This window comes from Musca autumnalis, unplaced genomic scaffold (genome assembly GCF_047663935.1).
Source record: "Musca autumnalis isolate F117 unplaced genomic scaffold, ASM4766393v1 scaffold_1, whole genome shotgun sequence".
Classification (NCBI taxonomy): Eukaryota; Metazoa; Arthropoda; class Insecta; order Diptera; family Muscidae; genus Musca; species Musca autumnalis.
This window is the reverse complement of record NW_027411644.1, coordinates 218,115,161-219,268,593: the sequence shown is the minus strand read 5'-3', so window position 1 is coordinate 219,268,593 and position 1,153,433 is coordinate 218,115,161. Positions and strand designations below refer to the sequence as shown.

The window sequence follows — 1,153,433 nt, the reverse complement described above, 5'->3', positions numbered from 1 at the left end:
TACATACGACCCTGCACACTGCTGCTGCAAAATTTTGTGGACATTAGCGTGTAATATACACATAGATATAGACTGAAAACCTTTTAAAAGACGTCTGTGGACAGATTATCTTTAAATGGTGTTCTATTGGCTGATAATTAGTAGACCATTGGCTTTTACCATCTTATAATTCTTCGGACAGCTTTTTGCTGTCCATGTCTAAGTCTGAGTGAACGGTATACCTTCATAATAACTCAACTCGAAAGTGATATAGTTCAAACAAAGCTTGTTACATACAAAAATCCTAGAAGAACTAAAGAAATAGGGTTTCCATTGTGTTATATATCAGTGATATGCGAATTCCTTCTTTTCGAGTACCATTGATCTGTACACAAAATTCAGATGCTCTCTTTAGTATGAATTGAGTTTGTCTCTACGTCTTTTTAGGTGTTTGTGAGAAAAAGCTTCAATAGAATACTATTTTGAAATAAAAAAAGATTTTGTGCAGATATCCAATTGTTTCCCTTTTTGGAACATCGGATAATTTTCCATTTCATTCAATTGTATACACTTTTTTTGGGACTGCACTTAGAAACACCCTTAAAGCCCATTTAGTAGACCCCATTAGAGATACGTGGAACATAAAATGAACCCTAACATCTTGTTTGCAATTTTTTCCCTTGTTCTTTTACTATAACTTTTCGCAAGACTCAGCAAAATACAATGCATTCATTATTCCCTTTTCTTCTGCAATTAATGACATATGTTTAAATATTCAGAACATTAACAATGAAATCATTTGCTGCCGATTGAGACGACAAGATACAACAATTCAATTTCATTTACATGCATCACCAGCAACCATCGACATTAATTCTTTCGATACGCACCACGGCGTATTGGGTGTGTTAAATTGGAGTAAAGACAAAACGAAGCAAAAGCATAAAACAAGAAATAAATGCCTTGGATTTTCTTGAGTTCAAAAAAAGTACAAAGAGGGATGTAGTTGAAAACTAACAAAAAATGTGGATGTAAGGGTGGCACAACAGTTTTTTTTTTCTAATTCTAGCTAATAGTCGAATGTCGAAAGAAGCGGGGGAATAGGCTAATGCCTAGTAGATATCCAACATTGAACTGCTGCAATTATTTAAATATTTAAATCCTTAATTGCAGCAGCATACATTCACATATTGGTATTCCGCCAACACAATCCCCCATAACAAAAGATATGCTTTCACACACATGCATATGTCTGCACACCCACTCATACATTACAATCGCAATTTATTTGCTTCTTATAAGCGGAAAAGCATTTAAATGTTAAACATTTTCCACATTTTGATGGAAAATTTTATTTGCTAATATATTTAAATGCATGTCGCCACCACCAACGCATTTTTGCGTTTTTTTGGCAAATCAGCTATTTTAACATTTTATGTTGTACATAATGATCCTTGACAAATTTGTTTTGAAACAGGGCAGCACAATAATGTGTCCTTTAAAGAACAAATTTCATTTGAGTTTGTCAAACAATTTCTTTTTTCAAAATGAACAATGAAATAATTGGAGGAAAACGTATATTCAGTGGTAGATCCCCTTGAACATTTTAGACTTAAAATGTTTCAAACCAATATAACAATGATATTTATAGACAAAAACGCACATAACTGGGCTATTCCAGAGCTGCAAACAATTTGTGGCCCACATAAACCGAGAAACCCATTACAAAGCAATGTAAACAGGGTAACTTCTCTATTACCTGTAGTTCATTGCATAGGCCTCTGATCTTGAAAATACAAAATTTAGTAATGTTAAATCTTTAAAAATCCACGCTAATTGGTCAGTTGGTGCTTTGAAAAAAATTCTTTAAAAATCCACGCTTATTGGTCAGTTGGTGCTTTGAAAAAAATTCTTTAAAAATCCACGCTTATTGGTCAGTTTTGGCTTTGAAAAAAATTCTCTAAAAATCCACGCTTATTGGTCAGTTGGTGCTTTGAAAAAATTCACGCTTATTGGTCAGTTGGTGCTTTGAAAAAATTCTTTAAAAATCCAGGCTTATTGGTCAGTTGGTGCTTTGAAAAAAATTCTTTAAAAATCCAGGCTTATTGGTCAGTTGGTGCTTTGAAAAAAATTCTTTAAAAATCCTGGCTTATTGGTCAGTTGGTGCTTTGAAAAAAATTCTTTAAAAATCCACGCTTATTGGTCAGTTGGTGCTTTGAAAAAAAAAATCTTTAAAAATCCACGCCTATTGGTCAGTTGGTGCTTTGAAAAAAATTCTTTAAAAATCCACGATTATTGGTCAGTTGGTGCTTTGAAAAAAAATCTTTAAAAATCCACGCTTATTGGTCAGTTGGTGCTTTGAAAAAAAAAAAATCTTTAAAAATCCACGCTTATTGGTCAGTTGGTGCTTTGAAAAAAATTCTTTAAAAATCCAAGATTATTGGTCAGTTGGTGCTTTGAAAAAAAGTCTTTAAAAATCCACGCTTATTGGTCAGTTGGTGCTTTGAAAAAAATTCTTTAAAAATCCACGCTTATTGGTCAGTTGGTGCTTTGAAAAAAATTCTTTAAAAATCCAAGCTTATTGGTCAGTTGGTGCTTTGAAAAAAATTCTTTAAAAATTCTAGCCTATTGGTCCGATGGTGCTTTGAAAAAAATTCTTTAAAAATCCACGCTTATTGGTCAGTTGGTGCTTTGAAAAAATTCTTTAAAAATCCACGCTTATTGGTTAGTTAGTGCTTTGAAAAAAATTCTTTAAAAATCCACGCTTATTGGTCAGTTGGTGCTTTAAAAAAAATTCTTTAAAAATCCACGCTTATTGGCCAGTTGGTGCTTTGAAAAAATCTTTAAAAATCCACGCTTATTGGTCAGTTGGTGCTTTGAAAAAAATTCTTTAAAAATCCACGCTTATTGGTCAGTTGGTGCTTTGAAAAAAAATCTTTAAAAATCCACGCTTATTGGTCAGTTGGTGCTTTGAAAAAAATTCTTTAAAAATCCACGCTTATTGGTCAGTTGGTGCTTTGAAACAAAATCTTTAAAAATCCACGCTTATTGGTCAGTTGGTGCTTTGAAAAAAAATCTTTAAAAATCTACGCTTATTGGTCAGTTGGTGCTTTGAAAAAAAATCTTTAAAAATCCACGCTTGTTGGTCAGTTGGTGCTTTGAAAAAAAAATCTTTAAAAATCCACGCTTATTGGCCACTTGGTGCTTTGAAAAAAATTCTTTAAAAATCCACGATTATTGGTCAGTTGGTGCTTTGAAAAAAATTCTTTAAAAATCCACGATTATTGGTCAGTTGGTGCTTTGAAAAAAATTCTTTAAAAATCCACGCTTATTGGTCAGTTGGTGCTTTGAAAAAATTCTTTAAAAATCCAAGCTTATTGGTCAGTTGGTGCTTTGAAAAAAATTCTTTAAAAATCCACGCTTATTGGTCAGTTGGTGCTTTGAAAAAAAATCTTTAAAAATCCACGCTTATTGGTCAGTTGGTGCTTTGAAAAAAAATTCTTTAAAAATCCACGCTTATTGGTCAGTTGGTGCTTTGAAAAAATTCTTTAAAAATCCACGCTTATTGGTCAGTTGGTGCTTTGAAAAAAAATCTTTAAAAATCCACGCTTATTGGTCAGTTGGTGCTTTGAAAAAAAATCTTTAAAAATCCACGCTTATTGGTCAGTTGGTGCTTTGAAAAAAATTCTTTAAAAATCCACGCTTATTGGTCAGTTGGTGCTTTGAAAAAAATTCTTTAAAAATCCACGCTTATTGGTCATTTGGTGCTTTGAAAAAATTCTTTAAAAATCCAAGCTTATTGGTCAGTTGGTGCTTTGAAAAAAATTCTTTAAAAATCCACGCTTATTGGTCAGTTGGTGCTTTGAAAAAAAAATCTTTAAAAATCCACGCTTGTTGGTCAGTTGGTGCTTTGAAAAAAAAAATCTTTAAAAATCCACGCTTATTGGCCACTTGGTGCTTTGAAAAAAATCTTTAAAAATCCACGCTTGTTGGTCAGTTGGTGCTTTGAAAAAAAATCTTTAAAAATCCACGCTTATTGGCCACTTGGTGCTTTGAAAAAAAATTCTTTAAAAATCCACGATTATTGGTCAGTTGGTGCTTTGAAAAAAATTCTTTAAAAATCCACGCTTATTGGTCAGTTGGTGCTTTGAAAAAATTCTTTAAAAATCCACGCTTATTGGTCAGTTGGTGCTTTGAAAAAAAATCTTTAAAAATCCACGCTTATTGGTCAGTTGGTGCTTTGAAAAAATTCTTTAAAAATCCACGCTTATTGGTCAGTTGGTGCTTTGAAAAAAAATCTTTAAAAATCCACACTTATTGGTCAGTTGGTGCTTTGAAAAAAAATCTTTAAAAATCCACGCTTATTGGTCAGTTGGTGCTTTGAAAAAAATTCTTTAAAAATCCACGCTTATTGGTCAGTTGGTGCTTTGAAAAAAATTCTTTAAAAATCCACGCTTATTGGTCATTTGGTGCTTTGAAAAAATTCTTTAAAAATCCAAGCTTATTGGTCAGTTGGTGCTTTGAAAAAAAATCTTTAAAAATCCACGCTTATTGGTCAGTTGGTGCTTTGAAAAAAAATCTTTAAAAATCCACGCTTGTTGGTCAGTTGGTGCTTTGAAAAAAAAAATCTTTAAAAATCCACGCTTATTGGCCACTTGGTGCTTTGAAAAAAATTCTTTAAAAATCCACGCTTATTGGTCAGTTGGTGCTTTGAAAAAAAATCTTTAAAAATCCACGCTTATTGGTCAGTTGGTGCTTTGAAAAAAAATTCTTTAAAAATCCACGCTTATTGGTCAGTTGGTGCTTTGAAAAAAAATCTTTAAAAATCCACGCTTATTGCTCAGTTGGTGCTTTGAAAAAAATTCTTTAAAAATCCATACCTTTTGGTCAGATGAAGGTTTGAGAAATATTCTTTAAAAATCCAACCTATTGGTCAGATGAAGGTTTGAGAAATATTCTTTAAAAATCCAACCTATTGGTCAGATGGAGCTTTGAAAAAAATTCTTTAAAAATCCACGCTTATTGGTCAGTTGGTGCTTTGAAAAAATTCTTTAAAAATCCACGCTTATTGGTCAGTTGGTGCTTTGAAAAAAAATCTTTAAAAATCCACGCTTATTGGTCAGTTGGTGCTTTGAAAAAAAATCTTTAAAAATCCACGCTTATTGGTCAGTTGGTGCTTTGAAAAAAATTCTTTAAAAATCCACGCTTATTGGTCAGTTGGTGCTTTGAAAAAAATTCTTTAAAAATCCACGCTTATTGGTCATTTGGTGCTTTGAAAAAATTCTTTAAAAATCCAAGCTTATTGGTCAGTTGGTGCTTTGAAAAAAATTCTTTAAAAATCCACGCTTATTGGTCAGTTGGTGCTTTGAAAAAAAATCTTTAAAAATCCACGCTTGTTGGTCAGTTGGTGCTTTGAAAAAAAAATCTTTAAAAATCCACGCTTATTGGCCACTTGGTGCTTTGAAAAAAATTCTTTAAAAATCCACGATTATTGGTCAGTTGGTGCTTTGAAAAAAATTCTTTAAAAATCCACGATTATTGGTCAGTTGGTGCTTTGAAAAAAATTCTTTAAAAATCCACGCTTATTGGTCAGTTGGTGCTTTGAAAAAAATCTTTAAAAATCCACGCTTATTGGTCAGTTGGTGCTTTGAAAAAAAATCTTTAAAAATCCACGCTTATTGGTCAGTTGGTGCTTTGAAAAAAATTCTTTAAAAATTCTCGCCTATTGGTCCGATGGTGCTTTGAAAAAAATCTTTAAAAATTCACGCTTATTGGTCAGTTGGTGCTTTGAAAAAAAATCTTTAAAAATCCACGCTTATTGTTCAGTTGGTGCTTTGAAAAAAAATTCTTTAAAAATTCACGCTTATTGGTCAGTTGATGCTTTGAAAAAATTCTTTAAAAATCCACGCTTATTGGTCAGTTGGTGCTTTGATAAAAATTCTTTAAAAATCCACGCTTATTGGTCAGTTGGTGCTTTGAAAAAAATTCTTTAAAAATCCACGCTTATTGGTCAGTTGGTGCTTTGAAAAAAATTCTTTAAAAATCCTCGCTTATTGGTCAGTTGGTGCTTTGAAAAAAATTCTTTAAAAATACACGCTTATTGGTCAGTTAGTGCTTTGAAAAAAAATTCTTTAAAAACCCACGCTTATTTGTCGGTTGGTGCTTTGAAAAAAATTCTTTAAAAATCCAGGCTCATTGGTCAGTTGATGCTTTGAAAAAAATCTTTAAAAATCCACGCTTATTTGTCGGTTGGTGCTTTGAAAAAAATTCTTTAAAAATCCAGGCTCATTGGTCAGTTGATGCTTTGAAAAAAATCTTTAAAAATCCACGCTTATTTGTCGGTTGGTGCTTTGAAAAAAATTCTTTAAAAATCCAGGCTCATTGGTCAATTGATGCTTTGAAAAAAATCTTCAAAAATTTGTCGGTTGGTGCTTTGAAAAAAATTCTTTAAAAATCCAGGCTCATTGGTCAGTTGATGCTTTGAAAAAAATCTTTAAAAATCCACGCTTATTGGTTAGTTAGTGCTTTGAAAAAAATTCTTTAAAAATCCACGCTTATTGGTCAGTTGGTGCTTTGAAAAAAATTCTTTAAAAATCCACGCTTATTGGTCAGTTGGTGCTTTGAAAAAAATTCTTTAAAAATCCACGCTTATTGGTCAGTTGGTGCTTTGAAAAAAATTCTTTAAAAATCCACGCTTATTGGTCAGTTGGTGCTTTGAAAAAAATTCTTTAAAAATCCACGCATATTGGTCAGTTGGTGCTTTGAAAAAAATTCTTTAAAAATCCACGCTTATTGGTCAGTTGGTGCTTTGAAAAAAATTCTTTAAAAATCCACGCTTATTGGTCAGTTGGTGCTTTGAAAAAAATTCTTTAAAAATCCACGCTTATTGGTCAGTTGGTGCTTTGAAAAAAATTCTTTAAAAATCCACGCTTATTGGTCAGTTGGTGCTTTGAAAAAAATTCTTTAAAAATCCACGCTTATTGGTCAGTTGGTGCTTTGAAAAAAATTCTTTAAAAATCCACGCTTATTGGTCAGTTGGTGCTTTGAAAAAAATTCTTTAAAAATCTACGCTTATTGGTCAGTTGGTGCTTTGAAAAAAAATTCTTTAAAAATCCACGCTTATTGGTCAGTTGGTGCTTTGAAAAAAATCTTTAAATATCCACGCTTATTGGTTAGTTAGTGCTTTGAAAAAAAAATTCTTTAAAAATCCACGCTTATTGGTTAGTTAGTGCTTTGAAAAAAATTCTTTAAAAATCCAAGCTTATAGGTCAGTTGGTGCTTTGAAAAAAATTCTTTAAAAATCCACGCTTATTGGTCAGTTGGTGCTTTGAAAAAATTCTTTAAAAATCCACGCTTATTGGTCAGTTGGTGCTTTGAAAAAAATTCTTTAAAAATCCATACCTTTTGGTCAGATGAAGGTTTGAGAAATATTCTTTAAAAATCCAACCTATTGGTCAGATGGAGCTATGAAAAATCCTTTAAAATCCGTTCCTATTGGTCATATGGTGCTTTCAAACAATTCTTTAAAAATCCACACTTATTGGTAAGGCCGTGCTTTGAAGAAATTCTCCACGCGTATTAGTCAGATGGTGTTTTAAAAAAATAATTCTTAAAAAAATCCAACACTATTGGTCAGGTGGGGCTTCGAAAAAAATTCGTCTAAAATCTGCAGAGCATTTTTTCCGTAGATCTTTCGAAGAAATTTTCTCTCAAACAAGGCATTATCAGCTTATAAGAGATCCGAGGTTTCGGAACCACTCATTATATTATTATATCATTTAAAACCCCTAAAAATGTGACCTTTGACATCGATTTATTTAAAAATCCCTCCGACGATTTTTTTTATGATTTTTCTCATCTATGAACATTGTAGTTTCAGAACTTGCAATAAAGCTATTTAAGGCACTTTATTATTTAGTAATGTATTTTTGCTTCGTATAAAATAAAACATTTTCACTTTAATTATTTTTAAAAACTAGTATTAGCATATAATGAATTTTTTACTAATAAATTTGTTTATATATTTTTTATTTACAGGTATGCATAATTTAATTCTTATAATTGCAAAAAACATAACTGGTAATATAATCATTATATAGTTATTATTTCAAAATATTTCTCAGAACTTTATGTTGTTTAGTTAATTAAAAATATCAAGAAATATTTTACAAATAATTTTAAATTTAACATAGTAAAATCTATTTAAAAACATATTCCCTTTGAAAATGATATAAAATCTAAATATAAAAAATACTACATAAAAATCAAACCGCAAATAATGCAGGAAGAAGATACACACACATAAAAAAACTGCTAACGTCATCATATGGCACGTATAGGATATGAATATCATCGATTTTAATAAAATGCAAATGAGTCCTGAGAGCCGTCTGTACAATATTGTTAAATATATGTATGTATATATGTATATATATGTATATAGCATTCTGAGAATGATGATGATGACGTCGACCATCCATGTTGTGGCATAAGTAAAAGGCAATTAAGAAATCGTGCAAACATCACAAAATTATATGAACAGAATTCAATAAGTGAATATCTTTATTATTATCGAAGTAATATCGAAGCATTTGAGTGTTGAGGACCACAGGGAGGCACATACTGTGTACACATTCATATATTGAATATCTCATTAACTTCATAAAATGACATTTTTATTATATAAAATTGAGCAGAGCTAAAGATTTCTGCAGAAGGAAAAACAAAGACAATCAGAAAGTAAACAACATATACGGAAAATCTACACAGACTGTGGAAACATATGACTTTATTTGCATAAACTCATTTATGATGAACAACAAAAGAACTTACAACACAACATATGGAACACTTTTCATATGTAGTATGAACTGACATACTAAAGTTGTGATTAACTTTTTTTCCACAAAAATGCGAGGTATTGGGGTGTTTTAAATGAACTGGTTTTTATTTTAAACGAACTTTACGTAAGGCAATTTTGATTGAAAAATCTGTTTGTTTTGGAAAATTAATACAAATTAAGTTATGAGATCTCATTTTCACATTTCACATAGCCTTTAGATGCTCCACAATGTGAGGTGTTATCTATTTTTCCGTTACACCCTAGATTTGGAAATCAGAGCATCAATATCGAAGATATGTATGTATGTACGTAGTTACATACATAATATTCAATATAAAGAATAAATGAGGACAAAATGTCCAGCCACTTTTATATTTTGCAGACAGAATGGCCACCTATCGACTTTTGTTATTGTAGCGAACAGGTGCCAATATCTATACGAGTATGTGTGTCAGAGAAAGTAGAATTTGAGAGCAAATGGCTGTGTGCATGACAACAGCCTAAATTAAGTAGTACAAAAGCATTTCAAAAGTTCTCCCAGAGATTTGCTTAAATATTCTTTCGAATTTAAAGAGATATAATAAATTGCCAACAGAGATTATATTGTACTAGGGCGATGACATTTCGATTGTTTTTTTTTTTTCAAAAATTATTTAAAGTTGAATAAATAACGTATATTCCTATATAATATTGAAGAACGTCATTGAAAATATTTTTTGTGAAAAAATTAAAATTTTGTCAAATTATGTACAAATTACACTGTGCGAGACGAAAAAAATTAACCACATTCTGACACCGCAGCGTCATAGAAGACGAAAAATAAGAATACATGTGTCTCGGCGTTTTTCCCTGTTACTTCAAATTTCGCGGTTATGGGCCCCCAAAGACCTGAGGCCTTGATGTCAAAAAGGACAATTTTGTCAGGCTCGTATCTTCTAAACCGCTAAGAATTTTGGTTTACTCGTGGAGGCAAAGTTGTAGCTCTCATCTTAAAAAATAATAATTGTGAAGACATAAAATCCATTCAACCTTATCTTCAAGGTCAAAATCGTTAAGGTCAAGTTTCCCTTATAATTTTTTCTCAGATTTTGGCCTACAGATATCAAACCGATCAAAATTGAATCAAACAACCAACGACAAAAATGTACCTTAGATCTCAATAAACAACTTTCTAGAACATACGAACCCTGTTGAAATGGTTCTTAAAGGTCAAAATAGCAAAACAAATGCAATTTTTATTTCCTTTTTTCGGTTTCTACTCCATAGAAATTAAACCATTCAAAATTCAAGAAAACATTCAACAACAATAATGTAGCGAATATATCAGTATACAACTTTGTGGAACATCAGAGCCCACTACGAACTGTTTTTAAAGGTCAAAATAGCAAAAAACTTTAGAAAATATTAGATTTTTATACTTTTTTCTCCGATTCTGGTCCATAGATACCGAACCGTTCAAAATTCAAGAATACAAGCAACTACAAAACTGTACCTAAAATCTCAGTTAACAACTTTCTAGAACATATGAACATACTAGGAGCGGCCCTTGAAGCTCAAAATTGCATTAGTTTTACTCGTTCTTTCCTGGTCAGGTCCGTAAATAACAAACCTTTCAAATTTTCTAGAGTGTTGAACAATTTATTTCCAGACCTGAGCATTAACCATAATATAATTGTTAGTGAATTTTGAACATGAAGGACCGTTCCTAGAATGTTCATATGTTCTAGAAAGCTGTTAACTGAGATCTTAGGCAAATTTTTGTAGTTGCTTGTATTCTTGAATTTTGAACGGTTCGGTATCTATGGACCAGAATCGGAGAAAAAAGTATAAAAATCGAATATTTTCTAAAGTTTTTTGCAATTTTGACCATTAAGAACAGTTCGTAGTGGGCTCTGATGTTCCACAAAGTTGTATACTGATATATTTGCTACATTATTGTGGTTGAATATTTTCTTGAATTTTGAATGGTTTGATTTCTATGGAGCAGAAACCGAAAAAAGGAAATAAAAATTGCATTTGTTTTGCTATTTTGACCTTTAAGAACCATTTCTACAGGGTTCGTATGTTCTAGAAAGTTGTTTACTGAGATCTAAGGTATATTTTTGTAGTTGGTTGTTTGATTCAATTTTGATCGGTTTAATATCTGTAGGCCAAAATCTGAGAAAAAATTATAAGGGAAACTTGACCTTAACGATTTTGACCTTGAAGATAAGGTTGAATGGATTTATGTCTTCACAATTATTATTCTTTAAGATGAGAGCTACAACTTTGCCTCCACGAGTAAACCAAAATTCTTAACGGTTTAGAAGATACGAGAAAAAATTATAAGGGAAACTTGAACTTAACGATTTTGACCTTGAAGATAAGGTTGAATGGATTTATGTCTTCACAATTATTATTCTTTAAGATGAGAGCTACAACTTTGCCTCCACGAGTAAATCAAAATTATTAGCGGTTTAGAATATATGAGCCTGACAAAATGGTCCTTTTTGACATCAAGGCCTCAGGTTTTTGGGGCCCATAACCGCGAAATTCGAAGTAACAGGGACAAACGCCGAGACACGTGTCTTCTTATTTTTCGTCTTCCATTACGCTGCGATGTCAGAATATGGTTAATTTTCCATGACACAAAAAATTACACACAGTGTTTTGTATTATGTATTATTATCAAATTTTTATATATATTATCCGAGGGCAGTTCGGAAACTTCTTAGTCTAGCACAAAAAGCGCGGTATAAACAGAAACAAGTTAAGTGTTTTGGAAACTTCCATCTCTGTTATGAACACATGTTAAATTTTGTTTCGATCTGGCAACTCCTTCATATAGAAACATGTGTTCAAAAAAGACGCATCCGCAATTTTTTTACAATGGAAAAATTAGAAATGCGTGCTGTCATTAAATATTTACATAAAAAAGGTTTATCGGGACAAGAAACTCATAATGATATGGTGAATGTGTTAGGTGAAAGTGCTCCTTCATATGCAACAGTAAAAAATTGGGTTGCTGAATTTAAACGTGGTCGTACAAGCATTGAAGATGAACCACGTAGTGGACGTCCAAAAACAGCAACAACAACAGAAATTGTAGCCAAAGTGCATGATATGGTATTAAATGATCGACGAATAAAAGTGCGTGAAATTGCTAATATCATGGGCATCTCAAATGATCGAGTCCATTTCATTTTGCATGAAGAACTACAGATGAAAAAGCTTTCTGTAAGATGGTTGCCGCATTTGTTAACAGTCGATCAAAAACGCATAAGAATAAACATTTCTCAAGCTTGTTTGGATCGTTTTAAGCGAAATAAAATGGATTTTAAACGTCGTTTCATAACTGTTGATGAGACATGGATCCACCACTATACTCCAGAGACAAAAGAACAAGCTGGAGGAAGTGCCCCAAAGAAGGCAAAAACAATTCAATCGGCTGGTAACGTTATGGCAACGGTTTTTTTGGGACTTCAAAGGTATTTTACTGATTGACTATCTGCAAAAGGTTAAAACAATAAATTCAAAGTACTATTGCAACCTTTTGGATCAATTATATGTACAAATTCGAGAAAAACGTCCTGGCTTACAACACAAAAAAATAATTTTTCATCAAGACAACGCACCAACGCACAAGAGTGTTTTAACAATGGCTAAAATCAACGAATTAAAGTACGAGTTGCTTGACCACCCACCTTATTCTCCTGATTTAGCTCCCAGTGACTTTTACTTGTTCCCAAATCTAAAAAAATCCTTGCTGGCAACCGTTTTACATCAAATGAAGATGCAATTACAGTGGTAAACCACTATTTTGAAGACCTTGAGTAAAACTATTTTAATCAAGGGATAGAATTGCTAGAAAAGCGTTGGACTAAGTGTATTGAAATTTCAGGAGATTATATTGAAAAATAAAAATATTGTTGAAAAACTAACTATTCTCCTTCATTGATAGGCTAAGAAGTTTCCGAACCGCCCTCGTATAACTTTCACTAAAGCCACACTATCTGTGAACAAAACGAAAATTTTATCATAGATATCGATGGACATCTTTCGTTTTTATTTAGAATTACTATGCAAAGGTGTCTACGAGGGGCATTAGAAAACTTTCTGGCCTAGGTAACACGCAGTGTCGCCAGGCGTCATTTGACTTTTTTTTTGGAAATTAGCCTAAGCGTACTCAGGACCGTTTGACATACGACCATGTCTTGGGTTGTTTACAGTGGCTTGATTAAGACACCTCCAAAACATGGGTTTTGAACGCTTTTACAGCACCTATTGACGACGAAAATCGTTGACCACGCCTTTCTTCCTGACGTGCTGGAATCAAATGAAGTGATGACTGTACGGCGCAGGAACCATCAATTCCTTCTTTTGTCCGGCCAAACAGGCGGTGGTTTGAATCGATATTGCAAGATTGCACACCGATTTTCTGTATCCCTCCTTCTTATCGTCGAATTCGATCAGCGTGTGGAATATAGACATTTACCGAGACTGAAATAATTAGTATGAGGGGTATAAACATTATTGCATAATGGAAATATTAATTTGTGTGTGAGTCACGGGTGCCACCGTTGTGAAATGAAAAGCATATCCGCCTTGCACTACGAATTCCCGGTTTAGATTCCTACGAGGGCTGAACGATAACTATCTGGCCTAACAATGAAAACGCGAACATTTACTCTCAAAAACGGTTTTATTGTTTTCTTAAGTAGTCTCCAGCATGATTTATACACTTTTTCGCGCGCTCGAACCTATTGGCGAAGCACATTTTCCACTCGGAATGAGACACCTCCAAAACATGGTTTTTGAACGCTTTTACAGCATCTGCAGGCAACAAAAATCGTTGACCACGCCTTTTTTTCTTGATGTGCTGGAATCAAATGAAATCATTGGATCTCCAGGGCTGTACGGCGGATGATCCATCAATTCGTTTTGTCCGGTCAAACTGGCGCTTGAATCAATGTGTGAGACCCCACATTGTCATGATGCAGAATGATTCGTCTTCTCTTGTTCGTTTTTCGTATTTCTCAGGAGGCTTCAGGCAAACAAATTGTAGTGTAACACTCAGAATTAACCGTTCCACATTTCTTCAGCCGTATAGTCGCCAACACGGTCAGTTTTGCGGAAGAAACAGGTGTCCATTTGCTTCGAAGGTCTTCTTCCATGAACAGCTTTCGTTGGATTTGGCTCGCTTTCGAAGACCCAAACGGTCGATTCCTGTTTTGTTTTGGGCACCTAAGCATAAATCCAAGATTCGTCATCTGTGACGATCTAAATTTCGTTTGAAGGACCGCGATTATTTTTAATCACAATTTCTTTGCACCAAGAGCCTATTTTTGGGCACAAGAGCCTTTTTTTGAGCGATTGACCAACTTTGCTGGATCTAGGGAGAAAAATCCATTTTTCCGACCAGGTGTTTATGCAATATCAAATGTTAGTTGGTGGAAGAAATACCCAAGGGCGCCTCTATCCCACGGTATATAACATGACGATCTTGCATTATCCGTTCATGGCCTAATTTTTTTTTCTGGCACAACGTCCGATTTTGGGTGAACCTCATGACCTTAGTTTTTTGACGAGTGTCGGCCACGATTGAATTCGTTAAACCAGTTTTTCGTAGTGCTATAGGATGATCCTTTATCGACATACAAAGATGCACTCTTGCCGTGATTATCGACGTCGAAAATTGTGAAAAATTATCGGACGAAAATGTTCACAAGTAAATTGCATTTTTGTTGCATGGAGATTTTTTCAAATCACTGTAAAAACCCAACACATAGTCGTATGTCAAACTGTCCTGAGTACGCTTAGGCTAAAAACTGTCATACTTTCGAAAAAAGATTTTAAATGACTCCTGGCGACACTGTGTTTTGCCTAGGCCAGAATGTTTTCTAGTTCCCCTCGTAATTTAAAATCGGTCCAAAATTTTACCTTCGTTATATTTTGTTCAAACTTACTTTCAGTTCGAAGATAAGCCCTATCTGCCTTCTCCTTCAGGTACCTCCCCCCCACACAAGTTCAAAAATTTTCGGAAAAGTTGTGCGCAAGATAACTCTTATAGAGAGTGAGCAATTTTGTCCATACTTTACACATCCTAATACATCTACAAAGTATAGATAAGGTTAAAATATGGTCCATATTTGTCCACTCGTTCATGTACCTCCCACACAAAATTTCAGATAAGTTCACTTTAAAACCTGCTCCCGAATCACTTTTTTGTTGAAGCAACTTGCATTCGCTGCCTCAGTTACGACGGTAAAAGTTTTTCAAGGGCAAGTCCATACTTCCTGAGAAAACAGCCCGAAAGTTGTAAAAAACCCTTTATAGCACCATATGTAGTGGCTGTGGTATACGATAGTCTGTTCGAAGATCCTTTGGATATGTATACCGATGCTGTTCGTTGTGGTCCTGTATACAGAGATATTATGTCTTCGTAGACAAGTCCAAGACTGATACTGTTTTATCTATAAGTTCATACTTCCAAAAATCTACTAACTACATAATTTGGGTTGTGTAACCGGTATGTGATCTGTCCATAGATGAAGGTCTCAACTCACACAGGCTGAGGGTATATCTCTGTCCACAGAGAAAACTGATACTTTTCTGCTTGTTAAAGATATGAATTCATCTACCAAAAAGCAAAGGTTTTCATTTTCAAAGAGGTGAATAAAATTATAAATACAATTTTAAAAATCTTTTGAAACGAATAATTTAATTTTAATTTTTAATTTAAGCATTTATCAAAAGCAGTAAAACATGCCTCCGGTTTGGTTGGTGGAGTGTGGTGGTTGTTAGTCAATAATAAAAAATAATTAAAAAATTAAGTTTCAGTGTTTCATTTATAAATGCATTTAAAACTAGAAAATAACTTGTCGTTTTGCCTCAATAAGTATATTATTTCTGATAATGGAATCTCTCAAATAAAACGCCTGCAGTTTAATTTTGCCACCATTTATAATTTAAATAAATATAAGCGTTTTATTTGAGGGATTCATGAGAAAGAATGTACTTATTGAGGCTAAGCGACGAGTTATTTTCTAGTTTTAAGTGCATTTTTTAAATAAAACACTGAAACATAATTTTTTAAAATAATTTTTTATTTTTAACTTTCTAGTAAATTATTTTTTTTTTGACGACTGAGAACAAAATTATAGTCAACTAGGCCGAAAATGTAGATAAAAACTTTAAAATGTCTGAAATCGTGTGGTACCGTTATATAAAGGCTATACCAAAACCTGGACTTATGTGCATAATTTTTAGTGGAGAAGTTTCTGTACCATTGGGGACTCCAAATGCCAAGTTACAGCCAATTATGCCTAAAAATGAAGATAAAATTCTAAAAACATTGGAAATCGGGTGGTACCGCTATGGTGGCTATACCAAAACCTGGACCAATGTCCACAATTTTTGGTGCGGAAGTTTCAGTACCATTGCGAACCCCAAAATGCCTATTCGGGTTAAAAATGAAGATAAAATACTTATAAAACACTTGAAATCGGGTGGTACCGCTATATGGGGGCTATATCAAAAGCTGTACCTATGTCCATCATTTATAGTGAGGAAGTTTCTGTGCCAATGGGGGGTCCCATTGCCAAGTTACAGCCAATTCGGGCTAAAAATGAAGATGAAATCCTCATAACACTTGAAATCGGGTCGTACATCGGGGCTACACCAAAACCTGGACCTATGTTCACAAGTTTTTATGGGGAAATGTCTGTATCATTGGGAATCCCAAATGCCAAATGACAGCTAATTCGGGCTAAGAATGGAGATAAAATCCTCAAAATACCTGAAATCGGGTGGTACGGCTATATGGGGGCTATAGGAAAAAATGGGCCCATATTCATGTATTGTCATCCAAATCTGAAAAGTGTGCAAAGTTTTAGTTCGATTGGTAAACTGCAACTGTGTGGAAAATAAGTTACCAGATTTGAAAAGCAACCTAACCTAACCTAAATAAAACACCATAAAAACACTGTAAAAATGAACCAATATTGGTTTTGATTTCATATTCATGTATTGTCATCCAAATCTGAAAAGTGTGCAAAGTTTCAGTTCAATTGGTCAACTGCAACTGTGTTAAAAATGAGTTTCCAGATTTGAACTAAACGGACACCAAAGCAAGTTAAATAAAACACTGTAAAAACAAGGGGCTTGTAATGAGTAAAATAATTGGTTTTGGCTTGAAATATTTTAAAGAAACAACCCATTACTTTGTAATTAACTGGTGATGTAGAAGGTAGCTTGTTTACATTATTTCGCAATGGGTTATTCGGCTCATGTGACTCCAAGATTTTTTGCGGGTTAATATTACGACCTTAGGAATATTATATAGAGTAATTTAGCTAGAAATCAGAAAATGGCATATTCAGTTCCAACAGACAGCAAATTTGAAAGTAGTTACGGCTACCAAGAAGTATTATATAAACCCGTTAGTTTATAGAGGAGTGGTTTTGCTGGGTACCTTTGGTTGCTAGACAATCATATTTTTGTATGCCTATCCAAAGAAAATTGTCTTAAGGTAGGGTGACATTAGGCAAATTTTGCACCAGCAACCGACAGTAAGCGCAAATATTTTCCTAATTTACTTCCCTACCTTACTTTTAGCTTAATTCTGATCTTTAAAAAATGTTTTTCCTATAATTTCTTCTTTGTGAGCTCGAAAATCTTCTGTTAATTTTCAAATTAATCCTTACGGTCCAAGCTACAATATAATAAACTATCAATGCAAATAGATTAGGAATAATGTTTTTTTTGGTAAATTTTGCATTAAAATATGCATAGGCTTTTAAGAAAATTGTAATGAAATTTATTTCACATACAAAACTAACAAAAGCACATATAGGTTTATTTATTATTCATATGCAGTGCACACAACATATGTTTAAATGGAAATGAAATACCCAGCTGTAACCAAATTATGAACACCACCCACACAACCATTACCCCTAACCAGCTAACATCGTCTCTTTAGATAATTCTCAAAGGACTATTTCATTCGATGTCATTCGGTGTTCTTCACATGCACAATAAATGTAGAGCAATGATAGTTGTGTATTAGTGGTTGTTGTAGTCCGTTTACAGTTATAAAAGAATGTTTAAATATTTACGAAATCATTGAATGTAATTGAGGTTGTTTGTTGGTTGTTCGGATCGCTTGTTCGTTCGTTGATAATTTGTGGGTGTCTAGGTGGTTGTTGGAATTGGAATTGCTAACTTTTTTTGTAGAAAATGAGAAAAGCCAAAAGAAATTTTATCAGATGGCCCAGTTCATGTAGTGGGGAGAACAAGGAAGGGTAGGGTGGTGTAGTTGCTTGAAAATTATATTGGAAATGACCAGTGCCTAACTACCTTCCACCCTCCCCCAAAATGCTCTCATACTATTATCATCATCATAATATATATGACAACAGGGGATTAGTATAGGCATTCATATAGTCTCTAAGTACACCACACAAACAGACGCTATGTGTGCATTATATTAGACCACCCTTCACCCACAGCCTCTTTGCTTTCATTTGGATCGTCCCCTGCATTTCATGATGATTATTGTGTGTGGTTTGTTATCAGCATCGATGTAATGGTTATTGCTTTTACTGCAGCACTTAAATAACCTATTGGCCCAAATATGTTTGCAAGTTTGTCGGCTGCTGCTGCTGCATAAATGCAGGGCAAAGAATGTTAGACAGATAAATGTGGTCATGTGTATTGTGTGTAGTAGTATTGATTATGAATGTTTGCGATAATATCCTATCATGACATTTGTAACATTTATGTTTTTTTTTTCTCCTGAATACTGTCCAAAATTCTAACAATTTTTACAAATTATCAGCAAATACGCAGGACTTACTACTCCGGGGTGGTATGTGATGTAATTGTATGGCTGTTATAGTTATTGTTCTCTTTTTTAATTGTTTGTCATTGTAAGCCAGCATGAGTTCTCAGATTTAAAAAACTAACAAGTAAAAAAGTATCAGTCAGCTATGCTGACGGAGATATACCCGCAGCCTGTGTGAATTGAAACATTCATCTATAGACAATATCGAATCGCAAACAAAATACTTTTCCCCAATGATTATGTATAAGGAGGTTTTTAGATTTTGTGACTCTTTTTGGATTTGGATAAAAGCTCAAAAGTGTTGCGGAGGAGGTACCAAAAGGAATACATCCGAATAGTGCAGTTTTAAAATGGTTTTTTATTTGGGAGTCATTTAATTGGTCACCTTAAACTTTGGATCACTATGTCAGGAAGCACAAAATAGCCCACGAAAAATATCGGTATGCATTTCCAAAGGATCTTCGAACAGACCCTAAGCAGCAACAAAAATGTTAAAATTCTGTGGGCATGTAATCTATGGTTCGTCCGATATAGTCCATATTCGAAATGTAACTAAGATAAGTACAAATATTACCATGTGCAAGGTATGGACCCAGTCGGTTACTGCTTTCGAGAGTTATCGTGCGCACCATTTTAGCGAAAAGTTTTGAAGTTTTGTGGGGGTACCCGAAGGAGTGAGCCGATATGACCCATCTACGAGACATCATCACAACTGCAGCCGCTCGCCATATACCTGCTGGTCGAATACCCGAAGTAAGACCAAACTTCCCAGCAGAGGCGACGGGATTAGCAAATGAGCGTGATGAGCTACGTCGAGGCAACCCCAATGACCCCAGAGTCAGGGAGCTGACGTAGGAAGTTAACAGGCTGGTCGCCGAGCATAAGCGGAACAAGTGTTAAATTATCTGACGAGTTGCAACACTGGAGCCGGAATAAGTGAATGGTGGGCAACAGTTAAGTCACTCTCGAACCCCAGAAGGAGGGAAGATACGACTTCAGTCACGTTTGGCGACGTTACGTTGACTGTAGCAAAGACCCTTGAGGCGTAAGACGTCCCCAGTGTCAGAAATAGCTATCTAGTTGCCGATCAGCGCTGCACGTCATCTCCACACAAATTTGTCGAGGACTCAACCAAAGACCACAGTAATGGTGGCGCTTGACTTATCAAACGCCTTTGATACTTTCAAGTACTCCACGCTGTTTGAGGACATAGAGCAGACAACCCTCCGGCCAAACTTGAAGCGTTGGATAAAACTGCTCAACAAAATTGAAAAAGTTTAATGTTTCAACCGAAATTTTTTTCGTTTCTAACTGAAATCGGCGAGGTATCGGTCTCAGCAGACTTCATGATGATTTTTAGGTTATGGCCGAATCATTGGCGCTAGGAACTTTATACTTACGGTGACCAACCGTACTCTATTATAGAGGACAGTACTCTATTTTAGGTGTCCGTACTCTATTTTTTCAACGTACTCTATTTGTCCTCTATTTTCATCATATGTACTCTATGTCCTCAATTTTTGATTTGTTTTACAAATACATGTGAATACAAAGGTAATACAATGAAATCCGAGAAACCTAGGCAGAAATTTAACCAAATATTGTCGCTGTTGAAATGAAATCAGCCGTTTCATACGCATCGTATAAGGCTTATTTTTTGAAATTTCTTGCATCAATCGGAACGGAATCCATCGATAAGAAACCTTTTTTTGGCCAGGTTTTCATGCAGTATGGAATGTAAGCCGGTGACAGAAATGTCCAAGGATGCCTCTATCATGGCGATCTTGCATTACTCACGGCTCACGGCTTCAATGTTTTCTGTCACAACGGCAGTTTTTGGACCACCCTTACTACTTTCTTCGCTCAGCAAGCGTTCACTACTATTGAATTCATTATACCAGTTTTTCACAGAGCTATGTCAGTAGTGATATGTACAAATTTTTCGGTAAAGTAACTTGAGTTTTTGGGATAGAGTTCTACTTTTTGCACGGCCAATGAGGACGCCTCTTCCAGAATTAGCGGCAAGTGTCACAGACATACACATCGTGTCACCTGGTCTGGCAAATGATGTCGTTTCTTTTGGAAGTACAAAGTTTGCCGTAATATACATTGATTGTTTGGTAGAGATCGGGAAGGATAGAGATCCTCTAAAATCAATTTCAAAAAACACAATTTACTTTACGGCAAACCTTTTACATGTCTACCAACGTTTCGGAGTCGAGCCGTTTTTGTTTCGACTCCGACTCCGGAGTCGACTCCGAGAATATTTTCTATTATGAATAAAATATACACAAGTTTCCAACTTTTTCCTATATGTTGGCCATTTTCTGAGGTATTCCTTGAAAAGAACATACACAACTACAAAACTTCTACGATTATAATAAAAATACAAGATCACTGAAATTTTAAACTCTGTGTAAGAGGTTCTGAAGTGTGCAGACTTTCGCTCTGGAATATGAAACTCTAATTCGATTGTCATGGAATTTGAAGTTTGCTTTAGAGTATTAATTGGACCAAAAAAGTTCTTCATTCATTTTTGATAAATGTAGAAAAAAATTGTTGCCCGGCGTTGGAGCCAAGTTATTTTTTCGACTCAGTCTCCGACTACAGCACAATTTCTCGACTCCAGCTGAGAATACAACGCTATTGACTACTGACTATAGAATATTGTTTCATCGCGTCGTCATCGCGTAGAAAATTGTGAAAAATGGTTGGGCGAAAATGTTAACAAGTAAATTCCATATTTTTTATGCAAATTAATTCTTTAAGTCCTGTAAAAAACGCAATACTTGTTACGTCAAACCGTATTGAGTACGCTTATGTTAGAAAATGTTAATGGAAATAGTAAATGACGCCTGGTATTGTTATGTAGTAGCCATCGTATATGTACTCTATTTTCATCCCAAAATATTGGTCACCGTATTTATACTATACATTTGAATACTGGACTATATAGTAGACACCCTAAGCATATCCGGTATGCCATATGTAGATCCTATGACTTCCTCCGATGACGTACAACATCTCCTTGATATGTTAGTGTCGAAAAATCCACAAAAAAATATTTGTTTCAATACGAAAATAACGAAATTCTGGGTAAAACTTGTAAAAAATGATTTTGAGCTATATCTCAAGAACAAGAGCTGATGGAGAAAAGCCGAGACCGGATTTGAAAATAACTCGCCGATTTCAGTTAGAAAAAATTCGGTTGAAACAAAAGTCGTGCTGACCAGTGTAATCATTTATATGTGTAGACGACAGTCGTACGTGGAAGTCCAAACCCCGTAGAGTAAAACAGCGAGTTCCCAAAGGTGGGGTGATATCTCCGGAACTGTTCAACCCTACCTCTCCTGTATTCCGCCCCCTCCAGACGGCATTGAGATCGTAACGTATGCGGATTATAAAACCTTTTTCCACGCAAGGAATATGCATATATCCGCCAATAAATCTACAGCCACTCTGTTCACCACATGGGAGCGGAAGTATAGAAGAGAGTTAAATGTCGTGGTCGATGGTAGCAGAATTTCGACCACAAACTGCCCCAAAATTCACATTCGACACTTCGTTCACGTCATCCGCGCATGCCGCAGCTATCTGCGACAAACTGAAGTGTAGGAACAAGGACCTCAAGTCCCTTGTTGACCACATATAACGCGATTGGTCGGTCTGTGGTAAACTATGCGGCGCCAGTTTGGTCCCCTAATTTATGTGATACGCATTGGAATAAGGTTCAAGCTTGTCAGAATGTCCCCCCTGAGAACAGCAACAGGGTGCATCCTCAAGTCTTCAGTGGACCATCTACATGAAGAGGCAAAGATTATTCCAGTAAAGCAACACAATGAGATGCTGTCGTTGCAGTACTTGCTCGGATGTTACCTTGAGAACCATTGCAATCACCATTTGGTGGGTAGGCCCGACACATTCAGGCAAATCAAGCAGAATATTCACTATCTAGAGGCAGAGGTCCAACGACACAGGAGAGAACAGGAGAGATCAACAGGCATATAAAGCAGGCTTAAATAACATTCACACGGACGCAGTTGCTAAGGCCATAAGCAAATATTGTGTGAAAAAAGTCCGCGGAGTACATCGCCCATCTATCGCAGCTGAGGAGTGGCAGCTGCCACGACAAACTAGAGTAGTTTTGGCTAAACTATGCTCATGATATAGCAGTCGCTTAAATTCCTATTGGACAAGTATAGATAGCACCGTGCAAAACATCTGTCCAGTGTGCGGCATGGGCCCGCACAACACACAGCATCAAATGCCCTGCCAAACCTTCTAATCTAACTCCAGTGGATATGTGGTTACATCCCATCGAAGCAGCCACTTTCCTGGAAGTGGAGATTGACCCAGAGCCAGATTGAGCAGAGGAACAAACACACAAACATGCAATAATAAACACTGTTACAACAACAACATCTAATCAAATTTTGAACCAAATCGGCCGATCCTTTCGAGGGGTATCGTGCGCTCCAGCCACTACACATGGTGCCATTTTCTCAGGATGTAGGGACATGCTCCTGAAAAAACTTGTAATGTCGTAAAGAGCGTATACAACAAAAATCAAAATTATTCGAGAGCACTTTTCCGAAATTTTGTGTGGGAGGCACCCGAAGAAGTGCGATGTGCAAAGTACGGACCAAATCGGTTACTGTCTTCGAGTGTTATCGTGCACACCACGAAAAGTTTTGAACTTTTATAATGGATGTACTCGAAGAAGTGGACCCATTTGACCCATCTTCGAACTTAAACCAAATTTTGACAAAATATTACGAAGACCAAATTTTGGGCCAAATCGGCTGATCCGTTCGAGAGTTATCGTACGACACATAGTGCCACAGGGGTTTTTTACCGGCCATTTTTTTAGGAAGAAAGGACTTGCCGCTAAAAAAAAACTTGTAGCGTCGTAATGAGGGCAGAGAATAGAAACTACAGCAACAAAAATCAAAGCGATTCGCGAACAGCTCTTAATCTGCACTTTTTCGAAATTTTGTGTGGGAAGTACCCGAAGGAGTGAATCGTTAAAGTCCATATTAGAAATGTTTCTAAGATTCGTAGAAATATTACGATGTATAAAGCATCGTCCAAATTGGTTAATGTCTTAGAGAGTTACAGTGCACACCATTTTAGCAAGAAGTTTTGAACTTTTGTGTGGTACACAAAGCAGTGACCCATCTACGAACTATCTAAAAAGGGCAGCGTATATACGCTGCTACAACAAAAATCAAAGCTATTCGCGAGCACTTTTCCGAAATTTTGTGTGGGAGATACCCAAAGAAGTGGACCATATATAGTCCATATTAAAACCTGGTCTATGTCTTGCAGAAATATTACGATGTACAACCTTCGAGAGTTTTAGCGCAAATTTTTGAACTTTTGTGGGGGAGGTACTGGAAGGAGTGGACCGATATGGCCCATCTTCGAACTTAAATTAAGTTTGGACAAAACCAGACAGACATACGGACTGGCATTGCTAAATCGACTCCAAATTGTCTGAAACGGATTTTGTTTTAGCATTATTTCGTTAAGGCGCATTTTGCCCGTATGAAAATGTACTATATACCCCCTCGTTAGTCTAAAGACTGAGGATATAGAAACGATGATTTTACACGGTGCTCTTGAATCAACTTTAAATGAAAGGAGATTATACCTGGGAAGTTTTTCTGAATTCTGAAACTACAATGTTCAAAGATGAGAATAATAATAATAAAAAATAAATAAGTTCACATTTGTAGGGTTTTTTAGGTTTACACGATTTTGCTGGGAAACCGCAAGCCCTATAAAAATGGAACTGAAGCAAATGTTGTAGCAGTAAAAATTCTCTACAAGGTTGTCCTTCATGATATTTTCGTAGGTTCTACCATTTTTGAGATATAGAAGTTCAAATTGGGAAAATGCACTGACAGTATCGCGTTATATGTATATCTCAAAGATGGTAAAACCTACGAAATATCATAAAGGTCAATCTTCTAGAGAATACATAAATGTCAATCTTATAGAGAATTTTTACTGCTACAATATTTTCTTTAGTCCCCATTCCATAGGACTTGCGGTTTCCCAGCGAAATCGTGAAAACCTAAAAAAAATAAAAATTTGAACTTGAAACGATTTATTAAAAAAGCGTTCCGGCGATTTTTATTTAGAAAAAAAAATCCGTAAAATCCGCAAAAACTTCCCATTTAAAGTTGGTTCAAGAGAGCTGTGATTAGCAATTGTACATGAAGATGGCAAGATAAATTTTAAATTTATTTACAAACATATGTTTTATGCAACGTTAATAAACCCTGGTATGTGTGGTGCATACTTTTAGGCAGTCAGATATGTTAGTTTATCAAGAAATCGAGAAAAGCGAATAAAGAACGAGGTGACTGAGAATTTTTTTTTTCAAAAATAATATTTATTATTATTTTTGTTCAACGAAGTCCTGTCAACATCTATCCCTATCTCCTTTTGCCATCAATGGCTGCTTCCTTCCAACCATACCAGCTGAATTTTCGTAAACTCATATTTTTTCCATTCAAATCAACTGATATGGTCTGTCAAATATTGTATTCAACAATTCGACACACAAACAATATTTATTATATTGTATCTGTATATCTGTTCATATAGTGTGGGAACATGTGTGTGCGGTGCTTGTGTGTCTTTGGCTTTATCTATTCCATTTTTATGAGGCGTTAAATGTGCAAACTTTGTGACTTTTTGATTGGATTTTTAAGTTTGTTTGTCTATATATCTGCTGTACATCTAGCTGCGTGTGTGTGTATGTGGGCATTGTTATTTTATAGTAGTCTGTGATTTCGATTTCTGTTTCGTTATTTTTTTCTTTATTTTAAACTTTTCGTTGCTGTCATCTCCCATATGAGTTAACATTGTATTGAAGAGAAATGACAGTGGCAATAACTTAAATTTGAAAAGTTTAAAATATCATTTTGCCATAAACAATATCTATGATGATTGTGCGAAAAAAAATACTGCACAACAGCAAATATTGGAAATGAAAAAAAAAACGAAATACAAAGAAGAAGTAGAAGAAACAAGTGGGAAAAGCGTTAAGTTCGATCGGGCCGAACTTTTTATACCCTCCACCACAAATTTCAGCCATTTCGGTGGATTAATGTGGCCACAACATTCAAAATACGGAAAATCGGAAGTTACCGTTCTATGGGGGATATATGATGGCGCGGACCTATACCTACAAATTTCTGGGGGGAAGTTTTACATCCCCAACGAAGACTAAATACCAAATTTCAGCCATCTCGGTGTGATAATGAGGCCAAAACCTTCAAAATGCCGAAAATCGGGAGATATCGTCCTATGGGGGCTACATCAAAACGTGGACCTATATAAACATTTTATGGTCGTAATGTTTCTTAGCCTCTGGAAACACAAAATACAAAGTTGCAACCGATTCTGTTGTCAAATGGGACTAATACATTCAAAATATATTAAAATGACGCGTACTTTATATGGGGCGTTATATGGGGGCTATACCAAAACGTGGACCTATATAAACCAACTATGGTAGGAATGTTCTTTGGCCTCTGGAGACACAAAATACCAAATTACAACCAATTCGGTGGTAAAATGGGCCAAATATCTTAAAAATTCCTTAAAACGACGACGCGTCACGCGTCATTTTGTATGGGGGCTATACGAAAGCGTGGACCTACATAGCCCACTTTCAATACCAAAAGTCCTACGTACAAATAATAGATTTTCCCAAAATTTCATCCACCTACGTCAATCCGTTCGGACGCTAGAGTGATTTCCACAGACGGACAGACGGACAGACAGACAGACGGACAGACGGACGGACATGGCTATATCGATGTAGAATTGCACGCTGATCAAGAATATATATAGTTTGTGGGGTCTACAATTATTATTTCGTGTAGTTACAAACGTAGTGACAAACTTAATATACCCCCATCCTATGGTGGAGGGTATAAAAACAAGAAAACAAAACACAAAGTAAAAAAATCCCACAACATGAAACATATTTTCTTTAGAATTGATTGTAAATCTATTAAGTGTGAAATGATGTTGCTGAAACTATTCCATTCAAATAAAAATCAAAATCGAAGTTATACTTTATGTTAGTTTGGCAACAAATATTGCCAAATGCAGTTTTTTACAAGATATCGTTTGATTGTAAAAGACGTTGGCAAAATAAGTGTGTTTATTCATCGAATGTTTTAAAGGCGTAGTCGTCGTGATCGTTGATTTTGGGAATGGAAAGAAAAAAATATTACAGCTTGAAAATGTAAAAACATAAAAATTTTTACAAACATCCTAGAAGAGGCAGTTTGACACTTTTCTATATCATAGGGTGGATCGCGGGTCATTGTAGTAGTTATAGCTAAGTTTTGGATGCCTTAAATACTCCGGAAAAGGCGCCTATATTAAAAAAACAGCTAATTTTTTTAAACCTTAACGGTGTCCCCAGCCATGCCTGGTATTTTAAACAGCTCATACGGCCTGCGCAGTTGACTTTACCTCTTACACGATTAAAAGACAAGACGTATTTCTCCCAACCATTCACTCTCACGATGCTTTCGACATGGAGAGAGCCAATCTAGGGAACATTTCCTTGCGTTTTGAAAAGGTATATAAGCTGTTATATGTGATATAAAATACCTTTTTAAAAAAGTGTGGTCTAAGGATACTCTATTAAAGAAACGGTGATCTGAAGAATCTCTTCTATAAGAAAGGGTTTCTACATAACCCATTACCTCAAATGAAGCACCTCAAAGGGGCATTAAGGGCCTAATTGATACTTTCCATAAGTATGATTGCTCTGAAGGATTATACTGAATTCCTTCTTTAAAAAAGGGGTGCGATGTATGCCCACTTTCGTTTACAAGGAGCTCTCGGAAAGGTTCTTGCTATAATAAATAGTGTTTTAAGGAAGCCTCTCTATGAGAAGGGATCCCTTCCATAACAAAGTGCACTATCTATGCCCACTTTCGTTTACAAGGAGTTTCTGAAGGGTCCTGACTATAAGAAAGAGTGTTCTAAAACACCAGTCCATGGGAAGGGGTGGTTCTCATAACAAACTGCACTCTACAGAACCCTTTCCACAACCAAAGACACTCTAAAGGAAACTTTTTGAAACGAAGGCTACACTAAAGGGCTATTTCTTGAAGACGGTACTTTAATTGACGTTTATATTTAGAACACTGTCGCTTTGTATCAAAAAGCTGCTTTAGAGGAAAATTCATTTCAGAAACGATTCTATAAATGACCATTTCTGTAAGGAACGTGCCCAAAGGACCCTTTAAGTAAGAAAGGCAGTTCCAAAGGACGAGTTCTGTAAGAATTGGGGTTCTAAATAACCCTTTCTATAAGATAGAGCAGGCAATATTGTCCCTTCTGTTAGGACGGGTATTCTAAAGGATACCTTCGGGGACGAAAGCGTGTTCTTAGGGACTTTTTCTGTAAGAAACGGTACCATAAAGGACTCTTTCTGTAAGAAACGGTGCCATTAAAGGACTATTTCCGTACGTGACGGTTTTCTTAAGGATTATTGACTGAAAAGTGTGCCCTGAGGACCCAGTGCTCTTCAGCACACCTTCTGTAAGTAAGGAGTTTCTAAAGACCCTTTTTGTATTAAATGTGCTCTGAAGGTGCCGTACAGGTCACTTTCTGTTGGAAAGGGTGGTATAAAGGACTCTTTTTGTATGAAAGGGTGCTCTAGAGAACCCTTCCTATAAAAAGGGTGCCCCAAATGACCCTTTCTGTTAGAAAGGGTGCTCCAAAGGACTCTTTATATATAAACGGGTGCCCCAAAGGACCCTTTTTATAAGAAAGGCTGCCCCTAAAGGATCCTTCTATAACAAAGCGTGCTCCAAAGGACTCTTTCTTAAAGAAAGGGTGCCCCTAAAGGACTCTTTCTATAACAAAGCGTGCTCGAAAGGACTCTTTCTTAAAGAAAGGGCACTCAAGAAAAGCCTTTCTGTAACAAAGTGTGCTCCAAAGGAGAAAGGATGATACAAATGCTCCTTTCTATAAGGGAGTTACATCCAAAGGATCCATTCTGTAAGAAAGGGTGTTCCAAAGGACCTTTTCTGTAAGAAAGGGTTCTCTAAAGGGCCCTTTCTGTAGGCAAAGGCGTTCTATAGGACTCTTTATATAGGCAAAGGTGTTATAAAATACCCTTTCTGTAAGAAAACAGGATCTACAAAATCCTTTCGGTAGGAAAAGGACCCTTTTGGTAGGAAGAGGTTCTCTACAGGACCCTATCGATAAGAAAAGATGCTCTACAGGATCCTTTCTGTAGGAAAGGGTGCTCTAGACTGTCCTTCTTTTTGTATGAAAGGGTGATCTAGAGGACATCTTCCTACCCTTTCTATAAAAAAGAGTGCTCCAAGGGACCCTTTATATATAAACAGGTGCTCCAAAGGAACCTTTTTATAAGAAAGGGCGCCCCTAAAGGACCCTTTCTATAACAAAGAGTGCCCCAAGGCAAAGGTGTTATAAAAGGCCCTTTCTGTAAGAAAAGAGGATCTACAAAACTCTATCGGTAGGAAAAGGACCCTTTTGGTAGGAAGATGTTCTCTACAGGACCCTTTCGATAAGAAAAGGTGCTCTACAGGATCCTTTCTGTAGGAAAGGGTGCTCTAGACTGTCCTTCTTTTTGTATGAAAGGGTGTTCTAGAGGACATCTTCCTACCCTTTCTATGAAAAAAGAGTGCTCCAAGGGACCCTTTATATATAAACAGGTGCTCCAAAGGACCCTTTTTATAAGAAAGGGTGCCCCTAAAGGACCCTTTCTATAACAAAGAGTGCCCCAAAGACTCTTTTTTTAAGGAATGGTGCTCAAAAATACCTTTTCTGTAAGAATGTGAGTTCCAAAGGAGATTTTCTGTAAGAAAGAATGATCCAAAGGATCCTTTCTGTAACAAAGGGTGCTCCAAAGGACCCCTTCTGTAGGCAAAGTCACTCTATAGGACCCTTTATATAGGCAAATGTGTTATAAAAGACCCTTTCTTTAAGAAAAGGGGATCTACAAAACCTATTCTGTCCGAAAGGGTGCTCCAAACGACCCTTTTTATAAAAAAAGGCGCTCCAAAGGACCCATTCTGTAAGAAAGGTTGATCCAAAGGATCCTTTCCGTAAGAACGGGTGCTCCAAAGGACCTTTTCTGTAAGAAAGGGTGATCCAAAGGATCCTCTATGGAAGAAAGGTTGATCCAAGGCATCCTTTCTGTAAGAAAGGGTACTCCAAAGGAACTTTCATGTTAGAAAGGTTGATCCAAAGGATCCTTTTTGTAAGGAAGGGTGCATTAAAGGACTCTTTCTTTAAGAAAGAGTGCACTAAGAGGCCCTTAGGCCTTTTTATGTAAGAATGGGTGCTCTAACCGATCCTTTTAATAATAAACAACTGTTCTGAACGATCAAGGAAGAGCGCTTTAAAAATCATTCTGCAAGAAAAGTAAAAAACGGTATCGGAACGGATAATTTACGGAAGAAGCGGAACAATTCTGTACGAACGGTGTTCTACAGGACCCTTTCTATAGGAAAGGGTGCTGCAGAGGACCCCTTCTGTAGAAAACGGACCCTTAATGACCCTTTCTGTAAGAAAGGGAGCTTCATAGGACCCTTCTATAAGAAAGGTTGCCAAAGGACATTTTATCTAAGAAAGAGTGTCCCAAAGAACCTTTTCTGTGAGAAAGGGTGCTCCAAAGATCCTTTCTGTAATAAATGTTGATCCAAAGGACCCGTTCTGTAAGAAAGGGGGCACTAAAGGACCTTGCTCTAAAGATGCTCTAAACGTCCCTATATGAGATGCTCTAAATGGCTCTTTTTGTATGAAAATAAGAAAGGGTGCACTAAAGGACCTTTTCTGTAAGGAATTGTGAAAGAATAAAATTACAAGAAATGGTTATGCAAAGAAACCTTTCTTCAAGAAGGGTTGCTCTGCAGGACACTGTCTATAAGAAAAGCGGATCAGAAGATCCCTTCAATACCACGGCAGGGGGTTCTCCTCTACCGGGTTGGAACCGAAACCATAGTGTTTTTGCCAGCGACTGCCAACCCAGCACGAAACCTATGCTTTTACGTAAGTTTAATATTATTACAACAACAACGATTCTTTCTGCAAGAAACGGTGTGTTAACGAATCCTTGTCATAAGAAACGGTGCTTTAAGGAAAGGAGCACCGAAAGGTGTTCCAAAGAACACTTGGTGTAAGAAATGGAACGGACTTTTTCTGTTAGAAATGGTTATCTTTTTCTATGCTCAGAGAAGTGTGCTCTTAAATACTCTCTCTCTCTCTCTCTATAAGATATATAGCTTATAAGCTTGCATCTAACATCCCAAAAGTTTAAGTTTTTTTCGAAGATTGAAAAATAAATTCTAAAAGACCAACAAAATCCATGCACATTTTAATAAGAAAACATTTTCAATATGTTTGCAGTTAAGTTGCAAACAAAACGAAAGAACACAAAAAAGAAAGAATTTGTCTTTATTGTTGCTACTTTTGTAATGTTGATCCATAGAGAAGGAAGTTAAACAATTTCAAGTCTATAGTTTATAGTTTGTTTTGCCGGGAGGATAAAATTTGATTTTTATTTTTCTTCCTCTTGTAGTTATTTGTTGTCTTTGCAAATCATTGTAATATTTGTCAGTCAAACAAAACAATGATGATGAAAGGCAAACAAAATAAAAACAACAAAACTTTGAACATAATGGCTAAGGACTTTGACAACGCAAAAAGGTCTTAAAATAAAAATTAGTACTCTCATACAACACTTGTTTGAATCTCAAGAGACAACAAATGTTTGATAGATGCCATAAATGTTGGCAATGGTTTTGATAAAAACTTTATGTTTTCCCCCATAATGGTGAACAGGTGGGTGGTGGCGGCAGTCCAATAAATGGCCGGTCGGTAATAAAACTAAGCCAATATTAAGACGGTCAAATACTATTTCCCCAAAGTTGTGTGTTTTCGGAATGGCGCGTGTGTTGTTGCTTGTTTTGACAGCATTAAGCAGCAGCAGGAAGAAAAAGGGGTTAGGATAAAAAACAAACAAAACAATAAGAACAACAAAAATTATATGTGTGATATAAAATATTCATATCATTAATGATATGTCTTTTTTATGTCAGTTGGTCCTGGAAAAAGACTTTTGTGATGTTTTTTTTCAACGTATGTTGATGATGTTAAATTGTGTTCCTTTTCCATTTGACATTGTTATCCCACATGACATTTGCGTTTGTTTGTTTGTTGTTTCCCCATTCGTTATAGTTTGAACTACAAAAATCCAACATCTCAGGGGACTTTATTAAATGTATGAGTTGCAAAGCTGAACACCACAAGCAAAAAAAGCTTTTTACTAAATTGAAAAAGTTTTTTTTTTCGAATGGTGTTTTTCTGATGTTTTTCAATATTACATCAAATTTTGTTTGTGTTCCCCCCTTTTTTAATATTTTTCTATTTAGAATAGTAGTTGGTGTTGTTGAGGATATTGTTGAACATGAATACCCCTTACCCCAAATCACCATCATTCTCTTCTAACCAGGTTTTGCGTATTTGAACCCCTTAAGGAAGTCAAGGAAACAAAAAAAAAAAAAACAATGTTTTTTGAGGTTTTTATTCATCATCCTCATCATTAGTTTAGCATATGGGGAAACTAACCACCGAACACCAGCGGCAGCAGTAAAACCATTTTCCCATAAGGGGTAGATGTATGTTTTCTATGTGTTTGTTGAAGAGGGATTGCTAGTCAAAAAAAGAGTGGAAAATGGGAAAAATAATATCCTAACATCACATACTCAAACCGTTAAACTATGTGTGCGTGCGCTCATATGATTCGATTCAGCGAGACAGGGATATCAGAGAAGAACCAAAACATTTCCTGCTTTTTTACATTTTTTTAGAAAGTGTCAATAAAAATTGTTTTTGCTTTTGGAAAGGTGTTGAATTGAAAAAAAATCATTGAAGTCAAATTAATGAAATAGTCCATTAATTCAATGAATCATCTTCGTCAATGTAATGAAACTTCTTCATTACTATAATGACATTTTTTTTATACATGCAATGAACTTTTATTCAAGATCTGAAATATTCAATATCTCAATGAAGTAGTATCATTAATGTAATGTAACTGTTTCATTATTGCTGTGGAACATTACATTAACCCACTTAGCGCCGAGAATTTTTTGAGAGAAAACTTAAAATATTTTATGAAAATAATATTTTTGAGACCTTGTAGAAGGGGACTTGTTCCAAACCCTTCTCAGGAATATTTTATACAATAAATTGTATTATAATTTGAATTCGAGCCTAGGCCAGACGATTAACGTCAAAGCTGGTTCAAAATCCTTGGTATAATACAATAAATTGTTTTTATGGAAAGAGATCCCAACCGGACGATCAACGTCTAAGTCGGATAATCTTTCAATATCTATTCGCCGAGGGGTAGTAAAGAAAACAAACAATCCGCTTAAGTTTTAAATAGTTCTTTATTTGTCAAAAGATAATCAGGAATGACATCAAATAAAACATTGTTCTGCCTTATATAGGTAAGAAAATGAGTACGAAATAATCATAATGAGTGATAAGCAATAATTGACAAGAGAGAGAGAGAGAGTATTTAAATTTAGAATTTTAAATGATATTGAGTATTAATTTGGGTACTTGATTGAGTAATTAAACGATAACTCTTTTGAGTAACAATGAAAACAAACTATTTCTGAGTGATGATTTGTCTCAAGTAAAGAGTGAATAACATTTACAGTTAGTGTCAAAAATAGTTACACAATGCAAATAATCGAAATGAATTATAAAAAAACAAACATTCACATTTAATCAGTAATAATTATTAAAATAATAAAATATCATGGCTGCTAACATATGCGGCTGCTACATTCTCCCCCTCTGGCACAGAAATCGTCCCGATGATGTGACAGAACTTCTTAGTATCTCAATGGCGGCTTTCTCGTGCGTAAAGACCTCCTTAGATTGTCGTTCTGCGATTTGTGTTGCGTGCTCTGTGATTCAACGTTGTTACGAGAAGAATGTTGCTTTATGGATCCAGTATAGGTTGCTGCATTTTTAGCTGTTGTTGCACCTATGTTGTTGTTGTTGTGCTGTTTGTTTGTTGTTGCTTCGTCTGACGTTGTGGTTACTGGTAACTTAATATTGGTTACTGATTTTTCACCTTCTGTTGTTGGAAAGTTAGCTTTTTGTTGACGGGCCGACCGAGTTCTTGAATATAATGGAGCATTGCCTTTTCCTTCATATAACGTTAAGTCTGATGCGTGGTACGTGCCCAAAGGTTTATTTTTATTGTCCAATGTTGCAATTGTATAGGATGTTGCTCCCTTTTTGGCCACAACGAGGTATGGTCCATCTCGTCTGGGCACAAATTTTGAAGTAATGTTGTTTCCTTTATTGCTGAGGATGTGGGTCGATATTAAGACTTTATCACCAACTTTCATTTCCTTTTGAGGTTGTCTTTTTAGATCGGCGTATAACTTGTTGCGATCCTGCATCTTTTCTTCAGACTCTTTGGCTAATTTAAGTGCATCTGCCAATCGAAGAAGATGAGGAGTAATTTGAGGTACAAAATTTTCCGCAGTCACTATTGATCTTAAATCATTTTGAACTTCACATGGAGTTCTCAATTCCCGGCCAAAAGTTAGATAGGCTGCAGAATATCCGGTTGTAGCACATCTGGAGGTATTCATTGCAAAACGAATTGATGCCAAGTTTATGTCCCAAGCAGTATGATCTTGACCGACACAAATGGAAAGTTGTACTTTAAGGTCTCTATTTTTCCGCTCAACTGGATTAGCTTCGGGATGATATACCGGAGTAAAGGACTGGTTGATTCCTAAACAATAGGTGAGTTTCTGCATTACACCCGATATAAATTGAGGGCCATTATCTGAGTGTATTCGCCTTGGTATTCCATACCTCAAGAGGACTTCATTAAGAAGAAGAAGAGCACAATTTTCAGCTGAGGCTACTTTTAAAGCAAATAGTTCAGTCCATCGACTGCAAAGATCTTCGACTATTAGAATCCATTGATTGCCCTGTTTAGTTCGTGGAAGAGGTCCAAATAGATCTATAGCAATGATTTCAAATCTTTTATTGCTACTCACTGTTTGAAGAAGACCCATAGGCTTCATATTAGACGGTTTATATCGTTGACATTCAATGCATCCTTTTATGTATTCAGTGATTTCGGAACGCATCTTCGGCCAGTAATAATGTTGTGTAATTCTATTAATCGTCCTTTCTATGCCATAATGACCGGCTGTTGGGCTATCATGATAATTAAACAGAATATGCTTGTGCATGGATTTGGGTATTACCAGTTGACCATTCTCAGAGTCTTCCTCGGAGCAAAATCGGTACAGCACACCATCTAGCATAATATATCCTCTTTCCGTATATCTGAACACATTTTCATCATTATTTTCAAATGACGATATTATATTCTTCAAATCAGGATCTTCAATTTGGGCTTGTCGGAATTCTTCAGCTCCTTTTCGTGGGAAATCAATATGTACTGAAAAACACTCACATTTGACATCAGTTTTTGTATTATGACTACACGGAGGGCGTGAAAGTGTATCGGCAACATGATTTTGACGACCGGGCACATATTCTATTTTTATATTGAATGATTGCATTAACAATGCCCATCTTGCTAAGCGGCCAGTAGGACTTTTAAGGCTGAACAGCCATTTTAATGGTTGGTGATCGGTTTGAACCAACACTTCGGAACCTTCAATATAGCCTCTGAACTTTTCAATCGCCCAAACTATAGCCAAAGCTTCTCTTTCGGTCGTTGAGTAATTTTTCTCTGCGGGAAGCAATAAACGGCTGGCATATTCAATAGTTCTTACGGACTGCTTCTCCCCCTGGAGTAAAACAGCCCCTAATGCATAATTGCTTGCATCGGTTTTTAAAATAAACGGTAAGTTTTCATCAACTTGTTGTAAAATAGGTGGAGAGGTTAACAATTTCTTTAACATATCAAAAGCCTTTTGCTGTTCTTCCCCCCAATGCCATGATGCATTCTTTTTGGTCAAGTCTGACAATGGTTTAGCTATGTTTGCAAAAGAGGGAATAAAACGCCTGTACCATGAACAGGTTTGCATAAATGAAAGAACTTCCTTACAGTTTCTCGGATTCCTACGGCTCCTTATTGCATCGGTTTTCTCAGCGTCTACTTTGAGTCCGTCCCTTGTTAGAATATGGCCTAGGTATTTTACCTCTGGTTTACAAAAGAAACATTTTTCTCGATTTAGGTTGAGGCCAAATGATTTAAGCCGCTGAAGCGTACGTTTTAAATCGGTTATATGTGACATAAAATCTCGGGAACATATAATTATGTCATCCAAATATGCCAATATTAATATATTTGGCAATCCATTTTTAAATTTGTCGATTAGCCGTTGAAATGTCGCTGGTGCATTTTTCAAACCAAACGGCATTCGATTGAAAACAAATATGCCAAATGGGGTTGTAAAAGCCGTTTTCATTTTATCTTTTTCTGCTAACTTTATTTGCCAATAGCCAGAACGAAGATCCAGAGTTGTCATAAATGGAGTCGTTTTAGCGGCATGCAATAGATCGTCAATTCTGGGCAGTGGATACGTGTCCGTTACCGTGATCGCATTTAAACGTCGATAGTCAACACAAAATCGAACGGTTCCGTCCTTTTTGGGGATCAACACAACAGGGAATGACCAGGGCGATTCAGTTTCTTCGATAATTCCCTTTTTCAACATTTTGTCCAACTCATTCTTTAACAGTACTTTCATACGAGGAGATATTCTATACGGCGGGTTTGATATTGGTTCCCGTTCTTCTGTATTTATATAATGTTCCACTTGCGTTAACGGCTCGTTTATGTCGTTGAATACGTCTTCTTCTGACACCAATAAATTATTTAACATATCTCTTTCAGTTTTATTTAAATGAGGACCTTCGGAATCACGAAGTTTTATATCAATCGAATTCAACTCTAGTGATTCAAACATTTGGTCACAATAATGATCATATCTTGTTCTTTTTAAAGGAGGAAACAAATTAACATTTTCACTTTCCATGCCTTCTGGAACAGAGTTTTCAAAAATTTTGTTTATAGACCTTGGGGAATAATCATTGTTTCCTTTTTCAAAACCCGATAAAAATGCATTTAATTCGCTTGGTCTTACGTTTACCTTTTCAACCATTGCTATATTTAATTGTGATGGATTTGATTTGAATGGGAATATTTGCTTTGGATCGTCTTTAAAATACCAAGTATGCTGAGCTAAGTCCAAGACAATTCCGCATTCCTTAAGGAAATCTATTCCGAGCAAAGTTCTATTACTTGTTGCATTCGGGAAACATACAAATTGAATCTTTTTAAATCGCTTCCCAATAATTATATCTGCTACAGTAGACAACACATTTTCATATCGTGGAACTCCATCAGCTAGAATTACTTCTGCGCTGACTTTTTTAAACTCGTTTCCTCTTTTGAGTAGTTTTTGGTATAGTTGAAAACCTGCAACACTTGTCCTGGCAGCAGTATCAAGATATGCTTCTCCTTTTAAGCCGTGAACATTCAAATCAACTAGAGGGACATCACTTCCGACCAATGTAGTGTGTAATGAATTGAAATCAAGAGGTTTTTCCAGGTCGTTTTTCCTATTGCAGTTTGGGCAATTGGAACGGTAGTAACCTTCCATACCACATCCATAGCAATTTAATTTTGGTTCGGTGGCCTTAACTTGTTTATGCTTTTCAGCCTCAATCTTTTTGAAACAATTTTCTGCTAGATGATTTTTCTTTCTACAGTACGTGCATCGTAAGAAAGACTTTTCATTGGATTGTGGTGGTTTTGGTTTTTCTTCCTTGTTCTCCTGCCTATTTTCAGAAATTGTCGTTTCTATTTCTCTGGCTTGTTGCAACAGCTCTTGGAATGTATGGATGCTAGCACGAGATATAGCTCCTTTAATTTGAGAATTTAACTGACCAAATAACATATTTATCATAGTTTTTTCGGACAGTTTCTCAGATAGCTGAGCAAATAATCTCCTTTTTCTACATACAAAAGCATCTGTTGTCTCAAATGTCTTTTGTTTTTCTTGACAAATTTCATTGAAAATCCTCCAATCTGGCTTTACGGGCGCGAATGCATTCCGAAGAAGTTCTATTGCATCATTAAACGTACGTGCTTCATCTTGAACTCCCTGCCACCACGTAGATGCATAGCCTTCTAACAATAGGGGGAAACTATTAAGGGCACGATAGTCGGTTATATTTTCGGCTTCTTTGTATACCAAAATTGTTGCTATAAAATCCTCGACTTTTGTAGAGTTTCTTCCACCACAGAATCGTGCAGTGCAACCAGTGAATGTCGTTTTCTTCTCTTGGACATTTGATATGCCACTTAAAATTTGCTGAAATTGGACATCACTTAAAACAATATTTTGTTGGACCTGAGAGGACCCATTTACTGTTGACTCATTGGATGACATAAAGCTGGCGTTGTTTGCAGCATTTCTTAGCAATGTCTGCGACTGTCCCTGAGATGATGTAGATGCAAAAGATGGTGTGTGGTTAGTCGATGCTAAATTTGCTCCATTGGTACCGTTATGACTTGTATTGAGATTTTCAGCCGAATGTGTTGAACGAGGCGTAGTAACGGGCTGTTCTAGCGGTGCATTATTGTTGCTTTCCGCAACCGAAGGGTTAATTCTTGGACTCCTTCTAATCATTTTAAAAATACCCCAAAAGTTCTTAATTTTGATAATGGGTAACCCTGTTCTTCACTCAAGAGTGTGGGAGTAAATTATTGAGCGCAAAAGATTTTTGGGTAGTTCCACTCAATGGTAATGAACTTGTTTTATTTAGTAATAACCACAAAAGCTTTACTTCGGTGATAAGAGAGCGAACAACAGTAATACGATTTCTCGATGAAAACGGAGACGGTGATGAGAGCGAATATGGCAGATGAGCAACAACAATGAATGATGACAACCACTACACACCGTGTGTTGGTGAGATCAATGACGACGATGAAATTGAAGCAATTGAGTACTGATGATGAGCAACAACAATGAATGATGACAACCACTGCACACCGTGTGTTGGTGAGATCAATGACGACAATGGAATTGAAACAATTGAGTACTGATTATGCGCAACAACAACAGCGGTGATGAGATAAATGTGATGCCAACAACAACACAACAATACTATGGAGGGACCAATTGTACATGTAAAATTGAAATAAGCGACGATCGAAGATGAGCAACAACGACAACAATCAGTGATGATGGCTGCGACGACGTCTTCAATTATTTCAGTGGAGAACAGCACAGAGGTTTTTTGAACAACAACAACTGCACTATTTTATTGATGCTTCTGTAACAGCAGTTTCTTCAAATGTGCTCGCAAACAAGTGCTTTAGTGGGCTTTGGCCTAGCCAAAATGTTTGATGAAATCACCCACGTGTTATGCGATTTATTTAATGCAAAATTAAATAAAACATTTAACAATTTTGCAATTTTTAATTTCGTTGGGCGCCAGTGTAGAAGGGGACTTGTTCCAAACCCTTCTCAGGAATATTTTATACAATAAATTGTATTATAATTTGAATTCGAGCCTAGGCCAGACGATTAACGTCAAAGCTGGTTCAAAATCCTTGGTATAATACAATAAATTGTTTTTATGGAAAGAGATCCCAACCGGACGATCAACGTCTAAGTCGGATAATCTTTCAATATCTATTCGCCGAGGGGTAGTAAAGAAAACAAACAATCCGCTTAAGTTTTAAATAGTTCTTTATTTGTCAAAAGATAATCAGGAATGACATCAAATAAAACATTGTTCTGCCTTATATAGGTAAGAAAATGAGTACGAAATAATCATAATGAGTGATAAGCAATAATTGACAAGAGAGAGAGAGAGAGTATTTAAATTTAGAATTTTAAATGATATTGAGTATTAATTTGGGTACTTGATTGAGTAATTAAACGATAACTCTTTTGAGTAACAATGAAAACAAACTATTTCTGAGTGATGATTTGTCTCAAGTAAAGAGTGAATAACATTTACAGTTAGTGTCAAAAATAGTTACACAATGCAAATAATCGAAATGAATTATAAAAAAACAAACATTCACATTTAATCAGTAATAATTATTAAAATAATAAAATATCATGGCTGCTAACATATGCGGCTGCTACAACCTTTTAAGTATTTTTTTAAATGACTTTTATCCCTAAAACGTACAGTTTTTCTGCAATCGGGCCTTTTTTTAAAGATGCCGAAAACTTTGAAGGGTAATATACATAGGTGTATTCTTACATGTCAATCCCTTGGTTTTTGCTTGAGAAAATACTCTTACTATATTCCTAACAAATCCCTAACTTTATATGAATGTAACATTTATGAATCAATTTTTATAGCATTTTTTAATTTTTCATCAAAAGTCGAAAATTACAAAAAAGTCGATTTTTCTGAATTGCTTGCGTTTTAGACCAATTGCGTGGAAATGCATGGACCAAATAAGCATGGAATGACAGATAACAGACAATACTATAACAAAATGCAAAAAAAAAATAACAACCACTTGCGAAAATATACCAGTTTTACGTAAATTTTTGCAAACGTTTTTTGTGGCGTTTAAACGACTAGTGGCTTTATGTGGAATAATAAAACGTGTTTCATTGCATTAAGGGTTTCATTGAATGAATGAAGAAGTATCATTGCATTAATGATCATATTTATTAATTGTAATTTTATGAAACTTTATATATATGAGACACATGTACCGGCGTTTTTAAAGTTTACATCGCTGTCTTTGGCAGCTTTACAGAGGAGGATGTGGGGAATATTTTTTTTAAATTTTAACCCTTATGCGGTTCAACAAAGGGGTCTTTTTGGTCCTTTTTTCGAAAATCTTTCAAAAACTACTTTAAAAAGTTATCATATCACATCCAAGTATTCTACAAAATTGTTCGCCATAAAATTTTACTATAGGTCTCAGAATACACGAAATCTGTAAATCTTATCTAATCGCCAGGAATCTCTAAAAATGAAAAACCCGTTTTAGGGTTAAAGTCGGAGTTTATTCAAAATTGTCCCACAAAACATAATTTTATAGAGATGACGTCAAAGAAAAAAATATTCCTAGTAAAATTTCACTATGGGTAACCAAAGAAATTAAATAAATGTCTACGTTATATATCATGAAAATATCAATATCAATTTTGCTGAAAAAACATGAAAATATTTCCCAATTTTTTTGATGAATTTTGTTCCTTCTTTTTTCGAGTTGATACATAAAAGTAATACGAAACTTGGTTCTAGGTGAAAAGAGTCAAAAGAATAAAAATTCTATACAAAATTTCACTATGAGTTTCTGAATAAACCATATATCTAGGTGTACTATTTTCTTAAGTAAATTAGATTACAAATTTATATATTTTAGAATGAAATTATTTGTTTTAATTTTTGACTGTTCATTTTACATAATTCTATACTGGATCAAAATCTAACAAAATCCTTCACTTTTTGGGGATTTGGGGATTGGAAAAGAACAAATGTTCCAAATCAAATTTCACTATGAGTCTCTGAACAAAAGAAATCTATAACCATAACATATTTGGATTTGATATGATCACTTTTTAAAGAAGTTTTTGAAAGATTTTCGAAAAAAAGCCCGCATGAGGGTTAAAATTTTTAATAAAATTATGGCGAACAATTCTCATTTACTTCATACTCTAGGCCACTAAAGCGTATCAGAAATGTTTGAGAATGGGGAGGTGGTGGAGGTGGATACTGCAGGGAGTTAGCTACACGGGTTGGGACTAAATGCTGTTCCAAATCTGCCAACGTACACATCGCTGTTACAGAGTTGGAATTACTTTTTGAGAGCTACCCATTAAGTTGTGATGGCTAAGAAATTCGGCACTAGTTTACAGTTTCATAGGGCCCTCGTGTCAGCTGTTCAATTCGGCACTGGACCTTCGGGTTTACAGTTTTATAGGGCCTTTGGGTCAGCTTTCAATACGGCACTGGACTTTCGAGTTTTAGAGTTCACTGTTTGGGTTTGTCAGTTGTTCCACTGTTTGGGCAATAGTAGTAAATGATAGACAATCGACCATAGCCTTAGACTAACACCCTAGCAACGAATCCATTGTCAACACCCGAACGCGGTATCCATCGTATTCCCGAACGTCGAACACTTCGTGCCCCGATCATCCTCAGGCGAACACCGAATCCATCTTGTTCCCGATCATATACAACCGAACACCGAATACGTTGTCTTCCCCATGGTCTACACACAAACGCAGAGTACATCATGTTCCCCATTATTTACACGCGATTATTTATCCCCGATTATCTACAAACACCCGATTATTTATCCCCGATTATCTACAAAACACCATTGAATCGTCTAGAGCAGAACTCGCAGACTCACAACGAATTCCTCAGCTGCCAAACCCCCATGCAGTCTGACTTCACACCAACGATCAATCCATGGGATAGATTTTTTATCACATTTAAACACAAACAGATTGTATTTAATCAATAAAGAACCCTATTTAGCCCCCATGAAAGTCTTCTACATTTGTACGTTTTAGTGGGTCCTTAGATAGATGGAGATACTGGACGTGCGTGAATTAATACATAAATCGATATTTTAGCGTATGTAGTGTTTAAAATAAGACGGGGGAAAGGCACTCAACCTCCTCTAAGTTTCTTAAAAGTATACCTTACCAAGGCGAGCTTTGAAAATTGTCAGCAAATTGTATGAAAACCCGTTCAGTATGTTCGGAAATAAATTTATTTTAATTTAATAAAAAAAAAGTTTAAAAAAATTAAGTTACACTTTTTTGTTTGAAAAACTAGATCATGATGAAATCTCTCAAATAAAACGCTTGCCGTTTAATTTTGCCACCATTTGTAATTTAAAGGCCAGCGTTTTATTTGAGAGATTCCATCACGCACTAGTCTTTAGAGCATTTATAAATAAAACACTGTAAATTAATTTTTTTAATTATTTTTTATTTTTAAAATGTTATTAAATACATTTTTTTGACCACTGAGATCCTCATAACTAAATTACAGCCAATGTTGGCCGAAAATGTAGATAAAAACTGTAAAATGCCTGAAATCGGGTGGTACCGTTATATAGGGGCTATACCAAAATCTGGACCCATGTCCAAAATTTTTGTTGGGAAAGTGTCAGTACCACTGGTGATTCCAAATGCCAATTTACTGCCAATTCTGCCACAAAATGAAAATACAATTCTTAAAATACCTGAAATCGGGTGGTACCGCTATATGGGGGCTATAGGAAAAAAATGGCCTATATTGGTTTTGGTTTCATATTCATGTATTGTCATCCAAATTTGAAAAGTGTGCAAAGTTTTAGCTCGACAGGTCAATTTCAACTGTGTTAAAAATAAATTAGATTTGAACTAAACAGACACCAAAGCAAGTTAAATAAAACACTGTTGAAATTAGGCCTGGTAGGGTCTTAAGGGCCCGAAGAACCAAGATTCTACGATGCAACCACCAATTTTTTCGCAAATTAGTTTTCAAGCCGATACGTCCAGAATTTTTCCAAATATTGTTATTAAAAAAATATGACACAGGGGAGGTATTCCACCGCTTTCTATTTTCACAATGGGACAACTTGTCACGAAATGTCACGAAAAACACTTCAGTAGTTTTTCAGATACATATAATAATAATTGTTTCACAAACATCCCAGAAGGAACAAGGGAGACTTCTCTCATATCAATGAGTGCACCCTGATTCATATTAGCTCAATGATAGGATACCTACTGTTTATCGGCGAGTCCGAACGGCGTGTCATAAGGCACCACTTTTAGAGAAGTTTTACATGGCTGAAATACTCATGTCGCCAACATTACTGAGGGGTGTTTTGCCACCGTTGAAAAGTGTTTGATGTTGCCTGGCCGGGGAATCGAACCCACAACCTTTATCGTGCAAGGCGGGTGTGCATACCGTTGCACCAAATTGGGAGACACAACCACCGTTGACTCCCAAATTAATTTTCAAACCAAAACATTCGTAATTTTTGCAAATATAACTTTTACAAAAGGGCATACGAGAGGTACACCGCCTATCCGAAATTCCACAAAATGTGAAAATCGGTTCAGTAGTTTTGAAGATGTAACATATTTAAAATATGTGGGTGTGGTCAATTTTTCTTTCTGTAAAAACCTAGTTGGACGATGACAAACGTAAAACCGGTTCAACCGTTGCAGTTACCAACGAACGATATTTGATACATGTGGTGTTTACATATTTCATCAAAATCTATAGACTTATTTATTGCGATTTTCTTATATAGAAGACTAGGAATCCTCTATATGGTTTACTGTGGGGTCTTAATACAGAACACACTAAGGTCTATTTTAAGGGTTTCAACGAACGACTAAATTGTATTTTTATCAGGAGGACCAAAACACTTTTTATAGACCCAACTTTGTGCTATAGAACACTATAAAATATAGTTTCATAACAATAGACGATCTTCTTACAGACCATCAGGAGAGCATGGAATGAACATCTGCTACTCGGCACAGAATACTGTAGGTCTTATGATTACTGTCATTATTAATACGACCTGATGAACCTTAGTGTAAATCGTTGAGGCTTTTCATAAATTTATATTAAGTAGTTTATTATATTCATAGATCTGCTGTTAATAAAAATAAAATTTTGATTCAAAAAAAGGAAATATTCTACGAAAACATTCAAAAGAATAATTCCTTTCTTATAACCTATCTACAAAATTGTTCACTTTATTTTTAAGAGATTTTGCAATGAACACGTATTATAACTATGCTTCTTCGTTCAGAGTTTTTTGTTTCATCTTTATTAGGTTTCAAGAAATTTCAAGTTTTCATCGCTACTTTTTTTTTTGGGTCAACAAGAGAACAACAGCAGAAAAACTGACAAAGGGGACAGCGTTGGCAGCACTACCCCATAAATATGTCTCAAGGGCTTGTGAATATGTTTTCACTTTTCACTCCCACTGACACATCTCAAATGAATGAAGAAAAAAAAACGAACTAAAAACCTAACTCTGTTAGTAGGTAATGGAATTCAACAAACCCCATTGGATAATAGCAAAATATTAAGGCCAACCTGCTGCTGGTAGTGCTGCCAAATCTAACAAAAGATTAGAAGTGAACAGAAAAATCCAACACTTTCTCCACCCACAAATGAAATTGAATTCGAACAAACTATGTGAAGAGGACCCTTATCACCAGGCATTTAAGCGGGGATATCTTGCTAAAAATTCAAATGGATGTAATCTTCCAACTCTTAAGAGGTCAATGGCTGTTCACAACAAGAAGAAGAACAAAAAAACACTAAAGTCACAGATTTACACTGGCCCTCATCGAAGAAAAGAAAGTGATAAAAAAAGGAATTTTAAAATGAAGAGCCCAGAAATCTGATAGTGTTCATCTTGTGCTTAGGGATATTCTGATTGATTTTGTGTGTTTTGTTGATAGGCTGGCCGGTCAGTCATTCGAATTCTCATTTTGCAAATTGTTGTTATGGGGACACAAAAGCATTTTTGTGTCAACCAGAGGTTAGTGGCTGTGAATGAACCTTTAATATTTCTATGGCACTTTATTAAATTGTAAATTGGATTTCTTTTTCGTTGGCAAATTGTAAAATAATGCAGGCAGGCAGACAGTTATCCAATATAAATGCTAAATAATATAAGTATGAATAATATTTAATAATGTATTTGTTGCAGATAGATATGACAAAATTTTAAATAGGCAGTTGTATGTGTTATTGCGATATGAGTACATTCAGATCGTACAACTGATGGTAATTTTACTTCAAGGAGCAGTAGGTCGAAATAATTTTCACCTACCGTTTCCAGATTTCGTAGCGACGAATACGGACACATCCAATGAATATCAGTTATATTATAGATCATGTAATGAGCAACGACTAATTATAGCCTCAGCATTTATTCTAACGAGGGTATATACACTTTCATACGGGCAAAATGTGCCTCATCGAAATAATGGTTTTAGACCCCAAGTATGTTTGGACGCAATGTGTTTCAGACAATTTGGTGTCGACGTAGCAATGTCCGTCCGTTTGTCTGACCGGTGCCCACGATAACTCTCGAACGGTGCAGCCGGTTTGATTCAAAATTTGGCTTTCGTAATATTTTGTCCAAACTTAGTTTAAGTTCGAAGATGTGTTATATCAGTCCATTCCTTCCGGTACCTCCCCCACAAAAGTTCGAAATGTTCGGAATATATGTGCGCACGATAACTTTTAAAGGAAGTAAACGATCTGGTCCATACATTGCACATCTTGAAATTTCTACCAGATTTGGATGAGGACTCAATCGGTCCACTCCTTTTTGTACCGCCCACATAAAATCTCGGAAAAGTTCAGTATAGGAGCTGCTCTCGAATCGCTTTAATTTTTGCTGTGGCAACTTGTATTCACTACCACCCATACAACAGTACAAGTTTCATCAGGGGCAAGTCCATACTTCTGAGAAAATAGCCTGAAAGATACAAAAAAAACCCCCTATGACACCGTGTGTAGTGGTTGGAGCGGTTGGAGTCCAAAATGGGGCCTTCTTAACATTTTGTGCAAATTTAGTTTAAGTTTGAAGATAAGCCATATCAATCCACTCCATCAGGTACCTTCCCCACAAAAGTTAAAAAATGTTCGCAAAAATTGTTGGCACGATAACTCTTGATGGGAGAGACCAGTTTGGTCCATACTTTACACATCCTAATATATTAGCCAGATATAGATCAGGTTTGAATATGGACTATATTTGACCACTCCCTTCGGGTACCTCCCACATACAATTTCGGATAAGTTCACTTGAAGACCTGCTCTCGAATCACTTTGATTTTTGTTGAAGCAACTTGCATTCGCTGCCTCAATTACAACAGTAAAAGTTTTTTTCAGGGGCAAGTCCAGACTTCTTGAGAAACAGCCCGAAAGTTGTAAAAAAAACTCCATGGCACCATATGCAGGGGCTGGAGAGCTCGAACCGAATACTGCGTTCGTCCACACTTTGGATATTGTAATATGTCTTCGAATATTAAATGAAATTCGAAGGTGGTGCTTATAGGTCCAGTCCTTCCGGTACCTCCCCCACAAAAGTTCGAAAATATTCGTTAAAATGGTACGCGCGATTTCTCATAGACGTAGCAACCGATTTGGTCCAAACTTTGGATCTCTAAATATTGTCGAAACTTAGTTTATGTTCAAATTTGGGCCCTATCTGTCCAATCTTTGTGGTACCACCCACACAAATGTTCAACATTTTTGTGTGGTTCGAGGATCCTTTGGACATTTTTACCGAAGGTTTTCTTAGTGGCCCTGTTTACATCGATATTATGTTCTTCGTAGGCTAGTGTGATAAAAAAGCCCTATCTATCGCTATCCCCGCAAATTTTTGAGCTTTAATCCTATCCATACTTTTGTCAGTTCACACATAATTTTTTCTTTTTGAAACAAAAGTATTTCAAGGCACACAGGCTGAGGATATACCTCTGTCGGCAAAGCCGACTGATACTTTTTATGTAAGGTAATCCTTTAGTATAATAGGGAAGAATAACCATTCGCAAAAGGAAAATATTCAATTTCTGATATGTAAAGTGATTATGGGGAAAACATGTTTTCTCCTAAAACTCATATGTGTACATATTTTAGTATATATACATTAGGGTGGTTTTAAAAAATCGATGTCGCATTTTTATGCGGATTTTTAAGATTGTCAAAGTTCAGAACAATCGGAATATGTTAAGACGTGCCACTGGGACCTCAAAGTTTTCTTAGTAATTTGTATGGGGCCAAAGGTGAATTTTCTTGAAATTGCCCTAAAGGACACATTTATTGTCCAATCGATTATAAATTTTTACCAGTTCATTGCTGTGGCTGAAAACAAATCCTAAAAGTATTTATGAAAATCGGGTAAGATTTTGATAGTGCTCCAATAGTATATGAGGTCAATTGGGGCCATATAGTAAAGTCCTTTATTAAAATCCAGCCGATTTCCATTTAAATTGGGACCCTATAATATAGCCTTATATTAAAATCCAACCGATTTTTGCAATTTTTTGTAGCATTACTTGTTTAGCCTCAGAAATGAACTGGTAAAATAAATGTGGCCTTAAGAGCAATATCGTGAAAATTCACATTTGGTCCCATACAAATTGCTATGGAAACTTTGAGGCCCCAGTGGCAAGTAACATACTCCGATTGTGCTCAAACTTTGGCAAATTTAATATCTAACAAAACTAAACACTTTAGGGGGTGCCGCATAAAAAATCCGACATCGATTTTCCCTTTAAGTTAAAACCAGTCTAATATACATACATTGTATACTCTGTGTAGGCAGTTCCTTTAGCATTTAATGACCTTAGGTGGATTTCCAGGAATACTACTATGTCTCGTTGTCTGTCTTTTGTGTATTTGTAAAAAGAACTTTATGACCTTTTCATTGTTCGACAATATGTAGATTATACAGATATGTATTTTGATTGTATGGCCTAAAAATATCAAGACATTTAAAAATTCATTCGCATCGATAAAGGACAATAATACATGAAAAACAAGAAAACAACAAACAGAAATTGCTCAATCATTTGTGAAGACAAGAACAGACAAAGGGGAACATGTTGAAATCAAAAAAAGAGATAATAACCTACAAAGTTCACACACACATACATGCACGAACACTCATTGAGAAATACAATATAAAATCGTTATCTTGCTATCGACATGTGTACCAACAACCAAAAGAGGAACATCATGATTGTGGCGTAAAACCACATAGACATTTCTACATATCGTCACCATAAATGCCGGAAGACGTAACCCACAAAAATAAAACTTTACAGGAGAAACAAAAAACGTTATAAAATTAAAAACTGTTTTATGGAATATTGATCTTATGAAGGCGAGTATATGGGATATTATCGATCATATACGAAGGGGAATTAGTAGTGAAACCAAAACCGCTGAAGTGCTTAGTTTTGAGATCCTCCATTACAACAAAATCGGAAATATTATCCCATTTTCCGAAATGCCATTTCTTGAATAACATCGTTGTTTTTGAACGTAGAAGCTTGAAATTTTGCAGAGCATGTATTTTAGCTTTTTTGTATCAGATTCCACCAAAAAACGAATTTCGATTTTCATGTCGGTTACGTCTACCGGCATTTATGGTGACGATATATATGTTTTTTACATAAATGTCATATGTTTTTAGCCATGTTAATGTGTTTTTTGAGCATTTATTCTGTCTGCTGTAGGACGGCTGTCTGTCTGTCTATCAACATTGGTGTTCGCTTTTGCCCTTTTTTATGTAACATACCTGCAATAAAAATAAAAAAAAAAACAATTTGTTAGTGACACAAATATAGAGAAGAGATAAAAGAATACTAAAACACACACACACATAAATACATATGGAAATAAATGAGGTTGATATTTATAGAATTGTGTATATAAGGGTAGTATATATAAAAAAGGATTATTGAAAATATATTGAAGGAATTGTGAAGTCTAAGGAATCTGTCGGCTTGATCGACATCTGACAAAAGAAGTTTTGGAAGTTTTCACCGAAAAATTGTAGGCATTTGTGGGTTAGGTATCCTACACTTCACATAGTCTACACAGAATAAAAGTATGGCACATTTTTAATAAAAAATATTGTCGAGGGCAACCACATCCTGAATATCAAACAAATTTACGTGTCAGTCTCTATTTCCATCCCCCCTTTTGTATCTTAAAATCCAATTCATTTATTCATGACTATCTGCGCACTCAATAAAACTTTTTTAAACTGTTATTGCCATCAGATATGGCAAAAACAAAAAGCAAACCGGCTAAAACATACAACAAAAGGCAGTCATTATTATCATCATCGTAATCGACAAGATACGTACAAACACATATTAGACACAAGAGTATCAAAAATGAATGCCTTGAGCCAGTTGCGAAATTATACTTTTAATAATATTGCTTCCAACAAAAACAATAACAAAAGTGTTGTGACACTTAAAAATGATACCGTGTCGCCAACATTTTCACCCGCCAATGTCGCCGGCTTGTTTTTTGTGTGTTTTCATGTAATAAATATAACAATAAAAAATGTAATATGTGTACAAATACATACATACATTTTGTATGTTTATAAAAAGAGACAACGAAAAGGGTTACTTAGGGGAGACATTAAAAAGCGATCATTATAAATAAATGTTATGGAGTCAATGGAGAACTGTTAGAAGTCATACATTGTAAAGATTGATAACACAGGACAAATTCAAAGATGTTGTTCTGTTGCAGTTCAATTTACATAAAGAGAAATGAGATTTAAACTCAATATTTTGTGCTACATTAAAATCATTCTTAACAAGTAAGAAAGTATCAGTCGGCTTTGCCGACAGAGATATACCCTCAGCCTATGTGAATTGAAACTTTCATATACGGACAGATCGAATGTATTTAGAGTCTTTTGTGAATTTTGTATATTTTGGAAGTGGACCACTAGTCATTTCAGTTGGCCATCGTATAATTTTTGGATCGGTTTGCCAGTAAGCATGGAATTTTCCACGGAAAACATTATATCGCTGTAAATAGGACCACAACGAACAGCATCGGTATACATTTCCAAACGATCTTCGAACAGACCCTAAACTGCACTTAGACACAATTGTTGAACTTTTGTGGGAGAGTTACCCTAAGGAGAGGATCGATACGGGCCGAAAAAAACTAAATTTAGACAAAATATTAGGAGATCCATAGTTTGGACCAAATTGGTTGGCCCGTTCAAGAGATATCGTACATACAATTTTAGTGACATTTTTTTAAATATTGGGGGGAAGTACCGGAAGTTGTGGGCCGGTATTGCTCATCTTCGAACTGAAACTAAGGACAAAATATGACAAAGGTAAATTTTGGTCCAAATCGGTTGATCAGTTCGAGAGTTATCGTGCTCTCCATCCATTAAATATGGTGCTATAGGGTTTTTTTAACCTTTCGGGCTGTTTTCTCAAGAAGTGTGGACTTGTCATTGGAAAAGCTTTTACCATCGTAATTGAGGCAGCGAATGGAAGTTGCTTTAATAAAAATAAAAGAGATTCGAGAGCAGGTCTTAATATGAACTTATCCAAAATTTTGTGTGAAGGAGTAGACAAATATAGACAATATTTGAGCCTGATTTATATCTGGTAGATATATTAGGATGTGTAAAGTATGGACCAAATCGGTCACTCCCTTCAAGAGTTGTCGTGCGTACAACTTTTTCGAACATTTTTTTTACTTTTACTTTTGTGGGGGAGGTCGAGAGTTATCGTGCGCTCCAGACAGCCAGACAGAAGAACGGACGGACATGGCTAAATCAACTCCAAATTGTCTGAAACGGATTTCGTCCAAACATACTTGGGGTCTAAAACCATTATTTCGATGAGGCACATTTTGCCCGTATGAAAGCGTATATACTAGGCCGGGGGATTTGTGTGGAAGGAAAAAAACCTTAATGGGGCCTTCGAGTTTCTGATTTCTGGGATTGAACTGAGCAAAAAAGTCCATTGGACCCTATGTCCACTGTGAAAATCGAGCCTCCCGATTTTGATATGAAGTTTTTTATTGACGTTTTTTGGACATTTTGTCATATAACAGCCAAGCCATTGAGATTTGCGATCCAACACAAAGAACAAAATTGTAGGCAACACAATATTTAAGAAGAAAGAAAGAATAAAATAATTGTGTTGGTATGAATCAACCACTATAACTTAGCCATTTATTAACCGATTTGAACAAATAATAGCTTATTCGAAAGGATCAATCGAAACCGGCGTACAGAAATAAGGCCCCAGGAAATAACACCCCAAATTGAAAATGAAAATAGGACCCAAACAGGTATATGAAAAACAACAACAAAACTTTTGGGGTCTAATTTCGTCTTTTTGGGACCTTTTTTCATTTAACTGTTGGGGCCAAATTGTCTTCCCAACAAGTAAATCGAAAATTTGAAAATCAAATTGGGGTCTAAATAATATTGGGGCCTAATTGAATTTTTCATTAGGGCCTTTTTGCACATGTTTGGGGCCTAAATATATTTTAGTGTTTAACAAAAACAAGAAATTGGGGTGCATTTTCTAAAGTTTTTATTAAGATATGATCAAAAAATGGGGTGCAATTTCGAAAACTTTATTAAGAAAAAAGCGAAAAAAATTAAAGGACTCAAAATAAAAATATTTTTTAGTAATAATAAGCAAAAGTAAACACTTATTTCATAGAATTCAAAAAATTATATGATAAGTAATAATAATTGGTAATAATTATTACTAATGTTGCAGATTTTGACAGTTGTGTAAAGGAAAAGCTGCCGACAAAATGTTTCAGCAACATTAAGAAAGTAAAAAAGATACACCTATTAAAAATGTTTAATTTATATACCTCATCTTCCATTGGGAGCATATTTGTGCATATAGCGTTTTCTTCACACACCATCCTATTTAAAAATGCTAAGGCATTTATTTTTCCTTTTTTACAGAGGAAGGAAGGAAAATATATTTAAAAAAATCGCGCGATTTTTTAAATATATTTTTCTTCAGCTACTCTCCTAATTCTGTTTGACTTGACTTGGAGAGAAAAAATATACTAAAAAAATCGCGCGATTTTTTTTTAATATATTTTTTCTCTGCATTTCTTTCTAATTCTGTTTGACTTGATTTGGAGAGAAAAATATATTTAAAAAATCGCGCGATTTTTTTAAATATATTTTTCTTCAGCTACTCTCCACTTCTTCTAATTCTGTTTGATTTTTTAAATTATTTTTTTAAAATATTTTTCTTCAACTACTTTCCATTTCTTTCTAATTCTGTTTGACTTGATTTGGAGATATGAGTAGTTAAAGTCTGTCTCGGGTTTGTTTGGTTTTTGGTCAGACCGAAATTTGTCCACACCTTTTCGAGCATGAATGCTTCAACTATTTGATGGGGAGTTTTTGGAGCCGGCACAAATTTTTTGCTAACGATGTGATGCAAACTTCTTTGTATTTTATTAAATTATATACTTTGTGATTCTTGCTGATACTATAAAAATATATACATACATATATGTATATAGAAATTGGTACAGAAATACTCACTTATCACAATGTTTCTGAAAAACATTACGAACGGTACTTGATACCGACGATCCACTTCCCAAAGATTTTGCGATTTTAAGTTGAATAAATATTTTGGGGCGTGAATGCATACTTTGGGGCCTAATTGCATTTTCGTTGTTTGGGGTGATAATGCATTTTGCAAATGCACCCCAATTTCAAAAATGCAATTTGACCCCAATGAAATTTTGGGGCATAATTGCAATATTTTTTTGGGGCCTAATTTCCTAGTTTGGGGCCTTTTTGTATTGGGGCAATTTTTCAAATTGTAAAAACACCCCAAAAATTGGGGTCCATTTTCATTCCCGTTTGGGGCGTTATTTCTTGGGGCTTTATTTCTGTACGCCATCGAAACCCATTGTAAAAATAAGATAGGCCCGTTTAAATTTGAAAATGTAGAAAACCCAGATTTTCACTACTTTAAAACGAAGTGACACAAACGAACCAAAGGTATTTTCGCTGTCTATGGACACCAACACGATAAAATTTTATAACAGAACGCTTGAATATTTTTCTGCCCAACTTTTGTAGCACAGTGTCATTTATCGATTTTTTTTCGAAAAATGTGCACATTCTTAAGGCCAAAACTGCCCGAAGGAGCATTCCTATATTTTTGCGATGTACTAGAGAGTTCTTAATTTTTGTGTTGGCTACAATTTTGTTCGTTGGATCGCAAATCTCAATGGCTTGGCTGTTATATGCCAAAATATCCAAAAAACGTCAATAAAAACTTCAAGTCAAAATCGGGAGGCGCGATTTTCACCGTAGACATATGGTCCAGTGGACTTTTTTGCTCAGTTGAATCCTAGGAATCAGAAACGCGAAGGGCCCATTAACGTTTTCAAATCGCCCCGGCCTAATATATAACCTCGTCAGCATAAATGATAAGGGTATAAATATTTAAATATTACAAATATTTTCATACGCACCAATTTTCCAGTAAAAGTAAAAACTTATGCTAGGTGGCGTATGTTTTGTAACAGAACTTATACGCATATATTACAGAACACTAGACATTGACTTCTGATAGTCTGAATTTTCTCTGCCAGTCCGAAAAAACTTGCTCCTTTTTGGGAATATTAATATGAACATTAAAATTATTGTAGGCAAGAAACAAGTAAGAAAAGCGTTAAGTTCGGTCGGACCGAACTTTTTATACCCTCCACCACAAATTTCAGCCATTTCGGTGGATTAATGTGGCCACAACCTACAAAATACCGAAATTCGGAAGGTACCGTTCTATGGGGGCTATATGATGGCGTGGACCTATACCTACAAATTTCTGGGGGAAAGTTTTATACGCCTAAAGAAGACTAAATACCAAATTTCAGCCATATCGGTGTGATAATGAGGCTAAAACGTTCAAAATATCGAAAATCGGGAGATATTGTATTATGGGGGCTATATCAACACGTGGACATATAAACATTTTATGGTAGAAATGTTTCTTAGCCTCTGGAAACACAAAATACAAAGTTACAACCGATTCTTTGGTCAAATGGGTCTAATACATTCAAAATATATTAAAATGACGCGTACTTTATAAGGGGTCTTATGTGGGGACTATACCAAAACGTGGACCTATATAACCCAACTTTGGTAGGAATGTTTTCTGGCCTCTGAAGACACAAAATACCAAATTACAACCAATTCGGTGGTCAAGTGGGTCTGATACATTCAAAATATATTAAAATGACGCGTATTTTATATGGGGGCTATACCAAAACGTGGACCTATATAACCCAACTTTGGTAGGAATATTTTTTGGCCTCTGGAGACACAAAGTACCAAATTACAACCAATTCGGTGGTAAAATGGGCCAAATATCTTAAAAATTCCTTAAAACGACGACGCGTCACGCGTCATTTTGTATGAGGGCTATATGAAAGCGTGGACCTACATAGCCCGCTTTCAATATCAAAAGTCCTACGTAAATATAACATATTTTCCCAAAATTTCATCAACCTATGTCAATCCGTTCGGACGCTAGAGTGATTTCCACAGACGGACAGACGGACGGACATGGCTATATCGATGTAGAATTGCACGCTGATCAAGAATATATATACTTTGTGGGGTCTACAATGATTATTTCGAGTAGTTACAAACGTAGTGACAAACTTAATATACCCCCATCCTATGGTGGAGGGTATAAAAACAATAATTTGTCGGCTTTGCCGAGACCTAAATAATCTCAGCCTGCACGGTGCGCCTCTACTAACTTTAAATGAATGATCCTCAAAACTGACCAGATGCAGTTTTTGCGGATTCTGAAACTACAACGTTCACACAGAAAAAAGGCCTCTCTAACATATGTCCCAAACATATTTTGCAGCAAACATATATTTGTCCCAGTCCCAAACAAATATTTGTTTGCATCCAAACATATTTCTAACATATATTTTTCTGCGTACATAGATGAGAAAAAAATTCCGGAGATCGCATTTGTAGGGTTTTTAGGGTTTCACGATTTTATTTGGAAATCACAAGCCTTATGGAAAGAAAATTATGCAGCAGTGAAAATTCTCTACAAGTTTGTCCTTTATGATATGTTCGTAGGTTTTATCGCTTTTGAGATATAGAAGTTCAAATTAGGACAATGCTCTGACTGTATCGCCTCCTTATAAAGCAGTGTGATGTACGATATGCCTTAACTAACTTTAAATGAAAACTGGTTACAACTGGGAAATGTTTGCCGATTCTGAAACAGTAATGTTCATAGATGAGAAAAATCGCTTTAGGGATTTTTAAATAAATCGCGGTCGAAGTTCACATTTTTAGGTTTTCAGGATTTTGCTTGGAACCTGTTGATCTTATTTTAGGAGTCATTCCTCTCGATAGATATCGCAACCACCATTCATTTTAGTTGGTCGCCATATATCAGGAAACAAATAAACATGAAACATGTATCGCTGTACACAGGGACACTAGGAGTACTTTCGGTAAAAAATTTCAAAACAATCCTAGAACAGCTTAACCAGCTTAACCGCTCCTAACCAAAAATGTTGAGCATTTGTGTGGAGTGGACCGAAAGGGCCCACCACTTTTGAACATAAACGAAGTGTGGTTACAATATTTAGACCAAAAATGTTGCTCCGTGTAGGAGATATCGCTCATACTACTTTAGGAAATATTTTCGAACTTTTGTGGGAGAGGTACCGGAAGAAGTGGACGTATAAGCACAACCTTCCAATTTTATCTAATATTCGAAGAAATATTACGATATGCAAAGTGTGGACCAACGCAATATTCGGTTCGAGAGTTGCTGTGCACACCAGCCACTACACTTGCTGGCCATAGGGGTTTTTTTTACAGCTTATGGGTAATTTTCTCAAGAAGTAAGGACTTGCCACTCAAAAAACTTCTACCTTCCAATTTCCAATTATATATAATAAAAGGGTGTTGAGACTTTTGTTTTTATAAAGGCAGACATGATCACGACATTGTCAACAATGTTTCTAAAAACTATTTTTTTTTTAAGAAAAGTGCAACAAATTTTGTTCTATGTCCTAATACCTAATTTTACGTTTTAATTTTGCCGATTTTTAGGAAGTTTTTGCGGATTCTGAAACTACAATGTTCATAGATGAGGAAAATCAAAAAACAAACAAAAAATCGACGGAGCGTTTTTTAAATAAATCGCGGCATTTTTAAGGGGTTTTTATGTTTTCACGAAGTTGCTTGGAAACCCCAAGTCCTATCGAAATAGGACAAAAGAAAGTGTTGTAGCTATGAAAATTCTACCACCATCATACCAAAGTTACGCCAGGAACACCGTTCTTTCTGTCGAAATCAATAACAAAACTACTGAAAGCGATTTTGGAAACAATTATTCCACGATTCTGATTACTAAAACGGCATAAAAAAGCTGACAATTTAATAAGTATTAATCGATTATTGTGGTGCATCATTTTCAATTTAAAAATTCCAATTTTTTTGCTTTCCGGTAAAATTTTAGTATAAACGGTACAGTAAACGAAATATTTTTCTATGCCATCTTAACGACAACCTTCAGCCTACAAAATTACATATATTTTGAATTGCTAAAAAATCTCAACTCGTTTTGAAGTTGTCAACGATTACATTTTTTATTTCATGTTGCATCATTTTCAGTGACAGTCAATGTATGTGTGAAAATGGCGTGCCGTGCTGTGGTGGTATTATGCTGCCTCCGAAAGCCGTGATCATAATCTGCAACGGACACGGTGTATTGAGAAAAACTCATTCATCCAGTCTCATTTCTTTCGGTGTATCTTTCTCCATGAATTTCGTATGAAGAAAATGTATGCACTGTTTTTAAACTAGACCAAAAATCCCGTATGTATGTCTTCCAAGATGTACGACTGCCTTTGTAAGATAACAACACTGCAAGTTTTTAACTTTTGCACAGGAGATATATAAACCTAAACTGCTTTATACCAACAGCAACATTAGACATTAAACCATTTATTTTAGTTTTGCTACTGAAAGCAACAAACAACAATAACAGCACAACCCAGAAGCTAGAAAATAATGTCAATGTTTAAGTAGATAAATTTTAATACGTTTTGGGTTATTTCTTGTGTTGTTTTATGGAGGAAGCAAAGGAAGAATAGTCTAAGGCGACTTGTAGATGCGACACTCAGATGACCCAGTTTTTTTTCTTGTAGAGACTCAGAGACTATAATGTTACTCTTGAGTTTATGTTGGTGCTTGTAGAGTATAATAAATCATTGATGCTGAAAACAAATTTAGAGCTGGGCCAATGTTTGCAGATGTAGGAAAGTTAATGAATATCCTTCAAGTAATGAGCAAAGAAATAGGTACAATATTAGAATGTAAAATATTAGCAGACAAATTAGATAGTAACTTCTATTTCGAATAATGGACTAAAGAAACTATTAAACATTTTTTAAGAATTTAAAGAATTAAAGAAAAGCAAACACAAACATTCCCAAAGAGACAATTGGAACTTCTTTTACATCAAAGAGTGCACATCCATTCACATTAGTTTAGTGAATACATTAGCTGAGAGTATTTTGCCACGGTTCAAAGGTGATATTGCCAGTCCTGGTAATGTAATCCGAAAAATTGTGACATTGTCTAACACTAAAATATTCCATATTAATCTGATATTAGACGTTCTTGAGAATCCTCGTAGTACTCGTTTGCCACTAAGCCTACATTGCGCTGTAAAAAGCATAGGTCCTTGACAAATTTAAGTCCTGACAGATTTAAAATTGTATATAAAACAAATACTACTAACACATTCAATTTCTATCAAATTAACTTTCACATTTAACAAAAGGATTAAATGAAATGTACTCCTTGCCACACACACACTCGCCACAAACACATGTAAGCAAAGTAATAAAATATTTATGAAACGTTTACATTTCCTTAATTACTTTACCACATCATAAATTCAGTGCATCCTTATCAACACACTAATGGGCAGAGGGCGAGAACATAATTTTACATTGTTCGCTTCATAAAAATACATAAACAAAATGTTTCACCAAATGGATACACAAATACCCATTCACTAAATATTTACAAATACAGAAACATTATTTACATACATACGTATGAGCATAATAATCATTAGTAAATACAATAGTAACAATAAGCTGAAGTTTTGAAGTAAATATTTACAATTCATGTAAATTGATATGTTATGTTAGGTTGTGATGAAGAAAATTGTAATATTTCAATTAGTTTGCAAATATGTAAATTTATTTATTTATAACAATTCCAACCAAAGATATCAGTAGTCTTTGCTAACGAGAAATCAAAAAAAGTGACCATGACAACAAAAAAGTTGTGTTCCTTTACTTACCTGAGGTTACTATTTTTACCATTTTTAACCTGCAAAGCTATTTTTAAGAGAGTGACAGAGGAGAGAGAGCAAAATGCTTTTCTCTTCTACCATAGGCTACCAGACAAATTTCTTCAGGTAAATAATGGTAGAATTGATTTTTCGACATTTGATTGACGATTTGACAATAAAGAAAAAAAAAAAAATAAGCAAAAGAAGAATAAAAAAGGCGAACGCTGACAAAACAAAATTAAAAACTGTGCAATAAAAGAAGAAAATTTAATTTTTATGTTTCTTTTTGACACTGCTAAAAGATCTACCATATTTTCGTTCCTTCACTTTTCTGGTAAAACTGTTCATGAGAGAGCAATTGTGACTGTTTTTTACCACTTTTACCATTAAAAAAGTAAAGGAACAAAGCTATAGTGGTATTGATGTTTTCTGTCCATAGAGAAACAAAAAATTAAAGTTAATTCCGATGATACCGTAGGGTTTTACATCTTTGAGGTAATTAACTCAGGAAGTGTGTAATTTCCTCCGAAAATAAATTATACCATTGTAACAATGGTGGAAAGCGAGGGGTATCTGCTGTAAAAATTTCAAAACGATAAGACCCTTAAACTACAATGTTAAGATGTAGTACGTGGTAGGTACCTAAGGGAGTGGATCGCCAATGTAATCCATATTTGAACTCGATTTATGAATGAAAGAAATATTACGAGATGAAAAGTTTGAACCAAATCGACAACTCCCTTCGAGATTTAGCGTGCTTGACAGCTACTCGAAATGGTGGACCGTATGGCCCATTATGGTGGTAACTTTTCAACTTGTTTTCTCAAAATTGTTTTCCTGTAGAAGGAATAAATGATCTTTAGCTTATTTACTAATTTTTTACTTGTTAATGTAGTAAAAATTGTGGATTCTTGCAGTTACTGGAACAGACATTATCTAACTGAAAGTTAAAAAAACTGATATTAAAGGATTTGAAAACATTTTCTGTTCTTTCAGTTATTTTAATTGTATGATTTTCTCATCTGGAAAAGCAACTACAGTTGAGTTACTATCCATAATAGACCCACAAAATCTCTATTTTAAACAATATAAATCCAGAACGAAAAAAAAAAAACAGAGAAAAACAAGCACATTTTTCGAGTTGCGGACAAATATCAGTAAAATTAAAATGCTTATTTTTTGAAATTTTGCCTGTTAAAAAGATACGAAATCCAATCTTGTAGATTATTTTCACAGCTACAACATTTTCTTTAGTCCCATTCCGATAGGACATGCGGTTTCCAAGTAAAATCGTAAAAACCGTTAAAAAAACCTAAAAATGTGAACTTTGACCGCCAATTTATTTAAAAATCAGTCAGTCAGTCGCTGTTGAATCGTTTTGACGTTTTCTAATGGATCCCGCACCAATTACACGTTGCGCGAAGTGTTATAAAGCCATTAGTGCAAAATTCATAGCATGCCATATATGCAGAGCAAAATTTCATTTCTTTTGTGCAAATATTGACATAAATTTTGGTGAATTATTTGTTAATAACGCGAACATTGTTTTCAATTGCAATGATTGTTTATCTGTTACGTCAGATTTGCTCACTCATATTGCTTCTCTAACAAATGAAGTAAGAGAATTGAGAATAATAGTAAACTCTTCTCTGAGAGCTGAAGTCCCAGAATGTAATAAAGCAGTTGATAAGCAGCTTGACCGCTGGGAATTTTGCAAAAGTATCACAAAAAGTATCATTTCTGGAAAAAAGTGGCACAAGTTTTTTGAAAAAGTAGCACAGTTTTTTTTATTTTTTTAAGGGGTTATAGGCACTTACTAAGCACCAAAAAATGCATCATTAATGATTTTTTTAAAGAAATCTAAATAGAGCATTGGTGGCTCTACAAAGCATATTTTTCTGAAAAATGTCCGCCTACGAAACATTGTTTTTATTAAACTGCGATGCCCATCGTAGTTCGAAAACAAATAAACCGATAAGCAAATATTTTGTGGGATCAATTTCTTGTCCTTAAGCGAAATGGAAAATGTCGATTTCGTCATAAATGAGTCAAAAAATTAATAAAAGTCCCTCGCTCGATTTTTATGTTAATAATAATCCCCATACGTCATTTTTGACATTTTGGTCGGTTTTTCTCTATCTTTTATAGTTTCTGAGATATTCAGACGCCAATATGTTCCATATCCGCTTTGTGACCCAAAAAATCTTGTCATTTTGTTCCATATCCATAAAGCCTGGCGTAAGGAACAAAACAACTTTGAAATTTTTAGTTCCATATCCATGTCGTTTGGCGTATGGAACAAAAAGAGACAAAAACGTATTGTTCCGCACCGAAAATGATGGCGTTTTGCCAAGGTGCGAATAATGTGGCGTATGGACCAAATTGTTTTAAAGGACTTGGTTTAAAAACTGAAGAATAATAGTTTCTAAATCCAAATATTTTTGAATATTGTATTGTTATATCAAAACGAAATCGTTTAAACAAAAAATCCCTAGTTTAAAGACAACATTTTGATATAAGTAAACAAAAATATACGCAATAACGTTCATTAGACTTGAGGCTAGTGTAGACACCGACAACAAAAACGGTATTACTCGTATAAGAAAAACGCGTTTAAATGTTTTATGTTACCTTAGAACAATTCAGCAACTTTTTACAATTATAAAAATTGACCATAACTTCTGGACTATCACAGAAATCTGACTAAAATATACTACTGATATATTCTATGAGTTTAGTCAAGTAAAACTGAGCTCTTAAAGTATTGGATTATTGCACCATTTTTATCCTGTATGGCCTTAAACATTAACTTGAGTTTTTCTCGAATCAGGCAAATGGCGTTTGGAACACATAAGCATGACACCGACGATATGACGATCGGACCATCTGTTCAAACTACAGTGGGCACAGACTATGCTGGATTTAGCAAATCCAAACGATATTGAACTGTCGTATAAGTGTATAGCCTAAAAGGCGTTGAACAACAACAATTAGAGACCACCTACCTAAGAACCCATCAATGAATGCGATTGTCGAAATCTTATCCAAAATGATCAAGCCCACTGTGCCACTCATATGATTGTGGCACAGTTGTTCCCGTGCATTCATCGATGCTTGCCGGGAAGTTTACATTACAATATATGTAGTTAAAAAAAAAGTGGCACAAGGTATGAAAAAGTGTCACAAAATATAAAAAAGTGGCACATTTGGTATCAATATGAAAAAAGTGGCACAGAAGTATCAGTGCCGAAAAAAAGTATCAAAATTGATACTTTAGTGGCACAACGGTCACGCTGTTGATAAGAATAAACAGCAAAATTTACAACACAGCGTCAACATAAACAGCATCATAACAATGAGATGGGTAGCAGTGGTGTTGTTGGTGCAGTACAAAGTCTAGTTTTGCCAACTACAGCTACTGTCGAACCAACGACAAGTAAAGCGAGCACACAACATGTTGTATCCTATGCTTCGTCTGTATCTTCAATGAGCCAAATAGATACAAACAATGATCAAAACGCCGCTGCATTGTTTGAAGGCAACGATCAAACAGGAGAAAATTTTGCAACGGTTCAAAGGCGTAGACGAAAAAGGGGTAATGTGATATATGGCGAGAATAATGAATGCAATGATTTAGAAGTGGTAGTTCCGAAGAAATGGGTCCATATCTCTTCTTTTAAGCCATCGGTTTCTGCTGAACAAATAATACAGTTTATTGTAAACAAGTCTGGAATTTCTAAATCGCACATGGATTGCTATAAACTTGTCAAAAAGGATGCTGATTTGAGTACACTGAAAAGGGTGAATTTTAAACTTGGTGTATCCCCTTGTGATTATAATAAAATTTTTAATCCAAAATTATGGCCAACTGATATAAGAATACGGCCGTTTAAAATTTTTCAAATAAGAGAAGCACAAACAGAGTCCCGTTGACAATTGCGGAACAAAGTCTAAAAATATTTTACCACAACATGTCTGGTATACGCACTAAGGCTACTGATATTTTCAACTTTTCTTCCCAATGTGATTTTGATGTTATTGCGATTACGGAAACTTGGCCAAACTCTGACTTTTTTGATTTGGAATTCTTTGATATTAATCTATTTAATGTCTATCGAAAAGATAGAGATGTGTGCAGTACTGGTTATTCGAGAGGTGGCGGCGTATTAATTGCGGTGAATTCGAAGTTTAAATCTTATATGTGTAATATTGATAACGATAATAGTCTTTTAGATCAAATTGCAGTTTACATTAATGGGTCTAAGTTTAATTATATTATTACTTTATCTTATATTCCACCGGGTAGTTCTGATCATATTTATTGCAAACATGTTAGTAACATTGGCACATTGGAGGGGAGTATTGAATCTAATACTCATTTATGCGTATTGGGAGATTTTAATCTGCCGGGTATTTGCTGGTCAACATTTCAAAATGATTGTTTTTTAACGCCTACTAATATTAATAGAGAATATGAAATCAATTTTGTCGACTCTTTGTTGAGTTATGGCTTAGGACAAATTAAATTTATCTCGAATAAATTACGTCGTTTTCTTGATCTTGTCTTCGTTTCACACGATTGCGATTTTAAACTTTATGATGCTTTAGTTTCAGTTTCCCCTCCCAATATGCACCATGTCCCTTTTATTTTGGAGTTAAATGGTTTTGAATACGTTGCTAGAGATACTTTAGAATGCGTACAATTTAATTACAATGCTTGCAATTTTGATGTGCTAAACTCAGAACTTGGTTTAATTGATTGGTTGTCGTTATTACCTGCTCAAGGAGTAGCAGCTAGTTATGATATCTTTGTAAGTCAACTTTCAACGTGTATAAAGAATCACGTGCCTTTAAAGAGGAAGCAACCTTATAAGCTTCCTTGGTATACAATGGACTCAAAAATCTAAAAAATCTTCGCAATAAATTCCATAATCGATTTATTAAATCTGGTTATAATGATGATCAAATAAAATTTCTTCATTATCAACGTGAATTCAATGTTTTAAATGAATTTCTGTACAAACAGTTTATTCTTTCTAAACAAACTGAGATTAAAGAAAATCCAAAACGTTGTTGGTCTTTTGTAAAGTCGAAGCGCAAAACTTCTGACATACCGTCAACAGTGAAATTCAATAATTGCATCTCCCAATCTGGCCAAGATGTTGTCAACATGTTTTCAACATTTTTCCAGTCTAATTTTGATTCATCAACTTTCATTAAAGTACCCCCTGTCAATATAAATTCTGTTCTAAATGTTGGGAACCTAGATATATGCGAAGATGATGTTTTAGAAGCCATCAATAAGATCAAAAATAGCTTTAATAATGATGCCGACGGCCTATGCGCATATTTTTTGAAAAAATGTTCCTACAGTATCTTATCTGCTTTAACTCACATATTCCGTTTGTCCCTAACTGAAGGTGTTTTTGTTGACAAATGGAAGGTAGCATCGATTACCCCTGTACACAAAAGTGGGAAAAAGGATGACGTTACTTGTTATAGGCCTATTTCAAAGCTATCTTGTGTTTCCAAAGTATTTGAACATGTCATCTTTAAAAAACTATTTTTTATATGCAAAACCATAATATCCCCTCAACAACATGGATTTTTTGCGGGGAGATCTACAACGACTAACTTAACATACTTTACTAATTTTTGTTTGTCAGCTCTCGAATCTGGTTGTCAAGTTGAAGTCATTTACACAGACCTAAGCAAAGCGTTTGATAAAGTATCACATAGTATATTACTTGCAAAACTTGCGAACTTGGGCTTCCATTCAAATTTTCTCTATTGGATATCGTCTTATCTTAGCGACAGAGTTTGTAAGGTGAAGATTGAAGGCTATGTATCTAGACCTTACTTACAAACTTCGGGTGTGTCTCAGGGTAGTATCATTGGGCCCCTACTTTTTAATCTATTTATAAATGATATTGCATCCTGTTTCATCACTTCCAAATTTCTGTTATATGCAGATGATTTAAAGTTTTTCTGCAAAGTACACTCATTGCAAGATGTTTATAATCTACAAACTGATTTGAATTATTTGGACCTTTGGTGTCAAACAAATAAGCTTCATTTGAATTTAACAAAATGTTTTCACATGTCTTATTATAGACTGCTCAATCCCATCCAAACATCTTTTAATATTGGTAATTTCATTCTTACAAAACTAAGTTCTATCCGTGATCTTGGAATTATTTTTGATACTACCTTGTCCTTCATTCCACATATGGACCATATCATTCCAGAGGCTTATAAAGTTCTAGCGTTTATTAGAAGAAATTGCGCAGATTTTTCTGATCCAATTACCGCAAAATTAATTTATACTTCATTTGTTAGGTCCAAACTAGAGTATGCTTCGACTGTCTGGGATCCTCAATGCAATGTTCACATTTCACGCTTAGAAAGAATTCAAAACAAATTTACCAAATTTGCCCTGAAAAAATGTTTCCTATTGAACTGCCGCCATATAGATCCAGATATTTATTATTGGGATTACAAAGTTTGGAATGTCGTAGAAAGTTACAGTCTGCATGTTTTATTTTTGATCTGCTTAATAATAACATCGATTCGCCAGATTTATTGTCTATGATACCAATATTTGTTCCTCCTAGAAATCTCCGTGTTGTGAAGACTTTTGAAGTTCCTTTACACCGCACTAATTACGCCCGAAATGGTCCATTAACGCGTACATTTTTGAGTTTGAATTTCATCAACAATCAGCTCCAAAGGGAGTCAAAACCGAGCATTGACTTTAGCACATCAAAGGAAGTTTTTAAAAGTTATGTGTACCACATTTATTCTATTTTATATACTTAAAACTTATTATTTAAATATTTGATATTTGAATTGTTATCTTAGTCTGTAAGGATATTGGATTCCATTGACTAAAATAAAAATCCCTTTGGCAACTTTTTTCTTATTTTTGGATTTTTCTCACCTATGAATATTGCTGGTTCAAAATCAGCAAAAACTTCCCAGGTGTAAGCAGCTTCCATTTAAAGTTGCTTCAAGAGCATTTTGTCTAAGTTTGGACAAACAATTACGACAGCCAAATTTTGGACCGAATCGGTTAATCCGTTGGAGACATATCCAGCCAGCCAGAAAGACCGCCGGACACGGCTAAATCAACTCCAAATTGTGTGAATCAGAAATCATTATTTCGATGAGGCACATTTTTGGTGCAACCTAAAGGCTGAGGATATAAGAAAATAATATAAAACAGAACAAAAAAAAAAACGTTGATTTACTTAAGGAACTGTTTGACTTAAGGCGAGTAGATGTGCTAAGAGGATTGGAAACTCTACAAAATGCATTTATAAGGAAGCTGTTTGAGTTAAGGTAACCACGCTTTCTCAGGATATGTGGAACATGCACTATAACGACAAACACCTTGAGAGCTTTGACTATCAGATTGTGGTTACCAAGTCTATACAAAATAAGTTGGGTGCACTTTAATTGAAAAGTGGGAAAGTTCAAACAGTCACAAAAGGACTCCAGATTGTGTAAGATATGTTCAACATATGGGGTAATGGTGCGCCTTAACTAACTTAAATGAAAAGTGCTTACATCAAGGAAGATTTGCGGATTCTGAAACAATGTCTATAGATGAAAAAAGTAAAAAAAAAAATCGCAGGAGGAATTTTTAAATAAACGAGGCTAAAGTTCACAGTTTTAGGGTTGTTTTAGTTTTTCAGGATTTTGCTTGAAAACGACAAGTCCTCTCAAAATGAGCCTAGAGAAAATGTTGTGGCTATGAAAATTCTCTACAAGATTGGCTTTTATTTTTTTTTTCTAGGCCTGTAAAAATTCTCTTCAATATTTTTTCTAGGTCTTCCCATTTTAGTAGTGATGACATTGTTTTAAAAGTGGGCGATGAAGTCAGTGCATTGTCCCAATTTGAACTTTTCCATATGGACACAATCGGTCCACTGTTTCAGGTACCTCCCACAGAAAATTTCGGAAAAGTTCAGTTTAGGGCCTGCTCTCGAATCGCTTTGATTTTTGTTGCAGCAACTTATATTCACTTACTCAAATACAGCGGTACAAGTTTCATCAGGGGCAAGTCCATACTTCCTGAAAAAATAGCCTGAAGGGTGCAAAAAAACCCCCTATGACACCGTGTATAGTGGTTGGAACGTAAGATATCTCTCGAGCGGATCTGCCGTTTCGGTCCAAAATGTGGCCTTCGTAATATTTTGTGCAAACTTGGTTTAAGTTCGAAGATAAGACATATTGGTCCACTCCTTCAGGTTTCTCCCCCCCAAAAGTTTAAAAATATTCGGAAAAATTGTGCGTACGATAAAATGATGGGAGTGACAGATTTGATCTATACTTTACACATCCTAATATATCTACCAGGTATATGTAGGTCAGGTTCGAATATGGACTATATTTGTCCACTCCGTCGGGTACCTCCCACACAAAAATTTGGCTAAAATCACTTTAAGACCTGCTCTCGAATCACTTTGATTTTTGTTGAAGCAACTTGCATTCGCTCCTTCAATTACGGTGGTAAAAATTTTGCAGGGGCAAGTCCATACTTCTTGAGGAAACAGCCCGAAAGGTGTAAAAAACCCTATGACACCATATGTACTGGCTGGACAGCATGATAACTCTCGAACTGATCAACCGCTTTGTCCAAACTTCAGTTTCGGTTCGAAGATGGGCATTACCGGTCCACAGCTTCCGGTACTTCCCTCAATATTTAAAAAATTTCACTAAAGTGGTATGCACGAGGTCTCTTGAACGGGTCAACCAATTTGGTCCAAACTTTGGATCTCCTAACATTTTGTCCAAATTTAGTTAAACTTCTAAAATTGTCCATTTAGGTCCTCTCCTTAGGATACCTCCCCCACAAAAGTTCAACATTTGTGTCTAAGTGCTGTTTTGGGGTCTTTTCGACAATCCTTTGGAAATGTATGTATACCGATGATGTTTATTGTGGTCCTGTTTACAGCGATATTATATCTTCAGTGGACAAGTCCATGCTTTCTGGCATACTGGTCCAAAGGTAAACGATGACTTACTGAAATTACTGGTGGGTGCGATATCTATCGAAAAGATATGACTCCCAAAATAAGATCCACTTCGATAATGGATAATGTCGGTCCAACTCTTTTGAACTTTAATTCTAATCTGCGTTTTTGTCGGCAAGTTCAAATGTCCAAAAAGGGTTTCAATCCACATGAGATGAGGGTATATCTCTGTCGGCAAAGCCGACTGATACTTTCTTCCTTTTTTTATACCCTATACCACAATGTGGAAAAGGGTATTATAAGTTTGTTTTGGTAAAATTCATGTAACACCGCGAAATATTCGTCGGAGACCCCCAATGTGGTATACCAATCTTCATATCTCGACGAGATAAAGCGATTTTGAGATGTGTGTCTGTCCGTCCGTCCGTCCGTCTGTCCATTATAAATTGTAAACACGCTCCAGGCCGCAATTATGAACCGATCGTAACGAAATTTTGTATGGAGGTTGGTTTCACATCAGAATAGATCCCTATTCTTATTGGTGATGATCGTAAAATATTTAGCGGGTGAAATGGACCAAAAACATAATTTTTATCCGATTTTGTAGCTGCTCTGTAGGTCGCAATAATAGTCCGATCGCCTCGAAATTTTAAATAAGGTAAGAGTATATGACAAAGAAGAAGTTTGCAATTTAAGATGGCGATCAGATAATATTTAGAGGGCTAAATGGACCACAACTTTTGTGTGAAAATTGTGAAAATTTTTAATAAACAGCTTATATCTTTGTTCCTGAAAGACACATTCCCCACTCGTGAGTTATATCTGGAAGACGATCTCTTGACCTTTCAATTGATGTCAATTATGTTGATGTACGTGATCAGATAACAGAGTTACAGCCTAATATACCCAGTTTTTTGTTTGCAGTGTAATCAGAAACACGCTAGAGGTCGCAATTATAGCTCAATAGTCACGAAATTTTGCACGAGGTAAGAGTTTAGGTTGAAGAAAATGCCTATAATTTTGCATGATGATCTGATATTATTTAGCGGTTGACATACACCATTACTTTTGTATGAAAAATATACAAATTTTATTTTTGGTTTATATTTTGATTCCTGGAGGGCATATACCGGCAAAGTAGCCTACATATGGAATAATAACTACTGACCTTTCCCCTGATGCAAATTGCAATAATGTGTCTGCTAGATAACGCACCTACTGCCTGATATATAATGTGTTTTGTGCAGAGAACCACAATTTCCTCCCATGCTACAAATTGTCTCTTTCATGACAGAGAAATTTTCAGTTCAGTTGTCAAATTGGATTTTTATACAAATATTGCAACATGGGGTCGCCTCGCCACCTATTTTATACCTCAGGATTTAGGGTAAAGGGGATACAAACAAAATACGACCAAATATGTGTCTCATCGAAATATTGGTTTTAGACCCAATAATATTTGGACGAAATTAGTTTCAGACAATTTAGAGTCTATTTAGCGCAGTCCGTTCATCTGTCTCTCTTAATGTCTAACTGACTGGTGCGCACGATAACTCTCGAACATATCTACCGATTAGAACCAAATTTTATACAGCGTAATATTTTGCCCAAACTTTGTTTAAGTTCGAATGTAGGCTATGTCGATCCACACCTCCCCCAAATAAGTTCAAAATTCTTTTCGAAAAATTGTGTGAACGATAACTGGCGAACTGAGTAATCGATTTGCTCCAAACTTTCCATATATTATTATTCCTACCAGATATAGATCGGATAAGACTATATCGGTCCTTAGGGTACCTCCCACACAAAATTCGGAAAAGGGAAATTTAAGAGTCCTCTCGAATTGTTTTGAATTTTCTTCAGCAGATTGTACTTGCGCCGAAAATCCGCAAGTTAACTCTCAAGAGGATTTTCTGATTGGTCGAGACTTTGCACATCGTATTATTTCATCCAGTCATGTGTCAGGTCAGAATATGGACTATATCGGTCCGTCCTTCGAGGATCTCCCACACAAAATTTGGGAAAAGTGCAGTTTGAGGACCCGTATCGGATCTATTTGATCATTATTTTCTTTTTTTTTAAGAAGAATGTTCTTTTTACTGTCCCTATTCTGGTCTCTTTCCCGGGGTAAGTCATACTTCCTGAGATTATAGTCCAGAAGTTCCAAAATCCCCTGCCGGCTCCAACTAAAATTACAAATCTGAAAAATAATTCTCAAACTTTTCCAAAACTCAGAAGTTAGCTTACTAAAATTGATTTGGTATAGCCCCATATTACGATACCTACAGATTCCACGTATTTTGAAGCAATTTTTGGGATTTATAAATTTTTTGCATGCATGTTTTTGAATTTCTATTCATTGTTATTTATTTCTACCGGTATAAAATATATTTTTGATATCACAATATATTATATTCGAATATTTTTTTGAAATGTAAAATTTATACATTTTTCCACAAACATCCCAGTAAAGACAAGGGAGGCTTCTCTTATATCATTATTGATATGTGACCTATTTTTTATCGCCGAGTCCGAACGGCGTGTGCTAAGTTGCCACTTGAAGAGACGTTTTTCATGGCTGAAATACTCAGGAAATATCGCCAACATTACTAAGGGGTATTTTGTAACCGTAGCCAATTTGATGGGAATCGAACCCGGACATCCAGCGTGCATGGCGGTTGCACATAGCTAATTCCTACAGGTTGTGGTGTAGGGTATCACATGGTCGGCCCCGTTCGATTATAGCCTTTGCTTACTTGTTTTAATATATATTACAAGGTGGCGCAAAAGTAATCCTCCTATCAGAAAATGCTATAATTTTTGCGATTGGCCCCTAATGTCAGTTCTGTTTTGACATTTGTGTAGTAAACACATGCGAACTACACGTTAATAAACAATGTTACGCTACACTGCTCAGAACGCGGAATATTGGGCACAACGTGAATTTCGTCGCAGACGTTTAGCCGCTCGCCTCGAAGAGACTGGCACAACATGAGATGTTGCCATGCATGGCAGACCCCGGAGTATCCGTTCTGCAGAAAATATTGCTGCTGTAGCCGAGGATGTCATGGAAGCGCCGTCGACATAGACCAGACGACGTGCCACGCAAATGGGTATCAGTTGACGGTCTTTACAGCGAATTTTGGTACAAGATTTGAAGATGTTTCCGTACAAAGTTCAGACGGTGCATCAGCTGTTAGATGCTGACCGCCAATCGCGTCTAACATACGATCAAGCCATCCTTAATCACCACCAAGAGGAAGATGATTTTTCATCAAAAATAATCATGAGTGATGAGGCGCTCCAGACTTCTTTTTGTTGGGCTTTTTGAAGTCGCGGGTTTATGTCAACAAGCCTCAGAATCGTTCAGCTCTTAAAGACAATATCCGCCAAGAATGTGAGGACCTATCGCTTTCGGCCAAAGTGATGGAAAATGTCATAAAAAGGGCTCAAATGACAATAAACTTTGGCGGCGGCCATTTATCTGATATCATATTCTCGACTTGATGTAAAAAAATTAAAAGACCAAATAAAAATAATCCACAAGAAGAATCAAAGTATTTTCATTTTTTAATTACAGCCAAAAACCAGTAAGGAAAGGATCAAAGTCGGGCGGGGCCGACTATATGATACCCTACACCACTGTGAATATGTAAAATATAAATCGGAGCTATATCCAGATCTGAACCGATTCCGATATAATTTGGCACATTTATTTCTAGACTGAATTCAGTCACACATTCCAAATTTCATCGAAATCGGAAATATATAGCGTGTTTGGTACAGAAAATACGTGAAATCGGCCGAAAATATATATGGGAGCTATATCCAAATCTGAACTGATTTCTATATAATTTGGCACACTTATTTCTATACCAAATTCAGTCAATCATTCCAAATTTAATTAAAATCGGACGTATATAGCGTGATTGGTACATCGCATACGTGAAATCGGGCGAACATATATATGGGAGCTATATCCAAATCTGAACCGATTTCGATAAAATTTGGCACATTTATTTTTAGACCAAATTCAGTCACACATTCCAAATTTCATCGAAATCGGACATATATAGCGTGTGTGTTGCAGAAAATACGTGAAATCGGCCGAAAATATATATGGGGGCTATACCAAAACTAGGACCGATATAGCCCATCTTCGAACTTGATCTTCCGACGGCTAAAAAAATGGTATTCCCCAATTTTCAGCGAAATCGGTCAACAAATGCGACCTGTATGTTGCGAACGGACGGACATGCATAAATCGACTCAGAAAGTGATTCTATGTATATCCCTAGAAGGAACTATGGGTCTATCTCGCTTCCTTTTGTATGTTACATACAAATGCACTAACACATAATACCCCTTACCACATAGTGGTGTAGGGTATAAACATGGGAAGATTACCTTTGCGCCACCTTGTATAATGATATATTATAATGAGTAATTATGCTCAATTGAAAGCGAACTGTAAAACTGAGATTAAAGAAACAGGCTTCTCCAGAGACAACATGAAGTTTCTCCTCCATCATTTAAGTAGTTCCAAACATTTCTTGGATAACATCTGCGTTTTTGTTGTTGTTGTGGTATGCTAGATATAAAGTCCATCTTTCTAAGTTTGGATTTATACTTTTCTACGGATTAGAATTACATATTTAATTTAACCCCATAGTTTCGGATGTCAAGAATATTTCTCATTTACTCAAAGAGTGACGTATCTAAAAAAATATAGTTTCGAGAAAATGCGTTTAACCCCCTGTTTTTGTAATTATTTTTTGTTCGTTCGTCAATATTCGTAATAATTTGGGCATCCATAGCTCAGCCCCTAGATGACATACATACCTAATACTTCGTAGACACGTTCTATATATAGTTAAGAATTCCTCATTCAAAAACCAGCGCTCTACATTTCCACTGAAGCGAGTAAATCGATCTACAAAATTTGACAATTCGTGTGAGAACAATAAAAATTTTTACAAAAGCAGGGGGTTAATTTGCCAATTGAAATTTGACTTCCCAACTTAAAAAAAATTATTACATAAAAAATAAAATAACTACTTGGACCATCTTTTGTAAAGAGCTAGCCAGATATCAGTGCCAAATTTCTGTGCAAGATCAAGTAGGGTTTGAAGTGTTTTAGTACTTCAAAACAGAAAAAATGTTGTTGATTTATGGCAAGCTCTTAGAAAATAAGGTGTAACTCGTTGAGTTTGAGAAATATAAACATGTCACTAGATAAAACAGAAGTCGTAGAAATTTTTCCAAAAAGAACTTAAAAACTGCCGTAGCCGTATATGCGAACCAAATTACAATATCCACGTCTTCCCATTGCAATTTAAAAAGTATAAGATTAATTTCTGGCCAAAATATTTTTATCAGTCTTGTAAGGGAGAACAAATATGAACACAAATATTTTGGCCTGGATCAATATTTGACTTTGTTTTAATTCTATGTGGGTAGGTAATCCAGGATATTAAGGCTCAAGCTATTTATGGTCTGTATTTATAGCTTCTTACTGTCTATTTTGTTATAAAATTGCCCACAATTAAGCGTAAAATAATTAATACTTCAATGCGTATAACTGTTGACGTAAAGTATACGCAATATAACATCTAAAAGCCTCAAAATGTTTATACCCTCAGCCTTTAGGCTATGAAGGGTATATACACTTTCATACGGGCAAAATGTGCCTCATCGAAATAATGGTTTTAGACCCCAAGTATGTTTGGACGAAATGTGTTTCAGACAATTTGGAGTCGATTGAGCAATGTCCGTCCGTCTGTCTGTCTGTCTGGCTGGCTGGAGCGCACGATAACTCTCGAACGGATAAACCGATTCGGTTCAAATTTTGGCTTTCGTAATATTTTACCCAAACTTAGTTTAAGTTCGAAGATGGGCTATATCGGTCCACTCCTTCCGGTACCTCCCCCACAAAAGTTCGAAAATGTTCGGAAAATTTGTGCGCACGATAACTCTTGAAGGGAGTAACCGATTTGGACCATACTTTGCCCATCGTGGAGCGTGTACCAGACTTAGATAAGGTTTCAATATGGACTCAATCGGTCCACTCCTTGGGGTACCTCCCACACAAAATTTCGGAAAAGTTCAGTTTAGGGCCAGCTCTCGAATCGCTTTGATTTTTGTTTTAGCAGCTTGTATTCACTGCCCTCCATACGACGGTACAAGTTTCAGCAGGGGCAAAACCATACTTCCCAAGAGAATAGCCTGAAAGTTGCAAAAAAACCCTGTGACACCGTGTGAGGTGGTTGAAGCGCAAGATAATTCTCGAACGGAACTGCCTATTCGGTCCAAAATTTGGCCTTAGTAATATTTTGTCCAAACATAGTTTAAGTTTGAAGATAAGCCATATCGGTCCACTCTTTCAGGTACCTCCCCCACAACAGTTCAAAAATGTTCGGAAAAATTGTTCGTACGGTAACTGTTGAAGGTAGTTGCCAAATTGGTCTATACTTTACACATCCTAATACATCTACCAGATATAGATCAGGTTCAAATATGGACTATATTTGTCCACTCCATCCCGTACCTCCCACACAAAATTTCGGATAAGTTCACTTTAAGACCTGCTATGGAATCACTTTGATTTTTGTTGAGACAACTTGCATTCGTTGCCTCAATTACGATGGTAAAAGTTTTTTTAGGGGCAAGTCCATACTTCTTGAGCAAACAGCCTGAAGAGTGTAAAAACATCCTAAGGCACCATATGTTGTGGCTGGAGATCCACTTCCATAACGGTCAATGTCGATCCATTCCTTTTAGTATCTCCTCCGCAAAACTTTTGAACTTTAATCCTAATCAACATTGTTGTCGGTTCAAATATCCAACATTTTTAAAACCCCCTAAATACATACGTATTTTGGGAAAATATTTGTTCAATATACACAGGCTGAGGGTATATCTCTGTCGGCAAAGCCGACTGATACTTTTTTACTTGTTTTAATCTGCATTAACTTTGTTATCTTTAGAATATATAATATTTTTGTTACCTTGTAATTATTAAGTACAGAATTTTTAATTTGTTGTGAATAATTTCAAAAAGATGCGACCTCCATTTCCTTTACACCTAATTATTTTAAAACAATTACATTTTCCTTTAATTTGTCTGTTAATTATAATGAAATGTTGTTTTCTTCTTCTCGCTTACATTTTCATTGCAGCAACAAATGACGATAACAATAATTATAGGAATATCTACAAGGACAATAACAAGGAAGGTTAAGGCGACAAAACAAAGTCACAACTGATGACGAGATGACACTGAAGAGGAGCTAATAAAATATTTTGGCCAGGAAAGCAAGTCTCAATAAATTTGTATGAAAATAGATAGAACACAACCAAAAAGACAAATCAAAAGGAACCAAGAGAATTCCATGCCAACAACAAAAAATGAACTTCACGGGAACTAAATGAAAAACGTGATAGCATTTAAACGCGACAAACGTTGGCTTAATTAAAAGCCAAAAAAAAAGAACTGGGAATAATAACAACAATAATTTTGTTTTGCTTTTACTTTGAGAAAGCCACCAGTAACTAGCATGGACTGCTCTCGTACACACTAACTAATGATAAAACTGGGATACAAGCAAAATTGATGATAATTTTAAATTAACAAATGTTAATGAGCTTTAGCTTCAGTTTATAAATCTCAAGGATATTTGTCACCAACAAGAAAGAAAGAAAAAAAACACACCATCTTGTCAACACTGCGCCAGCCAAAAAAAGGACGAGGCACGCAATCAAAGAATGGCAGCAGCAATTTTGTTTTCTCTACTTGGTATATTTCAGGATTAATTGAAATTTCTTGTTGGAGAACTAACTTCGCCGCCATTCAAAAAGAGAGAGAGAAAAAGGAAAAAACGTGCAGGCATTTAAAGCAGTCTAATTTTTGTTCCTGCTTAATTTTAGCCCGGGCGTAACGCTTTATAAACCAAAACTAAGGCAAGAAGGTGTGGGCGCTTTTCTGTTGTTGTACATCACTGCTATATACCTACCCTGAATGTGACATTACTTGGGAAACGTGACTACATTTTAAGGCCATAACAGCTAGTGCTTGTCTTGTTTTGTTTTTTTTTTGGCAATTACCTGCAGACGCGTTAATGTCAATCAGTCAACCAGCAGTCTGCTGCCGCCACAAGGATCTGTGACCCAGCTGGCACTGAGCCCATACTGGAATTTTTCCTAATGAACATCACGTCAAGTAAATATTCTTCTGCCTGCAATATTATAAATTCTAGTCGCAGCAGCAGTACATCAACACACAGACACACTGGGTCAAACACCAGCAGCAAGCTTTATCGCCTTACCTGATAACCTAAAAAAGACAACCGGGAGGAACCAAGAGACAACATACAACCAGCCAAATAAGAATTAATGCCAAGCTTATAACAAAAAAAAAAAAAAACGTTCAATTTAAATTAAGAAGCACGCCAAATAAGAAAAAACACGTCAAATTATTTTTGCACCCAGCACAGACGAGCTTCCAAAAAAACACCTCCAGGTTTATTGCCACCAAGAAAACAGCTCAAATTTGTCAAACTGGAAGTGTGATAAGAAAAGGAGAAGAAAACGAAGAAAAAAACCTTGCAAACATGTCATTTAAATGCCAAATTTTTAGAAAAAGATTGACATTCTTCCACAATGTCCTTGAACTTAGCTGTGATGTTAGAATAATAATTTTATGTTGTTTTATTATTGCCACCATATTGCCATCAAACATCAAATGTGCCAAATTATCAAATCCCCAGATACGTCTACTTATCAATGATGAAGATTTAATGCATGAGAAATCGTTGAGGCATGAAGCGGCAGCGGCGGCGGCTGCGTCCGATTCAAATGCCAATGTTCACGGCGACAATAGCGGTGAACATTTTAATTTATATCGCAGTGAGCTAAAGCGGCTGTCCTATGAGACGATACATCGCATTCTACGGGATGAGAATGAGCCATCTTATCGTCGCGAAGAAACAGAGCTGCGTTATTATCAAAAGCGCTCCCCACCTGCCTATGAAGATATTAGCCATCAGCTGAACAAAAGATCGACGGCGAATAAAGATGATCTAAGCCAACAAAATATAGCTCTGAATTATAGCAAGCGACAACTCCATGAATTTGTGATAACAGATCAATTAGCCAAGGAACTGAGTTCAGCAAGTTCTTTGGACTTAAGCGATAATCACCTGACAACTTTGAATCTAACACTCACCGATCACCTGCATGCATTAAATCTTTCCAATAATTCCTTCACCACGCTAGCTATCAATGAGAAATCCCAGCTAAAAACGCTCAATCTGAATCACAACAACATCAGTCAATCTTCGCTGGAGTCTAATATATATCTACACAACTTGTATCTTTCCGATAATCGTTTGGACAACATATTATCCCTTAATTTATCACTGCTCAAAAATCTAGAAACTTTAGACATTTCCTGCAATCATTTGAAAAATCAGGAAACTTCTTTTTTTCCCGAGCGCATGCATAATTTAAAACATTTAAATATGGCCCATAATCAATTGGGAGCCATATACCGTGAGACCTTCTATAATCTGCTCAGCTTAAATACCTTACTGTTGAGTCACAACGACATAACGGATATTGATTATGAAACTTTCTTGGCTTTACCGAATCTACAATATTTGGATTTGTCTTATAATCAGCTAAAGGGGAAATCCATCAGGGCTCTACAGGGTATAACCGGTTTGGTGGCTCTGAATATTGCCTATAATCCGGAGTTGGGTCCCTACATGCAAGAGTTTGTGGCCTCATGGAGTCTCAAGGAATTGGATGCAAGTGGTACGGGGCTATGTCAAATACCTGCAGCATTGGCTCAATCTGTGCGCTCACTGAAGTTGACGCATAATTGGTTGAAGGTAAGTTGAAACATATTTTAACAACGTTTTCTTAAACGAAATGATTGCAGCTAGACATTTCAAAAGCCTAAACGTATGCATCGCACATTAACGTTACTTAATTTAAATTTAGTTTGAATGAAACCAGGCACAATTACCCAGGTAGTGGTATCACACCAACTGTTCGAATATGAAAAGTCAAATCCCTTTATAAAAAAATTATTTTTGTTATAATTTCTCCAACAACATAAAGAAAGTTTTGACATAACATATTCAAAATTTTACGATGCCACTACCGGGGTAATTGTGCCATGAATGAAATCAAAAACCGGACATGTGATACCATAAATAAGCCTAAAAATAAGGATATCAGTTGGCTTTGCCGACCGACATATAGCCTAAGACTGTGTGAATTGCAACTTTCGTCTATCGACAGATCGAGTACCGACTACATATCATTTTATCCTAAAATTATTTATTTAGCACGTTTTCAGAGTTTAGTGATTTTGATTTGGAAATAATGAATTGTAGAATTAGGGATGTCAAATATAATTCAAATATGGATAAAGAATAACAATATTTTAAAGGATATGGCCTGTTGATTGCGAAATCGAAAAGGTATATCGTCTACAACAACTGTTAGTGTCGGTTATTTTGTGTTTTATGATAGTTGTCAAAATCAAAACAGACCGAAAAACGTTCTCAATGAATTTTTACAAATATTTTTTCATCGACCATCAGCTCTATACACGTGGATTTTTATACCCTCAGCATTTATGCTAACGAGGGTATATACACTTTCATATGGACAAAATGTGCCTCATCGAAATAATGGTTTTGACCCCAAATATGTTTGGACGAAATCCGTTTCAAACATTTTGGAGTTGGTTTAGGCATGTCCGTCCGTCTGTCTGGCTGGTGCGCACGATCCCTTTAGAACGGATGAACCGATTCGCTCCAAAATTTGGTTTTCGTAATATTTTGCCCAAACTTAGTTTAAGTTCGAAAGTGGGCCATATCGGTACACGACTTCAGATACCTCCCCCACAAAAGGTACCCATCCCACAAAAGTTCAAAACTGTTCGAAAAAATTGTGCGCACGATAACTGTTGATGGGACCGACCGATTTGTTCAATACTTTACACATCCTAATATATCTACCAGATATAGATCAGATTCGAATATGGGCTATATTTGTCAACTTTATCTGGTACCTCCCACACAAAATTTCACTTTAAGGCCTGCTCTCGACTCACTTTGGTTTTTGTTGAAGCAACCTGCATTAGCTGGCTCAACTACTACGGCAAAAGCTTTTTCAGGGACAAGTCCATTCTTCTTGAGAAAGCAGCCCGAAAGGTGTAAAACCTCCCTATGACACCATATGCAGTGGCTGGAGAGAACGATAACTCAGAACTGATCAACCCATTTTGTCTAAAATTTGGCCTTCGTCATATTTTGTCCAAACTTAATTTCAGTTCGAAGATGGACAATACCGGTCCACAACTTCCGGTACTTAACCTCAATATTTAAAAAATGACACTAAAATGTATGCACGATATCACTTGAAGGGAGCAACGTAGTATTTTGTCCAAATTTGGTTTAACTTCTGAAATGGCCCATATCAGTCCTCTCCTCTCTCGACGATTCTTTGGAAATGTATACCGATGTTCCACTTGTGTAATGGACTATGTCGGACTAAGTACCTCCTTCGCAACACTTTTGAACTTTAATACTAATCCACATTTTTGTCGGCAAGCTCAAATATCCAAAAAGGGCCACAAAATTCTGAAAAGACCTGAAGTACATTCGATAAATTCGCATAGGCCAATGGTATACTTTTTCACTTGTTTAACAAATTTTTCATCGATCAGTTCCATAAGCATATCAGCAAAAATGTCTAAAATCGTCTTTTCCATTTCAAAAAAATCAAAAAAAAATTTTGATGCTACATCTATGATTTTTGGTACATAGATTAAGAAAAAAATCGTCATTCCAAATCTGTTTTCGTTACCAACTTTGATTATTGCGCGTAAAAGATATGACCGTTTTAATAGTGCTAATTAGAAAAAATTCTAAAAAAAATCGCGGCTTAATATAGTAAGCTGTTATATCCAATTGTCGTTAACTGAATTCGCACCCTTTGAGAATATGCAAAAAAAATTCAAAAAGTTTCAATGGATTCGCGAAAAATTAAATTTGTTAAATAATTTCACGTATTTACAAACATATTTTTGAAACAATAGCGCTTATACTTACAAAAAAATATATAAAAAAATTATAGCAGCATCCAGACATTGTGAGGACTAAAATGAAACCTAAGTCGTGAAGTTTGGAGCTATAGTATTCGTGTTATTTGCAAAAATACAATGAAAATGTGACGAAAAAAATAAAAATTATGTTATTCTAATTTTATTTTTTTATGGTTTTATAGGAAATGTTGAAGAAAAAATGATTGAGTTCTTCGTCATTTTCGTCCAAATTTCACGCAATAATGAAGATATTCCGTTGCAACAACTATTTCACTTATAGTTTTCCTATTGGCGAATATTTTTAGAACATTATATTAAATCACAAGGAATTCCAATTGTGGCATAACATTAAAATAATGTTATATTGAATATTACAACATTTGAAACGCATAGAAACCGCGTAATAGTGGAAATCACAAGATGCGCATCCGATTTTCCAAAACAGCGAATCAATCCCTCTTATTTGATATACACTTTGTGAAATTCCATTTGACGACCACGATGTAGCATCAGTTGCATGTTAGGGTGCAAAAAACAGTAAAATGCCCATAAATTCCACGAAGTACATTTCCATTTTATGCGCATCCGATTTCAATGATCACCATTAAAAAATACATCATCCTATGTCATTTCAATGCGATGCATCAAGAACCGTGGATGTAGCATCGCACTCAGTTTTTAGAAAAAATCTATTATATCTCGCACATTTTAAATATGCGTTTCGCTCTATTTATCTAAGTAGGAATAACACATCTAAAACGCGTCTAAATACGCGATATTTTCAAAAATATTTTTTGCATATTTTCGAAATTTGAGGGGTATCATATCCGCCGATCTAGTGGATGGAGTTAGACGCGGAAATGCTTGTTAGATTCAGAACGTAAAAAAACTAAATTCACGCGGGTTTCCACTGAAATCGAAAGGCATTTGTAAGTTTTGAATCCAAAAAACTGGTTTTTTAAAAAAAATTACGCACAAAAATTTCGACTTTAAGCTGAGATTGTTGTGAACCTTTGAAGGCTACACGCCCGAGTTATACATCAAAAAATGCGTAATCGCGAGTACTACAATCTCATATTCAGTTTTTAAACGAGTACAGTTGCACGTTCCGATTAGAGCAAAAATTCAAAAAACCCAATTTTTCAGTCTTCAAAATGTCAGCATCCGTTTGAGATTGATGCGGTGGTTATATTAAAAAATCATACATTAGAAACTTCAACTCTGAAGTGTGCTCTTTAACTTCTCCTTTGAGCATTAAGCTCTACATTGTGTTGTTAAACCACTAATTGAAAAATAACATAATGAAACTCGTTTATTTCAACGATTTTTTTCTATTTTTTTACATTAACCCACTTAACGCCGAGAATTTTTTTTGCGAGAAAACTTAAAATTGTGTATGAAAATTATATCTTTGAGACTTTTTATGCATTTTTTAAAAAATAACTTTTCTCTCTAAAACGTATAGTTTTCCTGCAATCGGGCCTTCTTTTAAAAGTGCCAAAAACTTTGGAGGGTAATATTGGTGTATCCGTACATGCCAATCCCTTGGTTTTTGATTGAGAAAATACTCTTACTATATTCCTAACAAATCCCTGACTTTATGTGATTCTAATATTTATGATTAAATTTTTATCGCATATTTAAATTTTTCATCAAAAGTCGAAAATTACAAAAAAGTCGATTTTTTTGAGTAGCTTGGGTTTTAGGCCAATTGCGTGGAAATGCGTAAGTCAAATGAAGCGTTATAAGCGTGAAATGACAGATAACAGACCATACTATAACAAAATGCAAAAAACCCACAAAAATCTTCGAAAGAAAACAGAGTTTTACGTCAATTTTTGCAACCATTTTTTGTGGCGTTTAAACGACCAGTGGCTTTATCTGGGTTAATATGACCACAGCATCCGCTCAAATTATAATTTTAAGAAATCCATCGGTGAATCGTGCTAAAACAGTTTATTTTACCTAAATGCGTTCAAAAGTTATGGTTTCAACAGAAGTAAATTTTCTACAAAAAGGCCGATATATTTTTAAAAAAAATAGTTTTATCGACCATGAGCTCCATAGCCGTAGATTTTTTTAAAAAATATATTTCATCGACCACCATCTCCATAAGCGTAGTTTTTTTAAAATTATTTTTCATTGATCACAAGCTCCATAAGGGTAGATTTTTTAAAAATATATTTTTCGTCGACCATCAACTCGATAAGCGTAGATTTAAAAAAATATTTTTCGTCGACCATCAACTCCATAAGCGTAGATTTTTTAAAAAAATATTTTTCATCGACAATCAGCTTCAGAAGCGTAGATTTTTCAAAAAAAAATATTTTTCATCAATCATCGGTTCCATAAGCGTAGATTTTTTAAAAAAAAAATTGGCATCGACCATCAGCTCCATAAGCGTAGATTTAAAAAAATATTTTTCATCGATAATCAGCGACAAAAGCGTAGATTTTTTAAAAAAATTGGCATCGACCATCAACTCCAGAAGCGTAGATTTTTTAAAAAAAAATTGGCATCAACAATCAGATCCATAAGCGTAGATTTTTTAAAAAAATTGGCATCGACAATCAGATCCATAAGCGTAGATTTTTTAACACATTTTTCATCGACCATAAGTTCTATAAAAAAAAAAAAATTTTCATCGACGATCAGCTGCAAAAGCATCGATTTTTTAAAAAAAAATATTTGTCATCGACCAATAGCTCCATAAGCGTAGATTAAAAAAAAAATCATCTACCGTCAGCTCCACAAGCTTAGATTTTTTAAAAAAATTTTTTCATCGACCATCGGCTCCATAAGCGTAGATTTAAAAAAAAAAGTATTTTTCATTTATTTAAAAAAAAAATATTTTTTATCGACAATCAGCTCCATAAGCGTAGATTTAAAAAAAAAATATTTTTCATCGACCATTAACTCCAAAAGCATAGATTTAAAAAAAAAATATCATGGACCATCAGCTCCATAAGCGGAGATTAAAAAAATATATATATTTTTTCATCGACCATCATCTCCATAAGCGTAGATCTAAAAAAAAAAATATTTTTCATCGATAATCAGCTCCAGAAGCGAAGATTTTTTAAAAAATTGGCATCGACCATAAGCTCCATAAGCGTAGAATTTTTTAAAAAAAATATTTTATATTGATTTTAAAAAATATTTTTATCGACAATTAGCACCATAAGCGTACATTTAAAAAATATTTTTCATCGATCATCAGCTCCATAAGCGTAGATTTAAAAAATAACATATTTTTCATTGACCACCATCTCCATCCATAGCGTAGATTTTTAAAAGCAATATTTTTCATCGATATCCAGCTCCACAAGCGGTTCCATAAGCGTAGATTTTTCTTAAAAAAATATTTTTCATTGATTTAAAAAAAAATATTTTTCATCGACAATCAGCTCCATAAGCGTAGATTTTTAAAAAAGAAAATGTTTTTTTATCGGACATCAGATCCATAAGCGTAAATTTAAGAAAATATATTTTTCATCGACCATCAGATCCAAAAGCGTAGGTTTTTGCAATTTATGAAATAGCTATGTTTATAAATGATAAAAATTCAAAAACAAGAAAAAATCGCTGGATGGATTTTTTAATAAATCGCGATCAAAGTTCACATTTTTAAGTTTTTTTAGGTTTGCACGATTTTGCTTGGATACCGCAAGTCCTATTGAAGTTGGACTAAAGAAAATGTTTTAGCACCGAAAATTCTGTTCAAGATTGACTGATTGATATTTTCCTAGGTCTTACCATTTTTGAGATATAGATGTTCAGATCAAACTTTCAGATTTTTTTCCATAGGTCTTCAAGATTTAGCTTGAAAACTGCAATCCCTTTCGAAATGGGACTAAAGAATATGTTGTTGCTGTACAAATTCTCTACAAGATTGGCTTTCGTAATTTTTTCCTAGGTTGTACCGTTTTTGAGATATATACGTTTAAGTTGGGAAATTGCAGGCATGACATTGTTTTATAAGGAGGCGATACAGTCAATCCATTGTACTAATTTGAGCTTCTATATCTGAATAACGGTAAAAACTACGAAGATATCATGCAAATGAATCTTGTAGAGAATTTTTATAGCTACAACATTTTCTTTAGTCCCATTTCATAAGGACTTGCGGTTTCCATGCAAAATCGTGAAAACCTAAAAAACCCTTAAAAATGTCAACTTGAATCGCGATTTATTTAAAAAGCGCTCGGGCGATTTTTTAATTTTTTGATCTTTCTCATCTATGAACATTGTAGTTTCAGAATCCACAAAAACTTTCTAGGCGTAAGCACCTTGCATTTAAATTTGATTCAAGGTCACCGTGTATCAGTGCCTTGCTTGTTATCACAAAACTGTCATTGATTGTTTTATTTGTGATCTCTCAAAATTTTGGATTTATATTTTGACAGATACCTTCTTATTTTTTCTTTTTAAAGTTCTCCCTAGATTTACTAATAAATAAATAATGTCAGTTGTTGATTTGATTTTATATAAGTTTGCTACATTGTTTACTAATTTTAAACAATACATAATAACTTCTAATTTCATAGAAATATTAAACGTCAGATTTCATTCCTCATTCTCCTCCTCCCACCACCCTACAATAATCTAATTTGTTCCCACAATACTTGCAACAAAGATAACATTCATACCATTTACTGGTTTATAATATTTACTTAAAGTTCTTTTTTAGGTTGCGTTGTTAGCCTTTAGAAAATCTGTGGCAGACCAGAAAATCCAATACTAGTCTCCTCAAAACTATTTTCGTAATTATTCTAAAAACTAATTGTAATCCGGTTTCTATTTCATTTTACTCTCTCTCGACTTTTACCAGTGTTTTCTGTTTATTATTGAGATAAACATTGGAACTCACACAAGAACACACGCACGCATAAACAGGGCCAATTTACCAACAGCAACAACCACCACATAACCCAACATCCTTACAGAAGAAAACATACGGCAGAACATTTAAATCCTTTGCCATATTTTGTAACCACAAAACCCCATTTGGTACGGGGTAATAAGGGCGGCACAGAAACAGTGGGAATTGGGTGAGGGAGAGGGGAATACACAGACGGTATTCAAAAGAATACAAATAACCATATGCAAATAGAAAATTTAAATATCAAATATTATCATTACGAGTATATCAGTATATTTTATGTGAGTTCGTGTGTGTGTGGGAGAACAGTAGAGTATCCCAAGTCCATATCATTTACAACAACACACAAGTATTCAACTTTTCATTTTGTGGACAAAGTATTGCTGAAGTACTCCACACAAAGTACGAGTATGTCGACGCCAAACCACAATCAAGACCTGGGACAAGGACTGAGTAAAAGGATCACACTCCACAAATTCAAAATAAAAAAGCCAACTAGACTACTTCCTGAGTAGAAGAAAAAAATGTTAAATGAAGACGAAGACTACAGTACCCCCTGGCTGATACGACTACTTTGTGAATCAAATTGCGGCACAATTTTGTACAAGTGACGGGGGGATTTTGAATGTAGAAAAGTGTTGGTGAATATTAAATTAAGCATAAATATTTAAATAATATTTATAAGTAAACATTTAACATTTGAGGGGAAACACAGGCTATGAGTGTGGACCTTGGCTTTGGGGTTGTTATTATCCTGTAAGGCATATTCAAATTTAGTAAATGAGGGGAGGGTTAAGTGAAGACCACTTGAAAGTTCATTCAAAGGATTTATTCAATCTTACTATTTATTTGTTGTGGAGATTGGGGGTTAGCTCAATTGCAAGTTAGAAGAGTTCAAAGGAAAGGGGGGTGGAAATGAAATCAGTTGTGATTGTACCAGTGTTTTTGGATTTATTAGAGAATTGAGCAATCATAAACTCATTTTTGGTGGTGGTTATAAAGCTTGTTCATTTGGCAAATAGTTACAGAAGGTTGTCTCGGTTGCAAGCGCAATTTTACAAAAGTATTTCTATAAGCACCTAAATGGCTTATAAGCCTGTGATAATCGAAACTTTCACCTATGGACAGATGGAATACCCGATGCACAACCGAAATCCTTTTCGTTCATTTTTGGACGTATAAACTTGCCGACAAAAATATCAAAACTTTTGGGGTATTTATCTGAATAAATGCTTAGGTTCTGTTAACAAAGTGCTGAACTTTTGCAAAGTAGATACCCAAAGGAATGGACCGATTAAAATTGTATCATATTTTGGGAACCTTTGCTTTTGATAGTTTCGCATCCATTTTAGTTGATCACCCTATGTAGGATGTAGAGTTTTTGGACCATTATGTCAGAAAGCATGGACGTTCACGAACAACATAATAACGCTGTTAATAGGACAACAAGGACTATTTTCGGTAAAAATTTCAAAACAATCCTAGAACACCCCTTAAACGGCATTTAAATCAAAATGTTGAACTTTTTTAAAGGTTGTACCGGCTGAAGTTGTCCGACCGATATCGACAATTTTGGAACTTGATGTACGTTGGAAGAAATTTTACGAAATGAAAAGCTTCTGACAAAACTTATACGCAATTCATAAGTTATCGTGCTTATCAGTCGTTATAGCTGGTGTGGCGCAGTAAGTATGAACTCGCCCCGGAAAGAAATTGTACCGTATTGTACTGCAGAATATTTGAAAACGATCGTCTACATGTCCTTAAAACGGTACTTAAACAAGTGATAAAGTAACAGTTGGCTTTGGCGACAGATAAATATCCTCAGTTCAAACATTCATCTATTGACGATATAGAATCGATTACCAGATACGTCACCAAAATCCTTTTCCCCAATTATTATTTGTTGAGGGTTTTCAGATATTGTGGCCCCTTTTGGACGTATGAACTATGTATTGGGATTAAAGCTCGCAAGTGATGCGAAGGAGGTACCTGAAGGAATGGATCGTCATAATTCATTTTGAAAGTGGATCTTATTTTGGGAGTTATTTCAGTTGGTCACCGTATCAATTATAGGTTTTGGACCATTTTGTCAGGAAGCATGGACTTGCCCACGAAAAACAAAACGTCACTGTCAACAGGACCACCAGAAGTAGCATCGGTATAATTTTCCAAATGATCTTCGAGCAGATCCTAAACTGCACTTAACTAAAAATTTTGCACTTTTGTGGGGGGAGTTACCCTAAGGAGAACCTACATATATGGACTATATGGAACATTTCGAAGTTAAACTACATTTGGATTAAATATTTCGAATTTAAAAGTTTGGATCGAATTGCCTGATCCATTAGAGAGTAATCATGCGCTTCAGCCATTACACATTGCACCATAGGGGTTTTCTTGTAACCTTCAGGCCATTTTTCTCAGGAAGTATGGACTTGGCCCTGAAAAACTTGTACCGTTGTAATGGGTGCGGCGAATACAAGTTGCTACAGCAAAAATCAAAGCGATTTGTGAGCAGCTCTTAACCTGTAACTTTCCGAAATATTACGAAGTGCAAAGTAATAACCAATTCGGTCACTGCCTTCGAGAGTCATCGTGCACTCTGTGTTAGCGAAAAGTTTTGAACTTGTGTGGGGAAGTGAGGAGTGAGCTTATATGACTTATCTCGAATTTTAAGTTTGGTCAAAATATTACAAAGGCCAAATTTTGGACCTAATCGAAAGTATCGTGTGCTCCAGCCACTACATATGGTGCCATAGGGTGTTTTAACAACTTTTGGCCATTTTATCAGGAAGGACGGGCTTGCCCCTGAAAACACTTGTACCGTCGTAATGGGGGCAGCAAATACAAAAAGAATAAAATATGCACTTTTCCGAAATTTTGGGTGGGATGTAGCCGAAAGAGTGGATCGGTAGTGATCATATACATCTGTCTGGTAAAAGTATCCTCATGTGCAAAGTATGGACCAAATCGGTTACTCCCTTCAAAAGATATCGTGTGCCCAATTTTTCAGAACACTTTCGAACTTCTGTGGGGTAGTTACCCGAAGGAGTGGACCGATATGACCCATCTTCGAACTTAAACTAAGTTTGGACTGGCTGACAGACAGAAGGACGGACATGGCTCAATCAACTCCAAATTGTCTGAAACGGACACAATTTTTCCGAATATTTTTTAACTTTTTTGGGGTGGTACCTGAAGGAGTGGATCGATATGCCTCATCTTCGAACTTGAACTAAATTTTGGGCCAAATCGGTTGATTAGTTCAAGAGTTATAGTGCGCTCCAGCCACTACTCATGGTGCCATAGGGGGTTGTTCAAAACTTTCGGGGTATTTTCTCAGGAAGCATGGACTTGCCCCTAAAAAACGTGTACCGTCGTAATGGGGGCAGCGAATACAAGTTGTTACAACAAAAAACAAAGCGATGCGAGAGCCGGTCTTAAACTGAACTTATCCGAAATATTGTGTGGGAGGTACCAATATTTAAACTTAATCTATGTATGGTAGAAATTTCAAGATGTGCAAAGTATGGATCAAATAGGTTATTCCCTTCAAGAGTTATCGTGAGCTCAATTTTTCAGAACATTTTCGAACTTTTGTGGGGGAGGTACTTGAATAAATAAAAATATACCAAAATAAAAAATATACCAAATAGATTCATCCAGTCGAGAGTTATCGTGCGCTCCAACCAGCCAGACAGACAGATGGACGGACATTGCTCAATCGACCCCAAATTTTCTGAAACGGATTTCGTCCAAACATACTTGGGGTCTAAAACCATTATTTCGATGAGGCACATTTTGCCCGTATGAAAGTGTATATACCTTCGTTAGCATAAATACTGCCCACAGTCCCGTATTTCTATTGGTACTTCTTTGGTTCACCATTTCTGGTGAGAGGATTTAAGGCTCATAATTATGACCCAATTATTTCATGTACAATAGGCTTTAGTTGTTACTGGACACTAGCTGTTAGGCATTAGGGAGTACACTATGTCCCTATAATTTGACCACACAGTTTTCCATCCTTTGTTGTGAATGGGGCATGGAATTCTCCTGTGTCGCCTGGGCTGGTGAGCCATCGCCACTTTTTCACACTTCCGCTTTTCCATTTCTCTATTCGTCTTGTGAAAATACGTTCCTTCCCTCTCTTTAATCTCCCGATTTCCGCCTCGAGCGCTACGTGTTGCTACGCATTGTTGAGTTGCTATATATGCCACATTTTTCTCTTCTGTAGAAGCACGGGTGCCACCGTGATGCAATGGTATGCACAACCGCATTGCACGCTGAAGGTCTTGGGATCGACTCCCCGGCCAAGACACATAAAATTTTCAACGGCGGCAAAATGCTAAAATGGCACTAATGTTGGCGAAATTTTCTGATTATTTCAGCCATGTAAAACTTCTCTACAAGTGGTGTCTTAGGACACGCCGTTTGGAATCGGCGATAAACTGTAGGTCCCATATCATTGCGCTTGATATGAATCGGGGTGCACTTATTAATATGAGAGATGTTTCCCTTGTCCCTTCTGGGATATTCGCGGAACCATTATTTTTACAGAAGCGCACACTTCTGGTCATACCATGGGTTTCTTTTAGGTGGCTTCTGGAGCACTGCCACTGTGTTGATATGTTATGGGAACGAGAAGTGTTTTCGATAAGCAATAGGGCCAGTTCATGGGAACGTGCTGAGGTTAATTGTTGTCATTGCAGTTTGCCGATGTCCAACTTTTGTGTTGTGTCTGTTCGGATTTTAACAAGGTCGATCGTATATTCATCACCATCATCAGTGAATGTTTTCCATATTTCAAATGTTTCATTCTGGGAATTGAAATTACCGATTGTTGGATCAAACATATTCTACATTTTAATATTTGCGTTAAAATCCCACTGAATAATTTAAAATGTCATGGGCAGTGCACCGGTGATATGTTTCCTTAAAGCGCTCGTAAAAAAAAACCTTTGGTCTGCTCGTCCTTCAATTTGGTGGGGGCATGTTCACAGATAGGACCGATGTTGAAGAACATAGCTTTTATCCGAAATATCATTTATCCACCGAGATGAAACTGGAAACCACGCTAACTACAAATTCGCATGCAAACTCGTGCTATAATACAGTGCGTTATCCTTAGGGTTTGATGTGGCGTCTTTTGACGTATTTATAGTTACATCTGCAAGTGCGTAAGCTACAACTTCCCTATAAAGAGTCCAAACATTCTAGATGGAGATTCGAAGATCACGGTCCTTCGTTTGAAGGGGTTCTCAACAAAAGTGGATTTTGTTTTTCTTTATGTCCTCGAATTTACGGCTTTCATATTAAAATGAGCTCCATCGAAATAAAATCCGTTTCAGAAAATTTGGAGTCGATTTAGCCACGCCCGTCTGTCCGACTGGAAAGCACGATAACATTTGGCTCCGGTAATATACTGTTACAACAAAAGTTCAATATTTGTCGCTGAAATGGTACTTACGATAACTCTAGAAGGTAGTGGCAAATAGGCAAGATAACTATCATCGTACTATTTCTTCTAGTCATGTATTAGGTTGGAATATGGACTATATGGGTCCGGTATTTAGAATACTTCCCACACAAAAGTTGGTAAGAGTGCAGTATAACATCTCATTTCGGATCGTTTTGAAATGGTTTTCAAACAGTCCTTTATATCTCTGTCGGTCCAGCTTACTTATACTTTCTTACTTTTTTTTGTATTACTTTAGTAAAAATGGTACCTGTTTCTACCTTTTAAGAGAAAAGACATAGACGCTTGCCGCGGGACATATAATATGCTTGAAACATGAATCAGACATCCATATTTCCGTTGCCAGCATAAAAATGTAAACCTTTAAACAACGATGACATTTTATTAAGCAAAACCATTAAACAGATTACCATTGCTTGCTAAATTTTTCACGATTCGTTGCTTTTATGAAAGAAAAAATTATGGACAATTTGACTTCATGGCCCAACAAATAGCCTAACACGTCTAGTTTACCGTTTACGTATAGCACACAATCGAGTATCTAGTTATTTTTGTGCCAACTGACAACCTTGGACTATTCCCTCAATGTCAGTCATTCAGTCAACTCTAGTACTAAAGCCAACAGCGACTACATCCTAAAAATAAATGTTTACCTTTACGGGAAACTAAACGTTAGCCGTAACTAAATACCACATTACACATTAAAGTAAGCACACAGGCCAACAAACAAAAACACAGACACAAGCAAATTCGCATTGTAATTGTGTTAATGTTTTGTTCTTTAGATTGGTACTCCAGGAGCAACTTTCTATGTATTCGGATGATTATGAGACGACCCACAAAACAAAAAGAACAAAATAAGCAGCGATTGCATAAATTCACAAGTAAACAAACCAACAACACAAACTGGATACCCACGCGAATTCCACCCGCAACAACAACACCAAAAGCAAAACACACAGAAGGGTATTTATAATTTGGGATAATTGGTATAAGGATAATAAAGATAAAGGCCTCAACACAATGCTTTGTCTGGCTATGGACAATTGCGTTTTTCGTTGGTGGATGAGTGTGAATGTTGTTTGTTCAGGTTTGGTGTGTTAGCCATGTTCTTTGTGTATAGATTAACGTTGTTGTTGGTTGGTGTATCTTTAATGAAATGAATACAAACTTGAAGTTGCCTACTTCAGCTTAACAGCAATGAATATTCATACAGCGCAGCTTATTTTGATGAGAACACAAAATCGACACAGGATGAACATCAAGGAATGGACAATTATCACTACTGCTGCACAGTATAGCTATGTGTAACAAAGGGTTATTTATAAGTACTTAGATTATTTAGTAATGCATGTGTGAAAGCTAGAGAAAATCTGGAAATAACTGAAGATATCCAAATATACATAACATATTAGGAAATAACAACAATATTTTCTAATTTCAAAATTTTTATGTAAATAAGGAGTTAGAAACCCGTAACGTCCGAAGGCTGCGCAAAAAAGCGTTTCTCGTAAATGCCATGCAGGTTAAATCTAAAAAACGCTTTACACGTCAGAAAGGAAAAGTTCGATGACAGAGAAGCCACACAGCCGATATGTCTGATGAGCTGCTACCAACAGCAAAACCAGGTGGTTGTGTGGGTTCGAATTTTTGGCTTTCAAATTATTGCAAAATATCATCGATCATTAAATTCGACTCCAAAGAGAAATTAATTAAAAATAAATTACATGTTTAACGTTTTTATAGCCCATTTTCCACCTAGTTGTTAGAAAATATCTATAGCCCTTTTAGCACACCCTTTTGCTTCAAACAATTGATAGTGCTTTGGCCCATACTCATTATTTTGTTTTTTGCTGTTCTTTTCAATTTTGTGTTTCCTTTTTTGAAAATGCCAACGTAAGCATCATTTGCTGGCTTGCGCCCCCTTAAAGTATCACCGCACTTTTTCATATTCTGGCACTTGTCATGAATCTACTTTAACAGCTTTCAGCTTTTATTGTACATTGTTGTTGTTGCTGTTTTGTTGGCCTTTCAGTGCTAAGCTTGTATTTATCGACAAATAACGTTTAGATTTAATACCAGTTGCTATTTTTTGCTTCATTTCGAGCTTCTTTGAGTGTTATTCCCCCCATCCATTGCCACAAACAACATTTATGCCCTTCTGTACCTCATTAACACAATGAAAGCACCACAACAAAGTGTTGCTCCAAATGAAAGAAGAAGTGTGTGGTTATTTTAACACAAAAAATAATGAAAAGCAACAGCAACAAAAAAATAATAAAAGCAAAAAAAGCGGCAGGTGTTGAATACACAAAAGGTAATGCGTTTTTAGTCGAGGCATTTAGAAATAAAAACGAAAACACTTTTCTGTAGAGATTTTTGCCAAGCCATTAAAATAAAGCAATGGTTGTTATGGTGGGGTGCGGCTTTTTCTGTTTTGTTGAAGGGGAGAGAGAAAGAAAATCCTTTTTCAAAATATATTATGAATTGTTTGGTGTGTAAAATCTGCGTTTTTCGGAGGAAAATATTTAAAAATAAATGCCACAAAGAACGAAAATATGAGTGGGGGATTAGAAATAAGGGATGGAAATTGGTGGACAGTTCTTCTATGTGGAAAAATATGGGGAATATTTTAGACTTCTTGCATGTACTCTGTGGGAGCACATACAGTCTTGTTTCAGATAATCATTAGGTAGTCTTTGAGTACACATTCATATCTTGTATGAGGAGACCTATTGGTTGTCTTCGGGAATAACGTCATGTCGCCTATGAGGAGACCTTCAGGTCTTATAAGAAGACCATGAGGGCTCTTACCAGAAGACCGCAAATCCTAACGTGAGAAGACCTTGATGTGTTCCATGAAAAGACTTGGAGCCATTTTGTGAGAGACCTACAGGTCGTTCAAGAAGATATGTACATACAGGTCTGCTGTGAAGATATATACAAGTTTTCGGTGAGAATACCTACGAGTCTTCTATTAGGAGACCTACAGACTTTATGTAAGAAGACCAACAAATATTCTATATGGAAAAGTTCGACTCCTCTAGGAGACGTTCAAATCTTTAGGAGACCTTTAAATCTACAATAAGGAGACCAACAGGTCTTCTACGACGTGACCAATATCTCTGATATGGGGACACTTTCATGAGAAGCATTGTATGATAAGACCTTGAGGCCTCATATGAGATTTTTACAGGTCGCCTATGAGAAGATCGAGAAGTCTTCTATGAGAAAACCTTGAGATCTTGTATGAGAAGACCTTCAGGTCTTCTATGGGAAAACCTTGAGGTCTACTATGAGAAGACTTTGAGGTCTTCTATGAGAAGACCTTGAGGTCTTCTATGAGAAGACCTTGAGGTCTTCTATGAGAAGACCTTGAGTCTTCTATGAGAGGACCTTGAGGTCTTCTATGACAAGACCTTGATGTATTCTATGAGACGACCTTGAGGTCTTCTATTAGAAGACCTTGAGGTCTTCTATTAGAAGACCTTGAGGTCTTCTATGAGAAGAACTTGAGGTCTTCTATGAAAAAGGCCTTGAGGTCTTCTATGAGAAAACCTTGAGGCTTATATGAGGAGACTTTAAGGTATTCTATGAAGAGACCTTGAGCTCTTCCATGAGAAGACCTTAAGGTCTTTTGTGAGAAGACCTTGTGGTCTTCAATGAGAAGACCTTGTGGTCTTCAATGAGAAGACCTTGAGGTATCCTATGAGAAGACCTTGAGGTCTTCTATAAGGAGACTTTAAGGTATTCTATGAGAAGACCTTGAGGTCTTCTATGAGAAAATGTTGAGGTATTCTATGAGAAGAACTTGAGGTCTACTATGAGAAGAACATGACGTCCACTATGAGAAGACCTTGAGGTCTTTTATAGGAAACCCTTGATGTCTTCTATGAGATCTTCTATGAGAAGACCTTGAGGTCTTCTATGAAAATACCTTGAGGTCTTCTATGAGAAGAAATTGTGGTCTTCTATGAGAAGACCTTGAGGTCTTCTATAAGGAGACGTTAAGGTATTCTGTGAGAAGACCTTGAGGTCTTTAAAGAGAAGACCTTGAGGTTTGCTATGAGAAGACCTTGAGGTCTTCTATGAGGAGACTTTAAGGTATTCTATGAAAAGACCTTGAGGTCTTCTATGAGAAAATCTTGAGGTATTCTCTGAGAAGAACTTGAGGTCTACTATGAGAAGAACTTGAGGTCTACTATGAGAAGACCTTGAGGTCTTCTATAGGAAACCCTTGATGTCTTCTATGAGATCATGAGATCTTCTATGAGTAGACCTTGAGGTCTTTTATGAGATGACCTTGAGGTCTTCTATGAGAAGAATTTGTGGTCTTCTATGAGAAGACCTTGAGGTCTTCTATGAGGAAACTTTAAGGTATTGTATGAGGAGACCTTGAAGTATTCTATGACAAGACCTTGAGGTCTTCTATGAGAAGACCATGAAGACCTTGAGGTCTTCTATAAGAAGACCGTGATGTCTTCTATGAGATGATAATGAGATCTGCAATGATAAGACCTTGAGGTCTTGTATGAAAAGACCTTGATGTCTTCTATGAGAAGACATTGAGCTCTTCTATGAGAAGACCTTGAGCTCTTCTATGAGAAGACCTTGAGCTCTTCTATGAGAAGATCTAGAGGTCTTCTATGAGAAGACATTGAGGTCTTCTATGAAAAGACCTTGAAGTCTTCTATGAGAAGGCCTTGAGGTATTCTATGACAAGACCTTGAGGTCTTCTATGAGAAGACCATGAAGTCTTCTATGAGAAGACCTTGAGGTCTTCTATGAGAAGACCTTGAGGTCTTCTATAAGAAGACCGTGATGTCTTCTATGAGAAGATCATGAGATCTGCAATGATAAGACCTTGAGGTCTTGTATGAAAATACCTTGATGTCTTCTATGAGAAGACCTTGAGCTCTTCTATGAGAAGACCTTGAGGTCTGAGAAGGCCTTTCGCTATTTTATGAGAAGATCTAGCGCTATTTTATGAGAAGACCTTGAGGTCTTCTATGAGAAGACTTTGGAGTCTTCTATGAAAAGACCTTGAGGTCTTCTATGAGAAGGCCTTGAGGTATTCTATGAGAAGGCCTTGAGGTATTCTATGAGAAGGCCTTGAGGTCTTCTATGAGAAGACCTGGTCTTCTATATAAATACCTACCTTCATTTAGAAGGCCGCATATATTCTATTCGAAGACCTATAGGACTTCTATGAGAAGACATATTGGACTTTTATGAAAAGACATATTGGTCTTCTATGAGAAGGAGCGCTGATCTTCTATGAGAGAACCTACTACGTGAAGGTTTTCGTTGAAAAAAACCTGCAGATCTTCTATGGAAAAATTCAGATTTTCTATGGAAAACCTTCATATTTTCTATGGAAACTCATAAATGGCTCCTGCCGTTAAACATACAAAATTTATTTCTTAAGTTCTACAGATCTCCTGTAGTAAGACCTACCTACTAGTATTCTATCCGAGAACGGACTGAGTGTTTATATCTTCTGTAACAAGACCTGTATGTTTTTGATGTGAACGGTTACAGGCGATAGTAATTGACGTTGGGAGATGTGGCCTAGGTTTTCTACGATATGACCTTTTCTAAAAAAAAAAAACAACTTAGACCTTGAGGTCTTTAATGAGAAGACCTTGAGGTCTTCTATGAAAAAACCTTGAAGTCTTCTATGAGAAGGCCTTGAGGTATTCTATGACAAGACCTTGAGGTCTTCTATGAGAAGACCTTGAGGTCTTCTATGAGAAGACCTTGAGGTCTTCTATGAGAAGACCTTGAGGTCTTCTATGAGAAGACCTTGAGGTCTTCTGTAAGAAGACCGTGATGTCTTCTATGAGAAGACCGTGATGTCTTCTATGAGAAGATCATGAGATCTGCAATGATAAGACCTTGAGGTCTTGTATGAAAAGACCTTGATGTCTTCTATGAGAAGACCTTGAGCTCTTCTATGAGAAGACCTTGAGGTCTGAGAAGGCCTTTAGCTATTTTATGAGAAGACCTAGCGCTATTTTATGAGAAGACCTAGCGCTATTCTATGAGAAGACTTTGAAGTCTTCTATGAAAAGACCTTGAGGTCTTCTATGAGAAGGCCTTGAGGTGTTCTATGAGAAGGCCTTGAGGTCTTCTATGAGAAGACCTGGTCTTCTATATAAATACCTACCTTCATTTAGAAGGCCGCAGATATTCTATTCGAAGACCTATAGGACTTCTATGAGAAGACATATTGGACTTTTATGAAAAGACATATTTGTATTCAATGAAAAGACATATTGGGAAGGAGCGCTGATCTTCTATGAGAGAACCTACTACGTGAAGGTTTTCGTTGAAAAAAACCTGCAGATCTTCTATGGAAAAACCTTCAGATTTTATATGGAAAACCTACATATTTTCTATGGAAACTCATAAATGGCTCCTGCCGTTAGACTTACAAAATTTATTTCTTAAGTTCTACAGGTCTCCTGTAATAAGACCTATCTACTAGTATTCTATCCGAGAACTGGCTTAGTGTTTATATCTTCTGTTGCGGTCTTTTGTAACAAAACCTATATGTTTTTGATGTGAACGGTTACAGGCGATAGTAATTGACGTTGAGAGATGTGGCCGAGGTTTTTTACGAGAAGACCTTTTCTAAAAAAAACAACTTACGGATCCTCTATAAGAACATCAAGTGGTCTTCTATAAAAATCAACTGGAGTTCTTCTATGGAACGAGAAAACCTCCTGTCCTCCGCTGGGAGCCGTACTGGCCTTCGAGGAAAAAATCAATTGGCATTTTTAGAGAAGGCTAATATACCAACTATGGGAAGATCTACTGACATTGTATGCTATGGAAATTAGGTGTTCTATAAGAAAACACTTTTTCTCTTTAAGAAAACCTACTTCTGGACTCATACAACTGTTTTTCTTTAAAAATACCAACTCGTTTTCCATAGAACCAACTCCTGGCCTCCTGTAAAATCTCCTTCTTCTTGGGAAAACCTATTCGAATTTTAAGAGAAGGCCTAATGACCGGTCTCCATGAGAAGACCTATTGGCCGCCTAAGAAAATACATACCACTCTATGCTATGTAGATCTAGTGCTCTTCTATGTGAAGATCTAATGGTTGAAATCTAAGTTTATTTTCGGAGGTTAAGTGCAGTATAAGTGAGCATTTTTATTGGAATTATCACAATTTAATGTCCAAATGATTTTTTTATTTCCCTTCCATAAATAACTGAAAAAATTAAACATGATTTTGCATGTCCATTTTCAAAAGCAAATCCCTTGTTATTCGAATATTTTGCATAAATCTTAACTTTGAAACACCATGCGGATTCATGTGGCTAATTGTGTGACTGTTTCAAGTGACTTTGTATGTACGAATATGTATGTATGTGTGTCTGGCGGAAATCTCATGTTTGTGGTTGAGTAAAACTATGCGGCAATCTTCTACACTACAGATTTTAATTAGCCCCCCGAAAAAACAGGCATATATGATGGATATAGGGAACATGCCAGGCATGGATGGAATAGCATGACTATGTATAGCCATGTCATGTTAAAACTATGCCAGAATATTGCAGAGAAAACTATAAACGAAGCCACCATGTTCGTTTCATACACGCACAACAACAACAATATTACTGAAAAACAAAAAAACATTCTACAACAAATGCTGAACGGCTGACTGGCTGAGTACACTTTCAAAAGCACCAAAAATCCATGTAATGAATGTTGTAAATGTAACACCATGAAACAACGTTTGCAATTTACTCATCTCTATATGGATGTTGGCCGGCCAGATAGACAAAACGAGGAACAACAGAAAAAATCTCAAGCACAACAAAAGACTAACAGCAATTGGGCTTTAACACCCCAAAAAAGGAGAGAAAAAAAAATAGATTTGCCGGGATTCGGCAGCAATCATTTGAAAAGAAGGACTTGCTTACATGCCATGGCTAACATAGGCTGAATATAGCCTGGCATACCGGCCGCCTGCCAGCATGTCTGCCTATCTATAACAATTGTGTTGCCTTGTTAGTGAAATGGAGTGTAAAGCTTGGCCATTCTTTGTCCAGTTTTGTGGCAATCAGTGCTTATGGTGGAAAATCCTCCTCCTTTACTAATACGACAAGAGGGGGCGGCAGAGAGTGAGAGAGGAAGAAATAGGGGGAAAAAAGAAAACATAGCTGGCACTGATTAATTTGAATATGAAAGCATTCAGTGTAACCAAATGTAATCCAAATAACTACAGGGTAATTGAAAAATCCGATACGCAACATCACTCCACAACATGAACACATACATACATTCATATGGTACATAGTATGTACGTTTCTGTGTATAATGTACATATGTATAATCAATTCAGTTATAAATTACAATCAACTCGAAGAAGGTCAGGTCATCATGTTAATTATAAAATATGAATATGCATTGAATAATACAAGTGTATGTATGCTCGGCACGGCACAGATACATGTGCTTGACATGCTTTTCTTAAGGGCATTGTAAATTGCAAAAGCTTATTGTAAACAGATTGTAATTTATTTTAATTAACATTGAACTTTTATGTTGTTATTGTAGAAATTTTAAAAATGAAAAGTCGTATTCGTCTTCTAAGAGAATGCCTAATGGTATTCTCGAAAAAAGAAATAACTGCATATTCATGTGGTCTTCTGTGAAAAGACCATCATATAGTGCGAATTTTTTCTATAATAAGGCATCCTGTAGTGTGATTCTCTAACTCATTTTTTGAGTTACCGACAAAAATCGGTAACGTTAAAACGCAAAATTATGAATTAAAAGTGCAAACAAAAGTTAACAACACTCTTGCTATCGATAGAATTTTACTGATACTTTTTATTGGTCGCTAATTTACCGAATAATATCGTTAATTAGCGAAATTATAAGCATTTTAAATTTACCGATATTTGTCAGTAACTCAAAAAATGACTTAGAGAATCGTACTACTGGTCTAGTTAGAAAGTATCCACTGGAAGACCTACTAGCCTTCTATCGGAAGACTGATCATCAATAGGAAGACCTACTGGTCTTCTATAAGAAAACCTTTTGGTAATCTATGAGAAGAATTCCCCCTCAGTAATGCTTGCGACATTTCCTGAGTATTTAAGCCATGAAAAACTTCTCTACAAGTGGTGTCGTAAGACACGCCGTTCGGACTCGGCAATAAAAAGGAGGTCCCATATCATTGAGCCAAATATGAATTCGGCGTGCAATCATTGATATGAGTGAAGTCTCCCTTGTCCCTTCGGGGATGTTGTGGGAACATATGTATGTATGTATGTAATCTATCAGAATATCCTCTGAGAAAACCTGGCGGTCCCGTAAGAAAAAATCTGCTGGAAAACTACGGGTCTCCTATGAAAATGCCTGTTTGTCTTCTATGACAAGATCAACTGTTTCTATACCCTACACCACTATGTGTGGAGGGTGTTATAAATTGGTTTTGTTCCAAAAGTTAGTAACACATCGAAATAATGATCGTAGACCTACACATATGTATACCAAAATAAATGTCACGACGAGCTGAGATGATCTTGCTATATGTGTCCCTCCGTCCGTCTATCCACCTAAACCTGACCCTTGAACCTTTCTAAAAGAAAGGGTGCTTCTGTAGACCCATTCTGAAGGAAAGGGTGCTTTTATTGACCCTTTCTGAACGAAAGGGTGCTTCTATATACCCTTTCTGAACGAAAAGGTGCTTCTGTAGTCTCGTTCTGAACGAAAAGGTGCTTCTATAGGCCCTTTCTGAACGAAAAGGTGCTTCTATAGACCCTTTCTGAACGAAAGGGTCCGTCTATAGACCCTTTCTCAACGAAAGGGTGTTTTTATAAACCCTTTCTCGACGAAAGGGTGCTTCTATAGACCCTTTCTGAAAGAAGGGGTGCTTTTATAGACCCTTTCTGAACGAAAGGGTGCTTCTATAGACCCTCTCTGAAAGAAAGGGTGCTTCTATAGACCCTTTCTGAAAGAAAGGGTGCTTCTATAGACCCTTTCTGAAAGAAAAGGTGCTTCTATAGACCCTGTCTGAAAGAAAGGGTGCTTCTATAGACCCTTTCTGAAAGAAATGGTGCTTCTATAAACCCTTTCTGAAAGAAATGGTGCTTCTATAAACCCTTTCTCAGCGAAAGGGTGTTTTTATAGACTCTTTCTCAACGAAAGGGTGCTTCTATAGACCCTTTCTGAAAGAAGGGGTGCTTTTATAGACCCTTTCTGAACGAAAGGGTGCTTCTATAGATCCTTTCTGAAAGAAAGGGTGCTTCTATAGACCTTTTCTGAAAGAAAGGGTGCTTCTATAGACCCTTTCTGAAAGAAAGGGTGCTTCTATAGACCCTTTCTGAAAGAAAGGGTGCTTCTATAGACCCTTTCTGAAAGAAAGGGTGCTTCTATAGACCCTTCTTTAGATTTTAGACTTTAGATGCTTCTTTAGGTGCTTCTGTAGTCTCGTTCTGAACGAAAAGGTGCTTCTATAGACCATTTCTGAACGAAAAGGTGCTTCTATAGACCCTTTCTGAACGAAAGGGTCCGTCTATAGACCCTTTCTCAACGAAAGGGTGTTTTTATAAACCCTTTCTCGACGAAAGGGTGCTTCTATAGACCCTTTCTGAAAGAAGGGGTGCTTTTATCGACCCTTTCTGAACGAAAGGGTGCTTCTATAGACCCTTTCTGAAAGAAAGGGTGCTTCTATAGACCCTTTCTGAAAGAAAGGGTGCTTCTATAGACCCTTTCTGAAAGAAAGGGTGCTTCTAAAGATCCTTTCTGAACGAACGGGTGCTTCTATAGACCCTTTCTAAAAGAAAGGGTGCTTCTATAGACCCTTTCTGAAAGAAAGGGTGCTTCTATAGACCCTTTCTGAAAGAAAGGGTGCTTCTATAGACCCTTTCTGAAAGAAAGGGTGCTTCTATAGAAAGGGTGCTTCTGTAGACCCTGTCTGAAAGAAAGGGTGCTTCTATAGACCCTTTCTGAAAGAAGGGGTGCTTCTATAAACTCTTTCTCAACGAAAGGGTGCTTCTATAAACCCTTTCTCAACGAAAGGGTGTTTTTATAGACCCTTTCTCAACGAAAGGGTGCTTCTATAGACCCTTTCTGAAAGAAGGGTGCTTCTATAGACCCTTTCTGAAAGAAGGGGTGCTTTTATAGACCCTTTCTTAACGAAAGGGTGCTTCTATAGACCCTCTCTGAAAGAAAGGGTGCTTCTATAGACCCTCTCTGAAAGAAAGGGTGCTTCTATAGACCCTTTCTCAACGAAAGGGTGCTTCTATAGACCCTTTCTGAAAGAAAGGGTGCTTCTATAGACCCTTTCTGAAAGAAAGGGTGCTTCTATAGACCCTTTCTGAAAGAAAGGGTGCTTCTATAGACCCTTTCTGAAAGAAAGGGTGCTTCTAAAGATCCTTTCTGAACGAAAGGGTGCTTCTATAGACCCTTTCTGAAAGAAAGGGTGCTTCTATAGACCCTTTCTGAAAGAAAGGGTGCTTCTATAGACCCTTTCTGAAAGAAAAGGTGCTTCTGTAGACCCTGTCTGAAAGAAAGGGTGCTTCTATAGACCCTTTCTGAAAGAAAAGGTGCTTCTGTAGACCCTGTCTGAAAGAAAGGGTGCTTCTATAGACCCTTTCTGAAAGAAAGGGTGCTTCTATAAACTCTTTCTCAACGAAAGGGTGCTTCTATAAACCCTTTCTCAACGAAAGGGTGCTTCTATAAACCCTTTCTCAACGAAAGGGTGTTTTTATAGACCCTTTCTCAACGAAAGGGTGCTTCTATAGACCCTTTCTGAAAGAAAGAGTGCTTCTATAGACCCTTTCTGAAAGAAAGGGTGCTTCTATAGACCCTTTCTGAAAGAAAGGGTGCTTCTATAGACCCTTTCTGAAAGAAAGGGTGCTTCTATAGACCCTTTCTGAAAGAAAGGGTGCTTCTATAGACCCTTTCTGAAAGAAAGGGTGCTTCTATAGACCCTTTCTGAAAGAAAGGGTGCTTCTATAGACCCTTTCTGAAAGAAAGGGTGCTTCTATAGACCCTTTCTGAAAGAAAGGGTGCTTCTATAGACCCTTTCTGAAAGAAAGGGTGCTTCTATAGACCCTTTCTGAAAGAAAGGGTGCTTCTATAGACCCTTTCTGAAAGAAAGGGTGCTTCTATAGACCCTTTCTGAAAGAAAGGGTGCTTCTATAGACCCTTTCTGAAAGAAAGGGTGCTTCTATAGACCCTTTCTGAAAGAAAGGGTGCTTCTATAGACCCTTTCTGAAAGAAAGGGTGCTTCTATAGACCCTTTCTGAAAGAAAGGGTGCTTCTATAGACCCTTTCTGAAAGAAAGGGTGCTTCTATAGACCCTTTCTGAAAGAAAGGGTGCTTCTATAGACCCTTCTTTAGATTTTAGACTTTAGATGCTTCTTTATATTTTAGACTTTAGATGCTTCTTTAGATTTTAGACTTTAGATTTAGACTTGTTTTTATTTATTTATTTATTATTATTTTTTTTGAGAACCTGAATATAACTACTGGTCACGTATGAGAAGACTTCCAGTCTTCTATGGGAAGATTTGCTGATCTATTGCAAAACCTACTGGTCATCTCTCTGAAGACTTGCTGGTATACTCTATAAAAAGACTTATTCGTATCATATGGGAAGATCCACTGGTCTTCCATGATAAGAGTAAACCATACAAGACTAGGTGGTATCTTATGAAAAGACCTACCTGTCTTCTAGGACAAAACTTGTTGGTCTTTTATGGGAGGACGTACTGGTCTTCCATCGGCAGATATACTGGTATTCTATTGGATGACCTACTGAATCCAAATGGTTTTCTGTTAAAATTCACTACTTTTTATAGTTTCCGCTACAGAATGTTTGTCCGAACCAACATGGTCTATTTGCCTTCTACTTCTCGTCTTTTCTTTCCAAACCTAGCGAATGCATTTCAAGATGATTTCATTAAGGATACCATTGGGTCCTTTATTATTATTTATAAACATTTTCTCACCTTTATATGGAACATCTCTGATTTTCCATAAGAGGGTCTTTCCGGCGTTAATCATCATAAGGATTTAAATTTAAGAGTTACAATTTAAAGGGTTAATAAACTCAATATCCTCTTCCATATAACGCACAGTCCTTAAAGAACAATTCTGCCGCTCCAATAAATCCAATTTTCTTGCCAATGATATATAACAGTGACTGGCGCTCCAGCAGACATTTTAATGGTTGTTTTTCTTGGTGTTTCTTACCAAAAAAATAAACAATAAAACACAAAAAAAAAACACAAGACACACACAAAACATAAAACATCGGCTAACACACACACATATAACATAAATGGGCCACAAAGCCAAAATCTGTGTTCCTGTGTGTGGGAGGGTGTGCGTTTGTGGCAGTAGGGTGCGTAGCATTGACTAGAGAACTCAAAGAATAAATCTTAAGATGGCAAATAGGCAAATACTATAAACAATGTAAACATGCCGCAGCAAATGTATGCTGCCGCAACAACCGAGGAAGAAAGAAAAACAAACAAAAAAAAAAAAAAACTCAAATAAACAACGTCATCGAAGGAAGAAAAACATAACCAAACAAGGAAAAATATTATCCAGAAATACCCTAAAGCAACATAACAAACACTCCATAAAATTTCTCCACAACCAACAACAACACTTGACAATAAACAGACAAGAGGGAGAACATGATGAGGGAACACTTTGAAGAAGTCTTTGGGAAAAACTCTGGAGTATAAGAAAAGAATCGGTTGAGGTTTAATTAAATTAATGATAAATTTTGTTTTTCTTTTCTCCTCGGCGGCAAGGAAGAAAAATTTAAGGATGTATGGTTATAGTAAGAAGAGGCTCGAGGGCGGATAAGTACGATATAGGGGGTAGGAGATGGGGAGACGAAATATTTTTGATGAATTTTGAAAAAACTATGACAAGACACGATGATATAGTCTTCCTTACATAAGACTAGCTGGTCTACTCAGAGCAGACCGGAGGAGCTTTTAATAGCAGGCTGCACAGTCTCCTTTCGTAGGTTGTCTGATAGAAGAGAGAAACAGAAGACAAGTAGGTCATCCTGGGCCTTAGGAGACCAAAAGATCGTCGCATAGACTACCAGTAGGTCCTCTTACAGAAGACCAGTACGTCACCTTAGGCTTATAACAGACCAAGTCTTCTTATAGAAGACCAGTAGGTCTTCGTACTAAAGAGCAGTAAGTTTTCGTATAGATGACCAGTAGGTCTTCGTATTGCAGACATATAGGTCTTTGTATTGAAGACCAGTAGGTCTTCTTAGGTCTTATATGACCAGTAGGTCTTCTCATAGAAGACCAAGATAATTTTTTTAGAAAACAAGTAGGTCTTCTTATAGAAGACTAGTTGGTCTTCGTATAGAAGACTAGTGGGTCTTCGTATAGAAGACTAGTAGGTCTTCGTATAGAAGACTAGTAGGTCTTCTTATGGAATACCAGTTGATCTTCGTATGCGACGACCAGTTGGTCTTTCTATAGAAGACCAGTTGGTCTTTCTATGGAAGACCAATAGGTCTTCGTATAGAAGACCAGTAGGGTTCATATAGAAGACCAATAGGTCTTCGTATAGAAGACCAGTTGGTCTTCGTATAGAAGATCAGTTGGTTTTCGTATAGAAGACCAGTTGGTCTTCGTATAGAAGACCAGTAGGTCTTCGTATAGAAGACCAGTTGGTCTTCGTATAGAAGACCAGTTGGTCTTCGTATAGAAGACCAGTTGGTCTTCGTATAGAAGACCAGTTGGTCTTCGTATAGAAGACCAGTAGGTCTTCGTATAGAAGACCAGTAGGTCTTCGTATAGGAGACCAGTAGGTCTTCGTATAGAAGACCAGTAGGTCTTCGTATAGAAGACCAGTAGGTCTTCGTATAGAAGACCAGTAGGTCTTTGTATAGAAGACCAGTAGGTCTTCGTATAGAAGACCAGTAGGTCTTCGTATAAAAGACCAGTAGGTCTTCGTATAGAAGACCAGTAGGTCTTCGTATAGAAGACCAGTAGAGCTTCGTATAGAAGACCAGTAGGTCTTCGTATAGAAGACCAGTAGGTGTTCGTATAGACGACCAGTTGGTCTTCGTATAGAAGACCAGTTGGTCTTCGTATAGAAGACCAGTAGGTCTTCGTATAGAAGACCAGTAGGTCTTCGTATAGAAGACCAGTAGGTCTTCGTATAGAAGACCAGTAGGTCTTCGTATAGAAGACCAGTAGGTCTTCGTATAGAAGACCAGTAGGTCTTCGTATAGAAGACCAGTAGGTCTTCGTATAGAAGACCAGTAGGTCTTCGTATAGAAGACCAGTAGGTCTTTGTATAGAAGACCAGGCCAGAAGAAACGGCCAGAAACAATTTTTTCAGAACAATAGTAGGGCTTTTTAGAGAGGTCCAGTAATTCTTATAGGAGACCGGCCGGTCCTTCCACCTCTGAACCTGACAACGAAAACAAGTAGGTCTTCTTATAGAAGACTAGTGGGTCTTCGTATAGAAGACTAGTGGGTCTTCGTATAGAAGACTAGTGGGTCTTCGTATAGAAGACTAGTAGGTCTTCTTATGGAATACCAGTTGATCTTCGTATAGAAGACCAGTTGGCCTTCCTATAGAAGACCAGTTGATCTTTCTATAGAAGACCAGTTGGTCTTCTTATAGAAGACCAGTTGGTCTTTCTATAGAAGACCAGTTGGTCTTCCTATGGAAGACCAATAGGTCTTCGTACAGTAGACCATTAGGTCTTCTTATAGAAGACCAGTAGGTCTTCGTATAGAAGACCAGTAGGTCTTCGTATAGAAGACCAGTAGGTCTTCGTATAGAAGACCAGTAGGTCTTCGTATAGAAGACCAGTAGGTCTTCATATAGAAGACAATAGGTCTTCGTATAGAAGACCAAGAGGTCTTCGTATAGAAGACCAGTAGGTCTTCGTATAGAAGACCAGTAGGTCTTCGTATAGAAGACCAGTAGGTCTTCGTATAGAAGACCAGTTGGTCTTCGTATAGAAGACCAGTTGGTCTTCGTATAGAAGATCAGTTGGTCTTCGTATAGAAGATCAGTTGGTCTTCGTATAGAAGATCAGTTGGTGTTCGTATAGACGACCAGTTGGTCTTCGTATAGAAGACCAGTTGGTCTTCGTATAGAAGACCAGTAGGTCTTCGTATAGAAGACCAGTAGGTCTTCGTATAGAAGACCAGTAGGTCTTCGTATAGAAGACCAGTAGGTCTTCGTATAGAAGACCAGTAGGTCTTCGTATAGAAGACCAGTAGGTCTTCGTATAGAAGACCAGTAGGTCTTCGTATAGAAGACCAGTAGGTCTTCGTATAGAAGACCAGTAGGTCTTTGTATAGAAGACCAGGCCAGAAGAAACGGCCAGAAACAATTTTTTCAGAACAATAGTAGGGCTTTTTAGAGAGGTCCAGTAATTCTTATAGGAGACCGGCCGGTCCTTCCACCTCTGAACCTGACAACGAAAACAAGTAGGTCTTCTTATAGAAGACTAGTGGGTCTTCGTATAGAAGACTAGTGGGTCTTCGTATAGAAGACTAGTGGGTCTTCGTATAGAAGACTAGTAGGTCTTCTTATGGAATACCAGTTGATCTTCGTATAGAAGACCAGTTGGCCTTCCTATAGAAGACCAGTTGATCTTTCTATAGAAGACCAGTTGGTCTTCTTATAGAAGACCAGTTGGTCTTTCTATAGAAGACCAGTTGGTCTTCCTATGGAAGACCAATAGGTCTTCGTACAGTAGACCATTAGGTCTTCGTATAGAAGACCAGTAGGTCTTCGTATAGAAGACCAGTAGGTCTTCGTATAGAAGACCAGTAGGTCTTCATATAGAAGACAATAGGTCTTCGTATAGAAGACCAAGAGGTCTTCGTATAGAAGACCAGTAGGTCTTCGTATAGAAGACCAGTAGGTCTTCGTATAGAAGACCAGTTGGTCTTCGTATAGAAGACCAGTTGGTCTTCGTATAGAAGATCAGTTGGTCTTCGTATAGAAGATCAGTTGGTCTTCGTATAGAAGACCAGTTGGTCTTCGTATAGAAGACCAGTTGGTCTTCGTATAGAAGACCAGTTGGTCTTCGTATAGAAGACCAGTAGGTCTTCGTATAGAAGACCAGTAGGTCTTCGTATAGAAGACCAGTAGGTCTTCGTATAGAAACCAGTAGGTCTTCGTATAGAAGACCAGTAGGTCTTCGTATAGAAGACCAGTAGGTCTTCGTATAGAAGACCAGTAGGTCTTCGTATAGAAGACCAGTAGAACTTCGTATAGAAGACCAGTAGAACTTCGTATAGAAGGCTAGTAGGACTTCGTATAGAGGGCAAGTAGGACTTCGTATAGAGGGCAAGTAGGACTTCGTATAGAAGACCAGTAGGTCTTTGTATAGAAGACCAGTAGGTCTTTGTATAGAAGAACAGACCAGAAGAAACGGCCAGAAACAATTTTTTCAGAACAATAGTAGGGCTTTTTAGAGAGGTCCAGTAATTCTTATAGGAGACCAGCCGGTCCTTCCACCTCTGAACCTGACAACAAAAATGCTACTCTTATTTTCGATGAATAATAAAACTAATTGCTTTCTTCTCCTCTTCCAATTTCAGGTCATTAACTGCGGAGATTTGGACAGCTACCCGTTGCTACAATATTTGGATTTGTCACACAGCCACATTGAAGAAATCGAAGACGATGCCCTGGGACGTTTGGAAATATTGGAAATATTAATGTTAGATCACAATAATTTGAAGAAAATTCCACAAAGTTTGCCGGTGTCGTTGGAACATTTATTCCTGCAAAATAATAACATTTTGGATATCCAGTCACAATCCTTCCAGGGATTGACAAGTCTAAAGACTTTGGACTTGTCCAATAATAAATTGTTATATTTACCCAATATTGCCCTGCCTAAATTGCAAACTTTAAATTTGCAATCATCGGAAATACGTGGCATTAGTCAGGGTATCATTCACACCCTGCCAAGGCTTAATGAGTTGCTATTGGAAGATAATCCCATTAAATGTTCCGATCTGTTGGGCATTGCCGAATGGGCTAGCACTTGTCGTTTGAGAGGAAACAAAGAAGAAATAGATGCTGAGGAAGATTTGGAGGAAAATGTCAAGGGAAAGCGTAACAATTTAAAAGAAAAATATATGAAAATGTATGATTTCTATGAGAAGTTTGGCGGCGAACAATGTCAAAGGAATGTAGATTTAAATTCATCCCTCAACCAACCAATTTGTGCCAAGGAGGAAAAGCCCACAACCATTGCACCCAACAAACAATTACCAGCAGTACCAAAGAAAGTGGCATTTGAACGATCGCTTGAAGTTGAAAACTTTAATTTGAACTCAGTAATGAATGCAGCCATACCATTGCCCTCAAAGAAGGCTATGAAACTCGAAGCTTCTAATAAGAAACCAACTACAATTGCAACAGAAGAGGCTGCAGTAAAAGCTATTACAACAAATGAAATGCCAGCTCCAATAAAACTGGAAATGAAAACAGACGAAGAAGAACAAGTAAAATCAACAAAATCACCAGCCACGCTGCCACCAACAACATTGCAGACAACATTAGCATCTGTGGATAAGCCGCAAGAACATTCCAACTCAACAAATGAAAGGCAAGAATTCCAGTCGACTCCAAAAGCCTTAATCGACAATCCAACAACTGCAGGCGTACCACCAGCCACAGTTAAAGAAAATCCCATGGAAAAAGATACAAGGCAAACAATTGCAGGCCAGAGAAATTCCAATAGTAAAACTATTTCAAGTACTGTGAATACACTGGGAGGGGAAGGTAACGGAGCCTCTCCATCTATGGCCCCACAACAACAACCAAATATTGCGGGAGTTGAGCAAATAACAGAGGAAACTTTACTACCAACTGCCAATCTGCCGGAAATATTAAAGGAAAATATGGAAGCAAAGAATGACAAAGAAATTGCAGAAAGAAATAACGATATGGCGGCAGACAACATGACAGGCGAAACAGCAGCAACAACGCCAGTAACATTATCAAATATTGCAAAAACAACTTCCGCAATGGCAATAAATTTAACAAAATCACAGGGCAACACAATTATGTCAGACAAGGCAAATGAAGAAAGAATAACGGCAAAAACTCTTCCACTCCCTACCAAAGAAGCGTCTATCAAACTTTCCAATGGCAAACTTCGTCATCGAGAACAAAAAGAAGAAATTAAAATGAAAATTGGCTTAACAAAAGAGATTAAATCTTTTGAAGGCTTAACAACACAAGAACCAGCACCAGCAACAACAACAAAAGGCTTATCTCCAATGAAAATGACATTAACAAGTTCCATTGCTGAGCCACAAACAACGTACGGCTATGCAAATATTAACACAGACCACAGCAATGAAGAAGAAATCGTAATAACAGGCAGTCAGACTGCACCCACAGCTTTAGAGACAGTGAGGGGAAATGAAGAAAACTACCACTCCAGGCTCTTGGCAATACCTCAATCTAAGAACTTAACATCAAACAACAACAACAGTTCTACCACTACTACCATCACCACCCACACCAGCAATATAAATCTCCCACACGACAATGAGAACAACAATAAAATGTCCAGCACTTTCGAAATTACGACAACAGCAACACCAAAAGTTCTAAAACAAACAACAAATAAACATCAGGACCTATTACAGCAACCACAACAACAGCAACATCAATATCCATTACCAACACACACTTCACATGATTCTCCAACGACTATCACTGCCGAGCCAGAAAATCCATCAATGACAGTGACAGCTTCTACAACAAAGACAAAAACTATGCCATTAGAACGCAATGATGTCAATGATGAATGTCTGCAATCGAATGCGAATGGTAAGTTTTAACCGCCTCCATATAACAAAGCAAAAAAAGTTTTATATCATTCATTCAAGCACAATCTGGGAAAAAGAAAGAATATCTGTCGCTTGTTTGTCTAGTTTAACATAATTTTCTTATGTATGTTTGTGACACGCATTGCTACATGACAAATATGTAGTTTTCTTCGGCAGGCATCAGAATTTGAAAGCCGGACATCTTCTTCAGTGTGTCTTCATGTAGAACCGTAGTCGGACTTCTAACGACAAACCTTCATCTATAGGCACAGACGATTTTCTTATATAAGACATGCACATTAAGGTGATGGTATTTCGACATTTTGTCACAAAAATTGCTTCTGTAGCAAGAATGAATAAAATATTGCCTAGTAATGACTGCAATAACGCTTATTCCATTTAAATATGAATCAAGTAAACAAGCATTAAGTTCGGATGGGCCGAACTTTTTATATCCTCCACCATGAAAGATGTTGAACTTTTATGAAATAATTAATTATCACAATTGATGTGAATTATATAATTATAATTTTTCACGCTACATCAAATATTTTTTAGTACATAGGTTAAGAAAAAATTCGCCAGCACGAATCTGCTCGCGATCCAATTTTTGGTTGTTGCGGACAAAAGTTACGGCGGTTTTATTTCGTCTTTTAAGAAAAAAAAAAAAATATTATAACAACGATAATTATTTTAATGAGCACAATTGTTTCTAAAAAGTTCTCTCGATGCGACTTCAGCGAGTAGATTGCATAATACATGTAAAATGTTACAAAGAATTCGCGGAATGCACATAAAATTGATAATTTATTGAATTTAAGTCAACTTTTTTCAAAATAAAGGCCTATTTAGCAGTCATCAAATTACAAAAAAAAAAATTTTGTGGATCAAAACTTAACGGCTAATCAAATGAGACCATACAGATTGGTATTATAGTTTCGATGTTACAGTCAAAATAAGCTCATATTTTGGTCAAAAAATAATTTTTTGTTAAAATAAATATTTTTTTGGTAGTTGAAAATATTGGAAAAATCTATAGGAATACAACAAAAAAAAAATGTTCCACAACATCCCATACGGGACAAGGGAGACTTCTCTCATATCAATGAGTGCACCCCGATTCATATTAGCTCAATGATATGGGACCTACTGTTTATCGCCGAGTCCGAACGGCGTGTCTTAAGACACCACTTGTAGAGAAGTTTTTCAAGGCTGAAATACTCAGAAAATTTCGCCAACATTACTGAGGGATATTTGGCCACCGTTGAAAAATGTTTGATGTTGCCTGGCCGGGGAATCGAACCACTGACCTTCTGCGTGCAAGGCGGGCGTGCATACCATTGCACCACGGTGGCACCCAAAATCTATAGGAGTACTTCCTTCATTTTGCTTAAATCTCCCAATAAAATAGAAGGATTTTGCTTTATAGACATTCATACAAAAGCTTTCCTATTGGGGAAGATAATTGGGTTGCTGAGGATATATGTATTTCAAAGCTTCTGAAATGGAAATAGAGGTCAAATAACCCATTTTAATTTATATGCATTTTCAAATACGTGTAAATCGCGTGATTATCAAAATCATTTTGTCCGCATGTGATTTTCATGTACAGCAAGGCTATATCTTTTAATTTGAAAATATTTTTTGAAATTTAATTTGGAGGTGTAGCTTCGGCTGCATCATACGAGGGTCACTAAAAAACCTTCTGACCTAGCAACACGCAGTGTCGCCAGGCGTCATTTGATTTTTATTTTTTTTGGAAAGTTTGACAGTTTTAAGTTTCACATACGACCATGTGTTGTGTTGTTTACAGTGACTTGAACAAATCACTTTGCATAAAAAAAATTTTTCACAACTTACGACTTGGATAACCACGGCAAGAGTGGATCGATCAAATTAAATCTTTGTATGTCGATTAAGGGTCATCCTACAGCTCTATGAAAAACTGGTTTAATGAATTCAATCATGGCCGACACTTACCAAAAAAAACCAAGTTCGTGAGTGTCGTCCAAAAATGGTCTTTGTGCCAGAGAAAATTAAGCCGTGCTTGAACGGATAATGCAAGATCGCCATGTTATGTACCGTGAGATAGAGGCATTCTTAGACATTTATTCCACCAACTAACATTATTATTGCATGATCGCTTGGTGCCAAAAATGTGGATTTTCTCGTCAGATCCCGTGTTGATCGGTGAAAGAAATTTCGAAAAAATATGCGGTGCTTCAAAGACGTTTTAAGGTGACGAATCATGAAACTATGCATATGAGCCCGAAAATCGCAGTAATCGCCAGTAGGTGCGGTAAAAGCGTTCAAAACCCATGTTTTGGAGGTGTCTCAATCAAGCCACTGTAAACAACCCAACACATGGTCGTATGTCAAACTGTCTTGAGTACACTTAGGCTAAAAACTGTTAAACTTTCCAAAAAAAAAGAATGTCAAACTAGAAGAACATGTCAAACACACTGTAAATCTGGCTTCAAAATGTCAGCATAAGTTAATGGTAGAAGCAGATCAAATTTTGAAAAGAAATACTTTAGTGAGATGGCCCATATTTAGTTTGTTTCTACTTTTACTTCGACAGGAAAATCGTGGAAAATGTGGTTAATCACAAATCGAGAGAAAACAAAAAAAGACAAGGTGGATTCAACCCATTTTTACCCATTTTTTAACATAAACATAGCCACACCTTCCACGCAAATTATCTTTTAAGGCCAATATTGATTTTATCCAAAAATATTTAGCTTCTATAATATGCAATCACAAGTGGCGTGATACACATTTTGATACGACCAAAAATGTGCCTCATCGAAATGACGGTTTAAGACAATTCGGAGTCGATTTAGCCATGTCCGTCCGTCTGTTTGTCTGGCTGGTTGGTGCGTCCGATAACTCTCGAACGCATCAACCGATTAGAACCAAATGTTTGGTATGGTAATTTTTGTCCAAACGTAATTTAAGTTAAGATGGGCCATATCGGTCCACTCCTTCGGAGGTACCCGAAGTGAATGATAACCCTTTAAGGGAGAAATTGATTTGGTCCAAACTTTGCACATCGTATTATCCATTCCAGATATATATCGGGCTCGAATATGGACTATACCAGTCCACTCCTTCGGCTGCCTCTCACACAAAATTCGGATAAAATGAATTTCAAGAGCTCCTCTCGGATCGTTTTGAAACTTTTATCACTAGGATGTCCTTGCGGCTTTTTTTACGACGGTACAATTTTTTTCTTGCATACTTTCTGAGACATTAGCCTAAAAGCTCCATGTAACCCTGAGGGTACCAACCAAAATGGAAAATCCGCAAAATAATTCTCAGTAGGCTGTTTAAGCGGCCTCATTTGTAACGGTACGTTTTTACTGGAGTGAGTCAATACTACCTGAGACCCCCCAAAACCTGCCGGCACATACTAAAATGGCTATAGTGCAAAATAAAACATCTTTAAAAATTTCTTCCAAATGTAGTTTAAAGTAATTTAATATTTCGAGTCCTTTATGAAGAAACTCGTGATACAAAAACAATATATTTTATATACGGCATAATTATTGTGTGTGTTTTTTTTTTGTGAGTAGCTGAGGGTTTATCTCCGTCAGCTCAGCTCAGCTGACTGATACCTTCTTACTTGTTTTTTTGTTTTTGCTCGGATTTTAGTCTGCAGATATCAAACGGATCAAAATAGAAGCAAACAACCAACTAGAAAAATGTTCCTTTAATCTCAATAAACAACTTTCAAGAACATATAAAGATTCTAGAAACTGTTCATCAAGCTCAAAATTCGATTATATTAAATCATTCGTTCCTGTTCAGGTCCGTTAAGTTTTGAACAGTTTGTTATTTCCAGACCTGAGCAGGGGGAAACATTAAAAATAATTTTATTGTAATCGGGCAAATCGGCCAAGCTAGCAAATCTTCACTGGATTTTGAATAAAGCACTAAATGTATAGAAATTACGCTTTATTTAACAAATTGTGCTTATATTAAAATTCCTGCAACATTAATAACATTAGAACATGCAAACATGCAACACAATTATAAATAATCTACATACTTTTTAGTGTGAAAATCGCTAGAAATATTAAATATAATTCTTCTCCTCGGATGATGACCTAATCCTTTACTTTTTTAAAACAGAAATGGCGCTAGTAATGACGCTTCTTGACAAAAAAAACTAATTTTCGATAAAACAGATTGACATTTAAGTAAATATTTTCCAGTACAGTAAACATTAAATAATAAAGACAATAAAGAGTTGCCCAATCTTAAGCGCGACTTGGGGATTTTGAAAGTGGCGGTAACATTCCCCCGGCAGTATGGCTAGAGGTTTCCTCATAGTTATACTCTTTCATGGAAGACACATCCAAAAGCGCCAACTTCGCTGCTGGCCTCTCCATAATCCCATTCTTGGTTAAAATCTTTGCACTCCGAACTTGTCCATCTTTTGCGGTCCGAGTTTCAAGAACCCTGCCTCGCACCCAAACGTTTCGAGGAAAAGAAGGATCAACAACGATTACCAAATCCCCCTGACGTAATGGCTTTGGACGTTCATGCCACTTTGACCGACATGTTAAAGTAGGAAAATACTCAAGAACCCATTTCTTCCAAAACTGATTTGCATATTGTTGTGATTCCAACCAATTTTGTCGTAAAATTACCCCATCGCCTTTGCACAAACTCATTGGCTTCATTCCGCTTGACGTCCCAAGAAGAAAATGATTAGGAGTAATTGCTTCTTGAGTTTCATCATCTACTGGAACATACGCAAGGGGCCGAGAATTTATTATATTTTCAACCTCAACCAGCATGTTCCGAAGAATTTCATCCGTTGGAGACCTCATTGGCATGATTTTATATAGTGTAACTTTTACTGACCTTACGAGACGCTCCCAGGATCCGCCCATGTGCGGAGATGCTGGGGGGTTAAAGTTCCATTTACATGTTGAGGTCGTAAAAGTTCTAATAAGTTCATCCTTGTTTACTTCGACCAATGCTTCACGAAGCTCCCTCTCAGCCCCGACGAAGTTCGTCCCATTGTCGGAAAAAAACTCTCTTGGTATACCCCGACGTGATATGAAATTGCGAATAGCCAGAATGCAGGAACTAGTGGTTAGAGTATGAGCTATCTCTATGTGCACAGCACGAATCGTCAGGCAAGTCAACAAACAGCCATAGCGTTTCTCCTTATGCCGATTAACACTGACCAGAATGGGTCCAAAAAAGTCCAAGCCGGTGTAAGTAAAGGGCAACTCAAATGATGCCAAACGAGCTCTGGGTAGTTTTGCCATTTGGGGATATTGCGGTACAGCCTTATTAATTTTGCACATTTGACAATTTTTTACTACTGTTCTAAAGACTGCTCTCAACCTTGCAATTGAGTATATTTGCCTGATCTCGTTTATGGCTGTTTCGTGAGACATATGTTTGTATTTGACATGGAAATGAAGTAGGATAAGCTTTGTTGTATGACACTCCTTTGCTAGTATAATTGGCCGTATTGGTGCTTCCCTTATATTAACGTTGTCTATTCGGCTATTTACTCTCAGTATGCCGTTATCTAAATATGGGGACTTTCTATATAGATCGCTTGTTTTAGGAATGTATCCCTTCATTTGCAGGTTAACAATTTCAGAGGAAAAATATTTTTGCTGAGAATGAGTATATAAAAGATTTTCTGCTTTTGTTATTTCATCATTAGTAAACTCGCCACGTTCCTTTTTAGATTGTTTACAGTTTTCAATAAATCGCAATAAATACGCTGATGTTCTTAGCAATCGGTTCCACTTAGAAAATCTTGAAACATCTAGAACAGGTTCATGTTTGTTAATATTTAAAATATGGTGGACCATTTCCTCTTCTGTCGAATCCGGAATATCTCGGAAATTAGGCCAGTGGCATTCTTGCTGGCGTAAAAAGGTCGGACCATTGAACCATCTGTCTGTTGGATCTATGTTCGGCACCTTTTTCCATCGAGTAGCATCGTCTGCAACGTTAATTTTACTTGGAACGTAGTGCCAATCTGAAATTGATGATAGCTCTAAAATTTCAGTGACTCGAAATCCCACAAACTGATGGTATTTTCTATGGTCTGAATTAATCCAACTCAGAACCGTTTTTGAATCTGACCAATAAAATTTCTTATTTATTCTGATTTTTTGATTTCTCAATATATACGAAGCAAATCGAGCTCCAATTAGGGCCGCCATAAGTTCCAATCTTGGCACTGATGTTATTTTAAGTGGCGCTACTTTGGTTTTTGAGCCTATAAGCGAAACGACTATATTGTCTTCTTTCTTCATTCTAAAGTAGCATATAGCAGCATAACCTTCTCTGCTTGCGTCCACGAAAGTGTGCAACTGCACATCTACTCCATTGTAAGTTGGAAAGTACTTTCAATTTTCTTCAGATCCGGCAATATACTGACCCACTGTGTCCATTTAACAAGTATCTCTTGTGGAATTTTCTCATCCCATCCAATCTTTGTTCTCCATGTTTCCTGCAGTAATATTTTCACATACATGATAACATACCCAATTAGTCCCAATGGATCATAAATCGACATAACGACTCTAAGCATTTCACGTTTCGTAGGTATTTTGCCGCAGGAAAAAACATCGCTGTCTTGTAACCAACCAGAAATCTTAAAAGTTATTAAGTCCCGTTCATGTTCCCAAAAAATACCCAGTACCTTTTCAGTTTTATACTGTTCCTCCAAGTTTAAACATTTGGTCGAATTATGGTCTGGGGAAGGTAAGGACTCTAAAACCTTTTGGTTATTCGATAGCCAATTTCGAATATTGAACCCAGCTTGTTTATGTATATATGTTACATCTTTTATGAGAGAAATTGCTTCCTCTGGTGTATCTACCGAAGCAAGTAGATCATCAACGTAATGATTCTCTTTTATACATTTTGTGGCAAGTGGAAATTCATTTTCAAACAACGTTGCATTTAGATTTTTTAGGTATTGAGATAGGGTTGGTGCGCAAGTGGCTCCGAAGACCACAACGTTCATGATGTAGATATCAGGGTTACGGCTCTGATCACAATCCCGCCAAAGAAACCTCTGACAATCTCGATCTTCGGGCCGAATTAGCACCTGATGAAACATTTCTTCAATGTCGCCACAAATTGCTACAGCCTTCTCACGAAAAGACAAAAGAATAGTTGATAAAGATGACAGCATATCTGGTCCTTTCAACAAAAATGTATTGAGAGACAACCCATCAACTTTAGCTGCCGCATCCCAAACTAATCGGGATTTACCTGGTTTGTTTTAATTGAATACCGGGAAAATTGGAAGATACCATATCTTTCCATCGGGCTGATCAACATTTGCTCCATCTACCTTTTGGATATAACCCTTTAATAAATATTGTTCTATTTTATTTTTGAAGACAGTATGCAGCTCAGGGTTTCTGTTCAGCTTGCGCTCAAGGCATACTAAGCGTCTCAAACACATATGATAGCTATTTGGCATCTCAAACACATCAAACTTCCACAATAAAGGTACCTCGTTCAACAACATAAAAGCACGATTGTCGTTCTCAGCGATGACGGGATCCTTAACACTAATGCCTATGCTTTCCACAGAGTAAAATGACCTTACTAATGCATCCAATTCATCAACACGCTGAGAACAATCGCAAATATGAAAATTAATCGACTTACTTGACTTATTGTTATCAACGACAGCTCCATAGATAATCCAACCAAGTTTTGTGCAAGCGGCTACTGGTTCATTCAGGGCTCCTTCGTGTATCTTTCTTGGGGTGCACAAATTGGAATAATTAAGACCGATTAAAACCTTGGGTACCGCATCTTTGTAACTAATTATAGGGAGATTTCGCAGATGTTCATAACTATCGGATAATTGTTTGTAGTCCAAAGATTGTGTGGGCAAATCCAGGGTGTTTACTGTACACACTTCCATACACGTTCTTTTCATATTCAGGCCAGCAATTTCAATTGTCAGCTTTACAGAACAATTTTCGGTTCTTTCTACACCACCTGTCCATCTTAAGCACAGAGGATTTGGCACTCCCCGTATATCCAGATCATTCATCAACGATTCATCCATCAGGCTAACAGATGAACCTTCATCAATGAGGGCAAATGTGTCGACATATTTATCTTGTCCAAATATTTTTATTGGTATTATTTTAAATAATATTTTGTTGTTTATCTCACTGTGGGAATTTACAATTTGCTCACAATTACTATTTTCACTATTATTATTTTCACATGTTTTGTTTGACATTTCTTTTTCACGTTCTTTTATTGTTTCAGAAAAATTATGCAAAGACGGATGATGATAATATTCACAACCCGATAGAGTACACTTTACTCTCCTTTTGCATTCTCCTTTATGTTTATGAAGGCAGTACTTGCAGAGCATGCGTTCTCTCACAAGTCTCCACTTGTCTCCACGATCTAGTTTCAAGTATTGTTCACAGCAATCAACTGATTTGCAGTTGTTGTTACAAATAATGCATTTACGTCCCTCTCCGTGAGAGTGGACAAAAGCTTTGTTGTTATATGTTTGGTTATGACTTCTGTTCTCAACAGTGCTGTTGTTGTTACCAGTGGGATGATCAACTGTTATACTACTAGCAGTTACACCAATGTTAAACATCCATCTGTCAAATTCGGACAGATTTGGATTTTTGTTTGCTTTTATTAACAGCAATTTTTGTGTAGCCCACTGCATTTGATACGAAGCTGGTAATTTTAACAACAAGTCATGGAGAAGTGAAGTGTTATTTATTTCATCAGTTAAATTACTGGCAATTATTGTTGAAACTAAACTGCGCACGTTGACAGCGAAGGTGGTGAGTGAATTAAGATTGTTTTCATTCACTTTTGATGTTGCCTTTATACGAGTTTTTATCGAGTTTATTATTTTCTCAGGTTGTCCGTAGAGAACTTTTAGAATCTCCATAACAGATGAGACATTCGAAGGGTGAATTAACATTTGCTGCACACTTTGTAGAGCATTTCCCTTAAGAGATCTTTGAAGACCAATCAGATTTTCTGCATCCGTGAAACCACAAGCTTGAGTGGACCAGTGGAATGTGGATGAAAACAGTGGCCACTCTTCAGGTTGGCCAGAAAATATTGGAAGTTCTTTTGGGACTGATTGCCGGGAGTTTATTTGGCTTTGTGACAAGTTGTGCGAACTATCAAGGCTGTGAAGGTCAAACATTGACGGTCTTGTTGGATGATAATTCAAAGTTGACGTCAAAGGGTTGCTGAAACGTGATCTAGGGTTATTGGTTGGGACATTGAGCGTTATTTGTTCATTTGCCCGATTTTTTGGAATAGAGCTTGCTATTGGCAGTTGGCCTGCAGTGTTTGTTGGGTCTGGCTGTGAAACGGTTGGAACATTCAAATTTGTTATGCCGCTGCTTTCATCACATATATTAAATCGAATTGTTTGCGGATGTTCGCGATTTCGTTCTGTTGACATAGACTCCATGGTAGGCAAGTTGGTATGGTGTACGTCACTGGTTGCTAAAGGATAGAGGCCAAAAATATTTGCGGTGTTGTTAGCATTTTCTGTAGAGCATGCGATGTTTGCAGTATGGTACGTATTATTTAAGCTTTCCATTTCAATTACATGTGAATTGACTGCTGATAAAGGTGGCACATTGAAATAAACTGTTTCTTCAGGCAGGATTATGTCCTGCTGGTATGTGTTATTATTTTCGATAGTCGAAGGTTGTGGATCATTACCACTTACAGAATGAACAAATGGATTTCCAGTACCAATATCATCCTGAATTTCAGGGAATGAGTAGCTCATGAATGTGGCATGGTTAGAAATATTTTCTTGAACTTCTTCCTGATCGTCGATAGAAGAAATAGATTCTTGGGTAGACGCAGACGACATCATGTTTGTTTGTTGTTCCAAAATCTCATATTTCCGTTTAAGATACTGCTGATTAAGCGCCGCTTCAGCCGCAAGTTGTTTTCGTTTTAGTTCACGTTCCTCCTCTAGACGCTGGAGTTGAAGTTTTACTTTGGCTGAGAGTATTTGACGTGGTGGATTGAGGTTTTGGTTTAATTCATTGTTGGTACAATCATTTTGATTTGTGCAGCAAAATGGGCAAATGAAGTTCGTTTCAACTGGTATGCGAACACAAGAGTTGTGGAACAATCTGTTGCAAGTAGAACAGTTTGTCATGTTATCGTCAGGGGGGTTGTGGCATAAGCCACAAGTTTGATCGGTTGGTTGATCGTTTGGGTTCATTTTTACTTACTGCGAATGGCAGGTTCAGGGTTTCGGAGTCGAGGTATTTTTGGCTCGACTCCGACTCCGACTCCAGACGAGTTTTTTTCACGACTCCGGCTCCGACTCCGACTCCGGGTCGACTCCGAGAGTGAATTCCCATACCACTAAAAATGAATAACATGTGCACACATTTTTAACTTTTTCCTATATTTTGACCTATATAGGCTAATGTGTTAGTTCTTCCTTACATATTCATTAGAAAGGGAATTCGTTCGAATACATTCGAACATATCAATATTGTTTCTGCCGAATCTTACATTGAAAATAGCAAATTTAGAAAGTATTTGTTTTTTCGTTTTTGAAAATTTTGCCTTTTTGAGGCGAAGATCATTTTTAGTATTAATTTTTAATTAATTTTTCGTTGGAAATCGAGCTTAATGATCAATAATGCATCTGAAAAAGGAAAGCCGACGACTCGAAAGTTTTTGTCGGTTTTCCTTTTTTGCACGAGTATATTCTGGACGGAATTCTTCCGCGTGAGAAAATCTTTAAGCTTTCAAAATATGTGAAAACAAAGGGGCAATACAAATCATAAGGACTACATGCAATAAAAATTATAAGCAATTCAAACTGGATGTAACCCAACATCTTAGTGCGCTTAGCCTTAAAAGGAGACCCCCAGTTGTAAAGGTCAATAATAGCCATTTTTCATGATTTTTCCGGGAAAACTACGTGTGATTTTTTTCTTCACCTGAAAGCGAAAAATAATACGAAGTTTTGAGACCGTCTACGAAACCCTGTTTTTATGAAAGCATTTTGCGGTGTCAACCAACTCTACCTCGAAAACTGATAAGCCAATTGTCATATATTTTGTTGGCCGATTTCGAGAAAAACACAGTTTATTTGCTGTATACAAAATAAAATAAATTATTCCCATCCAACGCTTATACTATGGCAAAATTGTTCCGATCGACTAAAACATTTTATGACATATTCTATGCTATGCTATTTATACTAAAATTCAGCGCTCACATTTTGAACTTTGGTGTGGAGTGGATAATTTTATTGAAATATTTGAGATATATTGTGTAAACAACCCATCACGTAGGCAGACAGATGTTTTCTGGAACTGAAAAATTAGCACACGAAAAAATTAGCATGAAAATATTCTACAAAAATGTTGCTAGGAAAATTTTATGTCCACTAAGACAAGAAATCGATATTGTCATGTTTCCATTGTCTTTATAACTTTTACCCGATCCTTTCTCATGAAAACTCTATGGTTATGTATTTTATTGAATTTCGTATATGCTATTGATTGTTTAGAAAACTCGGATACATATCGACGCCTCCAAACAATAGTATGCTAAGTCGACTTAGCATGTTTTCAAGTTCTTTACATTTTTATATTTAACGTCCTTTAACTTAAATTCTGTCAAATTTTGGTAATGATCGGACAATCCGAACATAAGTTATAAACAAATATTTACTTAGCATAGTACTGAAGGTCAATGAAATTTCCAAACTTTTAGAGGTTGTCCTGCAAAACTCGCTTTTCAGAATTAGCAAACTATTATTTGGAGGTGTCGGACGTCCTTTAAATTAAATTCTGTCTAATTTTGGTAATGATCGGTCAATCCGAACAGAAGTTATAAACAAATATTGACTTAGCATAGTACTAAAGTTCAAAAAAATTTCCAAACTTTGAGAGCTTCTCCTGCAAAACTCACTTTTTAGACTTAGCATACTATTATTTGGAGGTGTCGATATGAACTATGTCTGTTCCTGGCGGACAGATTAGGTTATTTGAATGTCTACATCTAATGCCTCATTGAGTACATAAAGAATCCTAGAAGAAAGATTCGCCATTTGTCAGACTTCTGAGTTATGGTGGGATGAATCTGTCGTTGACAAACAACCAATTTAATCTGAATTTCACATATAGTTAATAGATTATGAGAAATTTACCGAAATACATAGAGACCACAATGTCTTTAATAGAGGACAAGGATGATTTCTCATAAAAAACAGGATAAGAATACCAATAGACCTTTGTGAGAAGATCAGTAAGACTTCTGACGAAATAGGTTAAAGGTCTTAATTTTATTGTCCTAGAACTTTACTTTTGTTTGCAAAAATGTAAAGAATCATTTGGATCAACAAAATAGGGATGAATAGACTACATTTCAGAGGATAATAATATCCTGTGAATTGTCCTTTAAATTAGTATAAAATACCGTTTGCATACATGTTTTCTTATAATTTTCTTTTAAAATAAATTATGATTAAAAAAATGTTCTTTTTCCAAATTTAATCGTATGCTTGTATAACGTGGAAAAAATTTTGCCTGGAGTCGGAGTCGAGTTATTTTTTCCGACTCAGACTCCGACTCCGACTCCAGCAAAATTGCTCGACTCCGACTCGTAGACTCCGACTCCGACTCCGAAACCCTGGGCAGGTTCTTGTTGATCCAAGTAATAAAAAGAATTTTAAAAATGTAATCGGGCAAATCGGCCAAGCTAGCAAATCTTCACTGGATTTTGAATAAAGCACTCAATGTATAGAAATTACGCTTTATTTAACAAATTGTGCTTATATTAAAATTCCTGCAACATTAATAACATTAGAACATGCAAACATGCAACACAATTATAAATAATCTACATACTTTTTAGTGTGAAAATCGCTAGAAATATTAAATATAATTCTTCTCCTCGGATGATGACCTAATCCTTTACTTTTTTAAAACAGAAATGGCGCTAGTAATGACGCTTCTTGACAAAAAAACTAATTTTCGATAAAACAGATTGACATTTAAGTAAATATTTTCCAGTACAGTAAACATTAAATAATAAAGACAATAAAGAGTTGCCCAATCTTAAGCGCGACTTGGGGATTTTGAAAGTGGCGGTAACATTTATTGTTTACGAATTTCAATTTAAATGATTCCTAGAATCTTTTGATGTTCTAGAAAGCTGTTTATTGAAATCTTAGGTTCATTTTTATAATTAACTGTATCTTTAATTTTTGGGCGGTTCGGTATCTGTGAACCAGAATACGAGAAAAATAACATTTTATCCGGCCAAATTGGATACTGTCTATTCGTTGGTTGTCTGTTAGGAATGATTTTTTTACAAAAACCACATTTATGAGCGGTCACCATATAAATGACAGGTGTTGTAGTTCAACTGCAGCAAATGTTCGAAGAAAAAGCTGATCCCGCACACAAGTTCATCCTTATGTCCTGGATCGCGTTCGTCGCGTTGTCATGGAAAATGAGCTGCATGGTTCGACTAAATAACCAAACATCCTCTACTTCTTTATGCTCAATTGAAAGCAGGCTTAACCAATGGTAAAACTGAGATGAATGAAACATAACGTCTGTATAGACGACATGAAACTTTTCTCCCGTGTCAGGGTCAACTCCTTAAAATTTTTTGGCACAAGTGCAGTTTGGGAACGCTTCTCGTCATGAAATTTTTTGAAGCATGTTGTACTCGCGACCCTTTTACGACGGTGCTGGGCTAATAACATGCCGGCTGGAACTCCTTCAGGTGAATAATGGGAGATCGAGTGGTGTGTTTCTCCAATGGTAGCGGCTGGCTGGTAGGGGTCTGGTTTTAGAATGGGAATTATGCGAGCTAGCTTCCAAATGTCTGAAATTACCATTTGGGAAGTTGATAGTTTTAAGACCTTTGTCAAGTAGCTCATCATGCCAAATCAAAATGTGATATGCCAAATCACTTGTACCTACATATATGCCAAATCACTTGAATAGTATTTTTGGCATCGATGTTATTTTGAAGGGTTTTGCTGAATTTACCTACTGAAGTGGGTGTAATACAAAGTTTGGTTTCTCAATGAATATAAAACATGCACGCAGCCAACGATTAATATAGATCCATATTTTTGTATGACTGTACTTAACGATTTACCTATTTTTAAAGGTGTTTTCGTAATTCCGATTTTCACTGAATAAAAAATATGGAGGTCTCATTGATACTATACATTGTGTCAGTGTAGCAGATAACATATTTTTCTCCTCCTACGAATAAGTCTTGAAGTGACGAAGGAGCTTAGTACCTTCCTGTACCTACATGTTGTTTTGCTGAAAGAAGTTCTTCCTGAAATCTACTAAGCAAAAACCAATAACTGCACATCCATTTTTAAAAACAAAGAAAAAATCAAAATATTTTTGGTAAGGTGCAGTTTTAAAGGCTGTTCGAAAATAGTTTTGAGATTTTTACAGTAGGTTGTCAAATTATTCAATTCAACGCAGGTAAAAAGGTGTTTGGAGGATCGTTTTGAAGTTTTCACAGAAGGTGATTTTTGTGGTATTAATTGCCGCGATAAATCTTTTCCTGGTATAATGGCCCGAAAGCTACAAGTTTTTTGATGTGGAATAATAAATGCATCAAAAGGTACCCTGGAAATTTCAAAAACTTCTTCTGTCACCTACGAAAATTATATTTATTTTTAAAATTATGGATCTCTTTATAGAACATTTAGGTTCTCCACTCCTGTTATCTATTATCTTTTACGGTTATGGACTGTATTTTATGTAATTTACATAACACACTCATACATATATACAAAACTTACCTGCAAAGATTTTGGACACGAACATGAAAAAAATAATAGACAAAATATTACTAATTAATTTTTGTTTTATATAAATTTCTAAAAAATAAATATTAGTAAAGAATTATGTAATCTTTCTACGAATGCCGTAAATCTTTGAAAATCAAAACCCCTTTGGTGTACAAATTAATTCTTTAAGGTATCATAAAATTTATGGATCTTTAAAACTAACCCCATTTCACGGGAACAACTTCTATTGCAAATTGCTATATTTTTAATAAATTTATGGAAATGCCCTAGCTAGATAACTGGTAAAGGCACTATCTGCAAAACTATGCCACACATTTGCAGGCATTGCGCCCTAACCATCTTAAGCTATGATGTGCTTCAATTTGATTACGGTCATTTCAGTTCAGTGCCAAAGTTATAAAGAAGAAGGGAAAAAACCTACAAAGAAAACAAACGAAAATGACAGCATACAACTACTTTTCAACACACACTGAAGACTACTCTTCTCTGACAAGGATAGCATAGCTGCAAGAGAAACCGAACAAGCAACAATCATCCATGTAATGAAAACAAGCAATTCAATGTTCATGCATAATGATTTTATGCCACATCATTGAATGTTATAAGGGTCATTGTATGCGGTTGAACTCATATCGGAAGAGAGAGAGAACGGGGATGGAGGGAGAGGGCAGGTTCTTTCAAAGTGGCATCTAATCTTAAAAAGATGCAAATACCATAAAAATACAAATTCTAAATTCTATCCACCTACCAAAGACTTAGCAATGTGATAAAAAGAGGATGGTGCACCCAATGGCCAAACACAGACACACACACACACACTCACGCAGCTAACAACTGAATAAGCAATCTAATAAAAAATCTTGAATGCCATTTAAATGACAATTTACAACTGTTTTTGGAAAATATAAAAAGGAAGCAATCTACAAACTTTATCTCAAATGGCGGAGGGGAGAGTGAAAGAGCAGAGGAAAAAATGAAATTTTCATAAATATTATTTCAACATAAATGTAAATTAAAAATTTTACGATTTTCCTACAAAATATTAATATTGTGTTTATTTTTTCTTTTTGTTTTTTTTCTTGTCATACCCCCAGGATGTGCAGACCGGAGACCGCAAAGACAAGACAAGTTAGATGTTGCTATTGGTAAACGGCCAACAACCGAGAGTAGTCATGAAGTAGATGTAGTAGAAACAACAACAGCTGCTGCAACAATGTCTACAACATCAACCAAGACAACAACTGCACCGGCAGCAGCAAGAGCATTAGAAGTATCCACAGTTGCAACCACAAATGCCACAACAATTGTACACAAACATGAACCACTGCAATTGCACATCAAAGACCGACATTTGATAGGCACACCATTGCTAATGCATAAAGGCGACAATCTTATGGTGGCCACTGATGAACTCATAAAAGCCAGTCCACAGGAGTTGGCTGGCAAGCACACTACAACCACCACCACAACAACAACAACAACATCAACAACAACAGCAGCAGCATTACCAACATCAACTGCCGCAGCATCGACAGCAACAGGACCACAAACTGCACAACATGAAGCCAAAAATTCAAAAACTATTTTGGCTGCTGGCCAAAGTTCTACAAAACCATTTAGGAAGAATCACGACGACGGCAACGTCAATGACATGCTTAGCCGCCACCATCATGAACCATTTGAGCACAAAGGAGAGACCATAAAAGTAAAGGATTATTCACTTTATGCCAAGAAATCAAATAATGCTGATATGCTGAAAACAAAGAAGCCCTCATTGATTATGAAGAAAATGACCATCGTAACCAAACAACATGGAGGAGAGGTGATACCATCATCCCCAACCCTCCCCACCATCACCAGCAACACCACTCCATTGCCAGATGCAGCTGAGGCCAATCTGTTAAATGAAAAGCAATTTTCTGAAAGACATTTTCAAGAATTGAAGCCACAGGAGCACCATCCTACCAACGCCAAACACAGTACCGTTAATACGCCCATCAACAATAACAATAAACCGGCCCATTTGGTGCATGAACCCCAAACATTTCAGCATGAACATGAACTATTAATGCAGCAAATTTTACATGACGAGCAGCAACAACAACAACATGCAAAATTGTCACAATCGGAACAGTGGTCTGATCTGAGAAAGACCAACAATAAAGATAATCATCCCGGGCTTATATTGTTGGTGTCATCCGGCTTATTTGTTGTCCTCCTGCTAGGCCTAATGCATGTCTATCGCTGTGATGTCCCCTGGCGTCGTTCTTCACCCGCCCATCATTTAAGGCCCCATCAAAGGCATAATGCCTCCTTGGATGATGATGTCCACAGCTTCCTTAGCTATAATGAGGGCATGCAGAAGTGGCATCATAGCACCCGCCTAGAAGCTCCCTATAGCTCACCCCTACACAATTTACATGTTCGCGAGCTGCAAAAAACATCAGCCACAGAGAAACCGGCCACAATCAAAACCACATCTTCATACAACAGCACCACCACAATGTCGGCAAATCGTAATCACATTTTACCACGTAACAACTCGCAATCGTCAAGTGCAACAACCCGCACCACATCACCTTCCTCATCAGCCATATTGGATGATGAAACATTTTATATTGAAATGACACCACCTGCGGGACAATTGGCTCAGGCATTGCATTCCGAGTTGCTGCCGATGGAACTTCTAAATATGGCCCAATCGAAAGCGGGTGATGTTAAAGAAACCGCAGTTGGAGATCTACAAACATCGCTGCAAGATGATTATGATTTTCCGTCGCTGACATCGAGTAGAACACATACACATGGAACGCCATATAGGCCCACAACCACAACAGCAACGACATCAGCGTCATCACGCCGAGATCTTTTAACTCCATCGACGGCAGCTACATCAGTATCAACGTCAGCGGCAACATCATCAGGCAATAGCCAAAAACCGTTGTACAACTCAAGAAAGTTCGGTTTATGGTGACAAACACTGTTACAGCGCCAGCAACACTATGCACCATTTCAATAAGGTATGTAACAGAAATATAACCTCAGCCCATGACAGCAAAAATGTTGTTAGCCCAAAATATTGTAAATCTTATGACGTTTACTTAATATCTATAGATTTTGATCAGAAGATTAGAATTTACAGATTTATGGTTTTTTTTTTTAAACTGGTGTTCAGATTTAGACCCACTTTCTCATTTTTCTAAAATAACAGTTATGTAGAGGTTCGGCCTTCTATCACTTATTTATGTTTTCGACAAATTGACAGATCCAAAACAGCAAAAACGAAACATCGGTAGTCTCTGCTATTGGCCAAAATAACAAATCAGAGTCAAAATCCTGGTTCAAAATATCCTATAATTAAGTGCAACGGAAACGGGCGTTTCAATTATTTTGTTATTGATACTGCGGTACACCTTATGTTACCTGCACTAGATAGGGCTATACTAGCCTACGAAAAGCATAATATCGGGCCACTAGGGAACCCTTCAGTAAAAATCTCCAAAGGATCCACGAAGACCCTCAACTACAAAAATGTGTTGAACATTTGTATGAGTGGTACCAAATTTGAACATAGACTAAGCTTGGACAAAAAATTTCGAGATCGAAAATTTGGATCAAATCGGTTGCTACGTTTGTGAGATATTGCGCTTATCATTTTAGCAAATATTTTCAAAATTTGCGGGGGATATCGATAGATAGGGCTTCTGTACCATACTAGCCTACGAAAAGCATAATATCGGGCCACTAGGGAACCCTTCAGTAAAAATATCCAAAGGATCCACGAATAGACCCTCAACTACAAAAATGTGTTGAACTAGTTGTTTGGGGGTGGTACCTGGAGGTGTGGACCGAACTTAAACTAAGTTTGCAAAAAATATTACGAAGGCCACATTTTGGACCGACTCAGTAGATCCATTCGAGAGTTATCTTGCGCTTCAACCACTACACACGGTGTCAGAGGGTTTTTTGCACCTTTAAGGCTAGTTTCTCAGGAAGTGTGGACTTGCCCCTGATGAAACTTGTTCCGTCGTATGGGGGGCAGTGTATACAAGTTGCTACAACAAAAATCAAAGCTATTCGAGAGCAGCTCCTAAACTGAACTTTTCCGAAATTTTGTGTGGGAGGTACCCGAAGGAATGGACCGATTGAGTCCATATTTGAACCTCATATTACTCTGGTAGAAATTTTACGTTATACAAATCGGTCACTCCCTTCAAGAGTTATCGTGCGCACAAACTTTCCGAACATTTTCGAACTTTTGTGGGGGAGGTACCGGAAGGAGTGGACCGATGTAGCTCATCTTCGAACTTAAACTAAGTTGGGGCAAAATATTACGAAAACCAAAATTTGAACCGAATCGGTTCATCCGTTCGAGAGTTATTGTGCGCTCCAGCCAGCAGGACAGACAGACGGACGGACATGGCTAGATCGGCTCTAAATTGTCTGAAACACATTGCGTCCAAACATACTTGGGGACTAAAACCATTATTTCGATGAGGCACATTTTCATCGTATCGAAGTGTATTACCCTCTTTTAGAACAAGAATGTGTGAGCCGACATCGTCCATCCTCGATGCTTTTATAACGCTGAAATAAATATAAATATGTGCAATGGTTGGCTGACATGACAAAAATAATTTCGTGTTAATTGGGACCACAACAGTGAATTCGCTTTGAGATGATTACCCCGTAATTTAAGTTGGTGATACCATAAAGCAGTCACCAACCTAAAGAGCTTAATGGCCATTATATCAGAGTGTATAAACTTCAGAATAAAAAAAATTAAAAAACCAAACTAGTGAACCATTGATTCCTTTATGATTTATCTTTCTTTCAAGCTGTGATCTAGTGAGTTATAGTTGAGCCCATGGTATAAGTAAAGAGGTATATCTAAATGAAAACAACCTATAGAACTCTGGTTTTCCCTGAATTCCTAAAACTTCAAATTAGTAAACACAAAAACCACAAGTGGGCTTGTTCATAATACTTTTTCGGGCGAACGCGAAAAACGAATAAAGCGTCAAGGTTTCTCCACATACACAGATTGTGTATATTGTTTTGACGTTTTAAGAACACTCGAAAAAAATTGAACAAAAACAGTGTAAATGCACAAAACGACCACGAAAACTCGACAAAATCGATTTGTTGTCAATGAGAGCCGTACCTAAAATTTTCTGGCCGACATTTTTTCAGAACATTTCGAAGCTGAAAAACGTCATCTTGTGGTACTTTTATAGCGGCTCTTAAAATAAAGGACGAAAAGGACATTGAAGGAAGCGAGTTAGAAGGTCGAAGTGCTCTACGAAAATAATCCTCATTCGATTTGACTGAAGACATGTCATCTCAAAAATAAGCTAAAGCAACAGTGAACAAAGATATAACGCTAATTCCTGATGGCTTACAGGGTCTCTAGCAAAAACTTCATCACATCATATCGCGAAAGTTCGACTCACGGCGAATCTGTCCTTCGGGGTTCTGTATATACTCACCAAGGGCTTTCATCTCCAATAGGAATTTTCCACCCCCCAGACTTTGAGCTCCAGTTTGTTGCACAGTGTAATTTTCTAAAAATGCGTGAAAACTTTTTTACCAAAAAAAAATTACATTCTTTAAGATTTGTTTTGTTGTTTTATTTTGGAATTTATATTAAGCGTCTTAAAAACTTCTTCATTTAGCGATTTAAATAATGGTTTCGCAAGTAGTCTACTAGCATTAGTGGGTATTACTGAATTAAGTGTTTTGTTCCCGCGGTAGGTTTAGTATTTAAATAATCAAAAAAATATCACTTTACACGGTGCGCCTTAGCTAATTTTAAATGGAAGGTGCTTACACCTGGGAAGTTTTTGCAGATTCTGAAACTACAATGCTCATAGATGAGAAATAACAAGAAACAAAAAAATCGCCGGAGGGATTTTCAAATAAATCGCGATTTAAGTTAACATTTTTAGGGGTTCTTTAGGTTTTCACGATTTTGCTTGAAAACCGCGAGTCCTATGAAAATGGGCATAGGGAAAATGTTGTACCTGTGAAAATTCTACACAAGATTGGCCTTTACAATATTTTCGTAGTTTTTACCGTTATTGAGATATAGAAGTTCAAATTGAGACAAAGCACTGACTGTATCGCCAGAATTCACAATTTTAGGGTTTTTTTAGGTTTTCACGATTTTGCTTGGAAAACGCAAGTCGTATCGGAATGAGTCTAAAAAAATGTTGTAGCTGTGAAAATTCCCTACACGACTGACGTTTAGATTTTTTCGTAGGTTTTACAATTTTTGAGATATAGAGGTTCAGTTAAATTTTTTAGGTTTTTACCTCAAGTCTTTAAGATTTTGCTTGGAAACCGCAAGTCATATCAAAATGGGACTAAAGAAAATGTTGAAGCTGTGAAAATTCTCTACCCGATCAGATGATTTATTTTTTCCTGGGTTGTACCATTTTCAAGATATATAAGTTTAATATGGGAAATTGCAGTAATGACATTGTTTTATAAGGAGGAGATACAGTCAGTGCATTGTCTCCATTTGAACTTCTATATCTTAAAAACGGAACTTTCACAGCTACAACATTTCTTTAGGTCTATTTACATAGGACTCGCGGTTTCTAAGCGAAATCGTGAAAACCTAAAGAGCCCCTAAAAATGTGAACTTAATTCGCGATTTATTTGAAAATCCCTCCGGCGATTTTTTTGTTTCTTGATATTTCTCATCTATGAGCGTTGTAGTTTCAGAATCTGAAAAACTTCCCAGGTGTAAGCACCTTCCATTTAAATTTGATTAAGGCACACTGTGTTTAATATTTGGTAGATTATTTGGCTGGGATGCCCAGTCATATAATTCCCGAGCTGTATTTACTTGATCATCAATTTAGTTAGTTTATTGTTCGGCTGGTACAATAACACTGTGCGACACGAAAAAAATTAACCACATTCTGACACCGAAGCGTGGTAGAAGATGAAAAATAAGAAGACTCGTGTGCCGGCGTTTTTCCCTATCACTTCGAAATTCGCGGTTATGGGCCCCCAAAGACCTGAGGCCTTGATGTAAAAAGGAATCATTTTGTCAGGCTCATATCTTCTAAACCGCTAAGAATTTGGTTTCACTCATGCAGGCAAACTTGTAGCACTCGTCTTAGAGAATAATAATTGTGAACACATAAAATCGATTCAACCGCATCTTCAAGGTCAAAATCGTTAAGGTCAAGTTTCCGTTATAAGTGTTTCTCAGATTTTGGTCTACAGAGATCAAACCGATCAAAATTGAATCAAACAACCGACCACAAAAATGTACCTTACATCACAACATTCTAGGAGCGGTCCTTCAAGCTCAAAATTCACTAGCAATTATGTTACGGTTAACATTTCATGATGCTCAGGTCTGGAAATAACAAACTGTTCATCACTCAAGGAAATTTGAAAGGTTTGTTATTTACGGATCTGAACAGGAAAGAATGGGTAGAATTATTGGAATTTTGAGCTTGACGGACCTCTCCTAGAATGTTCATATGTTCTAGAAAATTGTTTACTGAGATCTCAGGTAAATTTTTTAGTTGTTTCTATTCTTGAATTTTGAACGTTTCGCTATCTATGGACCAGAATCGGAGAAAAAAGTCTAAAAATCGAATATTTTCTAAAGTTATTTGCTATTTTGACCTTTAAGAACAGTTCATAGCGAGCTCTGATATTCCACAAAGTTGTTCACTGAAATATTCACTACATTATTGTGGTTGACTAGTTTCTTGAATTTTGAATGATTTAATTTCTATGGAGCAGAAACCAAAAAAAGAAGATAAAAATAGCATTTGTTTTGCTACTTTGACCTTTAAGAACCATTTCTACAGAGTTCATACATATGTTCGAGAAAGTTGTTTATTGAGATTTAAGGTACATTTTTGAAGTCGGTTGTTTTATTAAATTTTGATCGGTTTGATCTCTGTAGGCCAAAATCTGAGAAAAACTTATAACGGAAATTTGACCTTAACGATTTTGACCTTGAAGATGCGGTTGAATCGATTTTATGTGTTCACAATTATTATTCTCTAAGACGAGTGCTACAAGTGTGCTTCCACGAGTGAAACCAAATTCTTAGCGGTTTAGAAGATTTGAGCCTGACAAAATGATCCCTTTATACATCAAGGCCTCAGGTCTTTGGGGCCCATAACCGCGAATTTCGAAGTGATAGGGAAAAACGCCGGGACATGTGTCTTTTTATTTTTCATCTTCTATCACGCTGCGGTGTCAGAATGTGGTTAATTTTCCATTAATCACAAAATTACACACAGTGTAATTTCTTATCCATTTTCAAATTTGAAAAATGACGCAGTTTTTAAGATATTTAAGATAAATTCCTAAATAAAACAACAAAACCCAGTTGAATCAAGGGAGTCTTTTGTCAAGTTATATTGAGATGGAACCACTACTTGATTTCTATCATAACTCAATTTCCTTGGACTTTCCTATGGAAAGTTCTTGAAAAAAAAAAACAATACCATAATAACCCAGTTATGCCCAATTTTGTGGCACAAATTCTTTGCAAAAGTACTATCAAAAAACATGTTGTCATTTATAATTGCAAAGTACTCCAATTTTTAAACTTCATTCATAACTAAGAAGAAGATGAAGACGGAAGAGAATCTTCGTTCAGGATACTTAAAATAATGAGAAGAGTTTTCATTTTCCTAATATTGAAGAAAAATTAGAGTTTGTTTGACATTTAGTGTTCTTCGATTTTTCAGCTTGTCTGCTGCTAGAGGCAGGAAGACAGAAAGCATTGCAAAGAGGCACAGTGGTTCTACAATAAATATTAGTTAAACTATTTTTAAACAAGGAAAATATACATTTGTATATACAATACTTGTATTCCAGAGTCTGAACTAACGATTTTGCATTTTCATGTTAAAATTATTGTGAAGGTTTAACGGACTGTGGGGAATATTTTCCAAAGGTATTTGAGTGAAGGCCTTAAAAAAGATGCATAAAATTCTATATAAATTTCCGTAATTTCGAATTCAATTAAAATAGGATGGCTAAAACCTTGCACACATGTGTCTTGGATTGCATGTCAAATTATGTCGGCCTAAGTTTTGGAATAACTCGAATTAAAGTCGTTTAAAGATATTAGGCCCTTTAAAACACAATAACATATAAATGCTTTTACTGATTATTTAAATGATTTGTCGCCGATTTTAAACCACTGTCTGCTAGCCAAACCAGTAGTGAGCGGGCAGCATCAACAAACTATTATCTTTTCTGAAAACTTTAAAATAAGTTTTAATGGCCAAAGATTATGTAGCACAAGACATGGACTTTATACATAAGTTTGTATGTATAAATACATATATAAAAGCATATCGTTCTTATTCAACAATATACATATTTATATCTTTGGACAAATATTTTGATTTCATGTACCCGTTGCCGTCGCCGTCCGCCTTCTCTTTGTTTTTATATTCGAAAAAAGTTTCAGTTTCAAAAATGTTATAGACTTAACATTGCTGCCAATGATTATATTGAGGAAGAATAGTTGCCGCTTGGTATTAAGGAGCAACAAGATGTTGCAATTTCAAAAATTTATCTTTATCTTTATAAATGTTGGTGCAGTTGTTGTTGTTGCTGCTGCTGATAGTTGGTTGTTATTCTTTAGTAGCTAAAGTTTATTAAAACTTTAACAAATAGTTTTTCCTATATACATACATATATATTGAACAACAAAGTAGCAGAATTCTTCAAATAAAACAACAACAACAAGAAGAAATTCTATTAAAAATTATAAATAATAAAGTTGTAGTTGTTTTAGTTAGAAGATGTCGCATTCATAATTGTTGGTATCCTCTAAAGGCAATATTAAGAAAAGAAGAGAAGGCGAAAGAGAGAAGATGCAGCTTTATTGCTCAATGAACGTTAATTATAAGTGATGCCGCCACGATTGGCAAGGTTTTGGTTTCAATGGCAGCATAAAACTCTTAGATGATTAATTAAACTTTTTGAAAGCAACTTGAATAAACTATTTTGTGGGGTTTTTCATATTAGAGAAAATTATTATTTCAGGCCACAAATCTGCCGTAGGAAGTTCTACCGAGGGGGATATATTAAACGATTTAAGAAAGAGAATTATGTGTGAATAAACGCAATATTTAAGTTTTAAATGGTAATTTCTGGTTCCATGGAGCGTATCATGATTATAATGAAATGAGGTTGGAATCATCAATGTATGTATACGCAACCAAGTACAACATGAATTGATCGTGGAACAGGCGATATTGAAAAGTGTCAAAAGAGCAAACTGTCGAAAATGAGTTCCATCCACACACACATTTTTCGAAAATGTACGGGAACGGAAAAATGGCAGAAACGTCAAAAAACTGGAACAAATGGGTCGATATAGTCATGTCCGCCCGTCTGGCTGCTGCGCACGATAACTCTCGAACGGATCAACCGATTCGAACCAAATTTTGGGTATCGTAATATTTTGTCCAAATTTAGTTTAAGTTCGAAGATGGGCCATATCGGTCCACTCCTTCGGGTACCTACCCACAAAATTTGTTTGCAAAATAGTGTGAACGATAACTCTTGAAGCGATCAATTGATTTGCTCCAAACTGTGCACATCATATTATTCCTTCCAGGATTAAGTGAACTTTAAAAGCACCTCTTGGATTGTGTTGAAACTTTTTTCAGTAGGTTGTCCTTGCGGCTCCATTTACGACGGTAAAATTTTTTCTTGCGCAAGCTCATATTTCTTGAGATATTAACCTAAAAGCTCCACGAAGCCTTAACTGCACCAACCAAAATGGCAAATCCGCAAGATAATTTTCACAGGGAGTTTCTGATTGGTACAGACTTTGCACATCTTATTATTTCCTCCAGTCATGTAGAATATGGATTATATCGGTCCACTCCTTCGGGTACCTTCCACACAAAATTTGGAAAGTGAAGTTTAAGAGCTCCTCTCGCATAGTTTTGACTCTTTTTCAGTATGTTGTTCTGGCAGCCCCATTTATAACAGTACAAGTTTTTTCGAAGTATGTTAAACTTCCTGAGATACTGGCTCAAACGCTTCAAAATCCTGCCAGCACATACTAAAATGACTATTGTGCAAGATAAATCTAAGACTTTTTCAAAAATTTCTTAGTTTAACTTAGTTTAACGTAATTTAATATTTCGTGTTCTTTATGAAGAAAATTGGTTACCAAACATGTTTGGGGTACATATGTCAATGATTTGGTATAGCCCCACATTACGGTACCTACAAATTTTAAAGCAAACTCATGATAAAAAATCAATATATTTCATAAACGGTTTGTTTGTTTTTTTTTTTTTTTTGTCAGGGACTGGCTGAGGCTATATATCGCCGTCAACACAGCTGACTGATAATTTCTTACTTATTAAGGAATGTAAATATTCGAAGCACTGCAGTTTCAATAATAATATTTCAAAAAGTTGATTGTGAAGGACCTATATAGCATTGAATGCTTACAAAAATGAGATGCCACTGTGATAGAATGGTAAGCACACCCGTCTTGCATGCAAAATGCCCGGATTTGATTCCCAAGTCTAACATCACATTTACCACGTTGACATATATGGCAAACAGCAATATTTTCCGAGTATTTCAGGCAGTAAAACTTCCTACAAGTGCTGTCGTAAGACACGCCTTTTGGTCTCAAATATAGAAAGAAGGTCCCATATCCTTGAGCTAATATGAATCGGGTGCCCTAGTCCCTACGGGGATATTTGTTGGGACAACTATAAAAAGAAGATCCCATATCCTTGAGCTAATGTGAATCGGGTGCCCTAGCCCCTACGGGGATATTTGTTGCAACATATGTGCGTATTTATGTATGCGTATAAAGGAGTATACTCAATGTCATTAAATGTTCCTTAGTAACATAGATTTAAGATAGTGGAATACCCCGTAGCCACGAACAGCTAGCGTATATAGGAGGGAGAGTTTTTGGGTACATATCCCAATGTCGTTGGGTTGACTTAGTGACCCACTAACAGGTAAAATGCAATACTAAAAAAATCTAATGAAAAAAAAAACGAATCAAGTAGTAAGAGTATTTTGTCATTCAACAAGTAAGAAAGTATCAGTCAACTGTGCTGACGGAGAAATACCCTCAGCCACTGACCAAAAAAAAACCAAACACTATAACTAAGCCGTATATAAACATATTGATTTTGCATCCCGATCTTGCTTTAAAATCAGTATGTACCGTAGTGTTGGGGTTTTACCAAATCATCCTCATAAAGGACTCGAAATATTAAATAACATTAAAATAAGTTTGAAAGAAATTTTTGAAAAAGTTTTAGGGTTATCTTGCACAATAGCCGGTAGGATTTTGGGGCCTTTGGGTCATTATCTTAGGAAGTATTGACTTACTCTAAAAAAAGGTACCATTGTAAATAAGGCCGCTCGAACAACCTACTGAAAGAAGGATCAAAATGATGCGAAAGGAGCTCTTAAACTTCACTTTATCCGAATTTTTTGTGGAAGGTACACGAAGGAGTGGACCGATATACTCTATATTTCAATCTCATACATGACTGGATGAAATAATCCGATGTGGTGAGCCTGCACCAATCAGAAACACCCTGCGGGTATTATCTTGCGGATTTGCCATTTTGGTGGGTGCCGTCAGGATTTTTTGAAAAATTTTGCAATATCTCAGGAAGTTTTAACTTACTCCGGAAAAAATTGTACCGTCGTAAAAGGGGCTGCAAAAATCACTTACTGAAAAAATTTTAAAACGATCCGTGAGAAGCTCACTTTATCACAATTTTGAGTGGAAAGTACTCAAAGGAGTGGACCGATACAATCCATATACCAACCTGATACATGACTGGATGAAATAATACGATGTGCAAAGCCTGCACCAATCAGAAACTCCCTGCGAGAATTATCTTGCGGATTTGCTATTTTTGTTGGTGCCGACAGAATTTCTTGGAGTGTTTAGGCCAATATCACAGTTAGTATGGACTTGCGCAAGAAAAAAATTGTACCGTCGCAAAGGGAGCCGCAAGGACAACTTACTGACAAAACTGCAAAACCATCCGAGAGGAACTCTTAAACTTCAATTTATCCGAATTTTGTGTGGGAGGTACATATTCAAAACAGATCTATATCTGGAAAGAGTTATACGATGTGCAAAGTTTGGACCAAATTGATTGTTCCCTTCTAGAGTCTAAAGGCTGAGGTTATAAAAACACGGGATTGGCATGTAAGAATACACCTGTATTACTCTTCAAAGTTTTTGGCACTTTTAAAAGATTGCTGGAAAACTATATGTTTTAGAAAAAAGTTATTTTTTATAAAATGCTCAAAAATATCATTTTCATATAGAATTTTAAGTTTTCTCGCAAAAAATTCTCGGAGCTAAGTGGGTTAAAGAGGGTGTATACTTGTAAACTTTGATACGACCAAAATTGTGCCTCATCGAAATAATGGTTTAAGCCTTAAGTATAATTGGACGAAATCAGTTTCAGGCAATTTTTAGTCGATTTAGCCATGCCAGTCTGTCAGCCTGACTGTCTGGCTCTAGAAAGGATCAACAGATTTGGTTTTAATTTTGGGTATCGTAATATTTTGTCCAAACTTTCTTTAAGTTCGAAGATAGGCCATATCGGCCCACTGCTTCCGGTACCTCCCACACAAAAGTTCAAAAATTTTCGCTAAAATTATGTGCACGATAACGCTCGAAAGGAATAACCGAAGTGGTTATAACTTTGCATATGGTATTATTACTTCCAGGCATAGATTAGGTTTGAATATGGACAAAATCGGTATACTCCTTTGTGTACCTCCCACACAAAATTGGGTTTCTTGCAGCATGTTATGTTTACGGGCCCTGTTACGACGGCTCAACATTTTCGAAGGCAATCCCGTACATCTGAGGTTTAGCTCACGTGCATTATTCCACCATCGACCCATTAATAAAGGTGGATAGGGTAACTGAAATTAATCTGCCACGCTCCTACTCTCTCCTATCAGGCATTATTACCTAGGATGTGTCAAAGTCCATTGTTGGGGCCATTCTGGCTTCTTATACTAGGTAGAACGCTTGCATGCCTAAGCCCTGAACAACTCCACATGTTAAGCTCCCTAAGTCATAAAGCTCTTCGCTATGCTTTATACCGAACTACATTATACAGGATATTCTGTACATCATGCAAAGCTGTATAAGCCGCTGCTTCAGTAATGAGAACTGAGGTAGCTTATCGCACAATAGCTAACCTAGTCAATTGTGAAATATTATATATCACCAGACGATGCAGCCATAGGTCAAGATAGGGCATACGACTGTCCTATACAACCAGTGTATTATATGTAATCTGAGACCCCAACTTTTGTCTATGAAGTTATTACAGGAATAAAGTGCAACGTGTCCCTATTAATGTGCTCCTTAGTATTGCTCTCCCATCTTAACCGATCGTCAAGAACTACACCAAAATATTTCCCGTTTTCAGGTATTTCGAAGTATTATATCTATAGAGACACCCCACTTATCATGTGGTATAAGTGCGTAGAATATGTGGTAAAAATTTCGTGTCGATAGGAATAAATATGACTGAGATATAAACCTTAAAAGGAAAAATCCATTGTGTATTGAATGTGTAATAATAAGTTTAAAATGTAGCCCGAACAACAATGAACCAATCTTCTTATATTTTTGTCGGCTTTAAACAAAGATTTTTTCGAAGAGAATACCAGGATAATAGATCAGGTTCAAATATAGACTTCATCATTCTAATGCTTTCTCCTCCTCGAATACAAAATGTAAAATTTGTTTCGCAAATGTGCAGTATAAGGACATGTCTCGGAAATTAAAAAAAATTAATATGGAATAACTTTCTATACCCTCAGTGTTTATGCTAACCAGGGTATATACACTTTCATACGGGCAAAATATGCCTCATCGAAATAATGGTTTTAGACCCCAAGTATGTTTGGACAAAATCCGTTTCAGGCTATTTGGAGTCGATTTGACAATGTCCGTCCGTCTGGCTAGCTGGAGCGCACGATAACTCTCGAATGAATGAACGATTTAGTCCAAAATTTGGCTTTCGTAATATTTTTTCCAAACTTAGTTTAAGTTCGAAGATGGGCCAAATCGGCCTACTCGGGTATTTCTCCCACAAAAGTTCAAAAATGTTCGGAAAAAATGTGCGCACTATAACCCTTGAAGGTAGTAACATACTTTGCACGTCGTGAAATTTCTACCAGACAGATGAGATTTCAACATGGACTCTATCGGTCCACTCCTTCGGGGACCTCCCACACAAAGTTTCAGAGAAGTTCAGTTTAGGACCTGCACTCGAATCGCTTTGATTTTTGTTTAAACAACTTGTATTCGCTACCCCCATTACGACAGTACAAGTTTCATCAGGGGAAAGTCCATACTTCCTGAGAAAATAGCCCGAAAACGGTAAAAAACAATCTATTGAACCATGTGTAGTGGTTGGAGCGCTCGATAACTCTCCAACGGATCGGCCGATTTGGCGTACATAACATTTTGTCCAATCTTAGCATAAGTTCGAAGATAGGCCATATCGGTCTACTCCTTCAGGTACGTCCCCCACAATATTTCAAAACTTTTCGCTTAAATGGTGCGCACAACAACCCTCAAAGGCAGTAACCGATTTGATCCATGCTTTTCATATCGTAATATCTCTGCGATACATAGATCAGCTTTGAATATGGACTATATATAGGTTCACTTCTTCGACAACCTCCCACACAAAATTTGGAAAAAGTGCAGTTTGAGACCTGGCCTCGAACCGTTTTGCTTCTTTTTGTAAAAACTTGTGTTTGCTGCCCCCATTAGGACAGTACACGTCTTTTGAGGGGCAAGTCCAAACTTTCTGAAAAAGTGGTCCGAAAGCTGTAAAACAACCCTATGCGCTGGAGCGCATTATAACTCTCGAACGGATTACCAGAATCGGCCCAAACTTTGGCCTTCGAATCCCTTTAATTTTCTGTATTCGCAAGTCCTTTCTCCTTGAGATAATGTTCCAACAGCCCCAAAAAGCCTGGCGGTCCCTAAACTGGGTAGCACGTAAGATAACCCTCGAAGGGAGAAATCAATTTGGTCCAAACGTTGTACAACGTATTATATAGACGTCAGAAGTACTGTGTGTTACATCTTTTCTTTAGGTCTGAGGCTGGGGGTATATCTCGGGCTGCCAAGCCGACTGATACTTTTGTACTTCTTTCCCCTACACGGTGCTCTTGAAGCAACTTTAAATGGAAGGTGCTGAAAAGCGCATTATAACTCTCGAACGGATTACCAGAATCGGCCCAAACTTTGGCCTTCGAATCCCTTTAATTTTCTGTATTCGCAAGTCCTTTCTCCTTGAGGTGCTCTTGAAGCAACTTTAAATGGAAGGTGCTGAAAAAAAATCAAAAAACAAAAACTCGCCGGAGCGCTTTTTAAATAAATCTCGATTCAAGTTGCGGTTTCCAAGCAAAATCGCGAAAACCTAAAATAAACATTGAATGTGAATTTTGAACGCGATTTATTTAAACATCCCTCCAGCGATTTTCTCTTGTTTTTGGATTTTTCTCACCTATAAAGATTACTGTTTCAAAATCCGCAAAAACTTCCCAGGTGTAAGAGGTTTTCACTTAAAGTTAGTTAAGGCGCACCATGTAGGAACTTGTTTTATAAGGTAGCGATACACTTAATGCATTGTCCCAATTTGAACTTCTATATCTCAATAACGGCAGAACCTATGAAATTATCATAAATGTCAATCTTGTAGAGAATTTTCATACGTACAACATTTTCTTAAGTCCCATTTCGATAGGGCATGCGGTTCCCTAGTAAAATCGTGAAAACCTAAAAATCCCATAAAAATGTCAACTAGAATCGCGATTTATTTAAAAAGCGCTCCGGCGATTTTTTCTTTATTGATTTTATCTCATCTATGAACATTGTAGTTTCAGAATCTACAAAAACTTCCCAGGTGTAAGCACCTTCCATTTAAAGTTCCTTCAAGAGCACCGTGTAAGAGAAACAAGTAAAAAAGTATCAGTCGGCTTGGCCGCCAGAGATATACCCTCAGCATCAGACCTAAAGAAAAAAAGTAACACACAATACTTCTGACATCTATATAATACCTTGTACAACGTTTGGACCAAAACGTAGAATAATGGTTGAATGTGTGGGACTTTGGTTGATTCCTAATTTTTCAATGTACCTATTAGGTCATAAAGCTCAACTCGAAAGAGAATTAATTCAAATATCACTATTAAATGACCTTGGCCTTAATAAGGCTTAAATAAAACTAATTGTTTTGTAAATATTCACCCCTGTTTTACGACTCACTCCAAGTCGTATTATAGTCTACCTATAGTCCCCATTATCATTTAAACATTTTTATCTTGGGAGGCATTATGCTGAAATCATTTACCCCTAACCAAAACCATAACAAAACTAAACTACAATTCCCTGAATGTCAAATACAAGTACTTTGGAATGTAAGAAATATCTCTACCTCATATTTCAACCAAGTTTTGGGTCTTATTTCTCCACCGAAAAAAACAAGACTATGGGAAAATGAACCCCATTTATTTCACTTGAAAGAAGATACGGCTTAATTAAGATAACCAATCTGACACATCTTATTTTTACACTGGCAACTCGTGGATACAATAAAACAGGATATACCAAAAAACAGGAAAACGTTTACGTTGTGTGGTTAAAAAGTAGTGCGAAAATGAAATAAAATAAAGAAAACGATAAAACAGAGCCGTCCGTGAAAGAAAACCCCAAGATATAAAACTTTAATAATCTTCTTGGCCGAAAAAATAACCAGCAAATTTTTTTATGATTGCTGAAATTCTTGGATTGTTTTTCTTTTGGCAAATAGGAAGAAGTAGTAAAAGAAAACAATGTAAAAAGGAGGAGAAATGTTAAGAATAACACAATCATTTGTCTTAAGAATTAAAACCATCTTAACACCCAACCAGGCTATTAGCAAACTAAACCATTGCCACAGATACAAGGAATATAAGGCGGTTGGGTAGCGGTGCTGGACGATTCATTCGGCGATATTTAAGTAGGGACCTAGTAATAGTTAATGTTTTGTTTTTCTTTATTTCCCCTTTTTGCTAAAGCGTTGAAAATAAGTTTCCATATAAATTAAGCAGGATAAATGCCAATGAAATTAAGATGACACTGATATTAAAAACAAAACGCTTAAGCGCCTCTCATAAATGTCAGTGGTCATAAGCGAGCCAAATAAAAAAGGATAAAGGTCACCCTTTACCCAAAGTCCTTGGAAGCAATTTACACACAAATAAAGTACTTTCCTTTAAGGCCACACAACACTTACAAAGCTCATTGGAAACCACAAGGAAAAGAAACCAAAAAATTTACAACAACCATTATGAACAAAATAATACAAAGGGTCCTTTTTCTTGTGGTGAGAGTAGGTCGCTTGTTCGCTGGTCAGTTGAAGTACACAACAGGCCAACAAGAGATAAAATGAAATTAATTGTACAGTAACTTATATGGAAAATAGCAACAAAAACAACAAACACTCAAAGGATAAATTCACCAAAGGACCCAGAGCAATGAAAGTGTTAAGACAACATCACAGTAAAGTCGTAGCTCTTTGGTAGCTTGGGTTCTTTTGTTTTGTCATTTTTGTCAAGTTACTTGTCACTGCCATTGCGGATGATCCTTAAGTACAATTGTTTAACTAAAAGTGGTTTCTTAATGCACAGTGGGTACAAAGGTCGTTGGTGTGGTTTTTTGACCACATGGAGAAAACCATTAAATATGTTTTCTATAGATATAATACCATTCAATGGCATCCTTTAGGCAGAGGACTATTCAAATTGACTTCTGTAGGCAGAAAAGAATATTCAAGTCGACAGAAGACCACGGCAATTGTATATAAAAGAGAATGAACACGATTTCGGGGAAATGACGGTATAATGGAACATCATTATTCATTTTCATGACCCACCCGGTGATCTTTGACCCTCGATAAGTTCGACAATGTGTGTGAATGACGGTACTGTGATACTATTGGTATTTCATACTACACAGATTTTCACGCCATAGCCCCAGCCTTTACGGGTATGAAAAGCATAAAAACCTTAATACAAAAATGTGCTTCATCGAAATAATGTGTTTAGACCCCACATATGTTTGGACGAAATCTGCTTCACGCAATTTGGGGTCGATTTAGCTATGACCATCCCTTTGTCTAAGTTGTCCCATCTCTCGAAGGGACTAACTGATTTGATCTAAACTTTGCACATGGTAATATTTTATCCTGTCATAAATCGAGTTCAAATATGGACTACATATGTATATACATATGTGGGTCCAATTCTTCGTGTGCCTCCCACACAACATTTCAAATAATTACCAAACAAGTGCAGTTTAATGACATGTCAGGGATCGTTTTGAAAGTGTTTTCAGCAGGTTGTCTTTGTTGACTTCATGTCGACGGTACAATTTTATATTTTTAGGATCAAGTCCATACTTCCTGATATAATCGAATAAAATATCAAATACATCATTTTCGCTTACGTACAGTTTAGAGGCTGATCCTTTGAAAATTGTGACCGAAGCTTCTAGTTGTGGTCCTGTTTGTTATGTGGATGATGCCAAGTCTATGCTTCCTGACATAATGGTACAAAGGCTCTATAGCCTACAGTGACCAAATTTGGAGGCTGGTTGGCGCAATTGCTATCGAAAGGAATGACTCCCAAAATAAGATCCACGTCCAAAATAGACTATTTCATTCCATACTGGTACATTTACTCGGGACGTCCATAATTGTTAAGATAAATAACCCAAAATATCGATATATTTGTCGGCAAATCTAAAAACTTCCTAAATACATAATTTGTGAGAAAAAAGATATCAGTTATGTAGCCGATATTCGATCGGTTCATATATGAAACTGCACACCTAAACCCAACCTATTGTATATGGGGAAATGAGAACTTTTACTCCGAGAATCTCTTCCTTAATCCGCTTAATTGTCCCCGAATTTTTCTCTCCTTTTTTATACCCTCAGCATTTATGCTAACGGGGGTATGTACACTTTCATACTAGCAAAGTGTGCCTCATCAACATAATGGTTTTAGACCCCAACTATGTTTGGACGAAATGGGTTTCAGACAATTTGGAGTCGATTTAGCAACGTCCGTTCGTCTGTCTGGTGCGCACGATAACTCTCGAATGGATGAGCCGATTGGGTCCAAAATTTGGCATTCGTAATATTTTGTCCAAACTTAGTTTAAGTTGGAAGATGGGTTATATCGGTCCACTCCTTCCGGTACATCCCACACAAAAGTTCGAAAATGTTCGGAAAATTTGTGCGCGCGATAACTTTAGAAGGGAGTAACCGATTCGGTCCATACTTTGCACGTCGTAAAATTTCTACCAGTCTTAGATGAGGTTCCAATAAGGACTCAATCGGACCACTCCTTCGGGTAACTCGCACACAAAATTTCGGAAAAGTTCAGTTTAGTACCAGCTCTCTTGTATCTTGTATTCACTGTCCCCCCATACGACGGTACACGCTTTATCTGGGGCAAGTCCATACTTACTGAGAAAACAGTCTGAAATATGCAAAAAGCCCCTATGACACCGTGTGTAGTGGTTGGAGCTCGAGATAACTTTCGAAAGCTTTGCCGATTCGGTCCAAAATTTAGCCTTCATAATATTCTGTCCAAACATAGTTTAAATTCGGAGATAAACCATATCGGTCCCCTCCTTCAGGTACCTCCCCCACAAAACTTCAAAAATGTTCGGAAAATGTGTGCCCACGATAACTCTTGAAGGGAGTGACTTTGCACATCCTAATATATCTACCAGATATAGATCAGGTTCGAATATAGACTATATTTGTCTACTCCTTCTGGTACATCTCACACAAAATTTCGGATAAGTTGACTTTAAGACCTGCTCTCGAATCACTTCACTACCTACATAACGACGGTAAAAGTTTTTTTCAGGGGCAAGTCCATATTTCTTGGGAAAACAGCCCGAAAGGTGTAAAAAAAACTCTTATGTCACCATAGGTGCCGGTCGGAGAGCACGATAACTCTCGAACAGTTCGAGAGTTATCGTGCTTTCCGATTTGGTCCAACATTTGGTCTTCGTCATATTATATCCAAACTAGTTTCATGGGACAATACCGGTCCACAACTTCCGGTACTTCTCCCCAATATTTAAAAAATTAACTATAATGCTAAAACGATATCACTTGAATGGGGCAACCAATTTGGCCAATCTTTGGATCTCCTAATATTTTGTCCCACATCGGTCCTCCCTTAGGGTACCTCTCCCCAAAATGTTCAACATGAGTGCAGTTAAATCCTAATCCACATTTTTGTCTACAATTTCAAATGTCCAAAAAGGGCCACAAAACTCTGAAGAGGCCTTAAATACATTCAATCTGTCCGTAGGTGAAAGTTTCACTTCACATTGACTGAGGGTATGTATCTGTCGGCAAGCCGACTGACACTTTTTTACTTGTTTCTGTTATAGAAGATCAATCCATGCTGCATATAATCCCATTTTTATGATTTTTTGTCTAATTGTTACTTGCCTGTAGAAGATCTATTAAAATTGTCTTTATCCTATAGAATACCACTACCACTGCCTTGGGAAGTCTACTTAAATGGTCACTACCTAAGAACTCCATTGCAAACGGCCTATAGAAAGCTTTCCCGATGGTATGATGCCTATTCAACCCAAATGCTCTGCAGCGTGCAGAATGCCATGTAAAATATTTTTCCTTCTGTAGACATAATCATTCCTATGGTATTTTGTCTAAATTACACAATTCTAAAGGTTCCCATATGTCACTCTCATGGATTTAGCAGACCACTACGAATGACCTTCTGCTTATGGGAGGCCATACAAATGGTTTTCTGGTCTCAGAAGACCATGTTTGTATTTTACCTATGTAAAATCATTCTAATTTGTTCTCTACTTATAGAAAACTTATACAAGTTATCTTGTGCCTACAGAAGATTACAGCAAAGATCTGTTTCCTATGAAATACATTCTCATAGGTTCTTATGCTGAATTTTGTCCACCCCACTGTGCTGCTGAACATGGGACTTTTAAATAACATTGACGACATAAATATAACAAAATAATCAAGAAAACAAAAACCAAAAAAAGGCAAGAAATAACGAAGAAAATACTCAAAAGGATTACAAAGGTCATGAATTTGTCATGGTGAAGTATTTATGTGGCACTTTTGTTGTCCTTAATCTCTGGCAGCTTTACAAACTCGCTCTGTACATTCACTTGTTTCAAAGGAACAAAAAAAAACGTAAAAACACTTGTCATTACTGCGTTGTTGTAAGGAGATGTGGCTGTTTGGTAATCACACTTTCTCTTCTTCTCCATCGTGTCCATCGTTTGTCCTCTTTGATCTGCTTGTTTAGTTTTCTTACGCTTTTATTACAACTATTTAAAAATTGCTTGTTAATTGTTGTATGAGCCATAATAACCAAAGGGAATTTTCTTGTAATTTTTCATTCATTGGGTTTTGTGGTAACAACGAAATAAAAAGAAAGGAAGAGATAAAGATTTAATGCCTTGTAACACAATTTATTTTCTTGAGATATTAAAACATCCTTATGACATCCTTATATTTGTATACCCTACACCACTATGTGGGGAGGGTATTATAAGTTGGTTTTGGCCAAAAAGTTTGTAACGCATCGAAATAATGGTCGTAGACCCATACTTATATATATCAAAATGAATGTCTCGACGAGCTGAGTCGATCTGGCTATGTGTGTCCGTCCGTCCGTCTGTCCGTCTGTCCATCTAAACCCTGTAATCACGCTACAGGCCGCAATTTTGATCGGATCGTCACGAAATTTTGGATGTTGATGGGGGTCCCGGAGGGGAAGAAGCCTATTGATATTGGTGATGGTCGGATAATATTTAGGGGTCGGAAAGGGCAAAAAACTTAGGTGGATAAAAAGACAACGTTTTTTTCCAAAGCCAATATCTCAGCTTCTATATGGGGTATACCAAAAGCAAAACCTGGCAATGAAAGCAGAAAATATCACCTTTCTAATGATGTAAAGTAGGTGCTCGTACGTGATCAAACAACGAAGATATCGCAATAGTAGCAAATAAAACCCCAATTTTCATTTCTGCGATTTTAATTATAATGATAAAAGCAAAGATTGACTATGAAAGTAGAAGATCCCGTCTTTACAATGATGCAAACTAGGTCAGCGTAGGTAACCAAATAACGGAGATATCGCAATAGTCAGTACTACATCCCATTTTTCTATTTTTTTGGAAAAGTACGCTACAGGTCGCAATATTGATCGGATCGTCACGAAAATTTCAGGGTTAATGGGGGTCTCACAGATGAAGAAGCTTATTGATTTTGGTGATGGTCGGATAATATTTAGGGGTCGGAATGGGCAAACACTTATTTGGAGAAAAGTCAACATTTTATTTCAAAGCCAATATCTCTGTTTCTTTAAGAGGTATATTAAAAGCAAAACCTGGAAAGGAAAGTAGAAATTATCACCTTTACAATGGTGTAAAACAAGTTGTCGTAGGTGGTCAAATAGCAAAGATATGGCAATAGCCGATAATGCATTCCATTTTCCGATTTTTTTGTAATCACGCTACAGATCGCAATTATGATCGGATGGTTACGAAGTTTTGGGGGTTAATGGGGGTCCCAAAAAGAAAGAAGCCTATTGATTTTGATGATGGTCGGATAATATTCAGGGGTCGGAATGGGCAAACAGTTATTTGGAGAAAGGTCAACGTTTTATTTCAAAGCCAATATCTCTGTTTCTTCAAGAGGTAGATCAAAAGCAAAATCTGGCAAGGAAAGTAGAAAATATCACCTTTACAACGATGTAAATTAGGTTGTCATAGGTGGTTAAATAGTAGAGATATCGCAATAGTCGGTAATGCATCCCATTTTCCGATTTCTTTGCAATTACGCTACAGGTCGCAATTTTAATCGGATCGTCACAAATTTTTTGGGAGTTGATGCGGGTCCCACTTTGAAGGAAGCCTATTGATTTTGGTGATAGCCGGATAATATTTAGGGGTCGGAATGGGGAAAAACGCATTTGGAGACAAATTCAAAGTTTTATTCTTTGTGAATATATTGGCTTCTAGCAGGGGTATTCCAACGACAAAGCCTGTCAATGGAAGAAGAAAATATTACCTTTTCATTGGTGTAAAGCAGGTTGGCGAAGGTGGTCAAACAAGGGAGATACCACAATAGTCGGTAATGCATCCAATTCTTCCATTTTTTTGCAATCAAGCTACAAGCTCACTTTGATCGGATGGTCACGAAATTTTAGTTGCTTATGGGGGTCCCAGAGAGAAAAAGGCATATTATTTTTGGTGGTAGTCGGATTATATTCCCTAAAAGAAATGTTTACCAGTGAAAAGCTTATGCACAGGGGTGGTGGTGTAGGGTATCACATGGTCGGCCCGTCCCGACTATAGCCTTTGCTCACTTGTTTAAATATAATTATTGATGGAGGATATAGAGAACGAAAATTTTTTTTATTAAAAGATTCGTTCTTGGGGATATATTCCATGGGAAAATATTAATGGAATTTGTTAACGTAAATAAAAAAATAATTAAAAAATTAAGTTACAGTGTTTTATTTATTAATTCAAATGCAAGCGGTTTTATTTGAGATATTCCATCATGAAAAATTATTTTCTAGTTTTAAGTGCATTATAAACAAAAACCTGTAACTTAATTTGTTTAATTATTTCTTTATTTTTAACTCTTCAGTAATTAAAATTGTTGACCACTATGAACCTCATAAAAAGTATTAGCCAATTTAGGCCGAAAATGTGGGAATATACCAAAATCTGGATTTTTGTCCATAATTTTTTGTGGGGAAATATTATACCAGTGGGAACTCCTACTGCCAAGTTTCAGACAATTCAGATTGAAAATGAAGATAAAATCCTTATAATACCTGACATCGGGTGGTACCGTTATATGGAGACTATACCAAAACATTGACCTATGTCCAATATTTTTGGTGAGGAAGTTTCCATACCATTGAACGTAATGGGGTGGTACCGCTATATGGGGGCTATAGGAAAAAATGGACACATATTGGTTTTGTCATGTATTGTCATGTATTGTCATCCAAATCTGAAAAGTGTGCACAGTTTCAGTTCGATTGGTCAACTGCAATTGTGTTACACATGCGTTACTAGATTTGAACTAAACGGATACGGCAATAAATGTCATTTGAAAGTGTTTCAAACACTGTTTCTACTCAAACTTCCCTGGTATATTCTGAATGGCGTACTTACTTTTGTGACAAGCCGAACTAAGAATAGATTTCCTCCTGTCTCTATTTGTTCTTGATAACGGTACATTATCAGATCCTTTTGAGGTCAAAACAGGGGTAAGACAAGGATGTATTCTGTCACCAATGCTTTGAATGCGCTTAGTTTTGAATGGCAGACGTGGAATCCAGTGGTCACAGATTAAACACCTGGAAGACTTGGAATACGCTGACGAGGTATGTCTACTGAGCCAAGTAACTAGTCACATGCAGGAAAATGCGAAACCTGGAAACGCACGAGTTTAATAGACATGGTAGATGTCGGCGTGTTGGTGCACCAGCTAAAACGTGGAGAAGGTCGATCGACGCAGAACTACCAGCAGCAAACTATTCATGGAACGACGTCAGTCAAGCATCGCACAACAGAGTTCATTATAAAAGGATTTTACAGGCCCTATGCTCCACAGGGAGTGAAGGATAACAGATGAACAAGTTCGCCGATCCATATTAGCTCAATAATAAAGGACTTACTTTCTATCGCCGAGTCCGAACGGTGTGTCTTACGACACTCCATGTAAAGAAAATTTTCATGCGGAAATACTCAGTAAATGTAAGGCAACATTACGCTGAAAGGATTTGCCACCACCAACAATTTTTATGTTCTGGCCAGGTAAATGGTTACCACTGCACCACGTTGGCACCCACGGGAGCACAATTATGCCTCTATAATTTTCAGTACACAGTCTTATCTCCTTTCTAGTGGATTAGCAATAGGATGCTCAAGTTCCAAGAATCAGGTTCGCGATGCTGTTGCCAGATTGCGCTAACCAGCTGATTCATACACCTTAACATCCTGTTGTCTCCAATCATAAACAGTTTGACTGGTAAGCCATTCGCCTCTGATGTCTTGTTATATCTGTCTTTATCTTATCTTGGCTGGACGGTATACCCTCAATCCTATATTCTGGGGTTGGATCTATGGTATTTTCGTCGTCATTTGGAAAAATGCTCTTTCTTGAGAACACTATCTGTTACCAGATTTCCTTGGTCGGCCCTGCAGGAGGATGTGCCTGTAAACAAGTAAAAAAGTATCAGTCGGCTTTACCGACAGAGATATACCCTCAGCCTGTGTATATTGAAACAATTTTTTCCCAAAATACGTATGTGTTAGGGGGTTTTAAAAATTTTGGGCGTTTGAACCGACATAAATGTTGATTAGGATTAAAGATCAAAAGTTTTGCGGAGGAGATACTAAAAGGAATGGATCGACATTGACCGTTATGGAAGTGGATCTCCAGCCACAACATATGGTGCCATAGGGGGTTTGTACACTCTTCGGGCTGTTTGCTCAAGAAGTATGGACTTGTCCCTAAAAAAACTTTTACCATCGTAATTGAGGCAGCGAATGCAAGTTGCTTCAACAAAAATCAAAGTGATTTGATATCAAGTCTTAAAGTGAACTTATCCGAAATTTTGTGTGGGAGGTACCGTATGGAGTGGACAAGTATAGTCCATATTTGAACCTCATCTATATCTGGTAGATATATTAGTATCTGTAAAGTATAGACCATTTCGGCCACTCCCTTTTAAGAGTTACCGTACGAACAATTTTTCCGAACATTTTTGAACTTTTGTGGGGGAGGTACCTGAAGGAGTGGACCGATATGGCTTATCTTTAAACTTAAATCATGTTGGGACAAAATATTACTGAGGCCAAATTTTGGTGTCATAGAGGTTTTTTGCAACTTTCATGCTATTTTCTCAGGAAGTATGGACTTGCCCCTAATGAAACATGTACTGTCGTATGGGGGGGGGCAGAGAATACAAGTTGCTAAAACAAAAAGCAAAGCGATTCCAGATATGGCCCTAAACTGAACTTTTCCAAAATTTTGTGTGGGAGGTACCTGAAGGAGTGGACCGATTGAGCCCATATTGAAACCTTATTTTTTCGGCTATTTCTCTTGTGCGCTACGCGTTGATACTGATGGTACAGTAGTCCTATATGCCGCATTATTTTCTTCTGTAACAGCACGACACTCGAGGGTTGCTATCAAAATGTCTGACCTAGGCGACACTATATTCGATACGGAATATCTCAACAAGAGTGCATCAACTAAATTATATATAGTTCGTGAAGGTCTTCCAAAAACGGCAGGTGTGACAGAAAACATAGATGTCGTGCTTGAACTGATAATGCAAGATCATCATGGGACATATCGTGAGATCGAGGTATCCTTGGACATTTCTTCCACTAGCGTATATTCAATATTGCATGAACACCTGGCCATACGCAATGTTTGCTTTCGTTGGATCCCGCACAGTTTGACAATCGTTAAAAAAGGCTCATGTTGATTGGTGCAAAGAAAAAGGTGGCGAATTATGAATCTATGCGTATGAGCACGAAAAAAAAACAAGTAAAAAAGTATCAGTCGGCTTTGCCGACAGAGATATACCCTCAGCCTGTGTATATTGAAACAATTTTTTTTCCAAAAAACGCATGTATATAGGGAGTTTTAAGAATTTTGGGCGTTTGAACTGACAAAAATGTTGATTAGGATTTAATATCAAAAGTTTTGCGGAGGAGATACTAAAAAGAATGGATCTCCAGCCACTACATATGGTACCATAGGGGTTTTTTAGAACTTCAGGGATGTTTGCTCAAGAAGTATGAACTTGCCCCTGAAACAACTTTTACCATCGCAATTGAGGTAGCAATGCAAGTTGCTTCAACAAAAATCAAAGCGATTCGAAAGCAGGTCTTAAAGCGAACATGTATCCGAAATTTTGAGTGGGAGGTACCGGATTGAGTGGACAAATATAGTACATATTTGAACCTGATCTATATCTGGTAGATATATTAGGATGTGTAAAGTATGGACCAATTCGGCCACTCTCTTCAAGAGTTATCGTACGCACAATTTTTCCGAACATTTTTGAACTTTTGTGAGGGAGGTACCTGAAGGAGTGGACCGATATGGCTTATCATCGAACTTAAACTATGTTTGGACAAAATATTACTAAGGCCAAACTTTGGACCGAATCGGCAGACCTGATCGAGAGTTTTTTTGCCCTCCAACCTCCTCAACTTTCAACTTTTTTTTGCAACTTTCAGGCTATTTTCTCAGGAAGTATGGACTTGCCCCTGATGAAACCTATACCGTCGTATGGAGGGCAGTGAATATAAGTTGCTAAAGCAAAAATCAAAGCGATTCGAGAGATGTTCCTAAACTGAACTTTTCCAAAATTTTGTGTGAGAGGTATCCGACGGAGTGGACCGATTGAGTCCATATTAAAACCTGATCTAAGTCTGGTACACGCTCCACGATGGGCAAAGTATGGACCAAATCGGTTACACCCTTCAAGAGTTATCGTGCGTACAAATTTTCCGAACATTTTCGAACTTTTGTGGGGGAGGTACCGGAAGGAGTGGACCGATATAGCTCATTTTCGAACTTAAACTAAGTTTGGACAAAATATTACGAAAGCCAAAATTTGAACCGAATAGGTTCATCCCTTCGAGAGTTATCGTGCGCTCCAGCCAGACAGACCGACAGACAGACAGACAGACGGACGGACATTGCTCAATCGACTCCAAATTGTCTGAAACACATTTCGTCCAAACATACTTGGGGTCTAAAACCATTATTTCGATGAGGCACATTTTGCCCGTATGAAAGTGTATATACCCCTCATAGCCTAAAGGCTGAGGGTATAACAAGTAAACAAGTATCAGTTGGTTTTGCCGACAGAGATATACTCACAGCCTATGTGAATTTAATCTTTCATCTACGGACAGATCGAATTTATTTAGGATTTTTTTCAGAATTTTGTGGCCCTTTTTCGACATTTGAGCTTGCCGAAAAAATGTGGATTAGGATTAAAGTTCAAAAGCGTTGCGGAGGAGGTACTTAAAGAAATGGACTGACTTGGTCCATTATGGAAGTGAATATCTTTTCGATAGATATCGCGCCCACTGGTCATTTAATTGGACCATCGTATAACTTTTGGACCAATATGTCAGGATGCATGGACTTGTCCACGGAAAACATAATATCGCTTTAAGCAGGACTACATCGAACAGCATCGGAATACATTTCCAAAGGATCTTCCAACAGACCCTAAACTGCACTTAAACAAAAATGTTGAACTTTTGTTGAGGAGGTACCCTAAGGAAAGGACCGATATGGGCCATTTTAGAAGTTACACTAAATTTTAACAAAATTTTAGGAGAACCGAAGATTGGACCGAATTTGTTGCCGTTCAAGAGATATCGTGCATACCATTTTTGTGGCATTTCTTAAATATTGGGGGAAGATCAGGAAGTTGTGGACCTGTATTGCCCATGCAATTTGCAACTGCAATTTGCTTTAACAAAAATCAAAGTGATTCGAGAGCAGGTCTTAAAGTGAACTTATCCGAATTTTTGTGTGGGAGGTACACGAAGGAGTGGACAAACATACGCCATATTCGAACCTGATCTACATATATCTGCTAGATATATTAGGATGTGTAAAGTATGGACCAATTGGGTCACTCCCATCAACAGTTAACTTGATTGTGCGCACAATTTTTCCGAACATTTTTGAACTTTTGTGTGTGGTATCTGAAGGAGTGGACCGATATGGCTTATCTTCAAACTTAAACTAAGTTTGGACAAAATATTACGAAAGCTAAATTTTGGACCGAATCGGCAGATCCATTCGAGAATTATCTTTCGCTCCAACCACTGCACGAAGTGTCATAGGGGTTTTTTGCAACTTTCAGGCTATTTTCTCAGGAAGTAAGGACCTGCCCCCGATGAAACTTGTACCGTCGTATAGAGAACAGTGAATACAAGTTGTTATAATAAAAATCAAAGCAATTCGAGATCAGGTCTTAAACTGAACTTTTCAGAAATTTTGTGTGGGAGGTATAGAAGGAGTGTACCTTTTGAGTCCATATTGGAACCTTATCTAAGTCTGGTAGAAATTTCACGAAGTCCAAGGTATGGACCAAATCGGTTACTCCCTTCAAGAGTTGTCGTGAGCACAAATGTTCCGAACATTTTCGAACTTTTGTGGGGGAAGTACCGGAAAGAGTAGACCTATGTAACCCATTTTGGAACTTAAACTAAGCTTGGACAAAATATTACGAAAGCTAAATTGTGGACCGAATCGGTTAATCAGTTCGAGAGTTATCGTGCGTACCAGCCAGCTGGACAGAAAGAACGCAGACGGACGGACATAGCTAAATCAACTCCAAGCTAAATCAACTCCAAATTGTCTGAAACGGATTTCGTCCAAACATACTTGGGGTCTAAAACCATTATTTCGATGAGGCACATTTTGCCCGTATGAACCCTCGTTATCATAAATCCTGAGGGTATAAAAACAGAAATCGACTGTTTGGGTATTCGAAGACGAGTCAAATCCAACGAAAGTTGTTCGTGGAAGAAGCAGTTCGAAGCAAATGGTCGCATGTTTCTTCATTGTGCACCATAACACACATCGATTTAAAGCAGCGCCTTTTTGACCGAACAAAACGTATAATTGGCATCCGCCACACGGGTCATCCGCCCATGATTTCTTTCTATTCCCGCACATGAAGAAAAAAATGGTGGTTAACGATTTTCGCAGATAGAAGATGCTGTTGCAGCGTTCAAAATCCATGTTTTGGAGGTGTCTCATTCGGAGAATTTGAAAAATGGCGTTCAAAATCCATGTTTTGGAGGTGTCTCATTCGGAAAATTTGTAAAATGGTTTGAGTGCATGTAAAAGTGTATAAATCATGCTGGAGAATTCCTTGAAAAACAACAAAACCATTTTAAATGACAAACATTCGCGACTTGATTATTAGGCCAGAAATGTATCGGTTTCTTGGTGGCGGCCTTTGGTCTCCAAGTAGGGATGTGGCGGTTTTTTGCCACAGTGCTGATATGGCAAAGCAAAGCTACAGCCTGCCAGAAATGTTGTCGCTTGACTTTGCCGATAAATTTATCATCATGAAGCAAACTATTCTCCATGTACATTTCGTAGAATACATCAGTTAATCGGGATAAGTGAATTGTTTATGTCGTTTGATATCAAGTTTTCATAGCTAATAAATTTCAAGGCTTAAGCGTACTTCAAAGTATATCTTAAGTATACAAATATTGAGATAATAATGGCATTTAAAAAATTAAAATTTTTAAAATTCTCAGAATTAATTTATAACATTAATAAGAACATAATTTAAAACGCAACTTTATGTATAACAATTGAGGCATTTCATGGTCACATCACACACATACATATTTACTTAACTACTTCAGTAACTTTTAAAGCTTAGCTAAGTAGTCATTAACATGTTATGGTAGATTTATAGATTTCTAAGAAAATATATTTCAAATTCTAAATAGGTTTGTGGCAAAGATTTGCTTTTTCACTTTAAGTCTTATTGAATTTCCACAATCTTTCGAAGAATTTCCACTGAATGGTTTGTTGGACGTAGGCAAAAATGGCATGGAAGAAAGCAAAAAACCTCAAAATTTAATTTAAAAACTTTTTTTAAGATGTTCTTGTGAAAGCAATAACTGCCAAAAAAATTAAACCCACATCTATGGATATCTAAGAATTGTTGGCCTTTGTTAAGGAAAAAAATTTTTTACATTGTTTAAGATTTTCTCTCTTTCTCTGTATCTTTATTAAAAATTTAGACAATATTTATGTGGTTGGTTATTTATTTATTTTTTTTGTGTGTTCCAAAAAACCCATTTAAAATTAACCACAAAAAATAATTAAGGTCCCTTGCTAAGACGACATTTATGCCCAAGGGACAGTCTTAGTTATTTGCTGCTGTCTACTAAATAAGAAAAGAAAAATTACAGGACATTGTCTTAGAAGTGGCAAATAGGACAAGCCGACCGACCCCACATCACACCACATCGAATGACAATGATGACAACAGCTTAGCAGCCTAAGATATGACCCTTTTGTTCACTGTGTGGCTAAGCTTTTACATGGCATATTAACTTTGTGGTTGACAGTGTTGTTATTGCATTTTTTGAGAGTCTTATCTTCATCTATGTTTCCTATATCAAGTTTATCTTTAATTGACCATCTGCATTGAATTTTTTCTCTTTGCCTGCCTTCATAGGCTTAACTTTGTATTGGAATTTTTGTTACTTGAATTCCTTTTTACTACTGTTGTTGTTGGTTTAAGAAAATGTGGTCTTACTATGTGAAATATCTTGTTCAGGCATTCATAATGACTTTATAAGCACATTAAACCACTATTAATTGCTTTGGACTTTGTCCTTTTAAGTTTGTTTGTAAGTTGTTGTTGTTTCCTGGGAAGTTATATTTTGAAAGAGAATTGAGCAGTTAAGTGTGTGTGTGTGTGTGTGTGATAAAAAGTTATCATTGCCACAAATCTTAAGAAGTTTATTGTTATTACCAATGAAATTTATAATTTTTAGCAATGCAAGTTTTAGGGGATGTAGCTAGGAGGAGTTTTCCTACTCAGTCTTTGCAATAAATTTAGTTATGATGATTTAAAGGATTATTCTAAACTAAAACTATTCTAGGACACACCTGAACTCTTTAGAGAATATCAAATTCGCCTTACAAAAGAGATGAGTTATTTTCTGAAAGGTTCTTCATAGCCGTAGACGACTCAACGGAGTTTGTGAGAGAGCCTTGCACACAGATGGTCCGTGACTCAATCATTGAAAAGAACATCACATGTGGCTAAAATTTTCAAAATAAATCGGTTATAACAATGTAGGCAATAATAAATAGTTCACACTTGTCTATTAGTGAAGATGACTTTTTGACTTTGCTTCTCAAAAAAGTTTTCCTGCAGCAGAAAGGAATGAACTTTTGTTTATTAACGACTAAAAATGTTTATTCCCCAAAAAATTACAATTACATTACAAATCTTATTACTAACCCATTATTTTAACAAGGACACGTCGCCCGAAATAGGAACTTGTTTTTTTAGTCACTATAAGTCGCGATGAAGGGGATTAAAGAAACCAAACAACGGCCATGGCTTTAAGATGCAAAGCCGGTGACTTATATTGGAAACTTTTTAATTTCAAGTGGACCCTGACCTGGGGAGTTACCTTTAACACTCATTGAAGGTAATGAGCTAACTTGTGAGGCGCGTTCACCCACAATAACGTTAAAAACCTGGGTTGGGCGTTGGGCTAGTAACCCATCCGTCCAAAAAGCGACATACTATGAAAACATATAACAAAGGAAAAGAGAAACAAGTAAAAAAGTATCAGTCGGCTTTGCCGACAGAGATATACCCTCAGCCTGTGCAAATTGAAACACTTTTTTCACAAAAAAACTTATGTATTTAGGGGGTTTCAAAATTTTGGTCGTATGATTAGGATTAAAGTTCAAAAAATTTGTGGAAAAGGTAATTAAAGGAATGGACCGACATAGACCATGGGGGTGCCATAGGGGGTTTTTACACCCTTCGGGCTGTTTTCTCAAGAAGTATGGACTTGCCCCTGAAACAACTTTTATCATCGTAATTGAGGCAGCGAATGTAAGTTGCTTCAACAAAAATCAAAGCGATTCCATAGCAGGTCTTAAAGTGAACTTATCTAAAATTTTGTGTGGGAGGTACGGGATGGAGTGGACAAATATAGTCCGTATTCGAACCTGATCTATATCTGGTAGTTATTATAAGAATGTGTAAAGTATGGACCAAATCGGTCACTCCCATCAAGAGTTATCGTGCGCACAAATTTTCCGAATATTTTTGAACTTTTGTGGGGTAGGTACCTGAAGGAGTGGACCGATATGGCTTATCTACGAACTTAAAGTAAGTTTGGAAACAATATTACGAAGGCCAAATTTTGGTCGGAATCGGCATTTCCGTTCGAGAATTATCTTGCGCTTCCACCCATAAACATGGTGTCATAGGTTGTGTTTTTCAACTTTCAGGCTATTTTTTCAGGAAGTATGGACTTGCCTCTGAGGAAACTTGTACCTTCGTATAGGGGACAGTGAATACAAGATGTTACAACAAAAACCAAGGCGATTCGAGAGCAGGTCCTAATCTGAACTTATCCGAAGTTTTGTGTGGGAGGTACCCGAAGGAGTGGACCGATTGAGTCCATATTGGAACCTCATCTAAGTATGGTAGAAATTTCATAATGTGCAAAGTATGGACAAAATCGGTTATTCCCTTCAAGAGTTATCGTACGCACAAATTTTCCGAACATTTTCGAACTTTTGTGGGGGAGGTACCGGAAGGAGTGGACCGATATTATCCATCTTTGAACTTGAACTAAGTTTGGACAAAATATTACGAATGCCAAATTTTGGACCGAATCGGCAGATCCGTTCGAGAGTTATCTTGCGCTCCAACCACTACACACGGTGTCATAGGGTTTTTTGTGACTTTCAGGCTATTTCCTCAGGAAGTATGGACTTGCCCCTAATGAAACTTACAGCGTCATATAAAGGACAGCAAATACAACTTGCGTAAACAAAAATCAAAGCGATTCGAAACCAGGTCCTAAACTGAACTTTTCCGAAATTTTGTGTGGGAGGTACCCGAAGGAGTAGACCGATTGAGTACATATTGGAACCTCATCTAAGTTCTGTAGAAATTACACGATGTGCAAAGTATGGACCAACTCGGTTATTCCCTACAAGAGTAATCGTGCGCACAAGTTTTGCGATAATTTTTGAACATTTGTGGGGGAGGTACCTGAAGGAGTGGACCTATATCTTCGAACTTAAATCGAATCTAGACAAAATATTTCGATACCTAAAATTTGAACCGAATCGATTGATCCATTCGAGAGTTATCGTGCGCACCAGCCTGCCAGACAGACAGACGGACGGACATTGCTAGATCTACTCAAAGTTGTCTGAAACGGATATCGTACAAACATACTTGGGGTCTAAAACCATTATTTCTATGAGTCACATTTTTGGTCGTATCAAAGTGTAAATACCCTCTTTAGCCTACAGGCTGAGGGTATAAAAAACAACTCCTCTAAAGTTGATACTCCATGCAAACGATTTAAGGCCATGATTGGCGAATCTGCAATTGGAGTGTTCGCCGTCTTTAGAGAGAAAGTGCCGCTTACGGATCGGCAAATGTACTTGGAAATTACATGGCCGATATTACTACCATACAAGAAATACGAAGGATTGGAAAAGGCTTAACCACAACACCTAATGGCGATGTACAGCATTATGCTGCCATGACATAAAGCATTAACTTCGGTTGCGGATTTGTAGTTGGTCGAAGGTTAAAACATTTGGTCTTTAGCTTTACACCGGCGAATGAAAGACTTGCTTCAATCCGGCTAAAAGGTAAATTCGTCAACATCAGCATTAATTGCGCTCATGCTCACAAACATAAATTTTACGATCGCTTTGAAAAAAAAATAATGAAAATTTAAAACTTTACTAGGCGATTGATTTTAATGTTAGAATTGAACAGAAGAACATATTTGGCCCAATAGTCAGGAAATTTAATCTCTACAGTGAAACATCTGACAATGGAATGAGGCTGATAGACTTCGCAGCGCAAAAACATGGTAGTTAGGATACATGGTAGTTAAGGGTACCTGGCTGTCACCAGACCAAAAAATAAGAAATGAAATTGATTACTTCGTGATGCATAGAAGACATTCATAGAACGTGTTTGATTTCTGCTAGTTCCGAGGAGTAAACATTGACTCGGATCATTACCTTGTTTGCGCATAGGTACGTACCCAATTAAACGTAGGAAATTAAGTACGAACAGACACAACACCGAAGTTTGACATCTCTACACAGAAAAATATTTTAGACATTTGATAAAAAAAATTAAAGATTAAATCAAAAATGTATCGATTTTCCGGCGATAAAAAATTGTCATATTGACAAAATTAGATAAAATTATTTGATCACAATGTTGAAAAACAACTGATAAAATATTTCACATATTGACAAAAATATTTATCAAAATATTCCACATTTAGCTTGATAAAAACAAAATATTTTCTTGCTGAAAAAAATTGTTGAATACATTTTTTTTTAAATCGAAAAAAGGTTAATATTTACAATTATTTTGTTGTTTTTTGTTAAATACAAACCCAAAAGCCAAATTGGTCGAGAATTGTTCGATATTAACTTTAAATTAGATTAAAATTAATAAGTTATTACGGATAGCGTATATGTCATTTAAACAAATAAAATTAAATAATGCATGACTGAGCTTCAATGCATTTGGTGCGGAAACTTTTTTCGCGATAGAGAAAAAATTACACCGTATTTCATAGTAGTTTTTCGTGCTCTACGCGGCTATGCGGTATTTTTGATATTTGCAAAAAAGTTATAACCATGGTAGCTATTCTAACAACCACTGAATGCTGATACAAAATTTGAAATATTTTGATACATATTTTTGTCAATATGTGAAATATTTTATCAGGTCAATATAAAAAAAAAAATCCATAAATATTTTAATCTTTATGTGACATATTTTATCAGTTGTATTTTTACTTTGTGATCAAATAATTTTATCGAATTTCGTCAATATGACAATTTTTTTATCGCCGGGAAATCGATACATTTTTTTCTGTGTAAGCTGCAATTACAACATATAGGCGCAGCATATTTCACTCAACTGTCCAATTTGCTTAACGAAAGCACTCCTCTTTGCCATTCAAACAGCCGAAAATCCATACTTGGATACCAGGGAGCTCCATCAAGGAACCCATGGTAGGACCAGGAGTGCCGCCCAGGAGTGAAGTCCACAAATTTTTTGGTAAAATCAAATCCACATGTAGACATCAGCAACGTCATTTGGTAACTGATACAGATAGTATGCTCAGGATATGGAAAGAGCATATAGCAAGAGTAAGAGCAATACTAGCAAAGACGACGAAAATGCCACAGATCTAATCCCAGAAGATAGTATTGAATGTATACCACCCGGCCATGATGGGGTAAAGACCGCAACAAGCCGACATACTTGAAACCGGCGGTAACGTCATATGGAGCTATTCCAGAACATGGGTAGGATGGCTCATCTTCGAAGTTGACTTGCCCGCAAACCAAATTCGGTACTTTGCAAAATTTTAGCGAGCTAAATAAATTGTTCTGGATGCTAGACTAATTACCAGAGACAGACGGACGGAGGTACATACATAGATTTGTTCAGAATTTCTCCCTAATAAAGAATATATGGGGAATTCCAAGTGAAATCGGACAGTTCGGAGAAAAGTAATTTTTGATTTCAATTGTTTTTGGTTCAATTAATGCTCCTAGCCAACAGAACATTTTAGTATATTTTAAAATTTTTTTGACCAACGGTACAGAGATATCGCCTATTGAAATTATCACATTTTTAAAGAACTATGTCCAAATAAATACTCATAACTTCTTTAATATTGGTCCAAATGGGACCATCTTTTTTTTTTTAATTGTTTGTTTTTTCATCAGCTATCGAAAGAAATACTTAAAAGAGGAATGCACAGTGGGCTTCAATGCAATTTTCGGGATTTAATATTTAAAATCAATTTTTAAATATGATTGTACCCTTCGATTTTTTCAAAAAAATTATATGTTAAACTACGTTCAATTACAAAAATTTTAAGCTCTAAATCGTAATGGGATGCGAATAAATACTATTTTTTCGAATTTTTAAAATTTTGGTTGTACAATATTTGTTAGTTTACTACATTGTACTGTGAAAATTTGTATTTGTTTCGGTTCGATAGCTGATGAAAAAACAAACAATTCAAAAAAAAGATGGTCCCATTTGGACCAATATTAAAGAAGTTATGAGTATTTATTTGGACATAGTTCTTTAAAAATGTGATAATTTCAATAGGCGATATCTCTGTACCGTTGGTCAAAAAAAAATTTTAAAATATACTAAAAATGTTCTGTTGGCTAGGAGCATTAATTGAACCAAAAACAATTGAAATCAAAAATTACTTTTCTCCGAACTGTCCGATTTCACTTGGAATTCCCCATATACTCTTTATAGGGTCGCAAATGATTATTTCAATGCGTTAAAACGGATAAACCAACACGGTGCTCCTGAACCAATTTGAAAAGGAAGTGGTTTACACCTGGAAAGTTTTCGCAGATTTTGAAACTACAATGGCCCTTTTAGGACCTTTGAACTTACCGACAAAAATGTGGATTAATGTCAAAAGTGTTGCGGAGGAGGCAGATAGATACCGCCACACTATTAATTTCAGTGGGTCTTCGTATAACTTTTGGACCACTTTTGTCCTCGAAAAACATAATATCGCTGTAAACAGGACCACACCGAACATCATAGGTATACATTTCCAAAGGATCTTCGAACAGGCCCTAAACTGCACTTTGACACAAATGTTGAAGTTTTGTGTGGGCTGTAGAGTAAGTAAGGACCATGTCAGTCACTCTCTTCAAGAGTTATCGTGCGCCCAAATTTTTTCGAACATTTTTGAACTTTTGTGGCGGAGGTACCTGAAGGAGTGGACCGACATGGTTTATCTTCGAACATAAACTAAGTTCGAACAAAATATTGCGAAGGAAAAATGTTTGACCGAATCCACAGATCCGTTCGAGAGTTATGTTGCGCTCCAACCACTATACACGGTGTCATTTGCGATTCTTCGTATTTTAGGCTATTTTCTCAGTAAGGACTTGCTCCTGATGAAACTTGTACCGTTGTATGGGTGGTAATGAGTACAAATTATACACTTCCAAAGAATCTTCGAACAGGCCCTAAACTGCACTTAGACACAAATGTTGAAATTTTGTGTGGGAGGTACCCGAAGGAGTGAACAAATATAGTCCCTATCAGAACCTGATCTATATCTGGTAGATATATTAGGATGTGTCAAGTATGGACCAAATCGGGTACTCCCTTCAAGAGTTATCGTGCGCACAAAATTTCCAAACATTTTCGAACTTTTGTGGGGGAGGTACCGGAAGGAGTAGACCGCTACGACAAAATATTACGAAAGCCAAATTGTGGACCGAATCGGTTGATCCGTTCGAGAGTTTTCGTGCGCTCAAGCCAGCCAGACAGACGGACGGACATGGCTAAATCAACTCCAAATTGTCTGAACCAAATGTCTAAACCATTATTTTGATGAGGCACATTTTGCCCGTATGAAAGTGTATATACCCTCGTTAGCATAAATACTGAGGGTATAAAAACCTAACCTTTCTCTTATCTATTAACATTGTAACTTCAGAATCCGCAAAAACTTCCCAGGTGTAAGCACCTTCCATTTAATGTTGGTTCAAACTTAATATACCCTACATACTAGGGTGGAGGGTATAAAAATTTAAAATCATTTTGAGCAGGTTTTTATCCAATAATTTTATATGTAAACTTAAATAAAAACTCATCAAAATATGATACAGGGATATGAGGTTGTAAAAAAAGACATCACCCTAATATATCGTTTATTGCCACGGTGTTCTGTAACCATCAATTATACATAAACTTAATTTTATCTGTAATTAAATTATATACAATTAATTTCATTGAAACTAATACTATTGTTTTTCACTTCTTTTACTTACAGAAAAATCATGGTGTCACCACGGATAATTGTAGAGGAAAGTGCAGATGTGTCAAGCATAATTAAAGTATTTTGTATAGTAAAACCACAACAGATTCCATATTTATTTTACAGGATTCAGTGCCAGATATTGTTTAGCACCACTTAGCATGAATGTTGAATACGAAGTTTACTCCGATAAAATGAAATTCTCAACAACAATGACCATTGGTCATAATATCTGAGAGGGAGCCCAACGCTGATTTCGATAAAATGCTTTGCACACCGAAGTTCGTGAATTCAACGGTGATAAAAGAACGCCTCAGGAAAATATTGACTTTTACTTTCTAAATGTTGTCGTACGATGTGATGCATGGTGTTGAGGATAAGGTCCCATGATAGACTACCTAAAAAACGTCACACGAATTGACAAAATGTGTTAAGGTAGGTTCACATTGAGCAAATAGTAGATCCAGCGACTGGCAGTGTGCGCTTACTGGGAGCAAGTGAGCGTAAATAATGCATTGGAATTATTGCTCACTTGCTCTCACTTAAGACCTCTGCCTGTCGCTGGAGCAAATATTTGCCTAAGGCAATGGTGAACACGAAGGGAGCGTTTGTATGGCGAATTGTACAAAAACTTAAAGGCAAGTGTTTATCTTGTTCATCTATGGCCTAAGGTGACCTTACCTTTAGTCATCTGTCTCACAGCTTACTGGTATTATAAAATAAATAGAAATGGTTTCAAAACCATTTTTATTACAATTTGAAAGCGTTCTTTCTAATTTTGCTGTTTTCATCATGTACCCTGCTAGTCAAATTATTTAAACACAATTTTCAGTAAATAATTACTTTATACGAGGGGAACTGGAAAAGTTTCTGTCTGGCCTAATACCGAAAACGCGAATAGTTATCATCAAAAAAAGTGTTATTGATTTTAAAACATTTTCCAGCATGATTTATACACTTTTTCATGTGCTCAAACCAATTATTGAAGCACTTTTTCCACTCTGATTGAAACACCTCGAAAAAATGGTTTTCGAACAATTCAGGATCTTTTGGAGACGAAAATCGTTGACACCGCCTTTTTCTTGATGTGTGAGAATCAAATTAAGTCATTGGGTGCCATGTACGGGGATGACCCATTAATCGAATCGATGTGTTCGTTTTTCGAATTTCTCAGGAGACTTCAAGCAAACCTAGCAAAATCCTGACAATCTAAAATAAACCTAAAAATGTGAACTTTGCTCGCGATTTATTTAAAAATCCCTACAGCGATTTTTTCTTGCTTTTGGATTTTTCTCATCTATGAACATTGCTGTCTCAAAATCCCCCAAAACTTCCCAGATGTAAGCGCTTTTCACTTAAAGTTAACTAAGGCGCACCATGTATGATATTGTTTTATGAGGTAGCGGTACAGTCAATGCATTGTCGCAATTTGAAGTTCTATATCTCGAAAATGGTAAAACCTACAAAAATACCATTATGATCAGAGAATTTTCACTGCTATTACGATAGGTCTTTCGGTTTAAAAGTAAAACCGTGAAAACATAAAAAAAACCTTTAAAATGTGAACTTTGACCGCGATTTATTTGCAAATCCCTCTGACGATTTTTTTTGTTTTTTGATTTTTCTCAATTTCCTTAAAATTTAGTTAAGACGCACAGTGTGTAGTGTACCACTCAAAATTAACAATCCTACGTCCCTCAGGCCATATAGTAGCTACATGGTCAGCTTAGCCGAAGAAACAGGCGGTCATTTGCTTCGAAGTGCTTTTTCCATGAACAACTTTCATTGGATTTGGCTCGCCTACGAAGACCCCCACGCTCGATTGCTGCTTTGTTTCGGTTCATAAGCATAGATCCAAGATTCGTCATGTGTGACGATCTTATAAAGGTCGTTTGAAGCATTGCGATCGTATTTATTCACAATTTCTTTGCACCAATCGGTAAGAGCATGTTTTGGAGCGATTTTTGCGGCCATGTGTTCATGCAATATCAAATGTTAGTTGGTGGAAGAAATGCCCAAGGGTGCCTCTATTTCACGGTATATAACATGGCGATCTTGCATCATCCGTTCACGCTTAATTTTTTTCTGGCACAACGGCCGTTTTTGGACGACCCCCACGACCTTCGTTTTTTAGCGAGTGTCGGCTAGGATTGAATTCATTAAACCAGTTTTTCATAGTGCTATAGGATGGTCCTTTATCGTCATACAAAATTGAGAAAAATGATCGGACGAATATGTTCACAAGTGAATACCATTTTATGCAAAGTGATTTTTTCAAGTTATTTTTTCAAGCCGAACTTTCGAAATAAATTTCAAATGTCGAAGAGAAAATATGATAAATCTTATTAGAAGGTATACTCATTTGCCTATAGGCCCATGTCATTGAGTTTCAGTAAAGATAGGCTGATCACTTTGATGTGAAAAGGAATACCCCCTATTCACAGGAAATAGTTGGTTTTATTTTCGGAGAAGTAAATACAACATTTATATTTCATGCCGTAACCAAATAATTATGCCTTATTTCAGATTTCCAGCAAACGCTAGACAATTTTTTGGCACCGTATTTTTTTTTTTTTTTTTTTTCAGTTACCATTTTATATTTAAAGTTTATACACAAATAGGCTTTTTCCCCAAATACACCACAACAGAGATGCCAAATTTCTTTTTTTAAGGAAACCGATTAATACAAATACAATCAAAGTTATTAAACCAAATTAACTACATGGAAAGTAGTAATGTGTAAAAACATAAAGGAGTAAATAATAGGCATTTTTAGTAGTACAGTGTAGAAAATTCAAGTCATTCCAAAAACAAACAAAAAAAAAACAACAACAAAATCCCATGAAACAATAATTATTAATTAATAAAAATAAATAATTAAAGAACAAAAATACAACCAAAACAACAAACTTTAAATTAAATCTAGTCTACAATTTAGTTTAAGCATAACAATTCCATTTTTTGTGTACAAAAAAAAACAACAACAAGTACATAGATTATTATTAAACAAAATATATTTTATTAAAATAACTTTAGGCTTAGAGTAGATTTTAAAATAAATTAAAACTAGATTACACTTAAAATAGAATAACGTTTATTTCTTTATTGTATATAAATACTTTCACGATAAACAAAAAGGCCTTCCATTGTCTTTCCATTCTTCTCCACAAACATTTTTGAAGGAAATAATCCATTACCAAGAAAATCCTTTCCTTAATCCTAATGAATAACACAACAGACCGACAGCAGAAAAAAAAAACACCAAGATAACTAAAATATTTTCTTGTTTTGTTTTCGTTTTTAATCCTCTGTCTATTATTTCATTTAGCATTTATTTTTTTAAGTTTACACAGAGAAGAAAAATCTACAAGCAAACAAATCCCGTAAACTTAAAAACAAGTAAATGTTTATAAAATTAAAAGCCAAAATCAGTAACAACAACAAGTGTAGTTTTAAAATAAAGAAACAAATTGTAAAAAAAATCCAAATGAAAATGTAGCCAAAAAGTTTTGAAGAAATGCTAAAAAAATAAGTCGTCTTAGGAAGAATAAAGCCAAATTATAAAGAAACAAAAATTATTTAGAGATTAAGAAATAGTTTTAGTCCATACATATTTATGTATGTATATTGATAATATGATGACGATGGATGAATGATCTATCTTGAAATGAACATCAATAAAGACGAAAATGATGATAAATTTATTTAAAATTGAACATAAAACTGTTTACTATTTGTTGGTTATTTTTATAAATATGGTAAGTTATTTATTTACATATGTACTAGGGATGCCACTGTTGTACATTGGTTAAAATGCCCTAAAAACGAACTGCACACAGAGAAAAAATATTGTTTGCTTTTGTTGGAACAACAATATCTCTTGTTTATTTGTTTTGTTGCAAATCCAAAAATACCATTGATTGCTACAAACATACAAAACAAAAACAACTTGCGAAATTCCTCAATGTTGTAAAAATCATTGACAATACCTATGGTAGGAACTATCATAATCTAGAATTTTTACAAAAATTTGTGATTTTATCGTATTTAATTCTCACATACACTTTCCATATACCTTTAATATAAATGTGACGTATAATATTATGAGCATTGACAAACATTACACATGGCCAGATATTGTTAGGTCTAACTAAAGAGGCAACAAATTGAATTTAGAAACATAACTACTCCATTGCGCTCAACGTCCAAGCACCTACCCCAACATAAGGAATACCATAAAAACAACAACAAATAAGAAGAGAAAACACAAATTACGACCAAAAACGCTTCTCAGATTGTGGTGTAACTCAACTATCAAAACACAAAGAAGAATGAGAAAGAAGAAATAAATAAAAACAAGTGAGCCAAGGCTATAGTCGGGTCGGGGCCGACTATGTGATACCCTACACCACTACCTAATAAAATTCAAAATATTAAAATTGGGATAGCTTAGCGCCTTTGCTCTGAATGTCTTCATTAACACAGGTCAATTTTTTTGAAACGCATTTAAGTGCATCGAAAATGGAAAAGTGGGATGTATGCCAACCATCAATAGGCTTCTTTCTCTGTTAGACCCCCATCAACCCCCAAAATTTCGTGAGGATCCGATCAAAATTTCGTAGTGCGATTGCACAAAAATGGAAAAAGGGATGCATTACCGACTATTGCGATATCTCTGTTGTTTGACCACCTATGACAACCTCCTTCACATCGTTGTAAAGGTGATATTTTCCACTTTCCTTGCCAGGTTTTACTTTCGATATACCTCCTACAGAAGGGAGATATTAACTTTGAAATAAAACGTTGGTCTTTTTTCCAAATATTTTTTTTTTCACACTCCGACCCCTGAATAATATCCGACCATTATCAAAAATCATAAGGTTTTTTCCTCTGTGGGACCCCCAATAACACCCAAAATTTCGTGACGATCCAATTAAAATTGCGACCTGTAGCGTGATTTCCAAAAAAGTGGAAAAATGGGATGTATTACCGTCTATTGTGATATCTCCGTTATTTGGATACCTGCGCCAACCTGCTTTACATCATTGTAATGATGGGATTTTTTACTTTCATTGTCAGACTTTGCTTTTGGAAGGTCCCGAACCAAAGCTGTGATATTCGTCATTATTATTAAAATCGCAAAAATGAAAAGTTGTGTTCTATTAGCGGCTTTTGCGATATCTTCGTTGTTTGACCACCTACGACAACCTACGTAACATCGTTGCAAAGGTGATATTTTCTACTTTCATTAGCAGATTTTGCTTTTGATATACCCCTTTTAGAAGCGGAGATATTCGCTTTGAAATAAAACGTTGGCTTTTTCTCCAAATAAGTTTTTTGCCCATTCCGACCCCTGAATATTATGCGACCATCACCAAAATCAATAGGCTTCTTTCTCTGTAGCATCCCCATTAACCCCCAAAATTTCGTGACGATCCGATCAAAATTGCGACCTGTAGCGTGATTACAAAAAAAAAATGAAAAAATGGGATGTATTGCCGACTATTGTGATATCTCCGTTATGTGGCCACCTACGCCAACCTACTTTGCATCACTGTCAAGATGGGATTTTCTACTTTCATAGCCAGGCTTTGTTTTTGGAAGATCCCCAACCGAAGCTGTGATATTCGTCATTATTATTAAAATCGCAAAAATAAAAAGTTGGGTTCTATTAGCGGCTATTGTGATATTTTCGTTGTTTGATCACCTACGAGAACCTACTTTACATCATTAGAAAGGTGATATTTTCTAATTTTATTGTCAGGTTTTGCTTTTGGTATACCCCGTATAGAAGATGAGATATTCGCTTTGGAAAAAAACGTTGTCTTTTTATCCACATAAGTTTTTTGCCCATTCCGACCCCTAAATATTATCCGACCATCACCAAAATCAATAGGCTTCTTCCCCTCCGGGACCCCCATCAACATCCAAAGTTTCGTGACGATCCGGTCAAAATTGCGACCTGTAGCGTGATTACAAGGTTTAGATGGACAGACGGACAGACGGACGGACACACATAGCCAGATCGACTCAGCTCGTCGAGGCATTCATTTTGGTATATATAAGTATGGGTCTACGACCATTATTTCGATGCGTTACAAACTTTTTGCCCAAAACCAACTTATAATACCCTCCCCACATAGTGGTGTAGGGTATAACAAGAATCTAATGGTGTGCATACACAAAAAAGAACAAATTTAAATAAATAAAATAAACAGGAACCCATGCAGACAAAACGCAGCAGACAAAAACTATTGCTGGATATGATATCAACTATTGTTGAATATGACAAAAACAATTGTTGTAATTAACAAAAACTATTTTTGGACTCACAATACTACATGCGGAATCTAACAATATCATTACAATACATATTTTGCTCTTCGAATGTAGTATCATCAATTTTTTTTTTCTGCGTATGGGACAAGCTCAAGACAAACCAGCTATGCAAATGCATACATATATGGTTAGGATGGTCGTATAGGAAATGTGATTAAACAGAAACTCGTTTTATCACAAAATAAAACGAATTAGGCCCAGAAATTTTTGTATATCGTGCATATTTTGACATATTTTTAAAGATTTGCATAAAATGGGCATATGCAAAACCATATGCAATAATATATGGCTGAAATTTGATATTAAGTCTTTGTTAGGGGTATGAAACTTTACCTTCGGAGTTCTGGTATTTTGAAGGTTGTGACCTCAATATCCCTCCGAAATGGCTTAAATTCGGTATTAAGTCTTCCTTGGGGGTATAAAACTTTCCACCTGAAATTTTTTGGTATAGGTAAAGGCCTTCATATAGCCTCTATGGAACGGTACCTCCGGATTTCTGGTATTTTGATGGTTGTGGCCTAAATATCCCTCCGAAATGGCTGAAATTTGGTATTAAGTCTTATTTGGGGGTAAAGAACTTTTCACCTGAAATTTGACGGTTTAGGTTCAGGCCTTCATATAGCCCCCATAGAACGATACCTCCCGTTGTTCGGAATTTTGAAGGTTGTGGTGTGGTTATACATATAAAGAATTTTAAACAGAAAAATTTTACACATAGACATTTTTGTACCTATTATTGAAATATTTGTTACATAGTTTTTTTCTCTAAGTTTTAGTTTGGCTTGAGGTCAGTATTTTATATTCCGATATTTCGGTCGTCTCCGAAAACCATCATCAGGGATTTAATCTTTAAAAAGAACAAATTACATTTGCTATATAAAAACATTAACAAAATTTGTTTTTAACATAATAATTACATTTGTTTTATTTTGCAGTCACTAGAAATAACTTCCTCATCTATTCACAAATATTCTCCAACTAAACTTTTTGATGTTTTTCTATCAAGTTTCTATAGATATGTGCACAGTGGTCTGTGTCTGTCTTGTAATTCATCCGTTTTTCTACCGGAACATTTATTATATGCAGCACTTTTAGCATAAATCTTCGCTTGTAATTTTCTTGCGTCAAAATGTCCACATTTTTAATGTTAGGAGTGTGTCCTGTAAGAGCACAATTGGCTGCGAGTGCGGTTTTTTGTTCTAAAGGTCTGTTTTTGGCTTTCTGGTCCGACTTGTGTGCACTTAACCTAGTTTTTAGTTTTGATTTTGTTGTCCCAACCTTATGGCATATGTTGGACCCGTCACCATTGCATTTCACTTTATAAACGACGTTAGACTTGTCTTCCGGAGGAACTGGAACATATGTCGCGCGTTTATATATCTTAGGTGGTTTTTGGTCCATATTATCTTTTTTGCATCGAACCTGGTTGATGAGATCTTTCGACGCTTTATTGGGGAAGTCATTCATTTTTAAAACGTTTTTGATTTTTGCTATGTTTTTGGTATGATATAGACAAATAAAGAGAAATCCTTAGATACATCATGCCCACTGAAGTGCTCGAAGAAAAAACTACGCAGTATACAAAGATCCGCATCCTTCGGATAGGGATCTGATTGTAATGATGTAAGGCTACGTGCTCTATTAATGTGGATCGATAGAGCACATGGTTATTTCTGCGTGTCAATATAACAATTAATGTTCATTACTGCACTCCTCCAATAACCTTTGATCACTCCTGATGGATTAGGACATCGTGCTGTACGCAAACGGCTTTAACATGAATTGTGAACTCGGCTCGGGTGTGTTCTCAGAAGAACCATCGACATCTGCAAAGCCACCTGTGGACTGCAGAGTTTTAAGTCGGAGATATTGTTCCAGGAATATTCGACCCAAACCAAAAAAGAACAACTGCCGAAATTCCTAGAAACAGGTCTCCCAGTCCTAAGTACATGTGCGAATTACCTATTGAGATTGGCCGCAGAACATCAACTATCAGGAGGGGCGAAGGGCGGTAAACAATTTGAAAGTTGGGAACGACATGACAGAGCTTGAGATAGAGCTCATCACAGATTTTAGTGATATTTGTTTTATTACTCCGAATTCAGTATTACTTATGTATCTTTATACCCTACACCAAGGTATTATAACTTGGTTTTGACCAAAAAGTTTGAAACGCAACGAAATAATGGTCGTAGACCCACAAAGCCGCTGAAACAAAAAAAAAAAGAAAAAAAAAAACAATAATTATGCCGTATGTAGGTACGGTAACGAGGGGAAGTTTCTAAACTTCTTCATTAAGGCCTCGAAATATTAAATTACGTTAAAATAAGTTTGGAAGAAATTTTTGAAAAAGTTTTAGGTTCATATTTGACGATAGCTATTTGAGTATGTACCGGCAGGGTTTTGGAGCTTGGACCATTATCTCAGGAAGTATTGACTTATTCCGGAAAAAGATTGTACCATTTTAAATAAGGCCGCAAGAAAACCTACTGAAAAAAGAATCTAAACAATGCGAGAGGAGCTCTTAAACTTCACTTTTTTCGAATTTTGTGTGGGAGGTACCCGAAGGAGATACCCATATTTCAACCTGATACATGACTGCACCGTGCAAAGTCTGCACCACTCAGAAACTCCCTGCAAGAATTATCTTGCGGATTTGCCGTTGGTGCCCTCAGGAAGTATGGACTTGCGCAAGAAAAAATTGTACCGTCGTAAAGGGAACCGCATGGACAACTTACTGAAACAAATTTTAAAAACGATACGAGAGGAGCTGTTTAACTTTATTTTATCCGAATTTTGTGTGGGAGGTACCCTAAAGAGTGGACCAATATAGTCCATATTCGAACCTAATCTATATTTGGAAGGAATAATAGAATGTTCAAAAATTAGACAAAATCGATTGGTCCCTTCGAAAGTTATCGTTCGCACCATTTTACAGACAAATTTTGTACTTCGAACTTAAACTAAGTTTGGACAAAATATTGCGATACCCAAAATTTTGTTCGAATTGGTTGATCCGTTCGAGAGTTATTGTGCGAACCAGCCAGACCGACAGACAGACGGACGGACATGGCTAAATCGACTCCAAATTGTCTGAAACGAATTTCGTCCTAACATACTTGGCGTCTAAAACCGTTATTTCGATAAGGCACATTTTTGGCCGTATCAAAGTGTATATACCCTTTTAGCCTAAAGGCTGAGGGTATAAAAAACGGAAAATAGGGATGTTCGCTAACCTATTTTGCATCATAATAAAGGAGATATTTTCCTCATCCTTTGACGGGTTTTCCTTTTGAAGAATAAAAGAATAAAACGTTGACTTTTTGTCCACATAAGTTTTTTGCACATTCCGTCTGTTGAATATTATCCGACCATCATCAAACTCAGTATGCCTCTTCCTTTCTGGGAGCCCTATTAACCACCAAAATTTCGTGACGATCGACGATGCGACTTGTAGCGTGATTACAAAAAATGGAAAAATTGGATGCATTACCGATGTTTGCGATATATCCGTTGTTTGTCCACCGACGTCAACCTATTTTGCAACAATGTAAAGGAAAACATACGAGCTTTCTTTTTGGAATACGTCTACTGGAAGTGGAGATAATCGCATATGTATGAAACGTTGAATGTTCTCCACATAGGTTTTTTTGACCATTCCGGTCCCTGAATGTTATCCGACCATCACCAACATGAATAGGCTTTGTTTTGTGAGGCCCACACCAAACCCCAAAATTTCGTGATGAAAAAAAAAATGAATGTATTACCTACTATTGCGATATCACCGTTATTTGGTCAACTACGCCAACCTACATTACATCATTGCAAAGATAAGATTTTCTTTCGTATTTTTACTTTCTTTCGGATTTACTTTGTAGTCAGGCTTTGCTTTTAGAAGGTCCCCAACCAAAGCTGTGCTATTCGTCGTTATAATTAAAATCACAAGCTTCATATTTCATTAGAAAGATTATAGTTTCTACTTTCATTGTCAGGTTTTGCTTTTGGTATATCCCTTATAGAGGCTGAGATATTTGCTTTTGAATAAAGCGTTGACGTTTCCCCCAAATAAGTTTTTTGTCCATTCCGACCCTTTAATATTGTAACGTGACCATTATATTTATTTCTTTTTATTTAACCTTGTAGTCAAGTCGCCTAAATGTACTATGTCCCACCTTAATGTACATACAGTGCTGCTCAAAACATTTGCAACTGGAATGACTACTTCACTTTTTATATAGTTCTGAGGTAATTTATGGATTTGAAATGCAAATATTTTTGTAGGTTGATTGTTTATTGACCCCTTTTTAAAGATTTAAAAAAGAATTGGCAATAATTGCACTTATTTTACAAAAATACACGAAACAAAGCTCGGAGTCACTTTTGGTCCCGCTCAAAACATTTGCAACTTAGAAAATTTGTTTCAAAATCTGAAGATCTGATTTGTGTTTTGATAATATATTGTGAGCTTAACCTTTTATTTATTATCTGGACACATCATAAAGGTATCCAGGTAACTAAATAAATTAATATATCCTGTTTAATCCTGTCTCTAAGGATAATTATTAAATACAAAAGTTTTATTAGATATTTAATAGTGTAGAGTCCATTTTAGGGTACCAGAACATTTTTTATGAATTCAGATCACTTAAGCTGATCGGGTCCGATAAGAACCCAAAAAATATTTGCAAAAAATTGCTAGGTTTACGTGGTTATACATACGTTTAGTGGCGGTATTATGCCAAAAAACCCTCTTATACGACATCTCTGGTGTGTACGTGGTGCGATTTCTACATATTATATGTCTGGTTAGTTTTTAAATCCAATAAATATCTCGACCTCATGCCTCTAGTATCATCTCTGTCTATAAAAATACCTCCAGGTCAATATAAAACACCATCCTCGTTTGGGGTCAACTTTTTTGTATAAGGGGACAAATTCGATTATCATTCGACTTGGTAATCAAGTACATTTTTTCTAGGCCTTTTAACTCAAATATTGATTTAAATCGACGAAAAATACTCGATTTTATAACTCCAAAATCAATTCCAATCATTTTTTGCAAAATTTATATGAAAAATTGAACTTTTCCTGGAAATTACTGTTTTCCTAAAATTTGCCCATATTGGTACACCGGTATCTATGGTATGTATCAGAGGGTTTTGTATAGAATTATCGATGTAAAGCCTTTATTTAACGTCTGTTGATGACCTCTGAGGGATCTGATTAATAATTCGCATCATTATTTGATTATCCCCCGCAGTAGATCTAGTTGTACATTCACCTCCTTCCCATCTTATCGCAATTTTAGTACTTTTTACGCGGTATACAGCTCAATTTTAAATATTGTCATGTTCTTATATTTATTTCTGGACTGCGTTGGATCCACAATTTTCAGAAATAAACATTTTTCATATCTTTGATACAAATTTCGGACCATAACTTTTGTTTTTATTAAAAAATTAGAAATGTCTTGTTTTCGGCATACTTGTCTATCAAAATTAAACATAGGCGGCACGAAATGTATTCCTCATTAAAGCTTTTTGCCCCCTACTTCTGATTAAAAACCATCTTATGCCAATCAATACAAAAAACTCGACAAAAATTAGTTAATAAATATTCGAACTACGGAGTTGCATATGTTTTGAGGGTCACAACACGATCACACCAAGCCGACGACACTTAGGCGTACATCATCAGCCCGAGCCGAGGGTCAAACACGATTGCACCAAGCCGACGACACTTAGGCGAACATCATCAGCCCGAGCCGAGGGTCATCAACCTGGGTACGACAAGCCGAGTGAATTCAACACGACTACTTCGAGCCGAGTCGCTTCAATCCGAATACACCCTGCCGACTATTATAAACCCGAATACGACAAGCCGAGTCGATTCAACCCGAATATAACAAGCCGGTTTGCATCAACACGACTACACCAAGCCGAGTATCATCAACCCGAATAAAACCAGCCGAGTCGCTTCAACCCGAATACAATAAGTCGGGTCACTCCAACACGACCACACCAAACCGAGTATCAACATACCAACCAATACCACTGCGTACAATCGAGCCGATACCTGCCATCTGAAGCCGACTGCCACAGTTTTACCTGTATCCCTCTTCCTCGGTCACCCGAAGACGCTTGACTGCGAGCCCACAGTAATATTCCACCCACACGCAGAGAAAAAATATTGTTGGAACAATCATATTCTAAGAGCAAAATAGTGTATTTTAAAATTCTTAAAATATGTATTGTTGGCGCAACAATATATTTTGTGTCATCATGTTTGCTAATAAAAAATATATGGTTGAAACAACAATATATATTTTCAGATTTTTAAAATACACTATTTTGCTCTTAGAATATGATTGTTCCAACAATATCTCTTCTCTGCGTGCAGCTGAGACGGATAATCAACATATCTAAATATATTACCATATCACATAAATATCCACATGTTAATCATAATTTAAACACAAAGAGGTGATAATAAAAAATTGAACTGTCACCACTCGTGTTTTCACTTAAGGTTTCATGGGTCCTTGGGTTGACCCTTACAGCGACTGAACTTACCTCAGCCTTAGACAAAACCCTCGTTATAATATTACCTGGTTGTCATCAACAAATGTAGTCTTATTCCCATGCGGGACCCCCTTAACCACCGAAATTTCGTGGCGATCCGATCAAAATTGCGACCTGTAGCGTGATTTAAAAAAAAAATGGAAAAATGGTATGTATTACTGACTATCGCGATATCTCCGTTATCTCCACCTACACCAACCTACTTTGCATCATTGTAAAGATGGGATTTTCTACTTTTATAGTTAGACTTTGCTTTTGGAAAGTAACCAACCAAAGCTGTGTTATTCGTCATTGTAACTAAAATCGGAAGAATGAAAAGTTGGGTTTAATTTGCGACTATTGTGATATCTTCGTGGTTTGACCAACAATATACCCCAGTAGTGCGATTCTCTAACTCATTTTTGAGTTACCGACAAATGTCGGTAAAATTAAAATGGTTATCATTTCGGTAGTTAAAGATATTATTCGGTAAGTTAGCGACCAATAAAAAGTAGTCGTAAAGTTCTACCGATAGCAAAAGTGTTGTCAACTTTTATTTGAACTTTTCGTTCATAATTTAGCGTTCTAATGTTACCGATTTTTGTCGGTAACTCAAAAAATGTGTTAGAGAATAAAACGTTGACTTTTTCTCTAAATAATTTGTTTGTCCATTACGAACCCTAAATATTCTCCGACCATCACCAAAATGAATAGGCTTCTTCCCCTCCGGGACCCCCATCAACACCCATAATTTGGTGACGATTGAGACCTGTGGCGTAATTACAAGGTTTAGATGGACAGACGGACGGACACACGTAGCCAGATCGACTCAGTATGGGTCTACGGCCATTGTTTCGATGCGTTACAAACTTTTTGGCCAAAACCAACTTACAATACCCTCCCCACATAATGGTGTAGGGAATAAAAAGCTATATCCATTCTAGAGAAATCCTTAGATGCATTATGCCCACTGACGTGCTCGAAGAAACTTGGTTATGGTGCTATTCACTACAAAAGCAAATATTCAAACCCCAATCTACCACGATGACGAGGTCAATAAATAACTCTATCAGATCACGTCAAATACTTAAGCGTTATCTCAGACTTAAAACTGTCATACAACACATGTCGCAAAATGTTTGGGAGCCGCTAGGGCGATAAACGTAAAATGGTGTTATGGATACACACCCGAATAATTAGACAGATACACACATATGGAACACTTGTGTTGATAACAGCACAGAAGAAAACAATACAGAAAAAAAACTACGCAGTATACAAAGATCCGCATGCTTCGGATCGGGATCTGATTGTAATGATGTAAGGCGATGGATAGATAGAGCACACAGTAATTTCTGCGTGTCAAGATAACAATTAATGCTCATTACTGCACTCCTGCAATGACCTTTGATCACTCCTGATGGATTAGGACATCGTGCTGTACACAAAGGGCTCTAAGATGAATTGTGGAGTCGGCTCGGGTGTGTTCTTTGAAGTAGCAAATATATCGACAGCTGCAAATCTACCTGTGTACCGCAGAGTTTTTCAGTCGGAGATATTGTTCCAGGAATATGCGACCCAAACGAAAAAAGAAAAACTGTCGAAATTCCTAGAAACAGGTCTCCCAGTCCTAAGTACATGTGCGACTTACCTATTGATATTGGCCGCAGAACATCAACTATGAGGAGGGGCAAAGGATGGTGAACAATTTGAAAGTTGTGAAGGATATGACAGAGCGTAAGGCGGACAGTAAAACAGATTTTAGGGACTTTTGTTTCATTACTTCGAATTCAGTGCTACTTACGTATCTTTTATTACATACAAATTGTTAACAAACTTTTTATACCCGAGTATGCCGTATGCCTTAAAATTAAATGAATTGGAAGTTTTCTGGCCATTCGAAATCCTTATTACCATTTTAACTTCGGGATGAACCCTAAAACATCAAAATATCTGAAGTCGGCGGTCTTGTTATATGTGGGCTATATCTTATGTCCACAATTTCAGGTAGTTTTTTGACCAGTGGAAACCCAAAAATCAATAACTTCATAATATTTGAAATCAATAAATATGTTATATCTGCGACTATATCCACATATGTTGGTGCAGACGTTTTTGGATCACAGGGAACCGTAACTGTCAAATTACTAACAATTTAGACGGAAAATATTGATACAGACAATTAGCACTGTCATAAGTTTTTTGGCCACTAGGAACCCAAATTGCAGCCACTGAAAAAAGTAGATAATAGCTTACAAAAACCTGAAGTTGAGCCAAATTACAGCTAATTAGGTATAACAATTTAGCTTACACTCTCAAAATACCGCAAATCGGGAGGTTGACACTGGAAATGTCAAATTACAGATAGTTCGGTAAAAAATGTAGCTAAAATTAGGAACCCTTGTATGGGGCCTACGCCGAAAAAATTAACATATATTAAAAATTGTCATAGAAGAATTTCTGTGACCAAATAGAACTTCAAATGGCAAATTACAGATAGTTAGGTTAAACACTGTAGCTAAAATCCTCAAAATACAGCATAGCGGGTGGTACCGTTATATGGGGGCTATACCAAACCATGGACCTATATTGAAATATTTTAGAGTAGAAGTGTTGGGACTACTAAACACTTCAAATGTCAACTTACAGCTAGTTCGGTTAAAAATACCCAAAATATCGACTCTCAGGAGGTATCGTTATATGGGGGTTATACCAAAACGTGGGATTATATATTCCATCTTCGAACTTAACCTGCCTATGGAAAAAATACACTCGAATGCAAAAATATACAGTCCCAGCTCAATGATTACGAACGCTAGAGTGATTACAACAGACGAACATGACAAGATTGACTCAGAATTGTATTCTGGAATATATACTTCAAAGGATCGCAAATAATTATTTCAATGCGTTACAAACGATAAAACTAACTTAAAATGCCCTCCATACTACGATGGAAGATATAAAAATAATATGGCTTTTATGTTGATGTATGACACGATCGACCAAATCGCTAAACAGTCCCGAAATCGAAAACTTTGAGGACCTTGTGGCACGTGTTTATATCTTCCACTTGTGGGATTTTGTCCCCAAAAAAATCCGACATCTTTTTTATACCCTCAGCATTTATGCTAACGAGGGTATATACACTTGATTAGCCATGTCCGTCTGTCTGTCTGGCTGGCTAGAGCGCACGATTGTAACGTGACAACATGGTCACGCACATAAAACCAACTAAAGCAAGGCGCCACAACGTCACAACCAGCCAACCAATACACATTTCTTCTTTGGGAGGGGTGCATTGCTTTGCAATTTTAGCTGATCGACAGAATAACAAATGTGGTGTAATTCTCATGCACTGCATACTTAAGTATTTCAGTTTGTTGTGGGAACGACAGGCATGCTACTGCAGGGAGCTAGTCACACGGGCTTGAGTACAACTAAGTATTCGTAGTCCGCCAATTTACGCGGGAGTGTTGGGAAGTATTTTTGAGAGCTACCCCCTTTGTTCGGTGGCTAATACATTCACTCCACCTTCGGGTGTTGTTCCACTCCACCTTCGGGTGTTGTTCCACTCCACCTTTGGGTGTTGTTCCACTAGACCTCCGGGTGGTGTTCCACTCCACCATCGGGTGTTGTTCCACTGGTCAGTACTCGTAGTATACTGTAGAAGTTAACTTAGAACTAACCCTAACCCACCGCGACCCGAACAACCAAACCGAGTGCTGAATCACCGAGTGGCCGAACCCCTACAACACGAATCACCAAGTGCCCGAACCCCGAACACGGAATCACCGAGTGGCCGAACACATACGAACTCCACACGCAGAGAAAAAAATATGTTTGATCCAACAATATTCCAAGAGCAAAATATGTATTGTTAACATATTGTTGGATTCCTCATGTAGTATTGTAAATCCAAAAATAGTTTGTGTCAACTGAACAATATTTCTCTCTTTTCTTCGAAAATTTGTTTCGCTTCTCTCGGTATTCGATGCCGTGTTGAAAAAACAATTTTGGTGAGTTGTGGTGTGTTTGTATGACATGCTGCCTTTACCTTTGTTTTTGTGTGTATGTACTTGTGAGACTCTTGTTTTTATTTGTTTCTGTTTTGTTTCATTCTTCTTTCCTTTTCATGTTTGTTATGGTGTTTAATTATTCCTTATGTTGTGGTGGGTTCTTGTGGCTTTTTGTTTGGCTTTGTTGTCAGCCAATGCAGCAAACCATGCATTGTGTTCATCAATGATTGCAATATTATACGCGACATTTATATCCAAGTTATGCGAAAAGTGTATATGAGAAGTATATGCACTCAAATCAAAAATTTCTGGGCTGGTTTTCTGTATTGACAATACTTTTTGTAAACAAAATTAGATTATGATAGTTCCTACAATCGGTATTGTTAACGATTTTAACAATATTGCGGAAATTCGAAAGTTGTTTTTGTTTTCTATGTTTGGAACAAAAGATGGTATTTTTGGATTTGGATTACAATGTTTGAACAAAACAAATACATTTTTGGAACCAAAACATATATTTTTGTTCCAACAAAAGCGAAAAATATTTTTTCTCTGCGTGAGTTACATAAATACCTGTACATACATGTACATTGTTTAATAAAACATTCTTATGTAACCATATAAATAAATATAAACACACACACAAACATACATTCATACATATATACTTCTTACAGTTCATTAAATTAGAACAATAACCTCTTACTTACATTTCACCAAAAAGCTGACCAATACAATAATATAAACATACAAAGATACATTCAACTTTACTTCCTACAGTCAACCAAAATAGAACGACAACCTCATGCCCATATTTCACCACCAATCTAGACTAAAAAAGCATAATTTGTAAAATAGCATTTATGATGATATTGCACTATTGTAACTTTGTTTTATACTTGCTTTAGAAATAATAATTGTAACAAAATCATTCTGAAAGGTAACATCGTAAAATAAAGTCAAAAATCGGTAAAACCAAAAACCCATCTTTTATTCTTGGAAGAAGGAAACCATAACTGGTTCATAACTGGCGCAGTCAACGGCACTAACCTAAAAATTGCTGAGAGAACATCAGCAAAGCTCAAGGGAAGAAATACGCTGAAGGAACATCAGCAAACAACATTTCGAGAAACCTGAAGGAATATCAGGACAGCTCAAGGAAACAACCCCATCGGAACCCATACGACTGAATAACACCAAAGCCACCCAGGTCACCACTGAGAGAACATCAGTATCCAGAATGAACATCTTACTGTAAGAAATTAGACTAAGAAAGTGTTAGATAAGATTTATTTTAAGTAAACAAAATAGAACAAAAAGGCTACTGTATAATATAATATTTGCAAAGAATAATTATTTTGTGCAGTACCTTTCTTATCTATAAAAACAGATTCATACAAGCTTAAAGGTCAGCGATTCTTACCTAGACCCTCCTCTAACCTTTTTACTTGTATGTATTTGACTCAATTAAATAAGTGAATAGTGAATGTGTGAATAAGTGATTTCAGATAAACCCACATAGAAAGTAATGAGAAGAGTGTTTAGGTATAGTCCTTACCGAAGCATCCTTTCAAGTATCCCTGAACACCGTACCATAGACCAAGAAAATATTTCAGAAATATCGCTCATCATGCCAGACACACCAAATGTTTCACAATATCCTCCCAAAGAAGTATTCGAATCGCTTCGAATTCCCGATGCAGTTAAAGATTTGCCTCAATTTGATGGCAATCCACGGTTATTACACGAATTTTTAAATAATGTAGACGAAATTTTAACAGTTCTACAGGGATACAGTAGTACACCATTTGCTAAGGTTGTCCTTAGGGCTATAAGGAATAAAGTTGTTGGACCTGCAAATGAAGTACTAAACATGTACGGGACACCCCTAGAATGGGACAAGATTAAAAACAATTTAGTAACACACTACTCAGACAAAAGAAATGAAACAACCCTAATTAGGGATCTTCATAATTTAAGACAGAACAACCAAACTATTGAACAGTTCTACAGTTCCGTTATCGAGGTCCAAGCGACCATCAATAACAACCTTTATATCCATGAAACTGATCCAAATGTGGTTGCTGCAAAGAAACTTCTATTTGGGGAAATGTGTCTTAATACATTCTTAGCTGGCCTTAGAGAACCATTGGGATCTAGCATTAGGGCCATGAGGCCAAAATCCTTAACGGAAGCCTTTACATTCTGTATCCAGGAACAGAATATGTTTTACAGGAAGGCAAACACCCCTCAACAACCAAATATACGCCAGAATTTTGTCCAAAAAACCTCACAAATATATCAACCTAGACCATTTTATCAATATATTCCACCAAAACCCACATACCAAAACATTATTCCTCCGAGATTTCAAAATTTAAACACAACTCCTCCAAGATTTCAAAACTTAAACGCTACAATTCCAACGCCTCAAAACGTAAATGTTTTTCCTCAAAGACCTCAAAACCAAAATAATTTCCCACAAAGAAACAACTTACCACCTATGGAACCCATGGATACTAGCTCAGGTAATTCCCACAGAGTGACAAACCAAAGTGGCCAGTCGCGTCAAAACGCATTTCGAGGAAATCAACAATTCCACAATATAAATACTTATGAATATCCTGAAGTTTATCAGTATCCAATAACCGAGGGAAACGTAAACTCTTGGGAAGATACACAACAAATTAATGAACCAAACTATACACCCAACCTTCCAATCCAATCCAAATGTGGTTGCTGCAAAGAAACTTCTATTTGGGGAAATGTGTCTTAATACATTCTTAGCTGGCCTTAGAGAACCATTGGGATCTAGCATTAGGGCCATGAGGCCAAAATCCTTAACGGAAGCCTTTACATTCTGTATCCAGGAACAGAATATGTTTTACAGGAAGGCAAACACCCCTCAACAACCAAATATACGCCAGAATTTTGTCCAAAAAACCTCACAAATATATCAACCTAGACCATTTTATCAATATATTCCACCAAAACCCACATACCAAAACATTATTCCTCCGAGATTTCAAAATTAAAACACAACTCCTCCAAGGTTTCAAAACTTAAACGCTACAATTCCAACGCCTCAAAACGTAAATGTTTTTCCTCAAAGACCTCAAAACCAAAATAATTTCCCACAAAGAAACAACTTACCACCTATGGAACCCATGGATACTAGCTCAGGTAATTCCCACAGAGTGACAAACCAAAGTGGCCAGTCGCGTCAAAACGCATTTCGAGGAAACCAACAATTCCACAATATAAATACTTATGAATATCCTGAAGTTTATCAGTATCCAATAACCGAGGGAAACGTAAACTCTTGGGAAGATACACAACAAATTAATGAACCAAACTATACACCCAACCTTGACCAATACTATGAATATGAAGACAAAACTCTAAATTGTATTGAAGAACAACCAAATTTTTCGTTAGAAGCCTCGCAAAACCAACAGGATACTTAGATATAAATTTACATGGTAATACTTTGCCATATATAAATATTTCATCATCAAATGGTAGACCCCTTAAGTTTCTCATAGATACCGGGGCATCGTCCTCCTTCATCGACCCAAATCTCATTGACCCAAAATTTTACCAAGATTGTGACTCTATTACAATAATAACTGCATTGAACAAACATACATTAAATAAGAAAATAAACCTTCCCATGTTTGTAGAATTTCGAGAAGAAGGTAGAATCGATTTTTTCATATTTAAATTCCATGACTATTTCGATGGTCTTCTAGGTTTGGACATCCTTTCGAAATTAAATGCTAAAATTGATCTAGGCAACAAAACACTATTAACTAATAATTCAATCCTTCCACTTTTATCAAAACCAAATCTTACGTCAGGCAAAATTGAAATTCCGCCAACCTCAAAATTGATTGTTAAAATTCCCGTTGACACCAAAAATGGAGACTTTTTCGTACAAAAGACCTACTTACAACCTTTTCTTTACATATCAGAAGGATTATATAGCGCAGAAGATTGGTATAGTCTAGTAGAAATAACAAATGAGTCTTTTAATTCAAAAACACTTCTTATAGAACAGCCAATCCACACTCAACCTTTTAACAACCAACAATTTGTTGAAGTTCATAACTTTAACATAGAGACTAATACAGAACCAATTACAAAGGACATTTTTTCATTATTGCGTACGGACCATTTAAATTCAGAAGAAAGAAAAGCTCTGCATGGCCTTTGCAGAAATTACGACGACATATTCTTCCAAGAAGGTCAGAACCTAAGTTTCACAAATGAAATTAAACACCAAATTAACACAACCGACGATCAACCCGTGTATGTTAAATCCTATAGATATCCGTACGTTCATAAAGATGAGGTTAGGAAACAAATAAACAAAATGTTAGATCAGGGTATAATAAGACGGAGTTTCTCTCCTTGGAGCGCACCAGTTTGGGTGGTGGCTAAGAAAAAAGATGCTAGTAACGTTCAAAAGTGGCGTTTAGTCATAAATTATAGAAAACTAAACGAGAAAACAATTTGTGACCGCTATCCCATACCTAATATTACCGAAATCCTGGACAAGCTAGGAAAAAGTCTATATTTCACCACATTGGACCTCGCAAGTGGATTTCACCAAATAGAAATGCACCCGAGGGACGTGAAAAAGACTGCATTTTCAGTAGAAGGTGGACATTTTGAATTCATCAGGATGCCTTTTGGCTTAAAAAATGCCCCATCTACTTTTCAGCGAGTCATGGACCACGTTTTGAAAGATCTAATAGGTACTGTCTGTTTGGTATACCTCGATGATATTATAGTCTATTCAAAATCCTTACAAGAACACATGATCAATTTAAGGAAAGTGTTCAATAGACTAAGAGAATCCAACCTGAAGATACAACTTGACAAATCAGAATTTTTACACAAATCCTGTGCATTTTTAGGTCATATTGTATCAACTGATGGAATAAGACCTAACCCTGAAAAAATTTCTGCTGTGAAAAACTTTCCAATACCGAAAACTCGGAAGGAAATTAAAACCTTTCTAGGTCTATTGGGTTACTATCGCAAATTTATCAATAACTTTGCTGGACTGACTAAACCTTTCACAGAATGTCTAAAGAAATATAAAACAATAGAACTCAATGAGCGGTACCTTCAAACTTTCGAAATTTGCAAAGACATATTGACAAACGATCCACTTCTACAATATCCCGATTTCAATAAACCTTTTAACTTAACAACAGATGCAAGCAACTTTGCGATCGGAGCAATATTATCCCAAGGTCCAATAGGAGGCGATAAACCCATATGCTACGCGAGTAGAACTTTGTCTAGTTCTGAAATCAATTACTCTACTATTGAAAAAGAACTCCTCGCAATCGTGTGGGCGACCAAATATTTCAGACCATATCTTTTCGGACGGAAATTTAAAATTATTACAGATCACAGGCCACTAACATGGGTTATGAATTTAAAAGAACCTAATTCAAAATTACTTCGTTGGAGACTAAAATTTGAAGAATTCGACTACGAAGTTGTATATAAAAAGGGCAAAGCTAACACAAATGCCGACGCATTAAGTAGGGTAAAAATAGACGAACAAAAAGGTGAAATTGTAGAAGAAAAAGAAATAGAACTGAACGCTTTAGAAGACCATTCAATTCAAGCCACATCAGGATCTACTGTACATTCTGCAGAAGAGGATGCAAATGACGGAATACCAATATCAGAAAGACCCCTAAACGAATTTTCAATTCAAATTATTTTTATACAGACAACAGGAGGGCCTCCCATGAGAGTCGAAACAATATTTAAAAGCAAACAAAGACGTACATTTAGACGTCCAGAATTTAATGAATCCATTATAACAGATATATTCAAAAATTTCATCCCTCCAAACAAGTTACTGGCTATCAAAACAACTGACGAAATCTTTCGAATTGTCCAATCGACATATTCAAAATATTTTGCACATAATAAAATATTCAAGTTGATTCGATGCATGGAACAGTTAGACGATATCACGAACGATGACGATCAAGAGAAAATTATACGCGACTACCACATTTCAAACAACCATAGAGGTATTCAAGAAACACTTTATCATTTAAAGAGAAGCTATTATTTCCCATTTATGAAATCCAAAATAACACAGACAATAAATAATTGCGACACATGTCACATACTTAAATACGACAGAAGACCACACAAAACTAAATTCGAAAACCCAGAAATTCCCTCAAAGCCTCTAGATATTATCCACATAGATATATACACCATAAATAAACGAAATATTTTGACAATAATTGACAAATTTTCAAAGTACGCAACAGCATATACCATACCCTCAAGACACAGTATAAACGTTTTGAGAAGTATGAGACATTATTTGAGCATACACGGTTTACCAAACAAAATTGTATGTGATCAGGGCGCCGAATTTACAGCAAATATTTTTCAAGATTTTTGTAAACAATACTCTATCGAATGCCCCAGTGGAGAGATTGCACTCCACAATGACAGAAATATATAGAATAGTACAGCAAAAATATAAAAAGGCAAACGTAGACGCCAACCATGACGACATCCTCTCAGAAATTCTAACAACATATAACAATTCCATACATTCCGCCACCAAATTAACCCCTTTCGAACTATTCTATGGCCGTACTTACAAATTCAATAGAAACATAGAATTCACCTCACAACACGACTATTTAGAAAAACTTAAATCATTCCAGACAGAATTGTATGGTTTAATAAAAGACAAATTAAAGAAAGATACTGAAAAGAGGATTACAAAACTAAACGCAAATAGGGAAGATGCAGAAAATTTAGAAGAAAACATGGAAATTTACAGAAAAGAGTGTAGGCGAAATAAGCTCACTCCACGATTTAGTAAACATAAAATCAAAACCAATAAAAAAGTGACTGTGATTACCACAGACAATAAGAAAATCCATAAATCTAAAATAAAACGGAAAAGGAAATCTTAACAAATTGTATTTGCCATTTTCAGACACATATATTTTATTTTCGGACTATCCTTCTCAGCATGTGCAGAAACGGAAATTATAGATTACACATCCACTTATCTTATTCAAATTTACGGAAAGCCAGCCAAAATTAAAGAAGGTACCCACAGAATAATCCATTTCATAGACATGACACAATATGACGCGTTCTTGTCTCACATTCAACAGACTATAAAAATCTTACCCAATAATAATACTATGGTACCCTTGTTAAAACACGAATTGGAACTCACCACTGATCTAATTGAATCAATAAAACCTATTGTTCCAAACACAAGAAAAACTAGATCAATAGATGTGTTGGGTAAACTTTGGAAATATGTAGCCGGTACTCCCGACCGAGAAGACTTTGAAATTGTGACACAAAATCTGAACTCACTCAACAACAATAACAATCAACAAACAGTTATCAATAGCAAACTGAACACTCAAATCAATAAATTAATAGAAATCACTAACACCATAACTAATCACATTAAAAATAATGATGATATTCGTATAGAAGTTATGTTAAACTTACAAACTAAAATCAGATTAATCAAAGAAGAAATTGTTAATATAAAATATGCCCTACAATATGCCAAATTAAATGTATTAAACTCGATGTTACTAAATAAACAAGAACTTAGGGTAGCTCTCGACAGAATAAAATCCGATAATATACCATATCACTCAATAGAAGAAGTTTTAGAACTATCAGAAATATCCGTATTATATAACGATTTAAACTTATTGTACATAATAAAAATTCCAATAACAACAAACACAATTTATGAAAGTATATTAATTAAACCAGTAAAAAGAGATAACAAAATTGTAAACATTCAATTTAATGAAATAATTAAGCACAAAGACGAATACTATGGCATTAAAAATAAGACTAAAATCGGATATTCTATAAATATATACGAGAAAAACCTGTTACTAGATATAAGTAATTCATCATGTATTCCAAAAATTCTAAATAGTCTAGACTCCTCTTGCGACATAACTACAGCTTATCACATACCTGAAATTGAATTAATTACTCCTGGACTCGTCCTCCTTAACGGATTCTCCGGCAAAATAATTATAAATCGAGAACAGAAAAACTTGAACGGCACTTTTCTAATAAAATTTAACAATGAAACTATCTACATAAGAGACCAGAAATTTTCAAACTTCGAAACAACATATCTACAAACAAAACCTGCAATATATCAACCAACTCCATGGGAGAAACAAAATATAAAAATTCTATCACTGAAAGCATTAGAAGAATTGCATTTAAATAATACTAAGCAAATTAAAACTTTAAAAATAACAACTAACATTATAGGTGTATCAACAATTACATTTATTCTCGTTGCAATTGTCCTGCTAAGCTTTTTCTGGTTTTCGCACAAAAGAAAAGTCACCATAAAAATTCAAGAAATTACTAAACAAATACCTGAGTCTAATACCAACCGATCACTTTGGTAAACGCCTCAGTCTAGGAGGGGAGGAGTTACATAAACACCTGTACATACATGTACATTGTTTAATAAAACATTCTTATGTAACCATATAAATAAATATAAACACACACACAAACATACATTCATACATATATACTTCTTACAGTTCATTAAATTAGAACAATAACCTCTTACTTACATTTCACCAAAAAGCTGACCAATACAATAATATAAACATACAAAGATACATTCAACTTTACTTCCTACAGTCAACCAAAATAGAACGACAACCTCATGCCCATATTTCACCACCAATCTAGACTAAAAAAGCATAATTTGTAAAATAGCATTTATGATGATATTGCACTATTGTAACTTTGTTTTATACTTGCTTTAGAAATAATAATTGTAACAAAATCATTCTGAAAGGTGACATCGTAAAATAAAGTCAAAAATCGGTAAAACCAAAAACCCATCTTTTATTCTTGGAAGAAGGAAACCATAACTGGTTCATAACTCGTGCAGGTGACCGCACACCTACTACACGAATCACCGAATGACCGAACCCTGAACACCGAATGGGCGAACATATACGAACCCCGAGTAGCCGAACATCTACAACACGAATCACCGAGTACCCGATTATCTTCATATCGCCTACTACCGAACATCGAATCACCGAGTTCCCGATTATCTTCAAATCGCCTACTAACGAAGAGCGAATCATCGAATTCTCGTTTATCTTCAAATCATCTACTACATGCAGAGAAAAAAATATGTTTGATCCAACAATATTCCAAGAGCAAAATATGTATTGTTAACATATTGTTGGATTCCTTATGTAGTATTGTGAATCCAAAAATAGTTTGTGTCAACTGAACAATATTTCTCTCTTTTCTTCGAAAGTTTTTTCTCTTCTCTCGCTATTCGATACCGTGTTGAAAAAACAATTTTGGTGAGTTGTGGTGTTTGTATGACATGCTGCCTTTATCTTTGTTTTTGTGTGTATGTATACCAATTCTTGTTTTTATTTGTTTCTGTTGTGTTTCATTCTTCTTCTTTATTTCATTCTTCTTTCCTTTCCTTATGTTGTGGTGGCTGCTTGTGGCTTTTTGTTTGTCTTTTGTTTTGTTGTCAGCTAAAGTAGCAAACCATGTATTGCGTTCATCAATGCTCGTAATATTATACGGGATATTTATATCAAAGTTGTGTGGAAAGTGTATATGAGAAGTATATACACTCAAATCAAAAAATTTAGTATCTGGTTTTCAGGGTTGACAATATGTTTTGTAAAAAATTTAGATTATGATTGTTCCTACAATCGGTATTGTTAACGATTTTTACAATATTGCGTAAATTCGAAAGTTGTTTTTGTTTTCTATGTTCGGAACAAAAGATGGTATTTTTGGATTTGGATTACAATGTTTATACAAAACAAACACATTTTTGGAACCAAAATAGATATTTTTGTTCCAACAAAACCGAAAAATATTTTTTCTCTGCGTGTACAGAACAACGAATCGAGTTCCCGATTATTTTCAAATCGCATATCACCGCAAAGCAAATCACCGACTTCCCGATTACCTTCAGATCGACAAAACCACGTTACACGATAACTCTTGAAAGGATCAATCGATTCGACACAAAATTTGGCTTTCGTAATATTTTGTCCAAACTTTTCATATAATATTGTTGACCTTTGATCAGTATCTTCTTCTTCTATTCGTTTGGCTTCGTACACAAAAGATCGAAAATGTTCAGAAAATTTGTGCGCGCGATAACTCTTGAAGGGAGTGACCGATTTGTTCCACACTACGCACATGGTGAAATTTCTACCAGACTTAGATGAGGTTCCAATATAGACTCAATCGGCGCACTCCTTCGGGAACCTCCACTTGTGTGCTCTCGAATCGCTTTGATTTTTATTGCAACAGCTTGTATTCACTGCCCCCTATACGACGGTACACGTTTCATCAGGGGCAAGTCCATACTTTCTGAGAAAATAGCCTGAAAGGTGCAAAAAAAAGCATATGACAACGTGTGTAGTGGTTGGAGCACAAGATAAATCTCGAACGGATCTGCCGATTCGGCCCAAAATTTGGTCTTCGTAATATGTTGTCCAAACTTAGCTTATGTTCGAAGATAGGTTATATCGGTCAACTCCTTCCGGCACCTACCACACAAAAGTTCGAAAATGTTCGGAAAATTTGTGCACATTTTAATACATCTACCAGATATAGATCAGGTTGGAATATGGACCATATTTGTCCACACCTTCGGACCACACACGATTTTGGATATGTTCACTTTAAGACCTGCTCTCGAATCACTTTGACTTTTGTTAAAGCAACTTGCATTCGCTGCCTCAATGACGACAGTAAAAGTTTTTTCAGGGTCAAGTCCATACTTCTTGAGAAAACAGCCTAAAAGGTGTAAAAAAAACCCCTATGGCACCATATGTAGTGGCTAAAGAGCACTGATGAACCGATTTCGTCCAAAAATTGGCCTTCGTCATATTTTGTCCAACCTTAGTTTCAGTTCGAAGATGGGCAATACCGGTCCAGAACTTTCGGTACTTCCACCCAATGTTTAAAAAAATGTCACTAAAATGGTATGCATGATATCTGTTGAAGGGTGCAACCAATTTGTTCCACACTTTGGAACTAATATTTTGTCCAAATTTAGTTTAACTTCCAAAATGGACCATATCGGTCCTCTCCTTAGCGTTCCCCACAAAAGTTCAACATTTGTGTCTAAGTGCAGTTTAGGTTCTGTTCGAAGATCCTTATGTTATGTTTTCCGTGGACAAGTCCATGCTACCTGGCATATTGGTCCAAATGTTCTACGATGACCCACTGGAATGACTAGTGGGCGCGATATCTATCGAAAATATATGACTTCCCAAATAAGATCTACTTCCATGATTGACCAAGTCCATTCCTTTAATTACCTCCTCCGCAACACTTTTGAACTTTAAGCCTAATCCACATTTTTGTCGGCAAGCTCAAATATCCGAAAAGGGCCACAAAATTCTGAAAAAAAACCTAAGTACATTGGATCTGTCCGTAGATGAAAGTTTAAATTCACATAGGCTGAGGGCACATCTCTGCCGACAAAGCCGACTGATATATATTTTTCTTGTTTTAATTTCTTGCTGTTGGTGGTGAAAAAATAGGACTTGAAAAATTATCTTTTAGACTTTTAGGAATTGCTCCTTGAAAACATTTAAACATAGAGAATTAAAACAAACTGTGATCAATTCAAAAATTCATATATGCCATGGTAATCCATGTGCGCTCATCATTGAAGTTTCATAAAAGCTGAATAGCTTTTATCTTTGCTATCACACATTACCTATGTAATTCCACATGCATTTTATAACGATTTTTGAGTACTTTTCGCTATTGAAATCATCAACAACATCAATCAAGAAGAGAGGGCATCAGCTATCCATTCTAGCCAAAGCAAATGGTTAAAATTCAGCATTTCAATTGCGCACATACAGGCTGTTGGTATGATGAAGAAATTGGGCATGCATTTCGAAGTGAACTGTGCTTAAACAAATACAAATTGATATTTGCATTTTATTCTCATGCTAAAAGACATAACATGATGTGTGTGTATGCGTATGACTGGGTTGGTGGTTGGGTTCGTATGTGTTTATTTGTTGGGCTAGCATCACTTCTTACAGCTGTTCGTTCCATTTGCAAATGGACTTGTGGTACTTTTAAAACAAATCGCTTGAAGTGGCCAGCAAGAGATTTGCATTTAAAGTGGAAATGAAAAACATAGATGACCACCTAAGACCTCCATCATTCTACCAACACTTCCACACAAACAAACATACGCACCACTATGATACTGAGTTTGACCTTGTTTTCAGGCTCCATTAGAAAATGAACTACAAACGAAAATAAGTTGGAAATTAAGTCTCCAAATTGTACACTTACGTATGCAAATGTAAACACAGATGGCTTCGTTTAGTCTTCCCAAAAAGAAAGATTGCCATAAACACAATTGGGAACACCTTCTTGGGGAATGAAGTGATTACATGATAATCAGATTAAGGTGATTTTCCACAGCCAAGGATATTTCCCAAGATAAAAAATGTTTTTAAACATTGAAAAATTCTTTATTAAGAGAAGATAGAATCAACTGTTTACTAAGGCACAATTTTTATACCCTACACCACTATGTGGAGAAGGTATTATAAGTTGTTTTTGGCCAAAAAGTTTGTAACGCATCGAAATAATGGTTGTAGACCCATACATATACATATGTACCTAAATGAAAATCTCGACGAGCTGAGTCGATCTGGCTATGTGTATACGTCCGTCGGTCCATCTAAACCTTGTAATCACGCTACAGGTCGCAATTTTGATGGGATCGTCACCAAATTTTGAGCGTCCCGGAGGGGAAGAAGGCTATTGATATTGGTGGTCGTATAATATTCAGGGTTCGGAATTAGCACAAAACTTATGCGGACAAAGCTTTATTCTTATGCGAATACCTCTGCTTTTAGTGCTTTTAGTCGTATTCCAAAAGGAAAGCCCGTCAATAGTATCACCTGTCACAGTGCTCTTAAAGCAACTTTAAATGGAAGGTGTTTACCCCTGGGAAGTTTTTGCGGATTCTAAAACAACAATGTACATAGATGGGAAAAATTAAAAAAAAATAAAAACAAAAAAGTCGCCGGAGCGCTTTTTAAACAAATCGCGATTCAAGTCGGCATTTTTAAGGGTTTTTACGTTTACACGATTTTGCTTGGAAACCGCAAGTCCTATCGAGATGGAAAATGTTGTAGCTATGAAAACTCTCTACAAGTTTGAACTTCATGATAATTTCGCAGGTTTTACCGATTTTGAGATATAGAAGTTCAAATAAGATGCGTTTCATCAATGAAGACATTCTGAACTTTAATATGTTCCCAATTGCTTTACAAAATTGGTGAAATGGTTGTGATGTTGAAAAGATGTCCTGGGATATCCCAATTTCCAATTTATGGAATTTTATTTCCATGTCAGATATTTATGCTTCTGTTGGACATATTTCAAGGAAAGGACCTTGATAATGGAACTAAACCATCTGAGCTTTAAATTAATAGAAAATGTTGCATTGAAGGTAAAACAAGTAATAAAGTATCAGTCGGGTTTGCAAACAGAGATATACTATGTAAATTGGAACTTTCACCTACGGACAGATCGAATGTATTTAGGGTCTTTTCAGAATCTTGTGCTACTTTTTGGACATTTGAACTTGCCGACCAAAATATGGATTAGGTTTAAAGTAGTGCATTACGGAAGTGGATCTTATTTTGAGCGTAATATTTTTGAATAGATATTGCGCCCTCTAGCCGTTTCAGTGCGTTATCGTACACCTGTTGGACCAGTATGCCAGGAAGCATGGACTTATCCACGGAAAACATAATATAGCTGTATACAGGACCCTAAAGAACATCATCGGTATAAATTTCCGAAGGATCTCCGAACAGACCCTAAACTGCACTTGGACACAAATGTTGAACTTTTGTGGGGGAGATATCCTAAGGAGAGGACCGATATGGACCATCTTAGAAGTTAAACTTAGTTTGGACAAAATATGACGAAGGTCAAATTTTAAACCAAATCAGTTTATCGAGAGTTATTGTGCTTTCCAGCTAACTAGGGGTTTTTTTTATAACTTTCGGGCTGTTTTCCCAAGAAGTATGGACTTGTCACTGAAAAAACTTTTACTGTCGTATTTGAGACAGCAATTGCAAGTTGCTTCAAAAGAAATCAAAGTTAGTCAAGAGAAGGTCTTAACTTGAACTTATCCGAAATTTTGTGTGGAGGTACCCGAAGAAATGGAAAAATATATAGTCCATGTTCAAACCTGATCTATATCCGGTAGATATATTAGAATGCGTAAAGTATGGACCAAATCGGTCCTTCCCGTCAAGAGTTGTCGTGTGCACAATTTTTCTGAAAATTTTTGAACTTTTGTGGGGCAGGTACCTGAAGGAGTGAACCGATATGGCTTATCTTCGAACTTAAGCTAAGTTTGGACAAAATATTTTGACCACGGATATCCCAAATGCTTATATTATCTAATCTAATAATGTGTTCAGGCACGTGAAAGACTCCACCTACGGGGCTTTATCAAAGTGTGGACCTACCTTTAAAATTTTTTACAATTAAAGTTTTATAACTGCAGGGGAGCTCAAAAGTCAAATTATGGGTTGTTCCGTCAAACAATGTATCCAAGACCCTCAAAATACCAAACATCGGGAGGTACCGTTATATGGGGACTATACCAAAACAACAACATTTGCTGACAATTTTTCGTGGAGAAGTTGAGTGACCACAGGGAACCTACAATGTAAAATTACAGCTATTTCGGTTAAAAATGTAGCTAAAATCGTCAAAGTACCAAAAATCGGGAGGTACCGTTATATGGGTGCTATACCAAAACATGGACCTATATTGACGATTTTTGGTGGAGGATTTTTCGTGGTATTAAAGAACCTCAAATGTCAAATTACAACCAGTTCGGTTGAAAATTGTAGCTAGAATCCTCAAAATACCGAAAATCGGAAGGTTCAGTTATATGAGGGCTATACCATGAACAAATATTGACGATTTTTGGTGGAAAATTTTCGTGACTACTGAGAACGTCAAATGTCAAATTACAGCTGATTCGGTTTAATATTGTAGCTAAAATCCTCAAAATACCGAAAACCGGGAGGTTCAGTTATATGGGGACTATACCAAAACAAGAACCTATGCTGACGTGGAGAAGTTGAGTGACCACAGGGAACCTACAATGTCAAATTACAGCTAGTTCGGTTAAAAATTTTAGCTATACCAAAACATGAAACAACGTTGAAGATTTTTGGTGGAGAAGATTCGTGACCACTGAGAATCCCAAATGTCAAATTACAGCTACATTGGTTAGATATTGTAGCTAAAATCTTCAAAATACCGAAAAACGGGAGGTTCAGTTATATGGGGTCTATACCAAAACATGGATTTTGGTGGAGAAGTTTCGTGGTCTTAAAGAACCTAAAATGTCAAATTACAACTAGTTCGGTTGAAAATTGTAGCTAGAATCCTCAAAATACCGAAAATCGGGAGGTACCAAAACATAGATCTATGTTCATAATTTTTAGAATATAAGTTCGATGATGACTAGGAACCCTAAATGTCAAATTATAGCTAATTCGGTTTAAACATGTGACTAAAAACCAAGACGTGTACCGATATAGCCCATCATCGAACTTGACCTACCTTCAAACAAATGACGCATCTTCTCAAAATTTCAGCGTCCTATCTTCATTTTTGTGGATGCTAGGGTAATTACCACAGACGGACGGATGGAAGGACGGACATGCACAGATCGACTCAGAATTATACCCTGATCAAGAATGTATATACTTTATAGGGTCGCAAATGATTATTTCAATGCGTTACAAACGGAAAAAACAAACGTTATATACTCTCCATACTATTGTGGAGGGTATAAAAATAAATATTAATTATTTTGGTTCAGTTCGCCTTAAGTAATTTGCCATAAAAGCCAGATAAGTGAAAACTTTGCTCTCTCCCTGAAAGAAATGCTTACGAGTGAAAAGCTTATGCACAGGGGTAGTGGTGTAGGGTATCACATAGTCGGTCCCATCCCGACTATAGCCTTTGTTTACTTTTTTTAATAAAAACATTTACGGCAAGAATACAATTGCATTCGGATGTTGGAAAGAGTTGGGTGTTAGCGACTAACAAAACTCAATGAACAATTAATTCACTGACTTTTCACATGTTATGTCAGTTTTCTCAAAACAGCTTATCATATTTTAAGCCACAATACTTCATCACTTTCGACTAAGAACAATTATTAAAATTCTTGCAACTATTCGAGGTTATTACTTTCAAATTGGAATTTATTTTCCACATACATGCATAGCCCATCATCACCTCAGATATTTCCTTAATTAAGATATTTGTTCACCTTTGAACACAAAGCGCAAACGGGAGATAGTTTGGTAAATGCCAAGCAAGCATTTGACTTTTGCAACCATCGATAAAAGTTGTGGATTTTGTAAAATAACTTCAGCATTAACCCAGCAAATATTTTGCGAGGGGAAAATAACATTCTAGCAGCGATATTTCAATTGATTTAAAAAAGACGTAATTTGCCTTACAACAAATGTATTTAAGAACAAATAAATAATGTTTACAATAAATATAATTTAAAGGACTGATTGATTCATTAACGGTCAGGTGAAATGACGGAAGCTAGCAACTTGAAATTTTGCATGAGGGTCAGTCTTGGTGGTGACTAGAGAAAATTTGTTGAAGGTAGGATTTGTTGCACTTATTACGGAAATGTATAATTTTAATGGGCGGCGGATCCGATTCGCCGGTTATTTGAGCCGAAAGGCCTGATTTAACCGATTACTGCAAAGTGGGAATCGTTTGAAAGCTTTTGGAAATAGCTAACGCAATGATGTTCTTACGCGGCTTAACATATCCAATTTGACACTTATATCACCGATATCTCAATAATGGTGACTCCTATTGAAAATCATTATAGTGGACAATTTTTAAGTCTACAACTTTTACTTTAGTCGATTTCTGATAGGTCTTACCGTTTTCGAGAAAAATAAAAACAATTGAACAAGGCCTCCAAAAAATGGCTTTTGACCCTGAATAACTTCGTTTGCTCACATGAGATCGATGGCGACTTTTAGGGCATTACTTCTAATGACAAAGCCTTGCTTTCCACCAAAATTTAGCTTTGTGGGAACTAAAAGGTTAATGAAGAGAGGAACGCGGCGTACAAGGCAACACTGCAGTACACACAGAAAAAAATGGTCTCTCTAACATATGTCCCAAACATATTTTGCAGCAAACATATATTTGTTTCCAAGCAGTGCCAAACATAACATATGTTTCGGTCCTGCAAACAAATTATATGTTTGGGTGCAAACAAATACAAACCCAAAAGCCACAAAAAAATAAACACATGCACCAGTGGGCGCTTCCGAGAGCACTTGCTCTCTTGCTCTCAGCAAGCGCTCACTGGTTATTTCTAACAAATATACACATTTATAAATGGTGGTGTTTTTATTGAAGTGCATAGAAAACAAGTAAAAAAGGATCAGTCGGATTTGCCAAAAAAAAAAAAAAAAAAAAAAAAATTATGGATTTAGGGGGTTTTCAAAATGTTGGGCGTATGAACCGACAAATGCATGGATAGGATTAAAGCTCAAAAATTTTCGGGGATATTGATAGATAGGGCTTTTTTATCACACTAGCCTACGAAAAGGATTGGACAGATAGAGCCCAAATTTTAACATAAACTAAGTTTTAGACAATATTTAAAGATCCAAAGTTTGGACCAAATCGGTCTCTACGTCTATGAGAAATCGCGCGTACCATTTTAGCGAATATTTTCGAACTTATATTCGAAGAATATCCAAAGTGTGGACGAACGCCCCAATGGTGGCATAGGGGTTTTATACAACTTTCGTGCTGTTTTCTCAAGAAGTATGACTTGCCCCCTGAAAAAAACTTTTACTGTCGTAATTGAGGCAGCGAATGCAAGTTGCTTCAACAAAAATCAAAGTGATTCGAGAGCAGGTCTTAAAGTGAATTTATCTAAAATTTTGTGTAGGAGGTACCAGGAAACTTCTTAGCCTAGCACAAAAAGCGCGGTATAAACAAAAAAAAGTTAAGTGTTTTGGAAACTTCCATCTCTGTTATGAACACATGTTAAATTTTGTTTCGATCTGGCAACTCCTTCATATAGAAACAGGTGTTCAAAAAAGACGCATCCGCAATTTTTTCCAATGGAAAAATTAGAAATGCGTGCTGTCATTAAATATTAACATAAAAACGGTTTATCGGGACAAGAAATGCATAATGATATGGTGAATGTGTTAGGTGAAAGTGCTCCTTCATATGCAACAGCAAAAAATTGGGTTGCTGAATTTAAACGTGGTCGTACAAGCATTGAGGATGAACCACGTAGTGGACGTCCAAAAACAGCAACAACAACAGAAATTGTAGCCAAAGTGCATGATATGGTATTAAATGATCGACGAATAAAAGTGCGTGAAATTGCTAATATCATGGGCATCTCAAATGATCGAGTCCATTTAATTTTGCATGAAGAACTACAGATGAAAAAGCTTTCTGCAAGATGGGTGCCGCATTTGTTAACAGTCGATCAAAAACGCATAAGAATGAACATTTCTCAAGCTTGTTTGGATCGTTTTAAGTGAAATAAAATGGATTTTAAGCGTCGTTTCATAACTGTTGATGAGACATGGATCCACCACTAAACTCCAGAGACAAAAGAACAATCCAAACAATGGACTGAAGCTGGAGGAAGTGCCCCAAAGAAGGCAAAAACAATTCAATCGGCTGGTAAGGTTATGGCAACGGATTTTTGGGACTTCAAAGGTATTTTATTGATTGACTATCTGCAAAAGGGTAAAACAATAAATTCAGAGTACTATTGCAACCTTTTGGATCAATTAAATGTACAAATTCGAGAAAAACGTCCTGGCTTACAACACAAAAAAATAATTTTTCATCAAGACAACGCACAAGAGTGTTTTAACAATGGCTAACATCAACGAATTAAAGTACGAGTTGCTTGACCACCCACCTTATTCTCCTGATTTAGCTCCCAGTGACTTTTACTTTTAAAAAAATCTAAAAAAAAATTCCTTGCTGGTAAGCGTTTTACCTCAAATGAAGATGCAATTACAGTTGTAAACCACTATTTTGAAGACCTTGAGGAAAACTATTTTAATCAAGGGATAGAATTGCTAGAAAATCGTTGGACGAAGTGTATTGAAGTTTCAGGAGATTATATTGAAAAATAAAAATATTTTTGAAAAACTAACTATTCTCTTTCATTGATAGGCTAAGAAGTTTCAAAACCGGCCTCGTATAGTCCATATTCGAACCTGATCTATATATGGTAGATTTATTAGGATGTGTAAAGTATGGACCAAATCGGTCACTCCCATCAAGAGTTATCGAGCGCACAATATTTCCGAACATATTTGAACTTTTGAGGGGGAGGTACCTGAAGAAGTGGACCGATATGGCTTATCTTCGAATTAAAACTAAGTTTATTTTGTGCAAACTTAGTTACGAAGGCCACATTTTGGACCGAATCGGCAGATCCGTTCGAGAGATATCTTGCACTCCAACTACTACACACGGTGTCATAGTGTCATAGGCTATTTTCTCAGGAAGTATGGACTTTCCCCCTAATGAAACTTGTACCGTCGTATGGCGTGCAGTGAATACAAGTTGCTACAACAAAAATCAAAGCGATTCGAGAGCAAGTCCTAAACTGAACTTTTCCGAAATTTTGTATGGGTGGTACCGGAAGGAGTTGACCATATATGTTGATATAACCCATCTTTGAACTTAAACTAAGTTTGGACAAAATATTATGAAAGCCATATGTTGGACCGAATCCGTTCGAGAGTTATCGTGCGCTCCAGCCGGCTAGACAGACAGACGGCGGACATGTCTAAATCAACTCCAAATTGTCTGAAACGGACTTCGTCCAAACATACTTGGGGTCTAAAACCATTATTTCGACGAGGCACACTTTGCTCGTATGAAAGTGTATATGGGCAATATTATTGAAAATTTAACATCGTTGAAGCCAAGGTTTACCCCTTTATAACTCGCGAATAGTGGTTGTATATTGTACAATTTAAATGCTTTTGGATAAAATGAAATGTTTTTAGACTTGGCAAAAAATATTGGGTTTCAAAGTTGATTTGCGTGGAAGCTGTGGCTATATTTATGTTAAAAAATGGGTAAAAATGGGTTGAAGCCAACGTGTCTTTTTTTGTTTTCTCTCGATTTGTGATTAAACCACACTTTTTACGATTTTCCCGTTAAAGTAAAAGTAGAAGGCAACTAAATAAGGATCATCTCACTAGTGTATAACTTCTCAAAATTTGATCTGCGTCTACCATTAAATGATGCTGACATTTTGAAGCCAGATTTTAAGTGTTTTTTGAAATTTTCTTATAATTTCGTTCCGCAAACAGGTTTTTCAAAAAATCATATATAGGAATGAAGAACTCACGATTCTGATTTATTTGATATATGTGTCGTGAATGTAGCCTACACAGCTTCAGAGAAATCTGTATCCAAATACGAAAATTTTGTGTGAACAAATTTCTAAAAATCATATTTTTCGGGCCTAATTTTTACAATTGGCATTCGATTTACTCGTACTTGATTGCAAATTTTTGATTTTTACGTTGCGGATATAATAAATCAATACTCGTGAAATTCCATCTACTAAAACGCGAGATACGAGAAATTCCAAGGTAGGAAAATCACCTAATATTGTTTTTGAAATTATCGCGCATTTTATCGCGTATTCTGTCGGCAGCTTGCACTGCTATGAAAAAACTAGTGCAGGATCTTCCTTTTTGCGGAAAAAAAGATTTAAAAACTTCACTGATAAGGGAACTACATTCATTTTATCCCAAAAATAGTGTGTGATGCTACATCCACGGTTCTTGACTGATTGCCTTGAAATAGGTATATATCGATGCAGATTTTCATGGTGACACTAAAACCGGATGCGGAACGAAATTGTATGAACTTTGGGAAAATTAGCGATGTTTTATAGGTTTTTTTAATGCTAAGATGCAGCCGATGCTACATCTTAGCGTCCAAATTATATTTCGAAAAATATATACAAATTAAAAGATATGGTCTTGCTGTACATGAAAATCACATGCGGACAAAACGATTTTGATAATTACGCGATTTGCACATATTTTAATAATGCATATAAGTTAAAGCGGTATATTTGAACTCTGTTTCCGTTTAAGAAGTCTAATGATTTATTTCAACAACCCGATAACTTTCCTCAATGGGAAACCTTCTATGTGAATGTAGATAAAGCAAAATCCACCCATTTTCTTGGGAGTTTCAAGAAAAATAAAAGAAGTACTCTTATAGAATTTTTCCAATATTTTCGACTCTAGAATGCGTGTGAAAACTATTATTCCAAACCAAAATTAGTTTTTTGTAACACAAATATGTGCTTATTTTGGCTATAATATCCTAAATACTATCCCGATGATTATAAGTTTGGTCTCATTTGATTCCCCGTGAAGTCTTTATTTAAAACTGTTACTTTTTTGTAATTTTTGACGGGTATATGGAGCTATATTTTCAAAAAATTCGGATTACATTTAAAATTTTGTCAATTTTTTGTAAATTCCGCGAATGCTGAGAAACATTTTACAAATATTATGCAATCTACTTAATGACGTCACTTCGTGATAACTTTTTAGTGACAATTGTGCTCAATAAAATAATTAGCGTTTTTATAATAATTTTTTCTTAAAAGCAGAAGTAAAACCGCGATAACATTTGTCCGCAACAACCAAAAATTTGCTCGCGAGCGGATTTGTACTGGGGAATTTTTTCTTAACCTATGTACCAAAAGTCGTTAATGTAGCGCGAAAAGAAAAAATTCAATTTTTTGGAAATTGAATATGAAATAATTGGCAGTTTTGCCCATATACACTTTCATACGGGTAAAATGTGCCTCATCGAAATAATGGTTTTAGACCCCAAGTATGTTTGGTCGAAACGTGTTTCAGACAATTTGGAGTTGACTTAGCCATGCCCGTCTGTCTGTCTGGCTGGTGCGCACGATAACTCTCGAACGGATCAACCGATTCGGTTGAAAATTTGGCTGTCGTAATATTTTGTCCAAACTTAGTTTTAGTTCTAAGATGGGTTATATCGGTCCACTCCTTCCGCTACTTTTCCCACAAAAGTTCGGAAATGTTCAGAAAATTTGTGCGCACGGTAACTCTTGAAGGAATTAACCGATTTGGTCCATACTTTGCACAATGTGAAATTTGTATACCCTCTTAGACTTAGATGATGTTTCAATATGGACTCAATCGGTCCACACCTTCGGGTACCTCCCACACAAAATTTTGGAAAAGTTCAGTTTAGGAAAGCGATTCGAGATTTGATTTTTGTTGTAGCAACTTTGTTTACTGCCCTTCATACGACGGTATAATTTTCAAAAGGGGCAAGTTCATACTTCCTGATAAAATAGCCTGAAAGGTACAATAAAAACCCCTATGGCACCGTGTTTAGTGGTTGGAGCGCAAGATAACTCTCGAACGGATCTGCCGATTCGGTCCAAAATGTGGCCTTCGTAATATTTTGTGCAAACTTAGTTTAAGTTCGAAGATAAGCCATATCGGTCAACACCTTCAGGTACCTCCTCCACAAAAGTTGAAAATTGTGCGCACGATAACTCTTGATGGGAGTGACCGATTTGGTCCATACTTTACACATCTACCAGATATAGATAAGGTTTGAATATGGACTATTTTGTCCACTTCTTCGGGTACCTCCCACACAAAAATTTGGATAAATTCACTTCAAGACCTGCTCCCGAATCACTTTGGTTTTTGTTGAAGCAACTTGCATTCGCTGCCTCAATTACCAAAGTAAAAGTTGTTTCAGGGGCAAGTCCATACTTCTTGGGAAAACAGCCCGAAAGCTATAAGAAACCCCTATGGCACTATATGTAGTGGCTGGAGAGCTCGAACAGAATTCTGCGTTCGTCCACACTTTGGATATTGTAATATTTCTTAGAATATTAGATGAAATTCGAAGGTGGTGCTTATAGGTCCATTCCTTCCGGTACCTCCCCCACAAAAGTTCGAAACTATCCGTGCGATTTCTCATAGACGTAGCAATCAATTTGGTCCAAACTTGGTTCTCTAAATATTTTCGAAACTTAGTTTATGTTCAAATTTGGGCCCTATCTGTCCAATTCCTGTGGTGTCACCCACACAAATGTTCAACATTTTTGTGTGGTTAAGGGTCTTTTCGAGGATCCTTTGGACATTTTTACCGAAGGTTTTCCTAGTGGCCCTATTTACAGTGATATTATGTTTTTCGTAGGCTAGTGTGATAAAATAGTTCTATCTATCGATATCCCCGCAAATTTTTGAGCTTTAATCCTATCCATATGTGTCGCTTCATACGCCCAAAATTTTGAAAATCTCCCTGAATACATATATTTTTTTTTTTGGGGAAAAAAGTTTTTCAAACCACACAGGCTGAGGGTATATCTCTGTCGGCAAATTCGACTGATACTTTTTTACTTGTTGTACCCTGCACCGCTATGTGGCGAGGATATTTTAAGTTGGTTTTGGCCAAAAAGCTGAGTCGATCTGGCTATCTGTGTCAGTCTCTCCGCTCATCTAAACCTTGTAATCACGCTACAGGTCGCAATTTTGATGAGATCGTCACCAAATTTTGGGTGTTGATGGACCCCCATCAGTGGAAGAAGCATTTTTAGTTTGGTTATGGTCGGATAATATTCAAGAGCCGGAATGGGCAAAAAATCTATGTGGACAAAAGTTCAAAGTTTTATTCTTCTGCGTCGTATTCCAAAAGGAAAGCCCGTAAGTGGATGAGTAATACATGTCCTTTATTGTCATGCAAAATAGGTTGTCGCACATCCTACTTTCCCATTTTTTTTGTTTGAATTGTACTGACGAGTATCTCAGATTTGGACGGCTGCGTTACCAAAATATGTGGTGAAACGTTTGCGATGTTGAAAAAGACGCTACGATATCCCAATTTCCAATTTATGGAATTTTATTTCCATGTCAGATATTTCTGCTTCTGTTGGACATATTCCAAGAATGAAACTAAACCATCTGAGCTTTAAATTAATACAAAATGTGACATTTATTGTAAAATATCACAGTTATTGCAAAAGGCGCTACGCTATAACAATTTTAATATTTCGACAAATACCTCGGTGTTGTGTTGTGACAAAATGCTAATCAAGAAGACCAGCAAAGCTTTCAATCAGTACCAAGTAGATGTCGACAGTAGTCAAATAAAAAATTAATAACTTATTTTGGTTCAGTACGCCTTAAGTCATTTGGTATAAAAGCCAGATAGGTGAACATTTTAGTAGCTCTCTAAAAGAAATTTTTACGAGTGAAAAATCATATGCACAGGGGTAGTGGTGTAGGGTATTACATAGTCGGCCCCCTTCCGACATAGTTTTTGCTCACTTGTTATCTTGTAGCTTCTTAATGACAAACGCTACAACTTTGTCTACAATATTATATTAAAATTCCAAACGGCTTGTAAGATTTAAAAAAATCGCAATGATAACATAGAGAGTCCCTTTAACACACGAAATTTGTCATGGGCTTTGTTTATTACTTGCAATTAGTTGAGTGGTACAACGGTATGTATAAGTGATGTTGTATGTAACGTATACGCCTTACCTATTACATATTGTTAACAACGTTTAACCCTTTCGACCCCAACGTTGCTTATAAGCAACTTCGATTTTTAGCATGGTTTAATTTGAAACTGATGGGATTTTCTCATCAAAACTCGCATTGGTTTGGTTAATTGAAGTTCTGAGAATAAAAAACAACAGCAAAAATATCAGTTATGTGACGATCGACCTATTTATTATGCATTATTCACTATGAAGTCTTGCAAAACGCGCACTCTAAAAAAATAGTGCATAAAATAAAGTTTAAAAAAAATATTTATAAATAATAATTTGAAACAAGTGAGCCAAGGCTATAGTCGGGTCGGGGCCGACTATGTGATACCCTACACCACTTCCCCTGTGCATTAGCTTTTGACTGGTAAAATTCAAAATATTAAAATTGGGATAGCTTAGCGCCTTTGCTCTGAATGTCTTCATTAATACAGGTCAATTTTATTGACACGCGTTTAAGTGCATCGTCAGAATAACTCAAATAAAAAAAATGGAAAAGTGGGATGTATGCCAACCATCACATTCCGACCCCTGAATAATATCCGACCATTACCAAAACCAATAGGTTTATTCCTCTGTGGGACCCCCAAAATTTCGTGACGATCCAATCAACCTTACGACGTGTAGCGTGATTACAAAAAAATAGAAAATAGGACGTATTACCGACTATTGCTATACCTCCGTTATTTGGCCACATACGCCAACATGCTTTACATCATTGTAAAGATGGGATTTTCTACTTTCATAGTCGGACTTTGCTTTTGGAAGGTCCCCAACCAATGCTGTGCTATTCGTCATTATTATTAAAATCGCAAAAATGAGAAGTTGTGTTTTAATAGCGGCTATTGCGATATCTTCATTGTTTTACCACCTACGACAACCTACGTTACATCGTTGCAAAGGTGATATTTTCTACTTTCATCAGCCGGTTTTGCTTTTTGATATACCCCTTATAGAAGCGGAGATATTCGCTTTGAAATAAAACGTTGACTTTTTCTCCAAATAAGTTTTTTGCCCATTCCGACCCCTGAATATTATCCGACCATCACCAAAATCAATAGGCTTCTTCCTCTGTAGGACTCCCATTAACCCCCAAAATTTCGTGACGATCCGATCAAAATTGCGACCTGTAGCGTGATTACAAAGAAATGGAAAAATGGGATGTATTAACGACTATTGCGATATCTCCGTTATTTGGCCACCTACGCCAACCTACTTTGCATCATTGTAAAGATGGGATTTTCTACTTTCATCGTCAGACTTTGTTTTTGGAAGGTCCGCAACCAAAGCTATCATATTCGTCATTATTATTAAAATCGCAAAAATGAAAAGTTGTGTTCTATTAGCGGCTATTGCGATATCTTCATTGTTTTAGCACCTACGACAACCTACGTTACATCGTTGCAAAGGTGATATTTTCTACTTTCATCAGCCGGTTTTGCTTTTGGCATACCCCCTATAGAAGCTGAGATATTCGGTTTGGAAAAAACATTGTCTTTTTCTCCAAAAAAGTTTTTTGCCCATTCCGAGCCCTAAATATTATCCGACCATCACCAAAATCAATAAGCTTCTTCCCCTCCGGGACCCTCATCAACACCCAAAATTTGGTGACGATCCGATCAAAATTGCGACCTGTAGCGTGATTTCTTTAAAAGTGGAAAAATGGGATGTATTACCGACTATTGTGATATCTCTCTTATTTGGCCACCTACGCTAACCTACTTTGCATCATTGTAAAGACAGGATTTTCTACTCTCATAGCCAGGTTTTGTTTTTGGAAAGTATCCAACAAAAGCTTTGTTATTCGTAATTAGAATTAAAATCCAATAAGTGAAAAGTTGAGTTCTATAAGCGACTATTGCGATATCTTCGTTGTTTGACCACCTACGACAACCTACCATACATCGCTGTAAAGGTGATATTTTCTGCTTTCATTAGCATGCTTTGCCTTTAATATACCCCTTATAGATACGGAGATATTCGCTTTGAAATAAAACGTTGACTTTTTCCGCAAATAAGTTTTTTGCCCATTCCGACCCCTGAATATTATCCGACCATCACCAAAATCAATAGGCTTCTTCCCCTCAGGGACCCTCATCAACACCCAAAATTTGGTGACGATCCGATCAAAATTGCGACCTGTAGCGTGATTACAAGGTTTAGATGGACAGACGGACAGACGGACGGACGGACGGACTGACGGACGGACACACATAGCCAGATCGACTCAGCTCGTCGAGACATTCATTTTGGTATATATAAGTATGGGTCTACGACCATTATTTCGATGCGTTACAAACTTTTTGGCCAAAACCAACTTATAATACCCTCCCCACATAGTGGTGTAGGGTATAAAAACAAATACGCAGTGTTATTTCTAACAGGTATAGTTATAAAACAAAAATAACATTTTGAAAAAATGTGGCATTGTTCCTTTACAATATTTTTTTCTTTTTTGAAGTTGCTTATAAGCAACTTTGGTCCACGGTGATAGTGAAAACCATTGAAATCGAAAATATGAACAAACCACCTAAACGGCTCTGGAAACAAATATACAAGCCATTCTGGAGTTCGACTGAAACAAGTCTTCTGATGAAGAGTGCGAAGATGAAGAAGAAGAGGTTATGTAGAATGGTTTGAGCGAAATTTTGGAGAGAGGTGAAGAAATAGAGATCAATTTGGTAGAAGATAGCACCATTGAACTACGTGTTGAAAAGTATCCAGAGAGTGTCGAGCGTCACGTTCCAGTTCCAAGCGCCGTAAAGTTACTTACGACCTGCAAAATTCGTCATTGGGTGGTATGGGAGAAAAAGGTCGACGTCGTTTTAGCAAGACAGGAACACCTGTGTCAAAGTGTGGTGTTCATCTATGTTCAAATACAAGTAAAAATTGTTTTCTTTCCTATCATGCTAAGGTATTATTGATATAATATATAATATTATATCCAAAGTGATTCTTAAAGAATAAATAACAAGCAATTTGTATGTTCTTATAAACTTGTTTTAATTTATTAATGCCATAAAATACTACCTCAACGGCCCGTAGTTGCTTATAAGCAACTTCCAATATCTGGTTCCCCAATAACTCCCGAAGTTTGAAATCTTCAAAAATCCCTAATCTGGAGCTAACAAGCATTGCTATCACGAAAAAATAATTTTTAGACATTCGGTTCTGGAGCGGGGCCGAAAGGGTTAAAAAAACATGCCATCATCTTTGATACACAATTAAGTTTCAATACAGACTACTCACTTTGCATATAATATTTAAAAAGATTTCGAACAAATGTAAGAGAAAAAAACAACGGCAATATCAAAAGAAGCTTAAATTCCACAACATGCTAGACATAATAAATCCCAAACACAAAGTAATTGTTGCAAATTCCTTTGCTCTGGTCTATAATGAGGAAACAGGAAGGAAAAAAAGAAAAAAAAAAACAGCTTCTTCTGATGTATACACAATTCATTATACTTTTAATTATTTCTATGCATACAGCAAAGGGAAACAAACCTTGTTCTGATGTTCTTCTCCTTTGTTGCATGTAGGATTCGCCTTCTTTTTTATGATACTCCCACTTAAAGTGCTTCACTGATTGCTGTTGTTGTTGCTGGTTTAAGTCCTTTTGTAATTTCTATTTATCTGGTTTATTGTGCAATAGAAATCCCTGGCCATTCATGATGTTGGTTGTTGGTCTTTGTATATAGTCGTCCATTTCTTCCCGTATGACACACACACACAAACACCCACAAGAAGACGATGATGAGCAAACCACCACATTAATGCTACACTTTCACCACAGACTGCATTATTAATGACGTGGAAATGTCACGTGCCTTTGGTTTTTACAAAACCTCTTTCAATTGAGCACGAGCATTGTACGTTAGAAAATATACGTATGTATGTATTACTATCACTGGTACTCTTGCAGATGATAATGATGGTGGTACCAGTAACAAAGCGCCGTAACAAGCCGGGTGGATGAGTGTGTTTGATGTGGTTTGTAATGAGAGCACCATCATAATGACGACAATGCCACAGAACAAAAGAGAGAGAGTATAAAAAAAACATGTTCCGTGGTGGTTTTACCCACATTCCATCAATGAATAAATGCATCAACGGTGACTGTCTATCGATGCAAAAACGTCTGACTATCTATCTGGCTTGTGGTTCAAAGAAAAGTGATGGGATTTATACCGTGATTGTATCCTCATAATAATGTATGTCCAGCAGTTATGACGATGAAAATAGCGACGACGATGATGATGATGTAGTTGACGATTACGTCTATCATCATCACATTGTTTGAACAGTTTCGCTGACATTCAACGAAGGGGTACAGACATTGACATTTAAGCTTTATTTATAACTAGTCGAGTTTTTTTGCTTTCAATATCGATGTCACATTATGACAGGGTTCTTAAACAAGAATGTTGTTATGACAAATTTATTACAAAGTTGACAGATTCAGCAAAGACCTTAAGGTGGAAAAACACGAAAGGATATATAATTGCTATAAAACTACTAAGAAAGTATCAGTCTGCTCCAAAAACCCCAAAAAACCAAAAAGGAAGCAACCACAATAATTATGCCGTATATAAATATATTAATTTTATATCACGATTTTGCTTCAAAACACGTGGAATCTGTAGGTATGTTAATGTTATTGACATATACCAAACAATTTTAATAAGCAAACTTCTGATTCAGAGAGAACTCGAAATATTAATTTACGTTAAACTAAGTTTGGAAGAAATTTTTAAAAATGTTGAGAGTTATCTTGAACACTATCCATTTTAATGTGTGCAGGCAGGGTTTTTTGAGTTTTTGGGTCATTATCTCAGGAAGTATGAACTTACCCCGGAAACAAATTGTACCATTGTAATAGGGACAGTGAATACAACCTTTTTGCAAAAAATCGCAAATCGATCCGAGACAAGTCCTCGAACTGTACTTTTTCCAATTTTATGTGGGAGGTATCCATATTACAACATGATATATGAATGGATATAGAGTTGGGTAATCTAGTTCCTAGTTCCTTGTACTAGTTCCAAAACGTATAAGTAACATCATCAAATATAACGTGTAATGTTAAGTATACGCAGTTTGTTCAAAGAAAAAATGTGGGCCATTGGAACTGCGAAGTGACCGAGATAGTTCCATATAGTTCCTTTGGCACAACTCTAAATGGATAAAGTACTACGATGAGCAAAGATTGGACCAATCAGAAACTCTCTGCGAGAGTTATCTTGCGGATTTTAAATTTTAGTTGGTTCAGTCCGGGTTTCTTGGAGCTTTTAGGCCATTATCTCAGGAACTATGGTATTGGTCCATCTTCGTACTAAAATTAAGCAAAATATTACGAAGAATCGGTTGATCCGTTCGAGAGTTATCGAGCGTACCAGTCAGACAGACGAACTGACATGGCTAAATCGACTCCAAATTGTCTAAACAAATTTCGCCCAAACATACTTGGGCTCTAGCCTAAGGGCTTGGGCGTTAACCTAAGGGCTGAGGGTTTAAAAACACCACTGTTTTCTTATTTACTTAGCTGGCCCATTACAGAACATTTGTTCCATAAGCCGAACTAAGAAAACATCTTCAATTCTCTCTGTTTGCTGTTTCGTTTTCTGGAATACTGCGCTTTTTCATCTCTTCATCCACTTGTTTGCTCCATCTAAGTTTAGGTCTGCAAATTCTGCATGCACCGCCGTGTGCACATATTTATACGCATTTGTAGGGGGTTCATCATCGCTCATTCTTATGATTTGGCCTAGTCAATGTAATCTATGCATCTCGATACGTTTATCTATACGGATGTCGTTGTATAGCAGATACAAATCGTGTTTAATACGACGTCGATATTCACCAACAACGCAGATTGGTCCGTGATCTTTCGAAGAATTTTTCTCTCAAACACACCAAACACTGCCTTGTCTGCTTGCACAAGTACCCAGGCTTCGGAACCACACATCAGCAAGGGTAGTATCAGTGTTTTGTAAAGCTTTGCTTTTGTTTGACGAGATGTGGCTTTGTTCTTAAACTGCTTACTTAAGCCAAAGTAGCATCTGCTGGCCAATATAATTCTTCTTTTTATTTCACTACTGATGTCGTTTGTTACGGCAGTGACGAGGTAGGAGAAGTCTTTTACTACCTCAAAATTATAGGAACCAACGTCAACAGTTGATCCGATCTCTATGGACGCATTGCGCGTCTACACCATCAAGTTGGTCTTCTCGTCGCTCACCGCCAGACCCACTTTAGCAGATTCCCTTTCGAATTTTGTAAAGGTGTCAGTTACTTCCTTTACCGATCAACCCATGACGTCAATGTCATCGGTAACATATAGCTGTTTGTATATATTGTGACACTTCTATTGACCTTCGCATCTCGTATAACCTTTTCCAGCAAAATGTTGAATAAGTCACACGAGAGGCCGTCTCTTTGTCTGAAACCTCTTTTTGTAAAAACAACTCTTCGGAGAAGTTCTTTCCTATTTTAACTGAGGGCCGATTATCAGTTAATGTCATTCTACAAAGCCGAATGAGCTTTGCGGGAATACCAAATTCTGATATGACTTGGAATACCTTTGAACGTAGGTGGCTGTCGAAGGCTGCTTTGTAATCGACAAAAAGGTGGTAGGTGTCGACCTACATCTCATGGGTCTTCTCAAGAATTTGCCGCAGGGTAAAACCTTTTCCAGCAAAATGTTGAATAAGTCACACGAGAGGCCGTCTCCTTGTCTGAAACCTCTTTTGGTAAAAAAACTCTTCGAAGAGGTTCTTTCCTATTTTAACTGAGGGCCGAGTATCAGTTAATGTCAATCTACAAAGCCGAATGAGCTTTGCGGGAATACCAAATTCAGATATGACTTGGAATACCTTTGAACGAAGGTGGCTGTCGAAGGCTGCTTTGTAATCGACAAAAAGGTGGTAGGTGTCGACCTACATCTCATGGGTCTTCTCAAGAATTTGCCGCAGGGTAAAAATCTGGTAAAGGGCGGATTTGCCACGTCTAAAGTCGCATTGATATGGTCCAATTATTTCATTGGCCATAGGTTTAAGTCGTTCGCATAATATCCCTGACACTATCATGCAATACGGAGAAGACTTATGCCCCTATAGATAGAGCATACAGTCTTATATCCATTCTTGTGGAGGGGGCACAGGATGCTCAGGTTCCAATCGTCGGGTACACGTTCTTCCTGCCAGATGGTGCTACCTAGCTGATGAATACAACTTTACAGTATGTCGCCTCTGGTTTTGAACAGCTCGGCTGGTAATCCATCGGCTCCTGCTGTCTTATTATTCTTCAGCTGGTTTGTTGCTGTCTTTACCTCATCTTGCCCGGGAGATATATATGCAATACCATATTCTGGGATTAGATCTGTGGTATCTTCGCAGTCTTCGCTGCTATCGGATACTAACAGTTTGGAAAAATGTTCTTTCCATATCCTGAGCACACTATCTGTATCAGTTACCAAAATTGCCTTACTGGTCTATACAGGAGGATGAGCCTGCACCAAAGCCATCAGTTTGATGTTTCACTCTTTGGTAGAACTTTCGGACTTCATTCTGGTTCCTGTACATCTTGATTTTTTCACACTCCCGCCTTTCCATTTCTCTCTTTTTTCTGCGGCCATTTCACTTTTCTCTTTTTCTCCCGATACCAATCTCGTGCGCTACGCTTTGCTACTGATTGTAGAATAGCCCTATATGCCGTATTTTTCTCTTAGCAGCAAAACACTCCTCTCATACAATGGATACTATGGAATCCTTGGTGAAGGTCTCTGGTATCCAAGTATGGATTTTGCGGCTGTTTGCATGGAATGGGCAATATTTTACCATTCTGCTGATATGTTATCGGGACGAGGAGTGCTTTCATTAAGCAATTGGGCTAGTTGAGTTGAATATGCTGCGGCTATCCGTTGTGTTTGCAGCCTACTGATGTCCGAATTCCGCGTTGTATTTGGTCGTGCAGGTACGGGTACGTACATTTGCTGCAACAAGGAAGGGGTCCGAATTTATATTTCCTTATAGTCCTTAAATAACAATTGAACAAAGACTTCCTGTAGTAAAACCCTGGATGAAAGTCCACTTTGGGTAGGTGCTCTATGATGGAGTGGCTAAAACAATAAAAGATTTCGGGGATCTTATTTCGGGAAGCATTGGCTTTCTCTAGAAAAGAACATTTTGAATGTTGTGCTCATCAGTTATTGTTAGGTGCTAAACTCAGGGTTTTTTGAAGCTTTTGGGTAATAATCTCAAGAAAATGCATCACTGCGATCAGGACCACACGGACTTCGTAAAAATTCCAAAACGTTACTTGAAAAGCCATTAAATTACCTAAATCCATTTTTAAATTTGTTGGGGAAGGTTCCCGCAAGGTTATTCCTTACAAAACGGATGACGGGTTTAACTGGCTCACTGCCGCAACGTAACAGATCATGGGCGGTATAACCCTAAAACCGTTATATGGATGAAATGTGCTGTCGCAACTGGAACTCGGTACCCCGAATGGTCACGATGCTGCGTGGTGTCGCTGGTAAGTAGACAAAGTTCTAAATGTACCCTCATAGATAGCAGCCCTATCACCAAACTAGGAAAGGCAGACCGGATCACTAATCAGAAATTGCAAAACTAAACCGGAAGAATTGTTGGCAAACTTTGGATATGGTATAATGGCTGTGAATGGATTCTGGAATGTGAGAATGCTTAGCGATGATTATGACGTGACAAATATGGTGGGCTATATGGTGGAGAGGACACCACCCCAGGTAAGTCAGGAGGGATTTTTATGATCTAGAAAGAGAGGTTCATTATTACAAGATAAAACCCCTACATCAACAAGCCTATCAATCAGGTTTAGATAGCATTCACACAGATGTAGTCGCCAATGTCATAAAAAAATATCGTGTGAATGCGGAGAACATCCGCCATCTATCGCAGGTGAGGAGTGTCAGCTGCCACGACAAACCAGAGTAGTTTTGCCTGTCTGAATTCCTATTGGGCAAGGATCGATGACACCGTGCAAAACATCTGCTTAACATGCGGCACAGGCCGGCACGACACACTGCACCTTTACAATTGTCATGCCACACCTACTCAATTGGCTCCAGTAGATCTGTTGATACATCCCATCGATACAGCCACATTCCTAGAACTGGAGAAATACCCGGAGCAAGATTAAATAGAAAAAAGAACATACAAACAAACATTAAAAATACTCTTGCAACAACAACATCGTGACAAAAATGAATTCCAAGCTCTACAAATTCAACAAGAAATGTTTATGTTAGGATCTCCATACTGGTTAGCAGTGAAGTACGTTGGAATAGGTTAAGTGAATATGACACCAAATTCCTATATTCTGGGAAACCTATTGACAGTAACCATGAATCGGGTGTGGGACTGTTATTAACAACAGAGGCTCAAAAAAGTCGAATGTCATGGACACAGTTTTAAGACAGGATTATGGCCTACAGGGTTAAATCTAAAGTGAGAAACGTTACCATTGTTCAATGCTTTGTCATAACATAGTGCCCCTTCGAAGAGGCGAAGGACCTCTTCTACAGCCAACTAAATGCAGTTCATTACAAAATTTCCACGTGGAGACAAAATGTATGGTCAGACAATGATATTGGAGAACGGCTCGTGGTCTTTTTCAAGGCACGAAGAATGGCACCATTTGGAGTATTATGTCTTTGTGCATTTGTATGTAACATACAAAAGGAAACGAGATAGACCAATAGTTCCTTTTGGGGATATACAAGGAATAACTTTTTGAGTCGATTTATAAATGTTCGTTGGTCCGTACGTTCGCAGCTTACAGGTGGCACTTATTGTCTGATTCAGCTTAAAATTGGGGAATATCATTTTGTTAGTCATAGGAAGAACGCTGTTGCTTTTGGTGAGATTTGGATATAGCTCCCATATATATTTTCGGCCGATTTCATTTGCTGCACCAAACCGCCATATATGCCCAATTTTTATGAAATTTGGAATGGAATACTGAAATCGGTCCAGATTTAGATAAAGCCCCCATAAGTATTTTCGCCCGGACTAGATTGCTTCAAATTGTTTAAACAACGTAAGTCTTAATGAGGCGCATTTTTGATTATCTTAAATTCTGTTACAAGGCTTAATACTAGAGATCAGGGAAATTTAATTTAAATTTATAGAAATTGTTTGTTTTGTTTTATTTAAAGTTTTAATCTCATTTGATTGTTTTTAAGTCTGGAGTATTACCCCAATGGCTTAAACTTCATCATTACTTTCTATTACAAAACGAACTGACAGTGTTGCAAAATTTTACTGATCGCTACCAATATCATTATTTCATCCCGGCGAAGGATATTATCAATATGCTTTTCAGTTTATGAAATGATGCCTTCTTAGCGAAAACCCGAACTCTTTAAATGAATGAGAATCACACGCACTTTTCGGCTTTCCCAAAAAAAACCGAAAACAAAATATTTTGCAACATGCTAGCACGTATTTATAGAAATTATTTCATTCGGAAAAATTAACATTTAAAATGCCTATGCGAATGTCACAACTCTCTATCTCGATGCCCATGTGTGTGTTTATGTGCGCCAAATTAAAAATATCCATTATTTTTCACTTTACTCCGTCACTTAACTTTCTCCATTCCAAAACATTTGTGTATTCTGTACATAACCAAAAACTATCCGTGCATTTTCAGTGCAATGCAACATTTACCAATTCCAATATGTCAAACCACACCACCATCGCCACTAAAACAACTGATGTGGTTCCATATAAGTTGTCATTGACCGGTATCCAGAAAAATTGAAAACCACTAAGACCACATTAGGAAAGTTATGTTTGTTATTACGGATTTAAATTGCAATAACGATGGTGAATCCATTCGATCACAACAAGGATGGCTATCAGTGTTTAGTTGTTATACCAGTATTCTGCCACATGACATGACAATTTCAAATAGAAATAATAATGTTGAATACAAAAAAAGAAACACGCAATAGTATTCGCAGGTCTATCTGCCATACAGAGGGTCATGGAATAAAATACCATAGTTACCTTTTATGAACAGCGATGTTTATGTTTTATAACATAAATGGAAATGTTAGCTAATAAAGGATTCCTTAGAAGTAATTATATGATAAAATGTCGTTTGTGGGCAACAGCGCTTGTAGCGATGTTAGCATCTACACGCTAGGGAATTTTAGAAAGTTTAGAAAAAAATAAAAAATAGCTGCAACAATTTTGCGCCCTTATAAATGTATATGGTTGAAGCAACAATGTATATTTTAACATTTTCAAAATATCATATTTTCTCTCAGAATTTGAATTTGGTATACAATCGACAATACTAGAGGGCAATAGGTGTGGATTTTTCAGAATATTTTTGGAAGGGAACATCTTAGCCTTAGACCTGAATTTTTAGGAATTATTTCGAAAGGGGCTTTCTTGGCCTTAGACGTGAATTTTTATGAAAAATTTTGGAAGGGGCTATCCTGGCCTCATGCTTGTAATTTAGGAAAGCTTTTGTATGGCTCTGTCTTAGCCTTAGGCGTTGATTTGTAAAAATATTTTGGGAAGGGACAAACTTAGCTTTAGGCGCGGATTTTCAAGAATATTTTTTGTAGGGGTCCTAGGGTCCTTAGATGTGGATTTTTAGCCACATTTTTGGAAGGGACAAAATTAGCTTTAGCCGTGAAGTTTCAGGAATATTTTTGGACGAGGCTGTCTTAGCCTTAGGCGTAGATTTTTAGGAATATTTTTGGACGAGGCTGTCTTAGCCTTAGGCGTGGATTTTAAGGAATATTTTTGGACGATGCTGTCTTAGCCTTATGTGTGGATTTTTAGGAATATTTTTGGACGAGGCTGTCTTAGCCTTAGGCGTGGATTTTTAGGAATATTTTTGGACGAGGCGGTCTTAGCCTTAGGCGTGGATTATTAGGAATATTTTTAAACGAAGTTGTCTTAGCCTTAGGCGTGGATTTTTAGGAATATTTTTGGACGAGGCTGTCTTAGCCTTAGGCGTGGATTTTTAGGAATATTTTTGGACGAGGATGTCTTAGCCTTAGTCGTGGATTTTTAGGAATACTTTTGGACGAGGCTGTCTTAGCCTTAGGCGTGGATTTTTAGGAATATTTTTGGACGAGGCTGTCTTAGCCATAGGAGTGGATTTTTAGGAATATTTTTGGACGAGGCTGTCTTAGCCTTAGGCGTGGATTTTTAGAAATATTTTTGGACGAGGCTGTCCTAGCCTTAGGTGTGGATTTTTAGGAATATTTTTAGGTGGTGCTGTCTTAGTCTTAGGCGTGGATTTTTAGGAATATTTTTAGGCGAGGCTGTCTTAGCCTTAGGCGTGGATCTTTAGGAATATTTTGGACGAAGCTGTCTTAGTCTTAGGCGTGGATTTTTAGGAATATTTTTAGGCGAGGCTGTCTTAGCCTTAGGCGTGGATCTTTAGGAATATTTTGGACGAAGCTGTCTTAGCCTTAGGCGTGGATTTTTAGGAATATTTTTGGACAAGGCTGTCTTAGCCTTGGGCGTGGATCTTTAGGAATATTTTTGGACGGGATTGTCTTAGCCTTAGGCGTGGATTTTTAGGAATATTTTTGGACGAGGCTGTCTTAACCTTAGGCGTGGATCTGTAGGAATATTTTGGACGAAGCTGTCTTAGCCTTAGGCGTGGATTTTTAGGAATATTTTTGGATTAGGCGGTCTTAGCCTTATGCGTGGATTTTTAGGAATATTTTTGGACGAGGCTGTCTTAGCCTTAGGCGTGGATTTTTAGGAATATTTTTGGACAAGGCTGTCTTAGCCTTAGGCGTGGATTTTTAGAAATATTTTTGGACAAGGCTGTCTTAGCCTTGGGCGTGGATTTTTAGAAATATTTTTGGACAAGGCTGTCTTAGCCTTGGGCGTGGATTTTTAGGAATATTTTTGGATGGAGCTGTCTTAGACTGTCTAAGACTACGGTCTTAGCCTTAGGCGTGGATTTTTAGAAATATTTTTGGACAAGGCTGTCTTAGCCTTGGGCGTGGATTTTTAGGAATATTTTTGGATGGAGCTGTCTTAGCCTTAAACGTGGATTTTTAGGAATATTTTTGGACGAGGCTGTCTTAGCCTTAGGCGTGGATTTTTAGGAATATTTTTGAACGAAGTAGTCTTAGCCTTAGGCGTGGATTTTAAGGAATATTTTTAAACGAAGTTGTCTTAGCCTTAGGCGTGGATTTTAAGGAATATTTTTGAACGAAGTTGTCTTAGCCTTAGGCGTGGATTTTTAGGAATATTTTTGGAGGAGGCTGTCTTATCCTTAGGCGTGGATTTTTAGGGATATTTTTGGACGAGGCTGTCTTAGCCTTATGCGTGGATTTTTAGGAATATTTTCGGAAGAGACAAACTTATTTTAGAACTATTTTTTGAAGGGGCGGTCGTAGCCTTAGGCGTGGATTTTTAGAAATATTTTTGGACGCGGCTGTCTTAGCCTTAGGCGTGGATTTTCAGTGATATTTTTGAAAGGGGTCATATTAGCCTTAGACGTGGATTTTTAGGAATATTTTTGGAAGGGACACGCTAAGTCTTTGGCGTGGATTTGAATTACGAATATTTATGATGGGGGCCATCTTAGCCTTAGATACTGCATGTACTTTGATTATCTGACCTGATCATGAGTTTTTTGCGGGGTATCTATCTCTTTCAACAATGTAATCCTCACCACTATCCTTACTTTTCCTAAAAATTCTAAAAGAATACTTTATAAAGGTAAGCCAAATGCATGCAATTGATTTCCTTTTCATTTCAATACAACAACAACAATCGAGTCAAAAGATTTCCTTGCAATTTTATTAAAGCAAACAACAACAACGACAAAAGCATCATCATATGATGCTTTTCAAAAATCTTTGAGGTGCAACTTACCAAACTTTGCGACAAAAAATGATTGTAAGCATTCCATTCAAGGACTTTGTTTGTGATAAACATAGAAGAGAACAACAAAAACAAAAGGTAAAAATACCGACGACCCACCACAACAACACAACAACACACAACAACAGCAAAGTGAATGCTAACAGGTGAGGAAAACAAGTGAGCATAGAAATACAAAAATAACAAGCAGACAGAGCTCAGAGAGCCATGAGAAAACAAACCGAATGTAAACAACCTAAAAGCACAATGACGATAACCAAACGAAATAAAACAAAAGCCTCAAAATCATATTTCAGGATAACAACAATGGAAATATTGTTTATGATTACCCAACAAATCTGGCCACCAATCAGCCAGACAAACATTCAGTCAGTCATTCAAATGAAAAAAAAAGGTCCATTGGATTCAACGCTCAATGTGGCGAATGAGCGGAGTACATAAAAGGAAAATCAAGGGCAATAACGGGGAGTAAATATTTTATGAGTGGGAGAGAGCATGGATGAATGAATGAAATGAATTTGTGGATAATAGAGAGTGAGAGATTTATCCGTTACTACTGCGTCGACGCAATCCCAATAGCCGGGAGAAATGAACACCCGCCAAATGGCAATGTAACTGGGAACAGCACAGCAAGGAATGCAACAATGTTTCTGTAAGTTGGCCTGACAAGGATAACACAAAATGAATATATTTAAACTGGTGCCCATGGAAGCTGAAGATTTAGTCTACAGCTAAACGTACTACCGTCAAGAACGAACTTTTCAAAACGCCCGCAAGAGAGAACGCGCTAAACGGCTGTAAGCAACACATCCTATTACCCGCACAGGACAGGGAATAACGAAGTGTCCATTTACATGGAGCAACTATGACTCTATAGTGAAGTGAGAAACTAAATAAGAAAATAAAAAAATCACGAAACACCAAAACTCCCTAAGAAAAGTGTGAAAGAGAAGTTAAATAGAAAAAACCGTATTCAAAATTATGTGCTAAAAAATATTAAACAAAAATTACTAACAATTATTCTCATTTTACTTGTATGTAAATAACACGGCTATATAATCGACAAATAATGCGAATGTCCTGCACAGCATTCATTAATTTGATGTTTTCTTCTTAAATTTATGGCATACTTTTGGGCTCCTGTCTAACGCAGCAGCATCATTGCCAAAGGAATTACTGTGGGGATTTACAAACTCCCTGTGTTTGTGTGTGTAAGCGATAAGTGTGAGCGTGCAAGTGTTGGTGTTGTGGCATCCTTAGCAATGGAATATTAAATTTACGTTAAGGAATTTCGCCTTTAACTGCCGCAAATACGTAAAGAAAAATAAAATTGTTTTGGGAATTATCATCAGACCAAAGGAAAAAAAGTTTGTCGAAGTCTTAACATAAAATTTGATTGTGTGCCAAAGTTTTTGTGTTAATTACCAACAAGAAAATCCCGAAGATAACTACAAAACAAGATAATTATTAAATAACCCAAGGAAAATTTGTGAAGAATAGAAAGAAAAAAACCGAAAAAATAAAAAACAAACAAGAGGGTAATGAATTGAGAAGGAAGTAAAAACAAATCTCCGCGTTAAAATAAACATCAATAAAACGCACTGATATAAAATAATTGCAAAGAGTAAAAAATCAATATATTACAACAAATAATAATAAACAACAATAATTGATTCATGTGAGCCATTTAATATAAATATAAAAACAAATCGGATGCATCTTATAAAGGACATAAACAAGAGTAAGTATTGAATTTTAAGAAGCAATCATATAAAGTTGTATGGGTATTTTTGGAAGGGTTATCACATCTTTGGGTGTGGATTTTGAAGAGGATGTAATTTTAAAGAATATTTTTAGAAGGAAGCATCACAGCCTTGAACGACAACTTTTCATGGCATTTATGGTAGGGACTATTACAGCCTAAGGCCTGGATTTTTGACAATATTTTTCGAAGGGACTGTCACAGCCTTTTATCACGGATTTTTAATTATATGTTTGGAAGCCATAGGCATGGATTTTTGGAAAGAAATATAAAAGCCTTAGGCGTGGAGTTTTAAAGAATACATTTGAAAGGGACATACCAGCCTATTCAGTGGATTTTTATAACAGCCAATAGAGTGAATTTTTTAGAATAATCCGTATGCGTGGATTTTTAATGATATTCTTTGAAGGACTATCAAAGCCTTATATGTGTATTTTTTCAGATTACTTTTGAAGGGAAGGTCTTAGCCTTAGGTCTGGATTTAAAAAAAATTTGAAGGGACTATTAAAGCCTTAATCGTTTAATTTTATGAATATTTTTGGAAAGGACTTTCAAAACCTTAGGTGTGGATGTTTTACAATATATTTGGAAGAGACTGTCAAAGCCGTAGGCGTGGATCTTTAAGAATATTTTTGAAAGAGACTATCAAAGCCTTAGGTTTGAATGTTTGAGAATATTTTTGGAAGGGAATATCAACGTCAAAGGCCTGCATTTTTAAGAAAATTTTTGGAAACTACTACCAAAGCCTTTGACGTAGATTTTTAAGAATATCTTTGGAAGGGATTATCAAAGCCTTAGGTGTGAATTCATAAGAATTTTAAAAGGGACTTTTAAAGCTTAATTGGTTGGATTTTTAAGAATATTTTGGAAGCGACCATCAAAGTCATAGGCGTGAATTTTTAAGAATATTTTTTCAAGAGTCTATCGGCGTCATAGGCCCGGATTTTTAAGAATATTTTTAGAAGCGACTGTCAAAGCCTTTGGCGTAGATTTTTAAGAATATTTTTGGAAGGAACTAATAAAGTCTTTGACGTAGATTTTTAAGAATATTTTTGGAAGGAACTAATAAAGTCTTTGACGTAGATTTTTAAGAATATCTTTGGAAAGGACTATGAAAGCCTTAGGCGTGGATTTATAAGAATAATTTTGAAAGGGATTTTTAAAGATTAATTGCGTGGATTTTTAAGAAAATTTTTGGAAGGGACTATCAAAGCCTTTGGAGTGAATTCATAAAAATTTTGAAAGGGACTTATAAATCTTAATACCTTGGATTTTTGAAATCGACTGTTAAAGCCTTAGGCCTGAATATTTAAGAATATTTTTTCAAGGATCTATCAATGTCATTGGCCTGGATTTTAAGAATATTTTTAGAAACGATTATCAAAATGGGTGCCATCATGGTGCAATGGTATGCACGCCCGCCTTGCACGTGTGTTCGATTCCCCAGCCAGGCAACATCAAACATTTTTCAGCGGTTGCACAATACCCTCAGTGATGTTGGCGACATTTCCTGAGTATTTTAGACATGTAAAATTTCTCTACAAAGTGGTGTCTTAAGACACGCCGTTCGGACTCGGCGATAAACAGTAGATCCCATATCATTGAGCTAATATGAATCGGGGTGCGCTCATTGATATGAGAGAAGTCTCCCTTGTCCCTTCAGGGATGATTGTGGAACAATTATATATATATAGACTATCAAAGCCTTTGGCCTAGATTTTTAAGCATATTTTTTAAAGGGACTATTAAAGCCTTTGACGTAGATTTTTGGGAATATCTTTGGACTATCAAAGCCTTAGGCGTGGATTCATAAGAATAATTTTGAAAGGGATTTTTAAAGCTTAACAGCGTGGATTTTTAAGAATATTTTTGGAAGGGCTATTAAAGCCTTAGGGGTGAATTTTTAAGAATATTTTTTCAAGGATCTATCAACGTCATAGGCCTGGATTTTTAAGAATATTTTTAGAAGCGACTATCAAAGCCTTTGACGTAGATTTTTAAGAATATTTTTGAGAGGGATTATTAAAGCCTTTGACGTAGACTTTTAAGAATATTTTTGGAAGGGTTTATCAAAGTCTTTGACATAGATTTTTAAGAATGTCTTTGGAAGGGACTATCAAAGCCTTAGGCGTGGATTTTTAAGAATATTTTTGAAAGGGACTATCAAGCCTTAGGCGTGAATTTTTAAGAATATTTTTGAAAGGGACTATCAAAGCCTTAGGCGTGGATTTTTAAGAATATTTTTGAAAGGGACCTTCAAAGCCTTGGGCGTCGATTTTTAAGAATGTTTTTGAAAGGGACCTTCAAAGCCTTGGGCGTCGATTTTTAAGAATATTTTTGGAAGGGATTATCAAAGCTTTTGACTTAGATTTTTAAGAATATCTTTGAAAGGGACTTTTAAAGCTTAATTGCGTGGAGTTTTAGGAATATTTTTGGATTGGACTCTCAAAGCCTTAGGCGTGGATTTTTAATAATATTTTTGGAAGGGGCTATCAAAGCCTTTGGAGTAGATGTTTAAGAATACCTTTAAAAAAGACTGTCAAAGCCTTTGTCGCAGATGTTTAAGAATATTTTGGAAGGGACTGTCAAAACCTTTGACGTAGATTTTTAAAAATATTTTTGGAAGGGACCATCAACTTTAGGCGTAAATTTTTAAGAACATTTTTGGAAGGGATTATGATGACCTCTTAAGCGTGGATTTTTAAGATTATTTTTGAATGGGACCATCAAAGTCGTAGGCGTGGATTTTTAAGATTATTTTTGAATGGGACCATCAAAGTCGTAGGCGTGGATTTTTAAGATTATTTTTGAATGGGACCATCAAAGTCGTAGGCGTGGATTTTTAAGATTATTTTTGAATGGGACCATCAAAGTCGTAGGCGTGGATTTTTAAGATTATTTTTGAATGGGACCATCAAAGTCGTAGGCGTGGATTTTTAAGATTATTTTTGAATGGGACCATCAAAGTCGTAGGCGTGGATTTTTAAGATTATTTTTGAATGGGACCATCAAAGTCGTAGGCGTGGATTTTTAAGATTATTTTTGAATGGGACCATCAAAGTCATAGGCGTGGATTTTTAAGATTATTTTTGAATGGGTCCATCAAAGTCGTAGGCGTGGATTTTTAAGATTATTTTTGAATGGGACCATCAAAGTCGTAGGCGTGGATTTTTAAGATTATTTTTGAATGGGACCATCAAAGTCGTAGGCGTGGATTTTTAAGATTATTTTTGAATGGGACCATCAAAGTCTTAGGCGTGGATTTTTAAGATTATTTTTGAATGGGACCATCAAAGTCGTAGGCGTGGATTTTTAAGATTATTTTTGAATGGGACCATCAAAGTCGTAGGCGTGGATTTTTAAGATTATTTTTGAATGGGACCATCAAAGTCGTAGGCGTGGATTTTTAAGATTATTTTTGAATGGGACCATCAAAGTCTTAGGCGTGGATTTTTAAGATTATTTTTGAATGGGTCCATCAAAGTCGTAGGCGTGGATTTTTAAGATTATTTTTGAATGGGACCATCAAAGTCGTAGGCGTGGATTTTTAAGATTATTTTTGAATGGGACCATCAAAGTCGTAGGCGTGGATTTTTAAGATTATTTTTGAATGGGACCATCAAAGTCTTAGGCGTGGATTTTTAAGATTATTTTTGAATGGGACCATCAAAGTCGTAGGCGTGGATTTTTAAGATTATTTTTGAATGGGACCATCAAAGTCGTAGGCGTGGATTTTTAAGATTATTTTTGAATGGGACCATCAAAGTCTTAGGCGTGGATTTTTAAGATTATTTTTGAATGGGACCATCAAAGTCGTAGGCGTGGATTTTTAAGATTATTTTTGAATGGGACCATCAAAGTCGTAGGCGTGGATTTTTAAGATTATTTTTGAATGGGACCATCAAAGTCTTAGGCGTGGATTTTTAAGATTATTTTTGAATGGGACCATCAAAGTCGTAGGCGTGGATTTTTAAGATTATTTTTGAATGGGACCATCAAAGTCGTAGGCGTGGATTTTTAAGATTATTTTTGAATGGGACCATCAAAGTCGTAGGCGTGGATTTTTAAGAATATTTTTGAAAGGGAATATCGAAGCCTCTGGCGTGAATTTTTATACCCTCATCATTTAGTCATGTCCGTCCGTCTGTCTGGCTGGCTGGAGCGCAAGATAACTCTTGAACGGATCAACCGATTCGGTCCATAAGTTGGCTTTCGTAATATTTTGTCCAAACTTAGTTTAAGTTCGAAGATGGGTTATTTCTGTCCACTCCTTACGGTATCTCCCCAAAAAAGTTCGAAAATGTTCGGAATATTTTTGCGCACGATAACTCTTGAGTGAAGTACCCGATTTGGCCCATGCTTTGCATATCGTCGAATTTCTACCAGACTTAGAAAAGGTTCCAATATGGACTGAATCGGTCCCCTCCTTCTGGTACCTCTCACACAAAATTTCGGATAAGTTCACTTTAAGACCTGCTCTCGAATGACTTTGATTTTTGTTGAAGCGATTTGCATTCGCTACCTCAATTAAGACGGTAACAGTTTTTTCAGAGGCAAGTCCATATTTCTTGGGAAAACAGCTCGAAAGGTGTTAACAACCCCTATGTCACCATATGTGGCGGTCGGAGAGCACGATAACTCTCGAACTGTTCAACCGATTTGGTCCAACATTTGGTCTTCGTGATATTATATCCAAAATTAGTCTCGTAGGGCAATACCGGTCAACAACTTGCGGTACTTCTCCCCAATATTAAAAAAATGTCACTGAAATGCTAGGACGATATCACCAATTTGGTCCAAACTTTGGGTCTCATAATATTTGGTCAAAATTTAGTTTAACTTCTAAAATGGCCCATATCGGTCCTCCCTAAGGGTACCTCACACACAAAAGTTCAACATTTGTGCCTTAGAACAGTTAATTCCTAATCCACATTTTTGTCGGCAAGTTCAAATGTCCAAAAAGGGCCACAAAATTCTGAAGATACCTTAAATACATTTGATCTGCCCGGAGGTGAAAGTTTCGCTTCATATTGGCTGAGGGTATATATCTGTTGGCAAGGTCGACTGACACTTTTTTACTTGTTTTTAGAAATATTTTCTGTAAAGACTATCACAGCTTATGGTGCCGATTTTACGAATATTTTTTTGAAGGGGCTATGGCATCCTTAGACGTGTGTTCTTAAGCACTTTTTTTTTGAGATTTTCACACTCTTGAAGTGGTTTGTTGAAAATATTTTTGGAAGAGTTTTCAAGTCTTAGGCATGATATTTCAAACATTTTTAAAACTTTCAGTTTTTAGGCTACACTTTGATACAACCATTGAAGTATGTTTTGACAAAATCGTTTCAGACAATTTCGAGTCGATTTAGCTTTGTCCGTCAGTCCATCTACCTTTCTTGCTGGCAGGGGTGCACAATTACTCTCGATCGGATGAACCGATTTTGTTCTCGTAATATTTTGTCCAAACTTGGATTAAATGCGTAGATGGATCATATAGGTTGTTTTGACAATTTTTGTCTGTGCTTGTCCTTATGACCCTTATTAAAACGGTACAATGTTAGTTCGAGGGCAAGTCCCATCCAATTACCCAAAAAGTTTCATAATAAAATGTCGGCATCAACGAAAATAGCGGATGAGCACGATTACTCACGAATTGAGTACACGATTTGGCTGAAAATGTAAACATCGTAAAAGTTTCTTCCAAACGTTCTAAGAAGGTCCATACACGGAGGAAAAAAACGGCCTCTGTAACATATTTTTCAGCAAACATATATATGTTCTAACATAAAAATATATGTTATAACATAAAATATGTTTGGATCCAAACATATGTTATGTTGGGGACTGTTGCAAACATATAATATTTTTGGATCCAAACATATATTTTTGTTTGCATCCAAACACATTATATGTTTGCTGATTTTTTTTTTCCTGCGTGTATAGAACAATACCTTCGGTTACCTACCTCACAAAAGTTCAAAATGTTCATTTAAATGCAGTTTGAAGACTGTTCGAGGACAGTTTAGAAAATTTTACCGAAGATGTTGATTGAGATCCTGTTTCTAATGGGTTTCGTTGGCACGCCCATGGTTTCAGATATTATGGTCCGAAAGTTCTAAGCAATCTTACGGTAATAAAATACAATGGGTGGTGGGTACGGTAATCGCATGGAGTGATTGATATTGGCGCAACCTTTGCACATCGTAGCATTTTCCCAAACATACATCATGTTCCAATATAGCCTACATCTAAAACCCCCTCGGATACCCCTCTAACAAAAGTTTAGAACTTAGTTAAAGTGCAATTTTAGAGCTGTTCTATTATTGTTTTGAATTTTTCACCTAAGGTAGCCCATGTGATTATGATTACAGCTATATAAAGGGGAAAGTGAGAAAACTGACGGGAAGTTTATATTAATGATTGGTCTGAAAACGGTTGTGTGGCACAACTATCGAAAGGAATAACTCTCAAAATTATATTCAGCTCCAAAAGGGATTATGGCGTGGGGAAATTGTAACAGCGTGTAGTCATTGTAATCATGACTTAAAAATATTTGTATGCAAGGAGAAGACGAAAATATGACCAAAACTGCTTGAAATATGCACCGCGAAATGACCCAATATTTAGAGCAACTCCTTCATACATTTCTCGCACTAACACTTTCAGTCGACTTTGTTACAGTGTTCTAATTTTATTATGTTCAGAATCCATGAGATACAAGACTAATTTTTATTAATTTTACCACTATGTGGGGAGATTATTATAAGTCGGTTTTGGTTTAAACGGCTGTAATTAGAGGTGGCAAACTATCGATAGTCCGACTATCGTTTTAACAAAGGTTGCTTCGGCTACCACAAGTAGTTATTTAGGTTATCTATCGCGAGTTATTTAAAAAATATTTGCTCCTGAGTCCGACAGCTTTACGACAGTGATCAAAACGATAGTCGTACTATTGATAGTTTGCCAGCTCTAGTTGTAACACATCGAAATATTGATCGTAGACTCACATTTATGTATGTATATCAAAATACATGTCTCCACGAGCTTAGTTGACCTGGCTATGTGTGTACATCTATACTATGTAATCACGCTGGAAGTCTAAATTTTGAATAGATCGACTGGGCAGTTGTGGTGGAAAAGGAAGAAGCCTACAGAATTTGGTGATGGGTCTGGTTGGTGAATAACATTTTAGTATCTCCCTCATAGCGGTAGCAGTGTAGGGCCCCGTCCGGACTATAGTCTTTGCTTACTTCTTTTATATTAGAAGGAATAAAGAAATATTTCAGACCTTATCCTGACTGCCGCACATCTTGAATTTCTCATGCCAACTTGTTTCAATACTAAAATTTGACATTAATACCTATCATTGATATACATATAAATTTTATTCTCACAATATTTTTAGTAAATTGTTTAAATATCAATATCACCGATTTACAAATGTTTTATTAAAAACCAAAAAAGATTATATTGGATAAACTACATACATATCTACATATATGAGATTAGTTCAACATTCAATTGAAATAATGTTCATACGTATGTATGGATAAAACTTGTAGTAGTAAATATGTCACATGTAAAACAAGAACAACAATGTGGCCATGGCAAATGACATCAATGATATTTTAAAAACATTTTCAATTAAAGTTGGATATCAAAAAGTTTAAGGAAACTTTTCTACGAAAATGTACGTAAACAATTTACATGTAACAAACTTTGCAATCATGGCAATTGCTATGCAATAAGCTGATTCGATGTGAACAGAAAACAACATGCAATTTTTGCAATATTTGAAAACATTATTCGAATCTTTGCTGTAAAGGAGTATAAATGGTTAGAAAATTTAAGTTGTCTGTATTTATTGTTTACATCCTGATTTAAATATGTTTACGTTTCACCCTAATAAAATATCATTCATTCCACATAAGATTCAATACACATAGGCTGAATAGTTTAAAAAAATCTTTACAAAGTTTATTCATTCATTCCGTTTTTAGAGAAACAGAAGAAAAGGTCCTAAGTCAACATTTTATTGAAATTGAGATTTTGAACCATATAAGCCTCGGAAATGGTATTATGGCGAGTTTGGCTATCTTTGTTTTACAGTTGTAAGAATATTTCTTCAGAAAAATTCGTAACTGCACAGTCTATTTTGATAGAACACTATCACTAATCTAGTTCAGATGTAAGGTAATCGTAGAACTGCTTACAAAGGAACAAACGTATGACAAACAAGTGAAAAATATCAGTCGGCTTTACCGACAAATACAAACACTCATCATGTACAAAAAAAAAAAAAATAAACAAAAACAAAAACAATAAAGGAGCTATAAACCTAAATATGCTATGAACAAAGAGATCCTCGTTTTTTAACATAAATAAAATTTTCGTAGGTGCCAAAATAAGTTTTCGAAAATTTCTGGGTACATTTCAAGAATTTTATTTACTGATAGACTTAATCAAGTCATTTTACAGCGACCAACATTAAGCATTGTAGTAGGTGCTACCAAAAGCTGTAGTGTGAGGGAAGTATGAAGATCTGCTCATAAATATTTGGTCATTTCGGGGGAAAAATCTAACGAAGTATTATCTCCCCCCCTTGAAAAATATGTTGTAGTCATGATAACAATAACTACATGATATTAAAATTTCTACTCATAGCAAATATTTATAATTTTGGGAGTCGTTCCTTTGGATAGTTTTGGTTCCAGATAGCCATTTTAATTGGTCAGCGGAGAATATTTGTGCGCCTTTGGGTCGATGTGTCAGGAAGTATGGACTTGTCCATAAAAATACACATATGTATACCGTTGTAATCAGAATCATATGGGTAAAAATTCAAAACGATGCTCGTAAAATTCACTTCAAATAAAATTTTCAACTTTTGTACGGGATGTTCCCAAAGGTGTTGCCCTTTTTGATGTACACGTGGAAAAAATTTAACGATGGGTATAGTTTCGGATACTCAGTTCGTAAGAATTTTTATAGAATTTGGGTCATTATCTCAGCTAATCTGAATTTGGCTGCACTCATTGATACGAGAGAAGTCTCCCTTGTCCTGTATGGGATGTTTGTGGAACAATTATATATTATATACTACGTTATGGCGTTTTTTATTTGGGAAGACTACTTTTATATTTTATATCATATATTATATATTATATATATATATATATATATATATATATATATATATATATATATGATAGAGGCCGCGATGACCAAATCCTTTGCTCCGTTCCCGATTTATGGTGTTCACTATATTAGCGAACATTTATAAAAATTTGTGGGAAGCACACACAAAATGAAAGGATGTACAAATTTGCACCCAATCGAGCACTACGTTCAAAGGTTATCGTGAGCTACATTCAGCCCTACATACCGCCGGACAGGACTACATTGACCCCAAATTGTCTAAAACCATGGATTTGCCTACAAAAACTTTATATCGATGTAAACAGGACCACAAGGATTACTTGCTGTGAAAAATGTACAATGGTCCCAGAACAGCCCTTAAACTGCACATAAGCAAAAATGCTCAGCATTTGTGACGGAGGTACCCAATGATGTTCTAATATTGACCATTTTGGATCTTGATGTGAGTTTGGATGAAATTTTACGATGACTGTTCATAAATCGACCAAATCGGATACTCAATTCGTACGTTTTTGCGCTCATCAGTAACTTCAATTGGTGTCGGCAGGGTTATTTAGAGCGTTTGGAACAACATATCAAAATATATGAACATGCCACCGAAAAAATGCGCTTGCTGCAAAAAATTTTATGACGATTCGACAAGAGTTTCCAAACTGCAAATTGTTTTGAACTATTTGAACTTTTCTGGGGGAGGTACCCGAATGAGTGAACCGATATGGACCATCTTCAAACTTTAACTATGTTTGGGATAAATATTACGGGAACCAAATCGGCTGATCCGTTCGACAGTTATCGAGGGCTGCAGACAGCTAGACAGACGAATGGACGAACATGGTGAGGTTTAAATAGACTCCAAATGAAACGGATTATTCCAAACATATTTATACCCCGAATATCCCCAATTTTACGTCATCGATCAGAAAAAATTAAAATGTAGCTAAAATGTAAAAATACATGAAATCGGGTTGTACCATTATATCGACACCTCCAAATAATAGTATGCTAAGTCTAAAAAGTGAGTTTTGCAGGAGAAGCTCTCAAAGTTTGGAAATTTTTTTTAACTTCAGTACTATGCTAAGTCAATATTTGTTTATAACTTCTGTTCGGCTTGACCGATCATTACCAAAATTAGACAGAATTTAAGTTAAAGGACGTTTGACACCTCCAAATAATAGTTTGCTAATTCTGAAAAGCGAGTTTTGCAGGACAAGCTCTAAAAGTTTGGAAATTTCTTTGACCTTCAGTACTATGCTAAGTAAATATTTGTTTATAACTTCTGTTCGGATTGTCCGATCATTACCAAAATTTGACAGAATTTAAGTTAAAGGACGTTAAATATAAAAATGTAAAGAACTTGAAAACATGCTAAGTCGACTTAGCATACTATTATTTGGAGACGTCGATATGGAGGCTTATTTCAAAACATTTTGCCACAATTTTTGGTGGAGAAGTTTTTTAACCTCTTAGAATCCGAAATGCATCTATTCCAACTTCGAACTGACCTGCCTACAAACAAATTTCAGGGTCCTATCTCTTGAGTGACTACCACAGGCGGATGTAACGATAGGCAGACATGCATAAATCGTTATCGCAAATTATTATTTCAATGCCTTATAAACGAAAAAACAAAGATAATGTACCCTCCATACTGTGGTGGAGGTTATAAATATATACTGTTGTCATCACGACCACAAGGACTACCTGCTGGAAAAACGTCAAAATGCAGTTAAGCCATGATACATGATAGAGTTAACTGATACGTCCCGCCTTTGAACTTGATCTAAATTTGGAACAAATATTACCATGTTCAAAGTTTCAATCGGTGGTCGTAGGGGTTTTGTACAACTTTCGGATCATTATATCAGGAAGTATGAAGAATTCCACGAAAAAAAAAACAATGTGACCACAAGGAGTATGTGTTGCTAACATATCAAAACAACCCTAGAAATGTCAATAAACTACATTAAATCGAAAAAATGTGTTACTTTTTTGTGGGAAGTACCTGAAGGAATGGACCAATTTAGTCCATCTCCGTACTTGATCTAAACTGTAGTGAATTTTTATAATGTGTAAAGTTTAGAGACAATTTTCTGACCGCACTCAGGTTTCAGAACGCTTTCCGAATCTGTTACTATAGATTCATCTGATCCATGGTAAGAGATTCGGAAAGCGTTTTACTCTTTGCTAGAATTTTCGGACTTCAAGTAGGACAATACTTTGGGATTGTCTTGATATGCTACATGGGAAAAAAGTGTTTGCTCGAGACAATTACTTACTTTGAGTAGACGTTGTTGCAGCTTTCTGTTGTAATTAGAACTTTCAGAGGTCCAGCTTCCTTGCAAGAGTTATATAGCGCACCAGCCAGATAAATGACGGACATGGCAAAGTCGCTTTAAATTGGCTGAAATGGTTTGGGCTTTAATAGTTGTGGGATTTAAAATCATTCTTCCCATACAGCATATTTATACTATCCTTAGCCTAAAGGTTGAGGGTACAAAACATAATGCTCTAACAAACTCCCAACAACCATTCTTGCTCAACTTTTTGATTCTTTTAGATAGTATAAATACCAACCCTAACCCACCAGTAGCATGGCATTTCTATTTTTATGTCATTAAAAAGATGGTTGTTTATTGATAAAAATAAATCATTATGGCCAAGTAGCCAAGTATTTGAACTGTTTTTGAACTCCTATTCATGTTCCGGCATTTATTTATGTTTTTTGTATGTCTCAAAAGTATCTGCTAATTGCCCGAGAATATAGCATTAACATAGAAAGAAAGAGAGCACACCAACCATACCATATCGATGATATCTAGATTAAATTTAAGCATTTAAAACGACGGCAATATCAACATACTTTGGCAACAATAACAACAACAACAAGTATTACACGAATATCCTTCGAACTCGTTAAGAGTTATGTATGGATTTTGTGCGTGGCCGGGTTTAGCAGCCAATATGAAAAACTCTCGTTTTTTACTCCTTTAATGAGCCAAGCCAGACAGCCTGGCTGCTACACAGACTTTTAGTTTGAGTTGCCTGTTTCTGTCGTTCTGTTTCGCTTTTTTTCGTACAATATTTTTGCCGCTTGTTTTGTAGGCCATATTACAAAAAGAGGAATGTTGACAGAATGCTGTTCAGAGCATACCAACACCCTATACGCACAAATACACATACATACATACATACGTATGAACTACGAGTTTGCAAAGAGGTGTGTTACGAGAACGACGTCAATACAAAAACCCAGAAAAAAAAACAAATAAATGGCAAGAAAATATAGCGTTGTAAAATATTCTCAGAAAGTTTCCGCTTCAAATGACAATTTCTTTAGACAGAAATAGCAACAATGGGAGGTAAAGGCGTAAAGTTTTGAAGCAGCTGATTTTGGGTGCGTGTGTATGTATTTGTAGGCAATATACAAACATACGTATAGAAATTGTCAGAATCCTTTAAAGGGGAAGTTTTCGAAAATTTAATAAAACCCTATTTTCACAGTAGCTAGGGAATGGTGGAAAAGGATGGTGGAGATGCATAATGTTTCTCAAGAAAGCAAATAAAATTATCAGTCAGCTTTGCTGACAGAAATATACCCTCAGCCTCTGATTGGAAGAATAAAAAATAAGTGAGAACGGCGTTTATAGCACCACGAACAGTATTGATGGGTTTATGTATATGCACAATTAGCTTCCACTGCTTTATTAAAAACGTTTCGTTTATTGAACGTGGACCTATGCCAAAAAATTCCAGGTGGAACGTTTTATACTCCCAACGAAGACTAACTGCTAAATTTCATTCATTTTGGTGTGTTATTGAGGTCACAACCTTCAAAATACTCAAAATCGGGAGGTACCCTTCGAAAAAGTGGACTTATACCGACAAAATTCAGGTGGAAAGCTTTATACCCCCAGTGAAGGCTAACTGCCAAATTACAACCATTTTGGTGGGATATTAAGGCCACAACCTTCAAAATACCGAAAATCGGGAGTTATTTTTCTATTGGGGCTATATAAAGACGTTGACCTATACCAACAAATTTCTGGTGGTAAGTGTTATACCCCCAGTGAAGACTAACTGCCAAATTCCAGCCATTTGGGTGGGATATTGAGATCACAACACTCTATAGGGCCATATATGAAGATATGGACCTATACCGACAAATTTCAGTTGGAAAGTTGTATACCCCGAACGAAGACTAAATGCCACATTTCAGCCATTTGGGTTGAATGTTGACCCCACAACCTGAAAAATACCGATAATCAGGAGTTCGCATTCTATGATGGCTATATGAAAATGTGGACATATACCGACAAATATCTGGTGGAAAGTTTTATAACCCCAGTGAAGACTAACTGCCAAATTTTAGCCATTTCGGTTGGCTATTGAGGCTACAACCTTCAAAATACAGAAAATGCTATCGACAAATTTCTAGTGGTAAGTTGTATACCCCCCAGCGAAGACTAAGTGTCAAATTTTAGCCTCTTCGGTGGGATATTGAAGATACAACTTTTAAGATACCGAAAATTCGGAGGTACCCTTCTATGAGGGCTATATGAAAACGTGGATCTATACCGACAATTTTCAGGTGGAAGCGTAAAAGCCAAATTCAAAGCATTTCGGGGAGATATTGAGACCAAAACCTTAAAACGACCGAAAATCTGGAGGTACTGTGCTATGGGAGCCTTATCAAAATTTGAACCCATATTCAATACCAAACATCCTGGCAGTAATAGAAACTAAATTATAAAGTTCTATTTTTATACCCTCAGCATTTATGCTAACGAGGGTATATACACTTTCATACGGGCAAAATGCACCTCATCGAAATAATGGTTTTAGACCCCAAGTATCTTTTGAAGAAATGTGTTTCAGACAATTTGGAGTTGAATTAGCCAGGTCCGTCCGTCTGCCTCAATCGGTCCACTCCTTCGGGTACCTCCCACACAAAATTTCGGATAAGTTCAGTTTCGGACCTGCTGTCGAATCGCTTTAATTTTTGTTGTAGCAACTTGTTTTCACTGCCCCCCATACGACGGTATAAATTTCATCAGGGGCAAGTCCATACTTTCTGAGAAAATAACCTGAAAGGTACAAAACACGCCTATGACACCGTGCGAACGGATCTGCCGATTCGGTCCAAAATGTGGCCTTCGTACTATTTTGTGCAAACTTAGTATAAGTTCGAATATAAGCCATATCGGTCCACTCCTTCAGGTACCTACCCCACAAAAGTTTAAAAATGTTCGGAAAAATTGTGCGCACGATAACTCTTGATGGGAGTGACCGATTTGGTCCATACTTTACACATCCTAATATATCTACCAGCTATAGATAAGGTGAGAATATGGACTATATTTGTCCACTCCTTCGGGTACCTCCCACAAACATTTTTGGATAAATTCACTTTAAGACCTGCTCTCGAATCACTTTAGTTTTTGTTGAAGCAACTTGCATTCGCTTTCTCAATTACGACAGTAAAAGTTTGTTCAGGGGCAAGTCCATACTTCTTCAGAAAACAGCCCGAAAGTTGTAAAAAATACCCCATGGCACTATATGTAGTTGCTGGAGAGCCCGAACCGAATACTGCGTTCGTCCACACTTTGGATATTGTAATATTTCTTCGAATATTAGATGAAATTCGAGCGGTACCTCCCCCGCAAAAGCCGAAAATATTCGCTAAAATGGTACGCGCGATTTCTCATAGACTTAGCAACCGATTTGGTCCAAACTTTGGATCTCTAAATATTGTCGAAACTTAGTTTATGTTCAAATTTGGGCCCTATCTGTCCAATCCTTGTGGTACCACCCACATAAATGTTCAACATTTTTGTGTGGTTAAGGGTCTGTTCGATGATCCTTTGGACATTCTTACCGAAGGTTTTCCTAGTGGCCCTGATTACAGCGATATTATGTTTTTCGTAGGCTAGTGTGATAAAAAAAGCTGTATCTATCGCAAATTTTTGAGGTTTAATCCTATCCATACATACCTTTGTCGGTTCATACGCCCAAAATTTTGAAAACCCCCTTAAATACATACGTTTTTTTTTTTTGGGAAAAAATTATTGCAATCCACACAGGCTAAGGGTATGTATATCCCTGTCGGCAAAGTCGACTGATACTTTTTTACTTGTTAATATTGCAAGCTGTGTCTTGATTTCACCACACAGACGGACGGACAGTCGGACATGGCTATATCGAATTGTATGCAGATCAAGAATATATACTTTATAGAGTCTCCAACGAATATTCCGATGTGTTACAAACGGAATGAAAAATTTAATTATACCATAATATAGAGTATGATGGAGAGGTATAAAAAGTAACGTGTACTTTTGTGAGAGAGGTAACCGAAGGTGTTGGCCTTTTACGTACATTTGGGAGACATATTACGATGTGCAACCAATACAGACCAATGTCAGTCGGACTTTTTCATTATGCTCTTTAAGTTGGTCATCGTGGGATTTTTTGAGGGCTGTTGGATAAGGCGGACCTGGAGATTGAGCTAAAAAAATAGACAATCATCAACATTCCACTAAAATAACAACAACATACCTCTTTTTTAAGACGTCATATACACGCAAGTTTATGTTATGTAAGCGAGGAACAAATCTGTTATAGATATCAACATGTGGGGTACAAATGGCTCCGCATGCTGAACTGTCTCCTTACCCAAACTTATATTTCTCCCTCTTCAACTTCTCAAAGTTATACTCTCCTGTCCTAACAAGCTAACAAGCTGCCTAAAAATATGCTATAAATAAAATGCCTAAATGATAGGCTATAAATAACCAACAAAATATAAATTTTAAAAGAAAATGTTTCAACTTTTGCAGCAAAACGTTTAAAAAGTAAGTGAAACTTTGAAATTTAAAGCTAAATCAAACAACAACAGCTAAAAATATCTTTGCAAAGAAAAGTTACAAATGATGGGAGCAAAAAAAAAACAAGAACAGAACTTTTTTAAAAACAGAAGTAAGCGAAAAAAGTTTTAATTTGTCAAAAAAAAGAAGACTATCACAATGAAGAAAGAAGAGAAGGTAGAGCAATATTTGGGTAAGTGCGTAGAACAAGTTGAAATGAAACCAAGAAAAACATTGTCCCAGCACCTACAAAAAACAAGTTGAAAAACACAGAGACTCAAAAAACCAAGAGCCTAAAGATATTCTACAAAGTTGTGGTTAGCATGTTCAAGAGAAATTTAAAAACTAAAAAAACCCAGATATGATATGGGTATGTAAGTGGAAGCCAGAAAATGGATGGATATCTGCGGTATACGCGTCCACACCAGCACGTCGGCAAACTTGATGACAAATAGCACAAATGATTTCTGTGGTCCTTTGCTGCCACTCTCTCCTGCCTTACGCTCTTTTGTGTCCTGATAACTATATGCAGTGGCGAAAACTGAACTTTGTTGTCATGGTATGTGAACAACGAGGATACAGAGAGATAAAATAAGGAACAATTAATCTTGACAAGATTTTTTTGCATACTATTTACGAGAGGGCCAACGACCAATGGCAAAAATTGTCCCCAAATTTTTCAAACACTTTTTAGCAAAGAAACATAGACAAAAGTAAGTTTGCATCATTATATAAACATCATCAGTTTAGTTTCTTCCAACAAAGTAGAGAAAAAAACACACACAAAACTCAAACAACATTCCACAAAACAACCCACGAAGAATGAACAGTAGCTCTAAAGGAGGATTATGTTAATTAGGTAAAATTTTTTCCGCTTTTTTACTTACTTTGTAAAACAACAACCACCACCAAGCCACCATCATCATCATATCCTGTCATAGTAGTAAAATAAGGACAGCTGATACTTTTAAGATTTTTTGTTGTGTTTTTTTGATTATTTTTTTCTCTATTTCTTTGGTTTTATTTGTTAATTTTTCACTTTTCATCTCTTTACGAACTGTGTCAATTTTGTTGTTGTAGTTTTGTGTAAATCCTTAGAATAAACGAAATTAAGCAAATGGGCGTGAAGCAAGGACTTAATATCTTTGTATATTTTGTTTTGATTAATATTTAATTCCGCGTTTTTCTTTTTCTCTTCTTCTTAGCCGGCATGTTGAGTTTATAAGGCCAATTTACATTTAAATTGTCGTTGGATTTTTTGTTTTTCCTAAATAATTCTTAAAATGTTCGTTGTTGTTATTGTTTTCTCAAACTCTCTTGCTCACTGTTCTGCTGTTTAGTTTCATTAAGCCAGGACGGGATTTGTTGTCATGGATATTAGAATAATGTTTGAGGGATTTGAGGATTTTAAACCACAAAACGAATGAACGATTTTTTTCAATAAATTAATTTGTTTCGGTAGATGAGCATGTAAGGAGCTCAACTTCGTCATAACTTCATATTTTTAGTTATGACGTGATTGTTGCCCACATGGTATCGATGGGGAGTTTTAGAATATTACTTCTAATGGTAAATCCTATCTCTCCACCAAAATTCAGCTATGTGGGAGTTTTTGCTATTTCCCCTATTCCTATTTTGTCTGAGCTACGGTAAAAATCCCGAGGTCCGCATGATAACTATCTGGCCTAACAATGAAAACGCGAATATTTACCATCAAAAATAGATTTATTGCTTTCTTTAATAGTCTCCAGAATGATTTATACACTTTTTAAACGCTTCAACAGCATCTTTTGGCGACGAAAATAGTTGACCACGCCTTTTTTGCTTAATATGCTGGAACCAAATGAAATCATTTGATCTCCAGTCAGGGCTGTACGGCGGATGACTCATTAATTCCACGTTTTGTCCGGTTAAACAGGCGCTGGTTCGAATGGATGTGTGTGAACTATCAATGTCATGATGCAGAATGATTCGTCTTCTCTTGACCGTTTTTCGAATTTCTCAGAAGACTTCAGGCAAGCAAACTACAGTGTACTACTCAGAATTAACCGCTCTATATTTCTCAAGCCGCATAGTAGCCACACGGACACTTTTGCTGAAGAAACAGTCGACCATTTGATTCGACCTGCTACATACATGGACAACTTTCGTTGGATTTGGCTTGCTTTCGAAGACCTAAACGGTCGATTTCCCGTTTTCGGGCTCCAAAGCATATATCGAAGATTCGTCGTTTGTGACGAGGTTATAAACGTCGTTTGAAGTACACACTTATTCACTATTTCTTTGCACCAGTCCACAAGGGCCTCTTTTTGTGCGATTGTCCAATTTTTCTGGATCTAACGAGAAAAATCCATTTTTGGGGCCAGTTGTTCATGCAATATCAAATGATAGTTGGTGGAAGAAATGCCTAAGGATGCCTCTATCCTACGATATATAACACTATCCGTTCACGCATGGCTTAACTTTTTTTCTGGCGCAACGCAGTGTTTGGACGACCCTTACAACCTTCGTGTCTTTGCGAGTGTCGGCCACGATTGAATTCATTAAACCAGTTTTTCATAGTGCAATAGGATGGGCCTTTGTCGGCATACAAAGATTTAATTTGATTGATGCACTCTCTCCGTGATTATCCACGTCGAAAGTTGTAAACAAATTATCGGACGAAAATGTTTACGAGTAAATTCCATTTTTTTGAAAGTGATTTTTTCGAGTCACTGTTAGCAAACTGTCCTGAGTACGTTTAGGATTAAAATTGTCAAACTTTCCAAAAAAAAAAAAAAAAAAATTCAAATGACTCCTGGCAGCACGGGGTGTTGCATAGGCCAGACAGTTTTCGTGCAGCCCTCGTATCCACAAGTTGCTACATGAAGTGAGCGAGAGCACTGTGAAGATAACACCAAATAAGTAGCACTTAGCTAGGGTAGTGTGATGACTTTCTTATGATTTGGTCATATGTTAGATGGTCCCTTTCGATCCACTCGCTCTTCGACTTATGCCTTATAGCTGCGATGACCTTACAACAAAGTAATATGTTCCTAGAATTTAAACCTACTACCCTTCTAAAGGTTGAAGAACATCAGTTGGCTTTATTGGCCTTTTCCTGAATATGGTATGTCCACTTAAGTTTCCTATGCAGAATTACTACAAGGTCGCAAAATGTTTATTGTCTTCTCTAGGAAAACTGGTTCCACGAATGCTCCCACTTTCGTTTTCCTAGTGAATAGGCGTAATTCAGTTGTTTTGGGTCAACATTTGACCTCTCTATGTGCATTTGGGTACACTAGAGTGGTTTAAAAAAACCGATGTCGGATTTTTTTGCAACTTTGAGGCCCAATTGGCACTTGTTAGCATATTCCGATTGTACTCAAACCTTGGCACTTTAAACACTTTAAGGGGGTGTCGCATAAAAAATCCGACATCTCTTTGAGTTAAAACCAGTCTAGGGTACACATTGTCCGTTTAGAATGACAGCTTTGCTCAAATAATAGGTTGCTTGATTTTCGCCATTTATCATGCAACCACAAAATATTTTGTGTTTGTTGGACGGTTGGACAGTTATCGATAATTGGGAATGATCGTCCTTCAAAACTGACAATGTGTACTGCACTTTAAGATCGGTTTCGGTTAGGGATACGCAGTGAAATGCAATAATCGATTTTTCGTTTATTCGGTTTTCGTCTAAAACTTAAAATTTGATTTTCGGGTTAACGATTTTATAAAGGTTATCTAAAAGTCGACTTCCCAGTTTCCATTAACAACCGAAACCATTTATAATCGAATATAATCGACGTCGTTCGTTAGTGGGATCGTGCTGACTACGACTAATGGTCGTCTACGAGTAATAATAGACTACGACTAGTAGTCGACTCCGTCTTTTGAAAGTCGTCTTTTTCTGTTTTGTTACGTCATGTAGCGCGCATCTAATTCTAAAAACAATAAAAGCATTTTTGATGACAAATATTAGCATTTTCATTATTAGACAAGAATTATATATAGTAGCCCTTGTATGTATGTAACATTATATAGGATTATCAAACACACAAAAAAAGGAAAATATTCACGTTGTTATATGAGTTTTAGTGCGAGGTTGTGCGGCAAGAGTTGTGCATATCCTGCATAACTTTGATCGCAGACAGAGGACCTTCTAGAGGTGTTCTGACAGAGGAGCTTCTAAAGACATTCTGAAGGTAGACCTTCTTAAAATCTTCAATAGAAAGAAGGACTTCTAAAAATGTTCTATAGAAGGAAGACCTTCAAAAGTTGTTTTCTAGAAATAATACCTTCTATTCGTCATCTATGGACGGATTACCTTCTTATGGACTTATTTAGTCGTTCTATAGAAAGAAGGTCATTTAATGGATTCAAAATAGAAAGAAGACTTTTTTAAACATTGTCTATAGGCAAAAGATTTTGTAAAAGTTTTCTATTGACGAAAGACAGTCTGAAGGCGTTTTATAAACACAAAACATTTTTTAAACAAAAACCTTTTTAATGTCTTCTATAGACAAAAGACTTTTTAAAGGTGTTCTACAGACAATAAACTTTCTATAGGCCTTCTGTAGGCAGAAGACTTTGTTAATGGTCTTCTATAGACCGAAGACCTTCAATGACGATCTGCAAGCAGAAGAACTCTTCTACACTGGCGGTTTTCTATTTCAGAAGCCGCTTCAAATGTCTTCTATAGATGGAACATCGTAGTATGCAAAAGGGTCTTCTATAGACAGGGTCATCTATAGAAAAAGTCTTCTATGGATAGAAAACATTCTAAAAATAGTCCACATGCGGAAGATAGAATAAATATCTTCTAAATGTCTTGAAAAGTACAATGCCGATATTACTGCCATACAGGAAATACGATGGATTGGGAAAGGCACCACAACAACACCTAAAGGTGACGCAATGTATATTATAGCTGCCATGACGTAAAGAATGAGTTTGGTTGCGGATTTGTAGTTAGTCGGAGGCTAAAACATCTGGTATCCAGCTTTACCCCAGTGAATGAAAGACTTGCTGCAATAACGAATAAAAGCTAAATTCTTCAACATCAGCTTTATTTGCGCTTATGCTCCCACTAAAGAAAAGGACGAACAGACCAAAGATATATTTTACGAGCGCATTAGAAAGAACATATGACCGTTGCCCTGCCCATGACATTAAAATCATTCTAGGCGATTTTAATGCCAAAATTGGAAAGGAGAATATCTGTGGCCCTACAGTCGGGAAATTCAGTCTCGACAGTGAAACATCTGACAACGGTATGAGGCTGATAGACTTTGCAGCTGAAAAAGACATGGTAGTCAGCAGTACCAGATTTAATCATCTCGATATTCATAAGGGCACCTGGCTGTCTCCAGATCAAAGAACAAGTAATCCAATTGACCATGTTGTGATAGATGGAAGACATTCATCGAGCGTGTTGGATGTACGATCGTTCCGATGAGCAAACATTGATTCAGACCACTACCTTGTTGCAGCAAAGGTACGTACTCGTTTAAACGATGCAAATAAAGCATGAACAGACACAACGCGGAAGTTGGACATCGATAGACTGCAAACACAACAGATAGCCACAGCATATTCCACTCAACTAGCCCAATTGCTTAATGAGAGCACTCCTTGTCCCGGTACCATAACAATACAATGGCAAACTATTGCCCACTCCATGCAAACAGCCGCAAAATCCATACTTGGATACCAGAGACCTCCACAAAGGAAATCATGGTATGACCAGGAGTGTCGTGCTGCTACCGAAGAGAAAAATGCGGCATATAGAGCTACCTTACAATCAGTACCCGCTTGCGACGAAAATTCCAATTGTCGCAATCCAAGTAGTCCAGAACTAGTTCTAATCAGTATTAGTACAAATATTGGCCCCTAAGTAATGCGAAGGGAACCAATTGTCACCTTTTTATCCCCAAGTAAACGAGGAGGCGTCAGTTGCGACTTAATTAACTTAACTTAAACGACGAGTTGTATAAATAATTCACATTTACATTTTCTTCATAAATTTAATATAAATGAAGCATCCAATAACAGAAGCTAGTGTTGATGGACTGAATATCTTTGTACATATTGTTCTGGTATAAAAAAAGAATACGAAGGAAATATGCAAATCGCCCTCTTCTTCTCTCTACCCGCTAGCTATTCCAATTGTCGCAATTTAAATAGTCCTATACTAGAGGTAAGTGGTACTAGTTCACAATTGACCCATAAGTAATGCGAAGGGAACCAATTGACACCTATATATCCCCAAGTAAACGACGAAGCGTCAGTTGTGACTATTTCCCACCACTTTTTTTTATAAATAAACTGGTATATGACTGTAAACCTGGAACTAGTACAATACCACCTACACGTAATGCAAACAATTGGTTACCTCCTATGACATCCCCATGTTAAAGTTTACAGTTGATTGCATTGTGAGGGGTCAGAAGTGGAACTAGTTACTGTAACGCTGAGAATCGACGAGTTTGCGATGCCGAACTAGCCCATCGCCCAAGCGGGTAGCAACGTGTAGCGCACGAGAGAGATATCGGGAGAAAAGGAGAGAAGAGAAACGTCTTTTCCGCAAGAAAAAGAGAGAAATGTGAAAACATCGAGATATACAGGAGCCAAAATGAAGTCCGAAAATTCTACCAAAGAGTGAAACATCAAACAGATGGCTTTGGTACAGGCACATCCTCCTGTAGAGACCAGCAAGGTAATCTGGTAACAGATACAGATAGCCTGCTCAGGATATGGAAGGAACATTTCTCCAATCTTCTGGTATCCAATAGTAGCGAAGACGATGATACCACAGATCCAATCCCAGAAGATGGTATAGAATGTATACCGCCCGGCCAAGATGAGGTAAAACAGCAATCAACCGGCTGAAGAATAAGAAAGCAGAAGGAGCCGATGACTTACCGGCCGAGCTGTTTAAAACCGGAGGCGACGCTCTTATAAGGTGTATGCATCAGCTAGTTAGCACCATCTGGCAGGAAGAACGCGTACTCGACGATTGGAACCTGAGCATCCTGTGTCCCGTCCACAAAAAAGGAGATAAGACTGTATGCTCCAACTATAGGGGCATAAGTCTTCTCCCTATTGCCTATAAGATAGAGTCAGGGATATTGTGCGAACGACTAAAGCCAATGGCCAACAAAATAATTGAACCATACCAATGTGGCTTTAGACCTGGCAAGTCCACCATTGACCAGATATTTGCCCTGCGGCAAATCCTGGAAAAGACCCAAGAGATGCAGATCGACACATATCACCTTTTTGTCGATTATAAAGCAGCACTCGACAGTCCCCTCCGATCAAAGGTATTCCATGCAATGTCTGAATTTGGTATGCCCGCAAAGCTCATTCGGCTTTGTAAAATGACTCTAACTGACACAAGATCTTCAGTTAGAATAGGAAAGAACCTCTCCGAAGAATTTTGTACCAAAAGAGGTTTCAGGCAAGGAGACAGCCTTTCGTGTGATATTTTCAACATCCTGCTAGAAAAGGTTATACGAGAGGCAAACGTCAAAAGAAGTCGCACAGTCTTCACCAATAGCCGCATGTTACTTGCTTATGCTGATGATATAGACATCATAGGACGATCAGTAAAAGAAGTAACCGATACCTTTATGAAGGTCGAAGGAGAATCTTCTAAAGTGGGTCTGGCGGTAAACAACGAGAAGACCAAGTTAATGGTGTCGACGCGCCGATGCTTTCATTGAGATCGGACCAACTGTTGAAGTTGGTTCCTATAATTTTGAGGTAGTAAAAGACTTCGTATACCTCGGCACCGCCGTAAACACAACAAACGACATCAGTTGTGAAATAAAAAGAAGAATTTTATTGGCCAACAGATGCTACTTTGGCTTAAGTAAGCACTTTAAAAACAAATCCACAACTCGTCAAACAAAAATAACGCTTTACAAAACACTGATACTACCCGTGCTGATGTATGGTTCCGAAGCCTGGGTGCTAGCGCAAGCAGATAAAGCATTGCTTGGCGTGTTTGAGAGAAAAATTCTTCGAAAGATCTACGGACCGATCTGCGTTGACGGTGAATATGAACGTCGTATGAACCATGAGATGTATCTGCTATACAACGACATCAATATAGTTAAACGTATCGAGATGCAGCGATTGCGTTGGCTAGGCCATATAATAAGAATGAGGGATGATGAACCCGCTAAAAAGGCGTATAAATTCGAGGCACATGGCGGTGCACGCAAAATTGGCAGGCCAAAAAATAGATGGCGCAAACAAATGGATGAAGAGATGACAAGGTGCGGTATTCCAGAAAGCGAAGCAAAAAACAGAGAGAATTGGAGATCTTTTCTCAGTTCGGTCTATGGAACAAATGTTCTGTAATGGGCCAGCTAAGTAAGTAAGTAATACCCTCCACCTATAACGTATAAATATTCTTGATCAGCATCTGTTCGACCGTCCATCTGTTGAAATGAACATACAGCTCGCAATATTTAAAATAGAAAAAAACGTTTTGTCTTATTTCTAAAGTGTTTGGTATTAATAATGGACTACATCGGTCCAGTTTTTGATAAAGTCTCTTTAGAACGGTTCCTCTATATTTTCGGTATTTTCAAGGTTATGGCCTCAATATTTCACAAAAATGGTTGAAATTTGGCATTTAGTCTTCATTGGGGGTTTAAGAATTTCCACCTGAAATATGTCGGTATTGATCGACTTCTTTATATAGGGGCCATAGGAGGGTACCTCCCGATTTTCGGTATTTTGAAGATTTTAGTCTCATTATCACACCGAATTGACTGAAATTGGCATTTTGTCTTCGTTTGGGATATAAAACTTTCCCCCACGTCTTCGTGTAGCCCCCATAGTACCTACCGATATTTTGAAGGTCGTGGTATTTTTAAGGTCGTGGTCTCAATATTAAACTGAAATGACCGAAATTTCACATTAAAACTTCGTTTGGGGTAAACATTTGAAATTTGAAACATCTGAAATTTTTCGGTAAAGATGCCCTCATAGAACCTTACCTCCTGATTTCGGTATTTTGAAGGTTGTGGCCTCAATATCATACCGAATTGGCTGAAATTCGGCATTTAGTCATCATATAGCCATCATATAACGGTACTTCGATGTTTTGAAAGTATTAGCCTCATTATTCAATCGAAATGACTGAAATTTGGTATTTAGTTTTCGTTAGGATAACAAAACATCCCTTGTAAGAAAACCAGACAGTATAGGTCCACGTTCTAGTACAGCCCCAAAAAGTAAGAATACTTTAGACACATTTTTACCGAATTAGTTGTTTAATGGTATTTTATTTTCCCAGAAGAAAGAAACCGCTCTGGGAAAAAGTATCCATATATGTACATATATTCTGGTTTTAGTTTAGCCCCATGAATCAGTATTGCCCAATTTTATGAATTTCAAGGGTTTTGGGTCAACTTTTCCACTTTCAACTTTAGAGGATATAAAAGCTCAATTCCGAAAATTATTAATATTGGTTCATGTTTTCGAAAGAACAACGATGACGACTCCTGAGAGCTCTTTTAAAAGGTTTTGCTAGATTTTTCTTCTGAAGTGGATGTATGTTGGTATTTTGGACGATCATTGGATAGAAAAACTCCATGTTGAAAATTATCAATATAAGGTGATTTTTTTAATTACTCCTCTTTCGAGTTGAGATGTTATGACCTAAGGGGTACGCTGAAAAATTAGGAGTTTACCGAAGTCCAAAACATCTTCCAACCATTATGTTACGTTTCACGGGCGGCTAAGTCCGACCCTGAGGAATATTAGGATTTTGTTTTTGTGGCAGACGAGGGCAAAGCTTGGTAGCAAGTATATACATATATGGAATTCATTTTGATAAATGCAAATACGAAATTATGTTAGTTAATTGAAATCCAAACTTTTCCAATAGTGATTTTCATCGGCTAAGATATGCTTCTCCTCCAAGGAAAAAGTCTGAACGTGCGGGAAGAGAGTAGTACTTCCACAAACCAAAGGAAACTGATTGTTTCCACTTACTTCAATACAGTTCATGGTGAGGGTGTAAAAAGTTCGGCCTTGCCGAAATTAACGCCTTTCATACTTGTTATTACTTACAACCTTTATTATTATTATTGTGAGATAGCTCTCGAAAAATAATTTCTACCTACTATCTCTCGGCAATGCTTTTGAACAACTTTTTACGTTGGTTCCATGGTACCAATGCGCTTTTCCATTAAAAAGAGCAGAATTTTGTTGGATAATTGATATTTTCAGTAAACAACAATTTTGTCCCACAGGGAAGGCATAGGAATTATGACCTTCGTTCATTTCGAGAGGAAATCGCCTATGTCAGCCGGTTAATTTATCTACACAGTCAACACACCATGTTCCTCGAAAGTTGTCAAAACCACACATATCTGACTATGATAAACTAGCAGAGTTTTATAAAAGTTTATGTAAAACTTCTAAGAAAATAACCCGCCATATTTATCTGCTTTGATTTGAACTTTGATATATAATCACTCATTAAAATTTTCTTCACAGTAATTGAAATATAAAGTTATTAAAATCATGTTTAACTTTAATTAAAATGCAATTTCCACAAAAAATATTCTTCGAATTAAAGCCAATAATTAAACGGTTATCTCACTTTCAATATCAATTTATTGGGTGATTGTAAAATTCTTAATTTAATTTCTTTAATATTTCTTTGAATGAGTTCTTGAAGCGACTTTTCACAAGCAAAAAATTTCCATTTTCAGTGAAAATAATATAAACAACTTTTCAACACGATTCTAGTATATTATTTAAAAAAAATCTTCAAATACCACTATGCTGTTTTTTTTTCTTGATAACTGACCAAATATAATAGACTCGAATAACTGGCCGAAAACAGCAGCATGGCGGCTTAATTGTAGAAGTGTACATATTTAAATTAGCCATTTATTCAAGGCATTTAAATTTCTTTCATTAAGTTTTTTGTTTGCCCAAATTCCTCTTGGTATCTGTTTCTTCATTTCTGGTCAGTATGCAGAAGAGAACAGAAAAAAGAAATAAAGTGGTTCGCTTTTTCTGTGGAAATAAATGAAAAAATTTCTTATTTTTATACGCCATGAAGAAGTTCTGCTGTTGTTAATTTAGTAGATTTCACTGCAGGCTTAATGGTTTTAGACGTGTTTTTTGTTTATTTGTTTGCACATCGTTTCATTCCGCATTTTTTCTCATTTGCCACTGGCTTTGAAAATTAAAAATGCAAATTTTTACCGGCTTCTTAGCCTGCCTTTTATAATTTTTCATAATTAAGATTTTTTTCTTCCTAAAGATGTCAATTTTGGAATTTAAAAGTTGTCACAGGAGGGTTGGGTAAATGTAAATATTTAATTTTACCTTAAAGGTAGGTGGTTGTTGGTTGGATACTGGAGGTTTTGGCTTTTTCTAATATTCATTGTCACAGTTGAATGAAAAGATTTGTTTAATTACTTTTTTCGTTTTTTTTTACATAAAATATTAATAAGCATTCCAATTCAATTTTCTTATTAAAAATTATGATTCTGTAAAGATGTTGTGAAAAGCATTAAAAAATTCCGCAAAGGAGGGAGTTTTATAATGAATTCTTGTGCCACATACGGAATATGCCTAATTCCATTTAATCATCTTTAAAAACTCGCAAACCTCTGAATCTAACTTTCTCCAACTATTGACGAGAAAGCTTTAAAAATCGCACAAATAAATCATAATGTATATGGTTTCACGAGGAAAGTCAGGGCAATTTGGCAAATGGGTATAACAAATATTTTTAAATATGATTAAATATTTGAATTGAGAGCCTTCTGTAGGGCTTGTTAATCACAACTGGTTCGCATATTGAATCTCTAAAAAAGAATACACTAAAAATTCTTTCAGATGTTGTTCTAAATTACGGCTAAATTTTACTTACAGTCATCTATGGAGGACAAATATTTTATCCGGTTTCACATATAACATACCTGTAAATGTAAAACAAAAGTAATAAATTAATCAGAAAGAAAACGGTTAAAATAACATAAAGATCAGTAGAAGTAGCAATTTTTGTAGAAAATCAATTGGATTTGTTATAGAAGATCTGCAGATTTTGTATTCAACCACATTAGAACCGAAGAATAGCTTCTTATACACAATGAATAAGACAACCAATTTTTTCTAATAGAAGAAGTACAGTAAGGCGACACATAGTAGAGGCCGTAACGTGTGCAGGAGGTTTTATTGTAGATGAAAAGAAAGTCTTCCTGTGGGAGACAAGATGGTTCTACAAAGGCCGGTAGGACTTTTCATAACTGAAGAAATTGTCATCATATAGGAGGACATTAGATTATTTCACAGAGGTTCAGTAGCTCTATTTAAAGAGGATTATATGGATTGTATAGTTCTTATTTTAAAAGTACGTAATTTTTTAGAGGGATTTTGTAGTAATCAAAGTGGACTTCTCGTAGAAGACCAGTTGCTGTTCTCCTGGAAGATAAGTTTAATATTATTCTTCGGATAGAAGGTTAGTTGATCTTCTCATTTAAGACCAGTTGTGCTTCTCGGGGAAGACTTGTTCGTCTTCTAATTGAAGACCAGTAGGTCTTCTCATAGAAGAGGAGACCACCAGATCTTCTCATTTATGTTGGCTTTCTCCTAGAAGTCCTGGCTCTTTTAGTGAAGATAAGTTGGTTCTCTCAGGGGACTCCACAAGGTCTTCTCATTGAAGACCATTTGGTTTTTATACCCTCAGCATTTATGCTAACGAGAGTATATGGCGAATAACAAAATTCCTTTACAATTCCATTTGAAAAATATTAAAAATTTTTTTTACGAGCACATCTACGATTTTTGGTACAGAGGTAAAGGAAAAAAATCCGGTTTCAAATCTGCTCGCGTTCACGAAATTGGCCAATGCGCGCAAAAGTTATAGCGGTTTTTATTCTCATATAAAGAAAAAATATTTAAAAATATCTTTTTTGTTGTTATGAGAAAATGTATGCATAAATCGTTAACAGCATTCCATATCTATTCGTAGATGTTTAAATAGTTATTAAATTTATTATTATTTTCGCGGAAAGTCAACAAATAATAAAAAATTTTGAAGTTAATCCAAATTATCCTGTCCCAGAATCCGTACAAAACCTCAAAAAATAAATTAAAGAGTATATGCGGAATCTAGACAATGCGTAGAAAAATATGATACCAAATTTATAGAGATTGGGTACATAAATTGCATATTATAGCAACAACAAAAGAGAAAAACTTATTGTTGGAAAATATTGTTGCAAATATTTTTTTGGTTTGATTCTAAAACTTAGAAAAAAATATTTGGGAGTTCTCCAACTATTTTGCTAAAATCCCATAGAATAAAGAATGTATACAGTTAAAACTTCATCAAAACATATGGTTTACCATCGCGAGAGTTTAACTGATTACTGTGATAACTTATAAGGGTAGAAAATTAAGAGTAATATTGAAATTACAATCATTCAATTAATATTATAATTAAAAAGCCTGTTATTCGCGAATTAGTTAAAGTCGGTTGATGCGCATCCGTTTTTGGATACAGCGAATCCATCTCTGTCAAAATTTATGCATATTTCGATGTTTCACTCAGGGGCCATCGTGTGCCACCGGTTGCATCATACACTGCAAAAAACCTTAAAGTTGGTAAAAGTCGCGCAATGTGCATACGATTTTGATGCGCATCCGGTTTCGTCAGCGCCTATCAAAAATACGTCCAAATATACCAATTTTAGTTAGATTCTTCAAGAACCGCAGATGTGCCTCCACATTCTATTTTTGGTGAAAAACCCATATTACACGCGAATCTCTGTAATTTATGACACGCGTTTTCGCAAATATTATAATCGCGTATAAAGGATTCCATTTACGTAAAAAAATTTCAAGAAAATCGCGGTTTAGTACGCGGATTTGTCGAAATAATTTTTTGCTGCTTTTCCTATTTTCAGGGTATCTATATCCGCGGTTTTAGTGGATGGATTCGATCGCGGAAGGTCTCATTACATCCGTCGCGTAAAAAAACTAAATTCACGCGGGGTACAATGGAAAGTGAATGGCACTTGTAAATTTTAAACGCAAAAAATAGGTTTTTTTAAAAAAAATCACGCATAAAATATTGTCATTTAGACTCTAATTACTAGGATGCTGTAAGGAGCACACTCATGAGATATGCATTAAACGACGTAGAATCACGAGTTTTATAATCCTAATGTGAGTTTTGAATATTATCTTGTTGCGCGTCCGAATTATTAAAACAATTCAAAAAACCCCGAAATTCCGGCTTCAAAACGTCAGCATCAATTTTAGGTGGATGCAGTGGATATATCGAAAAATGATACACTAGTATCATATTGCCCATGAAGTATTCTTTGAGTATTTCTTTGGGCATATGTCTATAAAATGTAAGGTTAAGCCTAAAATCGGAGGGGAGCATAGAAAAACTTGTTGGCTTCAACCCATTTTTACCTATTTTTCTACATTGATGCCAACACTGTTTCCACGTAAATCAATTTTAATGGTCGACCTTATGGGATTCCTCCTAAAACACTTCAGTTTAAAGAATGTATATCATACTATATAGAATATGTTAACAGTTCGCGAATTCTGTAAGGGTGAAACTCGGATTCATCGATTGTAAAAAATTTTTGTTTTTCGCCATATACATTTTCATACGAGCAAAATGGGTCTAATGGAAATAATGGTTTTAGACCCCAAGTATATTTGGAACAAATCCGTTTCAGACAATTTGGGTTCGATTTAGCCCTGTCCGTCCGTCTGTCTGTTGGCTGCCCGGAGCGCCCGATAACTGGAGGGCCAAGTAAAAATATTCTTTAATAAATCCACGCTTTGAAGGGCCAAGTAAAATATTCTTTAATAAATCCACGCCTTGAAGGACCGAGTAAATATATTCTTTAATAAATCCACGCCTTAAAAGGCCAAGTACAAATATTCTTTCATAAATCCACGCCTTTAAAGGCCATGTAAAAAAATTCTTTTATAAATCCTTCAATAATAATTCCTTCAAGGCCACACATAGATGACGTTCCAATATGGACTTTATCGGTCTACTTCTTCAGGTACCTCCCACACAAAATTTCGGATAAGTTCAGTTTAATACCACCTCTCCAATCGCTTTGATTTTTGTTGCAACAACTTGTATTCGTTGCCCTCATTACGGCGGTAAAAGTTCTTTCAGGGGAAATCCATACTTCGTGAGAAAATAGCCCATAAGGTGTTAAAAACCTCCACTCCCACTCCTTCGGTTACCTCCCACACAAAAGTTAAAAAATATTTGGAAAAATTGTGCGCACGATAGCTCATAGGAAGACTAACCGATTTGGTCCATACTTTGCACATCGTGAAATTTCTACCAGACATAAATGAGGTTCTAATATGGACTCTATCGATCCACTCCTTCGGGTACCTCCTACACAAAATTTCTGATAATTTCAGTTTAAGACCTGCTCCAGCCGAAGGCTTAAAAAGTCCTACAGCATCATGTGTAGTGGGCGGAGCACAATCTCAAACGTATCATCTTCGATCCAAAATTTGGCCTCCGTAACATTTTGTCTAAATTTAGTTTAAGTTCGAAGAAAGATTATATTGGTCCGCCTATTCCGGTACCTCCCCTCAAAAGTCCAAAAAACATCACAATCTTGGGATTATCTCCATATTTAGTTTAACTTCGTGTAAGTCCACGCTTCGTGGCATAGTGGTGGAAAAACCAAGTTATACAATGACCAACTGAAATGACTGGAGGACGCGCTATCTATCGAAAAGACATTACTCCCGAAATAAGATCCACTTCCAAAATGGACTATGTCTATCCATTCCTTCAAGTACCTCCTCCGCAATACTCTTGAACTTTAATCCAAAAATATATTTTTGTCGGCCAGTTCATACGTTCAAAAAAGGGCCACAACATCTGAAAACCCCATAATACATAATAATTGGGGAAAAGGATTTTGGTTGAGCATCCGGTATTCGATTCGATATTGTCAATAGATGAAAGTTCCAATTCACACAGGCTGAGGGTATATATCTGTCAGCAAAGCCGACTGATACCATTTTACTTGTTTCATAGAAGATTTTGTTCGTCTTCTGAGAGAAGTCTTCTTCTCATAAAAGAACGCTTGGCCTTCTCATCACTTGGTCTTCTTATAGAAGACCACCTCGTCTTCTTATAGAAGACCACTTCGTCCTCGCATAATACCACTTAGTCTTCTCATAGAACACCAAGCCCTGTATTATCATAGAAAACTTCATCATAGAAAACCTGGTGGTCTTCTCATTGATGACCAATTCGCAATCTTCTTATATGAGACTAACTCTTGTTTTCATAGAACCTCAGTAGGACTTCTTATAGAAACAATTGGAGATCAGTTGGGTTTTCATAGAAGACCAGTTGGTCTTTTCATAGAAGACCAGTTGGTCTTTTCATAGAAGACCACTTCATCTTTTCATAAAAGACCTCATCTCATAGAAGATTAGTTATTCTTCTCATAGAAAACCTGTTTCGGCCATATCGGTACACTACTTCGGGTACCTGCCCCACAAAAGTTCAAAACTTTTCGCTAAAATGGCGCACACGATAACTTTCGAAGGCAGTTACCAATTTGGTCCATCCTTTGCACATAGAAATATTTCTGCGAGGCATAGATAGATAGAATATCAACTATACCGATTCACTAATTCCACACAAAATTTCGGTAAAGTGCAGTTTAAGGTCCGTTCTCGAATCGCTTTGCTTTTTTTTGGCAACAATTTTTATTCGCTGCCCCCATAACGACGGTATACGTTTTTTCAAGGGCAAGACCAGACGTCTGAGAAAAATGCCCGAAATCTGTAAAACCCGCTACGGCCACGATGTGTAGTCGCTGGTGCGTTTGTTCAAATTTTGCGCGTTATCTCCTAAACGGAATAAACGAATTGGTCTAAACATTGGCTGTCGTAATATTTTGTCAAATCTTAGTTTATGTTCCAAAATGGGTCATATCCGTCGACTCCTTCCGGCACCTTCCTAACGAAAGCTCCACATTTTTGTAAGTGCAATTTAAAGTATTTTCCTTTGGAATTTACAGTGAAATAATGTTTTTCGTGGTCAAGTCCATGCTCCCTGATATAATTGTCCAAAAGCTCCAAATTATACGGTGACCAACTGAATTGATGGGAGGGCGCGATAACTATCGAAAGTAATAATTCACAAAATAAGACACGCTTCCAAAATAAGTAATACTTCCGCTTTTGAGCCAAATCCATGTTTTATCAGCAAAAAGGGCAACAAAATTCCAAAAGGTTTTCCACTAAAAAAAATATAAAAGACCAATTGCAAACCTCGCAAAATAATTTTTTGTAGTCGTAAATAAATACGTCGATTTTGCCAAGTGAGATTTCAGTAGTCAAAACTTAAAATAGTGCAAAAATCGTATGTCCTGGTAAGTCCTAAAACTTATATGTATAAAAAGATCTTCAACAGGAATCCTATTAGAAAACCTAATACAGGTCTTCTATAAGAATACATATTAGATATTTTCTAGTACGAGGGCAGTTCGGAAACTTCTTAGCCTAGCACAAAAAGCGCGGTATAAACAGCAAAAAGTTAAGTGTTTTGGAAACTTCCATCTCTGTTATGAACACATGTTAAATTTTGTTTCGATCTGGCAACTCCTTCATATAGAAACAGGTGTTCAAAATAGACGCATCCGCAATTTTTTTACAATGGAAAAATTAGAAATGAGTGCTGTCATTAAATATTTACATAAAAAAGGTTTATCGGGACAAGAAATTCATAATGATATGGTGAATGTGTTATGTGAAAGTGCTCCTTCATGTGCAACAGTAAAAAATTCGGTTGCTGAATTTAAACGTGGTCGTACAAGCATTGAAGATGAACCACGTAGTGGACGTCCAAAAACAGCAACAACAACAGAAATGGTAGCCAAAGTGCATGATATGGTATTAAATGATCGACGAATAAAAGTGCGTGAAATTGCTAATATCATGGGCATCTCAAATGATCGAGTCCATTTAATTTTGCGTGATGAACTACAGATGATGGGTGCCGCATTTGTTAACAGTCGATCAAAAACGCATAAGAATGAACATTTCTCAAGCTTGTTTGGATCGTTTTAAGCGAAATAATATGGGTTTTAAGAGTCGCTTCATAACTGTTGATGAGACATGGATCCACCACTATACTCCAGAGACAAAAGGACAATCCAAACAAAGGACGGAAGCCGGAGGAATTGCCCCAAAGAAGGCAAAAACAATTCAATCGGCTGGTAAGGTTATGGCAACGGTGTTTTGGGACTTCAAAGGTATTTTATTGATTGACTATCTGCAAAAGGGTAAAACAATAAATTCAGAGTACTATTGCAACCTTTTGGATCAATTAAATGTACAAATTCGAGAAAAACGTCCTGGCTTACAACACAACAAAATAATTTTTCATCAGGACAACGCGCCAGCGCACAAGAGTGTTTTAACAATGGCTAAAATCAACGAATTAAAGTACGAGTTGCTTGACCACCCACCTTATTCCCCTGATTTAGCTCCCAGGGACTTTTACTTGTTCCCAAATCTAAAAAGATTCCTTGCTGGAAAGCGTTTTACCTCAAATGAAGATGCAATTACAGTTGTAAACCACTATTTTGAAGACCTTGAGGAAAACTATTTGAATCAAGGGATAGACTTGCTAGAAAAGCGTTGGACTAAGCGTATTGAAGTTTCAGGAGATTATATTGAAAAATAAAAATATTTTTGAAAAACTAACTATTCTCTTTCATTGATAGGCTAAGAAGTTTCCGAACCGCCCTCGTAGAAGATCTCCTACAGATTTTCCATAAAAATATATACTACAGGTCTTCTCCAAGACGACGTAACGCACGCTTCTACAGGTCTTTCATAGGAAGATCTACAACAGGCCTTCTATTTTGAATATTTCTTAGTTTATTCGGAACTAAATAAAAACGAATGCGCAACTAGAAAAACTCAGAGAAAATGTTTACTAACAAACAATTGTTAAACAATAGTTTTTTTATTTCATCGAGAAATCACAAATCATTAGATTTGTTTTTTAGTATTGTCTCATAATACTGGACTGAAAAAGCGATATGAACAAATTGGATTCCCAATGCAGAAATTGCATTCAAAAAATTGCATAGGTTTTATATCCGTAACATGCAGGTTGATTGCAATTTGAGTCCTTCAATGAAATCACAGCAGCAGCAGCACACATTAAAACAATATTTTTTTGTCATTTTGAAGCTAACACGACGCTCACACATATCCCAATTAAATTTCAATATTTTGTATAAAATATTTGATATCTGCTAATACGCATAACAAAAGCAACAACATTAAATTAAAACAGCAACAAAATGGCATAGAAGTGATATTAAAAACAATTTTTTGTACAGTTTTTAGATTTAAACTAACGAGGACACAATGTCCAATCAAAATTCCTCCGCAGTTGGTTTTTGTTGCGCACCACACGTTGTGTTAATTATCATTCACAATAATTGTATTGAAATGTGTGTTGACTTGATGGTGTTGTTATACAAAAATTTAATGACAATGTAGGCCAAGGCTTATACACGCATTGTTAATTGAACCAACAAACAATGGGAATGAAAATGATGATGATGCTGATGATATGAAACAAAATATTTAAATTTATTAAAAGTAAATGTAATTTTGGTATATAACGAAAATACAATTATTTTTAAATCGTAAAAACAGTTATTTCATACAAATATTGTTGTTTTGTTGGCATTGGTGTGAATGAAAAAAAATTATAAAAATTATGAACACATTTCATTTGTCTACGATTTACCCAAGATATCAGTTACACGACATAAATTGTAATACATATGTATAACAATAAGGGCATATAACACATATTTCGTGGTACTGATATACCAGCAACCACTTCTTTAGTTATGTATTATTAAACAATTTGTAATAATTACGACCAATTTACCTCAAAATATAAAATACAATTTTTTCCGCAGAAAATTTTCTACAATAGCGAAATTAGAACATATTTAGCACCGCTTCGAATAAATATTTGATTTAATCAAAATTCACATATACATACATACAGCCCTTACCACCAACATCAATATAATATGTGCTAAATTATACGGCAGGAGGAGGCATTGTGACTCACAAGAGAGCCCATGTGCTCTAAGTGAGCGTAAATTTGTTATCGCTCACAGCCTGTGTAGATGCTAACACGTTGTGAACAACAACAAATTTACGCTCATTGGGAGCACAAGAGAGACCCAAAAATGTTCTCTGCCTCACTCTGTTATACGGTACACAATAATCTAATAATCATTTTCGTCATTGTTCATTAAATCAAGTAGATGCCTTATAATAACCAATGCTTGGTAATGGATGTATATTAGGGTTATGAATTTTTATAACATCATATCACTGTATCATAGCGTGATCAGTTTCAACATTCGGTGAAAAACCCTCAGCCACAAAATAATTTCAAAATTTGAATTTATCAGAAGTATGGACAATTTTTTGAAGTCACTCAAAGCAGGTATACGAGGGCGGTTCGGAAACTTCTTAGCCTATCAACGAAAGAGAATAGTTAGTTTTTCAAAAATAGTTTTATTTTTCAATATAATCTCCTGAAACTTCAAAACACTTTCTCCAACGCTTTTCTAGCAATTCTATTCCTTGATTAAAATAGTTTTCCTCAAGGTCTTCAAAATAGTGGTTTACAACTGTAATTGCATCTTCATTTGAGGTAAAACGCTTGCCAGCAAGGAATATTTTTAGATTTGGGAACAAGTAAAATTCACTGGGAGGTAAATCAGGAGAATAAGGTGGGTGGTCAAGCAACTCGTACTTTAATTCGTTGATTTTAGCCACTCTTGTGCGCTGGTGCGTTGTCTTGATGAATTTTTTTTTTGTGTTGTAAGCCAGGACGTTTTTCTCGAATTTGTACATTTAATTGATCCAAAAGGTTGCAATAGTACTCTGAATTTATTGTTTTATCCTTTTGCAGATAGTCAATCAATAAAATACCTTTGAAGTCTCAAAAAAACCGTTGTCATAACCTAACCAGCCGATTGAATTGTTTTTGCCTTCTTTGGGGCACTTCCTCCAGCTTCAGTCCACTGTTTGGATTGTTCTTTTGTCTCTGGAGTATAGTGGTGGATCCATGTCTCATCAACAGTTATGAAACGACGCTTAAAATCCATTTTATTTCGCTTAAACAAGCTTGATAAATGTTCATTCTTATGCGTTTTTGATCGACTGTTAACAAATGCGGCACCCATCATCTGTAGTTCATCATGCAAAATTAAATGGACTCGATCATTTGAGATGCCCATGATATTAGCAATTTCACGCACTTTTATTCGTCGATCATTTAATACCATATCATGCACTTTGGCTACAGTTTCTGTTGTTGTTGCTGTTTTTGGACGTCCACTACGTGGTTCATCTTCAATGCTTGTACGACCACGTTTAAATTCAGCAACCGAATTTTTTACTGTTGCATATGAAGGAGCACTTTCACCTAAAGTAAATATTTAATGACAGCAGGCATTTCTAATTTTTCTATTGTAAAAAAATTGCGGATGCGTCTTTTTTGAACACCTGTTTCTATATGAAGGAGTTGCCAGATCGAAAATTTAACATGTGTTCATAACAGAGATGGAAGTTTCCAAAAAACTTAACTTTTTTCTGTTTATACCGCGCTTTTTGTGCTAGGCTAAGAAGTTTCCGAACTGCCCTCGTATTCAGAGAGTTGCTCCAAATATCCATTACTCTGTTATTAGTATTCCCTGCGTGAGCTCCTAATTACAGCGACAAAATGTCATCTGCATTAATTAGGAGTAAGTGGCCTTCGCGCGCACGAGTCACTAACAAATATATTGAAGAGGACAGGCCCTAGTAGTGATCCTTGTGGAACCCCAGCATTGACTGCCCTTTCTGAAGAAAGGTTCAACTTCAACTTTTACCACTAGGAAACTAGTCACTAGCCTACATATATTAAATTCGAAGCCTAGCCTTCTTATTTTATATATGATTGCGTTATGCCAGACGTTGTCGAACTAACAGCGATAGTATTTTCTAGGACCATCAGGGCATGTGACGTTGAATGACCCTGCCTGAAGCCAAACCGACTGTCAGATAGGATTGCTCCATCCTCTAGCTTCTTTCTTATTTCAGAGAGTAAAAATACTCAAATAACTTCCCGAACGCAGATAGTAAGCTAATTTGCCTATAGCTACCGAATAATATCGGGTCCTTACCAGGTTTCAGGAACGGTATATTAATTGTCCTTTTCCATGAAACCGGAAAATGCCCAGGTTTATACAGCGAATGAAGATAATAGCAATATGTTTAAAAGCGGCACCATCAGTCCTCCCTAACACGACGTCACGAATTCCATCAGGTCCTTGCCATTTGATCTTCTTTTTAATACTGCCCCAATAATGGGAGCTTCAAGGAATTTGTTTCGTTGCCATATATTATCCTTACTTATTACGGATCCATCAGCAGAAATGTTTCCTGAAAATGTCACCAGTGGGACGAATCATTAAACATCGGTACATGACTTCTGACAGTATTACTGATAGTAGATGTTAACGATACATCGGCTTGTCCTTGGACAATATCCGCTAACATATAAGCCTTATCGCTAAACATGACTGCCGTGCTGCCATCGTTGTCGATGAAATCCGAGATTTTGGCATAGCGTTTGATACCCGCAGCTGCCTTACCCATCGTTCACCTGGTTTTCACTGAGGAATCTCACCCATTGAACTGACTCGTATTCCGCAATCGCATTTTGAATAACACTATGCAACACTGAAAATGCAAACAACTTCTAGTATGCATTTTTTGAAAGTACATATTTAGACTACAAAAACCCTAGTTGGGTTTTGTTCTATCAGATCCAGTTCGGATTTTATGGTCTCATCTAAACCGGGCTAAAACTACACTTTTTTGTATTTATCAGGTCTTTATCTCAGAATCGAATAGGAATTTGGCCTTGCTGTCTTTAGCAATATCGTAGCCCTAAACTAGTAGAACTTATCTGTTGAACACACCATACAAGAAAAACTTCATTTAGGGCATCAAAATCGATAAAATATAGAAAATTTTACATAATTGCTGAAATTCTGGTCAGTATCGGCTAAACTATTGGGAGTTGAACCAAGTAACCTTTTGCAAAAATCTTCCAAATAAAGTTCTCAACAATTCTTTGGAACATTCTGAAACTCTAAAATGCTTACTTCATGTTGTTTCAGCGGTATTTTGCATCATATATTTTACAACACGTATTTCAAACACAGTTCACACCAACAGTTTTCTCTCGCATTTCGGATTTCACCACATTATTGACTTATTTATTAAATGGTCGTTGAAAAATATACTAAAAACAACGTGATAGAGCCATTTTACAGCAATGACATGTTCTAAAGAGTTGTGTATTACATTCCAGGGAATATTTTTCCATAAGAAAATATTCAGAAAAAATTAACGGTTTTGGAGATACGGTGCGAAATGTATAAAAATTGTGGAATTTTTGCATATAATTTGAAATTTGAGGCAATAAATGTAGTTTTTCGAGTTAATTATTTCTCCAAATATTTTATTCTTGTCCTTATCTACAAATTTGCTTCAGAGACCAGAAGAAGATTCGCATTGGTTTTAGAGATATAGCCCCGAATTTCTTTAAAAACTCAATATTTAACCATGTTTAGATGGGGCCATAAAATCCGAGCTGGATCTGACACAACAAAACCCAACTAGGGTTCCTTGTCGTTTGGGTATGTACTTTCAAAAAATCTTCAGTTCGAATTGTTTGCACAAGATCACCTTAAAAATGTTGCACAGTGTAATTCTATCGGCGTTGCGGATTTCCTCCCTGAGAGTTAAATACCTTTCATGGTTTCGTGTACGGTATTTACACAACATAAACTGCAATACATATAACAATATGTTCACATAACACATATTTTGTGGTATTGATACACCAGCAACCCCTTCTTTAGTTATGTATTATGAAAGTATTTGTAATACCTGCGACTATTTTAGCTCACAGTATAAATGACTTATTTAATTTTTCCATAGAAAATATGTTAAAATATCAAAATTAAAACAATTTAATATATGCTAAATTATACGATACACATTAATCTAATAATCATTTTCATCATTGTTCGTTAAATCAAGTAGATGCCTTGTAATAACCAATGCTTGGTAATGGATGTATATTTGGGTTATGCCTTTTTTACAACCTCATATCCCTGTATCATAGCATGATGAGTTTCTACATAAGATTACATAAAATCTTAATTATGAGGTGATTCGATGAAAAAATCTTACGCACAAAATAATTTTAAAATTTGAATTTATAAGAATTATGGGCAATTTACAGGTATATAATTGAAAATAAACTTTAGTGCCACTAATTTTTCTTTATTTCTGAGAATCATAAAAATTGTGTAAACGCTTGTTTTCAATGATATAATTAAAAAAAACTCAAAATGTTTTCAAAGTGGTTTGTACGTGACCTTTTTCATTATTTGAATGGAATAAACGTTCTTTTAGCTTAAATTTATATTCGTGCAACAGGAAATAATTTTTGAGATTTTTTTTAAATTCATAATTTTTTTCCAAAAAAAATTTTTTAAATCGATTTGTGCGCGGACTTTTTTTCATAGGCAAAAGTTCATTCATCTGTGCTACAGGAAATCATGTTTGAGAAAAAATGCCGAAATGTCATAACCCTAATGTATACATTTTTATGCCAGTTATATTTACGCACATAATTATATTTAAGTATATGTATGTCTTAAAGGCTTAATTAGACATTTATTAAAGGTTTCATGAACCGTATACGATGTCATGATACCTTAAGACACAAAAACAAAATCCGCCCCCTATGGCAAAAGTCTATGTAAAGGTAACTTTACTGGCACTAAAACACAGAGGCAACTGGTTAGAATAATAATAATAATGATGTTAATAATCCATATTAATAAAAATAATTTTCAAGGTACATACATGGTATATTGTTAAAAGGAAAGATTGGGGTTGACAAGGAAAAATTAACAAAGACAACAACAAACACTTTACCTACCGTTAAATACGGGACAGCAATCATATTTCAATTCCAAACTTCAAATGGAATTTCCTAATGCCGTGTTCATACCGGCGGACTATAGGCCCAATGGCAGGTTTCTGAGGCAAAAGTATATTTTTTCAAGTCATATATTTGAATAAAGTAATAACGTGATTAGGTTCTTGACACTTTGGACCACTTAATAAGAAAAACATATCATCCTGACAACGCTTCGTGATCACATACCGGGCTGTCAAAGATGTTACATATATTTTTTTTAATTTTGTATTTTGAGCTGTCATAATTATTTTCTCGATAAATAATAGCTGTTTCTTTTTACGTGATATTACACCAGTCTCTCCAATACAGACCTATCTCGCTTGAGCCAGTCTCTAATAACCCGTACATGGAATATATGGGGGTAGCAGTCAGGTGTGGAACTGCCGAGATAGAGTTGCTGAATGTATACATCCCGCCGAGAAATAGCTGTATCTCAGATTACGTACCTAACATTAGCCCGCTTTTGGAAGGTCATAATCGTCTGGTCCTGGGGGACTTTAATGCGCATCATGAGATGTGGAATTCGGCCCTCGGAAACGACCAGAGAGGTACAACGCTGGCTGAGCAGATTGACAGCTCTACGTTTTGATCGGTCAATGAGGACGCCCAAACGAGAATTAGAGGAAAGTGTCACAGCTCGCCAGACATAACCATCGTGTCACCTGGTCTGACAAATGACGTTACTTGGCAACCCGTCATTTCCCTTGGATCAGACCATCTCCCAATAATTGTCTTCCTTCGCAGACCACCCGATTTCATTACATCTGAACGCCGCACATTCGTCAATCATAAGAAAGCTGATTGGCAGGGTTTAAGAGAGTTCACCAATCACCGCTTCAGAGAACTGCCCAATCCTTCTGATGTTCGGGTAGCGGAACGGACGTTCCGAGACATCATCACTGCTGCAGCCGCGTGCAGAGCGTGATGAGCTTCGTCGAACAAACCCCAATGACCCCAGAGTCAGGGAGCTAACACTGTAAGTTAACAGGCTGGTCGGCCGGCATAAGCGGAACAGGTGGTTAAATCATCTGAAGAGTTGCAACATTGGAGCCGGTATAGGTGAATTGTGGGCAACGGTTACGGTACGTTGACTGACCCGAAGAGGTGCGCAAGTTATTTCAATCGACAGTTTGTCGGGCACTACGAGATTGACAGGGCGAAGAGAAGAGTATTACGTCGCATCAGATCTCTTCCTGCCGAGAAGGAACAACCACAGTTTACAATGGATGATGTTGTCCATGCCATCAAGAACGCTAAATCATCCAAAGCGTTGGGCCCTGATGGAATCTCCATGGTAATGCTGAAGCAGATGGATGAGCCGGGAGTGGAGTATCTCACTAAAGTTCTCAACTTGTCGCTATCCACCCTCATTTTTCCCGAAGTCTGGAAAATGGGCAGGGTGGTCCCAGCAAAAGTGAATTGTACAGGCCGATTTCGCTTTTGTCGCCCGTAGCAAAGACCCTTGAGGCCTATCAGAAATAGCTATCAAGTTGCCGATCTTCAGCAGGGATTCCGTCAGCAGCACAGCACGACAACTGCGCTGCACGCCATTACCACAAATATTTGCCAAGGGCTCAACCAGAGACGGCCGTGCGATAGAACAGTGATGGTGGCGCTTGACTTATCAAACGCCTTTGATACAGTCGGGCGTTTGATAAGACAACCCTCCGTCCAAGCTTGAAACGTTGGATAGTCAATTATATGTGTGGACGCCCGTCGTACGTGGTATTCAGGAACAAGAAGTCCAAACTCCGTAGAGTGAAACAGGGAGTTCCCCAAGGTGGGGTGATATCTCCGGAACTGTTTAACCTCTACCTCTCCTGTATTCCGCCCCGTCCAGCCGGCATCGAGATCGTGACGTATGCGGATGATTGCACGATCCTGGCGTCAGGTACCTATCCTGATGACATCTGTAAGAGACTGAACAACTATTTAACCGATCTTACCACTTTTTTCCATTCGAAAAATATGCAGATTTCCGCCAAAAAATCAAAAGCCACTCTGTTCACAACATGGACAGCGCAGTTTGGAAGAGAATTGAATGGCATGGTCGACGGTAGCAGAATTCCGACCACAAACTGCCCCAAAATTCGACACTATTTTCAAGTCGTGCGCGCACGCCACAGCTGACGCCACGACAAACTGAAAAGAAGGAACAAGGTCTTCAAGTCCCTAGCCGCTACCGCTTGGGGTGCAGATAAAGAAATTTTGTTGACCACATATAACGCGATTGGTCGGTCTGTGGTAAGCTATGCGGCGCCAGTTTGGTCCCCGGGATTATGTGATATGAATTGGAAAAAGATTCAAACCTGCCAGAATGCCGCCCTGAGAACAGCAACAGGGTGCCTTCTCAAGTCTTCAGTGGACCATCTACATGAGGAAGCAAATATTCTTCCTGTAAAGCAACACAATGAGATGCTTTCGTTGCAGTACTTGTTTGGGTGTTACCGTGAGCGCCATCCCAATCACCATCTGCTGGCTAGGCCCGACACATTCAGGCATATCAGGAAGCATATTCATGCTCTAGAGACGGAGGTCCAAAAATATAGGAGAGACATATTAAGCAGGTTTAAATATTATTCACACGGATGCAGTTGCTAAGGCCATAAGCAAATAAAGTGTGATAAAGTCCTTGAAATACATCCCCCATCTTTTGCAGCTGAGGAGCGTCAGCTGCCACGACAAACTAGATTAGTTTTGGCTCAACTACGCTCGGGATATTGCAGTCGCCTAAATTCTTATTGGGCGGAAATCGACCGCGCCGTGCAAGACATTTGCCCAGTATGTGGCAAAGGCCCGCACAACACAATGCACCTTTTCAACTGCCCCGCCAAACCTACTCATCCAACTGCAGTGGATCTGAGCTATATCCCATCGAAGCAGCCACTTTCCTGGAATTGGAGATAGACCCCGAGCCAGATTGAACAGATGAACGAACATACAAACATAATAAACACTGTTACAACAACAACCTAATAAGTGTCTCTGCGTACTCGATAATTTTTAATAATTATTACAAATGTGTCTAAAGTTGTGAGGGGTTCCTAGGGGTTCCAAAGAGGGCATACCGGTTCATAGTCTAATTACACCTTTTGAATAAATATTCTGATATTTTGCATAAGTTTGCTACCACAGCTACAAATAAATATTTCTTTAAGCAATTTTGGAAAATAATAATATTTGTCTTAGACGTAGTAACCTATTATTTAGTAGCAGCAGATGTATGTTGCCAAAGGCTTTCAATTGTTTATTTATTTTATACCAATTTTAAATGACAAAAACTTCTTTTACTTCGTTTCTAAAGTATATTAATTTAAAGTTCACTACATCTTAATGTTATGCCATATCAGAAAATATTTTCCCCCATCTCTTTCCTCCTCTCCATTCCACCACCTTTCATAATGGAGTTCATGTTACAATTAACCACATTAACCTACATTACTGCAAAGGCCTTGAATTTGTGTGTCGCTCGGTCGTTCCATTTGAAAATGTTTCATGTCAATTTATCTTAAATCGAGTAGAAATAATAAGTATTTTTGCAGGTTTTATGTTCATAGTTGTGAGTACTGTTCGGCTGGTTACATTTTACAAAAGGGGGGAAGTGTAACACAATATGTTTTCTCTGTACCTCTGTACCTATGACTCCGTGTAGTTCGTTCCTGGTGTAATGGCGAAATAAGAGTTTGTCTCAATTGTACTTATGTCTGTGTTCTACGTAATTAAGTCTAATTAAAAAATTTAGTTGTGGCTGATATTGCTTGGTAACGGCGGTGAGGCAGGGTGGCTATGGTATTTTTACCGCCACCTTCAAGCCATCAAATAGCTGTCTTTGCCAAACATTCATTTGGCATAGTTCTGCTGCTGGGGCGAGTGAATAGTACAACAGGCAGATGCAGACTCATGCTCTCTTGTTAGTTTTCGTGGTATAGTTTCTCGGGAATTTTATTGTCATCATTTTATTTTATGTTTTAGAAGGGAATGGAAAACTTCTAATGTGATGCTTATTATTTCATAACCCTCGGTAAAGTGATGGCAATAAAAGTAGAGGAGTAATGGTTAGTTTAGTTGTTTAGGTAGTTATAATTATGGCATGTTGGGGGGGATGTACTTGGGGGTGTCGATTTCATTGTACTGAGTTGTTTGACACATATGTATGAGTCCTGAGTTCGTTTCTATGTATGTTAGTGTGTGTGCCGTCGTTGTCAGTAACAATAATACAACTAATTAGCTTTAAATTGCTTTTGTAATTATCAGAATGCGCTGAGATATATAGTTTTAGATGTAAACGTTTTATAATTTTTCGTGATAACACAATTATGTTTTTTATAGTTTCCTTTTAATTGCGACAAGGAATGAGTAAGAAAATTACTCTTACGGAGTAAGAAAATTGTGATTGTATTTATTTTGAAATAGGGGGGCCACCGTGGTGCAATGGTTAGCATGTCCGCCTTGCACTCAGAAGGTCTGCGGTTCGAATCCCAGGCCAAGCAACATCAAATTTTCAACGGTGGCAACATTACCTGAGTATTTAAGCCATGAAAAACTTCTCTACAAGTGGTGTTGTAAGACACGCCGTTCGGACTCGGCAATAAAAAGTAGGTCCCATATCATTGAGCCAATATGAATCGGCGTGCACTCCCAGGCGGGACAAGGGAGACTTCTATCATATCAATGAGTGCACTCAATGATATGGGACCTACAGTTTATCGCCGAGTCCGAACGGCGTGCCCTAAGACACCGCTTGTAGAGGAGTTGTACATGGCTGAAATACTCAGGAAATGTCGTCAACATTACTGAGGAGTATTTTGCCACCGTTGAAAATTTGATGTTGCCCAGCTGGGGAATCGAACTCACGACCTTCTGCGTGCAAGACGGGTGTACATACCATTGCACCACGGTGACACCTAAACTCAATAATAACTTAATTATAACCAACAACACTACACTATAGGTCAAACAGCCCATTTTACTGGCCAAAAGTCAGATTTCGCACTTTGTATTTTCACTTATTTTGTGTTACTTTCTTGTAAAAAAACACTTCAAATATAATAAAAATAAATTTTGTTTTTGTATGAGAAATTATACCGTTACATGGCAGGCTGCCAAATATGTATTATCCAAATATCTTTAAAAACTTGTTAACGAAATATGTTTACTTGCATACGTTCAGGGTGAAACAAAATCACAATATTAGCGTAAGTAACGATTTGGTTAGAAAGTATTCGATATATATTTATCAAAAATGCCCTCATATCATAATTTATGTGCATAACTAGTTATTAAAATGGTGTTAACTTTGAATTTTCGAAGAAAGTAGAACATTTTGAGGTTATGTACGGATTTAAAGTCTCGGCAACGTTCGGCAATGAAAGTGAAAATTGAAATTGGTTAATTAACTCGTGCCGAATGCAGAAAATTTTATGTGATTTTGCGTAAATTTGCTCGACAAGAATTATACAACTTTTTTTAGGTTACCATATTTTCCATAATATTGACTTTTTTGAAGTCAGGGTTAAACCTCTTACCAAATAATGTTAACCAAATTGGAGTCTACAGCATTCTACTGTGTTCTAAAGTCAAATTATTTAAAAATCTTTTATAAATATACACAGTTATAGTCAAAATATGTCACATCATATTGTGGGATTTCAAGGTAATAATTTTAAGGCATATTCACATTAAAACTAAAACGAAACACTCCAAAAAAGCTTCTGAACTTATCGGATGTCGATGCCTTCAATTCTGTAGACAAATAACAGACCTTCCAGTTTTTGCCCCCAAAGGGTTAAGGTACCAGTTGTGTATTTGGTCCATAAAGGGTTAATTTTTTGGCCCACGTTGTTTCATTTTTCTCCATGATTCTAAAAACGCTATATTAACTTAAACCGAATACTTGTTTCAACATTAAGACTTTTGGCCAATAAAATGGCCCGTTTGACCTATAGTGCACTATGGAGGGAGGGTATTATACGTTGGTTTTGGCCAAAAAGTTTTTAACGCGTTGAAATAATGGTCGTAGACCCAGTCTTTTATATACCAAAATGAATGTCTCGACGAGCTGAGACGAATAATACTTAGGGGTCGGAATGGGCCAAAAACTTATTTGGAGAAAAAGTCAACATTTTTTTTTGTCCAAAACGAATATCTCAGCTACTATAAGAGACAATTTAAGTAGAAAATATCACCTTTCTAACGATGAAGGTTATCGTAGTTGGTCAAACAACGAAGATATCACAATAGTTTCAAATAAAACCAAACTTTTTATTTTTGCGATTTTAATTATAGCAAGTAAAAAAGTATCAGTCGACAGAGATATACCCTCAGCCTGTGTGGATTGATAAACTTCTTTCCCAAAAAACTTATGCTTTCATTTTGGGGTTTTCAATATTTTTGTAAACAGGGTCACTAGGAAAATCTCCGGTAAAAATTTCCAAAGAATCCTCGAATAGACCATAAACCACACAAAAATTTTAAACATTTGAATATAAATTAAGTTTGGACCAAATCGGTTGCTACGTTTATAAGATATCGCGCATAATAGTCTAGCTAATATTTTCTTACTTTTGTGGGGTAGGTACGGGAAGGAGTGGACCTATAAGCACAACCTTCGAATTTCATTTAATATTTAAAGAAATATTACGATATCCAGGGGTTTTTACACCTTTCGGGCTGTTTTCTCAAGAGGTATGGACTTGGCCCTGAAGAAAACTTTTCTTGAGGCAGCGAGTGCAAATTGTTTCTCATTGAACTTTTTTCTTTGCTTACATTTATACTTCGAGCTGACGATTGATGTTTGGGTATAAAAAGTTTCTTGTTGAAGAAGTTATTGAAAAATAACTTCGGTGGAGAATATCCACAAACAAGAAACAAGGGTACTGATGAGATCCAGTGGCGTGGATCGAAACTATAGTATTCCCTGCCTTAACCTTTGGCGAACAATGCCAAATCTTTTCCACTAATAAAATAGTTGTTTTAAAATATTAAAACAACAACAATGGGATTAAGCCAGACTATTTTGAAAAAAAAAAAAATTGCAAACGCTATCCCAATAATAAAAAAACGCCACAATGCTTCTAAAATCCAAAATGATTCGAGAGCAGCCCTTAAAGTGAACTTTTTCGAAATTTTGTGTGGGTGGTACCCGAAGGAGTGGACAAATACAGTCCATATTAGAACCTGATCTATTTATATATTAGGTGTGTAAAGTATGGATCAAATTGGTCACTCCCTTCAATAGTTAATGTGCGCACAGTTTTTCCGAACATTTTTGAACTTTTGTGGAGGAGGTACCTGAAGGAGTGGACCGATATGCCTTTTCTTCGAACTTAAACTAAGTTTGCACAAAATATTACGAATTCCATTTTCGGACCGAATCGGCAGATACGTGCGAGAGTTATCTTGCGTTGCAACCACTACACACGGTGTCAAAAGGTTTTTTTTTGCACATTTCAGGCTATTTTCTCTCACATGGACATGCCCATGACGAAACTTGTAACGTCTTATGGGGGCAGTGAATATAAGTTGTTACAACAATAATGAAAGCGATTCGAGAGCAGGTCCTAAACTGAACTTTCTCGAAATTTTGTGTCGGAGGTACCCGAAGGAGTGGACCGATTAAGTCCATATTGGAACCTCATCTAAGTCCTGTAGATGTGCAAAGTATGGACTAAATCGGTTACTCCCTTAATGAGCTATCGTGCGCACACATTATCCGAATATTTTCGAACTGTTGTTGGGGAGGTACCGGAGGGAGTAGACCGATATAACCCATCTTCGAACTTAAACTAAGTTTGGACAAAATATTACGAAAGCCAAATTTTGGACCAAATCGGATAACCCGTTTGAGAGTTATCGTGCGCTTACCCAGCCAAACAGACGGACGGACATGGCTAAATCAACTCCAAATTGTCTGAAACACATTTCGTCCAAACATACTTGGGGTCTAAAACTATTATTTCGATGAGGCACATTTTGCCCGTATGAACGAGTATATACCCTCGTTAGCATAAATGCTGAGGGTATAATAACGAACATCACAGCTTTGGTTGGGGGCCTTCCAAAAGCAAATCCTGACTATGAAAGTAGAAAATCCCGTCTTTACCATGATGCAAAGTACGTTGGCGTTGGTGGTCGAACAACGCTACAGGTAGCAATTTCGATAGGATCATACAGAAATTTTGGTGGTTAATAGGCTACCAGAGAGGAAGAGTTTTGAATTTGGGGATGGTCGGATAATATTCAAGAGTCGGAATGGGCAAAAAACCTATGTGGGCAAAAATGCAAAATTTTATTTTTATGCGAATATCTCCCCTTTTAGTAGTCGTATTCCACAAGGAAAGCCCGTCAATAGATGGGAAAAATATCACCTTTATTAGATACCAAATAGGTTGGCGCACTCCACTTTCCCATTTGTATATCCTACACCACACTCATGTACGGGGTATTATGTCTTTGTGTTTTATTCCATGTCAGATATTTCTGCTTCTGTTGTACATATTCCAAGGAGCTAGTTTGATAATGAAACTATTTCATCTCAGCTTTAAATTATACAAAATGTGGTATTTATGGTAAAATATCAAAAATATTGCAAAAGGCGCTAAGCTATCCCAAATGTCATATTTTGAAGTTTTTACTTTAATGACAAATAACTCTGCTTCTATTTAGTGTATTAAAGACATGTAAAGTGCTAATCAAGAAGACCAGCAAAGCTTTCAATCAGTACCAAGTAGATGCCGAGAGTAGTCAAATATAAAATTAAATTTGAATTATTTTGCGCCTTAAGTCATTTAGTATAAAAGGCAGCTAGGTGAAAATTTTGGATCTCCCAAAAAGAAATGTTTACCAGTGAAAAGCTTATGCACAGGGATAGTGGTGTAGGGTATCACATAATCGGCCTCATTCCGAATATATCCTTTGCCCACTTGTTTTTTTAAATAAAAAATGTTCTCAAAAAATGTTTGCCAATTTTAAAGATAATGAATTATATATTTTCTAGCTGCCATTATTTTAATGAAGTTTGAAAAAAAATTTTATACCACTGAACCAGTTTCCAGCTCCTCATACACAATATTGACATCTAACAAATTCTATAGATAGATAGAGGAGGAAAAAAGCCAAACTACATTGTTTTGGTTATTTAAATTGTGTCCCAGATAGTGTTTTAGTGATGATGGTGGCTGTGCTATGGTTTTGAAAGTTGAGACGAAAATAAATTATGCTAACACACATGTCACTCAGACACTGGTGGTGGCCTGCTCCACCACCAGGCCAGCAACAGCAGCAGTAGTTGTTCCACATGTACGAGTATTTGGGTCAGGTTTATCATGTCATAATTCCATTTAAAAGCTTTTTATAATTAAATTTTCTTGTTTGTTGAAATCTGATTTACGAAGAAGAAAGCAAACAAAAGTCCGCAAAACACACACACGAGGAGGGAGAGGGAGAGAGAGTGATAAACATGCTTCAAAAAATTGCATTTTTAAATAAAGTGCATTTTCTGATATGCATTTTGCGAAAAGTATAACAATCCTGTGCTTATATAAAGTAGTCATATGAAGAAATTAAGAACCACATACATACATACATATGTATATGGACATTTGGATTGCAAAATTTCTCAAGTGTGATAATGTATGAATGGAATAAATTGGCAAGGAAATTGGGTAAAATACGGATTGAACTAATTAATTAAAGTTTTCAATAATGTCTGTTGACAATAATCAGACGTGGATGATTATGGTAATATTAGAATATTATTTAGACATTAATTAGCAATATTACTCTAAAATTTCTTTAAATGCTATTAGTTCATGGTGATGTATAATATGTGTTGTAATTTTCAAAATTTGTTGTAGGATTACTTATTTAGCCACATAAATGAACTTGTAAAATTATTTCATCTATTAGACAATAAATGTGGTCTACAGAGCGATTTCGTGAAAATTCGACTTTGGCTCCATACAAATTACTATGGGAACTTTGAGGCCCCAGTGGCACGTGTCAACATATTCCGATTGTACTCAAACATTGGCAATCTTAAAATCTAACAAAACTAAACACTTTAGGGTGGTGCCGCATAAAAAAATCCGACATCCATTTTATCGCTTTGAGTTAACACCAGTCTAGTGCGCACAGAACACATTTTGGCATATTCTTCATTCTCTCTGGCCGGAGCACGGACAAAGTTAGGAATTATGTGAATGATCTTTGCTTTGCCACGAATTATAACAATGCTTTTATTACCCTTTTGTCATCTCTGAACATTTTAAGATAGGCCGAAAGTATGGTTCCTTACTTTTTGTCTTCCTAGTCAACGCGTAAACGATAATTCCTGTGCAATAACTTAGTTTGATTTAAAGAACGTATGACATGGTAGGGTAACAATAACATTGCACAGTGATTCAGAACTGTTTTTCCTGGCCATAATACGTTACTATTGTGATGGTTTGAGATGTTTTAATATCTTTTTCGTTGACAGATAACAGCATAGGCTTTCCTTTAACTAAAATTTCAACAAAATCAGTTCAGTGGTTTCTGTGGAATTTGCCTTAAAAGTCCAACATGCGAAAAATGTTAAAACTAGCAACGACAGCACAGGCAAGAGAACCGATGAGATTGTGTAGCGACAATCGAAACTGTAATCTTGGCTTGCCTTACTCTTTGGCCAACAATGCCAAATTTTGTCCACGAATAAATTCTTTGTGTTAAAATATTAAAACAACATTCGAACATTTTGAAATTTTATATAAATTTTGAGTTTTTTCTTAATTAACCCTTCATTAATAACAACATTATTCTCATGAAAATTAAAACTAAAAAATAAATAAAAGTGTCGTTATAAATTAAAGGGTTTTTTGGACTTTCCCACAACCACCTTACACACTATATGCCCGGGTTTGTTTCCCAGGCCAGGTAACATCGAATTTGCAACGGTGGCAAAATACCGTTAAGTGTAATGTTGGCCCCATATCCTTCGTTCGGACTCGACAATAAAAAGTAGGTCCCATATCATTGAGCTAATATTAATCGGGGTGCACTAACTGATATGAGGGAAGTCTTCCTTGTCCCCTCTGGGATGTTTGTGGTACAATTATATTATCTATTATAGTTCCAAGGTGCGGTATATGAAATGTTAGTTAAATGATGAATTTTGAACGGATTGGTATCTGCGCCATAGAAAAATAGAAAAAAAAATATATTTTTTTGTTATTTTGTTTGTGGGCAATTTTTTGCCACTCCCCTTTTACATGACCAGGACAAGAAGTGTCGTCTTCCAGCATGTGGGTAAGTTTAGCGTGGTGGGTTATCTGTTATGTTTGCATCAATCAATGTTCGCTCCTCAAATCAATAGGACATCTAACACACTGAACGAATTTCATCAGCCTATTTTGTGGTTTCAAGTTCTTCCCTCTGGGGACATCCACATGGCCTTGTGTATGTCATTAAGAATAACCAATTAACTAAATAAATTAATATATCCTTCGGAATCCTGTGCTCTAAGGATAATTGTTAAATACCCAGGTTTTATTAGATATTTAATAGTCTAGATTAGATTAGAATCCCGGAACTTCCTATATAAATTTAAATTACTTAAGCTGATCGGGTCCGATAAGAACTTAAACATACTTGCGAAAAATTACTGGTTTTTTGGGTCAACTTATCCTGTATAAGGGGACAAATTCTATTACATTTTGACCTGGTGATTAAGAACATTTTTTCAAGTCATATAACTAAAATATTGATTTAAATCGATGTGGAGTACTCAGCTTCACTACTACAAAAACCATACAACACATTTTTTTGCAAAAATTTTATAAAAAATTCCGTTTTCCTGGAAATTACCGTTTTCCAAAAATTTGCCTATTTTGGTATGCCGGTATCCTTGATATGTTTGGGAGGGATTTGTATAGATTTATCGGTGGCAAGTCTTTATTTAACATCTGTTGATGACTTCTGAGAGATCTGCTTAATAATTCGTGTAATTTGTGTTGTTGTTCTTACACCTCCTTCCCGTCTAATGGCGATTTTAGTTCCTTTTACGCGGTATCCAGCCCTGTTTCAGATATTGTGCTGTTCCTATGTTTATTTTTGGACTTCGTTGGATCCATAATTTTCAAAAATTACCAGTTTAGCAAAGCTTCGATATAAATTTCTGGTCATAATTTATGTTATTCTTAAAAAATTAGACATGTCTTGTTTTCGGCATTCATGTCTGTCAATAGTAAACATAGCACAGTGGATCCACCCATTGACCAAAAATAAAAAAATTATGTCAATATTTTGGTACAACATCTTGCAACTCTGACAGCTATGACATGGACCTTTTTATACCCTACGCAACTATGTGGGGAGGGTATTATAAGTTGGTTTTGCCCAAAAAGTTTGTAACGCAGCGAACTAATGGTCGTAGACCCATACTTATATATACCAAAATGAATGACTCGACGAGCTGAGTCGGTCTGGCTATGTGTGTTCGTCCGTCAGTCCGTCCGTCTGTCCATCTAAACTTTGTAATAACGCTACAGGTCGCAGTTTTGATCGGATCGTCACGACATTTTGAGTGTTGATGAGGATCCCGGAGGGGAAGAAGCCTATTGATTTTGGCGATGGTCGGATAATATTCAGGGGTCGGAATGGACAAAAGATAAAATAAAAAGACAACGTTTTTTCCAAAGCGAATATCTCAGCTTCTATATGGGGTATACCAAAAGCAAGACCTGCTAATAAAAGTAGAAAATATCAACTTTCTAACGATATAAAGTAAGTTCTCTTAGGTGATCAAACAACGAAGATATTACATTAGTCGGTAATACATCCCATTTTTCCATTTTTTTGGAAATCACGCTACAGGTCGCAATATTGATCGGATCGTCACGAAACTTTTAAGGTTAATGGGGGCCTAACAGATGAAGATGCCTATTGATTTTGGTGTTAATCGGATAATATTTAGGGGTCGTAATGTTTAGATTAAAAGACAACGTTATTTGGATTAAAAGACAACGTTTTTCCAAAGCGAATATCTCAGCTTCTATGTATATGGGATATACCAAAACCAAAACCTGATAATGAAAGTACAAAGTATCACCTTTCATATGATGTAAAGTAAGTTCTCGTAGGTGAACAAACAACGAAGATATTACAATAGTCGCAAATAAAAAAAAAATTATTCTTGCGATTTTAATAATAATGACGAATATCACAGCTTTGGTTGGGGAGCTTCCAAAAGCAAAGCCTGACTATAAAAGTAGAAGATCCCATCTTTACAATGATGCAACCAAGTCGGCGTAGGTGACCAACTAACGGACATATCGCAACAGTTGGTAATACATCCCATTTTTCCATTTTTTTTGGAAATCACACTACAGGTCGCATTTTTTATCGGATCGTCACGAAATTTTGGGTGTTTATGGGGGTCCCGGAGGGGAAGAAGCCTATTGATTTTGGTGATGGTCGGATAATAATTAGGGATCGGAATGAACAAAAAAGTTATTTGGAGAAAAAGTCTACATTTTACTCCAAAGCAAAAATCTCAGCGTCTATAAGGGGTAAAAAAAAAAAACAAAACTTGGCGATGAAAGTAGAAATTATCACCTTTGAAACGATGTAACGTAGGTTGTCGTAGTTGGTCACACAACGAAGATATCGCAATAGTCGCTAATAGAACCCAACTTTGCGATTTTAATAATAATGACGGATATTGCACCTTTGGTTGGTGACCTTATAAAAGCAAAGCCCGACTAAGAAAGTAGAAAATCCCATCTTTAAAATTATGCAAATTAGGTTGGTGTAGGTGGTCAAATAAAAGGAGATATTGCAATAGTCGGTAATGCATCCCTTTTTTCCACTTTTTCTGCAATCACACTACACGTCGGAATTTTGATCGGATCACAACGAAATTTTCTCACAGAGATAGAAGCCTATTGATGTTAGTGCTGTCGAGAGTAGTCAAATATAAAACTAAATATTAAATATTTTGGTTCAGTTCGCCTTAAGTCAATTGGTATAAAAGCCAGATAGGTAAAAACTTTCGTATCTCCGTAAAAGAAATGTTTTCGAGTAAAACGAATATACACAGGGGTAGTGGTGTAGGGTATCACATAGTCGGCCCCGTACCGACTATAGCCTTTTCTCACTTGTTAAAAACATATTAATGTAACGCTAGTGGTTTCTAAAAACACTCTTCGTAGCAGCACAAAGCTGTAACCGGCGCATCTGCTTGATTTTTACACTCTAAATATTTTTGGACACTTTCTCCATACAAGTGGATCCACTGTGCATAGGTGGGATAAAATCTGGTCCTCATGAAAGGTTTTTACACCTTATTCTGTTAAAAACAAAAACAATCTGATGCCAATCAATACAAAAAAAAAAAAAAACTCGTCAAAAATTAACTAATAGTTATTCGTACCACGGAGTTGCACATGTTTTGAGCACGCTAAAACAGGTGTTGCTCCGATATTTTACACATTTTTGTAACATAATGTTCATAACTAAATAATCATTTTTAAATCCGGAAAATAGGGTCAATAAACAATCAAATAACAAAAATAAATGTATTTTAAAACTCAAAATGTCCCAAAAAATAGATTGAATGTGATATGGCATCTGAGTTACAAATGTTTTGAGCAGCGCTCTATGTTCTTATGGTTGCTCTGTCTGCTCATCATGGTCTTCGGTCGGGTCATGGGGACAGATGAGACTGATGTCTTTTATACGGATTGTGACAATTCTCTCATCTTTTAAGTCTCCGATTTATCATAGGTGTAACACGCATAGCTCAATTTTCCTTTCACCGGAGCTATTATACAGGGCGTAATCGTTTACTCGACCCTATTCCATCACTATTTCTGTAAAATGATGATATCAGATTTGTAGTTAACAAGTTCACTCGCCAGTGCGTAAACTCTCTATAAGTTTCCTAATTTTGAAGTAACAAAGTATAAGTAATGACAATTTTTCAAAAAAAAAAAAAAAATAATAATAATAATAATAAATAAATAAAAATATTTTACCTGAATGAAATCTTTATATTTTTAATTTCAGATGATGAATTTTGTTTAAAATAATAAGGTAAGTTAAACTGATTTATAAACAACATTATATAGTATATAATTTAGCATACTTTTCATCAGTTCTTTTTATAATTTTAAAGCAATTAAATTTCTTAATTGTACGCAATCTTTAATAGGCAAATGAGATATTGTACTGAATTTGAAGATATCCATAACGTGTACGTATTGTTATAAAGTATACGCCAAGTTTCCCTCAACACAGAACGTATTTCCGGAAACTACAAAATACAAACTCCACATCGTTGTCTTGGTTTTATTCGCTCCTATCAAATGTTTAAAAATTCCAAAAATCAAATTATATCTCTAAGAAACATAGAGTGTTTAGAATTTTATTTTCAATTTGTATTAGGGATTTAATACGATTATAACTTTAATACGATTATAACTTTAATACAATTTGACATGTATCATATTTTAATGATATTTTATTTAAGATTACATAGAATCTTTCATATAAGGTGATTTGATAAAACAAATCACATACAAAATTATTTAAAAAAATAATTTCAAAGTTATTTGTGTGGAGGACTTCATATTCAATTTGCTGTATAACAGCCTTAAACACAATTAAGGAATTGGAAGGACAGCCATACTATGCCCCTGCAGTTTGAAATATTTTAATTCAATATTGAACATCACTGTGTGTACACAAATGTGTGTCTGTACACACAAAATTTTATCAAAGCTATGTATTTGATTATTAGAATATTTTTGGGATGCAAACAAATTCATGCATCTGTTCTCCACTACCCATGATGAGATCAAAAGAGGTACTTGCATCTTCAGGAATTGTGGTGTTCCACATAAAACACAACATCTATAAAAATTCATATCCTCTTTTAGGTCATGCAGCTTTTGAAACCACTGCGAAAATGAACAAACGAATCAACAGTAGACTGAATGACTAGCAGCTGACTGACTGAGTAACTGACTGCAACAACAGAGAAAAACGTTAGTACCAACAAAATAGCAACACCGCTCGACTTTAGTTGCTTGCATAGAGGAATGCATGGAAGCAAGAAGCAGTGTAACTTTGTTTATGCACTGTGTGTGTGTGCAGTCAAAAAAGCAACACAAAAAGGATAACAACAACAAGGATGCCTTTGATGTTTGAAGAGGTTTTACATTCCAGTTTTGTCATATTTATGTACTACGCACACCCAACAGCTCACAAACGTATTCATATACATACATATGTAAATAATGCATGAAATACTTGAGGCCATAATTCTGGTGTACAAATGCATGCTCACGTAAAAAATATACAAAGAAGAACAGCAACAACTTTGATAAAGAGATACGTATTAGTAGCATGCACTGACGAAAGGGACATATTCATTTCATTATTTGTGCATATGTACGAATAAAAAAATGTGAAGTGAAGTGTAAAGAAAGTTAACCTACAATAACGAGAAAATAAATAAATATTTGAATATGCAACAAACAAAGAAGATATGAATAAAATGTTATCGATATTAAAAAACTGACATTTGGAATATTGAAAATGGGCAAATACAATTTTTTGTTAATTTTTTTACGATCTACTATGTTTATTCAGAAGCTTGTCAATAGAAAACAGTTATTAGGTCTTCTGCCTATAGAAAAAAGACATTTAGAAAATTTCGTTTATAAAAAGGTCCCTAGGAGGATTTTTTCTATTGGAGAAAAATTTATAAATATAAAATAAATAATATATAAAATATAATATATCATATATATTACATACTATATAATACATGTATAATATCACGGTGCTCTTCAAACAACTTAAAATGGATGGTGCTTACACCTGGGAAGTTTTTGCGGATTCTGAAAATACAATGTTCATAGATTAAAAAAACTAAAAAAAAAATCGCCGGAGCGCTTTTTAAATAAATCGCGATTCAAGTCTGCATTTTTAAGGATTTTTTAGGTATTCACGATTTTGCTTGGAAACCGCAAGTCACATCGAAATGGGACGAAAGAAAATGTTGTAGCTACGAAAATTCTCTACAAGATTAACATTTATGGTATTTTCGTAGATTTTACCGTTTTTGAGATATAGAAGTTCAAATTGGGACAATGCACTGACTGTATCGTCTCCTTATAAAACAATGCCATGACTGAAATTTCCCAACTTAAGCTTATATATCTCAAAAACGGTACACCCTAAGAAAAAGATACGAAAGCCAGAGAATTTTCACAGCTACAACATTTTCTTTAGTTCCATTCCGATAGGACTTGCGGTTTCCAGGCAAAATCCTGAAGACCTGAGAAAAAAATATGAATGATTGATCTGAACTTCTATATCTCAAAAACGGTAAAACCTACGAAAATATTAAGCAGGTTAATTTTGTACAGAACTTTCACTGCTACAACATTTTCTTCAGTCCCATTTCGATAGGACTTGCGGTTTCCATCGTGAAATCCTGAAAACCTAAAAAAACTAAAAAAGGGGACTTTGACCGCGGTTTATTTAAAAATTCCTCCAGCGATTTTTTCTAGTTTTGGATTTTTCTCACCTATGAACATTGCTGTTTCAAAATCCGCAAAAACTTCCCAGGTGTAAGCGGTTTTCACTTAAAGTTAGTTAAGGCGCACAATGTATGTTTATAAGGTAGTGATACAGTCAATGCGTTGTCCCTATTTGAACTTCCATATCTCAACAACGGTAAAACATACGAACTTATCATAAAGTTCAATCTTGTAGAGAATATTCATAGCAACAATATTTTCTTTTCTCCCATTTCGATAGAACTTGCGGTTTCCAAGCAAAATCGTGAAAACCTAAAAAAAACCCTAAAAATGTCAACTTGAATCGGGATTTATTTAAAAATTTCTCGGCAATTTTTTGTTTTTTGATTTTTCTCATCTATGAACTTTGTAGTTTCAGGTGCAAGCACCTTCCATTTAAAGCTGCTTCAAGAGCACCGTGATTTGGCCGGGGCGATTTAAAAACCTGCATGAGCCCTTCGCGTTTCTGATTCCTGGGATTGAACTGAGCAAAAAAGTCCACTACCGCGAAAATCGAGCCTAACGATTTTGACTTTAAGTTTTTTATCTACGTTTTTTGGACATTTTAGCATATAACGGCCAAACCATTGAGATTTTCGATCCAATACAAAGACAAAAATTGTAGCCAAGACTGTGATTAAGTTTTGGCCTTGAGAAGGTGCAAACTTTTCGGAAAATGTCGATAAATGGCACTGAGCTACAAAAGTTGACCAGAAAAATATTCAAGCGTTATGATGCAAAATTCTCTCGTGTTGGGATCCATGGACAACGAAAATGCCTTTAGTAAGTTTGGGCCACTTCGTTTTATTTTTTTATAGCGGTAAAAGTAGTGACAATATGGGTTTCATACATTTTCAAATTTAAACGGGCATATCTTCTTTTTTCACAACGGATGTCTATTAATCCTTCTTCCTTTTAAAGGGGTGAATAATATCTTTCGAACAAGTTATTATTTTTTTAATCAAAACTACTGAACCGATTTTCCTGAAAATTTCAGAGAATGTATAAGGGGGGACCCTTGGTGAAAATAGGTTATATATTTTGTTGAATTTCAAAGGGGCGGTCAACTTCCTCAATGCCTACGGTGACCAATATTTTGGGATGAAAATAGAGTACACATACGAGGGCTACTACATAAGTTTCGGGTCTAGACAACAATGCCAAGCGTCATTTACCATTTCCGTTGAAAAGCTTAACATTTTCTAGCATAAGCTTACTCAATACGGTTGGACGTACCACGAATTGCGTTTTTTACAGGACTTAAAGAATTATTTTGCATAAAAACTATGGAATTTACTTGTGAACATTTTCGCCCAACCATTTTTCACAATTTTCTACGCGATGAAGCCACATCCTATGGTCAGTAGTCAATAGCATTACGTAGTCTCAATTGGAGTTGAGAAATTATGCTGTTGTCGGAGACTGAGTCAAAAAAATAACTTGGCTCCAACCCCGGGAGGCAATTTTTTTCTACATTTATCAAAAATGAATTTTAAGAACTTTTTTGGTCCAATTAATACTCTAAAGCAAACTTAAAATTCCATGACAATCGAATTAGAGTTTCATATTCCCGAGCGAAAGTCTGCACACTTCAGAACCTCTTACACAGAGTTTCAAATTTCAGTGATCTTGTATTTTTATTATAATCGTAGAAGTTTTAAGCAAAGAAGTTTTGTAGTTGTGTATGTTCTTTTCAAGGAATACCTCAGAAAAAGGCCAACATATAGGAAAAAGTGGGAAACTTGTGTTTTTTCATATTGAGTGCTATTAGAAATTATTCTCGGAGTCGACTCCGGAGTCGGAGTCGAAACAAAAATGGCTCGACTCCGAAACGTTGGTAGACAGGTAAAGGTTTGCCGTAAAGTAAATTGAATTTTGTGAAATTGATTGTAGAGGATCTCTATCCTTCCCGCTCTCTACCAAACAATCAATATATTTTACGGTATACTTGGTACTTCCAAGAGAAACGACATTATTTGTCAGACCAGGTGACACGATGGTTATGTCTGTGACACTTGCCGCTAATTCTGGAAGGGGCGTCCTCATTGGCCATGCAAAACGTAGAGCTCTATCCCAAAAACTCAATTTACTTTACCGAAACATTTTTACGTATTACTACTGACATAGCTCTGTGAAAAACTGGTTTAAAGTATTCAATCGTGGTGAACGCTTGCTCAGCGAAGAAAGTAGTAAGGGTGGTCCAAAATCTGCCGTTGTGACAGAAAAAATCGCCATGATAGAGGCATCCTTGGACATTTCTTTCACCGGCTTACATTCCATAGTACATGAAAACCTGGCCGAAAAAAGGTTTCTTATCGATGGATACCGTACCGATTGGTGGAAGAAATTTCAAAAAATACGATCGCTGTATAATCCTTATGCGATGCGTATGAAACGACTGATTTCATTTCAACAGCGACAATATTTGGTTAAATGTCTGGCTAGATTTCTCGGATTTCATTGTATTACCTTTGTATACATGTGAATACAAATCAAAACAAATCAAAAATAGAGGACATAGAGTACATATGATGAAAATAGAGGACAAATAGAGTACGTTGAAAAAATAGGGTACGGACATCTAAAATAGAGTACTGTCCTCTATAATAGAGTACGGTTGGTCACCGTATCAATGCCCGATTTTTTAAAAACACTATTTTAGCACGCCCACTTTTTAAACATGTTATATATCCAAAACTATTGAACCGAATTTCCTGAAAATTTCAGAGAATGTATAAGGGAGGACCCGTGGTGAAAATAGGCTATACATTTTGTTGAACTTTGGTGGGGCGGGTACCCCCCCTATGCCCATTTTTTAAAAAACGCTGTTTTAGCAAAATTGGTGAAGTATCGGCGATAAAATTAATTTGCGAGGCAATGATGTTTGTATCTCCGACCCTAGGTTCTCATTTGGGGCCTAAAGACTCACTACTTTTTTAAATATGTTATAAATCCAAAACTACTTAACCGATTTTCTTCAAAATTTCAGAGAATGTACAGGGATGACCCCTGCAAAAAAGGCGCAATATATATTTTTTAATTTCGGAGGGGTACCTCCTCTAGATCCTATTTTTTTAAAACGCTATTTTTGCAAAACTCACGAACTTATCGGTTAGAAAATTAATTTGCGAGACAATGGTGGTTGTGTCTCCGACCATAGGTACTCATTTGGAGCCTAAAGTCCCGAACACGCCCACTTTTTAAATATTTTATATCTCCGAAACAACTGAACCGATTATCATGAAAATTTCAGAGAATTTACCGTAATATCCCATGATGAAAGTAGGCTGCATATTTTGTTTAATTTCGGAGGGGGCGGGAAACCACCTCTAGGTCATATTTTTCTAAAACGATATTTTTGAAAAATTGACGATGGTATCGGTTAGAAAATAAATGTGCGAGGCAACAGTGGTCGAATATCCGACCCTAGGTACTTATTTAGGGCCTGAAGACCGGACCACACCCACTTTTTATATATGTTATATCTCCGAAACAACTGAACCGAATTTCCTGAAAAATTCTAGAGAATATACAGGGACATAGGCAGTATATTTTGTTGATTTTTTTAACGCTATTTTTGTATAACATGCGAACGTATCGGTTAAAAATAAATTTAAAATATGTTATATCGTTGTTGGCGTTTTTTATTGTTGGACTGCAGAATTTTACATCTTTGTGTTTATTTCAGCTTTAGTCCATATTTTGTTGTAATTCAATTGTTTGAATAACAACAAAATATTTTAAAGTGGATATGAAATTGATTAGTTGCGGGCGAAGGGTAGGGAATACTATAGTTTCAGTTGTCACCAAACAACTTCATCAGTTCCCTTCCCTAAATAAACACAAAGATGTAAAATTCTGCAGTCCAACAATAAAAAACGCCAACAGCAATAATAGGCATCAGCACGGCCTTGTTGACCAATGCGTAATGCAAAAACAACTTTCTTGTTGTTTTCACCCCCGCTTATTGAAGCAACACTCCTATGTTCGTATTCTTTGCGAAGCAAAGACGACATAAAAACAGTGGTGGATATGAAATTCTTTAGTTCGACTCAAATTGTAGGGTAAACAGCTTTAGGGCCATACAGCAAATTTCTCATTTTATTTAATTTGCTAGATGGCTTTATTGACCTGTTTATCGATACAGAGTCGGCGAAAAAAGGGAACTGATGAAGTTGTTTGGTGACAACTGAAACTATAGTATTCCCTACCCTTCGCCCGCAACTAATCAATTTCATATCCACTTTAAAATATTTTGTTGTTATTCAAACAATTGAATTACAACAAAATATGGACTAAAGCTGAAATAAACACAAAGATGTAATATGTTATATCTCCAAAACGTCCGAACCGATTTTCATGTAATATTTTTTTTTTAAATTTTAAATATGTTATATCTCCAAAACTTCTGAACAGATTTTTATGTAACATTCAGATGTCCCCTGGTGAAAATAAGCTATATATTTTGTTGAATTTCGGCGGAGCGAGGCTTGAAAATTAATACGATAGACAGTGGCTGTTGTGTCTCCGACCCTAGGCACTTATTTGTGGCCTTAAGACGCGACGACGCCCACTTTTTTAAATATGGCAATAGGCTATATATTTTGTTGAATTTCCGAGGAGCGGGTTATCCCCTGCGTCCTATTTTTTTTAATGCGCTATATATGTAAAACCTACGAACGTGTCCGTTTCCCCGACTCTGGGTACATATTTTAGCCAACGGACCCGACCAATCCTACTTTTTTTAAATATGTTACAAATTAATGGAAATACCAGATGTTATGCATAACGAAGCCTTGGTCTTATTGGAAAGCAAGTGTTTAGAATAGGAGGCAACATATCAATAGCTATATCTTCATCGGGTATATAAGATCTGCATTATAATAAGGTGGAAGGACGACACAGTCGGGGGACACATGCAATATTAAATAGATGTTATCATCTGGGGCGAATGTACCATGGCACATAAAAACTCCCTAGAAGCTTTAGATCTATTATTGAAGGATTTAAGAGCAATTCACGTTTAGATTTCGGACAAACACTTCCAGTTATGCTATTCCAGCAGACGAAATAAAATTGCAGATCCCGTCTAATTGGCGATGTAAGAAAACTATAATTGACTTAAGAAAAGGTAACATAAAACTGTTTTAAGGGACAGAAAAGCGGACCGAGTCGTCTATTAAATAATATAAAATATTAAATATAAAACAAGTAAGAACGGCGTTAAGTTCGGCCATTCCGAACTTGTTATACCCTCTACCACGAGTGGTTTTGAAGTAAAGTGAAACAATTAGTTTCCTTTCGTTTTTGAAGAAGACTAAATACCAAATTTCAGCAAGTTCGGTAAAACAATGTGGCTAACCTTCAAAATACCGAAATTCGGGAGGTACCGTTGCTTGGTTGGTGCTATATCAACACGTCGATCTATACCTAAAAATTTCTGGCTGAACATCTTTAGACTCAAAGAAGACTAAATACGAAATTTCCGATATTTCGGTAAAACCTTCAAAATACCGAAAATCAAGAGGTACGCTTCTATGAGGGATATAGGAACTGATAATTCTCTTCTGGAATATTTGATAACCCCATGGAAGACTAAACAACAAATTTCAGTCTTTCGGTGTCACAACCTTCAGAATTACGAAAATCGGGAGGTACCGTTTATGGGTGTTATATCGAAACGTGCACCTATACCGACGAATTTCAGTCAGAAAGTCTTTTACCTCCAACAAAGACTAAATATCCAATTTCAGCCTTTTCGGCGGCTTGCTGTGGCCACAATCCTCAAAATACCGAAAATTGTGAGGTACCGTTCTATGGGGGCTATATGAAGGCGTGGACATATATCGACAAATTTCTGGGAGAAAATTTCGTACGTCCCAACGAAGAATAAGTACAAAATTTCAGCCATTTCGGTGTGTTAAAGACGCTAAAACCTTAAAAATACCGAAAATAGGGTGGTACCGTTCTATGGGGGATATATGAAGGCGTGAACCTATACCGACAAATTTTATATGGAACGTTTAATACCCCAAATAAAGACCAAATAGCAAATTTCATTAATTTCCGTGGAATATTGAGGCCTCAACCTTCAAAATACCGGAAATAAGGAGGTACCGTTCTATGGGTGCTATACTAAGGCGTGGACCTATACCGAAAAATTTAATATGGAACGTTTAGAACCCCAAATGAAGACAAAATTAGAGTCATTTCGGTGGAATAATAAGATCACAACTTTCGAAATCCGGAAATAGGGAGGTACCGTTCTATGTGGGCTATACCAAAGCGTGTACCTCTACAGACAAGTTTCTGGGGAAAACTTTTGTACCACCAACGAAGACTAAATACCAAATTTCAGCCATTTCTGAGGAATATTGAGGCCAAAACCTTCAAAATACCGAAAATCGGGAGATACGTTCTATGGGGGCTACATGAAGACGTGGACATATATATACGAATTTCATATGGAACGTTTAACACCCCAAATGAAGATCAAATACCACATTTCAGCCATTTCCGTGGATTATTGTGGCCACAACTTTCAAAATACCGAAAATCGGAAGGTACCGTTCTATAGGGACATGGCGTTGACCTATACCGACAAATTTCTGGGAGAAAGTTTTATACCTCCAACTAAGACTACGTACCAAGCCATTTCGGTGTGATAATGAGGCTAAAACCTTCAAAATACCGAAAATCGGATGGTGCCGCTCTATGGAGGGCTATATTGAAACGTGGACTGTTATTGCCCATTTGCAATACCAAACATCCTAGGAGTAATAGAAACTTCTGTACTAAATTGCAAATGGACATGGTTATATCGACTTAGAATTTTACGCTGATCAAGAATATATATACTTTATAGGGTCTCCGATGAATATTTCAATGTGTTACAAACGGAACGACAAATTTATTTATGTACTCCATTATTATATTGGAGGGTATAAAAATAAATAAACAGTCTAAGGTATATATAAGGCTCCGTATAGGTCATCTGCCAATGAAAGACTTTTGGAAGGTCTTGTTTCTTAAGAAGACTTTTATAAGGTCGTCTGCCTATAGAAGTCTTCTCTTGTTGGCGGGGATTTCTTCATAGAAGAATAGACTTGCAATTATCTTAGAAGAGTACCAGGTGAATCCAGTCTATTTGCACAATTTTTTTATCTGCATATTAAAAATATTTAAATAAAAATATCAATTATCTTCATTTGCATTTTTGCCAAAAAAATGTAATTTTTGATTTTTGGAACATCTCACAGTGGATCCACTTGTATAGAGAAAGTGGCCAAAAATATTTAGAATGTTAAAATCAAGCCAATGAGCCGGTTACAGCTTTGTGCTGCTGCGAAAAGTATTTTAAGAAACCACGAGCGTAACATTCTCCCCCCTTTCCATTTTGGAGGGGGTATACGGTAAGAATTGTTCTATGCTGTTAATACAAAATCACATAAACAAAGGTGACATAAACAAAGAGAAGGTTATGATGCAAAAATAGGCTTGGGGCAACAAAACAATCTCCAAAACGGCATAAAAGCCAACCAATTTAGCGGATTAAAAAAATCAACATTTTTGTCTGAAAATTGCTAAAATTTTTAATATAGATCTTATAGCGTTCTTCTTGGAAGGCACGTACCGCCAACGTAAACGCAAATTTGGAAGAAGTTTTCTTCATCTTGCCACTTATACCAATTATGTTAATGTACGTGGTCAGATAACAGAGTTATACGCTAATATATCTATAGAAACCCTATTCTAGGGCAGCTTTAGTCAGCGACCCACCATTTATAGTCTGGCAGTAGATGGCAGCTGATTTTAATAGTGAATAATCTTAAACCCAAGACCTACTTTGGAAAATTATTCCCGAAGTGGGCACTGGTGGGCATCATGACTAAAACCTTAGGTCAAATTTAAATATATGATCGAATTGGCGTTACAAAATACACTAAGAAAATATGCAGCTAGAATTCCACAACACGCTAAAACACTATTTTTTAATAAAAATTAAGCTATTACCTCCTCCTTCAAAATCCACTATAATATTTTGCTATACGTATTAGTTTCGCGATATTTTGAATATATTTACTTGCACTTAAAATAAAGGTTGAACTCACAACAAAAAATATTAGTCAAATGTTTCGACTTTTGAAGCTATTCTTAAGAAGATCGCGTTCGAATGAAACAAAAATTAATCTTTTTAAAAAGGTCCATGTCATAGCTGTCAGTGTTGCCAGATGTTGTACCAAAATTTTGACATTCATTTTTATATTTTTGGCCAATGGGTGGATCCACTGTGCATCTGCACATTTCCTGCTTTGTATCAAGAATTCTTTTCGTTTCGAATGCAAATGAACGTTATGCGGTGTGTTTTTTAGAATGAAAAAAAAAAAAACACCAAAACAACAATAACAACAGCTCTTAAAAGTACACATTGAAGGACCAAAAGAAGTAGAAAATACTGTTGCAATATCAAATGCCAGTAAGGTAGAAAGTAAACAAATAATATGCCAAGGCAAAAGAGAAAAACCTGCAATGAAAAAGCTAAACTATAATGACCAAATATTTGTCGAATGACAACGAAATGAAAATATTTCCCGAACAAAAAATGAAAAACGTTTTATGAACACTTTGAGCTAGGAAAAGGCAAACACGATATAATGGAGATGTGAAACATTCTTGTATTATCGTAAAGTAAACTAATAGCCAGTCTACTACTAGATATATGGGATAAAACTTTTATATTTAATTAATCTTAAATAAAAAGATTAATTGTAACAGTGCTCACCCTCTATAATTGTCCAAAAAAAATACTTGCGAACATCGATAAGACTGTGTAATTTAATTTAATGACTGTCGCTAGTTTGGAATAAAGGTATCGAAACTATCAACTATTAAAGATATCGATAATGTCATACTAATAATATAATAATGTATGTATGCTAATAATATAGAGATCTTAATTTGTTCCCTCAAGCTGTTCATGATATTGAGTATTGGTATCAAACTTGTCAAACTTGTCACTTTATTTACTTAAATATTAAACAAAATATATTTTATCTCCATTGATGCCTACTTAAATATTCCTCCAAGTCTACATGACATTCTTCTTCTATAAAATTCTTCATACGACTAAAGTATGAATTAAATATTACACATATCACAACTTTAACGAAAGAACTTTGGTCATGCAGACTTTTCGTAATATTAAATTCACAAAAATTGATAAATTTCGTTATCCCTGAAAACTTACTTTGTCTAAAAATAGAAAAACAAAAAAACACAATCCTTTTTTACGATTTATTTAGTGTTGTACAAATTGAATGAAAAATAAAAACAAAGAATTTCAATTCTTTATTGTTTTTTGTTCTTGTTTAGTTTTGTCTGAAAAGTTCACAAAGCATTGTTGTCCTTCTGATGAAAAAGCAAAAGAAGTTATTTGTTTATTAAATTATTTATTCACTTATATGACATTCACACTCTGGGTGGGTAGCGTCGTCTTTTGCCACTGAGCACCCCCCAACAAACGAATAGACCTAATAAAAGTGTAATAAAATATTCTCATGAAATGTAACGTAAAATAACAACAACAACAATAGCAAAACTTGTTAGCCACTTTTGTTCTTTTTATAGACCCTAAACAAGAAAACATAAAATAACCCAAAAAAATTAATACAAAGAACAAGACTCAATTGAGTCAGACGTAAAATTAACATATTCTTGGCATCTCTACTCTAGTCTAAGAGGGGGAAACATACAATATTTGACTATTCGGAATTTTACTCTTTAGTTTTGCAATCCTAGCATACAAAAGTCGCATATATTTGCAATACAATCAGCAACAAAGGGTAGTAAAAAGTGAGCATCAAAAAGAACAATACACGAAATACTAAGGGGATACCCTACACTAAGGCTATAGGGATAGGTAGTACACTTTGGTAAAGGTATTCTGATTGTAGAAAATCAGAGTGTCCTATAGAAGACAGACATCAGACTTTTAGAAAGTCCTCTGGGTATTGAAGACTTTTAAAAGTCTTGTACCTAGGAGAACTGGTACAAGGGGTTATTTTGTTTAGAGAAGACCTTGGGAGGTATTCTGCTAAAGAAGATCTCTGGAATGTCTTCTGTTTCGAGAAAAAGCTCCGAATAGAAAATTTTCAAGGCATTCTCTTAAGGGATGACCTCTTGAATGGTCTATATAAGTCTTTCAAGGTCCTCTGTATTTAGACGACTTTTAAGGTCTTCCCTTCATAGAGAAGACCTTTAAGGTCTTCTTCTGTCTATAAAGAAGACATTTAATGTCTTCTATAAATAGATAATACCTTAAAAGTCCTCTGTATATACAGAATTTCTCAAAGGTCTTCCGACTACAGAAAAGACCTTTAAGGTCTTCTGTCTCTTAGGACGTCTTTTAGGGTATTTTGTCTATAGGAAAGTCCCTTGTGGTTTTCTATCCAAATAGAAGACCTTTTAGGTATTCTGTCTATTAAAAAGAAGTTTAAAGTCTTCCGTCTACAGCGAGGACATTTAATGTTCTCTGTCGGTAGGGAACATATTTAAGGTCTTCTGTCAATAGCAAAGGCCTTGGAATCTTCTGTAAAAATATAGGACCTTTAAGGCATTTTTCTGTAGAGAATATCTTTAAGGACTTTTAAAGTCTTATGCCTCTTCAAGGTCTTCTGTCCATAGAAGAGGACCTTTGAGTTCGTCCGTCTATAGAATACATTTAAGGCCGTCTGTCTATAGAATACCTTTAAGGCCGTCTGTCTATAGAAGACCTTTAAGGTCGTCAGTCTATAGAAGACCTTGAAGGTCTTCTGTCAATAGAAACCTTAAGGTTTTCTGTCTTTAAGGTTAACTGTCTATAGAAGACCTTTAGGGTCTTCTGTCTATAGAAGACCTTTAAGGTATTCTGTCTATAGAAGACCTTTAAGGTATTCTGTCTATAGAAGACCTTTAAGGTCCTTTGTCCATAGAAGACCTTTAAGGTCTCCTGTCCCTAGAAGACCTTTAAGGTCTTCAGTCCATAGAAGACCTTTAAGGTCTCCTGTCGATAGAAGAGGACCTGTGAGGTCTTCTGTCGGTAGAAGACCTTTAAGGTCTTCTGTCCATAGAAGATCTTTGAGGTCTTCTGTCTATAGAAGACCTTTGGTCTTCTGTCTATAGAAGACCTTTAAGGTCTTATGTCTATAGAAGACCTTTAAGGTCGTCTGCCCATTGAAGACCTTTAAGGTCGTCTGCCCATAGAAGACCTTTAAGGTCGCCTGTCCATAGAAGACCTTTAAGGTCGCCTGTCCATAGAAGACCTTTCGGGTATTCTGTCTATAGAGAAGATGTTTAAGGTCTTCTGTCCATAGAAGACCTTTAAAATCTTCTGTCCATAGAAGACCTTTAAAGTCTTCCACCTATAGAAGACCTTTAAGGTCTACTGTCTATAGAAGACCTTTAAAGTCTTCTGTCCATAGAAGACCTTTAAGGTCTTCTGTCCATAGAAGACCTTTAAGGTCTTCTGTCCATAGAAGACCTTTAAGGTCTTCTGTCCATAAAAGACCTTTAAGGTCTTCTGTCTATAGAAGACCTTTAAGGTCTTCTGTCTATAGAAGATCTTTAAGGTCCTCTGTCTATAGACGACCTTCAAGGTCTTCTGTCTATAGAAGACCTTCAAGGTCTTCTGTCTATAAAAGACCTTCAAGGTCTTCTGTCTATAGAAGACCTTCAAGGTCTTCTGTCTATAGAAGACCTTCAAGGTCTTCTGTCTATAGAAGACCTTCAAGGTCTTCTGTCTATAGAAGACCTTCAAGGTCTTCTGTCTATAGAAGACCTTCAAGGTCTTCTGTCTATAGAAGACCTTCAAGGTCTTCTGTCTATAGAAGACCTTCAAGGTCTTCTGTCTATAGAAGACCTTTAATGCCTTCTGTCTATAGAAGACCTTTAAGGTCTTCTGTCGGTGGAAGACCTTTAAAGTCTTATGTCCATAGCATACCTTTAAGGTCTTTTGTCCATAAAAGAGGACCTTTGAGGACTTCTGTCTATAGGAGACATTTGAGGACTTCTGTCTATAGAAGACCTTTAAGGTCTTCCGTCTATAGAAGACCTTTAAGGTCTTCTGTACATAGAAGACCTTTAAGGGCTTCTGTCCATAGAAGACCTTTAAGGGCTTCTGTCCATAGAAGACCTTTAAGGTCTTCTGTCCATAGAAGACCTTTAAGGTCGTCTGTCCATAGAAGACCTTTAAGGTCTTCTGTCTTTAAAAGATCTTTAAGGTCATCTGTCCTTTGAAGTCTCCTGTCTATAGAAGGTCATTAAGGTCTTCTGTCTATAGGAGACCTTTAAGGTCTTCTGTCTATAGAAGGTCTTCTCCCTGTAAAATTTGTTTCTGTAGAAGACCTTTATGGTCCTCTGTCTATAGAAGTCCTTTAAGGTCTTCCATCTATAGAAGACCTTTAAGGTCTTCTGTCTATAGAAGACCTTTAAGATCTTCTGTCTATAGAATACATTTAAGGTCTTCTGTCTATAGAAGACCTTTAAGGTTTTCTGTCTATGGAAGACCTTTAAGGTCTTCTGTCTATGGAAGACCTTTAAGGTCTTCTGTCTAAGGAAGACCTTTAAGGTCTTTTGTCTATAGAAGACCTTTAAGGTCTTCTGCCTATAGAAGACCTTTAAGGTCTTCTGTCTATAGAAGACCTTTAAGGACTTCTCTCTATAGAAGACCTTTAAGGACTTCTCTCTATAGAAGACCTTTAAGGTCTTCTGTCTATAGAAGACCTTTAAGGTGAGGTGTTCTGCCTATAGATAACAATTCAAGGTCTCCTGTCCATCAAAGACCTTTGATGTATTCTTTCTATAGAAAATCTTTATTTGACCATCTGTCTATTAATGTCCTCTCCTTCTGCGTAAGACATTGAACATAACTTTTGAATTTGAAAGGCTGTAGTGTATTACATAGTCGTTATGAGGGACTCTCCCTGCTTTCTTCTTGTTAGTTTTTATTACCATACTATTTGCCCCATTGCGACCCATGTAACTATTGCAGAATACACCGTTCATACATAAGTATGTATATAATATATGTAGGGACAGACATACTAAATTTGCATATGTATGTATGTGTCATTCATTGTAAACAAAAAAAGCAAAAGCACAAAAAATAGTACACAATGTCGCGTTGCTGTAAGTGGAAATTTAGAATTTCATTGCCTGAAATTTACAACTAAATTATGTACTTGAGGGTGTTGGCGGCATTAAATTCCAAAACAACAAAGAATGAATGCCTTGAAAGATGACGACCCAGGCAGCAGACATGATTGTGTTGTGCTGTGTGTTAAATGGCTGGCAGTGAAAGTACTCTTGAGAAAATCAAGAAGCCTTCAAAATGTAACAAATGTACGTTTGATGTTCATGTTAGCGATGCTCGTTGGTTGGTTGGTTGACTAAATGGTTGTTTGGTTGGCAATATTCTTTTTATGCTGTCGTCATGAATTTGCCAGGTCATGTCTTTTTTCTCCGCTCTCTCTCTCTCTCTCGCTCCCTATCTTTATGTCGCTGATATCACCTAATATTAGATGCTTGGCGAGGAAAAAAAGAACTTTGGACGGCATTTTTTTTTGTTTTTAAATCAGCTCAGATTACATGTTTTATGCTAAACACTTCTTAAATCCTTCATCAGCATCAATGACGATGACAGTGAAGGGTGATTTGAATAATGCAACAGTTTTAATTTAAAGATTGAAATTTTGCTACTTAAATACAAAATAGAGTAATATTTTTATAGTAAGCAAATACTAAAGTTTGAATAAGAACGCATGTAGGGGGCCTTTAACAAGTCTTCTGTGTGTAGGTCTTCCGTGTGTAGTAGAAAGTTAAGTGGTCTTCTGTGTGTAGGAGACCTTTAACAGGAGTTCTAAGTCCAGAGGACTTGTAGCAGGTTTTCTTGTACAGAAGACCTTTAATAGGTCTTCTCTGTATAAAATATATATATAAAATATAAAATAACTTTTGCAGGTCGTCTCTGGATAGAAGACATTTAAAAGATTTTCTCTATATAGAAGATCTTCAACAGGTGTTAGCTGTATAGACGACAGACCTTTGGAAGGTCTTCTCTGTATAGAAGACCATTGACATGCATTCTCTGTATAGAAGACCTTTAACAGGTCCTCTTTGTATAGAAGACCTTTAAAAGGTATTCTCTGTATAGAAGAAATTTTACAGGTCCTCTCCGTATAGAAGACCCTCAATTGGTAGTCTGTACATAGAAGACCTTTAACAGGGATTCTGTGTATGGAAGACTTGTGTATAGAATACCTTCAACAGGTCTTCTGAATAAAGAAGACTTTTAACAAGTCTTCTGTCTATAGAAGAGCTTCACCTGTCTTCTATTTAAAGAAGATATTCGACAGGTCTTTTTTATGGAAGGCTTTTAATAATTCTCCTGACTATTGAAAAGCTTCAACATATCTTCTTCGTATAGACGACCTTTAACAGTCTTCTATCTGTAGAAGACCTTTAATAGATATTTTTCCATAGAAGACTTTTAACATGTCTTCTGGCAAAAGTAGACTTTTAACATGTCTTCTATATAAAAGAGACTTTAAAGATGATCGTTTACAGCTACTCTGTCTATAAAGGACCTTTAACCTGTCTTTTTTATAGGAGACCTTCAAGCTGTAATTTACTTTTCAAATAGCAAGCATTAGTCTTAAGACTGAAAGGGTAAGGGTTATTCAAAGATTTTATAATGTATCCTGTCTGTAGACGGCCATTCCGAGGGTTCCTAAATAAAATACTTCTGTCCAAAAGACTATTAATAGGTTCCATTTTACCTACAGAAGAACTATTTATAGATTTGAGTATGTCTTCCAAAAAATGTTAACTTTATACTATATTGGACATCATTATGCAGGAACGCTGGACTAATTTTGCGTAGACGGTTCGTCTCGAACATACCTATTTTTGTTTTGTGGCAATAGTTCTTCAGGACTCTTCGGCCCTTATCTCTGCAAGTATTCTCCCAAACAACACAACAGTTTAAGAAATATCTTTTATAAAAGCATCTTCTGACTTATTTGCTTCACCTAAAACATTTCACTCCAAACTTATATGTTCCCACAAGATAAATCAATATAATAAGTTTAAAGTCGTAACTTCCAATTTGTTCCTAAAATTAAAACTTTTTCTATGTAATAACTCATAATGGCACAGAGAATCAAAATACAATTCCATTTTTAAATTGAGGCAGCAAAACTTTTGACAAAATACCAGCATTTCTTCAATTCTGAATTTCCTATTCACATCAAGAAATCAACAAAATGCCTTGTCTATTATCCTTGCAAAGAAAATGTAAGCCATTGTTAAGAACAAAAAGACTCACATACACACATACACACGAAGAGACTTAAAATTCCAAGAAATTTTCCTAAAGAAATTTAAGTTTACTTGGCGTTTGTTTTTTCTGCTTTCTTCTTCTTCTTCATCCGATTATTTTGTGTTGAGTTTTTTTCAACTTTTTCCTCTATTTGCTTTGCTGGCAAATGAAAAACTGACAATGCTTTGCTAGTCCTAGTTAATATGCAAAAATTAGAATTGGTCTGGTATACCCAGTGATACAGATTTTGTGCTTGGCTTTCGAATTTCTTTGCTGTGATTACCGCTGCTGCTGATGATGCTGATTGGTGGTAGTAAAAATGTCTCTGCTGTTACTGCTTCTGTAGTTGTTGTCTTTGTTGTAAAAGATGATGATGTTGAAGTTTAGCCGTCGTCACTTGCTGCGGTGGTGTTCATAAATATGCTAATTTTTTGCAAGTTATTTGTAACTGAACAGAGATCTACTGCCAACACATATTTGCACAGAAAAAATAACGACTTCTAATAGGGGAGACAACAAAACAGCAACAAAACAAAAGGAGGGCACACAAAATACCAGGTTCTTTGTTTGTTTGTTTTTTGTTCACAAATCACTGCCTCTAATGTTTTTTCTTAAAGTTTTTCATTATTTAATTTTACTTTTAAAAGAAAGTGAGAATGGCGTTAACACAGCCAGGCAAACAAAAAGAAACACAAGGAGCGTTTAGACCACAAGAAGACAGACTCCCTGGGGTGTTGTGGTATCAACACCGTAGCCACCCTTGGCGAAAAAAAACAAGCAGGAAGTGATTTTTAGCATATTCGTTTGAAAAACTTGCACTTTTTCCTCTCTTCCCTTTCTTTTGTTTGCTTCTATTCCAAAACGGAAATTTAAAGAAATTTTGCATTATTCACGGAATATCTGTTACGACCATTTTGTTGCTGTTACTGCTACTGTTTTACTCCAGAAATTATGCAATTTATGCTAAATATCCTATAAATATTTTATGGCTTTAAGTAAAAGACAATGTTATTTGGTATTTTGCTGATTTGGTATTTGCTTATTCTTCTTCTTTTTCTTCTTCTTAAAAGCAGCAAATGGTTGCTAAAGTAAATAGACCGTTTTTTGCTTATCTGACTTTTTATCATAAACAATTAGAATTTTCATATTGGTACATTTGCTGAGTTATTAAATTATTTGTTCACCCCCACAACCCCTGGCATATGGACTAAACTGTATCTTTTTGCTACCACATCAGGAGTTAATTTGTTTATGTTCAATAAAATCAGCAGGTATATTTTAAGGTTCATTTAAAAGTCAATCAGAGAGGTGAGAAAGTTGCATATATCGAGGAAAATCTTAAGAATTATCCTGAAAAAATCCAACAATGAGCATATAATAGCAAGCTTTGTCGGCAGTTAAATACCCTCATGCTATAGAAAACAACAGGAGTGGTGGTGACAGAAGACGTTTTGGAAGATCCCAGGGATAACTTTTAGGAGTGTTTGGTTAGGCGTAGTAAACAGAGTGTCTAATTATTCCACTGACAGATCCAACCAACCAGAGAACATAATCTTTCTTATATTGCAAGAATAACACTTTAGCGGGGTTTTTGGAATATGCCGAGTTGTCTCAGAAAGTATCGGCTTCCTCTAGCAAATCAAATAAAATTAGAATATTGTTATTACCCGCGATTAAAATTTCAACACTGTCCACTGTACGTAAACTTGAATTAAGAACAAAAGAGTTGAACTTTTGCGCAGAAGGTATCTGCAAACTTTGATTGTGAAAACCATCAAACGACAGGCATGCCAAAAGAAATCGATAATACATTGATTATTAAGAATTGGAACTGATATATGTACATGTCCGCCCGTCTGTGGTAATAATCCATAAAAATTGATGTAGGAAGGTGAAAATTGAGAAAGTTGCTTCTTTTGTTTGCATTCAAGTTCGAAGATGGGCTATATCGGTCTACATTTTTGTATAGCCCGAAGTGATTTGAAGGTTGGGACCTTTTTCCCACCGAAATGGTTCTAACATTTTTAGGTATGGCCCACGTTTTCCTATAGCCCCCATAGGAGAGTACCTCCCGATTTTCGGTATTTGGAAGGTTGTGGCCTCAAATTTTGTATTTAGTCTTCGTTGTGGGTATTAAACTTTCTATCGAAAATTTCTCGGTATCGGTCCACGCCTTCATATAGCCCCCATATAACGGCACCTCCCTTTTTTTGTATTTTAAAGGTTGGGGCCTTAATATCCCACTGAAATTGCTGTAATTTGGTACGCAGTTTTATTTGGGACTACAAAACTTTAAGTCTGAAATTTGCCGGAATACCCTCACGCCTTCATATAGCCCCCATATAAGGGTACCTCCCGATTTTTGGTATTTTGAAGGTTGGGGCCTTCATATCCCACCGAAATTGGTGAAATTTTGTTATATAAGTTTCTTTGGGGGTATTAAACTTTACATCTGAAATTTGTCGGTATACCCTCACACCTTCATATAGCCCCCATAGAATGGTACCTCCCGATTTTCGGTATTTTGAAGGTCGGGGCCTTAATATCCCACCGAAATTGCTGAAAGTTTCTTATGTAGTTTTCTTTGAGACTATATCTCAAATTTGTCGGTATAGGTCCACGACTTCATATAGCCCCCATATAACGGTACCTCCCGATTATCGGTATTTTGAAGGTTGGGGCCTTAATATCCCACTGAAATTGCTGAAATTTGGTATGGAGTTTTCTTTTGGGCTATAAAAGTTCACACCTGAAATTTAACGGTATAGTTCCACGCCTTCGTATACCCCCACAGAATGGTACCTCCCGATTTTCGGTATTTTGAAGGTTGGGGCCTTAATATCCCACCGTAATATCTGAAATCTGTCGGTATAGGTCCACGCCTTCATATAGCCTTCATAAAACGGTACCTCCCGATTTTCCCTATTTTGAAGGTTGGGCCCTTAATATTCCTCCGAAATTGCTGAAATTTGATGTGCAGTTTCCTATGGGGCCATACAACTTTACATCTGAAATTTGTCGGTATAAGTCCACGCCTTCATATAGCCCCCATATGACGGTACCTCCCGATTTTCGGTATTTTGAAATTTCTGACATTTTGTTATGTAGTTTTCTTTGGGGCTATAAAAGTTATATCTGAAATTTGTCGGTGTATTGGACCTATATAGTCATATAGTCCCCATAGAACGGTACCTCCCGGTTTTCAGTATTTGGAAGGTAGTGGCCTTAATATTCAACGGAAACGGCTGAAATTTTTTAACACCACAAGTTATTGTTCAATGGGCCGGAAATGAATCATTCCTGCAATTCAATTGATACGGTCTCCGAAATAAGGTCAGCGAAATTGAGGACTTTAAGTCGGAAAAACATCATGGTCGCTGCGATCCAGGAAACAAAGCTCACCGTCACCTGTAGCTTACAACATTTAATTTTTACAAAGTTTTGTGGAAGGATCGCAGATGAAGCGGGGGAGGGGGACGTGCCTTCCTATCCTATCCCGCTGGAGCTTGACTCTAGTGACCACTGGAATGTATGGGGATAGCAAATGTACTATCAAAGTAGAGCTGCTTAATATGTACAAACCGCCGATATATAGCTGTGCGATATTAGTTTGCTTTTAGAGAAAAATAAAATGGGACTTCAATGGCCATCATAAGCTTTGGTATTCCGTTCTAGATAATGACCAGAGGTTTACAGAGCTGGATGAGCAAATTAATAGCACCAAGTTTTACACCGTCAATGAAGATCCTACGACGATAAGAGGAGATTGCCAGAAATCGGCAGGTTCATTTAAGACCTGCTCTCGAATCACTTTGATATTTGTTGAAGCAACTTGCATTAGCTGCCACCATTACGACGGTAAAAGTATTTACATGGGCAGGTCCATACTTCTGGAGAAAACAGCCCGATAGGTGTAAAATAACCCTATGATATCATATGTAGTGGCTGGAGAACACGTTAACTCTCGAACTGATCAACCGATTTGGTCCAAAATTTGGCCTTCGTCATATTTTGTTCAAACTTAGTTTCAGTTCAAAGATGAACCCCAATATTTAAAAAATGACACTAAAATCGTGCATACCGATATCTCTTGAACGGGGCAAACAATTTGGTCCAAATTTTGGATCTCCTAATATTTTGTCCAAATTTAGTTTAACTTCTAAAATGGACCATATCGGTCCTCTCTTTAGGGTACGTCCCCCAAATGAGTTCAACATTTGTGTCTAAGTGCAGTTTAGGGTCTATACGAAGATCTTTTGGAAATTTATACCGATGCAGTTCGTTGTGGTCCTGTTTACAGCGATATTATGTTTTCCGTGGATAAGACCATGCTTCCTGGCATACTGGTCCAAACGTTATACGATGAGCCACTGAAATGACTAGTGGGCGCGATATCTTTTGAAAAGTTATGACTCGCAAAATAAGATCGACTTCCATAATGGACTATGTTGGCCCATTCCTTTAAGTACCTCCTGCGCAAACCTTTTGAACTGTTGACAAGTTCAAATGTCAGAAAAGGGCCACAAAATTCTGAAAAGGCCCTAAATAGATTCGATCTCTCCGTATAAGAAAGTTTAAATTCACATAGGCTGAGGGTATATCTATGTTGGCAAAGCTGACAGATACTGTTTTACTTGTTTAAATTTTTTTTTTATTATTATAGTTTATTTATTTGCGTTTAATTTTTTACAAACAAAAAATATAAAAAAGACAAAAACACTTAGAACTGGAATTCCTCTGCAACTACTGAACCGAATTTGATCTTTTTTGATTCGTCGAAACTCTGGTTGTGTTATCTGTCAAAAATAAATCAAATTACTGAACTTAAGCAAGTAAACAAAAATTCTAAACCACTGTGTGCCGTAAGGACCCGGCTACAAAGGAGGTCCATGTCATGTAGCTTATTTATGCCTTTGTAGCTTATTTATGCCTTTTGGCCAATGGGTCTGGCCGCAGACCCATACATATATACCAAAATGAATATCTCGACGAGCTGAGTCGATCTGGCTGTGTGCGTCCGTCCGTCTGTCCATATAAATCTTGTAATCACGCTACTGGTCACAATTTTGATCGGATCGTCACCAAATTTTGGGAAGAAGCCTATTGATTTTGGTGATGGTCGGATACAATTGAGGCATCGGAATGGGCAAAATACTTAAAGTCAAAGTTTTTTTACTCCGCTTCTATAATGAGTGTATCAAAAGCAAAGTCCGCTAATGAAAGTAGAAAATATCACCTTTAAAAGGATGTAACATAGGTTGTCAAATAATGAAGATATTGCAGTCGCCAAAAGAACCCAACTTTTCATTTTTGCGATTTCAATTATATTGACGAATATGACAGCTTTGGTTGGTGGCCTTCCAAAAGCAAAGTCTGACTATGAAAGTAGAAAATCCCAATCAAACAACAGATATAACGCAATAGTCGGTAATGCATCCATTTTTCTATTTTTTTTTTTAATCCAATTTTGAGCGAATTGTCACGAAATTTTTGGGGTTGATGGGTGAGACCTCCACAGATAAAAAATCCTATTGATCTTGGAGATGGTCGGATAATATTCAGGGTCGTAACGCACAAAAAACTTATGTTGAGAAAATTCATTATTTTATTCTTATGCGAATACCTTCGCTTCTACTACAAGTATTCTAACTAAAGTTTCTGGTCGGGAATTCCCGGGAATTCTCGATTTCGTTCAGACGGGATTTCCCGGGAATTTGTTTTGAAATTCCCGGGAATACGGATATTTGTATTTTTCATTTTTCATTGGGGGCCACCGTGGTGCACTGGTTAGTACGTCCGCCTTGCACTCAGAAGGTCTGCGGTTCGAATCCCAGGCCAAGCAACATCAAATTTTCAACGGTGGAAAAATTCCCTCTCAGTAATGCTGGCGACATTTCCTGAGTATTTAAGCCATGAAAAACTTCTGTACAAGTGGTGTCGTAAGGCACGCCGTTCTGTTCCTTCAGGGATGCTGTGGGAACATATGTATGTATGTAAAAGTGGGACGCGAGAACACAAATGAAAAGATACTGGTATTGTCAGTAATGAAAAAAATAAACAAAATAAAACCAAAAAAATTAAAACAAAAATAAAAAAATAAAATTAATATAAAATAAAAATATAATAAAATAAAATGAAAAAAAAAAAAACATAAATTTTACCGTGTTTTCACTATTTCCAAAAAAAAATCCCCGTCGTAAGGTTTTAAAAAGTTTACTTGTTTGCCAATTACATTGGCAAAGAGGATGTTTACCCACCAAATTTTATGCAAATTTATCAAAAATTGGTCCGCAAAAACAAAATGCAAAGTTTTCTGTGGAACGAAAGATCACAAATACACTGTGGACGCAAATTTTGGGGAAGAGATAATTTCTTTTGGGGATGGATGTCCTTGGTGAGTATATTACAAACCCCGAAGGACAGATCCGCCGTGAGTCGAACTTTCTAGTTATGGTGTGATGAATATTTTGCTGGAGACCCTATAAGCCCTCAGGAATTAACGTTATATCTTTTTTTTAGCTGTTATATATATAATTGTTCCACAAACATCCCACAAGGGACAAGGGAGACTTCTCTCATATCAATGAGTGCACCCCGATTCATATTAGCTCAATCACATGGCACCTACAGTTTATCGCCGAGTCCGAACGGCTTGTATAAGACACCACTTTTGTAGAGAAGTTTTACATGGCCGAAATGTCGCCAACATTACTGAGGGGTATTTTGCCACCGTTGAAAAGTGTTTTGATGTTGCCTGGTCGGGGAATCGAACCCACGACCTTATGTGTGCAAGGCGGGTGTGCATACCATTGCTTTAGCTTATTTTTGAGATTACATGTCTTCAGGCAAATTGAATGAGGGTTATTTTCGTAGAGCACTTCGATCTTCTAACTCGCTTCCGTCAATGTCCTTTTGGTGTTTTATTTCAACTCCCACAAGAGGACATTTTTCAGCTTCGGAATGTTCTGCAAAAATGTCGCTCAGAAAATTTTAGGTACGACTCTCATCGATTTTGTCGCGTTTTCATAGTCATTTTTTGACATTTAACCCTGTTTGCTCAGAAAAAATGTGTTTTGTATTTTTTTATGTTCTGTAACGAATATACAAAAAAACAAAATATAGTCTTTTTCTGAACAAAAACAGGGTAAATGCATAAAACGACCGTGAAAACGCGACAGAATCGATTAGTTGTCAATGAGAGCCGTACCTAAAATTTTCTTAGCGAAATTTTTGCAGAACATTTCGAAGCTGAAAAACGTCATCTTGTGGTACTTTTAAAGCGGCTCTTAAAGTAAAGGACGAAAAGGACATTGAAGGAAGCGAGTTAGAAGGTCGAAGTGCTCTACGAAAATAATCCTTATTCGATTTGACTGAAGAAATGTCATCTCATAAATAAGCTAAAGCAACAGTTAACAATGATATAAAGCAAATTTCAGATGCCTTACAGGGACTCTAGCAAAAACTTCATCACGCCAAAACGCGGAAGTTCGACTCACGGCCGATTTGTCCTTCGGGGTTCTTAATATACTCACCAAGGACATCCATCCCCAAAAGGAATTATCTCTTCCCCAGACTTTCACCTCTATTTTGTTGCATAGTGTTATCTGCAAAATCTTAGCAAAATACACTTTGTAGTTACAACTTTTCACTTAGCAGAAGACAAGGTTTGTGGAATAGAAATCAGAAAGAGAGCAAACATTTTTTTGAAAACTTAGCAAACTCAATATATTATTAGCATCTTATCACTTGTCAAAAATAAGGATTCTGTGGAACGCAAAAATTTTGCGAAAAGTCAAAAATATTGCTCAGAGCAAAATAAAAAATTGATAAGTTGTTTCGTGGAATAGGGCCCAGATCGAATATATTTAAAGAATGTAACGTTTTTAAAACTTAAAAAATGTATGATTCAAATACATACAAATGTGTGATCATACGGTTCGGGATTATGACGGACTGCTTTGCGAATGCCTATATAATCAGCGGAAACATCATCCTTTTTATTTTGTTGAACACAAAGGACGTATTATATATAAGCATCACATAGAATTTTAAATAGGATATACGACCCAAAACAGAAAAAAAACAATAAAAAATTGGAATTTTTACATATTTTACAATATGCGTGGTATTCGAACACACACATAATCACAATTGGTATCAATGAAATGGCCAGGAGTCTAGCTTTCATAATCACTGTGCTAATAAGGCAAAATACCTGTCAAATATACATTTCCCTAGCAAAATAAATAATAATGGAATAAAAATTATTACATTTTTATGAAAAAATTTGGCTCCGCCAAATATCATTCGATTATCGTCCAATGTTGTATCTGAACTACATTAGCTGTAGTATTAATTCAAAATATAACTTTTCCTGTGGACTTACGACCTTCTCGTACTCAAATTTCCACAATTTGTTGACTTACGATATTTTCCGACAGGGACAAAACATATAGAAAAACGTAACATAATACCATTTTCTTTATATCTTTATACGACGTGTTTTGACTTGTACTACCATTCTTTATCAAAAACCCAATTTCCAAAATAAGTGGACTTACGTCTTTTGTTTCTATATTTATGTTTCTACAGATGTTGCTATAGAATTTCTTAAGAAATTATTATTTGTTACTACTGTTTTTATCGATTATAAGGTTTATCTCATTCTCATCGATTAAAGAGTATCAACATATCCATAAAACACAATTTTCCTATTAAATTTATTTTTATTTAAATAAAAGCATTACTTTTGTGTTGAACAACACTTTGCCCCCATTCGGTATAACATTTAGCTTATTTGTATTCCTAACTTGTTTTATATATCCCATTATTAGTATCATGTATGCTAATGTCATATTTATAGATCCTTTAATATATGTAGTTACATACATTATATACACATTCATTCATTCATTCATATACGAGTATATATAATGATATATAAAACATCTAACTATACAATAATAAACAAATAACAGAATCGAAAGAGAGAACTGTTACGACGACGATGGCTACAACACTCAGGCTTGATGTGTGTAATGAAAAAGAAGGGATATCTTGAATATAAGGACTATAAAGAAAAATGCTACTGAACAAAAGCAAAACCCGGAATGTTAGAATGAGAGAAAACTCAAAACAGGGAGAATATGAAGAAAAAAGAATTTCAAAAAGAAATCCATACGTGACATTGGCAATAAATAATACTTAAAGTTGTGCTACTAAACATAAACTACGTGACACAGACACACACTCACTTCGGCCGTAGATCGTATATTCCCTCTATGAATTACACTATTCTAAGAAGAAGAAGAAGACAAAAAAGTAACGCCATTCTCATATCAGTTCTCATGCACTTGTTTGTCCTTGCAGGTCCTTATATAGTTTGACTATTTAAGTGTGAGTTACAGCTCTTTAAGTTTTACCCCTGAACTGTAAATGTTGTGTCCTTCGTTACAACTTCTTGAATTTGAGTTGGTTTGGTTGCTGTTTTTCCTTCTTCTTGTGATTGTCGTTGTTGTTGTGTGTTGTTAGCTGCTGTAACCGAGTGACTGACAATGAAGGTGGCAAAAAGTAAAAGATACGCCATAAATCCCTAAGATATCCTGACCTTAATGCTTTTGCTCCTTTAGTTAAGGACCAACTAAACTAAATGTATGTTACTTAGCAAGGTACATACATTTATTAGGATATATGTTAATAGTTGTGGTGGAATTTTCTTTTGGCATTTTTGTTAAACGTTTGCGGTAATGTTGACATGTTGGGATAATTGAAGTTAATTTAAGGTCTTTATTTTCAGATTTTAGATAAATAAATGACTTCATTTGTTTTAATATTTGTCATCTTTCTTGGGAAGAAACGTTTTTGTCAGGTGTATAGAAGAATAATTTAATGAATCTCTTGGGAACACATGAAACATTAAAAACATGTTTATATTCCTCTTTGGGTCCTCAGAGTAACATTTAAAATGTACTTATTAAATTCCATAGGTGGTCGGACGGAACTCACAATAAATTTCAGCCGGATCAACTAATTTGCTCCAAAGTTTGGTCCTCGTTATATTTTGTCGAAACTTAGACCATGTTAGAAGTTGGGTCGTATCTGTCCCCGGGCTTAGGTACCTGCCACATAAATGTTCAAAATTCTTCGTAAAAAAGGTGTGCTCGATTTGCTCCATCTCACATGACACCGAGAAGAATGCGGTACAGCTGGCAAATGATGAATTTGCTGGCAACTAATAAATACATTCTCAAGTCCTTCTGCTATTGTTTGAGCTGTTACATCTTTAAATTTGGTAGCAGCCAACTTAATATTTATAGATTCATTCCTGGGGGCCACCGTCTGATACTCAAATGTCTCAAGATGTTTGTCGTCAAAGTACATCCTCCACTTCTGCAAATAAAGCGTTCTCCTTTACCCGAGCAGCTTCCTTGTTAATAGCCTTATGGAATCATGGCTGACATGGGGATGCGATTTCAATGTTTCATGATCGACATTGAAATTGCTATGTCCAAAAACCCGTTGTCAGATGATTCTAGCTTGCATCCACATTCTTTAATTATTTTTCAGCTTTCGTGACCTCATTTCGGTTGAGAAGTATACATTCAAAAACATCTTCTGGGATTAGTTTTTGGTATTATCATCATCGGTACTACAAATAGTTTCGAAAAGTGTTATTTTTTTTCGTTGCTCGTCTCTACAGGAGGATGTTCCTACACGAAAGCAGTCAGTTTGATGTCGTAGTCGCATTCTGACTCCTATACATCTCGATTTGTTCATGCTACGATTTCCTTCTTTTTCATTTCCTCTATTCAAACGTACTTCTGTCATAAGACCATTCAAATAGACCTTTATCTAAACTAGTCCATTGAAATGGTCCTCTATCAAATAGTTCTATAGGACAACATTGAAGTGGTCTTTTTTCATTACCCCCTCAGCCTTTAGGCTAAAGAGAGTATATACACGTTCATACGACCAAAATGTGCCTCATCGAAATAATGGTTTTAGACCTCAAGTATGTTTGGACGAAATCCGTTTAAGACAATTTGGACTCGATTTAGCCATCGATTTAGCTAACTGTCGAACGCATCAACCTATTTGGTCCAAACATTAGACCCTGGTAATATTTTTTTTTAAATTAGGTCAAGTTCGATGATGGACATATCGCTTCCTGATATAGTGGTCAAAAACTTCTAACTTCTGACCAACTGAAATTACTGGTGGGCGCGATATCTATTGAAAGAAATGACTCCCAAATAAGACCCATTCGGTCCACTCATTCAGGTACCTCAATCGCAACACGTTTGTGCTTTAATTCAAATCCAGGTTTTCGTCCGCAAGTTCAAAGGTCCAAAAAAGGGGCCACAAATTTCTAAAAACTCCTAAATACATAATTTTTGGGCAAAAGGATTTTGGTATTTATATTTTTATCAGCGCATAGAAGACCATTAAAACGGTTATCTGTCTATAGAAGGATATTGAAATTGTTTGGATATTGAAAATTGGTCTTCTCTCTTCTGACAATAGAAGGTCATGGTCATGGTCTGCAGTCTAAAGACCACTGAAATGGTCTTCTGTTTATAGAAAGCCATTCGAAGGGTATTCTATTTATGAATGCCCCATAGCCATAATATTCTAGATAGCAAAGGCCAAAGGTTCTCTGTCCATAGAAAGATACAAGACCATTCGAATGGTCTTCCGTTCTATGTCTATAGAAGGCCATTGGAATGGATTTCTGTCTATAGAAGAGCATTCAAATGGTCCTCTGTCTATAGAGGGCCCATAGCTACGCTCTTTCTTCTACAGAAGGTCCACGGCATGGGTCTTCTGTCTATAATAGGCCATCCCTCTTCCTTCTATAGAAGACCATTCACGGCATTCTGTCTACGGAAAGCCATTAAAATAGTCTTCATTCTATAGAAGGTCCTTCAAATGGTCTTCTATATATATAGAAGGCCTATGAGCATGGTTTTATTTTCGGAAAAGGCCTCTGAAAATGTATGTGAAATGTGCTCTTTTATTCGAAGACAATTCGAATGGTCTTCTTTTTCTGGGAGCCCCGTGGTCATGGTATTCTGTCTATAGAAGGCTATTCAAATGGTCTTCTGTTTATAGAAAAGCATTCAATTTGTCTTCTGTCTATAGAAGGTCAGTAGTCACGCTCTTCCTTCTATAGTGGTCCTCTGTCTATATCAATTATTGCGCTATTCCTTCTATAGAAGACCATTCAAATCTTTTTTTTAATGCGTGCCTCATTCTGTCCACGGAAAGCCATTGAAATGGTCTTCAGTCTATAGAAGGTCTTTCAAATAGTCTTCTGTCTACAGAAGGCCCATGAGTATAGCTTTCTTCACATAAAAGGCCGGTGAAACTGACCTCTGCTTATAGAAGACGATTCAAATGGTCTTCTGTTGATGAAAGTCCTATGGCCATGGTATTCTGTCTGAAGAAGGCCATTTAAATGGTTCTCTGTCTATAAAAGGCCATTGAAATGGTGTTCCGTCTATAGAAGTTCAATAGCCACGCTCTTTCTTCTAAGGAAGGCCCATGGTCATGGTCTTTTGCATATAATGGATCATCCAAGTGGTCCTCTGTCTACAGAAGCCATTGGACCCACGCTTTTCCTTCTATAGATGACCATTCAAATGGACTTCTTTTAATGCAAGGCCCATGGCCATGGAATTCTGTATGTGGAAAGTCATTGATATTGTCTTCAGTCTGTAGAATATTCTTTAAATGGTCTTCTATCTATAGAAAGCCCATAAGCATGGTTTTATTTTCATAAAGGCCTTTGAAACTATTGTCTTTTTATAGATGATTTCAAGACCTTCTATAGGCATAAATATCTTCGAATGGTCTTCTGTTTACGGAAGCCTCATGGATATGGTATTCTGCCTACAGAAGACCATTCGAAGATATTTATACCTATAGAAGGTCTTGAAATCATCTTATGTCTATAGAAGAACATTTAATGGGACTTCTGTTTATAGTAGGTCCATGAAAACAGTAATCCTTTTATAGAAGATCCATGAACATGATCTTCTTTCCATAAAAGGCCTTTGGAATTGTCTTTTGCCTATAGCAGGGTAATGATCTTGTGTTTAAGGAATCCAATTGCCCATGGTATTATGTCTATAGATGACCATTCAAATGGTCTCCTGTCAAATGTAGTCCATGAAATAGTGGATCCTCTTTGGTCCTTTCAAGTAATGAAGTACTCCTCTTTGGGTTCTTTCAGTTATCAAAGAAGCTTTGTAATATCTACGTCCCGCTCAATCGGTCCTCACAGAAACTTTCAGTAAATTTACGAGGGGAACTAGAAAAGTTTCTGACCTAATAATGAAAACGCGAATATTTGCCATCAAAGATAGTTTTATTGTTTCCTTAAGTAGTAGTCGGGTATACGCATAGATCCAAAATTCGTCGTCTGTGACGATCTTATAAACGTTGTTTGAAGCTCCGCGATAAATCGACAAGAGCCTTTTCTTGAGCGATTAACGAATTGTGCTGGACCTGACGAGAAAAACCAATTGTTGCGGCCAGCTGTTCATGCAATATCAAATATTAGTTGGTGAAATAAATGTCCAAGGATGCCTCCATCTCACGGTATATAACATGACGACCTTGAATTATCGGTTTTTGGACGACCTTCGACCTTTGACACGGATAAAGTGGGAGTCGTAGAAAACGTAGGAAATGCATTCTGGAGTTATACCACTCTTTGAGTGAATGAGAGAAATGGCTCCTGGCAACAAACACTGTGAGTTGCCTAGGTCAGAAACTTTTCTAGTTCCTATGTACTCTGTAGTGGGAAACATGTGTAACTATTACTGTTCTCCACTTTGAGTCTTCATAGAAAACTTTAAAATATCTGCATTCACAACTGTTCCTTTGTGTTGTGTTTTAATCGAAACCTTTTTAATATTCATGTCCTTCTTCTCCAAGAGAACTTCTAAATTTCCAAATCCTCGTTTATAGGCCCTCATACGAAGTGTCCACGTTTGTTTATAGACCGTTTTCGGTTATTATAGAAGCCTTGCAGAAGTTCCCATTTTCCTCTTTAAGTTTTCATAGAAGGCTTCTAAATATCCACCATTTCATCTCCTTTGGATTCCATACGAATTTTTTTTTATTAATATTAGATCCCATAGAAAATCTTGCAAATATACAAGGTCTCCGTGTAACAATAACCCTCAGTTATATATCGCATATTATATTTTAGTCCTTTTTAACTATATTTCCTCAGAAGCCTAGTAAATTTAACTAGTCACGTTACACCCCATTATACTTCTTTTGTTATATATGTTACTGGTTGGTCTTATATATATATATTTCTTTAACATTCAAAACGTTCTTCTAACATCTATTTTGGGGTTTACTCAAACCAACATTCTTCAGAGAATAGCATTTGGTCATGGAAATGGTTGGCGGATGCTGTGTTCATTGACATTGATGCTCTCGTTCTTTGTCGCATTTCATGTTCGCAATCTCGCCAACATATACCTTGAATTAGCTGACAAGACTATATTCTTAGACAAGTTGAATGTTAGGTAAATGTCTTTATTTACAATTTAACTCAGATTTCAGTAATGCTACATTAATGCGATTACAGAGAAAGCGGAAAATGAGAAATTGAAGAAAGAAGTAAGGAGCTGGTGGGGAAACTACAAAAACAAAAGAAACATATCAAATTTGTGGAATATTGGCAACCATGGTTGGGTTCAAAGCGGTAATACGTAGGCAGTTGGTTGGCAAAGACCTTGGTTTCAGTCCCAGTCAGACTAATGTTGAATTTTATTTTTTACTTAATAGGGCAAAGGTCATGCTTATTTTTAATTATAACTCTTGTTTTGATCGGAAATTTTGATGGGGCCGCAGCTGTACCATGTTTAAAGATGATATCTCATCTTCTATCAATCACAAATTTCAGTTTTTAACGGCAATTAAAGCTATTAGTAATGAATGCTAGTCAGATTAGTAATACTTGTCCGCTGGTACAAAGGCCTAATGTCAGCGAACTAAAATTAAAACCTACAACGTCTATCCAACCTGAAGAAGTTTATGGTTATGTGGGTTTTGGCACAAAAAACATTGAAGAGTCTTCATGTATAATAGATAATTCAGAAAGAAACCATATAGCTTTAAATACAAAACTGTTTCTGCTTGTAATCGAATTTGATGCCATAGTTCTTCAACCTTCAGACCTACATATATATGTAGGTGGTATATAAACTACAAAACTATTTCTGTAACCAAATTACACGTCCCACTTAACTGCAAAAGAAAACGTTTTATTGGAATTTCAAATGCTGTAAGAATCGAAAGCATATTTGAGCTTGCTGACAGGGAAGGACGGGTGTGGGACAATAAAAAAATGTTAAAAATGTGAACACATAAGTCGTCGCCGTCGCCTTCGTCTTATATGAATTGCCATAAGAGAATACTAATTTATTTCAAGGATGTGTTCAGCGTTCTATGCTTTGTGTGACACCGCCACATGTAGATGACGACGTCGCTTAAAAGTAAGACGACAATTTAACCAATATACAAACACACCCACCCACACATACCAAATTTATAACATATAGAAGATGCTGTTGACATTGTGGTATGAAAAATTTGTAAGCATATTTTGTGTTGTCGTCGTCGCTGTTCTTCCATCTTGTGGTTCAGTACCCCAGAAAGAATATGTAAGGAGAAAAAGAAGAAAAAAACACTTTTATATTTAAAAACCATTTGTAGCTGATGCCTTCTGAGGGGATGTATATGCTCGGTTTATGAATGACATTTGGTAGCAGGCTTGCCGGTGTCGCTGATTTGGTTTTTACGTTACTGCACAACTTGTTTGTAGGGCAGAATGATAGTTGATAGTAAACGCTTCAAAATTTTATCTAAAAGCAATGATAGTAACAGATAAAAATATAGTAAAAGGAATTGGAATGTATTAAGTTTGGCAAGGGAGACATTTTAAATACCCTGCATAGCATAGAGTAGCTTTTCAAGTATTTTATAGGCTCTGCTGAAAGAGGGTTAATCAAATGGTCTTCTATCTATTGAGAGCCAGTCCTTTATATAAACAAGCCAATCAAAGAGTCATATGTCTATAGAAGTTCCTTGAAATGGTCCGCTATCTGTAGAATGCCCTTGACCGTGTTATTTCTATAGAAAGTCTGTGACAATGGTATTCTCCCAATAGAAGGCAATTGAGATGGTCTTTCATCTATAGAAGGCCACTTCCACAGACCCTTTCTGAAAGAAAGGGAGCTTCTATAGACCTTTTCTAAAAGAAAGAGTGCTTCTATAGACCCCTTGTGAAAGAAAGGGAGCTTCTTAAGACCCTTTGTGAAAGAAAGGATGCTTCTATAGATTCTATCTGATAGAAAGGGTGCTTCTATAGACCCTTTCAGAAAGAATGGGTTATTATTTAGACTCTTTCTGAAAGAAGAGGTGGTCCTATAGACTCTTTATGAAATAAAAGGTGGTTCTATAGACGCTTTCTGAAAGGGTTGTTGTATAGACTCTTTCTGAAAGAAAAGTTGGTTCTACAGAGCCTTTCTGGTAGAAAGGGCGGTTCCGTAGACCCTTTCTGATAGAGAAGGTGCTTCTTTAGACCCTTCTGATAGAAAGAGTGCATCCTTAGATCCTTTCTGATAGAAAGGGTACTTTTGCAGAACCTTTCTGATAGAAAGGGTACTTTTGCAGAACCTTTCTGATAGAAAGGGTACTTTTGCAGAACCTTTCTGAAAGAAAGCTTTGTTCTATAGACTCTTTCTAAAAAAATTGTAGACCTAAAGGGTGCTTCCTTAGACCATTTCTTAAAGAAAACGTGCTTCATTATACCCTTTCTTATAGAAAGGATGTTTCCTTAGACCTTTTCTGATAATAGGATGCTTCCTTAGACTTTTTTTGATAGAAAGGGTGCTTCCTTAGACCCTTTCTGATAAAAATATGTTTCCTTAAATTTTTTTTGATAGAAAGGGTGCTTCCTTAGACACTTTCTGATAGAAAGGGTGCTTCCTTAGATCCTTTCTGATAAAAAATGCGCTTCCTTAGACCCTTTCTGATAGAAAGGGTGCTTTCTTATACCCTTTCTGATAGAAAGGGTGCTTTCTTAGAACCTTTCTGATAGAAAGGGTGCTTTCTTAGACCCTTTCTGATAGAAAGGTTGCTTTCTTAGACCCTTTCTGATAGAAAGGGTGCTTTCTTAGACCCTTTCTGATAGAAAGGGTGCTTTCTTAGACCCTTTCTGATAGAAAGGGTGCTTTCTTAGACCCTTTCTGATAGAAAGGTTGCTTTCTTAGACCCTTTCTGATAGAAAGGGTGCTTTCTTAGACCCTTTCTGATAGAAAGGGTGCTTTCTTAGACCCTTTCTGATAGAAAGGGTGCTTTCTTAGACCCTTTCTGATAGAAAGGGTGCTTTCTTAGACCCTTTCTGATAGAAAGGGTGCTTTCTTAGACCCTTTCTGATAGAAAGGGTGCTTTCGTAGGGTGGTTTCTTAGACCCTTTCTGATAGAAAGGGTGCTTTCGTAGGGTGGTTTCTTAGACCCTTTATGATATAAAGGGTGCTTTCGTAGGGTGGTTTCTTAGACCCTTTCTGATAGAAAGGGTGCTTTCTGAGACCCTTTCTGATAGAAAGGGTGCTTTCTTAGACCCTTTCTGATAGAAAGGGTGCTTTCTTAGACCCTTCCTGATAGAAAGGGTGCTTTCTTAGACCCTTTCTGATAGAAAGGGTGCTTTCTTAGACCCTTCCTGATAGAAAGGGTGCTTTCTTAGACCCTTTCTGATAGAAAGGGAGCTTTCTTAGACCCTTTCTGATAGAAAGGATGCTTTCTTAGACCCTTTCTAATAGAAAGGGTGCTTTCTTAGACCCTTTCTGATAGAAAGGGTGCTTTCTTAGACCTTTTCTGATAGAAAGGGTGCTTTCTTAGACCTTTTCTGATAGAAAGGGTGTTTCCTTAGACCCTTTCTGATAGAAAGGGTGTTTTCTTAGACCCTTTCTGATAGAAAGGGTGCTTTCTTAGACCCTTTCTGATAGAAAGGGTGCTTTCTTAGACCCTTTCTGATAGAAAGGGTGCTTTCTTAGACCCTTTCTGATAGAAAGGGTGCTTTCTTAGACCCTTTCTGATAGAAAGGGTGCTTTCTTAGACCCTTTCTGATAGAAAGGGTGCTTTCTTAGACCCTTTCTGATAGAAAGGGTGCTTTCTTAGACCCTTTCTGATAGAAAGGGTGCTTTCTTAGACCCTTTCTGATAGAAAGGGTGCTTTCTTAGACCCTTTCTGATAGAAAGGGTGCTTTCTTAGACCCTTTCTGATAGAAAGGGTGCTTCCTTAGACCCTTTCTGATAAAAGGGTGCTTTCTTAGACCCTTTCTGATAGAAAGGGTGCTTTCTTAGACCCTTTCTGATAGCAAGGGTGTTTTCTTAGACCCTTTCTGATAGAAAGGGTGCTTTCTTAGACCCTTTCTGATAGAAAGGGTGCTTTTTTAGACCCTTTCTGATAGAAAGGGTGCTTTCTTAGACCCTTTCTGATAGAAAGGGTGCTTTTTTAGACCCTTTCTGATAGAAAGGGTGCTTCCTTAGACCCTTTCTGATAGAAAGGGTGCTTTCTTAGACCCTTTCTGATAGAAAGGGTGATTTCTTTCACCCTCTCTGATAGAAAGGGTGATTTCTTTCACCCTCTCTGATAGAAAGGGTGATTTCTTTCACCCTCTCTGATAGAAAGGGTGATTTCTTTCACCCTCTCTGATAGAAAGGGTGATTTCTTTCACCCTCTCTGATAGAAAGGGTGATTTCTTTCACCCTCTCTGATAGAAAGGGTGATTTCTTTCACCCTCTCTAATAGAAAGGGTGTTTTCTTAGACCCTTTCTGGTAGAAAGGATGCTTCCTTGGACACTTTCTGATAGAAAGGGTACTTCCTTAGATCCTTTCTGATAAAAAATGTGCTTCCTTAGACTCTTTCTGATAGAAAGGGTGCTTTCTTAGACCCTTTCTGATAGAAAGGGTGCTTTCTTAGACCCTTTCTGATAGAAAGGGTGCTTTCTTAGACCCTTTCTGATAAAAAGGGTGCTTTCTTAGACCCTTTCTGATATAAAGGGTGCTTTCTTAGACCCTTTCTGATAGAAAGGGGGCTTTCTTAGACCCTTTCTGATAGAAAGGGTGCTTTCTTAGACCCTTTCTGATAGAAAGGGTGCTTTCTTAGACCCTCTCTGATAAAAAGGGTGCTTTCTTAGACCCTTTCTAATAAAAAGGGTGCTTTCTTAGACCCTTTCTGATAGAAAGGGTGCTTTCTTAGACCCTTTCTTAGACCCTTTCTGATAAAAGGGTGCTTCCTTAGACCCTTTCTGATAGAAAGGGTGCTTCCTTAAACCCTTTCTGATAGAATGGGTGCATTCGTAGACCCTTTCAGATAGAAAGGGTGCTTCCTTAGACCCTTTCAGATAGAAAGGGTGCTTCCTTAGACCCTTTCTGATAGAATGGGTGTCTTATTAGATCCTTTCTTTAGAAAAAGTGCTTCCTTCGACCCTTTCTGATAGAAAGTGGGCTCCATTACGTCCTTTCTGATAGAAAGTGGGCTCCCTTACGTCCTTTCTGATAGAAAGGGTGCTTTCATGGTTGTGGGATTTTGCCTATAGAAGATAATTCAATTGGTCTTCTGTCAATAGGAAGCTCATGGTAATTGTCTTCTTGCAATAAAAGACCGATGACCATGGCCTTTTGGTATTAAAATCCTCACTTTCTAAAAAGGACAAAAGGTCATTCAAATAATATTCTGCCCGTAGAATGTCGATGGCCATGGGCTTCTAGCTATAGAAGGTTATTCAAATGGTCTTCTGTCTATAGAAGTTCGTCCAAATAACATTCGGCTGTACAATACCTCTTACCATGGTCTTCTGCCGTTAGAAGGCAATTTAAATTGTATTTTTTCTAATCTGTTGCTACGGACTTTTCTATACAGAAGGTCATTTAAATAGATTTGCGCCTATTAAAGGTCCATGGTCGTGGGCGTTTGGCCATAGAAGGTCATTCCAATAGTTTTCTATGTATAGATGTTCTATGACCTTGGTTTTTTTTCTGTAGAATGGCATTCAAATGGTCCTCTGTTTGTATAAGGCCCATTACCAGGGTATCCTACATTGGAAGTCCCATGACCGGAAGAACTATAGAAGGCAATAGACATACTATATATAAGGTCAATCAATTTGTCCTCTGTCTATAGAAAGTCCATGGTCACGGTCTTTTGTCTACAAAGGTACTTCAAATAGTATTCTGTCTATAGAAGGTCCTAGGCCCTGGTGTTTGCCTATATAAATCCCATGGTAGTGGACTTCTGCTATTGTGAATGGGAGTTCATTTAAATGATCGTAAGTTTGTCTTCTGTTTATTGAGGGTCCATGGCCTCAGTCTTTTATCTACAGAAGGACATTCCAATAGTTTTCTGTCTGCCGAAGGGCCATGGCAATGGTCTTCTGCATACAGATGACCCATGGTCATAGTTCTGCCTATAAAGGCAATTGGCATTGTATTCTTTCTTAGAAGTCTAACCTAATGGAAGAAAGCTAATCTAATGGTCATCTGCCTAACAGTAGTTCCGCATATCGTCCGTATTAGCGGTTGTTCCTAACCGAATGCCAAACTTTGTTTAGTCACCTGCCTAACAGTAGTTCCGCTTATCGTGTTTTAGTGGTTGTTCCAAACCGAATGCCAAACTTTGTTTACCTATCTACACTCGTGAATTTACTCGTGTGTACCAATTTGTGTGAGCGATAGACAGAAGAATAAACTATATTTAAATTTCCTGAATATATGTCATGTGGTTTTAACATCTACTTTTTAAATGTGTACACAAAACACAAATCATAAGCGTGTTTCACTTTTCACTTGAACATTTATACTACACTTCAGAAACTACTTTACTCTCACGCACTTCCCTAGCGTTTTGCCCACTCTTCCAGCGCTCTTTGTACTTGTCACTACTTGTGTTCTAGTAGAAATGACAAAGAAAGAAAAAAAATAAAAATAAAATTTTTTGACATCTGTTACACGAACATATTTAATGTCAACCAAAATAAAATATTGAAACTAGTGAAGCTAGCGGGTTGATGTCCTTGAATATTATGCTCATGATGATAAAGAATAAAAGAATCATCGTGATGTTTTCGTGGTGAACCACCTTTTAAAACTACGCAAATTCACACACACACACACATGTTAACTACCGCCATGTGGATTTTTGGCAAATTGCTTTCATTTACATTTTTATGATGGATGACTGACTGCTGTCACAAATGGTGGGTGATATGATTTTGTTTTTGTTTTGATGCTAAATGGTGGTTGCCGAATGAACAATACAGCCGCTCAAATTATCATTTTTCGCCTCCCAAAAGTATAAATATTTGGTTATGGGTCAGCGAACTTCTGTGACAAATTAGGACAGATTAAAAATTTATTAAATTTATAAAATTTATTAATTTATTAAAGTGGAAGGCCCATTACCATGGTCTTCTTTATACAGACGACCAAATTGTTCTCCTTTTATAGAAGGTAGGTCCATGACCACGGTCTTTTGTCACTAAAATGCTATTCGAATAGCCCTCTGTGTATGGTAAGTACATGGGCGTGGTCTCCTTTCTATAGAAGGTCCAGGGTCATGGCTACAGAAGGCCACCTAAATGACCCTCTGTATATAGAAGACCCATGAAGTTGAAAAGTGCAACATGACTTAATTTGCGATCCTTTTTCGATATCTTTAAAATCGATTTTTAAACGATTGCAGAACGTCAGTCCTAAACACCTTGTTTGGTGAATGAACATGTAGTTTTCTCAGCATTACCGACAGTGTTTGATCGGAAATTGTCAATAAGATTTGGAAAATCGTCAACATAGACCGAACTTAGGTTTGGTTACCGCATAATGCGAATTTTCCATTATAGTCATGACATTGAAACTGACTACATAAGATATACAACCCACAGCAGTAACGCCAACTTTATCTCACTTAAATACCGCCAGACAAGTTAAGAGTTTCCATATGGCTATGGTTATGGCTATCGAGTTTGCAACAATGAAGCAAGGTAAATACACTGCCAGTTTTGAATGATTGACTGTGTGACCGTCATGTCTTTCGGTCATGACTGACTAACTGACCTCTTAAAGAGCACAGAGAGCTGGACTGGATTTTCATCCATTAACAATATAAACCAAAATTTTCAACTGATGTAATTCGAATGTGAGGCAAAAAAGTTTAAACTACCTGTATTCCAGATATGTACCTAAATATAACCAATCTGGATGGAAATTGCTAAGAACATTAAAAAAGCTCATAAAATTGATTCTGCAAAATTGTTTTCTTTAAATTCCTTCGTTAAATTTTTGTTTTATTTCATGCAATTTTTGATAACGTGAAAAATTGTCATTTCAGGGCATACAATCGTCAAATCGTCAATTTCCAATTTTGGGTCAAAAAATCTTCAAAATTACAATAAATCGTCAAATTCAGCAACCCTGAGTGTGCTACCACGACATGTTATGAAGATGTAGTCAGATCTAGCCGCTTATGTTATGTTCAATTGAATTAAATTGGGATGAAAGAGGGACCAACGAAAGTCCTGGATTTTGTCATGGTAAAGCCTATCAGGACCTTTCTTTGGTATTCTACGCCATCCGAACATAACTTTCTGTTATATGAATTCCCAACAAAATTACATAAAATAATGTTAAACATTTTCATGTAAAAATTCACCATTGATTTTCTGTACATTTTCGCTCCCACTTTGTCGTTCCTGTTCCTTCCTGCTCGTCAGCATTTCCGTTTCCTAATAACATAGCTCACACAATATGGCATCACATTTAATTTGTTTAAATGTGTAGAAGTTGATGGTGCTTGTAATTCACGTTGCTGTGTGAGCGCGCGTGTGTGTGAATAGGAGGTTGGCACACATGTTATGGCGTTTAAATGACAATTTAAAATGTCTTCATAATGGAAAAGCTAAACACGCAAGAGTTTTGGTGGATTATTTTCCATTTGCATGATTATATAACATTTGCGACCTACGGAACAAGAACAATACCATACTCCACTTCCTTAGAACAAAACAAAAAACGACTGTGATCAGCATCATATTGGAAACTGGAAAAATCTTAATCCTCAAACACAACTCTCTTCTCTTCTCAAAAAAGTTCAATATTTTCTACGCTTGACTTTGCTTTACTTCCTTCCTTCCTTCGACTGAAAAAAGAAAGAAAACTTTTCATCAGCAGAAAATGCTTTGACAATGAAGAAAAAAGAAAAAAATAATTACAACAAATTTCCACCAAAGTCATATTTACTCTGCTGCAAGTTGTCTGTTGTCACACTTATGGCATTTAAAATGGGTTATGTCTTGTAGAAATATGCTTAAGCAGCAATAACGGTATTACATCTTGGATAAAACTCTTTCTATCCCCTCTGGATTTGGTGGAATCTTTTGCCAAGAAAAAAAGTTTAAAGTGATTTACTTTTTCTTTAGACATCTGCTTCCACCAAGCTCCCAAGCTTCATTTTGCTCGAAGGCAACAAATTGTGATATATGCTTTGTTTAGCGGCATTTCAAAGTTAAGATAAATTCACATTTTGGCTTTGTTGTTGTTGTTATTGTTGTTTTTTATTCTCATTTTATATGAAGTGTATGAAAAAGTTTTTCTAAGCAGATTTTGTCAACTTTTTTTCTATTTCGGTTTTGATTGAGGAAACATGTGTGAAATTTTTGAGTATATGGGGAATACAATCAAGTAAATGTAGTAGTGGTTAAAAATGCTTACATCGTTAAAGTAATGGGATTGGAGGTGAGTATGTTTTATATTTTATGAGAGAAGATAGAGAGAGAGAAAGACTGAAGAGCAGATAGTGCGAGTGTATAAGTTCAATTCAAATCAAAGCAAAAATTCCAATGATAGAGTAAAAATCCATAATGGAATCTACTGATAAATACTTCTCTTGATCCTGGTCTCATAATTTGCATTATCAAATTGCTCCTCGCATTCGTATAATAGCTGTGGATGTCAGTATAGAAATTTAAAGGTTTTGTTGCAGCAATAGCCAGTACTTTATTTAAAACACATTATTATTTTATTCTATAGACAGAAAACATTTTAAAGGTCTCCATTAGACAGAGAGCCTTACAAAGATATTCCTTAGAGAGAATGAATTTTAAATGTCCTCTATAACACAAGACTTGCAAAGGTCTTTTGTAGACACAAAACTTTATTAAGGTCTTTTATAGAAAAACACGGTCCCTAAGGTCTTCTATAGACTGAAGACAAATGGACAAATCGCAAACAGAAGACCATAAACCAACTTCTGTAGACAGGACACCCTAAACAGTTCTTTTGTAGACGGAAAATCTTAAAAAGTTTTCTGTGGACAAAAAATCTATATAGTCAACTATGTACTCCAACAGAAAATTCTTCAATAGACAGAAGATGTTCTTAAAAATTCTTCTCTCTTCTATGGGGATGATATCTTAAAAGTAAAAAGTATCAGTCGGCTCTGCCGACAGAGGTATACCCTCAACCTGTTTTACCTGAAACACTTTTATGTATTTAGGGGGTTTTGAGAATTTTGTGCCTATGCTTGCCGACAAAAATATAGATTAGGAGAAAAGGTCAAAAGTTTTGCTGTGGAGGTACCTAAAGGAATGGACCGACATAGTCCATTTTGGAAGTGTGTCTTATTTTGAGACTCATTTCTCTCGCGCCTACCTGTCATTTAAGTTAATCACTATATAATTAAGAGCTTTTGGACCATTATATAAGGAAACATGGATATGCCCACAAAAACACAATATAGCTGTAAACAGGGCTACTAGGAGTACTTTCGTTAAACATTTCAAAAGGATCCACAAACAAACATTTTGAAATTTTGTCTGGGTAGTACCCCAAAGTGTGGACCAATAGGGCCCACTTTTGAACCTGAACTAAGTTTGGACGAAATATTTCGAGATTTAAAGTCTTTGGTCCAAACCTTGAATCGGTTGCTCCGTTTATGAGATATTGCGCGTACAATTTCAGCAAATATATTCGGACTTTTGTGGATTGGACCTATATGCACCATTTTCGAATTTTATCTAATATTCGAAGAAATATTACGGTATGCAAAGTGTGGACCAACGCAGTATTCGGTTTGAGTCTTGTGCACCAGCCACTACACATGCTGGTCGAAGGGGTTTTTACAGTTTTCGAGTCATTTTCTTAAGAAATATGGAGTTGCCACTGAAGAACTTGAACCATCGTAATAGGGCCCTTCAGTGCAACACGTTGCAAGAAAAATCAAAACTGCACTTTTCCGAAATTTTTATGTGGGAGGTTCCCGAAAGTGTTGACATATATAGTTCATATTCTAACCTGTCTATGTCTCGCAGAAATATTACGACAAATCGGTTAATGTCTTCTAGAGTTAAAGTGCGCAAAGGAGTGGATATGTCCCATCTTAGAACTTAATTCTAGTTTGGGCAAAATATTAATACTGCCAAATTATGGACCGAATCGGTTCATCCACTCGAGTTACTGTGCGCTCCATACACTACACATGGTGCCATAGGAGGCTTTCGGGCCATTTTCTCAGGAAGTATGGACTTGTCCCTGAAAAAAATTTGAACTTTTGTGGGGGAGGTAGTTGAGGGAGTGGGTTGATATGGTCCATCTGGACAACATATTAGGAAGGCCAAATTTTGGACCAAATCGCTGAATCCCTTCGAGAGTTATCATGTGCTCTAGCCAGCCAGACAGACGGACGTACATTGCTAAATCGACTCCAAATTGTCTGAAACAAATTTCGTCCAAACATACTTGGGGTCTAAAACCATTATTTCGATAAGGCACATTTGACCCGTATGAAAGCCCACCAAAATGTTCAACGCCAAAGGTGCCATTCAATCATGGGTGCAAGTGATCTGGCATGCCATCTTTTTAGCATCTTCATCGATGAAATTTATATGAGCGTGTACGCCAAAAGATGCTATTCATTTTTGGATCCAAAGCATGTCATTTACACCAATGCTTTGACATGTCATTTTAACCAATGCTTTGGTATGTCATTTCCACCAAATCTTTGAAATTACATTATCATTACGACGATAGTTTAACCACGTTGGTTGAGAGTTCTAGTCTCCGACAACATCAATCCTATTGTAAATAATTAATCTTATATATTTAGAAAAATGTGTATACTTAAAAACACAAAATTCATCTCTATTGGATCGATGGAATGGGTTCAAATGCTGATGAAAAGATGGGGTCTTTCACGACTTCCTTTGCATTGGTTCAAATGCTAATGAAAAGATCGGATCTTTCACGACTTCTTTTGAACCAGTGCGAAAGATGCCATGAAATCACGTCATCGCATGGAACCCTTCCTTCAAATTTTGCTGGGAGTGTATATACCCTCGTTAGCATAAAAAGTTCTCTTATACAGACAAGAGAACGCCTTAAATAGTCTACTTTAACTTCCTATGGAAGACCTTTTCTATACGGAGAAGAAGTCATTTAAAAACCTTGTATAGGTAGAAATAGACCTTAGAAGGTAGGCACAAGAAGACATTAAAATGTCTTCTATATGGAGAAGAAGAAGTTAAAAGGTCGTCAATAGGAATACGAAGATCCTGAAAGAAAACCTTTCTATTTGGAGAAGCAAACTTAAAAATGTCGCATATAAAGAGAAGAATAGCTTAAAAGAAGGTCTTCTACAGTCAGAAGGCCTTAAAATGTTCTCTGTAGAGTGACGTAGACCCTAAATTGTCTTCCATAGAGAGAAGACCTTAAAACGTCTCCTATAGACAACAGAAAATCTTAAAATATATTCTATAGGAAAAAAAGACCTTCATATGTCTTTTATAGGGAGAAGAAGAACTTAAAGAGTCGTATATAGGAAGATAAGAACTATAAAGGACTTCTATAGAAAGATGAAGATCGTAATAAAAGGTCTTTTATATGGACAAGTAGACTTTAAAAGGTCTTCTATAGGGAGAAGAATGCCTTAAAAGTCTTTTATAGGCAGAAAAAAGTCGTTAAAGTCTTATTTTGGGAGAAGACGACCTTAGAAGCTCTTCTATACAGAGAAGGCCTTAAGAGGTCTTCTATAGGAAGAAGAAGACCTTTAAAGACCATCTATTGCGAGAAGACTTTACAAGGTACTCTATAAATAGAACAAGAATTAAAAGAACTTTATATATGAAAATGAAAATCTCAAAAAATCTTCTCTAGGCAGAAGAACGCCTTAAAAGGTATTCTACAGGTAGATGTGGACCATAAATAGTCTTCCATAGAAAAAGCTAAACCTTAAAAGGAAGAATACCTTAAAATGTCTTCTATAGGGAGAAAACCCCTTAAAGAGTCTTATATAGGGAGAAGACAACCTTAACAGGTAGAGAGAAGAAGGCCTTCAAAAGCCTTACATAGGTAGCAGATGACCTAAAAGGACTTCTATAGGTAGAAAAAGACGTTTGGAGGTTGTCTATAGGCAGAAGAAGGCTTCAAAAGGTCTTCTATACAGAGAAAAATACCTTAGAAAGTATTATCTATACCGAAGAAGACATTAAAATGTCTTCTGTAAGGATAAGAAGCCCTAACATCTCTTCTGTAGAGAGTGAAGGTTGAGAGAGTAGAACTTAGAAAGCCCTCTACAGGAAGATGAAAGTCTTAGAAGGTGTTCTGTGTGCAGAAGAACGGCGTAGTAAGTATTCTATAGGGCGAAGTAGAAATTAAAGATTCTTCCGCAGGAAGAATTAAAAGGTGTTCTATTGGACGAAAAAACCCCACAAACGCCATCTATACGTAGAAAAAGACATTATAAAGTGTTCTATAGGTAGTAGAATATCTTAAAAGGTTTTCTGTAGGGGGGGAATTCCTTAAAAGGTAGAAGAAGACTCAAAAAGGTCTTCCATAGGGAGAAAATGACCTTAAAAGGTCTTCTATAGGGAGAAGAATGCTTTAAAATGTCTTCCATAGGGATAAAAAGACAAAGATATAAATAAATAAAGATTGGAAAACTCAAATGTCAACATTTCTCAATAGATGGAGTTAAGCTCTGTTGTTGCGATATGATAACAACATGGTTAACCATTTCAGGCGATTTTAACCACAGAAAAAGGTAGTCTATATACTAAAGATTTTTAAGGATTTAAGGAACGAAAGAGATATATTTCAAACAAAACTTTTTACCTACGAACATCCTAGAAAAATTAAAGAGATAGATTTTCCATTGTGTTGTGTCATAAGTTCCATTGACCTGTACATCAAAATTCAGATGCCCTCTTTAGTAAGAGATGAGTTTGACTCTGCGTCTTTTGTGATGTTTGTGGGAAAAAGCTTCAATAGAATACTATTTTTAAATATAAAGATTTTGTGCAGATCTCCAATTGTTTCCTCTTTTTTAGACATCGGATAATTTTCCATGTCTTTCAATATTATACACTTTTTTGGGACTGCACTTAGAAACACCCTTAAAGCCCATTTAGTAGACCCCATTAGAGATACGTGGAACATAAAATGAACCCTAACATCTTGTTTGCAATTTTTTGCCCCTTGTACTATTACCACAACTTTTTCGCAAGACTCAGCAAAATACAATGCATTCATTATTCCCTTTTCTTCTGCAATTAATGACATATGTTTAAATATTCAGAACATTAACAATGAAATCGAATTCATTTGCTGCCGATTGAGACGACAAGATACAACAATTCAATTTCATTTACATGCATCACCAGCAACCATCGACATTAATTCTTTCGATACGCACCACGGCGTATTGGGTGTGTTAAATTGGAGTAAAGACAAAACGAAGCAAAAGCATAAAACAAGAAATAAATGCCTTGGATTTTCTTGTGTGTAAAAAAAGAACAAAGAGGGATGTAGTTGAAAACTAACAAAAAATGTGGATGTAAGGGTGGCACAAAACCCGTCAAAATTGTTTTTTCTAATTCTAGCTAATAGTCTAATGTCGGAAGAAGCCGGGGAATAGGCTAATGCCTAGTAGATATCCAACATTGAATTGCTGCAATTATTTAAATATTTAAATCCTTAATTGCAGCAGCATACATTCACATATTGGTATTCCGCCAACACAATCCCCCATAACAAAAGATATGCTTTCACACACATGCATATGTCTGCACACCCACTCATACATTACAATCGCAATTTATTTGCTTCTTATAAGCGGAAAAGCATTTAAATGTTAAACATTTTCCACATTTTGATGGAAAGTTTTATTTGCTAATATATTTAAATGCATGTCACTACCACCAACACACCACCACAAACCAACACAATTATGTTTCAATGCAGGGGAGAGTGTTGTGCGTTTTTTTTTGGCAAATCAGCTATTTTAACATTTTATGTTGTACATAATGATCCTTGACAAATTAGTTTTCAAACACACGCAGAGAAAAAATATTTTTCGCTTTTGTTGGAACAAAAATATATGTTTTGGTTCCAAAAATGTATTTGTTTTGTTCAAACATTGTAATCCAAATCCAAAAATACCATCTTTTGTTCCAAACATAGAAAACAAAAACAAGTTTCGAATTTCCGCAATATTGTTAAAATCGTTAACAATACCGATTGTAGGAACTATCATAATCTAATTTTGTTTACAAAAAGTATTGTCAATACAGAAAACCAGCCCAGAAATTTTTGATTTGAGTGCATATACTTCTCATATACACTTTTCGCATAACTTGGATATAAATGTCGCGTATAATATTGCAATCATTGATGAACACAATACATGGTTTGCTGCATTGGCTGACAACAAAGACAAACAAAAAGCCACAAGAACCCACCACAACATAAGGAATAATTAAACACCATAACAAACATGAAAAGGAAAGAAGAATGAAACAAAACAGAAACAAATAAAAACAAGAGTCTCACAAGTACATACACACAAAAACAAAGGTAAAGGCAGCATGTCATACAAACACACCACAACTCACCAAAATTGTTTTTTCAACACGGCATCGAATAGCGAGAGAAGAGAAACAAATTTTCGAAGAAAAGAGAGAAATATTGTTCAGTTGACACAAACTATTTTTGGATTTACAATACTACATGAGGAATCCAACAATATGTTGACAATACATATTTTGCTCTTGGAATATTGTTGGATCAAACATATTTTTTTCTCTGCGTGCAGGGCAGCACAATAATGCGCCCTTTAAAGAACATATTTCATTTGAGTTTGTCACACAATTTCTTTTTTCAAAATGAACAATGAAATAGTTGGAGGAAAACGTATATTCAGTGGTAGATCCCCTTGAACATTTTAGACTTAAAATGTTTCAAACCAATATAACAATGATATTTATAGACAAAAAACGCACATAACTGGACTATTCCAGAGCTGCAAACAATTTGTGGCCACATAAACCGAGAAACCCATTACAAAGCAATGTAAACAGGGTAACTTCTCTATTACCTGTAGTTCATTGCATAGGCCTCTGATCTTGAAAATACAAAATTTAGTAATGTTAAATCTTTCGATTGTTTGAGTGGAGTATTCCCCCATTGGCTCAACTTCATTTATTACCCTCTATTATAGAGAGTAATGTTTTTCAAAACGAACTGACAGTGCTGCAAAATTTTACTGATCGCTACCAATATCATGATTTCATCCCGGCGAAGGGAATTATCAATTGGATTCTCAGTTTTTGAAATGATGCCTTTTTAGCGAAAAACCGAACTCTTTAAGTGTCTAGTATTCTCATATGAATGAGAATCATACTCACTTTTCGGCTTTTCTAAAGAAACACCAAAATCAAAATATTTTGCAACATGTCAGCACGTATCAACTAAGAATTCTTCGAATTCTGTGAGTTGAAAAGAACACCAACACAGTTGCCTGTGAGGTTGTTATTGGAATTTTGTTTTTTTTGTTTTTGCCTTGCCTTGGCTGTTTTTTGTTTGTTTTGTTTATTGTTGAAGATTCAATCTCATTTTCGATTGTTTGAGTGGAGTATTCCCCCATTGGTTCAACTTAATGTTAAATCTTTAAAAATCCATGCTTATTGGTCAGTTGGTGCTTTGAAAAAAATCTTTAAAAATCCACGCTTATTGGTCAGTTGGTGCTTTGAAAAAAAAAATCTTTAAAAATTCACGTTTATTGGTCAGTTGGTGCTTTGAAAAAATTCTTTAAAAATCCAAGCTTATTGGTCAGTTGGTGCTTTGAAAAAAATTCTTTAAAAATCCAGGCTTATTGGTCAGTTGGTGCTTTGAAAAAATTCTTTAAAAATCCAAGCTTATTGGTCAGTTGGTGCTTTGAAAAAAAATCTTTAAAAATCCACGCTTATTGGTCAGTTGGTGCTTTGAAAAAAAAAAAATCTTTAAAAATTCACGTTTATTGGTTAGTTGGTGCTTTGAAAAAAAATCTTTAAAAATTCACGCTTATTGGTCAGTTGGTGCTTTAAAAAAATCTTTAAAAATCCACGCTTATTGTTCAGTTGGTGCTTTGAAAAAAAATTCTTTAAAAATCCACGCTAATTGGTCTGTTGGTGCTTTGAAAAAAAATCTTTAAAAATTCACGATTATTGGTCAGTTGGTGCTTTGAAAAAAAATCTTTAAAAAAAAAAATCTTTAAAAATTCAGGCTTATTGGTCAGTTGGTGCTTTAAAAAAAAATCTTTAAAAATCCACGCTTATTGTTCAGTTGGTGCTTTGAAAAAAAATTCTTTAAAAATCCACGCTAATTGGTCTGTTGGTGCTTTGAAAAAAAAATCTTTAAAAATTCACGATTATTGGTCAGTTGGTGCTTTGAAAAAAATTCTTTAAAAATCCAAGCTTATTGGTCAGTTTGTGCTTTGAAAAAAAATCTTTAAAAATCCACGTTTATTGGTCAGTTGGTGCTTTGAAAAAAAATCTTTAAAAATTCACGCTTATTGGTCAGTTGGTGCTTTGAAAAAATTCTTTAAAAATCCACGCTTATTGGTCAGTTGGTGCTTTGAAAAAATTCTTTAAAAATCCAGGCTTATTGGTCAGTTGGTGCTTTGAAAAAATTCTTTAAAAATCCAGGCTTATTGGTCAGTTGGTGCTTTGAAAAAATTCTTTAAAAATCCATGTTTATTGGTCAGTTGGTGCTTTGAAAAAAATTCTTTAAAAATCCACGCTTATTGGTCAGTTGGGGCATTGAAAAAAATTCTTTAAAAATCCACGCTTATTGGTCAGTTGGTGCTTTGAAAAAAATTCTTAAAAAATCCACGTTTATTGGTCAGTTGGTGCTTTGAAAAAAATCTTTAAAAATTCACGCTTATTGGTCAGTTGGTGCTTTGAAAAAATTCTTTAAAAATCCACGCTAATTGGTCTGTTGGTGCTTTGAAAAAATTCTTTAAAAATCCACGCTAATTGGTCTGTTGGTGCTTTGAAAAAAAATCTTTAAAAATTCACGATCATTGGTCAGTTGGTGCTTTGAAAAAAATTCTTTAAAAATCCAAGATTATTGGTCAGTTGGTGCTTTGAAAAAAATTCTTTAAAAATCCACGTTTATTGGTCAGTTGGTGCTTTGAAAAAAATTCTTTAAAAATCCACGCTTATTGGTCAGTTTGGGCATTGAAAAAAATTCTTTAAAAATCCAGGCTTATTGGTCAGTTGGTGCTTTGAAAAAAATTCCTTAAAAATCCACTCATATTGGTCAGTTGGTGCTTTGAAAAAAATTCTTTAAAAATCCACGCTTATTGGTCAGTTGGGGCATTGAAAAAAATTCTTTAAAAATCCACGCTTATTGGTCAGTTGGTGCTTTGAAAAAAAATCTTTAAAAATTCACGATTATTGGTCAGTTGGTGCTTTGAAAAAAATTCTTTAAAAATCCAAGCTTATTGGTCAGTTTGTGCTTTGAAAAAAAATCTTTAAAAATCCACGTTTATTGGTCAGTTGGTGCTTTGAAAAAAATTCTTTAAAAATCCACGCTTATTGGTCAGTTGGTGCTTTGAAAAAAATCTTTAAAAATCCACGCTTATTGGTCAGTTGGTGCTTTGAAAAAAATTCTTTAAAAATCCAAGATTATTGGTCAGTTGGTGCTTTGAAAAAAATTCTTTAAAAATCCACGCTTATTGGTCAGTTGGTGCTTTGAAAAAAAAATCTTTAAAAATTCACGATTATTGGTCAGTTGGTGCTTTGAAAAAAATTCTTTAAAAATCCAAGCTTATTGGTCAGTTTGTGCTTTGAAAAAAAATCTTTAAAAATCCACGTTTATTGGTCAGTTGGTGCTTTGAAAAAAAATCTTTAAAAATTCACGCTTATTGGTCAGTTGGTGCTTTGAAAAAATTCTTTAAAAATCCACGCTTATTGGTCAGTTGGTGCTTTGAAAAAATTCTTTAAAAATCCAGGCTTATTGGTCAGTTGGTGCTTTGAAAAAATTCTTTAAAAATCCAGGCTTATTGGTCAGTTGGTGCTTTGAAAAAAATTCTTTAAAAATCCATGTTTATTGGTCAGTTGGTGCTTTGAAAAAAATTCTTTAAAAATCCACGCTTATTGGTCAGTTGGGGCATTGAAAAAAATTCTTTAAAAATCCACGCTTATTGGTCAGTTGGTGCTTTGAAAAAAATTCTTAAAAAATCCACGTTTATTGGTCAGTTGGTGCTTTGAAAAAAATCTTTAAAAATTCACGCTTATTGGTCAGTTGGTGCTTTGAAAAAATTCTTTAAAAATCCACGCTAATTGGTCTGTTGGTGCTTTGAAAAAATTCTTTAAAAATCCACGCTAATTGGTCTGTTGGTGCTTTGAAAAAAAATCTTTAAAAATTCACGATCATTGGTCAGTTGGTGCTTTGAAAAAAATTCTTTAAAAATCAAAGATTATTGGTCAGTTGGTGCTTTGAAAAAAATTCTTTAAAAATCCACGTTTATTGGTCAGTTGGTGCTTTGAAAAAATTCTTTAAAAATCCACGCATATTGGTCAGTTTGGGCATTGAAAAAAATTCTTTAAAAATCCAGGCTTATTGGTCAGTTGGTGCTTTGAAAAAAATTCTTTAAAAATCCACGCTTATTGGTCAGTTGGGGCATTGAAAAAAAATCTTTAAAAATCCACGCTTATTGGTCAGTTGGTGCTTTGAAAAAATTCTTTAAAAATCCACGTTTATTGGTCAGTTGGTGCTTTGAAAAAAATCTTTAAAAATTCACGATTATTGGTCAGTTGGTGCTTTGAAAAAAATTCTTTAAAAATCCAAGATTATTGGTCAGTTGGTGCTTTGAAAAAAATTCTTTAAAAATCCACGTTTATTGGTCAGTTGGTGCTTTGAAAAAAATTCTTTAAAAATCCACGCTTATTGGTCAGTTTGGGCATTGAAAAAAATTCTTTAAAAATCCAGGCTTATTGGTCAGTTGGTGCTTTGAAAAAAATTCCTTAAAAATCCACTCATATTGGTCAGTTGGTGCTTTGAAAAAAATTCTTTAAAAATCCACGCTTATTGGTCAGTTGGGGCATTGAAAAAAATTCTTTAAAAATCCACGCTTATTGGTCAGTTGGTGCTTTGAAAAAAATTCTTTAAAAATCCACGTTTATTGGTCAGTTGGTGCTTTGAAAAAAATCTTTAAAAATTCACGCTTATTGGTCAGTTGGTGCTTTGAAAAAATTCTTTAAAAATCCACGCTAATTGGTCTGTTGGTGCTTTGAAAAAAATCTTTAAAAATTCACGATTATTGGTCAGTTGGTGCTTTGAAAAAAATTCTTTAAAAATCCAAGATTATTGGTCAGTTGGTGCTTTGAAAAAAATTCTTTAAAAATCCACGTTTATTGGTCAGTTGGTGCTTTGAAAAAAATTCTTTAAAAATCCACGCTTATTGGTCAGTTTGGGCATTGAAAAAAATTCTTTAAAAATCCAGGCTTATTGGTCAGTTGGTGCTTTGAAAAAAATTCTTTAAAAATCCACTCATATTGGTCAGTTGGTGCTTTGAAAAAAATTCTTTAAAAATCCACGCTTATTGGTCAGTTGGTGCTTTGAAAAAAAAAAATCGTTAAAAATCCAAGCATTATTGGTCAGTTGGTGCTTTGAAAAAAATCTTTAAAAATTCACGCTTATTGGTCAGTTGGTGCTTTGCAAAAAAATCTTTAAAAATCCATGCTTATTGGTCAGTTGGTGCTTTGGAAAAATTCTTTAAAAATCCACGCTTATTGGTCAGTTGGTGCTTTGAAAAAATTCTTTAAAAATCCACGCTTATTGGTCAGTTGGTGCTTTGAAAAAAATCTTTAAAAATCCACGCTTATTGGTCAGTTGGTGCTATGAAAAAAAATTCTTTAAAAATCCAAGCTTATTGGTCAGTTGGTGCTTTTAAAAAAAATTCTTTAAAAATCCACGCTTATTGGTCAGTTGGTGCTTTGAAAAAATTCTTTAAAAATCCACGCTTATTGGTCAGTTGGTGCTTTGAAAAAAATTCTTTAAAAATCCATGTTTATTGGTCAGTTGGTGCTTTGAAAAAAATTCTTTAAAAATCCACGCTTATTGGTCAGTTGGTGCTTTGAAAAAAATTCTTTAAAAATCCACGCTTATTGGTCAGTTGGTGCTTTGAAAAAAATTCTTTAAAAATCCACGTTTATTGGTCAGTTGGTGCGTTGAAAAAAATCTTTAAAAATTCACGCTTATTGGTCAGTTGGTGCTTTGAAAAAATTCTTTAAAAATCCAAGATTATTGGTCAGTTTGTGCTTTGAAAAAAAATCTTTAAAAATTCACGATTATTGGTCAGTTGGTGCTTTGAAAAAAATTCTTTAAAAATCCAAGATTATTGGTCAGTTGGTGCTTTGAAAAAAATTCTTTAAAAATCCACGTTTATTGGTCAGTTGGTGCTTTGAAAAAAATTCTTTAAAAATCCAAGATTATTGGTCAGTTGGTGCTTTGAAAAAAATTCTTTAAAAATCCACGTTTATTGGTCAGTTGGTGCTTTGAAAAAAATTCTTTAAAAATCCACGCTTATTGGTCAGTTTGGGCATTGAAAAAAATTCTTTAAAAATCCACGCTTATTGGTCAGTTGGTGCTTTGAAAAAAATTCTTTAAAAATCCACGCTTACAGGTCAGTTGGTGTTTTGAAAAAAATTCTTTAATAATCCACGCTTATTGGTCAGTTGGTGCTATGAAAAAAAATTCTATCAAAATCCACGCTTATTGGTCAGTTGGTGCTTTGAAAAAAATTCTTTAAAAATCCACGCTTATTGGTCAGTTGGTGCTTTGAAAAAAAATTCTTTAAAAATCCACGCTTATTGGTCAGTTGGTGCTTTGAAAAAAAATCGTTAAAAATCCACGCTTATTGGTCAGTTGGTGCTTTGAAAAAAAATCTTTAAAAATCCACGCTTATTGGTCAGTTGGGGCTTTGAAAAAAAATCTTTAAAAATCCATGCTTATTGGTCAGTTGGTGCTATGAAAAAAATTCTTTAAAAATCCAGGCTTATTGGTCAGTTGGTGCTTTGAAAAAAATTGTTTAAAAATCCAGGCTTATTGGTCAGTTGGTGCTTTGAAAAAAATTCTTTAAAAATCCATGCTTATTGGTCAGTTGGTGCTTTGAAAAAAATTCTTTAAAAATCCAGGCTTATTGGTCAGTTGGTGCTTTGAAAAAATTCTTTAAAAATCCACGCTTATTGGTCAGTTGGTGCTTTGAAAAAAAAATCGTTAAAAATCCACGCTTATTGGTCAGTTGGTGCTTTGAAAAAAATTCTTTAAAAATCCATGCTTATTGGTCAGTTGGTGCTTTAGAAAAATTCTTTAAAAATCCACGCTTATTGGTCAGTTGGTGCTTTGAAAAAAATTCTTTAAAAATCCACGCTTATTGGTCAGTTGGTGCTTTGAAAAAAATTCCTTAAAAATCCACGCTTATTGGTCAGTTGGTGCTTTGAAAAAAATTCTTTAAAAATCCACGCTTATTGGTCAGTTGGTGCTTTGAAAAAAATTCTTTAAAAATCCACGCTTATTGGTCAGTTGGTGCTTTGAAAAAAATTCTTTAAAAATCCACGCTTATTGGTCAGTTGGTGCTTTGAAAAAAATCTTTAAAAATTCACGCTTATTGGTTAGTAGGTGCTTTGAAAAAAATTCTTTAAAAATCCAAGCTTATTGGTCAGTTGGTGCTTTAAAATTTTTTTTAAAAATCAACGCCTACTGGTCAGATGGTGCTTTGAAAAAATCTTTAAAAATCCACGCTTATTGGTCAGTTGGTGCTTTGAAAAAAATTCTTTAAAAATCCACGCTTATTGGTTAGTTGGTGTTTTGAAAAAAATTATTTTAAAATCCACGCTTATTGGTCAGTTGGTGTTTGAAAAAATTCTTTAAAAATACACGCTTACTGGTCAGTTGGTGCTTTGAAAAAAAATCCTTTAAAAATCCGTACCTTTTGGTCAGATAAAGGTTTGAGAAATATTCTTTAAAATCCATACCTACTGGTCAGATGAAGCTATGAAAAATCCTTTAAAATCCGCTCCTATTGGTCATATGGTGCTTTGACAAAAATCTTTAAAATTATGCTTAGAAAAAAAATATTTAATGTTTAATGGTGTTTTTAAGAAAATTCTTTAAAAATCCATAACTATTGGTCAGACGAAACTTTGAAAAATTCTTTAAAATCCATGTCTATTGGTCAGATAGTTCCGTGAAAAAATCTTTAAAAATCCGCTCCTATTGGTCATATGGTGCTTTGAAAAAATTCTTTAAAAATCCACACTTATTGGTAAGGCGGTGCTTTAAAGAAATTCTCCACGCGTATTAGTCAGATGGTGTTTTAAAAAATAATTCTTAAAAAATCCAAGACTATTGGTCAGGTGGGGCTTTGAAAAAAATTGTCTAAAATCCACGCCTGTTGGTTAGAAAGAATACATATTATTTCAGTCATTAATAGGCAAAAGTTCATTCATTCGCACAAGAGGAAATATTTTTTGAGAAGAAAAATCAACACCCTAGTGTCTAATCACAAATCGGATGCTCGTATGTAGAAAAATACTTACTTAGGGAACCGTCTGCAGGGCATTTTTTCCGTAGATCTTTCGAAGAAATTTTCTCTCAAACAAGGCATTATCAGCTTATAAGAGATCCGATGTTTCGGAACAACTCATTATATTATTATATCATGTAAAACCCCTAAAAATTTGACCTTTGACATCGATTTATTTAAAAATCCCTCCGACAATTTTTTATGATTTTTCTCATCTATTAACATTGTAGTTTCAGAACATGCAATAAATTGTGACAGCACCTTTTTATTTAAAGTTATTTAAGGCACTTTATTATATAGTAATGTGTTTTTGCTTCGTATAAAATAAAACATTTTCACTTTAATTATTTTTAAAAACTAGTATTAGCATATATTGAATTTTTTACTAATAAATTTGTTTATATATTTTTTATTTACAGGTATGCATAATTTAATTCTTATAATTGCAAAAACATAACTGGTAATATAATCATTATATAGTTATTATTTGAAAATATTTCTCAGAACTTTATGTTGTTTAGTTAATTAAAAATATCAAGAAATATTTTACAAATAATTTTAAATTTAACCTAGTAAAATCTATTTAAAAACATATTCCCTTTGAAAATGATATAAAATCTAAATATAAAAAATACTACATAAAATTAAACCGCAAATACTGCGGGAAGAAGATGCACACACATAAAAAACCTGCTAACGTCATCATATGGCACGTATTGTATATGAATATCATCGATTTTAATAAAATGCAAATGAGTCCTGAGAGTATGTACATATGTATGTATATATTTGTATATAGCATTCTGAGAATGATGACGACGTCGACCATCCATGTTGTGGCATAAGTAAAAGGCAATTAAGAAATCGTGCAAACATCACAAAATTATATGAACAGAATTCAATAAGTGAATATCTTTATTATTATCGAAGTAATATCGAAGCATTTGAGTGTTGAGGACCACAGGGAAGCACATACTGTGTAAACATTCATATATTGAATATCTCATTAACTTCATAAAATGACATTTTTATTATATAAAATTGAGCAGAGCTAAATATTTCTGCAGAAGGAAAAAACAATCAGAAAGTAAACAACATATACGGAAAATCTATATCCATCACACAGACTCTGCAAACATATGACTTTATTTGCATAAACTCATTTATGATGAACAACAAAAGAACTTACAAAACACAACATATGGAACACTTTTCATATGTAGTATGAACTGACATATTAAAGTTGGGCTTAACTTTTTTCGCTAAAAGAAAAATGCGAGGTATTGGGATGTTTGAAATGAAATGTTTTTTTATTTTAAAGGCAATTTTGATTTAAAAATCTATTTGTTTTGGAAAATTAATACAAATTAAGTTATCAGATCTCATTTTCACATTTCACATAGCCCTTAGATGCTCCACAATGTGAGGTCTAGTTTTGTTGAAATAAATTATTATTTGTTATCTATTTTTCCGTTACACCCTAGATGTGGAAATCAGAGCATCAATATTGAAGATATGTATGTACATATGTACGTAGTTACATACATAATATTCAATATAAACAATAAATGAGGACAAAATGTCCACCCACTTTTATATTTTGCAGACAGAATGGCCACCTATCGACTTTTGTTATTGTAGCGAACAGGTGCCAATATCTATACGAGTATGTGTGTCAGAGAAAGTAGAATATGAGAGCAAACGGCTGTGTGCATGACAACAGCCTAAATTAAGTAGTACAAAAGCATTTCAAAAGTTCTCCCAGAGATTTCCTTAAATATATTTTTTCGAATTTAAAGAGCTATAATAAATTGCCAACATAGGTAATATTGTACTAGGGCGATGACATTTTGATTGTTTTTTTTTTTTTTTGTTTTCAAAAATTATTTATTGTTGAATAAATAACGTATATTCCTTTATAATATTAAATAACGTCACGCACATACCACAAAGAAAATATTTTTTGTGAAAAAAATTTAAATTTTGTTAAATTATATACGGTAACATGGGGCGCCTTCGCCACGTTTTTTTTTTTCAAAATGTTCTCATACCTACACCGTTAAAGTTTTTTTCTAATATTATTTTTGATACAAATATTAGCGTATCTTGACTATAAGTTTTGATACATAAATGGTTATAATTTTGTTTTAAAAATATTATTTTTGAGAATTCACAAAACGTCTAAAAAGTGGCAAAGCCTCCCCACCCATGGGGCAGCTTCGCCATCGATATTGAACATTCTGCAACGACCACCAAAAATGTAATTCACCATACTTCTTCCTTAAATATCAACATTATGCAGAAAAGGGATATGTTTTCCATTGAATGTACTAAAATGATTTTAAAATTCACAAAAAGTAACCGATTCTAGTGGTTAATTAAAGTAGGTTCCTTGAATTTAGGTACAACAATCATAATATAACTAAAACAAGATACGTTTAGGATAATATCTGTTTTTAACTTCACATTATAGGGTGGTATACCTATGGTATAAAAATTTAAGTTAAACATGACAAATTTCTAACATTAACCCACCACGACCCTATCATGGCGTAGGCGCCCCACCCCTTACATATTTCATAATATTAATATATTGGCATTTGCAATTGTTTTTTTCATGCGAATTATTGGATTTATATTCTTCAGTAGCTGTCTTCTAACGATATAAAATGTGTTTTTGATATCACAAAAGGTAACGATGATATCACAAAAAATTCCTACCATAATTATTTTTCCCAATACCCTGAAAACACAAAACCGCGTGCGTCAGCTATCATACCTATGACACAACTGCCAACTTTTGGGAGATGATAGATCTTCATTAAACTCAAAATTTTGCCTTTAGTGGATTTTTTTTAGCACTTGTATTTTGCAAGAAAATCGGCGCTGGCGTAGCCGCCCCAGTGGCGAAGGCGCCCAATGTTATCATAAATCTAAAACGGAAAAAACTGTCACGCCGTCTAACTTTCACTGAAGCCACATCATCTAATGAACAAAACGAGACATTTATCATAGATATCGATGACAGTTTGATATACGTCCATGTCTTGGGTTGTTTACAATGGCTTAATTAAGACACCTCCAAAACATGGGTTTTGAACGCTTTTACAGCACCTTTTGGCGACGAAAATCGTTGACCACGCCTTTCTTCTTGATGTGCTGGAATCAAATAAAGTGATGGCTGTGGGCCGAACCCACCAATTTCTCCAGTCAAACAGGCGCTGGTTTGAATCGATATGTGAGAGCTCGCATTATCATTATGATGAATGATTCGTCTTCTCTTGTTCGTTTTTGGAATTTCTCAGGAAACTTTAGGCAAACAAATTGTAGTGTAACACTCTGAATTAACCGTCCTACATTTCTCAAGCCGTAAAGTCGCCACACGGCCAGCTTTGCCGAAGAAACAGGTGACCATTTGCTTCGAAGGTCTTCTTTCATGAACTAGACCCAAACGGTCGATTCCTGTTTTGTTTCGGGCTCCTAAAAAAGATCAAAGGTTCGTCTGTGACATATAATAATGTCATAATTTCTTTGCACCAATCCACAAGAGCTTTTTTTGAGCGATTGGCCAATTTTGACGGATCTAGCGAGAAATATCCATTTTTGCGGCCAGGTGTTTATGCAACATCAAATGTCATTTGGTAAGAGAAATGCCCAAGGGTGCCTCTATCTCACGGTATGTAACATGACGATCTTGCATTATCCGTTCACGCTTGGCTTAACCCTGCGTTTACAAATGACAGGACAGTTGAGTTCATGTATTGATTGTCAAAAACCCAAAACTTGCCTGTGTGACGTAGGCGTCCAGACAACTTCAAAAACAGTCGTAAAATTATGAATGAAAATCATCGATTCCTTTTCGTTTTCCGTTCACATATTTTGTTTTTGTACATATTCTTTTGTTTTCAGCACATTTGAATTATCATCTCACTTTTTTTTCACAAAAATGTCAACAATTTGTTAACCCGATTGTCTGCGAAAAAATGATGGACAGCTGGGAGACAAACGACAAATGTATGTATGTGTTAGTTGTATTTGAAGACAAAATGTCTGGTAAACGCCTAGTAATCTTTTACTGGCACAACGTCCGATTATGGGCGACCCTCACGACCTTCGTTTATTGACGAGTGTCGGCCACGATTGAATCCATTAAACCAGTTGTTGGTAGTGCTATAGAATGGTCTTTTACCGACATACAAAGATTTAATTCGCTCGATGCACTCTTGCCGTGATTATCGACGTCGAAAATTGTGAAAAATTATATTATGTTCACAAGTAAACAACCCAACACATAGTCGTATGTCAAACTGTCCTGAGTACGCTTAGGCTAAAAACTGTCAAACTTTCGAAGAAAATGTCAAATGACTCATGGCGACACTGTGTGTTGCCTAGGCCAGAATGTTTCTGCCTACTCCTTCAGGTAACTCCCCCACAAAAGTTCACAAATGTTCGGAAAAGTTGTGCGCAAGATAACTCTTGAAGGGAGTGACCAATTTGGTCCATACTTTACACAGCCTAATACATCTACAAAGTATATATAAGGTTCAAATATGGCCCATATTTGTCCACTCCTTCATGTACCTCCCACACAAAATTTCAGATAAGTTCACTTTAAAACCTGCTCTCGAATCACTTTTTTTGTTGAAGCAACTTGCATTCGCTGGCTCAGTTACGACGGTAAAAGTTTTTCAAGGGCAAACCCATACTATCTGAGAAAACAGCCCGAAAGGTGTAAAAAACCCTTTATAGCACCATATGGGTGCCACCGTGGTGCAATGGTATGCACGCCCGCCTTGCACGCAGAAGGTCGGGGGTTCTATTCCCCAGCCAGGCAACATCAAACATTTTTCAACGGTGGCAAAATACCCCTCAGTAATGTTGGCGACATTTCCTGAGTATTTCAGCCTTGAAAAACTTCTCCACAAGTGGTGTCGTAAGACACGCCGTTCGGATTCGGCGATAAACAGTAGGTCCCATATCATTGAGTTAATATGAATCGGGGTGCACTCATTGATATGAGAGAAGTCTCCCTTGTCCCGTATGGGATGTTGTGGAACAATGTTTTTTTTTTTTGTTTTAGCACCATATGTAGTGGCTGTGTTATACGATAGTCTGTTCGAAGATCCTTTGGATATGTATACCGATGCTGTTCGTTATGCTCCTGTATACAGCGATATTATGTCTTCGTAGACAAGTCCAAGACTGATCCTGTTTTACTTGCTTTATCTACAAGTTCATACTTCCAAAAATCTACTAACTACATAATTTGGGTTGTGTAACCGGTATGTGATCTGTCCATAGATGAAGGTCTCAACTCACACAGGCTGAGGGTATATCTCTGTCCACAGAGAAAACTGATACTTTTCTGCTTGTTAAAGATATGAATTCATCTACCAAAAAGCAAAGGTTTTCATTTTCAAAGAGGTGAATAAAATTATAAATACAATTTTAAAAATCGTTTGAAACGAATAATTTAATTTTAATTTTTAATTTAAGCATTTATCAAAAGCAGTAAAACATGCCTCCGGTTTGGTTGGTGGAGTGTGGTGGTTGTTAGTCAATAATAAAAAATAATTAAAAAATTAAGTTTCAGTGTTTCATTTATAAATGCATTTAAAACTAGAAAATAACTTTTCGTTTTGCCTCAATAAGTATATTATTTCTGATAATGGAATCTCTCAAATAAAACGCCTGCAGTTTAATTTTGCCACCATTTATAATTTAAATAAATATAAGCGTTTTATTTGAGGGATTCATGAGAAAGAATGTACTTATTGAGGCTAAGCGACGAGTTATTTTCTAGTTTTAAGTGCATTTTTTAAATAAAACACTGAAACATAATTTTTTAAAATAATTTTTTATTTTTAACTTTCTAGTAAATTATTTTTTTTTTGACGACTGAGAACAAAATTATAGTCAACTAGGCCGAAAATGTAGATAAAAACTTTAAAATGTCTGAAATCGTGTGGTACCGTTATATAAAGGCTATACCAAAACCTGGACTTATGTGCATAATTTTTAGTGGAGAAGTTTCTGTACCATTGGGGACTCCAAATGCCAAGTTACAGCCAATTATGCCTAAAAATGAAGATAAAATTCTAAAAACATTGGAAATCGGGTGGTACCGCTATGGTGGCTATACCAAAACCTGGACCAATGTCCACAATTTTTGGTGCGGAAGTTTCAGTACCATTGCGAACCCCAAAATGCCTATTCGGGTTAAAAATGAAGATAAAATACTTATAAAACACTTGAAATCGGGTGGTACCGCTATATGGGGGCTATATCAAAAGCTGTACCTATGTCCATCATTTATAGTGAGGAGGTTTCTGTGCCAATGGGGGTCCCATTGCCAAGTTACAGCTAAAAATGAAGATGAAATCCTCATAATACTTGAAATCGGGTCGTACCGCTATATGCGGGCTACACCAAAACCTGGACCTATGTTCACAAGTTTTTATGGGGAAATGTCTGTATCATTGGGAATCCCAAATGCCAAATGACAGCTAATTCGGGCTAAGAATGGAGATAAAATCCTCAAAATACCTGAAATCGGGTGGTACGGCTATATGGGGGCTATAGGAAAAAATGGGCCCATATTCATGTATTGTCATCCAAATCTGAAAAGTGTGCAAAGTTTTAGTTCGATTGGTAAACTGCAACTGTGTGGAAAATAAGTTACCAGACTTGAAAAGCAACCTAACCTAACCTAAATAAAACACCGTAAAAACACTGTAAAAATGAACCAATATTGGTTTTGATTTCATATTCATGTATTGTCATCCAAATCTGAAAAGTGTGCAAAGTTTCAGTTCAATTGGTCAACTGCAACTTTGTTAAAAATGAGTTTCCAGATTTGAACTAAACGGACACCAAAGCAAGTTAAATAAAACACTGTAATGCTTGTAATGAGTGAAATAAGTGGTTTTGGCTTGAAATATTTTAAAGAAACAACCCATTACTTTGTAATCAACTGGTAATGTGGAAGGTAGCTTGTTTACATTATTTCGCAATGGGTTATTTGGCTCATGTGGCTCCAAGATTTTTTGCGGGTTAATATTACGACCTTAGGAATATTATATATAGTGTTTTAGCTAGAAATCAGAAAATGGCATATTCAGTTCCAACAGACAGCAAATTTGAAAGTAGTTACGGCTACCAAGAAGTATTATATAAACCCGTTAGTTGATAAAGGAGTGGTTTTTCTGGGTACCTTTGGTTGCTAGACAATCATATTTTTGTATGCCTATCCAAATAAAATTGCCTAAAGGTAAGGTGACATTAGGCAAATATTTGCACCAGCAACCGTCAGTAAGCGCAAATATTTTCTTAATTTGACCTTACTTTTAGTTTAATTCTGATCTTTAAAAAAATGTCTTTCCTATAATTTCTTCTTTGTGCGCTCGAAAATCTTCTCCTAATTTTCAAATTAATCCTTACGGTCCAAGCTACAATATGGTAAACTATCAATGCAAATAGATTAGGAATAATGTTTTTTTGGTAAATTATGCACTAAAATATGCATAGGCTTTTAAGAAAATTGTAATGAAATTTATTTCACATACAAAAGGAACACAAACACACATAGGATTATTTATTATTCATATGCAGGGCATACAACATATGTTTAAATGGAAATGAAATACCCAGCTGTAACCAAATCATGAACACCACCCACACAACCATTACCCCTAACCAACTAACATCGTCTCTTTAGATAATTCTCAAAGGACTATTTCATTCGATGTCATTCGGTGTTCTTCACATGCACAATAAATGTAGAGCAATGATAGTTGTGTATTAGTGGTTGTTGTAGTCCGTTTACAGTTATAAAAGAATGTTTAAATATTTACGAAATCATTGAATGTAATTGAGGTTGTTGGTTGGTTGTTCGGAGCGCTTGTTCGTTGATAATTTGTGGGTGTCTAGGTGGTTGTTAGAATTGGAATTGCTAACTTTTTCGTAGAAAATGAGAAAAGCCAAAAGAAATTCTATCAGATGGCCCAGTTAATGCAGTGGGGAGAACAGGGAAGGGTAGGGTGGTGTAGTTGCTTGAAAACTATATTGGAAATGACCAGTGCCTAACTACCTTCCACCCTCCCCCAAAATGCTCTCATACTATTATCATCATCATAATATATATGACAACAGGGGATTAGTATAGGCATTCATATAGTCTCTAAGTACACCACACAAACAGAAGCTATGTGTGCATTATATTAGACCACCCTTCACCCACAGCCTCTTTGCTTTCATTTGGAGCGTCCCCTGCATTTCATGATGATTATTGTGTGTGGTTTGTTATCAGCATCGATGTAATGGTTATTGCTTTTACTGCAGCACTTAAATAACCTATTGGCCCAAATATGTTTGCAAGTTTGTCGGCTGCTGCTGCTGCATAAATGCAGGGCAAAGAATGTTAGACAGATAAATGTGGTCATGTGTATTGTGTGTAGTAGTATTGATTATGAATGTTTGCGATAATATCCTATCATGACATTTGTAACATTTATGTTTTTTTTTGTTTCTGAATACTGTCCAAAATTCTAACAATTTTTACAAATTATCAGCAAATATGCAAGACTTACTACTCCGGGGTGGCATGTGAAGTAATTGTATGGGTGGCATAGTTATTGTTCTCTTTTTTAATTGTTTGTCATTGTAAGTCAGCATGAGTTCTCAGATTTAACAAGTAAAAAAGTATCAGTCAGATATGCCTGTGTGAATTGCAACATTCATCTATTGACAATATTGAATAGCAAATGAAATCCTTATTCCCAATAATTATTTATTAGGAGGTTTTCAGATTTTGTGGCTCTTTTTGGATGTGGATTAAAGCTTAAAAGCGTTACGGAGGAGGTACAGGAAGAAATGCATCCGAATAGTGCAATTTAAAAGTGGATCTAATTTTTGGAGTAATTTATTTTTGATAGGTAGGACACACTCCAGTAATTTGAGCCGATATGACCCATCTGCGAGACATCATCACAGCTGCAGCCGCTCGACATATACCTGCTGTCGAATACCCGAAGTAAGACCAAACTTCCCAGCAGAGGCGACAGGATTAGCAAATGAGCGTGATGAGCTTCGTCGAGCCAACCCCAATGACCCCAGAGTCAGGGAGCTGACACTGGAAGTTAAAGGCTGATCGGCGAACATAAGCGGAACAAGCGGCTAAATCATCTGAAGAGTTGCAACATTGGTGCCGGTATAAGTGAATTGTGGGCAACGGTTAAGTCACTCTCCAAGATAGGAACTCAGTCACGTTTGCCAACATTACGTTGACTGTAGCAAAGACCCTTGAGGCCTTAGTCGTCCCCAGTGTCAGAAACGCCATCTCCACACATATTTGTCGAGGACTCAAGCATAGGTCACAGTAATGGTGGCGATTGACTTATCAAAAGCCTTTGATACCGTCAGGTACTCCTCGCTGTTTGAGGACATAGAGCAGATAACCCTCCGACCAAACTTGAAACGTTGCACAGAGGGGAAATTTGTGTTAAAAGTTGATCAAAAGCCCTAGAAAGCTCATTTATAGTCCGATTGATATAAAATTTTGCACAAAGCATATCTTCTGTATAAGGATTAATCCTATAGAAAATAAGGAAAATCGGTCCAGATTTGGATGCAGCTTCCATATATATTCGCATCTGATATGAGATAAAAATGCACCAAAATCACTGAAATTTGACACATGCAACCTGAACTAGCCTAAAAAAACATTGAGCCAATTTTCAAACAAATCGGTACAGATGTATAAATAGTCCCATATACATATATTTCATTCCAAATTTTATTTTTTGAAACTTACTTAAATTAAATTTTTCTCAATTCACATGAGAAAAGCCGTGAATGTTTCTGAATAATGCAAACATATTTGATAGGTGTTGGTTTAGTCTGATAAATAAGAGTCCCGGTTATAAGGCGGAACAAAATTTAGTGTGAGTAAACCTTGCAATTCCATATAAAAATATTTCATATTATAGTTGAGAAAAATTAGATTTTTTCGGAATGGCGCAAATATGCGCAATTTTTTATGATTGAATCTGATATTTGAGACTCAAGCGCATAAAACATTAGAAGAAACAATAGTCGGGAAACGACGGGGAAATAGACTTTTTCGCTATTGAAATTGTAGTAATCTTAAAAACTATCATAAAAAATTTTCATAACGAGGATATGTATCACCATTATTAAAGAGCAAAAATGTAAAATCAACCTGAAAATTTTAAATGCTAATCTTGTTCGGAGACTTACAAAAACAATAAATCTAGAAAAATATAAATTTTCGCGAAAATAACGTCATTTTAATGTTCACCTAATTTCTTAGTTTTTGAAAATTTATTTTTGTTTTCAGTATGGCTGAGTTCGATCGACTGCTGCATTGGATTGGTTTATCTTACAAAGTCGAGGATGGTTATAGCAAATGTAGAAAAGAGTCTGGTTGCCGTTTATCAACATTTTTTTCATAAAAAACGATTTTCATATTTTGAGTTTTGAGCAACTTTAGGCCTATGTTTCCCCTCTGTGCGTTGGATAAAACTGCTCAACAACATTGAAAAAGTTGAATGTTTCAACCGAAATTTTTTCGTTTCTAATTCAAATCGGCGAGTTATTTTCAAATCCGGTCTCGGCAGACTTCATGACGATTTTTAGGTTATGGCCGAATGATTGGCGCTATGAACTTTATATTATATATTTGAATGCTAGATTATATAGTATACACCTTATACATATCCGGCATGCCATATGAAAATCCAATGGCTTCCCCCGATGACGTAATTAAGCTGTAAATTACTCAGAATATACAACTTTTACAAGGTCCGTCGTATATTTTCTATATATTTTTTTTTTGATATATCCACAATAATCATTTCAAAAACTTCTTGTATCGAGCGTAAAACATCTCCTTGATAGGTTAGTGTCGAAAAATCCAAAAAAAAAAAAAAAAAATATTTCTTTGTATCCGAAAATAACGAAATTCTGGGTAAAATTCGTAAAACACGATTTTGAGCTATATCTCAAGAACAAGAGCTGATGGAGAAAAACCGAGACCGGATTTGAAAATAACTCGCTGGACGACATTCGTACGTGGAAGTCAAAACCCAGTAGAGTGAAACAACGAGTTCCCAAAGGTGGGGTGATATCTCCGGAACTGTTTAACCTCTACTTCTCCTGTATTCCGCACCCTCCAGACGGCATTGAGATCGTAACGTATGCGGATTATTGTACGAACTTGGCATCTTGATGACATCTGTGAGAGACTGAACTCCTATTTAACCGATCTTACCACCTTTTTCCATAGAAGCGGAAGTATAGAAGAGAGTTAAATGTCGTGGTCGATGGTAGCAGAATTTTGACCACAAACTGCCCCAAAATTCTAGGGGTCATATTCGACACTTCGTTTACGTCATTCGGGCATGCCGCAGCTATCTGCGGCAAACTGAAATGTAGGAAGAAGGACCTCAAGTTCCTTGTTGACCACATTTAACGCGATTGGTCGGTCTGTGGTAAACGATGCGGTACTAGTTTGGTCCCTGCATTTATGTTATACGCATTGGAATAAGGTTCAAGCTTGTCAGAATGCCCCCTGAGAACGGCAACAGGACATCTCCTCAAGTCTTCAGTGGACCATCTACATGAGGAGACAAAGATTCTTTCAGTAAAGCAACACAATGAGATGCTGTTGTTGCAGTACTTGCTCGGATGTTACTGTGAGAGCCATTCCAATCAGCATATGGTGGGTAGGCCCGACACATTCAGGCAAATCAAGCAGAATATCCACGATCTAGAGGCAGAGGTCCAACGATTCAGGGGGAAACCCCTAGATCAACAGGCATATCAAACGCAGGCTTAAATAACATTCACACGGGCACAGTTGATAAGGCCATAAGCAAATATAGTGTGAATAAAGATCTCGGAGTACATCCCCCATCTATCGCAGCTGGGGAGCGTCAGCTGCCACGACAAACCAGAGTAGTTTTGGCTCAACTACGCTCAGGATATTGCAGACGCTTAAATTTCTATTGGGCAAGTATTGATAGCGCCGTGCAAAACATCTGTCCAGTATGCGGCATGGGCCTGCCAAACCTACTCATCTAACTCCAGTGGATCTTTGGTTTCATCCCATCGAAGTAGCCACTTTCCTGGAACTGGAGATTGACCCAGAGCCAGCTTGAGCAGAGGAACAAACCCGCTTCGAACTTAAACTAAGTTTGTACAAAATATCACGAAAGCCAAATTTTTCCTTTCGAGGGTCATTGTGCGCTTCAGCCACTACACATGGTGCCGTCATAGGGGTTTAAACGCGCCTTCCGACCATTTTCTCAGGAAGTAGGGACACGACTCTGAAAAAACTTCTAATATTGTAAAGAGGGCAGCGTATACAAGCTGCTACAACAAAAATCAAAGCTATTGGCGAGAAATTTTCCGAAATTGTGTGTGGGAGGTCTATGTCTTACAGAAATATTACGATGTGCAAAGTACGGACGAAATCGGTTACTGCCTTCGAGTGTTATCGTGTACACCACGAAAAGTTTTGAACTTAAACCAAATTTTGACAAAATATTACGAAGACCAAATTTTGGACCGATTCCGCTGAGCCGTTTGAGAGTTATCGTGCGACACATGGTACCACAGGGTTTTTTTGCCGGCCATTTCTCCAAAAACAAAAGACTTGTTGCTGAATGAAACTTGTATCGTCAAAATGAGGGCAGAGAATACAGACTGCTACAACAAAAATCAAAGCGATTCACGAACAACACTTAATCTGCACTTTTTCGAAACTTTGTGCGGGAGGTACCCGAAGGAGTGGATCGTTATAGTCCATATTAGAAATGTTTCTAAGATTCGTAGAAATATTACGATGTGTAAAGTATGGTCCAAATAAGTTAATGCCTTCGAGAGTTATCGTGCCCACCACGAAAAGTTTTGAACTTTTATAATGGAGGTACTCGAAGAAGTGGGCCGATTTTACCCATCTACGAACCAAATTTTGACAAAATATTACAAAGGCCAATTTTGGACCAAATCGGCTGATCCGTTCTAGAGATATCGTGCGACACATGATGCCAGAGGGGTTTTGTACTGACCATTATCTCAGGAAGAAAATACATACCTCCCCCACAAAAGTTCAAAATTTCCCTGTAAAATGGTGTGAAATATAACTCTCTCTCTTGATTTGGCCCAAACTTTGCGCATCGTATGATTCCTTCCAGATATATATCTGGTTCGAATATGGACTATATCGGTCAACACCTTCTGGTACCTCCCACACAAAATTCTGATAAAGTGAAGTTTAAGAGCTCGTGTCGGATCGTCCTGAAATTTTTTCAGCAGTTTTCTTCTTGCGACTCCCTTTACAACGGTACAATTTTTTTTCTGGCACAAGTCCCTACTTGCTGAGATTTTGGCCTAAAAGCTCCAAGAAACACTGATGGCACTAACCAAAATGGCAAATCCCAAAGATAATTCTCACAGGGAGTTTCTGTTTGGTGCAGACTTTGCAGATCGTATTATTTCATCCATAAGGTTGGAATATGGACTATATCTGTCCACTTCTTCGGGTACCCCTCTAGGAGTTTGATTCTTTTTTCAGTTTTTTGTTTTATTTTTTCTGGTCAACGGCTGAGGGTATATCTCCGTCAGCACTGTTGACTGAAACTTTCTTACTTGTCTGAAATGGATTTCGTCCAAACATACTTACCATTACTTCGTTAAGGCTCATTTTAGCCGCTTGAAGGTGTATATACCACCTTCGTTAGTTTAAAGCAGTGATGGCCACCAACAACAACTTTCCTATGCCCGCGGGCATATGACACACACGTCCACTGTAAACACATTCGTTTGGTTAACGCATTGTTTACGTTTCCACTCACACTAGCGCAAGTTTTAATCTGCAAATGTGTGATTTTGGCCATCACTGGTTTAAAGACTGAGTATATAAAAAACGATGATTTTTGCAGACATGGTATGTGTGGTGCATACTTTTAGGCAGTCAGATATGTTAGTTTATCAAGAATTCGAGAAAAGCAAATAAAGACATGAGGTGACTGAGAAATTATTTTTTTTATTTCAAAAATAATATTTATTATTATTTTTGTTCAACTAAGTCCTGTCAACATCTATCCCTATCTCCTTTTGCCATCAATGGCTGCCTTCCTTCCAACCATACCAGCTGAATTTTCGTAAACTCATATTTTTTCCATTCAAATTAACTGATATGATCTGTCAAATATTGTATTCAAGAATTCGACACACAAACAATATTTATTATATTGTATCTGTATATCTGTTCACACAGTGGTGGGAACATGTGTGTGCGGTGCTTGTGTGAGTGTCTTTGGCTTTATCTATTCCATTTTTATGAGGCGTTAAATGTGCAAACTTTGTGACTTTTTGATTGGATTTTTAAGTTTGTTTGCCTATATATCTGCTGAACATCTAGCTGCGTGTGTGTGTATGTGGGCATTGTTATTTTGTAGTAGTCTGTGATTTCGATTTCTGTTTCGTTATTTTTTTCTTTATTTTAAACTTTTCGTTGCTGTCATCTCCCATATGAGTTAACATTGTATTGAAGAGAAATGACAGTGGCAATAACTTAAATTTGAAAAGTTTAAAATATCATTTTGCCATAAACAATATCTATGATGATTGTGCGAAAAAAATACAGCAAAACAGCAAATATTAGAAATGAAAAAAAAAGGAAATGTAAAGAAGAAGTAGTAGAAAAAACAAGAAAACAAAACACAAAGTAAAAAATCCCACAACATGAAACATATTTTCTTTAGAATTGATTGTAAATCTATTAAGTGTGAAATGATGTTGCTGAAACTATTCCATTCAAATAAAAATCAAAATCAAAGTTATACTTTATGTTAGTTTGGCAACAAATATTGCCAGTTGCAGTTTTTTACAAGAGATTGTTTGATTGTAAAAGACGTTGGCAAAATAAGTGTGCTTATTCATCGAATGTTTTAAAGACGACGACCACGATCGTTGATTTTTGGAGTGGAAAGAAAAAAATATTACAGCTTGGAAATGTAAAAACATAAACATTTTTACAAGCATCCTAGAAGAGACAGTTTGCGATTTTTTTCATATCTTGGTTGGAACCCGGGTCAATGTAGTAATTATAAATAACACTTGCATGGATTAAATATTCCGAAAAATTCGCCTTTATTAAAAAAACAGCTGATTTTTTAGAATCTCTACGGTGTCCCCGGCCATGTCTGATTTTGGTAGCTAGATAGATCATACGACATGCGCAGATGACTTTTCGTACTACATGATAAAAACAAAAGAGGTATTTCTCCCAACCACTCATTCTCACGATGCTTTCGACATGGAGAGAGCCAATCTAGGGAACATTTCTTTGCGTTTTGAAAAGGTATATAAGCTGTTATATGTGATATAAAACACCTTTTTAAAAAAGTGTGGTCTAAGGATCCTCTATTCAAGAAAAGGTGATCTGAAGAATCCCTTCCATAAGAAAGGGTTTCTACATAACCCATTACCTGAAATGAAGCACCGCAAAGGGGCATTAAGGGCCTAATTGATACTTTCCGTAAGTATGATTGTTCTGAAGGATTATACTGAACCCCTTCTTTAAGAAAGGGGTGCGATGTATGCCCACTTTCGTTTACAAAGAGCTCTCGGAAGTGTTCTTGCTATAAGAAATAGTGTTTTAAAGAAGCCTCCATATGAGAATGGATCCTTTCCATAAAAAGTGCACTAACTATGCCCACTTTTGTTTACAAAGAGTTTCTGAAGGGCCCTGACTATAAGAAAGAGTGTTCTACAGAAGCCAATCCATGAGAAGGGGTGTTTCCCAAACTGCGCTCTACAGAAATCTTTCAGCAACCAAAGACGCTATAAAGGACACTTTTTGAAACGAAGGCTACAAGGATTATTACTTGAAGGCGGTACTTTAATGAGCCCTTATATTCAGAACACTGTCGCTTGTTTTATAAAAGCTGTTTTAAAGGAAAATTCATTTCAGAAACGATTCTCTAAATTACCCTTTCTGTTAAAAACGTCCTCCAAAGAACCCTTTAAGTGAGAAAGGGGGTTCCAAAGGACAATTTCTATAAGAATTGTGGTTCTAAAGGACGCTTTCTATAAGATAGATCACCCAAAAGGGTTCCTTCTGTTAGAACGGGTATTCTAAAAGAGACCTTCGGTACGAAAGGATGCTCTTAGGAAATTATTCTGTAAGAAACGATGCCATAAAGGACTCTTTCTGTACGTGAGGGTTTTCTTAAGGATCGTTGGCTAAAAGGTGTGCCCTGAGGACCCAGTGCTCTTCAGGACTCCTTCTGTAAGTAATGGGGTTTCTAAAGACCCTTTTTGTCTTCAATGTGCACTGAAGGTGCGGTACAGGTCACTTTTTGTAGGAAAGGGTGATATAAAGGACTCTTCCTATAAAAAAGATTGCTCCAAAGGACCATTTCTATAAGAAAAAGTTCTCCAAAGAACCCTTTATATATAAACGGGTGCTCCAAAGGACTCTTTTTATAAGAATTGGTGCCCCTAAAGGACCCTTTCTATAACAAAGCGTGCTCCAAAGGACTCTTTCTTTAAGAAGGGGCACTCAAAAAGACCCTTTCTGTAAGAAAGTTTGATCCAAAGGATCCTTTCTGTAAGAAAGTGAGCTCCAAAGAAGATTTTCTGTAAGAAAGGATGATCCAAAGGATCCTTTCTATAAGGGAGTTGGATCCAAAGGATCCATTCTGTAAGAAAGGGTGCTCTAAAGGACCCTTTATACAGGCAAAGGTGTTATAAAAGACCTTTTCTGTAAGAAAAGGAGATCTACAAAACCCTTTCGGTAGGAAAAGGACACTTTTGGTAGGAAGAGGTTTTCTACAGGACCCTTTCGATAAGAAAAGATGCTCTACAGGATCCTTTCAGTAAGAAAGGGTCCCCTACAGTGTCCTTTTTGTATGAAAGGGTGATCTAGAGTATAATTTTTGTATGAAAGGGTGATCTAGAGGACCCTTTTTGTTAGAAAGGATTCTTCAAAGGGCCAGTTCAATAATAGACGGTGCTCCAAAGGACACTTTCTATAAAAAAGGGTGTTCCACATGACCCTTTCTATAGGAAGAGGTTCTCAAAACGACCCATTCTGAAAGAAAGGTGCTCTAAAGGCCCTTTCATGTTAGAAAGGTTGATCCAAAGGATCCTTTCTGTAAGGAAGGGTGCATTAAAGGACTCTTTCTTTAAGAAAGAGTGCACTAGGAGGCCCTTTCTGTAAGAAATGGGGATCTACAAAACCCTTTCGGTAGGAAAAGGACCCTTTTGGTAGAAAGAGGTTCTCTACAGGACCCTTTCAATAAGAAAAGGTGCTCTACAGGGTACTTTCTGTAAGAAAGGGTCCTCTAGAGTGTCCTTTTTGTATGAAAGGGTGATCTAGAGGTCCCTTTCTGTTAGAAAGGATTCTCCAAAAGGCTAGTTCAATAAGAGACGGTGCTCCAAACGACCCTTTCTATAAAAAAGGGTGCTCTAAAGGACCCATTTTGTAAGAAAGGTTGATCCAAAGGATCCTTTCTGTAAGAAAGGGTGCTACAAAGGACCTTTTCTGTAAGAAAGGGTGATCCAAAGGATCCTTTCTGTAGGAAAGGTTGATCTGTAAGAAAGGACCTTTCATGTTAGAAATTAAAGGACTCTTTCTTTAAGAAAGAGTGTATTAAGAGACAATTTCTGTAAGAAAGTGTGCTCCAAAGGACTTTTTATGTAAGAAAGGGTGCTCTAACCGATCCTTTATAAATAAACAACTGCACTTAAGGATCAAGGAAGAGTGGTTTAAAAATCATTTTGCAAGAAAAGGAGGGCGGAAGGTCACTTTCTGTAAAAAACTCTATCGGAACGTATAGTTTACGGAAGAAAGGGACCAATTCTGTACGAACGGTGTTCTACAGGACCCTTTCTATAGAAAAGGGTGCTCCAGAGGACTCCTTCTCCAGTAAACGGGCCCTTAATGACCCTTTCTGTAAGAAAGGGAGCTTCATATAACCCCAAAGGACCCTTTCTGTAAGAAAGGGTGCACTAAAGGACTTTGCTGTAAACGTCCCAATATGTAAGAGTAGATGCTCTAAATGCCTCTTTTGTAAAACAAGAAAGGGTGCACTAAACGACCTTTTCTATAAGAAATTGTGAAAGAATAAAATTATACGAAATGGTTATTCAAAGACGTCTTTCATCAAGAAGGGTTGCTCTGCAGGACATTGTCTGTAAGAAAGGCAGATCTAAAGATCCCTTCAATACCACGGCAATGGGCTCTCCCCTACCGGGTTGAAGCCTAAACTATAGTGTTTTGGCCAGCGGCTGCCAACCCAGCATGAGTTTAATATTGCTATAACAACAACGATTCTTTCTGTAATAAACGGTGTCTTAACGAATCCTTGTCATGAGAAACGGTGCTTTAAGGAAAGGAGCACCGAAAGGTGTTCCAAAGAACACTTGCTGTAAGAAATGGAGCTCGAAAGGACTTTTTCTGTCAGAAATGGTTCTCCTTTCCTTTCATAAAAGAAGTGTGCTCTAAAAGACTCTCTCTCTATACGAAGTATAGCTTATAAGCTTGCATTTAAAATCCCAAAAGTTTAACTTTTTTCCGAAGATTGAAAAATAAACTCTAAAAGACCAACAACAGCCATGCAAATTTTAATAAGAAAATATTTTCAATATGTTTGCAGATAAGTTGCAAACAAAACGAAAGAACACAAAAAACAAAAAAAGGAAGAACTTGTCTTTATTACTGCTGCTTTTGTAATGTTGATCCATAGAGAAGGAAGTTAAACAATTTCAAGTCTATAGTTTATAGTTTGTTTTGCCGGGAGGATAAAATTTGATTTTTATTTTTCTTCCTCTTGCAGTTGTTTGTTGTCTTTGCAAATCATTGTAATATTTGTCAGTCAAACAAAACAATGATGATGAAAGGCAAACAAAATGAAAACAACAAAACTTTGGCATAATGGCTAAGGACTTTGACAACGCAAAAAGGTCTTAAAATAAAAGTTAGCACTCTCATACAACACTTGTTTGAATCTCAAGAGACAACAAATGTTTGATAGATGCCATAAATGTTGTCAATGGTTTTGATAAAAACTTTATGTTTTCCCCCATAATGGTGAACAGGTGGGGTGGTGGCGGCAGTCCAATAAATGGCCGGTCGGTAATAAAACTAAGCCAATATTAGACGGTCAAATACTATTTCCCTAAAGTTGTGTGTTTTCGGAATGGGGCGTGTGTTGTTGCTTGTTTTGACAGCATTAAGTACCAGCAGGAAGAAAAAGGGGTTACCATTAGGATGAAAAAACAAACAAAACAATAACAACAACACAAAATTATATGTGTGATATAAAATATTCATATCATTAATGATATGTCTTTTTTATGTCAGTTGGTCCTGGAAAAAGACTTTTGTGTTGTTTTTTTTCAACGTATGTTGATGATGTTAAATTGTGTTCCTTTTCCATTTGACATTGTTATCCCACATGACATTTGCGTTTGTTTGTTTGTTGTTTCCCTATTCGTTATAGTTTGAACTACAAAAATCCAACATCTCAGGGGACTTTATTAAATGTATGAGTTGCAAAGCTGAACACCACAAGCAAAAAAAGCTTTTTACTAAATTGAAAAAGTTTTTTTTTCGAATGGTGTTTTTCTGATGTTTTTCAATATTACATCAAATTTTGTTTGTGTTTCCCCCTTTTTTTAATATTTTTCTATTTAGAATAGTAGTTGGTGTTGTTGAGGATATTGTTGAACATGAATACCCCTTACCCCAAATCACCATCATTCTCTTCTAACCAGGTTTTGCGTATTTGAACCCCTTAAGGAAGTCAAGAAAACAAAAAAAAAAACAATGTTTTTGAGGTTTTTATTCATCATCCTCATCATTAGTTTGCATATGGGGAAACTAACCACCGAACACCAGCGGCAGCAGTAAAACCATTTTCCCATAAGGGGTAGATGTATGTTTTCTATGTGTTTGTTGAAGAGGGATTGCTAGTCAAAAAAAGAATGGAAAATGGGAAAACTAATATCCTAACATCACATACTCAAACCGTTAAACTATGTGTGCGTGTGCTCATATGATTCGATTCAGCGAGATAGGGATATTAGAGAAGAACAAAAACATTTCCTGATTTTTTAATTTTTTTAGAAAGTGTCAATCAAAATTGTTTTTGCTTTTGGAAAGGTGTTGAATTGAAAAAAATCATTGAAGTCAAATTAATGAAATAGTCCATTAATTCAATGAATCATCTTCATCAATGTAATGTAACTTATTCATTAATACAATGACATTTCTTTATACATGTAATGTAATTTTATTCAAGATCTGAAATATTCAATAATTTAATGAAGTAGTATCATTAATGTAATGCAACTGTTTCATTATTGCTACGAAACATTACATTAATATGTACTATGATACAGTATCATTACATTATTGAAATTATTTGACTGCATTAATAAAAAGTGTGTTATTGCATTAATGAAAGCATTTCATTGAATGAATAAAGAAGTTTCATTGCATTAATTATCATATTTATTAATTGTAATTTTATGAAACTTTAGGAAACATTTTCATTAATGCAATATGGCCTTACGTTGATCGAAAATCAGTGACATTTTTTTATTGATTCTTTCTGTTATGAATCTTGTTCTTTCAGTGCATAAGTTTCCCGCGTGAAGTTTATCGAGGGAAGTATGGAGAATATAATTATAGCATTATAGCATAGACCACAAAACCTGCCCGTAGTAAAATTTAGATTTTTTTCTTTCGTGCGGTTGTCGCATGAAAGAGTGGTCCCAAATATGTTGATATTCGGGGTCCATATCTCGGGAAGTGTTCGATTCTCCTAGAAAACATGTTATGCTGTTGTCATCCTATAAATAATTTCAACACGATACAAAAGCGGCCGTAAACTGCATTACGGAGCATAATGAACACATAATACCGGCTACCTACTAACACACTGCAGTCACACTGAACAGTGATTCAGTGAGTAGCAGCCACTACATTACATCCACTAACCCGTAGTGAAGTAAAGGTAGAATTAGACGTGACATTGCCATAACGAAATAACCATAGAAAACCAAAACCCCATTGGTTTCTTATGGTTTTGGCTATGGGATTATGTTATGTTACTACTAATCGAATACATTAATTTGCATAGGTTTGGTTCAATAAGCTGATTGATATGGCGTTATGGTTATGCCATGTCTAATTCTACCTTAACATGTAACGCAACAATTCCAGTGTAACTTTAGAATAATCGTAGTCGACACTTATGGCAAGCAATACTCATTTACTTTATACTCCAGGCAAATAAAGTGTTTCAGAAATGGTTGAGAATGGGGAGCTGGCTACAGCAGGGAGTTAGCTACACGGATTGGGACTAAAGGCTGTTCTAAATCCGCCAACGTACACCTCGGTGTTACAGAGATGGAAATACTGTTTGAGAGCTACCCACTAAATTCGGCACTGGGCCTTCGGGTTTACAGTTTCGAAGGGCCTTCGGGTCAGCTGTTCAATTCGGCACTGGAACTTCGGGTTTTACAGTTCACTGTTTGAGTTTGTCATCTGTTCCACTGTTTGGGCAATAGTAGTACATGGTACAGAATAGACAGTAGACTTAGACTAACACCCTAGCAACAAATCCATCGTGTCAACACCCGAACGCGGTATTGTATTCCCGAACGTTGAACACTTCGTGCCCAGATCATCCTCAGGTGAACACCGAATCCATCGTGTCCAGGAACGCATACACCCGAACACACCATCTTCCCCATCAGCCACAAGCGAACACCGAATACATCGCACAGTGCGTCCAAAATGGGTTTTTTGTGTCAAAAATCTATATTTTCTAAACGGATGAAGATTGAGCTATACAATTTGGAGGAGATGTTTATCAGACATGGATCTTTTATTCCATGCAGATACAAGCCATTCGGTCAACATCTTCTATCGAATTTTATTTAATAAAAAAAAGGTTTTTCGAAATTTTAAAGTAATTACTTTTAAATAGGAATTGATAATTTCTTAGAGTTATTTAAATGCGTTCTGGATATATATAAACATAAAACGTTATATTCTCAAATACATACTTGGGTTTTAACAACATAAAACAATTCAATTCATTGAGGAATATTTACTTTGCGAAAAATGGTAATATTTCGGTGTGTAAATTATGTTTTTTTGTTTATGGGTGCTATTTAAAAGCGTGGGACTATGTCAACGACAGCTGATTCATATCGCAGCTGATCGTCAGTATCATAAACTGATGGTAACATTATCATCACCAACTAACGGTCATTATCAATGAATGGCAACGACATTGTTTAGTCCGGTCAAAATAGACATTGAAATAGCAAAAATTCCCACACGGCTGAATTTTTGTGGAGAGCTAGGGTTTGCCGTTAGAAGCAACGTCCTAAAAGTCCCCATCGATCCCATGTGTGCAAAAAAAGTTATTCGGGGTCAAAGGCCAAATTTTAATGGTTTTTAGGTTTTCGGATTTATTTTTTGAAAACGGTTGATCTTATCAAAAAGTGACTAAAGTAAATATTGTAGACAGAAAAATTATCTACAAGTTTCATTTTTATAATTTTTTTCCTAGAAGGAACCATTTTTGAGATATAGCTGTTCTAAAAAACACATGATTTTTATGCACTTATAGGGGAAATATGCACATATTCATACGAACCGGCTAAAATAAGCGAAGTAACCGGGTCTGTCCCCACCAAAAAAATATATTTTCTTGAAGACAGAAATTATAGCTATCTTTTAAAAAAATTCCAACAAAATCAGAGCGTGTTTAGTAGAGTGATTCAATGTTAGAGTAATTTTATGCAAAAATAGCCCATTTAACCCACATGTATGATTGTAAGCCCGGGGTGCCACCGTGGTGCAATGGTATGCACACCCGCCTTGCACACATAAGGTCGTGGGTTCGATTCCCCGGCCAGGCAACATCAAAACACTTTTCAACGGTGGCAAAATACCCCTCAGTAATGTTGGCGACATTTCCTGAGTATTTCAGCCATGTAAAACTTCTCTACAGAAGTGGTGTCTTAGACACGCCGTTCGGACTCGGCGATAAACTGTAGGTCCAATATCATTGAGCTAAATATGAATCGGGGTGCACTCATTGATATGAGAGAAGTCTCCCTTGTCCCTTATGGGATGTTTGTGGAACAATTATATATACATATATGATTGTAAGCCCAACGGAAACGACCCCAACGAAAACTCTCCGAGTTTTTTTTAAGTTTTGTCAGAAGGTAGGGTTTGTTGCGCTGATTACGGAAATGTATAATTTTCAACGTTTGCGGATCCGGTTCGCCGGTTATTCGAACCGAAAGGCCAAATTTAAAAACCGGGTTAGACCCGGTTCTACTGAACCGATTGCTGCAAAGTGGATATCATTTGAAAGCATATGAAAGTATCTAACACATAGTGTCATTACTTTAACCGGTTCGCCTCATAATATACCTACGCGGCTAATTTTTTGTTTGACGTTTAGATCGCGATATCTCAAAAATGGTAAGTCTTTCTTAAAAATCTTAAAGACCACTCTTGTAGACAATTATTAAATCTATAACTTTTATTTTAGCCGGCTTTTGCTAAGTCTTACCGTTTTTGAGAAAAATTAAAATAAAAAACCGAATAATGCCTCCAAAAATGACCTTTGACCCCGAATAACTTGTTTTGCACACATGGGATCGATGGGGACTTTTAGGACGTTGCTTCTAATGGCCAACCCTAGCTCTCCACCAAAATTCAGCTTTGTGGGAATTTTTGCTATTTCCCCCTTATACGCATGTCTATTTCGACCGGACTATGTTGTCATAAATAAAAGAATGACAGTCTGTCAACAGTGAAACTATTTTCGGGTTTTTATTTTGTTAAATTTTATATTAGCAAATTATGTTTAACAATATTAAACAATATATAATTAGGTCGGAAAATGTATCTTAGAACTCCAAATTACCTAATTAGGGGTTACAGTTATATGAGAGTTCTATCAAAAAGTGGACCTATGACCATAATTTATTGTGTGCAAGTTTCTTGACCACTAGGAACCCTAAATGCAAAATTGTAGCAGATTCGTTCCGAAAATTTAGTTAAAAACTCAAAAATACCTGAAATCTGGCGGTACCGTTATATGGGGGCTACATTAAAACCTGGATCTAAGGAGATAGCTTACTCGTAGAAAACGTTAGATTTCAATTTTTAGCTAGATCGGTTGATTATTTTAGGTAAAATCCTGAAAATACATACTACCGGGTGGTACCGTTATAGGTGGCCTATTTCCCGGCGTCGCACTTGGTCGCAATTAATCTATTGAGAAATAGATAGTTCGAGAGCTCCTCTATATTTGTGTACCATTACAGCAGTGGAACCCCGTGGAAGTTTTTTCTTATGTCCTATTAAAAAAGAACTAATTAAAAATATACACGTAAAAAATGATAAAAACAAATCAGGTTATTGTACAGAACAGGAACGCAAATATATTTGCTTTTAAGCACAGTTTAATACGTCAGGTTTCGTGTTATCGGTTAGCAAAAAGAACCAATAAAAATTCCAATAACTCGTGATAATATGGTCCACAAAAAATCGACGAATTTCCTTCCAATTTTTGTATTTGTTTTAACGAAAAAAAGTCATGTTATAGATACCGTTACTTCAATTATAATGGTACAACAAAAGAAATTTTTGTTTTTCTCTTTTAGCTAGAATGTTTAAATAATTATATACGTGTCAATTTCTAACAAAATACCAACGACCAAAACTGCTAAACGGTAATTACTTTGGGCCCCCAAAAAATGGGGAGAGGTTCGTCGACGGACTATTTTTTTCTATGTCTTTCAAGAAATTATAAATATATTCAGATTTTGAAAAAAAAAATTATTTTATATACCTACATTACACTACATACATTTTTTTCTGTATAGGGCATCGAATGTCCGTCCATCTAGCCTACGTCTTTCAAGAAATTCTAAATATATTCAGATTTTGGAAGAAAATTATTTTATACTCTCACTACGAAAGCTGCTAAAGGGTAATTACTTTGGGGCCCCCCACCAAACAATGGGGAGGGGTTCGTCGTTTTTTCTGGATAGGGCATCGAACGTCCATCTAGCCTATGTATTTCAAGAAATTCTAAATATATTCAGATTTTGGAAAAAAAATTATTTTATATACCCACTACGAAAATTGCTAAAGGGTAATTACTTTGGGGCCCCACCAAACAATGGGGATGGGTTCGTCGACGGAATATTTTTTTCTGTATAGGGCATCGAATGTCCATCTAGCCTATGGTCTATCTAGTCAATGTCTTTCAGGAAATTCTAAATATATTTAGATTTTGGTAAAAAATTGTATATATACCAACTACGAAAGCTGCTAAAGGGTAATTACTTTGGGCCCCCCACCAAACAATGGGCAGGGGTTCGTCGACGGAATATTTTTTTTTCTGGATAGGGCATCGAACGTCCATCTAGCCAATGTCTTTCAGGAAATTCTAAATATATTAAGATTTTGGAAAAAAAAAATATTTTATATACCCACTACGAAAGCACGGTTAAATATTGACTTCTTAAAGCAATTATGGGCTATATCTCAGAAACCTATATCTGACTTCTGAAGCAAATTTTTAGATAAGGGCAAGAATAAAATATTTTGAGAAATAATGAACTCCAAAAATTACTTTTATTGTCTCAAATTTTATAAAATATCGACAATTTCCATAATTTGTACATATTTGCACCATATCTCCAAAACCGTTAATTTTTTCTTAATGTTTTTTTTAGAAAAAATTCGCTGGATTGTTCTACACAACTTTTCAGAGCATGCCAGTGTATTAAAATTCCTCTATCATGTTGTTTTCAGTATATTCTTCAACGACGATCTAATAAATATGCCAATAATGTGGTGAAATCCGAAATACGAGAATAAATTGTTGGTATGAACTGTGTTTGAAATACGTGTTGTAAAAGATATGATGAAAAATATCGCTGAAACTACATGAAATAAGCATTTTAGAATTGCTAAGAACTTTATTTGGAAGATTTTCACAAAAGGTTACTTGGTTCAACTCCCAATAGTTTAGCTGATATTGACCAGAATTTCATCAATTATGTAAAATTTTCTAGATTTTATCAAAAGATATGTTCTACTAGCTTAGGGCTACAATATTGCCAAAGGCAGCAAGGCCAAATTCCTAATCGTTTCTGAGACAAAGGCCCCATAAATGCAAAAAACTGTAGTTTTAGCCTGGTTTAGATGAGGCTATAAAATCCGAACTGAATCTGACAGGACAAAACCCTACTAGGGTTTTTGTAGTCTCAATAAAAAGTAAAAGTAGTCTTGTAGGGTCTTAAGGGCCCGAAGAAACAAGATTCTACGATGAGACCACCATTTTTTGCAAATTAGTTTTCAAGCCGATACGTCCAGAATGTTTCCAAATATTGTGTTTAAAAAATATGACAGAGGGGAAGCATTCCACCACCTCCGAAATTCATTAAAATATATTTTCTATTTTCACAATGGGATAACTTTAAACATTGCTTGCAAATGTCACGAAAAACACTTCAGTAGTTTTTCAGACACATATAAAATATTTAAAAAGTGGGCGTGGTCGGGTCTTTAGTCCCCAAATAAGTATGTAAGTTGGGAGACACAACCAAATTAATTTTAAAACCGAAACATTCGTAATTTTTGCAAATACAACGTTTATAAAAGGGCATACGAGAGGTACACCGCCCCTCCGAAATTCCACAAAATATGAAGCCTATTTTCACAGAGGGCCATCGTTGTACATTCTCTGAAAATTTCAAGAAAAGCGATTCAGTAGATTGGCAACATATTTAAAACCCCGCTGGGTCTTTAGGCCCCAAATGCAAATTAATTTCTAAGCCGATACATTCATAATTTCTGCATATTGTATATCGTTTTTTAAACGGGGGCCATCTTTGTGCATTCCTTCAAAAATCGGTTCCGTAGTTTTGAAAATGTAATATATTTAAAAAATATGTGTGTGGTAAATTTTTCTTTCTGTAAAAACATAAGTTGGACTATGACAAACGTAAAGAAAATGTTTGAAACCGGTCCAGCCGTTGCAGTTACCAGCAAACGATATTTGAAACATGTGGTGTATAATTTTTCATCAAAATCTATAGACTGTATTTATTTCGATTTTCTTATATAGAAGACTAGGAATCCTCTTTCCAGTTTATTAAGGGGTCTTCCTATAGAACACACTAAGGTCTTCTGTAAGGGTTTCAATGAACGACTAACTTGTCTTTTTATCAGGAGGACGAAACACTTTTTATAGATGTATTTTTTTATGTATTGTTTCATAACAATAGACGATCTTCATTAGGGGAACATGGAATGTAGGTCTTATGATTACTGTTATTATTTATACGACCTGATGAACCATAGTGTAAATCGATGGGGTTTTTCATAAATTTATATTAAGTAGTTTATTATATCCATAGATCTGCAGTTAAAAAAAAGAAAATGATCTGTCGTATTCGTATAGAAACTGTTTTAATTTTCAAATTTTTAAAATTTGATTTCAAAACAAGGAAATATTCTACGAAAACATTCAAAAGAATATTTCCTTTCGTATAACCTATCTACAAAATTGTTCACTTTATTTTTAAGAGATTTTGCAATGAACACGTATTATAACTATGCTTCTTCGTTCAGAGTTTTTTGTTTCATCTTTATTAGGTTTCAAGAAATTTCAAGTTTTCATCGCTACTCTTTTTTTGGGTCAACAAGAGAACAACAGCAGAAAAACTGACAAAGGGGACAGCGTTGGCAGCACTACCCCATAAATATGTCTCAAGGGCTTGTGAATATGTTTTCACTTTTCACTCCCACTGACACATCTCAAATGAATGAAGAAAAAAAAAACGAACTAAAAACCTAACTCTGTTAGTAGGTAATGGAATTCAACAAACCCCATTGGATAATAGCAAAATATTAAGGCCAACCTGCTGCTGGTAGTGCTGCCAAATCTAACAAAAGATTATAAAAAAAAACCAACACTTTCTCCACCCACAAATGAAATTGAATTCGAACAAACTATGTGAAGAGGACCCTTATCACCAGGCATTTAAGCGGGGATATCTTGCTAAAAATTCAAATGGATGTAATCTTCCAACTCTTAAGAGGTCAATGGCTGTTCAGAACAAGAAGAAGAACAAAAAAACACTAAAGTCACAGATTTACACTGGCCCTCATCGAAGAAAAAAAAAAAGTGATACAAAAAGGAATTTTAAAATGAAGAGCCCAGAAATCTGATAGTGTTCATCTTGTGCTTAGGGATACTCTGATTGATTTTGTGTGTTTTGTTGACAGGCTGGCCGGTCAGTCACTTGAATTCTCATTTTGCAAATTGTTGTAATGGGGACACAAAAGCATTTTTGTGTCAACCTGAGGTTAGTGGCTGTGAATGAACCTTTAATATTTCTAGGACATTTTATTAAATTGTAAATTGGATTTCTTTTTCGTTGGCAAATTGTAAAATAATGCAGGCAGCCAGAGAGTTATCCAATATAAATGCTAAATAATATGAGTAGGAATGATATTTAATAACGTATTTGTTGTGCCTGGAATAGTGTTGAATCAGCAGTTAGATATGACAAAATTTTAAATAGGTAATTGCATGTGTTGTTGTGATATGAGTACATTCAAGGCCACAAGGTCGCATAACTGATGGTCATATGTATACGCGACGTTTTACTTTAAGGAGCAGTAGGTCGAAATAAATTTCATCTACCGTTTCCAGATTTGATAGCGACAAATATGGCTCGTCTTCGGACTCATCCAATGAATAGCAGTTATATTTTAGATCATGTAATGAGCAACGACCCAAAAACGGAATATGGCTATAGCTTGGCGCATTTTGCCATAAACATTTATATTACGATATCGGTAGTCGACTGACTCCCTCTTTGGTACTGATTTAAAGCCTGGCCGGTAACATGATTTTTTAATACACCCAATAGAAGCAGAGATATTTGTCATAACAATAAAAATTTCAAAATATTACAATTGGTATAGCTTAGAGCTGTTTGCAATAAACCTGATATTTTGTAACTTCACGATTATCAAGTTCAAGGTAGGACGTCCACAAGAAAAAAAAAAGAAAGAAAAAAGGCTGACAATTTCCCCACTAACATTTTTGTCCATTTCGAATCCTGAATATTATCGGACCATCGGTTTCTTGCCATCTGTGAACCACATCTCTTGACTATCCGATCCGGACACACATGGTCAGACCGATTTAGCTCGTCGAGACATTCACTTTTTCATTATTTCGGTGTATTACCAACTTTTGACCCAAAACCAATGTATACCTTCCTACCTAGTGGTGAAATATAATAATAACAAGTAAAAAAGTATCAGTCGGCTTTGCCGACAGAGATATACCCTCAGCCTGTGTGTATTGAAATACTCCCCTACCAAAAAAAAAATTATGTATTCAGGGGGTTTTCAAAATGTTGGGCGTATGAACAGACAAAAATATTGGATTAAAGCTCAAAAATTTGCGGTGGATATAGATAAATAGAGCTCTTGTGCCACACTAGCCTACGAAAAATATAATAAAGCTGCAAACAGGGCCACCACGAAACGAATACTTTCGAACTTTTGTTGGAGAGGTACCGGAAGGAGTGGACCTATACGCACCATCCTCCAATTTCATATAATATTCGAAGAAATATTACGATATCCAAAGTGTCGACAAAGCCAGTATTCGGTCAAGCCACTACATATGGTGCCATAGGGGTTTTTACACCTTTCGGACTATTTGCTCAAGAAGTATGAACTTGCCCCAGAAAAAATATTAAATGTCGTAATTGAGGCAGCGAATACATGTTGCTTCAACAAAAAGTGAATTCAAAAGCAGGTATTAAAGTGAAGTTATCCAAAATTTTGTGTGTGGTACCCGAAGGAGTGGACAAATATAGTCCATATTCGAACCTGATCTATATCTGGTAGATATATTAGGATGTGTAAAGCATGGATCAAATCGGTCACTCCCATCAAGATTTATCGTACGCACAAATTTTTCGAACATTTTTGAACTTTTATGTGGGAGGTACCTGAAGGAGTGGAACGATAAGGCTTATTTTCAAACATAAACTAAGTTTGCACAAACTATTACGAAGGCCACTTTTTGAAGCCAATCAGTAGATCCGTTCGAGAGTAATATTGCGTTCCAACCACTACACACGGTGCCATAGAGGTTTTTGCACCTTTCAGGCTATTTTCTTAGGTAGTGCGGACTTGCCCCTGATGAAACTTGTACCGTCGTATGGAGGGCGGTGAATACAAGTTTCTACAACAAAATCAAAGAAATTCTAGAGCAGGTCCTAAACTGAACTTTTCCGACATTTTGTGTGGGAGGTACATGAAGGAGTAGACCAGTTGAGTCCGTATTGGAACCTCATCTAAGTCTGGTAGAAATTTCAGGATGTGCAAAGTATGGACCAAATCGGTTACTCCCTTCAAATTTTGGACCGAATTGTTTGATCCGCCAGCTAGACAGACGGACGGACATGGCTAAATCAAATCTAAAAGCATTATTTCGATGAGGCGCATTTTGCCCGTATGAACATGTATATACACTAGTTAACATAAATGCTGAGGCTATAACAAGCAAGAAGTATCAGTCGGTTTTGCCGACAGAGACATATCCTCAGCCAATGTGAATAGAGACTTTCAAAAAAGTATGCATTTAGAATTTTTGGCCTTTTTTGTCGACAAAAATATTGAAACTTTTTTGCACGTTGAAAATAAATAACAAATTTTAGCATAATCTAAAGGAATGGACCAAAACGGCCCATTTTGGAAGTAAATCATATTCTTATTCCTTTCGATAGTTATCGCATCCATCAGCCATTTTAGCTGATCAACGTAGGATTAAACGCCGTTGCACCATTATGTCAGGAAGTACATACTTGCCCACGAAAATCATAACATCGCTGTAAATAGGATCATAAAGAGTACTTTTGATAAAAAAATCAAAGCGAATCTCAAAAAGCTCTTAAGCGAAAATGTTGAACTTTCGTAAGGGAAGTACCCGAAGATGTTTTCCAATATAGACCTTCTTGGAACTTGATGTATATTTGGGAGAAATTGTACGATGTGCAGAATTTCGGCCAAATCGTATAATCAATTCGTAAGTTATTGTGCTTATCAGTCATTTCAGTTGGTGCTAACAGGGGATTCTAGACCTTTCAGGTAATTATCTCAGGAAGTATGAACTTGCTTGTAACGCCGTTGTAGAGGCCGGAAGGACAACATACTGCGAACATTTCTAAACCGTTCCGAGTCATTTTCTCGGGTTTCTCTTTTACGTGGAAGCTATGTAAAGGAGTCGATACACAACGAGAACTATCGTTCGAAAAAATACTGCTATGTGCAAAGTTTTGAGAAAATGACCTACTCCCTTCTAAACTTGTTTCGCACACCATTTTTGCTAAAAATTTTCAACTGTAGGCGAAGTACCCGAAGTAGTGGACGGATATGGCCCATCTTCGAACTTAAACTAAGTTTAGACAAACTAATATGAAATCCAAAGTTTGGACCAAAGTGGTTGATCCGTTCGAGAGTTATCGTGTGCCCCAGGCAACCAGACAGACGGACGGACAGAGCTAAATTGATTCCAAACTGTTTGAAATGTATTTCGAAACATAATATCGATGATACACATCTTTATCCCTTCAAAGAGTCTATACCCTCGTTTGCCTAATGGCTGATGGTGTACAGGGAAAAGCCACTTATTTGAGTAATTTCCTAAATGCGAACAAAATGTTAACCTGAATGTTCGGAACAGGTGTAAAAACTGCCCTGGACTGGTGTAAAAATGAATGGCGGTATTCATGCAATTCGCCTCTATAGTGTCCGTGGCTGCAACAGTATTATTTTGTCTTCTTTTCTGCAGCAGATACTGCGCCGACAACACTTTGTGGTGCCGATGCACCGATCACGAAAGTGGTACACCAAAAGACATGAAGAGTAACCTTGTTGTAGTTCTCAGGGCTGCATTCTGTCAGGTCTGTTAGTTGGTCTATTGTGTAAAACCACGTTTATGATAAATAAACGATGTTATCTGCTCCCCAAGTGTAGTCGGCTAGGAACTTGAGGACTTTGTTCTCACTTCTCATCTTATTCAAGATATCTGTGGCATGAGCGGATGACTTACATAAGCTATCTAATGTGACCCCAAAGAACTTTGAGGGTAATTAGTGGTTGGAATTATTGATCCATCGACAAGTATGTGGTGAAATTCTGTTCCTCGCGTAAATGAACAAAATCAATAAAATAGTCATTTAGCCTGACACAAACGTACTCGTAAAATGGTAAGCGCGATTTTTCATAGATGTAGCAACCGATTTGGTCCAAACTTTGGATCTCTAAATATTGTCGAAACTTTGTTTATGTTCAAATTTTGGCCCTAAATGTCCAATCCCTGTGCTACCACCCACACAGATATTCAACATTTTTGTGTGGTTCGAGGATTAGAGTTGTGCCAAAGGAACTGTATGGAACTATCTCGTTCACTTCGCAGTTCCAATGGCCCACATTTTTTCTTTGAACAAACTGCGTATACTTAATATCACACGTTACATGTCATGGTGTTACTCATACGTTTTGGAACTATCCTCTATCGAGGATACTTTGGAAATTTTTACCGAAGGTTTTCTTAGTGGCCCTGTTTACAGCGATATTATGTTTTTCGTAGACTAGTGTGATAAAAAAGCCCTATCTATCGATATCCACGCAAATTTTTGAGCTTTAATCCTATCCATACTTTTGTCGGATCATACGCCCAAAATTATGAAAACCCCCCTAAATACATATGTTTTTTTTTTTTTTTTTTTTTTTTGAAAAAAAGTATTTCAATAGACACAGGCTGAGGGTATACCTCTGATACTTTTTTACTTGTTAGGTAAGCCTTTAGTATAATATGGAACAATATCCATTCGCAAAAAGAAAATATTCAATTTCTGCAATGTAAAGTGATTATAGGAAAGACATGTTTTCTCCTAAAACTCATATTCGTACACATGTTTAGTATATATACATTAGGGTGGCTTTAAAAAAATCAATGTCGGATTTTTTTATGCGAATTTTTAAGGTAGCCAAAATTTTAAGTACAATCGGAATATGTTAACACGTGCCACTGGGACCTCAAAGTTTCCATAGTAATTTGTATGGGACCAAAAGGTGAATTTTCATGAAATTGCCCTAAAGGACACATTTTTTGTCCAATCGATTATAATTTTTTACCAGTTCATTGCTGTGGCTGAAAACAAATCCTACAAGTATTTATGAAAATCGGGTAAGATTTTGATAGTGCTCCAATAGTATATGAGGTCAATTGGGGCCATATAATAAAGCCCTTTATTAAAATCCAGCCGATTTCCATTTAAATTGGGACCCTATAATATAGCCTTATATTAAAATCCAACCGAATTTCGAAATTTTTTGTAGGATTACTTGTTTAGCCTCAGAAATGAACTGGTAAAATAAATGTGGCCTTAAGAGCAATTTCGTGAAAATTCACATCTGGTCCCATACAAATTGCTATGGAAAATTTGAGGCCCCAGTGGCACGTGTTAACATACTCCGATTGTGCTCAAACTTTGGGAATTTTAATATCTAACAAAACTAAACACTTTAGGGGGTGCCGCATAAAAATGTCGACATCGATTTCTTCGGTTTGAGTTAAAATCAGTCTAATATGCATACATTGTATACTCTGTGTAGGCAGATCCTTTAGCATTTAATGACCTTAGGTGGATTTCCAGGAATACTACTATGTCTCGTTGTCTGTCTTTTGTGTATTTGTAAAAAGAACTTTATGACCTATTCATTGTTCGAACAATATGTAGATGATGCAGATATATATTTTGATTGTATGGCCTAAAAATATCAAGACATTTAAAAATTCATTTGCATCGATAAAGAACAATAACACATGAAAAACAAGAAAACAACAAACAGAAATTGCTCAATCATTTGTGAAGACAAGAAGAGACAAAAGGGAACATGTTGAAATCGAAAAAAGAGATAATAACCTACAAAGTTCACACACACACACGAACACTCATTGAGAAAGACAATATAAAATCGTTATCTTGCTATCGACATGTGTACCAACAACCAAAAGAGAAACATCATGATTGTGGCGCCCCCAAAAACTCACATATCCTTCTACATTTTGAATCATACACCCACTGTTGAATCATAAAGAAATCATTGATGCTACTCAAATCTATACAGACATACATATGTATGTATATGTGGCATATTTTTAACTTGGATTGTTATTATGTAAAACACATAACATACTTATCTTGGTAAATATGGCCACAGACGCCGTTCGTTCGACATGGTTAAAATCCATAAAACCCCATAGACATTTCTAATATATATGTTTTTTACATAAATGTCATATGTTTTTAGCCATGTTAATGTGTTTTTTGAGCATTCATTGTGTCTGCTGTAGGACGGCTGTCTGTCTGTCTATCAACATTGGTGTTCGCTTTTGCCCTTTTTTATGTTACATACCTGCAATAAAAATAAAAAAAAAAAACAATTTGTTAGTGACACAAATATAGAGAAGAGATAAAAGAATACTAAAACACACACACAAATACATATGGATATAAATGAGGTTGATATTTATAGAATTGTGTATATAAGGGTGATTTAAAAAAAAAAACATTATTGAAAGACTATTGAAGGAATTATTTTGAAGTCTAAGAAAAAGGAATCAGTCGGCTTGATTGACATCTGACAAAAGAAGTTTTGGAAGTTTTCACCGATAAATTTTACTCATTTGTGGGTTAGGTATCATACACTCCACACAGTCTACACAGAATAAAAGTATGGCACATTTTTAATAAAAAATATTTTCCAGGACAATCACATCCTGAATTTCTAAAAAACAATTCTTGCCAGTCTCTATTTCTATTCACCCTTTTGTATCTTAAAATCCAATTCATTTATTCATGACTATCTGCGCACTCAATAAAACTTTTTTAAACTGTTATTGCCATCAGATATGACAAAAACAAAAAGAAAAACGGCTCAAACATACAACAAAAGACAGTCATTATTATCATCATCGTAATCGACAAGATATGTACGTACAAACACATATTAGACACAAGAGTATCAAAAAATTAATGCCTTGAGCCAGTTGCGAAATTATACTTTTAATAATATTGCTTCCAACAAAAACGATGACAAAAGTGTTGTGACACTTAAAAATGATACCGTGTCGCCACCATTTTCACCCACCAATTTCGCCGGCTTGTTTTTGTGTTTTGTTTTCATGTAATAAATATAACAATAAAAAATGTAATATGTGTAACAATGTACATACATACATTTTGTATGTCAATAAAAAGACGACAAAAAGGGTTACTTAGGGGAGACATTAAAAAGCGATCATTATAAATAAATGTTATGGAGTCAATGGAGAACTGTTAGAAGTCATACATTGTAAAGATTGATAACACAGGACAAATTCAAAGATGTTGTTCTGTTGCAGTTCAATTTACATAAAGAGAAATGAGATTTAAACTCAATATTTTGTGCTACATTAAAATCATTCTTAACAAGTAAGAAAGTATCAGTCGGCTTTGCCGACAGAGATATACCCTCAGCCTATGTGAATTGAAACTTTCATATACGGACAGATCGAATGTATTTAGAGTCTTTTGTGAATTTTGTATATTTTGGAAGTGGACCACTAGTCATTTCAGTTGGCCATCGTATAATTTTTGGATCGGTTTGCCAGTAAGCATGGAATTTTCCACGGAAAACATTATATCGCTGTAAATAGGACCACAACGAACAGCATCGGTATACATTTCCAAACGATCTTCGAACAGACCCTAAACTGCACTTAGACACAATTGTTGAACTTTTGTGGGAGAGTTACCCTAAGGAGAGGATCGATACGGGCCGAAAAAAACTAAATTTAGACAAAATATTAGGAGATCCATAGTTTGGACCAAATTGGTTGGCCCGTTCAAGAGATATCGTACATACAATTTTAGTGACATTTTTTTAAATATTGGGGGGAAGTACCGGAAGTTGTGGGCCGGTATTGCTCATCTTCGAACTGAAACTAAGGACAAAATATGACAAAGGTAAATTTTGGTCCAAATCGGTTGATCAGTTCGAGAGTTATCGTGCTCTCCATCCATTAAATATGGTGCTATAGGGTTTTTTTAACCTTTCGGGCTGTTTTCTCAAGAAGTGTGGACTTGTCATTGGAAAAGCTTTTACCATCGTAATTGAGGCAGCGAATGGAAGTTGCTTTAATAAAAATAAAAGAGATTCGAGAGCAGGTCTTAATATGAACTTATCCAAAATTTTGTGTGAAGGAGTAGACAAATATAGACAATATTTGAGCCTGATTTATATCTGGTAGATATATTAGGATGTGTAAAGTATGGACCAAATCGGTCACTCCCTTCAAGAGTTGTCGTGCGTACAACTTTTTCGAACATTTTTTTTACTTTTACTTTTGTGGGGGAGGTCGAGAGTTATCGTGCGCTCCAGACAGCCAGACAGAAGAACGGACGGACATGGCTAAATCAACTCCAAATTGTCTGAAACGGATTTCGTCCAAACATACTTGGGGTCTAAAACCATTATTTCGATGAGGCACATTTTGCCCGTATGAAAGCGTATATACTAGGCCGGGGGATTTGTGTGGAAGGAAAAAAACCTTAATGGGGCCTTCGAGTTTCTGATTTCTGGGATTGAACTGAGCAAAAAAGTCCATTGGACCCTATGTCCACTGTGAAAATCGAGCCTCCCGATTTTGATATGAAGTTTTTTATTGACGTTTTTTGGACATTTTGTCATATAACAGCCAAGCCATTGAGATTTGCGATCCAACACAAAGAACAAAATTGTAGGCAACACAATATTTAAGAAGAAAGAAAGAATAAAATAATTGTGTTGGTATGAATCAACCACTATAACTTAGCCATTTATTAACCGATTTGAACAAATAATAGCTTATTCGAAAGGATCAATCGAAACCGGCGTACAGAAATAAGGCCCCAGGAAATAACACCCCAAATTGAAAATGAAAATAGGACCCAAACAGGTATATGAAAAACAACAACAAAACTTTTGGGGTCTAATTTCGTCTTTTTGGGACCTTTTTTCATTTAACTGTTGGGGCCAAATTGTCTTCCCAACAAGTAAATCGAAAATTTGAAAATCAAATTGGGGTCTAAATAATATTGGGGCCTAATTGAATTTTTCATTAGGGCCTTTTTGCACATGTTTGGGGCCTAAATATATTTTAGTGTTTAACAAAAACAAGAAATTGGGGTGCATTTTCTAAAGTTTTTATTAAGATATGATCAAAAAATGGGGTGCAATTTCGAAAACTTTATTAAGAAAAAAGCGAAAAAAATTAAAGGACTCAAAATAAAAATATTTTTTAGTAATAATAAGCAAAAGTAAACACTTATTTCATAGAATTCAAAAAATTATATGATAAGTAATAATAATTGGTAATAATTATTACTAATGTTGCAGATTTTGACAGTTGTGTAAAGGAAAAGCTGCCGACAAAATGTTTCAGCAACATTAAGAAAGTAAAAAAGATACACCTATTAAAAATGTTTAATTTATATACCTCATCTTCCATTGGGAGCATATTTGTGCATATAGCGTTTTCTTCACACACCATCCTATTTAAAAATGCTAAGGCATTTATTTTTCCTTTTTTACAGAGGAAGGAAGGAAAATATATTTAAAAAAATCGCGCGATTTTTTAAATATATTTTTCTTCAGCTACTCTCCTAATTCTGTTTGACTTGACTTGGAGAGAAAAAATATACTAAAAAAATCGCGCGATTTTTTTTTAATATATTTTTTCTCTGCATTTCTTTCTAATTCTGTTTGACTTGATTTGGAGAGAGAAAAATATATTTAAAAAATCGCGCGATTTTTTTAAATATATTTTTCTTCAGCTACTCTCCACTTCTTCTAATTCTGTTTGATTTTTTAAATTATTTTTTTAAAATATTTTTCTTCAACTACTTTCCATTTCTTTCTAATTCTGTTTGACTTGATTTGGAGATATGAGTAGTTAAAGTCTGTCTCGGGTTTGTTTGGTTTTTGGTCAGACCGAAATTTGTCCACACCTTTTCGAGCATGAATGCTTCAACTATTTGATGGGGAGTTTTTGGAGCCGGCACAAATTTTTTGCTAACGATGTGATGCAAACTTCTTTGTATTTTATTAAATTATATACTTTGTGATTCTTGCTGATACTATAAAAATATATACATACATATATGTATATAGAAATTGGTACAGAAATACTCACTTATCACAATGTTTCTGAAAAACATTACGAACGGTACTTGATACCGACGATCCACTTCCCAAAGATTTTGCGATTCCTACGCAATCGTCTTTAATTTTATTTAAAATTTTTATTTTTATCACATTCATAGACGCCTGCTAGTACACTTGAAAAGAAGAGCTTGTTTCTAGGTGGCTTTAACATGCTTTAACATGCATAAAAAAGTACAGTCATAATTAGTTACATATTACAAATTATTGAATGAATATCTTTAAAAATATTTTTTGAAATTACACCCCAAATTTAGGGCTTCATTTACACCCCAAATTTAAGTGAATAAATATTTTGGGGCGTGAATGCATACTTTGGGGCCTAATTGCATTTTCGTTGTTTGGGGTGATAATGCATTTTGCAAATGCACCCCAATTTCAAAAATGCAATTTGACCCCAATGAAATTTTGGGGCATAATTGCAATATTTTTTTGGGGCCTAATTTCCTAGTTTGGGGCCTTTTTGTATTGGGGCAATTTTTCAAATTGTAAAAACACCCCAAAAATTGGGGTCCATTTTCATTCCCGTTTGGGGCGTTATTTCTTGGGGCTTTATTTCTGTACGCCATCGAAACCCATTGTAAAAATAAGATAGGCCCGTTTAAATTTGAAAATGTAGAAAACCCAGATTTTCACTACTTTAAAACGAAGTGACACAAACGAACCAAAGGTATTTTCGCTGTCTATGGACACCAACACGATAAAATTTTATAACAGAACGCTTGAATATTTTTCTGCCCAACTTTTGTAGCACAGTGTCATTTATCGATTTTTTTTCGAAAAATGTGCACATTCTTAAGGCCAAAACTGCCCGAAGGAGCATTCCTATATTTTTGCGATGTACTAGAGAGTTCTTAATTTTTGTGTTGGCTACAATTTTGTTCGTTGGATCGCAAATCTCAATGGCTTGGCTGTTATATGCCAAAATATCCAAAAAACGTCAATAAAAACTTCAAGTCAAAATCGGGAGGCGCGATTTTCACCGTAGACATATGGTCCAGTGGACTTTTTTGCTCAGTTGAATCCTAGGAATCAGAAACGCGAAGGGCCCATTAACGTTTTCAAATCGCCCCGGCCTAATATATAACCTCGTCAGCATAAATGATAAGGGTATAAATATTTAAATATTACAAATATTTTCATACGCACCAATTTTCCAGTAAAAGTAAAAACTTATGCTAGGTGGCGTATGTTTTGTAACAGAACTTATACGCATATATTACAGAACACTAGACATTGACTTCTGATAGTCTGAATTTTCTCTGCCAGTCCGAAAAAACTTGCTCCTTTTTGGGAATATTAATATGAACATTAAAATTATTGTAGGCAAGAAACAAGTAAGAAAAGCGTTAAGTTCGGTCGGACCGAACTTTTTATACCCTCCACCACAAATTTCAGCCATTTCGGTGGATTAATGTGGCCACAACCTACAAAATACCGAAATTCGGAAGGTACCGTTCTATGGGGGCTATATGATGGCGTGGACCTATACCTACAAATTTCTGGGGGAAAGTTTTATACGCCTAAAGAAGACTAAATACCAAATTTCAGCCATATCGGTGTGATAATGAGGCTAAAACGTTCAAAATATCGAAAATCGGGAGATATTGTATTATGGGGGCTATATCAACACGTGGACATATAAACATTTTATGGTAGAAATGTTTCTTAGCCTCTGGAAACACAAAATACAAAGTTACAACCGATTCTTTGGTCAAATGGGTCTAATACATTCAAAATATATTAAAATGACGCGTACTTTATAAGGGGTCTTATGTGGGGACTATACCAAAACGTGGACCTATATAACCCAACTTTGGTAGGAATGTTTTCTGGCCTCTGAAGACACAAAATACCAAATTACAACCAATTCGGTGGTCAAGTGGGTCTGATACATTCAAAATATATTAAAATGACGCGTATTTTATATGGGGGCTATACCAAAACGTGGACCTATATAACCCAACTTTGGTAGGAATATTTTTTGGCCTCTGGAGACACAAAGTACCAAATTACAACCAATTCGGTGGTAAAATGGGCCAAATATCTTAAAAATTCCTTAAAACGACGACGCGTCACGCGTCATTTTGTATGAGGGCTATATGAAAGCGTGGACCTACATAGCCCGCTTTCAATATCAAAAGTCCTACGTAAATATAACATATTTTCCCAAAATTTCATCAACCTATGTCAATCCGTTCGGACGCTAGAGTGATTTCCACAGACGGACAGACGGACGGACATGGCTATATCGATGTAGAATTGCACGCTGATCAAGAATATATATACTTTGTGGGGTCTACAATGATTATTTCGAGTAGTTACAAACGTAGTGACAAACTTAATATACCCCCATCCTATGGTGGAGGGTATAAAAACAATAATTTGTCGGCTTTGCCGAGACCTAAATAATCTCAGCCTGCACGGTGCGCCTCTACTAACTTTAAATGAATGATCCTCAAAACTGACCAGATGCAGTTTTTGCGGATTCTGAAACTACAACGTTCACACAGAAAAAAGGCCTCTCTAACATATGTCCCAAACATATTTTGCAGCAAACATATATTTGTCCCAGTCCCAAACAAATATTTGTTTGCATCCAAACATATTTCTAACATATATTTTTCTGCGTACATAGATGAGAAAAAAATTCCGGAGATCGCATTTGTAGGGTTTTTAGGGTTTCACGATTTTATTTGGAAATCACAAGCCTTATGGAAAGAAAATTATGCAGCAGTGAAAATTCTCTACAAGTTTGTCCTTTATGATATGTTCGTAGGTTTTATCGCTTTTGAGATATAGAAGTTCAAATTAGGACAATGCTCTGACTGTATCGCCTCCTTATAAAGCAGTGTGATGTACGATATGCCTTAACTAACTTTAAATGAAAACTGGTTACAACTGGGAAATGTTTGCCGATTCTGAAACAGTAATGTTCATAGATGAGAAAAATCGCTTTAGGGATTTTTAAATAAATCGCGGTCGAAGTTCACATTTTTAGGTTTTCAGGATTTTGCTTGGAACCTGTTGATCTTATTTTAGGAGTCATTCCTCTCGATAGATATCGCAACCACCATTCATTTTAGTTGGTCGCCATATATCAGGAAACAAATAAACATGAAACATGTATCGCTGTACACAGGGACACTAGGAGTACTTTCGGTAAAAAATTTCAAAACAATCCTAGAACAGCTTAACCAGCTTAACCGCTCCTAACCAAAAATGTTGAGCATTTGTGTGGAGTGGACCGAAAGGGCCCACCACTTTTGAACATAAACCAAGTGTGGTTACAATATTTAGACCAAAAATGTTGCTCCGTGTAGGAGATATCGCTCATACTACTTTAGGAAATATTTTCGAACTTTTGTGGGAGAGGTACCGGAAGAAGTGGACGTATAAGCACAACCTTCCAATTTTATCTAATATTCGAAGAAATATTACGATATGCAAAGTGTGGACCAACGCAATATTCGGTTCGAGAGTTGCTGTGCACACCAGCCACTACACTTGCTGGCCATAGGGGTTTTTTTTACAGCTTATGGGTAATTTTCTCAAGAAGTAAGGACTTGCCACTCAAAAAACTTCTACCTTCCAATTTCCAATTATATATAATAAAAGGGTGTTGAGACTTTTGTTTTTATAAAGGCAGACATGATCACGACATTGTCAACAATGTTTCTAAAAACTATTTTTTTTTTAAGAAAAGTGCAACAAATTTTGTTCTATGTCCTAATACCTAATTTTACGTTTTAATTTTGCCGATTTTTAGGAAGTTTTTGCGGATTCTGAAACTACAATGTTCATAGATGAGGAAAATCAAAAAACAAACAAATAATCGACGGAGCGTTTTTTAAATAAATCGCGGCATTTTTAAGGGGTTTTTATGTTTTCACGAAGTTGCTTGGAAACCCCAAGTCCTATCGAAATAGGACAAAAGAAAGTGTTGTAGCTATGAAAATTCTACCACCATCATACCAAAGTTACGCCAGGAACACCGTTCTTTCTGTCGAAATCAATAACAAAACTACTGAAAGCGATTTGGAAACAATTATTCCACGATTCTGATTACTAAAACGGCATAAAAAGCTGACAATTTAATAAGTATTAATCGATTATTGTGGTGCATCATTTTCAATTTAAAAATTCCAATTTTTTTGCTTTCCGGTAAAATTTTAGTATAACGGTACAGTAAACGAAATATTTTTCTATGCCATCTTAACGACAACCTTCAGCCTACAAAATTACATATATTTTGAATTGCTAAAAAATCTCAACTCGTTTTGAAGTTGTCAACGATTACATTTTTTATTTCATGTTGCATCATTTTCAGTGACAGTCAATGTATGTGTGAAAATGGCGTGCCGTGCTGTGGTGGTATTATGCTGCCTCCGAAAGCCGTGATCATAATCTGCAACGGACACGGTGTATTGAGAAAAACTCATTCATCCAGTCTCATTTCTTTCGGTGTATCTTTCTCCATGAATTTCGTATGAAGAAAATGTATGCACTGTTTTTAAACTAGACCAAAAATCCCGTATGTATGTCTTCCAAGATGTACGACTGCCTTTGTAAGATAACAACACTGCAAGTTTTTAACTTTTGCACAGGAGATATATAAACCTAAACTGCTTTATACCAACAGCAACATTAGACATTAAACCATTTATTTTAGTTTTGTTACTGTAAAGCAACAAACAACAATAACAACAGCAGCACAACCAGAAGCTAGAAAATAATGTCAATGTTTAAGTAGATAAATTTTAATATGTTTTGGGTTATTTCTTGTGTTGTTTTATGTGAGGAAGCAAAGGAAGAATAGTCTAAGGCGACTTGTAGATGCGACACTCAGATGGCCCAGTTTTTTTTCTTGTAGAGACTGAGAGACTATAATGTTACTCTTGAGTTTATGTTGGTGCTTGTAGAGTATAATAAATCATTGGTTCTGAAAACAAATTTAGAGCTGGCCAATGTTTGCAGATGTAGGAAAGTTAATGAATATCCTTCAAGTAATGAGCAAAAAAATATGTACAATATTAGAATGAAAAATATTAGCAGACAAATTAGATAGTAACTTCTATTTCGAATAATGGACTAAAGAAACTATTAAAATATTTAAACTATTAGAATTTAAAAAATTAAAGAAAAGCAAACACAAACATTCCCAAAGAGGTAAGGGGTACTTCTTTCATACCAAAGAGCGCGCAACCATTCACATTAGATCAGGGATATAAAACCTACTTTTGATCACCGAATGCATTAGTTGAGGGTATTTTTGCAACCGTTGCAAAGGTGATATTGCCAGACCTGGGAATGTAATCCCAAAAAAATGTGACATTGTCTAACACTAAAATATTTCATATTAATCTGGTATTATACGTTCTTGAGAATCCTCGTAGAACTCGTTTACCACTAAGCCTACATTGCGCAGTAAAAAAGCACAGGTCATTGACAAATTTAAGTCCTGGCAAATTTCAAATTGCATATAAAACAAGTAAAAAAGTATCAGTCGGCTTTGCCGACAGAGATATACCCTCAGCCTGTGTATATTGAAACAATTTTTTTTTTCAAAAAACGCATGTATATAGGGTGTTTTAAAAATTTTGTGCGTTTGAACTGACAAAAATGTTGATTAGGATTTAATATCAAAAGTTTTGCGGAGGAGATACTAAAAAGAATGGATCTCCATCCACTACATATGGTACCATAGGGGTTTTTAGACCTTCAGGGATGTTTGCTCAAGAAGTATGAACTTGCCCCTGAAACAACTTTTACCATCGCAATTGAGGCAGCAATGCAAGTTGATTCAACAAAAATCAAATTAATTCGAAAGCAGGTCTTAAAGTGAACATGTATCCGAAATTTTGAGTGGGAGGTACCGGATGGAGTGGACAAATATAGTCCATATTTGAACCTGATCTATATCTGGTAGATATATTAGGATGTGTAAAGTATGGACCAATTCGGCCACTCTCTTCAAGGGTTATCGTACGCACAATTTTACCGAATATTTTTGAACTTTTGTGGGGGAGGTACCTGAAGGAGTGGACCGATATGGCTTATCTTCGAACTTAAACTATGTTTGGACAAAATATTACTAAGGCCAAACTTTGGACGAATCGGCAGACCTGTTCGAGAGTTATTTTGCCCTCCAACCTCCTCACACGGTGTCATAGGGGTTTTTTTTGCAACTTTCAGGCAATTTTCTCAGGAAGTATGATGAAACTTATACCGTCGTATGGAGGGCAGTGAATACAAGTTGCTAAAGCAAAAATCAAAGCGAATCGAGAGATGTTCCTAAACTGAACTTTTCCAAAATTTTGTGTGGGAGGTACCCGACGGAGTGGACCGATTGAGTCCATATTAAAACCTGATCTAAGTCTGGTACACGCGCCACGATGGGCAAAGTATGGACCAAATCGGTTACACCCTTCAAGAGTTATCGTGCGTACAAATTTTCCGAACATTTTCGAACTTTTGTGGGGGAGGTACCGGAAGGAGTGGACCGATATAGCTCATCTTCGAACTTAAACTAAGTTTGGACAAAATTTTACGAAAGCCAAAATTTGAACCGAATCGGTTCATCCCTTCGAGAGTTATCGTGCGCTCCAGCCAGCCAGACAGACAGACAGACGGACGGACATTGCTCAATCGACTCCAAATTGTCTGAAACACATTTCGTCCAAACATACTTGGGGTCTAAAACCATTATTTCGATGAGGCACATTTTGCCCGTATGAAAGTGTATATACCCTTCATAGCCTAAAGGCTGAGGGTATAACAAATACTAATACATTCAATTTCCATCAAATTAACTTTCACGTTTAACAAAAGGATTAAATGAAATGTACTCCTTGCCACACACACACACTCGCCACAAACACATGTAAGCACAGTAATAAAATATTTATGAAACGTTTACATTTCCTTAATTACTTTACCACATCATAAATTCAGTGCATCCTTACCAACACACTAATGGGTAGAGGGCGAGAACATAATTTTACATCGTTCACTTCATAAAAATACATAAACGAAATGTTTCACCCAAATGGATACACACATACCCCTTAACTAAATATTCACAAATACATAAACATCATGTACATATATACGTATGTACCCTGCAAACATTTTTTCAAATTTTTAATCGCTTAAAGATAATCTGCGATTCGCGGGGAAGATCAATTTAATCGCGGAAGAGCGCGCCTAATGATAACCTGCGAATCGCCGACATAAAGTAACTGTGTCCGGGAAGCGAATCGCGAGGAAGAATCGCAGATTAATCATCTGGAAGATCTTCAGAAGATCAACATGTAAAGAAAAATTAAAAAAAGAATAGAACAATTGTTTTTTTGTTTCTTTTATTTGTTGTTTAGTTTTCTGCTTTTCTTTTCTGCTTTGTTATGGTTTTTAATTATTCCTTTATGTTGTGGTTATTTGTTATAGGCACTGTGTACTCAGTACTGTTTCCTCAGTCAATATGTTATCTTTTGGTTAAACTTTGCAAAACCTGGACATGTGTGGTTTGTCAATACTCATAATATTATACGTGCCATTTATATCAAAGTTCTGAAGAAAGTGTATATGAGAATTATATGCAACAAAATCAAAAATTTTAGTAACAATCATCTATCTGTTGCTCTTCCAGAAGAGTCTTCTGTGATCAACGGCGATCATTTGAAAAATGTAAGAAAAAAATGTAAACAATCACCCAATGATCGCCGTGGGGAATCACAGAAGATTAATCTAAGCGAACAATCTTCCAAAAATTGAAAAAATGTTGGCAGGGTATGAGCATAATAATCATTAGTAAATACAATAGTAACAATAAGCTGAAGTTTTGCAGTAAATATTTACAATTAATGTAAATTGATATGTTATGTTAGGTTGTGATGAAGAAAATTGTAATATTTAAAATAGTTTGCAAATATGTAAATTTATTTATTTATAACAATTCCAACAAAAAATATCAGTCATCTTTGCTAACGAGAAATCAAAATAGTGACAGTGACAACAAATAGTGGTATTGATGTTTCCTGTCCATAGAGAAACAAAAAATTACAGTTAATTCCTATGATACCGTAGGGTTTTACATCTTTGAGGTAATTAACTCAGGAAGTGTGGAATTTCATCCGGCAATAAATTATACAATTGTAACAGGGGTAGGGAGCACAATCTGCTGTAAAAATTTCAAAACGATAAGACCCTTAAACTACAATGTTAAGATGTATGTGGGAGGTACCTAAGGGAGTGGACCGCCAATGTAATCCATATTTGAACTCGATTTATGAATGAAAGAAATATTACGAGATGAAAAGTTTGAACCAAATCGACAACTCCCTTCGAGATTTAGCGTGCTTGACAGCTACTCGAAATGGTGGACCGATATGACCCATTATGGTGGTAACTTTTCATCTTGTTTTCTCAAAATTGTTTTCCTGTAGAAGGAATAAATGATCTTTAGCTTATTTACCAATTTTTTACTTGTTAATGTAGTAAAAATTGTGGATTCTTGCAGGTTCTGGAACAGACATTATATGTTTGTAAAAAAACGTAACGGGTCAATTATGGATAGCTACCCAACTCCAGTTGCGTTGCCGAAAGCAAATTTAATTATAGAAATTTCCATTTCCGCATTGAAATTCATACTTTTTACTATTAAATAAAAAACTGAAAGTTCAAAAAATTGATATTCAACGATTTGAAAACAATTTCTGTTCTTTCAGTTATTTCAATTGTATGATTTTCTCATCCGGAAAAGGAACTACAGTTGAGTTACTATCCATAATTATTATTATTAATATCCAGGTTCCTAGGTGGAACATAGGGCCATAATAGACCACCAAAATTTCTATTTTAAACAATATAAATCCAAAACGGAAAAAATCAGAGAAAAAACAAGCACATTTTACGAGTTACCGATATAATTTCAGTAATTATCGAAATTTTTAGGTAAGTTAAACATAAAAAACAGTGTTGTCAACTTTTATTGATTTATCGATACTTTCCATTCCTAATTTTGCGTTTTAATTTTGCCGGTTTTTGTCAGTAACTGCAAAAATAATTTACGGAATTCTATTTCTGATCTATATCTGGTAGAAAAAATACTATGTGCAAAATATGGACAAATATGTGGGACAGTTATCGAGTGGACTGATATGGGCCATCTTCAAACTTATTCTACATCGTGCTCTTGAAGCAACTTTAAATGGAAGGTGCTATCACCTGGGAAATTTTTTGGGGATTCATAGATGAGAAAAATCAAAAAAACAAAAATAAAAATCGCCGGATCGTTTTTTAAATAAATCGCGAATCAAGTTGGCATTTTTAAGGTTTTTAGGTTTTCACGATTTTGCTTGGAAACCACAAGTCCTATCGAAATGGGACAAAAGAAAATGTTGTAGCTATGAAAATTATCTACAAGATCAACTTTTATGACTGACTGTATCGTCTACTTATAAAACAATGTCATGACTGCAATTTCCCAACTTAAACTTATATATCTCAAAAATTGTACAACCTATGAAAAAGGTACGAAATCCAATCTTTTAGAAAATCTACACTGCTAAAACATTTTCGCAAGTCCCATTCCGATAGGACATGCGGTTTCCAAGAAAAATTGTCAAAACCTTAAAAAACATAAAAATGTGAACTTTGACCGCGATTTATTTAAAAATCCTACCAGCGATTTTGTCTTTTTTGGATTTTGCTCACCTATGAACATTGCTGTTTCAAAATCCGCAAAACTTCCCAGGTGTAAGCACCTTCCATTTAAAGTTGCTTCAAGAGCACCGTGTTTGGACACAAAATTACAACAGCCAAATTTTGGACCGAATCGGTTAATTCGTTCGAGAGTCATCCCAGCCCCCAGGAAGACGGACGGACATGGCTAAATCAACTCCAAATTGTCTTCCAATTTTCGAGTTATGGAAGTTTAAATTGGGAAAATTTACAAACTCCTTCGCCCGCTTCCTGCAAATGGTAGGCAAGACATTGTTTTATAAAAGTGCGATGGAGCCAGTGCCTTGTCCAAATTGGAACTTTTACATCACAAAAATTGTAAAACCTAACAAATAAATAAGTATCAATTTTGTAGAGAATTTTAATAGTTACAAAATTTTCAATTACGATAGGGCTTTCCAAACCGCGAAAACCTAAAAAATTTTACCTGAACTTCCACTATCAAAAATTGTAAACTCCAGGAATGTATAATAAAGGTCCATCTTATAGAGAATTTTCACAGCTACAACATTGTCTTTAGTGCAATTCCGATAGGACGTGCCGTTTTCAAGTAAAACCCTGCAAACCAAAACACCCTTAAAAGTGTGAACATTGACCTCGATATATTGAAAAATCTCTTCGATGTGTAAGCACTTTTCATTTAAAGTTAGTAAAGGCGCACGGTGTGATGTAAAGAATCCCGCCGATACAACAAGCGTGAGAACCAGCTAAATGACAGCTGTTATTGTTCGACTGAAGCAAATGTGTGTACGAGGAGAAAGGTCAAACCATACCCAAGTTCAGCATCATGTTCTGGATCGGCTTCTTCGCGTCATAATACCCTCAGTATGTATGCTAACGAGGGTATATCACTTTCATACGGGCAAAATGTGCATCATCGAAATAATGGTTTTAGACCCCAGGTATGTTTGGACGAAATTCGTTTCAGACAATTTGGAGCTGATTAAGCAATGTCCGCCCGTCTGTCTGGGTGGCTGGAGCGCACGATAACTCTCGCACGGATCAACTGATTAGGTTAAAATTTTGGCTTTCATAATATTTTTTCAAACTTAGTTTAAGTTCGAAGATGGGCTATATCGGTCCACTACTTCCGGTACATCCACCACAAAAGTTCGAAAATGTTCGGAAAATTTATGCGCTGCATAACTCGTGAAGGGAGTAACCGATTTCATCCATACTTAGCACATCGTGAAATTTCTGCCAGACTTAGATCAGTTTCCAATATGGACTCAATCGGTCCATTGTTTCTAGTACCTCCCACACAAAATTTCGGATAAGTTCAGTTTAGGACCTGCTCTTGAATAGCTTTGATTTTTGTTGCAACAACCTGTATTCACTGCCCCCATACGCGGTGCAAGTTTCATCAGGGGGAAGTAAATACTTCCTGAAAAAATAGCCTGAAAGGTGCAAAAACCCCCCATGACACTGCGTGTAGTGGTTGGAGCGCACAATAACTCTCGAACGGATCTGCCGATTCGGTCCAAGATTTGGCATTCGTAATATTTTGTCCAAACATAGCATCAGTTCGAAGACATAGACAACATAGACAAAAGTTCAAAAATGTTCGGAAAATTGTACGCACGATAACCCTTGAAAGGAGTGACCAACTTGGTCCATAATTTACAAATCCAAATATATCTACCAGATATATATCAGGTTCGAACATGGACTTTATTTGTCAACTTATTCTGAAAAGTTCACTTTAAGACCTTCTTCCGAATCACTTTGATGTTTGTTGAAACAACTTTCATTCGCTGCCTCAATTACGATGGTAAAAGTTTTTTTAGGGGTAAGTCTTGAAAAAACAGCCCGAAAGGTGTAAAAACACATGTGGCACCATATGTAATGATTGGATAGCACGATAACTCTCGAACTGATCAACCGGTTTGGTCCAACATTTGGCCCTAGTCATAATTTGTCCAAAACTACAGTTTGAGTTCGAAGATGGGGATTACCGGTTTACAGCTTCCGGTATTTCCCTCAATATTTAAAAAAAAATTCACTAAAATGGTATGTACGAGGTCTCTTGAAGAGATCAACCAATTTGGTCCAAACTTTGGATCTCCTAACATTTTGTCCAAATTTAGTTGAACTTCTAAAATGGCCCATTTAGGTCCTATCCTTAAGGTACTTCCCCCACAAAAGTTTAACATTTGTGTCTAAGTGCTGTTTGGGGTCTTTTCGACAATCCTTTGGAAATGTATACCAATTATGTTTATTGTGGTCCTGTTTACAGCGATATTATGGACAAGTCCATGCTTCCTGGCATACTGGTCCAAAAGTTAAACGATGACCTATTGAAATGACTGGTGGGCGCGATATCTATCGAAAAGATATGACTCCCAAAATAAGATCCACTTCGATAAAGGATAATGTCGGTCCAACTCTTTTGAACTTTAATCCTAATCTGCGTTTTTGTCGGCAAGTTCAAATGTCCAAAAAGGGTTTCAATCCACATGAGCTGAGGGTATATCTATGTCGGCAAAGCCGACTGATACTTTTTTCCTTTTTTAATATATATTACAAGGTGGCAAAAGTATTCCTCCTATCAGAAAATGCTATAATTTTTGCGATTGGCCCCTAATGTCAGTTCTGTTTTGGCATTTGTGTAGTAAACACATGCGAACTACACGTTAATAAACAATGTTACGCTACACTGCTCAGAACGCGGAATATTGGGCACAACGTGAATTTCGTCGCAGACGTTTAGCCGCTCGCCTCGAAAAGGCTGGCACAACACGAGATGCTGCCATGCATGGCAGACCCGGAGTATCCGTTCTGCAGAGAATATTGCTGCTGTAGCCGAGGATGTCATGGAAGCGCCGTCGACATAGACCAGACGACTTGCCACGCAAATGGGTATCAGTTGACGGTCTTTACAGCGAATTTTGGTACAAGATTTGAAGATGTTTCCGTTCAAAGTCCAGACGGTGCATCAGCTGTTTGATTCTGACCGCCAATCACGTCTAACATACGATCAAGCCATCCCTAATCACCACCAAGAGGAAGATGATTTTTCATCAAAAATAATCATGAGTGATGAGGCGCTCCAGACTTCTTTTTGTTGGGCTTTTTGATGTCGCGGGTTTATGTCAACAAGCCTCAGACTCTTTCAGCTCTTAAAGACAATATCCGCCAAGAATGTGAGGACCTATCGCCGGAAGTTTTGGCCAAAGTGATGGAAAATGCCATAAAAAGGGCTCAAATGACAATAAACTTTGGCGGCGGCCGTTTATCTGATATCATATTCTCGACTTGATGTAAAAAAAAATTAAAAGACCAATAATCCACAAGAAGAATCAAAGTTTTTCATTTTTTTAATTACAGCCAAAAAACATCGCGAGGTTACTTTTGCGCCACCTTGTATAATGATATATTATAATGAGCAATTATGCTCAATTGAAAGCAGTCTTTACGAACTGTAAAACTAAGATTAAGGAATCAGGCTTCTCCAGAGACAACATGAAGTTTCTCCTCCATCATTTTACTATTTCCAAACATTTCTTGGAGTACATCTGCGTTTTTGTTGTTATTGTGGTAAGCTAGATATAAAGTCTATCTTTCTAAATTTGGATTTATACTTTTCTATGGATTAGAGTTACATATTTAATTTAACCCCATATTTTCGGATGTCACAAATATTTCTCATTTACTCAAAGAGTGACGTATCTAAAAAATATAGTTTCGAGAAAACGCGTTTTAATTTGCCAATTGAAATTTTACTTCCCAACTTAAAAAAAAAATTATTACATAAAAAATAAAATAACTACTTGGACCATCTTTTGTAAAGAGCTAGCCAGATATCAGTGCCAAATTGCTGTGCAAGTTTAAGCAGGATTTGTAGAGTTTTAGTACTTCCTAAACTCAAAAAAGAAAAAAAATTGTCGTTGATCTATGCCAAGCTCCTAGAAAATAAGATGTAACTTGTTGATTTTAAGAAATATCAACTAGAAATTTTAGTCAAAAGATAAAATAGAAGTCGTAGAAGAATTTCCAAAAACAACATAAAAACTTCCGTAGCCGCATATGCAAACCAAGTAACAATATCCACGTTTCCCCATTGCAATTTAAGAAGTATAAGATTAATTAATTTCTGGCCAAAATATTTTTATCAGTCTTGTAAGGGGAGAACAGAATGAACACAAATATTTTGGCCTGAATCAATAAATGACTTTGCTTCGATTCTATGTGGGTAGGTAATCCAGGATATCAAGGCTCAAGCTATTTATGGTCTGTATTTATAGCTTCTTACTGTCTATTTTGTTATAAAATTGCCCACAATTAAGCGTAAAATAATTATGGCCTGTTTCTTTAAGACGAATCGAATTCAAATTCGTTCGAATTACTACCAAACTCCTGTTGTTGTAGGAAATGTTTGTTCGATTGAAAGTAAAAACAATTCAAATATAACAAAAAAACTGAAGTTTTGTAGTAGTTCGAACGAATTTGTATTCGAATCGTCTTAGTGAAACAGGCCATTAATACTTCAATGCGTATAACTGTTGACGTAAAGTATACGCAATATAACATCTAAAAGCCTCAAAATGTTTTTAATCTGCATTAACTTTGTTATCTTTAGAATATATAATATTTTTGTTACCTTGTAATTATTAGGTACAGAATTTTAATTTTTTTGTGAATAATTTCAAAATGAAACGACCCCTCATTTCCATTGCACCTAATTATTTTAAAACAATTACATTTTCCTTTAATTTGTCTGTTAATTATAATGAAATGTTGTTTTCTTCTTCTCGCTTACATTTTCATTGCAGCAACAAATGACGATAACAATAATTATAGGAATATCTACAAGGACAATAACAAGGAAGGTTAAGGCGACAAAACAAAGTCACAACTGAAGACGAGATGGCATTGAAGAGGAGCTAATAAAATATTTTGGCCAGGAAAACAATTCTCAATAAATTTGTATGAAAATAGATAGAAAACAACCAAGAAGACAAATCAAAAGGAACCAAGAGAATTCCATGCCAACAACAAAAAATTAACTTCACGGGAACTAAATGAAAAACGTGATAGCATTTAAACGCGACAAACGTTGGCTTAATTAAAAGCAAAAAAAAAAAAAAAGAACTGGGAATAAAAACAACAATAATTTTGTTTTGCTTTTACTTTGAGGAAGACACCAGTAGCATGGACTGCTCTCGTACACACTAACTAATGATAAAACTGGGATACAAGGAAAATTGATGATAATTTTAAATTAACAAATGTTAATGAGCTTTAGCTTCAGTTTATAAATCTCAAGGATATTTGTCACCAACAAGAAAGAAAGAAAAAAACACACCATATTGTCAACACTACGCCAGCCAAAAAAGGACGAGGCACGCAATCAAAGAATGGCAGCAGCAATTTTTTTCTATGCTTGGTATATTTCAGGATTAATTGAAATTTCTTGTTGAAGAACTAACTTCGCCGCCATTCAAAAAGAGAGAGAGAAAAAGGAAAAAACGTGCAGGCATTTAAAGCAGTCTAATTTTTGTTCCTGCTTAATTTTAGCCCGGGCGTAACGCTTTATAAACCAAAACTAAGGCAAGAAGGTGTGGGCGCTTTTCTGTTGTTGTACATCACTGCTATATACTTACCCTGAATGTGACATTACTTGGGAAACGTGACTTACATTTTAAGGCCATAACAGCTAGTGCTTGTCTTGTTTTGTTTTTTTTTTTTTGGCAATTACCTGCAGACGCGTTAATGTCAATCAGTCAACCAGCAGTCTGCTGCCGCCACAAGGATCTGTGACCCAGCTGGCACTGAGCCCATACTGGAATTTTTCCTAATGAACATCACGTCAAGTAAATATTCTTCTGCCTGCAATATTATAAATTCTAGTCGCAGCAGCAGTACATCAACACACAGACACACTGGGTCAAACACCAGCAGCAAGCTTTATCGCCTTACCTGATAACCTAAAAAGATAACCGGGAGGAACCAAGAGACAACATACAACCAGCCAAATAAGAATTAATGCCAAGCTTATTACAAAAAACGTTCAATTTAAATTAAGAAGCACGCCAAATAAGAAAAAAACACGTCAAATTATTTTTGCACCCAGCACAGACGAGCTTCCAAAAAAACACCTCCAGGTTTATTGCCACCAAGAAAACAGCTCAAATTTGTCAAACTGGAAGTGTGATAAGAAAAAGAGAAGAAAACAAAGAAAAAACCTTGCAAACATGTCATTTAAATGCCAAATTTTTAGAAAAAGATTGACATTCTTCCACAATGTCCTTGAACTTAGCTGTGATGTTAGAATAATAATTTTATGTTGTTTTATTATTGCCACCATATTGCCATCAAACATCAAATGTGCCAAATTATCAAATCCCCAGATACGTCTACTTATCAATGATGAAGATTTAATGCATGAGAAATCGTTGAGGCATGAAGCGGCAGCGGCGGCGGCTGCGTCCGATTCAAATGCCAATGTTCACGGCGACAATAGTGGTGAACATTTTAATTTATATCGCAGTGAATTGAAGCGGTTGTCCTATGAGACGATACATCGCATTCTACGGGATGAGAATGAGCCATCGTATCGTCGTGAAGAAACAGAGCTGCGTTACTATCAAAAGCGCTCCCCACCTGCCTATGAAGATATTAGCCATCAGTTGAACAAAAGATCGACTGCGAATAAAGATGATCTAAGCCAACAAAATATAGCTCTGAATTATAGCAAGCGACAACTCCATGACTTTGTGATAACAGATCAATTAGCCAAGGAACTGAGTTCAGCAAGTTCTTTGGACTTAAGCGATAATCACCTGACAACGTTGAATCTAACACTCACCGACCACCTGCATGCATTAAATCTTTCCAATAATTCTTTCACTACGCTAGCTATCAATGAGAAATCCCAGCTAAAAACGCTCAATCTGAATCACAACAACATCAGTCACTCTTCGCTGGAGTCTAATATATATCTACACAACTTGTATCTTTCCGATAATCGTTTGGGCAACATATTATCCCTTAATTTATCACTGCTCAAAAATCTAGAAACTTTAGACATTTCCTGCAATCATTTGACAAATCAGGAAACATCTTTCTTTCCCGAACGCATGCATAATTTGAAACATTTAAATATGGCCCACAATCAATTGGGTGCCATATATCGTGAGACTTTCTATAATCTGCTGAGCTTAAATACCCTGCTGCTGAGCCACAACGACATAACGGAAATTGATTATGAAACATTCTTGGCTTTACCGAATCTACAATATTTGGATTTGTCGTATAATCAGTTAAAGGGGAAATCCATCAGGGCTCTACAGGGTATAACCGGTTTGGTGGCTCTGAATATTGCCTATAATCCGGAGTTGGGTCCCTACATGCAAGAGTTTGTGGCCTCATGGAGTCTCAAGGAATTGGATGCAAGTGGTACGGGGCTATGTCAAATACCTGCAGCATTGGCTCAGTCTGTGCGCTCACTGAAGTTGACGCATAACTGGTTGAAGGTAAGTTGAAACTTATTTTCACAATGTTTTTAAACAAAATGATTGCAGCTAGACATTTCAAAAGCCTAAAAGTATGCATCGCACATTAATGTTACTTAATTTAAATTTAGTTTGAGTGAAACGACCAATAACCGGACATGTGATGCCATAAATAAACATAAAAATATGGAAATATATCAGTTGGCTTTGCCGACCGACATATAGCCTCAGCCTATGTGAATTCCAACTTTCGTCTTTCGACAGATCGAGCACCGACTACACAATATTTTACACCAACATGATTTATTTAGTACGTTTTCAGAGTTAAGTGATTTTGTTTTGGAAAGAATGAATTGGGCGATGTCAAATCTTATTCAAATATGGATCAATAATAACAATATTTTAAAGGATATGATCTGTTCATAGATAACTCGGAAAGGTATATTGCCTACAACAACTGTTATTGCCGGTTTTTTGTGTTTTATGGCAATTGTCAACATCAAAACACCCACAAATTTTCTCAATGAATTTTTACAAAGATTTTTTATCGACCATCAGCTCCATACGTGTAGATTTTAATATTTACTTACTTAGCTGGCCCATTACAGAACATTTGTTCCATAGACAGAACTAAGAAAAGATCTCCAATTCTCTCTGTTTATTGCTTCCCTTTCTGGAATACCGCGCCTTGTCATCTCTTCATCCACTTGTTTGCGCCATCTATTCTTCGGGCTGCCAATTCTGCGTGCACCGCCATGTGGCTCGAATTTATACGCCTTTTTAGCGGGTTCATCATCGCTCTTCTTATTCTATGGCCTAGCCAACGCAATCGCTGCATCTCGATACGTTTAACTATATTGATGTCGTTGTACAGCAGATACAGCTCGTGGTTCAACTCGTGGTTCGACGTCGTTAATCACCGTCAACGCAGATTGGTCCGTAGATCTTTCGAAGAATTTTTCTCTCAAACACGCCAAGCACTGAATTATCTGCTTGCGCAAGTACCCAGGCTTGTAAAGCGTTATTTTTGTTTGACGAGGTATGGCTTTGTTTTTAAAGTGCTTACTCAAGCCAAAGTAGCATCTGTTGGCCAATATAATTCTAATTTTTATTTCACAACTGATGTCGTTTGTTGTGTTTACGGTGGTGCCGAGGTATACGAAGTCTTTTACTACCCCAAAATGATAGGAACCAACTTCAACAGTTGGTCCGAGCTCAATGGACGCATTGCTCGTCGACACCATCAACTTTGTTTTCTCGCCGTTTACCGCCAGACCCACTTTAGCAGAGTCTCCTTCGACCTTCATAAAGGTATCGGTTACTTCTTTAACTGATCATCCCATGATGTCTATATCATCAGCATAAGCAAGTAACATGTGGCTATTGGTGTGGATTGTGCCACATATCTTGACGTTTGCCTCTCGTATAACCTTTTCTAGCAGGATGTTCAAAAGATCACACGAAAGGCTGTCTCCTTGCCTGAAACCTCTTTTGGTACAAAACTCTTCGGAGAGGTTCTTTCCTATTTTAACTGAAGATTTTGTGTCAGTTAGAGTCATTTTACAAAGCCGAATGAGCTTTGCGGGGATACCAAATTCAGAAATGGCTTAGAATACCTTTGAACGTGGCGGGCTGTCGAAGGCTGCTTTATAATCGACAAAAAGGTGGTAGGTGTCGATCTGCATCTCTTGGGTCTTCTCCAGGATTTGCCGCAGGATAAATATCTGGTCGTTGGTAGACTTGCCAGGTCTAAAGCCGCATTGGTAAGGTCCAATTATTTCGTTGACCATAGGCTTTAGTCGTTCGCACAGTATCCTAGACACTATCTTGTAGGCGATAGGGAGAACACTTTTGCCCCTATAGTTGGAGCATAAAGTCTTATCTCCTTTCTTATGGACCGAATGCAGGATGCTCAGGTTCCAATCGTCTGGTACGCGTTCTTCCTGCCAGATGGAGCTAACTAGCTGATGCATACACCTTATCAGTGTGTCGCCTCCGGTTTTTTAACAGCTCGGCTGGTAGGCCATCGGCTCCTGCTGCCTAATTATTCTTCAGCCGGTTTATTGCTGTCTTTACCTCATATTGGCCCGGTGGTATACATTCAATACCATCTTCTTGGATTGGATCTGTGGTATCTTCGTCGACTTCGCTACTATTGGATACCAACAGTTTGGAAAAATGTTCTTTCCACATCCTTAGCACACTATCTGTATCAGTTACCAAATTACATTAGTGGTCTCTACAGGAGGATGTGTGCCAAAGCCAGTTTGATGTTTCACTCTTTTCTAGAATTTTCGACCTTGATGCTGTCTCCTGTACAACTCGATTTTTTCACACTACCGCTTTTCCATCTCTCTCTTTCTCCTGCGGAAAAGACGTTTCTCCTCTATCCTTTTCTCCCGAAACCTCTCTCGTGCTCTACGCGTTGTTACTAATTTTAAAGTAGCCCTATATGCCGCATTTTTCTCTTCGGTAACAGCAAGACACTCCTGGTCATATCATGGATTTCTTGGTGGAGGTCTCTGGTATCCAAGTACTGATTTTGCGGCTGTTTGCATGGAGTGGGCAATGTTTTGCCATTGTCCTGATATGTTATCTGGACGAGGAGTCCTTTGATTAAGCAGTTGGGCCAGTTAAGTGGAATATGCTGTGGCAGCTTACCGATGTCCAACTTCCGCAATTTGTTTACTACATTTAATCTGGTACGTACCTCTGCTGCAAAAAGGTTTTGGTCCGAGCCTATGTGTGCACCTCGAAACGATCGTGCATCCAACACGCTTGATGCATGGCTTCCATCTATCACAAGGTGATCAGTTTGATTCCTTGTTCTTTGATCTGTCGATAGCCAGGTGCTTTTATGAATAACGAGGTGCTTAAATCTGGTACTGCTAACCACCATGTTTTTTGCAGCTGCAAAGTCTGTCACCTCATACCATTGTCAGATGTTTCGCTGTGGAGACTGAATTTCACGACTGTTGAGCCAAAGATATTCTCCTTTCCAATTTTGACATTAAAATCGCCTAGTATAATTTTAATGTCATGGGCAGGGCAACGTTCATAAGTTTCTTCTAAGCGCTCGTAAAATATATCTTTGGTCTGTTCGCCCTTTTCTTCAGTGGGAGCATGAGCACAAATAAAGGTGATGCTGAAGAATTTTGTTTTTAATCGAATCGCAGCGAGTCTTTCATGCAATGGGGTGAAGCTGGAGACCAGATGTTTTAACCTCCGACCAACTACAAATCCGAAACCAAACTCATGCTTTGTGTCATGGCAGCTATAATACAGTGCGTCAGCTTTAGGTGTTGTTGTGACGCCTTTCCCAATCCATCGAATTTCCTGAATGGCAGTAATGTCGGCCTTGTACTTTTCAAGTACATGCGGAAAATGCGGCATCAGCTCCATAAGCGTAGGAAGAAGCTTTAATTTAGTCATAAATAAGGAAAATTATATTCATTGCTGCAACAGGAAAAAACATTTGCGAAAAAAGTCGAAAAGTCATCACCCTAATATCCACATTACAACATGGGTACTATCTCTAGGGTTTGGATTTTTTCTTTTTAAAGTTCTCACTAGATTTACTAATAAATTAATTATGTCAGTTCTTGAATTAATTTTATAAAAGTTTGCTACATTGTTTACTAATTTAAAACAATACATAATAACTTATAATTTCATAGAAATATAAAACGTCAGATTTCATTCCTCATTCTCCTCCTCCCACCACCCTACAATAATCTAATTTGTTCCCACAATACTTGCAACAAAGATAACATTCATACCATTTACTTGTTTATAATATTTACTTAAAGTTCTTTTTTGGGTTGTGTTGTTAGCCTTTAGAAAATCTGTGGCAGACCAGAAAATCCAATACTAGTATCCTCAAAACTATTTTCGTAATTATTCTAAAAACTAATTGTAATCCGGTTTCTATTTCATTTTACTCTCTCTCGACTTCTGCCAGTGTCTTCTGTATATTATTGAGATAAACATTTGAACTCACACAAGAGCACACGCACGCATAAAGAGGGCCAATTTACCAACAGCAACAACCACATAACCTAGCATCCTTACAGAAGAAAACATACGGCAGAACATTTAAATCCTTTGCCATATTTTGTAACCACAAAACCCCATTTGGTATGGGGTAACAAAGGCGGCACAGAGACAGTGCAAATGGGGAGAGGGGAAGACACAGACGGTATTCAAAAGAATACAAATAACCATATGCAAATAGAAAATTGAAATATCAAATATTATCATTACGAGTATATCAGTATATTTTATGTGAGTGTGTATGAGAACAGTAGAGTACCCCAAGTCCATATCATTTACAACAACGCACAAGTATTCAACTTTTCATTTTGTGGACAAAGTATTGCTGAAGTACTCCGCACAAAGTACGAGTATGTCGACGCCAAACCACAATCAAGACCTGGGACAAGGATTGAGTAAAAGGATCACACTCCACAAATTCAAAATAAAAAAGGCAACTAGACTGCTTCCTGAGTAGAAGAAAAAATGTTAAATGAAGACGAAGACGGCAGTGGAAGGGGGTACTGGCTGATACGACTACTTTGTGAATCAAATTGCGGCACAATTTTGTGACGGGGGGGATCTTTAATGTAGAAAAGTGTTGGTGAATATTAAATTAAGCATAAATATTTAAATAATATTTATAAGTAAACATTTAACATTTGAGGGGAAACACAGGCTATGAGTATGGACCTTGGCTTTGGGGTTGTTATTAACCTGTAAGGCATATTCAAATTTAGTAAATGAGGGGAGGGTTAAGTGAAGACCACTTGAAAGTTCATTCAAAAGATTTATTCAATCTTACTATTTATTTGTTGTAGAGATTGGGGGTTAGCTCAATTGCAAGTTAGAAAAGTTCGAAGGAAAGGGGGTGGGATTTTAATCAGTTGTGATTGTACCATTGTTTTTGGATTTATTAGAGAATTGAGCAATCATAAACTCATTTTTGGTGGAGGTTATAAAGCTTGTTCATTTAGCAAATAGTTTCAGAGGGCTCTCTGGGTTGCAAGCGCAATTTTACAAAATTATTTCTATAAGCACCTAAATGGCTTATAAGCCTGTGATAATCGAAACTTTCACCTATGGACAGATGGAATACCGGATACACAATCGAAATCCTTTTCATTAATTTTTGGACGTATGAACTTGCCGACAAATATATCAAATCTTTTGGGGTATTTATCTGAATAAATGATTAGATTCTGTTAACAAATTTGACTTGAACTTTGAACTCAGAACTTTTGCAGAGTAGATACCCAAAGGAATGGACCGATTAAAATTGTATCATATTTTGGGAGTCTTTGCTTTTGATAGTTTCGCGTCCATTTCAGTTGATCACCCTATGTGGGATGTAGAGTTTTTGGACCATTATGTCAGACAGCATGGACGTTCACGAACAACATAATAACGCTGTAAACAGGACAACAAGGGCTATTTTCGGTAAAAATTTCAAAACAATCCTAGAACACCCCTTAAACTGCATTTAAATCAAAATGTTGAACTTTTGTAAAGGTAGTACCGGCAGAAGTTGTCCGATATCGACAATTTTGGAACTTGATGTACGTTGGAAGAAATTTTACGAAATGAAAAGTTTCTGACAAAACTTATACGCAATTAATAAGCTATCGTGCTCATCAGTCGTTATAGCTGGTGTCGACAAGGTTTTTTTAGAGTTTTTGGTGCATTATCGCAGGAAGTATGAACTCGCCCCCGAAAGAAACCGTAGCGTATTGTACTGCAGAATATTTGAAAGTGATCGTCTACATGTCCTTAAACGGTACTTAAACAAGTGAAAAAGTATCAGTTGGCTTTGGCGACAGAGATATACCCTCAGTTCAAACACTTATCGATTGACGATATAGAATCGATTACGGCTACGATACCTGAATCCTTTTCCCTAATAATTGTGTATTGAGGGATTTCAGATATTGTGGCCCCTATTGGACGTATAAACCATCTGACAAAATATATTTTGGGATTAAAGCTCGCAAGTGATGCGAAGGAGGTACCTGAACGAATGGATCGTCATACTTCATTTTGAAAGTGGATCTTATTTTAGGAGTTATTTCAGTTGGTCACCGTATAAATTATAGGTTTTGGACCATTTTGTCTTGAAGCATGGACTTGCCTACGAAAAACACCACCGTGATGAAACTTAAAAAAATTGGGGTTTTGTACAGTGCGTCACCCTTAAGTGTTGTTGTGACGCCTTTCCAAATCCAATCAGTAATATTGGCCTTGTAATTTGTAGGTACATCTTCCAGTAAGTAAACTGCGCCTTCTTTATAAAGAGCCCGAACATTCCAGATGTAAATTCGCAGATCATGGTTCTTCGTTTGTGGGTCGTCGACTTTAGAGGAGTTTTTTTTTCTTTATACCATCAGACTTTAGGCTACAGAGGGTATATACATTTTGATACGATGAAAATGTGCTTCATAATAGTTAATTGTTTTGACGAAATTCGTTTCAGGCAATTTTGCGTGGATTTAGCCATGTCAGTCAGTCTGGTGGCTGGTGTGCACATAACTCTCAAACGGATCAACCGATTCAAACCAAATTTTGAACATCGTAATATTTAACTTAGCTTAAGACTGAACTTGGGCCACATCAGTCCACTCCTTCAGACAGGTGTTCAAAATTTTTCTGTAAAATATTGTAAACGATAACTCTGGAGGGAAGCAATCGATTTGGTCCAAACTTTACACATCGTATTATACTTTTAGATATAGATCGGGTTCGAATATGGACTATATCGGCCCATTCCTTTGGGTACTTCAAACAAAAAATTTGTGAAAAGTACAGTTTAAGACCTTGTTTCGGATAGGTTTGATTTTTATCAGCAGGTTGTTCTTCCGGGCCTCTTTACGACGGTAAAATTTTTTTCCGGGGCAAGGTCATTCTTCCTGAGATTATGGCCAAAAAGTTCAAAAAACCTGGCTATGCAGATATCGTTACATAACCGAAAAATTGATCTGTAGATCTATTGAAGGATTTTCTCACAAAACCACCAAGAACTGAGCAAGTACCCATGCTTCTGAGCCATACACGGATAGTATCCATAGTCTTATCACCACCAGATCCACTTTTCCAAATTAAGAAATGGCTTGAAATGCCTTTGATCATATAAGGTAGGCGAAGACTGCTTTGTAATCGACAGAAATGTGGAAGGTGTTGAACTATATATATCTTTTCCATGATTTGCCGCAGGCTAAATATCTAGTCAATGGTGGATTTGCCAAGTCTAAAGCCGCATTGTTATGGCCAAATTATTTCGCTGACCCTAGGCTTCAGTCGTTCGCACAATATACCTGACACTAGGGACTTATTCCCGTATAGTTGAAGCACGGAGTAGCATATTCATTCTTTTGGACGGGACACAAGACCCTCAGGTTAACATCGTCGTGCACGCGTTCTTCCTGCCATTTGGTGCTAACTACCACCTTATCAGTGTGTTGCCTCCGGTTTTTAACAGCTCGGCTGGTAAGGCATCGGCTTCTGCTGCCTATTTTTCCTCAGGCAGTTTATTGCTGTTTTTACTTTATCTTGGCCGGGCGGTATACATTTAATAACATCTCCTGGGATTCGATCCAACAGTTTGAAAAATGTTTTTTCCATAACCTGAGCACACTATTTGTATCTGTTAGCCGATTACCTTGCTCCTCTCTATAGGAGTGCCAAAACCATCAGTTTGATGTTTCACTCTCGTTGATATCTCTATTTTTGACATTTCCGTTTTTTTTTTCATTTCTTTCTTTTTCCTGTCGGAAAGACGTTTTCTCTCTCTCTCCTTTTCTCCCGATACATGCCTAGTGCGCTACGCATTGCAAAGTATTGTTGATTAGTCCTATATTCTACAAACTTCCCTTCAGTAGCATCACGACACTACTGGTCATACCATGGGTTTCTTGGAGGAGGCATTTGGTATCCAAGTATGTATTTTGCGCATCTTTGCACGAAGTGGGCAGCTTACCGAAATCCCACGTCCGTTTTAAATGTTTTATTGTGGGAACTGAAATACCCGACTGTTTGACCAACAATATTCTCCCATAGAACAATTTTATATTATCGACAGGACACCGGTCATGGGTTTTTTATGCTTGGATCGATCGTACATCCATATCTCAAATGTTTCATTGTAAGAACTGAAATACCCGACTGTTTGACCAAAGATATTCACCCATAGACTAATTTTAATGTTATCGGCAGGTGTGACCGGTGTCATGTATATTTTTGGTCTGCTCGCTCTTTACATCGACGGAGTATGGACGCAGATAGGGCTTTTAGCCGAATTGTCTTCCATCCACCGAGGTGAAACTGGAGACCAGATGTTTTAAGCTCCGACCAACTATAAATACGCAACCAAACTCATGCTATAATAAAGGCCGTCCCCCTTAGTAGTTGTGATGCCTTACCACACTGTGGTAAGGGGTATTATGTCTTTGTGCATTTGTATGTAACATACAAAACGAAACGAAACAGACCCATAGTTCCTTTTGGGGATATACATATAATCACTTTCTGAGTCGATTTATGCATGTCCGTCCGTCTGTCCGTTTGTCCATGTATTTTTGTTGGCAACTTACAGGTCGCATTGTTTGCCCGATTCAGCTGTTTGTCCGATTTCAGGTATTTTCTGTACCAAACACGCTATATATGTATGTCCGATTTCGATGAAATTTGGAATGTGTGACTGATTTCGGTCTAGAAATAAGTGTGCCAAATTATATCGAAATCGGTTTAGATTTGGATATATCTCACATATATATTTTCGGCCGATTTAACGTATTTTCTGTACCAAACACGCTATATATGTCCGATTTTGATGTAATTTGGAATGTTTGATTGAATTCGGTCTAGAAATAAATGTGCCAAATTATATTGAAATCGGTTAAGATTTGGATATATGTAGCTCACATATATATTTCACATATTCACAGTGGTGTAGGGTATCATATAGTCGGCCCTGCCCGACTTTGATCCCTTCCTTACTGGGTTTTCTGTAAAATGTTGAGAACGATAACTCTGGAAGAGAGCAATCGATTTGGTCCAAAACTTTTATACTTTTGAGATATATCGGGTTCGAATATGGACTATATCGGTTTAAACCTGCGAGTACCTCCCCCCTACAATGTCAAAATTTTTGGCGCAAGTTCAGTTGTACTCGCGGCCCCTTTTACGACGGAAAATTTTTTGTTGGGAAATACCATTCTTCTTGAGATATTGTCACAAGAGCTCTAAATAACTTTGACAGTGCCAACTAAAATGGCTGGTGAGAACGAAAACCTAGGAATTCAGTATCCGATTTGACCGAACCATTGCACAACAATTTTCGGGTACTTCCATCACACAAATTCCCTATTTTTACTTGAGTGTAGTTTGAAGGCTGTTTGAGGATCATTAGCAAATTTTTACCGAAAGTACTTTTTGTGGTACTGTCGATACAATGTTTTTGTGCTTCCTAACATAAAGCTACCATTGCCATGACAACTGTCGAAAGGAGAGATTGACATTGGTTCAACCTTTGCGCTTAGTAACATTTCATTCAAACTTAAATTATGTTCTAATATAGACAATATCGGTCCACTCCTTGTGTTTACATCCCACACAAATGTTTAAGGACATGATCAGAATCGGGTTTAGTCCCTTTATTATTAAAATATTTAAAAGCTTTTTCACAAATAGACAGTATTGTGTTCAATTTCAAAATCAGGTGTCAGATATATCTAATGTAAAATGTGGGGTCCCTCAAGGGTCTGTATTGGCTTCCCATTTATACAACATTTTTATGTACGATTTTCCTCACAACTTTCAAAATTCATCTGGTATTTTGTATGCAGATGATTCTCTATTGTATTCGCACAAAGAATCCCCTGCTGGTCCATTGGTAAACATTTCACATTATCTTGACAAAGTGAAACAGTTTTATGATAAATGGGGTATACAAATTAATTCTGCCAAGAGCGAAGCCATTTGTATCAGAAATGCTTCGGGAAAATGTAAAAGATTCGTTGTTCCTGAAAGCAAATCCTTACAGCTGTTTTTAAATGGGGTTGAAATACCATTTAAAGATGAGGTCAAATATTTGGGTGTCGAATTTAATAAACTTTTTAAATGTAATGGACATGCCAGGAAGGTCCGAAATAAAGCTCAAGGTATTTTTGCCACTTTTTTAAACTTTTCAATAACAAAATTTTACCTACCTAATTGATGTTATATAAGACTTGTATTCGGCCAGTCATTCTTTACGGCGTACCTATTTGGTTCAATATATCCCCGACTGTTATGAAAGAACTTGAGATTCTAGAAAGAAAAATTCTGAGACTCTGTATCGGTAAAAATTTCAAATCCGTTAATAGAAGATTTTCTAATAATTTCATTTATACACATTCTAAAATTAAGCGGCTTTCTAGCTACGTATGTGGCCTCTTAGAAAGGTTCATTCAAAGTATGGCTCTTCATGAAAATTCACATATGGTTGAAGCTTTAAATAGCCAGGTGATTGGTTGGTCAAATACTATTTGTCTCCAATGGGATATACCTATGAACACACCGATGGTATTTCTGGGTTTTATGAAAAGGTTCTTGCCGGAACTCACTGAGGGTAGTTTATTGTTTACCCTCGTGTGTCTGTTTTAGTTTTGTTTTTTCGTTTCTTTCCGTTTGTTTTGTTTTTATTTATTTCTTTTTTTATTATCTGCTTCCCTTAGTTTTAAGTACACAACCCCTAGAATTAAGAAACTCTTTAATCAGCCCCGGGAGCAAGGTCGATATTCATTTATGTAACAACCTCTACAAACTTCTCACATTCATGTTAAAGCCTGATGCTGAAGACTCCTTTATATAATTATACCCTCAGCCTTTAGGCTAAAGAGGGTATTTACACTTTGATACGGCCAAAAATGTGCCTCATCGAAATAATGGTTTTAGACCCCAAGTATGTTTGTACGATATCCGTTTCAGACAATTTTGAGTAGATCTAGCAATGTCCGTCCGTCTGTCTGTGTGTCCGTCTGTCTGGCTGGCTGGTGCGCACGATAACTCTCGAACGGATCAATCGATTCGGTTCAAATTTTGGGTATCGAAATATTTTGTCCAGATTCGATTTAAGTTCGAAGATGGGCCATACAGGTCCACTCCTTCAGGTACCTCCCCCACAAATGTTCAAAAATTGTCGCAAAACTTGTGCGCGCGATAACTCTTGTAGCGAATAACCGCTTTGGTCCATACTTTGCACATCGTGTAATTTCTCCCAAACTTAGATGAGGTTCCAATATGGACTCAATCGGTCCACTCCTTCGGGTACCTCCCACACAAAATTTCGGAAAGGTTCAGTTTAGGACCTGGTCTCGAATCGCTTTGATTTTTGTTTACGCAAGTTGTATTCGCTGTCCTCTATACGACGCTGTAAGTTTCATTAGGGGCAAGTCCATACTTCCTGAGAAAATAGCCTGAAAGTTACGAAAAACCCTATGACACCGTATGTAGTGGTTGGAGCGCAAGATAACTCTAAAACGGATCTGCCGATTCGGTCCAAAATTTGGCTTTCGTAATATTTTGTACAAACTTAGTTCAAGTTCACAAATGGATTATATAGATCCACTCCTTCCGGTACCTCCCCCACAAAAGTTCGAAATGTTCGGAAAATTTGTGCGTACGATAACTCTTGAAGAGAGTAACCGACTTGGTCCATACTTAGCACATTATGAAATTTCTACCTGACTTAGATAATGTTCCAATATGGACTCAATCGGTAAACTCCTTCGAGTACCTCCCACACAAAATTTCGGAAAAGTTCAGTTTAGGACCCGCTCTCGAATCGCCTTGGTTTTTGTTGTAACATCTTGTATTCACTGTCCCCTATATGAAGGTACAAGTTTCCTCAGGGGCAAGTCCATCCTTCCTGGAAAAATAGCCTGAAAGTTGAAAAACAAACCCTATGACACCATGTTTATGGGTGGAAGCGCAAGACAATTCTCGAACGGAAATGCCGATTCCGGCCAAAATTTGGCCTTCGTAATATTGTTTCCAAACATAGTTTAAGTTCGTAGATAAGCCATATCGGTCCTCTCCTACCCCACAAAAGTTCAAAAATATTCGGAAAAATTGTGCGCACGATAACTTTTGATGGGAGTGACCGATTTGGTCCATACTTTACACATTCTCATAATATCTACCAGATATAGATCAGGTTCGAATAGGGACTATATTTGTCCACTCCATCCCGTACCTCCCACACAAAATTTTGGATAAGTTCACTTTAAGACCTGCTATTGAATCACTTTGATTTTTGTTGAAGCAACTTGCATTCGCTGCTTCAATTACGATGGTAAAAGTTGTTTCAGGGGCAAGTCCATACTTCTTGAGAAAACAGCCCGAAGGGTTAAAAACCTCCTATGGCACCCCCATGGTCTATGTCGGTCCATTCCTTTAAGTACCATTTCCGCAAAATTTTTGAACTTTAATCCTAATCAAATTTTTTGTCGGTTCATACGACCAAAATTTTGAAACCTCCTAAATACATAAGTTTTTTGTGAAAAAAAGTGTTTCAATTTGCACAGGCTGAGGGTATATCTCTGTCGGCAAAGCCGACTGATACTTTTTTACTTGTTACGATAATACTTTATAGTCGTAAGTGTGCATTATTATGTGTAAAAATATCCTTTAATGTTATTTATTAGTCTCAATAAACTAAATTAAATAAAATGTTTAAGGACATGTCTAGGATATTACGACAGTATAATTTCTATCCGGGGTAAGTCCAAACTTACTGAAATAATTACCCTAAAGCTGTAAAAATCATACTCCCACCAACTATAGATCTTAATTAGATACCTCGATTTTGTCCATTCTTTGCACATCGTAATCGTTTTTCCAAACTTACGTCATATTGGAAGATGGACTATATTGAACCACTTCTACTAGTGGCTGCCCTATAAAAGTTCAAACATTTAGGCTAAAAACATTTAGGCTAAAATTTTATAATTATTTTTTTTCGGATATTTCTTATTAATACCGTAATATTTTGGGAAAACAACATATATTAGGTTTGCTTCTTTTTTAAATATCATAGTCTGAGTATATATCCCTGTCGATAGAGCCGACTGATACTTGTTTACTTGTACTACTTTAATCAAAAGTTTACCCCTTCACTAGAATTTCTAAAATATTAATCCCCATCTCTGACCAGCTTGCCGCGGGAGTTATAAGATGTTTGAAACATGAATCAGACATCCATATTTCCGTCGCAAGCTTAAAAATGTAAACATTTAAACAACGATGACATTTTATTAAGCAAAACCATTAAACTGATTATCATTGCTTGCAAAATTTTTCACGATTCGTTTTTTTATGAAAGAAAAAAATATGGACAATTTGACTTTATGGCCAAACGAATAGCCTAACACGTCTAGTTTACCGTTTACATATAGCACACAGTCGAGTACCTAGTAATTTTCTACCAACTGACAACCTTGGACTATTCCCTCAATGTCAGTCATTCAGTCAACTCTGGTACTAAAGCCAACAGCGACTACATCCTAAAAATAAATGTTTACCTTTACGGGAAACTAAACGTTAGCCGTAACTAAATACCACATTACACATTAAAGTAAGCACACAGGCCAACAAACAAAAATACAGACACAAGCAAATTCGCATTATAATTGTGTTAATGTTTTGTTGTTTAGATTGCTACTCCAAAAGGAACTTTCTATGTATTCGGATGATTATGAGACGACCCACAAAACAAAAAGAACAAAATAAGCAGCGATTGCATAAATTCACAAATAAACAAACCAACACCACAAACTAGATACCCACGCGAATTCCACCCGCAACAACAACACCAGAAGCAAAACACACAGAAGGGTATTTATAATTTGGGATAATTGGTATAAGGATAATAAAGATAAAGGCCTCAACACAATGCTTTGTCTGGCTATGGACAATTGCGTTTCTCGTTGGTGGATGAGTGTAAATGTTGTTTGTTCAGGTTTGGTGTGTTAGCCATGTTCTTTGTGTATAGATTACGTTGTTGTTGTTGGTTGGTGTATCTTTAATGAAATGAATACAAACTTGAAGTTGCCTACTTCAGCTTAACAGCATAATGAAGCTCAATGAATATTCATACAGCGCAGCTTATTTTGATGAGAACACAAAATCGACACAGGATGAACATCAAGGAATGGACAGTTATCACTGCTGTACACAGTATAGCTTTGTTAGCTGTAGCACATACAGCAAAGGGTTATTGATAAGTACTTAGATTATTTAGCAATGCATTTGTGAAAGCTATCGAAAATCTCGAAATAACTGAGGATATCCAAATATACATATTAGGAAATAACAACAATATTGTCTTATTTCAAAATATTTAGATAAGGAGTTAGAAACCCGTAACTTCCGAAGGCTGCGCTAAAAAGAGTTTCTCATGGAAGCCATGCAGGTTAAATCTAAAAAACACATTGCACGTCAGAAACGAAAAGTTCAATGACAGAGAAGCCACACAGCCGATATGTCTGATGAGCTGCTACCAACAGCGAAACCAGGTGGTTGTGTGGGTGGCTTTCAAAATATTGCAAAATATCATCGATCATTAAATTCGACTCCAAAGAGAAATTAATTAAAAATAAATTACATGTTTAACGTTTTTATAGCCCATTTTCCACCTAGTTGTTAGAAAATATCTATAGTCCTTTTAGCACACCCTTTTGCCTCAAACAATTGGTTAGTGCTTTGGTCCATACTCATTATTTCTTTTTTTGCTGTTCTTTTCAGTTTTCTGTTTCCTTTTTTTTTCAAAATGCCAACGTAAGCATCATTTGCTGGCTTGCGCCCCCTTAAAGTATCACCACACTTTTTCATATTCTGGCACTTGTCATGAATCTACTTTAAAAGCTTTCAGCTTTTATTGTACATTGTTGTTGTTGCTGTTTTGTTGGCCTTTCAGAGCTAAGCTTGTATTTATCGACAAATAACGTTTAGATTTAATACCAGTTGCTATTTTTTGCTTCATTTCGAGCTTCTTTGAGTGTTATCCCCCCATCCATTGCCACAAACAACATTTATGCCCTTCTGTACCTCATTAACACAATGAAAGCACCACAACAAAGTGTTGCTCCAAATGAAAGAAGTGTGTGGTTATTTTTACACAAAAAATAATGAAAGGCAACAGCAACAAAAAAATAATAAAAGCGAAAAAGAGGCAGGTGTTGAATACACAAAAGGTAATGCGTTTTTAGTCGAGGCATTTAGAAATAAAAACGAAAACACTTTTCTGTAGAGATTTTTGCCAAGCCATTAAAATAAAGCAATGGTTGTTATGGTGGGGGCGGGTTTCTTTTTCTGTTTTGTTGAAGGGGAGAGAGAAAGAAAATCCTTTTTCAAAATATATTATGAATTGTTTGGTGTGTAAAATCTGCGTTTTTCGGAAGAAAATATTTAAAAATAAATGCCACAAAGAACGAAAATATAAGTGGGTGAGCAAGAATTAGGGATGGAAATTGGTGGACAGGTCTTCTATGTGAAAAAATATGGGGAATATTTTACACTTCTTACAGGTACTCAGTGAGAGCACATACAGTCTTTGTTTAGAAAATCATTAGGTATTCTTTGAGTGCACATTCATATCTACTATGAGGAGACCTACTGGTTGTCGGTGGGAATAACGTCATGTCGCCTATGAGGAGACCTTCTGGTCTTATAAGAAGACCATGAGGGCTCTTACCAGAAGACAGCAAAGCCTAATGTGAGAAGACCTTGATGTGTTCCATGAAAAGACTTGGAGCCATTTTGTGAGAGACCTACAGGTCGTTCATGAAGATATGTACAGGAAGACCAACAAGTATTATATATGGAAAAGATCGACTCCTCTAGGAGACGATCAAATCTTTAGGAGACCTTTAAATCTACAATAAGGAGACCAACAGGTCTTCTACGACGTGACCAATATCTCTGATATGGGGACACTTTCATGAGAAGCATTGTATGATAAGACCTTGAGGCCTCATATGAAAGTTTTACAGGTCGCCTATGAAAAGACGAATCCCTTAGGGCCTTAATTGAGAAGCCCCTAAGGACTTCTAAGAGAAGATCTTGAGACTTTATTTAAGAAGATCTTGAAGTGTTATATGAGAAGACCTTGAGGTCTTTTTTGCGAAGACCTTGAGGTCTTTTTTGCGAAGACCTTGATATCTTCTACGAGAAGGCCTTGAGGTCTTCTAAGAGAAGACCATGATGTCTTCTATGAGAAGACCTTGAGTTTTTCTATGAGAAGGCCTTGAGGTCTTCTAGGAGAAGACCATGATGTCTCCTATGAGAAGACTTTGAGGTCTTCTACGAGAAGACTTTGAGGTCTCCTACGAGAAGACCTTGAGGTCTTCTATGAGAAGACCTTGAGGTCTTCTATGAGAAGACCTTGAGGTCTTCTATGAGAAGACCTTGAGGTCTTCTATGATAAGGCATTAAGGTCATGTAGGAGAAGACATTCAGGTCTTCTATGAGAAGACCTTGAGGCCTTATTTGAAAAGCCGTTGAGATCTTCTATAAGAAGACCTTGAGGTCTTTTATAAGAAGGCCTTGAGATTTTCCATAAGAAGACCTTGAGTACCTCCGTGAGAAGATCTTGAGGTGTTCTATGAGAAGACCTTGAGGTCTTCTATGACAAGATCTTGAGTTCTTCTATGACAAGACCTTGAGGTCTTCTTTGACAAGACCTTGAGGTCTTCTATGACAAGACCTTGCAGTCTTCTATGAGAAGACCTCGAGGTCTTCTTTTAGAAGAGCTTGAGGTCTTGAGGTCTTCTATAAGAAGACTTTGAAGACTTCTATAAAAAACATTTGAGATGACCTTGAGGTCTTCTATGAGAAGGACTTGAGGTTTCCTACAATAAGCCATTGACGTCTTCTATAAGGTAACCTACTGGACTTTTATGTTCCCAGATCTTCCTTGAGGATACCGACAAGTATTCTATGAGGGACATTAAGCCCTCTATGAGGAAACTTTCAGGTCTTCTATGAGGAGATCTTCAAGTGTTCTATTAGGAGACCTTCAGGCCTTCCAAGACGATACCTTATGAGGGAACCTATAATCTTCTATGAGGAAACCTTCAAGTCTTCTAAGAGGAGACGTTTAGGTCTTCTATGAAAATACCTGCAATTCTTCCCTGTGGATACCTACAGGTATTCTACGAGTTTTAAATAGAGATCTTTTATGAGAATAGGTTCCGATCTTTTATGAGCAGTGCTTCAAACTCTTACTTCAATGAGGTATTCTATGAGAAGCCTTTGAGGCATTCTATGAGAGTACCTTTAGCCTTGTTATGAGGAGATCTACAGGATCTATGAGGAGATCTAGCGCCCGTCTCTGAGGATACCTTAAAGACTTCTATGAGGCGACCTAGAGGTTTTCTATGAGGGGACCTACAGGTCTTCTTAGAGTAAACCTGGAACTTCTTTCAAGAGACCTGCAAGTATTCTATCAGGAGATCTAGAACATCTATTAAAATACCGAAAGGTTGTATAATGAGGAGACTTTCAGCTCTTCTATGAAGAGACTTTTGTGAGGAGACCTTCAGGTATTCTATGAGGGATCTACAGGTCTTTAGCCGTAGTCGCTAGTGCTTTTAGCTATAAGTTTATTATAATTTTTAATTGTAATAAATATTTAAATAAAATAGAACATTGGTGGCGTTTATTTAATTGGGATAGCTGTTACAATTTTGATTTTTCAAAATAGTCTGGCTTAATCCCTTTTGTTGTTTTAATATTTAAAACAACAAGTTTATTAGTGGAGAAGGTTTGGCATTGTTCGCCAAGGGGTAAGGCAAGGAAGACTAGTTTCGATCCACGCCACTGGATCTCATCAGTTCCCTTTGTTTCTTGTTTGTGGATATTCTCCACCGAAGTTATTTTTCAATAACTTCTTCAACAAGGAACTTTTTATACCCAAACATCAATCGTCAGCTCGAAGTATAAACGTAAACAAAGAAAACCCTTCAATGAGAAGTTTTTCTTTGGTAACCTAACACAACTCCGACGAAAGTGTTTACGAAACAAAGCAAACCTTCTTCCACTCGTATGTGTCGTTGATTTTTCAACAAATGCACATACCCAAATGCTGTTTGGTAGTTTATATACCAACAACACACAAAACCGTGCCAGTGTTTCTCAAATAGAACATTGGTGGCGTTTATTTAATTGGGATAGCTGTTACAATTTTGATTTTTCAAAATAGTCTGGCTTAATCCCTTTTGTTGTTTTAATATTTAAAACAACAATAACACTAATAAACTTGAGATTTTCCATAAGAAGACCTTGAGTACCTCCGTGAGAAGATCTTGAGGTGTTCTATGAGAAGACCTTGAGGTCTTCTATGACAAGATCATGAGTTCTTCTATGACAAGACCTTGAGGTCTTCTTTGACAAGACCTTGAGGTCTTCTATGACAAGACCTTGCAGTCTTCTATGAGAAGACCTCGAGGTCTTCTTTTAGAAGAGCTTGAGGTCTTGAGGTCTTCTATAAGAAGACTTTGAAGACTTCTATAAAAAACATTTGAGATGACCTTGAGGTCTTCTATGAGAAGGACTTGAGGTTTCCTACAATAAGCCATTGACGTCTTCTATAAGGTAACCTACTGGACTTTTATGTTCCCAGATCTTCCTTGAGGATACCGACAAGTATTCTATGAGGGACATTAAGCCCTCTATGAGGAAACTTTCAGGTCTTCTATGAGGAGATCTTCAAGTGTTCTATTAGGAGACCTTCAGGCCTTCCAAGACGATACCTTATGAGGGAACCTATAATCTTCTATGAGGAAACCTTCAAGTCTTCTAAGAGGAGACGTTTAGGTCTTCTATGAAAATACCTGCAATTCTTCCCTGTGGATACCTACAGGTATTCTACGAGTTTTAAATAGAGATCTTTTATGAGAATAGGTTCCGATCTTTTATGAGCAGTGCTTCAAATCTTCCTTCAATGAGGTATTCTATGAGAAGCCTTTGAGGCATTCTATGAGAGTACCTTTAGCCTTGTTATGAGGAGATCTACAGGATCTATGAGGAGATCTAGCGCCCGTCTCTGAGGATACCTTAAAGACTTCTATGAGGCGACCTAGAGGTTTTCTATGAGGGGACCTACAGGTCTTCTTAGAGTAAACCTGGAACTTCTTTCAAGAGACCTGCAAGTCTTCTATCAGGAGATCTAGAACATCTATTAAAATACCGAAAGGTTGTATAATGAGGAGACTTTCAGCTCTTCTATGAAGAGACTTTTGTGAGGAGACCTTCAGGTATTCTATGAGGGATCTACAGGTCTTTAGCCGTAGTCGCTAGTGCTTTTAGCTATAAGTTTATTATAATTTTTAATTGTAATAAATATTTAAATAAAATAGAACATTGGTGGCGTTTATTTAATTGGGATAGCTGTTACAATTTTGATTTTTCAAAATAGTCTGGCTTAATCCCTTTTGTTGTTTTAATATTTAAAACAACAAGTTTATTAGTGGAGAAGGTTTGGCATTGTTCGCCAAGGGGTAAGGCAAGGAAGACTAGTTTCGATCCACGCCACTGGATCTCATCAGTTCCCTTTGTTTCTTGTTTGTGGATATTCTCCACCGAAGTTATTTTTCAATAACTTCTTCAACAAGGAACTTTTTATACCCAAACATCAATCGTCAGCTCGAAGTATAAACGTAAACAAAGAAAACCCTTCAATGAGAAGTTTTTCTTTGGTAACCTAACACAACTCCGACGAAAGTGTTTACGAAACAAAGCAAACCTTCTTCCACTCGTATGTGTCGTTGATTTTTCAACAAATGCACATACCCAAATGCTGTTTGGTAGTTTATATACCAACAACACACAAAACCGTGCCAGTGTTTCTCAAATAGAACATTGGTGGCGTTTATTTAATTGGGATAGCTGTTACAATTTTGATTTTTCAAAATAGTCTGGCTTAATCCCTTTTGTTGTTTTAATATTTAAAACAACAATAACACTAATAAACTTGTTGTTTTAAATATTAAAACAACAAAAGGGATTAAGCCAGACTATTTTGAAAAATCAAAATTGTAACAGCTATCCCAATTAAATAAACGCCACCAATGTTCTATTTGAGAAACACTGGCACGGTTTTGTGTGTTGTTGGTATATAAACTACCAAACAGCATTTGGGTATGTGCATTTGTTGAAAAATCAACGACACATACGAGTGGAAGAAGGTTTGCTTTGTTTCGTAAACACTTTCGTCGGAGTTGTGTTAGGTTACCAAAGAAAAACTTCTCATTGAAGGGTTTTCTTTGTTTACGTTTATACTTCGAGCTGACGATTGATGTTTGGGTATAAAAAGTTCCTTGTTGAAGAAGTTATTGAAAAATAACTTCGGTGGAGAATATCCACAAACAAGAAACAAAGGGAACTGATGAGATCCAGTGGCGTGGATCGAAACTAGTCTCCCTTGCCTTACCCCTTGGCGAACAATGCCAAACCTTCTCCACTAATAAACTTGTTGTTTTAAATATTAAAACAACAAAAGGGATTAAGCCAGACTATTTTGAAAAATCAAAATATTTAAATAAAAAATAAAAATAAATAGGTATTTTATGAGAAGGCGTTCCGGTCATCAATAAGGATACCTTCTATCAGAAGATATTCAGGTATTATACCAGGAGACCTAGATGTGCTATATTAGGAGACCTTCAGTTCTTCTATGAGTAGGCCTATGAGTTGGCCTAAAGGTCTTCTATGAGGAGACAGATAGGTCTTCTATGAGGAGACATATAGGTCCTCTATTAGCAGACTTTGCGGTCGTCTAACAAGAAATGAAGAGGTCATCTATTAGGAAACCTTCAGTTCTTCTTTGAGGAGACCAACGGAACTTCTATGAAATTGTCATTTATGATTAAGCTTGCAGATGTACCTTTATGTACTGAACTGGTCATTTATTGGAAGACACGTCTTCCATAGAAATCCCAAAGGTCTTCTCTGTGAATATCTATGAAGACCTTTTATTAGAAGACCTACAGACCTTCTATGAGTATTGCAACAGGACTCCTACTGGAGTATTGTGGCAGGTTTACTGGTCTTCTGTTAGAAGGTCTTCAGATCTTTCAGCTTTAAAGGCCGACCGGTCTCCTTTGCGTGTATCAACACGTATTTTATGAGAGGATCTACAAATCTGCTATGAAAAGACTTACGGGTCACGAATGATCAGAAGTACTGCTGCTATATGAGAAGACCTACTTTGTTAAGAAGACCTTCTATGAGAACGTCTGCAGATATTTTATGATAGTTTTATGGTCCTCTATATAAATAGAAATACCTACCTTCCATTAGAAGGCTGCAGATATTCTATTCGAAGACATATAAGACTTCTATCAGAAGTCCTATTGGACTTCTATGAAATTACATATTGGTCTTCTGCGAGAAGGCGGGTTGATCTTCTATGAGAAAGCCTACTATATGAAGACCTCCAGGTTTTCTACGAGAAAAACTTGCAGATTTTCTATGGAAACCCCTTCAGATTTTCTATGGAAACCCCTACAGATCTTCTATGAGAACTCATAAATGGTTCCTGCGATTAAACTTACAAAATGAATTTCTTAAGACCTACATGCCTTCTATAGTAAGACCTACCTACTAGTATTTTATCCGAGAACTGAGTTTTTATATCTTCTGTTGCGGTCTTCTGTAACAAGACCTGTAGGTTTTTTATTGAACGGTTACAGGCGATAGTAATTGACGTTGGGAGAAGTGGCCGAGGACTTTTACGAGAGGACATTTTCTAAGAAAAGCAACTAACAGATCTTCTACAAAAATCTACTGGAGTTCTTCTATGGAACGAGAAAACCTCCTGTCCTTCCACTGGGAGCCGTACTGGCCTTGGAGGAAAAAACTAATTGGCATTTGTAGAGAAGACTAATATACCAACAATGGGAAGATCTACTGGCATTGTATGCGATGGAAAATAGGTCTTCTGTGAAAAAAACAATTTTTTTCCTTTAAGAAAACCTACTTCTGAATTTATACAACCGGTTTTCTATAAAAAATACCTACTCGTTTTCCATAGAACCAACTCCTGGCCTCCTGTAAAATCTCCTTCTTCTTGGGAAAACCTATTCGAATTGCTCTTCTATGTGAAGATCTAACGGTTCAAATCTAAGTTTATTTTCGGAGGTTAAGTGCAGTATAAGTGAGCATTTCACACCTTAATGTCCAAATGATTTTTATTTCCCTTCCATTAATAACCGAAAAATTAAACATGATTTTGCTTGTCCATGTTCAAAAGCAAATCCCTTGTTATTCGAATATTTTGCATAAATCTTAACTTTGAAACACCATGCGGATTCATGTGGCTAATTGTGTGATTGTTTCAAGTGACTTTGTATGTACGAGTATGTATGTATGTGTGTCTGGCGGAAATCTCATGTTTGTGGTTCAGTAAAACTATGCGGCAATCTTCTACACTACAGATTTTAATTAGCCCCCCGAAAAAAACAGGCATATATGATGGATATAGGGAACATGCTAGGCATGGATGGCATGTCATGACTATGTATAGCCATGTCCCAACGTCATGTTAAAACTATGCCAGAATATTGCAGAGAAAACTATAAACGAAGCCACCATGTTCGTTTCATACACGCACAACAACAACAATATTACTGAAAAACAAAAAAAAAAACATTCTACAACAAATGCTGAACGGCTGACTGGCTGAGTACACTTTCAAAAGCACCAAAAATCCATGTAATGAATGTTGTAAATATAACACCATGAAACAACGTTTGCAATTTACACATCTCTATATGGATGTTGGCCGGCCAGATAGACAAAACGAGGAACAACAGAAAAAAATCTCAAGCACAACAAAAGACTAACAGCAATTTGGCTTTAACACCCCAAAACAGGAGAGAAAAAAATAGATTTGCCGGGATTCGGCAGCATTCATTTGAAAAGAAGGACTTGCTTACATGACTTGACTAACATAGGCTGAATATAGCCTGGCATACCGGCCGCCTGCCAGCATGTCTGCCTATCTATAACAATTGTGTTGCCTTGTTAGTGAAATGGAGTGTAAAGCTTGGCCATTCTTTGTCCAGTTTTGTGGCAATCAGTGCTTATGGTGGAAAATCCTCCTCCTTTACTAATACGACAAGAGGGGCGGCAGAGAGTGAGAGAGGACGAAATAGGGGAAAAAAAGAAAACATAGCTGGCACTGATTAATTTGAATATGAAAGCATTCAGTGTAACCAAATGTAATCCAGATAACTACAGGGTAATTGAAAAATCCGATACGCAACATCACTCCACAACATGAACACATACATACATTCATATGGTACATAGTATGTACGTTTCTGTGTATAATGTACATATGTATAATCAATTCAGTTATAAATTACAATCAACTCGAAGAAGGTCAGGTCATCATGTTAATTATAAAATATGAATATGCATTGAATATTACAAGTGTATGTATGCTCGGCTCGGCACAGATACATGTGCTTGACATGCTTTTCTTAAGGGATTGTAATTTATTTTAATTAACATTGAACTTTTATGTTGTTATTGTAGAAATTTTAAAAATGAAAAGTCGTATTCGTCTTCTAAGAGAAGGCCTAATGGTATTCTTGAAAAAAGAAATAACTGCATATTCATGTGGTCTTCTGTGAAAAGACCATCATATAGTGCGAATTTTTTCTATAATAAGGCATCCTGTAGTGTGATTCTCTAACTCATTTTTTGAGTTACCGACAAAAATCGGTAACGTTAAAACGCAAAATTATGAATGAAAAGTGCAAACAAAAGTTGACAATACTCTTGCTATCGATAGAATTTTACGACTACTTTTTATTGGTAGCTAATTTGCCGAATAATATCGTTAATTAGCGAAATTATAAGCATTTAAATTTACCGATATGTGTCAGTAACTCAAAAAATGAGTTAGAGAATCGTACTACTGGTCTAGTAAGAAAGTATCCACTGGAAGACCTACTAGCCTTCTATCGGAAGACTGATCATCAATAAGAAGACCTACTGGTCTTCTATAAGAAAACCTTTTGGTAATCTATGAGAAGAATTCCCCCTCAGTAATGCTTGCGACATTTCCTGAGTATTTAAGCCATGAAAAACTTCTCTACAAGTGGTGTCGTAAGACACGCCGTTCGGACTCGGCAATAAAAAGGAGGTCCCATATCATTGAGCCAAATATGAATTCGGCGTGCAATCATTGATATGAGTGAAGTCTCCCTTGTCCCTTCGGGGATGTTGTGGGAATATATGTATGTATGTATGTATGTAATCTATCAGATCCTCTGAGAAAACCTGGCGGTCCCGTAAGAAAAAATCTGCTGGAAAACTACGGGTCTCCTATGAAAATGCCTGTTTGTCTTCTATGACAAGATCAACTGTTTCTATACCCTACACCACTATGTGTGGAGGGTGTTATAAGTTGGTTTTGTTCCAAAAGTTAGTAACACATCGAAATAATGATCGTAGACCTACACATATGTATACCAAAATAAATGTCACGACGAGCTGAGATGATCTTGCTATATGTGTCCCTCCGTCCGTCTATCCACCTAAACCTGACCCTTGAACCTTTCTAAAAGAAAGGTTGCTTCTGTAGACCCATTCTGAAGGAAAGGGTGCTTTTATTGACCCTTTCTAAACGAAAGGGTGCTTCTATATACCCTTTCTGAACGAAAAGGTGCTTCTGTAGTCTCGTTCTGAACGAAAAGGTGCTTCTATAGACCCTTTCTGAACGAAAAGGTGCTTCTATAGACCCTTTCTGAACGAAAGGGTCCGTCTATAGACCCTTTCTCAACGAAAGGGTGTTTTTATAAACCCTTTCTCGACGAAAGGGTGCTTCTATAGACCCTTTCTGAAAGAAGGGGTGCTTTTATAGACCCTTTCTGAACGAAAGGGTGCTTCTATAGACCCTCTCTGAAAGAAAGGGTGCTTCTATAGACCCTTTCTGAAAGAAAAGGTGCTTCTATAGACCCTGTCTGAAAGAAAGGGTGCTTCTATAGACCCTTTCTGAAAGAAATGGTGCTTCTATAAACCCTTTCTCAGCGAAAGGGTGTTTTTATAGACTCTTTCTCAACGAAAGGGTGCTTCTATAGACCCTTTATGAAAGAAGGGGTGCTTTTATAGACCCTTTCTGAACGAAAGGGTGCTTCTATAGATCCTTTCTGAAAGAAAGGGTGCTTCTATAGACCTTTTCTGAAAGAAAGGGTGCTTCTATAGACCCTTTCTGAAAGAAAGGGTGCTTCTATAGACCCTTTCTGAAAGAAATGGTGCTTCTATAAACCCTTTCTCAGCGAAAGGGTGTTTTTATAGACTCTTTCTCAACGAAAGGGTGCTTCTATAGACCCCTTCTGAACGAAACGGTGCTTCTATAGACCCTTTCTGAACGAAAGGGTCCGTCTATAGACCCTTTCTCAACGAAAGGGTGTTTTTATAAACCCTTTCTCGACGAAAGGGTGCTTCTATAGACCCTTTCTGAAAGAAGGGGTGCTTTTATAGACCCTTTCTGAACGAAAGGGTGCTTCTATAGACCCTCTCTGAAAGAAAGGGTGCTTCTATAGACCATTTCTGAACGAAAAGGTGCTTCTATAGACCCTTTCTGAACGAAAGGGTCCGTCTATAGACCCTTTCTCAACGAAAGGGTGTTTTTATAAACCCTTTCTCGACGAAAGGGTGCTTCTATAGACCCTTTCTGAAAGAAGGGGTGCTTTTATAGACCCTTTCTGAACGAAAGGGTGCTTCTATAGACCCTTTCTGAAAGAAAGGGTGCTTCTATAGACCCTTTCTGAAAGAAAGGGTGCTTCTAAAGATCCTTTCTGAACGAAAGGGTGCTTCTATAGACCCTTTCTGAAAGAAAGGGTGCTTCTATAGACCCTTTCTGAAAGAAAGGGTGCTTCTATAGACCCTTTCTGAAAGAAAGGGTGCTTCTGTAGACCCTGTCTGAAAGAAAGGGTGCTTCTATAGACCCTTTCTGAAAGAAAGGGTGCTTCTATAAACCCTTTCTCAACGAAAGGGTGCTTCTGTAGACCCTGTCTGAAAGAAAGGGTGCTTTTATAGACCCTTTCTGAAAGAAAGGGTGCTTCTATAAACCCTTTCTCAACGAAAGGGTGCTTCTATAAACCCTTTCTCAACGAAAGGGTGCTTCTATAAACCCTTTCTCAACGAAAGGGTGTTTTTATAGACCCTTTCTCAACGAAAGGGTGCTTCTATAGACCCTTTCTGAAAGAAGGGGTGCTTTTACAGACCCTTTCTGAACGAAAGGGTGCTTCTATAGACCCTTTCTGAAAGAAAGGGTGCTTCTATAGACCCTTTCTGATAGAAAGGGTGCTTATATAGACCCTTTCTGATAGAAAGGGTGCTTCTATAGACCCTTTCTGAAAGAAGGGGTGCTTTTATAGACCCTTTCTGAACGAAAGGGTGCTTCTATAGACCCTTTCTGAAAGAAGGGGTGCTTTTACAGACCCTTTCTGAACGAAAGGGTGCTTCTATAGACCCTTTCTGAAAGAAAGGGTGCTTCTATAGACCCTTTCTGATAGAAAGGGTGCTTATATAGACCCTTTCTGATAGAAAGGGTGCTTCTATAGACCCTTTCTGAAAGAAGGGGTGCTTCTATAGACCCTTTCTGAACGAAAGGGTGCTTCTATAGACCCTCTCTGAAAGAAAGGGTGCTTCTATAGACCCTTTCTGAAAGAAAGGGTGCTTCTACAAACCCTTTCTCAACGAAAGGGTGCTTCTATAGACCCTTTCTGAAAGAAAGGGTGCTTCTATAGACCCTTTCTGAAAGAAAGGGTGCTTCTATTGACCCTTTCTGAAAGAAAGGGTGCTTCTATTGACCCTTTCTGAAAGAAAGGGTGCTTCTATAGACCCTTTCTGAAAGAAAGGGTGCTTCTATAGACCCTTTTTGAAAGAAAGGGTGCTTCTATAGACCCTTTCTGAAAGAAAGGGTGCTTCTATAGACCCTTTCTGAAAGAAAGGGTGCTTCTATAGACCCTTTCTGAAAGAAAGGGTGCTTCTATAGACCCTTTCTGAAAGAAAGGGTGCTTCTATAGACCCTTTCTGAAAGAAAGGGTGCTTCTATAGACCCTTTCTGAAAGAAAGGGTGCTTCTATAGACCCTTTCTGAAAGAAAGGGTGCTTCTATAGACCCTTTCTGAAAGAAAGGGTGCTTCTATAGACCCTTTCTGAAAGAAAGGGTGCTTCTATAGACCCTTTCTGAAAGAAAGGGTGCTTCTATAGACCCTTTCTGAAAGAAAGGGTGCTTCTATAGACCCTTTCTGAAAGAAAGGGTGCTTCTATAGACCCTTTCTGAAAGAAAGGGTGCTTCTATAGACCCTTTCTGAAAGAAAGGGTGCTTCTATAGACCCTTTCTGAAAGAAAGGGTGCTTCTATAGACCCTTCTTTAGATTTTAGACTTTAGATGCTTCTTTAGATTTTAGACTTTAGATTTAGACTTGTTTTTATTTATTTATTTATTATTATTTTTTTTTTTTTTTTTTTTTTTTTGAGAACCTGAATATAACTACTGGTCACGTATGAGAAGACTTCCAGTCTTCTATGGGAAGATTTGCTGATCTATTGCAAAACCTACTGGTCATCTCTCTGAAGACTTGCTGGTATACTCTATAAAAAGACTTATTCGTATCATATGGGAAGATCCACTGGTCTTCCATGATAAGAGTAAACCATACAAGACTAGGTGGTATCTTATGAAAAGACCTACCTGTCTTCTAGGAGAAAACTTGTTGGTCTTTTATGGGAGGACGTACTGGTCTTCCATCGGCAGATCTACTGGTATTCTATTGGATGACCTACTGAATCCAAATGGTTTTCTGTTAAAATTCACTACTTTTTATAGTTTCCGCTACAGAATGTTTGTCCGAACCAACATGGTCTATTTGCCTTCTACTTCTCGTCTTTACTTTCCAAACCTAGCGAATGCATTTCAAGATGATTTCATTAAGGATACCATTGGGTCCTTTATTATTATTTATAAACATTTTCTCACCTTTATATGGAACATCTGTGATTTTCCATAAGAGGGTCTTTCCGGCGTTAATCATCATAAGGATTTAAATTTAAGAGTTACAATTTAAAGGGTTAATAAACTCAATATCCTCTTCCATATAACGCACAGTCCTTAAAGAACAATTCTGCCGCTCCAATAAATCCAATTTTCTTGCCAATGATATATAACAGTGACTGGCGCTCCAGCAGACATTTTAATGGTTGTTTTTCTTGGTGTTTCTTACCAAAAAATAAACAATAAAACACAAAAAAAACACAAGACACACACAAAACATGAAACATTGGCTAACACACACACATATAACATAAATGGGCCACAAAGCCAAAATCTGTGTTCCTGTGTGTGGGAGGGTGTGCGTTTGTGGCAGTAGGGTGCGTAGCATTGACTAGAGAACTCAAAGAATAAATCTTAAGATGGCAAATAGGCAAATACTATAAACAATGTAAACATGCCGCAGCAAATGTATGCTGCCGCAACAACCGAGGAAGAAAGAAAAACAAACAAAAAAACTCAAATAAACAACGTCATCGAAGGAAGAAAAACATAACCAAACAAGGAAAAATATTATCCAGAAATACCCTAAAGCAACATAACAAACACTCCATAAAATTTCTCCACAACCAACAACAACACTTGACAATAAACAGACAAGAGGGAGAACATGATGAGGGAACACTTTGAAGAAGTCTTTGGGAAAAACTCTGGAGTATAAGAAAAGAATCGGTTGAGGTTTAATTAAATTAATGATAAATTTTGTTTTTCTTTTCTCCTCGGCGGCAAGGAAGACAAATTTAAGGATGTATGGTTATAGTAAGAAGAGGCTCGAGGGCGGATAAATACGTTATAGGGGGTAGGAGAATTATTGGTGTTAAGTTAGGCAATGGTGAGACAAAATATTTTGGATGGATTTTGGAATAACTATTCTAAAGAAACGACAAGACACGATGAGATAGTCTTCCTTACATAAGACCAGCAGATCAGATTAGTTTTTTATAGCAGGCTGCACAGTCTCGTTCCATAGAACACCAAAAGATCTTTTCATAAAAGACCAATAGTTCCTCTTATAGAAGACCAGTAGATCTTCTTATATTAGGCCAGTAGGTCCTTTTACAAAAGACCAGTAGATCCTCTTTAAGAAGACCAGTATGTCATCTTAGGCCACGTTGGACCAGCAGGTCTTCTTATAAAACACCAAGAGGACGTTTTGTAGAAGACTAGTAGGTCATCGTAAAAAAACAGTAAGACTTCGTATAAAAGACCAGCAGGTCTTAGTACAGCAGACCAATAGGTCTTTGTATTGAAGACCAGTAAGTCTTCTTAGGTCTTAGAGGACCAGTAGGTCATAGAAGACCAAGACGTCTTCGTAGGTCTTCGTATAGAAGACCAGTAAATTTTCGTATAGAAGACCAGTAGGTCTTCGTATAGAAGACCAGTAGGTCTTCGTATAGAAGACCAGTAGGTCTTCGTATAGAAGACCAGTAGGTCTTCGTATAGAAGACCAGTAGGTCTTCGTATAGAAGACCAGTAGGTCTTCGTATAGAAGGCCAGAAGGTCTTCGCATAGAAGATCAGTAGACTGGTATAGGAGACCAGTAGGTCTTCGTATAGAAGACCAGTAGGTCTTCGTATAAAAGACCAGTAGGTCTTCGTACAGAAGACCAGTAGGTCTTCGTACAGAAGACCAGTAGGTCTTCGTACAGAAGACCAGTAGGTCTTCGTACAGAAGACCCGTAGGTGTTCGTATAGAAGACCAGTAAATTTTCGTATAGAAGAATAGTAGGTCTTCGTATAGAAGACCAGTAGGTCTTCGTATAGAAGACCAGTAGGTCTTCGTATAGAAGACCAGTAGGTCTTCGTATAGAAGACCAGTAGGTTTTCGTAAAGAAGACCAGAAGGTCTTCGCATAGAAGATCAGTAGACTGGTATAGAAGACCAGGAGGTCTTCGTATAGAAGACCAGACCAGAAGGACTTCGTATAGAAGACCAGAAGGTCTTCGTATAGAATACCAGAAGTTCTTCGTATAGAAGACCAGTAGGTCTTCGTATAGAAGACCAGTAGGTCTTCGTATAGAAGACCAGTAGGTCTTCGTATAGAAGACCAGTAGGTCTTCGTATAGAAGACCAGTAGGTCTTCGTATAGAAGACCAGTAGGTCTTCGTATAGAAGACCAGTAGGTCTTCGTATAGAAGACCAGTAGGTCTTCGTATAGAAGACCAGTAGGTCTTCGTATAGAAGACCAGTAGGTCTTCGTATAGAAGACCAGTAGGTCTTCGCATAGAAGACCAGTAGGTCTTCGTATAGAAGACCAGTAGGTCTTCGTATAGAAGACCAGTAGGTCTTCGTATAGAAGACCAGTAGGTCTTCGTATAGAAGACCAGTAGGTCTTCGTATAGAAGACCAGTAGGTCTTCGTATAGAAGACCAGTAGGTCTTCGTATAGAAGACCAGTAGGTCTTCGTATAGAAGACCAGTAGGTCTTCGTATAGAAAACCAGTAGGTCTTCGTATAGAAGACCAGTAGGTCTTCGTATAGAAGACCAGTAGGTCTTCGTATAGAAGACCAGTAGGTCTTCGTATAGAAGACCAGTAGGTCTTCGTATAGAAGACCAGTAGGTCTTCGTATAGAAGACCAGTAGGTCTTCGTATTAGAAGAACAGTGGGTCTTCGTATAGAAGACCAGTAGGTCTTCGTATAGAAAACCAGTAGGTCTTCGTATAGAATACCAGTGGGTCTTCGTATAGATGACTAGTAGGTCTTTGTATAGAAGACCAGTAGGTCTTCTTATAGAAGACCAGTAGGTCTTCGTATAGACGACCAGTAGGTCTTCGTATAGAAGACCAGTAGGTCTTCGTATAGAAGACCAGTATGTCTTCGTATTAGAAGACCAGTAGGTCTTCGTATTAGAAGACCAGTAGGTCTTCGTATAGAAGACCAGTAGGTCTTCGTATAGAAGACCAGTAGATCTTCTTATGGAAGACCAATAGGCCTTCATAGAAATTGCCAGAACCAATTTTTACAGAAGAACAGTAGGGTGCAATGGTATGCACACCCGCCTTGCACGCAGAAGGTCGTGGGTTCGATTCCGCGGCCAGCCAACATCAACACATTTTCAACGGTGGCAAAATACCCCTCAGTAATGTTGCCGCCATGTCCTGAGTATTTCAGCAATGTAATACTTCTCTACAAGTGGTGCCTTAAGACACGCCGTTCGGACTCGGCGATAAACAGTAGGTCCCATATCATTGAGCTAATATGAATCGAGGTGCAATCATTGATATGGGAGAAGTCTTCCTTGACCCTTCTGGGATGTTTATGGAACAAATATTATTATAGTAGGGCTTCTTAAAGAGGTCCAGTAATTCTTATTGGAGAACAGCAGGTCCTTCCTCTTTGTACCCGACATCAAAAAATGTTACTTTTATTTGGGATTAATAATAAAATTAATTGCTTTCTTCTCCCCTTCCAATTTCAGGTCATTAACTGCGGAGATTTGGACAGCTACCCGTTGCTACAATATTTGGATTTGTCACACAGCCACATTGAAGAAATCGAAGACGATGCCCTGGGACGTTTGGAAATATTGGAAATATTAATGTTAGATCACAATAATTTGAAGAAAATTCCACAAAGTTTGCCGGTGTCGTTGGAACATTTATTCCTGCAAAATAATAACATTTTGGATATCCAGTCACAATCCTTCCAGGGATTGACAAGTCTAAAGACTTTGGACTTGTCCAATAATAAATTGTTATATTTACCCGATATTGCCCTGCCTAAATTGCAAACTTTAAATTTACAATCATCGGAAATACGTGGCATTAGTCAGGGTATCATTCACACCCTGCCAAGGCTTAATGAGTTGCTATTGGAAGATAATCCCATTAAATGTTCTGATCTGTTGGGCATTGCCGAATGGGCTAGCACTTGTCGTTTGAGAGGAAACAAAGAAGAGATAGATGCTGAGGAAGATTTAGAGGAAAATGTCAAGGGAAAGCGTAACAATTTAAAAGAAAAATATATGAAAATGTATGATTTCTATGAGAAGTTTGGCGGCGAACAATGTCAAAGGAATGTAGATTTAAATTCATCCCTCAACCAACCAATTTGTGCCAAGGAGGAAAAGCCCACAACCATTGCACCCAACAAACAATTACCAGCAGTACCAAAGAAAGTGGCACTTGAACGATCGCTTGAAGTTGAAAACTTTAATTTGAACTCAGTAATGAATGCAGCCATACCATTGCCCTCAAAGAAGGCTATGAAACTCGAAGCTTCTAATAAGAAACCAACTACAATTGCAACAGAAGAGGCTGCAGTAAAAGCAATTACAACAAATGAAATGCCAGCTCCAATAAAACTGGAAATGAAAACAGACGAAGAAGAGCAAGGAAAATCAACAAAATCACCAGCCACGCTGCCACCAACAACATTGCAGACAACATTAGCATCTGTGGATAAGCCGCAAGAACATTCCAACTCAACAAATGAAAGGCAAGAATTCCAGTCGACTCCAAAAGCCTTAATCGACAATCCAACAACTGCAGCCGTACCACCAGCCACAGTTAAAGAAAATGCCATGAAAAAAGATACAAGGCAAACAATTGCAGGCCAGAGAAATTCCAATAGTAAAAATATTTCAAGTACTGCGAATACCCTGGGAGGCGAAGGAAACGGAGCCACTCCATCTATGGCCCCACAACAACAACCAAATATTGTGGGAGTTGAGCAAATAACAGAGGAAACTTTACTACCAACTGCCAATCTGCCGGAAATATTAAAGGAAAATATGGAAGCAAAGAATGACAAAGAAATTGCAGAAAGAAATAAAGATATGGCGGCAGACAACATGACAGGCGAAACAACAACAACAACGCCAGTAACATTATCAAATATTGCAAAAATAACTTCCGCAATGGCAATAAATTTAACAAAATCACAGGGCAACACAATTATGTCAGACAAGGCAAATGAAGAAAGAATGACGGCAAAAACTCTTCCACTCCCTACCGAAGAAGCATCTATCAAACTTTCCAATGGCAAACTTCGTCATCGAGAACAAAAAGAAGAAATTAAAATGAAAATTGGCTTAACAAAAGAGATTAAATCTTTTGAAGGCTTAACAACACAAGCACCAGCAACAACAACAACAAAAGGCTTATCTCCAATGAAAATGACATTAACAAGTTCCATTGCTGAGCCACAAACAACGTACGGCTATGCAAATATTAACATAGACCACAGCAATGAAGAAGAAATCGTAATAACAGGCAGTCAGACTGCACCCACAGCTTTAGAGACAGTGAGGGGAAATGAAGAAAGCAGTCACTCCAGGTTCTTGCCAATGCCTCAATCTAGAAATTTAACATCAAACAACAACAACAGTTCTAACACTACTACCACCACCACCCACACCAACAATATAAATCTCCCACACGATAATGAGAACAACAATAAAATGTCCAGCACTTTAGAAATTACGACAACAGCAACACCAAAAGTTCTAAAACAAACAACAAATAAACATCAGGACCTATTACAACAACCACAACAACAGCAACATCAATATCCATTACCAACACATACTTCACATGATTCTCCAACGACTATCACTGCTGAGCCAGAAAATCCATCAATGACAGTGACAGCTTCTACAACAAAGACAAAAACTATGCCATTAGAACGCAATGATGTCAATGATGAATGTCTGCAATCGAATGCGAATGGTAAGTTTTAACCGCCTCCATATAACAAAGCAAAAAAAGTTTTATATCATTCATTCAAGCACAATCTGGGAAAAAAGAACAATTTCTGTCGCTTGTTTGTCTAGTTTAACATAATTTTCTTATGTATGTATGTCTGTGACGCACATTGCTACATGACAAATATGTAGTTTTCTTCGGAAGGCATCGGAATTTGAAAGTAGGCTACAAGAAAAACGGATTGACCGGAGACAAGCCGGTCATCTTCTTTAGTGTGTCTTCATGTAGAACAGTAGTAGGACTTCTAACAGCAAAATTTCACTATAGGCACAGACGATTTTCTTATAGAAGACATGCACATTAGGGTGATGGTCTTTCGACATTTTGTCACAAAAATTGCTTCCTGTAGCAAGAATTAATAAAACTTTGCTTAGCAATAACTTCAATAACGCTTATTCGATTTAAATATAAAACAAGTAAACAAGCATTAAATGAATTTTTTGAACTTTTATGAAAAAATAAGTTTTCATAAAAAATAAGTTTCCACAAACATCCCAGAAGGGATTTCTCTCATATCAAGGAGTGCACCCCGATTAATATTAGCTCAATAATATGGGACCTACTGTTTATCGCCGAGTCCGAACGGCGCACTATGTCGCAAGTTCATATAAACGGTGGCCAAAAATAGAAGGAATTGGCGTAGGTGGAATAAAATATAATAAAACAAGTAAGAAAGTATCAGTGCTGACGGATATATACGCTCAGCCACTCACAAAAAAAACATCATTTTGTTGTGAGTCATTCGTTGAAAATCAACGACACATAACAGTGGACAAGGTTTGGTTTGTTTCGCAAACACTTTCGTCGGAGTTGTGTGAGGCTGCCAAAGAAAAACTTCTCATTGAAGTTTTTTCTTTGTTCACCTTTATACTGACGATTGATGTTTGGGTACAATTTTTTTTTTTTTTTTTTGTTGAAGAAGTTATTGAAGAATAACTTCGCTAGAGAATGTCCACAAACAAGAAACAAGGGAACTGATTAGATCTAGTTGCGTGGATCGAAACTAGTCTTCCCTGTCTTACCCGTTGGCGAACAATGCCAAACTTTTTCCACAAATAAATTAGTTGTTTTGAAAAAAAAAAAAACAACTAAAAAAACCAGACCAAACGCAATAATGATGCCGAATATAAAATATATTGATTTTGTATCACGAGTTTGCTCTAAAATCTGTATGACCCGTAATTTAGGGATATACCAAATTATGGGCATATACCAAATATTTTTATAAACCAAAGTTCTTCATAAAGATATGGAAATTTTAAATTATGTTAAACTATGTTTGAAAGAAATTTTTGGAAAAGTTTTAAAGTTATCTTGCACAATTGCCATTTTAGTATGTTCAGGCAGGGTTTTGGAGCTTGCACCATTATCGCGGGAAGTATTGACTTATTCCGGAATAAGATTGTAGCGTTTTAAATGAGACCGCTAGAATAACCTAGTGAAAAAAGAATATAAACGATGCGAGAGGAATTCCTAAACTTCATTTTTTTTTGCATTTTGTGCGGGAGGTACCCGAAGAAGTGGACCATAGCCAGTATTCCAACCTGATACATGACTGGATGAAATAATATGATGTGCAAAGTCTGCACCTATCAGAAACTCCATGTGAGAATTATCTAGCGGATTTGTGATTTTAGGTCAATATCTCAGGAAGTATGGACTTGCGCAGGAAAAAAATTTACCGTCGTAAAGGGAGCCGCAACTTACTTACAGAAAAAAATTTCAAAACGTTCCGAGAGGAGCTCTTAAACTTCACTTTATCCGATTTTTATGTGGGAGGTACCCGAAGGAGTGGACCTATATAGTCCATATTCCAACCTGATACATGACTGGATGAAATAATATGATGTGCAAAGTCTGCACCAGTCAGAACCTCCCTGCGAGAATTATCTTTCGGATTTGCCATTTTGGTTGTTGCCGCTATGGTTTTTTGGAGCAAGAAAAAATTGTACATTCGTAAAAGGAGCCGCGGACAGCTTACTGAAACAAATTTCAAAACGTTCCGAGAGGAGCTCTTAAACGTCACTTTATACGAATTTTTTTGTGGAATTTACCTGAAGCAGTGGACCGATATGGCCCATCTTCGAACTTAAGGTAAGTTTGGACAAAATATTATACCCAACGTTTGTTTCAAATTGGTTGATCCGTTCTAGAGTTATCGTGCGCACCAGCCAGACAGACCGACATGGCTAAATCGACTCCAAATTGTCTGAAACGAATTTCGTCCAAACACACTTGTGGTCTAAACCGTTATTTCGATGCGCCACATGTTTGGTCGTATCTAGCCTAAAGGCAAGGGGTACAAAAATAATGGGTATTGAAATTGAAAACAAAGTCCACCGCAAATATTCTCACGGTGCTCTTGAACCAACTTGAAATGAAAGGAGCTTACACCTCGGAAGTTTTTGCAGATTCTGAAGTTACAATGTTCATAGATGAGAAAAATCAAAAACAAAAAAATCGCCGGAGCGCTTTTTGCAAAGTTATAATTTTTAGTGTTTTTTAGGGTTTCACGATTTTGCTTGGAAACCTATCGAAATGGGTTTAGAGAAAATATTGTAGCTGTGAAAATTCTCTACAAGATTGACCGCCATGTTCCTACGTTTAACCGTGTTTGAGATATAGAAGTTCAAATTGGGACAATGTACTGACTGTATCGCCTCCTTATAAAACAATCTCATGTCATTTCCCAACTTAACCTTTCTCCTTCTTTGCATATAGATGGAAATTTCCATCATTTCATTAAATCCCAAAAAATATACAAAAGGACAGGTTTACTCTATGCTTATCGTGTCAAGATATCTTTTTACGGTCCACTGCATAGAAAAAAAATATAAACCTGTTCCAAAGCGCAACTGTAACTAACAGTAAAATGAGCCCAAAGATAAAAATCCGCTGTTTAATTTTCAAACAAAAAATATTATTTTATATTTATTTTAATTTTTTTATATTAAAAATTCTGGAGATTAAAAAGTGATAATGAGTTGAGATGCCGTTAGTAAAGAGGGTTTAAGATTTTTTTAAAATAATACTTGAAGAAAAATTCGTAAAGTATAGAAAATATTACATGACGAAATATTTTAAAAAATATCGTATTTTGTTCAGATTATACTAAAAAATTTTTAACTATTTTTTCCGTAATTAGGAACTCGAAATCTATCACCTCCATTAATTTCGCCAAGAAAGAAAAAATCATGCAATTAAGGGTTAAACTTATATATGTATATATCTCAAAATCTCAAATATGGTAAAACCTGCGGAAATATCGTAAAGGTCACTCTTGAAGATAATTTTCACAACAACAATATTTTCTCTAATCCTGTTTCGATAGGACTTGCGGTTTAACAGCAAAATTGTGAAAACCTAAAATAACCCAAAAAATTTGAACTTTGACCGTGATTTATTTAAAAGGCGCTCCGGCGATTTTTTTCGTTTTTTTTTTTTATTTTTCTCATCTATGAACATTGTAACTTCAGAATCCCCAAAAACTTCCCAGGTGTAAGCTCCTTTCATTAAAATTTGGTTTAAGAGCACAATGTTCTAAAAATAGAACATAGCTTATTTTTCAACTTCTAGTGGGCATAGAATAAATAGGTATTCAGTCTGACATGCCCTTGTTAAAGTAATGGGTTAATAGGGGGTTTTGTAAGTAGTTACGGCTATCAAAAATTACTATAAAAACCATTATTTTGGGAGGACTTTTTGCTGGGATGTAAAGGGGAAAAATTGGGAAGATCAGTGCACGTTTTGGCATAGCTCGTTATATTTGGTAGGTAAATGTATCGCCAAATTGGCTGAATTTTGAGGTGCAGGGTTCCCAGATCACAAAAAAAAAAATCCGATAAAATTTATGGGCATAGGTCCACAGTTAGATACATATATACCCTATATAACGGTACCTCTCGATTTTATGTATTCGAAGATTTCACCTAATTTGCTTGACCAAAATGTCTGAATTTTGGAATTGGTGGTTCCCAGTGGACAAAAAAATTGATCTGATAAAAATTATGGACATAGGTCCACGTTTTGATATATACCCCATAGAACAGTACCGTCCAATTTTTGGTATTTTGAAGGCTTTAGCCACATTACTCAATCGAAGAAGATGATATTTGGTATTTAGTCTTCGCAAGGGCTGCGAAATATTCCTACAGATAATTGGTGGTATTGGTCCACGTTTTGTTTGCAACGGTACCGTCCGTTTTTCGCTATTTTCAAGGTTTTAGCCACATTATCCAAATATTTTTTTGGGCTTAGTGAATACATCATAGTTTTATCCTTAAATAATAAATTTTTTAAAAGTTTTTTAACCGATAATTGAAAAAAAACTGCCCATTTTTTATTAAAAATCTAAATTTCGATGTAAAGTGTTAACCATTTTGATATTTGTTAAAGCAACTTGCATTCGCTGCCTCAATTACGACGGTAAAAGTTTTTTTCAGTGGCAAGTCCATACTTCTTGAGAAAACAACCCGAAAGGTGCAAAAACCCCTATGGCATCATATGTAATGGCTGGGGGGCACGATAACTCTCGAACTGATCAATCGATTTGGTCCAACATTTGGACTTCGTCATATTTTGTCCAAACTTAGTTTCAGTTCGAAGATGGGCAATACCGGTCCACAACCTCCGGTACTTCCCGCCCAATATTTAAAAAATGTCACTAATATTGTTTGCACGATGTCTATTGAACGGGGCAACCAATTTGGTAAAAACTTTGGATCTCCTAATATTTTGTCCAAATTTAGTTTACCTTCTAAAATGGCCTATATCTCCTTAGAGTACCTCTCCCACAAAAGTTCAACAGTGTCCAAGTGATCGAAGATCCATTGGAAATGTACACCGAAGCTGTTCGTTGTGGTCCTGTTTACAGCGATGTTATATTTTCGATGGGCAGGTCCATGCTTCCAGGCATACTGGTGCAAAAGTTATACAATGACCCACTAAAATTATTAGTGGGTGCGATAACCATCAAAAGATCCACTTCCACATCCTCAACACTTTTGAACTTTAATCCTAATCCACATTTTTGTCGGCAAGTTCAAATGTCCATGTCCAAAACGGGCCACAAAATTCGGAAAATGCGCTAAATATATTCGATCTGTCCGAAGATGAAAGTATATCTCTGTCGGTAAATCCAACTGATACTTTTGTACTTGTAAGATTGATATTTTTAGTTTAAACTCAAAATTATTAGCAGCAGCTGGCACCTTCATACATTTGAAGTACTCACTTTTCACAACTTGAACAGCAAATAATATCGATATACAATTTTATACACTGTACGGCGTGTTTTACAACACCACTTGTAGAGAAGTTTTACATGGCTGAAATACTCTGGAAATGTTGCCAATATTACACTGAGGAATATTTTGCCACCGTGGAAAATTTGATGTTGTCCTGGGAATCGAATCGCAAACATTCTGAGTGCAAGGCTGGTGTGCACACTACTGCACCACGGCGGCACCCTCATAATTTTTGATAGAGACGTTTTTAACCTCTGCCATAGGATATCGAATCTTGCACGAACATTTAGATAAAAAGAAAAAAAACTGAAATCGGTACTACCGTTTTATAGGGCCACACCAAACGTTGACACATGTTGAACATTTTTTGAAGAAGTTTTTTGAACACTGGGAATCTCAAATATCAAATTACAGGTTGTTGGGTCAACAAATGTGGCTAAAATCCGAAATAACCTGAAATCGGGAGGTACCGTTGTACAGCTTCTATAAAGAAACATGGACCTACATACATATGCCAGTTTAAAGTCTGTTCGAGAACAGTTTTGAAATATTTACCGTAGGTTGTCAGCATATTAAAAGGTGGGAAAGTTCTCTCTCCTGTTATTCATTATTTTTTACGGTTATGGACTGTCTTTATGTCATTTACATAACACACACATAAATATATACAAAACTTACCTGCAAAAATTTTGGACACAAGCATGAAAAAAATAATAGAAAAAATATTACTAATTAATTTTTGTTTTATATAAATTTCTAAAAAATAAATATTAGTAAAAAATTATGTAATCTTTCTACGAATGCGGTAAATCTTTGAAAATCAAAACCCCTTTTGTGTACAAGTTAATTGCTTAAGGTATCATAAAATTTATGGATCTTTAAAACTAACCCCATTTCACGGAAACAACTTCTATTGCAAATTGCTATATTTTTAATAAATTTATGGAAATGTGCTAGCTAGATAACTGGTAAAGGCACTATCTGCAAAACTATGCCACACATTTCCAGGCATTGTGCCCTAACCATCTTAAGCTATGATGTGCTTCAATTTGATTACGGTCATTTCAGTTCAGTGCCAAAGTTATAAAGAAGAAGAGAAAAAAAAACTACAAAGAAAACAAACCAAAATGGCAGCATACAGCTACTTTTCAACACACACTGACGACCACTCTTCACTGACAAGGAAAGCATAGCTGCAAGAGAAACCGAACAAGCAACAGTCATCCATGTAATGAAAACAAGCAATTCAATGTTCATGCATAATGATTTTATGCCACATCATTGAATGTTATAAGGGTCATTGTATGCGGTTGAACTCATTTCTAGAGAAAGAGAGAAAGGGGATGGAGGGAGAGAGGCAGGTTCTTTCAAAGTGGCATCTAATCTTAAAAAGATACCATAAAAATACAAATTCTAAATTCTATCCACCTACCAAAGACTTAGCAATGTGATAAAAAGAGGATGGTGCACCCAATGACCAAACACAGACACACACACACTCACGCAGCTAACAACTGAATAAGAAATCTAATAAAAAATCTTGAATGCAATTTAAATGACAATTTACAACTGTTTTTGGAAAATATAAAAAGAAAGCAATCTACAAACTTTATCTTAAATGGCGGAGGGAAGAGAGAAAGAGGATAGGGAAAAATGAAATTTTCATAAATATTATTTCAACATAAATGTAAATTAAAAATTTTACGATTTTGCTACAAAATATTAATATTGTGTTTATTTTTTCTTTTTGTTTTTTCTTGTCATACCCCCAGGATGTGCAGACCGGAGACCGCAAAGACAAGACAAGTTAGATGTTACTATTGGTAAACGGCCAACAGCCGAGAGTAGTCATGAAGTAGATGTAGTAGAAACAACAACAGCTGCTGCAACAATGTCTACAACATCAACCAAGACAACAACTGCACCGGCAGCAGCAAGAGCATTAGAAGTATCCACAGTTGCAACCACAAATGCCACAACAATTGTACACAAACATGAACCACTGCAATTGCACATCAAAGACCGACATTTGATAGGCACACCATTGCTAATGCATAAAGGCGACAATCTTATGGTGGCCACTGATGAACTCATAAAAGCTAGTCCACAGGAGTTGGCTGGCAAGCACAGTACAACCACCACCACAACGACAACATCAACAACAACAACAGCAGCAGCATTACCAACATCAACTGCCTTAGCATCGACAGCAACAGGACCACAAACTGCACAACATGAAGCCAAAAATTCAAAAACTATTTTGGCTGCTGGCCAAAGTTCTACAAAGCCATTTAGGAAGAATCACGACGACGGCAACGTCAATGACATGCTTAGCCGCCACCATCATGAACCATTTGAGCACAAAGGAGAGACCATAAAAGTAAAGGATTATTCACTTTATGCCAAGAAATCAAATAATGCTGATATGCTGAAAACAAAGAAGCCCTCATTGATTATGAAGAAAATGACCATCGTAACCAAACAACATGGAGGAGAGGTGATACCATCCCCAACCATCCCCACCACCAGCAACACCACTCCATTGCCAGATGCAGCTGAGGCCAATCTGTTAAATGAAAAGGAATTTTCCGAAAGACATTTTCAAGAATTGAAGCCACAGGAGCACCATCCTTCCAACGCCAAACACAGTACCGTTAATACGCCCATCAACAATAACAATAAACCAGCCCATTTGGTGCATGAACCCCAAACATTTCAGCATGAACATGAACTATTAATGCAGCAAATTCTACATGACGAGCAGCAACAGCAACAACATGCAAAATTGTCACAATCGGAACAGTGGTCTGATCTAAGAAAGGCCAACAATAAAGATAATCATCCCGGTCTTATATTGCTGGTGTCATCCGGCTTATTTGTTGTCCTCCTGCTGGGCCTAATGCATGTCTATCGCTGTGATGTCCCCTGGCGTCGTTCTTCACCCGCCCATCATTTAAGGCCCCATCAAAGGCATAATGCCTCCTTGGATGATGATGTCCACAGCTTCTTAAGCTATAATGAGGGCATGCAAAAATGGCATCACAGCACTCGCCTAGAAGCTCCCTATAGCTCACCCCTGCACAATTTACATGTTCGCGAGCTGCAAAAAACATCAGCCACCGAGAAACCGGCCACAATCAAGACCACATCTTCATACAGCAGCGCCACCACAATGTCGGCAAATCGTAATCACATTTTACCACGTAACAACTCGCAATCGTCAAGTGCAACAACCCGCACCACATCACCTTCCTCATCAGCCATATTGGATGATGAAACATTTTATATTGAAATGACACCACCTGCGGGACAATTGGCTCAGGCATTGCATTCCGAGTTACTGCCGATGGAACTTCTAAATATAGCCCAATCGAAAACGGGTGACGTTAAAGAAACCGCAGTGGGAGATCTACAAACATCGCTGCAAGATGATTATGAGTTTCCGTCGCTGACATCGAGTAGAACACATACACATGGAACACCATATAGACCCACTACCACAACAGCAACGACATCAGCGTCATCACGCCGAGATCTTTTAACTTCATCAACGGCAACTGCAGCAGCATCAACGTCAGCGGCAACATCATCAGGCAATAGCCAAAAACCGTTGTACAACTCAAGAAAGTTCGGTTTATGGTGACAAACACTGTTACAGCGCCAGCAACACTATGCACCATTTCAATAAGGTATGTAACAGAAACGTAACCTCAGCCCATGACAGAAAAAATAATGTTTGGTCAAATGAAAGTCATTGCAAAACTGATGACGCTTCTAATTTCTAAGGATTTTTATCAGATGATTAGAATTTACATCAGATTTGTAATTTTTCTTTTATCTGGGGTACAGGCTCAGATCCGCGTTATCATTTTTCTAAAATAACTGATAGGTAGAGGGTCGGTAAATTAAAGTACAGGTAGAATAAAATATGTTGCAAAGATTTCCAGTCAATCAGACAAAAAATGGCTAATATATAAGCGTTAAAATGGAAAAAATTATTGTGGTTTGTATGTAATATCGAACTTTTAAGCAATACCCACTGTAGCTCGAAAACGGATGATCCGATCTTCAAGTTTTTGTTGGATTATTACACACATAAAAAGCTTGTCCTTAAAAGGCCAGTGCCTTTAAAAAAATATTTTTGACGGATTGATGGCGAAAAAAACTATCAATTTTTTACTTAAAATTTAAACTTTGACTATGACAATTCACTATTTTTCTAAAAATAGATATTTTTATAACCTCATCATTTATGCTAACGAGGGTATATACATTTTTACACGGACAAAATGTGCCTCATCGAAATAATGGTTTTGGACGAAATGTGTTTTAGACATAATTTGGAGTTGATTTAGCCATGTCCGTCCGTCTGTCTGTCTGGCCGACTGGAGCGCACGATAACTCTCAAACGGATTAACCCATTCGGTCAACATTTTGGCTTTTGTAAAATTTTGTCAAAACTTATTTTAAGTTCGAAGTTGGGTTATATCGGTCCACTGCTTCCGGTACCTCTCCCACAAAAGTTCGAAAATGTTCGGAAAATTTGTGCGCACGATAATTCATACTTTGCACATCGTGAAATTTCTACCAGACTTAGATAAGGTTCTAATATGGACCCAATGTATCCACTCCTTCGGGTACCTCCCACACAAAATTTTGGAAAAGTTCAGTTTAGGACCTGCTCTCGAATCACTTTGATTTTTGTTGTAGCATCTCGTATTCACTGTTCCCTATACGACGGTACAAGTTTCATCAGGGGCAAGTCCACACTTCCTGAGAAAATAGCCTGAAAGTTTCTAAAAACCCTTATGACACCGTGTGTAGTGGTTGGAGCGCAAGATAACTCTCGAACTGGTCTGCCGATTCGGTCCAAAATGTGGCCTTCGTAATATTTTGTGCAAACTTATTTCATGTTCGAATATAAGCCATATCGGTCCACTTCAATATTTTTCAATAAAAAATCCTAAAGTAGCTCAAGGTGTGACCTTTCAGATGAAAAGAAAATCTTCTACAAAAGTTTAGTAGATTTCTTCTAAGCAATTTATGAAAAATGACAATTTTCGTGTTCAATAAGTGACAACAGAAACGGTTTTTTTTTAAATTTTTTATCGGCACTTCGGTACACCTTAAGTTACCTGCACTAGAATTATTTTGGCCATACAGCTGGGGACCCTTGTGCATTGGATACACCAACAACATTGTCTTCGCTCAAAACATTCTTTGAATAAATTCAAAACTTTGGTTTGTGATAGATTTCGTTCGACGATCGATCTTAAAGTGAATCTAAAGCACACTTCTGTCAATTGTTTGTCGGGTGTAGGATTTTTTTTTTCGGAATTTTCTGGGACCTCATCATGGGGTATTCAGATAAAAATATATGTGGTTGTAATAGGGGTCACAAGATCCGCCTGTGGCTTTTGATCTTTCAAAACATTTAAACTTTTGTGGGGAGGATCAAGAATGAGTGGAGTTGAATATATATGAGTTGAATATATATAAAAATGTGCAATAGTTCGTTGCATTTTTTCATGACAAAAATTATTTTGTCTTAATTAGGACCACAACAGTGAATTCGCTTTGAGATGCTTACCCCGTCATTTAAGTTGGTGACTTAATCCAGCAGTCAACAACCTAAAGAGGCCGTTTTTGTTTTTGAAAGAAAAAAACTGCACAAAAATTAAATGAATGAAATATTAAACTGGACCTATCGTATTTTTCAAATTTTCCGTCACAAAGATTCAATCAATACGAGGCTTGCGAAGACTGCAGAATAGCTTAATTCATTGAATCAAAATATGGCTGATTTGTCCTAACAGGGGGAATCATTGGTGAATATTTTTTGTGCAGATAAACAATTGGAGGTTTGGCAAATCTTTAGTGAGCTAGTAAACCATTGGTTCATCAACGGTAATCTAGTGGGTAATTGTTGAGCTAATTCAACAACATGTGCACATTCATGACCCAGCAAAATTAATTGAAAGTAGTCCAATTCAGACTAGTTCTTTCATGTTTTGGTGCAATCGTGAAAAATGCACTCCAATTCCTTACATTTTAACCGTATTCGGATGCAATCCAACGATTGACATCCATTTCTGACATTTTAATAGCATCCGGATGCAGTTTAAACGGTGTCGTGAAAAAGGCATTCCGTTCGTTACATTTTATTAGCAGTTGTTAGAGGTCCCTACAAGTACATAAGTCAGTTTGTACATCCCTACAATTCGCCCAAAAACAGAAAAAAACATTTCCAAACATTTTTTTGTTATAAAATAATTTGTGAACTTTTGCGGTAACTCATAAGAAGAAAATTTCCTGATGGAGTGCTGCTGGATTAGGTGTCGAAATCTTAAATGGTGATGGGAAAAGCCTTAAGCAGATGAAGCAAGAACAGTTCAGTTGGATTAAATGGAGAGCGGACGAAAACATCCTCAATTACGATTGAATTTATTTTTATTTATTCTCGGATTTTTGTAATGGCTTGCATTTTAATTGCATCTTTGAACTAAATAAAAACACATTCCGAAGAGTGCCTTTAAATTCACATCCAAAGCACTGCATCAAAACAAGTGCTTTGGATGCATATTGGACTGCATCCTCTTCTACCCTAAAGGGATAGTTAAAATGCGATTCCAAAAGGTAAGTTAAAATGCAGTGCTAATGGAGTGCACGCACTTGTAAAAATCATGCATTTGATGCACTTTTAACTGCATCTTTGGAGGCAAATTTTTGCTGGGGAGCTATAAAAACTTTGGTCACTTGATGAACAATCAGCGAGCAAGAAACTATAGGTTCCTTTCTGAACTATAAGTGAACTGATGAACATACATATATCGACCTTGTGAATCACTCTTTCCTTAGTGAACAATTGGAGAGCTAGTGAACAATCTGTAAACTAGAAAAGCATTGGTTTCTTGGTCAGCCATCTTTTACTAGTGATGAACCCTATGTGAGCTATTGAACCATATACTATCTATAATTGTTCCACAAACATCCCAGGCGGGACAAGGGAGACTTCTCCCATATCAATGAGTGCACCCCGATTATATTAGCTCAATGATATCGGACCTACTGTTTATCGCCGTGTCCGAACGGCGTTCTCTACGACACCACTTGTAGAGAAGTTTTACATGGCTGAAATACTCAAGAAATGTCGCCAACATTACTGAGGGGTATTTTGCCTCCGTTGAAAATTACAGGTTGCCTGGCCGGGGAATCGAATCCACTAACATCTGCGTGCAAGGCGGGTGTGCATACCATTGCACCACGGTGGCTATTGATCTATAGGTCCTTGGAAATATTAACTTTTTAATGAACCATTGTTGATGAACTATTGCTCCCTTGGATAACTATAGCGGAGCTACTGAACCATTGATTCCTTTGTGATCTATTGTTTCCTTCGTGAACCCTTGGAAAGCTGGTGACCTACCGTTTTTTGTTCGTGAACCATCGGTGAGCTAGTAAGCCACTGGTCCCTTTGTGAACCAACTTTTAGAGAAATAGTTAAAGTATCACTGCTGTAGTAAGTTATTATTGAGCCTCTTTAAAACTATGTAAACATTAGTGAGCCATGAACGATTGTTTATAAACTGGTGAAGTATTGGTTAGCTATTAACATATTAGTTAGCTGGTGAACCATTAATGAGCTAGTGAACGTCCCTTAATGAACTATTGGCTTCTTTGTGAACTATCTGTAGGCTGGTGAACCATTGATTTCTTGGAGAAATATCGATGACCGTTTATCGACGAAGTTAACAATGTTTTCCTTAGTGATTCATTGTTTCCGTCGTCAACCATTGGAGAGCAAGTGAACCATTGGTTCCTAGGTGAATAATCTTTTAGTATTATGTTGAAGCATCGGGCACTTAATGTGTTTTTTAAGACATAATTGGCCAGCTGATGAATTCGTTGACTGATGAGCTAGTAAATCGTTGATGAGCTGCTGAACTGCCGAATTAACTTTGAGTTGGTGAAGTGCTTCCTTGAAGTGTTATGAACTGCTGAAGCATTGGTAAGCAACATAGTGATCAATTTATGATCTGGTAAACTATTGGGGAGCTAGTGAATCTTTGGGGAATCATACGTTTCTTTGAAAGTCATCAGTGAGCTAATGAACCTTTGGTCCCTTGATGAACTACTGTGAGCTCTAACTTTTTGAGCGTAGGAACCAATTGTGAACTAGAAACCCCCAACCTTTTAAAATAGTAGTGAGCTGGTAAAGCAATGGGAGGCTAGTGAGCTATTAGTGATATTAGTGAGGTAGTGAACCAATGACGAGCTACGAATCCAGAGAGGAACAGGTTTAACATCAACTGCACAGTTCGTGAACTATATATGACACCCTTGGAGAACAGGTGGGCGACGCATAAAACGACAAAGGTTTTTTTTAAACGAAATTTTTTTATGACATTTTATAGCAATCGGTTACGTTAAACAGTGCACCTTTGGCCCCATAAAAATTACTATGGAAACAAAGATTCCTCTGGTGGCACGGGTTAAAGTTAACCGATCGCCATAAAATGTTATATGTGGGCCTTATTGTACAAAATTAACATATGTTGAAACTGTGGTGTTGTAACTCGCGAACAATTGTACTATACTATAAGTTTTGAAAAAAAAAAAAAAATAGGAATAATACGTTGAAGCGGCTTTACAACACAATGTAGAACTTAATGCTCAAAGAAGAAGTTAAAGAATAAACTTCAGAGATGACGTTTCTAATGTATATCCACTGTATGTACCTCATAGGGATGCTGACATTTAGAAGACTGAACAATGTTTTTTTTTTTAATTTTTGCTCTACTCGGGACGCGCATCTGGATTTATCCAGGTTAGTTACAAAAACAAATGAAATCAAACAAATGATCAAATGAAAAAATAAAAAAAAAATATTGTCGTTTTTTGGACCTCCCTAATATGCTATTGTTAAGCTGGTGAACCATTCAAGAGTTAGTGAAATATTGTTGATTTACTGAATTATTCATGGGCATTTCACCATTTGTAAACTGACAAGTTAGTAAACTAGAGGTAATTTAGTGAACTACTAGTGATCTATGGGTCGCATAGAGCCCTATTAGTGTACGGATGAGAGTGCTGAAGACTACTCGTGGTAAACTACAGGTGAAATGCATAATAATTGGTGAGCTAGTGAACCAATGGTTATTTGATGAACCATCTGAGAACTAGTAAACAACATTTGGTTAGCTGGTTAAGAGGTAGTGATTTTCTGAGCTCACTACTGGTAAGCTAGTGAATCTTTTGTGAACCATTGCTTCTTTGATGAATCACCTGTGAGCTATTGAACCATTGGTCCCTTGGTGAACAATTCTAGCGAACGTTCTCGAACAACAAATTATTGGTGAGCTAACACCATTGATGAGTGGATAAAGTATCGGTGAGCTGGAGATAGATTGGCGAGATGGTGGTACTGAACTACTTGTGGTAAACTAGTCGATATAGGAACGTTGGCCTTTAAAGATTGTCTACAAATTGTGAGTTTATCAACTATTGTAGAACTGGTAAATCACGGGTATTATTGGGCTAGAGAACCACCTGGCTGCTATAGAGCTAGTAATCCAATTGCAGCTTAATCTTTTAGTTAGAAATTAGCGAAGCTTTGGTGAGCTGTAGAACTAGTTCATCTGGTGAATGACTAATCAGTCGGTGCTATATTTGTGAGCTATTCAGCAAACCAAACGTAAGCTGAAGGTATAAAAGGGAGATCCAATGCAATCTTCTTGAATCATCGACTTGGGAAATTGTAAGCGTAGGTCGAAATATTTTAGTTGTAATTTGGAATTGTATTTCCTATAGATCTAATGTTACCTGGAATTGTAAAAAAAACATGCCAAGAAATCGGGCAGGTTTCTTTAGTGAGTATTTATTTGGGTAGTTAGAACATATTTCGAAAAATAAACGAATATTTCGAAACCTTTGATTGTCAATTAAATAAAGAATTAAATATTATACATATTCGAGACGCTCCATGAACCTTACAATGTTTGTGTTATAAATGGATTAATAACTTACTCCTCCTATCAAGTTATTTTTGATATGGTTGATCGACTGGAATATACTAATATTTCATTACGTTCGACGAATAAAAGAATTTACTAACCCCGTTGAAACAAAGGAATCTTTTGTCTAGTTATATTGAGATGGAACCACTACTTGATATGTATCATGACTCCATTTCCTTGTATACGAAACAAGTGGACTTTTTCTAAGGAATGCTCTTAAAAAAGCCATAATAACCCAGTTATGTCCAGTTTGTGGCACACATTTTTTGCAAAAGTACTATCAAAAACATGTTGTCATTTATAATTACAAAATACTCCAATTTTTAAACTACAGTCCTAACTAAGAAGAAGATGAAGACGGAGGAGAATCTTCATTCAGGACACTTAAAATAATGAAAAGAGTTTTCATTTTCCTAATATTGAAGAAAAATTAGAGTTTGTTTGACATTTAGTGTTCTTCGATTTTTCAGCTTGTCTGCTGCTAGAGGCAGGAAGACAGAAAGCATTGCAAGGAGGCACAGTGGTTCTGTAATAAAAAATATTAGTTAAAGTATTTCTAAATACGGAAAATATACATTTGTATATACAATACTTGTATTCCAGAGACTGTACTAACGATTTAACATTTTAATGTTAAAATTATTGTGAAGCTTTAACGGACTGAGGGGAATGTTTTCCAAAGGAATTTGAGTGAAGGCCTCAAAAAAGATGCACATGTTTCGAATTCAATTAAAATAGGATGGCTAAAACCTTGCACATTTGTGCCTTGGATTGCAGGTCAAACTATGTCGGCCTAAGTTTTGGAATAACTCGTATTAAAGTCATTTAAAGATATTAGGCCCTTTAGAACACAATGATATATAAATGCTTTTACTGATTTCTTAAATGATATGGCGCCGATTTTGAACCACTGTCTGCTGGCTAAACCAGTAGTGAGCGGGCAGCATCAACAAACTATTATCTTTTCTGAAAACTTTAAAATAAGTTTTAATGGCCAAAGATTATGTAGCACAAGACATGGACTTTATACATAAATTTGTATGTATAACTACGTATATAAAAGCATATCGTTCTTATTCAACAATATACATATTTATATCTTTGGAAAAATATTTTGATTTCATGTGCCCGTCGCCGTCCGCCTTCTCTTTGTTTTTGTATTCGAAAAAAAGTTTCAGTTTCAAAAATGTTATAGACTTAACATGGTTGCCAATGATTATATTGAGAAAGAATAGTTGCCGCTTGGTATTAAGGAGCAACAAGATGTTGCAATTTCAAAAATTCTTCTTTATCTTTATACATGTTGGTGCAGTTGTTGTTGTTGCTGCTGATAGTTGGTTGTTATTCTTTAGTAGCTAAAGTTTATTAAAACTTTAACAAATAGTTTTTCCTATATACATACATATATATTGAACAACAAAGTAGCAGAATTCTTCAAATAAAACAACAACAACAAGAAGAAATTCTATTAAAAATTATAAATAATAAAGTTGTAGTTGTTTTAGTTGGAAGATGTCGCATTCATAATTGTTGGTATCCTCTAAAGGCAATATTAAGAACAGAAGAGAAGTCGAAAGAGAGAAGATGCAGCTTTATTGCTCAATGAACGTTAATTATAAGTGATGCCGCCACGATTGGCAAGGTTTTGGTTTCAATGGCAGCATAAAACTCTTAGATGATTAATTAAACTTTTTGAAAGCAACTTGAATAAACTATTTTGTGGGGTTTTTCATATTAGAGAAAATTATTATTTCAGGCCACAAATCAGCCGTAGGAAGTTCTACCGAGGGGGAAATGTTAAACGATTTAAGAAAGAGAATTATGTGTGAACAAAGGCAATATTTAAGTTTTAAATGGTAATTTCTGGTTCCATGGAGCGTATCATGATTATAATGAAATGAGGTCGGAATCATCAATGTATGTATACGCAACCAAGTACAACATGAATTGATCGTGGAACAGGCGATATTGAAAAGTGTCAAAAGAGCAAACTGTCGAAAATGAGTTCCATCCACATACACATTTTTCGAAAATGTACGGGAACGGAAAAATGGCAGAAACGTCAAAAAACTGGAACAAATGGGTCGATATAGTCATGTCCGCCCGTCTGGCTGCTGCGCACGATAACTCTCGAACGGATCAACCGATTCGAACCAAATTTTGGGTATCGTAATATTTTGTCCAAATTTAGTTTAAGTTCGAAGATGGGCCATATCGGTCCACTCCTTCGGGTACCTACCCACAAAATTAGTTTGCAAAATAGTGTGAACGATAACTCTTGAAGCGATCAATTGATTTGCTCCAAACTGTGCACAACATATTATTCCTTCCAGGATTAAGTGAACTTTAAAAGCACCTCTTGGATTGTGTTGAAACTTTTTTCAGTAGGTTGTCCTTGCGGCTCCATTTACGACGGTAACATTTTTTTCTTGCGCAAGCTCATATTTCTTGAGGTATTAACCTAAAAGCTCCACGAAGCCTTAACTGCACCAACCAAAATGGCAAATCCGCAAGATAATTTTCACAGGGAGTTTCTGATTGGTACAGACTTTGCACATCTTATTATTTCCTCCAGTCATGTAGAATATGGATTATATCGGTCCCCTCCTTCGGGTACCTTCCACACAAAATTTGGAAAGTGAAGTTTAAGAGCTCCTCTCGCATAGTTTTGACTCTTTTTCAGTATGTTGTTCTGGCAGCCCCATTTATAACAGTACAAGTTTTTTCGAAGTATGTTAAACTTCCTGAGATACTAGCTCAAACGCTTCAAAATCCTGCCAGCACATACTAAAATGACTATTGTGCAAGATAAATCTAAGACTTTTTCAAAATTTTTTTAGTTTAACTTAGTTTAACGTAATTTAATATTTCGTGTTCTTTATGAAGAAAATTGGTTACCAAAAATGTTTGGGGTACATATGTCAATGATTTGGTATAGCCCCACATTACGGTACCTAGAAATTTTAAAGCAAACTCATGATAAAAAATCAATATATTTCACATACGGTTTGGTTTGTTTTTTTTTTTTGTCAGGGACTGGCTGAATCTATATATCGCCGTCAACACAGCTGACTGATAATTTCTTACTTATTAAGGAATGTAAATATTCGAAGCACTGCAGTTTCAATAATAATATTTCAAAAAGTTGATTGTGAAGGACCTATATAGCATTGAATGCTTACAAAAATGAGATGCCACTGTGATAGAATGGTAAGCACACCCGTCTTGCATGCAAAATGCCCGGATTTAATTCCCAAGTCTAACATCACATTTACCACGTTGACATATATAGCAAACAGCAATATTTTCCGAGTATTTCAGGCAGTAAAACTTCCTACAAGTGCTATCGTAAGACACGCCTTTTGGTCTCAAATAAAGAAAGAAGGTCCCATATCCTTGAGCTAATATGAATCGGGTGCCCTAGTCCCTACGGGGATATTTGTTGGGACAACTATAAAAAGAAGATCCCATATCCTTGAGCTAATATGAATCGGGTGCCCTAGCCCCTACGGGGATATTTGTTGCAACATATGTGCGTATTTATGTATGCGTATAAAGGAGTATACTCAATGTCATTAAATTTTCCTTAGTAACACGGGAAGTGTGCACAGATTTAAGATAGTGGAATACCCCGTAGCCACGAACAGCTAGCGTATATAGGAGGGAGAGTTTTTGGGTACATATGCCAATGTCTAAGTTGGGTTGACTTAGTGACCCACTAACAAGTAAAATGCAATACTAAAAAAATCGAATGAAAAAAAACGAATTAAGTAGTAAGAGTATTTTGTCATTCAACAAGTAAGAAAGTATCAGTCAACTGTGCTGACGGAGAAATACCTTCAGCCACTGACCAAAAAAAAAAACCAAACACTATAACTAAGCCGTATATAAACATATTGATTTTGCATCCCGATCTTGCTTTAAAATCAGTAGGTACCGTAGTGTTGGGGTTTTACCAAATCATCGACTATACCAAACATTTATGGTAACCAAACTTCCTCATAAAGGACTCGAAATATTAAATAACATTAAAATAAGTTTGAAAGAAATTTTTGAAAAAGTTTTAGGGTTATCTTGCACAATAGCCGGTAGGATTTTGGGGCCTTTGGGTCATTATCTTAGGAAGTATTGACTTACTCTAAAAAAAGGTACCATTGTAAATAATGCCGCTCGAACAACCTACTGAAAGAAGGATCAAAATGATGCGAAAGGAGCTCTTAAACTTCACTTTATCCGAATTTTTTGTGGTAGGTACACGAAGGAGTGGACCGATATACTCTATATTTCAATCTTATACATGACTGGATGAAATAATCCGATGTGGTGAGCCTGCACCAATCAGAAACACCCTGCGAGTATTATCTTGCGGATTTGCCATTTTGGTGGGTGCCGTCAGGATTTTTTGAAAAATTTTGCAATATCTCAGGAAGTTTTAACTTACTCCGGAAAAAATTGTACCGTCGCACAGTGGATCCACTTGTATGGAGAAAGTGGCCAAAAATATTTAGAGTGTAAAAATCAAGCCAATGCGCCGGCTACAGCTTTGTGCTGCTGCAAGGAGACTTTTAAGAAACCACGAGCGTAACATTCTCCCCACTTTCCCCTCTGGAGGAGGTACACGGTGACAATCGTTTTATTCTGTTAATACAAAAGGACATGTACTAAGGTCGCGATTATTTTATGATGCAAAAATAGGCTTGGGGATACAAAAAAATCTCCAAAACACCATAAAATCCAACCAATTTAGCGGATTAAAAAATCAATATTTTTGTCTGAAATTGGTAAAATTTTTAATATAGATCCTATAGCGTTCTTCCTGGTAGGCACGTACCAACAACGTAAGACAAATTAGGAAGAAAATTTCTTCATCTTGCCACTGATGCCAATTATGTTAATGTACGTGGTCAGATAACAGAGTTATACGCGAATATATAAACCGATTCTAGGGCTGCTTTAGTCAGCGACCCACCATTTATAGTCTGGCACTAGATGGCAGCTGATTTTAATACTGAATAATCTTAAACCAATGACCTTTTTTGGAAAATTATTCCCGAGGTGGGCACTGGTGGGCATCATGACTAAAACCTTAGATCAAATTTAAGCATATCATCGAATCGGCATTACAAAATACACTAAGAAAATATGCAGCTAACTAGAATTTCGCAACACACTAAAACACTATTTTCTAATGAAAATTAAGCTATTACCTCCTCCTTCAAAATCCACTATAATATTTTGCTATACGTATTAGTTTCGCGATTTTTTGAATATATTTACTTGCACTTAAAATATAGGTTGTACTCACAACAAAAAATATTAGTCAAATGTACCAACTTTTGAAGCTATTCTTAAGAAGATCGCGTTCGAATGAAACAAAAACTAATATATTTTTAAAAAGGTCCATGTCATAGCTGTCAGAGTTGCCAGATGTTGTACCAAAATTTTGACATTCATTTTTTATTTTTGGCCAATGGGTGGATCCACTGTGCGTCGTAAAAGGAGCTGCAAAAATCACTTACTGAAAAAATTTCAAAACGATCCGTGAGAAGCTCACTTTATCACAATTTTGAGTGGGAAGTACTCAAAGGAGTGGACCGATACAATCCATATACCAACCTGATACATGACTGGATGAAATAATACGATGTGCAAAGCCTGCACCAATCAGAAACACCCTGCGAGAATTATCTTGCGGATTTGCTATTTTTGTTGGTGCCGACAGGATTTCTTGGAGTGTTTAGGCCAATATCACAGGTAGTATGGACTTGCGCAAGAAAAAAATTGTACCGTCGCAAAGGGAGCCGCAAGGACAACTTACTGACAAAACTGCAAAACCATCCGAGAGGAACTCTTAAACTTCAATTTATCCGAATTTTGTGTGGGAGGTACATATTCAAAACAGATCTATATCTGGAAAGAGTTATACGATGTACAAAGTTTGGACCAAATTGATTGTTCCCTTCTAGAGTCTAAAGGCTGAGGTTATAAAAACACGGGATTGGCATGTAAGAATACACCTGTATTACTCTTCAAAGTTGTTGGCACTTTTAAAAGATTGCTGGAAAACTATACGTTTTAGAAAAAAGTTATTTTTTATAAAATGCTCAAAAATATCATTTTCATATAGAATTTTAAGTTTTCTCGCAAAAAATTCTCGGAGCTAAGTGGGTTAAAGAGGGTGTATACTTGTAAACTTTGATACGACCAAAATTGTGCCTCATCGAAATAATGGTTTCAGCCTTAAGTATAATTGGACGAAATCAGTTTCAGGCAATTTTTAGTCGATTTAGCCATGCCAGTCTGTCAGCCTGACTGTCTGGCTCTAGAAAGGATCAACAGATTTGGTTTTAATTTTGGGTATCGTAATATTTTGTCCAAACTTTCTTTAAGTTCGAAGATAGGCCATATCGGCCCACTGCTTCCGGTACCTCCCACACAAAAGTTCAAAAATTTTCGCTAAAATTATGTGCACGATAACGCTCGAAAGGAATAACCGAAGTGGTTATACCTTTGCATATGGTAATATTATTATAGGTTTGAATATGGACAAAATCGGTATACTCCTTTGTGTACCTCCCACACAAAATTGGGTTTCTTGCAGCATGTTATGTTTACGGGCCCTGTTACGACGGCTCAACATTTTCGAAGGCAATCCCGTACATCTGAGGTTTAGCTCACGTGCATTATTCCACCATCGACCCATTAATAAAGGTGGATAGGGTAACTGAAATTAATCTGCCACGCTCCTACTCTATCCTATCAGGCATTATTACCTAGGATGTGTCAAAGTCCATTGTTGGAGCCATTCTGGCTTCTTATACTAGGTAGAACGCTTGCATGCCTAAGCCCTGAACAACTCCACATGTTAAGCTCCCTAAGTCATAAAGCTCTTCGCTATGCTTTATACCGAACTACATTATACAGGATATTCTGTACATCATGCAAAGCTGTATAAGCCGCTGCTTCAGTAATGAGAACTGAGGTAGCTTATCGCACAATAGCTAACCTAGCCAATTGTGAAGTATTATATATCACCAGACGATGCAGCCATAGGTCAAGATAGGGCATACGACTGTCCTATACAACCAGTGTATTATATGTAATCTGAGACCCCAACTTTTGTCTATGAAGTTATTACAGGAATAAAGTGCAACGTGTCCCTATTAATGTGCTCCTTAGTATTGCTCTCCCATCTTAACCGATCGTCAAGGACTACACCAAAATATTTCCCGTTTTCAGGTATTTCGAAGTATTATATCTAAAGAGACACCCCCACTTATCATGTGGTATAAGTGCGTAGAATATGTGGTAAAAATTTCGTGTCGTGTATTGGCCACTGGTAGAAAAAAACACATATGACTGAAATACATTTGTTTCCCAACAAGTGGGCTTTATTTATTTCCTCATACACAGGATGATAATAGATCACATAAAAAAGAACACTGAGGTTGGTACACAGGGAATATATCCATATTTTATCCACGTCAGCTGGGTGGTTATCCCGTTCCCAATGATCCATAAGCATCCTCTTTGATTAATTCAAACTATTTCTCCGATCTTTTTGCTTAGTATATGTATATTCAATTATCACCAATTGGAAAATAACATAGTTATCAGGAAGATTTGCACCGTTTTATATTATTCCTTACAGAAACCGTACCGATCTTGTTATTTATTTATTGTTTTTTAACTTTTTTATTCAAGTCTTAATACGAACAACGGGAACCTTGATTGCAAAATCACTGACCTAGTTTTCAAAGTTTTGTTTTGATTGCATATTTCTCACCCTTTTTCTACCTAACATTGAGAAATTTGCTTACCTCTCAGTGTGGCATATAAGCGTTTTTAGTTCTGTTAGTTTTGGTACTGTACACCAAGTATTGGCAAATCAGGAGATACAAAACAAAAAAAAAGTGATCAAAAAGTTTAGATCAATAAAAATATATTTTTCTCCATAAATATGGACTACTTTTTAATTTTTTTACATATATAATATTTATTTATATACTTATTATAGTATTGATATTTACATATACCTGACTGCCTACACTATTAGATGGTAACTCAAGATTAAAGCGTTTCCTTTGTGTTAGTTATCGATTACTATCTAAACGCTTGAGTGTTTTTGACATTTCGCAAATTTCCTCTCGAAGTCTCTGCAGCTGCCAAAAACATTGCCTTCTTCCTTCTTTGTGCAAACTTCGAACAAACCACATTAGTGAAAATTTAATCGTTCAAATTATTCATTAAAAATAAATCAAATCATATATTATAACCAAGTTTCTTGAAGAATATTAACTAATTAATATTCGAAACTATATACCTAATTTTATATTAGGAAGGTAAGCCATTTTCACAACACATAAAAGTGCTTTAAATAATAGAGAATTACTCCATAGTGATTTGGCATTATACGCGTGTTAATTTCATATTAAGGAGCTGGGAAATAAAATATCATTCCTTTCAACAAATTATTATTGAGCACATTTTCAACATAAGGAAAAATCTCAGACACGATTATTCGTTTTTCCCCGTTGGGAGAGGCGAAGCTGCTGTTCATGCGATTTCCACCACTTCCATCTCGGAAAGAAGAATCGCTTCTCAAAATCCCCGGGACGGTCTGAAGACATCAATTATATTAAAGAGAATAAAAACTAAAGATTTGCCCATTATCTGGAATACACATTGTGCAAACAACGCGTTCTAACCAGCCAACTAAACTTACATTCATTCGTCTGGAAACATCAATTACGTCTGTTGAAAAGAAACCAGCACCTTTAAGTTACCATTGATTGAGTCTATACTATCCTCCAACAAACGTCATCAGAGGCAACATATGTTGTTATTCCCCAAGAGAAGTTAATGATGGTAAATTTAAACATCCGAAATAACACATTAGAAGCCAATATATGACTCAGTTCAGTGAATGCCATAAATAATTAAGATCGTGTTACGATGTCCAAAATTATGTAAAGCAACTTGGTTTAGTGAGTCGTCTACGATTAAACGAGATTATTCAGTGACGACATCTAACATTCCCATCTACCATTTGGATATTGTAACTTCAATGCAAAATCCTGTGTCTACAGCTTGGCTCATCAACCCGCAAATCTTCATCTGAATGCCACCAATACTCTATATTGAAATTTGATCCCAATAACTTCCCAAATTGAGCCAACAACATCAGCACCTGCTTCAACTTTGTTGACGAAAAAAAAAACTTGAAATCTTAAACCTCTAAGACTAAGTATCCATACATTTTAGATCCATTAGTATATACCAGTTTCAGTGCGCTCCATATACCATAATGTAGAAATATATTCCTCCCCTTCAAAATATCTGTATAGTTCTGAAATAAAGTATAATCATGAATTTTTTTTTATTCAGCATGTTTTTTGAGGATTTTGCTATATGTAGCGCATAAAACTAGTATGTTAATTATTAAGCTCATTATACATATACTTATTTTTTTCACTCATGGTATATTCAACTGCAAGAAATTAACTCACTAACAATCTTCCATAAAGAACCCAACCATCACCGATTCATCGACTGGAGGCCTTCATCGACAGCGGAGTATGGGGGTAAGTTTTTGTGTTTTTTTTTTTACATTGTCTTTTATACGCACTCATAATTTCTTGCATTGAACTACTCCTGTAGTTGTTCTGTTGTTTGTTTTGCATACCCATAATCACAATTTCTTCTATTGTAATTGAAAAGAGAGAAAGAGAGATCATTGCAACATTTTGTTTTTGTACAATTGTGATATCTCCTGTTGGAGTTACTCTCTTTACTTCTTGTTTTGCTTTTAATACAGTGTTCACCAACAAATACATAGCCGACGGTCTTGATTGTGTCTGTGACACAGACACAGAGTGTGGTGAAATAATTTCGCTCTTGTTATAAACTGTGAGAAATTGTTTGTGCGTTCCAGTTTAGTTAAAACAGAGATATATTTTTTTGTTTTTTGTAATGTGAGATTACTAGAACTTAGAAAATGGAAAAGACTTTTAAAAATAGGCTTGGCGATGAAGATCTTAATAAGAAATACTTTTTTTTAAAGTAATAAAAAAAAACAATAATATATTCTTAAATTATTTAATTTTTTACGCGTTATAAGGTACAAGTTTGTTAATGAATATCTGCCCAATGGAAATAAAATAAGTTTTGTTCATTTTAAGTTAATTAAAAAATAAATAAAAATTAATTACATTTGTACATAATGCGTAATGCCTTTTTTAATTGCATTAATGTTAAAAATCTTAGAAAATGTATTTCAAAACGGAAGAAAATTAAATAAATAAAGCAATTTACTGATAAAATGATGATAAAAAGATAATTTTTTTTTACTAAATTAAAGAAACGTGAAAAGTTTAAAAAATTAGATTTATACATAATGCAATTGAAAAAGCTCTGTCCACTTTTAGTTGTTTCTGATTCTAAAAATCTTAGAAATTAAATTTCAAAAAGGAAGAGAATTAAATATTTGAATATTATTAAATAATTTTTTTTTTTGCGTAAAAACTTCAAATTTTTTATGAAAATTATATTTTTGAGACTTTTTAAGCATTTTTTAATAAATAACTTTTTCCTGAAAAACCTATAGTTTTCCTGCAATCGGGCTTTCTTAGAAAAAAGAAAAATCGACTTTTTTGTAATTTTCGACTTTTGATGAAAAAATGTAATTGTGTATACATTCAGGGATTTGTAAGGCACGATTACAGGAAAATTATACGTTTTAGAGAAAAAAGTTATTTATTACAAAATGCTTAAAAAGTCTAAAAAATATAATTATCCTACAAAATTTTTATATTCGGTTAGGTGCGTTTGCATAAACTTGTGATTGATCTATTATTTCTTCTACGTTGATTTCATATGGGCAGCATTTGATTCTTAGTAAATTCTCGGTGTGCATATCTGTGAGCAAGTTTCTAAGTTTACTTTTAATAATTTTTAAGTATGAGAATGACGACTCACAGAGGTAGGTAGATCCAAACATTGAATACAACTTTGCAATTTCCTTCTTCATTTTTGGATACTTTTCGGAATCCACATTTTTCCAAAAATCTGAACCACAGCTTAATGGCAGCGTGGGATCTAATCGTAATCTAATCAACTCTTCGTGAATTTCTGAATCTTGTTTTAAAATTTCACAAGTAAAAGGATCGTTGTGAAGACTAATTAAGTTATCTATTTTTAAAAAATCACCGAAACGCTCGTGGCAGTTGTTTAGCAAAAATCTGATTACATTGGCGTAATCACAAAGTTTTGCACCCATTTCTGCCTTGAAATCTTCTCTCGTTCTCACGAAACTACTTAAATCTTTGTTCTCCAGTTGACGTAAAAGCAATTCTAGTGTTCGTAAAAAATTATTTATATGCTGTACTAAGTGAAAAATTAATTTATTTTTTCCCTGTAGTTGAAGGTTCAAATTGTTTAAATATTCCGTTAAATCTGTCATAAACGCAAAGTCTAAATTAAATGTGGAGTCCTTTAAGTAACTCAACTCCAACTGGTTTTCCTTACGATCCAATTCTAAGAAGGACACAATATGCTCACGCAAACTAAAAAGCCTTTGTAGACATCGTCCTTTACTAAGCCACCTTATTTCCGTATGCATTAGTAAGTCGCCATATTCTGCATTCACCTCATCTAATAAGACTTTTAATTTTCTGTGGTTCAAAGCATTATGTCCTCCACGAATTTTATTGATGATTTTTACAACTATATCCATAGTGTTTGAAACATTAATATTTTTGGCAAACAATGCTTGTTGGTGAATGATGCAATGGAAGTTGAGAACATTATATCCATTTTTTAGCAATTGTCCCATAAAACCCTCTGTTCGGCCAATCATGACGTTTGCTCCGTCTGTACATATTGAAACAAACTTGTCTTTTTCCACCAAATCTAATATCTCAAATTTTACTGCTTCAAAAATTGTTAAACCCTTAACATGACCATACATGGGAACCAGTTTCAAAATTTCTTCATCGCACTGAAGATCTTCGCCAACGCATCTAACACATATTAATAATTGAGCTATGTCGCATATGTCAGTCGTCTCATCTAGACAGATGGAGAAGTACAAACATTTTCTTATTCTCTCTATTAAATTAAAATAAATAAAATTGCTTATAGTTTCAGTTCTCCTAGTTATAGACGAGGCTGACAGTGGAACTGAAGCTATTAACTTGCTTGATTCTGCAGCTTTTTCTCCAAAAGTGTTCAAAACTTCTAAACATAGTTTTTTGAAAAAAGCACCATCAGTTAATGGACGGCATTGTTTGGCCAATGCTACAGCCACTATATATGATGCTTTTCTCTGCAGAATGAAATTGCGAGCATTTAATACATTTTGCGTTAATTTGTTTTCTTCATAATCTTTAATATACCTTTCATAGAAAGATTTTTTTAATTGTACGATTAATTTTATTCTTTCATCGTCACATAGATTTGCATAATCTTTATGACATGTAAGAAAATGCCTTTTCATATTAAATAGTTTTGAGCGTGACATCGTATGCTGGCATACCAAACATTCGTAATTACCGAAATAATTTTCGTCAAACAAAAATTTATCTTGGTATTGTTCAGCCATTTCGTTGAGTGTACGCACATGAACATTTAACAAAAAAGCGTAACACAACCTTCCCCTTCGACTGTTCTGACGAGACTAAATTTCTTGTTTGCTTCAACAAAACAGCCAAGTAGCATGGTGGTGGAAATCTAGTGGTGAACACACACAGAATTGTGATTGTGTCTGTTCACACAGACACGGCTCGCGAGCCCAGTGGTGGTTAACATTGTTTTAATAGCTTGCGTAAATTATAAAAAAAGAACCAAAAAAGAAAACATATTCAAAGTATCTTAGGTATGCAAAACGCTTCCCAGATATAAAACCATTAATGAAATCATAGATATATTAACCCATTAAGAACCATAAAAGTGCAAACTTGTTAATTTTTTAATATAATAATTTTTCAACACTACAGTCAAGTAGATGCGCTCAATTTCTTAAATTGGTGTATTTATACAAGATAATTGGCAAGAATATATGATCTAATATTTAATCAAAATCAATTACATATTATTTATAATTATAAATACCAACATGTATAACGTTATTATGCTAGCGTACGTAATCCAATGAATTTCAGTACTTTAGAATTATTCATAATTATAGCCATTAATGATGATTTAAATACACTGTTTGAATTGCTCTCAGAATGAGTTGGTAAATTTCTATTTTGACGTTTCTTATGAAGGTTTAGGGTCATAATTTGTTCGTGATGGGTATCAGGGGTCCTAGAAAATTTAAAAGGCCAGTAGGACAAAAGGTTGGAGAGGGTAATGAGGCCATGGTTCCCACCGATATCAAAGGGACCATATATAATTACTGAACATTTCGAACAGCAACATCAAATTTCAACATTTGAAAGTAAGGGGTATTTCTTTAACATGTATCACTCTTTGTCCATTTTTTTTAGATAGTAATAGTAAATAGGGAGTCTAAAATAATAATCATGTAACATAAACCTGACCTGAAGGAAGGAGGACCGAACCCCCCCAACCGACTGTAGTTAGCATCTCAATGGCTCCCGTAGTCCAACCTTTGTTCAGGTTCAAAGATGCCCTGATTAAATTTTGTTGTAGAAAGGTGCATCTACAACACTTTCCTGTTGTGTACGTTACAGATTTGGCGCCCAACGTGGGGCCGAAGAATAACGACCTTGTTTTTCGGCTCTTTCCGATTTTCATATTTTTATAGATTTCAATTAGTAAGTTGAATTGGAAAAAGTGTTTTTGCTAGATTTACAAGTTGTACAATCTTTGTCAGTGATCTTCCTGGATATTCGGTAATTTGAAGTTTACTTCGAATTGTCTGACCGTTGATTTACCACAACTGTTTTGTCGCTTGATAACTCTTAAGAATACACTCTTTCCAAATTCCACGAAACCTTTTTTATAGTTCTGAGAATTTCGTTTTCCTAATGATTTAGATATCAGCTCTGGTTCAATAAGGAATTCGTTTTTCTTTGTGCTAGCAAGTTAGCGACCTCTTTGGACACAGAAAATACGTTAGTATAAATATCTGTATAGCTGGTTTATCTTAGGGAAATTGGTTCTGAGCAACATAAATAGGCCATAGACAAATTTTTACTATACTTTGTTGTTCGAAATTTCAATCCTCACATCAAATTTGACCCAGATACCATAAGAAACGTCGCCGCTTGAAAATTTTATATTTTTGATATAACACATACATATATTCTATCTCCGTTTCAATATCATTTGGATTTTTCCAAAATTTCTTGAATTGATAATTGTCTTCTCGTATTTTTAACATTCTGTGAATAATAATAATTTTACATTATGTCATCCGAGGAAACACAACCCCCAGGGGAAGCACCACAGTCTTCTTTACTATCAACTATTAACCAGTTGATATGTTATATTTGTAAACAAACTTTAAATGACGATCAGGATTGTTTGATTATAAACGATTGCTCGCATCCTTTCCACAGGTCTTGCATAGAGACCCATCTTTCCAATTCTTCCGAATGTCCCGTTTGCAAACGGAATTGTAGTCTTAATGAACTTCGGACATTCAAATTGACTTCCAAGCCCACTCAACCTCCACAAAATGTTTATGCAAGAGGTAAAGGCCGCGGGGCTATGTTCAAACATTACAACACACGTAGTGTAACAAAGAAACTTTTTCAGGACAATCAAAATCCTCAAGCTGGTTCTCTACGAACACCTCCTCATTATAGCCCTCAAGCTAATGCTCTACAAACACCCCAGCGAGGTAATATTTCCTTTGATCTTTCCACCACTTCTCCATTTAATTTCGGCAACCCAGGTACTTCGAATTCAGTCGTTAATTATCAGGACATTAACCGAATGATAGAAAATCAAGTAACTAAATATTTTCAAAGCTTAAATGTAGCACAGGTTACTGACACAAATAAGTTACCAGATGGCAACCAAGCCTCAGGGAGTTTGGGTACTCAAAATTCTACTTCTTTTAATACGGATAAGTCAGCCAATAACACCACCCAAAACAAACCGCATAGTAATAACAAAAATAAGGATGGGCAAGCTAATCCTCCTCAGAATAATAAAAATAACACTACAAATGACTTACCTCAAAATCCGCCATACAACAATTATCCCCCATACTACAATCATCCGCCATATCACAATTATCCGCCATACAACAATTATCCACCTACACTTAGTCCCATTGACCGCAATGCGGATAAAATCACTTCAATAATCAATAGTTGGAACTTAAAGTTTGATGGTTCCACCACCGGCTTAAGTATTGACGAATTCTTATATAGAATCAAAACCCTTACAAGGGAGTACTTTGGCAATAATTTTACAGTTATATGTAAAAACTTAAACACCCTTTTAGGTGGAAAAGCACGTGAATGGTATTGGCGATACCATAAACAGGTGCCAACAATTGTCTGGACTGATTTCTGTGAAGCCATACAAAATCAGTACAAGGACATGAAGTCCTCCTTTGACATTCGCGAGGAACTGCGTAATCGCAAACAGAAACCAGGCGAGTCGTTCGACACCTTTTTTGATGCTTTGCAGATTATTGCAGATAAACTATCCAATCCCATGCGCGACGAAGAGTTTATTGAAATAATTGCCAGGAATTTGAGACCAGAAATCCGGCAGGATCTTCTCTATGTCCCAATACATTCATTGTCGCATTTGAGAAAACTCGTGCAAATGCGCGAAAACTTTTTAAGCGACGACTATGTTCGTAGGTCTTTATCTCAGCGTCCACAAAACCTAAATTTGCAACCACGTAAATACGTGGCTGAAATAAAAGAAGATACTTTAGAGACGGATGAACATGATTATTCGGTAAATGCTGTTCACAAATCGGATTCTAAAATATCGTGTTGGAACTGCGATAATGCAGGCCACTTTTGGCAAGACTGCCTCGAGGTAAGGTCTATTTTTTGCTACGGCTGTGGCGCAAAAAATATTTATAAGCCTCAATGCCCCAGGTGTCTGTCTCACAGCCAAAAACCAACGACGTCAAAAAACTTCAAACAGATGGGTCCTTCAAAGGATCATGTTTGAATAAGGTCCCACTTTCTGAATCATTAAATTTCCACCCTGACATACCTTGTAACCCGGAACATACTAAATCTATCTCCGATAAAATTTCTATACTTAAAAGACCCATTAATTGCAATGACGTATCCAGTGGAGACGTTTCTCGCATTATTTATCCCAAAATGCCCTTACATAAACGATGGGAAATTTATATGCAGAAACGGAACCAAATATTTAACCTGTCTTCTGTTACCCAAACCAAACCTCCTAAACGATCAACTGTTCGTTTAAGGAAATATTTCCGTTTAAGGAAAATATGTGGGAAAATACAAATATCGACAATAGTTTCCAATCCGCATGACAAGAGGTTCTATGCCAAAGTCTCCTTCTTAGACTTCCAAGAATATGGACTCTTGGATACTGGTGCTAATGTGAGCTGCATCGGTGGCGAGCTAGCTCAGTTAGATTTTTCCAAATATCCAAATTTTAACCCTTGTCGATCATTTGTGAAGACCGCAGATGGGAAATCACAAAACGTAGTGGGTTGGATACACGTTAATGTTACATTTAATGGCAAAAACAACAACATAAAATTCTTCATAATCCCCACTATTTCCCATAGGTTAATCCTTGGGATCGATTTTTGGAGGATTTTCCACCTTTTAGAAAATTTAGTAGGGCCACAGGACATTATCTCATTTAAAAATAATAGTCCTTGTGTGCCGGACATTTTGGAAATCAACCCTTCGGGCTCGGTTAAAGAAGACACCCTCCAAATAGAATTATCTCCTAACCAAAGGCGTCAGTTAGAAGCTATTATCGCCCTGTTTCCATGTTTTGAAAAGCAAGGCTTAGGCAGAACTGCGTTAATAAAGCATTTTATTGACGTTGGGGAGGCCAAGCCCATAAAACAAAGGTTTTACCCGGTTTCTCCCGCGGTAGAAAAATTAATGTTTGCCGAAATAGACCGTATGTTGGAGTTAGGGGTTATTGAGCCTTCTTCCTCTCCATGGAGCTCTCCTATGAGGCTCGTGGTAAAACCCAACAAGGTCAGGCTATGTTTGGATGCGCGGAAGCTGAATTCTGTTACCAAGAAAGACGCTTACCCGCTTCCAAATATAGAGGGCATTTTCTCGAGGTTACCGAAAGCCAATATCATCTCAAAGCTAGACCTTAAAGATGCGTTTTGGCAAATTGGTCTGGATGAGCCATCCAAGCAGTTGACGGCTTTCACAGTCCCGGGTAGACCACTCTACCAATTTGTGGTTATGCCTTTCGGACTGTGCAACGCCCCACAGACAATGTGTCGACTCATGGATGAGCTCATACCACCAGATCTACGCCACACGGTCTTCGGCTATTTGGATGATATGGTGATAGTGTCGGAGGACTTCGATACCCATATAGAGGTATTGATGAGAATTGCCACTCAATTCCGAAAAGCAAACCTTACCCTTAATATATCCAAGAGTAAGTTTTGCGTATCCAAAACGAACTACCTTGGATATATTATAGGTAATGGTGGCATTTCGACTGACCCGGAGAAGATCTCCGCTATAACCAACTGGCCAATACCCAAAAATGTGAAGCAGGTACGTGGCTTCCTGGGTATATGTGGTTGGTATCGGCGATTCATCCACAATTTTTCGACTGAGACGTTCCCCATCACCGAAGTTGTGTCCACCAAGCGAAAGTTTAAATGGACGGAAGAAGCACAGCAAGCCTTTGAGCGTGTTAAGTCGCTTTTAACAACCGCTCCAGTGTTAAATAACCCAGATTTCTCAAAGAAATTTTATTTACACTGCGACGCGAGCGATTACGGGATTGGTGCTGTGCTGATACAACTCGATGATGAGGGAAATGAGAAGCCCATAGCATTTATGAGCAAAAAGCTAAACACCTCGCAACGTAACTATAGCGTTACCGAGCGAGAGTGTTTAGCTGCTCTGGAGGCAATCCAAAAATTCCGATGCTATTTGGAGCTTCAAGAGTTTGAAGTGGTCACCGACCACTCTAGTTTGTTGTGGCTCATGCGGCAACCCGACCTGAGTGGAAGGCTGGCAAGGTGGGTCTTCAAGCTACAACCCTATCGCTTTACAATTAGCCATAGGAAGGGTAAAGACCACGTTGTACCAGACGCTCTATCAAGGATTCCAGATGGTGAGATTTCATCAATGGAAATTGCAGATCCTGGTGTTGACCTAGAATCAATACATTTTGAGGACGATGACTACAAAGCATTGAAAAGCCAAGTAATCAACAATCCGAATAAACACCCTGATATCAAAATAGTGGATAAGTACATATATTATCGTGCGGACCACTACACAGGGGACGAGGTCCAGGAACAAAATTGTTGGAAGCTTTGGATTCCTTCCAAGCTCCGGGAAGAAACAATTTCCAAGGCCCACGACAATGTTGTTGCGGCCCACGGTGGAATGACAAAAACGCTGGAATTGGTGAGAAGGACGTTTTTTTGGCCTGGCATGGTACAGGATGTTCGCAATTATGTGCGAAACTGCGAAATATGCAAAACAACAAAAGCGCCGAATACCATTCTAAAACCACCAATGGGAAATATGGCCGAGTCCGTTCGCCCTTTCCAACGTCTCTACGTTGATATCCTCGGACCATATCCGCGAAGTAAAAACGGACACATAGGAATACTCATCGTTCTGGACCATCTGTCCAAGTTTCATTGGCTGTGTCCCCTACGGAAATTCACGGCTTCCCCAATTAAAGACTTCCTCTTAACACAGATCTTTCACATCTACGGCGTTCCCGAGGTTCTTGTGAGCGATAATGGAAGTCAATTTCGTTCAAACGATCTAAATGCTTTCCTCACAGAACAGGGAGTAAAACACGTTTACACCGCCTTATATAGCCCCCAGTCAAATGCTTCAGAACGAGTTAACCGTTCAATCATAGCTGGTATCAGAGCTTATTTAAAGAAAGACCAGAAGCAATGGGACCAAAACCTTTCGGCCATAAGTTGCGCCCTTCGTAACTCTGTTCATCAGACAATAAATTGCTCACCATATCATGCTCTTTATGGGGTCGATATGATTACTCACGGTTCGTCATACGAACTGTTGAGAAAATTAAAATTACTGGAAGAACCCACAGCAAAAATTCCCCTAGATGACAGCCTTCAAATAATTAGATCGGATTTGCAAAAGCATATCAAAACCGCATACGAAAAGAACCAGAATCTTTACAATTTGAGGGCCAGAATAAAAAGCTATAACCCGGGTCAAGAAGTATTCTACAGAAACTTCGCTCAAAGTAGCGCAGAAAAGTGCTTTAATTCCAAATTGTCGCCAGTATTTTTAAAAGCGAGAGTTAAACAAAAGCTAGGTAATCATTACTACCTCTTAGAAACCTTGGAGGGTAAACAGATTGGCACTTACCATGGAAAGGATATTCGAGATTAGGGTGTCCTGTTTCCATCTAATTCTATATCGCACTGCTCCTAGAATTATCCGGTTTGTATTGGCCACTGGTAGAAAAAAACACATATGACTGAAATACATTTGTTTCCCAACAAGTGGGCTTTATTTATTTCCTCATACACAGGATGATAATAGATCACATAAAAAAGAACACTGAGGTTGGTACACAGGGAATATATCCATATTTTATCCACGTCAGCTGGGTGGTTATCCCGTTCCCAATGATCCATAAGCATCCTCTTTGATTAATTCAAACTATTTCTCCGATCTTTTTGCTTAGTATATGTATATTCAATTATCACCAATTGGAAAATAACATAGTTATCAGGAAGATTTGCACCGTTTTATATTATTCCTTACAGAAACCGTACCGATCTTGTTATTTATTTATTGTTTTTTAACTTTTTTATTCAAGTCTTAATACGAACAACGGGAACCTTGATTGCAAAATCACTGACCTAGTTTTCAAAGTTTTGTTTTGATTGCATATTTCTCACCCTTTTTCTACCTAACATTGAGAAATTTGCTTACCTCTCAGTGTGGCATATAAGCGTTTTTAGTTCTGTTAGTTTTGGTACTGTACACCAAGTATTGGCAAATCAGGAGATACAAAACAAAAAAAAAGTGATCAAAAAGTTTAGATCAATAAAAATATATTTTTCTCCATAAATATGGACTACTTTTTAATTTTTTTACATATATAATATTTATTTATATACTTATTATAGTATTGATATTTACATATACCTGACTGCCTACACTATTAGATGGTAACTCAAGATTAAAGCGTTTCCTTTGTGTTAGTTATCGATTACTATCTAAACGCTTGAGTGTTTTTGACATTTCGCAAATTTCCTCTCGAAGTCTCTGCAGCTGCCAAAAACATTGCCTTCTTCCTTCTTTGTGCAAACTTCGAACAAACCACATTAGTGAAAATTTAATCGTTCAAATTATTCATTAAAAATAAATCAAATCATATATTATAACCAAGTTTCTTGAAGAATATTAACTAATTAATATTCGAAACTATATACCTAATTTTATATTAGGAAGGTAAGCCATTTTCACAACACATAAAAGTGCTTTAAATAATAGAGAATTACTCCATAGTGATTTGGCATTATACGCGTGTTAATTTCATATTAAGGAGCTGGGAAATAAAATATCATTCCTTTCAACAAATTATTATTGAGCACATTTTCAACATAAGGAAAAATCTCAGACACGATTATTCGTTTTTCCCCGTTGGGAGAGGCGAAGCTGCTGTTCATGCGATTTCCACCACTTCCATCTCGGAAAGAAGAATCGCTTCTCAAAATCCCCGGGACGGTCTGAAGACATCAATTATATTAAAGAGAATAAAAACTAAAGATTTGCCCATTATCTGGAATACACATTGTGCAAACAACGCGTTCTAACCAGCCAACTAAACTTACATTCATTCGTCTGGAAACATCAATTACGTCTGTTGAAAAGAAACCAGCACCTTTAAGTTACCATTGATTGAGTCTATACTATCCTCCAACAAACGTCATCAGAGGCAACATATGTTGTTATTCCCCAAGAGAAGTTAATGATGGTAAATTTAAACATCCGAAATAACACATTAGAAGCCAATATATGACTCAGTTCAGTGAATGCCATAAATAATTAAGATCGTGTTACGATGTCCAAAATTATGTAAAGCAACTTGGTTTAGTGAGTCGTCTACGATTAAACGAGATTATTCAGTGACGACATCTAACATTCCCATCTACCATTTGGATATTGTAACTTCAATGCAAAATCCTGTGTCTACAGCTTGGCTCATCAACCCGCAAATCTTCATCTGAATGCCACCAATACTCTATATTGAAATTTGATCCCAATAACTTCCCAAATTGAGCCAACAACATCAGCACCTGCTTCAACTTTGTTGACGGAAAAAAAAACTTGAAATCTTAAACCTCTAAGACTAAGTATCCATACATTTTAGATCCATTAGTATATACCAGTTTCAGTGCGCTCCATATACCATAATGTAGAAATATATTCCTCCCCTTCAAAATATCTGTATAGTTCTGAAATAAAGTATAATCATGAATTTTTTTTTATTCAGCATGTTTTTTGAGGATTTTGCTATATGTAGCGCATAAAACTAGTATGTTAATTATTAAGCTCATTATACATATACTTATTTTTTTCACTCATGGTATATTCAACTGCAAGAAATTAACTCACTAACAATCTTCCATAAAGAACCCAACCATCACCGATTCATCGACTGGAGGCCTTCATCGACAGCGGAGTATGGGGGTAAGTTTTTGTGTTTTTTTTTTTACATTGTCTTTTATACGCACTCATAATTTCTTGCATTGAACTACTCCTGTAGTTGTTCTGTTGTTTGTTTTGCATACCCATAATCACAATTTCTTCTATTGTAATTGAAAAGAGAGAAAGAGAGATCATTGCAACATTTTGTTTTTGTACAATTGTGATATCTCCTGTTGGAGTTACTCTCTTTACTTCTTGTTTTGCTTTTAATAGCTTGCGTAAATTATAAAAAAAGAACCAAAAAAGAAAACATATTCAAAGTATCTTAGGTATGCAAAACGCTTCCCAGATATAAAACCATTAATGAAATCATAGATATATTAACCCATTAAGAACCATAAAAGTGCAAACTTGTTAATTTTTTAATATAATAATTTTTCAACACTACAGTCAAGTAGATGCGCTCAATTTCTTAAATTGGTGTATTTATACAAGATAATTGGCAAGAATATATGATCTAATATTTAATCAAAATCAATTACATATTATTTATAATTATAAATACCAACATGTATAACGTTATTATGCTAGCGTACGTAATCCAATGAATTTCAGTACTTTAGAATTATTCATAATTATAGCCATTAATGATGATTTAAATACACTGTTTGAATTGCTCTCAGAATGAGTTGGTAAATTTCTATTTTGACGTTTCTTATGAAGGTTTAGGGTCATAATTTGTTCGTGATGGGTATCAGGGGTCCTAGAAAATTTAAAAGGCCAGTAGGACAAAAGGTTGGAGAGGGTAATGAGGCCATGGTTCCCACCGATATCAAAGGGACCATATATAATTACTGAACATTTCGAACAGCAACATCAAATTTCAACATTTGAAAGTAAGGGGTATTTCTTTAACATGTATCACTCTTTGTCCATTTTTTTTAGATAGTAATAGTAAATAGGGAGTCTAAAATAATAATCATGTAACATAAACCTGACCTGAAGGAAGGAGGACCGAACCCCCCCAACCGACTGTAGTTAGCATCTCAATGGCTCCCGTAGTCCAACCTTTGTTCAGGTTCAAAGATGCCCTGATTAAATTTTGTTGTAGAAAGGTGCATCTACAACACTTTCCTGTTGTGTACGTTACAGTCGATAGGAATAAATATGACTGAGATATAAACCTTAAAAGGAAAAATCCATGGTTTATTGAATGTGTAATAATAAGTTTAAAATGTAACCCGAACAACAATGAACCAATCTTCTTATATTTTTGTCGGCTTTAAACAAAGATTTTTTCGAAGAGAATACCAGGTTAATAAATCAGGTTCAAATATAGACTTCATCATTTTAATGCTTTCTCCTCCTCGAATACAAAATGTAAAATTTGTTTCGCAAAAGTGCAGTTTAAGGACATGTCTCGGAAATTAACAAAAAAAAAAAATTAATATGGAATAACTTTTTATACCCTCAGTATTTATGCTAACCAGGGTATATACACTTTTATACGGGCAAAATATGCCTCATCGAAATAATGGTTTTAGACCCCAAGTATGTTTGGACAAAATCCGTTTCAGGCTATTTGGAGTCGATTTGACAATGTCCGTCATCGATTTAGTCCAAAATTTGGCTTTCGTAATATTTTTTCCAAACTTAGTTTAAGTTCGAAGATGGGCCAAATCGGCCTACTCGGGTATTTCTCCCACAAAAGTTCACAAATGTTCGGAAAAAATGTGCGCACTATAACCCTTGAAAGTAGTAACATACTTTGCACGTCGTGAAATTTCTACCAGACAGATGAGATTTCAACATGGACTCTATCGGTCCACTCCTTCGGGGACCTCCCACACAAAGTTTCAGAGAAGTTCAGTTTAGGACCTGCACTCGAATCGCTTTGATTTTTGTTTAAACAACTTGTATTCGCTACCCCCATTACGACAGTACAAGTTTCATCAGGGGCAAGTCCATACTTCCTGAGAAAATAGCCCGAAAACGGTAAAAAACAATCTATTGAACCATGTGTAGTGGTTGGAGCGCTCGATAACTCTCCAACGGATCGGCCGATTCCTCCAAAATTTGGCGTACATAACATTTTGTCCAATCTTAGCATAAGTTCGAAGCAAGGCCATATCGGTCTACTCCTTCAGGTACGTCCCCCACAATATTTCAAAACTTTTCGCTTAAATGGTGCGCACAACAACTCTCAAAGGCAGTAACCGATTTGATCCATGCTTTTCATATCGTAATATCTCTGCGATGCATAGATCAGCTTTGAATATGGACTATATATAGGTTCACTTCTTCGACAACCTCCCACACAAAATTTGGAAAAAGTGCAGTTTGAGACCTGGCCTCGAATCGTTTGGCTTCTTTTTGTAAAAACTTGTGTTTGCTGCCCCCATTAGGACAGTACACGTCTTTTGAGGGGCAAGTCCAAACTTCCTGAAAAAGTGGTCCGAAAGCTGTAAAAACCCCTATGACTACGTGTGTATCGGCTGGAACGGTCCAAACGTTGGCCTTCGAATCCCTTTGATTTTTTGTAACAACTTGTATTCGCTCTCCCCATTACAACGGTACATGTTTTTTTCGGGGTCAAGTCCTTACTTCTTGAGATATTGGTCCAAAAGCTAACTAAACTGGGTTGTATGTAAGATAACCCTCCAAGGGAGAATCCAATTTGGTCCAAACGTTGTATATAGACGTCAGAAGTATTGTGTGTTACTTCTTTTCTTTAGGTCTGAGGCTGAGGGTATATCGCTGGTTGCCATGCCGACTGATACTTTTTTACTTGTTTCCCTTACACGGTGCTCTTGAAGCAACATTAAGTGGAAGGTGCTTGCACCTGGGAAGTTTTTGCGGATTCTGAAACTACAATGTTCATAGATGAAAAAAATCAAAAAACAAAAAAATCGCCGAAGCGCTTTTTAAATAAATCGCGATTCAAATTGACATTTTTAGGGGTTTTTTTGGTTTTCACGATTTTGCTTGGAAACCGCTAGTCCTATCGAAATGGTATTGAAAAAATCTTGAAGCTATGAAAATTCTCTACAAGATTGACATTTATGATAATTTCATAGGTTTTACCGTTATTGAGATATAGAAGTTAAAATTAGGACAATGCATTGACTGTTTCGCCTCCTTATAAAACAATGTCATGACTGCAGTTTCCAAACTTAAACTTATATATGTCGAAAATGGTACAACCTAGGAAAAAGTTACGAAAACCAATCTTTTAGAGATTTTTCACGGCTAAACGATTTTCTCTAGTCCCATATCGATAAAAATCACAATTTTAAGCAAATCGTGAAAACCTAACAAATAAAGCTAAAAATGTGACCAGAACATCTATATCTCAAAAATGTTAAAACATATGAACAGATCACAACGGTCAATCCTCTAGAGAATTTTCACAGCTACAACATTTTCTTTAGCCCCATTTCGATAGGACTTGCGGTTTCCAAGCAAAATCGCGAAAACCTAAAATAAACCTAAAAATGTGAATTTTGAACGCGATTTATTTAAAAATCCTTCCATCGATTTTCTCTTGTTTTTGGATTTTTCACTCCTATAGACATTGCTGTTTCAAAATCCGAAAAACTTCCCAGGTGTAAGCGGTTTTCAGTAAGTTAAGGCGCACCATGTATGAACTTGTTTTATAAGCTAGCGATAAAGTTAATACATTGTCCCAATTTGAACTTATATATCTCAATAACGGTAGAACCTATGAAATTATCATAAATGTCAATCTAGTAGAGAATTTTCATGGCTACAAAATTTCGATAGGACTTTCGGTTTCCAAGTAAAATCGTGAAAACCTAAAAATTCCCTACAAATTTCAACTTAAATCGCAATTTATTTAAAGAGCGCTCCGGTGATTTGTCTTTTGAGTTTTTGTCATCTATGAACATTGGAGTTTCAAAAACCGCAAAAACTTCCTTCCATTTAAAGTTGCTTCGAGAGCACCGTGCTTATTTTTTAATATACTATATAGTAAAAAATACATGAGAAATCGGTAACGACAAACAATTACGTATAAATGCTAGTTTCCAAGCTCAGCCTTCGTCCACCCAGTAAACTAACATTCTAATATGCCTGATGATCGGACTTAATCACCCGTGAAACGTAGCATAATGCTTGAGTGTGTGGCACTTTGGTGGTTTAATAATTTTTCAATGTACCTCTTAGGTCATACCAGCTCAACTCGAAAGAGAATTAATTCAAATATCACTATTAAATGACCTTGGCCTTAATAACGCTAAAATAAAAGTAATAGTTAATCACTGAAAACCCTTTGCAGGGTTATAAATAGTCACCCCTGTTTTACGACTCAACCCAAGCCGTATTATTGTCTACCTATAGTCCCCATTATCATTAAAACATTTTTATCTTGGGAGGCATTATGCTGAAATCATTTACCCTTAACCAAAATCATTACAAAACTAAACAACAATTCCCTGAATGTCAAATACAAGTACTTTGGAATGTAAGGAATAACTATCTCTACCTCATATTTCAACCAAGTTTTGGGTCTTATTTCTCCTCAAAAAAAAAAAAAAAACAGACTATGGGAAATAAACCCCATTTATTTCACTTGAAATAAGATATGGCTTAATTAAGATAACCAATCTGACACATCTTATTTTTACACTGGCAACTCGTGGATACAATAAAGATATCCTCCAAACAACAGGAAAACGCTTACGTTATGTGGTTAAAAGTAGTGAGAAAATGAAATAAAATAAAGAAAACGATAAAACAGAGCCGTCCGAGAAGAAAAACCCCAAGATATAAAACTTTAATAATCTCCTTGGCCGAAAAAGAGAAGAAATAACGAGCAAATTTTTTTATGATTGCTGAAATTCTTGGATTGTTTATCCTTTGGCAAATAGGAAGAAGCAGTAAAAGAAAACAATGTAAAAAGGAGGAGAAATGTTAAGAATAACACAATCATTTGTCTTAAGAATTAAAACCATCTTAACACCCAACCAGGCTATTAGCAAACTAAACCATTGCCACAGATACAAGGAATTTAAGGGGATTTGGGTAGCGTTGCTGGACGATTCATTCGGCGATATTTAAGTTGGGACCTAGTAATAGTTAATGTTTTGTTTTTCTTTATTTTCTCCTTCTGCTAAAGCGTTAAAAATAAGTTTCCATATAAATTAAGCAGGATAAATGCCAATGAAATTAAGATGACACTGATATTAAAAACAAAACGCTTAAGCGCCTCTCATAAATATCAGTGGTCATAAGTGAGCCAAATAAAAGAGGATAAAGGTCACCCTTTACCCAAAGTCCTTGGAAGCAATTTACACACAAATAAAGTACTTTCTTTTAAGGCCACACAGCACTTACAAAGCTCATTGGAAACCACAAGGAAAAGAAACCAAAAAATTTACAACAACTATTATGAACAAAATAATACAAAGGGTACTTCTTCTTCTTGTGATGAGAGTAGGTCGTTTGGTCGCTTGTTCGCTGGTCAGTTGTAGTACACAACAGGCCAACAAGAGATAAAATTAAATTAATTGTACAGTAACTTATATGGAAAATAGCAACAAAAACAACAAACACTCAAAGGATAAATTCACCAAATGACCCCAGAGCAATGAAAGTGTTAAGACAACATCACAGTAAAGTCGTAGCTCTTTGGTTGGGTTCTTTTGTTTTGTTATTTTTGTCAAGTTACTTGTCACTGCCATTGCGGATGATCCTCAAGTACAATTGTTTAACTAAAAGTGGTTTCTTAATGCTTAATGCACACAGTGGTTACAAAGGTCGTTAGAGTGGTTTTTTGACCACATGGAGAAAACCAAAATGTGTCTTCTATAGATATAATACCATTCAATGACATACTTTAGGCAGAGGACTATTCAAATTGACTTCTGTATGCAGAAAAGAATAATCCAGTCGACAGAAGACCACAGCAATTGTATATAAAAGAGAATGAACACCATTTCGGAGAAATCACGGTATAATGGAACATTATTATTAATTTTCATGACCCACCCGTTGATCTTTGACCCTCGATAAGTTCAACTATGTGTGTCGATGTCGGTACACAGCTGGTACTATTGGTATTTCATACTACGCTGATTTTCACGGCATCGCAGCAGGTTTTATAGTCTCAGCCTTTGGGGTATGAAAAGGATACCGACAAAAATGTGCGTCATCGAAATATTGGTTTTAGACCCCACATATGTTTAGACGAAATCTGTTTCGGACAATTTGGGGTCGATTTAGCTCGGACTATCCCTTTGTCTGAGATGTTCCTTCTCTCAAAGGGACTAATTGATTTGACCTAAACATTGCACATGGTAAGATTTCTTCCTGTCATAAATCGAGTTCAAATATGGACTACATATGTATGTATGTATATACACTAGCGGTCATCTGAATAGGTTTGATTTTTTTTCTTTTTATATGTTAAGGTATCTTCTAATGTGTTCGTATTAAAGATCCATACTATTTAGTTTTTGAGAGTACTATACTATGCCAACATTCCCAAGGAAAAACTTGACGGTGTTGCCATATTTTCGGAAAATGCCCCAATTATAATAAAAAATGTACAAAAAAGTGTTCAATTTTCGCGATCATCAGAATAGGTTTGAATCAAAAAAAATTTAAAAATTGTACTACCCAAGCAAATATTGAGCAGTTTTTTGGTTTAGTTTCGTAAAATGGAACATTCTGATAAATCCTACAACAAATTGACCCGCTTTATTTGGAACGTGGGTGCAATCCTCAACACGGAAAAGTTACCAAGAACTTTCAGATAAAATCAAGAAATATTCAAACAAAAACGTTTTATAAACTTGCTTTAAGTGACTTTATGATTTCGTTGGATCTGTTCTGAGCTTTGAAAATTGTCTGGAAGCAAATAACAAGTGCAGCCATATTATTAGGATCGATAAAATAGAAAGGTCATTGAAAATAGTTGGTATTTTAGTTCAAGTTTCATTTTTTAACTATCCTTGCAGTAGAAGTTTAAGTATTATCATGCTCACAAATCCACCATAGTTGACCACATGTATCATAAATGTTCGAAAATTGGTCTGGAAGAATGTTTCATCGACGACAATAAAGTAGAAAATTGTAATTCAAATTTAAGTCAAAGGGGCATGATATCACCGACTTTTATAGTGCTGTATAACCTCAGTAGTCCATTCTTTTGTACTTATCCGTGTTTGTTTTATGACTTGTGAACAGAAAAAAACTTTTGGACCTGACTATATAGGTATTACAGCATTATAAAAGTCGGTGATATCATGCCCCTTTGACTTAAATTTGAATTACAATTTTCTACTTTATTGTCGTCGATGAAACATTCTTCCAGACCAAATTTCGAACATTTATGATACATGTGGTCAACTATGGTGGATTTGTGAGCATGATAATACTTAAACTTCTACTGCAAGGATAGTTAAAAAATGAAACTTGAACTAAAATACCAACTATTTTCAATGACCTTTCTATTTTATCGATCCTAATAATATGGTCGCACTTGGTATTTGCTTTCAGACAATTTTCAAAGCTCAGAACAGATCTAACGAAATCATAAAGTCACTTAAAGCAAGTTTATAAAACGTTTTTGTTTGAATATTTCTTGATTTTATCTGAAAGTTCTTGGTAACTTTTCCATGTTGAGGATTGAACCCACGTTTCAAATAAAGCGGGTCAAATTTGTTGTAGGATTTATCAGAATGTTCCATTTTACTAAACTAAACCAAAAAACTGCTCAATATTTGCTTGGGTAGTACAATTTTTAAATTTTTTTTGATTCAAACCTATTCTGATGATCGCAAAAATTGGACACTTTTTTGTACATTTTTTATTATAATTGGGATATTTTCCGAAAATATGGCAACACCGTCAAGTTTTTTCTTGGGAATGTTGGCATAGTATAGGACTCTCAAAAACTAAATAGTATGGATCTGTAATACGAACACATCAGAAGATACCTTAACATATAAAAAGAAAAAAATCAAACCTATTCAGATGACCGCTAGTGTATATATGCAGGTCCAATTCTGCGCATGCCTCCCACACAACATTTCAAAAAATTTCCAAACAAGTGCAGTTTAACTACATGTCGTGGATCGTTTTGAAAGTGTTTGCAGCAGGTTGTCTTTGTTGACTTCATGTCGACGGTACAATTTTATATTTTTAGGATCAAGTCCATACTTCCTGATATAATCGAATAAAATATCAAATACATAATTTTCGCTTACGTACAGTTTAGAGGCTGATCCTTTGAAAATTGTGACCGAAGGTTCTAGTTGTGGTCCTGTTTGTTATGTGGATGATGCTCAAGTCTATGCTTCCTGACATAATGGTCCAAAGGCTCTATAGCCTACAGTGACCAAATTTGGAGGCTGGTTGGCGCAATTGCTATCGAAAGGAATGACTCCCAAAACAAGGTCCACGTCCAAAATAGACTGTTCCATTCCATACTCGTACATTTATTCGGGACGTCCATACTTGTTAAGATAAATAACCCCAAATATCGATATATTTGTCGGCAAATCTAAAAACTTCCTAAATACATATTTTGTGAGAAAAAAGATATCAGTTATGTAGCCGATATTTGATCGGTCCATATATGAAACTCCACACCTAAACCCAACCAACTGTATATGGGGAAAATGAACACTTTTACTACGAGAATATCTTCCTTAATCCGCTTAATTGTCCCCGAATTTTTCTCTCCTTTTTTATACCCTCAGCATTTATGCTAACGGGGGTATATACACTTTCATACGAGCAAAATGTGCCTCATCAAAATAATGGTTTTACACCCCAACTAAGTTTGGAGTCGATTTAGCAACGTCCGTTCGTCTGTCTGGCTGGTGCGCACGATAACTCTCGAACGGATGAGCCGATTGGGTCCAAAATTTGGCATTCGTAATAAATTTGTCCAAACTTAGTTTAATTTCGAAGATGGGTTATATCGGTCCACTCCTTCCGGTACATCCCACACAAAAGTTCGAAAATGTTCGGAAAATTTGGAAGGGAGGGAGTAACCAATTTCCATACTTTGCACGTCGTAAAATTTCTACCAGTCTTAGATGGGGTTCCCATAAGGAATCAATCGGTCCACTCCTTCGGGTAACTCCCACACAAAATTTCGGAAAAGTTCAGTTTAGGACCAGCTCTCGAATCGCTTCGTTTCTTGTTGTAACATCTTGTATTCACCGCCCCCATACGACGGTACACGCTTTATCTGGGGCAAGTCCATACTTCTTGAGAAAACAGCCTGAAATATGCAAAAAGCCCCTATGACACCGTAACTCTCGAAAGCTTTGCCGATTCGGTCCAAAATTTAGCCTTCATAATATTCTGTCCAAACATAGTTTAAATTCGAAGATAAACCATATCGGTCCCCTCCTTCAGGTACCTCCCCCACAAAACTTCAAAAATGTTCGGAAAATTTGTGCCCACGATAACTCTTTGCACATCCTAATATATCTACCAGATATAGATCAGGTTCGAATATGGACTATATTTGTCTACTCCTTCTGGTACATCTCAAACAAAATTTCGGATAAGTTGACTTTAAGACCTGCTCTCGAATCACTTTGATTTTTTTGAAGAGATATGCATTCGCTACCTCCATAACGATGGTAAAAGTTTTTTCAGGGGCAAGTCCATATTTCTTGGGAAAACAGCCAGAAAGGTGTAAAAAAACTCCTATGTCACCATAGGTGGCGGCCGGAGAGCACGATAACTGTCGAACCAAGTTGGTCCAAACTTTGGATCTCCTAATATTTTGTCAAAATGTAGTTTTAACTTCTAAAATGGCCCACATCGGTCCTCCCTAAGGGTACCTCACCCCAAAAAGTTCAACATTAGTGCAGTTAATTCCTAACCCACATTTTTGTCGACAAGTTCAAATGTCCAAAAAGGGCCATAAAACTCTGAAGAGACCTTAAATACATTCGATCTGTCCGTAGGTGAAAGTTTCACTTCACATTGGCTGAGGGTATGTATCTGTCGGCAAGCCGACTGACACTTTTTTACTTGTTTCTGTTATAGAAGATCAATCCATGCTACATATAATCCCATTTTTATGATTTTTTGTCTAACTGTTACTTGATAGTAGAAGATCTGTTAAAATTGTCTTCATCCTATAGAATACCACTACTACTGCCTTGGGAAGTCTACTCAAATGGTCCTTACGTAAGAATACCATTGTAAACGGCCTATAGAAAGCTTTCCCGATGGTATTATGTCTATTCATCCTAAATGCTACGCAGCGTGTAGAATGGCATGTAATATATTTTTCCTTCTGTAATTTTGTCCATCCCACTGTACTGCTGAACAAGGGACTTTTAAATAACATTGACGACATAAATATAACAAAATAATCAAGAAAACAAAAACCAAAAAAAGGCAAAAATAACGAAGAAAATATCAAAAGGATTACAAAGGTCATGAATTTGTCATGGTGAAGTATTTATGTGGCACTTTTGTAGTCCTTAATCTCTGGCAGTATTACAAACTCATTCTCTACATTCACTTGTTTCAAAGGAAAAAAAACATAAAAACACTTGTCATTACTGAGTTGTTGTAAGCAGACGGGGGCGTTTGGCAATCACACTCTCTCTTCTTCTCCATCGTGTTTCCTCTTTGATCTGCTTGTTTAGTTTTCTTACGCTTTTATTACAACTACTTAAAAATTGCTTGTTAATTGTTGTATGAGCCATAATAACCAAAGGGAATTTTCTTGTAATTTTTCATTCATTGGGTTTTGTGGTAGCAACGAAATAAAAAGAAAGGAAGAGATAAAGATTTAATGCCTTGTAACACAATTTATTTTCTTGAGATATTAAAACATCCTTATATTTATTAAACATCATTATTGATGGAGGAAATAAAGAACGAACAATTTTTTTATTAAAAGATTCGTTCTTGGGGATATATTTCAATGCCATGGGAAAATATTAATAGAATTTGTTAACGTAAAAGACGGCAGTAACTGGAATTTTATGGTGTTTCAAAAGCTGCTTCTAATCAAACTTTCCTGGTATATTCTGAATAGCGTGCTTACTTATGTGACAATCTACAGAACATTTGCGGTTAAGCCGAACTAAGAATATATTTCCTCTCCTATTTATTTGTTGCTATTTCTTTACCGTGTTTTTAATATCTTCTTCCAATTGTTTACTCTATTGAGACCTTGGCCTTCCCGTTTTGCGTGTTCATCACCGCTTATTCTCATGATGCGATCTAATGAACGCAATTGCTGTAAGTCGATAAGTTCAACTATGATGTCGTTGTATGGCCAACACGGCTTGTTCTTCGTACGACTTCCGTCATCGAAGAATGTCCCGAAGATCTTTCGAAGAATATTTCAGAACCAATTATAAGCACGGGTAGTATCAATGTTTTATAAAGTGTTATTTTTCTTTGATGAGATGTGGTTTGGTTTTTAAACTGCTTACTTAGTCCAAAGCAGCATTCGTTGGCCCATACTACACTCTTTCGTATTTCACACTGATGTTGTTTGTTGTGTTTTTGACGGTGCCGAGGTAGACGAAGTCTGTATTCTAACTCAAAATTATAGGTACCAACTTCCATAGTTTGTCCCAGTTCTGAAAACCATTTCGCGTTGATACCATCAAACTTTTGATTTTTTAATATATAAGGTTGTCGGAGACTGCTTTAAAATGGACAAAGAGGTGTTAAGTGTCGATTTGTATCTCTTGGGTCTTTTCCAGGACTTGCCGCAAGGTAAATATATGGTCAATACCGGATTTACCGGATTTACCAGGTCTAAAGTCGCATTAATATTATTTTATCAGCAATAGGCTTTAGTCGTTCACACAAATACCAGACATTGTACTATAGTCAATTGGGAGCAGTGTAACATCCTAAACGGTCCCCTGACTTCTCTCATATGAATGAATCAAAATTCTGTAACTTTTGAACGAATAGAGATAATTTCAAAATTATTTTTTGCTCGACAGACAACACAATCATCTTTTTTACCCATTAAATTTCAATAAACAGACGGAACCGGACGGGTACAAAAGTATATATGGGCTCTGGCATCTTTCTGCGAATACTAAACCTTCTTCCATGCTGTTCCCTAAAAGTTCTACCCTGCTAAAGTTAGAATTTCATTAAAATTTGGTAGTTGTAGAAAAATAAAATATCTCATTATGTGCAAATATCTTGCATAAATCGGAAAAGTATGGAGGTTGGAAAAAATTTGGTAGGGGGTTCTATTCAAGTGAGCGGCATTGTATCAAGGACATTTTGGAGATCCCGACAAATCTCAACACACAAGAAACTTCGTATATATATTTCGAATATTAAATCTGTGCTCTTTTACGGATGTGAAACCTGGAAACGCAAGAGTTGAATAGATGCCCGCCTAAAAACATTCACAAATAAATGTCTGTGGCAAATTTTAAACATTTGGTGGCCGAACCGCATGCGAAATGCTGAACTCTCAACAGGAGAGGTTTGTCAACGGAAATGGCGTTGGATAGGCCACATGCTACAGAGACCTGCCGAAAACATTGCTCGTCAAGCGTTTCGTTGAAATCGCAAGGGTGTTGGTGCACCAGCTAAAACGTTTAAAAGGTCGATCGACGCAGAACTACAAGCAGGAAACTGTTCATGGAACGACGTCAGTCAAGCGTCGCACAACAGAGTTCGATATAAAATGATGGTTCAGGCCCTATGCTCCACAGGGAGTGAATGATAACAGAAGAAAAAGAAGTTCGCCGATTCATTTTTGTTCAATAATATAGGACCTACGAGTACTTTCTATCGCCGAGTCCGAACGGTGTGTCTTACGACACCACTTGTAGAGAAAATTTTCACGGTGGAAATACTCAGTAAATGTAAGCCAACATTACGCTTAGGGGATTTGCCACCGCCGACAATTTGTATGTTCTGGTCAGGTATTGAAACGCAGACGTTCTGAGTGGAAGGCCGAAATGGTTACCACTGCACCACGTTGGCACCCACGGGAGCACAATTATGCCTCTATAATTTTCAGTACACAGTCTTATCTCCTTTCTAGTGGACTAGCAATAGGATGCTCAAGTTCCAAGAATCAGGTTCGCGATGCTGTTGCCAGATTGCGCTAACCAGCTAATGCATACACCTTAACATCATCTTGCCTACAATTATAAACAGTACGGCTGGTAAACCGTTCGCCTCTGAGGCCTTATTATATCTGTCTTTATCTTATCTTGGCTGGACGGTATACCCTCAATCCTATATTCTGGGGTTGGATCTATGGTATTTTCGTCGTCATTTGGAAAAATGCTCTTTCCTGAGAACAGATACCAGATTTCCTTGGTCCGCCCTACAGGTGGATGTGCCTGTAAAAAAGGCATCAGTTAGTATTTCACTCTGTGATAAAATTTTCGGACTTCGTTATGGCTTTGTACATTTTTTATAATAATCCTACTTTTCATGTATTTTCTCCTGCAGAAGAGACATTTCTCCTCCTTACTTTTTTCGGTTATTTCTCTTGTGCGCTACGCGTTGCTACTGATGGTACAGTAGTCCTATATGCCGCATTATTTTCTTCTGTAACAGCACGACACTTAAGGGTTGCTATAAAAATGTCTGGCCTACTAGACACTTTATTCGATACGGAATATCTCGACAAGAGTGTATCAATGAAATTATGTCTTTGTAGGGCGAAGAATCGCCATCCTACAACATCTGGCATAATAAATTCAACCGTGGCCGTCACTCACTCAATGACGAAGTTCGTGAATGTCGTCCAAAAACGGCAGTTCGTGACGGCCTTCCAAAAACGCCAGATGTGACAGAAACCATAGATGTCGTGCTTGAACTGATAATGAAAGATCGTCATGGGACATATCGTGAGATCGAGGTATCCTTGCATGAACACCTGGCCATACGAAATGTTTGCTTTCGTTGGATCCCGCACAGTTTGACAATCGTTAAAAAAAGGCTCATGTTGCACGAAAAAAAAACATGTAAAAAAGCATCAGTCGGCTTTGCCGCCAGAGATATACCCACAGCCTATGTGAATTTAATCTTTCATCTACGTACAGATCGAATGTATTTAGGATTTTTCAGAATTTTGTGGCCCTTTTTCGACATTTGAGCTTGCCGAAAAAATGTGGATTAGGACTAAAGTTCAAAAGCCTTGCGGAGGAGGTACTTAAAGAAATGGACCGACTTGGTTCATTATCTTATTTTGGAAATAATATCTTTTCGATAGATATCGCGCCCACTGGTCATTTAAGTGGACCATCGTATAACTTTTGGACCAATAGGTCAGGATGCATGGACTTGTCCACGGAAAACATAATATCGCTTTAAGCAGGACTACATCGAACAACATCGGAATACATTTCCAAAGGATCTTCCAACAGAGCCTAAACTGCACTTAAACAAAAATGTTGAACTATGGGCCATTTTAGAAGTTACACTAAATTTTAACAACATTTTAGGAGAACCGACGATTGGACCGAATTTGTTGCCGTTCAAGAGATATCGTGCATACCATTTTCGTGGCATTTCTTAAATATTGGGGGAAGATCCGGAAGTTGTGGACCTGGAGTTCACATCTCCGAAGTAAAACTAAGTTTGGACAAAATATTACGAATCAAAATTTTGGACCGAAACGGTTGATCAGTAGAGTTGGGTAATCTAGTTCCTAATTCCTTGTACTAGTTCCAAAACGGATGAGTAACATCATGAAATATAACGTGTGATATTAAGTATACGCAGTTTGTTCAAAGACAAAATGTGGGCCATTGGAACTGCGAAGTGAACGAGATAGTTCCATATAGTTCCTTTGGCACAATTCTATTGATCAGTTCGAGTGTTATCGTGTTCTCCACTCACTACATATGGTGCCACAGGGTTTTTTTACAACTTTCGGGGAGTTTTCACAAAAAGTACGGATTTTCCCCTAAAAAACTTTACCGTCATAATTGAGGCAGCGAATGCAATTTGCTTTAACAAAAATCAAAGTGATTCGAGAGCAGGTCTTAAAGTGAACTTATCCGAAATTTTGTGTGGAAGGTACACGAAGGAGTGGACAAACATACTCCATATTCGAACCCGATGGTGTAAAGTATGGACCAATTCGGTCAATCCCATCAAGAGTTAACTTGATTGTGCGCACAATTTTTCCGAACATTTTTGAACTTTTGTGGAGACGGTATCTGAAGGAGTGGACCGATATGGCTTAACTTCGAACTTAAACTAAGTCTGGACAAAATATTACGAAAGCTAAATTTTGCACCGAATCGGCAGATCCATTCGAGAATTATCTTTCGCTCCAACCACTTCATGCGGTGTCATAGGGTTTTTTGCGACTTTCAGGCTATTTTGTCAGGAAGTATGGACTTGCCCCTGATGGAACTTGTACCGTCGTATAGAGAACAGTGAATACCAGTTGTTATAATAAAAATCAAAGCGATTCGAGGGCAGTTCCTAAACTGAACTTTTCAGTAATTTTGTGTGGTAGGTACCCGAAGGAGTATACCGATTGAGTCCATATTGGAACCTTATCTAAGTCTGGTAGAAATTTCACGATGTCCGTGGACCAAATCGGTTATTTCCTTCAAGAGTTGTCGTGGGCACAAATTTTCCGAACATTTTCGAACTTTTGTGGGGGAAGTACCGGAAGGACTGGATCGATATAACCCTTTTTGGAACTTAAACTAAGCTTGGACAAAATATTACGAAAGCCAAATTGTGGGCCGAATCGGTTAATCCATTCGAGAGTTATCGTGCGCTCCAGCCAGATAGACGAATGACATGGCTAAATCAACTCCAAATTGTCTGAAACACATTTCGTCCAAACATATTTGGGGCCTAAAACCATTATTTCGATGAGGCACATTTTGCCCGTATGAAAGTGTATATACCCTCGTTATCACAAATCCTGAGTGTATAAAAACAGAAATCGACCGATTGGGTCTTCGAAGACGAGTCAAATCCAACGAAAGTTGTTCGTGGAAGGAGCAGTTCGAAGCAAATAGTCGCAATTTTCTTCATTGTGCACCATAACACACATCGATTTAAAGCAGCGCCCTTTTGACCGGACAAAACGTAGACTTGACATCCGATGCACGATGACCCGCCAATGTTTTATTTCTATTCCCTCACACGAAGAAAAAAGCGTGGTTAACGATTTTCGTAGACAGAAGATGCAGCTGCATCTTTCAAAATCCACGTTTTGGAGGTGTCTCATTCGGAGAATTCGAAAAATGGTTTGAGTGCATGTAAAAGTGTAAAAATCATGCTGGAGAATTCTTTGGAAAACAACAAAACCATTGTTAATGACAAACAACCGCGATTTTATTGGGCCAGAAATGTATATAGTACACCTCGTATCATAGTTTCTTGGTGGCGGCCTCTGGTCTCCAAGTGGGGATGTGGTGCCTTTTTCCATGTAGTGGGCAATACTTTGCCACAGTGCTGATATGGCAAAGCAAACCTACAGCCTGCCAGAAATGTTGCCGCTTGGCTTTGCCGATAAATTTATCATCATAAAGCAAACTATTCTCCATGTACACTTCGTAGAATACATCAGTTAATCGGGATAAGTGAATTGTTTATGTCGTTTGATATCAAGTTTTCCATAGCTAACAAATTTCAAGGCTTAAGCGTACTTCAAAGTATATCTTAAGTATACATATATTGAGATAATAATGGCATTAAAAATTAAAATTTTTTCAATTCTCAGAATTAATTTATAACATTAATAAGAACATAATTTAAAAGGCAACTTTATGTATAACAATTGAGGCATTTCATGGTCATACCGCACACAAATTTACTTAACTACTTCAGTAACTTTTAAAGCTAAGCTAAGTAGTCATTAACATGTTATGGTAGATTTATAGATTTCTAAGAAAATATATTTCAAATTCTAAATAGGTTTGTGGCAAAGATTTGCTTTTTAACTTTAAGTCTTATTGAATTTCCACAATCTTTCGAGGAATTTCCACTGAATGGTTTGTTGGACGTAGGCAAAAATAGCATGGAAGAAAGCAAAAAACCTCAAAATTTAATTTAAAAACTTTTTTTAAGATGTTCTTGTGAAAGCAATAACTGCCACAAAAATTAAACCCACATCTATGGATATCTAAGAATTGTTGGTCTTTGTTAAAGAAAAAAATTGTTTACATTGTTTAAGATTTTCTCTCTTTCTCTGTATCTTTATTAAAAATTTAGACAATATTTATGTGGTAGGTTATTTATTTATTTTTTTTTGTGTCTTCCAAAAACCCCATTTAAAATTAACCACAAAAAATAATTAAGGTCCCTTGCTAAGACGACATTTATGCCCAAGGGACAGTCTTAGTTATTTGCAGCTGTCTACTAAATAAGAAAAGAAAAATTACAGGACAGTGTCTTAGAAGTGGCAAATAGGACAAACCGACCGACCCCACATCACACCACGTCGAATGACAATGATGACAACAGCTTAGCAGCCTAAGATATGACCCTTTTGTTCACTGTGTGGCTAAGCTTTTACATGGCATATTAACTTTGTGGTTGACAGTGTTGTTATTGCATTTTTCGAGAGTCTTATCTTCATCTATGTTTCCTATATCAAGTTTATCTTTAATTGACCATCTGCATTGAATTTTTTTCTCCTTGCCTGCCTTTATAGGCTTAACTTTGTATTGGAATTTTTGTTACTTGAATTCCTGTTTACTATTGTTGTTGTTGGTTTAAGAAAATGTGGTCTTACTATGTGAAATATCTTGTTCAGGCATTCATAATGACTTTATAAGCACATTAAACCACTATTAATTGCTTTGGACTTTGTCCTTTTAAGTTTGTAAGCTGTTGTTGTTTCCTGGGAAGTTATATTTTCCAAGAGAATTGAGCAGTTAAGTGTGTGTGTGTGATAAAAAGTTATCATTGCCACAAATCTTAAGAAGTTTATTGTTATTACCAATGAAATTTATAATTTTTAGCAATGCAAGTTTTAGGGGATGTAGCTAGGAGGAGTTTTCCTACTCAGTCTTTGCAATAAATTTAGTTATCATGATTTAAAGGATTATTTTAAACTAAAACTATTCTTGGACACACCTGAACTCTTTAGAGAATATCAAATTCGCCTTGCAATAAAGAAGAGTTATTTTCTGAAAGGTTCTTCATAGGACGACTCAACGGAGTTTGTGGGAGAGCCTTGCACACACATGGTCCGTGACTCAATCATTAACAAGTAAAAAAGTATCAGCCGGTCTTCCTGACAGAGATATACCCTCAGCCTATGTGAATTAAAACTTTCGAACAGATGTCAGAATGTCTTTTTAGAATTTTGTGACCCTTTTTGGACATTTGAACTTGCCGACAAAAAACTTGATTAGGATTGAAGTTCAAAAGTGTTGCGGAGGAGGTACTTGAAAGAATGGACCGACATAGTCCATTATGGAAGTGGATCTTATTTTGGGAGTATTATTTTTTCGATAGATATCGCGCCCACTAGTTATTTCAGTGGGTCATCGTATAACTTTTGGACCAGTATGCCAGAAGGCATGGACTTGTCCACGGAAAACATAATATCGCTGTACACAGGACCATAACGACCAAAGGATCTTCGAACAGACCCTAAACTGCACTTAGACATAAATGTTTAACTTTTGTTGGGGAGGTACCCTAAGGAAAAAACCGATATGGGCCATTTTAGAAGTTAAACAAAATTTGGACAAAATATTAGGACATCCAAAGTTTGGACCAAATTGGTTGCCCCGTTCAAGAGATATCGTGCACATCATTTTAGTGACATTTTTTAAATATTTGGGGGAAGTACCGGAAGTTGGGGACCGGTGTAGTACATCTCCGAACTAGACCTAAGATTGGAAAAAAATATAACGAAGGCCAATCAGTTAATCAGTTCGAGAGTTATCGTGCTCTCCAGCCACTGCATATGTTGCCATAGTGGTTTTTAAACCTTTCGGGCTGTTCTCTCAAGAAGTATAGACTTACCCCTGAAAAAAAACGTTTACCGTCGTAATTGATGCAGCGATGCAAGTTTCTTTAACAAAAATCAAAGTGATTCGAGAAGGAGTGGATAAATATAGTCCATATTCAAACCTGATATACAGCTGATAGATATATTAGGATGTGTAAACTAAGTTGGGACAAAATATTATGAAGCCCAAATTTTGGACAGAATCGGCAGATTTGTCCGAGAGTTATCTTGCGCTCCAACCAATACACGCGGTGTTATAAAGATTTTTTGCAACTTTCAGGCTATTTTTTTCAGGAAACTTGTACCGTCGTATGGAGGGCGGTAAATACAAGTTGTTACAACGAAACTTAAAGCGGTTCGAGAGCAGGTCCTAAACCGAAATTTTGTGTGTGAAGTAGCCGAAGCAGTGGGCGGATTGAGTCCATATTGGAACCTCACTTAAGTCAGGTAGAAATTTCACAATGTGCAAAGTATGCACCAAATCGGTTACTCCCTTCAACATTTTCGAACTTTTATGGGTGAGGTACCGGAAGGAGTGGACCGATATAACACATCCTCGAACTTAATTTCTAAATTAATAACTAACTTAACTTAATAACTAAATTTTGGACAGGATCGGTTGATCCGTTAGAGAGTTATCGTGCGGTCCAGCCAGACAGACAGACAGGAGGACATGGCTAAACTTCAAATTGTCTGAAACGGATCTCGTCCAAACATACTTAGGGTATAAACCCAGTATTTCGATGAGGCACATTTTGCCCGTAAGCATAAAAAAGAACATCACATGTGGCTGGCATTTTCTAAATATTTCGGTTATAAAAATTTCGGCAATAATAAATAGTTCACATTTTTCTATTAGGGAGATGACTTTTTGACTTTGTTTCTCAAAAAAGTTTTCCTGCAGCAGAAAGGAATGAACTTTTGGTTATTAACGACTAAAACTGTTTATTCCAAAAAAAAACTCATTACAAATCATATTACTAACCCATTATTTTAACAAGGACACGTCGCCCGAAATAAGAACTCTTTTTTTTTAGTCACTAAAAGTTGACGACGCACAGTGGTCGAATTCACTGATCTAGCGGCGCGAAATTAATAACTTGGAAACGAATGGAGATATCTTTCTGAAATTTTGCACAAACTCAGTCTGTGACCGTGGGTAATAATGGAATAAATATGAACGACATCGGCTAATATTTTGTTATAGCCCCCATATAACGGTACCTCGTGATATTCGGTATTTTGAGGATTTAAGCCACCCTTTCCTTCCAAATTAGTTGTAATTTGGTACTTAGGGTTTCTAGTGATCACTAAACCTTTCCACCAAAAATTGTGGACATAGGTCCACGTTTGGGTATAGGCCCCTTTCAAGGTACCTCTCGATTTTCAGTATTTTGGGGTTTAAAGCTACATTACATACGGTCAAATTAGATGTAATTTGGTATTTGGGGTTCCCAGTGGACACAAACATTATCCTCCAAAAATTGTGGACATAGGTCTACGTTTTGATATTGTCCCCATATAACGGTACCTCCCAATATTCAGTCTTGTTAGGATTTTGTCTACATTTTCAGACCAAATAAGCTGAATTTTGGCATAGGAGGTTCTCGTTGGTTATAAATCTTCTCCACCAAAAATTGTGAACATAGGTCTACATTTTGATATAGCCCCCATATAACTGTACCGACAGATTTTGGGTATTTTTGAGGATTTAAGCTATTTTTGCAAGACCATTTATTAACAAGATTTGCAGCTATTTGCAGCTAAATTGTGGTTATTCGGAATCTAGGAAATCCAATTTAATTAGTAACAAAAAAATTGGACTGAACCTCAGTGGACCTTAGTAGTTACGCTCTATTCAACAAAAGTATATTGCACTAAAAACATAAAAAAATAATAATTTTTGAAAATTTATTGCTACATAACCATGTAACTTCAGGCCCCAAACATTTTTTTTTTTAAATTTAATTTTCACCCTCCCCTATCAATAAAAAATAAACTTTGTTTAGTTTTATTACGAATTTATTGAACAATTAAACAAATATGAAATCAGGTTTTTAGCAACAATTTTGTTAAAATCTGATGCATCAAAATTTCTTGCACTTGACAGTTAATAACTGATTGAATATTTACAACAACAAAAAAGTGAAAAGAAAATTTTAGTCAGCAGAGTGTCTGTCATCGTTACAATGGAAAACATTTCGCAATTTTATACTTTGATTTTTTGACTTTCGCGCCGCTAGATCAATGTTTTCGACCAGTGTGCGACGTAGGGGTTTCAGGATACCAAGCAACGGTAATGGCTTTAAGATGGCAAAGCCCATGGCTTATATTGTTAAATTTTTCATCTCAAGTGGACCCTAACCATCCCGAGGTTTCACATGGGGAGTTACCTTTAACACTTATTGAAGGCAATGAGCTAAATTGTGCCGCGCGTTTTCCCATAAGAACATTAAAAACTTGGTTTGGGCGTTGCTATACGATGAAAAAACAAAACCTGAAAAAGAAGCACAAATTCTTCTTCAGTTCATGACCCCCGCAAACGATTTAAAGGCCTTGGTCTGTGAATCTGCATGTGGAGTGTTCGCCGCCTTTATAGAGAAGGTGCAGCTTACGGATTGGCAGATGTACTTGTAAATTACATGGCCGATATTAATACCATACAGGAAATACAATGGATTGGGAAAGACTTAACAACAACAACACCTAAAGGCGACGCACAGTTTTATAGCTGCCATGATATAGAGCAGTTGAGTTTGATTGCAGATTGCAGTTGAGTAATTGCCCAGCAAAATTTATTTGAAGTTGTTCCTTGTGAAGTAGTGATTGAATAGCTTTTTTTGAAGCAGTCCACGCAGAGTCATGGAAAATGCAGTCCGTTCTTCACATTTTGACAATGTCCCATTTGAATCCATTTCATAAAATTTTCACATTTTAGAAATTTCAAAATTTTGCAAAAAAAAACTTAAAAAGACAAAGAACATAATTTGTTTCTTGTTAATTCTAATAACAGCAATATGTTTGCATCCATAAAAAGTAATTTGTATACAAAAAATAATAAAAGTGATTTCGAACTACATCTTTGTTTGTAGCCAAAGAAGTAGTTGAATCATATGTTGTTGTGATTTATTCACTACAAAGAACTAATGCAAAATGTGTGCTTAAGAAGTAAATTAGACAGTATCCTCACTGCACCATGCCCTTGTAAAAATCATGGCTTCTTTCACGTAAAAAGATGTAGTCCGAAATCACTTGCACTCATGATTTAACTACTTCTTTGGCTACAAACATTTTGCTGGGTGGCCATATGTTAAAACATTTAGTCTTCAGCTTCACCCCGGTGAATGAAAGACTTGCTTTAATCCGGCTAAAAGCTAAATTCCTTAACATCAGCATTAATTGCGCTCATGCTCCCACTCAATACAATGACGAACAGACCAAATATACCCAGCAAAAAGTTTGCCTCCAAAGAGGCAGTTAAATGATATGTACAAGTGATCTGGAAGTGCATCAAATTATGCATTTTCACTCATGATTTTTACAAGAGCGTGACTACGGAAAGAGGCACTCCATTGCACTGCATTTTAACTGACCCTTTGGCACTGCATTTTAACTGACCCTCTGGCACTGCATTTTAACTGACCCTTTGGCATTGCATTTTAACTAACCCTTTGGGGTAGAATAAGAGGCAGTCCAAAGCACGTGTTTTGATACAGGCATTCTGCGGAAATTGTGCAAGCCATTACAAAATAGGCCATACATCAACACAAATTATGAAAATTCTCCATTGAATTCAATTGCAAACATGCGTGTTTCCTCCGCTCTCCATTTGTTCCAAGCTGAACAGTTTTTGTTTCATCTGCTAAATGGGTTTGATATTGTCTTCCCATCACCAGTTAAGATTTCGACATGTACTCCAACAGCACTCCATTGGGAAATTTTCTTCTCGTGAGTTACCGGAAAAATGTTCACAAATTAAATATTATTTTGTTTGTATTAACAAATGTTTGGAAATGTTAACACGATTATCTCTTTTTGGAAATGTATTCCGATGCCTGTAGAGATGTACAATATGATTTATGTACATGTAGGGATCTCTAACAACTGCTAATAAAATGTAGTGAACGGAGTGCCTTTTTCAGGACTCCGTTTGCACTGCATCCGGATGCTGTTAATTGGGGGGAATTGGAGTGCCTTTTTCACGACTCCGTTGAACTGCCTCCGGATGTTGTTAAAATGTGACAAGTGGATGTGATTCTTTGGATTGCATCCAAATGCGGTTAAAATGTGAGGACTGGAGTGCCTTTTTCACGACTCCGGTTGAACTGCATCAAAACATGCCGTGACAGAACTAGTCCACATTGCACTACTTCCAATTTATTTTGCTGGGTATATATTACGATCGCTTTGTAAAAATATATGATCGATGTCCTGCGCATGACATTAAAATTATACCAGGCGATTGATTTTAATGTTAGAGTTGAACAGAAGAACATCTTCGGCCCAACAGTAGGGAAATTTAATCTCCACAGTGAAACATCAGCAGCAGCAGCGCAAAAACATGGTACTTAGCAGCACCAGATTTAAGCATATCGACATTCACACCAGACCAAAAAACACGAAATGAAATTGATCACTTTGTGATACATGGAAGACATTTATAGAACGTGTTTGATTTCCGATAGTTCCGAGGAGTAAACATTGACTCGGATCATAACCTTGTTTGCACATTTCGCAATTTGCACGTACCCAATTAAACATAGGAAATTAAGTATGAACAGACACAATACGGAAGTTTGACTTCGCTAAGCTGCAATTACAACATATAGGCGCAGCACATTCCACTCAACTGTCCAATTTGCTTAACGAATGCACCCCTCTTTGATATCCGAAGAGCCGAAAAATCCATACTTGGATACCAGGGAGCTCCATCAAGGAACCCATGCTACCGATGAAAAAATGCGGCATATAGGGCTACTCTACAATCAGTATCAACGCAAAGCGTACGAGAGAGGTGTCGTCGTGAAAAAGGTGAGAGGAGAAAAGAAAACAGCGAGAGTGCGAAAAAATCTAGATAGCCAGAACGAAGTCCAAAAATTCTTTGGTACAGTCAAATCCTCATGTAGAAACCAGCAACATAATATGGTAACTGATACAGATAGTGTGCTCAGGATATGGAAGGAGCATAATACTAGCAAGGACGACGAAAATAGCACAGATCTAATCCCAGAAGATGGTTCAATACCATGTATACCGCCCGACCATAATGTGGTAAAGACCGGAACAAACCGACATACTTGAAACCGGCGGTAACGTTATATGGAGCTATTCCAAAAAATGGGTCGAATGGCTCATCTTCGAAGTTGACTTGCCTGCGAACAAAATTCGGTACTTTGCAAAATTTTAGCGAGCTATATAAATTGTTCTGGATGCTAAACTGATTACCAGAGACAGACGGACGGAGGTACCCAGCAAACCAAATGTCTGATGTCCGACACGTCTGAACAATTTCGGAAGCAAAGTCGTTCAGATTTCGTTCCGATTTCTAAACGATTTTTCGGAGAGGAAATAGTTCAGATTTTGTACCGATTTCGTTCCGATTTCGGAACGAATGTCGGAAAGAAATTTCCTTTCCGTATTTCCCAAGGATTTTCTTCAGATTTCGTTATGAAATCGGACCGAAATCGATCCGATGTCGCTACGACATTTCGTTCCGAAATTATGTCAACCACTTCAAACAACTTTCGTTAAGATATCGTTACGATTTCGGATCAGATATCGGACATATCGTCCGAATTTTGTTCCGACTTCGTTACGATTGGTTTGCTGAGTATATACGTATATTTATTCAGAATTTCTCCCTAATAAAGAATATAAACTCTTTATAGGGTCGCAAATAGTTATTTCAATGCGTTACTAACGGAAAAATAAACACGGTGCACCTGAACGAATTTGAAATGAAAGGGGCTTACAGCTGTGAAGTTTTTGAGGATTCTGAAACTACAATGTTAATTTTGTGGTCCTTTTTGGACATTTCAACTTACCGACAAAAATGTGGATGTGGATTAATGTCAAAAGTGCTGCGGAGGAGGTATCTTATTTTGGGAGTCATATCTTCGTATAACTTTTGGACCACTTTTGTCCTCGGAAAACATAATATCGCTGTAAACAAGACCACAAAGAACAGCATAGGTATATATTTCCAAAGGATCTTCGAACAGGCCCTAAACTGCACTTTGACACAAATGATGAAATTTTGTGTGGACGGTAGATATACTGGGATGTGTAAAGTAAGGACCAAGTCAGTCACTCCACTCGTGCGTCCAATTTTTCCGAACATTTTTGAACTTTCGTGGGGGAGGTACCTAAAGGAGTGGACCGATATGGCTTATCTTCGAACTTAAACTAAGTTTGAACAAAATATTGCAAAGGAAATTCTCTGACCGAATCCACAGATCCGTTCCAGAGTTATCTTGCGCTCCAACCACTTCACACGGTGTCATTTGCGTATTTTCATCTTTCAGGCTATTCGTTCGAAAGTTTTCGTGCGCTCCAGCCAGCCAGACAGACGGACAGACATGGCTAAATCAACTCCAAATTGTCTGAAACGGATTTCGTACAAAAATACTAAACCATTATTTCGTTATTATAAATGCTGAGGGTATAAAAACCTAAAAATGTTAACTTTGATCGCGATTCATTAAAAAAGTTTTTTGATTTTTCTCATCTATTAACATTGTGGTTTCAGAATCCGCAAAAACTTCCCAGGTGTAAGCACATTCCATTTAAAGTTGGTTCAAACTTAATATACCCTACACACTAGGGTATATTATAGGGTATAAAAATGTAAAATCATTTTGTGCGTAAGGTTTTTATCCAATAATTTTATATGTAATCTTAAATAAAAACACATCAAAATATGATACAGGGATATGAGGTTGTAAAAAAAGACATCACCCTAATATATCGTTTATTGACACGGTGTTCTGTAACCATCAATTATACATAAACGTAATTTTATCTGTAACTAAATTATATCAAATTCATTTCATTGAAACTAATTCTATTGTTTTTCATTTACTTGCAGAAAATTCATGGTGTCACCACGGATAATTATAGAGGAAAGTGCAGATGTGTCAAGCATAATTAAAGTATTTTGTATAGTAAAACCACGATTATATATTTATTTTACAGGATGCAGTGCCAGATATTGTTTAGCACCAGTTAGCGTGATTGTTGAATACGAAGTTTACTCCGATAAAGCTATAGGAATGATAAGGTCCCATGATAGACTACCTAACAAATGTCACACGAATTGACAAAATGTGTTAAAGTAGGGTCACTTTGAGCAAATAGTCGCTCCAGCGACCGGCAGTGTGCGCTTACTGAGAGCAAGTGAGCGCAAATAATGCATTGGAACTATTGCTCACTTGCTCTCACATAAGACCTCTGCCTGTCGCTGGAGCAAATATTTGCCTAATGTGACCTTACCTTTAGCCATCTGTCTCACAGCTTACTGATACTATAAAACAAATAGAAAACGTTTCATAATCATTTTTATAACAATTTTAAAGCGTTTTTTCTCAATTTCCTGTTTTCATCATGTACCCTGCTAGTCAAATTACACTGTGAACACAAATTTTGGGGCAGAGATAATTCCTTTTGGAGATGAAAGCCCTTGGTGAGTACATTAAGAACCCCGAGGGACAGGTTCGCTGTGAGTCGAACTTCCGCGTTATGGCGTGATGAAGTTTTTGCTAGAGACGCAGTAAGCCATCAGCGTTATATCTTTGTTCCCAGTTACTTTAGCTTATTTTTGAAATGACATGTCTTCAGTCAAATCGAATGAGCATTATTTTCGTAGAGCACTTCGACCTTCTAACTAGCTTCCTTCAACGTCCTTTTTGTCCTCTACTTTAAGAGCCGCTATAAAAGTACCACAAGATGATGTTTTTCAGCTTTGAAATGTTCTGCAAAATGTCGCTCATAAAATTTTAGGTACGGCTCTCATTTTAGGTACGGCTCTCTCGTGGTCGTTTTGTGCATTTACCCTGTTTTTGTTCAGAAAAAGACTATATTTTGTTTTTGTATATTCGTTACAGAACATACAAAAGCACAATACATGTACAAAAGCACAGTCAAAAATGACTATGAAAACGCGACAAAATCGATTAGTTGTCAATGAGAGCCGTACCTAAAATTTTCCGAGCGACATTTTTGCAGAACATTTCGAAGCTGAAAAACGTAATTTTGTGGTACTTTCATAGCGGCTCTTAAAATAAAGGGCGAAAAGGACATTGAAGGAAGCTAGTTAGAAGGTCGAAGTGCTCTACGAAAATATGCCCCGTTATTGGGCGCCAAGCCAAGGATGTACGGGAGATGACCCATCCATCGAATCGATGTGTTCGTTTTTCGAATTTTTCAGGAGACTTCAAGCAAACAAATTGTACACGATGCGACTTAACTAATATTAACCCACATAAAGCCACGGGGCGTTTAAAGGCTTTAAAACACTTTTAAAATATGGACCGTTTGCAGGAAAACTATACGGTTTAGAGAAACAAGTTATTTCTTAAAAAATGATCAAAAATATAATTTTCACATAAAATTCTAACAAAAACAAAAAAATCGCCGGAGGGATTTTCAAATAAATCGCGGTCAAAGTTCACATTTGTAGGGGTTTTCACGGTTTTACTTAGAAACCGCAAGTCCTGTCGTAATGACTCTAAAGAAAATATTGTAGCAGTAAAAATTCTCCACAAGATTGACCTTAGTGGTATTTTCGTAGGTTTTAGCATTTTTGAGATATAGAAGTTTGGAATAATGCATAGACTGTATCGCCTCCTTATAAAACAATGTCATGCACGTTCACAGAGAAAAATCCAGAGAAATCTAGAAACAAGAAAAAATCAATGGAGGGATTTTTAAAATAATCCTCGCCAAAGTTCCAATTTTTTGGTTTATTTTCGGTTTTCAGGATTTTGCTTGGAAACGGCAAGTCCTGTCGAAATGGGACCCAAAACATGTTGTAGAGTATTTGCACTGCTAGTTGGTGGAAGAAATGTCCAATGATGTCTCTATTTCACGGTATATAACATGGCGATCTTGCATTATGCGTTCATGCACGGCTTAATTTTTTTTTTCTGGCACAACGGCCGTTTTTGGACGAACCCCACGACCTTAATTTTAGCGAGTGTCGGCTACGATTGAATTAATTAAACCAGTATTCCTTAGTTCTATAGGATGGTCCTTTATCGACATACAAAGATTTAATTTGTTTGGTGCACTCTTGCCGTGATTACCCACGTCAAAAGTTTTGAAAAATGAAGGACAAAAATGATCACAAGTAAATTCAATTTTTTTACAAAGTGATTTTTTCAAGTCACTGTAAACAACACAACTGTCCTGAATACTTTTAGGCTAAAACGTGCCATACTTTCCAAAAAAAAAAAAAAAATTCAAATGGCGGCTGAGCCATAAACTATTCTAGTTCCACTTGTAAGTGTCTATATTTTTGTTATTATTTTTTTTCGAAAATAAAATGTGATAAAGCTTATTAGACGGTACACACATTTGCCTATGGGCCCATGTCATTGAGTTTCGGTAAAGATAGGCCGATCACTTTGATGTGAAAAGGAATACCCCCTTCATATAAAATAGTTACTTTTATTTTCGGAGAAGAAAATTCAACATTTATATTTCATGCCGTAACCGAGGAACAACGCTGGACAATTTTTTGGCACCGTATTATTATTTTTAATTTTCAGTTACCATTTTATATTTAAAGTTTATACACAAATAGGCTCTTTCCCCCAATACACCACAACAGAGATGCCAAATTTCTTTTTAAGGAAACCAATTAATACAAATACAATCAAAGTTATTAAACCAAATAAACTACATGGAAAGTAGTAATGTGTAAAAACATAAAGGAGTAAATAATAGGAATTTTTAGTAGTACAGTGTAGAAAATTCAAGTCATTCCAAAAACAAACAAAAAAAAAACAACAACAAAATCCCATGAAACAATAATTATTAATTAATAAAAATAAATAATTAAAGAACAACAATACAACCAAAACAACAAACTTTAAATTAAATCTAGTCTACAATTTAGTTTAAGCATAACAATTCCATTTTTGTGTACAAAAAAACAACAACAAGTACATAGATTATTATTAAACAAAATATATTTTATTAAAATAACTTTAGGCTTAGAGTAGATTTTAAAATAAATTAAAACTAGATTACACTTAAAAGAGAATAACGTTTATTTCTTTATTGTATATAAATACTTTCACGATAAACAAAAAGGCCTTCCATTGTCTTTCCATTCTTCTCCACAAAAATTTTTGAAGGAAATAATCCATTACCAAGAAAATCCTTTCCTTAATCCTAATGAATAACACAACAGACCGACAGCAGAAAAAATAACACCAAGATAACTGAAATATTTTCTTGTTTTGTTTTCGTTTTAATCCTCTGTCTATTATTTCATTTAGCATTTATTTATTTAAGTTTACACAGAGAAGAAAAATCTACAAACAAACAAATCCCGTAAACTTAAAAACAAGTAAATGTTTATAAAATTAAAAGCCAACATCAGTAACAACAACAAATGTAGTTTTAAAATAAAGAAACAAATTGTAAAAAAAATTCAAATGAAAATGTAGCCAAAAAGTTTTGAAGAAATGCTAAAAAAAATAAGTCGTCTTAGGAAGAATAAAGCCAAATTAAAAAAGGAACAAAAATTATTTAGAGATTAAGAAATAGTTTTAGTCCATACATATTTATGTATGTATATTGATAACACGATGACGATGGATGGATGATCTATCTTGAAATGAACATCAATAAAGACGAAAATGATGATAAATTTATTAAAAATTGAACAAAAAATTGTTTTACTATTTGTTGGTTATTTTTATTAATATGGTAAGTTATTTATTTACATATGTACTAAGAATGTCACTGTTGTAGTGTGGTTAAAATGCCCTAAAAACGAACTGGGAGAAGCTCAAGACAAACTTCCTAATATTCCACATATAAATGACATAACAGCAGATATAGAACAAGTGTGAATATGCTATAGTAGGGACGGGACCGACTATGTTATTTAATTCTATATTTGACTACTGCCGACATGTACTTGCAACTCATTGAAAGCTTTGATGAATCTTTAATGAACCAAATAGAAGCCATTAAAGTAACAACTTAAAAATATTATATTTTACCATAAATGCCACATTTTGTATTAATTTAAAGCTCAGATGATTCAGTTTCATTATCAAGCTCTCTCCTTGGAATATGCGCAACACAAGCAGAAATATCATAAATTGGAAATAGGGATATCCCAGAGTCTTTTTCAACATCACAAACATTTCACAAATTTTGGTAAAGCAATTGGGTACATATCTTGAGGCCACAAGGTTCAAAATACGGAAAGTCGGGAGGTACCGTTCTATGGGGGCTATATGAAGGCATGGACCAATACCGACAAAGTTCTGGGGGAAAGTTTTATACCACCAACGTAGACTAAATACCATAGATTTCAGTCATTTCACTTTATAGGGTCTCCGACGAATGTTTCGATGTGTTACAAACGGAATGATAAATTTAATTATACCCTCCATATGGTGGTGGGTATAATTACATGTTTGGTCCAAAACGTTATAGTGTCAAAGTGACAATACTTTTTTATATTTAGAACACATAATATAGTCCAGTGTGACAATAACGATTGTTGGATTGACAATACTACATAAGGAATCCAACAGTATGTTAACAATACATATTTTGCTCTTGGAATATTGTTGGATCAAACATATTTTTTTTCTCTGCGTGTAGAGAAAATCTGGTTAGACAGAAACTCGTTTTATCACAAAATAAAACGAACTAGGCCCAGAAATGTTTTCAAATTTGACATATTTTTAAATATTTGCATAAAACAAGTAAAAAAGTGTCAGTCGGTTTTGCCGACAGAGATATACCCTCAGCCTGTGTATATTGAAACAATTTTTTTCCAAAAAACGCATGTATTTAGGGAGTTTTAAAAATTTTGGGCGTTTGAACTAAGAAAAATGTTGATTAGGATTTAATATCAAAAGTTTTCCGGAGGAGATACTAAAAAGAATGGATCTCCAGCCACTACATATGGTACCATAGGGGTTCTTTAGAACTTCAGGGATGTTTACTCAAGAAGTATGAACTTGCCCCTGAAACAACTTTTACCATCGCAATTGAGGCAGCAATGCAAGTTGCGTCAACAAAAATCAAAGTGATTCGAAAGCAGGTCTTAACGTGAACATGTATCCGAAATTTTGATTGGGAGGTACCGGATGGAGTGGACAAATATAGTCCATATTTGAACCTGATCTATATCTGGTAGATATATTAGGATGTGTAAAGTATGGACCAATTCGGCCACTCTCTTCAAGAGTTATCGTACGCACAATTTTCCGAACATTTTTGAACTTTTGTGGGGGAGGTACCTGAAGGAGTGGACCGATATGGCTTATCTTCGAACTTAAACTATGTTTAGACAAAATATTACTAAGGCCAAACTTTGGACCGAATCGGCAGACCTGTTCGAGAGTTATTTTGCCCTCCAACCTCCTCACACGGTGTCATAGGGGTTTTTTGCAACTTTCAGGCTATTTTCTCAGGAAGTATGGACTTGCCCCTGATGAAACTTATACCGTCGTATGGAGGGCAGTGAATACAAGTTGCTAAAGCAAAAATCAAAGCGATTCGAGAGATGTTCCTAAACTGAACTTTTCCCAATATTTGTGTGGGAGGTACCCGACGGAGTGGACCGATTGAGTCCATATTAAAACCTGATCTAAGTCTGGTACACGCTCCACGATGGGCAAAGTATGGACCAAATCGGTTACACCCTTCAAGAGTTATCGTGCGTACAAATTTTCCGAACATTTTCGAACTTTTGTGGGGGAGGTACCGGAAGGAGTGGACCGATATAGCTCATCTTCGAACTTAAACTAATTTTGGACAAAATATTACGAAAGCCAAAATTTGAACCGAATCGGTTCATCCCTTCGAGAGTTATCGTGCGCTCCAGCCAGCCAGACAGACAGACAGACAGACAGACGGACGGACATTGCTCAATCGACTCCAAATTGTCTGAAACACATTTCGTCCAAACATACTTGGGGTCTAAAACCATTATTTCGATGAGGCACATTTTGCCCGTATGAAAGTGTATATACCCTTCATAGCCTAAAGGCTGAGGGTATAATGAGCATATACATATACATAAAATGAGCATCTGAATATCCCACCGAAATGGCTGGACTCAATATCCCTCAGAAATGACTGAAATTTGGTATTAAGTCTTCCTTGGGGGTATAATACATTCCACCTGAAATTTCTCGGTATAGGTCCACGTCTTTATATAGTCCTCAAAGAACGATACCTCCCGTTATTCGATATTTTGAAGGTTGAGGCTGTGGTTATACATTTCTCTATTTTATTGACTTGTCTGAAAAGAATTTTAAACATAAACATTTTTGTACCTATTATTGAAATATTTCTTGCGTAAGAAAATGTATGCATTTTGCATAATGTTGCATATTTCATATGTTTGGAATATGTTTGGAATTTAATCAGAAGCCAAAAATAGGTCCAGTCCCAAAATTTGACATCAATCGGACCAAAAATAGGTGTTGCATACAATTCCGCTGTCTACAGATGACATAACAGCAGATATATAGAAAAAAGCTATATCCATTCTAGAGAAATCCTTAGATACATCATGCCCACTGACGTGCTAGAAGAAACGTGAAATGGTGCTATTCACTACAAAAACCAAATATGCAATCCCCAAACGATTACGAGGTCGATAAATAACCCTATCAGATCAAGCAAAATACTTAAGCGTTATCTCAGACTTAAAACTGTCATACAATGCAATAACATAATAGCAAGTATACAATACTTCATATTATGTTTGGGAGCCGTTAGGGAGATAAACGTAATGGATGCACACCCGAATAATTAGACAAATACACACATATGGAGCACTAGTGTGGGAACACAGCGCAGAAGAAAACAGTACAGAAAAAACTACGCAGTATACAAAGATCAGCATGCATCGGATCGGGATTTGATTGTTAAGATAGGAGTGCACTCCTACAATGACCTTTGATCACTCCTGATGAATTAGGACATCGTGCTGTACAGCTCTAAAATAAATTGTGGAGTCGGCTCGGGTGTGTTCTTTAAAGAAGCAAACATATCGACATCTGCGACCTGTGGACTGCAGAGTTTTTCAGTCGGAGATATTGTTCCAGCAATATGCGACCCAAACCAAAAGAACAACGAAATTCCTAGAACCCGAACAGGCCCGTAATCGAGTCTTTCAAAATTTTGAGGACCTAGTGGCACATGTTAATATCTTCCACTTGTGCTCAAACTTTGGCAATCTTAAAATCCAACAAAAAAAAAAAATATTTGATGATGTTGCCTCCAAAAAAATCCGACATCTATTTTTATACCCTCACCATTTATGCTAACGAGGGTATATACACTTTCATACGGGCAAAATGTGCCTCATCGAAATAATGGTTTTAGACCCCAAGTATGTTTGGACGAAGTCCGTTTCAGACAATTGTCCGTCCGTCTGTCTATCTGTCTGGCTAGCTAGAGCGAACGATAAATCTCTAACGGATCAACCGATTCGGCCGAAAATTTGGCTTTCGTAATATTTTGTCCAAACCTAGTTCAATTTCGAAGATAGGTTATATCGGTCCACTCCTTCCGGTACCTCCCCCACAAAAGTTCGAAAATGTTCGGAAAATAACTCTTGAAAGGAGTAACCGATTTGGTCTCTACTATGGACATCGTAAAATTTCTACCAGACTTAGAAAGAAGAGAAGAATGTGGACTCAATCGGTGCACTCCTTCGGGTACCTCCCACACAAAATTTCGGAAAGTTCAGTTTATGACACCGCGTGTGGTGGTCGGAGCGCAAGGTACCTTTCGAACGGATCTGCCGATTCGGTCCAAAATTTGTCCTTCGTAACATTTTGTCCAAACTTAGTTTAAGTTCGAAGATAGGTTATATCAGTCCACTCCTTCCGGTACCTCCCCCACAAAAATTCGAAAATGTTCGGAAATTTTGTGCGAAGATAACTCATGAAGGGAGTAATCGATTTGGTCCATACTATGCACATCGTAAAATTTCTACCAGACTTAGAAAGAAGAGAAGAATAATGACTCAATCGGTGAACTCCTTCGGGTACCTTTTACACAAAATTTCGGAAAAGTTAAGTTTAGGACCTGCACTCGAATCGCTTTGATTTTTGTTGAACAACCTGTATTCACTGCCCGCTTTACGACGGTCAGGGGCAAGTCCATACTTCCTGAGAAAATACTCTGAAAGGTGCAAAAAGCCCTATGACACCGTGCGTAGTGGTCGGAGCGCAATATCCCTCTCGATCCGGTCCAAAATTTGGACTTCGTAATATTTTGTCCAGACTTAGTTTATTTCGAATATCGGTTCACTCCTTCAGGTACCTTCCCCACAAAAGTTCAGAAATGTTCGGAAAAATTGTGCGCACGATAACTCTTGATGGGAGTGACCGATTGGTTCACACTATGCATATCGTGATATTTCTACCAGACTTAGATCAGGTTCAAATATGGACTAGATTTGTCCATGTCCATAGATTTAGCCATGTGCGTCCGTCTGTCTGTCTGGCTGGAGCGGCGCACGATAATTCTCGAACGGAACAACCGACTCGGCTCAAAATTTGGCTTTCGTAATATTTTGTCCAAACTTAATTTAAGTTCGAAGATGGGTTATATCGGTCCACTCCTTCCGGTACCTCCCCCACAAAAGTTCGAAAATGTTCGGAAAATTTGAGCGCACTATAACTGTTGAAGATAGTAAGCGATTTGGTCCATACTTTACACATCGAGAAATTTCTACCAGACTTAGATGGGGTTCCAATGTGAAGTCAATCGGTCTACTCCTTCGGATACCTCCCACACAAGATTTCGGATAAGTTATCTTTAAGACCTGCTCTGGAATCACTTTGACTTTTGTTAAAGCAATAAGCTCAATTACGATGGTAAACGATTTTTCGGGGGCAAGTCTATATTTCTTGAAAAAACAGCCCGAAAGGTGTAAAAACGCCATGTGGTGGCTGGAGAGCACTGATGAACCTATTTCGTCCAAAATTTGGCTTCGTCATATTTTGTCTAAGCTTAGTTTCAGTTCGAAGATGGGTAATACCGGTCCAGAACTTTCGGCATTTCCCCCTAATATTTAAAATAATGTAACTAAGATCCTCCTAATATTTTGTCCAAATTTAGTTTAACTTCACAAATGGACCATATCCGTCCTTTCCTTAGCATACCTCCCCCACAAAAATTCAACATTTGTGCAGTTTAAGTTCTTTTCGAAGAAATGTATACCGATGATGTTCATTGTGGTCCTGTTTAAATCGATATTATCGATTATATGACTAGTGGAAGCGATATCTAGGAAAACAATATGACTTCCAAAATAAGATCCTCTTTCATAATGGACTAAGTCGGTCCATTCCTTTAAGTACCTCCTCCGCAATACTTTTGAACTTTAAGCCTAATCCACATTTTGTTGGCAAGTTCAAATGTCCGAAAAGGGCCACAAATTTCTTAAAAAAACCGTAAGTCCATTGGATCTGTCCGTAGATGATTGTTTAAAGTCACATAGGCTGAGGGTATATCTCTGCCGACAAAGCCGACTGATATATATTTTTCTTGTTTTAATTTCTTGCTGTTGGTGGTGAAAAAATAGGACTTGAAAAAATTATCTTTTAGACTTTTACGAATTGCTCCTTGAAAACATTTAAACATAGAGAATTAAAACAAACTGTGATCAATTCAAAAATTCATATATGACATGATAATCCATGTGTGCACCTCATTGAAGTTTCATAAAAGCTGAATAGCTTTTATCTTTGCTATCACACATTACAAAGGTAATTCCGCATGCATTTTATAACGATTTTTGAGTACTTTTCGCTATTGAAGTCATCAACAACATCAATCAGTGATAACAAGAAGAAGAGAGGGCAGCAGCTATCCATTCTAGCCAGAGCAAATGTTTAAAATTCAGCATTTCAATTGCGCACATACAGGCTGTTGGAATGATGAAGAAATTGGGCATGCATTTCGAAGTGAACTGTGCTTAAACAAATACAAATTGATATTTGCATTTTATTCTCATGCTAAAAGACATAACATGATGTGTGTGTATGCGTATGACTGGGTTGGTTGGGTTCGTATGTGTTTATTTGTTGGGCTAGCATCACTTCTTACAGCTGTTCGTTCCATTTGCAAATGGACTTGTGGTACTTTTAAAACAAATCGCTTGATGTGGCCAGCAAGAGATTTGCATTTAAAGTGGAAATGAAAAACATAGATGACCACCTAAGACCTCCATCATTCTACCAACACTTCCACACAAACAAACATACGCACCACTATGATACTGAGTTTGACCTGGTTTTCAGGCTCCATTAGAAAATGAACTACATACGAAAATAAGTTTGAAATTAAGTCTCCAAATTGTACACTTACGTATGCAAATGTAAACACAGATGGCTTCGTTTAGTCTTCCCAAAAAGAAAGATTGCCATAAACACAATTGGGAACACCTTCTTGGGGAATGAAGTGATTACATGATAATCAGATTAAGGTGATTTTCCACAGCCAAGGATATTTCCCAAGATAAAAAATGTTTTTAAACATTGAAAAATTCTTTATCAAGAGATGATAGAATCAACCGTTGACTAAGGCACAATTCTTGTACCCTACACCACTATGTGGAGAAGGTATTATAAGTTGGTTTTGGCCAAAAAGTTTGTAACGCATCGAAATAATGGTCGTAGACCCATACATATACATATATACCTAAATGAAAATCTCGACGAGCTGAGTCGATCTGGCTATGTGTATACGTCCGTCTGTCCATCTAAACCTTGTAATCACGCTACAGGTCGCAATTTTGATGGGATCGTCACCAAATTTTGAGCGTCCCGGAGGGGAAGAAGGCTATTGATATTGGTGGTCGTATAATATTCAGGGTTCGGAATTAGCACAAAACTTATGCGGACAAAGCTTTATTCTTATGCGAATACCTCTGCTTTTAGTGCTTTTAGTCGTATTCCAAAAGGAAAGCCCGTCAATAGTATCACCTGTCACGGTGCTCTTAAAGCAACTTTAAATGGAAGGTGTTTACCCCTGGGAAGTTTTTGCGGATTCTAAAACAACAATGTACATAGATGGGAAAAATTAAAAAAAAAAAAATAAAAACAAAAAAAGTCGCTGGAGCGCTTTTTAAATAAATCGCGATTCAAGTCGGCATTTTTAAGGGTTTTTACGTTTACACGATTTTGCTTGGAAACCGCAAGTCCTATCGAGATGGAAAATGTTGTAGCTATGAAAATTCTCTACAAGTTTGAACTTCATGATAATTTCGCAGGTTTTACCGATTTTGAGATATGGAAGTTCAAATAGGATGCGTTTCATCAATGAAGACATTCTGAACTTTAAAATGTTCCCAATTGCTTTACAAAATTGATGAAATGCTTGTGATGTTGAAAAGAAGCTGGGATATCCCAATTTATGGAATTTTATTTCCATGTCAGATATTTATGCTTCTGTTGGACATATTTCAAGGAAAGGACCTTGATAGTGAAACTAAACCATCTGAGCTTTAAATTAATAGAAAATGTTGCATTGAAGGTAAAACAAGTAATAAAGTATCAGTCGGCTTTGCAAACAGAGATATACTATGTAAATTGGAACTTTCATCTACGGACAGATCGAATGTATTCAGGGTCTTTTCAGAATTTTGTGCTACTTTTTGGACATTTGAACTTGCCGACAAAAATATGGATTAGGTTTAAAGTTCAAAAGTTTTGCGGAGGAGGGAATGGACCGACATAGTGCATTACGGAAGTGGATCTTATTTTGAGCGTAATATTTCAGTTTCAGTGCGTTATCGTACACCTGTTGGACCAGTATGCCAGGAAGCATGGACTTGTCCACGGAAAACGTAATATAGCTGTATACAGGACCCTAAAGAACATCATCGGTATAAATTTCCAAAGGATCGCCGAACAGACCCTAAACTGCACTTGGACACATACATATGTTGAACTTTTGTGGGGGAGATATCCTAAGGAGAGGACCGATATGGGCCATCTTAGAAGTTAAACTAAGTTTGGACAAAATATGACGAAGGTCAAATTTTGGACCAAATCAGTTTATCGAGAGTTATTGTGCTTTCCAGCTACATAGGGGTTTTTTTATAACTTTCGGGCTGTTTTCCCAAGAAGTATGGACTTGTCACTGAAAAAACTTTTACCGTCGTATTTGAGACAGCAATTGCAAGTTGCTTCAAAAGAAATCAAAGTTAGTCAAGAGAAGGTCTTAACTTGAACTTATCCGAAATTTTGTGTGGAGGTACCCGAAGGAATGGAAAAATATATAGTCCATGTTCAAACCTGATCTATATCCCGTAGATATATTAGAATGCGTAAAGTATGGACCAAATCGGTCCTTCCCGTCAAGAGTTGTCGTGTGCACAATTTATCCGAACATTTTTGAACTTTTGTGGGGCAGGTACCTGAAGGAGTGAACCGATATGGCTTATCTTCGAACTTAAGCTAAGTTTGGACAAAATATTTTGACCACGGATATCCCAAATACTTATATTATCTAATCTAATAATGCGTTTAGGCACGTGAAAGACTCCACCTACGGGGCTTTATCAAAGTGTGGACCTACCTTTAAAATTTTTTACAATTAAAGTTTTATAACTGCAGGGGAGCTTAAAAGTCAAATTATGGATTGTACCGTCAAACAATGTATCCAATACCCTCAAAATACCAAACATCGGGAGGTAACGTTATATGGGGACTATACCAAAACAACAACACTTGCTGACGATTTTTCGTGGAGAAGTTGAGTGACCACAGGGAACCTACAATGTAAAATTACAGCTATTTCGGTTAAAAATATAGCTAAAATCATCAAAATACCAAAAATCGGGAGGTACCGTTATATGGGTGCTATACCAAAACATGGACCTATATTGACGATTTTTGGTGGAGAAGTTTCGTGGTATTAAAGAACTTCAAATGTCAAATTACAACCAGTTCGGATGAAAATTGTAGCTAGAATCCTCAAAATACCGAAAATCGGAAGGTTCAGTTATATGGGGGCTATTCCATGAACAAACATTGACGGTGGAAAAGTTTCGTGACTACTGAGAACGTCAAATGTCAAATTACAGCTGGTTCGGTTTAACATTGTAGCTAAAATCCTCAAAATACCGAAAAACGGAAGGTTCAGTTATATGGGGACTATACCAAAACAAGAACCTATGCTGACGTGGAGAAGTTGAGTGACCACAGGGAACCTACAATGTCAAATTACAGCTAGTTCGGTTAAAAATTGTAGCTATACCAAAACATGAAACAACGTTGAAGATTTTTGGTGGAGAAGTTTCGTGACCACAGACGGACGGATGGACGGACGGACATGCACAGATATATACTTTATAAGGTCGCAAATGATTATTTCAATGCGTTACAAACGGAAAAAACATACTATTGTGGAGGGTATAAAAATAAATATTAATTATTTTGGTTCAGTTCGCCTTAAGTAATTTGCTATAAAAGCCAGATAAGTGAAAACTTTGGTCTCTCCCTGAAAGAAATGCTTACGAGTGAAAAGCTTATGCACAGGGGTAGTGGTGTAGGGTATCACAAAGTCGATCCCATCCCGACTATAGCCTTTGTTCACTTTTTTTAATAAAAACATTTACGGCAAGAATACAATTGCTTTTAGATGTTGGAAAGAGTTGGGTGTTAGCGACTAACAAAACTCAATGAACAATTAATTCACTGACTTTTCACATGTGATGTCAGTTCACGGTGCTCTTGAAACAATTTTAAATGGAAGGTGCTTACACCTTGGAAGTTTTTGCGGATTCTGAAACTACAATGTTCATAGATGAGAAAAATCGCGATTTAAGTTGACATTTTTAGGGGTTGTTTAGGTTTTCACAATTTTGCTTAGAAACCGCAAGTCCTATCAAAATGGGATTTAAGAAAATATTGTAGCTATGAAAATTCTCTAAAAGAGTGACCTCTATCGTATTCTCGTCGGTTTTACCGTTTTTGAGATATAGAAGTTCAAATTGGGACAATTCAAATTCAATTCAATTCTATATCGCCCCCTTATAAAACAATGTCATGAAGGGTGCGCCTTAACTAACTTTTGATGAAAACCGCTTACACAGGAGAAGTTTTTGTGAATTCTGAAAAAGCAATGTTCATAGATGAGAAAAATCCAAAAACAAGAAAAAATAGCTGTAGGGATTTTTAAATAAATCGCTGTCAAAATTCACATTTTTAGGTGTGTTTTAGGTTTTCACGATTTTGCTTGGAAACCTCAAGTCCAATCGAAATGGAGCTAAAGAAAATGTTGTAGCTGTGAAAATGTTCTACAGGATTGACGTTTATCATTTGTTCCCAGCCTGTACCATTTTTGAGATAAAGAAGCTCAGTTCACATTTTTAGGTTTTTTTGTTAGGGTTTCGCGATTTTGCTTGAATACGGTAAGTTTTATCGATATGGGACCTGAGAAAATCTTAAAGCTGTGAAAATTCTCTATAAATCTGGCTTAAGTAACTTATCTTAAGTTGTACCATTTTTTTAGATATATAAGTTTAAGTTGGGAATTTGCAGTCATGACATTGTTTTATAAGGGGGCGATACAGAATTGAATTGAATTTGAATTGTCCCAATTTGAACTTCTATATCTCAAAACGGTAAAACCGGCGAGAATACCATAGAGGTCAATCTTGTAGAGTATTTTCATAGCTACAATATTTTTTTAAGTCCCATTTTGATAGGACTTGCGGTTTCTATGCAAAATCTTGAAAACCTAAACAACCCCTAAAAATGTCAACTTAAATCGCGATTTATTTAAAAAGCGCTCCGTCGATTTTTTTTTGTTTTTCGATTTTTTCATCTATAAACATTGTAGTTTCAGAATCCGCAAAAACTTCCGAGGTGTAAGTACCTTCCATTTAAAATTGTTTCAGGAGCGCCGTGAGTTTTCTCAAAACAGCTTATCATCTTTTAAGCCACAATACTTCATCACTTTCGACTAAGAACAATTATTAAAATTCATGCAACTATTCGAGGTTATTACTTTAAAATTGGAATTTATTTTGCACATACATGCATAGCCCATCATCACCTCAGATATTTCCTTAATTAAGATTTTTGTTCACCTTTGAACACAAAGCGCAAACGGGAGATAGTTTGGTAAATGCCAAGCAAGCATTTGACTTTTGCAACCATCGATAAAAGTTGTGGATTTTGTAAAATAACTTCAGCATTAACCCAGCAAATATTTTGCGAAGGGAAAATAACATTCTAGCAGCGATATTTCAATTGATTTAAAGAAGACGTAATTTGCCTTACAACAAATGTATTTAAGAACAAATAAATAATGTTTACAATAAATATAATTTAAAGAACTGATTGATTCATTAACGCTCAGGTGAAATGACTGAAGCTAGCAACTTGAAATTTTGCATAAGGGTCAGTCTTGGTGCGAATGATAGCGAAGGATAAATAGTCCATTCCCTCGAAATAGCCCAAGGGACAAGGGAGACTTCTCTCATATCAATGGGTGATTCATATTCGCTCAATACTTGTAGAGAAGTTTTATGTGGCTGAAATACTCAGAAGACGTCGTAAACCTTACTGAAGGATACTTTGCCACCGTTGAAAATTTGATTTTGCCTGGCTGCAATGTATGTATAAAAATCGAATTGGACAATTAAAACGTTAGGGCACCATGTAATTTGCAATAATGAAAAACTGGTAATAGGAAAATGTGGGTCTCTACACAAAACACATTATACATATATTAAGCAGCAGGCCCGTTATGTAGCAGAAACGTGATTGCAATTTGCATCTGGGGGAAGATCAGTAGTTCTACTTCCATATGTAGTTAACTTTGCCGGCATATGCTCTCCAGGAAATAAAATATAGACAAAAAATATTTTTTTTTGTATTTTTCATACAAAAGTAATGGTCCATTTCACTCGCTAAATAATATCAGATCATTGTCCAAAAATGTAAGAATCTTCTTCTACCTAAACTTTTACCTCGTGCAAAATTTCGTGATTATTGAGCTATAATTGGGTGTTTACGATAACTATACAAACAAATAACTGGGTATATTAGGCTGTAACTCTGTTATCTTATCATGTACACCAACACAATTGACATCAATAGGAAGGTCAAGCGTTCCTCTTCCAAGTATAGCTTACTTGCCCGGAATGTATCTTCCAGGAAAAATATATATAAGCTGTATATTAAAAAATTTCACAATTTTCACACAAAAGTTGTGCTCCATTTAACCATCTAAATATTATCTGATCGCCATCTCAAATTGCAAGCTTTTTCTTTGTCATATACTCTTACCTTATTTAAAATTTCGAGGCGATCGGACTATTATTGCGACCTACAGAGCAGCTACTAAATCGGATAAATATTATGTTTTTAGTCCATTTCACCCGCTAAAAATTTCACGATCATCACCAATTAATATAGCGATCTATTCTGATGTGAAACCGACCTCCATACCAAATTTTGTGACGATCGGTCCATATTTGCGGCCTGGAGTTTGATTACAATTTATAATGGACAGACGGACACGGACGGACGGACGGACACACATCTCAAAATCGCTCTATCTCGCCGAGATATGAAGATTGGTATACCACATTGGGGGTCTCCGACGAATATTTCGCGGTGTTACATGAATTTTTACCAAAACAAACTTATAATACCCTTTCCACATAGTGGTGTAGGGTATAACGTTGACCTACATAAACCAACTTTGGTAGGAATGTTTTTGGCCTCTGAAGACACAACATACCAAATTGCAACCAATTCGGTGGTAAAATGGGACAAATATCTTAAAAATTCCTTAAATCGACGACGAGTCACGCATCATTTTGTATGGGGACTATACGAAAGCGACCTACATAGCTCGCTTTCAATACCAAAAGTCCTACGTACATATAATAGATTTTCCCAAAATTTCATCCACCTACGTCGATCCGTTCGAACGCTAGACTGATTTCCACAGACGGACAGACGGACGGACATGGCTATATCGATGTAGAATTGCACGCTGATCAAGAATATATATAGTTTGTGGGGTCTACAATGATTATTTCGAGTAGTTACAAACGTAGTGACAAACTTAATATACCCCCATCCTATGGTGGAGGGTATAAAAAAAAGAAAATCACGAACGTGAGAAACTCGAGATGTACAGGAACCAGAATGAAGTCTGAAAGTTTAACCAAGAGTAAAACACCAGGTTGATAGTCCTGGTGATGGCACATTATCCTGCAAAGATAATGAAGGGAACCTAGTAACTGCTATAGATATCGTGATGAGAATCTGAAAGGAACACTTTATCAAACATGACACAGTGGTGGCACTTACATGGGAAGGTGTGACAAAAATATTTCTAAATAATATATCGAACTGAAATTGTTATCAATGGGTAATAGTGGCCTAAACACACTCTAAGTAAAATATTTCGCGTGGTTGCCATGTAATGAATCATTCTGAATTGAAGTATTTTACTGCTACCAACACATTTTTTAAACTAATTTGCTCCCACCTCCCAGCGAAGAATTGTCAGTATTGGTCCATTATTTGGTATACTTCCTATATGATTTTTATATCGATTTATTTGGGCAGATGTCAACCAAATATTCTAAGCGAGTATGTTTTTATAATGAACCCAGACTTCAGAACACCATCTTATAAAGAAATGTCACATCCTCCCACTTTTGACCACAACCTCCATATAGGGTTACCATCCTTTTCTTGGTACTTTATAAGATTTAACCACATTTGTCTGCAGAATTACTTGTAATAATGTATTATTGGTTCTCAGTGCGGGAAAAATCTCCACTTGTTAGCGTGGTCCAACATTAGGGTGTCCCAAAAATAAAATAAGTTATTTGTTAAAGTGAATACCCCAAAATCTTTTTTCTTTCGCGAGTTTTCATTACAGATCTAAGTTACCATGACCATAGAAATTTAGAGGACTTTTCATAACTAGAAAAAATTAAGCTAAGGCAATTAAGTAAATGATTAAACTTATCTTTATAATAGTCCTTTGTTTCATAAATTCACTTTGAATATAACCATTATTTCTCATTTTTAAATATAAATGTTTCTTCAAAATTAGTCATGTTTGTGAGACTTTTTCTCCTTAAGAACCGCAAAACATGGAAAAAATAAGTTGAGTTACGAAAAATTTCGAATGTTTTGAAGCGATTTGCTTTTTTAAATTTTTAAAACAATGTCTTGAATTTTTCAATTTTTGTCGTTGGGCGCATCCACTGTGCATGGGTGGCAATAAAGAGACTCCATATGAAATCCAAAAGGACGTTATTGAATGTGTATGGCCTGGTCAAGATGAAGGCAGAACAGCAATACATCTGCTCACGGACAGTAAAGAAGCTGAGCTGAGCTGATGGGAGCCAGTTTAACGCTTCAAGGCTGGTGGCGACCTCTTGATACATAGTAGGCATTAGTTTATAAACAAAACTTGGCTGGAGGAAAGTACGCTCAGAATTTGGAACCTCTGTCAAGAGCTGAGCACATTGAGGGAGACCACACGGTATGTATCATCGACAGAGGCAGAAGTTTTCTCTTGAGGTAAATAACGACTTTATTTACCTCTGTTCATGTTCGTGGGGAGATTGTGAGGCGCAATGGAAGGGAATGACAATCCTTAGAAGATGTGGGGGTCAGGGTGGCCACTTTGTACTTAACGAATGATTTTTTGTAAATTGGATTATTCGCCAGTTTCCTGAATCGTTTTGAATTTGGATAGTCATAATCCTCTCGTCATTTCGTTGCGGACGACACCGGCATTTTTACAATAAAAATGGTCTGGGATTAAGATACCCAAATCGTTTGGATTAGTTGGTCCGAAAATAGTCGCAATATTGAACAAACTGTGCGTTATTGTTTCACATTACGGTGTCATTTCTGCTATCGACTTAAATAAAACAAATTACATCAGTATTGGAATAAAGTGAAGAATAATTTTTACTAACCGATGCTACTTTGACTTTAAGAAGCATTTTAAAAACAAACCACCTTTCATAAAAAATCACCCTCTACAAGACACTAATACTGCCCGTGCTATTGTAGGCATCTGAAGCATGGGTGCTTAAGAAAGCAGATGAGGCATACAGTTACAATGATTGGGTTGGCCTTAAACAGCAGTAAACTTTAGTTAAGGACGAACTGGAACGCGAGACCATCTTCAAAGTTGATATAAGTTGGGAGAATATGTTACGTTGTGTCAAGTTTGGCCAGCAGCTAGAGGTGGTAGAGATATCTGAAGGAGTTGAACGACATAATCCATCATGTAAATTGTTACATCTTCGAGAAGAATAACAGGATGTACGATGTTTGGACCAATGTCATTCAATACTTTTGAAAGCGCGAACACTCATTTTACTCGGTCAGAGTAGAATTTATTAGAGGTTTCGGTTCATTAACCCATTTCGTACTTGGTGTTCGATTTTTCGAACAGTAAAATCACCTTTTTCCAAAGAATTATTTATGGATGAAAAAGGTTAAATTTTAAATAAGTTTTCGTATATATATTAAGTATCATCTGTCAGCAAATAAAAAAATCTTAACTTGAAAAGTTAAGGTACCGTTCAACGGAGGCTATGTAAAACGTGGACCTCTGCTGACAAATTTCTGAAGGAAAGTTAAGTAGCCTCAAAGAAGACTAAATATGTATTAGTTTACAACCATTTCTGTAGAATAATGCAGCTAAATCCTTGAAAACTCCCGAAAATCGGACGGTACCGTTCTATGGGGGGCAATCCAAAATGTAGACCAGTACTGACACATTTCGGGGAAAAGTTTTGTAGGTCCAAAGAAGTCTCGATACCAATCTTCAACCATTTTTTAATACAAAAATTGTGAAATAAATCAATAAAACGGAAAATAAATCAATTTAAATTTACTTATATTTATGTAGCTTAAGCGCCAGTGTTCGAAATTTCGAACACCACTTTCCGGGAAAACGAAAAATCGGAAATTTTTTGAGCTGATTTTTGCCATCGGGGATCCTAATTACCCTAAAAAACTGCTTTGTTTTTAAAAAAATATATATAAAATTTTTGTTAAGTCAGGATGTATGTATTTGCCCACAGAAAATTGTATTGCTATAATCAGGATCACAGTTTTTCAAAGTAAGTGAAATCCGAAATACGATGGACATGACTAATTCGTCTTCAAATAATTTGAAACATATTTTGTCACTGGGTTGCCTGATTTCATGGATAGTGATGATGTCGGTGTAAACAACGTAAAATGAAATCATTACCGACAATTTGCTGTTTTAACCACGGCAAAGAAATGAAATGAACGAAAAACAAGTTCATTTTTAAAAGCGTATTTATTCAGCAGTTAGTTTTTTAATTAATGTAAATTGAAATGCATTGCAGTTTGTATTCAGTTTTATTTCTCTTCTGCTTTTTGGGGTGGTTTGTTGTGTGCTTTAAACAGCAGCTGCATGCCAATGCTAAATGTTGTAGACAATATTGACGTAGGGATGTAATGAAAAATGGAGAAAAAAAAAAAACCAATGAGATAAATAAAGGGAATTCAAGAGAGCAGCGAGCGCTTTAAATCCGACTTATGTCTTATCGAAGAAAGCAATATGAGTGATCTATTTTTATCAACTAAGGTTGATTTAAAGCTGATTTTTCATAGCTCTATCTGGATAAACTGATAGCACTGTGCAACAAAATGGAAGTGAATGTCTGGGACACGGAAAATTTCCCTTTGGGAAGAAAGGCCTTGGTGAGTATATTAAGAAACCCGAAGGACAGATCCGCCGTGAGTCGAACTTCCGCGTTATGGCGTGATGAAGTTTTTGCTAGAGACCCTGTAAGTCATCAGGAATTAGCGTTATATCTTTGTTCACTCTTGCTTTAGCTTATTTTTGAGATGACATGTCCGGAGAGCACTTCGACCATCCAACTCGCTTCCTTCAATATCCTTTTAGTCCTTTATTTTAGGAGCAGCTATAAAAGTACCACAAGATGACGTTTTTCAGCTTCGAAATGTTCTGCAAAAATGTCGCTCAGAAAATTTTAGGTACGGCTCTCATTGACAACTAACCGATTTTGTCGCGTTTTCGTGGTCGTTTCCTTCAACGCATTTTTCCTTTTTTTACATTGATACGATTCCGCTCAAATTTTTATTTTAAAAAATCCCTCGATGAGTCGTGGTAAAACATGCTGATTTTACAGAAATGCATTCAACGTTTATGGTATTGTACAATTGTTTGCGGTTTACAATAGCCCATACCTCAGTTCCAACATATGTTAATTTTCTACAATAAGGCAAAATGTGCCTGGAAGAAATCCGTTTCTGACAATTTGGAGTCGATTCAAGAATTTCCGTCCGTCAATCTGGCTGGAGCCGACGATAACTCTCGAACGGATCTACCGATTGGGTCCAAAATTTGGCCTTCGTAATATTTTTTCCAAGCTTAGTTTATTTTCGAAGATGGGACCTTTAGGTACCTCCCCCTCAAATATTCAAAACTTTTCGATAAAAAGATGCACACGAGGCAGTTACCGATTTGATCAATGTTTTGCACATCGTAAAATTTGTATCAGTCATACATAAGGCTTCAATATGGGCCCTATCGGTCAACTCATTCGGGTACCTCCAACACAAAATTTTCAAAAATTGCAGTTTAAACTAAATCTCATCTCGAGGCTACCTGAGAAAATGGCGCGAACGCTGTAAAAAAGCTCTACGGCACCATGTGTAGTGGCTGGAGCGAAAGATAGCGCTCGAACGGTTCAGTCCATTCGTTCCAAAATTTAGTCGTTCGGTCTGGCGATTATTTCAATTGTCCTAAAAGTTGACTTTCGACTTTTTGATAACCGCAAAAAATCGATTAAGACCAACATTCGAGTTTTCTTTTGCTCCTTTGCACAGATAATTTTGTAGGTATCACAAAAACTGTAGAACCGAAAAAATCCACTAAAATCTATGGACAAAATCGAAAATCGATCACAATAAGTCGGTTATGCGATATTCCTCCAGTCAAAACTCGACTTCGATTTTTAGGCTTTCATCTACAAAAGTCGACTTACCGAAAATCGACTTTCCCATCCCTAGATGGACATTGGTCCACTACTTCCGGTACATCCATCTCAAAAGTGCAAAAAATGGTACTCGCAATTATCTTAAACTGAGAAACCAATTTGATCCAAACTTTGGATCTCCTAATATTTTGTCCATATTTAGTCTAACTTTAAAAATGGTACACATTGGTCTTCTCCATAAGTCCAACATTTTTGCGTAGGTGCAGTTTAGCGTCTATGCGAAGATCTTTTGGAAATATCGTCACTTGAAATGCCCAAAGACGTAATTCTCATTTGGGCATTTCAGATGGCGATATGCACGGTTCAATTCACACAGGTTGAGGGTATATCTCTGTCAGCAAAGCCGACTTATACTTTGTTACTCGTTTTTTTATTGATTCGGCTCTGCTTCCATCTCCAAGTTCAAAACATACGCCACCTGTGTAGGAGTAAGTCCGTAATGAAACATGAGTTAGGTGAGTTTAAAGTCATTCAGGTACAAGTCCATATTTCCTAAGCAAATGGTCAGAAAGCTGTAAAACTGGATACTGCGTTGGTCCAAACTTGGCATATATTAAAGTTCGAAAATGGTTATAGGTATAGGTAATCAAACGCAATAATAGATTTTTCGAATTTTCGATATTTGTCTAAAGCTTAAAATGCTATTCTTCGGTCTGGCGATTATTTTAATTGTCCTGTTGTACAGTATATCAAGCAGACCGTTATTGCATACAGGGAAGATGGCTGCTGCACAAAACTTAGTTGTCCGAAAACAACTCTCACTTGTTAAGCTAGCTTTTCTTCAACCGCTGCCACGGATGGTGGATGATCTTCGAAGACGGTATGCATACGATAGGTTATTATAGCCTCCGCGACTTCATCAGTGTTAATACCACTCAAATCTGCCTGATATGAATGTTGATCCAGAGGTTCTCCAGTTGTCTTTGCTTCTCTATATCATGAAGATTTTTTTTTTTTTTTTGACATGACTGGGCAATGGGTACCTATCCACTAGTTGGTGATTTTGGTTGTTTTGCCTATAGCACCTAAGAAGATAGTGCATCGACATCAGCTTGGCAAGATCTTAGCATCCTCATGCAAGGGCTCCACCGAAGGCATAAACAGACACCCTGTGGCACTTCTAAGGGCTGCATTCTGGGAATTTTGTAAGTTGTCCCATTGAGTATCACTTACATACGCATAGCGTCATAGCGTGGTATATGGGGATATCAAGGTTTCTTTATCCGTTCCCCAAGTGCTGTCGGCTATGGACACAAGGAACTTGTTCCTACATATCATCTTATTACAGATAGATGTGGCATGCTCGAACCACCTGTGTAGGCTTCTGGATGTGAGTGACCTCAGGGTTTTGGGGTGATTAGTGGTCGGAATTATTGACCTATCGATCTGCAGTTCATATGGTGAACAGTTATTGGCTTTGTGGCGGATATTTTCATATTGCTTGCGTGAAGGAACTCAACAAAATCAATAAGATAGGCTTTTAGACTGACATTTCCCTCCTTGGGAACTCCCTGTTTCACTTAAAATGGTTTAGACTTGTTGTTTCTGCGTTCCACGTATGACTGGCGGTCACAAATATATTTGGTGAGCCTACATTTCAAACAGGGCCAAAGGCTGGTATATTCGGCATTCTCGAAAACCTTAGCATGACTGACCGTTCCAAATGCAGTCACCAATTCTTTGAGGACTTTGCTCAGATATTCGACCCATGCTTTAACATCACCATTTAAATAACGTAAGCCTTAATTTCTATTTCTATCTCGGAAGTCCCTCACTTCGCCAAGAAACACCAAGTATGTGTTACTACACAGCATTAAAATATTCAATTAGCGTAAAGATTTTTTCGGAACGAAATATCGGAAATAAATTTTTCTTCGAATATCCCAATGTTTTCTTCCTATTTAGATATTAACTCGGGACCAAATCAATCCGATTTCACTCTGAAATTATGTCAACCATTCAACACAATTTGTTTCGATTTCGAATCCGAAATGCTACGTAGCATACTAAATACGTACCGATTTCAGAACGATTGGGTAGAGTCATGATCAAGCGAAATGGGTCTGTACTGGACAGACAGGTGCAATAGATAAGCAATTCACCTCATTTACTTCTCGTACAATACAAGCGCAGTACATTGTATCTATCATAACTCCTTCTTCAATTCGTGAAATGCACAATCTCATTAATGTCACATTGTCGGGAACTGGAAGAGCAATATTCGGTGTTAGTGACTGCGGCTGTTGGGGAAATTAAGGTGGAGTTTTATAATCTGACGACCTCGACGAAGACCCTCTGGGACCACGAGCACATAATTCCTATCGCTATACTACCTCAGGAAGGTCATAACGAGCAACCCCTAAAATTTACTCATTCACGGCATCGGTTGCATATCACCGACCACCGAAACAACGGAGAGAAAAATACATAATATGGGGTTACTTTTAATCCCGGCACGGACCAGAAGAGTCCGAATCTGGCATTCCGGGACATACGCTCCCAGAATTAAAATAGAGGCGAATACGAACGTGTACGTAGTTGCTGAGTGACGGTCCCTGGTGATGTTTCCCCGGGTCAATCTTCTACATAGAGCCGGACGTCGCTGGATTAATTATTTGGTAATGGGAGTTTTTTTATTAAATACTCTTTCCTCTCCTGGTATGACGATTACCATCCATTGGTAATAGTAACGAAGCTGAATTAATAAGAAATGCGAACAGATTTCTTAGTGTAAAAAAGGCATTCATCAAGTCCATTTGTTTTTTTTTTTTTTTCTAAGACCCCTCGTCAACATCACTTTAAACTGGTTGAACATTCTGAAAAACTACCAACTATCCTTTGATGGGCGCAATCACATCACATATACTCAAAAACACACACACTTATGTATGTACATCGATTTTACGCTTTACAATTATACAATCAAAGTTAATTAAAAGGAAATCCATATACATATATGGACGACGACGATAACAATTTGTACCCTCGATTGATTCACAGCAACAACAATAAAATCAAAAAGAAAGGAAAAAACCGAACAGAATCAAGTCACAACAATCGCTCAAATCGATGTAGAGAGACAGATTCGCAATAATAAAAAAAAGCAACAACAAGATACGAAAACAACTTCCATTTGTTTTGCTTTCTCTTTTTTTTTAATTGAAAGGACATAACAAAAACCATGACACAACAACAAATAGAAATGAATCAAAAAATCAAAAAAAAAAACTCTACGAAAATCTGAAAACAAAGTCCTCACACCATATACCAAAATACAACGTCACAACGCTATGGCTCTACAGCACTTCATGCAAATGACATTTCATGTTAAAACTATAACCAAATTAAATTTGAATGAAGCGCGTAAGCGGAATCTAGCTATGCATTTAGCCCGTCGAACGTGAATGATGGAACATTGTCACGGATTCAGGATTTCCTTACCACCAATGGAAGATTTTTTTGTCCAGATTTTTTTTGTAATTTTTTTGCCAAATGTTTGGATGAATGATGGTATTGTTGATGGCGGAATTGATGAGTGAGTGACACACAAACAAATTGCACATACAAACATACATATCGAAGGACACCAACGTACATGGTACTACGTATCGCATGGTGGTGCTGCAACACAAAGAGATTAGAATTTTTGGCGAAAACTCTTTTTTATGTCGATTTTGCTTTTTTGGATGATATGGCTTAGATATGAATGTATGTTGGAGATAGTGCAACAACAATCATCCACAAAAAGTTACAAACGTATAGATATACAAATATATGTATGTACGTGTTTAGACACTGAGCATTTTGTCTGTTAGGTAACTAACTCAGTGATCTAAATAGTATGAACAAAGAGTTTTTATTTTTAACCTTGTTCCCAATGTTGTCGCTGCAAGGACATAAATAATGTTACGGTAGTGCAATTAATACAACAAAAATTTTTGTTGCAGTGACTAATCAAACGAACACATTTTTAAATAATACATAAAAATATATTTTAAGATGATTAAATACAACATGAGGTGTTTGGTGAGGCGAGTTTATGGCGCAACCATATTGTGAGGATACCAGGTAAGCAACAAATGCTATAGTTGAGACGGAGCCGACTCATTCATATGTTTTTGAAGATAGAGATTCCTTTAAGTTAGGAACTAAAGCTGATTCTGGCACCAAAATATCCGTGCATGATCAAAATAAACTGCACGATGTGATCAGAATGGCGCACAAATCCCTGTATCTATTGCTCGTCGATTTCAAAAAAGCCTTTGACACGTGCAAATGAACTGGAACATGGGAAGAACAGAGCAAAAATGGAGTACCCTAGAAAATAATCCGAACAACCGGAACATAAGCTAAATATTCCACACTAGGGTAACGACTTTTCGGCTATATGTATTGACTTTTTATGATTCTCACAACTGAAAAAAAACCGTAAGGAAAGCATTAAAGTTGGCCCTACACCACCACGATTTCAATATAATTTAACGATTTTTTTTCTAGACCAAATTGCGTTACATTTTCCAATTTTCAGCAAAATATCTGTAACATTTTGTGTTTGGTGCGTCACATACATGAAATCGGGCGAATATATAAGTGAAAAATGAACAGAATTTGTGTTTGGTGCAACAAATACCTCAAACCGGGCGATGTATGTTCGATATATGATATATATGAGAGCTATATCGAAATCTGAACCGATTTCAGTATAGTTTGGCACACTTATTTCTAGTTTGAATTCGGCGACATTTTCCAAATGTCACCAAAATTGGCCAGAATTTGGGTGTTTGGTGAACCAAATACCTCAAATCGGGTGATATGATATGGGAGCTATATACAAATCTGAACCGACAAAAAATTATCTTCCCCAATTTTCATTTGAATCGGACAATAAAGGCGTCCTGTACTTTGATCACAAAAATACATGGACAGACGGACGGACATGCATAAAGAAAGTGATTCTATGTATATCCCCAAAAGGAACTATGGGTCTCTCTCTATTCCTTTTGCATGTGACATACAAATGCAAAAACACATAATACCTCTACCACAATGTGTTGTAGGGTATAAAAAATAGTGAGAAACAAAAGGTATGTTGTTTTTATACCATATAAGTTGGTTCTTACCAAAAAGTCTGTCCATCTAAACATAATAATCACGCTACAGGTCGCAATTTTGGTCGGATCGTCACGAAATTTTGAGGGATGGTGGGGGTCCTGGAGTGGAAAAAGTCTATTGATGTTGGTGATGGTAGGATCATATTCAGGGGTCGGAATGTTCAAAAAAACTAATGTGGAGCAAAATTCAACGTTTTATTCCTATGCGAATATCTCCTCTCCAAAATGAAAGCCTGGCAATGGTGGAAAAATATCACCTTTACAATAATGCAAGATAGGTTTGTGTACATCCCATTTTTCCATTGTTATACCCTACACCACTATTTCAACATGCAGTTCCCCGTTCACCTCAATTGTGTCTCCGCTGAGAGGGGTGAGATCCCTTCTGTGATGTTTAAGCAGCACTCACACATCTGCAATGAACGCTGAAACGCTCGTGGCCTCTCTCTCTTGAGTTTATTCTGATGCCTGAAACCCGGAGCAGTGTGCGTAACATCTGTTCATTCATTTCTTACTCATCATTGGTTCAGTAGTCAGTTGTTCCTGGCGGATTTTGAAGTACTGAGTACGTGCAGTTTGGGCTCTGGCGGATATACATACATGGTAAGTATAGAAGAAGTGCCATGGAATAAGGCAAGCCGTAAAGATCGCAAACGACTACGAGCGCGTATAACCGCTACCCTTGTCGTGACATCAAGATTGTTCAAAGCGATTTTAATGCTAAAAGTTGGAGAGAAACTATTATTGGTCCCACGTTTGGAAGAAATTTTAGTTTGAACAAAATCGGATACTCAATTTGTAAGTTTTGATGCTCAACATTCATTTGAGTTGGTGACGGCAGGGTTATTTGCGACATTATTTCAGGAAGTATGGACTTGCCCCCGACAAATGTTTGTACCTTCGCAAGTGTCCCTAAACAGCACTTGTGCCAAACAAATTGAAATGTTGTGTACATCCCGAGAAATAAACCGATATAGTCCATATTCAAAGCTGATATATGGCATGGGTTCTCTGATCTTTGTAATAATGTTTGCTAAATAAAGAGAACCATATTTATTGCGTAAATTTTTGTAGATAATATGGTCCTGCCCCATCCAACTATTAAATAAGTTGTTTACCCTTAATGGAAGAATGGACCAACAAAAATATCCCTTACAGACGTGTTGTAAGTGATATTAGAGAAGAAAATACACATATATTTAAAGGAAAAATGGAAGGGTTACACGAAATATTACGCAGTGAATTAAAATAAAAAATAAAAGATAAAAAGATGATCTGGGTACAATTCTAAGTCTATATAACCATGTACGTCTGTCCATACAGCTCGCAATTTTTAAGATAGAGCTTTAAGTTTCCATCACTATCACTTTCTATTGAAAATGGGATATGTCTGTCCACGCCTTCATATAGCCCCCATAGGAAGGTACTTCCCACTAAAAAGCCTGAAAGTTGGCATTTAGTCTTCGTTGGGGGTATAAAAATTACCACCAGAAATTTATCGGTACAGGTCCACACCTTCACATTAGCCCCCATTAAACCGTAACTCCCGATTTTTGATATTTTGAAGAAGTCTAGCTAGTATTTCCCAATATTTTATAATATCTTCGAATCGAGATTGCTGCAATTTAATATTGTGTGTTGCCAGAGGATTCGAAAATTTTGGATATTGGTCCATGTTTTGGAAAGAACAACGATGACATCCCATATGGGCTCCCTAAGGGAGTATTATCAGTATCAGTGTAATGCATGCAAAGAGAAACGAGATAGAGCCACAGTTCCTGTGCGAGATCACATTCTAAGTCGATTTATGCATGTCCGCCTGCCTGTGCAAGTCGCATTTATTGTCCAATTCGCATAAAAATTGGGGAATCATTTTTTTGCGCAAAAGTCGAAAGATATTTATTTGATACGAATCCGTTTAGATTTAGGTATAGCTCACATATATATTCGGCCGATTTCATGTGTTTGATGCACCAAACACGTTATATCTGTCCGATTTTAATGAAATTTGGTGACGGATTTTGGTCTAGAAATAATATAAGAAATAGTAGCTCTATATCATCCAATAAGCGTCGTCGTGGCGATAGTGCTAAGTACTTTCATTACTGAAGGGAAACTAATTATAGTTTTTATACCCTACACCACTATGCGGGGAGGATATTATAAGTAGGTTTTGGCCAAAAAGTTTGTAAAACATCCTAATAATTGTCGTAGAATTATTAAATTAAATTGTAATGACGAATGTCAGAGCTTTGGTTGGGAACCTTCCAAGAGCAAAACCTGGATATGAAAGTAGAAAATCCCACCTACCATTTATAGGTTGGCGTAGGTGGTCAAACATCGGAGATATAGAAAAAGTCGGTAATGCATCCCATTTTTTGAAATCACGCTATACAAGGGGCACTAGAACACTTTCTGACCAAGGCAACACGCAGTGTCGCCAGGTGTCATTTGACATTTTTTGTGGAAAGTTTGACAGTTTTTAGCCTAAGCGTACTCAGCACCGTTTAACATAGGACCATGTGTTGGGACTTTTTACAGTAGCTTGATTGAGACACCTCCAAAACATAGTTTTTGAACGCTTTTACAGCATCATCTGGAGACGAAAATCGTTGAGCTAGCCATTTTTCTTGATGTGCTGAAATAAAATGAAGTCATTGGATCCCCAGTCAGAGCTGTACGGCGCATTAACAAACAATTCCACGTCAGAACGATTCGTCTTCTCTTCTTCGTTTTTCGAATTTCTCAAGCCGTATAGTCGCCACACGGTCGGTTTTGCCGAAGAAACTTCGAAGGTCTTCTTGCATAAACAATTTTCGTTGGATTTGGCTCGCTTTCGATTCCTGTTTTGTTTCGGGCTCCTAAGCATAAATCCAAGATTCGTCGTCTGTGACGATCTTATAAACGTCGTTTGAGCAACGCCAAAATTTGACAATTGCTCAAAAAAAGAAATTTTGAATAAAGACGATCATTCACAATTTCTTTTTTTGAGCAATTGTCAAATTTTGGCGGATCAAACGAGAAAAATCTTGCTCGCGAAGCCCAGGTGTTTATGCAATATTAAATTTTAGTTGGTGGAAGAAATGCGCAAGGGTGCCTCTATCTCACGGTATACAAGATGGCGATCTAGCATTATCAATTCACAAACGGCTTTAATTTTTTCTGGCACAACATCCGATTTTCGGCGACCCTCAGGACGTTCTTTGTTTGGCGAGTGTCGGCCACGATTGAATTCAGTAAACCAGTTTTTCACAGTGCTATAGGATGGTTCTTTATCGACATATAAAGATTTAATTTGATCGATGCACTTCCCGTGATTATTCACTTCGAAAGTTGTGAAAAATTATCGGACGAAAATGTTCACAAGTAAATTCCATTTTGTTTTTGCAAAGTGATTTTTTCAAGTCACTGTAACCAAGCAAACACATGGTCGTATGTCAAACTTTCCTGAGTATGCTTTGTCTAAAAACTGCCAAACTTTCAAAAAAAGTCTAATGACTCCTGGCGACACTGCGTGTTGCCCAGGCCCTAAAGTTTTCTAGTTCCCCTCGTATGTCGCAATTCTGATCGGATCGTCAGGAAATGTTGGGAGTTGATGCGGGTTCCACAGAGGAAGAAGCCTACTGATGTTGGTGATGATCGGATAATATTCAGGGGGCAAAAACTCATGTGGAGAAATTTTCAAAGTATTATTCTTTTGCTAATATCTCGACTTCTAGTAGGGTTTTCATACGGCAAAACCTAGCAAAGGAAGAAGTGAATATCGCCTTTACATTGATGCAAAGTAGGTTTGCAAAGGTGTTCAAACAAGGGAGATATCACAATTCAAAATGTTGTAACTAATGGGGGTGCCAGGGAGGAAAGAGAATATTGAATTTACTGATAGTAGTAGTAGTAGTAGTAGTAGTAGTATATCTTTATTTATGCATTTTTTCAAATATAATTACAGTTTACAATAAAAGCAATATATGTTAATGCTAAATAAAATATATAATACCGTATGATATGAATAATGAGGCACTGGCCGCTGGCCGTCTGCCCTCTATATATACCAAATTACGAACGTTGTTTAAAAGATCGGTTTGTTTATGTTTAACTTTTAATTAAAAATCGAATTCAGATATTACTTCATTTCTATACTGCATGCAGATTCTAACAAAACTTGCTACCTGATTCCAGTTTATCATATTACCATTTAATATATCAATTAATTCCTCTTCATTAAGCAAAACCTTTTTGAAGAACATTATTCTGATTTCTTTTAAAATAGGACATCGGCATAGAAAATGTTGTAAATCTTCAACTTCTGTCATGTTGCATAGGGAACAATGGGGGTTTCTTGTAGGTCCAAATTGGTTGGAGTTTAACTTTAGCATATCGCTTCTGGCTTTGAATATCCATGTTTTCTCCTGCTGTGTTATTGATGAGTTTAAATAGATTTGACCCACGTTTGGGTCTAACTTCGAGTAAAAACGGCTTGTTTGATACGCTCTATTTCTGATATTATTCCAGTTTTTTGTGTTAAGACTTTGGATCAAGATATCTCTTTTTTCAATCATTTGGCTTTTATTATTGGTTAAATGAAAAGGTTCAATTAAGTTTTCCAAAAACATATTATTTAAATCTTTCGCCCAATATATCTGGTGTCGTACCACTTTTTTTGCTAGTATATGTGGCAATCGGTTATCTTCATAGTCAAACAAGGCTCGAATTACGTAATTCAAATCAGTGAAGGTCTCAAGCTTCAGAATATATGACGGCGTGCAATTGGGTAGTCTTATTACCTTTTTCCAAAAATAAAGCTCCAATTTGTCAACCTCATCGAAATTTGTGTATCCCCATATCTGGTTTCCATATTGCTGTATAGATCTGCATACGGCGAGAAAAAGTTTCCACTTTGATGTAAGAGATACGTGTGCCTTATTTAAGAAGGAATCCCATGTACAATTTATGCTATTTTTTGCAGAGTTGTTTCGAGTTTGTATATGTTTCTTGAATGACAACTTTGGTGTTAGTAACATCCCAAGATACGTAAATTCCGACGTTATATTTATCGGTTGATTTTTGTATTTCCATTGCTCATTTCTTGACAACTTTCCTCCTTTCCTGAACACCATGATTTTAGACTTATCCAAATTAACACTTATGTTCCACATATCGCAATAGCTTTCTAATTTATTGATCATTTCTTGTAACACCTCTGGGTCGTTTGCCAATATTACAATATCATCGGCGTATAAGAGAATTCGTATATTTAGGTTATCCAACTGTATTCCGCCTTCAATAAATTCGTGCAGATCATTGAGATATAACGCAAAAATTAATGGGGACATCAGACAACCTTGTTTTACTCCCGCAGAAGTGGAGAACTCATCTGATAGACTATTTCCAGTCCACACACTGAACCTTGTGTCTTTGTATACGCTTTCTAAGAACTTAACCATTTTCGTCGACACACCAATGGAGCTTAGTTTATAGATCATGGATTTTCTCGAAATATTGTCGAAAGCGGCTCTAAAATCAACGAAAAACGCGTATGTTTTTTTGTTTTCCAACCAACTTAGATGGACAATTGAACATAAATTAAATATGTTATCGAATGTGGAGTAGTTTTTCCTGAAACCAGATTGGTACTCATTTAGCTTTTTGTGCTTCTCTACCCATGTGGACAATCTTTCTGTCATTATACCCATCATAATTTTTGGTAAGCTATTCATAAACGATATTCCGCGGTAATTCTGGGCCTGTGTGGCATCTCCTTTTTTGAATATTGGGAAAATGATACTTGTTTTAAATGAGGAATCTACTTCGCCAAAGTTGTACAATCTGTTACAAGACTTAACGATTTCTTGTAGTAGAATTTACTGATAGTCGTATAATATTCCCTAAAATAAATGTTTATGCACAGGAGTAGTGATGTAGGGCGCTTTTTTTTGTTTTGGGATCTTTCCTTAAAAGTGTATAAAAATGCGATAGAATTTTCAGTGAAAACCTATATCACATAACTATTTTTAAATTTGCCACATATCAATACATTTTTAACGAAACACTTTTATTCCATCCTCTCGATTACGAGTCTACTTTGGTACTTTTGTTAAAAAGTCCCTGCATTTCTTGTGTTTTGTCAAAAATACCATGGCACTCTTCCAAGGCATATTCATGTGACATGTTTAAATGGTTAAAAACTACAGCCAAAAATAGCATTCCTGCAACAACAACACAGAGACATAAAACGATTTACAAAAAGGCAAACTGAAAAAACAGCCTCAAATCTAGTTAAAAGAACTCCTTAACTACACCAAAACAAAAAAAGAGTAGAAACTTAGATATGTGAAAATGAACTTTGCCGAAAAAAAGGATAAAAACGCTTTGGAACATAACGAGCAACGAGTGAATGACAACAATAGTGATCACATAGTTGTACATAAGGATATCTGTATAAAACAGATACAGGAAGGAGATAGAAAACAACGCAAAATGCCAGAACAGACTTTTGGGACGCAAAGAGAAAAAAGCAACCGAAAACCAAACACATTCAAATTGTTGTAAGTTGTGGCACACAAAAGTCTCGTTAAGTCACTACTTTATGTTTAAAGGAATGCATATGTTTTGTATGTGTGTGTAGGTATGTGACTGAATGGGTTTCGTAGGTTGGTTTGGGTTCATGTAATGCTAAACATTATCCAAGGATTACCAGTGGACTGAAAAGTTTCGGGCGTAAAACACAAACAAAGCTTTTACAAGAAACCAAGTAACGATCCTGACCGGCTTTAACATGGCAAAGACCAGGACTTATCTTGGTCCCTCTCCCATCTCAAGTGGACACCGACCTCCCAGTGGTGTAACCTGGGGAGCTGCATCCGTTAAAGGTAGGGAGCTAAAATGTGCCGCTCGTTCGCCCCTGAGCACGATATAAATCTGTGTTTGGTCGTCGGGCTGGTAACGAAAAGGAAAAGAAAAACAGTCGCACTCTTTACAGAGAAGGTGCAGTTTACGCAGTGGCAGATGTACTTAAACAGTACAAGGGACAAAAACATTACCTTTATTTTATTTTATTATGCTAATGCTCCAAGCGAAGACAAACAGACCAAAGATATATTCTACGAGCGCTTAGAAGAAACATATGACCGTTGATCGTTTTAATGACAAATAGGAAAGGAGAATAGCTTTGGCCCAACAGTCGGGAAATTCATCTCCACAGTGAAACATCTGACAGTGGAATTAGGCTGATAGACTTTGCAACGGCAAAAATATGGTAGTTAACAGCACCAGATTTAAGCATCTCGATATTTATAAGGGCAACTGGCTGTATCCAGATCAAAGAACAAGAAATCAAATTGATCACGTTGTGATAGATGGAAGACATTCATCAAACGTTTTGGATGTCCGATCGTTCCGAGGAGCAAACATAATCTGGGAACGCCACCTTGTTACAGCAAAGCTATGTACCAAATTAAACGTAGCTGCAATCACAACAGATAGCCACACCATTTTCAACTCAACTGGCCCAAATACTTAATCAAAGCACTCCTCGTCCCGAAAACATATCAGCACAATGGAAAAGTATTGCTAACTTCATGCAAACAGCCGCGAAATCCATGCTTGGATCCCATAGATCTCCACTAAGGAACCCATGGTATGACATGCTGCTACCGAAAAGAAAAATGCGGCATATGGGGCTACTTTATAATCAGTAGCAACTCGTAGCGCATGAAAGAGGTATCAGAAGAAAAGTAGAGATAGAAATGTATTTTCCGCAAGAAGTACACGTTGGTACAGGTACATCCTCCTGTAGAGACCAGCAAGATAATTTGGTAACTAATATAGATAGTGTGCTCGGGATATGGAAACAGAATTTTTCTAAACTGTTGATATCCAATACTAGCGAAAACGACGAAGATACTACATATCCAATCCCAGAACATGGTATTGAATGTGTACCGCCCGGCCAAGATGAGATAAAGACAGCAATAAACCGGCTTAAGAATAATAAGACAGCAGGAGTCGATGGCCTACCAGCCGAGCTGTTCAAAACCGGGGGCGATACGCTGATAAGTTGTATGTATCAGCTAGTTAGCACCATCTAACAGGAAGAATCCATACCCGGGTATTGGAACCTGAGCATCCTGTATTCCGTCCACTTCAGGGGCATACGTCTTCTCCATATTGCCTACAAGATATTGTGTCAGGGATATTGTGCAAACGACTAATGCTTTGGAACAGGGACGTACGCAGGATTTCATTTCGGAGGGGCCCAACTTCACCAAAAATCATGAAAATTGAAAATGGTGTGTAGCGTTACGTAAAGCTTTTATAAGGCTTTGTTGTGGATTTTATATGAAATATTGACATAAATTATATAAAATCAGCAGAGTAAGCTTACAATATTTAGGATACAATTTTAACTTTTTACAGAGTATAAAATATAAGTCCTAGGATATTTTGAATTGAAAATAAACCATATCGGACCACGTTCGGTATAGTCGCCATATAAAAGCTGCGCCCAGTTTTCAGTATTTTGGACCTATATGATCAAAAAATACAGGTCCACGTTATGGTATATCCCAGAATGTTTGTTTTGTTTATTGTTGAAGATTCAATCTCATTTCGATTGCTTGAGTGGAGTATTCCCCCATTGGCTCAACTTCATTTATTACCCTCTATTACAGAGAGAATTTTAAAATCACAGAGAGTTGTGCATTATATCTGCTATCGCAAAGCTCTTAATCTAATTTTTAGAGTTACAGCTGCCATACAGATTTTGGGATTCCTTTTTGTTGAAGAGCCTCCATGTAGAAAGTGGTTAAAATATATCCAAGCTTTAATCCAATCCACATAACTATATTCGCCAGTAGGACGAATTGAGTTATACAGGAGTTATAGTGTATAGGGGTATAGTTCCACCCGAACATAACGCCTCATTTGTTTGATCACATACCGAGATACCTAAACGACTTCTATAAATTAAATACCTTTAAAAAGAAGAATAACTCGAATCCGCGAGCACAGATTGGACTTATATATATAGCTATTGTATCGATAACCTAAGAATAAAAAATTGGTTATCGCAGTAAACAAGACTACAAATGTCAAAAAAGGCCAAAGGATCCCCGAACAGTTTTTTAACTGCACTTACGTTTAATTTTATGAGCGAACTTATTGTACGTTTGGAAGTATTTTCATTTGAAGGAGTGGACCGATATAATCCATATTAGGATCGATATATTTCTGGAAAAAATATTGCCATGTGCAAAGTTCAGATCGAATCGATTACTACCATTCTAGCGAATGTTGGACTTTTATAGCGGAAGTACCGATATGACTTAAGTTTAATTTGGACAAAATATTACGAGATCCAAAACTTGGACCAGCTTGCCAGACAACTGAGATACAGACGGACGGGCTGTCCGTCCAAACATATATGGAGCCTAAAATTTGAATCGTATCAAAGTGTATATTATCTCGTAACCCTAAAGGCTGGGGGTACAATTATATTTTGTTGATGATAGGGACAAAAAGCAAGTGGGTATGCTACATATACCAGATTTTAGCAGTTTTTGACGCATGCGAAGTAAATTTTCTTCATTATTTTCTACTCTTGTTTAGCAACAAATAACAAAATTTTGATAGAGGCAGCGAAACAAATTTCTAATTGGCTTTCAATAGTCCACGAAGAACCCTTCATACATTTTGTCCAATAGACATTTTTCATGCACTTCCATTCCCACAATACTGAACTCGTAATTATTTTGGATACAGGATGAGTGTAAAGCCTCGAGACCTCAATATAGCATGAATATGACATAACAAATATGGAGTATATTTATTACGGTATTCGTACCTAATAGTGGAATGATGTGACATGAAGAAGTAATTCAGATGCCCGAGCACCCTTCCCCCCCCCCCCCCCCCTCCCTGCGTACGTCCTTGAGAGATGCCTGAGATCTTTGGAGACCGTTAATGTCTCTTATATGTAATTAAGTAATGTTAAAGGTCAAGAATGAATGGCGGTAGTGTACGGTAAGGTGTTGTTACTTTAAGATTTTTTTATTGTAAGGTGCTGAACTTATCAGCCTACATAGTTGTAGTAGTTGTACTAAAAACAAATAAAGAAAAAAAAGGAAAATGTCCTATGTCAGTTTTGTGTTGGAATTCTAAAAGGTCATATGTTGTACATATTTTTGCAGTTAAGTGCTACAATAAGGACTCCACATGATTGCAACACCTACGAAATTGAATTGCCTAAGAAAAGATGCTAAATTGATTTTCATTTAAGAAGAAACAAGCAATGTATGATATGGTGATTCTTATGTACAAAGAACAGCATCTATAAGAGGGACACTAGAAAACTTTCTGACCTAGGCAACACGCAGTGTCGCCAGGCGTCATTTGACATTTTTTTTTATTTGAAAGTTTGACAGTTTTTTGCCCAAGCGTACTCAGGACAGTTTGACGTACGATTATGTGTTGGGTTGTTTACAGTGACTTCAAAAAATAACTTTGCACAAATAAAATGGAATTTATTTGTGAACATTTTCGTCTGATAATAACTGTTGGAATTGTTGGAATATAAGTTTCTTGGTCAATAGCTACCCATTAATGTCAATTTATTGGAAATTCTGTCTGAAAATGTGATTAAAAACGTCAAAATACCTGAAATAGGGCTGTAGCGTTATATGGGGGCTAAACTAAAACGCTAGAGTGATTACAACAGACGGACGGACTCAGAATTTTACCCTAATGAATAATAATATCACGGTGCGCCTTAACTAATTTTAAATGAAAGGTGCTTACACCTGGGAAGTTTGTGCGGATTCTGAAACTACAATGTTCATAGATGAGAAAAATAAAAAAATCGCAGGACGGATTTTCGAAAAAATCGCGGTCAAAGTTCAAAGTTTTAGCACTTTATTATGTTTTCACGATTTTGCTCGGAAACCCCAAGCCCTATCAAAAGAGGATTAGAGAAAATGTAGCAGTGAAAATTCTCTACAAGATTGACCGTTATTACTTTTTCCTAGGGTTTACCATTTTTGAGATATAGAAGTTCAAACTGGGACAATGCACTAACTGTATCGTATCCTTATAAAACAATGTCATGAAGGGTGCACCTTAACTAACTTTAAACGAAAATTTTTTGCAGTTTCTGAAACAGCCATGTTCATAGATAATAAAAATTCAGAAACAATAAAAATCGCTGGACGGATTTTTAAATCAATCGTGGCCAATGTTTAAATTTTTATGTTAATTTTAGGATTTTGCTTGGAAACGGCAAGTCCTATCAAAATAGGACTAAAGAAAATTTTGTAGGGGATTTTCACTGCTACAACAGATTCTTTAGTCCCATTTCGAAACGACTTTCAGCGTCCAAACAAAGTCCTGAAAACCTAAAAATGTGAACTTTGACCGCGATTTATTTCAAAATCGCTCCAGCGATTTTTTCTTGTTTTGGATTTTTCTCCTCTATGAACATTACTGTTTCAGAATCCGCAAAAACTTCCCAGGTGTAAGCGGGTTTCATTTAAAGCTAGTTAATGTGCACCCTTCTTGACATTGTTTTATAAGGAGACCATACCGTCAGTGCATTGTCCCAATATCTCAAAAATGGTAAAACCTACGAAAATAACATTAAAGTCAATCTAGTAGAGAATATTCACTGCTACAACATTTGTTCCAATTTCATTACAATAGTGTTTGCGGTTTTCAAACAAAATCGTGAAAACATAATAAAGTGCTAAAACTTTGATCTTTGGCCGCGATTTATTTGAAAATCCCTCCGCGATTTATTTGAAAATCCGATTGTACATTGTAGTTTCAGAATCAGCAAAAACTTTCCAGGTATAAGCACCTTTCATTTAAAATTGGTTAAGGCGCATCGTGATATATTTTATAGGAAAACAAGTAAAAAGTATTAGTCGGCTTTGCCGACAGAGACATACCCTGAGCCTATGTGCATTGAAACATTCATCTAGGGACAGATCGAATCGATCGGGACTTTTAAGAATTTTTATTTTTTTCGGTATACATTTCCAAATGATCTTCGAACAGACCCTAAACTGCACTTAGGCAGAAATGTTGATCCTTTGGGAAGGAGGTACTCTAAGGAGTACCGATATGGGCCTTTTTAGAAATTAAACTAAATTTGGGCAAAATATTAGAAGAACCAAAGTTTGTACTAAATTGGTTGCCCCGTTCAAAAGATATCGTGCATATCATTTTAGTGACATTTTATAAATATATGGGGGAAGTATCGGAAGTTGTGGACCGGTATTGCCCATCTTCGAACTTGGACAAAATATGTGAAAGGTCAAATCTTGGACCAAATGGGTTGATCAGTTCGAGAGTTATCGTGCTCTCCAGCAACTACGTCTTTCGGGCTGTTTTCTCAATATATATGGACTTGCCTCTAAAAAAACTTTTACCGTCGTAATCGAGGCGAATGCAGGTTGCTTTAACAGAAGTGATTCGAGAGCAGATCTTAAAGTGAACTTATCCGAAATTTTGTGTGGGGGGTACCCGAAGCAATGGACAAATATAGTATTCGGTAGATGTATAAGGAAGTGTAAAGTATGAACCAACTCGGTTACTCCCTTTAAGAGTTATCCTGCGCACAGTTTTTTCCGAACAGTTTTGAGTTATCATGTGCTCCAGCCGACAGACGGATGGACGGGCATTGCTAAATCAACTCCAAATTGTCTGAAACGTATTTCGTCCAAACATACTCGGGGTTTAAATCATTATTTCGATGAGGCACATTTTGCCCCTATGAAAGTGTATATACCCTCGTTAGCATAAATGCTGGGGGTATAAAAATGTGTTAAACGCACGGAACTGGACGGGTACAAAAGTATATATGGGCTGAAATAGGACACTCTCAGGCATCTTTGTTCTATGCTGTTCCCTAAAAGTTCTAGTCCACTAAATTTTAAATTTCATTAAAATTTTGTACCTGAGGAAAAATCAAATAGCTCACGTGTAAAAGCTACGGTAAAATATTGATACGACTCTTAAAGACAACAATCCTACCTACCTAACAAAAAACAATAATCACAATATATTTTATAGTTTTCGATAAATAGGTATTTATTTCTCCAGAAACTTGCATAAACGACGTATTTTCCAAAATTGCGAAAAAATTGTCGTCATTAGGAGAACACCTTCCAATATTTTGACCTACAGTTTTGGTATTTTTAGTTTCAATATGTTTGCTATCGAAATGTGGAAATTGACAATCGGTGATGACAAAAAATTGGAGTTTTGGCCAGGAAAATCGATTTGTGAACCACTGTGCGCATAGGTGCATAGGTTTGATGCTGGGTTGGCAGCCACTGCCCGAAACACTATGATTTCGGGTCAATCCGGTACGAAAGAAACCGCTGACGTGTGATTATTGTGTTCATGATAATGTTCTTCGGTGGTGGCGGGCAGCAAAGTTCTTGTGGAAGCCAAGTGATTTCAATGAGGAAAATTTAAATACTCAGATGATATAAGGTGAATGAGAATTATTTCCATTGTTGTTGTTGTAGCAACGCAAATATGTTCTTTCGTGTATATCAGTTATCAAACTGGACAGGATTCGTCCAAAAAAATCTCGGGAAATATGAGTGGGGTTAGCAAGTACGGTATTCATACTGTATCTCGGCACCAATGAACGCAAACAAAACGATTCCTGTACCAATCACACAGTGGACAGACTGGTGTATTAGGAAGGCAAGTACTCCTCCTCCGCTTCTTGTGCGATCCTTTCGCAAAACGTTGTAACTATCACAACGTTGCAAGCTACATGTGACAGTGAACTTTGTTTCCTGGATCGCAGCGACCATTAAATCCCCAATTTCGCTGACCTTATTACGGAGACCGTTGAAATTGAATTGCAGGAATGATGCATCTCCGGGCCGTTGAACAACAACTTGTGGTGTTAGATGCTGCGTTTGTTGTTGTTGAGAGACTGAAGAGGGCGTCTCGTATTCCGACGACGACGAAGAGTCGGACGACGATGTTCTGGAGGAACAAGCAGCAACATACCTATCGCTGTGATCCCGGGTGCGACTAAGGCCAGAGCACCGTCGAAAATGCACCCATTCCCTACATCTATTACATCCCACCGGTACTGACTGGTGGATTCGGATCTGGCAAACGGAACAGATCCGTGCTGGCCCGGGGTTCATCTTTATCCCAGCACGGACTAAAAGAGTTCGGAGCAAGCATTCAGGGATACATGGCCGATCTCATGGTAAAAAAATACACGAATTGTTGAGGTGACGGCACCTGGTGAAAGATTCCTCCGAGTCAATCCGGCGGCCGAGGAATTAGCCAAATAAGTTAATCCGTTAGGATGTTATCGTGAGCACCATTTTAGCGAACAATTGTGAACTTTTGTGGGGAAGGTACCGAAAGCGGTGAACTATAGGCCTAATATTTGAAATTAATCTAAGCTTGAACAAAATATTACAAGGAACAGTGTGCACCATCCATCCGAACAGGCAGACAGGGTTAAATCTACTCCAAATTGTGTGGAACGGTAACATATAGTATAAACTTTGAGGTTATAAAAAAGCGCCAAATATGCATTATATACGGAATACTCTTAGCTTTTTAAAACATAGAGGCCATCAGTGTCTATAACTTTGTTAAAGAACGGCGGCGAAAACGCAGATTATATTCACCATCAGAAGGTACCAATAAATAATAAGCAGGAAATATTCTACTGTCTCCATTTCTATTCTACTTTACACACTATCCTTTTTTAACAAAAGTATCGAAGGTCTCCTAATTGGAAAGAATGCTCCTTCTGTGGCTGCCCATTCTAAACTCTAACCTAACCAATCATGTCCGCCCTGCACACCAGCGTACGTAAAAATACTTTAAATAACATTTCCAATCGTTTCGTTTCGTATTTTCCATAGGAACAATACAAAACGAAACATAACCCACGTTGGCCGAGCTCGCTGTTTAGTTTTGTTTTGTTTACATTGGTGAGTGCGAACAAAACGAAAAGCGAAAAGTACTCAACTCCACAAGAGCAGATAGAAAACGGAATAGTACTAAAAACACATGCGAATAAATCAAAAACGTTTGGTGGTTGATAAAATTCACTGTGGTATGCTGATGTTAACTTATAGGGTTGTTCAGCAATTACATGTGTGTGTGTCTGAGTGTGTCACTGACAATACGCACGGCAAACGTTTCCAAAAAACACTTGTCGTTTCGGTGGTGAATGAAACAACTGGACAAAGCATAGCCGAAGTTACATTTCAGCAATCGTACGTTTTCCATCTTTTAAGATTGACAATTTTGTGTTTTTGTTTTGGTTGTGAGAATGAAACGATTCAGAGAAGCTGAAAAGTTGGTGGCTTTGTGTGATTGGTACGGGAATCGTTTTGTTTGTTTCCGTTCATTGCTGCACACCGAAAATTGTGAATTCGATATCCTGGCTATGTACAATACAATATTCGGAAGCGGAGATAAAAATAAGTTATTTTTTAATTCCTCTCTAAATACTTTTATGTTAAATATCTCCTTCCATGCTGCTGTTCTACAAAGTCTCGTGTATTAAGACCTACTTCAGCTCTCCCTAAAAGATTTTCCTCTTTAGCTGGTCTAAATGGATAGCTTCAGCTCAACTATAAAGACTTACTTCAGCTCGTGTTTAAGGACACGCTTCTTGCTTAGAAATACTCGTTCCACTTCACCAATAAAGACTTCTTTCAAATCGACTTTAATGACTCCGTTTAGCTGGTCTCTACAGACTCTCTCACTTTCCTTATAGATATTTTACAAAATATTTAACATTTCTTCACCAAGATAATGTCAATTTAAAGCTGTAAAACTGCTTTAAACCGCAAAATAAATTGTCATAAAATGTGGCAAGTGCATTACTTAACAGAAACTTAAGCGACTTTTACCGCAACCGGTTGTTACTTTCCTGACCATGTTAATCTTTTAAATTGTCCCAGATTTTCACTGGTTGCGTCGGATGGGAAATAGCCAACCATTATTTCTCATTTAATATAACCGACAAAATAAAGTCATAAACTAAACTGACAACAATGCAGTTTTCTTTTGTTTTTTTCTCCACTTTTTCCCACCCGCATGGCACAGCAGCAATACAGCAGCAACTACAACCTCAATAAATGTTCTTACATTTTGACATTAAACAAAACAGCACAAGAGAGAAAGTCAACAGCAACAATGATAACTCGAGCAACAGTCATCGTACAGTGTTCCAAGGAAGAAAGAATAAGTATATGTTAAAATCTGTACAAGTTTCCATATGATTAAATTTTTTACGGCGTAAAAGTATACACAACACATGCATAAACTATAGGTACAGACTGATTCTTAATACCCCGGATTTAATAAACCCACCAGGTCGCAAATGTCAATTCCATAGTGCAAATGTCAAATAAATCCTCATAAAGAAGGATGACCCGGAAAAAAGCTCTAATGCAAACGGCGTTTAAGGGACTGTGTAATGAAAATGCATACACACATTTTCCAAATAGAAGAGGCAAAGTTCCATTATTTTCAATATCAACAGTATTTTATATTTTCAAGTCAATAATATGGTCCCAATTTATTTATCACTAAGTCGAGCAGTTCACAGAGAAATTTTTAATATCCAAAACTCTTTGATATTGCTTTCAGCATCAACTGAGGGGTTCCATGTCAGCTGAAACACATGGGCGTTCGAACCAACAGAGTTGTGCGAGCAAGGTGGATTTGTTACAGCATTGTCAAAGTATTTTTTAATTATTGAAAGCCCCTTAAAACAGTGAATTTCTCATTTTATTTCTTCTTGTACTTTGGGGCCACTGTTAGTGATAAGCAAAGTAAAAAACCGACCAGTATCCTAGAAATTGCAACTTGAGTTTTTGTTTTGTTTTACATAAGCAGAGGACACGTTTCATATTGCTGATGAACAATAACAACAACTTTACAATAATAACAGAGAAAAAACAATAAGAAAAACACTACACCTTTTGTCATGGATTAAAAACCTGCAACTACTCGACATGACGACGAGTGAACTGAATGCAGGAAAATATGACTACAGGTCAGGAGTACAATACCACAAAGAAATAACAACAGCAACAACAAGGCAATGCTTTTACTCTACACCAGGTTATGTGCGAGAATCAATGTTAATTTTTTACTAATTTTAACTTAAATTGGACAAAGATTATGTCTGGATACGTACATATTTCCGTTCTGGTCGATCACTTTTGTTATACTTTATGGTGACCATAAGGCCCCTTTCGACAGCCCAGTCCTCAAAGGTGAAAAGTTTTTCCAAGCAATATCTGAGTTGGGCATTTCTGCTAAATTAACACAACTATGCAGGATAGCATAAACTGCAACAAGGAAAGAACTTTTCCGAGATTTTTAACACCAAACGAGATTTCAGACAAGGTGACAGTATTTTGTGTGACTTATTTAATTGCTGGAAAAGGTCACGCTAGATGCGAATATGGGCTATAGTTAGGTCGATCTGGCATTAATACGTAAGACGTCCAGTATACTCGGACCAACTGTGGACTTTAAAAAAATTTTATTTTGGGGTAGTTGTTGACTGTACGGCACCGTCATAAGTAAAAAAGACAACCTTTGTTTAGAAAAAAGGAGAAGAAAAATATTCGCAAAGAGATGCGACTTTGGTCTTTGGTCCACCTCTCCTCAAACAAGAATAACACACTACCATGCAGTACCCATACTTAACAATCACATGGTTCTATGCACCGGATAGACTAGGAGGAATCTTCACCTCAAAAATTATGAATCTGTGTTCGTATATTTTTCCACCATTGGAGCGGCAATGTATGCCGAAATGTCTGCTTTGAACACTTTTGGTCCGTGTCGGGATAGAAAAGGGCGTTGCGCATTCACCACATGCCAACATCGGTGAGATGTACTGGATGAAGGGAATGGGTGTACTTCCGAGGCTGCTCTGATATAAGCCGCATCCGGCCGCATCATTGTCGTCGTTAGAATACGAGAAACTCCCGTAGTCACCCCAACAACAACAAACTCAGCATCTTACATCACAAGTTGTTGTTCAGCTCCCCGGCAATGCATAATTCTTGCAATTCTATTGCAAAGGTCTCCGCAATATGGTTAGCGAAAGTGTTCATTTTACGAGTCGGGCAAATATCATGGTCGCCGCGATCCAGGATAACGATCACCATCACCTTGCATCGAACAAGAAGTGGGGGAAGGACTTGCCTTCCTTATATGTACAGAGGCGTACAGGGCTGGTACAAGAACAAGAGGAGATTGTCAAAGCTCCCCAGACATCACCAGTGTGGCACCGGGTCCGATAAATGACGTATACTGGCAACCCGTCATTTCGCTTGGCTTAGACAATTTTCCCATCATCGTCTCCGTTAAAAATCAGTTAGTCAGAGAAAAAGCCGATAGGCAAGGGTTAACTGCTTCACAGAGCTTCCCATTCCTTCAGATTGTCGCGTAGCTGACAGCCGGTCGCTACATACCTGCTGGTCGAATACTCGAAATCAGATGAAATTTCCCAGGAGAGGGACAAAACTAGCGAATGAGTGTGATGAGCTTCATCGTACGAAATCTGAAGACCTAATACTTGGGAACTTACTCTTAAAGTCAACTGGGGCTAGTAGGCCAGTATAAGCGGAAAAAGGTGGCTAGACAACTTGAAGCAATGCAACATTGGTACAGGATAAAGTAAATTGAGGGCAACGGTTAAATCGCTCCAGAGCCCGGAAAAGATGGTTTGGTTTGTAGAAAGGCTGTTACTTTTAACGACGTGACGGTAACAGATCCGAAAAGATGCGCGTGTTATTAAACTGGCAATTTATAGAACACCCCGGGAATGATAGAACGAAGAGCAATGTGCTACGCCACCACAATTTCAGATGAGCGATGTTGCCGACGTCATCTGAATGCTAAATCTTTCAAAGCTTTGGGCTCACACAGGATCATAATGGTAATACTTAACCAACTGGATGAACCCGGAGTTGAGTATTTATCAAGTGTCCTCAAACTCTCGTTAGCCACCCATATTGTACCAGAAGTCTAGAAAGTTAGCAGGATGGTCCCGCTACTAAAGACAGGCAAGATCCGCATAGGCGAATCGCTATTGGAGATATCCTTATTTTCGCCTGTGGCTGAGTTTTGGATAATCAACTAAAGGTGTGGACTCCTGTCGTATGTGGAATTCAGAAATATTAAGTTTATAACCCGTATATTGAAAAAGAGGGCTCTCCCAGGCGGTTGATTTCTTTGGAACTGTTTTACCTTTACCACACACACTATTTCCACACACTCCAGACGTCGATGACATTTGTAATAGGTTAAATGTCGGCATAGCTGATTTAGTGCAGGTCTTCTATCTGAGGAATATAAAAATATTGCCGCTAAATGAATGGCGTCCTTATTCCGACCACTAACTACACAAAATGGTCTGGTGTAATGTTCTACAGCATGTTTAAGTAGTCCGCACAAGCCACAGATATTTGCGATCTGAAGAAGGAAGAACCTTCTCACGCCGCTGGCCGACATCACTTGCGTGTCTGACAAAGAAACTTTGCTGATATCTTCTAAGCCCATAGACAATCTATGCTGCGGCAATGTGGTATGCAAATGTTAGCGATACCCAGTGGAAGAATATTTAAACCTGCCAGAAAGCCGTCCTGAGGACTGCAACAGGGATATGTAAAGCTACTGCTGCAAGAAAACTTAATAAGTACTCAAGCAATCTACAAGGATACCTAAAGCCAAGGCTGAAAGAGACCCAAAGCCACGGCTACAAGAGGATATTCAAAGCCACGACCGAAAGAAACCTTAATAAATACTTCAAGGCTAGAGCTGCAAGAGACCTTAACAAGTACTCAAGCAATCTACAAGGATACGCAAAGCTACGGCTGCAAGAGACCTTAATAAGTACTCAATCAATCTACAAGGATATTCAAGGACATGTAGGATACAAGAATATATAAGGGCAAAAGGATATGCAAGAATACAAGGATATGCAAGAATACAAGGATACGCAAGGATACAAGGATATGTAGGGATTACTAGGATTCCCGACTTAGAGACCTGGATAGGAACTCTAAGGATGTCCATGGTTAATCTTTGAATTAACTACTTACCGCAAGAAAGATGTTGTCGCGTTCTAGGTCTTGCACTGACTGTCCTAATCAGAGTTTTGTTCGCCCTCTTTTATACGTGGTGGAGTAACGGGAAATAGTTTACTCGAATTTATTATCACAACAACATAGCAAGTGATCATCTCCACCAATGGCGGTGATGCGTTGGTGCGGTTGTGACAATTCATTGGGATCTTGTAGAGGAGTAACCGTAACTTCTTTACCAAAGTTTGTCACCACAACAACACCACTATTTTTCATTACCACTAAAGGTAGTGATTGGGGTTCCCATGTAGTTTGTATTTATGCCAGCCAGAACAAAAGCAAATAGTTTTGTTATTATTTATTGAGAATGAGGTATAAATATGAACAAAGTGTTAGGAGTGGGCAAAAATGGCCAGCGGGATTTTTGTTGCCCCAAGATTCATTATGTACGTAGCCAGTCGATGTTGCCGAATTTTTGAATCTTGGCACGGAGGAACCGTAGCGAGCTACAAGGATTGCTTTGGCTGGGCCATGTAAATAGGATTTATTAAGATGTCCCAGCTAGAAAGGCACTTAATTGTATACCCCCAAGGGAAGGTCAAAACTGCAATGGACAGACCATGTTGAAGATGTTATCACAAAACATGACATTCAAAATTGAAGGAGTAAAGTAGAAGATCGGCGTGTTTTGAAATCCATTCTTAGCTCGGCTCATGCAACAAAATGTTCTGCTTGAATAAAAATCCATACATGTATATCGCAATAAGACCCTATACATCATATTTCGACAGTCAACCCTCAAAACAAATTTCAATTAATGTCAAATGTTGTCATAACAAATACTCTCGATTCATTTCACCAAACTGACATGACAAATCGACAATACCAGCCAGAATAATCCACAAGTCCGGTATCATCGTGGATGCTGTTGCATGTGCAGCATCACTTCAACATACATAAATAGCAAATGCAACAAAAACAGTACTTGTGAACAAAAACAAAACAAATGCAGGTGAAATGAGAATTATGGCAGCAGCAATGATGCCATGCCACTAACAGCAGCAGGACGGACCGACCGACCATCAATGCATCAACAATAAATAATGCAACAATAGCACTTAACCCATTTTAAACAAAATACCAAGCGATGTGCATGAATGAATGAAGAGTGAGAGTGAGTAAAAGCATCCTAGTTACGCAGCAAACCCTGTGGGTGTTTTTAGTGCAGATGAAGAAAATTCACATAAATTTATTGTTTCGATAGAATGTGTCATAATTTTACCTCGGACAACAACCACACCAGCAAACAAGCCAACAAATTATAACAATAACAAGTTGCATGAAAGTGTTAAAACCAAGAGAACACACACACTCACACACATACAAATAACATATTGTGTCTTACGCACACACATGTTTACCCTGTTTGTTTTTTTTTAATAATAAATGTGTTCCATAAATTTAGCTGACCATAAGCGATAGCACGCCTGGCTATTGTTGCTCAGTTGGTTGGTTATGTATGCAGTTAGCGGTCACTGGGTTAGGTCAGATTGCAATTTTGAAGAATAAAATAAACATTTGCTACAACGCGAAAGTGTTATTATTGCAAGAATGCATTTACAACAAAAATACCATTATTTATCCTGTCCTGGATATTAGAACGTGATTTCATTGAACTGTACATGTTAATTTTGTAGTAGGTGGGAGGATAATTTCATATGAATATTCAACAAAAAAGATTGTATGACCGAAAAATTAGAGAAAGGGGTAAAAAAGTATCAGACAGCTTTGCTGACAAAGATGTATTATCCTCAGCCCACGACTCTACAAAAACTAACTGCTGTAGCAGTGGAACTAAATGTGTTAGGAAAAGAGTCCTATCTTAAAAAAAAAAGTAAAAACGCTAAGTTCGGTAGAGCCGAATGTTACTCTAGGAATGTTTTATTAACCTAGAGAAGATTAAAATATCAAATCTAATCCGTTTCAGCCGTGGTTAAAACATTGAAAATACCGAAAATAGAGAGGTTTTGTTCTATGGGGGCTATATCAAAACGTGGACCTATAGCAAAAAATACAGGCAAAATACGAAATATAACCCTTTTCGGTGCTATAATTAGGCTAAATCCTTGAAAATACCGAAAATTTGGAGGTGTTGTTCTATGGTGGTTATATCAAAACGGTGCGTTCATGTATGCAGAAAAATATATGTTAGACATATGTTTGATCCAAACAAATATATGTTTCGGACTGGTTGCAAACAAATATGGGGGTTATCATGAACGGCAATTCCCCGTGATTTTTTTCACTTTCTCCCTTAAGTTCCAACGGCGGAAAGACAAAACTCAAGGGAAAATTTCATTCATGATAACCCCCTATATGTTTTGCTTTGACGGACGGAAAAAGGAATAACTCCCAAAATAAGTTCCACTTCCAAAATGTACAAGAGGGTCCGTTCATTCCCTCAGGTACATCCTCCGCAACATCTTTGAGCTCTAATCCAAATCCATATTTTAGTCGACAAGTTTATAAGTCCAGGAAGGTCCACAAAATTCTGAAAACCTCTAAATCAGTATACTCAGCGATCCCACAGACTTGTCTTTGCAATTGCTTTTCTCTTGCAGCTCGTATAACATTTTCCACGAAAGGCTGTCTCTTTGTCTGAAACCTCTTTTGGTACAAAACTGTTCGGAGAGGTTCTTGCCTATTTTAACTGAGGATCAAGTGTCAGTTAAAGTTATTTCACAAAGCTGATTGAGCTTTGCGGGGATACCAAATTCAGACATGGCTCTGAATAACTTTGAACTTTGTAATAAATGGTGGACTTGCCAGGTCTAAAGTAGTGCCGCCCAAGAAGAGCGAAGCCACAAATGTAAATGTATTCAAAACATTGACAATTTATGACAGTGTGTTAGTAAGATTGTATGCACGCAAGCTACAAAACAAAATCCAATCAAAACATTTGCTCACTCTTGCACGCTCTTTCTTTGCGTTCGGATCGTATGTGTGTGAATTGCCGAAAATCTTCGTAACCAGCGACAAATGGCCGTTCGGCACTGGTCTAAAGCCGCATTGGTATGGTCCAATTATTTCGTTGACCATAGGCTTTAATCGTTCGCAAAATATCACTGACACTCTCTTGAAGGCAATAGGGAGAAGACTTTTGTCTCTATAGTTAGAGGATACAGTCTTGTCTCCTTTCAGGTACGCGTTCTTCCTCCATGAAGGTGTTAACCAGGTGATGCATACACCTCAGCAGCGCGTCGCCACCGGTTTTGAACAGCTCGGCTAGTAGGCCATCTGGTCCTGCTGCCTTATTATTATATCTTGGCTAGGCGGTATACATTCAATACCATCTTCTGGCATTGGATCTGTGGTACTTTTTTCGTTTTCGATAGTATTGAATACCAACAGTTTGGAAAAATGCTCTTTATAAATCCTGAGCACACTGATTGTATCAGTTACCAAATTACCTTGCTGGTCTCTACAGGAGGATGTGCCTGTACCAAAGTTATCAGTTTGATGTTTCAGTCTTCGGTAGAACTTTGGGACTTTATTCTGGCTCCTGTACATCACGATTTTTTCACATTCTCGCTTTTCCATTTCTTTCTTTTTCCTGTGGAAAAGACGTTTTTCCTCTCTCCTTTTCTCCGAATACCTCTCTCGTGCGCTAAGTATTGCTACTGATTGTAGAGTAGTCCTATATGCCGTACTGACTACTACGTGACTACTATCGACATCACCAACATCAATATGCTTCTATCTCTGAGAGAAAATTTCGTGATGATCCGATCAAAATTCCGACCTGTAGTGTGATTGCAGGAAAAAGGGATGTATTACCGACTATTGCGATATCTCTATTATTTGACCACCTACCAGTGTTGCCGAATTTGCTGATTTATCGTCATTTTGAAGACTTTTTGGCCCAAAATTGAAAAATGACGATTTGACGATTTTATGGTCCAAAATGACGATTTTTCACCTAAGCCAGAAATGCATGAAATAAAAGACGATAACTACATTTTGACCAACGTTTCACGAAAGATTTTAAGGAAAGCAATGTTCCAAACTCGATTTTAGAGCTTTTTAATGTTTTATAGCAATTTCCAGACGGATTGGTTATATTTAGGCACATATCTGGCATATCTAGGTAAATATTTCATAGTTTTTGCCCCACATTCAAATTACATGAGCTGAAAAATTTCGTTTAGTTTTGGTAATGGATGAAAAACTTCATTAAGAAGTTTTCGAGATAAAATATTACTTATATATAGACTGCGGAATCCTATGCAAATGCATATATGGTTAGGATGGTCGTAGCGAAAATCTGATTAGACAGAAACTCGTTTTATTAGTTCCGGTCCACACTAGCGTGAATTTCATTAAAAAATTTCATGAAATTAGGTGTTCTTAAATCGAATTCCCCACCACAGCAATTTTATGATTTTACTCTACTATGGAGGTCGATCTAGAGACGCATAATTTCATGCAATTTTTCAATGAAATCACTCTAGTGTGTACCGGGTCTTACAAAATAAAACGAATTAGGCCCAGAAATTTTTGCATATTTTGCATATTATGCATTTTTTGACATATTTTTACATATCTGCATAAAATGAGCATATGCAAAAATATATTCAAGGATTTGTGGTCTAAATATCCCACCGAAATGGCTGAAATTTGGTATTAAGTCTTCGTTAGGGGTATGCAACTTTATAACTGAAATCTGTCCGCATAGGTCCATATAGCCCCCATAGAGCGGTACCTACCGATATTCGGTATTTTGAAAGTTGTACCCTCGATATCCCACCGAAATGACTGAAAATTAGTATTTAGTCTTCGTTGGGGGTATAAAACATTCCACCTGAAATTTGTCGGCATAGGTCCACGTCTTCATATAGCCCCCATAGAATGGTACCTCCCGATTTTCGTTATTTTGAAGGTTGTGGCCACAAAATTCCACCGAAATTACTGGAATTTGGCATTTTTTCTTCGTTGTGGGTATAAAACTTTCCACCTGAAATTTGTCGGTATAGGTCCACGTCTTCACATAGCCCCCATAGAACGGTACCTCCGGATTTCTGGTATTTTGAAGGTTGTGCCCTCAATATCCCTCCGAAATGGCTGAAATTTGGTATTAAGTCTTCCTTTCGGGGTAAAAAAATGTCCACCTAAAATTTATCGGTATAGGTCCACATCTGCGTATAGCCCCCACAGAATGGTACCTCCCGATTTTCGGTATTTTGAAGGTTGTGGCCTCAATATCCCACCGAAATGACTGAAATTTGGCATTTTGTCTTCGTTGTGGGTATACAACTTTCCACCTGAATTTCTTCGGTATAGGTCCACGTCTTCATATAGCCCCCATAGAACGGTACCTCCGGATTTCTGGTATTTTGAAGGTTGTGTCCTCAATATCCCTCCGAAATGGATGAAATTTGGTATTAAGTCTTCCTTTGGGGGTAAAAAACTGTCCACCTAAAATTTGTCGGTTTAGGTTCAGGCCTTCATATAGCCCCCGTAGAACGATACCTCCCGATTTGAAGGTCGTGGCTGTGGTTATACATTTCTCTATTTTATTGGCTTGTCTGAAGAAAATTTTAAACAGAAAAATTTTACCCTCAAACATTTTTGTACCTATTATTGAAATATTTGTTGCATAAGAAAATATGTAAAATGCATAAATTTTGCATATGCAAAAATGTATGCATTTTGCATATGTCATATGTTTCGATTGCAATGTAATCAGAAGCCAAAAATATGCCCAGTCCCAAAATTTGACATGAATCGGACCAAAAATAGGGGTTGCATAAAATTCCGCTGTCTACTTATATATATATATATATATATATATATATATATATATATATATATATATATATATATATTTTGTTATAAAAAATATGAGTCCAGCTTTATTAACTTCCTACAAATGCCCTCTTTAAACTGTCAGCCAGTTTTGAATGAAAATTTTTATCGATTTTCGACTGCCCAACAACCAAAATGTACGTGTACGGACAAATATGGACAGTCACACTGTCAAGCAAGCGATATTTGAGCTAAGCTACCATTTAAAATGACAATGTGTACCCAGTTTTACCATACTGCATTGCTTCAAACTCGATAACCATAGGAAAACTATCATCTTCTGAAAGCTGTTTTTATAGCAGTTTTTAAGTGATATTGGGTTAGATTTATTGCTGTGGATTGTATATCTTATGTTGTCAGTCTCATTCACAAAAATCGCATTAAACGGGAACCAAACCGAGTTTTGGACCATGTTGACGATTTTTCAAATATTGTTGATGATTTGACGATTGTTTTGACGATTTCTGATCAAAAATTGTCGGCAACGCTGCCACCTACGCCAACCTACTTTGCATAATTTTAAAGATGGAATTTTCTACTTTCTTAGTCAGGCTTTGCATTTAGATGGTACCCAACCAAAGCACAGTGCGAAATATGAGCACTTTAGCGGAACTTTACTAATAACTTTTAAAGTAAAGGGCGTAGATTCCTAAAATTTTGCGAAAATGTTTCTTATATTAGTGGAAATTGTGGGGCTCAAATGGGGCCACATAGGCCCGCGGTTTCCCGTAGCGTTCATGTAACGGCGGCTGTTGTTTTTACGTTTTACATTCATTTTTCAATCGATTTTGCTGCAAATTGGTATATTGATTTTTCCGCGGATAGAAAACTTATGTACAAAATATTTTCAATATAGGTTCGCGTTTTGATATAGACCCCATTGAACGGTACCGGTCGATGGGACATATTTTAAATGTTACAGACACATTTTCCAACGTATTTGGTTGTATTTTGGCATTTTATGTTCTTCGTAGATAGAAAACCACTGTGCGAAATATTAGCATCGTAGATACGCGTTATTGGTATATACCCCATATGACGGTTTTCTTCATGTTAGGTATTTTAAATGTTGAAGACAAAAATTGCAACAGATTTTGATGCAAATGTACATTTTAAGATGCTAGCGAATAAAAATCCTTCTCACATAAAAGCTGCCAACATAGGTCCACTTCTGGGTGAAGCCCCACAACCCTACATATCCATTAAGGAGTAAAATGTCAATAACTGTTTGTTTTCATTTGTATCTATAATGTTTATCGGTCTATTTAGCAGGTCTGTGCCATTAATTTTATTAATAATGTCTCGCAGATCAAGTTCAGGTTGGAACTGCATTACTATTTTTAACGTATATTGGTATTTGCACCACAGCATTCAAATATGTTGCACTATATATAAATCACCAACATTTACAGGTCAAAACTAAAAAAAAAATCCGAGAGGATTCTTAATTTAACAGAAATCATCATTTGTTAATATTAGTGAGTCCATTTCCTCAAAACACAGTCAACAACGGCGTTCATCGCGGCGTTTACCTTCCACTTTCGAAAATGCATTTAAATGAAGTTTCCGAAGTCATTTTAAAAAACTGGAATTTCTCCGAAGACCGCACGTTACCGCAGCTGTTTTATGGCCATGCGAACAGAGGAGACCCCAATCTTTCAGATCATATAATCTTAAAACGTGAATGTACGGGGATCACTTTTGAAATATCCACGAAAAAAAAACAAGTAAAAAAGTATCAGTCGGCTTCGCCGACAGAGATATACCCTCAGCCTGTGTATATTGAAACATTTTTTTCCCAAAAAACGTATGTATTTATGGGGTTTTAAAAATGTTGATTAGGATTAAAGATCAGAAGTTTTGCGGAGGAGATACTAAAAGGAATGGATCGACATTGACCATTATGGAAGTAGATCTCCAGCCACTACATATGGTACCATAGGGGATTTTTACACCCTTCGGGCTGTTCGCTCAAGAAGTATAGACTTGCCCCTAAAAAACTTTTTCCGTCGTAATTGAGGCAGCGAATGCAAGTTGCTTCAACAAAAATCAAAGTGATTCGATGTCAGGTCTTAAAGTGAACTTATCCGAATCAGTGCAATATTTACAAGCGACGATGATGGTGAAGCCTATCATAGTTTTAATTTAACTTGACACTTTATTTGATTTTACTTGTAAGCTAATTTGTGTTTATTTTGTGTTTGTTTAATAATATAATAATTTATATTAAAATGCTGTGATATTAATAAGTACACACTTTGTATTGTAGATTTTCCCTGAGGATGCAATTCAAGAAAATTGCGAAATATTGGAAATTATGAATAAATAAACAACATTAAGACCTCAAGCTCAAACAACATTTATTATTTTATTGATATCAAAAAGGTCGAAAAAAACACAACAATAGCTTATCCGAAATTTTGTGTGGGAGGTGCTATTTTCTCAGGAAGTATGGACTTGCCCCTGATGAAACTTGTACCGTATGTAGGGCAGTGAATACAAGTTGCTAAAACAAAGATCAAAGCGATTCGAGAGATGGCCCTAAACTGAACTTTTCCGAAATTTTGTGTGGGAGGTACCCGAAGAAGTGGACCTATTGAGACCATATTGGAACCTCATATTACTCTGGTAGAAAGTTTACGCTATACAAAGTATGGACCAAATCGGTCACTCCCTTCAAGAGTTATCGTGCGCACAAACTTTCCGAACATTTTCGAACTTTTGTGGGGGAGGTATCGGAAGGAGTGGACCGATGTAGCTCATCTTCGAACTTGAACTAAGTTTGGGCAAAATATTACGAAAGCCAAAATTTGAACCGAATCGGTTCATCCGTTCGAGAGTTATCGTGCGCTCCAGCCAGCAGGACAGACAGACAGACGGACGGACATGGCTAGATCGACTCCAAATTGTCTGAAACACATTTCGTCCAAACATACTTGGGGTCTAAAACCACTATATCGATGAGGCACATTTTCATCGTATCAAAGTGTATATACCCTCCTTAGCCTAAAGGCTGAGGGTATAAAAATTATTTTGAAAACTTCAAAAAAGCACTTTTTTCCGATTAAAATTGCACGAAAACAATAAGGGTTTTTTAATTTTTTTAAGAGTAAAATATTATAATAGTTTTGTAAAATATTAAGAAAAATAAATCATGGCATACTGACTTACCATTTGTCCGCGCCACGCTATTTTTTTAATGGATCCAAATTATATTTTTTAGAAAAAAAAAAATTATGAAACGAAAGTGCAAATTTAAGTGCATTTTTAAGTCGTTTCACGGAGTAAATCGCCAAACAGAGTATGGGTCATTTGCAGTGGAGTGCTTAGCTAACGAATTCAATTAAAATTTAATTAATTTTATGTACTTTAAAAATTCCTTAAAGTTCCACTAAACTTCCCATATTTCGCACTGTGCAAAGGTGTGATATCCGTCATTGTTGTTAAAATCGCAAAAATGAAAAGTTGGGTTTTATTCGCGACTATTGTGATATCTTCGTTGTTTAATCACCTACGAGGACCTGATATTTTCTATTTTCATTGTCAGGTTTTGCTTTTCGTATACCCCATATAGAAGCTGAGATATTCGCTTTGGAAAAAAACATTGTCTTTTTATCCAAATAATTTTTTTGCCCATTACGACCCCTAAATATTATCCTACCATCACCAAAATCAATAGACTTCTTCCTCGGTGGGACCCCCATCACCCTCAAAATTTCGTGACGATCCGATCAAAATTGCGACCTGTAGCGTGATTTCCAAAAAAAATTGATAAATGGGATGTATTACCGACTATTGCGATATCTCCGTTATTTGGTCATCTACGCCGACATAGTTTGCATCGTTGTAAAGATGGAATCTTCTACTTTCATAGGCAGTCTTTGCTTTTGGAAAGTCCCCAACCAAAGCTGCGATATTCGTCATTATAATTAAAATCGCAAAAATTGTGATATCTTCGTTGTTTGATCACCTACGAGAACCTACTTTATATCATTAGTAAGGTGATAATTTCTACTTTCATTGTCCGGTCTTTTGATATAGCCCGTATAGAAGCTGAGATATTCGCTTTGGAAAAAAACATTGTCTTTTTACCCACATAAGTTTTTTGCCCATTCCGACCCCTAAATATTATCCGACCATCACCAAAATCAATAGGCTTCTTCCCCTCCGGGACCCCCATCAACATCCAAAATTTCGTGACGATCCGATCAAAATTGCGACCTGTAGCGTGATTACAAGGTTTAGATGGACAGACAGACGGACGGACACACATAGCCAGATCAACTCAGCTTGTCGAGACATTCATTTTGGTATATATAAGTATGGGTCTACGTCCATTATTTCGATGGGTAACAAACTTTTTGGCCAAAACCAACTTATCAGGCATGTCACAGATTCCGATCGGAATGGTTTCAATTCCGTAATTTCATTTCGATCGTTTTTGTTTTAGCTTCTTCAGATTCCGATCGATTTTGTAAAATCGGAAAACTTCATTATTTAGTTTAAATATGAAATTAAATGCAAATTTGTTAACAAAACAACATATTTATTATTTCTAAGTGTTTTTAGAGTGTTTTAAAGTGGTAAATTAAAAAAAAATAAAAGTACAATTACGTTTGCAAAATCAAAAGAGGTTTCATTCCGAAAAATTCTTCGTTTTCTGAAGAAGCTAAATGCGGAATTAATTCGACTTTCGATCGGAATTTGTTTCTGTGACATGCCTGTATAATGCCCTCCCCACATAGTGGTGTAGGGTGTAAACACTCCACACATTGTTTAGTTTTTTTTTTCTTTTATTTCGCTCTCTCCCGATTTTGAACACACGAACTTCTGATTTGTAGCCAAACACACTACACACTAGTCTACTCGTTCGAACACTAAGGGTTGTTTAAAAGCATCCATGTACATCAACATTTCTTCGTAATTTTTTGAACAAAAAGCTCCCATGCCGCCGGTTAGCTTTGAACACAGACACACTAGCTCTGTGCCACCGCACTCACTACTTAGTAAGTAAGTAGTAAGTAAGGAAGTAATTAGTTATGTGTAAACTGTCTTATATGTACTGTCTGATAATGCGGAGGGTAATGAGTACTAATTACCAGTTAATGCAGGAAGTAATGACATGTGCTTACCAAATTTTTGCTGGGTTTATAAATTAAAATTAAGTAATTCCGAGTGGAATTGCTTAGATGTGGTGATTTCACGCATTACTTTTAATAAGCTCAAAGAACCCTTGAACATATCATTCAAAGAATTGGTGTATATGGTCTAGCAAGGGATGGAAGAAAATTAAGCTTAGAGAAATTGAGAGATATCATCCCAATTATTCGCATTGATATTTAAATTCATTCTTTGGCATGGTAAATTTTACTAAGGTAACAAAAATAAATTTCAAAATTACCAGTAGACTGAATAATAATATTTAAACTCCTAAATTCAGAATTGTATCCTTCATTCAACACTTTATGTAAAGAGAAAACCAATTATATTCAAATACTATTTTACCAACAATAAGAGAAAACGATTAAATGAACTGTTCCTCATTATACCCTACACCACTATGTGGAGAGGGTATTATAAGTTGGTTTTGGCCAAAAAGTTTGTAACGCATCGAAATAATGGTCGTAGACCCATACTTATATATACCAAAATTAATGTCTCGAAGAGCTGAGTCGATCTGGCTATGTGTGTCCGTCCGTCCGTCTGTCCGTCTGTCCGTCTGTCCATCTAAACCTTGTAATCACGCTACAGGTCGCAATTTTGATCGGATCGTCACGAAATTTTGCATGTTGATGGGGGTCCCGGAGGGGAAGAAGCCTATTGATTTTGGTGATGGTCGGCTAATATTTAGGGGTCGGAAAGGGCAAAAAACTTAGGTGGATAAAAAGACAACGTTTTTTTCCAAAGCGAATATCTCAGCTCCTATATGGGGTATACCAAAAGCAAAACCTAACAATGAAAGAAGAAAATATCACCTTTCTAATGATTTAAAGTATGTGCTCGTAGGTGATCCAAAAACGAAGATATCACAATAGTAGCAAATAAAACCCCAATTTTCATGTTTGCGATTTTAATTATATTGATGAATATCACAGCTTTGGTTGGAAACTTCCCAAAAGCAAAGCCTGACTATGAAAGTAGAAGATCTCGTCTTTACAATGAGGCAAACTAGGTCGGCGTAGGTAACCAAATAACGGAGATATCGCAATAGTCGGCAATACATCCCATTTTTCTATTTTTTTGGAAATCACGCTACAGGTCGCAATTTTGATCGGATCGTCACGAAAATTTGAGGGTTAGTGGGGGTCTCACAGATGAAGAAGCCTATTGATTTTGGTGATGGTCGGATAATATTTAGGGGTCGAAATGGGCAAACACTTATTTGGAGAAAAGTCAACATTTTATTTCAAAGCCAATATCTCTCTTTCTTTAAGAGTTATATCAAAATCAAAACCTGGCAAGGGAAGTAGAAAATATCACCTTTACAACGATGTAAAGTGGGTTGTCGTTGGTGGTCAAATAGCAGTGATATGGCAATAGTCGATAATGCATCCCATTTACCGATTTTTTTGTAATCACGCTACAGGTCGCAATTTTGATCGGATGGTCACGAAATTTTGGGGGTTAATGAGGGTCCCAAAAACAAGAAGCCTATTGATTTTGATGATGGTCGGATAATATTCAGGGGTCGGAATGGGCAAACACTTATTTGGAGAAAGGTCAACGTTTTATTTCAAAGCCAATATCTCTGTTTCTTTAAGAGGTATATCAAAACAAAACCTGGCAAGAAAAGTAGAAAATATCACCTTTACAACGATGTAAAGTAGGTTGTCGTAGCTGCTCAAACAACAGAGATATCGCAATAGTCGGTAATGCATCCCATTTTCCGATTTGTTTGTAACCACGCTACAGGTCGCAATTTTAATCGGATCGTCACTAATTTTTTGGGAGTTGATGCGGGTCCCACATAGGAAGAAGCCTATTGATTTTGGTGATAGCCGGATAAAATTTAGGGGTCGGAATGGGGAAAAACTCATTTGGAGACAAATTCAACGTTTTATTCTTTGTGAATATATTGGCTTCTAATAGGGGTATTCCAACGACAAAGCCTGTCAATGGAAGAAGAAAATATTAACTTTACATTGGTGTAAAGCAAGTTGGCGAAGGTGGTCAAACACGGGAGATACCACAATAGTCGGTAATGCATCCAATTCTTCCATTTTTGCAATCAAGCTACAGGTCGTAATTTTGATCGGATGGCCACGAAATTTTGGTTGCTTATGGGGGTCCCAGAGACAAAGAGGCATATTATTTTTGGTGGTAGTCGGTTTATATTCCCTAAAAGAAATGTTTACCAGTGAAAAGCTTATGCACAGGGGTAGTGGTGTAGGGTATCACATGGTCGGCCCCGTCCCGACTATAGCCTTTGCTCACTTGTTTTCATTTTGCGAACAAAATATTACATTAATTTTTAATTTATTTAAGTTGCAAAATGCTTGCCTTCTTCTTCTTCGTCTTCTATGAATTCTCCAAACAATAAGTGTTCGAGTTAAGGATGCAAAACATAGAAATGCAATGCGAATGTCATCCACTTGGGACACGTTTATGGGTTATAAACTTATGTTGCGTAAGGGGAGAGTCGGGCATACAAAAGGGAGTCAGGGCAAACGAAAAGTAGAATCCATTTTACAATGAACCACATGCATGAATCATATACACACGTCCCAGCTCGTGAATGAATATGCTGCTGTGTGACAAAAAGAGGCACGTGTATATTAGGTGGGTTTTTTTATGCATTTTATGTATATGTATATTAGTTTAGATTGTGGTGTAAATCTTAGTCCGCCTTAACAAACCCTTGAAATTTTGGGAAGTTGACCTTACTTATTTGGCCCTCTACAGAACATTTGTCCTATAAGCCAAACAATGAAAATACTTCAATTTCGCTCTATTTGGAATACCGCGTTTTTCGATTTCGTCTTCCACTTGTTTATTCCATCGAAGCCTTGGCCTTCTAGTTCTGCAGCGGATTCATCATCTCTCATTTTTATGAAATGGCCTAGCCAACGCAATCTTTGTATCTGGATACGTTTAGACTTTCATTCACTGGGGTGAAGCTGCAGACCAGATGTTTTAACTACAAATCTGCAACCAGAGTCAAGCTTTATGTCGTGACAGCTAAAATACAGTGCGTCTCCTTTGGGTGTTGTTATTGCGCCTGATTGCCTGATTGGCAGTTATATCGGCCTTGAACTTTGCCAGTGCGTAAACTGATTCTTCTCTATAAATAGTTCGAACATTGCAGGAGCAGATTGGCAGATCATAGTCCACCATAGTATGGAGGGTATATTAAGTTTGTTTTTCTGTTTGTAACGCATTGAAATATATATTTTCGACACTATAAAGTATACGAGGGCTGCACGAGAACTACCTGGCCTAGGCAATACCGCGTATTGCCAGGTGCTATTTAATTTTTTTTTGGATAGTTTGACATTTTTATGCCTAGACTTACCCAGGACAGTTTGTCGTACGACCGTTTTATGTGTTGTTTACAGTGACTTGAAAAAATCACTTTTCAAAATCGGCCATTGTGCCAGAAAAAAATATGCAGTTCATGAATGGATAAGAAATCGCCATGTTAAATACCGTGAGATAGAGGCATCCTTGGGCATTTCTTCCACCAACTAACATTTGATATTGCGTAAACACCTGGCCGCAAAAATGGATTTTTATCGTTAGATCCAACAAAATTGGACAATCGCACAAAAAAGGGCTCTTGCGAATTGGTTCAAAGAAATTGAGCATAAAATCGATCGCGGTGCTTCGACCGACGTTTATAAGACCATTACAGACGACGAATTTATGATCTATGCTTAGGAGCCTGATGTAAGAAGCACTTCGAAGCAAAAGGTTGGCTGTTTCTTCAGAAAAACTGACCGTGTGGCGACTATACGGCTTGAGAAATATAGGACGGGCAATTCTGAGTGATACTCTATAAGAAATATAGGACGGTTAATTCTGAGTGGTACACTATAATTTGTTTGCCTGAAGTCTCCTGAGAAGTTTGAAAAACGAACAAGAGGAGACGACTAATTCTGCATCATGACGTTGTGAGCTCTCGCACATCGATTCAAACCAGCGCCTGTTTGACCGGACGTGGAATTGATGGGTCGGCCGTCGTACAGCTCTGACTGGGGATCCAATGACTTCTTTTTATTCCAGCACATGAAGAAAAAAAGGCGTGGTCAACGATTTTTGTTCTCTAAAGATGCTGTAAAAGCGTTCAAAAACCATGTATTGGAGGTGTCTCAATCGGAGTGGAAAAAGTGCTTGGCCAATAGATTTGAGCGCACGAAAAAGGGTATAAATCATGCTGACGACTATTTAAGAACACAATAAAATCGTTTTTGATGGTAAATATTCGTCTTTTCATTGTTAGGCCAGATAGTTATCGTTCAGCCCTCGTATATATTCTTAATCGTGATACAGTTCTGAGTCGATATAGCCATGCCCGTCTGTCCGTCTGTTGTAATCGCTCTAGCGTGCACAATAATTGAGCTAAAACGCTTTTTTTAAACCAAAGTGTATTTTTTCATATCGAAGTTGGAATATATCGACCCACGTTTCGGTATTTTTGGGATTTTAGATATATTTTTTTTGACCGAACTACCTGTAATTTGACGTTTGGGGTTCCCGGTGGTCAAAAAACTACTTCACTAAAATTTTTAAAGATAGGTCCAGGCTTTGGAATAGCCCCCATATAACAGTACCTTCCGATTTTCGCTATTTTGGAAATTTAAACTGTATTTTTTACCAAACTACCTGTAATTTAATATTTGAGGTTCACAATGATCACAAAACATCTCCACCAAAAACCGTGAACATATGTCCATGTTTGGGTATAGCCCCCATATATTGGTACCTCCCGATTTTCGGTATTTTGGGGACTTTATCTAAAATTTTTAACCGAACTACCTGTACTTTGACAATGCAGGTTCCCAGTGGTCACAACACATCTACTCCAAAAATCGTCAACATAGGTTCACGTTTGGGTATAGCCCCCATATAACGGTACCTCCCGAGATTCGGTATTTTGAGGATTTTACCTACATTATATAACCGAACTAGCTGTAAATTGCCGTTTAAGTTCCCAATGGCCACCAAACTCCTCCACCAACATTTTTTAACGTAGGTCCATGTTTTGGTATCGCCCCACATATAAGGGTAGCTCCCGATCTTCGGTATTTTGAGGATTTTAGTTAAATTTTTTAACCGCAATATCTGCAATTTGACAGTTGATGTTTCTAGTCATCACAAAACTCCTCCACAAAAACTTTGTAACGTAGGTCCATGATTTGGTATAATCCCCATATAAAGGTGCTTCCCTATTTTCGGTATTCTTAGGATTTTAGTTACAATCTTTAACCAAACTACCTGTAATTTTACAGTTGAGGCCCCTAGTGGTCACAAAACATCTCCACAAAAAACTGTTAATATAGGCCCATGTTTTGGTTTAGAACCCCCAATATCGTTATCTCCCTATTTTCGGTATTTTGTAGATGTTAGCTACAATTTTTAAATTTTACAGTTGAGGTTCCTAACGATCACAAAACATCTCCTCCAAAAACTGTCAACCGAGGTCCACGTATTGGTATAGCCCCATATAACAGTACCTCCCGATTTCCAGTATTTTGAGGATTCTAGCTAAATTTTACTTACCGAACTATCTGTAATTTAACAGTTGAGGTTCCCACAGTTCACAAAACATATCCACCATAAACTGTCAACGGAGGTCCACGATTTGGTATAGCCCCAAATAACAGTACCTCCCGACTTTCGATATTTTGAGGATTTTAGCTACATTTTTCACCGCACAACTTGTAACTTGACGTTTGAGGTTCCCAGTGTCACAAAAATCTCCACCAAAAACTGTCAAAATAGGTCCATGTTTTTATATAGCCCCGTATATCTGCCGATTTTCGGTATTTTGACGATCTTATATACAATATTTGACCGAACTGTCTGTAATTCGACATTTGAGGTTCCCAGTGGTCACAAAACTTCTCCATCAAAAATTGTCAACATAAATCCACACTTTTATATAGCCCCATATAGAGGTGCCGACCTATATGCATTTTTTTACCTATTTAGGTATCAGTGGTCACAAAATATCTTGTAAATAGGAAAGAAAATAATTATTCCGTTTTAATAAAGAATAGTTTATGGTGGAGGGTACGAAAAGTTCGACCCGGCCGAACTTAACGCTTCGTGACCTGTTTTTTTTGTTCTTATGGCTGAACGTGTGGCACATGTTAGCTCACTACCTTTAACGGCTGTTATAGGCAGGTGAGACCACGGGGAGGTCAGTGTCCTTCCACCGATGGAAGGGGGCTAAGTAAGTCCTGGCTTGCCCATGTGACATCCGGCCAGAGCCGTTGATTGGTATCTTTCATCCCCTACGTCACCCTACTTAAAGTAGGGCCTTCATTTATATTGCCCTCATTGGGAGAAATTTCCCCTGCGGGAATGTGGTGATGAAAGAAATTCACTTTGGTGGTGCATATCAAAGCAAAAAAAAAAGAAGGGAGCATCTCTCATCCTTTCAAATATATTCCTACGGTAGGAGTTACAATCTGTGTGCAAAAAAACCCACCTATTGTAATTCCCAAATGGTAGTGTGTGCATTTCTAGCTTTGTGCGTTTACTTTTCAAAGCAAAAAAGCAATACGAAATCATCAACAGGAAACGAGTAGGTTTGTACAATAACACCGTACAATATACACACATCCATACATTTGTACATACACCGAGAAAGATGTGTGACATGTGGAAAATGGAGTTTTTCATTTTCATTCGAATTTGAAATTCCTGCAAATGGGAGAAGAAACTTCATTTTCTGGTATTTGCATTTTCCGACACAAGCAGCAGCAGCAGCAAGCACACCATCATGGTACGTCATTTCAGGTTCCTTATGTAGGAATAAGTGTTATGGGCGAATAAGTGTTTACTGAGCACAAACTTACACACATACATATATGTATGTATGTATGTGATATGCATTGGTGTTTGTGCTAACCAGTTTTGTTTTGCTTACTAAGGACTTTTATGTGCTGTTTGTCGACATATTTTGGGGAATTCGAAACATAGGCAGCCAGTCAGACATTCACTAAGTTGGTATATTTGTTGCTGCTCATTTTCTTTTCCTTAGATTTGTATACAAGCTCACATGATTATTGTTGTGTGTTCGTCTCTCTCTCCCTTGGGAGAAAGTGAAATGTGCAAAAATTTAAATTCGATTTTAAGAATTGAAATTTTGCAATACAAATGAAATTAAAAAAATGGAACAAATGTGCAGAGAAAACAAGGACAAAATATCTACTGTATATTTTGTGATACATTTTTATTTTAGCATTGCAGAAAATTTGTGTGTTCCTCCAGGGATTATGAAAGTGGAATACACAATGATTGTAATTTGTATTTAAAAATTTAATGACTTTAATGAAAACAAGTAAAAAGTATCAGTCGGCTTTGATATATTTTTCAAAAAAAAAAAAACATGTATTTAGGGGGTTTCAAAATTTTGGGCGTATGAACCGACAAAAATATGTATTGGATTAAAGCTCAAACATTTGTGAGAGATATCGATAGATAGGGCTTTTGTACCATACTTGCCTACGAAAAACATAATATCGCAAAAATGTTGAACAATTGTGTTTGTAGCAGCCACAGAAATGGACCGATAGGATCCATATTTGAACATAAACTAAGTTTGGATAAAATATTTAGAGATCCAAAGTTTGGACCAAATCGGTTGCTACGTTTATGAGATATCGCGGTTACCATTTCAACGAATATTTTCGGACTTTTCTGGGGTTGGTACCGGAACCGAGCACCGCTATCGAATTTCTTCTAATATTTGATGAAGTATTACGATATCTAAAGTGTTCGGTTCGAGCTCTCCAGCCACTACATACGGTGCTATGGGGGATTTTTCAACCTTTCCGGCTGTTTTCTCAAGAAGTATGGACTTGCCACTGAAAAAAACTTTTACCGTCGTAATTGAGGCAGGGACTGCAAATTACTTTAACAAAAATCAAAGTGATTCTAGAGCAGGTCTTAAAGTTAATTTATCCGAAATTTTGTGTGGGAGTTACCCGAAGGAGTGGACAAATATAGTCCATATTCGAACCTGATCTATATCTAGTAGATATATTAGGACGGTCACTCCCTTCAAGAGTTATCGTGCGACATTTTTTCCGAACATTTTTGAACTTTTGTGGGGGAGGTACCTGAAGGAGTGGACCGATATAGCATATCTTCGAACTTAAACTAAGTTTGCACAAAATATTACGAAGGCCACATTTTGGATCGAATCGGCAGATCCGCTCGAAAGCTATCTTGCGCTCCAACCACTACACACGGTGCCATAGGGTTTCATTGCCGCTTTCAGGCTATTTTCTCAGGAAGTATGGACTTGCCCCTGATGAAACTTATACCGTCGGAACCGGAGCCGTACATACAAGATGCTACAACAAAAATCAAAACGATTCGAGAGCAGGTCCTAAACTGAACTTTTCCGAAATTTTGTGTGGGAGGCACCCGAAGGCGTGGACCGATTGATTCCATATTGGAACCTCATCTAAGTTTGGTAGAAATTTCACGATGTGCAAACTTATGACCAAATCGGTTACCCCCTTCAAGAGTTATCGTGCGCACAAGTTTTCCGATCATTTTCGAACTCTTGTGTGGGAGGTAACGGAAGGAGTGGACCGATATAACCCATCTTCGAACATAAACTAAGTTTGTACAAAATATTGTGAAAGCCAACTTTTGGACCAAATCGGTTCATCCGTTCGAGAGTTATTGTGCGCACCAGCCAACCAGAGAGACGGACGTACATTGCTAAATCGACTCCAAATTGTCTGAAACACATTTCGTCCAAACATACTTGGGGTCTAAAACCATTATTTCGATGAGGCACATTTTGCTCGTATGAAAGTGTTTATACCCTCGTTAGCATAAATGCTGAGGGTATAAAAAGGATTTTCTTAAATTTAAAAAATGTTATCTTGAATACACCCGAAGAGGCAAGGATGGATTTCTCTCACGGATTTGTTATGCAAGTCAGTGATCTAATTTTTGGCACCAATGAGTGTAGGGGATGGAAGATACCAAGGAGCGGTCCTGACTGGCTTTAACATGGCAAAGCCCAGGATTTATCTTGGTCCTCTTTCATCTCAAGCGGACACTGACCTCCCCGTGGTGTCACCTGGGGAGCTGCCTTTAACACCCGTTAAAGGTAGTGAGCTAACATGTGCCGCGCGTTCACTCATAAGAACGTTAAAATCTTGGGTTTGGGTATCGGGTTAGTAACCCTCCCCTAAAAAAATCAGCCTATTATGAAAAAACGAAATAAAAGGAAAACAAACCCCTCTAAAGTTGACGAACCCCGCAAACGTTTTAAGGACCAAGATCTGCGAATCTGCACCTGGAATGTTCGCACTCTTTATAGAGAAGGTGCAGTTTACGCATTGGCAGATGTACTTGAAAAGTACAAGGCCGACATTACTGCCATAAAGGAAATACGATGGATAGGAAAAGGCGTCACAACAACACCTAAAGGTGATAGTTGTCACGACATAAAGCTTGACTCTGGTTACAGATTTGTAGTTAAAACATCTGGTCTGCAGCTTCACCCCAGTGAATGAAAGACTTGCTACAATTTGATTAAAAGCAAAATTCTTCAACATAAGTTTTTTTTGCGCTCATGCTCCCACTGAAGAAAAGGACGAACAGACCAAAGATATATTTTACGGGCGCTTAGAAGAAACTTATGACCGTTGACCTGCCCATGACATTAAAATTAATTATTATTTTAATGCCAAAATTGGAAAGGAGAATATCTTAGGCCCAGCAGTCGGGAAATTCAGTCTCCACAGCGAAACATCTGACAATGGCATGAGGCTGATAGACTTTCCATATCCATACTTGGATACCAGAAACCTCCACCTAGGAATCCATGATATGATCAGGAGTGTCTTGCTGCTACCGAAGAGAAAAATGCGGCATATAGGGCTACTCTACAATCAGTAGCAACGCGTATCGCACGAAAGAGGTATCGGGAGAAAAGGGGAAAGGAGAAGCCAGAATGAAGGCCGAAACATCAAATTGATGGCTTTGGTACAGGCACATCCTCGAAGATACCACAGATCCAATCCCAGAAGATGTTATTGAATGTATACAGCCCAGCCAAGATGATACGTTCAAGGGTGTTCCAAGCCATGCCTGATTTTTTGGTATTCCTGCAAAGCTCATTCGGCTTTGTAGAATGAAATTAACTGATACTCGGTCCTCAGTTAAAAGAGTTTATTACCAAAAGAGGTTTCAGACAAGGAGACGGCCTGTCGTGTGATCTCTTCAACATCCTCTTGGAAACGGTCATACGAGATGCGAAGGTCAAAAGAAGTGGAACAATATACACAAACAGCCATATGTTACTTGCTTATGCTGACATCATGTGTCGATCGGTAAAGGAAGTAACTGACACCACGAGCTGTATCTGCTATACAACGACATCAATGTAGATAAACGTATCGAGATGCAACGATTGTGTTGTCTAGGCCATATCATAAGAATGAGCGATAATGAACCCGCTAAAAAGGCGTATAAATACGTGCCACATGGCGGTGCACGCAGAATTGGCAGGCCTAAGCAAACAAGTGGATGAAGAGATTAAAATGCGCGGTATTCCAGAAAGCGAAGCAGAGAGAGTTGGAGATCTTTTCTTAGTTCGGCTTATGGAACAAATGCTCCGTAATGGTCCAGCTAAGAAAGTAAGTAAGAATGAGTGTAGCACTCAAGAATTCTGGAACTGAACTAATCTAATGGCGAATCTGGAGATATGTGCTAATATAAATATAGACAGTCCCCATATTGAGCTTGTATTTGGTAGGACGGCATCAATTTGACACCACTACGGGTTGAGACGGCTGCCCCTTTCTAGCCGTACCTGGTCGAAAACTTACATTTACTGGAGTAAGTCTGTGTCAGGAATATCACTGAATCAGGTACATGATCTACAATAGCGTCATCAATCCCAGTGCGCACCGTGGTTCAGAATCGTTTTTTCCTGGTCAAAACTTCGTAACTTTTGAACGGATAAAGATATTTTCAAAATTCAGGAATATTTTATGTAAAGTTCGGTCCGGTCAAACTTAAAATTTTTACTTGTTTTTCACTTTGTATAGAGAATCATATATCAAAAATAGATACCTAAACAAAAATATCTAAATCTTGAACGAAAAAATTAAAACAAACAACACGGTGCTCTTGAACCAAATTTAAATGGAAAGTACTTACACCTGTGAAGTTTTTGTGGATTCTGAAACTACAATGTTCATAGATGAGAAAAATAAAAAAAAAACAAAAAAAAAATCGCCGGAGCGCTTTTAAATAAATCGCGATTCAAGTTGACATTTTTAAGGGTTTTTAGGGTTTTCACGATTTTTCTTGGAAACCGCAAGTCCTATCGAAATGGGACTAAAGAAAATATTGTACCTATTAAAATTCTCTACAAAAATGTCCTTTATGACGTCTCCGTAGTATTTACCGTTATTGTGATATAGAAGTTTAAATTATGAGAATCGATTGACTGTATACCCTTCTTATAAAACAATGTCATGACTGCAATTTCTCAATTTAAACTTATATATCTCACAAATGGTACAACCTGTAGAGAATTTTCACAGCTATAACATATTCTTTAGTCCGAATTCGTTAGTACTTGCGGTTTGCAAGCAAAATCGTGAAAACCTAAAAAAAACACAAATGTGAATATTGATCGCGAGTTATTAAAAAATCCATCCAGCGATGTTTTTCTTGTTCTTGGATTTTTCTCATCTATAAACATTGCTGTTTCAGAATCCGCAAAAACTTCCCTGGTGTAAGCAGTTTTAATTAAAGTTAGTTAAGGTGCGCTCTGCATAACATTGTAATATAAGGAGGCGATACAGTCAATCCATTGTCCTAATTTGAACTTCTATATCTCAATAACAGTAAAAACTACGTAAATATCATAAAGGTCAATCTTTTAGAGAATTTTCATGGCTACAACATTTTCTAAGCAAAATCGTGAAATCCTAAAAACCCTTAAAAATGTCAACTTGAATCGCCATTTATTTAAAAATCGCTCCGGCGATTTTTTTAATTTTTCTCATCTATGGACATTGTAGTTTCAGAATCCGCAAAAAATCCGAGGTGTAAGCACCTTCCATTTAAATTTGGTTCAAGAGCACCGTGACAATTAAAATACAAAACACAACAATACAGCATATTCACTAAAACGACCAGAGGCATCATTAGTGTTTTTGATGTCAAACACGCAAATGCAAATACATATATGCAGCTGGAACCAATTTTTTTAAACTTGTCACTATTTCGAACATTCTCAAAAAAATAATTAAGAGTGGCATAGGATGGCATAGTTAGTAAAACGCAACTTCAATTTTGAGGACTGGGAAAAAAATCCACAAGCAAGGTAGTTAAAAAAATTAGGGCCTGTTTCACTATGTCGAAAGAAAATGAATGCGAACGAAAAACACCTAAACTTTGCTTTTGATGGTAATATTGACTTTGTTTTTGCTTCGAAACAACTACAAAATTTGAAAATCATACAAGCGTTAAGTAGTTTTTCTTTCGTTTTCATGTTTGTTCGACATAGTCTTAAAGAGATCATACGTAAATGTCAACTTCTTCTGTTCTGCTCTCTTAACCCACTCTGCTCTCTTAACCCACCAAAAATGGTTGCAAAAATTGACGTAAAACTGGAATATTTTCGCACATTTTTGTGGTTTTTTTGCATTTTGTTATAGTATTGGATAACAGACAATCCTTCCTACCATGCTTATAAAGCTTTATTTGGCCTATGCATTTCCACGCAATTGGCCTAAAACGCAAGCAATTCCAAAAAATCTACCTTTTTGTAATTTTCGACTTTAATCATAAATGTTACATTCATATAAATTCAGGGAATGTGGTAAGAGTATTTTCACAACCAAAAACCAAGAGATCGGCATGTAAAAATACACCTATATTACCCTTCAACGTTTTCTGGACTTTAAAAAGAAAGCCCGCTTGCAGGAAAACTATACGGTTTAGCGAAAAAAGTTATTTTTTTAAATATGCTTAAAAAGTCTCAAAAATATCATTTTCATACAAAATGTTAAGTTTTCTCTCAAAAAAAAAAATTCTCGGCGCTAAGTGGGTTAAGTACCTTACAAATTACAAAAATATTGTTGGAATATTAAAATATGATAAGTTTAGAGATAATTTGCTGAATTGTCATTGAAATTTGTTGATATCTATTTTTCGATTTTTGCCGCAGGTTGGGCCACAGTGCACTGCTTCGAGTACCCTCACATAAAGTTTGGAAAAAGTGCAGTTTAAGGACTAGTCTGGGATCGTTTTTAAATTTTTAGCAACTACAGTAAAACTTTTTCAGGGGCAAATCCATACATTCTGAGAAATTGGCCCGCAAACTCAAAACAAGTAAAAAAGTATCAGTCGGCTTTGCCGACAGAGATATACCCTCAGCCTGTGTGAATTAAAACGTCTATCTATTGGCGATATCGAATCTACAGATTACGGCTTTTGTAGCCCTTTTTGACAATTGCCGAAAAAAATATATTTTGGACCGATATAGTTCATTTTGGAAGTGGACCTTATCTTAAAATCGTTTAAACAGGACCACAAAGAAGAGCATCGGTATAATTATCCAAAGGTTCTTCGAACACATCCTAAACTACGCTTAAACAAAAATTTTGAACTTTCGTGGGGGAGGTACCCTAAGGAGAAGACAGATTTTTGAAGTAAAACTACATTTGGACAAAATATTAGCAGATCCAAGGTTTGGAAGGTTGCTCCGTTCAGCAGGTATAGCGCATACTATTATAGTGACGTTTTTTTACCGTTTGGGGTGGGGAAGCTACCGGAAGGTGCCCAACAATAGTGCCAATCTTCAAACTTAAACTTAGATTAGTCCAAATATTACGATGGCCAAATTTTGGACCAAATAGGCTGTTACGTTCGAGAGTTATCATACGCAGAGTGCCATAGGCATTTTTACAGCTATCGGGCTATTTTCTCAGGATTATAAGTTTGGTCTCATATGATTCCCCGTGGAGTCTTTATTTAAAACTGTTATTTTTTTGTTATTTTTGACGGGTACATGGACGTACATTTTCAAAAAAATCGGATTACATTTAAAATTTTGTAAATTTTTTGTAAATTACGCGAATGCTGAGTAACATTTTACAAATATTATGCAATCTTCCTAATGACGTCACTTTGTGATAACTTTTTAGTGACAATTGTGCTCAATAAAATAATTAGCGTTTTTATAATAATTTTTTCTTAAAAACAGAAGTAAAACCGCTATAACATTTGTCCGCAACAACCAAAAATTTGCTCGCGAGCGGATTTGCACTGGGGAATTTTTTTTAACCTATGTACCAAAAATCGTTAATGTAACGCGAAAAGAAAATAATCAATTTTTTGGAAATGGAATGAAATAATTGGCAACATTTCCCATATACCCTCATTTGCATAAATGCTGAGGGTATAAAAACCCAATAGACGTCCGAAGTATAGTGTTTACTTCTTTTCTTTAGATCCTAGGGTGATGGTATATATATGTCGTCACAGTTGGCTGATACATACTTTCTTAATTGTTCAACTCAACTTTCAACAGAATTTCAGGTCAAATACTTTGCCAAAGTCATAAACATTGTTTGCTGTTTTTTTTTTTCATTGTCATTACCATAACTTCTCAGGACAAACTATAAAACTCATTTATCAAGCTAAACAAGTTTCTTAAAACGACAACCATAGCATAAACAAAGTAGCCTTTTAAAAAAACAGTCAGAGCGAAAACAACAAACTCATCTCAAACATGCACAAATGCCAAACATCAAAATAGGCATTAATAAAAAATAACAAAACGGAAGACCGCATAAAATTATTTAAAGCATCTCAAGCGAAACGAGCAATGACACTTTTTTCCGTTGAAAAAATAAATAAAAAACAACAAAAACAATTGCTACCCAAAATATCGTTTATTGGCTCTCTGCTTGTCTGTTCTTGTTGGTACTGGTGGTGGAAGTGGTGATAAAATATCAAATTTTTATAATCCACTGACGAGACTGGACAAAGCTGACCACAACAATAGCTTTGTTTGGGTCCAGCAGTGGCTAAAATCCACAAAATACAATCAAAACCCGACAGTTTTACAGGTAAAGCAAAACCGAAAAAAACAATATTGCATTTAAAACCAACTATTGTCGAGCTCAGCATCAATATTAAAACCTTTGGAAAAACATAAGAGGTGGTAAAGGATTCAAAAGGTGTTCAATGTTTTTAAAGTTTGCGAACGTGTCAATATTGATGGACATGCAACATGGCCAGCAGCCAAATGGGATACAAAATAAGCCAACGCAACAAAAAAGTTAAAACAAATTGTGGCCCGCAGTGTCTAGAAAGTTTAACAGCAGCTATTCAAAATGAAAACCCTCCTCCAAATACACAACAACAGCCGCTGTAAAGTTGTGATGAAAACTTTACTCGCGGGTAAATAAATATTGACCATGAATTTTGCATAACACTAAAGACCATTTAAAACAGGGAATAATATACACATGATGTATGTACATATGTATGTATTGATGGAAAAATAACATGTGTTGAATTTTTCGTGCATTTAATAAAACTACAAAGTGCGCATTGGTGAATTTGTTAAAGCTAATAGTGAAGGAATAAGAAAATTATTTTTTTTTTAATTTCCATATTCTACAAAACCGATTGAAAATATAAGCCAAATCCTCAAACTATGTACGTCAAATCTTTATATCGGTCCACTCCCTCCGGTACCTACCCCACAAAAGTTCAAAAATGTTGGGAACATTTTTGCACCCTACAACTTTGGAGGGAGTATCCGATTTGGTCCATACTTTGCACATTGTTAAATTTCTACCAGACATAGATGAGGTTCTAGTGTGGACTAAATCGGTCCACTCCTTCGGGTACCTCCCACACAAAATTTTGGAAAAGTTCAGTTTCAGACCTGTTCTCGAATCTCTTTGATTTTTGTTGTAGCAACTTGTATTCACTACCCCGCTTACGACGGAACATGTCTCATTAGGCGCAAGTGCATACTTCCTGAAAAAATAGCCTGAAAGATGCAAAAAAAACCCCTATGACACCGTGTGTAATGGTTGGAGCGCAAGAAAACTCTCGAACGGATCAACCGATTTGGTCCAAAATTTGGCCTTCGTAATATTTTGTCTAAACTTAGCTTAAGTTCGAACATAAGCCATATCGGTCCACTCCGTCAGGTACTTCTCCCAAAAAATTCAAAAATGTTCGGAAAAATTGTGCGCACGATAACTCTTGAAAGGAGTGGCCGATTTGGTATATTCTTCACACATTCTAATATATCTACCAGATATAAATCTGGTTCGAATATGGACTATATTTGTCCACTCCTTCCACTTTAAGACCTGCTCTCGAATCACTTTAATTTTTGTTGAAGCAACTTGCATTCGCTGCCTCAATTACAACGGTAAAAGTTGTTTCAGGGGCAAGTCCATACTTCTAGAGAAAACAGTCCATGGCACCATACGTAGTGGCTGGAGAGCACGATAACTCTCGAACTGATCAACCGATATGGTCTAAAATTTGGCCTTCGTCAAACTTGATTTCAGTCTAAACTTAATTTCTGTTCGATAATGGGCACAACTTCTAGTATTTCATACCAATATTTAAAAATGTTACTAAAGTGATATGCCCGATAACTCTTGAACGGGGCAACCAAGTTGGTCCAAACTTTGGATCCCCTTATATTTTGGTCAAATTTAGTTTAACTTCGAAAATGGCTTATATCGGTCCTTTCGTTAGGGTGCCTTCCCCACAAAAGTTCGAAATTTGTGTCTAAGTGTAGTTAAGGGTCTGTTCAAAGATCCTTTGGAAATGTATACTAATGCTGTTCGTTGTGGCCCTGTTTACAACGATATTATGTTTTCCGTGGACTAGTCCATACTGATATCGAAAAGATATGATTCCCTAAATAAGATCCATTTCCATTATGGACTATGTTGGTCCATTCATTTAAATACCCCCTGCGCAACACTTTTGGACTTTAATCCTAATCCACATTTTTATAGGCAAGTTCAAATGTCCACAAAGGACCACAAAATTCTGAAAATACCCTAAATACATTCGATCTGTCCATAGATGAACGTTTCAATTTACATAGGCTGAGGGTATATCTCTGTCGGCAAAGCCGACTGATGCTTTCTTTACTTGTTGCAGAATATTTCGAAGCTGAAAAACGTCATCTTGTGGTAATTTTGTAGCTGTTCTTAAAATAAAGGACGAAAAGGATATTGAAGAAAGCGAGTTAGAAGGTCGAAATGCTCTACGAAAATAATCCTCATTCAATTTGACTGAAGACAATCATCTCATCAATAAGCTAAAACAACAATTAACAAAGATATAACGCTAATTTCAGATGCCTTACATGGTCTTCACCACGCCATAACTCAGAAGTTCGACTAACAGCGGATCTGTCATTCGGGATTCTTAGTATACACACCAAGGACTTTCATCCCCAAAAGGAATTATCTCTGCCCCAAAATTTCGGTTCACAGTATTATTAATTTGCGATTTCATTTACATTCAAATATTTTTTGTGTGTCATAGACAATCTGGAGGTAGCGTTCTATGGGGAGTATATAAAAACGTTAATCTATTAACCCTGTACCGCTTACCTGTACCCTATTTATTTAAAGCGCTAAATTTGGTAGGGCCTGTGCCGCATGTTGGGCAGATGTTTTACGCGATGTCATCAATCCTTGCCCTATAGGAATTTACACGGCTGCACCATCTCGAACGTAGTTAAACCAAAACTACTCTGGTTTGTCGTGGCAGTTAACGATCCTCAGCTGGCTTCGATGGGGGGATGTTCTCCGAGGACCGTATTCACACAGTAGTTGTTTGTGGCATCTGCGACTACATCTGTGTTCATGCTATTTAAACCTGCTTAATATGCTTGCTGATTTACGAGTTATCTCGTGTATCGGTGGAAATTTCTTTCTAGATCGTGAAGATCCTACATACACACCGTATTAGGTTGGCTCCCACGGTTACACCAGAGCAAACACTGCAACAAGAGCTAGTCCTTGTGATGCTGTACCGAAAGAATCTTTGTCGCTTCATGTAGATGGTCCACTGAAGACATGAGGAGGTACTCTGTTGCCGTTCTCAGGGGGGCATTCTAACAGGTTTGAATATTTTACCACAGACCACAGTTATATGTGGTCAACAAAGTTTCTTAGGACTTGAGGAGCTTGTTGCTACATCTCAGCGTGTCGCAGATAGCTGCGGCATGCGCGGACGACGTGAACCTGCTGTCGAATGTGATATCTAGAATCTTGGGGTAGCAGAATCGATGGTAGCAGAATTTCGACCACCAAGAAATTCTGCTACCATCGACCACGCCTTTAAACTCAGAGCTCACATTTAGTGGCGGCTATTTGCATATTCCTCACGTGGAAAAACGTGGTAAGATCGGTCAAATAGGAGCTCAGACTTTCATGAATAACATCAGGGAAGGTATTTGAAACCATGATCGCACAATCATCCGCATAAGTTACAATAGCAATGTCGTCTGGAGTGATAGGAATACAGGATAAACAGTTCCGGCGATATGAAGCCACCTTGAGGAACTCCCTGTTTCACTCTAGTAGTATTGGACTTCTTTTTCCAGAATTTCACGTACGACTGACGTGGCTACATATAAATAATCATTCAACTTTTCAATCTTGGCCGGAGAGTTGTCTGCTCAATGTCCTCAAACAGCGTGGAGTGCTTGATAAGTAAAGCGTCAATATCACTGTTCTATCGAACGGCTTGCTCTGGTTGAGTCCTTTGCGCTGCTGTCGTACTTTGCTGCATACGGATTACGTGCTGATGATCTGCAACTGCATAGCTATTTCTGACAATGGGGAGGACTAAGGGATTAAGAGTCTCTGCTACATGAGCGCACCCCGATTCATATTGACACAATGAGATGGAACCTACATTTATAGCCAATGACAACACTCGTAGATAAATTTTTCATGACTAAAATACTCAGGATACCCAGACCTTCTGTGGGACGTGTTAACCACTGTACCGCGGTGGCGCCCAACCTGCTACAAACGCTACAAACGCGAAATCTGTGGGTACGATTTATCTTTGTTGGCTTCCTTGTCAGGCTACGATAGCGGGACCAACCTGCCCATTTTCCAGACTTCGAAAACGATTTGGGTGGATAGCGACAGGTTGAGCACTTTAGTGATAAACTCGATTTCCGGTACATTCACCTGTTTCTACATTACCATAGAGATTTTATGAGGCCCAACCCTTTGGATGATTTAGCGTTCCTGATGGCATTCGCATCATCATCCATTGCAAATTGTGAAGGTTCATCCTCGGCGGGAAGAGATTTAATGAGACGTAGTACTCGTCTCTTCGACCTGTCGCACTGTTTCGAATCGGAGTCAGGATCAGTTGCCAAACATGACTGATGTCCTATCTTCCTTCTTACCAGGGTTGGAGATTGACGTTGCAAACAATTCACTTATTCCGGCTCGAATGTTGCAACTCTTCAGGTGATTTAACCACTTGTTCCGCTTATATTCACCGACCAACCTGTTAACTACCATTATATGCTCCCTGACTCTGGGGTCACTGGGATTGGCACGACGAAGCTCACCACGCTCATTTGCTTATCTCGTCCTCTATGCGAGCGGAAGCAGCGGGTGTTTCGGAACGTCCTTTCTTCTACCCGGACAACCGAATGGTTGAGCAGATATCTTTGAAACTTGGGCGGTCTACAGATGGAAACCAGTATGGGGAGAAATGACGGGTTGCCAGGTGATGCCATTTGTTATACCAGGTTATGGTGGTTATGGTTATATCTGGCGAACTGTGGCAATCTCCGCTAATCCCGGTAAAGGCATCCCCATAGACGGGGCGACACGTAGATCTAGCAATCTGTTCAGCAAGCACTGTAGCCCTTTGACCATTTCCGAGGACCTAATGCCACAACTCAAGATGAGCATTTAAATACCCAAAGATCAGTAAGTTATGACCTTCAAAAGAGGGCTAATATAGGGATTAGAACAGCTATTTATCGGCGGTATGTATACGTTAAGCAGTTCCACACCTGACAGGTAACTCCCACACATTCCATGTACGATTCATCAGAGTCAGGCTCATGCGAGAAAGGTCTGTTTTGAACAGACTGGTGTAATAGGAAAGCTGTAAGGTGCAGTTGTTTTTGAGCTGTGTTTCTCGCCGCGAATATGCTATTCTTCCTACTCATGAAATCAACTACTTCCACGATGTTACTCCGGAGTCAATTCCAATTAAATTGCAAAAGGGATACATTTTCAGGGATTGGAAAAAGAACAGCTAGTGTTAGGAGCTGCGTGTGCGGCCGCTGTGGGTGGGGACTACGGGGAAGACCTGTATTCTGATGATGACGACGACTCACTTTGATGCTGTGTTCACGAAGCATGTAGCTCTATATTCCCTCCCGTAAAATTTGTTTAGTCCCTCCCGTAGACCCTAGCAACAGAACAACCTCTGAGATGCACCCACTCCAAGCATCTATTGCATCTCACAGAAGTTTGAGGTGATGGATGTGGATGTGACAAACTCCGTCCCTGTACGGACCAAAAGAAACCGGAGCAGGTATTCCTGGAAGGTATGAATCTAATTTCATCCAAACATACTTGAGATCTACAACCAATATTTCGGTGAGGCATATATTCATCGCATCAAAGTGGTTACTCGTATAGCAACCCACATTAGCCTCAAGGCTGGGGATGTAAAAAGTCCTTACATTATTTAAATTAACCAATTTAATTGAAAATAGCACATACAATATCTACCACTAAATCCTCTCTAAAATCTGATGATTAATTTCCATTTTAAACTTTTTCAGTGTTTTTTTTTTCTCGTTACACAACAGTCTTTAGCTCATAACAAAAGTTCGTTAGCTTTAAATAGTTTGGCTACCTAATATGACTATTCACTTCAGATTTACATACATATGCACATTTTACAGGGGATTTAAACAGTCCCGTTTTTTTGCGAAAATCTAAATTTTTGCAATAAATTAAAACCCATGACCTGTCTGTAGCTCTTCCCCTTCTTTCGCTTGCGTTCCATTTTTAAAGCGCTTTAATTCGTTTTTTTCCTCCTGTACACAATTTTTTCAATAAACTTTCTGTTCAATGTTATTAACGAACAATGTAACCACAAATTCGATTTTGTGGTTTATTCCATCGGCTTGTCAATGGCTCTGCCGTAACATTGGAATCTCGTCTGTGCTATAAATACACACGTAAATACACATTGATGTATGCTTGTGTGTATGTCCAGGTAGTCGCTAATGTACGCCACGCATACAGGGAAAAAGAGATTGCTGCAACAGTTTTACACCTTGAAAATTCCTCCTGATAACTTTTATCCATGTATTTATAATGTTAAATAATACAGTAGGGGTAAACAGATTGGGTGTGTGTTATAAATATTTTTTGCAGGGAGATGATCATAATGGAATTTCATGATAGAATACATCGAATGAAGGATTGAATCATAATCACAAAAAACACCTAATATAAAAACAAGTAAGGAAAGGATCATAGTCTGGCGGGGCCGACTATATGATACCCTACACCACTGTTAATATGTAAAATATATACACTCCACGTCAGTAGAATAGAACACCTAAAATTCTGTTAATGTTAGCGTATTTATACCAAAACGAATGAATCTACGATTTTAATCTTGTAGGGATTTAAAGCCTGTGATGTTCCGTATCAATCACAGAAAGAATTATGTTTCTAGCTTTTCGCGAAATGATTTTCTGATCATTTTTCCGATAGTACTATGAAAAATAGGCATTTATTATCGGTCATCAGGATAGAACAGTCATTTTGTTTTCGCGAATTGTGGAGATATTAACGCCGAATTTTCTTTCAGTCGATAAAGCGGGACTTTATAATTATTTTTCACCAATAAAACCATATAAATACACTTCACCCCGGTTATTTACCTCTCTGCTTAACTGCCTTTCCCGTTTAATTGCCTCATAATCTAAATCCCCAAAAGTTTTTCATATAAATTAGTTCAAACTGTCCCGGTTAATTACTTTTCTATAAGTACCCAATTCGCATATTTACCTGTCAAATATTTTCCCAAAAAGAACATTTATTACTACTTTTCTCGGTTTATTACCTGCAATGCTATATTTCTGAGACAATCGATTTCGATGACTACGTGAATTGTGATGAAGATGTCCAGTGTTATGTTATGGTGTTATGATCACAGATGAATAAATTTCTTATTGATTAAATAATATAACTTACATTATACTCTTAGACTTGGTTTTATTTTTTGACTTTTTGTTTTCTAATTGTTGTCATTTTTTGTAAGGTTGAGATGAGATTTTTGTAACTACACACATGAGGTAGATATGCGAGATTTTCGTAACTGCCCTTCCCGCATAACTACCCAAATTTTTAGGAAATTTATGAAAGGTAGTTAACCGGGGTGCAGTGTAATTCTGCGGACGCCGAAATAACAGCGCACTATGTCGCGAGTTCATATTAAATGTGGCCAAAAATAGAAGGAGTTGTCGTAGGTGCATCAATTTTGGTACACATACCTATTATTGACTTACAATCTTCAGGACAAAAATTTGGGTTGGTCGGTCCACGTTTTGATATAGCCCCTATAGAACCGTACCTCCCGATTTTCGGTATTTTGAATGTTTAAGACACAATGACCAACCGAAAGTATTCAAATTTTGTGGTTAATCTTCGGCAGAGGTATCAAACATTCCAACAGAGAATTGTGGGCTTAGGTCCACGTTTTGATATAGCTCCCATATAACGGTACCTCCCGATTATCGGTATTTTGAAGATTTTAGCCTCATTATTGCACCGAAATTGCTGAAATTTGGTATTTAGTCTTCGCAGGGGGCATTATACCTTCACCATGAAATTTGTCTGCATAGGTCCACGCCTTCATATAGCCCCCATAGGACGGTACCTCCCGATTTTCGGTATTTTGGAGGTTTTAGCCTGATTATCACACCGAAATGACTGAAAATTGGTATTAAGTCTCCGTTGGGGGACTTATAACCTTCCACCAGAAATATGTCGGTATAGGTCCTCGTCTTCCTATAGCCCCCATAGAACCGTGCCTCCTCATTTTCGGTGTTTTGAGTGTTGTGGCCTCAATATCCACCCGATATGACTGAAATTTGGTGTTTAGTCTTCATATTGTTTGTGAGCATATTGAATATATCAAACTCTTGTCTTTATATATGAGAAATTTCCTTTAAAACATTTTTTGACCGATTAGTGGTCAAGAAACGGTCAATTTTTTGTAAAAAATCGAATTTTGATTTTCGCTGTTCACAATTTTTTAAAAAATTATTATTTTTAAAAATTCTCTCGTTTTAAAGCAAGACTATTAGGTACTTAATAAGCCCACAAAAATATATGATGATCGGTTCATTCATTTTCGGGCTATAGCCAACACCGCAAAACGATTTGCTAAAAAAGGGGGTATCCTCTCATTGAGGTGGTCGCTGAAAAAGAGAAGTGACACATTCGTCTGCAAACCTCTGCAGCTGGGACCTTTATATATTTGAAGTACTCACTTTTTACTACTCATACAGCAAAAAATATCGATATACACTTTTATACAATTTTTTTCCCACTCCACTCAATTTAAAATTTGCTTCAGAAAATTAATAAACTTAGTAATACATGTTTGGGTAAATGTAAACACCATATGATTAATATTTACATGCAAACAAAGTTGTAGCCAAGTTTATTACATCTCAAGAGAACTTAGGAACCATTTTTGCAGCGACCGTTACTTTTAAATTTTAAATATTAACGCATAATATAATTTATTAATTTTAGAAAAAAAACACAAAAATACGTATTAACTAAAATTGTCGGATTTAAATCCTCATATAGCAAAAACTACTTCACGTATCAGTACGAAAATTCAGATTCTTCTTAATTAATATGTTTTCTATCACTCCCCATCAATGAATTTGTTCAACGAAGTATTTAGTTTTTACCATTTTTGGCCACGGTCGTGACACTGTGCAGCGTAAACCGGTTTAAATTGACAGATAATAGAAGCATCTCGGAATATCAATAAGAGTCGCGCAGTTATGTCATATTTCTTCACAATAAGATAGAATATGACACAGACAACCTCGACGGATACAATCGAGTGCTTCGGATGCTGATAACATGGAACATTTTCAAAATAAGTATGAAAAACGTCAACATTTCTTATAAAAACCTTGATGTTTTGTTCATAAAATGATTTTTCCGCGAACATTTAGAGGAAGATAATCTGATATGAAAACATCCGCTATTTTAATACACTGAGGGAAATTTTAGCACATTTTTTAAATTGAAGACACCCTGTGGACTTTGCATTTTATATGTGTTCTTATTTCGGCGTCCGCGACTGTTCTCAATATTGTTATGTACCACTAATAATGGACCAGGTTATGCTGCTAACTGAAAGCCCCGTTTTCGCGGGAAAACACAGTCATGGAAATTGAGGTTTTAGGTTGCGTAAGTTGCTTTTAAAAAGTACTGAAATTTCGCTGAGTGTATTAAAATAGCGATTGTTTTCATATAAGATTAACTTTTTCTAAATGTGGAGCATATTTCCAAACCTTTAAACGGCAGACTTGTTCGCGGAAAAATCATTTTATGAACAAAACATCAAGGTTTTTATAAGAAATTTTGACGTTTTTCATACTTATTTTGAAAATGTTTCATGTTATTAGCATCCGCAGCACTCGAATTTATCCATCGAGGTTGTCTGTGTCATATTCTATCTTATTGTGAAGAAATAAGACATAACTGCGCGACTCTTATTGATATTTCGAGACGTTTTAATTATCTGTCAATTTAAACCCGTTTACGCTGTTATTTCGGCGTCCGCAGAATTATTTATATGGTTTTATTGGTGAAAAATAATTAGAAAGCCCCGCTTTATCGACTGAAAGAAAATTCGGCGTTAATATCTCCACAATTCGCGAAAACTGCGAAATGACTGTTCTATCCTGATGACCGAAAATAAATGCCTATTTTGCATAGTACTATCGGAAAAATGATCAGAAAATCATTTCGCGAAAAGTTAGAAACATAATTTGTTCTGTGTTTGATGCGGAACATCATAGGCTTTAAATCCCTACAAGATTAATAACGTAGATTCATTCGTTTTGGTATAAATACGCTAACATTAACAGAATTTTAGGTGTTCTATTCTACTGACGTGGAGTGTATAGGAGATATACATATATCAGTTTGAATAGATTTCAATATAATATGTACACTTATTACTAGAAAAAATTCCGTCACACATTCAAAATTGGACAGATCGAACGAAAATATATATGGGAGCTATATCCAAACCTGAACCGACTTGGATTTAATTTGGCACACTTATTTTAGAACGAATTTAGTCACACATTCCAAATTTCATCAAAATCTGACGTATATAGCGTGTATGGGGCAGCAAATACGTCAAATCGGCCGAAAATATATATGGGAGCTATATCCAAATCTGAACCGATTTCGATGTAATTTGGCACATTTATTTTTAGACCGAATTCAGTAACACATTCCACATTTCATCAAAATCGGACGTATATAGTTTGGTGCAACAAATACGTCAAATCGAAAGAAAAAATATATGGGAGCTATATCCAAATCTGAACCGATTTTCACCAAAAGCAATAGCGTTGTTCCTATGGCTAAAAAAATATATTACCAAATTTTCAGCTGAATCGGACAAAAAATGCGACCTGTACGTTATATATATATAATTGTTCCACAATCATCCTATACGGGACAAGGGAGACTTCTATCATATCAATGAGTGCACCCCGATTCATATTAGCTCAATGATATGGGACCTGCTGTTTATCGCCGAGTCCGAACGGCGTGTCTTAAGACACCACTTTGTAGAGAAGTTTTACATGGCTGAAATACTCAGGAAATGTCGCCAACACTACTGAGGGGTATTTTGCCACTGTACGTTGCGAACACAAATATAAGGACAAACGGACAGACGGGCGAACATGCATAAATCGACTCAGAAAGCGATTATATATATATCCCCACAAGGAACTATGGGTCTATTTTGTTTCCTTTTGTATGTTACATACAAATGCAGAAAGACATAATACCCCTTACCACAGTGTGGAGTAGGGTATAAAAACTATCATTTGGAAAGAAGTTCCAACTACTTGATAATCCGAAACTATATCAGGACACGCATGAATATTTCCCTTGGAATTTTCCGCATGGAAACTAATTTTAAAAAGTGAAATTCTTTGAAACCTCCTGCACTATTTCCTTCAATTTATCGGCCACTGTAGAAGAATGTTTAATAACAGAAGCATTTGCCACATAACACGTACGTCACTTTTTTTGTACACTTTTCCTCTACCATTCTTTTGCACAAATTTGTGGTTTATTCAATTATGGTCCTTTTATAGGGTTTTTTAAACCTGATGCATTGTCATGGATAATGCAATATTATGGGAAAAGTTCATGCCGTGGTCAGACGGCTAACATATTATGTGTGGTGATTGGTCAGCTGAAATATAAGAATGAAAAAGTATGCATAGAGAGGGATGAGACACAAAATGCAAGAGCAAAAAATTACTTTCATATAATTTCAAGGAACGTCTTTGTCTGAAAGGTACCGGAGAAGTAAAATGCAGTAGATTCGACTGTGAAGTTTATTACATCGAGCACCAATCACCACAATTGTATGCACCCTAGGGTTATGAATTTTGTTATAACTTCGTATCCCTTTATCATATTTTGATGAGCTTTTACCTAGGATTAGATAAAATATGAATTATAAGGTGGTTCGATAAAAAAGCCCACGAAGAAGTCATTGGAAAATTTTTCTATATGAGCTTTTTTGACAAACTTTTGACGTCACTATAAGCACATATACGAGGGCAGTTCGGAAGCTTCTTAGCCTAGCACAAAAAGCGCGGTATAAACAGAAAAAAGTTAAGTGTTTTGGAAACTTCCATCTATGTTATGAACACATGTTAAATTTTGTTTCGATCTGGCAACTCCTTCATATAGAAACAGGTGTTCAAAAAAGATTCAATTTTTTTACAATGGAAAAATTAGAAATGCGTGCTGTCATTAAATATTAACATAAAAAAGGTTTATCGGGACACGAAAATTCATAATGATATGGTGAATGTGTGTAACGACACCATTCCGCTCGTCCGCTGAGGTAGGCTCACGGCGGACAGGGTACGTCACAGAAATTTATTTGTGATAGTGACAGGAGTGAAGGAAAACGACAGGATGTATTCGGTGAGACTATTTTCGTTTATTTAGGGTATTAATTAGATTTGTTCAATGTGTGTTTCTCAAAATCCACACGACTCTTGCGGGCGTCGTCGCTCGGGATGAGTGGCTTCGGGCAACACACTCGTGACGTCCAATCGTAAGCGCTCGTACGGCTGGTTTTCCACGCTCGGTGATCGGTGCTTGTTCTGGGAGCGGCCTATGGAAACACACTCCCCTCGGCTATACACTAGGTGTACCTTTGGGCGGCTTACAGCAAGAACCTCTTCTCGGCGATACGCTATGATCTTGTTCCACGGCGCTGTACTAAGGATTTATCAGAATGGCGTGCGACAACACACTCTACGCGGCGATGCACTATGTATTTCTGAGAGTGGCGTATGAAAACACACTCCGCACGGCGGTACACTATGAATTTATTAGCGTGGCGTGCGAAAACACACTCTACACGACGATGCACTATGAATTTATTAGAGTGGCGTACGAAAACACACTCTGCACGACGATGCACTATGAATTTATTAGAGTGGCGTACGAAAACTCACTCTACACGGCGATGCACTATGAATTTATTAGAGTGGCGTACGAAAACACACTCTACACGGCGATGTACTATGTATTTATTAGAGTGGCGTACGAAAACACACTCTACACGACGATGCACTATGAATTTATTAGAGTGGCGTACGAGAACACACTCTACACGGCGATGCACTATGAATTTATTAGAGTGGCGTACGAAAACACCCTCTACACGGCGATGCACTATGTATTAATTAGAGTGGCGTACGAAAACACACTCTACACGGCGATGCACTATGTATTTATTAGAGTGGCGTACGAAAACACACTATACACGGCGATGCACTATGAATTTATTAGAGTGGCGTACGAAAACACACTCTACACGACGATGCACTATGAATTTATTAGAGTGGCGTACGAAAACACACTCTACACGGCGATGCACTATGTATTTATTAGAGTGGCGTACGAAAACACACTCTACACGGCGATGCACTATGAATTTATTAGAGTGGCGTACGAAAACACACTCTACACGGCGATGCACTATGTATTAATTAGAGTGGCGTACGAAAACACACTCTACACGGCGATGCACTATGTATTTATTAGAGTGGCGTACGAAAACACACTCTACACGGCGATGCACTATGTATTTATTAGAGTGGCGTACGAAAACACACTCTACACGACGATGCACAATGAATTTATTAGAGTGGCGTACGAGAACACACTCTACACGGCGATGCACTATGTATTTATTAGAGTGGCGTACGAAAACACACTCTACACGGCGATGCACTATGTATTTATTAGAGTGGCGTACGAAAACACACTCTACACGGCGATGCACTATGTATTTATTAGAGTGGCGTACGAAAACACACTCTACACGGCGATGCACTATGAATTTATTAGAGTGGCGTACGAAAACACACTCTACACGGCGATGCACTATGTATTAATTAGAGTGGCGTACGAAAACACACTCTACACGGCGATGCACTATGTATTTATTAGAGTGGCGTACGAAAACACACTCTACACGACGATGCACTATGAATTTATTAGAGTGGCGTACGAGAACACACTCTACACGGCGATGCACTATGTATTTATTAGAGTGGCGTACGAAAACACACTCTACACGGCGATGCACTATGTATTTATTAGAGTGGCGTACGAAAACACACTCTACACGGCGATGCACTATGTATTTATTAGAGTGGCGTACGAAAACACACTCTACACGGCGATGCACTATGAATTTATTAGAGTGGCGTACGAAAACTCACTCTACACGGCGATGCACTATGTATTTATTAGAGTGGCGTACGAAAACACACTCTACACGGCGATGCACTATGAATTTATTAGAGTGGCGTACGAAAACACACTCTACACGGCGATGCACTATGTATTAATTAGAGTGGCGTACGAAAACACACTCTACACGGCGATGCACTATGTATTTATTAGAGTGGCGTACGAAAACACACTCTACACGACGATGCACTATGAATTTATTAGAGTGGCGTACGAGAACACACTCTACACGGCGATGCACTATGTATTTATTAGAGTGGCGTACGAAAACACACTCTACACGGCGATGCACTATGTATTTATTAGAGTGGCGTACGAAAACACACTCTACACGGCGATGCACTATGTATTTATTAGAGTGGCGTACGAAAACACACTCTACACGGCGATGCACTATGTATTTATTAGAGTGGCGTACGAAAACACACTCTACACGGCGATGCACTATGTATTTATTAGAGTGGCGTACGAAAACACACTCTACACGGCGATGCACTATGTATTTATTAGAGTGGCGTACGAAAACACACTCTACACGGCGATGCACTATGTATTTATTAGAGTGGCGTACGAAAACACACTCTACACGACGATGCACTATGAATTTATTAGAGTGGCGTACGAGAACACACTCTACACGGCGATGCACTATGAATTTATTAGAGTGGCGTACGAAAACACCCTCTACACGGCGATGCACTATGTATTTATTAGAGTGGCGTACGAAAACACACTCTACACGGCGATGCACTATGTATTTATTAGAGTGGCGTACGAAAACACACTCTACACGACGATGCACTATGAATTTATTAGAGTGGCGTACGAGAACACACTCTACACGGCGATGCACTATGAATTTATTAGAGTGGCGTACGAAAACACACTCTACACGGCGATGCACTATGTATTAATTAGAGTGGCGTACGAAAACACACTCTACACGGGGATGCACTTGAACCTGGAATTCGCTTTCACACCTCACTCTACTCACCTAGAACTGCTGTACTACACCTTCAGAATTTCACTTGTCGACTAAGAGACCCTTAACAGCTCCGCTGACCCTTTTATAGCAACGTCAACACGGCTGCGCTATCCTAATATCGACAACTCACAACAACAAAACCCTCCTGTGCATTTGTTGTTCACTTCCAGCATCGCATAACCCTTTTCCATAACGATGTTGTTATTCTCGCACAGTACCACAGTACCATTCAAAATGCATTGGCAACACATGTTGTTGCTACTTGTTTACACCAAATCTATAACTTCTCTTCCACGGCGCATGGGTGTTGTTGTTGCTTGTCGTTGAACCCTCCGTCAGGCAGGTAGATCATCACTCACATATGATCATGCCTTAGACACGCATGTTGTTGTTAGATGTTTACCACAAATCTGTGCGTTGGATTCTGTCGCGCATGGATGTTGTTGTTGCCTGTTGACATTGAAATAGAAAAGAGTTCAGCGACTGCATTGACCCAACGGTATGTTGTTTTGAAGAAATTCTAGTTGATGTAAACAACAACGAGGCCCATTCAATGAGTGTGGGAAACGAGGCCCATTCGATAAGGCTGGGGAGAGCTAAGTGACGCATGCTAATGAGGAATGCAAGGGGTTATTAATGTAATTCAAGTTATTTATTAACAAAAAAAAAACAACAATTAATAATTCAATAAAAAACAATTCATCAGCTCAAGTATGTGTGGGCGAAAACGAACCGGTGACTTTGGCCCTCACATGTGTTAGGTGAAAGTGCTCCTTCATATGCAACAGTAAAAAATTGGGTTGCTGAATTTAAACGTGGTCGTACAAGCATTGAAGATGAACCACGTAGTGGACGTCCAAAAACAGCAACAACAGAAATTGTAGCCAAAGTGCATGATATGGTATTAAATGATCGACGAATAGAAGTGCGTGAAATTGCTAATATCATGGGCATCTCAAAGGATCGAGTCCATTTAATTTTGCATGAAGAACTACAGATGAAAAAGCTTTCTGCAAGATGGGTGCCGCATTTGTTAACAGTCGATCAAAAACGCATAAGAATGAACATTTCTCAAACTTGTTTAGATCGTTTAAAGCGAAATAAAAGGGATTTTAAGCGTCGTTTCATAACTGTTGATGAGACATGGATCCACCACTATACTCCAGAGACAAAAGAACAATCCAAGGACTGAAGCTGGAGGAAGTGCCCCAAAGAAGGCAAAAACAATTCAATCGGCTGGTATGGTTATGGCAACAGTTTTTTGGGACTTCAAAGGTATTTTATTGATTGACTATCTGCAAAAGGGTAAAACAATAAATTCAGAGTACTATTGCAACCTTTTGGATCAATTAAATGTACAAATTCGAGAAAAACGTCCTGACTTACAACACAAAAAAAAATATTTTTCATCAAGACAACGCACCAGCGCACAAGAGTGTTTTAACAATGGCTAAAATCAACGAATTAAAGTACGAGTTGCTTGACCACCCACCTTATTCTCCTGATTTAGCTCCCAGTGAATTTACTTGTTCCCAAATCTAAAAAAATTCCTTGCTGGCAAGCGTTTTACCTCAAATGAAGATGCAATTACAGTTGTAAACCACTATTTTGAGGACCTTGAGGATTTTTGAAAAACTAACTATTCCCTTTCATTGATAGGCTAAGAAGTTTCCGAACCGCCCTCGTATAACTGAAAGTAACCAAAATGGCATAACCTTTTGTTTCTCACTTATTTTATCGTCGTATATTTTATAATTTGGTGTTATATATCATATCAACTACAAGTGGTTTGTGCGGGACCTTTTTCAACATTTAAGTGGAATAAAAGTTATTATAGTCAATAATAGGCAAAAGGTCATTTTCTCGTTCAACAGAAAATAGTTTCTTGAGAACCTTTTTTTAACACTTAAATGGAAAAAACGTTATTTTAGTCATTGATAGGCAAAAGGAAATAATATTTTTGAAAAAAGGTAAAAAAATTATAACCCTAATGCACACCCGCCGAATGACCGTGTAATTAAGGCGACATTTCTTAAGCATTTTAGAAACGTAAAATTTATCTGCAAGTGAAGTCTTAGACACGTCGTTCGACTCGAAAATAAAAAGTAGGTGTCATATCATTGAGGTAGTACACGGCTCGCCTTAACTAACTTTAAATGGAAGGTGCTTACACTTGGGAAGTTTTTGTGGATTCTGAAACAACAACGTTCATAGATGAGGAAAATAAATAAAAAATCGCCGGAGGTATTTTCAAAAAAATCGCTGTCAAATTTCACACTTTTTTTGGTTTTTTAGGTTTTCACGATTGGAAACCGCGAGTAGAATCGCAAGGGACTAAAGAAAATGTTATAGCAGTGCAAATTCTCTACAAGATTGACCTTTATGACAATTTCCTAGGATTTACCATCTTTAGATATTATAAAAAAATGTCATGCACGGTACGCCTTAACTAACTTTAAGTGAAACCCGCTTTTTGTGGATTCTGAAACAGCAATGTTCATAGAAGAGAAAAATCCAAAAACAAGAAAAAATCGCTGGGTGGATTTTTATAGACTAAAGAAAATGTTGTAGAGGATTTTCACTGCTACAACATTTTCCTTCAATATCTCAAAAACGGTAAATACTAGAAAGTCCTAAAGGTCAATCTTGTAGAGAATTTTCACTGCTGCAACATTTTCTTTAGCCGCATTACGATTCGACCAGCGGTTTCCAAAATCGTGAAAACCTGATATAGACCCCATATAACGGTACCTCCCGATTTTCGGTATTTTTATTTTTTATTTTTTTTTGATTTTACCTACGTTTCTTGACAAAATTAGCTGAATTTTTGTATTGAGGGTTCCTAGTGAACAAAAAATTTTTCTGACAAAAATTATGGGCATAGGTCCACGTTTTAATATAGCCCCCATAGAACGGCACCGCCCGATTTTCGGTAGTCTGAAGGTTTTAGTCACATTATCCAACCGAAGCTGATATTTGGTATTTAGTCTTCGCCAGGGCTGCGATATATATGTCATTAGAAAAATCCTTTAAAAATCTTCAAATCGAGCGGTATCGTTTACCTTGCCATCTGAAAACCCGCTATCAAAAACTAAACACAACATTTTAGCCGTTTCGATTGAATAATCTGGAGGCAGGTTCTAAACGTGGACCTATGTAGGAATGTTTTTATTCGCAAGACTATATACGGAATTTCTGTAGAATAATTCCGCTAAAACCCTGAAAATACCAAAAATCAGACAGTACCGTTCTATGGGGGCTATATCAAAGCGTGGACCTGAAAGTTTTGTAGCCCCAAAGAAGACTCTGCCATTTCGGTGTGATAATGAGGTTAAACCCTAGAAAATACCAAAAATCGGGCGGTATCGCTCATAGAAGGCTATATCAAAACCTAGACCTGTTCTGACAAATTTCTGGGGAATAGTTTTGCAGCCAAAGGAAAACTAAATACCAAATTCCAGCCATTTCAGAGCGAACATGAAGTTAAAATTAAATTCAAAATACAGAGGTAGGTACCGCTCTCTGGGGGATATATCAAAACGTAGACCGATATATCCCATTTTCAATACCAAAGACCCTAGGTGAAATAGAAACTTCTGTACCAAATTATAAAGCTCTATTTTAAATATTGCGAGCTATATTCTGATTTCAGACAGACATGGTTATATTTACTTAGAAATTTATGCTGAGCAAGAATGAATATACTTTAGAGGGTCTCCGACGATATTTCGTTGTTACACAAACGGAACGTCGAAGTTGATAATACTCTCCATATTATGGTATGAACTACCCTATATTTCAAGACCATCCGAGAAGTAGCTTTAACAGAGCTCCGAAAACTCGCTCGAATTCGCTCGAATTCCACTCGCGAGTGGTTGAGTGGAGAAACTTGCCCCCTCCCCAACACCAAACAAAAACTTATCCCACCCCAAAATAAACTTGCCCCAAAACCACCAAAAATATTGCACCCAAAAAAATTACCACCTTCCCCCAAATTTTCACTCGCGAGTGAATCGGAGCTCTGAGCTTTAAACTGGATTCGAGAGCAAAAGTGGTTGCCTTTTGTGAATGAGCTAGCGTAAAGAATGGGCCGACAAAGTTCATCTTTGTGCTTGATCTCAATTTGGGAGTAACTCGTGTCCACCAGCATTTTAATTGGTCATGTTCTGGAGCTTATATCAGAAAGTATGGACCTTCCCACGAACGACATTATATCATTTAAGCAGGACAGCAAACTGCACTTGGGCAGAAATGTTGACGTTTTGTGAGGTAAATAAAGGACTGTCCTTCCTGGAACTCGATTTTAGTTTGAGAGAAATATTACGATGTTCAATGGGATGGCGGCCACCCTCTTCGGTATTTATAGTGAACTTTAGCAATTGTTGTTAGTCACTGAAGGATTCTATAGAGCTTTTGGTCCATTATCTCAGGATGTATGGACGTGTGCACGAAAAACTCTGTAAACTTTCGTCGTTGAAAATGTCAAAACTATCTTCGGAACACCCCATAACTGCACTTAAGCGAAAATTTTAAATTTTTGTAGGGGGGCACACCAAGGGACCAATACACACCGACAGAGTCCATCTTGAAGCTTGATCTCAATTTGGGAGTAACACGTGTCCACAAGTCATTTTAAATGGTCATGTTTAGAGCTTATTTCGAACAACATTATATCATTGTAAGCAGGACAACAAATTACCACTGGGGCCGAAATTTTGACGATTGTCCTTCCTGTAACTCGAGTTTGGTGTGAGAGAAGTATTACGATGTTCAGGTGATGGATGAATGTATGGCGTCCACCCCCTTCGGTAGTTATAGTGACCATCAGCTATTTTTGTGCGTCACCGTAGGATTTTATATCTCACGAAAAACATTTTATATCTTTGTAAGCTTTCTTCGTTGAAAATTTCAAAACTATCTTTGGAACACCCTAAAACTGCATTTAAGAAGCCGTCATCCCAAATAAAAAACGCCAACAATCGTTAAGTGAAAATTTTAAGTGAAAAATTTAAAGGGATTATCCGACATAGACTTCTAGGTACGTTTGGGAGAAATCTTATATATATAAAAATGGTGTAAAAAAAATGTATAGTAATTCATAAAATGAGAACGGCTAGGCCGATTTCTGTAAAATTTTTTGTCAGTTATTGGTATTTTCGAGGAGAAGGTCTTTACGGAAGAAAAATTTGGAAAATCTCTCTGGAAAAGTCGGAAAATTGGAAAAATCGAAAATTGAGTTTTTGTATGAAATTTTATTCCTTAATAGCGAGACGAAGTTCGCCGGGACCGCTAGTATTATATAATATTTGCAAAGTTTCCGCCAAACGGGATACTCAATTCGTAAGTAATCGTGGTAATCAGTCATTATAGTCCCTATTCGAACCTGATCTATGACTGGAAGAAATATTACAAGAAACAAATTTTTGACGAAATCGGTTGATTCGGTCAAAAATTATCGTGAGCACCATTTTAGCGAAACGTGTTGTTTTGTGGGAGAGGTACCGGAAGTAATGGTCCGATATACTCATCTTCGAACCTGATGTAAGTTTAGACAAAATATTACGTGGACCAAATCGGTTGGACAGGACAGCAGCTAATTTGTCTGAAACGAATGTCTCCCAAACATACTTGGGGTGGGTCTAAAACAATTATACGACCAAAAATGTGCCTAATCGAAATAACGGTTTTATACCCCAAGTATGTTTGGACGAAATTCGTTTCAGCAAATTTGGGGTCGATTTAGCCATGTCCGTCTGTCTTTCTGGCTGGTGCGCACGATAACTCTCGAAGGGATGAACCAAATTTTGGGTATCGTAATATTTTGTCCAAACTTAATTTAAGTTCGAAGGTGGGGCATATATGTCCACTCCTTCAGGTACCTCCCCCACAAAAGTTCAAATTTGTTCGCAAACATTATGCGCACGTTAACTCTCGCAGAAACTAATCGATTTGGTCCATACTTTGCACGTCATAAGATTTCTAACAGACATAGATCAAGTTCGAATATGGACTATATCGGTCCACTCCTTCGCGTAACACGCTCACACAATTTCGGAGTACAGATTAAGACATCCTCTCGAATCTTTTTTCATTCATTCATTGCCCCTATTACGACGATAAAAGTTGTTTCAGGGGCAAGCCCATACATCCTGAGGAAATGGTCCTGTAAATGGAAAGCTGTAAAACACCCGTTAAGGCACCATGTGTAGTGATTGCAGCGTACGATAACTCTCCAACGGATGAATAAATTTGATCCAAAATGTGGCAGTCGTAATATTTTGCGCAAATTTATATCAAGTTTTAAGATTGGCCACATCGTTGCACTACTTTGAGTACCTCCCCCACAACAGTTCGGTAAAATGGTGGGAACGATAACTCTCGAATGCAGTAACCGAGTTGGTCCATACTTTGCACATCGTGATATTTCTAAAAGACATAGATTAGGTTATAATATGGTCAATATATGTCAACTCCTTCGGGTACGTCCCAAACAAAATTTCGGAAAACTGCAGTTTAGGACCTCTTCACGAATCGTTTCGATTTGTCATGCAGCAGGTTGCACCCAAGACCCCAATTACGATGGTAGAAGTTTTTTGAGTGGCAAGTCCATACTTCTTTCGAAAATGGCCCGAAAGCTGTAAAAACCCCCTACGGCCAGCAAGTGTAGTGGCTGGTGCGCAGGACAACTCGCGAACCGAATGCTGCGTTGGTGCACACTTTGCATATCGTAATATTTCTTCTAATATTATATAAAATAGGAAGGTGGTGCTTATAAGTAAAATTCTTCTGGTACCTCTCGCAAAAAAAATTTGAAAATATTCGTTTTCGCTTTGTATCTCGAAATATTGTGTCCAAACATAGTTTAAGTTTAAAAGTGGTCCCTTTCTGTCTACTCTTTGGGGTATCACCCACACATATATTCAACATTTTTCTTTCAGTGCGGTTAAGGGTCTGTTCGAGGAACCTTTGGAAATTTTTACCGAAGGTACTCCTAGTGACCCTGTTTACAGCGATTTTATTTTTTTCGTTGGCAAGTCCATGTTTCCTGATGTAATGATCCAAAGGTCTAAATTATATGGTGACCAACTGAAATAACTGGTGGGCGCGATATCAATCGAGGGGAATATCTCCCAAAATAAGACTCACTTCCAAAATGGACTACGTCGGTTCATCCCTTTAGGTACCTGCACCGCAAAACTTTTGAGCTTTAATCTCAATCCATATTTTTTTCGGCAAGTTCATACGCCCAAAATTTTGAAAACGACCTAAATACAAAAGTGTTTTGGGAAAGACGTGTTTCAATTAACACAGGCTTTAGTTATATCTTTGTCGGCAAAACCATCTGATACTTTTTTATTTTTATTTTACCAAAGTTTATACACCCTGAGGGTATAATAAAATAAACAAAATTTAAGCCTTCTGATAAATCGTTTAACCAAAAACATGACCTACATATAAGCCATTAACATGTAATCACTCTAATTATCCTTTATGCAGCTTTAAATCAGCTTTTATACCTGAAATTTAAAACAAAATTTTCCCCCAAAAGGAAGTTTAATTGCAAACTGCAGTAGCAGCAGTTTTTCGGTGTGTTTTGTGGTTACTATCATCAATTTCCCCAATTTGATTGCACACAAACACACATAGAAACAAATATACATTTATAGATTTCCACGAATACAAATATACACATCTTATAAATTGCTGTTGTTAGTTTTTTTTTGCATTGCGGTTTCAATTCCAATTTAAAATTATTTTCACGTTTATATAACTTTATTAAATAATAATAAAAACACCAATAACAAACACAACAACAATGACCAGAACAATGCAGAATTCAAACAAAACAACGAAATTCATTAAAACCACAAAATACCATAGATGCTAAAGGATAACGTGAATAGAGAGAGAGTGGGAAAGGGACAGCAAGGCAGGGGAGAGTAGAGGATAAAGAATAAAGCTCGCTACGAATTTAATCTGTGCAAAAACCGCAAATTATTGCCAGCAGTAGTGGGTCAGTCATTCATTATTATTTTTGCGAAAATCTTTGTCGTGAAAACACATTTTCCATGAATTAAAGGTATGTGTGTATGTATGAATAAATGCATGCAAATGCAACACAATGGCATTATCTATGCCAGCAGTTCATGCATTAATTAATTAGTTAATTAATTAATATAATGTTGATGATGTGGATACTACTGCGATGCAATTGTTTTGTTGTTGTTACATATTTTTGAAAGCGTTCCCTATCATGTTTGGACAACGAACACTGTTGGTGTCGTGTCGTGTACAATAAGCGATAACACAATAACAATTAGTTGACATTATGTATTCCTTTATTAATTACTTTTTTCATCATATTTCAATTATAATTAATTCGGCCGTTTGCCTTACTTACCTGTTGTTATGTTGTGCATAAATATTTCACGCATCAGCAACAGTTCATCTTCGGGTGCAGCTGACATGGCACCGAAAACATCATTTTCTGGCCAAACTTCCCTGTTGAAATTGGAGGAAAACAGAAAAGGAATTTTCATTAAAATTGATAAAGTTTTTTTTGTTTTCGTAATGAAATATTTTTAATGGCCTGTTTCACTGGGACGATTCGAATACAAATTTCCACCATACCAGTTGCTGATTAGGGGTATGACTTTTTTACAACCTCATATCCCCGTATAATAGCGTGATGAGTTTTGCCATAAGACTACATAAAATCATAATTATAAGGTGATTCGGTGGAAAAAACCTCACGTACAAAATGATTTTAAAATTTGAATTTATCAAAATTATGGAAAATTTTTTGAAGTCACTGTAAGCAGATATACAATTGAAAATAATCTTTAGAGTCACATGAGATAATTAAACTGACATAACATTTATTTCCCACTAATTTTCTTCAATTCTGAGAATCGTAAGAATGTCGTAAACGCTTTTATTTAAAGATATATTTATTTTTAACAAAAAATTTAAAATTTTTTCAAAGTGGTTTGCGCATGAACTTTTTCAATATTTGAATGAAATAAACATTATTATAGTTATTAGTTGGCTTATATTTATTTATTAGTGCAACAGAAAATAATTTTTGAAAAAATTTTTTTTTTCATTTCATAAATTTTTTCAAAAAATTCTATTTTTAAAATCGATTTGTGCATGACCTTTTTTATATTTCAATGGAATAAACGATAGCGTAGTGATTATTAGACAAAAGTTCATTCATCCCTGCTACAGGAAATCAATTTTGAGAAAAATTTTCAAAAAGTCATAACCCTATTGCTGATATTTTTCGAATGTTTGCCACAATTTTCGAACACGATATCTTTTTCGAACTTTTGGCAAATGTGTTTTCTTCTGTTTTTCGTTTGTTCGTCAAATGTTCGAAAACGATATAATATTGATAACATTTGGTGAACGTGTTTACTTCACAAGAAAAATTGTTTCGAGAAACATTTTTTACTTTGGAACTTTTTTGTTTCAAAAAATAATTTTATGCTGTTTGTATAAAATTCGCACTTGCATTTTTCAAATAATTTCAATATAAATGCTACGTATAATAAAACGAGGGGCGAGGGAGACTTCTCTCATATCAATGAGTGCATCCCGATTCATATTTGGCTCAATGATATGGTACCTACTTTTTATTGCCGAGTCCGAACGGCGTGTCCTAAGACACCACTTGTACATGTACATGTTGTACATGGCTGAAATACTCAGAAAATGTCGCCAACATTCATGAGGGGTATTTTGCCACCGTTGAAAATTTGATCTTGCCTGGACTGGGAATCGAACCGCAAACCGTTAGCGTCAAATGCGGTTGCCATTGCACCACGGTGGCAACCTCGTCCCATCAGGGATGTTTGTGGAACAATTATTATTATTATTATAATATAAACAATAAGTGTTGATAAAGACAACATATGGGTAGGTTACCAAATACAAGACAACAATGTTTACCAACAGCATCCCAAACATAACAAGTAAGAACGGTGTTAAGTTCGGCCGGTCCGAACTTGTTATACCCTCCACCACAAGTTGTATTGAAGTAAAATGGAATAATTAGTTTCCTTTCGTGTATGAAGAAGACTTAATACTAAATTTCAGCAATTTCGGTAAACAATGTGAGGCACCATTCGATGGGGGCTATTTCAAAACTTCGGTCTATACCGACAAATTTCTGACGGAATGTTTTTAGGCTCAAAGAAGACCAAATACCAAATTTGCTATACTTCGTTAACAGAATGTGGCTAACACTTAAAAAATACCGCAAATCAAGAAGTACGCTTCTATGGGGATATAGGAAGACGTGGACCTATACTGATAATACTCTTCTGGAATATTTTATAACTCTTGGAAGGCGAAATAACGAATTTCAGCCATTTCGGTCGGATATTGACGTCACAATCTTCAGTATTACGAAAATCGGGAGGTACCGTTCTATGGGGGCTATATGAAGGCATGGACCAATACCGACGAAGTTCTCGGGGAAAGTTGTATACCACCAACGTAGACTAAGTACCAAATTTCAGCCATTTCGGTGTGATAATGAAGCTAAAACCTTCAAAATACCGAAAATCGGGAGGTACCGTTCTATGGGGGCTATATGAAGGTTTGGACCGATAGCGAAAAAAATCTAGGGGAAAGTTTTATACCCCTAAAGAAGACTACCTACCAAATTTCAGCCAGTTTTGGTAGGATAATGTAGCTAAAACCTTAAAAATACCGAAAATCGGGAGGTACCGTTCTATGGGGGCTATATGAAGGTGTGGACCGATACCGACAAAATTCTGGTGGAAAGTTTTATACCCCTAAAGAAGACTGTGTACCAAATTTCAGCCATTTTGGTAGGATAATGAAGCTAAAACCTTAAAAATACCGAAAATCTGGAGGTACGGTTCTATTGGGGCTATATGAAGGCATGTACCTATACCGATAAAGTTCTGGGGGAAAGTTTTATACCACCAACGTAGACTAAGTACCAAATTTCAGCCATTTCGGTGTGATTATGAAGCTAAAACCTTTAAAATACCGAAAATCGGGAGGTACCGTTCTATGGGGGCTATATGAAGGTGTGGAGCGATACCGACAAAATTCTGGGGGAAAGTTTTATACCCCTAATGAAGACTATGTACCAAATTTCAGCCACTTTGGTAGGATAATGAAGCTAAAACCTTAAAAATACCGAAAATCGGGAGGTACCGTTCTATGGGGGCTATATCAAAACGTGGACCGATATATCCCATTTTCAATACCAACCATCCTGCAAGTAATAAAAACTTCTGTACCAAATTTTGACTCTCTATCTTTAAAATTGCGAGCTGTATCTTGATTTCAACAGACAGACAGACGGACTGACGGACGGACGGACAGACGGACATGGTCCAATCGACATAGAATTTTATGCTGATCAATAATATATATACTTTATAGGGTCTCCGACGAATATTTCGATGTGTTACAAACGGAATGACAAATTTAATTATACCCTCCATATGGTGGAGGGTATAAAAAGAAATAAAGACGAAAAAGGTACACAAGAGAAACATCAGGAAATTCCACCAAAAATTTTTCGTCAATACCGAATGGGTACACAATCTGATCAGTGTGCAAACTCCGAAGAGTACAAAACAAATTATCCTAATTTTTTTCTGGCAGATTCACAGTGTCGTATCAACGTTATCCTTGCATTTATTGGGTCCATGAATAAACCTAGTTTTCCTCCGGCTCTAAGTACCATTTTTGGGTGGCTTTAATCTGGTCCGTATATTCATTAAGAATAACACTAGGTGTAATTTGTATTCCCTCAGCATTTATGCTAACGGGGTTATATACACTTTCATACGGGCAAAATGTGCCTCATCGAAATAATGGTTTTAGACCCCAAGTATGTTTGGACATAAACCATTTCAGACCATTTGGAGTTGATTTAACAATGTCCGTCCGTCGGTCTGTCTGGAGCGCACGATAACTCTCGAATGGATCTACCGATTCGGCCCAAAATTTGGCTTTCGTAATATTTTGCCCAAACTTAGTTTATGTTCGAAGATGGACCATATCGGTCCACTCCTTCCGGTACCTCCCACACAAAATTTCGGATAAGTTCAGATTAGGACCAACTCTCGAATCGCTTTGATTTTTGTTGCAACAACTTGTATTCACTATCCCCCATACGACGGTACAAGTTTCATCAGGGGCAATTCCATACTTCCTGAGAAAATAGCCTGACAGATGCAAAAAGCCCGTATGACACCGTGAAAAGATAACTCTCGAACGGAACTGCCGATTCGGTCCAAAATTTGGCCTTCATAATATTTTGTCCAAACATAGTTTAAATTCGAAGATAAATCATATCGGTCCACTCCTTAAGGTACCTCCCCCACAAAAGTTGAAAAATGTTCGGAAAAATTTTGCGCACGATAACTCTTGAAGGGAATGACCGATGTAATCCATACTGTGCACATCCTAATATATCTACCAGATATAGATCGGGTTCTAATATGGACTATATTTGTCTACTCCTTCTGGTACCTCTCACACAAATTTCGGATAAGTTCACTTTAAGACCTGCTCTCGAATCACTTTGATTATTGTTGAAGCGATTTGCATTCGCTACCTCAATTACGACGGTAAAAGTTTTTTCTTGGGAAAACAACCCGAAAGTTGTAATACACCCCAATGTCACCATATGTGGCAGTCGGAGAGCGCGATTACTCTCAGACTGTTCAACCGATTTGGTCTAACATTTGGTCTTCGTCATATTATATCCAAACTTAGTTTCATGGGCAATACCGGTCCACAACTTCCGGCACTTCTCCGCAATATTAAAAAATGCCACTAAAATGGTAAGACGATATCACTTGAATTGGGCAACCAATATGGTCCAAACTTTGGATCTCCTAATATTTTGTCAAAATTTAGTTTAACTGCTAAAACGGCCCATATCGGTCCTCCCTAAGGGTACCTTTCCCACAAAAGTTCAACATTTGTGTCTTAGTGCAGTTAATTCCTAATCCACATTTTTGTCGGCAAGTTCAAATGTCCAAAAAGGGCCACAAAATTCTGAATAGACCTTAAATACATCCGATCTGTCCGTAAGTAAAAGTTTCACTTCACATTGGCTGAGGGTATACATCTGTTGGCAAAGCCGACTGACAATTTTTTACTTGTTTGACAAAAGGTAAAGGAAGACAAAAGAAGTAAAAAAGTAACAGCCCAAAAAATTATGTATTTATGAAATATGGATTTGGATTAAAACTCAAAAGTTTTGAAGGAATGGTCGATCCATTTATAAATTTTAGGGCCGAGGGAATATGTCTGTCGGCAAAGCCGACTGTTACTTTTTTACTTAATCCGTCTTGGAAGTGGGAGTCATTATTTTCGATAGATATCGCCAGTCATTTCTGTTGGTCACCGTATAATTTCAAACTTTTGGGCCATTATATCAGGAAGCATGGATTTGTCCACGGAAAATATCACTGTAAAAAGGACCACAAGGAGTAACTTCATGAGGCAGGTTCCCTAAAGAGTGGATGCTACGTTTGGAAAAAAAACATTTAGATATCCAATGTTTGAACTAAATCAGTTGCTCTGTTTATGAGATTTCGTGTGTAGATGTCAGCGAAAATTTTTGAACTTTAGTGGAGAGAGGTACCGGAAGGAGTGTATTGAACGTTGTCTAAGATTTGGAGAAATACTACGATGTGCAAAGTTTAGAACAACCCTGAATCAATAGTGCGCAACAACCACTACATATGGTGGCTGTAGAGTTTTTTGTCTAAACTTTGAACCATTCTATCAGGAAGTAGGGATTTTCTAAATAACTTCATTCACAAAATGTTTTTAAAATTTGAATTTATCGATATTATAGGCAATTTTTGAATTCACTGTAAGCAGATATATAATTGAAAATAAATGTAGAGCCACATGAGATAACCAAACTAACATAACATTTGTTGCCCATTAATTTTCTTTAATTCTGAGAATCACAAAAATGTTGCAAACGCTTTTCTCTCAATGATATAATTTTCTAAAAAAAAAAAAAAATTGTTTCAAAGTGTTTGGTGCATGACATTTTTTTAACATTTGAAGGGAATAAACGTTATTTTAGTTATTATGTCCGTAATTTCAACACGTAGCTATCTATGAGTTCACAGATATCTCCCGTGTAAGCAACATTTTATAATTTCAACGCTTGGTAACGTTACCGAGTCAAAAACGGCCGTGTTACTTACACCAAGAATTTTACCTGATTAATCGTTGCCAATGTGTTAAAAGTTGTAAAACACTTCTATGTGGCAATCATTTTCCGAAATAATGAATGAAAATCACCAATATTACCACATGACTTCAAAATTTACACGCCTCGGTAAATGGCATGTAGAAATTACCAAACCCGTAGGTAAAGATAACTAATAGGTAGCTGTAAACGGGTAGTTACACAGACGTTGAAATTACAGGCATTAAATTTATTCATTCGTGCAACAGGAAATAATTTTTGAGAAAAAATTTTATTTTCCATTTCATACATTTTCTCAAAAAAAATTTGTCGGTATAGGTCCACGCCTTCATATAGCCCCCATAGAACGGTACCTCCCGATTTTAGGTATTTTAAAGGGTGTTGCCACAATTATCCACCGAAATGGCTGAAATTTGGCATTTAGTTCTTATTTGGGGTATTTAACGTTCCATATGAAATTAGTCGGTATAGGTCCACGTTTTGATATAGCCCCCATAGAACGGTACCACCCGATTTTCGGTCTGGTGAAGGGTTTAGCCTCATTGTCACACCGAAATAGCTGAAATTTGGTACTTAGTCTTCGCCGGGGGTACAAAACTTTCCCCTAGAAATTTGTCGGTATAGGTCCACGCCATCATGTAGCCCCCATAGAACGGTACCTTCCGATTTTCGGTATTTTGAAGGTTGTGGTAACAATAATCCACCAAAATCGCTGAAATTTGGCATTTGGTCTTCATTTGGGTTATTAAACTTTCTATATGAAATTTTTCGGTATAGGTCCACGGCTTTATATAGAAGGTACCTCCCCATTTTCGGTATTTTGTAGGTTGTGGCCATAGAAAACACCAAAATGACTGAAATTTTGTATTTAGTCTTTGTTGCAGGTACATGCCTTTCTAACTGAAATTGTCGGTATAGGTCCACGTTTCGATATAGTCCCCGTAGAAGGATACCTCCACAGTATAGGTCCGCGGGTTCCTATATCTCCCATAGATTTTCGTTATTTTAAAGGTTTTACCGAAATATCGGAAAAATGGTATTTAGTCTTCTTTGAGTCTAGAAACTTTCTGCCAGAAATTTTAAGGTATAGGCCAACGATGTGATATAGCCCATGGAACGGTACCTCCCGAATTTCGGTATATTGAAAGTTATAGCACGTTTATATATAACCGGATTTAACAAACCCACTGAGTTTCAAATGTAAATTCCTATGCGTAAACGTTAAAAAAATCCTAATTAACAAGGTTAACCCAAAAAGACTTTAATATAAACATGGCCTTAGCCACATTGCTTTGCCGAACTTGCTGAAATTTGGTATTTAGTCTTCTTCATAAACGAAAGGAAACTAATTGTTTCATTTTACTTCAATTCAACTTGTGGTGGATGGTATAACAAGTTCGGCCTGGCCGAACTTAACGCCGTTTTTAATTGTTGTTTTTAAAATCGATTTGTACGTGAACTTTTTTTATATTCCAATGGAATAAATGTTATTTTAGTGATTAATAGGCAAAAGTTCATTAATCCGTGTTACAGGAAGTCATTTTTGAAAAAAAAAATGTCGAAAAGTCATAACCCTAATGGACATGCACTTAAAAAATTGTACCGTTGTTATGGGGGAAGCGAATACAAGTTGTTGAACAAAATTAAAGCATTCGAGAGCAGTTCACTTTTCCGAAATTTTGTAAGGGAGATACGCCAAGGAGTTTTGCGATATAGTCCACATTCGATCCTGATCTGTCTGGTAGATATATTACGATGTGCAAAGTATGGACCAAGTATAAATCGGTTACTCTCTTTGAGTGTTATCGTGCGCAACATGTTAGCAACAAATTTTGAACTTTTGTGGGGAAAATTTGTTCAGTATTCGTTTTCTTTTGCGAAATGCATGGCAACAACAAAGAAAAAACCTCAAACGAAATACGGTTGGCTGAAGTTGGTTAGTTAAAGATGATTTAAATTTTTAATAATCTTCAACAGAGAGATTTATCACAAGTGCATGCATACATGCATCCACGCTGATGTGTATGTATTCCATCGATGGCTTAGACAGAAATACGAACAAAAAAACTTATATAACAATCTGCATTGTAAAGCATTGCTTGTAGGTGTATTCAATGTAATAGATACAGCTGTGCGTGTGTGCAAGATAAATGGTGGAACATTGTTCGTTGAAAAATATCTCCAAGCCAAAAGCTGATACGGCTTACACAGCATCTACCACTAACACCATCATCGAACCACCATAGTTGATGGGTGAGAAATATATGGTGATGCGACATAAAAGATACAATACTGTTGCGTGTGGCGTATCCTTTTCTGTACCAGCCATCCATCCATGGTAGTTGTTGTTCCCACAGCTTAGACCTCATGCACATGCTGAGGTGTGCATCTTGTTTATGTTATTTGTAACGAACGAACTGTTGCTATTTTCCAGACGAAGCACACAATAACATCGACTTAATTAAACGTTTCGTTCTTCTTGGTTTGTTAACATCCTTTGTGTTGCTTTCAACCGCGTCGCGCCCTCAAACCGTTGACCCATCAGACCGTACAGTAGCTACAACATGTTGGAATTTGCGTAACGCGCATCGTTGTGGGAGATAATTGCACACTGAAAGACGACACAATGTGGAACAATAAATGTTGAATGACAATACCTGTTCGCCACTATATCTAAATCGGTTGGTAATTACATTGGATGGAGTGGCTTTGAAATGGGGTTAGTGCGAATAAAGGAAGTTGCATTGTGTCTACAAATAAAACATATTGCTATTTTGAAAACATATTGCATAAATTCCACAAGTACTTGTGCCGACCACAAGGAGCATCCACGGTAAAAATGTCAAAACGATCCTGGAACCTAATTTGATGTTGGTTTGAAATACATTTTACGAAAGCCAAATCGCATACTCAATTCGTTAAGTTAACGTGCCCAATTAGTTGGTGCTGTCAGAATTTTTATTGCTTTTGTGATTTTATCTCAAGAAGTATTGAATTGTCCCCAAAAAAAAAATTACAATTTGTCTCAAAAAATCATAACGTTTTTTTTTTGCACTTTTGGACAAATTTTGAAATTTGAGCGTTGCTGAGCCAAAACTAATCTGGTTTGTCGTGGCAGCTGACGCTCCTCAGCTGCAATAAATGCAGGATGTTCTCAGAAGATCGCATTCACACGATAGTTGTTTATGACATCAGCGACGGCATCCGTGTGAATGCTATTTAAACCTGCTTAATAGGTCTGTTGATCTAGGGGCTCCCTCTTGCAACGTTGTACCTCTCTTTCAAGATCATAAATATCCCTCCTGACATGCCTGGGTGGGGGTCCATCTACCATATGGTTGATTAGAATGGCTCTCACGGGAACACCTGAGCAAGTGCTGCAACGAAAGTATGAATCTTTGTCTCTTCATGAAGACGGTCCACTGTAGCCACGAGAATAGCCTTTCGAATAATTTCCATGGCGTTATATGTGGTGAACAAAGGTTTCTTCATCTGCACCCCAAGTACTGCCGGTTAGGGACTTGAGGACATTGTTTCTACATCTAATCTGTAGCATGCGCGGACCACGTGAAGATGCTGTCGAATATGAACCCTAGAATTTTGGTGTAGTTGGTGGTTGAAATTCTGCTGTTTGTTCTCACCTCTACCGTCCATTATCAAAGGCTTTTATCATTCACCACCATCACGGTACTTTCTCTCTGCTTGATCTGGTTGAGTCCTCGACTAATTTGAGTGGAGATGGCGTGCAGCGCTGTTGTCGTACTGTGTTGCTTACGATAACCATACTGATGATCAGCAACTGGATACCTATTTCTAACACTTCTACAGTCGACAAACGTGAAATCGGTTTGTACAATTTACATTTGCTGGCATCCTTGCCGGGCTTCAGTAGCGGGACCACATTGCCTATTATCCAGACTTTGGGAACGATATGGATGGCTATCGACAGGGTGAGAACTTTAGCGAGATACTACAGATACGACTACCGATATATCCAGCTGTGTCATCAGTACCATGGAGATTCCATCAGAGCCCAACGCTTTGAATGACTTAGCGTCCCTGGTGACATTCGCAACAGCATCCATTGTAAGTTGTGGAGGTCCTGTCTTCGTCCTTTTTGAAGTTCATGAGTGATTTAACCGTTGCCTTTACTTCACTTATTCTTGCAACTTCAATTTAACCCCTTGTTCCGCTTATGCTAAGCGGTCACTCTGTTAACTTCCAGCATCAACTCCCTGACTCTGGGATCACTGGGGTTGCACGACGAAGCTCATCACGCTCATTTGCTAATCCCATCGCCTCTGCTGGGAAGTTTGGTCTCACTTCGGGTATTCGACCAGCAGGTATATGTCGATCGGCTGGAGCAGTGATGATACCTCGGAACGTCCGTTCTGCTACCCGAACATCAGAAGGATTGGACAGATCTATGAAGCGGTGGTTAGTAATATCTCTGAAACTCGGCCATTTAGCTTTTCCATTGCTGACGAAAGTGCCGCGGCCAGAGGTGATGAAATCAGGCGGTCTGCTGATAGAGACAATTATGTTTGTACGCATGTTTGTATTTGTTGAATTTTTGTGGAGGGGGTGCCCGAAGCAGTGGCCCGTTATGGCCCATCTTCGAACTTAAACTAAGTTTGTGCAAGTTTGATATGTATGTCCAAGAGTAATAGTGCCGGCCAGACGATCAAACGAACGGACAGGTTAAAATCGACTCCAAATTGTTGGGAAACATCATTTCGATGAGACACTTTTTTGATCGCCTAAAGGATGAGGATACAAACATATCATTATTTAAAGGCTACATCACCCAATGTGTTTCCTCTGGCCACCGTTGCTGGTTAAACTTTCTCTGTTTACATAAAAATACAACAACTACACACCAGTCAGACAATATAATATGTTAAGGAAGACATATAGAACTGGAAGACAATGAAGATGCATTAAGTGGTGATGCTCAGAGTAACAAATATCAACAACAACAGCGGTAATTTTAAACCATATCAGGGGCAAACACTCTCCTTTTATGGGACGTTCGGTTGTAACTGTTCCAAAGAAGGCATTTTATGTTAGTCAGTAAATTCATGTCATTTCATGCATCGTAGTCGTTGCCTTGTTTACTCTAATGAACCAATGAATGCAATGTCAAAAAGCAGAGTCGTAAGCTACATGTGGGATTTTGTGGAATATACAAGAAATACAATTGATCTACAATAAATAATAATTGTTATATTCCAGAACCTGCAAGAAGCTACTATTTTCTACTACGATAACATTTTTTCCTTTATGTTATCAAAAAAATAGTAAAAATTAGTAGAGTCTTGCAGTACTGGAGCAGACTAATTATTAACAAAATTCTCATTTTTTCGTCGTATTTGAAGTAATAGACACCAAGATATGTGTGGTGCATACTTTTAGGCAAATATTAAGATATCTTTGCTTGGTATTAGTTCCAGAATCATTTCCATTGCTTTTTGGAGGAAAGTTGAGAGAACTTTCCTTCTACCCACTTTCCACTACGCCAATGATTAATTGACAAATCAGTTACTAAGCATAATATTTATGTATGTTACCGGTTACTGTCAGTGTTCAGCTGTGATAGCACACACCCGCTCATAAAACATTTGCAATAGCGGAAACGACTCTGTACGGTGTTGGTTTTTTTTCATTCACGCAAACATTTGTTCATATTTATTGCGAAAAGTCTTTTGCATCAGTCAGTATAGACTATTTGTCCTTGCTGCTTTTGCTGAACGTGTACACAGACACCTATGACACCGGTAGGTGAATATAAGTTACTCTTGTTTGTTTTTTCACAACGGAAAATTGCATAATACGTTGTTCCTATATTACGTAACTAATAAGGAGGAAATAATCGGAATGTTGCAAGGTTATTTTTGACGACTATAATGTGAAACCAGCCGTCAGAATAGTTGTTATCCACTAAATAATAGGACAAGTAAGAAATTATCAGTCAGCTGTGCTGACGGAGATACCCTCAGCCACTGACCAAAAAAAAAAAAAAAACCGTACTGAAATGTGGGGCTATACCAAATCAATGACATATAAACAAACATTTTTAGTAACCAAACTTCTCCAAAAATAGACCCGAAATATAAAATTACGATGAACTAAATTTGGAAGAAGTTTTTGAAAAAGTTTTAAAGTTATATTGTACAATAGCCATTTTAGTATTTGCCGGTAGGGTTTTGAGCTTTTGGGCCGTTATCTTAGAAAGTATTGACTTACTCCGGAAAAAAAATTGTACCGTTGTAAATGAGCCCGCTAGAACAACCTACTGAAAAAATAATATAAACGATGCGAGAGGAGCTCTTAAAGTTCGAATTTTGTGTGGGAGATACCCGAAGGAGTGAGCCGATATAGTCCATATTCCAACTTGATACATGACTACATGAAAGCCTGCAGCAATCAGAAACTCCCTGCGAGAATTATCTTGCGGATTTGCTATTTTGGTTGGCGCCGTCAGGGTTTCTTGGAGCTTTTAGGCCAATATCTGAGGAAGTATGGACTTGTGCAAGTAAAAAATTATACCGTCGTAATGGAAGCCTCAAGGACAACATACCGAAAAAATTTTCAAAACGATTCGAGTGGAGGTCTTAAACTTCACCTTATCCGAATTTTGTGTGGGAGGTACCCGAAGCAATGGACCGATTAGTCCATATTCGAACCTGATACATGACTGGAAGAAATAATACGATGTGCAAAGTTTGGACCAAATCAATTTCTCCCTTCGAGAGTTATCGTTTACACCATTTTACAGAACATTTTTGAACTTTTGTGGGGGAGGTACCCAAAGGAGGGAACCAATTTGGCCGATCTTCGAAATTAAACTAAGTTTGGACAAAATATTACGATATTCAAAATTTCGTTCGAATCGGTTGATCCGTTACGAGAGTTATCGTGCGCACCAGCTAGGTGGCTAAATCGACTCCAAACTGTCTGAAACGAATTTTATTATTTCGATGAGGCAACATTTTTGGTCGTATAAAAGTGTATATGGGAAATGTTGCCAATTATTTCATATTCCATTTCCAAAAAATTGAATTTTTTTTCTTTTCGCGCTACATTAACGATTTGTATACCCTACACCACTATGTGGGGAGTGTATTATAAGTTGGTTTTGGCCAAAAAGTTTGTAACGCATCGATATAATGGTCGTAGACCCATACTTATATATACCAAAATGAATGTCTCGACGAGCTGAGTCGATCTGGCTATGTGTGTCCGTCCGTCAGTCCGTTCGTCCGTCCGTCTGTCCATCTAAACCTTGTAATCAATCACGCTACAGGTCGCAATTTTGATCGGATCGTCACGAAATTTTGGATGTTGATGGGGGTCCCGGAGGGGAAAAAGCCTATTGATTTTGGTGATGGTCGGATAATATTTAGGGCAAAAAACTTATGTGGATAAAAAGACAACGTTTTTTTCCAAAGATAATATCTCAGCTTCTATACGGGGTATACCAAAAGCAAAACCTGACAATAAAAGCAGAAAATATCACTTTCTAATGATGTAAAGTAGGTTCTCGTAGGTGATCAAACAAAGAAGATATCACAATAGTCGCAAATAAAACCCAAATTTTCATTTTTGCGATTTTGATTATAATGAAGAATATCACAGCTTTGGCTGGGAACTTTCCAAACGCAAAGCCTGGCTATGAAAGTAGAAGATCCCATCTTTACAATGATGTAAACTAGGTCGGCGTAGGTGAACAAATAACGGAGATATCGTAATAGTCGGTAATACATCCCATTTTTCCACTTTTTTGGAAATCACGCTACAGGAATATCTCAGCTTCAATATGGGTTATACCAAAAGCAGAACCTGGCCATGAAAGTAGAAAATATGGCCTTTCTAATGATGTAAAGTAGGTTCTCGTAGGTGATCAAACAACGAATATATCGCAATAGTCGCTAATAGAACCCAACTTTTTATTTTTGCGATTTTAATAATAATGACGAATATCACAGCTTCGGTTAGGGATCTTCCAAAAACAAAGTCTGACTATGAAAGTAGAAAATCCCATCTTTACAGTGATGCAAAGTAGGTTGGCGTAGGTGGCCACATAACGGAGATATCACAATAGTCGGCAATACATCCCATTTTTTCATTTTTTTGTAATCACGCTACAGGTCGCAATTTTGATCGGATCGGGGATCCTACAGAGAAAGAAGCCTATTGATTTTGGTGATGGTCGGATAATATTCAGGGGTCGGAATGGGAAAAAACTTATTTGGAGAAAAAGTCAACGTTTTATTTCAAAGCGAATATCTCCGCTTCTAAAAGGGGTATATCAAAAGCAAAACCTGCTAATGAAAGTAGAAAATATCACCTTTGCAACGATGTTACGTAGATTGTAGTAGGTGGTCAAACAACGAAGATATCGCAAAAGCCGCTAATAGAACACAACTTTTCATTTAATAATAATGACGATTTTAATAATAATGACGAATATCACAGCTTTGGTTCGGACCTTCCAAAGAAAAGTCTAACAATGAAAGTAAAAAATCCCATCATTACAATGATGTAAAGCAGGTTGGCGTAGGTATACAAATAACGGAGATATCGCAATAGTCGGTAATACATCCCATTTTTCCACTTTTTTGGAAATCACGCTACAGGTCGCAATTTTAATTGGATTGTCGAAATTTTGGGTGTTGAAATTTTGGGTGTCCCACAGAGGAAAAAACCTTTTGATTTTTGATAATGGTCGGATATTATTCAGGGGTCGGAAGGTGACAAAAAAAAATATTTGGAAAAAAGACCAACGTTTTATTCCAAAGTTAATATTTCCCTTCTGTAGGAAGTATATCGAAAGCAAAACCTGGCAAGGAAAGTAGAAAATATCACCTTTACAACGATGTGAAGTAGGTTGTCATAGGTGGTCAAACAACAGAGATATCGCAATAGTCGGTAATGCATCCCTTTTTCCATTTTTGTGCAATCACACTACGAAATTTTGATCGGATCCTCACGAAATTTTGGGGGTTGATGGGGGTCTAACAGAGAAAGAAGCCTATTGATGTTTGGCATACATCCCACTTTTCCATTTTTTATTTCTAACGTCGATGCACTTAAATGCGTTTCAAAAAAATTGATCTGTGTTAATGAAGACATTCAGAGCAAAGGCGCTAAGCAATCCCAATTTTAATATTTTGAATTTTATTAGTCAAAAGCTTATGAACAGGGGTAGGGGTATCACATAGTCGGCCCCGACCCGACTATAGCCTTGGCTCACTTGTTGGTACATAGGTTAAGAAAAAATTCCTCAGTACAAATCCGCTCGCGAGCAAATTTTTGGTTGTTGCGGACAAATGTTATCGCGGTTTTACTTCTGCTTTTAAGAAAAAATTATTATAAAAACGCTAATTATTTTATTGAGCACAATTGTCACTCAAAAGTTATCACGAAGTGACGTCATTAAGTAGATTGCATAATATTTGTAAAATGTTACTCAGCATTCGCGGAATTTACAAAAAAAAAATGACAAAATTTTAAATGTAATCCGAATTTTTTGAAAATACAGGTCCATTTACCCGTCAAAAATTACAAAAAAGTAACAGTTTTAAAGAAAGACTTCACGGGGAATCAAATTAGACAAAACTTATAATCATCGGGATAGTAGTTAGGATATTATAGCCAAAATACGCACATATTTGTGTTACAAAAAACAAATTTTGGTTTGGAATAATAGTTTTCACGTGCATTCTAGAGTTGAAAATATTGGAAAAATTGTATAAGAGTACTTCTTTTATTTTTCTTGAAACTCCCAAGAAAATGGCCGGATTTTGCTTTATCTACATTCATATAGAACGTTTCCCATTGAGGAAAGTTATCGGGTTGTTGAAATAAATCATTAGACTTCTTAAACGGAAATAGAGATCAAATAAACCGCTTTAACTTATATGCATTATTAAAATATGTGTAAATCGCGTAATTATCAAAATCGTTTTGTCCGCATGTGATTTTCATGTACAGCAAGACTATATCTTTTAATTTGTATATATTTTTCGAAATATAATTTGAACGCTAAGATGTAGCATCGGCGATAAAATGCGCGATATTTTCAAAAACAATATTAGGTGATTTTCCTACATTGGAATTTCTCCTATCTCGCGTTTTAGTAGATGGATTTTAACAAGTAATATTTGCAATCATGCACGAGTAAATCGAATGCCAATTGTAAAAATTAGACCCGAAATATATGATTTTTAGAAATTTGTTCGCACAAAATGTTCGTATGTGGATACAGATTTCTCTGAAGCTGTGTAGGCTACATTCACGACACATATATCAAATAAATCAGATTCGTGAGTTCTTCGTTCTTATATATGATTTTTCCACGCAAATCAACTTTGAAGGCCAATATTTTTTGCCAAATCTAAAAACATTTCATTTTATCCTTTGTTTGGTTTATTTCGGCTTAAGGTCAATAAAAGAATTGGTATATTTTATTATTTTCTTTATTTTTCATTTTATCCAAAAGCATTTAAATTGTACAATATACAACCACTATTCGCGAGTTATAAAGGGGTAAACATTAGCTTCAACGATGTTAAATTTTCAATAATATTGCACATATACACTTTCATACGGACAAAATGTGTCTCATTAAAATAATGATTTTAGACCCCCAAGTATGTTTGGACCAATCCGTTTCAGACAAATTGGAGTTGATTTACCCGTGTCCGTCCGTCTGCCTGGCTGGTCAAAAATTTGGCGTTAGTAATATTTTATCCAAACTTAGTTTAAGTTCGAAGATGAGTTATATCGGTCCACTACTTCAGATACCTATTTGGACTACGAAACTCTTTGGTTTTTGTTGTGACAACTTGTATTCACTTTCTCCATTACAACGGTACATGTGTTTTTCAGCGGCAAGTCCTCACTTCTTGATATAGTGGCCCAAAAGCTCCAAACAAGCCTGTCGGCGCCAACCGAATTAGGTAGAACGTAAGATAACCATTAAAGGGAGAAACCGATTTGGTTCAAACGTTGTACATCGTATTATATAGACATCAGTAGTGGGATTCTGTAACTCATTTTTGCTGTTACCGACAAAAATCGGTAAAATTAAATCGCAAAATTATGACTAAAAACATAAAGAAAAGTTGGCATCACTGTTTGTGTCGGTAGAGGCTAGCGACTACTTTTTATTCATCGTTAACATACCGAAAATTTTCGTTAATTATCGAAATTATAAGCATTTTAATTTTACCGACAATTATCGATAACAGCAAAAATGAGTTACAGAATCCCACTACAGAAGTATTGTGTGTTACTTCTTTTCTTGAGGTCCGAGGCTGAGGTTATATCTCTATCGGCCAAGGCGACTGATACTTTTTTACTTGTTCTTAACTCAAATATATTGAGCATTAAGCATGACGAATTTCAAAGGGCTTATCCTATATTCTTTGATCCGATCGTATTATTTTTCTGTGATGAATTGTGCTACAGCAAATTTCGTCCATCCAATGTGGTTTTTCTTTTAACCATTGAACAAAGTTCGGTTAGCTTGGAAGACTTTCAACGTTTTACCACTTAATGATTGACAATTATTTTTAAGTTAATTAGGAATTGACAGAAATTCTTTGTGTTTATTTTAAGTAACCGAACTTTCTTAGAACCTCTAAACAATGATATAAAATTAAACAAATACCCAACCCCCGTTAGGACAATATCGACACGTAATTTTTCTCGGAACATTCACATGCATTTCCCCCTTTTCCGATAGTCATGAACCAGCAACCGATTCCACAATTTTATTGAATTTAATGTGGTAACGCATAGGTGGTTAGAGCACAGAGCACAGAATCTTCCTCCGCAAATAGCAGCATGACATACCATCTTTTGCTCATCTAACCATCCATGTGCATGCAGCTCCACTTTAGCTGGTAACGCTCATTTATGTCGTTAATTAAAAATGTTTATAATTTATGAATCATAAAACCCCAGTAACATGCTCATTTGGAAAAACGTGTGTATACGCGGTGTGTGTGTTCTTTTGCACACAGAGTCATTACCTATCTAACACGACACCTAATACCTTGCAGCAAGGTGTATTGCGGAGGTGTTACAAGGAATCGTATGTGTTGCTGATGACATTTTCAGAAGTAATTACAAGCATCAGCATGAACATCAACATCAATAATGATGCCATTGCTACCATTTTCGTCGTCACCATCATCATCGGCGACATCGACACAATCATCATCTGCCTCACTTATAGGTAGGTAGGTGGGTAGAAATTTAGTAATGAGCGATTAAATCAGGTGAGACACGCATTTTAAGAAAACTTATTAATTTTCAGTATGGTATACTTCTCCCGCCAAGGAAGTAAATTACTAATGAAATAGTATAGTAATTTCTATGATTAAAAATTCGGAACTATTTCTTTGGCATTTAGAAACAGTTAGGGGGAATATTATACTGTGTGTTTGCTCTTTACATTGCCTGAGCAAGGCCGTTTTTGGGCCACCATTTCTGGGTATGATATTACATTACATATGTACCACCGGAGGTACAAGTGAAGTCTTCACTCATATCAATGAGTGCACCCCGAGTCATGTAACATCAGTGACACGGTGTGTCTTACGACACCACCTGTAGAGAAGTTGAAAATGGATGAAATATTCAGGAAAGCATATCGTCTCCTCCGCCGGAAAAGGTCGTAAGTCCACTTTTTTTGGAAATCGCGTTTTTGTTACAAGATGATGGTACAAGTCAAAACACGTCGTATGATACAAAGAAAATGGTAGTATGTCGCGTTTTTCTATACGTTTTGCCCTTGTCGGAAAAGGTCGTAAGTCCACAAAACGTACAAATTTGAGTACGAAAAGGTCGTAAGTCCACAGGAAAATGTATACTTTAAAAGAATACTACAGCTAATGTAGTTCAGATATAATGTTTAACGCTATCCATGGTTGGGGTACAATGTAAAGAACTAGCCTACACCTTTGGATGATAATCGGATGATATTTGGCGGAGCCTGTGGACCGAACTTGTGAACAAAAATGTGATAAATTCTATATTGCAACGAAAATTTACATTTGAAAGCTATTTTCCCCTATATGCGAACTGATTATGAAAGATGGACTTTTGGCATTTTTCATTGATACAAATTGGGATGCTGTATATGTTCAAATACCTCATATATTGAAAAATTTTTAAAAAAAATCAACATTTTTACAGTTTTTACAGTCGTATATCTTACTTAACTTTATCAACTGATAATTTGTGGTTTCTCTAGGGACATTTATTCATATAACGATATTAGTTAGTTTTCTGAATTCAATAAATACCTTCTAACGGACGTTTAAGTGCAATGTTTATATTATTAAATGATTCTAAAATAATAATTGATTGAAATGTTATTAAACTAAGAAGACATCATGATTTTTGCTAACAAAGAGCAGTATGAATTTGGAATTGAATTAGACGATGGTGTGATGGGTCTAGTTCCCTATGGTTTTCACGGTGATTCTGAAAGCTCTGATGACGTCAATACCAAACATCATAGAAGTAATAGAAACTTCTATACCAAATCACGAAGATCTATCTTAAAAATTGCGAGCTGTATCTTAACTTCAAAAGACAGACAGACGGTCATGATTATACCGACTTAAAATTTTACTCTGGTCGGGTCTTATTGCTAAAATATGTACCCAGGATTGGAGAAACCGAATCGTTCGTAAGTTTTATATATATAGCGCATTTAAAAAATAGGGCACAGTTTTAACCCGTTCCTCCAAAATTCAACAAAATATATAGCCTAATTCCACCAAGGGACATTCCTGTTCATAATCTGAAAATTACATGGAATAAGTACTTAGGGTCGGAGATTCAACAACCGTTGCCTCGCAAATTAATTTTCTGACCGATACTTTCATAACTTTTGCAAAAAAAGTGTTTTTTTAAAAAATAGGGACCCCTCCGAAATTCAAAAACTATAAAGCCTATTTTCACCTCGGTTGTTCCTTGTATATTCTCTGAAATTTTCAAAAAAATCGGTTCAGCCGTTTTTGAGTTTATGCGGAACATACAAACATACACACATTGTCTTTTATATATAAGATTTCATACAAAACTTTTGGTCCATTAAACCCGCTAATAATTATCTCATCACCATGTTAAATTGCAAGCTTGTTCTTTGTCTTAAACTCAAATCATTCTTAAAATTTCGCTCCGATCGGAATATAACTGCGATCTACAGGACAGCTACAAAGTCGGGTAAAAATTGTGGGTTTGGTCCATTTCACACCTTTCGATCATAACCAATATCTAATGGGGCCACTTCTGGTCGGACCCCGACCTCTCCACAAAATTTCGTGACGATCGGTCCAAAATTGAAGACTGGAGTTTTATTACAATTGTTAATGGATAGACGGACACACATAGCTTGATCGCTTTATCTCATCAAGATATGAAAAAATGTCAAGAGGAGGGGGTCTACGACGAATACTTCGCGATATTACACGAATATTGGACAAAACAAACTTATAATGCCCTTTCCACATTGTTTTGTAAAGTATAAATATTTTATTTTAAAAACGTCCGTAAATTGTAGGAAAAGGTCGTAAGTCCCTACAAAAATACAAAACTGTACAAGGAAAAGGTCGTAAGTCCAAAGACATCCAATTACCTCCCAAAAGCGACGGAATTTTATCAAACAAAGTACAGGTATTGAAGCGGAATAAATAAACGAAAAATACTGCCTTTACCACCATAATAAAATCTTTAATACAGAAAGCGCTGGAATGTTTTTTCTTCCTCCTGAAAAATTTATTGAGAGGGACTTACGACCTTTTCCGACGGAGCAGACGATATGTCACTTTGTCTATCTGGGATACCTGGATAATATCTCCCTATAAGTAGGGCTCAGTGGGAAATCTAGATAAGTTCTCCCAAAACATTGCAGATATTTTATATAATCCACTAAAGCTGCAAAGAGAATAAGATTCTAAGTTTACCACAACCCAAAGGTATGGAAGGAAGGTAAGAGAGATTTGGCACGAGGGACCCATGGGCTACCCGCGAAGGACATTGAGGGGTTATGAATAGCTGTTTTGGTCCCCGAAGGTAAAATGTGATATATATTCGATCGGCTGAGGGATAAAGCGGAAGGGAGGAGACCCAAGATTTCCGGACTCTTCAAGATGTCATGGAAATGATTACCCGCAAAGGACACCAATGCACAGTGGATGCGCCCAACGACAATAATCAAAAAATGCATGACGTCACTTGAAAAATACAAAGATGCAAATCACTTTAAGACATTCCAATTCCATTCCAATTCCAATTCCATTTTTCGCGGTTCTCGAGGAGAAAAAGCCTCACAAACATGACTAATTTTGAAGAAAAAATGTATTTATAAATGAGAAAAAATAGTTATATTCTAAGTGAATTTATGAAACAAAGGTCTATTTTTAACTCCTTAACTTAAGTTAAATCATTTAGTAAATTGCATAAGCTTAATTTTTCTAGTTATGAAAATTTCTCTGAAGTGCAAGGGTTGCCAAATATTTTGGTTATAATATTGGTAAAAATTAAATTAAAGTTTTAGTCACTTTATAAAAATTCGCACAAATGACCACTAGTACCAAATTAAAGCCTTGCGCTTGTAGATTTCAAAACTGTATAGACTTTTTGCGGAAATTTGTGGTTTTGGCAGTTATGACCAAAAGTTTTACTTGCAGAATTCATATTTTTTGAATTTTTAAAATTATTTGTATTATACTTTCTTACATTTATGTTCAATATAATGTTTTTGTGCTATTAGTGATTTCTTTTATCGTGGTAACTTGGAGCCGCACTGAAAACTCGCGATTGAAAAATAAAAAGTTTTGGGGGTATATACTTTAATATCTATTTTTTCTTGTTTGGGACACCCTAATGTTGCAACAAGTTAAAACGTGGAAATTTTCCCAGCACTGAGAACCAAAAATACGTAATTCTGCAGAAAAAAGACGATTAAATCTTATAGAGTACAGAAAAATATATGGTAACCCTATGGAGGCTGTGACCAAAAGTGGACCAATGTCACATTTATTTATAAATTCTGTTCTAAAATCTGAGTTCACTGTTGAAGCCTAATCCTTTTAGAATTTGTTAAATATCTGTAAAATACATTAAATCGAGATAGAATCATATATGGGGGTATAGCAAATCATGGACCAATATTGACAGTTTCTAGCGGGGACGTTTACTATGCAATAACAACTCCTAGTACCGGATTACAGCGAATTAGGTTAAACAATATGTTGGCAACAGTTAAATACTTCAATTCTGAATGATTCGTTACATGGGAGTCACGCGAAATTTTGGACCTAGGACTCCAATATTTTTGTAAGAGTGTTTTTAGCCCCCGAGGACCAATTGATATAAATTTCAGTCCGATATATGACCTAGAAGCATTTTTGTCACACCTTTTCCATGTAAGTGTTACAATGGGGTTGCAATGGGGTTACAGGCACATCTTACAGTCTACCAAGGGTAGGTATCAGACACAAGAGTTTCGAACACTTCAAGGAGTTTTGGAAATGATAGGTCGCGAAGGACACAGATGGGTTACGAACACCTCTTACGATCTAAACAGGGTTAAGGCGCGAGGAAGTATCAAAAGGTTGCCAACTCTTAACGAAGTCATGGAAAGTTATAAGTGAAAGATAACGTGGAGTTTTGGACACCTCATACGGTCCGCTAAGAGATAAGGAGGGAGGGAGGGAGGGAGGACATCCAATAGTTGCGGAACTTCAAGGCGTCTGGGAAGCATTGCCGAGAGATTACGAACACCCCTTACGAATGAGTTAAAGACGCGAGAGATCTGCGAATTAGGTTAAACAATATGTTGGCAACAGTTAAATACTTCAATTCTGAATGATTCGTTACGTGGGAGTCACGAGAAATTTTGGACCTAGGACTCCAATATTTTTGTAAGAGTGTTTTTAGCCCCCGAGGTCCAATTGATATAAATTTCATTTCGATATATTATCTAGAAGCATTTTTGTCACACCTTTCCATGTAAGTGCCACCACTGGGCAATGGGGTTACAGGCACATCTTACAGTCTACCAAGGGTAGGTATCAGACAAAAGAGTTTCGAACACTTCAAGGAGTCTTGGAAATGATAGGTCGCAAAGGACACAGAGGGGTTACGAACACCTCTTACGATCTAAATAGGGTTAAGGCGCGAGAAAGTATCAAAAGGTTGCCAACTCTAAACGGATTCACGAAAAGTTATAAGCGAAAGATTACGTGGAGTTTTGGACACCTCATACGGTCTGCTAAGAGATAAGGCGGGAGGGAGGACATCCAATAGTTGCGGAACTTCAAGGCGTCTGTGAAGCATTACCGAGAGATTACGAACACCCCTTACGAAAGAGTTAAAGACGCGAGAGATCTGACCCAAAAGTTGCGAACACTTTTAGGAATCTTGAAATTGACTACCTGCGAAGCACGAAGAACGGACACCTATTACGGTCTACCAAGGGTTAAAGACTCGAGAAATCAGACCCAAGAGTCGTGGAAATGACTCGCTTGGTTGTCCGGCTGGTTTCTGCACCGAACGAGATTCGACGAAAACATTATAGTCCGGTCAAAATAGACATGCGTATAAGGGGGAAATAGCAAAAATTCCTACAAAGCTGAATTTTAGTGGAAAGCTAGGGTTGGCCATTAGAAGCAACGTCCTAACAGTCCCCATCGATCCCATGTGTGCAAAACAAGTTATTCGGGGTCAAAGGTCATTTTTGGAGGCATTATTTAGTTTTTTTTTAATTTTTCTCAAAAAAGGTAAGACTTAGCAAAAGCCGACTAAAATAAAAGTTGTAGATTTAATAATTGTCTACAAGAGCGGTCTTTACGATCTTTAAAAAAGACTTACCATTTTCGAGATATCGCGATCTAAAGGTCAAATAAAAAATTAGCCGCGTAAGTACATTATGAGGGGAACCGGATAAAGTAATGACACTATGTGTTAGATACTTTCATAAGCTTTCAAACGATATCCACTTTAATCGGTTCAGTAGAACCGGGTCTAACCCGGTTTTTAAATTTGGCCTTTCGGGTCGAATAACCGGCGAACCGGATCCGCAATCGTTGAAAATTATACATTTCCGTAATCAGCGCAACAAACCCTACCTTCTGACAAAACTTGAAAAAAATCGGAGAGTTTTCGTTGGGGTCTTATACATGTGGGTTAAATGGGCTATTTTTGCATAAAATGACTCTAACATTGAATCACTCTACTAAACACGCTCCGATTTTATTCGAATTTTTTTTAAAAGATAGCTATAATTTCTCTCTTCAAGAAAATATATATTTTTTTGGGGGACAGACCCGGTTACTTCGCTTATTTTAGCCGGTTCGTATGAATATGTGCATATTTCCCCTATAAGTGCATAAAAATCATGTGTTTTTTAGAACAGCTATATCTCAAGAATGGTTCCTTCCAGGAAAAAAAATTATAAAGATCAAACTTGTAGATAATTTTTCCGTCTACAATATTTACCCTAATCACTTATTAATTAGATCAACCGTTTTCAAAAAATAAATCTGAAAGCCTAAAAACCATTAAAATTTGACCTTTGACCCCGAATAACTTTTTTTGCACACATGGGATCGATGGGGACTTTTTGGACGTTGCTTCTAACGGCAAACCCTAGCTCTCCACCAAAATTCAGCCGTGTGGGAATTTTTGCTATTTCAATGTCTATTTTGACCGGACTATTAGTGGATCGCTCTTTTTAGTGGAGCTTTATTTGTTTACCGGCGGATTCCTAGAGACATTGGGAGAAGATTCATGCCATTACTTTGAACACACAGTCCTATGTCCCGTACCAAAGACGGGAGATTCTTCTGAACGGGGCACAGGATGCTCACAATCGAATTGTTTGGTACGTGATCTTCCTGTGCTAACCAGCTGTTGCATTCGCCTTATCAACGTGTCGCCTCCAGTTTTGAAAAGCCTTCGGCTCCTGTTGCATTATTATTCTTCAGCCGGTTTATGGCTGTTTTACCTCATATTGACTGGGCGGTATACACTCAATACCATCTTCTGGAATTGGATTTGTGTATTTTCTTCGTCCTTGTTATTTTTGGACACCAACAGTTTGAAAAATGATCACAAAAATGATTTTTAAAGGAGGATGTGCCTGTAACAAAGCCATCAGTTTGATATTTCAAGCTGTGGAATAATTTTCGGACTTTATCCGGCTCCGGTACATCTACATTTTTCCATATTCCCGCTTTTCCATTTCTCTATTTTTTCTTGCGGAAAACGTATCGCTCTTCTCTTCTATTCTCACGATTACTCTCTCATAAGCAACGCTTTGCTACTGTGCCGCATTCTTCTCATCAGTAGCAGCACGACCTTCCTGGTCATACCATGGGTTCCTTCCTCTGGTATCCTAATATGAATTGTGCGGATGTTTGCATGGAGTGGACAATACTTTGCTACTTTGTTGATAAGTTATCGGAACGAGGAGTGGGTTCGTTAAGCAGTTGGATCAGTTGAGTGGAATATGATGTGGCAATCTGCCACCAACAGTTGGAGAAGGATGTGCCTGTACCAAAGTGATCAGTTTGATATTTCACGCTGTGGTGATATTTTCGGACTTTATTCCGGCTCCGCTACATGTAGATTTTTCCACACTCTCGATTTTCCATTTCTCTCTTGTTTTTCTTGCGCAAAATTTATTGCTCATCTCTTCTTCTCTCACGATAACTCTCTCATACGCTACGCTTTGCTACTGTGCCGCATTCTTCTCTTCAGTAGCAGCACGACACTCCTGGTTACAACATAGGTTCCTTCCTCTGGTATCCTAATATGAATTGGGCGGCTGTTTGTATGGAGTGGGTAATACTTTGCTACTTTGCTGATAAGTTATGGGAACAAGGAGTGGGTTCGTTAAGCAATTGGGCCATTTTAGTGGAATGTGATGTGACAATCTGCTGTGTTTGCAGCTTACCGATGCCCAACTTCCGTGTTGTGTTTGTTCGTACTTTATTTGCAGCGTTTATTTGGATACATACGATGGTTGCTCCTCGAAACGCTCGTACATCCAAGATTCGGCAAGAATGTCTTCAATCTATCACGTGCTCAATTTTGTTTGTTGTTTTTTGATATCGTGTCCTTATGGACATGTTTTTTGCCGCTGCGAGTTCTATCAACCTTGGCCCTATGTCAGATTTATTCTTTTCGAATTTTGGCACTAACATCGCATAGAATAATTTTATTGTCATGCGCAGGACAACGGTCATAAAGTCGGTGCTCTGAGTAAAGGTTTGCTCCTCGGATCGACCGTATATCTATCGAACATGCTCGAGGAATGTCTACCTTCTATCACAACGTGATCGATTTAGCATTTTTGGTGACAGCCAGGTACCTTTATAAATGTCGAAATGATTAAATCTGAATCCGTTAACTACATCATACCGTTGTCAGATGTTTTTGATTTTCCCAAAGATATTCACCTTCGCAATTTTGACAATAAAATCGCCTAGATTTTTTTATGTCACGGGCATATGTTTTTGTCTAAGCGATGGTAAACAAAATGTTTGTTGGGCTCGTTGTTGTTGTAATCCCTACAGGTAAAGTTGTATCGGTGGAAAGAAAAAGAGAGCGAGCCGCTAAGACTGGATGGGCTGGATTTGCAGGACATGCGAAGAGTTGTCGAGTGATGTGCGGTGATTGACCACATTTTGGGTATGTATATGTTATCTCAGGATTCAGTACGGAGAGATAAATGTTGAGGTACCTAGAGATTCCATACCGAAGTTGGGATAGTATCGCTCTGGTCTCCTTAGGTAGTGTCCTCTCATATTCATTTATGAGTGGGGTTGCCCCATTTAGCACTACACTGCTTGTGTAGGATATGGAGATATGGATTAGCCAGCCTCAGTGCTGTTTGGGGAAGGTTTGGGAGTTCTTTACGGAAGTCTTGTCTGATATGCTCATCTCTTTCACAGAGAGGTCTAGTACAACTGGCGTTATTTTGGTGATCCTGTTTGGCGTATTTGATTGTATGTTGCCTTGTTAACAGGATGCAGTGTGCTTGCACGGGGTGAAGCTTCGATTTGTGCTGTAAATGGTTTTCGGGGTCCTTAGAGTGGCACCCGGTGGCGATGCTCAGTGCAGTGTTTTGTCGCTTAGTCCTGGAGACCATATAGTAAGTTGTCAAAAGTTACACCCATGATTTTCGGGTTTTTGGTCGTCGTGATGACTTGCCCGCGAATGTGGATATTTAGCTGAGCGTTTACTTCCTTTGTCCACGCAATGATATTCTACGACGAGATCAAATAGTCTTCTGAAAGAAGTCATTATGGCTTCCAATAATAATAACTAGCGGCATTATATGAGAATACCTAAGAGTCTTCTATAAGAATACCTACGGATCTTTTTTAAGAAACCCATAAAATAGAATGAGGATGATTCTTAGATTTGTTTTTTTAATTTTTCTTATACAATATTCATATTGTAGTCTCAGAATCCGCAAAAACTTCCCGATGTAAGCACCTTTCGTTTCTTCAAGAGCGCCGTGTGATGCCTCTTAAAAAAGAGTTCTCGAAATAATTAAAAACACTCCACCGAAATTACTTCATGTAATCAAAGTTTTTGTATTCGCATTTTATCATTTCGCATATATCATAGCGAAGTGACACATTCAAAGTGACATCATCATCATCATCGTTTAACAGAAATGCCTCTTCACTCGCTCCGATAATGTCTCCGACCGACAAACATTTTAAACAGTCCTCAAGCACTGCAGGCTACGACATTCTTTTTTCATCTTCTTAAGCAATGTGTGTCGTCTTTGTCGTGTCGCCGCTCTTCATACAAAGTGCAAAGAAAGTGAAACAGAAAAGACAAACAGCAACAAGGATGCTTGTGGTGCTCGCTTTTCACTGTGTCATTGCTGTGACAAAATTAATGTGATGAGTGAAAGCTGAAGGCCGTAAATCATTTACAAGTCATTTAATTATGACATCATTAAAATCTTCCACCTGATAAGCAGATTGCAAATATTTTATCTCTATGTGAGTGTGTGTGTGCGTGTTTTAATTTGTAAGCGCTCGCAGCGGTGGACATCACATAGATAGCGAGAGATGCCGTCGCCTGTAGCCACAATTGTCAACTCTTTATTGCAAAGCGGTCATCAAATAAAAGAAAAAAAATACAATGCAGTATTTTCTCTTCACAAGCTGGCCGTTATATTCAGAATAAAATAAAAGTCCTAGTCGAGGGTATGAAAGTTATAAAGGGAGATAGTAGATTAAATACAAACAAAATAACCTAATGAGCTATTTGTTTTATAGAAATATTGCAGGATAAATGACATCTTTGTGTATGTGTTGGCAAATTATGCAGTTTGAATGACAACTTCAATGTAAAGGGTATTACACGCCAGAGCAGATCTTAGGTGGGTATTTAAGACATCGCTGACCGGAACAGAACGAATGATGATTGAATAACTGACTCAGCAACGCCAAGACGAAAAGACTAAACTAGAATCTTGAAAGTTTAGGTGAGTGACACTCTTGGACGCGTGATGTAGGTAATGAATAGACAGCGGAATTTTATGCAACCCATATTTTTGGTCCGATTCATGTCAAATTTTAAGACTGGGCATATTCTTGGCTTCTGATTAAATTGCAATCGAAACATATCACATATGCAAAATGAAGGTATGCATTTGCAAAATTTATGCAATTTACATATTTTCTTATGCAACAAATATTTCAATAATAGGTACAAAAATGTATGTATGTACAATTTTTATACCCTCAGCCTTTAGGCTATGAAGGGTATATACACTTTCATACGGGCAAAATGTGCCTCATCGAAATAATGGGTTTAGACCCCAAGTATGTTTGGACGAAATGTGTTTCAGACAATTTGGAGTCGATTGAGCAATGTCCGTCCGTCTGTCTGTCTGTCTGGCTGGAGCGCACGATAACTCTCGAACGGATGAATCGATTCGGTTCAAATTTTGGCTTTCGTAATATTTTGCCCAAACTTAGTTTAAGTTCGAAGATGAGCTATATCGGTCCACTCCTTCCGGTACCTCCCCCACAAAAGTTCGAACATGTTCGGAAAATTTGTGCGCACGATAACTCTTGAAGTGAGTAACCGATATGGTCCATACTTTGCCCATCGTGGAGCGTGTACCAGACTTAGATCAGGTTTTAATATGGACTCAATTGGTCCACTCCGTCGGGTACCTCCCACACAAAAATTTGGAAAAGTTCAGGACCATCTCTCGAATCGCTTTGGTTTTTGCTTTAGCAACTTGTATTCACTGCCCTCCATACGACGGTATAAGTTTCATCAGGGGCAAGTCCATACTTCCTGAGAAAATAGCCGGAAAGTTGCAAAAAAAACCCCTATGACACCGTGTGAGGAGGTTGGAGGGCAAAATAACTCTCGAACAGGTCTGCCGATTCGGTCCAAAGTTTGGTCTTAGTAATATTTTGTCCAAACATAGTTTAAGTTCGAAGATAAGCCATATCGGTCCACTCCTTCAGGTACCTCCCCCACAAAAGTTCAAAAATGTTCGGTAAAATTGTGCGTACGATAACTCTTAAAGAGAGTGGCCGAATTGGACCATACTTTACACATCTTAATATATCTACCAGATATAGATCAGGTTCAAATATGGACTATATTTGTCCACTCCATCCGGTACCTCCCACACAAAATTTCGGATAAGTTCACTTTAAGACCTGCTTTCGAATCACTTTGATTTTTATTGAAACAACTTGCATTCGCTGCCTCAATTGCGAAGGTAAAAGTTGTTTCAGGGGCAAGTCCATACTTCTTGAGCAAACATACCTGAAGTTGTAAAAAACCCCTATGGTACCATATGTAGTGGCTGGAGATCCATTCTTTTTAGTATCTCCTCCGCAAAACTTTTGATCTCTAATCCTAATCAACATTTTTGTCAGTTCAAACGCCCAAAATTCCCTAAATACATGCGTTTTTTTGGGAAAAAAATTGTTTCAATATACACAGGCTGAGGGTATATCTCTGTCGGCCAAGCCGACTGATACTTTTTTACTTGTTCTGTTTAAAATTCGTTTCAGACATGCCAATATAATAGAGAAATGTATAACCACAGCCTCAACCTTCAAAATACCGAAAATCGGGAGGTATCGTTCTATGGGTGCTATATAATGGCCTGAACCTAAATCGACAAATTTAGGTGGAAAGTTGTTCACCCCCATGGAAGGCTTAATACCAAACTTCAGCCATTTCGGAGGGATATTGAGGCCACAACCTCCAAAATACCAGAAATCCGGATGCATCGTTCTATGGGGGCTATATGAAGATGTGGACCAATATCAGGTGGAAAGTTTTATACCCCCAACGAAGACTAAATACCAAATTTCAGTGATTTCGGTGGGATATTGAGGCCACATCCTTCAAAATACCATAAATACCAGAAATCCAGATGTGCCGTTCAATGGGTGCTATATGAAGACGTGTACCTATACCGACAAATTTCAGGTGGAAAGTTTTATAGCCCCAAGGAAGACTTAATACCAAATTTCAGATATTTCGGAGGGATATTGAGGCCACATCCTTCAAAATACCAGAAATCCGGAGGTACCGTTCTGTGGGGGCTATATGAAGACGTGGACCTATATCGAGAAATTTCAGGTGGAAAGTTTTATACCGCAAGGAGGACTTAATACCAAATTTCAGTTATTTCGGAGGGATATTGAGGCCCCAACTTTCAAAATACCAGAAATCCGGAGGTAAATCCGTGGACCTATACCGAGGAATTTCAGGTGGAAAGTTTTATACCCCCAACGAAGACTAAATACCAAATTTCAGTCATTTCGGTGGGATAATGAGGCTACAACTTTCAATATCCCGAAAATCGGGAGGTACCATTCTATGGGGGCTATATGAAAACGTGGAGCTATACTGACAAATTTCAGGTGGAAAGTTGTATACTCACAACGAAGACTTTATACAAAGTGTCAGCTATTTAAGTGTGATGTTGAGGCCACAACCTTCAAAATATCGGAAATCGGGAAGTACCGTTTTATGGGGGCTATATGAAGACGTGGAACCATGCAGACAAATTTCAGGTGTAAAGATTCATACCCCTAACGAAGACTTAATACCACATTGCAAATGTTTAAAATAACATGTCCTGTGAATCTGCACCTGGAATGTTCCGATATTTATAGCGAGGGTAAAGTTTATGCAATGGCAAATGTACTTGCAAAGTACAAGGCCAATATTACTGCCATAAAGGCAATACGATAGATTGGAAAACACATTATAACAGCTAAAGGTAACGCATTGTTTTATAGCTGTCATGATATAAACCACGAGTTTGATTGCGGATACGTAATTAGTCGAATAGAATTTGGTCTGTATTTTCACACCGGTGAATGAAAGAGTTGCTACAGATAGCTTCAAGCTGAAAACACATCCAACTTTGAGTAAAATTTTGTGTAATTTCTGGTAGAAGAATAAAGGCAAATTAAAACTTGGCAGCACTTTGTCTTTTATTCATCTACCACAAATGACACAAAACTTTACAGAAATCCAGAGGTGCCGTTCAATGGGTGCTATATGAAGACGTGTACCTATACCGACAAATTTCAGGTGGAAAGTTTTATAGCCCCAAGGAAGACTTAATACCAAATTTCAGATATTTCGGAGGGATATTGAGGCCACATCCTGCAAAATACCAGAAATCCGGAGGTACCGTTCTGTGGGGGCTATATGAAGACGTGGACCTATATCGAGAAATTTCAGGTGGAAAGTTTTATACCGCAAGGAGGACTTAATACCAAATTTCAGTTATTTCGGAGGGATATTGAGGCCACAACTTTCAAAATACCAGAAATCCGGAGGTAAATCCGTGGACCTATACCGAGGAATTTCAGGTGGAAAGTTTTATACCCCCAACGAAGACTAAATACCAAATTTCAGTCATTTCGGTGGGATAATGAGGCTACAACTTTCAATATACCGAAAATCGGGAGGTACCCTTCTATGGGGGCTATATGAAAACGTGGAGCTATACTGACGAATTTCAGGTGGAAAGTTTTATACTCCCAATGAAGACTTTATACAAAATGTCAGCTATTTAAGTGTGATGTTGAGGCCACAACCTTTAAAATATCGGAAATCGGGAGGTACCGTTCTACGGGGGCTATATGAAGACGTGGACCCATGCGGACAAATTTCAGGTGTAAAGTTTAATACCCCTAACGAAGACCTAATACCACATTGCAAGTGTTTAAAATACCATATCCTGTGAATCTGTACCTGGAATGTTCAGATATTTATAGAGAGGGTAAAGTTTATGCAATGGCAAATATACTTGCAAAGTACAAGGCCAACATTACTGCCATAAAGGCAATGCGATAGATTGGAAAACACATTATAACAGCTAAAGGTAACGCATTGTTTTATAGCTGCCATGATATAAACCACGAGTTTGATTGCGGATACGTAATTAGTCGAATAGAATTTGGTCTGCAGTTTTACACCGGTGAAAGAGTTGCTACAGATAGCTTCAAGCTGAAAACACATCCAACGTTGAGTAAAGTTTTGTGTCATTTCTGGTAGAAGAATAAAGGCAAATTAAAACTTGGCAGCACTTTGTCTTTTATTCATCTACTAGAAATGACACAAAACTTTACTCAAACGTTGGATGTGTTTAGGGCTTAAAGCTTTTTTTGAACATCAGTCTTATTTGCACCCATGCCGTACGAGTGCATGTAAGAAAGTGTCAGTCGGCTTTGCCGACAGAGATATACCCTCAGCCTAAATGAATTGAAACTGAAAGAGTATACACCACCTTCGTAAGCGTAAATGCTTAGGATATAACGAAAAACAACCCCCCTCTAATGCTGAAGACGCGCAAATGATTTAAGGACCATGATCTACGAATCTACAGCTGCAACGCCGAGAGTCTTCATAGAAGAGATGCTCATAACAAACAAATGACTGGAGTCCTATCCAATTATTCGAGGCGATTCTAATGCCACATTTAAAATGAGAATATGTTTCGTCCAAAAGTAGTGAATCATCTGACAACCAAATTAGGCTGATAGACTTCGCAGCGGCAAAACTATAGTAGTTAATAGCACCAGATTTAAAAATCTCAACATTCATAAGGGCACCTGTGTGTCACTATATTAAAATCCAAGATTGAATTGAAGATTGACGATATTAGATGTACAATTGTCCCGAGGAGCAAACATCAATTCGGATCACTATCCTGTTGCAGCAAAGACACGTACCCGATGAAACGTGGCAAATAAAGCACGAAGTGACATAAAACGGAAGTTGGACATCGGTAGGCAGCAATCACAACATACAACCATCCGACTTGCCTAAAGAAGGCACTCATAGTATCGATAACTTATCAGCACGGTGCTAAAGAATTGCGTACACCATGCAAACAGCTGCAAAATTAAAACTTGGATACTAGAGGCCTCCATGGTATGACAAAAATGAAGGTCGTGCTGTTACCGAATAGATGAATGCAAGATATAGGGCTACTCTGCAATAATTAACAACGCGTAACACACGAAATAGATATCGTGCAAAATAGAGAGAGAAAAAATGTGTTTTCCGCAAGAAGAAGACTGATATAGAAAATCGGTTGAGTGAAAGTATGGAGATGTAGCCAGAATAAAGTTCGAAAATTCTACCAAAGATTGAATAACCGACGGATCCAATCACAGAAGATGGTATTGACTTTATACCGGCTGGCCTAGATGAGGTAACAACAGCAATAAACAGGCCGCAGTTGCCGATGTTTTACTGATAAGGTATATGCATAGTTACCAACATCTTGGTGGAAAAACGCGTACCCTATTGGTATGTGCCGACGACAAAATTTTCGTAATGATCCGATCTAAATTGCGACACTTAAAATACACATAAATTTAAAGCCAACCTTCTTCTGCTCGTCAATAAGGACTTTCTACTGCTTACATATAACACCGTTCTTCTTTTTAATAACGAAATTTTTTTGGTAGTTTCTAAGGCTGCTCTTCTACTAGTCCATAGATGTAGTCTTTAAAGCTGCCCTTCAACTAGTCTAAGAAGTCAGACTTCGGCTCATCTATAAAGACTGTCTAATGATAGCCTGAAAACAGACTAGGGTGTCCAAAAAACCGGGTTTTCCAAACAAAACGGTTTTCGGTTAACCGAAATTTTCAGTTTTTTCAAAAACCGGTTTTCGGTTTTCAAAAATTTTCAAAACCGGTTAACCGGTTTAAACCGGTTTTGTAAAATAGGTACAAAATTACTCATAATTGATAAATATTTGATTAAAAAGGGGCAAATTAAGTATAACTAATTCTTTATTATATAATTATCTGATAATATCCTTGTTATTTAACATTCAACCTTAAAGTGGAGACAGCAAACATATGTCAGAAATTGTGCTCTAAGAATAGTAAAAGCCCTTACAAATATACGATTGTGTACCAAAAGAATTAAATTTACATTTTATTAAGTCTGGATTTTCAATTTTTGCGTTGAGAACCTCAAGTTATCGTGCCGGAATCAAAATGTACTTTGTTATCGTTACCCTTTACAACCTTAAATTAGACTAGTTCTTAGTTTACTGTAATAATTCAAAAACGTATGAATAACGTCATTCGAACAACCGTGTGATATTACGTATACGCAGTTTTTTCATAGATCGTTCAATTGGACTATATTGGAATTGTGCCATTTTACACTAAATATTTTCAAGTTTAAAGGTATCTGACATTTATAATTTAGCCGTACCTTTTGTTAGTTATGTTTAGTTTACTTTCAAGAATACAATTGTAATGAAATTTTATAAATATTACTACTTTTTTAAAACCGGTTAACCGACACAAATAACCGGTTTTTTCGGTTAACCGAAAATGACGTTTTTGGCGAAACCCGGTTTCGGTTAACCGGTTAACCGGTTTCGGTTTTGGACACCCTAAAACAGACTCAATGGTCGGCCTTTTACTCGTCTCTAAACCCAACCTTCTGCTCGTTAAAACTTCCATTTCCTGGTCTATTAAGAATGGTGCTCTATAAAGACACCAGACGTCCGTCAGGCCGTCTATAAAGACACCAGACGCCCGTCTGGTCATCTATAAAGACACCAGACGCCCGTCTGGTCGTCTATAAAGACACCAGACGCCCGTCTGGTCGTCTATAAAGACACCAGACGCCCGTCTGGTCGTCTATAAAGACACCAGACGCCCGTCTGGTCGTCTATAAAGACACCAGACACCCGTATGGTCCTCTATAAAGACACCGGACGCCCGTCTGGTCATCTATAAAGACACCGGACGCCCGTCTGGTCGTCTGTAAAGACACCAGACGCCCGTCTGGTCGCCTATAAAGACACCAGAAGCCCGTCTGTTCGCCTATAAAGACACCAGAAGCCCGTCTGTTCGCCTATAAAGCCACCACACGCCCGTCAGGTCATCTATGCAGAGACCATACGCCAGTTTGGTCGTCTATAAAGACACCGGACGCCCGTCTTGTCGTTTTTAAAGACACCAGACGCCCGTCTTGTCGTTTTTAAAGACACCAGACGCCCGTCTGGTCGTCTATAAAGACACCAGACGCCCGTCTGGTCGCCTATAAAGACACAAGAAGGCAGTCTGTTCGCCTATAAAGATACCAGACGCCCGTCTGGTCGTCTATAAAGACACCAGACGTCCGTCTGGTCGTCTATAAAGACACCAGACGTCCGTCTGGTCGTCTATAAAGACACCAGACGTCCGTCTGGTCGTCTATAAAGACACCAGACGTCCGTCTAGTAGTCTATAAAGACACCAGACGTCCGTCAGGCCGTCTATAAAGACACCAGACGCCCGTCTGGTCATCTATAAAGACACCAGACGCCCGTCTGGTCGTCTATAAAGACACCAGACGCCCGTCTGGTCGTCTATAAAGACACCAGACGCCCGTATGGTCGTCTATAAAGACACCGGACGCCCGTCTGGTCATCTATAAAGACACCAGACGCCCGTATGGTCGTCTATAAAGACACCGGACGCCCGTCTGGTCATCTATAAAGACACCGGACGCCCGTCTGGTCGTCTATAAAGACATCAGACGACCATCTGGTCTTCTATAAAGACACCAGACGCCCGTCTGGTCGTCTGTAAAGACACCGGACGCCCGTCTGGTCATCTATAAAGACACCAGACGCCCGTATGGTCGTCTATAAAGACACCGGACGCCCGTCTGGTCATCTATAAAGACACCGGACGCCCGTCTGGTCGTCTATAAAGACATCAGACGACCATCTGGTCTTCTATAAAGACACCAGACGCCCGTCTGGTCGTCTGTAAAGACACCAGACGCCCGTCTGGTCGCCTATAAAGACACCAGATGCCCGTCTGTTCGCCTATAAAGCCACCACACGCCCGTCAGGTCATCTATGCAGAGACCATACGCCAGTTTGGTCGTCTATAAAGACACCAGACGCCCGTCTTGTCGTTTTTAAAGACACCAGACGCCCGTCTGGTCGTCTATTAAGACACCAGACGCCCGTCTGGTCGCCTATAAAGACACCAGAAGGCAGTCTGTTCGCCTATAAAGATACCAAACGCCCGTCTGGTCGTCTATAAAGACACCACACGCCCGTCAGGTCCTCTATGCAGAGACCATACGCCTGTCTGTTTGTCTATAAAGACACCAGACGCCCGTTTGGTCGTCTATAAAGACACCAGATGCCCGTCTGGTCGTCTACAAAGACTCCAGAAGCCCGTCTGGTCGCCTATAAAGACACCGGACGTCCGTCTGGTCGTCTATAAAGACACCGGACGTCTGTCTGGTCGTCTATAAAGACACCGGACGTCCGTGTGGGCGTCTATAAAGACACCAGACGCCCGTCTGCTCGTCTACAAAGACTCCAGAAGCCCGTCTGGTCGTCTACAAAGACTCCAGAAGCCCGTCTATTCGCCTATAAAGCCACCACACGCCCGTCAGGTCATCTATGCCGAGACCAAAGGCCCAAAAAGACTCCAGACGCCCGTCTTGTATAAAGACACTAGACTAGCCTGTTGTGGTAAACCGCCTAATCCTCTCTCAGTAATTCGCTTCTGTCTGTCTACTAGACTTCCTTTTCGTCGTCTATAAAGGCTCCCTTCCGATTGTCTATAAAATACTATTCTGTTTGTCTATAATTTAATAATTTTTGGTCTTCTACCAAACCTTGTTTTCAAACGATATTGGGAATATAAAAAAATACCTTGTTGGTCAAACTATCGAAAGTGTCCTTCAATTTTCGAATTGTCCTTGGAGTTTGAGAATCAGTCAAGTGTAATATATTACAATTTAAATGGACCACTTTTTCCACTTCTTGTTGGTCACTTTTATTTTATTTTGTTCTTGGTAATTTCACAGCATAGCGAATTTTATTTATGTTGTAAGTTTTATTTTCATTTCGTTTTCCCTATGTGCTTTTTTAATTCTCTTCTCTCGGAAGGATGGCTTCGAGGAGTATTTTGTGCAGCATTTTATTTTAAACTTTTTATTTTTATTTTATTGTTAATGTTTTTTCACATTTTTTCTGACTTTTGTTTTGTATTTTTTCTTACTTTTTCCTATTCGTTCTCTTCTCTGGCATAAAATGAAGGTAATTTCTTGGTTTTTAACGGTACATCTAAGTTAATCAAAAGTTAAGAAACAATAAAAATAAACAAACTTTCCCCCGGGCATGAAATTAAGAATGTTTCATTATTTCCTAGTTTTATCATAAGACACACAAAATAAGAAATGTTTAATGTTTGTGAAGGATAATTTACAAGAATGTTTAGGCCACAGGCTACTCAGGCAGTAAATAACAACAAAAACGACAATAATTTATTTTTAAAGATGTGGAATTGAAATAAATAATGCTAAACTTTATATTTAAGAAAGAAAAAAATAATAAAAAATAATTTTATTATGCTGGATCTCTAATATCAGGGATTCTTATTACTATATTCTATACAATTGCGATCATAAAGGTGAAATGTTCTCGGAATCTAGCAATATTTGTAATCCGGTTCAAAGAAAATATCCTCAACCTGGTGTTTGGCCCATAATTCTATATCGGAACCGTCATTGACATGTCACTAATCAATTCGATGTCAACAATCGTTAAAAAATAAGCATAATAAGTTTGTGAGATCTTTTATATGTAGCCTCTGTCATGAGGCCGTTCCCCACTACTGCGATTGTGTTCATCCCATGTCTATAATTTTTCCTACCAGGTCAATAAGGAATAACATGCATAAAGGAAGATTTCTCCAAACTTCGAGTCTCTCCTGAAAAAAATGTCTGTTATAGCCACACTAAAGAACTCGGAGAGATGACATTTAAGCAGGTTGGAACATTTTAACATCGGATCAAGACTTGATGTAGACTCTCTCTTCATTACACAAAAAGTACTTTCCTCAAGGGAAAAAGGAAACTAAAGAAAAACATCAACTAATGAAGATAAATGAAAAGAAAATGCAAAGCCACAATAAAAAATAGTACACCCCATAATTAATAAGTGTTGCCAGCAGGAAAAATATAAGAAAAAAAGAGACTGGCATTATCTGCCACACAACACCCCAACATCTCTTCTCTGGATCCATGATGAGCACTTCTGTTGTGGTACCATCGTTACTGGCAGACTGACCAATTTTGTCTTCTCTGTGTTGCCTCTTTTCGTTCGTTCACCATTTCGTGGTTAACTGCTGCAGTCATTCTACAGGAATTGCTATAAAGTGAAATTGTCTGGAAAATTAAGTGGGCAACTGAAATTGGCGACAAACAAACACACAGAAACCCTGATATAAAAAAACCGCACACTCACACACGCTTGCGTTCTCACTGACACATTAATTTAAATTTGTTAGAAGCTGAGTTTGCTGTTAAAATTAATAATTCATTAAAGTTCTACGAAACGCATAAACGACGTAGCCAATGGACAAACGCAGCAGATGTTTGCGTTAAAATGCTTTTGTCATTATGAATAAATCTTCCATTGTGGTTGACATTATTTTGGTCAATTTGATGGATTTATGGCGGGTAGTGAATGAAGAAGCTTTGGTTGGGAATCTTTTTTTATTTTTAAATGAAATTAAATTATTTTGCAGTGCGAAAGGAATTAAATAATGATGAAATATTATTCGAATGTACTGACAAAGTTTCGTTATAAATTACACTTAACACACTTTCTTGTTAAAGACGAGCAAGACTAGGATTCTGTTTTTTAAGCTTAAAAGGTCTCAAAACTTTTGTGAAGAAAGAAACAATGATGCAATAAGGGGATATAAAATCCTAAATAATAATATGGTCCAAACAAAATCGAAAATTACTTTCCTTACAACTTGGAAATTTTTTTCAAAGAAAGCAGCTGTTTTTTAAAATCTTTCCTTCTAAAATAAAATTACAATCATCGAAATAGTATATTTTCTCTTAGCTTGCTAGTTTTCTATAACATCAAGAGACATTTTTGAGAAGTTAAAAAATAGAATTTTCGTCATACGTAAGCCAAGGCCCTGGTTCGATTCCTGTGATTTGTTGTTGTTGCTGTAACAGTTTTTATTATTATGTTTGTGTATTCGATCTCCTGTTCAATCTAGCTCTAGGTCTATCTCCAGTTTCAGGAAAGTGTCTGCTTCGATGAGATGTAACCACAAATCCACTGGAGTTAGATGAGTTCGTTTGGCGGGACAGTTGAAAGCTGTTTTGTGTCGTGCCCATGTCGCAAATGTCTTGCACGGCGCGGTCGATTTCCGCCCAATAAGAATTTAGGCGACTGCAATATCCCGAGCGTGGGTGCCACCGTGGTGCAATGATATGCACTCCCGCCTTGCACGCCAAAGGTCGTGGGTTCGATTCCCCAGCCAGGCAACATCAAACATTTTCAACGGTGGCAAAATACCCCTCAGCAATGTTGGCGACATTTCCTGAGTATTTCAGCCATGTTAAACTTCTCTACAAGTGGTGTCTTAGGATGTGCCGTTCGGACTCGGCAATAAACAGTAGGTCCCTTATCATTGAGCTAATATGAATCAAGGTGCACTCATTGATATGAGAGAAGTCTCCCTTGTCCCGTATGGGATGTTTGTGGAACAATTACAATATCCCGAGCTACTCTGGTTTGTAGTGGCATCTGACGCTCCCCAGCTGCGATAGATAGGGAATGTACTCCGAGGACTTTTTATACCCTCAGCATTTATGCTATCGAGGGTATATATCACCAATATTTTTGAAAATTTAACATAGCTGAAGCCAAGGTTTACCCTTTTAGAACACGCGACTTGTGATTCTATATTATACAAATTAAATATTTTTGGATAAAATGAAATGTTTTTGGACGTGGCAAAAAATATTGGCCTTAAAAGATAATTTGCGTGGAAGCTGTGGCTATGTTTATGTTAAAAAATGGGTAAAAATGGGTTGAAGCCAACATGTCTTTTTTTGTTTTCTCTCGATTTGTGAGTAAACCACACTTCTCTCGATTTTCCTGTCAAAGTAAAAGTAGAAGCAAACTTAATAAGGATCATCTCACTAATGTATTACTTTTCAAAATTTGAACTGCTTCTACCATTAAATGATGCTGACATTTTGAAGCCAGATTTACAGTGTTTTTTGACATCTTCTTCTAATTTTATTCCGCAAACAGGTTTTTCAAAAAATCGTATATAGGATTGTAGATCTCGCGATTCTGAGTTATTTGATATATGTGTCGTGAATGTAGCCTTCACAGCTTCACAGAAATCTGCATCCAAATACGAAAATTTTGTGCGAACATTTTTCTAAAAATCATATTTTTCGGGCCTAATTTTTACAATTGTCATTCGATTTCCTCGTACTCTATTGCACATTTTAGTTTTTTACGTTCCGGATCCAATAAGTCATTCCCCGTGAAAATCCATCTACTAAACCGCGAGTTACAAGAAATTCCAAAGTAGAAAAATCACCTAAAATTGTTTTTGAAAATATCGCGTATTGTATCGCGTTTTCTGCGGATTGTTTCCATTGCGGAGAAAAAACTAGTGCAGCATCTTCGTTTTAGCAGAAACAGAGATTTGAAAATTTCACTGATAAGGAAGCTACATTCATTTTATCCCAAAAAATAGTGTGTGATGCTACATCCACGGTTCTTGATTGATCGCCTTCAAATAGATACATATCGATGTAGATTTTCATGGTGGACACTGAAATCGGATGCGGACAAAAATTGTATGCACTTTGTGCAAATTAGCGATATTTTATAAGTTTTTTAATGCTAAGATGCAGCCGATGCTACATCTTAGAGTCCAAATTATATTTCGAAAAATATATACAACTTAATAGATATGGTCTTGCTGTACATGAAAATCACATGCGGACAAAATGATTTTGATAATTACGCGATTTACACGTATTTTAAAATGCATATAAATTAAAATGGGTTATTTGACCTCTATTTTCATTTCAGAAGCTTTGAGATATATCCTCATAAACCCAATTACCTTCCCTAATGGGAAAGCTTTAATATGAATGTCAACAAAGCAAAATCCGTCTATTTTATTGGGAAATTTAAGCAAAATGAAGGAAGTATTTCTATAGATTTTTACAATATTTTCTACTACATAATGCATATGAAAAAATATTTTTTCAAACAAAAAATTATTTTTCTGACCAAAATATGTGCTTATTTTGGCTGTAACATCGAAACTATAATACCAATCTGTATGATTTTAGTCTCATTTGATTAGCCGTGAAGTTTTGATCCACCACAAATTTTTATGTCATTTTATGACCGGTAAATGGACCTTTATTTTGAAAAAAATTGACTTATATTCAATAATTTATCAATTTTATGTACATTCCGCGAATTCTGTGTAACATTGTGCAGGTATTATGCAATCTACTCGCTTAAGTCACTTCGAGAGAACTTTTTTGTAACAATTGTGCTCATTAAAATAATTAGCGTTTTTAAATATTTTCTTTCTTAAAAAGCGAAATAAAAGCGCCATAACTTTTGTCCGCAACAACCAAAAATTGGCTCGCGACCAGATTCGTACTGGGAATTTTTTTTCTTAACCTACATATCAAAAATCGATGATGTAGCGCGAAAAAAATTTATCCTTTTTTTCTGAAATGGAATATGAAATAATTGACAATATTCCTGATATACACTTTCATACGGACAAAATGTGCCTCATCGAAATAATGGTTTTAGACACCAAGTATGCTTGGACGAAATGTGTTTCAGACAATTTGGAGTCGATTGAGCAATGTCCGTCCGTCTGTCTGTCTGGCTGGCTGGAGCGCACGATAACTCTCGAATGGATCAACCGATGCGGCCCAAAATTTTGTTCTTAATATTTTGCCCAAACTTAGTTTAAGTTTGAAGATGGGCTATATCGGTCCACTCCTTCCGGTACCTTCCCCACAAAAGTTCGAAAATGTTCGGAAAATTTGTGCGCACGATAACTCTTGAATGAAGTAACCAATTTGATCCATGCTTTGCACATCGTAAAATTTCTACCAGACTTAGATGAGGTTTCAATATGGACTCATTCGGTCCACTCCTTCGGGTACCTCCCACACATAATTTCGGCAAAGTTCAGTTTAGGGCCTGCTCTCGAATAGCTTTGATTTTTGTTGTAGCAACTTGTATTCACTGCCGCCCATACGACGGTATAAGTTTTATCAGGGGCAAGTCCATACTTCCTGAAAATATGGCCCGAAAGGTACAAAAAAGCCCTATGACACCGTGTGTAGTGGTTGGAACGCAAGATAACTCTCGAACGGATCTGCAATTTGGTCATCGTAATATTTTGTGCAAACTTAGTTTAAGTTCGAAGATAAGCCATATCGGTCCACTCCTTCAGGTACCTCCCACACAAAAGTTCAAAAATGTTCGGAAAAATTTTACGCACGATAACTCTTGATGGGAATGACCGATTTGGTCCATACTTTACACATCCTAAAATATCTACCAGATATAGATTGTAATGTACCGGACATATATGTCGGTGTGCTAACTTCCAAGATACTGGATTTAATGCACTATGAAATTAAGAGAGTTTGAGGACAGCGGGAGCCTTCTCTAGCTAGCACTAGTCGGGTGGGGGGTTCGGGTCCCTTCTCTCTAAACCACTTTTTTCATTACTTGAATTAATTATTACAGACTCCCTTCTATTTCAAAATACTAACTTTTTACCAAACAACGTTATTTCTTTACAAAGGAAATTGAGAAAAAAACAAATACTATTAAAAAAAATCATGAGGTATTGTGATATTTTCCTAACATTATCTTATATTTTTCGAGTTCTCCCAGATGTTGAGGGGAGAAGGTGCTTCACAACCCACACCAGCCTTCGTTCTTTCGAGCACGGATTAGATTCAAGAACCCCTAAGTAAGCTTAACTCCTTTTCCTTATTCTCTCATCTTTTGTAATGAAAACATATTAATAATTTAATTCATCATGATAGATTTCACACTAGTTTTATTCATGTTTTAGTAAACAATAATTTCATATTTTTTTTTTTTTATTATTTTGTCTAAAGTTATGAATGTCTATATTACAGCTATTTACTTTAATATACCTTATTCATTTTATTTACCAGGATAGAAAAAAAAACACTAAGGTTATACTTATATGATTAATGATGTCATCGTAACAATAATTATTCGGAGATTCTTGTTTGATATTGATATTTAACAATATAAGATCTACCCTATTAATTTCATCTTGCGAGAATAAATTACTAAGTTCAATGAATTCTGAATAAAGTAAAAGTGAAGAATTTGAAGAAAGTTCTTTTGCTGTAGCAAAACAAATCACAAAAAAACTGATCGTATAGAAGAGGGAAGTAGCAATAGCGAAATATGAAAAGTAATGATGATTACCGTTTTTACATGATCTTCAACTCTTTGTCAATTATTATTTTTGATTATCGTCGTTGCTCTTTCCCTCCCACGATTGATTTACTTTGCTACGTATGTATATATGTAAATTATAAAAACAAATCAAGGCAATGTAAGAACGAGAAATATTATTTGCATATTTGTTTTGTTATTTACTCACCAACAATTTCCATGTACAGCATGAAGGCCTCCACGATGTCGATGGTGTTGTTGTTTTTTTCTGCTTTTTTGTGCTGTTTTTAAGAAGTAAGAATGAGATGAGGTATTTTTGCCTTGATCGGTTTTTTTTTACAATGGCGATTTTTTTTTTTTGGACAGAAAAATGTCCTTTTGGATGTTTGTAGTTGGCGTTAATAATAAGCAGCTTGAATTAATAATAATTTTTAATATACATTTTTCATAATTACGACGATTTTAAGTGATTTGGAAAGGTTGTCTTGTTGACCTGTTATGGGTTTATATGCTCGGGATCTCTGGAAACAGATTTGATCTTTTCCTGGTAATGCCGGGACTATTGCAGAAGTAGTTTTTACTGATGTCCACTTTGGTGTTTTTATATGCGCACACTTTGTATACCGGATGCCTTTAATATGCCTTTAAACACAACGATGTTACCAATATGTTAAGGTTAGGTTAGATCCTATTCACATGTTTTGAAGCAGCAATCTTTGGAGAAAAACGCTAGGCATGAAGGTATTAGGATGGATTCCTGACTTTTTGCCGCATATCATGGATGAGTCTTATGTTGGGGTTGTTTCAACTGGGATTTTAGTTTGTCCTTAGTAAACTTCAAGAAATTTGCCCAAGTCGCCACTGCCCTGTGGGTAGCCACGACTTGGGTCAATTATTATTGCCTTGGAAGGAATTTGTCTATGCACTTATATATTTGACGAAGGATTATTGATGGATCTACTCTGTTTTTCTGGGACTATATTGAAGTTTCCTGTTGAATATAATGCACCTAAGTTATCACGGGCGGAGTTATGGACAAATGTTAAATTTGATTACCTTCACAAAAAAAATATACGTGGTTTAGTTTTCCGTAATACTTTGGCTGTATGTTTACTTTTAAATCACAGGAAAAAGTATAAGATCGCACAGATTGTTGCTGATTTTACAGATCAATATGATATACTTCCAATAAGAATATATTACTTGAAAACTTAAATTTTTTGAAGCTTTGGGTGTTTTTCTTACGGAGTCTCAATCAGAAAGGAAGTTTGTCTAACTCGAGGTAAAAGGAGAAACCTCTAACCTAACCATATGAAACGATCGACAAATGTTTAAGGCGATATGTAGCATTATTGGTAGTATTCTTTATTTATATCGACTTATGGCAGTAGCTTTCAAACTACTTTTTTCCAACTTTTCAGTTGATAATGATGAATTTAATAAGTTGATAAAATGTAATATCTTAAAGGATTTACCTATATTTTCCGATTTTTTCACAATTTATTGATTTTTTTTAATCACTTTATGAGAACATTATTTATGTTTTATTATTTTCATTTCCAATATACAAATTGTTGATTACACTTGCTGAAACCGATCGAATGACTGATCTTACCATTAGCGAATGATGCAGAGCAAAAGGCAAACAAAACAAAATCCATTAAGAGAGAATTAGTTGTAATATGTAATGTTAATGTTAAATTTAACATAATGTTAGGTAAGGGTGGAAGGATGAACTAGAAGTTAACATGTCCTAAGTGTTATACAAATAACAAGAGTACATGAGTAGGCATATTGTTATGTATGTACATAAAAAGAGAAAATCTAAATTACACTAGTCATTGAAAGTCTGCGATTCAACTATCAAGTATTATTCTCTTTTATCTAGAAGACGCATTACAAAACCGGGTTATTTACCAGATTTCGATAGTAAATAACCAGGAAAAAGTCGTCTACAATTTTATATCTTTAGAATGAAATGTGCCCACTATTTTTCCGTCCATGTTTTCGAGGAGATAATAGTGACTACCTAGCTTTTCACGCACTTTTGCCTTTACAAAGAGAGGTGCTAATTTTGAATTGTAGTTTTTTTCTAAATTGCTTTGGGAAAAATTCCGCCTAAAAACCTCTTGGCCGACCTGAAATGTTTGCTGTCTTGTACGTAAATTGTATTGCTGTTGATTTACTTTAAACGCTTCTTTAATTCTCTTTTGCAAATCTGTTCGAATTAGTTGTAGTTGGTCATCACGACCCAATGATGTTGTGGGTTCGTTAAGCAGATTCAATGTTTTCAGCAAGGGGTATGTTGACCCATGGGTTATCATCTCAAAACCGAACAACGCATGGTATGGTGTGCATTTTATGGACTGGTGAATCGAGTTACGTAATGCACAACTTATAGAGCTAAGATTCTGGTCCCATTCTTTATGGTCTTTCTTCAGAAAAGTGCGAATACCTGCTATAATAGAACGATTCACACGTTCTGAGGCATTTGCCTGTGGGGAATAGAGTGCCGTATAAATATGATTGACACCATAGCTAGTGAAAAAGGCATTCAAGTCGTTGGCTTTGAATTGACTGCCGTTATCACTAACTATGGTCTCAGGAACTCCATAGATGTGGAAAATATTCGTTAAGATGAAGTCTTTTATAGCACCTGACGTAAATTTCCGGAGTGGACAAAGCCAATGGAACTTACTTAAATGGTCTAAGATTATAAGGATGCCTATGTTCCCAGATTTGCTTCGTGGATAAGGTCCTAACAGGTCTATGTATAGGCGCTGGAATGGTCGAACAGATACAATTTGATTAACCATGGGGGGTTTCATCACTGCATTAGGCGATTTAGTTGTTTTACACACCTCACAATTCCTAACGTAATCTCTTATATCTTGCACCATTCCAGGCCAATAGAAGTTCCTTTTGACTAAGTCGACTGTTTTGGCCATACCTCCATGTACAGCTATCGCAGAATCGTGAGCTCTAGCTATGACCTCGTTACGAAGGCGACATGGAATCCAGAGCTTCCATGCATATGGTTCTTGAGATTCTAAGCCTGAATAATGCTCAGCTCTGTAGTATACGTAATTATCTACCACTTTGATGTCTGGAAATTTAGACTGGTTATGATTTACCCTGCCTATCAGTTCTAAATAATCTTTGTCATTAAAATATGGAGATTTTAAGTCGATTTCAGGTCCGACGTTTTCTATGCTGGATACTTCTTCACATGGAATTCTTGACAACGCGTCAGGTACCACGTGTTCTTTACCCTTCCTATGGCTGATGCTGAATTTATAGGCCTGGAGTTTGAAAACCCAGCGGGCTAATCTGCCGCTTAAGTCAGGTTGACGCATCAACCATAGGAGGCTCGAATGATCTGTAACTACCTCGAACTCTTGGAGTTCAAGGTAGCACCTAAACTTTTTAATAGCTTCAACGGCGGCCAGGCATTCGCGTTCAGTCACGCTGTAGTTGCGCTGGGCCGTTGTGAGCTTTTTGCTCATAAAAGCTACCGGTTTTTCCATGCCATCTTCATCCAACTGCGTCGCAGTGGAGATAGAATTTTTTACTAAAATCGGGGTTCGAGAGTATTGGAGCTGTAGTAAGAATCTTTTTGAGCCTTTCGAATGCTGATTGAGCCTCCATGGACCACTGAAATTTTTTCTTACTTTTGAGAACCTCTGTAATTGGGTATGTTATAGACGAAAAGTCTTTTACAAACCGCCTATACCAGCCGGTTAGTCCCAAAAATTCTCGAACTTGCCTTAGATTCTTCGGAACTGGCCAATTGGTAATGGCTACAACTTTTTCGGGGTCAGTAGTGATACCACCGTTCCCGATTATGTAGCCCAGATAATTTACTTTGGTTACACAGAACTTACTTTTCGAGATATTAAGCGTAAGGTTAGCTTTCCTGAACTGTGCAGCTATCCTTACCAAGACGTCAACATGGGAGGGGAAATCTTCTGACACGATGACGAGATCATCCAAATATCCGAAAACACAGTGACGTAAGTCCGGGGGGATGATCTCGTCCATCAGCCTACACATCGTTTGCGGAGCATTACAGAGCCCGAAAGGCATTACCACAAATTGGTATAACGGCCTTCCGGGCACTGTAAATGCCGTAAGATGTTTCGATTTCTCGTCTAGGCTGATCTGCCAGAAAGCGTCTTTCAAATCCAACTTTGAAATGAGATTCGCTTTCGGCAATCGTGCAAAGATCCCCTCAATGTTGGGCAAAGGATAGGCATCCTTCTTGGTAACAGAGTTTACTCTTCTTGCGTCCAAGCAAAGTCTGACCTTATTAGGTTTAATTACTAAACGCATGGGGGAGCTCCATGCTGAATTTGAGGGTTCTATAACCCCCAGCTTTAGCATACGATCGATCTCCCCAAACATTAGTTTTTCAACCGCAGGTGACTATCTGTTTGATAGGAGATGCGTCTCCAACATCTATAGAATGTCGAATTAGGGAGGTTCTACCCAAGCCCTGGGTCTCAAAATTGGGAAATAAATCAATAACTGATTTTAGCTGTTTCTTTTCCACAGCAGATAAGGGGAACGAGTCTGAATTTTCTACCACAAGATTTGAATCAGATTTGTCATTATTTTTTATAGGTGTCATTTGCCTAAGGGTGCTAGCTATGTTGACTGATGCCAACAGATCAATGGAACCTATCATGTCGGGGAACAATTTAAAAACTCTCCAGAAATCTATCCCGAGAATGAGTCTCTGGGATAGCGAGGGTATTATAAAAAGTTTTATAGATTTATAATCATTTTTAAAGCAGATAACAACATCGATCCATCCAGAAACAGGTTGTGTTTTACCATCTGCTGTTTTCACTACGGATTTGCATCTTGAGAATGTAGAATATTTCGAAAAATCAATAGCAGCTAAGTCGGAACCAACACAACTGATACTAGCTCCCGTATCTAAAAGCCCGTATTCTTCAAAGTCTAAGAAAGAGACTTTTGCATAATATCGTAAATCCGTGGGGTTCGATATTATAGCGGACACTAAAAATTTCTTACACAACTTTCTCTTTCGGAAAAATGCTCTTAAACGAAGTGTAGACCGTTTAGGTGCCTTTCTGATATTGTGGCAGTCTAAAGATAAATCAAAAATTTCATTTCGTTTGGCGACATATCGAGCATATCTGATGTGGTATGGAAGTTTCGGATAAAGTATTTTGGTATCCTGGCCATGAGGGTATATTATAGGATAATCTGGTCTTTTCAAAATGGTAATCTTTTCACAATTATGTTTTGTTTTAGCAGGTTCTAGCGAGGTATTAACGTCACATCCGGGTAAATGTATAGATAAATAATTGGATTGACAATTTAGATTTGAGTCCACTTTATCATTTAATCCACAAGTGGACCCATTCTGGTCGGGTTTTTTGAATGTGAAGTTTTTTTGTTTTTACAGTCTACACAGTTGGGCTTGTAAACATTTTTGATCCCGCAACCATAGCAAAAAATGTTCCGTTCTCGTAAGCAATCATGCCAGTGGTGACCAATCTCATCACAATTCCAACATTTCGAAGGAATTGCTTTGTGAATGGCGTTTACATTATCTACCAAATCTTCGCTGTTATCACAATCATCTTTTGCGTCTATGTCCGCGACATATTTTCTAGGTATATTTACATTTACTGCCGGTCGGGAATGTAAGTTTTTCCTGACGTACTCATCATTTAAAAAGTGTTCCCGTGTCTGCACTAATTGGCGAAGATGGGATAGGGAGTTAATTTTTATATACAACAAATCCTGCCGAATTTCCGGTCTAAGATTTCTTGATAATATTTCAATTAAGTCAGCGTCAGGCATGGGAGTTGGCAATCTATCCATGATCGCCGAAATGGCTTCAAAAATGGTGTCGAAAGACTCACTTGGACGTTGCTTTCGATTTCGAATTTCTTCTCGAATGTCAAACGATGTCTTGTAATCCTTGTATTGTGCTCGGATGGCCTGGCAGAAATCCTCCCAATTTAGACTAGAGGTCTGCTTGTGGTAGCGCCAGTACCAATCCTTCGCCTTTCCTACTAGCAGCGTGTTCAAATTCCTCAAAATGACCGAAAAGTCCCCATTAAAATTATCACGCGTCAGTGACCTAATTCTATACAAGAACTCTTCGATATGGATTCCATTAGATGATCCATCAAAACGTAATCCCCAGCTCTGAATAATGGACGTAGCTTTGTCCGAATACATTTGACTGACCTGCGAATTAGCAGAAGAGTTTGGAGATGAGTTTTGATTACTAAAACTTGAGTTGCTTGGGTTGCCTTGAGTTGGCGTGGGGCTTATGTGATCATTCCCAGCATGGTTGTTTGGAATTGGAAGGGGGTTCGGTGGCTGCTTGGGGAAATTATTTGGATTACTGTTGTTAGGTACTAAATTCATATTTTGAAGGAGACGAGACACATTTAACTCGATCATACGGTTTATCTTGTTATAATCTACAAAACTACCCTTATGTTTGGGAGGTGGAGAATGAACTGCATTAGCATTGGAACCCTCGGTATCTCGAATAGGGGTTCCCTGATGTTGTACGCTGTTGTTCATGTCAACTGATCCCTCTGGAAATAGATTACGGGTTGCATTGCGTGTGTTGTACTTTTTGGGCACTGCACCCCTTCCTGCGCCTTTTTGTGCTGCTATATTCTTTTTTGATATTTTTTTAGAATTATCTATGGCCCTAAGCTCGCTAAGCTGACATGGTCTTTTGCATACAGGACAATTTGAAGCATTCGATAAATATTCTTCGATACATGTCCTGTGAAAGGAATGAAAACAATCAATGATAAGGAGAAGGTCTTGGCCCTCTCCCATCAAAATGTCACAGATAGCGCAATTCGGTAGTTCACCACCTACCGCACCTGTGGCTGCAGATTCTGCAAGTGATTGTGGAGGAGTACGTTCCAGAGACATAATGAGACTATGTTGGTAAAAATAACCCCAGACTCGGGTTGAAAAAATCTATTCCAAATCACGTATGGAATTTCAAAATTTTCGGGGATTAATCTGTCGTTGATTTGCAATTATTTAATTAATTTTTTTAGATCAATAAAAGAATGCATATCTTTATGCTTAAGATATTACATGCGAATTCCGATACCAATATCCATTTAGTTCTGAGATATTATAAATAAGTTGAGTTTGTATATAGCAATTCAGTTCAAAACTATGTTTTCATTCGCCAGATGAGAATACAAAGAATAAGGAATGAGAAAGATAATAAAACAAATTCTTAGGAAAATATCAAAAATATAATTTGGGCTATGGAGCAAAATGTAAGGCTATATTCTATACTCCCGGAACACACCAGTTTGGCAGTTCATTGCGTTATACTGTTAAGTAGTAGTCACGAAAATGCTCACATAATGGCAGATTCAGTGATGTTCATCTTACAAAACAGCGACTGATTCCCAAGTTGCCAAAAGTTTATAAAAAATAGACCTACAAAGAGCTATTAAGTGAAGGAATTCCCTTAACCACTGCCTCTGATTCCCTTTAAACGGCTATCTTTTAAGATCGGTTAGCTTTTCCGAAACAAAAAAATCAGAAAGCCAATCATCCAGAACATATCCGATAGCTATTAAAGCAACCATAAGCCAGCAATCAAGTATATTCCAATCACTACTAAAGGTATAAATATAGAGCCAAAATATATATTTGCATATATCTATCCGGCCCCACGTTGGGCGCCAAATTCTGTAATGTACCGGACATATATGTCGGTGTGCTAACTTCCAAGATACTGGATTTAATGCACTATGAAATTAAGAGAGTTTGAGGACAGCGGGAGCCTTCTCTAGCTAGCACTAGTCGGGTGGGGGGTTCGGGTCCCTTCTCTCTAAACCACTTTTTTCATTACTTGAATTAATTATTACAGACTCCCTTCTATTTCAAAATACTAACTTTTTACCAAACAACGTTATTTCTTTACAAAGGAAATTGAGAAAAAAACAAATACTATTAAAAAAAATCATGAGGTATTGTGATATTTTCCTAACATTATCTTATATTTTTCGAGTTCTCCCAGATGTTGAGGGGAGAAGGTGCTTCACAACCCACACCAGCCTTCGTTCTTTCGAGCACGGATTAGATTCAAGAACCCCTAAGTAAGCTTAACTCCTTTTCCTTATTCTCTCATCTTTTGAAATGAAAACATATTAATAATTTAATTCATCATGATAGATTTCACACTAGTTTTATTCATGTTTTAGTAAACAATAATTTCATATTTTTTTTTTTTATTATTTTGTCTAAAGTTATGAATGTCTATATTACAGCTATTTACTTTAATATACCTTATTCATTTTATTTACCAGGATAGAAAAAAAAACACTAAGGTTATACTTATATGATTAATGATGTCATCGTAACAATAATTATTCGGAGATTCTTGTTTGATATTGATATTTAACAATATAAGATCTACCCTATTAATTTCATCTTGCGAGAATAAATTACTAAGTTCAATGAATTCTGAATAAAGTAAAAGTGAAGAATTTGAAGAAAGTTCTTTTGCTGTAGCAAAACAAATCACAAAAAAAACTGATCGTATAGAAGAGGGAAGTAGCAATAGCGAAATATGAAAAGTAATGATGATTACCGTTTTTACATGATCTTCAACTCTTTGTCAATTATTATTTTTGATTATCGTCGTTGCTCTTTCCCTCCCACGATTGATTTACTTTGCTACGTATGTATATATGTAAATTATAAAAACAAATCAAGGCAATGTAAGAACGAGAAATATTATTTGCATATTTGTTTTGTTATTTACTCACCAACAATTTCCATGTACAGCATGAAGGCCTCCACGATGTCGATGGTGTTGTTGTTTTTTTCTGCTTTTTTGTGCTGTTTTTAAGAAGTAAGAATGAGATGAGGTATTTTTGCCTTGATCGGTTTTTTTTTACAATGGCGATTTTTTTTTTTGGACAGAAAAATGTCCTTTTGGATGTTTGTAGTTGGCGTTAATAATAAGCAGCTTGAATTAATAATAATTTTTAATATACATTTTTCATAATTACGACGATTTTAAGTGATTTGGAAAGGTTGTCTTGTTGACCTGTTATGGGTTTATATGCTCGGGATCTCTGGAAACAGATTTGATCTTTTCCTGGTAATGCCGGGACTATTGCAGAAGTAGTTTTTACTGATGTCCACTTTGGTGTTTTTATATGCGCACACTTTGTATACCGGATGCCTTTAATATGCCTTTAAACACAACGATGTTACCAATATGTTAAGGTTAGGTTAGATCCTATTCACATGTTTTGAAGCAGCAATCTTTGGAGAAAAACGCTAGGCATGAAGGTATTAGGATGGATTCCTGACTTTTTGCCGCATATCATGGATGAGTCTTATGTTGGGGTTGTTTCAACTGGGATTTTAGTTTGTCCTTAGTAAACTTCAAGAAATTTGCCCAAGTCGCCACTGCCCTGTGGGTAGCCACGACTTGGGTCAATTATTATTGCCTTGGAAGGAATTTGTCTATGCACTTATATATTTGACGAAGGATTATTGATGGATCTACTCTGTTTTTCTGGGACTATATTGAAGTTTCCTGTTGAATATAATGCACCTAAGTTATCACGGGCGGAGTTATGGACAAATGTTAAATTTGATTACCTTCACAAAAAAAATATACGTGGTTTAGTTTTCCGTAATACTTTGGCTGTATGTTTACTTTTAAATCACAGGAAAAAGTATAAGATCGCACAGATTGTTGCTGATTTTACAGATCAATATGATATACTTCCAATAAGAATATATTACTTGAAAACTTAAATTTTTTGAAGCTTTGGGTGTTTTTCTTACGGAGTCTCAATCAGAAAGGAAGTTTGTCTAACTCGAGGTAAAAGGAGAAACCTCTAACCTAACCATATGAAACGATCGACAAATGTTTAAGGCGATATGTAGCATTATTGGTAGTATTCTTTATTTATATCGACTTATGGCAGTAGCTTTCAAACTACTTTTTTCCAACTTTTCAGTTGATAATGATGAATTTAATAAGTTGATAAAATGTAATATCTTAAAGGATTTACCTATATTTTCCGATTTTTTCACAATTTATTGATTTTTTTTAATCACTTTATGAGAACATTATTTATGTTTTATTATTTTCATTTCCAATATACAAATTGTTGATTACACTTGCTGAAACCGATCGAATGACTGATCTTACCATTAGCGAATGATGCAGAGCAAAAGGCAAACAAAACAAAATCCATTAAGAGAGAATTAGTTGTAATATGTAATGTTAATGTTAAATTTAACATAATGTTAGGTAAGGGTGGAAGGATGAACTAGAAGTTAATATGTCCTAAGTGTTATACAAATAACAAGAGTACATGAGTAGGCATATTGTTATGTATGTACATAAAAAGAGAAAATCTAAATTACACTAGTCATTGAAAGTCTGCGATTCAACTATCAAGTATTATTCTCTTTTATCTAGAAGACGCATTACAAGATCAGGTTCGAATATGGACTATATTTGTCCACTCCTTCGGGTATCTCCCCCACAAAATTTTGGATAAATTCACTTTAAGACCTGCTCTCGAATCACTTTGATTTTTGTTGAAGCAATTTGCATTCACTGCCTCAATTACGGCAGTAAACGTTTTTTCAGGGGCAAGTCCATACTTCTTGAGAAAACAGTCCGAAAGTTGTAAAAAACGCCTGTGGCACCATACGAGTGCGTATGTAGTGGCTGGAGGGCTCGAACCGAATACTACGTTCGTTTACACTTGGGATACTGTAATACATATTTCTTCGAATATTACATGAAATTCGAAGGTGGTGCTTATAGGTCCACTCCTTCCGGTAGTGCGCGCGATTTCTCATAGACATAGCAACCGATTCCAAACTTTGGATCTCTAAATATTGTCGAAACTTAGTTTATATTCAAATTTGGACCAAATCTGTCCAATCCTTGCCGTACCACCCACACAAATGTTCAACATTTTTGTGTGGTTCGATGATCCTTTGGACATTTTTACCGAAGGTTTTCCTAGTGGCCTTGTTTACAGCGATATTATGTTTTTTTGTAGGCTGTTGTGATAAAAAAAGCCCTATCTATCGATAGCCCCGCAAATATTTAAGCTTCAATCCTATCCACACTTTTGTCGGTGCATACGCCCAAAATTTTGAAAACCCCCCTAAAATACATACTTTTTTTTTTGTGAAAAAAATTTTTTTTCAATTCACACAGGCTGAGGCTTTATATCTGTCGGCAAAGCCGACTGATACTTTTGTACTTGTTTCACACTATATTTGCTTATGGCCTTAGCAATTGCATCCGTGGGAATACTATTTAAACCTGCTTGATATGTATGTATGTTGATCTATAGGTTCCCTCCTAAATTGTTGGACCTCCGTCTCTAGAGCATGATTATCCTTCCTGATATGCCAGAATGTGTCGGGCCTAGTCAGCAGATGGTGATTGGGATGACTCTCACGGTAACACCCAAGCAAGTACTGCAAAGAAAGCATCTCATTGTGTTGCTTTACTGGAAGAATATTTCCCTCCTCATGTAGATGGTCCACTGAAAACTTGAGGAGGCCCCCTGTTGCTGTTCTCAGACCGACCAATCGCGTTATCTGTGGTCAACAAGGTTTGTTTATCTGGACCCCAAGTGCTGCCGGCTAGGGACTTGAGGTCCTTGTTCCTACTTTTCAGTTTGTCGCAGATATCTGTGGCATGCGCACTACTTGAAAGTAGTGTCGAATGTGACCTCTAAAATTTTGGGACAGTTTGTGGTCGGAATTCGACATTCACTTCTCTACCAAACTGCGCTGTCCATGTGGTGAACTGAGTGGCTTTAGATTTTGTGGCGCAAATCTGCATATTCCTCGCGTGGAAAAAGGTGGTTAGATCGGTTAAATAGGAGTTCAGTCTCTCACTGATGTCATCAGGGAAGGTACGTGGCGCCAGGATCATGTAGTCATCCGCACACGTTACGATACGATGCCGTCTGAAGGGGGCGGAATACAGAAGAGGTAGAGGTTAAACAGTTCCGGAGATATCACCCCACCTTGGGGAACACCATGTTTCACTCTACGGGGTTGGGACTTCTTTTTCCTAAATTCCACGTACGACTGGCGTCCATACATATAGTTGACTATCCAACGTTTCAAGCTTGGCCGGAGGGTTGTCTGCTCAATGTCCTCAAACAGCGTGGAGTGCAAAAGCTTTTGATAAATCAACCGCCTCCACCACTGTTCTATCATACGGCGGTCTCTGATTGAGTCCTTGACAAATATATGTGGAGATGGATGTGCTGCTTACGGAATCCATGCTGATGATCGGCAACTTGATAGCTATTCCTGATACTGGCGGGGACTTAGGCCTCAAGGGTCTTTGCTATGGGCTACAAATGCGAAATCGGCCTGTACGATTCACTTTTGCTGTCATCCTTGCCTAGCTTTCGTAGCGGGACCACCCCGCCCATTTTCCAGACTTCAGGAACAATGAGAGTGGCTAGAGACAAGTTTATAACTTTAGTGATATACTCCACTACCGGCTCATCCAGCAGCTTCAGCATTGTCACGGAGATTCCAAATGGGCCCAACGCTTTGGATGATTTAGCGTTCGTGATGGCATTCGCAACATCATTCATTGTAAAGTGTGGTGGTTCTTCCTCGGCAGGAAGAGATCTGATGCGACGTAGTACTCTCCTCTTCGCTTTGTCACTCTCGAGGTGCTCGACAAACTGTCGTTTGAAATAACTTGCTCACCTCTTCGGGTGAGCAAGTTATCGTAACCACGGTGTGCCTTAACCAAATTTAAATGGAAGGTGCTTACACCTGGGAAGTTTTTGCAGATTCTGAAACTACAATGCTCATAGATGAGAAATCTCAAGAAACAAAAAAAGCGCCGGAGGGATTTTCAAATAAATCGCGATTTATGTTCACATTTTTAGGGGTTCTTTAGGTTTTCACGATTTTGCTTGGAAGCCGCGAGTCCTATGTAAATGGGCCTAAGGAAAATGTTGTAGCTGTGAAAATTCTCCACAAGATTGACCTTTATGATATTTTCGTAGATTTTACCGTTTTTGAGATATAGAAGTTCAAATTGATACAATGCACTGACTGTATCGCCTCCTTATAAAACAATATCATGCTCAGTGCGCCTTAACTAACTTTTGATGAAAACCGCTTGCACTTGGGAAGATTTCGCTGATTCCGAAACAGCAAGGTTCATAGATAAGAAAAATAAAAAAATCAGAAAAAATCGCCGGAGGGATTTTTAAATAAATCGCGATCAAAATTCACAATTTTAGGGGTTTTTTGGGTTTTCACGATTTTGCTTGGAAACCGCAAGTCGTATCTAACTGAGTCTAAAGAAAATGTTGTGGCTGTGAAAATTCTCTACAAGACTGACCTTTAGGTTTTTTCGTAGGTTTTACCATAGAGGTTCAGTTCCAATGTTTAGGTTTTTATCTTAAGTCTTCAAGATTTTGCTTGGAAACCGCAAGTCATATCAAAATGGGACTAAAGAAAATGTTGAATTCTCTACAAGAATAGATGATTTATTTTTTTCCTAGGTTTTACCATTTTCAAGATATATAAATTTAATTTGGGAAATTGCTGTAATGGCATTGTTTTATAAGGAGGCGATACAGTCAGTACATTGTCTCAATTTGAAATTCTATATCTCAAAAACGGTAAAACCTACGAAAATATCAATATCAAATATCAATATCAAATATCAATATCAAATATCAATATCAAATAAGTCAATCTTGTGGAGAATTTTCACAGCTACAACATTTTCTTTAGGCCCATTTACATAGGACCCGCGGTTTCTAAGCAAAATTGTTAAAACCTAAAGAACCCCCAAAAAGTGTGAACCTAAATCGCGATTTATTTGAAAATCCCACCGGCGATTTTTTTTTTTTTTTCTTGATATTTCTCATCTATGAGCATTCTAGTTTCAGAATCTGCAAAAACTTACCAAGTGTAAGCACCTTCCATTTAAAATTAGTTAAGGCGCACCGTGTAACGTGATTGGTGAACTCTCTGAAACTCGGCTAATCAGCTTTTCTATGATTGACAAAAGTGTGGCGTTCAGAGGTGATGAAATCGGGTGGTCTGCTAATGGAGACAATTATGGGAAAATGGTCTGATCCAAGGGAATTGACGGGTTGCCAGGTAACGTCTTTTGTTGTTGTTGTTTGTTTCCTGTGATTTATTAGCTTCAATTTTCTAAGAATTGTCTACTACTCTACTCGCTTCCGACGGAGTTAACCAAATGCATCAACGATAAATTTAACCCGATTAATACAACCGAGTACCATCGACACGACTGCTATAGCCGAGTAATATCAACTTGAACACCACACCACAAATAATAAAGACTAATATTGAAACGACTACTACACCCGACTAACTTCAAGCCAACTACTAAAAAGCGAGTAGCATCGATTGCAGTAGCCACGTGACAGCAAATCGAGTGCCAATAAGCCAAGCAGCATCAACACTAGTGCACGGCCGAGTTGTTTCAACCCAACAACAACAACCCGACTACCAAAGCTGAGTATTATCAGCACAACTATTATAGCCGAGTCGCTTCAACACGATTAAACAAGCCAACAACAATCTAACAGGACGTTGCTATCTGTCACATGAGACTGAAACTGAAAGTAATTCGGGTAGGAGATCCAGCCAGAGGTCACTTTTCCGGAACCACCTGTGGAGTATAGAATTAAGCAATCAACTCTCCACACCATCACAGATCTTTACGATATTGTCCGGGCACATTCACACATAAATACACGCAGAAAAATATAAGTTAGAAATATGTTTGGATCCACACAAATATACAGTGCTGCTCAAAACATTTGCAACTGGAATGACTAGTTCATATTTTATATAGTTCTGAGGTAGTTTGTGGATTTGAAATGCCAATATTTTTGTAGATTGATTGTTTATTGAATCCTTTTTAAAGATTTAAAAATTAATTTGCAAAAATTTCACTTATTTTACAAAAAATATACAAAACATAGCTCGAACTCACTTTTGGTTCTGCTCAAAACATTTGCAACTGAGAAAAATTTATTCAAAATCTGAAGAAATTATTTTTGTTTTGATAATTTATTGTGAATTAAACATATTATTTATTATCTGGAGACATCGTAAAGGAAACCAGTTAACTAAATAAATTAATATATCCTTTGGAATCCTGTGCTCTAAGGATAATTGTTAAATACCAAGGTTTTATTCGATTTTTAATAGTCTAGAGTCCAGATTAGATTATAGATGATTGCGTCCGATAAGAACTTAAGCATATTTTCAAAAAATTACTAGTTTTACGTGGTTATATATAGGTTTAGAAGCGGTATTATGCCAAAACATTCTGTTATACGACAATTCTGGACTGTACATGGTGAGATTTTGACATGCTACCTGTCCTGTTAGTTCTTGGATCTGATAAATATCTCGACCTCATATATCCTGTACCATTTCTGTCCATAAAAATACCTCCAGGACAATATAAAACACCTTCTACATTTTGGGTCAACTTTTTCGTATAAGGGGACTAATTCTATTATCTTTCGTTCTGGTGATCAATCAAATTTTTTCAAGTCATATAACTTAAATATTGATTTATATCGAGGAGAAGTACTCGGTTTCACTACTCCAAGAATATAAGCACACATTTTTTGAATAATTATGCTATGTTTACATTTACGAAATCCACTCGATTTCATCTGTCAAATCCATAGGTTAAACGTCAAATGAAATCCAATGGATTTCAGATGAGATTTCATTTGACGTTTGAGCTATGGAATTGACAGATGAAATCGAGTGGATTTCGTAAATGTAAACTTAGCATTACTATGAAAAATTCCATTTTTCCTGGAAATTACTGTTTTCCCAAAATTTGCCTATTTTGGTATACCGGTGTCTTTGGTATGTATCGGAGGAGTTTGTATAGATTTATCGGTGTCAAATCTTTTTTTAACATCTGTTGATGACCTCTGAGAGATCTGCTTAATAATTCGTATAATTTTTTGGTCATCCCCTGCAGTAGATGTTGTTGTTCTTGCATCTCCTTCCCATCTTATGGCGATTTTAGTTCTTTTTACGCGGTATCCAGCTCTGTTTTAGATATTGTGATGTTCCTATGTTTATTTTTGGACCTCGTTGGATCCGCAATTTTCAAAAATTACCGTTTTAGCAAAGCGTTGATAAAAATTTCTGGTCATAATTTAAGTTTTTCTTAAAAAATTGGATATGTCTTGTTTTCGGCATACTTGTCTATCAAAAGTAAACATATGTGGGATAAAATGTACTCCTCATGAAAGCTTTTTGCCCCCTTCTTCTGATTAAAATCAATTTGATGCCAATCAATATTCGTAACACGGAGTTGCAAATGTTTTGAGCAGGCTAAAACATGTGTTCCTCCGATATTTCACACATTTTTTAAACATAAGTGTTCATAACGGTATAATGCTTTTCAAATCTTGAAAATATGGTCAATTAAAAATCAAATAACAAAAACAAGCATATTTCAAAACTCAAAATGTCCCTAAAAATAGACTGACTGTGATATAGGCATCTGAGTTGCAAATGTTTTGAGCAGCACTGTATGTTTGGGACTGGTTGCAAACAAATATATGGTGTGATTGAAGACGCAGAAGCGAACACGGGAGGGTAAAAACGTTTGTTTTTGCTTTGGTGGTGTGTATGCGGTATGCGGCCAAACGTGTATGTTACGCGCTTTGTTGTTGTCGTTGTGATTATTTCTTCAACAAGCAGTCATAGTTTTCTGTAACTCACAGTTATCAACTTAGCAAGCGAAGAGGAAAAGAAAAAAAAATATGAGTTATTTTTGTTTTTTTCTTCAGTTTTCTAAAGGCAATCGTTGAGTGAAGACGCTAAAGTGATTGAATAAATCAGAGTTTTGTGTTTTCTTAAAGTAATGGTGCTTTTTAGGGGAGATATTTTATTGGATAAAAAGAAAACACATATATTTGAAATATTACATTATATAATCATTTAATTGCAGATGCCGATTTCCCGTTGATGGTTTCAATTTTGAGGAGAATGTGTTTTATTTCACAACTAACGAAAAGCCCTCAACGATGTTGTTAATAGTTTTTATTTGTTTTTCTTTTTAAAAGTGTGACACTATTTGTTGTATTTGGAATTTTGTAAGTACCTAAGCGTCTGTTGTTGCTTTTGTGTTTGGCTATTTATAATAAAAGAAAAACCACCACCATTTATAAATATGTGTGTATGTGTATGTTTTTTGATATTAACGTACTCGGCACAGCGAGATACAATTGCGCTCAGTATTTGTAATGACTCCGATAATTCTAGATCATCAGTAGATTCAAAGGAATATACTGTCTCAACCAGATTCGGGTAAAAGTGAAAAAGGACCGCTTAAACAAGATGGTATCGATTTCATGTCTTTAGGAACCGTAACTAAAATCTTCCGAGCGACATTTTTGCAGAACATTCCCAAGCTGTAAAATGTCATGTTGTGGTACTTTAATTGCGGTTCTTGAAATAAAGGACGAAAAGGGTATTGAAAGAAGCGAGTTAGAAGGTCGAAATGCTCTACAAAAAAATCCTCATTTGATTTGACTGAAGACATGTCATCTTAAAAATAAGCTTAAACAGCAGCCAAGAAAACTATATAACGCTGGTTCAAGACGGCTCATTGGATCACCAGCAAATTATTCATAACGCGATAACTCAGAAGTTTGACTCACGGCGGATCTGTCCTTCGGGGTTCTGTATGTACTCACCAAGGGCTTTCATCCCCAAAGGAATTTTCCACTCCACAAAATGTCGCTTCACAGTGTTATTTATCTGCTTACAGCGACATAAACAAATGCCCCAAAAATATAACTACACGGTTTAAAATCATTATCTAAGATTTTGTCTAATCTTAGATAAAATATCATCAAAGTATGATACAGGCATATTAGGTTGTAAAAAGTCTCAATCTACAGTTTATTTAGACTTCTAGTTAGTAGTCTGCAAAGATTTCATTTTCGTCAATAAAGATTCCCACTGTTCTGATGATAGGATCTCCTTTCTGCAGACGCCCAAAATGAAGTCTTTATAGAAGACCAAAAAGGTGTCGGAATCTGTCACGTTGGGCGCTATTGAATACATTTGCTCATATACATAAAGTAGTCTATAGTAACAATGTTATTAGAATGACAGTTATACTTCAAAGAATTTCTTTTCAGAATATCACCTAACCTTAACATCATCTTGCCTACCATTGTGTTGCCACTTATATGTATTATGGCTTTTACTAAACAATGAACATAAATTCAAATATATTGGCAATTTCACACATAATCCTTAGAATTGTGTGTGCTGTTTATTCTTGAAAATTTTCAACCCATACTTCCCCCCACCTGTTTGGGGTTGTAACTCATCCGAACCATAACCACTTAATAATTTCTTGTGGTGCAGTCCAGACCAAAACAAATAACTAAACAAATAACAGATAACCAACCAAACTAACTGCAACTAAGGCAAGCATCAGATGTTCATCTACAAATCACTGACCAAAAGTAAACTGCTCTAAAGTCCGGCATGGAAGGATAGGAAAAGTAAAAGAACTAAACGAAAATATGGGTCTTAAATGTCTAGACATTTTAAAAACTCTGTTAAATTAAATACACTTATGTTGAGATTTTTTGTTTGTTTGTCTTTTTTTAAGTAAAATTTTGTAGACAAAGACAACTAATCTGGTCTAGGGACATTTTTATGAGCAGAAATGTAAAAAAGTGGGGAAGATAAGTCGTATTATTTTCAAACAAAAAATTTAAAATTTTACAATGTAGGATAGGAATATTTTAAGAGATTTGCCTATAAATATTTAAAATAACAAAAAGTTAGTGCGAATTACCATTTGTACGAGGGCAGTTCGGAAACTTCTTAGCCTAGCGCAAAAAGCGCGGTATAAACAGAAAAAAGTTAAGTGTTTTGGAAACTTCCATCTCTGTTATGATAACATGTTAAATTTTGTTTCGATCTGGCAACTCCTTCATATAGAAACAGGTGTTCAAAAACGACGCATCCGCAATTTTTTTACAATGGAAAAATTAGAAATGCGTGCTGTCATTAAATATTTGCATAAAAACGGTTTAGCGGGACAAGAAATTCATAACACAAAAGACAAAAGAACAATCCAAACAATGGACTGAAGCTGGAGGAAGTGCCCCAAAGAAGGCAAAAACAATTTAATCGGCTGGTAAGGTTATGGCAACGGTTTTTTGGGACTTCAAAGGTATTTTATTGATTGACTATCTGCAAAAGGGTAAAACAATAAATTCAGAGTACTATTGCAACCTTTTGGATCAATTAAATGTACAAATTCGAGAAAAAAGTCCTGGCTTACAACACAAAAAAATAATTTTTCATCAAGACAACGCACCAGCGCACAAGAGTGTTTTAACAATGGCTAAAATCAACGAATTAAAGTACGAGTTGCTTGACCACCCACCTTATTCTCCTGATTTAGCTCCCAGTGACTTTTACTTGTTCCCAAATCTAAAAAAATTCCTAGCTGGCTAGCGTTTTACCTCAAATGAAGATGCAATTACAGTTGTAAACCACTATTTTGAAGACCTTGAGGAAAACTATTTTAATCAAGGGATAGAATTGCTAGAAAAGAGTTGGACTAAGTGTATTGAAGTTTCAGGAGATTATATTGAAAAATAAAAATATTTTTTAAAAACTATCTATTCTCTTTCATTGATAGGCTAAGAAGTTTCCGAACCGCCCTCGTATAGGACCGTGGCTTGAAGTTTGAAGTCAACAAGTCAAAGAGTAACAAGTAGAAAAGTTCGGCCGGTCCGAACTTGTTACACCATCCACCAAGAAATATTCTGAACTAATATGTAATATCTACTTTTCATTCTGTTACGAAAATACCAATGCCCAAGACTTTAGCTGGATACATCTTTTTTTTTTGCTTATAGCTTATTTTTCAACTTACAGTGGCCATAGAATAACTAGTGATTCTAGTGGTCACAGAATAACTAGTAATTCAGTGCGACATGCCCTTATTAAAATAATGGGTTAGTAGGGGGATTTGTAAGTAGATACCTTATAAAACCCATTATTTTGGGAGGAGTTTTTTGCTGGGTTTTTTAACCACATTGACATCTACATTCCAAATAATATCCAAATAACACTGTGCAACAAAATTATTATTATTTTTTTTTTTTAATTATGGGAAGTACTGAGTAGATTATGAAAGTAAAGCTAAAAATATGAGGTGCATCGACGTATTTCATATTTACATCGGAGAGTAACCAAAGTAGGCGGGGCAAATTCCGCCCATTTCTAGTTTTTTTTTTCGAAATATTTGAGTTAAGATATCTTGGAGTCCTTGTATTTTAGGTATATAGTGTCTTTGGCATTTTTACAGAGGAGGATGTGGGGAATATTTTTGTTAAAAACCTCATGCGGTTCATCAAAGGGGTTTTTTAGGTACTTTTTTTCGAAAATCTTTCAAAAACTCAAAATGTGATCATATCTAATCCAAATATTCTACGAAGATGTTAGCCATAAAATGTTACTGTAGGTCTCAGAATACACCAAATCTGTAACTCTTGTCCAATCGCCAGGAATCTCTAAAAATGAAAAACATGTTTTAGGGTTAAAGTCGGACTTCATCGGAGTTTTGTCCCTCAAAACATTATTTTAAAGAGATGACGTCAAAGGCAAAAATATTCTTCGTCAAATTTCACTATGGGTCGCTAAAGAAATGAAATGTCTGTCTATTTACATTATATATCATGCAAATATCAGTATCAATTTTGCTGAAAAAACATGAAAATATTTCCCTGTTTTTTTTTTAAGTTTTTTTTCCTTCTTTTTGGAGTTAATAGATGAAAATAATGTTAAACATGGTTGTAGGTGAAAAGTGTAAAAAGAAGAAAAAATTTACACAAAATTTCATTGTGAGTTTCAGAATAAACCATATATCTAGGTATACTATTTTCTTAAGAAAATTAGATTACAAATGTATATATTTTAGAATGAAATTATTTGTTTTAATTTTGGACTGTTAATTGTACATAATTCTACACTGGATCAAAATCTAACAAAATCCTTCACTGTTTGGAGAAATAGTAAAAAGAAGAAATGTTCCAAATCAAATTTCACTATAAGTCTCTGAATAAAAGAAATCTGTAACCATAACATATAACATTCTTAGCAGCCCTTGTTTTTGATATAGGGTTTAGGGCCATATTTTACAAATTTTTTCCAGATTGTCGTTGTGATTGGGCACTATAAATATGTTATTGATGGTTTTTCGTGGGGTGACGTAGGGGATGGAAGATACCAAGCAACGGTCCTGACCGGTTTTAACATGGCAAAGCCCAGGATTTATCTTGGTCCATCTTTCATCCCAAGTGGACACTGGCCTCCCCGTGGTGTCACCTGGTGAACTGCCTTTAACACCCGTTAGAGGTAGTGAACTAACATGTGCCGCGCGATTACCCATAAGAACGTTAAAAACTTGGGTTTGGGCGTCGGGTTAGTAACCCTCCCCTAGAAAAAACAGCCTACTATGACAAAACGAAAGAAAAGAAAAACAAACCCCTCTAAAGTTGACGAACCCCGCAAACGTTTTAAGGACCATGACCTGCGAATCTGCACCTGGAATGTTCGCACTCTTTATAGAGAAGGTGCAGTCTTCGCATTGGCAGACGTACTTGAAAAGTACAAGGCCGATATTACTGCCATACAGGAAATAGGATGGATTGGGAAAGGCGTCACAACAACACCTAAAGGTGACGCACTGCATTATAGCTGCCATGACGTAAAGCAACTCATGCCAAAATTGGAAAGGAGAATATCTTTGGCCCAACAGTCGGGAAATTCAGTCTCCACAATGAAACATCTGGGGCTACTTTACAATCCGTAGCAACGCGTAGCGCACGAGAGAGGAATCGGGAGAAAATGAGAGAGGAGAAACGTCTTTTCCGCAGGAAAAAGAGAGGGATGGAAAAGCGGGAGTGTGAAAAAATCGAGATGTACAGGAGCCAGAATGAAGTCCGAAAATTCTACCAAAGAGTCAAGCATCAAACTGATGGCTTTTGTACAGGCACGTCCTCCTGTAGAGACCAGCAAGGTAATTTGGTAACTGATACATATAGTGTACTCAGGATATGGAAAGAACATTTTTCAAATCTGTTGGTATCCAATAGCAGCGAAGACGACGAAGATACCACAGTCCCAATCCCAGAAGATGGTGTTGAATGTATACCGCCCAGCCAAGATGAGGTAAGGACAGCAATAAATCGGCTGAAGAATAACACTGTGCAACATTTTTAAGGTGATCTTGCAAACAATTCGAACTGAGGATTTTTTGAAAGTACAGACCCAAACGACAAGGAACCCTAGTTGGGTTTTGTTGTGTCAGATCCAGCTCGGATTTTATGGCCCCATCTAAACATGGTTAAATATTGTGTTTTTAAAGAAATTCGGGGCTATATCTCTAAAACCAATGCGAATCTTCTTCTGACCTCTGAAGCAAATTTGTAGATAAGAACAAGAATACAATATTTGGAGAAATAATGAACTCGAAAAACTACATTTATTGCCTAATATTTCAAAATATATGCAAAAATTCCACAATTTTTATACATTTCGCACTGTTTCTCCAAAACCGTTATTTTTTTCTGAATATTTTCTTTTGGAAAAATATTCCCTGGAATGTAATACACAACTCTTCGGAACATGTCATTGTTGTAAAATTCCTCTATCCCGTTGTTTTCAGTACATTTCTCAACCACGATTTAATAAAAAATAAAATAAATAAAAAATAATGTAGTGAAATCCGAAATGCGTGAATAAACTGTTGGTGTGAACTGTGTTTGAAATACGTGTTGTAAAAGATATGATGCAAAATACAGCTGAAACAACATGAAGTAAGCATTTTAGAGTTTCAGAATGTTCTAAAGAATTGTTGAGAACTTTATATGGAAGATTTTTGCAAAAGGTTACTTGGTTCAACTCCCAATAGTTTAGGCGATACAGACCAGAATTTCAGCAATTATGTAAAATTTTCTATATTTTATAGATTTTGATGGCCTAGATGGAGTTTTTCTGGTGTGGTTTCTTCAAAAGATAAGTTCTACTAATTTAGGGCTACAATATTGCCAAAGACAACAAGGCCAAATTCCTAATCATTTCTGAGATAAAGGACCTATAAATGCAAAAAACTGTAGTTTTAGCCTGGTTTAGATGAGGCCATAGAATCCGAACTGGACCTGACAAGACATAACCCTACTAGGGTTTTTGTAGTCTTCATATGTACTTTCCAAAAATGTATACTAGAAGTTGTTTGCATTTTCAGTGTTACATAGTGTAATCCTATTATACGTTTTGAATACTATCTTGTTGCGTGTCCGGATTATTAAAAAAATCACAAAACCCCGAAATTCCGGCTTCAAAATGTCAGCATCAATTTCAGGTGGATGCAGTGGATATATCGAAAAATCATACATTCAAATCATATTCTTTGAGTCTTTCTTTGGACATAGGTCTATAAAATGTAAGGTTAAACCAGAAATCGGAAAGGAACATAAAAAACTTGTTGCCTTCAACCCATTTTTACCAATTTTTCTACATTGATCACAACACAGATTCCACGGAAATTAATTTTAATGGTCGACATTATGGGATCCCTCCTAAAACACTTAATTTTAAAGAATTTCAGTCATACTATATAAAATATATTAACAATTTGCGAATTCTTAAAGGGTGAAACTCCGATTCATTTATTGTAAAACATTTTTGGTTTTTACCATATATGTAGAGGATCAACTAAGCAAGTATCAAATATTATGTTAAAAAATATGCCGATTATCATCTTTTAAAATTTTCAATGTTAATAAAAATTAAATCTCAAAACAGTTTATTTATATTTTATATACAAATGATATTTAAAAATAAACACAAAATATGCTACCAAAAACGGCCACCAGCCCAGCCCATAACATGTTTACATTATTTCTAATATTTTATTTAATTCATTTTTACCGCAAAGCCATAAACTGCCTTTCTTTACAAGTGCGGTTTTGCATAACAAACAGTTTTTAGTTCTCTCCACTATCAAAAGATCTACTTTTAACATAAACTTAAATTTAATGTCCCATAAATTTTGCAGTGGCCACAACAGGACTCCCCGCAAAAAAAAAACAAAAACGAGCTAGAAAATAAATGTTTTAGTTAATTGGGTGCGAGAAAGATGGAAGAAAGTGGTGAATGTAAGAAAAAAGAAGATTATAACAATAAAAAAGAAATAAAGCATTATATCTACTCCTGGTCAACCTAAACTGAAAAAGAGAGAAAGAACTCTAAAAAATGTACAACAAACAACTCACAACGACTTAAACATAATTAACACTTTCATCGTTGGAATTTGCCAGAAAATAAAAGTAAAACACAAGAGATGCCATGGAAGATTTGGTGCTCAGACAAAAAAAGGAAACACTCTAAATTTCGGAATAATAAACCCCATATTCTTTTTTCTTTCTTTTTTGTACCACAAAGGCAGCAAATTCATGAACATAAAGAACTCAGCGAGGCTATTCTTCTCTTTTTTTTGCATAAAAAATGCACAACAACTAAAAGCTTTTGTCTGAATAAAAACATTGCACCTGGAGTTGTGCAATAAAAGTGAATGAATGGCGGTCGCTATGCCATGGTGAAAATGCGAAAATAAGTTTCTTTCTCCTTCTTGGCTGATTGTGGCAAAGACACGTAAAATGGACATACAACAATGTGCTGTAGGTGGAAAGCATTGTGGGAGTGAAAGCTGTGCTGACGCCGCGTTCAAGGGGAAGAACCAAGCACGAAGTAATAATGGGGTGTAGTGGATCTCCGCCTTTCGTCAAGGAGCAGCTGATGTAACGCCAAGTAGATTTATTGCTATATTGTAGGAGGATTGGGATATTTAAAAGAACCTCATAGCATTAGGCGTGGATTTTTAAAAATATTTTTTAAAAGACCCTCACAGCATTAGACGTGGTTTTTTAAATAGAATTGTTTAAAAGACGTTCACAGCATTATGCGTCGATTTTAAAATACAATGTTTTAGAAGATCCTGGATATTTTTTTTAACACTACATCATTGGGCGTCGATTTTAAAATACAACATTTTTAAAGACTCTCTGAATCGAATAACATGGAAGACTAAAAAATATCCAAAATCATGTTCACCCATGAGAAGGATAATAACTTGGGTTGAAAGATCAAAAAAATCTACCATGAAGAAGAATCGAAACACATAACATTCCCAGTAATATAGGACCCCACCAAAAGTTTTGAAGGCAACGACCTTAGAATTTGCACCTACAATATATGTGCAATTAAAACAGAAATATTAAGTTTATTCCTTGTCTGGTGCGCTTGTAAGACATTTTCATTTTATCACAAACAGAAGATTTTTATACATACCAGAAGAATCAAACCTTAACACTACATTGACAAAAATTAAAACCCATGACCAAAATGGATGAGCTCGGTTTGTCACATTCGCATCAACCACACTGAAATTTCGGTGAGATGCAATAGATACCGGGAGTTGGTGCATCTCAGGGGTTTGCTTGGACTCATCTATGTGAGGGAGTACGACAGGGACTATGTTGCTGCGTGAACACAGCCCTAAGTGAGTCGTATTTTGAGACTCCTCCGCAGTCTCCGCAACAGCATCCGCACACCCAGCACTTAACACCAACCGTTACTGTTCCAATACCTGAAAATACATCCCTTTTGCAATTTAATTGCAATAGACTCCGAGGTAAGAGCGAGAAAATAGTGGATTTCATGAGCCGGAAGAATATTGTTGTTGTAGCAGCATGAAACCAACGTAGAAGCTTAGGATTAATGCTGAGTTGGCACCCGCTGGCCGAAACACTATGGTTTCGGATCAATCCGTTAAGAAAGAACCCGCTGCTGTGGTAAAGAGAACGAATATTATGGTCGCGGCAGTGCAGAAAACGAAACTCAACAACAATTGCAGCTTACAGCCTTGCGATGGATACAACGTACTGTAAAAGGATCTCACCAGAACTGGACAAATATTTTATGTACGGATTTATCTCGCTTAGGTCTGACACTAATGACCCGTATGTGGAAATGTATGGGTGTAGCAATCAGGTGCAGCCAGCTTTTGAAGGGCCATAACCGACTGATCTTGGGGGATTTTAATGTTGATCGTGAGTTGTGCCATTCGGTTATAGGAAATGACCAGAGGGGTATAGTCCTGGCTGAGCAGATTGCAGCTCAACGTTTTGCACTGTCATCATGACACATGCTGTTGCAAATGCAATATCTATCTATCTCGCTTCGGACTGGAACTAATGACCCGTACATGGAATGTATGGGGGTAGCAGTCAGGTGTGGAACTGGTGAGGTAGAGTTGCATAACGCACACAAATCCCCGTTAAATAGCTGTATTCCAGATTATAGACTTAACATTAACTCGCTTTTGAAGGGTCATAACCGATGATCGAAGTCATCAGCATATCTGCAGCTGCACGATATATACCTGCTCTTAGCATACCTGAAGTGAGACCAAATTTCCCAGCAGACGGGATATGCAAATGTGTGTGATGAACTTCGTCGTGCCAACCCCAGTGACCCCAGACTCAGTGTGCTGACAATGGAATTTAAAAGGTTGGTTTCTGAGCAAAAGCGGAACAAATGACTAAATAATCTGAAGGGTTGCAACACTAGAGTCGGAATAAGTGAATTGCGTGTAATGGTTAAATCACTTTTGAACCCTGGAAAGAAGGAAGATAGGACCTCAGTCACGTTTGGCGACGTTATGCTGATTGATCCGAAGATGTGCACAGGTTATTTCAATCGACTGTTTGTCAAGCGATCCGGGAGTGGCAGGGCGAAGAAAAGAGTACGACGTCGCATTAGATCTCATCCTACTGAGGAGGAACCACCACAATGTTGGAAATGTCATCAGGAATGCGAAGTCATACAAAGCGTTGGGCCCATAGTAATGCTGAAATATATGGATGAAGCGAGAGTGGAGTATATCACCAAGGTTCTCAACATGTCCCTAGCCAACCATATCGTTTCCGACGTTGGAAAAATGGGTAGGGTTGTCCCGCTACGGAAACCAGGCAATGATACCAGCAAAGGGTGAATTTTACAGATTTACCTATAGACCTACCCTCCGACCACGTTTGAAATGTTGGAAAATCAATTATATGTGTGAACGCCAGTCGTACATGGAATTAATGAACAAAAATTCCACACCGCGTTGAGTGAAACAGGGAGTTCCACAAGGTGAGGCGATATTTCCCGAACTGTTTAACTTCTACCTCTCCCGACTCTCACTTCTCCAGACGGCACTGAGATCGCAATGTATGACGTACGATCTTAGCGTCATGACCTTACCTGATGTCACTATACCACTTTGTTCGATGGTAGCAGAATTTCGACCACTTACTACCAAGATTCGAGTGGTTACATTTGACAACATGTTCACGCCGTCCGCATATATCTGTTGAGATGTAGGAACAAGATCCTCAAGTCCCTAGCCGACATCATTTGTAACTTTTAAACGGATAGAGATATTTTCATAATTTTTTTTCTTTTTTTTTTTTGTTCGACAGATAAAACTTTCAGCTTTCCGACTCATTAAAAGCCACCAAATTCGGTCTAGCGGTGGCAGAGGAATTCACGTTCAAAGAAAAAATTTAGCTTTAATGAAAAAAAATATTTTTTTGGAAAAAAATAGTTTAAGAAATTTTTCAATTTTTTTTTTAACAAAAAATTTAGTTTTTTTTTTCAAATAAAGCTCTAATAAAAACTCATGTATTAAAAAAATCCATTTGTGTGAAAAAGCTATATTTTATATGGGAAACTGTATAAAAAAATACATTTTTAAACATGTAATTTCAAACAAGTAAAAAAGTATCAGTCGGCTTTGCAGACAGAGATATACCCTCAGCCTATGTGAATTAAAGCTTTCATCTACGGACAGATCGAATGTTTAGGGTCTTTTCAGAATTTTGTGGCCCTTTTTGAACATTTGAACTTACAGACAAAAATGTGGATTAGGATTACATTTATGAAAGTGGATCTTATTTTTGGAGTCATATTTTTTCGATAAATAACATTTGGACCAGTATACCAGGAAGCATGAACATGTCCACAGAAAACATAATATCGCTGTAAACAGGACCAATAGAACCAATACCATCGGTATATATTTCCAAAAGGATCTTCGAACAGATCGTAAATTGCACTTAATCAAAAATGTTGCCGTTTTGCGTGGGAGGTACCTAAAAGAGAAGACCAATATGGGCCATTTTAGAAGTTAAACTAAATTTGGACAAAATATTAGAAGATCCAATGTTTGGACCAAATTGGTTACCCTGTTCACGAAAGTGTATCTTGCAAACTATTTTAGTGACAAATTTTTAAATTTTGGGGGGAAGTACTGGAAGTTGTGGACCGGTATTACCCATCTTCGAACTGAAACTAAGTATGGACAAAATATGACGAAGGCCAAATTTCGGACCAAATCCGTTCACCAGTTCGAGTGCTATAGTGCGCTCCAGCCACTACACATGGTGCCATAGGGATTTTTACAACTTTCGGGCTATTTTCTCAGAAAGTATTTACTTGCCCCTAAAAAACTTGTATCATCGTAAAGGGGTCAGTGAATGCAAGTTTCTTCAACAGAAATAAAAGTGATTCGAGAGCAAGTCTTGAAGTGAATTTATCCGAAATTTTGTGTGGGACGTACCCAAAGGAGTGGACAAATATAGGCCATATCTAATACCTGGTAGATATATTAGGATGTGTAAAGTATGGTTAAGGAGTGGAACGATATGGCTTATCTTCAAACTTAAACTAAGCTTGGACAATATATTACGAATGGCAAATATTGGACCGTATCGGCAGAGCCGTTCGAGAGTTATCTTGCGCTCCAACAACTACACACGGTGTCATAGGGCTTTTTTGCAACTTTCAGACTCTTTGCCAGGAAGTGTGGGCTTGCCCCTGATGAAACTTGTACCGTCGTATGAGGGGCAGTGAATACAAGTTGTTACAACAAAAATCAAAGCGATTCGTGAGCTGGTCCTAAACTGAACATTTCCGAAATTTAGTGTGGGGGGGTACCCGAAGGTGTGGACCGATTGAGTCCATATTGAAACTTCATAGAAAATTCACGATGTGCAAAGTATGGACTAAATCGGTTACTCCCTAAATCGGTTACTCCCTTCAAGAGTGCCGACATGCAGGTTTCGCCTTTGGCAGAGATGCGAAACATGCATGTCACATAGTGGTGGTTGTGTGGCTTCGAATCGTCGGCTTTCCTTTTTCACTTGCATCATTGATCATTAAGCTCGATTCCAACGAGGAATTAATTAAAAATTAATATTAAAAATGATCTTCGCCCTAAAAAGGCAGAATTTTCAACTAAGTAATTAATACCATTTTTCTTTTCCTCTTCGCTTGCTACGTTGGTTAACAACAACAAAGCACGAAACACACGTGTTTGGGCGCATACACACCACCAAAGCTTATGCGTCTCCTATTACAATATACACACAGCTCTTTATTATAAAACAGCATTCAGTAACGCGAGAGCCCTGTTGTTACTCTCTTTGACAAAAATTCTCTCTCCACCCATAAAAACAAATAAAATTGAAATATGTTAAAAAATGTTGCAAACATATATTTGGATCGAAACATAAATATTTCTAACATAGATTTTTCTGCGTGCATGTATCTATCAGCAGGAGTTGCGACTGGTTGCAGCCAAATTTTGGTTATTCGTGTTCGTTACGCTCCATTCAACAAAATTATATTATACATAAAAACACAATAATTATTTTTGAAAATTGATTGCTATATAACTATGTAACTTCAGCCCGCAAATATTTTTTAACTTTAACTTACACCCTCCCCTATCAATAAAAAATAAACTTTGTTTAGTTATATTGCGAGTTTATTTAACAATTAACCAACTATGATGTCAGTATTTAGCCACAATTTTCTTAAAATCTGATGCAGCAAAATTACTTGCATTTCATAGTGAATGACTGAGTGAATATTTACAACAACAAAAAAGTAAAAAGTAAAAATTCTAGTCACCATAGTATCTGTAATGGATATAATGGAAAACATTTCGCAATTTTATAGTTTGACCTTTCGACTTTCGCGCCACTAGATCAGTGATTTCGACCAGTCAAATCAGGAGATGACCGTAGGGTTTGTAAGAGCTTTCGGGTCATCATCTCAGGAAGTAACATTTTAGTTAGAGGGAATTGTTATGCTACAGAATCTCCAATTATCCGAGTTCGGCGACTATCAGAGATGCTGGGAGATGTCGATATATACTCATTAAGGCAAAAAATCATTAAGCAGCCACCGAATTGCATAGTTGTAATATCAGAGTTAGAATATGGAATGGTATTATATTAGTATTCAGGAGATTCATACTGATACTGATTCAGAACACCACATGTCAACATTAAGACGTGATTTAGGCAAAATTACAAATTCCAAAACTCTGAAGAATCTCTATACGGCACCTTTATCAAAATTGGGACCTGTGTAGAATCCCCCAATATATATGTTTATGTTTTTGTGTATTTTCTCCTCGCTTTGCCTCTTACATCCAACAAATATATGCAAGCGTGGCATCACAGGACTTAGCACAGGCTTTAGTTATTGTAACAATGAAAATATTTGAAAGCAGCTTATAGCCTTTTGCTACCTGCGTGTACGACGTTAAAAATGGAAAATGGTAGTTACTACTGATGCTGCTTCACATAGCAACAGAAAAACAACATAAAGTAACCGAAAAAAACACTTAACTCCATTGAAAGTTAACAGCTAGGCAGCAGACATTTTGGCAGACTACAAAAATAAAACCAATTCACTACCGAAAACATTGGTAGCAACCTCCAAAATACCAACAAGAGCTTTTAGACTGACAAAAGAGGATGAAGACCTCTCTTGCCACATGACTACCATGAAGAGACTGAGGCCAAGCAAAAAAGATGTACTTTTTATCTTTGGCTATAAATAAAAACTATTTAATATTCCTACAGGCATCACAACTACCGTTGCCAACAACAACTACGAACAAAAAAAGCAACCACACTACCGCCACAACGCTACTGATGCCTTCTTTTGTCCTGATAATATCAGGTAGCGAAAACTTTCATAGCCTATGTGAGCAGGCAATTGGCTGTAAGCCTTTTGGGGAGAGCTTCAAGTCACTTTTGTAATGTATTTAAAAAGAGTTTCAACTTTACATTTGGTGGTCACATTGGGTAACAATGATTGTCTGAGAGGCCCTACGAGGAAACATGAAGAAATTAATGGGGGATATTCTGAACGAAACTTTTCTGTGAGTATTGCCTTTCCGCTTCACCTTAAAGGAGAAAGTGAGAAAACTCAATCGGAATTTACGTTCAGAATATAACTTCCACCATAAAATAAAATTCTGAAGGAAGTAAGGAATGACAAAAGTGTTGGGGATTAACAATCTTCCGACTGCCACAATTATAAATAAGCCATATTGAACCAGCAATTATGTATGGACCTATTATACGATACATCCATAACTTATAATATGCATTAGGGGTTAGAAAAAACTACAATTTCGAAAGAGGTTTTGCTTATCTTTTCAGGTGTAGGGGAAATCTTATTTTTGCCTATAACATTCTTCGTTTTTTCTATGTTTATTTTTCGTCTGTACCGTATGCGATAAAACGAGAAAGAAAATATTAAAAGTAACATTTAAATGAAAACGTTGTAACTTATAAAGGTAAATTTTAAGAGGCAGTCTTAATATGCTCCTTTGGCCACAGTAAAATGAAATGAAACAAGTAAGAAAGTATCAGTCAGCTGTGCTGATGGAGATTCACCCGCAGCCTCTGATAAAAAAATTATATTGATTTTATATCACGAGTTTGTTTCAAAATATCTGAAATTTGTAGGTACCGTAATGTGAGCTATATAAAATTTTTTAGTGATCAAACTTCTGATTCATAGATAACTCGAAATATTAAATTACGCTAAACTAAGTTTGTAGGAAATTTTAAAATAAGTTTGAGAGTTATCTTTCCCACTAGACATTTTAGTATTTGTCGGCAGGGTTTTTGATCCATTATCTCAGGAAGTATGGACTTACTCCGGAAAATGTTTTACCGTAAAGAGGAACAACCTACTTAAAAAATTTTAACATGATCCGAGAGGAGCTCTTAAACTTCACTCTATATATATTCGACGATAAAGAGGAGTTCCCATATCGTTGAGCTGCAAAGATATAGATATGAGAAGATATAAGATATGAGAAGATATAGAACGGCACTAGAAAAAAATAAAATAACTGTTACAGAATACTGTGTCATGTCTTAAAGTAAGCAACCATTTCTTTTCGCTATTGTACAATTTTCTCGGAACTGCGGAAAGTGATAAGACGAAAAAGCATACCATAAGTATCAATGCAAACTAAAAGGAAGACATAGAATGTGAGGTAAAAGTAAAGTTAATTTATTATGCACAATGCATTTTTTTCTCCTTCGTATTCTTCTTATATGTACCTTACATTCCGCGGCATTGCATAATATAATAACTGGCTGTAAAGCACTATATATTATTTTTATCTCTAATAAAGTATTATACAAAAATTTTTTTATTATGATAAAAGCTAAATTTTGTCAGAAAAGTGTGTCAACGCATTTACAATGCAAAAATTGTTTATATTAAATTAAAAGGCACATTATTTTTGAGTTGAGTTGAGAATGGGTTCGTTATTAGGTTTGTCCTTTTGCTTACTCAATTTTCTGAGCAAATTCCTTCAGAAACATTTTAATTGGACAATTGTCAAAATGTGAGTAAAAGACCAACATTTCGTAATATTTTGTACTAACTATTAAAAATTATCGAGTGCACGGATGTAACTAACTAACTCCACTAATTTGTTCGATGCCATATTCACCCATGACATCTTAAACAGTCGTGACATTTGTCATGGGGTTAGTTATCCTCATGGAAAAAACAACCCCTATTAACGTCAACGACCGACGAACACATTTGGAGGAAAATTATCTAGGAAACTACATCTAGGATGTGTGGTACTATTTTCACAATGACACTTGGGTCATTTATTTAAAGACTGTCACATCTCAAAAAAATTAAGTTTTGAGAAAAACGCGTTTTAAGGGGTTATGGTCACTTATTGAGCACAAAAAAAAACTTGCATGCACTTTTAACAAAAAATCAACCAAACTTTTTTAGAGGATTTTTTTATCTGAAAGGTAACACCTTGAGCTACTTTCGGATTTCTATACCATCAGCCAAGCCTAAACGGTGTATACACTTTGATACGACCAAAAAATGTGCCGCTTCGAAATAGTCGGTTTAGACTCCAAGTATGTTTGGACGAAATCTGATTCACACAATTTGGAGTCGATTTAGCTAGGTCCGTCCATCTGTATGTCTGGCTGCTGAGCACGATAACTCACGAACGAAGCAATCGATCGGATTCGGAATTTGACATTCGTAATATTTTGTGCAAACTAAATTTAAGTTCGAAGATGGGTCATATCGGTCCAATCCTTCGGGTACCTCCCAAACAAAATACAGAATAAGTGAAGTTTAAGACGTCCTTCGGATCGTTTTGATATTTTTTAAACAGGTTGTCCTTGCGGCCGTTTTTACGACGGTACGATTTTTGCGCGGAAGTCCATACTTCCTGGGATAATGGCCTATAAGGTACTAGAAATGGGGTTAGTTATCCTCAGGGAAAAAACAACTATTATAGAATGGGAAGACACAACTAATGAAACCCTCCTTACATTAACGACCCACGAACACATTTGGAGGATCATAATCTAAGAAACTACGGTTTATAAAAAAGGTACAATTTTCACAATGACATGTTGCTCATTTACTCACAGATAGTCACATCTCTAAAACTTAGTTTTGAGAAAAACGCGTTTTAAGAGGTTATGGCCACTTCTTGAGCGCAAAAAAGATTTTTCGTGAATTTTTAACAAAAAATCTACCAAACTTTTTTAGAGATTTTTTTCTTCTGAAAGGCAGCACATTGCGCTACTTTCGGATTTTATACCCTGAGCCAAGCCTAAAGGGTATATACACTTCGATACGTCCAAAAATGTGTCGCATTAAAATAGTGAGTTTAGACCCCTAGTACATATGTTTGGACTAAATCTGTCCATGTCCGTCTGTCTGTCTGGCTGGTGCGTGCGATAACTCACGATCGAAGCAATCGATCAGATCCAAAATTTGGCCTTCGTAATAGTTCGTCCAAACTTAGTTTCAGTTCGATGATGGGCCATATCGATCCAATCCTTCGGGTACCTCCCACAAAAACTCAAAATAAATGAAGTTTAAGACCTCCTATCGGATCGTTTTGATATTTTTAAACAGGTTGTCCTTGCGGCCGTTTTTACAAGTACCATTTTTTTGGGTGGCAAGACCATACTTCCAGAGATAATGGCCTATAAGCTCCAAGAAACCTTGAGGGCAAATCCGCTAGATATCTCTCGATTAGAGTTTCTGATTGATCCAAACTTTGCACACCGTATTATTTCATGTAGTTATGTATCAGGTTGAAATATGGACTATATGGGAAAAGTGCAGTATAACAGCTTAACTCGGATCTTGCCGGCCCTGTTACGACGGCGCAGTTACTTTCTAAGATAATTGCCCAAAAGCTCCAAAAAAAGCCTTACGGCACCAACTAAACTAAGCAGTAAGTAAGATAACTATCGAACGGAGTAATTGATTTGGTAAAAACGTTGTATGTCGTAATATTTCTCACGGCCTCGAATTTTGTCCGAATATTGAGTAGATCGCACCTCCCACACAGTTTGGAAAGAGCGCAGTTTAATGACTCGTCTGGAATAATTTTTAAATTTTTGGCAACATGTTGTGTATGTGGGTTTAGTTAAGACGGTACAATTTTTGTCGGTGACAAATCCTGTAAGAAATAATACGATGTGAAACGTTTGGAACAAATCGGTTTCTCCCTTAGAAGGTTATCTTACGTACTACCTAGTCTAGATGGTGCCGGCAGGCAGGGTTTTTTAAGATTTTGGGCCCTTATCTCAGGAAGTCTATATTCGAATCCAATCTATGCCTGGAAATGATATTGCCATATTCAACGTTATGGGCAATTCGGTTACTCCCTTCTAGAGTTATCGTGCGCACAATTTTAGGGAAAGTTTTTGAACTTTTGTGAGGGAGATACCCGAAGGAGTGGACCGATATGACCCATCTTCGAGCTTAAAATTTGAAAGTAAAAGTTTGAACAAAATATTACGAAGACCAAATTTTGAACCGAGTCTGCAGTTTGTACAAAATATTATGAATGCCGAATTTCGAACCCGATCGGTTGCTTCGTTCGAGAGTTATCGTGTGCACCAGCCAGAGGGACAGATATGGCTAAATCGACTCTAAACTCACTGAAACACAGTTCGTCCAAATATACTTGAGGTCTAAAACCATTATTTTGATGAGGCATATTTTTGGTCGTATTTTTAGCCTAAAGGCTGTGGTTATAAAAAGTTATGCTTGTTATGCCCTCCACCACGAGTTGAATTGAAGTAAAACTGACCAATCTGTTTCCTTTCGTTTATGAAGAAGACTACATACCAAATTTCAGCCATTTCGGTGGATTATTAAGGCCACAACCTTCAAAATACCGAAATTGGGAGGTACCGTTCTATGGAGTCTATATAAATTTCAGGCGGAAAGTTTTGCACCCCCAACGAAGACTAAATACCAAATTTCAGCCATTTCGGTGAAATATTGAGACCACAACCTTCAAAATACCGAAAACTAGGGTGTACCGTTCTATGGGGGCTATAAGAAGGCCTTGACTTATACCGACATATTTAGAGAGGAAAGTTGAATGCCCCCAACAAAGACTAAATACCAAATTTCAGCATTTCGGAGGAATGTTGAGTTCACAACCTTCAAAATACCTAAAATCGGGAGGTACCGTTCTATGGGGCTATATGTAGGCGTGGACCTATACCAACAAATTTCATAAGGAAAGTTTTATACTCGAAATGAAGACTAAATACCAAATGTTAGCCATTTCGATGGAATATTGAGGCCGCAACCTTAAAAATAGCGCAAATCGGGAGGTGCCGTTCTATGGGGGCTATTTGAAGGCGTGGGCCTATACCAACAAACGTTTTATACCCCAAACGAAGACTAAGTACCAAATTTCAGCCATTTCGGTGCGATAATGAAGCTAAAACCTTCAAAATACCGAAAATCGGGTGGTACCGTTCTATGGGGACTACATCAAAACGTGCACCGATATAGCACATTTGCAAAACCAAACATCCTAGGAGTAACTGAAGCTTCTATATCAAGCGGACGGACGAACAGACGGACATGGTTATATCGAATTAGAATTTTACCCTGATCAAGACCACGTGTGCGACAATAAGGCCCCAGTAGTGGAATTCTTTAACTAATTTTTGGAGTTACCGACAAAAATCGGTCAAATTAAAATGCTTATAATTTCGGTAAGTTAACAACCAAACGAATGATGTCGCTAAGTTCTACCGGTAAAAACAGTGCTGTTAACTTTCATGGCCACTTTCCATTCATAATTTTGCGTTTTAATGTTAACGATTTTTGTCGGTAACTCAAAGAATCCGGTACAGAATTTCTTTTTTACTTACTTTTTTATGCTTGTTAATTAAATTTCTTTTTAATAAATTAATGATTTGTTTCTCTTCACTTTTTTGTGAACTACAAAAACGGAGTTTTTTATAAAAAAAAAAAAAAAAAAAAAAATAACAAAAACAAAAACAAAAATCAAATTTTGCTTTTACATCAAAAAAACATCTCATTAAGATAATTGAAGTAAATACAAATCAGGAGCAATTCCCAAGTTATGCTTGCATTAGCAAAACCAAGTTTGTTTTTTGTGGAATTCAACTATCTTTTTTTAACAAAAGAAAAGAGATACGGCAGATATTCCTTTTTTCCATCACCACACTGACACATTTTTATGCAATCGTTATCATCGAAATTAACACTCCGTTATCAATCGCCAGTTTTATTCGTTTCTTTTTTTCTTTCCTTCACTTCATCGCAATGTGCAGAGTAATCAAAAATACATTTTAAATACCATTAGCGGAACCATTAAAAGGAAATTCGAAACCATGTAACATACCTATCGACAATTTCAATTCACTAGCAATTCTCTTAGGCATTCTGTGGCTGAACATCGCCATCCCTCTACTGATGATTATTACAAAAGGAATCTCTTTTTAGAAGGCGTGTTGAATTTCTTTTTTTTTTTTTTGTTACTTGGTTGCTATACTAGAATCTAGATGTTAAACTTACCTGGCAGCTCGCATTAATGCAATGGCATGATCCAATTTACCAGTTCGTAACATTTTGTGAATCCTTATCATACAATCTTCCCTGTGAATGATAAGAAAGCATGAAAGAGAGAGAGAGAATATTTGTTAGAAAAAATATGTATGTAGAAATATGTATGTATGAAAGTCTATAACAAATTCTAATATATAAAGATTGAGTTAGCTAAAGGTAAGGACAGCCTAAGGCAAGGACATTGTAATTTTTCCACAAACTTTAGGGACAAAAAACCTAAAAGTTTTTAATTCATATTTGATCAAGTTATTATAAAGATATGCAATAAAAATTGGTCTTTTATTTTAACAAATAGAAAACTATAAAAAATTTAATATTTATAAAATATATTTTTTAATAGTTTTTCAATTTACATTTTTAAGATTTTAGGATTGAAACAGAGATATGCTCTCTAAACCGATTGGACAGAATTCGCGACTCACCAACATCAGAATTCGCGACTCACCAACAGCAGCCGCACACACAGCACTTAACACCAGCTGTTGGTGTTCCAATCTCTGAAAACGCATGTTTTGGGAAATGCAATTGCAATGGACCCGAGGTAAGACCGATGAAATGGTGGATTTCATTAGTCGGAAAAATATAATAGTCGCGGCGGTGCAGGAAACCAAGCTTAACAACTACTACAGCTAACAGCGTTGCGATGGTTACTACGTACTGAGGAAGGATCGCACTGGAAATAAGGGTGGGGTATTAGCGTTCCTATTGCACCAGTCGTTATTTACCTGCTGGTCGAACACTTGAAGTGAGAGCAAATTTCCCAGCAAAGACAACGGGATTAGCAAATGACAGTGATGAGCTTCGTAGTGCGTCCCCAAAGTCAGGGAGCTAACACTGGAAATTAAAAGGTTGGTCGGTGAGAATAAACGGGAAAAGTGGTTTAATCATCTGTAGATTTGCAACATTGGAGCCGGATTAAGTGAATTCTGGGCAACGGTTAAGTTACTCTCGACCTGGAAGGAAGGAAGTTAGGACCTCAGACACGTTTGGCGACGTTACGCTGACTAATCCGAAGAAGTGTGTATGTTATTTCAATCGACAGTTTGTTGAGCACCCCGTGAGTGACAGGGCGAAGAGAAGAGTTACGTCGGATTAGATCCCTTCCTACCGAGGAGGAACCACCACAATTAACAGTGGATAATGTTGCTAGTGTTGTCAGTATAGGAATTCTGTAACTTTTATCGATTGAAAAGTTGTTAAAATTTCTTTTGTTTTTGTAACAACTACAAAACAAACAAATGAAATTGTTGTAAAATAAACAATGAGTAAAGTTGTTAAAAAGTTACAGAATAGGCCTACAGGAACGCTAAAGAATCCAAAGCATTGGGTCCTGATGGAATCTCCCTGGTAATGCTGAAACAGCTGGATGTGCCGTTAGTCGAGTATCTCACTAAAGTTCCCAACTTGTCGCTAGCCACCCACATTATTCCGGAAGTCTGAAAAATGGGCAGGGTGGTCCCGCTACTGAAGCCAGGCAAGGATGCCAGCAAAGGTGCATTGTACAGACCGATGTCGCTTTTATCGCCCGTAGCAAAGACTTTTGAGGCTTCATTCTTTCCCAGCGTCAGAAATAGTTATCCAGTTGACGATCATAAGCATGGGTTCCGTAACCAGCACAGCATGCCACACATGTTAGCCGAGGACTAAAGCGGATCAGGCCGTGTGATAAAACAGTGATGTTGGGGCCTGAATTTTCAAAAGCCGTTGATACTATGAAGCACTCTACGCTCTTTAAGGACATTGAGCAGACAAACCTCAGGTCAAGTTTTAAAAGTTGAATAATAAATTATACGTGTGGTCGCCAGTCGTACTTGGAATTCAGGTACAAGAAGTCCAAGCCCTGTAGAGTCAAAAAGGGAGTTCGCCAAAGTGGAGTGATATCTCCAGAACTGTTTCACATCTAGCTCTCCTGTATTCCGCCCCATCCAGACGGCATTGAGATCGTAAAATATGCTGATGATTAGGGTATCTTTCCTAATGTAATTTTTAAGAGACTTAAATCCTAAATTATCGATCTTAACAACATTTTACTCGCGAGGAATATGCAAATATCAGCCACTAAATCTACGGCCACTCTGTTCACCACAGTGGTAGGTGAGGCAGATGTGAGTACTGAGTTGAATGTCATGGTCGATAGTAGCAGAATTCAGCCCCACAAACTACACCTAAATTCTAGGGGTCACATTCGATAGCATGTTCATGTCGTCCGCGCATGCCACAGCTGTCTGCGACAAGCTGAGACGTAGGAACAAGATCTTCAAGTCCCTAGCCGGCAGTACTTGGGTTGCAGACCGCGGTAGGTTGGTCTGTGGTAAGCTATGCGGCGCAAGTTTGGTCCGCGAATATAATTGCAACGCAATGGAAAAATATTAAAACCTGTCAGAATGCCGCATTGAGAACTGCAACAGGGTCTTACCTTCACTGGACCATCTAAAGAGAAGACACAGATTTTTTCAGTACAGGAAAACAATGGCATGCTTTCGTTGCAGTACTTGCTCGGGTGTTACCGCGAGAGCCATCCTAATCACCACATGGTGGATAGGACCTCCCAGCCAGGCATATCAGGAGTGATCATAAACAAATGCGGTCGTTGGGGAACATCGCACGTCAATCTCAGCTGAGAAGCGTCAGCTGACACTACAAACCAGAGAAGTTTTGGCTCAGCTACGCTCGGGACGGTGAAGCCGTCTGAATTTCTACAGGGTAAAGATCGATGACATCGTGCAAAAAATTTGTCCAGCATGCGGCGCAGGCGCAATCGACTCACTGCACCTGACGTCCACAAAGACGCCCCTCAGGTGGTCAATAAAGACGCCCCTCAGGTCATCCATAAAGACGCCCCTCAGGTCGACCATAAAGACGCCCCTCAGGTCCTCCATAAAGACGCCCCTCAGGTCGACCATAAAGACGCCCCTCAGGTCCTCCATAAAGACGCCCCTCTGGTGAACCATAAAGACGTCCCTCAGGTCGTCCATAAAGACACCCTTCAGGTCGTCTATAAAGACGCCCTTCAGGTCCTGTATAAAGACGCCCTTCAGGTCGTCTATAAAGACGCCCTTCAGGTCATCTATAAAGACGCCCTTCAGGTCGTATATAAAGACGCCCTTCAGGTCGTATATAAAGACGCCCTTCAGGTCGTATATGAAGACGCCCATAAAGACGCCCCTCAGGTCGACCATAAAGACGCCCCTCAGGTCCTCCATAAAGACGCCCTTCAGGTCGACCATAAAGACGCCCCTCAGGTCCTCCATAAAGACGCCCCTCTGGTGAACCATAAAGACACCCTTCTGGTCGTCTATAAAGAAGACCTTCTGGTCGTCTATAAATACACCCTTATGGTCGTCTATAAAAACGTCCTCTATAAAGACGCCCTTCTGTTCGTCTACAAAAACGCCCTTCTGGTCGTCTATAAAGACGCCTTTTTAGTCGTATATAAAGACGCCCATCAGGTCGTCTATAAAGACGCCCATCGGGTAGTCTATAAAGACGCCCTTCTGGTCGTCTATAAAGACGCCCTTCTGATCATCTATAAAGACATCCTTCTGGCCGTCTCCTCAGGTTGTCAATAAGGGCGATCCCCGCCTTCTGATGCCCTTCTGGTCGTCTATAAATACACCCTTCTGGTCGTCTCTGACGATGCCCTTCTGGTCGTCTCTGAAGATGCCCTTCTAGTTGCCTATAAAAATGCCTCTCCGGTCGTTTATAAAGACGCCCTTCTGGCTGTCTCTTCAGGTTGTCTATAAAGGCGCTCTCCGCCTTCTGGTCGTCTATAAAGATGGCTTTCTGGTCGTCTATAAAGACGTCCTTCTGGTCGTCTGTTAAGACGCCCTTCAGGTCGTCTATATAGACGTCCTTCTGGTTTTCTATAAAGATGCCCTTTCGGTTGTTTATAAAGACGGCTTTCTTCAGGTTGTCTATAAAGGCGTTATCCGGTCGTCAATAAAGGTGCTCCTCTGGTCGTCTTTAATGACGCGCTTCTGGTACTCTATAAAGATGCCCTTATGGTCGTCTATAGAAACACCCTTCTGGTCGTCTATCAAGAAGCCCTTCTGGTCTTCTATCAAGACGCCCTTCTGGTCGTCTATAAAGACATCCTTCTGGCCGTCTATAAAGACGCCCTTCTGATCATCTATAAAGACATCCTTCTGGCCGTCTCCTCAGGTTGTCAATAAAGGCGATCCCCGCCTTCTGGTCGTCTATAAATACACCCTTCAGGTCGTCTCTGAAGATGCCCTTCTAGTTGCCTATAAAAATGCCTCTCCGGTCGTTTATAAAGACGCCCTTCTGGCTGTCTCTTCAGGTTGTCTATAAAGGCGCTCTCCGCCTTCTGGTCGTCTATAAAGATGGCTTTCTGGTCGTCAATAAAGACGTCCTTCTGGTCGTCTATCAAGACGCCCTTCTGGTCGTCTATCAAGACGCCCTTCTGGTCGCCTATAATGACGCCCTACTGGTCGTCTATAAAGACGCCCTTCGTCTATAAAGATGGCTTTCTGGTCGTCAATAAAGACGTCCTTCTGGTCGTCTATCAAGACGCCCTTCTGGTCGTCTATCAAGACGCCCTTCTGGTCGTCTATAAAGACGCCCTTCTGGTCGTCTATAAAGACGCCTATCAACACGCCCTTCTGGTCGTCTATAAAGACGCCCTTCTGGTCGTCTATAAAGACGCCCTTCTGGTCGCCTATAATGACGCCCTACTGGTCGTCTATAAAGACGCCCTTCTGGTCGTCTATTAAGACGCCCTTCTGGTCGTCTATCAAGACGCCCTTCTGGTCGTCTATCAAGACGCCCTTCTGGTCGTCTATCAAGACGCCCTTCTGGTCGTCTATCAAGACGCCCTTCTGGTCGTCTATAAAGACGCCCTTCTGGTCGTCTATCAACACGCCCTTCTGGTCGTCTATAAAGACGCCCTTCTGGTCGTCTATCAAGACGCCCTTCTGGTCGTCTATAAAGACGCCCTTCTGGTCGTCTATAAAGACGCCCTTCTGGTCGTCTGTCAACACGCCCTTCTGGTCGACTATAAAGACGCCCTTCTGGTCGTCTATCAAGACGCCCTTCTGGTCGTCTATAAAGACTCCCTTCTGGTCGTCTATCAAGACGCCCTTCTGGTCGTCAATAAAGACGCCCTTCTGGTCGTCTATCAAGACGCCCTTCTGGTCGTCTATCAAGACGCCCTTCTGGTCGTCTCTTAAGATGCCCTTCTGGTCGTCTCTGAAGATGCCCTTCTAGTTGCTTATAAAAATGCCTCTCCGGTCGTTTATAAAGACGCCCTTCTGGCTGTCTCTTCAGGTTGTCTATAAAGGCGCTTTCCGCCTTCTGGTCGTCTATAAAGATGGCTTTCTGGTCGTCAATAAAGACGTCCTTCTGGTCGTCTGTTAAGACGCCCTTCTGGTCGTCTATAAAGACGTCCTTCTGGTTTTCTATAAAGATGCCCTTTCGGTTGTTTATAAAGACGGCCTTCTTCAGGTTGTCTATAGAGGCGTTATCGGGTCGTCAATAAAGACGCCCCTCTGGTCGTCTATAAAAACACCCTTCTGGTCGTCTATAAAAACACCCTTCTGGTCGTCTATAAAAACACCCTTCTGGTCGTCTATAAAGACGCTCTTCTGGTCGTCTATAAAGACGCCCTTCTGGTCGTCTATAAAGACGCCCTTCTGGTCGTCTATCAACACGCCCTTCTGGTCGTCTATCAAGACGCCCTTCTGGTCGTCTATAAAGACGCCCTTCTGGTCGTCTATAAAGACGCCCTTCTGGTCGTCTATAAAGACGCCCTTCTGGTCGTCTATCAAGACGCCCTTCTGGTCGTCTATCAAGACGCCCTTCTGGTCGTCTATCAAGACGCCCTTCTGGTCGTCTATCAAGACGCCCTTCTGGTCGTCTATAAAGACGCCCTTCTGGTCGTCTATAAAGACATCCTTCTGGCCGTCTATAAAGACATCCTTCTGGCCGTCTATAAAGACGCCCTTCTGATCATCTATAAAGACATCCTTCTGGCCGTCTCCTCAGGTTGTCAATAAAGGCGATCCCCGCCTTCTGGTCGTCTATAAAGATGCCCTTCTGGTCGTCTATAAATACACCCTTCTGGTCGTCTCTGAAGATGCCCTTCTGGTCGTCTCTGAAGATGCCCTTCTAGTTGCCTATAAAAATGCCTCTCCGGTCGTTTATAAAGACGCCCTTCTGGCTGTCTCTTCAGGTTGTCTATAAAGGCGCTCTCCGCCTTCTGGTCGTCTATAAAGATGGCTTTCTGGTCGTCAATAAAGACGTCCTTCTGGTCGTCTGTTAAGACGCCCTTCTGGTCGTCTATAAAGACGTCCTTCTGGTTTTCTATAAAAATGCCCTTTCGGTTGTTTATAAAGACGGCCTTCTTCAGGTTGCCTATAAAGGCGTTATCCGGTCGTCAATAAAGGTGCTCCTCTGGTCGTCTTTAAAGACGCGCTTCTGGTACTCTATAAAGATGCCCTTATGGTCGTCTATAGAAACACCCTTCTGGTCGTTTATAAAGACGTCTATAAAAACACCCTTCTGGTCGTCTATAAAGACGCCCTTCTGGTCGTCTATAAAGACACCCTACTGGTTGCCTATAATGACGTCCTGAAGTTCGTCTTTAAAGACTTCCCTCGGCTCGTATATTAACACTCCCTTCAGTTTGTCTATAAAGACTCCCTTCATCTTCTATATAAAGACTTTATTCGACTCGTGTCCAATTACTCCATTTTCTTCGTATACTCCGAACAAATTAAATACCAAATCTAATGTATTCCATTTCAAATTTCCTCTACTGTAAAACGCATCCCATACTCTCCCTTCCCCTTAAAAAAAATCTATATTGAACAGCAGTCAAAGAACCAGCAAAGCAAACAAAAAACCAGCACCAAGCTAGAATAAAATCATTCTCAACAAAAGGTTTATAAAGTTAATCTAATGAAAATAAACCTGAAAAAACTCAATTGAAGAGGTAAAGACGAAGCAAAACGAACAAAAAAAAGTTCAAACAAAATCTCGAAAAATATTTTGTAAAAATACAAAAGGGGTTTAAAAAAGCCATTGAGCATAAAGGCAATGAATGCCGTCTATATCTACGGTGAAGGGGGAGTGATTCAAAAGGCAGACAAGTGATAAAAGGAAAAACCGAAATGAAGAAGAGATAAATGTGAAAAGAAAAATCGTTAGTTGCATGCATGCTAAAGTGTGTACGTACAGTGCTGCTCAAAACATTTGCAACTCGGATGCCTATATCACATTCAGTGTATTTATAGGGACATTTTGAGTTTTGAAATATGTTTGTTTTTGTTATTTGATTATTTATTGACCATATCTTCAAGATTTAAAAAGGATTATTCAGTTATGAACACTTATGTTTAAAAAATGTGTGAAATATCGGAGGAACACATGTTTTAGCCTGCTCAAAACATTTGCAACTCCGTGGTACGAATATCTATTAGTTAATTTTTTACGAGTTTTTTGTATTGATTGGCATCAAATTGTTTTTAATCAGAAGAAGGGGACAACAAGCTTTCATGAGGAGTAAATTTTATCGCACATATGTTGAATTTTGATAGACAAGTATGTCGAAAAAAAGACATGTATATTTTTTTAAGAAAAACTTAAATAATGACCAGAAATTTTTATCAACGCTTTGCTAAAATGGTAATTTTTGAAAATGATGGATCCAACGAGGTCCAAAAAGAAACATAGGAACATCACAATATCTTAAACAGAGCTGTATACCGCGTAAAAAGAACTAAAATCGCCATAAGATGGGAAGGAGATGCAAGGACAACAACATCTACTGCAGGCGATGATTAAATAATTATACGAATTATTAAGCAGATCCCTCAGAGGTCATCAACAGATGTTAAAAAAAGGCTTGACACCGATAAATCGATACAAACACCTCCGATACATACCATGCACACCGGTATACCAAAATAGGCAAATTTTGGGAAAACAGTAATTTCCAACAAAAGTGGAATTTTTCATAGAAATTATGCAAAAAATTTGTGGTTATGTTTTTGGAGTAGTAAAACCTAGTACTTCTCCTCGATATAAATCAATATTTAAGTTATATGACTTGAAAAAATTTGATTGTTCACCAGAACGAAAGATAATAGAATTTGTCCCCTTACACGAAAAAGTTGACCCAAAATGTAGTAGGTGTTTTATATTGCCCTGGAGGTATTTTGATGGACAGAAATGGTACAGGATACATGAGGTCGAGATATTTATCAGATCCAAGAACTATCCGGACAGGTAGCATGTAAAAATCTCACCATTTACACGCCAGAATTGTCGTATAACAGAATGTTTTGGCATAATACCGCATTTAAACGCATATATAAACACGTAAAACTAGTCATTTTTTGAAAATATGCTTAAGTTCTTATCGAACCCAATCAGCTATAGTAATCTAAATTCATATAGGAGGTTCCGGGACTCAAATCTGGACTCTAAACTATTAAATATCGAATAAAACCTTGGTATTTTACAATTATCCTTAGAGCACAGGATTCCAAAGGATATATTAATTTATTTAGTTAACTGGTTTCCTTTACCATGTCTCCAGATAATAAATAAAATGTTTAATTCACAATATAATATCAAAACAAAAATAATTTCTTCAAATTTTGAATCAAATTTTCTCAGTTGCAAATGTTTTGAGCAGAACCAAAAGTGAGTTCGAGCTTTGTTTTGAATATTTTTGTAAAATAAGTGAAATTTTTGGAAATTAATTTTTAAATCTTTAAAAAGGATCCAATAAACAATCAATCTACAAAAATATTGGCATTTCAAATCCACAAACTACCTCAGAACTATATAAAATATGAACTAGTCATTCCAGTTGCAAATGTTTTGAGCAGCACTGTATGTATCTATTATATGTAGAGTGGAAAAAAATCAATTTTACTAATTTGACTTTTAAAAGGGAAAACTAAGTCGTAGTAGGAGCAGTCGTTAGTCTATTGCAACTTTACAACGATGTTGGAGATGAAAGGAATTTCAGTAAAAGATATTGGAAAAATAAATCCATTGTACTCATCAGCTATTTGGGGAAATAACGTAGATATACTATGTACTTTGCATTAAAAACGAAAGCTATTGATCAGTGAAATGAATTGGGTAATAAAGAGACTTGTTTACGACAGAGTTAGGAATGCAGAGAAGGTAATGTTTATGGAACTAGTAAGATGACGCATTTCTTGCCGTCTATTATGTGCTCCTGTCCGTCTAAAGATTTTCTTGTGGTTTCCTATAGAGAATATTGTGCGGTCGGGTATAAAGACTCCTTTCTGGTCGATTGTAAAGATACCCCTTTTGGTATATGACGGTCGCCTATATATACCCTGTTCTAGAAGCCTACAAAAACTCGTTTCGGATCAGTTCTCTGTTAGACGACTAACAAGACACCAATCCAGACGTCCATTAAAAATTTTTATGCTACAACAATTTTCTTCTGGTAGCCAATGCGGACTCTTTTCTGCTCGTTTATATGGTTTTCGTACTTGGTGTTCTATATTAACCCATTTCGTACTTGGTGTTCGATTTTTTGAACATTTAAATCACTTTTCAAAAAAAAAAATATATATGGATGAAAAAGGTAAAATTAAGCAAGTTAAACAAATTAACAGGTTTTAGTATATATATTAAGTCTCATCTGTAAGGAAATAAAAAATCTCCCCTTGAAAACTCCTCCTCCCCCTCGATGGTAGGGGTCCAGTCCATTTTTGAAATCTATATTTTTGATACTTTTTAAATTAATTTTAAAAATTATAAAAAAAATTAATAAAAAAGTAATATTTGGGGAATTATTGCCAATATATGTAACCGTTTCACAAAATATAAAGAACATGGTTTACATGCGCAATCGCTAATTTACATAAGTGCAAAGTTGACGGTTCGAAATTTAGAACACTGGTGCTTATCCTCTATGACAGTGGCTATACCAAAACGTTGAAATGTACTGACAATTTATTAAACAAAAAATTTATTATAGCTCCATTTCTGTAGAATAGTACGGGTAAAACCCTGAAAACCCCCTAAAATCGGGAGGTACCATTCTACTGAGGCTATTTAAATGTGGAGGAAGAAAGAAGACTAAAAATTTATTAAATCACAGCTTTTCCGGTAGGATAATGCAAAACCCCGAAAATCGGGCGGTTCCGGGGAAAAGTTTTGTAGGCTCAAAAAAGACTCAATACCAATCTCCAATCATTTTTCAAATCAAAAATAATAAAAAAAAAATCAATAAAACAGCAACTAAGCCTTTTTTTATTTCTATACATATATGATAAACGCCAATGTTCGAACTAAAGTGCGCCCTTTTGGTCGCTTATGACCTTCTGGTCATTTAAAAATACGGCATTCTGTTCGTCTATCGAGATGTCCTTCTGGTCGCCTGAAGTCGCCCTCCCGATCTTCTGTGAAAGCCTTCATGTCGCTTATAGGGTCGCCTTTCTAGTCGACTATGAAGAAGCGCCTCCTTCTGTTCGCGTGAAAAAGTTACCTTATGACTGTCTATTAAAAATTCCTTCTGCTAAAGACTCTACAATGATCGACTATAAATACCCACATATGACGACTTCCGCTAGCTCATCTTTATAGCCTCTATCTTGCCGTATTCAGACAAATTCAGTGAAACTTTTGATTCAGTTGTCTTACTTATTTTTCTATCCTAGCTTAAATTTAACTTCAGTACATCTCAGCTGGAAATTTCTTTGTATAGGTACGTGAATGTTCGATTGCATTTTAAAACAATGAATGGTGAAATTCAATCTATCTGTGACAAAAAAAAAAAAAAATCTTTCAAGGATACATCTCTCACTTTCTGAATCAATGTGCATGGCATATGAGATTTAATCAAACAAAATGGATTGAATAGCAGTATGACGCTTCAAAGCGAGATGAAACAAAGCTATTTTGCCTTTCAAAGAAAATTGATAGTTTTGTTGTGCTCTCAAATTTCAAAGAGCTTCCATGACGTCTTACAATTCAAAATGTCAGTTCTCATTAAAAAGTGATACATTTTAGAAATTACAAAGGTTTAAAAAGTAAGAAATGCTAGGCCATATAATGAATGCATAAAGATATCGGAACTGTAAACGACATCGGGAAGTGAAAATTTATCTCATAATACGTTGTAGTTTTCGGCGACCCGAAAGGTATTTGAAAGGACGAAAGACAAAGAAAATACAGTCGAAATCGCTTATAACGTCGTCGTTTATAACGTCATATCGATTATAGCAACGAAATCCAAAAGTCCCGAATTTCTGCCCTTTATATTCCACACAAATAAATATCGCTTATAACGTCATCGCTTATAGCGTCATATCGGTTGTAACGTCGGTTTTTTGTGAAATATTGGAATTTTGCTATCGGTTATAACGTCGAATCATACGAAGAAGGAAATTGTCTCTTAATAATCTGTTGTATGTATATTTTTATACCCTCAGCATTTATGCTAACGAGGGTATATACACTTTCATACGGGCAAAGTGTGCCTCATCGAAATAATGGTTTTAGACCCCAAGTATGTTTGGACGAAATGTGTTTCAGACAATTTGGAGTTGATTTAGCCATGTCCGTCCGTCTGTCCGTCTGCCTGGCTGGTGCGCGCGATAACTCTCGAACGGAGTAACCGATTCGGTTCAAAATTTGGCTTTCGTAATATTTTGCCCAAACTTAGTTTAAGTTCGAAGATGGGTTATATCGGTCCACTCCTTCCGGTACCTCCCCCACAAAAGTTCGAAAATGTTCGGAAAATTTGTGCGCACGATAACTCTTGAAAAAAGTAACCGATTTGGTCCACACTTTGTACATCGTGAAAGTTCTACCAGACTTAGATGATGTTTAAATATGGACTCAATCGGTCCACTCCTTCGGGTACCTCCCACACAAAATTTCGGAAAAGTTCAGTTTAGGGCCATCTCTCGAATCGCTTTGATTTTTATTTTAGCACCTTGTATTCACTGCCCTCCATACAGCGGTACAAGTTTCATCAGGGGCAAGTCCATACTTCCTGAGAAAATAGCCTGAAAGTTGCAAAAAAAAACTCCTATGACACCGTGTGAGGTGGTTGGGGCGCAATATAACACTCGAACGGATCTGCCATTCGGTCAAAAATTTCGCTTTAGTAATATTTTGTCCAACCATAGTTTAAGTTTGAAGATAAGCCATATCGGTCCACTCCTTCAGGTACCTCCCCCTCAAAAGTTCAAAAATGTTGGAAAAAATGGTTCGTACGGTAACTCTTGAAGGGAGTGGCCGAATTGGTCTAAACTTTACACATTCTAATATATCTACCAGATATAGATCAGGTTCAAATATGGACTATATTTGTCCACAAAATTTCGGATAAGTTCACTTTAAGACCTGATATCGAATCACTTTGATTTTTGTTGAAACAACTTGCATTCGCTGCCTCAATTACGATGGTAAAAGTTTTTTAGGGGCAAGTCCATACTTCTTGAGCAAACAGCCCGAAGAGTGTAAAAACCCCCTATGGCACCATATGTTGTGGCTGGAGATCCACTTCCGTAACGGTCAATGTCGATCCATTCCTTTTAGTATCTCCTCCGCAAAACTTTTGATCTTTGATACTAATTAACATTGTGTCGGCTCAAACGCCCAACGTTTTTAAAACCCCCTAAATAGATACGCATTTTGGGAAAAAATTTTGTCAATATACACAGGCTGAGGGTATATCTCTGTCGGCAAAGCCGACTGATACTTTTTTACTTGTTTCAAACTCAAACAACAACAAAATACTAAACTTATCCACAACATGTTCGAGGATGGCGCACAGTGGAAAAAAGTACCGATTTAGCACGCCAAAAGTACAAATCTATGTTTTATTGCATGTTTGCCCATAAATTCGATATGAACAGCTATAAATTGACAATTTTACTTCATTTATTAATATATTAGGTAAATTTGTATTTTTACCGTAGAATGGTACCTATCGATTTTCGATATTTTAAAGATTTCTACCACATTATCCAACCGAAACAGCTAGGATTTGGTATTTAGTCTCAGTGGGGGTTATGCATACACTCCTATAAACATTTTCGGTATAGGTCCACGTTTTCATATAGCCCCCATAGACCGGTACCGCCGATTTCGGTAATTTTTGAGGTTTTAGCCACATTATCCAACCGAAATAGCTGAAAGTTGACATTTAGTCTTCGTTGGCGGTATAAAATATTCCGACGGAGAATTTTCGGCACAGGTACACGCATTGATATGGCCCCCATAGAAAGGTACCGCCCTAATTTCAGCATTTTTACATAAAAAATACTATTAATAAAAAGAGTAATAAAATAAAATGTTGCAGTTTGTTGCAGGTAAAATTTTACAAATTGGTTAAGAACTATGTGTACTAAAAATAAAATAAAAAATCTACGCGCCATCCCTCGACACTCCTTAGTAATAGCTTTAACAAAGTGCACAATTTGGAAAAAAATCGGATGTCACATGTTTTAAGTGTAAAATCCGAGTTGCAATACATAACATCCTATATTCAAAATTTTTTAAATCACCTGCTTCAGGAAATGTTAAATTCAGTAAAGCTTTAAAATTAGTTTGTAGAAAGAGTGCATGCGACGATCATAAATTTACTACTTAACTATATTATGAAAACTAGTTCAAAAAATGTCAACCAAAAATGGACCGTTATTCCGCTTAGACTGATGCAAAATAAATTATTTTAAATGCCGTTGCATTCTGTGGACACCTTATATTAATACTGCAATAATAATTTTAAAATTGGCGTATGTGATTTTTTGACTTTTGGCACGCTAGATCGGTATTTTTTTCCACTGTGTGGCGGTCTCAAGTCAATTAAGCTTGAATGTTTGCCACCCAATATCACATCTGTTTAACAGCCCATGGACTAAGGTGGAATAAAATCATTAAAATAGCAATGCCGGATAATCAAATATCCACTATCCTGTCAAGAATAGAAAAGGATCAAAGTACGAAATTAAATGTGTTGGATGCCGTGTTAGTGTTAGATGAATCATGGAAAAACGTAACGTGTTCTGTCATTGATGATTTTCTTCATCTTGCCTTTAAAGTTTCTGAAGACATTTATCTTCGTTCTAATTTCTCCCAACACGTAGAAGATAGCCATTAATTATTTGCCATCGATGACAAAGTTTTCACATCAGCCATATATAATGACGACAACATAATATTGGAAGTTTTAGATCACTGTTGGGCAGAAATGCTCGGCCTCATACACAAAAGTGTAAAAAATACATGAGTCTCTCGTAATTTGCCCACCATTGTTTTAGATGGAGGCAATTCTAATGAACAGAGTTTCAAATGCTGTAAGTGTCAGAGGCGTGTCTAGCTGAAGAAACTCTTCAAAAATTTATTTACACAGAAGATGTTACAAACAAAAATGTTTTTTGAAACCCTTTCAAAACTCAGATCTAAGTAAAATTTAAAACTTATGTCGGAATTCAAAAGCACATACTAAAATAAGAGACTCTTAGAAATAGAACAATATCCTATTTAAAGGTGATATTTTGAAGGTGATCTGCTGAAGAATGAATTTAATATCGTTATTTTTTATTATTTTGTCATTTATAGAATAAAAAAGTAAAAAATTGAATTGATTTTATTTATTTTCTTAATAAAACAACGTATTTATACCCAAATGTCAGTAAACATAATATTACCTCTTTTATAAATATCGTTTATAACGACTATCGCTTATAGCGTCCGATTTTGGCCGGTCCCTTGACCGACGTTATAAGCTATTTCGACTGTAATTAATAAAATCGTGTTAATTCTATCAGGGCGAATAGCTTCTATATTTTATGTTACCCTGGTCAATTTACCCTGGTCAGTGTTCTTTCTCCAATTCTAGAAATGTGGCTGTTTCGATGGATTGCAGCCACAAAGCTACTGGAGATAGTTGAGTATGTTTGACAGGGCAGTTGAAAAGGTGTAGAGTGTCGTGCGTGCCCGTGACGCATGCTGGGCATACGTATTTCACGGTGTCATCGATCCTTGCCATATATGAATTCAGACGGCTGCACCATCCCGAGCGTAGTGGCAGCAGGCGCTCCTCAGCTACGATAGATGGATGATTAGGCTGGTTTTAAGTCAAAGGAAAAAACGATTTCTGATTTTTTTAGACTTTTTTAAAATATTTAGTTTTGTTAGACTTTAATATTGACAAAGTTTGAACACAATTGGAATATGTTCCCACCATACCATTGCTATCGAGAACGATATCGTTTTCGAATGTTTCTCAATAGGTTTGCGGATATTTTGTTCGAGAACGACACACGAGAATGAATTGAAAACGATTCATTCGTCGCTCAGTTTGTGTCAGGAAAACCTTCGATTTCGAATATCGGCAATAGTATTATTAGCGAATGAATGACGATAGTTTCTAAGATAGTGGCGAAAAACATTTTTTGTGGAGTTTCTTCATGTTTCTGTTATGTACCTTTTCCGTTTTTATTTCCTTGTTATGTTTACGACTCGATATGTAACTGTTGATAAACATTTTTGTTATTTTTCTCTTTCGAGACGAGCTGATTCATCAGAAGGTTTTTGTAAATGAAAAAGAATGTCAGAGAAATTGTCATCACAAACCACTACACTACATGTTTCGCACTTTGGTGAGAAACGCTCATCATGTGTATTTTTGTGCGGCAATCTGACTATGTCTCTACCCTAAATTTTTCCTTCTATATATGCTGAATTTATTGCAAATTTGCTATTAGGAATTCAATGCATCGGATTTTTTACATTTGTCTTGTGTTTGGCAACCTACCTATATATTGCCTTTATCAACACTTATTGTTTATATTATGCGTAGCATTTATATCGAAATTATTTGGAAAAAGCAAATGGGAATTTTATACAAACAGCATAAAATTATTTTTTGAAACAAAAAATTTTTAAAGTAGAAAATGTTACTCGAAACTAATTTTCTTGTGAAGAAAAAACATTCACCAAATGTTCAAAAATGATATCGTTTTCGGACTTTTGACGAACAAAAGACGCTTGTGGACACACGAAAAACATTTGCCAAAAATTCGAAAGTGATAGTCGTTTTCGAATGTTGTGCCGAACATTCGAATAATATCATCAACTGGTATAGGGGGTTAACACGTGCCGCTGCACAGTGTCCAATTTTACGAAAAACCTGGCCAAAACTCAAAAAAGTGAATGGATTTTATGTTTTTCGGGTCGCTGGTTTCATTTTTGTAACCCTCAGACGTTCATTAAAAGGGACTTTTTGAGCCCTTCTCCTATAAAATGTGATTGTATCTGATCAAAATATTCTACAAATTTGTTCGACAAATAAGAATATCGTCGATGTAGGCGAAACAGAAATCCAAACCGCGAAGCAATTCATGAATAAATCGCTGAAAGGTTTGACCAGCGTCGCCTAAACCAAAGGTCATGAATTGAAATTCATAGAGACCAAATGGCGTTATGATGGCGGTTTTAGGAATGTCATCTGGAGCAACGGGTATTTGATTGTAGGCTCTTACCAAATCCAATGTTGAGAAAATGGTTTTGCCATTCAGGTTATGCGTGAAGTCGTGAATATGGGGAAGTGGATACTTATCCGGTACAGTTTTTATTTCTATATAGTTTCGAAGATAGTCATTTTTCCCTTTTGCTGTTAGACCAGTTGTTGAATCAATTAGTTGTGCATTCTTAATATCAACAATAAGACCGAATTGGTTTAAAAAATCTGCTCCGATTATTGGATGCGAAATATCTGCAACAATAAATTTCCATGGAAAATTTCGACGGAGACCGAATGATAGCGTTAAAATTTCTTCTCCATATGTATGAATAGGGGAATTGTTAGCCGCAAAAAGTTTGTATTTTGAACTTTTAATATTCTTGCTTTTCTTAACTACTACAGAAATATCTGTGCCAGTATCAACGAGAAAATGCTTACCTATTGACTTGTCATATATGAAGAGGCGGTTTGTTTTGCATTCCCGATCGCATGACGCCTCTAGCGACCGGTTGGGAAGTTTCCCGAGTTGCGCTTTGTATATGAGCATGGAGGTCGACACTTACGTGATTTTTCTTTAAATCGGCGGTGGTAGTAGCATACTCCACTTTCTCTTGACTATCTACTCGAATGTGATTCAGAAGACATACTTCGTGATCTATTTTTTGCTTTTGTGTTTAAGTTTTTTTGTTAAGTTTCGCGTAATTTATAATTGATACCTTCGATCTGTTTCATAACGTCATTCAGGGAATAAACTTCGGATATGGACGAGTTCCTAGTAGGCTGGATGTCTGCCATTTTAACGAGTTTGTCTAGCGCTTCTGTTGTTGTAGCTAGGATTGCTTGTGCTTGAGTTGACAATCGTTGTAGTTCGCAGAAAATCATCAGTTAAGGCTCCATTTGCAAGGATTTTCATTTGGCGGAAAAGAGCACTCGGTTTAGTATCCTGTGTTCATCAGACATGGAAAACTGATCCATTCACTTGTCGACTCGCCTCTAGATGTAGATCGTGTAAGTGGCATATTGAATTTGGCATAGGTTGCGTAATATCGGGGTCACCAATTTGTTAGACTATTTAATATAGTTTATTTATTCCAACTGAAAATTATATTTTATATACTGACAACAAATGAAAAATGTATGTTGAGTGCCACCGTGGTGCAATGGTATGCACACCCGCCTTGCACACATAAGGTCGTGGGTTTGATTCCCCGGCCAGGCAACATCAAAACACTTTTCAACGGTGGCAAAATACCCCTCAGTAATGTTGGCGACATTTCCTGAGTATTTCAGCCATGTAAAACTTCTCTACAAAAGTGGTGTCTTAGACACGCCGTTCGGACTCGGCGATAAACTGTAGTTCCCATATCATAGAGCTAATGTGAATCGGGGTGCACTCATTGATATGAGAGAAGTCTCCCTTGTCCCTTGTGGGATGTTTGTGTGTTATATATTATGTTGATTAAAAACAAATTACAAGTAGTTTAGAGTGCCACACACCAAACCCCTATATCTTACCTAAACTCCAGAAATATGCAAAATTAATAACACATTTTAGGGTTAAGGTCGTACTTCATATGAGCTTCGGCAAAATTGTCATGCAAAACATCATTTTGGAATATTTTTTTTTTTTTGATTTTCGGTTTTTCGGAAAATTGGACACTGTGTCCAGGGGCATCTAAGTTTGCATAGTTATTTGTATGGGACCAAATGTACATTTTCACGAAAAAAATTTACTTTTTGTATAAAATTTTAAAATCCAAAAGGTTAAAGTAAATTTTTTGATAAAAATTATAGTTTTCGTAATAAGTTTAAAATAATCGCGCAGTGCAGACTACCTTAGATGTGGCGTGAAAATATGTTAATTTCCTCTCAGGTGACGTGGTAACAAGTGTATTGTTTGACTCGGTATCTTAAGAACGGTACATCATAAATTTTGTAACCAAATTTTTTTTTTCTTTGAACATAATATACCTACCCTCCATACTAGAGATGGGCGCGTGCCTAAAAAATTAGGCACGAACATGCACGAACACGGACCAAAATTTTTATGCACTTTCACGCACAAACACGGCGTTTTTCGAGAAGGCACGAACACGCACACTCACGCACGAAATTAAAGAAAAGATATATCGATATACATAGTTGTACATTTATTTGTTCAAAAAATTCATATGTTCTAAAATATACATATTGCAAAATTACTTATAAACAAACATTTACTTATTCTTATTTAAAAACATTATTTTGTCCAAGTTAGAGCTCAAAAGTCTAGTTCGCCTTTCGTTGAGAATATTTCCAGATGTGGAAAATAATCTCTCGCTCGTTGCTGAGCTGACGGGTATAGCCAAAATTTTCCTGGCTAATTGTTTTAAATATTTTAGGTTCGACTGTTTCCAAAAGTTTAAAACATCAGTCTGGCTAGATACGGCACTCGCTAAATATGTATCAATTTCTGTATCAATTGGAGACTTTTCAATTTTTCGTCTTTTTGCCAAATTTTGATCCAAAAACTCTGAAAATTCGTGTAAATGTGGCATTGTAATTTCCTCATCATTAGAACACTCTATGTTCTCACCTTGTATAGCAAGTAATATTGCTTTTACATTAGCTATTACGTCATTTCTTTTATCTTCTAATAAGAAATTCATCTCCTTAAACGGCGGAAATAGAAACGTCCCTATAAGATGTACCATTGTTGGCACAAAGCGTTTAAGCAATGATTGTTTAGTTTTAGCTTTCAAATCTTTCATGAATTGAGAGTCAGACCAAAGGGTAAAAATATGCATAGTAGGGTATTTTTCCGAGCTTAATTTTTCGGAACACTCTTTGAAAATTTTGAGAAAAGCCAAAAGAGGTTCTAACAATGAAAACTTTAAGTCAGATATACGATTCAACTCATTATTTTCTAGCAAAATACTCTTTATCTCATTCTGGACTTGGTATATGCTGTCAAGCATAATATATGTTGAATTCCAACGTGTACTTATATCTTGTTTTAATGTTTTCGATAATTTGTTGTTTAGCTCAGTATGTTTTAAATATTTTACAAGCTTTTTTGAGCAGTCAATCAGTTTTCCCAATTCGGGAAGAGGGTGGGTGTTTTACAATAACATCATCCATAACTTAGTTCAAATTGTGACAAGATATACGTTAAAATCTTTTAAGAGCCGAAATAACGTTGGAACCATTGTCGGTTACAAATACAGAATTCCCCAACTTGTCATCAATATCAAATTTAGCAATATAAACAACTGATATTAACTGCGTTAACCCGCTGAGTTGTTTTTGTATTTGCTTCTCTCTCATGAACAAAACAAATGACAAACAAACATCATATTTTCGTTTTTTTTATACCCTCCACCATAGGATGGGGGTATATTAAGTTTGTCACTACGTTTGTAACTACTCGAAATAATCATTGTAGACCCCACAAAGTATATATATTCTTGATTAGCGTGCAATTCTACATCGATATAGCCATGTCCGTCCGTCTGTCTGTCTGTCCGTCTGTCCGTCTGTGGAAATCACTCTAGCGTCCGAACGGATTGACGTAGGTTGATGAAATTTTGGGAAAATATGTTATATTTACGTAGGACTTTTGGTATTGAAAGCTGGCTATGTAGGTCCACGCTTTCTTATAGCCCCCATACAAAATGACGCGTGACGCGTCGTCGTTTTAAGGAATTTTTAAGATATTTGGCCCATTTTACCACCGAATTGGTTGTAATTTGGTATTTTGTGTCTTTAGAGGCCAGAAAACATTCCTACCAAAGTTGGGTTATATAGGTCCACGTTTTGGTATAGCCCCCACATAAGGCCCCTTATAAAGTACGCGTCATTTTAATATATTTTGAATGTATTAGACCCATTTGACCAAAGAATCGGTTGTAACTTTGTATTTTGTGTTTCCAGAGGCTAAGAAACATTTCTACCATAAAATGTTTATATAGGTCCACGTCACCGACGTAGCCAGGGGGGGGGCCCGGGCCCCCCCCGAAATGATTTTCGTTCCCATAGGATATTAGCTTATGTTACACATTTTTTTAATTTTTGAGTACAATTTTGATTTGTTTTAAATTTTTCAAGAAATATGTAAAGTATTTGGAGGAAGTATTACATAGAATTATATAACTAAATTGGTATAGTTATTGTCCAACATATTTTAAAGTATAAAAATAATGAACACTTTAGGCTGTTTGAACAATTTTCTGCATAGTTGTTGTTAAGTTTTAAGGTATTGTTTAAGCATTTAATGGTAATTTTACGCTGACTGTAAGTGTTACCGAGTTCAGAACAAAATTTATTGAACGTTTGTAGCATATTACCTCCAATACTTTGGTTTATAAACAACATCCAGAAAAAAGATTCTTTCGATCTTTTGTTTTTGAAATTTTTGATAAGAGCAACTATTTTGAACATCATAACAATTACAATTCCACCGAAATTTTGGGGATGAAAGCCTTTGGTGAGTATATTAAGAATCCCGAAGGACACATCCGCCGTGAGTCGAATTTTCGCTCAGAAAATTGTGGGTACGAATCTCATTGACAACTAATCGATTTTGTCGCGTTTTCATGGTCATTTTTGACATTTACCCTGTTTTGGCTCAGAAACTTTGTTTTGTGTTTTTGTATATTCTGTATATTCGAACCACCAATAAATAACGAATAAACCAATAAGAAAATATAGTCTTTTACTGAACACAACCGGGTAAATGTCAAAAAATAACCATGAAAACGCGACAAAATCGTACCTAAAATTTTCTGAGCGACATTTATGCAGAACATTTCGAAGCTGAAAAATGTCATCTTGTGTACTTTTATAGCAGTTCTTAAAATAAGGAACGAAAAGGACATCGAAGGAAGCGATTTAGAAGGTCGAAATGCTCTACGAAAATAATCCTCATTCGATTTGACTGAAGACATGGCATCTCATAAGTAAGCTAAAACTATAATTAACAAAGATATAACGCTAATTTCAGATGCATTTTATCCCCAAAAAATATATTTCTGCCCTAGATTTTCACCTCCATTTTGTTGAAATTTGCAAAAAAAAACTATATCAACCATTTTTTATGATATAATTTCTATTCCACTGTAGCGTCGTCCGATGAGATTATTTGAAACTAGTCTCTTCCTACAAATTAATAAATGTCTATTGTACAAAAAAGGAATTTTCTGTCGTATTTTAATGTTTTGTTGGACCTTTGGAATGTTAATAAAATCAAAATTATTGAGATAGATGTCAATGTTTATATTTTATTTATTGCATATTATTTCCAATATTTGGAAAAAACTTTGAATTTCATCTTCAAGAATTTTTCTGTCGATTACTCTTTGAATTGTATTTTGGGAAGTACTTTCAATGGATGCACATTTCTAGAGTTGTTCCTTTTTCCTTCTTTGGCAGAGGACCTTATAACGACAAACGAAATCAAAAATGATAAAAAAAAAATCTGATCGTAAACAGATTCAGATTTGTCAAGATCTCAACAAATATCAGTCCGCATTGCGGATAGGAATATACCCTGAGCCTGTATGAACTGAAACTTTAATCTATGGACAGATCGAATATCGGCTACACAACCAAAATCCTTTAACCCAAAGCTATATACTAGGATATTTTCAGAATTGTGTAGCCATTTTTGGACGTATGAACTCACCAACAAAATATGGATTTTATCGTTTTATCATGTTACGAAGGAGGTACCTGAAGAAATGGACCGGACTGACATGGTTAATTTTGGAAGTAGATCTTATTTTGAGAGTCATTCCTTTTAAAAGATATTGCGCCCAACAGTCATTTCAGTGCGTCGCAGTATAATTTTCAGTTTTTTAGGAAATATGGACTTGCCCACCAAAACATAATACCGCTCTAAACACAAGGAATACCGACCTTAAACTGCATTAAACAACTATTTTGAAGGTTTGTAGGGATGTACCCTTTGTCGAGCTAAAACTAAGTTTGGACAAAATATTACCAAAACCAAAGTTTGGAGCAAATCTGCTGCTCCGTTCAAGAAAATTCGCACATACCACTGTAGCTAAAATTCTTGAACTTTGGGGGGGGGGGGGGAAATACTTGAAGGAGTAGACCGAAAATCACCATCTACGAACTGTGTATAAAGCTCGCAGAAATATTGCTATAAACAGTGTTTGGACCAAAGCCACATCCGGTTCGAAAGTTGTCGTGCGCACCAGCCATTACACATGATGGCCGTAGGTGTTCCTTACAGCTTTCGAGCCATTTTCTCTGGAAGTATGGACTTGTCCCTGATAAAAATTTGTATTGTGGTAATAGGGGCCCCTAGTATCCATTTTTTGAAAGTACATATTTAGACTACAAAAGCCATAGTAGAGTTTTGTCCTGTCATATCCAGTTCGGATTTTATGGCTTCATATAAACCGGGCTAAATCTACACTTTTTTGCATTTATCAGGCCCTTATCTCATAAACGAATAGGAATAGTGCCTTGCTGTTTTTAGTAATATTGTAGCCCTAAACTAGTAGAACTTATCTTTTGAAAAAAAAAACTATAAAATATAGAAAGTTTTACATAATTGCTGAAATTCTGGTCAGTGTCGGCTAAACTATTGGGAGTTGAACCAAGTAACCTTTTGAAAAAATCATCCAAATAAAGTTCTCAACAATATTATAGAACATTCTGAAACTCTTGAATGCTTACTTCATTTTGTTTCAGCGGTATTTTGCATCATATCTTTTACAACACGTATTTCAAACACAGTTCACACCAACAGTTTATTCTCGCATTTCGGATTTCACTACATTATTTACATATTTATTAAATCGTCGTTGAAAAATGTACTGAAAAAACGGGATAGAGGCATTTTACAACAATGACATGTTCTGAAGAGTTGTGTATTACATTCCAGGAAATATTTTTCTAAAATAAAATATTCAGAAAAAATAACGGTTTTGAAGATATCGCACGAAATGTATAAAAATTGTGGAATTTTTGTATATATTTTGAAATTTAAGGCAAAAAATGTAGTTTTTCGAGTTCAATATTTCTCCAAATATTTTATTCTTGTCCTTATCCACAAATTTGCTTCAGAAGTCAGAAGAAGATTCGCATTGGTTTCAGAGATATAGCCCCGAAATTCTTTAAAAACTCAATTTTAACCATGTTTAGATGGGGCCATAAAATCCGAGCTGGATCTGACACAACAAAACCCAACTAGGGTTTCTTGTCGTTTGGGTCTGTACTTTCAAAAAATCCTCAGCTCGAATTGTTTGCACAAGATCACCTTAAAAATGTTGCACAGTGTTATTGCAAAAAAGCAAAGCGTTTCCAGAGAGGTCTTTTTATTTATTAATTTATTTATTTCATATTTTTAATTATAATGACTACTGAGGTCTTAATCTTACACAGGTCTTATTGGCAGACGCACGATAGGGCGACATAAATCTGCATAAATTAATTCTCTACTAATCCCATTCTCCTTCCATAAATTACTTAATAAAATTGGAGAGGAAATATGAAGTCGTGGTTTTGAACTTTTGTGATGTAGTAAACAAAGGAAAGGTCCTCAACATTCCATGTAAACAACAAAATGAAGTGTTAAGATAATTCTAAGGTTTTCCGATTGTATACTCTTTCTTTTGGTCTTACCGAAGTGATATCACTGAATTATATAACATTCACTGTAGTTGTGAGTTATTTGATGAATGATACACCCAAAAGTATATGTGATTATTAATATATCAATTGTTTTGAACATATATTAACTCTGATATATTGTCAAAAAAGTTCTGAAAACGAGGGAAAATTGTCCAAGAAGTCTTACGTCATTTTAATTAAGAAATATTAATGAAATTTATTTCATCAGTAATATAAGTATAAAATTAGGTTTACATCATTGCTAAATAAGGAATTTTCGCTAACATGAACTTTCAAAATTTTGGTCAGGTGGGCCCCCCCCGAAATGAAATCCTGGCTACGTCCCTGGTCCACGTGTTGATATAGCCCCCATAATACAATATCTCCCGATTTTCGATATTTTGAACGTTTTAGCCTCATTATCACACCGAGATGGCTGAAATTTGGTATTTAGTCTTCTTTAGGCGTATAAAACTTTCCCCCAGAAATTTGTAGGTATAGGTCCACGCCATCATATAGCCCCCATAGAATGGTACCTTCCGAATTTCGGTATTTTGAAGGTTGTGGCCACATTAATCCACCGAAATGGCTGAAATTTGTGGCGAAGGGTATAAAAAGTTCGGCCCGACCGAACTTAACGCTTTTCTTACTTGTTTTACTCATACTCTGGGCTCTCCATAACAAAACGGCAAAAAGTACCAGATTACAAAAACAAAGAAAATAAATTTGGGAAAACTACAGTTGGTGAATGTTTTGGTCGGTTTTACATTCTTGTTCTATTTTCTTGTTTAGTATGGTCTCTTGCACGACTTTTGAAGGGAGCCCAAAAATTTAGCACGATCGTGACACATAGTGCAGTTCGTGTTTAGTCGTGTCGTGCAAAATCGTGTCGAACAAAAAAACACGATCACGCACGGCCAAAAATTTATTCCGGCACGACACGCACAAACACGGCGATTTTCGGGAAGGCACGAACACGCACTACTCACGGCAAGACACGCGCCCACCTCTACTCCATACTATGGTGAAGGGTATAAAAACGAATAAAATAATTATACGAAAACTACAGTTGGTGTATTTTTTCGGTATATATATATATATTTTTTTTTTTTTTTTGACATTGCAGACTGTTCGATTTTCTTGTTCACCAGTTCTTTTCACACAACTTTTAAAGGTGAAAGTGAACACGGTCGTGACACATCGTGTCTTGCATAATCGTGTCGAAATTATTCCGGCACGACTCGCACAAATACGGCGTTTTTCGAGAAGGAACGAACACGCACTGCTCACGGCACGAAACGCGACCATCTTTAATACTTATGCGTGAGTTTTTGACCAAAACAAAACCGGTGTCATGTCTCATCCACCATATTCACAAGACTTGCAGCCTGTTTTTGTAAAAAGTTTTTGCCCATTCGTTCGTCGATTTCATGAACGAAGACAAAATTTGGTTTTCATAGCGATTGGCGTTTGTATTCGTGTGACAAACAAATGAAAGAGTTTTATTTACGTATTTTATTTATTGTCATTAATTTAATTTATTTTTGACGTATTCGTTCGTCTGATTTTGTTACGAAAACTAAAAAATTGCGAAAATCAAAAGCTGCCATTTGTTTGTCAAACGAATACAAACGTCAATTGCTATGAAAACCAAATTGTGTCTTCGTTCATGAAATCGACGAACGAATGGGCAACAACTTTTTACAAAAACAGACTTTTAAACATTATGATTCTAACACCACATTTACCATAATTTCCAGTAAATAGAAAGGAATATTAAAAGTCCTAAGACGTCGATCTTGTACTATGCCAAGTGCTGTACAAGATGTGCACTGTTGATGCTTCACGAAGCGTTCGTACATTCCATTGCTGTTGTTTTTGTTCGCTTGAGCTTTTATAAGTTTCTTGAATCGTTTTTATTCCAGCTAAGGAGATGATTGGTCTGGTGTGGCCTATTTTAGGTGGTGAGCCTGTCATCTATCGTTGCCTAGAAACAATGCCTCCTTGAATTTGTGCAGTGCTTGGGGTCATTGCCTATTTAGTGTTGCCATTTATATTATATTTGCTTATTATCATCGCAACGTTACTAAAGCCAATTAAATCTCCCGAGAACAAGTTTGGAAAATTGTTACAGCATTACAAAAACAATTCAACTACATTATAAGTACTCAATGGCAAATGTAAATTGCAATTGATTTGGTCGAACATTTCAATTTCAATAACAAACAAATTTTTGAAATTGGGTCAAACGAATTTGTTCGACCAAAAGAGAAAATAATGTTTAATTATATAGAAATTTCTATCTGCAGTGACTTTTATTTGTTCTACATTCCCCGGAGTAGAAGTAACTAAAAGCCCAGGTAACAAATGCGAAAAAAATATTTTCTTTTAGGATGGAAATAAACCAAAAAAACTACAAATGTACTGTGGGCACTACATGTAGTGTAGCACATGAGAATCAAAAATATACAAAAATAAATATTCGAAAGAGAGCACAATATTCATTATGCCAACAAGACGTACAGTGGGTACTACATGTAGTGCAACACATGAGAATAGAAAATATAAATTTTACAATATTGGATAGGGAAAAATAAAAAAAATAGAAAAATATACATTGCACACTGGTCGAAACCACAGATCTAGCGGCGCGAAAGTCAAAAAATCTAACTATAAAACTGCGAAATATGTTCCATTGAATCGATTACAGACACTTTGGAGACAAAGATTTTGTTTTTTCATTTTTGTTGTTTTAAATATTCACTCAGTTATTCACTATCAAATACAAGAGTTTTTGTTGCATAAGATTTTAAAAAATTGTTGGAAAAAAATTAACTTCATATTTGTTTAAATGTTAAATAAATTCGTAATGAAACTGGACAAAATTTATTTTTAATTAATAGCAGAGGGTGAGATTTAAATTATAAAAATTAATTTGGGGTCTGGAGGTACTTAGTTATATAGCAATACATTTTCAAAAAATTCAATTTTTTAGTGTTCTTATGGGTTGTACGTGCTTGTTCCATAGAGTGCATCTTGTAAACTTAGCCGAACTTAGGTTCGATTTTTTTGGGGAATGAAATTGGACTCCCTGGATACGGAATAACCACATTAGGGTTGCAAATATTTGCAAATCTTTTGATGACTGCACTTTTAAAATAAGGGATTTTGCATGAAATTCATAAAAATTTAGCTGTGCATTTGTATGGAAGCTAAATCAAAATATGGACCTATCTTGAGAAATGTTTTCAAGGAGGATTTCTATCCCCGGAAACACTATAATACCATATTATAGCTAAATATGTTATTAAATAAGGGATAACAATTAAAAATTCAACGAATCGGGGGTACCATAAAAGGGGCTACATCGACACATAAATCCGTGTTGAAAATGTTTGGTAAGAAGATTTTATACGCAGTGAAAACACGGAATGCAAAATTACAGCCAAGTTGGTTTAAAAATGTGGTCATGATATTCAAAATACCTTAAATTGGGAGGTACGGTTACATGGGGGCTGTATCAAAACGTGCACCTATGTCCATAATTTTTCGTGAAAATATTTTGTGACCACTAGGAACCCTAAGTACCAAATTACAGGTAATTTGCTACGAAATTGTGGCTTAAATCCTCAAAATACCGAAAATCGTAAGGTACCGTTATATGGGGGCTATACCAAAACATCAGCCGATATTGTTCATATTTGGTCCATTATTACCCACAGGTACAAGCTGAGTTTGTACCAAATTTCAGTGACGTATCTCAATTCGTTTGCAAGTTATTAATTTCGCGCCGCTAGATCAGTGCTTTCGACCACCGTGCATTGGAGAGAATAAAAATGTCAACACTAAAGAAGACAAGGACAAAACAAATTTCAATACTCCGTTGCAATACCTTAAAGCAGGTATCGGCACCAATACAAACGCATTGTTTGTGGCCTCACGCATATGACTCTCTCTCTCGCTCTCTCCACAAACAGCGTGTGCGTTAATGCATTGCTAAAATTAAAAATTATTGAAACAAGCGATAACAGAACCTTCTTCATTGACTTCTGAATGAAGACTGAGTGGTGGTTGTTCTGTTGTTATTCTCATCAAGGGCACGTGTGCCCCTTTTTGCCGGATGCTGCCTTAAAGCACCACCTCTGGGATACTAGTTTTAATTATACCCTCAGCCTTTAGGCTAAAGAGGGTATTTACACTTTGATACGACCAAAAATGTGCCTCATCGAAATAATGGTTTTAGACCCCAAGTATGTTTGTACGATATCCGTTTCAGACAATTTTGAGTAAATCTAGCAATGTCCGTCCGTCTGTCTGTCTGTCTGTCCGTCTGTCTGTCTGGCTGGCTGGTGCGCACGATAACTCTCGAACGGATCAATCGATTCGGTTCAAATTTTGGGTATCGAAATATTTTGTTCAGGTTCGATTTAAGTTCGATGATGGGCCATATATGTCCACTCCTTCAGGTACCTCCCCCACAAATATTCAAAAATTGTCGCAAAGCTTGTGGCCACGATAACTCTTGTAGGGAATAACCGAGATGGTCCATACTTTGCACATCGTGTAATTTCTACCAAACTTAGATTAGGTTCCAATATGGACTCAATCGGTCCACTCCTTCGGGTACCTCCCACACAAAATTTCGGAAAAGTTCAGTTTAGGACCTGATCTCGAATCGCTTTGATTTTTGTTTACGCAAGTTGTATTCGCTGTCCTCTATACGACGCTGTAAGTTTCATTAGGGGCAAGTCCATACTTCCTGAGAAAATAGCCTGAAAGTTACAAAAAACCCTATGACACCGTGTGTAGTGGTTGGAGCGCAAGATAACTCTCGAACGGATCTGCCGATTCGGTCCAAAATTTGGCTTTCGTAATATTTTGTCCAAACTTAGTTCAAGTTCAAAGATGGATTATATCGGTCCACTCCTTCCGGTACCTACCCCACAGAAGTTCGAAAATGTTCGGAAAATTTGTGCGTACGATAACTCTTGAAGGGAGTAACCGATTTGGTCCATACTTTGCACATTATGAAATTTCTACCAGACTTAGATGAGGTTCCAATATGGACTCAATCGGTAAACTCCTTCGAGTACCTCCCACACAAAATTTCGGAAAAGTTCAGTTTAGGACCTGCTCTTGAATCGCCTTGGTTTTTGTTGTACCATCTTGTATTCACTGTCCCCTATACGAAGGTACAAGTTTCCTCAGGGGCAAGTCCATACATCCTGAAAAAATAGCCTGAAAGTTGAAAAACAAACCCTATGACACCATGTTTATGGGTGGAAGCGCAAGATAATTCTCGAACGGAAATGCCGGTTCCGGCCAAAATTTGGCCTTCGTAATATTGTTTCCAAACTTAGTTTAAGTTCGTAGATAAGCCATATCGGCCCACTCCTTCAGGTACCTACCCCACAAAAGTTCAAAAATATTCAGAAAAATTGTGGGCACGATAACTCTTGATGGGAGTGACCGATTTGGTCCATACTTTACACATTATCATAATATCTACCAGATATAGATCAGGTTCGAATATGGACTATATTTGTCCACTCCATCCCTTACCTCCCACACAAAATTTTGGATAAGTTCACTTTAAGACCTGCTATTGAATCACTTTGATTTTTATTGAAGCGAATTACATTAGCTGCCTCAATTACGATGGTAAAAGTTGTTTCAGGGGCAAGTCCATACTTCTTGAGAAAACAGCCCGAAGGGTGTAAAACCCCCTATGGCACCCCCATGGTATATGTCGGTCCATTCCTTTAAGTACTTTTTCAGCTAAATTTTTGAACTTTAATCCTAATCAATATTTTTGTCGGTTCATACGAGACCAAAATTTTTAAACCCCCTAAATACATACGTTTTTTTGTGAAAAAAGTGTTTCAATTTGCACAGGCTGAGGGTATATCTCTGTCGGCAAAGCCGACTGATACTTTTTTACTTGTTTAATTTACTTTTGATTATTTGCAGTAGAATCGCGATGATTCGAACCTCTTTAAATCGAAATTCTTGACAATTCGTATAAGCTCTCGGTCCCTTGAAGCTATTTCCTTCGCATTTTAATCTCGCTAAATCGAAAACCTCGATAATTATATTATAATTATGTAATTATAATTAAAAAAATATATAATTATAATTATAAGAAAATATAATTATAAAATATTATAATTATACAAAACTGTACTTCAGGAACACACATTCTGTATAACAGTAAATAAATACAGTAGAATCTCGATAATTCATATTCCAAGGGACCGTCCACTTTATAAGAATTATCGAGGTTTTCGATTTAGCGAGATTAAAATGCGAAGGAAATAGCTTCAAGGGACCGAGAGCTTATACGAATTGTCAAGAATTTCGATTTAAAGAGGAAATTATTATAATTATAATAATTATAAAGGTAATTATTATAATTATAATTATAAATAAATAATAATGATTATTTGTAAGTTAAAAATTTAAACATGTATGCATTGCAAAAATTTGTAATGAAACAAAACTTTATTAAAGGAAATTCTAATAAAATATTCCCTGAAGAAGTCGGAAACAAGCCGACGATACGTTGAGAAAAATAATGAATTTAAAATAACTTTTCATTCATTTACAAAAAGTCGACTAAATAGCCCAAAAATAGAAGATAATACAAAATGACCATTAGTCAACAACCACAAATATTACAAACAATTAATAATCGAAAGAGGGCACAATATTTATGATGTCAACAGGGTCTTCTTTCCCCGCTAATTATTCTAAGCCCGTTCCTACTTAACCTAAAGAGGGGCATTTTCCACTCATCTTCCCAACAAAATTACTTCATTCCACTGTAAACATTTTTTTACAACCTCAAACGTATCCACAACTTTTTTCCTGCTATAAGTTTGTTTGTAACATTGAACAAATATACTTATCCATTTGTGCAAATCACGTTTGTTTGTGTGTGTGTGTGTTTTTTTTTGCTATTCTTTCTAAAGGTAAAGTGACCTACTTTTGATCATCGATGGGCACATCAGAGGCTGAATCGAATGGTATGGGCTGATCTTCTTCAGGTATTTGCAATTCAGTGGCCAAAAGTTGTGATAATTCACCGGCCATTTCTGCCCATTTGTTAGACAACTCTTCCTAGAAATAGAAAAAAACAAAAATTAAATAGATAAAGATAAAGAGAAAAAAGTATTAAAACAAATGATGTAGTAAATGGAAAATGCCAAGATAATAAAATGTAATGGAAATTTAAAACTAGTTGAAAACAAATGTAGCATTTGTTTGAATAAAATATCTGAAAGAAAACTTTATTGAGCAGAAAAGTTTGCTTTAGGTTCTTTGTAAATAAATAATTAAAATAAACTATTTGAGATTAACTTATCTGGGAAACTTATATTAAACGATAACAAAATTTCCTTTCTAGTCTAAGTGGGAAAATTGGCAACAATGGCAACATACGAAATAGCTACATTTTGACATTGTCCACAAAGCTTCTGGGGCACTATGTTCGATTTATAACATTTCTAATATTGTCCTCCGAATCTTCTTGGAGACTATGTTACATTTGGGCCGAACCTGGACATTATAATTATTTTCTAAATTCCACTAAAAGGCATTGGTCCACCCTCATGAGAGCCTCACTTACAGAAGTACAACATTGTTGCATAATCTTAATATATTGTACATTCATACTTTTACATTATAATAAACACGTAAGGAAGGCTCACGTTACGCTTTACAATGAAAACAGTTATATTTTTGCATACGAACGGAAATAATTTAAATACAACTGAAAATTCAGTGTTGAACGGATGGACAACACAGATGTTAAAATAAATTCAACACAGTGACAGTGAGTGAATCGTACATATGTCATATATGCTATATGAAGGGTTGACTGCAATGTCTGCTATGACGAACGAGGAAAGATCTGCCATTTGACCCGTCTGTTTACATTATAGAGGCGAATGCATTCCATTGCCACTTTTTTCACAATAGTAACATATTTTATTTTTTTGATTTATGATGGCATTTCAATTTGAAAAGCAAAAGGTCGAGTTTTTTTGGGGATGGTGCGGGTCAGAAACGAATTACGAGGTAGGCTATTTATACATGTACGTGGTTTATTAGGCAAATAACTATTTTTAAGGACTATTAAGTAGTCTTCAATCTATAGCAGACCTTTTTTTGAGACCCTTATGAGGTATAACAAATATTCAGAAGTTCTCCTACCTACAGGATACCTTTAGGAGGTCTTCTATCTATAGAAAACTATTAGGAGGTCTTTATACCCTCAGCATTTATGCTAACGAGGGTATATACACTTTCATAGGGGCAAAATGTGCCTCATCGAAATAATGGTTTTAGGCCGCAAGTATGTTTGGTCGAAATCCTTTTCAGACGATTTGGAGTCGATTTAGCAACGAACGTGCGTCTGGCTGGCTGGTGTCCACTATAACTCTCGAACGGATTAACCAAACAGGTCCAACATTTGGCTTTCGTAATATTTTGTACAAACTTAGTTTAAGTTCGAAGATGGGTTATATCGGTCCACGCCTTCCAGTACCTCCCCCACAAAAGTTCGGAAATGTTCAGAAAATTTGTGCGCACGATAACTCTTGAAGGGAGTAACCTATAGGGTCCTTACGCTGTACATCGTGAAATTTCTGATGTCCAATATGGACTCAATCGGTCTACCCCTTCGGGTACCTCCCACAGAAAATTTGAGAAAAATTCAGTTTAAGACCCGCGTTCGAATAGCTTTGATTTTTGTTCCAACAACTTGTATTCACTGTCCCCTATACGACAGTACAAGTCTCATCAGTCAAGTCCATACTTCCTGAGAAAATAGTCTGAAAGGTGCAAAAAAAAAACTATGACACCGTGTGTAGTGGTAGAAGCGCAAGATAACTCTCGAACGGATCTGCTGATTCGGTCCAAAATTTGGCCTTCGTAATATTTTGTCCAAACTTAGTTTAAGTTCGAAGATAAGCGATATCGGTCCACTCCTTCAGCTACCTTTCCTACAAAAGTTCAAGAATGTTCGGAAAATTGTGCGAACGATAACTCTTGATGGGAGTGACCGACTTGGTCCATATTTTACACATACTAATATATGTACCAGATATAGATCAGGTTCGAATATGATCTATATTTGTCCACTCCTTCGGGTACCTCCCACACAAAAATTTGGTTAAATTCACCTTAAGACCTGCTCTCGAATCGCGTTGATTTTTGTTTAAGTCCATACTTCTTGAGAAAACAGCCCGAAAGGTGGAGGGGCTAGAGAGCACGGTAACATAGGAACTAATCAACCGATTTGGAACAAAATCTGGCCTTCGTCATATTTTGTCCAAACTCAGTTTCAGTTAGAAGATTGGCAAAACCGGTCAACAAATTCGGGAACCTCTCCCAATTGGGTTAAGGTGTAGTTTAGGGTATCTTGAAAATATATACCGATGCTGTTTGTTGTGGTCCTGTTTACAGCGATATTATGTTTTCCGTGGACAAGTCCATGCTCCCTGGCATACTGGTCCAAAAGTTATACGATGACCCACTGCAATGACTAGTGGGCACGATATCTATCGAAAATATATGACCCTCAAAATAAGATCCACTTCCATAATGAACCATGTCGGTCCATTTCCAACACTTTTAAACTTTAATGCTAATCCACATTTTTGTCGGCAAAAAGGGCCACAAAGTTCTGAAAAGACCCTTAATACATTCGATCTGTCCGTAGATGTTTAAATTCAAGTTTAAATTCACATAGGCTGAGGGTATATATCTGTCGACAAAGCCGACTGATACTTTTTTACTTGTTTATCTATGAAATCCCTTTAGGAAGCCTTCTATCTATAGAATACCTTTATGTGGTCTTCTGTCTGTAGAATACATTCAGGAGGTCTCCTACTCGTAGAAGGAGGTCTTCTATCTGCAGAATCTGTTTAGAAGGTTTTCTGTCCATAGCAGACCTTTATGAGGACGTCTATCAGCAAAAAAAAAAAAAAAAAAAAACATTTAGGAGGCTTCTATCTATAGAAGGCCTTTAGGAGGTCTTCCATCTACTGAAGACCTTTAAGAGGTCTAGAAGGTCTTTACAAAATATTTTACCAAAAGAAGCCATTTAGGAGGTCTTCTATCTATGGAAGACCTTTAGAAGGTCTTCTGTATTAAGAAGACCTTTAGGAGGTCTTCTATATATAGAAGACCGTTATGAGGTTTTCTATCTATAAAATAACTTTAGGAGGTATTGTGTATATAGAAGGTCTTTAGGAGGTCTTCTATCTATAAAAGGCCCTTAGGAGTTCTTCTATTGATAAAAGACCTTTAGGGGGTCTTCTATCTGTAAAAGGCGCTTTGGAGGTCTTCTATCTATAGAAGACCTTTAGGAGGTCTTCTACCTATAGAAGACCTTTAGGAGGTCTTCTTTCTATAGAAGACCTTTAGAAAACCTTTAGGAGGTCTTCTATCTATAGAAGACCTTTAGGAGGTCTTCTATCTATAGAAGACCTTTAGGAGGTCCTCTATCTATAGAAGACCTTTAGGAGGTCTTCTATCTATAGAAGACCTTTAGAAAACCTTTAGGAGGTCTTCTATCTATAGAAGACCTTTAGGAGGTCTTCCATCTATAGAATTCCTTTAGGAGGTCTTCTATCTATAGAAGACCATTAGGTGATCTTCTATCTATAAAAGCCCTTTAGAAAACCTTCTTCTATCTGTAACAGGCTCTTAGGAGGTCTTCTATCTATAGAAGACCTTTAGGAGGTCTTTTATCAATAGAAGAACTTTAGGAGGTCGTCTATCAATAGACGACTTTTAGGAGGTCTTCTATCTATAGAAGACCTTTAGGAGGCTTCTATCTATAGAAGACCTTTAGAAGGTCTTCTATCTATAGAAGACCTTTAGGAGGTTTTCTATCTATAGAAGCCCTTTAGGAGGTCTTCTATCTATAGAAGCCCTTTAGGAGGTCTTCTATCTATAGAAGCCCTTTAGAGGGTCTTCTATCTACAGGTTTTCTATCTATAGAAGATCTTTAGGGGGTCTTCCACCTATAGAAGACCTTTAGGAGGACTTCTATCTATAGAAAACCTTTAGGAGGTCTTCTATCTATATAAGACCTTTAGGAGGTCATCTATCTATGAAGACCTTTAAGAGGTATTCTATCTATAGAATACCTTTAGTAAGTCTTCTATCTATAAAAAACCTTTAGGAGGTCTTCAATCTATATAAGACCTTTAGGAGATCTTCAATCTATATAAGACCTTTAGGAGGTCTTCCACCAGTAGATGACCTTTAGATGACCTCCTAACGGACTTCCTAAAATAGAAGACTTCCTATAGATAGAAGACCATCTAAAGGTCTTCTATAGATAGAAGACCATCTAAAGGTCTTCCATGGCTAGAAGACCTCCTAAAGGTCTTATATAGATAGAAGACCTTTAGGAGGTATTATATCTATAGAAGACCTTTAGGGGGTCTTCTATCTATAGAATATCGTTAGGAGAATATATTATTGTAGCACACTTTTTTGGCGAACATACATGAAATATCCTCTTCACATAGCTGTGTATGATATAAATATACCCCGTGGATAAAGCCCAACGTATTCACAACGAAAATAATTACAATGGTGGATGAATGAATGAATGGACGGATGGATGGATGAATAAATTGACAACAGTAGATCGGAGAGAATGAACATAGAAACGGATGTGCGGCGGCATTTGGTCAGACGGATATCACACAGAGTGTTAAGAACCACAAAGGATTCTATAAAATCTGTAAGGGAAAAAATAACCAGGCAGGCAAACCAGCCAAAGTAGTGACCTCTTCCACACAGAGACACACACACATACAACTATTCGAAAAGCCCAAGCGACAAGCAGTTTATTTCCACAGTGAAATTTAACACATGTGCAGATTTTTACCATCATAACCACTCAACCGTTTATTCATTCATTATTTTTGTGGAAAATGTGCTGCCATTGTTGCCCGATACTTTTGTATAAGGTGGAGCTTTTGAGGAGAGGTCCTAACAATTATGAGTAGCAGCTATTGCGAATAAAATAAATTCATTTTTATACACATTCTCGTGCAATGCAAAAAAAGATGTTCCTTCGCTTGAGTTTGAGAGGCGTACTGGCACATTTTTTTAAATAATATCTTTACATTGCATACCCAGGGAGATCCAAAACAACATACAGCGAATAAGAAAAAAACGCAGCAGGCTTTGACGCTGAATGTGGGAAGGATTTACACTAACGTTGTTATTGCTGTCCTATCTGTTGCTGTTGCATAATGAATTACAACACGCAAGAATAACGATGCCGATCAGGCCGCACATTGGTGTTACAGGACAACCAATGTAGTAGATATATATGTATGTGTAAGTGTAATATATGGCTTATGCAGTCCTCTCCTCTTCACATGTCAGCAGCCTGGCATTTGTAACTTTAAAAACACAATTTTTGTGCTGATACAACAATATTTTCATTCAATTAAATTGGATGATGTGCATAAATTCCCATTTAAAATTAAAAGACTGGAAGGCAACAGCAAAAATTGCACAAAAAAGACTGCCAAACAAATAATGTGTATGTGTGAACACGGAGAGGGGAAAAAACCATGCCTAGTAGGATAATTAATGGTTTTCAAATTATAATGTTAGATACACAGGATTAAAGGATTTAATAAGTTTGTTTTTTTTTCGCCATTTTTATGCATTGGACATTTTATTTAACGTTAACGTTTTAATTAATGTATATTATTAAAAAGCTTAAAAGGTAGATGGTGTGGGCAAACGACAAGGTGATACCCTACGCCATTGCATCTGCGCTTTGCAAGTTCAAAGATGAAATGGGAAAACGAGCTTTCTTTCTCCTGTTATTCCTCTTGGAAGCATAAGGCTACCACAAAGCATCGCCATCTTACTAGATTAGTTGAGGTGGTTTTTGGATCTTCCCATGTTAGGTTATTTTGACTTAGTTCTTGGGTTATTGTTCGTCGTCAGGTATTCCCCTCCATCGACCTTGATGTTGTGATCCTTGGGGATTCCATTCAAGCGCCATTCCGGTTATGCTATGTACATTTTTATCTTACGGTGTGGTCAATCCATCTTCATTTCCTACGTTTAATCTGTTTTTTGTATAGGTTCGTGATTCGTTACGTTCCACAGCACTGTTTCTTATGGTGTTGGACCAGAATATTCGGCATATGAACCTGAGGCACTTGCATATGAACACCTGTATCTTGCGTAATGGTGTTAGTTACGAGCCAGGTTTAAATTCACTATATGTATACACTGCTCTCGCTTTGATTAGCCTATTGACTACGCACAGTGGTTCTGAAATCGATTTTTCTGGCCAAAACCCCCCATTTGTTGTTGTCACCGATTGTTAATTTCTATATGGCATTCGATAGTAAACATATTGAAACTAAGGAAAGCAAACATTTAGATCAAAATATTGGAAGGTGTGGGCGTGGCGTGCTCCTTAAGATAAAAAATGTTTGACAATTTTGGAAAATACGTAATTTTTGCGAATTTCTGGGGAAAGAAACAGCTATTTCTCAGCAACTTAATTTTTTTTGTTAGATAGGTACGATTGTTGCCTGTAAGTGTCGTTTTTATAAATTACCGTAGCTTTTACACGAAGTGAGCTATTTTATTTTTCGTTAGGTACTAAATGTTAGTGAAATACCAAATTTAGTGGACTAGAACTTTTAGGGAACAGCTTAGAACAAAGTTCCGTTTTCATAGAATGATGCCGAGAGTGCCCTCTCTCAGTCCATATTTTCTTTTGTTCCAGTGCCGTTCCGTCCGTTTAAAACTTTTTAAATTGTTTTTTAATTACATGGGTAAAGTTTTGTTTCTTTTTCCATAACGTTTCCCATGTAAATTTTAGCTTCTTCACACAAATGTACATTTTTATAAATATATGAGTTTTTATAAGAGTTTTATGAAAGGCAAGGAGTACTTTTGGAAAAAAAATAAATTTATAGAAAAACAAAATTTGGGAAGAGAAGCGCTCCACTTCACATCCGATATGTCTATGTGTGTGGGTTCGAACCGTCGGCTTTCCTTTTTCACTTGCGTTATAGATCATAAAGCTCGATTAAAAAAATTAAAAATCCGATTTCCTTTTTAAATTTTTTGTATCTTTATGGTTTGTTTATTAGGGTATGACCTTTTTACTGTGTTTTATTTAACTTGCTTTGGTGTCCGTTTAGTTCAAATCTAGTATCTAATTTTTAACACAGTTACAGTTGACCAATCGAACTGAAACTTTGCACACTTTTCAGATTTGGATGACAATACATAAACATGGAACCAAAACCAATATGAGTCCATTCTTTCCTATAACCCCCATATAGAGGTACCACCCGATTTCAGGTGTTTTGAGGATTTTGTCTTCATTTTTGTCCGAATTGGCTGTAACTTGGCATTTGGAGTTCCCAATTGTACAGAAACTCCCCCACCAAAAATTGTGGACATTAGCCAGATCTGACCAGTTACTTTAACATTATTGGCATCAGTGCCAAGATGAAGCAATCTTCTTCCAAATTAGTCTTACGTTGGCGGTACGTGCCTTCCAGGAAAAAACCTATACGATCTATATTAAAAATTTTGCCAATTTTCAGATTTTATTTTTTTAACCCGCTAAATTGGTTGGATTTTATGTTATTTTGGAGATTGTTTTGTTTCCCCAAGCCTATTTTTGCATCATAAGATAATCGGGACCTTTGTTCATGGCCACTTTCTCCATACAAGTGGATCCACTGTGCATAGGTTCCAAATGTTTTAGCCTTCGACTAATTACAAATCCGCAATCAAAACTAATGCTGTGTGATACTTTTTCTCAAAAATGATTTCCTGTAGCAACGATAAATGAACTTTTGCATATTAATCACTAAAATAACGTTTATTTCATTGAAATATAAAAAAGTTCACGCACAAATCAATTTTATTCATTTTTTTTTTTTTTTTTTTGAGAAAAAATGTATAAAATGAAAAAAAAATCTCAAAAATTATTTCCCTTCCTGCACGAATGAATAAACTTAATTAGAATTAAAGAAAACAAGTAAAAAAGTATCAGTCGGCTTTGCCGACAGAGATATACCCTCAGCCTGTGCAAATTGAAACACTTTTTCACAATAAACTTATGTATTTATTTTGGTCTCGTATGAACCGACAAAAATGTTGATTAGGATTAAAGTTCAAAAATTTTGCTGAAAAGGTACTTAAAGGAATGGACCGACATAGACCATGGGGGTGCCATAGGGGGTTTTTACACCCTTCGGGCTGTTTTCTCAAGAAGTATGGACTTGCCCCTGAAACAACTTTTACCATCGTAATTGAGGCAGCGAATGCAGGTTGCTTCAACAGAAATCAAAGTGATTCAATATCAGGTCTTAAAGAGAACTTATCTAAAAATTTTGTGTGGGAGGTACGGGATGGAGTGGACAAATATAGTCCATATTCGAACCTGATCTATATCTGGTAGATATTATGAGAATGTGTAAAGTATGGACCAAATCGGTCACTCCCATCAAGAGTTATCGTGCCCACAATTTTTCCAAATATTTTTGAACTTTTGTGGCGTAGGTACCTGAAGGAGTGGACCGATATGGCTTATCTACGAACTTAAACTAAGCTTGGAAACAATATTACGAAGGCCAAATTTTGGCATTTCCGTTCGAGAATTATCTTGCGCTTTCACCCATAAACATGGTGTCATAGGGTTTGTTTTTCAACTTTCAGGCTATTTTTTCAGGAAGTATGGGCTTGCCCCTGAGGAAACTTGTACCTTCGTGTGTGAATACAAGATGGTACAACAAAAACCAAGGCGATTCGAGAGCAGGTCCTAAACTGAACTTTTCCGAAATTTTGTGTGGGAGGTACTCGAAGGAGTTTACCGATTGAGTCCATATTGGAACCTCATCTAAGTCTGGTAGAAATTTCAAATGTGCAAAGTATGGACCAAATCGGTTACTCCCTTCAAGAGTTATCGTACGCACAAAATTTCTGAACATTTTCGAACTTCTGTGGGGGAGGTACCGGAAGGAGTGGACCGATATAATCCATCTTTGCACTTGAACTAAGTTTGGACAAAATATTACGAAAGCCAAATTTTGGACCGAGTCGGCAGATCCGTTCGAGAGTTATCTTGCGCTGCAACCACTACACACGGTGTCATAGGGTTTTTTGTAACTTTCAGGCTATTTTCTCAGGAAGTAGGGACTTGCCCCTAATGAAAGTTACAGCGACGTATAGAGGACAGCGAATACAACTTGCGTAAACAAAAATCAAAGCGATTCGAGACCAGGTCCTAAACTGAACTTTTCCGAAATTTTGTGTGGGAGGTACCCGAAGGAGTGGACCGATTGAGTCCATATTGGAACCTAATCTAAGTTTGGTAGAAATTACACGATGTGCAATGTATGGACCAAATCGGTTATTCCCTACAAGAGTTATCGTGCGCACAAGTTTTGCGACAATTTTTGAACATTTGTGGGGGAGGTACCTAAAAGAGTGGACCTATATGGCCCATCTTCGAACTTAAATCTAATCTGGACAAAATATTTCGATACCCAAAATTTGAACCGAATCGATCGATCCGTTCGAGAGTTATCGTGCGCACCAGCCAGCCAGACAGACCGACAGACAGACAGACGGACGGACATTGCTAGATCTACTCAAAATTGTCTGAAACGGATATCGTACAAACATACTTGGGGTCTAAAACCATTATTTCGATGAGGCACATTTTTGGTCGTATCAAAGTGTAAATACCCTCTTTAGCCTAAAGGCTGAGGGTATAACAAGTAAGGAAGTGTCAGTCGGCTTTGCCGACAGAGATATACCCTCAGCCTATGTGAATTGAAACTTTCTTCTACGGACAGATTGAATGTTTTAAAGGCCATTTCAGAATTTTGTGGCCTTTTTGGACATTTGAACTTGCGAAAAAATGTGGATTAGGATTCAAACTCAAGAGTGTTGCGGAGGAGGTACTTAAAGGATTCGGCCGACAGAGTCCGTTATGGAAGTGGATTTTGTTTTGAGAGTTATATCTTTTCGATAGATATCGCGCCCACTAGTCATTTCAGTGAGTCATCGTATAACTTTTGGAATAGGTTGATCTGTTCGAGAGTTATCGTGCCACAGGGGTTTTTTACACCTCTCGGGCTGTTTTCTCAAGAAGTAAGGACTTGCCCCTGAAAAAGCTTTTACCGTCATAATGGAGGCAGCGTATACAAATTGTTTCAATAAAAATCGAAGTGATTCGAAAGCACGTCTTAAAGTAAACTTATACGAAATTCTGTGTGGGAGGTACCCGAAGGAGTAGACAATAGAGACCATATTCGAACCTGATCTATATCTTGTAGACACATTAGAATGTGTAAAGTATGGACTAAATCGGTCACTCCCTTCAAGAGTTCTCGTGCGCACAATTTTTTCGAACATTTTTGAACTTTTGTGGGGGAGGTACCAGAAGGAGTGGACCGATATGGCTTATCTTCGAACTTAAATTAAGTTTGGACAAAATATTATGAAAGCCAAACTTTGAAAAAAAAATCGGCTCATCTGTTCGAGAGTTATCGTGCGCACCAGCCAACCAGACAGACAGACGGACGGACATTGCTAAATCGACTCCAAATTGCCTGAAACACATTTCGTCCAAACATACTTGGGGTCTAAAACCATTATTTCGATGAGACACATTTTGCTCGTATGAAAGTGTATATACATACCCTCGTTAGCATAAATGCTGAGGGTATAATTAGTGAGAAACAAATGTTATTGTGTATTTGGCAGGTTAGCAATTATTGCACCAGCAAAACAATAAACTAACTAAATTGATGTTCAAATAAATACAGCTCGGGAATTATATGACTGTACATTCGAGCCGAATAATCTACCAAATATCAAAGAGATATTTTTTCAGAAGATGATCATTTAAATACGAACGAGGATTTGAATTTAAAATATGCAGTGGCTAAACCTATTGCGGCCACAAAAAAACGTTATTCAGTAATACCCACTAATGCTGGTAATTGCTAAACCATTCTTAAAATCGAAAAATGAATCCCATTAGCAAATAGGACATAAACTTTTTGTAATTGAACGTAGTTTAATACAAAAAGAAATCCAAGAATATAGAAGAGTACAACCATTGTTAAAAATGATTTTAAATATTAAATCGCCAAAATTGCATCCAAGTCCACTGTGCAAATGTATTTTTTCTATTTTTCGTTAAACAGCTGCTAAAGCATGCAAAAAAAGAATTTGTTTAAATTGGGCCAATATTAAAGAAGCTATGAGTATTTCTTTGCATATAGTTTTTACAGGATTCGACTTTTTCGATATCTGTGGAACAGTTAGAACCGTTAAAATTTTAATATATGTATACTGAAATGTTTTGCTGAAGAGCATTTTGAAAAAGTGTCCGATTTCACACAGAAATGCCCATATACCCCAAAAATAAATCTTGGAAAAATTTGTGAAAAATTTGGACTATCTCGATTACTCTCTTCGAACGCCCTCGAGGCTAATACAAATCAAAAATTTTGAAGACAGATAATATAAAACTAATTAACAAGTGGAGCCCAGACCGAGTACTGCTCTCTTGACCAATCTAGTGCAATAAGCATTTTTTTATTAAAATTTTAAAATTAAATACCTTAAATTGTCTACACATTACAACTTACCTCAGTTTCCTGTTTTGGTTTTTCCGATTTCTTCGATTTTTTATTGGAACGTTTTTTGGTGCGTTTCTTGTCCTGTACAACAACAGAATCTTTGCAAAACTTTTCCATCATTTTTATGAAAATGTTTGCAGTTTCAACAACGTCACGTAAGAAGGCTCTGGAACGAAATTGTTCGGAAGAAAAAAAAGAAAGAGAAAAAAAAACAATAGATAAAATTTAAATTCATTGTACTCGGCAATAGCAAACACTGTAATATATAATTTTTATAAATTGTCCAATTCCATTATAAAAACATTATTTTACTGTTGTTGTTGCATCATTTTAAACAAATATGTTATGACAGGCTTGCCGAGTATTTGTTTCAGTCCGATAACATGATTTGAATTGAAATTAATTGTAGTTACCACCGTCCGTCCTTCCACGGTAAGTTTGTTTCGTTTGTATGCATTGTGTGCACGTGTGATTTCATGTTTTGAAATTAAAAATTTATCTTCAGCGTATTTAATTCGCATAGATTCTATTGCTGTCGTTTCTGCTCGCTTTGATAAAATATTTAATGTTTTTTTTTTTTTTCAACGAAAAAAAACCGATTTTCATGTAAAACATAAATCATGAATGCAATTTAAATGTTGTTTTTTGTTGTTGTTTTGCTGTTGTTATATTCGTTGTTGCCATAATCATTGTGTAATGTTCATTATTTGAACATATAACGGATTTTTTTTCTGCGCGCCGTTTTTGTTATTAAAACATTTGAAACGTTCATTGGCGGTATTATTTACACAGCATCATTGTTTCAACATTTATATCAGCAGCGAATATTAAAGAGATAAAATTCAAATTCAATATTATTTAAATACGAACAGTGTGAGGCGCATGTGGGTGCTCATAGGAGAATTTGAATAGCTTTTCTCATAACAATACCAACTACTTTTCATGGAATAGATAGATATCATAGATCTTCTCACAAAACTCCAAACTAGGCTTCTCGTGGAAGACCAAATGTTCTTCTCATAGCACAGTAAAATGTCTTTTCATAAAGTGGTTTTCACACCGAAGACCACTATTCTTCTTATAAAATCGAAACGTCTTCTTAAAGAACACCACAAGGTCTTCTCATAGAAGCAAAACGGTCATTTCATAAAAGCAAAAATGTCTTCTCACAGAAGACCAAAAAGTCTTTCAATAGAAGGCAAACATGACTTCTCATAGAAGACCAAAAGGACTTCTCATAGAAAACCAAAAGGAATTTTCTTAGACGACTAACAGGCCTTCTCATAGAAGAACAACAAGTCCTCTCATAGAATAACTAAAGGTCTTCTCATTAGAGGACCAAAAGACCTTCTCATAGTATACCAAAAAATCTTCTCACAGAAGACCAGAAGCACTTCGCATAGAAGACCAAAAGGACTTCTCATAGAAGACCAAATTGTCTTCTTATAGAAGACCAACTGTAGAAGTCCAAATAGTATTCTTGTAGAAGACCAAATAGTATTCTTATAGAAGACAAAATGGTCCTCTTATAGAAGACCAAATGGTCTTATTATAGAAGTCCAAATGGTCTTCTTATAGAAGTCCAAATGGTCTTCTTGTAGAATACCAATTGGTCTTCTTGTAGAAGACCAAATGGTCCTCTTATAGAAGACAAAATGGAATTCTTATAGTAGACCAAATGGTCTTCTTATATAGGACCAATTGTAGAAGTCCAAAAAGTATTCTTGTAGAAAACCAAATGGTCCTCTCGTAGTAAATGGTCCTCTTATAGAAGTCAAAATGGTCTTCTTATAGAAGACCAAATGGTCTTCTTATAGAAGGCCAAATGGTCTTCTTATAGAAGTCAAAATTGTCTTCTTATAGAAGTCCACATGATATTTTTATAGAAGTCCAAATAGTCTTCTTGTAGAAGACCAAATAGTCTTCTTGTAGAAGACCAAATGGTCCTCTTGGAGAAGACCAAATGGTCTTCTTGAAGAAGACCAAATGGTCTTCTTGAAGAAGACCAAATGGTCTTCTTGTAGAAGTCCAAATGGTCTTCTTGTAGAAGTCCAAGTGGTCTTCTTATAGAAGTCCAAATGGTCTTCTTGTAGAAGACCAAATGGTCTTCTTGTAGAAGTCCAAATGGCCTTCTTGTAGAATACCAAATGGTCTTCTTATAGTAAACCAAATGAACTTCTTATAGAGGACCAATTGTAGAAGTCCAAAGAAGTCTTATAGAAGACCAAAAGGTCTTCTTAAAGAAGTCCAAGTGGTCTTCTTATAGAAGTCCAAATGGTCTTCTTGTAGAAGACCAAATAGTCTTCTTGTAGAAGACCAAATGGTCTTCTTATAGAAGACCAAATGGTCTTCTTATAGAAGACCAAATGGTCTTCGTATAAAAGAACACCAAATCGTCTTCTTATAAAGACCAAATGGTCTTCTTATAGAAGTCCAAATGGTCTTCTAGTAGAAGACCAAATGTCTTCTTATTGAAGACTAAATGGTCTTCTTATAGAAGACCAAATGGTCTTCTTATAGAAGACCAAATGGTCTTCTTATAGAAGACCAAATGGTGTTCTTATAGAAGATCAAATGGTCTTCTTATAGAAGACCAAATGGTCTTCTTATAGAATATCAAATGATCTTCTTATAGAAGACCAAATGGTCTCAATATAAAAGACCAAATGGTCTTCCTATAGAAGACCAAATGGTTTTCTTGTAGTAGACCAAATGGTCTTCTTGTTGAAGTCCAAATGGTCTTCTTGTTGAAGTCCCAATGGTCTTCTTGTAGAAGACCAAATGGTTTTCTTGTAGAAGACCAAATAGTCTTCTTATAGAAGACCAAATGGTCTTCTTATAGAAGACCAAATGGTGTTCTTGTAGAAGACCAAATGGTCTTCTTATAGAAGACCAAATGGTCTTCTTATAGAAGACCAAATGGTCTTCTTATAGAAGACCAAATGGTCTTCTTATAGAAGACCAAATGGTCTTCTTATAGAAGTCCAAATGGTCTTCTTATAGAAGTCCAAATGGTCTTCTTATAGAAGACCAATTGTAGAAGTCCTAATAGTCTTTTTGTAGAAGACCAAATGGTCTTCTTATAGAAGACCAAATGGTCTTCTTATAGAAGACCAAATGGTCTTCTTATAGAAGTCCACATGGTCTTCTTGTAGAAGACCAAATGGTCTTCTTGTAGAAGATCAAATGGTCTTCTTGTAGAAGACCAAATGGTCTTCTTGTGGAAGACCAAATGATCTTTCCTTAGAAGTCCAAATGGTCTTCTTGTAGAAGACCAAATGGTCTTCTTATAGAAGACCAAATGGTCTTCTTATAGAAGTCCAAATGGTCTTCTTATAGAAGTCCAAATGGTCTTCTTATAGAAGACAAAATGGAATTCTTATAGAAGACCAATTGTAGAAGTCCTAATAGTCTTTTTGTAGAAGACAAAATGGTCTTTTTGTAGAAGACCATATGGTCTTCTTATAGAAGACCAAATAGTCTTCTTATAGAAGACCAAATGATCTTCTTATAGAAGTCCAAATGGTCTTCTTATAGAAGTCCAAATGGTCTTCTTATAGAAGTCCAAATGGTCTTCTTATAGAAGACCAATTGTAGAAGTCCTAATAGTCTTTTTGTAGAAGACCAAATGGTTTTTTTGTAGAAGAACAAATGGTCTTCTTATAGAAGACCAAATGATCTTTTTGTAGAAGACCAAATGGTCTTTTTATAGAAGTCCAAAAGGTCTTTTTAAAGAATACCAATTTGTCTTCTTATTGAAGACCAAATTGTCTTCTTATAGAATACCAAGCAAAAAAGGTCTTCTCATAGAAGACCAAATGGACTTCCAAAAGACACTCTCATAGTAAACCAAGAGACTTTCTCTGAGGAAAAGATTATATTTAATTCGAAACCCTCCGGAGGACACAACATATTTTTTTGAATAAAATAAAACAAAAATGGTTGTATTGAAAAAAAAAAACAACGAATAGAATAATTAATCATAATGTCCTTTTCATTTATACTTTTTGCACATGACTAGCATTACGGCAGCCAAATACGACGGTCTGTCGATCGAACGGTCAGGCAGCTAGCCTTCGAATAAAACAAAAACGCCTAATTGCCAATATTTATTTTCAAAATCTAACAAAAGAACTTGAATAAATTATTGTAATTACTATTTGAGCACAAACAGGAGCACGCACAAACGCACACACACATTCACATCCGAACAACAAATCAATGAGGGTCAATATTAATTATTAATAATAAATAAATTGAAACAATAAAAATGCCATTCATATCGACGACGACAACACCTACAGTCAGTAAATGGACCAAGCAGCAGCAACAACAAGAACATTAAATATTCGAAAATAATTGTATTCGTGGAAGAAAACAATAAACAATGTATTTGAATGGCTTGACATTAGGAAAATAAATATTAGAGAACAATAAAAATATATAAATAAAATATGAAATTGAAAGTTTAAAATCCGAAAAATAAATGAAAAATACATTTTTTGAAAAAGACGAACTAATTTATATGCTTTATTATTAAATTGTTACACGGAATTAAATTGCTATACACTTTCTGAATTCAATTTAGGGAAAGGGTTTGACAAAAACATACGACAATAAATCGCTGTATTACAAACCCGAATTTGGCTTTCAGAGCATGATGGCAAAAGGGTATTAGTCCCTCGCTTCTTTTAATTTTCAACATTGATTTTCGAAGTGTCGATCCTTATTTGTACCCTGATACATACAATAAGGAGTAAGCAAAATTTGGACCGATATTGTTAGCAATTTAAATGCAGTCTTGTAAAAATAAACATATACTTTAGAGACCGTCAAAAAAAAAAGTTTTATTGTATTGCAGACATCCAAGTTTTTTTTTCATTTCATCCATAAACATTATATACGAAATTTTGTGGCAAATGGTTAACGTTGTACAATGTTCCCTGACCGATTTTGATTTCCATAACAATTTTTATAGGTCCAATTTCCAGTCGCATTTTTGTCTAATCGGAGAAAAACAACAACAACATTGGTTGAGCCGCTCGAAAGTTATCGAGCGCTCCAGCCATATGGACAAGAGTAAATCGACTCCAAATTCTATGAAAGTGATTTGCGATAAAAATGCATTATTTCGAAAAGCGATTTCGATTTTTGATCGTATCAAATTTAGCCTTAAGGCTGAGTAAATAGGATGAAATAATAATCTGAATGACTTCGAAAAACCATGCTTACTTACTTAGAGGTAGTTTACACTATCTATCAATGTCATATGACACGAAATAAAAACATTAAATATCTACCCACGCAATGTGGGGACGTAATTTTATTACAATTTTGCTGGTGTGGACGCACAAAGTAAATGGCGTAAGGAAAATCCCCAATATTGCACATATTAGCGACTATATAATGATGGAAAATTGCATGTCATATGACATTTACATATAGTGTAAACTACCCCTTACTTAGTTGGCCCATTTCAGAACATTTGTTCCATAGACCGAACTAAGAAAAGATCTTGTCTTCATGTCTTTGTATAGCTGGCTGATATAGCTCGTGGTTCATACGACGTCGATATTCACCGTCAACGCGAATCGGCCCGTAGATCTTTCGAAGAATTTTTCTCTCAAACACACCAAGCACTGCCTTATCTGCTTGCGCAAGTACCCATGCTTCGGAGCCATATATTAGCACGGGTAGTATCAGCGTTTTATATAGCGTTATTTTTGTTTGACGAGATGTGGCTTTGTTTTTAAATTGCTTACAAATTCTTTTTCTTATTTCACAACTGATGTTGTTTGTTGTGTTTATGGTAGTGCCGAGGTAGACGAAGTCTTTAACTACCTTAAAATTATAGGTACCAACTTCCACAGTTGGTCCGAGCTCTATGGACGCTTTGCGCGTCGACACCATCAATTTGGTCTTTTCGCCGTTTACCGCCAGACCCACTTTCGCAGATTCTGCTTCGACCTTCCTAAAGGTATCAGTTACTTCCTTTACTGATCGTCCCATGATGTCTATGTCATCAGCATAAGCAAGTAACATGTGACTATTGGTGTAAATTGTGCCATTTCTTTTGAAATTTGCATCTCGTATTACCTTTTCCAGCAAAATGTTGAATAGGTCACACGAAAGGCTGTCTCCTTGTCTGAAACCTCTTTTGGTACTGAACTGTTCGGAGAGGTTCTTTCCAATTTTAACTGTGGACCTACTAGTATTAGTTAAAGTCATCTTACAAAGCCTTGGGTGCCACCGTGGTGCAATGGTATGCACACCCGCCTTGCACACATGAGGTCGTGGGTTCGATTCCCCGGCCTGGCAAAATCAAAACACTTTTCAACGGTGGCAAAATACCCCTCAGTAATGTTGGCGACATTTCCTGAGTATTTCAGCCATGTAAAACTTCTCTACAAAAGTGGTGTCTTAGACACGCCGCACAGTGGATCCACTTGTATGGAGAATGTGGCCAAAAATATTTATGGTGTAAAAATCAAGCCAATGCGCCGGTTACAGCTTTGTGCTGCTTCGAAGAGTGTTTTAAGAAGCCACGAGCGTACCATTCTCCCCCTTTCCCCTCTGAAGGGGGTATACGGTAAGAATTGTATTATGCTGTTAATATAAAATTACATGAACAAAGGTCCCGATTATCTTATAATGCAAAAATAGGCTTGGGGAAACACAACAATCTCCAAAACAATATAAAATCCAACCAATTTAGCGGATTAAAAAAATCAAAATTTTTTGTCTGAAAATTTGTAAAATTTTTAATATACATCTTATAGCGTTCTTGCTGGAAGTCATGTACCGCCAACGTAAGACAAATTTGGAAGAAGATTTCTTCATCTTGCCACTGATGCCAATTATGTTAATGTACGTGGTCAGATTACAGAGTTATACGCTAATATATCCATAGAAACCCTATTCTAGGGTAGCTTTCATCAGTGACCCACCATTTATAGTCTGGCACTAGATGGCAGCTGATTTTAATACTTAATAATCTTAAACCCATGACCTACTTTGGAAAATTATTCCCGAGGTGGGCACTGGTGGGCACCATGACTAAAACCTTAGGTCAAATTTATGTATATGATCGAATTGGCATTACAAAATACACTAGGAAAATATGCAGCTAACTAGAATTCCACAATACGCTAAAACACAATTTTTTAATGAAATTTAAGGTAATACCTCCTCCTTCAAAATCCACTATAATATTTTGCTATACGTGTAAGATTCGCGATATTTTGAATATATTTACTTGCACTTAAAATATAGGTTGTACTCACAACAAAAATAGTAGTCACACGTTCCGACTTTTGAAGCTATTCTTAAGAAGATCGCGTTCGAATGAAACAAAAACTAATATATTTTTTAAAAGGTCCATCTCATAGCTGTCAGAGTTGCCAGATGTTGTACCAAAATTTTGACACTAATTTTTTTATTTTTGGCCAATGGGTGGATCCACTGTGCGCCGTTCGGACTCGGCGATAAACTGTAGGTCCCATATCATTGAGCTAATATGAATCGGGGTGCACTCATTGATATGAGGATGATTATAGGATGTTTGTGGAACATTTATATATATATGTACATCTTACAAAGCCGGATGAGCTTTGCGGGGATACCAAATTCAGACATTCCATGGAATACCTTTGATCGGAGGGGACTGTCGAATGCTGCTTTATAATCGACAAAAAGGTGTGTCGATCTGCATCTCTTGGGTCTTCTCCAGGATTTGCCGCAGGCTAAATATCTGGTCAATGGTGGACTTGCCAGGTCTAAAGCCACATTGGTATGGTAAAGCGCGTCGCCTCCGGTTTTAAACAACTCGGCTGGTAAGCCATCGGCTCCCGATGCTTTATTATTCTTCAGCCGGTTGATTGCAGTTTTTACCTCATCTTGGCCGGGCGGTATACATTGTATACCATCTTCTGGGATTGGATCTGTGGTATCATCGTCTTCGCTACTATTGGATACCAGCAGATTTGAGAAATGTTCTTTCCATATCCTGAGAAATGTTCCTTCCATATCTGTTACCAGATTACCTTGCTGGTCTCTACAGGAGGATGTGCCTGTACCAAAGCCATCTGTTTGATGTTTCACTCTTTGGTAGAATTTTCGGACTTCATTCTGGCTCCTGTACATCTCGATTTTTTCACACTCCCGCTTTTCCATTTCTCTCTTTTTCTGGCGGAAAAGCCGTATCTTTCTCTCCTTTTCTGCCGATATTTCTCTCGTGCGTTACCAGTTGCTTACTTACTTACTTACTTAGCTGGCCCATTACAGAACATTTGTTCTATAGGCCGAACTAAGAAGAGATCTCCATTCCTCTCTATTTGTTGCTTTGCACTCTGGAATACAGCGCCTTTTCATCTCATCATCCACTTGTTTGCGCCATTTATTCCTTGACCTGCCAATTCTGCGTGCACCGCCATGTGGCATGGCATCAGTTGCTACTGATTGTAAAATAGCTCTATATGCTGCATTTTTCTCTTCGGTAGCAGCACGACACTCCTGGTCATACCATGAATTCCTTTGTGGAGGTCTCTGGTATCCAAGTATGGATTTTGCGGCTGTTTGCATGGAGTTGGCAATATTTTGCCATTGTGTTGTTATGTTATCGGGACAAGGAGTGCTCTCATTAAGCAATTGGGCTAGTTGAGTGGAATATGTTGTGGCGTTGTATCTGTTCGTGCTTTATTTGCAACGTTTAGACGGGTACGTACCTTTGCTGCAACAAGGTAGTGGTCAGAATCAATGTTTGCGCCTCGGAACGATCGTACATCTAACACGTTCGATAAATGCCTTCCATCTATCACAACATGATCAATTTGATTACTTGTTCTTTGATCTGGAGACAGCCAGGTGCCCTTATGAATATCGAGATGATTAAATCTGGTACTGCTAACTACCATGTTTTTTGCAGCTGCAAAGTCTATCAGCCTCATACCAATGTCAGACGTTTCACTGTGGAGACTGAAATTCCCGACTGTTGGGGCAAAGATATTCTCCTTTCCAATTTTGGCATTAAAATCGCCTAGAATAATTTTTAAGTCATGGGCAGGGCAACGGTCATATGTTTCTTCTAAGCGCTCGTAAAATATATCTTTGGTCTGTTCGTCCTTTTCTTCAGTGGGAGCATGAGCGCAAATAAAGCTGATGTTGAAGAAGTTAGCTTTTATTCGAATTGCAGCAAGTCTTTCATTCACTGGGGTGAAGCTGGATACCAGATGTTTTAGTCTCCGACTAACTACGAATCCGCAACCAAACTCATGCTTTACGTCATGGCAGCTATAATACTATGCGTCACCTTTAGGTGTTGTTGTGACGCCTTTCCCAATCCATCGTATTTCCTGTATGGCAGTAATATCGGCCTTGTACTTTTCAAGTACGTCGCCAATGCGAAGACTGCTCCTTCTCTATAAAGAGTGCGAACATTCCAGGTGCAGATTCGCAGATCATGGTCCTTAACACGTTTGCGGGGTTCGTCAACTTTAGAGGGGTTCGTTTTTTTCATACTAGGCTGTTTTTTCTACCTTTAACGGGTGTTAAAGGCAGTTCCCCAGGTGACACCACGGGGAGGTCAGTGTGCACTTCAGATGAAAGAGGGACCAAGATAAATCCTAGGGTTTGCCATGTTAAAACCGGTCAGGACAGTTCCTTGGTATCTTCCATCCCCTACGTCACCCCGAAAAACCATGTACTTTAAAAAAGTGCGGAAGTCGACTTATATTAACTATGCCTATATTAAGCTTCCAACTTTAGATGAGATAATAGGATTCAGTTAGGTCTAAAAAAAGTTGCAAAATACTTTTATTTTAATATCTTGTTGTTGGACTTAAACTTCAAGCTCTATTATGGAAAACAGATCTCAAAGTAAAATTCAAATAGTCAAGACATCTCCCATTAGCTTCTCATAAGATTATTGTTGGAATATTTCAATATCAACAAAAGTCCAATTTCGTTGCAGTTAATGTTGGTATTTTTGGAACCAGTTTTAGTTTCTATATTTTTGCTAAATTACAGTGACTGCATTAAAAATATTGCCGCAATGAACACATTTTATAGAATTTCAATACTGATCTCACATCCATGATAAAATCCCATATTTCTTTACAATTTCCCAGTAAATCAATTTTCATTCCAATTCAACATTTTTTTTATCTATGTAATTGGAGAACAAAGAACAGCAAAAAAAACAGACAAACAATACAAATGTAAAGCCATCATTATTAAGACCACACTCATCCGTTCAATCATTAACACAAACCAAAGCAAATGTCATCCATGAACGTGATTCCTTGCGAATTGGACAAATGACCGACATGATTGTTTGTTGGTCGGTCGGTCGGTTGGTTGCTATGACCGACGCTGTTTTAAACGAGAAATTGTAAAATGTGTCATAAATTTTATCGCTGTTAATTTGTCGTTATTAAAGAAGGAAAGTTGAGTAAATTCATCTCCATGGCAAGGAAATAACGCTTGCAGGCAGGCACATTTACTTCATTCTGGCGCAAAAAAAGAGGTAATGAACTCATGAAAACGACAGCCAGACGCAATTCGCAGTGAAAAAGAAAATGTTGAACAAAATTTTAATTACTCTCACTTTTAATGGGTACCTGCGAGTAATTGTTCAGTTGTTGTTATTTTTGCTGGTGCTGTGAAAGTAAAATGCAGTAATGTCTGCTTGAAATTCAGTTACCACAACAGCAAATATGAAATGACGTTGAAATGAACGTTTTAGATGAATTAACCCACTTTTTTGCTGCCCATTCTGAAGTGGCAGGCACTTTAAGAGCTTTAAATTGAGAAGGGGGAAACAGTGGTGATGGTTGCTTTTTTTAACCGAAAAAATGTGAACATAACTTATACATAGGGATTTGCCGTTAAAAGGAGTTAAAATAATTTTACTACTTTAAAGCGATATACTGAGGGACGACCGCAACCAGAAGGGAAATGAAGTATGTACGCAGGGGAGACAACGTTGTTGTACCGGACTTTCTAACCATCATATCAGTACCAAAAATAGTTCCCCTAACAAGTATAGTTCCGTCCGTCTGTCTGGCTAGCTGGAGCGAACGATAACTCTCGAACCGATCAACCGCTTTGGCCTACACCTTGGATATCACAATATTTTGCCCAAACTTAGTTTATGTTCGAAGATGGGACATAACTTTTCACTCCTTAAAGCACTTAATCCAAAAGTTTAAAATTTTAAATGGTTAGAACGATTTCGAATGGTTAGAACGATAAATCTGGAAAGGAGTAATCGAGTTTGGACCAAACTTTGCGCACATCAATATTTTTTCCAGACATAGATCACGTTTGAATGTGGAATATATCGATCCTTTTCTTCAGATGCCTACCACACATGTAATTTGGGGCAGAATGTACTTGCGGTCCCTTTTGTGACTCTGAAAGTTTTTTTTCGAACGCACTGTCCTGTGTTGAGGGAATACCGAAAAACTAAAGTTGCGCAATTCTGTACTTGGGCTGTATGTATTTCACTTCTATTTAAATTTATCTTCAACTCGTTCAACAGATTAGCAAACACAATATCACAGTGCATACATTGTTGACGAAAACATCAGCATCATTCAACGCCATAAGTGACAGAGATTTTTTGAATTACAAAAACACTCATCTCTGCATACAGAGAGAAAGAGAGAGAGAGGTGGTCATTGGCCAACAATTTTTTGCGGATTGAAAGGCAATTAATTCCATTCAGAGCACTTTGAAAAGTAAGTTGAAGAGTACGCACACCATATGAATTAAATCGTTGAATAGACCAAATAAACTTGTTTTTTTTTTAACGAGAAAAGTGGTTGTACTTGAAATCTTCCAATTTAAAGTGTCATGAATTGTTTTATGATTTAACAAATATTAACTATTAAAACTCAGAATGAATTTGTTGCACTTTCAAAATGTGATCAAGTTCGGTGATGAATAATTGTCAACATGCAACGTTTCATTTTAATCATCCTGTCCGCAGTATCAGTAACCCGTTTGAAGTGTACATTAGGGCTATAACTAAAAAAATACCACCACATAGCCGTGTAGAGCATGGACAAATATTATGAAATACGGTGCAATTTTTTCTCTATTGCGAAAAAAGTTTCCGCACCAAATGCATTGAAGTTCAGTAATGCATTTTTTAATTTTATCTGTTACAACAAAATATTTGCTTTTCATTAAAATTTTTATTTTTTTGTAATCTAATTTAAAATCATTATCAAACCGTTCTGCGAAAGTTACAGCCTGTTTTTGTCGACTTTGCCTGTGAGAATCGTATTTGTTTTCTACAAAAATACAATACCAGTACCATGTGGGGAATTTTGTCCTAATAATGAAAACGCGTTTCTAAGATCGATTAGGTGAAAAAAGTTTCCGCACCGACTCTGATTACTAAAACCCTTTTGATATTTTTTCTACTTAAAATTTTAAATTTGCTTTGTTTGAATAAATATTTATAGAAAATAAATACAATTCTCACAGGAAGTCATTAAAAACGATCTGTAACTGTCACGAATTTGTTGCAAATGACACCATAATCTCTTGTCCGATAGGTACAATAAATATAAACATAAAATTCACGAGTTTATAAAGAAAAACCAAAAATTGCAATAGCGTCAAAAGTTCCTAATATGCTCCGAAATGGCGCGATTTGAGAACAAATTGGTCCAGAACTGTTTGATAATGATTTTAAATTAGATTACAAAAAAAATTAATGAAAAGCAAATATGTTGTTATAACAGATAAAATTGAAAAATGCATTACCGAACTTCAATGCATTTGGTGCGGAAACTTTTTTCGCGATAGAGAAAAAATTACACCTTATTTCATAATAGTTTTTCATGCTCATAGCCGTGTAATGTGGTGGTATTTTTGATAGTTGCAAAAAGTGCAAAAAGTTATATCCCTAGTGTACATGCCTGCTCGTCCCGGCTCATAGCTAGCTTTACGCTCATCGTGAGCTGCTTGCTTGTAATAAGCTCCACACTCATAGCCAGCTCATCAGTTAAAACTTGTAGCCAGTTAACCACTTGCATATTGTTCCACAACATCCCATACGGGACAGGGGAGACTTCTCTCATATCAATGAGTGCACCCCGATTCATATTTAGCTCAATGATATGGGACCTACTGTTTATCGCCGAGTCCGAATGGCGTGTCTTAAGACACCACTTGTGGAGAAGTTGTTCAAGGCTGAATGCTCAGGAAATGTCGCCAACATTTGAGGGGTATTTTGCCACCGTTGAAAAATGTTTGATGTTGCCTGGACGGGGAATCGAACCCCCGACCTTCTGCGTGCAAGGCGGGCGTGCATACCATTGCACCACGGTGGCACGGGAAAAAAACGGCCTCTCTAACGTACACTGCCGCTCACTTCAGTAGAACCTAACTGAAATTTTTTTCCGAATTATACAAGATATGAAGTTTTTAAGTTTTATTATATTTTGCTTCATGTGTTTGGTGTAAACGCAGTCATTCCCAGCAAAAATCCTCATTACAAACCTCCTTTCCCACCCATTATTTTAACAAGGGCATGTCGCGCGAAATATCTGGTTATTTTGTAACCACTGAAATAAGTAGTCAGAATCTTCTCAGTATCTACATATTTCAGTGGTTACCATCTTACTTTTCCAGTACTTACAAAATAACCAGATATTTCGCGCGACATGCCCTTGTTAAAATAATGGGTGGGAAAGAAGGTTTGTAATGAGGATTTTTGCTGGGTTCATTTGCATTGAAATCCAATTTATATAAGAATTGTTTCTGTAGCGATGTGTAGGGGCGCATTGTAGATACTGTGATGTTTTATTGTCGCTGGCACTTGATATTCAATGGTTGTACGCCTCTGATTCTGCTTTGTATCTCGCTTCTGTTAATTTGCATATATGGTCTTGATCTGATGTCTTAGTTATATTTTCAGCACTGTTAATTGTAACATTACTGGTGTTTATGTTAACAAATTTGGTTCAGATGCTTTTCAGTTGATGTAACAGAGAGTTGTGAATACTGCTTAGCCAGACGTTCCCACAGGCTAACGTTTAGTCCGGTCAAAATAAACATTGAAATAGCAAAAATTCCCACAAAGCTGAATTTTGGTGGAGAGCTAGGGTTTGCCATTAGAAGCAACGTCCTAAAAGTCCCCATCGATCCCATGTGTGCAAAAAAAAATTATTCGGGGTCAAAGGTCAAAATTTAAGGGTTTTTAAGTTTTCGGATTTATTTTTTGAAAACGGTTGATCTAATCAAAAAGTGACTAAAGTAAATATTGTAGACAGAAAAATTATCTACAAGTTTGACCCTTACAATTTTTTTCTTAGAAGGAACCATTCTTGAGATATAGCTGTTCTAAAAAACACATGATTTTTATGCTCTTATAAGGGAAATATGCACATATTCAGACGAACCGGCTAAAATAAGCGAAGTAATCGGGTCTGTCCCCCAAAAATATACATATTTTCTTGAAGAGCGAAATTATAGCTATCTTTTAAAAAAAAATCCAACAAAATCGGAGTCTGTTTAGTAGAGTTATTCAATGTTAGAGTCATTTTACGCAAAAATAGCCCATTTAACCCACATGTATAATCGAAAGCCCAACGGGAACGACCCCAACGAAAACTCTCCGATTTTTTTTTCAAGTTTTGTCCGAAGGTAGGGTTTGTTGCGCTGATTACGGAAATGTATAATTTTCAACGGTTGCGGATCCGGTTCGCCGGTTATTAGACCCGAAAGGCCAAATTTAAAAACCGGGTTAGACCCGGTTCTACTGAACCGATTACTGCAAAGTGGATATCGTTTGAAAGCTTACGGAAGTATCTAACACATAGTGTCGTTACTTTAACCGGTTCGCCTCATAATGTACTTACGCGGCTAATTTTTTATTTGACCTTTAGATCGAGATATCTCGAAAATGGTAAGTCTTTTTTAAGAATGATAAGGACCAATCTTGTAGACAATTATTGAATCTACAACTTTTACTTTAGCCGGCTTTTGCTATGTATTACCGGTTTTGAGAAAAATTAAAAAAAACTGAATAATGCCTCCAAAAATGACCTTTGACCCCGAATAACTTGTTTTGCACACATGGGATCGATGGGGACTTTTAGGACGTTGCTTCTAATGGCCAACCCTAGCTCTCCACCAAAATTCAGCTTTGTGGGAATTTTTGCTATTTCCCCCTTATACGCATGTCTATTTTGACCGGACTAGTTAGCCTAGAGGGAGAGTCTCCGGCTACTATCCACCCGGCCCAAGTTCAAATCCCGGTAGAAGCGGAATAGTTTTTTTTTTCGTTTTTTTTTTTTTTGGAATTTGTGGTTTTTATACATGGAGTAGGTGTCAGAAACCCGTCACTAGGTGATCATTTCGATTCATGCCAAAGGAGGGTGGTTGGAAAGGGTGCTATAATTTCCCCTAGCCTAGAAGTGGTGAAAACTGATTTTATTATTTATCACCCCTTTCGTTGTGTTTTCTTTTTGTGCAACGCATACATTGACGTGAAAGTTTGATGGTATTAATAAGATATTGCTATTTCACGTAGCCATATTTAATCTTGGAATAGTTGGGTTGTAATAGTTTTCAGCCATAGGTGCCCTGGGATTGCTGAGCATACAAAAGGCGAAAACGGATGGGGCATAAGGCTTGTTTTGTTTCACCTTGACAGTCGTTTGAAGATCGCACCAACAGTGACCATAGAGTTTATGGTGTAAACGATTCCAATATTACCCCTTTGCCTGACATCCTTCTGCTTCATTTGCATTGGTAAAATATACCAAACTTCGTTTTGGTGGATTCAGTTTCTCTTGAACCAATATTGAGAAAATCGATTGGAAGAAAATAACCGTGGAATCAATGAAGTGTGGTCATGGTGTTTGAGTTGCGGAGATGAAAGTGTTATCCTTTGCACATCATAACCTCACCTTGCGGCGATTGGGTTCATTAAATTGTTTTTGTTTGCTGCTGACTTGTTACTCAGCTTTTCACAGAATTCTGTAATATTTCCGGAAGATATCATATGCAAGCTATTTTATGAAAATTCACTCGGTAAGACTGCATTGAATCAATGAAGCATCTCAATAAGATGAGAACTAATGGTCTCCGTGTACCCCTTTTGGTGTGTTTACAGGATTCCCACTTCCCCTAGGCCTTTCGTCTCCAACTATCAACAGTATTTTACAGTCTAAGGAGAACACAACTTGATGTTTGCATGATCAGTGGTTTTTGTACGTGCCAGGGAGCGGTGGTGTAAAATGCGTGAAATGCTGAAGAAAATTTGGTTGTAATTAGTAATATTCGTTAACCGCGAGTCGTTGATAGTTCAGTGAAACACTTGAAATTTGTTAACTTATATCCAGTAAGCGTTAGATCTCCTTTGCAATATTGCAACTTTAACTAAAATTAATTATTTAGTACACTTGTGTCAGTCATAAAAATTGTTTGCCATTTCTGAGTGAAAAGAATAATATTGTTGGAGTATATTTGTGGTCGGAAGCATTTAACTTTAGCTGGTGAAACAAATGGCGGTATAATTGAGAGACATGTTCGTGCTCAGTTAATGCACAGTGAGAGTAATGTTTACATAAAATAAATTTCAAATAAGAAAATTGGATCTGAAACAGAAAAAAAGAACTATTTGCGAATCATGTTAATAATTGAAACAGTGAGTGATTTTTATAATGCTGTACAACGTACTTAAAAACTAATACCTGCCGGAGTTTGTGGAGAATATTGATCATTTAACACCCCTTCCCCTATCTGTGAAAGGCCTTTCAACGTGGGAGCTCCAGCAACAATCGAGTGAGTTTTATAATAGTTTTATTTAACAGAGCATCCACCGTAAAAATCACTTGGGTCGGAGAGAGAAACTAATCCCGTTATACCTCTCACCCTGGACAATTATTCATAATAAATTTATTTATTCCCACTTTTGTTTCAAATTGTATAAATAATTTTTGAATTTGAAAATCTTAAATTCCTTTTTTCTCAAATTACCTAAGTGATTTTTTTGTGTGTACGCTCCTTTCAGTTTCCTGTTTCATATTGAAAGCTGTGCTGGATATGTTAATACCTTGGAGTTAACAGTTGATTTGCTGTTAACCTCAGTTCGTTTGCATGTAAATCGATTGATTGAGAATTAGAGTTTGAAAAGCACTGTTTGTTGGCTCGTAATTGGAGATTTGGTTTCCAAAACAATGAATTTTGCAAAAATTAATTATGTATATTAATATATCCAAAACAGCTTTCTTAGTATCACGTTGTAAATTATTATATGGTTTGAACGAGTTCTTTTTATATCTGTGCGTATTTTTGATATATCTGATTTCGCCGAGATTTTAAATACCTAATCATAACTATACTGCGTATGTGTGAGTGATTAAAACTACTGAGGTCAATGTACTCAGTCAGCTGATTTACTTTGCAAACTGTATAATGTTAAACTGAAATTAAACATACGAACATACATCCGTACGCGATCATCGTTAACATTTTGTCTTGATACCCAAGTAATTTGTTTCACCATTAAAAGTTTATGCGATCGAATTTTTCAAAAAAAAAAAGTTCAGTCGGACACAGTTTTATAATATTTAAGAAAATAAACAGAATGAAATGTACTTCTAAATATTAGGATTCCAATAGAGTTAATTATTAAACCTGAACACGACATATGCATTATCCCGTCTTTATAGAGACTAGTGTGTGACTAAGTGATACACATTCAAAATATTTTTTTTTGCATTTAATATCGTTTAGTTATATATAATGATCTTTTGGAAAGGCTGTAGCTGTTTCCATATTAGAAAATTGTCGCAAACCTTCAGTTTATCTTATTACATACGATTAGTTAATTCTTATGCTCACAATTGGTACTAATAAAATGGATTGCTATTTAAATATGAACTGAAGAACTTCCCAAGTTTGATTTGAAGGGTATATTTTGGTAAGGTAAGAGTAACTAAAGATGGGTTCACCAAAGTCATCTCAGTTTTTTTCTGGTTATGGACCGTTTCGGTGATGTGGAAGGGAGGGCTGTCATGCAATTACATCTGTGCATGGTACAAACTGGCCTAAAAGAAAATATTTTCTTTGCTTACTAGCCACTTTCCTTGACTATAGGTAGCATTCTTCTTATGATGTTCGGTCTAACGTATTTATTTTATGGTGCTGGAACGCATTACTAATTATTAAGGACTTGGGCGTCAATTTACTTCACCCTTAATGCGCACGACAACTTATAAAGGAGTTCTGAAACAGAAATAGCCAGTAGTGAGTAACATTTTTGGATATCCCGATTGGAAATTTCATCATGATTTTATAAACTTTTGTACACTTAAAGTCATCAAAACTTGCCAAAGCAGGAATATTACTGAAAATACTGAATATTAGTAAAAATACTTCGTTTTCAATATAGAGTGAATATGCATCGATATTCTAATACAATCTTTCTGAATTCCCAAGTTTTAAAGGGCCAAATTTTTTACTTAAATTTTTGACTTTATTTTGTTTTCCTTGTATAATTCTTATATAAACTGGATTTGAATGCAAATGAATGACTACGTTTACTCCAAACACATGAAGCAAAACATTATAAACCATAAAAACTTCATATCTTATATAATTCGGAAAAAATGGAGGTTGAAAAAAAATTTGCAGGGGGGTTCCATTCAAGTGAGCGGCAGTGTACGTGTCAAAAATATTTTGCAGCAAACTATATATGCTTCATATCATATCCTATGTTTGGGTCCGGCAAACAAATATATGTTTGAGTGCAAACAAATATTTCTTTGTATGAAATATAAATATTTTTTATTTATTTTTATTTTATTTATTTTATTTTATTTAAAATATTTATTATAATAACAAATTATAATAAAATTATATTAATAAAGCACTAGCAACACAGGCTATCGGCTTATTTATTTCTATTTATTTAATTAATTTATTTATACCTGCACAACAAGACAATGTCTTATAAATTACGGTACATGTTTATAAGTACAATCATTTCTCCAAATAAAAATGCAAATTATTAAAATTATAAAAATAAACATTTTAAATTAAAATTGTGATAACTTGGTTGATTGGTTAATACTGGACAAAATACAGTGATTTTACGATGTGGATGAAAAAAAGCTTTTAAGCTTATTTTTTAAAATATATGCGTTGCTGATACTTTGCAAATTGTGTGGTAATGTGTTCCAAAGACATACTGAACTATCAAAGAACTACCATTCGGAAACTAGGCTTCGTCGCCTTAGAGGTTTAATCCTTCTTCCTCTTTTGGATCTGCCAAATATGATTCTTTGGAATAGATTTTTAGGTGTTTGTTTGGATATGATCTTGTGATGAAATTGCAATGACTTTATATTAATGAGTGAGATAAAACTGATCCCATAAGGGGCATTTGCGTAAAGGGAAACATTTTGGGTTCTTCTTAATCCACATACGTAACGTATCTTATTGAATGATGGAATCTCTCATATAAAACGCTTGCCGTTTCATTTTGCCGCCATTTTTAATTGTAATGCAAGAGTTTTATTTGATAGATTGCATCATGTGGAAGAATATACTTATTGAGGCTAAGCGACACATTATTTCCTAGTTTTAAGTGCATTTATAAATAAAACACTGAAATCTATTTTTTTTTAAATTATCTTTTATTTTTAACTTTTTAGTAAATAAAGTTTTTGACCACTGAGAAGTCCATAACCAAATTACAGTCACTTTAGGTCGAAAATGTAGATAAAAACTTTGAATTGGCTGAAATCGGGTTGTATCGTTATATGGGGGCTACACCAAAATATGACCCATGTACACAATTTGTGGTGGGGAAGTTTCTGTACAATTGGGAACTCGAAATGCTATAGGGGCTATAGAAAAAAATGGACCCATATTGGATTTGGTTTCATATTCATGTTGTTCACGTTCGTGAAGCGCCGTTGATTTCGGATAAGCGGGCGGCGGAACCGATCTGGTAACCCTGTATCAAAGGATCAATTTCTTATATGGCAACACCTTATGAAGATGTCACTGGCCATATTTTTTGTTGTAATAAGATTTATACTTATAGTTGATTTTGTTATTTGAGCGCAAAGACGCGTTTTTGATGGAAAATTAATTAGCTGAATTTCGTTGTTCGAGCGCGTAGTTATATTTTTGCGCTATTGATTCAATAAATATATTTGAAATATTTGGACATTTTTATAAATAAAAATAATTTGAATTTTGTTGAAACTTTTTAAAAATAATAATAAAAGAAAAGTGTTCTTATTTAAAGCCGATATCGTTCGGGTAAATAAAAAGTGTTTTTTATTCCTTATTTGCTTTTCGCTATTGTGCCTTTTTTCCTCTCTTCGTTGGCTCCAGTTTTGCTCCCCAGCCTGCACTTATTTTGTTGTTGGAAGTTGTCCAAAAAAGTTTCGTGAAGAAACATTGTCCTTCGAGCCGGATCCGGAGCAAGAGGAGTAAATTTGCCTTATTTTGGAGAAAAGGGTATTTATTTGCATTAATTTTAATATAAATTTCATTTGTCTTATTGAAATTTTATTAAAATTAAAATTTAATAAATTTGCAATAAAATTGAATTGTTGGCCGACCACCTAATACTTCTGATACGTGGTTGGCAACGCGGTACAACTGATCGTCGTTGTAATAGAAAAGCACTAACAACTATCACTGTTGTGCTTCTTCTTTCCTGTTCTCTCTTCTAGTTTTGTTTTGGTTTTTATTCCATTGGCAATTTAAGTGGGAAAATAATTTTATTTAATAATAAAAACAATCGGACAAGTGTATTGAAGAAGAAGAATTATTTTAAAAACGTTGCGAAAATTTTAAAGATATTTGTGGTGGTCGCTGTTGTGAACAAAGTGGAAATAAAATAGTTGAAAGTTTATGCGATTTTCGCTTCCCATAATTGTTATTGTGATGGACCGACGGACTGTCATTACACACAATTTTTTATATTTTTAATAGAGAAAAAGTTAAAGTTTTTGCTAACGTGCACTTGCTAAAAAATATTTTTTGAAAGAAAAGTTTGTGGTTTTAGTGATTTTGTTTACGTTTGGTAACAATTTTGCAAAAATATTGTTTTTCCTCAAATGACAAGTCAAAAGCAGACTTGTAATAAGAAGGTGGGTCGTATTGCTTCTACAAATTGTAACCTTGTGGAATTTTTGTATTGCAATTTTGTCTTCTTATTTATCAGCGTGTCGCAATTTTAAGTCTACGTCGTATATTGGTATTTACAGCGGTCGCCATTTGTTTTTTTTTTTCATTTTTTGGTGAAAATCACGTTTTTATTTACCAATTAGTTTTTTACTTTTGACACGAAAACACCAACAACTAACAGTGGAGTACTCGGTCTACTTCTTGTTAGTTGAGTTGTGTGTTTTGGTTTTTTGCATTTTCTCTCTTATTACAATTTGCGAATCATTTTTATTATTTTATTAAATTAAAATATTTTTGAAAAAGTGAACAAGCAAAATTGAGGAAAACGCAAAAGAAATATATAAATAATTTTGTGACAGTGTTGATGGTAAATATCAATTTTTTTTGTGTTTTTAATACAAATTGTTTTTGGGTTTATGTTTGTTGCTGCATACTGACAGTTGCAATACAAGTGAACAGGAGACTTTTCATAACAAGGTGATTTTTGATTTTCGTATTAATATAAATTGTTGAGTGTTTAATAATACAAATTTCGTGGAATATCCTGCCTTTAATACGATTTTGGGTTTTGGTTAAAAACTTTCGCAATAAGACGCACTCGTTTCTTTAAATTTTGCTGAAGTTGTTGCTTAAAATATCTATTTAAAATAGTCATTTGGTTTCTATTTTTTGAAATTTTGTATATTCCTGGCGTAAAAATGGCATAATCCAGGTTTTTGCTTAAATTTAGAGCTTTGTCTGCATTATTACTCGATTTTCATGCAGAATATATTGCCATGACTGATGTTACTATGTTTGATGTTGAGCCTCGCAAAGTTGAACTCGATAGACTTTGGGCTAGGATCAACACAGTGTATGAAGATGTATGTGTTGAATGCAGTGTGGCTCAAGAAAAGAAAGAGGCATCGGGTCTTTATAGACAGTGCAGAGATGCATACATGAATTGTGCAGCTAAAATGAGTGAGTTGTCTCAGTCCTTTGTGGATCAATCGGCGTTATCGTCTACAATGGCTAGTCCTAACCGAGCTGAACGCTTAGAGAATTCATTTGGTGACCATCGCTTACGTTTACTCCCGTGTACTACAGAAATCTTTTATGGTGATTATCTGTCTTGGCCGTCCTTCAGGGACTTGTTTACCGCAGTGTATATCGACTGCAAGTCAATTACTCCAGTGGAGAAGTTGTTTTATTTGCGTCAAAGTACACAAGGGGAAGCTTTGGAAATAGTCAAAAAATCGCCTTTGACTAATGATGGTTTTGTAAATGCTTGGTCAAATCTTAAGGACAGATATGAGAACAAGAGAATTTTAGTGAATAGCCAGTTGAAGATTCTTTTCAATCTTGTTGCTGTTACGACTGAATCTGCCAGTGAAATCAAAAGGCTTCAAAGGGATGTCAATAATTGTATCACATCCCTTAAGTTGCACAAAATTGATATTGATAGTTGGGACCCGATATTTGTGTTTTTATGTTCCACAAAACTTCCAGTAAATACTTTGTCGTTGTGGGAACAAACAGTCAGTAATAAGACTGAAGTTTCGAAATGGTCAGATTTGGATAGCTTTTTAACTGCCAGGTTTCAATCGTTGGAAACCGTTTTTGATTTGACAAACACCAAGTCCCTAGAGATAGCTGATTCTGAAAATATACCTTCTCCAAGTAAAAGAAGGAAACATTATGGTTCAAAGTTAAACAAAAGGTCTTGCTTTATTTGTTTAGAAGACCATATATTGAAATATTGTCCAACTTTTTTGAAAATGAGCCAAGATGAAAAGTTTCGGGCTGTTAAAAGGAATAATCTTTGCATAAGATGTTTTGGCAACAATCATATGTTGAAAAAATGTTCAAGTACATCTTGTTGTTCCATATGTAAAGGCAAACACCATACTATGTTGCATAGGGAATTAGTCCAATCGAATTTGGATCCCAACGCTGAAGTGTATAATGGGCCTAGCACTAGTCAGCAGACTCAACATAATTCGAATAGCGAGGCTAGTATACAAAATTGTTTTGCCGACACTAGTAGTCAAATTTTATTGGGAACAGCAATTGTTGAAATAGATGTGAATGGAATTTGTTATACTGCCAGGGCTCTTATTGATTCAGGCTCTCAAGCTTCATTTATATCGGAGAAATTGCAGCGACGTCTGAGTTTGCCCGTTAAAACAGTTAATACGAGAGTTTCGGGACTAAATAATGCATAAGCTGGATCTTCAGTGAAAAAATGCAATTTAGTTTTAAAATCTCCGCATAATTTCGATTTTAAAGTGTGTGTATCCGCTTTTGTTTTGCCAAGATTAACAGGAAATTTGCCCAGCTATTCAATAGCCTTTCCTGATACATTTTCGTTGGGGATTGTGCCTCTAGCTGATCCCAAATTTGGTAGAAGTAGCCAAGTTGATATTCTGATTGGAGGAGATATTTATCCTCAGATTTTGTTGGATGGTGTAAGAAGAAATATTTTGGGCTCTCTTGTGGGCCAAGAAACTATTTTTGGTTGGGTTCTTACGGGACCGATTTCTGAGGCAAGTTCTCTGGTCTCATGTTGTACTTTGGTAGATAGTGAACTACCTCATGTTATGAAATACAGTCCACAAATTCGACGTCAGGAAGATGTACGATCAGTTGATAGAATGCCGCTTTTAAAGGGAAAGGGACCTAGTTCGTCCGTATCCCACTTAATGAATGGACCTAGTTCGTCCTATTCATATTCTAGGCAAGGACCTCGTTCGTCCAAGGCCGTAGTAAATAGTGGACCTCGTTCGTCCAAAGTTAAATCGAATAATTTTTCGGAAGTTGTTTTTCAAAATGGACCTAGTTCGTCCAAGGAGAAAACCAAAAGTGGACCTAGTTCGTCCAATGATATTGCCAAAGGCGTGACTGGAATGAAACCTAGATGCCCTGAGGTCGTAAATACTAGTATACCAGCCTTTTACAGAAGGAAGAATTTTACCGATGGAGACAGTTCGAATTTAATGATGCCAATCGATGGACCATTTGCCAAAGGACAAACGGTTGTGAGCAAATCTAGAAGATTGCTTTGAAGTCGTGTTCGGGATCGTGTCTTGTTTTGTGTGGTCGCTGGATGTATAGATTGGTAATTGTGGCAGAGCCACATTCTTTAGTTTAATTTTTTGTTTGTTTTTTGGTTCGAGTCTTTTCAGAAATCGTGATTCCCAAAGACTGAACGGGGGCCGGGATGTTCACGTTCGTGAAGCGCCGTTGATTTCGGATAAGCGGGCGGCGGAACCGATCTGGTAACCCTGTATCAAAGGATCAATTTCTTATATGGCAACACCTTATGAAGATGTCACTGGCCATATTTTTTGTTGTAATAAGATTTATACTTATAGTTGATTTTGTTATTTGAGCGCAAAGACGCGTTTTTGATGGAAAATTAATTAGCTGAATTTCGTTGTTCGAGCGCGTAGTTATATTTTTGCGCTATTGATTCAATAAATATATTTGAAATATTTGGACATTTTTATAAATAAAAATAATTTGAATTTTGTTGAAACTTTTTAAAAATAATAATAAAAGAAAAGTGTTCTTATTTAAAGCCGATATCGTTCGGGTAAATAAAAAGTGTTTTTTATTCCTTATTTGCTTTTCGCTATTGTGCCTTTTTTCCTCTCTTCGTTGGCTCCAGTTTTGCTCCCCAGCCTGCACTTATTTTGTTGTTGGAAGTTGTCCAAAAAAGTTTCGTGAAGAAACACATGTATTGTCATTCAAATCTGAAAAGTGTACAAAATTTTAGTGCGATTGGTCAACTGCAACTGTGTTAAAAATGAGTTACCAGATAGGAACTAAACGGACACCAAAGCAAGTTAAATAAAACACTATAACAAATAAAAACTATTAGTTATAAAATATAGAAACATCGTTTAACGCTTCTCGTTAGTTGTGAAATAAAACACAATCTCCTCAAAATTGAAATCATGAATGGGAAATCGGTATCGTAATCAAACGATTATATAATGGAATAAATAGGTACATCCATATCTCAAATACACACCGGTTCATCTGAATAATTTTGCCTACAAATACCGTTATATATAACGATAGGAGAGGAATTGAAAATTATATTTTTGTGGACATGTAGAGTATATAGTAGCCTATATTTTTAATACCTAACATGTTTCACATATACGTTATAACGGTACTTTTTGATCGCTTTATGAAAAAATGTCAAAATATTGACATGTTTTGATGGTTCCCCAGGATAGAACAACCATAAGAATTTGCACAAATCCTTTGTCGGATGTGGAAAACTTTTACAAAAAACTATTTGTAGGTAAACATAAATGCCGTGAGTGTCCATTGCCAACAAATATTGGACAAAAAATTTTATTAGGGCCTTGGAATATGATGAAAATCGGTGCTTAGAGCTCCAAAAAATATTCTTATGAAGAAATCGATAAAAACAATTTACAAAGTCAAAATTGTATACTGAATTTGGTTCAATATTTTCAAGACTACAACAAAAGTACAAAAAAGTCACATTTGATAGCTTAATAAGCCCGAACAGAAGAAATATGGTAAAAATAACTGCAATTTCTGCCTTTCCAATTCAATGATTGATATTTTGTATGAGGAAAATGAATGGAAATTGAGGGAACCCCACTCACTTTCGTCGGCTGTGGACATCTACAGGTTAAAAAAAATAAAGAAAATCCAATCGCCGGACGCTTCATGTCACCAGTAAGGCCTTGACATTTTAAACGATCCCAAGACTTTTGATGTGCACTAAAACTTAGTCATAGGGTCATCCAGAGGTTACTTTTATCGGAAGAAAAGTGTTTAATTTTGACGGTTTTGATGTTTACACCTCTTTTACTCATGGTTTATGTACCGAAAAATATTTCTGACCCATTATTATACAAGAAAGAGCACCTTTGTTACTGGGCATTTCACGTTACGCAATATCTTCTAAATCAAAGCCCTTCATGTTGACATAAAGGGTTCAGCTGTGGGAGTTTTGATATTTTTCAGAGCTGTAGTTGTCCAAAGCAAACGAAACTGCGTGGAACCCATCGATTTTCATTAATTTTCACAGATTAAATATCAATCATTGAATTGAAAAGGCAAAATATTGAATTATCTTCACCATATTTTTTCTATCAAATGTGACTTTTTTGTACTTTTGTTGTAGTCTTGAAAACATTGAACCCAATTCAGTATACAATTTTGACTTTGTACTCGTAAATTGTTTTTATCGATTTCTTCATACGAATATTTTTGGAGCTCTAAGTATCGATTTTTATCATATTCCAAGACCTTAAAACAATTTTTTTGACCAATATTTGTTGGCAATGGACACTCACGGCCTTTATTTTTAATTACAAGTTGTTTTTTGAAAAAGTTATAATTTTCAATTCCTCTCCTATCGTTAGATATAACGGTACTTGTATGCAAAATTAGTTGGTTCTATTCAGATGAACCGGAGTGTATATGCATGTATATGACAAATGTATTAATGTTATTACCAATATTAAATGCGATTTTTTCTTTTCAATAAAATATTTAAATTCACACACGGTGCTCTTGAAGCAACTTTAAATAGAAGGTGCTTACGCCTGGGAAGTTTTTGCAGATTCTTAATATACAATGGTCATAGATGAGAAAAATTAGTAAACCAAAAAAATCGCGGGGCGCTTTTTAAATAAATCGCGATTCAAGTTGTCATTTTTAGGTGTCTTTAGGTTTTCACGATTTTGCTTGCAAACCACAAGACCTATCGAAATGGGGCTAGGGGTAGCTGTGAAAATTCTTTATACGATTGTCCTTTATGATGTTCTCGTAGGTTTTACCATGTTTCAGATATAGAAGTTCAGAAGTTCGTAATTTCAAGTTTTTTTGTTAGGATTTCACGATTTGCTTGAAAACGGTAAGTCTTATCGAAATGAGACTTGAGCTGTGAAAATTCTCTATAAGATTGGTTTTCGTAATTTTTTCGTAGATTCTACCATTTTTGAGTATATAAGTTTAAGTTGGGACATTGCAGTCATGACCTTGTTTTATAAAGAGACGATACAGTCAGTAAATTGTCAAAATTTTACAACTAATCGATTTTGTCGCGTTTTTATGGTCATTTTTGACATTTACCCTGTTTTGGCTTTGAAAACACTATGTTTTGAATTTTCGTATATTCGAACAACCAATAAATAACGAATATACAAAAAACAACAAAATATAGTCTTAATCTCATTCGATTTGACTGAAGACATGTTATTTCATAAATAAGATAAAACAACAGTTAACAAAGATATAACGCTAATTTCAGATGCCTGAAAGGGTCTTCAGCAGAAAATTCATCACGTCATAACTCGGTAGTTCAACTCACTGCGGATCTATCCTTCGGGAATCTTAATATACTCACCAAGGACTTTCATACCCAAAAGGAATTATCTCTGCCCCAGATTTTCACCTCCATTTTGTGCCACAGTGTTATAAAATGTATTGGACATTTAATTTACTAAAAAGCACCACTACTTAAAAAACACTGATTTATTTACTCACTTTACCGTCTTCTCAACGACTACCTTGGGGAAACTGAAGCAAAAATGCTCTCTGTCTTTCTCGCAAAAAGAACAAAAATAATTCATACCATTTTTTTCTTTTCCTCTTCGCTTGCTAGATTGGTTAACTGTTAGTTACAGAAAAAAGACTGTTTGTGGATGAATAAATCGCAACAACAACAACAACAAAGAAGGAAACACACTTGTTTGGCCGCATACCGCTTACACACCATCAAAGCAAAATCAAACTTGTTCAACCTCTCGTCGTCGGTTGTACGTCTTATATTGCACCATACACACAGCTCATATATTTTTTCTGGCACAACGGCCGTTTTTGAACGACCCCCACGACCTACGTTTTTGAGCGAGCGTCGGCTACGGTTATTAAGCCAATTTTTCACAGTGATATAGGATGGTGCTTCATCAGCTTACAAAGATTTAATTTGATCGATGATCGATCCACAGTGAAAGTTGTGATCGGACTAAAATGTTCACAAGTAATTTCCATTTTTTTTTTCTTTTTGGCACGTTTATGTAAAACATATCAAATTTGCCAATGGAAATACCTGGCAGCACGCAGTGTTGCCTAGGCCCTCGTAAACACATTTAAATACCATACATGAGAACTGTATTTTTAAAATTAACTAATACTTCCGCCTTCTAATGTATGTGCAAGCAAACTATTTTCCTCATAAACTCTTTATTACATCAAGTATGCAATCCCAATAGGGTGAACAAACACGCACACACACACACCCCACAATGCAATTTTATGCAAACATTTGACAACAAAGTTGATTCGAAACACAAATCCCTTTTGCAATTTGCTGCAAATACTAAATGACAACAAATCACCCAAACGAAGAAGCAGAGAAGCAGGAACAACCAACTCACATGAAATGACAAACAATTTTTTCCCCTGATGCACAAACTAAATAATTACTCAAAGTAGAGAAGAGTAGTATTCCCAAAGTTGTCAATGTAATACAGGCGACAGAATATCCTGTGTTCCTTGAAATCAAAGCTCAAACTATATAAACGTCAACAACGAAGGGATGAAACGAATAGGAAGGCGTCAACGAGAAGCTACACTAATTAAATGGCAAATCATTGAGTCAATGATAGAAATCATTTGAATGAAAAACGTTTACGCTTCTGTTGAGCAGCAGCAGCAGTTTGATTCTTTAACAAATATAAGTTTAGCTAAGTATTTGAATTGATTCCACCTGGTAGATAGGTAGGTAAGTATGTAAAAAGGTACGTGCTACTTCACACAAGCTGTTCAAGTCTCGTTGCTGCTGTTGCAGCAGCCACGAGTATGCTCATGAGACGTTGTTACGAGTTTAATGAACTTTCCAAACGTCGCAGTCTTTAGCAATGCTTTGTATGTCGACGACGACAATCTGCAAGTATTAATTTGCAAATTTATGTGAAATTGTTAAGTACACTTCACAAGTTTTCATTTACGAAAATAATGTATGTTGACAGGTGTCAACAGTTTACATTTAGAGAAATTAAATTCTCGATTAGGACTTTTGAATTAGGTAGATTTATTTATGTTTGATTGCCTTTTGAAGGGGGGAGAATGATGGAATCAATGAAAATTGAAAATAGGTACGCTTACCACACCCATTTAAAATTATATCACACTTTCTACTTTTCTATAGGTCAGGTAGCACATAAGCCGTCATAGGGGAAAGGATGAGATATACAGCCGATAGTCCATAAGTGGCATATACTACACACTTTTCAGATCATAGTAGAGCAGGAGTTGTTCTGAGAATCTAAATGTTCAACAAGTGCCAAATTTCTCTACATCGCACCATGTTTTTTGTGACAAAACTCCATATTTTGTGAACGGATGAAAATACAGATTTGAAGTTTGGAGATGTTTATCAAATAGAGATCTTTTATTTTACAAAATTATAAAAAATTAATATGATTTTAAACAAATAATCTCAAATCGGGTGGCATCGTTATTTGGTAGCTACAGCAACACCTAAACCTATTGTTACGAAAGTAACTGGTGGTTTTAAGTTCATTTATAGTAAACTGAGTAGATTAAAGCTTATTGCTAATTAGAGTTAAGCTACCCGGAGGAAAAAAAAACGCCTCTCTAACATATCCGCCAAACATATTTTGCAGCAAACATATGTATATTTCTTTGCAATCAGTCCCAAACATCACATATGTTTGGGCCCTGCAAACAAACATATGTTTGGGTGCAAACAAATACAAACCCAAAAGCCACAAAAAACAAACACATGCACCAGTGGGCGCTTTCTGAGAGCAAGGGAGCTTAAATTTCAATGTGAAACACATTGAAATGTATGCTCACTTGCTCTCAGTAAGCGCTCGCTGGCTATGTCGAACATATACACACATTTATAAATGGTGGTGGTTTATTGAAATGCATAGAAAAAAGCAAAAGCAACAACACATAGGTACATAAAAAATTTCAAAGAAATACACAACAGACTTTAATAAAAGAAAAACTGAATGAAATAATTTATAAAAAGTCGCACTTTTAAAAAGAAAAAAATATAGGAACATCGTTGAACGCTTCTCCTTAGTAGTGAAATAAAACACATTTTCCTCAAAGTTTAAATCATCAGCGGGAAATCGGCATCTGGAATCAAATGATTATATAATGTAATAAATAGGTACATACATCCATATTTCAAATATACATATGTATGTATGTATTTATGTATGTATGAATGTATGTATATGAAAAATGTATTGATGTAATTACCAATGTTAAATGCGATTTCTTCCTTGTCCCAAAAATATTTCCATTCACCTTTTTGATTCAATTATAAAACACTGATTTATTCACTCACTTTACGCAACGATTGTATTTAGACAACTGAAGAAAAAAGAAAAACATACTTAATACCAACCTGGATATTCTGGATTTGGATACTTAACAACATCGGGAGCGCGTTAACCTGTACCGATAAATTTCTGGAGGAAAGTTTCGTAACTCCAGCGAAGACTAAATACCAAATTTCAGTTATTCCCATTGAATATTGTGGCTAAAACTTTCTATGGGGGGTATATAAAAACAAGGAACAATACGGGAAATTTTCAGGTGGGAAGTTTTATACCACCAACGGAGATTAAATATTAAATTTCATCCGTTTCTATGGGAAATTAATGATGACACAACCTTAAAATACCGAAAATCGGAAAGTACGCTTCTATGGGGTTATTTGAAGAAAACGGCTTATACTGATAACTGTCTTCTGCAATATTTTATACACCCATGGCAATTTAAACACTAAATTTCAGTCATATCGGTGGTATTTTTGAGGCCACAACTTTCAAAATACCGTAAATCGGAAGGTACGGTCCTATGGCGGTATTTGAGGACGTCGACCTATACCGGCACATTTCGGCTGGAATGTTTCATACCTCTTTCAAAAACTTAATACGAAATATCAGCTATTTTGGTGGAGAACGAGCTATATGTAGAAAATCGGGAGGTACCGATCTATGGGGGCAATATGAAGACATGGACCTATAGCGACAAATTTCAGGTGGAAAGTTGACTACCCTAAGTACCATCTTGCAGCCATTTCCGTGTTATAATGAGGCTAAAACCTTCAATATACCAAAAATTGGGATCTACCGTTCTATGGGGGTATGCCCCAAAACATGCACGAATACCGACAAATTTCTGAGGGAGATTTTTGTAGCCCTGAAAAAGACTAAATACCACATTTCAGCCACTTCGGTGGAATAATGAGGTTAAAACCTGCAATATACCGAAAATCGGGCGGTGCCGTTCTATGGGAGCTATATGAAGACGTTGACCTATACCGACTAATTTCAGGTGGAAAGTTTTATACCCACAACGAAGACTATGTACCAAATTTTAGCCATTTCTGTGTTATAATGAGGCTAAACCCTTCAAAACACCGAAAATTGGGATGTACCGTTCCATGGGGTGTACATTAAAGCGTGGACCGAAACAGATACATTTCTGGAAGAAAGTTTTGCATCCCAAAACAGGACGAAATATCAAATTTCAGGCATTTTGATAGTATACACGGTGCTCTTGAATCAAATTTAAATGGAAGGTGCTTACACCTGGAAAGTTTTTGCGGATTCTGAAACTACAATGTTCATAGATGAGAAAAATCAAAAAACCAAAAAAATCGCCGGAGCGCTTTTTAAATAAATCGCGATTCAAGTTGACATTTTTAGGGGTTGTTTAAGTTTTTACGATTTTGCTTGGAAACCGCAAGTCCTATCAAAATGGGAATAAAGAAAATGTTGTAGCTATCAAAATTCTCTACATGATTGACCTGAATCATATTTTCGTAGGTTTTACAACTTTTGAGATATAGAAGTTGAAATTGGGACAATTCAAATTCAATTCAATTCTGTATCGTATCCTGATAAAACAATGTCTTGTCTGCAATTTCCCAACTTAAACTTATATATCTAAAAATATGGTACAACCTAGGAAAAATTACATAAGCCAATATTGAAGAGCTATACACAGCTATAAGATTTTCTCAGGTCCCATGCCGATAAGATATGCCGTATTCAAGCAAAATCGCGAAACCCTAACAAAAAAACCTATAAATGGAAACTGAGCTTCTTTATCTCAAAAATGGTACAGCCTGAGAACAAATTTTAAACTTTAATACCGTAGAAAACTTTCACAGCTATAACATTTTCTTTAGCTCCATTTCGATTGGACTTGCGGTTTCCAAGCAAAATTGTGAAAACCTAAAAAACACTTAAAAATTTGAATTTTGACCGCGATTTTTTTAAAAATCCCTACAGCGATTTTTTCTTGTTTTTGGATTTTTCTCATCTCTGAACATTTCTGTTTCAGAATTCAGAAAAACTTACCCTGTGTAAGCGGTTTTCATTAAAAGTTAGTTAAGGCGCCCCCTTCATGACATTATTTTATAAGGGGGCGATACAGTCAGTGCATTGTCCCAATTTAAAGTTCTATATATCAAAAATAGTAAAACCTACGAAAATACCGTAAAGGTCAATCTTGTAGAGAATTTTCATAGCTACTACATTATCTTCAGTCTTACTTCCATAGGACTTGCAGTTTCTAAGCAAAATCGTAAAAACCTAAACAACCCCTAAAAATGTCAACTTGAATCGCGATTTATTAAAAACGCGCTCCGGCGATTTTTTTTTTTGTTTTTTAATTTTTTTCATCATGAACATTGTAGTTTCAGAATCCGCAAAAACTTCCCAGGTGTAAGCACCTTCCATTTAAATTTGTTTCAAGAGCACCGTGTATAGTATAGCTAAAACTTTCAAAAATACCGAAAATTGGGACTATATGAGGGCGTGTGACCTATACCGACAAATTTCATATGGAATGTTTTATACCCCAAGTGAAGACTAACCACCAAATTTCAGCCCTTTCAATGGAATATTAAGGCCACAACCTTCAAAATACCGAAAATCGGGAGGTACCGTTCTATGGGGGCTATATGAAGACGTACCCCTATACCGACAAATTTCATATGGAATATTTTATACCCCAAATGAAGACTAACCACCAAATTTCAGCCATTTCGGTGGAATATTGAGGCCACAACCTTCAAAATACCGAAAATCGGGAGGTACCGTCCTATGCGGGCTATATGAAGGCGTGGACCTATACCTACAAATTTCCGGGAAAGTTTTATACACCCAACGAAGACTAAATACCAAATTTCAGCCATTTCGGTGGAATATTGAGGCTAGAACCTTCAAAATACCGAAAATCGGCAGATATCGTCCTATGGGGTCTATTTCAAAACCTGGACCTATATAAACATTTTATGGTAAAAATATTTCTTAGCCTGTGGAAACACAAAATACAAACTTACAACCGATTCTGTGGTCAAATGGGGCTAATACATTCAAAATATCTTAAAGTGACGCGTACTATATATGGGGCGTTATATGGGGACTCTACCAAAACGTGGACCTATATAAACAAACTTTGGTATAAAAGTTTTTTAGCCTCTGGAGATACAAAATACCAAATTACAACCAATTCGGTGCTCAAATGGGACTAATACATTCAAAATATCTTAAAATGACGCGTACTACATATGGGGCGTTATATGGGGGCTATACCAAAACGTGGACCTATGTAAAAATTTTATGGTAGATATGTTTCTTAGCCTCATAAAACGCAAAATGCAAAGTTACAACCGATTCTGTGGTCAAATGGGACTAATACATTCAAAATATCTTAAAATGACGCGTACTATATATGGGGCCTTATATGGGGGTTATACCAAAACGTGGACCTATATAAACAAAATTTTGTAGAAATATTTTTTAGCCTATGGAGACACAAAATACCAAATTACAAACAATGCGGTGGTCAAATGGGACAAATATCATAACATTTCCTTAAAACGACGACGCGTCACTTTGTATGGGGGCTATACGAAAACGTGGACCTACATAGCCCGCTTTCAATACCAAAAGTCCTACATACATATAAAAGATTTTACCAAAATTTCATCCACCTACTTCAATCCGTTCGGAAGCTAGAGTGATTTCCACAGACGGACGCACATGGCTATATCGATGTAGAATTGCACGCTGACAAACGGAATGACAAACTTAATATACCCCCATCCTATGGTGGAGGGTATAAAAATATGTACAAGCATAAGCTAAAGGAGTACAAAAAAGCCATAGCCAAAGCAAAAAAGCAATCATGGATTGATTTTTGCGGATTGTTAGAAAATACCAAAGATACAGCCAGACTAAGCAAAGTTATGACAAAGGTCATTCGAATCCTACCTATATAAAGAGAAACAACGGCACCTGGTCAGAAAACTCAGCCGAATCTCTTGAAATCCTTTTTACTACGCACTTCCCTGGCTGCTCGGACAGTACCGAAGAAATGCGACCCATTACAGCTGCAGATAAAAACAACAGTGAAGTTGATAAGATAATACGTCCGAGTAAAGTCACGTGGGCTATAAACAGTTTCTCTCCCTACAAATCTCCAGAACCAGATGGAATCATACCAAAAATGCTACAATGTACAGAGAAATTAATAAATCCTTGGCTAGTATACATCTGTAGTAGATGTATATCCCTTAACTACGTTGCAACGAGTTGGAGACAGGTAAAGGTTGTCTTCATACCCGAAGCAGGAAAACGAAAATGCTAAAGACTTCAGACCAATAAGCCTTTCATCATTTCTACTTAAGACGCTCGAAAGACTCATCTACGTGTATATTCGAGAAAATATGGACAACTCAAACATCATATCTTCTAGCCAACATGCTTACATAAAAGGGCGCTCGACAGATACAGCCCTACACCAACTCGTTAGGACTATAGAGAACTCCTTAGAGCACAAACAATTTACTTTAGCTGCTTTCCTAGAAGGTTCCTTTAACAACGTCAGTACATCAGCTATAAAACAAGCACTAGATAACTTCGGCGTGGAACCACTCATCAGTAGTTGGATTACCACCATGCTGCAAAGCAGAGTTATTAATGCCACACTGGGAAACAGTACACTGTCAAAGCACGTGAACAGAGGAACTCCACAGGGAGGAGTTATCTCGCCATTACTTTGGCTCCTTGTCATCAATGAAATTCTTAATAAACTTGACCACATGGGGATTAAGGTGGCTCTATGCGGACGATGTGGTAATACTCGTCTCTGGTTTGTTTCCGACCGTAATAAGTGACATTATGAGCGGAGCCCTGAGATCGCTAGATACTTGGGCCACAAGATGTGGTCTGGGAGTGAATCCAGGGAAAACTGAAATGGTGCTATTCACCACAAAGACCAAATATGCAATACCTAATCTACCAAGACTACGAGGTCAGGTAATACCCCTATCAGATCATGCCAAGTACCTAGGAGTCATCCTAGATTCAAAGCTGTCATGGAAATGTAACGTGGAACACCGTGCTCACAAAGCAACTGTTGCATATTACGCATGTCGCAAATTGTTTGGAAGCCGTTGGGGCCTCAAACCTAAAATGGTGTTATGGATGTACACCAGCATAATCAGACCAATTCTCACATATGGAGCACTAGTATGGTGGCCAGCAGTGGAAAAGAAAACAACACAGAACAAACTATACAGCATACAAAGATCTGCATGCATCGGGGCAACAGGGGCGATGCGAACGTGTCCGGCCGAAGCCCTCAATATAATGATGCACATTTTGCCAATTGATTTACACATCAAAGCAACAGCAACATGTAATGCGGTAAGACTCCGAGCTCTAGGAATGTGGATAGACAGAGCTTACGGACATGCGTGCATGCTTCAAAAACTTCCGAAAGAAATAACAACCACTGCTGATTATTGCGTACCTATAATGGATTTTGATCAGCCTTTTGTAATCAAAATTCCAAGCAGAAGAGAATGGAGTAATGGATCACCATTGACAGCATATGACACTAAAGTATACACGGACGGCTCCAAGATGAAATGTGGAGTCGGATCCGGTCACCGGTGTGTTCTCGGAAGAAGCAAACATATACACATCTACAAAGCTACCTGAGTACTGTAGTGTCTTTCAAGCGGAGATACTGGCAATAACGGAGGCCTGTACTGAACTTTTACAGCATCACACAGCAAACTCAATAGGAATCTTCGTCGACAATCGACCGGCGCTCCTTGCACTAAAATGTAACGCTGTCACATAAAAGCTAGTGAAAGATTGTAAAGAAGAACTTGCCAAACTAGGGCGTCTGTCAATAGTAGTTCTCACTTGGATCCCGGGACACAAGGGACTTGCTGGGAACGAAAAAGCGGACGAGTTAGTTAGAGCAGGATCCGCCTCTAACGAATTCTCAAAGGCGTCAGTCGCAATACCAATGGGAGTAGTTAAAGGGGATATCTTCAAACACTATCTATCACTTGGCTGAAAGTAGATGGGACAAAACGGCAACATGCCAGATATCAAAATGAACATGGCCTCAATACAACGCCAAACGAACTAAGTTCCTAATCAATCAAACGCGACGGTACCTTGCAAGACTTATTGCAGTGTTAACCGGTCACTGGGCAATTGGTAACCATGCAAAACGTTTAAATCTACCGCACAATGACCACTGCCGTAGCTGTGGGAATGAAGAAGAGGAGGAAACTGTTGAGCACATTCTCTGTCCCTGCCCTGCACAAATGCAACGACGATTTAAAGCTCTAGGACAACCGTTTTTTCGTGATATCACAGAGATAACGGAAGTAGGTCTGAGAGACCTTCTGCGATTCCTTAAATCATCAGGCTGGATTTAACTGCCAACATGCAACAACGAAATAGCAATCTCTGAACGAGTGGTGTGGTTTTTCAAAACGGTATCTCTTACATACTAATTGAGGCTTTAAAGTATAGCCACCACGTGAACCAACCAACCAACCATAAAAAATATGTTGGTACCCAAACAAATAAACTTGAGATATGTAACAAAATGTTGCAAACATATATTTGTTTGGACACAAACAAATTATGTTTGGATCCAATCAGTCCCAAACAAATATTTGTTTGGATCCAAACATATTTCTAACATATATTTTTCTGCGTCTATGTGCTTAGTAACGATCTTCAAAATGGAGGTGAAAGTCTGGGGCACGGAAAATTCCTCTGGGGGAAGAAATGCCTTGGTGAGTAGGTTAAGAACCCCGAAGGACAGATCCGCCGTGAGTCGAACTTCCGCGTTATGGCGTGATGAAGTTTTTGCTAGAGACCCTGTAAGCCATCAGGAATTAGCGTTATATCTTTGTTCAATGTTGCTTTAGCTTATTTTTGAGATTACATGTCTTCAGTCAAATCGAATGAGGATTATTTTCGTAGAGCACTTCGACCTTCTAACTCGCTTCCGTCATTGTCCTTTTCGTCCTTTATTTTAAGAGCCGCTATAAAAGTACCACAAGATGCCATTTTTCAGCTTCGAAATTATCTGCAAAAATGTCGCTCAGAAAACTTTAGGTACGACTCTCATTGATTTAATCGATTAGTTATCAATGAACTTGAACAAAAACAATAACAAAACAAGTATAAACAAATGTACCTGAAACTAAACAGGAAAAAAAAGAATTTGAAGGATTGAGAAAATTCTACACACCGGCTCTCCAAAAAACTTCTTCCTAAATAATTCTATACTGAAATAAGTTTAAATTGTCTATTGTCACTAAACAATGCTACCAAATTGTATCAATTGTAAAAAAATATATCAAATATACCACATTTTAGATTTTTACCTCAATCACTGTGGTTACCCAGCTAACATTTTTTCCGAATTTGTTTCGAATTTCTGCAAAAAAAAATCCGATTCTGATGCCGAATTCGTACCGAATTCGGTACGAAAGTTGTATGGACGTGGTCACCGAATTCGGAACGAATTTTCTAATGAAATTCTTAAAAAATATTAGAGTTTCGCGAGAATTCGGTCCGAATTCGGAAGTAAATTCTTGGAAAATTCGGTGGAAAATTTAGATTTTCTTAAGAAAATCGGTCCGAGTTTGGAAAGAAATTCTGGAAAAATTCTGATAAAAGTTCAGATTTTCTGAAAAAATCGGAAACAATTCTGACGCTGACGCCTTTGATGTTGACACAACACCTGTCGTGCTGTACAGAACAACCCCCACTCAGAGACAATTTTCTTTTAATGTGCTATTTATGGAAGATTCTAATTTCAAACTTTCTAATGAATTTGCCTGTTGTTATCATTTTGTGATTAATAGTAGAACAATGTGCACGAGTAAGTTGAACCTATCAACACTAGCTTGAATTATTATATGTTGCATTTATATTTAAAAAATTTAAAAATTGTATATGCGAATTTTATAACTAGTCTTTTTGTTTTTCGACAATAACCGAACAAAAAACGGCCTTAGAAAATCGATTAGAAATCGGAACGAATTTGGAATGACAATTCTTAAGATTCTGCAGAAAATGTGCAGAGATTCTTAAAAAAAACTTATAGAAATTCGGTACAATTTCTAAGAAAATATTAGAGAAATCGGCAAAATTTCTACATAAAATTCAGAAAATCTCAGAAAAAATCGGAAAGCAGAGCCCTCGGAAAAAATTGTTAGCTGGGTACATATTGTGGTGGACATCACCTCACACACACCCACATTTAGAATGTCAAATCAACAGGGTACCTTAAAAAATAATTGGTGGAAAGAGGGGGAGAAGTGTGTGAAGGGATTTATTCGTACAATAGTCTTACAAATGTATAATTGTATTACCAATCGTGTTAATGAGCTTTCTATACACACAGCACACATACAATGCTAAAAGTGAACACAACACATTTCAACACAACCTCACACATAAAACGAATCACACGTACATACTAAATGTACGTGCTTCAAACACATATGTAATCAAAAAAGATTTATGCAATTGTGAGTGTTTAGCTAACATAACCTAGCGAACAGATATTATATATAAATATAAAGGTAGGGTCACATTAGGCAAATATTTGCCGAAAAATGACAAATATTTGTTTGCTTCAATCTGACCAGCAAATATTTTTCAATGGCAAACAAGAAAACAGCTGATTTTGGGGAAACAAAACCATTTGCCAACAAACAAAAAATTTTCCAGTTTGCCCATAATGTGAACACTCTTGAGCAAATATTTTTCACTCTTTTGAGTAAATATTTGTTAGGTCTTACAAAAGTTTTGTAAGAGCAAACAAGGGCAAATATCTGCTGAAACAGATTGTTGTCACCTATTAAAAAGGATATTATGAATATAAAAAAGATAACATTACTTGTAAATATATAATACAAAGCGAATATTTAATGAATACACAAATAAACAATTGAAATGTGAGTGTGTATTCTCTGATACTGAATGATGCCCAAAACCAATTTTTCCAAATTCTCTGGACCAAATTTGATAAAATTTTAGGTGAAGATTTGTTAGGTATAGGAATAAGCGAGCTGTTTTTATAACGGAAAATAGAAGAGGCAAAACGCCTATCGTTGATGGGTGTCTTGGATGTAGAATACCGCTATCCAAACCTATTTTGGAAAACCTTATAATTAAAGAAAATATTTCTAAATTTAGTCAGTGGGACTGCAAGAATGCCATGAACACTGATTTCAATGCTTGCATTACAATTAAATAATTATTTTGGTTATTATTGTACTACTTCGTGGATTTATTTTTTAGTGTCTATTGTCTTCACGAAGTCGGCCAATTTTTACAAAAAAAAACTACATCTTTATCACGGTGCTCCTGGTAGGTTCTTACACCTGGGAAGTTTCGTTGATTCTGAAACGCGCTGCCGTTTAAAGTTCATATTTTTTTGGGATTTTTTAGGTTTTTTATTTTGCTTGGAAACAGCAAGTCCTATCGAAATGGGACTAAAGAAGGCGTTGAATGGAAATTATCTTCAAGGATTTTGCTCGAAGTATTATAGAAATTGGACTAGAGATAATCTTATAGCTGTGAATATTCTCTACAACTTTTGTAATTTTTTCCTAGATTGTAATATTTCTTGAGATATATAACTTTAAATTGTGACATTGCAGTCACATGCAGTTATAAGCAGTCTATGGAGTCAGTGCATTGTCCCAATTTGAACTTCTATATCTCAAACATTGTAAACAATAGGAAAACGTCATAATGGTCAATCGTGTATAGAATTTTCAATTCTACATTTTCACTTGCGGTTTCCAAGCCAAATCTTGAACGCCTATAAAGACCCGAAAAATGTGAACTTTTACCGCGACATATTTAAATATCGCGTGGCGATTTTTTGTTTTTTGATTTTTCATTTAACATTGTAGTTTCAAAATCCGAAAAACTTCCCAGGTGTAAGCACTTTCCATTCCAAATTGATTCAGGCGCACCGTGTTATCTGTCAATTTTAATAAATTTACACAAAAAATCCTTTTTTGGTTTTGAAAACATTACATTGCAAACTAAAAATTAAAAGCTGTTAATAAAAATAATATTCCAAAGCACAATGTCAATGTGCCATTATACACATACATATGTACATATGTATGTACATACATTCGCAACAATACTCAAATAAACTCATTCCGCAAAGGCACTCATTGCCAAACAGATGGTATTTTATTCCCATTCTCCACAACAAACAATAAACGAAACGCCATATTTTTTATTTCTCTCTTGAAATTTTTCTAGTCCAAATAAATTTATGTTTGTCGACAGTTTGCTCAAACAGTTTTTGGGTGAAAATATTTTTTCAAATGTGAACACATGGCAAACATGTTTGCCCGTTTCCATATTTGTCACTGTTTGAGCAAACAAAATAGGCCAAATATTTGCCTCTAATGTGAACACAAACAAAAATTTGCATGAAATTCACATTTGTTTGGGCAAATATCAGGAAACAAATTTAGAGCAAATATTTGCCTAATGTGACCTTACCTTAAGTAACTTATAACAAAACCGCACAAAAATGAAGGAATACTAGAACATATTCCATAATAAAAAATAAGGTTTTTAGACGTAGCCAAAGATGTTTGTTAAATTTCGTATCGGGTTCGTCCGACCGACGAATAGGTAGATGTAATGGTCATACTACTCTCCCCTAAATCATAGAAATCACTTGTGACATGACCAGTCTGGGTACAGCGGTACGATCACCTACTTGTGGAAACCTTGAGTTTCCCAAATATGGAAGAAGGTAAAAAAGGAAATAAAAGTTGCGGTGCGGGACCAGTACCGACGGGGACCAGAAATCTGCCTGCAAGTCACACCTCGTCGTCATCAAGAGACTGTAAGAAGATGTAATAGGAAGTGAGTTTGAGTATCGCAAAACTCACACCGAAAAGGGTGAAGTGGTCAGAGACTCAACGACGAAAGTTCTAAAAGAACCAGACCCGACTATATAAAGCGGAATGCTCCAAAGTATGTCATGGCGAAGAGGATAATATCTCCTAAGGAACAGAAACATAGCTAAACCTTGGAAGAAGAAAAAGAGATTTTCCCCTCGTCAAGTTCAGCGCGGAGGAGACTGTCCAGAGTATCCTTTGACAGAGAGCAACGAGGTGAGCTAGGACAGGAAGAGGGTTAGCGCGACCGCAGAATCTTCTGCAGCTTCCAAAGGATTTTTTTCTTACAGTAAACACATCCTATACAACGAATTTGAAAGAATTTTGTCGATATGTGCATCCATAAAGAAGTTATAGCTCTTTAAATATGAAAAATATTTCCCAGATAATCTAAAGTGATAATCATATGAAAAATTGACGACATTTAAAATAACATTTTCTGAAAAGTTTGTTGATAATATTAAAAGTTTTGGATGGGGATTTGATGGGTGGGTACAAAAAGTTGACATCAACTGCACATGGGCAAAGTACCGTTATCAAGAACTAAAAATGTAAATTTGATAAAAAGGTATAAATTGTTAATATTTCGTAGAGTATATCTTTTGATAGCCACCTATTGCCACCTTGGCTCTTGATTTTCACAAAAATCGGTTCAGATTTGGATATAGCCCCCATATATATATTTTCCCGATTTTGCCACAACTTGTTCAATTTTGATCGAATAGCCTTGAATATATGTGTTATTTTCTTAGGCTTCTGAATAGCTACACCAATTTTCACAAAAATCGGTTCAGATTTGGATATAGCCCCCATATATATATTTTCCCGATTTTGCCACAACTTGTTCAATTTTGATCGAATAGCCTTGAATATATGTGTTATTTTCTTAGGCTTCTGAATAGCTACACCAATTTTCACAAAAATCGGTTCAGATTTGGATATAGCCCCCATATATATCTTTCCCCGATTTTTCTATAATTCGCTCAATTTTTGATGAATATCCTTCAAATTTAACATGGGAGGTACCTCTGTTCTGTTTTATCGTTGACCTAGGTTGATGAATGTTTGCACAAGTTTTTGAAAAATATCAACTTTGGTCCACGTCGGTTCAGGTTTGAATATGGCTTCCAAATATAATTTCGCCCGATGTCACTCAATTACGGATAATTAGGTCATATTTTCCTAATTTAATCAATATCTCACATACATTGCGTGTTTAGTGCATCGAATACATAAAATCGGGCGAAAATATATATGAGAGCTATATCCGAATCTAACCCGATTTTTGTCAAAATCGCTGAAACTTAATAAGGGCTTAAGAAAACATCCCATGTTAAATTTGAAGGCTATTTTCCAAAAAAAAAAAAAAAAAAATACCGATTTATAGCAAATTCGGTGAAAGATATATGGAGGCTATATCCAAATCTGTACCGATTTTTGCGAAATCAAATCAAAATCGGTAAAACTAAACAGTAGTCTGAGGAACCATCCCATGTTAAATTTGAAGGCTATTAATTAAACATTGAAAGATTTATAGCAAAATCGGGGAAAGATATATATGGGAGCTATATCCAAAACTGTACCGATTTTTATGAAAATCTGTGAAAGTACTCAGGGGCCTAAGAAAATATCACATATAAAATTTGAAGGCTATTCGATTCAAATTGACAGATTTATAGCAAAATCGGGGGAAAATATATATGGGGGCTATATCCAAATCTGAACCGATATGGACCAAAGTTGAAAATTTTCATTGCTATGTCCTTATAAGTACTTGTGCAAAAATTCATCAACCTGGAAGCGGCAACAGAAAAAGAGCTACAGAGGTGAGCTGCGCTATGCGGTGATCGATACCAGTAAAGGGTCTCTTAATGCACCACACGCAAACTCTGCAGTTCTCGGGAAGGTACTTACTATTTGAGAATGTGGCAAATCGAAGCTGGTGTAAAGTACGATATCGCTCACCTGACTAAAGCGACGGTATTCGTCAAGAGGTACGACAGCAAATTCGAGACAGAACGCATGCTCAAGGTCTTTGGTATGCCAATGAGACTTTGGTAGTGAAGAGATGGTGAGTCTTCGACAAGGAGGATAGAGATAACGATACTCTTCTTGTGGTGGGACTAGACGATCTCTCTCTGGCCACTCTCAATAAGACAACATATCTTCTATTGAGAGAAAACCTTATGAAGGTCTCCTAAGCATTAAGGGCCGCTTAGAGGGCCTTCTAAAGTTATCCATGGGCAAAAGATATTCTAAAAGTATTCTGCAAACAGTAGATCTGCTCAAAGCTTAGAGGGCTTTCTGAAGTTACCCATGCACAGATATTCTAAAGAAATTCTATCAACAGAAGACCTACTCAAGGCCTCCTAGGGGTAGAAGATTTCTAAAGTCTTCTTTTGAACGAAAGCGTTTAAGATGCTATATATGGACGGAATATCTTAGAAATATCATCCACTAAGAGAAGACCTTCTTTCTAGAGACCTCCTATACGACCTCATTGATGTCTTCTAGGGACCTTCTAAAGGTCTTATATGTACTGGAAACGTTAAAGAGGTATTCTATAGATTAAATAACTTCTAAAGGTCTGTTATTCACATAACAGGGCCTAGGTGGATTTTCTAAAGATAGGGTGGATTGAAGATCTTCTAAATGTCTTCTAGAAACTGAGACCGTTAAAGCTCTTCTATAAATAACAGATCTTCTAAATATATAAAAGTCCTTCTTAAGGGAGAAGAATCCACGACTAAAAGACGTTCCTAAGTTATTTTATGCACAGAAGACATTCAATAGATAATCTATTTAGAGATGGTCTTGTAACACTAATCTATAGACAGAAAAACATTCAAAGGTTTGCTAAGGATAGAGAAAGAGCTTTTGTGAGCAGACAACGTTCAGAAGGTCTTTAATTCAATGAAGACTGTCAATGACAGTGAATCTAATTAAGGTTTTCTATGGACAGGAAACATCTATGGATACAAGCAGTTCAAGAGGACTTCGACCGATAGAAGGCGTTTAAATATAATAATATAAAGGGTGTTTTTTTAAGCCCGATAGAACTTGAAATTGTAAAAAATAACACAAAAAATTAAATTGTAATCAAAATTTTTTTTATTCGAAAGATCAATACGTGACATTAACATTTGAAAATGATTTCGGGCATATGGGCACCGCGGCTGTTCTTGACGAAGTGCATTCTGGACGTCCAATTTTTGGCCACTTTTTCGAGCACTGCTGGCCGTATGTCACGAATAACACGAACAATGCTGGCCTCCAAGGCATCAATTTTTGCTGGTTTATCAGCATAAACCAGTGACTTCACGTAGCTCCACAGGAAATAATCGAGAGGTGTCAAATCGCACGACCTTGGAGGCCAATTGACAGGTCCACTTCTCGAAATCAACTTATCGCCAAATTTTGATTTCAATAAGTCGATGGTTGCGTTCACCGTATGGCACGTAGCGCCATCCTGTTGAAACCACATCTCCTCCGGATCAATGTCATCCATATTGTTACGGAATTAGATTTAACTAATGTCCGTGTAGACGTTGTTTTATTCCCCGATACGATTTGTACCAAATAAAACAGGGTTCGTTTTAGATTACGTTTCTACAATGCTTTATTTACTTTATTACACTTATTCAGAACCGACTTTAATTACTTAGCACACAGCTAGTCTCTAGTTAGCACGCAGCAATTCTTTAACCGATCTGTTCAGTTCAACGCTTAAAACACAACTACTCCGTCATTGCCATTTCCCCGGTAATTTATACCCCAAAGTCTCCCTGTTCTAGAGTCCTCCAGAACACATATGGCAATATCTCGAATCTGTGCAGCGAACACACAGACGCACATTCGCACTAAGCGAACAACCATACTCACATACATACATGGGGAAATGACGTAACTACAACAACAAACAAGTGCAATAAAGAAGTAACAAACTAAACAATAATTACATGATTGTGGCAAAACAAAACAAAAGCACATTAATGAAAGGTAAAGAACATCTAGAATAATGAAGTTAATTCTACATGATAATTGTTGTTGCTTAAATAAAGTAACTGCGTAATAAAACTTTACGTTACAATTCAAATTTTTAAATTAACGGAAATTAAACTAAATTAACTTAAACCTATCAGTTACATTCGTAACAATATTTTCAAACAAAAAATCATTGATCATGGTGCGGTAACGATCTCCATTGACCGTAACGCGAGCTCCGGTCTCATTTTTGAAGAAATAAGGTCCGATGATGCCACCAGCGTGAAAACCGCACCATACGGTGCATTTTTCTGGATGTAATGGAGTCTGTAGGGTCTCTTGTGGATTGGTCTCACTCCATATGCGGCAATTTTGCTTATTAATAAACCCGTTAAGCCAAAAATGCGCTTGTTCAGATGGACGATTATGTACGCCATATAAATGACGAAGTCGTCTATAAGTTGCGCGAATCGACGACTGATTTTCAAAGTAAATTTGGATAATTTCGAAGCGTTGTTCAAGCGTGAGTCTATTCATGATGATTTGTCAGAGTATACTGAAACAAATAAAAAAAAAAGTTTCATCAAAATTTAATTTTTTGTGTTACTTTTTACAATTTAAAGTTCTATCTAGCTTAAAAAAACACCCTGTAGTTCTGCGCTCTAAAGGTCTTCTGTGGGTTGAAGATTTTCTAATATAATCTCTGCACCTCCTTATTGGTCAGAAGAGCTTCAAAATATCTTCTGTTAAGAGAACCCAGAGGGTCCTCTCTGGCAAATGTAGAGGACTGCAAAAATAGTTTTATTTTCTTAAGTAGTCTCCAGCATGATTTATGGTAACATGGGGCGGCTTCGCCACTGGGGCGCCTTCGCCAACGCCGATTTTCTTGATAACTATAACTGCTAGGGAAATGCCGTTAAAGGGAAAATTGTGAGTTTAACGAAGAAGATCTTTCATCTCCCAATAATTGGCATTTCTATCAAATATATGATTGCGGATGCACGCGGTTTCATGTTTTTGGGGTATTGCGAAAAATATTCATCGTAGTTATATTTTGTGATATCTTGTATACCTTTTGTGATATCAAAATTATATTTTATACCATTAATAAACAACTACTGAAGAATGTAATTCCAAATAATTTGCATGATAAATGTAATTATAAATGTCAATATATTCATATTATGAACTATGTAGGGGGTGGGGCGGCTACGCCATGATAGGGGTGTTGTGGGTTAATGTGAGAAATATGTCAGGTTTAACTTAAATTGTTTATGCTATTGATATACCACGCTATAATGTGAAGTTGAAATGAAATATTGTGCTACACCTATCTAATTTGGCAAAATTTTCATTTTTATGCCTAAAATCAAGGTACCTACTTCAATGAACGGCTAGAATATGTTTCTTTTTGTAAATTTTAGAATCATATTTGATTATTAAATAGAAAACATGTTCCTTTTATGCATAATGTTGATATTTGAGGAGGAAGTATGGTAAATACCAGTTTTAGAGTCCGTTGATATATGTCCTATGTCGATGGCGAAGCTACCCCATGAATGGGGAGGCTTCGCCACTTTTTAGACATTTTGTAAAGGCTCAAAAATAATATTTTAAAAACAAAATTATAATCATTTATATGTCAAAACTTATAGTCGAGATATGCTAATATTCTTACCAACAATAATATTTGGAAAAACTTTAATGATGTCGATATGAGAACGTTTTGAACAAAAACGTATGTTACCATATACCCTTTTCATGTGCTCAACCCAATTGTTGAAACACTTTTTCCACTCCGTTTTTGACAACTCCAAAACATGGTTTTTGAACTCTTCAACAGCATCTTCTGGCCACGAAAATCGTTAAAAACACTTTTTTCCTTGATGTGCGGGAATCAAATGAAGTCATTGGATTCCAAGTCAGGACTGTAAGGCGGATGACCCATCAATTCAACGTTTTGTCCGTTCAAACAGGCGCTGGTTTGAATCGATGTGTGAGAGCTCGCATTGTCATGGTACACAATGGTTCATTTTTCGAATTTATCAGAAGACTTAAGGCAAAAAAATTGTAGTATTCCATTCAGAATTAACCGTCCTACAATGCTCAAACCGATAGTCGGCACAGGGTCAGTTTAGCCGAAGTAACAGACCACCATTTGTTTCGAAGTGCATCTGCAATGAACAACTCGTTGGATTTGGCTCGTCTTCAAATACCCACACCTTTCGATTGCCGTTTGGTTTCGGGCTCATACGCAAGATACATGATTCGCCGTCTGTGGCGATCTTATAAACGACGTTTGAGGCACCGTGTTTGCACCCAAACATATATTTGTTTGCAGGACCCAAATATATGTTATGTTAGGGACTGTTGCAAACATATATATGTTAACTGCAAAACATGTTTAGGACGTATGTTAGAGAGACCTTTCTTTCCTCCGTGTAGTGCATAGGATGGCCCCTTATCTACATACAAAGATTAAATTTGATCGATACACGCTTGCCGTGATTATCCACGTTGAAAGTTATGAACAATGATCTTCTCCTGCGAACAAAAGAGCTTCTATTCTCTCTTAACAATTTTTATTTTGCTGGGATATTTCTCATTGTATTAAGGACTATTTAGCAATGTTTGTTGTTGCTGCTGCAAATGCAATTGATGATGCCATACAAATTCAATACAATTGCATTTGATTTTTCTACTATTTAGTATTCAAATGATGAACTATTTGATATTGTGGCCATGTACATGGAACTGCAATTGTGTGTGTGTTTGTAATTGATTGTCGTAAAAACAAGCAATGATTATGTGACAGTAGGATTCAACTCTCCGATTATCCCTTATACCTCCCGTTCTTCTTCTTGTCCAGCATTCGATTTGAATGCAATAGTAAATTTTATAAATGATTGTAATAAATTGAATATTCAGTTTTGTGAATGTAATTTAATCAACACTTACTCATTCACTGACTCACTCTGAGTGTGAGTGTGTGTGAGTGTGACTCTCGGTGACTACTAACTAAATTGAAGTGTAATTTGCAGTGTAATAATCATTTACCATTTTGCTTTTGTTCTTTGGTTTTTTCTGCTACTGTTGTTGCTTACGATTCACATAATGATCACTTGTTGTTGTATAATTGGCATTCATAGAGAGCCACTGAATGGTAGCTGAGGACTCGACATGACACAATTTGTTTCAAATTGACAGTTTATTGATGTGCGATTTTAATTGGAAATTTTATGGGAAAGTTCAGAGGGGGAAATATGCGCCCAAGGTGGCAATAAACTGTATGTACTATAGCAAAGGAAACAAAAAACCCAACTTTGAAAATTAGTTTATTTATTTAGTAGCTATAATTTTTCTAGTCTGGTGAACAGATAACAGGTTGTAGTTAATTAGATTTCAATTCAAATATGTAGATAAATAAAGCTTATTTCAATTAAGGTTAAGGGTTTAAAAAAGAAAGGGCCTCGAAACTGTAATTTTCACAGCAGATCGGGAATACTTCACAAAGAACTGGAATAAAATAATATCTCAGCAAGTAAAACAGCTGATCGATACCAACTTTGACGCAGAGATATACCCTAAGCCTGCTACTGTCAAGAAAAAAACAATAACATAAGCAGTGCACCTAAATGTTCTAAGAACAGATCCCTAATTTTAAAAATATATCATTTTCGCAGGTGCTGAATGAAGATTTTTCGGGAAATTTTGTTGGCGTTTGTTGGGTAAGTGTCAGAAAAAGTGAGCCTAATTAATCCATTGACAGACCTAATCAATACAGTCCACACAAAATAATTTTGAGAGTAATTCCCTTTGATAAACGGAGAAAAATATATGTTAAAAATATGTTTGGATCCAAACAAATATTTGTTTGGGACTGAATGCAAACAAATATATGTTTGGATCCAAACATAATTTGCTTCTGTCCAACAAATATATATTTGCAACATTTTGTAACATATCTCAATTTTATTTGTTTGTGTACCAACATGTTTTTTATGTTAGAAAATACTTTTTATGCGTGGAGAGAGTTTTTTTTGTCAAAGAGTGTAACAACAGGACTCTCGCGGCTGCGGAGTGCTGTTTTATAATAAAGAGCTGTGTGTATGGTGTAATAGGAGACACAGAAGCTTTTCGTGCTTTGTTGTTCTTAATCAACGTAGCAAGCGAAGAGGAAAAGAAAAAAATTGTATTAATTATGCTGTTCTTTTTTCTTCAGTTTTCTAAATACAAGCGTTGAGTAAAGACGGTAAAGTGAGTGAATTAATCAGTGTTTTGCCTTTTCTTAAAGTAATGGTGCTTTTAATAAATTAAATGCCCAATACATTTTATAACACTGTGCAACAAAATGGAGCTCAAAGTCTGGGGGGTGGAAAATTCCTATTGGAGATGAAAGCCCTTGGTGAGTATATACAGAACCCCGAAGGACAGATTCGCCGTGAGTCGAACTTTCGCGATATGGCGTGATGAAGTTTTTGCTAGAGACCCTGTAAGCCATCAGGTATTAGCGTTATATCTTTGTTCGCTGTTGTTTAGCTTATTTTTGAGATGACATGTCTTCAATCAAATCGAATGGGGATTATTTTCGTAGAACACTTCGACCTTCTAACTCGCTTCCTTCAATGTCCTTTTCGTCCTTTATTTTAAGAGCCGCTATAAAAGTACCACAAAATGACGTTTTTCAGCTTCGAAATGTTCTGCAAAAATGTCGGCCAGAAAATTTTAGGTACGGCTCTCATTGACAACTAATCGCTTTTGTCGCGTTTTCATAGTAATTTTTTACATTTACCCCTGTTTGCCCCGAAAAAAACTGTGTTTTGTGTTTTTGTATGTTCTGTAACGAATATACAAAAAATCAAATATAGTCTTTTTCTGAACAAAAACAGGGTAAATGCACTAAAAGACCACGAAAACGTGACAAAATCGATTTGTTGTCGATGAGAGCCGTACCTAAAATTTTCTGCACGACATTTTTGCAGAACATTTCGAAGCTGAAAAACGTCATCATGTGGTACTTTTATAGCGGCTCTTAAAATAAAGGACGAAAAGGACATTGAAGGAAGCGAGTTAGAAGGTCGAAGTGCTCTACGAAAATAATCCCCATTCGATTTGATTGAGGACATCTCATCTCAAAAATAAGCTAAAGCAACAGTGAACAGAGATATAACGCTAATACCTGATGGCTTACAGGGTCTCTAGCAAAAACTTCATCACGCCATATCGCGAAAGTTCGACTCACGGCGAATCTGTCCTTCGGGGTTCTGTATATACTCACCAAGGGCTTTCATCTCCAATAGGAATTTTCCACCCCCCAAAATTTCGGTTCACAGTGTAATTGAATCAAAAATGTGAATGGAAATATTTTATTTGACATCAATACACTTTTCATATACATCCATATGTATATTTGAAATATGGATCTGCCTATTTATATTACATTATATAAGCATTTGATTCCAGATGTCGATTTCCCGCTGATGACTTCAACTTTGAGGAAAATGTGTTTTATTTCACAAATTAGGAGAAACGTTCAACTATGTTTCTATATATTTTTTTCTTTGTAAAAGTGTGACTTTATTTATTTCATTCAGTTTTTTCTTTTATTTTATGTTTGGGACTGCTTGCTAACAAATATATGTTTTCTGCAAAATATGTTTGGGACATATGTTAGATAGGCATTTTTTTCTGTGTGTACCCTCAGCCTTTAGGCTAAAGAGGGTATATACACGTTGATACGACCAAAAATGTGGCTCATCGAAATAATGGTTTTAGACCGCAAACATATTTGGACGAAATGTGTTTCAGACAATTTGAGAGTCGATTTAACCATGTCCATCCGTATGTCTGTCTGGCTGGCTGGCTGGTGCGCACGGTAACTCTCGAACGAAGCAACCGATCGGGTCCAAAATACATATGTCATTCGTATTATTTTGTCCAAACTTAGTTTATGTTTGGCCGATATGGCCCATCTCCTTCGGGTATCACCCCCATAAAAGTTTAATTTTTTTCGCTAGAATTGTGCGCACGATAACTCTCGAAGAGAGTAACAGAATTGGTCATATCTTAGCATATGGTATTATTACATCCAGGCATAAAGCGGGCGGGTTCGAATATAGACTATATCGGTCCACTACTTGGGGTACCTCCCATACAAAATGCGGAGAATGTAAAGTTTAAGAGCAATTCTCGGATCGTTGTGAAATTTCGGCGGTACATTTTTTTCGGGGACAAGTCGGAAGTATGGACTTGTCCCCGAAAAAAATGTGAGATTATTGCTTAAAAGCTCTAAGAAACCCTGAAGGTATCAACTAAACTGGCAAATCCGCAAGGTAACTTTCGCAGGGAGTCTCTAATTGGACCAAACTTTCATATAGTCATGTATCAGGTTGGAATATGGACTATATCGCTCCCGTCCTTCGGGTAATTACACTGGTCAACACGACTTTTGTTTCAACCGCAGTTGTTGTTGTTTCTAAATGAAATCGGCGAGCTATTTTCAAATCTGGTCACGGTTTTTCTCCATCAGCTCTTGTTCTTGAGATATAGCTCAAAATCGGTTTTTACGAGTTTTACCCAGAATTTCGTTATTTTCGGATACAAACAAATATTTTTTTGCGGGTTTTTCGATACTAATATATTAAGAAGATGTTGTACGCTCGATACAAAACGTTTTTTTAAATAGTTATGGCGAATATTTATCAAAAAATATAGAAAACATACGATGAATCTTGTAAAAATTGCATATTTTGAGTACTTTAAGCTGTAATTACGTCATCGGGGGAAGTCATAGAAGCTTCATATGGCATTTCGGATATGCTCAGGGTGTCTGCTATATAGTCCTGTATTCAAATATTTAATATAAAGTTCATAGCGCCCACGATTCGCCCATAACCTAAGAATCGTCTTCAGTCCACACTTCCTGAGTTAATGGGTAGTAGGTAAGATAACCGTCTACGGGAGAAACCGATTTGATACAAACGTTTTACATCGTATTATTGCTTAAAGCCTCGAATTATGTCCGAATATTAACACTCTTTCTGGTACCTCCCACACAAAGTTTGGAAAGAGTGTAGTTTAAGGACTTGTCTAGAATCGTTTTTTTTAATTTTTGTCAACATGTTGGGTATGCGGCCCTAGTTACGACAATTCAATTTTTTGGGCGGCAAATCCATACTTCTTGTGAAAATGGCCTATAGACGTCAGAAATATTGTGTTGGCGTATTTTCTTTAGATCCGAGGCTAAGGGTATATCTCTGTCGGCACAGCAGAATGATACTTTCTTACTTGTTTTAAATGCACATAAATAACAAAGTAACTTTAGAGAGGGAATTTTAAGATGTGTTAAGATTCAGCCAAATCAGATACGAGGGCTGAACGATAACTATCTGGCCTAACAATGAAAACGCGAATATTTACCATCAAAAATCAAATGAAGTCATTGGATCCCCAGTCAGGGCTGTACGGCAGATGAGCCATAAATTCCACGTTTTTTTCGGTCAAACAGGCGCTGCACAGTGGTCCTACTTGTATGGAAAAGAGTGCCAAAAATAGTTACAATCCAGCTACCGCCTCCAAATTTTAAACGTAGGTTTATAACAAGCCAAAAAGATAGAAAACCATTTTTAGTGCGTGTAGATCTATATTTCGGTATAGCTCCCATAGAAAGGTAACGCCCGATTTGTGGTATTTTGACGATTTTGGCCAACCGATTTGGATGTCATTTTGCATTTTGAGTTCTGAGTGAATAAAATACCTCCTTGCAAAAAATATTCAATATAGGTCCACGTTTAGGTATAGTCGCCATATAAATGTACCCTCAGATTTTCGGTATTTTGACAATTTTAGCGAAATTTTCCAACTGATTTGGCTGTAATTTGGCATTTTGAGTTCTGAGTGAACCAAATACATCCATGCACAAATGGTCAATATGGGCCTACGTTTAGGTATAGCCCACATATAAACGTACTTCCCGATTTTCGAAATTTTGACTATTTTACGGGGGTGGTGTAAGAGGAATAACTTAGGGGGTGGCAGATGGGGGCAGCTGGACTTTTTTAATCGTAAACTAGAGGCTTTTCCCTGTATTCTAAAAAAATATCGAGACTCACAAATGCTCACAACATTAGTAAAACTCAACATAAATTAATAGTAATTATATTAAAAATAGCAGAAAAAGTCATTTATTAAGAATTTATTTTTAATGAAGTTAGAAAACGAATTATGAATTTGTTTTTTCGTAAAAAAATTGCCAATGCCATCACCTATAAGTTTCATTTTGAAAATTGCACATTTACCTCTCCAATTTTTATAATTTTACACATAACCTACGAATGCTTTGCGGATGTATTTTTCGTTTTTAAGGCCTCACATACAAATCACAACTTCTTCGACTTAACTTGGCGTATAACCGCTGTAAATTTACAAAAATAAGGCTGTATGTTAAAATTTAGATATGTATAGAGAATATTTATTTCAATGGCATTAAAATTTGTCGCCATAAATTTTTCGATTTTTGTCCACGGACGGAACCACTGTGCGCTGGTTTGAATCGATGTGTGAAAGCCCAAATTGTTATGATGCAGAATGATTTGTCTTCTCTTGCACCTTTTTCGAATTTCTCAAGAGACTTCAGGCAAACAAATTATAGTGTACCAGTCAGAATTAACCGTCCTATATTTCTCAAGCCGTATAGTCGCCACACGGTCAGTTTTTCTGAAGTAACTGGCAACCTTTTGCTTCGAAGTACATCTTACATGAACAACTTTCGTTTGATTTGGTTCGCTTTCGAAGACCAAAAACGACCGATTCCTGCTGTTGTTTAAGAATAGATCCTAGATTCGTCGTCTGTGACGATCTTATAAACGTCGTTTGAAGCACCGCGATCGATTTTATGCTCAATTCCTTTGAACCAATTCACAGGAGCCTTTTTTTGAGCGATTGTCCAATTTTGTTGGATCTAACGAGAAAAATCCATTTTTGCGGCCAAGTGTTCATGCAATATCAAATGTTAGTTGGTGGAAGAAATGTCCAAGGATGCCTCTATCTCACGGTATTTAACATGGCGATCTCGCATTATCCGTTCTTGCACGGCATATTTTTTTCTGGCACAACGACCGATTTTTGGCGACCCTTACAACCTTCGTTTTTTGACGACCACGGTTGAATTCATTTAACCAGTTTTTCATAGTCCTATAGGATGGTCCTTTATCGACATACAAAGATTTAACTTGATCGATACACTATTGCGGTGATTATCCACTTCGAAAAATTAAAATTCTTGGACGTAAATGTTCACAAGTAAATTCCATTTTTTTGCAAAGTGATTTTTTGAAGCCACTGAAAACAACACATAAAATGGTCGTAGGAGAAACTGTCCTGAGTAAGTCTAGGCTAAAAACGATCACCCTTTCCAACAACAAATTCAAATGGCGGCTGGCAATACGAGGTGTTGCCTAGGCCAGGTAGTTTTCGTACTCAATTTGTAAGTAGTCGTGCCCACCATCCATTTTAGTTGGTATCGACATGGTTTTTAGAGATTTTTGGACAATTATCTGAGGTAGTATGTGCATAGGTTCTACCGGGTTTCAGACAAGAGAGGCTAGAATGGTACGGGAGTTCCAGTGTGTCTTGGAAATGTTTGGAATATACTTAAACTTTACAAAAGGAATCTATCTGTGATAGAAACTTCATTTCGTCTCTGCAACCGCCTGTTTCCCTAATCTCAGTGTTACCATTGCTGAAGGCTGCTTGCATTTGCTCATTAAATCCTGCCCAATTCTCAGTTTTACCATTGCTGAAGGCTGCTTTCAATTACTCGTCAAATCCTGCCCATAGTAGTACTCGATGTTTGGTGGTAGTCGGTCCAAGGAAGTCATAGCCATTGGGGAACTTTAATGTTCATCATAAGTTGTAACATTTAGTCTTCGGCAATAACCAGAGGGGTATAGTACTGGCTGAGCAGACTGATGGCGTTTTGCACGGTTATTGAGGGTGCCCGTGCCAGAATTAACGGTTCGCCAGATATAACCACCGTGTCTGACAAATGACGTCACCTAGCAATCCGTCGTTTCTCTTGGATCAATCGAGGAAGAGCTAATTAGCCTACTTTCAGAGAGTTCACTAATCACCGCTTCCGAGATCTTGATGTTAGGGTTGAGATCGTTCAGAGAAATCATCACTGCCGCAACCGCTCGCTATATAACGGCTGGGTGAATACCTGAAATGAGACAAAATTTTCCTGCAAAGGCGGTGGCATTAAAAATGAGCGTGAGTCAGAGCGCCGACACTGGAAATTAGCAGGTTGGGCGGTAATCATACGCAGAACAAGTGACTAAAACATTTAATCATCAAATGCCGATCACCAGCATCGGTTTCGTAAGTTGCACAACACGACAAACGCAGTGCACGCCATCTCCACACATATTAATTGAGCACTTAAACACAACAAGCCGTGCGATACTACGATGACGCTCGACTTATCAAACGCCGTCAAGCACTCCACGATGTTTGAGGACATCGAGCAGACTACCCTGCGGACAAGTTTGAGACGTTGGATAATCAATTATATGTGTGGACGCAAGTCCTACGTAGAATTCAGGAACATTTTAACCTCTAAATGTAATGCATTTCAACCTCTACATACGGCAATGAGATCGTCAGGTATGTGGATGGTTGTACGTTCTCGGCATCTTGTACCTTCCCTGTAATGCTGAACCCCTATTTGATCACTCTTACCTCCATTTTTTACTCGAGGAAAAAAAATATTTGCCATGAAACCTACGGCCATTCTCCTCACCCCATGGACTGCAGAGTTAAGCACTGAGTCATGGGGGTGCAAATAAGGAACCCTTGTTGATCACATATAACGCGAAAGATCCGTCTATGGTAAGCTATGTGGCACGAGTATGGTCCGCATATATAAGTGCAACGTGATGACAAAATATTCAAACCTATCATAATTAAGTCCTGAGAACTGCAACAGGGTACCTCCCCACTACTTCGGTGGAACATCTACATGTGGAGACAAATATTCTTCGAGTATAGCAACACAAGGGCGGGCTCTCGTTGTAGTACTTGTTCGCGTTAACAACCGTGAGAGTCGTCCTAATCACCATATGGTGGATAGGAGCGCCAACTCAGTCATTCAAGGGGATCTTCATGTTCTAGAAAGAAAGGTCCAGAAAGAGAGGTCCAACGCCAGCAAGAAAGAATCTCTAGATCAGCAATCCTATAACACAGGTTTAAATAGCATTCACACAGATGCAGTCGCAACTGCCATAAACAATTATGGTAAGAATGCCGTCCTCGGAGAACAGTCCCCATCTACCCCAGCTGAGGAACGTCAGCGACCTCGACTAAATAAACTTGTTTTGGCTCAACTACGCTCGAGATTAGATAGGAAACGAACTTACAAACATAGTACTGTTACAACAACAAGAACGGATCAGGATCCGCCTCTAACGAATTCCCAAAGTCGTCAGTGGCAACAACAATGGCAGCATTTAAAGAGAAGGTTTTTTATCCATAGAAATTCCCATAAAGGGCTCACATCTATAGAATACCTATAGAAGATCTCTATTCGCAAAAGACCTATAGAAAGTATGATGTTCATAGCAGACCCAAATAGATATTCTAATCTTAGAATGCCTATTTGAAGATATTTTATCCATGCAAGGGCTTCTATGCCTAAAAGGTGCATACGTGTGGGATCGGATTCTTTTTCACTTGCAAAAAATCTTCATTCAGCTCAACTCCAACGACAAATTTAATAAAAATCTTTCTAATCTTCCATCCATGTAGAACGTCTTTTATACATATCCATAGACAATCATAGAAGGCATATAGAATATTTTCCCACAGAAACTCTTCTTGATAGTCTACGAGGGCAGTTCGGAAACTTCTTCTAGCACAAAAAGCGCAGTATAAACAGAAAAAGGTTAAGTGTTTTGGAAACTTCAATTTCTGTTATGAACACATGTTAAATTTTGTTTCGATCTGGCAACTCCTTCATATAGAAACAGGTGTTCAAAAAAGACGCATCCGCAATTTTTTTTACAATGGAAAAATTAGAAATGCCTGCCGTCATTAAATATTTACATAAAATAGGTTTATCGGGACAAGAAATTCATAATGATATGGTGAATGTGTTAGGTGAAAGTGCTCCTTCATATGCAACAGTAAAAAATTGGGTTCATGAATTTAAACGTGGTCGTACAAGCATTGAAGATGAACCACGTAGTGGACGTCCAAAAACAGCAACAACAACAGAAATTGTAGCCAAAGTGCATGATATGGTATTAAATGATCGACGAATAAAAGTGCGTGAAATTGCTAACCTCAAATGATCGAGTCCATTTAATTTTGCATGAAGAACTACAGATGAAAAAGCTTTCTGCAAGATGGGTGCCGCATTTGTTAACAGTCGATCAAAAACGCTTAATAATGAACATTTCTCAAGCTTGTTTGGATCGTTTTAAGCGAAATAAAATGGATTTTAAGCGTCGTTTCGTAACTGTTGATGAGACATGGATCCACCACTATACTCCAGAGACAAAAGAACAATCCAAACAATGGACTGAAGCTGGAGGAAGTTCCCCAAAGAAGGCAAAAACAATTCAATCGGCTGGTAAGGTTATGGCAACGGTTTTTTGGGACTTCAAAGATATTTTATTGATTGACTATCTGCAAAAGGGTAAAACAATAAATTCAGAGTACTATTGCAACCTTTTGGATCAATTTAATGTACAAATTCGAGAAAAACGTCCTGGCTTACAACACAAAAAAAAATTTTCATCAACACAACGCACCAGCGCACAAGAGTGTTTCAACAATGGCTAAAATCAACGAATTAAAGTACGAGTTGCTTGACCACTTACCTTATTCTCCTGATTTAGCTCCCAGTGACTTTTACTTGTTCCCAAATCTAAAAAAATTCCTTGCTGGCAAGCGTTTTACCTCAAATGAAGATGCAGTTACAGTTGTAAACCACTATTTTGAGGACCTTGAGGAAAACTATTTTAATCAAGGGATAGAATTGCTAGAAAAGCGTTGGACTAAGTGTATTGAAGTTTCAGGAGATTATAATGAAAAATAAAAATATTTTTGAAAAACTAACTATTCTCTTTCATTGATATGCTAAGAAGTTTCCGAACCGCCCTCGTATATCCCCTCAAGACCTATATAAGATCTTCTATAATTCGAAGACTTTTCATATGCTCCAGAAATTCTCCTGATTCTCACATCACATGTCCACAACAATACCAATAAAATTAATTAGAAACTAAAGACAAACAACATTGGCAGTGATGAAAGTAATCCACTCCGGACTCGCACCATAACTTAGCTAGCTTGAAGGACATATCGATAATACGTCACACAGATAATTGATCAGAACTGCAAACATGACCAAGAAGAAAAAAAAGAAAATCTATTGCTACAGCTGCAACGAAAAAGCTGATTCAAGAGTTTTGTTGTGATATCCTCTTTCTAATTGAAAGTGACAACCATTACAATGATAAATCACAAGGATAATGGATTGAATGTCATTGTTGTTATTCTCGGAAAAAAATCATAAGGCTTTGTTGTTTATGGTAGAAGAAAGAAAAGAAACTAAAAATCAATATTAGCATTACAATTAAATTAGTTAAAAAATATCTTTCCAAAAAACATAATAGAAGGGTTTCAAAGATTCTTTCAAAACAAAAACTGAAAACTTTGCAGACAAATTTTTGGATAAAACTAGATATTAGGGATGGCGAAGCTCGAGAACTCGTCGACTAATGTAGAGGGAGCATGTTTACCAGTAATGTTGCTGTTGCAACCGAATTTTATATGTTTTAATGTTCTTCTTTTTTTCTTAATCTGGCTCTGGGTCTACCGCCAACTTGTGCGGCTTGCTGGGCTGATGTTTTGCACGGTGTCATCGATTCTTGGCCTATAGGACTTCAGCCAGCTGCACCATCCCAAGCATAGTTGAGACAAAACTACTCTGATTTGTCGTGGCAGCTAACGCTCCTCATCTGCGACAGATGGGTAATGTTCTCCAAGGACCGCATTCACACGATAGTTGTTTATGGCATCTGTGTGATTTCTATTTAAACCTGCTTGATAGGCTTATTTATCTAGAGGTTCTCTCTTGTAACGTTGAACCTTGGGAGGGTCCTATCCACCATATACCTATTAGGCTCTCACGGTAACATCCGAGCAAGAAATGCATCTAAAGCGTGTCATTGTGTTGCTGTACTGGAAGAATCTTTGTCACCTAATGTAGACATGAGGAGGCACCTTGTTGCAGATATAAGGGCGGCATTTTGAAAGGTTTGAATTTTTTCATCGCATTGCACTTATATTCGCGGACCAAACTGGCGCCGCATAGCTTACCACAGACCGTCCTATCGATTTATATGTGGTCAACAAAGTTTCTTTATCTGCACACTAAGTGTTGCTGGCCATGGTCTTGATGCCATTTTTCTACATCTCAACTTGTCACAAACAGCTTTGGCATGAGCGGACGACATGAAGATGCTGTCCAATGTGACCCCTCAAATTTTTTGATAGTTTGTGGTTGGATTTTGCTACCATCGACCATAACATTTAACTCTGAATGGCCTTAGATTTAGTGACGGATATTTCCTCTTGTAGAAAAAGGTGCTACGAACAGTCAAATAGGAGTTCAGGCTTTCACAAATGACATCAGGGAAAGTACATGACGCCAAGATCGTACAATCATCCGCACACGTTACCATATCAATGATATCTAGAGGGGGTGGAACACAAGGTTAAACAGTTCGGAGATATCACCCCACCCTAAGGGGCTTGGACTTCTTGTTCCTGAATTTTTGAATAAACGTTGATTATCTGATCGATATCCTCAAACATCGTGGAGTTTTTGACAGTATCAAAGGCTTTTGATGAGTCAAGCGCCACCATCACTGTTCTATCCCACTGCTTACTCTGGCTGAGTCCTCTACTTATATGGAGAGGCGTGCATGGCTGTTTTCGTGCTGTGCTGCTTACAGAATCCCTGCTGATGATCGGCAACTGGATAGCTACATCTGAGGTGGAAAGCCTCAAGTGTCTTTGCTTCGGAAATCGGTCTGTACGATTCACATTTGTTGGCATCCTTGCCTGTTTCGACAGCGGGACCAACTTGCTCTTTTTTCAGGCTTCGGGAACTATGTGGGTGGCTAGCGACAGCTTGAGAACTTTAGTGAGATACTCGACTCCCTGAATATCCAGCTATTTTAGCATTACTTTGGAGATTCAATCACGACCCAACGCTTTAGATTATTTAGCGTTCCTTATGACACCGCAACACCGTTCATTGTAAATTGTGGTGTTTCATCCTCTAAAGGAAGCGATCTTTTACGACGTAGTACTCTACTCTTCGTATTGTCGATAAAAAGCTTGCGCACCTCTTCGGATCAATCAGCGTAACGTCGCCAAAACATGACTGAGGTTCGAGAGTGACTTAACCGTTGCCCACAATTCACTTATTCAGGCTCTAATGTTGCAACTCTTCAGATGATTTAACGACTTGTTCCGTTCATGCTCACCGACCATCCTGTTAACTTCCAGTGTCAGCTCCGTGACTCTGAGGTCACTGGGGTTAAAAAAATGGTCCTGTGTTTTTTTTCCGTTCCGGCACGGACCAAAAGAATCAGGACAAGGCATTCCGGGATATGCTGTTCCCAACACAGAAAAACGATACAAATATAAACAATGTATACACTGTGGTGGCAGCCGCTGGCCACAACACGGGTGTTGGGTGGTTAAGTGTCAATCCGGTGTCGAAGAACCCACCTCCGTGGAATTGTTTGCCAGTAATCTAAACCAGCGGCATTGCTAACATCAAAGCTTGTTACCGCGTTACCCTATTAGGATAATAAGGATAAGTAGGATGCTCCTAAAATTTCCCCGTTCGTTAAGAGATTTTTGACTCCTTAACATTCTAATGAGTCGGAATTTTCTCGCTCGTTATTTCTGCTCTGTCAGCTGCAGGTGTATGTTGACGCCTGTGTTGGATAAATTAAATAACTTCGATACTTATGTCTCTACTAGTAATCTTCCCAAGCAGGGAAGCATGGGCTGAGTGCATATCGCCTATGGACGGTCTGGCAATATACTCAAACGGGTCCAAGATGGAAGAAGGTACTGGCGCTGGTGTCTATTGCGAGAATCCACTAATTAAAAACTCATACAAGCTCAACGATAATTGTTGTGTTTTTCAGGGGGAGATTCTTGCTATCAGGAAAGCAGCTGAATTGGTGAAAGGGCTTGAAGGCAGTCTTACAGGACCGGTGACTATAAATAATATCGATAGTCCAACGGCCCTCAAGGCTCTCAAGTTATGAACCATGAATTCATGCGGGAAAGCTCTGCAGGATATACACGATATCGTAAAGCTATGTTGGGTTCCGGGTCACAGAAACATTATGGGAAACGAGGTAGCAGATGAACTAGCTCGAGGTGGCCCTAAGTCTATCGACTTATCAGTTGATGAAACCGTCCGGCCACAAATGTGCTACTACATCGGCAAACATCGGGAGATCTTCAATCAGAAGGCACATCAAAGATGGCTATTGGAACGTGGTTGTAAGGTATCCACGGCGATCTGGCCTGTGGTCTCTCGTCGAAGAACGGCGCCCCTCCTCTCACTTGATAAGTTAGACATGAAAATCGCGGTGGGACTTATAACAGGTCACTGCAGAGTGAGATCTCTAACTTCAAAATGGGACGACAGTGGCATTGATTACTGCAGACTATGTGAAGAGATAGAGACTGTCGAACATCTGCTTTGCAGGTGTCCCTTGTTGCAAACAAGGAGATACCGAACACTAGGTAGATATGAGATAGACACTCTGACCTTCCGTTCTGATATAGATCCCATTGTTCTACTCAATTTTGGCAAACATTTATCATGGCTTGACAAAGGTCATTAACTATTAAATACTAATCAGACTTTTTCTACTTTTCCAGCACAATATCATCTATACCTCGGCATCAAACCTCTCATCTTTACATCTTCATCTTATTAGCACTGCACCATCAACTCATCATCTCCTATACTTCACTATCATCTCATCATCTCTACCCCATCATCCTCATCTCACCATAGCGCATCAACATCCTCACATCTTTAAATCATCATCAATAACCTATAGAGGATGAACACAATGGACCAACGGTCTCCGAGTGAAGCAGTCACCTATACTACTAGATGCCTGCCCATCCTTAAACCTAACCTATGTCCCTACTAAATTATGTGACCATGTAAAAATAATTCATGGAAAACGTTTCAAAATCATATTCCAATCGACATCCCTAATAGACACACCGGCTGGAAAAGCAACACAGACAACTTCAGCAAAGAAATGAATTTTCATCATCTAAGGATGATGGCAATAATAGGAACAACAACGATGATGATGATGAAGGTAAATAATCCAGCTGTAAATGAAGAGTCTTTGACAAAAAATCTCCTAATAAAATAATTTTATGCTAGAGCACGTCATAATATTATTAAGAATAATAAAAAAAAGTTCTCCATACAAGAACCAAGTAAAAATTGTTGAAATATTAGTACTCAAGTATGTACGGAAGAGGGAGAGGGAGAGAGAGTGAGGATGGGAATGTCAACTCAATTGATCCCCCTTTTATTTTCTTGTGTTCATTATGAAAATCAAATATGGCAGACATTTTTGGTATGAGAGGAAGAAGAAGTCAGTCAGTCGAAGGCAAATTAACTATTACTGCTGCATTCAACTAGCCATCACACTTTTAAATTGAACATTATTAGTCTACAATACCGGCGAGGGGACAAGAAGGACAATAAACTATTCATCAGAGTTCAAAAACACCAGACATTGACATCATCCATGGATGGATGGCTTAAGGAAGAATGTGGACAAACGCCAGAGATGGGGGACAGGGGGAGAGGAATATTTAAACAATCAGCAGGCACGTTCAGTAATATTCAACTGGCTATAGCTCACATTACCAGCCATAGTTCTAGGCCCCTTCTCACTCCCCCTCATCATCACCACCGTAACCGACCGTCGTCATCAATTCATCAGAAACCGTATATAATCCTATTATAAAAGAAAGTGGACACTAAAAGTCAAATACACACACACTCACTTAAAAACATCTTTCTCCACCTCGAAGAAGAAATTATCACCATTGTCATCGGCATGTACATACACATATGAGTTTTTTGTATGTATGAGTGTGTGATTAGTCGTCGGTCGGTATGCATACCACACTCATTTTTCCCTATCGTCGTGGATTCTAGGAAAGCAATTTGAAAAAAAAAAATTATCAAAACCTCAAACCATTTAAGGAAAATTTCTAGTGTTTTTTTCTCGTCATGCTTTGTCGACATCTTCGACTTGCTAAACAGTTCTCAATATAAACTCATAGCCTGGCACTGATAGACTTCATTTCTTCGGCCAATGTCCTTTAATAAGTCAGTATGTGTGGATATGTATAGCCTTATTGTTCTGACAAATATGTGATGGTATTTCTGTAGTTCATCTTTCTGTAGTGTCTCTGTTGATTTTTGCTAGTGTTAAAAACATGCATGTTCATGTTCATTTTATGCTATATCATATTCTATGATATACTTTTTAAGTACAATGGTGTGATGGGAAATTCGCTCGGTTCCAAGGGACTAACGACAATTTTTGTTACAAAATAGCCAGTTCTGTTGCCGTGAAAATTTGTTCTTGAAATAAATTTATTAAGTTTTCTATAATAAGTTCTAAGGAACTGGGGAAATGAAAATGTTTCTCTACAGAAAAAGTCAGTCCCAAGAGTTTGAGAATTTTTCTAAAAGGAGAAGTCTTTAAATAGGCTTTCAGAATTGTCTTCATGTGACTGACTCTCCTATGAAAGTGAGCATTTTTGTACACTCCGCGTTTAGACTAACGAGGGTATATACATTTTGATACAACCAAAAATGTGCCTCATCGAAATAACGGCTTTAGACCCAAAGTATGTTTGGATAAAATTCGTTTAACCCAATTTGGAGTTGATTTAGCCATGTCCGTACGTCTGCCTGGCTGACTGGTGCCCAAGATAACTCTCGAACGGATCAACCAATTCGAACCAAATTTTGGGTATCGTAATATTTTGTCCAAACTTAGTTTAACTTCGATGATGGACCATATCAGTCCACTCCTTTGGGGTGCCTCCCCGCAAAAGTTAAAAATTTTTCTATAAAATGGTTTGAACAATAACTCTCGAAGGGAGCAATCGATTTGGTCTAAACTTTGCACATTTTATTGTTCCTTCGAGATATAGATCGCGTTCAAATAACTCCCACGCAAAATTCGGATAGAGTGAGGTTTAAGAACTCCTCTCGGATCGTTTTAAATTTTTTCAGCAGACTCCCTTTACGACGGTAAATTTTTTTTCGAGCATCCACAAGTCCTGATATAATGACCTAAAAGCTCCAAGAAACCTTGACGTCACCAACTAAAATGGCAAATCCATAAGATTACTCTCGCAGGAACATTCTAATTGGTCCAAACTTTGCACATCGCCTCAGATCGTTTTGAGTTTTTCCAAAACGTTCTGACGAAAAAAGCATGCCTGTACCAACTAAACTGGGTAGTACGTAGGATAACCCTCAAAGGGAGAAACCGATATTGTCCAAACGTTCTACATCGTGTTATTTCCTGCAGCCTCGAATTATGTCCGACTATTGACTACATAGGATCACTCTTTCGGGTTCCTCCTACACAAAGATTGAAAAGGGTGCAGTTTAAGGACTCGTAAATTTTTGGTACCATGTTTGTATGCGGCCCTAGAAATTGAGAAATTGGTCCAAAAAAACAAAAACTTCTATAGATGTCAGAAGTATTGTGTTTGAATCTTTTCTTTACATCCGTGCCATTGCTGAAAAAATGAAAAATGTTTCTATAGAAAAAGGGACAGAGAATTCTGTCTATAGACAAAGTCAGTTAAAAGCGATTGAGATTTCTTTCTATAAGAAAGAAATGTCAATCTAAATGAACTGACAATTTATTCTTATCTGTCCATAGAAGCTCAGACTTTTCTATAAAACTAACTAAACTAAACTAAAATGTTTACTATAGGAAAGACATATTAGTCCTGAGAAACTGAGCATTTTTTCAATCTCTTCCAAGGATCTGCGAATTTCTTCTATACAAAAAAGACCGTCCGAAGCGAAAAAGAATTTTCTCTATAGAAAAAAATTGTCCCAAGCAATTGATATATATTTTTTTTTGTAGAGAAAATGCTGTCCCGTTTAACTAAGTATTTTAAATGAATTTTTTTTTCTGTAGAAAAGTGTGTCTTAAGGTACTGGGAATTTTGTCTATAGAAAAAGTCTGTCACAAAGAACTGATAATTTTTCTATAAAACCCTCAGTCCCACAAGACAGATAATTATGTTCTATAGCCTGTCTAAAGGAATTGATAACATTTTTTATGAAAAAAATCAGTCTCAGAGAATTATTTCTACGAAAAAAAGCCCCTACTGATTGAGAATTGTTTTCCATGGGAAGAACTTGTCAGTCCCAAGGAAGTGACAAAAATGTCTATAGAAAAAAGTCTACCTCAAGGTATTGAGAAGTTTGTCCATAAAAAACGGTTGAGATTTTTTTCTATAGGAAAGAAATGTAAGTCTCAGGCAACTGAGAATTAATTCTTTAGAGAAAAGTCTGTAAAAAAATCAAGTTCTCGAACAATAATCTCATTTGCGAAGACAACGATGAACCAAGGAGACCGCCACCCTGACCGTGACACCGAGATTATCAAAAAAGCTCAAATAGAAAACTTTTCAACTGACTTTGTGCGTGATCTTTTTTTATCGAATCAACTTATAATTAAGATTTTATCTAAACTTAGGTAAAAACTAATCAAAATAACATCAACGAAACTTCTCTACAAGTGGTGTCGCAAGACACACCGTCTGGACTAGGTTATAAAAAGCTTCATACCGTCGAGCTGATAAGAATCGGGGTGCACTCAATAATATAAAATAAGTCTCCCTTGTCTCTTCTGAGATGTTTGCGGAACAAAAACCAAGTAAAAAAGACTTAAGTTAGGCCGGGAACGAAGTTTTTATACCCTCCACCTATGAAATATTCTCAGCTAATATGGAATAATTAGATTTCTTTCTGTTGCTAAAGTGCCTGTGCCCACAATTTTAGAGGAAGAAGTTATTTGAACACATGGAACCCTAAGTGCCAAATCATAGCTAATTCAGCTGGAAAATATAGCTTAAACCGTTGATATGCCTGAAGTCAGGCGGTCCCGTTATATGGGGGATACAATAAAACGTAAACCTATGACCATAATTTTTTTGGTGGATAAGTTTCTTTACGAAATTATAATTCGGCCAGAAAATTTAGCTGAAACCGTCAAAATACTAGAAGTCGAGTGGTGCTGCTATATCGGCTGTTTTTTTGTTTTCTTTCTTTTACCAAAACGTGGATCGATAGAACCACTTTATAGGGTCGCAAAAAATATTTCCATGATGAATGACAAACTTAATACAATATACCCTCCATATTATGTTGGAGGATATACAAATATTTATTCCAGCCACGGGTCAGGTTCAAATATGAACTACATCGGTCCGCTGATTCGGTAGCTCCTTTCCAAAATTAACAAAAAATTCGAAGAATAAAGCTTGACCGGGCCATTCGATTTGGTTCCAAATTTGTTTCTCTTAATATTCCTTCCCGATCAGGTTCGAATATGGACTAAATCGGTCCTTTCCTTTGGGTACCTCCACAATAAAACAATTAGAAATTTTTCGAAATGCAGTTTATCGACATGTTTTGCATCGTTTTGAAATATTTTGCAATAGGTTGCCCTCGCGGTCCCTATTGCAGTGGTACATATTTTTTCGGGGGCAAGCCAATACTTCCTAGTTAATGGCCTAAAATTCTGAAAACCCCGTTTTTACCAATTAAAGTGCCTGATGAGCATGAAGGTAGCAATATGTGTGTTTGTGTGCAAGTTCATGCTTTTAGATATAATGGTCCAAAAGCAGTAAAAAATACTACGGTGATGATTGGCTGAAGACTGACATTGGTCTAACTTTTGCAAATCGTAATATTTCGCTGCTCGAAGATTTTTTATGCCCCCAGTTTCTGATAGCTACCACACAAAGGCCTAAAACTTTACGTTTAAAGTGTAATTTTTTAAAAAAACTAGGGATCTGTTCTTAGCTACTTTAAGTTCGCCGCTCATGTTTTTTGTTTTCTTTTTACAGTCACAATCTGACGGTTTATCTCTGTCGAAGCAAGCATAAAAATATACATTAGAAATATGTTTGGAGCCAAACAAATATTTGTTTGGGACTGGTTGGATCCAAACATATTATGTTTGGGTCCATACAAAATACAAATATCAGTTCATAACATATCTCAATTTTTTGTTTGTTTGTTGTTTATGGGTGGAGAGATGATTTTTTCAAAGAGCGTAACAACAGGGTTCTCGCATATTTTATAATAAAGAGAGCTGTATGTATGGTGCAATAGAAGGCGCAGAAGCGACGACGGTATGGTAAAAAAGTTTGTTTTTGCTATGATGGTGTATATGCGGCCAAACGCGTGTGTTTCGTTCTTTGTTGTTGCGACCAACGTTGCAAACGAAGAGGAAAAGAAAAAAGGTATAAATTAGTTTTGTTATCTTTGCCACAAAGTCGTCAGAGAGAAATTTGTTTCAGTTTCCTAAAGGTAATCGTTGAGTAAAGACGGTAAAGTGAGTGAATAAATCAGTGTTTTGTGTTTTCTTAAATAAATGGTGCTACTTAGTAAATTAAGAGCCCAATACATCTTATAATTGGGAATTTTATAATTGTGAATGGAAATATTTTTTGGACAAGGAAGAAATCGCTTTTAATATTGGTAATAACATTAATACATTTTTCATATACACCTAGACCTCGCTTTGCGTCGTTTAACTTTGCGTTGTTTTCGAAGTTGCGTCATTACTTAGTTAATAGCAATTTTCACTATGCGTCGTTCGATTTTCTATGTTGCGTTGTTTTAAGTTTGGGCGTCTATTTCTTTTATACTCTCCACCATAGTATTACTTACATAGCTGGCCCATTACAGAACATTTGTTCCATAGGCCGAACTAAGAAAAGATCTCCATTTCTCTCTTTTTGTTGCTTCGCACTCTGGAATACCGCGCCATCCATTCCTTGGCCTGCCAATTCTGCGTTCACCGCCAAGCGGTTCGTATTTATACGCCTTTTTAGCGGGTTCATCATCGCTCATTCTTATGATATGGCCTAGCCAACGTAATCTGCATCTCGATGCGTTTAACAATATTGATGTTGTCGTATAGCAGATACAGCTCGTGGTTCATGCGACGTCGATATTCACCGTCAACGCAGATTGTTCCGTAAATCTTTCGAAGAATTTTTCTCTCAAACACACCAAGCACTGTCATGTCTGCTTGCGCAAGTACCCAGGCTTCGGAGCCATACATCAGCACGGGTAGTATCAGTGTTTTGCAAAGCGTTATTTTTGTTTGACGAGATGTGGTTTTGTTTTTAAACTGCTTACTTAAACCAAAGTAGCATCTGTTGGCCAATACAATTCATCTTTTTATTTCACAACTGATGCCGTTTGTTGTGTTTACGGAGGTGCCGAGGTAGACGAAGTCTTTTACTGCCTCAATATTATAGGAACCAACTTCCACAGTCGGTCCGAGCTCAATGGACGCATTGCGCGTCGACACCATCAACTTGGTCTTCTCACCGTTTACCGCCAGACCCACTTTAGCAGATTCTCCTTCGACCTTCATAAATGTGTCAGTTACTTCTTTTACTGATCGGCCCATGATGTCTATATCATCAGCATAAGCAAGTAACATGTGACTATTGGTGTAGATTGTGTCACTTCTTTTGACGTTTGCCTCTCGTATAACCTTTTCCAACAGGATGTTGAAGAGATCACACGAAAGGCTGTCTCCTTGTCTGAAACCTCTTTTGGTACCAAACTCTTCGGAAAGGTTCTTTCCTATTTTAACTGAGGACCTCGTGTCAGTTAAAGTCATTTTACAAAGCCGGATGAGCTTTGCGGGGATACCAAATTTAGACATGGCTTGGAATACCTTTGAACGCAGCGGGCTGTCGAAGGCTGCTTTATAATCGACAAAATGGTGGTAGGTGTCGATCTGCATCTCTTGGGTCTTCTCCAGGATTTGCTGCAGGGTAAATATCTGGTCAATGGTGGACTTGCCAGGTCCATTTATGGTCCAATTATCTCGTTGACCATAGGCTTTAGTCGTTCGCACAATATCCCTGACACGATATTGTAGGCAATAGGGAGTAGACTTATGCCCCTATAGTTAGAGCATACAGTCTTATCTCCCTTCTTGTGGACGGGGCACAGGTTACTCAGGTTCCAATCGTCGGGTACTCGTTCTTCCTGCCAGATGGTGCTAACTAGCTGATGAATACACCTTATCAGCGTGTCGCCTCCGGTTTTGAACAGCTCGGCTGGTAAGCCATCGGCTACTGCTGCCTTATTATTCTTCAGCCGATTTATTGCTGTCTTTACCTCATCTTGGCTGGGCGGTATACATTCAATACCATCTTTTGGGATTGGGACTGTGGTATCTTCGTCGTCTTCGCTGCTATTGGATACCAACAGTTTTGAAAAATGTTCTTTCCATATCCTGAGTACACTTTCTGTATCAGTTACCAAATTACCTTGCTGGTCTCTACAGGAGGATGTGCCTGTACCAAAGCCATCAGTTTGATGCTTGACTCTGTGGTAGAATTTTTCATTCACTGGAGTGAAGCTGGATGTCAGATGTTTTAGTCTCCGACTAACTACAAATCCGCAACCAAACTGAAATTTACAGATATGTGTACTTGGTCTAGTTGTTCAAGGAATTTATCGACCTAAAATTGTGGGCATAAGAAAAATAGTGTTTTTTACCCTGGAACCTATCTCCGAACATTACATGGTTTTCCGAAGAAAATCTTATTTCGCTTTGCGTCGTTTCACTTTGAGTCGTGTTTTTGGAACGTATCAACGACGCTAAGCGAGGTCTTGGTGTACATGTATATATTTTAAATATGGATGTAGCTGTTTCATTTGATTTCAAATGACGATTTTCCGTTGATGATTTCAGTTTGGAGGAGAATGTGTTTTATTTTACAATTAGCGAGAACCGTTCAACGATTTTTCTATATTTTATAATTAATAGTTTTTATTTGTTTTTCTTTCTAAAGGTGTGGACCTATTTCTTTTATTTGGAATTTTGTATGTATCTACGCGTCTGTTGTTGCTTTTGCGGTTGATATTTCTATACATTTCAATAAAAGAAAAACCGCCACCATTTATAAATTTGTGTATGTCGGAGTAAGGCAGTGGGTCTCCCGTGAGCATAAGTTTACTCTCGGTCACCACCAGTTAGAGTCTACACAGGTTGTGAGGGAAAGTAAATTAACGCTCACGGGAGACACGCTGTCTTACTCTGGTGTATGTGGTTTTGTGGATTTTGGGTTTGTATTAATATTTCATCTAAACAAATATTTGTTTGCACCCAAACATATATTTGTTTGCAGGAACCACAAAATATGTTCTGTTTGGGACTGTTGCAAACATATATATATGTTTGCTGCAAAATATGCTTCGGACAAATGTTAGATTTTTGATTCGTTTCTATATACAAAATTCTTTCCTGACAATTGAGATTTTTTCTTAAAAAATGCAAAAACTTATCCTTTTTGCTTAAAATATGTCTCGCCAAAATTATTATTACTTACATACTAACCTTATAACTACATATGAAAATGTGTGTGTGTTTATGTATGTGTGTATCGTACTTACTTGGTACTGTGAGTCTCATTGTAGTTCATTAACAAATGCAATATCGTCTCCCGATATTCCAGGACATAGCAGACATTGTTCAATAACATATCGAATAGGGCAGCGGCATTGTCATCTTTGAGTTTCTGCAATGCCAGCATACTGTGGAGCAATTCACGGAATGTCTTTAATTAAGGACATATGCAAAGAGGAAGAAAGGAAGAAAGAAAATACAGAGGATTAATACTCAGACGCCAGTAAAGGAAAACTACACAAAAGCACTATAAGAGAAAGGCAGCAGCAGCAACAACAAGAATCACATCGTCATACATACATACGGCTGAAACAAATGATGAAAAAATTAAAAAAAAAACCCAGCACATGAATGGCACGGCGGCGGCAGTGGCTATGTTGAAAACTTGATAATGTTCCAAAAGAATCAACATTCACATATCATCCATCCATTCCCTCCTCGTTCATTGTATACAAAAAATAGAATGAAAAAAAGTATAAAAGCCCGACAAGAATTGGTGGCCAAGGATGAGGTCGTTGATAGCTGGCTTTTCAACCGACCATCCAGCCAGTCATTGCAAAGTCAAATCTATGAAAAGAAAGAAACCGGCACAAAATGCTTGTTGGTCTTTACAAAACATTGATGTCCAATTACTGGAAGGACAAACGGCATAAGCGGCGGTATGTTATGAAAGGAAAATCATGAAATTCTCTCACAAAGAACAAAACAAAAAAAAACGTAAAAAAGAAACACAACGAAGGCAAAAGACGATGAAATCAATTGAACTTTTGTTGAAAATGTGAAGGAAAATTCAGTTTTGAATAGCCGAACAACAAAAAGGTTAAGAAGGAAACTCTGTTGAAATGAATAAAATGTCATTATTTGTAATGTCAAAAATCACTGAATATCTGATGTGATATTGTTTTCGGTAAAAGGCTACAAAAGAATGGGAAAATGTCAATATTTAAAACATTATTTTAAACAATACCTCAAAAATAATTTAAAAGTCGCTGATATTTTTTGGATGAGTATGTTTGAATGTCCCACTATGTTGATGTGAGGAAATGCTTTGCTTGATATGTTGGTTGTTGTAATATTACGCTTGTAAGTCAGTTTTTTCTGCATAATCTGGGTCTATCTACAGTTTTAAAAAGGCAACTGATAAGATGGGCTGTAACCGCAGAGCTACTGGAGTTAGTTGAGAAGGTTTTACAGGATGGTAGAAAATGAGCAGTGTGTCGTTTTGGCCTGTGCCGCTTGCTGATCAGATGTTTTGCACGGTTTAATCGATCCTTGAATTTGGTCAGCTGAACCATACCTAGCGTAGTTAAGCCAAAACTACTCTGGTTTTCGTGTGGGGCGTTCTCCTGCGACTGTATGAGTGTGAATGCTATTTAAACCTGCTTGATAGGCTCGTTGATCAACGGTTCTCCCTTGTAACGTTGGACCTCTCTATCTAGATCATTAAGATCCATTCTTTCATACCTGGGTAGGGAGACTGTGTACTTTCCACCATATACTGGTTAGGTTCTCACGGTAACACACGAACTGCAACGAGAGAATGCCATTGGGTAGATGGTCCATATTTTCCCTAAGTGCTACCGGGTAGGGACTTGAGGACCATGTTCCTACATCTCAGCATATTTAGATAGCGGTGGCGTGGGCGGACGACGTGAACCTGTTGTCGAATGTGATCCATAGAATCTTGGGGTAGTTGGTGGTCGGAATTCTGCTACCATCGACCACGACATTCAACTATTCTCTACAATCCATCTCGTAAACAGATTGACCGTAGACTAAGTGACAGATATTTGCATATTCCTCGAGCGGAAAAAGGTTGTAAGATCGATCAAATATGAGTTTAAACTTTGAAAAATGACATTAGGGGAGAGAACTCACTGTTTCACGCTACGGGTCCGCGACTTCATGTTCCTGAATTCCGCGTACGACTGGCATCAACACATATAATAATAACAAATAAGAACGGCGTTAAGCCAGGCCGAACCTGTTGTACCCTCCAACACGATTTGTATTTCGTTTATGAAGAATACTAAATACCAAATTTCAGCAATTTCGGTACAACAATGTGCTAACCTTCCGAAATTCGGGAGGTACTGTTCCATGGGTGCTGTATCAAAACGTCGATCTATGCCTGCAAATTTCCGGCAGAAAGTTTTTAGACTCAAAGAAGACTAAATACCAAGAGGTACGCTTCTATGGGGGATATAGAAACACGCGGACATATCCTGATAATTCTCTTCTGGAATATTTTATAGGTGGGATATTGGCGTTACAATTTCCAGAATTACGAAAATCGGGAGGTACCGTTATGGGGGCTATTCGAAACGTGGACCTATACCGACGATTTTTTGTCACAAAGGCTTTTATCTCCAACAAAGACTGTTGCTGTTGTAGCCAAAACCTTAAAAAAACCGATAATCGGGAGGTACCGTCCTATGGCGGCTATATGAAGGCATGGACCTATACATATATGAAGGCGTGGACCTATTACTGGCAGGAAGTTGTATAGCCCCAACGAAAACTAGGTAACAAATTTCGGCAATTTCGGTGTGATAATCAGGCTGGGTGCCACCGGGGTGCAATGCAATTCGCTGCCCCCTGGCAAGTCCATACATCCTGAGCAAATATCTCGAAAGTTGTAGAAAATCCCTATGGCACCATGTGTAGTGGCTGGATAACACTCGAATTGATCAACGGATTTGGTTCAAAATTTGATCTTCGTAAAATTTCGAGCAAGCTTAGTTTAAGGTCGAATATAGCCATTATCGGTCCACTCCTACCGGTACCTCCCCCTTAAATGTACAAAACATTGTACCAAAATTAAAAGCACGATTATATTAAACCGTGCAACCGATTTGGTCCGAGCTTTGGATCCCTTATCCCGATATTCTATTTTTCGTGGGCAAGTCCATGCTACCAGACATAGTGGTCCAAAACCCCTGACTAACTGAAATGACCGCTGGGCGTGATGTCTATCGAAAAGAAAAGACTCTCAAAATAAAATCCACTTCCAAAATGGACTATGTCGATCCATTCTTTCAGGTACCTATTCCGCAACACTTTTGAACTTAAATCCAAATTTGTATATTATTTTCGGCTAGTTCATACGTCCAAAAAGGGCGATAAAAATTCTGCGGCCACCAACTATGGCTCTTAAAGAGAGTCCTCAATTTTGTCGAATCTTTGCACATCCTAATTGCTCTTCCAAACTCACTTTAAATGCGAAGATGTACTATATTGGTCCACTTCTTTCGGATGTATGTTTGTCCTTCTGCTCAATCTGGGTCTCTCTCCAGTTCCAGGTAAGTGACTGCTTCAAAGGAATGTAACCGCAGATCCACTGGAGTTAGATGAGTCGGTTTGGCAGGGCAGTTGAAAAGGTGCAGTGTGTCGTGCGTGTCCATGCCGCAAACTAGGCAGATGTTTAGCCCGGCACTATGGATGTCCACCAAAACTAATCTTTGCCGTGGCAGCTGACGCTCCTCAACTGCGATAGATGGGGGATGTACTTCGCAATATATGTATTTGTTTATGGCCTTAGCAACTGCGTCCAATATGAATGCTATTCAAACCTGACCCCCTCTCTAGAGCGTGAATATGCTTCTTCATATGCATGGGTGTGTGGGACCTAGCGGGGTTTGCACTTCTTGTTCCTGAAGTCCACTTACGACTGGCGTCCACATATATAATTGATTATCCAACGTTTCAGACTTGCCCGGAGTGTTGTTCGCTCAATGTCCTCAAACAGCGTTGAGTGCCTCACAGTATCAAAGGCTTTTATTAAGTTAAGCGCACCCATCACTGTTCTATCACACGGCCTTTCCTGGTTGAGTCCTCAGCAAATATATGTGGAGATGACGTGCAGCGCTGTTGCCGTGCTGTGCTGCTTACGGAATACATGCTGATGATCGGCAACTAGATTACTACTTCTGACGCTGGCCTCAATAGTCTTTGTTACAGGTAACAAAAACGAAATCGGCCTGTAGGATTCACTTTTCCTGGCATCCCTGCCTGGCTTCAGTAGCGGGACCATCCTGCCCATTTTCCAGACTTCGGGAATAATGCGGTTAAGAACCTTAGTGACATACTCCACTCCCGGCTCATCCAGCTGTTTCAGCATTACCATGGAGATTCTTTCAGGGTCCAACGCTTTGGATGATTTAACGTTCATGATGGAATTCACAACATCATTCATTGTAAACTGTGGTGGTTCATCTTCGGCAGAAAGAGATCTGATGCGACGTATTACTCTTCTCTTCGTCCGGTCACTCGCGGGGTGCTCGACAAACTGTCGATTGAAATAAACTGCGCACCTCTTCGGGTCAGTCAACGTAACGTCGCCAAACGTGACCGAGGTCCTATCTTCCCTCCTTCCGGCGTTCAAGAGTGACTCAACCGTTGCCCACAATTCACTTAAACCGGCACCAATATTGCAACTCTTCAGATGATTTAACCACTTGTTCCGCTTATGCACGCGGACCAGCCTGTTAACTTCCAGTGTCCGCTGTCTGACTCGGGTAATTGGGGTTGGCTCGACGAGGCTCATCACGCTCCTTTGCTAATCCCGTCGCTTCTGCTGGGAAGTTTGGTCTTACTTCCGGTATTCGGTCTTACATTCCGGTGATGATCTCTGTCGGAACGTCTTTTCCGATACCCGAACATCAGAATTATTGGGCAGTTCTCTGAAGCGGTTATTGGGAACTCTCTGAAACCCGGCAAATCAGCTTTCTTATGATCGACAAATGTGCGGCGGTCAGACATGAGGAAATCGGGTGGTCTGCTAATGGAGACAATTATGGGGAGATGGTCTGATCCAAGGGAAATGACGGGTTGTCAGGTTACTTCGTTTGTCAGACCAGGTGACAGGATGGTTATGTCTGGCGAACTGTGACACTCTCTTCTAATTGTGGTAGGACCGTCGTCATTGACCGAGCAAAACGTAAAGCTATCAATCTGCACAGTCAGTCGTTTCGAGGGCCGAATGCCACATCCCATGATGCGCATTAAAGTCCCCCAAGACCATACGATTATGGCCTTCCAAAAGCTTGCTAATGTCAGGCTTGTAATCTGAGATACAGCTATTTCTCGGCGGAACGTATACGCTCAGCAACTATATCAGAGGGATTATGAATGTAAACTCCCCGCGAGTTTTGTCTTTCTGCCGTTTCAAGGAAAAAGTGAGAAAAACTCACGGGGAGTTGATATTCATAATTGGACTGTATATTACCAGTTCCACACCTGACTACTACCCCCATACTTTCCATGTACGGGTCATTAGAGTCAGGCTCAAGCGAGATAGGTCTGTATTGAACATACAGGTGCAAAAGGAAAGCTATTCCCCCACCTCGACTTCTGGTGCATTCCTTCCTCAATACATTGTAACCATCACAACATTGTAATCATCACAACGCTGTAAGCTGCAGTTGTTGCTGAGCTTGGTTTCTTGCACCGCCGCAACGTTCATCTTCTTCCGTTTCATGAAATCCACTATTTCCGAAATCTTAGCTCGGAGTCCAATGCAATTAAATTGCCAAAAATATGTATTTTCTGGGATTGGAACAACAATGGCTGGTGTTAAATGCTGCACGTGTGGTTGCTGTTGAGGGGACTGGGAGGGATTTTCCTAATGACGAAGACGTCTCACTGGTGGCTGTGTTCGCGCACCATGCAGCAACAAAGTCCCTGTCGTAGTCCCTCGCGTGGACAAGTCCAGAGCAACCCCTTAGATGCACCCACTCCTGACATCTATTGCATATTACCGAAGATTGGATATGTGTGAAGATGCGGTTGTGACAAGCCGAGCACAAATGTATTGGTCCTGACCAAAGGAATCCAGAGCAGGAATTCCGAGATATGCTGCTCCCACAACACAAAAAAACAAATGCAAACACATGTACACTGAGGTGGCAGCCGCAGGCCGGAAAGCAAATGTTGTGTTGTACCGGGTCAATCCGGTACGAGAGGACCCGCTGCCGTGGGATTGTCGGAACCTTTAATGGGTGAAAATGTATTAAAATCAATATGGGAATACCTTAAACGGCAGTCAGTCTTCTAATTGAATCTTCAACAATTACAACACATAATAAACATTTTTGGCGCATTTCGATGAATACCGTTAAATGTTGAATAAGTTACAAATACAATACAACATTTTTATGGCTGAAAAAATAACGCTCTCGCATACATACCTCACATGTTAAAGCCATTCTTCAAAGAACACACAAAAACATGGTAATATTCAAATATGCCCGATGAAAATAGGTCACTTGTTTTGCAAAATAAGAATTACAACAGTTGATGGCTGAATTGGTTGTTGCTGATGCTGCAGCTGTCGCTGATGTTCCTGTTGCTGTTCATCACAACAAGTAGTAGAAGAAGAATGAATGATGTCAGTTTTCAGTTTCGATAAAATGTTGCACATATCAGTAAAAGTGTTTTTGCTGCTGTTCCGTCGTCGTTTTTTTTTTTAATTTTTGTAAAATTGTTGTTCTTTACAAGTATTTCGTGTTGAATTCCAGCAATTGTTGTAAATGTAGCCTTTTGAAGTCTTACGTGCATGTTTGAACATGATTAATTTTTATACAAGCTGATTCACTTGATGCTACTTCGTATTTTTTGTGCTTTGAAATACTTGAAACCATTTCTTTTCGTTTTTTTTTTTCATTTTTTAGTTTTTCATTTCCATTTAAACTGCATTGCTTCGGCGATACGTAGGAACTGTGATGATGATGATGCGGATGGTGCTGCTGAGCCATCAGCTCTGTTTGATGCAGCAACACGTAAAAGCAATGAAGTGTAAAAACATCAGCTTTCTATGTAATATGCTACCAAACAGAGAGAACAGAGTGAGAGCTTAGTTTTACTTTTACATCCGTTTCCTTAAATGAAATAAACCCACCCCCTACTTCTTCCGGCGACAATGCTGTGCCACGCCATACCATGAATGTTATGTAACTGGCATTCCGTTGCATGCAACACGTGACTTTGACTTTTGTTTTTCACTTTGGTCTCTGCACATCCGCTGAAACAGTTGTTACTTGTTTTATATAAACAACACACACTCACACATATGCACGTATAAACTCATGAAACACATGTTATGATGTTGTAATCCCCCAAAACAGAAACAGAAAGTTTGCTGCATCCGTCCACATTTCAAGGGACTAATAAAACAAAACTCTGTCAAAAGAAATATGGTTGAGCAGTCAAAATTGTGCCTCTGATGTGCAATACATTAAGCATGTATTATAGTTAAGAAGTTGTGAGAACAGTACACCCAGGAATCAGCTAAACAACATACTGTATATATAGCAAATTTCAGAAGGTTAAAGCTGGACCCAATTATTCAATAGACCTTCTGTTATTTGAGGCAGTGAACTACGCATTCCTATCGACAAATACCCTACATCATAGTTTTGCCCTACACCACTAGGAGTGGAGAGTATTATAAGTTGGCTTTGGCTTAAAAGTTTGTAACACATCGAAATAATCAGCCTTATTCTGAATGTAAACTCCCCGTGAATTTTGTCGCTCTGCCGTTTCAACTTATAGGAGAGAGTGACAAAACTCACGGGGAATTTACGTTCAGTAAGGTTAAAAATGTATACACCAAATTGATGACTCGGCCGTGCATCTACACCTAGTAATAGCGCTACAGGTTGCAATGTTGAGGGCTATATCAAAGTGTGGAACTTGGAAAAATGTTGTAACTGCAGGGAACCTCAAATGTCAAATTAGAGGTAGTTATGTCAAAAAATATAGCTAAAACCCTCAAAATACCGAAAATCGGGAGGTACCGTTAAATGGCATGACGATTTTTAGTGAAGAAGTTTCGTGACCACTGAGAACCTCAAATATCAAATTACAGCTAGATCGGTTAACCATTTTAGCTAAAATCTTCAAAATACCGAAAAACTGGAGGCACCGTTATATGGGGGCTACATCAAAACAGGATGGAGAAGTTTCGCGACTACAGAGAACCTCAAATATCAAGTCCTCAAAATACCGAAAATTTTGAGGTACTTATATGGGGGCAATATCAAAACAGAGACCTATGTTGACGATTTTTGGTGGAGAAGTTTCGCGTCCACAGACAGCCATGAATGCCCAAATACAGCAAGATCGGTTAAACATTTTAGCTAAAATCCTAAAAATACCGAAAATCGGGAGGTACCGTTATATGGGGGCTATATTAAAACAAGGACCTATGTTGAAGATTTTTGGTGAAGTTTCGCGGCCACAGAGAACCTCAAATGACAAATTACAACTAGTTCGGTTAAAAATTTTAGCTAAAACCCTCAAAATACCGAAAATCGGAAGGTACCGTTATATGGGGCTATATCAATGTAGGGACCTATGTTGACGATTTTTAGTGGAGAACCTGAAATGTCAAACTACAGCTGGTTCGGTTAAAAATTGTAGCTAAAATCCTCAAAATACCGAAACCCGTCATACGGGAGCTATACCAAAACATGGGCCGATAGCCAGTATCTTTTTAGAACTTTAAGAACATTACGCCGAACTCCCGAGGGTGTTTGTTTATTCACCTACTGATGGCTTAAGTGTATGTCCACCAGGGCATGTGGCTATTACTCGCCCCTCTTTTCAACCTAACCTATTACGCCGAACTAGGACTTACCCACGAAACAAGTTGTAGCGTTGTAATCTGGATCTTGCTTTTGCTTTTATCCTTAAGCTACTTTTTATTTAATTCCTTTTCAATTAATACAAAATATATATAATAAGCCCAATCATGAATATTCTTGCGGAATGCAGTTCTCGCGGAATAGATATTTCTCGAGAGAACATTCCTCCTATCATGAATAATGTGAGAAAGATAACACTGTGCAACATTTTTAAGGTGATATTGTGCAAACAATTCGAACTGAGGATTTTTTGAAAGTACAGACCCAAACGACAAGAAATTCGGGGCTATATCTCTGAAACCAATGCGAATCTTCTTCCGACCTCTGAAGCAAATTTGTAGATAAGGACAAGAATAAAATATATGGAAAAATACTGAACTCCAAAAAGTACATTTAATGCCTCAAATTTCAAAATATATGCATAAATTCCACAATTTTTTTACATTTCGCACCGTATCTCCAAAACCGTTAATTTTTTCTGAAGATTTTCTTTTGGAAAAATATTCCCTAGAGTGTAATACACAACTCTTCACAACATGTCATTGTTGTAAAATGCCTCTATGGCATTGTTTTCAGTACATTTTTCAACGACGATTTAATAAAAATGTCAATAATGTAGTGAAATCCGAAATGCGAGTATAAACTGTTGGTGTGAACTGTGTTTGAAATAGGTGTTGTAAAAGATATGATGTAAAATACGGCTGAAACAACATGAAGTAAGTATTTTAGAGTTTCAGAATGTTCTAAAGAATTGTTGAGAACTTTATTTGGAAGATTTTTGCAAAAGGTTACTTGGTTCAACTCGCAATAGTTTAGCCGATACTAAGCAGAATTTCAGCAATTATGTAAAATTTTCTATATTTTATAGATTTTGATGCCCTAGATGGAGTTTTCCTTATGTGGTTTCTTCAAAAGATAAGTTCTACTAGTTTAGGACTACAATATTGCTAATGACAGCAAGGCCAAATTCCTATTAGTTTCTGAGATAAAGGCCTGATAAATGCAAAAAAGTGTAGATTTAGATGAGGCCACAAAATCCGAACTGGATCTGACAGGACAAAACCCAACTAGGTTTTTGTAGTCTAAATATGTACTTTAAAAAATCCATACTAGAAGCTGTTTGCATTTTTAGTGTTGCATAGTGTTATATGCCAAAAATATAATTCTATGTTATTTTAGTTGACATATTTCCTAGCGTACTACATGTAGAACGTTCGGCACTTGTGTATAAAAAATAAAAATATTATGTTTACAGATTTTTATCATTAAATGAGATAATAATTGCCTTAGAAGAAATATTTGAACAGTTTTTGCACGATTTTTATGACATCGCAATTGTGCGCGCCGAAGGTGTGAATACGAGGGCTACTAGATATGGTTCTGGTCTAGGCAATATCGTCCAAAAATGGTCGTTTAGCCCGAAAACATTGATGTCGTGCAAGAACTAATAATAAAAAATCATGATGTGATATACGGTGAGATAGAGGCATTTTTTGCACCAGCATACATGCAATATTGTATGAACACCTGTCCGTAAAAAAGGTTTGTAATCGTTGGAACCTCCACAATGCACAGTGTCCGATTTTCCGAAAAACCTGGCCAAAACTCTAAAAATAAATAGATTTTGCCCTAACCTTTGGTTCTTATGTTTTTCCGGCCGCTGATTACATTTTTGATATTATTTAACCCTCAGGCGGTCATTTAAGGGGCCTTTTTGGTCCCTCCTCCTATAAAATGTGATCTTATCGGATCAAAATATTCTACAAATTTGTTCGCCATCAATTTTTACTATTGTTTACTAGAATACACCAAAACTCTATACCTTACCTAAACTCCAGAAATATGCAAAATTATAAACACATTTTAGGGTTAAGGGCGTACTTCATGTGAGTTTTGACAAAATTGTCATACAAAGCATCATTTTAGAAGAATGCCGTCAAAGACTTAAATGTTCTCTGCTAAATTTCACTTCAATTACCAAAGAAAAGAAATCTCTAATTGCATTACATACCAAGAAAATATCAGTATCAATTTTGCCAAAAAACCAAGAAACTAAAATAGGGTTGCAAGCTTCCACCATTTCTACAGTTTTGGAAATATTTGAGTTAAGATCACTTGGATTCCTTGCACTTTAGGTGTATAATGTCTTTGGTAACTATACTGACAAGAATGCGAGGAATATTTTTCTTAAAAAAATTAACCCTCGTGCGAGTCATAAAAGGGGTCCTTTTGGTCCCTTTTTCCACAAATCTTTAAAATCTCCTATAAAATGTGATCGGATCAGACCAAAATATTCTAGAAATTTGTTCGCCATAAAATTTTACTATAGGTCTTAGAATATACCAAAACTCCAAAAACCAAAAATTATACCCAAACGCCAGAAAGTGACCCTATACTATATTCTGACATTCTGAATGAAAGAAAATCTGTACATACCTGCAAGACAAAATATCACATAAAAACAAAAAGTGCAAATATGTGCAGGATTTTTCGATGGAAATTGGTAAAAAAAACCCTTCCTTTTTTATGAAATGATAAATTACACGGCCCAACTCAATCTTACTCACAACTATTTTCATAATTTATTGTGAAAATTGATCTTGAAAAAAATTAACAAGTACGGACATGAATTATTAAAGAACGCACAATTCATTGGCGACACTGAACATCTTAAATACGTTTCACATACCTTTCATTACAATTACAAAAAGAAAATATTTTATAACCGTTGTTTATTTTGCATATTATCATAGATTTATAAACAACTTAAATATTGAAAAGAAAAAAATCCAAATAGGGTCACTTCGACCTGCTTTTATACCCACTTATTAAACAAGAAATGTTTAATGAACAATATCTGACCCTTTTTAGTGTAAATTGATAAATTTTTTTCGATTTTTGGCCAGGTTTTGTGGAAAATCGGACACTGTGCAATGTGGCAATGGCTCAACAAATTGTTGCAAGGAAATGTTGAAAAAATACGATAGCGGTGCTTCACAAGAAGTTTATACGATCGTCACAGGTGAAGAATCATGGATATATGCGTATGAGCCCGAAACAAAACAGCAATCGACCATGGGGTTTTCGAAGACGAGTCGAATCCAACTATAGTTGTTCATTGAAGAAGCTCTGCGAAAACGTCAGCTGTTTCTGCAGCTAAACAAATCATATAGCGACTATGCGGCTTGAAAAACGTAGGACGATAAATTCTGAGTGGTACACCACAATTTGTTTGATGTCTTCGGAAACGAACAAGAAAAGTCAAATCATTGTACACCATGACAAAGTGAGCTCTTACACATCGATTCAAACCAACACATTTTTGACTGGAATTGATGGGTCATCCGCCGTATAACCCTGACTTGGAACCCAATGTCTTCATTTGATTCCCGCACATTAAGAAAAAAAGGCATGGTCAACGATTTTCGACGCCAGAAGATGCAGTTGAAGCATTCAAAAACCATGTTTTGGAGATGTCTCATCCGGAGTGGAAAAAATGCTTGAACAATTGGTTTGAACGCTGGCAAAGGTGTATAAATCATGATGGAGAATACTTTAGAAAACAACAAAACTATTTTTGATGATAAATATTCGCGTTTTCATTATTAGCCCAGAAACTTTTTTAGAAGCCCTCCTGATTACATTATAGATAAAGATCCTGGAGTAGGTGAAACGAATTTAAAAAATGTATCTCCCCCTTTATTAAATGTTGAAGCAGATTTTTTTCGAAATCTTTTATTGCACTATACCAGATCGCGGTGACGAGATTGCACTTCCGTTACCTTAGCAACACTGAAAATGCAAACAACTTCTAGTATGCATTTTTTGAAAGTATATATTTAGACTACAAAAACCCTAATAGGGTTTTGTCCTGTTAGATCCAGTTCGGATTTTATGGCCTCATCTAAACCTGGCTAAATCTACACTTTTTTGCATTTATCAGGCCTTTAACTCAGAAACGAATAGGAATTTGGCCTTGCAATATTGTAGCCATAAACTAGTAGAACTTATTTTTTGAAAAAACCACATAAGAGAAACTCTATCTAGGGCGTCAAAATCTATAAAATATAGAAAATTGTACATAATTGCTGAAATTCTGGTCAGTATCGGCTAAACTATTGGGAGTTAAACCAAGTAACCTTTCACAAAAATCTTCCAAATAAAGTTCTCAACAATTCTTCAGAACATTCTGAAACTCTAAAATGCTTACCTCATGTTGTTTCAGCTGTATTTTGCACGTATTTCAAACACAGTTCACACCAACAGTTTATTCTCACATTTCGGATTTCACTACATTATTGACATTTTTATTAAATCGTCGTCGAAAAATTTACTGAAAACAATGGCATAGAGGCATTTTACAACAATGACATGTTCTGAAGAGTTGTGTATTACATTCCAGGGAATATTTTTCCAACAGAACATATTCAGAAAAGATTAACGGTTTTGGAGATATGGTGCGAAATGTATAAAAATTGTGGGATTTTTGCATTTATTTTAAAATTTGAGGCGATAAATGTAGTTTTTCGAGTTCATTATATCTCCAAATATTTTATTCTTGTCCTTATCTACAAATTTGCTTCAGAGGTCAGAAGAAGATTCGTATTGGTTTCAGAGATATAGCCCCGAATTCCTTTAAAAACTCAATATTTAACCATTTTTAGATGGGGCCATAAAATCCGAGCTGGATCTGACACAACAAAACCCAACTAGGGTTTCTTGTCGTTTAGGTCTGTACTTTCAAAAATCCTCAGTTCGAATTGTTTGCACAAGAGCACCTTAAGAATGTGGCACAGTGTTATTGTAACAGATCTTGCTTTGATCTTCTCACTGACGGCTTGATACGTCGGTGAAAAGAGCGAAGCAAAATCTGGAAGACACCGATGCACAGTGGATCCACTTGTATGGAGAAAGTGGCCAAAAATATTTAGAGTGTAAAAATCAAGCCAATGCGCCGGATACATCTTTGTGCTGCTGCGAAGAGTGTTTTAAGAAACCACGAGCGTAACATTCTCCACCCTTTCCCCTCTGGAGGGGGTATACTGTGAGAATTGTTTTATGCTGTTAATACAAAATGACATGAACAAAGGTCCCGATTATCTTATGATGCAAAAATAGGCTTGGGGAAACAAAACAACCTCCAAAACAACATAAAATCCAACCAATTTAGCGGGTTTAAAACAAATCAACATTTTTGTCTGAAAATTGGTAACATTTTAAATATAGATCTTATAGCGTTATTCCTGGAAGGCACGTACCGCCAACGTAAGACAAATTTGGAAGAAGATTTCTTCATCTTGCCACTGATGCCAATTATGTTAATGTACGTGGTCAGATAACAGAGTTATACGTTAATATATCCATAGAAACCCTATTCAAAGGCAGCTTTAGTCAGCGCCCACCGTTTATAGTCTGGCACTAGATGGCAGCTGATTTTAATACTGAATAATCTTAAACCGATGACCTACGTTGGAAAATTATTCCCGAGGTGGGCACTGGTGGGCATCATGACTAAACTCTTAGGTCAAATTTAAGTATATGATCGAATTGGCATTACAAACTACACTAAGATAATATGCAGCTAACTAGAATTCCACAACACGCTAAAACACTATTTTTAATGAAAATTAAACTATTACCACCTCCTTCAAAATCCACTATAATATTTTCCTATACGTATTGGTTTCGCGATGTTTTTAATATATTTACTTGCACTTAAAATATAGGTTGTACTCACAACAAAGAATATTAGTCAAATGTTCCGACTTTTGAAGCTATTCTTAAGAAGATCGCGTTCGAATGAAACAAAAACTAATATATTTGTAAAAAGGTCCATGTCATAGCTGTCAGAGTTGCCAGCTGTTGTACCAAAATTTTGAGATTTATTTTTTTTATTTTTGGCCAATGGGTGGATCCACTGTGCGATGCTATTATTTCAGCATGTGGTCATGAAATTTTACCTAAAACCCTGGAATTGTTTTAAACAATTGTTGATGGTGATTTGGTACATGTTATTACTCAATTCTCCAATGACTATGCCCCAAACATAATAAATCTACATTTGTCTTTTGCATACGTATATGCCGACTGTACTACATGTAGTACGGCCTTAAAATCTAAGTTAGAAAATATTTTTCTTTATTTTTTCTTCAGTTTTGTAATATTATCAGTCAGAATAACACTATTTTGGAAAATCACGAAAATGGCTGCATAAGTTTGCCCGTCGGCATATACGGGTTAATTACTCGTTTTTAATCACTCTTTTATACATATTACGACAAGTTTTAAGTTAAATATTTATCTCATTATTTGTAACCGAGATAACTTTAATGGAAAAATAAACGAACATCTCCATAAAATATGAATTTGTCTCATTTAAAAGCCCTGTTTTTTGATTGCTACAAAATCTTCAAACCTATACACATGTATCTATAAGTAATATCATTTTATTTGGGAGATATACAGAAAGAATACATATGAAAATCGTTAATAACCCTCAGACACAGTTTTTCATAGTCACAGATTTCCATTTTCACTTCCAACATATTTATATTGGGGGTTATCATGAACGGCAATTCCCCGTGAATTTTTTCACTTTCTCCCTTAAGTTGCAACGGCGGAAAGACGAAACTCACGGGGAAATATCATTCATGATAACCCCCATCATTTTCACAAACCTTTTGCAATGACAATATCATTACGACGATAGTTTTAACAACGTTGGTTGTGATTTCCAGACTCCGACAGCATCAAGCCAACTGTAAATAAATAATCGCATGTGGGCAAATCCCAGAAACAGTCTACCAGCCAACATTTTTTTTTTATTTTATCCAAATTAATTTATTTTCTCACAGAAGATTAGACTGGATATCTAATTTTAGAAATATTTTAAAAACTTTTTTTCTATCATTATTAACACAAAAATTATTACAAAATTCTACCCTACCTCAGGTTTCTTAATTTTATACAAAAATTGTAAATTTTCTACATGTTCATATTATTACTTTAGTGTTAACATAAGTTTTAAACTCGAAAGCCATATTGTTATTCACTCAATTCTCTTAGATTTTGACAGAAACTATATTCTTTTACTATTTTGGGAAAAGTGAAATTAGGTATGAAAAGACAGATCCAAGTGGTGTAGCGTTCGTCACGAAAAATTATGTTTTTTTATACTGTGGGCAGAAATTTATTTTTTTTTTTTTAATTCATCTATAAATTTAAATTAAATTAATATCCTGTTTTTAAGGAAATAGAAAGAAAAATCTACAATAATAAAAAAAAATTACAGTGCATTAATTTCTGTAGCGTTCGCCACGATTTGAGTTCTCCCAAAAAATAAAAAAAAAAATTGCCTTTTAATTCTGTTTTCACTTTCTCTTGTATTCTATTTTTGTGTTATTCTGTTTTCGTCACGATATGAGTTCAGTTAATTGTTAAGAAACTTAAAGAATGAAATGATATTTCAAAGTTATATTTATTTTCTGATGGATGTGCAAGTCAATTTAAAAACAAGTTCATTTTAAGTAGTATACCCTTTTTCAAAGAAGAATTTGAGTGGACTTTTTGCAACCGCTCACGGAAAGTGTTCAGTAGGCGGAATCGGAGCTGTCGTAAAGAAAAAAATTTGGCAAATGGTAAAAGCTCAGAATATTGTTCTTAATCATGCCCATCTTTTTTTAAATTGGCAAAAATGAATATAAATGGTATTTTTATTTTATATGTAAGTAGTAGTTATATACAAAAATCAGCTGGATTCTTTCGGAGAGATAGGCTATCGTTAAGAGCATTCCCGGAATTAAAAGCAAACATTATTTTTCGTCATATAACGAAAATGCGCTCGAAATCGCACTAACGTCAGATTCATTAAAACATAAAATTTATTTATAAGCATATACGCATTGATAAACTTATTTATGAACATAAAATATGACTCAAATAACGTTATTTACAAGAAATATACATTGTTTCGTTAAAATAAATACACTGGTTTTTATTTACTATATACTGGAACAAATGTAGCGTGCATCACGTAGCGTGAGTCACATTAGGTTTGCTGATTTTGAAAAAAAAAATACAAAATTGTTTGCCTAAAAATTAATTGTTTTAGAATTCTATGATATTCATCTTTCTTTTAAACTTTTCATTTTGTGTGCTTTATTATGCAAAATTTGCTAAAAATTATGAAAACATACCACAACGTCGGAAGCTACTTCCACTTTTTGCAACGTGCGTCACAATAACTAATAATCAATTTTTTTCCGCTAATTATACTTGTTAAAATTTTTTATAGCATTCGAAAGTGCTCTCAAATTCTATTAAATACCATGTATAGATTCAATGCATCTATCTGGAAAGTTCAAAAAATTTTAATATTTATGCCCGAAAACGTGTACAAATGTAGCGTTCGTCACGCAGGATTTACCCATATATTTAGAAAAATGTGTTTAAATAAAAACACAAAATTCATCTCTATTGGATCGATGGAATGGGTTCAAATGCTGATGAAAAGATCTGATCTTTCACGACTTCCTTTGCATGGGTTCAAATGCTGAGGAAAAGATCGGATCTTTCACGACTTCCTTTGCATTGATTCAAATGCTAATGAAAAGATCGGATCTTTCACGACCTCGTTTGAACCAATGCAAAAGATGCCATGAAATCACGTCAACGCGTGAAACCCCTTCCTAAAAATTTTGCTGGGCTTTTTTACTTTTGTTTCAAAAATGATTTCTTGCAACAGGAATGAATGAACTTTAGCCTACTAATGACTTAAATAAAGTTTATTCTGTTAAAATACACGGTGCCCTTGAACCAATTTTAAATGAAGGGAGCTTACGCTTGGGAAGCTCTTTGCGGATTCTGAAACTACAATGTTCATAGATGAGAAAAATCAAAAAACAACAAAAATCGAAGGAGCGCTTTTAAATAAATTGCGGTCAAAGTTCACATTTTTAGGGTTTTTTAGGTTTTCACTATTTTGCTGAGAAACTGCAAGTCCTTTAAAAATGAGATTAAAGAAAATGTTGTAGCAGTGAAAATTTTCTACAAGACTCTCCTTTGCGATATTTTCTTAGGTTTTACCATTTTTGAGATATAGACGTTCAAATTGGGGCAATGTATCGCCTCCTTATAAAAAATGTCATGCAGGGTACGTCTTAACTAACTTTAAATAAAAACCCCATTACACCTGGAAAGTTTTTGCGGATTCTGAAACAGCAATGCCCTTAAATGAGAAAAGTCCACAAACAAAAAAAAAATCGCTGGAGGGACTTTTTAATAAATCGTGATCAAAGTTCAAATTTTTAGGTTTTCGCGATTTTGCTTGGAAACCGCAAGTACTATCGAAAGGAAGCCAAAGAAAATGTTGTAGCTTTGAAAATTCTCTAGAAGATTATGATTTGTTCCTAGGTTTTCCCATTTTTGAGATATAGAAGTACAGGTAACATTTTTAGGTTTTTTTTTTGTTAGCTTTTTACGATTTGCTCGAAAGCAGTAAGTCTTATCGAAATGGTACTAGACTAAATCGTATAGATAGATTTGATCGTAAAGGAGAAACTTGAAAAAAATTTCCGCTGCTACAACATTTTCTTTAATCTCATTTCGGTAGTACTTGCGGTTTCCAAGCAAAATCGAAAAATCCTAAAAATGTTTACCATTTTTTTTCGCATCTATAAACTTTGTAGTTTCAGAATCCGCAAAAACTTCACAGGTGTAAGCTGCTTCCATTTTTAAGTTCGTTCAAGGACACCGTGAGTATTGAACAAAGACAACAAACCACTGTGAAAATGTTGTGAAAAAATACTACGAAGGATTTTTTTTTTTTGGAAACCATCCAACCATGGAATGGTGTATATCCCCAACAAAGACAACATACCGAATTTTACCTTCAAAATGCCGAAAATGGCAGCTGTTGTTCTGTGGAGGCATATACTAACCATTTTCTGGGGGAAAGTTTTTGGTTTCAAAGAGGACTAAGTACGCTTCCATGGGGGCTATATGAAGACATGGACCTATACTGATAATTTTTTGCAGAAATACTTTATAACTGCATGGAAAACTTAGCACCAAATTACAACCGTTTCGGTAGAATATTGAGACCACAACCTTAAAAATACCTAAATCGGAAGGTACCGTTTTATGGTGGCTATATACAGACATGGACCTATAACAAAAATTTGCTGGTATACCCCAATGAAGACTAAATTCCAAATTTCAGCCTTGGGATATTGAGGCCGCAACTTTAAAAATACGGTCAATCGGGGGTACCTTTCTATAGGGGCTATACGAAGGTGGGCACCTATACCGACAAATGATAAGTAGAAAGCTTAATGTCCCCAACGAAGACCAAATACCAAGTTTCAGCCATTTCGGTTGGATACTGAGGCCACAACCTTCAAAATAACGAAAATCGGGCAGTACCTTTCTATGGGGGCTATATAAAGGCGTGGACCTATACCGACAAATTTCATATGGAACGTTTTATACCCCCAACGAATGGCAAAATCGACTAAATATTGTCGGAAACGAATTTCGTCCCAAGATTCTAGGAGCCTAATACCGTTATTTCGATGAGGCAAATTTGTGTTGATCGTATTAACATGTATATGTATTCTCGTTAGCCTAAAGGATGATGCTATACAATTAACGACATATTTCCCTTATTATGATCCACGGTCTTCACTTTAAATTGCAAGTGAGTGAGAAAAAAAACAAATAAATAAAAATGTCATAGCAAGAAATTATGTGTTTTTTTTTCTTTTTTTATTGTTGCTGCCGCTGTTGTTGCACCAAAGGACACAACATACGCTTAGTAATGAATGTAATCACCTCACAAACATCTTTTGCCAAGTACGTGCTCTCTTCTCAACATTTGATTCACAAGTACTTACCTGTAGTGCAACATGTAAACGTTTGGCCCAGGGACGAGCTTGTTTCTTGTCGCTGACAATCATGTCCATATGATGTTGCATACGTGTCAGGACCCAATGGAAACATAGCACGCTCAGCGATTCACTGCAAGAAATAGAATAAAGAAAATATGTAATAAAAGAACACGTAAAGCGAATACGGTTGAATGCGAATGGTGGAATGCGAAGGAGTTGCAGCAGGAGAGGAAGGGGTAAAGAATGCAGGCTACAGATGAAAAAAGAATAAAAAAATGCTTAAACATCAAAATAATTATAAAACAAGGAATTAACTATAAGGAAATGTTTGCACTTAAATAACGCTAAACGAAGGAATGAGGGGTGAAAAAAAACTCGACATGGCAAATAAAGTCTGCAACAAAGAAACAGGAAGCAACGGAACTTAACGAGGCTAAGTAGTAAATGTCATCTTGAAGAAAGTGAGGCTGTATGGCATTTTTGTTATAAAGCGTTTGCAGGTACATATTATAAAGGGAATTAATTACAAAACAGTGGTATTATGGGTTATTTTTTATTATTATTTTCAAATTCAAAATTGACTTACGTATTGGTTTAAAAATATTTTGATACGAATAAGAATCACTAGTTGGCACCAGAAATACAAAAACAAACTCCTCTAAAGTAGACGACCCAAGCCAACGTTTGAAGAATCATGATCTGTGAATCTGTACCTGGAATGTTCGCACTCTTTATAATGAAGGTGCAGATCACCCATTGGCAGATGTACTTGAAAAATATACTTACTTACTTAGCTGGCCTTTTACAGAACATTTGTTCCATAAGCCGAACTAAGAAAAAATCTCCAATCCTCTCTGTTTGCTGCTGTATTTTCCCAATCTGGGATGTGTAGCTTTGTGATATCTCGTTTCACTTGTTCGCTCCAACGAAGCTTTGGCCTTCCAGATCTGCGAGAACCTCCATGCGGCCCGTATTTATACGCCTTTTTAGCGGGTTCATCATCACTCATTCTTATAACATGGCCTAGCCATCGCAATCGTTGTATCTCGATTCGTTCAACTATATTGATGTCATTGTATAGTTGATACAGCTCGATGTTCATACGACGCCGATATTCGCCGTCAACACAGATTGGCCCATAGATCTTTCGTAGAATTTTTCTCTCAAACACACAAAGCACTGCCTTATCTGCTTGAGCAAGTACCCATGCTTCGGAACCATACATTAGCACGGGTAGTATCAGTGTTTTGTACAGTGTTATTTTTGTTTGACGAGAGGTGGCTTTATTCCTAAACTGCTTACTCAGCCCAAAGTAGCATCTGTTAGCCAACACTATTCTTCTTCGTATTTCACAACTGATGTTATTTGTTGTGTTTATGGCGGTGCCGAGGTATACGAAGTCCTTTACTACCTCAAAATTATAGGTACCAACATTCACAGAAGGTGCGGTGTTTATGGACATATTACGCGTCGATACCATCAACTTGGTTTTTACGCCGTTTACTGCCAGACCAACTTTAGCAGATTCTCTTTCGACTTTTGCAAAGGTGTCAGTTACTTCCTTTACCGATCGACCCATGATGTCAATGTCGTCGGCATAAGCCAGTAACATGTGGCTGTTCGTGTATATTGTTCCATTTCTTTTGACCTTCGCGTCTCGTATGACCTTTTCCAGTAGGATGTTAAATAGATCACACGACAGGCCGTCTCCTTGTCTGAAACCTCTTTTGGTAGTAAACTCTTCGGAGAGGTTCTTTCCAATTTTAACTGAGGATCTCGTCTCAGTTAATGTCATTCTACAAAGTCGAATGAGCTTTGCAGGAATACCAAAATCAGACATGGCTTGGAACACCTTTGAACGTATAGGGCTGTCGAATGCTGCTTTATAATCGACGAAAAGATGGAAGGTGTCGATCTGCATTTCTTGGGTCTTTTCCAGGATTTGTCTCAAGGTAAATATCTGGTCAATGGTGGATTTGCCAGGTCTAAAGCCGCACTGATAGGGTCCAATAATTTCATTGACCATAGGCTTTAGTCTCTCACACAATATGCCAGATACTATCTTATATGCAATAGGGAGCAGACTTATGCCCCTATAATTGGAGCACACAGTCTTATCACCCTTCTTGTGGACTGGACATAGGATGCTCACGTTCCAATCGTCGGGTACGCGTTCTTCCTGCCAGATGGTGCTAACTAGCTGATGCATACACCTTATCAGCGTGTCGCCTCCGGTTTTGAACAGCTCGGCTGGTAGGCCATCTGCTCCTGCCGCCTTATTATTCTTCAGCCGGTTTATTGCTGTCCTTACCTCATCTTGGCTGGGCGGTATACATTCAATACCATCATCTGGGATTGGATATGTGGTATCTTCGCCGTCTTCACTGCTATCGGATACCAACAGTTTGGAAAAATGTTCTTTCCATATCCTGAGCACACTATCTGTATCAGTTACCAAATTACCTTGTTGATCTCTACAGGAGGATATTCCTGTACCAAAGCCATCAGTTTGATGCTTCACTCTTTGGTAGAATTTTCGGACTTCGTTCTGTCTCCTGTACATCTCCATTTGTTCACACTCCCTCTTTTCCATTTCTCTCTTTTTCCTGCGGAAAAGACGTTTCTCCTCTCTCCTTTTCTCCCGATACCTCTCTCGTGCGCTACGCGTTGCTACTGATTGTAAAGTAGCCCTATATGCCGCATTTTTTTCTTCGGTAGCAGCACGGCACTCCTGGTCATACCACGGATTCTTTGGTGGAGGTCTCTGGTATCCAAGTACTGATTTTGCGGCTGTTTGCATGGAGTGGGCAATATTTTGCCATTGTGCTGATATGTTATCGGGACGAGAAACGCTATCATTAAGCAATTGGGTCAGTTGAGTGGAATATGCTGTGGCTATCTGTTGTGTTTGCAGCTTGGCGATGTCCAACTTTCGTGTTGTGTCTGTCCGTGCTTTATTTGCAACGTTTAGACGGGTACGTACCTTTGCTGCAACGAGGTAATGGTCCGAATCTATGTTTGCTCCTCGGAACGATCGTACATCCAACACGCTCGATGAATGTCTTCCATCTATCACAACGTGATCAATTTGATTTATTGTTCTTTGGTCTGGAGACAGCCAAGTGCCCTTATGAATATCGAGATGCTTAAATCTGGTACTGCTAACTACCATGTTTTTTGCCGCTGCGAAGTCTATCAGCCTCATTCCATTGTCTGATGTTTCACTATGTAGACTAAATTTCCCAACTGTTTGTCCAAAGATATTCTCCTTTCCAATTTTGGCATTAAAATCGCCTAGAACAATTTTAATGTCATGGGCAGGACAACGGTCATATGTTTCTTCTAAGCTCTCGTAGAATATATCTTTGGTCTGTTCGTCCTTGTCTTCGGTTGGGGCATGAGCGCAGATAAAGCTGATGTTGAAGAATTTTGCTTTAAATCGAATTGTAGCAAGTCTTTCATTCACTGGGGTGAAGCTGGAGACCAGATGTTTTAACCTCCGACCAACTACAAAACCGCAACCAAACTCATGCTTTGTGTCATGGCAGCTATAATACAGTGCGTCACCTTTAGGTGTTGTTGTGACATCTTTCCCAGTCCATCGTATTTCCTGTATGGCAGTAATATCGGCTTTGTACTTTCCAAGTACGTCTGCCAATGCGAAGACTGCACCTTCTCTATAAAGAGTGCGAACATTCCAGGTGCAGATTCGCAGATCATGGTCCTTAAAACGTTTGCGGGGTTCGTCAACTTTAGAGGGGTTTGTTTTTCTTTTCTTTCGTTTTTTCATAGTAGGCTGTTTTTTTCTAGGGGAGGGTTACTAACCCGACGCCCAAACCCAAGTTTTTAACGTTCTTATGGGTGAACGCGCGGCACATGTTAGCTCACTACCTTTAACGGGTGTTGAAGGCAGTTCCCCAGGTGACACCACGGGGAGGTCAGTGTCCACTTGAGATGAAAGAGGGACCAAGATAAATCCTGGGCTTTGCCATGTTAAAACCGGTCAGGACCGTTCCTTGGTATCTTCCATCCCCTACGTCACCCACTTGAAAAATATAAGGCCGATAATACTGCCATACAGGGAATACGATGGATTGGAAAAGGCGTCACAACAACACATAAAGGTGACGCACTCTATTTAAGGTGACATGACATAAAGCATGAGTTTGGTTCACCCCAGTGAATCAAATACTTGGTACAATTCAGATGAAAGCTAAATTTTTCAACATCAGTTTTATTTCCGCTTATGTTCCCACTGAAGAGAAGGACGAACAGCCCAAAGATGTTTTTCACGAGCCCTTAGAAGAACAGATGCCTATGACATCAAACAGATCGTAGGCGATTTTCAGTCTGCGGGCGGGAAATTCAGTCTGCACAGTAAAACATATGTCAATAGTAGACTTTGCAGCGGCAAAAACATGGTTGCAGTACCCGATTTAACCCTTTCGGCCCCGAACTTTTTTCCTCGCATTAGTAGTTACTTTAAAAACATAGAATTAAAGTATAAGTCAAAACTAAGACATAACATAAATTGGTGGGCGTTACCCCACCTATTTCGGAAGATACAGTACATTTTATCTGAAATTTATTTGCTCATTATTTTGTGCAATTATGTAAATATAAATGTTATAATCATATAGAAGTATACCTCTGACCTTACTTTTGTAGAATCAAAACTAAAGTTTAACATAAAGCTCATACATTTTGATTTATAAACGATTTAAATAATTTGGACTGTACACATCGATTTTTGACATGCCGTGATTTTCCAGACTTCACACTGAAAAATGCATCGTAGTTCTGTTGATCGGGATACAACTGGCACTTTTTTATAATTTTTGCATTCTTAGGACTACAATTAGCCAAAGCAATATGTTCTTTGAGGAAAAAATTCCGTTAGTTTTAAATAAAACGATGTTAAAATCGAAGTTGCTTATAAGCAACGTTGGGGCCGAAAGGGTTAAGCATCTCGACATTTATAAGGGCAATTGGTTATCTCCAGACGAAAAAAACTAGAAATCAAATTGATCACGTCGTGATAGATGGAAGACATTCATCGAGCGTGTTGGATGTACGTTCGTTCCGAAAAGCCATTATAGACCTGGACCACCACCAGCAGCAAACGTATGTACCCGATTAAAGGTAGCAACTAAAATACGAACAGCCCCAACACGGAAGTCCCATGGCAGCGGGTTCTTTCGTACCGAATTGACCGGACACCATAGTGTTTCGGCAAGCGGGTGCCAACCCAGCATGAAACCTATGCTTCCTATGCTACTACAACAACAAAGGAAGTTGGATATCGGTAAGCTGCAATCACAACAGATTGCCACAACATATTCCACTCAACTGGCTCAAATGTCTAACGGAAGCACTTCTCGTCTCGTTAACATATCAACACAGTTCAAAGTATTGCCACTCCATGTAAACAGCCGTAAAATCCATAACTGGTTACCAGAGACCTCCTCGGAAGAACCCATGACATCTTCACCAAATCCAAGCTTCGGCGAGATGCAGTAGGTGTTAGGTGTGGGTGCATCAAAGGGATTGCTCTGGACTTGTCCATGCGAGTGGCTACGACGCGGACTCTGTTGCTGCATGCTGCGTGAACACAGTCGCCAGTGAGTCGTAGTCGCCCTAACAGCAGTCGCAAACACAACTCTTAACACCAGTCGTTGTTGTTCTAATCGTTTTTGCAATTAAATTGCAACGGATACCGAGGTAAGATCGAAGAGATAGTGAACTTCATGAGTCGAAAGAAACTCATGGTCCCAGCGGTGCAGGAAACCAATCTGAACAACATCTGCAGCTTACAGCGGTGCGACGCACAGTGGTCCCACTTGTATGGGAAGGTGCGACAAAAATATTTATAATCGTCGGGTCAATCTGATTTTTTCAGTATATGCTAAAAATAAGTAAAAAATACTCTAGCCAAAAAATCATCAATATAGGTCCAGTTTTTCCTATAGCCCCCATGTAGAGGTACCACCCGATTTCAGGTATTTTGAAGCTTTTATCTACATTTTCGGCCGTAATTGACTGTACTTTGGTATTTGGGTTTTCCAATGGTCAGAAACCTTCTGCGCCAAAAATTTTGGTCTTAGGTCCAGGTTTTGGTATAGCTCTCATATTACTATACCTCCCGATTTCCGGTTTTTTGACGATTTTATTAACATTTTCTGCCCGAATCGGTTGTAATTTGCCACTTGGAGTTCTCAATGATCAAAAACCTTCTGCGCCAAAAATGTTCGTCTTAGGTCCAGGTTTTGGTATAGCCCTCATATTACGGTATTTCCCTATTTCACTTATTCTGAGGTTTTTTATCTACATTTTCGGTTCGACTTGGTTGTAATTTGCTATTTGGAGTTCTTAGTGGTCAAAGAACGTCTCCGCCGCACTTTCACCTATCATGGGAAAGCTTATGGACTTAGCTTCACAGGGATCATCTTCAGATACTTGACCAACCCTTCTGATTTTCGAGTAGCAGAAAGGACATTCCTCCTGCAGCCGGTCGCCATATACAAGTTGGTCGAATACCCGAACTTCCCAGCAGATGCGAGGGGATTAGCAAATGAGCATGATGAGCTTTATCGCACAAATCCAAGTGAACCCAGAGTCAGTTAGCTGACACTGGTAGTTAACAATTTGGTCGGTGAGCATAAGCGGAACAAGTGGCTAAATCATCTAAAGAGCTTCAACAATGGAGCCGGAATAAGTGAATTGTGAGCAACGGTTAAGTCAATCTCTACGTTGACTAATCGAAAGAGATGCGCAAATTATGTCAATCGACAGTTTGTCGAGCACCCCGGGTGTGACAGGGCGAAGAGATGAGTACGACGTTGCATCTGATCTCTTCCTGCAGAGGATGATCTCTTCCTGCCGAGGATGATCTCTTTCTACAATGGATGATGTTGCGAATGTCATCAGGAACGCTAAATCATACAAAGAGTTGAGCCCTGATGTAATATTCATGGTAATGCTGAAACAGCTAGATGTGCCGGGTATAGAGTACCTCACTAAAGTTCTCAACCTGTCGCATGTCTACTGAACCAAGGCAAGGATGCCAGCAAAGGTGAATCGTACACGCTGAACTGTTTAACCTCTACCTCTACAGTATTCCGCCTCCTCCAGACGTTATTGAAATCGTAACGTATACGGACGATCTTAGCGTCAGTAGCCCTAAGAAAAGCAACAGGGTGCCTCCTCATGATTCCAGGGGACCATTTACATGAGAAAGCAAAGATTCTTCCAGTACAACAGCACAGTCACATGCTTTCATTGCAATTCCACAGAGCAAACGTCAAATAAATCCTCATAAAGAAGGTTAACCCGACAAAAGGCTCTAATGCAAACGCCGTTGAAGTCTTTTTATTTTTTAATAGAAGTAAGTGTCATGTATATTGTGTGAACGTCTAAAGCCTATGGAAAATAATTGGGCCATAACAATGCGGTTAGGCCTGACTGACCAGATATTTACCCTGAGATGCAGAATGACACGTACCACCTTTTGTCGATTATAAAACAGCCTTCGGCAGCACCAGACAGAGCTTGGTGTGTTTAAGAGAAAATATCTTCGAAAAATCTATGGGCCAATCTGCGTTGACGGTGAATAACGACATCGTTTGAACCACGGCCTGTATCGGCAATATAACAACATCAGTATAGTAAACCTATCGAGATACAACGATTGCGTTGACTAGGCCATTTCATGAGAATTAGTGATGACAAAACCCGCTAAAAAGCGTATAAATACGGATAACATGGCGGTACACGTAGAACAGTCTTCGTTGCGGAGATGAGATGAGATCTAAAACACGGTACTCCAAATTGAAAAGGCAAAGCAACAAATAGAGATGAATGCGAATTTTTTCTTAGTTCAGTTTCTAAGCCATCTAAGTATTTTTTATTATTAATGGAAAAATTATGTCTATGAGTTAACCACTGTCAACTAGAAACATGTCTAACGTCCTTAACCAGGAACCATCATCATCGTCATCATTAGTCTCATTCTTATTATTGTCATATGATGAATACATTATGGAACAGAAATTAACGAAAGACTATTTAATTAGCTACCTGGATGATAGGCAACAAAAAACTGTCTCCTGGAGGAAATTAAAAAAAAAGAGTTAAACATGTCAAATATCCCCAACTCCACCATAGTTTGCAATCATGGCTAGCGGTGGGAAAAGTTCCCACATTACTTTACCTTTAAAGAAAAACACAAAGATGGAGCGAGAGTGGGATCATCAAAAGAAACTTTCGTCACATGCCCGAATAAACTTTTAAGAAAACGGGACTCATTAACGAAATTAAATTTTTTCAAGTGGAAACAGGCAAAGACGTATCCATCCATTCATCCTCACACTCACAATGGCATTCTCACATTAGGATTTCGTCACATATCAGTGAAACCTGTAAACTATTACCAGAAGGCAAAGTGAAAAAAGGATCTGTGAAGGATTTACAAGAAAACCCAAACGAGGACGAACAAGGATATGACGAAGTTGTTGATGACAACAACTTAAACCCCCCTACAAAAACAACATACCTTGAAAGGACATGAAGAGACTTAGTAAGTCACATGGGAAGTCTAGCATTTGATAGACATAAGGATATCCTTGCAAGTAACAAAAACAGCAACAACAACACGCACACATAGAAACATGGATTCGTTTTGATTCCTTTTGAGTCGTGAAAAGTGAATCCCGTAACCAGGATGTGTGGATGTGTTTTTGAGATGCTTGAGTTGAAAAGGGAATTTTTAATTGGATTTAATTTTCAATAAAATTAAGAAATCCTCACACACCCGCCCACTCACTCATGCCAACTAGTTGAAAATAAAATGAAGGTAAATGACCGTGTTAAAGAGCACTCAATGAAATCAAAGGCCATTTAGAAATTATGCGGATCACATACCTAGTGAGGATGCATGCTATGCTATCTATTTTTTTTTTTTTTTTTTTTGAGTAATGCAAAGAAATTGTAAACGTAGGAAATTCTTAAAAGAAGGATTCGTATTTCAGTGTAAGGAATGCAAAAGAGGTCCTTCATACATTTCTTTGAGGATAAGCATAACATTTCTAAATGGCCAATCAATCAGGCGGAATGTTCAAGTGAAAAAGGATTTTTGAGAAATTAAAAAGGTAAAAGGAATTTTGTTTTTAACTGAAGCGTAAAAATGTGGAAACGTGATTTAAGATACAGGTGTTTCACCAATTCAGCAAAGATGATTTAAGTGTGTTATTTATATTAAACAAATCTAAGCGAATTCGGGGAATGATCTCCCAAACAAAAAGTTGCTGCAAGTGTAAATAAGTGTATAACACGACTAAAATCGGGCACTGCGAACTGTATGAAAATATATCCTTTATGGCCCATTCCAATCCTAATATCTTCAACATAAAAGTCTTTGTAAACTAACCCTTCAAGTAACCACAAAACAACTAAATAGTCCAGTCAAAATAGACCTGCGTATAAGATGGAAATAGCAAAAATTCACACATAGGTGAATTTTGGTGGAAAGCTAGGGTTTGCTTTTAGAAGTAAAAGTCCTCATCGATCCCACGTGTGCAAACTAACCCAGCAAAATGTTCGATGCCAAAGATGCCATTCAATCATGGGTGCAAGTGATCTGGCATGTCATCATTTTAGCATCTTCATCGATGAATTTTATATGACCGTGGACCCCAAAAGATGCTATTCATTTTTGGATCCAAAGCATGTCATTTACCCCAATGCTTTGACATGTCATTTTCACCAATGCTTTGGCATGTCATTTCCACCAATGCGTTGGCATGTCATTTTCAACAACCCTTTGCAATGACATTATCATTACGACAACAGTTTTAACAACGTTGGTTGTGATTTCGAGTCTCCGAATTGTAAATAATTAATCTTATAAATTTAGAAAAATTTGTATAAATAAAAACACAAAATTCATCTCTATTGGATCGATGGAATGGGTTCAAATGCTGATGAAAAGATCCGATCTTTCACGACATCCTTTGCATTGGTTCAAATGCTAATGAAAAGATCGGATCTTTCACGACTTCGTTTGAACCAATGCAAAAGATGCCATGAAATCACGTCATCGCATGAAACCCCTTCCTTCAAATTTTGCTGGGAAGTTATTCAGGGTCAAAGGTCATTTTTGGAAGCCTTATTGAGTTTTTTTATTATTTTTTTAAAACGGTAAGACCTATCAGAAATCGGCTAAAGTAAAAGTGTAGGCTCAAAAATTGTCTACAAGAATTTTCTTTATAGCTTTTTCAATAGGTGTCACCATTTTTGAGATATCGCGATAAAAGTGTCAAATTACACATGTTAAAAATAAAAAGTAAGCCGCGTAAGAACATCATTAAGCGGGCCGGTTAAAATAAAAACTTCATGTGTTAGGTATTTCCATAAGCTCTCAAACGATACCCACCTTGTAGTAATTGGTTTAGTAGAACCGGGTCTAACCCGGTTTTAAATCTGGTATTTCGAGTCAAATAACCAGCGAACCGCATCCGCCATTATACACTTCCGTAATCAGAGCACAAATCCCACCTTTTGACAAAAAAAAACAAGTAAGAAAGTATCAGTCAGCTGAGCCGACAGAGATATACCCTCAGCCACGTACCCGAAGAAAAAAGTTTAACACAATACTTCTGTAGGGTTTTTAGCTGTTGGGAAAATTTTCCAGGATGGAAAGGGCCGCAAAAAACTACATGATGCAACAAAATTCAGAATGATCCAAGACGAGTGCATTTTTTCCAAACTTGGGGTAGGGTGTACCCATAGAAGTGATCCGATTTAGTACATATTCGGACCTAATACAAATCTGTAGGAACTACTTTTTTTCTTTATTAGTCCATGGATATTTTCCTTACAGACTATATAATTAAATATGTTGTACTTTATTTTCTGTATATTACAATTTTACTTTTCAATTTACAAAGTTTGAGCTAAATCGATTTCTCTCTTAAAGGGTTATTTTACACATTAGCCAGTTTAGGTGGTGCCGGTAGGATTTTCTGGACCTTTTTGGGTCATTATCTCAGGAAGTATGGACTTTCCCACGAAAAAAAAATTACAACGTCGTAACAGGGGCCGCAAGTGCAACCTGCTGCGTCACAAATTAATAAGATCAGAGAGGAGTTGTTAAACTATACTTTTTCCAAATTTTGTGTGGGAGGTACTCAAATGAGTGGACCGATATAGTCCATATTAGAACTCGATCTATGCCTGAAAATAATATTACCAATAGCAAAGTTTGGCTCAATTCGGTTATTCCCTCCTAGAGTTATCATGCTCACAATCTTGGCGAAAAATTTTGAACCTTTGTGGGGGAGGTACCGGAAGGAGTGGACCGATATGGTTTATCTTCGAACTTAAACTAAGTTCAGACAAAATATTGAAAGACCCAAAATTTTAACCAAATATGTTGATCCGTTCGGGAGTTATCGTGCACTCCAACTATTACACATGGTATTATATGGGTTGTTTGCAGTTTTCGTGCTGATTTCTGAGGATATATGGACTTGCTCCTGAAAAAAAGTTATATCCTCCTAATGGGGGGGGGGGCGATTCGAGAGCAGGCCTTAAACTGCACTTAAGCAAAATTTTGTGTGGGAGGTACCCGAAAGAGTGAACCAATAGGGTCCATATTGGAACCTCATCTATGTCTGATAGAAATGTCACGATGTGCAAAGTATGGACTAATTCGGTTACTCCCTTCAAGAGTTATCGTGCGGACAATTTTTCCGAACATTTTTGAACTTTTGTGGGGGAGGCACCTGAAGGAGTGGACCGATATGGCCCATCTTCGAACTTAAATCGAATCTGGACAAAATATTTCGATACCCAAAATTTGAACCGAATCGATTGATCCGTTCGAGAGTTATCGTGCGCACCAGCCAGCCAGACAGACGGACGGACATTGCTAGATCGACTCAAAATTGTCTGAAACGGATATCGTACAAACATACTTGGGGTCTAAAACCATTATTTCGATGAGGCAAATTTTTGGCCGTATCAAAGTGTAAATACCCTCTTTAGCCTAAAGGCTGAGGGCATAAAAAAACCGAAGAGTTTTCGTTGCGGTTGTTCCCGTTGGGCTTTCAATTACACATGGGGGTTTAAAGGGCTATTTTTGCATAAACTGACTCTTACATGGAATAACTACCAAACACGCTCCGATTTTATTGGAATTTTTATACCCTCAGCATTTATGCTAACGAGGGTATATACACTTTCTTACGGGCAAAATGTGCCTCATAGAAGTAATGGTTTTAGACCCCAAGTATGTTTGGACGAAATCCGTTTCAGACAATTTGGAGTTGATTTAGCCATGTCAATTCGTCTGTCTGTTCGATAAGTCTCGAACGGATTAAGAGATTTGGTTAAAAATTTCGCTTTCGTAACACTTTGTCCAAAATTAGTTTAAGTTCGAAGAAAGGAGAAGAAGTAACGGATTTCGTCCATACTTTGCACATCGTGAAATTTCTACTAGACCTAGATAAGGTTCCAATATGCACTCAATCAATGTCCATTAAGATAAATTCGTATTTAATTAGCGAAGACACAAATCACTCTAGCGGAGATACAAAGCGCTCTGTTAAGGCTTTTTCTAACAGTGCGTTAGCAGAGCACTGTTAATGTTAACAGAGCTATTCAAAAATGGGTTTCTTTGTAAAAATATATATTTTTTAGGGTCTTTAAGGAAACTTCTGCGGGGACAACATGGGTACCATTGGGAAACTTATCGAGATATCTATACCCCGTGCTATTAAATCTTTAAAAAATATTGCCCGATGTCGCGATATTTACTGTTTTTGGGATAAACCCTGCAATGAGGATAATTATTTTGACCACAGATCCTTTAAGGAAAATTCTGCTGGGACAACATGGGTACCATTGGAAAGCTTATCGAGATAGCTATCCCCAGCGCTAAAAAATCTTTAAAAAATATTGCCCGATGTCGCGATATTTAATGTTATTGGGCTAAATTGGGTAATATTTTTTAAAAGATTTTATTAGTGCAGGGGATAGCTATTTCGATACCTTTGTTTGCAGAATTTTCCGTAAATACCCTAAAAAGACTTATTTTTACAAAGAAACCCATTTTTGTATAGCTCTGCTAACATTAACAGTGCTCTGCTAACACGCTGTTAGCAAAAGCGTTAACAGAGCGCTTTGTGTCTCCACTAGAATGATTTGTGTCTTCGCTAGTGTGATTTGTGTCTTCGCTAATTAAATACGAATTTATCTTAATGTACATACTCAATCAGTCCACTCCTTCGGGTACTTCCAACATTCCAAATTTCGGAAAAGTTCAGTTTAGGACCTGCTCTCGAATCGCTTTGATTTTTGTTGTAACATCCTGTATTCACTGTCCTTTATACGACAGTCCATGCTTCGTCAGGGGCAAGTCCATACTTCTTGAGAAAATATCCTGAAAGTTGCAAAAAAGCTCTCGAACGTATCTGCCGATTCGGTCCAAAAATTTGACCTTCGTAATATTTGTCCGAAATTAATTTAAGTGCGAAGTTAAGCGGTATCGGTTCACTATTTCAGGTACCTCGACCACATAAGTTCTAAAATGTTCGGAAAAAATGTGCGCACGATAACTCTTCCTGGAAGTGACCGATTTGGTCCATACTTTACACATCGTAATATATCTAGCATATATAGATCAGATTCGAATATGGACTATATTTGTCCACTACTTCGGGTACCTCCCACACAAAATTTCGGATAGGTTTACTTTAAGACCTTTAGTGAAATTCTGTAACTCATTTTTTGACTTACCGACAAAAATCGGTAAAATTAAAATTCATATCATTTCAGTAATTAACGAATTTTTTCGGTAAGTTAACCACCAAAATAAAGCTGTCGTTAAGTCCTACCGATATAAACACTGTTTATTGATACTTTTCATTCATAATTTTCGTTTTTATTTTAAAGATTTTTGTCGGTAACTCAAATATTTTTTACAGAAGTCCTCTACTGCTTTCGATTTGATTTTGAAGCAAATTGCATTCGCTTAATTAAAAGTTTTTCAGGGGCAAGTCCATACTTCCTGAGAAATCAGCGCAAAAGCTGTAAAAAACCCCATATGCCACCATATGTAGTTCCTGGAGAGCCTGACAACTCTCGATGATTAATACCGGTCCACAACTTGCGGTACTTCGCCCTAATATTTAAAAAAGTCACTAAAATGGTATGTAGATATCTCTTGAACGGGGCAACCAATTTGGTCCAAACTTTCAAACTCCTAATATTTTGTACCATATCGGGTCTCTCCTTAGGGTACATCCCTCACAAAAGTTCAACATTTGTTTTTAAGTACAGTATAGGGTTTGTTGTTCGTTGTGGTCCTGTTCATTGTGGTCCTGTTTTAAGCGATATTATGTTTTCCGTGGACAAGTCCATGCTTTCTGGTATACTGGTTCAAAAGTTATACGATGACCCACTGAAATGACTAGTGGACACGATATTTATAGAGGAGCAAGTCGGTCCATTCATTTTAGTACCTCCTCCACAACACTTTTGAACTTTAATCCTAATCCACATTTTTGTCGGCAAGCTCAAGGGGCAAAAAAGGGCCACAAAATTCTGAAAAGATACATTTGATGTGTCCGTAGATGAAAGTTTAAATTCACAAAAGCTGAGTTATATCTCTGTCGGCAAAGCCGACTGAAAATTTTTTACTTGTCTTTTTAGAAGATATGTATAGTTTCGCTGTTTAAGGAAAAATATATAGTTTGGGGAGAACAAACCCGCTTACTCCGGCTATTTTAGCCGTTTAACCTGAATATGTGCGTATTTCCCTTCTAAGTGCATATAAATGATGTGTATTTTAGAACCGCTATATCTCAAAAATGGTTCTTTTAGGAAAAAAATATAAAGAATAAACTTGTAGAGAAGTTTTCTGTCTACAATATTTGCTCTAGTCACTTTTTTATTAGACCCACCGTTTTCAAGAAAAAATCCGAACATCTATAAAAATTCCTAAATTTTTACCTTTGACCCCGAATAACTGTTTTTGCACACATGGGATTGATGATGACTTTTAGGACATTCCTTTTAATGGCAAACCCTAGATTTCCACCCAAATTCAGCTTTGTGGGAATTTTTGCCATTTCAATATCTATTTTGACTATTTGAAAACATTTTATTGTTTCAGAAGTTTTCTTTTCCTTCTAACAATGCCTCCCCCCTTCATTCCTTCCTTTGCCAAGATTTGTCAATTCAAACATTTTGCTGAACAACAAGAAAGAAAAATGCAAGATCCCACTAACTACACAGCATTAATGATAATAATGCAATCATTTGCACTTAATTTTCTTTTAAGAATTTCTTTCGAACAAAACCAACAAACATTTCGCCAACATTGTCAATCAGTTTTATTTTCTCAAGTGTTTCTTATCCCATCAATCTGCGTAAGAAAATCCCAGAAAATGTATTTATTCAAGTAATAAAATTTGCCAATTTTAGTTTATTTTGCGCTTTTAACAAAGAAAACTTTCAACAGCGGGAGATGCAGAAAGGGATAGTAAAAACAGAGACATTGTTGAAAATTTTTCTGAAGAAAGAAAGAAGTGGAAAATGTAACGAAAGAAGTGGAAAATGCAACGAAAGTGTGAAACATTTTAATGTGGAAGGCAGCAAAAGGGAGGAAAAGGAAAATTTTTAGAGTTAAATAAAATTGTCCAAAAAGAATGCTGAGAACAAAAGCAACACTACAATGGTCGAATGGAATAAACCCTATAGTAGTTAGGAGCACTAGCTCTTCTTGAAGTACGTATGAGAAGAATTTATGTTATTGCTTCAATGAAACACGTAGGAAGTAAAAAATACCAAGCAATGTCCGTTTATCTTGGTCCCCTTTCATTCCTATTGAATACTGGCCTCCCCCGTGGTGTCTCCTGGGGAGCTGCCATTGACACCCGTTAAAGGTAGTGAGGTAACATGAAACGCGCGTGCTCCCATAAGAACGATAAAAATGTGGGTTTGGGCGTCGGGTTACCAACCCATCACTAGAAAAAACATCGTACTATGAAAAAACTTAGAAAACAAGTAAAAAAGTATCAGTCGGCTTTGACGACAGAGATATTCTCTTATCCTATGTGAATTGAAACTTTCATCTACGGACAGATGGAATATATTTAGGGTCTTTTGAGAATTGTGTGGCCCTTTTCAAACATTTGAACGTGCCGACAATACTGTGGATTAGGATTAAAGTTCAATAGTGTTGTGGAGAAGGTACTTCAAGAAATGAAACGACATAGTCCATTACGGAAGTGGATCTTATTTTGGGAGTTATATATTTTCGATAGATATCGCACCCACTAGTAATTTCAGTGGGTCATGGGATAACTTTTGGACCAGTGTGACAGAAAACATAAAATCGCTGTAAACAGGACCGCAACGAACAGCATCGGTATACATTTGCAAAGGATGTTAAAGGATGCTAAACTACACTTAGACACAAATGTTGAACTTTTGTGGGGGAGGTACCTCAAGAAGAGAACTGATATGAACCATTTTAGAAGTTAAACTAAATTTGGGCAAAATATTAGGAGATCCGTAGTTTGGACCAAATAGGTTGCCCAGTTAAAGAGATATCGTGCATACCATTTTAGAGACATTTTTTTAATATTTGAGGGCGAAGTACCGGAAGTTGTGGACCGGTATTGACCATCTTCGAACTGAAACTATGTTTGGACAAAATATTACGAACGCCAAATCGGTTGATCGTGCTCTCCAGCGACTACATATGTTGCCAAAGGGGTTTTTACACTTCGGTCTGTTTTCTCAAGAAGTATGTACTTGCCCCTGAAAAACCTTTTACCATCGTAATAAAGGCAGCGAATGCAAGTTGCTTCAACAAAAATCAAAGTGATTCGAGAGCAGGTCTTCAATTGAACTTATCCAAAGTTTTGTGTGGAAGGTACCGAAAGGAGTGAACAAATATAGTCCAGATTCGAACCTGATCTATATCTGGTAGATATATTATGTGTAAAGTATGGACCAAATAGGTTACCCCTTCAAGAGTTATCGGGCGCACAATTTTTTCGAACATTTTTGAACTTTTGTGGGGGAGGTTACCTGAAGGAAAGGACCGCTATGGCTTATCTTCGAACTTAAACTAAATTTGGACAACATATTACGATGACCAAATTTTGGACCGAATCGGCAGATTCATTTGAGAGTTATCTTATACTCCAACCACCACACACGGTGTCATAGGGTTTTTTTGTGCACCTTTCAGGCTATTTTCTCAGGAAGTATGGACTTGCCCTTCATGAAACTTGTACCTTCGTATAGGGGACAATGAATACAAGTTGTTACAATAAAAATCAATGCGATTCGAGAGCATGCCCTAAACTGAAAATTTCCGAAATTTTGTGTGGACGCTACCCGAAGGAGAAGACCGATTGAGTCCATAATGGAACATCATCTAAGTCTGGTAGAAATTTCAGGATGTGCCAAGTATGGACCAAAGCGGTTACTCCCTTCAAGTGTTATCCTTTGCACAAATTTTGCGAACATTTTCGAACTTTTGTGGGGTAAGGTACCGGAAGGAGTGGACCGATATAACCCACTTAAACAGGACAAAATATTACTAAAGCCAATTTTTGGACCGAATCGGTTAATCCGTTCGAAACGAATTTCGTCCAAACATACTTGTGGTCTACTTACTTACTTAGCTGGCCCATTACAGAACATATGTTCCATAAGCCGAACTAAGAAAAGATCTCCAACTCTCTCTGTTTAGTGCTTCGCTTTCTGGAATACCGCGCCTTATCATCTCTTCATCCACTTGTTTGGCCCGCCAATTCTGCGTGCACCACCGTGCGGCCCGAATTTATACGTCTTTTTAGCGGGTTCATCATCGCTCATTCTTATTATATGGCCTAGCCAACGCAATCGCTGCATCTCGACACGTTTAACTATATTGATGTCGTTGTATAGGAGATACAGCTCGTGGTTCATACGACGTCGATAATCACCATCAACGCAGATTGGTCCGTAGATCTTTCGAAGAATTTTTCTCTCAAACACGCCTTATTTGCTTGCGCAACCATAAATCAGCACGGGTAGTATCTGTGTTTTGTGAAGCGTTGTTTTTGTTTGACGAGATGTGGCTTTGTTTTTAAACTGCTTACTTAAACCAAAGTAGCATCTGTTGGCCAATACAATTCTTCTTTTTATTTCACAGCTGATGTCGTTTGTTGTCTTTACGGAGGTGCCGAGGTAGACGAAGTCTTTTACTACCTCAAAATTATAGGAACCAACTTCCACAGTGGTCCGATCTCAATGGATGCATTGTGCGACGACACCATTAACTTTGTCTTCTCGCCGTTTACCGCCAGACCCACTTTAGCAGATTCCCTTTCGTCTTTCTCAAAGGTACCAGTTACTTCCTTTACCGATGACGTCAATGTCATCGGCATAAGCAAGTAACATATGGCTGTTTGTATATATTGTGCCACTTTTTTTCATCTTCGCATCCCGTATAACCTTTTCCAGCAGAATGTTGAAAATATCACACGAGAGGCCGTCACCTTGTCTGAAACCTGTTTTGGTACCAAACTCATCGTAGAGGTTCTTTCCTAATTTAACTGACGAACGAGTATCAGTTAATGCCATTCTACAAAGCCGGATGAGCTTTGCGGGAATACCAAATTCAGACATGGCCTGGAATACCTTTGAACTTAGTGAGCTGTCGAAGGATAAAGCATGACAAAAAGGTGGTAGGTGTCGAGCTGCATCTCTTGGGTCTTCTTCAGGATTTGCCGCAGGGCAATTATCTGGTCAATGGTGGATTGCCAGGTCTAAAGCCGCATTGGTATGGCCCAATTATCTCGATACCCGATCCTGTAGGCAATCGGGAGAAGACTTATGCCCCTATAGTTGGAGCATACAGTCTTATCTCCTTTCTTGTGGACAGGGCACAGGAGGCTCAGGTTCCAATCGTCGGGTTCTCGTTCTTCTTGCCAGATGGTGCTAACTAGCTGATGAATACACCTTATCAGCGTGTCGCCTCCGATTTTGAACAGCTCGGCTGGTAAGCCATCGACTCCTGCTGCCTTATTATTGTTCAATCGACTTATTGCTGTCTTTACCTCATCTTGGCTGGGCGGTATACATTCAATACCATCTTCTGGGATTGGATCTGTGGTATATTCCCCGTCTTCGCTACTATCGGATACTAACAGTTTGGAGAAATGTTCTTTCCATATCCTGAGCACACTATCTGTATCAGTTACCAAATTACCTTGCTGGTCTCTACAGGAGGATGTGCCTGTAGCAACGCCATCAGTTTGATGTTTCACTCTTTGGTAGAACTTTCGAACTTCATTCTGGCTCCTGTATATCTCGATTTTTTCACACTCCCGTCTTTCCATTTCTCTCTTTTTCTTGCGGAAAAGACGTATCTCTTCTCTCCTTTTCTCCCGACATCTCTCTCGTGCGCTACGCGTTGATACTGATTGTAAAGTAGCTGTATATGCCGCATTTTTATCTTCGGTAGCATCACGACACTCCTGGTCATACCATGAATTCCTTTGTGAAGGTCTCCGGAATCCAAGTATGGATTTTGCGGCTGTTTGCAAGGAATGGGCAATATTTTGCCATTGTGTTGTTATGTTATCGGAACAAGGAGTGCTCGCATTAAGCAATTGGGCTAGTTGAGTGGAATATGCTGTGGCTATCTGTTGTGTTTGCAGATTACCGATGTCCAACTTCCGCGTTGTATCTGTACGTGCTTTATTTGCAACGTTAAGATGGGTAGGTACGGTGCGAATCCGCAAATGTCTTGCCCATCAGGAACCTACACGCAGAGAAAAAATATTTTTCGCTTTTGTTGGAACAAAAATATATGTTTTGGTTCCAAAAATGTATTTGTTTTGTTCAAACATTGTAATCCAAATCCAAAAATACCATCTTTTGTTCCAAACATAGAAAACAAAAACAACTTTCGAATTTCCGCAATATTGTTAAAATCGTTAACAATACCGATTGTAGGAACTATCATAATCTAATTTTGTTTACAAAAAGTATTGTCAATACAGAAAACCAGCCCATAAATTGTTGATTTGAGTGCATATACTTCTCATATACACTTTTCGCATATAATATTGCAATCATTGATGAACACAATACATGGTTTGCTGCATTGGCTGACAACAAAGACAAACAAAAAGCCACAAGAACCCACCACAACATAAGGAATAATTAAACACCATAACAATCATGAAAAGGAAAGAAGAATGAAACAAAACAGAAACAAATAAAAACAAGAGTCTCACAAGTACATACACACAAAAACAAAGGTAAAGGCAGCATGTCATACAAACACACCACAACTCACCAAAATTGTTTTTTCAACACGGCATCGAATAGCGAGAGAAGAGAAACAAATTTTCGAAGAAAAGAGAGAAATATTGTTCAGTTGACACAAACTATTTTTGGATTTACAATACTACATGAGGAATCCAACAATATGTTAACAATACATATTTTGCTCTTGGAATATTGTTGGATCAAACATATTTTTTTCTCTGCGTGTATACTGAAGGATACGACCCGATACTATTCGATGTCTCTTATAACAATCCGTGTTCTATAGCCCATCCTGGAAGCAATGGTCCTAAATATGTCACAAAATTAAGGACATAAGTAAAATGATTTCCCAGTGCATGATGGGAGGTCATAACCGAACACAATTTAGAGAATCTATGGAACATTTACTTCGTTTTAGTTCTCTTTTGATCCCAAACTACAGAATGTACTGCAACGAAGACATTGACGAAAGAATGAAAATAAATAAATTGATAGTTTTGAATACAAATTGCAAAAAAGACTATGAAATTTTGTTGGACAAACGTAAAAAAAAGAATGATGCCTGGCATACTTCAATATGACAACAATCCAAAAGTGTTTCATTGTTTACATTTCGTCGCTATTTCCCCTCTGCATCTTTGTCACCATCAATGAAGTGAAGTATTGTAGTTTCAAAGTTAGTGTAAATTTGTTTGTGTTAATGTAACAAAAGCAATTATTCTTTGGCGGTTGGTTATTGTTACTGCCGGGCAGTAATTTAAAGTAAATCTACGAAAAGAAGTTTGTACTCAAAAAACTTTTGGTCAATCGAAAATTAGTTACAATGGAGGTTAAGACATGAATGAAGTAGGGATATATAGTCGAAGGCAAAAGCTATTTTCAATTAAAATCGATTTATAATTTTCGTCTGCCAACTAAAAGTCTTAAATAAACCGTATGCGTGATAGGTTTAACCCAGCCTTGCTCAGAACGGTAAACTATTTCACCAGCAATTCTCTTTCGGTTTTTGTTGAAACAGAACAAAAGTGAATATTTTTGTAGATTTTTTGTTTAAATTGTTAATTGTTTTTTGAGGATACTGAAGTGAAAAAATGGATGAAACGTCAAAAGATATTTCCAAACATCGTTCTTTCCTAACTTCTCTTAATTGGTGTTGTATTCTCTTTCGTGCGTCATTCCGAAAAGGGTTCTATAAAAAACGGTAAAATCGAAAATAGATCATGAAAAGACGAATTCAGGATTTTTCTCATAATCTCATAATCAAGATCTCATAATCGATCAATAGAAAGTCGATTTCCGTACCACTAAAATGAAAAATTACCTAATTTTTTATTTCTATTTGGGATGAGGTATACGGCATAAGCGATAAAATGGTTCAGTCCGTGGGAATCGAATTTTTATACTCTCAGCCTTTAGGCTGAAGAGGGAATAAGACTTTGATACGACTAAAAATGTGCCCCATCGAAATAATGGGTTTAGACCACAAGTAAGTTTGTACGAAATCTGTTTCAGACAATTTGGAGTCGATTCAGCAGTGTCCTTCAGTCTGTCCGGCAGGCTGGCTGGTGCGCATTATAACTCTCAAACTCGAACGAAGCAAACGATCGGGTTCAGTATTTGGTATTCGTAATATTTTATCCAAACTTAATTTAAGTTTTAAGATGGGCCACCTCGTTCCACACCTTCCGGTACCTCTACCTAAGAAGTTCAATAATTTTCGCTAAAATATAGTGCGCACGAAGACTGTCGAAGGGAGTAACCGAATTAGTTATATGCAAAGTTATAACCAATTCCCTTCGATAATATTACTTTCAGGCACAGATCGGATTAGAATATGGACTATATGGGTGAATTGGATGCAACCGTGGTGCAATGGTATGCACACCGGCCTTGCACATTGAAGGTCGTGGGTTCGATTCCCCGGCCAAGTAACATCACATTTTCAACGGTAACAAAATACCCCTCAGTAATGTTGGCGACATTTCCTGAGTATTAAAGTCATGTAAAACTTCTCTACAAGTGGTGTCTTAGGACACGCCGTTCGGACTCGGCGATAAACTGTAGGTCACATATCATTGAGCTTAATATGAATCGGCGTGTACTCATTGATATGAGAGAAGTCTCCCTTGTCCCACTTGGGATGTTTGTGGAACAATTATATTATAAATTATATAGATGCACGATTCGGGTACCTCCCACACAAAATTCGGAAAAAGTGAAGTTTAAGAGCTTCTTTCGTATCATTTTCATTTTTTTAGCAGATTGTACTTGCGTCCCCTTTACGACAGTACAATTTTTTCGGGATCAAGTGCATACTTCCTGAGATAATGGCCTAAAAGTTCCAAAAAACCTTGACGGAACCAACTAAAATGGCATTTCCGCAATATAACTCTCGCAGGGAGTTTCTGATTGGTCTAACTTTGCACATGGAATTATTTCATCTAGTCATGAATCAGGTTGGAATATCTCGGTCCCGTCCTTCGGGTACCTCCCACACAAAACTAGGGAAAAATGCAGTTTAGCAGCTCATATCGGATAATTTTTCCCAAAAAGTTATTCTTGCGGGCCCTGTTACGGCGGCGTAATTATTTCGTGGGCAAGTCCACACTTCCTGAGATAATGACTCAAAATCTCCAAACAAAAACAACTAAATTTAGTAGTACGTAAGATAACCCTCGAAAGGAGAACCCAATTTGGTCCAAGCGTGGTACATCGTATTATTTCTTACAGCATCGTATTATGTCCGAACATAAACTACATCGGACCACTCCTTCGAGTACTTCCCACACAAAGTTTTGAGTTAGGACCATTTACAGGTCTTTTTTGTGAAGAGGGCCTTTAAGGGTGTTCTATGGCCGAAGATATTTTATGGAAAGAAGACCTTCTACAAACCTTCTACACCTGTTTCAAATGTAATTCGATTTATTTTAGTTGTAATTCGAGAATTCTATTTGTAATTCGTAACATTTCATTTGTAATTCGAGAAATCTATTGGTAATTCGTAACATTTAATTTGTAATTCGAATTATTCCATTTGTATTTCGAAATATTCCATTTGTAATTCGAATTAATCCATGTGAAATTTGAATTATTCTATTTGTAATTCGAATTATTCCATTTGTAATTCGAATTATTCCATTTGTAATTCGAATTATTCCACATGAAATTCGAATTATTCCAGTTGTAATTCGAATGATTTTATTTGTAATTTTAAATAAAATAATTCGAATTACAAATTGAATAATTTAAAATACAAATGAAATAATTCGAATTTCAAATGGAATAATTCGAATTTAAAATGGAATAATTCGAATTACAAATAGAAAAATTCGAATTACAAATAGAATAATTCGAATTAAAAATTAAATAATTTGAGTTACAAATAAAATAATTCGAATTACAAATGGAATGTTACGAATTACATCTTTAAAAGGTGTATAAACATTCCAATCTTTGAAGGTCTTCTATGGACGGATGACCTTTTATAGGTATTCTATGGAAGGAAGACGTATTACAGGGTTTTTATAGACATAGGAACTTTAAAGGTCTTCTATGGATTGGAACTCTTTTGCAGGTCTTCTTGGCTCAGAAGATCTTTTACAGGCAAACGTCATCTTTGGGAAGAAAGTCTTAAACAAGTCTTCTCTTGGCGGATAAAGACCTTTTACAGGTCTCCTGTGGACGGTGGGCCTCTTACAGCTTTCCTATGTAAGAAGACACTGTCTTCTAAGGACAGAAGAACATTTACAGGATTTCTTTTGGCAGAAGACATGTTACAGTTTTCCTGTGGACAGAGGGCCTTTTACAGGTCACCTATCAACAGAAGAACTTAAACTGGTTTCCTATGGACAGAAGACCTATTACAAGTTTCCTATGAGGAGAACACCTTCTACAGGTCATCTCTGGGCAGAAAATCTTCAAAGACTCGTTTGGGATTGTTTTTAAATTTTTGGCAACATGTTTGGAATGCGGCTCTAGTTAAAATGATACATTTTTTTCGGGGCCAAATCCATACTACCTGAAAAATTATTCCAAAAACTAAAAAACCTACAAACATCAGAAGTATTGTGTTTGATTCGTTTCTTTAGGTACGAGGCTGAGGGTATATTCCTGTAGGTCCAGATACTTTCTTACTTGTTAGATCTAGATTTTACTGCAAAACGCTACTGTTAGTCTGGATAGAAGTTTACTCTATAAGAAACTTCATATTAGCCTTAGAGAACTTGCGATTTATTTTAGAATGTTCTTGGTGCACCACTGCGTATGACTATTGTCGCTAAGTATACGCTCACTTTCCATAATTATTAATATAAAAAACATTTCAAATCATTAACTGAAGTTAACATCAGTAGATATTTAAATCATTCCGGTGAATGCGGAAATGAAAAATGCATAAAGAAAAACAACAATTCAAAGAATAATAAATAACAAGAAATAATAAACAGGTAGCATTTTCCGGAATTGCAGAACACTCTGAGTGGGTGGATGGGGTATTGTGCCCTCGTAAAAACTGTGCTAAATTTAATTTCTTACAGCAACACTAACTACTACCAAGAACAGAAAATCATCAGCAAAATGATAGACCAATGGAAACAAACAGTGTACGCTCCTAATAATCTAAGAAAAACTTCTCTACTCCAGGGAAAAAAGCGACTGATGGCAAAAAACAAAACAAAAACATTTGTAAAAACGTAAAAGTCAAACAAACACAGCAAAATAAGTTGAAGAAAATGCGAAGGAAAGAGGCACGAACATAACTATTAAAGAAAAACACAACCACTCGTTGTAATTCACCAAAGAGGTTTCAGTTCTTTTCCTGTTTCCTATGTGTTATTAAAAAGTTCGACGCCAACTCACCCTTCACCATCACCTTTCTAACTTCTTAGTATCTACCAAAGCATAGTGCAAAGAAAAGAAATAACTTCCTGAAAATAGCGAGAATTCCTAAGAGCAATAGAATATGCAATTCAATGTAAAAGTTATTGTAAACAACTATAATAATGCCGTGGAAATGGAAGAAGAAGAGTAATGCAGGAATTCGCTTTTTTTGTGTTGTTGTTTCTTTTTCATATTATTTTGCCATTACTTACCTCACAAGTTCCAATTTCATATCACTTAGGCGATTAAATTCCATAAAGAATCGTATGGCCCACAACAAATACGAATCATCGTGACTAGTACCTGATGTATTGCGTTCCAATACACGTCGCACCTGCCGCACCAGTGTGTTGTAGGCTGAACGTAGTACTTCAATGCAATATTCACGCAAACATAAACTGAAAGAAAATGAAAATATTAATGTAAAATTGGTAAAAAAAAGTGGAAGAGAACACAAATTCGAAAAAGTGTTAGTAAACAGGATGTTTCCTGATTTGGATGATCTTTCAAAATATATATGTATGTACGTGTAATAAGTTCATGTTTATATTCCTAAGTAACCTTTCATAACGTTTGTACATGAGTTCTATGAATCTTTTAAAAATCTTTGCCCTTAAAAGTGCTTAAAAAGATTTTTAAAAGATTCATAGAACTGACGCCCTCCTACAACTCTTCTGTGGCCAAATGAATTTTTAAGATCATATATGCAAAAAAGACCTTTAAGGGACTACTGCGGACATTGAACCTTTCATAGGTCTTCTATGCACAAAAGGCCTTTAAACGGGCAACTATGGACATAAGACAGGTCTCCTATGAAAAGAAGAAATTTTGCAGCTTTTATATATACAGAAGAACTTCAACAGTCCTATTTGGAACAAAAGATTCTTCCATGTTAAAAATACTGTAAAGGGTCTTCTAAGGCCAGAAGAAAACTTACATATCATCTATGAGAAGTAGACCTTTTACATGTTGTCTAAGGACAGAAGACCTTTTAAAGGTATTTTCTGGGAATCTCTTCGCTTTGTGTTCGTTGACTACTTATCTGGGCAAAAGACCTCGTACAGGTCTTCTTTGGGCAGAAGACCTTTTAATGGTCATCTCTAAGAAGAAGATCTTTTAAATAAATGTCTTCGTTGAAAAGTACACCTCTTACAGGTCTTCCTTCGGCAGACGATCAATTAACAAATCAGAAAACCTTCTACTGGTCTTCTCTGGACAAAACTCCTATTACAAGTCTACCATGAGGAGAAGATATTCTACAGGTTTTTTCTGGGCAGAAGACAGGTCTTCTGTGGACAGAAAATATTCTACTGGTATTATGTGGACAGAAGATTCTACAGGTATTCTCTGGTCTTAAGTCCTATTACAACTCTTCTATGGGCAGAGGACCTTCTCCATGTTTTCTTTAGACAGAAGATATTCTACATTATTCTCCGGACATAAGACTTATTACAAGTCTTCTATGAGAAGACCTGCAGGAGGTCTTCTCTGGACATAAGAGATCTATTACAGACCTTCAGCAGATCTTCTATGAGTAGGAGACCTTATACAGGTCTTTTCTGAGCAGAAGACCTTGTACAGATATTATCTGGACAGAGGATATTCTACATGCATTCTCTGGACATAAAACCTATTACAAGTCTTGTATGGGGAGAAGAACTTTTACAGGTCTTCTGTCTGCAGAAGACCATCTACAGTTCTTCTCTGGACCAAATATATTCTACTGGTCTTCTTTGGGCTGAAACTTTATTCTGATCTTCTATGGACAGAAGAGCTATTGCTTTTCTTCTATGAGGAGAAGACCTTCTGCAGGTCTTCTCTGGGCAGAAGATCTTCTGCAGATCTTCTTTTGGCCAGCTACTTGAGTACCTTGTTAGTACTTTTGATCTTGTCGCAAATAGCTGTGGATTGAGTGGAGTACTTGAACACAATGAATGTAATCAAACAAAACGATTCCCGTACCAATCACACAAAGCCACAAACTTTTCAGCTTCTCTGAATCGTTTCATTCTCACAACCAAAACAAAACTACAAACTTTTCAATGCAAAACCAGTAAGGAAAGGATTAAAGTCGGGCGGGGCCGACTATATGATACCCTACACCACTGTGAATATATTTTGATATAATTTGGCACATTTATTTCCAGACCGAATTCAGTCACACATTCCAAATATCATTGAAATCGGACTTACATATCGTGTTTGGAGCAGAAAATACACGAAATCGGCCGAACATATTTCATCGAAATCGGAAATATATAGCGTGTTTGGTACAGAAAATACGTGAAATCGGCCGAAAATTTATATGGGAGCTATATACAAATCGGAACCGATTTCGATATACTTTGGCACACTTATTTCTAGACCGAATTCAGTCAAACATTCCAAATTTCATCAAAATCGGACATATATAGCGTGTGTGGTACAGGAAATACGTGAAATCGGCCGAAAATATATATGGGAGCTATATCCAAATCCGGACCGATTTCAATATAATTTTGCACTCTTATTTGTAGACAAAATTCAGTAACACATTCAAAATTTCACCAAAATTGGACGTATATAGCGTGTTTGGTGCAGCAAATACCTGAAATCGGGCGAAAATATATATGGGAGCTATATCCAAATCTGAACCGATTTTCACCAAAAGCAATAGCGTTCTTCCTATGGCTAAAACAGTTGTAGTCCCCAATTTTCAGCTGAATCGGACAAAAAATGCGACCTGTATGTTGCGAACAAAAATACATGGACAGACGGACAGACAGACAGACAGACGGACAGACGGACGGACACGCATAAATCGATTCAGAAAGTGATTCTATGTATATCCCTAGAAGGAACTATGGGTCTATTTCGTTTCCTTTTGTATGTTACCTACAAATGCACAAAGACATAATACCCCTTACCACTGTGTGGTGTAGGGTATAAAGATGAAAACCGTGCGATTGCTCAAATGTACTTCGGCTATGTTTTGCGAGTTGTTTCATTCAGCACCGGAACAAAAAGATTTTTTTATATTAAATTCGAGGATGGTGCTTATAGGTCCACTTCTACCGGTATTTCCCGCCGCTAAAATGATAAGCTTAATATCTCATAAACGGAGCAACTGATTTGGTTCAAAATTTGGATCTCGAAAAAATTGGTCCAAACTTAGTTTATCTTCAAAAGTGGGCCTCATCGGACCATTCCTTAGGGTACCTCACGCACAAATGATCAGAATGTTTAAGTGCGGTTAAGTGTCTGTGCGACACTTGTGCGGGGGGCCACAATGGTGCAATGGTTAGCACGTCCGCCTTGCACTCAGAAGGTCTGCGGTTCGAATCCCAGGCCAAGGAACATCAACATCGGACTCGCAATAAAAAGTAGGTCCCATATCATTGAGCCAATATGAATCGGCGTGCACTCATTGATATGAGAGAAGTCTCCCTTGTCCCATCTGGGATGTTTGTGGAACAATTAAAAGTGTCTGTGCGAGAATCCTATGGGCCATATCGGTCCACACTCCCTGTGAGAATCCTATATCGGTCCACCTCCCCCACAAAAGTTCGTAAATATTCGCTACATACTACATACTTCTCATAGCGTCACATTTCTTCTAATATTAAATTATATTCGAAGGTGGTGCTTATTGGTCCACTCTTTCCGGTACCTCCTGATATTTTTTACTTGTTTTTACCTTTTACAACTTTTTACAGAAGCCCTTTTAAAGGTCTTCTATGGGAGAAGATTTTTTACAGGTCTGCTGTGGGCAGAAAGTCTTCTCTCGGCAATAAAAAGAGGTCCTCTATTCACAGAATACCTTTTAGAATTCGTATGTGAAGAGAAGAACAGTATCCTGAGAACAAAAATCCCTATGCACGTCTTAGTGCAGAAGACTTTTCAACGACAAAAAATGTTCGCATCTATTATAATTACGGAATATATTTAAATTCCAATATCAATAAATATTAATATTTTCCTCGGCACACAGAATTCCACTTACAAAAGCATGCACGTATGTGTGTGTGTCTGTTTTCTATTTTATTTCTCTTTTTCCTTGTCGATATTCAACCAAATCCTTTCAACCATAAATGCGGATATTTCAATTTTATGGAACTTGGAAATGAAGAATGAATAACCCACAAACCAATGCTAACAACCCAAAATAGTTGTTAGCTCTAAATGGAACAACAATTCATTTCAACCACACAACAGCAATCACCTGGTCAGCAGCAGCATTACCACATCCATGAGGAGAACCCAAGGCAAAGATAAATACCCACTACAATGACGATTTGTAGCTATTGTCTGCTGGTGCTGCTTGACTTTTTAGATTTTTTGGACCACCTTAGACCAGAACTTATGGACATATCGTAAAAACGGAATGGCTATAATTTATGTGTACTCTTACGGAGCCGGTGAATACTGCTTTGATGTCATCGTTGTAGTTTGCCACCTTTATTGAGGGCATGTTTACTAAATGGCGAATCTTAGTCTGGACATGTATGCAGCAACAGCAAGCAAGCAGTTCGTTTGTTGTCCAACAAATAAGACTTGTGGGTTTTGTTGTTCTTGGTTTTTTTCATGCACTGCATTATCTTCAATGCATAGGTAAACATACCTGGTCATAAAGTTTCAACGAACGAACGAGCAAAGAATAAGAAGTTGAGAGATGAAACATCAGAAGAAAAATATATACTATTTGTAAGGATCTTCCGGTGAAAGATGCAATCCAACAAAAAGTAAAATAAATACACAATACGGCTGCAGCAGCAGAGGCAACACAACCTGTGTACGAAAGAAACGAGTCGATGAGCACGACGAACAAAAAATTAATATTTGACCTCTTGTTTGTGGCCAATAAAGGTATTTTGTGTTGCCACTTTTTAAAGAAGAGCTAAGGTTTTATATAAAATGTAAAGAAATACAACTAATAGAAGACAATTGGACTTAATTTTTAAGAGGGGATTTCAGCCGGAGACTCTACAGAGCGGTATTCTCCAAAGATCCACAAGGTTTATGAGGCCAACAAATCAATAACAATATCAGTTTTTCTTGACCTTCCCACCTACCCTACCTTAAATTTGTTTTTGCAACATTTGTCACTTAAATTCATTGGCATTTGGCTGATAGAATTTTGCACACGTCATACCTCTGAGGATGTTACAAAGTACACAACATAACAATAACAGAAACACCGTCACATCGAAGAACGTAAACAAACTGCAAGTATCCTGATTTACCACCCGGAATCACCTTGTTGCATTTTTTTGTCGTTACATAATCCACACAAGAGAATTTTTAAATCTCTGCAGATGCAGTTCACAGCAACGTCAAGGTGACAGAGTTGGTCAGCTATTGGGGCGCACAGAAGTCCGAATAAGATTTGAAAATATAAACTTGGATTATTTCAATCTATTTTTATTATATCCTCAGACTTTAGGCTAAAGAGGGTATAAACACTTTGATACGACCAAAATGCGTCACATCGAAATAATGGGTTTAGAACCTAAGAATGTTTGGACGGAATCCGTTTCCGACGGAGCCAATCCGTCTGTCTGGCTGGCTGCAGTGCATGATATCTCTCGAACGTATCAACTGATTGGGTTCAAAATTAGGCATTAGTAATACATATTTTGTCCAAACTTAGTTTAAGTTCGAAGTTCGGTCCACTACTTCCGGTACCTCCCACACAAAAATTCAAAATTCTTCGCTAAAATGGTGCGCGAAATGGTGGTGGTGTTTTTAAAGGTAGTAAATTACCCATCAGTAGTGTTGGCAACATTTCCTGAGTATTTCAGCCATGTAAAATATCTCTACTAGTGGTGTCTTAGGACACGCCGTTCGGACTCGGTGATAAACTGTAGGTCCCATATCGTTGGGCTAATATGAATCGGGGTGTACTCATTAATATGAGAGATGTCTCCCTTGTCCCGCCTGGGATGTTTGAGGAAAAATTATATATTAAATTGTTATATATGTACAATATCGGTCCACTCCTTCAGGAACCTCCCACAAAAGATTCGGACAAAGTGAAGTTTAAGAGCTACTCTCTGATCGTTTTTAAATTTGTTTCAGCAGGTTGTCCTTGCGGGCCCCTTTACGATGGTGCACTTTTTTCCGGGGGCAAGTCACTTCTTGAGATAATGGCCTAAAAGCTCCAAGAAACCTTGACGGCGCACAATTTTCCTGGCCAAAAATCAAAATTTTGTTTTGTCAAAGAGATTTTATTTCTATATGGGATTCAATAGTAAACATATTGAAACTAAGGAAACCAAAAAATTAGGTCAAAATATTGGAAGGTGTGGGCGTGGTGTGCCCCTAAAGACGAACATTTTCCCCATTTTTGGGAAATACGTAGTTTTTGCAAATTTCTGGAGAAAGGCGTAGCTATTTCTCGGTATTTGTATGCTATCGATTCTGGTCTTGAAGTCTTTCGCGTCCTTTACGTTGTAGATCGAGTTCGCTGTCAAATGCTTTAATATGTCTACCACATACCTACAGAGAGCATTAGCAGGGGAGTTGATTGTAGAACATATTGGCCTTAGAGGGTTACCATCCTTGTGTATTTTCGGTAAGCCATAGAGTCTAGGTGCCGTAGACGTTTTATTCAAAAGTTTGTATTTTTCCGCATCATTGATAATGTTTAGTTTATAAAGTTTTTCCACAATCAAATTGTTCTTATTTTGAAGAATGTTTGTTGAGCCCCTTTTTAGCCGTCTATAAGTGCATATATCTCCTACGATTCTTGCCATTTTTAATTGGTAGTCTTTTTTGTTCATAGCCACAGTTTTACCCCCCTTGTCGGCATTAACAATAATTATGTCAGTATTTTGTTTTAAGAAGGTTCTGCATCGACCCACTGTGTTAAGTATTTGTTTGTCTCTCGCGGGCAGTGTTGTTGTTGTTTTCTTCTTCATGTGTTCGTCTATGAGTGTTACTAATTTTGTTCTCGCGATCTCTTGTTTTTCTTTATCGTCGATTGTTTGTATGCAGTCCTCTCCTTCTGCAATAATGTCAAATAATGGAAACGTTAAAAAGTTACAGAATTTAGACCAGGAAAAAACGATTCTGAACCACTGTGCGCCGCCAACTAAAATTGCAAATTCGCAATATAATTCTCACAGGGAGTTTGTGATTGGTCCAAACTTTGCACATGGTATTATTTCATCTAGTCATGTATCAGGTTGGAATATGGGCTATATCGGACCAGTCCTTCGGGTACCTCTCACATAAAATTTGGGAAAAGTGAAGTTTAACAGCTCGTCTCGGATCGTTTTGAATTTTTTTCCAAAAAGTTCTTCTTACGGGCCCTGTTACGACGTCGCAATTTTTTCGACGGCAGGTCTACTTCCTTCGATAATGGCCCCAAAAAAGGCTGCCGACACCAACTAAACTGGGTAGTACGTAAAAGCCTCGAAGGGAGAAACCGTCTACACATTGAACATCGTATTATTTCTTACAGACTCGAATTATGTCCGAATATTAACTACATCGGACCGCTCTTTTGGATACCTCCCACATAAAGTTTAGAAAGAGTGCAGTTGAAAGACTTGTCCGGGACAATTTTTTTAAATTTTTGGCACCATATTGTGTATGCCGCCCTAGTTACGGCGGTAAAATTTTTTCGAGAGACGTCAGCAATACTGTATTTACTTCTTTTCTTCAGGTTCTAGGCTGAGGGCATATCTCTGTCGGTACAGCTGACAGATACTTTTTACTTGTTTTTAAACCCAAAAAGTGCTGCAACGACAACATATTGTTGTGCTAATATACCGGCAAAATCTTCGTCTCTTCATGAAGACGATTCACGGCTGTCATGAGGAGCCACCCTGTTGCAGTATTTACGCCGGCATTTTCGAAGGTTTGAATATTCTTCTACTGCGCAGCCCTAAAATTTTCACAACACATTGGCCACCCATAACTTCCCACAGGCCGGGCTTGAGGACATTTTTCCTACTTTTGATCCAGTTGCCGATCACAGCCCAATTTGAAATGTTGGATAATCAATCATATGCGTGGACGTCAGTCGTAAGTGGAATTCAGAAACAAGCCCCGTAGAATGAAACAAACAGTTCTCCAAGGTGGGAACTGTATTCTTCCTCCTCCAGAAGGCATGAATATCGGAACATTTGTGGACCTTGGCGTCAGGTACCTTCCCCGATGTCATTTGTGAAATGCTGAACTCCTATTTGACGGATGTTACCACATCTTTCCACATGAGGAATATGCACTACCCCAGAATTCTAGGGCTCACATTCGACAGCATGTTCACGTAGCACTTGGGATGCAGATTAAGAAACCTTGTTAACCACATATAACGCGATGGGTCGGTCTCTGGCGACGCCAGTTTGGCCCGCGAATAACTTGGCAGAATGCCGCCTGATAATTGCAATGGGGTGCTATCAGCATGTGGACCATCTACATGAGGAGGCAAATATTCTTCCGGTACAGCAACACGATGGCATGCTTTCGTGCCATGCCATCCTAGTCATCATATGGTGGTTTGGACCCCCATCCAGGCATTTCAGGAGGTATCTTCATGATCTAGAAACAGAGGTCAAGCGTCCTAGATTAACAATCCTCTAGATCAACAAACATATAATAAACAACTATCGTGTGAATGTGGTCCTCGGAGAACATCCCCCATTTATCGCAGCTGAAGAATGTCGGCTGCAACGAAAAAGCAGAGTAGGGCGAGGATCGATGACACCGTGTAAAATATCTGCCTAGAATGCAGCACAGGCCCGTATGACACACAGCACCTACTCAACTAAATCCGGTAGATCTGAAGTTACATCCCATCGAAGCAGCCACATTCTTAGAATTCGAGATTGACCCAGAGCCAGATTAAGCAGAAGAATGAACATACAAAAATATAATAAAAAAGACTGTTACAACTAATATTGTTAAATCGGGACACCATCGACGAATATGTTCAGGGGAGTCGCATTTCATCCATCCATGTGGTGAACATTGCTACAAAAGATTTAGCAGCGGATATTTTATATTCCTTAGATGGAAAAACTGCACTAAGTGACATATCTCATGGACGATCGAATCAGACGCCAAAATCGCATGCATTACGGTCTCTATGCCATTTGGAGGTTGTGCATTTTGAGAAAGGTATAGTTTATTCCGCTTATCCTCACCGACCAACCTGTTAACTTCCAGTGCCAGCTTCCTGACTCTGGGGTTACTGCTCGGAAATTGGGTCTCCCTTCTGGTATTCGAGCAGTAGATATATGGCGAGAGGCTGCAGCGGTGAACATCAGAAGGGTCTGTAGCGATGATAAGTGCAACTAGGCCAATTAGTTTTCCCGTGATTGACGAAAGTGTGGCGTTCAGAGACAATTATGGGGAGTTGGGCTGACCCAAGATAAACGACGGGTTGACAGATGGCGTCATATGCCCGACCAGGTGACACGATGGTTATATCTGGCAGACTGTGACATCGAATATTAGATTAGTGAACTCTCTGGAACTAGGCTAATTAGCTTTAATAAGCGATTGCCGAAAGTGCGGCGTTCAGAGATGACGATGGAGACGATTATGGAGAGATGAACTGATCCAAGAGTAACGACGGGTTGCCAAGTGACGTCCTTTGTCAGATAAGGAAGCACTATGTTTATATATCAGGATACGATAGAAACTTACTCTCCGCTATTTCTCGCAGATCGTCCTCATTGACAGTGCAAAACGTAGAGCTATCATATATCGTATTCTGATGACGATAACGCAGGACAGAGAATACTCAAAGCAGCGGTAAGCGGTTGTAGATTTTGCAAAAAAACTACAAACAGAAAAATATATGTATGTTAGAAATATGTTTGGATCCAAACAAATATATGTTTGCGACTGGTTGCAAACAAATATATGTTTGTGTCCAAATAACATATTTTTTATGTTAGAACATAAAAAGGTGGAGAGAGGATTTTTGTCAAAGGGCGTAACAACAGGACTCTCGCTTATTTTATAATAAAGAGTTGTGTGTATGGTGCAATACAGGATGTAGAAGCGACAACGGGAGTTTGAAAAAGTTTGCCTTTGCTTAGGTGGTGTGTATGCGATATGCGGCCAAACACGTGTGTTCCGTCCTTTGTTGTTGTTGCGATTTATTCATCGACAATCAGTCATATTTTCTTTAACAGTTAACCAACCTAGCAAGCGAAAATAAAAATAAAAAAATTGTATGAGTTATTTTTTTTTCTTTTTGCGAGAAAGACATAAAGCAATTTTTCTTGAGTTTCCCCAAGGCAGTCGTTGAGTAAAGACGGTAAAGTGAGTGAATAAATCAGCGTTTTGTGTTTTCTTAAAGAAATGGTGCTTTTTTAGTAAATTAAATGCCGAATACATTTTATAGTTGGAAATTTTATAAATGAATCAAAAAGGTGAATGCAAATATTTTATTGGACAAGGAAGAAATTACTTTTAATATTGGTAATAACATTAAATTTGTTCATATACATGCATATATTTGAAATATGGATATACCTATTTATTAAATTATATAATCACTTGATTTCAGATCTCGATTTCCCGTTGATGATTTCAATTTTGAGGAGCAAGTGTTTTATTTTACAACTAACGCGAAGAGTTCAACGATATTTCTACATTTTTTAATTGATAGTTTTTATTTGTTTCTCTCTCTAAAAGTGTGACACTATTTCTTGAATTTGGAATTTTGTGCAATTTTGCTTTTGTGTTTGGTATTTCTGTGCATTTCAATACAAGAAAAAACACCACCATTTATAAATGTGCGAATGTGTATGTTTTTGTGGATTTTGGATTGGTATTTATATTTCATCCAAACAAATATTTATTTGCACCCAAACATATATTTGTTTGCGGGACCCACACATATGTTATGTTTGGGAGTGTTGCAAACATATATATGTTTGCTGCAAAATATGTTTGGGACATATGTTAGAGAAGGCCTTTTTTCCACCGTGTAAGAACTGATGAGGATTTTTGTTCCTAGATCCGAAATTAAATTCTTTTCTGCCTCTTGTTGTTTTGCTTTGCCGACTTAGCCTGTGTGAATTGAAACATTCATCTACTGACAATATTGAATACTGGCTATGGGACCAAATTCCTTTACCCCAATAATTACGTATTAGCAGGTTTTCAGATTATATGGCCATTTTTGGAGATATGAACATGCCGACAAAAATGTATTTTGGTTAAAACTCAAAAGTGTTGCGGAGGAGGTACCTGCATCGCCACAGTCCATTTTGGAAGTGGATCTTATTGTGGGAGTCATTTCTTTTCGATAGGTAGGGCGCCCTCCAGTCATTTCAGTTGGTCACACTTAGAGGTTTTGGAACACTACGTCAGGAAGTATGGACTTGCCCACAAAATCATAATATCGCTGTTAACAGGACCATAAGGAGTAACATCGGTATATATTTCCAAAGGATATTCGAACAGACCCTAAGCTGCATTTATACAAAAATATTGGATTTTTGGGAGGAAGGTTTCCTAAGGAGTGGACCAATATAGTACATATTCCAACTTTATTTGAGACTTGTAGAAATATTACGATGTGCAAAGTATGGACCAACTCGATTACGAAAATTGTCGAACTTTTGTGGGGGAGGTACCTGAAGGAATGGACCCATATTGTCCGTCTTCGAACTTAAACTAATTTAGGACAAAATATTACGCAGGTCAAACTTTGGACCCAATCGGCTGATCCGTTCGAAAATTCTCGTGCGCTCCAGCCACTACACATGGTGCCATATGGATGTTTTTTACACCTTTCAGGAGATTTTCTCAGGAAGTATGGACTTGGCAATGAAAAAACTGCTACCGTCGTAATGGGGGCAGCGAATACAAGATGCTACAACAAAACTCAAATATATTCGGGAACAGCTTCTAAAATGCACTTTTCTGAAATTTTGTGTGACCGATATAGTCCATATTCGGTATTGATCTATGTCTCGCAGAAATAATATGATGTGCAAAGTATGGAGCAACTTAGTAATTGACTTCGATAGATATCGTGCACACCATCTTAAAGAAAAGTTTTTAACTTTTGTGAGGGAGGTACCCGAAGAAGTGGACCGCTATGACCCATCTTCGAAGCTAAACTAAGTTTGGACAAAATATTACGAAGGCTAAACTTTGGACCCAATCAGTTGATACGTCCTAGAGTTTTCGTGCATTTCAGCAGCCAGTCAGACCGACAGACAGACGGACGGCCGTATGAAAGTGAATATACCCTCGTTAGCCTAAAGACTGAGTGTATAAAAATAATATTTTTCAGTGAAGACTAGGGAATGCAGGGACAAATAACAAATTATGTATCGAAAACCACACAAATTATGTGAAAATTTTCACCTAGGTAGGCAACACCTGATGCCTCTGCAAAAAAACATCCTTTCCTTGTTATAAAAATTTTTTCTAATTTTTCTTACTTGAACAACAAAATCCTAAAAGTGAATTGAATCGATGTGCTGCTTGCATCCACAACACACACACACGGTGGAAGAACTTCTTCTTCAAAAAATATGTGTGGTGTTGAAGTTATCCTTTGTTATGTTTGCAATTTTGATTATATTTTCTTTCTTAATCTTGGACCGGAAACTGGTTTCGTTATGGCAGTGAAGGCCATAACGACAAAGGTTATGGTTGGTGTCCCATTCTCCAGCCATCCATCCCATCGCAGTTGGGGGAGAATGTGATTGTTGAATGTCATTTTTCAGTTACGACAACCAACCAAACGACCAACAAACCATTTGGAGTTGTATTGGCAATTTTGATTGAAAATGCGTGTGTATGTGTGCAGATGAATTCAAGAAAAGAACAAAGAAGAAGAAACGTACCAAGACTTCGTCACATCTTTGTGTTCATATCATGAATTATTTAATATTTTTCCGGTGTTGTTTGTACTCAACAACAATTTAGAGAGTTTTCTATTGAATTTCAATTGAAATGAAAGTTAGTGGCGTGGTTAGTAGGTTGGAGCTGTGTGTGTGTGGAGGGGTTAATGCAGATAAACGCAGACAAAAAATAGCATAAAACGACCATAGAAAGGAATATCAATTTTTTGAGGGTTTAAGAAAAAGGTCAAGATATTGATTTTGGTATCATCTTCAATGGCCAGCCATTGTTGAAATTGCGTTCCAGGAGAACCATCCATTCGCCCACATTCCACAACTAGTTTGTGTTTGTTTCCTTGAATTGTTATTGTCATTTTGACTTTTTTATGTCATTGTCATAGTCGTTGTTCTTTGGAGTAGAAGGAAAAAAATCCCAAAAAAATATAATAAAAGAAACTAACATTCATTTTATTGTAATGAGAAGCAATATGCCAGCAGGAAGCACCTACGTTTCCTGCCTCTGGACGAAGTAGTAAACCAACTACATTAGATATCCTTTGGATTTGGAACAATGTAAACGTCTAGTTAATTACTTTTGGCAATATAGATTAGATTATCATATAAATAGCCATTTTTCTCAAGCACTCAATTGACATTTTCATGAAGTGTTGCAAAGAAAAAATATATTACCACTTCAATGAAATTGGACTTGGACTTTAATGTTTATTAAAGGACATGGATGGAAAGTGATGTCCTTGGAGTGTTAGGAGTAGGTTTTAACATGCTCAACATAATTTAATAGATGTTTTTAGAGCAATAGCCGTTTACCTGCAGTATCTTCAATTTCACCCCACTTATGGCTGGCTTTAACGCAAAGTTCGTTTTTGAAAAGAAAAATAGAATAGAGTTCCTGGGATTCGGTCCTCTGTGCTGCACCATATGATAGAATGTTTTGAAATGAACACCTACACTTGGGCTATCCATTGAAGTTTAGACCTCATATCTCTTGGGCAGTTTTCACACGGTCTGCTTTTTAAATATTCATGCATAGCAAATGCATAGCGTTCTATTCGAAAAAAATACATATGCATGCACATAAGACGTTGATGCATTGAAATTTCTGTATGGTTCACACCATGTGTACAAAAGTCAGATTTGTAAAAAGTGACAGTTGGTATGCACAAATATGTAAAAAACATACCGTGTAGAACACCCTTTACCAGAATTCCGTTTACCAAATCTTAAGGTAAGGTCACATTAGGCAAATATTTGCTCCAGCGACCGTCAGTGTACGAATACGGAGAGCAAGTGAGCGTGAATAATGGCTTGACATGATCTCATTAAGCGCACACTGCCGGTCGCTGGAACAACTATTTGCATAATGTGACCTTATCTTTAGCGTATATCACAGCCAATGAAATGGTTCTTCTGGTGAACACAATAACAGGGGAAATATTCAATAGTGAACGCTGCAGAATTACGTCTCTTACTACCAAAAATTTAATGTCAGTATTCTTCTGTCTGTGCGAGGCGGCTACGGGTCAGTTTCTGCTTTGATAGCATATTCAAAGCAGCACAGTGGTTCAGAATCGTTTTTTCCTGGTCAAATATATATATTTTCATAATTTGTATACCCTCTACCATAAAATGGAGAGACATTACAAAGTATGTATATTCTTGATCAGGGCAAAATTCTAAGTCGATATAACCATGTCCGTCTGTCCGCCCGTCTGTTGAAATCAAGATACAGCTCGGAATTTTTAAGATAGAGCTTTGTAAATTGGTGCAGATGTTTCTACTACTTCCGGGATGTTTGGTAGTGCAAATGGGCTATATCGGTCCACGTTTTGATATAGCTCCCATAGTATGGTACCACCCGATTTTCGGTATTTTGAAGGTTTTAGCTTCATTATCACACCAAAATAGTTGACATTTGCTAATTAGTCTTCGTTGGGGGTATTAAACTTTCCCCCAAAAATTTTGTTGGTATGGATCCACGCCTTCATATAACCCCCATAGAACGGTACCTCTCGATTCTCGCCATTTTTAAGGTTGTAACCTCAATATTCCTTCGAAATGGCTGAAATTTGGTATTTAGACTTCATTTGGGGTATAAAACTGTCCACATTAAACCTGCAGGTATAGGTCCACGCTTTCATGAAGCCCCCATAGAGCAATACCTCCCGATTTTCCGTATTTTGAAGGTTGTGGCCTCAATATTCCTCCGAAATGGCTAAAACTTTGTACTTAGTCTTCGTTGGGGGTATTAAACTTTTCCTCAGAATTTTGCTGGTATTTGTCGACGCCTTCATATAGCCCCCATAGAACGGTACCCCCGGATTTCCGCTATTATGAAGTTTGTGGCATCAATATTCATCCGAAATGGCTGAAATTTGGTATTTAGTCTTCGTTGCGGATATAAAACTTTTCCCCAGATATTTATCGGTACAAGTCCACGCCTTAATACAGCCCCCATAGAACCGTATCACCCGATTTTCGGTATTTTGAAGGTTTTACCTTAATAATCACACCGAAATGGCGGAAATTTGGTACTTAGTCTTCGTTGAGGGTATACAACTTTCCCCCAGAATTTTGCCGAAAACTGTCCACATTAAACCTGTAGGTATAGGTCCACGCTTTCATGAAGCCCCCATAGAGCAATACCTCCCGATTTTCGGTATTTTAAAGATTGTGGCCTCAATATTCCTCAGAAATGGCTAAAATTTGGTACTTAGTCTTCGTTGGAGGTATTAAACTTTTCCTCAGAATTTTGTGGGTATTGGTCTACGCCTTCATATAGCCCCCATAGAACCGTACCCCCGGATTTCAAGTATTTTGAAGTTTGTGGCATCAATGTTATACCGAAATTGTTGAAATTTGGTATTTAGTCTTCATTTGGGGTATAAATAAAACTTTCCATATGAAATTTGTCGGTATGGGTCCATGCCTTCATATAGCCCCCATAGAACTGTATCTCCGGATTTCCGGTATTTTGCAGGTTGTGACCTCAATATTCCTCCGAAAGGTATTTGGTATTGGTATTTAGTCTTCATTTGGAGTATTTAACTTTCCCCTCTAAATTTGTCGGAATAGGTCCACACCTTCATATAGGCCCATAGAACGGTACATCCCAATTTTCGCCTTCATATTGCCTTATAGAACGGTGCATTCCCCGGTATTTTGAAGGTCAGCCACCGAAATGACTGAAATTTGGTATTTATTCTACGTTGGAGGTTAAAGATTTTCCGACTGAAATTCGTCGGAATAGGTCCACGTTTCGATATAGCCCCCATAGAACGGTACCTTGCGATTTTCTTAATTCTGAGAGTTGTGACGTCAATATCCCAATGAAATGACTAAAATGGGGTTATAAAACATTCCAGAAGAGAATTATCATAGGTCCACGTCTTCCTACATCCCCAATAGAAGCGTACCTCTTGACTTTCGGTATATATTGTGAGCTAACATGTGCCGCGTGTTAAACATGAACAAATAAAAAAGTCTGGTAAAAAGGTATCAGTCAGCTTTAAACATATCTTCGGCCTAAGTGAATAGACACTTTCATCTATGGACACATCGATTACCGACTATAAAACCAAAATCCTTCCCCCCAACAATCATTTAGAATTTGATGGACCCTATTGTACTTGTCGACAATAACATATATTTGAATTAAAGCTTAAGTGTGTTGCGGAGTAGGTACCTGAAGGAATATTTTGTCCAAACTTAGATCACGTTCTAAAATGGGCCATATCGATCTATCCCCCATGGTAAGTCGCCCAGAAATTGTGCTCACGATAACTCTAATAACGATTTTGTCCATACTTTGTACATCGTAATATTTTTTCCTTCGGTACGTCCCACACAAAATTTGGGAAAAGTGCAGATGGAAGACTCGTCTTGGTTCTATTAGAATTTTTTCAGTAGGTTGTCTTTGTGTAAGTCCATACTTCCTGAGATAATGGCCTAAAAGCTCCTAGAAACCCTGACTGCACCATATAAAATCGCAAATCTGCAAGATAACTCTCGCAGGAAGTTTCTTATAGGTCCAAACTTTGCACATCGTATTATTCCTTCCAGATACTGATCGGGTTGGAGGGTGGTCTATATCGGTCCACTGTCTCGGATACCTCCCACACAAAATTTGGGAAAAGAGCAGCTTGCCTCGAATCTAATTGAAACTTTTCGCAGAAGATCCCTATTGCAACCATACAAATTTTACGGGGTAAGTCCATACTTACTCAAATAATGGCCCAAGCTCCAAAAACCCTGTCGCACATAATAAAATGGCAAGATAACTCTCAAACTCCTTTCAAAAATTTCTTCCAAACTTAGTTAATATTATGAAAATTAACATTTCGAGTTCTCAGGATCAGAAGTTTTCTTACTAAAAATGTTTATTGTTTTTGATTCCTTTTTTTTTTTGTGAAAGCTGAGTGTATATCTCTGTCAGCACAGGTGACTGATACTTTCTTACATGTTGTTGCACCTACAGTGTGTGATAAATTATCATCTGTAGTGCGATTCTCTAACACATTTTTGGAGTTACCGACAAAAATCGGTAAAACTAAAACGCAAAATTATGAATGAAAAGTTCAAATAAAAGTTGACAACACTCTTGCTATAGTTAGAACTTTACGACTACTTTTTATTCGTTGCTAACTTACCGAAAAACATCTACAATTACCGAAATTATAAGCATTTTAATTTTACCGACAATTGTCGGTGACTCAAAAAATAAGATAGAGAATCGCACTACTGATGAGCTTTCTAAATCTTTTCAAGTTTATAGACTCCCGAATTTCCAATGATACCGTCCGTTATAAGGTCAATAGATCAGTATTACTCAACCTGGCAAGGCTCCAATTCCTACGCTTACTTGTTTTTCGAGAACTAGACTTCTGAATTTTGGTAATAAAGACTCTGAATTATTAAATCGAAAACTGAAATGTGAAGAAGTTTCCATTATTTTATATAAGCATTTTAATTTTACCGACAATTGTCGGTGACTCAAAAAATAAGATAGAGAATCGCACTACTGATGAGCTTTCTAAATCTTTTCAAGTTTATAGACTCCCGAATTTCCAATGATACCGTCCGTTATAAGGTCAATAGATCAGTATTACTCAACCTGGCAAGGCTCCAATTCCTACGCTTACTTGTTTTTCGAGAACTAGACTTCTGAATTTTGGTAATAAAGACTCTGAATTATTAAATCGAAAACTGAAATGTGAAGAAGTTTCCATTATTTCCAAAGTTCCTGACACTTGCACCCATGTTCATGCTTCTCCCCTATGATCATATTATTGAATTTTGTCGTTTTTCTCTTTTTGAGTCGAGCAGAATGATCAGAAGGTTTTAATGTAAATAAAAAAGAATGCCAGAGAAATTCTCATCGCAAGCCACCAACGCGCTGTATGTTTCGCACTTAGTGACAGTGCTCATCATGTGTATTATGTGGGACAATCGACTATGTCTCTACCCTACATTTTTCGTTATATATGTATATATGTATATCGAATATATTGCTAAATTGCGATTAGAAATTCGCTACAACGGATTTTGTAGGGTTATTGCCAACTCTAACGCTCATATTCATTTACGACTTTTTTTACAGGGCGGAGTTTTCTTCCACACAACTGCAATTTTCATCCAAGTCTAGTTATATATTTTCTCATCATTATTTGCTTGACCCTATTAAAACAAGAAACAATTAACTCTATAACAAAATTTAATCAACTGACAATGATATAAAATTACAATTGAATAATCAAACAAATCTTAAAAAAAATCTAATTTAAAATAAATTTCCTAGAAATTTAAATAATAATTACTGCAAACGATTAAATTTCATTTGTACTCTTCACAAAAAACCGGACAATTGTTACTTAATTTAGTTCATTAAAAATCCATAACATGTCCAGTTGCCCTGGCCACTGTGAGAACTCTTCGAGATGAACAGGCAGCTTTTCTTATTGCATTTACAAAATTGTTCCCAAATGCGATTTCGAGAAATTACAACAAATTGTCATTTCCATTTTCCCATAATCCATCTTATCACAAATGCAGAGACGGACAAACACACACGACGCATAACACCTTCTTCATTGCAATTCTCATGTGTGTGTGTGTGTGTGAATGTAATTCATAATCACAATTTAAAGATTTATATTTGCAATTACTTAAATTATGATATCAAGCATCTCATCTATGTCGTGTCGTGTAGTGGAGAGCAGTCGGTAACACTTGTGACTGCCGCCTGCCACAAAATTACATCCTGGCGTTTGCAAGTACAATTCATTTCAATTGTAGTGAACGATGATGACAATTCCAGGTGTAAAACCACAAGTCAATCATAGACGACATTAGGTTGGGCAAGTGTAAGTACAACATTTGAAGATGCACAAACACACACACACACACGCTGCAATGTGACATTTGTTTGTGACTTGAGTGGTTCATAACATGCAACGAATTTTTGCCGCACACACACATACAATGCCACACTCACCGATATTTCTATTAGAGATGTTTGCAGGATAATGACATGATAACAATAACAGAAGATATGAAGAAGACAGATGATCTCCTTGTTGCACACAAACGGAAGAAGATATTTTATATGAAGGAAATGCAAGAATCCAAAATATGTAATTCACAGTCTCACCATTATGTCCTTGAAAAGGATGTAACAGAAGCATATATTATTTCCACAAAAAGCCAATGTGCGGCAGGCAGTCAAATAGATGTTAATGTGTGTGTGTACATGGCATATGAAAATATTTACCATATATTGATCTAGGTTTTCTATATAGCCTGACTGGGTCTCCTATACAGACGAAAGATTTTTAATATGTATATTCGTATTCTATAGACCTTTCATATTTTCTATGGAGATAGAAAAATTTCCATGTATTCTATAGCGACAGAAGACCTTTTAGGTTTTCTTTAAGGTCTTCTATAAAAACTGAAGCCCCTTACGGTCTTCCATAAAAGAATAAGGCCTATAGAAAAAAAAACTTTTAATGTATTCTATAGACACATAACACCTCTAAGGTATTCTATAGAAACAGAAGATATATAACACCATCTACAGAAACAGAAGACATTTTAGATCTTCTATGAAAACATACGTCCTTTAAGGTCTTCTAAAGAAACATAAGACCTCCAAGGTCTTCTGTAGAAAGAAAAAACCTTTAAGGTTTTCCATAGAAAGAGAATACCTATAAGGTCTTCTTTAGAAACAGAAAACCGTTGAGATCTTCTATAGAAAAAGATGATCTTTAGAACTTCTGTAGAAAAAACAAGACCTCTAAGGTTTTCTAAAGAAGCAGAAGACCTTTAAGTTCTTCTTCTATAGAAACAGAAGACCTTTAAGGCCTTGTACAGAAACCGAAAGTACAGAAAGTTCTTTAAGGATTTCTATAGAAACAAAATACCTTTGAGATGTTCTCTAAAACAGAAGACTGTTGAAGTCTTCTATATTAAGAAAATACCTTTAAGGTCTTCTATAGAAAGAGAAGCCTATTAAGGCCTTCTAAAGAAAGATAAGACCTCTAAGGTTTTCTATAGAAGCAGAAGACCTTTCACGTCTTCTACAGAAACAGAATAAATTTTAATTTAAGTCCTTTAAGGATTTCTATAGAAACAGAAGACCTTTAAGGTGTTTTGTAAAACCAGAAGACCGTTGAGGTCTTCTATAGAAAAAGAAGATCTTTAAGGTCTTCTATAGATAGAGAAGACCTTTAAAGACTTCAATAGACAAAGAAGGCCTTCTATAGAAAGAGAAGACCTATAAGGTCTTCTACAGAAACAGAAGACCTTTAAGATTTTCTATAGAAAGATAAGACCTTTAAGGTCTTCTATAGAAAGAAACGAACTTTAAGGTCTTCTATAGAAAGAAAAGGCCCTTAAGGTCTTCTATAGAAAGAGAAGACCATAAACGTCTTCTATAGAAAGAAAAGACCTTTAAGGTCTTCTATTGGAAAAAACTAGACCTCTAAGGTTTTCTGTAGATGCAGAAGAAAGAGAGACCTTTACGGTCTTCTATAGAAAGAGAAGACCTTTAAGGTCTTCTTTAGAAAGAGAATACCTTTAAGATCTTCTGCAGAAAGAGAAGACGAAGTGTATTCTATAGAAAGAAAAGACCGTTAAGGTATTCCATAGAAAGAGAAGACCTTAAACGTCTTCTATAGAAAGAAAAGACCTTTAAAGTCTTCTATAGGAAAAAAACTAGACCTCTAAGGTTTTCTATAGAAGCAGAAGACCTTTAAGGTCTTCTATAGGAAAAAACTAGACCTCTAAGGTTTTCAGTAGATGCAGAAGACCCTTAAGGTCTTCTATAGAAAAAGAAGATCTTTAAGGTCTTCTATAGAAAGAGAAGACCTTTAACATCTTCAATAGAAAGAGAAGGCCTTCGATAGAAAGGGAAGACCTATAAGGTCTTCTACAGACACAGAAGACCTTTACGATTTTCTATAGAAAGAGAAGACCTTTACGGTCTTCTATAGAAAGAGAAGACCTTTAAGGTCTTCTTTAGAAAGAGAATACCTTTAAGAACTTCTGCAGAAAGAGAAGACGAAGTGTATTCTATAGAAAGAGAAGACCTTAAACGTCTTCTATAGAAAGAAAAGACCTTTAAGGTCTTCTATAGGAAAAAACTAGACCTCTAAGGTTTTCTGTAGATGCAGAAGACCCTTAAGGTCTTCTATAGAAACAGAAGACCGTTGATGTCTTCTGTAGAAAAAGAAGATCTTTAAGGTCTTCTATAGAAAGAGAAGACCTTTAACATCTTCAATAGAAAGAGAAGGCCTTCGATAGAAACAGAAGACCTTTACGATTTTCTATAGAAAGAGAAGACCTTTACGATTTTCTATAGAAAGAGAAGACCTTTACGGTCTTCTATAGAAAGAGAAGACCTTTAAGGTCTTCTTTAGAAAGAGAACACCTTTAAGAACTTCTGCAGAAAGAGAAGACGAAGTGTATTCTATAGAAAGAAAATACCGTTGAGGTCTTCTATAGAAAGAGAAGACCTTAAACGTCTTCTATAGAAAGAAAAGACCTTTAAGGTCTTTTATAGGAAAAAACTAGACCTCTAAGGTTTTCTGTAGATGCAGAAGACCCTTAAGGTCTTCTATAGAAACAGAAGACCGTTGATGTCTTCTGTAGAAAAAGAAGATCTTTAAGGTCTTCTATAGAAAGAGAAGACCTTTAACATCTTCAATAGAAAGAGAAGACCTTCGATAGAAAGGGAAGACCTTTACGGTCTTCTATAGAAAGAGAAGACCTTTAAGGTCTTCTTTAGAAAGAGAATACCTTTAAGAACTTCTGCAGAAAGAGAAGACGAAGGGTATTCTATATAAAGAAAAGACCGTTAAGGTCTTCCATAGAAAGAGAAGACCTTAAACGTCTTCTATAGAAAGAAAAGGCCTTTAAGGTCTTCTATAGGAAAAAACTAGACCTCTAAGGTTTTCTGTAGATGCAGAATACCCTTAAGGTCTTCTATAGAAACAGAAGACCGTTGATGTCTTCTGTAGAAAAAGAAGATCTTTAAGGTCTTCTATAGAAAGAGAAGACCTTTAACATCTTCAATAGAAAGAGAAGGCCTTCGATAGAAGGGGAAGACCTATAAGGTCTTCTACAGAAACAGAAGACCTTTACGATTTTCTATAGAAAGAGAAGACCTTTACGGTCTTCTATAGAAAGAGAAGACCTTTAAGGTCTTCTTTAGAAAGAGAATACCTTTAAGAACTTCTGCAGAAAGAGAAGACGAAGTGTATTCTATAGAAAGAAAAGACCGTTGAGGTCTTCTATAGAAAGAGAAGACCTTAAACGTCTTCTATAGAATGAACAGACCTTTAAGGTCTTCTATAGGAAAAAACTAGACCTCTAAGGTTTTCTGTAGATGCAGAAGACCCTTAAGGTCTTCTATAGAAACAGAAGACCGTTGAGGTCTTCTGTAGAAAAAGAAGATCTTTAAGGTCTTCTACAGAAAGAGAAGACCTTTAACGTCTTCAATAGAAAGAGAAGGCCTTAGATAGAAAGAGAAGACCTATAAGGTCTTCTTCAGAAACAGAAGATCTTTAAGATTTTCTATAGAAAGAGAAGACCTTTAAGGTCTTCTATAGAAAGAGAAGACCTTTAAGGTATTCTATAGAAAGAAAAGGCCGTTAAGGTCTTCCATAGAAAGAGAATACCTTAAACGTCTTCTATAGAAAGAAAAGACCTTTAAGGTCTTCTATAGAAAGAGAAGACTTTTAACGTCTTCAATAGAAAGAGAAGGCCTTAAATAGAAAGAGAAGACCTATAAGGTCTTTGTCAGAAACAGAGTACCTTTAAGGTCTTCTTTAGAAAGAGAATACCTTTAAGGTCTTCTACAGAAAGAGAAGACCATTAAGGTATTCTATAGAATGAAAAGGCCGTTAAGGTCTTCCATAGAAAGAGAATACCTTAAACGTCTTCTATAGAAAGAAAAGACTTTTAAGGTCTTCTATAGGAGAAAAAACTACACCTCTAAGGTTTTCTATAGAAGCAGAAGACCCTTAAGGTCTTCTATAGAAAGAGAAGACCTATAAGGTCTTCTACAGAAACAGAAGACCTTTAAGATTTTCTATAGAAAGAGAAGACCTTTACGGTCTTCTATAGAAAGAGAAGACCCTTAAGGTCTTCTTTAGAAAGAGAATACCTTTAAGATCTTCTACAGAAAGAGAAGACCTTTAGGGTATTCTATAGAAAGAAACGACCGTTAAGGACTTCCATAGAAAGGGAAGACCTTAAACGTCTTCTATAGAAAGAAAAGAGCTTTAAGGACTTCTATAGGAAAAAACTAGACCTCTAAGGTTTTCTTTAGAAGCAGAAGACCCGTAAGGTCTTCTATAGAAACAGAAGAACGTTGAGGTCTTCTATAGAAAAAGAAGATCTTTAAGGTCTTCTATAGAAAGAGAAGACCTTTAACGAAAGAGAAGGCCTTCTATTGAAAGGAAGACCTATAAAGTATTCTACAGAAACAGAAGATTTTTAAGATTTTCTACAGAAACAGAAGACCTTTAAGGTCTTCTATAGAAAGAGAAGACCTTTAAGGTCTTCTTTAGAAAGAGAATACCTTTAAGGTCTTCTAGAGAAAGAGAAGACCTTTAAGGTATTCTATAGAAAGAAAAGGCCTTTAATGTCTTCTATAGAAAGAGAAGACCTTAAACGTCTTCTATAAAAAGAAAAGATCTTTAAGGTCTTCTATAGGAAAACACTAGACCTCTAAGGTTTTCTATAGAAGCAGAAGACCGTTGAGGTCTTCTATAGAAAGAAAAGACCTTTAAGGTCTTCTATAGGAAAACACTAGACCTCTAAGGTTTTCTATAGAAACAGAAGACCGTTGAGGTCTTCTATAGAAAAAGAAGATCTTTAAGGTCTTCTATAGAAAGAGAAGACCTTTCTCTTCAAAACGTCTCATGTGTCTACAGAAGACCTATAGGATCCTTTATATAGACGGAATTCAGTTAACCTCCTCCAAGTATAAATTAAAGCCCTTCAACTTTCTCTACAGGAATAACAAAAATCAACTTTTTCTTTGCTGACTTATAAGAATTTGATCAAATATTTGCTTATTAACAAAAACTAAGGATTCATAGAAGAGTACACTTTAAGTTCATTACCGATATATTTTCCCCATTATGATGCGTGAGCAAACAACAGTATGCGTGCCAAAGCACTTTTCCTTCGTGGCTTTTGATTCACTCAACAAAATGATTCCCCTGTGGTCACCACTTATTACATGTTATGGAATTCAGTGATGGTAACTAACGTACATATGTAGTTGTATGTGTGCGTCTGCGAGCATACAATTAAACCACAAATCCAATTATTAAATACTTACCGCACCGAGAATGCACTGCGACGCGTCACCTGAGCCTCTTCACGTACATAACGAAACGAACGTTTCTGCTGTTGCTTTTCACGATCAAAATCAATCGATGTAACACGTTCCAATGGCTGATGGCAGATAATATCCCGATCCGAGACAGATTTTAGATTACGTATTACATACGTGCCGCCAAAACGTGAATGTCTCCCTGGTGGAGGTTTTGCCGATGTACGTTGTTTTTCACGACGCCTGGCTGCCAATAATTCCTGTTCGTCTCGTTGCTTCTCACTGACACTGCGTTGCAATGAGGCATCAGCAAGATTTTCGGCAGTCTATGAAATGTGTGACAAAAGGGATACAAAGAAGAAGGAGAGGAATTAGTAAAAACAAATATTCAACAGGAAGATAGTGTGAGAAAGAGAGGGGAGGACAAAACGACATGTAAAATTATTGTCAAAATACAATTCAATAAAGAGCCAGACCGCCAGCACTGGGGAAAAGCACTCATCGTCTGTCATATGGGAAAATATGTTTGCGTCTTGCACGGACATTTGGAGGTATGCGAGTTTATAACAAGACGGCTGTTGCTGTTAGAAATTGGATTTTTGGCTGACATTAGCAGAAGAAGTGAATAGAATACCAAAATGTGTAGGTGTGTATATTACAAGATTAGAGTACAAAAGCAATGCCTAAAGGAAGATGGCAAAATAATGCGGAACTAAAAATTGGCTACTGCATTAATACGCATGGTGTACAGAACAATACAGAAGTGCACGTTTATTATGGAAAATTGTTTAAAAAATCCACGTTTCTGGTGCTGAGTCTTGGCTTGAAAATTGTTTTAAAAAATCCACGTTTCTGGTGCTGAGTCTTGGCTTGAAAATTGTTTTAAAAAATCCACGTTTCTGGTGCTGAGTCTTGGCTTGAAAATTGTTTTAAAAAATCCACGTTTCTGGTGCTGAGTCTTGGCTTGAAAATTGTTTTAAAAAATCCACGTTTCTGGTGCTGAGTCTTGGCTTGAAAATTGTTTTAAAAAATCCACGTTTCTGGTGCTGAGTCTTGGCTTGAAAATTGTTTTAAAAAATCCACGTTTCTGGTGCTGAGTCTTGGCTTGAAAATTGTTTTAAAAAATCCACGTTTCTGGTGCTGAGTCTTGGCTTGAAAATTGTTTTAAAAAATCCACGTTTCTGGTGCTGAGTCTTGGCTTGAAAATTGTTTTAAAAAATCCACGTTTCTGGTGCTGAGTCTTGGCTTGAAAATTGTTTTAAAAAATCCACGTTTCTGGTGCTGAGTCTTGGCTTGAAAATTGTTTTAAAAAATCCACGTTTCTGGTGCTGAGTCTTGGCTTGAAAATTGTTTTAAAAAATCCACGTTTCTGGTGCTGAGTCTTGGCTTGAAAATTGTTTTAAAAAATCCACGTTTCTGGTGCTGAGTCTTGGCTTGAAAATTGTTTTAAAAAATCCACGTTTCTGGTGCTGAGTCTTGGCTTGAAAATTGTTTTAAAAAATCCACGTTTCTGGTGCTGAGTCTTGGCTTGAAAATTGTTTTAAAAAATCCACGTTTCTGGTGCTGAGTCTTGGCTTGAAAATTGTTTTAAAAAATCCACGTTTCTGGTGCTGAGTCTTGGCTTGAAAATTGTTTTAAAAAATCCACGTTTCTGGTGCTGAGTCTTGGCTTGAAAATTGTTTTAAAAAATCCACGTTTCTGGTGCTGAGTCTTGGCTTGAAAATTGTTTTAAAAAATCCACGTTTCTGGTGCTGAGTCTTGGCTTGAAAATTGTTTTAAAAAATCCACGTTTCTGGTGCTGAGTCTTGGCTTGAAAATTGTTTTAAAAAATCCACGTTTCTGGTGCTGAGTCTCGGCTTGAAAATTGTTTTAAAAAATCCACGTTTCTGGTGCTGAGTCTTGGCTTGAAAATTGTTTTAAAAAATCCACGTTTCTGGTGCTGAGTCTTGGCTTGAAAATTGTTTTAAAAAATCCACGTTTCTGGTGCTGAGTCTTGGCTTGAAAATTGTTTTAAAAAATCCACGTTTCTGGTGCTGAGTCTTGGCTTGAAAATTGTTTTAAAAAATCCACGTTTCTGGTGCTGAGTCTTGGCTTGAAAATTGTTTTAAAAAATCCACGTTTCTGGTGCTGAGTCTTGGCTTGAAAATTGTTTTAAAAAATCCACGTTTATGGTGCTGAGTCTTGGCTTGAAAATTGTTTTAAAAAATCCACGTTTATGGTGCTGAGTCTCGGCTTGAAAATTGTTTTAAAAAATCCACGTTTATGGTGCTGAGTCTTGGCTTGAAAATTGTTTTTAAAAATCCATGTTTATTGTTCTGAGTCTTGGCTTGAAAATTGTTTTAAAAAATCCACGTTTATGGTGCTGAGTCTTGGCTTGAAAATTGTTTTAAAAAATCCACGTTTATGGTGCTGAGTCTCGGCTTGAAAATTGTTTTAAAAAATCCACGTTTATGGTGCTGAGTCTTGGCTTGAAATTTTTTTTAAAAAATCCACGATTATGGTGCTGAGTCTTGGCTTGAAAATTGTTTTAAAAAATCCACGTTTCTGGTGCTGAGTCTTGGCTTGAAAATTGTTTTAAAAAATCCACGTTTATGGTGCTGACTCTTGGCTTGAAAATTGTTTTAAAAAATCCACGTTTATGGTGCTGAGTCTTGGCTTGAAAATTGTTTTAAAAAATCCACGTTTATGGTGCTGAGTCTTGGCTTGAAAATTGTTTTAAAAAATCCACGTTTATGGTGCTGAGTCTTGGCTTGAAAATTGTTTTAAAAAATCCACGTTTATGCTGCTGAGTCTTGGCTTGAAAATTGTTTTAAAAAATCCACGTTTATGGTGCTGAGTCTCGGCTTGAAAATTGTTTTAAAAAATCCACGTTTATGGTGCTGAGTCTCGGCTTGAAAATTGTTTTTAAAAATCCATGTTTATTGTTCTGAGTCTTGGCTTGAAAATTGTTTTAAAAAATCCACGTTTATGGTGCTGAGTCTCGGCTTGAAAATTGTTTTAAAAAATCCACGTTTATGGTGCTGAGTCTCGGCTTGAAAATTGTTTTAAAAAATCCACGTTTATGGTGCTGAGTCTTGGCTTGAAAATTGTTTTAAAAAATCCACGTTTATGGTGCTGAGTCTCGGCTTGAAAATTGTTTTAAAAAATCCACGTTTATGGTGCTGAGTCTTGGCTTGAAAATTGTTTTAAAAAATCCACGTTTATGGTGCTGAGTCTTGGCTTGAAAATTGTTTTAAAAAATCCACGTTTATGGTGCTGAGTCTTGGCTTGAAAATTGTTTTAAAAAATCCACGTTTATGGTGCTGAGTCTTGGCTTGAAAATTGTTTTAAAAAATCCACGTTTATGGTGCTGAGTCTTGGCTTGAAAATTGTTTTAAAAAATCCACGTTTATGGTGCTGAGTCTTGGCTTGAAAATTGTTTTAAAAAATCCACGTTTATGGTGCTGAGTCTTGGCTTAAATATTGTTTTAAAAAATCCACGTTTATGCTGCTGAGTCTTGGCTTGAAAATTGTTTTAAAAAATCCACGTTTATGGTGCTGAGTCTTGGCTTGAAAATTGTTTTAAAAAATCCACGTTTATGGTGCTGAGTCTCGGTTTGAAAATTGTTTTAAAAAATCCACGTTTATGGTGCTGAGTCTTGGCTTGAAAATTGTTTTAAAAAATCCACGTTTCTGGTGCTGAGTCTTGGCTTGAAAATTGTTTTAAAAAATCCACGTTTATGGTGCTGAGTCTTGGCTTGAAAATTGTTTTAAAAAATCCACGTTTATGGTGCTGAGTCTCGGCTTGAAAATTGTTTTAAAAAATCCACGTTTATGGTGCTGAGTCTTGGCTTGAAAATTGTTTTAAAAAATCCACGTTTATGGTGCTGAGTCTCGGCTTGAAAATTGTTTTAAAAAATCCACGTTTCTGGTGCTGAGTCTTGGCTTGAAAATTGTTTTAAAAAATCCACGTTTATGGTGCTGACTCTTGGCTTGAAAATTGTTTTAAAAAATCCACGTTTATGGTGCTGAGTCTTGGCTTGAAAATTGTTTTAAAAAATCCACGTTTATGGTGCTGAGTCTTGGCTTGAAAATTGTTTTAAAAAATCCACGTTTATGGTGCTGAGTCTTGCCTTGAAAATTGTTTTAAAAAATCCACGTTTATGGTGCTGAGTCTTGGCTTGAAATTTTTTTTAAAAAATTCACGTTTATGGTGCTGAGTCTTGGCTTGAAAATTGTTTTAAAAAATCCACTTTTATGGTGCTGAGTCTTGGCTTGAAAATTGTTTTAAAAAATCCACGGTTTATGGTGCTGAGTCTTGGCTTGAAAATTGTTTTAAAACATCCACGGTTTATGGTGCTGAGTCTTGGCTTGAAAATTGTTTTAAAAAATTTACGGTTTATGGTGCTGAGAATTGGCTTGAAAATTGTTTTAAAACATCCACGGTTTATGGTGCTGAGTCTAGCCTTGAAAATTGTTTTAAAAAACCACGTTTATGGTGCTGAATCTTGGCTTGAAAATTGTTTTACAAAGTCCACGTTCATGGTGGTGAGTCCTGGCTTGAAATTTGTTTTAAAAAATCCGCGTTTATGGTGCTGAGTCTTGGCTTGAAAATTGTTTTAAAAAATCCACGTTTATGGTGTTGAGTCTTGGCTTGAAAATTGTTTTAAAAAATCCACGTTTATGGTGCTGAGTCTTGGCTTGAAAGTTGTTTTGAAAAATCCACGTTTATGGTGCTGAGTCCTGGCTTGAAAATTGTTTTAAAAAATCCACGTTTATGCAACTGAACCAGGGCTTAAAAATACTTTTAAAAAATCCACGTTTAAAAATCTGATGTTTATAATTTGTTTAAAAAACTCCACGTTTACGAAGATAGAGCGTTATGAATAAAAAGCAAAGATCAAAGTCGCATTTTCTAGGCCATTTCACCCCTTAGTTTTGGGCAGGAGACCGGAAACGCCCCTTTCATAAGAACAACAAATTTTTCACTCTAAGCTGTTTTGTAATTGCTTTCCCCAAACATGAGAATTTTAACAAGCATTTAATACCTTCCGAATACCGAATTGACTGTTACTTTCCTCCTCAAAGCCACATTACAACGTATCCAGTGTCTAGTTAACAAAATCCCTCCCCACAAACACATTAATTCCATTCCAATTCGCTATGGAATTCTTTTCTTCGTTTTACTACCACATATCTTGATATGTGCGGCAGCAGTAACCTCGCTCAACCGAAGTTCAAGCTGAAAATTGTACCGTAATTGAAATGTTTTGTGGCCATCAAAAATTGGAGTCGAAATAACATCATAAACAAAGTGAAGGAGTCTAACAAGCAGAAGGGAGGAGAAAAACCAAAACCCAAGAAACAAGAAAAAACACAACCACCCACCCAAAACAATGCAAGAGGACATGTGTACTTTTGCAATGCTCCAAAGGACCACAAGACAAACGAACGGAGGGAGAACTTCTTGTCTGAATGCAGCCAGACATTGTACATATTACTTGTCTTACCAATCCGGCATTTAGACCCACTGCCATGGTTGTTTATGCTTGATGTTCGTGTGAAAATTAAGATTTCGTGATTTATGTCTGGTTTTAACAAGAACAACAACAAACCTTCGAGTGGAATTTGGTATTGAGGGTGGTGGTTTGGTTAACATGAAAACCTAACCCCGCAACCATCATAAACCACAGCTACTGACATTTGTAAAAGGAATCTGATGCGACGTCATCTAAAGCCCACAGACAACTAAACCTTAAGGTTTCTTTACCGCCTTGTTGTTGCCAATCCGTACTTATGTTCAAAGAAATATATTTTCAGTAATTTCGTTGTTCAATGCGAACATATTCAATGCCTGCCAAAAATTCAGGAATACATCCAAACCCAATAATACATCACATATGTACGTATTTTGGAGGAATTACTCAAAGTCATAAGGGCCACTCACATTCATTCTCAGAATGCATTATGTGATTTTCACTGAATTGCGTCTGCTGCTGCTTTTTGCCAAATTTTTGACGTTGTTGTTATTACTGCCTTTTAATGTATTAGTCTGGAAGTTTAGACAATTTTTTAGGTATTAGTCAAGGACAGACTATAGTCGAGTGTTAACAAGAAAATGGTTTTAAAGTAAAAACGTTTCTATTCTAATGAAAGAGGAATTATTGCAGATTTTATGATTGTTACATTCTGAGAAGAAGGGAAGCAAATATGTCCCCGCGTACGAGCTCAGCTATACCTGACTGTTCCGAAAGTAACACGGACTAATCCGACAGCAGTGTCTATAGTCCATGAGAGGGTGATTACAATGCAGCATCAACGATCAAAAGGAAGCATAACCCGACAGGCATTGCAAGACGCTTTGTTATAATCTCAAAGCTGTCGTGGCACAAATCACAACGGTGTGCAACCAGCTTTCCGCTAAGGGTATTCAAATCTCAACCCCATGTCAGTGAGAAATCCACAAAACTATCTACAAGGAAGAAATTGGTAAACATCCTTTATCTGGAGAAGTGGACAAACAAACAGTCAGAATGTGGAAGATGAGTTCCATGGGGCGACTAAATCACCAAATATCGGGTACTCAATTTCATGGCTGCGACTTCGTCGATTGATCCGGAACCACACTACATCAGCGTTCAGGTCAGCGGTAACCATTTCAGTGTACTCATGTTTGTATTTGTATTGTTTTTTTTTTGTGTTGGGAGCAACATATCCGGAAATGCCTCCACCAGATTCTTTTTGTTCCGTGCCGGGACAGAGGAAACCCCGGGAACAATTTAGTTTTCCTCAGTTTGTCCCTTCGGTGTGGTGAATTCACAACCACACTTCGGTGAGATTAAATATATGTCGGCAGTGGATGCATCTCAGGGGTTACACTTGTCAATTTGAAAGACCACGATTGTGACCAAGTGTCCCCCCAACAAAAACCGCACACGCAGCTCTTAACACCAGTCGTTCTGATCCTTGAAAATGCATCCGTTTTGCAATATAATTGCAATGAACTGTGAGGTAAGATCGAGGAAATAGAGGATTTTGTGAGTCGGAAGAATAACATTGTCGCAGCGGTACAGGAAAAGAAGCTCAACAACAATTTCAGCTTACAGCGTTGTGATGTTACTGTTACATCAGTATGTTCAATACATACATATCTTGCTTGCAGCTGTAGCAGCCAGGTGTGGAACTGACGAAATAGAGTTGCTTAACGTTTACATCCTACCGAAAAATAGCTGCACTTCAGGTTATTGGCACAACATTTGCCCGCTTTTGGATGGCCATAACCGTTTAGTCTTGTGGGACTTTAATGCTCATCATGAGTTGCTACATTCGGTCCTCGGCACTGACAGATGGGTATAATGCTGCTGAGCAGATTGACAGCTCTACGTTTTGCACACTCAATGAGGACACACATACGAGAGTTAGCGGAGATTGTCACAGTTTGCCTGATATAACCATCGTGTCCCCTGGTCTGACAAATGACATCATCTGGCAATCCGTCGTTTCTCTTGGGACAGACCAACTCCAGGCTTCAGCAGCAGACCGTCCAATTTCATCACCTTTGAACGTCGCAATTTCATCAACCATGGAAAAGCTAATTGGACTAGTCTCCTTATGTTTGGGTAGCAGAAAGGACGTTCCGAAACATCATCACAACTGCAGCCTCTCGCCTTATACGTGCTGGTGGAAAACCCAAAGTGAGACCAAATTTCTCAGCAGAGTCGACGGGATTAGCGTCAACCACAGTGACACCGGCAGCTAATACAGGAAATTAACAGGTTGGTCGGCGAGCATAAGGGGGACATGTAGCTAATTCGTCTCAAAAGTTGGAAGATTGGAGCCGAAATAAGTGAATTGTGGGCCACAGTTAAGTCACTCCCAAACCCCAGAAAGAAGGAAGATAGGACCTAAGTCACGTTTGGCGACGTTTGTCGAGCACCTCTGCAGTGAGATCCTTACGAGGATAAACCAGTACAATTTACAATGGATGATGTTGCGAATTTCATCAGGACCGCTAAATCATGCAAAGAGTTGGGCACTGATAGAGTCTCCATGGTAGTGCTGAAACAGCTGGATGTGCCGGCAGTCGTTTACCACCAACCTCGTTCCCAAAGTCTAGAAAATGGTCAGGGTGGTCATGGTGAATCGTAAAGGCCCATTTCGCTTTAGTCGCCCGTAGCAAAGACCCTTGAGGCTGTGATCCAGCCAGCGTCAGATATTGTTATCCAGGTGTCGATCATCATCATGGGATTCGTAAGCTCTACAAAACCGCTGAACGGCATTTTTACACATATTAGATGAGGACTCAACCAGAAGAAGCCATACAATATGGCAGTGTTGGTGGCGCTCGACTTATCAAAATTCTTTGATACTGTCAAGCACTCTACGCTTTTTGCGGACACCGAGCAGACAACCCTCCGGCCATATTTGAAACGTTGGATAATCAATTATATGTGTGGACGCCAGTCGTACGTGAAATTCAGGAACCAGAAGTCCACGCCCCGTAGAATGAGCCAGGGAGTTCCCCGAGGTGGGGTGATACCTGCGTAACTTTTTTTACCTCTACCTCTCCTGCATTCCACCCCCTCCAGACGGCATTGGGATCGTAACATATGCGGATGATTGTACGATCTTGATGTCAGGTACCCTGATGACATCTGCACTGAACTGAACTCCTATTTAACCGATCTTGCCACCTTTTTCCACGCGAGGAATATGCAGATATCCGGCACTAAATCTACGTCCACTCTGTTCACCACATGGGCGGCGCAGTATAGAAGAGAGTTGAATGTCGTGGTCGATGGTAGCAAAATTCTAGGGGACACATTTGACACTTCGTTCACGTCGTCCGCGCATGACACAGCTATCTGCGACAAACTGAAATGTAGAAACAAGGTCCTCAAGTCTCTTGCCGGCAGCACTTGGGGTGCAGATAAAAAAACCTTGCTGACCACATATAACGCGATAGGTCGGTCTGTGGTAAGCTATGCTGCTGCGCCAGTTTGGCACTCGATTTTTTGTGATACGCATTGGAAAAAGACTCAAACTTGTCAGAATGCCACCCTGAGAACAGCAACAGGGTGCCTCATCAAGTCTTCAGCAGAGATGGCCTGTACAATGATTTTTTAGGTTTTCGAAGTTCAGAAAGTTGTGAACGTCGAAAACGTCATATACCTGTAGAAAACGTATAAAAGCTAGGAAACGTCATAAACCTCAAAAAATGTATGTTACCACCATATTTTTGCTTAATACTAATTCTACAAGCCTATCTTTGTTATTGAAGAGCCTCTTTACCTTTTTTGGTAGGGTAGGGAAAAATACAATCGTGTTATTTTCTCCCATAACAACTTCCAATGTTCCAATTATCGATTCATCCATTGGTACGACTAATATTCCGTATAGTCTATTCAGTACCATACCTACTACTGCTAGCTCAGTTGGTTATGCTATTAATTTTCCATTAATTTCTGGGACTAGCACTTTCTTGGGTCAGACAATTCGATTTGTTCCACAAACATCCCAGACGGGATAAGAGAGACTTCTCTCATATCAATGAGTGCACTCCGATTCATATTAGATCAATGATATGGGACCCACTGTTTATGGCCGAGTCATAATGGCGTAGAGAAAAACTTGTTGAGAAGTTTTGCAAGGCTGAAATACTCAGGAAATGTCGCCAAACATTACACTAATGAAAATTTCATGTTACCTGGCCTGATAACCGAACCCGGGAACCCATCTCCCCATAATCTTCTCAATCAACAAACCGCTAAACTTTATCAGCTCTAAACAGTGGCCTTTATCAATCATGGGAAATCTAATATTTCAAAATTTTTCCTCTTTAGGGAACTACCATTTTACGTCCAAGTTCCGATTTATAATCATTCTATATATGTATACCTGGTTGTTGGAACATTGGAGCGGGAAAAAGTAAATGTTGTGCAACGTTTGGCGGCGTCGCGCTGTCTGATCCGACGAGGAGCGCAAATAATTCTAAGCAACAATTTATCGTACAGCCTGTGAGAAATAGGGCAAAAATAAAAGCATTACATCGCACAATGTGGCCAAATTCAATATTTTGTGCCAAAAATGCAAAAAAAATCGAAAATCCCCAAAATTTGTACATGAAGCAATAGAAAACATGCTAGCTAAGAGAGAATAACAAACATTTCGTTGGTTGTACCGTTACATTTGAAGTAACGGCACTTATAACATTACCTTTTTTTAGTTAAAAAAATGTGTTTTGTTTCCTTTTTCAACAGGATGTAACTAGAAAGTCTAGCGGAGTCCTGCAGTTCTAATGGTACACAAATCCAGCTCTCGAAATATCAATTTCTCAGTTAATTAGCTGTAACCACTTGCGAGTTCGGGGTACAGACCCCCTATAACGGTACCATTCGATTTTAAGTATTTTCAGGATTTTGCATACAATAGTGAACCGATTTAGCTAAAGACTGAAATATAACGTTTTCTATGAGTAAAATATCGTCTTAAAAAAATTGTCTATATAGGTCCACGTTTTGATATAGCCCCATATAACGGTACCGCTGCCTTGATATTATAAATTCATAAATATACGATTTTTTTCTAACTATGCAAAATAAAAGATCTCTATGTGATAAACATCTCCTCCAAATTTCATAGCTCTATATTCATCCGTTTAGAAAATTTAGCATTTTGACTCAGAAAACCCATTTTGGAGACACTGTGCATCGTCTACGACCTCTTCTAGCCATGAACTTTAGCCGATCCCACAACCTTTGCCTGTTTGCTTCATCTGCCAGGCTGAACCATCTTCCTTCGGTTGCATCTTTATTCTGGCGGTACTTTCATAATTTTTCGCTGTTTCCTCTATTTCAAATCATTAATTAATTTCATTAATTCTTCCTTCATAGCCTTGAACTCGCGTCCTGCCTCTTTGTTAGCCGCTTGTAGCTCTTCCTTGTTTACCTTGGTTTCGTTAGTCGCACGTAGAATATTCTTGAACATCCCTTCTCGTTTTTATAAGAACAAGTAATGGCGACTTCAATTGCCTTGAAATGAGCTTCAATTTTCTTTATGACTGCCAAAGCGACGTTGCATCCATTCGTTGCGCAATTAGTTCTTCTGGCCACGGACTTCATTTTTTGGCCACTGCATCTTTAATGGTTTGTTCTCGAATCGTTCGTTTCACGATGATTTCATCACGCCAGGGACTTCGTTTATGGCCACTACATATTTAATGTGTAGGTCTCGAATCATTTCAAACTGAGTGCTCACACCAGCTCTAATGCTCCCTTTAGCCACTTCAGCTTTTTTCCAATTAATTTGAGGAGCCTTATTCTGGGCCCTCACTTTCGCTATTGTTCGTTCAGATTTTTCCAAACTCCTGTAGGCGGGTTTCGCTTTCACGGGCCTTCTCACGGCCTCGTTCCTCCCGTGACGGTGGTACCATGGTATTGTTGTCTTTTTAAGACGAAGGTCATTATTTATGAATGTTTTTAATTAATTGAATTTTTAAGTTTTTGTCTTCTAGCCATTTACATTCAATATGCCTGATAAGCTGAATTAAACCACCAACGAAACCAACGTATCGTATTGGTTGAGTGTTTGGTGACTTTGCTAGAATACACTTTTTTAATACAACACTGCTTAGGTCATGTTAGCTCGATTAAAAATTCAATTAATTTTTTTCATTCTCCTTCGTAACACTGGTTTTCGCAAATAAGCTTTTTAGTGAAGAATTGGAGCATTTTCTTTTTTAAAATTTTATTTCCACCTACAGTAGAACCGCGATAATTCGTACTTCGATAAATCGAAAATCTCGATAATTCGTATAAGCTGTCGGCCCCTTCAAGCCATTTCCTTCGCATTTTAACCTTGCTAAATCGAAATCCTCGATAATTCGTATAAAACTGCCGGTCCCTTGGATTACGAATTATCGAGGTTCTACTGTATTTATTCGATGCTGCAGCTCGCTGACTTTCAACTCAAAGTCTATTCTTGGTACCCTTCAGACTGGGTATCATTAATGTCTTCAATCACCTAGTTGCCGAGACCAATAAGTCTCTCTACTTCATCCTCAATTTTTACTCTAATCCCATTCTGAAGCAGCAAGACTAACTATCCTTTCCCTAAAGGACAACCTCCAGACTTGAGGAAAAGTTTGTGGGATACCACTACTGCTTCTTATTGGTGGCCGAAAATCCTATCTATTAAGGAAAATTCTGAACTTTCCAGCGTTTTTGTTTTCGACCCCAGATCCTGCTCGAAGGGCCAATTTAAACTAGGACAACACGAGTAAGCATTAGGCTATCTCACATATGGCTCGCATTTATCTAAACTTGCTACACATGCTTATCAGTCAGTCTGCAATGGAAAGTTTATCGCACTTTAGTATATTCTTGGCGAGCAGACCCCTACCACATGTTTATGTCTTGAAGGTGCAATTTTTATTAAAATATTTAACTGTTTAACTAAATACCTCTCTCATTTGCACAAGAAACCTTAACCAACACATTCAATATCTTTATTAGAAAATAACACTGTTCGCTACGTGATACTCTTACCCCCTGTAAGAGTATTTCGAAACGAAAATGTGTGCGCATGAGACACCTAAACTTTAGTTTTTAAAAAAAACAAATTTGAAAAACACGCTCAAATTTGGTAGTTTTTCTTACGCATTCATTTTCTTATCGACATACATAAACAGGCTCTTAAATTGTTTCCATACAAACTACCTACAAAGTGTCTTATTATAATTTAACCATATCATTAATAACGTCACAGACACCCATATACATACTGCTTATGTACATGACTTAAACATACAATGTAATTAATTATTGCCTCATGGCTCCTATCAAAGGATGTCCTTATGGCCAATATGTAGCTTGGATAAAATGCAACCAACCTACCATCCCCACCACTTACCTGTTCACGATACAGCAAACACAATATCTCCAGACAATGCAAATGGAATTGATGCTCATCGGGCGATGAAATGATAAACAAGACCAAATCCAAAATACCCGATTGATGTAATGCCCAAATGACCTGATCATGAACACTGGCATCATTATCGGCCCGGCACTCAGCCTCAGGATTTGCGGGCACTTGAAGCACGTTTCGTATTAAAACCAAAATACGTTCAATTAAGAGACTTTGCTCTTCGCTACGCAAAGCCCAATCCTGTAAAAGAAAAACGAAACAAAGAAAGAATGAAAATCAAGGAATTCAAAAAAAAAAATGGCATGAAAATGGAAATGCAAAACAGAAAATACAAACATTAAATTAGGATTGTATTAAAGGACATGCATAAACAAAGAAGAAAGAAAGAAAAAAAAACATAAAACAACAAACAAGAAAATCCAATGGGATAACATTACATTGGGAAAAGAGGAAAACAACAATGTCAATGTGGAGAATGTGTTATTGGGGAGTGGGAAAAAGAAGAGCGAGACAAAAGTTGAAAATTAAATTAGATTTTTTATGTTCGACTTTAGTTAAATCCTACCATGAACAACAGCAACAAAAACAACAGCGATTTTGCTGCCCCTACTGCTGTCAGTTATTTAAGCGTTTGTTTAGAATTAGTGATGTAAATATTATGTAATTTGTTAAATTATTAAGAGGAGAAGGAGGTCTAATGTCCTCTAAAGAAAAATACCTTTAGAAGGTCGTATGTCCATTTAACCCCCTTAGAAGGTCGTCTGTTCCCAGAAGTAAGAAGGTAGTCTGTCCACAGAAAACATTGTTGTAAACGTGTTTTAATTTATGTTTGTACGTTAATTTTAAGCTTACACTATGCAACACTGAAAATGCAAACAACTTCTAGTATGCTTTTTTTTTGAAAGTACATATTGAGGCACTAAAACCCCTTCTACGGTTTTGTCCTGTCAGATCCAGTTCGGATTTTATGGTCTCATCTAAACGGGGCTAAAACTACAGTTTTTTACATTTATCGGACCTTTATCTCAGAAACGATTAGGAATTTGGACTTGCTGTCTTTGGCAATATTGTAGCCCTAAACTAGTAGAACTTATCTTTTGAACAGACCACATAAGAAAAACTCCATCTAGGGCATAAAAATCGATAAAATATAGAAAATGTTGCATAATTGCTAAAAATTCTGGTCAGTATCAGCTAAAATATTGGGAGTTGAACCAAGTAACCTTTTACAAGTATCTTCCAAATTTTGTTCTCAACCATTCTTTGGAACATTCTGAAACTCTAAAATGCTTACTTCATGTTGTTTCAGCGGTATTTTGCATCATATCTTTTACAACACGTATTTCAAACACAGTTTACACCAACAGTTTATTCTCGCATTTCGGATTTCACCACATTATTGAAATATTTTTTAAATAGTCGTAAAAAAATATACTGAAAACAACGTGATAGAAGAGTTGTGGATTACATTGCAGCGAATATTCTCCCAAAAGAAAACATTAAAATTAACGGTTTTGGAGATATGGTGCGAAATGTTTACAAATTAGGCAAATTTTCGATATTTTGTAAAATTTAAGGCAATAAATTTAGTTTTTCGAGTTCATTATTTCTGAAAATATTTTATTTTTGCCCTTATCTACAAATTTGCTTCAGATGTCAGATGAAAATTCACATAGATTTCAGAGATATAGCCCAGAATTTTATTTAACCATGTTTAGATAAGGTCATAAAATCCAAGATGGATCTGGCACAACAAAACCAAAAAATCCTCAGCTCAAATTGTTTGCACAAGATTACCTTAAAAATGTTGCACAGTGTTAATCTGGTTCTAGATCTATCTCCAGTTCTAGGAATGTGACTGCTTCGATCAGATGTAACCACAGCTACACTGGAGTTAATTGAGTAGGTTTGGCAGGTGAGTTGAAAGGATTCAGACGGCTGCACCATCCCGAGGGTATTTGAGCCAAAACTACTCTGGCAGCTGACGTTCCTCAGCTGTGATAGATGGAGGATGTTCTTCGGGGACCGAATTCACACGATAGCTGTTTTTTGTGGCATGTGAATGCCATTGAAACACACTTGATAGGCTTGTTCATCTAGGGGTTCTCTCTTGTAACGTTGGACTTTTCTTTCTAGATCATGACGATCCCTCATGTGGGTCCTATCCACCATATGGAGATTAGGATGGCTCTCACGGTAACACCCGAGCAAGTACTGTAAGTACTTATGGCGATATGTGTGGTCAACAAGGTTTATCTGCAACCCAGGTGCTGCCGGCTAGGGAATTGAGGACCTTGTTGCCATATCTAAGCTTGTCGCAGATAACTGTGGCATGCGCGGACGAGCTGAACATGACCCCCAGAATTTTGTGGTCGGAATTCTGCTGCCATTGACCTGCTCTCGCCGTCCATGTGGTGAACAGAGTAGATTTAGTGGCAGATATTTGCATATTCTTCGAGTCGAAAAAGGTGGTAAAATCGGTCAAATAGTAGTTCAGTCTTTCACAAATCATATCAGGGAAGGTACCTGACGCCAAGATCGTACAATCATCCGCATGCATTACAATCTCAATGTCGCAATGCAGGAGCAGTAAAGTTTAAACAGTTCCGGAGATATCACCCCACCTTGGGAAACTCCCTGTTTCACTCTACGGCGCTTAGACTTCTTATTCCTGAATTCCACATACAACTGGCGTCCACACATATAATTGATTATTCAGCGTTTCAAACTTGGCCGGAGGGTTGTCCGACTGATGTCCTTAAGCAGGTCTTCTGTCTAGAAAAGGATGTTAGAGGGTCTTCTGTCGATAGAAGCACTTTAGATGGTCTTCTACAAATAGAAGATCTTTAGAAGATATTCTGTCTCGATAAGACCTTTTGAAGATCTACTGTCTCGACAAAAAAGCTTTTGAAGGTATTTTGTCTAGAGCAGATCTTTAAAAAGTCCGCCGCCCAGATCTAACCTGAAGAAGATCTTCTGTCTAGAGAAGACTTTTAGAAGGTCGTCTCTCTACAGAAGAAGGTCATCGGAGTAGACAAGACCGTTGGAATGTCTTCTGTCCAACAAAGACCTTCAGACATTTAGAAGGTCTTCCGTCTAGAGAAGACCTTCAGAAAGTCTTTTGGCCACAGAGAACCTTAAGAATGTCTTCTGTCTGGGGAAGGCTTTCAGACGGTCTACGATTCACAGATGAAGAAGGCCTTCCGCCTGTACAAGAATTTAGGAAGGTCTTCTGTCTAGACAAGACCTTTGGATGATCTTCTAACCAGCAAAGATTTTCAGACCTTTAGAATGTCTGGGGAATACCTTTAGTAGAAATGCAGAACACATTTAGAAGGTCTTCTGTCTAGAGAAGACCTTTCAAAAGTCCGCGGCCCAGATCAGACCTGGATACGATCTTCTGTCTAGAGAAGACTTTTTGAAGGTTGTCTCTCTACAGAAGAAGGTCGTCGGAGTAGACAAGACCGTCGGAAGGTCTTCTGTCCAACAAAGACCTTCCGACCTTTAGAAGATCTTCCGTCTAGAGAAGGCCTTTACAATGCATTTTGGCCACAGAGAACCTTTAGAATGTCTTCTGTCTGGGGAAGGCCTATAGACGGTCTACGATCCACAGATGAAGAAGGTCTTCCGCCTGTAGAAGAATTTAGGAAGGTCTTCTGTCTAGACAAGCAATTGGATGATCTTCAAACCAACAAAGATTTTCAGACCTTTAAAAGGTCTTCTGTCTGCAGAATACCTTTAGACGGTATTCTGTTCACAGAAGACCTTTAGAATACGTTCCGTACACAGAAGAAGATCTTCTGTCTAGAGAAGGCCTGTAGAATGCCTTTTGACCATAGAAAATATTTAGCGGATCTTCTGTCTATAGAAGACCTATAAAAAATCGTCTGTCCATAGAAGGCTTTAGAAGGTCTTCGCTCAATGGAAGATCTTTACAAATTCTTCTCTCTATAGAATTTCTTTCTCTCTATAGAATTTCTTTGTCTCGAGAAGGCCTTAATGTATTTTATCCATAGAAAACCTTCCGAAGGTCCTCTGTCTAGAGACGTTAAGAAGTTTTTCTGTCAGTAAAATACCTTTGAAAGGTCTTATATCCAACAAACACTTTAAGAACTTTAGGAGGTTATCTGCCCACAGAAGACCTTTAGATGATCTTCTGTCCACAGAAGGTCTTTAGAAGGCCTTCTGTCAAGGGAAGGCCTTTAGAAGGTCTGCTGTTCACAGGGAACCTTTGCAATGTCTATTTTCCACAGAGAAAGTCTTTCTGTTTTGAGAAAGTTTTTAGAAAAGCTATTTCGTTCACAGTGAATCTTCAGAAGGTATTATGTATTGAGAATAACTTTAGACGGTCTTCTATCCGCAAAGAACCTATAGAAGGTCTTCTGTCCACAGAGAATCTTTCCACAGAGAAACTGTGTGAACAGAACTGTGAACAGGAGACCTTTAGAAGATCTTTTGTTTGTCTAGAGAGGGCTTTTAGAAGGTGCTGTTTTTTAGAGAGAAACTTTAGATGTTCTTCAGTCTAAAGAACGCCTTAGAAGGTCTTCTGTTCATAGAACGCCTTAAGAAGGTATTCTGTTCATAGAGCGACATTAGAAGATGCCTGTCCATATAAAACCTTAAGAAGGTCTTCTGTTTGATCAGGACATATGGAAGGTCTTCTGCCCAACAAAGACCTTCAGACTTTAGAAGGTCTTCTGCCTAGAGAAGGCATATAAAAGATATTTTGTCCATAGAGAACAGAAGACCTAGAAAATGCCTTTAGAAGTTTTTTTAGAGAAGACAAGAAGATCGTCAGCCTATGGACTTAGCTTTCTAAGTTCAGTTTATACAACACCTTCTGAAGGTCTTCTGCCCAAATAAGACCTTAATAATGTCATCTCTCTAGAGAAGTCTTAAGATGACATTCTTTTTAAACAAGTAAAAAAGTATCAGCCGGCTTTGCCGACAGAGATATACCCTCAGCCTATGTGAATTGAGACTCTCGTCTACAATCATATTTAAACTAAATTTGGAGAAAATCCAAAGTTTGGACCATAATTGTTTAAGGGATAAATATTCGGGGGAAGTACTGAAAGTTATGGACCGGGCTGTTTTCTCAAGAAGTATGGACTTGCTCCTGAAACAACTTTTACCGTCGTAATTGAGACTGCTAGTTGAAGTTTCTCTAAGAAAAACCTAGTGATTTGAGGGCAGGACTTAAAGTGAACTTATCCGAAATTTTGTGTGATAGATACCCGAAGGAGTGGATAGTCCATATTCGAACCCGATCTATATCCGATAGATATATTAGGATGTGTAAAGTAATGACCAAATCGGTAACTCCCATCAAGAGTTATCGTGCGAGCAATTTTTCCGAACATGTTTGAACTTTGGTGGGGGGAGGTACCTTAAGGAGTGGACCAATATAGCTTATGTTCGAACTTAAACTATGTTTGGACAAAATATTACGAAGGCCAAATTTTGGAGCAAATCTGTTGATCCGTTCGAGAGTTATCTTGAGCTCCAACCACTACACACGGTGTCATAGGGGTTTTTTGCACTTTTCTGGCTATGTTCTCAGGAAATATGGACTTGCCCCTGATAAAACCTGTACTGTCGTATGGGGGGCAGTGAATACAAGCTGTTACAACAAAAATCGAAGCGATTCGGGAGCAGGTCCTAAACTGAACTTTTCCGAAACCTTGTGTGGGAGGTACCCAAAGGAGTGGACGATTGAGTTCATATTGGAACCACATCTAAGTCTGGTAGAAATTTCACGATGTGGAAAGTTTGGACCTAATCGGTTACTGCCTTCAAGAGTTATCGTGAGCACAAATGTACCGAACATTTTCGAAATTTTGTGGGAGAGTTACCGGAAGGCGTGGACCGGTATAACCCATCTTCGAACTTAAACTAAGTTTGGAAAAATTTAAGAGAGCCAAATTTTGGAACAAATCGGTTCATCCGTTCGAGAGTTATCGTGCGTACCAGCCAGCCAGACAGACGGACGGACATTGCTAAATCAACTCTAAATTGTCTGAAACGGATTTCATCCAAACATACGTGGGGCCTAAAACCATTATTTCGATGAGGCACATTTTTCCCGTATGAAAGTGTATATACCCTCGTTAGCATAAATGCTGAGGGTATAAAAAGACTTTTATACATTTTTAGAGCTATCTGAACCGGTTTCAAACTTCATCCGACAAACTGTCATCCCTATATTCTGCCAATGGTATTTCTTGATTTTCAAAACATTGCCACTCTATGATTCCTTCGTTGCTCTCTAAATTGTACAACAAACTTATGCAAATCCTATGAATTACAACAAATTCTTTTTAAATAAATGAACGGAGAATATTCATTCCGAAGCAGACTTAGAAGCACCGTGACGACTAACACGCGGCAGCTGAACATTTTGCGTAGCACAAATACAATCGTAAATGAGCGGGAATACAGCAACAACAACAGCAACAAAGGCAATAACAGAACATAAAAATAAAATTAAATTTAAAACTTTCTATAAATTGAAATTTATCTTTTGGAATTATGGAAGACAAGATGGAAGGGGCGGATGAGGACCAAAGAAGCAACGATATTAAGACGACAAATAAATAAATAACAACGACAAACAACAGAAGCAGCAGCAAACGAAATCTCTCAATTTCAATTGACATTTTCAATGGAAAATTAATATGGGTCTTAGGTGTATGAAAGGAACGGAGGGGTAGGATGGAGTGCGTTGGGGATGAGAAGAGAAAGGTGGTGGGTTGAACTATAAGTCAAGTACTCAAAGGTAAGTGCAATTGGATGCAAGGATAGAGGGGCACAAAATCAATGGCTTTGCCAAAGACTTATTTATTGTTCTCAAGGTAATATTCGAAATAATCAGAAAATGCGAAAGTGAGTAATGAGAACTGAAGGTATTTTCAACTAAAGGTCGTAATAACGTTATTAGGGAAATACTTTTAGGATAATCATCATTTTGTGTTTGCATAGGAAATCATAGAACTTTTAATTGAAGTGGCCCGAGTTCGAGAAGAAGGAAATAATTTTAAATTAGGAAATATGAAATTCATCGGAAAGACATTATCAATCATGAATAGATTTGATTTTTAAAGAAAAGTTTCTAAAGCAACTACACGCCCATTAAAGACGATTTTCTTAAGCACTTATACCCCTTTAAGCGTGGATTTTTAAAGACGATTTTCTCAAGCATCTGTACTCCTTTGAGCTTGGATTTTTAAAGACGATTTTCTCAAGCACCTTTACCAATTTGAGCGTGGAAAAATCGTTTTTAAAAATGACGATTTTCTCAAGCACATATACCCCTTTGAACGTGGATTTTTAAAGAAAAATTTCCCAACCAGCCATAGACGCTTGAGCGTATAATTTAAAGAAGATGTTCTCAACCAGCCATAGACCTTTGAACGTGGATTTTGGTTTTAAAATTTGGTACTTACAGAGAATTGTCGGTATAAGTCCACGTTTTTTATACCCTTCACCATAATATGAAGGGTATAACAATTAAATTTGTCACTCCGTTTGTAACACATTAAAATATTCATCGGAGACCCTATGAAGTATATATTCTTGAAATCAAGATACAGCTCGTAATTTTTGAAATAGAGCTTCGTAATTTGGTATAGAAGTTTCCATTACTCCTAGAAAGTTTGGTATTGGAAATGGGCTATATCGGTCCACGTTTTGATATAGCCCCCATAGAACGATACCTCCCGATTTTCGGTATTTTGAAGGTTGTGGCCACAATATCTCACCGAAATGGGTGAAATTTGGTATTTAGTCTTCGTTGCGGATATTAAACAATCCACCTGAAATTTGTCAGTATAGGTTCACGCCTACATATAGCCCCAATAGGACGATACATCCCGATCTTCGGTATTTTGAAGTTTCTGGCCACAATATCCACCGAAATGGCTGACATTTGATATTTACTCTTCGTAAGGGATTTTAAACTTCCCACCTGAAATTTGTCAGTATAGGCCCACCTCCAATACATCCATATAGACCCCATAGGACGGTAACTCCCGATTTTCGGTATTTTGTAGCTTGTGGCCACAATATCCCACTGTAATGGATGAAATTTGCTATTTAGTATTCGTTGGGGAACTAAACTTTCCACCTGAAATTTGTCGGTATAGGTCACGTTTCCATAAAGCCCCCATGGACCGATATCTCTCGATTTTCGGTATTTTGAAGCATATGACCTTAATATCCCAGTGAGATAGTTGATATTTGGTATTTAGTCTTCGTTGGTGGTATCAACCATTTCATCTGAAATTTGTCGGTATTACTCCACGTCTTCAAATAGCCCCCCTTGAATGGTTCCACCCAACTTTCGGTGTTTTTAAGGTTTTGGCTCCAATATCACACTGAAATAGCTGAAATTTTGTACTTTGTCCTCGTTGGGACCAACAAACTTTGCTCCAGAAATTTGTCGGTATAGGTGCACGTTTTGATACGGAACGCAGTGAAAAAGGTAGCTTCCGATTTTTGGTATTTTGAAGATTTTAGCCACATTATCCCACAGGAATCTATAAAATTCGGTATGTTGTCTTTTCTGGGGATATACAGCATCAGAGCTCCGAAATACACGCTCCAATTCTACTCGCGAGTGAAATTCGAGCGAGTTAGAGCAGCAGTAATCGCGCGAGTAGAAAAAATAAATCGAGTATACTCTATTTTTACTCGTCACTCGGGAAGCATATTTCAGACTTGCTCGTTTTTACTAGCGAGTGAAAAGTGTTTGCGAGTTCGAGTAGTAGAAGAGTTCGAGTTTAGCAAAAAAAAAAGAGTGGGAGTGAAAATGCTGGAAATAGAGTACGATTTTACTCGAAGAGTAAAATCGAGTAGGAACAATTTGTTTATTTTTTGACTGTTTGTGTGTTCGTGTTTGTAGTAGGGAACATTTTTTGATGTTGCTGTGGACGGAAGGTAGAAAGGGCAAGTTGTTCGAAAATTCGAAGATTCGAGGAGGGTGGTCGGAGGTTCGGAGGAGGGTAGTCGGAGGTTCGCAAGTTTGGATGAGGGTGGTCGGAGCACCTTCTCCCGAAATTCCAACCACCCTCCTCCGAACCTCCGACTACACTCCTCCGAATCTGCGACCCGCCTCATCCAAACTTCCGAACCTCCGACCACCATCCTCGAACCTCCAAGCTTTCGAACATCTTGCCCTTTCTGCCTTCAGTCCACAGCAACATCAAAAACTGTTCCCTACCACACACACACGAACACACAAACGGTCAAAAAATAAATACATTTTTTCTACTCTTCGAGTAAACTTGTACTCTATTTCGAGTATTTACACAACCACAATTATTTTTAAACGAGGAGTACTCACGAGTTCTCACAAATAAAAGAAAAGAGTGGAGAGTAAACTGCTTTTGAAACTCGTACTCTTTGAGTACTCCCTCTCGCAAATACTTTTCACTCGCGAGTAAAAATGTGCAAATCGGACTTTTTGCTCGCACTCTTCGAGTACTCCCACTCGCGAGTAAAAACGAGCAAATCGGAGCTCTGTACAGCATTCCTGCAAAGAATTTACGTTAACGGTCCACGTTTTGAAATAGCTCTTTTACGGCTATGATTATCCTACAGAAAAGGCTAAAATGCAGTATATAGTTTTTGTTGGGATATATAGCCTTCCTTTCAGGAATTGTCTGTATACGTTTTGATGTAACGCCATACTAGGTATCTCACGATTTTCAGGATTTTTAAGGTTTTAGCCACATTATCTAACCGCAATGGCTAATTTGGTGTTTAGCCTTCGTTGTGAGTATAAAATATTCCCGCTGCGCATGGTCTGTAAAGATCCACGTTTTGATATATCCCACATAAAATGAATCACCTGATTTTTCGTTATTTTGATACTTTTAACCACATTATCCTACCGAGAGAATTGTGCATATAGATTCACATTTTAGTATAGCATCCATTGAAGAGGTATTGCGGGTTCACTGAAATAGGTTAATAGTTTGGTATGTACTCAGGTACCTCCAGTTAGCATATTATGCTTCTCCCAATTTAAGTGTTCAATTTTACTTCAATATAACTCATGGTGGAGGGTATAAAAGTTTGGCCCGGCCGAACTTAACGCCTTTCTTACTTGTTATATACCCTTTAGAACGGTACCTCCTGGAATTGTTAAGGTTTTATCCACATATACAACCGAAATAGTTAAATGTTGCTATTTAGTCTTCGTTGGGAAATAAAGCATAAAACACTGAATATTATCTGGTTTCAATATAATCCAGGGTGAATGCTATAAAAAGTTCGACCGGGTTAAGTCAAACTTATATAAATCTCAAATCTGCTCAGCTATTTTGTGAATAATTCATTGATTAAAAACGCCGATGGCAACTTAGTGGTTAAACAAAAAAAAATTTTAATAAACCCAAATTTAATTCCTTGCTATGAATATTTGAAGAGGAACACAAAACCAATATCTGTTCTGGCTAGCTAAATATGCAGCCTCAAGCAACAATTTACACAAAGGTTTAGAATGGGAAGTACGTAGTTTGAATTTTGATTTTAACTGACATGGCATCAGAAAAAACAACAAAACCAATAACATAACCATTGACTAAAAACCACAATGCCCCAGGTTTGATTTTCGGGAAAGTAATACACAAAAGAAGAAACAGCTGGAAGGCCTAACGACACAGATTTAAAGAAACAAAAAAAGAAAAAAATACAATCATGTTGCGAATTGTGTCAATTCGAAGTGGATTTTTGTATTTTTTCTTCATAAACTCATTCAAAAGATTGTCATCATAGAAAAGAGACCACAAAAAATAACCATGAATTCATGGGATATTGGAGGAATGTTCTGAAAAGTGTAACATTGATATGAAGCCACCAGCCAACCACTCTTTCACAGAAAGCGAAAACGTTTTGCTATGATGATTTGTGTGTTTCCACGAGTTTTGTTTTATAAAAAAAAACTCCAAAAACGTTTGTCGTTCATCTACAAATTGGATTTTATTCTTAGCCTATCTTTTTTTTCAAAAGAAAAAATCTCTTTTGTAGTTGCATTCATCTTACCCCGTCGTGCCAGTACATCCACCTTTCATTGTTATTCATTGTCAAAGCCATGGATATGTTGTCATGGCTGGCTTAGTAAAGCAACACAGCCTCAGCGACATGCTCTTCCTCAGCCTCCGTTAATTTGGCCTACACCACACACACATACAACATTTTTTGCCAACACATTGTCATAGCTGCCACACTAATACCTCTTCCCGGTGTGACACAATTTTTTTGGTTTGGTAAACTGCGTGGTATTCGGTTTCATGACTCCACCAGCACCCACACTTTCTGATATATGTATGTACGTATGTATGTATCAGGGTATCTATGACAATTGTTGGTTATGGCGTAACTAGTGATGGTGGTAGTGAGTGGTTATGCGGTAGTAAAACGGCGGTTTAAAAATCAAAAACTGTAACAGCTTGTAGGCATTATTTGTTGTTGTTTTGTTTTTTCTTTCTTTGAAGCTGGGAGGTTTTTTCTTTCCATTTTTCTCTTGTTATCCTTTGTCTTTCCGTAAATAACAAGTGGTATTTTTGGAATGTAATGAGTCTGCTTCCACATTTAACAAGTGGTTTCCCCTGCTCTTAATACACTTGAAGAAAAAAATGAAAGTGTAATTCCATAATGGCAAAAATATCCATCAGGGTACTGTAGATGACATTTCAGAGTATGACTCCGGACTCGGTTATAAAAAGTAGATCCCATATTTTTGAGCATATATTAACCGGGGTGCGCTAATTTATTTGAGAAAAGTCTCTTTTGTCCCTATCTGGAATAAAAGCTCAGTTTTGCTCCTTGACACTCCTTGAGCATTTATTCATTATAATCACTTCGATTGGTTGTCGTTAAGACACGGATCATAGTGACGGCCTTTATTATTTATATATTAATTACATCCTCCATATTATGGTAGAGGTTATGAAAACGCGATCCTGCACATGATGCTGAACTGCCTGATACCCTCAGCCTCTGCTCAAAAAAGAAGCAAACACAATAATTATGCCGTATATAAAATATGTCGATTTTGTATCACGAGCGAGTTTCCGTCAAAACGGGTGGAATTTATACACCCAGAGAAAAAATGACACGATACGTGGTCAAACTGACCACATCCGTTGTCGATAGTCTATCAATTTGACGAGATGGTGTCACCGCACCGAGGTCGAAGTGAGTACTTTTTTGTTCGAAATATTAAAAATTGAGCACGCATGTGCTCATATTGACATCATTAGTGGTCAGATTAAAAAAACAAGGACAACAGCTGTTGTCAAAAAAATTGAACACGTCTGTGCTCAAGTTGACACCATACGGTGTTGATTTTGAATCGTTGATACCAAGCCATTGACCATATAGTGCAAACATTTTTAGTAAGCAAACTTCTGATTTATATACCTTTTTCAGTTGTAATTCGAATTATTTTAATTATAATTCGAGAATTCTATTTGTAATTCGTAACATTTCATTTGAAGTTCGAATTATTCCCTTGTAGTTCGAATTCTTCCATTTCTAATTCGAATCATATTATTTGCAATTCGAAAAAACAAGATTTAAAATCTATACATAAAAATATTTTGTAATTATTTTGTTTCGAATTTAAAAAAAAATAATACGAGTTGTAAATGGAATAATTCGAAATACAAATGGAATAATACGAATTGGAAACGAAATAATGCGAAACACAAACGGAATTCTCGAATTACAAATGAAATGTTTCGAATTACAACTAAAATGTTTCCAATTACAGCTGAAAAACGTAATATTAAATTATGTTAATCTAAAATAGAAGAAATTTTTGAAAAAGTTTGAGAGTTATCCAAATTTAAAATCAATACAAAAAATATTTTGTAATTATTTTGTTTCGAATTGCAAATAAAATAATTCGAATTAGAAATGGAATAATTCGAATTACAAATGGAATAATTCGAATTACAAATGGAATAATGCGAGCTACAAATGAAATGTTACGAATTTCAAATAGAATTCTCGAATTACACAAAAGTTCGAAAATGTTCGGAAAAATTGTGCGCACGATAACTCTTGATGGGAGAGACCGATTTGGTCCATACTTTACACATCCTAATATATCTACCAGATATAGGTCAGGTTCGAATATGGGGACTATATACGGGTACCTCCCAAACAAATTTTTTTATAAATTCACTTTAAGGTCTGCTCTCGAATCACTTTGATTTTTGTTGAAGCAACTTGCATTCGCTGCCTCAATTACGACAGTAAAAGTTTTTAGGGGCAAGTCCATACTTCTTGAAAAATCAGCCCTAAAGTTGTAAAAAAAAAACCCTAATGCACCATATGTAGTGACTGGAGAGCTCAAACCCTTTGGATATCGTAATATTTCTTCGAATATTAGATGAAATTCGAAGGTGGTGCTTATAGGTCCACTCCTTCCTGTACCTCCCCCACAAAAGTTCGAAAATATTCGCAAACTTTGGATCTCTAAATATTGTCGAAACTTAGTTTATGTTCAAATTTGGGCCCTATCTGTCCGATCCTTGGGGTACCACTCCCACAAATGTTCAACATTTTTGTGTGGTTAAGGGTCTGTTCGAGAATCCTTCCTGTTTATAGCGATATTATGTTTTTTGTAGGCTAGTATGTTAAAAAAGCCCTATCTATCGATATTCCCGCAAATTTAAGCGCTTTAATTCTATTCCAATTTTTGTCGATTCATACGCCCTAAATACATACGTTTTTTTTTTTTTGGAAAAAAGTATTTCAATCCACACAGGCTGAGTATATGTATATCTCTGTCGGCAAAACCAGTCGTTTCAGTTCGTCACAGAATATTTTTCAGTTTTTTCATGAAATATGGACTTGCCCACCAACGCAGTATCCGGTACGAAAGTTGTCGTGCGCACCAGCCAATACACATGATATACATAGGTCTTCTTTACAGCTTTCGGGCCATTTTCTCTGGAAGTATGAACTTGCCCCTGAAAAACTTGTACTGTAGTAAAAGGTGCCTCAAGAACACTTGTTTCAAAAAGTCAAAGCGTATCCAGAGAGGTCCTTTTATTTATTAATTTCATATATTTTTACTTATAACTATATTATTACCATAGAGGAAGTGAAGCCATGCCTACTTAGATCGTAAGCTTACACATTAGGCCGGGGCGATTTGTGTGGAAGAAAAAAAAAACCTTAATAGGCCCTTCGCCATTCTGATTCGTGGGATTGAACTGAGCAAAAAAGTCTACTGGACCATATGTCTACGATGAAAATCGAGCCTCCGGATTTTAACTTTCAGTTTTTTATCTACGTTTTTTGACATCTTCGCATATAACAGCCAAACCATTGAGATTTTCGAGCCAACGCAAAGACAAAAATTTTAGCCAAGACAGTAATTAAGAACTCTCTAATACATCGCAAAAGCATTGGAACGCTTTATCAGGCAGTTTTGGTCTTGAGAAGGTGCAAACTTTTCGGAAAAGGTCGATAAATGACACTGTGCTACAAAAGTTGACCAGAAAAATATTCAAGCGTTCTGATGCAAAATTCCATCGTGTTGGGATCCATGGAGAACGAAAATGCCTTTAGTTCGTTTGGGTCGCTTCGTATTATTTTTTTATAACGGTAAAAGTAGTGAAAGTCTGGGTTTTTCATATTTTTTTAAATTTAAACGGGCATATCTTATTTTTTCCACAACGGATTTCTTTTTATCCTTCTTCCTTTTAAATGTGTGAATTATACCTTTGAATAAGCTATTACTGTTTTAAATTATTTAACAAATGGCTAAGTTATAGTGGTTTAGGTCTGAAAAAACCCACAAAAAACCTTGATAAAAAAATTGATAAATTATACACCCAAAATATATGCGACTTAATACATATATCCATTATTTTGAACATATATTAACGCTGATATATTGTCAAGACAGGTCTGATATTAAGGGGACATTGGCCATAAAGTCTTACGTCATTATATTTAAAATATATATTATTTCATCAGTAATATAAGTCTAAAATAAGGTTTACGTGATTACTAAATAAGAAATTTTCGCAAACATGAACTTTCAACATTTTAATGAGGTGGGTAACAGTTAATAATTTCTGCCGTTTTTACACATTTTCGTAGTGTTTTTGGTCTTAGTCAGTAAAGATTTGTGATAATTTTTAACACAACTTGAAGCGATTTTTACCTCGAACCAGTTGGCAGTGAGCTTAATGACCGTTTATTTTTGCGAGTAAAAAAGGAAAGCCGAAGATTCGAACCCACAGAACCACCACTATGTGACATGCATGTTTCGCCGTTGGTAGAGCGGCTCATCAGACATATCGGCTGTGGAGTGACTTCTCTGTCGTCGAACTTTTCTTCTTTCAAATGCAATTTTTGTTTTTACAACAACAATGGGTATTTTCCCATATTATTGTGCTTTCATGGCAAACGCTTAGCGCTGCCGTTGAAAGTAATGAGTTTGGGTTTGAACGCTAACACGCTATGACAACACCTTTTTTCGTGGGTTTGAACCCCCTCAGCTAATTTTATTTATTTGAAAATGTTTGCCTATTAGGGTGAAGATCATTTTTGATATGAATTTTTAATTAATTTTGTTTTTCAATTTTGTTTTTGAAAATAGTCAAGCATTAATCCCACAGTCGTTGCTTTAATATTTTAATTTAATTTATTAGTGGGAAAAATTTAATTAATTTCTCATTGGAATCGATCTTAATGACCGTTTATTTTAAATTTATATTGACAAAAATGTGGATTAAAGTTCAAAAGTGTTGCGGAGGAGGTACTTGAAGAAACGGACCGACATAATCCATATCTTTTCGATAGATATCTCGCCCACTAGTCATTTCATTGGGTATAACTTTTGGATCAGTAAACCAAGAAGCATGTAGTTGTCCACGGAAAACATAATATCGCTGTAAACATGACCAAAACGAACAGCATCGGTATACATTTCAAAAGGATCTTCGAACAGACACTAAACTGCACTTAGACATAAATTTTGAACTTTGGGGGGGGACCGATATGGGCCATTGTAGAAGTTAAACTAAAGTTGGACAAAATATTGAACCAAATTGGTTGCCCCGCCCCGTTCAATAGATATCGTGCATACCATTTTAGTGAATTTTTTTATTATTTTTGCCCATCTTCGAACTGAAACTAAGTTTGGACAAAATATGACGAAGACCAGATTTTGGATTAAATTGGTTGATCAGCTCGAGAGTTATCGTGCTCTCCAGCCACTACATATGGTGCCAGCCACTGCATATTGTGCCTTACAACTTTCGGACTGTTTTCTTTACCATCGTAATGGAGGCAGCGAATGCAAAATGCTTCAACAAAAATCAAGTGGACAAATATAGTCCATATTCGAAACTGATCTATATCTGGTAGATATATTATATGGGTTGAACCGATATGGCTTATCTTCGAACTTAAACTAAGTTTGGACAAAATATTCAGCCTTATTACGGTTGGCGTAGTCGTATCCAAAATTGCAAGTTGACGTGTCGAGACGACTGATTGGTATTATGAATATTTTCGTCCTAAAAAGCTAAAATATCAAATTTTAAAGAATTCTTTTGGTAAACAAATTAATAGAATTGTTAGTAGATCATGTTTAAACTTTTAATCCAGAAGAAAAACCAGCTCTACAGTTTTTATAATCAAACTAATTGTTTGGCGTAGACGTTTTTGTTTTCATTGGCGTAGTCGTTGTCGTAGGGTTACAAAAAATTTACGACAACGACAATTTGTTTTCTCATTTATTTCACTGTAAAATATATTTAATACTACTAATTTAAGCAAATGTAAAGTACTAATTTAATCATATGATACTAGAGGCTTCTCATGAGTTGTACCTAAATAGAGTGAATCTCGAATTTAATCACTTTGCAATCGACAGTTGAACCACTTGTAGTCTCGTCCATTCTTGTAAAATACATTTTTGGCTACAATGGTTTCCATTGTTGAACAAGCAAAGCAAGGAACATCAATTCCGAAAAACTAATTGTTAGGATTTTATAATAAATAAAGCAATGTTTGAATAATTAACTAAAATTATTACATGTGTTTTAATAAAATCCTACATATATGTTATAGTTTCCAATAAATAGGTATTTCTTTCTCCAGAAATTTGCAAAAATGACGTATTATGAAAAAATCGTCGTTTTTAGGAGTGTGGGCGAGGCACACTTTCTAATATTTTGACCCAATTTTTTGGTTCCCTTAATTTCAATATGTTTACCATGAAATCCGAATGTCGATTTCTGAACCATTTATTTCCCACACCTCCCCCCACAATGGCCGGAATGTTCCGAAAATTCCCTCCCAAACACAATTTTTCAATTTTGTCGAGTGTATACGAGTACTACTATGACCAACCATCGATTTCATACTGCTCTCTCTTTTTCAATTTTGTAACCGCAGATTGTTGCAATGCCCAAGAACAATAAAATTTAAACAACAGCATTTTTAGGCCAACTAAAATTCGAACAATGAAGCAAAGAAAAGGAATAGTGTTGACAACAGAGAATAACCGAGTAGTATGGGCTTAATTTAATCTTATTTTTCATTAAATTGAAACAGATTGTTAGTCCAAATTGGTTTAAGTGGATACCCAATGGGAACATTAGAGTACACGTAATGAGTATAATATTGGAATGAGAATTTTTAAGTTCAGACAAACTTGTGTTAAAGCATGCAAAATATTGAAAACATAGGAACAACAATTGTATAACAAAGCTTAGAGAATCGACTCGAAGACGATTTCAGTTGTACGTTTTTATATGATAACATTATGTGTTATTTTCTGTGTCATGGTTTATTAACCATATTCTGAAACCTGGGCGTGTTAGAAGACCAAAAATAGGAAGACACGTGCCCTGGCAGTTTTGCCTATCACTTCCACTTTCGCGTTTATGGGCCCCCAAAGACCTGAGGCCTTGAGGAATAATAATTGTGAACACATAAAATCCATTCAACCTCATCTTCTAGGTCATAGTCGTCGAGGTCAAATTTCAGATATAAATTGTTGTTTGCTTCAATTTTGATCGGTTTGGTATCTGTACATGCCTGAAATACTCAGGAAATGTCGCCAACATTACTGAGGGGTATTTTTCCACTGTTGAAATTTTTGATGTTGCTTGGCCGGGGAATCGAACCCACGATCTTCAATGTACAAGGCGGGTGCGCATACCAGGGTTTAAAACGCTAACGCCTGGTGGAAGCAAAGTTGTAGCTCTCGCCTTAAGGAATAATAATTGTGAACACATAAAATCCATTCAACCTCATCTTCTAGGTCATAGTCGTCGAGGTCAAATTTCAGATATAAATTGTTGTTTGCTTCAATTTTGATCGGTTTGGTATCTGTACATGCCTGAAATACTCAGGAAATGTCGCCAACATTACTGAGGGGTATTTTTCCACTGTTGAAATTTTTGATGTTGCTTGGCCGGGGAATCGAACCCACGATCTTCAATGTACAAGGCGGGTGCGCATACCAGGGTTTAAAACGCTAACGCCATATCAGCAAAAGCACCGAATATTTGCAACTTTGCCTGCTAAATATGTTTAGCAACAATGAACAACGGCAACACGTAGCAACAAATTTCACAAAAATATTGCTAGCGATGCTGATGCTATTTGATATTGTTGCTATAATAAAAAAGCATCGCACACGCATACTCATATTTTGCACCATACAAGATCAACACATATCAGAAAAGAGAATAAGCAACAAAGTTTCAACGGCTTAGCCATGTTTTCAGCAAACAATTGTTTTTGAGGTCAGGGTTACCAGTGTAATGCATTAAAAATCACGATATAATTAATTCCACTTTTTCGTTCAAAGGACATGTGAATTTTTGGTGAAGCCGTTAAAAATATATTTTTTTATTTTCAAACAATAATTAATAATTAGATTTTTTATTAATTTTCTCGTTTAGAGTTAAGCTTGATGATCGGAAATTATTTACACGTGAAAAAGGAAAGACAAGGGCTCGAACCCACATAGTCACCAAATTACATTACCTGGTTTCGCTGGTGGTAAAGCAGATCTTCGGTCGTATCGAATATGTAGTGGCTTCTCTGTCCTAGAACTTTTCGTTTTTCAAATGCAAATGTGTTTTATACATTTACGCGGATATTTGGCCGCTGAAATGTATTTTCTTCACGACAAACGCTTTTTTGCGCTGCCTTTGAAGTTATGAGTTTTGGCTTTGAACGCTAATACGCCGTGACAACATTTTTTGATATGTTTTCAAGGACGTGGGTTCAAATCCCAGCCGGGCTCAGCCTGTTTTTTTATTATTATTTTTTTTTTTTTTTTTGAAATTTTTCCTTTTCAAAAAATAAAAAAAATAATAAAAATAATTAGTATTCTTTAGGTTCTACCATATGATGGGGGCATTTTGACATTAAATGACACCTTTTTTATTACTGCGTTGGCAACCCTAATCACTAAAAACACCCTCTGTGGCTAATTCGCTGCGACGAATGGTAAGCCGACTGCTAAATATGTAGCGTTGTTGTCGATTATGCCTAACGAAAAAAAGATTAGGCGTAAAAACGAAATAAGCAAAAATGTTCAAAAATAAATATGCGTTCGGTTGCTTATTTAGCCGTGTGTGTGAATATTGTGTAGCAGTTGAAGTGTACAGCTAATGTTTTTAGATGCTAGCTTTTAAACCCTGGTGCATACCATTGGCAAAGAAATGAAATAGGAAATACCTATTTTTGAATAGTCACGCATAAAGTCCATAAACAGTTGTCATTAAAACTCATCACGACGGGCCAGCAACGCTTACCGGGGACAGCTAGTTGTTAATAAAAACGATCACGGTCCTTCAAACGACGTTTATAAGACCATAACAGACGAAGAATCTTGGATATATGCTCAGCAGCCCGAAACAAAACAGGAATCTACCATTTAAGTCTTCGAAAGTGAGCCAAATGCAACGAAAGTTGTTCATGTAAGAAACACTTCGAAGCAAATGGTAGCCTATTTCTTCGGCAAAACTGTCTGTGTGGCGACTGTATGGCTTGATAAATGTAGGACGCTCAATTCTGAGTGGTACACTACAATTTGTTTGCACCGTACAGCCCTGACTGGGGATCCAATGGCTTCATTTGATTCCCGCATATCAAGAAAAAAAGGCATGGTCAACGATTTTCGTCTCCAAAAGTTGCTGTTGAAGCGTTCAAAAATCATGTTATGGAGGTGTCTCAATCGCAGTGGAAGAAGTGCTTCAATAATTGGTTTGAGCTATTTTTGATGTTAAACATTCGTGCAGCCCTCGTAACATCAGGCCCTCAGGTCTTTAGGGGCCTATAACAGCGAAAGTGGAAGTGATATGGAAAAACGCCGGAACACGTGTCTTCTTATTTTTGGTCATCTATCACGCTTCAGTGTCAGAATATGGTTAATAATTTTCGTGTCGCATAGTGAAAGCTTAAGGCTACCAATGAGAAAGATGAACAACTTCGGTATCATGACTTTTTAAATTTCAGATACGAATACCCTGTTCCGTGTACCAGGGCACACAAAAAAATACCCTATTACCCGGCAAATCATCTATCAAAATATGTCAATTTTCATTGTCCAAAGCGTAATCTAATTTAAAATCAAACAACGTTCAATTTCCATTTGACCCCAATGTACAACAACATCAACAATAATAATAAAATTTAGCCTACTGTGACATGGATGGTATGGGAATTTCAAAAGTACCCGCAACGCATAGCAGGCATAACAATGATGGATTAGTTTAAGTTCCTCGTTCTCTTCTCCTGCCCCGCACTCCCTTCGAATACTCAGCAATCAAACAAATTCTGCATAACATTTCTGCGTTTTTGTGGTTAGAGATGTAATTTCAATTTTTGAAATAAGAATTATTCAATGGTTGATGTGGTTTTTCATTGATGGTATTTTTGTTGTGGTTGTCATTCCCTTGTATTGTTCGCGTTACTGTTGTTGGTGTTGTTGTTGAGCAGTTGTATTAGAAAATTACATAAAATTAAAATGAAATACTTATTTCAACAAAAATTCAATTTACAAGAAAGAATGTTGGTTTATCCGCGGAATTATTGAATTTCTTCTTTTGGGGAAAAGAAAAAAAGGAAGTGAAATGATGTCTAACATTGTAGGCTGGCTTATTACAATTGTAGGCTTATATCAGGAATGAACAAATTCAGGATGCGCATTTTTATTGATGAGTTTTTTCCGTTGGCTACCTCTTAGGAACAACTGTTTCTGAGGAAAATTAAAGCCATTCGAAAAAAAATTCAAAGATTCAATAAAAAATTTATCAATTTTCCAGCGAAAAAAATTGTCATATTGACAAAATTCGATAAAATTAGTTGATCACAAAGTAGAAATGCAACTGATAAAATATTTCACATACTGACAAAAATATTTATCAAAATATTCAACATTTTGCTTGATAAAAACAAAATATTTTCTTGATGAAGACAATTGTTGAATACTTTTTTCAATCGATAAAAAGTCAATAATAACAGAAGTAAATAGCTATTTAGTGCAGCTATGCTCGTCCACATACTTAAAAGTATAAACAAACCATACGTAATGAGTGTACGTATGGTTTGTCGTGAATACACTCAACGAAACAAAGGTTAAAATTTTTTTTTATTTCAGCATTCTTTCATGTCAGCATGCTATAATCATATTTTATAGTTCAAAATGCCTTTGATAACACTATGCAACACTGAAAATGCAAACAACTTCTAGTATGCATTTTTTGAAAGTACATATTTAGACTATAAAAATCCTAGTAGGGTTTTGTCCTGTCAGATCCAGTTCGGATTTTATGGCCTCATCTAAACCGGGCTTAATCTACACTTTTTTGCATTTACCACGCCTGTATCTCAGAAACGAATAGAAATTTGGTCTTGCTGTCTTTAGCAATATTGTAGCCCTAAACTAGTAGAACCTATCTTTAAAAAAAAAAAACCAGAAAAACTCCATCTAGAGCATAAAAATCTATAAAATATAGAAAATTGAAAATTGTACATAATTGCTGAAATTCTGGCCAGTATTGCCTAAACTATTGGGAGTTGAACCAAGTAACCTTTTGCAAAAATCTTTCAAATAAAGTTCTCAACAATTCTTTAGAACATTCTGAAAATCTTAAATGCTTACTTCATTTTGTTTCGGCGGTATTTTGCATCATATCTTTTACAACACGTATTTCAAACACAGTTCACACCAACAGTTTATTCTCGCATTTCGGATTTCACTACATTATTGACATTTTTATTAAATTGTCGTTGAAAAATGTACTGAAAACAACGGCATAGATACATTTTACAACAATGACATGTTCTGAAGAGTTGTGTATTACATTCCAGGGAATATTTTTCAAAAAGAAAATATTCAGAAAAAAAAAACGGTTTTGGAGATACGGTGCGAAATGTATAAAAATTTTGGAGTTTTTGCATATATTTTGAAATTTGAGGCAATACATGTAGTTTTTCGAGTTCATTACTTCTCCATATATTTTTCTCTTGTCCATGTCTACAAATTTGCTTCAGAGATCAGAAGAAGATTCGCATTGGTTTCAGAGATATAGCCCCGCATTTCTTTAAAAACTCAATATTTAACCATGTTTAGATGGGGCCTTAAAATCCGAGCTGGATCTGACACAACAAAACCCAACTAGAGTTTCTTGTAGTTTGGGTCTGTACTTTCAAAAAATCCACAGTTCGAATTGTTTGCAAAGGGTCACTTTTAAAATGTTGCACAGTTTAATGTTCAATGCACTTTATGCGCCCAAACATTTAAAGATAAAACGAGTGACGTATTGAAACGTCATTTCAACAATTTTCATGGCAAAATAAATGTAATGCAGAAAACAAAAGCCGCCTTTTAAATGCAAAAACAATTTTTTTTTAAATAGACAATAATATTTAGTTAGTTCCTCGCTTGAAAAGCCCCTAAACCTTTATTTTATTTCATAAAATTATTAAATTAATTAATTTAAATTGAATTAATTACTTTTAATTTAATTAAATATAATAATACGTATTATTTTTTACATTTAACTAAGCATATTTTTAATTTCCATTACGAATTGTTGGAATCTTTTTTATTTTGCTTTGTGAAATGTTTATCGGTAGCTGTTCTAACAACCACTGAATGCTGATACAAAATTTGGAATATTTTGATACATATTTTTGTCAATATGTGAAATATTTTATCAGTTCAATATAAAAAAATCTATTAATATTTTAGTCAATATTACAATTTTATTGTATCAAACTGTATTTTTACTTTGTGATCAAATAATTTTATCGAATTTCGTCAATATGACAATTTTTTATCGCCGGAAAATCGATACATTTTTTCTGTACAAAGCGTTGAGCCCACACGGATTATAAATGGTAATGTGCTTCTGCAACTGAATGAACCCGTAGTTGAGTATTTAAGAAGTGACCTAAACATATCGTTAGCCACTTATATTGTACCAGAAGCCTGGAAAGTTGGCAGGGCGGTCCCGCTACTGAAGCCTGGCAAGGATGCTAGCAGAGGTGAATCGTACAGGTCGAGTTCACTCCTGTCGCCAGTAACAAAGATCCTAGAGGCACTACTCACAAAGAGAAGATGTTTTCCAGCTGCCCAACATCAACATCTATTCGGGAAAATAGTACTAAAACAGCATTACACGCCATATCCACAAATTTCAATAAAGGCCTGAACCAGCACAGGTCGCCCTGAAGATTTATGGTGGCACTTGAGCTATCGAAGGCCTTCGATCCGGTCAACCATGTCAAGCTGTTCGAGGATATAGAGAAGACCACTCTCCTGCTCTTGAAGAAACTTTAAATGAAAGAAGCTTACACCTGGGAAGTTTTAGCGGATTCTGTAACAGCAATAGATGAGAAAAATAAAAAAATAATAAAAAATCGCCGGAGGGATTTTTAAATACATCGCGTTCAAAGTTCACATTTTTAGGTTTTCACGATTTTGCTGGGAAACCGCAAGCCCTATCAAAAAGGAACTAAAGAAAAATTCTCTACAAGATTGTCCTTTATGATATTTTCGTAGGTTTTACCATTTCTTAGATATAGAAGTTCAAATTGGGACAATTCACTGACTGTTTGCCGCCTTATAAAACAATGTCATGCACGTTGCGCTTTATAAAACTTTAAATGAAAACCGAAACAGCAAAGTTCATAGTTGAGAAAAATCCAAAAACAAAAACAAATTGTTGGAAGGATTTTGAAATAAATCGCGGTCGAAGTTCACATTTTTAGGTTTTCACTTTTGCTTGGAAATGGCAAGTCCTATCGAAATGAGACTAATGAAAATATTGTAGAGAATTTCCACTGCTACAACATTTTCTCTAATCCCATTTAGACAGGACTTGTGGTTTCCAAGAAAAATCGTGAAAACCTAAAAACCCTTAAATATGTGAACTTTGACCGCGATTAAACCTAAGAAATATCATAGAGGTCTATCTTGTTGAGAATTTCACAGCGAAAGCATTTTCTCTAATCCGATTTCGATAGGACTTGTGGTTTTCAAGCAAAAATGAAAAAGCGATCGTCGAATTGTTTTTTTTTTTTCTCATCTGTAAAGATTGTAGTTTCGGAATCCGCAAAAACTTCCCAGGTGTAAGCACCTTCCACTTAAAGTTGGTTCAGCCACACCTTGTGTTGGTATGCAATACTAGAGAAGACGACGAAGATGCCACAGATACAATACCAAGTGATGGTATCGAATGTATTCCGCCCGGCCAAGATGAGAAAAAGACAGGCAATAAACCGGCTGAAGAATATTACCAGTAAGTTCATAACCAGATGCGACACCCTGAAAAGTTGAATGAATCACCACCATCTGGCAGGAAGAAGACGTACCCGACGATTGGAACCTGAGCATCCTGTGTCCCGTCCACAAGAAAGGAGATAATAATATGTGATTTAATTATAGGGTCATATGTCTGTTCCCTATTGCTTATTAGATAGTGTCAGGGATATTGTGCGAACGATTACACTTATCAACGAAATAATTGGGTTTAACAATATTTACGCTGCTGCAAATCCTGGACAAGACGCAAGAGATCCAGATCGACACCTAGCACTGCTTTTTAGATTATAAAACAACCTTCGACAGCCCACTACGTTCAAAAGTATTCCAATCCAAGCCTGAATTTGGTATCATTCAGTTTTGTAAGATGACTCTAACTGATGCTCGGTTCTCAGTTAAAATAGGAAAGGAACCCTCCAAGTAGTTCAGTACGAAAAGAGGTTTCAGACAAGGAGACAGGAGGCGATACAGTCAGTGTATTGTCCCAATTCTAACTGTATCTCAAAAATGGTAAAACCTACGAAAACATTATAAAGGTTAATCAAGATAGAACTCGAAATCCTAAAAAACCCAAAAACTGTAAACTTTGATCGAGATTTATTTAAAATGCGCTGCGGCGATTTTTTTCGTGTTTTTGATTTTTCTATGATCATTGTATATTCAGAATCCGCAAAAACTTCCCAGTAGTGGAATTCTGCAACTCATTTTTCGAGTTACCGACAAAAATCGGTAAAATTAAAATGCTTATAATTTCGGTAATTAACGACATTTTTCGGTAAGTTAACAACCAAAATAAAGTCGTCGATAAGTCGTACCGATATCAACAGTGCTGTTAATGTTTATTGATGATTTTTATTCATAATTTTGCGTTTTAATTTTACCTTTTTTTTTGTAACTCAAAAAATGGTTTACAGAATTCCACTACAGATGTACGCTCCTTTCAAAGATAGTTCAAGATCACCGTGCTATATGTGCGGACGCCAGTCGTGTGTAGAATTCAGATACAAGAAGTCCAAAACCCGTTGTGTGATATCTCCGGGTGATATCTCCGGAACTGTTCATGGCGTGATAGGTTATACATTTACATAGCTGACCTAGTGCAGTTCATCCTTCTGAGGAATATTAAAATATCCGCCGCTAAATCCACTGCCACACTGTTCACCACTTGGACGGCTGAAATTAGACTCCCACTGAACATATTGGTCGATGGTGTCCTGATTCCGACCACTAACTACACCAAAGTATTGGGGGTAACGTTTGATAGCATGTTTAAGTCGTCAGCGCAAGTCACAGCTTTTGCGAGAAGATCAAAAGTAGGAAAACGCTTTTCAAATCGTTGACCGGCAGCACTTGGGGTGCTGACAAAAAAACCGTGTTGACCTCTTATCAAGCAATATTTCGGTCTGTGGTAAGCTATGCGGTGCCAGTATTGTATGCAAACGTTAGCGTTACGCAGTAGAAGGATATACAAACCTGCCAGAATGTACTCTTGAGGACTGCAACAGGGTGCTCCTCATGACACCAGTGGATAATATTCATGAGGAGACGAAGATTTTACCGATGCATTAGCACAACAGGATGTTATCGATGCAGTGCACACTTTGTATGTGTTCGAGAGAAAAATCTTCTGTCAAGCTTTTATATATGCCGACATGGTCGACAAGATAAGTTGACAAAGTGTAGTCGACAAATAAAAACTTTTTATTTATTTTTAGTTTACTCTATAACACAAATCGTCCCTGTAGGTGTAAGTTCATCTAAATACATATATAGTTAAGCTTTTCTTTTCAGATTGGAATGTCGACACTTACAAATTTCAGTCACCCATCTCCGCAACGAACTGGTCAATGTTGATCCGTTTGTCAACCTAAACTATTTGGGAATATGGAGAATCCTTCCACCTCCAACTGCCCCACCAAACAAATTCCAATAATCAAGGAAACCCAGATAATCAACATTAAACACATATTGTTCAAGTTATGAATAAAATTTTGTATCGTTAGAAATTAGGAGTAAAACGCCCTCCCTGGCAAATAGTCCCTCAAATATGCTTAGAACGTTTTAAACAAATATTTTAGCTACTTTGTAAAACTATGTGTTACAACAACAGATAATTTATTTCATATCTGCTTAGCCAGACAGCCAATAGCAATTTTTCCCTTTATCAATATTTTACACAGAGAGAGATATGAAACTTTTCTTCCTCTCGAAGTTATATTACAAATCATAAAAAAGGAATTATCATTGTTCGTCCGATTCGTTCTAGCGAGCAGCATCCTGCTGCAACTGTGCAATTAAATTAGAAATAAAAATTCATACTAAGTTTTTAGCAGTTCGTTACTGGTTTGCTGTTTTTATGGATGATCCCATAAAACGATTTTTAGCGTTTTTCCCACTCACTCAAAAATACCCTCTTAGCTAGAACAAAACAAAAAAGAATCCACTGAAAAAATAACAAGAAAAAATGGCTCAAAACGAAAAACTTCCATCGCTTTACGAGGAGTTTTATTTAAGCGATAGATGTGAAGGTTTATTTTTTTTAATATTCCAAAACCACCAAATCTCGCTTTACGACGCTACATGGATGGTCACTGGTAGATTTTCTTTTATTTTTTATAAGCTTTCCAAAAACCACAAGAGCCGACACCAATGTTTAGGGGTTTTTATTGGTGGTCTTTGTTAAAAAATCATCAGCTTCCCTCAGTTGCATTGCGCCAGAATCAGTGGAAACACTTTTACGATTTTCTGACATTTTAATTGCATTTTGCGTGTCGTGAATGGCTCTCACAGACACACTCAGACATACACACAAAAGGAGATTCACTGTAAAAATAAAACCAAAATGGATAAATTGCATTATGAATTGTCGTTCGAAATAAAACCAAAATGATGGTGTCAGGAAGGGAGAGAGGAAGTGGGATGTGACGTAGAAAAGCCAAGCCAAAGGAATCCCTGGGTAGTAGGGAAATCAGCAGGAGCAGCAGAGGCAGGAACAGGGACAGTAGAAATAAAAAGAAAAAACTTTATCAGCCGCAATAGCAGAGAAATTATACCATTTTAGTTTAACTGTCATTTTCTGACAAATGCTAAAAGGAAATTCTATGACAATTTTTACTCGGCAGCAGGAAGGAAAGAATGTTAAATTGCTTTACACTCGAAGAATGTTCATAAATAAGATGTTGGTGGGCGGGATAAGGAGTAACTGACATTGGTCCAACCTTTACGCATCGTAATATTTATCTCAACCTGAAATTAAGTTCGAAGGAAGACAACACTTTCTGGTACCTCCTTCAAACAAAAATGTCCAATTTTTGGCACAAGTGCAGTTTAATGGCTGCTCGAGAATTGTTTTGAGATTCTGATTACAACGATATATTTATTTTCATGGGCAAGTATATCATTGTTGACATAATGATCCAATGCTGTTGTCACGATAACTATTGAAAAGAATGACTGCCGAAACTGGATCCACTTCCTTCAGATACAACAATACGTACGCAAATTAATTCGAATCAAATGTATTAGAAAAACGTCCCCAAATATTTGGAACGTCCATAACCGTTGAGAAAAAGATCTGAAAAGTTGGTATATTTTTATCGCAAATTCATACAACAAAGAAAACGACCACATATTTCTATGAATCCCCACTTTTGGTGAGTTGAGGTGTGAGTCAAGGCTGCGTTTACCATGCTATTTAATTTAGCGAACGGTAAACGCTACAATGCTGAACCTCTTCGAGTACTCTCACCGAGTATTTTTCACTCGCGACAAAAATTGAGGAAATCGAAGCTCTGGGATACATCATTCCCCAGAGCTTCGATTTCCTCAACGATAAGTATGTACTAACTGGTATTACGTTTGGTACAATTGGGATTTGGGTGGTACAAGTTAGATACGTACAATAGGTGTAGGTCCAATTTAGAATTGGTAGAATGTATAGATCTGGATAGTGAAAAACGTGTACCTATAGAGACGATCTTTTGTTGTGGCACACCGTGAACATTGTCCCTATGGAGTACATGAGATCGTTAAGTTAAGGGACTGACAACAGTCTGAAATGATTAGATTCCTACACTACGAGCGTAGTACGGAATCGATTAAAACATGTATATGGAAAAAGCTACCTCACACCAGATCTTCATCATCATTACATTATGGCCGGAATGCCTGTTTTTTGGCCCATGTCGGAATATAAAAGAGAACCTCTAGCCTTGGACCTGTTCCTTTTGCCTGATCCACATATACCACATGTCAACCTCATTGAGATGTAACGGATTTGGGGAAAGTGTGCACTACGGAGGCTGCTCCTGTCTTAGCCACCTCCGGGACTACTGCAATAGAAGTTATATTGCTGTTTGCTGCGTCAGAATATCTCCCAGCGTGTATCCAACTTCGTCGCCAAATTCATCATCATCTTCGGAATACGAGACAACTCCGCAGTCTCCGCAACACCAACAAACAATGTATCTTACACCCCTTGTTCAGCGACCTTGAAGTGTTATGTTCCTGTACTTCAATTGCAACGGTCTGCGCTACAAGGTCAGCGATATTATAGATTTTATGAGTTTGGAAAACAACGTGGCGGCTTCGATCCAGTCACCTGTAACGGTTGCAACGTTTTGCGAAAGGATCGTACAAGAAGCGACGGTGGAGAAATTGCCTTCTCTATACACCAGTCTTTCCAGTAAAAACCAATTTCGCTTGAGCTTGATTGACTCTATTGACACACACATGGTATGTATGAGATATCAGTAAAGTGTGTGAGTGCCGAGAGTTTAATGCGTATATACCGCCGATGAATAGTTGTGCTCTGCGATATACATATTCCTTATGTTAGTTCGATTTTTGAGGGTAATAAACGTTTTGTACTAGTGGACTTCATTGCTCATCATAATCTTTGGTATCGCGATCGTGATTGTTCAATACCCGAATTAAGACCAAATTTCACAACCGAGGGTACGGGTGTGATGAGTTTGGTCGTACAAACACTGATGACCCAGGAGTTAGGGATCTTACTCTTCAAGTCGAAAGGCCAGTTAAAAAAGAAAAGAAAAGTGACTAGGCCACCTGAAGAAAGGCAACATTGGAACAGTATTGTATATATTGTGGGCAGGACTGAACTAAAACAGTGATGGTGGCTCTTGAAGTCCTTCGATACCGTCGAAAATGTCAAGCAGTTCGAGAACATAGAGAAGACAGAGAGCTTTTTTTTCTTCAGTTACTTCAAGAAATTCATTGAGTAAAGACGGTAAAGTGAGTGCATAAATCTGTGTTTTCTTAAAGAAACGTTATAGTAAATTAGATGCCCAATACCTTTTATAATTGGAATTTTTATAACTGAATCATAAAGGTGAATGGAAATATTTTATTCGACAAAGAAGAACTTGCATTTAACATTGGTAATAACATTAATACATATTTGAAATATGGATGTACCTACGCTTTATTACATTATATAATCTTTTGATTCCAGATACCGATGAATGAATGAATTCATGATTTCAACTTTGAGGAGAATGTGTTTTATTTCACAACTAACGAGAAGCGTTCAACGATGTTTCTATATTTTATAATTAATAATTTTTATTTGTATTTCTTTCTAAATGTGTGACACTATTTCTTGTATTTGGCATTTTGTATGTACTTATGCGTCTGTTGTTGCTTTTGTGTTTGATACGACCATAAAATAGACCCAAAGTATGTATGAATAAAAACCGTTGCAGACAATTTGGAGACGCTTTTGCCATGTTTGTCCGTATGTCTGTCTATCCGGCTGATTGTCACGCACGAACGGATGAACCAAATCTCTCTAAAATTTGGTTGTCGTAATATTTCCAAACAAATATTTGTTTGGGACTGATTGGAAACAAATATGGGCAATATTATTGAAAATTTAACATCGTTGAAGCCAAGGTTTACCCGTTTATAACTCGCGAATAGTGGTTGTATACTGTACAATTTACATGCTTTTGGATAAAATGAGATGTTTTTAGACTTGGCAAAAAATATTGGCCTTCAAAGTTGATTTGGGTGGAAGCTGTGGCTATATTTATGTAAAAAAATGGGTAAAAATGGGTTGAAGCCAACGTGTCTTTTTTTGTTTTCTCTCGATTTGTGATTAAACCACACTTTTCACGATTTTCCCGTTAAAGTAAAAGTAGAAGGCAACTAAATAAGGATCATCTCATTAGTGTATAACTTCTCACAATTTGATCTGCGTCTACCATTAAATGTTGCTGACATTTTGAAGCCAGATTTTAAGTGTTTTTTGAAATTTTCTTATAATTTCGTTCCGCAAACAGGTTTTTCAAATAATCATATATAGGAATGAAGAACTCACGATTCTGATTTATTTGATATATGTGTCGTGAATGTAGCCTACACAGCTTCAGAGAAATCTGTATCCAAATACGAAAATTTTGTGCGAACAAATTTCTAAAAATCATATATTTCGGGTCTAATTTGTACAATTGGCATTCGATTTACTCGTGCATGATTGCAAATTTTGGATTTTAACGTTGCGGATCTAATAAATTATTATTCGTTAAAATCCATCTACTAAAACGCGAGATAGGAGAAATTCCAAGGTAGGAAAATCACCTAATATTGTTTTTGAAAATATCGCGCATTTTATCGCGTATTCTGTCGGCCGCTTGCACTACTATGAAAAAAACTAGTGCAGCATCTTCCTTTTTGCGGAAACAGAGATTTAAAAACTACACTGATAAGGGAACTACATTCATTTTATCCCAAAAATAGTGTGTGATGCTACATCTACGGTTCTTGACTGATGACCTTGAAATAGGTATATATCGATGCAGATTTTCATGTTGACACTAAAACCGGATGCGGAACGAAATTGTATGAACTTTGCGCAAATTAGCGATATTTTATAGGTTTTTTAATGCTAAGATGCAGCCGATGCTACATCATAGCATCCAAATTATATTTCGAAAAATATATACAAATTAAAAGATAGGGTCTTGCTGTACATGGAAATCACATGCGGACAAAACGATTTTGATAATTACGCGATTTACACATATTTTAATAATGCACATAAGTTAAAGCGGTTTATTTGAACTCTATTTCCGTTTAAGAAGTCTAATGACTTATTTCAACAACCTGATAACTTTCCTCAATGGGAAACCTTCTATGTGAATGTAGATAAAACAAAATCCGCCAATTTTCTTGGGAGTTTCTAGAAAAATAAAAGAAGTACTCCTATAGAATTTTTCCAATATTTTCAACTCTAGAATGCATGTGAAAACTATTATTCCAAACCAAAATTTGTTTTTTGTATCACAAATATGTGCTTATTTTGGCTATAATATCCTAACTACTATCCCGATGATTATAAGTTTGGTCTCATTTGATTCCCCGTGAAGTCTTTCTTTAAAACTGTTACTTTTTTCTAATTTTTGACGGGTAAATGGACCTATATTTTCAAACAATTCGGATTACATTTAAATTTTTGTCAATTTTTTGTAAACTCCGCGAATGCTGAGTAACATTTTACAAATATTATGCAATCTACTAAATGACGTCACTTCGTGATAACTTTTTAGTGCCAATTGTGCTCAATAAAATAACTAGCGTTTTTATAATAATTTTTTCTTAAAAGCAGAAGTAAAACCGCGATAACATTTGTCCGCAACAACCAAAAATTTGCTCGCGAGCGGATTTGTACTGGGGAATTTGTTCTTAACCTATGTACCAAAAATCGTTAATGTAGCGCGAAAAGAAAAAATTCAATTCTTTGGAAATGGAATATGAAATAATTGGCAGTTTTGCCCATATATGTTCGGATCTAAACATAAATTGTTTGTGTCCAAACAAATATATGTTTGCAACATTTTGTAACATATCTCAATTTTATTTGTTTGAGTACCAACTTTTTTATGTTAGAACATATTTTTTATGGGTGGAGAGAGGATTTTTGTCAAAGAGAGTAATAACGGGGCTCTCGCGGCTGCGGAATGCTGTTTTATAATAAAGAGCTGTGTTTGTGGTGTAATAGTAGACGCAGAAGCTTTGGTGGTGTATCTGCGGTAAAACACGTTGAGTAAGACGGTAAAGTGAGTGAATAAATCTGTGTTTTGTGTTTTCTTAAAGAAATTGTGTTTTTAGTACATTAAATGCCCAATACATTTTATAATTGGACATTTCGTAATTTACGTAAAACAAACTAATTCTATTATGCATGCTTTTCAAACAGCGAAACCAAATGATATTCTGGTGGCCCTTGGAGATTTCAATCTACCAAATATTAAATGGATTCCTAGTTCCGATGGAAATGATTTTTTACCTATCACTTTGAGTAAAAGTGAAAATGATTGCATTGGTCCTTTACTGAGTTCAGGTTTGTCCCAAATTAATAAAATTTACAACTACTACCATAAACTACTTGATCTAGTATTCGTGAATAACTCTTATGATATTTTGATATCTCAGGCCGATCCAATTACACTACCAGAAGATAAATATCATCCCACTATTAACATTCAGATCCCATTATCCTCACAATTTACCAACAAAGTTAAACACTGTGCCCACAAATACAAATACTGTTTTTCAAAAACTGATTATTTTCAACTGAACCTGCTTTTGAGTAAAATTAATTGGTCTAAACTCCTCACATTAAATTCATTAGACGATATGTTGGATATGTTTTATTTCACTCTTGAAAGTTGCATATCAAAAACTGTCCCTAAAATCGCAATCTTTAATAACGTAGGGCCACCTTGGAATACTACTACATTATCAAAGTTAAAAAATAGAAAGAATAAGTTATATAAAAAGTTTAAAAAAAGTAGATCCACTTTAGACTATGCAAATTATTCAATTGCTAGATCCAAATATACATTATGCAATAAACAACATTACAACAACTATATTACAAAAATTAAGAAAGAATTAATACTCAATCCTAAAGCTTTTTACGGTTTCATTAATAAAAAACGCCGAGCTAGTGTCTTTCCTAAAATCCTAAAATTTGGAAATATTGTTGGAGAAGACGACACAGGAATCTAATATATTTGCCTCATTCTTTCAAACAACTTATTCCACCAAAACACATGACGATAATTTTGAGTATCCTTATAATATTTCTGAATGCTCATGTATAATGATAAGAAATTTAGATTGCTCCATGGTGTATAACAATCTAAAAAACTTAAAGAATACTACCTCTCCTGGACCAGATGGAATCCCAGCTTGTATATTAAAACACTGTGCCGATAATCTGGCGCTACCTCTATCGATCATGTTTGATAAATCACTAAATTCTGGATATTTCCCAGCTATTTGGAAGGAATCTTTTATTGTTCCCCTTTTTAAGTCAGGCAATAAAGCAGATGTACGTAACTATATAGGCATTGCAAAATTAAATGCCATACCAAAATTATTCGAAAAACTTATCACTGACCTGTTATGTTTTCAAGTATCCTCTGTTCTATCAAAATACCAACATGGGTTCCGAAAAAATCATTCTACGGTAACAAATTTGTTAGAATTGACTACACGTGTAAATGCTGCTTTTATAAAAAGGAGTCAGACTGATTGTGTGTATACCGACTTCAGGAAGGCATTCGACAAAGTAAATCATGGTTTATTGATAAAAAAGTTACATCGTATGGGTTTCAGTGGTCTATTGTTGAATTGGATAAAGTCATACTTAATCGATCGAATACAAGTTGTAAAATTTGGTAGTGCAACTTCAAATAAAATTTATGTAACTTCTGGTGTACCACAAGGTAGTCACCTTGGACCAGTATTGTTTACATTATTTATCAACGATTTGCCAGACATAATACACTATTCTAATGTCCTAATGTATGCGGATGATGTAAAAATATTTTATTCCCTGAATCATCCTTCTGATCAACTGAAACTACAGCATGATCTTGACAGTTTTTATCAATGGTGCAACATCAATCTATTGGAATTAAATATTCTAAAGTGTAAACTCATGTCATTCTACAGATTACAAAAAATCAACACAAATTACTACTTTAACGAAAATATGTTAGAATCTGTCGATAGTATCAACGACCTTGGTATCCTCTTGGATCGTAGATTGGACTTCAGGGAACATATTTCATTAATTACAAATAGAGCATATAAAAACCTCGGCTTTATCAAACGTTGGAGCAAAGAATTTTCCGATCCAGCTGTTACTAAACAGCTATATATCTCATTTGTTCGTTCTCCTTTGGAATATGGATCAGTAGTTTGGGATCCAGCATATTCCATACACTCCAATTCTATTGAATCTGTACAAAAGCAATTTTTAATGTTCTGTCTTAGAAATCGAGGTTGGAACCCACAGACATTGCCATCTTACGAATTTCGCTTAAATTTGATTAAATTACCAACTTTAAAAAGTAGACGCACGATGCTAAATGTTACATTTTTACTAAATGTCATTCAGGGGACGATAAAATCAGAATTTATTTTGGAAAGAATTTATTTAAACGTTCCTTTCAGGCCAACTCGTCATTATCAATTTCTACAATTAAACTATTTCACCCCCAACTATGCTAATAACGATCCTTTGCGACGTATCTTTGTCGAATTTAATAAGTTTTATCATCTCATTGATCTGTCTGAAAATCGACATTCGGTCAAAAATAAAATAATATGATTCCTAAATACTTAAATTGTTAATACTCTGTTAATAAATTCTGTATATAGTTATTTTGTATTTAATGTAGTCTGTAAGGATTTTTGTAATCTATAGGCTTAAGCAATATAAAAAAAGTTTAAAAAAAAAGTATCAAAAAGGTGAATGGAAATATTTTATTGGATAAGGAAGAAATCGCATTTAATATTGGTAATTACATCAATACCTTTTTCATATACATGCACACATACATACATATGTATATTTGAAATATGGATGTACCTATTTATTACATTATATAATCATTTGATTCCAAATGCCGAATTCCCGCCGATGATTTCAACTTTGAGGAAATTGTGTTTTATTTCACAACTAAGGAGAAGCGTTCAACGATGTTTCTATATATATTTTTCTTTTTAAAAGTGCGACATTCTATAAATTATTTCATTCAGTTTTTCTTTTATTAAAGTGTATGTATGTATTTCTTTGGAATTTTTTATGTACCTATGTGTCTGTTGTTGTTTTTAATTTTTTTATGCCTTTCAATTTATAAATGTGTGTATATGTTTGAGATAGCCAGTGAGCGCTTATTGAGAGCAAGCTAGCATACATTTCAATGTGTTTTACATTGAAATTTACGCTCCCTTGCTCTCAGAAAGCGCCCACTGGCGCATGTGTTTGTTTTTTTTTTGTGGCTTTTCGGTTTGTATTTGTTTGCACACAAACATATAATTTGTTTGCACCCAAACATATATTTGTTTGCAGGACCCAAACATATGTTATGTTTGGGACTGATTGCCAACAAATATATATTTGCTGCAAAAACTGCTTGGGACATATGTTAGAAAGGCGTTTTTTTTCCTCTGTGTGGGCGATGTCGATCAATCCCTTAGGGTATCTCCCCACAAATGTTCCAATATTATTCGCTAAAATGATGCACACGATAACTCTTGAACGGAGAACCCAATTTGATCCAAATGTTGCACATCGTATTATTTCTTCCAGGCATATATGAGCTTCGAATAAGGTCTATATCGGTGTGAACCAATCGGATACCTCCCACACAAATTTTCAACATTTTTGGTACAAGTGCAATTTAGGGACTTTTGTCACATCGGCATATAATTTTTCCAGCAGGTTGTACTCGCGGCAACTTTCACGACGGTTCAAGTTTTTCGGGGGCAAGTCCATACTTCCTGAGATAATGTCCCAAGAGCTATAAATAACCCCACTGTGACCAACTTAAATGACTGATGAGCACGAAAACTTACGGATTGAGTATTCTATTTGGCTGAAACGTACGTATATCCAGTTCCAAAAAGGTCTATTTGGAAAACATCTTCGGGTACCTCCCATACAAAGTTCAACATTTTTGCTTCAGTGCAGTTTAAGGGCGGTTCGAGGATCATTTTCAAATTTTTAGCGAAAATATTTCTTGTGACCCGTTTACAGCGATGTAATTTCTTTCGTAAATCTGAGCTTCCTGAAATATTGGCCCAAAAGCCCTAAAAAATCCACGGACACCACCTAAAGTGTATGATGGGCACGATAACTATCGAAAGTAGTGTTTGAATTTGGTCCAACCATTGCAATATTTCTTTCATACTTGAATCATGTTCGAATATGGATTATATCGGTTCACTCCTTCGCGACTCATTCATTATACGACAGTATAATTTTTATCGGGTGTGAGTTCATACTGACTGAGAGGAACTATACTGGGTATACTAAAGTCTAGACTCGTTGGCCAAATATTAATGTAATTTGAAGGACAAGCCAAATTCTGTTTCCCGCTACTTATAAAAATGTATACATTATAAAACTTATAAAACTTAAATAATAGTTTTCAGCTCTGCAATTCATTTAGAATGTTCCACTAAATCTAAAACAATCATTTTTTGAACGATTAGCGGACCACACAAATATTTTTATTTGAGTGTTTTGTGAAGTTAGTTATTGCAACTACAATAAACCGATACCAAAGTAAGAAATTACAGAAATAAAACAAGAAATAATCAAAGAATAAATGTCCGTTGCAATATCCGCAAGTCCGTCCTCCTGTTTTACTTTTTGCTACGAACAATCCTATTTTATTATCATCCAAGTTATTCTTATTAGGCGAGAAACTAAACGATGACAGCTATGGCGACATAAAAAGTATGCGGTTTATATTTCCTTGAGGTGTTTTTATCATCCCACCCACCAACGGCATCACCGCCATCAGCACATCCTCGGTCTCATTATCATTATTGTCATTATCCTCCATCGTCTTCATCTTTTAAACGTCATAATCGCCGACGTCGTCGTTATTATCGTAATCAGAAACTACCGCACAGAATTGTTGTAGTTATGCACACATTTGCAAAAATTACCACCGCCGCTGGTACTGGTGGTGGAATGCAGGCCCTGATTACTCCAGTCAGTAATTAAAAATTACGACAATTCATAAAAATTTAGCAAAACGAATGAATGACTAGCCCAATGTAAAACACGGCAAACAAGAGAGCGAGAGATTGGCAGAGTAATTATAAAAAGCAATGAAAAATAATGCGAAAGGACACAAATCCTCAGAAGATATGGGTGGCGACAATTTACGGGCTTGAATTATGAAAATTAGCATGGACATGTTTATGGATGAAATACAAAATTTTGATCGTAAATGTCCAAAGTCATTTTCTGTTTGCTTTCAAAGTTTTATTGGAATGATAAGGTCGGTGGTCCAGGTTTGTGTATAATGAAATTGCAAAAATGTGCCGGCAATCAACAGGGCTAATAAAGATTGTGTCATTGATGAAAGATGGAAATAAATGTGGACCTTTGAAAAACTTTAATTAAGAACCATTATAGCGATGCTGAATGTGGACATTTTAAACATTCCCTGGAGCAATTTAATAGTCCACTACTTTAAACCATTTGGAGGAAAAAACGAAATAGACTTATGAATCCGATAGCTGTCTTCTATAGAAAGTAGACCTCTTGAGGTCTCCTGTAGACCGTAGACCTCTTGAGGTCTTCCATAGACAGAAGACCTCTTGAGGTCTTCTATAGACAGAAGACCTCTTAAGGTCTTCTGTAGAAAGAAGACCTATTGAGGTATTCTATAGACAGATGACCTCTTGAAGTCTTCTATAGACAGAAGACCTCTTGAGGTCTTCTATAGACAGAAGACCTCTTGAGGTCTTCTATAGACAGAAGACCTCTTGAGGTCTTCTATAGACAGAAGACCTCTTGAGGTCTTCTATAGACAGAAGACCTCTTAAGGTCTTCTGTAGAAAGAAGACCTATTGAGGTATTCTATAGACAGATGACCTCTTGAAGTCTTCTATAGACAGAAGACCTCTTGAGGTCTTCTATAGACAGAAGACCTCTTGAGGTCTTCTATAGACAGAAGACCTCTTGAGGTCTTCCGTAGACAGAAGACCTCTTGAGGTCTTCCGTAGACAGAAGACCTCTTGATGTCTTCCGTAGACAGAAGACCTCTTGAGGTCTTCTATAGACAGAAGACCTCTTGAGGTCTTCTATAGACAGAAGACCCCTTGAGGTCCTCTATAGATAGAAGACCTCTTGAGGTCCTGTTCTTGAGGTCCTGTCTATAGAAGAAGAAGGTCTTCTGAAGGTCTTCTGTCTATAGCCAGAAGACCTCTTGAAGTCTTCTATACACAGAAGACCACTTGAGATATTCTATAGACAGAAAACCTCTTGGGATCTTCTATAGACAGAGGACCTCTTTGGTTCTTCTAATGACAGAAGACCTTTTGAGGTCTTCTATAGACAGAAGACATCTTGAAGTCTTCTATAAACAGAATACCTGATGAGGTCTTCTATAAAAAGAAGACCTATTGAGGTCTTGTATAGAAAGAAGACCTCTTGAAGTCTTCTATAGACAGAAGACCTTTTGAGGTCTTTTACAGACAGAAGACCTTTTGAGGTATTTTATAGACAGAAAACCTCTTGAGGTCTTCTATAGACAGAAGACATCTTGAAGTCTTCTATAGACAGAAGACCTCTTGAGGTCTTCTATAGAAAGAAGACCTCTTGAGGTCATCTATAGACAGTAGACCTCTTGAGGTCTTCTATAGACAGAAGACCTCTTGAGGTCTTCTATAGACAGAAGACCTCTTTAGGTCTTCTATAGACAGAAGACCTCTTGAGGTCTTCTATAGACAGAATACCTCTTGAGGTCTTTTACAGACAGAAAACCTCTTGAGGTCTTCTATAGACAGGAGATATCTTCTATGGACAGAAGACCTCTTGAGGTCTTCAATAGAGTGAAGATCTCTTGAGGTCTTCTATAGACAGAAGACCTCTTGAAGTCCTCTATAGACACAAGACCTCTCAAGGTCTTTTACAGACAGAAGAACTTTTGAGGTCTTTTATAGACAGAAAACCTCTTGAGGTCTTCTATAGACAGGAAATATCTTGAAGTCTTCTATATACAGACGACCTATTGAGATAGAAGACCTCTTGAGGTCTTCAATAGAGTGAAGATCTCTTGAGGTCTTCTATAGACAGAAGACCTCTTGATGTCTTCTATAGACAGTAGACCTCTTGATGTCTTCTATAGACAGAAGACCTCTTGAGTTCTTCTATATATAGAAAACCTCTTAGGGTCTTCTATATACAGAAGACCTCTTGAGGTCTTCTATATACAGAAGACCATTTGAGGTCTGCTATAGACGGAAGACCATTTGAGGTCTGCTATAGACGGAAGACCTCTTGAGGTCTTCTATCTCCAGAGGTCTTCTATCTCCAGACGACCTCTTGAGATAGAAGACCTCTTGAGGTCTTCAATAGAGTGAAGATCTCTTGAGGTCTTCTATAGACAGAAGACTTTTTGAGGTCTTCTGTCTGCAGAGGTCTTCTATAAACAGAAGACCTCTTAGGGTCTTCTATATACAGAAGACCTCTTGAGGTCTTCTATATACAGAAGACCATTTGAGGTCTGCTATAGACGGAAGACTTCTTGAGGTCTTCTATAGACAGAAGACCTCTTGAGGTCTTCTATAGCCAGTAGACCGGTAGATAAAATATCTCTTGAAGTCTTCTATAGACAGACAGACAGAGAGAAAACTTCTTGAGTCTTCTATAGACAGAGAGACCTCTTGAGGTCTTTTATAGACAAAAGACCTCCTGAGGTCTGCTATAGACAGAAGACCTTCTGAGGTCTTCTATAGACAAATACCTCCTGAGGTGTTCTATAGAAGGAAATCCTCTTGAGATCTTCTATAGATGGAAGACCTCTTGATGTCTTCAATATACTGAAAATCCCTTAAAATCTCTTATAGGCGGAAGGCCTTTTGAGGTTCTCCTCCACAGACAGAAGACCTTTTGAGGTCTTTTATAGACAGAAAACCTCTTGAGGTCTTATATAGACAGGAGATATCTTGAAGTCTTCTATATACAGACGACCTCTTGAGATAGAAGACGTATTGAGGTCTTCAATAGAGTGAAGATCTCTTGAGGTATTCTATAGACAGAAGACCTCTTGAGGTATTCTATAGACAGAAGACCTCTTGAGGTATTCTATAGACAGAAGACCTCTTGAGGTCTTCGATAGACAGAAGACCTCTTGTGTTCTTCTATATACAGAAGACCTCTTAGGGTCTTAGGGTCTTCTGTATATAGAAGAACTCTTGAGGTCTTCTAATACAGAAGACCATTTGAGGTCTGCTATAGACGGAAGACTTCTTGAGGTCTTCTATATACAGAAGACCTCTTGAGGTCTTCTATAGCTAGTAGACCGCTTGAGATCTTTTGTAGATAAAATATCTCTTGAAGTCTTCTATAGACAGACAGACAGAAAACTTCTTGAGTCTTCTATAGACAGAAGATCTTCTGAGGTCTTCTATAGACAGAAGACCTTCTGAGGTCTTCTATAGACAAAATACCTCCTGAGGTGTTCTATAGAAGGAAATCCTCTTGAGATCTTCTACAGATGGAAGACCTCTTGATGTCTTCATACTGAAAATCCCTTAAGGTATACTGAAAATCCCTTAAGGTCTCTTATAGGCTAACGACCTTTTGATGTTCTCTTCCACAGACAGAAGACCTCTTGAGGTATACTATAGACAGAAGAACTTTAGATAGAAGTCTTCTATAGACAAAAAATACTTCTATTTCTACAGGACGCGGCAGAGTTTGGTGGTTTCTAACTTCAAGATGGCTGCCGACTACTTTACTTTACAGTTATGGTAAGGACTTCTCTTGGCTTAGCAATCGCACATGTCCGCCTTAAATCTAGATAATGCTCTTCCATTACTCATGATGATAAACACAATGGGCTAAATGTCTCGTAATTATGTGGCTGATTTGCTGTGTGTCGTCCATTCTTAATGCAGCATATAAGAATGGAGCAACCAAAGCGGGGAATATACATATGTATGTAAGTGGGACTTTTAAAGGTTTTTTATGTGCAACCAAAGGATAATTAAATTGTTTCCTTTATAATTTAAAGCCATATAATCATGACATTATTATAGTCATTTCCTTTCCTTTTTATAAGCCCACTCACCTCTCAGTTCTTTCTTTCTCGTCCTTTCCGGTTTAATTTTATTTTCTATGGAATTCTTTGTGAGAGAAGTTATTTTGTTGTTATTGTTGTACTTCTTTCCCATTATTTTTAATTTGTTTAATTTGTTTTCAAAAGTTGACTTGCATTATTTCTGTTTTTTTCTCTTTGCTTGACAGTTGTGTGCACTTTCCCCTCTTTCGTTTTTCTTTTTTGTTCGAAGAGTTGAAGTTTTTGCTCGATTTATTTTTCTTGGTGATTTTGTTTTTTTTGTGCCTAGTAGAACCTGTATTTTCCTTACAGGGTATTTAGATTCTACTATTCTGTAGCGTCGGAACATAGAGCAACGTTCTGTTGGCAGAAATTCTCTAAAGTTTACTTCTAACTAAGTTTTGCAACGAATGAATGGACAAATGTGTGCTGGCGTAACTGAATGGACACGCAGTGGAGAGGTCATGAGGAAGATTCACAATTTCTCCTTGTTTACATAAGAAAAAATAACATGGCCTTCAGAGATGGCCATACAAATTAGTTGGGTATGAACGATGGCGGAGGTGAGAGAGTTTTTATGCTGTCCATCAAAGGCTAAATGAAAAATGTACTTTTTTCATTATACGTTTTTGTATTCTTCATTTAAAAAAGAACAACAACAACAGCATCACAGTTCACATTGAAACTGAACATTGAAGAATAGTAGACAAGTGTGCGTATTTTCTATGAATGCCAGATAAAGTGGGTAAGTGGTGAAGGCGGAACAAAAACAGCATCTATACCCAGTTAAAGAGGTCCTCTATCTCTGTAATCTAAATATTTGCTAAATATTCAAATGAAAAGAAGAAACCTTGAAAACTACTACCAAGAATTTAAATGCTTTTTACAATTCATGAATATTGAAGATTCACAAGCACTCTCACACCACTTTTACTGTTGTACCAGATTGCCGAAATGAATTACGAAATTTTTAAAATTATCCATCAGCAGTTGTAGAAAATGAAAGTGAAGTGTCCAAGAGCTTTCTCCGTAAGTCCTCTTTCAGCCTGCAAATAGTTGTTAAAAAGGCAAACTAATTTAAATAATTAGATATAAGTATGCGAATGGACAGCAGCGAGATATTCAGTTTTCTTATGATTTGCTGTAGAAATGTATTTTCGAAGTGTTTTGAAGTTTCTTATGAAAGTGAAGAGTAATAATTTAAAATTGGTTGCGTTAACAATTTGACTTGTTTTAAATGCAAATAAATATAATACAAATAAATAAGAGAAAGAGAGATAGGCAAATTATGAAAGAGGGTCGAAAACAAGTAAAAAAGTTCCAGTCGACTTTGCCGACGGAGGTATATCCACAGCCAGGGGGTAAATGTCTGAAACGAATTTCGTCCAAACATACTTGGGGTCTAAAACCATTATTTCGATGAGGCACATTTTTGGTCTTATCAAAGTGTACAAGGTGGCACAAAAGTAATCCTCCTATCATAAAATGCTATAAATTTTTACGATTGGCCCCCAATGTCAGTTCCGTTTTGACATTTGTGTAGTAAACACATGCGAAATACACGTTAATAAACGTTACGTTACGCTACACTGCTCCAGAACCAATAATCGGTCGGTGACTTTGGCACAACGTAATATCGCCTGATTTGACCGCTCCAGACTTCTTTTTGTGGGGCTTTTTGAATTCGCGGTTTTATGTCAATAAGCCTCAGACTCTTTCAGCTCTGAAAGACAATATCCGTCAAGAATGTGACGCCGGAAGTTTTGGCCAAAGTGATGGAAAATGCCATAAAAAGGGCTCAAATGACAATAAACTGTGGCTGCGGCTATTTATCTGAGATCATATTCTTGACTTGATGTAAAAAATTAAAAGACCAAATAAAAATAATCCACAAGAAGAATCAAAGTTTTGCATTATTTTTTTTTTTTTAATTACAGCCAAAAACATCGGAAGTTTACTTTTGCGCCACCTTGTATATAGCATAAATGCTGACCGTATAAATAGTTTAGAAAGTTTACATCGTGAGGGACCCTTTGGAAATATATGACGCAAGATTCCCTGTGGGTGACGTAGGGGATGAAAGATACAAAGGAACGGTCCTGACCGGCTCACAGTGGTTCAGAATCGTTTTTTTCTTTATTTTATACCAGCTTTCCGATGCATTAAGAACATTCGAATTCTAGTAGTTGCAAAGGAATTCAAGGTCAAAGTTAAAAATTTTAGTTTTTTTCATAATTTGCATCTATTAAAAAGATCAAACACCAATAAACAAACCATAAAAATACAAAAATATTTTTTTTTTTTCAAAATATAATGTCTTAATCCCGTTGTTGATGTTTTGGTATTTAAAAAAACAACTCATTTATTAGTGATAATTTTTTTTTAATTTAATTTTTGCCAAAATTAAAAAAATGCTTCTTGGGTTTTCATAAAACTCATATAACTCTTATAAAATCATATAACTCTTAGAAATGTCCATTTGTGTAAACAAGCTATAATTTATGTAGGAAACGGTATGGAAAACGCACATTTTTATTACCCATGAAAGAGGACACTCTTAGGCATCATTCAGTAAAAATTCTTTATTCCAAGCTCTCCCTAAAATTTCTAGTCCACTAAAGTTGGAATTTCACGAAAAATTATTACCTGAGGAAAAATAAAATAGCTCTCTTTGTGTAAACGCTACGGTAATTTATTGAATACAACGCTTCTTAAGGACATCAATCCTACGTACCTAACAAAAGAACAATGAACACAATATCTGTTATAGTTTCCGAGAAATAGCTATTTCTTTCTCTATAAAGTTGCAAAAATTACGTATTTTCCAAAGTTGCAAAAAATATCGATAACATATAAGCACAATAGCAAAGTATTGCCCAATCCATGCAAACTTGAATACCGGAGACCTCCACCAAGGAATCCATGGTATGACCAGGAGTGTCGTGCTGAAAAAAATCTAGATGTACAGGACCCAGCATGAAGTCCGAAAGTTCTACCAAAGATTGAAACATCAAACAGATGGCTTTGGTAGAGGTACATACAGATAGTGTGCTCAGGATATGAAAGGAACATTTTTCCATACTGTTGGTATCCAATAGTAGCGAAGACATGAATATACAGCAGATCAAATCCCTGAGCTATTCAAAACAGGAGGTAACACGCAGATAAGGTGTACGCATCAGCTATAGCTACATACATATATCAAAGTGTATACTAGAGTTGGGTAATCTAGTTCCTAGTTCCTTGTACTAGTTCCAAAACGTATGAGCAACATCATGAAATATAACGTGTGATAGTAAGTATACGCAGTTTGTTAAAACAAGTAAAAAAGTATCAGTCGGCTTTGCCGACAGAGATATACCCTCAGCCTGTATATATTAAAACAATTTTTTTTTTCAAAAAACGCATGTATATAGGGTGTTTTAAAAATTTTGTGCGTTTGAACTGACAAAAATGTTGATTAGGATTTAATATCAAAAGTTTTGTGGAGGAGATACTAAAAAGAATGGATCTCCATCCACTACATATGGTACCATAGGGGTTTTTTAGACCTTCAGGGATGTTTGCTCAAGAAGTATGAACTTGCCCCTGAAACAACTTTTACCATCGCAATTGAGGCAGCAATGCAAGTTGATTCAACAAAAATCAAAGTAATTCGAAAGCAGGTCTTAAAGTGAACATGTATCCGAAATTTTGAGTGGGAGGTACCGGATGGAGTGGACAAATATAGTCTATATTTGAACCTGATCTATATCTGGTAGATATATTAGGATGTGTAAAGTATGGACCAATTCGGCCACTCTCTTCAAGGGTTATCGTACGCACAATTTTACCGAACATTTTTGAACTTTTGTGGGGGAGGTACCTGAAGGAGTGGACCGATATGGCTTATCTTCGAACTTAAACTATGTTTGGACAAAATATTACTAAGGCCAAACTTTGGACCGAATCGGCAGACCTGTTCGAGAGTTATTTTGCCCTCCAACCTCCTCACACGGTGTCATAGAGGTTTTTTGCAACTTTCAGGCTATTTTCTCAGGAAGAATGGACTTGCCCCTGATGAAACTTATACCGTCGTATGGAGGGCAGTGAATACAAGTTGCTAAAGCAAAAATCAAAGCGATTCGAGAGATGTTCCTAAACTGAACTTTTCCAAAATTTTGTGTGGGAGGTACCCGACGGAGTGGACCGATTGAGTCCATATTAAAACCTGATCTAAGTCTGGTACACGCTCCACGATGGGCAAAGTATGGACCAAATCGGTTACACCCTTCAAGAGTTATCGTGCGTACAAATTTTCCGAACATTTTCGAACTTTTGTGGGGGAGGTACCGGAAGGAGTGGACCGATATAGCTCATCTTCGAACTTAAACTAAGTTTGGACAAAATATTACGAAAGCCAAAATTTGAACCGAATCGGTTCATCCCTTCGAGAGTTATCGTGCGCTCCAGCCAGCCAGACAGACGGACGGACATTGCTCAATCGACTCCAAATTGTCTGAAACACATTTCGTCCAAACATACTTGGGGTCTAAAACCATTATTTCGATGAGGCACATTTTGTCCGTATGAAAGTGTATATACCCTTCATAGCCTAAAGGCTGAGGGTATAAAAAATGTCCAATACCTAGTCGTATGTCAAACTGTCCTAAGTACGCTTAGCCTGAAAACCGTCAAACTTTTGAAAAAAAATGTCAAATGAAGCCTGGTGACAATGCTTGTTGCCTAGGTCAGACAGTTTTATAGTGACCCACGTAGTACGTATGATAACCCTCAAAGGAAGAAACCAATTTAGTCCAAACATTGTATATTTTGGTGTTTTTTACAGCCTCGAATTATGTCGGAATATCGACTACACCAGTCCATTCTTTCGAGTACCTCCCACATTATGTTTGCTACTTTTCTCTACTTTACCTACTTTTCTTTAGATTCGAGGCTGAGGGTATATCTCTTTCAGAACAGCTGATACATTCGAATATTTTTTAGAAAAATAACAACATGGAACATTGGACTCAGGGTTTTGTGTTGGCTAAGACGAAATATATGGTCGAAACACTTAATTCAATCATTTAACATCAGCAACTTGGTTCCGCAGATCACGTATTGTAGATATGTTTTTTATACAGTTTTTGATTTTTTTTTGAAGTGTATGTGGAAAGGTAGAGCCATCGATTTTGAGGTCGTTATGCAGGGAGGATTCTACCAGAGAATCGACTGGTGTGTGTTATATTGATAGAAGAGCCATATAGACGTTCTATGTATTCGGAACCTGATTCGTATATTTTCAGAATTTAATGACTGTTTTTAACATAAACATAATGAGGAATGTGGTAATAACTTTTCCTCTGCCTTCTCTCAAAACATTGTTATCTTAGCAGTTATTAGGCAACAACTTTTAAAACCATTTCCATTTGTTAAAATTTCACTTGAGATTTACTTAGCAATCAAAACGATAAAATCTCAACTTGAGAGCAACAAGTTTTATATTTTTTTGTATTTTTTTAAATTGAATAGAAAACAACAAGAAATTCTAGGAACAATTAAATGTTTACCAAGTACTACTATGTGGTTCCAGAATGTATTTTTTCTGTTTTTGTTGGTGTCAAGTTTCTCTTCGAGCAAAGAATTCCAATTTTTGTTGTCACCATCCATTTTTGCAGATGTATGCATGCCCAGAAACTTTTAGCTTAATCTTGTCTTAAGGAGACATCTTAGCAGACAAGTAGCAGACATACAGCCAGTCATAGTAGCACCAGGCAGAATAACGTCACTGCCATACACCATAAGTTACACAAACACCAATTATTCCCAGCACCACCACCACCACCCTTCAGAACCAGACACTTTTACTGAGATACGAAAAAACAGAATTGACACATTTGTCAGCCAAGTTGTCGAAAAACAATTCTCCGAGTTCAGATTGAAGGGAAAAATGAGTTTTTGTTGGTGGTGTTCGTCAAAAGTTCAGACACATTTAAGGCACAATGTCTCTGATACAAGCACAGTCGTTCATGCACCGCATAACACACAGATATTGTGCCAACAAAAAAGGAACAAAAACGCAAAACGAGAATAACTTGAAATGTCAACGTAGACAATGATGAGATTTTTCTTAAACAAATGTGACTAACCTACAATAGGGAGGATAAGGGTTGCCTTCTTCTTTGGTTTCAATTTTTTTTTTAATTTTTTAAATAAACCAGCAACAAACCTTTGAAATACCTCTTTATGATCTACCAACTATTAAACATCTCGTATCAAATACAACATACATACATATTGGTCTTGAAGTCCTTAAAAATATTCTTTTAAAAATCGATTTCTGCCTTGAAGTCCTTGGAAAATATTCTTTAAATAATCCACGATTATTGGCCTTGAAGTCCTTGAAAAATATTCATTAAAAATACAGGATTATTGGCCTGAATTCCTGGTTGAAGTTCTTGGAAAAAAATCTTAAAAAAATCCACGATTATTGGCATGAATTCCTGGTTGAAGTTCTTGAAAAAAAATTTAAAAAATCCACGATTATTGGTCTTGAAGTCCTTGACAAATATTCTTTAAAAATACAGGATTATTGGCCTGAATTCCTGGTTGAAGTTCTTGAAAAAAATTTAAAAAATCCACGATTATTGGTCTTGAAGTCCTTGACAAATATTCTTTAAAAATACAGGATTATTGGCCTGAATTCCTGGTTGAAGTTCTTGAAAAAAAATTTAAAAAATCCAGGATTATTGGTCTTGAAGTCCTTGACAAATATTCTTTAAAAATACAGGATTATTGGCCTGAATTCCTGGTTGAAGTTCTTGAAAAAAAAAATTTAAAAAATCCACGATTATTGGTCTTGAAGTCCTTGACAAATATTCTTTAAAAATACAGGATTATTGGCCTGAATTCCTGGTTGAAGTTCTTGAAAAAAAAATCTTTAAAAATCCACGATTATTGGTCTTGAAGTCCCTGAAAAAATTTTTTTTAAAAAATCCACGATTATTGGTCTTGAAGTCCCTGAAAAAATATTCTTTAAAAAATCTACGACAATTGGTCCTGTAGTCCTTGAAAAAAATATTCTTTAAAAAATCCACGATAATTGGTATAGTAGTCCTTGAAAAAAAAAAAATATTCTTTAAAAAATCCACGATTATTGGTCTTGAAGTCGTTGAAAAAATATTCTTAAAAAAATCTGAGAATATTGGTCTTGAAGTCCTTAAAAAAATATTCTTTAAAAAATCCACGATTATTAATTTTGAAGTCCGTGGAAACAATATTCTGTAAAAAATACACGATTATTGGTCTTGATGTCTTTGAACAATTATAATTAAAAAATCCACGATTATTGGTCTTGATGTCTTTGAACAATTATAATCAAAAAATCCACGATTATTGGTCTTGAAGTCCTTGAAAAAATATTCTTTAAAAAATCCACGATTATAAGTCTTGAAGTCCTTGAACAACATATTCTTTAAAAAATCCAGGATTATTGGTCTTGAAGTCCTTGAAAAAATCCAGGATTATTGGTCTTGAAGTCGTTGAAAAAATATTCTTAAAAAAATCTGAGAATATTGGTCTTGAAGTCCTTAAAAAAATATTCTTTAAAAAATCCACGATTATTAATTTTGAAGTCCGTGGAAACAACATTCTGTAAAAAATACACGATTATTGGTCTTGATGTCTTTGAATAATTATAATTAAAAAATCCACGATTATTGGTCTTGAAGTCCTTGAAAATATTGTCTAAAAAATCCACGATTATTTGTATTAAAATCCTTGAAAAAGTTGACTAAAATATCCTCGATTACTGGTCTTGAAGTCCCTGAAAATACATTTATTAAAAAATCCACGATTATTGGTCTTGATGTCCTTGAAAAATATTCTTTAAAAATTCCACGATTTTTGGCTTGAAGTCCTAGGAAAATGTTCTATAAAATATCAACGTTTATTGGTCTTGAAGGCCTTGAAAAAATAATCTTTAAAAAATCCACGATTATTGATTTTGAAGTCCTAGAAAAAATATGCTGTAGAAAATCCACGATTATTGGTCTTGATGTCCTTGAAAAAAATATTCTTTAAAAATTCACGAAGTCCTTGAAAAAAATATTCTATAAAAAGTCCACGATTATAAGTCTTGAAGTCCTTGAAAAACATATTCTTTAAAAAAAGCAGGATTATTGGTCTTGAAGTCCTTGAAAAATATTCTTTAAAAAATTCAGGATTATTGGTCTTGAAGTCCTTGAAAAAAATATTCTTTAAAAAATCCGCGAATATTGGTCTTGAAGTACTTGAAAAATTATTCTTTAAAAAATCCAGGTTTATTGGTCTTGAAGTCCTTGGAAAATTATTCTTTAAATAATCCACGATTATTTGTCTTGAAGTCCTTGAAAAAAATTATATTCTTTAAAAAATCCGCGATTATTGGTCTTGAAGTCCTTAAACAAAAAAATCTTTAAAAAGTCCACGATTATTGATCTTGAAGTCGTTGCGAAAAATATTCTTAAAAAATCCACGATTGTTGATCTTGAAGTCCTTGAAAATATATTCTTTATCCACGAAATCCACGATTATGAAAATCCACGATTATTGGTCTTGAAGTCCTTAAAAAATATTCTATAAAATCTCAAGATTATTGGCCTTGAAGTCCTTGACAAAATTGTTTTTTAAAAAATCCACGATTATTTGTCTTGAAGTCCTTGAAAAAAATTATATTCTTTAAAAAATCCGCGATTATTGGTCTTGAAGTCCTTAAACAAAAAAATCTTTAAAAAGTCCACGATTATTGATCTTGAAGTCGTTGCAAAAAATATTCTTAAAAAATCCACGATTATTGCTCTTGAAGTCCTTAAAAATATTCTTTAAAAAATCTACGATTACTGGTCTTGCAGTTCTTGAAAAAATATTCTTTACAAATCCACTATCATTGTTCTTGAAGTCCTTGAAAATAATCCTTTAAAAGATCCACGATTATTGGTCTTGAAGTCCGTGAAAAAAATATTCTTTAACAAATCCACAATTATTGGTCTTGAAGTCCTTGGAAAAATATTCCTTTAAAAAAGTGTTATTTAAAATATCCGCGATTATTGGTCTTGAAGTTCTTAAAAACGGTTTATTACTTAACGCATAAGAACATTGCCCTTAATCCCATTTGTCGGTCTATCCCCCCTAATGTCCACCATCATCTCAAGACATGTAAATGACTTGACTGAAAAGTAATTGTCACTGTTTTAGATTTCAGGAAAAAACGCACACACAAATAACTCTCTGAAATCCAAAAGAAAACAATAACGAAAGCAAATTGAAAGAAATGTTTAAGAAAATTGCATTTTGAGTAGACAGCCAAGAGTTTGGAAAAGAAGAATGACAGTTTCCACTCAAATATTTGTGTACGTCTGGTAAAACTACAGAATTCTTTGAAAAGTCAAAGTTTTAGAATAAAAGAAAATTTACAAAAACAACACTTCTAATTAAAGGATAAAAATATGTGTCTGCACAAAATAAAGTTTTTTACTCCACCAACAGAAAAACGAAACAAACAAAATAAGCAAATTATGTGGCTGTAATTATGAAAACTATGAAATGGCATGATTTATGAGTAGATAAGTCATTAAAAATTTTTCAAAATACATTTACATACATACATATGTCGAATTATGAGAAAGGTATAGACATTTTTAATTTGTACATTACAGTACCGAAGTTTCTCGAAAATAGTAAAAATATCAATCTAAAGATAAATTTAGGATAAGAACCCCGAAAGTACAGTAGCCCGTTAATTATATGACAAAAAATAATCGTATCTGTAAAGTGAGGATTATTATTTTACTTAGCTGATTTAATAAACCATAAATGTGGTCCAATGACCTTAAGGACTATTGCTTTTACTCTGAAGCTAAGGACTTTGATTTGATGTCAACGACCTTTCGTCTTGGTGAATGACCATAACTCAGTGTACACTAGACTGTCCCAAACAAAGTAAATTTTTAAATATCCAATTTTATTCCTTAAATAATCAATTTTATGGCGATCGGTTAACATTAACATGTGTCCCCTGAGTGCTCTTAATTTCATAGCAAATTTTATGGGACCAAAGGTGAATTTTCTAGATATTCCATTGTCCAATCAATGAAAAATTTTACCAGTTCGTTGTCAATCCCACGGCATCGGGTTCTATCGTACCGGATTGACCCGAAATCATAGTATTTCGGCCAGCGGCTGCCAACCCAGCATCAAACCTATGCTTCTACGTAGGTTTGTATGCTGCTACAACAACAACAACAACCAGTTCGTTGTTATGACTGAACAGCGAATACTAAAAAAACTAACAAACGACCGTGATGAGGTTCGCCGAACCAACCCTTACGACCTGAGAGTCATGGAAAACAACTCACGAATCCTGGCAAGAAGTAAAACACATTTCCGTCACATTTAGCAATGCCACGATGACAGACACAAAAAGTTATGCTAACCGACAACTTGTCGAGCAACAGGAAAGTGATAAGACAAAGATATAGTGCTGGCTGAGCAGATTAATAGCTCTACGTTTTGCACGGTCAATAAGGGTGACCCTACCAGCTAGCTATATACCTGCTGGTCGAATATACGAAGTGAGATCAAATTACCCAGCAGGGGCGATGGGACTATTTAATTCACTCTCGAAATCTAGAAAGAAGGTCCCTGGTGTCATTTGCGAAAGGCTGAACTCCTATTTGATCAATCTTACCACATATTATCATGCGAGAAATATAAAAATATCCGAAACTAATTCTACATCCTCCCTTATCATCAAGGATTGATGACATCGTGCAAAACATCTCCCCAGAATGCAGTACAGGTCCGCACAACATCCTACACATTTTCCTGCCAAACCTATTCGAATAACTCAAGTAACTTTGTAGTTACAACACATCAAAACGGACACATTACTAGACCAAACTTTGTAATCGAGGGCAATTGGGATTTTCTTATCGACCTTTATCACTCCAGTCACCGGTCGTTAATGTGCTAGAGACGATACTATTCCGAGCTGGAAGGAGCAAGGCCACAGCACTCAATGATGTAACCTCAAGGTCTGAAAAGCAAAAGGGTCTACCAAAGAGCAATCCTTGTGGCATTGGATTTGTCGAAAGCGTTCGATACAGTTAGTTATACCCTTCTTCTGAAGGACGCACAGATATCCCCAAAGGAAAAAAACAAGGTGTACCCACACATCCTTAAATACAACTGTGTTTAACCTCTACCCTCCAGACGGCATCGGGATCGTAACGAATGCGGATGATTGCACGACCCTGGCTACAGGTACCTTCCCTGATGACATCTGTGAGAGACTGAACACCTATTTTACCGATTTCCGCCACAAAATCTACGGCCACTCTGTTCACCACATGGACAGCGCAGTTTGGACGAGGGTTGAATGTCATGGTCGACGGTAGCAGACCAAACAAACAAATAAACTGCCCCAAAATTTTAGTGGACACATTCGACACTACATTCAAGTCGTGCGCACCCGCCACAGCTATCTACCACAAACTGAAAAGCAGGAACAAGGTCCTCACGTCCCTAGACGGCAGCACTTGGGGTGCAACCTTGTTGACCACATATAACGCGATAGGTCGGTCTGTGGTAAGCTATGCGGCTCCTGTTTGGTCCACGAGATTATGTGATACGAATTGGAAAAATATTCAAACCTGTCAGAATGGCGCCCTGAGAACAGCAGCAGGGTGCCTCCTCAAGTCTTCAGTGGACCATCTACATGAGGAGGCAAAGATTCTTCCAGTAAAGCAACACAATGAGATGCTTTGGGTGTTACCCTGAGAGCCATCCCAATCACCATCTCAAGCAGGTTTAAATAGTATTCACACGGATGCAGTTGCTAAGGCCATAAGCAAATATAGAGTGAACAAAGTTATCGGAGTACATCCCCCATATATCGCAGCTAAAGAGCGTCAGCTGCCACGACAAACCAGAGTAGTTTTTGCTCAACTACGCTTATTGGGCGGAAGTAGATCACACCGTGCAAGACATCTGACCAGTATGCGGCATGGGCCAGCACGACACAAAGCACCGTTTCAACTGCCCCGCCAAACCAACTCATCTAACTCCAGTGGATCTGTGGATACATCCCATCGAAGCAGCCATTTTCCTGGAACTGGAGATAGACCCAGAACCAGATTGAACAGAAGAACGAACATACAAACATAATAATAAACACTGTTACAACAACAAAAACTGCACTGACATGTCGAATGATAGAAAAGAAAACTAGAAAATAACCTAGCCTAACCTTCCATACCTCACAGATTTTTTTCAAATAGAAAACCTCAACTATCCGCCCGAAAATCTATAGTCATTATATTCAAGAGGTAAATCACAAACTTAACGACTTAAACCCCCAAAATGCTGGGAGTCATATTTTATATCCTTCACCTCTTCGGCATACACGCTAAGATGGTAGCCGGTAACGAAGCTAAATGCTCAAAGCTGTGTGGTAGCACTTCGGGGAACGATAATGTAACTATTCTCACAACGTACATAGTCATTGGGCTCTGGCCCTAGTGGACTATGCGGCACCAATATAGACCCCTGGTATATGCAATACTAAATTAAGTAACCTCCAAACTATCTAAAATACGTACTGACAATAGCCACTGGATGCCACACAAAAGCACCACAGGGACATCTCTTCAAAGAAACCAAGTTGCTACCAGTGAAAGAGTATTGCATTTTACTTACGAGACAGGACGAAACAAGTTGATACAAACTAGTCACCCGAACCAAAGGCGCTGCAGCTAGACTTCCGAAAAGAAATAAAAAATATCACTCAATGCATCCCCTGATGACATACAACAGACAATGAATCACTTCCACACAGAGATGGTACATGAATACACTTCATCATATGCGAGCCCCCACCCCTTAGTAATGATGAAAATATATTAGTCAGAAAAAAAACAGATCTATCTTATCACAACTCTGATCTGGTATGTCCAGGTATTTAAACAGCTATACAACGGTGCTCTTGGGCCAACTTTAAATGGAAGGTGTTTACACCTGGTAAGTTTTTGCGGATTCTGAAACCACAATTTTCATAGACGAGAAAAATCAAAAAACCAAAAAATCGACTGAGCGCGCGGTCACATTTTTAGTGTTTTAGATTTTCCAGATTTTTCTTGGAAACCGCAATCCATATCAAATAAGTCCCTAGTCTAGTCCCATTTCGATAAGACTTTCCGTTTTCGAGCAAGTCGTGAAAACCTAACCAAAAAAAAACCAAAAATGTGACCTGAACTTCTATATCTCAAAAATGGTAAACCATAGGAAAGAATCAAAACGGTTAATCCTCTGGTAAATTTTCACAGCTACAAAATTTTCTTTAGCCTCACTTCGAAAGGACTTGCAGTTTCCAAGCAAAATTGCAAAAACCTAAAATAAACCTAAAAATGTGAATTTCCTGCGATTTTTTCTTCCCAGGTGTAAGCACCTTCCATTTAAAGTTGGTTCAAGAGCACCGAGATACCTATCTCCACTTAAACCTGACATCTCATATACATGTCCAAAATGTGGACAAACGCCACACATTACAAGACACCTCTTTGCATCCTGATTCTTTGTGGACACACCCAGTCGAAGCAGCCCGCTTTCTTGGACTGGAGATGTAACCTTAAATGTCCTCTTTTAATTTCTTATTTCGCTCGTTAGATTTCTATTCTTTTTCAATCATCCATGCTACGTGGACAAATATCTCTCTAGGAGGAAACTGATAAACTATAGTGCCGACCAAAAGTTTGAGAAAAATATCAAAGTTCAAATCAAAGGTAGACTTTTTTCGGAGAATTTAGTAACTTGCACTGCTTATCTGACAGTGACAAAATAATTTCGAAGATGACAAAGCCCGTCCGAGAAATATTTTAGAACCCGAACGTCCTTAAAATAAATCACGGTTTCTACAGAAGAGCGATTGTCAATGAGGTGTTTAAACAAAGCAGAAACGTAGTCAAAGTTGACAGAAAACACTACCGGAAAGACCTCTAGGAAATTCGGTCTTCAAAAACAGTATATCTGGACATTTGCCGTAATGGAGTGATGTAATTGACGTCTTGTGCATGAAGGAGCAAGAGGGAAGCAATAGACAGACTCTTTATTGGCTTGGATGATATTTTTGTGTCAGTCTGACAAAGACATGACAGCCTACTTCAAAGTAGCATTGCTACCCAATGATAAACGGATTCGAAAATTGTACTAGGACCTTAAAAATGAGATTTATTCAGGTATGTCAAATGTTTTTCATGACCTTCCGAAAAAATCCTTTTCAAAAATCGTTAACCTAAGTTGAAAAAATTGAATAACAGGATACTGACTAAATATTATCCTCGAATGATACCTTGTTATATAAGGCAAAACGTGTCGGACTCAGCGATAAAAACTAGGTATCATATCATTAAGCTAAAAATATGCATAGGGATGCACTCATTGATATGAGATGATTCTCCCTTGTCCCTCTTGGGATATACGAGGGAATTATTATTTCCATAATATTTAATATAACAGAACAAATTGGAGCGACATTTTTAAATTTAAGGGTTCATCATAAATTCACTGGTTGCTAAATAAGTGACTGTGTTCTAACAATCCCACGGCTGCGGGTTCTTTAGTACCGGATTGACCCGGTTGCGACCAGCGGCTGCCAACCCATCATCAAACCTATATTCCGCGTTGGGTTCTGCTGCTACAGCAACTATGTTTTAAAAACACTCTAAAAAAAATGGAAGATTTTTCTCTATTTAAACTTTTACATAATTTTCCCACTGATCTCAAATCTCCCTGTTTCCATGACCAACTGAAGACATCTCAAACTCTACATTATAACACCCTGGGATTAAAATTCTAAAATATAAAATTCCCCTTCCTTTACTTACCACTTCCAGCGATGCCTTGAGTTTTCCAAATAGGGCAGCCCATATTTTATCTCGCGTAAAGGCACTTTTATAGCCTTGCAGAATATCAATCAATTCCATGAAAACTTTACGTCCATGATTATCTTTGGGTGGGCCATCACGATATAAAAGCAAAGTGGGATTGGTTAAAATGACCAACAGACGAATGAGAACATCAGCAAATTCTTCATCGTTGACATATTCAGGCAGCATATAAACTAAATCAGTTTGTAGCACTTTGGCATGACCCAAGTGCCGGCGATATTCATGGTTATCAAGATCACGACGTAAAATCCAAATTAAATGCTGCAAAAAATTGATTGCGATTACATGGAATTCATTGAATTAGAATTTTATTTCCCACTTACCTTTAAGCCTTGGATGGCATCAGGCTCAGCCTGATAACGTTGACCATCGGAATAACCCAAGGCCGCGCAAGTGGCATCAATGTCAGCCAATAGCACCGACATGTTTGGGATGATTTACTTGAAATGTTCTTATCAAATTCGCAGTCTTTCTTTACGTATTACCACGTGTTAACTCTTTCCGACAACTCCGCACTAAAATATCCTTTCGAAACGAAAAATTAGTTTGTTTAGAGGGTTTCTTTTCACAAAATCACAGAATTAAACAACCACCGAGACCGACCGGTTTCGCGAGTAAACAAAAACTTAAAAACAAGAAAGATAATTGACAATTTTTTGCCGGCATGCGAACAAAAACACATGGCACAAGATAAAAGCTTTTAGATGAAAGCTTTAGTACAAAGCTTACCAATTTAGTACACCACCATGGTGTTTGTCGTTGCTTCACAGCTGATCACGTTCGGGTGTGTGTGCAAATTGTTGATAAGCTGTGGTGGTTTTGTTATCGAATGTTGGAATTTAACCGTTAAAATTGCAAATTAAATATGAAAATAAATAATAAATATTCCTATTGAATGATTTTTTATTGTTTTATTTTGTGTAAGCATGGTTAAAGAATGCTTGATTTTGATTTTTAACAAAAGTGAACAAAAATCGTTTGTGGTTGTGAAAATGTATAGTAGTGTTTCAAAACAAGTAAATAATTCACGGTGTGCCTTAATCAAATTTAAATGGAAGGTGCTTACACCTGAGAAGTTTTTGCAGATTCTGAAACTACAATGCTCATAGATGAGAAATATCACGAAACAAAAAAATCGCAGGAGGGATTTTCAAATCAATCGCGATTTAAGTTCGCACTTTTAGGGTTTCTTTAGGTTTTCACAATTTTGCTTGGAAACCTCGAGTCCAATGTAAATGGGCCTAAAGAAAATGTTGTAGCTGTGAAAATTCTCCACAAGATTGATATTTTTGTAGGTTCTGCAGTTTTTGAGATATAGATGTTCAAATTAAGACAATGCACTGACTATATCGCCTCCTTATAAAACAATATCATGCTCAGTGAGCCTTAACTAACTTTTGATGAAAACCGCTTACACATGGGAAGATTTAGCGGATTCTGAAACAGCAATGTTCATAGATAAGAAAAATAAAAAAACAGAAAAAATCGACGGAGGGATTTTTAAATAAATCGCTATCAAAATTCAGAATTTTAGGGTTTTTTAGGTTTTCACGATTTTGCATGAAAACCGCAAGTCGTATCGAAATGAGTCTAAAGAAAATGTTGTAGCTGTGAAAATTCTCTACAAGGTCAGTCTTTAGACGTTTTTCGTAGGTCTTACCATTTTTGAGATATAGAGGTTCAGTTCAAAGTTTTAGGTTTTTATCTTAAGTCTTCAAGATTTTGCTTGGAAACCGCAAGTCATATCAAAATGGGACTAAAGAAAATGTTGAAGCTGTAAAAATTCTCTACAAGATTGGATGATTTATGTTTTCCTAGGTTGTACCATTTTCAAGATATATAAGTTTAACTTGGGAAATTGCAGTAATGACATTGTTTTATAAGGAGGAGATAAAGTCAATGCATTGTCTCAATTTGAACTTCTATATCTCAAAAACGGTAAAACTTACGAAAATATCATAAAGGCCAATCTTGTGGAGAATTTTCACAGGTTCTTTAGGCCCATTTACATAGGACTAGCGGTTTCCAACCAAAATCGTGAAAACCTAAAGGACCCCTAAAAATGTTAACTTAAATCGCGATTTATTTGAAAATCCCTCCGGCGATTTTTTTGTTTCTTGATATTTCTCATCTATGAGCATTGTAGTTTCAGAATCTGCAAAACCTTGCCAGGTGTAAGTACCTTCCATTTAAAATTAGTTAAGGCGCACCGTGAATTTTTTTAAGAAAACTATTTAAGTTTTAACTATTTTAATATTAACTTTTAAATTCCAACAACAAATTGTGTAAAAGCAGATTTTTTGCACGAATCAAAACTGTCGCTCAATACAAAAAACCAAAACCAATTATGAACAAAGTATTCAGATGGTGCCGATCTTGTGATAGCGTACAGATCCGGTGGAAAAAAATTGAGATAATAACAAATATTTTACTTCTTAAAGAGACGATAAAAATACTGAAAATTGTTGAATGCTCAAAAACACCAGCAAAATAAATCTTGAAGCAATCAACATTGTAATAATTACAGTTTAACGCCCTCTACATTTCAATAGTAACACTTTTAAGCTTTTTTACTTTTGTCATTGTGATTTTATAACTTTTCATATTTCCTATTGTGATTGATCTTTACATTTTTAAAGTTAACTGCTATAAATACACCTCTGTAAATATATTTAATACTACTACTTTAAGCAACTATGTACTACTAAATTTTATCATACATGACTAAACGACTTTGGCGCTTCTCAAAAGTGAAGCTAAGTAGAATAAAATTAGATAAATTCGTTCATTCCTCTTGAGCAACTTGAACTCTGTACATCAACCTCAGTGCTTCCTTAAGTAGTTGAAACTGATAACAGAGCATCATTCGCAATACAGAGGGTGAATCAAACAAACAATATTCTAAATAGTGTTGTTTTATTGGCACGCAACATGGGGCCAAATTATATGCCAGTTCATTCCTCTTGAGCAACTTGAACTCTGTACATAAACCTCAGTGCTTCCTTAAGTATTTGAAACTGATAGCAGAGCATCATCCGCAATACAGAGAGTGAATCAACCAAACAATCTACGAAAATCGTTTTTTCTTTTATCTAAGTTTAATATGTTAGACTATCGCCACGAAATTTAAAATATAGAATTAAGTCCACATTTTTTCAACCAGTTTTGCTGTTATTTTTCCATTTTGGTACTGAGGGAATAGAATATTTCCTTGCAGATTTTTTTGTTAATATACATAGGTCTACATTTATGTATACCGATTTTTGGTATTTTGATGATTACAGCCAAATCAGAAATGAAAATACAAATTACAGTCAATTTGTGTTTTGATTTACGAGGGAATAAAATACTAATTAGCAAAATTTTTTTTAAATATATAGGTAGACCCGATTTTTGGCATTTTAACGATTTTTCTGAGTCGATTTACGCATGTCCCTCTCTACGTCTGTCCGCTTGTCTGTCCTATTCCCATGAAAATTTGGGAAATTTTTTTCTTTTTTGGTCGAAGGGAAGAGCGCCATTTATTTTGGTAAACATCGGTTCAGATTTGGCTCACCCGATTTGAGGTATTTGGTGCACAAAACATGTATGTCCACTTTCAATGAAATTTGGAATTGGTGAGACTGTGCAAGACGAAAATTATTAACCATATTCTGATACCCGAGCGTGATAGAAGACCAAAAAATAGAAGACACGTATTTCGCCGTTTTTCCCTATCTCATCAACTTTTGCGGCTGTAGGCCTCCAAAGGTTTGAGGCTTTGATGTAAAAAGGGGTCATTTTTCAAGACTATATCTTCCAAACCGTTAGGTATTTTGAATTTATCTCAGAGGCAAAGTTGTAGATCTTGTCTTAAAGAACAAAAATTGTGAACACATGAAATCCGTTCTACCCCATCTTCAAGGTCAAAATCCCCAAGGTCAAATTTCTTTTAAAATTTTTCTCAGGTTTTGGTCTGCAGCTATCAAACCGATCAAATTTGAAGCAAACAACCAACTACAAAAATGTACCTCAGATCCCAATAAGCATCTTTCTAGAACATATAAACTCTGTATAGACGGTTGTTAAAGCTCAAAATAACAATGCAAATGGGATTTTTATCCTGTTTTCTCTGGTTCTGGTCCACAGATACTAAACTGTTCAATATTCAAGAAAACAGCCATCTGCAATAATGTAGCAAAGATATCAATGAACAACTTTCTGGACTATGCGAAAAGTATATGAACGGTTCTTAAAGGTGAAAATAAAAAAAAACTTTTGAAAATATTACATTTTTACACTTTTTTCTCCAATTCTGGTCCAAAGAAACCCAACCGCACAAAAATTAGGGATACCGTCAACTACAAAACTGTACCTAAGATTTCAGCAAACAACTTTATAGAACATATGAGGATTCTAGGAATGATTCTTAGGGCTGAAATTCAAGAAGAATTAAATTATTTTTAACATTCCACCTGCTCAGGTTTGGGAATAACAAACTGTTAAGAACTCAAGTGAATTTGAAAGGTTTGGTATTTACGGATCTGAACAGGAAAGATTGATTGAATTTTGAGCTTGAAGAATCGTTCCTAGAATCTTCATATGTTCTAGAAAGTTGTTTATTGAAATCTTAGGTACATTTTTGTAGTTGACGGTATCCTTAATTTTTGGGCGGTTGGGTATCTTTGGACCAGAATTGGAGAAAAAAGTGTAAAAATTGAATATTTTCAAAAGCTTTTTTTTATTTTCACCTTTAAGAACCGTTCATAGACATTTCGCATGTTCCAGAAAGTTGTTCATTGATGTCTTTGCTACATTATTGCAGTTGGTTGTTTTCTTGAATATTGAACGGTTTAGTATCTGTGGACCAGAACCAGAAAAACAGGATAAAAATCCCATTTGCTTTGTTATTTTGACCTTTAAGAACTGCGTTTATAGAGATCGTATGTTCTAGAAAGATGTTTATTGGGATCTGAGGTACATTTTTGTAGTTGGTTGTTTGCTTCAAATTTGATCGGTTTGATAGCTGCAGACCAAATTCCGAGAAAAATGTTTAAAAGAAATTTGACCTTAGCGATTTTGACCATGCAGATGAAGTCCCTAAGACAAGATCTACAACTTTGCCTCTGAGATAAATTCAAAATTCCTAACGGTTTGGAAGATATAGTCTGGAAAAATGACCCCTTTTTACATCAAAGACTCAAATCTTTGGAGGCTTATAACCGCGAAAGTTGATGAATAGGGAAAAACGGAGAGACACGTGTCTTCTATTTTTTGATCACGCTGCGTTGTCAGAATATGGTTAATAAACCATGACTCAAAAAATGACACACAGTGTGAAGGAATATGATGTAGAAATAAATTTTGAAAATTATATTGAAATCGGTTCAGATTTAGATATAGATCCCGTATATAATTTTCGCCCGATTTAAGGTACATATTTGGTGCACCAAACATGCTATGCATATTTAATTTCGTTTAAATTTGATATGTAACGGAATATGGCCTAGAAGTCGAGTCGGAGTCGAGCAATTTTTCTGGAGTCGGAGTCGAAAGAAATAACTCGACTCCGGGAAAATTTTTTTCCACGTTATAGAAATATAACATTAAATTTGGAACAAGAACATTTTTTAAAAATCATTATTTATTTTTAAAGACAGGTATAAGAAAACATATATGCAAACGGTATATGTTAATGACAATTCACAGGATATTATTATTTTCTTGATCCAATTGATCCTTTACATTTTTGCAACCTCTTTCGTCAGAAGTCTTACTGGTCTTCTCACAAAGGTCTATTGGTATTCTCATCTTGTTTTTTATGAGAAGTTAACCTTATCTTCCATTAAAAACATTGTTGTCTCTCTGGGAAATCTTACTGAATACCCTGTGACACAAAATGGAAATCACGATCTGGGGGTGGAAAAATTCCTTTTCGGAATGAAAGCCCCAATTGAGAACCCCAAAGGATCCCATAGCTGAAAATTTTGAGTTATGACATAATGAATTTTTTGATTGAACCCCATCAATCATTGAGAAAATAGCTTTATGTCTCTGTTTGGAGATATTGTTTTATTATATTTAGATGAGATGTTTTCAGTTAAATAGAATGAGAAACCATTATGTAAAATGTGCTGTCCTTCTAGCTCAGTTCCTTCCATATCCTTTTTGTTCTTGAACTCAAAAAGTATGCTGGGTGATGTACACAATATATCTCAAATATTTCAATAAAATTATCACTCCACACCAAATATCAAAATGAGAGCGCTGAATTTTAGTTTAAGGGTGATCCCTACTTATAAATTTCAGAAAAAAGTAGAAAGTATAAGTACCATAGAATATGTGGTCAAATTTTTAAGTCGATCGGAACAATATTGCCTTAGTATAAGCGTTGGATGGGAATAATCTATTTTTAAATGGTTTTATTTAGCTCACCCCGTTTGTTTTATTTATTCTTGGGTCAAATTTAGTAATTCAAATTTCACCCTCTTCCTGTCAACCGATTAATCTGAAATTTTGTATACACTTTGGATTTTGGTGACAATACAATTATGTTTATTCATTATCATTATAAATTCAAGATGGCCGCCGCTACAAAATGGCGGATAATTTATGTTTTATTAATCCCATAAATATGGGTATCAAATGAAAGGGCTCAACAAGCAGAATACAATATACTATAAAAAATTGAAATCCAAGATGGCGGCCGCTACAAAATGACGGATAACGTAGGTTTTATCAATCCCATCAATATGGGTATCAAATGAAAGTGCTCAACCAGTAGAATACAATGTACTATATAAAATTAAAATCCAAGATGGCGGCCTCTACAAAATGGCGGATAACTTAGGTTTTATCAATCCCATCAACATGGGTATCAAATGAAAAGTTTTCAACAAGTAGAATACAATTTACTATGCAAAATTGAAATCTAAGATGGCCGCCGCTACCAAATGGCTGATAACAATTTTTTTTATCAATCCCACCAATATGGGTATCAAATAAAAGGGCTTGACAAGAAGAATACAGTGCACTATACAGTACATCTTATACACCCGAAAGCCATACAGTTTCCAGCTAAGTACAATTACAGGACGGCTGAAAGAAGAATGTTGCCTTTAATACTATCATTGGCTTCTACAATACATAAAATGCAGGGCAGCACTGTGGAACACGCAGTCGTATACTTAGGTGCGAAACTGTTTGAAGAAGGTCAAGCCTACGTGGCTCTTAGTAGAGTAAGAACTTTGCAGGGACTACGTATAAAGGAGTTGGACTGCAATAAACTAACGGGCAAGAAACCTTGCAATAATGAAGCACTAAATGAATTAAACAGAATGCGAAATAAAAACTAAAAACTAGAAAATAAAAATAGGTAAAAAAAACTTTTTAAGTTAAACGGTTTTATGTTAAACATACATTGCAATGTTTAAGATAAATGTACTAAAAACCAAAAAATAATAAAATAGATACAGTCGTGGGAATTATAAACATATGCATAGACTAGACTAAAATAAAACCGCGTTTACATAAAATATATTACATTATATTAAGTGCTTATATGTATTTATAAGTTGTTTATTATTTCAGCAAACGATTGTCGATTTCTGCACCTGCTGAGTAGAGTTGAGGCATCATTTATGCCGGTCCATTCCTGAATATCGTTAATCCAAGACTTCTCTTTTCTTCCCCTGGACTGTCTGCCTTCTATTCTGCATCGGATGATGTTTTGGAGTAGTTTGTATTTGCTGTTTCGCATGATGTGTCCAAGATATGCTGTTTTTCGTTTCTTTATTGTACGTATAAGCTCTTTTTCTTGGTGTATTCTTCGCAGTACTTCATTGTTCGTTACAAACTCGGTCCATGGTATTTTTAGAATTCGATGCCGAGGTATTTAAAGCTATGTACTCTAAGATCTAACGAGATCAAAAAGTCATTTAAAGCAGGTTCATAAAACGTTTTTGTTGGAATATTTCTTGATTTTATCTGAAAGTTCTTGGTAACTTTTCCATGTTGAGAATTGAACCCACGTTCCAAATAAAGCGAGTCAAATTTGTTGTAGGATTTATCAGAATGTTCCATTTTACTAAACTAAACCAAAAAATTGCGCAATATTTGCATGGGTAGTACAATTTTTCAATTTTATTTGATTCAAACCTATTCAGATGATCGCAAAAATTGGACACTTTATTTACATTTTTTATTATAATTAGGAAATTTTCCGAAAATATGGCAACACCGTCAAGTTTTTTCTTGCGAATGTTGGCATAGTATAGGACTCTCGAAAAGTAAATAGTATGGATCTGCAATAAGAACACATCAGAAGATACCTTAACATATAAAAAGAAAAAAATTCAAACCTATTCAGATGATCGCTAGTGTATATGACAATTGGTTTTCGAGCTAGAGTTGGCATCGCAAAATGCTTTAATAAAAACAAGGTTTCGTAGACGGCCTTAAAAATCAAATGAATGTCTCGACGAGCTGAGTCGATGTGGCTATGTGTGTCCGTCCGTCCGTCTGTCCATCTAAACCTTGTAATCACCCAACAGGTCGCAATTTTGATCGGATCGTCACGATCGTTTAATGGGGGTCATACAGAGGAAGAAGCCTATTGATTTTTGTGATGGTCGAATAATATTCAGATCGGAATGGGCAAAAAACTTATTTGGAGAAAAAGTCAACGTTTTATTTCAAAGAGAATATCCCTCTTCTGTAAGAGGTATATCGAAAACCTGGTAGTAGAAAATATCACCTTTACAACGATGTGAAGTTGGTGGTCATAGGTGGTCAAACAACAGAAATATGGCAATGTCGATAATGCATCCTTTTTTCCATTTTTTTGTGCAATTTGATCGGATCCTCACGAAATGTTGGGGGTTGATGGGGGTCTCAAAGAGAAAGAAGTTTATTGATGATTGGTGTACATCCCACTTTTTTATTTTTTTATTTGAGTTCTACTGACGATGCACTTAAATGCGTTTCAACAAAATTGACCTGTATTAATGAAGACATTCAGTGCTAAGCTACCCAATTTTAATATTTTGAATTTTACCAGTCAAAAGCTTATGTACAGGGGTAGTGGTGTAGAGTATCGTGCAGTCGGCCCCGACCTGACTATAGCCTTGGCTCACTTGTTTTCTCTTTCAGATGAAGGAAAAAATCTGCCAAAAAGTTACGTAGTTTTCTCAAAAAAAAAAGTCATGAAAAATGGCTTTTATTGAGCTTTACAACTAGTCCTTATGATTTGTATTGTCCCTTCATTTTCACACATTTTGAAAGCTTAAAGATTTTCTCACGCGGGAGAATTCCGTCCAGAATACACTCGTACAAAAAAAGAAAACCTACAAAAAATGTCAAACTTTGCAATTTTTCAATGTAAGATTCGGCAGAAACAATATTGATATGTTCGAATGTATTCGAACGAATGTCTTTTCTAATGAATAAGTAAGGAAAAACTAACACATTAGCCTATATAGGCCAAAATATAGGAAAACATAACAATTTTGTGCACATTTTATTAATTTTTAGTGGTATAGGAATTCATTCTCGGGGTCGACCCGGAGTCGGAATTGGAGTCGTGAAAAAAACTCGCCTGAAGTCGGAGTCGAGCCAAAAATACCTCGACTCCGAAACCCTGATTGTAATTGGGTATATTTGCAGCGGCTTATATATTTATTTATATTAGTTGTATTCCAAAAAGGAACCTGATATTCAAAGAAAATTTATAGTTGTATCAGAAGGGGCTACCAATGTCAATTTTCCAATTTTGGAACTTTTATTAGTAATGTTTAATGATATACATAATTGTTCCACAAACATCACAGTAGGGACAAGGGTGGCTTCTCTCATATGAATAAGTACACCCCGATTCATACTAGCTCAGTGATAAGGGACCTACTGTTTATCACCGAGTCCGAACGACGTGTCCTAAGACACCGCATGTAGAGAAATTTTTCATGGCTGAAATACTCAGAAAATGTCACTCACAAAATGTCATTACTGAGGGGTATTTTGCCACCGTTGAAAATTTCATGTGGCCTGGCTAGGAACCGAACCCGGGAATTTACCGTGAAATGACAGATGTGCATACAATTGCACCACGGTGGCACCCTATTAGATATGTCAAAACATGGAAATTTAACATTTTTGATTTTTGAAGAATAGACTTCGGAGACATTTAACATGCTTAAAGCAAAAAAAAGAATCTTTACGTATCTTCGTTTCTAATATTATTTCATAGAGTGGAGCTATATTTCAACTTCACATCCGCCTTGTACGCAGAATGTCGTGGGTTCGATTCAAAATACACCTTAGTAATGTTGGCGACATTTTCTGAGTATTTCAGCCATATAAAACTTCTCTAAAAGTGGTGTCTTAGGACACGCCGTTCAGACTCGGCGGTAAACTGTAGGTTCTAAGCTTGATGTGGTAAGGTGGCAGAATCGACAAAGTTATTTCTTACAATAAGCCTATTTGTTCCATAAAGGAATTTTGATTTGCTGGAAGCTAATTCCCAGGGACATTGGTGTAGGTTATCATATGGTCGGCCCCGTCCGACTATAACATTTGCTTACTTGTTTTTAAATATATTTGACGATGTTTATTTCATTTATGGTCACTTTGTCGATTTTTCATAAAAGTCATCTGACAGCCCTGCATCTAAGTTCAGGATCATGCGCTGGATGGCGTTCTAAGATTTGTCATGGAAGATGACCCCATTGGCCGACTAAATCACCAAAGATCGAGTACTATTTGTGCAGAATTTTATGAAAAGCAGCCTTCACCAATGATAAAACAGAGAATAAGGAAACAGGCAGAAACATTTTGTGCGTAAGGTTTTTTTATCGAATCACCGTACATGTAAGACTTCATCTAATCTTAAATAAAAACTCGACAAAATATACATGGATATGAGGTTGTAAAAGAGTCATCACCCTAGTGAAATATTGAAAATACTTTACCCTATTATAAAATACATAATTCACACTATGAATCTCCTTTCCCCTCATATGTGAGTGTATATTTTACTCTAGTCTTGTTGTGCCATAATGAACTCAAATCTTCGTAACATTCAATTCCATTCTTCATATAATTTCATTAGAGACCAATTTGAGTGAGCAATTTACTTTTTCAAGATAAATTTATTTGCACTATTTAATCCAATAGTAAAAAACAAAATCTGTTTAGAAAATGGATTAAATAGAAATAAATAAAATAAAACTAAAATCCCTACTAAATTTAGTCTAGTTATTTAAACCGAAAACTAAAATTGATGATTGCGTTTGATTTCATTGCATTTAAATAAAGGCAGTAAATTGAACGAATGAATGAATGAACGAACGAACGAACTAGGATGCGGAGGGCTGTGAGTTAAATCTACTATGTATAGCACGTTGTTGTTGCCGTTGCTGCAATGACAAATATAACAATTTATTTTTGGTATTATTTTTCAATTCCAGATAAATTCCAAAGTTTTCGAATAAAATCCAATCAATGAATGAGCTTTAGAAATAGAGAGAAAAAGTGGGGAAGACACTAATTCTAACGGCATCACATCACAATGTGTGGGGGATTTGAAAACGCAAATGGCTGGATTGCTGAATAGATTTGTTTGTCGATGAATGGATGGACGAGCAGGATGTTTGACAGGGTATAGATGTGCATACATACATACAAACATATGTATGTATACATAATGTATGAATGACAACACAACCAACATCCTGTGGATCGTTGAATGTGGCGTATCAGTCATGTGATGAAGTGATTGCTAAAGAGTGTGTGGGGACAAATCTATGCATGAATAGATTTGAACAAATGCTATGTCCCATATAAACATATTTGTTCTAGGTATTTGCAGTGTACTTAGGGTATTAAAGTGCTAACATAAATGCGGATTTAGAACAGTGGGCCTGAGTTTTATACACATATACAGTTATTAGGCCCGGGCGATTTGAACATCATCTGGATTTTCTGATTATTGGGATTGTACTGAGCAAAAAAGTCCACTAGACCATATGTCTACGGTGAAAATCGAGCCCCCGGATTTTGACTTGAAGTTTTTTTCAACGTTTTTTTTTTGGATATTGTGGCATATATGTAACAGCCAAACCACTGAGATTTTCGATCCAACACGAAGACAAAAATTGTAGCCAAGACAATAATTAAGAACTCTCTAGAACATCGTAAAAGTATTGGAACGCTCCTTCAGGCAGTTATGGCCCCGAGAAAGTGCACATTTTTCTGAAAATATCGATAAATTACACTGTGCTACAAAATTTAACTCAAAGTCAGTGGGTGGAAATTTCCTTTTGGAGATGAAAGCCCTTGGTGAGAGTACTAAGAACGCAAAAAAAATTCAGGATAGGTCAAGTTTCGAGATATGGTTTGGCCAAAATATCCTTGAAAAAAATTTCGAGTCAAAATCCGGGGGCACGATTTTCACCGTAGACTTTTTTGCTCAGTACAATCCCAAGAATCAGAAACTCCAGGCGCCCACTATCACTTTTTTCCTTCCATACAAATCGCCCTGGCCTAACAGTTATACCTGCAACAATAACTTTTAATATGAAAACAAAATTATTGCAATTGGGTGTTATGTCCGTCACACAAATTTTGGGCGTTCAGTCCTATATCAAATGTAAGTATAACTCCCAAAAATATTTTGCGAGTTATGTCACGGCACCGATGAGGTTTTAGAGGAAGGACCACTTTCCCCACGTCCCCAACCACTAAGATTAGTAACTACAGGGAGAGGAAAGACAAGCACACCTATGTATATGAAGGCAGTACAGTACTGCAACAAGTTTGTTGGCAGGAATCTAAGCTACGTCACGCAAGCGAAATTCCGGGAGATCAGATTGCAACTTCAATTCATGAGGCATTTCGAAAGAAAATATCCTTACCTTGAGAAGCGTTTTCTTCTGATCGAACAGATTCTGACTCCTGCACAGTGGATGCGCCCAACGACAAAAATCAAAAATTTCATGTCATCATTTTAAGAATTTAAAGACGCAAATCGCTTCAAAGCTTACCAAATTTTTCAAAACTCAACTTATCTTTATACCCTCCACCATAATATGGAGGGTATAATTAAATTTGTCATTCCGTTTATAACTCATCGGAGACCCTATAAAGTATACACATAAATTCTTGATCAGGGCAAAATTCTAACTCGACATGACCATGTCCCGCTGTTGAAATCAAGATACAGCTCCCAATTTTTAAGATAGAGCTTTGTAATTTGGTATAGAAGTGTCTATTACTTCTAGGATGTTTGGTATTGCAAATGGGCTATATCGGTCCAAGTTTTGATATAGCCCCCATAGAACGGTACTACCCGATTTTCGGTATTTTGAAGGTTTTAGCTTCATTATCATACCGAAATGGCTGAAATTTGGTATTTAGTCTTCATTTGGTGTATACAATTTTCGATATGCAATTTGTCGGTATAGGTCAACGCCTTCATATAGCCCCCATAGAACTGTAAATTCCAGTTTTCGATATTTTAAAAGTTTGAAATTGCTGGAAACTATTTGTTCAGTTTTACTTCAATACAACTGGTGGTGGAGGAAAATAAACCGAGATATAATTCATATAGGGAGTATACCAAATCATGGACCAATACACGAAATTTTTCGCGGGGAGGTTTACTATGCAATAAGAACTCCTGGTATCGGATAACAGCAAATTCGGTTGAGCAATGTGCTGTAACAGTAAAATACTTCAATTCAGAATGATTCGTTACATGGGAACCACGTGAAAAGTAGTGTTGGGCAATCTCGTTCATTGAGCGGATCGATCTTTTTCATTCCGTTCACCAAAAAGATCCGGATCCTTCACTTCGTTCGTTGGCTCTTTTTCGTTCAACGAAACGATATGAGCCATGTGTGTGTGCAAATTTGTGATGCTAGCGCTGACGCAGCTTGTGTGAGTTTGTCTGTGTGCAAAAAATGGTGGTGGTTACTGTTTTGAATATGAACGAAAGAAGCAAAAAGAAACAGAGGAGCTAAAAGATCTAGATCAGTGTTCACCAGCAACAACAAATTCAGCTGCTGCGTTTGTGTTTGGCACACACACGAGATTATCTATCCCTCTCTAGATAAACATCGTGTGCGCTAATTCATTGCTAAAACAAAGAAGATGATCGGTGGTGAGAGCAACGTTCAAACTCACCACAATTGAGATTGTGTGTGTTCACACAGACACGGCTCGCGAGCCCAGTGGTGATTAACACTGATCTAGATGAACCATATGAGCCATTGATTTACTGAACGATTGTAGCTAACTAAATCATTGATTGTTTTGTGTGTGCAAATTTGTGAGTTGATTGCGTGAGTGTGTTTGTAAAACTAATTATATTCTTAAAGGCCTGCATACATAAGCTGCCTTGCCTGCTTACCTTGCTTACTTCTGATAAAATAAAAAAGAAAAGAGCAACCCAGTTCGAAATTTCCTCGGCCTTCTTTATTCTTTTATTTTTATTATGTCAAAAATGAAGAAGGAAAGCAAGGCAATCAGGCAGAGCAGCTTATGTACGCAGGCCTTAAGTTTTACATAATATCATAACAACTCTATCTAATTATAACGTTTGTAAATGAAAGGCTCAATAAATTAAATCTTAAATCTTTGTAAAACTAAAGGTGATGGCTCTGCTGCTAATTTTGTAAGCAGCAATGTCTTGGCCATCAGGGATCTAAATGAACGATATAAAAGAATGTGCTGGATACGGATCCGTTTGTTCTTTTCACGGAGTCGTTCCTTTGAACCGGTTCGTTCATGAACGACACAAGTCTAGTGAAAAGGTGGACCTAGGGCTGCAATATTTTTGTTAGAATGTTACTATGACAATAGATTGAAAGAGGGAGGTTCCCAAGACAGAAATTTTACACCCTCAAGACGGCATAGAGATCGTAATGGATGCGCATGATTGTATGTGATACCTGGTGCAGTTCTTCCACCTAAGGAATATGAAAATATCAGCCACTAAATCCACTGTCACACTGTTCACCACTTGGGCGGCTGAAATGAGGCTCCCACTGAATATAGTGGTCGATGGTGCACCAATTTCGAACACTAACTACCCCAAAATTGTTGTTGTAAAGCTCGATAGCGCGTTTGTCCGCGAAAGCGTCCAGCTATTTGTGATAAGATCAGAAGTAGGAACAAGGCCCTTAAGTCGCTGGCCGGCAGCACTTGGGGTATTGACAAAGAAACCTTGTTGACCACTTACAAAGTAATAGGCCGGTCTGTGGTTAGCTATGTGGCGCCAGCGTGGTATGCACATGCTAGGGCTACGCAGTGGAAGAACATTCAAACCTGGCAGAATGCAGCTCTGAGGACTGCTCATCATGACTCCAGTGCACCAACACAACAGGATGTTGTCGATGCAATACCTGCTTGGGTTTTATAGCAGTGAGCATTCCTTTCACGATTTAATCGACAGATTTCCCCCACCCAGGCGCGTTAGGAGAGATCTTACTGATCTAAAGAGAGAATTCCGAAGGTATAAACGAGAACCTCTAGACCAACGAGCCGATCAGGCATGCTTGGATAACATTCACACTAATGCGGTCACGCAGGCACTACAGAGATACAGTGTGAATGCCGTACTTGGGGAGCACCCTCTTCCAACGCACCAGAAGAACACCAGCTGCCACGGTTTTAGCCCAGTTAAGATTGGGACGATGCAGCATATTCGATATTCCCAACATTATATATTCTCGATATTTAATTTAAAAAAGAAATCGATAGCTATCGATATTATCGTTTATCTGTCATCACCACTAATTTGAAAATAACCAGTGAGGAAAGGATAATAGACGGGCGGGGCCGACTATATGATACCCTAAAGCACTGTGAATATGTAAAATATAGGAGATATACATATGTCAATTTGAACTGATTTCTATATAATATGGTACACTTATTACTAGACAAAAATTCCGTCACACATTACAAATTTCATCAAAATTGGACAGATATAGGGTGTTTGGTGCAGTAAATACGTGAAATCGGGCGAAAATATATATGGGAGCTATATCCAAATCTAAACCGATGTCGATATAATTTGGCACACTTATTTCTAGATCAAATTTAGTTACACATTCCAAATTTTATCAAAATCGGACGTATATAGCGCGTTTGGTGCAGCAAATACGTCAAATCTGAACCGATTTCGATGTAATTTGCACATTTATTTTTAGACCGAAATTAGTCACACATTTGATATTTTATCGAAATAGAATATAGAGTGTTTGGTGCAGCAAATACGTTAAATCGGGCGAAAATATATATGGGAGCTATATCTAAATCTAAAATCGATATAATTTGACACACTTATTCCAAAATATATGTGGGAGCTATATCCAAATCTGAACCGATTTCGATGTAATTTGGCACATTTATTTTTAGACCAAATTCAGACACTCATTGGATATTTTATCGAAATCAAACATATATAGCGTGTTTGGTACAGCAAATAAGTTAAATCGGGCCAAAATATATCTGGAAGCTATATCTAAATCTAAACCGATTTCGATATAATTTGGCACACTTATTTCTGGACCGAATTCAGTCACAAATTGCAAATTTCATCCAAATCGGACGTATGTAGAGTGTTTGGTGCATCAAATACGTTAAATCGGCCGAAAATATATATGGGAGCTATATCCAAATCTGAACCGATTTTCACCAAAAGCAATAGCGATCTTCCTATGGCTAAAAAAATTATATTACCCAATTTTCAGCTGAATCGGAGAAAAAATGCGACCTGTACGTTGCGAACAAAAAACATTGACAGACGGACGGACATGCATAAATCGACTCAGAAAGTGATTATATGTACATGCCCAAAAAGAACTATTGGTCTATTTCGCTTCCTTTTATATGTTACATACAAATGCACAAAGACATAATACCCCTTACCACAGTGTGGTAAAAAAAGGAAAAAAAACAATTGCTTTTATTCAATAAAAAGACACAAAAATACAATTAACTTTTCCGAAAAATTTGTACGTGTGACTACGGACTAACTTTCTCACATTCTCAAAACAGAAAAGCCGCATAATATCTATTCATCTATCTATATATATAAAAGAGTAGTGAGGTGAGTGACTGACTGATTGACTGACTGATTCATCAACGCCCAGACGAAACGGCTGAAGCTAGAAACTTGAAATTTTTAGTGTGGGTTGCTGTTGGTTTGTAGGGGTGAGATAAGGCTGGATTTTTCGAAATTCGAACTGGAAGGGTACGAAAAGTACTAAAATGTACTAAATATGGTACCCTTTGTATTAGGCAAACGGTACAGCTAGAATTCTGAAATTTGGAATGAGGGTCACTGATGGAGAGTTAGAAAGGTGTACCAAAGGGTTTTTGGAAATTCGAACTACAAGGGTACGAAAAGTACTAAATTTATTACAAGTTGGATTTGTGTGAACGGATAGAGCTGGAATCCTGAAATTTGAAATTAGGTACTAAATGGTACTAAATTTGGTACAATTTTGATTTGGGTGAACGGTTTGAGCTGGAATACAGACATTTGGAATGAGGGTCACTGATGAAGAGTAACAATGAAAGGTTATTGTAAATTCGAACTATAAGGGTACGAAAAGTACTAAATTGTACTAAATTAATTACAATTTGGATTTGGGCGAACGGATAGATCTGGAAACCTGAAAATTGAAATGAGAATCACTGATGAATAGTAAAAATTAAAGGTTTTTGGAATTCGAACTATAAGTGTACGAAAAGTAATAAATGGTACTAAATTTAGTACAATTTGGTTTTGGGTGAACGGATTGAGCTTGAATCCTGAAATTTGTAATGAGGGTCACTGATGGAGAATAACAAAGAAAGGTTTTTAGAAATTCGAACTATAAGTGCACGAAAAGTACTAAATGGTACTAACTTTAGTACAATTCGGACTTGGGTGAACGGATTGAGCTTGAATCCTGAAATTTGTAATGAGGGTCACTGATGGAGAATAACAAAGAAAGGTTTTTAGAAATTCGAACTATAAGTGCACGAAAAGTACTAAATGGTACTAAATTTAGTACAATTTTAATTTGGGTGAACGGATAGAGCTGGAATCCTGAAATTTGGAATGAGAATCACTGATGAAGAGTAAAAATTAAAGGTTTTTGGAATTCGAACTATAAGTGTACGAAAAGTAATAAATGGTACTAAATTTAGTACAATTTTAATTTGGGTGAACGGATAGAGCTGGAATCCTGAAATTTGGAATGAGAATCACTGATGAAGAGTAAAAATTAAAGGTTTTTGGAATTCGAACTATAAGTGTACGAAAAGTAATAAATGGTACTAAATTTAGTACAATTTGGTTTTGGGTGAACGAATAGAGCTGGAATCCTGAAATTTGGAATGAAGGTCACTGATGGAGAGTAAAAAAGAAAGGTTTTTGGAAATTCGAATTAAAAGTACACGAAAAGTACTAAATACAGTACAATTTGGATACGGGTTAACGAATAGGGCCGGAATCCTGAAATTTGGAATGGGGGTCACTGATGAAGAGTACGAAAGATGTACCAAAGGTGAAAAGTCGTAAATGGTAGTGAGTTTAGTATGATTTGGATTTAGATTTGAAGAGTTGGAATCCTGAAATTTGGAATTAAGATTACTGTTGGAATATAGAATTGAGATATGGAGGTGACTTTAGAAAATCGTACTAATGTGCACGAAGCAGTACTAAATGGTATGTAATTCGCTACTATTTGTATTTGCGTGAACAGATTACTGTTGGAGTGTAGGATTGAGGTAGTTTTAGAAATTCGTACTTATGGAAAAGTGCTAAATGGAACTACCTTGGCTATAAATTGGGTTTAGGTGAACGGATAGAGCTGAGATGTGAAAGTACATTTTGGAAAATCGTGGACGAAAAGTGCTAAATGGTAAAAAATTTGGTACCTTTTGGTATAGAATTTTGTACAATTTGTGATTTTGTAAAGGTTAGAACTGGAATTTTGAAATTCGGTATTAGATTAGCAATTGGTGTTTAGAGTGGATGTAGGGAGGAGGTTTTGAAAAGTCGTACTTATTTATACAAATAGTGCTAAATAGTACTATAATGGGTTTCAGGGGAACAGATAAAGCTGGAATATAAGGAAGTAATTTTTGAAACGTTTACCTATGTGTTCGAAAAGTTTGGTAACATGTTGGTTTTGTGTAAACAGTTAAGGTACTAAATTTGGTGTTGGGTGTAGGAACATAGCTGGGATTATATAATTTGGAAATAGCTGGGATTATATAATTTGGAAATAGCTGGGATTATATAATTTGGAAGTTATTTACCCCCTTATAATAAAAAAAGGACTAAATTGAAATGCCTCCAAAAATTTTTCGGTTATATACGGTTAACATACCGTGCACATTAAGTGCAATTTTTTGTAAAAAAGTTTTTCTAAACTGCCACAAATTCCGAATTTCGGTTGGAAAATGAGCAGAAGATCTTCAAAAAACTCTAAATCTTCAAAATATCTCTTCTAATAAACGTAGATTGAAGTGGGACATTTTTTAAATTAAACTTTTATATCCTCTGAGTATTCAAGGTCCAAATTTAAAGAAAATTGGACAATATAGATTTGTTCTTCTTTTAAAATACACTAAGTCGAGATGGGGATATATGAAAACGTGGATTTTTATGGCCATTTTGAATGCCGAAAATTTAACGGACCAATTCGGGTTCTGGGCGAAACCGCTAAAGCTAGAACCTTGCATTGTAAATGTGCGTGATTGTTGTTGTGAAGGGGTGAGATAAAGTTTAGTGTTTGGAAATTCTACTGGAAGGGTTAGTGAAGGGTTAAAACCAGGAGTCAAATCTGAAATTTGCAATATGATACGTAGTTTTGGAAATTCGAATAAAAAATGTGGTAGTTGTGTAGGGATGCGAAACGGCAGATTTTTTTTTTGTAAATTCTGACTACAATCGAAAAAAAATATTGGTAATAAAAATAGGTCTTAGTACAACAGAATCTACAGTATTCACCATTCCCGTATTAAATATTGTTCATATATATTTTGTTCCCTTTCCGCATACGAAGTAGCGGGCATTTGCTAGTTTCAATATATTTTAGATTAGGAATTTTTAATCGTATCGATAGACAAAACTATCTATTGATATTGAATTTTTACTATCGATGGTGATATCGAATTTTTGCCAGCTCTAAAGCTGGGTACACATTGTCAGTTTTGAATGACAGATTTGTTGTTGCTTGCTAGTGTGGCCGTTCATTTTTGTCATTCATCATGCAACCACAAAATATTTTGTGGTTGCTGGACGGTTGGACAGTTATCGATAATTGCAAACAATCGTCATTCAAAACTGACAATGTGTACTGTACTTAATGCCCGCTATGTGGATTGGGACCACACACACGTCTCATGATTCTTTATGGATGCAACCCAATCCAAGTTGCTGAATTTTTGTGCTTGGATACAGAGAAACCAGAACCTGATATATTAAATAATAACACGATCGAACATATTTTCGTTGCTACAACAACATTCTACCCGACATACCTATACTACCCGTACTTATATATGGATCCGAAGCATGGGTACTTGCGAAAGCAGATGAGGTAGCGTGTTTCAAAAAAAAAAATTCTTCAAAAGATTTATGGACCAATTTCCGTTAATGGTGAATACCGGCGTATACTCCAAGGGAAGGCCAAAACTCCGATGGAAAGCTGATATCACAAAACATGTCATCCAAAACTGGAGAGGTAAAGTAGAAGATTGATGTGTTTGGCTTATGGAACATAAGGTTCTGTTTAGAATATAAAGCCATATAAGTAAGTAACTGGAAGTCCATTAAGGGTCTTCCGTATATAAGATACCTCTAAAAATCAAATGTCTTGTATCAGTAAGAGCTTCAGAAAAAGTTTTTCAATTTATCAAAGACCCCAAGTTATTTTGTATCAAATGACTTCTGACTATAGAAGACTCCCATATACTTCTGCCTATTATAGGTGTGCTATCTAAGGAGAATCTTTGAGATCTTCTGTCTGTATGTCTTCCCTATATAAAAAGCGCTTAAAGGACATCTGTCTATAAAATGAACTTAAAGGTATAAATATAATATTTACATTCATTTTGTAATTGTATCCTGAAGGATACAATCTTAATTTCGTGCATTTAAAATTCCTCTCGAATGCTTCTCACTATGGGGTATTTTTCTTGTGGCATACCGATGTCCAACTGAAATTTAATAATTACAATCTGTCAAATGCATTATGCCATACCATCATCTTATCCTCCTCCTTCTCCGTTCATTTCTCATCCATGGTCATCGCATTTGTCATGATTATGACAATGTGGCCTTAATTTATCATACCAAGAAGAATGCCTGTTTGGCATTGAACCTGAAAGCCAATTCTGACCCACAAGAAGTGCTCTCCTGCTGATTTGTATGGCCCATACACATTCTATGGTTTGTCGAGCAGCTGTTAACTTAATTATAATTATACTATTCTCATGTATCTGTGTGTATGAACATGAGTTGGTAAGTGTATGCGTGTATGTAGGTGTGTGAATCTTTGTTAATGAATATTTGCTCAAACATATTCATATTCAGCATTCATTTGTGCCGCCCCCATGGAGAACTATGGACGACGCATATGGTTGTGGATTGCTGCCAAAAACAAAACAAAAATGGTAACTATAATGAAAGTTTCTGTACATTCGTTCTCGTATATAATTTGTGTGTATGTGTTTAAGTCTCAATTTGATAAATAACAGTGGTTATGCCGGTCGCGGTTATCTGAACCATTTATAGTTTACGTTTAAACTGTGGCTAAGTAGCTTTATTGATCTTATGGAAGAAAGTGCGATGGCACTTTCCCAGATGCCAACACATGATGATTAGTAGGTACGTACGTAGTAGGACGGTCGGAAGGTACTTCACCCTACTAAATATCAGGGAATTAATTTGTTTATAAAGACTTACCTTATTATTTGAATTAAAAACATTCATAAATAATGGCCTTCGTCCTAAAAAAGACAATATAAATAAAGTCTTTCTCTTACTTTGTTCGAAATCAAAGAACATTTCCGTATAAAAATTTACACCGAAGAAGTCTTGTAGTGATTGATTCGAGTTTAATCCGAGTCAATTAACTTTAGTTGGTAGGTTAATGACATCTAATCTGTGGTCAATGAATTTAATCCGAAGTAGAGATTAATCTGTTAATTGGCCGGAACTATAGGTACTTCAATAACAGAAACAGATGTTAGAATCAGGTCAAACTGTTGTTATTCACTATTTATATCAAGGTTATATAAAGAGCTTTGTAAGATCGAGGCTGATACACTGAAACTTAATCTGTGTCCGATGAAGGTTAGGTTAGGTTTGGGGATGTGTAGCCAACATATTGACTACGCCACTCGGAGACCTTTCGGTCCATTGCGATCATCCATAATTCAGAAAAAAAAAACGTTTAGAAGTACCTGAAAAGACAAAGAAGAGAAACAAAAGAAAATAAAGAAAAAAGAGGGGGGGTTGGGAAAGTAATAATAAATGGATTATTAAAGATGAAAAATGTAATAAAGAAGCTGCTTGCGGTGTACTTCTAAAAGCTCCAGTTATCGGGATCGAGGCTGCCCTCTGCACCTTGTATATGTTGCCGGAGTTCGATTTATGTCGAAGCGCGTGCCACCAGACAATGCATCCGTAAGATAAGATGGGTCACACAACAGTATTATACAGCCAGTGTATAATAGCTGGATTTAATCCCCAGCTTTTCCCAATCGAATTCTTACATGAATAGAGTGCAATCATACCTCTCTTCGTCCGTTCCACAACGCTCCCCTTCCATCTCAATTGTGAATCCACGATTGTACCTAGGTATTTGGCCTCAGGAGATAGATGTAATTACACTCCATCCAATGTTGGTGGCACGAAGTCGCCGAGCTTACGCTTTCTGGTGAACAATACCAGTTCTGTTTTCGTTGGATTTACACCAAGGCCATTTGCGGTGGCCCAACGGGACAGCTTTGATAAGGCTCTTTGCATAAGCTCCGAGAGTGTGGACAAGAATTTGCAATTATCAATATAACCACATCATCCGCGTATGCGACAACCTTGATGTCTTGATTGTCGAATTCCGCCAAAATGTTGTTTATCACAAGTAGCACCTCCCTGGGGGGTACATCTAGTTACTGTTTTCTTATCGTCAACTCCCAATACTGAAATTTATGATCCTGATCTCCAGCATCCTATTTATCCACCATATCAGGGTTTCCGGGTGTTGACCGCTCCAAGCGAGAGATGAATGGACTCAAGTTTTACGTTGTTGAAAGCTCCTTCTATATCCAGGAAAGCTGCCAAGGTAAAGTTTGAATTCTCCATGTTTCTTTCAATAAAACCCACGACCTCATGAAGAGCAGTTTCCACAGATTTACCTTTGATGTAGGCATACTGCGAGTTACTCAGCGAGGCAGTGTATGCAAAGCTCCTAATCTCCAGATCGATCAGTCGTTCGAGTATCTGAGGAGAAAGAAGGATAAGCTATAGGTCTGTAGTCGTTCGGTGCAGAATGACTGGCTTTCCCCGCTTTAGGGATGTATGTTACCTTTACCTCCTTCCACAGATCTGGTACACAAGAAAGAAACAAACAGGCCCTGAAGATCTCCTCCAGAATTAGATATATCTGCGGTGCGGCAAATTGAAGCATCGCCGGAATTATTCCATCTGGACAAGGTAACTTATAGGTTTTGAATGCACTAACTGCCCACTTTATCTTATTTCTGCTTACAACCTTATCGATGAGACTCTCGTCCACTGACTTTTGGCCATGGAAGTTGTCACATTCAGTGTGAAGGTTACTGGCATCCGTGCAGTCAGGGAAGTGGGTCTCAGCTAGAAGGTTTAGAGTCTCAAGACCTGAGTCTGTCCACGTGCCGTCCGGTTTTTTGATACTGCCAATGGATTTGAGGTCCTTGGAGAGTATCTTGCGGAGCCTGGCTGCGTCGTTTACTCCTTTTACAGACTCACAGAAACAAATCCATGACTTCTTTTTGGCGCGGCTTGATTTCACTCTTGTATTTTTTTGAAACTCGCTTTATACGATTCCAGTCACTGTCAAGTTTCGTCGCATGCGCCCTGTTATACAGCTTTTAGGTGTTTTTCCCGCAGTTCGCCAAGATACACCACACCGGTTGGGATTTCTTTCCAGGATAAGTTAATGGACAGACATCCTTATGGCAGCGAAGAAGGGTTTCTGTTAGGTTGTCCACTTTACTGTTAAGCTCAGCAAATGTTACTATCCTTCCAGTGAGTGTCAGTTGATGGTTCGTCAGATCGGTGAACCTGCCCCAGTCCATCCTTCTCTGGTTCCTATAAGGATTTTGGCGGGCTCCGTCGAAAGAGATTTCGAAGTATATCCTTACATGATTCGAAAAGGAGCATTTGTTGGATACTCTCCAGTTCTTGACAACAGAATCATCTAAATTTGACAGAGTTAGGTCAATGACCTCCCCCCCTGTCTCTAATTTTAAAGGTAGGGCCATTTCCTTTATTACATATTCTTAGATTATAAGATAATAAAAATTTTAAAATTGACTCACCTCTAGTGTTTGTATCCTTACTGCCCCAATGGAAATGGTGGGCGTTAGCTCACATCCAAGGATTACGTTACAAACGCCCAGGTAAAGTCCGATGAATCTATATCTAATTTCGTCCCAAAACTTTGCTAAGCTTATCTATGCTTTTAACCGGTCCATATATATGACCATACTGAAACCACGATGTGTTTCGCTATAGTCAAAATTCGCAGTGGTGAGAGAGGAACAGCCCTTATTCTTGATCACTGTAGTCATCAGGTTACCTCAGACGGCGACATTGAATAAGCGTTTTGTTATTGATGGCATTAGCGGTTTTACGCTTAGCGGATTTAGTGTCCTGTATCCGAGGATGTTCTCGCTTAGAAGTAGATGGACATAATTGTTTTGTGACATTTAAGCTCTCTCTTTCTCTTTGATAATTTTTAGTGAAATTTTTGTTGTTGTAACAACTCGAAAATGTTTCTTAATTCCAGATTCTAAAATTCTGTAAGCTTGGCTGCGTTCATAAAGCATCCGGAGACCGGTAAGTGCGGTTAGCCGGACATTTAAAAATATGCAGTTTATCGTACGGTTTCAATCCACACGCAGGACATGTGTTGTTAATATATGTTTGTTTTCCTGCTTAATCCTGCTCTGGATTTATCCCCAGCACAAGAAATGTGGCTGCTTCATTTGTTTGTAATCTTAAAGTTACTGAAGTTATTTGGGAAGGTTTTGCAGGGCAAGGTGACATTTATTGCATGCTGGGCAGATATTTTGCGCGGTGTCATCAATTTTTGTCTTATAGGAATTAAGACGGCTACACCATCCTAAACGTAGTTGAGTCGAAACTTCTCTGGTTTGTCGTGGCAGCTGATACTTCTCAGCTGCGATAGATAGGGTATGTTCTTCGAGGACCGCATTCACATGATAGTTGTTTGGGGCATCTGCGACTACATCTGTGTGATGCTATTCAAAACTGCTTGCGGATCTTGGGGTTCTCTCGTATAACGTTATACCTCTCTCTCTCTCTAGATCATGAAAATACCTCCAGACATGCCTGGGTATGACCCCCTAGGGACTTGGTGTCCTTACGCCTACATCTCAGATTGTTGCAGATAGCTGTGGTATGCTCGGACGATGTGAGCCGAATCTTACCCCTAGGAACTAGAGGTAGTTAGTGGTCGGAGTTCTTCTACAATTGACCAGGATATTCAATTCTGTGCTCATCTCCGTCGTCCATGTGGTGAACAGAGTGGCCGTAGATTAAATGGCGGATATTTGCATATTCCTCCACTGTATGGAGGAGGTGGAATACAGGAACGGTGAAGATTAAACAGTTCCAAAAATGTCGCCCCACCTTGTTTCACTCTACGGGGCTTCTTGTTCCTGAATTCCACGTACGACTGGCGTCCACACATATAATTGATAATCCAACGTTTCAAACTTGGTCGGAGTGTTGTCTGCTCAATATCCTCAAACTGTTCTAATATGTGGAAATGACGTGACCATATGACCTTCCAAAAGCATGCTAATTAATGTTGGGAGTACAGCTATTTATCAGCGGGATATTCAGCATCTGTACCTCGGCAGTTCTACACCTGACTGCTACCCCCATACATTCCATGTACGGGTCATTAGAGTCAGGTTCAAGCGAGATAGGTCTGTATTGAATAGACTGGTGCAATAGGAAAGCTAATCCCCCACCCCTACTTCTTGTGCGATCCTTCCTCAGTGTGTTGTACACATTACAACGCTGTAAGCTGCAGTTGTTGTTGACTCATGAAGTCCACTATTTCCTCGATCATACCTCGGAGTCCGTGTCGTACTCCTTCGCATGGACAAGTCCAGAACAACCCCATAAATGCATCCACTCCCGACATCTATTGCATCCCACCCTAATTGGGTGAGGATGCGGATGTGAAACCGATCAAAAATATATTGGTCCTGGGGATTCCTTCATCCGTAGCAGGCATTTCGCGATATGCTGCTCCCCGCACCAAAAACGATACAAATACAATCAAATGTACACTGTGGTGGCAGCCACTGGTCGGTAACAGGTGTTGTTTGGTTCCAGGTCAATCCGGTATCGAAGAACCCCCCGCCGTGGGATTGGGTTGTGCTGTTGTGATGATCCGCAACTGGATAATATGCTCTGATGATGGGGAGTAGTAACGCCTTAAGTATCTTTGATACTGGTGACAAAAGTGCTTTGCCAAACCATTTACATTTCGTCAGGTCCAAACACTTCGGATGATTTTGCGATGATGACGACTGAGGATCAAGTTGGCGCAGCACAAAGCAAAATAACTATACTTTTTTGGGAAGGTCAGAAATGAACAATTCAAAAACATGGTCCGGGCTACTCTCTATCCCGGCATGGATCGTCTCAAAATAAACAAGTAAGAACGGCCGGGCCGAACTTGTTATACCCTCCACCACTAGTTGTATTGAAATAAAATGAAACAATTAGTTTCCTTTCGTTTATGAAGAAGACTAAATACCAAATTTCAGTAAGTTCGGTAAAACAATGTGGCTAACTTTCAAAATACCGAAATTCGGTAGGTACCGTTTGCATGGGGGCTATATCGATCTATACCTACAAATTTATAGCGGAAAGTTTTTAGATATTTCCGATATTTCGGTAAAACCTTCAAAATACCGAAAATCAAGAGGTACGCTTTTATGGGAGATATAGGAACCCGCGGACCTAAATTCTCTTCTGGAATATTTTATAACCTCATGGAGGACTAAATAACAAATTTCAGTCTTTCGTTGGGATATTGACTTTACAACTTTCACAATTAGGAAAATCTGGAGGTATCGTTCTACGGGGGCTATATCAAAACGTGGACCTATACCGACAAATTTCATATGGAACATTTAATATCCCAAATGAAAACCAAATGCCAAATTTCAGCTATTTCGGTGTATTATTGTGGCCACAACCTTCAAACTACGGAAAATCGGGGGGTACCGTTCTTATGAGGGCTATATGAAGGCGTGAACTTATACCGACATATTTCATATGGAAAGTTTAACACCCCAAATGAAGACCAAATGCCAAATTTCAGCCATTTCGGTTTATTATTGTTTATTTATTCAAAATACCGAAAATCGGGAGGTACCTTTCTATGACGGCTATATGAAGGCGTGGACCTATACCGACAAATTTCTGGGAGAAGGTTTTGTACCCCCAAAGAAGACTAAGTATTTCGGTGTGATAATGAGGCTAAAACCTAAAAAATACCGAAAATCGGGTGGAACCGTTCTATGGGGGCTATATCAATACGTGGACCTATACCGACAAATTTCATATTGAACCTTTAATACCCCAAATGAAGACCAAATGCCAAATTTCAGCCATTTCGGTGGATTATTGTGAACACAACCTTCAAAATACCGAAAATCGGGAGTTACTGTTCTATGGGGGCTATATGAAGGCGTGGACCTATTCCAACAAATTTCTGAGAGAAAATTTTGAACCCCCAACGAAGACTAAGTACTAAATTTCAGCCATTTCGGTGTGATAAGGAGGCTAAACAAACCTTCAAAATACCGAAAATCGGGTGGTACCGTTTTATGGAGGCTATTTCAAAACGCGGACCGATATAGCCCATTAGCAACACCATACATTCTAGGAGTAATAGAAACTTCTATACCAAATTACAAAGCTTTATTTTAAAAATTGCGAGCTGTATCTTGATTTCAACAGACGGACATTGTTATATCGGCTTAGAATTTTGCCCTGATCAAAAATATATATACAATATAGGGTCTAGGATGAATATTTCGATGTGTTACAAACGGAATGACAAATTTAATTATACCCTCCATATTATATAAAAAGTAAATAAGAACACGTACATGTAACTTTTGAGTTTACTGCCCCTGGCCGAGATGATCTTTCCTAGGGCCAATGCATTGCTAATTGCACTTGGTTAGCCAGCTTTCGGTACCTAGCTGGAGGTTAAAAATTCTCCGCCGCGTTGCCAACTGCGGTCAACGAGTTTTGGGGGCTAAAGAGTAAATGAACCAGGACTACATCGATCAGGGACATTCATCGTTTTCCGTACCGAAGGACACATTTGTGAAGGTTGTACATTATCGTAAAAATCCAGGCCTAATCCAATACAAAAAACTACCATCCATTCACATTGAACCAATGTACAGACTATGCAGCTGGACCGGTCAAGTTAGTTAGTGACCGCTTGTGGCGCAATAACAATGCCATTTTCATATTGTTCGCAATTTGAAATTTCATTTATTTGTAGTTGTTGCTGTTACTGTTATTCAACAGGACAACAACAGCCAAATAAGAGAGAGCAACACAATTTCGAGTTCTTTTGTTTTTGAAACATTTGTTAAATTCTCTGGGACTATAATTTTGTTTGTTGCATATGAATGTATGAATGAATGAGTGCGTGGGGGCAGGCTAGTTGGGCAAATTTGTTGTTTGCTCCTGCCTGGCCGCTATGCCATGAAATTTTGTGGGAGTTGGCCAACAAAACCAACGAACCAGAAAAAAAATCATCAGATCCCATGCGTTGTTCGACTGTGTATTCTATGTATTCCCATTACATTTCGGGTATCCCTTGGTGGGCACATTTCTGCCGCCAATATGAATTATTCATAAACACAAAAAACAGCAACAACAACAAAGGAAAATACGTTAATTATACATTAATTTAATTGTGCTTTTAGAGGCAAATTAATTATTGTCATGATAACGTTATGACTACTGCTTTCCACTCCTGCTGCCACCAACGACAAAAATATCTACCCCCAACCAGGCCACAGCTAGAGTGGAAGATTTTTTTTAAGTAAGCGAAGGGAGGAAGAATAATTTTAAGTGGTTGCTGTAATAAATGATACCAGGACATGGCCGTTAACAATGATTCTAATGTTTAAAGGCCATGGTTTTCACAATGATGCTACTGTTTGTTGGTGATGGTGAAGACGATGGGCAGCGGTGCTCAGATATTTCTGATATTACCGTTGTTATACACGTTGACAAAATATCTTTCATCTTCAAAGCTTTGCCTAATGCAAATCAAAGGTTATGCTTACAAATTTGATTAAACACAGATTTAATTACTAGCAAAATAATATAACTTCTGTTAGATTATTATTTTACCCCTGGGAATACTCGTAATGACTGAAGGAGCGATGTCGTTGTTATTGGTGTTGCAAATCAGATGGTCATAATTATGTTTAATTAGTGTAGAGGAGCCATTTCAAGTTCTTAAATAATTTCAATGATGACGTAGGGGATGAAAGATACCAAGGAACGGTTCTGACCGGCTTTAACATGGCAAAGCCCAGGATTTATCTTGTTCCCTCTTTCACCGTTGTGCAACCTTCGGAGCTGCCTTTAACACTCGTTAAAGGTAGTGAGCTAACATGTGCTGCGCGTTCACCCATAAGAACGTTAAAAACTTGGGTTTTGGCTACGGGTTAGTAACCCTCCCCTAGAAAAAGCAGCCTACTATGAAAAAACGAAAGAAAAGAAAAACAAACCCCTCTAAAGTCGACGAATCCCTCAAACGTTTTAAGGACCATGATCTGCATCTCTCTTTGCATCTGCAACTGGAATATTCGCACTCTTTATAGAGAAGGTGCAATTTACGCAGTGGCAGATTTACTTGAAAGGTACAAGGCTGATATAACTGCCTTACAGGAAAAACGATTGATTGGGAAAAGTGTCACAACAACACCTAAAGGTGACGCACTGTATTATAGCTGCCATGACACAAAGCATGAGTTTGGTTGTGGATTTGTAGCTAGTCGGAAGTTAAAAACATCTGTAGTGGAATTCTGTAACACATTTTTGTACTTACCGACAAAAATCGGTTAATTAAAAACGCAAACTTATGAATGAGAAGTATCAATAAAAGTTGACAATACTGTTACCGAATTACCAAAATTATAAGAATTTTAATTTTACCGATTTTTGACGGTAAGTCAAACAATTTCACTACTGTAGTGGGATTCTGTAACTCATTTTTGCTGTTATCGATAATTGTCGGTAAAATTAAAATGCTTATAATTTCGATAATTAACGAAATTTTTCGGTAAGTTAACGATGAATAAAAAGTAGTCGCTAGCCTCTACCGACACAAACAGTGATGCCAACTTTTCTTTATGTTTTTAGTCATAATTTTGCGATTTAATTTTACCGATTTTTGTCGGTAACTGCAAAAATGAGTTACAGAATCCCACAACTGGTCTCCAGCTTCACCCCATTGAATGAAAGACTCGCAACAATTCGATTAAAAGCTAAATACTTCAACATCAGCTTCATTTGCGTTCATGCTCCCACTGAAGACAAGGACGAACAGACCAAAGGTATATTTTACGATTGCTTAGAAGATGTTTATGCCTGTTGCCTGCCCATGACATTAAAATTATTCAAGGTGATTTTGAATGCAAAAGTGGAAAGGCCCAACAGTCGGGAAATGCAGTCTCCACAGTGAAACATCTAACAATGGTATGAGGCTAATAGACTTTGCAGCCGCAAAAACATGTAGTTAGCAGTACCAGATTTAAGCATCTCGATGTGTATAAGGGCACCTGGCTGTCTCCAGATCAAAGAACAAGTAATCAACTTGATCATGATGTGCAAACATAGATTCGGACTACTACCTTGTTGCAGCAAAGGTACGAACCCGTCTAAACGTAGCAAATAAAGCACGAACAGATACAAAGCGGAAGTTGGACATCGGTAGGCTGCAAACACAACAGATAGCCACAGGATATTCCACACAACTAGCCCAATTGCTAAATGAAAGCACTCCTCGTCCCGATAACATATCGGCACAATGACAAAATATTCCCACTCCATGCAAACAGCCACAAAATCCATACCTAGATACCACAGACCGTGCTGCTACCGAAGAGAAAAATGCGGCATATAGAGCAATGGTGAGCAAAACAGAATTTAAGAGAATATAACATTTGTCGTTTGTCATGGTTTTTCTAAATTGTTTTTTAATTGTGAAAACACAGTTTTAATCTAAAATCGTGGATGAAATTATTTTTTAAATATCTATGTATATATATATAAAAATGGTGTAAAAAATGTATAGTAATTCATAAAATCAGAACGGCTAGGCCGATTTCTGCAAAATTTTTGTCAGTTATTCGTATTTTCGAGGAGAAGGTCTTTACGGAAGAAAATTTTGGAAAATCTCTCTGGAAAAGTCGGAAAATTGGAAAAATCGAAAATTGAGTTTTTGTATGAAATTTTATTCCTTAATAGCGAGACGAAGTTCGCCGGGTCCGCTAGTAATAATTAAAAAAAAAATACTTAAACGTATGAGTTTTCTTGAATTAATAAAAGTAAGAGTATTTTACAGCAGCCACCAGTGGATGCCCGTGCACACGGCTGATATAGAGCTACCTTGCAATCAATAGCAACGTGTAGCGCACGAGAAAGGTATCGGGAGAAAAGGAGAGAGGAGAAACGTCTTTTCGCAGGGAAAAGAGAGAGATGGAAAAGCGGGAGTGTGAAAAATCGAGATGTACAGGAGTCAGAATGAAGTCCGAAAATTCTACCAAAGAGTGGAGCATCAAACTGATGGCTTTGGTACAGGCACCTCCTCCTGTAGAGACCAGCAAGGTAATTTGGTAACTGATACAGATAGTGTGTTCAGGATATGGAAAGATCATTTTTCAAACCTGTTGGTATCCAGCGAAGACGACGAAGAAACCACAGATCCAATTCCAGAAGATGGTTTTGAATGTAAACCGCCCAGCCAACATAAGATAAAGACAGCAATAAACCGGCTAAAGAATAATAAGGCAGCAGGAGCCGATGGCATCTGACAGGAAGAACGCGTTCCCGACGAATGGAAGCTGAGCATCCTGTGCCTTGTCCCCAAGAAAGGAGATAAGACTGTATGCTCTAACTATAGGGGCATAAGTCTACTCCAGATTGCCTACAAGATCGTGTCAGTTATATTGTGCGAACGACTAAAGCCTATGGTCAACGAGATAATTGGGCCATACCAACGCGGCTTTCGACCTGGCAAGTCCACCATTGACCAGATATTTACCCTGAGGCAAATCCTTTTTGTCGATTATAAAGCAGCCTTCGACAGCCCACTACGTCCAAAGGTATTCCAGGCCATGTCTGAATTTGGTATACCCGCGAAGCTCATTCGGCTTTGTAAAATGACTTTAACTGACACGAGATCCTCAGTTAAAATAGGAAAGAATCTCTCCGAAGAATTTTGTACCAAAAGAGGTTTCAGGCAAGGAGACAGCCTCTCGTGTGATCTCTTCAATATCCTGCTGCAAAAGGTTATTCGAGAGGCAAACGTCAAAAGAAGTGGCACAATCTACACCAACTACTACACTAACATGTTACTTGCTTATGCTGATGATATAGACATCATGGGACGATCAGTAAAAGAAGTAACATATACCTTTATGAAGGTCGAAGGAGAATCTGCTAAAGTGGGTCTGGCGGTAAACGGCGGGAAGACTAAGACTATGGACGCGCAATGCGTCCATAGACATCGGGCCAACTGTTGACGTTGGTTCCTATAATTTTGAGGTAGTAAAAGACTTCGTCTACCTCGGCACCTCCTTAAACACAACAAACGACATCAGTTGTGAAATAAAAAGAAGAATTGTATTGGCCAACAGATGCTACTTTGGTTAAGTAAGCAGTTTAAAAACAAAGCCACATCTCGTCAAACAAAAATAACGCTCTACAAAACACTGATACTACCCGTACTGATGTATGGCTTTGAAGCCTGGGTACTTGCGCAAGCAGACATGGCAGTGCTTGGTGTGTTTGAGAGAAAAATTCTTCGAAAGATCTACGGACCAATCTGCGTTGACGGTGAATATCGACGTCGCATGAACCACGAGCTGTATCTGCTATACAAAGACATCAATATATATTTAAACGTATCGAGATGCAGCGATTGCGTTGGGTAGGCCATATCATAAGAATGAGCGATGATGTACCCGCTAAAAAGGCGTATAAACACGGACCGCTTGACGGTGCACTCAGAATTGGCAGGCCAAGGAATAGATGGCGCAAACAAGTGGATGATGAGATGAAAAGGCGCGGTATTCCAGAGTGCGAAGCAACAAATAGAGAGAATTGGAGATCTTTTCTTAGTTCGGCCTATGGAACAAATGTTCTGTAATGGGCCAGATAAGTAAGTAAGTAAGAAATTTCGATTTAAGGCTATGTTTAAGGTACTTTCGGAAGTTCGTATTTATGTACACGAAATGTACTAAATGGTACTAAATTTGGTGCAATTGAGAGATTTGGAATTAGGACTACTGTTGGATTGAGGTAGTTTCAAAATTCGTACTTATGTGTACGAAAAGTACTAAATGATATCAAATTTGGTACAATTTAGATTTCGTTGATTGGATACAGCTGGAATCGTGAAATTTGGAATTGAGATTACTGTTGGAGTGTAGCATTGGGGTAGTTTTAAAAATTCGTACTTATGGGTATAAGAAGTACTAAATTTGGTCAACGAATAGACCTAGAATCCTGAAAGTTGGAATTAAGAACACTTTTAGAGTGTAGGATAGACATATGGATTTACTTTTGGAAATTTGTACTTTTCTATTCGAAAAGTGTCAAGTGAAACTATATTGCGGTAGGATTAGAATTCTGAAATTTAGAATGAGGGCCACTGATGCAATATAAGAAAAATGTTCCGAACGGCTTTCAAAAACTCGAACTACAGTTGTACGAAAAGTACAAAAATGTACTATATTAGGTTTCACTTGGTATTATCTGAACGGATAGATCTAGGAACTTGAAATTTGAAATGAAAATCAAGGTTGAGAAGTTGGGTTGATACAAGAAGATGGTTTTGTGTACTCATTTGTACTAAAAGTGCTGAATGGTACTTAATTTGGTACAATAGGGATTTTGGTGAACGGATAGAGCTGAAATCCTGAAATTTGGAATTGTGATTACTGTTGGAGGGTATGGTTAGGGAAGTTTTGGAAATTCGTACTTATGTGTATGAAAAGTACTAAATGGTACTAAATTTGGTACAATGGGGATTTGGGTGCAGAGATAGAGTTGCAATCTCGAAATTTGGAATTGAGATTACTGGTGTAGGATTGAGCTAGTTTTGGAAATTAGTACTTACATATGTGTACGAACAGTACTAAATGGTAGTAAATTTAGTACAATTTGTATTTGGGTGAACGGATAGAGCTTGATTCCTTAAATTTGGACTGAGGGTCACCGATGAAGAGTAAAAAAGATGTACCAAATGACTAATTGGTACAATATTTGGTTCGATGGGGATTTCAGTGAACTGATAGAGCCGGGATCCTGAATTCGCAATTGAGATTACTGTTGAAGTGTAGGATTGAGGTTGTTTTGGAAATTCGTACGTATTTATGTATGAACAGTACTAAATGGTACTAAATATAGTGCAATTTGGATTTGGGTGAACGGATAGAGCTGGAATCCTGAAATTGGGAATTGACATTACTGTTGGAGTTAAGAACTAAGGTAGTTTTGGAAATTCGAACTTAGAGTACAAAAAGTACTAAATGGTACTAAATTTGGTACAATGGGGATTTGGGTGAACGGATAGAACTGGAATCCTGAAATGTGGAATTGAGATTTCTGTTGGAGCGTAGGATTGTGGTAGTTTTGGAAATTCGTACTTATAGGAACGAAAAGTACTAAATTTGGTACAATTGGTATTTGGAATCTGGAATCCTGAAATTTGGAATTAAGATTATTGTTGAAGTGTAGGATTGAGGTAGTTTTGGAAATTCGTACTTATGGTTACGAAAAGTACTAAATGGTATTAAATTTTTTACAATTTGGATTTGAGTGAACGAATAGACCTGAAATCCTTAAACTTGGAATAGAGATTACTGTTGGAGTATAGGATTAAAATAGTTTTGGAAATTCGTACTTATGGGTACGAAAATTACTAAATGGTACTAAATTTGGTACAGTGGGTATTTGGGGGAGCGGATAGAGCTATATTCCTAGAATTTGGTAAGACTACGGTTTGAGTGTAGGATTGAGACATGGAGGTATTTTTTGAAATTCGTACTTATGGGCACGAAATATACCAAATGGTACAATTTGGATTTGAGTGCACCGATTGCGCTGGAATCCTGTTTTTTGGAATTAAGGTTTTTGTTGAAGTGAAGGATTGAGGAAGTTTTGGAAAATCGTACTTATGGGTACGAAGAGTTCTTAATGCCACTCAATTTGTTGTTGGGTGTAGGGACAGTGCTGGAATCTGTATTCTTTAGATTTAGGGTGAGTATTGGTGTGCAAAGTTGGTCTCGCTGTTAATATGTGAGGGTGAGATACTGCTGATCTTTTTGAAAATCGAACTAAAGGCGTACAGACAGTACTAAAATAACAATAAATATTGATTAAAATTGGTATTAGTGCAACAAAATTTTCAGTGTTCGCCATTTTCATATTATATATTGTTTATTTGTTTTTTATATTCTTTCCGCATACGAAGTAGCGGGCAGTTTGCTAGTAACATATAAAATTAAATAATACATTACTGAACTTCAATGCATTTGGTGCGGAAACTTTTTTTGCGATAGAGAAAAAAATGACACCGTATTTCACAGTAGTTGTTCATGCTCTACACGGCTATGCGGTGGTATTTTTGATATTTGCAAAAAAAGTTATAACGCTAATGCTTATATGTTGTTTTCCCTAAGGCATTTTGTATCTTACATCTGTTATATCCTTATAATGTCGCTAATTAACGATATTTTTCGGAAAGTTAGCGACGAATAAAAAGTAATCGTAAAGTTCTACCGATAGTAACAGTGTTGTCAACTTTTATGTAAACTTTTCATTCATAATTTTGCGTTTTAATGTTACCGATGTTTGCCGGTAACTCTAAAAATGAGTTAGAGAATCGCACTATAGGTCTTAAACTTTATGTAGTACGTAACATAAGCCCACACATTTTGAAAATTTGTGGAATTGTATCCGAAGGAGTGGAATGAAAAATTGGATCAAAATATTCCAGAACACATGGGCCAACACATAGGCAGAGCAGTAAGTCTTTTCATAAAAATCAAAACAAGTGAGAGCAATAGTAGAAAGGGGATGATGGTGCGATATCCTTCACCACTACTTCTGGACACTATTTTTCCACGACATTTTTTGAATTTAAATTATATTAAAAATTATACTTTAAATGCTTTATATTTCTAAGCTAGATCTGTAAGGACAACACTTTAATCCCAATATATTGTACACAAAATGTCAATGTTATGTAGTCGAACTGAACCATTTTAATAATACCGCAAATTTGATATGTACTATTAATAATTCGACAGGAATACTTTTGGTTAGAAAGTTTGGATATTATTCATTTGACATCGATTCCAAGAGATGTGCTGCATATTAGAGGCGATTGCCATACTATACATGTTACTGTTCCTTATTGAAAGGAAAATATATTATGGGCTTAATTTTTGGCAAGAACATTGGAGCCATGTCAATTCTAATATGCAACTTATATCTTAAAATCAATGTCAAATGTTTCTAACAAAAAGTCATCCTATGGAATGTTCAATAGCAACAAAATTGAGGTTTAACCAAATTGGTTCACTTCGACTGTAACCTCTGTGAAATGTCTCCTTTATTAGTTTTCGTTATATGTATATCTTCCCATATAACAATTATATTATGTGGGTAATATATTTGGATCGGAGCGTACTCCTTATCGATTCAACTTAGAAATATTAAGTATTTAAAATATCTTTTTTAATATATTTTAAATTCAAAACATTTTTGGTATTGAAGATGGTTCAGTTTCTGTGCGAGTTACTGCATGTGTTTGTATTCATATCGGAGCCCGACCTGCATCGGTCTTTAACTTTGCCTGGAGTTTGATTAAAAATAAAAATAAATTAAAATTGGTATACTAAAAGGGGGTCTAGGACGACTATTTCGTCGTGTTAAATGGATTTTGGTCAAAACAAATTTGTAATACATTTCCCACATTACAGAGAAGTTGTAAATAAGTGGGATCTAAAACAATGTTTCAAAGTGTATATAAGTTTTGCGGTATATCGATTGAACACTTATGCAAAAGTTATGGAACTTTACATTTTTTTGCAAAAATTAAGTCGATCAATTGGACCAAAAAATAATTATAATAAAGTTTTTTTTTACACGTTTTCTCATAGTTTTCTTATAAAATTAATAAACGAATTCCAAAATTTATTTATCTCTCTACCATATAAAAATATATTAAAAATTCTTTTGATAAATTAAGAAAAAACGAATTTTGCCCGGAATCGACTCCGACACTGGTTAAAATATTATTCTCCTCCAAGGCCGAACTTAACGCCATTTTTGTTATTTACAGTAGGAAAGCTAAAAAAGTGTCGTGACATGATGCCAGGAAATATGAAATAGCCCCCAGAAATATTTTATTGTTTTAATCCTTTTTGGAATTTAATGTTTTTTTTGAAGAAATATTAAGATTTGCAAAGTTTTAAAAGCTTTTGGGTCATTATCTCACAAAATATGGATTTGAAAAACAAGTGAGCAAAGGCTATAGTCGGGACGGGGCCGACCATGTGATACCCTACACCACTACCCCTGTGCATAAGCTTTTCACTGGTAAACATTTCTTTTAGGGAATATAAACCGACTACCACCAAAAATAATATGCCTCTTTGTCTCTGCGACCCCCATAAGCAACCAAAATTTCGTGACCATCCGATCAAAATTACGACCTGTAGCTTGATTGCAAAAAAATGGAAGAATTGGATGCATTACCGACTATTGTGGTATCTCCCTTGTTTGACCACCTTCGCCAACCTGCTTTACACCAATGTAAAGGTAATATTTTCTTCTTCCATTGACAGGCTTTGTCGTTGGAATACCCCTACTAGAAGCCAATATATTCACAAAGAATAAAACTTTGAATTTGTCTCCAAATGAGTTTTTCCCCATTCCGACCCCTAAATATTATCCGGCTATCACCAAAATCAATAGGCTTCTTCCTATGTGGGACCCGCATCAACTCCCAAAAAATTCGTGACGATCCGATTAAAATTGCGACCTGTAGCGTGATTACAACCAAATCGGAAAATGGGATGCAAATTCGACTATTGCGATATCTCTGTTGTTTGAGCAGCTACGACAACCTACTTTACATCGTTGTAAAGGTGATATTTTCTACTTTCCTTGCCAGGTTTTGCTTTTGATATACCTCTTAAAGAAACAGAGATATTGGCTTTGAAATAAAACGTAGACCTTTTCTCCAAATAAGTTTTTGCCCATTCCGACCCCTGAATATTATCCGACCATCATCAAAATCAAAATGCTTCTTCATCTGTGAGACCCCCATTAACCCTGAAATTTTCGTGCCGATCCGATCAATATTGCGACCTGTAGCATGATTTCCAAAAAATAGAAAAATGGGATGTATTACCGACTATTGCGATATCTCCGTTAGTTGGTCACCTACGCCGACCTAGTTTGCATCATTGTAAAGACGGGATCTTCTACTTTCATAGTCAGGGTTTTATTTGCTACTATTGCGATATCTTGGTTGTTTGATCACCTACGAGCACCTACTTTACATCATTAGAAAGGTGATATTTTCTGCTTTCATTGTCAGGTTTTGCTTTTGGAAAAAAACGTTGTCTTTTTATCCACCTAAGTTTTTTGCCCTTTCCGACCCCTAAATATTATCCGACTATCACCAAAATCAATAGGCTTTTTCCCCTCCGGGACCCCCATCAACATCCAAAATTTCGTGAAGATCCGATCAAAATTGCGGCCTGTAGGGTGATTACAAGGTTTAGATGGACAGACGGACAGACGGACAGACGGACGGACGGACGGACGGACTGACGGACGGACACACATAGCCAGATCGACTCAGCTCGTCGAGACATTCATTTTGATATATATATAAGTATGGGTCTATGACCATTATTTCGATGCCTTACAAACTTTTTGGCCAAAACCAACTTATAATACTCTCCCCACATAGTGGTGTAGGGTATAAAAAATTACATCATTGCAATCAGAATCATAAGGACTACCTTCGTTAAAATTTCTTTGGAGTCCTTAAACTGCAGCTATTAAAAATTGTATAATTTTGTGAGAAAGTGATCATAAGGTAACATAAGAGAGAAATGTAACATATGGTGTGAAGCGATATAGCGCATCTCTGAACTAGATCTAAGTTTGGAAGAATTATTACAATGTACAAAGTTAAAACCAAATCCTTAACTCGCTTTAAGATTTATCGTGTTAAACAGACAGGCGGAAGAACAGACTCTTAATATCGACATTAGCCTTTCGCAAGTCTTTAGAATTCTAACACACAATGTTGCAATTATTTTTTAAAATCACAGGTTCCATTTATAACTTCCATTAAATGTTTTTTTGCGAAACACTTTAAATCGTTATTGTAAATTGTTGGCCATATTTTCTGCCTGATGATTTTATGTACGCATGTATGTATGTAAATAATTGTTTGTGTTAATTGATATTTACTTATAATTTAATTGCTCCCACAAAAGTTTTACCAAACTGTAAATATTGTTTGGGCTAAATTTTCTTTCATCCATTCGCCCCGAAGTCATTGGATATCAGCAAAAGAAAAGTATTTCAAAACTTTGTTAAACAAATATGACTGATATCCTGTAAGTGGCGTGCCGCCATCAAAAGGATGCCATTATAAGTCCCAACAGGATAACAAAATACTTCGTCATTATCCATTACAATCGACAGGGACCAGGGCAAATGAAAATAAGTTTGCTCTCTGAAAAGAACAAACGAGATGTGATGATAGATAGGCATGTCTGTTTGAATGGAATTATTTTCAAATTCCCACTCTACCATCAACGAATTATAAAAGTGGTTGTAGTTGGAGGAGGGGGTGGGAGTTGTTTGCAACAACCACAAAACAACATCACCACCAAAGGAATACCATTCGAGTTAAGCGTATGAAAACAAATAACCTGCAGCAATAAAATGCTCATTTTACTTTCCATAGAACTTTTGCTAGTGGGGCTAGTGAGTGATGCATCAGTCAGACATCAAAAGTCCCATCTTCAAAAGCGTATGTCTGCTGATGGCAGACGTCATGAAGATGCACAATTTGAATTAAGCTAAACGAGGGTCACATCTACAACTTTGAAGAGCGATTTTTATAACTCCAACACTTGAATCTTAAACGTGTTTCTCCAACTCATTGGTACGTAGTTAAGGGATAGAAATTTTGAAGAGCAATTCTTTAAAACTCCAACATTTGAATCTTAAACGTGTTTCTCCAACTCATTGGTACGTAGTTAAGGGATAGACATGGTATAACGAGAGTTTTATCTATGGCTGAGTTAAGCTCAGTCGCAGCCAGGGTCAACTCAAGGACCCACAAAACCTTAAGTGAAAACACGAGAAATGAAAATTAAATTCCTTAATATCACTTCTTGGTGCTTAACTGGTGATATACAGTGTTGCGCATATCAAAAGCAACAAATCCAGGATTTTGCATTATTTAAATTGTTTGATCGGTTGCAATTTTTTAAGATGTAATAATTTGTGCCCAGTTATTCTTTGTTATGTACAGAGAGCTTTCAGCAAGTTGTTTCTGTACTTTGTAGTTGGATGTAATAACAACAACAATATTGACTGATCCTCGAGAATGGGAAATGCAAAACAAAAGCAACAATAGAATATTATAAAAATTTTATTGTAATCTGTGTTAATTAACTGTACTTTTGACTTAAATTTGTCTTTTAGAGCATGGCTGTGTAATTTTAGAAATAATTTGCATTTGTTATCCTAACAGGGTTGCCACTTTCTACCACTTTTCCCAGGGTATGGGGAAATATCAAAATACCCTCAAATTAAGGCCATCGGCACATTGTGGCTAAAAACGTCGGGGAAACTTCAAAAATAATGCGAATAGGAACTTCAAAGAATTAGTTGGGGCTCTTATTTCCGATATATGGCCCAGAGTACTTCGCAAAAGAAGTTTTGAAAACGATTTGAAAAGCTACACAGCCCCCAACTCAAACTACACAACGGTCAAGAACCCATTGTTTCAACCAACAATGGGTAAAATATCATAATATGCCTAAATAATTCAAGTTTTTTTATATTTTTTGTTATTAAATCTTATATTAAAGTATAATTTATTAAAAATTAAATAAAAAAATCATATTGTGTCGTTTAAACCATATAAAATATTGCATTTTCTACCAGTGTTTCCCAAATTGTCTTCCTTTTGGGTATGACAATGGTTTCTTGGCCAGTGTATAACTTTTCAAATTGTTTTCAAAACTTTTTCTGCGAAGTACTCTGGCCCATATATCGGAAATAAGAGCCCCAACTAATTCTTGGAAGTTCCTATTCGCATTATTTTTGTAGTTTCCTTAACGTTTTTAGCCACAATGTGCCGATGGCCTCAAGGGGTTTACAACAGGATGTATTCTGTTTACCAATATTCGGTTGTTTAACGTTTTTATCACACGGCAAACATAAGAATGGTTGATTTTAATCCACTTTCTGAATGAACATTTTAAAATTTTAATTTTTATATGAGGGAAAAATTTTTAATTTGAGGGTATTTTGATATTTCCCCATACCCTGGGAAAAGTGGTAGAAAGTAACAACCCTGTTAGGATAACAAATGCAAAATCTTTATAAAATTACACAGCCATGCTCCAAAAGACAAATTTAAGTCAAAAGTACAGTTAATTAACACCGACTTCAATAAAATTCTTATAATATTCTATTGTTGCTTTTGTTTTGCATTTCCCATTCTCGAGGATCGGTCAATATTGTTGTTTTTGTTATCCCATCCAACTACAAAGTAAAGAAACAACTTGTTGAAAGCCTTTTTTACATAACAAAGAACAACTGAGCCCAAAATATTACATTTTAAAAAATTGTAACCGATCCAAAAATTAAAATAGTGCAAAATCCGGGATTTGTTGCTTTTGATATGCGCAACACTGTACATAACTGATATGTTGATTATACGTCTCAGCTTGGTGGAATCGCGGAAGCGAACAAATCGCGGAAGTAAACGAGTCGCGGAAGCATCGGCTATGTTGTGTACCAGGTGAACTGCGGACACTGCCACTTGTCAACTTCGTGTATTCTCGATCGAACTCTGGCACTTGACGACTTCTGGTGTCGAAAACCGAAATACATATCCGGGGAGCAAAAAGAAGCGAATGATAATTATTTTCCCACATTTCAAAAAATAATTATATATATATAATTGTTCCACAAACATCCCAGACGGGACAGGGGAGACTTCTCTCATATCAATGAGTGCACCCCGATACATATTAGCTCAATGATATGGGACCTACTGTTTATCGCCGAGTCCGAACGGCGTGTCTTACGACACCACTTTATAGAGAAGTTTTACATGGCTGAAATACTCAGGAAATGTCGCCAACATTACTGAGGGGTATTTTGCCACCGTTGAAAATGTTTGATGTTGCCTGGCCGAGGAATCGAACCCACGACCTTCTGCGTGCAAGGCGGGTGTGCATACCATTGCACCACGGTGGCACCCAAAAAATAATTATGTATATTTTATATACACTGAAGTAAAATAATACCATTACAAAGGGTGTAATGAGCTAATGGTATTTTATGAAGATTCCAGAGTTTGTAATGACCATAAATAGCGGGACTCATAGAAATATGCACATAAAGATGGAGCATATAATGAGGTGGGTAAACTACAAAATAAAATACTTTTATTTTTTGAAATATTGCCTGTAAGGGCGAAGATCATTTTTAATGATTTTTTTTAATTTTCTCGTTTAGAGTTAAGCTTGATGATCGAAATTTTTTTGCAAGTGAAAAAGGAAAGCCAAAGTCTCGAACCCACACAGTCACCAAATTATGTGGCCTGCTCTGCTAGTTGAGCAGCTCATCAGACATATTGACTGTGGAATGACTTCTCTGTCCTAGAAATGTGTTTTTTCATTTGCATTTGAAAAACCAAAAGTTCTAGAACAGAGAAGCCATTCCACAGTCGATATGTCTAAAGAGCTGCTCAACTACTAGCGAAACCAGGTCACATAATTTGGTGACTGTGTGGGTTCAAGTCTTTGGCTTTCCTATTTCACTTGCAAAAAAATTCGATCATCAAGCTTAACTCTAAACAAGATAATTAATAAATGCTTTTATTATTAAGCAAAAAAAATAGAGGTCACGTTACAATTTACTGCAAATGTGCTTTTGTCTAGGTTTAATTATGCCCTCCACGCTTTGCACCATTTTTGGTATAATATCATCTGGACCCGGAGGTTTGTAGGCGGAGAAGCTGATAGTATACCATGTGACTTTACATGGACTTGTTATTTTGCTGGCTTCCATGTTAACTTTTTTTAATAATATGTATTTGTTTGCTCTTCGATGGTTCTATCCGCGCAACTGTGGAAGTGCATCATAAGAAGAGTTTCAAAATATTCGGCAGAGTTTTCCGACCAATTGCCGTCATTTCTCTTTATATAATGTAATGTATCTTTGGTGCTGTCTAGCGATCCACAGTATTCAATACAGTATATAGTTTGCTTTTGGCTTTACCTTTTTTGTGATCCATAAGCCAACCCTTGTATGGATGCCAGGATCCGCTTTGGTAGTTGACGTGATTATTTTCACAGTTTTGAGAGCATGGACGTCCACCAAGGTGGATAGTGTTTCTTCGAGCGCGTCAGCTTTATCTAAGAATTTATTTGGAATGGTTACAGCTTCTTCTATATCTGCAGAGTATCATATCTGTGTGGAATATTGGCAAGTTATGCCTTGCCTTAACAACGCAGCCAATGATGATTGTGCTATGTGCTTGAATGACCCTCATAATACTACAGATTTTGCTTGGTGGGTCCACTCTTGAGGGGTCCATGTAGCAAGAGGCAAAAAGGAACTGTTTACCGTTTTCCAGTCCCACTTTTGCCACGACAAAGTCCGGAACTGTTTACCGCTTTCCAGTTCCACTTTTGCCACGACGAAGTCCAGAACTGTTTACCGTTTTCCAGTTCCAGTTCCCATTATCACACCGACATGGCTAAAATTTGGTATTTAGTCTTCGTTGGGGGTATAAAACTTTCCATATGAAATTTGTCGGTATAGGTCCACGCCTTCATATAGCCTTCATAGAAAGGTACCTCCCAATTTTCGGTATTTTGTAGGTTGTGGCCACAACAGTCCATCGAAATGGCTGAAATTTTGTATTTAGTCTTCTTTGGGGGTAAAAAACTTTCCACGTTATCACTTAGCGCCCATAGAACGTTACCACCCGACTTTCGGTATTTTGAAGGTTTTAGCCTCATTATCACACCGAAATGGCTGAAACTTGGGATTTTGTCTCGGTAGGGGGTATAAAACTTTCCACTTGAAATTTGTCGGTATAGGTCCACGTCTTTATATAGCTCCATTAGAACGGTATCTCCCGACTTTTCGGTATTTGAAGGTTGTGGCCTCAATATCTCACCGAAATGGTTTAAATTTTGAATTTGGTCTTCGTTGGGTGTATAAAATGTTCCATCTGAAATTTGTGGGTATAGGGCCACGTTATCATATAGCTCCACTAGAACGGTACCTACGATTTCCGGTATTTTGAGGGTTTCAGGTTTATTATCACACCGAGATGGCTGAAATTTGATATTTAGTCTACGCTCTCAGTATACAACTTTCCATGTGAAATTTGTTGGTATATATTCACGTCATTATATAGCCCCCGGTACCTCCCGATTTTCGGTTTTTTGAAGGTTGTAGCCTTAATATCCCGTGGAAATAGTTGAAATTTGGTATTTAGCCTTCGTTGGGGGTATAATGTTTTCCACCTGAAATTTGTTGGTATATGCCCTTGTCTTCATATAGCCCCTATAGAACGGAACCTCCCGACTTTTCTGTATTTTTAAGGTTGTAGCCTCAATATCCCACCGAATGGCTGAAATTTGTAATTTAGTCTCTGTTGGTGGTGTACAAAATTGTCCACCTGAAATTTGTTGGTTTATGCCCTTGCCTTCATATAGCCCTATTAGAACGGTACCTACCGATTTTTGGTATTTTGAGGGTGTTAGTTACCACACCATTTTTTAAAAGTCTACTAAATTATTTTTCTTTATAAGTTTTGGAGGTTTTTTAATGTATTGTGGTGAATTGCAGAATAAATCGCACATTTTCTGAGATGTGGGATATTTTTATATGTACAAACCAAAAATTAGCTGCAGGTTCGCGCAGGTTTGCGAGATATGCGACTTTTTCAGAAAGTCATTGGAATATTCATATACCTATATTTTTGAAAATTAGATAGAAGAACCGGCATTAGACGTCAATGTTGGTTTCGTTCCCCAATACTAAGAAATGTTGCTTTTAATAGTTTTATGACTATTCTTGCGAATTTCATTCACATTTTATGGAAAAAATGGTAAAATTTGAGCAGAGTTTTCTCAGGACATCGTTAAGTACCTAAAACAAAGCATATTTGCACCTAATGCTTTTAGGTGATATACTCATTTGCAGAACCGTGTAATAAGATAAGCATATCCTCAGTCATAACGTTCAATTTGTAAAATTTATGTTATATCAATGACACTATACTATACTAGCCCCTAGGGATAGGTAAGTCGATTTTCGATCAATCGATTAATCGACTTTTTGCAGTTCAAAATCTAAAAATCTTAGTCCACTTTTGTCTGGAGGGAAAATCGCATAATCGATTATCTTGTGATCGATTTTCGAGTTTGTCCATAGATGGTCGACTTGGCAGTTTTATGGGCCAAATACATACGGTCCGTTGTGTGACGCGTTGCGCGTTGAAAACAACAACCACATGAAAAATGTGTAAGTGATGCCAAGTTTGTTCTTGAAGTTTTCATGTGGTTGTTGTGACGCAACGCTCAACTCGCCGTATGTGCAGCGGCCTTTACACTTTTGGCGGTTTTGCAGTTTCAAAAAAGAAAACTCGAAAATCGACGAAAAGTCGAATATAATCGATTTTCTGCGATTATGAAAAAGTCGAAAGTCTAGTTTTAAGACAACTGACATAATCGCCAGACCGAAAAATCGCATTTGTAGTTTTAGACCAAAATCGAAAAATCGATTATTGCTTTCCATGACCTATCCCTAGTAGCCCCATTTAAGATTTTTTGAAGATCTTAGTCACACTTTCCTTCCGAATTGGTTATTAATTGGAATTTTGTGTTCCGGCAGATGGAAAACATACTCTCAAAAAAGCTATCCTTATATATCTAGGATTAAGTCTAGCCCCTGTTGCACAATTTCATGTATTTCGAGGGCTTTTTTCGAATTTTCGAACGGCGCCTGCTGGAATTTAATAAATTTGTGTTGTCAAAGGATACAACAGCTAAATTCGGGAAATTTGAAAATGTTGGTCCCTGTTTTGGAAAGAACAACGAAGACGCCACATATGATCTCTTTTAAGATATTCTTCTCCTGCAAGGAATAGAAGGAAGAGGACACTAATTGTTCCTTTTTACTTCAATACAGTTCGTGGTGGAGAGTATAAAGAGGTCGCCCCGGTCGAACATAACGCCGTTCCTACTTGTTTTTGCCTGAAGTATTTGGAAAAATTCTTAAAAAGAACAAGAGAAGTCAAATCATTGAGCACCATGAAAATGCGGGTTCTCACACATCGAAATGATGGAATTGATGGGTGATCCGTCGTACAGCCCTGGCTTGGCCCCTAGTGAATTATTTTTATTCCCTCGTATAAAAAGCGTGGTCAACTATTTTCTTCACCAAAAGATGATGTTGAAGCGTTGAAACCCCATGTTTTGTAGGTGTCTCAATCGGAGTGGAAAAAGTGTTGCGACAATTGGTTTGAGCGCATCCAAAAGCGTATCCAGTATGATACTGGAGAACACTTTGAAAAACAATTAAACCATGTTCGATGATAAATATTTATTATTAGGCCAGAAACTTATCTAGTAGCCCTTGTAACATCCCTCGTATAAAGATCAAAGGTCAAACATAATTTGTAAGTGAGACATTCAACATGAGGGTTAGTCGACGATAGGCAAGTTTTAACTGCAGTCATGCACATACATTTTCACATATGCAACTTTTCTATCCTATAGTTGAGTCGAGCTTGTTATACCCTCCACCATAGTATGGAGGGTATATAAAGTTTGTTTTTCCGTTTGTAACGCATTGAAATACTCATTTGCGACCCTATAAAGTATATATATTCTTGATCAGGGTAAAATTCTAAGTCGATCTGAGCACGTCCGTCCGTCCGTCCGTCTGTGGTAATCACTCTAGCATCCACAAAAATGGAGATAGGACGCTGAAATTTTGGGAAAATGCGTCTTTTGTTTGCAGGCAGGTCAAGTTCGATGATGGGCTATATCGGTCCACGTTTTGGTATAGCCCCCATATAACGGTACCCCCCGATTTACGGTATTTTGACGTTTTTAGCTACATTTTCAGACCGATTTGGCTATAATTTGACATTTAGGGTTCTTAAGTGTCAGTAAACATATATAACAAAACTTGTGGACATAGGTCTACGTTTTGGTATAGCCCCCATATAATGGTACCCCCCGATTTGCGGTATTTTGACGCTTTTAGCTACATTTTTAGACCGATTTAGCTATAATTTGACATTTAGGGTTCTTAAGTATCAATAAACTTATATAACAAAAGTTGTGGACATAGGTCCACGTTTTGGTATAGCCCCCATATAACGGTACCTCCGATATACGGTATTTTGACGTTTTTAGCTACATTATCAGACCGATGTAGCTATAATTTGATATTTAGGGTTCTTAAGTGTTAATAAACTTATATAATAAAACTTGTGGACATAGGTCCACGTTTTGGTATAGCCCCCATATAACGGTACCCCCCGATTTGCGGTATTTTGACGTTTTTAGCTACATTTTCAGACCGATGTAGCTATAATTTGACATTTAGGGTTCTTAAATGTCAATAAACTTATATAACAAAAGTTGTGTACATAGGTCCACGTTTTGGTATAGCCCCCATATAACGGTACCCCCCGATTTACGGTATTTTGACGGTTTTAGCTACATTTTCAGACCGATTTAGCTATAATTTGACATTTAGGGTTCTTAATATCAATAAACTTATATAACAAAAGTTGTGGACATAGGTCCACGTTTTGGTATAGCCCCCATATAACGGTACCCCCCGATTTAAGGTATTTTGACGTTTTTAGCTACCTTTTTAGGCCGATTTAGCTATAATTTGACATTTGAAGTTCTTTAATGTCAATAAACTTATGTGACAAAAGTTGGGGCCTAGGTCCACGTTTTGGTATAGCCCCCATATAACAGTACCCCCGATTTACGGCATTTTGACGTTTTTATCTACATTTTCAGACCGATTTAGTTATCAATTGACATTTAGGGTTCTTAAATGTCAATAAACTTATATAACTAGTGGACATAGGTCCATGTTTTGAAATAGCCCCCATATAACGTTACCGCCCGATTTCAGGTATTTTGAGAATTTTACCAACAAGTTTTAACCGAATTATCTGTAATTTGAACATTTGACATTTGAAATTCTTAGTGGTCACCACACCTCTCCACCAAAAATTGTCAAGAAAGCCCCCATATAACTGTACCTCCCGATTTTCAGTAATGTGATGATTTTAGCTACAATATTAAACCGAACTAGCAGTAATTTGACATTTGAAGTTCTTAGTGGTCCCAACACCTCTCCATCAAAAATTGTCAATATAGGTCCATGTTCGGATATAGCTCCCATGTAACGGTACCTCCCATTTGACATTTGAAGGTTGTAGTGGTCACCACACATCTGCATCAACAATTTTCAACATAGCACCAATATAACGATACTTCCCGATTTTCGGTACTTTGAGGATTTTACTGAAAATGTTTAACCGAACGTAGGTCCATGTTTTTGTATAGCCCCAAAACAAACCTCAAGATTTTCCGTACCTTAGCTTTATTTTTTGGACGAACTTTCTGTAATTTGAAATTTAAAAGTCAACAAAAATTCTGCAACAAAAATTGTTCATTTAAGTTCACATTTTCGTATAGCCCAGATACCTCCGAACTAGCTGTTAATGACATTTGAAGTTCCCACGTTATGTACCGATTTTCGATATTTTGAGGATTCTAGCTAAATTTTTTAACCGAATTAGGAATTATTTGACATTTAAGGCTCCCATCAAAAACTGTCAACATAGGCCCATGTTTTATTATAACCCCTATAACCAATTTCTAGCCCACCAAAAATTGTCAACAGTTAGATATAGACACCATAAAAAAGGGCCTCCCGAATGAAGCATTTTATGTACATTATCTGACATTTTAACGTACTCACTTAAAGTTGGGGACAGGAATGAATATTTTATGGTGGAGGGTATGAAAAGTTCGGCCCGGCCGAACTTAATGCTTTTTTACTTGTTTCTACTCATTTCGTTCTAATTTTATTAAACTTTATTACAAGGGCAAAAATCAAATGCCTTCAAGCTTTTACTGCAATTGGGGATTTTTCTTCACTGTGGTATCTAGAAGTGGGCAATGTTGAAAAACTGAAGGCAAATGAAATCATTTTATTTTAACAACAGAAACCCTCTTACTCAACTGGCTGGGGAATTCAATAACTTGTGGAGCAGAACTGAATCCACACACACACTCCCATACATACATACGTATGTAAATAAAAACAAGTAAAAGTAAAGAAGTTTTATGAGTTTCTCAATAGTCTTGTGTGTGTTTTTGTTGCAGCAACAAAAAGAAGATTGTTATATGCTTTGTATTCTTCAGTGGTAGGAAGAGAATGTTGGTCGAACATACGGCAGGTACATGCATAGTTTGGTTGAAAGTAATGCTTGTATGTTTCTATAAAACTGTCTGTAACCGCAGGCGAATACTCTCGCAAGTAAGATGATTACTTTGTCTTTAGATGCTGATGTTTGATCGGTTTTTATCCTTAAGCTTTTATTTTGAAGCAGTTTTGCCCTTCGTCACATTCCTCAATTACTCAACTGCAGGCTGGCTGCCTGACTGACTGTCTTGCTGGCTGGCAGGCAAATTATATGAACCACAACAACGATAGAGGTCGCATATTTGTATGTTTACTGCATTACTAATGCTTATGTACGTATACATACATACGTATGTGCAGGACATTTGTGTATTTAAAAATGGCAAAAAAGGCAATTAAATTTTGCCTCCCAAACATCTTTGTGTGACGAAAGCTAAATTAAATGAATAAATGATAAGAAGTTAAGTCGGATGTTGTTAACGATGTCGATGATGATGACGTTGAAGTTTATTTCGAATATTCAATGTTGACGACGTTAAGATGACCAATCAAATGTTGCACATAAATTCTTTAATTAGTTTATTTGAAATTGGCCAGGATTAGAAGTAGTAGGTTGATTTGGTGGCATATAAATCTCTAAATTCCATCTATTTAATGTGTTCAAAATATCAGCAAATATTTTTATTAGAAAATTTAATTTCAATTTTGTTTGTGGATAGTGTGCTTAAGCATACAGATTACATTCTCGGTGGTAATATAAAACCAAGTAGGAAAAGCGTTAAGTTTGGTCGGGCCGAACTTTTTATACCCTCCACCACAAACTTCAGCCATTTCTGTGGATTAATGTGGCCACAACCTTCAAAATACCGAAAGGTACCATTCTATGGGGGCTATATGATAGTGTGGACCTATACCTACAAATTTCTGGAGGAAAGTTCTGCACTCACCAACGAAGACCAAACACTAAATTTCAGCCATCTCGGTGTGATAATGAGGCCAAAACCTTCAAAATACCGAAAATCGGGAGATATCGTCCTATGGGGGCTATATCAAAACGTGGACCTATATAAACATGTTATGGTAGAAATGTTTCTTAGCCTCTGGAAGCACAAAATACAAAGTTACAACCGATTTTGTTGTCAAATGGGACGAATACATTCAAAATATATTAAAACAAGTAAAAAAGTATCAGTCGGCTTTGCCGACAGAGATATACCCTCAGCCTGTGCATATTGAAACAATTTTTTTCACAAAAACGTATGTATTTAGGGGGTTTTAAAAAATTTGGCTTTGAACAGACAAAAATGATGATCAGGATTAAAGATCATAAGTTTTGCGGAGAAAATACTAAAAGGAATGGATCGATATTGACCATTATGGAAGTGGTTATCCAGCCACTACATATGGTGCCTATGGGGTTTTTACACCCTTTGGGCTGTTTGCTCAGGTCTTAAAGTAAACTTATCCGAAATGTTGTGTGGGAGGTACCGGATGGAGTGGACAAATATAGTCCATATTTGAACCTGATCTATATCTGGTAGATATATTAGGATGTGTAAAGTATGGACCAACTCGGCCACTCCCTTCAAGAGTTACCGTACGAATATTTTTTCCGAACATATTTGTACTTTTGTGGGGGAGGTACCTGAAGGAGTGGACCGATATGGTTTATCTTCGAACTTAAACTATGTTTGGACAAAATATTACTAAGGCCAAATGTTGGACCGAATCGGCAGATCCGTTCTAGAGTAATCTTGCGCTCCAACCACCTCACTCGGTGTCATAGGGGTTTTTTTTTGCAACTTTCATGCTATTTTCTCAGGAAGTATGGAATTGCCCCTAATGAAACTTGTACCTTCGTATGAAGGGCAGTGAATACAAGTTGCTAAAACAAAAATCAAAGCGATTCGAGAGATGGACCTAAACTGAACTTTTCCGAAATTTTGTGTGGGAGGTACCGGAAGGAGTGGACCGATATAGTCCATCTTCGAACTTAAACTAAGTTTGGGCAAAATATTACGAAAGCCAAAATTTGAACCGAATCGGTTTATCCGTTCGAGAGTTATCGTGCGCTCCAGCCAGCCAGACAGACGGACGGACATTGCTCAATCGACTCCAAATTGTCTAAAACACATTTTGTCCAAACATACTTGGGGTCTAAAACCATTATTTCGATGAGGCACATTTTGCCCGTATGAAAGTGTATATCAGGAATATTGTCAATTATTTCATATTCCATTTCAGAAAAAAAGGATACATTTTTTTCGCGCTACATCAACGATTTTTGATATGTAGGTTAAGAAAAAAATTCCGAGTACGAATCTGGTCGCGAGCCAATTTTTGGTTGTTGCGGACAAAAGTTATGGCGCTGTTATTTCGCTTTTTAAGAAAGAAAATATTATAAAAACGCTAATTATTTTAATGAGCACAATTGTTAAAAAAAAGTTCTCTCGAAGTTACTTCAGCGAGTAGATTGCATAATACCTGCAAAATGTTACACAGAATTCGCGGAATGTACAAAAAATTGATAAATTATTGAATATAAGTCTACTTTTTTCAAAATTAAGGCCCATTTAGTGGTCATAAAATTACAAAACAAATTGTTGTGGATCCAAACTTCACGGCAAATAAAATGAGACTACAATCATACAGATTGGTGTTATAGTTTGGATGTTACAGCCAAAATAAGCACATATTTCGGTCAAAAAAATAATTTTTTGTTTAAACAAGTAAGCCAAGGCTATGGTCGGACGGGGCCGACCATGCAATACCCTACACCTTTACCCCTGGGAATTAGCTTTCCACATATAAAAATTTCTTTATGGAACAAATAAACTTATTGTAACAAATAAATTGTGGATTCTTGCCTGCCTGGGGAATCGTTTTGAAAAAAGGTGGCAAAACGATCCATGCTGCAATGTATGTATAAAAATCCAATTGGACAATTAAAACGTTAGGGCACCATGTAATTTGCAATAATGCAACAACTGGGAATGGGAAAATGTGGTTCTCTACACATAACCCATTATATATTAAGCAGTTGGCCCGTTATCTAGCAGACACTTTATTGCAATTTTCATCAGGGGGAAGATCAGTAGTTCTATTTTCATATGTAGTCTACTTTGGCGGTATATAAATGTATGAAAAATAAAAAAAAAAATATTTTTGGTCTATATTTTATTTCCTGGAGGGCATAAATATAGACCAAAATAAAATATAGACCAAAAATATTTTTTTTATTTTTCATACAAAAGTAATGGTCCATTTCACCCGCTAAATAATATCAGATCATCGTTCAAAATTGTAGGCATCTTCCTCTACCTAACTCCCAACCTCGTGCAAAATTTCGTGATTATTGGGCTATAATTGCGACCTCTAGCGTGTTTATCGATACACTACACACAAATAACAGGGTATATTAGGCTGTAACTTTGTTATCTTATCATGTAGACCAACACAATTGACATCAATAGAAAGGTCAAGCGTTCCTCTTCCAAGTATATCTTACTTGCCAGGAATGTCTCTTCCAAGAATAAAGATATAAGCTGTATACTACAATTTTTCACAATTTTCACACAAAAGTTTTGGTCCATTTAACCCTCTAAATATTATCTGATCGCCACCTCAAGTTGCAAGATACTTCTTTGTCATATACTCTTACCTTACTTAAAATTTCGTGGCGATCTGACTATTATTGCGACCTACAGAGCATCTACAAAATCGGATAAAAATTATGTTTTTGGTCCATTTCACCCGCTAAATATTTCACGATCATCACCAATTAAAATAGCGATCTATTCTGATGTGAAACCGACCTCCATACCAAATTTCGTGACGATCGGTCTATAATTGCGGCCTGGAGTTTGATTACAATTTATAATGGACAGACGGACACACGGACGGACGGACGGACACACATCTCAAAATCGCTTTATCTCGCCGAGATATGAAGATTGGAATACCATATTGGGGGTCTCCGACGAATATTTCGCGGTGTTACATGAATTTTTACCAAAACAAACTTATAATACCCTTTCCACATAGTGGTGTAGGGTATAAAAAATATTTTTCACATGCATTATGTAGTAGAAAATATTGTAAAAATTTATATGAATACTTCCTTCATTTTGCTTAAATCTCCCAACAAAATAGACGGATTTTGCTTTATTGACATTCATATTAAAGCTTTCCCATTAGGGAAGCTAATTGGGTTGATGGGGATATATGTCAAAGCTTCTGAAATGGAAATAGAGGTCAAATAACCCATTTTTATTTATGCATTTTTAAATACGTGTAAATCGCGTAATTATCAAAATAAGTTTGTCCGCATGTGATTTTCATGTACAGTAATACCGTATCTTTTAATTTGAATATAGTTTTCAAAATTTAATTTGGTGGCTAAGATGTAGCATCGGCTGCATCTTAGTGCCTAAAACCCTATATAACGTCGCTAACTTGCGCGGAGTGCGTATGCTTTTTGTCCGCATCCGATTTCAGTGTCCACCATAAAAATCTACATCGATATATATCTATTTCAAGGCGGTCAACGAAGAACCGTGGATGTAGCATCACACACTATTTTTTGGGATAAAATGAATGTAGCTCCCTTATCAGTGAAGTTTTCAAATCTCTGTTTCCGCTAAAACGAAGATGCTGTATTAGTTGTTTCATTGCAGTGGAAACGAACCGCAGAAAACGCGATAAAATACGCGATATTTCCAAAAACTTTTCTACTTTGGATTTTCATGTAACTCGCGGTTTAGTGGATGGATTTTCACGGAGAATGATTTATTAGATCCGGAACGTAAAAAACTAAAATGTGCAATCAAGTACGAGGAAATCGAATGACAATTGTAAAAATTAGGCCCGAATAATATGATTTTTAGAAAAATATTCACACAAAATTTCGTCATTTCGATACATATTTCTGTGAAGCTGTGGAGGCTACATTCACGATATACGTATCAAAAAGCTCAGAATCGCAAGTACTATAATCCTATTAAAGCCTTTTTGAAAAATCTGTTTGCGGAACGCGACTAGAAGAAAATGTCAAAAAACACTGTAAATTTGGCTTCAAAATGTCAGCGTCATTTATTGGTAGACGCTGATGAAATTTTTAAAAGTTATACATCAGTGAGATTATCCTTATTTAGTTGGCTTCTACTTTTACTTTGACAGGAAAATCGTGAGAAGTGTGGTTTACTCACAAATCGAGAGAAAACAAAAAAAGACACGTTGGCTTCAACCCATTTTTACCCATTTTCTAACATAAATATAGCCACAGTTTCCACGCAAATTAACTTTTGAGGCCAATATTTTTTGCCACGTCCAAAAACATTTCATTTTATCCATAAACATTTAATTTGTATAATATACAATCACAAGTCGCGTGTTCTAAAAGGGTAAACCTTGGCTTCAGCTATGTTAAATTTTCAAAAATATTGGTGATATACCCTCGTTAGCATCAATGCTGAGGGTATAATGACGCGTATTTTATATGGGGCGTTATATGGGGGCTATGTCAAAACGTCGACCTATATAAATTAACTTTGGTAGTAATGTTTTTTGGACTCTGGCGACACAAAATACCAAATTACAACCAATTCGGTGGTAAATTGGGACAAATATCTTAAAAATTCCTTAAAAGGACGACGCGTCACGTGTCATTTTGTATGGAGGCTATACGAAAGCGTGGACCTACATAGCCCGCTTTCAATACCAAAAGTCCTACGTTAGATTTTCCCAAAATTTCATCCACCTACTTCAATCCGTTCGGACGCTAGAGTGATTTCCACAGACGGATGGACATGGTTATATCGATGTAGAATTGCACGCTGATCAAGAATATATATAGTTTGTGGGATCAACAATGATTATTTTGAGTAGTTACAAACGGGATGACACACTTAATATACCCCCGTCCTATGGTGGAGGGAATAACAAGTAAGAACGGCGTTAAGTTCGGACAGGTCAAATTTTTTATACCCTCACCATAAAATTTTCTGTTGCCAACTATTTTAGCTCGAGAAGTAACTTGGCCGCTAGGAACCCTAAATGCCAAATTAAAGCTAACAATCTGAAAACGTAGCTAAAAACGTCAAAATACCCAAAATCGGATGGTACCGTTATATGGGGGGGCTATTCAAAAACGTGGATCTATGCCGATAATTTTAGTGGAAAATTTCCTGCGCACTGGAAACCCTAAGTACCAAAATATATCCAATTCGGTCAGGAAATTAAGATAAACACTTCAAAATTCCTGAAATCGGGTGGTACCGTTATATGAAGGCCATTCCAAAACGTGGATCTATATTCATAAATTTTTAATTGACAAGTTTTTGAACCACTTCGAATCTTAAATGTCAATTTATAACAAATTCGCTAGGAAAATGTAGTTAAAACCTGAAATCGGCTGGTATCGTTATATAGAAACTATACAAAATGTGGACCTATGTCTATAAATTTTAGTGAAGATGTTTCTTGATCACTGGGAACCCTAAATGTCAAATTATTGCTAATTCGGTCTGAAAATGTAGAGAAGAAATTAAAGTATCTGAAATCGGGCGGTACCGTCATATAAGGGTTATACCAAAACATGGACCGATATGGCCCATATTCGATCTTGATCTATATTCGGACCAAAGGCACATGTGTGCAAAATTTCAGGCCTCTATCTCAACTCATTAGAAAGATAGCGTGATTACAAAATACGGACGGACAGACGGAAGGATATCAAATCAAAATATAATTTTACGCTGATTAAAACAATATACATATCGTCTGCTCCGTCGGAAAAGGTCGTAAGTCCACTTTTTTTGGAAATCGCGTTTTTGTTACAGGATGATAGTACACGTCAAAACACGTCGTATGATACAAAGAAAATGGTAGTATGTCGCGTTTTTCTATATGTTTTGCCCTTGTCGGAAAAGGTCGTAAGTCCACAAAACGTACAAATTTGAGTACGAAAAGGTCGTAAGTCCACAGGAAAATGTATACTTTAAAAGAATACTACAGCTAATGTAGTTCAGATATAATGTTTAACGTCATCCATGGTTGGGGTACAATGTAAAGAACTACCCTACACCTTTGGATGATAATCGGATGATATTTGGCGGAGCCTTTGGACCAAACTTTTGAACAAAAATGTGATAATTTCTATATTGCAACGAAACTTTACATTTTAAATCTATGAAAGATGGACTTCTGGCCTTTTCATTGATACAAATTGGGATGCTGTATGTGTTCAAATACCTCATATATTGAAAAAATTGTAAAAAAAAACCAAGATTTTTACTGTTTTACTGTCGTATATCTTACTTAACTTTATTAACTGGCAATTTGTGGTTTCTCTAGGGACATTTATTCACATAACGAGATTAGTTTGTGTTCTGAATTGAATAAAGTAATACCTTCTAACGGACGGGTAAGTGCAATGTTTATATTATTAATTGATTCTAAAATAATAATTGATTGACATGTTATTAAACTAAGAAGACATAATGGTTTTTGCTAACAAAGAGCAGTATGAATTTGGAATGGAATTAGACGATGGTGTCATGGGTCTAGTTTCCTATGGTTTTCACGGTGATTCTGAAAGCTCTGATGATAAACTTCCTAAGCCCAGGAAGACATTACATGCCGAAGATTCTACATGGTTTGCAGACAAAAACAAATAACCCCAAACGAAGAATAAATACCAAATTTCAGCCATTTCTGAGGAATATTGAGGACACACCTTCAAAATACCGGAAATCGGGAGGTACCGTTCTATGGGGGCTATATGAAGGCGTCAATACCAAACATCCTAGAAGTAATAGAAACTGCTATACCAAATCACGAAGATCTATCTTTAAAATTGCGAGCTGTATCTAAATTTCAAAAGACGGACAAACGGTCATGGTTATACCGACTTAGAATTTTACTCTGATCAAGAATATATAATTTATAGGGTATCCGCTGAATATATCGATATGTTACAAACTGAATGACAAATTTAATTATACCCTCCATCTTATCGCCATGCCGGCTGTGTCCACCTTCTTAAAATGTATCTTATATACCTGATGAAACTATAGCTATCGATATGTTGCCTTCTAATCTAAACACTTGCTTTCCAATAAGACCAAAGCTTCGTTACGCATAACATCTGGTATATTTAAGAAAGTGGGGGTGGTCGGGTCTTATTGCTAAAATATGTAGTCAGGATTGGCGAAACGGAATCGTTCGTAAGTTTTATGTATGTATATAGCGCATTTAAAAAATAGGGCACAGGTGTAACCCGCTCCTCCGAAATTCAACAAAATATACAGCCTACTTCCACCAAGAGACATCCTTGTGCATAATCTGAAAATTACATGGAATAAGTACTTAAGGTCGGAGATTCAACAACAGTTGCCTCGCAAATTAATATTCCGACCGATATTTTCATAACTTTAGCAAAAAAGGGCCTGCCCCCGCCCCCTTCCAAATTCAAAAAAATATAGAGCCTATTTTCACTCCGGTTGTTCCTTGTATTTTCTCTGAAATTTTCAAAAAAATCGGTTCAGCCGTTTTTGAGTCTATGCGGAACATACAAACATACACACATTGACTTTTATATATAAGATTTCACCCAAAAGTTTTGGTCCATTAAACCCGCTAATAATTATCTCATCACCATGTTAAATTGCAAGCTTATTCTTTGTCTTAAACTTTTTTTTTTTAAAATTTCGCTCCGATCGGAATATTACTGCGATCTACAGGACAGCTACAAAGTCGGGTAAAAATTGTGTGTTTGGTCCATTTCACACCTTTCGATCATAACCAAAATCTAATGGGGTCACTTCTGGTCGGAACCCGACCTCTCCACAAAATTTAGTGACGATCGGTCCAAAATTGAGACCTGGAGTTTTATTACAATTGTTAATGGATGGACGGACACACATAGCTAGATCGCTTTATCTCGTCAAGATATGAAAAAATGGCAAGGGGAGGGGGTCTACGACGAATACTTCGCGATGTTACACGAATATTGGACAAAACAAACATATAACACCCTTTCCACATTGTTTTGTAAATTATACATATTTTATTTTAAAAACGTCCGTAAATTGTAGGAAAAGGTCGTAAGTCCCTACAAAAATACAAAACTGTACAAGGAAAAGGTCGTAAGTCCAAAGGCATCCAATTATCTCCCAAACGCGACGGAACTTTATCAAACAAAGTACAGGTATTGAAGCGGAATAAATAAACGAAGAATACTGCCTTTACCACCATAATAAAATCTTTAATACAGAAAGCACTGGAATGTTTTTTCTTCCTCCTGGAAAATTTATTGAGAGGGACTTACGACCTTTTCCGACGGAGCAGACGATATATACTTTATAGGGTCGCAAATGATTACTTCGATGAGTTACAAAAGGAATGACAAACTTATTATACCATCCATATTATGGTGGAGGGTATATGATTGTACGATTTTGACGTCGGGTCCTATCATCGATGACATATGTGATAGGTTCAATGTTTACATAGCTGGCTTAGTGCAGTTCTTCCATCTGAGGAATATGTAAATATCTCCAGCTAAATCCACTCCTTATAAAACAATGTTATGACTGCAATTTCCCATCTTAAACGTATATATCTCAAAAGTGGTACAACCCAAAAAAATAAATCAGCCAACCTTGTAGAGAATTTTCACAGCTACAATATTATTTTTAGTCCCATTTTGACATGACTTGTGGTTTTCAAGCAAAATCTTGAAGTCTTAAGATAAAAACCTACATATATGAACTGAACCTCTATATCTCAAAAGTGGATAAACCTACGAAAATACCTAAAGTTCAGTCTTGTAGAGAATTTTCACAGCTACAACATTTTCTTTAGTCCCCTTCCGATAGGACTTGCGGTTTCCAAGCAAAATCGTGAAAACATAAAAACACCTAAAAATGTGAATTTTGACCGCGATTTATTTAAAAATCCCTACAGGAATTTTTTCTAGTTTTGGGATTTTTCTCATCTGTGAACATTGCTGTTTCAGAATTCTTAAAAACATCCCCTGTGTAAGCGTTTTTCATTAAAAGTTAGTTAAGGCGCACCCTTCATGATACTGTTTTATAAAGGGGCGATAAAGTCAGTGCATTGTCTCAATTTGAACTTCTATATCTCAAAAACGGTAAAACCTAAGAAAATATGAGAAAGGGCAATCTTGTGGATCACAGCTAAAACATTTCCTTTAGGCCCATTTACATAGGACTCGCGGTTTCCAAGCAAAATCGTGAAAACCTAAAGAACCCCTAAAAATGTGAACTTAAATCGCGATTTATTTGAAAATCCCTCCGGCGATTTTTTTTTGTTTCTTGATATTTCTCATCTATGAGCATTGTAGTTTCAGAATCTGCAAAAACTTCCCAGGTGTAAGCACCTGCCATTTATATTTGGTTAAGGCACACCGTGATAAGTTTTGACGTGGTGGAAGAGCTCAATTTTTTTCCATTTTCCCGTTCTTACTTGTTCTCTTTATTGCTACCAAAAGCCAATACTGGGCCCCGTAATGACCCAATATCTCTGTAGACTGTGTTGATTAGGTCTATCAGTTGAAAAATGAGCCCCAGTATTTACAAACGCTTAATAACCAGCGCTGAAAACTTCTAAAACATATATTTGTTCTATTTATTCTTTAAAACTAGGTATTGGTTCTTACAAGGGCTGCACCAAAAATTTCTGTCCTAGACAACATCACGTTTGAAATTTTGTTTGGGAAGTTTGACAGATTTTAGGCTACTGGTATTCAGGACAGTTTGTTATACGACCATGTGTTGTGTTGTTTACAGTGACTTGAAAAAATCACTTTGCCAAAAAAAAAAATGGAAAATGTGAACATTTTCGTCCGATCATTTTCCACAACTTTCGACGTGGATAATCACGGCAAGAGTGCATTGATCAAATTACATCTTTGTATGTCGATAAAGGATCATCCTATAGCACTATGAAAAACTGGTTTAATGAATTCAATCGCTAAAAACGAAGGTCGTGAGGGTCGTCTCAAGAAGGCCCGAAAAAAATTATGCCGTGCGTGAACGGATAATGCAAGATCGCCATGTTATACACCACCAACTAACACTTGATATTACATGAACACATGACCGCAAAAATTGATTTTTCTCATTAGATCCGGCAAAATTGGCCAATCGCTAAAAAAGGCTCTTGTGGATTGGCGCACAGACGACGAATCTTGGATATATGCTTAGCAGCCCGAAACAAAACAGGAAACGAACGTTTAGGTCTTCGAAAGCGAGCCAAAGCCAACGAAAGTTGTTCATGTTAGAAACGCTTCGAAGCAAATGACTGCTGGTTTCTTCGACAAAACTGACTGCGTACCGACTGTACGCCTTAAGAAATGTAGGACACTTATTTCTGAGTATATATAGTCCTTTCAATTCCGACTGGAACATATGACCGTCACAAATTTTTCTATCTCTATCCATGGCAAGATTTTTCATTTCACTCCATGTTATTCGGTTCTGCATTTTTAGCTTTATATGTCTTTTTCATTTTCATTTGTAGTTATAATACTGCCGAGATAATTGAATGAGGAAACATCTCCAATTGGCTGATTCATTATTTGGAAGTGGTTGGTGTTGATTTTGTTTTTTCTACATCGATGTGAAGTCCAGCTCTGGTAGTTCTGTCCGTCTGTCTGAGTTTTGTGATGTCTAATGATCTTCTCATACTTTTGTTGGTTCGAATCACAGATCGAAGTTTTAATCGGTTATCAACTACAATCAGGTTATGGTCGCTCCCAACGTCTGCTCCTCTCTTGTGATGTGTATTCTCTCCACATCTTGCTGATTGTAATCTGATTCTCAGTTAGCCGATCGGGGGAAACCCATGATACCTTGAAAATTAGTATAAGGTACAAGTTGTCACATACTTCTAGTAGCATCTCTCCATTTTCAGACAGCTGACCGAGTCCATGTTTGCCCATAACATTTTCACGGTTGCAGTTGTCGCTCCTAAACTTTGCATTGAAATAAACCATAAGAATTTTGATGTCGCCGTGATTGATGTTTTTAAGCACATTCGAGAGTTCGCTATAAAAACGTGATTTGCATTCCATGTCGGCGAGTTCGGTGGGTACATAATAGGGATATGATTTTTTTATCCCTGTATAATATTTTGATGAGCTTTTACCTAAGACTACATAAAATTTGTTGATTTTTTCGGCTTAAGGTAAGTAAAAACGTTGTTTATTGTTGTTTTAAATTTTTTATTCCAATATTTCGGTTGACATCGTCAACCATCTTCAGGGATAAACTTCAATAAAAATCGCAAATTAACATTTAGCAAACAAAACAATCCTATTGTGGATTGTGGGAACACTTTACCTTCTGCTTAATTGCATTATAAGTCTTTAAAAGACTTGCTTTAGGTACTTTACCTCATGCAGCCCTTACTCCCTAAGTGGTACACTACAATTTGTTTGGCTGAATTCTCCTGAGGAGTTCCAAATACCAGCAAGAGAAGGCGAATCATTCTGCATCATGACAATGCGAGCTCTCACACTTCGATTCAAACCAGCGCCTGTTTGGCCGGACAAAACGTGGAATTGATGGGTCATCCGCAGTACAGCCCTGACTGGGGATCATGACATCATTTATTACCAGCATATCAAGAAAAAAATCGTGGTCAACGATTTTCGTCGCCTGAAGTTGCTGTTGAAGCGTTAAGAAACCATGTTTTGAATGGGTCTCAATCGGAATGGAAAAAGTGTTTCATCAATTGGTTGGAGTCCAGTTAGTTATCGTGCAGTCCTCGTAGAACATTTAGGTGCACTGCTCCTGTTATTGTTTTTTTTTATAGTCACAGGTAGAGTTGTGCCAAAGGAACTATATGGAACTATCTAGTTCACTTAACATCACACGTTATATTTCATGATGTTACTCATACGTTTTGGAACTGGTACAAGGAACTAGGATCTAGATTACCCAACTCTAGTCACAGGCTGAGAGTGTATACATACTAGGCCGGGGCGATTTGAAAACCTTAATGAGCCCTTCGCGTTTCTGATTCCTGGGATTGAACTGAGCAAAAAAGTCCACTAGACCATAGGTCTACCCCGAAAATCGAGCCTCCCGAATTTGACTTTACTTTTTTTATCCACGTTTTTTGGACATTTTAGCATATAACAGCCAAACCATTGAGATTTTCGATCCAATATAAAGACAAAAATTGTAGCCAAGACAGTGTCTGTCCGATTTTGTTGCAATTATTTCTTATGCTACACTTTGCTATTATTGCTAGTTATTTAAAGATTTAATCTGTGTCTTAAATTAAAGTGATTTCCAATTGATTATCAATGTCAATTACAAAGACCAATAAGTTTTTCTGACCTTTGCCTATGTTTGACAATTTCTATTATTAAGTTCCAAAAATACATACATATAGTTAAAGCCAAGCCTGCGGGTCAACTTCGTGTCGATTTTTGAAGGTCACATCGATAATTTGCTTTAATTAATTAATTGATTACATTTGGCACGAAACCCTATAGATACAATTTAAGGTCAGTTTCGTTTCTCTTATCAACATACTCGTAATAAGAAGAAGACACAACTCCTCCTCGTTAAAATAGAATTCAATTTACAAAGTGAAATGCCTGGTAAATTTTATTATGAAGATTTTCTTTGTAGAAATTTTATAGACTGAAACTCATCACAGAATGGTTTGTCTGTCTGGTCTGCCTGTTTTAGGAACATTTAAGCAATTATTTCGGTTTGTTGGTGTGGAAATCCACAAAATTTACATTCAATCGACGATAGTCTATCGAACATTTGAAAACGAGAATGTTCTTCTTATTCAATCTCTATTCTATTTAGTTTTAGTATTTGAATGCGTGCGTGTTGAGGAGTGATAACAGTATTTAAGTCTTTTCCATTGTCATACTGTAATCATCCCTTTTTATCTAACCATCCGTAAATTCATCAATTTAAGCAAACAAATAAGCAACACAGAAATAGGGGGAAGCGAAAAGGGGTTTTCATATTGACAATGAAGTATACGAGGATGTGGATATAAGGAAACCAAAGGTTTTGCTATGATCCTCTTGGTTAAACCCGTCATAAATCAAATTTAAAATATTAGAAATATATAAAACCTGGCGAAAAATATGTTGTTGTCCAAGTAGAGAACTTATATACCTCTTTATATTAATAAGGCACCGATTTCTCTGTTGTGTAACCAGGGAATTTAAATAAGAAAACCGTTTCAAGGGGAGAGCTAGCATAATACATATCAACCATAAGAACGAAAAAAACTAGGATTGAGGGTAGAGTTGTGCTTTCTAGTTCGTTTAGCTGATCGATCTTTTTAGTTCAGGTCTTTTGATTGAACTAGTTCGTTCTTTTAGTTCAGTAGTTCAGTTCGTCGTTCAGCAAGCACTTTGCAATAAAACTCTCTAAAATGTTGCACATTACCATATAGTTGACCGAAGATCCTATAAACTGTTGATAATGAATTGGGAGAGTGTTTTTCTCGTTGGTAGAGTATACCCAGGACAGTGTGACACAAGTTCTATTAATTTTTTTTTGAATTCTGGCTCATCAACTATGTGTAGCGCATGATGACCTTTTGCTACCATTTTGCCTATTTTACCTTCAAGCTTCTTCATAGGAGGCGGTCTCCGGATGTTGAGAGCTTATATTTGGCAATTCTACTCCAATCGCGTCAGATTCCAAGTTCAGATTCCTGTGTGTTTGCTGCCGTTTCAATAGGCGGTTACTGCCTTTTCACCAACAAAGGAATATGATGATGCTTTGTCTTCATGTGTCTACTTAAATTGCCAATGTACCCTCCAGCAGTACTCAAGGATGTGGGGCAATACTTGCATGTCGCTCTTTTAGATTCATTTTCCTTAAAATGCGTCCAAATTCCACTATATTTTCTGTTTTCAGACATATTATTACAAAAATGTCAAAAATTTGTTAACCCTACTGTCTGTGAAAAAATGATGGACAGCTGACAAATGTATGTATGTTTTAGTAAATCAGAGTTTGAAGACAAATTGTATGGTGCAAACGCAAACTTTTACTGAACTATAAAGAACGACTTCGAGTGATCTAATTCAGTCGTTCTTTGAGGTGAGTCGTTCAATTGAACTAGTTCGTTCGCGAACTACACAGCTCTAATTGAGGGTTCGGTGTAGTAACCCACACCAAGAAAAAATGTTACTACCCAGCAAAAACTCCTATTAACAAAAAAAGAGTTTATAGAGTTGTTGTTGTAGCAACGCTCGTGTAGGAAAGATCGTGCATTATTTTAATTCAAAAATTCTGCAATTTGGACTGGTTGCGTCCATAAACAATGAGGAGACAGGTGTGTGGGGTTAGCTGGGCGGCAAAAAAATAAATAATGCAGCGTGTCGTGTGGTCCCAATCCACATGCCGGGTATGTGGCATCAACTCGGGCCCAATACGAATTGAGGCGACTGCAACGTCCAGACAATTTTCTCATATCAATGAGTGCACCCGATTCATATTAGCTCAATGACCTACAGTTTATCGCCGATTCCAAAAGTCGTGTCTTAAGACACCACTTGTAGAGAAGTTGTACATGGCTGAAATACTCAGGAAATGTCGCCATCATTACTGAGTGGTATTTCTTTATCAACAACCTACGACATGAGGACGTCGTTCCTATTTCTGATCTTATCGCAAATACCTATGGCTTTTGCGGATGACTTAAACATGCTATCGGACGTTACCCCCAATGTTTTGGGGTAGTTAGTGGTCGGAACATCGACCACTTTGTTCAGTGGGAGCCTCATTTCAGTCGTCCTAGTGGTTAACAGTCAGATGGAAGAACTGCACTAGGTCAGCCATGAAAACATTTAACATATCACATATGTCATAGACGATAGGGCCCTACGCCATGATCGTATAATCATCCCCATAATAAGGATCTCTATGCCGTCTGGAGGGCGTGGAATTTAAGAAAGTTTGAGGTTAAACAGTTCCGGAGATATCACCCCTCTTGGGAAACTCCCTGTTTCACTCTATGACTTCTTATTTCTGAATTCCACAAACGACTTGCATCCGCACATATAGTTGATTATTCAATGTTACGAACAAGGCTGGAGAGTGGTATTCTCTATGTCCTTGAACAGCTTGACATCGTTCATCGCAAATTTTGGTGGTAGGGCACTTCCTCTTCGCCCTAACACTCTCGTTGTGCTCTGTAAACTGCCGGTTTACAACTAACACGAGCACTATTTTGGGTCACTTACTGCCACGCCGTTGAAAGTAACAGCCTTCTTTCCCCGGTTCGAGAGTGATCTAACAGTTGTGGGCAATTTATTTGGTTTCTCCTACTAGCCTTTTGTCTTCAAGAGTAAGTTCTCTAAATCTTGGGTCTTTAGGGAAGCTCAGAAGGCTCCTTTGCTAGTCCCGTCGCCTCTGCTGGGAAATTTCGTCTGATTTCGGGTATTTGACCAGCAGGTATGTACCGAACGGTTGCTGCTGTGATAATATCCCGGAAAGTTCTCTCAGCTATCCGAGGGTTCTCCGAACCCTTGCCAATAAGTTTTTCCATAGTTCAGAATAGTACGGCTTTCGGATGTTATGAAGTTGTCTATTTACGAAGTCGATGGCATTAAGGTGGTCTGAGCCAAGGGAATGACGGTTGCGAGGACACGCCATTTATCAGGTGCCACGATGGTGATATCTAGCAAACTGTGCATTCTCCTTTCCTCGTAGGAGGGTCTTCAATTTGTTCGGCCAGTGCTGTACCTCTGTGGTGATTACCTAGGACGGAATACCAATGCTCATAATGGCCATTGAAGTCCACATGCAACAGACGGTTGTTGCCTTGTTAAAGCGAACTAGTATCGGGCATATAACGCAGGGCAGAGCTATTCATCGGCGGTATGTACATATTAAGCAGCTCTACTTCGGCAGTACCACACTATAGTGGTGTATTTGAAAGAAAAATTGAGTAATGAGTGATAATGAACCCAGAGAAAAATTGTGTGATGAGAGATGATGAAATCATTAAAGCTCGATTTATGGGTCACTAGGGTCAAGCTGAAGCGAGATAGGTATGTACTGGACAGACTGGTGTATTAGGAAGGCAAGGCTTCCTCCTCCGCTTCTTGTGCGATCCTTCTGCAGAAGATTTCGTAACGTTGCAATCTACAGGTGGCGGCCACCTTTGTTTCCTGAATCGCGGCAACCATGACGTTTTATCGACAAGTACGCTGACCTTATTGCGGAGACCGGAAGTGGCCCCATGCCCTCATACATTACATCTCATCATTGCTTACATATGCTGGATGAGGACCTGGCAAACGGAACAGATCCAGGCAGGAGCAGACATTTCGGGATAAATTGCCACTCCCATGGTGAAAAAATTCACGAACAAAACATCATTGTTGAGGTCGAACATTTCTCCGAGTCAATCCGGTGCATAGAACCGGCCGCCATGGGATTGGCGTGGGTATATATAGCCTCAGCCTTTATGCTAAAATCTGTTTCACATCATTTGGATTCGATTTAACCATGTCCGTACGTCCGTTTGTCTGGCTGTTGTGCACGATAACTCTAAAACAAAGCAACCGATCAGGTCCAACGTTCGTAGATATGCCCTGTCGGCCCGCTCCTTCCGTTACTTCCCCCACAAAAGTTTACAAATTTTCGCTAAAGTGGTGCACACGATAACATTCGAAGGGAGTAACTGAATTGGTCATAACATTGCATATGATAATATTACTTCCAGACATAGATCGTGTTAGAATATGGATTACATCGGTTCATTCCTTCGGGTACCTCCCTCGGAAAAAGTGAAGTTTAGGAGCTACTCTCGTATCGTTTTGAAACTTTTTCAGCATGTTTTCCTTGCGGTCGCATTTACAACCGTGCCATTTTTCGGGAGCTTGCCCATACTTCCTGAGAAACTATAACGGCAGCAACTTAACTGGGTAGTACGCAAGATAACCCTAGAAGGGAGAAACCATTTTGGTTGTACATTGTATTATTTCTCACAGCCTTGATTTTTTTCTGAATATCGGAAGGCCGATTCGGGTTTCGGGTACCTCCATGTAAAGTTTGTAAAGAGTGTAGTTAAGGACTCGTGTGGCCCTATTTAAGACGGTACAATTTGTTGGAGTCAAATTCATACTTCCTGAGAAATTGGCCTAATAACACAAAAAACGCCTACAGACATCAGAAGTATGGTGATTGCTTCCTTTTTAGCTCTGTAGGAGAAATAGGCAGTTTGCCTAAGCAAAATAAAAAACAGATAAAGTTTCTTTAAAATTTACAAATTGTATAGGGGCAATTTTATTAGTTTTTCGCAATTATAATTTAATATAATTGGTAAATAATTTTTGCTCCCGATGGGACACTTAATTATAATTATTTTAATATTAAAACTCGAATTTAATTATTTATAATAAAATAGGAGTTAGGCTGGTTTTAATTATTTAGGGAAATTCGATTTAAGTTAATTTATATGCAGCGCGGCAGTAACAAAAAACTTTAATATTTACAGGAGATCGATACGGTTGCAGCAAGGCAGAAAGTTCGTAACTAATCAAAGAAGTAAACAAGCATAATTATTTGGAGGCAGAATCTCTTTTACATACAGAAATACATTGTTTTCTTCTTTACTGGCTCTGCATGCGTCGCTACCACTGATCGCTGATTCGTTGCTTGATGTACATACAAGCATTAGAAATAAAATGCAAGCGTCATCAACAACAACAAGAATGCAACGCAACAGAGTCAGTAAGTAGTTAGAGAGATCAAAGTATAACCAACCACTGTTGGTATGTACGTACGCACATATGATGCCCTTGAAATCGACGGACACGATTAAAAAGGGAATAGGCAAAAATTATGATTTACAAGTAATTAGGGATGCCGTATACAGAAATTTTAAACAAGAGTGTAGAGCATTATAATTTAAAGGGAAAAATATAAATTAGGTTTCTTTGGTGGGAAAATTAGCAAATATCAAATTAAATAAACAATAGGGAATAATAATGTTGATTTGTTCTCCAACAAGCTCCGATGCGGAGGATATATGTATCTCTGTCGGCACAGCTGTCTTTCTTACTAGTTTTTGACTGCAGTAACTACTTACAAATTAACCTACTAACCCATTATTTTAAGAAGGGTATGTTGCACCAAATAAGAACTTATTCTATGGCCACTAACAGTCGACAAATAAGTTGAAAAACATGTACACTACAATGTGGGAAGGGTATTATAAGTTTGTTTATCCGAAAATTTATGGAATACCGCGAAATATTAGTCGTAGACTCCCCTTGTGGCAACCAAAATTCATATCTCGTCGAGATAAAACGATTTTAAGATGTGTGTCCGTCCGTCCGTCGGTCCATTAAAAATTGTAATCAAACTCCAAGCCGCAATGAAAGTTTGTATGGAGGCCAGCTTAAGACCAGAATATAACCTAATGTTATTGGTGATGATCGTGATATATATAGGGGTTGAAAAGGATCAAAAACAAATGTTTGATCCTCTGTAGGTCGCAGTGATAGTGATCGGCGCGAAATTTTGGGTTTACGACAAGAATGAAGCTTGCCATGATATTTAAGGGGTTAAATCGACCGAAACTTTTGTGTGAAATTTGGTAAAACTAGTACCTTTATTCCTGGAAGATATGTTCCACCCATGAACGTTGTATTTAGAAGAGGAACTCTTGGCCTTTCCATTTATGCTAAGTTTGTCGATGTACGTAATCAGATAACAGTGTTACAGTCTAGTATATACAGGGATCCCAGAGTTTTAATTGTGTGTTGTGTAATCATAATAAAGCTAGAGGTCAGAGTAATAGTTCAATATTGGAAAAAAATGCCACGAGGTAAGAGTTTTGATCAAGGAATATGCCAATAACTTTGGATAATGGTCGGATAGTACTTAGCGGGTGAAAGTGACGGTAATTTTTGTTGTAATATGTATCAAAATTATAATTCGAAACGTGAAAACCAGCTCTAAGCATCTCCCTTGATGCAAATTATATAAAAAAGCGGTTACATAACGGAACTACTGTCTAACATACATATAAGTGGGTTTCCTCGTTCAATTGAACGACGTTGTCCACTATCAAGTTCAAATAACTCCGGTCGTATGAAAACGTATGCGTAATTTTTCACGTTAGTTTGTATGCCGTTACTCATACCTTTGTGAATTAGGGCAATGAACTAGATTGCACAACTCTTCTTTCATGCTACAAAATGTCGCAATCATCATAGAAAAGTTTTTAAATCATGGAACATCAATTCCTAGATTTTTAAATTGGTGCTAACTGCAATGCTGTACGGGATCTTGAAGTTTTTGTGCTACCTTTGGTTAAACATTAGTGTAATACTTCAAAATATTCGCTGGAAAGGCTATTTCTTTCAACTTGCCTTTGATATTTTTTCTCAATACAAATTTTAATTTTTTGAAAAAATATGTGTGTTCAACAAATGCCTTGGAAAATTAGGTGAAGTGGTGTAGGGTATCATACGGTCGGCCCTGTCCGACTATATCCCTCTTTTACTTGTTTTAGAATTGTTGACGTGATATTTTCGTCAGATTCACAACACCTCATATTTATACCCTCAGCATTTATGCTAACGAGGGTATATGGTAATATTCAAAAAAGTTTTTCAATCGTTGAAGTTGAGGTTCACCATTTAATAAGTCGCGAACTGTTAATATATTTTATAAAATATGAATATATTTATATTAGTTGAAGTGTTTTAGCCACGATCTCATAATATGGACCATAACAAATAATTTTGCTGTGGAAGCTGCGTTGGTGGTAATATAAATAAATGGGAAAAATGTGTTGAAGTAAACATGTTTTTTTGTGTTCTTTTTTGATTTCTGGCCAAAACACGCAAAATTCGAACCTGTGCTCAAAGAAAGAACTAAACAATACCCCTTGGGCAACATGGTTCTAGTGTATGACTTTTGGATATATACACTGCATCCTCCTAAAATCGATGCTGACATTTTGAAGTTTTGATTTCAGTGTTTTTCGAATTTTTCTTATAATTAGATGGTGCAACTAGATAATAATCCAAACTAGTTTATAGGATTGTAGAACTTGCGATTCCACGTTGTTCGATGTATATCTCATGTGTGTGCTCCGTACAGCTTCCTAGTAATAGGAGTCCAAAGGCCAACATTTGGTGCGTAAATTTTCTGAAAAAACCTATTTTTTGGCTTTAAAATTTACAACTCTCGTACAGGTACCCCTGAACCCCGCGTGATTTTAGTTTTTTTACGTGCCGTATCTAATGAACTCTTCCGCGGTCGAATCCATCCACTAAAACGCCGGATATAGATACCTTGAAAGTACGAAATTCTGCAAAAATATATTTTGACAATTCCGCGAATTGAACCGCGATTTTCTTTGATTATTTTTACATAAATGTAATCCTTTATACGCGATTATAATATTTGCCAAAAAGGTGTGTCACAAATTACAAAGATTCAGGAGTAATATCCCTATTTATCCCAAAATAGAATGCGGTGGCACATCCGCAGTTCTTGACGAATCTGTCTAAAATAATTTATATTGACGTATTTTTAATAGGGGGCATTGAAATCGGATGCACCTTATTATCATATGCACATCGCGTAATTTTTGCTGACTTGAAGGTTTTTTGAATAGTAAGATGCAACTGATGGCACACTTTGGCCGGTGAATAAAACATGGGAAAATCCATGCTTATTGATAGACATGGACTCCCTGTATCCGAAAAGCACATGCACCTCAACTGATTTAAACGGATTCGCGAATTACACGCTTTTTAATTTTTGTGTTTTTTCTTTGATTGTAATTTCAATATTACTCTCTACTTCTTATTTCTATTGCTTATCACAGAAAGCAAATATACTTTCACGATGACTAATTACTTTTTTCGTAGAAGTTTAAGCAAAATACTTCAGGATTTGGATCGAAATTTAGCGAAACAAAGGAATAACTCCCAACATTTATTTTTCAAATTTTTCGTATTTAACCAAAAATATATTTTTGAAATAATTTCCAACAATAAGTTTCCGTTCTTTGTTGTTGCTGTAATATGCAAGTTATAAGCGCGATCTTCATAATTTTCGTCTCACATTTTTGTACGCGTTATCTAGATTCTGTACGTATTTTTAAATTATTTTTTTAGAGATTTTTTGGCCTCTGATTTAGAATAAATAAAATCTATTCCAAGATTTCTTCATTATTTTTTTGATTTTCCGCGAAAATAAAAATAAATTTAGCAAATATTTTAGCATCTACGGATAGATATCAAATGCTGCTAACGATTCATATATATATATATGTTCTTATTACAACACTCTAGGAATTTTTTAATATTTTTTCTTTACAAGAGAGTAAAACCGCATATAACTTTTGAGTGCAGCATCCAATTTTGTGAACGCGAACAGATTTGAAACCACGATTTTTTTCGTAACCCATGTACCAAAAATGGCGGATGTGCTCGCCAAAAAAGTTTTTATACCCTCCACCATAGTATGGAGGGTATATTAAGTTTGTTTTTCCGTTTGTAACGCATTGAAATACTCATTTGCGACCCTATAAAGTATATATATTCTTGATCAGGGTAAAATTCTAAGTCGATCTGAGCACGTCCGTCCGTCCGTCCGTTCGTCCGTCTGTGGTAATCACTCTAGCATCCACAAAAATAGAGATATGACGCTGAAATTTTGGGAAAATGCGTCTTTTGTTTGCAGGCAGGTCAAGTTCGATGATGGGCTATATCGGTCCACGTTTTGGTATAGCCCCCATATAACGGTACCCCCCGATTTACGGTATTTTGACGTTTTTAGCTACATTTTCAGACCGATTTGGCTATAATTTGACATTTAGGGTTCTTAAGTATCAATAAACTTATATAACAAAAGTTGTGGACATAGGTCCACGTTTTGGTATAGCCCCCATATAACGGTACCCCCCGATTTGCGGTATTTTGACGTTTTTAGCTACATTTTTAGACCGATTTAGCTATAATTTAAAATTTAGGGTTCTTAAGTATCAGTAAACTTATATAACAAAAGTTGTGGACATAGGTCCACGTTTTGGTATAGCCCCCATATAACGGTACCCCCCGATATACGGTATTTTGACGTTTTTAGCTACATTATCAGACCGATGTAGCTATAATTTGACATTTAGGGTTCTTAAGTGTTAATAAACTTATAAATTAGAAGTTGTGGACATAGGTCCACGTTTTGGTATAGCCCCCATATAACGGTACCCCCCGATTTGCGGTATTTTGACGTTTTTAGCTACATTTTCGGACCGATGTAGCTATAATTTGACATTTGGGGTTCTTAAAAGTCAATAAACTTATATAACAAAAGTTGTGGACATAGGTCCACGTATTGGTATAGCCCCCATATAACGGTACCCCCCGATTTACGGTATTTTGACTGGTTTAGCTACATTTTCAAACCGATTTAGCTATAATTTGACATTTGGGGTTCTTAAAAGTCAATAAACTTATATAACAAAAGTTGAGGACATAGGTCCACGTATTGGTATAGCCCCCATATAACGGTACCCCCCGATTTACGGTATTTTGACGGGTTTAGCTACATTTTCAGACCGATTTAGCTATAATTTGACATTTGAAGTTCTTAAATGTCAATAAACTTATGTGACAAAACTTGTGGACATAGGTCCACGTTTTGGTATAGCCCCCATATAACGGTACCCCCGATTTACGGTATTTTGACGTTTTTAGCTACATTTTCAGACCGATATAGCTATAATTTGACATTTAGGGTTCTTAGGTGTAACTAAACTTATATAACAAAAGTTGTGGACCTAGGTCCAAGTTTTGGTATAGCCCCCATATAACGGTACCCCCGATTTACGGCATTTTGACATTTTTATCTACATTTTCAGACCGATTTAGCTATCAATTGACATTTAGGGTTCTTAAATGTCAATAAACTTTTATAACTAGTGGACATAGGTCCATGTTTTGGAATAGCCCCCATATAACGTTACCGCCCGATTTCAGGTACATATTTTGAGAATTTTACCAACAAGTTTTAACCGAATTATCTGTAATTTGAACATTTGAAATTCTTAGTGGTCACCACACCTCTCCACCAAAAATTGTCAAGAAAGCCCCCATATAACGGTACCTCCCGATTTTCAGTAATTTGATGATTTTAGCTACAAAATTAAACCGAACAAGCAGTAATTTGACATTTGAAGTTCTTAGTGGTCACAACACCTCTCCATCAAAAATTGTCAACATAGGTTCATGTTCGTATATAGCTCCCATGTAACGGTACCTCCCAATTTTCAGTAATTTGGCAATTTTAGCTACAATTTTTAACAGAACTGACTGTAATTTGACATTTGAAGGTTGTAGTGTCACCACACATCTGCATCAACAATTTTCAACATAGCCCCAATATAACGATACTTCCCGATTTTCGGTACTTTGAGGATTTTACTTAAAATGTTTAACCGAACGTAGGTCCATGTTTTTGTATAGCCCCAAAACAAACCTCCCGATTTTCTAAGGATTTTTTTGGACGAACTTTCTGTAATTTGAAATTTAAAAGTCAACAAAAATTCTGCAACAAAAATTGTTCGTTTAAGTTCATATTTTCGTATAGCCCAGATACTTTCGAACTAGCTGTTAATGACATTTGAAGTTCCCACGTTATGTACCGATTATGTACGAATTAGGAGTTATTTGACATTAAAAGCTCCCATCAAAAACTGTCAACATAGGCCCATGTTTTATTATAACCCCTATATAACAGTACCTCCCAATTTCTAGCCCACCAAAAATTGTCAACTGTTAGATATAGGCACCATAAAAAAGGGCCTCCCGAATGAAGCATTTCACTTAAAGTTGGGGACAGGAATGAATATTTTATGGTGGAGGGTATGAAAAGTTCGGCCCGGCCGAACTTAATGCTTTTTTACTTGTTTTTCTATGTAATTGTAAAGGAAATTTGAAATTTACCATATACACTAGGGCTATAACCAAAAAAATACCACCACATAGCCGTGTAGAGCATGGAAAACTATTATGAAATACGGTGTCAATTTTTCTCTATCGCGAAAAAAGTTTCCGCACCAAATGCATGGATGTTCAGAAATGCATTTTTTAATTTTATCTGTTATAACAACATATTTGCTTTTCATTAAAATTTTTATTTTTTTGTAATCTAATCTCACAGGCATTGAAAACGGTCTGTAACTTTCGCGAATTTGTTGCAAATGACACCATATTCTCTTGTCCGATAGGTACAAAAAATATAAACATAAAATTCACGAGTTTATAAAGAAAAACCAAAAATTGCAATAGTGTCAAAAGTTCCTAATATGCTCCGAAATGGCGCGATTTGAGAACAAATTGGTCCAGAACTCTTTGATAATGATTTTAAATCAGATTACAAAAAAATAAAAATTTTAATGAAAAGCAAACATGTTGTTATAACAGAAAAAAATAAAAAATGCATTACTGAACTTCAATGCATTTGGTGCGGAAACTTTTCTCGCGATAGAGAAAAAATTACATCTTATTTCATAATAGTTTTTCATGCTCTACACCATAGCCGACCAAGAAGAGCGACCGCTTAAATTGTTTATGTGTGGGTAAAATTACACTGACAGAACAGGGTGATGATTTTCGTATTGAGTGTGAAATGAAAAATATAATGTTGGCGCGTTCGCTTTGTATGACTTAAATTAAAAATAATATAAATAACTTCATAATTTGAAAAGTATTTTTCTTCATATGTTAATTTTTCTGAGAGAAAAAACAAATTGTATATAAAAATGATTTTTTAAGACTTTCTAAGCATACATACATTTTTTATTGTTGCATTGCAGACGAGGCATTCTGCGTCATTAAAAATATTAATACAAAACAAAAATCATTTTCAAATTCTTCCCTCCACATATTTGCTGTACAACTGCAAAATCTTTTCTGTGTACCCAAAAATAAACAAATAAAGCGGCATCAACCTGCTTGCATGAAATTCAGTACAAGACTGAAGTAAAAAAATCAAAACATTTGCTCTCTTACTTTGCGTTCGGGTTGCGTGTGTGTGATTTGCCGAAAAACTTCGTAACCAAATCAATACCCACGAACGGGTTTGCTCTACACGGCTATGTGGTGGTATTTTCGATATCTGCAAAAAAGTGCAAAAAGTTATATCCCTAATATACACTTTCATACGGGTAAAACGTGCCTCATCGAAATAATGGTTTTAGACCCCAAGTTTTTTGACGAAATGTGTTTCAATGAATTTGGAGTTGATGAAGCCATGCCCGTCCGTCTGTCTGGCTGGCTGGAGCGCACCATAACTCTCGAACGGATCAACCGATTCGGTCCAAAATTTGGCTTTCTTAATATTTTGTCCAAACTTAGTTCAAGTTCGAAGATGGGTTATATCGTTCCACGCCTTCCGGTACCTCCCCCCACAAAAGTTCGGAAATGTTCGGAAAGTTTGTGCGAACGATTACTCTTAAAGGAATTAACCGATTAGGTCCCTACTTTGCACATCCTGAAATTTCTACCAGCCTTAGATGAGGTTCCAATATGGACTCAATCGATCCACTCCTTCGGGTACCTCCCACACAAAATTTCGGAAAAGTTCAGTTGAGATGTTCACGAATCGCTTTGATTGTTGTTGTAGCAACTTGTATTCACTGTCCCCATATAACGGTATAAGTTTCGTCAGGAGCAAGTCCATACTTCCTGAGAAAATTGCCTGCAAGTTACAAAAAGCCCTATGACACCGTGTGTAGTGGATGGAGCTCAAGATAACTCTCGAACGGATCTGCCGATTCGGTACAAATTTGGCTTTCGTAATATTGTGTCCACCCTTAGTTTAAGTTCGAAGATAAGCCATATCGGTCCACTCCTTCAGGTACCTCCCCCACAAAAGTTCAAAAATGTTCGGAAAAATTGTGCGCACGATAACTCTTGATGGGAATGACCGATTTGGTCCATACTTTACACATCCTAAAATAGCTACCAGATATAGATCAGGTTCCAATATGGACTAAATTTGTTCACTTCTTCGTGTACCTTTCACAAAAAATTTCGGATAAGTTCTCTTTAAGACTAGCTCTCGAATCACTTGGATTTTTGTTTGAGGAAGGAACCTACATTCGCTGCCTCCATTACGACGGTAAACGTTGTTTTCAGGGGCAAGTCCATACTTCTTGGGAAAACAGCCCGAAAGGTGTAAAAACCCCCTATGGCACCATATGTAGTGGCTGGAGAACACCATAACCCTCGAACTGATCAACCGATTTGGTCCAAATTTTGGCCTTCGTAATATTTTGACCAAACTTAGTTTCTGTTCGAAGATGGGCAATACCGGCCCACAACTACAGGTACTTCTCCCCAATATTTAAAAAATATCACTAAAATGTTATGCCCGATATCTCTTGAACGGGTCAACCAATTTGATCCAAACTTTGGATCTCCTAATATTTTGTCCAAATTTAGTTTAACTTCTAAAATGGCCCATATCGGTTCTCTCCTTAGGGTACCTCCCCCACAAAGGTTCAACATTTGTGTCTAAGTGCAGTTTCCGGTCTGTCCGAACTTCGAAGATCCTTTGCAAATGTATCGTCGTGGTCCTGTTTACCGCGATATGTTTTCTGTGGACAAATCCATGCTTCCTGGCATATTGGTCCAAAAGTTATACGTTGACCCATTGAAATGACTAGTAGGCGCGATGTCTATCTAAAAGACATGACTCACAATACAAGATCCGGTTCCATAATGGACCTGTCTGTCCATCCCTTTAAGTACTTTTTAACGACACTTTTGAACTTGAATCCTAATCCACATTTTTTTCGGCAAGTTCAAGTGTCCAAAAATGGGCTACAAAATTTTGAAAAGACCCTAAATACGTTCCATCTGTCCTTAGAAGAAAGTTTCAATTCACATAGGCTGAGAGTATATTTCTGTCGCCAAAGCCGACTGATACTTTTTTACTTGTTAAGAATAAAATACATAAAATGTCATGATTTTCAAGCATTTACCGAAAACATGGTGTATTTTGGAGCCTTCATTACATTTTGAAAACATTTAATTGTCAACTTCCATTACATGTTAATTATTAGCTTTGGTTATTATTGTTGAACTAGTGGGTTAATATTTTATTTATACATTCAATCTGGTCTCAAACAAGTGGACCAACTAATTTTTGCAAAAAAACCCCGACATTTCTATCACAACGATTTGTCATTTTTCACTAATTAATGCATGAAAAGTGTTAGTTTCCTCAGTGTTATATTTTTAGAACTGTTGAAGTAACTTAACAATTCACATTCTTGTTAAAAAAAGAAATGTTCAACCCGCATTTCTTCCCTGGAGATTCGTTTCACTTTTGCAAAAAATATCCCCACCATACCCTCGCATAATTCAAAGCTACCACAAGCATTTTTTGCCACTTAACCAAACACATCGTAAATTCTGTACTTCAAGTAAACGGAAGTGAACAATTCTTTGTAACTGGACTCAGTCACTCATTCGTATTCACCTACCAGAAGATAAGCTGGCAGACAAACAAACCGAAAGACAGACAGACAAATCTATGGCAAATATAAAAATGAAACAAAAACAATTGCTCAGACCAAAAATAAAGAAAAAAAGGAGACCAATGAAGCATGCAACACAAAAGGTATTATTTTAAGATTTTGCTTTTGTTCTTATGTTTTGTTTCTTTCTTCAGTCCAGTTCTTTTTCATTTATACCTTCCGTTGTCCCTTCTCTTTTCTTTACGCAAATGAAACGAATGAAGTAGAAACCAGAAAAAAGTGGTATTGAAAAATCTCTGTCCAAAGAAAATTGAAGATAAAAAGGCAAAACAATTCTACTGTTGCTTTACCGGAGGAGTTCTCTGTTTTGCTTTTATCATTCACCAAAGAACGAACGTCTGTCTGCTGCCACAATGAGTGAAGCAAAAAGATTTAAATGTCAGCAAGTTATTTTCTTTGAAGAGTAATGTTAATGCTACGTTAGATAAGATGGACACTGTTACTACTGTGTGGAGGACGGTTTGGAAGACAGACGACGATTTAGCAGCAGTTCAATTAGAGATATGTTCAACAAATGGAAATGATGCGTGTGAAATAAAATGAGGTGATGGACATGCTGCTGTGATATTAATGACATTTCTCGAACTATTCTAGAAAAGATTTTTTTTGTGAAATGCTTCGTTAAAGAGATCCGTTTTTTTATTGGAAGGAGTAGAAGCTCATTAAGAAGAATATCTCGTTGGGAGAGAAATTAGTTTTCTCACTTCTGGTGCAACCCCTTCAAATACAAAAGTGTTCAAGTGCGACCTTGTGCCTTTTACAGAATTCCACCGTATTGGTGGGTGAATTCACTTGGCAGTCTCACTGCTGCTGCTGGAGGTTACTTTGGTTGCCAATGATATGATTGAGGATGCACCTGTTTTATGTTTTTCAGGGTATTGCGAAAATAGTTCATGGTCGATATATTGCTACACGCAGAATATGCTGTAAAAGCGTTCAAAAACCATATTTTGGTGGTATCTCCATCAAACCACTGCAAACAATCCAACACATGGTCGTATGTCAAACTATCCTGAGTACGTTTAGATTAAAAACTTTCAAACTTTCCAAAAAAATGTCAAATGACGCCTACCGACATTGCGTGTAGCCTAGGCCAGAAGGTTTTCTAGTGCCCCTCGTATGCAATATCTTGTTTGCCTTGTTTGGGGTGGGTTAATGAGAGAAATTTCTCGGGTTTTAAGTTTGTTTGTGCTAGATATACACCACACTATAATGTCTTTGTACCTACCCCTCATACCAAGTGCGGATATTTTTCGAATGTCCGGCACAACTTTCGAAAACGATATCACTGTCGGAGGATTGAGAAATGTTTTTCGGGTGTACACAAGCACGTGTTCTTTTGTGCACGTTGTGCGATTCAATGCGTGTAACAGTTTATTAACATTGTTGTCTTGTATTTGTAACCAAGCTATATGTTGTGTTTATTATCACTTCTTGTTAATATTATAAATAGCATTTATATTGAAAATATTTCAAAAAAGCAAATGGGAATTTTTCACGAACTACATAAAATTATTTTTTAAAACGTAAAAAATTTCCGAAGTAAAAAATGTTTCTCGAAACAATTTTTCTTTTGAAGAAAAAACATTCGAAAAATGTTCGAAAATGATATCGTTTTTAAACTTTTGACGAACAAAAGAACAACGTGCTTGTATACACACGGAAAAAATTTCTCAATCCTTCGACAGAGATATCGTTTTCGAAAGTTGTGCCGGACATTCGAAAAATATCCGCACTTGGTATAGAGGTAAAGACGAAAAGGTACATAACAGAAAAATCAAGAGACGTCAGATAAAGTTAAACATGTCATAAAATCGAATCTCCGCCAAAAATGCTTTTTCGGCACTATCGTAAAAACTATCATCTTTCATTCGCTAATAATATTATTAACGACATTCGAATTCGAAGGTTTTCCTGCCCCAAACTGAGCGACGAATGAATCGTTTTTAATTCGTTCTCAAGTGTCGCTTTCGAACAAAATATCCGCAAAACTATCGAAAAACATTCGAAAACGGATCGTTTGCGATAGGGGGTAAATTCAATTAACCAACGTCAGTTGATTGGCAGGATATGTTTCTTTTTGTCAATTTTGGTATCTCGTGTGATGATTTAGTAGCAAAAGGTCAATTTTGTATACAATGTTGATATTTAAGGATTATGTACGGTAACGGACAGTTTAAGAGTTCCTTTGGAGTATGTGCACATATCAGCAGCTTCGCCACATATTAGACACTTTTCAAAAATAATATTTAAAAACAAAGGTATAAATAGCTGTGTCTCTTTACGTGATAATTTGTAATAATTATTACTAATGTTGCAGATTTTGACAGTTGTATAAAGGAAAAGTTGCAGAAAAAAATGTTTCAGCAACATTTAGTAAGTAATAAGACACCCCTAATGTTTATAAATCAAAATTTATAGTCAACACATGCAAATATTTTTACCAATAATAATATATTGAAAAATCTTAAACGATATGATAGCATTTTTAACAAAAATGTGGCAAAGGTGATCATGTTACCAGCCTGTTTCTGTATGTCGAAAGAAGAATGTGTGCGAAAGAAACACGTCCAAACTCTTATGTGTTTTTCAAATTTGTTTTTTGCAAAGGTAAAATAATTTCGAAAACTAAAGTGCGAGCGTGTTTCATTCGCACACATTCTTCTTTCGATATACAGAAACTGGCTGTCAATGTGATATAAAGGACGAAACAGATTTCAAGACGAAGATAATGAATGTGGAGTTGAAGAAGTCAAGATATTTTTATCATTTGACGTGCTATTGCTCCTAGCTCCATTACATTTGTATAATGAACTCTTGGGTGCCTTCCTCAAATATTATAAAACGATCTTCGAACAGCCCTTAAACTGCTTTTAAACGAAAAATTTGAACATTTGTTAGGGAGGTACCCGAAAGTGTGGTCCGATATAGACCTTCTTGGAAATTGATATAGGGTAAGTGCAAAATTAAAAGGCCGACTTTTTAAGCATTTTCGTATTTTCAATATTTCACCTCTATGAGTGAAAATGTCCAATTATATTGAATTCAGGTTGATATGATTCGAAATTTTGTATAGTTTTAAATTAAATAAGCCCATTTTTATTTCCTTTTTCCTATATTCGTAAAACTTACAACTTTTTTTGAAAAAGTGCCTTTGTACCAATATTCGGCCACATGTTTCAATAGTCGGCCATGGCAAGTTCCTATAGTCGGCCACTAGTCCTATATTTAATAAAATTCGTTGTTTGTATTAAAATAGTAAACTAAAAACTGTTTACTATTTACTACAAACTGTTTTTCAGATCGGTAAGTTCTACTGGTCGTGTGATACATAAAAAATTTTGATGAATCAAAATGAGATGACAACACCTATGTACTTTTGTTAGCTTTGTTTTGTTTATTTGGCAAAGCTGTTGTTCACATTTTTATGTTATGTCATATAGAAAACATAAACAGGTATGATAGCAAAAATCATAAACTGTATGTAAAATGACAATTTTGGTTTTTTTTTTTGTTTATAAAATATTTGCTGCAAGGTTTTCTCTCGAGTGGCACTCCAGCCGTGGCCGATTTTAGAATGAAATGGTATACGGAAATGGCTAGTGGCAAGTCTGAACAAAAAATAATGCCAAGTTCAGAGTTGTATTTAGAGTAGCACCAAGTTCATTATAGACAGCTGGCAAAATACAACTCTAATTGGGAATAGGGTTTAGTAGAACAGGGTTTAAAGGAAAACAAATAAATTCTAGGAAAATGAGGAAAAATAAGGAAAAGAGGGAAAATCAGCGTCACATTCCCGAGTATAAAAGCTCAGCAGAAGAAAAATCGGGATCTTTTTAGTGGTGTTCATCAGTAAGAAGTGCAACCGAAATATTTGTTTTCTAAAGAATAAGTTTACACGGTACCAAATTGGAGTTTTTATTATTCGAAGCATTTATTGTTCAATTAAAACATATATCTTTGTTTCGGCCGTTAGAAAATCCAGGTAATTCTATGAGCTAAACTTAAAAGTGGGGTTACAGTTCATGAATTTGTCGTTCGTTTTCTGTTTCTGTTAAAGATATCTCCAGTCAAGTAAGCATCAGAACACTAGGCCTCCTCAAAGTGCTGACAGGAGGAGGCCACGATTATTTATCCTTGAGAGCCTATATTTCGCGGCGAAAAGTGGTGTGGCAGTTGATAAACTTAGAATCGAGGAAACACTCTACAGTCAGCATTGTATCATTTTCCATTTTAACAGATTGTGGCCCCCTTTATAATAAACACCACAAAAACTGTCTGGAAAATTATAGAGAACGCCGTAAGATAAAGGTTGACAGATAATTGACTGAGAAATTAAAATACTTGCCGAAAGAAAATTCCAAAAGAAACAGAAAAGAACACCATTAAAAAAAATCCGAATTGCTAGAGAATTACTAAAAGCGCGCTGGCGCGCCCATCCATTTTCATGCATCTATAATGAAAAGAAAATTATAAAATTTAAATAGTAAAAAAAAGGAATATCATCAATATGGACTTAAAATCTAATTTTTGAATTGCTTGATCTATTATTATAAATTTATTATCCATTATTATTAATATTAACTACTTCTAAATTTTGGGTTATTCGTAATTTGTGTTAGATATACGATTTTTTTGTTTTGTAAGGATAATTAACGCCGCGTTTCTCGAAGAAGATGTAAGTGTAGGGTTACCCCTAATACGTATAAAGTGGTTGATTTCAACAGATATATATTTATATTCGGGCTGGAAGTGAAAATTCAGCATACGTACTTAAAAGAGCTCTTTTAGGGATGTTTAGTTTAGGGGCTAAACTGATGTGAATTGAGTGTGTGTGGGAAACGGGGCCCTTGTAATATAAAAAGTAGACCACGAAATATTTTTTTTGTCATGGAGCCAAGGGTCAAGGTTGGGTGGGCGAAGTGGAGGAACGCATCCACCAAGTTCCCCTGTCACGATATGTGTGGTGTTTGTATTTTGTTTCGTTACAATAGTGTTTAGAATAATTCCTTTGTTTTATTGTGCTACCCCGTGCACTAGATGGTAGGGTTGGAACCAGTCCTGAGAAGAGTCACCCGAGTTAAGCTGGCCACCACTAGAGCAACAAAACCGGCGGTACGTAACAACATTTGGATTTACATGTGAATATACAAGCTACATAACATACGTAAAAAGCAGACGGTCTGATGGCAACTTAATGAAATTCTGATAAAAATCTTAAAGTTTAGTATAATTACAGACCATATAAATTTAACATCATCACTGTTTGTTCGTTAAGAAACGCGATTCTCACTTGTGTTGAAAATAAAAAGTCTAAATTCTGGAATAATAAATATTCATATTTCAATGAAATTTTACACAAATATAGCTGATAGTAGTGTTAAAGCGTATATGAGGAAAAGTCCGAATTTTTTAATATTCCATTTGAAAAAAATAATTTTTTTTGACGCTACATGAACGATTTTTGACGCCTGGATTGAGAAAAAATGCCGATACTCAAATCTGTTCAAGATACTAATTTTGGATATTGAGCGCAAAAGTTATGGCGGTTTCAATTCTCATTATTAGAAAAAATCTTATAAAAACGCTATTCATTATATCGAGAAACATTATTAATTTATGGCTTCCTACATACTTTATGTTTACTGAGGACCCATAACTTAATAGAAAAGGTTGTGAATTTTCGCGGAAATTAGGAAATATCAAAACAATTGGTAGTTTGCAACTTGTTTTAATAAAATTCAAGCTGTTTATGCATCTGAAAAATATATAAAAACAAGTAAGAAAAGTCTATAGTCGGACGGAGCCGACCATGGGATACCCTATACCACTATCCCTGGACAATCGCTCTCCACGGAAATTCTTTTCAATGATTGTGAAAATTTAATTATCTAATATCAGAGATGTAGTTTATAATACTTATGACCAAAACCAAAAAGTTATCTAGGATGACAAAGACATTTTTGTAATGAAACCCACCGCGGTGCTCTTGAATCAAATTTAAATGGAAGGTGCTTACACCTGGGAAGTTTTTGCGGATTCTGAAACTACATTGTTCATAGATGAGAAAAATCAAAAAACAAAAAAATCGCCGGAGTGCTTTTTAAATAAATCGCGATTCAAATTGACATTTTTAGGGGTTGTTTAGGGGTTCACGATATTGCTTAGAAACGGCAAGTCCTATCAAAATAAGACTAAAGAAAATGTTGGAGCTATGAAAATTCTCTACAAGATTAAACTTTACTATATCTTTGTAGGTTTTACCATTTTTGAGATATTGAAGTTCAAATTGGGACAATGCACTGACTGTATCGCCCCCTTATAAAACAATGCCATGAAGGGTGCGCCTTTACTAGCTTTTAATGTCAACCGCTTACACAGGGGAAGTTTTTCTTCATTAGTGAGAAAAATCCAAAAACAAGAAAAAATCGCTGTAGGGATTTTAAAGAAATCGCGGTCAAAATTCACATTTTTATGTGTTTTTTAGGTTTTAACGATTTTGCTTGGAAACCGCAAGTCCGATCGAAATGGAGCTAAAGAAAATGTTGTAGCTGTGAAAATTCTCTACAGGATTGACGTATATGATTTGTTCTCAGGCTGTACCATTTTTGAGATAAAGAAGCTCAGTTTACATTTTTAGGTTTTTTTGTTAGGGATTCGCGATTTTGCTTGAATACGGCAAGTCCAGTCTACAAGACTGGATTATGTAATTTTTCCTAGGCTGTACCATTTTTAGATATATAAGTTTAAGTTGGGAAATTGCAGTCATGACATTGTTTTATAATGAGACGATACAGAATTGAACTGAATTTGAATTGTCCCAATTTCAACTTCTATATCTCAAAAGTTTTAAAACCTACGAAAATATCATTAAGGTCAATCTTGTAGAGAATTTTGATAGCTGCAACATTTTTTTTATTCCCATTTTGATAGGACTTGCGGTTTCCAAGCAAAATCGCAAAAACCTAAACAACCCCTAAAAATGTCAACTTGAATCGCGATTTATTTAAAAAGCGCTTCGGCGATTTTTTTTTTTGATTTTTCTCATCTATGAACATTGTAGTTTCAGAATCCGCAAAAACTTCCCAGGAGTAAGCACCTTCCATTTAATTTTGATTCAAGAGCACCGTGCCACTTATGTAGTACTACTACTTCCGTTGTTTAACCGCTACGTTATTGAAACTTTTACCAATTTCACACAAAAGTTTCAGTTCATTTAACCCGCTAATTTTTATCTGATCTTCACGTTGGTTTGTACGCTTCTTCTTCATCATAAACATAAACTTTGTTTAAAATTTTGCGGGTTATTATTTTGACCTACAGAGCCGCTACAAAATTGGTTAAAATTTTGTTTTTGGTCCATTTCAATTTAAGCGGCCTTAAGCTTGTTTACAATTTTTAATGGACGGACACACATCGCTAAATCGCTTTATCTCGTCGAGATATGAATTTCGGCATACCAAATAAGAGGTCTAGGACGAATATTTCGTGGTGTTACATAAATTTTTGGAGAGACAATAAGTAGCATGGGATAAAAATGTGGTTCTCTACCCAGAACCCATTATATATTAGGCAATAGGCCCGTTATCTAGCAAACACTTTATTGTAATTTACATCAGAGGAAAGGTCAGTAGTTTTTTCCCATATGTAGGCTACATTGCGAAATATATATGTCCTCAAGCACCGACGTAGCCAGGGGGGGGGCCCGGGGGGCCCGGGCCCCCCCCGAAATGATTTTAGTTCCCATAGGATTTTAGCTTATGTTACACATTTTTTTTTAATTTTGGAGTAAAATTTTAAACTGTTTTAAATTGTTCAAGAAATATGTAAATTAGTTGGAAGCATTACAGAGAAATATTTAACTACATTGGTGTAATTATTGTCCAACATATCTAAAAATATAAAAATAATGAAGCGTTTAATCAGAATTTTAGGCTGACTGTAAGTGTTACTGAGTTCAAAACAATACGTTTATTTGTGTTTATTGAACGTATGTAACATATTACGCCCAATGCTTTGTCTTATAAACAGCATACAGAAAAAAACATTTTTGCGATATTTTTTTTTTTTTTTGAAAATTCTATAAGAGCAATTCAACAATAAAAGGTAAACCCGTTGCTTAATCTTTGTGGTTTTAAGTGTTTGTATATTTTTTTCTAACACGTTTTTATAATTAACTATTTTGAAATTCATAACAATTACAAATTCTTTATTATGTTAGAAATTTGCAATAAAAAACTATATATATCAAACATTTTCTGTTCCACCGCAGAGTCGTAAATGTCTATTGGACAAAAGAATTTTTCTGTCGAATTATTATATTTTGTTCGACCTTTCGAATGTTAATAAAGTTAAGATTTTTAAGCTTGATGTCAATGTTTATATTTTACTAGCTGAATATTCAAAATATATTTTGACAAATTTATTTGTAGGCCAATTTTCGTCACACATTGCAAGTGTCATTAAAATCGGGTATATTAAGCGTCTTTGGTGCATCAAATACATGAAATCGGACGAAAATATATATGAGAGCTATATCCAAATCTGAACCGATTCATTAATTTCTAGACCAAATTCATTCACATATCCAAAATTTGGAGGCATTATCTATTACCATTCTATAGATATTTGCATAAAAACCTAAATTTGTTGGACGTACCTCCGATTCTGATGCTATATCTCCGGATCAACGCGGAATTTCAGAAATTGTTATAGCCTATGTTACTTTTATGCCATGTGGTGATTTACTCTGAAAATTTCAGGAAGATCGGTTTAGCGGTTCTTGAGTCCATAAACTTCAAACAAACAAACGTACAAACATTTTTCTACTTCATATATATTGATGATTTATTACATATTATTTCCAATATTTCAAAATTACAATGAATTTCATCTTCATGGATTTTTCTGTCGATTACCTTTTGAATAAAACCAGAAGAAAACGTCATAGAGACTCACAGCAATTGTATTTTGGGAGGTACTTTCAATGGATTCACATTTCTAGAAATGTTAATTTTTCCTCCTTCGGTAAAGGACCTTGTGACGACAAACGAAATCTAAAAACTGATCGGAAACAGGTTCTTCTTCGTTAAAATCTTAACAAGTTCACACGACTTTGCAGATAGGAATATAACCTGAGCCTGGGTGAATTGCAACTTTCATCTATAGACAGATCGAATAGCGGCTGCACAGCCAAAATCCTTAAACCCAAAAACTATGAATTAAGAGATTTTCAGAAATTTGTAGTCATTTTCGGACGTATGAACTTGGTATGGAGGTATGGAGGAATGGACCGGACCGACATAGTTCATTTTGGGAATAGATCTTATTTTGGGAGTCATACCTTTTAAAAGATATTGCGCCCACCAGTCATTTCAGTTCGTCACAGTATAATTTTCACCTTTTGACTCTTATGCCAGGAAATATGGACTTGGCCACGAAAAACATAATACCGCTCTAAACACAAGGAATACATTCAGTAAAAACTTCTAAAGATCCCCAAATAGACCTTAAACTGCACTTAAACAACTATTTTGAAGGTTTGGCCCATTTTCGAGCAAAAACTTAGTTTGGAAAAAATATTACTAAATCACTGTTGGGTAGAAATGCTCGGCCACATACACAAAAGTGTAAAAAATACATGAGTCTCTCGCAATTTGCCCTCCATTGTACTAAATCTAAAGTTTGGACCAAATCTGTAGCTCCGCTCAAGAAAACTCGCGCATACCACTTTAGCTAAAATACTTGAAATTTGGGGGGAAAATACCAGAAAAAGTAGAAAAAGTAGTAGTAGGAAAATACCGAAAAGCACCATCTTCGAATTTGTATATAAGGCACGCTGAAATATTGCGATAAACAAGGTTTGGACCAACGCAGTATCCGGTTCGAAAGTTGTCGTGCGCACTAGCCACTACACATAATTGCTTTAGGTATTCTTTACTGATTTCGGGCCATTTTCTCTGGAAGACTTGTCTCTGAAAAACTTGTACGGTAGTAATATGGGCCCGAATTATTTCATATTTTTACTTATAACTAAATTATTAGCATAAAGGAAGTGAAGCCATGACCATTGAGGTCTTAAGCTTACACAGCTTATCTAGAGAGGTCTTAAACTGTATTTCGTTGACAATTTTTGAAATACTCTGCGGAAGTTTGCCGAAAGAGTAGATCGATATGGCCCATCTTCGAAGTTGATCAAAATATCATGATGGCCAAATTTTGGACCGAATTGGATGATCTGTTTGAGAATTATCGTGCTCTCCAGGCGGCTACCCAGACGAACGGACACAGCTAAGTCGACTCCATGTTTTCTGGTCCTAAAGCCATTATTTCGATGAGGCACATTTTGGCTAAAGGCTAAGAGTACAAAAAATGTAGATTGGGAAAAATTGTGTTTATGGATTTTTGCTAAAAGAATGTATACATGTATAGACCTTGGATTGGGCGACATAATTTCATTTTAAAAGAATTTAAGACTGGATTCCAGAGTTTCCCTTGTTCCTGATCAATTTATGAGAAGATCCAGAATTTCTATAAGTGAAGTCCGACGATTGGACGCCAAAATTAGTCTATTGACAGATGCACGATATGGCGACAGAATATGTCATTTACATAACCGCGATTAGGTGCTAGAATTTGTTGATGGATAGACTAACTATTGCTCAGCATTAGTTCTCGGCATTCAGAAATTCTTTGTGATAAGTAGACATCGGATTTTTGCATATTTTTGAAAATTATAATGCTAAGATATTTGAAAATTAAATGTCATGATATTTCTAAGGTTTTCCGTTGTATTCGCTTTCTTTTGGTCTTACCGAAGTGATATCACTGAATTTCATAACGTTCACTGTTGTTGTGAATTATTTGACAGATGATACGCCCAAAAATGTGTGCGATTATTAATATATTCATTATTTTGACCATATATTAACTGTGACATATTGTCAAAAAAGTTCTAAAACCAAGATAAAATTGGTCAAGAGGTCTTATTACAAAATAGTAATGAAAATTATTTCATCAGTAGAATAAGTCTAAAATAAGGTTTACATCTTTGCTAAATAAGACATTTTCGCTAACATGAACTTTCCAAATTTTGGTCAGGTGGGCCCCCCCCGAAATGAAATCCTGGCTACGTCCCTGTCCTCAAGGAATTAAAATATCGACCAAAAATAACATTTTTATATTTTTCATACAAAAGTAATGGTCCATTTCACCCGCTAAAGAATATTAGATCATCATTCAAAATTGTAGGCATCTTTTTCGACCTATACTCTTACCCGGTGCAAAATTTCGTGACTATTGATGTATAATTGCGACTTCTAGCGAGTTTATTATTACACTACAAACAAATAACGGAATATATTAGGCTGTAACTCTGTTATCTGATCATACACACCAACATAATTAGCATCAATTGAAAGGTCAAGCGTTCCACTTTCAAGAATATCTCGCTTGTCCGGAATGTCACTTCCAGGAATGGACCAAAAGTTTTGGTCCATTTAACCCTCTAAATATTATTCGATCGCCATCTCAGATTGCAAGCTTCTCCTTTGCGATATACTCTTATCTTATTTTAAATTACGCGTTGATCGGACTATTATTGAGACCTACAGAGCCGCTAGAAAATTGGATAAATATTATGTTTTTGGTCCATTTCACCCACTAAATATTTCACGATCATCACCAATAAGAATAGGGATCTATTCTGATCTGAACCCGACTTCCATACAAAATTTCGTGACGATCGGTCCATAATTGCGGCCTGGAGCGTGTTTACAATTTATAATGGACAGACGGACGGACGGACACACATCTCAAAATCGCTTTATCTCCTCGAGATATGAAGATTGGTATACCACATTGGGGGTCTCCGACGAATATTTCGCGGTGTTACATGAATTTTTACCAAAACAAACATATAATACCCTTTTCCACATTGTGGTATAGGGTATAAATATGTGCGTAATCTAAACATCGCGAAGATTTAAATGAAACCAAAACGGTACAAATCCGTTTAGTGGTTTGCATATTATAGCAAAAACAAACAAAAAAATTGAGGAAATTTATAAAATTTTTGTAAGAGAAAATATTTATTACAATTTATTTTGTGAGCTAGTTGAACAAAATTTAGGAAAAATAGGTCGGAGTTATTCTTCTATTTTAGTTAAATTTCACGCAAAAAATCACACTTTTTATTCCAATCACTTCACGCTAACATCTAGCGGAAGATATGGGTACCGTTCAAATAAATTTTGGGTTCCTTTAAATTGGGTATAATCTTGAAATAAAACTCTATCGGGTAATGTTAATTTTGAAATGAGTGTAAATCGCGAAATCCTTAAAATAACTTGATGCGCATGCGGTTTACCAATACAGCGAATTCTTCTCTTTGCCAGGATTTACTTTGGCCGCTAAGATGTAGCATTGTCTGCACTTTAGTGTGGAACAAACTGTATAACGCTTATAACACTGTGCAGCAGCATTTTTGGGGGGTGGAAAATTTCTTTTGGAGATGAAAGCCCTTGATGAGTATACTAAGAACCCAAAAGGAAATTTTCGCCGTAGGTCAAGTTTCTGAGATATCGCGCGATGAAGTTTTTGATTTTTTCCCTATAATACTTGGGAAAATAGCCCCATATCTATGTTTGGCGTTGTTGTAGCTTCGGTTTGAGGTGACATGTCTTCAGTGAAATCGATTGGCGAATCTTTTTGTAGAACATTACATTCTTCTAACTCAATGCCTTTCGTGTCCTTTTCGTCCTTTATTTCTTGAACCGTAGTGAAAGTACCACAAGATGAGATTTCAGCATCAAAATATTCTACAAAAATGTTGCTCAGAAGATTTTAGGTACGGTTCCCTTTGACAACTAATCGATTTTGTCCCGTTTTCATTGTCATTTTTGACATTTATTCGGACTTGGTTCAGAATTAAACTATGTTTTGTTTTTCTGTATATTCGTTATTGGTTATGTATAGGTATGTAGACATAACAATTGATTATTGCCTATGTAGACATCTGGGGTGCTTCTGAAATTTTTACCACAAATAGCTCTTGAAATGACAAACACGTTAATAACAAATTTTCTTGGAGGATAGATCCGGTTATCTCAATTTTTGAACCGGATATTCCGACATTAAAACCGATTTTTAAACCGGTTTTAAGTAACCAATTAAACTTATATGTATACCATTAAAAAGCTTATAGAGTTGTCAATCAGATTAAATTAATTCGCTTATGAAAACTTTGTTAGTTGCAGTTCTACAACAAAAAACCATTTTCTTAAACCGTTTTTAAGGAAAAATATCAGTACGCGGAAATACAGAGATCAAAGCCTGGGGGGCGAACAATTCTTTTTGGCGGTGAAAGTCGATGAAGGTAATATTACGAACCCGGAAGGACAGTTATGCCGTAGGTCAAACTTCTGAGTTATGGCGCGATCAAATTTCGTTAGGGTTTTGTCATGTAGGTATGTATAGTTTGTCAAGAAAGAATTCATTTCGCTATAACTCAGAAGTTTGACCTACGGCATAACTGTCCTTCCGGGTTCGTAATATTACCTTCATCGACTTTCATCGCCAAAAAGAATTGTTCGCCCCCCAGCCTTTGATCTCCATATTTGCGCGTATTGATATTTTTCCTTAAAAACGGCTTAAGAAAACGGTTTTTTTGTTCTAGAATTGCAGCTAACAAAGTTTTCAGAAGCGAATTAACTTAATTTGATTGACAACTCTATAAGCTTTTTAACGGTATACATATAAGTTTAATCGGTTACTTAAAACCGGTTCAAAAATCGGTTTTAATATCGGAATATCCGGTTCAAAAATTGAGATAACCGGATCTATCCTCCAAAAAAATTTGTTATTAACGTGTTCATCATTACCAGAGCTATTTGTGGTAAATATTTCAGAAGCACCCCAGATGTCTACATTAGCAATAACTAATTGTTATGTCTACATACCGATAAATACCCAATGACGAATATACAGAAAAACAAAACATAGTTTATTTCTGAACCAAAACCGATTAAATGTCAAAAAGGACAATGAAAACGGGACAAAATCGATTAGTTGTCAACGGGAACCGTACCTAAAATCTTCTGAGCAACATTTTTGTAGAATATTTGGATGCTGAAAAATCTCATTTTGTGGTACTTTCACTACGGTTCAAGAAATAAAGGACGAAAAGGACGCGAAAGGCATTGAGTTAGAAGAATGTAATGTTCTACAAAAAGATTCGCCAATCGATTTCACTGAAGACATGTCACCTCAGAACGAAGCTACAACAACGCCAAACCGAGATATGGAGCTATTTTCCCAAGTATTATAGGGAAAAAATCAAAAACTTCATCGCGCGATATCTCTGAAACTTGACCTATGGCAAAAATTTCCTTTTGGGTTCCTAGTATACTCATCGAGGGCTTTCATATTCAAAAGAAATTTTCCAACCCCCAGACTTTGAGTTCCATTTTGTGTCACAGTGTAATTTGCACAAAGTGCATACACTTTTTATGCGCAACCGACTTCACAATCATCCATAAAAGAATACATCGATCTCAACCTATTTCAATAAAATCTATCAAGAACCGTGGATGTAGCATCACACACTATTTTTGGGATAAATCGGATATAGTTCCCATGCCACTAAATTTTTCAAAACCGCTGTTTTCGCAAAAACGATAGTGATGTGTCAGTTTCTTCATTGAAAAGGGAACGATCCACAGAAAACGTGATTAAATCCGCGATATTTTACGCACATTGTTTGGTTTTGGCAGTTGCTGTTTTTGCCGTTCTAGTGGATGAATTTTCACGATCTATGATTTATATGATCCGGACCATCAAAAAACTAAAATATCTTGGAGTCCCAGCACAATCAAAATGATATTGAAAATACTGTACCCAAAAAATAGGATTTTTCGAAAAAATATCGCACTAAATTTTGGCCTTTGGCAGTGGATTACTGTGATGCTGTGTGGGCTAAATAGTCAATATACACATCAAATTATGCGTAATCACGAGTACTTTGATACTATTATATGTTTTCTGAAATACACGAATGCGCGTTGTAGTTAGATCAAATATACAAAAAACACCTAAAATCTGGCTTCAAAATATCAGCATCCATAAAAGCTTGATGTAGTGGAGATTTTGAAATGTGATACATTAGATGTGTAATCTTTATTTTGTATTCTTCTACTTTTACTTTGAACAGATATCCGAAATTTAAACGGTTTAACCGCCAATCGAATAACAACATAAAAAACTCGTTTGGTTCAACGTGTTTTACCTATTTTTATTCATTTACGCGGTCATAGCTTTCGCGCAAATTAAGTTTTTAGCCACATTTTTGAGCTTTGATTAAAAACACTTCGTTTGATCCAACTATGGTCATATTTCGTGGAAAACTGCAATATTTCGCGAATTATAACAGTGCAAACATTGGCTTCATCAATGTTAAATTTGTTTGACTTTTCGTCATATATCGTATGCGGAAAGAATAGAAAAAACAAATAAACAATATTTAATATAAAAATGGCGAACACTGAAAATTGTATTGTTCTAATTCTAATAATAAAATCAATATTTTTATACCCTCAGCATTTATGCTAACGAGGGTATATACACATTCATACCGGCAAATTGTGCCTCATCGATATAATGGTTTTAGACCCCAAGTATGTTTGGACGAAATCCGTTTCAGACACTTTGGAGTCGATTTAGCAATGTCCGTCTGTCTGGCTGGTGCGCACGATAACTTTCGAACGGATGAACCGATATGTTCCAAAATTTGGCTTTCGCAATATTTTGTCCAAACTTAGTTTAAGTTCGAAGATGGTTATATCGGTCCACTCCTTCCGGAAGGAAGTAACCGATTAGGTCCATACTTCGCACATAGTGAAATTTCTACCAGACTTAGATGAGGTTCCAATATGGACTCAAACGGTCCATTCCTTCGGGGACTTCCCACACAATATTTCGGAAAAGTTCGGTTTAGGACCTGCTCTCGAATCGCTTTGATTTTTGTTGTAGCAACTTGTATTCACTGCCCCACATACGACGGTACACATTTCATCAGGGGCGAGTCCATACTTCCTGAGAAAATAGCCTGAAAGTTAAAAAAAAAAAAACAAGTAAAAAATATCAGTCGGCTTTGCCGACAGAGATATCAGCAAAAATGTCTAAAATACTCTTTTCCATTTCAAAAAAAAAATCAAAAAAAAAATGTTGATACTAAATCTATGATTTTTGGTACAAAGATTAAGAAAAAAAATCGTTATTCCAAATCTGTTTTCGTTACCAACTTTGATCGTTTCGCGCAAAAGATATGACCGTTTTAATTATGCTAATTAGAAAAAATTCTAAAAAAAATCGCGGCTTAATATAGTAAGCTGTCATATCCTATTATCGTTAACTGAATTCGCACCCCTTACAATGATGCAAAAAAAAAATCGAAAAGTTTCAATGAATTTGCGAAAAATTAAATTTGTTACTTACAAAACATATATATAAACAAGTGAGCAAAGGCTATAGTCGGGACGGGGCCGACCATGTTATACCCTACACCACTACCCCTGTGCATAAGCTTTTCACTGGTAAACATTTCTTTTAGGGAATATAAACCGACTACCACCAAAAATAATATGCCTCTTTGTCTCTGGGACCCCATAAGCAACCAAAATTTCGTGACCATCCGATCAAAATTACGACCTGTAGCTTGATTGCAAAAAAATGGAAGAATTGGATGCATTACCGACTATTGTGGTATCTCCCTTGTTTGACCACCTTCGCCAACCTGCTTTACAACAATGTTAAGGTAATATTTTCTTCTTCCATTGACAGGCTTTGTCGTTGGAATACCCCTACTAGAAGCCAATATATTCACAAAGAATAAAACTTTGAATTTGTCTCCAAATGAGTTTTTCCCCATTCCGATCCCTAAATATTATCCGGCTATCACCAAAATCAATAGGCTTCTTTCTATGTGGGACCCCCATTAACCCCTAAACTTTCATGACGATTCATGGCGTGATTACAAACAAATCGGAAAATGGGATGCATTACCGACTATTGTCATATCTCTGTTGTTTGAGCAGCTACGACAACCTACTTTACATCGTTGTAAAGGTGATATTTTCTACTTTCCTTGCCAGATTTTGCTTTTGATATACCTCTTAAAGAAACAGAGATATTGGCTTTAAAATAAAACGTAGACCTTTTCTCCAAATAAGTTTTTGCCCATTCCGACCCTTGAATATTATCCAACCATCATTAAAATCAGTAGGCTTCTTCCTCCCATTAACCCCTAAACTTTCATGACGATCCGATCAAAATTGCGACCTGTGGCGTGATTACAAAAAAATCGGAAATGAGATGCATTATCGACTATTGCCATATCTCTACTATTTGACCACCTATGACAACCTAATTTACATCGTTGTAAAGGTGATATTTTCTACTTTCCTTGCCAGATTTTGCTTTTGATATACCTCTTAAAGAAACAGAGATATTGACTTTGAAATAAAACGTTGAGCTTTCTCCAAATAAGTGTTTGCCCATTCCGACCCCTGAATATTATCCGACCATCATCAAAATCAATAGGCTTCTTTCTTTTTGGGACCCCCATTAACCCCCAAAATTTCGTGACCATCCGATCAAAATTGCGACCTGTAGCGTGATTACAAACAAATCGGAAATGGGATGCATTATCGACTATTGCCATATCTCTGCTATTTGACCACCTATGACAACCTAATTTACATCGTTGTAAAGGTGATATTTTCTACTTTCCTTGCAAGATTTTGCTTTTGATATACCTTTTAAAGAAACAGAGATATTGGCTTTGAAATAAAATGTTGACTTTGATCCAAATAAGTGTTTGCCCATTCCGACCCCTAAATATTATCCGATCATCACCAAAATCAATATGCTTCTTCATCTGTGAGACCCTCATTAACCCTGAAATTTTCGTAACGATCCGATCAATATTGCGACCTGTAGCGTGATTTCCAAAAAAAAAAGAAAAATGGGATGTATTACCGACTATTGCGATATCTCCGTTATTTGGTTACCTACGCCGACCTAGTATGCATCATTGTAAAGACGGGATCTTCTACTTTCATAGTCAGGCTTTGCTTTTGGAAATTTTTCAACCAAAGCTGTGATATTTGTCAATATAATTAAAATCGCAAAAATGAAAATTGGGGTTTTATTTCCTACTATTGCGATATCTTCGTTGTTTGATCACCTACGAGCACCTACTTTACATCATTAGAAAGGTGATATTTTCTGCTTTCATTGTCAGGTATACCCCATATAGAAGCTGAGATATTGGTTTTGGAAAAAAAACGTTGTCTTTTTATCCATCTAAGTTTTTTGCCCTTTCCGACCCCTAAATATTATCCGACCATCACCAAAATTAATAGGCTTCTTCCCCTCCGGGACCCCCATCAACATCCAAAATTTCGTGACGATCCGATCAAAATTGCGGCCTGTAGCGTGATTACAAGGTTTAGATGGACAGACGGACAGACGGACGGACGGACGGACTGACGGACGGACACACATAGCCGGATCGACTCAGCTCGTCGAGACATTCATTTTGATATATATAAGTATAGGTCTGCGACCATTATTTCGATGCGTTACAAACTTTTTGGCCAAAACCAACTTATAATACCCTTCCCACATAGTGGTGTAGGGTATAAAAAATTATAACAGCATCCAGACATTGTGAGGAATAATGAAACCTTAGTCGTGAAGTTTGGAGCTATAGTATTCTTGTTATTTGCAAAAATACAAAGAAAATATGACGAAAAAAAATAAAAATCATGTTATTCTAATTTTATTTTTTTATGGTTTTATAGGAAAGGTTGAAGAAAAAATGTTTGAGTTCTTCGTCATTTTCGTCCAAAATTTCACGCAATAATGAAGATATTCCGTTGCAACAAATTTTTCGCTTATAGTTTTTCTATTGGCGAATATTTTTAGAACATTATATTAAATCACAACGAATTCCAATTGTGACATAACATTAAAATAATGTTATATTGAATATTACAACATTTGAAACGCATATAAACCGCGTAATAGTGAAAATGACATGATGCGCATCTGATTTTCCAACACAGCGAATCAATCCCTTTTATTTGGTGTACAGTTTGTGAAATTCTATTTGGTGGCCACGATGTAGCGTCTGTTGCATATTAGGGCGCAAAATACAGTTAGATGGTCATAATTTCCACGAAGTTCATTTACATTTTATGCGCATCCGATTTCGATGATAACCTTTAAAAAATACATCATTTGATGTCGTTTCATAGCGATCCATCAAGAACCGACGATGTAGCATCGCACTTAATTTTCAGAAAAAATCTATTGTATCTCCGGATTAGCGATAGTTTTGAAATATATGTTTTCGCACATTTTAAACAGGCGTATAGCTCTATTTATTTCTGTAAAAATTACACTTCCAAAACGCGTTTCAATGCGCGCAATTTTCAAAAACATTTTTTGCAGATTTTCGAAATTTGAGGGGTATCATATCCGCCGATCTAGTGGACGGATTTGGACGCATCATGGCCTATTAGATTCAGAACGTAAAAATACTAAGTTCACGCGGGTTTCACCGCCATTTAATAGGAGTTGTAAATTTTGAATAAAAAAAAAAAGGTTTTTTATAAAAATTTACGCACAAAAATTTCCACTTTAAGCTGAGATTGTTGTGAACCTTTAAAGGCTACACGCCCGTTTTTAAACGAGTACAGTTGCGCGTCCCGATTAGAGCAAAAATTCAGTCTTCAAAATGTCAGCATCCGTTTGAGATTGATGCAGTGGTTTTATTAAAAAATCATACATTAGAAACATCATCTCTGAAGTGTATTCTTTAACTTCTTATCTGAACATTATACTCTACACTGTAATGTAAAGCCACTAATTGAAAATTGACTTAAAAAAACTCGTTTCCTTCAACGATTTTATCCTATTTTTTACATTATTATGACCACAGCTTCCGCTCAAATTATAATTTTAAAAAATCCATCGGTGAATCGTGCTAAAACAGTTTATTTTACCTAAATGCGTTCAAAAGTTATGGTATATTACAACAATTCGCGAGTTACAATACCCCATACCTCAGTTTCAACAGAAGTAAATTTTCTACCAAAAGCATGTGTATATTGAAACAATTTTTTTACCAAAAAAAGTATGTATGTAAAGATCAAAAGTTTTGCGGAGGAAATACTAAAAAGAATGGATCTCCAGGCACTACATATGGTACAATAGGGGGTTTTTACGCCCTTCGGACTTGCCCCTGAAAAACATTTACCATCGAAATTGAGACAGGGAATGCAAGTTGCTTCAACAAAAATCAAAGTGATTCGATATCAGGTCTTAAAGTGAACTTATCCGAAATTTTGTGTGGGAGGTACCGGATGGAGTCGACAAATATAGGCCACATTTGAAATTGATCTATATCTGGTAGATATATTAGGATGTGTAAAGTAATTCGGCTACTCCCTTCAAGAGTTACCGTACGAACAATTTTTCCGAACATTTTTGAACTTTTGTGGGGGAGGTACCTGAAGTAGTGGACCGATATGGCTTATCTTCAAACTTAAACTATGCTTGGACAAACTATTACTAAGACCAAATTTTGGACGGAATCGGCAGATCCGTTCGAGAGTTATCTTGCGCTCCAACCACCTCACACGGTGTCATAGGAGTTTTTTGCAACTTTCAGGCTATTTTCTCAGGAAGTATGGACTTGCCCCTGATTAAACTTGTACCGTCGTATGGATGGCAGTGAATACAAGTTGCTAAAGCAAAAATCAAGGCGATTCGAGAGATGGCCCAAACTGAACTTATCCGAAATTTTGTGTGGAAGGTACCCGAAGGAGTGGACCGATTGGGTCCATATTGAAACCTTATTTAAGTCTGGTACACGCTTCACGATGGACAAAGTATGAACCAAATCGGTTACTCACTTCAAGAGTTATCGTACGCACAAATTTTCCGAACATTTTCGAACTTTTGTGGGGGAGGTACCGGAAGGAGTGGACCGATATAGCCCATCTTCGATCTTAAACTAAGTTTGGCTAAAATATTACGAAAGCCAAAATTTGAACCGAATCAGTTTATTCGTTCGAGAGTTATCGTGCGCTCCAGCCAGACAGACAGACGGACGGACATTGTTCAATCGACTCCAAATTGTCTGAAACACATTTCGTCCAAACATACTTGGGGTCTAAAACCATTATTTCGATGAGGCACATTTTGCCCGTATGAAAGTGTATATACCCTCGTTAGCATAAATGCTGAGGGTACAAAAACCCCTATGACACCGTGTGTAGTGGTTGGAGCGCTTGATAACTCTCGAACGGATTTGCGGATTCGGTCCAAAATGTGGCCTTCGTAATATTTTGTGCACACTTAGTTAAAGTTCGAAGATAAGCCATATCGGTCCACTCCTCCAGGTACCTCACAGTGCTGCCGCGTGGACAAAAATCAAAAAATGTGATGTTAACTTTTACGTATGTTTATGTTTTTTTCTTACAGTAAGCACATCCGATACAAGGAATCTGAAAGAATTTTATCGATATGTGCATCCATAATGAAGTTATAGCTCTTTAAATGTGAAAAATATTTCCCAGGTAATCTAAGGCAATAACCATATGAAAATTAGACCACATTTAAAATAACATTTTCTGAAAACTTTGTTGATAATACAGTCGGACCTCGATTATCCGTGATGGTCGGGACCGGAGGCATTACGGATAATCGATTTTCACGGATAATGGAGGCAATGATTTTATGCAGTTTTTGAACATATTTTTAAGTAAAAATGGCATAGTATTGTACAATAATAATAGAGTCAGTAATTTTTGTTATATATGTATCTATCTAAAGGTAATCTACAAAATTTTAGAAGGATACATAATACCATCATCAGATTCATCTGAATTGACTTTGTCCCATGGTTTTTGTGATACCTTTAATATACAAATTGTGTAATATGGGAGAATTTTCAGTTTTCTTTTGTTTGCTTAATCAAATTTATTGGAAAGTGTGCTTTTACTGCCGAATAATAAAGTTTATAACAAAAAATATAGAAAATGGAAAAAAGACCAACATTTCTTTTCTGTCCCGGATAATGGCGGTTCCCGGATAATCGATTCACGGATAATCGAGGTTCAACTGTACTAAAAGTTTTGAATAAATATAAAGTTTTAGTACAAAAAGTTGTTATTAACTTCACATGGGCAATGTACCGTTATCAAGAAATCAAAATTTAATTTTGATAAAAAATCAAAATTCTTAATATTTAGTAGAGCAGATCTTTTGATTGCCACCTATTGCCACCTTGGCTCCTGTTTTCCGTTAATTGGACGTCTCTTCCAAATCAATATGTTTAAAAACATTCTGCCCATCCCTGCAACCTTCTGAGATATATCGGTTCAGATTTTATATAGCCCCCATATATATCTTTTCCCGATTTTGCTACAACTCGTTCAATTTTGATCGAATAGCCTTCAAATTTAGTATGTGTTCTTTTCTTAGGACCCTGAGTAGCTACACTGATTTTTACAACAATCGGTTCAGATTTAGATGTAGCTCCTATATATGTATGTATATCATTCTTCGATTTCCGATTTTGCTATAACTCGATCAATTTTGAGTATGTGTTCTTTTCTTAGGACCCTGAGTAGCTACACCGATTTTGGCAAACATCTGTTCAGATTTGGATATAGCCCCTATATATATCTTTCCCCGATTTTGCTATATTTCGCTCAATTTTTGATGAATAGCCTTCAAATTTAACGTGGGATTCCTCAGGCCCCTGTTCAATTTTACCGTTGGCCTGGGTTGATGAATGTTTGCAAAAGTACTTATGAGGACACAGGCCTAAGAAAACATTCATGTTAAATTTGAAGGTTATTTTTAAAAAATTGACCGATTTATAGCAAAATCGGTGAAGGATATATATGGAGGCTATATCTAAATCTGTACCGTTTTTTGCGAAATCAAATCAAAATCGGTAAAACTGAACAGGGGCCGGTAACGTCCCATGTTGAATTTGAAGACTATTCATCAAAAATTGAGCGATTTATATCAAAATCGGGGAAAGACATATAGGAGCTATATCAAAACCTGAACCGATTTTTACGAAAATCGGTGAAACTACCCAGGAGCCTAAGAAAATATCACATATTAAATTTGAAGGCTATTCGATTAAAATTTACCGAGTTATAACAAAATCGGGGAAATATATGTATGGAACGATAACTCTTGATGGGAGTTACCGATTTGGTCCATACTTTACACGTCTTAATATATCTACCAGATATAGATCAGGTTCGAATATGGACTATATTTGTCCTCTCCTTCGGGTACCTCCCACACATGATTTCGGATAAATTCACTTTAAGACCTGCTCTCGAATCACTTTGATATTGGTTGAAGAAACTTGCATTTGCTACCTCAATTACGGCAGTAAAAGTTTTTTTCAGGGGCAAATCCATACTTCTTTAGAAAACAGCCCGAAAGGTGTAAAAAACCCCTATGGCACCATATGTAGTGGCTGGAGAGCTCAAACCGAATACTGCGTTCGTCCAAACTTTGGATATCGTAATATTTCTTCGAATATTAGAAGAAATTCGAAGGTGGTGCCCGGTTCCGGTACCACGCCCACAAAATTTCGAAAATGTTCGCTAAAATAGCACGCGCGATATCTCATAAACATAGCAACCGATTTGGTCCAAACTTTGGATGTCTAAATATTTTGCCCAAACTTAGTTTATATTTAAACATTGGCCCTATCGCGATAGGATATATCGGTCCATTTCTTGGGGTACCACCTACACAATTGTTAAACATTTTGTGTGGGTAAGAGTCTGATCGAGGATCCTTTGGACATTTTTACCGAAGCTTTTCCTAGTGGCCCTGTTTACAGCTGATATTATGCTTTTCGTAGGCAAGTATGGTACAAAAGCCCTATCTATCTATATCCCCCACAAATTTTTGAGCTTTAATTCAATCCATATTTTTGTCGGTTCATATGCCAAAAATTTTGAAAACCACACAGGCTGAGGGTATATCTCTGTCGGCAAAGCCGACTAATACTTTCTTACTTGTTTGTATATTCGTTACAGAACATAGAAAAACACAAAACACAGTTTTTTTCTGAGCAAAGAGAGGTAGATGTCAAAAAACAAAATCGATTAGTTGTCAATGAAAGCCGTACCTAAAATTTTCTGAGCGACATTTTTGCAGAACATTTCAAAGCTGAAAAACGTCATCTTGTGGTACTTTTATAGCGGATCTTAAAATAAAGGATGAAAGGGACATTGAAGGAAGCGAGTTAGAAGTGCTAACTCGAAGTGCTCTACGAAAATAATCCTCATTCGATTTGACTGAAGACACGTCATTTCAAAAATAAGCTATATCAACAGTGAACAACGATATAACGCTAATTCTTGATGGCTTACAGGGTCTCTAGCAAAAACTTCATCACGCCATAACGCGGAAGTTCGACTCACGGCGGATCTGTCCTTCGGGGTTCTTTATATACTCACCAAGGCCTTTCATCTCCAAAAGGAATTTTCACTGCCCCAAAATTTGTGTTCACAGTGTAATTTACTTATTTCTTGATAACTTTATCTTTCTAAATTTAACTTTATTTAGATCATGCCACCATCTTGTTACATTTATTACATTTCGTTTTTATTTTTGAAAATTTATGTCTGGACTATTTACGGTTTGGTTAAAGTAAAGGCTTTCGTACACATTTTATCTTTTAGTCGCCGACACAGTAACACGTCTGCAAAAAATACATCATTCTTGTATTCCCCCTTAAAAGATAGAAATCTTAAAGATGAACCTTTAGAGATATCGATTTTATTAAAGAAATGATGAACCACCAAAAACAACAGCAACTATGATGTCAACATAGAGATGTGTGCCACATCGTCCGGCATAGCAACTTTCACACATAACAAAATGTGTCCTTAAGCAGAAACTAGCAACACACGTACATACATACATACACCCATATAAATGTAGACGCATTTACTGATTTGTTGACCAATGTATTGAGATCCTCATAAAACACCCATTGGAACATTAAGAAGCCATTTCAAATGGCAACAGAAAAAAAAAAACTAAATAATAACAAAAACCAAATACGAATAAAACGAAAACCAACCCAAAAACACAATTTCAATAAAACAAACAAAAATCTATCACAAGAAACGAAACGAAAAAACCTGCAAAGGAAGAATAATAAACGAACCAAAAAACATCATGATAAAAGAAAGAATCCTGTTAGATGCTCGATGTGAAAAAACAACGACACAGTGTTTGGAAACTGAGAGTAAATCTGAGGGACATAAAATGTACATACATATGTATGTGAAGGTTACCGTATGAGACCAGCTGTTGTGTAATATAAGACAAGTAAGCAAAGACTAGAGTCGGGACGGGACCAACTATGTGATACCTTACAGCCTGTGCATATGATTTCCCAGATCAACACTTATTTTAGGGGAGTAATAAAATTATTCATCACGCAAGGTTTTAACACCATTAGACCAAATATGACAATTTGGAAGCGAAATATTGCAAAAGCATATATATATATATTTCTCATTTGGTCCCTTAAAAGCACGCTACGAAGGACGTACTCCTCTGACTATTTATAGAGAAGGTGCAGTTTACGCACTGGCAGATGTATTTGCAAAGCACAGAGCCGATATTACTGTCATAAAGGAAATGAAAAGCTTTGGTAAAGTCGTCACAGCAATAAATAAATGAAACACACAGTAAAGCACGAGTTTGGTTTTGGATTTGTAGTTAGGTATACACAGTAAAACATGAGTTTGGTTTCAGATTTGTTGTTAGTTAGAGGTAAAAATACCTGGAACCAAGTTTCACCCCGTTGAATGAAACACTTCCTACAATTCGGATAAAATGTAATTTTTTCAACATCAGTTTTAGGTGCGTCAATTTTGCAATCATCACCACAATTTGACAATAGCCCAAAAAAGACTAGTATCGATTGATGAAATCGCTAAAGTAAACAAGTGAGCAAAGGCTATAGTCGGGACGGAGCCGACAATGTGATACCCTACACCACTACCCCTGAGCATAAGCTTTTCACTGGTAGACATTTCTTTTAGGGAATATAATCCGACTACCACCAAACATAATATGCCTCTTTCTCTCTGGGACTCCCATAAGAAACCAAAATTTCGTGACCATCCGACCAAAATTGCGTGATTGCAAAAAATGGAAGCATTGGATGCATTACCGACTATTGTGGTTTCCCCCTTGTTTGACCACTTCGCCAAACCTACTTTACACCAATGTAAAGGAAATATTATCTTCTTACATTGACAGGCTTTGCCGTTGGAATACCCCTACTAGAAGCCGATGTATTCACAGAGAATAAAACTTTGAATTTGTCTCCACATGAGTTTTTCCCCGTAAAACGTTGACTTTTTCCCCAAATAAGGTTTTTGCCCATTCTGACCCCTGAATATTATCCGACCATCACCAAAATCAATAGGCTTCCTCCCCTCCGGGACCCTCATCAACACCCAAAACTTGGTGACGATCCGATCAAAATTGCGACCTGTAGCGTGATTACAAGGTTTAGATGGACAGACGGACGGACACACATAAGCAGATCGATCCAGCTCGTCGTATGGGTCTACGACCATTATTTCGATGCGTTACAAACTTTTTGGCCAAAACCAACATATAGTACCCTCCCCACATAGTGGTGTAGGGTACAGCAAGTAAAAAAGTATCAGTCGGCTTTGCCGACAGTGATATACCCTCAGAATATGTCAGGGTCTTTTCAGAATTTTGTGGTCCCTTTTGGACAGTTAAAAAGTGTTGCGGAGGAGGTACTTGAAGGAATGGGCCGACATAGTCCATTAGGAATAAACGTTGAACTTTTGTGGGAGAGGTACCCTAAGAAGTGAACCTATATGGTCCATTTTAGAAGCTAAACTAAATTTGGACAAAATATTAGAAGATCCAAGGTTTGGACCAAACTGGTTGAAGTTATCGTGCTCTACAGTCACTACAAATGGTGCCATAGGGGTTTTTTACCTCTTTCGGGCTGTTTTCTAAAGAAAAAGCATTTACAGTCGTAATTGAGGCAGCGAATGCAAATGCAATGCAATGCAGGTACCGGAAGGAGTGGACCGATATAACCCATTTTAGAACTTAAACTAAGTTTGGACAAAATATTGCGGAAGCCAAATTTGGACCGAATCGGTTGATCCGTTCGAGAGTTATCGTGCGCTCCAGCCAGACAGACAGACGGACGGACGGACATGACTAAATCAACTCCAAATTGTCTGAAACACATTTCGTCCAAACATACTTGGGGTCTAAAACCATTATTTCGATGAGGCACATTTTGCCCGTATGAAAGTGTATATACACTCGTTAGCATAAACGCTGAGGGTACAAAAAGTATCAGTCGCTTTGCCGACAGAGAGAATTGAAACTTCATCTACGGACAGTTCGAAAGTATTTAGGGTCTTTTCATTGTGTGGCCCTTTTTTGGACATTTCAACTTGCCGACTAAAATGTGGATTAGGATTAAAGTTCAAAAGTGTTGCGCATGATATCGCTGTTAACAGCACCACAACGAAGAGCATCGGTATACATTTCCAAAGATCTTCGAACAGACCCTAAACTGAACTTGGTACAAATGTTGAAGTTTTGTGCGGGACCAAATTAGTTGCACCATTCTTTAACCGTCGTATGGGAGTCAGTGAATACAAGTTGCTACAACAAAAACGAAAACGATTCAAGAGATGGTCCTAAACTGAACTTTTCCGAAAATTTGTGTGGAAGGTACTCGAAATGAGTGGACCAATTGAATCCATATTGTAACCTCATCAAAGTCTAACCTCATCAAAGAAGTACCGGAAGGTGTGGACCGATATAACCCATCTTCGAACTTAAACTAAGTTTGGACAAAATATAACAAATTCACAGTTTAGACCGAATCGGTTGATCCGTTCGAAAGTTATAGCGCGCTCCAGCCAGACAGACGGACGGACATGGCTAAATCAACTCCAAATTGGCTGAAACGTATTTCGTCTAAATATACTTGGGGTCTGAAACCATTACTTCGATGAGGCACATTTTGCCCGTATAAAAGTGTATATGCCCTTGTTAGCATAAATGCTGAGGGTATAAAAATCCGATCGCGGTGCTTCAAACAACGTTTATAATATCGTCACAACACAGCAATCGACCATGGGTCTTCGAAGACGAGACAAATTTAACGAAAGTTCTTCATGGAAGAACCACTTCAAAGCAAATTGTCGCCTGTTTCTTCGACTAAACTGACCATGTGGCTACTATACGGCCACAATTTGTTTGCCTGAAGTCTTCGGAGAAATTCGAAAAACGAATAAGATAAGACGAATCATTGTACACCATGACAATGCGAGGTCTCACACATCGATTCAAAACAGCTAGCTCCTTATTGGCCGCCCCGTACAGCCCTGACTTGGCATTCAATGACTTCTTTTTATTCTGACACATCAAGAAAAAAAGGCATGGTCAACAATGTTCTTCGCTAGAAGATGCTGTTGAAACGTTCTTAATCCATGTTTTGGAAGTATCTCATTCGGAGTAGAAAAAGGGCCTGAAACTATTCTAGTAACCATCGTATAAGACGAAGTAAGAAAAGATTCCCATTCCCCTCTGTTAGTTGGTTTAATTCTCCAAGTTTGAATACCGCGTTTTCCGATCTCGTCTTTCACTTTTTTACACCATGGCCTTCTAGTACTGCGTGTACTGCTATGCGTATTTATACCCTATTTTAGCGGGTTCATTATCGCTCATTCCTATGTCATTGCCTAGCCAATCGTTACACCTCGATACGTTTAACTATGTTGATGCCGTTATATAGCCAACACAGCTCATGGTTCATACGACGTCGATATTCACCGTCAACAGGATATTGGCCCGTAGATCTAGTGAAGAATTTTCACACACCTATCAAAAACACCAATCACTGCCTTATCTGCCGAGGTGCCGAGGTAGACGAAGTCTTTTACTACCTCAAAATTATAGTTGCCAACTTCCACAGTTGGTCCAAGATCTATGGACTAGTTGCGCGTCGATTATCTCAACTTCATCTTGTCACCGGGACTGGTACTGAACTGTTTAGTTAAGTTCGTTGAAAGTAAAAGGTTGTCGAAGCTTGCTCTATATTCAACAAAAATGTGGTAAATGTCGATCTGCATCTTTTTGGTCTTATCCAGTATTCGCCGCAGGGTAAATATTTGGTCAATGGTAGATTTGTCAGGTCTAAAGCCGTATAGGTACGAGCCAATTTGACCATAGGCTTTAGTCGTTTGCACAATATTCCTGACATTGTCGAGTTGCTTAAATCTGGTACTGCTAACTCCCACGTTTTTGCCGCAGCGAAATCTATCAACCTCATTCCATTGTCGGACGTTTCACAATGGAGACGGAGTTTCTAGATTGTTGGGCCAAAAATATTTCTATTTTAAATGTTAGCATTAAAATAGCTTAGAATAATTTTAATGTCATGTGCAGGACCATGGTCATATGTTTCTACTAAGCGCTCATAAAATATATCTTCGATCGTTCGTCTTTGTTGCAAATAAAGCTGATGTTGAGAAATATAGCTTTAATCCGAATTGTAGCACGTCTCTCATTCACTGGTGTGCAACTAGAGACCAGATGTTTGAACCTCCAACCAACCACAAATTCGCAATCAACCTCATGCTTTATCTCATGGCAGCTATAATAAAGTGTGTCACCTTTAGGTGTTGTTGTGACGCCTTTCCCTTTCGTATCTCCTGTATGGCAGTAATATCGGCCTTGTATTTTTCAATGCGTAATCTGCACCTTCTCTATAAGGAGTACAAACATTCCATGGGCCCAACGCCCAACCCAATTTTTTATACCCTCCACCATTCTATGGGGAGTATATTAAGTTCGTCATTCCGTTTGTAACTACTCGAAATAATCAGTTTAGACCCCACAAACTATATATATTCCGTCCGTCGGTCCGCCTGTGGAAATCAATCAAGCGTACGAACGGATTGATGTAGGTGGAAGAAATTTTGGTAAATCTGTTGTATGTACGTAGGACTTTTGGTATTGAAAAGGGGCAGGTCCACGTTTTGGTATAGCCCCCATACAAAGTGACGCGTCGACGTTTTACCGAATTTTTAAGATATTTGTTTGACCACCGAATTGGTTGTAATTTAGTATTTTGTGTCTCCAGAGGCTAAAAAATATTTGTACCAAAAATTCTTTATATGTTCGGAAAATTTGTGCGCACGAGAATTCTTGAAGGGAGTAACGGATTTGGTCCGTACTTTGCACATGGTGAAATTTTTAGCAGACTTATATGTTCAGTTTAGGACCGGCTCTCTAATCCCTTTGTTTCTATTTTATTTTGGCAACTTGTATTCACTGCACCATGTGACGGTACAAGTTTCATCAGGGGCACGTCTATACTTCCTGAGAAAATAGCCTGAAAGGTGCAAAAAACCCATACGGCACCGTGTACAGTGTTTGGAGCGCAAGATAACTCTCGAACGGATCTGCCGATTCGGTTCAAAATTCGTAATATTTTCTCCAAACATAGTTTAAGTTCAAAGTAAAGCCATATCCGTCCTCTCCTTCAGGTACCTCCACCATAGAAGTTGAATAATGTGCGGAAAATTGTTCGCAAGATAACTCTTGAAGGTAGTGACCGATTTGGTCCATACTTTACACATCCTAATACATATTTCTACTAGATATGGATCAGGTTCGAATAAGGACTATATTTGTCCACTCCTTCGGGTACCTCCCACACAAAATTTCGGATAAGTTCTCCTTAGACCTGCTCTCAAATCACTTAAATTTTTGTTGAAGCAACTTGCATTCGCTGTTTTAATTACGACGGTAAACGCTTTTTCAGGGGTAAGAAACACATACTCTCGAACTGATCAACCGATTTGGTACAACATTTGGTCTTCGTCATGTTTTGTCCAAACTTATTTTCAGTTCGAAGATGGACAATACTGGTCCACAACTTCAGGTGTTTCTCCCAAATATTTAAAAAATGTCACTAAAATGATATGCACGATATCCTAATAATTTGTCCATATTCGAAAATGGCCCGTAGTGGTCTCCGTCTTAGAGTACCTCCCCCACAAAAGTTCAACATGTTTTTTTAAGATCCTTTGCAAATTTATACCGATGCTGTTCGTTGTGGTCCTGTTTCCTTGGACTAGTCCATGGTCCAAAAGTTATACGATGACCCACTGAAATGACTAGTAGCTCTTACGGCTCTTTTTCTACATCAAACAAAGTTTAGTAGTTATGACCAAGTTCATTGACCGACATAAGTCCGTGTAATGATGTATCAGAAAGTTATCTCAGTTAACCGAGGATCAGGCAGACTGGACAGCACTTGTTTTGAAGTTTCTCTATATTCATACCAAACAGCGAGAGTCAGAATTTAAAAAGTCGGGTAGCCTGCTGATCACGTTGGCGATGGTATGAAGCTACTCTGATAAAAAGTAAGATGCGTCATATATGAAACCTGTTGTCACAATGATGGTGTTTGGGAGCAGTGGCAATCTTCTTTTAGTCCTCAATCAACAAGTCACTGAACCAAAAATCACGGTGACTTTTTTCATACATCGTTGCAATTGAATTGCAAAATGACGCATTCCTGATATTCATTGTTGAGAAAACTGCGGTGTTGTCGCGTATTATGTAGGTACATAGGTAGTGGATACATATTTAACACGTTCGCGGACGCAAAAAACTCAGAGGTGTGCAAAAAATTACACCCAATTTTTTCGAAATTAGTTTTTTGGTATTTATTAATTAATTATTAATATTATTATACCCTCAGCCTTTAGTCTAGAAAGGGTATATATGTATATTAGGCCGGGGCGATTTGAAAACCTTAATGAGCCCTTCGCGTTTCTGATTCCTGGGGTTGAACTGAGCAAAAAAGTCCACTGGACCATATATCTACCGTGAAAATCGAGCCTCCCGATTTTGACTTTAAGTTTTTTATTGACGTTTTTTGGATATTTTGGCATATAACAGCCAAACCATTGAGATTTTCGATCCAACACAAAGACAAACATTGTAGCCAAGACAGTAATTAAGAACTCTCTAATACATCGCAAAAGCATTGGAACGATTTTTCAGGCAGTTTTGGTCTTGAGAAGGTGCAAACTTTCCGGAAAATGTCGATAAATGACACTGTGCTACAAAAGTTGACCGGAAAAATATTCAAGCGTTCTGATGTAAAATTCCATCGTTTTGGGATCCATGGAGAACGAAAATGCCTTTAGTTACTTTGGGTCACATCGTTTTATTTTTTTATAACGGTAAAATTAGTGAAAATCTGGTTTTCTTACATTTTCAAATTTAAACGACCATATCTTATTTTTTCCACAACGGATTTCTGTTGATCCTCCTTCCTTTTAAAGGGGTTTATAATGTGTTTTATTTATTTATTTATTTATAATTAGGCTTATAGTAAATATAAGACTAATATACAAGATACAGCATTAGCGACAAAGGCCATCAGCTGTAATGTGTTTTGAATAAGCTATTACTGTTTTAAATCGGTTAACAAATGGCTAAGTTATAGTGGTTTATGTCTGAAAACCCCCACAAAAAAACCTACAAAGGAATTTCTCATAATTTTCAAAAATATAATGTTTTTTTGTTTTGTTCAATATTTATTTTGAAAATTATGAGAAATTCCTTTATAGGTTTTTTGTGGGGGTTTTCAGACATAAACCACTATAACTTAGCCATTTGTTAACCGATTTAAAACAGTAATAGCTTATTCAAAAGACATTATTCACCCCTTTAAAAGGAAAAAGGATCAAAAGAAATCCGTTGTGGAAAAAATAAGATATGCCCGTTTAAATTTGAAAATTTAAGAAAACCATATTTTCACTAATTTTACCGTTATAAAAAAAATAAAACGAAGTGACCCAAACGAAATAAAGGCATTGTCGTTGTCCATGGATCCCAACACGATATAATTTAGCATCAGAACACTTGAATATTTTTCGGGCCAAATTTTGTAGCACAATGTCATTTATCGACATTTTCCGAAAAGTTTGCACATTCTTAAGGCCAAAACTGCCTGAAGGAGCGTTCCAATGCTTTTTCGCTGTATTAGAGAGTTTTCAATTAATGTCTTGGCTACAATGTTTGTCTTTGTGTTGGATCGAAAATCTCAATGGTTTGGCTGTTATATGCCAAAATATCCAAAAAACGTCATTAAAAAATTTAAAGTCAAAATCGGGAGGCTCGATTTTCACGGTAGATAAATGGTCCAGTGGACTTTTTTGCTCAGTTCAACCCCAGGAATCAGAAACGCGAAGGGCCTGTTAAGGTTTTTTTCCTTCCACACAAATCGCCCCACCCTAATGTATATGGCGAATAACAAAAATGTTTTGCAATCGATGAATCCGAGTTTCACCCTATCAGAATTCGCGAACTGTTAATATATTCTATAAAGTATGACTACAATTCTTTAAAATGAAGTGTTTTAGGAGGGATCCCATAATGTCGACCATTAAAATTAATTTTCGTGGAAGCTGCGTTGCCATCAATGTAGAAAAATGAGTAAAAATGGGTTGAAGCCAACAAGTTTTTTTATGTTCCCATACGATTTTTGGCTTAACCTTACATTTTATAGGCATATCCCCAAAGAAAGAATCACAGAATACTCCATGGGCAACAAGATTGTAGTGTATGATTTTCCGATATATCCACTGCATCCACCTAAAATTGATGCTGACATTTTGAAGCCGGAATTTCGGTGTTTTTTGAATTTTTTTAATAATCCGGACGCGCAAGAAGATAATATTCCAAATTCTTAACACGATTATAGAACTCGTGATTTTACGACGTTTGATGCATATCTCATGAGTGTGCTCCTTACAGCATCCTAGTAATTGGAGTCGAAAGGCCAAAATTTCATGCGTGAATTTTCTTACAAAACCTATTTTTTGCGTGTAAAATTTACAACTGTCATTCCATTTCCTTTGAAACCCGCGTGAATTTAGTTTTTTTACGCGACGGTTCTAATGAAGCCTTCCGTGATAGAGTCCATCTACCTTGAAAATCGGAAAATCAGCAAAAATATATTTTGACAAATCCGCGTACTAAATCGCGATTTTCTTTAAAATTTTTTACATAAATGGAATGCTTTACTGGCGATTATAATGTTTGCGAAAACGCGTGTCATAAAAGAAAAGAGATACGCGAGTAATATGGGTCTTTCACAAAAAATTGAATGTGGAGGCACATCCGCGGTTCTTGAAGAATCTAATTAAAATTGGTATATTTTGACGTATTTTTGATAGGCGCTGATGAAACCGGATGCGCATCAAAATCGTATGCACATTGCGCGACTTTTACCAACTTTAAGGTTTTTTGCAGTGTATGATGCAACTGGCGGCACACAACGGCCCCTGAGTGAAACATCGAAATATGCATAAATTTTGAAAGAGATTGATTCGCTGTATCCAAAAACGAATGCGCATCAACCGACTTTAACTAATTCGCGAATAACGGGCTTCTTAATTTTAATATTAATTGAATGATTGTAATTTCAATATTACTCTTAATTTCCTACAAATATAAGTTATCACAGTAATCAGTTAAACTCCCGCGATTGTAAACCATATTTTTTGATGAAGTTTTAACAGTATACATTTATTATTCTATGGGATTTTAGCAAAATAGTTGGAGAACTCCCAAATATTTTTTTCGAATTTTTAGAATCAAACCAAAAAAATATTTGCAACAATATTTTCCAACAATAAGTTTTTCTCTTTTGTTGTTGCTATAATATGCAATTTATGTACCCAATCTCCATAAATTTGGTATCATATTTTTCTACGCATTGTCTAGATTCCGCATATATTTTTTAATTTATTTTTGAGGGTTTGTACGGATTCTGGGAAAGGATAATGTGGATTTACTTCAAAATTTTTTTATTATTTGTTGATTTTCCGCGAAAATAATAATAAATTTAATAACTTTTTAAACATCCACGAATAGATATGGAATGCTGTTAACGTTTTATGCATACATTTTCTCATAACAACAAAAAAGATATTTTTAAATATTTTTTCTTTATATGAGAATAAAAACCGCTATAACTTTTGCGCGCATTGGCCAATTTCGTGAACGCGAGTAGATTTGAAACCGGATTTTTTTCCTTTACCTCTATACCAAAAACCGTAGATGTGCTAGCAAAAAAAATTTTTAATTTTTTTCAAATGGAATTGTAAAGGAATTTTGTTATTCGCCATATACACTTTCATAGGGCAAAATGTGCCTCATCCAAATAATCGTTTTAGACCTCAAGTATGTTTGGACGAAAGGTGTTTCAGACAAGATTTAGCAATGGCCGTCCGTCTGTCTGTCTGGCTGGTGCGCACGATAACTCTCAAACGGATGAACCGATTTGGTCCAAAATTTGGCTATCATAATATTTTGTCCAAAATTAGTTTAAGTTCGAAGATGGGCCATATCGGTCTACTCCTTCAGGTACCTCCCCCACAAAAGTTCGAAAATGTTCGGAAAATTTGTTCGCATGATAACTCTTGTAGGGAGTAACCAATTTGGTCCATACTTTGCACATCGTGAAATGTGTGCCAGACTTAGATAAGGTTTCAATATGGACTCAATCGGTCCACTCCTTCGGGTACCTCCCACACAAAATTTCGGAAAAGTTCAGTTTAGGACCTGCTCTCGAATCGCTTTGATTTTTGTTTTAGCAACTTATATTCATTGCCCCATACGACGGTACAAGTTTCATCAGGGGTAAGTCCATACTTCCTAAGAAAATGGCCTGAAAGTTGCAAAAAACCCCTATGACACCGTGTGTAGTGGTTGGAGCGTAAGATAACTCTCAAACGTATCTGCATTTTCGGTCCAAATGGTGGCCTTTGTAATATTTTGTGCAAACTTAGTTTAAGTTCGAAGATAAGTCATATCGGTCCACTCCTTCAGGTACCTCCTCCACAAAAGTTCAAAAATGTTTGGAAAAATTGTGCATACCATAACTCTTGATGGGAGTGACAGATTTGGTCCATACTTTGCACATCCTAATATATCTACCAGGTATAGGCCAGGTTCGAATATGGACTATATTTGTCCACTCCCACACCTTTTTGGATAAATTCACTTTAAGACCTGCTCTCGGATCACTTTGATTTTTGTTGAAGCACCTTGCATTCGCTGCCTCAATTACGACAGTAAAAGTTTTTTCAAGGGCAAATCCCCGCAAATTTTTGAGCTTTAATCCTATCCATATTGTTTTGAAAACCCCCATAAATACATAAGTTTAAAAAAAAAGTATTTCAATCCGCACAGTCTGAGGGTATATCTCTGTTGGCAATGTCGACTGATACTTTTTTACTTGTTATAATTTTTTATTTATTATATTACGGATATTTATGAAAAAGTCTCCCTTGTCCCTTCAGGGATGTTGTGGGAACATATGTATGTATGTATATTTATGAAATTATTCGTGTTATGAACATTAAGCACAAAAACTTACGATAATATACAAGCAAATGACTAAAAATTTACTTTGCATGTGAATGTTATAGCATTCACGTCATCCTACGTCTCCACGAAAATGAATGCTATAGGATTCATGTCCTCGAACGTGTTAAACATGAAAAGATGCATGAATTTTGCTTCAATATTTTTTTGCTTTAGCGACCCTGCTTTTGCTTTCGCAACACTGTTTCAAATATTTTCCATTGGAAATCTAAGGATACAAATCAAAGAGAAATTGTAAACGACAAGTTAATCTTACTTCAAGCATAACCAAAAGCGTTTTTATGATCCAATGGACAAGGTTGGCTTAAAGAAAAAAACACAATACAGCAACAGGACTAACATACACCCACATACACACTATTTCATGTGTCATTAGCCCACCCCAGCAAACACACACTTTAAGCCTGGGGGTTATAAGGTGGGAAGTGACCTTAAATATGCCAGAAAAAGTGAATTAAACTTGAAAAGTAAAGCTTAAGAATCATACTTAAACTAAATGCATTAAACATGTCCATGCACTGGATTTAGAGGACCGCGATACGCCTTTGTTTTTAAAAAAATACTTCAAAATGGGGGAAAAGTCTAATGGCCCTTTTAACAAAGACGATTCGAATTCAAAATTGTTCTAACTCATACCTTTTTGATTCATTTTTGTTTTCAATTCAAATTCATTTTTGTTTCAAAAATTTCTACACTAATAATTCGTACGAATTTTTCGATACAATGAAGAATCGATTATGTTTAGATTTAGCTGCTCTTTTGACCAATAGTTTTCTTTAGAAACACACCCCACACCAATTATATACGTGATGCTTGTCTGTCTTCGCATCAATCATGAACTGATTGAATGCTACATTAAATATTCACATATGGCCGGAGTGTAAAGGCTATTAGTGATAAACGTCAAATTCGCCACGTATTATTCCTAATTGATTAATGGGCATGTTCAAATAAAATAGATCCCTGATGTTAACCACCAACGCCACATCACACTGCTACCGCAGCAGACAAATAAAAATCTTAGTTAGGTTGTCTAGATATATCAGATCCATACTGTATACTAGAATGTACATTAGGGTTATTTATAATATTTTGATGAGTATTTCCTTAAGATTAGACAAAATCTTAAATACTAGGTGGTTCAATAAAAAGAGCTCACGCACAAAGTCATTAGAAAATTTTTCTATATGAGCTTTTCCTTACAAACGTTTGAAGAAACTATAATAAGATATATAACTGAAAACAAGCTTTGGAGCCCCCGACATAACCAAAATGGAATAACCTTTTGTTTCTCACTAAATTTATCATCATATCATTACATATTTATCATTTTATATCATATTTAATTTTGTTTCATATATCATATCAATTAAAAGTGGTTTGTGTGGGTCCTTTTTCAATATCTAAATGCAATAAAAGTTATTTTAGTTAATAGTAGGTAAAAGGTCATTCACTTGTGCAATAGGAAATTATTAAAAAAAAAATATATAATTTCATACTATTTTTTCAAGGTGACTTGTGCGTGACCTTTTTTAATATTTAAATAGAATAAACGTTATGTTAGTCATTAATAGGCAAAAATTCATTCATCATTGCTACCGGAAATCGTTTTTAAGAAATAATTTTAAAAAGTCATAACCCTAATGTACATACATACATATGTATGTATGTGGGTATGTATATATATTTGCCTCGGTATATGTGGAAGATTACTAAAAAGTTTTTGGGGCAAACCAAATTAAATTATTGCAGTTTGATGATACAAAGAGATGGGAGGCAAAAGGGAGAGAGATAGTGAGTTACTTTTGCAAGCATCAACCAGTAAATCACGTTTTAACAAGAAACTCCACATCTTTATCGATTTGGCAAATAATGTAATGAGAAAACGAAAATAGGTCACATCTGTTGAGAACAAAAAAAAAAGGAAAGAAAAATAGTTTTCCTTGGAAGTAACAGTAGCTTTAATTTCTAGTTGGCCTTCAACTTTATACATATACTGAAATTAACTGAAATCTTTCAAAATAATGGAATTTTAGGTCGTTATAAAAACATACTTTAAAATATTTAAATAGGAAAAAGGTTTGAAGGCAGTTGGTTATAACAGTGAGTAGGTTATATGTCTGGCTAGCTGATAGAAGACCTGCTAAGGAGTTTGCTAAGGTCACCTATAGTGCTTTTTAGACCCCAAGTATGTTTGCACGAAATGTGTTTCAGACAATTTGAGGTTGATTGAGCCATGTCCGACCGTCTGTCTGGAGCGCACGATAAATCTCGAACGGATCAACCGATTCGGTCCAAAATTTGGATTTCGTAATATTTTGTCCAAACTTAGTTTAAGTTCGAAGATAGGTTATATCAGTCCCCTCCTTCCGGTACCTCCCCCAACAAAGTTCGAAATTGTTCGGAAAATTTATGCGCACGATAACTCTTGAAGGAAGTAACAGATTTGCTCCATACTTTGCATATCGTGAAGCTTCTACCAGTCTTAAATGAGGTTCCTATATGGACTCAATCGGTCCACTCCTTCGGGTACCTCCCACACAAAATGTCGGAAAAGTTCAGTTTAGGGCCTACTCTCGAATCGGTTTGATTTTTGTTGTAACAACTTGTATTCACTGTCCCCTATACGACGGTACATGTTTCATCAGGGGCAAGTCCATACTTCCTGAGAAAATCGGTCAACTCCTTCTGGTACCTCCCTCACAGAAGTTTAAAGCTTTTCGCTAAAATGGTGTGCACGGTTACTCTCGAAGGTAGTAACCGAGTTGGTCCATACTGTGTACATCGTAATTTTTCTCCTTTGGGTGCCTCCCACATAAAATTTCCGAAAAGTGCAGTTTAGGAGCTGCTCTCAGATCCCTTTGATTTCTGTTGCAGCAATTTGTATTCGTTGTCCCCATTACGACGGAACAAGTTTTTTCAGGGACAAGTCTATAGTTCGTAATATTTTGTGCAAACTTGGTTTAAGTTCGAAGTTGAGCCATATCGGTCCACTCCTTCGGGTACCTCCCCCACAAAAGTTTAAAAATGTCACTAAATGGTACGCACTATATCTCTAAAACGGGCATGCCGATTTGGTCAAACGTAGTTTAACTTCAAATGTAGTTTAACTTCCAAAATGGTACATATTGATCTTCTATTTAGGGTACCTTCACAAAGGCTGAGGGTATATCTCTGTCGGCAAAGCCGGCTGATACTTTTTTACTTGACAGGAAACCAGATAAAGAATAAGCAAGTAAAACGGCGTTAAGTTTGGCCCGACCGAACTTGTTATACCTTTCACCACGAGTTATATTGAAGTAAAACTGAACAATTAGTTTCCTTTTGCTTATGAAGAAGACTAAATACCAAATTCCAGCAATTTCGGTAAAACAATGCAGCTAACTTTCAAAATACCGAAAATTGGGAGGTACTGATCTATGGGGACTACATGAAGGCGGACAAATTTCGGGGGGAAAGTTTTATATCACCAACGAAAACTAAATACCAACTTTCAGCCATTTCGGTGGAATATTGAAGCCACAACCTTCAAAATACCGAAAATTGGTATGTACCGTTGTATGGAGGCTATATGAACGCGTGGACTATACCGACAAATTTAGAGGGGAAAGTTGAATTCCCCGAGTGAAGACCAAATACCAAAATTTGGCCCATTCGGTGGAATAATGAAGCCACAACCTTCAAAATACCGAAAATCGGGAGGTACACTTCTATGGAGGCAATATGAAGGCGCGGACCTATACCTTCAAATTTCAGGTGGAAAGTTTTACACCGCCAACCAAGTATAAATACCAAATTTCAGCCATTTCGGTGGAATAGTAAGGCCACAATCTTCAAAATACCGAAAACTGGGATGTACCGTTCTATGGGGGCTATATGAAGGCGGCGACCTGTACCGACACATTTCTGGTGGAAAGTTTTATACCAACAACAAAGTCTAAATACCTAATTTTAGCCATTTCGGAAGAGTATTGAGGCCACAACCTTCAAAATACCGAAAATCAGGAGGTACTGTTCTATGGTGGCTATATGAAGGCGTGGAGCTATACCAGCAAATTTCATATGGAAAGTTTTCTACGCCAAATGAAGACTAACTACCAAATTTCAGCCATTTCGCTGGAATATTGAGGTCACAACCTTAAAAATACCGCAAACCGGAAGGTACCGATCCATTGGGGCTATATGAAGGCGTGGGCCTCTACCGACAAAATTCTGGGGAAAAGTTGTATACAAAAAATGAAGACTAAATGCCAAATTTTAGCGATTTCGGTTTAATATTGAGGCCAAAACTTTCAAAATACCGAAAATCGGAAGGTACCTTTCTATATGAAGGCGTGGACCTACACCGACCTATTTCAGGCGGAAAGTTTTGTACCGCTAACAAAGACTAAATACGAAATTTCAGCCATTTCGGTGTGATAATGAACTAAAACCTTCAAAATACAGAAAATTGGGTGGTATCGTTCAATGGGGCTATATCAAAACGTGAACCCATATAGCCCATTTGCAATACTAAACATCCTAGGAGTAATAGAAACTTCTATACCAAATTACAAAGCTCTATCTTAAAAACTGCGAGCTGTATCTTGATTTCAACATACGGACGGACAGACCGACATTATTATATCGACTTAGAATTTTATCCTGACCAAGAATATATGGTAATATTCAAAAAAGTTTTGCAATCGTTGAAGTTGAGGTTTACCATTTAATAAGTCGCGAACTGTTAATATATTTTATAAAATATGAATATTTTTATATTAATTGAAGTGTTTTAGCCATGATCTCATAATATGGACCATAACAAATAATTTTCGTGGAAGCTGCGTTGGTGGTAATATTAAAAAATAGGTAAAAATGTGTTGAAGTTTACAAGTTTTTTTGTGTTTTTTCTTGATTTCTGGTCAAACCACGGAAAATTCACACATAAGCTCAAAGAAAGAATTGAAGAATACCCCTTGGGCAACATGGTTCTAATGTATGACTTCTCGTTATATACACTGCATCCCCCTAAAATCGATGCTGACATTTTGAAGTTTTGAAAACTGGGTTTTTCGAATTTTTCTTATAAATAGTGGGTGCAACTAGATAATAATCCAAACTAGTTTATAGGATTGTAGAACTCGCGATTCCACGTCGTTCGATGTATATCTCATGAGTGTGCTCCGTACAGCTTCCTAGTAATAGGAGTGCAAAGGCGAAAATTTGGTGCGTAAATTTTCTGAAAAAACCTATTTTTTGGCTTTAAAATTTACAACTGTCGTACAGGTACCCCTGAACCCCGGGTGATTTTCGTTTTTTTACGTGCCGGATCTAATGAGCTCTTCCGCGGTCGAATCCATCCACTAAAACGCCGGATATAGATACCTTGAAAGTAGGAAAATCTGCAAAAATATATTTTGACAATTCCGCGAATTGAACCGCTATTTTCTTTGATTATTTTTGGATAAATGTAATCCTTTATACGCGATTATAATATTTGCCAAAAAGGTGTGTCACAAATTACAAAGATTCAGGAGTAATATCCCTATTTATCCCAAAATAGAATGCGGTGGCACATCCGCAGTTCTTGACGAATCTGTCTAAAATAATTTATATTGACGTATTATTAATATGGGGCCATTGAAATCGGATGCACCTTATAATCATATGCACATCGCGTAATTTTTGCCACCTTGAAGGTTTTTTGAATAGTAAGATGCAACTGATGGCACACTTTGGCCGCTGAATGAAACATGGGAAAATCCATGCATATTGATAGACATGGACTCCCTGTATCCGAAAAGCACATGCACCTCAACCGATTTTAACCAATTCGCGAATTATTCGGTTTTTAGCTTCTATGTTTTTTCTTTGATTGTAATTTCGATATTACTCTCTACTTCTTATTTCTATTGCTTATCGCAGAAAGCAAATATACTTTCACGATGACTAATTACTTTTCTCGTAGAAGTTTAAGCAAAATACTTCAGGATTTGAATCGAAATTTAGCGAAATAATAGAATAACTCCCAACATTTATTTTTCAAATTTTTCGTATTTTACCAAAAATATATTTTTGAAATAATTTCCAACAATAAGTTTCCGTTCTTTGTTGTTGCTGTAATATGCAAGTTATAAACGCGATCTTTATAATTTTGGTCTCACATTTTTCTACGCGTTGTCTAGATTCTGTACGTATTTTTAAATTATTTTTTTAGAGATTTTTTGGACTCTGATTTAGAATAAATAAAATTTATTCCAAGATTTCTTCAATATTTTTTTGATTTTCCGCGAAAATAAAAATAAATTTAGCAACTATTTTAGCATCTACGGATAGATATCAAATGCTGCTAACGATTCATATATACATATTCATATTACAACACAATAGGAATTTTTAAATATTTTTTCTTTACAAGAGAGTAAAACCGCATATAACTTTTGAGTGCAGCATCCAATTTTGTGAACGCGAACAGATTTGAAACCACTATTTTTTTCGCCAAAAAAGTTTTTAATTTTTTTTCTATGTAATTGCAAAGGAAATTTGAAATTTACCATATATACATACTTTATAGGGTCTCCCATGAATATTTCGATGTATTACAAACGGAGTGACAAATTTAATTATACCCTCTATATTATGATGGAGGGTATAACAATTATTTCTAGTCCGAATTCATTTATTTATTTATTTATTTATTTATTTATTTATTTATTTATTTATTTATTTATTTATTTATTTATTTATTTATTTATTTATTTATTTATTTATTTATTTATTTATTTATTTATTTATTTATTTATTTATTTATTTATTTATTTATTTATTTATTTATTTATTTATTTATTTATTTATTTATTTATTTATTTATTTATTTATTTATTTATTTATTTATTTATTTATTTATTTATTTATTTATTTATTTATTTATTTATTTATTTATTTATTTATTTATTTATTTATTTATTTATTTATTTATTTATTTATTTATTTATTTATTTATTTATTTATTTATTTATTTATTTATTTATTTATTTATTTATTTATTTATTTATTTATTTATTTATTTATTTATTTATTTATTTATTTATTTATTTATTTATTTATTTATTTATTTATTTATTTATTTATTTATTTATTTATTTATTTATTTATTTCGGTCTATGGAACATAATTTCCTTACAGACTATGATTTAAAACTATGTAGAAATAGGAAAAAGTATGTATTGTTTAATCAAATCTAGTTATAAAATATAATTTAAAATTTTCTTTTGAAATGACATTTCAAAATTGCATCAAAATTAGACAGAATTTGCTTGTTTAGTGCACCAAATACCTAAAATCGGGCAAACATATATATGATAGCTATACCCAAATCTGTACCAATTTCGAAATAATTTAGTAAATTGATTTCTAGTTCAAATTTGTCTGTCCGTCCCAAGTTTCAAATGTCATTAAAATTTGACATACATAGGCACTTTGGCAGACTCTTTTTCAATATTTGTAAAGGTGGCTGTTACTTTATTATAAATTTTTATCTCTATCCGTATATACAATTGCTTCTCGTATGACCACGATATACTGTCACCTTGTCTGAAACCTCGTTCTGTTTCAAAAGGTTCGAAGAGGTTCTTTCCTATTTTAATCGCTGATCTTGTGTTAGCCAATGTCATCCTGCATAACCGTATAAGTTTTGCAGGGATACTAAACTCAGACATGGCTTGGAACAACCTTGATCGAATTAGACTGTCGAAGTAGGCCTTATAGTCGACGAACAGGTGGCATGTGTCAAACTGTCTTTCGTGGGTCTTCTCCAGTATTTGGCGCAGTGTGAAAATTTGGTCAATTGTCGATTTACCAGGTCTGAAACCCCATTGATATGGCCCGATTATTTCATTGACCATGGGTTTTAGACGTTCACACAGTACGCTCGGTAGCACTTTGTATGCGATCGGTACCAGACTTATGCCTCTGTAGTTTGTACACACCGTCTTCTCGGGACATAGGAGACTGAGGATCCAATCGTTGGGTATGCTTTCTTCCTCCCAAATTTCGGTAATTAACTGATGCATACTCCTTATCAGCATTCGCCACCGGTCTTGAACATTTCGGCGGACAGCCCAACAGCTCCTGCTGCTTTACTGTTTTTCAGCCGATTAATTGTGGTCATGACCTCGCTTGGCTAGGTGGTAGACATTCAACGTCGTCGTTTACGATTGGTTCTGATGTATCTTCATTCCGTTCTTTTCTTCAGTAGCCTTAGTCCCGGGCCACACTAAGAGTAATTTCACTGAAATTTTGATATGAAAGTAAAAGAAAATGTAAAATAAAACGGTCTGGTTGTTTCATACGAATATTGCAACAAAGTAAAATTGCAGAACACATGAAACCGTGTTCACTAGTTTCTTGAAATTATGCATTTTTCCCAAAGTTTCATGTCAAAATTTCATTGAAATTACTCTAGTGTGGCCCGGGACCTACGACACTCCTGATCGTACCATAGATTTTAAGGTGTTGGTTTTTGGTACCCAAGCACTGCTTTTGCGGCGGTATGAAGTGAGTGGGCTATTTTTTGCCACTGTGCTTTCACATTATCCGGACAAGGAGTGCCGTCTTCTAGCATGTGGGCAAGTTGAACGGAACGGAAGCTTGTGATATCTGTTGTGTTTACAGCTTTTCGACATCCAGCTTCCGTCCTGTGTTAGACCGCACTTTTGCCGCAACATTAAGACGAGTGCGTAGCTTTGCTGCTACATGGAAATAGTCCGAATCGATGTTCGCTCTTCGAATCGAGCACTGGACGAGTGTCTTCCGTCTCTCACAACATGATCAATCCGGTTTCTTGTTTTCCCATCTGAGGATATCCAAGTGGCCTTGTGTATGTCGAGGTGTTGAAGCCTGGTACTGCTCACTACCATGTTTTTGTCGCTGCAAAATCGATCAGCCTCATTCCGTTGTCGGATGTTACATCCATCATGAAGGATGAACTTACCGATCGTGGGACCAAAGATATTTTCCCTTCCAATTTTAGCATTAAAATCTCCTAGAACAATCTTAATGTCATGGCCAGGGCAGCGGTAATATGCTCTCTCTAGGTGCTCGTAGAATATATCCTTGGTCTGTTTATCTTTCTCTTCGGTCGGGGCATGGGTGCAGATGAGACTAATGTTAAAAAACTTTGCTTTTATATGGATTGTGGCATTTCTCTCATCAACCAGGGTAAAGCTGGAGACACGATTATTAAGCCTCCGATTTATTATAAATCCAACACCTTGCTCATGTTTCGTTTCATGGCAGCTATAATTTAGAGCGTAATCGTTTGCGATTTTTACGTCTGCCCGGTTACATCAGCTCCCTAGGTGACATTACGGGGAGGTCAGTCTTCACTTGAGATGAAAGAGGGTCCAAGATAAATCCTGAACTTTGCCATGTTAAAGTCAGACAGGACCGTTGCTTGCTATCGTTCATACCCTATGATACAGGGTGCGGCTAAAGTTACTATATGATGTAAAACAATTGTAACTTCTTTGGTTGCGAGTATTTAACTTTTTCTTTTTTTCTATTTCAGAAATTAAACTTGGGAGAATATTTAAAAATGGAACGCTATACAATTGCGCAAAGAACTTAGATTGTTTTTCTATTCATTGAAAATCATCGTTCGATAATTAATACTCAACGTGCATACAGAAGATTTTATGGTGTAAGAACTGCTCCAACGGGTCCAACCATTCGTTCGTTGGTGAATAATTTTGCTGAATATGGGACTGTCGGAGATTCAAGACGTACGGGCAGACCTCGAACTGGCAGATCGGCCGAAAATATTGATGCTGTGCGACAGAGCGTCGAAGAAAATCCGGAGACATCAACGAGAAGACGATCTTCCCAGTTGCAGCTTTCTGACCGCACTCTTCGGCAAATTTTAAAACACGATTTGCACCTCTTCCCTTACAAAATCCAACTAGTCCAAAAACTAAACCCTGAGGACTTCGTATTGCGCTTGGAATATGCTAGAGCAGATTTAAATATCGTTGATCAAAATGAACATTTTTTGTCAAATTTAATGATGACCGACGAAGCGCATTTTCACTTGAACGGTTTCGTAAATAAACAAAACAACAGATTTTGGGGATCCCAAAATCTCAAAAATCTTCATCAGAAATCTTTACACGCAATTCGTGTTACCGTTTGGTGTGGCATTACCGCCCAAAAATGGAAAATGACATTTTTGCGTTAGAGAAAACGGTTCTCATTTAACTGATATTATTTTTCATAATTAATGTAGAAAAATAACATAAAATAAACTTTCTTTTTATCATAATTTTTTTGTTTTTTTCATTCCATTCAATAGTTATTTAAAAAACGAATCATATAGTTACTTTAGCCGCACCCTGTACTATGTCTGTCTTCGATGTGATACTATCATTAGCTTCCATCTTATGATGGAGGGTAAAAAAATAACTACCATTTTTGTAGGTCTAGTTTCGCCTAATGGAACAGATTTTCTGTAAAAGCCACCTAAACAAGTCATGTATGTTTTCAGTGCTTTTTGAATGCTACACTGATAACATCCCTACATAATTGTCCATACAATATTGTCTCTGAATGATTTGTTTACCTTCCAGATAACAATGTCATAAAAACATCAGAAATGTGTGCCATATTTGATTTGAAAGCAAAATTCCTTAATTATGCTTTTCTTTGGCAATATGTTGGTCAGTACCTCCGTTTTTTTCGAATTCATTTTCTATGTATGTATACATACAGACACTTGTCATAATTTCTTTATGTGCATGCGTATGCACTTCAAAATCAACAAAGTCCATTTCAACCTACTAACATACTGAAGAGGTTTTTAATTAAAAACGATTTTGAATTTCATTGTGCAACAAAGCTAAACTTCATATCCAGCAGTTATGTGCTGCCGTTTCTTTGTATTCGTTTTCATGTTCAACAATGTCAACTTCAAAAACATTCATTTATTCTTTTTTGCAACAACCAAACAAAGATTTTTCAAGGACTTCAGCACAAAAACAAAATCTTAAGGCTTACTCACACACACACACACACGCCTTCTTAAACAAATTCGTAGCATATGTATTTGTCAATGGTCTGGTATCCAGCCAGCCTACCTGCCTTCATGACCTGCTATTTGACAAGCACAAAAAGTGTTTGTATACGCCGCTTTTGTTTCAGGTTTCCCTGGACATGGGTTACTTGCATGCAGCAAACTTTCAAAGGTTTCCTTTTCAACATCAGCTACGTCTTACCTTGTGCTAAAATAAATGAAAACTTCAGAAAAAGAAAATTAAATGGAATTGAAAACCTGAAAAAAGCGTCAATGCACAGCGGGATATTTATAAAAGAAAGCAAAGAAACAATAGCAAGAGAATCCCCGCAAATTAAGAACTGTTGAATCAACAACCATTTTTAATTGTCAAACGTCCGACCAAACGGAGGACAATAAAATAAATTTTAAAAATAAATTGCAAAGTTTTTTTTGTAGATTTTGGGAATGTTGAGAATAAAACATTTTAGCGCACGAACTGGGAGGTTTAAGTCTTGATATAGAAAACATTTTCAGCACAATTGATTTAAGCACCAACACCAACAGGGTTAGTATTGTCACCTTTAGAAAAGCAAAATCACACTCTGCAGGACACTGATATACAAGGCCGATGACGCACTGCTGCCACAAAGAAAAAATACTGCATTTTAGGAATAGTGCTCATAAAGTCTTGCCAAGGTTCAAATTTCTGCATTTGATGAACGCCTTTCATAAAGCAAAAAAAAACTGGTTTCTTCTGAGAGATTGAAAATAACAATATTTTGTTGTTGTAGTTGTTTTGTTTTTCTTGACTAACAACAACCACCAACCAAGCCAGAGACAAATTTTGCTGCTTTTTATTTTGTATTATTGTAATTTACGGTTTCTTCTGATTCTTCTTCTGATGATTTTCACTGTAGTTGTTATTGACTTGTGAGCATAGCAGAACAATACGAACCATATGTACCACTAGGTTCACATATTAGATGTTGCCTTTCGTACTTGGGGTTCGATTTTTCGAACAGTAAAATCACTTTTTTTTCAAAAAAATATTTATGGATGAAAAATGTTATATTTTAAACAAGTTTTTGTATATGTATAAAGTCTAATCTGTCAACAAATAAAAAATGTTCCCTTGAAAATCCCCCCTCCCCCTCGATGTTAAGGGTAGATTTTTGAAACCTATGTTTTCGAATCCTTTTTAAATTAATTTTAAAAAATTATAAAATAGTCCATATTCGAACCTGATCTATATCTGGTAGATATATTAGTTATCGTGCTCAAAATTTTCCCGAACATTTTTGAACTTTTCTGGGGGAGGTACATGAAGGAGTGGACCGATATGGCTTATCTTTGAACTTAAACTAAGTTTGCACAAAAAAAATCGAAGGCCACATTTTGGACCGAATCGCCAGATCCGTTCGAGAGTTATCTTGCGCTCCAATCACTACACACGGTGTCATTGGGGTTTTTTGTACCTTTCTATTTTTTCAGGAGGTATGGACTTGCCCCTGATGAAACTTGTACCGTCGTATGGGCGGCAGTGAATACAAGCTGCTTCAACAAAAATCAAAGTGATTCGAGAGCATGTCTTAAAGTGAATTTATTTAAAATTTTGTGGGGGAGGAACCCGACGGAGTGGACCGATTGAGTCCATATTGGAACCTCATCTAAGTCTGGTAGAAATTTCACGATGCACAATGTACGGACCACATCGGTTTTTTTCCTTCAAAGGTTATCGTGCGCACACATTTTGCGAACTTTTGTGGGGGAGGTACCGGAAGGAGTGGACCTATATAAACCAACTTCGAACTTAAAATAAGTTTGCACAAAATATTACGAAAACTAAATTTTGGACCGAATCGGCTAATCGAGAGTTATCGTGCGCCCCAGCCAGCCAGACAGACGGACGGACATGGCTCAATCAACTCCAAATTGTCTGAAACACATTTCGTCCAAACATACTTGGGGTTTAAAACCATTATTTCGATGAGGCACATTTTGCCCGTATGAAAGTGTATATACCCTCGTTAGCATAAATGATGAGGGTATAAAAATCCATGTTTTGGTATAGCTCCCATATAACGGTACCTCCCACTTTTCGGTATTTTGAGGATTTTAGCTAAAATTTTTGATCGAACTACCTGTAAATTGACAGTTGAGGTTCCTAGTAATCACAAAATATCTCCACCGAAAACTGCCAACATAGGTCCATTATTTGGTATAGCCTCCATATAACGGTATCTACCGATTTTCGGTATTTTGGGGATTTTAGCTACATTTTTTGACCGAACTACCTGCAAGTTCACGTTTGGGGTTCCCAGAGATCACAAAACATCTCCACTAAACACTGTCAACAGACGACCATGTTTTGGTATAGCCCCCGTATAACGGTACCTCCCGATTTTCGGTATATTGAGGATTTTAGCAAATATTTTTGACGGAACTACCTGTAATTTGACGTTTGAGGTTTCTAGTGATCACAAAATATCACCTTCAAAAACTGTCGATATAGGTCCATGTATTGGTATAGCCCACATATAACGGTACCTCTCGATTTTCGGTATTTTTAAGATTTTAGCTATAAATTTCGACCGAACTATGTATTTGTAAGTCGACATTTGAGGTTCCCAGTGGTCACACAACACCTCCACCAAAAACTATCAGCATAGGTCCATGTTTTTGTTCTTTCGAAGTCACAAAAAAGGCTGGTATAGAAAGATCTTAAAATAAAGGTTAAAACTAGATAAATACAATATAAAGATAACTTATAATAAACTTAAAATAACTACATACATATATACAAAATTTATTTATTGTTCTATATCGTAGACAGGATTTGTGTTTGCGTCAAAGCGGTGGTTCCTTCTGTGGTAATAAATAAGTTTTTCGTCATTAAAGACTTTGTTGAGCTTAAGTAAAGCTATAGAAGGCAAGTGTTTTCTATTTGTAATATTTCTTATATCTTCATCAAAAGAAATTAAATCTTTTATAATATCATTATCTATGTCTTGGCATCTTTCAAAAAAATTTAACAATATGTTTACCATGAAAACATCTGTCCTGCAGAAGTGCATTGCATTATAGATGCTTTTATTTGCTAGCTTTCTAAGTTCGCCCTCTTTATTTAAAACTGTCCTCATCCCTAAAGCAGTAGACAGAACATTTCTCTCGAATACCCTTATTTTTTCCATCTGAGCAGAAGATATGTCTACCCAGGCTGGAAAGGGGTAAGCTATTATTGGCCTAATTATTTGCCAATATATTAAGAGTTTTATCTGGTGTGTTAGACCCCCTCTTCTTTTAAATATTCTTTGGTAAGTGAAAAAGATTCGTTTGGCTTTGGCCAATGTACAATCAATATGTTTGATGAAATTGAACTTTCTACAGAACATGATTCCTAGATATTTAATTTGGTCTGAACTCGTAATGAGTTCATTTCCTGCTTTTATGGCATGTGTATATCTTTTAAGGCTAGGATAGCTAGCCTTAGGCTTGCCGTTTATCATTATAGAGCGACATTTTTGAACATTTAGCTTTAGTTTCCATTTTTTGAAGTAATCACATAAGTTCTCCATATATTTGTTGAGTCTTCTGTCAAGAGTATGACCAAACCGACCAGGAAATGCCAGCAAGACATCGTCTGTATAGGTTAGGAGCAGCCCTCCTTCGGGTGGGCCAGGTATGTCACTGATGAAGAAAGATATTGTACAACACTGGTCCAAGGAGTGAACCTTGTGGCACGCCCGCTTGGACCGAGCGTTGTACAGATATACTATCACCAATTTTGACTCTAAACTTCCTGTCCTTCAGGAAGGCAGCTTCCATCCTACACGATAGGGTGTCGAACCCAAAAGACTGCATTTTATACAAAATTCCGTTTTGCCAAACCGAATCAAATGCCTTCTCAAAGTCTAGGCTTACCGCAATAGTGCCCATTTCTCTGTAAAAGCCATTGGCAACGTAGATGGAAAACATTGATATTATCAACATATGCCCTATACAGCTTTATCCCACAAGATTTTATCTGCCCTGTACAGCTTTATCCCACAAGATGCTATCTGCCTCTATTAATTGCAATTTCCTCAAATCTATAATTTTGTTTAACAACATTTCTTATGAAGTGCATATCCCTCAATGTCTAGTTTATGTTTTTCAGATAATTTATGCTCTGCGAGGAGCACAACATCTGGTTTGTGTTTATTTAAAAAATTTTTAAGGTAGTGTCATTTTTCAATGGACACTACTGAATTAACGTTGAGGAATATTGATAACCTGTAATATGCATCAGGAGTTTTAAGAAGGCAGTATCTGTCTCAAAAATCTCCTGATATTTCGAATGGAATTGTTCAAGATTTTTTACTAATTCCGGTAGAGTTTTGCCAAAGGTATTTTTGCAGCTACTGGCAATAGACATTGTCATATCTGCAGGACTATCGATGTTACTTGATTGGCTGTCCTAGTATTCCTAACTGGCTGAGTTTTTGCTCTAACTGCAGGTTTATCAGCGTTAAGTACTTGAGGGTAGTATTCTTCACTAGTTGAGTATTGTCCCAAACTGCTGACGAATAACGAGGTTCAGATCTGACTTGCAAGATTTGATCTCTTCTGGCCTGATCTATATTCTCCTTTTCTGTTTGTAACTCCTTTCGGTGAAGTATTGCCAGTCTGATTGGACAATTTGGGGAGCTGGCAAAATGTCCCTCTACCTTGCAGTTTATGCACTTAATAGGAGGCCTAGGAGCAGTATTATATGTTTCAATGTCCTCTTTTTCTCTATCTTCCATCGGTAGAATAACACAGCTGGCTGGGCCGTAGTTTCCACCGCATTTCACGCAACGATAGGGCATGCTACAGTTATGTGACACATGCCCAAATCGCTGACAGTTATGTCTTTGAATAATTTCCATGCCTTTGTCTTATATAATTTTTGCAAATTTGTGTTTCTGCATATTTTAAGTACCCATGTATATTTTGAAATATTAATTGCATCTAGAACTTCTACATTAAAGTCTAAATTTTCAAGAAATTCTTTAATGGACTCTTTACTATATTCTTTTGAAAGACGTTTTACTATTACAGAATAAGGTAAAAGTTGCTTAGGTGTATGTGTATGGTAGCGATATTTTCTCTTACTGATAATAATCTATCTCTAATCACTTTTACTCCCTGATTTTCTCTTCCAATATGGAGGTCTAATATGTCCGATGAAGGAGTACACTTGTGTCATATACGGTTATTGCTGGCAGATTCTTACGCTTTCCGAAACTTATTTGTTTAGCTGCTAACCTTGGTGCTGTTGCTGCAGGTTTGTTTTTGCTGTTAGCGCTGTTGTTTCTACTGAAGCTGCAGTGGGATTTGCCGTTGCTTTTGCTGCAATTGTTGTTGCCGCATTATCATTTGTTGTTATGGATGTTACTCTGCTCTTCCTATTAGTTTGCTTCGTCCCAGGCAATATGTTTTATTGACATAGGCGTTTCTTCTGAGGGTTGTTGGCTCTGATGTTTGCCAATACCTTCAGATTCCATATTATGTTCATTAAAGGCCGTCGTTGGCTTATTGTTGTTAGCATTTATTTGCATTTGTTGTATAGTTCTTATATAACTATTTTCTTTCTTGGCTAATTCGCCGATCCGTATTGCTACTTCATCAGCAGCTTTTTTTATACGATTTAACTCTTCCATGAGAATTAGGTTTGTCTTTTCTGACTCTGCTAATTTATTTTGAATTTCCCGTAATTGGGCTTCAAGTTTACGGTTTTCGTATACGGCTTGATTATCACTTTTTTGATTCTGCCTCTTTTTCCTATCTTTCCTTTTTAGTTCCATTCATTCATGAGAAGTGAACTCCGAGCTGTTTGCAAATAGCGCACCTTCCGTTTCGTCTACTAGAGACAAGTTATCGTCATCCATAGACGACATGCCGACGGCAATTTATTTTGCCACCGACAAAAACAATAGTTGTGTTGTTGTTCCACAATATCACAAATCTTGAATTTTAAGTTTGAAAACAAAATGTGTTTTATCTCTTTGATATTGTTGTTTTAAGCACTTTCACTTGTTAACTTTTTCCGCTTTAGAGAGACACTTCACTTGGCACAGCCAAACACAGAACCAATACTCATAATATTATAAGTGACATTTATACCAAAGTTATGTGGAAAGTGTATATGAGAATTATATACAATCAAATAAAAAATTTCAGCAACAGGTTTTCTGGGCTGACAATAGTTTTTGTATAAGTTCTAGATTATGATATTTCCTACCATCGGTATTGTCAATTTCGAAAGTTGTTTTTGTTCTTTATGTTTGGAGCAAAATATTATATCTTCGGATTTGCAATTACAAGCTTAAAAAAACAAATAAATTGTTGGAACAGAAATAAATAATATATAAATAAAAAGCCGAAAAACATCTTATCTGGGCCATATAATGCGCAATGAAAAATATAAGCTCCTCCAAGCCATTATCCAAACCACAATAGATGGAAGAAGACCAAGAGGCAGAAAAGAAACATCATGGATAAGAAATATTCAAGAATGGACGGGACTGCAAGACGAAAGAAACCTCCTGAATGCTGCCAAGAATCGAAACCTATCTATAATGGAATAAAAAATATAATTAAATTGTTAACAATGAAAAACAATTGTATGATCGCCAACACCCGAATACGGGTTGGCAAATAAAGAAGAAGAAGTTCCAACAAAAGCGAAAAATATTTTTTCTCTGCGTGTAGCCCAATACCCAACCCAAGTTTTTAACGTTATTTAGTTGAACGCGCGGCACATGTTAGCTCACTACCTTTAACAAGTGTTAAAGGCAGCTCCTTATATGACACCACGGGAGATGAAAGGGGGACAAAAATAAGTCATGGACTTTTCCATGTTAAAGCCTAAAAACCTAGTCTTTACCCTTACTCACACACCAACAGTGACTCACATTCCGAATTTCAGAAATCTTCAGCGGTTTCGCCTTTGAGTTTTTGCGTAAGTTTCTCATTCACCTTATCGTTCTTTTGTTTATAAATACAGTCGAACTTTGTTATAACTTAGTTGCTGGAGACGAAGAATTACAACGTTGTTTGTGAGAATTCATATTTTTGCTTTATGAAACGATTTGTTTACAAATAACAATTCGAGAAATTTGACTGCAATTTCAAATTTTTCAGCAAAAATAAGTGCTCTTCAATTTCAACTTCTAGGAATGTGTATTGGAACAACACGCTACAAAAGGTTAGAACATTTACATACATGCATCTGTTCTTTGTTTTTTATTACTTTTCCATTGAAAAATACTATGTGATGTGTGGAAATAACGAATAAGAAGTGTTCATATTACAGAAGAAGATTTATGGAACATAAAACAGTGAAGAGGATGATAAGAAACATTTTCAAGAGAATTTAGAGACCATTAAATTTAATCCGTTGTTTGTGATTTATTTATAATGGCGTTGTTTATTTTTCTCATTTTGTTTTTTTCCTTCTCGTAAAAAAAGAAACGAAGTACTCTTGTATGAGTAACAAAATATTTATTGAACTTTTTTATGCCACACAACATATCGTCGTAGTTGATATCCTGTCTTCTCCACCCATCATTCTTAGCATTTGCACACGCCTTTGCTCACTTATCAGACGTTCGCGGTTGCTGCTGTTTGTTGTTTTTTTTTACGGATGAATGAAAGATTGGTTTGAATGGCAACTGCCAACATTTTTTGACAGCAGTGTTTGGGAAAAGCGTGTAATTCTTTGCAAAATTATCTCTTGAGTATGGTAAAGAACTTATGTGTTTCTGATGGCATATAGATACAAACATATCTATGTATCTACCAGGGACGTAGCCAGGATTTCATTTCGGGGGGGCCCACCTGACCAAAATTTTGAAAGTTCATGTTAGCGAAAATGTCTTATTTATCAAAGATATAAACCTTATTTTATACTTATTTTACTGATGAAATAATTTTCATTACTATTTTTAAATACAAATGGCGTAAGACCGCTTGGCAAATTTTATATTGTTTTTAGAACTTTTTTGACAATATGTCACAGTTAATATATGGTCAAAACAATGAATATATTAATAATCCCATATATTTTTGGGCGTATCATTTATCAAATAATTCACAACTACAGTGAATGTTATGAAATTCAGTTATATCACTTCGGTAAGACCAAAAGAAAGCGAATAAAATCGGAAAACCTTAGAAATATCATAACATTGAATTTTCAAATATCTTGTTATAATTTTCAAAAATATGCAGAAAATCCGATGTCTACTTATCACAAAGAATTTCTGAAGGCCGAGAACTAATGATAGTTAGTCTATCCATAAAAGAAATTCTAGCACCTAATCGCGGTTATGTAAATGACAAATTCTGTCGCCAAATCGTGCATCTGTTAATAGAGCACGATAATTCATTCTCAAACAGATCAACCGATTCGGTCCAAAATTTGGCATTCGTTATATTTTGTCCAAATTTTGATCAACTTCGAAGATGTGTCATATCGATCTACTCTTTCGGGAAGCTTCCGCAGAGTATTTCAAAAATTTTGAGCGAAGTGCAGTTTAAGACATCTCTGGATAAGCTATGTAAGCTTAAGACCTCAATAATCATGGCTTATTTATGCTAATAATTTAGTTATAAGTAGACAGCGGAATTTTATGCAACCCCTATTTTTGGTCCGATTCATGTCAAATTTTGGGACTGGGCATATTTTTGGCTTCTGATTATATTGCAATCGAAACATATGACATATGCAAAATGCATGCATTTTTGCATATGCAAAATTTATGCATTTTACATATTTTCTTATGCAACAAATATTTCAATAATAGGTACAAACATTTTTGTGTGTACAATTTTTCTGTTTAAAATTCTCTTCAGACAAGTCAATAAAATAGAGAAATGTATAACCACAGCCACAACCTTCAAAATGCCGAAAATTGGGAGGTATCGTTTTATGGGGGCTATATGAAGGCCTGAACATAAACCGGCCAATTTGTAGGTGTTAATTTTTTTACCCACAACGAAGACAAAATGCCAAATTTCAGTCATTTCGGTTGGATATTGAGGCCATAACCTTTAAAATACCGAAAATCGGGAGGTACCATTCTATGGGGCTATATGAAGACGTGGACCTATACCGATAATTTCGGAGGGATATTGAGGGCACAACCTTCAAAATACCAGAAAGCCGAAGGTACCAATCTATGGGGGCTATATGAAGACGTGGAACTATGCGGACAGATTTCAGTTGTAAAGTTGCATACCCCTAACGAAGACTTAATACCAAATTTCAGCCATTTCGGTGGGATATTTAGACCACAAATCCTTGAATATATTTTTGCATATGCTCATTTTATACAGATATGTACAAATATGTCAAAATATTCACGATATGCAAAAAATGCAAAAATTTCTGGGCCTAATTCGAGTTTTTGTCTAATCAAATTTACTCTGCGACCATCCTAACCATATATGCATTTGCATAGGATTCCGCTGTCTAGTTATAAGTAAAAATATGAAATAAATAAATTAATAAATAAAAAGAACTCTCTGGAAACCCTTTGCTGTTTTGCAACAAGTGTTTTCGGGGCCCCTATTACTACAGTACAAGTTTTTCAGAGGCAAGTCTATACTTTCAGAGAAAATGGCCCGAAAGCTGTAAAGATGTAGTGGCTAGTGCGCACGACAACTTTCGAACCGGATACTGCGTTGGTCCAAACATTGTTTCTCGCAATATTTCAGCGAGGCTCAAATTTCAAGAATTTTAGCTAAAGTGGTATCCGCGAATTTTCTTGAACAGAGCAACAGATTTGGTCCAAACTTTGGATTTAGTAATATTTTTCCAAATTTAGTTTTTGCCCGAAAATGGGCCATACTGGGGTACCTCCCTCACAAACCTTCAAAATAGTTGTTTAAGTGCAGTATAAGGTATATTTGAGGATATTTAAAAAAATTTACTGAAGGTATTCCATGTGGTTAGAGCAGTATTATGTTTTTCGTGTGCAAGTCCATGACATAAGGATCCAAAAGGTGAAAATTATACTGTGGCGAACTGAAATGACTGGTGGAAGCAATATCTTTTAAAAGGAATGACTCTCAAAATAAGATCTACTCCCAAAATGAACTATGTCGGTACGGTCCATATCTCCATACCTCCTCCGCAACATTCGTGATCAATGATACAAATCCATATTTTGTTTGCAAGTTCATACGTCCGAAAATGGCTACAAATTTCTGAAAATCTCCTAATACCTAGTTTTTGGGTTAAAGGATTTAGGCTGTGTAGCCGCTATTCGAACTGTCCACAGATGAAAGTTTCAATGCACACAGGCTCAGGGTATATTCCTGTTCGCAAAGCCGAGTGGTACTTGCTAAGATTTTGACGAAGAAGAACCTGTTTCCGATCAGTTTTTAGATTTCGTTTGTCGTCACAAAGTCCTTTACCGAAGGAGGAAAAATTGAAATTTCTAGAAAGGTGCATCCATTAAAAGTACTTCCCAAAATACAATTGCTGTGGGTTTCTATTACGTTTTCTTCTGGTTTTATTCAAAGAGTAATGGACAGAAAAATCCCTGAACATGAAATTCATTGTAATTTTGAAATATTGGAAATAATATGTGATAATTAAAATATAAACATTGACCTCAAGCTACATAATAATCTTTATTTTATTAACATTCGAAAGGTCGAACAAAACATGAACATTCAACAGAAAAATCCTTTTGTCCAATAGACATTTACTAATTTGTAGCAAGATACCAGTTTCAAATAATTTCAACTGACGGCACTTCGGTGGAACAGAAATTATATCATAAAAAATGGTTGATATAGTTTTTTTATTGCAAATTTCAAACATAATAAAGAATCTGTAATTGTTATTAATTTCAAAATAGCTCATTATAAAACCGTGTTAGAGGAAATATGCAAACACTTAAAACCACAAAGATTAAGCAAAGATTTTATCTTTTATTGTTGAATTTTTCTAATAAAAAATTTCAAAAACAAAGTATCATATAATACTTCCAACTTCCAACTAGTTTAGATTTTTCTTGAACAATTTAAAACAGTTTAAACATTTACTCAAAAATTAAAAAATGTGTAACATAAGCTAATATCCTATGGGAACTAAAATCATTCCGGGGGGGAGGTATCTACATATGTACCATCCTTCGAAGGTTTTTGTTTGCATCTTTCCAAAAAAATTTGGAATTTCTTGTTATCCATTGCCAGACAAACTTAGATCGTCATAAAACCTTATGGTCGCTGAGTCGTCTTCAGAATTTGCAGTAAGGAATAGATCTGCTCAAGTGAAACTTTAAGGATGCATTCTTCTTCTTCTTTATTAGCAAATTCGTTTTCCGAATAATAGCGACCGATACAATTTAGTTACATTTCAAAATTGTACATAATTTGATTTCATAAATTGTTTATTAAATCCGCAAATCCTTCTCTGTGTCTCGCCGTGCTGAATAAGTTAGTCTCATCTCGAATACCAGTCCATTCTTTGATGTTATCAAACCATGTTAATTCCTTCCTTCCTCTAATCGGGTTTCCTTAAATTTTTATGCGGGTTATGTTTTGTAATAATTTATATTTTTGGTTCCTCATGATATGTCCCAAATACGCAGTTTTTCTCCTTTTTATGTTTGATATTAGCTCTCTTTCGCAATGCATTTTCCTCAATACTTCAGCATTTGAAACATGGGCAGTCCAAGGAATTTTAAGTATCCGCCTATATATCCATATTTCAAAAGCTTCTAGCTTTTTAATGTCAGTAGATTTTACGGTCCATACTTCCATTGCGTACAGTAGCACTGACCAGACATATGCTTTAATAAATCGAGTTTTAGTCTCGAGATTAACGTCATGGCTGGTAAAAACTCTCTTGTACTTCAAAAATGCATCCCTTGCCAATTCTATTCGGCATCTTATTTCCTTCGACGAGTCCCATTGCTCGGTAATTGTGGCTCCGAGATATTTAAAATTCTTAACTCTCTCTACGTTTAAATTATGAATTTTTTAATACTGAGTTATTATGTCCTTGCTTTTTGCTTATAACCATAAACTTGGTTTTCTGGATATTAATGTTTAGGCCATACTTTTCACTACAAGTTGCGAAGTTTCTGAAGTTGAGATAAGCTATGTGCCATTAAGGTTGTGTCATCAGCATATCTAATGTTGTTTAAAATCGAACCGCTTATATTTATACCATATCGAAGTCTGTTGACCGATTCTTGAAATATTTGTTCGGAGTAAATATTGAAAAGCAAGGGAGACAGTATACATCCCTGTCTGACTCCTTTGGATATAGGTATACATTCTGTCATTTCTCCGTTCACCTCGATTTGAGCAATCTAATGCCAGTAAAGGCTCTTTATACATTGAATTTCTTTCTGCTGTATGTTTAAAGTTTTCAGAATAACTATCAGTTTATCGTGTCGGACATTGTCGAAGGCCTTTTCATAATCTATGAAACATAGAAATACATCATTTTGGACGTTTCTACCTTTCTGTATCAAAGTTTGTATGGAGAACAGAGCCTCTCTGGTTCCCATACCTTCTTTGAAGCCGAACTGGGACGTTCCCATTACGTTTTCGCAATTTGGATATATTCTTGAATGAATAATTCTAAGGAATGTTTTTAATGCGTGCGTGGCTCATAAGACTAATTAGTCTGAATTCATGGCAATATTTGGCGTGAGATTTTTTGGGGATGGTAATAAAAGTTGATTTTAGCCATTCCTGTGGATATTGACCTGTATCATATATCTTGTTAAATAATTCTGTTAAGAGATCTATATTGTCACTATTAATCAATTTTAAGATTTCAGAGGGAATCTCATCTGGGCCACACGCTTTTTTATCTTTTAGCGACTTTATTGCTGCTTCCACCTCTCTTCTATTTATTGCTGTTCCTGTTAGTGGTTGTTGGTTGTGCTGTTCACAGATTGACCTGTTGTCGTCGGTAAAAACATCTTTTATGTAGTCTCGCCATAGAATTTTCCTTTCATTGATATCGAATACGGGATTATTGTTTTTATTATATATTACATTCGCTGGCGTTTTTCGGTATGCCCCGGCAGTTTCCTTTAATTTTCGATGGAGGTTGAAATCGTCTTGAAGTTTTTGTAATCTTTCAATCTCCAGACATTGGCTTTTTAAATATTCATTTTTTGCAACGCGTATAGATGTTTGAATCTCTCTATTCAGCTCCCTATATAGTTCATAATTATTATTTTTATATTTTCGTCTCTGATCCATCAAATTTAATATATTTGTGTCATCCATTCCTTGTTTTTAGATCGTTTATAATATCCTAGAGCGTCTTCTGCTATGAGCTTGAGTTTATTTTTAACATCGTTCCATATGTCTTCAACGGTTTCGCTATTGATTGCGTTTAATTCCTGGTTTATCCGGTCTTTTAGGCTTGTTTTCAGAGAGATATCGTTAAGTTTTGCCACGTCGAGCTTTCGTCGAGATTTTCTTTTCTTCGTTACAGCAATCTTTGTTCGCAACTTCATCATCAGAAGATTGTGGTCTGATGGAACGTCTGCTCCCGGGTAGGTTGAGGTTTTTAAAACAGATGACCCATACCTCGAGTTGATTAAAATAAAATCTATTTGATTACGTACAATGTGATCTCTTCTATCTTGGGGTGATTTCCAAGTGTACAGCCTTCTCACGGTGCTCTTGAAACAATTTTAAATGGAAGGTGTTTACACCTTGGAAGTTTTTGCGGATTCTGAAACTACAATGTTCATAGATGAGAAAAATCAAAAAACAAAAAATATCGCCGGAGCGCTTTTTAAATAAATCGCGATTTAAGTTGACATTTTTAGGGGTTGTTTAGGTTTTCACGATTTTGCTTAGAAACCGCAAGTCGAATCAAAATGGGACTAAAGAAAATGTTGTAGCTATGAAAATTCTCTACAAGATCGACGTTAATGGTATTTTCGTAGTTTTTACCATTTTTGAGATATAGAAGTTCAAATTGGGACAATTCAAATTCAATTCAATTCTGTATCGCCCCCTTATAAAACAATGTCATGAAGGGTGCGCCTTAACTAACTTTTGATGAAAACCGCTTACACAGGGGAAGTTTTTGTGAATTCTGAAACAGCAATGTTCATAGATGAGAAAAATCCAAAAACAAGAAAAAAATCGCTGAAGGGATTTTTAAATAAACAACACCTAAAAATGTCAACTAAAATCGCGATTTATTTAAAAAGCGCTCCGGCGATTTTTTTGTTTTTTGATTTTTCTCATCTATAAACATTGTAGTTTCAGAATCCGCAAAAACTTCCGAGGTGTAAGCACCTTCCATTTAAAATCATTTCAAGAGCACCGTGTTCTTGGGGGGAGACAGAACATTGTATTAGCTATGTTGATTTTGTGTTCTTGACAGAACTGAACTAGCCTATCGCCTCTTTCGTTCCTTTCACCTAGTCCGTATAATCCTGTAATTCCAGGAACTCGTTCCCTCCCTACTTTAGCATTAAAATCGCCTTGAATTATAGTTATTTAATGTGGCTTTGTCATTTTTAAAAGATCCTCTACTTCTTCGTAGAAAAATTCAATTTCGTCATTGCTTTTATCAGCAGTGGGTGCATATATTTGAATAATATTTATATTAATAGGCTTGCATTTTAGTTTTATAAGCAAAGATCGGTCAGATTTCGGGATGAAACCTGTTAAACATTGCGCCACTGTATTCTTTACGATTATTCCCACTCCATTCCTATTATTTTGATTACTATTACCTGAGTGGTAGATTTTCATGTTTCTAGAAGAAAATTCTCCGTTATTGGGCCACCATGTCTCACTTATTCCGAGAATATCAATATTTAACCTTTCCATTTCAGATATAGTATTCGCGAGTTTACCAGATTCGTAGAGACTCCGTACATTCCATGCGCCAATGTTTAGGCTTTGATTTGTTTTACCTCCGGGTATTCTTAGCACCCTCGTATTACCGGAGATTGAGGGCCATGTGTTATTTCTTAAATCCATAAATTGTTTGGTTTTCAAGGAAATATACTTCAGTTGTTTTCCGTTGCCTTCTGAAGGGTTTAAAGTTTTCCTTCTATATTACAAGCCGCTCCTCTGGAGTATAGACGCTTCTTTGCTGCCGCTTAATATAAGGCAGAAGCAGCTTAGTGTTGTTTTTTTACGAAGTAAACTCTCCGGGCTGTTTGGTCCGCGATGCATTAACATGGTCCAATTATTTCATTTACCACAGGTTTTCTTTGTTCACACACTACATTGAGAACGATTTTATAAGCGATGGGAAGGAATCTCAATCTTTTTGTGGATGAAACGAAGGGCCGTTGCTAAAATGGTGGGCAAGATAAATCTCGAAAAGAATTACTGATTTGGCCCAAACTTTGCACGTCGCAGGTATCTCCCATATTTGTATATTTGTTTGGGCCCAAACATAATACGTTTGGATCCAAATATATATATGTTGCAACCAGTCCCAAACATATATTTGTTTTGATCCAAACATATTTCTAAAATATATTCTTCTGCGTGTAGGCAGAGAGACGTTTCGTGGACCAGCAGACTCTCGATCTGATATTGGGGGTTCACTTCACCACTTGCACGGACTTTTATGGTGTCCTGCCTACAACAAGCCATAATGAAACCAGCACTGAAGAGAATGAACAGCTTATGAACAAGTCTGCCAGACTTCAATGGGCGATTAGCAGATTACCAGTAATATGTCAGAATGCAGCGGAGCTGGTGTTGAAGATCCTGACTGAGATCTGCACTTTTCCTCACATACCACAATCTACCTAAAAATTACAGATGAAGTAGTCTTTCTTCTTTCTATTTAAGACGGAAATGTTACTGGACCTTAAAATTAGGGCACCATTAGATCCCAAAACAAATCAATAGATCTCAGCATGACTACATTAAGGGCACATCAGTACAAACTGCCTCACATGAGGTGGTTCGGCTCGTTGAGAAGAATATGGAAAATTCAATTTACACTGGCTGCCTTTCGCATTTTATAGGGGACCTTCAATAATGTAATCAATACATTAGCAATTTTTCGGCTCGTGCTGAAGCAGTATTTTGTGGTAAAGCCAATACTTCCCGGCACTCCTTTCACATCTCTCGCACAAAAATGCAGTTATTTCTAGATTTTTACAGCATGTAGTCTCTATAGTAGCTACACTGAGGAAAAAAAGTCTCTCTAACATATGTTCCAAACATATTTTGTAACAAACATATATATGTTTGCAACAGTCCCAAACATAACATATGTTAGATATATGTTTGTGTGTATAATAGATAAAATACGACTCCTATAATTTTATTCTCAATACTTCCCTCGATAATAAATAAACCCCGTTCCTTACAGTAAAGCCGACTGATTTGATGGAATTTAAACCGTTTTTATAGTTTTTGTAGACTAAGATAGCAGATACAATAAGAAGCATTTGTTTATTTTGCCATAGATTTTTTTTCTCAATTTCAATTTAGTTTATTTAATCAACAACTCCTCATTGGGTCACAAATTGATAGAAGACACATTATTAAGAACTTAAAGTAAACAAGTAAGAAAAGCGTTAAGTTCGGCCGGACCGAACTCCTTTAACACTCCACCACGAACTGTATTGAAGTGAATATGAACACTTAGTTTTATTTCGTTTTATTACAGGAGTAGTGCATATATCTCAACTGATAATACTCCCCTCAAAACAGCTCATATGGGTCGACATTTTTGTTCTTTCCAAAACATGGACCAATATTTACTATTTTCATAAAATTGGGTAATCATACATAGAATTGGGCAATACCGACTAGGCCTAAACCTGAATATTCTTCATTTTGGATAGTTAACAACATCGGGAGCACCGTTCTATGCAGGCTGTATAAAAGGTTGATCTGTACCGATAAATTTCTGGAGGAAAGTTTCGTAACTCCAGCGAAAACTAAATACCAAATTTCAGTTATTCCCGTTGAATAATGTGGCTAAAACTTTCAAAATACCGAAAATGGGGAGGGACCTTTCTATGGGGGGTATATAAAAACATGGAACAATACCGGATATTTTCAGGTGGAAAGTTTTATACACCGACGGACTATTAAATATCCTTCAAAATACCGAAAATCGGGAAGTACGCTTCTATGGGGGTTATTTGAAGAAAAGGGCTTATACTGATAATTCTCTTCTGCAATATTTTATATACTCATGGCAGTGTAAATACTAAATTTCAGTTATATCGGTGGTATATTGAGGCCACAACTTTCAGAATACCTTAAATCGGGAGGTAAGGTCCTAGGGGGCTATTTGAGGACGTCGACCTATACCGGACCATTTTGGGTGGAATGTTTCATACTCCTATCAGAAACTTAATACCAAATATCAGCTATTTCGGTGGGGAACGAAGACTAACTACCAAATGTTAGTCATCTCGATGGGATATTGAGCAGCAACCTGCAAAATACCGAAAATCGGAAGGTACCGTTCTATTGGGGTTATATGAAGACATGGACCTATACCGAAAAATTGCAGGTGGAAAGTTTTATACCCTCAACGAAGACTAAGTACCAACTTGCAACCATTTCGGTGTTATAATGAGGCTAAAACCTTCAATATACCGAAAATTCGGATATACGGTTCTATGGGGGGTACACCAAAACGTGGACGCATACCGACAAATTTCTGAGGGAAATTTTTGTAGCCCAGAAAAAGTTAAACACCAAATGTCAGCCACTTAGTAGGAATAAAGAGGCTAAACCCTTCAATATACCGAAAATTCGGATATACCGTTCTATGGGGGCTATATCAAAACGTGGAGCTACATATGTTAACATTTTATGGTAGAAATGTTTCTAATCCTCTGGAAACACAAAATACAAAGTTACAACCGAATCTGTGGTCAAATGAGACCAATACATTCAAAATATCATAAAGTGACGCGTACTATATATGGGACGTCATATCGTCGGTGTCATGCTTAAGTGTTCCATACGCCATTTTTGACATTTTGAGATAAAGGTACCTTACTAGATTTTAAACAATGGTCTTTCAGATTTTTTAATCGATTTTCTTCTATCTCCTAAAGTTTTTGATATATTCAGATGTCAATATGTTCCATATCCGCTTTGTGACGTAAAAAATCCTGTCTTTTTGTTCCATATCCATAAAGCCTGGCGAATGGTACAAAACAACTTTGAAATTTTATGTTCCATATCCATGCCGTGTGGCGTATGGAACAAAAAAGACAAAAACGAATTGTTCCGCCCCAAAAATCATGGCGTTTGGAACAAATAATTGCCCAAGTTTGTTAAGTTAGGAGCAATGTGGCGTATGGAACAAATTGTTTTAAAGGACTGGGCTTAAAAACTGAAGAATAATAGTTTTTAAATCTAAATATTTTTGAATAATATAATGTTATATGAAAACCACAATTTCTTTTCGCTTAAGGTAACGCCTCCTATAAAAAATTCCCTCGTTTTAAGACAAGATTTTGATGTAAGCCCACACAAATATACGAAGATACGCTCATTCGTCTTGAAGCTAGTGTGGGCACCGACTAGAAAAATGGTATTTTGAGAAAAACGCGTTTAAAGTTTTTATGTTACATTAGAAATGCAAAAATAAGTTCTGATCGAAAGTTTTACCACATATTCTATGCTACTTCTATATATTTCAAATAAATGTTATGGAGACCTATAATAATGATCCTTAATGTATTTATTTGCTCATATAAATGTTTCATTTGAAGCCGTGAATTTTCAACCTCACAGTAGCAATTCGAACGGCAAACGAGCGTTCCAATGGCAAAGTTCCGAAGCGCTCAAAAATAATCTGTGAATTTCTATTAGATTGCGAAAACCGTAAAATTTTAATTAAATTATATATTTAATAATAGAAAAAATTTCGGCATCGAACATGCAAGTAGTTTTCAAATGAGCATTCTAGAAAATCCTTTTTCCCGTAGAAACAATAATCACGAGTGCATTGCCTGCCATTAACAAACTTCAAAACGCTACGAAAACAAGAGCGAACATTCCGAGCAAACATTCTTGTGAAACTTAGACATTTTTTTTTGAGAATATATAACGTATTTGGCAAATATTTCATGTAATAGCAAAATATTTAACGCACTTCCTGTTAACTGAGTCCCATTTAATAAAAAACTAACTCCAAAAAAATGTTCTGTGGGTTCGTTGCAAAGTAATGTTGATTAAAAACTTTACGTTTTAAGCATTACAACTACCATAATGCTCTTGGTACTACAACCACTTGAACTACATACATCCATTTGTATGTACTCGTAAATACGCCAAATCGACTAAGTGGAATGTTAAAAACGCATTTCAAACGTTTTGTTCTATCATCGTTAAAACAGCGAACTATTTGTAAAGTGCATTCCACTCACCTTTTACCTTTGAATGCGCTGTGTATGGAAATCTTAACTTTCTCAAATGCGGATTGTTGTGGTTGTAGTCGTTTTCAATGACACTTAACTTCTTTTTGCTTCCATTTAACAAAACCGAAACAACTAATTACAACAATAGAAATGACATACATACTAAAAATGAGTAACAACAACAATAGTATTCCGTATTTTGCATACCAATAGAGTTGAATGTGGAACGGCAGCAATCTATAATACAAAGCAACAACTAACTAACTGCAAAAAATGCAATCTGAACTTTTGTTGCATTTCCGGTTCGACATAAATAAGCACAACAATAAGTTGTTATAGAAGCATTCGTACCCTTTGTAATGACAAATGGAGAGATGGTCAAATGTCAAAGAGGTCATATTCTTCATAACGAGTAAAAATTATGCAGGTCATATCCTTTAAATTATACTACACCTGTGTATGAGTTTTGATTTTTTGTGGATTTGTCGAGTTTTTCATTTTCCACAGCCAAATTGCAAATTGGCGTTACATGGTGTAGGGGTGATATTTAAACTTGAATCATTGAAAGTACATTGCAGGTTTGATGAAAGAAAGAGGCATTTTACAATGATAACCTTTAGTGAGGTGATATTCATTCGCAGAAATTCTCAGTTTAAGAATGTTCTTAATTAGTTGGCCCCATGATGAACTTTTGGGTCGAACTAAAAAATGACATCCAACCTCGACGCACAGGGGTTCAAACTCATTTTTCCTAATCAAAATTCTGCATATTTTCAATTGCTAGATATATTTTGAAATTATTTTTTGTTCGACAAATAACACGATAAGCTTTCAGAGAAAATTAAGGCCAAAATCAATCTTTTGAGTTTTTAGACCCTCAACATTTATGCTAACGAGGATATATGCACTTTCATACTGGCAAAATGTGCCTCATAGAAATATTAGGTATGTTTGTACGAAATCCGTTTTAGACAATTTGGAGTCGATTTAGCAATTCCCGTCCGTCTGGCTGGCTGGTGCGCACGATAACTCTCTAACGGATGAACCGATTCGGTCCAAAATGTGGCTTTCGTAGTATTGCATCTGTACAATTCCCAGAGTTGGCCTTAAATGGACTGTAAATTGGTGTAGAGTTGAAGCGGTGACAACTCGTTGAATTGTAAAGTGCTTGATTTTTTTGTGGAAATAAAAGGCAGCGGATGTAATTTCAAATATAAATTATGTTGCGGGTTTTATTGAGTTCCTTGAAACCTAATAGTTTGGCTTCTGTTTAACAAGTAACAAGACATTCTGATTGCAGACATTTTGGTTTGTTAAAAATATAGAGCGAAACAAATGGAATCAGATGGAAAACATAGTAAATGAGTGAAAGCTCACTGATGTAAAATTAACATATTTAGCATTAGAACTGTTAGTGTGTTCAAATTGTACTTCATTGGGTTCGTTAAATTCAAATACTTAAACTAGTTGTGGAACAGAGTTCAACATGCCGGCCCGTTTTGTTGAAGTTTTATTCAGTATTGGCAGCCTCCGAATATGATCCAACCAAAGGCGCTACTCTGGGCAATGGGCATGTTTGATGAGGTTTGTATAAGACCAGCCTTTAAGATCTTTGGAATTTGGTCATTGGCAATCACGATTTCGACGTTGACGGGATTGAAGAAATGAGGGTCGGCCAAGTCTGTTAAATGGTTGTAAAGGGATTGAAGATTCTTATCTTTGGTGGATTCTGGTAAAGACGTATTAAGCTGACTACGGACTTCTCCAGTGACGTGAATTTTGACGGCTTGGTCATGGAATGACTGAAGATTTATGGCTGTGAACGTTCGACCGGCTTTCTGAGTTATTTTGAGTTGTAGTCGCTCAACCAGTTTAACGGATATCAGCGTTTGTGTTGCCCCCGAATTCAGTATTAGTCTGACCTTGTCGCAACCTTCCGCAGTCAAGACCTTTGCTAGTGCGGTAGGCAAAAAAACGTGGATCCTCGTACGACAACTCAAGCGATCACTCACATTGGATTTTGGCCTGCTCTGGTGGTGTTTTTTCGCTGCCGTCGACGTAGACGGTTTTGGAACGGGGGATGTGTTACGTTAAGGAGGACGACTTTTCCTTTTAGGTGGAGATTCTGGTTCCGAACTGGAGTCATGAGGCTTTGATTTTCTCGTTGCAACGTTTTTTGATTTTGCGTCTGAGTCTATGTGCAGAAGAGTATGGTGGGTTTTATGGCAAACCATACAGGTTTTCCTGCTGGGACACCATTCTCTTTTGTGGGCAGTGCACAAGCAATTGAAGCAAAACTCTTTTTGCTGAGCTATGTTTCTCCTTTTTATAACGTCCATGTCGTGAAACGTTGGACAGGATCGGATAAAATGTCTCTCGTGACATATGCGACATTTAGGCAAAGGTGTGTTGCTGAAAACGTAAGATGTTATTAAATGTGTGAGCATAGGGAAAGAAAATTAGCAATTTGGGAGAATGCAAAGTTTGACCAGTGGGCGAACAATGATTCCGTTCTGCGTGCGAACTTCGGCTACGCGAACTCTGGAATCTTTTCCCATAAACACTTTAATGACTCTGCCAAGTTGCCATTCTGTCGGAGGAAGGTTATCTTCTTTAATAACAACGAAGTCGTCAGGTGCTAAATTTCGCTGGGTTTGCTTCCATTTGTGTCGTCGTTGAAGTGTAGTGATGTATTCATCCTTCCAGCGTTTAGCGAAATTCAGTTGAATTGTTTTCAAGCGTTGCCATCGATTCATGAGAGATAAGTGATCAGTAAATTGTTCAGGAGTAGCGACGAGAGGAGCCCCTTGTAGTAAATGACCAGGTGTGAGCGGAATAAGTTCATTAGGTTCCTCAGTTAGAGGAGACAACGCCCTAGAGTTCAGAATACTCTCAATTCTCACCAATAATGTGGAAAATTCTTCATACGTGTATTTGGTATTACCTGCGACCTTTTTCAAATGTGTCTTCATGCTTTTAACAGCGGCTTCCCACAAACCACCCATGTGTGGAGCATGTGGCGGTATAAAATGCCAAGTAAAACCATGTAAATTGTATTTGGAAAGATATGTTGTTCAGCGGATCGGAGGAAAGTTTTGTATTCCTTGGCAAGAGAACGGCTTGCGCCCACAAAATTAGTTCCATTGTCAGAGAATATATTGCTCGGAAGACCTCTTCGACCCACAAATCTACTGAAAGTTGCAAGAAAGGATTCAGAGGACAAGTCAGAACACACTTCCAAATGGATTGCTCTAGTTGATAGGCAGACAAATATAGAGGCATAACCTTTTTGGAGTTTAGAATTTCGTAGACGGGATGTTTTAAGATCGAATGGTCCCGCAAAATCAAGTCCGGTATTGGTGAATGGGAGGGAAAATGTGCAACGTTCGATTGGTAATGGGGCCATGATTTGGTTTTGCATGCGGTGTTTGTATATAGTACAAGTTCGGCAATTGCGAATACAGGATCGAACGGCACTTTTAAGACGGATGATGAAAAATTCTTGTCGAATTGCTCGTAGCATTACTTGATGTTCAGCGTGAAGTAAAATAGTGTGAGTGTATTCAATAAACAGTTTGCAGAATCGAGACTTTTCCGGAAGAATAATTGGGTGTCTTTCATTGTAACTATTGGAAGTGTTGACTAAGCGTCCATTAGCGCGAAGTAATTTGGCTTCATCGAGTAATGGATTTAAGGTTAGTAATCTGCTTTTTCTTGGTATCGGTTGGGTAGATTTTAACGCCTGATATTCCCAAGGATAGTGTGCCAATTGTGCCAATCGTATAAAGTGATATTTAACGACAGTTATTTCATGAGAAAGTATGAAATTTTTCTGTAATCCAGCAATAGTGTTTCTTCGACATCCATTTATGAAACGGAATGCATAAGCAAAGACTCGGAGAGCTCGGGCTAGTGATGAAAAATCTTCCAGTAGTGTATCACCAACCACTTCTGCGTGTAAGGAAAAAACCTTTTTCTCGAGCTCTGACTCTTTGGTTGTATAGGATTTTGGCCAATGTTCTGGTTCCATGGCTAACCACTTTGGCCCATGCCACCAAAGATCATTGGCTTTTAGGTCTTCAGCTGTACATCCTCTTGTGCCAAGGTCTGCAGGATTGTCAGCAGAAACAACATGCCTCCAGTTGGCATTACCCACATTGTCAAGTATTTCGGAAACTTTATTTGCAACAAAAGTCTTCCAATGGGAAGGTGGTTTGCTGATCCACGATAAGGCGATTGTAGAATCAGTCCACAAATATATTTCTGGTGATGAAATTTCCACGTTTTGGCAAACAGATTTGATGAGTTTTGACAACATGGCAGCCCCGCAAAGCTCTAGTCTTGGGAGACTCAAAGTCTTCAAAGGAGCAACTTTGCTTTTCGAAACATGTAAGTTGGTATGCGTAATATTATCTGGGGAGGTAGCTCTGATATATAAACAGGCACAATAAGCTTTTTCGGAAGCGTCACAATAGCCGTGTATTTGAATTTTACTTGCAGGAGAGAAGTGAATCCAACGTGGAATTTTAACCTTTTCGATCTGGGAAAAATTTGATATGAAAACGTTCCATTTTTCAAATGACTGAGGTGTTAATTCTTCGTCCCAGTTAGTACCATCAATCCACAGTTGTTGCATCAACACTTTCGCAACTACGATAATGGGTACCAACCATCCAGCAGGATCAAACAATTTTGCAATTATTGACAAAACTTTTCGTTTTGTTACGGAAGCAGTGGGTAAATCGAAATGTGTCACCTTGTAAAAGAAATGATCGGAAATGGCATTCCATTGAATACCCAAAGTTTTAGTTTCACTGACCTCTTCTAGCCGTAAGAAATCTTCGCTAAGAAGATCCTCCGGGGGCAGATTTAGTAGTATTTGAGGATGATTTGATGTGATCTTTTTCAAGGGAAAACCACCGGAATGTAACAAATCAATCACCTCATGCAAATACGACATTGCTTCGGTTAGTGAATGAGCACCAGATAAGATGTCATCCACGTAAATTTGACTCTTGAGGATCTGCGATGCTGTTGGATGTGAGTCTTTACTATCATCACTTAATTGAAGCAAAGTTCGTATCGCCAAGTACGGTGCACAATTTACCCCAAATGTGACAGTTTTCAAGGAATAATCTTCAACTTTTTCTAAAGGAGAAGATCGAAACAAAATTCGTTGGAATTGCTGATCCTTTTCATGAACAAATATTTTGCGGTACATTTTTTGAATGTCGCCATTGAAGACATATTTGAAGAATCTCCAGCGAAGAATAACGTTCATTAGTTCATTTTGCAATGTGGGTCCAGTGTATAGAATATCATTCAATGATAATCCACTAGCAGTTCTTTTGGATGCATTGAATACGACCCTGACTTTAGTGGAAGTCCTCTCAGGTTTCACAACTGCATGATGGGGCAAGTAATATGAGAGGAAATGAGAATTTTGAACAATTTCGGTGTTTGTGGTCGATTTCATGTGACCCAACGTAAGGTATTCCGCAAGTACATTATTGTATTCTATTGCAAGTTCAGGGTTCTTTTCCAGTGTTTTTTCCATTCTTAAGAATTTTCCCATTGCGGCAGGTCGAGAAGACCCGAGGTATTGGTCACATGGTAAATTTTGTTTGAACGGTAGCCTTACGACATATCTACCATCTGCTCTTCGAGTAACAGTGTTCATGTAAAATTCTTCGCACCATATATCAGATGCGGACAAGGTCTTCTCATTAGAAATGTTTTCAAGTTCCCAGAATTTTTTCAGTTCTTCATTCAGTGGATCAATTGTTGCCGTCCAAGATGCAAACGAGACAACCGAGTTAGAAGTGGGTTTACCACTTACTATCCACCCAAATTCAGTACTTTGGGCCAAAAGATCACCAGAAACATTCTTTTCCAAACCTGGCTTTATTATTCTTGGTAAGACGTCGCTACCGATGAGCATGTCAATTGGAGCAGGTTTGAAAAAGTTTGGATCAGCCAGTTGTAATTTCTGTAAGTTGGTGAAATCGTAAATTGCGGTAGGAGAAGCTGGCATTAAGTGGTTAAGACTGGATACTACGATGGCGGTTGTAATCAACTTGAAGTCAGATTGTCTAGATGTTAGAGTGATTTGGCAACTTTTAGAGGAATTCTCAAGAACAGTACCACCAAGTCCAGAAATCATTGTGAATGATTTTCTGGTTGGAATATCGAAACGATTTATAATGCGACTTGATATAAAGGATTCTTGTGAACCTTGATCAATGAACGCGCGAATGGTGAAGAATAGTCCTTGATGCTCAATGTCAATCAACGCAGTTGGCAAAACAGTTCTTTCTCCTGATTGAGAGAAGTGGGATTGTGTATTTTGAATTTGCGAGTAAGCGGCAGCTGACGTGGTCGGCTGTTCATCATAATATGTTTCAACATGGTAAGCGGAGGCGGATTTTTGCGGTTGCCACCTTTGGTTGGGTCGAGGACCCGCGGTTGTTGAAACAGAAGTCCTGTTATTATTCTCATCAGGGTGGAGTAATGTGTGGTGTGATTGACGACATGTTTGGCAACGATGTTCACTTTTGCATCTTTTGGCAATGTGACCGTATGACAGGCAGTTTTCACAAACCTTATTATCGAACACGAATTTTCTTTTATCCGACAACGGCCATGCGCGGAATTTAGAACAAATTCTTAAAGGATGAATTTGTTTACATGCTTTACATGTTTTTTGAAAACTTTCAGTGGAAGCGGAAGTATTGTACGAGGCAACTTTTTGAGAACTAGAAGAATGCGAATTCTGCTTTCTTATATCGGAAACAGATTCAATCATATTTAGACGCTTTGTAATGAAATCGTCTAGTTGATCCCACGAGGGCATTTCTTTATTGTTTGCAAGAGAACTTTCCCAAGCTGTTAGTGTATCCTCGCGTAATTTGGAAGAGACCCAATAAACTAAAATTGGATCCCACGATATCACCGAAATGTTGTACGTCCGAAGGACAGACAAGCAATTGTTGATTGTATATTGGAGATTTCTCAAGGGCTTTTCTTTCTCCGAAGAAACGTGATCAATATCAAAGATCTTTCTCAACTGATGATTTATCAAAATTCGCTTATTTTCAAAGCGTTGACGTAAAGCCTCCCATGCCAAATCGAAATTGCTATCAGTGAGAGGAAATCTTTTTACAATGTGATTGGCTTCGCCTCTTGTTTTTGCCCGTAAGTGAAAGAGCCTTTGCGCGGGTGACAATTCGGGATGTTTAATGTAAATAGCGGTAAACATATCCCTGAAACTAGGCCACTTGTCGTAGCCGCCGTTGAATAATTCAGTGTCACAAGGCGGTAACTTTAATGAAAAACTTGTGCTAGATTTGGAAACTTTTTCTTCTTTAGACTTGGGCTCAGAGGTCAGAAGTTTTTGGTGCTCAATGTTAATTAGATCAAGTATTGAGGATTTACATTCCTTATAGGATCGACAACATTCTGTAAATTTTCCATGGATTTCTCCTCTGGCCTCTTTTGTTAAAGTGGGGTCAGCAGAAGTCATCTCATTTTCATACACGTTTACAAGTTGACGCCAACGTCTTTCCAAATCATCAAGTTCAACTTGTAAGCTAGACCCAGTGTGATCCTGAATCGGAATTAGGCCAAATTCAGCACAAAACGTGATCACTTGGTCGGAAAAGAAAATAAATTTCTGAGGGGCAAGGGTACTGTTACTGTCAGTGGCCATAATGAACTAGAAACAGTTGTAGGTTGAAAAAAAAAATCTTCCCAAGTAGCTTTTAGTTCAATTAGTTGAAGATGTTACTAATTATACGATAATATTCCCTTCGGAATATTCTAAATTAGAAATCTGCAACGTATAAGCAGAATGAACAAAAGTATTATCAGAAAATTTCGGATTTTCGATCAATATTTGTTGTAATGACTTGCCAAACTAATATTTTGAAAATCTTACGCATATATACCAGACTGAGAAATTTTGAAACAACCTTTGTGTTAATTCAAAAGTAGCCGAAAACAGAAACCGATATCACCGCTGGAAACCTCAACTATTACTCAATAGAGTGTACTGAAAACCAATAACAAAATGTAAACCAGTTGTAATAGCAAGTCTAAGAAAATTACGGAAAAGAATGCGAAAAAAAATTCACTTAATTTTTTCGGAGTACCAATGGAAACTTCAAATTTGTTTTTCAATATAATTTGATGCGCTCAACTAGTGTTGAAAATCGAGAATATTCGAGTGTACTAAGAAAAGCAGATAGTTTGTAGTATTCAAAAATTGTTGATATCCAATATTTTTTTATATAAAGGGGTGAAATTTCTCATTAAAGCAATGTATCAATTTAATGTTTTGTCTCTTATGGATTCAAACCCTGAATAAAGAATGATAGTACATTGACTTACGTTATTCCCAGGACCGATGATTAATTTTTGTTTAATTAGTGTAACTCCACTCCCTTGATTGAAGTGATGAATGGAATATTTAATGACGAAATATTTCATGCACATTTAAACGTACCTTATAAACCTGATTTGTACTGTACTCACAATGGTTTTGTTTATGGGTGCATCCAAAATTATCTTCCGTGATACTCCTCCTCTACAAATTCTATCCAGTATGTTATTGTATGTACTCTTAAACTCTTTGGTGCTGACCACAGTCAACTCTTCTCTCCCATAGTACAAAAAATTTCAATTCACAGCTGTTGCTTGTTGCATTTAACGTGGGCAAGTTTGGATGTTGCGATAATGATAATAACTGCAATGTAATATTTGGTTTCGTGGAATTTTACGACTTTGCTAGCTGACAATTATGTTTTACCTCCTAAAGTAATCCGGGTTTTATGGTTGTTGTATTATTCATATGCTGAAGTGCCACAGAAAGAAAAAAAGAACAACTGATTCACAAAGTCTTGTATGAATATGCAGTGATCGCCGAAACGAAGAAAACAAAACGTACCCAATCAATAACAACACGAAAGCAATTAAGAAAATTAGAAGAAATTTAACTTCTTTTTCCTAGCACATTCGTTGAAGAGTATATTTTCTTGCACTCAAACTTGTAACCCTTTGCACGTTATGAGGAAGAATTTTTAAAGATTTTCAGGATTCTTGCAGTTTCTTTCTTATTCACTCGGAATTACGATTGATGATTTTTGAGCTGACGGCTATTTTAAATGATGCAAAGCGGATTTACACAGACATTGTTTTTGTTCCAAATTCTTGTTTACGACAATCATATCAAGTGCTTAAGTGACTTATAGCCAGTTTAGTATTATGGCGTTTTGGATGGTTAACCTTTTTAGAAGGATTTATTTGATGCATACTCCATAGAATTGAAATCAGAAAAACGTTTGCAGTAGATAATTTTTAAATACTTTTGATGTTAAAATTTGCGCACATTTTTGATTCACATACGAAGTTGTGCGCACTCAATTATTTTTTGTTCATCACCTATTGTGCTATGTACTGGATACTGTAGCTTTGTAGTGCTGAGGTTACTTCTCTTTGTTTGTTTTGCACTTAATATATCTTCCTTCGTTTTCTCGCTATTATATTTTTTGGGTTTGGTTGTTGTAAACTACAGTTTCCTGCTTATTGTTTCTCTTTCAATTTTTTTTCTTTTTTTAATAAAGATGTTTTGACATTTTTCCCTTGGGCCAAATTGATGTTAAATATAGGACAATACCAGGCAACGCAATGTACTTTTGAACCTGTTTGTGAAAACCTTTTTTACCAAGCGAGAAATCTTGTTGACGTGTGAATTTCCAATAAAATTAAGCACAGTGTCAAACCATTGGTTTTTGATTTATGAAAAACACGTCATACAGCAAATAATTTGCAAGATTGCAAGTGGGTATGCTTTGATATTCTATTCCTTTTGGAATAGTTTATTAAAGGACATTGTGAGGAGACGTGACGAAAAAATCAGCCTATTTTAGAAACAGAGACACAGGAGGTTCCTTCTTGATTGTTTGACTTATCACATTGGAGATTCATTTACCTCAGACATGTTTTAATAAAACTCGTTTTTCATTTGATATGCGTTAAATGGAGGACAAATTTTTTCAAACCCTTTATCTATGCGCTAGTGTATATAAAGTGCAAGTCCTTTTAATTTCTGTAAACAAACCCTATCTTGTTTTAACACTTTATTTTGGCGTTCGTGTAAAGTGGGTGTAACCCTTTTGAATTTTCTGTGAACAAAGACGAATTTGCTGAAATCTGCCCCCGGAGGATCCGGCTCGAAGGACCATGTACAATTCCCAGAGTTGGCCTTAAATGGACTGTAAATTGGTTTAGAGTTGAAGCGGTGGCAACTCGTTGAATTGTAAAGTGCTTGATTTTTTGTGGAAATAAAAGGCAGCGGATGTAATTTCAAATATAAATTATGTTGCGGGTTTTATTGAGTTCCTTGAAACCTAATAGTTTGGCTTCTGTTTAACAAGTAACAAGACATTCTGATTGCAGACATTTTGGTTTGTTAAAAATATAGAGCGAAACAAATGGAATCAGGTGAAAAACATAGTAAATGAGTGAAAGCTCATTGATGTAAAATTAACATATTTAACAGTTCTAATGCAGTTCTGTTAGTGTGTTCAAATTGTACTTCATTGGGTTCGTTAAATTCAAATACTTAAACTAGTTGTGGAACAGAGTTCAACAGCATCCAAACTTAGTTTATGTTCGAAGATGGGTTATATCGGTCCACTCCTTCCGGTACCTCCCCCACAAAAGTTCGGAAAATTTGTGAGCGCTTTAATCAATTTGGTCCATACTTTACACATCGTGAAATTTCTACCAGACTTAGATGAGGTTCTAGTATGGACCTAATCGGCCCACTCCTTCGGGTACCTCCCATACAACATTTTGGAAATGTTCAGTTTAGGACCTGCTCTCGAATCGCTTTGATTTTTGTTTTAATAAGTTGTATTCACTGTCCTGCTTACAGCGGTATTATGTTTTCCATGGTATTATGTTATACGATGACCCATTGAAATGACTAGTGGACGCGATATCTATCGAAAAGATATGACTCCCAAAATAACATCCACTTCCATAATGGACTATGTCGGTTCATTTCTTTAAGCACCAACTCTGCAACCCTTTTGAACGTTAATCCTAATCCATATTTTCGTCGGCAAGTTCAAATGTCCAAAAAAGGGCACAAAATAATGAAAAGGCCATAAATACATTCGATCTGACCGTAGATGAAAGTTTCAATTCTCATAGGGTGAGGGTATATCTCTGTCGAAGCCGACACTTGTTTTTTTTTATATTTTGTATCATAAAACAAGTGAGTTTGTATATATAAAACAAGTGAGCAAAGGCTATAGTCGGGATGGGACCGACCATGTGATACCCTACACCACTACCCCTGTGCATAAGCTTTTCACTGGTAAACTTTTTTTAGGGAATAAAATACGATTACCACCAAAAATAATATGCCTCTTTCTCTCTGGGACCCACATAAGCAATCAAAATTTCGTGACCATCCGATAAAAATACGACCTGATTGCAAAAAATGGAAGAATTGGATGCATTACCCACTATTGTGGTATCTCCCTTGTTTGACCACCTTCGCCAACCTGCTTTACACCAATGTAAAGGTAATATTTTCTTCTTCGATTGACTGGTTTTGCCGTTGGAATACCACTACTAGAAGCCGATATATTGACAAAGAATAAAACTTTGAATTTGTCTCCAAATGGCAATAGGCTTCTTCCTCTGTGGGGCCCCCATCTACCCCCAAAATTTTGTCACTATCCGATCAAAATTCCAACTTGTAGCGTAATTACAAAAAATGGAAAAATTGGGTTTATTACTGAATTTTGCAATATCTCGGTTTGCTCACTTACGCCAACATACTTTTCATCAATATAAACGAGATCTTTTCTTCTTCCATTGACGGGTATTCCTTTTGGAATACTCCAACCAGAAGCGGAGATATTCGCATAAGAAAAAAACGTTGACTTTCCTCCACATAAGCTTTTCGCTTATTCCGACTCCTGAATATTATCCGACCATCACCAAACTAAATAGGCTTCTTACTCTGTGGGACCCGCATCCACTCCAAAAAAATTCGTGACGATCCGATCAAAATTGCGACCTGTAGCGAGATTACAAACAAATCAGAAAATGGGATGCATTACCGACTATTGCGATATCTCTGTTGTTTGAGCAGCTTCGACAACCTACTTTACATCGTTGTAAAGGTGATATTTTCTACTTTCCTTGTCAGGTTTTGCTCTTGATATACCTCTTAAAGAAACAGAGATATTGGCTTTGAAATAAAACGTAGACCTTTTCTCCAAATAAGTTTTTGTCCATTCCGACCCCTGGATAATATCCGACCATCATTAAAATCAGTAGGATTCTTCCTCTGTGGGACCCCCATTAACCCCCAAAATTTCGTGACGATCCGATCAAAATTGCGACCTGTAGCGTGATTACAAAAAAAATCGGAAAATGGGATGCATTATCGACTATTGCCATATCTCTGCTATTTGACCACCTACGACAACCTACTTTACATCGTTGTAAAGGTGATATTTTCTACTTTCCTTGCCAGATTTTGCTTTAGATATACCTCTTAAAGAAACAGAGATATTGGCTTTGAAATGAAACGTTGACCTTTCTCCAAACAAGTGTTTGCCCATACCGGCCCCTGAATATTATCCGACCATCATCAAAATCAATAGGTTTCTTTCTCCTTGGGACCCCCATTAACCCCCAAAATTTCGTGACGATCCGATCAAAATTGCGACCTGTAGCGTGATTACAAAAAAATCGGAAAATGGGATGCATTATCGACTATTGAAATATCCCTGCTATTTGACCACCTACGACAACCTCTTTTATATCGTTGTAAAGGTGATATTTTCTACTTTCCTTGCCTAGTTTTGCTTTTGATATACCTCTTAAAGAAACAGAGATATTGGCTTTGAAATAAAATGTTGACTTTTCTCCAAATAAGTGTTTGCCCATTCCGACCCCTAAATATTATCGGACCATCACCAAAATCAATAGGCTTCTTCATCTGTGAGACCCCCATTAACCCTCGTGACAATCCGATCAAAATTGCGACCTATAGCATGATTTCCAAAAAAAATAGAAAAATGGGATGTGTTACCGACTATTGCGATATCTCCGTCATTTGGTTACCTACGCAGACCTAGTTTGCATCATTGTAAAGACGGGATCTTCTACTTTCATAGTCAGGCTTTGCTTTTGGAAAGTTTACAACTAGAGCTGTCATATTCGTCAATATAATTAAAATCGCAAAAATGAAAATTGGCGTTTTATTTGCTACTATTGCGATATCTTCGTTGTTTGATCACCTACGAGCACCTACTTTACATCATTAGAAAGGTGATATTTTCTACTTTAATTGTCAGGTTTTGCTTTTGGTATACTCCACATAGAAGCTGAGATATTTGCTTTGGAAAAAAACGTTGTCTTTTTATCCACCTAAGTTTTTTGCCCTTTCCGACCCCTAAATATTATCCGACCATCACCAAAATCAATAGGCTTCTTCCCCTCCGGGACCCCCATCAACATTCAAATTTCCTGACGATCCGGTCAAAATTGCGACCTGTAGCGTGATTACAAGGTTTAGATGGACTGACGGACAGACGGACGGACGGACGGACGGACTGACGGACGGACACACATAGCCAGATCGACTCAGCTCGTCGAGACATTCATTTTGGTATATATAAGTATGGATCTACGACCATTATTTCGGTGCGTTACAAACTTTTTGGGCAAAACCAACTTATAATACCCTCCCCACATAGTGGTGTAGGGTATAAAAATGTCCATTCCTGTGAAAAGGAATTTAAATTTAGTATGCTTTATCGAAGAACATACTTTAGCCAAATGTACTTTACTTTTTACTTGCATATATAAGTAACATATGTAATATTCTTTGATTTCGTTTACATACAAAATAATACAGTATGCTAAAGTCAATTCAAATTCAGTTTTTTTAATTATCGATTGTGTGTTAACTCTCCTCGCCGATAGACTGAAAGAGGTCACTGTTAGGCATTTGTGAACACGAAACATGGTATCACTTTACATCGTTGTAAAGGTGATGAGAATTTCCCATAAATTTAGTACCTGAGGAAAAATAAAACAGCTCGTTTTGTGTAAAGGCTACGGTATTTTGAACGTAGGGGGCTGTCAAAGGCTGCTTTATAATCTATACCTCATCTTGCCTGGGCGGTATAAATTAATTACCATTTTCTGGGATTGGATCTGCATATGTGTTTTCTAAGCCCTCTTGAATATATCTTTGGTCTCTTCGTCCTTGTCTTCGGTTGGAGCGTTAACGTTCTTATGAGTGAAAGCGCGGCACATGTGAGCTCACCTTCTTTAACGGGTGTTAAAGGCATCTCCCCAGTTGACACCACGGGGAGGTCAGTGTCCACTTGAGAAGAAAGTGGGACCAAGATGTTAAAGCCGGTCAGGACTGTTCCTTGATATCTTTCATCCCTTAGCTTTTGTAGTTTCAATAAAATCGTCCCTGGCGTAGGCGCCCAAGTGGCGAAGCGGCCCCATGTTACTATACAAACTTTCATTCGGGCAAAATGTGTCTCATTGAAATAATGGTTTTAGACCCCAAGTATGTTTGGACGAAAACTTTTTCAGACAATTTGGACACGATTTAGCCATGTCCGGCCGTCTGTCTTTTTGGCTGGTTGGAGCGCACAATAACTCTCGAACTATTCAACCGATTCGATCGATTTGGGCCCTGAAATCCTCCGGGTACCTCCCCCACAAAAGTTCAATACTTTTCCGAATAGTTGTGCGGACGATAACACTCGAAGGCAGTAATCGATTTGGTCCATACTTTGCACATCGTAAATTTTTTACAAGATATAGGGTTTCAATATTGATTCTATCAGTCTATTCCTTCGGCTACCACCCACACAAAATTTTAGAAAAGTGCAGTTCAAGACGTTCCATTGAATCCTTTTCATTTTTGTTGTATGAACTTGTATTCGCCGCCCCCGTTACGACGGTACAAGATTATTCAGGGGCAAGTCCACACTTCCTGAAAAAGTGGCCCCAAAAGCTGTAAAACCCACTATGACACCATGTGTAGTGGCTGAACGGGGCCTCGCAATATTTTTTTTCAAACTTAGTTTAAGTTCCAAGATGAGCCATATCGGTCCACTCCTTCTGGTACTTCCCCCACAAAAGTTCAAAACTTTTCGATAAAATGGTGCGCACGATAACTCTCGTAAGCAGTAACCGATTCGGTACATACTTTGCACATCGTAATATTGCTACGAGAAATAAATCAGTTTCTAATATGAGCTATGTATATTCATATGTCATCTCCTTCGGGTACCTCCCACAGAAAATTTCAGCAAAGTGCAGTTTAAGGCCTGCTTTCGAATCTCTTTAATTCTGTTTGCAAGAACTTGTATTCGCTGACCCCATTACGAAGGTACAAGTTTTTCAGGGTCAAGTCCATATTTTCTGAGAAAATTACCAAAAAGCTGTCAACGCCATAGGGCACCATGTTTTTTGGCCTGAGCGCCTTCGTAATTTTTTCTCCAAACATAGTTTAAGTTCATATTCATGTTCAAGTTTAAACAAATCGGTTCACTCAAACCGGCACTTCTGTTCAAAAGTGCAAAAATGTCTACCGATTCGGTTCAAACTATTAATCTCCTAATATTTTGTCGAAATTTACTTTAAAAAAGCCCATATCGGTCTTCTCCTTAGTGTACCTCCACCACAAAAGTTCTACATTTTTGTTAAAGTGCAGTTTAGGATCTGTTCGAAGATACTTTGGAAATTTATACCGAAACTATTCCTTGTGGTCCTGTTTGGAACGATATTTTTCGAGGGTAAGTCCATGCTTCCTAACATAGTGGTCCAACAGTTCAAAGTTATACGGCGACCAACTGAAAAGAAAAGAAATGACTTCCAAAATAAGATTCAATTCCAAAATAGACTATGTCGGTCCATTCCTTCAGGAATCGTCAGAAAGGGCCAACAAATCTGAAAATCCTTTAACACATAATTATTGGGGAAACGGATTTCGATTGCGTAGCCGGTATTCAATTCGATATTGTCAACAGATAAAAGTTTCAATTCGCACAGGCTGAGGGTATATCTCTGTCGACAAAGCCGACTGAAACTTTTTTACTGGTCCATTTAAAAATTGTTAATTATCCGTATTTAAATCCTACACATATACACTAACCTTAATACAAAATTCAAGGCACAAAATTTAGGCACTATTCTATTCATGCCGTTGGTATAAAGTACCAAAGTTGGTACCATTTAATACTTTTCGTACAACCCTATATCTCAATACTAATACAAAATTTCAGAATTCTATCTCAATGAATATAAAATGGTACTAAATCGATTACTTTTCTTTCACTAATGATACGAAATACCTAACAAACAACCTCCTAAAATCAACCCAAATACTAAATTTAAGAATTCCAGGTCTATCCATTCAATTTAGCCAATTTAGTACACTTTATAATATTCATACACATATATATAGTATGAAATTCTAAAACTACCAAACTTCTTATTTACAGACCTATCGATATGCTCAATTCCAATTGGAACTATATAAAGTATAATCTTAGGGCACTTATGGAATTTCCAAAACTACCTCCATATCTCTGGCCTATACATTAACAGTTACCCTCATACCAAATTTCAGAATTCTGGCTCTAAAAGATAAATGCAAAGCAGGAATTACCCAAATCAACCTTGCACACCAACTCTAGTTCTTATAAAAAATTTAAAGATTCTGTCTATATTCCTTCACCCAATACCACTTGTGCAAAATGTAGTACATTTTAGTGTTTTTCCATTCACTTTCCAAAAAACACTTGTTTTCTGATATTTAAGAGAAAACTCAATTGAATAAATATAATTGTTAACCCAGTTTTTCATTTCCAACGTTTTAAAAAATTTATGATTTACATATTTAACTGTTAATTAAATATTTTTCCAGTCATTTAAATTTTCCATGAGAATCCAAACATAAAAATAGGAATTTATCTCTTATTTTATTATTATTTATTTCTTATTTTATTATTGATTTATGTTGTTGTTTCTTTTTTTTGTAATCCTCAAAGTTCAGTTATCATCCATTTCCATTTCATTTAATTACTCAGTCATTTAAAGTGTTTTGCTGTCAAATATTCAATTTAATTAAATTAAAAACAAAAATTTGTTATGATTTCTGACAAACTGACCGAACGGTTTGACGAATAATATTTTCGAGTGAAAGCTAAAGTTTAGAGTTCAGTAAAAAAAAAAAAACAAATAATCTGAAACATCATCTGATGTTCTTGTGTTGTCACTGTCCTTTTGCACTATTCTATTTCATCAATTCAATTAAATTACTATTCAAATTCAATCATTTTATTTCGCTTCAAATTGTATCGAAATACCAAAAAAAAAAAAAAAAAGGAAAAATATAAACTGAAGTAGAACATATCAAAGAGAATAACAAACGATTCAATTTGAAATTACCGACACTACTCCAAAGTGACAGTGATGATGCTGTGTTGAGTACGGTGAACAAGTGAGACACATTTGGTCTTCATCTTTTCATAAAATTGTCAAGTGGAAAATATTCAGTATTCTCTGCACATGAATATTTGTATTGATACAAGTATTCAGAATTTATTTAGTGGAACACAAAAAATCGATCACCATTACCCTTTTCCGCTTAATTTGTGCGAATACATATATATTTTTCATTCCCCATTAAACTAAACGGTTCTATTAACCGCACAGATCATCAAGTATTACGAGGGCTACTGGAAAAGTTTCTGGCCTAATAATGAAAATGCGAATATCTAACATCAAAAATAGTTTTATTGTATTCTCCAGCATGATTTCTACGCTTTTTGCGCATGTAAAAATGTATAAATCATCCATCCACTGAAACCCCAATATACCTAATACGTAAAAACGATCACCACAGATATGTGGGGGCTATAGGAAACCGCAGGTCTATGTGGCCCATATTTATCCACATACGACCCTCAACTGTAAGAAACATTTTTGGAAAATTTTAGTAACCTACGTTCTTCACATTAAAAGTTATGAGTAAAGTCCCTGTTTACACAGGGAAAGTTGATGGGAAAGAAAATTGAGTTTATGGGCGAGGGAGTAGAGAGGAATAAGAGGGGGTACACACACCTCTGTACTGGCAAATTCTGTTTTGTTTCGTTTTTCTTCGTATACAACCTGAAGTTGGCTGCAGATTTGTTTTTGCATTTTCTTTCATTTTATTTTCTCTGTCGAGAAACAAACAACAGCGGAGACAATTGAAAAAACCCATTTGGAGGAAAAACTATTTTTTAAGCAAAAACATTTCGAAATAAGTGGAAATATCAAAATTAAAATGCAATTCAAGGGTTCTTTTAATAATTAATTGTTTATCACACACGTCAATTTTTATTTTTCATTACAATTTTGCCTTGGCTTTGTTTTTGAACGGCGCAATGAGAAAATGAGTGTGAAGAAGAATAAGAAAAATTATAAAATTAACACAAACATGATTTCCGTGTCTAAACAACAAGAAAATGTTAAAAGAAATTGAGAAGAAAAATTTTCTTTCCAGTTTCAATGTCTAAACACGGTCAAAGTTCCACTAAAGTGTCCATATCACTATGCAACACTGAAAATGCAAACAACTTCTAGTATGCATTTTTCGAAAGTACATATTTAGACTACAAAAACCCTAGTAGGGTTTTGTCCTGTAAAGTAACGTTTTTCAAAAATCTTCCAAATAAAGTTCTTCAGCCGTATTTTGCATCATATCTTTTACAGCACGTATTTCACACAGTTCACACCAACAGTTTATTCTCGCATTTCGGATTTCACTACATTATTGACATTTTCATTAAATCGTCGTTGAAAAATGTACTGAAAACAATGGCATAGAGGCATTTTACAACAATGACTTGTTCTGAAGAGTTGTGTACTACATTTCCAAAAGAAAATATTCAGAAAAAATGTATAAAAATGGTGGAATTTTTGCATTTATTTTGAATTTTGTATCAATAAATGTAGTTTTTCGAGTTCATTATTTCTCCAAATATTTTATTCTTGTCCTTATCTACAATTTTTGCTTCAGAGGTCAGAAGAAGATTCGCATTGGTTTCAGAGATATAGCCCCGAATTTCTTTAAAAACTCAATATTTAACCATGTTTAGGTGGGGCCATAAAATCCGAGTTGGATCTGACACAACAAAAACCAACTAGGGCTTCGTGTCGTTTGGGTCTGTACTTTCAAAAAATCCTCAGTTCGAATTGTTTGCACAAGATCACCTTAAAATGTTGCCCAGTGTATTTCGCACTGTGCGATAGAAAGAATGCTAACAACTTTTATTTGATATTTTCTTCCATAATATTGCATTTTAATTTTAACGGTTGAAATAATTCTATGAATAGGTTCTGGGGGTGACCTAAGTACTCCATTCTTCTTCATGTAAAAGCAGTATATAGAAAACCTGACTAAGGACGTTTTCACGGTAATGGCCTAGTAAACGTGGAAGTCGGGTCACTAGAGGGTTATGCTAAAAAGCCTAAACCCTAACAATTGTGGACACTACTTGGGGTAAATATGACGATTCTATGGTCTCCAGAGGGTTAAACAAGGGCAACGTAAGAGCTACGGACACTACTTTGGGGTTACTCCAGATGGACCTGTGGTATCGCGAGAAGTACACAAAAGCAACCTCAGTTTCGGACACTACTTTGGATTAAAGTATACGGTCCTGTGATTATCCGAAGGTTAATGAAAGGAAACCTAATAGTTGCGACACTCACGGACGTGGTCACTTGAGGGCTATGCGCAAAAGCCTATAGTAACTTGAGGGTTAAACAGGGGGAACCTGCGGTTGTGGACACAACTTAGGCTTCTCCCGAGGGTTTTCAAAAGCAAACTAAGAGTTACGAACACACTCTAGGGAAAACAGTAGGTTGTGGAAACCACAGAGGTTCTAGCAAGGATGTAGAGCGAGAGAAACCAGATGGTGGCGGACACATCTGAGGTTCTGGGAAGGATAAAGCACGAGAGGCACCAAAGCATTACGAACACCTTCATGGTTCTGGTGAAGAGGAATCGCAATGGACACCAACGAGTTGCTAATACCTCTTATGGTCTATCATGTACTTACAATAATTTTACTTACCCTAATCTTCGTAAGGAAGCAGAACGTACGAATGATCTGACAAGATCACATTGCACAGTGGATCCACCCATTGTCAAAATTTTGGTGCAACATCTGGCAACTCTGACATGGACCATTTTAAAAATATATTAGTTTTTGTTTCATTCGAACGCGATCTTCTTAAGAATTGCTTCAAAAGTCGGAACATTTGACTAATATTTTTTGTTGTGAGTACTACCCATTTTTTAAGTGCACGTAAATATATTCAAAATATCGCTAAACTAATAGGTATAGCAAAATATTATAGTGGATTATAAAGGAGGAGGTAATAGCTTAATTTTCATTAAAAAATAGTGTTTTAGTGTGTTGTGGAATTCTAGTTAGTTGCATATTTTCTTAGTGTATTTTTGTATTTAAATTTGACCTAAGGTTTTAGTCATGATGCCCATCAGTGCCCACCTCGGGAATAATTGTCCAATGTTGGTCATGGGTTTAAGATTATTCAGTATTAAAATCAGCTTCCATCTAGTGCCAGACTATAAATGGTGGGTCGCTGACTAAAGCTGCCCTAGAATAGGGTTTCTATGGATATATTAGCGTATAACTCTGTTATCTGACCACGTACAATAACATAATTGACATCAGTGGCAAGATGAAGAAATCTTCTTCCAAATTTGTCTAACCGTGGCGGTACGTTCCTTCCAGACAGAACGCTATAAAATATATATTAAAAATTGTACCAACTTTTACACAAAAATATTGTTTTTTTTTTAATCCGCTAAATTGATTGGATTTTATGTTGTTTTGGAGATTGTTTTGTTTCCCCAAGCCTATTTTTGCATCATAAGATAATCGGGACCTTTGATCGTGTCATTTTGTTTTAACAGCTTAAAACAATTCTTACCGTATACCCCGTCCAGAGGGGAAAGGGGGAGAATGTTACGGTCGTGGTTTCTTAAAACACTCTTCGCTGCTGCACAAAGCTGTAACCGGCGCATTGACTTGATTTTTACACTCTAAATATTTTTGGCCACCTTCTCCATACAAGTGGATCCACTGTGCATTCATTGTACAGGAGAATTAAAAAAAAAACTTAAAAAGAATTTTAACGATTTTTGAAAAAAATTACTAAATTACAGCCAAAGACGCCTTAAAGAGCCTTTTAATGACCGGCACTAAGGTTATTTAAAAAAATATTCCTCGCATTCTATTTAGTAAGGTTGCCAAAGACACCATATAAAGTGCAAGGATTCAAAGGATTCATAAAACAAAAATAATTTTGGAAACTTGCCTCCTTTGTTTTTTCCCTCCTCCTCGTTGTTTTTTTTTGTTTTGCAAAATTGATACTGACACTTGCTTGAAAGGTAATGCAAATAGGGATTTCATATTTTTTGTGAATTATAGTAAAATTTAGGGGAAAACATTTTTGTCTTTGACATCATTCTTCTCAAATAATGGTTTGTGGGACAATTTTGCGTAAACTCAGATGACGTAAAATGTGCTTTTGATTTTTAAATTCTTCTGGAGTTTAGATAAGATATAAAGTTTTGATGAATTCTAATACCTGAAGTAAAAAATGGTGAAAAAATTGTAGAATATTTTGATTTGATACGATCACATTTTATGGGAGAAGAGACCAAAAAGACTCCTTTGATGAAATCAGCGACTCCAAAAACATAAGTACCCAAAGTTAGGTCAAAATCCATTTATCCAGTTTTGGTCAGGTTTTCGGAAAATTGGCCACTGTGCAGCGCGCTATTTCCCAGTGATTTTAAATGAGTACTTTGATGTCATTAGAGATTTAGTCAATATGGTTATCACGTATGAAGGAGCTGGGTGGAATTTCTGTAGGGCACTTGAAGATAGTCGGACCCTTAGTTGTTTAAGTAGTTTTGCACGTCAAGTGTTTGATTGGAGAAGAACTAGACTTAGTGGACGTAATCCCCCCACATAGTCATCTCTACAGTTGGGCGTCGTGTCTTGGCGTGGATGTCGTGCCAGTCATCCATGAGGGTGGCCTCGTTAATTGTTAGTGTTGTGTTGTCCATTGCCGCAGTCCCTGTGGGCCCATTGTGCAGTCCGTGAGGACAGCATGTTAATTGTTTGTGGTCCTGTGTCGATTGTTTGTTCCGCTGGCTAAATTGGTGGTGGTCACCAGTGCGGGGCTGTTTGGAGTCCAATTGGTAGTGGTCATTGACCACGAAGCCTGACCGGAAGCTATATTCTGGTACCGCGGGCCCCCAGATCATTGGATCTGGCCTGGAAGTTGATGTTGGCCCCCTGGTGGGAGCATCGCGGTGTCTATTGTTAGGACCCAAATCGCGAGGAATGCTTCGGTTTGAGTGTGGAATTGCACTTCATCCGGGTGATTGACCTGAAGAAAGGTAGGAGTGTAGATGGGCTCTGCACCTAACCAAGGAAACGATCACGGCCAAATACGTGTGAGCGAATTGGTACTTGTAAATATCGTGCGGGGGCGTTAGTAGACGCATTGTATTCACCCGGTTTTAAGAGCACTGTGAGGTAGACCGCATGGTAGGTACTCATAATAAGGACTACGACGTAGTCTCCCAACAACTTCGTCTAGGGTTGTATCTCTCGGGTTTCCATTTAAGGTATGTTTGTTAACTGGAAGATATGTCGTTTTTTTAATTATCCATTTTTTCGAATTTACACATCGATGAGTTTTTCGAACTCAACGTAGTTAAGGAATTGATATCAATTTTTAGTATAATACATATGTTGTTGTTGGGAGATATGTTGTTAATAGCCCACGTGACTTTATCTTGCCGGGTTCTATTTTATTTTTTATTATTATGGTAATATTGCTTTGCTCTTTTTATATATGTAAGAGGTATTTGAGTGGATAACTTTACTCAATCGAGTTGTATCTTTAGTGATGTCTCGCAATCCACTGAAATCTATCCAGGATTGCTTTTTTGCTCTTTGTACACTTTAAGCTTGTATTTGTATGGTACTAAGCAAGGATGCCAAGTTGATGGTTTCCCCGCTACTTGTGGTGATTTTTGATGCACAAAAAGTACTTTTTAGGAGTTGTAGCGATTTTTTATTGTAAATCGCTACAGTAGCGATTTTGGCTGTTTAAGTTAGCGATTTTTACGCATCACTTTTAAAGCAAACGAAAAGTAGTATATTGTGTTCCGAGTGAAATATTCATACATTTAGAGGCAGATATTGTGCAAAAATTCTGAAAAGCATGGGAATTGGGATATTTTATTGAAGAAATGGATATAAACATGTATGTGCGATTTTTTTTAAATTTCTCTGTTTCTGTTGATACTTTCCACCGATTTAATACATTTTCGTAATGTTTTTCTATCTTAGTCAGTAGAGATTTGTGGTGGTTTTTTTTACCTCGGAACAGTTGGAATCCCTGGTAGTAAGATCCGCTTTGATTGCGGACGTTGAAAGCTTTTCTCGATTGTTCTCGCTGCTTTGAGAGCTCAGACGTCCACCATGGTGGATAGTGTTTCTTAGAGTGAGTCAGGAGGCATGATATTTTAATAGTTGTATCTGGGGATCGTTTAGAATGGCTACAGCTCTTCATATATCTGCTGTAGTGTCATCTCTGTGTGGAATATTGGGAAGTTTATACATTAAAACAAAACAAGCTTAAAACAAGTATCAACTGGACGGTTGCGCATGGGTTTCATGTGACGAGTTATGTTAACTGCCGTACCAAACAAAGATGTTATGTAGTGAGTGTGTATTAAAACCTCTAAGAATGCCACCCTGGAAACAGGTGGATCGTAAGCATGACAATATGATTATCTATACGTACGGAGGCATTATAAAATGGCTTCGATGTGGTACCAGCTGAGGTGTTGACCATCACATGGTGTATAGTAAGTCACACATACATATGTATGTGTGAAATTAAAGATCTTTAGGTAGAGATCAAATGAATATAAAACACAGAAACAATTTCGCTTAACTTTTTTTACATTGGTGCAGAATATAATCTTGTTAATCCAGGTGACACAGGTGCCATAGGTTGCACCCTTTTTATAACCTCAGCATTTATTCTAATGAGGGTATATGGGAAATGTTGCCAATTATTTCGTATTCCATTTCCAAAAAATTTAATCTTTTTCTTTTCGCGCTACATAACGATTTTTGGTACATAGGTTAAGAAACAATTCCTCAGTAAAAATCCGCTCGCGAGCAAATTTTTGGTTGTTGTGGATAAATGTTATCGCGGTTTTACTTCTGCTTTTAAGAAAAAATTATTATAAAAACGCTAATTATTTTATTGAGCACAATTGTCAATAAAAAGTTATCACGAAGTGACGTCATTAAGTAGATTGCATAATATTTATAAAATGTTACTCAGCATTCGCGGAATTTACAAAAAATTTACAAAATTTTAAATGTAATCCGAATTTTTTGAAAATATAGGTCCATTTACCCGTCAAAAATTACAAAAAAGTTACAGTTTAAATAAAGACTTTACGGGGAATCAAATGAGACCAAACTTATAATCATCGGGATAGTAGTTAGGATATTATAGCCAAAATAAGCACATATTTGTGTTACAAAAACAAATTTTGGTTTGGAATAATAGTTTTCGCATGCATTCTGGAGTTGAAAATATTGGAAAAATACTATAGGAGTACTTCTTTTATTTCTCTTGAAACTCCCAAGAAAATAGGCAGATTTTGCTTTATCTATATTCACATAGAAGGTTTCCCATTGAGGAAAGTTATCGGGTTGTTGAAATAAATCATTAGACTTCTTTAACGGAAATAGAGTTCAAATAAACCGCTTTAACTTATATGTATTATTAAAATATGTGTAAATCGCGTAATTCTCAAAATCGTTTTGTCCGCATGTGATTTTCATGTACAGCAAGACCATATCTCTTAATTTGTATATATTTTGCGAAATATAATTTGGACGCTAAGATGTAGCATCGGCTGCATCTTAGCATTAAAAAACCTATAAAACATCGCTAATTTGCGCAAAGTTCATACAATTTCGTTCCGCATTCGGTTTTAGTGTCACCATGAAAATCTGCATCGATATATACCTATTTCAAGGCAATCAGTCAAGAACCGTGGATGTAGCATCACACACTATTTTTGGGATGAAATGAATGTAGTTCCCTTATCAGTGAAGTTTTTAAATTTCTGTTTCCGCAAAATGGAAGATGCTGCACTAGTTTTTTCATAGTAGTGCAAGCGGCCGACAGAATACGCGATAAAATGCGTGATATTTTCAAAATCAATTTTAGGTGATTTTCCTACCTTGGAATTTCTCCTATCTCGCGTTTTAGTATATGGATTTTAACGAGTAATGATTTATTAGATCCACAACGTAAAAATCCAAAATTTGCAATCATGCACGAGTAAATCGAATGCCAATTGTACAAATTAGACCCGAAATATATGATTATTAGAAATTTGTTCGCACAAAATTTTCGTATTTGGATACAGATTTCTCTGAAGCTGTGTAGGCTACATTCACGACACATATATCAAATAAATCAGAATCGTGATTTTTTGAAAAACCTGTTTGCGGAACGAAATTATAAGAAAATTTCAAAAAACACTTAAAATCTGGCTTCAAAATGTCAGCATCATTTAATGGTAGACACAGATCAAATTTTGAAAAGTTATACATTGGTGGTATGATCCTTATTTAGTTGGCTTCTACTTTCACTTTGACAGGAAAATCGGGAAAAATGTGGTTTAATCACAAATCGAGAGAAAACAAAAAAAGTCACGTCGGCTTCAACCCATTTTTACTCATTTTTTAACATAAATATAGCCAAAGCTTCCACGCAAATCAACTTTGAAGGCCAATATTTTTTGCCAAGTCTAAAAACATTTCATTTTATCCAAAAGCATTTAAATTGTACCACTATTCGCGAGTTATAAAGGGGTAAACCTTGTTAAATTTTCAAAAATATTGCCCATATACACTTCCATACGGGCAAAATGTGCCTCATCGAAATAATTAGACCCCAAGTATGTGTGGATGAAATCCGTTTCAGACAATTTGTAGTCGATTTAGCCATGTCCGTTTGTCTGTCTAGCTGGCTTGAGCCCACGATAACTCTCGAACGGATCAACCGATTTGGTTCAAAATTTGGCTTTCGTAATATTTTGTCCAAACTTAGTTTAAGAAGTTTCGAAAATGGGTTATATCGGTCCTCTCCTTCCGGTACCTTCCGATAAAGTTCGAAAATATTCGGAAAATTTATGCGCACGATCACTTTTTTAGCTGATTTGGTCCATATATACTTAATCGGTCCACTCCTTCGGGTACTTCGCACACAAAATTTTGGATAAGTTCAGCTAAGGACCTTCTCTCGAATTGCTTTGATTTTTTTGTAACAACTTGTATTCAATGCCCCCAAGTCCATACTTCCTGTGAAAATAGCCTGAAAGGTGCAAAAAAAAAACCCAATGGCACCGTGTGTAGTGATTGGAGCGCAAGATAACTCTCGGACGGATCTGCAGATCCGGTCCAAAATTTGCCTTTCGTAATATTTTGTCCAAACTGAGTTTAAGTTCGAAGATAAGCCATATCAGTAAACTCTTTCAGGTACACCCCCAGAAAAGTTAAAAAATGTTCGGAATAATTGGGTGCACGATAACTCTTGAAGGGAGTGACCGATTTGGTCCATACTTTCCACATCCTAATATGTCTAGCAGATATAGATCAGCTTCGAATATGGACTATATTTATCCACTCCTTCGGGTACCTCCCACAAATTTCGGATAAGTTCACTTTAAGACCTGCTCTCGAACCACTTTAATTTTCGTTGAAGCATCTTGCAATCGCCGACTCCATTACCACGGTAAATGTTTGTATAAATAGGAGTTATCAAACTCAGCCTTTGTCTTCTATTCATTCACGGCCGATATGCCTGATGAGCTGAATTAAACCACCAGCGAAACGATCGTAGCATATTGGTTGGGTGTGTGGAACTTCGCTAGAATTCACTTTTTCAATACAAAACTCCTTAGTTCATGTTAGCTCGATTAATTCAATTAATTAAAATCTTCCATATATAATGACCTTCGTTCTAATAAGATAACAATAAGTAAATGTTTTTTAAGTTTCGTCATATTTTGTCCAAACATAGTTTCAGTTCGAAGATGGGCAACACCGGCCCACAACTACCGGTACTTCCCCCCAATATTCACATAAATGGTATGCACGATATCTCCTGAACGAGGAAACCAATTTGGTCCAATCTTTGGATCTCCTAATATTTTGTACATATTTAGTTTAACTTCTAAATTGGCCCATATCGGTCCTCTCCTTAGGGTACCTCCTCCACAATAGTTCAACATTTGTGTCTAAGTGCAATACGAAGATCCTTTGGAAATGTTTACCGATGCTGTTTGTTGTGATCCTGTTTATAGCGGTATAATGTTTTCCGTGGACAAATCCATGCTTCCTGGCATACTGGTCCAAAAGTTATACGATAATCCACTGGAATTACTACTGGACGCGATATCTATCGATAAGATATATAGGATAATAGGATAATAGGATCGACTTCCATATGTCGGTCCGTTTTCTCAAGTACCTCCTCCGCCCAACACTTTTGAACTTCAATCCTAATCCACATTTCTGTCGGCAAGTTTAAGTATCCAAATAATTCTGGAAAGACTCCAAATACATTAGATCTATCCGTAGATGAACGTTTCAATTCACATAGGCTGGGGGTATATCTCTGTCGGCAAAGCCGACTGATACTTTTTTACTTGTTAACTGCGTACTTAACTAATATACTTTCATTTATATGCTTGATTTGTTCGATTTATTTACCCGTTTATTTTAGCTTTTATATGTTTGTTATCGACTGCTGCTGCTGCTCTTGTTGTTGTCATTGTTATTTTGCTCAACTTGAAGTAAATCTAAAATTTACGCAAATATTCGCGCATAAAAATTGCATGATATTTTCACCATTTAAACGAATAAGTAAGAATAAAAACGAAACAGAGGGGGTGGGAGTACTGAGAACGATTGAAAGCAAATGGTAGAACAAATAGACTTACCGTTAAACCAGCATCCATCCGGTTGCGTATCTCCGTGTACTGATGTGCCCACACTTAACAGGCACGCACACCACAGCAAACACCCAGGCACAGGATATGGGGCAACACCAATTCACCCGCACTCTAAATTGAACATAAAATTCATTTATTTGGCATTTAAGTTCATATTTTAACGGTTAACGCGATATTTTGCATGGATATTTTCAATTTTGGCAGAATTTTATTCTCCCCGGATTGAAGAAGATTGGAACGACGACGGAAGAAAATAGCAGCGATGTGTGAAGTTGAAACAAATATTGTGCCGTGATGTGGGAGTGAATGAATAATTTTGATGGAAGGCAATGATGGGGGTGCGTGTGTGCTCTATACGAAATATTTTGATATCAGGATTTTTTATATGACGATTTTATTGCTACTAAGCATTTTTTTTTTTGGGTTTTCACTTACATTCTAGCTTTTTTATTGAAGATTTCTATTTTGTTAAACCAGAGGAAGATAAAGTGCCGTTTATGCTTCCTTTAAAAGGCAATATTGTAAATACCGTTATTTATTTTCAATCGTTAAAGTGATCTCATTCACATACATGGGAATCTGGTTTGTTGTTTTTCTTTTTTTTTTAAATGCCATAAAGTTAGCTTTGTATCAATCACTTTCAGATTATAAACACTGAATGCTCAATAAAAAATAGAATTATATGTTGAATTATATCTCGCACAAACAAGCTGCAGCCCATCATCATATGTTAACTCAACCGTTTTTATGTGAGATTTGATAGGTCATTTCGAAGTCTTTCGTAAATTGTAAATTTATGTGAACAATTTGGAAACCCCCACCATTTAAATACGATATTTCAAAGAAAAAAGTAAAAAATGCACCAAGAAATTTTAAAATCATCTATCATAGGGAAAGCTGGAACTCTTCGAATTATGCGTCAAAACCTATATACCTTTTCTGGACATTTGGTATGAATTTGAACTTAAACAAAAATCTGAATGGCCAGTTGGTTTGAGATATAACAAGTGATAATTACGGATAGTGGAAAACCTGATAAATATTTTGGATAGATGTGTATCAACATAATCTATCGCGTACAGTCGGGTCTGGAGGGAAAGTTTCTGTCTGAATGCTAGTGAACCTAGAATCTAAACAAAAAACTGTCCTTCACAAACATTTCTTTTGTATTCATTCCAGAGAAATCCTTAAATACAGTTTTTAAAGTAAGTTGTCCACTGACGCGCTCGAAGAAACACTTTCCAAAGTAGTGGACATCCGCACTCTCAAAGCTGCGAAAATAATCACGAAAAGCTTTCAACCGCTACCATCCTGGCAGCCATACAAGGATAAGCTTGAGTTCAAAACAGCTATAGCTGGAGCAAATACGCAATGCGGCACAGCACTAAAGATAGAACCAGAATGAGTAAAAAACCCGGCCGAACTTGTTATACCCTCCACCACGAGTTGTATTGAAGTAAAACTGAACAATTAGTTTCCTTTCGTTTATGAAGAAGACTAAATGCCGACGACGGTCTAACAATATAGGAGAGAACCTCTACATCAACAGGCATATCAGGCAGGTTTGAACAGCATTCACACGGACACAGATGCTAAAACCATAAGCAATTATTGTGTGAAAGCAGTCATCGGAGCACATCCCCATCTATCGCAGCTGAAGAGCGTCAGCTGCCACGACAAACCAGAGTAGTTTTGGCTCAACTACGCTCAGGAATCGATCGGACCGTGCAAGACATCTGCCCAGTATGCGGCATGGGCCCGCACGATACTAAGCACCTATTCCACTGCCCCGCCAAGCCTACTCATCTGAATCCAGTCGATCTGTGGTTACATCCCATCGAAGTAGCCAACTTCCTGGAACTGGAGATAGACCCAGAGCGAGATTGAACAGGAGAACGAACATACAAACATAATAATAAAACACTATTACAACAACAACAACTAAATGATAATTACAGCAATTTCGGTAAAACAATGTGGCTAACTTTCAAAATACCGAAATTCGGGAGATACCGTTCTATGGGCGCTATATGAAGGCTTGGACCTGTACGGACAAATTTCAGTGGGAAAGTTTTATATGACCAACGAAGACTAAATACCAAATTTCAGCCATTTCGGTGGAATATTGAGGCCACAACCATCCAAAATACCGAAAATTGGGATGTACCGTTGGCATTAAATTTCACTTTTTTCATTTGCGCGTTGGCAACTATAATCACAGTAGAAAAGTATCAGTCGGCTTTGCCGACAGAGATATAACCTCAACCTGTGTGAATTTAAACTTTCATCTACGGACAGATCGAATGTATTTAGGGTCTTTTCAGAATTTTGTACCCATTTTTCGAGATTTGAACTTGCCGACAAAAATGTGGATTTGGATTAAAGTTCAAAAGTGTGGCGGAGGAGGTACTTAAAGGAGCGAACCGACTTGGTCCATTATGGAAGTTATTTTAAATATGGGGGGAAGTATCGGAAATTGTGGATCGGTATTGCCCATCTTCGAACTGAAATTAAGTTTGGACAAGTTCGATAGTTATCGTGCTCTCCGGCCACTACATATGACTACATATGGTGCCATAGGTTTTTTTTACAATATTCGGGTTTTTTTCTTAAGAAGTATGGACTTGCCCGTGAAAAATCTTTTACCGTGGTAATTGAGGCAGCGAATGCAAATTGCTCGAAAAGAAAGAAAAAGTGATTCGAGAACAGGTATTAAAGTGAACTTATCCGAAATTTTGTGTGGGAGGTATCCAAAGAATTGGACAAATATAGTATGCATTCGAACCTGATCTATATCTGACAGATATATTAGGATGTGTGAAGTATGGATCAAATTGGTCATTCCCATCAAGAGTTATCGTTCGCACAATTTTTCAGAACATTTTTGAACTTTTGTGGGGGAGGTAATTGAAGAAGTGGACCGATATAGCTTATCTTCAAACTTAAACTATGTTTGGACACAATATTACGAAGGACAACTTTTGGACCAAATTGGAAGATCCGTTCGAGAGGTATTTTGAGCTCTAACTACTACACACCGTGTCATAGGGGTTTTTGCACCTTTCATGCTATTTTCTCTAGAAGTATGGACTTGCACCAGATGAAACGTGTACCATCGTATGGGAGACGGTGAATACAAGTTGTTTCAACAAAAATCAAAGTGATTCGAGCGCAGGTCCTAAACTGAACTTTTCCGAAATTTTGTGTGGGAGGTACTCGAAGCAGTGGACGGATTGATTCCATATTGGAACCTCATCTAAGTCTGGTAGAAGTTTCACGATGTGCAAAGTATGGAAAATGTCGGTTCCTCCCTTCAAGAGTTATCTTGCGCACAAATTTTCCGAACATGTTCGTGCTATTGTGGGGGAGTTACCGGAAGGAGTGGACCGATATAACCCATTTTCGAACTTAAACTAAGTTTGAACAAAATATTACGAAAGCCAAATTTTGGACCAAATCGGTTCATCCGTTCGAGAGTTTTCGTGCGCGCCAGTCAGATAGACAGACAGATGGACGGACATTGCTAAATCGACTCCAAATTGTCTGAAACGGATTTCGTCCAAACATACTTGGGGTCTGAAACCACTATTTCGATGAGGCACATTTTGCCCTTATGAAAATACCGAAATTCGTGAGGTGCCGTTCTATGGGCGCTATATGAAAGCGTGGACCTCTACGGACAAATTTCGGTGGGAAAGTTTTATACGACCAACGAAGACTAAATACCAAATGTCAACCATTTCTGTGGAATATTGAAGATAATCGGGAGGTACAGTTCTACGGGGGCAATATGAAGGCGTACACCTTTACCTACAAATTTCAGGTGAGAAAAAATACGAACGAATGAGCTTTGGCACTCCGTCCTAGGTAATGACCAGCGGGGTACAGCGCTGGCAGAGCAAATCGATAGCTCCACGTTATGCACGGTGAATGAAAACGCTCCTACGAGGATTAGAGGAAACTGCCACAGCTCGCCAGATATCACCATTGTGGCACCAGGTCTGATAAATGACGTAACCTGGCAATCCGTCATTTCCCTTAGTTCGGACCACCTCCCTATCATCGTCTCCGTAAACAGACCAGCCGACTTCATAACCTCTGAATGCCGTACTTTCCTGAACCATGGGAAAGCTGATTGGCAAGGTTTCAGAGAATTTACCAATCACCGCTTCAGTCAATTGCCCACCCCCTCAGATCCTCGGGTAGCTGAGAGAACTTTCCGAGACATCATCACTAAAGCAGCCGCTCGCTACATACCTGCTGGTCGAGTACCCGAAATAAGACCAAATTTCCCAGCAGAGGCGACGGGACTAGCAAATGAACGTGATGAGCTTCGTCATACGAACCCCGAAGACCCAAGAGTTAGAGAACTTACTCTTGAAGTCAACAGGCTAGTGGGCGAACATAAGCGGAAAAAGCAGTCTGAAGCAGTGCAACATTGGTGCAGGAATAAGTAAATTGTGGGCAACGGTTAAATCACTCTCGAGTCCGGAAAAGAAGGATGACAGAACGGCTGTTACTTTCAACGGCGTGACAGTAACTGACCCAAAGAGATGCGCGTGTTATTTTAACCGGCAGTTCATAGAGCACCCCGAGAGTGATAGGGCGAAGAGAAGTGTGCTACGCCGTATAAGAAGAACTCTTCCAGCCGAGGAGGTACCACCACAATTTACGATGAGCGATGTTGCAGATGCCATCCGAAACGCTAAATCATCCAAAGCGTTGGGCCCGCACCGAATTTCGATGGTAATGCTTAAGCAGCTGGATGAACCTGGAGTTGAGTATTTAACAAGTGTTCTCAACCTATCGTTAGCCACCCATGTTGTACCGGATGCCTGGAAAGTTGGCAGGGTGGTCCCGCTACTGAAGCCTGGCAAGGATGCCAGCAGAGGTGAATCGTACAGGCCGATTTCACTCCTGTCGCCAGTAGCAAAGATCCTAGAGGCGCTACTCCTCCCCACGATGAGAAGGTGTTTTCCAGTTGCCCAACATCAACATGGATTTCGGAAAATGCATAGTACTACAACAGCATTAGACGCCATATCCACACATATCAGTAGAGGACTGAACCAGAAAAGGCCGTGCGACCGAACAGTCATGGTGGCTCTTGACCTATCGAAGGCCTTCGATACCGTCAACCATGCCAAGCTGTTCGAGGATATAGAGAAAACTAATCTCCAGCCATGTTTGAAACGTTGGGTAATCAACTATATGTGTGGACGCCAGTCGTTTGTAGAATTCAGAAACAAGAAGTCCAAAACCCGTAGAGTGAAACAGGGAATTCCCCAAGGAGGGGTGATATCTCCGGAACTGTTTAACCTCTACCTTTCTGAAATTCCACACCCTCCAGACGGCATAGAGATCGTGATGTATGCGGATGATTGTACGATCTTGGCGTCGGGTCCTATCGTCGATGACATATGTGATAGGTTAAATGTCTACATAGCTGACCTAGTGCAGTTCTTCCATCTGAGGAATATGAAAATATCCGCCGCTAAATCCACAGCCACGCTGTTTACACATGGACGGCTGAGATGAGGCTCCCACTGAACATATTGGTCGATGGTGCACTGATTCCGACCACTAACTACCCTAAAATACTGGGTGTAACGTTCGATAGCATGTTCAAGTCGTCCGCGCATGCCACAGCTATTTGCAATAAGATCAGAAGTAGGAACAAGGTTCTCAAGTCGCTGGCCGGCAGCACTTGGGGTGCTGATAAAGAAACCTTGTTGACCACCTACAATGCAATAGGCCGGTCTGTGGTAAGCTATGCGGCGCCAGCGTGGTCCGCAAAGGTTAGCGCATCGCAGTGGAAGAAGATTCAAACCTGCCAGAATGCCGCCCTGAGGACTGCAACAGGGTGCCTCCTCATGACACCAGTGGACCATCTTCATGAGGAGGCGAAGGTTTTACCGGTGCGTCAGCACAATAAGATGTTGTCGATGCAGTACCTGCTTGGGTGTTACCGCAGTGAGCATCCCTGTCACGATTTAATGGACAGGCGCCCACCACCCAGGCACGTCAGGAGAGACCTTCATGATCTAGAGAGAGAGGTCCAAAGGTATAAAAGAGAACCGCTAGATCAACGAGCCTATCAGGCAGGCTTGAATCGCATTCACACCAACATGGTTACGCAAGCTGTACGAAGATACAGTGTGAATGCTGTACTTGGAAACCATCCCCCATCCATCGCAGCAGAAGAACGACAGCTGCCAAGGCAAACACGAGTGGTTTTAGCTCAGTTAAGATCCGGACGATGCAGCCGCCTCAATTCGTATTGGGCCAGAATTGAGCCACGATACCCAACATATGCCCAGCATGTGGATTGGGACCACACGATACTCTGCATTTATTCAACTGCCCAGCTAACCCCACTCACCTGTCTCCTCATTCTTTATGGACGCAACCAGTCCAGGTTGCAGAATTCTTGAGTCTGGATACAGAGGAACTTGATAACTGAAATAATACACGAACGAACATATATGCGTTGCTACAACAACAACAACAACAAATTTCAGGTGGAGAGTTCTTCACCCCCAACGAAGACTAAACACCAAATTCATCCATTTCGGTGGAATATTAAGGCCACAACCTTCAAAATACCGAAAATTGGGATGTACCATTAGCATTAAATTTCACTTTTTTTTCATTTGCGCGTTGGCAACTATAATCACAACAAGTAAAAAAGTATCAGTCCGCTTTGCCGACAGAGATATAACTTCAACCTGTGTGAATTTAAACTTTCATCTACGGACATATCGAATGTATTTAGGGTCTTTTCAGAATTTTGTAGCCATTTTTGGACATTTGAACTCGCCGACAAAAATGTGGATTAGGATTAAAGTTCAAAAGTGTGGCGGAGGAGGTACTTAAAGGAATGGACCGACTTGGTCCATTATGGAAGTTTTTTAAATATTGGGGGGAAGTATCGGATGTTGTGGATTGGTATTACCCATCTTCGAACAGAAACTAAGTTTGGATGTGACGAAGGCCAAATTTTGCACCAAATCGGTTGATCTGTTCGATAGTTATCGTGCTCTACGGCCACCACATATGGTGCCATAGGGTTTTTTACACCATTCGGGCGTTTTTTTCTTAAGAAGTATGGACTTGCCCCTGAAAATCTATTACCGTCGTAATTGAAGCAAGTTTTAAAGTAAACTTATCCGAAATTTTGTGTGGGAGGTATCCAAAGGGACATCTCGAACCTGATCTATATCTGGTAGATATTTTAGGATGTGTAAAGTATGGACCAAATCGGTCAACCCCATCAAGAGTTATCATGCGCACAATTTGTCAGAATATTTTGGTACTTTTGTGGGGGAGGTATCTGAAGCAGTGGACCGATATGTCTTATCTTCGTTCGAGATCCGTTCGAGAGTTATCTTGCGTTCCAGCCACTACACACGGTGAGGTGCACCATCAAGGTTGTTTTCTCAGGAAGTATACTAGGATGCTGTATGGGGCACACTCATGAGATATTCATTAAGCGATGTAAAATCACGAGATCTATAATCCTATAGTCAGTTTTGAATATTATTTTATCCGGATTATTAAAAAATTAAAAAAAAAAACCCGAAATTCCGGCATCAAAATGTCAGCATCAATTTTAGGTGGATGCAGTGGATATATCGAAAAATCATACACTAGTATTATTCTACCCAATACTAAGGGAACTCAGTGTACTTCAAGATTAGAAAGGCAAGAGTGGGCGACGGAGAGAATGCCAAGACTACCACCCAGGAAGTCAAACCTACCAAAGATATCCAGGGAGGAGCAGAAGAGGAAATCAGCGCCTCCCATGAAGCCAACCTACTGGAGGACTAATGATTGAGGTCAACCTCCATCGGAGCGAGACGGTAACACTAGTCCTGATGGAAAAAATAACTAAAGGTAATATACATATTGGTTTAATCCAAGAACCTTGGACCATAAAAACAAGGTTTCTGGTCTGAACCATATAAATTATCAACTTTTTTACGCAAATAGGGGATCCCGCCTGAGGACCTGTATTATATGCCACAAAAACTTATGCTTTCTTTTTTCTCCAGAGTTGTCATCGTCGGACGTCACAGTATTGAAGCAGGAGAATGGAAATAAATACCTGGCATCACTATACCTGCCGTTCGACTCCCCGACATTAGCACCTTCGTCGGAATTTCAGCAACTGGTGAGAAGGATCAAGCAAACAGGTGACGAAGTACTAGTAGGTAGCGATGCTAACTCTCACCACATCTCGTGGGGTAGTACTAACACTAACAAAAGGGGTCAAGCCCTTATAGACTACTTAAATACTAACGACCTGATTACACTTAACACATGAAATACACCAACCTGTGTTAATAGAGTTAGGGAGGAAGTATTAGACATAATGTTCAGAAAATCTAATAAAGGAGGTACATGAGTGGAGGGTTTTGGAGGAATACTCCTTCTCAGACCATAGGTATATTAGATTTAAAATAGCGAGGCCACCGCCAAACCCGATAACCTTCCGCAAAAAATCCAAAACAAATTGGACTAAGTTCGGAAAACGAGTAAAAGAAAGAATAGGGCAAGCAGATGAGTAGGACATAAATAGGAATGTCCTAAAGTTAACTGAGGCACTAGTAAAGTCATTCGAGGAAAGTTGTCCCCTTCGAGAGAGGATTTCCGCCTACGAAAAACCCTGGATGACAGGGGAAATTCGGAATAAAGGCAAGGAGGTCCGCAGACTTTATAATAGGGCAAAACCTAAAAAAGCAGCTGTATTCTGGGACAACTACCAGGCAAAATCGAAGGAATACAACAAAATTACAAGAAATGCCAAACGTAACTCCCGGAAGCTACTCTGCGAACAGGTGGATAGCGTTAACGATGTTTCGAAAATTAAGAAGTTTATGTCCAAAACCCATATACAGACCGAGCAAATGGTCGATGGAAATGGGAAAAGGACGGAAACAACAGAAGAAAATCTAGGCCTTCTGATGAAAACGCACTTTCCGTCGAATACCACGGCCGAGGCATCGATTGAGTCGGGTTACTCATTAGGAGATGCACCAAAAATTGACAGCTTGATGGTCAAACAAGCCATCGCGAGCTATTCACAATACAAAGCAGCGGGACCAGATTTTCCCGGCCCTATTACAGAGAGAAGTGGACCTTATTGCGTCCAAACTGGTCGGGATCTTCAACGCTTGTCTATTTGCTTACACCCCGCTAGCCTAGCAAGAGGCAAGGGTAGTTTTTATCCCTAAACCTGGCAAGACGAGCTATGCAATACCAAAATCTTATCGCCCGATAAGTTTAACTTCATTCTTACTCAAGACAATGGAACGGACAGTCGACACCATAATATAGAGTAGAATCCCTAACGATATGCTCAAATTCAAACAATACGCATACGTTAAAGGCAATATGTCTATTTACGAGGAATACGAAAGTGGGTAACTTCAAGGAACCAGTTTTCCTAAATAATAGGCCGTTTACATATAACCGGGTTAACCCAGTGGGTCTGGGTTTCAAATGTCATTTCCATTGTGTATACTTCAAATAAATCCTCATAAAGAAGGTTAACCCTGCAAAAAACTATAATCTAAACGCCGTATAAGACAATAAATATTTCCCGCACAGTTAAATACCTAGGAGTAATTCTGGATAGGAAACTAAATTGGAAAGACCATATTCAAGAAAGGGCCGACAAGGCCCAAAGATGTTGGTCAACATGTAGAAGGGCAATAAGCTCAAAATGGGGTTTCAATCCTAGGATGACACACTGGCTATAAAGAGGCGTAACTAGACCAATCTTAACAAACGCGTCTGTTTTATGGTGGACAGCTATGGACAAAAAATGCAATGTGAAGATATTGCAAAAAGTCCAAAGAACATGTTGCCTAAGCATTAGCATTAGGACTACACCGACTAGGGCTCTAGAAACAATTTTGTTTATACACCCAATAGAAATTCAGGTAAGGTATGAGCCAGCCATCTCATCTACAAGGCTAAAGTTGATGAGCGAGTGGATCAGTAGAGACCACCAAACATACCACCAAAACATACTAAAGGTCACAACGGGTATCAGACCGCATACCTGAAACTAGTGAAGTATCTTTGTGTGAAGTTTTAATACCAGACAGAGACATGTGGATTGATGGAACTCTAGCATAGAATCCGGCTGGAAGCTGCGGGTTTACGGATGGGGCTGTGCTAGAGGGGAGAACCAGAGTCTATATATAATGGAACCGGAAACGAAAATCTCCCTCCGACTGCCGGATCATAATACGATACTTCAGGTGGAAGTCCGAGCGATAACAGAGTGTCTGAACTGGTTTGACACTCTCACAAAGCCTACCACTGCGAACATCCTTACGGGCAGCAAAGCAGCCATCACGGCTATAACGACCAAGACAGTGAAATCTAGAACCGTCTTGGAATGCATACAGTTTATTAACAACTACTCCCAACATGGTACGGTAAACATTATATGGGTACCAGGGCATATTGGGATTAGGGGTAATGAAAAAGCAAACTCCTTAGCAAAACAAGCAAGGGAGCAACCTACAGTCAGCGTAGATAACGACAATCCAGTAAAGGCGACGCACATAGAGCTAAAGGTATGGGCAAAAGATGCACATATATCCCTCTGGAATAGAGAAGACAAGGGAAAAAACACAAAAATTCTATAGGGGAACCCAGACGAGGGCAAAACAAAGGGACTGTTTTTACTAAGTAAAAAATACATTAGTAGACTGACGGGTATCCTTACAGGACACCTGGGTCTACAAGCGCACCTGCACAAAATAGGTTGTGCAGGAAGCAGTGAATGCAGGACATGCAGAGAGGACGACGAAACGTTGGAACACTACCTCTGTCATTGCCAGGCCTTCACAAACCCGAGAAAACAGCTACTAGAGAGCGACATAATACAAGGACTCGACCATATAAGGACAATCGAGCTCAAAACATTGAGAGACTATGTCAATATGACAGAAATCTTAGACTAACGTCAATAGAATAATCAGGAATTATAACTAATTCATAAGCCATAAATCGGATGGGAACATAAAAAAAATTGTTCGCTTCAACCTATTTTTCCCATTTTTGATGATGCCAACACAGCTTCCACGAAAATGAATTTTAATGATAGACATTATGGGATCCCTCCTAAAACACTCAATTTTAACGAATAACAGTCATACTATATAGAGTTTGTTAATAGTTCGCGAATTCTGTAAAAGTGAAACTCTGATTCATCGATTGTAAAACATTTTTGGGATTTACCAAATCTCTGTTAATAATATAATATTCTCAAAGCAAAATTCTTTAAAATTTCATTCTTAACAATTTCTTTACGAAATTATTTGACAATTGCTTTATTCATATTAAGTGTGTCTGCGTACTCGATAATTTGTAATAATTATCACAAATTATTACTGAATGTTGTCTTTTTACACAAATGTTCAGTAAAAGAGAATGGATTGAGAAACTTGTTTTGAAATTTTTATTACTGAAAACTTATAATTTTTACTGAAGGAATTTTGTTCAGTAACATTTTGTAGCTTTAGGCAGTTGTCAAAAGTTTAAAATATTCAAATATCATACACGTAAATATTAATCAAATTGAAAATTTTTACTGAATGTTGTCTTTTTACTTTTTTAATTTTTTCCTTTGAAAGAGTATAAAATGCTTTACTCTCTAAAAAGAAGTTACTGAGTAATATTTACTGAGAAAGTACAAGGACAAACCTATTATCATGTTCGAGAATACTTAAAGAAAATCAAAACTTAAAATCTTATTTTGATTTCAATTAAATAATAGACCATTTGACACAAAGGCTTTTAACAATACTATCAACGAGCCTATTCAAATCTTTAAGAAATTGCTTAAACAAACTATTAAGAACAACAACAATCAAACAACAAGTTTTTGAATAAAAGTTCATAAAAATGTTTACAATCGCACATTGTGTTTGAAAACAGAATTTATGAATTGTAAATGTCAAAACTAATACTTTAGGCTTTTGTGTTTGTTGCTGTTGTTATTATCGTCTTACAGAAAACCAAACAGCAAAATAAGCCCAAAACAATCAACGATAGAATCTTTTGAAAAATTCTATTTAAGTGACCACTTGAACGGGTAAACTGCAATTATATGCAGAACAATGCAATTCAAGAAAGGCAAACAACAGAAATAGACAGACATGGAAACAAATAACTGCTGACACAGGTACATAGGTACACAATAGCCTACCATTTAGCAAAAGAGCCTAGTCTACTCTTTGTTCCAACAGTGTGATCGTTGCAATTTTAAACTTCACATTCATAAGTGTCAACTTCAATTGTTGGAAGTTTTTCATTTTAAGGGGTGTTCCAATCCGCAATATCCACTTACCTACCTAGGCTGGGTGTAAATTATGCATAAATAATAATTGTATGTGAAGTTTGAGATGTGATCTCAACACGTTTAATATGAAACTCCATTGATGAAGGAACCACCCTTTTTATTGATGCAAAACAATTGATTTTGAATTGTAAAAGTTTTGTAATTTTTTCAATGCGTCTAAATTTACGTTACAGTAGGTATTGGTCGATTTTAGAAATATTCAATTAATAGTCGAACTGTCAACTGTCAAGTTACAGACTATTTAACCTAGACTTCTTTTTGTCACGATCAATGATTATTAGACAGCGGAATTTTATGCAACCCCTATTTTTGGTCCGATTCATGTCAAATTGAAGGACTGGATTATATTCTGATTAAATTGCAATCAAAACATATGACATATGGATTTTACCTATTTTCTTCTGCAACAAATATTTTAATAATAGGTATAAAAGTGTTTTTCTGTTCAAAATTCTCTTCAAACAACACGGTGCACCTTAACTAATTTTAAATGAAAGGTGCTTACACCTGGGAAGTTTTTGCGGATTCTAAACTAAAATGTTCATAGATGAGAAATTTCGAAAAATAAAAAAATCGCCGGAGGGATTTTCAAATAAATCAATGTATAACAGCCACAACCTTCAAAATACCGAAAATAGGGAGGTATATGAAGGCCTGATCCTTAACCGACAAGGAGAACGTAATACCAAATGTCAGCCATTTCGGAGGGGTATTGAGGCCACAACCTTCAAAATACAAGAAATCCGGAGGTACCGTTCTATGGGAGCTATATGAAGAGACATTTCAGGTGGAAAGTTTTATACCAACAAAGACTAAATGCCAAATTACAGTCATTTCGGTGGTATATTGAGGCCACAACCTTCAAAATACCGAAAATACTGAGGTACCGTTCTATGGGGCCTATATGAAGAGGTGGACCTATACCAAAAAATGTTAGGTTGAAAGTTGTGTACCCCCAACGAAGACCTAATACAAAATTTCAGCCAATTCAGTGTGATGTTGAGGCTACAACCTTGAAAATATCGGAAATTGGAAGGTAGCGTTCTATGGGGGCTATATGAAGACGTGGACCTATGCTGACAAGTTTCAGCTGTAAAATTTCATACCCCCAAAAGAAGACTTAGTACCAAATTTCAGCCATTTCGGTAGGATATTCGGGCCACAAGTCCTTGCATATATTTTTGCATATGGTTTTGCATATGCTCATTTTATGCAAATATGTAAAAATATGTCAAAATAGGCACGATATGCAAACTATTCAAAAAATTCTGGGCCTAATTCGTTTGATTTTGTGATAAAATGAGTTTCTGTCTAATCAGATTTTCTCTAAGACTATTCTAACCATATATGCATTTGCATAGGATTCCGCTGTCTAGTGATTATGGGTTTAGACTCAACATATCATCTAAATCCCTTTAAGACAATTTGGATTCGATCTAACCACACCTGTCCACCTGCCTGGCTGGTTAATGCGATAACTCTCCAAGGGAGCAGCCGATTTGATCGAACTTGTCACATCTAAGTACTTTTTCCAAACATAGATCAAGTGGGGTAATGGACTATATCAGTGCACTTCTTCGGGTACCTCCCTCACAAAAGTTAAAAAATTGTTGACACGTCAAGAAAAGCGTTCAACATCATAAGCTGAAAGAGTACACAAAGCTTTAGCCAAGTCAGTCCTGCATTGAATTCTGAGGAACATTAGAAGGCATCAAAAGTACGAAAAGTTGACCGAATCTCTTGAAATCCTTCTTACGACACACTTCGCCGATTGCACAGATAGAAGCATCGAAGCGCAAACCAAGATAACAAGTTTGAGTAAAGTCATTTGGTCTATTAGCAGCATCTCTCCCTACAAATGACTATTGGATAGTGCACAATGACAGTAGATGTCTGACCCTTAACAACGTAGTATGGAGTGGTATGCAGGTAAAGGGTCTTGACACCCCAGGCAGGAAAACATAGTCACGAAAATGCTAATAAAGACTTTGCACCCATTAGACTTTAATCATTTCTGCTCAAAACAAGAAGAAAAGATGAAAAACTCAAACAACATATATTTTAGTCAAGTAGTATGGGAGCTATATCAAAGTGTGGACCTATGTTGACAATTTTTGGTGGAAAAGTTTTGTGACTGCATGGAACCTCAAATGAAAAATTACTAGTAGTTTCGTCAAACAATGTAGCTAAAACCCTCAAAATACCGAAGTACCGTTACCGTTGGCGATTTTTGGTGGAGAAGTTTCATGATCACTGAGAACCTCAAATGTCAAATTACAGCTCGGTACAGTTCGGTTAAAAATTGTAACTAAAATCTTCAAAGTAGCGAAAATGCACCTATGTCCATATTTTTTTAATATTTTTTTTTAATCACAAGAACCCTAAAGGACAATTTAAACCAATTCTGTCCGTTTTTTTCTAAGTTTTTAGTAACATTAAAAACTTAACAAGTAAAAAGCGTTAAGCTCGGCCGGGCCGAACTTTTTGTACCCTCCACCATAAATACATATTATTTAGTTTTCTTCCCTGTCCACAAAAAAGAGTTATAAATTTATGACTGCCATCTGTAGAGAGTAGCGAGCGGTATTAGTATTCGTTGTCTATATCTTCAATGAACTTAACATAAGATCCACCGCTAAATATCAGTTGCAAATGTCATTATTGCGCCTAAAAGTATGCTCTGTTTTCTACAATATAAAACACTGAACACAATGTACCTATCTCAACTTTCTTTTCCATTACAAATTACTAGGTTTCGAAATTTACGACAAAACTTGGATCCAATGTCTCAAAGACAATGTCAAACTTAATGTACCCTTCAATCCATTGAAGATCATATTTGAATTGCGTAGATGATGGCATTATAGCTAACAAAGCATTAATACACATCCGTACTATACAAATACGGGCGTATAAATGAATCTGACTCACACATACGCACTACTGCAAAGCAACCTTTCAATTTCAATTCGTATGGAGTATTTCCATTCAATTTGAACGCTTGATTTGTTTGTTGATTTGAATGACTGACAATTGTGAAAAAAGCTCTATAATATATTGAGATTGTTTGGCTTTTCAGCTTTAACATCAAGGCCAATGGCTCATTGGTTGGTGGGTATAGCGTTTTCACAGTCTCCAAGTATTCCCCCAGAATGATCTGATATGAGAGTTAGGGATGTCGAATTATGAGAGCTTCTTATTTGTATTAGGTTTTCTTGAAGTGAGGGGGGCGGTGTAATTACCACATGTCCTATACTGATATGTGTATGTGTACTTAAGTCAATGTAGCCCTGTAGCAGGCTGTAGACTTTTTTTCTGGAAGAAATTAAGCTAGATTTATTTTTCTCCCCGATTTGGTTAAAATGCTGTATGGTGTTGTTTTCCAAGAACTGGCTTCTGAGGTATTCGATTCAGCACTGTTCGTCCGTCTATATGAATGTATGAGATGAAGAAAACAGTCGGCTGTAAATACGATGTGAAGTTTCTCTTCCGTCACTTCACTGAGAGGAGAGGAATCCCTTTGATATAGTTTAAGCAGATCCAAAACATCTGCAATACAGACGGGAACTATCGAACCAATTTCCGTTGTCAGGGTAAGAACGTGAAAGAAACGTCGTCCTAGATCAATAAATCTTCGTTGCATTTGTGCAGGACAAGAACAGAGGTGATGCCCAACTGTTTCCTTCCCGCAGCTGTGGCAGTGGTCGTTATGTGGTATATTCAAACGATTTGCATAACATAAATATGGTATTGTGATAGACAGTACTTGAAGATATTCCCTTTAACTACTTCCATTGGTGTTGCGACTGGCGCCATTGGGAGTTGGTCAGAGGAGGTTCCTTCTCTGGTTGGATCGTCTTTTCGCTACCAACAAGTCCTTTATGGCCTGGCCTTTACTACCTATGATGTGATAGTATTTCATTTCAATGACATGAGCACCAATTGACTGTCAAAAAAATACTATTATGTTTGTTGTTTAATGCTGTAGAAGTACGCGTCCATTTTTCGCCAGAATCTCTGCCGGAAAAACACTGCAGTCCTCAAGTAGATTTGTGGATGTAGATATGTTTGTTTCATCTGCGAACGCACCCGAGCCGACTCAACAATTCATCTTAGAGTTGTCAGTATATACCTTGATCTCGTTATCCGTCAGTTCCATTTTTTTTTCCTGTTTGCAAATTTTACTGCAAAAGGCTGATCAAATGTCATTGCAGGAGTGCAGTATGTCCATATGCTTTATCTGTCCTCATTCGTAGTCTTGCAGCATTACAATCTATTGGCAGAATATACTTCATTGTATTAAGGGCATCAGCTCGACAAGTCGACATTGTCCCTGTGCCCCGATGTATGCGGATATTTGTATACCGTATGGTTTATTTCTGGATTTTTCCCCCTCTTGGTCATCACATTAGTGCCAAATAAGTGATTATTGGTTTAATTATGCGGGTGTACATCCATAACACCATTTTAGGTTTAAGGCCCCGGTGCACAGTGGTCCCATTTGTGTAGGAAGGTGCGACACAAATATTTCTACTAATCGGATCGATCTGATTATACCCTCAGCCTTTAGGCTAGAAAGGGTATATAAACTTTCATACGGGCAAAATGTGCCTCATCGAAATAATGGTTTTAGACCCCAAGTATGTTTGGACGAAATGTGTTTCAGACAATTTGGAGTCGATTGAGCAATGTCCGTCCGTCTGCACGATAACTCTCGAACGGATCAACCGATTCGGTCCAAAATTTGGCTTTCGTAATATTTTGTCCAAACTTAGTTTAAGTTCGAAGATGGGTTATATCGGTTCACTTGTTCCGGTACCTCCGCCACAAAAGTTCGAAAATGTTCGGAAAATTTGTACGTACGATAACTCTTGAAGGGAGCAAAAAAAACCCTATGACTCCGTGTGAGGTGGTTGGAGCGCAAGATAACTCTCGAACGGATCTGCCGATTCGGTATAAAATTTGTCCTTGGTAATATTTTGTCCAAACATAGTTTAAGTTCGAAGATAAGCCATTTCGGTCTACTCCTTCAGGTACCTCCCCCACAAAAGTTCAAAAATGTTCGGAAAAATTTTTCGTACGGTAACTCTTGAAGGGAGTGGCCGAACTGGTCCATGCTTCACACATCCTAATATATGTACCAGATATAGATCAGTTTAAAATTTGGACTATATTTGTCCACTCATCCGGTACCTCCCACACATAATTTCGGATAAGTTCACTTTAAGACCTGCTATCGAATCACTTTGATTTTTGTTAAAGCAACTTGCATTCGCTGCCTAAATTACGATGGTAAAAGTTTTTTTCAGGGACAAGTCCATAATTCTTGAGCTAACAGCCCGAAGGGTGTAAAAACCCCCTATGGCACCATATGTAGTGACTGGAGACACACTTCCTTAATGGTCAATCCATTCCTTTAAGTATCTCCTCCGCAAAACTTTTGATATTTGATCCTAATCAACATTTTTGTCGGTTCATACGCCCAAAATGTTTAAAACCACCTAAATACATACGTTTTTTTGGGAAAAACAATTGTTTTAATATTCACAGGCTGAGGGTTTATCTCTGTCGGCAAAGCCGACTGATACTTTTTTACTTTTTTTTAGTAAATTCTTAAAATAATTAAAAAATTCTTTAGCCAAAAAATCATCAAAATGGGTAAATTTTTTCCTATAGCCCTCATCCGATTTCAGATATTCGTTTATCTAAATTTTCGGCACGAATTAGTTATGACTTGGTATTTGAGGTTCCCAGTAATCATAAACATTCTGTACCAAAAATTGGTATTCAGGTATTTTGAAGCTTTTATCTACATTTTCGGCCCGAATTGGTTGTAGTTTGCTATTTGGAGTTCTTAGTGGTTAAAAAACTTCTGCGCCAAAAATTGTAGTCATATGTCGAAATTTTGGTACATCCCGATTTCAGGTATTTTGAAGCCTTTATCTGCATTTTCGACCCGAAGTGCTTGTAGTTTGCTATTTGGAGTTCTCAGTGGTCAAAAAACGTCTCCGCCTGATACTGTAAAAAGGAAAGGAAACATTTGAGGTTAGAATATTTGATGGCGGGAGGTATAATAAATTTCGGCCGGGCCGAACTTTACATTTTTACTTTTTTTCATATTATATGGAGAAACATATATCAAAAACATAAAATACAAACAAAATACACTCATAAGTAGATCCCAAAACAAAAATGTCTAAATCTTGAATGAAAAAAGCCAAAACAAACGACTAAAACACAAAATATTTTTGATGGCACACACAGAAATGCAAATATATGCAGCTGGAACCAGGGATGCCAACTGTTCCGAGGAAATAATCGCTACAGAAAAGTAATGTTAAAAATCACTACAAATCTCTACTGACTAAGACCAAAAACACTACGAAAATGTATAAAAACGGCAGAAATTAGTAACTGTTACACAGAAAGTGAGACATTTAAAAAAATGGCACATACATGTTTTTATGCATTTCTTCAATAGAATATCCCAATTCCCCTGCTTTTCTGTATTTTTGACCACTATCTGGCCTCTAAATGTATGAATAGGTATGTTCGATAACTTCGCAAATAAAAAGTATTTGCAAGTACTTGCAACTTCTTCTCATTTCTCTTTTACTATACAAGTTTGTTATCGATCAGCACTTTTGAGTTATCGAACAGACCCAATATTTCACTCGCTGCACAATATAGCTCTGTTCCTTTACGTTCAAGAATCTTCAAGTTTTACCACTTTTTACTCGAAAAGCGTTCCTTTACTTCAGACACCATACAATTCATATGGGACCAGTTTACAACTTTTGCTATTTTTGCCGGTTTTACCATTTTCAGAAGTAAAGGAACAGACCATATACTATTTTTCGTTTGCTTGAAAAGTGATGACAATAAACAATGTTGCGTAAAAATCGCTACAATCGCTAACTTAAATAGCCAAAATCGCTACTGTAGCTATTTAAAATAAAAAAATCGCTACAACTCGTAAAAAGTGTTTTTTGTACGTTAAAAATCACAATAAGTAACGGGAAAACCACCAACTTGTCATCCCTGGCTGGAGCATTTTTTTTAAATTAGACTCTATTTCGAACATTCTCCAAAAAAATTAGGATGGCATAGTTGGAAAGTCCATATTTACATTAGGTAATTTTCCTTGCGGCAATTGTCAGTTTGTCGATGAGAGAGGGTGTTGAGAGGCAAAGGGTTACCATCTGCCTCACCTCTCTCTCCATCAAACTGACAATTGCCGCAAGGAAAATTGCCTATTATAAATATGGACTAAAACTCATTTACAATTTTTGAGGACTTGGAAAAAATCCACAAAAAAGTATTTAAAAAAATGTAATTTCCAGCAATTTTTATGCGAATAATTTCTACAGATTTTTATGTAAAAGTAATAAAAAACCTTAAATTAAATCTTCAATTTCGAAAAAATTTATTTTATCTTTCAAATTCTCAGCGTTTTGTACAGTGTTATTTTTGTTTGATGAGATGTGGCTTTGTTTTTAAATTGCTTACTTAAACAATAGTAGTATTTGTTGGCCTATACAATTCTTCTTCTTATTTCACAACTGATGTTGTTTGTTGTGTTTATGGCAGTGCCGAGGTAGACGAAGTCTTTAACTACCTCAAAATTATAGGTACCAACTTCCACAGTTGGTCCGAGCTCTATGGAAGCTTTGCGCGTCTACACTATCCATTTGGTCTTTTTGCCGTTTACCGCCAGACCCACTTTCGCAGATTCTGCTTCGACCTTTCTAAAGGTATCAGTTACTTTCTTTACTGATCTTAGTTAATTGCCTTTTAAGAAGTCTCAACCTTACTGACGTTTTTAAAGTCAATAAAAGATCATACGTAAATGTCAACTTATTCGGTTTTGCTTTCTTAAGTACCGTTATAAATTACAAAAACATTTCTGGAATACTGAAATATGATATGTTTAGAGACAATTTGCAGAATTGTCATATTTGTTGATATCGATTTTTCGATTTTTGTCGCAGGTTGGGACAACAGTGCAATGGCTTTCCAACATTTTGCTACATGTGTAGTTATGGAACGATTGCTTTATGAGCACGATGTTCGATATTACGTTTCCATGACTGTTTTGAGTCATGGTTAACACAGCTAAGTATTTGGCGTGATCTCACAGCGGTATTTCTTGACTTCATTGTAGATTGGGAATGGCATATTTGGTTTTTGTAGTGAATACCACCACCTCAACTCTCCTAGGGACCAAGTTTCCTGTGTTTTCAGGGCTCCATTCATGATGTCAGTCGACACGGACTGAAACAAGCCAGGGACATGCCTTAACCACCTTAATCTCCATGTGGTGAAGTTTGATTAGGATTTCGTTAACAACAATGAACCAAATCACCCTACCTTGTGAAGTTCCTCGATTTACGTGATTTGACAGTATACTATTCCCCAGGGTGACAATAAAGATGGTTCCACGCCGAAGTTATTTAGAATGTGTTATATTGCCGATGTGCTAACGGTTAACGTTGTTGAAGGCGCCTTCTATGTTTAGATTGGCAGCTAGAGTTGGGCAATTGAACGACCTAGTTCACAAACTAGTTCATTGGACACCGGTTGTTTGTATGAACAAAATGCGTATACTTAATATATCACGTTAGTTTGTATGATGTTACTCATACGTTTTTGAACTGGGACAGTGAACTAGGTCGTTCAATTGCCCAACTCTATTGGCAGCTAAGGTGTATTGTTTGTGCCCTAAGAACTTCTTAATAGTCATAACGTGTAGGGCTGTGCCTGTCGATCGGCCTTTAAGGTAAGCGTGTTAACCAGAAGGTATGTTGTTTGAATTATCCGAAAGGCTCGTACATATGTTTGTATTTGTTTCGTTTTTCTGTGTTGTGAGCACCATATCCCGGAATGCCTGCTCCGAATTCTTTTGGTCCGTGCCGGGACGGAGGAAAACCCAGGACCAATATATCTGTGCTCAGTTTGTCACATCCGCACTTCACCCACATCCAAACTTTGGTGAGATGCAATAGATGTCAGCAGTGGGTGCATCTAAGGAGTTGATCTGGACTTGTACACGTGAGGGACTACGACAGGGACTATGTTGCTTCATGCTGCGTGAACACAGTCCCCAGTGAGTCGTCGTCGGATTACGAAACTCCCCCGCAGTCCCCTCGACAACAACCGCACACGCAGCCTTTAACACCTGCCGTTGTTGTCCCAATCCCAGAGAATACATGGCGTTACCTGGCAACCCGTCATTTCCCTTGGATCAGAACATCTCCCCATAATTGTCTCCATTAGCAGACCACCCGACTTCATCAACTCTGAACGCCGCACACTCGTCAATCATAAGAAAGCTGATTGACCGATTTTCAGAGAGTTCACCAATCACCGCTTCAGAGAATTGCCCAATCCTTCTGATGTTTGGGTAGCGGAAAGGACGTTCCGAGACATCATCACAGCTGCAGCCGCTCGCCATATCCCTGCTGGTCGAATACACGAAATAAAACCAAACTTTCCAGCAAAGGCGACGGGATTAGGAAATGAGCGCGATGAGCTTCGTCGTGCCAACCCCAATGACCCCAGAGTCAGGGAGCTGACATTGGATGTTAACAGGCTGATCGGCGAGCATAAGCTGAACAACTGGTTAAATCATCTGAAGAGCTGCAACTTTGGAGCCGGTATAGGTGAATTGTGGGCAACGGTTAAGTCACTCTCGAACCCTGGAAGAAAGGAAGATAGGACCTCAGTCACGTATGGCGACGTTACGTTGACTGACCCGAACAGGTGCGCAAGTAATTTCAATCGACAGTTTGTCGAGCACCCCGAGTGTGACAGGGCGAAGAGAAGAAAGAGTATTACGTCGCGTCAGGTCTCTTCCTGCCGAGATTGAACCACCACAATTTACAATGGATGATGTTGCCAATGCCATCAGAAACGCTAAATCATCCAAAGCGTTGGGCCCTGATGGAATCTAAATGGTAATGCTGAAGCAGCTGGATGAGCCGGGAGTGGAGTATCTCACTAAAGTTCTCTACTTGTCGCTAGCCACCATCGTTGTTCCCCAAGTCTGGAAAATGGGCAGGGTGGTCCCACTACGGAAGCCAGGCAAGGATGCCAGCAAAAGTGAATCGTACAGGCCGATTTCGCTTTTGTTGCCCGTAGCAAAGACACTTGAGGCCTTACTCCTCCCCAGTATCAGAAATAGCTATCAAGATGCCGATCATCAGCATGGATTCCGTAGGCGACAACAGCGCTGCACGCCATTACCACATATATCTGTCAAGGTCTCAACCAGAGACGACCGTGCGATAGAACAGTGCTGTTTGAGGACATTGAGCAGACAACCCTCCGGCCAAGCTTGAAACGTTGGAAAGTCAACTATATGTGTGGACCCCAGTCGTACGTGGAATTCAGGAATAAGAAGTCCAAACCCCGTAGAGTGAAACAGGGAGTCCACTAAGGTGGGGTGATATCTCCGGAACTGTTTAACCTCTACCTCTCCTGTATTCCGCCCCCTCCAGACGGCATCGAGATCGTAACGTATGTGGATGATTGCACGATCCTGGCGTCGGGTACCTATCTTGATGACATCTGTGAGAGACTGAACAACTATTTAACCGATCTTACCACATTTTTCCATTCGAGGAATATACAGATATCCGCCACAAAATCTACAGCCACTCTGTTCACCACATGGACAGCGCAGTTTGGACGTGAGTTGAATGTCGTGGTCGGCGGTAGCAGAATTCCGACCACAAATTGCCCTAAAATTTTAGGGGTCACATTCGACACTACATTCACGTCGTGCGCACACGCCTCAGCTATCTGCGACAAGCTGAAAAGTAGGAACAAGGTCCTCAAGTCCCTAGCCGGCAGCACTTGGGGTGCAGATAAAGAAACCTTGTTGACCACATATAACGCGATAGGTCGGTCTGTGGTAAGCTATGCGGCTCCAGTCTGGTCCCCGAGATTATGTGATACGAATTGGAAAAAGATTCAAACTTGCCAGAATGCCGCCCTGAGAACAGCAACAGGGGGCCTTCTCAAATCTGCAGTGGACCATCTACATGAGGAGGCAAAGATTCTTCCTGTAAAGCAACACAATGAGATGCTTTCGTTGCAGTACCTGCTGGGATGTTACCGTGTGAGCCATCCCAATCACCATCTTGTGGGTATGCCCGACACATTCAAGAAGGATATCCATGCCTTAGAGGGAGAGGTCCAACGATAGAGGAGAGAACCCCTAGATCAAGAAGCATATCAAGCAGGTTTGAGTAGCATTCACACGGACGCAGTTGCCAAGGCCTTAAGCAATTATAGTGTGAATAAAGTACTCGGAGTACATCCGCCATCTATAGCAGCTGAGGAGCGTCAGCTGCCACGACAAACGAGAGTAGTTTTGGTTCAACAACGCTCGGGATATTGCAGTCGCCTAAATTCTTATTGGGCGGAAATCGAATGCGCCGTGCAAGACATCTGCCCAGTACGCGGCATGGGCCCGCACGACACAGAACACCTTTTCAACTGCCCCGCCAAACCTACTCATCTAACTCCAGTGGATCTATGGCTACATCCCATCGAAGCAGCCATTTTTCTGGAACTGGAGATAGACCCAGAGCCAGATTGAAGAAAGGAATGAACATACAAACATAATAAACTAAACACTGTTACAACAACAACAAGGCTCGTACTTCGTTACCAAAGCCCACAAATAATGAACCCATGGTACGATCAGGAATTTCGTGTAGCTATCGAATATAAGAATGTGGCATATATATTGGTAATTTAGCACAAGAGAGATGTTTTGGTAGTAATATCCTCCTGTAGAGATGAGCAATGAAATTTGGTAAAGATGGTATTGCATGTGTTCCCTCCATCCAGAAGCAGTTGATGGGTTGTCAACAAAAGCCGTTAAAGACATTAATGTTAGACACATCTCCACTTTTCCGGCCCAAAATTCCTCTATTTCCTCTCATAAAAAGGATAACCCCCAACATCATTATTGTCGATTAAACTTTATTTTTCAAATACCAAAATTGACACCTCTATCATACCACCATCTCCACAAGTGCTGAAAACTCTTGTGAATTCAATGAATGAATGGATGGATGAATAAAAGAACAAGTGAGTAGTGACGGAGCGAGTGAGCGACCGGCCGGCCGATTGTTCGAATGGGAGTTTTGTGTGGAGGTTTAATTTTCCGTTCGATTTTCTTTCGAAGCATTGCCAATGCGCACTAGCTGGAGTAAATATATTTTTATTCGATTTTAAATAGATTTTTACTCGGTTGCGTTTATTTGCAATTTTGCAGTTCATTTAGTTGCGTATGGGAATATTTTACATACCCGTGTAGACACGATGTCATGACTCATGTGTGATGGTGCTGTTTGTTGTAGTGTTGTTTGTGGAGTAGTTGAGTGTTGGCTGGTTGGTTGACTGACTGAATGGCAGTGGGCTATTCATTCCCAATCAATTGTTTTTTGTGCGCGAACCGACTAAGTATGCAATTGTGCGTTATTTTGTTGAATGGCCACAAAGCAGTATTGGATAGTAAAATAGCAAATTGTCAATAAATAATCATAATAATAATAACAAATAGTTGTCAATTGTTAACAGCTTCTCTACCTACAAATCTCCGGGGCCAGATGGCATTATACCTAAAATGCTACAAACCGTTGGCTAGTGCAAATCTTCCTCAACTACGTAGCAACGAGTTTGTTGTCTTCATACCCATTACGAAAATTCTAAAGACTTTAGACCCATAAGCTTTTCATCATTTCGGTTAAAACGCTCTAGAGACCAGCACGTACGAGAAAAGACCGAGAACTCAAAAAAGCAACACGCTTACCTTAAAGGACATTCTCTATTGTATCCTTGTATGCAACCTGGCTTGGTACTAATATGTTCCTATTTAAGCTGAGGACCGCACATCATTTTATGTAAAAGGTGGAGAACTCAAACAATATATATTCCAGTCAAGGGCGCTTGACAGACGCTGCCATACATGAATTCGCTCTAACTATTGAGAAGTCCTTAGAGCAGAAACAATACACCATATCCGCATTTCTGGGTATAGAAGGTGTCTTCAACAATGTTAGTACTAGTACCTAAGCAACAGAACAGGTTCTAGATAACTTCGGCGTGGAACCATTCATCCGCATAAGGGTGTTTTTCTCGATCGGTGTCTGATTTTTTAGGTGGCACCCCCTATAGTGTTTAGTTTTTGCCAAGGTTTGAGCGCAATCGAATAAAGTTTAAAATTTATTCGCGAACAGGTCTTAACCAGTTCTTAATCAAAATTTTTGAACTTGTGTAAGGAGATACCGGAAGAATAGGACCAATAAAGACCATGGTAGAACAAAGAAAGTAAAGTAAATACTACAATAAATACAACTCAACAACAACCACATAGGAATTTGTTTGTGTTTGTAATGCTAGTGCCATTACGATCATGCAAAATTACTTCAGCAACGTCATTCTTTCTGTTGGAATCAATGAAAAAACTACTCAAACCGATAGGAAACCAATTATTCCACCATTCTTATTACCAAAATGACATAAAAAGCGAAAATTTTGGAAATTATAAATCGATTATTGTAGTGCATAATTTTCAATGCTCACTTTAAAAATGCCCATTTCCCCATTTCCTGTTTTCCCGTAATATTATAGTATAACGGTACTGTAAACGGAATATTTTTGTATGCTATCTTAAAGACAACTTTTCAGCATTTGAATTTTTAAAAAATCTCAACTTGTTTCCAAGTTATCAACGTTTACATTTTTTATTTCAGGTTGCATTAATTCGTAAGTTTTCGTGCTCAGCAGTCATTTTAGTTAGTGCCGGTAGATTTATTTAGACCTTTTTAGGACATATCTTAGAAAATATGGACTTGCCCCCAAAGAGGGTAGCTGAAGGGAATATTGTCAAGTACAATCTATCACAAGCAGATATTAGGAGGGACAAGACTGAAGGATGTCAAAATCAAGCGTACATACGCTCTGTGTCAATGTAATCATTACATAGTAAAGAGTTAAATAAGTAATTTTGCCTTGCAAAATTTTCAAGAAAACCCCATTATTTTTTGCCTACTGGTAATACAGGTAGCTTTGTTTACATCTTCTTATATATATAAAAGAGTAAAGTGATGACTGACATATCTACAACGCCCAGACGAAACGGCTGAAGCTAGAATCCCCAAATATTGTGTGTGGATTAGTCTTGGGCCGAAGGTGCTCGATAAGGCTGGGTTTTTGGAAATTCGTCCTAGAAGGGTACGAAAAGTACTAAAATGTACTAAAAATGATACCATTTGTGGGGGGGGCCGACTAAGAATCAACGTCCAGACGAAACGGCTGAAGCTAGAATCCCCAAATTTTGGGTGAGGATTAGTCTTGGGGCGAAGGTGCTCGATAAGGCTGGGTTTTTGGAAATTCGTCATACAAGGGTGCGAAAAGCACTAAAATGTACTAAAAATGGTCACATTTGTGTGGCTGACCGCCTAATAATCAACGCCCAGACGAAACGGCTGAAGCTAGAAACCTGCAATTTTGTGTGAGGGTTAGTTTTGGGACGAAGGTGCTCGATAAGGCTGGGTTTTTGGAAATTCGTCCTACAAGGGTGCGAAAAGCACTAAAATGTACTAAAAATGGTCTCATTTGAGTGGCTGACTGCCTAATAATCAACGCCCAGACGAAACGGCTGAAGCTAGAAACCTGCAATTTTGTGTGAGGGTTAGTCTTGGGGCGAAGGTGCTCGATAAGGCTGGGTTTTTGGAAATGCGTCCTACAAGGGTGCGAAAAGTACTAAAATGTACTCAAAATGGTCTCATTTGTGTGGCTTACCTGCCTAATAATCAACGCCCAGACAAAACGGCTGAAGCTAGAAACCTGCAATTTTGTGTGAGGGTTAGTCTTGGGGCGAAGGTGCTCGATAAGGCTGGGTTTCTGGAAATTCGTCCTACAAGGGTGCGAAAAGCACTAAACTGTACTAAAAATGTTCTCATTTGTGTGGCTGACCGCCTAATAATCAACGCCCAGACGAAACGGCTGAAGCTAGAAACCTGAAATTTTGTGTGAGGGTTAGTCTTGGGGCGAAGGTGCTCGATAAGGCTGGGTTTCGGGAAATTCGTCCTACAAGGGTGCGAAAAGCACTAAATTGTACTAAAAATAATAATCAACGCTCAGACGAAACGACTGGAGCTAGAATCTTCAAATTCTGGCTGAGGGTCATTCTTGGTCCGATGGTGTCAGATAAGGCTGGATGTTTGGAAATTCGAACTAGAACGGTACGAAAAGTACTAAAAGGTACTAAATAGGGTACCCTTAGTATTAGACAAACGCGAACAGCTAGAATTCTGAAATTTGGAATGAGGTCCACTGATGGAGAGTTAGAAAGGTCTACTAAAGGGTTTTTGGAAATTCGAACTATAAGTGTAGGAAAAGCAGAGAACTGCGTAAGTAGCTGATTTTGACACTCATAAGCCACATGCTAAAAAACAAGCGTATGTGCGGCTTGCTACTCAAAAAAATAAATGCAAGTGTTGCTTGCCATTCTCAAAATATGAACGAGTGTGGCTTGACACTCAAAAAATAAGTTATTTATAAATGGATATTTTTTGACACTTGCGTATGCTTTGCCAAGTAGTTTTAAATACGCAATAACATTTTGTGTTTTACTTTTATGTTCATCGCCCATCAAGTATCTCGTGCTTCGAGAGAGTGAGAGCTAAGATCATTTTCTAATACTGATTTTCAAACGTTAAAAGAACATGCAAAAGCACGCATAACATTCCAAGCAAATGAAGAAAAGCATACACAAACGAAACAACAACAAATAAAATTAGAATTGTTTATTTTTTGTAATGTTGTGTGTGCGCTTCCACTTGATGAGTGACTTGGAAAACTATCTACGATTGCGAGTTTTGTAACAGTGCAAAATACGATGGACACTTGTTTTACTTATTACGCACAAGCAACGGTCTTGATGCGTCGTAAGTGTTTTTTGTGGTGGTGGAAAAAATACGGAGTGCAAGAAAACAATTGTATTAAAAAGTAAACGACTCAAAAAACTTGTGTGCGCTCAAGTGGCTTCCGAAGGCAAGTGACTTGTTGATGATATATGAGGAAAAGTACTAAAAGTTACTAAATTTAGTACCATTTGTTATTACGTGAACGGATAGAGCTAAAATCTTAAAATTTGGTATGAAGACGAGTTGATATAAGAAAGTGGTTTTGAAATTATGTACTCAGGTGTACGAATAGTGCTAAATGGTACTAAATTTGGTACAATTTGAATTTGGGCGAACCTATAAAGTTGGAATTCTGAAATTTGGAATAACTATTACTGCTGGAGTGTAGGTTTGAGATATGGAGTTAGTTTTCGAAATTCGTACATATGGGTACTAAATAGTACCAAATAAAGTATAATTTGGATTTGGGGGAACGGATGGAGCTGGAATCCTGCAATTCAGATTTAGGATTACTGTCGGAGTGTAGGATAGAGGTATTTTGGAAATTCGTACTTTTGGGCACGAAAAGTACTAAATGGTACCAAATTTGGTACAATAGGAATTTAAGTGATCGGATAGAGCTGGAATAGTGAAATTTGGAATTAAGATTACTATTGGAGTGTGGGATTGGGATACTTTTAGAATTTCGTACCTTTGGCAACGAAAAGTATTAAATTCGTACTTGTGGGTACAAAAAGTACTGAGTGGTACTAAATTTTGTACAATTTGGATTTGAGTGATCGGATAGAGCAGGAATAGTGAAATTTGAAATTATGATTACTATTGGAGTGTGGGATTGGGATACTTTTGAAAATTCTTACTTATGGCTACGAAAAGTACTAAATGGTACCAAATTTGGTACAATTTGGATTTGGGTGAACAGATAGAGCTGGAATCCTGAAATTTATAATTAAGATTACTTATGGAGTGCAGGATTGAGGTAGTTTTGGAAATTCGTACTTATGGGTACGGAAAGTACTAAGTGGTACTAAATTTTGTTCAATTTAGATTTGAGGTTTGGTCCTGGATTTTAAAAATTGTACTGAATAGTGTACTATTTTTTTCATGTTAACACGAATTCGGTTTCTAAATAATGTACTGAAATCAAAAAGTCAAACGTATCGTTTCAACAAAATTTGTTATATAGAGTAACATATTTTGAATAAAGGTTTTCTAAATTTTGATATCACAAATTCACAAAATTCGGTTACATTTTTCAAAATACCCATACCGTCCTAATAAAACATTGACTGGAATTTCAAATGTTAGTCCATATTTATATTAGGCAATTTTCGTTGCGGCAATTGTCAGTTTGATGAAGAGGGAGGTGAGGCATATGGTAACCCTTTGCCTCTCAAAACACTCTCTCACCGACAAACTGACAATTGCCGCAAGGAAAATTGCCTAATGTAAATATGGACTAGGCAGCTGTTGAAGTGTAGAGGTGCGATTAGGTGTTTTTTTTTTTTTGAAATTCGAACAAAAGGTGTACGAACAGTACGTAAATAAAACTAAATATCAATTCGAAAAAGTTTTAGTGCATCAAACTTTTCAGTGTTCACCATATTAAATACTGTTTATTTGTATATTATTCCTTTTCCGCATACGAAGTAGCGGGCATTTTGCTAGTTACTTTATAATAGGTTATTTCGCTCATGTGATATTTTTAAATAGTTCTAATATTAATAGTTTTAGGTCTAAAGCTTAGGGTGACGTAGGGGATGTAAGATACCAAGGAACGGTCCTGACCGACTTTAACATGACAAAGCCCAGGATTTTTCTTGGTACCTCTCTCATCTCAAGTGGACACTGACCTCCCCTTTAGCACCCGTTAAAGGTAGTGAGCTAACATGTGCCGCGCGTTCACCCATAAGAACGTTAAAAACTTGGGTTTCAACGTCGATTAGTGACCCCCCCCTAGAAAAAAGCAGCCTCCTATGAAAAATTGAAAGAAAAGAAACCCCTCTAAAGTTGACGACCGCCGCAAACGTTTTAAGGACCATGATCTGCGAATCTGCACCTGGAATGTTCGCACTCTTTATAGAGAAGGTGCAGTTTACGCAATGGCAGATGTAGTTGAAAAGTACAAGGCAGACGTTACTGCCATACAGGAAATATGATGGATTGCGAAAGACGTCACAACAACATCTAAAGTTGACGCACTGTATTATAGCTCCCATGACACAAAGCATGAGTTTGGTTGCGGATTTGTAGTTGGTCAGAGGTTAAAACATCTGGCCCACAGGTTCACCCCAGTGAATGAAAGACTTGCTACAATACGGTTAAAAGCAAAATTATTTAAAAGTAGCTTTATCTGCGCTCATGCTCCAACTAAAGACAAGGACGAACAGACCAATGATATATTGTACGAGCGCACTATAGGTAATTTGGCCTGTTTTTGAGGCAAAAATTAATAGCGGTGGATATGTGGGCTTTTTATAAATTTTTATTGCTTTATATGCAAAATAAGATAAAACAAAGAATTACAACGTAAAATTCGGATATAGCGAACATCGGTTATAAGAAACTGCGTTTATAGCGAACAAAGTTTTATGTTTCCAAAGAATTTTTCTTAATATTTGTACACACATTCAACTTCTTAAAACGATCACGACTATAACAAACAAAAGCTGTTACCCCGCGAATAGAATTTTTTACAATTTGTTACGATTTTCAGGCCCGCTTTAAAGCAGAAGCGGATAGCGACGAATTTAAGCACTGTTTCAAATATTTAAATATATGATATTTAAAAATAGGCTTTAATAAAAATTTTACAGACGAATACGTCTATAACGAACGCAGGATATAACGAACAACTTTTCTTTTTCCTACCCCCTATTTTCATTTTACCTATTTTATCTGTTCCAACCCAATAAAAGCGGTTACAATAAAAGAAAAACGGTTACAATGAACTAAAGTACTGATCCGCCAAAAGATTTTTATAAACATTGATATGTTTAAAATATTTATTCGCGAAAAGATCTGTATAAATATTATATTTTTAAAGGACCAAATAAATCACGCAATCATGATCCCTAGTTACAACTTATTACAGCTATAATTAACAAAAATGTTGACCACAACACGTAAGTACATTTTTAGAATACATGGTGAATATTTCTTTAAAGAAAATGTCTTTTTAGGTCAAATCGGATGCTTTTTCGTATTTAATATTTCCTTCACCAAACAAAAAATTAAAAAAATATATATTTTTCTGCAAGGGGGGCACCTTCAAAAAAGTGATATAACTCAAAAAACGCAAAAAATCGTACCTTGGTAATTATGTAGTTGATTCAGAACCCTTTGCTGAAGATATTCCCAATAGCAGAATCACGGCCAAAAACGGCCAATTTAGTATAAGTCTATATGAAGTGAGTTTAAGAAAAATAAAATATTTATTTTTGACTTTTTGTGTTTTTTGGTCGCTACCCATAATGTTTAAGCTATATTATATATTAAATAAATTCCTCTCGCAATTACCAATCTATTCCATTTTACATATATTTACATTTGGTTTATTTTTCCGCGGTTTTAAATACATTGAAATATGTCTTACAATATATATATTTTTTAGTTCTTCTTCGAAATTCTCACTTTGACTGCAATTTAAACCGCGATAATGACGCTGTTTTGAAATATATCATTCATATTAATAAATTTTGACATGTTCTTTTTTTAATGCCAACTAAAAAAATATTATTATTAAAAGTTGCAAAATCGACTTTTTGCCTCAAAAACTGGGCAAATTACCTATAGTGGAGCGCCTAGAAAAAAACATATGACCGTTGTCCTGTCCATGACATTAAAATTATTCTAGGCAATTTGCAGCTGCAAAAAACATGCTAGTTAGTAGTACCAGATTTAAGCATCTCGATATTCATAAGGGCACCTGGCTGTCTCCAGATCAAAGAACAAGTAATTAAATTGACCAGGTTGTGATATATGGAAGACATTCATCGGGCGTATTGGATGTACGATCGTTCCGAGGTGCATAGATGGTGCAGCAATGAATGGTACGTACCCGGTTAAACGTAGCAGATAAAGAACGAAGAGACACAACACGAAAGTTAGACATCTGTAAGCTGCAATCACAACAGATAGTCACAGCATATTCCACTCAACAGGCTTAATTGCTTAAAGAAAGCACTCCTCGTCCCGATAGCATATCAGCACAATGCAAAATATTGTCCACTCCATGCAAACAGCTGCAAAATCCATACTTGGATACCAGAGACCAGGAGTGTCGTGCTGCTACCGAAAAGAAAAATGCGGCATATAGGGCTACTCTACAATCAGTAGCAGCGCGTAGCGCTCGAGAAAGGTATTGACAAAAAGGATAGAGGAGAAACGTCTTTTCCGCAGACGAAGGAGAGAAATGGAAGAGCGGGAGTGTGAAAAAATCGAGATGTACAGGTGCCAAAATGAAGTCCGAAAATTATACCAAAGAGTGAAGCATCAACCTGATGGCTTTGGTACAGATAGTGTGCTCGGGATACGGAAAGAGCATTTTTCCAAACTGCTGGTATCCAAAACTAACGAAGACAACTTAGATACCACAGATCCAATCCCAGAAGATGGTATTACATTCAACACCGCCCGGCCAAGATGAGGTAAAGACAGCAATAAACCGGCTGAAGAACAATAAGGCAGCAGGAAACGATGGCGTACCAGCGGACTCTATTAGTGCGGCTTCAGACCGGGAAATTTCCCATTGACCAGATATTTACCTTGAGACAAATGCTAGAAAAAAACCGAAGAAATGCGGATCGAAACCTTCCATTTTTTTGTCGATTATAAAGCAGCCTTCGACAGTCCTATACGTTCGCATGTGTTCCAAGCCATGTCTGATCATTCGGCTTTGTAAGATGAAATTAACTGATACTCGGTCCTCAGTTAATATAGGGAAGAACCTTTCCGAAGAGTTTCTTACCAAAAGAGGTTTCAGACAAGGAAACGGCCTGTCGTGTGATCTCTTCAACATCCTGTTGGAAGAGGTCATACGAGACGCGAATTTCAAAAGAAGTGGAGCAATATACATAAACAGCCATATGTTTATGCCGACGACATTGACATCATGGGTCGATCGGTAAAGGAAGTAATTTATTAAGAAGGTCGAAGGAGAATCAGCAAACGTGGGTCTGGCGGTAAATGGTGAAAAGACAATGTTGATGGTATCGACGCGTAACACATCCACAGATCTCGCACCATCCATGGATGTTGGTAACTACAATTTTGAGGTAGTAAATCACTTCGCCTAACTCGGCACCGATATAAACACAACAAACAACATCAGTTGTGAAATACGAAGAAGAATAGTTTTGGCCAATAGATGCTACTTTGGGCTAAGTAAGCAGTTTAAGAATAAAGTCACATCTCGTTAAACAAAAGTAACACTTTATAAAACACTGATACTGCCCGTGCTAATGTGTGGTTCCGAAGCATGGGTACTTGCGCAAGCAGATAAGGCAGTGCGTGTTGTGTTTGAGAGAAAACTTCTTTGAAAGATCTACGGGGCCAATCTGCGTTGACGGCGAATATCGACGTCGTATGAACAACGAGCTGTATTAACTAAACAACGACATCAATATAGTTGAACGAATCGAGATATAACGATTGCGATGGCTAGGTCATGATGTAAGAATGATGATAATGATGATGAACCCGCTAAAAAGGCGTATATCGTCGGATCTGGAAGACCAAAGCTTTTTGGAGCGAACAAGTGAAATGAGACATCAGAAAGCTACATATCCCAGATTGGGAAAATACAGCAGCAAACAGTGGGGATTGGAGTTTTCTTTCTTAGTTCGGCTTATGGAACAAATGTTCTGTAAAAAGCCAGCTAAATAAGTAAGGTCTAAAACTTAAAAATTTTGGTTTTGCAAGAGTCTTCCTGGAATCCTTATAAAGATCCTCGCTTATTAATCTCCTTCTGAAATTTAAAAAAATTTTCGCGTATTGATCTTTAAGAGTCCTCCCGAAATGATTAGGAACATAGTCGATTTTTCTTTTTTTTCTAAAATTCGTGATAACTAATATGCTTTGTGATATTTCAAGGCTTGGTCATCCCTCCTATTGATATTACTTTCTAATGGTGCCTCGTTATTAATTTATCGTCAGACTTAATATATCACAAAGGTTACTTATGTTTCATGTCTACCACAATTACTATTTTGTTAACCACAAATGTAGTGCAATATGTTAACGGTGTTGTTAAATTCACACTAAATGTTGTCGTTTCGTTCATTTGTAGCAATTGTTTTTGTCTGCGTTTTATTTTGTTGTTGTTGTTAACAAAAGAACACCACCATACAACCAAGCGCACACGAAAGCGATCTCCAAGGAATTGTTTGAATGAACAAATTGATGATTTCTCAGAAATTTGTGGCATTATTTTCGACGTAAATAGATAAATGTTGTTCGATTTGTTGTTGCCGTTCTTTCATGTTTAATGACTTTTTAAATAAAAACATTTGAATATGGGCCAGCAATTGATATGATGAAAACAGCAGTTAAATGATTTAACAAAATTTCACGATTTTTATTTGGCTGTTCTCAGATTTAAACATCGAAACAAATTGAATTAAATTTGAACATTTTTATAAAAAAAAACAAATGCTAAATTGTTGTGGTTAAATTGTTTAATCGAGTTATATAGGTTTTTTGTAGAAGAGATAATGATTATTATTGAAATTCCGAAAAAAATCTATTGAAATGCATACCCTCCAATGTTTTGCAATTTGATCCAAAATATGAAATTTTATGGTGGCCAGTCATAAAAATACCATATGGCGTTCTATAAGATAAACTGTTGGACTCAATAAATGAAAACTGGTGGAGAAAGTCACTGAAACAGAGTCCCAAATATTCCTGTCACACGGGTGCGTGTTCGGACGTATGTATATATAGCAGCCCTATCACCAAACTAGGAAAGACAGTCCGGCAATCCACTTTTCTGAAATGTTCTTGCTATTATTGGCAAATAATTAAAATGTTATTTACATTTGTAGATAATTTAATTTAATTATAAACATGACAATTCCAAATGATCTACAAACACATTCCGAACCATAAATTTTAATTCTAATTTGTTCGCTCTGCAAAATTTCTAAATTTAATCAACATAAATATCCTCTATCTGTTATTTAATTGTTAAAAACCCAAAACTAACGGAATTCGAAATAAATGAAAATTAAAAACTCACAAAACGAAAATGCTAACTACAGATGCGGTGGTTACTTACTGTTCTATTCTGGTTCTGACCATGTTAATTGGTGGTAATTGGTTTTGCTGCCAAATTCATGTGTACATATGTACATAAAACCCATAACACGAACAGGAACAACAACAACAGTAAACAACAAATATCATTAAATTTTATTAATTAAGGTAAAACAACACATAACGTACGTAAATCTCGTGTTTTATTGTATTTAAACAATTTTATGTGCAGATAACCTCAGAGAGACCACAAAAACCAATGCCAATATTTATTAATACCAAACCCATGACGGGACAATGTGAGATGTCAGCCACAGATATCCAAAATTAAAGATAAGAATAGGCAAACAACAAGTCACGGGGGGAAAATACTGAAAATAATTTCAAAGTAGCTTATTGTTTGGGAGCCTCCTATTAACAAATCTTATCTATTGATTATCGGCGCCCCCTTTTCAAGTACTACAAGCAATTTATTTGTTGGATTATCATTTCACTTGACGTGATTGCAATTTGAGGTGTAGCATAATTTTGAGACTTTACACCACTATGCATAGCTCTATGTATGTGGTGAATTCAGAAATATTTAAGCGATGTGTTCTGTCAACACAGATTTGACCGCGACAAAGTCTAGACATTTTCATGGATTCTATTACATATTAAGTAGGCAATGATTTCCCCATTGATTCAGGGACAACACGTTAACACTTCAGAAATTTATAACTTCCAACAAATAATACAAATAATGGGCCGATATATTTCCGTAGTACCCATATAACGGGGGTGACGTAGGGTATGAAAGATACCAAGCAACGGGCCTGATCGGCTTTAACGTCGGCGCTCTTTTATCTCAAGTGGGCACTGACCTCCCCGTGGTGTCACGTAGAGATTTTCTGTTAACACCCGTTAAAGGTAGTGAACTAACATGTGCTGCGCGTTCACCCATAAGAACGTTAAAAACTTGGGTAGACCATCCCTCAAAAAAGCCACATTTTATGAAAAAACAAAGAAGAAGAAAAACAAAACCCTCTAAAGTTGACGTCCCCCCGTTTTAAGGACCATGATTTGGGAATCTGCACTTGGAATGTTCGCACAACAACACCTAAAGGCGACGCACAGTGGGAAAAAATACCGATCTAGTGTGCAGAAACTCAAAAAATGGACTTGAAGGAAACAATGAAACTCTAGTACAGTATTGAACTACAGTGTTGACTGTACTCAATGGCATATGTAATAATTAGAAATAATTAGGCAGAACGGAATAACGGTACATTTAAAATTGATATTTTTACATTGTTACGATGGCCGTTTTAGCTGTAAAATTGTGATAGACGTGCGAATATATTATTGCGGAATCTTTTGTATTTTGATATACCGTAATGATATTTAAATAAATTAAATAGTTTTGTAACCCATAATTTATTTTAATTAAGATGCTTCGGGGTAAATAGATGTAAGGCCTATTTTTTCTAAATTCTTTAAGTTTAGCTTTATTATTTTTTAATTTTTTATGTATCTTTTATAGAAGAATGTCTTTAATTTTTTCCTGCGACTGCCTGCGACTTTTGGTTTTATAGCAATTTTTAGGAAATATGGCAATTCGGGAACTAAGCTTTTTTAAATTTTAAAGATTATGAGAAACATGTTCATAAATAAGATCAAATATCACTTGGAATTGATCACGGCATAGAAGATAAGAAATTAGAAAATGAAAAAGTCCAACGGTACGGGTGGTAGTAAGGAAATTAATGCAGTGAGGCGTCTCCAAACAAACAGTTAAATACAAGGTTTTATTACCCAAAAGTGCAGAATGGGGTGATTTTGAACTCTTATTACACCCCTCCATAAATTATGTATATTCAAATCAGATTTCAGCCATTTCGTTTGGATGATGTGGTGAAATTTTGAAAATACCGGAAATCGGGGTACCGTTCTATGGGGGCTATTTCAAAAAGTGGACCTGTACCGACAATTCTTGGTCTGAATATTTTATACCACCAACAAAGACTAAATGCCAAATTTCAGACATTTCAGTTGGATAATGCGAAAAAAAATAAATTATCTGTCTGAATATTCCATACCCCTAACGAAGACTAAATACCAAATTTCAGCCATTTCAGTTCGATAATGCGGCTAAAGTCATCAAAATTACGTAAATCGGGAGGCACCGCCCTATGGGAGTTATATCACAAAATCCATAAATAATACAAATCGGCCAAATATATCAATAAATTAAATAAATTTGTCAATCTAAAGGTATTCTTATCATAATGATCAATAAACATACAATAACACATCGACTTTTATTTTCTGCACGCTAGATCTGCATTTCTTCCCACTGTGCGACGCACTGTATTATAGCTACGATGACATAAAACATGACTTTGGTTGCGGATTTGTAGTTGGTCGGAGAATAAAGCATCTGGTCTTCAGCATTACCCCAGTGAAGGAACAACTTGCCACACTACGGATAAAAGCAAAATTCTTAAATATCAACATAATTTTGCGGAATGTCGTAGCGATAGGCAATGAAAAGCAATAATCGATTTTTTGAGTTTTTAATTTTGGTCTAAAACTAAAAATGCTATTATTCGGTATGACGATTATTTCAGGTGTCCTAGAACTCGACTTTCGATTTTTTAATAATCGCAGAAAATCGATTATTCGTCAATTTTTTATCCTTTGAACAAATGATTTTGTAGTTATCAGAAAACTGTAAATTCGCTAAAGTCAACTAAAGGGGGATACACACGGTCAGTTTTGACTGTCCACTGTTCAGCAACATCAAAATATTTTGTGGTTGTCTGATGACTGACAAAAATGAACGGCCACAACGCGTTGCAACGGCAAGCAACCGATTATTTTAACAAATTTGACAATGCTTAATAAAAGTCACGATAAAATATCATCATGCTAACAACCGCTAAACTCATACTTGGATACCACAGACCTCCACCAAGGAATCCATGGTATGACCAGGAGTGTCGTGCGACACAAAGGGCTACTTTACAATCAGTAGCAACGTGTAGCACACTAGAGAGGCATCTGGAGAAAAGGAGAGAGAAGAAAAGTAGTTTCAGTAGGAAAAGGATCCAGAACGAAGTCCGAAAATCTTACGAAATAGTGAAACATCAAAATGATGGCTTTGGTACAGGCACATCCTCTTGTAGTAGTTAGTGTGCTCTGGATATGTAAGGAGGATTTTCCAAACTGTTCGTATTCAATAGTAGGGAAGACAAAGAAGATACCGCAGATCCAATCCCAGACGAATGTATACCGCGCGGCAAAAATGTGTAAATACAGTTATACAACGGCTGAAGAATAATAGCCAACCAGCCGAGCTTTTCAAAACCGGAGGCGACACGTTGATAAGGTGCATATGATAATGGGCATAAGTCGGCTCCCTATTGCTTATAAGATAGTGTTAGGGATATTTTGCGAACGACTAGGCTTTCATCAACGATAATTGGGCGATATCAATACGTCATTTGACCAGGCAAATGCAATATTGGCCACATGCAGATCGATTATAAAGCATTGTAAAGCTGCTTTCGACAGCCCCCCACGCTTAAAGGTATTCCAATCCATGTCTGAATTTGGTATCCCCACAAAGCTCATTCGGCATTGTAAAATGACATTTACTGATACTAGGTCCTCAGTTTAATACCAAAAGAAGTTTCAGACAAGGATACAGCCTTTGTGTGACCTATTCAACATTCTGCAGGTGTTAGAAGAAATGACACAATTTACACCGATTGCTTAAGCTGATGATATCATCATGTCATGTCATCATGAGTCGATCAGTAAAGGAAGTAACTGATACCTTTAAGTAGGTCTGAGGAGAATCAGCTAAAGTGTTTCTGGTATTAAACGGTGTAACGTGGTTTTGTCGTCGACTGGGGCAGGCTCAGTCGCATCCAGGGTCTTCATAAGGACCCACTTACGGTGATACGATGGATTCGGTGTTCGGTTGTAGGTGATCGGTGATACGATGGATTCGGTGTTCGGCTGTAGATGGTCGGGAAAACGTTTGGATGGATTCGGTGTTCGACTACAGATGATGGGGGATACGACGGATTCGGTGTTCGACTATACATGATCGGGGACACGATTTGTTCGGCGTTCAGCTGTTGATGCTCGGGGACACGATTGGTTCGGCTGTTGATGTTCGGGAACACGATGAGTTCGGCTATTGATGCTCTGGAACACGACGTATTGGGTATTCAGCTTTGGATGATCGGAAACACGATAGGTTCGACGTTCGGCTGTTGATGCTCGGGAACATGATGTATTCGGTGTTCGGCTGTGGATGATCGGGAACCCGATAGGTTCGGCGTTCAGCTGTTGATGATCGGGAATACGATGGATTCGGGTATTAGTCTAATGTTATGATTAGACAGCGGAATTTTATGCAACCTCTATTTTTGGTCCGATTCATGTCAAATTTTGGGACTGGGAATATTTTTGGCTTCTGATTAAATTGCAATCGAAACATATGACATATGCAAATTGCATTATGCAAAATGCATAAATGTTTGCATATGCAAAGTTTATGCATTTTACATCACAAATCCTTGATTTCTTATGCAACAAATATTTCAACAATAGGTACAAAAATTTTTATATGTACAATTTTTCTGTTTAAAATTCTTTTCAGACAAGTCAATAAAACGAAAATCGAGAGATATCGTTCTATGGGGTTATATGAAGACATAGACCTATACCGACAAATTTCAGGTAGAAAGGTTTAGACCTACAAGGAAGACTTAATACCAAATTTCAGCCATTTCGGAGGGATATTGAGGTCACAACCTTCAAAATACCAGACATGGGTACGTACCGTTCTATGGAGGCTATATGAAGACGTGGACCTATAACGAGAAATTTTAGGTGGAATGTTTTATACCCCCAAGGAAGACTTAGTACCAAATTTCAGCTATTTTGGAGGGATATTGAGGTCACAACCTTCAAAATACCAGAATTCCGCAGGTACCTTTCTATGGGGGCTGTATGAAGACATAAACCTATACCGAGAAATTTCAGGTGCTAAGTTTTATACCCCCAACGAAGACTAAATACCACATTTCGGTCATTGCGGTGGGATATTGAGGCTACAACTTTCAAAATACCGAAAATCGGGAGGTACCGTTCTATGGGTGCTATATGAAGACATGGACCTATACTGACAAATTTCAGGTGGAAAATTGTATACTACCAACGAACACTTTGTACAGAATGTCAGCCATTTAAGTGTGATGTTGAGGCCACAACCTTCAAAATATCGGAAATCGGGAGGTACCGTTCTATGGGGACTACATGAAGACGTTGACCTATACTGACAAATTTCAGGTGGAAAGTTTTATACTCCCAACGAAGACTTTATACAAAATGTCAGCCATTTAAGTGTGATGTTGGGCGCTATATGAAGACGTGGATCCATGCGGACAAATTTCAGGTGTAAATTTTCATACTCCTAACAAAGACTTAATACCACATTTCAGCCATTTCGCTGGGATTTTTAGACCACAAATTCTTTATATTTTAGCATATGGTAAAATTACACTGGAATCGAGTTCTCCGTTGCGTTACATGTTATTATAGTGCGGTTACATTAGAGTTTTTTGCCGGGTAACCCACTTCATGAGGATTTATTTGCAGTTTGAGCTATGGAAGTGGAGTGCAATGCAGCGGCAGCTGCTTATTGAATAGTACTAGTTATTTTTTTCTTCATCAACACTTTTGATTCTCAGTCTCAATGAAAGATATGGTATTGCAATAAAGGACTTTCTTATGTCAAGACAAAACCATAAAAAAACAGACCTTTGAAATACATATTTGAAGATTTCTTATGGTATTTTAGCGCCTTATTGTGTGTGTGTGTGTGTGTTTTTTTTTTTGATTATTTGATTGATATTCCAATAATGCAATAAACGATAAGAATGATATGGCACTCCTTCTCGTCAGCACCAGACAGTTGTATTGACGTTGTCATCGACTTACGTCGTAGCATATGATGACTCAAATGAAAGCGTAAATTTCTAAGGCGTAGTATAAAACAAATTCTATACAATTTTATTAATAATACTATTTAAGCCATTATAATTTAAATTTAATTGGATTAGCAACGACCACCCTCTAACACGCAGGGCTATCGTACATTTCACACATCACTTTCGTAATAATTTATTTGTAATTATGAACAGAGAAGAAGAAATTAAACGTTTTGCTTCTAAAAATTGAAAATTAAACTTTAGCGGCAGCGAAAACAATAAATCACAACAATTTGTTATAAAAGTTGACGGCATAATAACAGTTAATCAGCACAAAAAAAGATAAATATCTTCCTGAATGTAATGATAAATTTAGATTTGATTGTATGAAACCTTTTGAGATTGAAATAAGCAGCGGGTGCTTTGTACGACTGAAGTGTTGGAATTTGGTTTTATATAAGGTATGTTAAGATAGAATTGATTGAAAATAGAAATAGAATCTTAGTATTGCAGACTGGTAAATTGTAGTGTGAACCAATTTTTTGGGGGGGGGGGGTGGAAAATTCCCTGTGTCGAACTTTTGAGTTATGACGTGATATTGTTTTGCTGGGGACCTTATAAGCCATCCGAAATTAGCATCATATCTTTATTTTTGTTGTTCGTTGTTGTTTTAGGTTATTTTTGAGATGACATGTCTTTAGTCATATCAAACGAGGATTATTTTGGTAGAACATTTCGACCTTCTAACTCTCTTATTCCATGTCCTATCGTCCTTTATCTCAAGAACCGCTATAAAAACACACTATAACATATTCCAGCTTCCAAATCTTCTGAAAAATGTCGTCCAGATGATTTTAGGTATGGTTCATAAACACACGAAATTGATATAATCTTGTTTTAGCGGTCCTTTTTCACTTTTACCCGAACCTTTCTCAGGCAACCCTATATCTATTACAATGCATGCCATTTGAGTTATTAAATAGGAAGAATTCACGGAAATATCAGAAATATCGACCATAATTGTAATCCGTTTTGTTGAACACGTTAATATCACTGTTTTTGGAAGAGAGATCCGGATATTAAATTTTACGGTTACAGTGCTAGAATAAAAACCCCGTAGTCTTGAACCGTTTCTTAAGATTAATGCCTGTGGAGTGGAAAATTCCATTGGGTCATGAGAAACCTTTTTGTTTCAAATAAATTTTAAAATATTTTAATTCCGAGATTGCATCCTTCATAGTCTTTGAATTATTGTTGTACATTTTTCCACAATAAGGAAACAAGTTAGACGACAACGGATTTGACTTAGGGCATATCATCCTAGAAATTCAGTTAAAACCGGTTTTTATGTCCGAATAACCGGTTCGAAAATTCGCATATCCTGATCTGTCTTCCAAAAAACAGTGAACAGGTTACAATAACCCATTCAATAATTCGAATTGTATCCATTGTAATAGGTATAGGGTTGCCTGAGCAAGGTTCGGGTGAAAGTTGATAAATATCGCTAAAACAAGATTATATCGATTTCGTATCTTTAGGAACCGTACCTAAAATCATCTGTGCGATATTTTTGCAGGGTCATGCTTCGAAAAACAGTGTTGGATTAGTTGTATTGGTTGGGTATAGACCCAATGATAGCATATTATTCTTTAGAAATGGGTCAACTATAATGTTAGAATCAAAGTCGCCTGTTATAATTACGTCATTGTATCCCAACGTAAGGGTTTCCAGAATGACTAGAAAATTACTAAACTCGATGGTATTGTTAGGACGGTATATACAACCGGCAACCGGCAGATCCGTTCGAGAGTTATTTTGCGCTCCAACTACTACCCACAGTGTCATAGGATTTTTTTTAAATTTCATTCTATTTTGTCAAGAAGTATGGGTTTGACCCTAAAAAAAATTTTGCACCGTCGTATGGGGGACAGTGGGTACAAGTTATTACAACAAAAATCAAAGCGATTCCAAAGCTGGTCCTAAACTAAACTTTTTCGAAATTTTGTGTGGGAGGTTCCCGAAGGAGTTTACCGATTGAGTCCATATTGGAACCTCATCTAAGTTTGGTAGACACACGTGCGCACAAATGTTCCGAACATATTTGAACAAGTATGGCGGAGGTACCCGAAGGAGTGGACCGATATGGCCCATCTTCGAACTTAAACTAAGTTTATGCAAAATATTACGATACGCAAAATTGGGTTTGAATCGGTTGATCCGTTCGAGAGTTATCGTGCGCTTCATTCAGCCAGACAGACGGACGGACATTGCTAAATTGACTCCAAATTGTCTGAAACGGAGTTCGTGCATACATACTTGGGGTCTAAAACCATTATTTCGATGAGGCACATTTTGTCCGTATGAAAGTGTATATACCCTCGTTAGCATAAATGCTGAGGGTATAATGATGCCCTGCTTCCTGACATAATGGTCCAATAGCTCTAAATCCTACGGTGGATAACTAAAATTGCTGGTAAAAGCGATAAATAATAAGGATATGAATCCCAAACTAATATCCACTTTTAAAATGTTATATTAGCCCATTCCATCAGGTACCTACTGCGCAAAAGCTTAACAATTTTGGGCTTTAATCCAAATCAAAATTATTAGCAAAATGTCTCAATCCACCCAGGCTGAGGTATGTATATCTCTGTCTGATAGTTTTTTTACTTTTTTCAGCAATGTTTTCCCCTATCCTTGTTCATATCTCTTCATTACTTAGAAAGGAAAGTAGATGTCAATGCCGTACTTCCTCAACCTCGTATTTTAAAAAATAAAATTTTTGGGGAGAGATAAAATCGGTCATTTTTGGATACATTGTGGCTTTTGAAAAAGTTTTAACGCAATTATTAGAAAATTGTGTACATCTAATTCCCTATTAATTGCCTATAAACTTTTTCAAAAACCCCGATGTATCCAAAAGTGATCGTGTTTTATCTCTCACCAAAAAATTTATTTTTTAAGATGCGAGCTTGAGACAGTAAGGCATCGATATTTTAATTTGTTGTCATATCATCCTCTAGCTCATATATTGTTTAACATGTTACATATAGCAGTTTCTTAGTTAATTTTTGCAATCGACCTTACCGAACACCATGATAGCGACATTAAAGCGATTAAGTATGTAGATGCGATTATGATCAAATTGACAGTGTCGGATTCTTTCATTCATTCAATGAAGCAACCGACCACATTCATAACCGTTTAGTAAAACGGAAAACTTGGAAAACCATAGTTGCGGGCATGTTAATGTTCTGTTCATCGTGGCACGATTATCTTTTGAGCAGATTAATGTCGCCTCACCTGCTCCAACTAGAATTATATGGACATTGGGTTTAAGTCTGCATACATTAAAAGGCAGCAGCTTATAAACATGAATATCAATTTACACAGCAGGTTTATTGGTGTGTCTGTGTCTGTGTGAGTGTGCAAGTTTGTAAGTTACAATATTTCCGCGTTGGCGTAAAATAACTTATTTATTATTATTTTTGTTGTTTGTTTTATCAATATGCTATGATCCAAGTGAGCCGGCCAAGTCCAAGCTTAACCAGCTGACCGCACAAACGAATGGACGACACTCATTGAATACTAATTACGCTGATCATCGGCGTTGAAAACATAGATTTTCCGTGTCAATTTTATTGTAATTGGCAATTGACCAAAATACACAAAAACATACATATACATACGTACGTATGTATGTGTGAATAAATGAAATAAATTGTTTGTGTATTGTTTACTTTGCTGTTATTATTGCGTAGCCTTATTGTGGGAGTAGTGAAAAACCACAGGTGAGTTGGTAATTATATTCGTGATAAATGTGGTGGGGTTAATATTCCGATTAAACTTTTAAGGCTATTTTGCGGTAATTGTCGGTCATTACAGAAACTTGGCAAATTCTAATGATACTCACATGCCACGGAAACATTTAACTTTGTGTTGTATTTTTATGATGTTGTCACCAAAATTTACATTCCAAAATAAAAGTTCGGACTTTAATTGGAAATACGAAATTTGCGAATGTTTCATTTAGTGTGAAATGACGACGAATCGTATTCAAGGGGGTTTTTGTGATTAATAGTACGGTTGAGAGTTTTCGCAGTAATTTTGTATTAGATGCTTTAATTTTATAAGACAAATTAGCATTTTATCCTTCACAGTTAGAGGTCAAACCTTTATGAGTATGCAGCTATTAATTCAACTATGTTCAGCAAGCATTTTTAAAACAGGAACCAACGAAATCCGATTGATTAAGATTTGTTTAAAAAACGCTATTCTGTCCCTTTATTACAAATGTATAGAAATACACATTGAGACTATCATCTATAGACGGATCGATAACCGACTACACAACCGAAAATTATTTTTTTATTGGGTTTCATAATTTTGGGATTATTTATGGAAGATATGAACTTGCAGACGAAAGCATGGAAAATTTGGGGTATTTATCATAACAATTGAGGGTGTTCCGAATAAATGCTAATAAATTTAATTTGTATAAAAGCGCAAAAGTGTTGCGGAGTAGGTGCATTAAGGAATGGATTGACATAGTTCATTTTGAAAGTAGATCTTGTTTTATGCCTTTTTTTGCATGAAAAGGTAAATGGAAGTCTGAAAGAATCGAAGTGTAAGAATCAGAATGAAGTCCGAAAGTTTCAAAGAGAGAAAAGTTTGGGGTGGAATATACCAATCAATGGTCCTGACTGGTTTTAACATGGAAAAGCCCAGAATTTATCTTGGTCCCTCATTCATCTCATGAGGATACTGAGCTTCCCGTGGTGTCAACTGGGGAGCTGCCTTTAACACCCGTTAAAGGTAGTAAATAGGGTTTTACTTTCCTACTCGTATGTACTACTTACATATTTTTACAGACCCTTTTTATACCCTCCACCATAGTATGGAGGGTATATTAAGTTTGTTTTTCCGTTTGTAACGCATTGAAATACTCATTTGCGACCCTATAAAGTATATATATTCTTGATCAGGGTAAAATTCTGAGTCGATCAATGTGTGTCCGTCCCTCCGCCCGTCTGTGGTAATCACTCTAGCATCCACAAAAATGGATATAGGACGTTGAAATTTTAGAAAAATGATTTTTTTGTTTGCACGCTGGTCAAGTTCGATGGTTTTTGTATAGCCACCATATAACGGTACCCCCCGTTTTCCGATATTTTCACGTTTTTAGTCACATTTTTAGACCGAATTAGCTATAATTGGACATTTAGGGTTCCTAGTGACCACAAAACTTATATTCAAAAAATTATGGACATAGGTCCATGTTTTGGTATAGCCCCCATAAATCGGTACCGCCCGATTTCCGGTATTTTGTCGTTTTTAGTCACATTTTTAAACCGAATTTGCAATATTTTGACATTTAGAGTTCCTACTGACCACAAAACGTATGTTCAAAAAAATATGGACATAGAACCATGTTTTGGTATAGCCCCCATATAACGCTACCTCCCGATTTTCGGTATTTTGAGAATTTTACCTACAATTTGAACTGAACTAGCTGTAATTTGTACTAGGAACTTAGTGGTCACCACAGGTCTCACCAAAAATTGTCAACATAGGTCCATCTTTGGATATAGCCCCCATATAATGTTACCTCCCGAGTTTCGGAGTTTTGAGGACTTTAGCTACAATATTTAACCGAACTAGCTAGAATTTGTCTTACATTTTTTAACCGAACTACCAGTAATTTGACATTTGAGATTCCCCGTGTTCACAAAACTTCTCCATCAAAAACTGTCAACATAGGTCCATGTTTTGTTATAACCCCTATATGGCGGTATCTCCCGATTTTAAGTGTTTTAGCTACAATTTTTAGCTGAACTAGATGTAATTTGTCATTTGCGGTTCCCAGTTGTCACAAAGCTCCGAATGAATACATTTAGGTACATTATCTGACATTTTTAGGCACCCACTTGTGGACAGGAATGAAAACTAATTATTCCCTTTTAGTTCAGAATATTTTATGGTGGAGGTTATGAAAATTTCGGCCCGGCCAAACTTAAAGCTTTTTTACTTGTTAGTATGTATATAAAATTTCCCTGCGATAGCGGGGTTTCCGAAGTAAAAAATTAGCGGGAAATGCCGAAATTCCCGGAACGGGATTTCCCTGTGGAAAAACTCCTGCAGTGAATTTACACGACCCGCGCATTCTCCTATAAGAACGTTGTTTCTTCTCCAAATTATTTTGGACAAATTCCAACATCAAAATAAAGCGGCAACTGGGGACCAAAACTGGAGCCAACGAAGAGAGGAAAAAAGGCACAACACTTGCAAAAGAAATATAAAAGAAAGAAATCAATTTTCGATTTACCGAACGATATCGGCTTTTAAAAAAGAACAACTTTCTTTTATTAATAATTAAAATTCCCAAATTTAAATTCTCTTGAATAGTTCAACGAATCAAAAATATTCCAATTAAATTATTGAATTATTATTTAAAATAGTACAGCGAGTGACAGTTTCCAACAGTGCTGCCATATCAAAAATATATCCTTTTCAAGGGTTACCAGATCGGTCTCACCGCCAGCTCATCTGAAATTAACAGCGCTTCACGAACGTTAACAAACGTTAACAACTTGGATTGGGCATTGGGCTAGTAGCCCACTCCAACAAAAAACGTACTTCGAAAAAACAAAGAAAAAAGGAAAACATACCCCTCTGAAGTTAACGACCCCTAACGTTTTAAGGACCACGATCTGAGAATCTGCACCTGCAATGTTCGGACTATTAACAGAGCAGGTGTAGTTTGCGCACAGGCGGATGTAGTTGGTAAGTACGAAGCTGATATTATCGCCTTACAGGAAGTGCGATAGATTTGGACAGACGTAATGATCACAACAAACTCAGTATCCATTTCCATTCTGCTTGGTGTGAGAATTGCCACAATCCGTATAAAAGTCTCATCTGCGTCCATGCTCCGACCGAAGAGAAATATGAACAGACCAAAGATATGTATATTCAACGAGCGCCTATGTATATGACCGATCTCCTTGTCATGATATTAAGATTGTATTGGGAAATTATAATGCCAAAACAGGCAGGGAAAATATCTTTGCTTCCACGGTCGGCATGAGGTAAAATCCGACAACGGAATGAAGCTGATCGATTCTGCAGCGGCTAAAAACAAGAAGACCAAGTGGATATCCACAGATGGGATAACCAAATTGATTATCCTGTGATAGACATAAGACACTATTCGATCGATTGGAGGAGCGAATTTTGATTAATACGATTTCATTGCAGAAACCAAGGTACACACCCGTCCTAATGTTGCGGCAAACGTGCGATCTAGATCTAACAAGGATCGAATTTGGATGTCGAGAAGCTGCAAACACAACAAATGACACAAGTCTTCTCCGTTGAACAGACCTAGATCCTGGAAGATGGTTTCCCGTGCCTTGGCAATGGGGAAGACCAATGTGAATAAATGGCCCACTTTGTTCAAACTATCGCAAAATCTATACTTGGATACCACAAACCACCAACTAAACATCCATGATACGATCAGTAGTGGAATTCTCTAACGCATTTTTTGGTTATCGACAACAATCGTTAAAATTAAAATGCTTATAATTTCGTTAATTAACGAAGTTTGTCGGTAAGTTAGCAACCAAAATAAAGTAGTCGCTAAGTACTACTGATAGCAATAGTGTTGTCAACTTTCATTTGTACTTTTCATTCATAATTTTGCGTTTTAATTTTAGCGATTTTTGTCGATAACTACAAAATGCCTTAGAGAATCCCACTACAGGAGTTCCGTAAGACTACTAAAGAGAAGAACACCGCATGCAGAACAACACTGCAATCAGTAGCACCAAGAAACGTCAAGCAAAAATATAGGGAAAAGAGGAGGAGCTAATTTCTAGGAGAAATAAAAGAGATGAAGAAAAACGGGAGCGTGAGAAACTCTAGATTTTCTGGAGTCAGAATAAAGCCCGAAAATTTTACCAGAGTGTAAGGCTGATGTAGAGTGTATAACTGATGGCTGCCTGCCGAACTGTTCAAGACCGGTGCACAGTGGATCCACTTGTATGGAATAAGTGGCCGGTTACAGCTTTGTGCTGCTGCGAAGAGTGTTTTAAGAAACCACGAGCGTAACATTCTCCCCCTTTCCCCTCTGGAGGGGGTATACGGTAAGAATAGTTTTATGCTGTTAATACAAAATGTTATGAACAAAGGTCGCGATTATCTTATGATGCAAAAATATGCTTGGGGAAACAAAACAATCTCCAAAACAACATAAAATCCAAACAATTTAGCGGATTAAAAAAACCAAAATTTTTGTCTGAAAATTGGTAAAATTTTTAATATATATCTTATAGAGTTTTTCCTCGAAGACGCATACCACCGACGTAAGTCATATATGGAAGAAGAATTCTTGACCTTTCCATTGATGCCAATTACGTTAATGTATGCGCTCAGATAACAGAGTTACACCCTAATATATCCATAGAAACAATATTCTAGGGCAGCCTTATTCTGCGACCCACCATTTATAGTCTGGCACTAGATGGCAGCTGATTTTAATACTGAACAATCTTAAACCTATACCATACTTTGGAAAATTATTCCCGAGGTGGGCGCTGGTGGGCATCATGCCTAAAACCTTAGGTCAAATTTAAGTATATGATCGAATTGGCATTAAAAAATACACTAAGAAAATATGCAGCTAACTAGAATTCCACAACACGATAATACACTATTTTTTAATGAAAACTAAGCTAATACCTCCTCCTTCAAAACCCACTATAATATTTTGCTATACCTATTAGTTTCGCGATATTTTGAATATATTTAATTGCACTTAAAATATAGGTTGTACTCACAACAAAAAATATTAGTCAAATGTTCCGACTTTTGAAGCTATTCTTAAAAAGATCGCGTTCGAATGAAACAAAAACTAATATATTTTAAAAAAGGTCCATGTCATAGCTGTCAGAGTTGCCAGATGTTGTACCAAAATTTTGACATTCATTTTTTTATTTTTGGCCAATGGGTGGATCCACTGTGCGGTGTAGGGATACTCATAAGGTGATTAGCAAAATTTGGCTGGAAGAATGCATGCACAAAAAGGAAGCAACAACCTTTAGGTTGCTTTGTAATTTCATCTGCCAGTGCGTAAACTGCACCTTCTCTATTAACAGTCCGAATATTCCAGGATTTGCAGATTTATTACGTCAACTTAAAAGGGTTTTTTTTACAGTGTTTTATTTAAATTGCCTTGTTGTCTGGCTGTTTAGTTCAAATCTTATAACTCATTTTTAACACAGTTGCAGTTGATCAGTCGAACTAAAACTTTGCACACTGTTCAGATTTGATGACAATACATGAATATGAAAACAAAACCAATATGGGTCAATTTTTTCCTATATAGCATATAGCAGTACCAACCGATCTCAGGTTTTTTTGAGGATTTTATCTTAATTTTTAGCCCGAAATTGGCGGTAATTTGGAATTTGGAGTTCCCAATGGTACAAAGACTTCCCCACGAAAAATCGTGGACATAAGTCCTGGTACCACCCGATATCAGGCATTTTAAAGTTTTTATCCAAAAAAGTTTAAAATAAAAAAATAATTAAAAAAATTAAGTTACAGTGTTTTATTTATAAATACACTAAAAACTATAAAATATTTTTTCGCATAGCCTCAATAAATATATTTTTCTTCATGATGGAATCTCTCAAATAAAACGCTTGCATTTACATTAAAAATGCAACGGCAAGCGTTTTATTTGAGAGATTCCATCATGAAGAAGAATATATTTATTGAGGCTAAGCGAAAACATATTTTTTAGATTTTAGTGCATTTATAAATAAAACACTGTATCTTAATTATACCCTCAGCATTTATGCTAAAGACGGTATATACACTTCCATACGGGCAAAATGTGCCTCATCGAAATAATGGTTTTAGACCCCAAGCATATTTGGACGAAATTCGTTTCAGACAATTTTGAGTTGATTTAGCCATGTCCGTCAGTCCGTCTGTTTGGCTGGAGCGAACGATAACTCTCGAATCGATGAACCGATTCGGCCAAAATTTGGCTTTCGTAATATTTTGTCCAAACTTAGTTTAAGTTCAAAGATGGGTCATATCAGTCCACTCTTTCCGGTACCTTCTCACAAAAGTTCGAAAATTTGTGCGCACGATAACTCTTGAAGGTAGTAACCGATTTGGTCCATACTTTACACATCGTGAAATCAGACTAAGATGGGGTTTCAATATGGACTCAACTGGTTCACTCCTTCGGGTACCTCCCAAAAAAATTTCAGAAAAGTTCAATTTAGGACCTGCTCTGGAATCGCTTTGATTTTTTTTGTAATAACCTGTATTCATTGCGGTACAAGTTTCATCAGGGGCAAGTCCATACTTCATGAGAAAACAGCCTGAAAGTTGCAAAAAACCACTGTGATACAGTGTGTAGTGGATGGAGCGCAAGATAACTCTTGATCGGATCTGCCGATTCTATCAAAAAGTTGGCCTTCGTAATATTTTGTCCAAAATTAGTTGAAGTTCGAAGATGGGCCATATCGGTCCACTCCTTCGGGTACCTACCCACACAAATTTTCGGATAAATTCAGTTCAAAGCTTCCTCCCGAATCGCTTTGACTTTTGTTGTAACAACTTGTATTCACTTCCTGAGAAAATAACCCTACGGCACCATGTGTAGTGGCCGGATCGCACTATAGCATTCGAACTGATCAACCGATTTGGTCTATAATTTGCAACCGTAATATTTTGTCCAAGGGTGACGTAGGGGATGGAAGATACCAAGCAACGGTCCTGACCGGTTTTAACATGGCAAAGCCCAGGATTTATCTTGGTCCCTCTTTCATCTCAAGTGGACACTGACCTCCCCGTGGTGTCACCTGGGGAACTGCCTTTAACACCCGTTAAAGGTAGTGAGCTAACATGTGCCGCGCGTTCACCCATAAGAACGTTTAAAACTTGTGTTTGGGCGTCGGGCTAGTAACCCTCCCCTAGAAAAAACAGCATACTATGAAAAAACGAAAGAAAAGAAAAACAACCCCCTCTAAAGTTGACGAACCCCGCAAACGTTTTAAGGACCATGATCTGCGAATCTGCACCTGGATTGTTCGCACTCTTTATAGAGAAGGTGCAGTCTTCGCATTGGCAGACGTACTTGAAAAGTACAAGGCCGATATTACTGCCATACAGGAAATACGATGGATTGGGAAAGGCGTCACAACAACACCTAAAGGTGACGCACTGTATTATAGCTGCCATGACGTAAAGCATGAGTTTGGTTGTGGATTCGTAGTTAGTCGGAGACTAAAACATCTGGTATCCAGCTTCACCCCAGTGAATGAAAGACTTGCTGCAATTCGAATAAAAGCTAAATTCTTCAACATCAGCTTTATTTGCGCTCATGCTCCCACTGAAGAAAAGGACGAACAGATCAAAGATATATTTTACGAGCGCTTAGAAGAAACATATGACCGTTGCCCTGCCCATGACATTAAAATCATTCTAGGCGATTTTAATGCCAAAATTGGAAAGGAGAATATCTTTGGCCCAACAGTCGGGAAATTCAGTCTCCACAGTGAAACATCTGACAATGGTATGAGGCTGATAGACTTTGCAGCTGCAAAAAACATGGTAGTTAGCAGTACCAGATTTAATCATCTCGATATTCATAAGGGCATCTGGCTGTCTCCAGATCAGAAAACAAGAAATCAAATTGATCATGTTGTGATAGATGGAAGACATTCATCGAGCGTGTTGGATGTACGATCGTTCCGAGGCGCAAACATTGATTCGGACCACTACCTTGTTGCAGCAAAGGTACGCACCCGCTTAAACGTAGCAAACAAAGTACGAACAGACACAACACGAAAGTTAGACATCGGTAAGCTGCAATCACAACAGATAGCCACAGCATATTCCACTCAACTAGCCCAATTGCTTAAACAAAGCACTCCTCATCCCGATAACATATCAGCGCAATGGCAAAGCATTGCCCACTCCATGCAAACAGCCGCAAAATCCATACATGGATACCAGAGACCTCCACCAAGGAATCCATGGTATGATGAGGAGTGTCGTGCTGCCACCGAAGAGAAAAATGCGGCATATAAGGCTACTTTACAATCCGTAGCAACGCGTAGCGCACGAGAGAGATACAGGGAGAAAAGGAGAGAGGAGAAACGTCTTTTCCGCAGGAAAAATAGAGAGATGGAAAAGCGGGAGTGTGAAAAAATCGAGATGTACAGGAGCCAGAATGAAGTCCGAAAATTCTACCAAAGAGTCAAGCATCAAACTGATGGCTTTGGTGCAGGCACATCCTCCTGTAGAGACCAGCAAGGTAATTTGGTAACTGATACAGATAGTGTACTCAGGATATGGAAAGAACATTTTTCAAATCTGTTGGTATCCAATAGCAGCGAAGACGACGAAGATACCACAGTCCCAATCCCAGAAGATGGTATTGAATGTATACCGCCCAGCCCAGATGAGGTAAAGACAGCAATAAATCGGCTGAAGAATAATAAGGCAGCAGGGGCCGATGGCTTACCAGCCGAGCTGTTCAAAACCGGAGGCGACACGCTGATAAGGTGTATTCATCAGCTAGTTAGCACCATCTGGCAGGAAGAACGAGTACCCGACGATTGGAACCTGAGTATCCTGTGCCCCGTCCACAAGAAGGGAGATAAGACTGTATGCTCTAACTATAGGGGCATAAGTCTACTCCCTATTGCCTACAAGATCGTGTCAGGGATATTGTGCGAACGACTAAAGCCTATGGTCAACGAGATAATTGGACCATACCAATGCGGCTTTAGACCTGCAAGTCCACCATTGACCAGATATTTACCCTGCGGCAAATCCTGGAGAAGACCCAAGAGATGCAGATCGACACCTACCACCTTTTTGTCGATTATAAAGCAGCCTTCGACAGCCCGCTGCGTTCAAAGGTATTCCAAGCCATGTCTGAATTTGGTATTCCCGCAAAGCTCATCCGGCTTTGTAAAATGACTTTAACTGACACGAGGTCCTCAGTTAAAATAGGAAAGAACCTCTCCGAAGAGTTTGGTACCAAAAGAGGTTTCAGACAAGGAGACAGCCTTTCGTGTGACCTCTTCAACATCCTGCTAGAAAAGGTTATACGAGAGGCAAACGTCAAAAGAAGTGGCACAATCTACACCAATAGTCACATGTTACTTGCTTATGCTGATGATATAGACATCATGGGCCGATCAGTAAAAGAAGTAACTGATACCTTTATAAAGGTCGAAGGAGAATCTGCTAAAGTGAGTCTGGCGGTAAACGGTGAGAAGACCAAGTTGATGGTGTCGACGCGCAATGCGTCCATTGAGCTCGGACCGACTGTGGAAGTTGGTTCCTAAAATATTGAGGTAGTAAAAGACTTCGTCTACCTCGGCACCTCCGTAAACACAACAAACGACATCAGTTGTGAAATAAAAAGAAGAATTGTATTGGCCAACAGATGCTACTTTGGTTTAAGTAAGCAGTTTAAAAACAAAGCCACATCTCGTCAAACAAAAATGACGTTCTACAAAACACTGATACTACCCGTGCTGATGTATGGCTCCGAAGCCTGGGTACTTGCGCAAGCAGACATGGCAGTGCTTGGTGTGTTTGAGAGAAAAATTCTTCGAAAGATCTACGGACCAATCTGCGTTGACGGTGAATATCGACGTCGCATGAACCACGAGCTGTATCTGCTATACAACGACATCAATATAGTTAAACGTATCGAGATGCAGCGATTGCGTTGGCTAGGCCATATCATAAGAATGAGCGATGATGAACCCACTAAAAAGGCGTATGAATACATGCCACATGGCGGTGCACGCAGAATTGGCAGGCCAAGGAATAGATGGCGCAAACAAGTGGATGATGAGATGAAAAGGCGCGGTATTCCAGAGTGCAAAGCAACAAATAGAGAGGAATGGAGATCTCTTCTTAGTTCGGCCTATAGAACAAATGTTCTGTAATGGGCCAGCTAAGTAAGTAAGTAAGTAAGTAATATTTTGTCCAAACTTAGTTTAGGTCGGTCGGTCTTTTTAAGGTACCTCCCCCGCAAAGGTTAAAACATTTTGTTTAAGTGCAGATCCTTTGGAAAATTATACCTATGCTTCTGTTTATGGTCCTGTTTACAGCGAGTTTATGTTTTTTGGGGGCAAGTCCATGCTTCCTGACAATTGCGAAAACACCATCAATACATAACTTTTGGGAAAAGGGATTTTGGTTTTGTAGACGTCCGTAGATGAAAGCTTCAATTCACATAGGCTGAGGGTATATCTCTGTCGGCAAAGCCGACTTGTCTCTATTCACATTTGTCTTCCGCGAGTGGGCAAGGGTGTCTCCTTCTCCTTGAGCCCAAAAATGCCATCCCATTTGAAAGATAAATAATTACCTCGTCATATTTACATTTACACAATGCAATGTTTCGAACTAATTTGTTTCCATCTATTGGTTATTGACTTTTATACACATCTACATACATATGTATATAGGAATGCTGCAGTTTCCGTATTTGTTTGTAATAAAACTGGACCAACTAAAAGTCTATTAACATGTAAAATGTTATATTATTATAAAGTTATTGTTTACACAGCACTTTAATTACAATTAACTTTTTAATGTTTAATTAATTGCCAGCTATATACATATATTTATATTTGTTTTGACCTATGCAGTTTTACAGTTTTTTAATACTTTTTACCTAACAAGCTTGGCTTAGTATGCACCGACATCATCCTCCAAATACAATCACACACATTAACCGTTTTATTTTATTATTGAATTAAAACAGAAATGGAATTGAAGTACTGAAAAATCATTATTATGTTATATGTATGTTTGTAAAAAATAAATACAATATTTGAATAGTTTTATTCCTTTAGAAGAGTTGATAACTACACATGCTATTTGTCTATAGATGATCGATCCATTGTTAGTCTTGGTCTTTCTCGTCTGATGAAGATGCCGAAGGCCTAAAAAGCATTTCGTCTTCAAAAATCTACATCATTTTAGACCGGGAAACTTTCTTATGTAAAAATTAGGGACATCTTGATGATCCAAATTGAAAAAAAAACAACTGAAAACTCTACACGTTTAAAAGTCTATTCAATGTTACAATATAAAAAAGTGTCCAATTAGGAACTATACAAGAAACAATTTTCATGCCCCTGAAAAAATAACACAAGATATGCCATTTAATAAATTAAGAGTGATTCGAATTCGTCGCGTGTCGTTCGTTACACACTTTTATTAACACATCCATTAAGGCACGGCAGCATCATTCAATAATCACTTCACAATACTAATAACAATAACAACAATAAACTACAAAAACCAACTGTTAATTAATTAGCCAATGCAATTTCAATTTACACTTGACTAGATGATTTTCAAATACATCACTATTTTACATAGATTTATTTATAAGCGTTTTTCTAGTTATCAGCAGTAGGCGGCAAATAAAAACTTGTATTTATCACTTAAACCGCACTTCTGTTGGATGGAAATTGTTTTGTTTGTTGTTTGTGTTGTTGATTATTTTCTCTTTGTAAGGTATACATTAATTTATTTATACCATCAGCCTTTAGAATAGAAAGGGTGTATACACATTTATACGACCAAAAATTTGCCTCATCGAAATAACGGGTTCAGACCCCATGTATGTTTGGATGAAATTCGTTTCAGACAATTTGGAGCCGATTTATCCATGTCCATCCGTCTGTCTGGTTGGAGCGCACGATAAGTCTCGAACGGACCAACCGAAATATTTTATCCAAACTTAGTTTAAGTTCGAAGATAGGTCCACTCCTTCCGGTACCTCCCCCACAAAGTTCGAAAATGTTCGGAAAATTTGTGCGCACGATAACTCATGAAGGGAGTAACCGATTTGGTCCATATTTTGCACATCGTGAAATATCTACCAGACTTACATGAGCTTCCAATATGGCGTCAATCGGTCTACTCCTTCGCGTACCTTTTACACAAATTTTCGGTAAAATTCAGTTTAGGACCTGCTCTCGAATCGCTTTGATGTTTGTTGTAACAACATGTATTCACTTCCCCCATGCGACGGTACAAGTTTCGTCAAGGGCAAGTCCATACTTACTGAAAAAATTGCCTGAAAGTTGCAAAAAAAAATCCTATGAGACCGTGTGTAGTGGTTGGAGCGCAAGATAACTCTCGAACTGATCAACCGATTTGGTCCAAACATTTTCCTTCGTCATATTTTGTCCAAACTTAGTGAACGTTCGAAGATAAGTCATATCGGTCCACTCCTTCGGTTATCTCACCCACAAAAGTTCAAAAATGTTCGATTTATTCCATACTTTAAACATCGTGAACTTTCTACCAGACATAGATGAGGTTTCAATATGAACTCTATTGGTCCACTCCTTTGGGTACCTCCCACACAAAATTTCGGAAAAGTTCAGTTTAGGACCTGCTCTCGAATCGCTTTGATTTTTGTTGAAGCAACTTGCATTCGCTGCCTCAATTACGACGGTAAACTTTTTTTCAGGAGCAAGTCCATATTTGGGAAGAGAAACCGAAAAGTGTGAAAATTCCCATATGCAGTGGCTGGAGAGCACGATAACTCTCAAACTGATCAACCGATTTGGTATAAAATTTGGTTTTCGTCATATTTTGCCCAAACGTAGTTTCAGTTCGAAGATAGGCAATACGGCAATTTGGGGTCGATTTAGCCTTGTCCGTCCGTCTGTCTGGCTGGCGCGCACTATAACTCTCGAACGGATTTACCGATTCGAATCAAATTTTGGATGTCGTAATATTTAGTTCAAACTTGGTTTAAGCTCGATGATGAGCCAGATCGGTCCACTCCTTCGGGTACCTCCCCCACAAAGGTTCAAAATTTGTCTGTAAAATGGTTTGAATGGAAACTTTGGAAGGGAGCTATCGATTTGATCCAAACTTTGCACATCGTATTATTCCTTCCAGATTTAGATGTATTATTCCTTCCAGATATATATGGACTATATCGGTCCACTCCTTCGGGTACCTCCCTCACAAAATTCGTATAAAGTGAAGATTAAGAGCTCCTCTCGGATCATTTTGAAATTTTTTTTCAGTAGGTTGTCATTGTGGCTCTCCTTACGACGGTATATATGTTTTTTTTTGCGCATGAGATATTGGCCTAAAACCTCCAAGAAACCCTGAGGTCACCAACCAAAATGGCAAATCCGCGATATAATGGTCGCAGGGAGTTTCTGATTGGTGCAGACTTTGCACACAAAATTCGGGAAAAGTGAAGTTTAAGAGCTCCTATCGCATTGCAGCCTCATTTACAACGGTAACATTTTTTTCCGGAGTAAGTCAATACTACCTGAGATAATGGCTCAAAAGCTCCAAAACCCTGCCGGCACATACTAAAATGGCTATTGTGCAAAATAACTCTTAAACTTTTTCAACAATTTCTTCCAAATTTAGTTTAACGTAATTTAATATTTCAAGCCATTTATAAGGCCCCACATTACGGTACGTACAGATTTTAAAGCAAACTCGTGATACAAAATCAATATATTTTATATACGACATAATTATTGTGTTTGGTTTGGTTTGTTTTTTTTTTTTTATACCCTCAGCATTTATGCTAACGAGGGTATATCAGGAATATTGTCAATTATTTCATATTCCATTTCAGAAAAAAAGGATAAATTTTTTTCGCGCTACATCAACGATTTTTGATATGTAGGTTAAGAAAAAAATTCCGAGTACGAATCTGGTCGCGAGCCAATTTTTGGTTGTTGCGGACAAAAGTTATGGGGCTTTTATTTCGCTTTTTAAGAAAGAAAATATTATAAAAACGCAAATTATTTTAATGAGCACAATTGTTACAAAAAAGTTCTCTCGAAGTTACTTCAGCGAGTAGATTGCATAATACCTGCAAAATGTTACACAGAATTCGCGGTATGTACAAAAAATTGATAAATTATTGAATATAAGTCTACTTTTTTCAAAATTAAGGCCCATTTAGTGGTCATAAAATTACAAAAAAAAATTGTTGTGGATCCAAACTTCACGGCAAATCAAATGAGACTACAATCATACAGATTGGTGTTATAGTTTGGATGTTACAGCCAAAATAAACACATATTTCGGTCAAAAAAATAATTTTTTGTTTAAAAAAAATATTTTTCACATGCATTATGTAGTAGAAAATATTGTAAAAATTTATAGGAATACTTCCTTCATTTTGCTTAAATCTCCCAACAAAATAGACGGATTTTGCTTTATTGACATTCATATTAAAGCTTTCCCATTAGGGAAGCTAATTGGGTTGATGGGGATATATGTCAAAGCTTCTGAAATGGAAATAGAGGTCAAATAACCCATTTTTATTTATATGCATTTTTAAATACGTGTAAATCGCGTAATTATCAAAATCAGTTTGTCCGCATATGATTTTCATGTACAGTAATACCGTATCTTTTAATTTGAATATAGTTTTCGAAATTTAGTTTGGAGGCTAAGATGTAGCATCGGCTGCATCTTAGTGCCTAAAAACCTATATAACGTCGCTAACTTGCGCGGAGTGCGTATGCTTTTTGTCCGCATCCGTCCACCATAGTGTCCACCATAAAAATCTACATCGATATATATCTATTTCAAGGCGGTCAACGAAGAACCGTGGATGTAGCATCACACACTATTTTTTGGGATAAAATGAATGTAGCTCCCTTATCAGTGAAGTTTTCAAATCTCTGTTTCCGCTAAAACAAAGATGCTGTATTAGTTGTTTCATTGCAGTGGAAACGAACCGCAGAAAACGCGATAAAATACGCGATATTTCCAAAAACAATTTTAGGTTATTTTTCTACTTTGGATTTTCTTGTAACTCGCGTTTTAGTGGATGGATTTTCACGGAGAATGATTTATTAGATCCGGAACGTAAAAAACTAAAATGTGCAATCAAGTACGAGGAAATCGAATGACAATTGTAAAAATTAGGCCCGAATAATATGATTTTTAGAAAAATATTCACACAAAATTTCGTCATTTCGATACATATTTCTGTGAAGCTGTGGAGGCTACATTCACGATATACGTATCAAAAAGCTCAGAATCGCAAGTACTATAATCCTATTAAAGCCTTTTTGAAAAATCTGTTTGCGGAACGCGACTAGAAGAAAATTTCAAAAAACACTGTAAATTTGGCTTCAAAATGTCAGCGTCATTTATTGGTAGACGCTGATGAAATTTTGAAAAGTTTTACATTAGTGAGATTATCCTTATTTAGTTGGCTTCTACTTTTACTTTGACAGGAAAATCGTGAGAAGTGTGGTTTACTCACAAATCGAGAGAAAACAAAAAAAGACACGTTGGCTTCAACCCATTTTTACCCATTTTCCAACATAAATATAGCCACAGCTTCCACGCAAATTAACTTTTGAGGCCAATTTTTTTTGCCACGTCCAAAAACATTTCATTTTATCCATAAACATTTAATTTGTATAATATACAATCACAAGTCGCGTGTTCTAAAAGGGTAAACCTTGGCTTCAGCTATGTTAAATTTTCAAAAATATTGGTGATATACACTTTCATACGGACAAAATGTGCCTCATCGAAATAATGGTTTTAGACCCCAAGTATGTTTGGACGAAATGTGTTTCAGACAATTTGGAGTCGATTGAGCAATGTCCGTCCGTCTGTCT

General features: G+C 36.7%; 4 protein-coding genes across 5 annotated transcripts; 2 read left to right on the top strand and 2 right to left on the bottom strand.

Moving 5' to 3' along the window:
• The first annotated feature begins 75,732 nt into the window (after positions 1-75,732).
• LOC141389143 (uncharacterized) lies at positions 75,733-168,078 on the top strand. The gene is made up of 4 exons (XM_073960210.1): positions 75,733-77,507; positions 107,688-109,941; positions 125,877-127,802; positions 164,588-168,078. The coding sequence occupies exons 1-3, from the start codon at positions 76,227-76,229 to the stop codon at positions 127,754-127,756; spliced, it is 5,415 nt and encodes a 1,804-aa protein (XP_073816311.1). The 5' UTR covers positions 75,733-76,226; the 3' UTR covers positions 127,757-127,802; positions 164,588-168,078.
• A 52,586-nt stretch (positions 168,079-220,664) lies between these two features.
• Positions 220,665-490,108, top strand: LOC141389141 (uncharacterized). Its single transcript, XM_073960206.1, has 6 exons — positions 220,665-221,931; positions 278,164-278,190; positions 386,909-389,611; positions 421,143-423,393; positions 430,448-432,364; positions 486,516-490,108. The coding sequence occupies exons 3-5, from the start codon at positions 388,331-388,333 to the stop codon at positions 432,316-432,318; spliced, it is 5,403 nt and encodes a 1,800-aa protein (XP_073816307.1). The 5' UTR covers positions 220,665-221,931; positions 278,164-278,190; positions 386,909-388,330; the 3' UTR covers positions 432,319-432,364; positions 486,516-490,108.
• timeout (circadian regulator timeout) lies at positions 249,414-918,681 on the bottom strand. Of its 2 annotated transcripts, none has more exons than XM_073960207.1 (12): positions 918,332-918,681; positions 917,946-918,269; positions 861,076-861,333; positions 848,194-848,513; positions 823,734-823,919; positions 798,313-798,436; positions 778,763-778,926; positions 707,478-707,634; positions 695,774-695,907; positions 664,626-664,706; positions 583,526-583,626; positions 249,414-249,919 (listed from the first exon to the last, which is right to left on the bottom strand). In XM_073960207.1, exons 1-12 carry the CDS (start codon positions 918,431-918,433, stop codon positions 249,873-249,875), a joined length of 1,998 nt encoding a protein of 665 aa, XP_073816308.1. In that variant the 5' UTR covers positions 918,434-918,681; the 3' UTR covers positions 249,414-249,872. The 2 variants fall into 2 exon arrangements, with proteins under 2 accessions (XP_073816308.1, XP_073816309.1); XM_073960208.1 differs by lacking the exon at positions 249,414-249,919 and adding an exon at positions 576,379-576,419.
• A 146,789-nt stretch (positions 918,682-1,065,470) lies between these two features.
• On the bottom strand, positions 1,065,471-1,071,664 carry LOC141390534 (uncharacterized). Its single transcript, XM_073963481.1, has 2 exons — positions 1,068,451-1,071,664; positions 1,065,471-1,065,910 (listed from the first exon to the last, which is right to left on the bottom strand). Exons 1-2 carry the CDS (start codon positions 1,071,662-1,071,664, stop codon positions 1,065,471-1,065,473), a joined length of 3,654 nt encoding a protein of 1,217 aa, XP_073819582.1.
• Positions 1,071,665-1,153,433: the final 81,769 nt, after the last annotated feature.

Excerpts from the sequence above, each read along its gene's own strand:
- LOC141389143 (XM_073960210.1), top strand. The coding sequence starts at position 76,227 with ATGTCATTTAAATGCCAAATTTTTAGAAAAAGATTGACATTCTTCCAC. Across the intron at positions 77,508-107,687 it reads TGACGCATAATTGGTTGAAG|GTCATTAACTGCGGAGATTT; the intron begins GTAAGTTGAAAC and ends TTCCAATTTCAG. Across the intron at positions 109,942-125,876 it reads TCTGCAATCGAATGCGAATG|GATGTGCAGACCGGAGACCG; the intron begins GTAAGTTTTAAC and ends TCATACCCCCAG.
- LOC141389141 (XM_073960206.1), top strand. The coding sequence starts at position 388,331 with ATGTCATTTAAATGCCAAATTTTTAGAAAAAGATTGACATTCTTCCAC. Across the intron at positions 389,612-421,142 it reads TGACGCATAACTGGTTGAAG|GTCATTAACTGCGGAGATTT; the intron begins GTAAGTTGAAAC and ends TTCCAATTTCAG. Across the intron at positions 423,394-430,447 it reads TCTGCAATCGAATGCGAATG|GATGTGCAGACCGGAGACCG; the intron begins GTAAGTTTTAAC and ends TCATACCCCCAG.
- timeout (XM_073960207.1), bottom strand. The coding sequence starts at position 918,433 with ATGTCGGTGCTATTGGCTGACATTGATGCCACTTGCGCGGCCTTGGGT. Across the intron at positions 848,514-861,075 it reads GTTTGCTGTATCGTGAACAG|ACTGCCGAAAATCTTGCTGA; the intron begins GTAAGTGGTGGG and ends CACATTTCATAG. Across the intron at positions 583,627-664,625 it reads GCATTAATGCGAGCTGCCAG|GGAAGTTTGGCCAGAAAATG; the intron begins GTAAGTTTAACA and ends CAATTTCAACAG.
- LOC141390534 (XM_073963481.1), bottom strand. The coding sequence starts at position 1,071,664 with ATGGCCACTGACAGTAACAGTACCCTTGCCCCTCAGAAATTTATTTTC. Across the intron at positions 1,065,911-1,068,450 it reads GATTCACTTCTCTCCTGCAA|CAAAGGTCTTGACTGCGGAA; the intron begins GTAAAATTCAAA and ends CTACCGCACTAG.